A 1,153,433-nucleotide genomic window follows, 5' to 3' on the forward strand; every position below is an offset into this window, starting at 1 on the left:
TGGGGTAGAGAACTGGGAAGAACGCTTAGCCTTAAGGACTGGGACCGTATTTCATACAGGGCACGACACTCGGCCTATCACGTGGGCCTCACAGAAACCTTCACCAAAATCTCCACCTACTGGTATCACACCCCAGAAAGGCTACACGAAATGAACAGGCTCCTTAGCGACAGATGCTGGCGAGAGTGTGGGCAGATTGGTACACTAACACATATCCTCTGGGACTGCCCAGTACTACAAACCTACTGGTCGACAGTGATAGATGAGATTGATAAATGCTTCGAGATTGAACTGCCTCGATTTCCAGCATATACCCTGCTGGGTCTCCCAAATGACTTAATGTATCCACTAAAATCTAGGAGGGGGAGGCAGATTGCCATTATGCTGGGTTCTGCAGTGCAGAACATACTGATACACTGGAGCACACCTACCACTCCCTCACGCACTGGTTGGCTGCACAGGTTGTGGCATGTTCTAGGGATGGAAAAACTGTCCCTCACATTGGCAGGGGATGTGACTGGTTTTGAGGAACTGTGGCAACCCTTTCACTCGCTACTGGCTTCAGAATTTACAGAAAATACATGCCCAAGGTACCTCAGACTGCTGAGGCTTACGCCCCCTTTCTGAGGCATTGTTTCATTCAGGGGGGAAAGACCATGGACCCACAGGCAAGAAAGGGGTCGGAAGGATGAAGGATGACAGATTGCTTTCATGATATACAGCACTGGACAGGGAGGGCGGGGGGAGGGGGGAAGTTTGTTGGAGGATGTTGTTGACTTAATAGAGGTACAAGCCCATAGGGCAATGTTTTTTTCTTTCCTTTCCTTGTGTACATCTCCGTGCGAGAAGCAGGACATCGAAGCAGCCTCAGAGCTGAGACATTAGAACTTTGATCTTGGGATGCCTCTCGCAGTAACCATTGCATATGTGTAAATTGCTTTCCACATGCAGCTGTAACTTTCTAATAAAATACTTTAAACATAAAAAACGCGCCTGTGTAACCACTAGCTGGGTGATATTTGTTACTGGTAGGAAGCATTCTGGGAACTGCAGTACCAGAGGCAGTCTTATGTAATTAGCGAATAACAGGTGCAAGACACGTAGCGTAAATGGGAGGGTCAGATTTGGGAGGAGGGGCAGGTTTTGAGGTTAAAGATCCGGTGTGTATAGTATGCCGTAAGAAACTCTTTTTGGGACGAGTAGAGATGGCTGGCGGTTTTTGAGCAGGTACGTGAGGGGATTTAAAGGTTGATTAACACAGTGGGGGTAAAGTAAATAGGCAGTTTCACACATATCGTTACTACAGTTAAAAGTAGCAGAAATGGGAAAGCTTAAGTAAGCGGCTACGAAGTTTAGAAAAGATTGAGCAGTTTTAAATGTCATCTGGTGCATGAAATGTCATCTGGTGCATGAAAAGAAAAAATAACGATATGGTGGGAAGCCTGTTGTTTGAACTGGGACTTGAAGGGGGTTGTGGAAAGAGGGTTTCATAACGAGGGACGTAGGGTAATGATAACGAGTACCTAGGGCTGGAGTGGAGGGGTGAGGATAGAGGATATAGGATGTTGTTAATAACTAGTCGAAAAGAGATGTGGTGAGTGCATACCATAACCAATGAAACTTGAGATCGTAACAGTAATCTAATTACGTGGGATACATCATGAGGCTTCTGTTAGGAACAGCACACGGTTTGTCACTGCCAGACAAGTGTTTTGATGAGAAAAGATGTGTCAATTATGTTTATTTTACACACGTTGTGCTATATTGAATAGTAATTTTTGTTTAATTGCTTTTCCAGTTACCCCTGACGAAGGGCCCATGGAGGCCCGAAATGCTTTGGGTTTTTAATAAACTGCTTCTGATGAAATTTGCTTCAGTACATATTCTTGATTGAAGAGGTTCGGATGGCCCATCATGAATATGAGAAACATTGGAAATTGGCAATTCCTTGCATGGGGATAAAAAATGTTCAAAGTTGGATTGAAGACGTGAAAATAAGGACTAAATAGGATTTAACATTTTGAGTAAAGTTGTCTGCGTATGCAGCAGCTGCAGTGCCATGGTTTGGGACACTATCTAGTGTCCCAGCATTGTGATGCAGTCTAGCACTGCCATGTCGACTTGGCCAAGTGCACCCACTTGCCAGTCCCTAAACCTTCCCATTGCTTCATATTAGACACCCTTATGGTAGGCCCAAGGGCAAGGTGCATTGTACGTATAAGGTAGGACATGCTCTGATGTGTGTAGCATGTTCTAATAGGGAATTACAGCCATTTTCGTTTTTCACTATTGAAGGCTACCTGTTCTCATAGGCCAGAATGGGCTGTTAGATTATTACATTCATATAATCCTAACTGACTCAGGGAACACAGTAGAAATTCGAATTTAATATGCCTGAACTCAGAATAATAAAGTACATATTTTAGTAAAGTTTATTTTAATATTCTGTGTTTGTAAATACCACTTTTAGAAAGTAGGTATTTGCTTGCCTATCAACAAACAGTATATAGGGGTCACAGAAGAATGTGACAATGCTGTTGTGACGTCATGCCAAGGACAGGAAAATAAGGAGAAACATGAGACAAAAACGAACATTATATACAGACAACACGCACTACATTGATATTCAGGTTGTCTACAGCATTGTGGTGGAGTATATAACCTGGAACTTGCAGGTGATATAATTTCTTTAAGTTTTATCTTCACTTGATAGCAGTAGCAACAATCTGGGTCCTGATGAAAGCACTTATGCTGAAACATGTCGACCTCCATTGCTTAACAGATATTATGTTAAAACTGTTTTCTTTCACGTAATTTTTAGATTTGGACGAGCTGAGAGAAAACATTTAAAAATTCGACTTCTACTCAGCGCTATCCAATTTTATCTCACCTTCACTTATACACTTATTACACTGCTTTTTCAGTTGCCATTTACACCTATCCATTACCTACACCACCCATTTGTTACCACACTATTCACTGGTAGTGTCACAGCCTCAAAAACAGCAGGAGTCTGTGGACACTCTCTCCTGGGTAAGGAGAACCCAGATGATGTAAAAGGGCGGTACAGGACGGCAACTGATGGGAAAATTTCACCTATGCCCTAGAGTTTTTGCCCACGTGCATCTTGTTACACATATTCGAACACTTGGGTCTCCCACGTATATTAGGAATTAAAATAGTTATGTCCAGGATAGTTCTTTGAGTCGAGTCACATTCTTCTGTGACCCCTAGATACTGTTTGTTGATAATGTTAGATGGTGGGGCATGTATCTAGATTTGGGTCATTAAACTTGCCCTTGGACCCTCTTTCTAATCACTGTGCTTTTTATATTTGCTTGCCTAACCATTTGAGCCTGCCTCTGCTGGGTTGTGTATTCCTTGTCTGGGTTTGTGAGTGACAGGGCTGGGGGTTTCCAGGAGACAGGCTGGGGCAGCCCAGTGGTGAATATAGAGATCTGCATCTAGATGGGAGGGAGGAGTTGCACCTGGGACCTGAATAGGGCTGGGCCTTCCCTCTACAATGCTGGCTCCACCCCCTGTGGGTTGTCTGATGTCTCTGCCCTACACTGCGAAAGGAGAGGAGGAATCATGTCAACAGAGTGCTCCAGGACTGTATTTTCCCTCCCCTGTGCTGGCTCCACCTCATGTGGGGCGGCTGATGTCTCTGCCCTGCACAGTGAAAGGAAGAAGAGAGTCATGTAAACAAAGTGCTCAAGAACTGGTTTGAACTAGGCAGAGGCCTCTCTGCCTTCAGAGAGCGAAGGATTTTGGGGTATAAATATTGGGACCCTGATCCCAAGAAATTAGATCACTTCTGGAACAAGAAACTTTTCTGCCTCGGAGAAGAACCAAGGAAGCTGCAGGAGTTGTACTGCCCCTCTGCCAGTGTGCTGTTTGCTGGGTTGGTCTGCAGTGGTTGCTTCATTGTAAGCATGGGCAGAAAATCCGTTCCGCTCACGGATTTTGCGGATTTTCGGTAAATTCGCAATCCGCGAGATTCGCGAATTTCCCGCAAAATCCGCGAGCGGAATGGATTCGGTCAAAAGTACAAGCTGACTTTTGTAACTCTTTTATAATGGCGCCGGCAAGCTGTCAGAGCCATTCTAAAATAGTTACAAAAGTCAGCTTCAACAGGAAGCTCTAATAGATAAAGTAAAGCAGGTGCGCGAGTTGAAGCTCAAATTCAGTTACACAATCATTAATCACCCCAAACTTGGGGTGATTAATGATTGTGTAACTTAATTTGACCTTCAACTCGAGCACCTGCTTTACTTTATCTATTAGTGCTTCCTGTTGAAGCTCTTTGCAGCTATTTTAGAATGGCGCTGGCAGCTTGCCGGCGCCATTCTAAGTGGGGCTGAGGGCAGAAGGGCACAAAAGTGGGACAGAGGGCAGAAGGGACAAAATATGAGTGGGGCAGAGGGCAGAAGGGCACAGAAACGAGTGGTACAGAGGGCAGAAGGGCATAGAAAACGAGAGGGTGGCCGTGATTAACAAGGCAAAAAAAAACCTGCGAACACGCAAAGCGCCCCGCGAACACCCGCGAACACGCAAAGCGCCCTGCGAACACCCGCGAACATGCAAAGCGCCCTGCGAACACCCGCAAACACGCAAAAATATAAAAATTCGCAAATTCGTCGCAAATCCGCACAAATTCGCGAATTTCGCCCATGCTTACTCCATTGCCAAGGGAAAGGAAAAGGAACTTTGTAAGGACTTTCATGTACAGAATATTCTCCAAGGGCTTGAACTGTGCTAGCCTCCTGCTGAAGTCTCAGGGACAAAATACTTCACCTCCAGCTCCCTCCTGAATTTCCTTGCTGGGAATTCTGACTCCAGTCACTTACGTACCACTGGGAGCTGGAAGCGCGATGCATCGAGAAGAAGCATGTCGCCGCCGCAGCTGAAATCATCGCATCGCCAGAGAAGCGAGCCTTTGCCGCATCTCCATGGAAGCGTGTGTTCATCGAAGCTGCCTGCTGTCGCATCACTGGAGAAGCGTGACGCCATTGAGAGAGTCGCCCTCGCATCACCGGAGAAGCGTGTCGCAGGGCCTGTCGTGACTCCAAAGTACAGAGTCGTCGTAAGGCCGCCAGGGCGTCATCGTCATCGCATCGCCGCATCAAGGGCGCCATCTTCTTGCATCGCAACCGGATCATCGCATTGCATCAAGGTGCCATCTTGCGCACCGCAACGGACCCGCAAGCCGAGAATCTTCGCATCACCTCCGCACCAGTAAGGCTCACGACGAGTACCCTACTCTGTGCAAGCATTGAGGAAGGACGCAACCGTTCCCCCTGGTCACGGAACCGACGCAGCTCCCCTTTTGAGAGCCTTTTGTTCACTTTGCATTATGCATCCAAGTTCTTTGTTGAGAACTTTGTCGCATTTACCATCAACTTGAACTAAGAGACTTTAATCATCTTTTAAGTAGTCTCTTAATTATCTTTTAAGTAATCTTAAGTGTAGTATTGTGGATTTTTCTCGTTTGTGGTCTTGTGTTTAAGTCTATATAAAGAATACTTATTTTGATAAAACCTGTGTTGTGTCCATCTGTAGTGTTTTCACTGTATTACTGTGTATATTCACAAATGCTTAACACACTGCCTCTGAGATAAGCCTGTCTGCTTGTGCCAAGCTACCAAGGGGGTGAGCAGGGGTTATTAAGGAGTGTAATCCCCTTATCCTGACTTAGAAGTAAGGGTCCCTATTTGGACAAAGGTGAATACCACTGCCAACTAAAGAACCCCAGATCTAACATAAAGTATAAACGCAAGTTAGCAACCTGGGGTAGGCAGCACTATCACTGAGCTCCCCAGGACAGACAGAAATGAAGTCAAGAGCCCAGATGCCCCCCTACAACCGCATTTTCACATCAAGATGCTCCTCCTTTTCTCACTTGTTGATGCTCCAGCCAATTGATGGTAATTTCAACCCAAAGCAGAGGGCTACAATCTCAACCGCTGATCAGACTGCAGCTCCTCTGAAGTAGTGCTCCCCTGATGGTCAACCAAAGACAAAAGTCACATCTATTGACCTATGAATGGGGGGACCCAGTGAATGTGTTTGACTCCCATTAGTGTTAGCTTGCAGTGGTAGCCCAACCACTTAAATTGACTGAGGTCCTGATATCCTCCATCTGAGGTGTCACTAGGATAAGAAAGTACTGCTAAGTGGGCAGGTATTTTAAAGTGAAGTACTATAGAACTATTTCAGCAAAGGGGTTGGAATTTAAGAACACTGAAAACGGTTCTGCCTCACAGAGTTGACTTTACTTTTTCTTATCTTCAGAGAAAGGCCGTACAGAGCACTCTGTAAAACTTCCAGGTTTGGATGAAGGACTGTAATCTTCCTTTTGTACAGTGTTATGAGCACCATTAGTTAGCTACTGCAATCAGGGTATGTTTTAGACCTGGCATCCTTGGTGTGGTTTTCCCTCTAACTTTGGCCTTCAGACCTCCTATTATTGCTGACTTTGTTTCTGAAAAACATATGTTGTGGTAGTGAAAAGCTCTTAGATCCATTTTTTCACTAATGCAAGGCCTACCTCTCCCATAGGATAAGACTGGAGTTACCTTATTACATTTTATAAGTGCAAATTCCAAATTGGAAAAGGTAACTAGTTCATGTTTGGTGTCTTTGGAATTGTAACGAGAAATCCTGACTTATGGTGAATTCAGATTTTAAATTACAATTTTGAAAAGGCCACTTTTAAATAATTGCCATTTTCTTGCCTTAGCATTTGGTGTCTGCAGGCTGTCTTTGGGTCCCATGCGTGGGTGTAGTTGACAGATGGGCTTTGCGTATTCCTCCTAGACAGCCAACATAATGGGGAGCTTAGGTGTGATTGGATGGGCCATCACTGGCAGGATGGGAGGTTGGAGCTGATCCCAGCCCCACTTACAAATGAATAGGCTGTGTTTTGTCTCCACATAAAGGACTATATACCCCTTTAGTTAGTCTGGGACAGGACCAGGAAGGCAGAGGATCTGTGCACTTCAAAGGCATGCATCTAGAAGCTTCTTCCCACTTCAAAGGCACAACTGGGTATATATACTGGACCTCAGGAACCAACTCTTCAGTACACTTCCCGACCTGTGGATACTGTGCCGGGAAGAAGTATTCCTGTGCTGCTGAAAGGACTGCCATGCTGCTGGACTGCTGATCTTAAGGAATGCTGCCCTGCTGTGCCGACCTGCTGCCTGCTGCCCTCTTGCCTGGGTGAAAAGGACTGGACCTGCATCTCTTTAAACCAGAACCTACAGTGACTCCGAGGGCTTGTTGGCTGGCTTCCTTATCTGAAGCCTCAGGGACACTGCCATCTGTGAGTCTACTCTACCAAATGGTGCCACCCTAGTCCTGGACCCTTGGAAGTGGGCATAAGGTGCTCTGCAGCCTTTGTGGATCCAGCAGAACCAATGCATCTCCTCTGTGGCACGGCACAAAACTGAGCAGAAATGCTGCATCGCTGCTACTGCGTGTATTGGACCCGTCGCAAAGGTTCGCATCACCTCTGCAGTCTCATCAGAACCACTATTGTACAACGCATTCTCGGCACAACCCTTTGAATCCCTCGTCGGTGGGAGCCTCTCTGATGAGGATGGACTCAATATTGCAGCCTCGTAGCTCCTCTGAACAGACGCATCGCCCTGACTGTGCACTGCATCCTTGACGCCAGACTTCCCATCGCAAACCCTGTCGACGAGATTCTCAATAACTAAGCATGCCCTTACATCGCAGCCTCGCTGCATCTCAGAAGCAATGCATCGCGTCGGGCTGCATGGTGCATCTTCAATGTGGATCCTCGCAATGCTCCGCAAACCAGGATTTAAGGTACTGTGTTCAGCAGACATAACTGGCTCTATTACGGTAAGCCTGAACTTATGACTTTGACCTGATCCAGAATGACCAGAGGCCATATTAGAGAGAGTGCCCCTGGGATGCAAATTGCATTTGAGGCCACATTGTGCGCCCCTGGGGCACTTTGGTATTACAGAAGGGGCAGCAGTCGCTTGTGCATCCCCTTCTGTAATACTGATAGCGCTAATGTTATGTTATGTTATGTTAGCTACATTTATTTTGCGCTCAGCTGCTCCAGCGAAGGAGCGTCCTGGCGCATAGAAAAGGTGGACATAACACAACGCGAGGAAAAAAGTGAGAGGAATAAAGTGCCAGCGTTATCTGCAGTTGGTGTTCCCTCATTTGCATGGGGGTGTGCTCCATGCAAATGAGGGATTCCCTTTGCCTGTGCGCCCACAGCATGTAACAGAGACGGGTGCAGAGGCAAGGAAACTGTCCAGAGGCCCACTGACAGTGCAGTGCTCCCCTGGGAGCAGCTTTCTGCAGGTGTTAAGGGGGTCCTATGGAACCCCCAGACTTCCCCTTGCAGGTGGGTTCAGTCTCTGACGGCACCTGCCTGCAATGAGATCTCTAATCCCCCTTCAAAGTGCATGCGGAATGCTGCCTGCAATGTGAAAACGTGGAGCGGCTTTAAAGCATCCGCTCCGTTTTTCACCTGAATGCGTGCCCCCAGGTCGAGTTTGCAGCTGACCTGTGGACAGCGCATTCATTGTGATACGGTGCACTTTTCATTGTTTGTGACAGGTGTACCTTTTAAAAGGTGCGCCCGGCGCCAACAATGAAAATACGCATTTACTGTAATATGGCCCCAGATATCCACAGTTGGCGCTTTGTGCTTGTTGGCACTATTTTCACTTAAATCTTTTAAATTGCATCTCTCCGCTTCTACTGATTGGATTGTTGTCGGTTTGGTATTAATTTATTTATTAACTTGGCATGGGATCCATTTTGTGTGGTAATTTCACTTTATAATTGTTGGAAGGATCCTGACAAGGATTAAGGTTGCTGTTTGACCCAAGTCAACCAACAACCTAATTCCTTACAGTATGTGTGTGAATTTTGCTGAACCATTCCAGTGTTTTAGAAACTACATTACCATTGTGCTGTGCTTTCACATTCAAGATTGTGCTGTTATCCAGTGATCGTGTGTTGAAATGCTATTAGTCTACTGAGTTTTTCTATTTTCTAATATTTGCTTTCCATTTGTACTGCAAATAGGAGGAGATGTGGCTTAGTGGCTGGCTTTGGGGTCTGTTGACCTAGGTTTGAGTTCCATCCTTGGTGCTAGACTCAACATCAATGTGATTGTGGGTAAATCACTTTGGACCTGATTGCGATCTTGGCGAATGGGATACTCTGTCACAAATGTGACGGATATCCCGTCCGCTGCATTACAAGTTCCATTATAGCCTATGGAACTTGTGATACGGTAGACGGGATATCTGTCAGGTTTGTGACGGGGTAGCCAAGCCAACAAGATCTAAATCAGGCCCTTAATCCCCTCTGCCTAAATAGGAGTAAAATGTATTTGAGTATTCATAATTTGATGTACATGATCTTGTAGACTGTCTCTCGACACCTTACATAGTATACAGTACTCTGTTGCTTTACACCTAGATTTGCTCTATATAGATACATATGTTTGAGATATATCAAATTGAGTACTCACAGAATATGCTTTTACAACTATGATTACCTTCTGCTCCATATCCAGCCTCCTCACCACCTACATTGAAATGGGCCCTCGCTGCTCCTCCGCGCCTCCCTAGAAAATCAAGGAGGGCAGCTTCCTGCTGTTGAACCAGCACCCAATGCTCTGCCTAGTGGGGAACACCAGTGCTCTGATGTTTGACTGTAAAAAGCCTGAAAGCCTCCATGCTTTCAATAAAACAACTTTTGTTGTTATGAAACAATGATACTCCTAGAAGGACTGGTTTCTTTTGAGGAAGAACAAACTGCAGAGGGTTCCCTTGCCATGTGTAATGCCTAGTTCAAGTCCCGCCATTTTGTATCCCAAACCCCTGTGGCAAGAGAAAAGTCCCAGGATGGAAGATGTTTGTTTACTGAAAAGCCAGAATTGGATGAGTGGCGCACATGAAGTGGTCACATTGGCAGGCACCAGTATGTTCTACCACTGTATCACAATCGAAATATCATCCTACAAAAATACTGCAGCCAGGATATCGAGCTTACTACTGTATTGCAATGTAAGTGAAGGTAATTGGATGCGGGTTTAAGAATAGTAAATATATACTTATCTTGATGAGATGGTTAGTCGTAGGCAATGCAGTGGCCCTGGGTTGAGGGTAGGCTGGCAAAGCACAGTGTCCAGCTGGAAGTGTGTGTGGCCAGATTAGGCTATCGGTATTTGTTTTTGCATGCTGCCCCCTCCATCCTTAAGCCACCTCCTCCAGAGGGCACCGCTGGGCTGGCTCCCTGGATGGTTTCCTCCTGTGCTCCTAAAAGGTTGCTCAAGCGATGCCGTTTGGGACAGCCTGAGCGCACGAGCCTCCCCTCGGGGTAGGTTTACGATAACAGCAACATGCGGCGCCGAGGGGGTTAAAGGGAGGTCCGGGGGAAACGTGATGCTAATGAAACCTAAGGAATGTTACACATTAGCATTCCCTCGCAGCCTCTCCGGAGGAGGCCGCTCTCGACTACCGGGAGCAGAGAGGCTGCAGGCGGAGCGCGGAAAGTTCCTGACTGAGCTGACGGCGCGCAGAGGGCTCTGCGCGCGCCCTGGTGAGGCGAGGCCGGCACGGTCCTCCTGGAGACACATATCGGCAAAGAGGAAGGGGCAGCACCGGGGGTAGAAGTGAGGCCACCCCGACGGACTTTAAATGTGAGTATTCCCGTCCGGGACGGTTGACAGGAAATGTGTGAAGCTTGGACACCTTGGTGTGCACTATAAGGCAACATAGGAAGATTCTGGTGGAAATGGCCGGGTAGAGGCAAACCTAGCGCCAAGTCCGCTCTGCGCTCGAAACTTCTGTAAAGCCATTTAGTTATGCATATGATCCCCAGAGGACCTCACCGCAGGGGATACCATCCATCAGGGGGTCCAAATTCAGTATAAAGCCTACGGATATCGGTGAGATTTAATACTGTCGGGTCCCTCACTGAACTCAACCTGCGGGTGGGGTCCTCCTTATCTGACGTTACGCCACTGGAGATACGGCCTGAGCCACTTAAATGTTAACGGATGAGAACAACTTGATCTTATATAGCACTTCAAACCGCACTTTCGCCGTTTCTCAGCAAAGTCAGTGACAGATGTTACTATTACCAAGTGATGGTACCTACTGTCGGGCGGCTGGGAGGCTGAGTGCAAGTCACTCACTGGAAGACGCTCTGGACAGCCTGGACGAGAATGGCCCTTGTCAATCACCGTCGAAACATCTAGCAAGCAACGCTTATTGCGCGCGCCCTCTTCTCAATAAGGCGTAACACGTGTGCACGTATTGTTTCCAAACTCATTTGGTAGAAGTGGCGAGGGTTAAGTCATGCTCCAAAGTTTTTTGCACTTCCTTCTGCATAATATGCTTTTCGTCAAATATAGGATAACATTACATTGGAAAAGATCGCAGTGTGTTTATTTTATTTAAATTGCGCAATGTAAACTCGCTGCACTGGCGTGTATGTCTCATGTCAGGAGTAATTTGTATTAATTAAAACAGGTTGCAAGGAATGTCTCTTGTCAACGTCGTGCTCTGTAACGAAAAAGCAAGTCACTGTGCATGCCTTATGTCAGACACACTTTGTACTGCTTTTGCAGGCTGTTGACAGCGCATGCCTTTTGTCAGACATAGTGTGCTACGTCAACGCACGTTTTATTGATTTCTTGTATTAAGTACCTTCAACAAAGACCTGCTGAGCACCAATTATGGAGCACTGATCCACCGGATACAGTGGTGGAAGTAGATAACGTGACGTAGATAATTTTTGAGGGTGGCAGTAGATAAGAAGTATGGGCGCAAGCAAAGAGAACATTACAAGCGAAGTTTTGAACATTTGGAAAGAGGGCGAACAAGCATTGTCAAAGTCATTCATTTAGGGGAGGGAAAGAGAAAAGCATTTTCTGCGATGCAGTAAATCACACAGCGGGCACCACTTACACAGCAGCAGCGTAAGCCTCAGAGATTCACAATGTGCACAGCACAAACAATAGTACACTTAGCCCCCACACAAACAAGTTACAACACTGGCACCAGCACTGTAGTAAAGCCCATTCATAAGTAGCAGACAGACATTGAAACACCTAGGAGCCTTACTAGGAAACTCAAAGATCTTCTACCATCAATATACCAATTATCATAGAACAGTGGTCCTTGACAAGAAAGAATGTAACAACTAAATAATTATAGGCAACGATATGCGCTATAATACGTAAGGTGTCCAGCCGGACCCTAGGATTTAATCAATGAAAATGATGCAAGACAATAGCACCAAAACAAATATGAAGTGGGACACAAGCCTGTATCCACAGCATACAACAGGACTAGACACACAAGGGGGTAAGAGGTTCATCAGGCAATATTTCTTTTGTGAGAAGCTAGTACATATCAAACCTAATATCCTAGCTTTTCTCATGTAGTAAAAACATAAATATGTCGCACAATGGAGAACTGGAGTTTAAACTACATTAACTGTTGACGGCGTTTCGATCCTATAAAAATAAGGGATCATCATCAGGACAATCAATGTACTGCCTGGGATTGCGAGCCTGTAATAAAAATTGGGAAAACAAAAACAACAAGGGACATTTGTTTAGACTCTCACCTCTACCTTACTTGCATTGCATCAACGATTTCAAACCATGCTTTAAGGTGACAACCTGCCATACGTGTTGGTGAATTTCTTGTCAGGTGACATTCACACTGGATTGCAGTGAATGTGACAATGAGATAACCAAACACTCTATGTGGTGCTAAGTGGGTCGCGAGGTGAGAGGAGAGTGCACCTTGCTAAATTGCCACAAGGAGAAAACATCAATTCGTTCAGAGGCATGTGAAAACCCAAGGGACCAGGGCGATGAAGGGCTGGATGCCGAGAACAGGGAATTGAACCGGCAATACGGTACAGTGTGGGTGGGAAGGCTGTGAGGGTGATGGCGGTGTTGGTGCTCAATTAAAAGCGACATTATGGACGAGGGGCACATATAAGATTCGTGTTGGGCCTGGGGAGCAATTGAAATGTAGGGGTCCAAGCCACGTCAGAACCTGTGGAGTTAATTAGGGGGAGGAGAGTGAACTCGCTGCTTCAGGGAAGGGGCATTGAGTTGGTAAATTCTGGAACAGCTTACCTGTAACCAAGGTATCGCGGTCGGTACCGGTATTTATGGAACTCTGTGATGCGACCTGTGGGTCGTGCTGGTTCAGGGGGCTGACAACATGTGGAACGCGATTAGTCCACAAGAGGACAGAACCTAAGGAAAATCAGGGGAGGGAGGTAAGCCCAACATGGTGAGAGGAGGGAACCATGTGGCGGGTATGGCCAAGGGCCGCTTACCTAATAATCTGGGGGAGCGATGGGCACCGGATGGCGTGGAGCCTGTAGATTGTTATCTGCAACTTCCCCCGAGAAGCGGACCATCCATCCCCTTTATTTTGGTTCCACAACGAACATCAAGGTAAGCCTCTCCCGAATGCCACACCCCGCAGCCTTGGTTCCTGGCTGGCCTCCATGACTCATTCCAATTATCTTTAATAGGTCCGTCCCTGGCAGCCCTACTACAGGCTCCACGCCCTCCGGTGCCCATCGCTCCCACAGGTTATTAGGTAAGCGGCTCTTGGCCATACCCGCTGCATGGTTCCCTCCTCTCACCACGTTGGGCTTACCCCCTCCCCTGATTTTCCTTAGGTTCTGCCCTCTTGTAGACTAATCGCTTTCCACATGTTGTCAGCCCCCTGAACCAGCACGACCCACAGGTCCGGCCCCCACAGTCGCATCACAGAGTTCCATAATTACCGGTACCGACCGCGATACCTTGGTTACAGGTAAGCTGTTCCAGAATTAACCAACTCAATGCCCCTTCCCTGAAGCAGCGAGTTCACTCTCCTCCCCCTAATTAACTCCACAGGTTCTGACGTGGCTTGGACCCCTACATCTCCCATGCTCCCTGGGCCCAACACAAATCTTATACGTGGTAAGCTCCCTACCCCTCATCCATAATGTCGCTTTTAATTGAGCACCAACACCGGCATCACCCTCACAGCCTTCCCAACCACACCGCGCCATATTGCCAGTTCAATTCCCTGTTCTCTGCATCCAACCCTTCATCACCCTGGTCCCTTGGGTTTTCACATGCCTCTGAACGAATTGATGTTTTCTCCTTGTGGCAATTTAGCAAGCTGCACTCTCCTCTCACCTCGCGACCCACTTAGCACCACATAGAGTGTTTGGTTATCTCATTGTCACATTCACTGCAATCCAGTGTGAATGTCACCTGACAAGAAATTCACCAACACGTATGGCAGGTTGTCACCTTAAAGCATGGTTTGCAATTGTTGATGCAATGCAAGTAAGGTAGAGGTGAGAGTCTAAACAAATGTTCCTTGTTGTTTTTGTTTTCCCAATATTTATTACAGGCTCGCAATCCCAGGGAGTACATTGATTGTCCTGATGATGATCCCTTATTTTTATAGGATCGAAACGCTGTCGACAGTTAATGTAGTTTAAACTCCAGTTCTCCATTGTGCGACATATTTATGTTTTTACTACATGAGAAAAGCTAGGATATTGGGTTCGATATGTACTAGCTTCTCACAAAAGAAATATTGCCTGATGAACCTCTTACCCCCTTGTGTGTCTAGTCCTGTTCTATGCTGTGGATACAGGCTTGCGTCCCACTTCATATTTGTTTTGCTGTTATTGTCTTGCATCATTTTCATTGATTAAATCCTAGGGTCCGGCTGGACACCTTACGTATTATAGCGCATATCGTGGCCTATAATTATTTAGTTGTTACATTCTTTCTTGCCAAGGACCACTGTTCTATGATAATACTAATACCCTTTGTCCTTGCTTACCAAGCAGGTTCCCTTGTTTCTCCAAATAGTAATCAATATACCAATGGCACCCAACCTTACCTAAAGTTCTGCTCCTCAAGCAACATCGTCCACCCAGCCAACACTCTGAACACAGTTCAAGAGTAGATGGCGTCCAATCAATACATTTAAAGCAAAAAGCATCCAAAACAGAATTACTTCTCATTTCCGCATCTCAGTCCCCACTGGCAATGCAATCATGGTTGGTTGGACTCAATCAACATCTTCAGCTGCAAGCCGACCATCGTCAGCGCCGTATCACTTGGAGTCACTCTAGACAAAAGACTCAGTCTACAGTCACAAGTCAACACCATGGCCAGAGCTGCACACTTTCAATTGTGTCTTCTGTGGGGAATCCGCTACCTCATTCTAGAGCAAGATCTCAAAATGTTACCTCAATCACTGGTACTATTTAGAATTGTCCTCTGCAATTCTCTCCAAATTGGCATTCCCAAAATTCATCTCATTTCACTGAAAGCAGCTTTACATGCAGCAGCACATTTCATCTCTGGGACCAAAGGAAAGACCATATCCACTGGTACGGTAAATACTTCACTGGCTTCCAATTGAAGCTAGCACAATGTATAAAATGGCTTGCATCGCACACAAGACACCCCTTCCCACATCTGCTCCACAGCATCTGGCTTCCACGCAGAAGATTTCTGGTAGGTCTAGACCATCACGGAATAATGAAATACTTCTGCTTGGACCCTTGAGATTTAAAAAGGACCCATTGCTTAATCCTTTTCAGGAAGTTGAACAAGAGCCTAGATTTCTCTATTTTCGTGTCCACACATCACCACCTCACTGACGATCTTAAATTGGATACGAAATCCCTTCTACTCAATAGACATTTTACCTAATTTCTACTCCTTTCTCATCTAGCACGCAATGCTCCACAATGATACATATCTGGTGAATAAGCTCAGTATCTTGATATGCTCCCTCCTAACACTGCGCAATTAGTCATTCCATTCTGATACTCAATACATCTGACTTTGCAATCTAAATAAATAAATATGTGCAAAATGTAATAATCAATTTTTTACAGAAATCACTCTAACACCTGGAAATGTCTACAAGGTGCTTGAGGGCTTTTCATTCTACCTTAGTATTAATTGACACCTTCCCAGACTTGCCTCTGCGCTCTTTATGCGCTGCATTATTTATAACTAAGTGATATATGTACCCTACTTAATGCTTAAGTGCTCTTTGAAAATGCTCTAACACCTTTGGGTAATGTCTGTGCCATATAAAACTACATATATAAATAAACAAAGACGTAAATGCTAACAATGCCCTTGCAGTACCTTGAGATAGGAAGTGGGGATGGAGTGAGTGAGCCAGCCCATGAGCGAGTGAGCGAGAGTCGGGAGAGGAAGACTTTCCAGAGGACTTGGGATGTAAAGTGAGGACAAACTGTAGAGTTGAGTGACAGACGAATTGTTATTCTACTGGTGGAGGATGGTCAGGAATAGGTGTACCTCCTGGGTGTTGGGCAGAGTAAAGGTGATCCATAGATGCAGTGCAGGGTGGAACTTTGGCATGGGAGAGCTGGACTCAGGCCTTAGGCCCTGACATTTAGAGGTGCGCAGGGAGCTGTCTGCATGCATGTCACTCAGTTGTCTCACTCTGGCCTGGGAGACTGGCTCCAATGAAAAGGTTTAATCATTGTCTCTGCAAGCAGCCACCGCCCCAGCTCACCTCATCAATAAATCTACTCATCCTTCCTCTTCTCACCCATTTGTCAACACACTTCACATAGGTTGTTGTGAAACTAAGATCTTACCTGCTAAAACAATGAAATTAACATAAAGTAGGGTCAAGTAGGTGAAAGGAAGGCCATCTAATATGCATCCGAAAGAAAGGTAGTCATTTAAAGGCCAGTGCCACTCAATCCAATGACAGAAAACCTTTTATGGACAATGTAGGTGACACTGGGAGAAGCTCAGATTAAGGGTCGGAAAAAGTAGAGGTCAGTGGAGTAGAACTCAGGTGGGGGGGAAACTTTGGTTTCACCATTCGGGCCCTGTGGACAAAGGCCTAGCCCTGGATGTATGTGACAAAGGAGAAGGTCACATGTGGGGCTGGGTAGGCAGTGTAGTGTGTGCCTCCTTCGTGGGCCCAAAGTCAAAGAGCGAGTTGGTGACACTTGGAGGTATAGAGAGGTTCACCAAGAACTTTAAGGAATGAAGGCAGCCAGCCTCTGGCTGAAGGGCCATCATTAGGGAATAGGTTTCTACATGAGAAGGGTTTGAAGGGCAGTTGGACATATGGGGAAAACAGTGACATAGTCACAGAGGCCCATACAGGGTTGGACTGGCCTATAGGGAAATATGAATTGCCAGAAGGGCTGGTCTGAAAGGTCAGTGTGTGAGTCATTGTTAGGCTGTTTGTAGGCCTGTTTTATGGTTTGCTAGCCAGAGTTATACTGTTGATTTTGCTGATATTACCACAAACATTGCCTGTAGCAAGCACAAAGGCATGCAATTTCCCACAATTTGCAAAACACGTGTACAGCTTGTCTTTACAAGTTTAAAAAGTCCCTGATTTGGAGAATGTGGGCCACTTATTTAGCTATCTGATTCGCTAGTGGGAGGCACTTTTATTTTGATTCCGGGGCCTATTTTCTGTCGCAGTCCAATCCTGGACATACAAGCTGCAGGCATGGCTGAATCCAGCACAGCAGGCACACCAACCCACTGAACTGACTATCTGAGAGTGAATCCTGCCATCCGCAGAGCACACAACTCAGACAGCCCCAGAAAAAATAGAACATTTTACTGAGTCATCAATCCATGACTCCTTTCTGGAGGTTTCCTCTGCAAGACATCCTACTGTGGCTACAGAGGAAGCTAATGAGGTTTTTCCTGTGCTTGTGAAACTCTTGTAAACAATATATATCTTGAAACGGGCTGAGCCCAGCCATTACTTACCATTGGCGTTTACTTGCTTTTTATTGATCAGAGCCTTCTCTTTGCCTTGGCCTCCTCCTGTGGTTTATCTGTGTCTCGTTGCCGTGGTCATGGACCGAGTACTGCTTCCTGTCTGCCATCAGTATTCTTCCACTGGCACAGGCTCCTGCAGGTACTCTTTTTAGGTCGAAGCCTACCAGACAGCACAGCTGTCTGGTTTTCTAACAACATCTTGGAGACACTCGGAGAGCTTCCCTGGGAATGCATTCTGCCCATTGTTTACCATTGGCTTTGTAACTAACATTTGTTTGCTTTTTATTTTCCGGCTTTATTTGTTTTAGGCTGTCCGGCTTGAGTTTGCTCTTTCCGTTGCTCAATCCTATTTACTGTATTCTTCCACCAGTATTGGATTTCTGTAAACAGGCCTTTAAATCTTGTTTTTATCTTGTCACATTTGCAGTGCATTGAGAGACAGGGGTCACATGCCAGTCTCTGTCTTCCAGGGAGCTTGGTGTTTACATTTCTTTTTCTTACTTCAAAGTGAGAGGATTTATGTGACAATCACGCAGTCTCTTGGGGGCGTGCTTCAGGAAGGCTGTACTATGATACTTTTTCCTAGCACAAAAAAAATTTAGATATCTGTAAATTAACTGTGCAGATATTCCAGAATATATCAGAATTAAAAAAGCACAAACTAAGCATATTTTTTGGTAATTCTGAAGCGAAGTGGAAACAAATATTTTAACACATTCAAAATAAATGAGTACACTAGTTGATGACATTTCCACATATTATTGTTTGTGTGCAGTAAAACTATATGTCTGTGTAAATGTAATGGTAATTTCAAATGAAAATATGTTGTCTGTAATGGAAGTTTACCACCATACCATGTATACTTCACTTTACCCTACTCTACTCTACTCTGCACCACTCCACACTATGCCACTTCACTGCACTCTACGCCACTTCCCACTGCATCACTGATTTATTCTGCACCAGTCCGCTGTATGCTACTTCACTCTATGCTTTTGTATTCTACACCATTCTGCTCTACTATGCACCACTGAATTCTTCGCCACTGCACTCTACACCCCTCCATTCCGAACCACTTCACTCTATGCCTTTCTACTCTGCAAAACTGCACTCTGTGGCACTGCACTCTATGCCAGTGCACTCTACTCTGTACCACTTCACTCTATGCCATTTGCACTCTATGCCAATCTACTCTATAGCACTCCAATATACTCTGCACTCTATGCCACTGTACTCTACATCAATGTACTCTATTGTGCACCACTCCACTCTACTCTGAAACAATCTACTCTATGCCACTGCACTATGCACCACTCCACTCAGTGCCACTCCATTTTACTATGTACCACTGGTCTCTACTCTGCACCCCTACATGCGCTCTACACCACTTTATTCAAAACCAATGCACTGTATGCCATTGCACTCTACACCAATCTACTCTCCACAACTGCACTCCACATCACTATACTCTGCAACACTGCGCTCTATGCCACTCTACACCATTGCTCTCTATATCACTGCACTTACTGCCACTCTGTTCTACTCTTCATCACTGTGCCCCACGCCGCAGCTCTCTGCACCTCTCTACAGTGCACCACTCTGCTTTGCACCTCTCTACTCTATGCCAATGCATTATATGCCACTGTACTGTATGCCACTGTACTCTACTCTGCACCACTCAGCACTATGTCACTCTACTGCACTCTGTTCCACAATACTTTAAGCTACTGCAGTCCACATCACTCCACATCACTCTAATGTATTCTACACCACTGCACACCACACCACTGCACTATACACCACTGTACTGTATGCCACAGCACCCTTCTACTCTGCACCACTCTACCCTGCACCACTCTACACTGCACCACTGCACTCTATGCTACTGCACTCTTTGACACTCTACTCTACAAGGCTGCACTCTCAGCAATTAAACTCAACTTAACTCTGCTCTACAACACAGCACTCGACTCTGCACCAATCAACACTATGCCACTGTACTGCACTCTATGCCACAACAATATACACAACTACACTATGTATCATTTGACACCATTCTAATGTATTCTACACCACTTCACTAAACGCCACTGCACTCTATACCACTGCACACTACGGCACTCTAAACCTCTGCACTCTACACTGCACCGCTCCACTCTAGCCTGCACCATTTCACTCTACCGCACTTCACTCTTCTCTGAAACAAGACTACGCTACACCACTCCACTGTAGGTTGCAGGGGTATTGAGTGTGCAGCCCAGCTCCGGAAGCAGCTCAGGGCTTGGCCACCAATTTAGAGGGGCGCAGGGTGTGCCCCACCAGCAGGCATCACTCCCAGAAGGCCGGGCCTCTGCAAGCATCCGCTACAGCCAGCAGCAGACACCCGTGGTCCAAGCTTTGAGCCCACCTCTACAGCCGGCAGCACACTCTGAATCAATTCGCCAAGCTGTATCCCCCATAGAGGCAGCGTGTGTGGGAGCATATTGCCCCGCTAGACCTTAGCAGCAACATTAGCCAGGAATGCAGGGGTATTGAGTGTAGGCTGCCCCTCAGGATAAGGTTGAAGCCAAGGCCCAGGTTGGTACCCTGTGCAATCTACTCTGTACCATGCTATGCCACTCTACTCTACATCACAGAACTCTATGCCAATGCACTCTACACCTAGTTACTGAAAACCAATGCAGTCTACGTCAGTCTACTCTGGACCACTGTACTTTTTGCCACTTCACTCTAGTCCACTCTACTCCTCTCTACGCCACTCTCCTCCATTAATCTCTACTCAACTCTGGGACACTCTGCTCCATTATGCTCCACTCTGCTCCAATCTATGCCACTACACTCTACAACACTGTATTCCACTTTCTGCTCTTCACAACACTATCCCACTTTATGAAGTTCTATGCAACCCCCTCTATGCTACTCCATGCCATTTTACCGCACTATATTCTATGACACACTACTCCACTCTGCTCCTCTTCTTCTCTCTACATCACTCCACTCTACTCTACGCCACTCAACTCTACAGCACTCAACTCCATTCTATGCCATTCCACTCTCCTACACTACACTACTCTACTCTACTCTAAGCCTCTCCACTCTCCGACAATCTACTTCACTATATTCTATTCTTCTCTACAACACTCTACTCCACTTAACACCCTCTATGCCACTCCACTCTGTTCTATGCCACTCCACCCTACGGCTCTACTCCACTGTGACACTCTACTCCACTCAGCTCTACTCCACTCGATGCCCTTCCATTCTGCAACACGCTACTGTCTCCACAACACTCAACAACACCCTACACCACTCCACTTGACTCCATGACACCCCACTTTACTCCACGCCACTCAATTCTACTCTACACCACTCTATGCCACTCCACCTCAGTCCATAACATATCATTCTACTCCACTTTATGACACGCCACTCTCCTTTGCACTACTAACTTTTAGCCACGCTGAACAGCAGCCATGCTGGTGTACAACATGGCTAAAACATATTGCCAAAGTCAATAGCTCTAGCATAGGCAAAACCTATTAGCTTTTCCAGTGCTTGTTGACTTTTGCACATGCATGTGTCTGTAGTCCCTCTCTCTCACTCCGCCTTCCACCCACTGTCTGTTGTGTTTCCCCTACTCCCAACCCAACTCCAGCTGTCCATTGTGTTCCCCACACCAACCCCCTCCCTCCTGCCGCTGTCCCTTCTGTATGCACCCCCGCACTTGTGTTACTTGCTCCCCACAAACTCACTGCACTGTTTTAAGATAGTATATCAGCGGGGACTGCTGTGTAACACGTCTTAAAGGGAAAAAAAGTGATAAAAGGCATTCAGTGCTGGCCATGTCATAGCGTTGGTGGTGGAAGGGCTGAGGAAGCTGATTGTAGAAACCGCAAAACTAGTGGACAAAGCACTGAACCGCTTTAGGTAATAGTGATCAGGGGCTACCGTGCTCCCATGCCAATGCAGCATACATAACGCTTGGCCACAAACTCAACAGTTTTTGGCACAGAATAAGGAGAATAATTGTATAAGTGCATAGTCTAATTTTGGGAATAACGAGTGGCTCCCACCAAATAACGACATTTGATCTATTTCATACAAAACAGTCACTACACCAAAATTACACCAATGTGCACTGTTTCATACAGCACCTTTTTTTTTAAACAGACTGAGAAGTGACACATATATGTACATTTATTTTCTTATAATGTAGCCAGTTTTCAAACCTGCAATACCAATTCAATACTTTGACTCTGCTGGCACAGATGGATTATTAGCCAAACATAAAAATAAAATTAAGGTGTAGAAATCATACGTTTTTATTGCTGGTAAGGATACTAGCCTGGAGTCGAGGCTAGCTGTTTGGAGAGGGAAGCCAGCAGAAATTGAGAAGCAGAATACAGATTATGTAATTAGACAAAAAGAACTAAAGTAGAGATGATCTCACAGTGTAAGTACAACTGATGGCAAGGCACAAACTCCTTAATTTGCAGTAGAGGATTTTGATTTACAGGATAGTTGGAAAAACTGTGTTAGATTACTGTAGTTTGGAAAGCTGAAAACAACACAGACAAAGATTAGAAAGAAGGCCTTATGGAAGCTGGCTTTGAGAAAAGAAAAATTTGCACATGGCGATTAGTATCTGAGTAGGTTATAAAATATTGAATCTCATGAAGATTTAACACCCTAGGGCATGATTACAACTATAGGTGCTATTTATCGCACCTGGTAAATAACGATTCTGTGGGGATCTTTATTTATCAGGTGAGATAAATAGCACCTAATACGAGTTTCGAGGGAATAACAAGCGGATGTTGGTGTTTAATCCACCCAAACCGCCTGGTACGCTAAATACCGTGTGAGTCTTCCCTTTGAACTCCAGCAGGTTTGACCTGCCAACATGTAATGAAGGTTGAGATATTTAACTCATCTGATACTTATCAATTGTGTTAAATACTTTCAAACTCCGACCCATGAGTAACAGGGTTTACACTTGGATATCATTTTGAGGTAGTCAGGGGTCGCAGCTGTGACCTCTAGCTTGCTTCCTGCTACTCCTGGAACTTTCTTTGCAACCCCGGCCTAAAAGAAGGCACCCCATTTTCAAAGGAAGTGCCAGGAGTAGCAGAGAGCAAGCTAGAGCTAACAACTGCAACCCCTGACTACCTCCAAATGCCGACCATGGGTTTACCCATAGGTCGTAATTTAAGGGGGAACTCATAGTCACAGCAAAAGTGTCAAGTTTTCTGGCATAACTCGAGACAGACACAATGTTCTGGAGTTATAGATTACTGTGAGTGCCTGTTGTAATTTGCACCATCCTGCTTGTTACAGTGCGCAATCCTTGTATACCCATAACATTGTGAATGAGATCTGTGTTGGTCATCGCAGTGCTGTTTGTGATTTACCCTTTTGTCTTTTTCAGATGGAGTTGCTGGGGCATGGGATGTGTACGCCCTGCTGCCGCTTACGTGTGTTTGGGGTGTTACTGCTCTGGACCCTGCTGCTATCACCGGGTAACTCATCCGTGGATGTTTGCCGTGGTCTGTCCTGCTCAAGTTCTGAGGGGGAGAACGAGCCGCAACAACCTCGGCACCAGTGTGCAGGAGGACGCTGCCCAGGGGGGCGAGCAAGCAGGCCGTCCCGGTCCTTCCATGTGCAGCCCAGCTCCGGAAGCACCTCAGCGCTTGGCCACCAATTTAGAGGGGCACAGGGTGTGCCCCACCAGCAGGCATCACTCCCAGAAGGCCGGGTCTCTGCAAGCAACAGCTACAGCCAGCAGCAGACATCAGTGGTCCAAGCTTTGAGCCCACCTCTACAGCCGGCACCACACTCCGAACCAATTCGCCAAGCTGCATCCCCCAAAGAGGCAGCATGTGTGGGAGCAGATTGCCCCACTAGACCGAGCAGCAACATTAGCCAGGAATGCAGGGGTATTGAGTGCAGGCTGCCCCTCAGGATTCGGTTGAAGCCAAGGCCCAGGTTGGTACCCTGTGTCGGTGAAGGGTGTCCAGCTGCGGATTCGCCCACCATGGTTCGTGTGGCAGACCGTGCGGCACAGTTTATTGGAGATGTCACAGATTTCACCTACCCGGGTGCGGACTTCGGAGGCGCAGCACTTGGGGTGCAGCTCACCTGCGACATCAAACCAGGTATGTGGAGAGCACTTAAGATGAGAAGGCCGGCAGTAGCGTGCTGTCTTCCTACCTAGGTCTGCTCATTTTGCATTACAGATCAATGTCGAAGATGGTGGTGGAGTCCATAACTCACTATTGGGCGCTAACATGCCTTGCTTTGCCATGATTTGGTTATAAACCATACGTTTCCACTGGAGGGCATCGGGAATGCACCCTAAGTGGTTGCTTTCCAGATGAATTGAAGGTCACCCTTGAAAACTAGTCATATGTTTAGACGGAAACGGTTTCAAAAGATGGCACCTTTAAAGTAGTTTGCTTCAGAACTTTGAACTAGGCCTACCAGCCTTGAGTGATTTCTTGTTTTCAATGGGAAGAACTCGTTTTTCTTTAAGAATCCGTTTGTATCTATTTAGATAAATATGGATCCTCACTGTTTATGGATTGCGCGTTGTTATTGGCGACCATTATTTACTCTGTAGACTATCTAGATTACCGAAAAATATTTGTATTTCGGTGTAAGCATGGGTCAGTTTATTACTGTCAATTTAGCAGCAATATATTTAGAATTCTACTCTCTTTGCCCCTCCCCCAAAAAACTGTCCACTTTTGTGCCAAAGTTCATGTGTATCCCTAACCAAAGCTTCCACTCTGGGCAAGCTATGGATGTATCTAGAAGTGGATTTTTGGAATTTTAATGTCCTTGCACGAACATCCAGCCGGAGTTCGGTTTGCCTCACTCCAGTTTATGGGTCAATCAATAGCCTCACATAATGTTGCCCTCAACCACTGAATTCAGAAAATGTTTTGAAGGTATTATGGCATCCTCCATCAAAACGTCATTAAATACTTCTGAAAGATTCAGAACATCCTCTTGGAAAGTACTAAGAACTGTAATACAGACATTGTATATAACTACGACAAATAAACCTAATTGTTGCAAAAACCCACGCCTAAAAAAAGAATTAAACCTCTTTTAAATAAATTGACAAATAAATAAATCAATCAATGAAACATTTTTAAGTTACTTGTGAGGTGGTACCGCAAATAATGTTATGATATATTTGTTATTAAACGGAAATTATTTTTAAATATCAGTTTAAAAACACCCAGCAGGAGCAAAGGGGCTACAATGACTGACAACCCGCAACAGGAAATCTACACTTCACTTTCACTGTAGGAAGATACAACAGCATACCAATATCCCCGCTCGGATATCTGTTTATAGTATAAGAGCATTCAAATACAAGTTATAAATTGTCCTGCAGTGTTCAATCTGTGTCAGTTAGTCGGCAGAATTTTTCTTGGTGTGTGTATAAATCACTGATCCAAAAGGTAAAGTCTTAAGATAGCAGTCATTTTTAATTTGATATTTCATTACTGTTGAAGATGGCATTCAAATCCAAGTCAAATCCATTGCATAGTACATAGGCATGGCATCTCCTACCCCTCGCCAGGCCCTAAAGTGCTTTTGCTAGGACATGTAAGCGTGTCCTCCTTTCACTGTCCGGTCAGTAATGTATGGGGCCATATTGCAGTCTGTTTGGGAAGACTTTTGGTGTTGTGGATGAGGGCCGCATGGGTGCTCTGGTCATGTAGTAAACTTGCATGCGTGCGGTGAACTGTAGATGGGCATCAAATGAGTCTGGTTTTGCGTATATACACACTATCCATGTATATGGAACATGCATCCATTGTGGGGGGTGAAAGGCCCCAACTATCTTATCTTTGGGTGTAAATGGTAAGTGCCTCCTCTATTCATTGTGTTTGGTTGGTAGAGGATGGGGAAGGAATTTGTGTTTTGTGTGGCAGGCCAGCAGGAATTGCTCTTGTTGTGTAGCCACAAACGCGAGGCTGAGATTATGCGTGTAGTGAAGCAAAGAAAACATGAGACAGAGTTGTGTTTTGGTTGTACATGCTATCTTTGTGAGTGAGGTTAATCCCTTTAGTTGTGGGAGTTATTAACAGCAGGTAGTTCACATTCTTGATGACGCCGTGACAGCCCTTGACCAAAATATCCCTTGTCGCCTGATCCTTCTAGACTTGTCCTCAGTCTTCGCTACCATAAAGCATGAATACCTGATCGATCTCCTACAATATGGGATGGGATTTTTGGGCCCAGTCTTAAACTGGTTTGCTTCCTTCCTTCACAACTGCACGCAAAGGGCCAAAGTTAATCATGCCCTCGCTGCCAATACCCCTGTCCTGATCGGAGTGACCCAAGGTTCTACGCTATCACTCACTCTCTTTAACCTGTTTATGGAGCCTCTGGCAGTCATTCTGAACAGAGCAAACATTCAGTACCACATGTACGTGGATGATACGTAATTGTACCTGAAGATCTCCTCGCAAGAGGACATGAAAACTTTAAATGCTGCACTTGCCCAAACTCAACAATGGTTAGCTCAGAAACATCTCCTACTAAATATGCTCAAAGCGGAATTTCTTTTGATCACCCCACCTAATCCCTCCACTTCTACCCTTGACTGGATTAAACGCCTAACTGCTCTGAACTGTACACCTCATGTTGTAGACTCTGCCAAATTCTTAGGTATCACCTTGGATAAACACCTAAATATGCAAGCTCACATCAGTGCTACTACTAGGGGTGCCAATTTCCAACTCAACATACTGAAGAAAATCAAACCATTCACACCCCCTAAAATCTAAGTCAGGCAGTTCAATCTCTGATTATCCCTAGACTGGAATATGGGCCGGTGACCCTAGCAGGACTTCCCAAAGCTAGCTTGGCCCCACTCAGAGCTACCTTGAATGCATCGGCCAGATTTTTAATGGGCTCGAGAAAATTTGATCACATTTCACCCGACTTGCTGCAGGTAAATTGGTTATCCATTGAAGCGAGAATACGACTCAAGGTAGCTTGTCTGACGCATAAAGCCATTCACCACAATACTCCATACTACCTTGCAAATAAACTTGAGCTATTGGGCTCCAGCCGGAACCTCAGAAGTACATCCACCCTTTTTTTGAAACCTCCAAGATTCAAAAAGAAAAAAATCATACAACCGTGCGTTCACTGGTCTTGCTCCGAGAATCTAATCTGCCATCCAAGATCAGATCCAATCCATCCACGACCTCCTTAAAAAAATTGGCCAAAAGGCTACTAATGAACAAATGTTAACACATTGATTATGCTTGTGTGTTTAGTCAAGAACAAAAACTTAGAATTATTTTCACTGATATTCCGTTCTATGTGTTTTCCCTCTTTTTGTTCAAGTCGAAGATAGCTCTTTTAACTGCATAGGACTGTTTTGATTCTGTTAGTTCCTTATTTCTACTTAAACTTTTTGTGGATCATCGCACATCTTGGTCGCGTCTATTGTATGATGTTTTACTATGAGCGCTCTATGGCACCTGCGAAACACTATACTCTTTAATTTTGAATGTTTTCCCACAGATTGTAACTTCACTTACCTTGTTTTGTATACTTGCTGGTGCTAACTCTGTACAGCTCTCTGATACCTTTTTGGGTCTTGTTCGCGCTCTATAAATCTTTTCAAATAAAAATAAATAAATAAATAAATAGTAGATAAATTGATACTTGTATAGCGCACTACTCACCCGCAAGGGTCTCAAGGCGCTTGTACGAATACCGCTGTGGAACCCATCCTGGCTTTTCCTGTGAGGCGTCCACTCCTGGGCACCCCCAAGGTGGAGGCCAGGCATTCTTAGCATTGTGGGGGCCGTTGTGGAGATTAAGCAAGCTATTGCCCAGAGTTGCAGAGTGGTACTCCATGATTGGAATAGGCACCGAGGCGAGAATTATCAGGTCCGTGGAATTTTTTAGCCCAAGACCCGCCGAGGCGGGGAATAGATGAAGAAATACATTAAAAACTTGAGTTCTAGAGATAAACTCTTATCTTAAAAGTGTGGCTAAAAAAGATGCAAAAATAAGTCATCATGACTTTGTCCTGGAGCATAGACTACCAGAACATCCAGCTTAAATACCGTGCTGTCAAATTATCTTGACCAGAATTTCACCTACAAACTACCATGAAGGTAGAGATAGCTAGGCAAGAATAGACTTTCTGCACGTTACTGCACATGTATGTATGTACCTTGTAAAAGTATCCATACATAAAAATATGTACTTGTATACATACCTAGGCAGACTTTGGGTCAGCGTTCTTCATCCAGTGGTGTTTTCAGCTGTCTTTCACATTTGCTCACCACAGCATAGAGCATAGGACAATGAGTGAACCAACTCAAGTCATTGGCTCTCTTGCACTGTGACTAGTAGCATTTAACCTCATCACATGTGTACATCCATTAAAAGAAGTGCACTTCATTGTAAGGGCTGTTAGAGAACACTTTGCTATCAATTTCTTTCTTTCCATTTTTTATCCTTTTTCTTACTTTTTTAGTCACCCCTGCAGTAATCCAAAGTCAATTGTAAATGTCTTTGCACCAATAAGAATCATATTTTCCTGTGATGTTCATTAATACTAAATAGAGTTTGCATATATTTTCGAGGTACATCTGTTTGCTAGGAAGTACTCGTACTCTTCTATAAAAATTACAGCGGATGGTTAATGTTTTTTAAATTTACAATTTGCATCGCAAGCATAGGGCCACCACAATTAGGCAGCATGTTTGTTTTTCTTTTGTAGTATGTGCTTGCCAGAAAATGTAAAGAGAGATGTCACCATCGAACCAGCTAGCCAAGGCCTGACCTATTGGCTTTGCCAATGCTCGTTTCAAAATGCTATGTTCAACAGTCTGCAGTATGCCTTTAAAAAATAATAAGTCTGAGTTGCCCTCATGCTTAGGTCGGTACTTAACTCTGTGCTCAGGAATAATACCTCATAACCCGAAATTATTGATAATTCCGCAAAATCGGAATCTATTTTTAACTCATCAGATTCAGTTATACCAGTCTTTTCAAGTAGAATTCAATTAGACGTAATCCTTGATGGTATGTACAATATAACTGGCTCAAGTTAGTGCTATTACATTGCCGCCGCTCGCATAACTTTGAAAACATAAGTAGTACCAGACCTAGCGGCTTGAATGTAACCAGCTGCAGGCACTTTGCAAGCACGTCTGTGTTGTCAGAAACAGTTACACTGTGCTCAGCTCATCCTACAACTCATGTATGCTGCAGCGCCAAAAAGGATAAGTGCCCTATTGAATTATACAGTGGCAGCAGAGACATTGGGTTCACTAGAATATTTGCTTAGAAACCGCATAGAACTGACAGGATTATAAACCTCACACTATGTAAATGAAACCCTTAAAAGGTATGGTAGTACTAACACAAATGTTAATGCAGTCAGGTACAAATGGCTTTTGGGGTTTTGTCATCGACATACAAAATTCATTTGAAGGTGGTTGTAGCCTGCGTAAACGTAAGTCAACATATTGCCCCATTCTGCTGACATTTATGGAGCAGAATCCATATATTGAGCCTTAAGTCATCCAGAGAAGGTGAGGAAGGCCATGATTGTCCAAAAAACACGTGAGCAGAAATGCATTTTTCAGTGTATGCTGGGACATAGCACCGGAGTTTTCAGCATTAATTGTGTGTGCAAAAGTGCCTCCAAAAGGGCTGTTGAGGTGTGCACGTGGCATGCACTTGGAACTGAATTTACTTGCCTTCAGGTGTGGCTGGTACAGATAAGAGAGGTGGAGCCTCGCCCCAAACCTACCGCTCTTACCTGTACCAGCTGCGCCTGCTAACTTTTTACTCAACGCAACAAATGCACCATATCTACTAAGATATGGCGCACCTCTTCTCTCTCCTTGCACAAATGTAATTCAGGCAGCCTAGTGCCAATGTAGGCCCTTTTGCACCATGGTGCAAGGGTGGCTGAGGTACTAGCGACAGCACACATGGAAAGAGGAAGTCATAAGGGAAAATAAAGGGCAGGTGGACAATTTTGCGTCAAAACCAGGTGTACCCACTTAAGTAAATCTGGGTTTGCATCAAAATACCTGGGTGAGTGCATTGAGAGTCCATGTTCCACTCATTTAATGTCTACCCGATGTAGGGTAACACAAGACAGCTTAAGGCCTTGTGTTGCGTTTTTCTGTGGCTGAAAAGTGATTTAATTAATATCAATGGGGTTACCTAGTACTGTACAGAACCTGGGGATAGTTGCAGTATACGAACAATGGTTCTGCTACCTATATCCTGAAAATATCAATACTTCAATCAAACCCACCAGCCGGGGAAATGTTCATTCAATGAAGAAATAACAAACTAGATTCTCCCAGTTTAACTAAATAACTACGAGTGAACAAATCATGAAATTCATGTATATTCAAGGCATAACATGTATACACACATACACTTATTTTCAAAATCAATATACAAGAACACAATACAAATGCAGTGTCTAAATTGTTACATACAAAAATCACACAACAATAAAGTAGACACACAATGATCACATATAAATATTTTTCCATCAACGTCAAATTTATATGAGACAGTCCTATATTAAACGTAGAAACTTGATTCCACAATTTCTTGGCTTAGATGGACTAAGACGTTTGATTTGTCATATACGTCGACGTTTCGACCCCTCAAATGCAGCGTGAGATTGTTAATCATCAGTATGGGGTCTTCATCAGGACTAGAAATAATGTGTGCTGCCGTATAATTATGGTTGAGCGCCTCAAAGTGCTGTTTGTCGTTCACAGACAATTAAAGCGAAGGAGGGGACACCATGTATTCATTCCGCCTTGAACAACTTCAAGCATCAGAAGTCACAAATCAAATCCATGTATTCATGTGAGGGCGCAATACGAAGATGAACCTCCGTTGCGAGAAACAATATCAAAAGGATTACTTCTGACCACTGTGTTCAGAGATGACAAAATGTTCCAGTACATCTATTCACTAAGTCCTCTCAGGGCACCGACCTCATCAAGGTGTTCACTGAGATCAGGCGTACTCATTCTGCCATACTCGCTAAAGCGTGTATTCCGTCTGTAAGAGCACAGACCTCAACTGGGTGCTCAGAGTGATCAGGCGCACTTGTGCTGCCTTAAATGCTACTACGTGTATGCTCTGCAGAGATGAATAGAAAACCTGCCTCTCTCGTGGGCCATAGACGAGAGAGAGAATGAGGTTTGTAATCTATTGAGCCTAGAGGATATATTGTGTGTAGACAAAGAGTATGGCTAGTATAAAGCAAGTAGTGGGCATGCAGCTAGCACGCGCTTACAGACAAGGTCTGCCAACGCATTGGCTCCTGGTCTGCGGTGCAAGCAGCTTCTGCTTCATTCTCTGAACTCTGATCCAATCCCTACCCGAGATCCGTATATCAAAGTATGCACAAATGAAAAGGTTTGGTGGTTATTGGTAAATGTAGATGTCTACTCTAAAGTAAAAAATGACCAGGGTTGAGACTCGGTTGGAACAGTGTGAAAAGTTAGACTGGTTACCAACGCCTCTGTGCTCCCTGTTGTAAGACTCACATGATGTGCAGGACTTGAAGTGTGCAGCATTTTATATCAGCATAGGATGCGTTCAGGTATGTGTGGGTGGGTGGGGATTGAGCCTGGCTTTGGCAGCCAGAGTGGCATAATGTAAGATGATGGGCCCCCAGCAGTATGTAGTAAGGGGCCTCAGCGACTCCATAATTTGCAGACATCCATAAGCTTTAGATTACTTGGGGCCTCCTTGAAGGGTGGTGACCCAAATGCACTGCGGGGGCCTGCGTTATGCCCCATGGCCTTTAACAGTTGTACCGGGCTCCAATTAAGGACCAACCACTTTAAAGATGGGGCAAACTTGGTCCTGCAGATTTGGACAAGTTTCAAACAGCACCGAGTCCTTTCCTGGAACAGCCTCAAGGCCTTTCTTATACCTGCCATCTCATGCTCTCGCCCGTAGGTCCCTTCAGCGCATACGCCTACAGTTAGGAGTGGCCAAGCAATACTCCACCTGCACGCAGAATTCCGCGGAGTGAAACTCCACGAGTTCCTCCCTGTTCTAGTTTTGGTAATACTATACATTTTATAGAGTAGTGGTGTGAGTTAGTGCAGAGTTAAAGCCAAATTTATAATGGCAAGATTTGAAACACTGCACTGCATATATGTGTCAGCTTCGATAGATTGGCAATAGGCTTATGCACTATGGAGATTGTTAGGGCACATACCCCGGTAGCACTAATGTTGGTTGTTTATTGATAAGAATGACTTTGCTGTATTGATTTTCCTTAAAGTGCCGAACATGGGTCTCTTGCGAAAATTCAGTGCCCATAAGAGACTAAGGGCCATATGTATCAAGCCGTTTTTGAATCGCAAAGGCCGAAATTCGCAGAATTTCGGCCTTTGCGAATCGCAAACGGCCGTTTTGCACGTTTTGGAATGTATGAAACATTCCCAAAATAAGGAATCGCAAACTTGTGCGATTCCTTATTTTTCCATAGCATTTAGGGAATCGCAAATTTGCGATTCCTTAAATGCTATGTATGTAGGAATTTTAGCTAGCGATTTTCGTTTAAGGATTCGCAAATTACCACCAACTTTCAGTTGATGGTAACTTGCGAATTCTTCCAGAAATGCACAAATTGGCATTTTTAAAGGTGGCATATGCACACACATGTTCTTTTCAGGGGGGCAGCAGGGTGTCTTTGAGACACCCCTGCACCCTTGCAATAATTCTCAAATTGCGATTAGCAAATTGCAAATTCTCAATTTGAGAATTATTTTCCATTCATTCCTATGGGCCTCCTGGCCCATTGGAATGCATTGGAAATTATTCCTTAATTACGAATTCGCAAAATGCGAATTCGCAAATAAGGAAGCTTAAGGAATCGCAAATTAAATGCGATTTTGTTCATACATACCATTTTGCATTTCCTAAATAGCGATTCCTTAAAATTCGCTATTTAGGAAATGCAAAATAGTTTGATGATACATATGGCCCTAAAAACGGTGACAGGTATGACTATTCAGGCTCTTGGCTGAGCTTCTGAAAATTCTTTGTGAAGAATGCATAGAGCGCTCATTGTAAGTGTAAGTATTGCAAGTTCATACCGCAATAGTTGCCAGTGGTGTAGAGTTTAGGGTGATTAAAGTTAGTATAGCCTAGTGTTTTGTTATGGTTTAGTTGTTTTGTGTTAGCTTGCAGTTTCTGGTAGTGTAGTGAGGTAGGCTTTACTATAAGCGTAGTAATATGTTAAATTTACTCTTAGTATATGTTTTATAATTAATGCTATTTTATTTTAAATGTTTATGAGGTTATTTGTTGGCGTGGGTGGGCATTTTGTCTTTTCTTAGAGGTTTTTGGGGGCAATGGACAACTTTTCATATTCCTGAATACTCCTCTTCCAAATAAGGAAATAAGGTTAGTTATATTTTAGTTAACATTAGTTTTTATTTCATTTATTGTTTAGTTTTCTTGGAGCGTTTTTTAAATTTAGTTTTTGAGGGTTTTAATGGTTTCGGATGAGCAGGAATTATTTTGTGTTTATTTTAGTTTTATTTTGAATCTTTGTATTTTGTGGGCTTTTTTAAATCTTTTTTTGTGGATTTAATTTTTGGGGGTTAATTCCAGAACATGGACATCTGTGACAAAACTTTAAGGTATTTTGTAACACTAGAACAGGGTATAGGGTGAGACACTTAACTGCACTCAATCTAATGAATCTTGGTCTCGTTATATCTGGGGGTGCCAAGAACCTGAAGCCGTATACCCCTAGGCCTCCAGAATCAGTGCCAAAGCACTGTACACAATTCAAAAAAATAGTTCGGCACACCATATAATGTACAATGAGTAATATCAGAGAGGTCAAAAAATATATCAGTAAGCCATTATGTATTCTTTTCTTTCTTTATTTTCAATCTTCACAAAGTAGCCAACGCGTTTCGTCCGAAGGACTTCTTCAGGGCTACAAACAACAAATATACAAAAAATATACATATTTAGAAAGTGCTATATACAATTAAAATCTGCTTTATTTGTGCAACCTATTAAAAAAATGCAAGTCTAAAATACATTTACATACAGAGGGGTGGCTTACTGACAACAATTAATTTACATTTCATTGAAAAAGAAGAGAAGCACAACGTGACCTGTTTACCACGATGCAAAGACAGGGTCTGAATGTGTTTTCCTATGAGTATTTCGTTGGGAAAAACCATAGTACAGGACAAGAGTTCCAACATATATTCTTTGTCCAAGCATACATATTTTGAATCTGAACATGAGTGTCTCAAGATGGTAAATCGGGCGTTTTATATGATTGGAACAAGTATATGGCCAATACATATAGAGCTCGTGCTACACCATATTAAACTGGTGCTACACCAGAATGAGGATTCTTTTGACGTTCGTTAAGCTAAAGGAGATGGAGGATTCTTTTGACGTTTGTTAAGCTAAAGGAGGATAGGGATAAAACATAGAAAGGTTAAGTCTTACCGAATGGATAAGATGTAGTTTAATATTCTGGATTTTATCAGTTGGAACAAATTTCTCCAGCTATTGTGATGGCACCAGTCTCCAGATGCTGGGATGGCAACTATCCTATTTATAAGCAAGGAAGCGGTGTGAAACTCTCCTGCTCAGTATTTAAAATATACATATATTCACAATTATAAGGGCGGACATAAAACATACCTTTTATTTTTGTGGTAGATTGATCGAGTTTTTGAGAGATGAATATATTCCAGCGCAAAGGAATGTCAAATACGCATCCGCACAGGTGATGAAAGTGTTCACCCTAGTGAAGGTAAGTTACAATGACGATTGAGTTAAACCCAAAAGGGAAATATCATCAAATCTCTTGTAACAACAAGGAAGGGATATTTTATTCACTTCCCAAAAAGAGTCTGGTGATGGGAGGCCCATCAATGTGCTATTAAACATGTGCATCTTTAACAGTAAATATGCATACGCAAGGAAAAGGATGTCAATAATGTGGATCAGTACCCCAAGGAAGAAAACAACCTTGTATATCCCTGCAAAGTGTAAAAACTATGATATATATAACCAAACCTCTTTCTATGGTTTGTTAAAAATTTCTATGGTTTGTTAAAAAAGGGGATCCCTTGTGCTGGGCATATACCTATATCATGTGAGCTGGTCCCTTGTTTATCTAGACTATAAGCATTAGTTAACAGATGAATAAATGGACTGCTACAGTGAAAAAGGAATATATTTGAAAACCCAAAGGTATCCGATGGAATATAGGGTGGCCAAAACGAAAGAGCCCCACAATTACAACTACATTAACACTGGAATACAAGTGCCCTCCCCAGAATTCACTTACTTCGCCAGATTTGTCTTGCGTGCTGTCTCCTCGGGTGTCGTCTCGGAAAGTGGTTCGAGATAGACACCGTGCCACACCAGTTTAAATAACCCGCTAGATTCATATCACCTGCTGTCAATTTACACCCTGGTCGCGTTTTACCAGAGTGTGCGCTGCCGCCATATTGGAATGTGCAAGTTATGTATAAAACAATGCACAAATACAGTTCGCCCTCTTCACCCGAGGAGACAACACGCAAGACAAATCTGGCGAAGTAAGTGAATTCTAGGGAGGGCACTTGTATTCCAGTGTTAATGTAGTTGTAATTGTGGGGCTCTTTCGTTTTGGCCACCCTATATTCCATCGGATACCTTTGGGTTTTCAAATATATTCCTTTTTCACTGTAGCAGTCCATTTATTCATCTGTTAACTAATGCTTATAGTCTAGATAAACAAGGGACCAGCTCACATGATATAGGTATATGCCCAGCACAAGGGATCCCCTTTTTTAACAAACCATAGAAATTTTTAACAAACCATAGAAAGAGGTTTGGTTATATATATCATAGTTTTTACACTTTGCAGGGATATACAAGGTTGTTTTCTTCCTTGGGGTACTGATCCACATTATTGACATCCTTTTCCTTGCGTATGCATATTTACTGTTAAAGATGCACATGTTTAATAGCACATTGATGGGCCTCCCATCACCAGACTCTTTTTGGGAAGTGAATAAAATATCCCTTCCTTGTTGTTACAAGAGATTTGATGATATTTCCCTTTTGGGTTTAACTCAATCGTCATTGTAACTTACCTTCACTAGGGTGAACACTTTCATCACCTGTGCGGATGCGTATTTGACATTCCTTTGCGCTGGAATATATTCATCTCTCAAAAACTCGATCAATCTACCACAAAAATAAAAGGTATGTTTTATGTCCGCCCTTATAATTGTGAATATATGTATATTTTAAATACTGAGCAGGAGAGTTTCACACCGCTTCCTTGCTTATAAATAGGATAGTTGCCATCCCAGCATCTGAAGACTGGTGCCATCACAATAGCTGGAGAAATTTGTTCCAACTGATAAAATCCAGAATATTAAACTACATCTTATCCATTCGGTAAGACTTAACCTTTCTATGTTTTATCCCTATCCTCCTTTAGCTTAACAAACGTCAAAAGAATCCTCATTCTCCTTTAGCTTAACAAACGTCAAAAGAATCCTCATTCTGGTGTAGCACCAGTTTAATATGGTGTAGCACGAGCTCTATATGTATTGGCCATATACTTGTTCCAATCATATAAAACGCCCGATTTACCATCTTGAGACACTCATGTTCAGATTCAAAATATGTATGCTTGGACAAAGAATATATGTTGGAACTCTTGTCCTGTACTATGGTTTTTCCCAACGAAATACTCATAGGAAAACACATTCAGACCCTGTCTTTGTATCGTGGTAAACAGGTCACTTTGTGCTTTTCTTCTTTTTCAATGAAATGTAAATTAATTGTTGTCAGTAAGCCACCCCTCTGTATGTAAATGTATTTTAGACTTGCATTTTTTTAATAGGTTGCACAAATAAAGCAGATTTTAATTGTATATAGCACTTTCTAAAAATGTATATTTTTTGTATATTTGTTGTTTGTAGCCCTGAAGAAGTCCTTCGGACGAAACGCGTTGGCTACTTTGTGAAGATTGAAAATAAAGAAAGAAAAGAATACATAATGGCTTACTGATATATTTTTTGACCTCTCTGATATTACTCATTGTACATTATATGGTGTGCCGAACTATTTTTTTTTAAAACTTTAAGGTATATTTGCGGGAAATGTCTATTTGTTTTTTTAATGTTTTTTGTTACTGTAATGCCTTATTAAGTGTTATATATTTTGCTTAGTTATTGCAACTTGGTAGTAGGTGTTGAGATGCTAAGAGGTGGTAGAGTTTTTTAATCTGTAGCGATTTATTTATTGATATAGATTTTAACCATTTTTACTTTTCTTTCAGTATTTTGCTTAAAATGAAATATATAATTTAGACTGAATGGAAAAAATAATTAAAATAGTATTAATAAATAAATGTGCCGTGTATGCTATTCATAATTAGAGTACCATTTTAGATTTTGTTGGAATTGTGTGTTTTTTAGAGTTCTTGCTATGGATTCTGGGTATGGTAGGCCTTGGTTACTAATAAATAGTTATGCTTTCTATGGTTTGATGCAGTTCTTTGGACTGCTTTGATATTTTAGGGTTTGTGTGCCCATTAGATTATTCTATTCTCAGCTGTTAGTAGCTTTGCTCTTTTTAAAAAAATATTACTAGGAATAGATATAGTGTAGGGTGGCTTCAGGCTAGTGTGGATTGGAAGACTGTGTGCCAGCTTTCCACTGCATTGTTTACTTTCACTTGTTGAGCAACGGTGCTATCCTATACGTTCCACCGTGTTATCTGACACTTGGGTTGGTGTCTGTCGCCAGAACAGTACAGTCTGCGAACATAAGCATCTTCAAAATAGTCCATTAGGGGACTTGCTTAGTCTTTGCATGTGTTTGATTGCAGAGAGTCTCTATCAGGAGTCTGTAGTGATTAACTATTTCTGCAACTTGTTCATGTACCAGGGCTATTAGTTTATTTGATCTCATAGCGCAATTGGGTATTTGTTGAGTATTCTATACTTAGTGCAAATTCTTGGAGGTGTCTCCAAATACTCTGGTTGAAATGAGAGCTGCAGCCCTGTATGACTGGCTTTATGTGGTAGATTTTAAATATGGGACTAGTTATTGCTTGTTTGAAGTCAATGGTAATTTTTTGGAGGTTGCAGTTGTTAGTTCTGAATTGTACTTGAATTAGTAATTTGAATTATGCAATAATCTGCATGTTGGGAAGAAGTGCATACTCTATAGGTGTGTTTGTATTGTGGTATTCACCATGTATGGTATAGATTTGTACGAATGGTGGAGGGCAGGATTAAAATGTGCCATCAATCATCCACGTCAGGCTTTGTGTTAATCTTAGCAGGTTATTTTCTATAGCATGAGTGATTATTCTCCTGTCGATGTTAGTGATGTCATACATAAGGAAGGGTTCTTCTTTATGTATTGTAGTTAAATTATAAGGGATATGTATGTCTTGGAAACTTTCAGTTGTAGTTTTCCTGGTGCATGCTGTGAGTCTTGTTTAAGTTTGGGATACTTGAGGGTTGTCCTGTAATATAGTCAGGAGAATTTGGTAAAATATATTTTAAAATAGTTCCTGTAGGTTCCTGTTAACTTGTGCATGCTTCCCTAATGTCTTCTAAAATGTTTATAAGTCCTATTTCTATCAGGTTTGGCAAGTGTTTATGTTGTCTAACTTTGAATACGTCATCACTTGTAGAGGTAGTCTTCCCATAACAATCATTCGAATAATACTTGGTACAATTGTGGGTTATTATATGTAATGTCATATTTATCTACTTTGTAAGTTTGTGAAGTTGGGGGGTTGGGAACATACATTTCTTATTTTTGTCATGTGATTTTCAAGTTTGCTTCAATGCTGTTTTCCTATTTAAGGGAAATATAAATTAAAATAATTATTTTATATTTTGTGTTTAACTTTAAAGCTAGGCAGTAGAGGACCAAATTGTACCATTTATGTTTTTACCAAAACAATACATTAGATGGTTTTATGTTTTTCTAACTGTTTTGTTTTTTTAAACAAATACTATTGAGATTTTACACATAGCATTACAAAAACACAGAGATGAACATACAATCTTAAACATAATAGTGAAAACAGAACTTATTATTGCAAGCACAGTCCTGTATACAATTCTTCAGTGAGTCACTATGTAATAGATCAGTGGCAGAGATGCTCAGCAAGAACAACCTCAACAATACCCCAGCCCTCAGTGCTCCCACTCCATCCATCTGTCATGGGTTGTACCTTCTACATGTCAAGTATGTACTCTGTAAGCATCCCCCACAGCTTTTATGAAAAGGAACCTTAATTATGGGGACCGACTCATATCACTCTAGCTCTTTTGCTGAAATAATCATGCCTGGTGGCCCACTCACCCATAGTGGCTCGGGGTGATCTCTAGTTCAGTACTCATATTGATTTTAAGAAAGGTTCCCAAGTCCTTCAAACACAAGTTGATTATTCACCTTTTTAAACCACACTTTCACACTCAAAGCGAGCTCTGACAGCCATTTGGAAAGGGTTGAAACAGAGGGTTGTCTCAGATTCCTAAGTATGCATACCTTTGCAGTTCCCACAGTTGTAGCCAGCCATCTATTCTCATTAAGGATTGTGCAATCTGACATATGATGCAAGAGGGCCAGCTGCATGGCTTGGACAAGCTGCCCTCCAACCGCGTGCAAGGCAGTACGTATCTTGGCCCAGAAGGAGAAGAGTAATGGGCAATGCCATAGTATGTGCGGCAGATCACAATTCTCTACTCTGCACTTACAATAAGTGCAGAGCAGTCATGTTGTAGGATGCTCACCCAGTATAGTTTAGTTGAAGTCCAATGCTAGTTATGGAACACGTAGAAACTTTCAACTTAGCCTCATGGAGCAGTGTATTGCGTGTATGTATGATGTATGCCCAGTCTTTCTTGGTATGTTAATGTTCCAGTGCAGTCTGCCAGAACATCCTAGAACACTCTTAAGTAGGAGGAGAAAAGAGGGCATCGATTAAGGGTCCTGATAGACCAGAGACGACCCCCCAATATGTTCCCAATGTCTCTAAGTAGGGTGTACATGTGATTTAAGAGTGGTGTCAACTTTCTTTCTCTGTTGGCTCCTGATGCAGTGTGACAGTTGAGCAAAGGACCTTATTTAGGATCATGTAAGGTCGAACCCTAACTGCATTTCTTGCAAAGTTTGATTGTATCCCCAACAATTAGCTGATAGACCCTTATGATCCTTTCAGATTTCCATGGCGGTCAGGCGATGGGTTTACCTATTTGCGGTGCTTTTGGGATCAGTATCAGTTTTGGGACCAAAAATGTAGTTAAATCTTGGCTCTATAACCCATTTTCCAGCCTGCATCTGGATCCATAATGACAAGAGCTGGGGGAATCATTTCTCAAAGTTCACTCCCATGTGTGAGAGACCTCCATGTGTTAAATTTTCTAGGTATTTAATCCCTTTTGGGACCCACCTACAATTGTAGCCCTCAGCACAGGCTCTGGTGGTGCTGTGGGATATGGAATTCACCTCCCCCTTGTCCCAGTTAACCTTGTACCCTGAGAACTGTGAGAAAGAATCTAAGAGTTTGAGGACCACTAGCAATGACTCATCTGGGTTTGTTACTGTCAATAGGATATCATCTGTGTAAAGAATGGGTTTGACCATGAAGGAATTGACTGACATCCCATGGATTAACAGAGCAGCCCTAAGTCTTGTGGCCAGCGGTTGCAGAGCTAAGAGTAATAGGAATGGGTAGTGTAGCCAACCCTGTCAAGTGCCTCGCCTAATGGGGATGTTGCAGGAGATGAAGCTGCTAAAGTTAAGCCAAGCTTCAGGCGTCTGATATAGCCATTGAAACTTTGTGATAAATTGGTTTTGAAGACCATATCTTTCCATCACAATGGATAGGTATGGCCTTTCATTTCAGTGAAAGGCCTTTCCTGCGTCCAGTGAGCTGGCCAAAGTATCATGTTTTTATTTTTTAGTGACTAGTACACACGTGATGCCAGTGGGTCACTGGGACCATCCCTGCAGGAACACCAATATCTCCTCTAATGATATCAGAGGATTGCACACATTGTTATATATCGTTTTGAAAGTCTTTGTTTATTCTTCATAAATTTCTTCAGAAAATCAGTTCATTTCACTTATTTCATAAATCATATATTAATATTCGAGACATCACGTACATTTTATCCTATCCAATGCATTTCTGGCCGATATGTGGCCCTTCATCAGGGAACAATGCTGTCGAAAAGATAATAAACATATCACATGTTTAAAAATATTGTCTTGAAAAGATGTCGTAAAAAGTCAAACATAAGAAAAGGTTCAATGCTAAAGATGAGTGAAAAAACGACATGCGCGGATCTCTCAAGCTTCACACCAGGTTAGAGAATCAACAAACTAAATGCCACACCGTACCACTCGAAATTATTGAGATAGTTAGCAATAACGCTATATGTTATCTTCTCGTTTTTTCACTCATCTTTAGCATTTAATCTCACTCGAACAAAGTCAGACATGTAAGTTTCTTTTCAGTTATACTTACCATTTATACAAAACGATTGCATAAACAAATGTGACCGAGACAAACACTTTACCTGTATTTACATGTATGAACCTTTTCTTATGTTTGACTTTTTACGACATCTTTCCAAGACAATATTTTTAAACATGTGATATGTTTATTATCTTTTCGACAGCATTGTTCCCTGATGAAGGGCCACATATCGGCCCGAAATGCATTGGATAGGATAAAATGTACGTGATGTCTCGAATATTAATATATGATTTATGAAATAAGTGAAATTAACTGATTTTCTGAAGAAATTTATGAAGAATAAACAAAGACTTTCAAAACTATATATAACAATGTGTGGAATCCTCTGATATCATTAGAGGAGATATTGGTGTTCCTGCAGGGATGGTCCCAGTGACCCACTGGCATCACATGTGTACTAGTTAGATAACGGCGTTTTTAGAGGTAATAACGCCACCAGCAGTGAACCCAAAAAACGGACTAAATATTCTAAAAACAGCTGTGCACCCATCCAAATAATTGTTTTATTTTTTAGTGACCCATAGAAAAACCCACCAGAGTCCGGAAATCGTTCCTGGACGAGCATTTTGGCACAAACCCAGCTTGGGATAAGTGTATCAGGGAGGGGATAACTTTTCCCAGCCTGTTCACTAGTATTTTAGCCAGTATCTTGATATTTATGTTAATCAGTGAAATGGGTCTATAACATTTGCATTCCAGGGGGTCTTTGATCTCTTTTGGTAAAAGGGCAATGCCAGCCCAGTGAACTGGAAGGATCACATTCCTTGAAAGCTTCGTATAACATAGTAACAATCTCAGTTTTGCAGTTTTAGGTCGAGCGACCTATCTCAATGCCCATGGGCATTGAGCGGGAGCTCGATATATAGCGTCTTAAACAGACTTTACCTAACTGGGCGATTTGGTGCTGTGCCCGTGGCTTTTAGGTCAATGCGCAAGCGCATTGACCTAAAATGCGCGTGCACATCACCAAATCGCCGTCTGTTCCCTCAGCCGCACTCCTCCCACACCTTTGAAGTGAAGCTTAGCTTCACTTCAAAGGCCCCTGCTGCTTTCACACCCTCTCCCCGCTCCGCCCCCTCCCCTGCCCGCCGTGTCGCCTTTCTCCTCCCCCCTCCCCACAGCAATGCCCTCAAGTGTCCGGGAGCCCAGCGTCTGTCATAGTCTTCTTTTAAAGCAAAGGGGCTATTGTTGGGAGACGTCTGCAGACTGTGAGTTTTGCACTATCGTTTGTGTAAAAGACCTCTTCCTACCTAAAAATCAACACAATAATGTATGTCACACTAAACTATAGCACTAAATGCCAGTTTTGCATATCACATCATTACATATAATTTTGTTCCATTTTTCATAAATGTATGCGAAGTAAAAGAAAAGAAAATTACACACATTTCACACACCTTTATAAATACTACCTGCTTAGTGACCTCTACCTTTTCCTCAAACTTTCTCCTGCTTGCTTTGTCTTTGTTCCATACATCACCGACGAGGCAGTAAGTGGGCTAATCAGCAAGCTCATGCTACCCTTCACCTGGTTTTGCCAACACTAACCTACTATAGCAAGTGTTTCGATGTCTTCTTTCTCCCTTCCCCATCATCCTCTTCCTTATCTTGCAAAGTTTGAAGTGCTCAACACCTTCCCAGTGAATCGGGTACAGGCAGAACTCTCAGCAAATAAATCCCTTCAGCCGCAGCTTGACACAAATGCATAAAACACTCACTGGATCTTAGCATATGTGAAGGCCGTAAAGTGTGTGTTACTTTGTGCTGGGGGGGAAATTAGTAGTTGCTCTGCCATATGACGTAAAATAATAAAATGACCATGCCAAAGGCTATAGGCCTTGTTTTTTTATGTTAAAGCCAATAGGAGCGGCTTATTTTAGTGAAATGTCCATGTCATTTTGATAAAGGCAATAGGATTCTGGGTATTGTCGCACCACACGTACCACAGGCTGGAATCCTGTCCCTTGATTTGTGATATCCTTAACAAAGCCAGTAGGCACACCTTCTTGATAGTGAATAACTGTTCAGATTTTTGCTATAGGGATATAAAGGGGTTTTAATATTTTGAAGGGTATGGCTTGCTGGTGCAAACATTGTGCTTGAAGCCTCAGAGATAATCAGTACCGGCTCTCTTTAGAAGGTTTATTGCCCACTGTGACCTTACCTTATAATATATGACTTAAACACGTGTTATTCTGTGACACCCATTTATGAAGTGTTCCAAATTGTAATTCCACCTGCAGTCCTGAACGTATATACAATTTTGCATATTGTATTTAGTTATGTGTGTAAAGTACGTTTCCATATTAAAGAAAGCTGTCTGTCATAGTCTTCTTTTAAAGCAAAGGGGCTATTGTTGGGAGACGTCTGCAGACTGTGTCCAGGAAACGGCCTTTTACCAAAATACACCCGAATAGCGGGCTTCATTTGGACAAACGGGACAGATATTTGCGAAGAGTGTACACATATTTATTTTACACTCCAGGGGAACACTTGTTCTAGTGTGTACCGTGTGCACAGCAAGCCGTTACCTGCGCACACACGCCCACGGACACGCACACAATGGTGCAAACGCGCGCGCACAGACACATACAGAGAAACACACTTGCACGCATATAGACCCACACATTACACACAATAGCACGCACATTCACATTAACGCAGGCACGTGCGAGCACACATACACACGAACATACATGTCGTTTTGCAAAGAGACTCCCACAGATGATGATAAACACCCGCAGGCACGCATTCACAGGGAAACAGTCGCAAACACACAAACACTTCTACAACAGATGTCCCTTCAACCATTTTCTAACAAAGACTGACGGAGACACACAGACCTTCCCAGAATAAATGCACGTGAAAACCCGCAGACACGCACCAGGACACACCACACAGACGCACACTGTAGGGGTGTAACAATGTCCTACCACTCACGCCTCCAGGGTCACCAGGTCACGTGCATGTTACCCACCTGTGTGCCACTGCTGTTATGTCAATAATGCCCAGCTCTGCTGATACAAGGCTTCTAGACAATATACACAACCACCCCATCCACCACCGCATCCACCATCACCACATCCACCGCATCCACCACCACCGCATCCAACACCACATCCACCATCACCACCACATCCACCACCACCACATCCACCATCACCTCCACATCCACCATGACATCCACCACCACCACATCCACCACCGCATCCACCACCACCGCATCCACCACCACCACCACACCCACCACCACTACATCCACCACCACATCCACTACCACCACCACCCCATCCACCACTACCACCACCACCGCATCCACCACCGCATCCACCGCATCCACCACCACATCCACCGCATACACCACCACATCCACCATCACCACCACATCCACCATCACATCCACCATCACATCCACCACCACCACCACATCCACCATCACCTCCACATCCACCATGACATCCACCGCCACATCCACCACCACATCCACCACCATCACATCCACCACCGCCACATCCACCACCACCACTGTATCCACCACCACTTCCACCACCACTACATCCACCACCACATCCACCACCACCACCACCCCATCCACCACCACCACCCCATCCACCACCACCACCGCATCCACCACCACCACCGCATCCACCATCACCACATCCACCGCATCCACCACCACCACATCCACCATCACCACCACATCCACCACCACATCCACCATCACCTCCACATCCCCATGACATCCACCGCCACATCCTCCACCACCACATCCAACACCACCGCATCCACCACCACCACACCCACCACATCCACCGCAACCACCACCCCATCCACCACCACCACCACATCCACCACCACATCCACCATCACCTCCACATCCACCATGACATCCACCGCCACATCCACCACCACATCCACCACCATCACATCCACCACCGCCACATCCACCACCACCACCACATCCACCACCACTTCCACCACCACCGCATCCACCACCACCACCGCATCCACCACCACCACCCCCACCACCACTACCCCCACCACCACTACATCCACCACCACATCCACCACAACCACCACCCCATCCACCACTACATCCACCACCACATCCACCACCCCATCCACCACCACATCCACCACCACCACCACATCCACCGCATCCACCACCACCACCACATCCACAGCATCCACCACCACCACATCCACCATCACATCCACCACCACCACCACATCCACCATCACCTCCACAACCACCACCACCACCACATCCACCATCACCTCCACATCCACCATGACATCCACCACCACCACATCCACCACATCTGCATCCACCACCACCGCATCCACCACCACCACCACACCCACCACCACTACATCCACCACCCCATCCACCACAACCACCACCCCATCCACCACCACCACCGCATCCACCACCGCATCCACCATCACCACATCCACCGCATCCACCACCACCGCATCCACCACCACATCCACCATCACCACCACATCCACCGTCACATCCACCACCACCACATCCACCATCACATCCACCACCACCACATCCACCATCACCTCCACATCCACCATGACATCCACCACATCCACCACCACCGCATCCACCACCACCACCACACCCACCACCACTACATCCACCACCACATCCACTACAACCACCACCCCATCCACCACTACCACCACCACCGCATCCACCACCGCATCCACCACCGCATCCACCACAGCCACCGCATCCACCACATCCACCGCATCCACCACCACATCCACCGCATCCACCACCACATCCACCATCGCCACCACATCCACCATCACCACCACATCCACCATCACATCCACCACCACCACCACCACATCCACCACCACATCCACCATCACCTCCACATCCACCATGACATCCACCGCCACATCCACCACCATCACATCCACCACCGCCACATCCACCACCACTTCCACCACCACCGCATCCACCACCACCGCATCCACCACCACCACTTCCACCACCACCGCATCCACCACCACCACATTCACCACCACCACCACATTCACCACCACCACCACTACATCCACCACCCCATCCACCACCACCCCATCCACCACCACTACCACCACCGCATCCACCACCACCACCGCATCCACCATCACCACATCCACCACCACCGCATCCACCACCACATCCACCATCACCACCACCTCCACCACCACATCCACCATCACCTCCACATCCACCATGACATCCACCGCCACATCCACCACCACCACATCCAACACCACCGCATCCATCACCACCACCGCATCCACCACCACCACCACTCCCACCACCACTACATCCACCACCACATCCACATCCACTACAACCACCACCCCATCCACCACCACCACCACATCCACCATCACCTCCACATCCACCATGACATCCACCGCCACATCCACCACCACCACCACATCCACCACCTCTTCCACCACCACCGCATCCACCACCACCACCGCATCCACCACCACCACCACCACCACTACATCCACCACCACATCCACCACAACCACCACCCCATCCACCACCACCACCGCATCCACCACCACATCCACCGCATCCACCACCACCGCATCCACCACCACATCCACCATCACCACCACCACATCCACCATCACCACCACATCCACCATCACATCCACCACCACCACCACATCCACCATCACCTTCACCACCACCACCACATCCACCATCACCTCCACATCCACCATGACATCCACCACCACCACATCCACCGCATCCACCACCACCCCATCCACCACCACCACCCCACCCACCACCACTACATCCACCACCACATCCAATACCACCACCACCCCATCCACCACTACCACCACCACCGCATCCACCACCACCTCCGCATCCACCACATCCACCGCATCCACCACCACCACATCCACCGCATCCACCACCACATCCACCACCACATCCACCATCACATCCACCATCACCACCACGTCCACCATCACATCCACCACCACATCCACCTCCACATCCACCATCACCTCCACATCCACCATGACATCCACCGCCACATCCACCACCACTTCCACCACCACCACATCCACCACATCACCACCACATCCACCACCTCCACCACCACCACATCCACCACCACATCCACCCCCACATCCACCATCACCACCACCACCACATCCACCACCACCATATCCCCCAGATCCACCACCACCACCACATCTATATGTGTGTGGCTATGTGTGTGTTTAGGTGCAAATGCAATGTTCTTGGATTTTCGTCACAATAAAATACACTGAACATAATCTTCACAAAAGTTATTTATAAACGTTTAAGCTATTGCCATTATAAATTACAATAACTTTTATTTAAGTATTTACAAAATTAAAAGCCATTGTTATTTGTAATATCAATACATCTAAGTCACGTAAATACAACACACATTGCATTACAAATGCCATAGGTGTCACATTTGCAAAAGTTAAAACTATTGACATTGTAACTGACAAAGCTATTAATTTTGCTACTTTCAAAACCAACACATAAATAAAAAAAGTGTCATTTACAATACCAATAGCTCAAACTTTCCTAATGCGAGACCTATTGCATTTCCAATGCTTGTTTGTAAAGTTCCCATGTGGAAGTCACCCTCACCTGGAGATTTACAAGTCGGAAGGTTGGATATGGCATCATTGACCTCACCCTTCATGATCTCCCCCTTTAATAGCAGAATGCCTTCCTCAGAGAAGGTGGGGGGGGGAGGGGTGAACAGATGCTAAAAAATATCTTCTGCCTCATGCTCAATCGTACTGGAGGCTGCGCATCGAAACTTATAGTAGGAGGTAAATGCCTCTGTAATGTATCCTCAGTGTATAAGGATCTTGCCCGCAGACTACAGGAATCACTAATTGTGTTTTCCTCTTTTGCAGCTGGAAGGCAATCATTCTGTCATGTATAAAGGGCAAATGTGGGGCAAGTGGCTGCATTGCATCCTGCTGCTATTTTGGCTATGGTATTGTCTAGGAGCTTCTTTTTGACTAAGGATGATTTGTTCTTGATAGCAGAATACCTCATCATTCGTCTGCACCGTGTGGCTTTACTTGCCACCCTAGAGGATCTTATTAGAGGAGATGGAGTGAGCATTTTCGGAATAAAATGTGCAGACGTGTTTTGAGCAAGCGTTTGGTAGTTTGGGGAATTAATTCGCCAGTTTCTGTCTGGGTGTTTGCAGTGGTCTAGTTGCAATGACACTTGAATTTGTATCTTTCTTCTCTGTCAATCCAGGTGCAGAGCATCTTGTGTGTAAAGGACTTGCTGACAAGTATAGCCACCCTGCAGTTTTTGTGACTGCAGTTGTTGTGGTTAGGTGCCTCCCCTACTTAGAAAAGGCAGCTGTGGACAACTTTCCAGACTAGGGGCCAGATGTAGGAGCCAAAATACCGGTCGGTAACGGCCGATTTCGGCCGTTACCGACCGGTATTAAGTATTTGGCATGTAGGGGCCCTATTTTACCGATTCGGTAAATGTACCGAATCGGTAAAATACCGAATCGGTATTTCTACCGATTCGGTAATTTTGAGATGTAGGTGGGACTCTTCTGAGTCCCACAGGCCTTACCGAATCGGTATTTTACCACCCAAACCAATTGGGTGGTAAAATACCGATTCCAGGTGTGCATGCACATGTGTGCATGCACACCTATGGCATGTGACAGACAGACATGCCCTTAGGGCATGTCTGTGTGCTACATGTCACACATGCCTGAATTCGGGGTGCTAGAGGGTGTCAAAGTGACACCCCCTGCACCCTTGCAACATTCGGTATTTACCGAATCGGTAAATACCAATTCGGTAATGCTCATTGATTCCTATCTACATCTCCCCCCTTCTATTTTACCGATTCATAAATACCGAATCGGTAACATTCGGTATTTATGAATCGGTAAAATATACTTACCTACATCTGGCCCCTAGTTCTTCTTTAGCTTATCTTCCTGCCCTGCCAATAGATAGGTCTCTTGGATCAATGCAGTGCCAGCATGTTTGTGCTTCAAGTAGGTCAATACTCATGGTTCATAATGTAGTTGTTTATGCTGTAGACGTTCCGTGACATGATGTTGACAGGGGGAGGCCCATTGGTGGTTATTCTTCCTCCGATGCCAGTGGGGCAGAATAAGAGAATGTGAGCTGGCTCCTTCTTGGCTACGTGTTGTGAATGGTGTTATAGAAAATGAGCAAAGTGGGGAATTTGGTGTGGGTGTCTGTTCTGGATAAATGATGCACAGTTAACAGCGTTGAGTTATTATAACATAAAAGGATCCCACAAAGGAGTTGGGGTGCATTTTGGGATAACTGTTGTGCATGGTGTTATGGAAGATGAGCAATGTGAGGAATTTGGTGTGGGTGTCTACTCTGGAGAAATGATGCACAGATAACAGCATTGAGTTAAAAGGACTCCACAACTGAGTTGGGGTGCATTGGAAGAGTTCTTAGTCTGATGATCTAGACAGAGAGAGTTGCACTCCTCCCTATATATTAGTCCTGGTGTGCTGTCTGTGTCTTATAATGTTGTGCCATTCTTCTAACACGATGATCCTCTATTGCTGCTGTCATGGTCTTTGCTTCTGGTGTGTGGTTGTACAGTTCTTTCTCCATTGGTGATATGCCCTCTGTGTTTAGGAAGTCTGAAAGTTCTTTTGGTTCATAACATTTCAATGTTTTGTCATTAATGGTTATGAACATCACAGCTGGGTACAGAAATCCAAATTTGACATTATGTTGCCGTAGTTGTAGGCTCATGACCAGGAATTTTTTGCATTTGATTGCCATGTCACAGGAGTAATCCTCAGGAATGTGAATCTGTTCTCCCTTATGGGTAAAGGGACCACCATGCTATTTAGCCGGTTGCAGAATTTTCCGCATTTGATCATATCGTAGAAGGTATGCTATGATTCCCCTAGGTTGTGATGAATCTGGGGTTTGATGGGAACTCAGTCTGTTTGTGTGCTTTACTTCTAGCATGGATGAGAATGGGTTTTCAGGAGTTTTAGTAATAGCTGTTTCAGGAAGAGGATCATGTTGTCTCGCTCTGCCCCCGCCATCACTGCATAGAGGTGGATATTGTTCCCTCACTTGCCGTCTTCCAGGTCATTGACTTTGTGTTTAGGTCTCCAGATGTTGGCCTTTTTTATCAGGGTCCTCAATTCTGCAAGCTATGGCATACAGTAGCAGGTGTACAGATGTAAAGTCAGAACGCATGGAGCATGTTTTAACAGAAACCCCAGACATTTGTGTATAAACTGGTCATTTTTATACCCAGGGCTGTAATTTTTGCTAGAATTATGTCTGGTGGCATATTTGTGATTTCACTCTGTTTTGAGGTGCTTCTCTGTTTGATTTCCGCCACTGCCTCCGAGAAGAGCAACTGCCTTGAGGATTTGCACGCTTTTGTATAAGGCATGTGGCTGACTATGGGTGGCGGTGAAAGTCTGCTCAGTGCCCCCAATAAGGATATCGAACAGCCTATGTGCATCAGACCTGGTGTGTAAGTGGGAGAGTCTGATATCACAGCCCGGACCACGTCTCTTGGACCTGCAGTGCCATTTCCAATGGGGCAACATTCCTGTCTCCATGTAGATTCTTAGGTTGTCATAATGGAAGACTAAGGGCCTGATTTAGAAGTTGGTCTAGGGGAACACTCCGACACAAAGTGACGCATATCTCATCTATCGTATTACAACCACATTCTATCCTGTGGGGATCGTAATACGTCGTACGGGAGATCTGTCACATTTGTGATGGAACACTCCCTCCGCTAACTTCTAAATCAGGCTCTATGTAAGTCAGGGGGACCTGACACTGCTCCTAGGCCTCTGACATAAGCCTCTCAACCAGGATGTATGTGGTGCTGCGACGCGTCTCCGATCTTCTAGATCTATCCCTCGTACCTCTGGTGTAGCGCTTGGTCCTGCTTAGGGCCTGCACAGCTTTTCATCAGACAAGAAGTCTTACAGGTATGGTTTTGTCAGTTCGCCCTGCTGGCTACTATTGCTGGTAGGGGTGATTGTTAGGATATGCTCTTGCAGGAGCGATGGGGGAGGGTTGGCGTGCCTATCTCTTAGTCTCAAGGCCCACACAGATTGCTGTTACCTTCCCACATATGGGATCTTTAGATGGGTAGGGCACATAGTCAAATGGGTCTCGGAGACTCTGTTCTCTGACCAGCCTAGGTACTGGGCCTAGGCCTCTGTTGAATTCTCTCAGGTCCTCTGCTGGATGTATGACGTTAGAACGCATACATTTACAACGCGTACCTTTACAACGCGTTCGTAACAACGAAAGTTGTTACCACGCATTGCGCTGGGGGGGCGCAAAATTGAACAATTTAATTTACTATTCCAACACCAGTCCCCGTGGATAGTAGGGAAGGTGTTGGGATAGTAAATTAAATCATTTACTATCCTTGAGCGCCCCCCAGTGCAATGCGTGGTAACAACTTTCGTTGTTACGACCGCGTTGCAAAGGTATTCCGTGGTAATGCTTGCGTTCTAAACGCTGCATACCCCTCTGCTTGTACCTTCAGCGCAGCACAGCTCGCTTCTGTCCTGATTCTCGTGCTGACCCTACTCCCAGAGAGGAGGGTTGTTCCTCGGCATGGCATCCCTGGAAGGAAGGCAGCATGTCTCCCCTACATCCCAAGGGTGCTGTTATGTGGAGTGATCAGGGACTGTAACTGCAAAGGCAGGACGGGGCTACAAAGCTGAGATGCACTGGGTGATCTGCAGCTGCTGAAAAGTCACAAAGGGATTCAGGTGAGGGAGGTCAGCTTTTCTCTCATTCATACCGCTGCATATCCGGAACAGGGCCTTCGGATTGCAGGGTGCGAGCCCCCACGGCCACCTGATCAGCAGAGGTATCTCATGGTGCGGCCATCTTCCTTTGTGACTGGCTCCATCTACGTTTTCAGCATTTCAAAGATTAGAACATATTTATTTTCCTTGCTTTATTTTATTAATTTGCACATGAGCTTGCTATTCTTATTGGACTTTTTGAAAAGGTTCTTGGGTTTGGAAGAGGAGCAAACGCTAATAAAATACCTTACCAACTACACATCCATCTCAAAATGTGATTTTGTTCCGCCCAGGAAAGATACTTGATACATTATCAAAGCTTACTCAAATATTAGTAATTATTTGCTTGTTATGTATTTTGGATGTTAAATGCTGTGTAAGAATCTCCATTTTCAATAGTTCTTTATATAAGGTTTCGAAGTGTAAGGCTAATCTGTTGAGAGATGTTTATTAGGATTCAGCTTCAGAGTCATTTGGCCATGGGCTCCTGCTCTCTCCATAAATGTGTACAAAAAAGTGATGCATGGAGTCCTTGAACTAATGTCAGCCACTGATAATTATTTGGGGCGATATCTCAATCCATCCTTATTTTGTACTACATGCCACCTCAGTTTGGACCCAGTCATATGTAAATCAGTCCTTACCCTGCTTCAAAAGGAACAGTCCAGCCTGTTCTCGTTGTTTCAGCCAGGATGTTTCACCATACCGTCTCGAACATGTTAATGAGACCCCTGATGAAGGGCCATGATTGACCCGAAATGCATTGGGTTGGAAAATATATAAATTTAAAGAATATTATTTGGCTACCAAGGAACCATTGGTAGTATGATACCAATTCATTGAATACAATTCAAGAAGAAGCTTCAGCATCATACAAAGTGTTTTATTTCAAATAATCTGGTGAATTGAATTTAGGATACATTTTTGGTTTCCAGATAAGTGCTCCCGTCAGCTAGGTGGGATTCTTCCCTCCCAGCATTCTTGTTGAACAGTCCAGCCTGAACCACCAGGCTAGGTCCTCCCTGAAAAATAACACAAGCAATCCTGGACCGGTTTTGCCCTAGTTAGGGCTTATCAACCAGGTATAGCTTAGTTTCAGTGGCACAAGTGTGCATGGGTCCAACATCTGGGCATGCCCATCCCACTTAGGGCGACACACTCAATTATACAAAAAAGTGATGGATGGAATGCTTTAATTATTCTATATCAGCAAGATCTCAGAAACAATGAACAATCTGAAGGATCTCCTTCCGGAGCTAGAACGGTTTTTGGTTCATCCCCGCCTAAACCAAGTTTGAGTTTCTTGCAAGGTATAATTATACCAATATTTTCAACTCTTCCATGCTGAGAGATGGACCACAACCCATAAAGTGAGCGTGGGATTTGTATTGTTATGGCATTGTCTGTGGCACTGTTTTGACTGATTGTGATGATTTAGAGCTGAGCTGGCTGTAATTCAGCATCTTTGGCAGTAGCAGTAAACTCTGAATGGGCCCGACCAAAACTGCGATTTTTCTAATTTTCTATATTGGTGGCAGCTGTTTGTAATGATTAAATAATCGTGTGAACTTGTTTTGCATTCCCTGATGCTGATTGCCTTCTTAACTGATATGAAAGCAGTTAGAGTGCAATACATTTTTCACACAATCCTTCAGAATGTTGGCTGATTTTTGTGTTTAGTGAAAAGTTACAAATGGATCAGATATGTATTAATTTGCAAGACCATAGAATCTTAAGAGGCTCTACTTTATTTTTGTTATCACTATAGGCAGAATGGAGAATGTGACCCAGTTAAGGTAAGTGTGCAGTAAAAGTCCTTGAAAGCAGGGCCTTCTGCATGTTTTGGGCCATTGAAAATTTAGCAGTTCATCTCTACACCATCATTTTGGATTTGAAACTGAAGCTTGTTGCTAGTTCCCTGCAGAGGAAATGATATTCCAAAAGCTTGCATATCACATGACAGGCACACAGTCAACAAAGATGATCACATAACACACTCTCTATGCCTTGTCCACCTCGTCTAGCTACCCTAATTTTTCCAAATGGATTCTATTTATTTCCCCTCAGGTTTGAACATGTTTATTGTGGTCTTGAGCTGGAGATGATGCCGTCTATGTTCAGGAATAAGGGATCTTTTTTCAAGGACATTGACCATGAGGGCCTTATTTTACCTGGAGTACATTGTTTGCTCTTTGAGTGAGAGGCGGGCTCAGCTGGTGGAGCAGTGGCATACTACTACATACATACACAACAAGACAGGATAGAAGAGAGAAGGCATTTTGGTCGGGGTACAAAGGAGGTAGCATAACCAGACCAGAGACCTGAGGAACAGCAAGCCTAGGAGCTCCAAATAGAAGCATACCCATGGTTACAAGAAGACAGCGTGCCCAGAGGCACTCAGTCACAGGACTGGGAAAGTAATAGAGATCTTTGATGCCCCATTCCAGACTTATACTTTAAGATAGTTAAAGTGTGGGCCAAGGTGGATCATAAAATAAAGTCAGAGGTTAGAATTCACAATAACATCCAAGTGTACCTTCTTTGTGGTTTTATCCAATGTACTCTCTCTCTTTCAAGCATGGAGGACCTTGATGCATTTCAGATCAGAGCTGCTAATGTACATGTCTGTTCATTCATAAGATGTACACAGAATATTCTTGGAGCTGTACCTGTTCACTCATTTCACCCTGTTCATCTCCCAGTATGTCTTGTGGATGTTTGCAAGTCTGAAGACATGCCATACTCCATGAGAGACTGGGTGAGTTAGTAGAGGGTTTGTGTTACCAAAGTAATGTGGGATAGTAGTCACCAGTTGCCAGCCGTACTGTGGGGAAATCAAATAGTGGTGTGTGACGGTGGGACTAAAGAACTGCCCCATCTTGAAATGACTTTATTGGAGATTGGATATTGAGAGTACCTAGCTAGATGACCCTTGTGATTGAAGGACCCACATGGAGATAGGTAAAATCTGGCATAGCGAGAGTATTTTTAAGGGGGAATCAGACTCAGCAAATTCATGCCGTAGAAGAGGGTGTCCACACACACATCAATTAGCGGTTGCCAGAAATACCAACTGCTTACCACTCCCTTAGACTGAGAGGTCACATGTTCATTCCATTCACAGATTTCTGTTCTCACTCTAGGTACTGAATTGAATTGACAAACCTGGTGATGTGTCACTCTTCGTACTGCACCCTCAGTGGTCCCACTCTTATTGCCCTCATAGCCATATGGAGTCTCACTCTATTTACAGACCTGTAGGCTTACTCTGTGTACTACCATCCCAAAGCTGATGGGGTCTCACCTTCTGCTTTTCGCTTAAACCTGTGGGTCACCATCTGCACTGCACTCTCAGCCTGACGGTCCCACTCTGACTGTAGTCTCAGACCTGGAGATCTCACTCTGTTCATCTAACGCAGAGAAGCATGGTCTAAATGGGTTTATTGCACTGACAGAGCTGATGTGTCATCGTTCTGTGTACAGTCCTTCTGGAAAGTAGGATCTGCTTTCATGGTTTCCCCACTTATTTCTGTTTTTTAACTAGTCTGACTTGGATCCTGCTAATCAGGACCCCAGTCTCTATGCTTCCTCCCTTAATTGGACCATGGTGAGTACTTAGGTACCTCCCAGATTGGATACTGGTGTCCCCTTGAAAGTCCCTAGTATATGGTACTAAGGTACCCAGGACATATATACACAAGGGATCCCCCATGGGCTGAAGCATGTATTATGCCACCAATGGGGAACCACTCAGATTGTGACTACAGGCCTGCCATTTCACCACGTATCATAGATATACGTTTTCTTATATCTGATTTCACCACACTTAAAATCTATAAGTCACTCCTAAGGCAGGCCTATCGATCCTGAAGGCAGGGTGCTTGGTAATAAGTGTGAGGGTGACCCTGCATGAGCAGGACACCCCTACAAATGCGGAGTCCATTCTTCAGGTGTTATAAGCGCATCAGCCATTACGATACATAAAGTGGCTACGCATCAGTACGCAGTGGCTAACTCAAAACAGGCTATAATGAACCCTGGCATGTTTAGTATCAAACATGTTGGAATCATACCCCAACACCATAAACGGCAAGCTATGGCTGCTGCCAACCACAGACATGATTCTGTTCTCCAAGCAGGGGAAGGTCAGACAATAGGTTTCCGGTCACAGGAAGGTGTGACCACCTCCCAGACAGGACTTAGTGTACTGGGCAAGGGTGGGGGCGCTAGCCAGCGCCACTAGACTGCTTTGAAAGGCACATTTGGTGCCTTCCTTGCATACTCCAGTTGGAACCAGTTCAGGAAGCCGTTGGCTCCCGCTCTGGCGCAAAACTGGACAAAGGACATGGTAGTATCCTCCCTATTGTCCAGCCCCTCCTCTGGGAGGGACCCCTGAATTTTCCTAACCCTTTCCTTAGGATACTTAAGGGCTTACTTGTGGGTGGTTCTTTAGATTCATCGTGGGACAAGATTCAGATCCGAAACCACTCAATCTTCAACCATCCGGGCACTTTGGACTTCATTGGACTTCGCTTTGGAAACTGAGACTGAAACTGGAAGACTCCTGCCACTCCTGGTCTCATCGTCCTGCCAGTGTTCTACATTGTCTTTGCCTGTGCTTCATACAGGTTCTTGTCCAGGGCTGTGGACATCCAAGACACCCAAAGGAATCTCGCTTGGAGTGAAGGAGTCACAGGTTCAATGACTAAATATCGAGGGACATAATATAGAATGCCCAAAATATCCACTCCAAAATATCCAAGTACAGAATATAGAATCCCTATCTACAAACAGGTAAGCACTAAAGTATCGAATCCAAAATATAGAATGCTAAAATATAGTTAACTAAAATATCGAATTTTTTAAATGTATTAAACATAATATAAAAGTAATTAAATATTAAAAACAATTAAATAAAACATAGTTAAAATAATGTACAAAAGCTTAAAATGTAAAAATAATAAATGTAATATAAAAAAAGTAGAGTGCAACAGAAGGGAAAGCGTTGGATAGCGGGAGGGTAAAAATTACTATTCCCACTCCCGTGAGTGCAACAGTAGGGAATGCGTTGGATAGCGGGAGGGTAAAAATTACTATTCCCACTCCAGTGAGTGCAACAGTAGGGAAAGCGTTGGATAGCGTGAGGGTAAAAATTACTATTCCCACTCCAGTGTGTGCAACAGTAGGGAAAACATTGGATAGCATAGGGGTAAAAATTACTATTCCCACTCCTGAGAGAGCAACAGTAGGGAAAGTAATGATTTAATATAAAAAGAAGATTAAATTAATGATCAATACCAATAAAAATGAATTAAAAACAATTACCAATTAATAAAAATTAATTACCAATTACAAAAATTAATTACTAATTAATAAAAATATTTACCAATTATTAATTAATTATTAATAAATATAAATAAAAATAAATATTTACTTTATTACAATTAAATTACTTCCCACTCTATTCCCATATAAATCCACAACCTGCTCCAAATAATAAACAATACAATTAACATAATGATCAATTAATCAATTAATAAAAATTAATTAACAACTAATAAAAATTAATTACCAATTAACAAAAATGAACTACCAATTAATAATTAATTATCAAGCAATTCATTATCAATACATAAAAAAATATATATTAACTTTATTACAATTAAATTGCTTCCCACCCTGTTCCCCTATAAACCCACAACCCACTCCAAATAAATTATACAGTTAACATAATTATCAATTAATCAATTAATAAAAAAGTAATTACCAATTATTAAAAAATAATGACCAATTAATAAAAATTAATTACCAATTAATAATTAATTATCAATCAATGAATCAATTAATTATCAATACATATAAATACAAATTAATATTCAATTTACTATAATTAAATTACTTCCCACCCTATTTCCCTATAAACCCACAACCCGCTACGGAAGTAAATTACGCAAAAAATTAAACTACATAACATTCATTACTTCAAAAAAATTACACATACATTACAAAATTAATACATAATTTTAGCACATATACTACCATACATAACACTAAAAAAAATCAATATTTTGGAAATCGATATTTTAAATTCGATATTATGGAAATTGATATTTCCTACCCCAAATTCGATATTATGACTAACTATATTTTGGTAATTCGATATTCTGTCCTATCTATATTTTGGATTCGATATTCTGTCCTGTTTATATTTTGCGTTCTATATTTTGGTCGTTCACCGGAGTCACTCCCCTGAATCTGTTGGCACCACAACAAAGCTGACTGGTCTGCTGTTCCTGATCTCCCACAGACTCTGAGAGGCTTAGCAGCACAGGTGGTGATTCTGCAACTCCCTTGAGTACTGCACTGTCTTCTCAGCAAGTTTGAAGTCAGTATCCCTCGTTGGAAACGCTGGCGCAGTACCCCTGTGCACTTTGTTGACTCGCTGTTGCCAATGCTTGTTGACTCTCTTCTCCAGAGATCTTCACACTCCAAGAAGGTCCAGCTTCTCCTTCTACCAAGATCCTCGTCCTCACCACATACTCTGCACCGTGGGCCTGCATCATTGGTGAGCTGCTCAAGGTCCTCTTGCGACTCCTATGCCGCTGGCCTATGGGACCTCTTAAGTATCTTCTTTGGCTCCTGTGGGCTCAGCTGTTTGCTTGGGGCCTACTCTGACTCACCTGCACTTGGCGAGTCCCTTGGACCTAGCTGGTCCCGACACTGCACCTTTTTCATCTACCACGTTTGTTGCCGCTGCCAAGACTTGTTGGTGCTCCTGCCAGACACCAACCTTCTTGCTCTTGACATCCAATGTAGGATAGCTCATGAATGCCTCCTGGTCTTCCGCAGCATCGCCTGGACTGCATAGCTGCAGCAAAAGGTCACGTCAACTCTACTGCATCTTCCGACATCGGTGGGCATTCCTCTTCCGTGCCTCCTGGTCAATCTCGAGTGGCGTAGAATCTGTCGCCTCTGCTTACAGGTACCTCCCATCCTGTATCCACCCTTGGATTCCACCGGACTCTTTCAGCTTCTTCGCTAGAGGCATCTTTACTCAAGTCCTCCATTGTGATCCACGGCGGTATCCTATGTCACTTCACACCTGTGCACCCGGGTTCCCTAGTGTAGGTATCCTTTTCCCGGGGTATCCACTGGTGGGGTGACTATCCAACCTTCCATATTCCATCGGGTTTCTTTAGGGTCCTCTGAGAAGGGTCCTTCTTCTTGAAAAATGCAACAGCGACTTCCCAGTTGACTTGTATTGAGCAGACAGTTGTGTTTCCGCTCTGCACACAGACTCTGTGGGGTTTCTGGGTACTTATCTTGGGTGATTCCTTGGGTCCCCAGCTCTTCTAAGTCTTCTGGGTCCCGTCTCGACTTAGGTCATGGGTCACATTCCACTTTATTAGTATATGGTTTGGTCTCCCCCTGGAGACCACTGTGTATTTGTGCTACTTACTTGTTCTATTACTGAAGTATTGTTTGTAATGTGATTATATCTCCTGGGAGGAAATATTGCAATGTAATATTGAGTGTTTATAATAAATACATATTTTTGTAACTACACTGTGTGATTCTTTTTCACCTAACTTACACGATTTGATTAGTACTGGTAAAACAAACTGCTTTACACTCCTTCTGGACTAAGTCTGAAGACTGCTCTCCACAGCTTTTTAAGTTTGTCTAAGACCACTAAAATCACAATAAGGGTTGTCTGGATTAGTGCAGGGTGCTACACTTACATAAGTGTGTACCATAGTCTAAGCCAGCCTCCTACAAATTCTCTGAGACCAGACATTGTCACTGCATTCTCAGACTTTAAGGAACCCCTCTTACTTGAGGTCTCACTATTTTCACTCCCCTAACTCTGTTCCACCTCTCACAGACTTAGGGTCCTTCACTTTATACAGAGCACTTAAAGACCGTGTTCTATCCAGTCAGTGTACCTTCTTCTGTGACTTGAGGCTATCACTTCCAGTGAGTCTCCCTCAGTGTAGTGAACTTGCAGTTGGAATATTACTCTGCTTAATTTACAAACCTCCTGGTCTCACTCTGCTTACTTCAGGCACTTGTGAGTGGTCTCATTCTGTATTTGCATGATAGCAGTTAACGTTAATTCTTTACCCAGCTCACAAACCTATTGATTCCCATCATGTACAGACACGTTATCTGTGGATGTATTACTCTATTGAATTAATTCAGAGGATATGATTTCACTCAGTTTATTTCACCTACAAGTCTGAGACTCACATTGTCAGTGAGTTCAATCTCCTTACTGATCACTCTCAGACATGTGGTGCACTATGTTTATTCCACTAATATTGATTGCATTGTTCACTCATGTAATAGATCTGAGGGTTTCAGTATTTCTTCTATCAACCTTTAAAGATGAGATTGATCCAGCGCTTACAAACTGATACATTTTCTAAAGGCAAGGCCCAATTTCCATTACCCAACAACCCCCTTCACACTGGGTTAGTTGTGTTCCTTGTAACTATAACAACTTACCAATTCCATTATTATGTATCCCTATTTTACCAATAAAGCTATGCAATCTTTATTAAGTACGTGAGGGTAGACAAATAATTAATGCTCATGAATAAAAATACACTAATAAAGACAAACTCATTTGTAAATGTATAATATTTATATAAATAATGTGAATGAATGCTCATAAACATCAAATATAGCACCAATCATCGATCGTCACTAAGCAAACAACATCAGAAAAGAAAAATGACAAATTCACAGTCAATGACTATGCTTTGAGGAGTGGATAGGAGAAAAGACAAGAGTTTCAGAGAGAAAATATATTTGCACATAATTATGCAAATTAGATATCAGGGTAATTCTAACCCAATAAGGAAACACTAACTCCTGCCCGGGATGCCAGCATGGGCCCCTCAAATAGATTTGAAAAGGCAAAGACTAAGGGGCCGATTATGATGGCGGACAGACCTGAGTCCGTCCGCCACCATAGAGTAGGAGGGACCGTCCGCAGGGGCTGCGGCGGTCCCTCCGTGCAGATTAGGATGTGACCGCCAGGGTGGCGGTCACATCCGCAATCTTTAACATTGCGGCGGGTGCAGCTTCAAGCTGCACCCGCCGCAATGTTAAAAATGCATGCACGGCATTTGCGTGCACAAAGCAGCAGGCACTGCGTGGTGCCTGCCGCTTTGTCCACGCAAATGCTGAGGGGTACCATAGGTACCCCCCATGTGCACCCCCACCCCCCCTTCACCAAGGGGGCCCGCAACGGGCCCCCGAAGTCAATGTCCGTATGCTTTCCCACGGCGGAAAAGCCGCTGTGGAAAAGCATATGATTTCCGCAATCCTAATATGGCTGGCGGTGTCTGATAGACACCGCCAGCCATGTTAGAGCTTTTCTGCCGCGGTCGGAAGGCGACCGCGGCGGAAAAGCTGCGGACGGATTCTGAGACCCACCGCCATCCTAATTTGGCGGTGGGTCTTTTGTGCCTCAGCAGCGGTTTTCCCGCATCCTCCGGGCCGGCGGTGGCTTCCGCCGGCCCGGAGGATGTGGGAAAACCTCGATCCTAATGAGCCCCTAAATCGGGAAACACAGGAGAAACAGTAAACTGACGACATCCGACAATCTCACCCCAACAGTCAGCAAGGATGTCTGTCCTAAACCCCTCTGTCCAGGCACCTCAATTATACCTTAAAAGCCCAAAGAGCATCCCACAGAAGTATCTAACTCTGGCATTTCTCTACTCTTTATTGGCTAGGAAAGGGGGTGTATGGTCACTCCACTCTCTACACACACAGGAGCTTCTAAGAATTTATTTGTCTTGTAACAACAATGACATCAGTTTTGTGACCCAGGAAATATTCTCCATCCCACTATCACTTGTTTCCTCCACTCCTGGCAGCATGTAATACTTTGTAAAACAATCTGCCGCTGAACACCTTTCTGCAGAGGAAGTTTCTCTCCCCATTCATAGTAACGTCCTTTTGTTCAGAATTTTGGCAGCAGTACAGACCTCCGAAGTACAAATTCAGGCTCCTTCTTCTCTCTTGCTCACACTCCATAATTTTTAAATATTTTTTTTCAGTTTTAGTATTAAACCTCAAACTGACATGCAGAACAAAAAACCCCATGCTTACTTTCTATAAAGAATGAAACACAAACATGTATTACTTTCATGAAAATATTTTCTCTACGCACCAACCCAAACGCTGCATCCATCCCTGCGCATTCCACATTAGTAATTTATTTTATTTTCAGCCAATATTAGTAACATGTACTTGAAACAGCATTAGTCCTTTTATTTTTCAATAGCCAAAAAACAAGCTTGCGGCCTACTTTAGCAGTTTAGTTTCGTGCTTGTGCAGAAACATTTTTCCCCCTGTTAGGCCTTGCTTTTAGATTTTCACTGCACACGTTTAGTAAATATTACTCAGAGTTCAATCCGAGCAGGTTTCATTTTTACGCGGAAACCCTGCTCCATCAAGATCTCATGCTCTATTACATTCCAGTTTTGAGAATCTGACACTGTTTAAAAAGCAACATCGAACTGTTTTGGGTCACAATGGCTTTAATTCCGCCTTGGACATGTAAATTGTCTTTCAAAATATTTGATTCAACAATTTTTTTTTTTTAAGTTTCATTCATATTAATAACGATTTGTTTCTGGTATTATTCCATATTTCTCATACTACCAAGTAAAGTTAATATTTTCCATTACATTAAATCTGATTTCATCCCATCGGGACATACATGAACATTAATGCATTTCTGAGGAATGTCACTACTTCAACAGGATGATATGCCCTTTTTTTTTATCAAAACCTAAGCGAAAGTCATGAGAAATAGTTAATCATATCGCCATATAAGTGGCAAAATGTACATCAAGAAAAGAATATATCAAAATTACCTAATTTTACCAGAGAACATCAACATTTCTGTCCTTCCGAGATTCTACAGATGGAAAACAAATTGTAATCAACACCATATTCCCAGATACCCAGTTTCCAGTATGAACTGTAATGACTAGTCTTTGGTAGCTTACATGAAGTAGTTTGCAACAGTGTGTACCAGACTCTTCCTTAGTTTTCCACCATTTTACCTACCATGTGTCAAAGCCTTTAAATATTGTAGATTATCCTGTCATGTCTGGGCTGGACCAGAAACAGTTGTATAATAATTCCTTTCTAGTTGTAGTGTCGCATATTGATAACGTCACTTGACTTCTGTCCTGCCACCTTTGAATTGATGATTGACCATTGCTGAAAGGCTCACCTTTTTTGGTGAACTGCCTCAAGACAAGTTATCTCCTGTCTCCGCAGGGGGTGGCCTGGATGCAGAACTAAACCAGACAGGCTTTCTTGGGGAGTTTCCTCATTTTACAAGGGCAAGCACTAGGTGGAGACGAACAGCATTTCATAGTAGCCCTAAGATTCTGACATCTTGAAATCCTCCCACACCTTGGCCAGAGCAGGGTTTTCTGGGATGGGATTAGAGTAAAGCAATCAAAAGAACTGAAAAGTTGCTATCTTAACTTGGACAACTTTCTGGTGATGGCATTGGGGCCTCTAATCTACTGCTGGCTAGTGGCTACTATATGTAAGGCTTCCAACCATGACCATCCCAGAACAAAAATGGACTATGAAGAGGATTGAAGCCTGACCTACTTCTCCCTCGAGCCTCCTTGAGAGAGTAGTTGCAAGATTTCTTGGTTAATTGCACTAGGAGTCTTTAGCTGTGAGATAAGAGTTTTTGACCTCCACAATTTTTTCTAGATCAGAAATTGTTGACTGGGGTGAACCACTGGATTATTTGTCACCCATTAACATACATTGTCAGTCTTTGTTTCCTTGATTCTTTTTACATTTAAATTGAGAAATTGGCATTTCCAGTTGTCTTGATCTGATTTTGACAATATCTGTCAAATTGTACTTATTTTGTTTCTTCTTTTTCATTAATCGGCATGGGAACTTTATTGATTTGTTTTCTTTGATGTTCTTTTTGTGCTGCGAGAATACTAGTATTTCTCAAACGAAATGCCTGTTGCTTCGTGCCATAGCTACCAAAGGAAATATATGGTTTTCTTCCTGAAGCAGTACTTTCCTAAAAATGCCCTGATTTATTTTCTTTATGGGAGTTCACAACTTGCTCACACTAGGCAAGCAGGGTTTTAGCCTAGAAGAGTTATTAGGCGTATTTACTACACCCACAGATATGTAAGGCTTCTTTTTAATGGAATGATTTGCTGTGTTTACCGCACTGAGATTCCATAAGGGACTTAGCTGAAGGGAATAATTCACTGTATTTACCACCTTCGCAGTCATTTTGGGCCTGATTCACAGAGGTAAACTTGCATTTTTGTGTAAGTTTATGATTTTTGCAATTCAAAGTAATTTTATTAGCAGTATTTTTACGACTGCAGAGTCTCCGCACTCGTGTCGGAGACTATTCATTTAAAAATATAGGCAGTCGTAAAAGATACTACTCATAAAATTCCTTTGTGAATTGCAAAACATCGTAAACTTACACAAAGTGTAAGTTTACTTTTGTGAATAAGTCCTGTAGACTCTAACTTTATTGGAATGATTTGCTGTATTTACTCCATTCACTGTGAAGTTGTATGATGAAATATAGTATACAAAAATAGCGAGACACAGGAATATCGTGTCAGCCAAATCGTCTACAAAAATAATACTTTGTGGACTGTCATAATATCGATAATAGAAATATAATGGACAAGAATGTTGTAAAAAAAGGTATAATATATATATATATATATACACACACACACACATATATATAATATGTAATTTATTGAAAATAGTAAAGTTAATATAATGAAAAACAAATAGTTTTAAATATTAATGCAAGTTAAATAATATAGTTACTCTTTAAAAAATGTAAAAACAATATTCCAACTATTAAAACAATACACTACAATTGTTAAGAATGTAAATATTAAAATTGACAAACTCATATATAACAGAAATGTCTATTAAATTTAAATTAATAAACTAAAATTGAAACAAACAAAAATACATTTCAAATAAAAAATTACAAATGATTTTTAATGAATAATTTAAACATTAAAAAATAACAATAAAATATAATAACAGTCCAAGTTTAAAAAAATGGTATAGAAAATCTTGTACTTTGAAGGAGCCGAATTTGCTGTTATAACTCCAATGGAAGCAAAAGCAGAAAAAGTACTGGGCTTTGGAGGAGTTAGATTTACTATTCTCATTCCAATCTAAGCAATTGTAGGGAAAGTGTTGGACTTTGGAGGGGTTAGATTTGCTATTACCTCTCTAACATGAGCAACAGCAGGGAAAGTGTTCGACTTTGGGTTGGTTACATTTATTATTCAGACTCCAACTTAAGCCACAGCAGGGAATGTTTTGGCATTTGGCCACTGGCGTAACAAAACTTGAGGTGGCCTCCCTTCAAAGAAGTACGTAGAGGGGCCTCCTCCATGCTCAAGCAGGAACTCTCCGGCCAATGCACTGGGTTGAGGTGGCTCCCTGGAGCTTGGGGTCCCCCGCACTACGGGGTGCTGTGTTAGGCCACTGCTTTGGGGTGAGGGTTAGATTTACTAATCTCACTCCAATCTTAGCAACAGTAGGGAAAATGTTGTATTTTGGAGGGGTTAGACATACCATTTCAATTCCTAAATTTAAAAATTAAACATTTAAATACATAACAAAATAAAAAATATTGATACATATTTAAAATAAATAATATATTTATTATAGCTAAATAAAATTAAATTAAGTGGGAAAAATAAAACTTTCAAGGGATGGCTTGCCATATTCACTTTATTCGCAGTCTGGTGCTTCTTTTTCAGTTCAGTTTAACTAGGGGGCTGAGTGGCTAACTGAGTGAATGCAAGAGTGAATCAATGGTTGTAGAATAAGTAATGATTAAGTGCATGGATGAAAGAGTGAGTTAGTGGTTAAGCACATGGATATATGAATCGATCAGTACCTGCGTGGATAGATGACTGCATGGAACCATAATGTGTGGATTGAAGGCCCCATGGATTAATGAATGAGGTCATGAGTGACTAAATCCACAAACTTAATTAATCACCCTTTCAACCATCCATGTACCAACTAACCAACCAATGGGGCCTGTGACAAATGACACCTATTGACTTTGCTAATGCTTCAATATGTGTTGCTTTTTTACCAAACAGGTTTATTATCATAAAACTAATTGTCATATCAGAATGCATCAGTGTAGAAACATACCCAGCTTGCTACTGAATAGGAGGAACATGCAAGGCCAGAATGTCTGAAATGAAAAGAGAAAAACAATAGGTTTAGAGCTCAAGTATGACACAAAGATGTAGAAACAGTGCTACTCACGTGCACTTAACAATTGAATTATTATGCAAAGAGATTAATTTCTGTTTGACAGCAGCACCGACAATTCAAATGTAAATTCAAAATATCTATAAGTGCTACCAGCAGGTGCAGACACATCCAACATCCTGGGGGGCCTAATTACCCATTCAAGGCTTGCCTCTCATGAGTCAAAGCCCCTCCCCATAGACAACAATGGTAATACTTTACATATTACAATCTACACATCTGCCTATTTACTATATATATGGTTAATTTTGCCCTTAACCTATTGACACATATTTAATCAACCCTTCGATAAAAAAAAACAGGTAGCATTTAGTTATAGTTATGAATTAAAATCAAACAACCACTGAAATTCTTCAGTTATTGGGGTCACTTTCTACCCCTTCTCGAATCTGTATGAAATTGTAGTTGGTTATGCCAAAACAAATCTCCTCACTCCATCAGAGATGTCAATGTGTTTCAGCTGTTGCTGGCATGTTGCCATATTGTTTAAATTATGTGACATAGCCCAAACCGAGTGTCCAAAGTCATATGACCATGATAGGTGTGAAAGATATACTCAACCGTCCACAGATACTCATAGTAATAGTACTTAAACACATTCTTCCTAGAGCAGATGCAATTCATTGCATAACGCTGCACACAGTAAATATCAATGTACCATCTTTTACTGCTTGAAGAAGATTATTATTCCTTTTTAGACTGGGTTTCAAGAGCTCATTTCAAGATGCCAATGGCATTCGGTGTGGGGTATTTCACAGTTAAAACAATATGCCACAATGTTTACCATGAGTATATATGGATGACAGAACATTTCTTTCACATATCTCATGGTCCCATGACTACGGGCACTCAGTGTGGGGTGTATCATATGATTCAAACAATATGACTTGATTAAACCATCATCCCGGATAGGGCTGGCATTTATGGTTTGATTGTGCCCGCATTCTGGAATTGAAGGTGTTCACCAGGTAGAACAAGAAGCCCAAATTTGACATGTTTTGGCTGTGTAGCGTTCTGGGGTCCCGCCACCACACTCAATGTCTGGTGATTCACCTACCTTGCAGAACCCCCCTCCAGTTATCCCAAGCCATGCCAAGGTGGTTCAGACGATGCAGGTGCTCAGGAACAAGCAGAGTGTAACATCTGACGGCCTGCCGCCTATCAGCTTGAGCCGCAATTCTTCCTCTTCATCTCACCTGAGGCTTCTGGTGAGTATCTGTCTACTGACTCACTTCAGTTAAAAGAAGTGGCGAAAGGCCACCTTAAAACTGGATACAATTTTTTTTGTCACTCGTATCTTTGCAGTGCTGTTCCATCTTCTGATTACGAATCTTTGGATTTGTTGTCTGCACCACACAGTGGTTCTGCACTTCATACAATAAAGCATACAATAAAGTGCATCGAGACTGAAGTGGAAATTGTTCTACTCATCTAGTTCCCACAGAACCAGTCCAGGAACATTTTACAGTATTTCTGTGATCAAGATGGTGTTTGATTCTATTATTCTGCTAAAAACACGGATATTTCTTATACTGTGTGTATACTTTGAATTCAGATGTTTCATCATTGTTGAAGTTTCAAAAGAGTACATATACCTATCTTTCTCCTCCTCAACTACTAGGTGCAAAGTTTCCACTTTATGAGTTGCGTTTTACTGTTATCTCCAGGTTGCCTTATAGTTATACCCGAATTAGTGGGCCTGGGACCCAAATATGAAATCCATTTGGACATATGTGGGTTCTTTCACATTTTCAATAACTTGTCATAGTTCCCCGAACCAGTCTTAATGAGATCCATGCTTTGATCAGCTTTACTGGGAGAGGTAATTGCTGTGCTGTCCAGGTGACAGAGAAAAAACCTGAACACAGTAGCCCATCCTTAGGAAATCAGGCTTCTCCTGGTAGATGCAGGTGATGGGGTAGAATTTCTATAGCTGTTTACAGCAACTCCCCATAAATTTGTTAGTAAGATATTTCAATATGCGACAAAGGGAGGACAGGTCGACCTCTAGCTCTAGCCACTGCAGGATATCATTATCATCAACTTTATTGGAAAGTCAGAGACTATCATAAACGTATAATTAAAAAAAACACAAACCACGGATATAAAACAGTTGGCACATAGACAATAATTAGAAAGGCATATGTTTATGACAATCTAGAGATGATTTAGGAAAACATCCTACTCTGTAGCACACACCTTTATTAACTAACAATTGCAAACACCGAACTGCTACTCTGAATTGTGTAATCCTTAAAAGTGGTAACAAATTAATTTCTAAAAACTTCATAAAATGTACAATAAAAGGTAACATTCCTACGTTGAGCGGCGATGCAGTGCCATAGACACACACATACATAAATTGCTAAACTGACCCAGAGGGTAGAATAGAACATTGTAAATAGTAATAGGACCCTCTCCCCGCTACCTCGTACAAAGGTGAGTTATGGCTCCACACCGCAGCAAGATTTAAAATTTGCATTTTTATTTAAAGTGTTTTACATAGCACTGGCAAGACCGGACGGTATCAGAGCACTTTACCTCACTGACAATTTCAACGGCTCTGCAGTTTCCTCGATAGGCGCCTTTGTTCCAAAAAATATGCGCTTAACATGCGTCTTATCGCTCTTACACACGGATAGTGGGTTCTCAAACATGGGGGACCGGTCCAGCTTTTCAAGGCCATGCTTAATATATGCGAGCCAAGGTATTTTCATTCTGTGATCGCAAAGTAAGTAGTTCCTAATTATTGCCTGATTTAGGACAGCATATAGATTAATCCAAATGGAAACCCACAGTAATAGGGGGCCATGTTTACCATAATCCTAAATGTACAGTAAGCCTTGTTTTTCCAGATAGATAAAATGTGAAGTGGAATGGGGAGGGAAAGATGACATTGTTTTCCACCCCCTGAAGTGCACAGCAATCTGTGTCACCCCACATACCATTTCCATAGGTCGTAAGTGGTGCACACTGGGTTCTGTACATTTCCAAAAAAGGGGTAATAGGTTTGCCACCCAAGGAATGACTAAGAGTAGAAACAGCACTACCAGAGTGGGTAAACTTCGAACAGTGATAGGAAATATTGCTAGCCCAAGACAAGCTAGATTGAAATACTACCCCCAAAAATGGAACGCTAGACATATTTACAAGTCTGTTATTACTTATAGTAACAGTACGCAATTTCGTGTATTTAGGGTGGCATGCCCTAGCATGCGAATTGGAGAAATAGGTCTAAGTCTAAGCCAGACATAAACTGTGAGAAAGCTCTGACTTAGCATCACAAAGAATTGGAAGTGTGTGCACTTAGGACAGCATTGTCCGCATACAAGAGAACAGGTGTTGGAACAGAATTGACCAAGGGTACGTCTTAACAAGCTACTGTCAAATAGTGGTTGAGTTTATTAATTTACAAAATAAACAAGATGGAGCAAGGAAACAGCCCTACCATACTCATTGTTGTAGTTTAAAAGGATCAGAAACCTCCTCATTGGGTCCAAACCTGACCCTGGCTGATAAATCTTGTTACATGACAGATAATAAATATACCTTGGTGGCATTCAACTCCAGGTCAAGCAAAATCAACCACACTTTTGATATGGGTAAACTTATCAAAAGAGCATAAGTCCATAAAGCTAGATACTATAGCACACGCTTCACTATACTATGCATAGAAGCAGAGGCAAATTTCAGCACTGCTCCATCGTACCCAGCCACTCCCTGAGCAGTATTGGGAAGGACTCAGGATACTGTGCTCCCTAACCCAATAGCGTATTTATTAAATATAACCCTCCCAATGATATTGACCGAGGAGTCAATGAGCTACATGGGTCAGTACCACTTAAGATCGACTACTTTCCTTAAAGATTGGAACAATGACTGCGCACAGCCAAGAGGGAGGATGTTCCAACCCACAAATATTATTACATTAATTGATAAGAAGTTGAACCCATAAATCAACATTACATTTTGAAAACATCAAGAGGGACCGCGGTTGACCCAGGTGCTTTGCCTCAGAGCTCTGTTGTAAGGCACTTTAGCAAAGCACTCGTGCTGCAGTAATTAGAAAAATCAATGGAAACGTCAAATGGAAACGTCACCAGAAGAGTACAGACAGTAAGTATTCATAACCTGGGAGACCCCTTGTTCTCCTGTAATATGACTGCTCAGAGTAGATACTCGGTTCTTTTGCTCTGTGAGTGATTTTACCGAACTCCAGAAACGATGTAGGATTTTTTAATCTGACAGTTGAGGTCAAATGTTCCCAGTTGCTATTATGAATATGAAATTTCTTTTTTATTAAAGCCTTTTTATATAACTACCAGGCAGCTAAGACCTCTCTGGCGTTTCTTGGAAAAGAAGAGAGAGCCTTACGTAGGCATCAATGATCATGAGAGCAAGGAGCGCCGAACCAGTGCTGAGGACAAGCAGCATGCCTACAAGCCAATCTGAGTAGTAAAATGAATTGTTAGTACAGAGTTTAATGAAAACGAAGCATAAACTGCCCCTTAGATATTGCATAAGACAAAATAATCATACGTTTATTTAGATTAGATTTGATTATGGAGGCTAAAAATTTGCTGGGATTGGGGAGATTACTTGCTAATCTAAACTCGCCGTGCTGAGACTGTGGACAAATTATGGATTCTGCTGGATAACTAACAAAACCAAAAGGAAATGCAAAAGTAGCTGTCAAGGGATTATGGTCACCGTAATTAACATTCAAGTTCTCGCCCATCAACAGATAATTTAACAGACTGTGTGATGTAAACATATAATCGATTACAGTGGCTCACCCTCAACCGTGAAAAGTAGGGATCCTATGCTCATTATGAATATCTGTTTCATTTTTTTTTTTCCTTTTCGGGGTTTTCCCCACCTCCATTTTTTTGTTTGAATATGTTTTATTGGTTTTCAGGCATGCATAGTCAATACATAATTATGCGGTGAGAAAAAGAATACAACACACATATCCTGCATGGTGATATAGCGACAGTACGATACAATGGCAATACATAGCAGGGTAATCAACAGGTATCACAGATCTCCCATTAGAAGAGGTGGAACACTGTGTATCGTTGCAGGGGTCGATGCTAGTGTGATGCCGCTTTGTACCGATAGTAATGTTGTCTGGGGTGTTAAGATGAGATTTGGCGTGGGCCGGCATGTTCCAATGGTTACACGCCTTTCCCTGGTCTCTCCTTACATCTAATGTGTGACATGTCACCCAGTACTTTGTTGGATCAGGAGTGTTGAATGCCAGTTGTTTATCGTCAACCAATTCAATATATATAACTTCGTGGCAGATGTGCCGGAAGGAATTTACCATTACATCTCAACGTAACCAGTGGGGTGGTAACAAAATAAAACAAAACACGGAGAGGAAAAAACCCTCTCCAACACCATGAGATAATAAGGGGGAGATCGGAAAAAAAGAAGAGTGATGTTATGCCAAGAGTATGATGAGGTGGAAGGTCGATCGTGTCATGAAGAATGTCAATACGTGGCTCTGGAGCTAAATCTCCGGGTTCGTGAAGAGTGCAACGGGCGATAGGCGCTCCGTGGGGAGTGGGTCCTGTCCCGGGGAGGGGAAAGGTGGTCCAGCAGCGTCAAGCAGACACCAGGGTGTCAGCGTTAGGGGCATGGGTGCCTCAGGCGACCGCCACAGCGTGGCGCTGCAGCACTATTTTTCTGTGCAGGCATATGTCGCTTCTGCCACTGCGTCCAAAAGGGGGGATTACCAGAGTGGATGCAGAGTTGCATCCACTCTGGTAATCCTCCTTCCAGGGGCGGCTAGGAAAAGGGGGCTGTGACTAGGTAATTCCCTGGTAAAAACACGCCTGTTGGAAGGATGTCAGGGTGTCGTGCCAGAGCTGTGCAATAGGGAACTTCCTCAGGCCCGCTATCTCTTCCCGATGTAGCGTGGCGCTTTCCGCTCTTGCCCAGTTAGTAAAGGATGTGTACCAGTATTTGGAAGGAAGGGGTTAGCTTTTTTTCATCGCTTGGTGAGCAGGCGCTTAGCCGCGATGAGTCCCAAGTCCCGGAACCTAGCTGGCACCTTGTTTAGTTTTGTCCTCTTGTACAACCCCAGGATGCAGGCCTCCCATGTATGCAACAGGTCGTCGCCAGTGCCCTGTGTCAAGAGAGTCGTCACCGTAGTCCAGTATGTTTGGATAGTGGGACATGTCCAGAGCATATGCAATAGGTCCGCTCCAGTTAGGGAGCATCTTGGACACCCAGCGGTATTAGTCGAGAAGTTTTATTAATCTTATCTGGCGATAAGTACGCGCGGTGCAGGATGTAAAACTGTATGAGTTTGAAGCGGGAGTTACGTGGGATGTTAACAGGACTGGCCAGTACCATCGCCCACTCCTTGTCCGTCCATTCCTTCCCCCTATCCGCCGCCCATTTGTCACGTAGCAGTTGGGTGGAATGTTGTGTATGCTCCAGAAGGGCTTGCGCTAACCAGTGAATTATGTGGGAGCCGTTACCCATGACATGGAGGTATTGCACAAAGTGATGCATTTGCAGCTCCTCAGACATGTCTCCCCATGAGTCCGCAAGCATGCGTATTATAGACGCATGTAGGAGAAATTGTTCATGAATATCTGTTTCATGTATGTTAATTAAATACAAGCCAGTATATATTTGCCCAATTCAATGCCTCTATGATCCGCACAGCCCTTTTGAGAAGAAGTACAGGGTAACCAAACGAGTCTCCAAGATCATTTGTGCATACTTTAAATTTAGCGTTAAAATCCCCATAAAGAATTATATTGCACTCTGACTTAGTTGATCTATGTGTGGTCAAAAGTTCATCAAATGTTTTTAAAAATGTGGTGAGTTCCTATTAATAGGATTGGTAAAATTGTATTATAAAGACTGATTGCATAAAAAGGGAACTTATATGGACTCTGTGCAAGAAGCAATTGTATCTCGGGCAATTCGTTTCTATAGTAATTCTTTTTCCTTTTATACAATACTTAATCCAAATTGATAAGCCGCCCTTAGGTCCAAAACAGGACATATATTTGAAGTATGAGAAGGAAGAAACCAGGCCAGGTGATGCAGTGGTTCGCCCAAAGGCAGAAACGTATTACTGTTTTGTAGGGAGTTGCCACCTTATGACCAGTCGAAAGATGCACCGCTGTCAGATGTTTGGAGACTTTTGGTTTGTACTCTAGACTGGTGTTGGCTTTCCCTTGAGCTAATTGCAATAGCCCTATTACTGCCTCTCAGGGAAACTAGAGGATGGACATATTGAGGAACGTAGGCATCTGTGGGTGGGTTCTGTTATGAGAGTCCATGGAGTGAGCACTACAAGCTCTTGCTGAACATGCAGTCACCCTACAAGTGGTGATAGGCCTGTGTCTCTAGTGAGTGCAGGCAATGATAGATGTCTGCAGGGCATGTGGACCTTGGGGTATTACAGACTGGGTGATTCCAGGTTAGGAAAGCACAAGGAGATTGGTTCCAGGCCCCCCAATCATGCTTCTGCTAAGAGGAAGAAAGCAGCAGATCAGGAAGATGCAGAAAGACATCAGGAATCATCATTCGAAATTCTGGGAGTTAGGAGGTCCCAGCAGCATGCCCCTGGAGGTTAGAGTCTGCCATCAGAAGCCAAGTGCAACACACATCTGGAAATTGGACCAACTGGATCTCAGATAGCTTTAGACAATGTAGCTGCTTGCACATATACCTTTCTCCATCAGTGTAGTGCCAGAAAGCTGTAAGCATCCCCAATAGATTTAAAATAAAAGCACACACATATAACCATGTGAAGCCAGGCTCCTATTTAATTTTCAGAGTATGATTATGCTCTCCTTCCATCACCCCTTGTGCCTTTAGAGTCTCCTCTGGGACATAATAGCTACCCTGGGACAAGCCCTGTTCATCAGCATGCACCTGTCACGTGGAAGGAGGCTATGCGGACTTCTGAGTGAAGAAGGTCAGAGTGTACCTTGGTGTCACTAAGGGGGCTTCCTTGCCCTGGGAGAGCTGCTCTCCCTGCTACTCATCTGTTGCCCATACATTCCAATGCATATTCTTGTGCCAGTACTGTATCCATGTGCAGTGTAGGCGGGTTTGAGGGAGAAAACAAGCGTGTCTAGTGCCAGAGAAGAACTAGTTGCCAGAGGAGAATTGAGTGGGTGTGTGCGCATGTCCTTGGTAGGGCCAGGGGTAACCTCCTGTAAAAAGAAAGAAGAAAAGGCTGAGCACAGTCACATCAAGATGGCAAAAACAAAGACCTGTAGGGTGAAGGAGCAGTCTATAAGTCCCTGCGGATTTAAACTTGTGAATAGTTTTCTGTGGTGCCCCAGAAGCATCAGGACACCTGCTAAGTGCTGCATTTATTTCTGATGACCACCTGGAGTAGGGGTGAATCCCCCAAGTACCCAATGCACAGGTAAATGTTACTTTATCTCTCCGAGAAGAAAGAATCTGTGACCACCAGAGAATCTAGGCTCATGTTCAATCCACTCCAGCAGCTGAGTTTTTATGTAGGGGTGGGCGTAACTCACATAAATTCCATGTAGCGTAATCACAGTAAATTCCCCCAAAATTCTGTGAGTTTGTGCGCAAGTATGAAGAGAGCAATTCTGCAAGTAGCACTATTTTTTTTACTGAAAAAATGTCCCCCTTGCATCCAAAATGAATGCAAGATGCTTTTGCGATAAGAAATAGAGCTAAATGCAACATAACATGAATAGCGAGCACAAGAAGTCTCTCACGCTCGCTAAATGTGTACTTGGGGTAGGATTTACCTCCAACATCCTCCTAGTATTTAGCACTAGTTTCTTAGCACAAAATGTACACTGGATGCGAGGGAGCATTTTGCGCTAAGAAAATAACGCTAAATGCAACTAAACATAAACAGCGTCAGGAGCAGCAACCTGTGCTCGCTAAATGTGCTCTTGTGATAGGATTTATTTATTCCAAATTACTCTTAATTACACCAGTGGGTGTAATCATTTATTATCAGTAATTCCACATCAAGGGGTAATGCAGAATTACTGAAATTACTCCGATGAATCCAGTGTATTTGAAATTATGCTCTGGCCTTCTACTATGACTGCAATTAGAGTGTTGCCTGCTGTCTGCTGTTGACTCTTGGAGATTGTTTGGCAAGCTGCTGTTGAAAACAACATGTGCATCTTTGTTGAAATGTTTGTTTGGTATGATAAAAACCTTAGTCAAAGCCAAAAGGTCTGATTTTCTTATAATGAATTGCAAAGGCCACACCTGTTGTAAACCCATAAGCTGTAAGTTTGTATAACTGTTGCAGGGACTCAAAAAGCTCTAGGCCTGTTGGTTTAGATGGGAATGTCCCTGACAAAGACAATATGTTTGCTCTTTTAACGATGCATATATTTCTACTGTTTGCTGTAGGCACATATAGAAGGTATTGTTGTTTTAAAGGTTAGTGTCCAGGGGCTGCTGGTGACATTTGAAAGTGGTGGGGCGTAAACTAATTTGCATATTGCACTGCAGCGAGCGAGCCCGAACCACCTTGCATCCATCCATACATCATTCATGCATCCACCCATCCATCCACCCACCCACCCATCCTGCATCCATACATCATTCATTCATGCATCCACCCATCCATCCATCATGCATCCACCCATCATGCATGCATGCATCCATCCATACATCATTCATGCATCCACCCATCCATCCACCCACCCACCCATCCTGCATCCATCCACCGTTCATTCATGCATCCACCCATCCATCCATCATGCATCCACCCATCCATCCATCATACATCCACCCATCATGCATGCATCCATGCATCCATCCATACATCATTCATGCATCCACCCATCCATCCACCCACCCTTCATGCATCCACCCATCCATCCACCCACCCACCCATCCTGCATCCATACATCATTCATTCATGCATCCACCCATCCATCCATCATGCATCCACCCATCCATCCATCATGCATCCACCCATCATGCATGCATCCCTGCATCCATCCATACATCATTCATGCATCCACCCATCCATCCACCCACCCACCCATCCTGCATCCATACATCATTCATTCATGCATCCACCCATCCATCCATCATGCATCCACCCATCATGCATGCATCCATCCATACATCATTCATGCATCCACCCATCCATCCACCCACCCACCCATCCTGCATCCATACATCATTCATTCATCAGTTATGTGACCTGCAGGTTACAGAAAGATCACTGCTGTAGGTACATTACTCCCTGATCTATCTAGCTGGAATTCGAACCTGAGTCCTCCAATCCCGAATACACATTAGTACAGCTCAGACCTTATATTCTAGAGTGTCACAGTTATTTGTGTATTGTTCTAGATACTTTTAAATGTGTGACTATGTACAGGAACAACTATTGCCAGGGTGTCTTTAAATACGCGGCAAGGGAGGACTAAATTATGTAGCAAGAAATGGCAAATTATGTGCCATAATGGATGTCATTTTGTGAAAGTATTAATGCATTATGTTGTCCTTTTAACACTTGTTAATTTAGTCGGGCGTAGGTTTCAACATTATTAGTAGCAGTGTAACACAGAATGATGACAACAAGTCCGGGTCCACACCTCCTCTTCTTCTCAACCCCTTGGCACCATCACGTCGTCAAATGGCACTGGCAGCCCCTTGCAGCCAATCCTGGCGCTGCAGGGGCACAGGTTACTCTACGCCCAGAGCACGCCCATTAGTAGACCGAAGGGCTCCTAATTGGCATGCGCAAAAAAGCACGAACACAAGTGCGCATGCGTGGGCAAGGGTAAAAAATTCACCCTCCGTCCCCACGCATGCGCACTCGTGTTTCTGCCTGCCTGGTGACAATCATGTCAATCAACATGACGCCTCCCGACGTCATGCTGACTGGCATGCATTGTCAGTTCTCCCTCGGTGTCTCCTGCGGGCGGCCCCTATGGACGCACCGCGCCTGTTAGTGTCTGCTTGTACAGTAGGGGGCCGATTACGATTGCGGAAGACCAGTCTCCGCCAGCCATGCGGTGGCGGTCCTTTAGCAACCGTACCACGCTTTTCCCCCCACCACATCACGATGGCAAAGGGAATCGCGCTAGGCCCATGGTGGACGCAAACACCGTCCCGCACCGGTCCGCCTAAAGCAATCTCACAGATTGCCTGGCGATGGTCCTCAAGGCCTGATATGGTGGCGATGCCTAGCAGGCACTGTCCACCAAATCACGATGCGGGCTACATCTGGCATTTCCATGGTGGCGATGCCGCTATTGAAAGGCTGGCGGGGATTGGTGACAGGGGCCCGTTGCGGGCCCCCATGTGTAGGGGGAGGTGAGGGTGCACTTGGGGGGCACCCATGGCACCCTCTTATATTTCACAGCACCAGGTGGCAGGCGCTGTGTGGTGCCTGCCACGTAGTGCTGTGAAATACAACACCTGTCATTTTGCATTGCTGCGGGTGCTGCTGTCAGCATGCTGGCGGAAGCATCCTGATCAGGTGTGCGGGACCTCCACATGCATGGCGGACGCTCCCGGTTTACTCCAGTATGGCGGACGGACTCCAGATCGTCCGCCATCCTAAAGAGCCCCAAAGTGTCTATTGTGCTTTTGAACTATGGATCAAGTCTATATTTAGGGTATATGTATTGCATCCTGAGTAGCTGTGAGGTCCCTTTTAAAGGGACTGCAATTGTGTGCATTAAAATACTCTTTCTTTCCAAAAGCAAAAGCACTGACTCGGCAATGATTTATGAAGTGGTATTTGATAGATTGCTGAGTTCTGAGGTTATAGCCCAGAGCTCCACCTAAGTCAGCCTCTGTGACTGTCTTGCCTTGCTACTTCTTAAGAATCAAGTGATAAATGTGGTTTGTGGTGCCACGTTTGAGTACCATCAATACTGGTGCCTCAGGGAACCAAAGATGAAAGACCCCAGTTGACACAGTTAGGGCTCAGTGATATCTGATTTCTCTGCGACCACCTGAGCCAGATGTCTCCCAGGACATTCAGGGGGAGATTTACTAAGATGTTACACTGTGTTTGCATCAGAAAAGTGATGCAAATTAGTGCAAAAACTTTTTTTTCTGATTTACTTTCCAGTGAAAAACTTGATTAGTGCTGGAAATAACAGGAAAGTAACGCAAAACAGCACATAGCAATCCTTTGAATTACTTAGCACCAAGGGGGCTGTTCCAAGTGTGGTGCAAGGTGTGATGTCTTACTTTACTGACTAACACTTGCTTCCTCATAGAATGTAGATTTCTCTTGTCTGATCATTCTTAGAATGGTGAATGATTTGTTTTGTCAGTTATACTTTGGCTGTTCGTGGATGAGGCTATTAAATGGCTCCTGAACCAACATCTGATCATTGATCTTTATTTATCACAACAATCTACTATTTTACACTGGCGACGATCCTACCTCTCTGCCTCAACACGCGGCTGTCCCTGACACCTCCCCAGCGGCTGTACGAACATTTAAGGAAGCGAAGTCTTCCCAGCGGCCGAGTAAGAAAATCATCACCGTCTTTGAAGAAAGGCTTGTACGGTGAGGAGCAAGCGGGAGGATAGTTAGAAGAAAGGGACTTGAAATTTTAAAAAAAAGGGGCATAATAATAAAATAATAGGCGCGCGCTCGTCTTCGTTAAAAGCTTGCTCATTCTCTCGCGCTCGCTGTGCATCTCCTCGCGCTGCAAGGAAAACAAAATGGTGGTGCATTTCAATGACGCTGCTCTTGCGCGTCAATAAGGAAATAGTCTTAGCCTCGTTTTCAGGAGAACTCAGCCTCGCTTTAAAGGAGCGTTGACGAACAGTGCTGACATGAAGAAAAATGCACGTCAGATAAACAAAGGGCTTTGTTACGCCTAATAATTCCAAAGGAAGAACTTAGTACTTATCTTTAAGAAAGAGGGCATTGTGAAGTACCCTAGAATTTTTACTAAGTCAAAATTCTCAACAAAAGAACTCTGAGAGCACACCTAGTGAACTATTGAATTGTGACATCAACAATAAAAAAAAAAGGAGGATATTAGTAACACTGCTATTAACATTTTATCTATTATTACAAGGAGCATTAAAATTAGAATTGTAAAGAAAACAGCAATTTCTCTATTATCAAATCAATTTGAAAGAACATAAAAAAAAAGGAAAAGGTGCAGAATGTAACACAACCTGCATTCTTCTTAACAAGTCCAGGTGAGCCAAACGTAAAATGGCAGAAATGGAAAAAGATTTTTGCTAATTATGCAAGAGTATGTGGCACAAATTTAAGTGCAGAAAGGAAACATTCGTTACTATTACACTGTCTGGGAGGAGAAGGTCAAGATGTATTAGAACATTTACCTGAACTCACTGCATCTGAGCAAAGAAATTTAAACGAATATGAAATAGCAATTGAACAATTAGATCGACATTATCTTCCTAGACTAAGCACGATAATGGAGAGATATCATTTCGGCTTAAGAGGACAAAAGAAAGACGAATCAGTTGAGGAATATGTTTCTGCACTAAGAAAGTTGGCTTCATGTTGCAAATTTGGACAGACTTTGGATGAGAGAATAAGGGATCAATTTGTTTTGAAATGTGCTCATGACAGTATTCGGAAGGAACTTTGGCTAAAGGATGAACCACCATTAGATGAAGTTCTTGTTATAGCAAAACAGGTTGAGCACATGACAAAATGCGTTGATGAGTTGAAGGAGGAAAAAGAAAAGATGAATGAGCCTGAAAAAAAAAGTGAATCCAAAGTTGAGGAAGTAGTGTGTCAAGTTAAGAAAGAAGAAAAATCGTCTGGAGAGAAAAATGAAAATGGAACGAATAGTTACAATCCGAACTTTAATGTTTCTAATAAATTTTCTTGTTTTAGATGTGGAAATAATGGGCATTTAGCTAATTCACCAAATTGCCCTGCTTTCAAGTCAATCTGTAACAACTGTGGTAGAAGAGGTCATTTCTCTAAGTGTTGTAGGACTAAAAGTGGTAAGAGAGTGTAGGAAGGGGGAGTCTCTAGTTGGCGCAGTGTAGCACTAGCGACAAGCAGGGACTCTCTCTTCCTCGTCAGGGCTGAGGTTTACCTTCAAGACAACCTCTGCTTACCCTCTAGGTAGTGTGGCTTAAGCAGTCTTAGGCTAATCTTTGGGGCACATAGGGTTAAACATTTGCAATATCACACCATCACAACCAACCCACCACACAATGACACCAAACTGTATTTGTAAAAATATATATCTTTATATAGATTTCAAGCAGGTTTGTAAATACAGTTGTCAAACTTTCAATAGCGGTTCCAGTTTACTTAAGTTCAGGTTGCCACAGTTCGTTCTTAGCAATAAGCAATCTTTGGGGCCTTCTGCCCAGGTTCAGCAAGGTTCAGTGTCTTGTAGCGCCTCAATGCGCTTTCCGCTGTCTCTGCTCGTTTCAGAGGGGAGCTCGGGCCTCGAGGACCAGGAGCGGTGCGAGCCTCGGTTTCAGAGGCGGCTCGCGTTGGGAGCAGATAGCGCGGTGCGAGCTCGGGTTGCAGGACGCTCGTACCGTGAGGATACAACACAGTACCTTTCGAATTCTTGTGGAACGGGCAGCTTCCAGGGGAGCTGTCCCACGTCGCGTTGCTTTTCCGGGGTCGCTGTTCGCTGCGGCTCTCAGCCTGGCAGGTCACGGGTCATCCGGGGCGGCGGTGCTCTGTGGCGGCAGGGTCCTTTCCTCGTCGTTCGCTCCGACCCTGGAGGCGGCGGCTGTGTGGTGGCGGCCAGTGGCAGTAGGGTCCCCAAGTGCAGGACGTACCCAGCCAAGGGCCGGTTGCAGCTGTGCGCTCACAGCTGGGCTGTCGGGCAGGATGCCGACCAGAGGGGGGTTATCACAGGCCGGCTGTCCGTCTTCGCAGGTGGATTGACGGCTCGAAGCGCAGTCAATTCGGGAGCTTGGACCGGACGGGTCCTCCTTCACGTTGCTCTCAGGCTCCCGGTGCAGATGCGGTCACGGTGTTCGGGCCAGTGGCGGCTGGACCTCACGTTGCTCTCGCTGTTGCTTTGGGCCCCGGTCACGGTGCTTGGGGGGATGTCGATGCCTTGGATTACGGGGAGCGTGGCAGGCTTGCCCAGCGCTCCCAGACCCCTCGGTCAGTACTGCAGCGATAAGCAGCACACACAGTCGCTTTCTTCAGGGTGTAGCGCCCACTGGTCCTGGGGCGCTGGTCAGGGGGCAAGTTCAACAGCAAGCCCTTGGAGATCTTTCAGCAGAGTTTGGCACAAAGTTTCACAAAGCAAAAGTCTTCTTGTAGTCTTTCCTTTTTCCTCTCCTTCTGCAGCAAGGCACCAGACACAGGCAAGAGACAGCACTCTTCCTTGTCCTTCCCGGTCCTTCTCGTCGGGTAGAGTTCCTTCTGTAGCCCAAACAGGATCTAATTTTCAAGGAGCGGGGCTCCTACTTTTATACTGCATTTCTTTTGTTCTCGCAGGCCAGGGGGGCCTTTGCATAGCCACTTTCAGTCCTTGAGTACTCTGGTGGCGTAATCCGGCTTCTGCTTTCAGTGTGAGGGGCAGGCGCATCAGACGCCCCACAGGAGGTGGAGCCAGCATTGTGCGGACAGGGGCAGCCAGAGTACCTTGTTGATGGGGCTTCGCCCTTCCTGGGCCAGGTGTCGGCTGAGTCCTCAGTCGCTCCCCAGGAGGGTGGAGCCAGCATTGTGGTGGCAGAGCACAGCCAGATTCAGAGTCACGAGCTACTCCTACCTCCCACTAAGGTGTAATCTGCGCATTCACCACCTGTCATCCCCCAGCCCTGTCACTCACACATCCCAGACAGTCAGATACACATACCAGCAGAGGCGGGCTGAAATGGTTAGGCAAGCAAATGCTAACTTTCTAAAAGTAGCATTTGCAAACACAGGATATTAAAATAAACTTTACTAAAATAAATATTTTCTCATCCTGAGTTCAGGCATACTAAACATGACTCTCTACCATGCTCCCTGAGCCTGCTGGGATTATAGAGTGTAATAATTCCAGCAGCCCGTTCTGGCCTAAAGGAAGCAGGTAGCCTTACAATAGTGAAATACGAATTTAGTTGTAATTCACTACTAGGACATGCCACACTCATCAGGGCTTGTCCTACCTTACACTTACAATGCACCCTGCCCTCAGGCCTACCAGAGGGGTGACTAATATGAAGTCAAGGGAAGGTTTCGGGGCTGGCAAGTGGTTGCACTTGCCCAGCCAGCATGACAGTACGAGACTGCATGCGGGTTCTGCGGTGGCAGTCCCCAGACACATCTTACGGCTGCTTCTGTGGGTGGCGCAACCAGCGCTGCAGGCCCACTAGCAGTATTGGCATTCACAAGCCCTGGCACTCCTAGTGCACTTTACTAGGGACTAACAGTAAATCCAATGAACCAATCATGGACATCAATCACATGTACAATTTACAGTAGGGAGAGCATATGCACTTTAGCACTGGTCAGCAGTGGTAAAGTGCCCAGAGTCATTAAACCAAACAAAATAGGTCAGAGAGAGTATTGGAGGAAGGCAAAAAGTTTAGGGATGACCCTGCCAAGAGGCCCAGGTCCAACACAACCCCCTTCCAGCCAAAACGCAGGGTAGACCAATCACCACTGTGATGGGCTTCCCTGCTTGGGCGATAGAACATGGACCTGGCCCGCAACAGCAGGGGCACATTCCAGTTCTCCGCCAATCAGAACCTATTTTAAATCCTCTGTACATACTCTCAGGGTCCACCCAGCTACTCCATGGGGCACCCTTCTCTTCCTCTGTGGACACCACCTGTGCAGCCTCTAACCTTAACTCGCTCACAGGTGTGTCCCAACAGAAAGTCATCAAATCACAGTGGCCACTGACAGTAGTCAGGGCTGAGACCCAGGCCTCATGCCTCTCAGGGCTCCCAAACCTCTGTGGCCTCAGAGAGTGGGGGGCAGTAGCCCCAGGTGCTTGGCACCCTTTGTCCACTCTCCCTCCTGTCAGGTCAGGTATGTCATCCTGGCACTGACCCACCAGCTCCAGGCCTGTACCTGGCAGCTGAACCAAAAACTGGGGTGGGCTTTCCCACACCCGGTCCTCCTCCTTGGGGCTCTGTACCCTCCCACCTGGAGTGGTACCCCCTTTCAGAATTGTCAGGGCACCTGTGGCAGGTGACCTGCACAATCCGCCCACCAGTTCAGGGGTGCTATCCTGCAACTGGGGCACCAGGTCAGGGGGGACACCCTGCACCTGGCCCTTAAACCTAGGGTCTAGACCCTCTAGTTGAACCGGGGTCAGAGGCGAGGACTTCCTCCCTCTGCACCCCCTTCCAGAGTACTGCCCACTCCCAATTGGAGTGGTACCCCTAGAAGCGACATGGGCCAGGACACTGATTACAGTGGTCCTGCCCTCCAGATCAGACAACACCTGAACCTGGCTCTCCAACTCAGGGACCCAACCCTGCAGTTGAACACTTGCCTGGCGCACCAGGACTTCCCGGGGAGCACGCATGCCCCCCCTGAGGGTGGCACATAGCTCATGTGCCGTGCGACAGTCTGCCTGGCGCAGATCTCCCAACCCCTGTCCATCTGACAGTGCGGGAAGATCCCCCAGGACAGAAGTGGTGTCCCCATGGTCATTCACTGGGGACGCAGCCCCGCTGGCTGGCCCCTGACCCACTGGTTCTTCCACTGGGGACTCTTTCCCCCTCTCGCCCCTCCTTCTGGACTTCTGCACTCTCCCAACTGGAGTGGTACTGCCAGACACCAGAACTACTGGAGCTCTGTTTACAGAGCCTCCACGTTCTCTAGACACTGGGGGATCCCCCTCAGCGGGTGACTCATCCGGACAGCCTAGGCTCCCCACCTGGTGTTCCCTTAAAGAACCATCCAGGCTCTGAGACTGAGGTTGGGCACTACCGGGACAAAACCCATTCTCACTCCTTCCCCTCAAGGACAGGACGTGAGGCCCTACACCCCTCTCACTACTACAGGACCTAGCTGGGCTACTCTGCGCCACTTCCACCACTCTGGGCTGGAAGATACCTGAGCCACTCCCCACAGGATCACACCCCAATGCCTCTCCAGACCCTCTGGAATCCACCACAAGGTCTGCCTCCAATGTGAGCTCCCTGGGGTCAGAGAACTCACTCTCAAACAGGTGTTGGCATAGCTCTGGAAAACTGGGACTTAAAGTATGCTCTCCCACAATTGGATTACACAGCCCCCTAGTAGGGTTAACCAAACTATCCTCCACCTCTCCATCCAGCGCCTCACACACATACTCCACACCATCCTTCTGAGACTGGCCAGACAGTAGCAGACTGTCTCTGTCACACAACCCACACTCTTCTGGGCGGTCCTTACACTCACCCACCAGGACCTCAACCATGGGGGAATCCCTCCCACCACTAGGACCATGAACTCCTACGCCAGTCACCCTATTCCCTTCAGGGTCGCTGCGCACTACTGGAGCTACCTCATGCCCTTGAACCTCCTGGTGTAAGTTAACCCCCTCCAAGTCAGGTGCCATATCTCTAGGTGCGCGCACTATGCTGTCAGCACTAGATACCTGAATGTTGCTGCCACCATCTGAGCTGGACTCCACCTCCAACTCAGCAAAGCTCAATCTCTGAGCTACCCACATTTCTTGTTGCTGGGCTGAAGCCCTCCTGGCCTCAAGCCCCTCGAGCTCCATGTCAAGTTTCCTCATTCTTAAGTCATGCGCAAGCTCCATTTTCATTTCTTCCAGGGCTAACTTCCTAGATTCTAGCTCCAGTTGGCAATTCAGCTCCGCCAACTTCATTTCATGATCTCGGGTTGCCTGTCTGTCCGCCAGCTCCTCTGGCGACAGACCTCGGCTAGAAACACTGCTACTCAATGGGGAGGTTGCACCCCTCCACTCTGGAGTCAGGGGTCCCTCCAGCTGCTGTTCTGCATCCTCAAATTCAATATCTTTTCCAGGGGCATTCCTTGCCTTGACCCAGGCCCTCAGCGCCTTTTGGAACTGCTCCCTTCTGGAGAGTTCGGTCATGGAAATGTTCAAATTTTTGCAGAAGCTCTTGAGCTGTTTCCCGGTATAGTTTTCTAGTTTCTCCCAATCACAGTCAATAGAAGAAATGGATGGTGCCTTTTCCATTTTCACTGACACAGGCATGACTTCAAAAACACATGGATATCTCTTCTAGCAACACATAAATCAAAAAAAAGTCTGTGGCTAAGTTACTGGACTGTAATCACTGTGCAATGGTCAGAAGCTCAGGTATAAACACTGCAAATGTAAATTCGAAAATCCCACCGCCGCCACCAATGTAGGAAGGGGGAGTCTCTAGTTGGCGCAGTGTAGCACTAGCGACAAGCAGGGACTCTCTCTTCCTCGTCAGGGCTGAGGGTTACCTTCAAGACAACCTCTGCTTACCCTCTAGGTAGTGTGGCTTAAGCAGTCTTAGGCTAATCTTTGGGGCACATAGGGTTAAACATTTGCAATATCACACCATCACAACCAACCCACCACACAATGACACCAAACTGTATTTGTAAAAATATATATCTTTATATAGATTTCAAGCAGGTTTGTAAATACAGTTGTCAAACTTTCAATAGCGGTTCCAGTTTACTTAAGTTCAGGTTGCCACAGTTCGTTCTTAGCAATAAGCAATCTTTGGTGCCTTCTGCCCAGGTTCAGCAAGGTTCAGTGTCTTGTAGCGCCTCAATGCGCTTTCCGCTGTCTCTGCTCGTTTCAGAGGGGAGCTCGGGCCTCAAGGACCAGGAGCGGTGCGAGCCTCGGTTTCAGAGGCGGCTCGCGTTGGGAGCAGATAGCGCGGTGCGAGCTCGGGTTGCAGGACGCTCGCACCGTGAGGATACAACACAGTACCTTTCGAATTCTTGTGGAGCGGGCGGCTTCCAGGGGAGCTGTCCCACGTCGCGTTGCTTTTCCGGGGTCGCTGTTCGCTGCGGCTCTCAGCCTGGCAGGTCACGGGTCATCCGGGGCGGCGGTGCTCTGTGGCGGCAGGGTCCTTTCCTCGTCGTTCGCTCCGACCCTGGAGGCGGCGGCTGTGTGGTGGCGGCCAGTGGCAGTACGGTCCCCAAGTGCAGGACGTACCCAGCCAAGGGCCGGTTGCCGCTGTGCGCTCACAGCTGGGCTGTCGGGCAGGATGCCGACCAGAGGGGGGTTATCACAGGCCGGCTGTCCGTCTTCGCAGGTGGATTGACGGCTCGAAGCGCAGTCAATTCGGGAGCTTGGACCGGACGGGTCCTCCTTCACGTTGCTCTCGGGCTCCCGGTGCAGATGCGGTCACGGTGTTCGGGCCAGCGGCGGCTGGACCTCACGTTGCTCTCGCTGTTGCTTTGGGCCCCGGTCACGGTGCTTGGGGGGATGTCGATGCCTTGGATTACGGGGAGCGTGGCAGGCTTGCCCAGGGCTCCCAGACCCCTCGGTCAGTACTGCAGCGATAAGCAGCACACACAGTCGCTTTCTTCAGGGTGTAGCGCCCACTGGTCCTGGGGCGCTGGTCAGGGGGCAAGTTCAACAGCAAGCCCTTGGAGATCTTTCAGCAGAGTTTGGCACAAAGTTTCACAAAGCAAAAGTCTTCTTGTAGTCTTTCCTTTTTCCTCTCCTTCTGCAGCAAGGCACCAGACACAGGCAAGAGACAGCACTCTTCCTTGTCCTTCCCGGTCCTTCTCGTCGGGTAGAGTTCCTTCTGTAGCCCAAACAGGATCTAATTTTCAAGGAGCGGGGCTCCTACTTTTATACTGCATTTCTTTTGTTCTCGCAGGCCAGGGGGGCCTTTGCATAGCCACTTTCAGTCCTTGAGTACTCTGGTGGCGTAATCCGGCTTCTGCTTTCAGTGTGAGGGGCAGGCGCATCAGACGCCCCACAGGAGGTGGAGCCAGCATTGTGCGGACAGGGGCAGCCAGAGTACCTTGTTGATGGGGCTTCGCCCTTCCTGGGCCAGGTGTCGGCTGAGTCCTCACTCGCTCCCCAGGAGGGTGGAGCCAGCATTGTGGTGGCAGAGCACAGCCAGATTCAGAGTCAAGAGCTACTCCTACCTCCCACTAAGGTGTAATCTGCGCATTCACCACCTGTCATCCCCCAGCCCTGTCACTCACACATCCCAGACAGTCAGATACACATACCAGCAGAGGCGGGCTGAAATGGTTAGGCAAGCAAATGCTAACTTTCTAAAAGTAGCATTTGCAAACACAGGATATTAAAATAAACTTTACTAAAATAAATATTTTCTCATCCTGAGTTCAGGCATACTAAACATGACTCTCTACCATGCTCCCTGAGCCTGCTGGGATTATAGAGTGTAATAATTCCAGCAGCCCGTTCTGGCCTAAAGGAAGCAGGTAGCCTTACAATAGTGAAATACGAATTTAGTTGTAATTCACTACTAGGACATGCCACACTCATCAGGGCTTGTCCTACCTTACACTTACAATGCACCCTGCCCTCAGGCCTACCAGAGGGGTGACTAATATGAAGTCAAGGGAAGGTTTCGGGGCTGGCAAGTGGTTGCACTTGCCCAGCCAGCATGACAGTACGAGACTGCACGCGGGTTCTGCGGTGGCAGTCCCCAGACACATCTTACGGCTGCTTCTGTGGGTGGCGCAACCAGCGCTGCAGGCCCACTAGCAGTATTGGCATTCACAAGCCCTGGCACTCCTAGTGCACTTTACTAGGGACTAACAGTAAATCCAATGAACCAATCATGGACATCAATCACATGTACAATTTACAGTAGGGAGAGCATATGCACTTTAGCACTGGTCAGCAGTGGTAAAGTGCCCAGAGTCATTAAACCAAACAAAATAGGTCAGAGAGAGTATTGGAGGAAGGCAAAAAGTTTAGGGATGACCCTGCCAAGAGGCCCAGGTCCAACAGAGAGATAATGTATATAGAAAATGGTCTCAACCGCAGGTGAAGACTGTGACTTTCCAAGTCGATAGTGGTCCTTTGGAACATCCCTCACACTTAGTAAAAGTCGATCATGCCATGATTGAGTTTAAGTTTGATTCGTGTTCCCAAATCACTATGATTGACCAAGAATTATTACGCAAGACTTTTGGAGATAGTGTCAAACTCTTCAAAAGCGACATAATACCCTTAGGTTATGGAAAAAAGCCTATTAAAATATTTGGATATTTTATGGCCACTCTTGAGTTGGGAAGTCGCATCATTCCTGGTAAAATTTATGTGACTAATTTTGGTGATGCTTTGATCAGTTGGAGAGATCAGCGAGATTTAGGAGTAACACTTGATCCCAATGCTTCACCTCAAGTGCAGATACAACAGGTGGAAAACTTGTCGGAGATGTTTGCAGGAAAGTTTCCCAATGTGTTTAAAGAACAGTTAGGATGTTTAAAGGGCTACAAGCACTGCATAAAATTGAAAAAGAATGCTGTACCTGTTATAGCAAAGGTGAGGAGGATTCCCTTAGCAGAACAAGGTAAAGTGCAAAAAGAGATTGAAAAATTAATTGATAATAACATAATAGAACCAGTAGAGGCTACAGAATGGTTGGCTCCAATTGTCATAGCTAAGAAGCCTACCGGAGAAATTTGTTTATGTATTGATTTGAGGGCGCTGAATAAGGAGGTAATTGTAGACAGATTTCCATTGCCAAACATTGATGAGATTGTGGGGACACTAGAAGGAGCGAAGTACTTTACCACTTTAGATCTAGCTTCTGCATACCACCAAGTGGAACTAGATACCGCATGCCAAGATCTGACTGCTTTCATTACCCCTATGGGAACCTTTAAATTTAAAAGGATGCCATTCGGATTAATCTCAGCGGCCTCAGTATTTCAACGGATTATGACTCACATACTAAAAGGTCTCTTAGGTGTGAAATGTTATCAGGATGATTTACTAATTTATGGTGCCAACATACAAGAACATAATGAACGAGTGTGTGAGGTGTTGAAGAGATTGTCAGATTCTGGGTTATCTCTTAAGAAGGAAAAGTGCAAGTTTGGGTTAGAGGAAGTGAACTATCTTGGTCACTGTATTAAGAGTGAAGGTGTTTTTCCTAAGTCTGAGTTGGTCACATCGATTGATAACATGGTGGAGCCAGTAAATAGAGATGAGTTGTTATCATTTCTTGGCATGGTAGAGTTCTATGGGAAGTTTATTTTACATTTTGCGGATAAGACAAAGAATATGAGAAGACTCACCGCTAAAAATGTGACATATGAGTGGTCAGTTGACTGTAAAAAAGAATTTGATGAGATAAAGAAAGAGTTGAAAAATGCTCCATGTCTTCAGGCATTTGTTCCCGGCTTGCCTACGTTTGTATATACCGATGCTAGTGATAAAGGTCTGGGAGCGGTTTTAGTACAAAACAAAGATGGTAATGATTCCCTTATTGCCTGTGCATCAAGGTGTCTTCGTGGTCCCGAGCTTAATTACTCGGTTATTGAAAAAGAGTCATTAGCTATTTTTTGGGCTCTTAAAAAATTTAAGAATTTGATCTGGGGCACAAAATTCATTGTAAAGTCAGATCATAAACCTTTGAAAGAGGTTTTTTGTAAGAAAGGGTTAGATTCAATTTCTTCAAGGATTAGAAGATGGATAATATCCTTACAGGAGTTTGATTTTGAGGTGCAATATTTACCAGGTGTATCAAATAAAGCAGCAGATTGCTTTTCAAGACTTGTCAAAGGAAATGATCTTTGCAATGATGAGGTAATTGTAGATGAAGATGATTTTCTTGATGTTTGTGAAGTTACTGAGGGTGTTGTTGGGAAATATGAGTGGAAAGAGGAATTGCAAAAAGATGAAGAGCTAAGTAAAGTAATATCCTTACTGAGAGATAACAAACGTTTAGATAAACCATGGTCTCTAGTTTCACATGAATTATCGTTAACTGATGATCTGCTGACACGTGGTTTACGGCTTATCCCTCCCAATTCTTTAAGGAAAAGATTGTTGTTGCATGCACATTCTGGGCATCAGGGTATAGTGAAAACTAAGGAAATGTTGCGCACGCAGTTTTGGTGGCCTGGGATGGACTTGGAGACAGAACGTATGGTCAGAGATTGTGTAGAGTGTTGCGCAAGTGACAAAATCCTGAAAACCAGACAGATGCCTATGGTTTGTAGAGCTTTACCTAATCATCCTTGGGATGAATTAGCTATTGACATCTTGGGTCCCCTTACTGGAGTTTCTGAAACCCCTTATTTGATAGTTTTAGTTGACCTATATTCCCGTTGGATTGAAGTGAGTGCTGTCAGTGAGATAACTTCTGAGTCTATTATTAAGTTCTTGTCTGAGATATTTATGAGAGAAAGTTTTCCTAACAGTATTCTGTCAGACAATGGCCCTCAGTTTTGTTCGGCACAGTTTGATGCCTATCTCACCAAATGTGGCATATCACACAAACTGTCCTCTTTGTACCACCCAGAAACTAATGGGGCAGTAGAGAGAGTAAATAAAACACTGAAAGAATGTATCCAACTTGCTAGAGTCAATGGTTTAAATTGGAAGGAAGCACTTAGGGAAAGAATTGAGGCTTACCGGAGCTCCCCTCACTCTACCACTGGTAAATCCCCTTTTGAGCTATTCAAAGGAAGAGTACCCAACACATTATTGTGTCCTGGTTGGATGAATCTAAACAAAGGGTTTGTTGACAATCATATTGGTGTTTGGAGGGAGAGGGAGTTAGAGAAACAAGCATGTAGAAACTTACTTTGATTAAAAAAAATGTGTTCGACTTCAGGAAATAAAAGTAGGTGACTTTGTAAAAATAAAGGCACCTGTTGGGAGAAGTTCATGGTCTAAATATACAAATGTCAGACCTGTTATCAAGGTGTTTGGTAATGCCATTAAGACACAAGATGGAAGGATCTGGAATAAAAGTAGAGTAGTTGTAATTAGATCGAGAAATGTTTCTCAAGATTGTTCTGATACTGTTTGTGAATCTGCTCCTTCATTCAAGCTCCCTATATCCCGTCTCAACAATTCATTTTCCCCTCGCATGAGAAGTCAGAGATTACGCAGAGCACCTGCCTATATGAAGGATTATGTTTAATCTTTCTTTTATTTCCATTGTTAAGTGTGACTTGTGTTTTTTTTTGCCATACTTCCCTTATCTCTCATTTCTTTTATTATTTTTATTGTTATTGTATAAGAGGGAGATGTGTGATGTCTTACTTTACTGACTAACACTTGCTTCCTCATAGAATGTAGATTTCTCTTGTCTGATCATTCTTAGAATGGTGAATGATTTGTTTTGTCAGTTATACTTTGGCTGTTCGTGGATGAGGCTATTAAATGGCTCCTGAACCAACATCTGATCATTGATCTTTATTTATCACAACAATCTACTATTTTACACAAGGGTGTTCCCATGCAACCACCCAAGGTTTCTGATGCTAAACCCAATTTTTCTAAATAAAGTAAACAGTGTTTACCGTCAGAAAACTGCGCCCTTTTGAAGTCGGCGCAACGAACGAGAAATGCTTTCATTTTTCCTACCTTTTCCAACTTTGTACATATGCTGCACTTTACAGCACACATGCAAAGAGGGAAAATAATTAAAGTCAGTCTATGCATAGTATTTTGTACTGGAAGAGTACCCTTCCAGTACAAAGCTTATGCTAGACTCATGGAGACACCCTTCAACTATGGTGGAAAGGTGTCTCTGTGGTGCATGTCATCTGATTTTAGAGCTGCGCTAGGGAAAAGGGAGGAGAGTGTCCTATTTCTCCAAACCGGGCACTCTCCTCCTCTCTCCTTTTCACGCAGTGCAGCATTTGACTTTGCTGCACTGCACTGCATGAGTAGGTGGCAAATCTGGACCTCAGTCTGTACCATTCTATTGATCAGTTTAACACCATCAGGGAAGTTTAATCTCCTATTGGAATGAAGACAGTGAGACAGATTTGGACCTTAGGAATCTACACTGCCATTCCTTTCCCTACTATTTCTTTATCTCCATGGTTGTTAAATGTATTTATGGCCTTGAAATCTCTTTCTTTCTTCTCTAATTCAGCTTAGTGTACCTCTCTGTTCTCTTCCTCACACCTCTTAAATTTGATTAGTTCATCCCAGGTGTCTCCAGTGGATCATAAGCTACCAGTAGCTTGCAGAAACATTCAGAGTAGCTCCCAGCCTTGGGTTAATTTTTAACTGCAAACTGCAATACATGTTGCATTTTCAAGTTTGCAAGTTAGGGAAATGATATGTTTGTTTTACATCATTATCAGGCTGCAGATAGCAGAGCCTGATCATGAGCTGTACTCCACCAAACGGAATACATTTTTTATTTTTAGGTAGTATGAGGATCACTTTTTAAACCTCACACCCCACTTGAGCACCTTTCACTCACCATTGATTTCTAATCACTACTGTAAAAACCAGTGGTTCCCTCCGGGTGGAGGAAGCATACAAAAAGAGACCTGATGATGATGCTGTCACGTACCTACAAAGGCGGAGAATCAAGATAAACTGCCACAAGACCTGCCTGCGTGAATGAGGGTTTTTTAAGAACTTCTTTAAGTACTGATGAATAGAATACAGTGGACCCTGGTTGCAGGTACAAGTGATCCATTCTCTTTAATTTTGGCAAATACATATGACACATGTTTTCAGTCCCCCATACACATTTTTCCCATTCATTCACACACATGTTCAAACATCCCCACAGTTCATGTATTCACTGACACACATGGCGACCCTATTTAGTACCCCCAGTCACACTATTTTTTTCAAACCAAAGTATCGGGCTCCATAGACATTTGATTTAAAGTCAATAAAACATGGCGAGGGGATGTCTAGTAACAATGCACAAGTTACTTGGCCAACAGTAGCTCACAACGATTTTCACTGATCTGAAGTAGCTCTCATTACAGAAAAGGTTGGAGACCCTTGTCTAACCTCTACCTCTCACATTTGATTTGCCAGCCCCTAAACTTTAGAACCCTCTTCAAGTTGTGATACATCTTCTGTTCTGGGTATTCTTTTTGTCTTATATTGTCCCTTCCCTAAATTTGTTATTGATTATCTGACCTATTTTCGGCGCTTGGTAGTAACTGCTATAAATGTTAATTGAATAAAAAATACAAAATATTCTAGGAGTTAGGATTATCAAATAGAAACTAATCTTTCTTCCAAAAGATATACAGCTTTGTGAAATGTACTTAATTTCTTCATTACATGGACATTGCAGCATCCAATAGTTGTAATTCTGAAAATCATCAGATTGCTAAATTGACAAATTCTTTTCTGTGTTTTAGGAGAAAACGAAGTGCCTTCAGAAGATGCCCTGATCCTACAACTGCAGCTTGCTAAGGGACAAGAGAAATTTGTTGAAATGCTTAGAAATCAGCAGAAGGTGATTGCTGATTTGCAGCAACGACTCACGGAACAGCAAAGCACCCTAATCAACCAGCAGCGGGAGATCCTCGACCAGCAAAGGAAAATGTATGAACAGATGGATGTAGTGAAGGTCCAGTACGGAATGCTGTTTGACACTGTCAAGCAGATGTCCTTTCAGAGCTTGCAGGATGATATCCAGCACTATTTTGAAGGGCATCTCCAGGGTCTTCAGAACCAGGCCAGGAACCACCTACAGAAGTCATTTTCTGTGCAGAAAGTGGATGTGGATGCCAAAGTGATTGATGTTGGGCCACCTCTGCTGGACTGCGGCATTTGTGAAGATGATGAATTTTGTGATTTCCAAAAGAGCCCGTCACAGTGTGAAAAATGCACCCTGTGTCCAGCCGGGTTTTTCCAAATGACCGAATGCTCTGCCAACGCTGATCGAATTTGTCAGGTGAGGTTTCACTGTTTAGGTTATCTTAACTGTAATTTGCCAAGGATTTATAAGGTAGGTGAAACCATGATGTAACTATAATAAAATTAAAACTTTGTTATCAAAAGATTGAGCAAGTCAACTCAATCAAGACTATTCTTTTATAGTTAAAATTGCTGTTGGCTGTAGCACAGATCAGCTGCACATATTGTCGATTAACCAAACCCGACAAACGCACCAGGTATGGTTACATATTCCCAAGTCACTGGCACAGAGATGCCTGCAGTGGAATTTTTTCTGACTGGGGCAGAGAATAAAAGACAATATACATCACACTTAGCTCTCACTCATGCTCCAAAATGCACTAAGTAGCTTGCTACCCAGCAATCAAGACTGCTTTGATGCCTTGTCACAGATATGAGTCATTATAGAAATACAACATCTAATCCAAATCAAGCCAAACTAGATAATAAGGAAGAAAGATTTGAAACGAGACAATCCAGTCATTTCCATATCTTGTGTCTGCTTTCCCTATCGAGCTAGCATTTTAAATTAATTTTCCTATGTGTGGATGTTACCTTCCCTGTATTGTTTCAAAAACATTTTCTATTTAGATAGTCTTGCGGTGCTGTATGATAGATGGAAGCGCATGACTGCATGTGATGGCTTGAGGGCTTTTCAAATGTGTAGACACATAGTCCTCCTGCAGATATAGCATATTTAGGAATACTACTCCATTGCAATTCGGTACTCTGTAAATCTATTGCGATCCGGATTACCGACCTCCACTTATAATGACTCCACAGTATCGACCAGGAAAGCATAGATTTAATATTCTTAAATCCACTCTCACTTACCTTGACTACATGTTGGTGGTCGATACTGTGGAGCTGAAAGAAGTGCAGATATTTATTGAAAACGTAATATTTTGATAGAAAAACCACATTTCATATTAGGCATACCGTTTTATATTGAATTTGGGAAATTCAGGGTTTTCTTTGGAACACTGGTTTTTATCACCAAAGTGGCTTCCGTCTGCATGGCGGAAATGTTCTGGTAAAAAAAAAAAGTGGCAGTCGGTCCAACAATCCCTGGACGCATATCAGATGTCTGTCCTATTTTATTTTTCAAAGACAGACCCCAAAGCAGGGTCTAAATTTGAAACTGAAATAAATGTCCCTGATACAGTGATAGTCTTCTACCGGCGCATGGGGCAAAAAACTGATTTTTATGTCCAAGATTAGCTTGCTGCTGATATTTCCACCTGGGAAGGGAAAAAGGTGCTGGACATGGCTTGAGAAAGCCTTCTGACACCATATCCATCAGTGAGCTTCATTCGAAAGAGATTTCCTACCAGCCAAGCTGCAGGAGGCTTTGCCACCAGTATAACCACAAACCTGAAAAGGGGCAGGGGGTGTGAGAGTGACAGCCATCAACTTTTGACAGCTGTTTTTTTCCCACCCGATAAAAAGTCTAAGGTAACAGATTTATCTCAAACAGGTCTTAGATTGTTTTTCTTTATTGTAGTTCCTCTTACCTGGCACCGAAACTGGACAAATTACTTAACAGGCATTTTACTTTATTAATTGGGAACACATACCATTGCAGAATTGGGACACATAGGTTCTGAAGGGCAACCAAAGCACACCATATTATTTAGATTCACTACGGAAGAAACCAGACTAAGGACCTGATTTATGGTCAGGCGGATTGTACTCCGTCCTTCAGGGTGGTAGAGGACATTACCTTCACCCTCTTCATCAATCAAGAGTATTTGTAAAGCGCGCAACTCACCCGCTAGGGTCTCAAGGCGCTGGGGGAGGGGGGGTGGGTAGGCTGCTACTGCTCGAAAAGCCAGGTCTTGAGTTGCTTCCTGAAGGAGAGATGGTCCTGGGTGAGTCGTAGGTGGGTGGGGAGGGTGTTCCAGGTCTTGGCCGCCAGGTAGGTGAAGGATCTTCCTGCGGTGGTGGTTCTGCGGATCCGTGGGACGGTGGCGAGGGCGAGGCTGGCGGAGCGGAGCTGGCGGGTTGGCGTGTAGAACGTGAGGCGGTTGTTGAGGTATTCGGGGCCCAAGTCGTGGATGGACCACCTTCTACCAAATTTAGAGAGGACTGCAGCCCAGATCTCTCTGCATTGAAAGGAATTGCCACCACAGCAGTTCCTTTCAATGTACTCAAAGTTTGGTGGACAGACACTGTCAAATTTGACAGCCATTCACCAAAATGTAACATGTTTTTGTTTTTCAAAAACAAAGTCCTCGAAGTATGTTTAAAGAAACAAAAAAATAATGACCTCTGCAAACTGAGAGTTTCTCCCAAGGCATGGGAGTTATTATCTTTTTTCTATCCCTCAACTCCAGGCCATTCCTGTGGTGAGCCAGGGACACCTGACCCAGACATTCCCCCATTGTGACAGGCCTGAGGCAGGAACCCTGCCCCCTTAAACATGGTGAGAGGCCACATCAGCGTGTGCATAGGTCAGACTTTGCCTCAGTAATTTCAAGATAAGAGACCCATGATGTAAAACTCTGCCCTCTTCCACCACTGCCAGTAGGGCCCGACAGCACTGCCACCTGTGCACATTTCAAAAGAGCTCGCCACCGGGCATGGATCGAAAGCGCTACACTGCATCGATTAATGACATTGTGTACTTACTCTATTTTGAAATGATGTGCCCGGCTGCTATGTATCTTTTTTCTGCAATGGTGTATTGATTTCTCAGCACGCAGCACCGCCATAGCTCGAACTGCATTCCAAGCTGCAGAATACTTAATATTAGTTGCAGGATCCGGTGCATTTCACAACAGTATTACTGTACGTGAAGCGGTAATGCACCCCAGGAACACCCTTCTGTGTGCGGGTTGACATTTAAAGAAAACTTTAATGATGTGGATTGGCAACGCAATTAAGGAACTGCTCTTGTATTTGAGTGTGACGGACATAACCTGGCCTGCTACGATTAGGAGGAATATTGACAGTCACGTGTTTGGACATATAGGCATATGCATAATTGTAGGAATTTGCATTTCCTAAATTGCGAAAATTAAGGAATCGCAATTTAGGAATTGCAAAATCCTATGCATCAAGAAATCCTAATTTTTTTTAGGATTTCTTAATTTTCGGAAATTGCAATTCCTTAATTGCGAATCGCAATTAAGGAATGGCATTACATTGATTCCTATGGGCCTAGAGGCCCATAGGAATCAATGCCGTTTTGCATTTCTATTTTTTGGAAATCGCAATTTGTTGATGCATTGCAAGGGTGCAGAGGGGGGTCAAAAGGACCCCCCCCCTGCACCCCTGAAATGTATTTTAAAGTGCATGTTTCACACACACATGTCTGTAACATGACACTTTCCAAAATGCATTTTTGTGCTTTTTAAAAGAATTTAGCAAATTAAAACGAGGGTCAACCTCGTGTTAATTTGCACTTCCTATTTCAAAATTCGCATTTTAAAAAAAATGGATGCATTGCATTTAAGGAATCGCACAAATGCGATTCCTTAAATGCATGCGCATTTTTAGGAAATGCAAAAAAAGCGAATTTTGAAAAATTGTTTCATGCATCCCAAATACGTATTTAGGAAGCGCAAACGGCAGAATTTACCGATTCGCACTGTTTGCACTTCCTAAATAGGTTGATGCATGTGCCCAATATATGTGTTATATGTGTCGTGAATCATTCGTTTCCCTGTTTCAAGTTCACGTTTACTACAGAGGCTTGGGGTTCACGAAGAGTTGTCTTACCAGAGCAAGAGTCAAAAATACTAAGACAAATGTGTTACAGAGTAAACAAAAAACACAAGAAATGTAATCGATACACGTGTCGCGATGGACAGGAGTTCAATAGAATGAATTCATATATAACTAATATATCATTCGTTGTACCATACAGGCTCTGACGTCCGATATTCATTGTTATCACTTACTTTAGTAGTGACTACAAATATCTTATTAGGCCTTTGTTTCCTGTTAACAAGGCGATTCGGTGCGAGGGTTTTCAGGATATCCTGCAAACTGATAATGTGCCATTTTGGTGCTCCCATTCCCATAGCAATAGAGCAGTTGGCTGCAATTGGAGACCTGTTGTGGCCTCTTATCCTGGCAAAGCCAGCAGCTGATCCCAGTGCCCTTAATGCGCTACGTTCCGGTAATAAGACCATTTGTTGATTCTCAATGCTTGCTGGCAGGATATCTCAGCGAGTTGACTGCTCACCATTAGAAAATGCACTGACCTGCATGTCACTTTGTAAAATCCAGCAAGGGAGCCCCAGGCTTCCTTGCTTTCATGCTTCAATAAACTGGAAACAGAGTACCATTACAATGGTTAATAGTAATACCAGTTTATACAGCGCTTAGAAATGAAGAAGTGCGGAAAGCATTGTGTAAAAACCTTGATCACGTTTTCCACGCAAATTGCTAACCTACAAATTGTAGTTCCTCCTCTTGATCACGCCCTTTGTGCCTCTTCCTCCTGAACTTTGACTCACAGTCACAGAGGGTGACTTTACAATAATATGGAGAGCTTTAAGGTGGTATTGCAGCTCTTCATTCTACCTTTAATACCTTTCAGTGTTGTTTGGTGGTGGAGCAGTGTTTGGAGTTTTAAGACTGGCCGACAAGATTTAGTATTCTGTCCTCTTTTGCAAGGATTGTTTCAAGTGCCTTGCTCCAGATCAGTGGAGCACCTTCATTTGGTCCATAGTCACGTCTTGACAACAGAAAAAAAACTATTTTTTGGTCTCGCCTGGCGTTAGCAGCGCACATGCGTTGCACTCGCAATGCGAGGGCTTCATGGAATCAATACGGTTCCAGAAGTCTTGTCTCTATTTTTAGGTTGCGCCTTGCATTAGCAGCGCGCATAGGCTGCTCTCGCCATGCTTGGGCTTCTTGGAATCAATACGGTTCCAGAAATCATGTCTCTGCTCCGCCTGCATTTTTTATTGGTGCACGTCATTTCGCGTCACGGATTATGCAGAACGTAGTGTGATTATTGCACTGGAGGTTTTTTAGTCCCTCCTGGTTGCCACCCTGTCCTCTTTTGGCCATGCCCACCAGGATTTGATCTTTTACTTGCAGCGGTAGACAGTTTCTCCTAATTAGCCGCTAAGCACTTTTTCTCTTGTATTACCACATATATCTTCAAGAATGCCTGACGCGCCTTTTATTTCTCTGGGGTGGCTTGTTTAGCATTACTGTGATGTACTGTCATGTGGGTTGTGCGTTTACTGTTGTGTGGCGTTCAACTAATAATAATCGTTACAAGTTATGTGGCTTGGGGCTTGTGCCCTTTACGCACTCAGTAAAGAAGCCACATGTCCGAAATGTTGTATTATTTTTTTTTCATTCTTCTTTGCAAATGCTTAAGCAACGTGCGTTTTCTTGCTGTAAGTGCTGTGACGTCGTGATTTAACTTTAAATATATATTTTTTATGCGACAGAACACTGCAAACTGAGCGTGTGACATCAGCGGGGGGGGTCTTAGTCACACGGTCCTTTCCTGTTATTTACAGCTCAGGCTGGCTGTCAGTTGTTTCCGTGTATGGCTTAATGCGTGAGCTACAGTTGTCATCGACAGCAATAAGTGTTGATCCGCCGCATTCAGCCATGGCTACTGATGAGCTGGCTTCTGAGTTGAACATGAGGCTGAAGGTGGAGGAAGGCGGCGGAGAGCCTCCGGGACTTGGGAATGGCGGAGAACCTGAGTCGGAGAGGCAGAACTGGGAGCCCGCGCCAAGCGCTGGACCAGAAGTCAGTGCTAAGTTGCAGCTATGGAAAGACCTGAACGAGGGCTTAGGCGAGCAGCAGCAGCCGAGTTTGCAGGTCTTCAACCCATACACAGAGTTCAAGGAGTTCAGCAGGAAGCAGATCAAGAGCATGGAAAGCATGTTCAAACAGTGAGTCACTGGGCCAGTCTGCATCACTCTGCGTAAAAACAGTACTCCAGACTGCACCCCGGCTGGTCCACAACAACCGTAAACTGAGTAAAGACGCCACTCTACCTTGTGCACAGCCCGCACATGTTTAGCCCCTGTATATTTCTAACATGTGCAGTGTGTCTTCTACAAATATGCAGTGCGAGCATACAGCACTCCAGGTTGCAAGGCTCTTCACCCAGAACCACCATAAACTGAGTGGAACTGCTGCATGCCACCTTTTGCACAATCCGCACATCTGCAGACCGCCAACGTGTACATCCATTCACACCTACATTCATGCAGCACATGTAATAATCTCCTCGCTGCACCCTGGGCGCCAGCCTCTGCTGAATGAAATAGAGCACATCGCGTTGATACAGTAAGTCACGGCACTGCAGCGCCATACACCCTTGGCAGATCAGCATAACGCTTTGAGGTTTGATAACATGAATACACATACAGCTGTATTTCCACACATCCAAGGTCTGCAGGTCAAGAGCGCGTTCAAAGATTGCATAAATCATACAGCTCGTTAAACGCTGCTTTCTACCTACCACAACCTGTCCATGCAGATTAAATGGTAGAACATACTCCCACCGAGTCACTGCACCTCCCTACCCCTGAAGATCGAAAATGAATGTTAAAATAGTGAGTCAGAACCACACACTACTATTTGAGGACACCACGTGCCGTGACCTGCTCGTTGTCATTGACCCTGTTCTTGAAGTGACCATGTCATCTTTATACTCTCTCAGCAAAGAGTACACCCACAAAGGGAAGTCACAGTCCGACTCGCCCCAGCATCTCCCTCTCCCACCACCAAAACTCTTAGAGTAAGAATTTTTTTCTTGTTCCCTTCTGCTCATTTAAAAACTTCTTCTGATGTTGTTTACAAATTGCTAGCTGCGACAGAACTAGAGTATCGACCGGTTTTCGAACTGGTCGAACCAGAGGGAGGCTGAAAAATAATGTTGAGTAGCTCTACAATGCTCGAAGGGTTTGGGATGTGACACAGAGTCTGCCGTCTTCACAAGAGTGCAGGTGCTATGTACTTCCTGCCAGTTTAGGACCTCACTTGCACTAGCTTGATTTATTCCCCCTGCACAATCTAGTGCTTTGAGCCGACACGAGGGAACGTAATTGAACATTTATACATTGCTCTAGCTTGCTACTAGTGACCAAGGCCACATTGTGGTTTAGATTGGCAGATCCGACAATCCCCTCAAGCAACAGTGCCTGCTTCTTCTCCTTTGCGAGAAACGGTCACTGCCAATGGTATATTTTTGCTTACCGTACACTAGTATGTCTTCTATTCAATCGTGGTATATGGTGAATTTATCAAGCAATATTTTGTAATCAGTTTGTGTGCAGCTTTCCTATAGTTATGTTTGCTATTTTTTATATATAACAATATAGAGTTGACTTTAAGCAGCAATGCACAACCTAAGTTTCGTGGCATTTCTGTAGTGAGGTACACATAACCAAACTAGTAGTGTTTTCTAAAAGACCTATGCGCTGCTTTTTTCTAGAGTCCTTAAGTGGCATGGCTAAAGTGTACTTTACTTGACCACTTAAGTGCTTCATTAAATGGCTATATATTGCTTTGCTGCATTCATGGGGCCAACGTAATTGGCTAGTGTCGTATTTAAAACTGCTACCATAAGTTCTGTTTCTCCATGTTAAACTTTTTTGTTTTTTTTAATATATATATATATATATATATATATATATATATATATATATATATATTCACTTAGACAGCGCTCCTACTGCAACCCTTCGTCTTCGTGGGTGTGGCTCGAGCCGGCGGAGCAGCCGGAATCAATATTCAAAAGTAGCGGCGTTCCTCACGAGCACTCAGACAAGGATCACACAGCAAACCTCAGGGTTACCAAGATGAAAGATTTATTACTCCATAAATCTCGTCGTGACGCGTTTCGCACTCCAAAGAGTGATCAAGCACTCTTTGGAGTGCGAAACGCGTCACGACGAGATTTATGGAGTAATAAATCTTTCATCTTGGTAACCCTGAGGTTTGCTGTGTGATCCTTGTCTGAGTGCTCGTGAGGAACGCCGCTACTTTTGAATATATATATATATATATATATACATATATTCATAAAAAACGGCGTTCCTCACGAGCGCTCAGGCAAAGGACGTACAGACCACAATCCACTCGTCAATCCAAAAAGGTTGATTTATTCCTTCATAAATCTACGTGACGCGTTTCGCACTCCACGGAGTGCTTGATCACACAAATTGCACCAGAAACTATACATCTTTTATGTTTACATTTTTGCATTACTGTAGACATGAACAACAGACTTTAGAAACAGATTACTGTTGTCAGTATTCTAACATGTCGCCATTTTGTAATGGTGTAACATCTATATTTTTACCATGGTGTATATATACAAAACATTCTGGTCAAATCAAACTCATAAGACACAAATGCAGGACAGTTCTTATAACCAGTAATGAAGTGATTACTCATACATGCTGGTATCAAATTATTAAATCGGGTGGATTCAGTGTATAATGTACATAGACTGTTATCATGGCCCAGAGTCAGATAAACCGATATATGATTTACGAGGGGGTTACGGGGGGTAAATGTATTCGTGTTAGAGCCCGAAGAGGGGAGGAGACGACAGAATCCCATTGCGTATCTGAGCTCCGCCCCAGAGAAACGTCATAATACGTCACTGGTAGTCAAGGTAACCCGTGCCTAGTGATCATCTGTCAAGACCCCAAAAAGAATTGATCTGTCCTAATTAGTGGAAGATTAAAAGAGACTTGTACAGGGTAGGGTCACCAAGTGTAATGTCATGAACCTTGCTTCTCCTAATAGTGAGAATCTGCTGAGGTACATAATTAATTAATGAACTGTATGTTCTCAACAGAATGGCCGATAGGGTTCATGACATGTCATGTATCCGGTCCTGGTTAGTGGACTAGGGCTCATAATACAGACAATAGTAAATGGCATGATTAACATCTATGTACAAATATACCGTATTACATTTGATAGGTATAGAAATCAGGTGCAACTTTTACGTAAATGTTAAATAAAGTGCACAAATTATAAAATAAAATTAAAATGGTTGGTACTTTCGTTTCAGAGGTTTGAAATTACGAAATATATATATATATATATATATATATATATATATATATATATCTATATAATCTCACTGCTTCCTGTTTCACCTTGTCCGTGAACTCTCGTGTGGGTGCTTCTCACGGGTGGTGCGCCCGCATCTATTACTGCTCCACTCTTCACGCTACTCCACAGCACAAAGAAAAAGCACTCTCGGGGGCGAGTCCAGAAACGATTTTATTGTGGACTCACTGTAACCAGACACGTTTCGGCAGTCGCCTTTCTCGATGGTGATGCGGCGTGCACGAAACGGCCCTCTTTTATGTCTATTACTTTACTCGACATGGAGAACGGCATTACAACCGAGATTGGCAGACATATTGGAATGTGCAAATTTATTACCACAATACTTTTCAAGTGGAAAACATACATTATATTATCTTTGTTATCAATATAACATCCAGAGCAGTTGTCTAACATTCAATTCCTTTTGGGACCATAAATAGTTCTATGATTGTCGACAACATCGTCAGGCGAGCCTATGAGAACTATAATCCCCAGAATACTTGCGTGACCGCAGAATAAAGCCTATGTTTGTGCATCGAGCCTTCTGATGGGTCATCACTTTTGATGCTTTTACCGCTTTACATATCTAGCCCTGTATGGGCTTCAGTTGTGGCAAATCCTAAATGCACATACCCACAATAAAATGCTTTCTCCATATCAAACCAAAAACATTCTACCATTCCAATTCTAGTTATACTAAAACACCACAAAAACGAAAAAAGACTAAACAGTTTGTGCTACCCTTATTGTATCAAAGTTCAGAAAATTCAAAGTTTCATAAAATGCAAAAATTCACCATTCTTATATCCATAAATAATCATGAAAGTTCATAGTTTTAGGCAGACACTTGCAGCATTATATTTTCCACAGTAAACATTTCAAATTTTGTCAAGAGCCCTCCAATTCAAAACCACATGCAGTTATTCCCCTAAATGTACAGCTAATTCTTCATGGAAATTTAGACCCCCCGGGGTTTTCGTCTGTAAATCGATGATGTATCTCGATTCTAATCGCCTCAGACTGATCAACCTATCATCCCCTCGTGGGTTCAATGGTACATGGTCTAGAATGAAAAATCTTAGCTGTGTTCTGTCCCCTCTGTGTTCCGCCTTGAAGTGGCGAGCAACTGGGTACGACATATCACCATTCATGATCGCTCTTGAGTGTTCCAGCACCGTACCTTTGCCTGGTGAATCGTACTCCCAATATATTTGAGCCCGCAGGGACAGACAAGGCAATAAACAGAAAACGGGGTACTACAGGTTAAAAACTTGTTGATGTTTTTCTGCTTCTTGTCTCCCGGTACTGGGTATGCTAAGACCTTTTTTCTTCCCATGCAGGCCTTGTATTTGCCACAGCGATAAAATCCCTTCAAATCCCTGTGTAATGCTCTCGGTGCTGCCTTCTTTAAAAAACTACTAGTTAGAGAATCTCTGAAAGACCTAGCTTTTCGAAATGTCAGCAATGGTTGATCGGGAATATCTTTCCCAATCACTGGGTCCATTTTAAGAAGGTTCCAATGCCTCCTGAAAATGTTCCTGAGTTTATCCGAATCTTGTGAGAAGGTCGTGATCATTTGGAAACCACTGTCCTTGTTGACCTTCTTAACCCTGTCCTCCAGGAGATCCCTCCTGGCTATAAGGTTTGCTCTTTTTAGAGCTCCTTCTAAAACCTGTCCACCATAGCCTCTGGCTTTAAATCTCTCAATACACTCCCCTGCAAACTTCTGGAAATCCTCCTCCCGGCTGTTATTCCTCCGAATTCGTAATAGTTCCCCATAGGGGATACTATTGATTAGTTTAGGCGGATGCCCGCTGCGGGCATGCAAGATCGAATTTCCTGCAGTGGGTTTCCTATATAGTCTGGTACAGATTTTCTTCTCTACAATTCTCACTTCTGAATCCAGGAAGTTTACCACTTCATCACTGATTTCTGCACAGAATTCTAAGTTCAAATTGTTATTATTGAGAACCTGTATCTATTCTCTAGCTGTTTCTGCGGTTCCCCTCCAGACTAGAAAAAGATCATCAATATACCTGTACCAGGCCTCCACCCTTTGGGTCCAGAACACATTGCCCCCCCCGACCAGGCCACCTGCTCCTCCCACCAGCCCTTGAACAAGTTCGCGTAGCTGGGGGCGAAGCAAGTACCCATGGCCGTCCCGGACATTTGTTTAAAATACTGGTCTTGGTACAGAAAGATGTTATTGTTCAGACAGAACTCCAAGAGTTCTGTTATCATAGTGCTATGTTCAGTGAATTTCATAGGGCGTTTTTTAAGAAAGAATTGCACTGCCTCCAGACCATGTTGATGTGCGATGATGGTATATAGGCTAGTGATATCCATCACTACCATTTGGTCACCCTCTTGCCACTCAATTTTGGATAGCTGCTTCAAGAAGTCCTTGGCATCTTTAATATAGGACTTTAAACCTACTACGAAATTTGCTAGGAAGTGGTCTATGTAGACAGAAATATGCTCAAGGAGACTTCCCTGAGAGGAGACAATAGGTCTCCCCGGAGGAGATAAGGCATTTTTATGTACCTTAGGTAGGTGATAAAAGCAGGGGGCAATAGGGTTAAGACGTCTTAAGAACAGATATTCCTCTGTCTCAATTTTGCCTCTCTCATACCATTTCTTCAACAGTAGATGACAATCCCCCACACTCTTGTTGTGTACATTCTTACTCACTCTCTCATAAAATGCAACGTTACTTAATTGGCGCAAGGCCTCTTTATTGTAAGCATCGAAAAACTGTAAAACCACATTGCCGCCCTTATCTGACGGTTTGCAGACAATCAATGTATCCTTTCATTCTTCCACCGCCAAAAACTGTTCATTCGTATGGTTGCATTTACCCTTTCCACTCCGAGCATTAATTCGCAAGTTCACAAGTTTTTGAATAACCTTCTCCGTAAAAGTGTCAATTAAATCATTCGGCATCTGTGGCAAAAACGTGGACGATGGTCTAAATGAAGTTACTGCATTAACTTGTTCAATTCCGAGGAACCCAGCCGGGTCCTCCTCTTCCATTGGACCCATCGTTTCAGATCTCAAATCTTCCAAGACCTGAATAGCAGGTGCATCTTGTCCAAGGAGAATATCTGTCTCACTTTGGGCTTCACCTCCACCTCTGTTTTAATTTCAATTTTTTTGTATTGGTTTCATGAGCATCAGTATACAAAACATTGCAAGAGATACGTAGTTGGCACATTAGGCAATCAGGTAGAGAGGTATGCAGTGTCCAATAATCGCATGTATGGTTATTAGCATTCGATGAAACAATAACGTAGTGCTGGGACGTAGAACGCTCCTTCCGGTGCTGCAATGAAATCATGAGAAGGAAAAACCCCAACTGTAACCCCCTCCCGCCTCCCCAATCTCCCTCCCCACTCCCACCCCACCCAGTGTGCCGAACAAGTGGGATAAGCAGAGTCGTATTCGTGTAGTGGTCGATACCATCACTCAGATGAGTTTGCGAAGTCATCCGTAGTCTATGTGAGTCGTAAAATGCGCAAGTATTTGGGACATGTGATCTCATTAAATTCCTTGGGTAGAAGGGAGAGCAGCGGGAGCCACACTTTCTGGTAGGCGGCCGTGGAATGTGTGAGCGTGGCGTGAATGCGCTCCATGCCCAGGGTAAAATATATTTTATGTAGCCAACCCGCTTGAGTGGGTCTGGTGGTGGAGCCCCACAGGGAAAGGACGTGTTGTGTTGCGGCCTGCATGGCAATCCCCATCTGGCGACTCCTCTGAGATTATAGGGGGAAGGTGAGTGCATTGGGTAGGCCCAGGAGGGCGTATGCTGGGAATCTTGGGATTTCGGTGTCGAATGTGGAGTCAATCTCGTCCAAGACAGCCCTCCAGTAGTCCTGGACTTCCCGGCAGTCCCAGAGAAGGTGAGTCAGGGTGCCCAGTTCCCCGCAGCCCCTCCAACATGGCGCGCTTCGTGTAGGATTACCCTTATGGAGCCGGACCGGTGTGAGATGTCAGTATATGGCTTCCCTAGATGCAGTGTTGCGGGTGGTGTGGGCAGCTCTGCAATAGACAGATTGCCATTCCTGGGGTGATAAGGCCCTCCCGAGCTCTGCCTCCCATCTTTTTTGGCCTGCCGACTTACCCGGTTGGGAAGTGGGGGTAAGCATTTTTTATAAGTCCGTTATGAGGTGCTTGTCTGAGTCTTTCGTCACCAGCCACTTCTCGAAGACAGTCATGGGCCTGCCTGCCAGGGGTGCACCGTCGGAGTTGGTAAGCCAGTGTCGGAGCTGGAAGTACTGAAATAGATGAGGAGAAACCACGTCATAGCTGTGAGTAATGTCTTTAAGGGAGAGGAAGCCCTGCAAGTCGAAGAGGTGACCAGTGGAGAAGCTACTGATGTTTCGCCATTGTGGGAAGGCCCCAGGGGCGTTGCCCGGCGGGAATTCCGGATTGTCCAAGACAGGCGTTAGAGGAGAGGGGAAGGTGGTAAGCCCTCTTTTGACTGCAACCGCGTCCCAGACCTGCATGACAGTGCGAGTGATAGGAGACTTTAGGAGATAGCGTGGTCGGTGCTGCCTGAGAAGGAAAGGGACCTTCCAAAGGGAGGTGCCTGCCATTGCCCTATCTTGGAATAACCAGTGCTTCTCCGATTCTGGCCTGAACCATTCCACAAGATATCGGAGTTGCGCAGCCTGGAAATATTGCAAAAGATTGGGGACACCCAGTCCTCCCTCGTCCGGGCTCCAGTAGGTCAGGTGTTTGTGTAGGCGCACTCGTTTGCCCCCCCAGATGAAATGATGGATGGCGGCTTGGAGGACCTGGATGGTGCCCGCAGGGGGGAACACCGGGAGAGTCTGGAAAAAATACAGAATCTTAGGCAAGGCCGTCATCTTGATTGCTGCGACACGGCCCAGTAGGGATAGTGGCTGTTTGGCCCAACGTGCAAGGTCGGATCGGATCCGGGAGGACAGGGCCGTATAGTTGAGAGTTAGCGTGAAGGCTGTGGAAGCAGTAAGTGTGACGCCTAGGTAGGGAAGCTGTGCTGCTGTCGGGATTCCTCCACCATAGGCAGGTGGAGTGGTGTGCATTTGGGCATTCTTGCCCAAGGGTAATATAAGGGATTTCCCTTTGTTGATTTTGAAGCCGGAGACGGCCCCAAAGGCTTCCAGTTCCGCTAGAAAGGCGGGGACGGAGCAGGCCGGGCTATCCAGGGTGGTGATGATGTCACCTGCATAGAGACCTATCGTGTGGGGCTCCCGTCCGAAGGTCATCCCATGGATGCTGGGGTTGTCGCGGATCTTTTGCGCTAGAGGTTTCACATAGAGGGCGAATAGGAGGGGCGAGAGGGGGCACCCCTGCCTCTTGCCCCTCTGATTCTCAAAAGGGTCGGAGCGCAGACCGCCAATGCGGATGCGAGCCCGAGGATGGTAGTAGCAGCTCGCAATCCAGGCTTGAAAGCGATTTCCCACCCGGAAGCGTTGCAGGACTTGCTGGAGGTAGAGCCAGTCCACTCGGTCGAACGCTTTCTCCACGTCGATAGCCAACAACGCTGAGTCTGAGTTTTGGAAGTGGGCTTTATCAATCAGGTGTAGTACACGTTTAGTATTGTTGCTGCATTGGCGATTTGGCACGAAGCCAGACTGATCTGGCTCCAGAATTCCGGGCAGGCACGGGCCTAGGCGCGCAGCTAAGATCCCTGTAAAGATCTTCAGGTCCAGGTTAAGTAGGGATATGGGGCGGAACGCGGGGCAGCATGTAGGCTTTTTGCCTGGTTTAGGTAGCACAATGATCTCAGCCGCCAGCATATCTGGAGGAATAGAGCTCGGTCCCTCGAAGGAGTTGAAGAGCCGGGTAAGGACCGGGGCTAACAACTGGCTGAAAGTTTTTTAAAACCCGGACGAGAATCCGTCTGGCCCCGGGGATTTAAGAGGGCGGAGACAGAAGATAGCAGCTAGGACCTCGTCCAGGCGGATAGGGGCGTCCAAGGAGTCCACATTGTCCTGAGACAGCTCTGTTATATTTGCAGATTCTAGATAGTTACTAACATCCTCCGGTGAGTCAGAGTCCGCCTTGTATAATGTAGCATAGAACGTCCGGAACGCCTCCGCAATCTGGGTCTCACCTGAGATGTCCTGCCCGGAGTCGTCTGTCAGGCTAGTGATCTGGGAGCGTTGAGCCTTCGCCCTCAGGGCGCTAGCAAGCAAGCGGCCTGTTTTATTCCCCCCGACGTAGTAAGAATGGCGGAGGCGCAGAGCTGCGAATTCCGCACGGTCTGTATCTAAGCTGGCCAGTTGGGCCCTGGCGGCCTTCAATTGATTCCAAACCCGTGGGGCGCCAGTGCGGCTGTGGACCCTCTCGAGTTCAGAGACCCGAGCTGTGAGGTCGTCTCTTTTCTCTTTACGGTCCTTGGCCCCTGCTACCGCGATGGCAATGAGCTCGCCTCGGGCCACCGCCTTCAAGGCTCCCCACAAGGCAGTCACTGGGGTCCCGGGAATGTCGTTAGTGGCCATATAGTCAGTGAGGCGTGCGTGTAGTTGTTTGGTAACGTCTGGTCGTTGTAGTAGGGTCTCTCGCAGCCGCCAAGTACCAGGAGGGCGGGTGGACCTGGGGACCTGTAGTGTCAGTTCCACAGCGTCATGGTCAGACAACGCCGCAGGGGTAATGGTTATGTCCTTAAGTATAGGGAGCAATTCAGAGAGAAGTGGTCTAGCCTGGCATAAGTGTGGTGGATGTGAGAGTAGAACGTGAAGTGTGATGCGGTGGGGTGGGAGGATCTCCATAGGTCCACAAGACCTTTGTTGCGTAGCCAATCTCTACCAGCAGCTGTTATGGCTCCCGTGTCCCCAAACCGACGGCCTGACCTGTCCATGTTTGTGTCCATTACTAAGTTGAGGTCCCCCCCGAAGAGCAGAGGCGAGTTAAGGGACTGAAGGGATTCGGAAGCGGCTTGTTTCAAAAAGGATTCCTGACCAGAGTTCGGGGCGTAGAATGAGGCAATAGTAAAGCACTGTCCCCCTATGAGGAAAGTGTGTGCTAGCAATCTGCCCTTAATGTAAATGTAAATGTACATGTATTTATATAGCGCAAACCACCCACATCGCAGGCATCTAAGCGCTTGCTTAGGGAACCCGTCCTGGTATTCCCCTGTGAGATAACCCCGGCAGGGTATCCACAAGGTGAAAGCCAGGCATCCCGCCGCGAGGGGCCGTTGTGGAGATTAAGCAAGCTATTGCCCAGAGTCGCAGAGTGTGAACCCGTGAGTTGAGTAGGCACCGGAGCGAGAATTATCGAGTCCGTGGAATTATTGAGCCCAAGCCCCGTCGAGGCGGGGAATTGAACCCTGGTCCAGGGCCGATCTCAGCTTCCGGGTCTGCCGCCTCTAACCCCTGAGCCACACTTCTCCACTTTGTCCCCCACGCAGCCGCGGAAGCCCCTGGAGACCAGAATGGCAACACCTGCCTTCTTTGTCGGAAGCGAGGAGAAGAACTGCTGAGGGAAAGCACCTCGAGAGCATCACATGCCAATCTTTGAGTAAGAGATGGGTTCCTTGCAGTAAGCATATGTCGGCACCGGAATTCTCCAAGTATGAGATCACCGCCCTCCTCTTAATCGGATTGTTCAGGCCCTTAACATTAAGAGTTAGTACCTTCAAACTGGACTCCATCATGGGAGAGCACGGAGACCTCGAGCAATGTGATTAAAATTCCCTGGCACACTTGTCCCACCCTCAGTCCCACCCCCGGTCTGTACACCCAACTACCTACCCCAACTGCAACCATTCCCCCCCAACCTCCATCCCCCTTCCCTCAACCCCCATAGAACAATCCCGCAGAAAACTGCTACTCATAGTCTCGGGCCTATCCAAACAATGTTCAGGTCCGTAGAGAGTCAATGTAGTGGGTACCGTGGCGGCAGCTAACTCAGCGGCCCCCCCCCGCCCATCCCCCCATGTGTAGCTAAGGTAAAAGAAGCATATTCCCCTTTATCAGCATCTTACAGTTTGGTCGCCGTGCTGTCCACCACCTCCTGCATCGCCGCCTCTCGTTCCTGAGCAGCTGTGGTGGGGTCAGGCCTCGGGAGAGACCTGGGCGACCGCCGTCGTCTTATGGTCTGCCACCCTCCTCCAATGCGTCGTGTGGTTCCGTCCTGTAGTCTACCAGGCGAGGCATCTCTCGATCCGCTTGCTTCTGGTGTTTCAATGCCCAACAACTTACAGGTGTCTTGGAGAGATCTAAGTTGATGCAGAGACCCCTTCCATTTGAAGATGAGGCGGAAATCTAATGATGATGGCCACCTCTACAAAGGATGAGACAATTGTCAGTATGAGCTGACAATCCTGTGGTGGGCAGTATATCATTTCAAATGTTTCTGAGTTAGCAGAGGCGCCCCAGTCAGAAACCAGCACTTCTTCTCCTCTAAGTGTAGTGGGGGAAATACAAGTTTAGCAAGAGCAGTTCTGATTTATGGTGGTCTTCACTCTCTCCCAAATTCTAAATGACTCCACTAGATATCACCATGCCAGCATGGGAATTTGTTTGTGAAGCATTATCATGACTGATATTACCAATGACTGCACCAATGGTGTGATTAGGTTAGCAAATTAAGCTAGCTTTACAAGGCAGGTTTTTTTTTGGGAAGTGGGGAGATTCCAAGGATTCAGAAACTAAGGGAATTGTGTTTTGAAAGACTGGCTTATGGATGTTAGCCCCTATATAAGAGGGAACAAAGGACCTGATTTAGTGTTTGATGGATTGTACTCAATTCATCAGAGTGGTGGAGGACATCATCTCCGCCATCCTGAGTGACCACCATTTGTCAAATTTAGAAATAACTGCCGGCCCTGCGGTCATCGCTGTATATTAAAGGAAACCACCATTGCAGCAGTTTCTCTCAATGTATACAAAGTTTGCTGGATGTCTGCCTTTGGTTAAAAAATAAATCTCCCATGGTGGCTGTTTGTTTCTGAAAAAAAAAGCTAATGACCCCCACACCAGGGTGTGGAAGTTTTAAGTTCCTTCACTGCCATGGTTTTCCTGCCAATGATGGAAAGGAAAACAAATATATTATGCCTTCACCCTAAATGAACTCCATTGATGAAGAACTTAGGTCCTTCCGCCTTAAAATTAGGAGGTGGACTCAGAGTTTGCCAGGGTGAGTAGTCCATAGTGTTTGCATTGGAGTACCCTGTCCTATGATCTCTAAATCGGGCCCTAAGTTTCTGTGACGCCAAAATCTTCCATGGTCTTGATCTGTTCTGTAGATATGATAGCCATTCATTGCCGGTGTTCTGGTTTGTTTCTTCTTATGAGCAGATTGTAAGGACCCACAAAAAGGTGATGTGCTACTCTGCAGGCTGTCAATACTGGTCAGATAACTTATACAACGAAACTACTCAATGCCTCTGGATTGGCTGTATGGCAACGAGCAGAAAGATGCAAAATAAAGGTCAGCAAAGAGCAGCAAGAGGCCAGATAAAGGTGAGACAAGAGCAGAAAAAGGCAGAATAAATGTCAGAAACAAGCAGACAGAGGCAAAACAAAGGTCAGCTATCAGCAAAAAGAGGCATAATAAAGGTTAGCAATGAGCAGAAAGAGGCAGAATAAAGGTGAGAAACAAGCAACAAGAGGAAGAAAAAGGTGAGAACTAGCAGAGAGAGGCAAAATAAAGGTGCCAAATGAGCAGCAAGAAGCAAAATAGAGGTCAGAAACGAGCAGCAAGAGGCAGAATAAAGGCCAGGAGCGAGCAGAAAGAGGCAATAAAATGGGCACACTGAGCAGATAGAGGCAACATAGAGGGAAGAAGCGGGCAGAGAAAACAAGCAGAGAAGACTGATTGCAGCAGAGAGTAGAGGAAAGCTGGACAGGAGGACCGTGAGGACCTGCTCCTATGTGCCCCTCTACTTTTTTTTACTGTGCCCCACTAACAGACCCACTCATCGACTTGTGCCCCACTCACAGACCCCCTCATGCACCTACTCACAGACCCACTCAGAGACTCACGCACCCACTGACAGCCACACTCAGACCCTCATGCACTCTGTCACAGATCCATTCAAGCACTCACAGACCCACTAAGAGACTTCAAAAGCACTCATGCACCCACTCACAGGTCCAGACAGAAATTGACACACCGACTCACAGACTCACTCAGACACTTACGCATCCAGTCACAGACCCACTCAGACACTCATGCACCCACTCACAGTTCCACACAGGTACTCATACACCTATTTACACATCCATGTACACCCCATACAGTTACTCACAGACCCACACACAGATCCATACAGCCACTCACATCCACAAAACGACTCAAACAGCCACTCAGAGAACCATACAGACAATCACACACCTACTCTCAAAGGTTACAGGTTACAGTTAGGAAATAAAATGTATAAAAAATGTTGCAATTCACTGAATAAACAAAAGGTTACAGGGATGTTATAGTTAGGAAATTAAATTTAAAAAAACATGGAAATTCACAGAAAAAATAAAAGTTATGGGGACGTTATTGTTAGGCTCTGATTTCACTTGTACAAAACCAGTGAAATTCAGCAGTTATAGTTACCTGAGCTAACAAATAACATATGCCCATGCGATGCACTGCTTATGACCTCACATATTTTATCACTTATGACATGGTCAGTAACACCACTGATGACATCATTGATGACATCCATAAAACCACTCACACACCTACTTACACCCACATACAACATCTCTACACCCTCTCCCACACAACAAATGACATACCCATTCACAGACCCATACAAATACTCACACACCTACTCACAGATCCATTGAGTCACTCACACATCAACTCACCCATACAGCCACTTACGCAACCACTAACTCATATACACAGCTGGCACTCACTCACCTATTCACTGACCAATACAGCAACTCACACATCCATTCATACAGACATTTACACACCGAGTCATACACCCAAACAACCACTCGCATACTAATTCATTCACCCAAACAGCTACTCACACACCTACTCAATCACCCATACAGTCACTCACACACCAACTCATACACTTACTCACACACCCACTCACTTACTCATACATATACTACCATGAACATGTGTACTGACTCAACTATATAGACACTGAGACAAGCACATACTCTCTTATACAACCTCTCACACTCACTTACTCACCCATACAGCCATTCACACACCCCTTCACCCACCCATACACCACCCATACAGCCACTCACACACTCAGTTACTCACCCATACACCCACTTGCACACCAATTCATGCACCGATACAGCCACTTGTGTACCCTGTCACTCACTCATACAAACACTTATGTACCTGCTCAGTCAGTCATTCAGCCACTCATGCACCCTCTCATTCACCATCTACAGCTATTGACACACCCACACACTCACCCATACAGCCAATCATTCACCCTCTCATTCACCATTACAGCCACTTACACAACCACTCACTCACCCACACAGATACACAGCCACTCACTTACTCACACTCCCACTATCTCACCCACTCACTCATCCATACAAAAACTTACACACTCACTCGTGTATAGACCGTCTGACATACCCACTCACTCTTCTATACACCACTTGCACACCGACTCACTCACCTATACAGGCACTTCCACAGCCACCATAGTATATATGTATAACACGCAGTAACTTTTAGAGTATACTCACAATCACTGAATGATGTCATCAGTGATGAGGTTTGTGATGCCATCAGTGATGTCACTGACCATGTCATGAGTGATATAATATGTGAGGTCATAAGCAGTGCATTACAGTGGAGCAAGTTAAAGTTAGCTCAGCTAACTAAAACTGCTGAATTTCTCTGGCTTTGTACAAGTGAAATCTGAGCCTAACTATAACATCCCTGTAACCTTTGTATATATATATATATATATATATATATATATATATATATATATATATATATATATATATATATATATATATATATATATATATATATATATATATATATATATATATATATATATATCTATACTACTATTATAAAGGAAGAACTTTCAACCTTTGAGGCGGGTAAACTCGGGAACCACAGCGCCAATCCACACACCCGATACATCGTTGAAATTGTCAGGGTGTGCAGATGGACATAGGCTATATAAATGTAAAAAATATACGTTATTTAAAAAATTTACGAGAAAAAAAAGTAGTCCCATGGAAGTAGCGCCGGCTGCGACGTGCGTGCTGACATCAGGAGCGTGGGGAGGAGCGGCGTCCAGGAGCGCGAGGAGGAGCGTCGGACATGAGCGCGGGGAGGAGCGGCGGACAGGTGGGCAAGAGCGGTGAGGAGCGGCAGACAGGCTGGGAGGAGAAAAGAGGAGCGGTGGACAGGCGGGGAGGAGTGGGGAGGAGCGGCGAGGAGCGGCGGACCGGTGAACTCAGGAGCGCGGGGAGGTGCGGCGGATGAGGTAAGGCTCCGGGGGACCCACGGACAATGTCAGGGCGGGCGGGGGCCCTGAAGCCAAGGTCGGGACGGGCTGCTACTCCAGGGGACCCACGGACAATGTCGGGGTGGGCGGGGGCCGGGGCAGGCGGGGGCCCTGAAGCCTGATTGCTCCCGGACAAGGTCGGGACGGGCTGCTAGTATATATATATATGCGCGCCTGATATATATACACGAAAACTCCACACACCACTTCCGAGTCAGACCAGAGGTCAAGTCGGCGCAGGAACAGAGGAGACGGACCAGCGGATGCGCTACACAGGTTCTTTTATTGCGTTATAGTCGGTAGCAAGAGGGCACTACGCGTTTCGGGCTTCCAAAGCCCTTGTTCACATGCAAGTGAACCAGTTAGACTTTTTTAATTTTATAATGCAGTGTGACATGATTAGCCCGCCCAGACACGTGATGTCACAGTCTCATAGACATAAAAGACATACTTTTTTTATATATCGAGTCTGTTGTTGCATATGGACTTTATACATTATTGCAAGCAAAGTATGTATTAAAAAACATTCTTTAAGGCAACATACCATAAAATATAACAAGATGCAATAGTAATGTTATATGATCCCACAAACATAGCTGATAGGAATTTCATATTTTCAGGATAAATCCCTTAAAAAAGACCATACATTTCATATATATAAAATCTTTAAAGTGACTGGCGGACTAATGTCTAAGTGTGAATATATCTAAATTAGACCGGTTCTGAGCCTGCGTCAAGTGGAGTATATTTAAAGTGCGTGAGGGAGTAAGGAGGATGGGAATAAAGTGCTGAACCAACATATTGCACAAAAGTACCATGTGTATTCAATGCATAAATGCAGTTTAACAGTTAGAGATAGGACATTATCCTTTACTGTATCTCATATTAAAAAACTGTAAAAACATTTGATACTGGTATTAAAACTACAATATGTAAAATTCATTATGACTAAAAACACCCAGTGTAAAAAAAGTGCTAATCGGATAAAATTAGGTAGTAAAAAGTGTATACAAAATATTAAATAGTAGACAGTGTATATTTACAAAATAGGAGGAGGTAAGGAGCTATCTGTTTTGATGAAAAGGAGGCCAACAAGGAATTTGACTGGCCAACTGTCTAGTTAATCAGATAAGTCCTATCCTAGGTCACATTAGAAAAAGATATGTATATATGTGTCTATATATACAGTCACCTATATATTCATTTGGTCCACTAGGTAACAGGGAACCTGACTACCTAGGGGAAGTTACATCCAGAGCTGATACTTTGTTTATAAGGACTCCAAGTTTACATCATAAACCTTATCATATGAAATGACGAAGATCCTCTGTGATGTTAAGCCCATTTGGCCACTTACTATCATATTCGAGAATCATACGTGACTCCAATTGTCGGAGTTTTAGTTCTCGATTACCCCCTCTTCTTGATTTGGGTACTGAAGCCACAACATAATATGATAGACAATTAATGTCTTTGTTGTGCGAGCTCAAAAAGTGGCGGGCGACAGGATAAGCAGGATCTGAGTGTAAAATGGCCCGAATATGCTACCGGTTGTATAGTACTGCCTACATAATTGAGGCCACAGGTACATGTCAGTACATATACAGCATATTCTGTTTTACAAGTGAATTGGCCTTTAATAGGAAACTCAGTGTCGCTGAAGGGAGTTTTGTAGTGTGTCTTATTTATTCCAAAATTACAAGCTCTACACGTAGAGCATTTTCGGAATCCCTCCTTGATTAGCCAATTAGGTTTCAGTTTGAGCTCTGGGCTGCTTTGATCTAGCACAGCTCCCATATTCAGTGCCCGACGAAAGGTAACCAAAGGTTTGTCAGGAAGCATGTTGCCCAAAACATTGTCAGTTAATACAGTGGGCCAATGATGGTTGAACATTTGTCTTATTTTGTTGTGTTGGCTGCTATAATTCGTGATAAACCTGGAATATTCTTGTTTGGCAATATCCAATGTACCGTCAGGCAATTCTATATTATCAGAGGCTTGCATTAACAAACTCGCCCGGGTTCTACTCTGAGATTTAACTAGAGCTAGATTAAACATTTTTTCAGTGTAACCTCGGGCTTTCATGCGGCTACGCAAATCATCAACACAGGTATCAAATTCAGAGGCAACACTACATATTCTTTTTAACCTCAAGATTTCTCCATATGGAATACTTTGAATTGTGTGCCTGGGATGTAAACTAGAGGCATGGAGGGTAGTGTTGCCCGCCGTTCTCTTACGATGAAGGGTAGTCTGCACTCTGCTGTGATTGTCAATATAGACCATGACATCCAAAAATTCTGCTTTTTTAGTACTGATCTTCGAAGTAAACTTGAGGTTATAAGGATTGTCATTAATTGCCTCAACGAAAGCAGTAGCCTCTGTTTCACTACCTTGCCAGACTATAAAAATATCATCAATGTAGCGGAGGTACCGGATAACTTTCTTTCGTACCCACACTTGATGCGCGACATTGAGGACCCGCTCCTCCCACCAGCCTACGTGTAGACACGCATAGCTGGGGGAGAAGCAGGCCCCCATTGCCACGCCCCTCAATTGCCTCCAGATTTCCTTGCCGAACAAAAAATAATTATTATTCCAACACCATTCAATTAACCCCAGAATCATTTTGTTGTGCTCGTAAAAGTCAATTGGCCTACGGCCCAGGAAATGAGAGACTGCATTCATTCCATCAATATGTGAAATGCTTGTGTATAATTGTTCTACATCCAAGGTCATAAGCAGCATGTCATCTTGCCATTCTAGGTCCTCTATTTTAGTCAAGAAATCTCCAGTGTCACGTACAAAGCTGGGCAGGTTGCTTACCAGTTCTTTCAGGAAAAAGTCCACATATTGTCCTACTTTTTCTCCACAACTGTTTATCGCGGAGATAATTGGTCTGCCTGGCACCGGTGATTGTCCTTTGTGTATTTTAGGAATTAAATACATATTTGGCAGAGTTGGATGTTCATTAAGCATAAATTTATACTCATCCTCCGAGATTAAACCCACTCTACGATGTTTGAGTAGGAGTTTGCTTAAATTTTCATTTGCCTTCATGTATTCCTTGTTGGTAGATTTTTGGTAACATAGAGGATCCGATAGCTGTCTTTGTGCTTCCAGAATGTATGCTGATTTGGGCCAAATAACGATGTTTCCACCCATATCTGCCATTTTAATCACGATGTCTGGATTGTTCTTTAGTTTTTTCATTAGTAAATGATATTGTGCTTGTTTCACATTAAATCTCCTTCTTTTTTTATGGATATTGCTGGTTTTATGCAGTTTTTTCATTTCCATGATGATGCAGTCCTGGAACACATCAACTGCATCACGAGTCATTATAGGCACAAATTCTGATTTTTTCTTAAATGGAGTGATGCCTGCTCCTGATTTGGGTATGTTAATCATTTCAAGTCGGTTCTGGGTACTCATAGCTTCTCTCTCATTTATTGTCTCATTGCTTTGTTCATCCGCCAAATCATGGATAGTAAGGAGTGTAGATCCATCCAACACTGACAAGGGCTGTTCCGTGTTAGTGATATTAGCTGGATTGTTCGTGCTGGCAGTACCTTTTAACTTTTGTAAGGCAAAGAATTTGCGTAACTTTAATTTACGGATGTAGCAGTACACATCTACTCTGGTAGAGGCATAGTTGAAATTCTGGTCAGGGCAGTAGTTTAGACCTAAAGCAAGAAGTTGTTGCTCCGCTTTATTAAGGACCACGTCAGATAGGTTGATAATCGATCTATCCATTATTGCTTCTTTTTCTTCCACTGTTGGTTGTTTTTTTGTTGTTGTTTCTTGGTTCCTTTGCTTGCGTCTTCTCCGCCTTTCCCGACGTTTTTGGTTGCGGCGGGATCTGTTGCTGCCTTTTGATATGACCGGAGTGTGCGTAGTCTTTCTGCCACTAAAAAACCCAACTCCTCATCGATATCCAAAACTGGCAAAGGTTGATTGATGGCATCTAAATCTGTGTTTGAGCCACTGGACCCACTGTAGCTGGACAAGGTGTCACTGCTGGCGCCAGCTAGAGCTTCATTATCGGCTACATTTGCAGTTGCAGTTGCTGTAGGTTGTGCATTGGGTGTAGATTTTGAAGCACCTCTAAACTGTTGTCTTTTTGTGGCGTTGTATTTTCTAGCGAAAGTGAAAATTTGCCCATTCACATAGTCTGCGGCATCTCGGGCAAATTTGCTGATCTTTCTTGCCTTTATTTTCTCACCATGCTTCTTAAGGCGGTCATCCATTCCTTCTCTCAATTGTTTGACCCCTTCTACTTCACCCAGTGCATTAATTTGTTCTTCCAACCCAGCAATGATTAGCAGGATAGCCTCCCTATCGATAGCGGCATATTTGATAAGAATATGAACTAAATTCATAGATGCCGCAAGGTTGTTTTGACCCCATTCTTTGAGCATTAATGGATTGGGGTTTTCGAAGCTCGGTGCTAACAAAATACGTAGCCCATGTGGCACCCTTTTTACTTCTGCATATTTAGAGAGAGAGTAGTGTTCCCACCATTTGGTGATCTCTAGCCGTTTCTGTTTTTCCAATGCCTTGAATAGGTTTTTTATGTTAGATTTTTCTTGTATCTCTGTATTTGCCACTGGTGCATTGATGTTACTGCTACTAGGCATCATGACTTGGCTGAATAATAGCTCCGCCTCCTCCTCCCTCGCGCGGAACTCCTCCGCAGACATCACCTCTGCTTAACCCGACTATAGAAGATGCAATTTATACCACTTGGCTGTTAGAAATGGTATGCTTTCTTGTGCGCTATTTCCCAAATTAGGAAAACCTTTCCACATCCGCTCTTTCACCGACTGAGAAACTCACCGCGTACACCACTGTCACTCTTCCGGCAGAGCCTTCCGAATCCGCCGCTAAATGCCCGGGTTGCACAGCTGCTTGAGATTTTTCTTTCAAATCGCGTGAGGGGGCTGCCACGAATAATTCCTTCCAGGAAAGCTTTACACACGATGGCTTGATGGTGGCGCCACAAACAGGAAAGGGGGTCCGAGACGAAAGCAAGCCGGCTTCCGTAATTAGATGCACGAAAACTCCACACACCACTTCCGAGTCAGACCAGAGGTCAAGTCGGCACAGGAACAGAGGAGACGGACCAGCGGATGCGCTACACAGGTTCTTTTATTGCGTTATAGTCAGTAGCAAGAGGACACTACGCGTTTCGGGCTTCCAAAGCCCTTGTTCACATGCAAGTGAACCAGTTAGACTTTTTTAATTTTATAATGCAGTGTGACATGATTAGCCCGCCCAGACACGTGATGTCACAGTCTCATAGACATAAAATACATACTTTTTTTATATATCGAGTCTGTTGTTGCATATGGACTTTATACATTATTGCAAGCAAAGTATGTATTAAAAAACATTCTTTAAGGCAACATACCATAAAATATAACAAGATGCAATAGTAATGTTATATGATCCCACAAACATAGCTGATAGGAATTTCATATTTTCAGGATAAATCCCTTAAAAAAGACCATACATTTCATATATATAAAATCTTTAAAGTGACTGGCGGACTAATGTCTAAGTGTGAATATATCTAAATTAGACCGGTTCTGAGCCTGCGTCAAGTGGAGTATATTTAAAGTGCGTGAGGGAGTAAGGAGGATGGGAATAAAGTGCTGAACCAACGTATTGCACAAAAGTACCATGTGTATTCAATGCATAAATGCAGTTTAACAGTTAGAGATAGGACATTATCCTTTACTGTATCTCATATTAAAAAACTGTAAAAACATTTGATACTGGTATTAAAACTACAATATGTAATATTGATAATATGATATATATACAATATATATATATATATATATATATATATATATATATATATATATATATATATATATATATATATATATATCAGGCGCGCAACACCCACTGGAATCAAAGGGCTTCAGCCCCCCCCCGTCGTGTGTGGCAGCCCGGGTTCAGATGGCTCCAGGTCGCACACACAGCCGCACCCGAGCACTTCACACGTCTTTAAAATACCATGTGCATATTCTTAGTCCCCCCTCCCCGAAATGTGGCTGTAGTTGGCCTCTGATATATATATTACCTACTGGCGGTCGCCAGTAGGCATATATAGTTAGGACCTAGTTTCCATAGGAAATCCGTAACATTCTATTGGGAATAACTTTGGCGCCGGTGTATGAATCTTCGCAAATTTCTCAAAGAAGATGGCGCGTTCCGCTCCGCTTCTTCCCTGAAAGTCTCGGGTCGATTCGTCAAGCGGGGGCCGAGAAAAAAGGGGAGTCCCAAAACACGTTTTCCCCATGTTATTTTCCATAGGACGATTAGACACGGCTACCGCCCGAACGGCTGAATGGAATTACAAGAAATTTTGCAAAATGGTAGAGTCTGATTCGCAGATCGCCCTTTTGTTGAAATGGCGTAAATCCCTCCAGTAGTTGTTGAGAAAATCGAATTTGAAAAAATGTATATATCTATAGGCGCGCACCGTGCGCGCACCTTCCCGTGCACGAGCTGCATGCTGATTGGCTGCCACTGTCTGTCAACACTCCAAAACAGAAATTGATGGCAGCCATCTTGTGCCTCGGTAGACTGAGGCACAAGAAAGCAGAAAAACAAACGTGTAGAACTCAAAAAGGGGGCAGGGTAGAAGCACCCTGACCCCTAGGCCTGCTCAGACCCCCAAGGCAAAAAAAAAAAAATCCCCAAAAATCGCGGGGTGCGCGCACCGTGCACGCACCCCGCGATTTCCCCCCCAAAAAATTTGGGGGGGCCTTGTGGGACCCCTGAGCAGGCATAGGGGGTCTATCCTGCCCCTTTTTTGAGGTCTAAAACTTTCCGAGCAGGAGCTGCATGCTCATTGGCTTTCAACACTTCAAACCAGGAAGTGTTGGCAGCCTTCTTGTGCTCGGTAGAGTCACAAGAAAGCAGAAAAACAAACGTGTAGAACACAAAAAGGGGGCAGGGTAGAAACACCCTGACCCCATAGGCCTGCCCAGGTGGTCCCACAAGGACCCCCAAGGCCCAATTTTCTTTTTTAAAACCCGTTTTTTTTTTCAAATTACCCCCCGGGGGACAAAATCACGTGGGCATAGTGATAAAGAATTGTGGGGGGGGCCCAATCCCCCCCTACAATGCCCCGGGGACTGCCACCCCCGGGGAAAAGCAACGCAGCCCCCTGGCACATAATGGAGGCTCATGGTGGGCTAGTTGGACCCTAGGGACCCCCAGTATGCAAGGGAAATTAACCCCCCAATTTAGAACACTCTACAGGGCGTGTTTGCACAGTTTAACTTGGGGAATTAATTCCTGTTCAATACAGAGGTCCCCTATAGGGAACCAGTCCAACAGGTATCTCCAGTAAGCGCCATGGAGCTGCGCTGCAGAGTGTTGTAAAAAGGGGGCGTGCCCTCTGAACACCTGCCTGCAAAAATGTAGTAAATCAGTATAAAAAAAAATTAATACATTTAAAAATTGTCATTTAAAAAACCTTCGAAATTCAATGAAAAAAACATAGGTTTCAGGCCCGATATAGTTAGGAATTAGCATTTAAAAAACCATTGAAATTCACTGAAAAAAAACATAGGTTTCAGGCCTTATATAGTTAGGAATTAGCATTAAAAAAAACTTGCAAATTCACTGAAAAAACCATAGGTTTCAGGCCTTATATAGTTAGGAATTAGCATTTAAAAAACTTTGAAATTCACTAAAAAAACATAGGTTTCAGGCCTTACATAGTTAGGAATTAGCATTTAAAAAACCTTTAAAATATATATATATATATATATATATATAGACACACACACACACACACACACATATATACACATATATATATATATACACACATACTTACCTTGCATGATAAAGGCAAGCATGATAAATGCATATGCGTGGTAAAGACATTGCAGTGTAAAGGCAATGCATGGTAAATGATGCATGGTCAAGGCATTGCATTGTAAAGGAAATGCATGGTAAATGATGCATGGGCAATGCATGGTAAATGATGTGTGGTAAAGCATTGCGTGGTAATGCCTCTGTTGTAAATGCTGATTCTCCCCCGAATTTGGTGAACAAGAAAGTTGGTGCAACATTTGAAAATGAGAGAACGATTGTTAAAAAAAATGGTTTCCATCCTTAGTCTTAAATAATTATTTTGCACTTAACAGCAGTGCTTTACCTATCCATATGTCATGCTTGTATTTGTATCTTTAGTTTAACCTTTGCTCAACTTATATGGTGCTTTGCCCTTATGGCTATTTATAAAAATGTCAGAATTGCCTATTATCAAATAATCGTTTGCTGTATAACTTTTTATTTGCATATAATATAAGGTGCATTGAAATGTTTCATATATTTGATGTATGATTAGTGTTGCAACCACCAAGCAGTACTAATCACACACGTGCTGTGATTTCGTGCAGTGCCTAGTTAAAAAATTCAATTCACATCAATTCACATCACAAGGAGATATGTACAACGTGGGGACCATGAGGTTTTGACAAATATTTTTTATAGTCCTGTTTTCAAGAAGGAACAGGCTGCAGCCTTAACGGAAACTCCAGTGGTGTCCTAATATCAGTGCTTCTCACAAAGATCCCACACGAACATTTCTGATTGTGTTGTGTAAGGGAGGGAGAGCGGTCTGGTTAAAGGCAGAATCTCACGCGTCATGGTGGCATGGGATGATCTGGTAACAAAGGCCTCGGCTCTGCAGTGGTTCATCATGATTATCACTTAGGGCCATATGTATCAACACATTTCCCCATAGACACAGAATGGGCAAAACCCTTTGATACATCTGGCCCTAAGTACTTGTACAAATCCCACCAGATTGGCAACCATCTGTTCTTGTGAAAGTGCAGGAGTGGATGAGAGCATGGAACTCAACGAAAGCCTTGCAGGGACCTTCCTCCTGAGCCATGAACAGCATTTTAAATTGAACCTCTCCCTGATCAAGAGGCTTTGAAAGGACTGATGGCTCTTTGCTCACTTTGAAATGCGTTGATCATGAACTACGAGGAGGTTGTAGAGTATTGAGCAGAAAGTTGTAGGCGCCATCTAGAAACACATTGCGTTAGCCCAGTTCTGGAGTGATCAGAATTTGTGCAATGGTTGATTTAACAGCGTTTGTATAAAAGTATATCTCAAAGTACTAAATTATTTCCTGCTGACGTAGCATGATGAGATATGTGGGCTGATTTCTGGTGCAAAGCTAAATTGTGGTCGAGCAGGACCTATCAATGCCTCATTTTATTAAACTTATTCCATAGGATTATAGAGAGAGGAAGTTAATGAGTAATCTGGGTGATGTTATGGTAAGGAAATTGATCTTCAATACCTTGAGAGCCCTCATTTGTGTTTTGATAACAAATAAAATGATGACCAGCAGAGTGATGTGAGAGGAAAGCCTGGTGTGGTGGCTCAGTGGGCTAATGGGTCCACTGCAGGGGCCTGTGTTCAACCTCATGGTCACAGGTTCAAACCACAGTGGGTCCACTCAGCCTTTCATCCATCTGAGGTTGATAAAATGAGTCCCATTGGGTTGGCTAAAAATGAACATCTGTTATTCACGCTAAAAGACCCTCTGGTGAACTTGCGCTTGAAAATACACATGTCATGTTATAGAGTAAATCAAGCATTATTCGCCATGCCACGAGGACTCACACAATAGGGCTCTACCAAAGAGCGTGTGATCTTTTCGTCACTACACCCACCAGTGTGGAGAATTTCTGAAAGTAGGAGAACTGTGTTGTAACAGCGAAATCCAAACAAAAAATGGAATGAATGTCTGTGGCCTTCCAAATTGTTGCTTTCACATTTTTCTTCCTGCTAGAATCCCACTCCCCTTTCTGGGACTGATGAACGGGGCCATATGACTAAATACGGCTTGAAACAAAGGAAAACGTTCCCAAATATTTATGTTTGTATAATTACATATGGTAGTGCTCTTCCAGTGGTGTACATATTAGTGGCCTTTTAATAAACAGAGCCCCAGATTCTGAAAACTGTCAGGGAACGCAGCTCAGCCCCCAAAGAGACTGCGCTGCATTGTGTGACAGGGAGAGAGCAGCAGGGCGCCATATTCACAGAGATATGCAGTGTTCTTCCCTCTCCCTAGCGCCGGTGCTGATTTCAGATGCCGTGAACCAGGCACATGCCTTAGCGCCATAGTGCTAGGGTCTGTGCCGGAGTCTAGTAAAGGTTTTGTACAGGAAGGATACCCTTCCTGTACAAAATACTATGCCTAGCAGGCCCGGACTGGCCTTAGCGGGCACCGGGCAATCCCCCGGTGCGCTGCATGGGTGGGAGCCAGTTTTGGGCCCCTGGGGGCCGTTTTTGTTACAGGGCCGATTTTGCAGCTATGCTGCAAATTCGGCCCTGTAACAAAATCGGCTGAAAACCGGCCGTGCAAAGAGCTCGGTGGTACCCCCAACCCCCCGTGGGGGGCGGGGAGGCGGCCGAGCACTTTGCCAGGGCAGGTTTTGGTTCTCAGTCCTGCCCTGATGCCTAGACACACTTCAAAGCTTTTCCTACTTTGTATGTGTGCTGCACAGTGTGGTATACATGTCAAGTCTGAAAATAAAGGAGAAATGAAAACATTTCTCCTTTTAACGCCTGCTTTACAGCGGCGTTAATTTTTGGCGGTAAACCCTGTCTGCTAATGTTAGTAGATAAGGATTAGCATCAAAAAGCACGGGTGGTAGCATGGGAACGCCCATGTACCACCCATGTAGCGCCCCCTTGACTCAAAGTAATGCAACGCAGCGTTTCGTGCTGCTTTGTGTTACTTTTCCATGCAAACCAATGCTAATACCAAGTAGCGTTTGTTTGTTAATTCACAAAAAGGTTTATCGTCAGGTTAACATTAAAGAATTAACGCTAATTCCGAGGCTAAACCCTTGTGAATTTGGGCAAGAATTTCTTTGGTGCAAATGAGGTTGAAGAGGTGCCACTACACAAAGACACCGTAGTCTCCATTTGTGCTGACCTGTTGCATAGGTAAGAAAGATACAATAATGTAATTATTTAATGTGTCAATTGCAGGACAGAGATGAATGCTTTGATTCCCCCAATATTTGCGGTGAACGGATCAAGTGTTTGAATACCCCAGGTAAGATGTCATACTTTTTAAAGACTTGTTTTCTGCCTTCATATTAACAAATGCATTTGTGATTCTATTGGCACCCTTATTCTGTGTATGTCACAATCCAAAGTTTGGTCATGTATGGCATTTATGGACCAGATCCTGCTACTGCCCCACCACCCTTACCAGCCCACATGGAATGAGGCCGTTAGATGCAATCCTGGCCCCTGCTGCAACGGGGCAGTAACTGGGGCTGCCGCAGTATTAATAGGCTATACTACACCCTAGCAGAGCCATCCTACGTGCTACATATAGCATCCTACAGTGCATGCTGCACCAGAGTAGACCCATTTGCTTGTGCCATATTTCTCAAAGGTTCCCAAGTAATGACTCGAGGCGCTGCACCCTAATAGATCCCTGTATGTATTCAGTGTTCCAGGAGCATCCGGATGGCTTGAAGAACAGCACCCAGTAACACGAGGGGCTTGTGCCTGATTCATACCACAGTGCCTGGGTGTTTTCCAGTTACACAATGATTTATAGTGAACGCGAGGGGAGCGGATGTAGCGATACGGCTAGAGCTGCCGACTATGGAGGTGGGAAACCACGTTCAAGCCTCGGCTCAACATCCTGTGATTCTGGGAAAATCACTTAATCTCCCTGTGCCTACCAACAATGAATATGTCCTTGATTAAGATAACTGGTGCTCATATAAAGCGCTCCAATACCTTCAGGTCGATTTGGCGCTATATAAATCTGCAACAAAAAAAAGTGCTACCTGAAATTATTCACCTATTTATATTTGTGGTAATTATGAGGTGTTTAGATTCTACTAGACTCACAATTTTAGTACGTTCGCCAAAATATACTGTTTAGCAGGGCTCTAGTCCTAATAAAAGAGGTGGGGGGACGCTGCTGTCACGACAGGAAGTGACGTCACAAAAGGTGGCTTGCATCATCAGACTCATTGCCTCCCCTCGCTCACCCCTTGGATGCGATTGCATCAGAGAAGCCTGCGCGTGAGCAGCCTTCTGAATGGGCTCCGATCTCGCCCCAGAGAGGCCAAAGAGTGAATGTGTGGCTCCATTTGCTCCAGTTATCGAGCTCCCGGTAAAATAAGTGGGGGGACGCCGTCCACCTGCGTGGTACCCCGACTTGAGCCCTACTGTTTAGCACATGTGCTAAAATCATACTTGTGCAGAGAGTGTGAGTACTATGTATTAAGCTCCCTATCTGCCACTGTAGAAACCTAATAATAAATATATCCAGTACAAGTTTGCAGTAAAGTGCGAAGTAGTACTTTTATGGTATGCAGCGTCTCCATAGGTGGCTAACCTAAAGTACAATAATTCACTTGTTTTTATATCTTTATATACCACTTGTCTATTTAAAACAGCTATTTGGTAACCAACCAGTGTTGGGACTTTTTAAATATTTGTCCAATCATTAATCAACAACAGACATTTAGCTATTTTTGGAAATTCACTAACGAAATGCTGCAACAGAACGAAAACAGCAGTGAACTCTTAGTCTCGTGACTTCCTTTGTTTCTCAAGGCCTTGAAGTCACTGCTAGCTCAGCACAGATCATTAGACCATTAGACATTCGCCCAGCTCCTATTAGGTGTCACAAAATAAGACCTGAAATAAAAGGGATTCTATATCCTCTCCTCCGACACCTTATAGTCAGGGCCGGACTGGGAACCGAAACCGGCCCTGGCAAACTGCTCAGCTGGAACCCCCCTGGGGTAAGGGTGGGTGCAGCCGAGCAGTTTGCAATTTTGTTGCAGGGGGCCGATATTGCCGACCCCGGTAACAAAAACGGCCCCCAGGGGCCCAAAACCGGCCCCTACCCTAGCGGCCCACCGGAGAAACGCCCGGTGCCCGCTGCGGCCAGTCCGGCCCTGCTTATAGTGTCACTTACTCAATTTAAAGGCCACTGTTCCCTTTCTTCCTGGTCAGTGGTATGTCCTATTATATCAAATTCATTTCTACATATTGTCCTAGTGACTGCCCAATTGAGCCACTGGAAATATATATTGGGTATGAATTGGGGGGAAAGGTCAAAAAAGAAAGAAAAAGTTGTATGTTTAAGTCCACATTTTATTTGGAAACCCATGCTGTCAAAATTCACATCTAATCTATCTATTCTTTATAACACCCAAACCCTTTCTTTGCACTCCTTGCCTGATTTACGAAAAAAGCAGTTGGTGAAAGAAAATTCCACATCCTTATACTATGAATCTGTATTTGTAAAATTTGAATGTAGACATATACACTCACAAATACAAACAAGCCAGATGTCTGGTAGGATTACCACATTTGTGATTTTTATGTTATAGGTAGAATTAAGCCCTTTTTTGAGGGAATGGCTGCTCCCTATTTTGCAGTGAACACTCACAAACTTGGAGGATTGGTGGGTATCCACAGTTAGGTAGTGTCCTATTTTGCTAAAACAGGTGAACCTGCACCTGGAAAAGGCAATAAATACTATTGATCATGGTGGACTTGACCTTCTCTGCTGAGTCATTCCCATGCTTTTTAGGTCGTGGACGGTCGCACTGCGTATGGGCGGAGTCCGAAGATTTCCTAAACGGAGGCCAGCCATTGGAGGAGAGGGGCGGCACTCGGTTGAAGCCCCTTCTTTTTCGGATTCGGGGGCGTGTTTTTTGCGTTCTTTCTATCTGTGACATCATCCGTCACTCAGCAAAAAACACGCCCCCGGTTCCGAAAAGTTTGGACGTTTGCGGCCGCCATTTTTTTTTTGTTCAGGAACAGCCTCGCTGCCACAGGGTTCTGTGTGCTCTCATGCACCAGCTCCTGCGCCTCAGCGTGTGTGTACCCGGGCTGGTGGTCACCAGGATCCGTCAGTCCTGCTCCAGGACATGTATACGCCCCTTGTGCCGCATCAGCTCTTTGTCCCGTCCGTGTACTACAGGAACTCCTTCCTCAGTGTACCGGTGCTACTGCTCAAGCCCATTCATTCAGCAGCCAGCCAGTCAGATGGTGCTCGTCACAACTCCCGTCCTTTAATGGACGTCCATTGTGTGTGGGGCCCCGAGAGCTGTCCTGACTGGCAGAGCTCGCCTGAAGATCTCCCCTGCTCTCCGTCTTCATTTCAGGTGTCTCTGCTGCAGTCTCAAATGCACAGACGTGCCCTTCAGTACGGACCGCCGCTCTGCCTGCCTGTCAGCGCCAGACATCCTCATTGATGTCATAGTTAAGTTGGGGGAGGGGGCCTACACTCTTACATGCACTGGAGAACATGCATTCCCATTCCCCAGCCACTCCCCCTTTGCAGTCTTAGCTGGGGTATTTAACCCAGAATGAAGCCTCAAGCTGAAGCGACGTGTATGCAAATGTTCCCATTGTTCAAAAGCTGGCAGACAATGGGCTATAAGCTGAGAATGACATCACCGGCCAGCACAGCGTGCCCCCCTGTGTGCCGACTGTGGGATAGGGTGCTACCACAATACCTGCCGTTATACCCTTCACATTGCTAGCAATGGCTCTGCTCGCTACCCGAGGTACCTGTTTGTACTCGTCGTCATGGACATGTGCGTGACTCCCACCCTGCACGCGTGCCACCTTCCGTGGAAGAGAACAGATACCCTCCCTGCCTCCATCCACATATCTACTCTCGAGCTTACAGCCGTTTAGATACGTCTGAAAAAGAAATGCAACACTGGGAATGCCATACAAGAAGCTCTCTCAACGCACGCACATTTCCGTCGCAATTAGACTTGGTGACAATTACTCACTGTTGAGATCACGGTAACAAATGCTCGTGTAAACTGCGCAGTGCCCACCGCACACCCCACTGAAGCGCAAAGCACTGACTATTCAACTCAGAAGCAAACAGATGTGCGGCCGTGCAGATGTTTCTACAATAGCACACGTGCGGAAGGGCTCCTGAAAACACCCAGGGGCGATTTGATACGCTATGTGTGCGCTCTAGAAAAACCCTAACGATATTACAAACAAAATCTGACCAAAGATATCTTAATACATCTCTCTATTATGACATGGTATCGGTATAGTACGGTTCACTATCTGCACACACAGTCACACCTGGGTGCAGCGGGGTATGCTGGCGCCACCTGGCTGCCACCCAGTGCTCCGCGGTGAAGGGCGGGTGTGCCCGTGCTCTTGGTATTTGGCAGACATTAATGGACACAATGTCAGAAGGAACAACACGGTATGCAGATTAGCTTTGGTACTGCTGGCACAGTCACCCGCGCGCAGGACTGCTCTCAGTCCAAGGGCATGGGAACAGCTGGAAAGCACCTTCCCTTCCCACACCAGGAGCAGTGCAAAGTCCATTCCACTCAGTCCAGCTCCCAGTCCTGAAGCGCACGTGTCCCGGGGAACCATGTCGCGAGGCCGAAGGGAGCAGGTACCACACCGCACTCAGGTGCACCAAGGCTGTGGCTCGTGGTCAGCGTCGCAGAGAGCGGCATCCTACTTTAGGATGGTGCAAACTGAGCCGAAGGGTACCATGACGGTTCGGTAAAATCTGTACCCATCTCTGGCTAAAAGTGGGCCCTTTTTAAGTTGTACACACACCACCCTTGCCGTACCCATAACCCACATAGCTCCCCCCACAAATCTGGTCCACTATGTCATGTTTTAATAATTTCTGGCGAGCTCATGCAGAGGGTTACTGCTGAAAGGGAGTGTTGGACGTACCATGATTCCATTCGGGGTAAGTGGGCACAGTGAGCAACAGAGGTCACTGCAGATAAGCTTTCTGCAGGATGCACTAATGGAAGACCAGAGGCGCAACGAAACGTGAGGGCCCGCCCCCCTGCAGAGTACATGGAGCCCCCCTTTTCCCCACCCTCAGGACAGAGCATTGTTGTCCTCCCCTCCCCCCCCCCACACACATACACACAACACTGAGGGGGCTGCAGGCCCTATTTCGCCACTGTGCAAGACGTACACTGGCGGTGTGCAAATACTTTCGTATCCCATCTAGTTCGTGTTTCCCCTGCTCTTCGACTGTCTTCGAGATCCTCCCCCACTATTGTCTTTGTGCACCTCAAGGCTGGCTCATACAGAGAGCTCTTTCCCAGTCCCTGACCCTCACTGACACGAGTTTCTTGGCCCCCTCTATCGCAATGAACAAACAATAGCAGCAGCAAGCTGCTTTTAGAGTGCTTCTCTTCACTTTGGAATAGACAGTGGGAATGCCACAAAATGTAATAATGATGAAATAAATAAATATGCATTGGCTAATGCTTACTCAATGCATTGGCTTTGTCAGTTTTTCAGCCATGTTTTACATCAGCACAAATGCTCCTCAATATCGCTGAAAGTAAAAAAAAAAAAATTTTAAATAACACTGACGCTGCCAGCAGGTAGCATCATAGCGCTTCTGTTTCTTTCATTACTGCAGAGAGGGAGGGTGAGAGTGGGAATGAACACAAAAGGAGGAGAGAGTGTGTGTGTGTGGGGGGGGGAATTAGATCATGAAAACACATAATATTTAGACAAAACCTTAAGTTTTTGCAGTGAAACAGTATATATAATGCAGGCTTTAAGTGGGATGAAAAATCTGGGGGGCTCTCAAAGGAGCGTGGCTGATGTACTTAAGGGTGTGGCTTAAAAGATGTAAGCTAATAAATGATCTGTGCTTAGCATAGAGTGCCGCCGGCTGGTGTTTTGGTGCTTCTGTCATTGCATCCAGATATATAATACAACACGTCTGGGTCGGATTGGTAAGGCGGGCACTGTGGCAATGGCCGAGGGGCCGGAATATTCCTTCTCAATGTATCGGGCGCTTCTTAAAATGAGCCCTGAAGCTCGAGCTGTGGTGTGTGCCAGGGGGCAGCCAGCCGCCCAAGCAGCAGTAATTACCGAGCGAAGGGGGCAGCGCAGCGGCTCCCACACACACTCACTGTTTTTTTTTTAGTGCCTCTGTTCCCTGCTTGTGAGCGTTTTTTCTTGCCTCTGTCCCTAGGGCGTTACTGGGCAGAGATGGGCGTGTGGCTGACCTAGACTGAGGGATGTCGGTGTGTGTGGCTCTGTGTGTGTGTTGGGCTCTGTGTGTGTGTGTGTGGGTGTGTTGGGCTATGTGTGTGTGTTGGGCTCTGTGTGTGTTTTAGTGCCTCTGTTCCCTGCTTGTGAGCATTTTTTTCTTGCCTCTGTTCCCTGATTGTGAGCGTTTTTCTTGCCTCTGTTCCCTGCTTGTGAGCATTTTTCTTGCCTCTGTTCCCTGGGGTGTTACTGGGCAGAGATGGGCGTGTGGCTGACCTAGTTTTTTTAGGGGACTTGTTTGCATGTTTTGACGTGGCTGAGTGGGAAACAAATCGTTTCTCTTTTATTGCAGAAGCAACCTTTCAAATATGGGTTCCCGCTAGCCACGTGAGTTGGAAATTACGTAAAACATGCCATTTCTGTGAGAAGGGCGGTGGTTAGGCTTCGACTCTAGATTTCTTCTCCATGATTTCTTACAACATTTAACAGTAGCAGAGGGCTGCCAACCCAGCTATTGGCATTGTAAATGACAATGCCATTTATTTAACGATTAAGCTATTGGCAATGTTAATGACAATGCCATTTATTTATGATTTAAAAAAAAATAAAAAATTGAGCAATGCCAATAGTTCTACCTTTAATAATGCCGAGACCATTGCATTGTAAATGCTTGTTGCTTTCATCCCTCCTGTTTTCTGAGCCTGTCATTGATAGCTTTAGGACTCTGTGCACTTTACCACTGCTAACTTGTGCTAAAGTGCTTCTGTATATATATATTTTTTTTTTGTTGAAAACCTTTATTGACATTTCAACCAAATACAAGTATGGGCCTACAACCCCCGGGGCTGGCCGCTAAGCAGTTAGATGAGCAGAGAGCAAATTTTAAATCACATGCAGCACCTCGGGGAGCAGAATCACCATGCTAGCGTACTCTTGGTCACTGAATAGCACAATTAGAAAAACAGGATATAAAAGGTTCTCATTTTATAGTATAAGATGGAAGGATCAGGTGCCGAACAATTTCCCAGCAGCGAAAAATGGCAGGCAGAATAGTAAACGTGTCGACTGTAAACAGTAATCGGTCAAAGCAATGGCGCTGAAACAGGCGGGTCAGGATATGAAGAAATATTAAGGTCAATTCGCGCCTGCTAGTCACCTGCCCTAAGACCCAGAGAACACCACGAAAATTGAGGCACAGATGAAAAAGCAGTGATTGATACCAAAGGAAACCCACTGCACTGACCCAGAGAAAGAAAAAGACAAAGAAAGATAAGAGAAGAGAACAAAGGCCATAGAAACAAAATAAAAACGAAAAATCCCCTCCCTCAACCCCCCACCCTGCACCCCTGCAGATGACTACGCCCCCCCCCAGCAGTGTGCCTGTCGCCCGAGAACCAAACCCGAAATATAGAAGAAACAGAGAAAAAGGATAAAGAAAGAAAACCCCACCCAACGGGGAAATGGAGGAGGGCGATAGTCTCTGCGCTCCCGGTCTCTCCCCCCCGCCCTAACAAAGGGGGCCCCCTAAGCCAGCACGAATAAAGTTGTCCACCGTACAAAAATACCCCGGGGGGAACCACAAACCCCCGCCCCGGAATCCGTCTGTTAATGAAGCAGTCCCGTTACCAATAGATCCATCGTAAACAATTCAACCCACAATCTCAGCCTTGGCCCCGTCTATCAAAGTTGCCGAGTCCCTCGGATAAGTAAAGCCCCATCCCCGGAAAGTCAAAAGTCACACAGTAGCAGCCGAAGCTTGGGCCAGCAAATTGGAGAGGAATAGCACATCCCAACGCACACGGCTTGCACAAACGGTGTCCCTCCCCGTCTCCGAAGCCAAGCATCTTTACATCCGCCATGTTGGGGGACCGATTGGGGAGGGGGTGTGACTCGTTCCGATACAAGTTATAGTGTGGGCCAACAGTGTCCAGGATGGGGGAAGCAGTGGAATGTTCCGATAACTGTAGGACCGATGTTTCCGAGAACGTAAGAGAGTCACCAATCTCAGCACACACGATGAGTTCCATTTCTTCGGGGGCAGGCACAGCTTCCAGCACCGGGTCCAAATGCGCCACTAGGGCGCCCAACAGGAGGCAAGTCGGCTGCCGGGTCTCAAAAATCAAGTCAGGGCTTGCTCCCGGTCCTATGATCCCATCTGCTGCCGACAGCAAACGATTGACCTGGGCCCTCATCGTCGCGCGAAGCGCCGCAAGTTCCATTACCATCCGCAAGGAAGGGCCACATTGAGTCCGTTCCGCCAAGTTCCATACGTCCGCAGGCATAACGATCCCCACGGAGATGCACCTCTCCGGGGCAGGATACGCCGGAGCAGAATCCAGCCGTGAGGGACGGGCCAGCAGCACGCAGCAACGCGCGGCGGGACCCCCCCCCCCCGGGGCACCAGCGGTGCCAGTGCCGGGCCTCCAGGCCGGGGCCCCCCGCGACGCAGCACCGCACGCCACCCGTCACCTCACCTCAGGTACGGCACCAGGCAGCAGATGGTTGCAAAGTAGTCCAGAGAAATTTTCAAAAGTTCCAAGGACCGGACCCAACCACTCTCCTCAGTCCGTTGTTGTTCACTTTGGACCCGGGTAGACCAGCAATCGAGACCCCGGCTTCCAGTCTGGGTTAGGCCTCAAAACATTTTCGATGTCACTTCACCCCAGAACATCAGAAAAATTCTGTGGTCACACCATCGGGGTGCCGACTAGTTCACACACACGAATCCGGGGCAGGAGATCAGGATATTCAACAGGATAAGCGAGCGTAGGACGGAGGTCAGCGGAGCCGGGAGACTATGCGGCCATCTTGGTTGGTGCCTTACCTGCTGCCTGCCTGCTGATGCCGATCCGGAGCCCCAGCCGCCGCAGGGCCGCTCGACCTCGGATCCCCGGCGCCCCAGCCGCCGCAGGGCCGCCCGCATAGGTTTTTGCGCCGGTTCTTGCCGCGACCCCGCCCCCCGCCTGCCGATTGGCCCACGCGCTCCCCGCCTCCCAGCGGACCCTCCCTCCCGGCTCCCTTCTTAGGGGGACCCTGACCTCGGGTCAGGAGCGACCACTGCGCCCTCCTCGGCCTGGTTGCCCCCACGCTCCCCGCCTGCTCTGCCTGCCTCCTTACCTGCTGCCTGCCTGCTGACGCCGATCCGGAGCCCCAGCCACCGCAGGGCCGCTCGACCTCGGATCCCCGGCGCCCCAGCCGCCGCAGGGCCGCCCGCATAGGTTTTCGCGCCGGTTCTTGCCGCGACCCCGCCCCCGCCTGCCGATTGGCCCACGCGCTCCCCGCCTCCCAGCGGACCCTCCCTCCCGGCTCCCTTCTTATGACGCCCCCGGAGCGACCGCGCGCAGCGGGAGCGCCGACTGAGCGCTGAAGGTGCGCCAAAGGTAAGCCCGTCTGAGCCCGTCTGCGCCTGGACCGCGCCCAGCGCCAGGACCCCTGGCCCCTGCCGTCACCAGCCCACCTGCCGGACCTACGACGCCACCGAACTCAACGCACTCAACGCCGATCAACTCCCGGGCTGCTAACGAGCCACCCCGAGACGCACCCACGGACCCTTCTGCTGCAACGCCTGCAAGTTCACCTGTATCCGGACCTGCACCACTCCAGCAGTGCTCAAGACCTCGACGAGCAACAGCAGCAACCACCTGAAGTGCATCCTGCTCAACACCCGCTCCGTCCACAGACACGCCGTCGAGCTCTGGAACCCCGGGGGGAACCACAAACCCCCAGCCCCGGAATCCGTCAGTTAATGAAGCAGTCCCGTTACCAATAGATCCATCGTAAACAATTCAACCCATAATCTCAGCCTTGGCCCCGTCTATCAAAGTTGCCGAGTCCCTCGGATAAGTAAAGCCCCATCCCCGGAAAGTCAAAAGTCACACAGTAGCAGCCGAAGCTTGGGCCAGCAAATTGGAGAGGAATAGCAGATCCCAATGCACACGGTTTGCACAAACGATGTCCCTCCCCGTCTCCGAAGCCAAGCATCTTTACATCCGCCATGTTGGGGGACCGATTGGGGAGGGGGTGTGACTCTTTCCGATACAAGATATAGTGTGGGCCAACAGTGTCCAGGATGGGGGAAGCAGTGGAATGTTCCGATAACTGTAGGACCGATGTTTCCGAGAACGTAAGAGAGTCACCAATCTCAGCACACACGATGAGTTCCATTTCTTCGGGGGCAGGCACAGCTTCCAGCACCGGGTCCAAATGCGCCACTAGGGCGCCCAACAGGAGGCAAGTCGGCTGCCGGGTCTCAAAAATCAAGTCAGGGCTTGCTCCCGGTCCTATGATCCCATCTGCTGCCGACAGCAAACGATTGACCTGGGCCCTCATCGTCGCGCGAAGCGCCGCAAGTTCCATTACCATCCGCAAGGAAGGGCCACATTGAGTCCGTTCCGCCAAGTTCCATACGTCCGCAGGCATAACGATCCCCACGGAGAGGCACCCCTCCGGGGCAGGATACGCCGGAGCAGAATCAAGCCGTGAGGGACGGGCCAGCAGCACGCAGAAACGCGCGGCGGGCCCCCCCCCCCCCCCGGAGCACCAGCGGTGCCAGTGCCGGGCCTCCAGGCCGGGGCCCCCCGCGACGCAGCACCGCACGCCACCCGTCACCTCACCTCCGGTACGGCACCAGGCAGCAGATGGTTGCAAAGTAGTCCAGAGAAATTTTCAAAAGTTCCAAGGACCCGACCCAACCACTCTCCTCAGTCCGTTGTTGTTCACTTTGGACCCGGGTAGACCAGCAATCGAGACCCCGGCTTCCAGTCTGGGTTAGGCCTCAAAACATTTTCGATGTCACTTCACCCCAGAACATCAGAAAAATTCCGTAGTCACACCATCGGGGTGCCGACTAGTTCACACACACACGAATCCGGGGCAGGAGATCAGGATATTCAACAGGATAAGCGAGCGTAGGACGGAGGTCAGCGGAGCCGGGAGACTATGCGGCCATCTTGGTTGGTGCCTTACCTGCTGCCTGCCTGCTGACGCCGATTCGGAGCCCCAGCCGCCGCAGGGCCGCTCGACCTCGGATCCCCGGCGCCCCAGCCGCCGCAGGGCCGCCCGCATAGGTTTTCGCGCCGGTTCTTGCCGCGACCCCGCCCCCCGCCTGCCGATTGGCCCACGCGCTCCCCGCCTCCCAGCGGACCCTCCCTCCCGGCTCCCTTCTTAGGGGGACCCTGACCTCGGGTCAGGAGCGACCACTGCGCCCTACTCGGCCTGGTTGCCCCCACGCTCCCCGCCTGCTCTGCCTGCCTCCTTACCTGCTGCCTGCCTGCTGACGCCGAGCCGGAGCCCCAGCCGCCGCAGGGCCGCTCGACCTCGGATCCCCGGCACCCCAGCCGCCGCAGGGCCGCCCGCATAGGTTTTCGCGCCGGTTCTTGCCGCGACCCCGCCCCCCCGCCTGCCAATCGGCCCATGCGCTCCCCGCCTCCCAGCGGACCCTCCCTCCCGGCTCCCTTCTTATGACGCCCCCGGAGCGACCGCGCAGCGGACACGCGCAGCGGGAGCGCCGACTGAGCGCCGAAGGTGCGCCAAAGGTAAGCCCGTCTGCGCCCGTCTGCACCTGGACCGCGCCCAGTGCCAGGACCCCTGGCCCCTGCCGTCACCAGCCCACCCGCCGGACCTACGACGCCACCGAACTCAACGCACTCAACGCCGGCCGACTCCCCGGGCTGCTACCGAGCCACCCCGAGACGCACCCACGGACCCTTCTGCTGCAACGCCTGCAAGTTCACCTGCATCCGGACCTGCACCACTCCAGCAGTGCTCAAGACCTCGACGAGCAACAGCAGCAACCACCTGAAGTGCATCCTGCTCAACACCCGCTCCGTCCACAGACACGCCGTCAAGCTCTGGAACCTGCTCGACACAACGTCACCAGACGTCGCCTTCCTCACGGAAACCTGGATGAACGCCTCTTCAGCGCCCGACATCGCCATCGCCATCCCAGACGGCTACAAGATCATCCGAAGGGACCGCATCAACCACACCGGAGGAGGCATCGCCATCGTCCACAGGAACACCATCCGCATCACGACCAACACCGACGACACCCTCGCAACCGCCGAGCACCTGCACTTTCAGGTCCACATCAACCCCAAGACCACCCTCAGAGGCGTCCTCATCTACAGACCCCCGGGACAACGCACACAATTCAGCGAAGACATCGCCAACTTCATCAGCCCGCACGCCCTCTGCTCCGCTCACTACATCCTCCTCGGGGACCTCAACTTCCACGTGGAGAACAACAACGACCGCAACACCACCACCCTGCTGGACAACCTCGCCAACCTGGGACTCAAGCAGCTGGTGACCACCCCCACCCACTACGCCAGACACACACTCGACCCCGTCTTCTCTTCCAGCAAGGACATCGCCTTCAGCCACGCCACCGGACTCCACTGGACGGACCACAGCTGCGTCCACTTCAGCTTCGGAAGGACCACGATCCACCACCACCAGCAACAGGTTGCACGCAGGAGCTGGAACAAGATCACAGCCGACCAGCTCGCGACCTCCCTGAACATGAACCCTCCTACCAGCACAACAAACCCTAGCCAGGCGGCCACCGACCTCACGAAGTGGATCAGCGACTGCGCAGACGAGCTCGCCCCCCTGAGGACCCCGCCCAGCAGACCCGGTAGCAAGAAACCCCCATGGTTCACCGACGAACTCAAGAGCTCCAAGAAGAACTGCCGAGCCCTCGAGAGAACCTGGCGCAGAGACCCAACACCGGACAACATGACTGCCCTCAAGCTTGCCACCCGAAAACACCACCAACTCATCCACGCCACCAAGAAAACTGCATTCAAGGAACGACTGGACAACAACGCACACAACAGCAAGGAACTCTTCAACATCGTCAAAGAGCTCTCCAACCCCAACGCCGGAAACAACGACATCACCCCTTCGCAAGACCTCTGCAACTCCCTCGCCTCCTACTTCCACAACAAGATCGTGGACATACACAACAGCTTCAGCACTCAACCGACGAACACCACGACTGAACCACCACCACCCTCCGTGCCTGGACTCCGATCAGCACCGAAGACACCGTCCGCACGATGAACTCCATCCACTCCGGATCTCCGACCGACCCCTGCCCTCACCACGTCTTCAACAAGGCCGACGCTGTCATCGCACCCCACCTGCGGGACATCATCAACACCTCCTTCGACATCGCTACCTTCCCGGAGAGCTGGAAGCACGCCGAACTCAGCGCCCTACTCAAGAAGCCATCGGCTGACCCGACCGACCTCAAGAACTACCGCCCCATCTCGCTGCTCCCGTTTCCTGCAAAAGTCATCGAGAAGACCGTCAACAAGCAGCTGGCCGCCTTCCTCAAGACGAACGGATCCCTCGACCCCTCGCAGTCTGGCTTCCGGGCCAACCACAGCACCGAGATCGCCCTGATCGCAGTCACCGATGACATCCGAGCGCTGCTCGACAACGGAGAAACAGCGGCCCTCATCCTCCTTGACCTCTCCGCGGCCTTCGACACTGTCTGCCACCGTACCCTAGTACAACGCCTCAGCAACGTCGGAGTCCAGGAGAAGGCACTGGAGTGGATCATCTCCTTCCTCGCCAGAAGGACACAGAGAGTCCGCCTCCCTCCGTTCAGATCTGAAGCCACCGAAGTCATCTGCGGCGTCCCTCAAGGCTCCTCGCTCAGTCCAACCCTCTTCAACATCTACATGAGCCCCCTCGCAGACATCGCACGCCAGCACAACCTCAACATCATCTCCTACGCCGACGACACCCAGCTGATCCTCTCCCTTACCAACGACCCCGCCACCGCCAGAGCCAACCTTCTCGAAGGGATGAAAGAGGTAGCCGAATGGATGAAGAACAGCCGCCTGAAACTGAACTCAGACAAGACGGAAGTCCTCATCCTGGGATCCTCACCCGCCGCTTGGGACGACTCCTGGTGGCCCCCCGCCCTAGGCAGCGCACCCAAACCAACAGACCACGCACGCAACCTGGGCTTCATCCTGGACTCCTCCCTCTCCATGACCAGACAAGTCAACGCCGCTCCTCGTCGTGCTTCAACATCCTGCGCATGCTACGTAAGATCTTCCGGTGGATCCCCACCGAGACCAGGAAGACGGTCACCCAGGCCCTCGTCACCAGCCGTCTGGACTACGGCAACACCCTCTACGCCGGAACCACCGCCAAACTCCAGAAGAGACTCCAGCGGATCCAGAACGCCTCAGCACGACTCATCCTGGACATCCCCCGTCGCAGCACATCTCCGGACACCTGAGAGACCTGCACTGGCTCCCGGTCAACAAGAGAATCACCTTTTGTCTCCTCACCCACGCACACAAAGCCCTACACAGCCAAGGCCCAGGATACCTCAACAGCCGCCTCAACTTCTACGCTCCCAAACGCCAGCTTCGATCGACCAGCCACGCCTTCGCCGCCGTCCCCCGCATCCGAAGAGCCACCACAGGGGGACGGTCCTTCTCCTACCTCGCCGCCAAGACATGGAACTCCCTCCCCACCCACCTCCGCCTGACCCAGGACCACCTCGCCTTCAGGAAGCAACTCAAGACCTGGCTGTTCGAGCAGTAGCGGATCCCCCTCCCCCAGCGCCTGAGACCCTCTGGGTGAGTAGTGCGCTATATAAATGCGATGATTGATTGATTGATTTGATTGTCGTAGCTCCTCGCTTGTGTATATTTAATGTACTTGTATTTCCCCACTAAAGTGGTACAACCTGTACCCAGGGACTGTAAATTAAATGCTTCTAGTGGTTCTGCAGCACTTATTGCACCACCCACTTTGGTAGCCCCTTAAAACATATTTCAGTCCTGCCATTGCAGCCTGCAATCCAACATTGCAAAATAAACATTTTGCCAAGCATAAAACTTCCTTTTTAATGCATATAAGTCATCCCTAAGTTAGGCCTTAAACAGCCCTTAGGACAGGGTGCAATGTATTGACAAAAGTTAGACATTTATTTTTACGTTTTACGTGTGCTTGTAGAGAAAAACTGTTACAAATTTTTTTTTATAAGAAATAAACATTTATATTTTTGATTGATTGGCCATTGTATGTTTGTCAGGTGGTATCAAATTCTGTTGTAATCAGTATTGAGTTGTGTGGTATGACCTTTTCCCAAAGGGATTATAATTTATAGACAACTTTCTAAAAGTGGCATTTACGGAATTGTGACTTAAGATCCAAACTTACTATTAAAGAGAATTTTTAATTACAATTCTCTAAAGACCAACCATAATATTTTGACCTGTTTCCAAGCAAATGTTATCACTTATTAAATGTAACAAGGTAACCCAATGTTATCCGAATCATACTAAGAGCTATTCGCTCTGATAAAATCACAATCAATTCAATACAGTATCTCACAGTGTTCTTCTCAAGCTGATTGCAAATCCTCTCTGCTGACAGCAATACAAAAGATGGTAAAGTGCAATAAGGACAAATCATCATTTTCTCACATTATGTTTGAGATATTCCATTATACAGAAACATATATATAAAAACAGATTTTAAATAAAATTTGACCAAGAAGCGACGCATTTCGGTGCAAAAAGCGGTCCAACCACCTTCTTCAGGCACAATAATCACAATTTTTTAAGACAAGTCCCAGCACTTTCAATCTATTAAAAAAAGGGAAGATGTATTCAAATATCATGCCATTGTACATATTTCATAATAGATATAGACAATAATAAACAAATACAATTAAGATTGTTGGCCACACACACTCTCTCAACCAGTGGTAAACAGCAAGCCATTTTCAGTTTGCCCTTCAAATGTAACCCCATTTACAACATGGGTCACAACCAAATTATCTACTGTTTTATCTTCATGCAAGTCGAACTGTGCGCAACCAATACCACACATTCTTTCACTCCAAGCGGGGCACCCACCTCCGCTGATTTTTATACTCATTATCTCCGGGATGTAACCTCCTTTTGTGTGTTTCTAAATCATCACAGGCTTAGATAAATATACGGGTAATGTGTGGAAATTATTACCTACCGTATGTCTTTCTAATCTTGCTTAGACACCTGTACCTTCGTTTTTGCAATCAAACAAGACACCTAATATCTGGTGTGTCAATACCCACATTCAATTAAATTATTATAGGTGCATGGGAAAATGCTAATGCAATAGTCATGGTCTCAACTCCGTATCGTTGCCATCTATAAAGAAAAAATACAGCATGGGTAATCTACTTGGCCATATAAATGGAACTAATTCATTTCGATGGGTCATTTAACCTACCTAAAATCATACAGCAGGTAATACCGGTTAAGGATACCACCAGGGGGTCAATGCCATCAAACCTTCACTCTACAAATTTTTCTCTTCAATATGCGCTAATTTCTGCGGTGAAACAAAATAAAAACATATATTTTAGCAACTTTTTTGTTTTGTTTTGCCTCTTGGCTCTCTTATCTACTATGATTTTGTCGCGTTCTAATCTAGGACCCCGATCAATACTGTGACCTTATGCCCCTATACGGCTATAATCCATTTATACCCCTATAATGGCATAAACGATCAAGAGCGATATTTCAGAAACTCGTCTCTGGCCTAACACGATCAGAGCCACATTTCAGAATCTCTTCCTCTGCAGCTCATTAGAGCAGATGACACAGCAGAAGCCACTATCTATGATTCCTAGATTACACTCCGAGTTCTTCAACAAGATAAAACTCAGCAACCTGGGAAAGCCCCGCTTGCTATGTTTTGATTAGTAATAGAACTCTAATGAGCACTGAGAGACGATCACTTCCTAGTGACATCTTTATTGACGTCTTATGTCCAAAAACGTACGTCAAACAAGGCACCTTTCAGGTATAAATATTACCAACGTTGCCTTAAGCAAACGCTGCCTCAACGACATCGATGATAGCGATGGTGTGGTGAATACAGGAGCAGAACAGCTGTCCCTTGCAGAGCCCAGCAGATACAAGCTGCCCACGGACGCTGCCCCTCCTCCTCCTTGACGCGCTGAGAGAGACGCTGTCTTTTCTCCTGCCGAGAAAATCCAGCTCCGGCGTTTCCAGCCTACTCTTGCGAGTGACTGGGATATCGAGTCCTGGAAGGAGATACAAGACCTCCAACATTCTATTCCAGAGGTATGGTGTTGACTAAACCCTTAGAGAGAATTCTTGAAGCAAACCTTGGCAAAACCAACTTAACTAAAACTGCTACTTACTTACTCCCTCCCAAGTATTAGGCTTAGGTCAGGTACACTGGGGTAGGCGTAGTTAGAAGCACCAGTTGAGTACGTTAGCCTAATGTATATATGAATGTATATATTTTATTCATTTTAACCATTGTATGGCTAAGAAACCATATCAATGCTTTTACAGTATTATTTCGCAATCCTCATTTACCTGTACGCACTTTTTATAATAACTAGTCTTGCAATTGTGGCAATTCATTTCTCTTGCATAAGAAGAAAGACTGTTCAATAAATAATACCTTTTTATTGAAAACGCCTGTCTCTCTATTTCTCTGCATCTTGGTGAAAGTAATCTGCACAACTGACTGAGTAAAATAACTGTCTATTGTTTCACACGACTCTAGAGATTGACTCTTATTCTAAGGAGCAAAGTTGTCATGTTTATGCGGTTGTTGGAAAACTGAATCCCTTCTTGTCTGTACCAGGGAAGCTGATCACTTCCTATTCAGTCAAGAAAGTTTCCAGTGACCTCTGAGCTAGTTGGAAACAAACCCAATTAAGTTTAGCATAGTCAGTAGAGACCTGGAAGACCGCACTTCTAAGTCTATACTATTGTTTATGTTATTCCAATGCACAGGGCCTATAGGGAAAATAGGAACTACACTACATGGCGCCCAACGTTTGGTAAGGCGATAAAACTAACGCAAGGCGTTAGAGTAACTCAGTCGTGCATTTTTCACACAGACCCCTTTCTACCGTAAATACTCCAATAGACGTCTGTAGTGGGTGAAAGGTTAAAATCCGCCCGAACTTAGTAGGAAGAGATTCCTATGTAAAGCTCTGGTTTATTCAACGTTGAAGGATACAGTGTTCCAAAATATTGTGCACCTAATCTTTGTCTCCTTGGAGACCTGCTCTGCAAAACCTTCCTGACAATAGAATGTCAGACACTGAAAACGGAACCGCAGGAACCGCAGTAAATGCGACTCACCAGGGTCCCGATGAAATTAATGAACCGGGTGCAAAAATAATTCCGGTACATTTAAGAAAATCTATAACGTTAAAACTTATAGAAAATGGACTGACCACACAAGGTGGCACAGTCGTCTTCGTGATAGAGGCACACGAATATCGGCAGACAGAGGTATTCTATTCTTGGATAAAATTTCCAGCGGCAAACACCGCAACACACGAGTTCCACTATCACAAAATAGGGGATCCACCGGAAGAGTACGCTCCTTTCGAGGAGATTGAAATCCCATTAAAATTCCAAGAGCATCTGCTCTAGTTTAAAGGCACCCTAAAACACAATGATCATATTACCAGGCTTGGTCGACTAGGTAGACCAGGAGCAACGTGGCCGGTTCTAGCCAGCTACACACCACATCCGGACATTGCAAAAATGTCAAAAGAAGAGCTGTTAGTACAGCTAAAAACATTAATCAAAATACATAGACAATTAGTCCAATATGTAATGCAGACTGCAACAGTCCAAACAGCTGTTAATGTACCACAGCTGACCCCTCATCAGGGGAACACCAATAAAATTACACCACAGAACATACAATCATGTCTTGGTAAAACACCCATAAAACGGGAACAAATTCCTTTCTGGTTAGCGCAGAAAATTACTCAAATAGAGGCAGTATTTCCGAATACTACCCCTATTGAGAAACACAGAATCCTGACCATCTGCCTTCCAATGGGGGTCGCACCACACGTCGAGGACTGTGACACTTGGGGTACAGTCTTTGCTTCCATTTACACGAAAACACATGGTGTTCCGTCAATGGCGGTAATACCAGAAGTGCTAAAACAGATTCAGAATGAATACGGTCCAGAACTTGCTTTAACTCTTGGTATGAAATTACTGAAAGACTTCAAGCAGGTCTCGGCTATATTACTAGCCAATATAAAAGGAGAAGCAGCATCTGTGGCGATCTGCCAGAAATTGAAGGAAACAGATATAACAGATCAACCAATTGAGCTTGCCAGAATTATAGAAACATGTTATGAAGATCTAGGTAGAGACAGCTTGGGTGGAAAACCAGTAAAGCCCCAACTGCTCGAAAATCCTGAAAAATTATTTATTAAAAATAATTCAAATACTCCTAAAAAGAGCTGGGATGGAAATAAACAATCCACTCCCAAGGAAAAAGTTTTCCAGTCCAGAGGAAGGTCTCCTCGACGGAGGGAAAGGACTCCGACTCGAGAACACCAGTCTCCCCAGAGGGAGCCCTCTGAGAAAAGATATAACCTTAGAAATAGGGATAATTTGAAGAAGCCTGATAGATATCAAAGTATTGATACCCGTCCCTCTCGATCTTTTTCGCAGAAATCAGAAAGAAGAGGACGGTCAGACCCAGGAGAGCACACCAAGTCCAAAGACAAGGAACCTGCTCAGAGTAAAAAATCTCAATTTCAAAGAAAGAAGGTAGCCAGTATTAGAGTAATCGAACATGCCGAGAATACTGAGGACACAGTTGAAAAACGGGGAGTGGGCACAGACAATGCTAGACAGTGCAGCGGAAATCACCATAGCTCGCAAGATCCTGATGAGTCATCTGGAGACAGTGGACACGAATGAATACATTCAAGTAGAAACTGCTGACACCAGAGTTAGCGAGCTCCATAAGATATACAAAATAACATTGCGTATAGAGGGTGATAAGACTAGGAAAATAAGGGGTCTATTTTGGGATAAACTCTCAAAAGGCCATGACATTCTGTTAGCTGAAAAAGATTGGCCCCCGGAGTTTGTCAGGGAGTGCCCTCGTGGTGAAGAAATGATTATGCCTGCCTTCTCGAATCACATTCCGATTCACACTAAATATACATATGCAAGGAAATGGGCAGTGGCCCAGGCACCAGCATTATATAAAAATCAAGTAGGATGGGATGAGGACTCTCCTCCTCACAAAATCCAGTTAAAAAGTCAACCGACTGCACAAAGGCAGTATCCTATTAAGCAAGAAGTTAAAAAACAAGTCAGGGAGATTTTAGATCAACTTGAATACCAGGGGGTGATTGAAACATGCACCTCTCAAATGAACAATCCTTTGTTTCCTGTCTCCAAACCAGATGATTCATATCGTCTAGTTTTGGATTACAGACACCTTAACGCATGTTGCAAAGCATTTGCAGTACAGAATTCGCATAGTGCTGCACTAATGAATAACATAGTTTGGAAAAAATATAAAACGACATTAGACATATCAAATGGTTTCTTTTGTCAAAATATTGCACCAGAAAGCAGATACTTGACCGCTTTCTCAGTAATGGGGTCTCAGAAAAATTTCTGTAGGCTCCCACAGGGATTGAAGAATAGCCCAGGACTATTCTCAGCCAGAGTAACAGGGTTACTACAAATGTATGATGATGAGGCCTTATCTTATGTAGATGATATCTATCTCACAGACGACGACTTGGAGACTCACTTGAAAAGAGTGAACACCATAATACTTGGGTTCGCAGCAGAGGGTTACAAATTCAACTTTAAAAAGTCCTGAATTGCCCATCTGACAGTATTATTTTTAGGATACGAATTATCAAGTGAAGGAAAAAGCCTAGCGGACAACTTCTTAGAGAAGTGCGCTGTACTCCAAGCACCAAAAATGCTGAAGAATTTACAATCGATTCTAGGTTTCCTGAATTTCGGAAGAACTTACATTCTAAATTATGCGGAGAGGGTTAAACCTCTCAATGAACTAATTAAACCTGATTTTAAACCAATCAACTGGACTCAAAAACACACAGAAATTTTGAGATCACTGCAAACAGACATGTTAGCAAAAACAAAATTAGATACACGTGATAACACACGCGATCTTGTAATCAAAGTAATCCCAGGAAGATGCGGATTCACGTACCTGACCTCTAATGAGGGAGAAAAGGTACCAATAGCTTACAAATCACACTTGTACACACAAGCAGAAAAAACATTCAGTCCCACAGAAAAAACTGTGAAACCAGTAGAAACTGCATTAGAGAATGAACGAGAACTAGCACATGGCAGAAGGATCAATATCCTCACAGCGGAATCCGCCTTCGAGGCGCTATTCAGCCCAGTAAACCTGCCTACAGTGTCACTGGATCCGAAATGGATACAGTGTGTAAATTCTCTTGGAGCGGAAGATGTGAAATACTATTTCGCCCCGCAACTGAAAAAACTGAATGATTTGACTTATGAACAAGAATATCCTCTGCCAATCGAAATTCTGCCTCTCCAACAATACTCCTGTATAATCTATACAGATAGATTTGTACAGCATTTCAACGTAGAGAACAAATCCTACGATGCAGCCTGTGCGATTATTAAAGGTCGCTGGCTGTGCGGTAAATTCAGACCTAAAATAACAAAAACTGAATCAGTAAGAAACTGTTCGACTCAGAGAGCTGAAATCAGATCTTTAAAGATGGCGCTTGAAAATGCAGAACGTGAATTCCCGACACTAATCGTGTGCGATTCGCATTTTTGCGTCAACTCTTACAATAATAAGTTGCAGAGCTGGATTAAAAACGATTACAAAGATGACACAGGTGCCACAATCAAGCATAAAATGCTTTGGAAACAAGTAGTTCTCTTACAGAAGGAACTACAAAAGACTCACGTGATACACACTCTGAGTCATCAACGTGATGGCGTTCACGTGTCAGGGAATTCATTGGCTAATACAGACACAGCGGAAGCAACTAAACCGGCTTCCGTAGCCACAAAAAAGCGTTCAGAAAAATACATAGACGGGGAAACCATGCTGGCAGTGAAAACGTCCGTAAAAGGCGACTGTGCAGCACTACTCGTGAACTATCCACTCAATTATGCATACGTAATTGATGCAAACTCCGTTCCTTTTGCTCGAATCCCTGGAGTGGGGTATAGGGTAATTCCAAACACGAACCGGAGAGGTTTCCTCACACAGGAAGCACATATGGGATTGGGTCTGAGACACCAAACAATCAGAGACTCTCTGAAAGAATTACAGTCAGAGTACTGGTGGCCGGGAATGAGTGTAGATATTCATTATTTTGCAAAAAAACTGTGAAGACTGCAACAGAGATCGCAGTGGAGAACCGGCCAGTGTAGTGTCAGGAACCCTAATAGAAAGCATAAGGCGATCTATTCGCGTAATCAAACAAGAGAAACGCGTCCCATTGTATATCATTAAGACAAAATCCACTTAAAAAATGTGGCCCCAGCGCTTGGCTGACGCCAGAACGGTTATAAAAGATCTGCGAGTCTTTATTGGCACATACGCAATTGCCATGTTCCATTCTGACCAGGGTCCTGCTTTCAGCTCTCGAGCTTATAAAGAGGCCATGGCCAGTATGGGCGTTGGCTTACGATACTCTTGTCCATCACACCCCGAAGGGAACAGTGTAGTGGAAAGAAAAAACCGGGACATAAAGCAATCTATAACAGCGAAGGTATTAGGTTCGGGTGATGGGTGGGTCAAACATATAATAAGTGTCCAGTTAAGTCTTAACAATTTGCCAAGAAATTCTCTAAAAGGTTTTAGCCCGTACGAACTATTGTTTGGAACTAGAATGCACATTAAGGACTTAGATAGTCAGGTATCAGTGGTAGAAGATAAGATGGATTTAGGCCCAGATCTTTCTACTGGGGTGAATGTAAGACATTGTTCTGCATTCTGTCCATCAACTGTGTTTTTTGCTATTTTCACCCCGAGTGGGCTGGGTATGCTCAGACGTGAGTCCCAGGCTCTCCACATCACTAGAGTCAAGCTATCCAGGCTGAAGAAGGCTGATAGCCAGAAACTGGTTCTTGGATGCTTGATTCCAGTCTAGGAAAGACATGGCTTGGTAGTTCGGACTGGACTGTTCCCATGAGGCACAGGGTCAAAGCTGATTTGCATATAGCCATTGTCTGACCTAGGGTGGTGTGGAGTGCCAAAAAACGAAGGATTTAGGCCCAGATCTTTGTACTGGGGTGAAAGTAAGACATTGTTCTGCATTCTGTCCATCAACTGTGTTTTTTGCTATTTTCACCCCGAGTGGGCTGGGTATGCTCAGACGTGATTCCCAGGCTCACCACATCACTGAAGTCAAGCTATCCAGGCTGAAGAAGGCTGATAGCCAGAAAATTGTTCTTGGATTCTTGATTCCAGTCTAGGAAAGACATGGCTTGGTAGTTCGGGCTGGACTGTTCCCATGAGGCACAGGGTCAAAGCTGATTTGCATATAGCCATTGTCTGACCTAGGGTGGTGTGGAGTGCAAACAAACGATGGATTTAGGCCCAGATCTTTGTACTGGGGTTAATGTAAACATTGTTCTTCATTCTATCCATCAACTGTGTTTTTTGCTATTTTCACCCCGAGTGGGCTGGGTATGCTCAGACGTGAGTCCCAGGCTCTCCACATCACTGGAGTCAAGCTATCCCGGCTGAAGAACCCAAGAAATTCTCTAAAAGGTTTTAGCCCGTACGAACTATTGTTTGGAACTAGAATGCACATTAAGGACTTAGATAGTCAGGTATCAGTGGTAGAAGATAAGAATAAAGACTTTGACATCAAAGACCGTTTGGCTGTTTTACAGGACTTGGATGAAACAAGAAAATCCTTAAGCAACATAAAGTTAAAGCAACAGCCAGCTACCACTGACGAGGCACCACCAGCCCCAGCAAGGCCTGTCTGGATTCCAAAGATTGGGGATCTAGTCAGAGAAAAAATAGCGGTGAAGAAGGAATTTGGGCCTTCTTACAGAAAAGCAGTACCTGTCTTAGCAATCAACGGAACTAGATCAGTAGTACTACCGCCCCTTGCTGGTAAAAAGGAGAACAGAGTTGTATCAATCGACCTGGTAAAACCACAAGCATGTGGCCTATAATCAACAGTAGGCCCAGTGGACTCCCGAGAAACAACAGAATACCCAAACTTGCAACAATTCAAGAAGTTCAAACTGAAAGACTAATCACATTTGATAAACCTGCAGTGCACAGAGAGGGACTACGCAATAATGCCATGGAACTCGTGCCTCTTGAAACACAGATTGAAACAGTTTGTCATGAAACACCAGTCTACAATGACGTGGCATCAGAATGTGCTACCGAAAGACAAATTGAGAGAACAATTCCAACAATTGACAGAACTGCCTCTGGCTACTTCATCAATTTCGATACCTTTTCTGAGGATCAAAGCAACCCTGAAGTGATGCCAGAAACAAAGACTTTTAAAGAAAAAGCAACAGAACTCTTACATCAACTCAAGGAAATTTACCTTATTTCTCCATGGTTAGAGTTCTGGTTTGGTCTAGGTGTATTTTTCCTCCTGCTTTGGCTCATCATGGTACTTTGTTTGGGAAAATTCATTGAGGGAAAATACAGTTCAATGGACACAGCAAGTCAGAACATCAACTTAGTCCTCAAACCACACAAATCATCCCACGTGAAGAAAAGAGAACTGTCAACAGTAAATGTCACAGCCATTCCAATACCCGGCGGGGTAGTATGGGACAAAACTGACTATGAAATATATGGTCCGGTCGAAATCCTGAAATATCCTTACCAGTTCAAGGTTTCCTTAAGTTACTTTGTAAAACCAAGTACATTTTCTGATGATTGGGATTTTGAAAGTATTAATAATATGATGTCTGATTTAGTGTTGTCAGCAAGATTTACAGAACATGATTATTTACAAGTTTCGTCTAGTTATGAACAGATGTACTGCTTCTCACATTACGGAGATCATTACTTGCATAAATCTGCACAACCTAGAAATGTTTTTAAATATAACCAATGGGAACATTGTGCTACTCCACCTAAAAGCAGTTCTAAAACATTCTAAGAGAAATTTCAGTACTTCTCAGGGTTTAACACCAGTGATGCAGAAACGCTTTATTATAAACTGTTAGATAAAGCAGGATTGAAAACAATGCTGACTAATACTAAATTGATATATTCAGAAGCAGTTTATGAAAAAATGATGACATTTGGTTTTGATTATTGGAAAAATAACATTGAAACAAAAACAATCTGGGGTACAAGAGATTGGCAGGTACAAGGCATAGAAGCATTATTTCGAGCCTACATGATCCCAGAACAATTAATATTTTTAAATGACAAAATTCACCAAACAACCTGTCTTGGCCTAGCTAAGATTAAAGACCTTAACAAACCGTCTATTCCAAAGCCAATACCTGATAATGCAACAACAGATATTGAAATAGACGTATCAAAAATTTTACATCTAAACAGAACACATCCTCATTGGAAAAAGTGGTTAATCTGGCCTACTGACACAAACGACTGTCAAGATAGATTCCTGAATAAAACACAGGGGTTAACAATGACCAGACCAGACCCTAGATACTCCCAGAGACAACATCCAGGGATAGTAACAACATACAGTGTAGGGAAGCTGTGCCTTGAATGGCTAGAATCATCCACACTGGCAGAAATTAAGCAACACTTATCTTTACTAAAAGATGGTGCTGATTTGCGCGATTTCATTCTGGGACCTCGCAAACAGCCTCAAAAGCGTTTCATAGCGACCAGTATATATGCGGCTTACAACGAGGCTTGGAAAGTAACACAAATTGAAACAGCTGAAAAAATACGAGAAATTGATCGTATTAATTTGGAAAAATCACTTTCTGTTGTGGACAATGGGTTAATGACTCTGACCTCCAGAATATATTCACTGGACAGTATTGTATCATCTGCCATAGATATAATAGACAAAGACTTGCTAATGTTACAGCATGGCCAGTCGCAATTGCGTTCTATTGTACAGTTAGGCTGGACGCTGCAAAATCTTCGTTCAGGCTATGTGCCTTGGCGTTTAATCAACACAATGTCATTGTTTTCCATCTTTAAACTTACTGATAAACAAATCAGCTTGGCACAGAAAGGAGCAGACTATACAATCCTGAGCATCGAAAAACTTGAGAGATTACCTTTGACAATGTCAGAAAGTCCTGTCATTGAATGGATAATACACGGGATTATCACAATTCCGATAACAACTTTCCGATTGAAAAATTGCCTTGAATACATACCGACTGGCCAGTATGAACGTTTGGGTAAAGGGTACATTAAGTCAGCATGGAAATTACCATATACACACACATGCTATAGTGACAGCAACAAAAATGTATTTCTTAGTGGTGAAAACTGCAAACATTCACTAAGCGGTATACTTTTGTGCCAAGGTATTAATTTACACGGAGCCTGTGAAGGAAATTCAAACAACCTTTCATGCCACCAACATGTCACACCTGCAACGCAGATAGAGCCTTTCTTTAAGCAACTCTCGAATGGGAGTTACGTTCTAATAACGGATCACAGCTGTTGTGGCCTTTTGCCAGGGAAAGCATATCTCGTTCAAGTAACTTCCATGGTTAAATGCTGTATGCAAGCATTGTTTCGAAACGGCCCTGGAGACTCAGAGACTCCCATATGGCCTCGTTTGAATGTCTCTTCTATACGAATTGATACTTTAAGCAGAATGAAGTCTGTGCTTTTGCAGACAACAGTGCCCATCACGTCATCAAAAGAGACGTATGATCTCCAAGTTGCAAGGACAACATCAGAGATTCATGACCTTTCATCAACAAATTGCCCCGTGCATTTCACAGAAATGCTTAGCCAAATTCTTAACATGTCGAGTGCCATAGGCACCCCAGGCGTATTTAAGACCATTTTTATGGGACTGTTAACACCATTCAAAGCAATTCTAGGAATCATTCCTAATTTTGTCCATTCAGTCTTTGGCGGCATACCCCTGATTTTGGGACTTGTAGCAGGCATTTTATTTTTGACCCTCCTGCTCCGATATGGCAAGCCAAAACTCAGACATGACTCCGACAAGGATGGAAGAAACGATCCTAGCAATACGCTATCGGGACCGAATAACTAGAGTCCTTGGATTGGCCAGGCTGAGAGATCTGAACATGACCTGGTTTCTTTCATTTAGACCGATATGGCAGACCTGCATCTTACCTGTGCATCGATGTATGCTATGCGGAGATGAGTGCGTGTTGGACATCTGTCTTGCACTTCCATCAGCAGTACCAATGGATATCGATACTTTGCTAAGTCCTATAACGGCTCACGCATTGTGTTGTCCCCAGCGGCTACCAATCCTGATGACGGCATTCGTTGAGACTCCTGTGCTACGACTAGATGGTGACAGTGGAGCGAGAAATAAAAGCAACATCACCCAGGTACGACCTTCTGTGAGCATTGCTGATCCAGACTTTGATGATAGAAATCATTCTCACACCTGCCAAGTTACAGCACTATCGAACTTGGTCGAACTGTCACCTGATTTTGTAGACCAATTCTTTGAGAGCCTGTCTGATATGATGTTCTCCCCCGAACAGAAACGATAATTTTGGAAAGCATTCCGACACACAGCGTTCCCGTGAACTCTGAATTCGGCCTTCAGTTTTGATCAACAAAAACTACTGAAAAGCGTTGGAACTCTATTCCCCCGTTCACCAAGAATTTTTTTTTTGAATTTAACATTTTTCAAAATATTTACCTTTTTTCTGGCACAAACATTCTTTGCTTAAAGTAGACCTATTCATAAAGAACAGAACTTCTATTTTTAGGTACTTCTAGAGACATAATAACTTTACATCAGCCTCTAGCACATGTTACAGCAAATGCATTCTATGTGATGAAATTATCTCGCCCTTCTTTTCTGTATTAAGAGATATTTCATGTGTAATTTATTAGCAAAATCGTTCACTGATTACATATGCTATGATTTTGAATGATTTCTATGCTTAAAGACGTACAGTACCAATATTTCCATGTATTTCAAATACGCCATTTCAAATGCGAATATGTATTTTGGGGGTGGGTAATGTTACACATGCATCTTATTGCTATAGTTTTTATTAATTTGATGGACATAAATTCGTGGAGTGGGTGTCGCGTTCTAATCTAGGACCCCGATCAATACTGTGACCTTATGCCCCTATACGGCTATAATCCATTTATACCCCTATAATGGCATAAACGATCAAGAGCGATATTTCAGAAACTCGTCTCTGGCCTAACACGATCAGAGCCACATTTCAGAATCTCTTTCTCTGCAGCTCATTAGAGCAGATGACACAGCAGAAGCCACTATCTATGATTCCTAGATTACACTCCGAGTTCTTCAACAAGATAAAACTCAGCAACCTGGGAAAGCCCCGCTTGCTATGTTTTGATTAGTAATAGAACTCTAATGAGCACTGAGAGACGATCACTTCCTAGTGACATCTTTATTGACGTCTTATGTCCAAAAACGTACGTCAAACAAGGCACCTTTCAGGTATAAATATTACCAACGTTGCCTTAAGCAAACGCTGCCTCAACGACATCGATGATAGCGATGGTGTGGTGAATACAGGAGCAGAACAGCTGTCCCTTGCAGAGCCCAGCAGATACAAGCTGCCCCTCCTCCTCCTTGACGCGCTGAGAGAGACGCTGTCTTTTCTCCTGCCGAGAAAATCCAGCTCTGGCGTTTCCAGCCTACTCTTGCGAGTGACTGGGATATCGAGTCCTAGAAGGAGATACAAGACCTCCAACATTCTATTCCAGAGGTATGGTGTTGACTAAACCCTTTGAGAGAAGATTCTTGAAGCAAACCTTGGCAAAACCAACTTAACTAAAACTGCTACTTACTTACTCCCTCCCAAGTATTAGGCTTAGGTCAGGTACACTGGGGTAAGCATAGTTAGAAGCACAAGTTGAGTACGTTAGCCTAATGTATATATGAATGTATATATTTTATTTATTTTAACCATTGTATGGCTAAGAAACCATATCAATGCTTTTACAGTATTATTTCGCAATCCTCATTTTACTGTATGCACTTTTTATAATAACTAGTCTTGCAATTGTGGCAATTCATTTCTCTTGCATGAGAAGAAAGACTGTTCAATAAATAATACCTTTTTATTGAAAACGCCCGTCTCTCTATTTCTCTGCATCTTGGTGAAAGTAATCTGCACAACTGACTGAGTAAAATAACTGTCTATTGTTTCACACGACTCTAGAGATTGACTCTTATTCTAAGGAGCAAAGCTGTCATGTTTATGCGGTTGTTGGAAAACTGAATCCCTTCTTGTCTGTACCAGGGAAGCTGATCACTTCCTATTCAGTCAAGAAAGTTTCCAGTGACCTCTGAGCTAGTTGGTAACAAACCCAATTAAGTTTAGCATAGTCAGTAGAGACCTGGAAGACCGCACTTCTACGTCTATACTATCGTTCATGTTATTCCAATGCGCAGGGCCTATAGGGAAAATAGGAACTACACTACAATTTTAGTCTGGTTTACCTGATATAATTTGGATTTTGCTGATAAGCAGGGAATCTTGCAAGGTTTCTTTTTAAATGCAGGCTCCTCTCATTAGAAATTTTCCCTATTCCGAGCCAGCGAAAATGGTAGTCCGTAACTTCAGACGTGTAAGTGTCCTGCGTTACGAAAAAACATATATATATATATATATATATTCAATTAAAAAACCATAGGTTATAGACCATATATAGTTAGGGATTAGCATTTATAAAACCTTATTTTACTCACACAAAACCATTGAAATTCGCATATATAGTTAGTTGCACTAACTATATATCGCGCACCCGCAATCCACTGCTGATGATGTCACATATTACATCATTCATGACATGGTCAGTGACATCACTGATGACAACTCAAATGACATCACTGACAACATCACAGATGACATCATTCATGTGTTAATACGATGAACCTCTACAGACTCTGATATAACCTTAGATACACTCAGTGAAAACAGACATTCACAGATTGTCACTCATCCATGGAGTTACTCATACACCTAGACAGTCATGCAAAGAATCAATCACACCTCCATTTCCTCAACTATACAGTTATACACACCTTACTTATTGAAACATATTCTAACACATATTTACTCTCTTATACAATCACTGATACAAGTTTTCAATGATCCATGCAGCCACTCACACATTCACTGGCTTTTAAACACAGTAATTTATATATGTCAACTCTCACATGTACTGTGTTTTACATATGTACTTACTTTGACATGTAGCATTGAGATATCCATTCACTCACCAATACACTCATGCACACAGTCAACCACCCATACAGCTGTTTCCACATGCAGTTTTGAACCCATACATCTTGTGAATCAACTTTTCACACATCTATCCACAGAGTCACACACCTCCCAGCCACCCCCACACACACACTCACTCTCCCATACAAATACTTGGGCAACCAATCAATAACCCATATAGTTACTCATATAGCTACTGATCAACACATGCAGCAGTTTACAGAACAACAGATATAAGGATGCACAAATTAAGACAGTTTAATCACTAACCCATGCACTCAGTGAGACACATTTAATCACTCTCTCATACAGTCAGTCATGCACCTACTAAATCCTTCATCCAGACATTTATACATCCACTCATTCTTCAATATGTAAGACATATTTTAACTTTACAGAAACATACAGTCACTGAATGATGTCATCCGTGATGTCATCAGTGATGTCACTGACCATGTCATGAATGATGTAATATGTGACATCATCAGCAGTGGATTGCGGGTGCGCGATATATAGTTAGTGCAACTAACTATATATGCGAATTTCAATGGTTTTGTGTGAGTAAAATAAGGTTTTGTAAATGCTAATCCCTAACTATATATGGTCTATAACCTATGGTTTTTTAATTGAATTTTCAAGGTTTTGTAAATGCTAATTCCTAACTATATATGGTCTATAACCTATGGTTTTTTCAGTGAATTTCAATGGTTTTTTTAATAGCAAATATCAAAAGCTGTAAAATGTATTATTCTTTTAAATGAAAAATATATTTTATATGTTTTAATAAAAAAAATGTATGCATCTGCCAAACCCTGACCTCTTAATAGTGCACTGTGGTGGAAATGATTTGGGCACTATGACTGGGGTTGGTCTGGAAATGCTTTTAAAGAACACCTTTCATCAATTGATGACACCTTTCCCATCAAACTGCCTTGGTATATTCCAATATATGCCAAAGACAGAAATGGAAGTGGTCCAACCAATTTTTTCCACAATTTGAGAAAGCACGGAAACATGGGAATAAATCTGTTTTTGCTTACATGAGAGACTATGGAATGGGTTTAATATACAACAATAACTTGCGTTACAACATTCAAGACATCTACAGAAGAGATGGTGTGCACTTCTCCGATGAAGGGAATAGAATATTCGTCCTTTATTTAAAACTGTGCATTGGAACCTACTTGTAGGTACCTAAATTAGCCACAGAACCCAATAGCTCTTTTCAGAGCTACCCTACCTCTGATCATTCAAAACGTTTATCTTTTTCTAACTTTTTTTTTTTTTCACCAAAGTACGCTCCCCGGTTCGCTTACCGGTGCGCGTACCGGGCGCTCCCCCCGCGAAATTTTCCAATTTTTATTTTTTTATTTTTGCATATATCAGCGTCCTAAGCCCCCCTCAGAAAACCTAGAGGGTCACAAAGTGTCTACCGTGCCCACTTCTACCCATTCAGAACATTGTTTGTCCTCCATCTTGTGTCTCAATTCTACCGATACACAAAATGGAGGACTCCCGTAACGCTGCCGGTTCGCGTACCGGGGAGCGCACCGGTAAGCGCTCGATAAAAAAAGGTGGGAAAGTAATTTACAGAAAAACCACTACAGACACTTTCATCAAATATAGAATAGGCCCTACTACATAGCAGTCCCTACCATTCACCCAAATTTGATGGAATTCCATTGAGAAAATTATGCTGTAAGCCTGACTAAATATCCTGAGGTAAATTACCTAACAAAAACACTTATGAAGTGTTAGATTTGACAACCAATTAAAATGCTACTTTCAATATCTTCTATTATTTCATGACATTTGATTGGTTATGTACCTGAATATATATAAAGAAAGAGAGAGAAACACAGCCATTTTGACTACTACTTCCTGAAGTACATATCAAGTGCATTTCAACTGAGAACTTAAACTTCTTTTGGAAAGGTAAGATGTTATTTTAAAAACTGAAGTATGTTCTGCACTTTAAGTTAATTAGGAAAACATTTTCTGATAGTTATATACTATCCCTCTGTAATAGTTATAGAATAAGATAGACTTCTCTGTTTTAGTTATGGATGGAGTTAGGCTTGTCTTGTTAATTAAGAATTTACTTAGGCTTTATCACATACATTTATTTATATTTCTACTTCCAGTCTGATACCATACACTGCCCAAAGATAAAATCACTGTTTAAAAAACCAAACTACCTGTCTGTACTTAAACCCAACAGTGCCCTATCTGTACTGATATATTTTTTTAAAATTCAATTTACAGCACAAAAATGGAAGGAGAGCAAAAAAATACCATCAAAATTGTTCTGGAAAGCAACAAAGATACAGAAATTGAACCCAATGACTCTGAATTCTTTGATGAATCACGGGACTTTGAACTTCTGCAATGTGTAGAATCAGTAGATTACCTGATTGAAAATGAGAACATTTCTGACAATCAATTATTAGAAGTTCTTTTTAATTTTGAAAACGAATCAGAGGAATAAATTTATATTTAATAATTCAAAAATTGTTTGAGACATTATTCATTTTTATATGTATTTTTTAAACTAGTACCAAATTGATTATAATGTAAAATCAGACTTTAAATATACTGTGCAACTTTTTTGTGTTACATAGTAAGTTTGCTCATAGTTACTTCCTTTCTTCCACTATATTATCTCCAATGTGTATTTAACATCTCTTTATCATCTCCTGCCTCCATGGTGTTTCTGCTTTCCTGACAGACTACACTATGAATTCCATATACCACAATAACTTCTGAAACAACATGCAAAATATCTACAAAGGTAACGGTGTATTTTTATTTTTAGACTCTGCATTGGTACCTACATGTTGGTACTTAAATAAAAAATAAAAAAAAAATACAACTAAAAGAACAATCAATATACATACATTATTTGAACATTCTTTCATCCTATTTTCCCTATATTACGCTTCCCTGACCGCTTCCAGGTGCGCGTACAGAGCGCTCCCCCCGCACAAAAAACAATAATAATTTTTTTTTTTTTCCCCGCGGGGCCCTTTTAAAACCCCCTCATCAAACCTAGGGGGTCAGGGAGGATGTACTCTGCCCCCTTATGCTCATTTCCCCCTTTGTTTTTGCCACATCTTGTGTCTCGATCCTACCGAGACACAAGATGGCGGCCGCTCCGGACTGTTTAGAATGTTCACAGTCACCGGGGAACCAATCCGCTTCTCCTAGCGAAGTTCCGTTACGCGTCAGGTACGCGAACCGGGGCGCTAACCGTGACGCTGTCACAGATATCTCTGTTTTTTAAAACGTTAATTTCTCAAAATCCACTGGAGCACATATTTTAAGACATAGCAAAGGCACGTCGGGCAAACCATATCTACAATTTTGCCAAGTTTCGTGTAAATCCATTCAGCCGTTCGAGCTAAAAGTGATTCCAACCGCCCTATGGAAAAATGAATGGGAAAAACGCGTTTTGGGACCCCCTTTTTTCTCGGCCCCCCCTTGACGAAACCCCCCCAAATTTTCAAGGGCTGCTCAGAAACTAAATGTTCCATTTTCCTGAAAATTTCAGCCAATTCCGTCCACAAACGCCAAAGTTATTCGACATAGAATTTTCAAAAATCCCATAGGAAAAAAATCCTAACTATATATACCTACTGGCGACCGCCAGTAGGTAATATATATATATATATATATATATATATATATATGTAAAAGCACATCGCTCCGAGTCGGGCGTGTTTAAAATACCAACGCGGCATATTAAAATTGCAAACAATAGCTTCATCCTGCACTCATCTGGAACCGTTACTGCTGTTTAACATCGAAACTGCACAAGAGATAATTGTCCTAGAAAAAGAGGCCATTGAGAAATTAGAAATAGAACTGAAAGAACAGACAGCGTTAGATGATGCCAAAAAATAATTGGATGAAATAAATAAGGATGTAGATGGATATAGAGATTACTTAACCAATAAGACCAATAAATTGAAAAAGGATATTAGTAGATTTAGCAATGAATTGGCATACCCTTTCCTTAAGGATAATTATTATGAACAGAGAAATGAACAAACATGGGATCGGAATACTTTTAGAAAACCTAGATACAATGAGGATGGAGGAAAGGTGTCACTTTTTCTGAATCATCTGCCTCTAGCAGTGAAGAAGAACAGGGCCCAGAGAGGAAGCTAATGGAAGAGGGCCGGTTGGAGAGTATGGTGCTTTTTTAGAGCAAAGAACCAGGAGAGGGCGATACAACGTAAATCAAATGAGGCACCAACTAATTCGAAGCCAACCTCTTCAAGAATATATAAGAACCAGGAGTCAGAGGTACTGGCGTTAAATAAAGACAACAAAATACCTATTATTAACCTATCGAGTAGGACCCTTAATATTCATGAAAGTGCAGTTTTATGGAAGGGTACCAGTTTTGTACCAACTGCTAATATAAATAAGTTTCAATTGGAGAAAGATCTTAGGCAATTGTTTAGAAAAATCAGACTACAGAGATTTTTTGAGAATAAACTGACTAGAGAGTCCAATAATAAAACTGGTTTGAAACCCAAGTCGACATTCACTCCCTCCTCAGCGCAATTTGGTAGCAATATTGAGAACTTTGTGAAAGCAGTAGAAATAGGGATTTATGATATATTCAAAGAGGAATACCCCCAACAGCAAAACCTGAATAAGTCAGAAAAAATAGCTATTAGTACCTTAAAAGCGGATATGTGCATTACAATTAAACCCACCGACAAAGGCGGGGGAGTTGTACTTTTTGATACCACAGATTAAGAGGAAAAGGTTTTTAAATTGCTGAATGTTCCTGAACATCATGAGAGAGTAAAGGAATCAGAACTCATGAGTCTTACCAACAAATGTAGACAGTTCCTATTAGAAGCCAAAGAACAAAATCTGATTTGTGATGAGGAATAGAGATTTTTGAATAATCCAAATCCTAAAACTCCAGCTCTGTACGGATTGCCTAAAATTCACAAAAGTGCTGTTGACCCATCCATGAGACCTATTGTGAGCTGCCTGGACTCATTGGTTGAGCCCTTGAGCAAGTATGTGGATTTTTTTCTTAAACCTCTGGTGTCTAATCTCAGATCTTATGTGAGGGATTCTTCACACATCATAGGCAAACTTGAAAATAAGCCGTTTGTAAGAGAGACTCAGTGTCTAATCACCTTAGACATTGAGTCTCTCTGCACAAATATACCCCAGCGGTCGACAGTGGAGGTGATCGAACGTATACTTGAAGATCTGACATTGGATGGAGTGAGCAAAGAATTTATAGTCCATTGCACGGAACTAGTGCTGTTCAATATTATTTTTTTGTTTAAAGAACAGTTGTTTCACCAGCGCAAAGGTACAAGCATGGGGCTACCTGTGCGCCGAGCCTGGCATGTCGATACGTGGGCGACTTTGAGGAACGCCACATATATAATAAGGTGGCACCTTTCTTTGAAAACGTTATGGAGTGGCACCGTTTCATTGATGATGTGTTTTTTATTTGGGACGGTCCAATGGATCTTTTATCAGAATTTCTTGCCTGGCTAAATATGGGTGATGAAAACTTTCAATTTACGGCCTGTTTCAGTAGGGATAGAGTAGACTATTTGGACATTTCAATCAAGGCAGAGGGTGGTAGACTGGCAGTGGAGCTGTTCACAAAACCAATGGCAAAAAACACCTTGCTCCACTATTCCAGCTACCACCCTAAATCACAGAAAGATAATATCCCATTCAGTCAATTTCTCCGGTTACGGAGAAATTGTACTGAGTTGGAAGATTTCTATGAACACTCAGAAGTTTTGAAAGAAAAGTTAAAGGACAGAGGATATCCAAAGAAACTGACATCTCATTTGTGTAAAAGGGCCAGATTCTTTGATCGTGGGGCGATGCTAACTAAGACAAATAAAGTTAAAGGAATTAAAAGAGTTGTTTTTGTTAGCCAATTTAATGGCTCGAGTAACTGCATTAAAAACGTGGTTATAAAACATTGGCATATCTTAAATGACCAGGCAGAAATTAAATAAGGGAGACCTATTTTTGCGTTTAGGAAAAATAACAGTTTACGTAGTCAGTTGGTCCATACTTACAGGGAAGATCAGAAGAGTAGACAAACAACCCTGGATAACATGAGAGCAAGGGGAAATACACGTTGTGGCAACTGCCAGATGTGTGACCAATGTGTGGTGGCTAAAGAAATCACATACAATGGGAAAACTATAACTGCCCATACCCTTAATAACTGCAGCAGCAAAAATATAATATACTTGTTGCATTGCCCTTGTGGCTTAGCATATATAGGTGAGACGAGCCGTGAATTGAGAGTGCGTTTGGCTGAACACAAGTCAGCTATTAAAACAAAAAATTGGAATGCACCTCTGCTTTCACATTTTAGTGAAATGGGACACAAAGAGAAAGATTTTGTTTCGTTCATTTTAGAGAAAGTTTGGATTAATGAAAGGGGTGGCAATATAGATGAAAAACGTATGGCAAGAAAACAATGGTACATATCTACCTTTAACACCACCAGATAGGGGCTGAATACAAGAGAAGAATGGGACAGCCTGATAAAGTAATAGCTCTTACCTAAAGGTAATAGGTTTTATCAGATAGAATCTGGAATTAGGTGTTTATTCCTATATGGGGCATTATCATTAGCTGTGGGAAAAAGAGTGATAAGAAAACATTTTTTTTGTTATTTTTGAAATTAGTGGCAAGTCCATTTTTATAGTTGCCTTGTTTAAAGGAACGAAGCCTTCTCACTTAAGAACAAGGTTCTAATACCATTATGCGATCAATATAACATATATATGCGCCTTTGTAGATATAGGACAACACTGGCCGACATACACCATTGAAAGATGGCGGATCGTTGTTTTTACGATGAGGTTAAAGAAATAGTCCTATTTTGATCTCACCTACGGACCACGCAGGAGCAGCGTGCTGCGTAATGGCGAGATTTATAGAGCTAGATGGCGCTTGGTGTGTGACTTAGACGGAGTTAGAAGAGACACAGAGATTTCTGAATCCCAGTAAGAATGACTAATATCGTTGGTTCAATAGTGGGAGTGAGATTTAGGATATTGATTTTTTTTTATAAATATCTCCCCGGCTTTAGCATGTTAAGTCGAATAGCAGCTAAGGTTTTAATATAATTTTAATATAAATAGATAGTGGAATTAACAAAGTGTAGGCTGGATGTACTGAGGGCATTTCAAAGATGCCACGCCGGCATTTGAAACTTGCCCGATTGGGTGCGACGCACCCATATGTATGTATATATGTTCCTTCCTTAATGCAGGATATTTAAATGTTTGGTGGAGTCACTTTTAGGATAACGGTCCTGGGGGTCTTCTTTTTTTTAAATATTCCCACGTTCGTTAGTATGGTTAGTTAAACAGCAGTATTGGTTCCATATGAGTGCAGGATGAAGCTATTGTGTGCAATTTTAATATGCCGCGTTGGTATTTTAAACACGCCCGACTCTGAGCGATGTGCCTTTACATATATATATATGTTTTTTCGTAACGCAGGACACTTACACGTCTGAAGTTACGGAATACCATTTTCGTTGGCTCGGAATAGGGAATATTTCTAATGAGAGGAGCCTGCATTTAAGAGAAACCTTGCAAGATTCCCTGCTTATCAGCAAGATCCAAATTATATCAGGTAAACCAGACTAAAATCATAGTAGGAAAGAGCGCCAAGAGGCAAAACAAAACAAAAAAGTTGCTAAAATATATGTTTTTATTTTGTTTCACCGCAGAAATTAGCGCATATTGAAGGGATAAATTCGTAGTGTAAAGGTTTGATGGTATTGACCTCCTGGTGGTATCCATAACCGGTATTACCTGCTGTATGATTTTAGGTAGGTTAAATGACCCATCGAAATAAATTAGTTCCATTTGTATGGCCAAGTAGATTACCCATGCTGTATTTTTCCTTTATAGATGGCAACGATACGGAGTTGAGACCATGACTATTGCATTAGCATTTTCCCATGCACCTTTAATATTTTAATTGAAGGTGGGTATTGACACACCAGATATTAGGTGTCTTGTTTGATTGCAAAAACGAATGTACAGGCGTCTAAGCAAGATTAGAAAACATACAGTAGGTGATAAATTCCCCACATTAACCATATATTTATCTAAGCCTGTGATGATTTAGAAACACACAAAAGAAGGTTACATCCCAGAGATAATGAGTATAAAAATCAGCAGAGTTGGGTGCCCTGTTTGTAGTGAAAGAATGTGTGGTATTGGTTGCACACAGTTCGACTTGCATGAAGATAAAACAGTAGATAATTTGGTTGTGATCCATGTTGTAAATGGGGTTACATTTGAAGGGCAAACTGAAAATGGCTTGCTGTATACCACTGGTTGAGAGAGTATGTGTGGCCAACAATCTTAATTGTATTGGTTCATTATTGTCTAGATGGATTATGAAATATGTACAATGACATGATATTTGAATGCATCTTCCCTTTTTTTAATAGATTGAAAGTGCTGGGACTTGTCCTAAAAAATTGTGATTATTGTGCCTGAAGAAGGTGTTGGACCGCTTTTCCCACCGAAACGCGTCACTTCTTGGTCAAATTTTATTTAAAATCTGTTTTTATGTATATGTTTCTGTATAATGGAATATCTCAAACATAATGTGAGAAAATTACGATTTCTCCTTATTGTACTTTACCATCTTTTGTATTGCTGTCAGCAGAGAGCATTTGGAATCAGCTTGAGAAGAATACTGTGAGATACTGTATTGAATTGATTGTGAGTTTATCTTAGCATGATTTTAATGTTTTATTGATAAGAAATAAACATTTATATTTTTGATTGTTTGGCCATTGTAGGTTTGTGAGGTGGTATCAAATTCTCTGGTAATCAGTATTGAGTTGTGTGGTATGATATTTTCCCAAAGGGATTATAATTTATAGACTGCAGTCTAGTTGGTGTCCCGTCCCTTTGGCAGAGTAGGACCCCTCTCTTTTGTTGGTACTTTTAGAAAGTTGCCATTGTCTTGTCCTAACCATATGGTGCCTGCAGCCTCTATCTTGGGTCAGAGAGCTAGGCCTTTGTTTATTCTGCCCAGGGTGTATCACAAAGGGGGCCTGGGTGTTGGCAGGTTGGGTCATTCTAACCTAATGGGAGGGGCACAGGTGTCACTGCCACCTATCACACTTGCAATTCTAAGAAGCTACCTCATCACACACACAAAGAACTTCAAACTAGCCTTCTGTGACTCCAAGTATTCTGGGACCAGGCAGGGAGGAAGAAAATTCCAGAACCACATGTGGGAGGAAAGCATAGAAGTGTCTCAAAGCTGGCACTTGGTATAAATATCGGTCCAAGTGACCCACTCTTCGGTGTACTCCTAGACCTATTGATACTACAGAAGAAAGACTGCCCTGCTGCAAGAAGACATTCCTGCTGCTTGAGGCCTGCTTTACCCTCTAAGAAAAAAGCCTGGACCTACTCTCTTCATCCAAGGGTCAGCTGGCTGACCTCCTGTCTGGGCTACAGAGACACAACAAGCTCCAGAGGCCTCCCTGCAACTGCTCAGCTGACCTGCTGCAATTGGACCGGCAGGACCTGTAACTGGACCTGCCTGAGCCCTGCTGGCCTCTGCTAGAGTGTGTCCCTGCTCCCCATGAGACACCTCCCTAGGTCCTGGACCCTTGGTTGGCATCTGAGTGCTCTTCTTTGATGACAAAAGGAAGAATCCTGAATTTGGGGGCTTTTCATGACTGCATACAATTCTTGTCGCCCTCGACGACTATCATCACAAAGTTCTAGTGGACCGACTCTTCGCGTTACAATTACAGCGATGATTGGCAAAGCGAGATCTGGACTTTGCGCTACAGCGACGACAGCCTGCGGTGACCATCAATGCAAGGCTGCAGTGACGACCATCCGCAACTCTCTCCTTGCTCCGTGTGGTCTCCTCCACTGCGAACTGAACTCTTCCTGTTGTACTTTGAGAAGAGAACTCTTTCAGTAGAACTAAACTGGTCTCTGTGTCCGGCTCACATTCCTTCATGGTCAGCATGTTGTGCCTTTACCCCGGTTAAGTACGACCAGATATGCGAGAGTAGTGCTTTGTGCTTTTAGGTGCTACACTTATCTAAATATTTTAAATTGCATGTCTTCGGTTCTACTGATTGAATTTTAGTAATTTTGGTGTCAATTTAAATTTTACCGTATTTTTCGAAATTGGTGTGGAATCTTTTTTGTCTTTGTGTTTTCAATTTATTTCTGTTTGTGTGTTGCATAAAACTTTACTCCTTTCCTCTAAGTTAAGCCTGAATGTTTTTGAGCTAAGCTACCAGAGAGTTGACCACAAGTTATTTAGTGACTTTTGTCGTTGATCCAGACAGGTGTTGTGGCTGCTGCTTAAGAAGGGCTCACACCCCCCACAGCCCCCAACAAGAAACCCAATTTGTCACAGGGGCTAGTCACAAAGTTAACTTACACTTGTGAGTAACTTACACATGTATGTTTACACTGTGTAGTCAAGTGCACATTTTATGGCATGTACAATTCATTAATGCATATAACGGAGATGTTTTGTGAATTTGTAGACATGAGTAACTTACATTTTGTGCATGTATGGCTAGTTGGACATATCTTTGTGAATTAGCCTCTATGTTCATGAGCTGAAGTATTTCCATTGCCTGGGCATTTTTTTTAATTAACCTTAAGCCTTGGACATGCCTTTTAAGAATATTCAGGTTGTACATGGAAATCATTAGTCATGCCGTTAAAAAATGTAAAGAAGTAAGCAATCTGACCCTAGCAAATGGATAGCTGAAGGCAAGTTCTGCTGTCACGATCCCAACAAAAACATAATTGCCTTATGATTCTCAAGTGATAACATTAGTGAGCGATTACTAACATGAAGCAATGCTCTCAGGAGACAGCACTACTTCTCAGAGGCCTTCCAGTTGCATTTTCAAAAGAGAGAGTAAAAGTTGGTGTTTTCCACACTTCAATGCACATATTGACTGTTTCAAAAGTCATTGTTCTTGTTTGGGAGTTGAACCTTTAACAAGAATACTTTGCTGTATCTGGGTGCCACTATTGTACTAATGACAGGTGTTGCAAAATTTGTTCTGCCCATTTAGTACACCCAGATGTTTTGCTTTTTGATCACCCGGTTTTTAACTTTTTAGTGTTGGTAAATGCAATATAATTACAAATTCATCAAATATTTATACATTAGTAGGGATAAAAAATAAATACAGTCTGATGTGTGGGTGAGTCTCACTACTTGGTGTCTGCCTACAGTTGACCCCAGCGCGGGTGGGTTTCCCAGGACCAGGAAAGCTGGTTCCCTTACACCCCTTAAGGACAAGTTGGTGGAAGATTTGGAATTTTATTTCCCGGCAGGAGAGAGGAGAACGAGAAACAAAGGAAAGAGGAAAGATGGTGCAGGGAGCACCTAAAACCAACTCCCTGCAGAATGCGCTCTTTCTATGGCAGAATGCCCACTGAAACTGCTCCAAGTGGCTAGAGCTCGCCACAAGAAGAATGAGTCCAATGTCTTTAAAATCATCCTGTTGGGGCCGAGATATATAAATTCGAAGATGCTTTACCTTTGACCTTCTGCAAGGATCGAAGCGAGTTGTGTCTTGCTACAACTCTGAAATTACCCCCAGGCTATTTCAGGACACAGGGGCCGATGCAAGCCTCTGTAATTCTTTTGGGGCCCAGGAGGGGACGTTCTTGGGGCTATCTGCCTGGGGCTTCTGAGGCTCAGGGACCCCATCCCCCTAGCCGTTGCATGCAAATGGGACCCTGGATCCCCTCTCTGGGCCCAAGTCAAGAAAATGGAAGGGGGAGCATTGTTACACCCACCCAAGAAGGAGAAAGAGGCCCGGGACTCCATATCTGGGCCCCCGATGCAGAAGGACCAAGAGGGAGCACTGTTGCTCCCCCTCAGCAACAGAGGGTTCACTCCTGCCTGTGTCTAAAGGGGGCGAGATGGCCACAGCAATCAATGCACCCTGTCTGCATAAAGCAGGCAGGGAGATCGAGAAAGCCGGCACCTGTGTCGTCGAGAACAGAGCCGGTTGTGCAGGGAGCCCACCAGGCCGTGCATGAGTGGGCTCCCTGCATTGCCCCAAAAAAGTAGAGAACATGATGTTGAGGTTGTGCTGGCGTGCGATGGCTGCGAGGGGGCTCATGTAGACGTTGAAGAGGGTTGGGCTGAGCGAGGAGCCTTGAGGAACGCCGCAGATGACTTCGGTGGCTTCTGATCTGAACGGGGGAGGCGGACTCTCTGTGTCCTTCCGGCGAGGAAGGAGATGATCCACTCCAGTGCCTTCTCCTGGATTCCGACGTTGCTGAGGCGCTGTACTAGGGTACGGTGGCAAACAGTGTCGAAGGCCGCGGAGAGGTCTAGAAGGATGAGGGCCGCTGTTTCTCCGTTGTCGAGCAGGGTTCAGATGTCATCGGTGGCTGCGATCAGGTGAGGTCTCAGTGCTGTGGTTGGCCCGGAAGCCAGACTGCGAGAGGTCGAGGGATCCGTTCGTCTCGAGGAAGGTGGCCAGCTGCTTGTTGACGGTCTTCTCGATGACTTTTGCAGGAAACGGGAGCAGCGAGATGGGGCGGTAGTTCTTGAGGTCGGTGGGGTCGGCTGATGGTTTCTTAAGTAGAGCGCTGAGTTCGGCGTGCTTCCAGCTCTCCGGGAAGGTAGCGATGTCGAAGGAGGTGTTGATGATGTCCCGCAGGTGGGGTGCGATGACAGTGTCGGCCTTGTTGAAGACGTGGTGAGGGCAGGGTTCGGTCGGAGATCCGGAGTGGATGGAGTTCATCGTGCGGACGGTGTCTTCGGTGCTGATCGGGGTCCAGGCGCGGAGGGTGGTGGTGGGGGGCGGTGGTTCGGTCGTGGCGTGCGTCGGTTGAGTGCTGAAGCTGTCATCCGGAGGTACCGCGTCATACACGAGGAGTCACCTCAAATGACCAACTTTGACCCAAATCCACAGACAAAATGCTTAATAAATAAAGGCACTACGAACATCCCTTGCTGCCCCATCTCTAAACACACTGCAGTAGCAAAGGCACAAACCATTACAAATAAGTTTCTGATCAGGGCATGAGTTGGAGCTCTCCATTACCTCACTCTTAGATGATCTCAGGAGTCTTATGGATGGCAGAGCTCGGATGTTATTATATCTCTTAGTGGCATTCAGCACTACTGACATCCTGTTGTCCTTCAAAGACTAGAAGAAATCAGATCAAATTGGCTATGGTTAAAGTCATTTTTCAGTGGCATAAGACACCAAAGACTTTAAATTATGGTGTTCTAAAGGGATACACCCGGTCCCCACTTTTCGTTAATATATAGTTGTTCCTCCTGGTGAAATTACTCAAGCAATTCAAAGTACAATTGTGCATGTACGCCACCGTACCCAGTTGATTTTTGGTCTGTCATTTAACTTTTCAGCCACACATATGTCCTACTGTCTTGCTAGGAGTAGATAGTGTGTGCCCATCAATTTTCTAAAAAGTTAGTTACTCATTACACAAAAAGGATTCTTTCACTTGGATCCCAGAACGCTGGCTAGATGTTATGGTCCCATCATACAAGACTGCAAACTCAGTTTGAAATCTGGGAAGCAAGATCAATGCTAGCCTCTCTTTAGATATTCATCAAACCAGATGAAGAGGAAAGACACTCAAGCACAACCTCCTAAATATCCATCATTATCACAAATGGTGCTTATGCAGGTAACTTATCCTACACTAAAGTTTATTGTGTGTTGATGGTTCTCTGCATGTGTCTCCTGAAGGGATCCAAAGGATATTCAAAAGGTTGCCTCACCCACAACTTATTACGCATGCTTTATCATTGGAGACCTTTCCACACCAGATTGGGTAAATACTATGTGACATTTTAAATTCTGCCAGAAGAATCGGAGGAATTTGGTAATTTCATGTAACTCTTGCAGCAGAATTAATCTGCAGTAGGTTTATTCTTTGATCTCCAGTGGTTTTTAAACATAGAGACACTGCTCCCTTTTCCTGCCCTGTTTAGTAAACACTGCACTGCAGTGAACACACCTCAGTGCCCTTACATACTCTGTAGTGATTACTGAAGAGCATGTAAGGGTGACGATGGGTATGTCCTACAGTGCACACCCCTTACATACTCTGCAGTTATTACTGCAGAGTATGTAAGTGCGCCAACGGGTATGCACTGCACTTGTATTTTAGTCTAATGGTCTACAGCATCAATTTCTCTCAGGGAATCCCTATCTTGGTGACTGAGTGAGAGCAATCTAATGATAGGTGCGTCCTTGAACCAACTGATGGTACAGGTGCAGCAACTGCATTCTAGTTCATTGGGCTGAGGGTCACACTGGAGCAGTGCTCTTCTGAGGTAAATAATTTGCAGTAGAAGGTCCTCAATTCTCCTGTTGGAAGGTACTTTTAGCTATTCTGAAGGCAATGATGTTGGGTTCACAACAGCTTGATGGAAAACCTTTCTATGTGAGAATAGACAATCAGATTCCTAGTGCATACATGAATCATCAGGGAAGAACAAGATCTTACACTCTAAGTCGAGTGGCATAGGAGATTTCCATGGATGGTGATGCCTCTCCTCTCCTTTCTCACTCTGGAGTTTATCTTCTATGGAAGGAAAATAGGTCTAGCGCCTACTCACCCACATGGATGGCTCATAACGAGTCCATAATTTAGATAGAAGCAAACAATGAGCTCACTGCAGCCAAAAGTCAGACACCAAGAACAATAAACATAAAATTTATGTCAACCAAATGTGTTTCTTATTTAAATAGTTATACATGTTATTCCTTTTTTCTTCTCTTTGTTTTCTGAGTGATTAAACATAATTCATTTAAAGATAAATATAATATTTCAGAACAAAATGCAATAACAATATATTCGTCAAATCAATTTAGGCCCCGCAGAACCCACTCCATCAAACATTCAACACTTAAATACAACACGCCTAACTCAGGCACACTGGACCACAATCATACACATATATTCATAAGTACTTCTCCACTCATCATAGATTAGGATGGTGCACATTAATTTTATGTTTATTGTTCTTGGTGTCTGACTTTTGGCTGCAGTGAGCTTATTGTTTGCTTCTATCTAAATTATGGGCACGTTATGAGCCATTTATATATCACGAAGGGGCAGAAAGTTTTGTGATTTTGTTTACTGTATTTTCCCCTGCCTATCTGCTCCGCATTAATTTTCAAGGGGCCCTTTTTCTGGATTATTTGCCTATTCACCCACATGTTTCCCTCACCTGTCCAATTTCACCTCCAGCACAGTGTTTTGCTAACATTTTCAAGACAGGAGAATTTCCAAAGATACATCTTTTTGCATCCTCAAACAAGCATCAACTACCTTTCTTTGTTCAGCTGTACCATCTCATCAGGACTGGGCAGTGGATGCCCTTCCTTTATACTGGCCTTGAGTGCTTCTATATGTCTTCCCGACAATTCCAAGTGTAGCCAGGTTCTGACAAAATGCAAAGGGAAAGGGAAAGTGATGTGTTTTATCTAGGAACCCGATTCAATATTGTGACTTTATGCCCCTATACGGCTATAATCAATAATATCCCTATAATGGCATAATAAACAGAGCCATATTTCAGTAAATCGCCCCTGCAGTCCAAGACACGGCAGAAGCTACTTCCTTAGATTCCTAGAGAGCACACCGACTTCTTTCGACACACCAAACCTCCAACAACCTGGGAAAGCCCCGCTTGCTTTGTTTTGATTTGTAATAGAACTCCTGCGAGCACTGTAAGAACTGCCAGTTCTTAGTGACATCTTTATTGACGTCTTATGTCCAAACCTTACGTCAAACTCGGGACCTTTCAGGTATAAATATACCAACGTTGCCTTAAGCAAACACACGGTGGTGATTCTGGAGCAGAGCAGCTAATCTACTTTCCGAGAGCCCAGCAGAAGCGAGAAGCCCACAGACGCTGCCCCTCCTCTTTGACGCGATGAGAAAGACGCTGTCTTTTCTCCTGCTGAGAAAATCCAGCTCCGGCGTTTCCAGCATACCCTTGCGGTTGACTGGAATATCGAGTCCTGAGAGGGAGATACCAGACCTCCTACATTCTATTCCCAAGGTACAGTGCTGACTAAACCCTTAGAGAGAATTCTTGAACAGATCCTTGGCAACAAACCTACTTAACTTAAACTGCTACTTATTTACTCCATCCCACGTATTAGGCTTAGGTCAGGTACACCGGGGTAGGCGTACTTTAGAAGCACCAGTTGAGCACGTTAGCCTATGTATATATGTATATATATATTTTATCCATTTTAAAGTGTCTTATGGCTAAGAAACCATATCAATGCTTTTACAGTATTATTTCATAATACTCCTTTTACTGTACGTACTTTACTTTACATTAAGTATTGCAATTGTGGCAATTCATTTCTCTTGCATGAGAAGAAAGACTGCTCAATAAATAATACCTTTTATTGAAAAATGCCTGTCTCTCTATTCTCTGCACCCTGGTGAAATTAAATATGCACAACTGACTGAGTGAAATAGCTGTCTATTGTTTCACACAACTCTAGAGATTGACTCTTATTCTGAGGCAGCAAAGTTGTCATGTTTATGCGGTTGTCGGAAGCTGAATCCCTTCTTGTCTGAGCCAGGGAAGCTGATCACTTCCTATTCAGTCAAGAAAGTTTCCAGTGACCTCTGAGCTAGCTGGCGCAAACCTAAATTAAGTCTAACATAGTCAGTAGAGACCTAGATGACCTCAGTCCTACGTCTACACTGCTGTTTTTGTTATTCCAATGCACACGGCCTATAGGGAAAATAGGAACTACACTACATGGCGCCCAACATTTGGTAAGGCGATAAAACTAACGCAAGATGTTAGAGTAACTCAGTCGTGCTTTTTCACACAGACCCTTTCTCCCGTAAATACTCCAATAGACGTCTAGAGTGGGTGAAAGGTTAAAATCCGCCAGAACTTAGTAGGAAGAGATTCCTATGTAGAGTTTTTGGTATAGTCAACGTTGAAGGATACAGTGTTCCAAAATATTGTGCACCTAATCTTTTGTCTCCTTGAAACTTGATCTGCAACAAAAACAAAAACCTTTCTGACAGTAAAATGCCAGATAGTGAAGACGAAAGGGAAGCAGCTAGATTAGCAGCCCAACTAATGGAGGATGACACAAGTCTCCTACAGAATGACCGGAATGCTATCCTCATTCCGGTCAACATAAGAAAAACTATAACTTTAAAACTTATAGAAAACGGACTGACATCACGAGGGGGTACAGTCATTTTCGTGATAGAGGCTCACGAATATCGGCAGACAGAGGTATTCTATTCATGGATAAACTTTCCAGCGGCAAACGCTACAACACACGAGTTCCACTATTACAAAATAGAGGAACCACCGGATGAATATACACCTTTCGAGGATATTTAAATACCACTAAATTACCAAGAGCACCTGCTCTGGTTTAAAGGCGCCCTAAAACATAATGATCACATCACCAGGCTCGGTCCACTAGGTAGACCAGGAGCAACGTGGCCGGTTCTAGCCAGCTACACACCACATCCTGACATCGAAAAAATGTCAAGAGAAGAACTTTTAGCACAGCTAAATTTACTAATTAAAATTCACAGACAGTTAGTCCAATATGTAATGCGGACTGCAACAGTCCAACCAGCTGTTAATATTCCACAGCTGACCCCTCATCAGGGGAACACAAATAAAATTACACCACAGAACATACAATCATGTCTGGGAAAAACACCCGCAAAACGGGAACAAATTCCATTCTGGCTAGCACAGAAAATAACTCAAATAGAGGCAGTATTCCCAAATACTACCCCTATTGAGAAACACATAATTCTGACCATCTGCCTTCCAATGGGGGTCGCACCACATGTGGAGGACTGTGACACTTGGGGCACAGTCTTTGCTTCCATTTACACAAAAACACATGGTGTTCCGTCCATGGCGGTAATACCAGATGTGCTAAAACAAATTCAGAATGACTACGGTCCAGAACCTGCTTTAACTCTTGGTATGAAATTACTGAAAGACTTCAAGCAGGTCTCGGCTATATTACTAGCCAACATAAAAGGAGAAGCAGCATCTGTGGCGATCCGCCAAAAATTGAAAGAGACAGATATAACAGATCAACCAATTGAGCTTGCCAGAATCATAGAAAAATGCTATGAAGAACTAGGTAGAGATAGTTTGGGTGGGAAACCAGTAAAACCCCAACTACTTGAAAATCCTGAAAAATTATTTATTAAAAATAATCTAAACACTCCTAAAAAGAGCTGGGATGGAAATAAACAATCCACTCCAAAAGAAAAGGTTTCCAGTCCGGAGGAAGGTCTCCTCAACAGAGAGAAAGAGCTCCGAACCGAGAACACCAGTCTCCCCAAAGGGAGCCCTCTGAAAAAAGATACAACCTTAGAAATAGGGATAATTTGAAAAAGCCTGATAGATATCAAGATATTGATACACGTCCCTCTCGATCTTTTTCGCAGAAATCGGAAAGAAGAGGACGGTCAGAACAAAGGGAAGAGCACGCCAAGTCCAAAGACAAGGAACCTTCTCAAAGTAAAAAATTACAATTTCCGAGAAAGAAGGTAGCCAGTATTCAAGTAATCAAACATGCCGAGGATACTGAGGGCACAGCTGAAAAACGGAGAGTGGGCACAGACAATGCTAGACAGCGCAGCAGAAATCAGCATAGCTCGCAAGATCCTGATGAATCATCTGGAGACAGTGGACACGCATGAATACATTCAAGTGGAAACTGCAGACACCAGAGTTAGCGAACCTCATAAAATATACAAAATAACATTGCGTATAGAGGGAGATAAGACTAGGAAAATAAGGGGTCTGTTTTGGGATAACCTCTCAAAAAGCTATGACATCCTGTTAGCTGAGAAAGACTGGCCACCAGAGTTTGTAAGGGAGTGCCCTCATGGCGAAGAAATGATTATGCCTGCCTTCTCAAATCATATTAAAATACATAGAAAATATATATATGCCAGAAAATGGGCAGTAGCTCAAGCCCCTGCATTATATAAAAATCACGTAGGGTGGGATGAAGAATCTCCCCCTCACAAAATCCAGTTAAAATGTCAACCCACTGCACAAAGGCAGTACCCGATTAAGCAAGAAGCTAAAAAACAGGTCAGCGAGATTTTAGATCAACTTGAATACCAAGGGGTGATTGAAACATGCACCTCTCAAATGAACAATCCTTTGTTTCCTGTCTCCAAACCAGACGATTCATATCGTTTAGTTTTGGACTACAGACATCTTAACTCATGTTGCAAAACATTTGCGGTACAAAATTCGCACAGTGCGGCACTAATGAATAACATAGTTCGCAAAAAATACGAAACAACATTAGACATTTCTAATGGATTCTTTTGTCAAAATATTGCACCAGAAAGCAGGTACTTGACCGCTTTCTCAATAATGGGGTCACAGAAAAATTTCTGTAGACTCCCACAGGGATTCAAGAATAGCCCAGGATTATTCTCAGCCAGAGTAACAGAGTTACTACAAATGTATGATGATGAGGCATTATCTTATGTCGATGACATCTATCTCACAGACGACGACTTGGATACTCACTTGAAAAGAGTGAACACCATAATACTTGGGTTCGCAGCAGAGGGTTACAAATTTAACTTTAAAAAGTCACGAATTGCCCATCTAACGGTCCTGTTTTTAGGATACGAATTATCAAGTGAAGGTAAAAGCCTAGCAGACAACTTCTTAGAGAAGTGCGCTGTACTCCAAGCTCCAAAAACGCTGAAGAACTTACAATCGATTCTAGGCTTCCTGAATTTCGGAAGAACTTACATTCTAAATTATGCGGAGAGGGTTAAACCTCTCTACGAATTTATAAAACCTGATTTTAAACCAATCAACTGGACTCAGAAACACACAGAAATTTTGAGATCATTGCAAACAGACATGTTAGCTAAAACAAAATTAGAAACACGTGACAATACACGCAACCTTGTAATCCGAGTCATCCCAGGAAGATGCGGATTCACGTACCTGACCTCTAATGAGGGAGAAACGGTACCAATAGCTTACAAATCACACTTGTACACAAAAGCTGAAATAAAATTCAGTTCAACGGAAACAATTCTAACTGCGGTTCAGACTCCTGTAGCTAAAGAAAGGGCCCTAGCGCAAGGTAAACGAATAATAATCGTTACACCTATACCAGCCCTAGAAGCGGTAACAAACGCGAGCATTCCAAATGCTAAAGCTCTGCATCCGAGAAGAATCCAATGGGTTAATTCTCTTGCTGCAACAGACATAGTATATGAAATTGATCCTAATCTGAAAACACAAGAATTTTTACAATATGAATATGAATGTCTTCTGCCGACTGAAATCCTGCCTCTAGAACACTACGGATGTATAATATATACAGACGGATCAGAACAACCCGCAGTTGGGGGTAAACAAGCTTACAGTGCTGCGTGCGCGATTGTTAAAGGTCATTGGCACAAAGGAAAATTTAGACCACTGGTCACTAAAACGCAATCTCAAGGAGATTTTACAGCTCAGCGAGCTGAACTACTAGCATTTAAGATGGCGCTTGAAAATACCGATCGCGAATTCCCCACACTTATAGTGTGCGATTCGTATTATTGCGTTCAGTCTTATAATGAATACTTGCAGAATTGGGTTGAAAACGGGTTCAAAGATGCAAAAGGTGGCACAATCAAGCATAAAATGCTTTGGGAACAAGTAGTTCTTTTACAGAAAGAACTACAAAAGACTCACGTGATACACACTCTGAGTCATCAACGTGATGGCGTTCACGTTGCGGGGAATTCATTGGCTGATGAAGCCGCGAAGGCAGCTGTACAAACGGCTTCCGTAGCTGCTGTCACCCGGTCAAAAACAAAAATAGACAGCGATATACTACAAGCTGTCAGTGCGTCAGTAAATGATGATAGAAAAACACTCCCAAAAGGCTTTCCAGAAAAGTACTCTTACATAACCGATACGAATAATGTTCCTTTTGCTCGAATCCCTGGAGTGGGGGATAGAGTAATTCCAAACATGGAACACAGGTTAGGACTAATCACAGGGGCACACGAAGGGCTTGCTTCTGCACATGCTGGTGTTTCCGCCACAATATCATTATTAAAACAGAGATATTGGTGGCCGCGCATGAGAATACAAACTAAGAAATATGTCCTAGAATGTGATATATGCCAAAGAATGAAAGTATCAACAGTGAAACGACCGGCGCGGCGGCGCAGACACCCCTTCTCATCTCAGATAAACCATTAGCATGTGTTTACCTGGACCACTGTGGTCCCTTACAAAGGGATGGTAACTATAAATATATCATGGTCGCAGTGGACTCCTGTACGAGATTCATTTGGATGTGGCCCCAGCGCTCGGCTGACGCCAGAACTGTTATAAAAGATTTGCGAGTCTTTATCGGCACATATGCAATTGCCATGCTTCATTCTGACCAGGGTCCTGCTTTTAGCTCTCGAGCTTATAAGGAGGCCATGACCAGCATGGGCATTGGGTTGCGGTACTCTTGTCCCTTCCATCCTGAGGGAAACGGGGTTGTGGAAAGAAAAAACCGAGACATAAAGCAATCTATAACGGCAAAGGTATTAGGTTCGGGTGATGGGTGGGTCCAGCATTTAACAAGTGTCCAACGTAGTCTTAATAATCTGCCAAGAAATTCTCTAAAAGGTTTCAGCCCGTACGAACTATTGTTCGGAACTAGAATGTATGTTCAGGACTTAGATAGTCATGCTTCAGTGGTAGAAGATAAGAAAAAATGCTTTGACATCAAAGATCGTTTGGCTGTTTTACAGGACTTAAATGAAACAAGAAAAGCCCTGAGCAACATAAAGTTAAAACAACAGCCAACAACCACTGAAGACACACCACCTGTCCCAGCAAGACCTGTCTGGATTCCAAAGATTGGGGATCTGGTCAGAGAGAAAATAGCGGTGAAGAAGGAATTTGGGCCTACTTACAGAAAAGCAGTACCTGTCTTAGCAGTCAACGGAACAAGATCAGTTGTACTACCGCCCCTTGCTTGTAAAAAGGAGAACCGAGTTGTATCAATCGACCTGGTAAAACCACAATCATGTGGCCAATATTAAGTAGTAGGCCCAGTGGACTTCCAAGAAATAGCAGAATACCAAAATTTGCTACAATCCAAGAGGTTCAAACTGAGAGACTAATCACATTCGATAAACCTGCAGTGAATAAAAAAGGACTATGCAACAACAATGTCATGGAACTTGTGCCTCTTGAAACCCAAATTGAAACAGTTCGTCAAGATACACCAGTCTACAATGATGTAGCATCAGAATGTGCTAATGAAAGGCAAATTGAAAAAACAATTTCAACAATTGACAGAACTGCATCTGGCTACTTCATCAATTTCGATAACTTTTCTGAAGATCAAAGCGAGCCTGAAGTAATGCCAGCAACAAAGACTTTTAAAGACAAAGCAACAGAACTCTTTCATCAACTCCAAGAAGCATATCTAAATGCACCATTGATTGAATATTGGATTGTAGTAGGGGTACTCATACTCCTACTCTGCCTAATTTTAGTTCTAACTTTACGGAAATTTATTACAGTACAATGGACACAGCAAGTCAGAACATCAACTTAGTTCTGAAGCCACACAAGTCATCTCACATCGAGAAAAGAGAACTATCATCAGTGAATGTCACAGCCATTCCAATACCCGGTGGAGTAGTTTGGGACAAAACAGATTACGAAATATATGGACCGGTTGAACTCTTGAAATATCCTCATCAGTTTAAGGTTTCATTAAGTGACTTTGTAAAACTAAGTACATTCTCTGATGATTGGGACTTTGAAAGCCTAAATAATATGATGTCAGATTTAGTAATGTCAGCAAAATTTACAGAACATGATTATTTTCAAGGTTCATCGAATTATGAACAGATGTATTGCTATACCCACTATGCAGACAACTATTTGCATAAATCTGCTCAACCTAGAAATATTTTTAAATATAATCAATGGGAACATTGTGCAACTCCACCTAAAAGCAGTTCAAAAACATTCTATGAGAAATTCCAATACTTCTCGGGGTTTAACACAAGTGATGCAGAAACATTTTATTACAAACTGTTAGATAAAACAGGGACAAAAACCATGCTGACGAATACTAAATTGATCTATTCGGAAACATTTTATGAAAAAATGATTACATTTGGTTTTGATTTCTGGAAAAACAACATTGAAACAAAAACCATCTGGGGTACAAAAGAATGGCGGTACAAGGCCTAGAAGCATTATTTCGAGCCTGCATGATCCCAGAACAAATAATGTTCTTGGATGCCACCATTCAACAAACTACCTGTTTTGGCCTAGCCAAAATCAAAGAGTTAAACAAACCGTCTATTCCAAAGCCAATACATGATAACACAACCACAGATATTGAGATAGACGTATCCCAAATTTTACATCAAAATAGAACACATCCTGATTGGAAAACAGACACAAATAAATGTCAAGATAGATTCCTGAACAAAATACAGGGGTTAAAAATGACCAGACCAGACCCTATATACTCCCAGAGACAACATCCAGGGATAGTAACAACATACAGTGTAGGGAAACTATGCCTTGAATGGCTACAAACATCCACACTGGCACAAATTAAGCAACACTTGTCTTTACTTAAAGATGGTGCTGACTTGCGCGATTTCATAATGGGACCACGCAAACAGCGTCAAAAACGTTTCATAGCGGCCAGTATATACGCTGCTTACAACGAGGCATGGAAAGTGACTCAAATTGAGACAGCAAAGAAAATACGAGAAATTGATCGTATTAATTTGGAAAAATCACTTTCTGTTGTGGACAATGGGTTAATGACTCTGTCCTCCAGAATATATTCACTGGACAGTATTGTATCATCTGCTATAGATATAATAGATCAGGACTTGCTAATGTTGCAACATGGTCAGTCCCAATTGCGTTCTATTGTACAGCTAGGCTGGACGTTGCAAAATCTGCGTTCAGGCTATGTGCCTTGGCGTTTAATCAAACCAAACGCCATTGTTCTCTATCTTTAACCTTACTGATAAACAAATCAGTTTGGCACAGAAAGGAGCAGACTATATGATTCTGAGCATTGAAAAGCTTGAGAGATTACCATTGACAATGTCAGAAAGACCTGTCATTGAATGGATAATACACGGAATTATCACAATTCCGATAACAACTTTCCAATTTAAAAAATGCCAAGAGTATATACCAGCAGGCCAGTATGAAAGGTTGGGTAAAGGGTACATTAAGTCATCATGGAAATTACCTTATACACATACATGTTATAGAGACAAAAACCAGAATGTATTTCTTAGTGGTAATAATTGTAAACAATCACTAAGTGGTATACTTCTGTGCCAAGGTATTAATTTACATGGGGCCTGTGAGGGGACTTCAAATAACCTTTCATGCCACCAGCACGGCACACCTGCAACACAGATAGAGCCATTCTTTAGACAACTTTTTAACGGGAGTTACGTTCTAATAACGGACCACAGCTGTTGTGGTATGGTGCCAGGAAAAGCATATCTCGTAAGCGTTAGTTCCATGGTCACTTGCTGTATGCAAGCTTTGTATCCGAACGGCCCCTGAGACTCAGAGGCGACGATTTGGCCTCTGTTGAATATCTCTTCTATACGAATTGATACTTTAAGCAGAATGAAGTCTGTGCTTTTACAGACAACAGTACCCATCAAAAGAAACGTATGATCTTCAAGTTGCAAGGACAACGGCAGAGATACATACACTTTTATCAACTAATTGCCCCGTGCATATCGTGGAAATGCTAAGCCAAATCCTAAATATGTCAGATGCCAATGGTATCTCGAATGTATTTAAGACAATTTTTTCGGGACTGTTAACACCCTTCGAAGCAGTCCTGGGCATCTTTCCCAATTTTGTCCATTCGGTTTTTGGTGGCCTACCACTAGTTTTGGGACTCGTGGCAGGAATCTTATTTTTGACCCTTCTGCTCCGATATGGCAAGCCAAAACGCAGACATGACTCCGGCAACAATGGAAGAAACAATCCTAGCAATACGCTACCGGGACCGCATAACTAAAGTCCTTGGATTAGCCCGGCTAAGAGATCTGAATATGACCTGGTTCCTTTCATTCAGACCTATATGGCAGAACTGCATCTTACCTGTGCTTCGATGTATGCTATGCGGAGAAGAATGCGTGTTAGACACCTGTCTTACACTACAATCAGCAGTGCCAATGGATGTCGATACTTTGCTAAGTCCAGTAACGGCTCATGCATCGTGTTGTCCCCAGCGGTTACCAATCCTGATGACGGCATTCGTTGAGACTTCTGCACTACGATTAGGTGGTGGCAGTGAAGCAAGAAATGAGAGCAACATCACCCAGGTACGACCTTCTGTGAGCATTGCTTATCCCGACACCGATGATAGCAATCATTCTCACGACTGCCCGGTTACAGCCTTTTCAACCATGGTCGAACTTTCACCTGAAGCTGTAGACTGTTTTTTTGCACATCTATCTGAAGTCATGTTCTCCCCTGAACCAAAAGAATAACTTTTTAACCAACCGGCACACAGCGTTCCCCTGAACTCTGAATTCGGCCTTCAGCTTTGAAAAACAAAAGCTCCTGAAAACATTTGGAACTATTTTTTCCCTGAAACAAAATTACGTTTTTCCTAAAAATGCCAAAATATTTACCTTTTTTATGGCACGTGTACTCTGCTTACAGTAGAACTATTCATAAAGAACAGAGCTTCTATTTTTAGCTAATCTAGAGACAATATGTTACCACAGCCTCTAGCACACTCACAAGCAATTTCATTTATATGTGATGAAATAGTCTCGACCTTCTTTTCTGTAATTAAGAGACATTTCATGTGTAATTTTCGCAAATCGTTCAACTGAATATATATGCAATTTTTGAATGATTACACTGCTTAAAAACGTACAGTACTTATAACGTTCCGGGTATTTCGCATACACCATTTCGAATGCTAAAATGTATTTTGGGTGGGTTGGAATACACATGCACCTTTATTGCTTAGTTTTTAGTAATTCATGGACATAAAACCGTAGAGTGGGTGATGTGTTTTATCAAGGAACCCGATTCAATATTGTGACTTTATGCCCCTATACGGCTATAATCAATAATATCCCTATAATGGCATAATAATCAGAGCCATATTTCAGTAAATCGCCCCTGCAGTCACGGCAGAAGCTACTTCCTTAGATTCCTAGAGAGCACACCGAGTTCTTTCGACACACCAAACCTCCAGCAACCTGGGAAAGCCCCGCTTGCTTTGTTTTGATTTGTAATAGAACTCCTGCGAGCACTGTAAGAACGGCCAGTTCTTAGTGACATCTTTATTGACGTCTTATGTCCAAACCTTATGTCAAACTCGGGACCTTTCAGGTATAAATATACCAACGTTGCCTTAAGCAAACACACGGTGGTGATTCTGGAGCAGAGCAGCTAATCTACTTTCCGAGAGCCCAGCAGAAGCGAGAAGCCCACGGACGCTGCCCCTCCTCTTTGATGCGCTGAGAAAGACGCTGTCTTTTCTCCTGCCGAGAAAATCCAGCTCCGGCGTTTCCAGCCTACCCTTGCGGGTGACTGGAATATCGAGTCCTAAGAGGGAGATACCAGACCTCCTACATTCTATTCCCAAGGTACAGTGCTGACTAAACCCTTAGAGAGAATTCTTGAACAGATCCTTGGCAACAAACCTACTTAACTTAAACTGCTACTTACTTACTCCTCCCCACGTATTAGGCTTAGGTCAGGTACACCGGGGTAGGCGTACTTTAGAAGCACCAGTTGAGCACGTTAGCCTATGTATATATGTATATATATTTTATCCATTTTAAAGTGTCTTATGGCTAAGAAACCATATCAATGCCTTGACAGTTTCATTTCATAATACTCCTTTTACTGCACGTACTTTACTTTACATTAAGTATTGCAATTGTGGCAATTCATTTCTCTTGCATGAGAAGAAAGACTGCTCAATCAATAATACCTTTTATTGAAAAACGCCCGTCTCTCTATTCTCTGCACCCTGGTGAAATTAAATATGCACAACTGACTGAGTGAAATAGCTGTCTATTGTTTCACACGACTCTAGAGATTGACTCTTATTCTGAGGGAGCAAAGTTGTCATGTTTATGCGGTTGTCGGAAGCTGAATCCCTTCTTGTCTGAGCCAGGGAAGCTGATCACTTCCTATTCAGTCAAGAAAGTTTCCAGTGACCTCTGAGCTAGCTGGCGCCAACCTAAATTAAGTCTAACATAGTCAGTAGAGACCTAGAGGACCTCAGTCCTACGTCTACACTGCTGTTTATGTTATTCCAATGCGCAGGGTCTATAGGGAAAATAGGAACTACACTACAAAAGGTTCTGACTGATAGCTCCGATTTTGCCCACATGAGTATGGTTTCCACTTCCGTTGTTTCTAGATTTAGAGTCCATTTACAATAAGAGGCGGCAATGTCACATGTGGAACGCATTTCTTCAAATTAGTTTTTTCTGACTGTAGCATGAGTCTTTCTCTCAAACTACAATATACTAATGCTTCCAATTATGTATGTCAGCTTTCTTTGCTGTGGTTCCTTTCACATTCACAACAGGTAGGTCCACTTCAAGGCTTCACTTGTATCTAAATTTATACAGAAGTTTCTGTTTTCCTTTTTGGTGGTCAGTGGAACAAATCACCCTTGACCTTGAGGATTGGGTGGGTACACTGTGCAGGCCCATGGGCACTGTCCCTGACATTCCTGAAACTCACAAGCATTGTGGGCCTACTCTGTCCTTCAGTGCAAGTCACCTTCCCAAGCCTCTTCCATTATTGGACTTTCAGTGAATCATGAACGGCTTGGTGCCATGGAATCAGGTCTTTTAGTGGGCTGGGTTCTGCCGGTGATCAGCACTGGCAGTTCTGAAAAAGCAGGGACTGAGACGAGTTCCTATCGGGCTCTCCATTTTTGCCCTCACACTCAGGAAAAAAAAAATTAACTCTGCAGCAGTACCACCCTACACTGCCTTTGAGGTAACTTCAAATCGACTTGTTATAATTCTTTCACGGTCTCATTATTTCAGCTATAGTTGTTGCTTATTTATCTTATGCAACTAACAACCATTAACAAAGCCAATAGTCCTGACTTCTTGTTTGTATAATGGTACTTGTTGTATTACATATATTGATGTAACGACAGAAACAGCAAAAGACCAGTTGTGCGGCCCACTATGCTATGCACTGATTGTTAGCTTTGGTGTTTTTAAGCCACGCCCCTAAGTACATCCGCCATGCCCCTTTAAGAGAGCCCCTTTAAGAGAGCAAGTCATTTCCATTGTAATGGCAAGCGGGGTAAAATCATGCGTTGTAATGCATGCGTTGTAACAGTTGTTTCCCAGATTAAAGAGCAGTTACAGCAGTTGCTATATTAAGAGGAGAAGAAGGGCAGAGGGGAAAAAGTTGCAGAGCTAAGTTAGTTTTTCTTCTTGTCTCACAGTCCATGCTTAACCACTGTGGTCCACACCGGAAGAACTGACTCGGTGAGCCAAGTCTCTGGACTGTCTCTGAAAATGTTTAGGAAACAGGTAGAACGACCTTAATTCAAACACTCTATAGCGATAAATAGAGTAGAAATGTAAAGTGGTGTCGACAATGTATAACAGAGGGAACAAACATGACAATGTAGAACTGACAACAAGAAAATAAATTATACAAGGAAATGGGGATATAGCTTGAGACTGAAGGGGGCGTGGCTTAGCAAGCCACGATGGCGGCTGTGTCCTGCTGAGGCTCCGCGATCGGGCTAGCATCTTGCCCAGTTCCTGAGATCGCCGGGAGCCTCAACTCGCCAAATACAGCACCTGTGATGCCCCCACGCACTGGGGCATCCATCGAGTGACCTGAACTTACTGCGGGCAGACGACGCGAGCCAGATTGTCTTCTGCTGACACCGAGTGACGCCGACCCCGAAAATAGCGGGCGCACCTCTGACCGGCGGACGAGTGAGCCTCCGAGAGTCGGCTCTCTAAACGGCGGCCCCGGAAGACGCGGCCAGCCGACAGCAGCGGAGAAACCCGCGGCGAAGGTGAAACCAGCCCACGGGGGTGCGCACCGGACGGCGCCCTCCTCCGTCCCGGAGCCCCGACACACAAGATGGCGGCTGCCGCCCCGGGGCTCCAATACACCGGAGCTATTTCCCCGCCGGGAGCCTGATCGGCCCTCAGATTTGACCGACCTGCCACTGCGGACTGCGGGGAGCCGGCGAGCGCGCCAACTGCACAGGGCTGGACACTCCAGGAGTCCGTAACCATTATCGAAGGCGGTGAGCACTGATCTCTTCCCCCCCTCCCCCGGGGATCTCAACGCCGGCACCCCGGTGGCCCCTGCCACTGCGGACTGCGGGGAGCCGGCGAGCGCGCCAACTGCACGGGGCTGGACACTCCTGAAGCCCGTAACCATCATTGAGGGCGGTGAGTACTGATCTCTCCCCCCCTCCCCCGAGGATCTCAACACCGGCACCCCGGGGGCCCCCTCCTCCCTCCAGGCCCAGTGGGAGGTCATTGGACACGTCGCCACCCGAGCGAGGGACCCAGGTCATGTTCACCTCCACAAACAGCCCGGTGGACCCGGGTGCCTGACCCTAAAATGGCGCCCATGAAGGCCTAGCACCGAGGACAAACGCGAACCTCGCCCTGGGGGTAGGAGTGCCCCGCTTGCGCTGGAGACGCTACAGGAGGCCGTCCGCCACCCCGGAGCCTCCTGGTCCATGCCACCCGACCTTTCCCCTGCCGATCAGCGCTGACACTGAGCCACACTCCGCCCGGAGAGGAGAGGACACCCACACGCCCCCCCGCGGTCGAACCCACCGGCCCCGGCGGCCGCAAGCCACCTCTGACACCCCTGCTAGGGGCTCCCCGAAGCGGAGCGGGCCCCGCCCCAGAGCCGGAGGAGACTGAGGGAGCCGACCGACACTGAGCTGCCACCTACCCGGCGACGCTGTGAGGCGACGACCTACCGCCCTCGAGGCGCACGACGACCCAGGGGGCCCCCCCTCTTCCTTTTGACAGCACCCATGGGGAAGCCGAGGGCCTCGCAGGCGACGGCGGTCCCTGAAACGGCCGTCGAGAAGATGCCACAAACGAGAACATGGACGCAGGCCAATGCGTCGCAAACCGACCCTACACTATCAGCGAAACTGGACCAGGTGTTGGCGGCAATCGAAATGTCTCGCCTCTCGATGGAGGAGAGATTGGGCACCCTGATGACGGACATTAGCCTAATCCGCGATGAACACCGTAAGTTGGCGGACAGGGTGAAGGAGGGTTAGCGGATCGTGACTGAATTACAACCCGCGGTGAAGTCGCAGGAGGCAGACATGCAGGAGATCCTGCGCCGCGTGGAGACCTTGGAGGAGCGCACAGTGGATTTAGAGGGGCGCTCAAGACGTTGTAACATCCGCATCCTGGGCCTGCCGGAGGGGATTGAAAATTCGGACCCTCTGACCTACATGGAATCCTGGACTAAATCGTTCACCCCGGACTGCGACCGGTCGCCGTACTTCTCCATTGAGAGGGCCCACAGGGTCCTGGCCCGGGCACCCAAACCCGGTCTTCCTCCACGACCCATGTTGGCCAAGTTCCTGCACTTCCGAGACCGGGACGCGGTGCTCCGTGCGGCCCGGACGGCGGGCCCCCTGCGAGTGGAAGACCAACACGTCATGGTGTTCCCGGACTATGCTCGAGAGGTCCAACAGCGGCGATCCACGTTTCTGGAAGTCAAGAGGCGCCTCCGCGCAAACGACCTTCAATACTCCTTGCTATTCCCTGCCCGCCTTAAGGTGATCCACAAAGGGAAAGCCCTCTTCTTCGATACGCCAGCGGACGCGCAGGATTGGACTGAATTTAATTGCCCGCTGATTCCTAAACCCGGACCCCAGAGGACACGCAACAATGACTCCAGACGATCCAGGAAACGGGGCGCGAGCCGTGCTCGATCAGGCCACCCCAAGAGCCAGGCATCCTCCCCCACGGGCTCACCCGACCTCACACAAATCATGCAGGAGCGACGAGACGCCCTACGGGCGGTGACCGAACTGCACACGTCACCCCCGGCTTCGGACCTGGAAGGTCAGCCACACCTGTTCACCCCTGAGAAAGACCGGGACAGTGATGGAACTATGTCGGGATTCGGCCCAATCTCTTCCCCCCTGGTTGTGGCACTCACATTGGACGCTGCCCTGGCCAGCCAACATACCACCTCTTTGTGAAGGTTGAACTGTCAACTGCTATATCCTTCTCATGGTTGCCTGCTGTATTGCGCGACGTCTAGAAGCCTAGACCAATTTGCCAGATGTCTGTAAGCGCTAGCGAGCGATAGACATTTCTCCTGCTAGAGCCCGACCCGCGCACAGGCCCAGCAGCGACACACGCTGCCACCCCCACGGATTTCTGTTGAATTTCTCCCCTAGTGGGACACTAGTTTGGATATGCCACCCCCGGTGACGTATCCTCAGTATTGGGACAGTTGCCCACCCGAGGTTCTAGTTGTTGTTACTTCCCCTAGTCCCCCCCCCACGTTAGAGGAAGCTTGGCACGCAGGAGCACATAGGGCACACATACACGGGCGGCCCACGGGAGCTGCAGGGGGGCCCCTCTCCCAACCACATCACCCCAGGAATGGCAGTCCCCCACTCAGACCTTAATATCCTTACACTAAACGTGCCGGGCCTACACACGCCCAGTAAGCGCTACTCTGTATACTCCTACATTAGGCGCATGTCAGCCGGCATAGCGTTTCTGCAGGAGACACACATTAACGCTACTGAACTCGCTCGTTTGCAGGCCAAATGGCGAGGGATCATCTGTGCCACACAATATTCGGCGTTTGCGCGCGGCGCATTAATCTGGGTAAGGCCAGGTACTCCCTTCCGAGTGCTCCGGCGAGTGGTAGATAGAGAGGGCAGGTACGCGCTTCTGGAGGGAATACTTGATGGGCAAGGGGTACTCCTTGGCAGCATTTACACCCCTAACACGGATCAGGGTCAGTTTTGGGATCACCTTACGGGCGTTTTGGCCCAGTTCACTGCAGTTCCGTGGGTACTGGGAGGTGACTTTAACTGCACACTGAACCCCTCCCTGGACCGCTCGCATCCTCCCCCCACACACTCCCTGGCCCCCCGACAGGCAGACCTCTTTAGGACATGGACCACGCACTGGGCACTCACTGACGCATGGCGACACCTACACCCACTGGCTCGCATTTACTCCTTCCACTCGATTCCGCACAACCTCCGAGTTCGCCTAGACCGGTTCCTCTGCTCTGCACCAATCCTCCCCAAGATAACATCTACAGAATACCTGGGTCGGATCCTCTCAGATCACAATGCCCACATCATACGTCTTACCTGGCGCCCCCCACACCCACCGGTCCCCACCTGGCGCCTCCCTAGAGAATGCCTATCAGATCCAGTTTTCAGAGACGCACACAAATCCAGCATACAAGATTACTTCACACACAACGAGAACACAGCGTCATTGGTACTGGTGGAGTGGGACGCGTTTAAAGTGGTGGCGAGGGGAGAATGCATCAAACAGGTAGTGGGGGTCCGCCGCACCTTAGAGCGGCCACTTTTAACCACAGAGCAGGCTCTGGCCGCACTCACTAAACGACCTGACGACTCGGAGGAACACGCCATGCTCACGGCCGAGGCTAAGTCGGAGTATCAGACTGCCTGCGCTGACCTTCGAAAGTACAATTTCAGGGCATACGCCTCTAGGGTACACAAGGACAGAGACAAAACCGGGGCGCTTCTGGCCTGGATGGCGAGGCAGGACACCGAAATCAAGCCAATCACGGACATTATCAACCCGGAAGGTGTATTAGTGCAATCGCAGGCCGAGATTCTCCTGGCATTCCAGCGCCATTATACGCAAGTGTACGGGGCCCCGGCCCACTGTTCCCCGTTTCCTGTGGAACATTTTTTAGACCCTCTGACGTTACCCACGATATCAAATGACGACAAGCGCACACTCGACGCCAAGATAATTCCCTCTGACATCACCCAGGCGATACATGCCATGTCTCGGAATAAAGCGCCGGGACTAGACGGCTTCCCACTGGAATACTACTCGACATTCTCTCCCCTGGTAGTCCCCCGTCTGTCACGGATGTTCGGGGCGTCTCTCCATTTAGGGAGGTTACCTCAGTCGCTACGGGAGTCCGTGATTGTCACCTTTCCCAAGCCCCACAGAGATCCGCTCCACATGGGGTCATATCGGCCCATCACGCTCCTGTCGGCTGACTGTAAGATCCTAGGGAAGATCCTAGCTGATCGATATGCACAGGTCATATGCCCGCTGGTCCACCCCGACCAATGCGGCTTCGTCCCAGGGAGGAATACCTCCCAGAACCTCCGCCGAGTCTTCCATATTCAAGATCAAGTGCGTGAAAGATTTCCCCATGCCGCCTGCCTCATTATGGACCTTGAAAAGGCGTTCGACACCCTCACCCGGCCCTACCTGTTCTCGGTCCTGCGGCGCCTCAATGTCGGCCCGACACTTATTCAAAACACATACAGTAAGGGGGGACCCATGGGCAGTTTAATGACCAGCTCTGAATACAAGCCCAACTAACAGTATTCACAACAGAGTACCAGAGGGTCAATAAAAAGACAGGCTAGTTAGTGAAGACAGAACGGGTGTAGCGCTCCCACTATCCATATGATTTCGGGGCAAATGCTAAAGAACATATATATGTGTATATATGTATATATCTCTATGCCAGATCAAAATAAGTATCTGGTCTCTGGCTCCCATCAGTCACCACTCGGAACCGCCCTTCATCATTTGGGGCCCCGAGGACCAACACTGTACCAGATCTCGGTGTATTGACAGAAAGAAGAGATCTTCCTGTAAGTCTGTATGTGTTGGTATTATGGTGCAAACCATATGTGTTGGTAAGGTAGCTGATGGGGTTGAAGAGAAATCTACAGTGCAGTGCAAGAAAAACCAGGAAAAGAATAGGGGTGAATAAAATTGGTTTAAGGAGCAATAATTAATTTATTAGGGTTTAACTCCTAGCACCAATGTTAAAAAATAGCTCAGACAGGGTGAAATTATAACCTGCCTAGTGGTGTGACGTGGTCGACATGTTTCAGCAAACCTGGCTATTAGCCTTGCTTTCTTCAGGACCTATTAGTTACAGCTACTGCAAACAAAACAAACCCAACGTGACAGATAAGTAAAAGAGTAAAAGGTAGTGTAGGAACGACACAGAAAAGTCACCTGAACCTCCAGGTTGTGTCTGTTCCAGACCTCTTCTTACACTCAGCGGCGGGCTGATCAGTAAGAGATAAACACCTCACCTCGCCTGGCTGCGGCTCAGGACTGGTGAAGCACCGCTCTATCCGTCGGTACTTCCTCGCGGCATCTGTGCCGTCTGGGGAGGCCCGACACTTATGGCATACACACGCCTCCTGTACACCGATCTCACCACCCGAGTTCGTATCGGGAGACGCATCTCACCGGCGTTTGAAGTTCGACGAGGCACAAGACAAGGGTGCCCCCTGTCGCCTCTCTTATTCGCGCTGGCGGTCAAACCGCTGGCGGTTCAGCTGCGCCAGGAAGGTGTAGACTGGGGCATACCGCTTGCGGACGGCACCCATTGCGTGTCCATGTACGCGGATGATCTCCTCATATATGTCCGAGATATTGAAACGGACCTGACCCCCATTGGGGCAGCGCTGGCAGAATTTGCAGACGCCTCGGGACTACAGGTGAACTGGGACAAGTCCACGGTCTACCCTCTACACCCGGACCTGCCCCCCCGGGAAGTCGAGCTAGGGCCACATAAACTCCCTTGGTCCGCGGAGGCTCCCCGGTACCTCGGTGTCCGCTTATACCATTCTCCAGCAGACATTTTTGAGGGCAATCACCGCAGAATACTGGCTAGTCTGCGCCCGACAGTCGCCTTCTGGAACAAGCTACCGCTGGCCCCGATAGGGCGGATAGCCCTAGCTAAAATGGTGATGCTTCCCCGACTCCTTTACCACTTCACAAATCTACCGGTGATACCGCCCAGGTCCTTCTTCCGCGACGTTGACTCCCTCTTAGGGACCCTCATCTGGGGTGCAGGCAGACACAGGGTCGCCCTGAAAACCCTTCAACTCCCCACGACGCAGGGGGGGCTCGGGGCTCCGTCCTTCGAGGCATATTTCCTCGCGGCACAGCTCCAATGGCTGTCCTACTGGACGGCGGACCGTTACCCTCAGGAGACTGTTACCTCTACCGGCAGAATCGCGACCCCAGAACTCACCCGTCTTCTCCTCCCGGGCACCAAGCCACGGCGCACATACCCCCTCCAAGTGGCGATAGCGCGCCGGTGCATGATGCGGATCCACCGGTTATCCCCCAGCAGGCTCCCGTACTCCCCGCTGCTACCATTGATAGGCAGCCCCAGGCAAGATTCCTACCTCACGGCTCCACTGTTCGCCGAATGGTCCCAATGTGGCATCACGGATCTGGAATCGCTCTTCGAGGAGGGTCAGTTGAAACCACTCGACCGCTTGGTCGCAGAATACGGGCTCCCCCCGGGCCAATTCCTCAGATATAGGCAACTGCTCGAAGGATACCGGCCCCATTTCAATCTCCAAACTGGCGAGCCAGACATGCATCCAGTAATACATGCTATCCTCCATATGGGGGTGGGTCGCCACCTGGTCACCTGGCTATATAAATCCATCCGGGAACTCTCACATGCTCCCCTGACGGCCCTGCGAGCTACATGGGAGGAGGACATAGGCCGCGCTCTACACGACTCAGAGTGGACTAAAGCACTTGAGGCCCCAAAACGCGTCTCTAGGAACGCCCGCTTCAAAAACATCCAATACTATATACTACACAGAGCGTACCTCACCCCAGCGCGATTGCAGAAGTTCTACCCCTCCACACCATTCCTATGCCCCAGATGCTGTTCCCCTGCCGCGGATTTCCGTCATATGTTTTGGGACTGTCCTAACCTTCAACCCTTTTGGCGGGTGGTACACGACACACTGTCGGAACTCACAGGTCTCACTACACTGGCCACCTGGGAGTCCAGCGCACTAGGCATCCTCCACGTCTCTAAACAAGAACCGGTGCATAGGCGCTTCGTGTCCTTAGCGCTCCTGTTGGCGAATAGATGCATAACCATGCGCTGGCGGTCCCCGGAGGGCCCCCCCATAGCACAATGGAAGGGGGCGGTTGGTAAATGGGCGGCAGCGGAGGAAGATGCTCTGAGGGAAGAAGAAGCCAGGGGCGCGCGTAAAATTCCCATCTCCATGGAATGGGCCATGCTCCTCCACAGCTTCCGGCAGTCCACGCAGGCAGGAGACCCACCTGTCCCTTCCCCCCCCCCGCCCGAGAAGGCCGGTAGCCTCTACCTGGTGTGAGCCACCTCAGGGTCGAGTCCCGATTACCCCCTGTATCCTGAACAAACTCTTGTATGTCCTGCCACCCATCTAGTACCTCGCCTAAGCGGAATGCATCAACCCCCCTGCCAATCCCCCCTCCTTTCCCCCCCCCCCCATTTTGGGGCGCAGACTGCATGGCTCCATGACCCCCCCCCCCTCCCGACACCCGCCGTCAATATCCCCCTGCTTAGACCCTGCTAGCGCCTGCATGCTTCCCTCCCACAGTTTGGTTCCCCCCCTGTTTACTGGTAACACCGTTATATGAACAAGTACAGACCCTGATCCTGCGCTATTATGACGGGAACTTGCCTGCCCGTCATTCTTCATCGCCCCCAGGGCGACGCTGTTCCACCGTCTCCCAGCCGGCAGGCGTCCTTGCACGATTATAATGTACTGAGTAACTGAAGACATGTATATATGTACCAGTCGTATAAAACAAGAAAACGTTGCACGCATGGCTGTTCGTGGCTGAATGTTGAGGCCACGTCGGCGGATTGTTTACGCTGTACTGATATACTTTGTTGCAACAATAAAAACAAAAAACAAAAAACTAATTTAAATAAAAAAAATAGCTTGAGACTGAAATGCACCATAAAGAAGGAGCTAATCAGAGTTAGTCATAGCAATAGCATATATGCTTTTAGGGAAGGTAAAGGCTGATAAGTTTTGGAAAATTAACCCCAAAGAGTACCACCTGAAAATTAAATTAAATGTAAGTTGGAGGCAGTGCTTAATTTGAGCCGGAGTAATAACAAAAAAAAATACAAATCCCAAAGACAGAAGGAAGAGAAAGACAGACATCCGTCACAATGGGATAAAGCAGGAACCTGCAAGACAGAGATAAAGGGGCTGGGAGTGTCTGTAGTGGATTTCAGATGTATACGTTTGATTTAAGACTATCACCCTTGATATTCAGCGCGCTGATTTTTATGTGTACTGCCCGCCGGCTTCTGAGTAGAGCTTCAGACACCCGCACTCTTTCCTTTTAATTAACTTAGGTACTTCTTAGAGGTAAGATGTATGTGCTTCCATGCATACACTTGTTGGCGCTTGCAACCAACCCCTTCCACTAAGCCTTCTTGGTGGAGTCCTTGCTCATTGTTGGGGCTGGCCAATAGAAATGTGGGAAGTTATCACTGCCCTCGCTACAATTTGCAACTCTCCAGCGAAGCTGCTATTGAAGAGACCCCAACACTTAGAACAGCTACTTCCATAAGGGGATACGCCTTTCAGAATATTGAAGCTTTTGCAGAGAGAGTAATATTTAAATGACTGTTGACTCAAATAGGCCTCCGTACTACTTAACCCGAGGAATGCGACTCACTGAAACAGACTGAGTATTTAGCATTGTAGAGCTAAGGTGATATAGGCAGCGCCGCGGTGTTACTGTAGCTTAACATCTAGAGCTGCCAACCTTGAAGCTAGTGAACCAGGTTGGAGTCTGGCGGGAGGACCAAACATCCTGTGATTCTGGGCAAATCATTTACTCTCCCCGTGCCTAAAAAAATTAATGTGCCCATCTGTAATGCAAGTGGTGCTCATGTAAAGCGCTCTGATCCCTTCGGGTCAAGTTCGCGCTACATAAATCTTCACAAAAAAAAACTGATTATAGATATACAAGTTCTTATTCTGAAGGGTGCTTTATATACTGCTATCATTTTCTATACTTGCAAATAATCATTGTTTAGCCTACTTCTGCCCCAGCATGGTCTGTGCACACTCCTTTCAATGCAGCAGATATTGATTGTTCATGAGTACTCAAAACGGTGCCATGTTCCAGAGATCTGTGGCAACTGGTGACATTTCAAAGTGGTGAGGCTTAAAAGTTTGGGATAAAAATAGAAGCGTGTAAGCCCGTTAAATAAGGAGGGCTTGAAGTGGGGGGGGGGAGGGGGTGCTCCAGGATACTAACAGACTGAAAAATAAGAAGTGTAAAAAAATAAGAACAAGACAGCAGGCCGTTTCTATCTCTGCACCCAGTATTTGGAACAACATCCTCATATCCATTAACAACACCCCAACAATGCTGCAATGTAGGAAATATTTTAACACAAACTTCTTTAAAGGTAGAACATTACAATGCATTAAAAAATTCACAAACCAGATACAACTCCTATCACTCATTCACCATAATAGTGAAACATATACTTGTCTTGCTTGGATATTTACTAGCTCCTAGTAAGTGGTTGCGCTTATTTTGGGAATCTCGCAAGGTTGGCATAACCCTTTCCTTCCCTTTATCGAAACACTACATGCAGCATGCACTGCACATCCTGACGTTTTTTCACTTACCAAAAGATCAAAGAGGGGGAGTGAAGAGGAAAAGGTTGAATCGTCCTCCTCTTGCTATTGTTATAGAACACAAGGATTCTACCAGGGGGCTCGGACAAACCCCAGACCAGGTTCCGGCGAGCCGCGAGAAGTTAATTCCTTGGTCACCGCACTCCTTCCAGCATTGTCTATTTGAAGGCACCCTTACACCTCCCATGACAGCTCATGGAGCGGTAACAATAAACATACAGATATTTTGTTGCAAGATATACTACAGGTATATCTTTCAAATTGCCTAAATAGGGAATAGAGGACAGTACTTGTGACCAGCAGGCATATGTACATTCATTATTATATCACCCAGTGAGGTGAAACAGGGATCGTTTTTTTGTCCTGAGGAAGAAAGCCAAGGGGATGGCTTCTGAAACATGTCGCCCTTCTAGAAGGTGACTCAAATTTAAATTCAAATTATCTTTATTCGGCACTTAAAAAGATACCATCAAAGAACATGAAAAATACATACATACAATATTTAAAAGCATTTAAAAATAGTAGCGTTAAAAAATTACAGTTAAAAGTAGATATAAAAAGACAATAAACCATTAGGATTGGTTCAGTTTATACAGTAATGGTGTGGGCAGTTGTTTCCCTAGTATTACTCAGTCTTATGGCAACCTTAATAAAGCTTATAACACATAACAAGGTATATGGATCTGGGGCTTTTTGCAAAAAAAGGAGGGCTGCTTTGGCATGTTTCAGTCTTTGATTTTTCAAAATCCTTACTAAAAACTTCCTTCTAGGCTCTGAATAAAAAGGACATAGTAAAACAAAGTGAAGGGTATCCTGCGGAGACCTAGTGTCGCAGCCGCAGGTACCCTTCAGCTCTACCGTGCGTGTGAATCCTGCAGGAACGGCCAATAGGTGATGAAGGAGATTCAGGCGGAACCTAGTCATGTAAAATCTTTCCTGTGCATTGTACATTACCGCTAGGTATGGTTCCATTTTGAATGTTGTCGATATTAATGAGCCATGGGCCACCACGTATGTTTTCCTGTTTTCAACGTGGGCCCTCCTGGCTGTTGCCCATGCACTAAATAGGTTTTTGGCCAGTGTTTTGTTCTGTGCAGTCATCGACTCCGGGTCAGAGAACAGATTTTCACAGCCGATACATTCCATGGTGTCCTTTACATATTTAAGCCATGGAATCTGCCCCCCTTTATCCCGGCTCAGGCAATCCATGATAATCTGTCTGCTGAGGCAAGCCTCCGGATTTGTCCATATCTTGATCAAGGCCAGGATAGGTCGAATCTTAATTTTGTCCTCAATGTAAGGCTCGCCCAATTCCAGATGTGTTATATGTGAGGGGGTGCAATGAGGAACCTTTAGTAGTTTTTTGAAAAATGTATTTTCCTCAGCTTTTATCTGATATACATGGTTAGTTTTGCAGCCCCACACTTCTGCTCCATATGACACCTTGGCGCAGGAGACCGCTCTGTATAGATGCAATATCTGTTCCGGGGACCATGTACCTAGCCTCCTTCCGTAAGCCATTATAGCACCCGTTGAGGCCACCAATTTGGTTGCGTGTTTTTCTGCCAAGTTCTTAAATTCCAATTTCTCATCAAAGAGAACGCCTAGGTAAGAGAAAGACTTAACTCTTCCTAGCCTGTGTGAGCCTATGCTATGCGAGAAGGTCTTTTTTGGGTTTAAGCCTGTGGACATAACAAATGACTTGTCCAGGTTTGCTGAGAGATCCAGCGAGTTCATAAAATTAACAAAACCATTGATTAACTTTTGTAGCCCCAATGGAGTGCGGGCTAGCAGCACCACGTCGTCCGCATACAGGAGGACGGGTACCGGACGGTGGCCAATCTTGGGGGAATCCACTCCCAGCTTCATAAGTTCTTGATCCAAATTGTTAATATACAACGAAAATAGGAAGGGGGCTAAGATGCAGCCCTGCCGCACACCACTTGTGCAGGGGAATGGTTCAGTCTTCATTCCTTCCTTATTATAGCGAACTGCAGCTGTGGTCTCCCAGTGTAATGCCTTCAAGGTGTCCACTAGCCCGTGATCCACCCCTAGAGAGGTCATCAGGGCCCATAACTTCTGTCTGTTGACGCGGTCAAAGGCCGCTGAGAGATCCATAAACCCCATATGGATGGTCCCCTTGGCTGCAATAGTGTATTTGGCGGTGAGGAGATACAGGTTTAAACATTGATCTATTGTGGATCTCCCTTCTCTAAACCCATACTGTACATCTGTTAAAATGTGATTGTCCTCTGCTCAGATTTGTAGACGGTTTAGAATCACTCGTCCCAGAACTTTAGCCGTGACATCTATCAATGAGATAGGACGGTAGCATTGAGGGTCGTCCCGGCTGCCCTTTTTATGAATTGGGACAATAGTTGCAGATGACCAAGAACGAGGCAGTCCTGCCACTACTGCCTCGTTCAATACCCTGGTGAGAATAGGTGCCCATAAGTCAGTGTTGCTCAGGTAGAGGTTGGGAGGGATACCATCAGGGCCTGGTGCTTTATTTTTTGAGAGCCCTTGGATAGCTGATTTTATTTCTCCCAACGAGAATTCTAAACCTACGGGTGCTGCTGGTTTTGCCCCTTCTCCTTGCAGTGCCGTCCCAGTGTGGTTGTAAAGACCACAATAGTGATTGTGCCATTGATCAGGGAGAATGGCATTCACTATGTCTGGCCCCCTTGGGTCTTTAAAACATGGGTCATTTATGACTCTCCAGAAAGCCGACATGTCGCCCCTCTCTGCTGCTTCCCTTAGATCCTCCCATGCTCGATTTTGTAGGGATCTTTTGTGCGTTTTCAAGGCTTTTTTGTAATTGGATCTGCACCCTGCTATTTTGGCTTTATCCTTTGGTTGATCAGTGAGGCATTTTTTTAGATCTTTCAGTGCCTTGGTACAGTCGTGATCAAACCAACGTGGAGTCTGGGGCCGTGTGGATCCTGTTCGGGGAGAGGATTTCAGTAAGGTATCTACGAGTTGGGCAATTTCCTCAAAGGCCCTAACCACAGTTAGACGACCCATGTTTTCATCCAGGCATATTTGTATTTGTTTTTGGCCCTTCGTCACAAGGTTGAGATAAAACATTTCTCCATTTATCTTGGCCCATTTCAGCCTTCTTCCTTGTGCTGTCGCCTGTTCTATGGCCTCGGGTACCTCCTCTGCTGTTCTGAGGTTCATACATTTGAGGTCCAATGTCAGCGGGTTGTGATCACTAAAGGGACTAAATATAATGTCAAAATTTCTAATCCATTTTCTAAGTGTTGGGGACACCATGATGAAATCTATGTAAGAGTGGCAGCCCCTTCCTTTATACGTGGGGTAAGGTTCCCTCATGTTGTCTATCTTTATTAACTCCATTACAGATGATAGGTTGTGCCTCTTTATAAATTTCTCCATCACCTTGCCTTCGGTGGTATGGGCAAAGTGGGGCCCCTTTTCCTCCGGGCACCGTGACCAGTCCTTATTTATTGGTCTTAATTTTTCGCAAAGATGGCAGTTAAAGTCCCCAGCTAAAATGGTATATGGTGACCCCTTGGCATGATTGATTCAAGACATGTTATTAAAAATAGTCCTCCAATTCTTTCATAGTTTTGTTTCTGCCGCATGCGCCCACTGCGTTGTACCAGTTTATCAGTGTAATTTTTAAACCCTTGTGGGAGAAGCCGATCGCTTGCATGTTTATAGAGTCCCGGCTTGGGTTTGACCAGTGCCCCTGGATGCGAAGGTCTACATATGTAATTAGTCCACCAATAGCTCTTCCGGAAGGCGCCCTTACTGCAGGGACCCCAAAACTTTTAAACCCTTCCAGTGAAAATTGATTGGGTTTGACAGCCCAGGTCTCCTGGAGGCAGATGATGTGGAAACTGGTTATAAACTCTCTCCACTCCATCACATTATATTTGGCTGCTACCCCTGCAATGTTCCATGATATAACTCTTATACCAGACTCAGACTCCACCTTGTTTGCGCCAGCAGCCGTAAGGCGGCTGACTGATGCCTCCCCCGATACCACTGGGGTATCCATTTTGTCTAGTAAGGATCCTCCTCTTGACTCGAATTTCCTGCCCAGGCCTTAGGATGTCATTCATGTCCACTGCTAAAGGTTCATAGGTGGCTACCATCGAGGCACTGCCTGACTCTACTATGGCAGTAGATGGCAAATGTCCCATTTGTCGGGTTCTTTTAGTTGAGCTGCCCTCAATTGGATGAAATTGGCACTCCCTGTTCTGTTCAAGTCAGTCGACATTGTCCAAGGCGCAGAACCTGTTCCAATGTGCGTGCATTGCAACTACCGGGTCATAGAGGGAGAATGACTGCCAGGGGGTCTGCCAATTGTCTGCTCTATGGAACTGCAGGGGGTGTGGGGCCCTATTCACTCGAACCCTGTTTGATTGTATTAGTCCATGTGTGGGAGGCAGGGGGTAGAAATAGGATAGAGGTAAGGGGTATATATTAGTTTCTGGAACCAACGAGGGAGAATTACATATATGGGTTACTACAGAAGTGTCCCTAAAATTAATTGCGATGACATCCCCCGCAACAGTTTTAGCACCATTTCCTATCCATTGCCCCCTTCTGACAGACAATATTTCCCCTGACATGTGTAAGGGTAATGGCTTGTTGGATCTTAGCCATTGTACGCATTTATTCCTCAACTCCCCTTCATGTTCTCTTTTGCCTTCCTTTAGGGGCGGTACTCCTGTTAGCACAACTACATAGGGTAGTGCTTCCGGTGGTAGATTAATAGAGTGGAACCGCACTCCCGTTTTAACTCCTGCTGCGGCTATTGGTGTGGTGGTCTTTACTTGGGTGGGGTTCCCTATTTTGGCGTTGCTTTCAGTGTCCTTACCTAATGGTGGGGAGCTTTTTCCTTGATTATTACTTGCCTGCGGGGCTGTGCCCTTAACGCTAGAAGGTGGATGAGCGTAAGTTTTCGCCGGCGTTTTGTTTTGTGGGGCTATGCTTTTTTTTTGTTTGACAGAGTTTTTATCGGGCGCTGCCTTTCCATATTTTATGGACTTTTCAACCCCTGATCCAGCCTTATCCTGATTGCCTGAAGCTAGTGACGATGCTTGTGGCACCGGTCTGGTTGGTCCTATCACTCTGTTGTTTATAACAGATGTTAATCTGTCCAATTTGGCCATTAGGGGCTTAAGGTGCGCACTGATGGTCTCCTCCAATTCTGCCTTAAGATCTGACACCATGTTGGCTACCCAACAGGGTATGCCAGATGTGGTGTTGGCCATTGGGGTTGTCAGATTGTGATTGGGCTTTGAATTTTCTTTCCCCCACCCTTTTTGCTATTCTGCTTGCCAGCACTGTTCTTCCTAGGCCTTTGGGCAGTTTTGCCTGGGTTTCTATTTTGAAGAGTAGCCCGATGTGTCTGCTCTAGGTTTACAGGATCTGCATATCTAGCTGTGTTTTTGGGCGTGTCTGTAGTTGGCTGTGCACAAGGGAGCTCTACGTAGGAGGATGTTAACGAAAAACTTATGTCCGGATCATCTGTTAAAGTTATCACCGGACCCTCCTCTGTATCATGAATAGTTATTGTAGGTACTATCCAGAGTCGCCTTTCGGTGTTTTCGATGGCTGTTGCCACGACCCCAATGGTCTGTTGCAGCATTTTATCTATCGCTGTTAAAGTTGGTAGGGGCTGCGACTGTAATTAATCGACTTTCTGTCTAGTGTTGGATCTCAACGTGGGCATTCTGTTTGTTTTAGTCCCCCTCCTCATGGTTTAGAGGTCGATCAATCGCCAATAAACTCGGGGCACCCCCCTTTGCAATGTGAACCTGGTGATGACAGATAGTTTTATAACAATAGTAGTGGGATGCAGAGGACAAAACCACTTCCGTCTCAACCTGCACTTTGTAGTGGCCCAGACAGTACCTTAGATGTGACAAGTCGAGGCAGGCCGACGGATGTTAGTAATATGGCCCAGCCCAGCCTTGTCTGGCCGTAGAGGGCTGTAGAGGGCCCGCCCTTTGCCCGGGCTTCGCCCGGCGTCCCGCGAGACGGTGGTAGCGTCGTTTATATGCGCCTCCTGGCGCTTAGAGGTGACGCGGACCCCAGTAGGGCTTCTGGGATTTGTGGTCCTGCCCCTCGCCGGTCTCCTCTCGGCGGCTCCCGCTCCAGTTGGAAAAAGAGCGGAGGAGCAGCGGGAGACTGACGGGCGGGTCCGCGGGAAGTACTGTTGCTCTGTGGCGTTTTGTGGCTACAGCTGGTTACAGGCTCGTCACCCTCGGCAGTAACACGAGCATAAAGGAGTTCCCACTCCCAGTGGTGGTAGCGTCATTTATATGCGCCTCCTGGCGCTTAGAGGTGACGCGGACCCCAGTAGGGCTTCTGGGATTTGTGGTCCTGCCCCTCGCCGGTCTCCTCTCGGCGGCTCCCGCTCCAGTTGGAAAAAGAGCGGAGGAGCAGCGGGAGACTGGCGGGCGGGTCAGCGGGAAGTACTGTTGCTCTGTGGCGTTTTGTGGCTACAGCTGGTTACAGGTTCGTCACCCTCAGCAGTAACACGGGCATAAAGGAGTTCCTCATCATAGTACACCATCTAGACCTCCCCATTTTTACTATTCTCAGCTAGGTAGAGAACTTTTCCACTAGCCAGAGAACTTTTAACCGCTGTACACTTTTTTTCACGATCCCTCCACTACACATATTCACTAATGACTTAATAAAGTGCTCCCGCGTCTACGTAGGTCATAGCACGCCCGTCCGGTAGAGGGGCGGGAAGACCCCAATGATGAAGCATGACACTGAATTGGGTTTCAGTGTGTGAGGGTTATTTTACAATTTTTGAAATATTGCCCTTCCTAAAATTTAATAGAAGGTGCTTAGATCATCATTTTTTAGGACACCATAATTTACGTAGCAGTGTAATGTAATTAACACCTCAAGTAAGAATAGCACATACATATGCACATATATATATATATATCCATGTAGTAAATGGTAGAATCCTGTGTTGTATAACAATAGTTTTTAGGGCTCACAAGTGAAGCGAAGCGAAAAGCCCTTTTGTAGGGGTTTAAAAAATGGACCTGGAAATTCCACACAGCTCATGCGTGTTATTTCCGAGGTCCATTTTGATTGACCTTTGCGTGCGTGCTGTTTTTTAACAGAACACGCAATAGGCCATAGGCGGTCGCGTAGCTCCGCCTATGGCCTATTGGTGTCTGTTACACGCACCAAAGCACATATATCTTCAATTATCGTGGGCAGACACGGAAGCGATAATTGCTGGCAGTGGCACGTGCGCGCACCACTCGTTTTTTTTTATCTATTTCATCCTAGGTTCTAATCATACATCAATACCATTCTTACACTGACATGCAGTGGTGATTTAATCAAGCAAAACCCTGTGTCAGAAATGAAATGCGCATATTTTTTCCACAATGATGACTAGTTTTGTCATTTTAAAATCTGTGCATAGATAATAAAAGGCAGGAATACTCCTTCTGCGATCGCTCACGTCTTTCATGTCGGAGTTCCGCAGTCACACGGGAGACGCAAGCAAAAAGGTTTCTTTTAGTTGTTTTCACCAGGCGCCAGAAAGGCAGTATTGATCGAGTACCTGAGGTATTGAAGATGGCGTCAGCCGCTGCACGCAGTCCCGTGAGTGGAGTACAGTACATCCTGCACCGCGAGATGCAGCATGTCTGTCAGTGCGGCTGCCCCACGCCCACCCCCAGGACAGACCGTGGGTGGCTTTTCGAATGAGCTGCCTCGGGCTCAGCTTTATGAGAGCGGAGGGGAGGCAGGGACACGACATGCCTGGTAGACTATTGATACCTATTTAGTGGCTGAATCGTACCAGGTGAAATCAGAAACCCTGGATTAATCGTGGCTCTAACGCTTTATCAAATTGTCGACTCTTAAGTAAATATTTTATTTTTTCACCATCATATATGAAAGCACCTTAAAATCTCTGCGTTCGGAATACCGGCTGTACAAAAACCTATTGTCTATGATTTAATATACTATAATATTGTTCTGGGTCCAGGTACAGGCTTCGCATGACAACTGTCTTGCATCATATTTACATATAGCACTGTTGCCAGGCTGGGGCAGGAATGGTTCTAAGCTCACGTTTAAAAACTATCACTTTTCACAAGTTTTTAGCAGTAATGTTTTAATGTCACGTATTAATGCCAACGTTTTTCCACATGTTAAAAAGGCACTTTTTAAAAAATTCTGAAGAGCCTTTATCATATTTTACGTAATGTTTGGTGCATGTTTTACATGGCAGTCTTCTTCTGGGCTCGGTCCATGCACGGGCTCTAAGTCTAACAGCCAGCCAGGCCCTTGGCTTGGCTCCGCTTGGCTTGTTATATTGTTAGTTCGCCTATCTCCAGAAGTGAAAGCTGTTAAGATCCATTGTATAACTAGTCTAGCTGACCTTTTGAATCCATTTCAGGTCAAAATACCGGGTGCAATGGCATGGGCAATCAGTCCCGTTTATCAGAAACCATTTTCAAACTATTCTCGTGCTACATAATGAAAGCGCCCGCAGGAGGGCCTTGAAGCGCGGTATTCTTTACCGTATTTCATCGATAACACCTGCAAGCGCAGGGCACACTGGAAAGAGTTTGCGCCGGTGGTACAAAGACAGTGCATCAAAAGGTACCACAAGGGACAGAGTCAGCGCCAGAGAGAAATACATAATTCAATCACGAACAGGACTCAGAGGGCCCGCGGGTGACCAGAGATTTCAATCTGACACGGCTGTCGACGTGTTACGCGTGGTCAATTAGAAGAAAATAGCAGTATCGACTGAAACGGCCTTTAATTGGACTTTAAAAAAACTCAACTGCGTCAAAATGCAAATGTGAAGGAAGTGCGCTAAATCTGTTCCCATCAATTGTACCACAAGCAGCAGAACAGGAAGGATACTCTTCAGTCCCCAATGCTGGTACCTGCAGCATCACATGAACGGTACTCGTCAGCCCCCAATACTGGTACCTGCAGCATCACATGAACGGTACTCATCAGTCCCCAATGCTGATACCTGTAGCGTCACATGAACGGTACTCGTCCGCCCCCAATACTGGTACCTGCAGCATTACATGAACAGTACTTGTCAGTCCCCAATGCTGGTACCTGCAGCGTCACATGAAGGGTACCCATCACTTCCCAATGCCGGTACCTGCAGCATTACATGAAGGGTACTCGTCAGTCCCCAATGCTGGTACCTGCAGCGTCACATGAATGGTTCTCGTCAGTCCCCAATACTGGTACCTGCAGCGTTACATGAAGGGTACTCGTCAGTCCCCAATGCTGGTACCTGCAGCATCACATGAAGGGTACTCGTTAGCCCCCAATACTGGTACCTGCAGCATCACATGAAGGGTACCCATCACTTCCAAATGCTGGTACCTACAGCATCACATGAAGGGTACACGTCAGTCCCCAATGCTGGTACCTGTAACATCACAGAAACGGTACACACACAACCACAACTACACACAACCACACACACCAGTGGCGTAGCTAGAGCTTGTGGCGCCTGGGGCTATCCTTCAGATTGCCGCCCCCCCTGGGGGGTTGCTGGGGAAAAAGGACAGTGAGCACCTGAAAGAGGTCCGAGAGACAAGTAGTATCGCCGCTAATAGTTACCTCGATCAATCAAGTTACATGCACAAACATGACAGGGCCCAGGGCTAGACAGCCCCCGTCCCCAAAATAGTGCTGCCTAGGGCGGACCGCCCCCACCTAGCTGCGCTGATGAAGGAAAAGCAGAAGAAACCCAAAACTTACATCAGTTCTACCTACCCTGTTTGTGATATCTCCCTCATAACATCACAGCTTGTGCAGGACTCTTGTCTCCTATCTGCCCCGTCTATGACCTAAGCAATGTCTGCAGACAGGTCCACCACACTGGGTTTGACCACAATTCCCCTGGCAGCACCCCTTAGCTCTGCCACTGAGTGCGGGAACTTGACTCTTTATAGCCGTGGTTTCACAGCAGAAGGCTTTTTTTTTTTAAGTGCAGTGTATATACGAGTTTCCTATATGCTTCTGAAGGCGGCGTGACCCCAGGTCTGTTTGTGGTGTCACAGCAGAGTATAACAAGGGGACCTCAGAGGTGCCTGTGACTTCTGTCTATCGCCTTCTTGTGCCTCCATCTCTTACACCCACACTTCTCTAGTGTCCCCATTTCTTGCACTCAGAGGGTGTGTTCACTGCCGATCATTCTGTGTCAACATCCCTGCGTTCATTACTTGGGATGAGTGTCCCTTTTACTTTCATCCGCATGTTCCTGCTCGGGTTTAAAGTACTAAACTTGGAAAAATAAGTCTTAAAGTGATTCATTGCAGCCTAATGTTTTAAATAATAAAATAGAAAGGATTGTGAATATTAGCTTGTTCACTACAGCTGTTTTGTTACAGTGATTCCGGGTTCTGCTTAGAACACCTGGGGGTGCAGTACAATGGCACCATCGGGCACTACCCCCACTGTAAGAACTGATGCCCTGGCAGTGATTGAGACCTGATGACTCTCTAAACCTGTGGGTTCCCAGTGTCCTTCACATTTTAAAGGTTTGCTTCTCTCACTCCGTGCTGAAAATAGTGGTGGTAGCCTCTGTCATCATGTGATTGCGGATGAGATGTTGCATTTTCATATACCTTAATGTATACATTTTTGAAAAGTAAAGCATTTTTGTAATGTGATTTCAACCAGACTGCCCCTAATTATACATGTTCAGCAGGTATATAAACCAACCAAGTGACTATACTAGCATTAGAACAAAGTACCTGCTTGTTATCTACAGACCACCCCAGCAGGTACTGGACTTCGTGACCTCTCTCAGAGGGACCAGACTGTGAAATCTGCAGCTGACAGTTTCCATGGGAAGCGCTCTACTCACCTATTTAATTAAAGCTGCACAACGCAATACTGAGATAAGTTTAAAGGGTTTTAATAAGGATTTGACCCGTCCAGATTAGTCCATTCACCCTGACACTTGTATGATGCCCGCCTACACCCCCCAACCACCCCACCCCCCAGCTCACCCTCTGGTCCTGCTCCTTTTGTTTCTCCCATACCTGTGTATTTGGTTCTGCACATCCAATAAAAAACATGAAAAGTAAACACTGAAAAACAGTGTTGTGCATCTTTATGCTTGACATTTAAACAACGAGAAAAGGTTATTTTAAAGAGTTATGAAAGCACCAGAAATGTATCAAAGTCACGTAAAAAATTAACGAAACACTGACAATTGGACCCCTATACACACACCTCCACCTCAATGCCTGGATCCCATCCAAAAGGAAATATTACACTTACACCACATTTGCCCACTGGATGAGAGCACATGCATGGACCCCCACCCACAAGCTGCAGACAAGCTAATACCAGAGACCGAAGATAACACATATGTGGTAAACACGTGCCAAAAAAAATCACATTACATCAAATCCACTGTAAGATGACATCACACCCAATACCTCATGAAGACAGCTCCTAATATCCACTTCACAAGGATGAGAGGCTCAGACAAACCCTGCTGGGGTCAGAGGCTGTGGACCTGGTTAAAAATGCCCTCTTTCAGTTGAAATCAGATACCGCAATGCCAGGGGCGGCTGGTGACATTTGAAAGTGGTGGGGCGCAAACGGATTTGCATACTGCATCGTAGCGAGCGAGCCCGAACCCCATAAGGGGGGTTTGGAGGGTTCCCCCCAAGACATTTTTTAAAAAAGAGAAGAAAAATTGTGCATTTTCATGCAAATTTGAGAAAGCAGGAAGGTTAATAAAGCAATTGCAATTGTGAAAGTGCAGTTATTCCCCCCTTTCTTCTTCCGGGATAATTCGCTTCTCATGAGCTGCTCGCCGGATTCCCAGAAATCAGATAAAACCAGGCAAGACATTCAATGGCACAGTTATCAAAATTCAAAGAAGGTTGCCACGTCACACCACTTTCTTTCATTTCATCGTACTTTCATCTGGCTTTATTTGATACTGTTTAGTCCTTGAAGCGTGCAGCCTCAGTAACGTGGCCTGCCCAAGTGCCTCGTGTCTGTGTAAACATGAAGAAAACTGGAGCAACATTGTTATTGTATACTTTTGTGCTTTTACGACTGTTATTATCATGGTCGAATAAAGCTTTTTTTTCTTTTTTTGACAGATATATTTTAATAAGATTTCTGAAAATAAAACTGTGCGTTATTCACAAAACTGCAACAATACACAATCAAAAATGTTCACTGGTTTGGCATACAAGCGAATATATACAGAAACATACGACTGGAAATTCGGTAGCAAACTAACCAGAAGCGAAACAAGGCACAGGGATACATGTAAGTTCAGTGCACACCGGAAACACATTTAAACAGCAGTATTACCTTGCAGATGTGGAGAAAAATCTTGACCTTGAGACAAAACCAAGACATGGACATTTAATGGGTCTTACGGTACATGATTATATTTCTAAAGTGTTGAAAATATTTACATTTTTTCATAATCAGTCTTAACAGGCAAATCCCGGATAAGCTTTAGGCCATTTGCTTGAGTCTAGGTCACCAGGCATGCCAAAGCAGCAGTAAGCTGCTAAAATTCAAAGCAGAGATTTATCAAAGCCTTGAACTGGGGATATATACACTGAATCTAACTTCTTATACTCACATGTAACACCTCCTAAATATCCAGCCAACATTCCTTCTGTCAATTCTTTTAGCTTCTTTGATAATCATTTACACTGACTTTTCCCTTTCACCAATCCAACCGAATAAAGCTTTTTTTGATTGATTGAGCACTAACTTAAAGGGCGCTGAATGTCTTTGCAGTTATGGAAAGATTGACTCTACAGTGCCCAGAAGCGCGTTGGTTGTGGGGTGTGTCGTGTGAGTTTGAGTGCTGTGCACCACTGTTTGAGCACGGTGGCACTGTTTGTGTGGGACTGTGAATGGGTGGGGTGCGCTGTGGTGAGTGCCGCTCACCAGTGGCACTGCAGAGAGGGGCTCTGAAAGGCTGGAATGGTACTGTGCTGAGAAGAAGTCTTTCAAGAGGTGAGTGGCGCTACAACAGCCTCGGATGGAACTGCTAAGGGGGTTGATGGGAACTGTGATATTGTTGAATGGCACTGTGATGTGTTTCATGGTGATGACCCGTGCTGTGATGAGGAAACTGAGGCAGGTGCTGACTGGCAGTGTTGAAAGCTGAGTGGTGTTGTGGTAAGTACACTTGGATGACTGGTGAGGGATTCTATTGTAAATGCTGAATCAATGTGATGATTGCATTGTTGCACTGAGAAGAGTGGCACTGAAGTGAGTGGCACTGAGATCAGAGGTGTCTGCCCCTCTGATGGGTGCTGAGTGGCACGCTAAAGCGATGACTTCTGGGAAGCACTTAAATGAGTAGCAATGTAATAAGTTCTGAGTTGCAATGCAATGTCTCCTACGTGGCACTAAGATGAGATGCAGTGTTATGAGCGGCACTCTGATGAGTACTGAGTCATGAATGTCGAGGGCCTCTAAGTTGACTGGTACTGTGAGGAGAGTTGAGTGGCACTCTGCTGAGACATTGGTGCCATGACTCTTAGCAGTTTGTAAGATCAGTGGCACTGTGATGATTGCTGTGTGGAAATCTGGTGAGTGGCACATTGCATTGTAGAGTACCACAGTAGCGAGTGCCACAGTGATGGAAGGTGAGTGGCCTTCTCCGATGGGCACTGTGAGGAGTGCTGAGTGGAACTCTGATGAGTGGCTCCTTTGAGTGCAAAATGCCACAGTAATGAGTGCCGAGGGTAACTGAAGCGTGGCATATGAAAGTGCTGAGTGCCACATTACTGAATGCAACAGTGATGGTAGGTGAGTGGCCTCTGCCGATGAGCACTGTAAGGAGTGGTGAGTGTCACTCTAATGAGTGGCATATGCAAGCGCTGAGTGCAACATTACTGAATGACACTGTGCTGACAGTCGAGTGGCCCTTTGACAAACAGCACAGCAATGAGTGGTTGAGTGGCACGAGGTAAAAGCTGAGTGGCACTGCCGCGTGACACTCTGATGACAGGTGAGTGGCACTCTGACAAAGGCTCCTGGAGTGAGTAGGACTGTGATTATTAAGTGGTGTAGGATAGCTGCTGAGTGACACTGATGATTGGTGGATGGCCTTGTGATCAGTAGCATGAGGATGATTGATTGGTGGCAGATATTGGCACTGGCTTTCCAGATGTTGTGTCCCATTACACAGATCACCAACCACCCCAGTCCTTTCCTGGCATAGCAGGAGATATTTAAATGGAGGAACCAATTATCGACATGACAGAGCAAATAAGACAATAATTTAAAGGCTGGGTTGGCTTTTTCTAGAACATGACAAAGCTATAGAAAATGACAGGTATGCGCTGCGAAAAGTTGTATCAGGTCAGAAATATTCAAAGCAGGTAACAGCAGAATGAAAAGCTAAGCCTCCAAGTGAACAAAAGCAAACCCAATGCCAGTCGAAGATGGAACTACAACCTGAAATGCAAACATAAATGCCTAGAGATCTAAATAGATCTGTTTGCACAAAGGAAAAGCTTACAGGATAAAATTTTGCTCGAGCAACATGCACAAGAACAGCTGGGTTGCACATACCTAACCGACCTCGAAACTTCTTAAAAGGTTCATTTATGCGCTCCTTTCATGGTAGCAGGCTTGCGAGCCGCTCGCTGGTTTACAGAAGGAACAGAGCCCTTCTGGGTACAGCTTCCAGAGAAGCCACGGTCCAGCCTCTGAGCAGTGTCACAAAAAACTCTAAAGCACAGAGCTCGCAAACCGCTCCTCCCTCATACAGCCAGACTCATATGGGCAGCTGCAGGGCCCGTAATGGTAACACACACTGGCACCTGACCCCTGGCCCCTGATGGCATTCCTGGGTTGCGTACATCGGTACATGATGTTTCGGGGCCCGGGGGAAGTACTGACTATGTGGAAGGGTTCACACCTTGAAGCCGGAGCTTATGTAATACGGCCGGGTGAGATTCGTTCTGGCACTGCAGTGGACTGGACTCGGAGAAGCACTGTCAGTAGAGTTTCTCTTAATTAATTACTATCAAATGCACTGTGCTGTGGCCTTACCTGGTGGTAGTAGTGTGCACTGTATACGCGCAGTCGCAGAGCACGTGACGAGTCACGTTAACAGTGACAGGCACACACAGTCAGCATCACCAGTGAAACTTTCAGAAAGTCGTGGCGCCTCAGGCAGCGGCAGTCACGATCTGCGCACGAGCCATGAGGCGAGTCACTATACTGACTACAGGATACAGAGGAGGAGAGAGTAGCAGGGACTGACGTCACAGGCAGGCTCACAGCGCCATGGCCAATCACTTCATGGCTTCGCATGAAGTCACACAGTGATTGGCCATTGCAGTGCGGCTGAGGAGCAGTGTGCCCCCACCCACGCGCGGCATCCAATAATGGATTGCCTGCCCTGCTGCGCGGGTGGACCAGCCAATCCTGGCGCTGCATGCAGCGCCAGGATTGACTAGGGGGTCACACTGACTCCTCGCCCCAGTCGCCCTTTGTAACGCCGGGTGCTGCGGCCCGGTTAAACCTGCACCCCCTATCGCTCTCTCTAAGGGGAACTTTCAAATGCGCATGCTCAGGCTAGTTTCAGACCCAAGCTTCACTTGCGCTGTCTGCTGCTGCAGTGGACTAGTGTGACGTCACTCAACCTGTGCGCAGCGCACTCGGGATAAATCGGGTGCTGCCCGGATTCCCGGCGGCGGCGTGCGGCAGCGCTGCTTATAAATTCATCATCATTATTATTTATTGCATTCATGCAATATGTGTCCTTGCAGCCGCGACGGTGGTCCATGTGGCTAGTGGGGCTACACCCCTACACCCCTACGCCCCAATGGATGCACCGCGGCTGCGCAATGCATGTAGAGATGAAAGATAAAGATCGGGCATGCGAAGGAGTGGGGAGAGGGGACGGAGATAAAGAGGAATCCTGTGTGAGAGAGGGAGGCAGAGGGAAGTGATGGTGACGCCACACCAGAACAGCCATCGCATTTATAGTAATGCGGCCTAGTTTCATTTTTCACAGGCCTGAGATTCTCCGGGGGAGGGTGGTGGAGCAAGATGCGTCACTTTAAAAAGTGGCATAGTGACGCAAGGTGCTTGTAAATAAGCCCCCCTGTTTTCCCCACTAATTATAATAGAAGGGGGGAACAACACACCCTCGCACAGTAACTTCCCAGGTCTCCAACACTCCCACACCGACGACTCACCTGTAGCAGATCACACGGCGCGCTCGCTTCACACAGCATTTCCGGTTGAAAATAAAATGAGGGCTTAAATGGCCGGCCCCCGCCACTACCAGTGAAGTCCCAAGTATTTCATTCAGTGGGGGAGGTCAGCAGGGAACACCTTCCAATCACCCCCACCCGAAGTGATGGGCAAAGGTTGCAGGCCCATGGGATAGAAAGATGCCATAGCATTTAAATTATTTGTAACTGTGCAACAATGCTAAGGCTTTAGTGGGCTTTAAGCAGCTATACAAATGAGATTGCATATTTTAATACAAACAGAGTGGTTTATAAAATGATACGTTCTCACCAGGATGTTGTAAAACCTATCTGTTGAAACCTATTTAGATTATTCGGCGTTTTTACTGTTAAGCTGCATGAAACGCCTACTTCCATTAAGAAACTGCCCTTCAGAACAGTATTTGTGCAATAGACATATTTTGTGAGTGCTCCTCTAAAATGCACTTTAAGATCTGGCACTTACAGCAGTAAAACACTGTAAGATGTGTTCAGTTCTTTCAATTACAGTGCTCGAAGACCAGAGTTCCAGAGCAGGGCATCGCGCAGTGTCTGTCACCTAGTTTGGATGTGGCGTGCACGGCACAGGAAACAATAAGAGACCTGCCGCCCCCTGACCCAATAAACTCTGTTGTGTCAAGTATAAAAGGTGTCGGATCCAAATAAGCAGCAGCTGAAGTGAGAACCTGTTTTTTCTGTGCTAGCTTTACTCATTGGGGGGACCCCGCCCGGCTCCGGAGGAATGAGCAGGCCCCGCGTGATCAGCGCAGTCACCCACCTGGCATCCTCGAAGATAGGCAGGCCTGCTCACTCCGTGCCCGCTGGTCGGGGCTAGCGCACTTGCGGTCGGATCAAAAGTGCTGCGGGTGCTGCTATATTGAGCAGCGAGGCCAGGTCCACATATTGTTGGCGCGAACAGCTCAAGCACAAGGAGCCTCACTGTAGGAGCGTCACGCCGTCAGGGGCCTATGCTAGATGGTGGTGGCGTGCGCGTGTGCTGCACGCTGCAGGTAGCAGTGTGTGCTACCCGCTTGCACTTCAAACAGGGCCACGCGCGCGGCACTGGTGTCCCATTGCGGCAAACATTATAATTCAATTGGGAACACTGACACGTGTCAGTGTACCAAATAAATTACAAAGGCCGCCGCAACGGGACACCAGTGCCGCACGACCGCCGCCCCAAAGATAGTGCCGCCTGGGGTGGACCGCCCCCACCGCCCCCCCTAGCTACGCCCCTGACACACACACACAACCACAACCACACATACAACCACACACACAACCACACACACAACCACACCTTCAGTGCACACTTTCACCAGACATAGACACCATCAGTCGTCAGAGCACGCTTTCACCGGGCACCAACACCACCAGCCGTCAGTGCACGCTTTCACCAGGCACACACACACCACAAGCCGTCAGTGCACACTTTCACCAGGCACACACACACAACCAGCCATCAGTGCACGCTTTCACCAGGCACACACACCACCAGCCATCAGTGCACACTTCCACCATGCACACACACCACCAGTGCACACTTTCTACAGGCAAACAATCCACCAGCCATCAGTGCACACATCAATTAGCGCATGCACAATTAACTATTGTAGCAATCGCAATATGGCGCACTTTACTTTTAAACACATTCATCTAAAGCGCAGCATGCCACCATTGCTACAAAAATTAACATACCTTTTTTTGGCCTAGAATTTATAGACTTTTGTTGCAATTGGTGTTGCAGTATTTAGCAATGCCAATAGCTCAAACTTAATTAATGCGAGACCTATTGCATTGCAAATGCTTGTTTCACTTACTGCAGCCCTTGGTTTCCAGCAGTCACAGAAAATCCATGACAGATGACATTTTAATCCTTAGCGGTTTCCGAGGCTGGTTATTAAAATTATCATAACTAAAATCAAGGTCATTAAGAGATGTTGCATTTCACAAGAAAGCAAAGCAGAATATACTTTCCTCAAGTCGAAATCTGCCATGCTGGTAACAACTAATTTCACAACACTGCCACTGACGGAAAAGTACACAGATTGCAAAACTTTGAATGTGTTTAAAACGACGAAACTGCAAACTAAGTCTATTTTTTTTTAGATTCGTAGCGGAGCACGTACGGGCATCACGAACAAGCACAAATCGTCGACATTCAAGAGCCCTGGCCCCACACACGTTAGTGAAAACACAGCCCGGGCCTATAAGAATGGTGAGGTTGCTGAAAGGACGGTCTGACTTTCACGCTTTCACACCACAGCCCGCCTTTTCCCCCACCCTACTTACCCAGTGTCCATGCGACCACCTCTCACCGGTGGCCAACAACAGCTCATGGAGACGGTATGCGGCGGCCACCAGCAGTCCTGAGAGCACCCCCAGTGAGGTAGAGGCTTTTCTTTCACTTTCACCAGGAGTAGGAGCCCAGTCCTAACATGGTGCTGCCGCCTGCCGAGATACTGTGCTGGGAAGGTGAGTAGGCGCCGATGTCCCCATGGAAGAAGGAGGTGGTGTACTGCTGCTCCTCTGCCGCCCCTCTGCACCAGCTCAGCAAGCGGGCTCTAGTTCTGGGCTAATGCTCAGATCCAGCAGGCCCGAGAGGGGCGAGGAGGAGAAGCCCAGCCCCCAGGGCATGCTGCTGCAGCCACCCGCAAGCATCAGGCCTACCAGGCTGCAGCCAATCCAGATTCTGCTTCTGCTGTCACTCCAGCGCCTGGATTGGCTGGGGCAGGCGATTGCAACGCTCATTACCTAGCCCGGTGGCTGCAGCTACGAGTCACCCCGGCTCCAGTATACTGCAGGGGGAAGACTAGTGGGCATGTTGGGCCGGTCGGAGAGAGGCCACCGTCCAACCCGACATGTGCACATAGGCCCCTCTGATTCTGACGGTGTATCCTGTCTGTCAATAATATGCCCCACCCCCTGAGGCCCACACTGGACGATTCTCAAGGGACCTGCCTCCTCATGCCTAAAACAGAAACGGGCCCGCGGCAGAAATGCCTAACATGTCCTAAAATGTTTAGGACTTTTACTTGCATTAAACTGGGGGCAAAATATCACCTGGGCAACACCTTAAGGGACGCATCACCCCTGCTAGAGATCACTAAATTCACAATTACGCGTATAAGTTGCTGTAAATAAAACTCTAGTGCTTAGAACTGTCTTATGCATTGAATTGCACATATTCCATACTGCCAAATTGAATTGCACATATTCCATACTGCCAAATTGAATTGCACATAATCCATACTGCCAAATTTCAATTATTCTGTTCCTCAAAGACTAATAGAACAAGATCTGGTGTCTGGCATAATATCACATTACTGGATACGAGTTATTTCGTTGTAATTATAATTTGTCATTTATACGAAAATGGTTTTGCAAGAAATAATGTACACTCAACAAAATCTAGGGGTTTTATGCATTTGCATATATAACAGAGCAATAACTAATGTATGGTAGACTTCAGCCTATAAACTAAAATGTCCAAACACCCCAGAACTAGTATCAAGGCAGGCCAATGGCAAACATAGATATTTTAAGCAAAACGTGCTAGATTTGCGGCAATGATTTCATAGTTTTCACTGTGTAGCTCTAAGAATCAGAGGGTGATTCACAAAGAATTAGTTTAAGAAGCCGTAGATTACTCCTGGAGCACTCTTGAATTCCTACTCGATTCCAGGAGTAACTCCTGCAAAAGTACTTCTGGCTTTCTTGTGGAATTCAGCAGTAAGCTTAAGTGAGCCAAAAGTATGTCACAGCAAAATCGGACCCAAAGCTTCCAGCAAATGGTTTCTAGAGGTATTTTTCAAAGTCTCAAAATATTTATTTACGGATTGTTATTATTTTGCTGCACATTGGATATATTAATTGAACACTAATATTAATGATGCAATATTTTTTGTCTTGAGGTGTAATGGGATTGCTTTTTTTGTCCACAGGTGGCTTCCGATGCCTCGGCGTTGCGGAGAGGGATGCAGTCTCTGGGCTCTGCGGGGATGGTTACTTTTTCAATAAAGAAATGGAGGAATGCCAAGCTTGCGCTGAATGTGAGCATGGAATGGTCGCTTTTGCCTGCTCCGCAGTCAGCGACACTGTCTGCTCCGCCGCCTCCGAGACCAAGCTTTCTGAATGTTGGGCGGCCAGTCTATCTCTACCCTCGGCTAAGACTGCCTCTTCTCAGGTGTACACAGGATTGAACATGAAGATCAAAGAAAAGCTAGAATGCGACATCCTATCGACTGAAGATAGCAGGCTGGTCTTTAGGCAGCACGGCTTAGTATGGGTTGACCTCAACTTTGCTGTGAAGCATAATTGCCGAAATTTTCTTCAGCTCTCCTTGAAATTAAACAACAGTGACGAAGGTTATGAGCTGAGCAGTGTCCGCATTGAGCAACCAGATGGAAAATATTATCAGAGCACGACATTGAGTAGCGCAGCTGAGGTGGAGCCCAGCCACACGCTTTCTGTCTTTCTAAAGAGCCCCAACCAATTTTGCAACCAAAGCAAAGACTTGAACGCATATGATCTCAACACACCCCTCAGCTTGTTCTGGTTGTCTCATGATACTGGTGCGGTGGCCATGAGCGCACAAATGTCGACAGCGATGCATTATCAAACAAACTATCGACCAACTTTTAAAATTACCTCTGTGTCTGACCCATACATGGTCAGCTCATCTCATGATGGCAGAAGTATAAAGTTTACAGAAATGGGTGTTGTGAAGTTCGTCTTTCAACAAGCCCTCTACTCAATGGGGCACACTTGTGTACATGAAGGCTTTTCTCTGGTCTCCTACATCAGTAGAAATGGTACCAACTCAGAGCTGATGCAGGTGTATAAGTCGGGAGTGAACTACAGAGACACTTCAATATCTGCTTCTGGAGCAACAAAAGTCAATGCTGGAGACATGATTAGCTTTGAGATACTTTCCCCGGCTCAGTGCAATGTGCGGTACTTTGGAGAAAATTCAGGCATCAGCATGCTCAGCCTTATATGGATCCCAACGGCTGTCTCTGCCGCTCTGTCGGCCACAGTCTCCAGCACTGGTTTGCCTACAGGAGCGGTGAGAAACAAATGTTTGCATTTCATTAAATCCTCCTCCCAAGAGAAACAGATACAACTGGTCACTTCTGGACAATTTGCTCAGAAATATTTTCTTTTCACAGAACGGGGGACGACCAGCGTGTCATTCAACTTAAAAGTAATTCATTCGTGTAACATCATCAAACTGACATTAAATGCTCACACCAGTGGCCAAGTGCTTCCAACAGCAATCGCACAGCAAATTGGAGGTCAGATGCCAGAGGGAAGTGTTTGGACCACGGTGTCCCTGCGTTCATCTTTCGAAGTGCAGAATGGCACCATGATCTCCATTTCTCTCGACTGTGTGCGTGGTAGGATCAATCAAATCGCCCATGAACATGGAACCAGCATATCCATTCTATGGGTTTCCTCCTAACATTCCAAGAAATTCTAGTACTGACACCACACTGTCTTCTTTGTACTGATATGTGTGTGTTGGTGTGCAGTTATTTGATCTTAGCACATGCACATCAGTGAAAATCAAGCTCACCAGCATTGTTGCAAGTCAAACTCTGCTCAATTACAAATGTGAAGACAGTTCATTGCCTAAATTTGTTCCACCCAATAACTTTCCATTGCTGTGGGAGATGAACAAACCCAGAGCTTAAGGCCAAGTAACACCACACATCTCTAATAGAAAAGAAGCTTTCTAACTTCAAAGCATTACTGCTACAGATATAGAAATGAAGGACCAAATCAATAGTGAAAAATGAAACCACAATAACACAAATTGGAATTGAAAAGTAACCAGTAATGTGAACCTTTATCAACATTTGAATGCACCTCTAAGAAAACCTACATTTTCTACCTGGTGGATCAGTGTTTTGCGATTAAGGCATGACTCAAAGCCCTTCAAGAAATGAAATTGTCAATCTTTATGTCAGTTCAAATGTCTTCGGAATTGTAGTATGTAAAGGCTGAGTATTTACGAACTATGATAGTTACGTTGAAATTGGTAAAGTAGGGATACCAGTAAAGAGCCAACTTTTCATTTAGTGAAGCTCAAGGGCACATTTACCATATGTCCTACTCCTATTCAGTCTACTATCTCGCTTGTAAATATTTTTGTGTTTTTATGTCATCTTGAGCTCAGTATGTTTGACGTTTAAATAATTCACCCACTAATTTTCATACATTTTTCTTTTATTTACATCTAATTCATGCTCAGTCACTCTTTTCTGCTCCACTTAGTGTTTCACATGTTTCCAAGGCAATTGAATGAGAGGTGATGGCTCTCAGGTCTCAGATTGCAACCAAGGTGCTTAGATACCCTTGGGTGATAATGCGCTTTACAAGCTTATAATAACATAACATAACATAACATAACAAGGCGTGTCCATTCCACTACTAAATCAGTTTCTCATTTGTCAGCCTGGACTGACAACACTGCCCCAAAATTTTGAGGGCAGAAAGAAAAAAATACATTTTAGCCAAAGATAGAGGAGTATATTTAGCAAGTTTCATCTCAGGTCTTAACATAATTGGTTTTACTTCCAACATTCACTACCATGGACGGATTTGGAATTTGTATTTTGAAAGCATACGGGATGGGGATACATGTGGCAGCAGTGGCAAACGTTTAGCATTTTAGCCTATGGCCATGTTCTGAAAAAGGTTTGCATTAGTGGGATGCCTCCAGTACTAGTGACAATATAGCATCAGTTTATTATAATTTAAGGGTTAATTTTTTAAAAAGTCTTTCATTTTGTAGAAATAATCAGGCCTGTTAAAGAAAATCATACATTGCACTGGAAGGTCACCATCTCCATATGCAATTTCCTTGAAGCTATTGCTGCCATTATCTGATATGCGTAAAAAAGTAAATAACAATACTGATGCTGTAGTAACATTATATTATCATTTTTGTCAGATTGTAACATGTAGGGATTTTAATTTTGAATGGATCATTTGAGTGGGCCCAAAATATGACAGAGAATATTTTGTGTAGAAGAAGACATTTTCCCCTTTGTAAATTATAGATAAATTCAGCACTTGTGTAAGTTATATCTAAATATAAACCAACCATGCTGATCCTAGAAACACCCAGTATGAATATTGACTCCCAACCTTAGAGGAAATGTATGTATTTAAAATATTTATTTTGTCTGCTTGGCCTGTGGTGCGAATAAGTGGCCAAGTCCTTGCTTGAATTTAGATGGGCATGCCATGTGGTAGGAACTGGTGCGATTCATAAGCGAACAAGCCATAGGGTGTTCACGGAGTGCAAAAGTAAGGGTGACAAAGAAGGGTCCAAAGAGGATTGTTGCTGGACTGGCGAGAAAAGTCAAAACATTTTTAAACCCCTTTTCTGTGCCAGCACATGACCCCTAAGCACAAGCAGTATGGAAGGACATGTGAGGCCCACTCTTTTTGTGAATGAGAAAGGGGGACTCAATGAGATAACTACTTTCATTCGGGATGAGGCAAGTTTGTTGGCACATATTTTGCTTGGCAGAGTACTGACAGTGCTCCCTTTGCTAGACTGCTACCGCCATCTTTGTCTTTACCATCATGCTGTTGCTATCACCTTTGAGATAAAGTTGAAGGTTGACACAAATGTGGAGCATGAGGATAAGTAAATGGCACAACATAGTCACAAACAATGCGATGATCAGGATTATTTTTTCACCTCCTTGACAGCTAAAGAGGATCTAAATATGAAATCTTCAATTACTAAATATGAGACTGGGGGTGGAGTGATCACCATAAATGTCTAAATACTATTGCTTTGGAGTGACCTGGTCCATAAAGAATACCTTAAGGGTTGCAATACCTGCCCGTTCTCTCACTGGGCCTGATTAACAAAGCTTTTCAGTGAGCATTTGTGGCTTCCTGCAAATTTAGATATGAGCTGCTATTTGGTACCATTTCCACATGACTGATAGGTGTAACGTCATACCCAGCAGAAGAATGGGTACCTTCAGCAGCCACAAGCTCCAGTGCCCCCTCCAGTACTGTGAATGAGTGTCAGGCCCCTTGCCTTAGCGCTCATGCCTGGATCCAGAGCGTTGGGGTGCCCTCCATATACTTTGTAGGGGGGGCCCTTAAGCTTGGTTTTGCCACTGGGTGCATACTGAAATGGAAGAAAGTTCACAGGGAGGATTTTGAGCTCAGTTGGTAGTGGTGGCGGTGGTGGTGGGGGGGGGGGGTGGTTTGTGTGCTCTCCGATGATGAAATTACTTTGATATTGAAAGTTCAAGGAACTGGATATTTTCTCTGGAAGGAAAGCAGCCTCACCCTTGATGCGTTGATTTATTCCATGAATCACCCCCTCGCACCACTGAGTATTTTCTTAAGGAAATTAGATCTCATTCTCTGTCATTAGACATCATCCCATTTAACTGTCTGAAACAACCACACAAACAGAGCACTGCTCTGCGAATGGATAATAAATAGGCATCCATAGAAACCAACAGTGATGCTCAGTGCACTGACATTTCAAAACAGCACTCCTCCTGGCAACCTGAACTCCAAAGATCAGTCAGCTGGGTACAATAACCTCTGAGGCACAGTGACCGCAACAATTTCAGCTGCAAATTCAATATATGCTACTTCTGTGCCCCTGCCACTGGTATGAAAATGGTGTTAAGTAATTGTGCTTATTGGAATTTTTTCGTGAAGTGAAAAGAAAAGTCAATGCTTCAAAAGTGGCCTCAATATGTAGAATAAACAATGCCGAAAAAATAACTGCATACATATGTCCAAATGCTTCCCTGATACACCCTGCTTAAAACTACAATTTGAGCAGAATATTCACTCTATCATATGTGTAATTAATATAAAATTTATAAACATTTCATGTGTAGTATCTGAATGCTCAATTGTTGATGGAAATCATATCTCCAGCAAAAGGACACGTGTACGTTACTTTCTTTTTTACACTATTCGCTTATCATATCCTACAAGGATACGGAGACTGAACTAATAACAGACATTCTTCAAATGCACGGCCAAAAGATTTTACAGCCTAAAAGATTGTGCTAAAATATATATTTTATCATTTTAAGACACTTTATAATGTTTGCAATATTGCAAATTTGTCATGTCAAATACAAAGTGTATGCGTCTTTTTTATTTAATATTGCTATATATATATTTCTATTTTCTTGATGTGTACGTTTTGAAAGGAGGTAAGTGGTACATTATTTTTTTTTGCGGTTTGATTTCTGAAATACTATCCTAAATCTGAGCAAATGCTCATACTCGTGATTTAATGTCATATCACTATTATTGTGCATAACATGGCTACAAGAAGCAGCTAAAATAAAATAAATAACTAGCTTTACTCTATACGATCAAGATGTAGTGTGTATGTGTGTATATATATATATATATATATATATATATATATATATATATACATATATATACATATGTATATATATATGTATATATATATATATACATATATATGGCGGACTGGCTGGTCGAATTACAATAAAGAAACTTTGATTGGCACAAGTACCTGGGTCCACTATCGTCTCTTTGTTGTGGGAGAAGCAACTTTTTAAGCGACGTTGGAGAAATATATATATATCACTCGAACACGACTTAGCTTTTCCCCAATAAAGCTTTATTAAGGTATGCAGACAGTCTTCCTCAGTCCATTAAGTAAAGGCACACGACCACTGCCTTGCGCGTTTCGTTTACACTTAATCAGAGGCTTCTGGGTCGAAAGAGGCATTTGCTGGCCACACCCCTAATTTAAATAACCAAATCATCCGCTGACATTCAGCTTCTCCAATGAGACTGTGTGTATGGATTTATGGGAGGTGTAGTCCATTCTTAATGTCCATCAATGGATGCCTCTTGAATGCATGCCCATAGCAAGCTCTCCTGAGCCCCCAAGGTAAGCTGTGCCGCTAAATCCAAAGGCGCGTTTCATTGCAGAGCCCGCATTGAGACTCCATATATATTTGTGTGTGTGTGTGTGAAATTTTAATTTTTTTGGGCTCATGACCAAAGGGATCCATAACTAATTTGCACACTTGTCCAATCATGCTTTATATATCAATACATGTTTTGTGACAGAAATTTGACATGTTGGTTCGACTTCTTACACTCAAAGATCAGTATAGAAAATAAAGATATTATTAGAATCTCAAGTTCATGAAACAATGCATTTGATAACTGAGTAATGTTCTAAGAGCGTATGAGAGTAAACGAGAGAAGATTTGTAATACTTTTTGCATACACCAGTGGTCATCAACGTTAGGACTCTGGACACAAGTCACTTATCCAGCACAATAATATACCAGGGTCTAATAATTATGATCAAAATGCTGAGAGATTTACAGACTGTCAATATATCTGACAGATACAAAAAGAAGAAAGAGCTTTTTAAGGATAAGAAGCATCACACACTGAGGTGGCATGCTTCATCATAGTGTTCCTCTTCACACCACAATATCAGTTGTGGTGTGGGCTACAACTCCTAAAATAGGAGGAGCTCTTGGATATTCTTTGTCCTGCCTTTTGTGAGTAAAATGTGTGGGTTAGCTGTGCTTGAGTGTACGTGAATCATAGTGAGACTAAAGCTGTTGTCTGGTCTGACTCTACAACTTTATTCTTATCTGCTAGGGACAGGTTTTGAAACAAATAGCCGGCAAAGAGAATCATCCCTGACTATATCTTCCTTGACTATATCTTATGGGTAAAAATGTTTCTGCCCAAAAATAACCCTTCAACAAGGTGTAGGGTGCATTCATTAGGTCCTAAATCAAATCACTCTGCGGTAAAATGTAACAGTGTAATAGCGTAAAAGAGATCTTTGACTGAACTAACAGGTTTGGGCTTAGATTATACTGCAGTACAGTCCATCCTGACCACATCAAGCATGCTTGAGAAACAGGTAACTCAGACATTAACCTAGAATGATGGTTGGACTAAACTGACTAACCTGAAGAAATTACAAACATGCATGACATTACATGGTGCCATCATGACAGAATACTTACATGGCAATTGTACATACCAAGGTCTTATTGTAACTAATGCACCCTGGTTATTCTAGAGAACAAAACATTTAAGAAAGATTGGTCGCTTATTGCCTGGTGGTATGATAGAGACTGATTAGTGTTGATTATTAATACTGCAAAGCATTTTGTCTGATTTCCACAGTTTGATCTGTTTTTGTTGCAGGCTCTGGGCCCAGCCGCACAGGTGGGGCAATGTTTGTATCGGCACAAATGGGGTATTGCTGGGTGGTTAGAAATGTTGTAGATTCCTACATATTTAGGAGGTTTCAGGCAATGTTTAAGATTTGCAGAGCATTGTGTGTATGAAAATCTTATGGGATCCATGCAAGGCAGACCATCCTGGACTCCCCTTGTTGTCTAGTTTGAAAAAAATGTCTGTGGTTTATAGGTTTGCATGGGTGGTACTACAGCATGGCCCCAAATACAGCAGCTACCCCTATTCCTTATTTCTCAACATAGCGTTTTGGGGCCTTTTGTGTCATGGTCTCTTGGCACACCCAAGCAAGCTGGGGTACTGTTCTTATCAGGAGACATGTGGGAACTCAGAGGGGTAGGAAATATGTGTCTCCCCAAAGATTCCAGAAATGTTCGTCACAAAAATTTGAGAAAACTGTGTGTTTATTACCAACATTAGACATTTGCAAAGGTTTCTGGACTCCCCTGCATGTCTAGTTTTCAAAAATGATCTCGTTTGTTAGGTTTGCTAGGGTGCCGGCTGAGCTACGGTCCAAAATCCATGGCTACCCACACTGCAAAAAAAGGGTCAGTTTTTAGTGTAAAAACATGATATGTACACGTGTTTTGAGATGTTTCCTGTTACAGTCACTATGCCAACCCACATAAGTGAGGCACCATTTTTATTGGGAGACTTTGGAAAATTATGGGTCTTAGGATGTTTGTGGTTCCCCACAGATTCCAGAACCTTTCATCACAAAAATGTGAGGAAAACTGTTTATTTATTCAAAATGTGAGTTTTGCATAGGGATTCTCTGTATAAAAACCTAATGAGAGCCACACAACTCATCCCACCCTGGATTCCCCAAATGTCTAGTTTTCAATAATGTACAAGTTTGCTAGGTTTCCCTAGGTGCCCGGTGACCTAGGGCCTAAAATCCACGGCAACCCACGGCAAAGAAAGGGTCAGTTTTGAGTGAGAAAATGTAATGTATCCAAGTTTTGTTGGTCTGTTTCCTCCTGTAGGCACTAGGCCTTCCCACACAAGTCAGGTACTATTTGTATCGGGAGAATTTGGGGAATGCTAGTTGCAAGGAGGGCTGTGGTTCTCCATAGATTCACAATTCCCACCACGGAAATTAGAGGAAAATATTTCTGGGGGTCCAATTTTGAGGTTTGCAAGGGATTCTCTGTTAAAATTCACCAACCCATTCGATTCCTGCAGGTGTCTAGTTTTCAAAATGTGCAAATTTGCTAGATTTCCCTAGGTGCAAGCCGAGCTTGGGCCCAAAATCCACAACTACACACTTTGCGAAGAAAGGGTCAGTCTTGAGTGGAAAAATGTGATGAATCAATGTTGCGCTAAGGACCGTTTCGTGTTGCGGGCACTCTGCCTACTCAGAGAAGTGAGGTACTATTTGTATTGGGAAAATTGGAGAAATGCTGAGGGGAAGAAAGTTTGTGGCTTCCCACAGATTCCAGAACTTTCCATCACAGAAACGTGAGGAAAGTATGGGTTTTTAGTCAAAGTTTGAGGTTTGCATGGGATTCTGGGTAAACAAACCTGGTTAGAGTTCTTTAAGTCACCCCACCCTAGATTACACCAGGTTTCTCGTTTTCAAAAATGTGCAAGTCTGCTAGGTTTCCCTAGGTGCAAGCTGAGCTAGGACCCAAAATCCACAGCTACCCACTTTGCAAAACAAGCATTGGAAATGCAATAGGTCTCGCATTAGAAAAGTTTGAGCTATTGGTGTGGTAAATGTAAAAATTATTTAAGTGTTGTTTATGTTTTTCAAATAATAAAAGTATTAATTTTGTTCTTTGGAATGCCAATAGTTATAAAATTAGCAAATGTGACACCTATAGCATTAGTAAAGCTACATGTTTAGTTTTTCCCTGTCTTACATGTATTGATCTGACAAATCACAATGGCTTATACATTTTCTAAATAATTAATACTGCCATAATATTTGTTGTAATTTTTAATGGTACTAAATTAAACGTTTGTAATTAACATTTTTGTATTTTTATTTTTTTTGTGGTTTAATAATTTGGAATAAAAGTGTAATATTTTTTTATTTATTTGATTTTTGTAATAAAGCTGTGTTGTTGGTGATTGTTGCTGTAGTGGTGTGTAGTGATGCTGGTGTTGCACTCAGTGATGCTGTTATTGTGCTTATTGCTGCTGTGCTGTTGCTGAGTGGTGCTGTGGTGTAGCTGAGCGGGGCTTTTGTTGTGCAGACTTTTGCTGCGGTGGTGCTGAGTAATGCAGTGGTGGTGTTGAGTGGTGCTGTGCTGGTGCATAGTGTTGCTTTTGTTGTTTTCAGTGATGCTGTGGTGTTGCTTTTTGCGGTGCATAGTGATGCTGTGGTGTTGCTGAGTGGTGTTGTGGTGGTGTTGAGTGGTGGTGTGGTGATGCTGTTGTTGCGCTGAGTGTTAATGTCGTGCTGCTGAGTGATGCTGTGGTGTTGCTGAGTGATGTTGTGGTGGTGCTGATTGTTGCTGGTGTTGGGCTAAGTAATGCTGGGGTGTTGCTGAGTGATGCTGGGCTGGTGCTGAGTGTTGTTGTGGTGTTGTACAGTGATGCTGTTGTGGTGTTTATTGATGCTGGTGTTTTACTGAGTGCTGCTGTGGTGGAGCTGAGTGTTGCTGTTGTTGTGCTGACTTATGCTGTGTTGGTGCTGAGTAATGCTGTGGTGGTGCTGAGTGATGCTGTGGTGATGCGATAGTAGAGTGAGTGCAATAGATAGATAGAGGGAGGGTGATAGATAGAGGGAGGGCAATAGAGGGAGGGAGGGTGATAGACGGAGGGTGATAGAGGGAGGGCGATAGATAGAGGGAGGGCGATAGATAGAGGGAGGGCAATAGAAAGATAGAGGGAGGGAGGGCGATAGATAAATAGATAGAGGGAGGGGGGCGATAGATAGATAGATAGAGTGAGGGCGATAGAGTGAGGGCGATAGATAGAGTGAGGGTGATAGAGTGAGTGAGGGTGATAGAGTTAGTGAGGGCGAGAGTGAGTGAGGGTGAGTGATGGCGATATAGTGAGTGAGGGCGATAGAGTGAGTGAGGGCGATAGAGTGAGTGAGACAATAAAATGAGTGAGGGCGATAGAGTGAGTGAGGGCGATAGAGTGAGTGAGGGCGATAGAGTGAGTGAGGGCGATAGAGTGAGTGAAGGCGATAGAGTGAGTGAGGGCAGTAGAGTGAGGGCGGTAGAGTGAGGGCGGTAGAGTGAAGGCGATAGAGTGGTAGAGTGAGGGCGGTAGAGTGAGGGGGTAGAATGAGGGCTGTAGAGTGGTAGAGTGAGTGGTAGAGGGAGGGTGGTAGAGTGGTAGAGTGAGGGTGGTAGAGTGAGGGTGGTAGAGTGAGGGCAGTAGAGTGAGGGCGGGAGGGTGGTAGAGTGAGGGCGGTAGTGTGAGGGGGTAGGGTGAGGGCAGTAGAGTGGTAGAGTGAGTGGTAGAGTGAGGGTGGTAGAGTGAGGGTGGTAGAGTGAGGGCGGGAATGTGGTAGAGTGAGGGTGGTAGAGTGAGGGTGGTAGAGTGAGGGCAGTAGAGTGGTAGAGTGAGGATGGTAGAGTGAGGGCATGAGGGCGGTAGAGTGAGGGTGGTAGAGTGGTAGAGTGAGAGTGGTAGAGTGAGGGCAGTAGAGTGGTAGAGTGAGGGCGGTAGAGTGAGGGTGTGAGGGCGGTAGAGTGGTAGAGTCAGTGCAGTAGAGTGAGGGCGTGAGGGCGGTAGAGTGGTAGAGTGAGGGCATGAGGGCGGTAGAGTGGTAGAGTGAGGGCGGCAGAGTGAGGGCATGAGGGCGGTAGGGTGGTAGAGTGAGGGCGGTAGAGTGAGGGCATGAGGGTGGCAGAGTGGTAGAGTGAGGGCGGTAGAGTGGTAGAATGATGACGGTAAAGTGAGTGCGCTAGAGTGAGGGCGTGAGGGTGGTAGAGTGTTAGAGTGAGGGCGGTAGAGTGGTAGAATGAGGACGGTAGAGTGAGTGTGGTAGAGTGAGGGCATGAGGGCGGTAGATATTTACTGGTTCCTTAAACTTCAGTTACTCTGGTTACATATTGGTCACAACTTTAAGAGATTAGCAACCAAGGAGAGCTTCGCAATCAACAAAAAATAACCAGATGGACTAGCTTTACACGTTCAGACAAAGAAAACTGTTGCAGCACAAGAATCAACAACTTAAGGCATTGTTCTAGTTATTTACTGAAACGATTGTAAAAAATGAAATAGTCTTTCAATGGCCAAAGGCGTAAAGGAGAAAAAAGAACATTTTGTGAACAATAACAGTAATTGCAACTAAAATATATTCTTCTAGACAGACTAACGGTCAAAAAACGACTGGTTTTGGAATATGGTTGGCAGTCATTGTTATTTAGCAAACAGAAGTAAAATACATTTCTGAACAAGAACTCTATCCAAAGACTTGCACCATGCAATGCCGTCTAGATAGCTGCATTCAAGACTAAAAATGTTTGTTATCTATGAAATGTATGGCATAATACAGAATAGCATTCAAAGTACCCATCAATGCTTATCCTTCAATACAGAAGCGAATTCAAAGTATTGCCAAGGAAGAGCTTTGTGTGCCAATATATTTTAGAGTTAAAAAACCCCTTAGTATGAAGAAGAATAAAAACAGCACCAGAGAAAATATTTAGCGAAAGGCAATCCGCATGCAGGATAGTGGGAAGTACTTAAGAAAAAACTTAACCACGTAACGTAAAGTAAAAGCATTTTAAGCATGTGGTCAGCACAGTTAGGAACGAGACGCAAGGGGAGCAGCAGGCCGTGCAGTGAATAATTAGGGGAGGAGAAATGCCAGCCTGAGGCAGAGCGCACGCTGGGAGAAGCTTGTGGGAGGGAGGCTGGGCTGCACAATCAACAAAAAATAACCAGATTGACTAGCTTTACACGTTCAGACAAAGAAAACTGTTGCAGCACAAGAATCAACAACTTAAAGCATTGTTCTAGTTATTAAAGACAAGCCTGGAGTTGTGTTTAAAGTAAAAACAAAACGAGACACGGCCTCCCGGCCGTGAAAGCCCAGAAATGTGTTTAAAGTTTTTAAAAAACGAGACGCGGCCTGCGGCAGTGAAAGTGAAAGTACGGCCGGCTGGCGGTGAATAATTAGGGGAGGAGAAATCCTTTGAAGAGCTGCTGGCGGCACCAAGCTGGGGAACAGATGGCTGGCGATTTGATGCTGTGCACGCGCTTTTTAGCTCAATGCGCTTGCGCATTGACCTAAAAGCGCACGGGCACAGCATCAAATTGCCTGTTTGGTAAACTCTCGATAAGCCCCTATATATCTGGCCTTTAATGTGCAAGCGCATTGACAAGCGAGACATAAAAAGGGTCAGTTTTGAGGGGGAAATGTGACGTATCCTTGTTGCAGTTTGGGCCCATCCCTGTCGCAGGCAACTACACAAGTGAGGTACCATTTTCATCTGTAGACTTAGGGGAATGCTGGGTGGAAGGAAGTTTGTGGCTCCCAGCAGATTACAAACTTTCCATCACAGAAATATAAGGAAAACATTTTTTTTGTCAAATGCTGAGGTTTGCAAGGGATTCTGTATAAAACAACCTGGTGAGAGCCATGCAGTCACCTCACTCTGGATTCCCCCAGGTGTCTAGTTTTCAAAAATGTGCAAGTTTGCTAGGTTTCCCTATATTGCAGCTGACATAAGGCCTAAAATCTAAAGATACCCCTCTTTGCAAAAAGGGCCTATTTTGAGTGGGAAATGTGATGTTGTGTTTTAGGCCGTTACCTGTTGTGGGCACTGGGCCAACTCACATGTATGAGGTACAATTTTTATCGGGGTACTAGGGGAATGCTATATGGAAGGACGTTTGTGGCTCTCTGCAGATTCTACACTGTTCCATCATGGAAATGTTAGGAACATTTGTTTTTTAGTCAAGGTTTGAGGTTTGCAAGAGATTCTGTGTAAAAAAAAGCCTGGTGAGAGTCATGCAAATCATCACATCTTGGATTCACCTGTGTGTCTAGTTTAAAAAAATGTGTGTGACGGGGCAGGTCGAACGACCGAGGGACAAACCCCGGACTCGAACTGGTGGACAGTCACCCCGCTTTTACCTACTTCTGTCCCTTCTCTGCAGCAGCCTGATCCCTGTCTCCAAGAGGACTGGCCGGAAGAAGATGACAATAATCGTTGGCAGCAAGAGGAGTATGAACAGGATACCTTTAAGGGGGAGGAAACCTATGGCGAGAACCCACCCCTAGCCCCCGTCACGTCCTGATCCACGTCAAAAAGAGGAGGAACCCAGGAAGCGAGGGACGGCGTTTCCCACGAGGAGAGAGAGCTATGGTGTAAAGGAAGGAGTCAGTGAAGTTCGAGCGAGGAAGCGGAGAAGTACGAGGAAGATCCGGAGAAGCCAGGAGGCCACCGACTTCACGAGTCGCCACGCTCCCACGGGAGGGGCGTGGCTCCAACAGGTACGGGGCAAAGTAGCGGGCTGGGTGGGACGGCGTGTCCAACCTTAGGAGTAGCCTGTACATAGTGTAAAGTCCCGTGTGTATAGTCTTGTTATCCTCCTCCCTCCTCACGAGCACTAGTGAATCACAGCGACCGAGGGTTACTTGCACTTACGCACGTGGTTTTCCTCACACCCGGCCCTGATTTCTCCCAAGCCAAAACCTTCCCTAACTCGCTCCTATTTCTTTCCTTCTTCCCCGGTTGCCGTGCCTGACGGAGGACTGTTCCACCCATCCAAAGACATCCTGGATCCACTACGGAAGCCCGTAACAGACCCGGCAGCGTTTGCTCGAGAGCACATAACCAGCAGGAAAAGAAGATCTTATATAAAAATAAAGCCCTCGTTAAAATCTCTACTGAAGGTCTATGACTCCATCTCTTCAGCCCGGCCACCCCTGTACAATGTGCCAGTTTGCTAGGTTTCCATAGGTGCCGGGAGAATGTGATGTATCCATGCTTCATTATGGGCCTTTTCCTGTTGCATCCACTTTGTCTACCCACATTAATGAGGTACTATTTTATCAGAAAACATTTGGGGGGTATACAATTGTAGAATATTTGTTATTACAATTGGAATTAGATGCATTTGTGCCTTCCAAAACTAAACCAGTGTGTAAGCAAACATTTTGAAAAATCTCTCCTAAATCATATGCTAGTATGGGTACCCACAAATTCAGATATGTACAAATAACTACTGCTTCTAAACTCCATATTGTGTGCCCATTTCAGAAATACAAAGGTTTTCTTCATACTTATTTTTCACTCAACATATTTCGCATATATATTGGTCTATACTCGGTACACAATTAGAGACACATTTACAGTGCAGTTCGGTTGTTGGCTGCCTGTAGCTTGGGTTCTTAGCGAACCTACAGACCCCATAAAACCCAGCAACCAGAAGGGTCTAGTAGACGTAATGGTATATTGCTTTTATAAATCGCCCATCATGAAAAAAGTTACAGATGAAAACGCTGTCATAAATGGCTGTTTTTTTTTCCTGGATCACTTATGGGTTTCACACTGGTTTCCACCAAAAACTGGAAGTAGGTTGAGAGCACAAAAAAAGGAGAAATGGGTTACCTCTTTTAAAATGCTAAAACTGTGGTAAAAAAGAGTGTTTTTTTAAATTCAGCGCTGCGTGGTCCTGGAAGTTGGAAAGATGGTGAGTTTAGCACAGTAACCTGTTCATTGATGCCAATTTTAGACAAAAAAGAACATACACTTTTATCCAGAGCACTTTTTTTCAAATTTTTCCCAAAAACCCTACATTTAGCTATATTTTGCATGTTTTCTCGGTCCCCTCCAGAAGAATCCACAAAACCTGGGAACCTTCAGAATCCCCTGGATGTTAGAAAAAAACGACACAAGCTTGGCTTGGATTCCTTATGTGAAAAAAGTTTATGAAAACCTAAGAGCAAACTACCGCAAATAGCCAGAACATGACTCAGCGTGGGGCTGGCGGCGGGGGGCGGGGGGGGGGGGGGGGGTGGTATGGAGTTAACAGGGTGAAGCCCCAGCAGTTAAGGGGACATTTTATGTTTACTGTTGTTCCAATATTTTAAAATAGAGATAATTATTTTTGTACTTAACTAGGCCTCAATTATTGATTTATTAAACTGACGTTCGCCTGTTTTTGTGAAATTGTATTACATGCTCTTCCATTTATTTTATATGTCACCAGTATGTTTCTTGCTTTAAAGTAATTTAGTATCAATACTCCGACCTTTGGAAAAGTTAGTGGTTTTTCTTCAAAATGAAACAGATCTCTGGACATTAAGCAGTAATGTTGTGACCTTTGTTTAATAAAAACAATGTGATCATTTTATTTTGGAAATTGTCATTTTTAAAACAAATACATTTTCAGATGCATATTTTATTCAATTGTCATCCTATTCATATTTTGTTGATATTAGTGTAGGAAGACCATCATTTGGCCTCCCCATTTATTTCAGATATACACTGGGTTTTAAAATAAGCAAATAATTTCGATGTAGATCTATTTTGCATCAGTGGCATTTGTAGAAGTGAATTTTTATGGGGCACGCATTGGGCCACATATAAAAGATTTTACTTTTCCGAATCACTAAATCACATTTAGTGCATAGGAAAAAAGATTTTAGCATTCCAAATTTCTCTGGTTTACTGATTCAAAGGGTTTGTCAATGCTACAACCCTTTGTACATCTGGATAAAAGTTGGATAGTTTAAAATAACCTGCTAACATAGTCATTGTGCAAAATATTTTTATAAAGCTAGAAGTCACATGTATGTAGACAGCTGAAAAGCGAAACACATAAAATTTTCCAATTCTTCAGGGTCCCTCAGTGTCCCAAGGACTATTATTTACCTGCATCTACAAATCACATATGTACCTATTACTAAATTTGGTCACTCCCTTCATACTGCTTTTGGGGCTGGATGGTGAGAACACCCACCAGCCCTCCAAGCCGCAAAAGCATCCTGTAGTCCTCTAGCCCAAAGATGCAGGATGATCCTGTTGCCCTATTAAGTCGAAGCCTATTATATTACTAATAAGCAATCTGTCTGCTCTACAGTGCCATGCAGCATATGCTGTTCCAGCGCCCTCCCCATGAGTACTGTGGACACCTGAAGGTAGTTCAGTGCCGCCATTGTGCTGAATTCTACACGGGAGTACAAATGGAGGCTGCGATTATGCTACTAACATTAAAAACCATAGCACTGAAGGCGGATGTTTCCAGAGTCCTCAAATTAGCAATAATTTAGGTAATTGCAAAAGCAACAAAATCTGTAACTTGTTGGCAATTAAGAGGAAGTAATTAGGAACTAAATAGTTGCCAACAGTTACCGCTGTGAACAGATGATTTGTATTTGGTATGTACTTGTGGCCCTTTGATGTTTTTAAGTGATGTGCTGTGCTTGTGTAGCGGAACTGAAGATTTCTCTAGCGTGAATGAGGCTGATTTACAGTAGAACAAACTGCTTGAAACAACTCATAATATTGTGTTTTGCAAAGCATATGAATTGGTTGCAATGGCCTTCTAGATACACGTCTTCTGAAAAAATCTTAAAACCTCTTACATTGCATAAGCACTGGGATTTCTGTAAGACTATTGGTACATGCATCATTGTAAGGTTTTGCAATTCCTTATTTGCGATTTTTAGGGAATCACAAATAAGGAATCGCAAAATGGGATGCATGATTTTATTCGCATAATATTTGCGATTCAGTAAAAATCGCAATTTTTACCAAATTGCAAATATTATGCGAATTCCTATTTGCAATTTCGCAAATCAGGCCCATAGGAGTCAATGGGAAGGCATTTACAAATTGCGAATTTGAAAATGCGATTCGCAATTTGTTAATGCATTCCAAGGGTGCAGAGGGGAGTCCAAAGGACCCCCCCTGCACCCCTGAAATGTATTTTAAAGTGCATGTTTCACACACACATGTCCTAAGGACATGTGTGTCTGTAACATGAAAGTTTAAAAAATGCATTTTTGAGCATTTTCATAACTTTTCGCAAATTACCACGAGGTTCAACCTCGTGGTAATTTGCACCCCCTAATTGCTAATTCGCAATTTGAAAAACAATCATGCATTGCTTTTAAGGAATCGCAAATTTGCGATTCCTTAAAAGCAATCGCATTTTTGGAAATCGCTAAAAATAGCGAATTTCACAAAAATGTATGATGCATCCCAAAAACGTATTTAGGAATCGCAAACGGCCGAATTTACCGATTCGCACCGTTTGCACTTCCTAAATAGGTTGATGCGTGTGGCCTTATATGTTTTATCTTGCAAACATGTTTTAATAACTTGTTTCCATTACACATACAGAAAAATAGCTACAAGCCGAGTGCTAGAAATGTCCCATGTTCAAGCGTTTCTATCAGTTCTACATGGTATTGACCCAGAATATTGGATTTCTGCGGCGCGCACTTATAGTGCGCTCACAATGTGCAAATCACTGACCATCGCGTATACACAACTGACTGACCCATCCCTGTGACAAATGCGAGTCATGCTCAATTGTGTGCTTCTACCAGGACGTAACCATTTTCATCACACAAGATTACTTCAAGGGATGAGAAGCAGTAACCTAGAAGTTAGACATGACAAGCAAGCAAGGAAGGTAACATACAGGTTGTACAGCAGATGTCTTGAAATACATGAGCCAAATAAATGTCAGCCATGATTCCTCAGTCTAGTGGTAAACGTTTACAAATGCATGGTAGTCACAGTCAGCAAATTCTTTCTATTTACATCCCCTGCACGGCAGGCACCTGAGGCCAGCAATTCACATTCCCACCAGGGTTATGGGGCAATAATTTAGTCAACATCCACTGATACAAGCAGTCACAGTCACCTCTGACTAGGTGATGGATGGAGAATACACACCGTTTGATACAGAACACAAAATACCAGGGACCCGCATAACACGCCATCCCTCCCTAGGGTACACAAGACCTGCCTGGGCCCTCAGGCAAAGCCCCAATCAGTAATCAACTCCTGGCAACCAAAGGCAGGGCTAACAGGTCCAGGACCACCACCAGCAGGTGAGCCCCCCTCTCCAGCCAGCCCTGTGCCCACCAAGTTCATTATCCTGTCAAGGGGACTAACCCAGCCAACAGTCCAATTTGTAGGTAGCCCCGTTATTTTCTGCTCACATTTCTGCCACAGGGTGATGAAGTCACTGGCAAACTCGGTCTACACCCCCCCCCCCCGCCTCACATGCAATTCTTTGGATATTGTCCCTATGATTGTTTGGATGAAGACCTTTTCGTCCCTATGTGATAAATGCACCCCTCAGAAGCATTCCCGCTGCAGGTCTTAATCCTTTGGAGGTGCTTGCAGCCAGATGGTCACGGGGAAATGCTGCACTCGTGGCCCGCTGCGCTTTTAAGCTCCCTGTCTCGGTGCCTCCCTCCAGATGACACCACCACCTCACAAGAACACGGCCACGACCCCCCCCCCCCTTTCCTGCCCGTGGAGCGACTAAATGGCTAAGTGCATGATATGCTAGCCCAGGAATCATGGTTCTGGAACTGCAAAACAAACATGTAATGAGTGAGGAGGAGGAGGAGGAGCCACCTCTCACCTGAATTATAAGGGCAAAACACAACTCCTAATAATAAATAATTTGGCATATGTGTGGCAATGCTGAAAGTTTCTTCTGTAGGCAAATGTTACTTATAACATAATGTGACTATTGCTCAAAATTGCAACAGCTTTACTTGTAGCTAATTTTAGAATTTGTGTGTAAAACTCCATTTCTATGTGTGGGAATCTGATTAGGTGTTTGAAAACTCTTGCCAAACACATGCTGAGAGAAAAAAACTTTGATGGCCAGATAACTGAATTGAAAGTTGCTTTAAAGTTCTGTCTTGTGCAAGGCAAGTAATAGTAACATATAAATACATCTAGTGAGGGGTGGACCTCAGTTTAAACTGGCCTTCGATGTTAACAATCCCTTAAGAGAATAGGGAATGATCCCAAGAGCTGAAGGTGTTGAACTAGAGTTGAATTTTTCAACTGCCCTGAAATAACTGATTCTGTAAAGATACCTCAGTTACAAAATATGGTGATCCAGGTGCCTCACTCACTGATTCAATGGACAGAAATGATACCATGAAAATTAAATAAAAGTGGTATCTTCATAAATTGAGCACATATAGCATTAGAGGTTGCAGGCAACCCCACAATGATGAATGAGTCTTGTAAGGCCTTTCATATGCATTGCTTGGCTCCCCGTGTTCTTTTCTCTTTAGATCAATGAATTTTGACCTTCGCCTTGGAGTGAGGAATGCTAAAAAGGCCTCAGCCACATGTTGTCACTAAAATGGTGTGCATTCCTTCTCTCAGTGCAGCCCCACTATTTAGTGACTGGCCCGACTTCCGGATGCCACAGGAGAATACTAAAATGTTAATAATTAATCAATTTTAGGGTAACAGTAACAACACAGACCACCCTACCTGTTGCCTGTGGGTCACTTATAGAGCCATGGACCAGAATATTTTCACAGTAGATCAAAACGAAATTCATGCTTAGCAGGTAGCTGCGCGAATCCTTAGCAGCCTTGCTGCTGCAACAATGTGCACACGGAAATATATACATTGACTATTAATTTGGAGTTTGGGAATTAACATTTCCAAAACCGAATCCAGTGTGAAATTCAGATTGAAAAGATAAAGCGTGCAGTCAGATTTAAGACATCTATTTTTCTCCTGTGTACGAAAAGTTGTGGACCTGAGCAAGTGTAGTGAAGTATTCACACTTTGGACCAGGGATTTCACAGTTCTTCGCACTACTAGAGGGAGGCAGGTACATTTTGCTCGTGAAGTTGGAGAAAATAAGAAAACATCACCGTTTTCAAAAAAGGCAAGCACATTTTCTTCACTTCACCAGACTTAACATGTGGTTAAATTTAGCGTCACCTCACCCAGATACCCAGCAGATGGATTGGAATAACTGCCGGCAGTAGGCACTACGTCCTGAGTGACAGCGGGGGAACAACAGCAGCTGCTTCATCCATTCCCAAGTGCCAAAAGTGTCAGGACAGGGCACGCAATAGGTTGAACATTTAACCATAGCTCTATGAGGGACATTGTTATCTCACTTTTCATTTAAACTTTGACCCTTACAGAGCTAATTAATCCATCTTTATTTAATTTTTACACTAGCTCTGGCAGCCATGTTACATAAAATGCAAATACAGGTACATCATCACGCCTCAGTAATGCTAATAACAGTACATAACAATGGATCATGATAGTGTAATAATATCCAAACTACTTTAACACATCTTGAACCACTAGCCTACATGCCCATCTTTCTAATAGTGGACACAAAGGTGATACAGACATGCCCGCTGTCCACCCAAGGTAGGGGAAGGGGTGGGCGATATTAAACACAAAGGAGGGGTGAGGGTCAAGACTATATATACTCTACCACCCCGGACCCCCAAGAAACTCTAATGTACGCACAAAGGGGGTGTATAGAGTGAGTTACATAAACAAAATAAACAAACAGAGAAAGCTCCAATAAGGCAAATTACTCTATTTGAAAAAACTGCCCTCACTCACATACCGAAGTATGTGACATGCTTCATCATCGGGCCTGCTTGCAAAACGCCCTGGTGTAGCCACACACAGGGCGGAGCATTAGGGAGGGGGAAGAAAATAATAAACTTCTCTTAACAAGACATACAGTCAAGACAAGTGGACAAAAACGACGTATAACACAAATCTTGGTGAAAATCGTGCAAACACCAAGTGACCACCACTGAGAAAGTGCGACGAAAGGTGCAGTTAGGAAGAGTGATTTAAAACTGATTAAGGGTCTCAACCAGAACACAACCTTTATTAAGCTTTTCTTGACACCCCTACCAGGATTAAAAAGAAGGAAAAGGATGGCAAAAAGCCACTACGAGATAATTAGGAATCTCAAGGCTCCCCTCCTACCACTGCCAGAGTCAACATGTTACGACCGCTCTGTATGTGCCCATAGGGTCACTCCGGTCTTCTTCAGGACCGTCACACTCAGTACCACTCTGGGTTTCTCCGTACTTCGGATAATAATACCCCTAGGGTGAGGTAGGTCCACTAGATCCGTACCCCTCCCGTGATGAGTGTGGAGACAGTTCCCTCAGGTGCGGGAAAACAATTACGAGTTCATAATATTTACAAACTCGAAATAGTGTACGGTGAGAGGGACGCCAAGGAACACAATCGTTCCGCAGGCAAGTCCCGGTTAGTCACCTGCAGACCGTGACACTGCGCAGATGGTGGGCGATGCCACTTGGATGCAGAGCGAATAAATCAATAGGGCCGCGGGCATCCTCTAGTCTACTTTATCTGTAGGAGGGGGGGTTTGAGGGTGGAGGGAGGGAAGGGGAGCAGACCTTTCTTGTTCAAGAGTGGGGGGGAGTTCGTCCCACATGGCCACAGCGGGTCTCCTCCTCAGTCCTCATACCTCCCCCCTCTGAAGTGCTGTGGCCTCCGCTGCACCCTTTGTTATGGTCGCAGCCTGCCGATGCACCATGCTCGGGAGCGTCGGGTCTTCCAGTGCATGGCTGTCATTCATCGAGCCATCAACAGCGCCAAGTTAATAAAACGGTGACACCTTTTGATTCTTGTAGAGAGACCCAGTATTCAGCAAGTAACACTGTCCAGATCTGGAGGGGCAGTAACGCAGGCTATGACTGCGCAGACTTCTGCCCAGAGTGTGCATGCCGTAGGGGCATGACAGCCAGGGCAATCAGGACCTACTGCAGGGTATCGTTTGTGCAACTTGGCCTGTGTGAGGTATGCTCTGTGTAACATGTTGTTCTAGATGTAAAGCAGGCATTGCGGGAGACCTTTTGTGGGTACGCCACAACTCTGCCCTATTCCTTCTGGGTCAGCGCACACCTTATATCGCGCTCCCACGTTAGTCAGATAGGTGCCAGTGGTTCTTTGTTGGATGAGAGATGGCATTCGAAAGCCAGGAGATTAAGCAACACTCATTGGCCATCGTGTGGAGCGCCTGTGTCAGGTGATGCATAGCAGGCTTAGCACTCCAGTTCAGTTGTGAGGCGCCTGTACATCAGCAAGTGACCTGCCGGGAGTCCTGTTTGTTCCGTCAGAAAGGTAAACGGGTTGAACGCCCGGCCCAGTATTGAAACACCGAGATGGGAAGAAATAGTTCCCATAAGAGACTATCCGCTCCAGTTTCCATCTCTCTCAAAGCACACTTCCATTAAGTTACGCTCATCTAGCCAGAGCGTGGGACATTGGAGCTGTGCCACCAGATAACAGTGCTCCAACACTGGGGCGCCCCAGCCCCCTACTCAGGGGGCTGGCCCGGCCCACTGCAACATTTTAATGGTCGTCTAGTAGAATTTATTTCCCCCCATATTATTGCCACACGCAACTTCTTACTCTTAGGAGACTTCAACATTCATAGCAAGGATGCTCACAACCCTGAGGCAGTGACCTGTCTGGAGGACTTGGCCTCTGCCTGTCTCCTCAAAATTAATAATGCCCCACCCACATAGCTGGGCACACATTAGACCTCATTCTCTCCAATTCCCAAAACATCCTATATGAGGCCACTTTTCCGCTGACCTGGTCCGACCATTCTTTATTAAGTTTCCAACTTATAAGCCCATCCACCCCATCTAGTCCGTCGTCTGTTACGGACAGGTGGTATCGACCTTGGCATAAGATCAATGCCGATCTTTTTGCATCCCCTTTTATGACCTGGGACACAGACACTTATCACCTCAATGTGGACCAAAAACTATTGCACTTCAATAACATCATCTCGAACATCTTGGATGACACCGCACCTCTCAAGCCAGTCACTCATGCCCACACATATACAACCTCTGACTGGTACTCCCCGGCCTTACGTGCCGAGAAGGAGTGCAAGAAATTAGAACGCACTTGGCGACTACTCCATAAGGACTCTGACAGAGACAGATATAAAAGTGCTTTAGCAGCATATCACAATAACATCAAGAAAGCGAGAAAAATCTATATCACTCAGCAATTGGAGCAAGCCGGCTCCAACTCCAGGACCCTATTCAATATAGTTAAATCCTACTCTAATCCCAAGGCATGCAACATGGCGGAATCTCCCTCTCAGGCACTTTGCAATAATGTTGCGTGCGACTTATCTTACCCAGAAAATAGATTCTATTTATCAAAACATAATTTCGGCTAACTCTATCTCCACCCCCACTATAACCAACACAGCTAATTCACAGGACACTCCCAATCTTCTCATCTCCTTCCCCCTTCTCTGTCCCATGGAAGTTATATCCCTTCTAAACAAGACCAAATCAGGCTCTCCTATGGACATTATACCTGCTAAGATTGCCACCAAATTCGCTACCCAACTCGCCCCCCCCCCCTATCTGCTCCATTCTTAATAATTCCCTCAACAGTGGCCATCTTCCAGCCTCTTGGAAAGATACTCAAATCATACCCTTACGTAAGAACCTTAAAGCTCCTATCACTGACCTTAGTAACTATCGTCCTATATCCCTTCTTCCCTTACAGACCAAGCTCATTGAAAAACACATCAATAAACACCTTCCAGAGTACTTGGAATCTTCCCAACATCTAGATACTTCCCAATCAGGGTTCAGAGCCAAATATAGCACCGAATCCGCCCTTATAGAAGTCACGGATAACATTCGTATGACCATGGACAAAGTTCAAGCAGCACTTCTTGTGCTGCTTGACCTATCAGCGGCATTTGATACTATCTCCCATCGAGTCCTACTAGAGAGACTCCAGGAGATAGGCGTTGGAGGGCTGGCCCTGAAATGGCTCACTAGCTTTCTGACTGATAGGACACAGACTGTCACTATGGGAACCTTTAAATCTGCCACGACAAGAGTCAGCAAGGGGGTCCCTCAGGGCTCCTGCCTCAGCTCCACCCTTTTTAACATTTATGTTTCCCCCCTGGCCAGACTGATGAGATCTTTAGGATTCACCCCCATTTCATATGCAGACGACACACAGCTCCTCCTAACATTTGACAAAAACAATCCCAACACCGAACTTAGGTTTTCCGAAGGCATGAAATCGATTGCCACCTGGATGCAGACCAATGTCTCAATCAATCTATCAATCACGTCATTTGTATAGCGCACTACTCACCCGGGAGGGTCTCAAGGCGCTGGGGGAGGGGAAAGTTACTGCTCGAACAGCCAGGTCTTGAGCTGCTTCCTGAAGGCGAGATGGTCTTGGGTTAGCCGAAGGTGGGTGGGGAGGGAGTTCCACGTCTTGGGTGCCAGGTAGGAGAAGGATCTTCCTCCGGCGGTGGCTCTGCGGATGCGTGGTACGGTGGCGAGTGCGTGGCCGGTCGATCGTAGCTGGCGGGTGGGCGTGTAGCAGGTCATGCGGTCGTTGAGGTACTTGGGGCCAGGGCGTGGAGAGCCTTGTGTGCGTGGGTGAGGAGTCTGAACGTGATTCTCTTGCTGACGGGGAGCCAGTGCAGGTCTCTCAGGTGTCCGGTGATGTGGCTGTGTCGGGGGATGTCGAGGATGAGTCGGGCGGAGGCGTTCTGGATGCGTTGGAGTCTTTTTTGGAGTTTCGCTGGGGTTCCGGCATAGAGGGTGTTCCCGTAGTCCAGTCGGCTGGTGACGAGTGCCTGGGTGACGGTCTTCCTGGTTTCCGTGGGGATCCATCTGAAGATCTTGCGGAGCATGCGCAGGGTGTTGTAGCACGAGGATGAGACGGCGTTGACTTGTCTGGTCATTGTCAGGGAGGAGTCCAGGATGAAGCCCAGGTTGCGTGCGTGGCCCGTCGGTTTGGGAGCGGTGCCCAGGGCCGGGGGCCACCAGGAGTCATCCCAGGCGGAGGGTGATGATCCCAGGAACTTAATGCTGGCAAATCGGAAATCATGTTGTTTGGAGGAGCTGAAACCCGTTGGACCGCCACCTGGTGGCCGGACAAACTAGGCACTGCCCCCACCCCCAAAGAAACGGTCAAAAATCTCGGTGTCAGAATTGACAGCAAATTAACCTTTTAGACACATGCTAACATCACAGCGGTCTCTTGCTTCTACATCCTTGGTCTTCTGCGCAAGATATTCCTCCTTCCCACATCCACCAAGAAAACTCTGATGCAGGCCTTAGTTGTTAGCAGACTAGACTACTGTAAAGCCCTCCTGTTTTCAGCCAATGGAGCCTCCAATTCAGAAAGATGCTAAAAACATACCTCTTCTAACTTTCTGGTCTTGTTATTCTGTCTAGTCCCAGCGCCGAGATACCCTCATGGGTGATTCAGTGCTATACAAATCAATAAACATAAACAATAAACATAAACATACTTTCAGTTGGTAGACAGAGTCACTCTATGCATGGCGTTAAGTGGGTTGAAAAAACTGGGGGAGGGGGGCACGGGGTCTCTCAAAGAGGCCGGCCACTGTAATTAAGGCTGTGGCATAAAAACACGTATGCTAAAAATCTGTGCTTAGCATAGTGTGATGCCCAATAGATATATGATTCAACAAGTAACATCATGGCAGTGCGCAGTCTAGCTGCTGGAAGACGGAAGGAGGAAGACGCTGCGGTGAGTTAAGTGGGACTGAGGTTTTCTTTAGGGCTGGGAGGGGAATGGGTAGTTGGGTTAGTTTTTAGGGCAGGGAGTCGGGTAAGATTCAGGGCAGTGGCAGGAGTTGAGGTAGTTTAAGGGATGATGCGGGTGGGGTTATTGTAGGAATTTAGCCCTTAGGGCAGTGGAAGAGGAATGAGTAGTTGAGGTAATTTTAGGGCTGGGGGTCAGGGTAGGTTTTAGGGCAGTGGAAGGGGTTGGGGTAATTTAAGTGACAGCACAGGGGGAGTGAGGGATCGGGGTAGTGTAAGTTAGGGTGCAGGTTTTTAGGCCTTCGGGCAGTGAGAGGGGAATGGCTAGTTGGGTTAGTTTTTAGAGCTGGGGAGTCGGGCTAGGTTTTCAGGCAGTGGAAGGGGTTGTGGTAGTTTAAGGGACGACGGCGGATCGGGGGGTCAGGGTAATTGATGCTTTTTGTCCTTAGGGCAGTGGGTGGGGAATGGGTAGTTGAGGATGTTTTTAGTGTTGGGAGTCGAGGTAGGTTTTAGGGCAGTGAAAGGGGTTGGGGTAGTTTACGGGACAGCGTGGGGGCAGGGGTGGGGGATGGTCGGGGATGTGGGGTAGTGTCAACCTTAGCCACACATACCCCTTTACCATTCATACCTATACCACAACATTTTGTGGTAAAGGCATGCGTGGTAAAGGAATGCATGGTTAAGACGCATTTGTCATTCTGCTGCTTGGTAGAGGCACGCGTGGTAAAATCATTTGTGCTTCTATCATACAACCTTGCCCCACCCATTGTCAGACTGATGGAGGCGCTGTGCCAGGGGTTCCATTGCCAGGGCTAAAAGCAAGGGGTGAAGGGGGCATCCTGACCCCCTGCCAATTGAAAAATGACTAGATATCCTCCAACCTACTTTTAGCCTCCTAGATAGCTCAGTGTAGAGGAGTTTGTCAACTGTAATATCCTGCCCCTGATGCCCACCTTCTGTAAGACCGGGAACATGTAGTTCCAGTCCAAGGTGTAAAATGCTTTCTCGAAGTCTAGGACCAGGCAAGCTAAGTAGGACCAGTTTGCTGGAGCTTCCTCTAATATTCTATGCAGTCAGCAGATATTGAGGGTCGTGGATCTGCCCGGTTTGTACCTGTTCTGAGCAGGAAGGACCAATGCCAGCATATGTCTCAGCAACCTTGCCACCAGTACCTTACTAAGGATCTTATAACTACCCATCATGGACTGCGGTCTGTGGGAGGAAACCTCTAGGGGGTCATGCACCGGCTTTGGTAGGGACACCAGAAAGGCCTCCCACATGGAAGGGATGGTGGCAGGGTACAGTTTAGCCCATTTAGTGGCCAGCAGGGCTATATATGTTTTATAAAATTTGATGGGCAGGCCAATCAAGCCTGGGTTTTACAGGTAGGGTAGTCATGTGTGGCATCCCTAATTTCCTGCTCTGTTACAGTGCTGATCAGTCCTTCTCTCCATTCCGCAGGCACTGCTGGTAATGGAACAGTGGGGAGGTTGTCGGAAATCATGATCCGTCAATGGCGGGGCACAGGGTTTTAAAGGGCCTGGTAGTGCACGTAGAATGCATTATGTATTGTTTCCTGGGTGGTGGCAACTGTGTTAGGGGAATCGTGGATGGTAGCCACTGGGGTCCATTGAACCCTGTAGCAGCCATGCCATTACATGTCCTGGCTTGTCCCCTTCTGCACGTAACTTGGCTTGATAAGCCTTGTAATCAAGGCAGCTCAACGACTCAATTAGTTGGGCATGGAGATTCCGGGATTCAGATAATTTGACTGGGCGGAATCCTCCATTGGGGTCTGCTTGAGACCCTGTAAGGAGATTTCCACTTGGATGAGCTCCTGGCTGAGTGTGCCTCTCACCCCCATTACTGTATGTATGGAATGCACTTCTAGCACCGTTTTTTACTCGTTCCACTTCACCACCCGGAAAGAAGCTAAGAAGACACATTCTCTGGCGGCCGGGTTCAGGCTCGTGAGCTCTCCACTAGGGACCAGTGAGTGCATGAGCCATTGTGACAGGTAGGACACAGCGCGTATGGTGAAGGATTGAGGAAGGGGAGGGTACGTTCTATCCAGTGCAAATGTAGTATGCAGTTAAAATAGCCCTGAAGAATCTAAGGCAAATGGGACCCTCTGGTCAAACGTGAAGATATGCATGCCAGAAACCCTGCCTGTGCAACATTCAGCAAAATATAGACTTCCCCAAAACACTTCCACTCCATTCAACCTCCTCTCCACAAACACATAGCTTCCCTCCGGGCCCGTCTTGACCACTGTGCTTTGAAAGGTCATCAACGTCCTTATCCATATTAACACCTGATACAAATTGGGTTGTTGGTTGACTAGGGTATGAGCCCAAGTCAGGCAGCAACCACAATCCTAGTCAGGGTAAGAAGCAGGTAACCCCTAAATTAATCAGTGCTCACCCTCTGGTAGCTTGGCACAAAGCAGTCAGGCTTAACTTAGAGGCAATATGTAAAGTATTTGTGCAACACTTCAAACGAATATGGCTCTTCACAACTAATGTGTTGTTCATGCATTCCATTACAACGCGGTCATTACAATGACCGCGTTGTTTCTTAGCAAACCATTAGATCGCAAGTCATTTCAACGACTTGCTGTAGGGGCCCGCTGGACTTAGGAAGTGTATTATTTACTATTCCTACTCCAGTTTGTGCAACAGCAGGGAAGGTGTTGAATTGTAAATCCAACACCAGCTCGCCCCCTACAGCATGTCGTTGAAATGACTTGCGATGTAATGGTATGCGTGGTAACAACGCAGACGTTGTAACGACTGCGTTATAAAGGAACGGCATTGTGGAGACAGCGTTGTAAACTCTGTATCCCCTTCAAACAGTAAAACAGTGAAAAACCACACCAAAAATTCTACAACAGGTTAGAAACAAGGGGCTTATTTACAAGAAACTGACACATCGGCATAGATGTGTTAGTTTAGTTGCTCTGTGCCTGCATGCAAAACCCATGTGCCACCATGGATGCGCCATATTTACAATACGATGCACAATGGCACAAGGATTGACAGATGCAACAGAATCTCTGACGCATTTGTCGGCGCAAATAGTCATGCATTGCTAGAGACATGACGCAACTCAAGCAATGCATGGGGAGGCCTATTCTTAATACACTGCGTCACTCCTTGCGCCTGCTCCAAGCAGGCGTAGGGTTTTGACGCAGTGGTTTCCTAGAAGTGGTGCAGTGAAATCTTGTAGATTACACAGTGTCACTTCTATGAGGCTTTCTCGCATGGGAATGCCCACCCTACATACGCAGGTATAATGTGGCACAGGGCTTTACAAGATGACGCATCTCCCTAGATGTGTCACGTTGTTAATGGGCCGCAAGGTGGCAAATTGTTTACCCCGCCACTGCGTAACAAAAAGTGATGCAACAGCGGCACAAAAGTGTTGCAAGGGGCTTGTAAATAAGCCCCATATAACTTAATTTAATAAATGAGACAAGACCAAAATGACAAGAATCAAAAAAGGAGAACTTGAGATATGATTTTTAAAAGAATAAACTGTAAAGTAGCACTTATAAGCAATAAGTGCTTACTTGGGTTATTTGGTCACAGCGGACGAGGACAGAGCCAAAGTTCAGGCCAACCGCAATGAAGCGCGGCTGCGTCGGCAAAGATGCGGGGCACAGTCAATAGAGGCGTAGTTGTATCGACGCAGTAGGGCTGATGCACTGAATTTCTCGATGCAACAGGGTTGATGTATTGGTTCCGAAGGTGATGTCATCAATACACTAATGACCCAGGTCAGCCTAGGGCATTCAAATTCGAAAGAGCTGGTGTATAGCTTATCACAATTTTTTCTCTCAACAACACACCTCCCACTTCTTATCAGTAAAGGGTAGGGGATACGCCAGTCAGTAGCCCATCTTAAAAAAGCCCGCTCCCTATTCAGACAGATGCGGAACCCACACCCAAATGTGGTGAAAAAATGTGTGGTAGCGCGATAGCACCTCACGGGCGCACCACCAATGGGACCCCTGGTAGGTACTCACCAGGACGGCCCTGTTATCATCATCGGTGCTATCGGGCTTAAAGAAAAGTGTCCAAATGAAAAACAACTGTGTTACCAGTGATAAGTGCAGTGGAAAAACATACAGGTACAGTGATGTCACACAACATAAAACATATATACACAAAACCATGCATACAGCACGAACAGATAACTTTATTCTTGTTCTTCTATGCTGTTTGCGTAAATTAAAAAAGTGAAAATGGCTACTACCTATAGAGCCATGTTCTCTTTGCCAACATGTTTCATTGCCATGGTAATATTCAGGCTATTTCTTCAGGGCAACAACTTTTTATGCCACTGCATTGGACACCAGGGTTTCAGATTACTGTCATGGAGATAAAAGAACATAAAAACGAGTTTTACTTAGATGCACCACGTGTATAATTTTGTTAAGCCACTGCTAAAGACACGCAAAAAATGCCATATTTACCCTCTATCGGCAGAGGTTTCTCATACCAGCCGAGAGGTCGTAAAAAGAGGGTTTTTGGTTACCTCCATCTGTAAGTAGCCTAGCCACTCCTTCCGTTATCCTTAGCTGTAAAGATAACATCGCACACACATAAGCACTCCTCACTTACACTCCTTCTTGGTATAGATAGATATACTATTGAGTCCCCTCCAGAGTAGCCCCCTTATTCTGTTTTACAGGTAATAGGAGCGCTGTCGGCGTTCTATCATCCCTCGAACACTATACAACTCCGATTTTCAATATATACGTCCTCGCACTCTCTAGGTGGACCAATCGGATGTGCAGTGCCATTCTTGCGCTACTTGGCGGCCATCATGCATAGGGATATGCCTCATTGAATGAAAATGCGGCTATGCTAACGTTAGTCTTTACTTGAGATCCTCGGTAAATTGTCCTACTCTCGCGTTGTTTGGCAGCCATCTTGCGTAGGGTAGATCCTCAATGAATAGAATTGAGGTTATACTATTACGTCTTCCTCTCGCGAGATCAAGCAATGTCTAGACAGTTAAATTATTTTTTCTACTCGTGTACGAATATCACTAATTTTACAACTGGAGTGAATAGAGTCAAGGTCAAAATTATGTTTAAAATTATTCGCCGGCTTCCATAACAATCAGGTGAATTTTAGAGATTTTTTAGAAGAAAGGTGTTTTGTTACACATAATTTTATATGAAGTGGACGATGTATACTACAACTCCATACATATACAGAAAAAACGGTGTAGTGTTGTATATTTACACCTATTATGTATTAGGAGTCCGAATGCCACACTGTTTTCATCATCTCATACATATTTCAACTACCTTTTGGATTTATCAAATTTCTATTGCGAGACACCCTCACAGAAATAAAGGAACATCGCAGAACAGATCTACCGCAATTTGTTCCATTCAAGGAGCTCGTTCAATCCACTTTGCTCACTTCCTTCCTTGTAAATCCATCTTGCTTCTTTTATCGTAAGTAGTCTCTCCACTGTTTGTGCATCTCCAGTTACTTTTTCCAGGATCACCCAGGTGAAGGTATGGTTATTCCTGTGGCAGTGTTGGACTAACTTGGTTGTCAGTCTTCCTGCTCTAATGGTACTAAGATGTTCTTGTATTCTTAGTTTTATTTTGCGTGTTGTTAATCCGATGTATTCTTAGCCAAATTGGCATTGAAGTCTATATACCACATTAGTGGTGTTACAATTGCTGAACTGTCTCAATGTCCATGTTCTTCCAGATTTCAGTGTTATGGTGGAAGTTTTTGCAGTTAGTGGACATACGGAGCAATTTCCACATGGATAGTGGCCTTTAGGCAGTGTGCTATTTTTCAGGTCAGTAGATAGCTTCACCCTCGTATGCACTAATTTGTCTTTCAAATTACACGCTCTCTTGAAGGCGAAGCGTGGTGGAGGCATCTTGAATTCCTTATTTGATAGGAGTGACCAATGTTTTCTGATTGATTGTCGTATTTTCGTGGCAAGAGGGTCAAATGTCATTACGACAGGGATACACTCATCTCTCTTTTTTATATTGGTCTCTAGCAAGGCATTTCTTGGGGTATTGAGAGCTCTTTTTCGGGCTTGTTTGATCACCTTAGCCGGATACTTCCTAGCTTCCAGTTTCTCACTTCGGACTTTTGATTGTTCATTATATATTGCGGTGGAGGAACAGTTTCTCCGGTAGCGGAGGAATTGACCCACCGGTAGGTTATCCCTCAAGGCCCTGGGGTGGTATGACTCATATGAGAGCAGAGAGTTTCTATCGGTGGGCTTCTGGTGAACACTTGTTGTAAGGCCATTTTGTGTGGCTTCGATGTCTAAATCCAGATATACGGCTCTATTTCTGTTATATGTCCAGGTAAAGCGGAGACTTCGGTCCTGATGGTTAAGCCAGTTAAGAAACTCGAGTATTGTAGTTTCTTCTCCAGTCCAGACACAGAGCACGTCATCTATGTACCTCTTCCAAAGGCGTAGATAGCCTTTGAAAGGGTTGGTGTTGGAATTGATGACGTGCTCCTCGAACTGGCCTACATAAATGCAGGCCAAGCTCGGTGCCATGGTTGCGCCCATAGATGTGCCCGTAACCTGGAGGAACATGTCCTCTTTGTAACAGAAAAAAATCCTGGTGAGTGCCAGTTCGATACACTGTAGCACAAAACTCTGGGGGGCATCATAAAACCATTCTTGTTTTGCTAATGCCCGCGCTGCTGCCACTAAGTCACATTGGCATTGAAGTCTATATACCACTTTAGTGGTGTTACAATTGCTGAACTGTCTCAATGTCCATGTTCATCCGGATTTCAGTGTTATGGTGGAAGTTTTTGCAGTTAGTGGACATACGGAGCAATTTCCACATGGATAGTGGCCTTTAGGCAGTGTGCTATTTTTCAGGTCAGTAGATAGCTTCACCCTCGTATGCACTAATTTGTCTTTCAAATTACACGCTCTGGCTGCCAAACAACGCGAGAGTAGGACAATTTGCCGAGGATCTCGCGCAAAGACTAACGTTAGCATAGCCGCATTTTCATTCAATGAGGCATATCCCTATGCGTGATGGTCGCCAAGTAGCGTGAGAATGGCACTGCACATCTGATTGGTCCACCTAGAGAGTGCAAGGACGTAAATATTGAAAATCAGAGTTGTATAGTGTCCGAGGGATGATAGAACGCCGACAGCGCTTCTATTACCGGTAAAACAGAATAAGGGGGCTACTCTGGAGGGGACTCAATAGTATATCTATCTATATCAAGAAGGAGGGTAAGTGAGGAGTGCTCACGTGTGCGATGTTATCTTTACAGCTAAGGATAACGGAAGGAGTGGCTAGGCTACTTACAGATGGAGGTAACCAAAAACACTCTTTTTACGACCTCTCGGCTGGTATGGGTCAGGGCCTTGAGGGATAACCTACCGGTGGGTCAATTCCTCCGCTACCGGAGAAACTGTTCCTCCACCGCAGAATATAATGAACAATCAAAAGTCCTGAGTGGGAAACTGGAAGCTAGGAAGTATCCGGCTAAGGTGATCAAACAAGCCCGAAAAAGAGCTCTCAATACCCCAAGAAATGCCTTGCTAGAGACCAATATAAAAAAGAGAGATGAGTGTATCCCTGTCGTAATGACATTTGACCCTCTTGCCACGAAAATACGACAATCAATCAGAAAACATTGGTCACTCCTATCAAATAAGGAATTCAAGATGCCGTCGCCATGCTTCGCCTTCAAGAGAGCGTGTAATTTGAAAGACAAATTAGTGCATACGAGGGTGAAGCTATCTACTGACCTGAAAAATAGCACACTGCCTAAAGGCCACTATCCATGTGGAATTTGCTCCGTATGTCCACTAACTGCAAAAACTTCCACCATAACACTGAAATCTGGAAGAACATGGACATTGAGACAGTTCAGCAATTGTAACACCACTAATGTGGTATATAGACTTCAATGCCAATGTGGCTTAGAATACATCGGATTAACAACACGCAAAATAAAACTAAGAATACAAGAACATCTTAGTACCATTAGAGCAGGAAGACTGACAACCAAGTTAGTCCAACACTGCCACAGGAATAACCATACCTTCACCTGGGTGATCCTGGAAAAAGCAACTGGAGATGCACAAACAGTGGAGAGACTACTTACGATAAAAGAAGCAAGATGGATTTACAAGGAAGGAAGTGAGCAAAGTGGATTGAACGAGCTCCTTGAATGGAACAAATTGCGGTAGATCTGTTCTGCGATGTTCCTTTATTTCTGTGAGGGTGTCTCGCAACAGAAATTTGATAAATCCAAAAGGTAGTTGAAATATGTATGAGATGATGAAAACAGTGTGGCATTCGGACTCCTAATACATAATAGGTGTAAATATACAACACTACACCGTTTTTTCTGTATATGTATGGAGTTGTAGTATACATCGTCCACTTCATATAAAATTATGTGTAACAAAACACCTTTCTTCTAAAAAATCTCTAAAATTCACCTGATTGTTATGGAAGCCGGCGAATAATTTTAAACATAATTTTGAACTTGACTCTTTTCACTCCAGCTGTAAAATTAGTGATATTCGTACACGCGTAGAAAAAATAATTTAACTGTCTAGACATTGCTTGATCTCGCGAGAGGAAGACGTAATAGTATAACCTCAATTCTATTCAGTGAGGATCTACCCTACGCAAGATGGCTGCCAAACAACGCGAGAGTAGGACAATTTACAGAGGATCTCGCGTAAAGACTAACGTTAGCATAGCCGCATTTTCATTCAATGAGGCATATCCCTATGCATGATGGCAGCCAAGTAGCGCGAGAATGGCACTGCACATCCGATTGGCCCACCTAGAGAGTGCGAGGACGTAAATATTGAAAATCGGAGTTGTATAGTGTTTGAGGGATGATAGAACGCCGACAGCGCTCCTATTACCGGTAAAACAGAATAAAGGGGCTACTCTGGAGGGGACTCAATAGTATATCTATCTATACCAAGAAGGAGGGTAAGTGAGGAGTGCTCACGTGTGTACGATGTTATCTTTACAGCTAAGGATAACGGAAGGAGTGGCTAGGCTACTTACAGATGGAGGTAACCAAAAACACTCTTTTTACGACCTCTCGGCTGGTATGAGAAACTTCTGCCGATAGAGGGTAAATATGGCATTTTCTGCGTGTCTTTAGCAGTGGCTTAACAAAATTATACACGTGGTGCATCTAAGTAAAACTCGTTTTCATGTTCTTTTATCTCAATGACAGTAATCTGAAACCCTGGAGTCCAATGCAGTGGCATAAAAAGTTGTTGCCCTGAAGAAATTGCCTGAATATTACCATGGCAATGAAACATGTTGGCAAAGAGAACATGGCTCTATAGGTAGTAGCCATTTTCACTTTTTTAATTTACGCAAACATCATAGAAGAACAAGAATAAAGTTATCTGTTTGTGCTGTATGAGTGGTTTTGTGTATATATGTTTTATGTTGTGTGACATCACTGTACCTGTATTTTTTTCCACTGCACTTATCACTGGTAACACAGTTGTTTTTCATTTGGACACTTTTCTTTAAGCCCGATAGCACCGATGATGATAACAGGGCCGTCCTGGTGAGTACCTACCAGGGGTCCCATTGGTGGTGCGCCCGTGAGGTGCTATCGCGCTACCACACATTTTTTTCACCACATTTGGGTGTGGGTTCCGCATCTGTCTGGATAGGGAGCGGGCTTTTTTAAGATGGGCTACTGACTGGCGTATCCCCTACCCCTTACTGATAAGAAGTGGGAGGTGTGTTGTTGAGAGAAAAAATTGCGATAAGCTATACACCAGCTCTTTCGAATTTGAATGCCCTTGACTGACCTGGGTCATTAGTGTATTGATGACTTTCTGAGTGGAGGGCGTCCTAGGTCTGTGTTTTTCCCTCTTAGCTCCGTGTTTGATGTCCGAAGGTGATGTGCCAGTTCTGAGATGCAATGGTTCTGAAGGCGAAAAGTCGGAATCGCTGGAGCAAATATCTTAGACCCACTTTAATGGGTCCAGGACTAAGGTGGCACCACTTGGCAGGGCAGACTCACTGAGTGCAGAGTACAGGTGTAGGAGCAGGATGGACAGTATTCTTTTATGTCCCTGAGACTTCAATTCAGGAGGCAAGCCCTTGGAGTCACTCTGGGCTCAAATAATGCAGGTCAAGCCTTCTCCCCCAGGCAGGGTAGCAGCAGGCAGCAGAGTAGCACAGCAAGGCAGGAGCCCAGCAAAGCAGCAGTCCAGTAGAGCATCAGTCCTTTAGCAGCACAGCAGTCCTTCTTCCTGGCAGAGTTTTCCCTGTCCAGAAGTGTACTGAAGGGGTGGTGTCGGAAGTCCAGTAGAAATACCAGGTTTTGTCTATGAAGTAGTGGAGACTTCAAAGACAGGTCTTTAAAATGCACAGAGCTCCTCCCTTCCTGCCCTGGCTTCAGACTCCCATCATCAGGTGCTTGCAGCTCTTCTTGTGGGGACAGGACACAGTCTATTCAGTGTGAGGCCGTGCCCAGCTCCTCCATCCCCTCCTCCCTGAAAGGCTCATTGAGTCACACCCAAACTCGCATTGTGTGTGGCTGTCTAGGGGGAATACACAAAGTCCATCTGTCTTCCTCCCCAGACGTGTATCAGAGACAGGCAGCAGGCACAGAGTGGATAAAGAAAGAAAATGCCAAATTACTTAAAGTTACAAGAAGGCCGTGGGTCACCACGGCCTGCGTGATGCACAGCTCCAGACAAAAAATGTCTCTTATGCTAGTAAACTTGCTTTAATTACATGAAACCCAAAATTGTGTGTGTGTGAGCAAACCAAGAGACAATTTAAACGTAGAAATTCTTATAAAAAATGCTCAGTGAATATTATTGTTGTGAATTCAAAATGAATCTTTATATACTTCATAAATGTAATCCAATGTTAGGACCTTCTTCTAACATTATCATATCCAATAGGGACACAGGGCAACATCCCTAAACGTGATTGCACGCTAAAACCGATTAAATATTGATTAAACACCCTTTATAGTTTGATTAAATTAGCTAAAACACAGGTGTGCAGGCCCACCCATTCAAATTTTAAATTACTTAAAGTGGCATTTTCAGACTTTAAATTTAGAAACCGACTTTACTATATCTTGTGATTTTCAATTGTGAGTCCTGAGACACCAAACTTGAAAAGTCCATCTCTTCACAGTTGGGAATGACACTTAAAAATGTAATAAGGTAATCCCAATGTTATCATATGGGAGAGATAGGCCTTGCAGTAGTGAAAAACGAATTTCACAGTTTTTCATTATCAGGGCTTGCAAATTTAAAAGTACATGCCCTACCTATCATACACTCACCGAATGTTTCCACAGGAATGAACTGGTCATGCGTTGCTGAGTTCCCTCTCCCCCACTAGGCTAAAGACCCCTATCCATATTACAGATAATAAAGGCAACTGGAACCCAATGGGGAAAGGGTAGTGGGAGAGAAAAGACACAGATCTGGATCCTGCCACCTTCCTGGAAGACATCTGAATTTGCTGGGCGGCACTCCCTGGAGGATGAGATTTAAGATTAGTGATGCGAAATGCACAGATATCCCACTATCACCCCATGTAGCTGAAGATTTCTTAAGAGATGTCTAATCACAAGGACAGGAAGACACAGGAACCTGGAGCCGGGCAACCTGAAGGTATATGTATGAGTAGTGTTTAATATACATACCACAAGGTATACTAGAAGCCGCCTTGTACCTATATATCAATGTCTTGTAGAAAATAAAAGAAGATTTTAACAAACAGAAAAAGAGTTTAGACATAAGCTCTCATGTTCTACTGGGTACATGCATGCTGAAAACATTCAACACTATGGGAATAAGTCTACCATTGACTCAGTAAGTTAACACCACTCACCAGTTACATATATTATGTCACATTATTATCAAACATGGAGTCATTTATTTATGGCAAAAACAGACATGCCAGAAATGTATTAAAACCTCTTGGATGCAGTAAACACACACATATATATATATACCATACACGACATCAGGATATCTTTTTTTTGTATCTGTTTGGTTGCAGAGTGTGATAACAGAATGCTGCCACCTTGAAGTATAAACAAAACTTGTCAGAAATTGCGGGAGAAGAAACACTCTCCAACACAGATAAGTCATGCTAGCGCGTGCAAGCATGGTTACCACCTTAGAGATTAAAGTATTTGTCTTATTCTATTTCAGATCTCAAGTATGCTGTGGGTAACAAACAACGGGTAAAATCGTAAATCATACGTTCTTATATAGCGCCTTTCACCGTAAGGTCTCAAGGCGCTTGCTTTGGGAACCCGTCCTGGCCTTTCCCTGCGAGATTACCCCTACTGGGCATCCTCAAGGTGAAGACCAGGCATCCCATCGCGGTGGGGCCGTAGTGGAGATTGAACAAGCTATTGCCCAGAGTTGCAGAGTGTGAACTCACGATTCAAGTAGGCACCGAGGCCAGAATTATCGAGTCCGTGGACATTTTGAGCTCAAGGCCCTCCCGCGTCGGGGATTGAACCCTGGTCCCGGGTCTGACCTCTGCATCAGGGACTGCCTCCTCTAACCGGTGAGCCACACTTCTCCACTAGGGAGGTGGACAAAGCCACCGGAGAACTGAAGCCAGGAACACCGAGGAAACAGAGAGTCAGGTGATACAATCCGGAAAGCAAATGTGGTGGAAGACTAGAATGACAAGGATTTCCAGCTTCCTCCCCATCAAAATGGGGCGCTTAAGCAAGATGGCCGCTTTCTTGCGATACCAGGCTAGACTTTGGCTTTCAGTTCCAGAGACTACATCTTGCAGCACTAGCAGGCATGATACTACCTTGCACACTGCCCTCTGGGGAACCAGGGTCTACCTTAGGGGAGACTTCTGTGTATTAAAAAGAAAGGTTTAGGCCTGACCAGAGGTTTATCTGGCCAGGTCGAAATGGCAGTGAAATTGCGCATACAGGGTCTGCAATGGCAGGCCTGAGCCATGGTTAGAGGGCTGCTGAAGTGGTTGGCACAATGAGTGCTGCAGTCCCACCAGAAGCATTTAATTTACAGGCCCGGGGCACATGTGGTACCCTATATTAGAGACTTATTAGCAAATTAAATATGCCAATTGGGTATGAACCAATAGTACCATGCTTAGGGGAGAGAGCACATGCATTTTAGCACAAGTTAGCAGTGGTAAAGTGCAGAGAGTCCTAAAGTTAGTAAAAATGAGGTAATAAAAAGTGGAGGAAGTAGGCATAAAGTTAAGGGGAAGACCACCCTAAGGTTGTCAGGTCTAACACGTGTACCCCCAGCTGAAAGTAGGAAGAGCTGCACAACCCCTTGTGAGTTTGCTTCACTAAGGCAGAAAACCTGGAGGAGCATCAGCATTGGCGTGCGATGACTGCAGACGGTGTTCCACCATAAAGTCAATCCCCTGTAGCAAGAGGGACCAATTCAACAGTTTGGGATTTTCACCCCTCATCTACATGAGCCATCTGAGGGGCCTGTGGTCTGTCTGAACAAGGACATGAATACCAAACAGATATGGTCTCAACTTTTTCACAGCAAAGCTTCTCTTTTAATGGCACTCCACCTCTGTAACTTCCTACTAATTAAGTTTATCGGTGGGCCCAGGTCCTCTTCATTTAGCTGTGCTAAGACTGCCCTTATGCCATGCTCTGAAGCATCGGTCTGAACGATAAATTGCCTGGAGAATTCCGGTGCCTTCAGTACAGGTGCTGTACACATGGCTTCTTTGAGGTAATCAAAGGCTTTCTGACAAGGCTCTGACAAGGCTCTGTCCAGACCATCAATCTAGGCTGCTTCTTAGAAGTCAGCTCAGGGGTGCCATATCTTATAAAAAAAATCTTCTGTTGTAGCCTGAGAGGCCTAAGAAGGCTCTCACTTCTGTTTGGGTTGTAGGCGGTTGCCAGTACATGATGGTTTCAATCTTGGCCTACAGGGGCTGCACCATGTCCCCACCTACCATGTGTCCAATGAACACCACGAAATCCTGCCCAATTTTGGCACTTACTGGCCTTGATGTTCAGACCTGCCTGTTTCAGGGCCTGAAGCACCTCATGGAGGTGAAGAAGGTGTTCCTCCTAGCTGGAACTATAGACAGCAATGTCATCTAGGTAGGCAGCACAAAAGGCCTCCTTAAAAGCCAGGGCTGTTAACCAACCTTTGGAATGTACTATGGGCATTTTCCAATCCAAAGAACATCACCCTAAACTAGAAGTGGCCCTCGGATATTGAAAATGTGGCCCTCTATTTGGCTTGCTCAGAGCAATATGCCACTAACCTGATGTTAAATCTAAGGTACTGAGGAATTTGGCAGTGCCCATTCTGTCAATGAGCTCATTAGCGTGGGCATGGAAAGTGCATCAGTCCTGGTAACTGAGTTGAGTCCTTGGTAGTACATTCAGAACTGGAGTTCTGGGGTGGTGCCCGGTGGGGCAGCCGTTGGTACCAACACCACAGGGCTGGACCAGGGACTATTAGAGGGCTCAATCACCCCTAATTCTAGCATCTTGGAGGCCTCCTCCTCCTTGATGCTGGCTCTCACCCTGTCTGACAACTTGTGAATATTGTTCTTCACAGGTGGACTTCCTCTAGTGTCAACATCATGGATGCACAGATGTGTGAGTCCAGGATGAGGTAGAACAGTGAGGCAAACTGTCTCAGCAACTGGTAATATCATCCGGTGTTCGGGGGTCAGGATGAAAGAGAATATGACACCCTCTGCTAACCCATAATATTCCTGTGCAGAGAGGAGGTGAGGGAGATGTTCAATCTCCTCTTCCGCTCCCTCATCTGTCACGAGGAGCATGCTCACATAGGGTAGAGCACCCTTTACAGAGAGTTTACATAGATCACCCTTAGGGAATTCCTATGGGTCTGGAGGTTGACCAAGTAGGTGGCCTCCCCCTTATGCTCCATGATTTCATATGGGCCAGCCCAGTGGTCCTGGAGAGCCCGGGGCTCTACCCAGTTCATGACCTACATTTTCGAGCTAGGCTTAAACTCCACTAGAGAGGCCTTCTGGTAATACCAGAGTTACATGACTTCTTGGCTGGCCTCGAAATTACTTTTTGCCTTCTTAAAAAAGCGATGCATCTGGTAGCAGAGGGCCAGCATGTAGCTGGACACATCCTGGGGCTGGGGTGGGGGTTCCTGGAAGCTTTCTCCCACCCCTCCTTGACAAGGCTCAGAGGTCCCCTAAGAGGGTGGCCATAGAGGTATTCAAAGGGGCTGAACCCTACTCCTTTCTATGATACCTCCCTGTAGGCATGGCAAGAGGATATCCCACCTATACCTCATTGGGTTACACAGCCACATAATCATTCCTTTTAAGCTCTTGTTGAATCTCTCCACAAGACAATTGGTTTTGGGGTGATAAGGTGTGGTGAGCTTGTAGGTTACACCACACTCATCCCACATGAAGTTCATGTAGGCGCACATGAAGTTAGTGCCTCTGTCAAACATGGGTAAATATCCCTATCAGAGCTCTAGTGACCACGAGTGTAGTACTGACTTCATAGGGATGGCCTCTGGGTAGCGGGTGGCATGGTCCACCAAGACCAGGACAAAACTGCTGCCTAGGGTGGTCTTGATGTCCAAGGGTCCAATAACATCAATGCCCACCCTTGCAAAGGGGATGCCAACAACAATAAATGGGACCAGGGCAGCTGTTTAGATGTTTGCTTTCTCCCTGATTTTTCACTAGCCTGGCAGGTAGGACAGGACCTGCAGAATGCATCTGAGGCTGTCTTCATTTTGGGCCAATAAAAGTGCGAGACAAACTGGTAAAGGATTCGTCTTGCCCTAAATATCATGCCAGGGGGGTGTAATGAGTCAAAACCAGTAGGAATGCCTTGTAACACTGGGGTAGCAGTCTGCCCTGGAACCAGGAGCCTTAGGCTTGCTTTAAACAAAATCATTCTCCCAGTAGATTAGGTGATCCCCACAGGCTTCACCTGCAGCATGGTCTGAGGCCTGTCACCTTAAGCCCTCACAAGTGGGATACTCCTTCTGCGCTTGGCAGTTTTCCTCCCTGGTGGGACCACCCTCAATTTGCCAGCTGGCAAGCTCAGGCTGGTCATCTGTGGTGGCAATATCCTCCCCATTTAACTCTGGGACCTCCTGCTCAGAGACCCCATCAACCTCCACCCTGGGAACTTCAGGGGCTGGTTTCCCATTCCCCTTACCCCTCTCCTTGGCAGCTGTCTGGGCCATTGTTCCAGACTCCAGACTCCCTTGACTCCCTCCCTGGGCGGTCATGGACTGTGTGGTCATACAGACCCACTCAACCAATTCCATCATCTCCAAGTGAGACCTGAGCTCTACCTCCCTTCAGGCATTGTATTCAAGGTTGTTGCATAGTAAACAATCAAGTTCAACAGGCATGGCAGCGCTCACAGTCATTTTCAGAGCACTTGAGACCCCTCTTATTCAAAGAGGACCTGAGCCACCTGTAGATGGCTCTCTCGATTGTCAGCGACTACGACTTGATGGAGTATGTTCGGTAGAACCTGCTCTGCAGACACCAGCTGATACTTGACAGTAGTCATGCTAGCTCCTGTGTCTCAAAGAATCTCCACCCATTGCCCATTATTGGTGATCCACTGCCTATACTTTGAAGTATTTGCAGTCATGTGGGCTTTTGCCACCATTTCTTTATCCCCCAGGGAAACTAGGGTTATCTCTGTCTGTTCCCCAAAGCTAACTGGAACTACCTCCTCCCCACCAACCCAGGTGTCTGCCCACCAGTGGAGGGCAATGCCCTCTTGGGACATTTTGGGCTGTATTATACATACAACACATTTTCCTTGATTGCACCGGGCACACCTTTTAAAAAGTGCACCCAGCACAATCAAGGAAAATGCACCATATTAGGGTGAATGCGCTACCCAGGGCAGCCACAAACACTGTGAAATACGGAGCGTCTGCTTTGAAGCTTCATGGCACCCATCTGCACTTTTAAAGGGGATTAGAGATCCCCTTGCAGGTGGGTACAGTGAGTGACTGCACCCGCCTGCAAGGGGGTGCCTCTCCTCCAGATGGCTGCAATCAGGAGGCGCACTGACAGGTGGTGCACTGTCAGTGCGCCTCCTGAGAGGTTCTTTGCCTCTGCACCCATGCCTGTAATATGGCGTGGGCGCAGAGGCAAAGGAATTCCCTCATTTTGTATGGGGCCACACCCCCATGCAAGTGGGAGAATGCCCTCTTGAGGAAGCAATGGCACTGTATGTGCACCAGCACTTTCAGCATTACAGAAGGGGACGCACAAGCATTTGTGGGTCCCTTCTATAGTACCAAAGTCCCCCAGGGGCGCCCAAAGTGGGCGCAAACACCCATTAAGCCCTCTGGGCACTTCTATAATACGGCTCCTGGAGTCACAGTTGGAGAGCTCATATTGTAGCACTCAGTACATTGGGGTACAAACCTCCCTGTCTGCTTGTCAAAGAACCCCTTCTTTTTAGTATCAGCCTGGGACTGGTTTTCACTACTCCCTCGGAAATTATTTGGGGTCATTTTTAGCTTTTTCTCCCCCTCTTTCTTCTGTTGCCAACCCGGTCTACCTTTGTGAGAGTCACTCCCAGATACCTTTTTGAACACTCTGGTGATAGCCCAGAAGTCCGCCTCCTCAGCAAGATTCCTGTGGTCAGATAGCTTGCAGTCAACTAGAAGCTGGTGCAACTTACGAAAACAAATGCTGAGCATGTGGTCTCTCATGAGCAAATAGTACAACCCTAGTTATACAGTCAGTGGTCAGCAATAGGCAAAGATGGCGGTCTAAGGTCTATCACAAGTGCTGGAGTCTGGAACAATGGCCCAGACAGCTGCCAAGGAGAGGGGTAAGGGGAATGGGAAACCACCAGATCCCCACGTTTGTGGCCAGCAGACTGTTTATGCTATGTATACAAATCTTCTGCACACGTTCAAAAGTATATAAATACAGTTTAATTAAATATCAGAATTTCTTTATATTTTCAGATGTCTTTAATTTAAGATCTTTAAGCCTTCTTAGCCAACGCTTGTTTTTTCACTGTTACAGGGGATTATCCCGTGACTTCTTCAGGGCTGAGGTCAGTTTCAAGTATGTGTCTGGAGAGCTAAATATGCTTCCAAATATAAGGGAGTTTCTTTTAGAAGAGCTGCCCCATCCAGCAGTATTAGGTAGAACCCTTTGGATCTCCAAGCCGTGGCGTGTCCGCTGTGCAAATCAATAGTACAACCCATCAAAATCACTGACCTTGCTGCCCCTCACCCAGAAATTCATTTCCTTACTGGAGTAATCAACAAAATCTACCCACCCTCTAGCATGAGAAGTATGCCCCTCACAACTGTTGGCATGTCTTTCCACATCCCAGTGCTCCTCAGAAAACCTGTGAACCTTCAGTACAACCTTATATGCAGATTCTTTTTTTATCAATGTCATCTCCAGCACATAACTGGGCACTAGGCCTAGGCAAAGCTTGCTGAGTTTCACTCCATGGAATTCCAGGGAGCTACTAAAAAACTCTGCCAAATTCCATGTAGTTCGCAAACAGGTGGAGTATTGCTCGAACACCCCAATTTTATGTCCTGTGAGTTTCACACTTACTACTGACATCTGCACTGTTCTCTGCAGTGTAGCATACATGTCCCAGTGCCTCAAAGCCTCACTCCTGGGCAGCACAAATGGGTCCAATGACTCACTGTAGGGGAGCATACTTGGCCCAGAGCTTCATCTTCGGCCAGCCTCCCTGCCACGTAGCCTTACTAATGGGAAGCCTTGGTTCCTGCAGATACTGACCCAGAGGCCTCAAAGGATCCCTCAACATCAACTTCAGCTACCCACAACCTCATTCCTGATCGAGCAACTTCAAGCAGTGTTAATGTAACTTGGCGTCTCTCCACGCTGCACAGCCAGACAGCGGCACACAAATCCTAGCCTTTTGGCAGGACAGGAAGGCGTCACGGCTCAGCCCGATCTTTCCACATACACCCCAGGGATGGCAGAGGGCACTCACTGTCTTCAGCATCTTGGTGTCCGCCTGTGTTCACAAACCTTCAACAACTTCTGCCTGCGGCTCCTGCTGCTTCACTAAAAACCCTTTTAGGAAGGACTGGCACTGGAAGGCTGTGCGGGTCACATCCCTGGCTTGGATGATTCTCGCGGGGGTCTGCTTCTCCTTCTGCCCAGTGTTGCATGCCTCTGCTCAGCCTCTCACTCTCTCAGCGCAGCTTCCTGCTAACGGAACTCAAATGTCTGTGCATACGAACTCTGGCGGAAGTGGTGGTGTCAGAGGTCCAGTATTTATACCTAGTTGTGCCTTTGAAGTGGGGAGACTACAAAGACAGGTCTTTGAAGTGCACAGAGTTCCTCCCTTCCTGCCCTGGCTCCAGACTCACTACAGGGGGTTTGAAGCGCTTCGTGTGGGGAAAAGGACCAGTTTTCACTGGAAAAATGTGATGTGTCCAACTTGCGTTTTGGGCCGTTTCCTGTCAAGGGTACTAGGCCTACCCACACAAGTGAAATACCATTTTTATCGGGAGACTTTGGGGAATGCTGGGTGGGCTGACATTTGTGGATCTACTCAGATTCCAGAATTTTCCATCACAGAAATATGAGGAAAATGTGTTTTTTGTTTTACAATGTTTGCAAGGGATTCTGGGTAACAGAATTTAGTGAGAGCTACACAAGTCACCCCATCCTGGATTTCCCTGGGTGTCTAGTTGTCAAAAATGTATAGGTTTGCTAGGTTTCCCTTGATGCCGGCTGAGCTAGTGTCCAAAATCCACAGCTAGGCACATTGCAAAAAAAGGGTACGTTTTCACTGGAAAAATATGATGTGTCCACGTTGCGCTTTGGGACGTTTCCTGTCGCGGGCACTTGGCCTACCCACACAAGTGAGGTACCATTTTTATAGGGAGACTATGGGGAATGCTGGGTGGGTAGAGGTTTGGGGCTCCACGTAGATTTCAGAACTTTCCATTACAAAGTTTTTTTTACAGAGTGTGGAAGGGATTCTGGATAACAGAACCTGGTGTGAGGCACACAAGTCACCCCATCCTGGATTCTCCTGGCTGTCTAGTTTTAAACATTTACAGGTTTGCCAGGTTTTTCTAAATTCCGGCTGAGCTAGGGTCCCAAATCCACAGCTAGGCATATTGCACAAAAAGGGTCAGTTTTCTGTTAAAAAATATGAGGTGTCCACATTGAGTTTGGGCCGTTTCCTGTTATGGGCACTAGGCCTACTTACACAAGTGAGATATCATTTTTATCGGACGATTTTGGGAAATGCTGGGTGGGTGGAAATTTGATCCACGCAGATTCCAGAACGTTCATCACAGGAATATGAGGAAAATATGTTGTTGTTTTTTTACAAAGTTTGAGATTTGCAAGGGATTCTGGGTAAAATAACCAGGTGAGAGCCACACAAGTCACCCTATCCTACATTTTCCTGGATACCTAGTTTTCAAAAATGTATAGGTTTGCTAGGTTTCCTTAGGTGCTGGCATAGTTAGGTTCCAAAATCCACAGCTAGGCACATTGCGAAAAAAAGGATACGTTTTTACTGAAAAAATATGATGTGTCCACGTTGAGTTCTGGGCCGTTTCCTGTCACGGGTACTAGGCCTACCCACACAAGTGAAGTACCTTTGTTATCGGAAGACTTTGGGGAATGCTGGGTAGTTGGAAGTTTGTGGCTTCCTTCAGATTCTGAAACTGTCCATCAAAGAAATTTGAGGAAAATGTGGTTTTGTTTTATAAAGTTTGGGATTTGCAAGGGGTTCTGGGTAACAGAACCTAGTGCGAGCCACAAACATCACCCGATACTACATTCCCCTAGGTGTCTAGTTTAAAAAAATGTATATGTTTGCTAGGTTTCTCTAGGTGTTAGCTGAGCTAGGGTCCAAAGTCCACAGCTAGACACATTGCAAAAAATCAGTTTTTATTGAAAAAATGTGATGTGTCCACGCTGCGTGTTGGGCCATTTCCTGTCGCAGGCACAATGCCTACACACACAAGTGAGGTACCATTTTTATCGGGAGTCTTAGGGGAACACAGAATAGCAGAACAAGTGTTATTACTTATTGACTTTCTTTGCATTTCTGCCTTCCAAATGTAAGACAATGTGTAAAAAAAAAGTCATTTTGAAAAATGTCCTCTAATTTGCATGCTTGTATGGGTACCCACAATTTCGTAAATGTGCAAATAACCACTACTTCTAAACTCTATGGGGCAGATTTACAAGCCCCCTGCGCCACCAGTACATTACTTTTTGTGATGTACTAGTGGTGTATTTCACTGCTCCATATTTACAAGGACAGGAAAAGCCATCCTACATGGCTTTTCCTGTCCTTGTAAATATGGCCCCTTTACACACAGCATTTTGCCTACGCAACACCCATGGAACCAGACACATTTCCTGATTTACGAGGAATCGCAAATCTGGAAATGCTTTAGTATGTGAGGTGCAACGAGGAGAAATGTTTTCTTTCTCCTCGTTTTTTTCCTCTTTCAATGCGTGCTGCCTTCTACAGCACGCATTGAAAGAGGAAAATGCCTGTAGTGATTGTTTTCATGCAGGAAGGTGCCCCTTCCTGCACAAAAACAATATCCTCATGACGCAGGCATCCTTGCACCATGGTGCAAGGGTGCCTGTGACGCGCATGGCAGCTGTTTGTGTGCCAGCCCAGGGGAGAGCACACTAATTCAACATGTCATTGTAAATATTTTGCAATCCTGTGCTCTGAAAGTGACTCAGGACGGCGCAGCCAAATGGCTTGTGGAATGCACTGAGTCATTTTCTCGTAAATCTGCCTGGGGGGGGGGGGGGAGGAGGGGAGGAGGCCTAGTAGCACAGGGGTTAAAAAATCAAAAATGCATGATGCAAACAACAAGAATAAAATGAACATTTCTAACATAGTCTAAAATGTCATGTAAAAATTCAAACAACCTAAAATCTACTTCGATGCACTGCTGTAGAAGAGCATGGAGTAGTATAACTTGCATCTGGATGTTCCTAGGAAGAATGATGCACTTCATACCTATTTACAGCCAAACATTGTAAACATCAGTATTCATGGATGCCTTGTTCCCTGTGAAAGGCAAACACTTGTTGCATCAGCATCAGCTCCTCCCAAACTCAGGCTCGATACCATCTTTCAGCAGCAAGTGTGATTCAGCAGCATCTCTGGCAGTCAAGCAAGATCTTCTCTGGCAGTATCTTGCACCATAATCTGGTACGAATAACCTCTCCTCAGATAAGTGGTCAAGTGGCAGTCCTTTATCTAATCAAAAATGGAATTTCCAATATCACTCTAGTAATGCCTGATGTAGCCAATGAGCATCAAGATGGCATTGTAAGACTTATTCTTATGAAGAATTAAGATAGAAATAGCACAATTCAGACTACACTGTTTTGACTATTGTTCTTGTTTGACCTTGAAATTGAAATAATAAAGAACTTATTCCAGACAAATGTTGCATCAGGTATCTTGTTGAAGTCTATGTCTCAGTGACGACACTTTCACAGGGTCTTGGAACGATATGCATAGATGATAACTGTGCCATAGGCAGATATGCTCTGTATTCTGCAGCAATACATAAAATAGAGTCTCGGCCTACTTGAAATAGAGTTGGGCCGTATGGTCTTTACGTGAGTGGATTCACTATATCAGGAGTGAATAGGTCAGAAGAGGATGTGGCATGAGTGGATGTAAAATAGGGAGGAACAAGAACCAAGGGAATTCTCATTAAGAAGGACGGGAAATAAGGCAGGATCTGGAACAAAGCCATTAAAGTTCATAGTACCGACGATGACAAAGGCAGGAAGGCAGAGCAACAATCTGAGAGGTCAGCTCTTGTGCTGGGGAAGTTATTGAATCAGACACTGTCCTTCCATGGCGGTGGCTTTTATCTGATCGGTAATGTTTCCAGTTGCACAAAGGTGTGTGAGAGGGCCCAGACCAAACCAAGCCTTCCACACCAGTGGCTTCCTGGACCCTGCATGGTGCCAGTGTACTTAGGAGCACTTTGCTGTGCTGCATGCAACTCCCCCACTATGAGCCCAGTCTCCATTGCATTCTTCCCTACATCTGCATACATCCTGATGACACATCTTCCCCGTGACCTGGCTGTGTCGATAAATATGTATATCAAGCCTGCAATGGAAGGACAGTGATGGGACAAGTGCAATGGGGTGTTAAACATGCTCTCTATATAGTACACTCATGGCATAGTAGACATGGTGGGGAGATTAAAGATGAGTATATACAGCCAGCAGCCACTCCCATGCACTCCCAATCATCGTAAAAGTGTTTGCTGTATTATATTTCTCTGCCTTGGTTCTTTCTAGAGAGCCAATACCATTTGGTCTGGCTTATCTTAAGTAATTTAGCAAAATTATTGCACCTTAAGCTACAAGGTCATAAAGATGCTCAAATCTGACATATGAGATGAAGTTAAGATTACCAAGGGAAGAGGGAGATAGTAATGTAACAATAAACAAAGTTTAATATTTTTGTATGCTTTTATGGAGGGGGTCATATAGGTTTGTATTTAAATAGGCAGAGACCCAGTTCTATCACTGCAATTGCCACAGTCAGTGGTGTTTTTTCCTCCTAAATTAGGAGACAAATTGGTAGAGAGGAGGTAGTATCTTCCACCCGGGTGATGGTAATGGTACCACCATTCTAATGTCACATTCCACCATGCAGCTATGGAGGGCATTTGGTTTGAACCTAGGAGTGATAGAGATAGATAAATTACAGGCCTGGGAAATCCCTGGATTCCCCCATGTTAACATGTATGTGGGGCAGTGACGAAATGGACCCCGTTGACTCCCCAGGTCCTGGGGTTTTGTGTAATTCATAGGAATGCAACCCCTGTGTGTGCACACACCCAGTAGTTAGTCAAAGGGGAATACTGATCATACACCCAAGCATGCCTGGAATATGCTTTAAAAGAGTCCCTTTAAATCATCTGAGAACATTAATTTGGTCCTACATGTTTGCAGGGTCTCCTATATTCAAGGGCCTAGAGACGGTACACAGTTCTCTTAGGTCCTAGAAGATTACATTTTTCATTAGAAGGTTTGAATGAAGGCCGAATCTTTTATAAGACTAATTGCCTTTTTTTAACCTCCAGAACCCGTGAGAGAGAACAGATAACAATAGGACAGAGTGATTTTTATATGTTTAAGTCCATCAAGGGTAAGGGCAGTACAGCATTTTTCTTTTGATAGAAAAAAATCTTCCCCCAGCTGCTTGACTGGTCTAGAGACTACTGCATACCCTGATATCACCTCAGACCCCTTGTAATTAGTTTGCTCTAGCTATACTAAAGAGACTTGGATGCGTTAAGTATTTGGAACATGTGAGAGAAATTCTGTTTTACAAATGGTAGGAATTCATAAAAGGTGAATTTGCACTCAATCATTCATTAAGTCGCAGAGTGGATGAAGACCAGCTGTTTGAAACTGAACTCAGACAAAATGGAGGTCCTTATCCTCGGCTCCACCCCCTCCGCATGGGATGACTCCTGGTGGCCAACCTCGCTGGGAGCCCCCCTACACCCACAAACCACGTACGCCATCTGGGGTTCATCCTGGACTCAATGCTTGTGATGACCCAGCAAGTCAACACTCAGCCGCGGTCGGTAGTGGGATGACCTGCAGGGCGGTGTCGTGTGGAGGGGGAGGGGCAGGGTGGGGGGTAGTAATGTATGGATTACGGAGTTATAGAGGTAAGTAAACATATAAATAAATAAAATGAATTTTGTTGCACGCACTGCATCGCATTTGCTGATGCAGTGCACGCGACAAAATTCATTTTATTTATTTATATGTTTACTTACCTGTAAAACTCCGTAATCCATACATTACTACCCGCCACCCTGCCCCTCCCCCTCCCCACGTCACCGCCCTGCAGGTCATCCCACTACCGACCGCGGCTGTCAACACTGTTTCTTCCTCCTGCTTCAATACCCTCCAAGAGCTCTGCAAGATCTACAGATGGATCCCCACTGAAACCAGGAGAACGGTCACCCAAGCACTCGTCAGCAGCAGGCTGGACTACGGCAACACCCTCTATGCAGGAATCACAATTACACTACAGAAGAGACTACAGCGCATACAGAACGCCTCCACACACCTTATCTTCAGACTCCCTTGCCACAGGCACATCCCCACCCACCTAAGAGACCTGCATTGGCTCCTGGCCAACAAGAAGATCATTTTCAAACTCCTCACCCACGCTCACAAAGCACTCCACAATGCCGGCCCAGCATACCTCAATGAACAACTGTTCTTCTGCACACCGAACCGCCAGCTTCGCTCCGCCGACCTCCCCCTCGCCACCGTCCCAAGCATCCGCCGAACGACCACCGGTAGCAGATCTTTCTCCCACCTCGGCGCACAGACATGGAATACCCTCCCCTCCCACCTGCGTCACACCCAGGGCCTTCTGACCTTCAAGAGACACCTCAAGACCTGATTGTTCGACCAGTAGCTGCCTCCCTCCCCCACCCCTTAGCACCTTGAGACCCTCACTGGTGAGTAGCGCGCTCTATAAATGTTTGCTTGATTGATCCCTGCGTAATTTTTTCCTAAAATGTTGCAAAATCAAGCATGGGTAAATCCTACTTTTTGGCATACATTGGTGTTTATGCCTGAAAAGTTAGGAAGCACCCATAAGTCATGGGTTTATGGGATCTCACAGACTTTTGAAAATAGCCAGAAATCTACTCCTGCCAAGGGCAGTAGTAAATCTTCTTACGGGTGAGGAATAAGAAGGGAACACTCAAAATGGTGGTAAAGTTTTAGCAGAAAGGATATTCATGGGCAAAAATATATATTTTTTTGTTTAAGAAATTTTTATTGAGTTTTTCAAATACATAAGAAAAAGAGAAAAAAGAAACAATAAAATGGTACATGGATAAAAGCCATAAAATATCATATATAACATAAGTAAGATAAACAATTAGGCAAATAGCAAATAATCAAATAGGAACATTAGAATTAAAGAGAAGGGGAAAAAAAAGAAAGCGGGAAAGAGAAAGGAGGAAGAGAGAAAAGAGAGATAGAGAAAAGTCAGGGGAGAGAGAACATAGAAATCGTGTTGTACGATAGTAGAAAGAGGAAGAGAGAAATAATTAACGTATAGGAGGGTGTGTAGAAATATATGTAGTGAAAGGAAGCCAAAGAAGATCTGATTATATTTTTTGAGAAAGAGAAAAAGAGGAAACAGAAGCAATTCTATGTTCATCACAAATAAAATTCCACCAAGTTAGTAAAGAAATCTTTGAATTATCCTTCCAGGATGATAAAGTAACTTTAAAAGCTAATGCAATAAAAAGATCAAATAGTCTAGGAGAAGAAGATGCAACATCTATATCAGGTGATAAGGATCCAAGAAAAACATTCTGTAATGTTAAAATAGTATTGAAGTTAAACACTAACATGCAAATATTCCAAACAGAATTCCAAAAGGATAACACATTAGAACATTCATAAAGTAAATGTGTTAACATGCCGGTTTCAGTGGAACATGACTAACATAATGGAGATGACGTAGAAGAAAATTTACAAATAGTAATGGGAGTAATAAGTGCTCTTTGATAAATAAAATACAGAGATTGAGTTATACGAGCAGCAGCAGAAACTTTAAATAATTTGGACCGTAGTTTATCCCAGGAAGTAACAGAAAAATAAACTGACAAATCAGTTTCCCATGCATTCTCAATTGGAGACTTAGGACGTTCAATAACAATTGATACCAATAACTTATATACAATAGCGGCTTTAGGTCTGTGAGTTGATAATAAGGAGTATAAAGGTGTAGAAGGGGATATAGACGGTATATGAGGTGGAAGGGAAAAAGTAGTTAGATGAGATTGTATGGCATTAACAATGATATTATACTCATTAAGGAAAGAGTCAGGTAATTGATAGTGTGTTTGTAAGGTAGGAAAGGAGACAATAGAATATTTGTGCAATAATTGATGAACAAAAATAATACCCTTTTCTTTCCAGTATTTGTAGTAAAATGATTTACCTTTATATTTGAGAAATTTATTATACCATACAATGGAGGGAACAAAGCATTGAAGAGGAGTAAAATCCTTAGAAAAAGTATTAAAAAGCAAAACTCGGGAGTATTTTAAATTGGGATTAGTAGACAAAAAGGTACAATTTGACATAAAAATTACCTGTTGAAAAGAGAAATCTTTCAAGAGGGAGCGTTCAAAATGAACCCATTTGGGAACAGGACTGTCCACAAAATCATAGGCTAATGTAAAAGATTGTTTGATCAAAAAAGCAGAAAGATAAGCAGTAAAATTTGGAAAACGTCCACCACCTTCATCCTTAGGATGTATAAGCTTGTGTAGAGCAATTCGTAGGTGTTTATTGTTCCATAGAAATTTTATGCAAATACAATTAATTTTAGAAAAATATGTATTGGGAATTTTGACAGGAAGCATAGACAAGGTATATAAAACATGAGGCACAATCATCATTTTAACAGTATCTAATCTGCCCCACCAGGAGAGATATAGGGGTGACCAAATGAGGAGGAGTGATTGAATGTTATTTAGTAATGCAGCGAGAGTGAATTTAAGTGTGTCATGTAGGGAAGACGAAAACTAAATGCCAAGGTATTTAATTTTAGAAGGACACCAAGCAAAATTAGTATCACTAAACATGAATTGATAACATGTAGAATTTAAGGGTAAAACATCTGTCTTAAAGAGGTTACGTTTATATCCAGAAACACTGGAATATAATCAAACTTCATTTAAAAAATGAGGGAGAGAATCAGCAGGATTAGACATATAGATAAGTATATCGTCTGCATATAATTTAGTTTATACAGAATTATGTTTGAAGCCGGCAATTTGAGAATTAACACAAATGGGTTCTAGGAATGGTTCAAGGCATAGGATAAAAAGTAAAGGGGAAAGGGGGCAACCCTGACTTGTGCCTCTGGATAAAGAAAATGATCTGGAGAAGTGATTATTAACAAAAATGCTGGCTCGGGGACAAGAGCACAAAAGTGTAATAAAAGAAATGAAAGAGGGCCCAAAACCAAACCATTGGAGAGTTTGAAACATAAATTGCCAATTAATACGGTCAAAAGCCTTTTCGACATCTAAAGACAAAGCTGCAAGGGGAGACTTATATTTTTTGCCATAAGAAATGATATTAGCAAACATCCGAGCATTATCAGATGCTAATCTGCCCTTCACAAATCCAACTTGATCAGTTTTAATCAAGAGAGGAATAATAGTGACAAGTCGGGATGCGAGAATTTTGGCAAAACATTTACAATCATAATTAATTAACAATATAGGATGGAAATTTTTACAATAAGAATGATCCTTATCAGGTTTGGGTATGATAACAATTAAAGCATCTATGAAAGAGCCAGAGGCTTTTGCATTGGTAATAAACACGTTAAAAAGTTGGAGACGTTTAGGGACACAAGTGGAATAAAATGTATTGTAAAATTGAATAGATAAGCCATCGGGTCCCGGGGCTTTTTAATTTTTTTAGGGCCTTAATAGCATTGGTTACCTCTTGAGGAGTAATGTCTTTTTCTAAGGCATTGAATTCATCAGGTAAAGATGGAGGGGAGGGTAAGCCTGAAAAAAAGGTGTTTAAGTTCAAATTAGTGGGAAATGTATCATCAGAATAAAGAGATTTATAGTATTCATGCAAAACCTCAGCAATGTCTTCGTCTGATGAAACTAGTTTATTAGTGGACTCATGAAGAATAGGGGCAATAGTCTTACGTTCAGATTTAATTTTTAAATAGTTCGCTAGCATTTTCCCCGCTTTATTTTGCCCACCATGATATTTAGATTTAACTCTAAGCAAAATATTACAAGCTTCAATTATTGCTAATTTGTTGAGCTCGGTTTTTGCTTTAATTAAACCATGAAGGGTGTCAGAGGAACAGGAAGTAAAATACATATGTTCCGAATCTTTAAGTTTTCGTAGTTGATCTTCATATTTCTTTCTTGTGGATTTCTTCTTTTTCGATACAAAATAAATGGTAAAGGCACGAAAAGCCTTAAAAGCATCCAAGTTATTAGGAACAGAAGTATCTAATTAGTCATTAAGACTAAAAAGTTCATTAATAAAAGAGGAAGCTTCTTTGATAAAAACTATGTCATTTAACAAAAAAGTATTAAGCTTCCATCGGCTAAATGGAGACGAGATATGGGAAAGATCCAAAACAGCATGAACAGGGGCATGATCCGATATGAAAATGGAACCAATTTCGGATTTTTGGATAGAGGGGAGCAGAGATTTACTGGTCAAAATATAATCAATTCTGGAATGGGTATGATGTACATTGGAAAAAAAGTAAATTCAATTAAATCAGGATTACAGGTCTTCCAAACATCATATAATGGACGAGAGGCAATGGCAGACTGAAAGGCTTTATGAGATTTGTCAGGTTGAAATTTACATTTGGATAATCTATCGGAAAAGGGATCTAACCATTGGTTGAAATCAGCGGCAACAACAATATTAGGGCAGTCAATTGAAGAGAGGAGGACTTTAATATCCTTCCAGAATTTAGGATCAGGCTTGACAGGTCCATAGATATTTAATAGGACTAATGTTTTATTTTGTATCACAATTTTCGCCATTACCCATCGTCCATCAGAATCACACTGTGAAGACAAAATTTGTACTGCTAAACCTTTATGGAACAGTATGGTAACACCCCCTTTTTGTGGAGAGCAGGAGAAAAAATAACTTGGCCCACCCTTTGCCTTTTTAGTTTAAGAGATTCAACATAATTACAGTGAGTTTCCTGAAGAAAAGAAATTTGAGAATTAAGTTTGATAAATGAGACAGTACCTTTTGTCGTTTGACTGGATTCCCAAGGCCACGGACGTTCCACGTAACAAAATTACACATAATGGAGGTAAGGGAGGATATAACACAGTTGGAGTAGATACATCTCAAGGATACAACTGTAAGGGAAACACACCACAAAAGAAGCAAACTACAGAAAGACCTACAATACCAGGGTACAGGAACAGTACATGAATGATAAAAAATAATAGGGAAGAACGAGAGATAATTAGAAGAATAATGATGAACAAAAGAAAATACAGACCATTTATCAGAGAAACAGTAATCACAACACAAGATGAAAAGTAAATAAGAAGAAGAAGAGTGAAAGAGGAGGAAAGAAAAGGAGGAAAGGAAAGAGAGAAAAGGAATACGGGGAGGAAGGTAGAAGACAGATCAAGAAATAACATCCAGATCTGAAAAAGAAAAAGAAGTCAAGAAATGAGAAGCATAGTGACGCCAAAGGGCACGAGCCACAAAAAAGTGTATAACAAGATGAAAACTACAAGAGCCTCAAAAAGGGACAGAACAAATATTCCGAAAACAGTGAATAAAACATGAATAATGAATTCAAAAGATGCATGGTGAATTCAAAAGAAACCCAACATAGCATTAAGAGAAATCAACTATTTGTATCCATTCCAGAAGGAGAAAAGTCACGCAAATAAATCTTAAGTTTTTCGGGATCCTCAAATGAGCGTTGAACGACCATTATGCGTGATTTTGCAGAGGAATGGATGTAGGATGCCATATTGGATATTGAGTTGTCTTATCTGAGGACGCAATGCCAAGAATTCTTTGCGACGAGCATTTGTTGCATTTGAAAGATCCTGGGAAATGAAGAGATTGTGACCAGACCAAATAAGACGACGTTTCAGTCTCACAGCCTTCAATACCTGCATTAGCTCAGTAAATTCAAGAAAAAGCATTATAATACCACGTGGTTTAGTAGCATTGGGAAGTAGACGACCCAAACGGTGAGCTCATTGAATATTGAGAGGACTTGTTGAAGGTTGAAGATCTAAAAGTTCTGGGAGGAGCTTCCGTAGAAATGATACAATATCCGGACCTTCAATGTTTTCTGAAAGACCATAAAAGCATAAATTATTTCTACGCTTTCGATTTTAAAGGTCCTCAGTATGTAGTTTTAATTTGTGAATTTCCTGTTCTAAGAGAGGTATTTTAGTAGATGCATCTTGTATATCACTGACTTGTTGTTCCAATTCCAGAACCTTGCTTTCCATAACAATCCACCTCTCTTCTATTTGTTTCAGTTTTTCGTTTGTTGTAGACATGAAGGGTTGGAGACCACGGACTTCATCTAGTATAGAGTCCAGCACTGGGTTGAGACGAATGAATGGGTGAGGGTGGATAATTTTTATGATGTTTAGGTTTTGTACCGGTCACAGAGGAGCTGGTAGAGTGAAGATCGTTAGCCATTGTGAAGAAAAGTCAAGACAATCCAAGGTGGTAGCAACAAATGCTGCAAAAAGATCAAAAGGAGACCTCCAGACTACAAAACATCAATGCAGCCGAACAAAGAAGCTCTTGGAGAAGAAAACCTGGCATTGATTGAAAGGAAGGTTGTTTCATGAACTCAGTATGAAAAAATGAGATAGAAACAGTTAATTCACAACAAGGTAAGTCATTCGTTTACGCAATTGTAGCACCTCACGCAGCATAGTAGATAAAATGGACAGTAACGTGTGACTGAATGGACCTATGCTGATTGCAATCCGGAATCCGCAAGTATTAGGAATCCAGAACTTGAGAAAATGATGCAGCAGGGTATTAAACAAACCAGCAGACTGCATGCGGAACCAAAATATGGACATAGGAGATGCAGAAAAATTGCAGCCACTCCAGACACCTGAATTGAGCAAAGCATATAGTAAGGTAAAATCTTCTGGCAGCATATGCCTAATCAACCGGCACTTCAAAAGCAGGTAAGGCACATCTTGTTAAGTAGGGCTTATGCAGTAACAAGAATATATGCCATGTGAAATGCTCCATAAAAGAACACACTCCAGTTAAATATATGCAGAAAAACTACATTCAGGTAGAGAAGTATTCGGCAGAAGGACATTGTTGTTGAGCGAAAACAAGGTGAAAAAATTTGCGCAACCAGTCAAGGCAGTTAAACAGATGTGAGCACAGCGACCTCACAGGGCAGCCTCTCACACACTGACAGGAAGAAAGTAGCGCGCATAGATATTGCAGGAGACAACACGCCCCATAGACTTCCAGGATGTACAAAAATAGGAAAGTCACTGGTAATAGTCTAGATTATTGAGGAATGACAAGCTTGTGAAGTAAAAAACAGGTGTTATAACAGACGCAGTTAAGCTTGGCAGACGCGAGCGCAGCGACCTAAAATGGCAGCCGCTCGCGTCTGTATTGTGGCGAAATTACCGCGGGTCCGAAATGAGGCACAGCAGATGAAATCTTGTCCGGAGAGCGGTTTTCTGACTCACCGCATCCTGTGCAATATGAGCCTGTCACCTCACAAGCGGATAGCCAGAGTAGAAGGCTCGAAATAAATCTTCGAGTCCAGTGATACAGCGGAGCTCACAGAGGGTCCGCCATGACACCTCGGTGCGCAAGCCAACGCCCCCGGCAAAAATATTTTTAATGTGGAAAAAATAAACAAAAAGCTCAATGCAATATAATGCCATTTCCACATGAGCAATTGTGTTGTTCCACATTATGGATGCCAATATTTTTACCTCCCAACCTATGTGGGTTAGATTACCAAAGATCACCAATCTCAGGTCCCCCTTGCTTTTCATAGTGAATCTGCCTGCGAATGGAGATATAACTCAATATTAAGGAAAAAACTTTCGGAAGTTGTGGAAAGAACATGACAAAAGAATGGCTCAGAAGTAGCAAAATCCTTTTTGAAACTTTCGTGCAGGTTACTTCATTTCAGACCAAGAGAATCATAAAATGCACAATCCGATTAATTGTAAATCTATTAATTACCGCTGCTTCTGTTCCATTGAGACAGAGGTCAGGTGAAGCACCAAGGTGTTCAGCGGTGGGAGACAGTTTTGGCGTTTTGAAATTATTGCTAAATGATTTCTGCGATTTAATGATAACATCAATCAGCTGTATCTTATAATACGAACAAAGCAGCTCCTTCCTGGCAGGTTTCTGAAGGAATTAACTCTGTTCGGTTCCACTCTGTGCCTCCTACAAGGAAATTGAGTGCCTTAATTACTTTTAGAACAGATTAACGGTTCAAATGAAAATGTACCTTCTAGGGCTTATAAAAATGGAATTAGAAACATTGGATGAGAAAATAACAGGTGTAGATAATAGTATTTTTTTTCAGCCTGACATTGATAAAAAGAACAAATACAATCAGCTCAGAAGAACAATCTAATGAATTATTCGGACCTTTGATAGCGATTTTTAGAGAGTATTATAAAACCAGCATGTGTCGCTGCCTTTAAGGGCATGCACATTAATTGGCAGTAGAAAAATGCTAATTAAATGTTATAAACTAAAATGTCTCCTAGTGATCGGTATGAATTTGTACAGATTCAGGCCTAGAGTATGTCAACGAGCATTGAAACCAAACCTGGGGCCTCATTTATGAGAAATTACGCATCACTGCGTGAAAGCAGCGATGCGTCACTTCTCAGTGCGCACTCCTTGCGACATTCTTGATGCGTCATATTTAATGTATGACGCATCATGTCGCAAGGAGTTACAGATACGTCAGTATTTTTGACGTATCTGTAAGCGCAAAAGTGACGCATTGCTGGAGTGTGTCACAAAAGTGACGCAACTCCAGCAATGCGTCCTTTCACATGGGGCAAGCCCCATGTGAAAGGGCCTGCATCAGTCTTACGCCTGCTGTGAGGCAGGCGCAAGATTTTGATGCAACAGCGTCCTAAAAGTGACGCAGTGAAATCTCATAGATTTCACTGCGTCACTTCTACGACCCTTCCTTGCGTCAATACGTCCACCTTGCATACATTATACCTGGTGCAGGTATAATGTCGCACAGGGGTTTACAAAGTGACGCATCAACCTAGATGCGTCACTTTGTAAATATGGCACAGCGAGGCGCATTTTTTACGCCACTGGTGCGTTAAAAAGAGTGACGCACCGGGGGTATAAAAGTGACGCACAGCCTCATAAATGAGGCCCCAGATGTTGTAGTGAAAGAACTACTAGAGAGTTTGCAGTAATATCTATGTATAAAAGCGTTTAAGGAGAATTGGTAGAATCTGGGCTTAATTTGTGCAAGTAGTTGCAGGTGGAGGCACTAGCACTTAATTTGGGGTATTGGGATGTTATTTTTCAACATCAGACTTTGACCCAGAAAAAGAGAGAGAAAGGCAGAAAAGTGAGAAAAGAGAAGCCGAATGAGAGGAAAACAGTGACAAAGGGAGCTGCAAGGAATTAAAAATAACCTGCAAGAGTGAGATAAAGAGACAGAAAGAGTAGAGTGATGGAAAGAAGAGGCATGCACTGGAATCAAAAACAGACAACCTTGATAATAGGCTACCCTGGCATTCGTTAGCGCCGGTGGCGAGCTTCTCCAAAGAACGTTGGGCATCTGCATGTATGTTTTCTTTATTACTACAAGTTAAGCACTGGTGAATTACTTGCCCATCTTTCTAGGGCCACCATTTTACAGTTCATACTATATTGAACTCCAAAACATAAGCGGAGAAATATTTGACTCCGCACGAGGGAGGAAAAGACAGAGGCTGCAGCATCATTCAACCAGGACTGAAAAAGCAGCAGCAAGACCTGCCAATAAAGACATTGGAAATACCCCATAGACTGGAACCTATCTCCACTAGTTGTTGCAGCCTTATTTAGCAAATCAGAAGTAAAAAATTGGATTAACAAGTTATTGTTTGTTTATTTGGTGTGTGTTTAACAGAAGCCTGTATCTATTCTTGATATTTACTGTTGTGTCCCGCTGGACACAGTCTAGTGTTTCACCAGCCTCTCCAACAAGGGCTGGCCCATACACTCACCCCACACCCATCCAACACAGGTGTCACCGGTCAGGTGACCCTGCCAAAAAAATAAAAGACCTCGAGGGCACATGCTAACAGCCAGTTTTAGTACCCTACTAACAGTGCCTGTGTCAATCATTTATTATCAGGCACTTCGTTATTGTTTTCTCTCTTATTCAAAGCTGCTTCCTAACTCACTAATGAATAGGCCATTCTGCCTTTGCATACCTATTTGAGTGTGTAGTTTCTGCTCCCATGTTAGGAGACGCTGAGACCCAGTGCCGTAGCCTTGAATCGCAGATAACATGTACCCATCTGGCAGGTGGTAACTCATCCTACTGTGCATCTTTGTTCATGTTCGGCCCGGGCCAGTAGATTTCCATTGTGGGCATGGTTGGAAGCTTCTCAGGAGGAATGATTACTCACTGTAGACTGTTGGGGAGTCAGCCCCTCGGCAGACATCTAAGGTAGCAGATCAGGATGGACTCTGCAGAGTATTGCTAAATAAATGTATGTTTGTATTCTCTACTGTCTGACTGACTCTTCATTTTTGGGAAGGCATAGCAGGTGGTCGTAAGTAACCCGGGTGGCCCCTAAGGGCTACTTCCTTCAGTTGGCACATAAACAGGGACCTCACAAGGTGACCCGACTCACCCGCAAACAGGTTGCAGGGTCGGGGTTGCATCCGGTCGGTTGGGCGGATTGGGGTACCCCATACGATTGAGCTTGGTTCTCGAGTTTGGTTCTCACAGCTGCTCCTCATCTAGTGGTCACCGGCTGGGGTCCTGAAAAGGCGGAACCTTGGTGTTAACCGTTTGGTCCGAAGAGTCGCAGTGGAGAATAATTTGACTTGACCTGAGTGCACCAGGTTAGTGATTTAATTCTTGGGAAAATGGCGCCATGCTTGAATGGCACGAGCATGCGGGCTGTGTCTTGATACAGTCTCCTGACTGTCTTGGTGCAGTTTTCGAACTGCCTTGCTTGAACTCCACGAGCCGAAGGGCTGTGTCTTGGTACGGTCTTTTGGGCTGCCTTGGTTTGAACTTGGTGGGTTTGCGGACCCTTGAAAACAAGACACAGAGTGTTTGCGAACAATCTGCCAACTGTTAATTTGGTCACCTTTCGAAAAGGTCTGGGGCTAGAGCCTGTCTTCTTGAACTTGGTACAGTCTCCGGACTGCAGTGGGCGGTTTGCGAACTGTTATGCTTTGGTTCTCGAACTATTCTTCTCATGTTTAATTTTCCTTTTATTACTTTTGTTGACGTTATACTTGTCCGTTGGGGACAGTGTATGTGTCTTATATTAAGATGCTTTGTTTGAGTAAGTTAGGGTGTTTTGGATGCCGATAGTTTTCCACTGATACTTGATTGGAAGAGGGCCAGCCTGCGCCTCCGGAGGGTTTCCCGAATTTTGACGTATACGTCAAGCATGGTATTGGCCCTATTATGTTTAGCACTTTGGGGCATAAATATACTGGGGACAATACTGAGCTGCAATGGCCACTTACTGGCTTGTTTGCTGAACAAAAATTTAATTTCTTGCAGGATAAATTACTAGCACAAGCCATGTGCTAGTAATTTACACATCACAGGCGATAGCTCAATGGGAGTACCGAACATGAGCCGCCTGCATGCATAAACTGTGTATCTGCCTGACGCTTCACAGTGTGATCGTCCAGCCACCTGTCACAGGAGATAGCTCAGTGGGAGTACCGAACATGAGCCGCCTGCATGCACAAACAGTGTATCTGTCTGGCGCTTCACAGTGTGATCATCCAGCCACATGTCACTGGCTGCCAAGAGCTAACTGAATCCCTGCTTGCAAACGCACATGAGAAAAAGGCCTGCACTATGTACACAGTGAGCTACGTGGCTGCAAGGTCCTTCCACTCACCCTTCCTCTATGCAAATCATCGCCACCTGTCCTACAAGTTGGCTAATGGCAACCACTCCATCATTTGCCATGTGTATCACCACCACTGCTGGAGCGTCAAGTAACAAGACTGGAGTCCTGCACCTTTGCTGTACACATTGACAAGAAGCACCAGTGACAATCTGAAGTACCAGTGACCACCTGCTCTCCTGGTTTACATCCTGATCCCAGTAGCAAGCTCATGTTCTGAGCAGGACACATCCATCCCTGCTGCTGCAAGAGTGATTAGGCAGTGGCTCAGAGGTGGTCTTGTGGCTGTCCAGATGCAGACATGTATCCAGTCACAGTGCAGCCCACAGGCAGTCCTCTGGCAACTCAACCAAGGGGACTCCCCCAAGCATTGGAGATGGACTTGACTAAGCCCAACCGCTGGATTTCAAGAGTTTGCAAGGCCATATCAAAGAGACTTCAATAGGTCACAGCATACCTAGACAGTCTTCAGTGGATCAAGCAACACCATCGCCAAGCATTCACAATGGACTCCCCGAATGCTCCTGATGCACCAAGTTTGAACTGTTAATCACCAAATGCATCACAGTGCAAACACGCTGACTGATCAACAGCACATAAGTGAACTGTCACCAAACTGACGTTACTCCGAAGGATCCGGCCTTCATCTGCACTGTGTTCTTGTCCAGAGGTACCTGGTTAAGTTATGGATGTGTACCGAGATGCCCGTGTATTCCCAGCTGCACCTTTCCACTGCCATCTTGCAGCTGTGAAACTTAATGTGTTTTAGTTGCTTTTCATTCCTTCCCACAGGTTGGAATTTTGTGTTTTTGTCTTTTGTTTTTAATATAATTTGGGAGGAATGTTTAGTCCTACTGGACACAGTCTAGTGTTTCACCAGCCTCTACCATGAGGGCTGGCTTATACACCCCCCTACACCCATCCAACACAGATGTCACTGGTCAGGTGATCCTGCCAATAAAGAGCCCGAGTGCACATGCTTGTGGCCAGTTTTAGTACCATACTAACAGTGTGAATCATTTATCAGCATGTGGACCTAGGGCCCACAACACCACAATTATCATGCGTTCTCAAGGTGTTACCAGCAAGGCTGTAACTGTGGAGAGCTTTAAAAATGTCGTGAAACTTAATTTCCAGAATGACCTACAAGACAGGCCCAGAAGTTTCTGATGTAAGTGTTGCTATTGTATGCGGCGTCAGCTCTCTTTCACACTTTCATAGCTTTGTGACAGGGTCTGGCTACACCATCAATGACAAAAATCCGATTTTGGGCCCTTGCAAATAGGAGGAGTCTTTGATTTGTTTTGATGCATTTTCTCTAAACGAACATGGAAAGCTACGGTGCAGATGCCAGAAGTGAAGGTCGCTCTTCTCTTCCTCTTTTTTCACTTTTTAGCTAATGTGGATTTTCGGAATAGCAAAGTATAAATTGTTTCTTGTGTACTAGAGGCTAATCATGGGTTTGGGCTTGATGTCCATTATTGTTTGTGATTAGTTTTAATCCACTTTAATGAATGTTCTTTATGAGCTTTGGGCTGATATTAATATATATATTGCATTGTTTTCAAGGCCTTCTATAACTTTGTAGCTGGTCAACTAGTTGCTGGAGTAGATGAGAACTTCCTTTTGTTTATTGTTATTTGTGGTTTTTGTTTTATGTTAAGGTCCTCTTGATCCTAGAATTAGGAAGCAATTTCTTATTTAGTGCTTTACCAAAATATCAAATAGCAAACATTGTGTTATCACAATGTTGTTGCGTCTATATTGTGATTTCCAAAATATCCCTTTTTTCACAAATTATCATAGATAAGAATGTTTTTGTGTTTTATTTAATATTATTGTTAAAAATATCATTCAGTATAATATTGATGAATGCAATATATTTTTTCTAAATTAATGTTATATTGTTAAATGTTTTTGGAGTGGGATGTTGTTTTTATAAGGTTAAGTAGTTTATTTGAAGGTATTTCTTTTATATTTTGTAATTTTTAAGCTTTTAATAAAATTGTCTATATATTAAAATGATTATAAAATGATTAATGCATTTTATTTTACTTTTTCTTTTTTTTGCTATGTGTGAATGTAGAATTTTTAAATGGCGTTATTTTGTTATTTCTTGATTTGGAATGTAGGATCATAAGGGAAAAGTGAGGGGAGTTTCATAATTTATGTTGTGAGTCTATTATAAATTGGTTTAGAAACCTAATATTATAATTATTATTTTAAAACTTTACAAAATGTATTTTGCCTACCTTGGTAGTTTGTTGATATGTTTAAAAGGTGATGTTTGAATATTTTTATTTTATTTACCTTACACTTTTAAGTTTTTCTTTTGCAAAAAAATCAATGTTTATGCTATGTGAATAAAACGTGGTATATTTTTTACATATTTCAGGATTTGATTTTATGTTTTGTGTTCAGCTTTTCCTAATGTTTCACTTTCAATAAAAAAACGCACAAACAAGCACAAATAATCATTTATTCGAAGTATTTTTACAGTAGTTAAAGTATGTAATATTCTAATATGTTTATGTATTTAATGTACTATTTTAAAATATATAATGTTTAGTTAAAATATTGATGTTTTTCTACTTTTGATGAATGATATATATATATATAAATATATATTTATTTAATTTGTATTAATATAATTCAAAGTTAAACAATTTCTCCTCTGTGCTGTAGAATGGTGTGGAAATAGTAAAGGTACCCCCTCAAAGTCTGCCACTTTACCAAATTGGTTTAAATTAGAGTGGGTAGAGCAAATCTTCCCCTCAAAGTCCAACACTATCGCGAATGTAGGTGAGATTGGATGGGAATAGTAATTTCACCAATTCAAAGTCCAACACTTTCTCCAATGTTGTTTAGATTAGAGTGGGCATAGTAAATACACCACCCCATAAAGACCACCACTTTTCCCCAATGTATCTTAGATATGAACCTGAATAATACATTTCCAATCCTCAAGTCCACATTCGGATGCCATTGGGTAGCCATGCACTATCCAAGTGCATATTCATTCATCCACCACTTTCCCCAATCTGGTTTAGGTGATAGTGCGACTAGTAAATGTGTAGGTGAATTGTACTACCAATCATGAGAGATTGGTTTAGTAACATAAGTTTTATTTTTACAACAGTAACTCATTTTTAATGCAGTATTATGCTTTTATTAAATGTTTTACAGTTTTTATTTTGTTTTTTAAAAAAATATGTATTTAATACATTTTGTTATTACAAATATTCATTGTTACAAACAGTTTTGCATAATATTTAACATGTTCAACTGTATTCCTAGTTTTACATGTTTCAGAAAGTTTTTAATATGATTTCATTTTTTCACATTTGTAAATGTTTATAATTCTTTTCAATATTTTTTTTTAAATAGATGCCATTTTGAATATAAACAAGAATGTGATAAGATCTTTACAATTATATTTTGAATTTGTGACTAGTAATAAATACTTTCAAATAATTTGTTTATTTTTTGAAGTACTTACTAACATAATTGCAATGTTTTTATTTGGTATGTTTATATAAATATGAAATCCAATTTGTAAATTTTTTCATCATTTTTTCAGATGAGATAAAATTAATATAAACAATATATTATTATTTCTAATTGTTTAACTTGTTTTCCACTTGATTTATGTTCTTAAAGTGGCCATTATGTATACCAATTTCTGTATTATTTTGGGCCATCTACCTCATTTGGGTTGTGTGAGCTTCTGTGTGATTGTGGTTCCTCGTTCCTCTACCTGGCAGAAGTGAAACTAATGTAAAAAAATGTTTGAGTGCTTGGTAATTTTGTGGATGTGTTTAGGGTTTAGTTTTGTATGTATAAGTTATTGTTTGTGGTTTCTTTGTTGCTAAGTGGCAGTGAAGTTTGGTAGTCTTTAATGGGTTTATTTTAATGTATTATATGCGTATGTTTTTAGAGCAGCTATTTTTTTATTTGTGAAGTTTATGGGATTATTTGTGTTGTGTGAGTGGGTATTTTGGGGTCCATTAGGATGGCGGGCGGATCGCTCCCACCAGGCTGGCGGTAGCCACCGCCGGCCTGCCGGGGGCGATCCAGCCACCATCCTTGCAGGAATGACCCCCGCCATATTTTTATGGCTGGGGGGTCCATGGGGGACGGAAAGACCGTCCGCCGCATTTCCGCCTCGGTCGGCTTGCGACCGGGGCGGAAAAGGTGCAATATGGTGGCAGTGTCTGTTTGACACATGCAGCCATATTACAATGTGTGCTGGGGAATGCCTTTCCGTGGTGGCATTGTCGCCACGGAAAAGCATGCGGAGTCTACCTGCGGGGACCTGTTGCGGGCCCCCACCGACTCCGGGGGGGGGGGGTCAGGGTGCACATGGGGGGTGGTAACCCCTGCATTTCAAAGAACAACATGGCAGGCACCGCGCAGTGCCGGTCACGGTGTGCTTTGAAATGCACAACATGTAATTTTAGCATTGCGGCGGCCCGCCGCAATGTTAAAAATACAGGATGCACCTGCCACTGTAGCCGTGGCATCCTAAATTCCCCCACGGGATCCCCGCCCTTATGGCGGGTGCTCCCTTTCTACGATGGGATGGCGGATCCTAATGGGTCCCTTTATGTTTTTATGGGTATTTTACCAAGCCCCCGGACATTTTTTCCCTTTTTCTGGATTGTGTTTTTTTATATTGATTTTTTTGATTTTGAATGGATTTCCAATGGATTACTATTTTTCTCATTAAATATTTTAATTTATTGTTTTTTTATTATATGAGTTTATGGACTTCAGCTACAAAAACATAAGTTATATTTTGTATTATTTGTTAGGGGTGGGTAATGTTTATGTGTTTTAAATTTCTATGTGTTATCATAATATATCATATATTGTTTTTTACTATGTCATACGTTGTATTTTTTGTTTTTTTTCTTTGCATTAGGTGCTGTGCTCTAAAAAGGTTTTATTTGTTTGGTTTACTGTTTATTTATTTATTTGTTAATATTTATTTCAGTTATTTTGACTTTTCAGTTTGAATGGATATTGTTTAAAGTTAAATATTTATTTTTGATTGATTAGTAAAATGTTTCAATAATATTGATTAATAAATAATTTAAATTATGTGTTTGATGTTCAGAGATATATTTTATATTTAGTTGATATGTATATGTATGGTAAATCTTGAGTGTTAGCAAACAGTTGGACTTTGCAGTGTAGCATTTAGTGCATTTCTTTGTTTTGTTTTGATATTTTGTGTTTTATTTCGATTAGATATTGGTCTATTCTGAGTTGTTAGTAGCTTTGTTCGTTTTTAATATTTGAGAGAATTGGTAGATTGTAGTGTGGGTTTTTCCTAATCTCCCTTGGAATGAGTTGTGACACACATCCACAGCATTGTTTGTTTTCACGTTTTCTATCATGGTGCTGTCATATAGGTTCCACCATGGTATTTGCCACTTGGCTTGGTGTCTGTGACCAGAATAGTGAAGTCTGTCGACTTAAGTATCTTTAAAATTGTCTACTTGAAGCACTTGATACACCCCCCAGCATTCCTTGCACTTTTGGCCAAGCCCGGAGGCCGCAGCAGTGACGGCACCCTACTGGAATTTGCATTACCGCCTGCTGCAGCCTGAACTTTGTTTGCTTGCTGGAGGGAAGGAAAACTACGCCCCCCAGCATTCCTTGCACTTTGGCCCAACCTGGAGGCCATGGCAGTGACGGGTGATGGGAGGTGCCCGAGTGCCTTAAAACTTTGAGACAAGCTCTGCTGCATGGGAGGCATGTGAGGCACGGTCCAGGCAGAGACTAGGCCTAGAGCGGGCCGTCTGTGCCCTGTCAGACCCCAGAACAGGCTGGGCTTGGCAACTACTTGTGGTTTTTCGACCCTAGAAGTCAACAACATGGGTAAGTGAAAACTAGAAAAGGGAAAGGGCAAGGGCAGCCCTGTTAAATACTGTACTGTGACTACATCGGATAATTACCTGGCTTGTGCGGTCAGGAAATATTTACGGTAATAGACTTGGCCAAATGACGCCTACGTTTGGTTGAGGTAGGGTGCCTCTCCCTTGAAGAGACCATACATCTCCACAATATGCAGAGTAATAACGGTGTGTCTAAAGAGGTGTTAACATATTCCCCTTCAGTACCAGGAGGAGACCCATCTGGAATTAGCGGGAAGAAGTCTAAGTGACAGTGAGTGTGATCTGTGGCCAAGTGGAAATGTAAAAATAAATGACTAACAATAAAGAAGCCAAGCACATGGAATACTAGGAAAATGGAACAACCTAAGGAGACTGGAGGAATTTGGACCCCAGTAACTGGGATTTGAAAGAGGTAAAACATAAACAATTAATACAAAAATGTATTGCTCCATTGCAAGAGAAATTGCATAAATTAGAATCAATGTTTACAGGCCGATTAGGATGTTGGGCAGAATTGCTTCCACCTGACACCTACTTGTAAACAGGACCGACCGACACCTGATCGGAGGTCACGCCCACCTCAGGATGCGATCGAACACTGTTCAGTCGTATTTCCACATTTCCCACCCAAAATGCATGCTCCTATAGGGAAATAGGAAGTGTGGTTCATCCCTGCACCCCTTGGCATGCACCTCAAGGTGCCTACTGCGTGTTGCATGGTGCCCCCCCACGGCCCCCAAACGAATGCTGCACACTCAAGGAGACCCATCTGGGGGCCCTTAAAGACGCTTTCTGACATGGTTTCCATTTCGGACAGGCTAGCATGGAAACCATGCCGGAAACCGTACATCGAAATCCCAAGCGCGGAAAGGCCCGTCCTTTGGGATTACGAGCCGGTTCCAACTGGCCGATGGGCTCTTTGAGCCTGCCAGAAGCCAGATGAAATGACCTGCCAGTTTCAATTCCGACTGGCTGCATAATTATCAGCCTGCCAGAATTGAAATCGATGTTGGTGGTCGGACAGCCTCCAAACGCCATCGTAATAGGCCCCTTAATGTTTTAACCTCGAAATTAGATCATATACATGGCCTTCCAAATGTCAGTAAACCCCAGAGTGAGTTAGAGGCTACTTATTCAAGGGCTTTAAATATTAAGGAATACCCTTGCCCAAATATTAAACTAAAATCATCTGAGCAGAATTCAGGGATTAGTAGCACTTATGAGCCAGCTCCTACTCTTATCCCTATGATAAGTAGTACTCCAGTGGCAGTAGAAAGGGGCGTGGGAGACAATACAAAGGCCAGTAGGGGGATAGGGAAGGTTCAGGCATTTGTAAACAGATGAAGACTATCGTGCCTACACTAAACCTACCCCCTGAATGTGGCTCAAACGTAGTTGTAATGAAAGGGGTCCATAAGCTACTCTTAACTTCTAAGGAATATACCTCGCAGCTGTGCAACATAGTTTGAAACTGGTTCTGTAAAAACACCCAATGTATTGTAATGGAGCACAGAGATATCCTATTTGCCAGAAGGGTAGAAAGGGGGGGCAGGAAGACAACAGCAAGAGGTGGATTGAATTGTGGTCAATTGCAGAGATCCTTTACTGGTGAAGCGACTGATAGATAGTTGTCATTTCCGGCGTCCAACAGTTGAGGGCATTAGCCTTGAATCATTCAGCCTTTTTATAGTCACCTGAGGCCCATAAGTACTTACAACCAGAACCACTGGTTTAACCCCAAGCCCAATCCTACTATTCCTATTTCTAACAGGTTTCTTCCAGCAGTGATCCTTGACAGCAATGATTGACTACATGAAACTTCCGCCCCTCTAAACAAAAGTAATAAGAGGGAACTGTCAAAATTACCAATTTTATTGAGAAATAATAACAGTTAAGAATTATTGGTAATTAGGCAATCATCCCTTAAATGTCTTTGTTGGGATTTTGCAGGAATTGTATCAGAGATAACGGATTGAAAATGGTTAAATCTGATCAATTTATATGATGTAATATTACCCCAGTAAATGGGCATGTAAACCTTTGTTTGTGGGTGGGTATGAGTGTTTCCATGTTTTTGCAATTGGTGGCGATGAACTGAGAGCCAAGGTAGATTATGAATCATTATCCGTGTGACAAACTTGTTTAAAATTACAGTTGTTCCTGCTAAGCATAAGGGGATTCAGGTTTTATGGGTGGTGGTAACTTCGAATTTAAAATGTATCTTTGATCAAATTTATAACTCAGTTACACTGACTTTGCCACAGAGGCCGCCAAATTGTATCACAGAGCAACGCTCAGTAAAATTTATGACATTGGAGATAAAGCTGGCAAACTCCTACCTTGGTTGGACCACAGAGACCAGGCCCCTCATTTTGTGGTTGAGATCGAGGCAGACTCTGGCTCACGTCTCACCGCTTCACAAGACATAGCTGATGCATTCGGTCATTATTACCAGGCCATTTATACATTCCAGACACCACTTATGGAGGAGGAGGCTTCCTCCTTTTTGCAAGATATTTCACTGCCTTCGCTCACTCCGGAGGTGCGTCTTGTTCTCGACCTAGATATCACTGTTGCATGAAGTTGAAAAAGCTATCCATGACTTATGTGATGGGAAAGCATCGGGCCCTAACGGCTTGCCTATTGAACTGTTTAAACTTACCACAGGTAAAACAGCTCATTATCTCACCAAAATGTTTCTTGAAAGGAAGGAGGTGGGGTTAGTGCCCGCAGACCAGAGGCTTGCTAATTTCGTAGTTATCCATAAAGAGGGCAAACCAAGCAACAAGTGCTCCTCTTACAGACCAATCTCGTTGCTTAATGGCGAAGCGTAAGTCCTGGCATAGGTCCTCGCCTCTCATTTGCTAACGGTCATTACCTTCCTGGTTCATCCGGACCAGTCGGGCTTTATGCCGGCTAGAAACACCTCCCTCAATGTGCGTAAGTTCCATGGCGTGTTGTGCCGTGCTGCTTCAATACGGGAAGACGCAGTCGTTGTTTCTCCTGATGCGGCGGCGGGGTTTGATACCATTGAGTGGCCCTACATGTTTGCAGTCTCCCATAAATTGGGTTTAGGCACAGAATTTATCAGATGGGTTTGGCTCCTTTACCAAAAACCATTAGCCCAAATAGTGGTGAATAACAGGAAATATCCCACCTTCATTCTCAGCGGGGGCACCAGGCAAGGATGCTCCTTGTCCCCGTTTCTCTTTAACGTGACCGTCGAGCCACTGGCTATGTGGGTCCGTGGATATCCCATTGTCAGGGGCCTTAAATGGACCTCTGGATGGGAAGACCGCATATTGTTCTATGCGGATGATACTTTGCTCTATCTGGCATCACCGGCTGCATCCCTACACAGGGTGTAGGCAGATATGCTGACTATACAATCCACTGGACCAAATCCGTGCTCTATTTCCTCAATGGAAAAATGCCTCCGCTCCCTCTGGGATTTCAGCTAGTAGAAACAACTGATGGCTGTAAGTACCTAGGGTTCTGGGAATCTAAGGACCCGTCCAGGTTCTACAAGCGTAACCTCCTGCTGCCCCTATTGCATCTTAAGGCTGATGTCCTGCATTGGAAATTGCTCCCCCTGTCCCTCTTGGGACGTGCAGCCCTATTTAAGATGATGTCCCTTCTCAGATTTATATATGCTCTGCATAACACTCTGCATTACGTTGAATCCTCGTACTTATGAGAAATATACGAGAATCCTCGTACTTATGAGAAATATACTATCTTATACGGGACCTGCTATGGGAGGGTAAGAACCCCCGTATCGTAACACAGTAGGTTCGAAGGGCGACCCTGCCTTCCAGATTGATAGATGGGGTAGCTTTGAAGGGGCTCTATATGTGCGTTCCTTGAAACCCATGCATGCGGTGCAAGTATGGAAGGCCACTACTAAAAGCTTAGGATGGGAAGGAAAGATCACATGGACACGCAACTCTGGCATTGTGAACAACTGGGTAGACTGATTCGCTCGAAGGGCTTAAATCTCATAGGTATATCCAAGGTGGGAAGCCTGTGGAAATCAGGAGATATACAGCCTGATTCATGTACGGGCCGTTTTGCGTGGCCCTAATAGCGAATCATAGCGACTCGCTATTGAGGACACGCAAAACGGCATTCATGTAGGAATTGCTAAATAAATAGCGATTCCTACATGTTCTCTATTTGCGAGTAGCAATTTGCTACTCGCAAAAAAAGGATAACTCCCCATTCATTCCTATGGAATGAATGGGGCTACTCGCAAAAAAAGGAATAACTCCCCATTCATTCCTTATTTGCGAGTAGCAATTTGCTACTCGCAAATCAGATAGCGATTTTAAGGGTGCCAGGGGTGTCCAAAGGACACCCTGTAGCACCCCTTAAATGCAAATTGTAACAGTTGATGCGCACACACATGTCCAAAGGACATGTGTGTGTGTAACATGCAACTCAGAAAAATGCATTTAAATGCATTTTTCTGAGTTTTCGCAATTTACCGCGAGGTCTGACCTCGCGGTAAATTGCGCCTAGAAATAGCGAAATCGCAAATTGAAATAGGATGTTGAATAGCATTTAAGGAATCTCAAATAGAGATTCCTTAAATGTCATTTCCTCGCACATTTGCAACATCGCAATTAGCGATTTTTGCTTTTGGGATGCTGAATCCCAAAAGCAAAAATCGCACTCGCAAAGGGCCGGATTCTCAGAATCCGGCCCTTTGCGAGCCGATTTAGCCTTCATGAATAAGGCTGTTAATCCCTTTCACTCTGTTGCAGCAGGAATACGAATTGGTGCGGTCTGAACATTTTAGGTACCTACAAATTAGGCATGCCTTGCTTACTGTACTCCCTAGAGAAAGTACATTCCAGGAGTCCTCCCCACTCAAGGGTAGAGTCTTAGATGGCGACCTGCCTGAGAAGGCCATATCACTTATTTACAAAAAGCTGATTAATAACATGGCAGATCCCCTGGTCCAGCTCTGGGCAAAATGGGCCCACGACGTACCAGGATTGGATGAGGATGGATGGCTGGCAACAGTGGCCTCCCATCGGGAGGTGGCCATCTCCTCCAGGCTTCGCTTAGTGCTGCTGACGCTCCTTCATTGGTCCTACCTGTCTGGGTCATTACTGGTTCGTATGGGATATAGTTCAGATGGTGGCTGTGCAAGACAATGTGGGCAGGAGGGAACCTTTATTTACACACTCTGAGAATGTGCAATTATCCAGGGGTATTGGGAGGAGGTAGTGTGACTTATGGAAGGGGTGTTGAGGCAGATGATTGGCTGCAACATAAAGCTGTCTATCCTCAACTCCTGGGGACCAACCGATCTGAGCTCTAAAGAACGAATATGGCCAACATTGGGGTTGATAGTGGCAAAGCGAAATATAGCGAGATTGTAGAAGGCTCAGACCCCCCTCCCCGAGTATAGGGGAGTGGGGTAAAGATACAGACTGGTGTATGGTCACAGAAAAGACCATATACGAAGCTAGGGGGTGCCGCAACAAATGGATGCAGGTTTGGGAAAAATAGAACACCCACAGGGGAGGGATATGTGAACTTTGAAGACGAGGAAGGATACTGATAACGAGATCTGAACACTTTAGAATTGTGACTGCAATTGTTTTCCTGTAATTACTTTTGCATTAAGTGTCCCCGGCATCATAACCATATTGCCAATGTATGTATAAACTGTCTTTTTCATATGTTAAACCTTAATTTCAATAAAAAAGATTGTTTACATTTGTTTTATAACTCAGCGGTCAATATGGGCTGTCAAATTTCTGTATTATTTAAGGTCTTGTATAGCCTAAAAATCAGGGCCCAACTGTCGTTGCAGAATTTTAACTTAGTTTCTGGGGCAATTTAAATGCTAAGACAGGCCAACTTTGCCTTGAGGAGAACCCTTTTGGGAGCGAAGTGCAACACAATCACTCATTTTGGGTCAATGAAAGAGGACGGCGGTTGATAAGAGCCCTAGAATTAGAAGATCTAGTAGATCTAGGCTCTTTAAATGGGCAAGGCTTTAGTCGTAAACCAACTTTTATAGGGTGGGAAAAGGGAACAACTATTGATTTTATATTCTTATCAAGGCTAATGGGAGGGAGGGTCAAATCAGGCAACATTCTACCTACTAGTTATAGTGATCATAATCCCATTGTGTTCGAACTAATAATGCCTCTGGGAGAAGTAAGGACCAGCAACCCAGGTTTAGTTGGCTTGAAAACCACAGATAAGAGGTGCAGAATTAGGTCATGTAACATGCAGATTTCTGAGCTATTGAAGTCCCTGGTTAGCGCCAACCTGGATCTGCTAATGGATTCATTGCTTATGAATGATCCTTCTCCTGAGGAGGTTTTGGATGCCTCTAGGTCCCTTACCAAAACCGCTAAGGAGATCATGAAGAGTCTTTCTACCCCAGGGAAGCAGAGGAAAACTGAGTGGTTTGACCACGAATGTAGATTACCAAATAAGCTGCGTAGAGAGACTCAACACTAGGCCTAAAATTAAAGCAGATGTTATCTAGGCGAGAGCAAGTTATTAGCTAGCCATAAAGTATAGGAAGCAAACACTAAAGGAAGAAACATGGTATAGACTAATGAATGCCTGTGCTAAGGGGAACTTCAGGGGCTTCTGAAAGATAGTCAAGGGTAAAGATACATTGCTAAAGGCCCAAGGTGACACAGGGATTAACATCTCACCAGAGCAGTCAGAGGACTCAAGCAGGTACAATGAAAAGGATGAGTATCTAATTGAGCTCCTACTAGCCATAACATTTGAATTGGAGGAAGTATGGGAAGCTATTAGGAATAGCCCTGCCAACAAGGCTCCTGGCCTTGAAGGGATCCCAATGCACTTTTTTAAATCAAATATTCCATTCTGGGCTCCGCTGATGACTAATACCCTCATTGCAGCTGCAGCCAGAGATACCCTGAAGGAGTGGACGTCTGCTGAAATTGTACCGGTCTTCAAAAAATTGGACCATCAGAATCCTAGCTGCTATAGGCCCATTTCCTTGTTAAATTCAATTTAAAAGGTGGCTAGAAGAGTCCTTTTGGGGAGACTAGAGGAATGGGCCCAAACTAATAATATTTTAAGTCATGTCCAAAATGTTTTAAGGTAGGGCAAGGGAACAATCGAACAATGCCTAAACCTAGAGTTGTTGATCGGGAAATATGTGGTGGCAGAGAAACGTACCATCCACCTAGTCTTCATGGACCTAAGCAGCACCTTTCACTGAGTCAACAGGTCAAAGATGTGAACTTTATTAGCAGATATAGGATTACCTAAAACCTTGTTGGATTTTTACGAGCTATGCACTCCAAATTAGCTGCTGTTGTTGCCAGGATGAGGAGTGCATGGATCCCTTCAATCTCCTGAAAGGCGTTAGGCAGGAGTGTGTCTTGGTAGCCCTTGTATTTTTATTGTAAATTAATAGATTGATTATGTTTCTAATAGTCAAAGGAAAGGATATGCCTAGGGTTAGCTCTGCTCTTGTACAGCTCTGCTTTATGTAGTGGATGCGGTTTGCTATCTCGAACAGCTTATGGTCTTAGGGGATTGGTGGACATGTTTGTAATTTTTATGAATTATATTGACCTGGACACCTACACCTCTAAGACTCATTTAATGATTTGCGGGAAGATAACCTCTAAAGTTAACACTTTAACCATTAAGTGCAGAGTAATTTTGTGGGCCAGCTCATTCCCATACTTGGGAGTTATTTTTGATTAACATCGCAATTGGAACCCTCCTATGGAAGAGGCCAGTGTTTTAACCAAGCTTGTGGTGCCCTCTTTACATTTTCTGCAACGATAGGAAACAAACCCATACTTTCTCTTCTCCAAATTTACAGGATGAAATGTCTGCCAGTATTTACATACGGTGCAGCCTTTTGGGGCTATCAAAATTGTACAATAATACAGAGGGAAGAGAACCGGTTCTGTCGAAAATTGCTTGGGGCCGGTCTCACCAGCCCAAGTATTTTTATTCATGACAAACTAGGCATGGGGTTTATAGAACAATCTGTAAAATTAGCCCCACTGCTTTTATGGATTTTCGTTTTAGTGTGGGAACCACACAGCTTTTAATAGGGGAGTAATCCAGGATTGTCTTGACTGTGACCTAGGGCATAATATACCATGGTTAGCCTATATCAGGAATTTAAACAAAACTGGAGCATCCTGAATTGTACTATACTCCCCAGTCTATTGTTAAAGCAGATGGGAAAAGGATGAAAGAGAAGTGTTTTTGCCTAACTGTGGATATGCCTGAAACTATTGCCCTGGAGACACCGATTATGGGAGCCTAGGACTTAGGACATGAACCTTATCTTACATTGGTCATAAATCTTTGGCAGAGATCATTGCTTACGAAGTTTCGATTGAGCTTAATACGGTGTAGTCTCTGTTTCCCTCCTGGACAATATGAACGTAATTCCATTTTAATTTGTACATCTGACGGAATTGTCCTACAAACCTTGGACCATATGGAACTATTGTGCCTGATGTATCACTACCTATGTAAAAAATACCTGCTCCCTATATAAAGGTCTATGGGTTTTTATCAGTGTAGGCCTGCTTTTTTACACTTACAGATGTTGGCAGATTCAACTATCATAGCAGCTGTTGTGTCCTTTATAAAAAAAAGTGCTTTATATTTGAATGCTGCTATGCACATGTAAATATCCCCGTTATATATACTAAAGTAAAATGTCTTTTTCTCTTAGTTTTGAAGATCACATATTATATAATCTTTTTTTTAAATGTATACTTATTTAAAGTATTTCTGTTTTATGAAGAGTGATGTTATGATTGTGGTTTAATCATAATCGAATAAAGAATTATTGATATGATATGAGGCACTTAATGTGTCTTTCTTACCATGGTGATTTAATTATTAGGTTTTAGTATGTTGCTACTTAAGTTACTGCTTAAAGTCAATGATTTTTTTGGGGGGATACTAATTGTTAGTTTTGGATTGTATTTGCGTTATTAGTGTGTGGTCTGTTGCACTTTGTTTGGTAGACTAATGGAATGTTTGTGTAGTGATATTTTCTGTGTAATGTGCAGAATCATATGAATGGTGGAGGCCATGATTTAAATGTGCTATCCATAATCCACAACTTGCTCTGATTTAAGCTTTGTAGGTTGTTGGCAGCTGCATATATAATTTTTCTACTGCTCATATGGGTGTCATCCTATAGAATGAAGGGTTTATTGCTGTTGATACAGTTATGTTTTCGGGGCTCTTCATATATTTTTTGGAGCAGCAGGGGTTTTTGTGATTGCTTTTCTAGTTCTGGGTATGAGTATTTTTAGGTTTCGCCTCGCCGAAGGCTGCGCTCTGCGCAGCTTTTCGGCGCAGGCGAAATCTTATGTTACAACAGAGTGGGCTTGGGATTACGCCCTCTGTTCCATTGGCTAGCTCCATAAATGGTGGCTAGCCATTGGAACAGAGATCTGTCCGTCATGGCCAGACCAGATTCGTGGGCGTTCCCGAGATTTTTTCCCTCTGCGATGTCGTCATCCATGTTTGTGTTCGTCATTCCGCGGCCGATCGCCACCCGAGGAAGTCCAGGTGAGTGCCTTCCTTGCCCCCTCCTGCTGTCCGTTCCTTTCCCGCCCCCCCTCCCGCTGTCCGTGTGCTCGTAGGTGCTTGTTTCTTTTCCTCCTTTCTTTTGAATGTAGGCTTCTTTTCCTATGTTGCTTGGGTGTTTTTCTCTTATCGGGCTCCTGTGGTCCATGTACTCATTCACATCCGCCTCTAGTCGTTTTGATGGGTAGAACTTCTTTAATGTGATTGCTGCACAGCGTTTGTTGTCGTCTGGGACAGCTGTGAGCTAAATCCTCTGCCTTATTCATATGCATCCAATGGGCACTTTGCCCCGCCCCTCCATTCTCCATGGTTCTTCAGCCTTTCCTGGGTCCTGCCTTGTTGCTTCCCCCCCTCCTGCGCCTCTCACTGTCCGCCCGCCTCCGTTGCCCATTAATAACACGGTAAACATTGGCACACGTATTTTCACTTCCGATTTCTTGACTATGGTTTGGCCATATGGAGTCTGTTGTCTAGTTTTATGGTTCCATCGTGCACAAGCACTGTAAATATGTTAAGTATGCACATTTGCTAACCATTGTGGCAGAACTCGTTTAGGAGCTAACTGAACATTACATGCCATTGCCATCATTCTGCCATGCCAGTGAATAAAGTTACTTGAACTTGTGGTCATGCATATGTTTTACATGTTTCGTTCATTTGTTCCAGGTATCAACTAAGGTTATTGTTGGTTTTCTTTGGGGTTTCAGCATGTACTAAGCTAAATTGGCTATGCCTATTTTCCACGCTGCACTGTCGGCAGCAAAGTCGTTTCACATTTTCTGCTTGGCTACTCTTTGCATTCTGGTCTGCCGGTTCATCATAACTCAGCTGTTTATATATTAAGTGGCAGCGAGCATTGCATTGTTTATTCACTGGTATTTCTTGCATCACTGCTCATTACTGGAGTATGGTAGTTTTTTAAGCTACTACTGTTACATGTCAGGACTTGTAGTGTGTTATTGTGTACATGTCGGCACTGCATGTTTTTAAATGTAGGGACTTGAAGAAGGTGCAACGTAAGCAGTTGCGTAATTGACACAGTCCGTGGGTAGCCCTGAGACAGTGTAGAGAAGTATCTCAGAGGGCAGAGACGTATGTCTAGTTCAAAGCTGGGCGGCATCTGAGGGGAACGTCTGCAAGTATACGGTGACGGACATCGTTTCTGTTGTGGCTAATAAAGGACCACAGTTCCCGTCGTCCCATGTGCACTGGTGGGCGGAAGTGACGTCCTAATTCTGCTGCGGTGCCGCCCGGTAGAGTAACAGAAATCCCGAGTCATGGAGGAGTTAGGAATTGCAGTGGCTGAAAAAAGGGCAGGTATGCCGGGGTGTGGGCCGAAGCCATGTCAGCTCGTTTCATGTAGGTCCTGTGTCTGAAGTTAGTCTCAGACAGGTTACTGGCTGTGACATCTGGACGCTCATAGTTAAACACTGATTGCAGGGTCTTTGAGGGCAAGCGGAATAAGTCTGCACAGAGGAACACTAATGAGGGAGGGCAAGCGGAATAGGTCTGCATAGAGGAACACTGATGAGGGCAAGCGGAATAAGTCTACATAGAGGAACACTTGTCCTGCTACCGCCGATTTCTAGAAACCGATTTTACATTTGATTGTGTATGAAAATGTCACTTGAGATTTTCCTAACTACTACTGTATAGTGACATTAAAGACTATCGCTTTCATCCATCCTCATTAAAGTAACACTCGTTTTGAAACAGCGTTAGGGTGCAGTATCATAACATCCCCCTCCACCCCCCCCACTCCAAGCAGGAAAAAGAAATTGACTTCGACCTAATCGGGCATACTTAAAAGTGAACCACGACCTCCTCTCATAACAGACTTTGAGCGTACTCTTCTCAATAGTCTTAACATCTTGATTAGTGCTCCCCCTAAATTAAAATTCCTTGTACAGGACTCTCCATAAAGGCCTGGTGAGTACTCTGAGCAGCAAATGGCTGTAAAGAACTCTATAACAAACAGACCTTGAAACTACTGCATGTCAAGGTGGGTGTGTGTGTGTGACTCTGGGTGTGTGTGTGTGTGTGGCTCTGGGTGTGTGTGTGTGTGTGTGTGTGTGGCTCTGGGTGTGTGTATGTGTGTGTGTGTGTGGCTCTGGGTGTGTGTGTGTGTGGCTCTGGATGTGTGTGTGTGTGGCTCGGTGTGGGTGTGTGTGTGTGTCTCTGGTTGTGTATGTGTGTGGCTCTGGTTGTGTGTGCGTGTGTGTGTGTGGCTCTGGTCGTGTATGTGTGTGGCTCTGGGAGTGTGTGTGGCTCTGGGTGTGTGTGTGTGTGTGTGTGGCTCTGGTTGTGTATGTGTTTGGCTCTGGTTGTGTGTGTGTGTGTGTGTCTGTGTGTGTGGCTCTGGGTGTCTGTGTGTGTGGCTCTGGGTGTGTGTGTGTGTGTGGCTGGCTCTGGGTGTGTATGTGGCTGGCTCTGGGTGTGTGTGTGGCTGGCTCTGGATGTGTGTGTGTGGCTCTGGGTGTGTATGTGTGGCTCTGGGTGTGTGTGTGTGTGTGGTAGTAATTGCTGTCTGATGAGCTCGTCCGTAGGGTACAATAGGTCTCACATTTGCGAGAGATTAAGCTAATGGCAATGTAAATGACAATGCCATTTATTTATTTGTTTTCAAAACCAACACATAAATAAAAATGTTGTCATTTACAATGCCAATAGCTCTAACTTTTCAAAAGGCGAAACCATTGCATTGTAAATGCTTGTTTATTTTGGGATACTCAGAGTTGCCTGTAGTATAGTGAGTTTGGTATTACATTTTTTAAATTGTACCTGTAGGCTCTCATGAGCTTGTGCTGGCTTGCCTGAGGTCTTTAAAATGCCTTTCACCATCAGATATCGGAACTGGGTACCCGAATCCTATTGTGGTAACCGTGGTGCTAACGAAAAAGAGTTACGATGCCAGGTCCCACTACACACCGCCTGTGACATTGCGCAGCACCGAAACCCCCATGGTGCGGGCCTCCAGCACCTGTGCCAGGAATGGCTCTAGGTCGGCCTCGGTCATGCTGAGGGGCTCTGTGAGGAAGGCTTTACGAGCGGTGCTCAGGGCACTTCGCACGTCGTTCTCGCGAGGCTGCTCCAGCAGGGAAACGGCCCATGACCTAAACATCAGAAACAAGCAGTAGGCAACCAGTATCAAGCAATAGAGCAGGCTAGGGTTGGGGACCATAGCTCTGTCAGTAACGCACTCCTTTGCACACCGGGCTAGAATCACAAGGACTGTCCCACCCAGAGCACCATTTATTTAATCGTTCCTGTAGGCTCTCATGCGCTTATGCTGGCTTGCCTGAGGTCTTGTAATATAATTCTCCTTTCCGAGATTTGATGTATGTGGCTCTTTCTGACATTTTATATTTGGATTTTAGAACAAACCAATGATTATCTTAAGTCACATTAATTTTTAAATATGTATTACATTGTTTCATTTATACCTATGGATTTGATGTAGCTGTAATTTGTAAAGTTGATTGTTGAGGTTTTTAGTTGGAAAATTGTGGTCCAGGTGTTTGATTGTGTTGATGCATGTTTTTTTATAGCTTATTTTAGTTTAATTATTTTAAAACTGTAGAGTGGTTTGGTATTTTTCTAAACTAAGGTATATTTGCTTACTTATTTAGTTAAGTTTGGTGAGTTTGGCATTTGAGAATGATAATGTACTTATTTCCTTGTTGTAATTATTAGTTTTGGTCTGTTGTACTTAACTATAGTAAAGAAAAATGAATAGAAAGTGTTATATGAATTATTGAGATAAAGTGCAAAGTTTTGAATGTTGGTGTTATTTATTTATTAATATTGTACTTCATTTTATTTATCCTGGAATTTGCAATTCCTTTTAATTGGATGTGACTTTTTAATTTCTTCTGTGCACAATCCTACAAGGTGTCACTTTCTTGTAGTTTTGGAGTTTAGCTGATTTTCAATTAGTAACGTGTTGATATTGGTTAATTAGCACAGTGTTTGATTTCATTTGTTTGGAGTTTGATTTTGTTATGCTTAGTCCTTATTTGGTGGACACTAATTAGTATTTATGTGTGAAAGTTACATAGATATATATTTTTAAATTATATTTAAATACAGTATTTGCCTTTGTTAAAAATTGTTCTTTGTGAATATTTTCTACGTTCTTTGGTGCTATTTGTCTTTGTTACAAGTTGATATGTGCCTTCTTTATTGATGCTTTCCTTTTGATAAATAGAATCTTTCATTTTTTTGTTTTTTTCATGTTCCTTATTTATGTGATATCAGGTAGAGCATTTCCTAAGGCTTAGTTAAGATCAATGGGGTCGGAGAGTTCCACAGTGACTACAAAAAAAACGTAAATACTCTTTAAATTCACCAGCCAATTTACTGGCATAAACATACCTCCCCACAATCATGAATTAATACAAGAACAGTGCATAGCTCACATAAAATCTTTGCAAAAACAAACTCCAAAAAGAAAATGTCTATCTCTCCCTCTCTGTCCCTCTCTTTCCCCTCTCTCACTCTAGCTCTCTTTTTCATTCATCCCTTTCTCCATCACCTGATAGTAGCATGTGGAGTTGGGGAATAGAAGTGATGGATTTTTCATATTCTACATATTTTAAACATTTTTATTACTATATCAGAGCGTATATAGCAACAATAGAAATTGACCCTCAAAACTATTTACATTTAAATTGAAATAAAGACATCAAGAATGACATTATACATATATTTATCATACTCCTGATTAACTATTCACATTATGCATCAAAATATACGGTAGAAAAGAGATTTGAAACATTTCATGAATCTAATTTAGCACATGTAATATATATTTGTTATTTCAGGTTTTCAGGATTACATATTTTTCCTCAATAATTGATGCATTTATAATCCACATTTTCCAACAAGTGCATATTTAACTCACATTATGAGCAAGACAGAAGGAATCAGATGACCATCAACTTTTAAAGCACTTTCCCCTTTATTTTAATCTTTTTTTAATACTAAATATGAAAGCCTGTAGAAAAAATATAAATTGACATCCAAGACCCTTTATATTTAAATTGAAACTGGGGAAGCTGTTTCTTTGTACCAGGGGACTTCAAGTGGCAGGATTCTATGCGCCAGAAAGAGGGACAGGAGAGGACTAGCAGCGCTTAATAAGTGCATCCCTAACCCCTGCGGCATGGGATGTTGTTTATTTGTACCAGGGGACTCCAAGTACCAGGATTCTATGCAACTGAAGGAGGACAAAGAGAGGCAGGAGAGGACCACCAGCCCTTAATAAGTGCACCCTGACCCCGGCTGCACGGAACACTGTTTGTTTTGTTCCAGGGTACTCCTGCTTCCTGGATTCTATCCACCAGAAGGAGGGGCAAGAGAGGCTGGAGAGGACCAGCAGTGCTTAATAAGTGCACCCTAACCCCTGTGGCACAGGGCATTATTTGTTTGTACCAGGGGACTCCAAGTTCCATAGTTCTTTGCACCAGAAAGAGGACTAGGAGAGGGCCAGCGACGCTTAATAAGTGCACCCTGACCCCCACGGCATGGGAGGCTGTTTGTTTGTATGCAGGGACTTTTAGTCTCAGGATCTCAGGATTCTGTTTGCAAGAAGGAGGGGCAGGAGAGGCAGGATAGGACCAGCTGCACTAAATAGATTCACCCTGCCCCCCGCAGCTCGGGACACTGTTTGTTTGTACTAGAGGACCCCAGGTCCCATTATTCTATGCACCAGAAGGAGGGGCAAGAGAGGACAACAGTGCTTAATAAGTGCACCCTGACCCCGTGGTGTAGGACTGCATGGGTTGCGGCCAGCCAAAGCCTAGGCCAAGGGCAGGCCCGTCCACACTTATCAGAGCCTGGAAGAGACTGGGCTGGGACACCCCTCTGACATTCACTGTTCCTCCACATAAATGTGCTTTTTGATAAGGGGTCCTGTACCGCTTCTCACCTTGAGTTTGCTATCACATTGACTTCTCCCTGGCCACTTGTGCTAATTTACTGATTCCTAATGCTTAAACCATGTCATAGCTACTTGTTGATATTCACTTTTTCATTTCGATCCTACTTTGGAGCTTTTTATTACAGTTTGAATTATGTGCAAACAGAAAATGTCACCTCTGCCATGGTCTCAAAAATGTTTGCGCAGTGGGCCCAGCATATTAAACTATTTGACATCTGCATTTGGGGTGATAACTGATGAAATAAATACTTTTGAAGAGGAGTTGAGGTTGAGGATAGCTTCTCCTACGGATTCTCAATCCACTTGTGCTCCAGATGGGAGGGTGTCTCATGAGGGGGATGCCATCAATCCTACTGAATTATGTGGTCCGCCTTCCATGGGTAACTTACATCTACTCAAATCTATTATCCACCATCCATCAGATAAGGGTCTTGTCACAAATTCACCTCCTCTGCTTCCTCTGAAAAAAAGAAAAGCAGCTATTGCTGGGACTCCTAAGAGCACGGGATAGACTCTGGAATGTGTGGAGGACCTATTTTCTCATTATTTTGGTAAACTCTAGAACTTTGTCACATCGTCTTTTACAGCCTGAAATGATAGGTTGGAGAAACTGGAATCTGCCTTTGCCAAACAGGTGAGGCATCACAATCGACTCAGACAGCCTCGTCTGGGGCTCTCCAGTCCAACACCCATTCCTCCGCATTCTTACAGGACCGTGAGACACTGATAGTAGGGAATCTGTCATCTCAAAGCAAGTGGGCCCTGTATTGAAGGGAGTATTTTCATCTATTACCTTACCCAGTTTGACTCTTCAACCCTTTTTTTTATAGTGGTGATTCTAATCCCACTCATCAGTTTCTTGATTTACCTCCTGGCACTACACTTGTTTGAGCCAATGTGGCCTTCCTCAAACCTGGTACCATTGAACGATTTCCACAGCTCATAAACTAAATTAGTACTGTGACCTGAGGGGCTAATACAAAAAGATCTGAATTTGTGTGACACTATTATCATGGCCCGCAGTTTTCATTGGTTAGGTAAGTTGCCAAAGACTATGGATGGTGACTGCATTGTTGTGAATCTTGATAATCCTAGCACTGCAGGTCTTCTGTTGCTGGACCTTTCTAATCCATGGTTACCTTGTGCCAACATTTAGCCTCTACCCTGGTACTATTTTTACAGACCATCGATTGAATCTTCTGTTCTTTCTGTGCCCCCTTCTTTTCCCTCTAATAAACACGTTGCTGCAGCGGCTAGGTGTCTTTCTCAAAGCATTCCTACTTCTGAAAGTTTTGCCCCTTTGAATTCTCTTAATGCAAATGATTGACTGCCCCGGGCTCCTCCTCTGTTGATGTTCTCATTAACATCAGGAGGTCTCAGAAACCGCTGGCCTAGGTTGACTTAGTCATTTTGAGTTGGAGTTCAGCCGGTGTGATCAGAAATGCTACAGATGCAGAGTGGATTTATCTATTGTGAAAACGCAAATGTCATTTGTTTACAAGAAACTTTGGAGGCATCTAATAACTTCCTATTGGAGGGGTGTTCATTTTTCTTTTTTTCCGTTACTGGTTCGAGCTCGGGTAGAGCTAAAGGGGGTCTTTCAATATTTATTTCTCGGAGACAAAACTGCAGTTCAAAACAAATTGACACGGCTCTTGGAATGTACTTGCTGTGATTCTTTACTTTCCAAATTGTGGCAATAATCTGCTTGTCAACTTGTATAACGCTAACCTGGCTCAATCTCGCAATGCTAACGCCTTGCAGTAGAGAGGCTTTTTGTATAAACAATAACATCTTACCAATGAGGGTCCCTCCATAATGTTAGCGGTGCATTTTAATTCTCTCTTGTGAGATTCGTGACCCTAGACTGATACCTGCACTTGGTCCCCTCTACCGCCAGTCACTCAGCATTTTAGACATTCTTCCCAGAGCAAGCTTTTAGATGCTATTTTAAGTGATTTTGATTTGGCTTTGTTAGATGCCGATGATTCTAATAAGCCCTCCTCCTTGAGTGTGCCCACCTTTTCTGGGAGGGGTTGTTATACTGTTATTTATTTTATTTTTGTTTCCTCTAGCTTAGTATCTACCTTCTCGAACTTTGAGGTTTTCTGGAAGTTAATGTTGAGCCCTTCAATCACGTTTTGTGCCCAAGGGTTTCCACTAAAGACCAGGTTCACAGAATTAGCTGGGATAAGGTCCTGAGTCAATTTGAACATGGTTTTCAGCCTGGGAAGAGTAAGGTGGATCTGGGTCTGAATCTATACTTGCTCATAACTTAGAACTTCAAGGTAAAGACGGGCTCCTGAACCTAAACTCAGCCTTTGACAGGGTCAATAGGTCCATGCTTTGGAGCATTATAGTGGGGATGGTTTTTGATAAGACTGTCATTTCTTTCCTTAATGACCTTCATGCTGATCTCGCAACCACTATTCAGGGGGGTGTATGACCGAACTCGCCTTTAATAGAGGCATCAGATAAGTTTGTATTTTGTTGCCATTTTTATTCACCTTATAACTTAGAGAAAGTCCATGTATTACTCAATGCTGATGATGCTGTCCTTTTTTAAAAAATAATTTGAGTTAAAAAAGAATTTTATTGGTCAAAAGCAAGGTGTCAATACAAAGTACAAAAGCAATTCAAGAAAGAAAGAATAACAATCAAGTAGAGCAATACATCAAGAGCAATATTGAATAACTAAAAACGGGCTTTAAAGCAAAACAAAAGAGATAAAATGGTTATAAATGTAAGACAATGCAATAGTAGGGTGATATAAGAGAATAATGAAGAAATAAGGAACGTCAAAGATAGTTAGGGGGTTTGGAGACTTCTTGTTGGGCAGGCTGTAAAATGAAATGAACGTTTAGCACATACATCAAGGTATAGCGTGATAGTAAGCCATAAGTCCATACGTTTCGTCACTATATGAATAGGAAAGACAAAAGCAGTGTCCAGTCTGTGATTATGACATACGTTGTGCCACCATGCTTTAAAGGAAATGTTTGAAAAGTTCTTCCAATTGGCTCTAATGTGCTGAAACGCAACAGCCAACAACAAATCAATAATTTGCACATTGAGTGTGACATCCTCCCTGCAAGAAGAAAGACTGCCCAGGAAAATGTGAGTGAAAGAAAAAGGAATGTGCGTGTGAAAAATTACGTTAATTTGGGACCAGACCTGCGTTCAGAAGTCATGGACAACACTGCATGAGAATAACATATGAAATAAAGTAGCGTGCGGGGAAGAGCAAGTCCAGCAGAGGTCCGGGGTTGTGGAAAACCTCTTGCTAAGGTCAGATGGTGTGAAGAGAAGTCTATTGTAGATGAAGAACAGGGATTGCGTCAAGGTCGCTGCTCTGGATGATTTGCGAATTTTAGTCCATATCTTATTCCACAAAGATATTGCCCAAGATGTGGCAAAATCGCATTCCCATTGTTCTTCCACCTTAGATTTAGGCCTAGTGGACTCTGTGGTGTGAAGGTACTTGTAAATAGCAGAAGCTTTGGATGTGGTTCGCAGGAAAGAGTGGGGTTGTGAAGTGGAAGTAGGAAGGTACTTGCGAGCAGAAGAAGTAGGTAATTCAAAAGATTGGCAAAGTGTTAAGAAAGGTATGAAAGTAGAATGTGAGAATAATTGAGATACCCAGATTAATCCTTTTTGCCTCCAGGACTTCCAGTAAAAGGGCTTATTGTCAATTAATAGGTTCAGATTGTGCCAAATGGTGGAATTAAGGAAATTAGCAACTGTAGTAAGGGGAGGGGGAGTGGAGGATAAAAGCAATTTAGTAGTGAATTTGAGTAAGGGGGTAGATATTGAAAAGGGTTTGCGAGAAAAGAAAAGATATTCAGCAAAAGAGAAAGGGGAGAGGGGAGAGGGAAAGACGCTCAACCTTGACCCATAAAGGACAGGGATCAGAAGGATCTTGTAACCAAAAAGAAGCTTGTTGCAATAGAAATGCCTTTTGGTAAGCTGGAAAGTCTGGAAAATTAACTCCACCTTTCAACTTTGGACGTATTAGTCTGGTAATGGACATCCAAGACTTTTTGCCATTCCAGAGAAAGGAAGATAAGATTGAATTAATCTTCTTGAAACATTTGGAGGGGATAGGCACTGGGATGTTAGAAATCGTGTAGAGAATTATGGGGGACAACATCATCTTAATGGTGTCGAGGCGACCCTACCATGACAAATAAAGAGGGTGCCATCTGGTCGTTAAATCTGATATTTTTTGGATGCACTTGTTGAGGCAAAGAGAGACTGTGTCCGTAATGGAGGGAGTAATGTGTAATCCTAAGTATTTAATGTGAGAAGAACTCCAAGTGAAATTGGAAGCGCTAAAATCAGGTTTGAAAGTAAACTTTGTTAAGGGCAAAATCTCATACTTGTCATTGTTGAGTTTATAGCCGGAAATCAGGGAGTATTCACGTACCTCATCTAGAAAGGCAGGTATGGATTCAGTGGGATTAGATATAAAAAGAAGAATATCGTCAGCATATGCAGCAAATTTGACGTGAGAATGCATGGTTTGAAAACCATGAATGTTAGGGTGTTGACGGAGCTTGGAAAGGAAAGGCTCTAAAGCCAAGTTAAAAAGAAACGGGGACAAGGGACATCCTTGACAGACACCTCTTCCTAGGTCAAAAAAGGAGGAGACTAAACCATTGGCACAAACTGCCGCACGTGGGTTGGAATAAAGAAGGGATGTTAAAGAAATAAATTTAGGGCCAAAACCAAACCATTCGAGGGCAGAAAAAAGATAGCTTCATTCAACCCTATCGAATGCTTTTTCGGCACCCAATGCAATCGCTGCAAGAGAATGTTGCAAACGCGGGGATTTCGACAGGACGTTGAACAAAAGTCTAGTATTGTCAGTAATAAAGCGTCCTTTGACGAATCCAGACTGCTCCGCACCTAACAGGTTAGGCAGTAGGAAGTCTAACCTTGCTGCAAGCGATTTTGCAAATATTTTATAATCGATGTTAACCAGAGAGATGGATCTGTAATTCTTGCAATATTTAGTGTCCTTCCCCTCCTTGGGTATAAGGCAAATGTGAGAGTCAGAAAAGGAGCCTGAGGAGCCACCCAGAGTAACAAATGTGCCTATTAGAGAATGCAACTTTGGTATTAGTAGTTTTGAGAAATGAAGGGAACATTCAACTGTAAAACCATCTGGTCCAGGGGCCTTGTCTTTTTTAAGATGTTGAAATGCGGTTAGTAATTCTTGCTGGGACACATCTGATTCTAAAGAGGTAAGATCAAGGGGAAAATGTTGGGGTTTGTGTATGCTGGAGAAGAAATGTGATAGGGATTGGGGGGAAGGCGGAGTTTCAGAAGAGTAAAGGGTTTTGTAAAAAAGAGAATTCAGCTAAAATATCAACATCTTTATGTTTAAGATCAGAATTGTTATCATAAATAGATTCAATATTCAACTTATTATGTTTAACTTTCAAATCATTAGCTAAAATTTGCCCGGCTTTATTTCTACCCCTATAAAACTTTGCACTTGACTTCAATAAATACAGGGAAGCATCTTCCGTAGATTTTTTGTTAAATTGCATCTTACCATCAACAAGAGCTGTCAAACTATCTTGAGAGTGTGAAGTAAAACAGGTGTGCTCCAATCTCTTAATTTTCAGAAGATCTCCCATAAATTTGCGAGCAATTTTTCGTTTTTTGGCGACATATCCAATTATAAAATTTCTCGCTGGAGCTTTAAAAGCATCCCAAATGGTATGCTTGGATATGGAATGAGTATCGTTAATCTAAAAAAACTCATCAAACAATTCAGTGAAAGAGGCAGTAAACTTAGGATCTAAGAGAAGAGTGTTATTAAAGCGCCATCTCCTAGGCCCAGCAATTGTAGGCAGAATGTCAATATTAATTAAAACAGGGGCATGATCCGACAGTAAAATGGGACCAATTTCAGCATTAGTAAGAGTTTGGGCAATGTTGTGGGAAACAAAAATATAATCAATCCTTGACTGGGAATGATGGGAGGGCGAGTAAAAAAGTAAACTCTTTCGTCGTCGGAATGCAAAGTCGCCAAGCATCAATGAGCTTGTGTTGCGAGATTGCCTGGGCAAAAAGTTTATGAGATTTGTTTGGAATATAAGAAGCTTTGGAGTTTCTGTCAAGAAAGGGGTCGAGCGGTTGATTGCAATCTCCCGCTAAAATGAAATTATCATCTACAAATCTGGTGATGCGTGCAGACATCGCGTGCCAAAAAGTAGGATCGCCTCCAGTAGGGGCATAAACATTAAGGAGAGAGATTGGAACACCCCTTAGAGATAGTTTGACATGTATCCGTCTACCTTCGGCATCTGATTCTTGGGTTACTAAAGAATAAGAAAGCTATTTGCGACATAAAATTACTACCCCGTTACTTTGCCATCACCAGGAGAATAATAAACTTCACCCACCCAGCCTCTTTTGAATTTTGCAAACTCTACATCTGAAAGATGGGTTCCTTGCAAAAATGCAAAATCAACATTTAATTTGGCTAGATGATATAAGATTCTTTGTCTTTTGATAGGAGAGTTAATACCCTTAACATTCCATGTAACAACCCTTAACGACATAAAATATAAAACATATTATGATAGACAAATTGAACAAATTCAGAGAAAAAGCCCGTAAAAAGAAGAAAACAGAAAACAGATGGAAGTTTGTATGAGAGAGAGAAGAAGAAAAAGAACAATTCAGTGGAGCACGATGTAGTGAGAAAAAGAAGCATATAAACGAAAAGAAAATGAGAGACAAAAAGGAAGAGAGAAGGAAAATATATGGGCTATCAAATATGTGAAACATTGGAAGGAAAAACATACCTACAAAGGAAGGGGAAGCGAGGAAGACAACCAGGAACGGAATCAGGAACAAAATCAGGAACAGAAAAGGGGGGAGGGTGGACCCACATGGAGCAGGCGGAACTCGTAGGGTCAGCGGAGCGCTCAGCCCGAAGAACACCACGGGACGAGGTTCAACATCTTCCAAAAACAGGAGGATAACAATGAAACAGGATATCAAAGGAGGACAGGAAAACCAGCAATGTGTAAATTGCTAAAAATTAAGGGAATGAACTAGAGAGAATATAACTATAACATGATCATTCCAAAGTATTCACAAACATGAAAAACAAAAGGAATGATAATAAAAGTTAAAGAGCATGCAAAAAGGGAACAATGTTGAGGAGAGTCACATAAAAATCAAGAGATTCAAGTAGGAAAATAAGAGGAAGGACCAGAAAGATCCATATCAGCAGTCTTGCAGGAATTCAGGAAGCTTTGAAGGTGCACAGGATCTTCGTACGTTGTTGTCTTGTTATTATAGGCGACCTTGAAGAGACACGGTGGAAAAGTCCATATCAGGCACCTATGGATCGAAGATCAGCTTGCATATCCAGAAAAGCTTTTCATCGGTTTGCTGTAGCCTTAGCATAATCCTACGCGAAGAATAGGGAGGATCCTGATCAAGTAAGCCGAAGAGATGCTCTAGCTGCTGGTAAAACTTTCAAGAGATCTGTGTATTCTGAGAAATACATGATAACTCCTCTCGGTCGCGACGAAGTGGAGCTGGGAGAAGGAATCCGACCAAGTCTATGAGCGCTCTGGATGTTAAGCACAGTATCCTCTGGTAAATGCAGAAGCTTAGGAAAAAAAGGTTTGAAGAAGGCAAAAGGCTCATTTCCCTCACAACCTTCCACCAGGCCGTAAATACGCAAATTATTTCACCTATTGCGGTTTTCAAGCTCCTCCACCTGTCGCTGAAGGGAGGTGACCTGTGAGTGCAAGTGGGTGGTTGTTGTTTCTTGAAAAGATGTGACGCTTTGTTCCACCGATGTGACTCTGGCATCCATTTGCGACCAGTTATCTGTTAACACTTGCAGCTTGGCGTTCGTTTCCTCCATGAAGGGGCGAAGAGCCCTTATTTCCTCCAGTAGAAGCTCCAGAGAGACTGACGACACTGACTTAGGCGGAGATGGAAGCCGCTTGGAGGTGGTTTTCCCTAAGGTTACCACAGACAGTTCCATCGCAGACAGTGTGTCCTGGGGGGAGACAAATGTGAGGGCTCAAATTGGGCAAATGCGGAGAAGGGTTTGGAATTCTTAATAAAACTGTGCTTCAAGATGTTGGAGACAATAAGTCCCTTATTTCTATTCATAAGATACAAACTCTGATAGTCTCTGGAGGTAGGCAGGATAGGAAGAGGTAATTACAGAAGTCTGCATTATGAAAGAGGTAAGCGACAAGGGCGTCGTGGTCTGCTCAGTGTAGAGGACGTCAAGCTCAAGTAGCAGGAAGCCAAGTACCACCAATCAATCAAGAAATAAACTGCAGGAGGGGTTACGCAGTAACATTCAATAAATGTAGGTAGGCAGCGGCATTAGACCCTCAGCAGTAGCATGAATAAACAGTAGTTTGTAGAAAAAGGGGCAGGGTTGAGGATGGTCGCAAAATGGCTGCCGCATGTGAAGAAAAAGTAATGTCTATAGTGGCAAAGAAGAACAGCATTGGTAAGGGTTTGCCCAATTATGATGACAGACGTGGCAAAATGAGAGGGAAACCGCTGTGTAACATTATAGAAGAGCAGTTCAAAATTTGGGAGGTTTGGAAGCCAAGAACTGCATCGTGCGAAAAGAAAAAACAAAAAAACAAAATGGCGGCCGCAACCGGCAACCAGCTGTGACGAAACTCACTGCGGCCAAAAAGAAGCAAAGAAGCTACTTCTGAAAGCACTCTCAAGGTATGCCTGCCATCCTCCGACGTCTGATTCCGCCTTCAGCAAAGCTGGGAGTCGGCGCGAACCGCGGGTCTTCGGAAGTGCCGGCGGAGCGTTCACCCCGGTGGCGCAATACCCAGTGGGCACCAAGCCACGCCCCCCCTGATGATGCTGTCCTGATTTCCAGAACCACTCTTGGTCTTCAATGTCTACTTAGCAGTTTTTGTGATTTCATTGGAAAGCCGCAAACTCACCACCAATTATACTAAGTCTAACTTCATGGTATTCAGCCCTAAAAATACACAAAGCAGAGCCCAATCCATCACAGGCGACAAGCTCAACGAGTTAAAGACAGTCTTTATCCTGGGATTCTTTATGACACCTTCCTTTTCTGGTTTCCCTTGATTAGCGCTAGAAGGCTTGCCCTTTCAAGAAGCCTAGCCATTCTTTTCGAATTTGCCTCTGAACTAGGGCAACTCTAACAAACTACCAAGCTAAATGTCCTTCTATTGCTTCTTACGGTGCTGAGCTCTAGGAATAGTCAAGTCGGTTGCCCTTGCAAATTGTGGAGAATAGGTTTCTTAAGTGCCTGCTTTCATTGCCTTGCACTGAACCCTGTTTTAAAATGATAGCACTAGCCTGTTTCCCTATGACAGAGGTAATTAACACTACAATTTACCTATATAATACCCTTTCTACCAACAAAATGAAGACAAACTAATTTGGGTTGGCAGGCTGCATTGCTCCGGACACAGATGCCAACCCAAATTCAAATGCCGTATAATGTATGACAGCACCTTGTCACACCAGGCCAAAAAAAACAACGCAGTGGAAGGATGGCACACTGCCTTCCAATCCACACTAGGCAGAACTCAGCCTACACTGTATGGGACTTAGTATGACTTTGGCAGCTTCGGAGTGGGGCCGCCACACTACCTCCCTGCTCTGAGATCGCCAAAGCCATTTAAGACTGACCGCCAAAGTACAACTTTTTTTTACGCTGTTGGGCGGTTCTTTGGCTGTTCCACTGCAAAGTCTATGAAAAAGGCACTGCAGTGGGAGCGTCAAAGGAAGTAACTAACAGAAACCCATGCACACTCTAATAGATAAACAGAGATGTCAATGTAGACATATTGAGACAAATGGAGACAAAGCGTTTCATTTACAAACAAATAATTGGTTATCTTGGAATCAGTCGTTAGAAAAGGTGTCTTTAATGTTCAAGAGAACCAGCCGACACGTGTTTCATCGCGTCTGGGACAGACTTCCCGCGACTCCTCAGGGCTAAAACTAATTGCAGTGTCGTTGGGAGAGTCCCTCCGTCGGTGATACTTCCGACCTGACAGGGCCCTGGACTGTTGGCTAATTGTGGCGGTAGTTGGAGAATTCTATTAAGTGTTCTATCCGTGGTGCGAGATATAGCAAGGTGAAAGAATGACGTGGGACACTCCTAAGCACGTTGGATGTACAGTAGTAGACATTTAAAAATATAGATTTGTGTGTCGCCACAGGATTGTAACCAGCAATGTCCTCAATTGTATGGCAGCCTAGATCAAGGAGCAATGGAATTCGGGGGGAAGATTGGGGCAAATCCACAACCGCTCTCATAAATTTGTTCTGAGCAGTAGACAGTTGGGTCAGATTACAAAAGCCCCAGATTTCGGCACCATATAGGATAGCAGGAATGATTTTCGTTGAATACATTTTAACAACAGGAGCTATAGGCTTGGTTAATGATAACCTGTGTTCCTTAATCAATGCTCCAGCTAATTAGGCATGTTTCAACACAAGGATCTTAACTTGAGGTTTCCAGCTCAGCTTGTCGCCGAAAGTGGCACCCAAATAGGTGAAGACATCGGTCAGCTCCAGGAGTTTTCCACCCATAAAAACTCGTGCATTGACGGGCTTGGACCAGTGGAGCACCATAAACGTAGTCTTCCCTACGTTAACCACAAGCTTATGTTCACGGCAAAACACCTCAAAACGAGACAGTGCCAACCCCTGTCTCGTCTTGGATTGTATCTGGATGTCATCCGCGAACATGAGCAAGGGCACCTTCTGGCCAGCTAGCATTGGCGCATTCATTGGGTGATTAACAAAATACTGCACCACCCCATTAATAAACAAGGAAAACAGGGTGGGTGCCAGCACACACCCTTGTCGGACCCCTTTCCCTACCTCAAATTTCTCAGTGACCTCGCCCGGTTTACCCCAGCGAACCTGGGCATGAGTAGATTCGTGGAGTCTTATCACGAAGGAGACTAGCTCTTTAGGCATCCCTAGTCTTAGTAAGACCTCCCACAGTTTTGCTCTTGGGACGAGGTTGAAAGCGAATTTTAAATCCACAAAAGCAGCAAAAAGCATTCCCCTACCCAGAAGGACCTCTTTCCAATAAAGTAACACAAATCTAAAGGCTTGGTCCAGGGTCCCCATATGGGACGGGAACCCCGCCTGTAGAGGTGTTAAAAATGTCATCTTCAGACATCCAACCCTGAATCCTACCAAGTATCACGCGTGCTGCTATCTTTTGCTCTGCATCAATTAAGCTGATGGGTCTGTAGTTGGCCGGAGCAGAACGATCACCCTTCTTATAGATTGGAATGATTTCCTCTCTGAACAAAGATACAGGAATTGGTGCTCCACCAGCTAACAAATTGATTAAATTAGTAATGTAGGGGAGGAGCCACGGCGGCGACTAAGATGGCCGCCTAAGCGCTTGGCTCCGCCGCTTGCCCTCGCCTTCCCTATCATCCTGACGCCCATCCTGCATTTCAACCGCACCCCCATGCAGCTGAGATGGTGCGGTGCCTGGCCGTGTAACTCCGGGCTGGCGACCGCCCCTGACGGCTGAGAAACGTCGTCGCGAAGATCGCGGCCTGAGCCGGTCATAAGCCAGGACCCCTGAGTGTTGGCGTGGCCGGCGAGGAGGTGATCAACAGCGGCCCTGACCGGACAAAGAGTACCGGTGAATCCGGACGGAAATTACGGCTCCCCGATTTGAAGGGCGGACACTGGCTGCGCACGGCGCGGCAACCCGGATCCTTGCCTCATTCACTTTGCTGACTCCCTTTGTAGTGGCTGTCCCGGAGATCGAAGATAAGCCCTCCGCCTGTGACGGACATTCTGCGGGCTGTCCGGGGGTGACCTGGGCCTCGGAGTGATCGCTCGCCAGCTATACCAGGCGTCTAGATGTGTTCCTTCTCCTGGATGCGGCCCGTATGGGGTGGGCGCTAAAGCACAATTGAAAGCTTTTTTGGTGTGCTCCGCCATAACCCACCCGTACACCACAAGCACACGAACGTATCCCGTCTAACTGATCCGATGTACTCAATTCTGTCCGAGGGGTCCCCAGAGACAATGAGCCCGGCTTTTACCGGCAGCGCAGCAATGGAGCTCACGCTGAGAGATGTCCTTTTGGCTATCCACGACTTTCGCTCCTCCCTGACCCACCGAGGACTGACTGTACACGACTCACTGGCGGCCATTGCTCCTGAAATGAGACCTGGAGGGGCAGATGAGGATACTGTCGACCTGGCGCATGGCTATGCCTACTCCTTTGACACCGGAGACTCCCAGGGGCACACAGTGTTGGATGATGTGACTAATGAACTCAGCGGCCGGGTCTGTGCGATTACTGATTTCTGTGTTCTCACGTATAGTGTGCCACTTATCACACAACAACGCCATGTATTCCCGATGATGGACAGCATACCCTGGAGTAGAGGTGACGATACTGTGTTGCTCCCTTTGCTGAGCGCCTGGGTGGCTCTTACAAGACAGAATTGCTCACCAGGCTTATCTGCTTCTGGAACTATTGGGGCGGGGTGTTTGTTTACTTCTGTTCGAACTGGCCAGGGATGAGCGCTGACTGATTCTTGTATTGTGTGAGGGGTCTCGGTGGAGATGCAGGACTCGGCTATTGTGATTTTGGGGGGGTTGACATGGACGTACAATGATGCCCGCTTCCCATCCTGGTGGGCTTACACTTACTTTTGTGACGCGATGGAGCGGGTGGGATTGGGGGCCGGCGCGAAGGCCCTCCTCCTTTTCCCATATTCGGGGTTCTTTGCTGGGGCGACAGGCATGCCTATGGGGGGGGGGGGGTAGGCCGTAGCCTTCCGCTGGTATGCAGGGTGGGGGGTTGGGGGCTGGGGCTTGATTTTCGTTTCTTTTTGTTTCTATGGCCTTTTTCTTCTTCTTTCTCTTGTATCTCTTTCTTATTTCTTATTTCTTATATATCTTGGGTCAGACGGGGGGTCGGGGTCTTGTTCTTTCTGGGACTGATTTTGCTCTTTGCGCTCATGTTTTTTCGCATTGTTCATTGATTCTATGGATAAGATGTCGATTTTAATACATAGCCACTGAATGATTCCATATCCTGCTTTTCCTTCCTACCCATACTTCTAGTTGAGGGCGAATATCCTGTTTATGACTTGTTCCAAGTACGATCTGCTTTATTGTATGTCGATGGCTCCTTCCATTCATGCTATAGAATGAACCCTCTCACATCCTGCTATACCATAGACAAGCTAGACTACAACTCCTTAGGTGATATATCGATTGGGCGGGCGCTGACTGGGGCGAAATGCAAATCCGCGCTTGTGTATCCTGCTTGCAATGACTTACGCCAGTATTTCGATTATGCTGTTCCACTAGTGGATATCCTGTTATGTGGCTCGCCCTCTCAGCTACCTGGTCTGACTGTAGGACACTTCAACAAAATTACAAAATGAAACCCACATTATCCTTTTCCTGAAGTTCCATGCCAATAAACCGTAGTGTTGTTATTTCTGACTTTTTCCGCAGCGCAAGGTGGCCTGGAATGTTGTTCACTGTCATAGCGGCCGGCCCGCAATGGTTGTAGGCAGACGCTGTGTACTCTGTTTATGATAAAGGTTTTAAAAAAAAAAAAAAAAAAAAATTAGTAATGTAAGGGACCCATAGGTCGGAATCCTGCTTAAATAAATCAGCCGGAATGCAGTAAGGCCCCGGTGCCTTACCACATTGGATAGACTTCAACACTGTCTCTACCTCTCTAGCGTTGAACTGCAAAGGATCATCAATTTTAATATTTGGAACAACCCCTAAACTCTCCGTGCCCAATTGAAATTGGGCTTTAAAGAAGGCAACCCATTGCTACGGTTCAACATTGTTATTCTGGGTTATCGACCGCTGGCCGTTCCCCCATTTAATAACATCCCAAAATTGGGTCATATTCCTGCCTTTCAAGCTGATAATAGGCATCGCCAACGATCCTCGTCCCAATCTCTTTTAGCATGTCTTAAGGCCAATTTGTATGCTGCTCTAGACAGCTTAATATTACCATGGGACCTAGATTAAATAGCTTCCACTAGAGCTTTAAATTATACATTTTAGAACTTTTATATACACATATTCTAATTAATTTACTTGATTAAAATACATTTTTATATATTTAAAAATGTTAGTATATTTTTATAATTTCAATTTTTAAAAAACAGCTTTTTTTAAATATTAAATTTAATAAGGTCCCGCTAATCCTTTTTTGACCATACTCTGCCTGCTCACTTTCTGCCTGTTCGGTCCAGGGGAGACCGCAATGCCTAGGGTTTCACCACTCCTGTCCGCTCCAACCTCCCCGCGACAAGAGGGGAATTACATTACCCAGCATTCCTGACGTGGCGCACGACCATCTGCGTCACTAGGAAGCGCCAGAAGGTGCTTAAAAAATGGCTGTGGGCTCCCGCAGCACGGGCGTGCCCGGGCCACACCCGGGCAAAGCCCAGGCCAAGGGCAGACCCATCTGCGCCCACCCGAGACTGGAAGAGGCTGGGGCATTCCTCTTGGTTGTATCCCTCTGCTCGTTTCCAGTGTCTTCTGCCTATGTCTACTCAGAAAATCGGGACCTGAGGGAGGTAGGATTGACTCTTCCTTTTTTTCTGTTTTCAGTATACTACTTGGGCCAGAACAATCCTCATATCCCTCATATAGACTCTTGGTGGGACCGTGGTGGAAATACTGGACTAATACCACAAGTATCTACGAGTACCTTACACTCAGCATTACACATCTGTTTATTTTTGCTTGTATTTATGTGTGATACTGTATTGGCACTACATTCTTAAAAAATAAGGAAAAATAAGTTATGAGGAGACAGGGGCAAAGGTTAACTCCAATGTTACCATTATGACAATGGATTCTTTCCTGCTGAGGGCGGCAGCTGTAATCGATAAGGAGATCGAGTTAGTGAGTGAATGAATGAATGAAGGATGACTTGTAATGCGCAGACTTAACCCCAAGGGCATCAAGGCGCAGGCAACATACAGACATATATTAACAGGCAGCTTATACCACAGAATTTAGTAAACCTGGGAGAAGAGCCAGGTCTTCAGAAGTTTACGGAAGATCACAAGAGATGGTTGGCTAGAAAGTTCAGGGGGGAGCGTTCCATAATTTAGGTGCCAGGGTGGAGAAGGATCTTCCTCCCCATCTCCCCCTTCTGAATCTAGGGACAATGAGGAAATTTCTGGAGGACGAGCGAAGCGTTCTGTTGGGGGTATAGAGGCTAATTAGGGACCAAATCCCTTCAGAGCCTGTTCCAAAGACTGCCCTGTGAGCCAGACAGAGAAGTTTGAAAGAAATCCTGGCCTGAATCGGCAGCCAGTGGAGATCTTTCCTGGCCTTTGTTGCCGATGAACGCCTAGGGAGGTTTAAGACCATCCTGGCTGCAGCATTCTGAACTACCTGGAGGCGCTGAAGTGATTTCTTGTTTATGCCCGTGTATAACGCGTTACAATAATCAAGCCTGGAGACGACCAGGGCAACAGATTGTCTACGGGCATCAGGTGACAGATAAGGGGCAATCTTTTTTAACGTCCTAATGATAGCACAGCATGTGGACACTGTTCCGTTGACCTGGAGGTCAAATGAGAGGGCTGGGTCTATAAATACTCCCAGATTCCTGGCCAAGAGGGTCGGCTGGGGTCAGTCCCCTAAGGAAGCAGGCCACCAGTCCCCAGACCACAAGTCATGGCTCCCTCCAAAGACCAAGACTTCCGTCTTTTCTCCGTTCAACTTGAGGTAGTTGCGAATCATCCATTGCGCAACTGCCTCCATGCAGGTTCGAAATTTGAGGCGGAGTCTTTTATTGACCCGGTGGTGGAGACGATAATCTGGGTATCGTCGGCATATGACAAACCTGGTACCCAAAAGATCGTACAATTTCGGCAAGTGGGGTCACGTAGATGTTAAACAATAGCGGGCTCAAAGCAGAGCTCTACGGGACCCCACATTGCACAGCCTGAGATGGTGACAAAAATGTGCCCAGTTTTACTCTCTGTCGTCTCTGATGGAGGAAGGAGGAAAGCAAATTTAAGGCACTGCCCTCCACCCCTATCCCCTTTAGCCGGTCAACCAGGATTGAAGGGGACAGGGTGTCGAAAGCTGCTGTTAGATCCAACAGCACCAACAACGTGGTCTGTCCTCTGTTGACCTCTGATCTGATATTATTGACCACGAATGTGCGGGGCAGACTCGGTGCTGTGAGCAGCACGAAACCCATGTTGGGAGCAGTCTAGCAAATTCGCACTCTCCAGATGAGCGGCCAGATGGCGATTTAGGTGGGCCTCAAATATTTTGGCAGGGTCTGGAAGCAAAGAGATGGGCCGAAAGTTCAGAGAAGACTTTTTTAGAAGAGGTTTCACCACTGCTGTTTTCCAGGATCCGAGAAAAATCCCTTCTGTGATGGCCATATTCATGACCTCCAGCAGAGGGGGGAGAACAACCTCTCTACATTCCTTGAGCGTTTTTAACGGGCAGGGGTCCAGGGGCGAACAGGACTTAGTAGCATCAAGAAGACGATTAAGACCTTCTAATGACAGCCGAGGGAAACTTGCCAAGCAGGGGCAGGAGCCTAATTCGAAAACCTCAACCAGGGCAGGCGCTGAAGATTGGGGCAAGGATGCCTGAGTGGTGTCCAACTCCAGATTTAAGGATTCAAGGGAGCTGTGTATGTCAGTGATTTTGGTATGCAGCTGCATTAGGCTCAGACTTTAGGGGAGATTGACCTCCGCTAGAAATGAGGCTAGAGAGCTGTTACAGACCGCTCTATAGTTTCTTCTAGTTTCCCATACGTTTCTATTAGCTTGGTTAGGGGCTGGGGAGGTGATGTTTAAGTGGAAAGGAACTGCCCGATGGTCTGACCAGGATAGAGGAATCTGAGTTCCTGTCACCAACCTGGTATCGTTGGAAAAGATGCCATCTAGTGTATGCCCGGCTAGGTGTGTAGGGCCGACAACCAATTGGCTAAATCCACAGGCAGTCAGACCATAAGCCAGCGCCATCGTATCTCTATCATCTGTCGCTTCCAGATGAAAGTTAAAGGTGGCAAGGAGGGTTAAATGAGGCTTATTTATAAAAGGCTCTAGAATTTCGAGTAAGTCATGGGAAAAGGAGGCCCTGGGGCCAGGAGGCCTAAAACAGAGAATGCCCGAAAAGGAAGCGGTGGGGGCGAACTATATGGAGAAGTAAAGTGCCTCACATTTATCCAGAGATGAAGAAAGGGGGTCAATGCGACACGAGAAGCCATCTCTACACAGAATTCCTAGCCCCCCACCTCTGCGCCCAATTTGGTCCATTCTATCCAGGGCAAAGCCCTCGGGAACAGCATCGACCAAATCAGGGCCGGCGGCCTCTGATCCCCAAGTCTCCGTAATGAAGACCCAGGGGGGACTCCTCTGTGCTACGAAATCTTTTAGGGCTACGTTATTCTTAATCAGTGACCTGGCATTAATAAGAAACCTGGCCTTCATTACCGAACTGTCTGGTACCTTAACTACTGATGCCCCAGTCCGATGTTTCCTGGACTGTCGTATACCAGTAGGTATATTACAACCACAGAAAGTATCTTCCGGAGATCTGGTGTGATGGCATGGTAATGGGAGAGGTCTGACCGAAAGTAGGGTAGACAGGAAATATAACTCACAGTCGGCATTGAGTAGAAAACGTTGTTCGGCCTCCCTGGGCCCTGGCGCTTCCTTGGTGCTGACGGGCGCAGACGGGCAGGACTCAGGCATGACTCCGGCGCAGGTCCGGCGCGTCCGCTGATCACGTCCGCTGCGCGGAGGCATGCCGGTCCCCTTTTGTGCTCCGAGCTAGAGTGTGCCAATGTCTTCCTCCCAACCCAAGACCCTTTTTGTATTCTTTTGTTGCCTGTTTATGTTGGATTTTCCCGAAGGCGTCGGGTTTGGCAGTCCAGGATCTTTCCTTTTGTCTACACTTCTGTCGTAGAAGTCTCAAACGGTCAGAGTACCACGGTACGGAGGGACTTTTCCTGGCCGAATAGTGTTTTTTCGGCGGTACAAGAGTGCCATAGCATTATCGAGAGCTTTGGACAAACTACATGCAGCAGCATTAGGCTCAGACGGTAGGGGGAGATTGACCTCCGCTAGAAATGGGGCTAGAGAGCTGTTACAGACCGCTCTATAGTTTCTTCTAGTTTCCCATACGTTTCTATTAGCTTGGTTAGGTGCTGGGGAGGTGATGTTTAAGTGGAAATGAACTGCCCGATGGTCTGACCAGGATAGAGGAATCGGAGTTCCTGTCACCAACCTGGTATCGTTGGAAAATCGCTGTATCGTTGGATTTTCCCAAAGGCGTCGGGTTTAGCAGTCCAGGATCTTTCTATTGAACTGAAACCTTTCTAGGCCGCCATCCAACTGCTCGTACCCAACACCTGCCGGCCCTAATGTAACCCTGGCGGAGGCTATCACTGAATTCCTGAGTTTATCAATCTGTTCTGGGTCGCGCAACAGCTTTCAGGTTAATGATGGGTTACTTTCTCCGCCGGAAGCCCCCCTTAAGGCTACGCAAAGGCCTCTTTCTCCCGTTATCATAATAGAAAATAGGGAGAGCAGTGTTCTTCACTCCTTACACTCTTCACAAGGGAAAGATGGTAACCATATAAAACATGTTGACACACATATAGCTCCTTGTAGTGAGAGTTTTCAACTGCCTGCAAAGGGGAATGCTAGGCACAGTGTGGGCACCAAAGTGAAACTTCAAACTACTGGGGGCAAAGCCAAGAAATCTAAATCTAACCCTGTCATCAATTCCACTGCATCTGTGCCGATAAATATGAACGTAGATCCTTTATTAGTAACAGAAGTCTTTAAAACTATAATGACTAATTTTTTGGACACCAAGCTGGGCCTCATCCTTGAGAGGCTAACTATGATTGAGAAATGCTTAGCAGTGTGTAATCGGTCTGATCAACTTGTAACCTCAGGTATGCTTAGTAATAACTTAGGTCCCAGTTCTGTAACTGATTCAGGTTTACCTACACGCCCACAGATCACCATCAGGGAAAAGCCACGTACCCAGTGTCTATTGAATCACTCAGCTCGTGGGGAGGCAACTACACCAAGTGAAAGAGTGGTGACCAGTAGGGCTCTGCCTGTACATCAGCACAGGCTAGACCCACAATTGACTGGTTGTCAGCAAGCGTACCCACAGGGGCACCCAGTGGAGGAACCACAGCTCTTACCAGTTATCCATCTTCCACCCGAATCGACGGCCTATGTAGTGATCCTGGGAAACATGCCGCCGCTCCCACTGGGTACTAATGAGGCTTTTAGCCAGCTTAAAAATAACGTACTTCAGTGGTAATCTAATAATACCACTGTGGGCTTAAGGACCAAACAAAATATCATTATGGTGCATAAAGTTAGCTGGATAGGCAGCTTGCGGAAATCCGGAGGGGGTGATTGTCTAATTGTGAATTTTAATAGATCATATCTAGCTGAAACAATTTTGTCCAGGTACTTTCATTCTGTCCCCCTGAACCACAGGTATGTAGTATGGGCTCTACCGCTGGGTTTCTTTTATAAAACAGATATACAAAGGCACATTTTAGGGACTAACCATATGGATGCTCCCCAAGATAGGTGGATTAAAAACCTTCTGCTGGAAAAAATCAATGATTTCCACAAGCAGCACGTACTCTAACCCAGTCAGTTGCGCATTACTCTACCCCTTCTCTAGAGCTATCTAATAGATATTCTAAATTATCAAGGCTGGAGGAGTATGACTGACTGTAAAACCATGTACAATCCGCAGTAGAGACAATACCCCAGCAAAAGGCTCCATTGTGCAAAATACGGTGGCCCCCTGCGTATTTAACAACAATATTTTGTCATGGAATATTGCAGGTCTGGCAGACAAGTTTCAGGATCCCATTTGGCAGAAGTTTGTCAAACAATTCTCCGTGATCTGTTTTCAGGAGAGCTGGTTGGTGAACTGCAATTTACTTTTGGAGGGATATAAAGCCTTCTTTGTCCCAGCTTCCCCGTCGGCAGGTGGTAAAGCTAAGGGCGGTATGGTTTTTTATATATCTTTGGCAGAGGACTTCCGGATTCAGATCCTTCCATCTTCAAGTTTAGGTCTTCAAACTATAGTATTGAAGATGGAGACTACCAGTCTGGGCCTGATTAACTTTTATAATACGACAAGGAGTACCCAGGGGGAATGTAATATCATCCAGCTGGGTTGCTACATAAGGCAGTCCTGCGGTTTAATATCACTCAATCTAATGGTGCTGGGTGATTTTAACATCCATCCTTGTGGAGACCCAAGATACACTAGTATGGGTGATCTGGGCTGCCCCCGAATATGGGGGTTTCACTTTGAGCACTCCACTCAGGGGGAATTATTGAATCTCTTATCTAATGAATTTGATTTAATGTCACTAATGTCCCTTTCGGCCCCACACAGTAAAGCCCTTGTTCCCTCTTTAAAAGGGAGAGGCAGCGGATCTTTCATAGATTGTATTTTAATTTCATCTACCCTACAGTCTTTATTTTGTGGGTTTACTATCATGGAAAGTGTTTATAGCGACCACAACCTACTCTGTGTGCAATTGAATGGCCCACTTTTACAAAAAAATCTAGGGTGGTGTCACCAGGCTCGCTAAGACAAACGGACAGTAGGCGCCATCTTAAATGGTCACAGGTTTCCCCTGATGACTTTCATGGTCTGGTAAGAGATTCTTGTGCCATGGATCTATCACTCTGTATCTCGCCGGACACTTCGTTGAGGGACCTTTTCAGCGCTTTTAACATCATCACCATTAAGGTAGGGGAACTTTTAAGTGCACCTGCACGTAAGGTAGTCACTTCAACTCCCAGATGGTTTGACTCATCTTGTTCCCAGGCAGCGCGGAAGCTGAGGGAGGCTTTGAATGTTACTCTCAGAAACCATCTACAGACACGTGCCTGTCATAAGGAATACAAACAAGTACTGGCCACATGCAAGGGCGTCTTGAAGGAGGAGGCATGTAGGGAGTTGTTAGAGATGAGCACCCTTGGGAAGAGCTCAATGTTCTGGGGTCTTATCAACAGACCCCTTCTTGTGATAGAAACACAGTTGGGGGACTTAGGCTCCCACATCACTGAGGAAGAATGGGTGTCCCATTTTCAATCTATGTTTAAGGGTCCCACGGATCAATCCCTTCAGGCAGACAGGGTTATTATTATCGCTGCTGTGGTTTTCGAGCAGAAAGAGGTTGAGGTGGGATTGCCGGCCTGTCAAGTAACAAAGCAAAACCAAAGGGGATGATTACGGAGTGTTAAAGATGGCAAACACTCAACCCCAGTCAACTGATCTGGGTTTAATCCATCATCATTCTTTAATTCACTCTGCCACCCCAGTTCAGACACGGCCATATGCAAATCAGTCTGACCCTGTGCCTCAAGAGAACAGTCTAGCCCGAACTGCCAAGCCATGTCTTCCCTAGACCGGAAACAAGCATCCTGGGACCGGTTTCTGGCTAATCAGCCATCATCAGCCAGGCTAGCTTGAATCGAGCGGCAGAGTGAGGAAGGGACCCACATCTGGGTATACCCTGCCAACTTAGGGCGTACAAAGCAAAACCAAAGGGGATGATGGACGGAGTGTTGAACATTGCAAACATTCACCCCCAGTCAACTGATCTGGGTTTAATCCATCATCATTCTTTAGCTCACTCCGCCACCCCAGTTCAGACATGGCCATATGCAAATCAGTCTGACCCTGATGGCTGATTAGCCAGAAACTGGTCCCAGGATGCTTGTTTCCGGTTCAGGGAAGACATGGCTTGGCAGTTCGGGCTGGACTGTTCGCATGAGGCACAGGGTCAGACTGATTTGCATATGCCTATGTGACATCTTGGTTCTGCGAACCCTATGGTTCCGGCTCAAGTATTGGCTGAATAAGGATTTAGCCCTCAGCCAGCAAATTATAACTGAATGTATGAGCCTTGACCACGCGTCCCGTATACCATGGTTGAAATATATTAAAAGCTGCTTTGAAGAGTTGGGACGTCCAGAACTTTTCTCAAAGCCTGATTCTATTGTACAAAAGGATGTGGAGTTTGTCAAGAAAGCATTTAGCAGTCTAGAGAAACTAGAAAGAGACAAGCGAGAAGTACGAAAACCCAGCGTTCGCAAATTTATAATGCTAAAAACAAATGCATTCACAGAGCCTCATCTCCTGGGGTGACTGTCTACATATGAGCCATTTTTATTGTCCAGGTTTCTTCTGCATTGTTTCCATTTGCTACTAGCTGTTCCGAAAGGGTGCAGCAGAGGACAGGTGTTAGCACCCTGTGGCTGCGACGGAGTGTCTCCACAGGATCTTCTACACTTCATGTTCTTTTGTGAATTTTACGAGGTACCCCGTAGACATTTTCTATTCCTCCTTTTAAAGAAGTTGAATTTTAACCAGGTTCGCCCAGCGCTTCTGTATTTTCAACTGTTGAAGGCTGACTGTATCTTTTTTATTGTGGGCTATTTGAAATCTTCAGTGAGAACCAGGGTCTGTCTGGACAATTAGCAACTCTTTTGGTAGAAGACACTCTTTGTTTTAACGTTCAGTATGTGAGTCATACTAACAGGGTCTTTTTCCCCCCTTTTTATTGTTATGAACTGTGTTTTTTATGTAATTGTATTTTAGCATGTTTTAAATAAAATTTAGATGTTGTGAAACTTTTATGGTTTTCTGTACACAAAACCGAATAAAGTTGATTATGATTTGATTTGATTTGATATATATTTTAATTAATTCTAAATTAAAATTTATTATAACTTAATGTAACAAAATAAATGTAAACACTTTAAAATATACATTTGCATATCATTAAGATAACTAACATAACATTTACTTTAAAATATACACTTTTTGAAAATCTCCCCACTCTTATCCCCTAAAAACCCAATATCCTGCTACAAAAATATTATAAAAGAAATTTTTATATATATATATATATATATATATATATATATATATATATATATACACATATATATATATATATATTAAAAATATAAATTTCAACAATTTCATAACTAAAGAATTCTTTTTCTAGAAACAGAAATAAAAAATAATAAATATGTAGAACCAAACATAGTACAATAAATTACATTCTAATTAACACTTCCAAACAATATTCTATATAACATTTTCTGCATCAATAATTTTTACAACAGTATTGAAAGCAACACTTAAAATGATATTTCTACCTTCAATATTCATGTTGACAATATTTTTAACATCCCGATATTCTTGACACAATATTTTTGTATCACACTATTTTTTGCTGATATTTTGGCCAAACACCTTTGTGTTGCAAGACAAACACCCAAGACTTTCCATAAAAACAAATAAAGTCAGGAAAAGGAAGGGGACTTCTCAGATAGAAGGCCATACTACAAAACCTGTAAAGATCAGAAATCTAAGGGAAGGGCACCAGATGGAAACCTATAAATATTTGCCTATATTGGACCAAGCAGAAGCACAAATTTAATTCGGCTTCACAAAGGAGCCAGACCACAGACTCTATACTGAGCCATATAACCAGTAGACTATTGGGCATGTGGGATAGGTAGTGATCACTAGGCAGTTCATAACATACACCTCCCAATATACACTAATTCATTTTAACCAGGATTTAACCCCAGAATATGCAGGTACCACTTATAAAAATGCTGGGATGGTCACTGTAGGACCCTGGGATAGCTAATTGATGGGGGACAAATAAGGTTGCCCAAAAATTGCAAAGAAACTATGGTATTTAATAAGACATATTCTTATGATACTAATAGCTCAGGCATTGGGCTCTCAAACTTACAAATAAGGCAGTAGCAACTAGATAAAAGAATCAAAGATCTGCTTTCATCTCCGCCATACCAAATTATGGTGACACTTTTTCATGCCATTAAATAGAAATATATTACCATGTGGGTAATGGCAGCAAGTTGAGAAATACCCACAGAAGCATAGGGTTATTTAAGGAATCAATCAACCAATCATTTGTAAAGCGCACTACATACCCGCAAGGGTCTCAAGGCGCTGGGGGGGGGGGGGCTACTGATCGAACAGCCAGGTCTTGAGTATCCTCCTGAAGGTCAGCAGGTCTCGGGTCTCTCTTAGGCTCATTGAGAGGGTGTTCCATGTCTTGGCGGCGAGGTGGGAGAAGGATCTCCCACCGGTGGTTGTTCTTCGGATGCGCAGGACAGTGGCGAGTGAGAGGTCAGCGGAGTGTAGCTGGCGGGTGGGGATGTAGAAGGAGACCCGTCTGTTGAGGTAGGCTGGTCCAGTCTTGTGGAGTGCCTTGTGTGCGTGGGTGAGGAGCTTGAAGAATATCCTCTTGTTGGCGGGGAGCTAGTGCAGCTTTTTATGTGGCCGTGGCGTGGTACGTCGAGGATCAGTCGTGCAGAGGTGTTTTGGATGCATTATAGTTGTTTGATGAGCTTGGTCGAGGCTCCCGTGTAAAGGGCGTTTCTGTAGTCGAGTCTGCTGCTGACGAGAGCCTGGGTGACTGTCTTTCTGGTATCCGTCGGGATCCATCTGTAGATCTTGCGGAGCATGCGAAGGGTGTTGAAGCAGGAGGAGGAGACAGCATTGACTTGCTTGGTCATTGAGAGCGTTGAGTCGAGGATGATTCCCAGGTTGCGTGCGTGGTCGGTGGGTGTCAGGGCTGCCCTCAGTGCCGTCGGCCACCAGGAGTCGTCCCAGGCTGAAGGGTTGGAGCCGAGGATGAGGACCTCCGTCTTGTCCGAGTTCAGCTTCAGACGGCTGGTCTTCATCCAGTCGGCGACGGCCTTCATTCCTTCGTGGAGGTTGGCTTTGGCGGTGATGGGGTCTTCTGTGAGGGAGAGGATCAGCTGTGTGTTGTCGGCGTAGGAGATTATGTTGAGGTTGTGCTGTCAGGCTACGTGTGCGAGAGGGGCCATGTAAATGTTGAACAACGTTTGTGGTTGATGCAATGATACTTGTAAGGCAATACAGGTAGAAGCGGAGCTAGCGAAGTGTATTTTAAGTCATGCCTCAGGGTATTGTTGGTGCACCTTAAGGATTTTCCCCTAATGAGAATGCATTTTGATGGAGACATATTTGTGGCTATAACATTACTCCTAGGAAGTGCCATTTCTTGCTCCTAGTTGAAAGATTAGGGCAGTGGTGTAACAAAACTTAAGGGGGCCCCACTGCAAAGTACATGCAGGGGCCCCCAAGACTCTGGACGGAGTCCGGAGCACTCAGGCCAGGGACCTACCAATGCTGAAGGGGGTCCCCAGAGCTCAGGCAACTGCACCGCAGGGATTGCAGAGGCTTTTGTTACGCCACTGGGTTCACTTCGTTCTACGCATACCCCTTTGCTATGAATCTTAGAATTATCACTTCATAAGACTTCCTCTTCCCAGTCCTAAGATTTGAAGGGTGCTAATCTCCAAGGACCGACTTCTAAAATCTTTAACTAGAAATCTGAAAGATGTTAGCACCACGCCTCCAGGGGAGGGATAAGACAGAGCTGTAGCATGGCACAGGCTTGTTTGTTGCCTGTGGTAGACAGGTAAGATGATGTTTGTCTTATTATTTAGTTCAGTGAGGTTTGGAGGACTTATTCAAAGCAAATCAATTAAAGAGGAGGCTGCTCTGCTTCCATCCTCTTTATGATTAAGGCATAAGTCATGTTAGGTGAGCAGCCAATGGATTCCTGCATGCCACTTCTCCTCTTTGCACTGGGATGATGCCATGAAACTGTTTACTTACTCCATAATACACTATAAGCGGCATAGTGGAGAGAGTTTTAAAAAACTTTATTTTCCCTCACTGTGTAATATTTGGAAAACTGTTATGGAGCCTTGCTTGGCTGATCTTGTGGAGTGGATCTGTAGATGCAGAGGGTTGTAACTGATGCTTCTGGGTCAATTTTGTGCTGTATCCCAATAGGGTTTGCACACACTTTCCATAGGAGCTTTCTTTATTTAAGAAGAAGCTCAGTTTTGCATGGTTACTAGTTTCACTAGGCATAGTTTGTGCTAGAATTATCTCTTTGTGCGCTAAGAACTCGCATTCCCTTCCATTAGAAAGCGTTTCTCAAAACAGAACATGCGAATCAAGAAAGAAAGCCTGTCTCACTCACACAGATGACCCAGGCATAACAGGAGAGAGCAATAGCATTGGTCTGTTTTCCCTACATCTCCTGCTACTCTAGTCCTGTTAACAAATATTTTGAGACTGATGATTGAAAATACTGAATGCTGTCATTGCTCTGATGAAGATTTTGTCTCTTTAATAAATGATAATGAAATCCTTGCAGTAGAGCAAACTGGTGATATATATATTTTTTAAGTGTTTTCTTTCAAAGACCTAAGATATGATTTTTTGGTTCCTCCCTCAGATCTTCCATTAGTTGCAAAGGCTTTCCAGATGGCCCTTTAGAGCCCTTAAAAGAGCCCCCTTTTAATAACCGTTCTGCTAAGGTGTTTTTTCTGGAGGCCCTCCCTATGGCAAGGAGAATAGAGTAAATTGGTGCCCTACATTTTCTTCTTCTTTTCTTTCCTGTGGTCTTTGTCCTACGTCTCTCTCCTGCTTTCATTCCAAAAGAAATTATTTGTCTATATCCTTTCACTCCTTTACCTGGGGAGATTCCTCTGCACTCTCTAAATGTTGACAGAGCTGTATGCATTTACCTTCAGAGAACTTCTGAACTTAGTTCATCAGATCATTTTTTATGACGTTTGGTTCATTAAGAAAATAATATAAACCTTCAGTGGCTATCTTTAGCCATTCAGTATGAAATGCAATGTTAACCTCTAATGAGTTGTCACGTATACCTTTCTCTCCTTCTATTTTGGGCTGCTCCATAAGGTGTATGGCTACTTGTTGGGCAGTGGCCCTGTGAATTTCAGTGTCTTGGGTGCACTGAGCAGCCACTTTACTATACACTTTGCATGTGTTAAATATTGTGGCTACGTTGGTTCCTTTAGTCTTTGAAGCAGTGAATACATTAATATAGTTTATTTATTTTCCAGGGTAAATGTATGGGTGCAGCATCAATTTATTTGTTTGTTTGTCCAACCTTGCCTCTTTTGTTTGTTATATCCTCAAATCCTATAACTGAGAGAAAGAAGTGAAATACAGCAGTAATGCCCTCATTACGTACTGGCACTTTTCATTATCCTGAGTATACGTTTCCTTGCCCCAGTCCTACTCCCTCCCTCCCTCTCTTGAAGTTGTGGGAAGCATAGATGTATTTTGTTATGCTTACAATTTCAGGAAGTGTTTAGGGTAGAGCTCTGTCTAGTACCTCCCTTGGAGGAGGGTCAGAAGCCAGTCCTTCCTCAACTCTTAGGACTGGGAAAGGAAGGCGTGGTTTGGACGCCGAGGAAGATGGCGGTGTAGAGCGTCTCTCCTCCCGTGAAGAGATCCCACATAAAAGATTGGAACATTTCTTTCCAGCTAAACCCGAGATGTGAAAGCTGTTTTGTGGATCGGAAGATTGAGGGAATGCAGTGAGCTGCTTTTCAGGAGCGGGGCTGCTCGAGAACCGGCAAAACTTCGGACGAGATCCGGACTGACCCAGCCGTGAAGCCGGCGAGGAAGCGAGCGCGGTGTGCCGCGCGGACGACGAGGCGGACCAAACGCTCAGAGATACAATGAAGGTCTGAAGGGCTCATATCTGCTCTTGGGCTACAGTGCTGTCGGATTCTGGGCGCGTGAGTACATTACGAATTTTAACCAGTCCGCCATGCTAGCGCTCCTGGCACCTAGCACCTTTACCAAGATGGCAGCCGCCATCTCTGCAACTGCCTGACATGATCTTCTAACGCCTCTAACCCTAGCTAATCATTAAATGGACAGTACTGAAACTACTTAATAATGAGCTGACAATCGTAATACTGCTCGAGTACAGATTTTAACGAGTGACGAGGGTCTGGCGAACGAGTGGCGCACATGAGCTTCTGATATGCAGTGCTTGCCGGCCATAAGCGATCTTCTGCAGCGCCCCGTAGCGCGCCCAAAATCAATGCCGAGGGTGCTTCGTCGAGGCCTCACGTTTGCGACCTGGGCCTACTACGTCCACATAGATTATGTGTAGCTCCTCATGCATAGCTGCTATCCACGTGTGACGCAGAAGCGAAACGAATGTACCCTGGAGAACAGGTCTTTTCAAATATCGTCAGATGCTAAGACCCATACAGTGTTTCAATATGCCGGCTCTCACTATCTTTGTCTAAAAGAAATAACGTCCCAGCTCTAATCAATCTAGCCTACAATTCACATCAACGAGGGACGCTTTTCTTTCTATGCTGTGGGCCCTGATGTAGGTTCTATGGCAGGACGCTTCCAACTGCTGTGAGAGACTTTCCAGGTTCTTGGTAATATCAGAATAAGAAGTAGTGCCTGACGGCTGCGCGGGCCAAACACAGATATCGACCAAGTATGCTCTACGTGCTTGTAGCGACGTCTCCCACGAGGCAACGACTAGGCTCCGGAGTAGACACAATGGACGCCAAAGAGCAAAATACCCTGAAAAGGGTCAAATCCGACCACTCGAACCCAGGATCACCTATCAAAACCAAGAAAGTCACCACTGATGCAATAGACATGATCCTAAACAGATTAGATGAGGTTAAGGACTTGGCCAAGGCAACCAAAGAAGAAGTAGTGGCAATTCGGCAGGATATTAGGGACACTAACGCGCGTCTTGCAGAGACGGAATCCAGGATTAGCCGACTTGAGGACATTGAAGTTAAAACGTGTACGGCTCTGAAAAACCTGAACATATCTTCGGACCAAACTACAAGAAGGCTGGCCGAGTTGGAGGACAGAAATAGGAGAGGGAACCTGCGCATTTTCGGGGTTCCGGGGGGATCCGAGGATTCACAGCGCTCCTGTGTTAAATTTTTGCAATCATGGTTTGCTCAAGCCACAAATTTGACCTTCGTCAATCCTCTAGAGTTTGACAGAGCACACAGAGTACAGGGAAGGATCACTAAAATGCAAAAAGGTCCTAGACCAATAGTTTGTAAGCCACTACGATATCAGCACGTGGAACAAATTCTCGCCTTTGTCCAGAAACACAACCATATTCTATGGAAGGACGCAAAGATCTACGTCTCACAGGACTATAGCAAAGACACAGTAGAAGTGAGGAAAGCGTTTCTGGCCCTGCGCCCACAACTGAAATCGAGGGGTTATCAATTTGGCTTTGTGGGTCCAGCAAAGTATAGAGTGATTGTTCGTGGGTCTCCTCACATCTTTTCAGATCCCATGAAACTCAAACGTATGTTAGAGGATTTGGAAGAGCGCGACATGGACACCAATAATCCCAACAATATGGCGGCCTCGGCCTCTGGATACAAATAAGCATTCTTAGACTATGCTACCTATGATTTGACCCTATTGCTCGCACTGATTCACCATATCTATGGGTCTGTGGCTCTGGTGACTGCACGGCCAGGGTTATACTCTTTTTATTAAAACAAGGGTTGAGCTGCCGAGTAGATGGGCACTAGGCGACACATTCAAGAGCCTCACCTGCTAATGCGAGCTTTGCCCTAGTGCACTGCTCTTGGTCAAAATCTCAGCAAACCATTGTGCTCTTGACTCCTTGTTACCACTATTGTTTGAAATACTCACCTGTGTATGCGCCAAATTGACATCTTGTTCATTGATCTGAGTTACTGTTCTGCTCTATTGCTGTGACCGGTTACTAGGTTGTCTAAAAATGTGTGGTATTGTCGCTTTTTCTCAGGTGTTAAAATTGTTGGCGACAGGCACGACTGATGATAGTAAGTCACTTCTGCTTATACATCATTTCCTTTTAGATTTTAGAATACCCCAGACCAGTAAGTCTGGTAATATAATTAATCCACAATGGCTTCCTCTAGATTTACAAACACAAGGTTGTCTCGTTTGCTGTTCAATATGTAAGTCTTGGTTAGAATTGCCGGAACTGAGGTTCCATAGTTGAGTTACACTGTTCATGGTCCTAACAGGCATAGCATAAAGTTCAATGCTTCAGAAAGTTGTTCCAATGTTTATGCAATATTAACATTGACGGGAGGGAATACTGCGATTTTCCTCAAGTCACCATGCTTACTATTTGCGGTAGGGGTGGGTGGGGTGGGGTTAATGGGGGGATAGGGGGGTATATGTTGTATGCTTTGGTTCTTATTCTTATTTTCATGCTTACTCTTTGTTTTGACAAGATGTGATGTTTGTATGCCATCCTTACAAGCTTTCACGATTGCTCGAGGTCCTAGTCAGTCAAGTGCCACACACAACAAGAGGGGGGAAACCCTCCCCTTTGAGCTACATGGAGCACACTTCTTTGAGGCTTATAATGCTCTTATAATGTTCATAACCGTTTGAAATGATACAGCCTACACTTGACATGCCGCTCGGGGCGGCTTCCGTGGACAAATTAAAAATCTTGTCCCTGAATGTAAAAGGATTAAATCAACCCATAAAAAGACAGAAGATATTGGACTATTTACGTAGACAAAAAGGCGATATTGTGTTACTACAGGAAACCAAACTAGACACAAAACTATTTTACACGCTACAAAATAAGCTCTATTCTGAGGTGGTAGGTTCAGGGGCGGTGGGTAAAAAGAACGGAGTGTTGATACTAATAGCGAAAAAGTCCAAGGTGGAAATATTATCTTCATCAGCTGATGAAAAAGGTAGATGGGTTACGGCCAAACTTACCAGAGACAACACAGAATTCTACGTCACCAATATCTATGCCCCTAATACTAGCGACCTAAACTTTTGGGAGGGACTAGTGAAGCAAGTCGAAACTATACCTGACTCGGCTGTGCACTTATTGGCCGGAGATTTCAATCTTCCGTTCGACCCAACCCTAGATAAAGACTCACGGTGTACTTTCAAGCCAAACAAATCACATACTGCATTTCTTAATTTGTGCCGTCGTTTTCACTTGGTTGACACATGGAGAATACAGAATCCCACGGATAGGGACTACACGTTCTACTCCTCCCCACATGATTCATATTCACGTATTGATTACATCTTTATTACGCAGAATGGGGTCCCGAGGTTAGAGGATACATCTATTTAGCCGAGAGTTATATCGGACCACTCATGTATCTCCCTCTCCATCAGCAACATTAAACCCTCCCCAAGACAAACATCGTGGAGATTAAATGAGGAGATCTTAAATAAAGACCAACACCGGATTGCTATCCAATCAGCCATCCGTTCGTATCTAGAGTTGAATGAGAGAGGGGACACCTCAGATCTTGTACGTTGGGAGGCCTTGAAAAGTACGCTCAGGGGGATATGTATCAAGATTCGCTCTGCAATGAATAAAGAACACAACACTAAATTGGAAACACTAGAACGTGAGATATCGGACTTAGAAAATAGACACCAGATAAATAGGGATAGCGAGACACTTAACACAATGACTAATAAGAAATACGAATACAATAAATTGGTGAGTGAAAGGGCAGGCGTATGGCTGGACAGAAGGCGAAGATTTAAACTTTGCGAATCCAATAAGGCGGGCAAACGCTTGGCCGCCTACCTAAAATTCAAGGTTCAGAAAAACTCAATCAATGTTATTAAGGATTCTGCAGGGGTAGGCCATTCAGATCCACATGAAATAACGGAAGTCTTTAAAGATTTCTATGAAACTTTATACGCTAAGAATACGTCGGTAGAAGAGGGAAGGATTCAGGACTACCTAAATGAATGTGACTTGCCAAAACTGTCATCGGAGGAACAACAGAGTCTAAATGACCCGATCACAGCAATTGAGGTAGAGAAAGCGATCAAAGGCCTAAAATGTGGGAAGGCACCTGGCCCTGATGGCTTTACGGCTAAATTCTACAAAAGTTTTGCATCAGATCTGATAGATCCTCTTCTTCACCTGTTCCAAGAAATTACTGACACAGGTGAGGTGAAGGGTACCCTAGCGGAGGCAATTATAGCGGTACTCCCCAAAGAGGGTAAGGACCCATCCCTGCCAAAAAATTACAGACCCATTCCTTGATTAATCTCGACTATAAGATCCTAGCTATGATTCTCTCAGCCCGACTACAGCGAGTCCTCCCCAACCTGATACATCCATCTCAAGCTGGATTTTTGAAACATAGACTGTCCAGCGATAACACCAGAGTACTGGCACATGTGTTGGAGAAAGCAAAACTTCTAGATACCCCCACAGCGGCAATCATGTTGGATGCCGAAAAGGCTTTCGACAAGGTAGATTGGGCTTTTCTCGAAGCAGTGTTACAAAAATTCAACTTAGGTGCAACATTCACGAAACTTGTAATGTTCTTATACGCCTGTCCTACTGCAAAGGTTAGAGCAGGTGGCTCCTTTTCCTCATCTTTCTGTCTAAAACAGGGAACGAGACAAGGATGTCCTCTATCCCCGTCCTTGTTTTTGCTAGCAATTGAGCCGTTCCTATATCATATAAGGCATAACGATGCCATTGCTGGCGTACCATTCAATGGCTGTACTGTAAAACTAACTGTGTACGCGGACGATGTGCTCATTATCTCGGAAAGGGCTGATGAAGCTATTCCTGCGCTAATGAATACTATCGATGAATATTCTAGTGTTTCAGGCTATAAACTGAATAAGGACAAAACGGAGGTCAAACTCCTGAATAATGTCGGAAATAAAGACATACTCGGAACCTCTGGCCTCACCTGGCAACCACAATATTTTAAATACCTGGGCCTGGATTTCGGGAAAGACTTAATATCAACCTTAAAAGCGAAAGAGGAACTGACCTTAAAAAAGATCTCCACATTATTGGACGACTGGTCACCCAAGTTTCTTTCCTGGTGGGGTAGGGCTGAAACTCTTAAAATGATGTGCACACCACTGGTTAATTACTTAGCTAGCATGCTCCCAATGACTTTTACGGACGACTTTATCAAGAAAGTTGATAAGCTGTTTGAGGAGTTTCTGTGGCGAGGGAAAAGAGACAGCATATCATTAAAAAAGTTGCAACTAGCAAAAAAGAAAGGCGTCCTGGGCCTCCCCTCGTTCAGGAACTACCAGACGGCTTTCCTCTGCAAACAGGGTGCTCTCTGGCTGGTAGACTCTCCATCCTATGTTCCAGTGTGACTAACTATTGAAAATTCCATCATCACACATGCACCCCTTCCAGCTCTCCTTACCATGGACTTAACACACTTACCTCACTCCAAATACATCCTGTTAAATACTAGACGAGCCCTACTAAGGCTTGACCAATCCCATAAAACTAATTCCGTAGTCAAAAAATCCACCTTGGTGTCGTTGTGGAGAAATCCTATGTTTAAGATAGATGGCAAAACCCTCTATTGGGACCTGTGGGCTGTAAAAGGCATTAACATATTTAAGGACCTCTACGATGGTACACAACCCATCCCTTTCTCGAAATTGCAGACGACTTATAACTTGCCACCCATAGAATTTTACCAGTTCCTGAAATTGAAATCCACCATCTCTCAACGTACCCTTATTACTGAATCACCTTGGCTTATGACGCGCTTGCCACTTCTGACCCATGCTGGCCATTTCGTGTCTAGAGTCTATAAGCTACTCCTTCCCCTGCCCAAGAAATCTTATAGGCTAGTAGAAGGTAAATGGGAATCGGAATCTAACTCAACAGGAATAGCGATAAACTGGGATGTAATACATAATACTGCGTTGTCCAATAAGGTTTCCCCAATCCTCTGCCAGACGAAATACATGCTGCTGAACAGAGCATTCTGGACTCCTCAGAGGTTGTATAAATGCCATCTGAAAGACACGCCCAATTGCTGGAATTGCCAGTCAACAACCGGGGATCTTGCCCACATGCTTTTCTATTGCCCTTTATTACAAACATTCAGGGAGAAAATCTTTGCTTATATCCACCAGATATTTGGAATTGAACCTGTGAAGGAATTTATCTACATCATACTAGGTGCACTAGACACATAATTGCCAGACATACATGACCGCCAACTTTTAGATGTAATGTTAACACTGGCATGCAAGGTCATCCTCTGTAAGTGGAAACATTTTGCAGAGGTCAATTTTAAAATCTGGCTGGAGTTTTTCTTGAGAGGAGCAGATAATTTAGCGCTGCAATCGGCTACATGGAAACCTTCCAGCAAAAAGTTATGGTCCTCTCTAGATGCGTCGTCCTCCCACTTTGATCCCCCGTGATGTAGACTTGCAAATGTTTGTTATCTATGTATGCTCCACTGACTGTATATTCTATTTCTGTATGCACTGTGATTATTGTGCCCGCTGATTGCTTGGATTCGATATACCGGACATACTTGTCTTTATTTTTCTTTGATTTTGTGTAGGTGTCACTTACTACTATGGTTGAATCAATCTATGTAATGGAAAATTTATTGTATTGTCTTTTCTTTCTTTTCTCCAAAATTCTCAATAAAAACGATTTGAATAAAAAAAAAGGACTGGGAAAGGAAGAGTATATAATGAAAGTAACTGGTAAGTAATAAAGGAGTTCTGTTAAACTCAGCACTGGAAGCTTCTAAGCTTTCCTCTCACCACTGCCCAGCAACAGGATACAAGGGAATATACATGATATCGCCCAAAGCCTTCCCTCCTCGCTGCAGAGGCCTAATCAATGCCTTATTAGTGAGCAAAATAGACAACTGTAAAAGCTCCTTTCCAACCTTCCATGATATGCTCTTGCCTTACTGGACAAGGACCTCAGCTTTGCCAATGAAACCCTCTTTGACCAACCCAAACAATGTTTAGCCTCCTCTTTCATACACAATGCCTGGTGTTTGTCTTCAAACAACTACTGATGCAAGTGTGGCCTATTTACCTGATCACAAGCTCTCGCTGTATGCCACATGCAAGATACACTTTGCTGCCCACCACATACTATCCACTCCCAAGCTGCGTGGCACCGCATCCAGGTTTGAATCTTTCAGCCTCTTTGCTCTGCTGCGTTTGTACACACTCTAGCCTGTTCCAAGTAGCCACCTCCCTCTCCAAACTGCACTCATAGTGCACCTCACTTTAATCAAATGAGTGGAATGCTGCTTATAGAGTGCGGCCCAAAGGGAGCCCAGGCACAGAACATGGAAAAAAGAAAGAAATTGTAAAAGTGTGCTACACAAAAGAAGAGAAGGAAAGGAAAGGAGGATGGAAGATATATGTGATAGGAAGAAGTAGAGACGAAGTAAGAAGGAAAAAAGGGGGATGAAGAGAAAGAAACACACGCAAAAGAAATAAGAGTAGGAAACAACAAAAAAGAATGAAATAAACAAAACAATAAAGAAACAGAAGGAAGGGGAAAAGAAACATGTAAGAAAGGAGATGTGAAGAGGGAGGAAAAGGTGGAAAGGCAGGAAGATGGAAGTGTGAGAAATAGAGAGGACGCTGATGTCCTATGAGTTCTTGCGACACCCTCTCCTCCGCACCTTTCTGGTAAGCTCTGTCGGAGGAACAAAGAAGCGAGCGGTGTGCTGAGTGCTGCACTCGAAACATGCAGGGTAACAGCCAGGAGGTAACAGTGTGAGGATCAGAGGAGAGACAGACAGGCACAGAATAGAGACAGGCACAGAGGAGTGGCTGCACAGAGAGAGGAGAAACAAAGGCATAGGAGAGACAGCAGGGGGGGTAGACACAGGCGCCATGGATAGACAGACAGCAGTGACAGATACAGTCGGGGAGAGGTGGGGCAGAGCGAGACGCACACACTAGAAAGAGGCATAGAGAATAGACAATGGGGTTTAGCCACAGAAGAGAGCAGCAGAAAGACAGTCGAAACCGAGAGTAACAGGTGGAAGAGACGGACACAGAAAGGGAATAGATAAAAAGACAGTCCGAGAGTAGAGACAAATAAAAGAAAAGACGGACGGCCAGAAGGCATGCTGTCACACCGGGGTGGAGAGAAAAAGACAACTAGAGAGGCGCAGAGGCACCAGAGTGGAGAGAGACATACATCTTGACAGAGAGGTCACCGCGAGTACAACCACTGGCGGAAAACACCTGGGGGGAAAGGGAAAAAGAGACAAGGACACCAGAACATACAACGTCTGAAAGAGACACTCAACACATGCACTTCGAGATACGCGGGGCAGCAAAGCCTTAAGCAGTAACTAGAGCAAAAGAGAACACAGTGCGTCAGCTGCAGGAGACGCCGTAGGAGAGACATCAGCAGACAGGCAGCCCCGGGAGAGCAGCATGGGTGGCATGAGGAAGAGAGAGACCACAGCGTCAGCAGCGCTCTTTTATCATCCAAGAGCCCCCAAATCTAGGAACCCGTGTGGCCCTGCAAGATGGGGGTCCCCAAGACAAGGTAGGTGATACCCCATTGCTCAGATAAAGACATGCATTACTCCAGGTCCGGGTCAGAGGGAAGTTTGATTTGTTGATGTTACTAGTGGCTGTGGCCTTCATCATGTTGAACATGTGCAGCACCGGGTTTGGGACCGCATAGTGCCTAGCGCGCAGAGGTGCACGTCTGTGTGTCTGGAGATCTCATTGGGGCCCCTCACATTACAGAGAGTCTGTAACACGGGGGCTACGGGGCCTACATTACGTTCTATGGCCTGCCCTATCTGATGTCCAGTATGCTGCCCAGCCCAGAGCTCACCCTACCCTCAGAGACTCACCTGAGGCCTGGCCTGCAGCTTCAGTGAAATGCGGAGCGGGTGCCAGAAGACTGTGCAAAGGTAGCCAGGTGCTAGCAATAATTAAATCATGGCCGCAGCCGCCACACCCTCTCACCCATCTCGGATTGATGGTATGCCTTCCTCGTCCTTGTGCGCACTTTTAATTGTGCAATGCGAATGCGCATGACAATTACCAGCTCACACGAGGTGCATCGACGGCGCAACATGCATAACCTAACCAACATATAATCACATCCCAGGCACAGTGATGTGTACAGTGGAGGGGCTGCAGGGACCTGCGTTACACCCCTGGCTTAGGGGTTCATTACGATGCCAGTCGGACACTTGTCAGACTGGCATTGTGTCAGAATGGAAACCACCTGACTAGTAGTCGGTGGTTCCATTCGACATATTAGGATGTGACCGCCCATGAGGCGGTCGGAAACATCAATTTTTCCATTGTGCCTTGTGCTGCGGTTGGAAAAGGGCCGCATCACAAGCCACATTGGTAACAAGAATGTTTTGAAACATCCATGTGCCAGGTACTATGTGGTGCCTGGCACGTAGGGAATGGATGTTTTGGGGGGCAGGCCTCATAGCGGAGGCTTTGGAGGGACGTAAGGTCTGTTTCCTACAGCCTTTCCATGATGGTCGGACCGCCATTGAAAGTCTTAAAGGGACATCGTAATCCCTATGGCGGTGTCTGAGCAGGCACGGTCCTCATTGTAGGGATTTATATTCTGACCGATGGTCGGATGGGATTGGCAGCATTGGTCGGTCCCTCTACCCTTCCTCTGACCGCCTCGCATCTCAATTCAGTGGTCAGACCGCAGTAGCATATGTCGGTCAGACCGCAACCGACGGCCTGTTGGTTGCGATCCAACCACATCGTAATGAGGCCCACAGTGTTCACTCCTACAGTTGGCATTTCTGTTAAATCAGGTTGCAGGCTTATTACTGAAATTTTCCTGATTTCTTAATTGTTGGTTCAGGCATGGGTGAGGAGGCAGTCAAATTGGACGTGTCTGTAAAGCCAAAGAAAATGAAAGGGCCAAGTTTGATTATAGCCTTCCTTGGAACAGACTTAAATACAGACTGCATTCAGACAAGGTATCGAAAATATTACTGTGATGTTGCAGCTATTGAATAAGGCAGTTAGCGAGAGAAGGATAGAGGTAAAGAAGGTGCAGATGTTGCTGGAACATTGGTACTTTAGATGCAGAGTTGTGAGAGTGGACAGAGTTTTCTGCAGGGAATTGAATTTTGCCATGTCAGGGGCTGTATTGTGACTCCAAAGAATAGCATTTTCAACAGGCTTTTGATCTGACTGGTGGATTTGGAAATATTTCTTGCAACACTTTTAACAGAGTGACCATGTTGGCATTGGATGACAAGATGCTGTGACTGTGAATTTTTTTTGAGAAGAAGCAGGCAGGCAGCATTGCTTATTTCTGGAATGATAGGAAGCTTTCAGAATGGTGGATGGAGCTTGCCACTGCTGAAGTACTTGTGAATGTTCATGCTTGGTTGCTTATAGCATAACATTTCTGATAGGGCCAGACACATGCCCAGTGTGGGCAATAGCCTTGCTGATGCTTTGTCTTATTTACAGTAGCAGCGATTCTGTGGCCTATTGCCTGAGCTGACTTGTGTACAACCAAACTACTGCAGGAAATTGGGCTTTGGCACAATAAGGATGCTTGAGTTGGTTGATAAGTCACTGGCTTCCTCCATGAGGAGAAGATATGTGTAAGCCTGTCAGAGCTTGTAGACAGAGGGATAAGAAAGAGGAAGCTATGCCTGAATTCCTGTTGCCAACATGTTTTTTTGTTTGTGTTTGTTGCTGCTTATGTGTGTGGGTCCTTAGTGTACATGACTACAGTTTGCGCAATTAATCATTCATTGTTTACATTTGTGGACACACAGGTGATGAGAACCTTTGAAAAGTTGCTTGGACTGAATGATAGCACCAATGCTGAACACTGCTGAGCAGGAGCGGCATAAGGTGGGGTCAGCTATTAACATGGTTACCAGAGTTGTACTCAATTTAGGAGCTGTCCTGACCTGTTGGTCCATTCAGGAGAAAACAAGTTGGTTCAATTGTCAGGATCAGCGTAATTGTAAGTTATGAAGGTGGAATGCCTGAGGATCAAATGATTGTGGTTGTGCACTTTCATTGCTTGGACAGAGCTGCCTTAAAGGAGAAGAATGGCATTGAGAAGTCCTGCAGGAAACTAAATAGAGAGATGTGGATCTTTTGTTCAGTATGTGAAGATTTCCAAGAGGATTTTAAATTGTTTCACTCAGATAGCTTTAGTTTAAACTTGTGGGGTACTGAGTATTGTTAGAAGTTCAGAAGTTATTTTTTAAATGTTTGAGTGAAACACTAAGGGGCCGAATATGATGCGGCTCAGAAGGCTCCGACCGATGGTTGGAGCCTTCCGAGCCGCATTGTAACAGGCCGGGCGGATTCCTTTCCGACTGTCTCATTATGATGGAGGCGGTTGCAAAGGAAGACTGCTGATCATTCTGGCTGGCTTCCCACGTCCGAGCCCGTCCGCCAGTAGAAATACGGCAAGTAATCTTAAGGGCGGGTCTTTCTACCCTTGAGATTACGATGACGGTTTCCGACATGGTTTCCATGCTGACCTATCTGACATGGAAATCATGTCAGAAAGCGTCTTTGAGGGGCCCCCAGCAGGGCCCTCTTGGGTGCACAGGCTCCGGTTGGAGGGCTGAGGGGGCACCTATGGTACCCCCTATTGATCCCTAATAACTCAATAGGGTAACACAATTTTCCCCAAAGAACTAGGTAAAACGATTATCTCATACAAAATATATCCCTTGTGGAATTATTTACAGCCAGATTATTTCCACACTGAATCACGGTTACATATGTGATCCAAGTGATTAATCACACAATTGATAATTACAGTCACAGACGTAATCCAAAATTCAAATATTTTTGCTTCATTTATACTCAATTCATTAAATTTATATTATACACATCATTCATAATACACATTATATATACAGGCAGTATATACATATAATTAATAGCAACAATGGCACTACCAAACAATCCCTTCAACTCTCTAGACTCTTTCAAATCAAGGGATTGATGGTAGTGCAGTCACTACTTTTAACTAAAACAGTGTAGAAATCATCTTCAATCCCAATGAATCAATCATTCAAATGCCTGCATAAAAGGGACATGACAAAAAAACAATTTTTAATGTTTCAAGTTAAAAAGGATGTGGTACTCGGACCGGATATATTAGTCAGACGTGTTCGCATGGACTACGAAGGAAACGATTCAAATTAATTTGGAGTCGGTACTGAATATACAGATTGTTGATATTTGTCTTGAAGTCCATTAAGAAGGAAGCAAGTATTTATAGGATTTACTTTTTTGCAAAGCTGAGTCCTGAGGATGGTTTCGCGGACCTATTGGGCCACTGAAGACCAAAACGTCGACAACAGATCATTTTTAACTTGAAACAATACAAATTGTTTTTTGTCATGTCCCATAGTAAAATGTAGGAATGCGACAGACCATGACCGATGCGGTGTCGTAATGAGGGCCTATGGTGTTAACGGTGACTGTTACAATGGCGGCTGTTTTAACTGGAATTGTTTGGGGACATGAAAGTTGGTTTTCCTACTTGGCAGGAGGAGGTGATGACTCACTATTTGAAGAGTGTTTGACGTTGGTTGGAGGAGATCTGGCTCAGCTGGAGGGACATTTGGCTGTTCAAGAAATAAGGAAAGGGATACAAGAGAAAACATTTGGGAAAAAACTGGTAGGTTTTATGAAGTGTTAGAATGGTTTGATGTGGATGTGAGGTGGTTGTTTGGGGATATTTGGGTAACTGGAAGGATTAAGAATAGGATGGCTTTAGAAATGGTAATGTATTAGTGAGGTGGGTTTTATTATGTTTATGAAATGTTTATATGATGGCATATTGACTTATTATATTAAAGCAGCCTAGTGCACTACAATTGCCTGCAATGTGGCTCTTTGTGTCATATTTCCCAACCAGTATCATATAAAGCAGGGACTGGTAAGCTATCCCACTCTTTCCCTTATTACACTGGGGTTAACCACTCTGTAGTATTTATGCAACATCTAATCAGGGGGAACATATAGCGAGTACAGCGTGCAAAGCCTAACAAAATGCAGTGTTCAGAAATAGTTCAAACAACAGTGTGTGGCGAGGGCAGGTGAATCACTCTCAGATCCTGCATCCTTATTATTCACCACTTTCAGCAAACATGGGGGCATATTATCAACAACTAGCGATATTTATCGCTAAATAAGCTTAGCAGCCATTTTCCATCGCCGGATTTTATCGCAAAGATAACGTGTCATTAGCAACGTTTATCTCAAATGCGATAAAATATCCGGCGATAGCGGCTTAATGCGTGAACATCGCTGGAAATCCAGCGATATTCAGGCATTAACGCCAATAAGGTCTTAACCTGAATATCCACCTCCCATTGGATATACAGGTTAAGAAGTGGTCTGAGCAGGCGTTAATTTTCAGCGATATTCTGGCTTAGCGCATTTTTTTCATCGCTACGCCTGCTTTGATAATGGGCGATAGCGATGTCAGCGACTGTTTTCAGTCGCTAACAGTTTGTGTACGCCCACTTTGCATGTCATTAGCGATAAATATCGCTGACATGCAAAGCGGGCCCCAAACCGCTAGCTATCACCTAAAAGCTGTCGCTAACTGATGTTAGCGAGAGCTTGCTAATAGGGCGATTAAATTATCCCCGCTTTGCAGCAGAAAACGGCCCCAAAAGCGGCGATAATTTCATATCGCCTGCCTTGCTAATATGCCCCATAGTTTGCTGCATAATAACCGAAATTCGGAGCAAATTCATTGTTTCACAGTTTCACTTCTGATTCCCCATTTCCAGTTGCACACGTAATGATGATCAGAGTATTTCAGTGTATATGATACTGCATAACTATGCTAATGAAGCAGCGTACAGTAAACTCCTTCTCACATCAAACTCATCTGTGAGCAAAGAAAAAGATAAAATCACGTTAACACATTTTGAAACATTTATTCAGGTTCCTCGAGACAACACACAAAATACTTTGATAAATTACAGCTTTATATTTGGTAAGAAGTGCAGGTTCTAATCTAGTCTTGCGTTTTTCTTGTTACACTTAAAAATGCTGGCGTTGTGTTGAAATACAACACGTGTACCCTGAATTTGGTCCACAAGTAAATTCAGTCAGATGTTTGGATTTTAGCAAAAAAAGAAAGAGCATTGATCATACAAAAGAAAGAATTGTCAATTCCTCTTCAGTTGTGTCCACTTCATTCCTTTTAACAAATTTGACAAGGTTTTCTGTAAAATACGGAATTATTGAATGTTAAACTTTAAGATGTATAGGAAACATGTAATTTGAAATTACTTCCAATAAAATATTTTTGCCCTGTTATCCGTTAGTTTTTATTATCTGCAGTGTGCATTGTTTCTTTTCCCGTACACATAAAATAAATGTCTTTTTTTATTAATAAGATAGAATATTCTGTTGATTAAAGTATTACATGGGAGGCTTTGTGATCTCCTAGTAGATCAGATAAAACCTGCTTCGAAGCTGGTAGGGTGGGGGAAGGGAAGAAGGCGAAGGAGTAGTGGGCCCTAACCTGTTACAGGTTGGAGCACATTCTTAACAATTATCAATACTGATACCAGACAGAAAAAGACATATATCAATAATATATTGTACAAGCTTATACAACAACACAGGTTGATTTGCAACACTGTACAGTTTAAATCTAAAGTGCACGTCCTCAATCTGAGGTGACAAGACAGTACTATCAAGATACAGGATTAAAGGCAACACAGTTACAAACACAATTCAATCCCTTTTCTCAAATCACTCCCATATGACATTACATATAATCAAATGATAGCAGTGTATAATTCTGATCAAACGCCCACACAGTGCACATCGTTTTTTCAAGTATCGTAAGGAAAAAGAAAGAATATTGCCTGATAATGGAAAGTGAACTAGTAAATTCTTGTAACATCAATAGCTAACAGTGCTGTAAGATTGAAAAGAACAATAGCAATAAACGGTAGGATTACATAGACCAAGTTGGTGCAAATTTGCTGAAAACATAACTGCATTACATAAATGATGCTGTTGCCTATGCAAGTTTGCACCAACATTTGGGTCAGTTAGCTGGTGCAAAATGACGTTTTAACACTGGGGTCTGATTCAGAGACAGATGGAGTGGTATCTCTGAGGGACAATCGCTCTGCCTGATCAAAGTTAAAAAAAAAATACATTCTTTATTGAGCGTTTTACAGCCTGTAAATAATAATTGTTGTCATTATTAACATTGTCAGTGAGAGAAAGAGCAAATCAAGATTTTCCAGATGAAAGACTAACCAGGCTGACTTTATCAGTTGGGAAATGCAGCTGAGAAAATTGCAAGAGGATTGGGCATGCGACAAATAGAGTCTAGCTCCTGTCTGACCTATTCCTTTTCCGAAAGGGAGTAAGGATGCCTACCACCCCCATGCTCCTGCCTTTCCTGTGCCTGACGCTCTTGGCATTCACTATCTGCATAGAACGTCTGCTCAACGCAGGTGGTAAATTGGAGTGGAAAATGGTCCATTATTCTGGCCGAAATGGGAATATGTGTGTGGGTTTTTACCTGGCATAGGAGGGTGCACATTTATAGCCATTTCAGGTGAAATAATTCTGGATAGTTGGATGTAGGTGTTGGGATACTGTCTGGAAATATTTTTTCTGGTCAAACAGTGCCCTGCACCTAAATACAAATCACTCCTATTTAGGGCCTGGAAAGTGATGAAAATGATGGTGCAAAACTGCATCACAGCAATCTATATAATTCTGAAATGCTGGTGCAACATTGCACCAAGGCAGTCTATGTGATACACGCCAATGCATTTTTAAACATTTCTTTATTCTCAATTTCAAAAAGCAGAAGTAAACAGACTTTCAAAATAGCATCATACATCTGAGAATCCTATTTACAGTACTGACTTTGGTAGAGATTGTTAATAGCATCATAGAGCTTTGCAGACGGGGGAGGTGTCAGTAATTTATGGGACTGGCAATCTTAGACTGTTCCTGTCTGCAGCCCTGCAATTAAAATCCTCTGGCTGCAGAGATCTTCTCACAGTAGCCATGCCCACGTGGTAACCTCTATGCCTTATCTTTTCCGAGATGCCTTCCTCAGCTGTCATTCGGCTATCTCCTTCTCTCAAGAGGCTGAAAAGAAGTTCAGATGTCCCCAGGGAGACCACTGAATAGCAATCTCTGAATTACCTAGAAGTGTTTTCGAAGGGGATTCTGAGTCTGTGAAGCTAAGTCCTTTCCTGGCATTTTCTCTGAATACCTTTGCATATGAAGCATTCCATCAGACTGTCTACAGGGCAGCATGAGTGCATAGGATGAATGGATTCAGCAGAAAGAAACTGAAGTGTGCGAGGTAACCATAAATGTGAGAGCGTATTTTAATCATAGGTTTCAAGTTAGCTCTTTTTCAACGTTTAACAGTCACACCTGAGTGTTGGCTGAAGGATTTTCAACCAGTAGCCAAGTTAGGTAAGTACACAGCAAGTGATTTTGTTTGCAGCACTATGTGTAACTGCACAATGTTAATATTGCTTAGCATTACTCGACTTTCACCAAACCACTCTCTGTTAATGTCTAAATAGTGATAAGTGAAGTTTGACATTCTATATTTTTCTCAGCAAAATGTTAAAGAACATAATATATATATATTTTAAAATAAAGCCGTTCCTGTTTCACCCCCGGAGCAGTGTCAAACTCTTTTCGTAGGAGAGGAGAGAGCCTGGTTGGTATGTGTTGCCAGCTGCAGGTGCTGGCTTAGTGACACGCCCTCTCGTTCTGGAGCTACGCGGATTACCTGTGCCTTGGAGTCCACATGAAAATGTTACGCGTAACCCCCCCCCCCCCAGGCGCTGCAGTCCTATGAGGAATACATCGCCAATATGGGGAGAGAGGAGGCAAACCTTTGCCTGATAAGGGGGACCCAGGACAGCTTTACCACCGGCAAGGCTGCGGTGGCGTGGAGACCCGGCCCGACATCATCTGGAGCATCACTTGATGTGTTAAGAGGCCCCATCACTGAATGGGCACTTGCGAAGGACTTCACTAACCACAATGCAGCAGTGCAAGTGAGGAGCGCCTAGTGTCTTGCACCTGTGAGGCAAGGGTGGGACTTGATCATGTGACTGGGAGTGGTCACGATCATAACAACTACAAGAAAGGAACCCCCGGAAGAGCAACAAACAATCTGGATGGGCACTGATGAAGCCATTAAGGCGGAAACGCGTCTGCCTTGCGTTTTCCAGAGACTCTCTAATGCCAGCGCTGTTTTTAAAATAAAGCCGTTCCTGTTTCACCCCCGGAGCAGTGTCACACTCTTTTCGTAGGAGAGGAGAGAGCCTGGTTGGTGTATATATATATATATATATATATATATATATATATATATATATATATATATATATATATATACACATATATATACATATAATAGGATAAGCGTACTTGTTATCAAATTGACTAAACATGTGTTATCCTCAAATTGATTGGAGATTTGCCTCAAAGATTACCCTCGTAGGGAGTTTAAAAGTGAGAGTCTTAAAATTGGTTGGTTGAATTGTTTACTTTGGGAGTGACAGCTGTCATAATGTACATACATCTGGGGTTACCAGATAACACTGTTCCTTCACAACATGGGGAATTCTGGGAGTTGTAGTCATTGGTTGACCTCATTTGGATTAAACATTGTTTAAAGGGAAAGCCCAGGGCTGGAAACATGGTGTATACATTATTATGAAGGGCCTGATTATGAGTCAGATGAAGTGGTATTCCCAGTGGAATCCTGCTCCGTCTGATCAAGACTGGCCTGGTATTCCTGCACCCAGTTTCCAAATGTGCGGTAAAACCATCTCCAATGTTACTGACATGTGGTACAACAGCAGCCAATCCTAGAACACCACTTATCCTGACTTTTTTCTGCAGCAATGTGGGAGTATGTAATGCTGGAAAGAATCTTCCTCTTCCCTCTCTACTCTCCCAACCAACTTCCTCCACCCAAACAGTAACCCCTGCTCCATTTACCGCCTACTCTGAGGAGGTGGTAAATGGGAATGTTGAATCCCCATGGATTTGGGAATTCAGAGCGGGTTCACACTCAGTAACTCTGGATCAGCACAGTTATTTCCCCTTCACTTTGGTTTAACCAGTGCTGAATTTGTAAAAGAATGAGTGCCTGTGGCCAATGCTCAGCTCAGAAGCACACAGCTGGTAGCATTAAACATCAGCACACCAGATACTAAGGATCCTTAGCCTTGAATCCACCTCATTCCTCTTTAATTTACTATCAGACACACCCTGCACCTTTATCTCACTTTTGCAGGTTATTGCTTTCTCCTTTTGAGATGTTTTTTTTCCTTTTTCTATCTTTCTTTTCATCCTTCTTTCCCCTTTGTCTGTTTTTCCCTCTCTTGCTCCCGGCCAATGTCTGATGAAGAACAATATGTGCCAGTCTCCAAAAATGATTGTCGGTTGGCCCCACTGGAAACCACCTGTTCAAATTAAGCACTCAGTTTATATGTATGGGCATACTAGCCAGCGACGGTAATTCTAGCCTTTACACATGTCTACTCCTAACTCATTACTGGAGCCAAAACGTTCCATTGACTAGTGCACTAATGCGCTCTGTGATTGACATTCTTCATGTCAGTGGTGATGCTGCTCTCCTTTTACTTCTTGTTTTCATCTTCTACATACTTCTTTCAGATATTGGCTTTAAAGCAAACATTTCAAGGAACAAAATGCCTTTCACAATACTTCAGCTAAAAGACTTGTTTTGATCAGTCCCATTACGCAGATGTACTGCCTTGTGTGGCTGGTCAGCTGGAAATGAATGTCAGTATATTTTAGGTTGGGCAACTGGACAGAGGGTAGATTAACAAAATGGTCATTGCGGCCCCCTCCTCTACAAACAATTCCCCAGGCCTTGGCCTTCATTTTGTTGAGGTTTGTCCTCTCCTATATATCCTCTTCCTTCCCTCTAGTGTTTTCCCCCTGATTTGTCCCTCCTTTCCTATTCTGTATTATTGTCTCTCCTCTCCACCTCACTCCTCTCTCGTCCTCATCCCGTCACAGGCTCTTTGCTCCTTATATGTTGTGAAAATAAAAAAAATATAACATTTAATAACAAGAAAAGGCAAAGCCAATAGGTCTTGACCGAGAAAACTATTGGCGTTGGGAATGCTTTTTTTACTCAGATGGCTGCTGCAAATGCAAGAACATTTGTAGCAGCCATATTTCAATGGCTTTTAAAACAAAAACAAACCAATATGCATTAGAAGATGGCCACTACAGTTAAGTGTGCATCCTTGGTGGTAATCTTTCTGTGCAAGTGGTGTGTTTGAATAATGGCAGTCATGGGTGTGTGCGCAGCCATGATGGCCATCTTTCGAAAACCTTTCTTTTATTTAAATTAATCTAGTCAAAAGATGGCTGCTGTGGATGCATATGTAACCACGATGGCCTTCTTTGAGTATCATTTATTTAAATACATTAAAACCACGAGTAAATGTCCAAGGCGCCAGCATACGGACAAAGATGGACCTTATCAAATTGTCAAAAAAAGCTTTAAAATGTTCACCCGCCAACAGAGTGAAAGGTATCAAAAAGCACATAATTCAAGTTTCGAAAACACTGGGACTGCTTGGAAGGATGAAAAAGTTGGAGCGGGGGAGAAAAGGGGCAATGGGAGCATGGAGAGAGAGATGAAGAGAAAATAATCCTTCCCATGCACTGCAAAGCAAGACCTGATGTCAGCAGTAGAATAATATATCATCCATTCAAAGCAATATAGACTGAAATGTTCCTGAGCTGGACAACCACAATGGAGGAAAACCACTGACTCAGGATCAAGGGGTTGACCCAAAGCCACTAAGTATATATAATGTGTTGTAAACAATAGGTATTGTCAACAGGCGGCTAAGGTTGCCTGTAGAGGAAACATAAAAAGAGTAGTTGAATTTTAAATTGTAATGCACCTATGTGCTCTTGTCATTAATGTTACTTAACAATCAAAAGAAAATAGCACAAAGGTGGATAACAATTCACATTCTTTCATTCCTTCCTCTTAAATATCTTGGCCCTATTACTAAAAGGTTACTCATAGGTTTTCTAGGCACAGTCCAAGAACAATGCATTTTTTATAAATTACACCAATAAATATAGGTCTTGATTGCTCTCCTGCAGAGTAATGTGACATTTGAAATAAAACATTTTCTAATAAAATTCAGACAGCACTGTGTCATTCTAATATAGCGTGTGCATAGAAATTAACGTAGTCATCAGATAGCTTTGCTTTTGTTCCTTATATGTTGCAGCATGTTGGATAGTAGATTCAGTTTTATGGATTGACTGGAATAAAAATTGTTTTTATACAATACATGTGACCTATAGATAACATTACTGTTCATGTTAATATATTTTGGTCTCTGCTTCAAAAATAAATAATGGCAAATGTAATACCTATGCTTACAATTACAACAGCACATTCTTGTTTTGGCCCGTTTCTTTTAAAACTCAAAGAAAAAAACTATACAAAATAAGAGTTTGCTGTAATATATATAGATACATCTGGTCCCTTTTTAAAATTATATGTATTTAAATACATCTGAAATGTTGCTGTAAGTAAATAATACATTATTTTAGAATGCTATGAAAAGGCAATATATTTTCCTTTCTAAACAAACATGCATTTTGCCTTTCAGCTTTAATCACCCACACAAATATAGATTCACCTGCTTGTTAACACATTTGGCATAATTCAGTCTAATAACTTTCAGATATTTGTAAAGTTTGTAATAGTTTCCTAATGGGAACAGCGTCATGATATTTTGTCATTGTTCCCAATTGAATGCAATCTTCAGATGCTAATCACAGAGGTATTCTAACATGAAAAGGGGGGTATTTTAAGAGGAGCAATGTTTCTTGATTTTAAACTGTACTCTACCTTGACAGCACAATATAGAATCACTTTGAAACACACTAAACATACATTCACACAGCTTGTTATAACTCATTCGTGTCTAAGTAGGGATTTGAAGCCAGCCTAGACTATATTATAGCCCAGACTATAAATCTTGTCCAAGACGTTCAATTTCGTCCGTCAGGAAATCAATGTCCTGGTGAGATGCTGCAGGGTTTGAGATGACCATGCGGAAGAAGTTTACTTTGTCTCCTAGTGGCTGATAGCTGACCATGGTGGACCCATATTCCATCATCCGAGCTTTAATCACTGGTGCAACCTGAAATAAGACAAAACATAAGTATGATTTTAGAGCTGGGATTTTTATGTTCAGAACAGCACTGGTCTTATTCTCAGTATGTGCACATGAGATACCTTTCTGTGTATACAGATCAAAATATGCAGGTCAATATACGTAATTTAATAGGTCCAAATTAATCAATTCAAACGTGAGTCACCACAGAAGAGCATTTCTTCTAACTAAATCTAGGAAAAAAAGAATTTCAAAACTTTCTGGGGACAACAACTGAGCTATACTAATTAGAACTGCTTTCATGATCTAACTCTAGGATGGATTCAAGCTAGTCAGTTTCAGTCAGCAAGATAACATGGCTTTGCTCATGTTTCCAACCTCTTGATGACAAAATGTTTAACTATTGTACAATCTGTTTTAATCAGTTTTACTATCTTCATTATGTATTATTGTTTTTTAACAACAGAACATTTTTTATCTGTGGTACAAGTGTTAGATTTGTCAGTAATAGAGTGATCTCTCCAAGATGTCTGCTGCACCTAAAAGTGGCTCTTGAGCTAAAGCCAGACTAGACACCGGGTTACACCATGCTCAATCGAGTACTCCATTGTTGTACTATTACAGCTAGCCTTTTCAGAAAAATAATCTATCCTCCTAGCGAAAAAAAATAAATTCATTTATTGAGACTTCTTAAAAGCATATATAAATGTAATTAAATGTTAAAAATATATCAATATATAAATGTATTTTGAATAATCCAATAATCTATTTTAAAACTTTATTTATATTTAAGTTAAACATAAATGTAACTTTTTTTTCATTCCACGCATACTTTTTAATAAGCATGTATTATAACTATTGAAACATTATTTATTTATTTCATTTAAAACAAACTTATTAGTGCTGTAAAAATGTTTTATTTGCTGTTTAAATTAAATAAATTAAAGTAATTTAGATTACTATTTATCTTAAAACTGTTCATACTAATTTTCTTTAAACTTTAATAAACGTTTACATTTTAAATTGTGCTTTACCATAGGGAAATCTCAACCCCATTGGTACTCTGTTACAAACCCTGTCTGCGATACTGATGTTCCACCCAAACTATTGAGAATCGGAGGTTGTCAGGTTTTCATTGACTGAGCCCTTGTTGGATCTGTCGATGGAAAACTTCCTCTGATGGCCCAAAGCAGATGGGCCTTTTGTAGGAATGGTATTACAGGAATGGCATTATACCCTCTGTCCTATTTATGGTTGGCGGTGTGATGTCTTTTTTTTCTATCCCCTTGGCAGAGGTAAGAGACAGAGAAAACAAATAATGACCCTCACACCCAGGTAAAAAGCTCCCCAGATGTGGGAGTCTTTAGGGTGTAGTTTATCGATAACAAACTTACAGTTTGGGAGTTTGTTTTTGAAAAACAAAAAGCTTGTTAAAGTTTGATGGCAGTCCATCAAACTTAGAGGCGGACATCCAACATACTTTTTTGTACCTCGACAGTGACTGCTGTGACTACTGCTTCAGTTAAGTTACAGAATCACCCCTGGGCCAGTGAAGACTGCTAAATTTACCAGACAGTAATTCATCAGCGTGACATACATAATATCCTCCGCAACTCTTACAGAAGGAGTACCATCTGCCAAGCTCTAGTTCTGGCCCTAAGGGTTGATTTATAGTTCGCAGTCAGTCTACTCCATTGCAAATGTGATGGAGTAACCTGTCCATCACACTGATGGTCTGTGCACCGTATTTAAGGTTGGGACAACTGGCAGCTTCCAGTTAATGGAGCTCAATTACCTACATCGATGGAAAGCTTTCTCCAACAACCCGACATAATATGGACCATCTCACAAACGGTGTTACGCTGCCCACCTTAGGTAGGATGGACAATATAATATCCTTTTTAAACCTGTTGGTAAGGACAAAAAAAACATTTAATGGAGGTGTCATTGGTTTTTTTTGCCTCTCAAAAGCAGGTTGTAACTTTGGGAGTTTGTTTTTTGAAAACCAAAGGTTTTTTTAAAGTTTGATGGATGCTCATCAAAACCGCTGGTGGTCGTTCAACCAGCTTTTTGTAACTTGACAGGAATCACCATGACAGCAGTCCCTGCCAAGGTAAAGACATCACCGCTTAGACATTCATGATCTCTAAATTTGGCAGATGGCTATCTGTCAGGGTGGCAAAGTTAATGTACTCCGCCAACTTGATAAACGGACAACTGTCCACAAAACTCTAAATTCAGCCCTAATTAACTAATGACTCGTATTTTTTTACACTAGTTGATAGCATTAAAAGGAAAGCAAAACATATGAGTGCCCGGTTCATGTAAGTATGGAGGTCAGGTAGGCCTACATCTGTTTTCCTGACAACGCTACGTTTCCTGACTACACTAAACTCTAGCTTAGAGATAACGATCCAAGAGCTTTTTTCGAATATAGAACCACATTAAGAAACCAGGAATGTGGTTTGGGAGGGGACAACTCAAATCCAGTGGTGTGAATGGATTGCCATGCCTTTAGAGGTCAGAAAACATAGAAACAGGAGGGGACAGGTACTTGTGAATGACACTAAACATTTACAGATCATTGTGTTTATTTTATCCATTGGCTGTAATGTGAATGGAATGCAGCAAGTCTTTGAGGTGGGAAGGATTAATATTATGTGAAAGTAAAACATTTAACTAGGCAAAAAGGTAAGTTGTTTTCCAAATGAAAGCATACGTTTTAAAGGTTCACTTGGAATAGTGTTCAGTACTAAAATTCACATTTTTAGAAGGATGAAAACAGATTGGAGACAGTCTAGAGAGAGGCTACCAAAATGGTTTCCGGTTTACTGTCAAATTTACGAGGAGACCAATACATTGTAACTTGTTTATCAAATACACACTCACATTTTCACATTCTCTAATAGGCACAAAGTGCAAGCGACATACTTCACTTACTGAGTAGACTTTGAATTTGAGACTATGAGAGGAAGTTGCAAGAGGGGCATGGAAGCCTCCCTAGTACCAATAGAACAGCATTTGAAGGAGGGTAGTGAACTTAATAGCAGACATAACAATCAAAAACAGTACACTGATTACAAATGGTCTAAATTGAGGGCCAGGGTCATAGACCACACCATGTGAAAATTGGGAGGTTAAAATGGAAGAGAAATATAGCACAGTTTCTATTATCTTGGGGAGTTATTCCCCAAATATCACCAGTGAGAATGGACAATAATGTATATATTTCCCTTTCTAATTTGCCTTGCAAATTCCTCCATGTAACCTAGGGGATTTGCACCAGGAAAGTTTCCAGTACCATACACAAATTTATGCACTACTGCGAGTTTGGACACAGGCAGCATTCGTACCCTATTTCACATTCACAGCAATACTGATAGAGGAAATATAATGCTGACAAGTGAAGAGGTTTCTTTCAACCATGGAGCATGCAGGAGAAAAAGGATAATCTGCATTATCTTGGCTGCTCTGGTCAATTCTAAAATTGTGTTTATCTTTTAATGACTTCCCCATAGCAAATGAACGACTAATGAACTCCTCATACCTCACGGTTAATTAGGCAGCTAGAAATGAAATGCTATGGAGGGATTTGTATATAGGTATTTGCCAACCTCTGGCAGCAACTTCATGGTATTAGAACACTCTGGTGCAGAGACGTTTTAAGCATGGGCAAAGTGGGCTCTAGCCCCGGGCCCCAGGCTTTCAGGGGGGCCCCCTGATAGAGCCAGCTGTTTTCTGAAGAGAGCCTTGCCCTAATGGACTTGAATAATTCTTAAACAGATTTTTTTTAATACCATTTTCCTTTAATGTGGGTGATATGTCTATTGCAAACATATTGTTGTGTTTATACTTCATGCAGCATCCATAAAAAAAGTCTCTTTTAGATGAAAACAGGACCTCCCATATGAGAAATTGGAGGATGTCACTGAGATTATTTGCAGTAACATTAGTGAACTGCTGCTGAGTTACAATATTGAAAACAACAACCACTATCCCTGAATATTATATGTAAACACATTTATAACTTGGACAAGTATTCTTGTGCACTGTCAATGACCTGGCAAAGAGGGCATGAAAGAGTTGAAATTGGAGCATGAATTCAAAGCTCCTCAGAACAGAGGCCCCAGAATACGTTTGTCCCAGGGCCCCAAAATATTTAAGATGTCCCTGCTCTGGTGCATATAGAAAGCAAAACTGTGGGGAAAGGAAAGCCCATGATGGAAACATAAGGAAAGTCTTACCCTGAACATAAAATGTACCCAACGTTTTATGACCACAGACGCTCTTTAACAATGGCTTCAAATTGAGAATAATGCCCTTTGTCCTGTGCTTTACTGTCTTCCTGCTTCGGAGTGCAGGCAACCATTCTAAAACAGTATAAATACAGTAGAACTAACTTTGCATAGTTCAGATGCTTTTTTTCTGAATATATTATGCTTATGCTGTTTTTGTTAACATAATTGCAAGAAATTGGATCATTATTTGTAAGTGGGGGTTGCAACCTACCTCAAGGAGTAATCACAACACTGTCAACGTGAACCGTCAAAGTCACTAAATTAACCTGAGCTCAAGCCCTTGGTGGCTGTGGCACAGAGCAGACAGGCTTAACTTAGGGCAATGTGTGAAGTATTTATGCAATACCAAAACAGTAATAAAATCCAAATGCAAAACAATAAAAATCCAAAAATGAATTAGAACCATAAAGTAAAACGTGATACACAAAATGACACTAAAGTTACAAAAATCTCTAAGGGAACCAGAGATATGATTTTTAAAAGTTTTAAGTAGGAATGGCGTCAACAAAACAAATGTGCCAATGATAGTCAATGGTCACGTTTGACCAGAACCTAGGTGCAATTTGACAATGATCTCATTGTGGAACAGGTTGGATACACTAACTATGTTCATTCTGGTCAAAGATTTTACCTTCTGACTTTAGCCTTTTAAGTCCCAATCCACCACAGGAGTACACTTCAAAAGCCCCCATGGGACCTCAGGGGAGGTACTTAAATACTCACAGGGCGTCAGGCAAAGGGCAAACAGCAGGGTTCAGTCCATAGCCAGTGGCCACTGCTCACCTAGGTGGTTCCAGAAAAAGGTATTTTGCAGCTTGTTGCCGTAGCCTTAACAGATGTTCAGACGTATGAAACTTGGAGTGCACTTCTTTGTCATGGGTAAGCGAGAGAGCAGGTTCAGTCCTCTAGGGCTCTTCTCGTCACACATAGCAGATTCAGTCCTCTTCTGATCTTCCTCAGGTCCAGGAGTGTTCTGAAGTGGGTGCTTGGAGATGCTGCTTTGCTTGGGATGAGCTGGTGGGTGGGAATGACTTTCAGACACACCCTAAACAATGGGGTAAAAGTTCCAAGGCCCAACCCTAACCACTTTAGGCATTTTCAAATTGACTGTAGTCTTTGGCCACACTAAAAGTGGGCTAGAGGGTGTGTTGGTAGTGAACTATGGCAATCTTAGTTTCCTAATCTACAATTTAACACTAAAGCCCAGTTTGGGACAGTTACTGTAACCCCAATAAACACAAGGACACAGATCTGGTCAAACAAAGCAGGGGTTTCCAGCAACCAGACAGTGGATACATAATGTAAGAAATTGAAGTATTTACTGAAGAGGTTGAGTACTGAAGAGGTTGAGTACTTCAAATAATAGTCACAATTCGTATAAGGGTGAACCACTGAAATTACTAAGTAAACCTGTGCTCAACCCTCTGGTATCTGGGCAAAAAACAGTCAGGCTTTAGTTAGAAAGGCAATGTGTAAAGTATTTATGTAGTACTCAAAAAATAAAGTGAAACACAACACAAGAAAAATAGCAGCACCATTTTAAAAAGTACAGAATATTTTGATAATTAAAATGGCACCAAAATGTCCCACATACAATAATTGGAACCGTAGATATGAATTTTGAAAGTTTGAATTAAACATAGCTCCAAAAAGCACAAAGCAGTTATCTGGTTGTGCTTGACCGGGTCAAAGTCAAAAGTCAAGGCTGACTGTGATGGATCCCCGGTTGGATATAGGTGCCAAATGTGTCCCAGTGGAAAGTTTACCTTCTACTCAGAAACACTTCTGAGGCAAAGTGGTCATCAACGAGTCATTGATGGGGCAAGCTGCCTACTGGATCCGAAGTAGGGCTCATCGAAGGCGGGAAAGCTCTTAGTGGGCAAAGTTCAACGTCTGTGTCTAGGAAGGCCTCAACATCAATAGGAGGCTGCTCAGCATCACTCCTGTTAAATCCTTTGACATTAGACCTAGAAACGTTTTTGGAGGTCCGACCTCCTTCAGTAAGTCAAAATAGCCAGCCACGGTCAACCGACGATTGGACAGCTTTGGCTTGGATGGCAATCCCCATTTCCATCAATCCTCCAGGAATACGCTAACACCAATCTAGTGCCCAGGATATGGGGGGCACCACTTCGGGGTTTAGTACTACCTCTATCAGTGGCCAGCAGCAGGGTCTAGCGCATGCCCATTAGGAACTGGTCAGCAAGGCAATTGCAAGGAGATAGTCCTTTATAAGCTTGTTGTGTCTCTGTAGCACAAACAGGGGGTCAGCCAACTGACACTTGGAGTCACTTCTGGGGTCCCTGGGTTCAAGGTATGCAGGTCCAGTCTTCCTTCAGGTTCTTTGTTGGGCAGTCCTTCTTATTCTTCATAGGCCCAGGAGTGTTTTCATGATACGTCTGGTGGGTCCACTTTTATGCCCAGCTTTTTGGTGTAGAGCAAGCTTTTGTGTACACCCAAAAACCTGTTCTGGTCAGTTACTCCACTCCCACTGGGTTTGGTGCCAGCCTGACAAGAGAGATAAAAGGGAGACAGGCCTAGGTATGAGTTTCCTCTGCCTGTGACAGGGCAGACATCCTTTCAAGGACAGGAAGGGGCTGTGGACAGCTTCCCTGGCCACCCGGTTAAAGATGACTCTCCACTTCGATCACAGAGCCATTTGTCCACTGTCTGACAGCTATATACATCTCACCACAGAGGAGCCATCAGGGGTCAGATGATAGCTGGACACTGACAGGATAGCTTTTTTGTTTCAGGTATGAAAATGTCAACTTTCTAAAACTGTCATTATGAAAATAGTAATATAAAATCCTACTTGGCCATGAAGTTGGAATTCAATTACTATTAACATGATTCCTTAAACCATTTTTCTAGGTGCTCCCTAACTGAATTTAACATTTATTAAATGTAATAGTGTAAACAAAAGTTAGCCTATCAGATAGCCTGCCTTGCCACAGTAAAAAAATGACATTGTACGATTTTCACTGCCACGACATGTAAAACATTAAATATACCGGTCCTACTTTTTAAATACCATGTACCCTGCCTTATGGCCCTCTTGGGCCTACCTTGGGTTGACATATAAGTATAAAAAATGAAGGTTCAGGCCTGGCCAGGTTTGTTCTGCCAGGTTGAAATGACAGTTTTAAAACTGCTCACCTAGACTCCAGTGGAAGGCTTAGAGACTTTTCTACAGTGCTACCTTAGTGGGTGGCACAAAGTGCGCGGCAACCCACTAGTAGTATTTAATTTACAGGCCCTGGGCATACATGGCACCATCCACTAGGGAAGTACAAGTAAATTAAATGTGCCAAATATGGCAATTCTAGCATATTTATCAAACAGTGTACTCCACTGGAGAGCAGGAGTAAAGTGTGCAGAGTTCTGTGGCCAGCAAAAACTGGTTCAGCATAAGAAGGCAAACATCTGGGGGAATGCCATGAAAAAGGTGGTCATTTCAACCACACAAGGATTGTTTTTTAATTATGTTCCCCTTCCATTCAAGTGTTTCCTCAATGTTAGATGCAAAAGCTCAGAGGCAGAAGTCTGGTGGAACAGAGTAAGACTTTCCAGCAACCAGAAAATGAATCCACAAGAATTGTTTTGACATCCTGTTTTCCATCCTTTCAATTGTGCCCCCATTGATTAAGCATGGGCGGAAAATCCGTTCCGCTCGCGGATTTTGCGGATTTTCGGGAAATCCGCAATCCGCGAGATTTGCGAATTTCCCGCAAAATCCGCAAATCCGCGAGCAGCGGATTTTGCTCGCACTGCTCGCACTGTTCGCGTGAGTTCGCGCCCCGCGAATAAGTGCAAAATTGCAGAAATACGATCTTAGCAAAACTGAAAGTAACTACTTACCAGGTTCAAAAGTTCAGGCTCATCATTAGTAGCCATTTCCTGTAGTGCTTCCTGAGGGGCCCCTCCAGAGTTCAGTTGCCAGTTGAAACTATTATGTGACCCTGCTCTGAACCTCAGAATAGTTACACATATGCCACAAAGGTCCTGAATTACAGCTAAGGGAGACAAGCAGGAGCCAGGCTGGAAGTTAAAATCCATTAATCAGCCCCTAATTCATTATTGTCAGTTGGGGCAGGGCAGGTGTTGTAACTAATTTTGCAACAATGAAAGCACTTAGCAAGTGCAAAAGATCACTAATCAGGGCGCACTAAGGAAGCAGGTGCCAGCTAAAAAAATATTCTGTGACACATTAATCAGCCCCAAATTAATTCAGGTCACTTGAGGCAGGGAAGGTGTGCTTTGCTTTGCCGAAAATAATGTACACTGGACAACCAGAGGGTGTGGTGATGAAACAGAGGGTGGCATGGGTGGGCCAGAGGGTGGCATGAGTAGTCAGAGAGTGGCAGTGGTGACAGAGAGTGGCAGTGATGAAGAAGAGTGTCCCAAACAGGCTGGACACGTAGAAACAACAAGTTCGCGAAACTTGCGACCCGACAGGTAAGTTCGCAATTTGCGACATTGTACAAAACCCTCGCGAACTGGCAGAAACCCGCGCAAACACAAAAAAAAAAAAATCCGCAAATTCGCGAGAATTCGCTGATTTTGCGGATTGCGAATCCGCAAATCCGCAAAATTCGCGAACGCGAGATCCGCAAAATTCGCTCATGCTTACCATTGATATATATAATCTAAAGATAACTATCAACTAGGATTTGACACTGTAATGTCAAAAAGGATGTTCATGGCCCCACCCTGCAGACCCTGTAGAGCAGTCATCTCTGGCCATTCACGTCACCCTATTTATTGTTTGTTCCTGGGAGTCATTTCACACCTTTCACACTTGTTGAAATGATAATTACAGGCTGGCAAACATGGGAGAGCAAATGCAGGGAAACAGTAACTTTATAAAAACAACGATTCCCTAGCTGTGTCCTAAGCGAAATTAGCATGATTAAATATAATAATGTATCCAAGCATTTTCATAAGGATCAACTAGCCTAGATACACTGAAAATAGCTTTCAGGACATTTTCACTATATGTAAATTGTAAAATTGTAAATTGAAACTTGTATAGCGCACTACTCACCCGCAAGGGTCTCAAGGCGCTTGTATGAATACCGCTGTGGAACCCATCCTGGCTTTCCCTATGAGGCGTCCACTCCTGGGCACCCCCAAGGTGGAGGCCAGGCATCCTTAGCGTTGTGGGGGCCGTTGTGGAGATTAAGCAAGCTATTGCCCAGAGTTGCAGAGTGGAACTCCATGATTGGAATTGGCACCGAGCGAGAATTAACAGGTCCGTGGAATTTTGAGCCCAAGACCCGCCGAGGCAGGGAATTGAACCCTGGTCCCGGGCCAGAACTCTGCATCAGGGTCTGCCGCTCTAACCATTGAAGTCAAGCAGTTTCCCTTGGTAGAGCTACTGAGAAAATACGCCCAAATACTGGTTTTGGACAAAAAGCTTAATTAAGCATAAACATGAACAAAAACAATTTTATATATAAAATATATGGATTTTATTAAAACAAAACCTTTAAAACATATAAAAATACATTCTCATTTCATAAAAAAGATTTTTCAATCAAGAGAAACCCAGTCTCAGTTCATATAAACATCAACAAATTCTCATACTATAATCATCCAAATTATAAAAGTCACCTAAATTAAAACAGGTTATGCAGTCACAAAAAAAGGGGGGAGAGAGACAAACATAGACATCAACGATTTGTCATAGAGATTTGCACATCAGAACCCTCATTTAGGCTCAATCCTAGACCCGTCTCATTTTGTTGTTCTTAGGGTGAGCTAGATTGTTCGATTGTGCAATTGTGGGCGTTTCGATGGACTCATTCAGTAATGTGCCATCTTTGTCAAGACTTAAACATATATGTCTCTCCTATTATGGCACTGGATGGTTGCCTCATACAGAGAAATCCTATTAATAAATACATTGGAATCAGTGTATTACATCAAACCACAGATTATCATTTCTATGTTACATCCTATTGATAATTAGAGCATAACATATTTCATAGTTTGTACATGCGGCTATGAGTACTACTGCTTTTTGCCACTTGCCAACTGCTACTTATTTCCATCTATTCACATTTTTCAAATTTACATACATTGATTGCAACATTGCTCTTATTTTAATCATAAGTCCTACCAATATGTGGGCTTCTGCTAAGGAACAAACCTCCCAAAATACTCATAATGGCATCTCAACTCATGCGTGGCGACAAGGTACTGTTGTGGGGAATTATATTAGAGAAGCCAAACCTCCCCATCCCGTTTCGAGGTGGGCCGTTGCTTATAAGTTCACCTCTTTTATCTTGGTCCTAATTCATGTATCATTATTTTCTAATTTATTTACCTTATTGCATTTTCTGTTTATATAGCTTTGGGTTTGTTTCGGTTTTTGCATAGTCCCATCCTTGTATTTAATTAGGTCTGAAAGGGTAAGGAATATTATATATTTACAACATGGTGCCACCTGATATTTTTAATTTTTCATATTTATCTACGTGTACTGCGATCATTGATTACCTGATGGCCCTTTTGTATCTCGCTATTTGGTGGCCTTTATTCAGATGTTGTCAAATTGACATTGAGAAGATATTTATCTCCTATAAAGAAATAGACGAAGAGTTTGGTTTTATTTGAAATACACTATGGGCGAGCTCTATAGAGCGATCATATCCTCCTATTCAGTTTGTTGGATATACCTTGTTCTAAAGGGCAGTTGCTCCGTAGTTATTAATCTTCTACACGGCACTAGAGCATGAGATCCTTCATATCGTTGTTCCTCTTTATTCTGTAATCTAAATGCAATGAATAACATTTAGTGCTTGCCGTTAAGTTAAAGGTTATTTGAGGCTGAGGGACTCTATTAAAACCTACCTAGTAATGAGGTATGTTGATCCTTCGGTCGGGTGGATTAGGGAGACGCCTTGTTCTTATGCGTGATTATTCTAGCGCTTGCTGCAATGGAAATATAGGCTCCATTATTTACCAAGCCTCATAGTGGGATTTCATTTAATTATAAGCGGGGATTCGTTCTCCTTACCTTGAGATGTTTCGATCTCTGTTTCACACCCGGGTCCCGCACACTGGCATTCGTCTGTTTCTTCGGAAAAAGATGGTATTTAGGTTCTGTTTCTAGAGCCCTTTTTAAACTAGGTCAACTATCCTCCTATTGGGCGGCCCCTAGTTGGTACAGCTGATTGAAATTCTCCTAATGTGGGGTGGTTCATTATAACCGGGGCGTCGCGCTCTGAGCACACTTCAATTCACATAATCACACCCCCAGCCAACTCAGATTTCTTGTTTTGGAACAACCAGGTATTCTACCAGGAAGAGATAATAGCCAACATTTGTTGAGACGAGAAATATTCTGGATTAATCGTCTTACCACGAATCATCCGAAAGGATTAAATGATCGTATGGACTTTCATTGTTTTTTGTAGACAGTTTACCAGTTTATTTTATTTACTGATATACTATGACTTATATCATATTCGGATAATTATGTTGTGATAACTTTTTATGACTTTCTTGTTCTTTGATCATTCAGACCGTCCTTGCCTTCAACAACATTCACTTGTAAATAATATGACTTTGTACCAACATACACACATCTCTTGGGTATGTTAAGTAGTGCTTAGTATCCCGACCGTTTTACCCAATTTAGGGGGTCATTATGATTGCGGTTTTTCCGCATCCTCGGGGCCGGCGGAAGGCACCGCCGGCCCAGAGGATGCGGAAAAACCGCAGCGGACTGACCAAAGACCCACCTCCACATTAGGATGGCTGGTGGGTCCTTGTTTCCGTCCGCAGCTTTTCCGCCGCGGTTGGCTTACAACCGCGGCAGAAAAGCTCTAATATGGTGACGGTGTCTTCCAGACACCGTCCACCATATTAGGATGGGCTGTAAATGATGCTTTTCCGCGGCGGGTTTTCCGCCGTGGAAAAGCATAAGGAACTTCACTGCGGGGGCCCGTGGCGGGCCCCCTAGGTGAAGGGGGGGTGGGGGGTGCACATGGAGGGTACCTATGGTACCCCCATGCATTTGCATGCAGAAAGCGGCAGGCACCGCGCGGTGCCTGCCTCTTACTGCATGCAAATGCAATGCGTGCATTTTTAACATTGCGGCGGGTGCAGCTTGAAGCTCCACCCGCCGCAATATTAAAAATAGAGGATGTGACCACAACCCTTGCGGTCACATCCTAATTGCACAGGAGGGAACTCCGCATGCCATGCAGAGGTTCCCTCCTGCTCTGGGGTCGCGGACGGACGCAAGTCCGTCCGCGATCCTAATGACCCCCATAGTGTCGATCCACCCCCGTTCGCACTTTCACATCTTTATTATATTTATTTCCATTCACAGCGCCAAATTGTTGTTCACCATGTTCAGACTGATTCGAGTCTGTTTTCCACCCTACGCCATCCGCGTAGTATTCTGTTTTCTCGCTTTTAATCACATGACCTTTTTCGTCATCTGACGTTCACTTTAAATACATGGTCGGGACTTCCGCATTGCATCCCGCCAACGCACATGGAAGGTTACTTTGTTTCTAGCATCCGCTATGAGATCGGTGAGCAATTCGGAAGCACGTTTCAACCAGGGTCTAGACGAGCGAGCCCCTTATGCGTTCGAAACGCTCATGATTCTCTTGTACTTTTTGTTCCTTCACAGAAACTTTTTCTATCGTGGAATTAAGAAAGAACCACGTTAAAAAGGTACGACTTTGTTTACCTTTGTTTAAATAGAAGGGGCTTGTCACCCCGTTGTGAAATGCTTTACACTCAAGAATATTCTCCCATTCACGTTCGACAGTACCCATTCTTTTGAACATTTGGTATTTTAGATTCTTCTAAAACAAGACGTATCTCGTTATTTTTCTGAAAGGACTGTGCACGTGTGCATAATTGAGTAAATATGACTCGTCAGTATTTATACTTTGTCTCATCTCACTCACCCGAGTATTTTCCCAATTTAAGTTTCAGGGAAGCACAGTGGTCTCCATATTTTGCAACTGAGTATCGGTACATGTGTGAAATGTGTTTAACAATGTTCTATTCTGTGGGTCGACTTTTTTGAGCTTACATTTACTTTCTTGTTATATTTTTCAAACAGGCATGTATAAAATAGTTAACGTAGATATCTCTCTACCAAAGAATGACCGCTCACACTAATTCGCTGTGTATTCATTTTTGGGTATTATCCTTTATCAACAGTACTGTTAATCCCCTGATGAAGGGCATTCAGCCCGAAATGCATTGGGAAACCATGGGGAAACCATGAATGAATAATAAGAATCAAACACAGATGTTTTTCATGAACTTTATGATGTGAATTCAACATCAAGATAAAAAAACTATATTCGTAATAAACTAACTTCAAACGCATACCAACGTTTTTTGAAATTTTCTTTCACTGAGTGCATTTGGTGACGCTACCCACGTTTGGGATAGCGCAATACTACGCTGTACAAGAGGTGTACCTCATGACGAGCTGAGCTCGTCATGAGCATCGAAGGGGTTAAATATTGCAATCTTTTTTTGAGGTCCATTATGATCATCATAGGTGCCGTTAGGTTTACTTTGCTGAACCTAATCTTGTGATGTATTTTTCAGTTTTAATGTTTTACGATTATTCTATGCTTTTATGGTTTTTACCAAAATAAAGCATTTGAATTATTCGGTCCTTATAGCCCGCACCGCAAACGGTTTGTAGGTTTAACTCAACCTTTTTAATGAATATATGGCCAGCCTTAGTCTGAAGGTCAACCGACAGAAATACTTTGTTATGACATGTGGCCCGAGAATTTACACCTTAGGTGCAACTACTTTAGGGAAGGTACAGAATTTAAATTGTCTTGGAATCCTGCTAGAAGCCAACCTCAGATGGAACAAACTTTTAACACAGAGGGCATCCAAATTTGCAGGGGCAGTTTACCCAATCTTTAACTTTGTGGAGAAACTCGGCCAAAAACCTATAAAGTAATGAATTACGTTGTATAACAGCAAAAAGCAAATGCCTCTCTGTGAGTACATATGATGAAAGTGTATGGGGTCATATTGACCCAGGGACTCTAAAAATAATTGAAAATATATTTTTAAGCAGGCTTTTCGCAACCCCAAGGAGTACCACACGTTTTATTACCCATTCAGAAACAGGCCTCTCTTATCTGGAGGATGTGGTTGAAATCTCACCACTACTCCTTTGGTTAAAGATATGGCACTCTCCTTAAACAAAATGTTCCCGCTAAGCGGTCGATTCTGATGCGATTAGGAAGGGCTCTGACCCTGGGTCAGAGCCATCCTAACTGCATCAGATATGCCAGTTCGGATTCCATTTCGACCAAGCCATTCTGATGGGCTCGGTCGGAAAGGAATCCAACTCAGTTTTCCGGATGGGTTCCGAAGGGCTCGAGAGCCTGTCCACCATCCGGAAACCCTGCAGTTCTGACAGCCTTTCTATGTCAGAAAGCAGGGCCGTTTCTACCATTAGGCAAGACTAGGCGGCTGCCTAGGGCGGCAAAAGAGGGAGGGCGGCAAGAACCATGAATTTGGAAATCTCCTTGAGTGAATAGCTGCCAACTCTTGCCTAATGATAGAAACGGCGCTGCCCCTTCAGTGAACTGTCTTCGACCTCGAAAGCGCATTAGCGCCTTCTAATATTCAATGTGACGTGAGGTGGTGTGATGTCACGTTCGGCGCCACAGGTGGGGGCCGTGCGTGCCCGTTCTCGTAGGAGCTTCTGTGCTCGCCTCGCTGTCGCCTGCACCAGACACCCAGACTACAGGTGAGGAGATCCACTAAGGCGCGAACAGGTCTGCTCGTGTTGGCTGGTGCGCAGCCTACATCACTGGGGACTGCATGCACCTCTTCGTCAGGCTGAGAGCAGCTGAGCGCGAGTCAAAGTCAGCGCGGCTTTATCTCCCCTCAGCGTTGGGCTGCAGAGGCCTGCTCCGGCGGGAGAGGAGGGAGTCGGTGCAGACACAGAGCCACTCATGCCCCCCGACTGTGGTGAGACTTCCAGCTGCCATGCCCAGGTCTGTGTAAACGAAAGGAGGCCAGCCTTGCCCTGGGTGACGCCAACACAGCGGCTAATCACTTTAGTAACTCCTGTTGCACCATCACTGCAGTGAATAGCCAGATTTCGATCAGGTTATTGACGATAAGAGGCTTCCTATGGAAGTAATATTTAACAAGACTGTACATTATGTAAGACACGGGCGAATGGATGTAATGGGGTAAAGTGGAAGGCCAGATAAATTAGTTTATTTTAAGCCCTAGCTAGCGAGCAACCAGGCGTGTGTGCTTTTGTTTTTCGAGCGCCTACAGCTACATTGTCTCTTACTCGGTCAGTGTTCAGGGGCAAGCCTTCATGAGAGGCAGGGTTAAAATATGGTGCATCAGTGGGCGACAACTGACCAAAACGTGCGTGATACCTGCTTAATGCTTTGAGCACTATCCCCGGGTCGCAGAATTTCGAGGCGCCAAGGGAAAGATGAGAAGGTCACCCCCACCCTCCCCCCCACACAGTTTTTGCTGTTTTAAATTATAACAAATGGTACATTCTCTAGCACTTCACTTTACGAGGAAATGTCTCGAAAAGTGCGTATGAATATCTTCCTTTATAAAGCCCAATAAGCTAGTTGCATGGGTCATAACTGATCAGGCTTAACGACTACTTTATCCAGGTTAGAAAGTGATACACTTTTTAAAGGTGATTTGACCTGCAGTGCAAGGAGCCGTAGCCAAATAATTTTGTTTGTGTATGCAAAGCAGCAGTGACAATGGACAGAACGAGACTGTGATATAAATACACCTTTAAAAGGGCTGAAGGAATTGAGGGAGGTTCTTACTTAAAAGCATCTTAACTTATTTGGTGCATGTGTTTTTAAAGCATGTTGGACACGGCGCAATCCGTCTTTCATCCCTTTCCTTCTTTAATGTCTCGGGACAAACTATTTATGCTTACACAGTGATGTGTGTTTAAGAACTGGTAGGACTATCTTAGGGTACCTGTTCTCTCAAAATTGATCGATTTTATGTAATTGTAACATCGCCGACGAAAATACGATGTTCCTAAAAGATAAGGGGCACCACAAGAGGCTAGAACGCCAACTCGCCATGGTGGCTGGCTTCACTGGAAGTACATTTTGAGAACAATTACAGTATTGGCCTGTACCTGGAATCATAGCAGCTAAGGTGATGCAGAGTAACACCAAGTTGTGTTGCATGGCGGATGAGCAGCTTGAGCATTGGTTTTGTAAATGCTTGGTCCGTGTTAGGCCTGAATACCATTTCCATTCAAGGTATGGAATTGAGGTTGCAATCTCTTTGACTTGTGAGCAGTGCTTGAAATGAGAAAATAGAAGGGCAGGTACTCTGTACCAGAGTACCTGTACCTCACTCTTGAGAAGTGCCGCTACTCTTCCTCTTAAAATAAACAAGCATTAAAAATGCAATAGATCGCGCCTTTCATTAAGTTAAAGCCATTTGCTTTGCTATACAATACCATTAGCAAAGCAAATGGCTTTAACTTAATCAAAGGCGAGACCTATTGCATTTTCAATGCTCTTTTTTTATGTATTTTGACATTTAAGTGCCCGTGCCGAGGACAGGAGACCACTGACTCTAATTAGGCACTCTCCCACTTAAAATGGAAAATATGGGAGGTTTGCAGCAGATCACACATGTATCCAGGCGCCTTGGTGCTTGTTTGACTACTTGGCACTCTGTACTTTCTCTGCCACCACACTATAGTAGATCCTTACTTTTTCTGAATTTTCGACTGATTTACATTTCAGTGGTGAGGAGAACTGGCACCTCACTTGTGTTCTCTATAATTCTCTGTGACAGAGATTCTAAGATTCTGCAAGTTCGTGCACAATTGCTGGCGTCGGTAAGTGGCTGTGGGCTAGGGGGCAGGGTAGGTGGCAAGTGAGCTCTAGGAGAGATGGGGAAGTGTCATGCTTTATTTCCCCCCTTGCCTCCACCTCTATTATTCACATTAGCAAACACAGCCTAGCCAATAGCAGAAGACATTTCTATAAATAATTTCATTTCTTTTCATAACAAAGCTACTGCATTCAGTTTTAAAATGTCCACAATTCCCCTGTCTCCACACGCTTGGCTCCTATAAATGTAGCTGGGAGAGAGTCTGTGTAGGCCGCCTCCGCCAACTAGCTGCAGGTGACCATTTGTAATGACAAATGGGAATGGCTGTAAAGAACTCTGAAAGAGAGCCTTAAAGCAGCGATGTCCAGCACGGCCACCATAAAAGTCATAGCGCTCCTACAGGGCGGGGGCGTTAGGCTCCTGGTAGCCTCGTAAAAAGCGATCCTTCTTCGGGACTGCCACAACTTTCTAGTACAGTTGCTTTCTCCTAACTGGACACTTTTATTTCTATTTTATTTTTGGGGTGTGCTTTAGGTTCGTCCTTCAGTCTTCACCAGTCAGTTTTGCGAGGGTATTTGGTGATGAATTATTATTGAATCATGTCCAAGTGTTAGATTTTTTTGCAGACTAGGCTGCTAGTTAGAACATCTTAACTTGTTGCATTCACTCCCTAGTACTTGGTAACAAAGAGATGTGGGCTGAAGAATAAATTAACCTAAATGAAATTAATTAGCCGGGATGACAGGGGGAGAGAGTGATGGTAGTAAAGGGAGGGGGCAGCATTTTTCAATTCTTGCCTAGGGTGGCAAAACACCTAGAAACCGCCCTGTCAGAAAGGCCGGCACAGAAATGCTGTCTCCACCCAAGGTCGTAATCCCTCGGGTGGAAGGAACCGCCCATGGGATTACTGAAAGCCTTCTGACTGGCGGACGGGCTCTCCAATCCCGTCGGAAGACAATCAGAATAACTGGTTGCATTCCTTTCCGACTGACTACATCATAATGGGTCAGTCGGAAAGGACTCTGACAGGCTGATAATGATGAGGTCGGGTCGTAATCAGGCCCTAGATATTTAAGCCCAGTCTGTACTGTGATATCTGTTTAGGCCTACTTCTTGTTGTGTAGTCTATCTGCTATTTGCAAGAATATTCTTGGATGTATTTAAATAGGAATTCAGATCGTTTTTATACTGTAACTTATTTTACCCTCACTTGTCTTTACTATCTGTTTTATTGTATATTGTTGTTTTTATGAGATAACCTCTTTAATGCAATTTGCTGAATAAAAGTATTTGATGATTAAGAACAACCATATTACCTATTGTTCTACAATATTATCATTCAAAATAAATCCAAAATTTACTAAAGCAGCACAGAGGAAATTCTGTGTGTGTTGCAGGTTCCCATGTGATTACTCAACCTCTTATGGAATCGGACAGCAGGTGTTTGCTTATGAAGATCACACCACAGAAATGTACAGTGAACAATCCTGCAATATTATTTTATCACTGGTTTCCTAAAGTCAATACACTTGTTTTAAAAAAAAAAAACTAGAGGTGAGGAATATTGTGGATATGGCTGCATGAAAATCAATATTGTTTTTGAATCGTGTTATGGTCAGGCCCTGCAGAAAAATGTTATCAGGAATGACTTTAGGCGTTTTAAGCAGTAGCATTTCTGTTTATTTTATAATTGATTATCTTTAGATCTGCACTGTAGGTACCGGAAACCAAGTTTGGGATTTATACGGGGGAGATCTTGTTAGAAAGGTCTATATTTGTGCAAGGATTCCATAAATCAGGAAGCACAGCTCTGGCTTCATAATTATTTATAGATTGTTTGGAAGCGACTGCCAATACAGTTGGGTCTAACAAGTTAATTCAATGCATTTTTTTAAAAAGGTGACGCATTATTGAATTTTAAATGTTTTAAGATCGTCATAATGAATTGTGAGTTTGTATTGTATTTTCAAATTTTACCGAGTGATCCAAACAAATTTAAGTGTGTGGGTGTTTGTGAGAATTTAAAAACCCACAAAAAAAACTCTTCACACTGGTGTGATTTAACATACTGGACATACTAAAATAAAAGAAAAAATGGAAAATGGCCATCATATGTAACATTCCCATTTGACAACAAATAGAAAGAAGATATCTATAGCTTCCTGGGTTTATCCCTGCTACTTCAAGTACTAGAGAGGAAATACAGAGAGGAGCACCTGATCCTGGAGTATAAGAGACTATACAGGAATTATTGAGATTCTCATGAGAGAACAGTATTCTGAAATTTAAATAGGTAGTTTACAAATTTCCCCTACAAACATGTAAAAAGAGAGATTTGCCATGCCAGCCTTCTTGGGACAAAACAACTAACTAAAGACATTATATGAACATTCCTCTCCAGTATTCTAGCTCTTTGAGTCTCTGACCCATTTATACCCCTTTTATACCCCTGTCTCTAGTTTTCATTCTGTTATCCTGTAACTTCAATGCGGTTTTCTTCGGGTACATTTTCTTAAGCTACATTTATTTGTGGAATGAGGCACAACAGCCCATTCGCAGAGTCTCTTCTACATCATATTTACTTTCCTTTCTTTTTGATGCAGTTTTGACTTTCTCTGTTCTAATGCAGATGCACTATTATATTTTACACCATGTTGTGGACCTCTTTTTGTGACTGAAAACTCTAAACACTTGAAGTACAAATGATCTGGTCTACAATATAGTTAAAATAAAGTTGGGATATTCATTAGTAATCACAATAGTGTCTGTAAAAATAACTCTGGAAAGCTACGCTTACCTTTACAAGGTGCTGCATTCTTTCTTCATTGTGTTCCATGCTGCGTAAACTTGGAGGTACGTACCAGAAGCAGACATTGGTATGCTGTGGCTAAAAAGAAATTAAAAAATACCAAATTACTCAAATGTGAGCAACATTTGAACTGTACGTCACTCGATAGAATCTTTTGTAGACTGTGCATAAATTCAGATGCAGAGGTTGATTGCGTTTATATGTTCTCAGTAAATATGTCTTTTATTTAAGCACCAGCAGACATGTGCCACCAGCAACCATCATTCCCTATGTATTTTCATATTGAATGGTGCCCACTGCATAATTAAATTGCATCTAGGTACTGGCAAGAACCAAATGAGGTGTTGAGGGTGGTATAACAGCTGACATTTGGACTAGGTATGTTTTTAGTCTTTTCTGAAGGCAACAAGGTTGTTTGAGTTGTAGGTTTGCTTTCAAAGGTTGTTCTACAGGTGAGGAACAGCTACTAAGAATCACCATGTCCCTTTAAATCTTGCCATTTCTTTTTCAGACAATAGTGAGGTAGAAATTATTTGAACAGAAAGGTATGGAGGGCATTTAATTTGTAATCACTTAACTTACAACACTATCAGATACCATTTCCTTATGTATGGGCATTGCAGACACCGTTCTGAAACAGTGAACATATTTTCCCTCTGACATTAAGCAATTTGTTCAAGTAGACTTACCCTGCTCCCCACGAGTTGCTGTAAAAAGTGGCATCTCACAAGGATCCAAACTTGCTGCTCCACTAGTTGTTCTCTACATACAATACATACAATCTCTAGGGGCACTACTTAGCTAGCAGGACATTCAACCTCAGCATCAAATATTGTTGGAGAGTGACACTCCTAAGCTCATTTCATGCTAGGATACTGCCAAACATGAATGCTTCCCATTTACATTAAACTCATTTGAAACAAACTAAAACGGAATTCATCCTCATTAATGATGACAGACTATACAAAACTATGTCCAGGCCTGGCTGAACAGCATGAACATGGAGTGCGTTTTACTCAACCTCTGAACCCACCCAACATCCACTAGTTTTTTTTTGTATAGGTTTTATAATGTCCTTCTTCTGGGAAGTATGCAGGGTATCTTGTTCGAAGGAAGCATTGATGACATCTTTGCAGAAATGGATGAAAGAGGGGCTGATCTGTTTGAGTGTATTAGGCAGACAAGTACATAGGTGGAAGGTTTTGTGGAGCAGATTATTTCCTCCAGCTTTTCAAATGTGATATGTCTACAGGACGTCTAGCTGTTCAAATCTGCTTTAGAGTCAGTTTTAATGATATTGTAGTCTGGAATAGTTGCGTTAGCGGAAATGGCACCTTAAATACTTTTGGGAAAGAAGTTTGCCTGTTCATCAGCCTTTTTAGAGTAGCATTGCTAAGGATCTTGAACTGCAGGTCTACGCTTAGAAGTAAGGTTAAGTAGAGAAAAAGGTTGTGTAGATTGTGAAGGGCAAGTGAAATAATTAAAATTAGGGTCAACAGAATATACTGCATAAAGATAATATGGGTATTGCTTACAGAGCATATTTCAATAATAACTAGAGACAAGTTAAGTGTGTATTAGTGGTTATTATGTCCTTGCTAAACCAAAGACTAAGTAAAACATTTAGTTAAACATTACTTTGAAGGTACATGTTTAGGAGCAAGTAATTGGTAAAACATAATCTAGTTGTTGATTTAGAGCTAAAACTTTGGGTACACATGTGCATATTATTAGAAACTAGCAGCCCGTCCCAACCTTGTTCGGGAGCAACAGGCTTCCCCGACCCCCACCCGCCCCGACATTGTCCAGCAGCCCGGGCCCCTGCCTGGCCCATCCCCGCCTGCCCCGACCCCCGGCTACCCCGACCCCCACCTGCATTCTCTTTTTTCCTGCAGCCGAGGGCCCCGCCCAGCCCGTCCCCCGCCTGCCCCGACATGGGTTCCCTTACCTCAGCCGCCGCTCCTCCCGCCTGTCCGCTGCTCGCACCGCCGCTGGCCTGTCCGCTGCTCCTCACGTCACTGCTCCTCACCCGCGCCATGTCCGCCGCTCCCTTACCTCAGCCGCCGCTCCTCCAGCCTGTCCGCTGCTCGCACCGCCGCTGGCCTGTCCGCTGCTCCTCATGTCACCACTCCTTCCCTGCGCCATGTCCGCCGCTCCTCGTCGTGCTCCTGGACGCCGCTCCTCCCCGCGCTCCTGATGTGAGCTCGCACGTCACAGCCGGCGCTACTTCGGAGGGACTACTTTTTTTTACTGTAAATTTTTTAACCCCTTCGCTGCTGATGACGAGCTCAGCTCGTCATCAGCCACGGGTAGCGTGTGCTGATGACGAGCTGAGCTCGTCATGTAACGCGGCTTTTTAAAAAAAGCCGCACAGCGCAAAAATCGCCGCAGCAGCGATGCGGTTAAATAACGTTTTTTAAAAAATGTATATAGCCTATAACCATCTACACACCCTGACGATTCCAACGGTGTATCGGGTGTGTGGTTTGGTGCTGTGGTTCCCAAGTTCACCCGCCTCAAAGGCTGAAAGTTCTTCCTTTATTATAGTGGTATAGATATACTTTCACCTGCAGCACCTAAGTACAAGCCCCAGCCTCACCTGCAGCATTGAGGGGCCGTCAATGCTCTTTCCTCACCAGGAGGCATGTAAAGCAGGGTCCTTTACCCCACAGCGTGGGAGACTTTCACCAGTGGCTCCTGACTACAAGCTCCAGCCTTACCTAAAGCATCAAGGGGCGCCAACACTTTTCCGCAACAGGAGGTGCAGAAAGCACCCTCCTTGTCCTGGCAGCACGAGCCGCGTGATGCCCGTGTGTGAGCGTCAGAGCCTGTAAGAGACTGGGCCACCCTCTTTGCCTGAGGCACCGGTGTTGGAAGGAAGAGCACCAGTCATCAAGGACTACGGGTAAGAAAAAGGTTAGTGGCATCGCCGTAAACAATCAAGGAGAAGCAGGGTCGACCTCTATAGCTAATTACTTGCTTGCTTCTATGACTGTGATTAATAAGGAGATAGAACCTGTGTCTCCTTTTACCCCTAAGGAGCGGACTCCAAAATTGTCAGCTAATGAACCAGTGGGCAGCTCTTCAGTGGGAACAGGGGGTTGAATGAACAAATGTAATGCTAACTTGACGAATTGCTGTGTAATCAAAGGTGATTTGGATATAACTACAACACCCCTGGAATATCAACCCCCACCTCATGCCAGGATAAATTCACATATGGGTGACGTTGAAAGCCCAAACCAAAGAAAGAAAGTTGGCCCGTGCCTGGTGTATGCTTCAAATACTACTGGGAAGAAGCACATTTAGCTTGCTAGGCCTGCTAATATTGTGGGGGTCTTTGTAAATAAGGGACAAACCTGGTTGGGCTAACGGGAAACACAAGTGCAGGAAAGGACCAGGGGGACGTCTGTGGAGGGTGCCTGTGAGACTTGGCCCTTTCCCCAAAAATTTTCGCCTTTTATTTCCCTTTTAAATCAGAATGCCCTCATGGTAACAACAATGTATAGGCCTTGTGTAGTGAGGAAAGCCCTGTGTACTGTAAAACTAGTGTTAAAATGCAGGTGTCTTATACCCCTAACATGGCTGCCACTGACCACTGCTGCTGCAGCGGGGTTTAGTGGGCGCATTCTAGTGGCTAGGGCCTGGCTGGAACCCTCCAAACAATGTATCAACTTAGCCTGCCAGCCTGCCCACAGGCAGAATGGTGGAACCTCCTGGAAGCCTCTGGAACCTTCTGGAAGAGGTGAGGTGACACCAACTGCCACCACCAACTGTCAACTGGCAGTATAAAAGGAAAGGGAGGGAAACTTTCCTGTCAGAGTGACTGAGGGGAGACCTGGGGGAGGAACCTACGCAGGAGTTTAGGCAGAGGGGCCTAGTCAGGGACTATGATACTGGAAGTGACAGGGCTTAGAGTGCTGCCTTACAAGTATTGAGGACTCCTGTAAATCCCCCCTGACCTAGCCCAGCGGAAGGGAACCCCCAGGGACCACTTGAAGGGATTGGCTGAGAAGAACTTGGAACAGCAGCCACCAATTTATCCCCCCTTCAAGGAACAAGAAACCAAGCAACTAAACTAAGGGAGCAAGAAACATCACGCCAAGAAGAAACAAAATCACCACAGAACTATTAAGAAATCAACCAGGTATTGGCGCTGTGTCACTCCCCGCGCTCCCTGATGCCACCTGGGATCCCTTTAGTTGGTTTGACACGGATGTGTGTCCTGTCCTGTTGGTCCTGCTGACCTGCTGCCAACTTAAATAAACTGTCCGCTGGCTAAGCGTCATATTGCCCCTCAAGCGCTTATCTACTGTGTCCCTGTGAGAAGCACTGAGCCTGCTGATGCTGCCAGAGTGCGCTGTGATCCTTGAAGTTGTAGGATTTCTGAAGCGCTATATCTTCCTGAGCTGTTGTCCTGCTTTATCTGTTCTGGCACTTCATGTACTGCTAAGCGCTACCACTGTGCAGCGCTAGCCTCCAGACTTGCTTCATTACCCTAGAGTCCTTCTTGGGGTGCCACCTGCTTAGCGCTGGAATTCTGTCCCAAGCGCTGTGAAAGTGCTCTAGGCGATAGCTCTAATGAGCGCTGTGATCTAAGAAGCGCCGCAAAGCTTACGGGCGCTTCATCTATTTGGATTGCTGTGAGGGGGAGGAGTGTTAACCGAATACCCCACTGCTATCGTAGAGCTGTGGGACGGAACGGGCCCGAACGCATGCAGTGGCTGTAGCGGCCCCCGGAGCCTTGGGGAGGCCGCCACGATTGACTGGGGAGCCTCCTGCCCGTTTGGAAATCTGTTGCGGCGGCCCCCGGTGTGAGGAGAGGGCCGCCGGAGTTCACGTCAGGCCGTGCTGGGCCTGTCAGGTCTTGAAGCCTGCATCCCCTATCACGTGACGGGGGCTTGCTTTGGTTGCAGCCCCCGCCGCACACTCATTGGCCCGTGGGAGGCGAGCACCGTAAGCCGCGCTGCTACGGGCGGCTACGGGCGCACCTCCTCTATTCTGCCGTCTGATTGGTCCTGGGCCCGGGGAAGCCTTGGGAGGCCCGGGACCAGGAGAAGAGCCGGAGCGGGCATCCTGGAGGAGTCTGAAAGCCCGGCCGGGCCCAGCACTCATCGCGGAGGGGGGCTGTGGAGCCCAAGAGCCCCCTCCGATTTGTCCCACCTGCCGGCGCCGGCTCAGAAGGAGCCTGTGTGCCCCCACCTGCCAGCACCGGCCCCTGGAAGGCCGGTAATCGGACGAGAGGCCTGCCAGAGGGCCTACTCGTCCCCGAAGCACGAGAAATCTCCGCAAGGGCCTTGAATGGGCCGAAGATAAAAGGTAATCCCCCAGGGGAGGAGGGCGGAAGCCGGGTAAGGCCCCGTGTTCGCCCCTCCCCGGGGGAAGATGTCACTGGGCCCCGTTGGCCCTCATTAATTGCTGGAAACTGGTGACTGGTCCCCATTGGCCCCATATAAGGCCTAGAACTAGACAGAGCCCCAAAAGACACCTTGGGATCTCCAATGACAGAAAGTTAACCCCTGACTAGGGGAAGGGGAATTATTAAAGTAACCAGTTGGAATGTAATGTTGATCCTGGCATAAGGGATATGTTGGTTACCTGCTTTAGTGAAATGTTCTGTTGAAGGCCTTAAGGAAATGCTCCTTATCCTCTTAGGCATGGGTTATTCCAGAGTAAAGAGATCCTCAACTTAGTTTGAGGGTGGATGACCCTGACTTAATGAAATGCTGTATTGAATGCCTAATGAAAGGTTCATTTAAAGATGCTTTAGTGAACGTCTATTGAAAAGCTCATTTTAAAATGCTGTATTGAATGCCTAATGAAAGGTTCATTTAAAGATGCTTTGAGTAATGCTCTAGGTAATGAAATGTAGCTGAAATGTTTATTCCTGAGAAAGGAAAGGTTTAACACTGAAGAAATATTTTACTCTTATATAAGGCACTATTTATTCCTTCCAGCTAGGAAAGGTTGTTGCTGTGTAAAGAAACGCTATCTCTTTCCAGTCAGGATTACTGAAATGTACTGATTGGAAGCTTTTAAGGAGATAGGTATTCATGTTGAAATGTTTACCCCTACTTCACTAAAGATGTTAATCCGGCTGAGGGAATGGCTAACGCAATGCCTATCCAGGGTTTCTGAAATGGGCATATTTACAATGAAAAGGTTACGTCTATTGTTGAACTGCGTAATACCTACTCCTACTAGGGGTAATTCCTAAAATGGTTGTTCCTAATTAAGGAACTAGTTAAACCTGCACAAGGGATGTTTATACTTAGGAAATGTTTGCTCTACACTTAATGCCCTGTTTATTCCTGCACAAGGAGATGTTACTGTTTTGGAACTGTGTAGCTCTGATCTAGGGAATGTCTACTACTACTGGGAGAGATGCATAAATTGGCCATTCCTGATTAAGGAGATGGATATACTTACACTAGGGGATGTTTATTCTAATGACATGTTTACTCCTATACAGTGCTATATTTACTGAAACCTATAGTTATTTATTCACCTATTTATGGTTGGTGAAACATGGGTGAAATACCTGCAGGAACAAATGCCATGTTATTTGGTTGTCTCCTTAATGCATTTTTACAGGTGCTGACTCAGAGCAAGGCGAAGGACAGGCCTGTGGTTTTCTGGAAATGTATTTATCTAATATCTGATATTTATTGAATATTTACTATTTATCTAACTAATATTTATTGATCCAATATTTAATATTTATTGATTATTTAATATCTATTCATCCATTATTGATTGCAAGTTTTGAGACATATGTATTTTAAATGAACTTGTGATTTCCCTGATCCTGCTCTATCTATCTATCTGAATATTTATCTTAATACAAATCACTTGTTTTTATACAAGCTCTGGAGTGGAGTCATTTATTGCGTGCCCAGGTTTCTGTCTCAGTGTGAGTGTGTGCTGCATGTTCGCTTTAAACATGTGCTTTCGGGTGCCTACACACTCGTGCCATGCTACCCTAGGGGACTGGTGACCCCAGTTCCAACAGTGCCCTTGAGAGATTATTGCCCCCCCTGGCCACGGCATTAAAGACTATTGACAAAATCCTAAAGAGCTCCTTCGCCATGCTAAATCCAAGTCACCCAAAGTAACGGGACGGAAAGAGGTATATTTCTTGCCCTGTAGGAACTGAGCCACCAATTATAATAAAGCCAGGAGAAGACCAAGAGAAAAATGTGTCTTCTCAAGCTCCAGCCCTCCATTCCTCTACAATGAGCCTTTCACGGCGATCTGGCAGAAGACCCATTCCCTCAACAGCCTCTAAACCTAGTCTGCTAAATAGTTCCGAAAGCAGTAACTTTCAGGCTCTACATCTTTTCGCAGAGTGGACCCCATATGAGGTTGTTCTCAAAAATGTTCCGCCTCTGGATCCATCCGTAAAGGAATCGGACTATCAATTAAAAAAGAAGGTGATCCGCTGGTTTCGCAAAACCATCAGATGCATTAGTGGTGATGTGTTTTCAAATGGCATAATTGCTGTACGCAGGGTTCACTGGCTGGGCCACTCATGGAAGGCGAAATCCAGTGATTGCATTGTAGTTACATTTCAGGACCCACACTTTGTGGAGTTTACCTTGGATAGGCTCGGCAATTAGCAAGAACTCTTTCAAATAATTCAAGCGATGCCACTAACCTTTTTCTTACCCATGTTGTGTCCACTGACCTGGGCTCTAATGTAGCTGAGGATCTAAAAGTGGGCCTGGATTGCTTCAAGGCTATCCAGATCTCTCAGGTGGAAGCCATGCTTAGCACTACGAAATCAGGCTCCCCACTATATATAATACCAGCACCCAAATATGCTCTGCTTGCCCCTCTTTTAGCCGCCCCAATTACAGAGATTTTGAATACCTCCCTACAAGAAGGTATTTTACCTTTGGACTGGAAATCCGCTCAAGTGATCCCCATTAAAAAAAAGATCAGCTATCTGATGACACACTCTCAAATTATCGTCCCATCTCGCTCCTCCCCTTGATGAGTAAAATGGTGGAGAGCTTTTTTAATACCCAGCTTATGGACTATCTTGATAACCATACCATCTTGGATCCCTCGAAATCTGGGTTTAAACCAAACCCTCACAATCTGGGTTTCGACCAAACCATTCTACAGAGACAACCCTTATTGGGGTGACGGATCACATTAAAGTGGCGTTGGATGGTAACAAAGCAGTGATACTGGTCTTATTGGATTTGACAGCAGCTTTTGACATGGTCTCTCATAAGAAGTTGATATTTCAACTGAGAGAGGCCGGGCTGCAGGGACAGGCAATAAACTGGCTCATCAGTTTCCTCAACCAGCGCACTCAGACCATCAACTTGGGACCTTTCCGGCCCCAAACCCTAAAACTTACAAAGGGGGTGCCCCAGGGCTCTTGTCTTAGCCCGACTTTATTTAATGACTACGTGGCCCCCCTGGCCAAAGTTATCAGGAAGCTGGGTTTCACCCCTTTCTCCCATGCTGACGACACCCAGCTGCTCTTGACCTTTGATAAAGATTCTGAGTATATTGAGCAGCGTTTTGTTAAAGGTATGTTAGCGATATCAGAATGGATGAGGGACCATTGTCTGCTGCTAAATGCGTCTAAGACGGAAATCCTGCTGTTTGGCACAGCTCAGGCTGTTTGGTCCCCCAGGGGGTGGCCTGCTTCATTAGGTGCAGCCCCTGCTCCAACCCTAGTGGCAAAAAATCTTGGTGTTCGCATAGATATTCTGTTATCTATGAGGGACCAAGTCATGACCGCTTGCTGGCTTCCACTCGAGGTGCAAAGAACCTTGATTCAGGCAATGATTATTCGCCGCCTGGACTACTGTAATGCTCTGCTGGCATCTGCTAATTAGTCTTTTCTCAGCGGACTTCAAATTGTCCAAAATGTGGCTGTGCGCCTGGCTCTAAAAAAAACTCCTAGGACCTCGGCAGGCCCCTTATTAAAACAGCTTCACTGGCTCCATATCCGCCAAAGAATTCATTTTAAGCTTGGATGCTTCACCCACAAAGCTGTGTATGGCACCAGCCCCAGCTATTTGGCGGATAAATTCAAAGTCTATTGCCCCAATCGTCATCTTAGATCAGAAGGGAAAAGTTTGTTAGTGGTTCCCCAATTCAAGAAGCTTAGGACTGGCGGCAAAACTGTGGTCCATCTGGCCTCGAAATTTTGGAACACTCTACCTGTGAACTTGCGTAAATGTTCTAATCTTGTACGCTTTAGGAAACTTCTGAAGATGGCACTATTCAGGGTGTAACTTTCATCTGCACATAGTCATCTGACTTTCCCGCAATGATAGCGTGGAGATACCCCTTCGGGGGTCATTCCTGCGCTTTATAAATTTTATACATACATAAATACATACCGTCCCACTGTTTTTTTTTACCAGCCCAGAACAAGTCTCAGGAACCACGTACAAGGCAGCAATAACTGTATTATCCCCACACACAACCAATTTGCTGCCTTGAAAGAGGTTGATTGATTGCCAAGGGGGTTGTAAATGTGTCCAGAGATGATTTATCTAGGGGAAGTATGGGCTCCACTGAATTGTTTAGTTGCTGTCTTGATGTGGCTAAGACAAGTCACTTCCCTAGCTTGCTGCCCGTTCATCTGGACCATCCGCCTAATCCATTGCCAAAAGGACAAGCTGTCCTTGGTCGATCTTGGAAGCAAGCAGTCAAACCAGTGGAATTAGTTGGCAATGAGGCAATTCCTACTGACATAAACTTACTTTTTGGGAACATTCAATCAATCAATCAATCATAACACTTGTATAGCGCGCTACTCACCCGGCAGGGTCTCAAGGCGCTTGGGGGAAGGGGTCTGCTATTGCTCGAACAGCCAGGTCTTGAGTTGTCTCCTGAAGGCGAGATGGTCCTGGGTCAGCCGAAGATGGATGGGGAGGGAGTTCCATGTCTTGGCCGCCAGGTAGGAGAAGGATCTGCCACCAGCGGTGGCTCTTCGGATGCGTGGTATGGCGGCGAAGGCAAGGCTTGTCGAACGTAGCTGGCGGGTTGGCGTGTAGAAGGTCAGGCGGTCGTAGAGGTACTTGGGTCCCAGGTTGTGGAGAGATTTGTGTGCGTGGGTGAGGAGCCTGAATGTGATCCTCTTGCTGACGGGAAGCCAGTGCAGGTCCTTCAGGTGGCCGGAGATGTGGCTGCGTCGGGGGATGTTGAGGATGAGATGGGCGGAGGCGTTCTGGATGCGTTGGAGTCTTTTCTGTATCTTGGCTGTGGTTCCGGCATAGAGGGCGTTTCCGTACTCCAGTCGGCTGGTGACGAGTGCCTGGGTGACCGTCCTCCTGGTCTCGGTCGGGATCCATCAGAAGATCTTGCGGAGCATGCGTAGGGTGTTGAAGCACGATGAGGAGACGGCGTTGACTTGTCTGGTCATCAAAAGGGAGGAGTCCAGGATGAAGCCCAGGTTGCGTGCGTGGTCTGTTGGTTTGGGTGCGCTGCCCAGGGCCGGGGGCCACCAGGAGTCGTCCCAGGCAGAGGGTGATGATCCAAGGATGAGGACTTCCGTCTTGTCTGAGTTCAGTTTCACGATTCAGAAAAGGGGGTGGCGATGAACAGAGTGTCTGAATTAAGCAGACCACTCTTACCCAGTCCAAAGATCAGGGCTTGATCCATCACCGTTTTTTAGCTCACTGCACCATCCCAGCTCAGAACTTGGCTATATGCAAATTAGTCTGACCCTGGCCCAGTGCATCATGGGAACAGGGCAGACCAAACTACCAAGCCAATTCTTATACTGGGAAGGAAACAAGCTTCCGGGGACCGGTTTCTGGCATTTCAGCCGTCTTCGGCCCGGCTTGCTTGAATCCTGATGGTGCAATGAGCAAGGGACTCACATCTGAGTATACCCTTCCACGCTTATGGTGGACAAAAACGATTCAGAAAAGGGGGTGGTGATGAACAGAGTGTCTGAATTAAGCAGACCACTCTTACCCAGTCCAAAGATCAGGGCTTGATCCATCACCGTTTTTTAGCTCACTGCACCATCCCAGCTCAGAACTTGGCTATATGCAAATTAGTCTGACCCTGGCCCAGTGCATCATGGGAACAGGGCAGACCAAACTACCAAGCCAATTCTTATACTGGGAAGGAAACAAGCTTCCGGGGACCAGTTTCTGGCATTTCAGCCGTCTTCGGCCCGGCTTGCTTGAATCCTGATGGTGTAATGAGCAAGGGACTCACATCTGAGTATACCCTTCCACGCTTATGGTGGACAAAAACGATTCAGAAAAGGGGATGGTGATAACCAGAGTGTCTGAATTAAGCAGACCACTCTTACCCAGTCCAAAGATCAGGCTTGATCCATCACCGTTTTTTAGCTCACTGCACCATCCCAGCTCAGAACTTGGCTATATGCAAATTAGTCTGACCCTGGCCCAGTGCATCATGGGAACAGGGCAGACCAAACTACCAAGCCAATTCTTATACTGGGAAGGAAACAAGCTTCCGTGGACCGGTTTCTGGCATTTCAGCCGTCTTCGGCCCGGCTTGCTTGAATCCTGATGGTGCAATGAGCAAGGGACTCACATCTGAGTATACCCTTCCACGCTTATTGTGGACAAAAACGATTCAGAAAAGGGGGTGGTGATGAACAGAGTGTCTGAATTAAGCAGACCACTCTTACCCAGTCCAAAGATCAGGGCTTGATCCATCACCGTTTTTCAGCTCACTGCACCATCCCAGCTCAGAACTTGGCTATATGCAAATTAGTCTGACCCTGGCCCAGTGCATCATGGGAACAGGGCAGACCAAACTACCAAGCCAATTCTTATACTGGGAAGGAAACAAGCTTCCGGGGACCGGTTTCTAGCATTTCAGCCATCTTCGGCCCGGCTTGCTTGAATTCTGATGGTGCAATGAGCAAGGGACTCACATCTGAGTATACCCTTCCACGCTTATGGTGGCAGGGTATACTCAGACATGAGTCCCTTGCTCACTGCACCATCAGGATTCAAGCAAGCCGGGCCGACGACGGCTGAAATGCCAGAAACCGGTCCCCGGAAGCTTGTCTCCTTTCTAGTGAAGAATTGGCTTGGTAGTTTAGTCTGCCCTGTTCCCATGATGCACTGGGCCAGGGACAGACTGATTTGCATATAGCCAGGTTCTGAGCTGGAATGGTGCAGTGAGATAAATAACGGTGATGGATCAAGCCCTGATCTTTGGACTGGGTAAGAGTAGTCTGCTCAATTCAGACACTCTGTTCATCACCACCCCCTTTTCTGAATCGTTTTTGGCCACTATAGGTGTGGCAGGGTATACTCAGACATGAGTCCCTTGCTCACTGCACCATCAGGATTCAAGCAAGCCGGGCCGACGACGGCTGAAATGCCAGAAACCGGTCCCCGGAAGCTTGTCTCCTTTCTGGTGAAGAATTGGCTTGGTAGTTTAGTCTGCCCTGTTCCCATGATGCACTGGGCCAGGGACAGACTGATTTGCATATAACCAGGTTCTGAGCTGGGATGGTGCAGTGAGCTAAATAACGGTGATGGATCAAGCCCTGATCTTTGGACTGGGTAAGAGTGGTCTGCTCAATTCAGACACTCTGTTCATCACCACCCCCTTTTCTGAATCGTTTTTGGCCACTATAGGTGTGGCAGGGTATACTCAGACATGAGTCCCTTGCTCAGTGCACCATCAGGATTCAAGCAAGCCGGGCCGACGACGGCTGAAATGCCAGAAACCGGTCCCCGGAAGCTTGTCTCCTTTCTGGTGAAGAATTGGCTTGGTAGTTTAGTCTGCCCTGTTCCCATGATGCACTGGGCCAGGGACAGACTGATTTGCATATAGCCAGGTTCTGAGCTGGGATGGTGCAGTGAGCTAAATAACGGTGATGGATCAAGCCCTGATCTTTGGACTGGGTAAGAGTGGTCTGCTCAATTCAGACACTCTGTTGATCACCACCCCCTTTTCTGAATCGTTTTTGGCCACTATAGGTGTGGCAGGGTATACTCAGACATGAGTCCCTTGCTCACTGCACCATCAGGATTCAAGCAAGCCGGGCCGACGACGGCTGAAATGCCAGAAACCGGTCCCCGGAAGCTTGTCTCCTTTCTGGTGAAGAATTGGCTTGGTAGTTTAGTCTGCCCTGTTCCCATGATGCACTGGGCCAGGGACAGACTGATTTGCATATAGCCAGGTTCTGAGCTGGGATGGTGCAGTGAGCTAAATAACGGTGATGGATCAAGCCCTGATCTTTGGACTGGGTAAGAGTGGTCTGCTCAATTCAGACACTCTGTTCATCACCACCCCCTTTTCTGAATAGTGAGTTCAGTTTCAGGCGGCTGTTCTTCATCCACTCGGCTACTTCTTTCATACCTTCGTTTAGGTTGGTTCTGGCGGTGGCAGGGTCGTTGGTGAGGGAGAGGATCAGCTGGGTGTCGTCGGCGTAGGAGATGATGTTGAGGTTGTGCTGGCGTGCGATGGCTGCGAGAGGTCTCATGTAGATGTTGAAGAGGGTGGGGCTGAGTGATGATCCTTGCGGTATGCCGCAGATGACTTCGGTGGCCTCGGATCGGAACGGGGGGAGGCGCACTCTCTGAGTTCTGCCGGTGAGGAATGAGATGATCCACTCCAGTGCCTTCTCTTGGATACCGATGTTGCTGAGGCGTTGAACTAGGGTGGGGTGGCAGACGGTGTCAAACGCTGCAGAGAGGTCCAGGAGGATGAGGGCCGCTGTTTCCCCGTTGTCGAGCAGGGTTCTGATGTCGTCGGTGGCTGCGATGAGGGCGGTCTCGGTGCTGTGGTTGGCTCGAAAGCCAGACTCCGAGGGGTCGAGGGATCCGTTCGTCTCGAGGAAGGCTGCAAGCTGTCTGTTGATGTTCTACTCGATGACTTTGGCAGGGAAAGGGAGGAGCGAGATGGGGCGAAAGTTCTTGAGATCGGTGGGGTCCGCTTATGGTTTCTTCAGTAGGGCGCTGAGCTCGGCGTGCTTCCAGCTCTCCGGGAAGGTGGCGGTGTTGAAGGAGGCGTTGATGATGTCCCGCAGTTGGGGTGCAATGATGGAGTCTGCCTTGTTGAAGACGTGGTGAGGGCAGGGTTCGGTCGGAGATCATGAGTGGATGGTGTTCATCGTGCGGGCTGTGTCTTCGGTGGTCACCGTGGTCCAGGTGCGGAGGGTGGTGGTGGAGGGCATTGGTTCGATGGTTGGGTGCGTTGATGGTACGCCGAAGCTGTTGTGGATGTCGGCGATCTTGCGGTGGAAGAACGAGGCGAGAGAGTCGCAGAGGTCTTGTGAAGGAGTGATGTCGTTGTTGCCGGTGCTGGGGTTGGAGAACTCCTTGACGATGTTGAAGAGTTCCTTGCTGTCGTGGGTGTTGTTGTTCAGTCGTTCCTTCAGTAATTTCTTCTTGGTAGTGCGGATAAGCTAGTGGTGCTTGCGGGTGGTGTGTTTGAGGGCGGTCATGTTGTCTGTGGTCTGGTCTAGGAACCAGGCTTTCTCGAGGGTGCGGCAGTTCTTCTTGGAGTCCTTGAGTTCGTCGGTGAACCAGGAGGCTTTCTTGCTTCTGGGTCTGCTTGTAGGGTTCTTAAGTGGCGCGAGTTCGTCAGCGCAGTCGGACAGCCACTTCGTGAGGTTGCGTGCTGCTTCGGTGGGGTCCGTTGTGCTGGCGGGTGGGTTCTGACTGAGGGAGGTGGTGAGCTGTTCGGCGGTGATCTTGCTCCAGCTCCTGTGGGGAACCTGTTGCGGGTGGTGGTGGGTCGTGGTTCTTCTGAAGCTGAAGTGGACGCAGCTGTGGTCGGTCCAGTGAAGTCCTGTGGAGTGGCTGAAGGTGATGTGCTTGCTGGATGAGAAGACTGGATCAAGCGTGTGGCCGGCGTAGTGGGTGGGAGTATTGACCAGTTGCTTGAGTCCGAGGTTGTCCAGCAGGGTGGTGGTGTTGCGGTTAAGCATGGGCGAATTTTGTGAATCTCGCGTTCGCGAATTTTGCGGATTTGCGAACTCGCAATCCGCAAAATCCGCGAATTCTCGCGAATTTGCGGATTTTTTTTTTGTGTGTTCGCGCGGGTTTCTGCCAGTTCGCGAGGGTTTTCTACATTTTCGCAAAACGCGAGTTTACCTGTCGGGTCGCAAGTTTCGCGAACTTGTTGTTTCTACGTGTCCAGCCTGTTTGGGACACTCTTCTTCATCACTGCCACTCTCTGTCACCACTGCCACTCTCTGACTACTCATGCCACCCTCTGGCCCACCCATGCCACCCTCTGTTTCATCACAGCACCCTCTGGTTGTCCAGTCAGTGTACATTATTGTGGCAACGCAAGCACACCTTCCCTGCCTCAAGTGACCTGAATTAATTTGGGGCTGATTAATGTGTCACAGAATATTTTTTTAGCTGGCACCTGCTTCCTTAGTGCTTCCTGATTAGTGATCTTTTGCACTTGCTAAGTGCTTTCATTGTTGCAAAATTAGTTACAACACCTGCCCTGCCCCAACTGACAATAATGAATTAGGGGCTGATTAATGGATTTGAACCTCCAGCCTGGCTCCTGCTTGTCTCCCTTAGCTCTAATTCAGGACCTTTGTGGCATATGTGTAACTATTCTGAGGTTCAGAGCAGGGTCACATAATAGTTGCAACTGGCAACTGAACTCTGGAGGGGCCCCTCAGGAAGCACTACAGGAAATGGCTACTAATGATGAGCCTGAACTTTTGAACCTGGTAAGTAGTTTCAGTTTTGCTAAGATCGTATTTCTACAATTTTGCGCTTATTCGCGGGGCGCGAAGTTGTACTGGGAAGCCGCGAACTCACGCGAACAGTGCGAGCAAGCCATGAAATCCGCTGCTCGCGGATTTGCGGATTTTGCGGGAGATTCGCAAATCTCGCGGATTGCGAATTTACCGAAAATCCGCAAAATCCACGAGCGAAACGGATTTTCCACCCATGCTTAGTTGCGGTCGTTGTGGTTCTCCAGGTGGAAGTTGAGGTCCCCGAGGAGGATGTAGTCGGCGGAGGGGAGGGCGTGTGGGCTGATGAAGTCGGCGATGTCTTCGCTGAATTGTGTGCGGGGTCCTGGGGGTCTGTAGATGAGGGTGCCTCTGAGGGGGGTCTTGGGGTCGGTGTGGATCTGGAAGTGAACGTGTTCGGCCGCCGAGAGGGTGTCGTCGGAGTTGGTCGTGATGCGGATGGTGTTCTTGTGGACGATGGCGATGCCTCCTCCAGTCTGGTTGACGCGGTCCTTCCGGGTGATCTTGTATCCGTCCGGAATGGCGATGGCGATGTTGGGCGCTGAGGAGGCGTTCATCCAGGTTTCTGTCAGGAAGGCGACGTCTGGAGATGTGGTGTCGAGGAGGTTCCAGAGTTCCACGGCGTGTCTGTGGACGGAGCGGGTGTTGAGCAGGATGCACTTCAGGTGGTTACTGCTGGTGCTCGTCTTGGCGGGTGCGGTGCAGGTCCGGATGCAGGAGAAGTTGCAGGCTCGGCAGCAGAAGGGTCCATGGGAGCGTCTCGGGGTGGCTCGGTAGCATCCGGAGGTTCGGCCGGGGTTGAGTGCGTTGAGTGTAGCGGCGTCGTAGGACCGGCGGATGGGTTGGCAGCCTCGGGGGCCAGGGGTCCTGGCGCTGGGCACGGTCCAGGCACGGACGGGCGCAGACAGGCAATCGGTGCGCCCGTGCGTGTGACCGCTGCACGTGCGTGGTGGCGTCATAAGAATGGAGCCGGGAGGGAGGGTCCGCTGGGTGGCGGAGGGGGCTGACCAATCGGCTGGCAGGGGGCAGGGCCGCAGGGAGGCAGCGGCGGGAAAGCGGGAGGAGGAATGCGGGCGGCTCAGCGGCGGCTGGGTCGCCTGCAGCGGTGGCAAAATCCACAAGGAAGAAGGCGGCAGTAGAGCAGCAGGAGGAGCGTGGGGGCGACCCGGCCTAGGTAAGGCACAGTGGTCGCTCCCGAGTAAGGAGAGGAGTGCCCTTAAGAAGGGAGCCGGGAAGGAGGGTCCGCTGGGTGACGGGAGCGGGCTGATCAATCGGCTGGCGGGGGGCAGATCCGCAGGGAGGCAGCGGCGGGAAAGTGGGAGGAGGAATGTGGGCGGCACAGCGGCGGCTGGGTCGCCTGCAGCGGCGGCGAAATCCACAAGGAAGAAGGCGGCAGTAGAGCAGAGGAGAGGAGTACCCTTAAGAAGGGAGCGGGGAGGGAGGGTCCGCTGGGTGGCGGGAGCGGGCTGACCAATCGGCTGGCGGGGGGCGGGGCCGCAGGGAGGCAGCGGCGGGAAAGCGGGAGGAGGAATGCGGGCGGCTCAGCGGCAGCTGGGACGCCTGCAGCGGCGGTGAAATCCACAAGGAAGAAGGCGGCAGTAGAGCAGCAGGAGGAGCGTGGGGGCGACCCAGCCTGGGTAAAGCATCAATAGTAAATTGACAGATAGTAATTGGGTACCACTAACATTTACACAGTAGATCGTCTGTCTCCAAGAAACCTGTTTGAGGTTGTGTGCGAATATAAATGGCTTCCTTTCCGTCTCTTCGTGTGCAATGCCAACTCCTGCTAGACATTACAGTGGTGACCTCCTAACAAAACCAGTGGTTAACATGGTGAAGACCTGTGTGGACTCTCCCTTTTTCCAAATAATAGCTCTGGCATGATTGGCTGCCCCAATCATACTTATTAATATCTATCACAGCAAAATTTGTTAGAAATAATGTCCAAATTGTGGATTCTCTTGCATGCAGTTTAGATGCGATGTAAATAACATTGACTACATAATATTGTGGGGGGGCGGTGACTTGAATCACGGGCTCTGCCATATTGTGAACGCTCATGGGTGTGGGCTAGCCGATAGTGATTTCTCCAATTTTTAGCATTTTGAACATAAGTAACCCATGTGGAGATAAGCTGAGGAGGCTGCTGAAAACTCATTTCCTTATTTTGGCTACTGATCAAACAGCAAATCTTACCCCACATCAGGTGACATGTACAGGAAGGGGTAAATGTTCAATTATTAAATTTGTCGCTGTATCAAAGGCGTGGCCCATCAAAGTTTCTGATTTAAAGATCCTTGATAGTGTTTTAAGTCACCATAACCCGCTGGTGCTGAGTCTTAGTGTAGGCTTTCCTAGGACACTCATGAACAGGATGGATTGCCAGGTCAAATACACTGGAAATTGGGCTGTGCGGAGGAAACGGAGGGACATTGACTCTGGGGGCTTTTTCATACATTTTGTGGGAAATCACAGGTCACAGTTTGAACTCTGCCTCAGTGATAATCCTGACCGGGTTCTAGTTTTGGGTGCCATCTCTGAGATCTGTTGATTGGCTAAGGAACAATTAGCAACATCTAGGAGTCATTATCCATGGTTTGATAAAGCGTGCGCACAGGCTCACTGTAGCCTCTTTCACACTCTGAAATGCTCGCCAAGGGTCCCAGTGGAGGTAAGAAAGTGCAGGATGCTCTACAAAGAAGCCATCAAGCAAAGGAAAGAGGAGAGTTGAGGGGAGGCATGGGAATAGCTGGGCAGTACTTCAATGAAGAAGGATGCAACACAGTTCTTGAAGGTAGTAAATGTCACTTTCTTTTGCATTTAACCCTAATTTCGGAATAGAGGTATTTATCCCTGAGCAAGTCTTGTTTGGCTATTTTACTAAGCTATATGAGTGTAAAAAATTATTACCTAATGAACATAGCTTCCCCACTAATGCAGGTGGCTTGATAAATACAGATGATTTAATCATTACACTGAGGGAGGTAACTTCAGAAATTAACAGGTGCCCATAGAATAAAGCTTTGGGTGCAGATGGGGTGCCAGTTAATCTCTTTAAAGACAACATGTCTTTATGCGCCCCTATTTTGGTGGACGTGCTTAGGAACGCAATTAGTCTTACTCTGCCTGTCGCTTGATCTAGGGCTACCATTGTCCTGATACACAAGAAATGGGACAGAAGTGGCCCACATTTTTATCGCCCTATATTGTTGATCGATGCGACAGCTAAGATTTTGAGCAGAGTCCTGCTAGACCAATTTGAAAGCTTGGCAAACTATAATTGAATTCTAACAGCTACCCAGTATGCCTTCATACAGAGAGGAGGAAAGCCAGACAATTGCTTGAATCTGTACTTGTTGGTTGATAAGTATGTGATTGTCAAGGAGGGTTGTCTCTTCTTAGCATTCATGGATTTAAGTGCAGCATTCAACAATGTTGTGAGGGGTAAGCTGTGTGTTATGCTGCTAAAGAGGGGTGCTAACCCAAAAATTGTACACCTTCTTTTTACAATTGCATGCTGACGTAGAAGGTAAAATAAGGTATGGGCCTAATGGGGAGTTTTTAAGGGTACAGAGGAACTGCTCCACGATATCAGCCTTCAACAAACACTCACATGATCTGAGTAGACAACTTGTGGCCCGCAAATATCCTCCTAAACTTGTGAAAAGGTCCATGAAAAGGGCTATGAACAACAATCGGGAAGCCTTATTGGAACCAAGACCTCCAAAGCCGGACCTAGACCGTCTCACCTTCGTCCACACCTTTGGTAGCCTATCAAACCGCATTCAGAGTGCGGTCAAAAAACACTGGCCGATTCTTAATTCCGGGCGCCTCTATCTTCCTCGCCCCATGGTCTCCTTCAAGAGGGGCCCAAATCTGAGGGACAGACTTGTGCACACCAGGCCACGCGACGAGATGCCCAGAGCTGTAGGCACCCTTTGGGACCTTCCACCTGTCCAGGGACATCATCCATGCGGCAACTGCCAGGTTTGTGCACAGACAAAGAAGACAGTGGAGATAGACATAGGTACCACCAGACCATGGAAGCAAGTAAAGTTCACTAATTGTAATAGTGACCATGTGATCTACCTTATCACTTGTCCTTGTGGTTACAGGTATGTGGGCATGACCGCACGCAAGGTCCGCATACGGATATCTGAACACAAGAGCACGATCCGGTGTACAAGACAAGCCACCAAACTCACTGCCCACTTTCTGGAAGCCAAACATCTAGCCACTGAATTTCAGTGGACGGTTCTGGAACAACCTTTCATACCTACTCACACATCAGATGTAGCCAGCTACCTAATGAAAAAAGAACAAAGATGGGTACTTAAATTGAAAACCCATAAAGAAGGTCTGAATGACGACATCCCGTGGTCTTCACTGTAACTGATTCCATTAATTAGACCTGTGCCTTATCAGACTTCTTTCATTTATGTAGCCTTGGCCACTAGTGGAGGCAGATTGTTCCAGATCAGCAGGAGGGAGACAGATATACATGATTCCCAGAATTCTCTCCCCTGGATACTTTGGATTTCCTCACAACTAGGCTACAGGTAGCACATATTAATTCCCCCCCCCCCTTTTCTGGGGTTTCATTTATTTCTTCGACCTGACCCTATGTCTATAAATATACTCCATGAGTCGAGAGCTCTGTGCTTTCTTATGTTGTCTGTCAGCGCTTTAATTTCATTTAGTAAACGCTGTTTGTTATCTCTAGGTCCGCACCAGAAGTTTGTGTGTCAATTTGAACTTCTTTTGTTTGCCCCCGTCGCCTTGACTACGTGACGACAGACCCGGCAATAGAACTGCAGCTTAGCCTGCATCACAGCCTATCAAGAGACGTGATCAACGCCCCACGTGACCGGCGTCCAATCGTGAGACCCGATACAATACCTAATGCGACCTCGCGTCCAGTAGCAATACGGCTACAATCCAACTCCCCGCCTGCCTACTGATGCTTGCACGGATGACGCTTTCTTCGCTCTATCAACAAATGGGCGTCAAATACTTGAGGTGTCGACATCGTATCAGAGGCGCCATAGAAAGCCCCACGTGATGTCAGAACCTATGGTTGTAGGGTTTATATACGGTCACACGCCGGCTGTCGGTACCTCCCCAGACGGCTAGGACGCCGGTTAGGAGTACCGACGGTCAGCTAAGCAGAGCCCTCGCACTCTGTTGTATTTCTGTGAATTCTTTCCGTCGGGCCCTTACTCAGACGGAGTCTTTCCTCAGATAATAACATCATCTCTGATGGCTAATAAGACCATGTACTCCCGGCTTTAGTTTGGGAGAGGAGCCTTGTTCTGTTTTGTGCATTGGATGTTTTAACATGTGTCCTACATGTTTTTTAGAGAGGTGCTTCATCTTTCCCTGAGCCTCTGCCAGGTGGGGTGAGGCTAGCCTGCCTTACAGATTTAGGTAAGAGCTCAATGACATTTGGCATCAGAAATTTCGCTCCACATGTATTTAAACTGTGTTTGCAACCCTAAAGGTGCTTTATCTAAAAACATCACTTTTGTGTATCAGTTTAAACCATAACTAATGGCTTTACTGTTTGGCCCACTTGGTATTGATAGCTATACCTCCTCTATTTTTTCTTGTCTTTTCAGTGACATGCACAGACTGTAAGGGCACCCAGAGCATTCAGGTGACCGTGTGCACTTGTTTATGTTTCTTTGGGGTCATTGTTTATTTCTATTCACTTTTGTAGAAGGTAAAATAAGGTATGGGCCTAATGGGGAATGCTCCCCATACATCAAAATAAGAAAGGGTTTTCAGGCAAGGTTGTGTCCTGGCACCCTTTCTTTTTAGCTTCTACATTAATGGTCTGGTGGTTTGCCTGACTGAAGCCGCAGCTGACCCACCAAGGCTAGGGGACGCAACATGTGCCAGTTCTCATGTACGCGGAAGACTGTGTACTCATAGCTCGAGCGGGCAAGGGCCTTCAGAAACTCCTAGATAGTTTGAGCACTTTATGCCCAACCTAGTCCTCTCCACAAATAAAGCCAAATCCTATGCCATAGTTTGTGGTTGTCTGGGAAGCAGGCTAGCTCCCTCCCGTATTGGTGATACTTCTCTCAAACGTGTTTCCACTTTTTCTAACTTGGGGCTGCCTTTTGACAGCAGCAGTACATGGGTCCACCTGAAGACTGTTAGGGTTACGCAGTTCAAGCAGGCATCAGAGTCCTTATGTAAATTCACCTCCAGATTAGGCTCTATGCTACTATTTATTTATTTATTTATTTTTAGCATTTATTGAGCGCGAACAATTGCCCGCAGGCGTCTCGGCGCTGTACTGTATTACCCTCCTATATGATCTTGGCAATTACTCAAAGGTTGAAAAGCCAGGTTTTCAATTTCTTCCTAAAGGACATTAGGTTTGGGCTTGATCTTATGGTTTGTGGAAGCGTATTCCATAGTCTTGGGGCGGCAACTAGGAAACGTCTGTCTCCCCAGTTGACCAGCGTAGTCCGTGGCACTACCAGGTCATTCTGTCCTGCTGATCGTAACATTCGGGTAGGAATGTATGGGACAAGATGGTCGCACAGGAATTGAGGCGCTTGATGGTGTAGTGCCTTGTAGACGATACATAACGTTTTAAATTTAATTCGGTTCCTAACAGGAAGCCAGTGGAGACTCCTCAAAGATTCAGATATTGGCTTGAATTTGGGAATGTTGAGAAGAAGTCTGGCTGCTGCATTTTGGATTGTCTGCATTTTCTTGATTATCCTAACTTGGGCGTTTGCAAACAAGCCATTGCAGTAATCCAGTGCTGATAGGACCATAGCGCTAACCACTGTCTTTCCCACATTGGTAGGAAGAAAAGGAAGAATCTTCCTTACCAGTCGTAGCTTGTAGAAGGCATTGGAGGCCGTCTGATTGGCGTGAGCCATGAAATTTAGGTTATCATCAAAGATGACACCCAAGTTTCTCACTTTCGTGACTGGTTTGGGTACAGCTCCGAAAGATGATGGCCACCAGGTAGGGGACCAACTAGGGCTGAGGTGGCCAAAGGTGACCACCTCGGTTTTGTCGGAATTTAATTTCAGACAGTTTGCTGACATCCATTTTCCAATGGCCAGCATACCTGTCTTGAAATTTTCCGCCACAGTTTCCCCGTCATTTCTGACAGCCAATATCAGCTGAGTATCATCCGCATATGAGGTAAGGTTCATCCCGTGCGCTTTGATGGTATTAGCGAGGTCCGACACATAAATATTAAATAGTGTCGGACTAAGGGATGAACCTTGAGGTACCCCACATGGCAGTGATAACTCAGCGGATTCAAATTGGCCCAGAATGACTGCCTGGGATCTCTCTGCTAGAAAAGACGCTATTAGATCTTTTGCTAGGCCTTGCACTCCCATCTTTTCGACACGGTTGACTAAGATCTTGTGGTCAACCGTGTCGAAAGCAGCTGATAAATCTAAGAGCACCAGTAATGCTGTGCCACCTTGGTCTCTGATTAATCGGATGTCATCCGCTGCCTTGATGAGTGCTGTTTCCGTTCCATGAAACTTACGGAATCCAAATTGTGTTTCATCGAGCAGATGGTATTGCTCGATGAATTCCGCGAGTTGGGTATTCATGGCTTTTTCAACTATCTTAGCAATGAAAGGTAGGTTCGCTATAGGCCTATAATTTTTAAGTTCCGCTTTATCCAAGCCGGGTTTTTTCAGTAAGGGTTTGAGTAGAGTTTTTTTTAACTGGTTTGGGAAGATGCCTGTGCGGAACATAAGGTTGGTTATTTGAGTAATAGCTGGAATTACAGAGTCCATTAATAAGCGAAGAGTGTTTAAAGGGCAAGGATCCAGAGCTGATCCGGATTTAATTGTTTTAATAATGTCCTGAATGTTGTCTTCTGTAACCTCTGTAAAGCAAGAAAAATTGTTGCTTGAAGGTGGGGTATTTATTTTTCCAAGGCATTGGTCGTCACCTTGATTAAATGCTGAAAATATGTCATTCACTTTGGTGAAAAAGAAGGATGCCAATAAATCGCAGAAATCTTGTGAGCAAGGGGGATTAAGGTCTGGGGCACATCCCGCGAGATGTTTAGTTATTTCGAAAAGCTTTTTACTTGAATTTTTTGCGCTTTCGATTTGTTCAGTATAAAACTTCTTTTTTGTCTCTATGATTAGAAGTTTGTATTGAGTTAACAGTTCTTTGTATACCATCCTATCTTCGTTATCATACTTTTTCCTCCAGATTCTCTCCTTGTTTCTGCATTGCTGTTTTAGTTTTTTAAGCTCATCGGTATACCAAGGGGCTGATGGGGAGCTTCTATTCCTGGGCATTCTTTTTTCTGGTACCAGTTTATTAGCCGCCTGACCCACCCAAGTGTGATATTGTTCAATAACGGTTTCTGGATCAATGGCCCATACGGGTGTAGAGTTCTGTAACGCCTCCTTAAAACAGGGAATATTGATGTCTTTCCAGACCTTGAACATTTCTCGTTTAGGGGGGAATATAGTGGCGGTAGATGTTTTTTTGGTTTGTATGGTTGCCAGTACCAGGTAATGGTCGGACCAAGTCATAGGAAGGACATCAGTTACTAATATATTTTCCAAGTTTGTGAAAATACCATGTAAGGTATGGCCTGCATTATGAGTAGGTCCTTTCACCAGCTGAGATAGACCAAAAACCTCCATTTCGGATTGCAGAGATGTGGTGTCCTTGTCTTCACTACATTCCAAATGGAAATTAAAATCACCTAATAGAGTTAACGAATTGTCAGTAGCTGAAGTTTCTAGGATGGTGAGTATTTCTGTCAAAAAATCCACCCGAGTTTCTGGTCTTCTATATAGTAATATGCCTTTAAAATTATATGAAGGGGAGAGATAAATATCAAATTGAAGCGCCTCACATGCCTTTGAAGGAATGGCAGTGGTGCAAATTTTAAAAGATGCTGCCATCACAATTTATAAAGCTAGATCCATATCTATTGCTACTTATGGCCCTTGGGTCTGGGGATTCACTGACTGCTCGTCATTACAGATTATTGAGAACAAATTTCTAAGAAAGCTGCTGTTGCTCACTGGTAATATCCATTCCATCATAGCCCATGAAGAATTAGGACTGCAGTATCTGGGAGTCAGAGTAAGGATGGCTCTAACTTTGATTTTGCTTTCAGTTTGGTCCAGGCCTGAAGCGGGATTGACACAGTCACTGATTTCTAACTGCCTAAACTTGCCAGGTGTATGCAAGAGTAGGTGACTCATGTATGTGAAAAAATACTTACAGGCAATTAACAGATCTGAGCAATTCACTAACCCAGTGTGCATAAATATCCAGGTCAGACATCTGGTCAAGAGAGAACTTTAAAACCAGATAGTTGAAGAGAGGTGGAAGGTCGAACTAGGATAGGGAATGGGGGTGGCATATCTAACCTTACGCACGTCCCTCAATACCGAGCCATACCTCCTAAGGGTTCCTCAACATTGCAGGCATTATTTGACAAGGTTTAGGCTTGGCCTGGTCCACTTTTTAGTGGCTTACCCTTCCTATGTGTATACTCAGTTGCGGCCCGTGGAGAGAGTTCCGTGGGGCGGAAAGGCGGGGCGGTGGGGCAGGGTGGGGGGTAGTAAACACCAGAATATGGATGATTGCAGGTAGGTAAACAAATAAATGAATAAAACGAATTGCGCTGCGTGTCCTGCATTGCAAAATGCGATGCAGTGAGCGGTATGAAATTTGTTTTATTAATTTAATTGTTTACTTACCTGCAATCATCCATATTCCGGTGTTTACTACCCCCCACAGTGACCCTCCCCTGCCCCGCCCCACCTCGCCTTTCCGCCCCACGGAACTCCCTCCACGGGCCGCAACTGTGTATACTGCAGAAGAAGTGGCACCTCAATCTCAACTACATATGTTCTTTTTGCAGGCTGTATTATGAGCAGAGAACTTGGACCTTAATTCCTCCTTTAAGGTCTCTAAATATCAAGCAGTGTAAAGAAACCTTGATGTATTTGCAACTAATTCAAACTGACCAAGTATGTTTTACAATGTACATATTTATTTCTTTTGTGGTCAAAGTTAGGGGAAAGGGGGGGAAACAAGCCTTTTTCAATACATAGTCTACCTTTGTTAGTAAGAGCTATCAGTTGTATGCAATGTCTGATTGAGGGGTTGGTTCAAATGGTTTTTTATGTCTTTTTTTGTATGTCATCAGCTGCCAAAGTCATGTTCAATCTTCCCTCTATTTGAACAATAATGATGAATTACTAAGGGGCTTTGAAATTGATTTTAGGGCTGTATTTGTTTTAAGAATGGATTCATGTCTACATTTTGAGACATTTTAATATTGACTCTGATAACTTATATTTTGTGCTTGTTTGCACAGTTTGCTATGGGGATTAACCCCCTTCTAACTAGCTTTTATATGCATGTATGCTTTTATGGTTTATTTTTTCACTGAAAAAAGCATATTTGAACTTGATCTTGAACTTGAAATATAAATAGGCGCAGATGAGCCTCTTGAGTATTTTCCCTTTCGCTAGGTTCAATATGGGCGGTTTAAATTCCTATCAGTCTATATGAAAGCTATGTGAGATGATCATGGGGTTACCTATAGGTTCCCCACACAATACTGCCTCCATACCAATGGACTTGCTGAAAGATTTAACAAGACAATGATTCACTGGCCCCATCAAAAGGATGGGGCCTCCCTTTTGTGCTTTCTTTTTACCCAAAGGGAGGTGCGGAGGTGCCAGAAGAGGGAGTTGGTTACAGCCCAACATGAGCTTCAGCTCCCAATAAGAGTCCCACTAAGTTTAGTGAAAGATTAATGAAACAAGAACTCCAGACAAAAGACTCATGACATAGTTAACAGATTGATGAAGGCTCTGGAACAAGATTTTGCTGTAAACTCTAATTGGTAACAAATATGTAAAGGTCTGTTAAGAAGTGCCTAGTCACCGGTATGATGGAAAGGTCACTCTTCTTAGTTATTACTTCCCTGGACTGAAAGGCTAGATGAAGAAACATGAATACCAAGACCCTCAGGACACGGAATCAGGACCTTGCAAAGTGCTTATCAAAGTTAGCAAGGCAAGCTTTCTCAATGAGCAGGAGAATATAGGACAAACAAAGACAGTACCACATGCCAACTGCCTGCAACCTGACTTTCTCACTGATGCCATGGTGATATCAATTCGGCAAGATGAGAGATAGGAGGAAAAAAGTGAACCGAGAGACTCTCCCTGAATTGTGGTCCAGCACAGAGAAACATTGTTCAGAGAAGTGGTACATTTTTCTCCTGATCCGACAGAAGGACAGACGTGAAACTGTAAGAAAGTGGTATGTCATTACTTTGACCTATTTTCCTTGCAGCCTGGATCACTAAATTTTATTTGCATGAAATTGGCACTGGAGACAGCTGTCCTTGCAGGAACAAGCCAGCATCAAGGAGGGCATAACTAAGACTTATTTGTGATTGACACCTTAATCGAGCCTTAGTTCAATCAGGCTGTATTGTTGCCAGACCCCAGGCTATTGGTGAGGGCTTAGAAGGTTGTCAAAATATTGGAGGATTTCAGGGTCACCTTGATAAACAACATTACTGTCTATAGCTCGACCTGACAGGACCACCTTTTATATCTCAAGATACCTCAAGAAAGTGCCCTGTGTTATATTCTATTGTATTTTAGGTGCATTTTTATAGCGCTGCTTATGCTTGAAGTCGGGCTGAAGCACATTAGGAGACAGGTACCATGCTACACTGTGAGGAAATGCTAGGTTGTAAGAGTGTTAGAATTACAGGGTTCCTTCTGTGTTTTGACGTTGCATGTGAGTGACCAGAGTGGTGCTGCTTTGTTGACTTAGGTCACTGAGAGATAGACCACATGCATTTTCCAGTGAGGTACTGTTGATTTTGCCTTCTTATATCTGACTATGTCTGGCTATGTAGGTCTCAATAAATGTACTGAAGAATGGGAGTACATGGGGTGCATTCGATAAAGGCAGCCATATATGAGCAACTTTTTAATCCCTGAAGGGGGAACAAATTGACCCTTTGATATAGGACAAATGCAACCAACTGGGCTGAATCATTTCAGACTGTTCATGGCCTGCACTATACAGGTCATGTATGGAATCCATGTAATAACGTGGATCGAATGCTATTCACCATCAGGATTGGTCATTATACCTAGATATTAGTATAGTTCGCCCATTAGACACAGAAGGGGTACCCAAGGAAGAGACAGGTGGCTCAGCCATTTAAGTGTTTCCATAAGGACTGTTCATGGATGGCAGTGGAGTGACACACAGGGTGCATTTTGTTACAGATGGAACACCTTAGTTCATACAAGGTTCCTTTACCCAGGTCTGGTTTTGAGGAACTTGAGGACAAGCAATAGCTGCGGGGAATAAATATCCTATAGAGAATTGCGTGGAGTGACCTGTGAGAACATGCGCAGGTCTGTATAAAGTAGCCATAGTTAAACTGATGGAGCAATTGGAAATGGTTGTAATTAGTATGTATACAAGCAAAGGTGCCACTATAGAGGGTACTCTTGTAGCACCAACACAGGACCACTTAAGGGTGTTCTGTACAGGTGACCTGAGTCAAAAGGTCCAGCCAATATCAAAACAGATGGGACAGGAGAAAACAAGCAATGTAAACAAATATGGCAAGTCACATCATGAGATTATGGTTTACTGTCCAGCTTTAGTGCCATTACTATGGAATCTAAAACTGTATCTCAGAACAACAGCAAGGGTATGTCTTCGTGTTTGAACTATTGTGAAGGGATCATTCACTTATAACGTTTTATTATAGTGTTTGAATATCCTGTTTTTCAACATCCTCTGCCTTTCTGTACACTAACATAAGGGGAAATACACCAGACACTCTACTCACGAACTCTAATCTCGAAAAACATTTAAAGGGATGTATTACAAATGTCCTCCTCAGCCTATCCATCATAAAATGTTTATATAACCCCAATGTAGCATCTGCATATAGGCATGAACTTGTGTATAGTTGGTCTTCATTAGTGTGGTATGCCCCCGTAGGGAAACTGATTACTTCTGGAATGTAGATACCATCTCATTTGCATCTGACATTGCAGGTGTCTGTGGTAAGTTTGACCCCTGGTGAGAGCCCTAAACTGGTATCGTCTCAGTGCCCAACAACCATATGGCAAAGGCCTCCCTCTCAATGGTGGCCCATCATTTTTACTGCTGCTGATGCCACTGTGGTGTACTTGGGTTAGAGGATCTTGCGGCTACCTCTGCTGTGTACCTGTTCGATGTGAAGGAAGCTTGTAATGCTACTGCCTGTACAGTGCTTGATCTCTGTGAGGGAAGCATGCCCTGCTACCTATCTGCTGTACCAAGTTAAGCATGTTTTGTAGAAGATTGTGAAAACCTTTTACCCATACAAGCGCCCAAACTATTTTAGACAATATTTATTTAGAGCTGATATGACCAAAGTCTTCAATTTTTTTGCTAAAATACTAAGTATGTTTGCCTTTACTTCTTGATTTGATTACCTTTATGAAATACAATCTATTTTGATGGGTAGGTTAGAGGTGCCTTGAAGATGTATATTTCTATGAGAAGCATTAGTCAACACACAAATCTGACAATGACATATTACTAATGAGTTTCCCTTGCACTCCTAATTAAATCTTGGTGACAGTTCGCTTTCTTACAAAGTTCCACTTCCCACCTCCCACCAACCAATGACAATCCAGGGGCGGAGACAGATGTACTATCAGTCGGGTGGTGGTATTCCCGCCTCTGTCTCAAAGAAAGAGGGCTGCCAAGTAACAGCTGCCTGTCTCACAAATACTCCTCAACCAATATATCTAATGGACAGCAGCATTGGAACATATTACATATTAGGTTTACCAGTTATAGGTAGGTCTGTAGAAACAGACATATAACTTGCATAGGGAGAAGTTTGTCGGCCGCGTTCGACACGGTGGACCATAACATCCTGATCCACCGTGTCGAACAGGCCGGCATCCAGGGGTCTGCCCTTAAATGGACAGAGTCCTTCCTGACTGAAAGAACACAGGCTGTCCGCCTTGGTCCATACACTGCGGACAAAACCCCCACGTCTTGTGGAGTTCCCCAGGGTTCCTCCCTCTCGCCCCTACTGTTTAACCTTTACCTCCGGCCCTTGATCCACTCTCTTCAGTCATGGAACATCACAGTGTACAATTACTCTGACGATTTGCAGATTGCCTTTCCACTTAACTCCCCGAATGCCGTCAGTAACTTTCATGCCGTCATGATCCACAAACAACAGTGGATGAATTACAACCAACTCAAATTAAATCCTGGGAAAACAGAGCTTCTACTCCCTGGATCTAGCCCTACCCATTGGGGCGCGCAATTTTGGCCTGTGGAGCTGGGATCCCCCCCAGTCCAGGCCAAATCTGTAAAAAGCTTGGGTGTGATCATTGATAGCGAGCTCTCCCTCAAAGCCCAGGTAGGTGCTGTGACCTCCTCCTGTATGCACCAACTCCGGAAAATTCGTAAAGTCAGTCGCCTATTGCCTCATGCCGCATTGGTTCAGGTCATCCTCTCCCTGGTACTATCCCCATTGGATTTTTCCAATTCCTTGTACTATGAACTTCCACAATTTCTGTCTCGTCGCCTCCAGGTAGTACAGAACCAGGCGGCTCGCCTCATTTATAAAACTCCCAAGTGGCAATCGGCAAAGCCCATGCTCCACAGACTCCATTGGCTGTTTACGGAACAAAGGGCGGCCTTCAAACGGGGTTGTCTCACGTTTAAAGCCCTTTATTGTACTAGCCCCGTTTTCCAGAACACACTTATCACCCCAAACCGGCCTACACCAACCTCCGATCTGCTCATCTTCATCTGCTAGCCGCCCCCAAAATCAAAAAGAAGAAATTTGGCGGCCGTCGCTTTGCCCATCTAGCCCCCGCTAACTGGAACTCTCTCCCTCTCTCCATCAAGTCCAGCCTTACTCTTCTTCAATTCAGGAAATTGCTCAAAACCCACCTCTTCCCCTCCTCAGGCTAATTTTACCTCTTTTTGACCGTATACTCACTTACTCTGTCATTCAGCGCCAGGAAACCTCCGGTGTCAGTGCGCTTTACAAGTGTCACCTAACATAACATAACATAACAGAAGTTAAGACGAGAAAGAAAATGAAAGAAAAGCGAAACCTGAAAATCCACGAGTACGAATAAGAAACGTTAGAGGCGCAAACGGTTTTACTTCGAGCTTCCTCTCTTAAGACGGACAATGCAATCACCACACTTGGAAAATAGCTCCGTTTAGCCAAAGATTTTGTGTCTTGTGGAATTTAAAACTTAATGTGCAAGCAAATGAGTCTGATAAGATAATTACTCCTATCAACAGAAAACACACCGCTGCACGAAAGCCAACAGAATCCCACTTCAAACGTAAGAACTGTCGACTCTCAAGACATGAAAATCTCTTGAGCAGTTTAGGGAGAGAGCTGCTCTCTAACACCCTGCGTGTGTCGGACTGGGTGAAATGTGGCGTTGAGCCCTGCCCTGTCTGCCCTGTCTGCCCAGAGCATAAAAGAATGTAGCCCCAGCCAGGCCCTTTTCATTAGAAACATTATTAATACTCCCTTACTGGGATGACCCGGAGCAGATGTTTTTAAATTGGCCTAAATAATTACGCTATTAAACAGGCAACATCGGGGTCGCTAATCAGTGTAGCTTACAGGGCATTTCTATGATCTTTCCAAGGCAAAAACTCGGTAAAAGTGTGTCCGCTCCAAACACATGGTGAAGTTTAGGAATTCTGGACTCAAGACAACCGTAGTCCTGGAAAGAGCAAAAGGCCATGCTGATTAAAGCACATATTGGGTTTTTCGTGATGAAAAGTTGTAGGACTATTATATGGTCTTGTACAGTGGGATCCTAGCTATAAAACAAGGAAGAGCCTTGAGGGGCTACGCTTAAAGGATGTGCGTGCCCACCCGGATATCAAGACCAGAATGTCGATGGCACAGAATATCTTGGTCAATATATCGAAGCTGAAATATAGACAGGTAAGTAAAGGTAGATTTCAACACCTAACTCCGTATATATGGACTTTGTTGGTGGGTTTGGTGCCGTAACATAGATTTAAACTAGAGGTCTAAAAGGAGGAGTGATGGAAGCCAGGATACTTTTACCAACGATAGGTCCAAACGAGCAATAATTTAATTTTTGATGCCTTCAAATTCAAATGGCTCTTTTACTTCCACTCCTGAATGATGGAGAGGATCTTCGTGGCCAGTGAAGGTCATTGGCTGTAAGGTTACAGAGTTGCTGGATTTACCACTTCAGTGTCATCTGCTTAGTTTTGAAAACTAGCACCCAAGTTTTGAAGCCTGATCGGTAGCTGATCAAATGGTCAGGCATAAACATTGAAAAGGAGTGATGACATACAGGAAGTGTGATACCCCAGGTTGTTCCAAAAGGTTTTTTGCCGACCCTTGACTGACACCACTCCAGGCTTCTGATCTGCAAGAATAGACTTCAAATACTTTAAGGACACCCCAGACAACATGGCCTCCGATGAGTCTGTTCAGCCTGCGGCCAAAGCTGTCAAATGTGGCAGAGAGGACCAGCAGCATCAGGAGTGCTGGGTCCGCAGATTTAACAATATTCAGAATAGTGGCCTATATATCAATTAAGACAGGAGCTAGACCAATTTTCTCCATGGCCCCAGTTCTTCACCACAAAAATTCAGGAACTATGGTTGCGTCTCCCAGACTCTTTGAAACCAAGGAAATATGAAAGATCGGGCAATAGTTTAAAGAGAGGGGATTCAGGCTTTGAAGTTCAACCCCCTTCCTAAAGGAAATGTTAATAATTCCACAAGTATAAACCATTAAATAACTCCTTATATCATCCTTTCACAAATGGGGCAGGGCACAGGACTCCCTGGCAGGAACCAGGGTTATCCAAATCTTTTAAATGCCACCAATTCTTTAATGTAAATGTCCTGAAAAGCAAAGGAAGAGCCAGCCAGCCTGCTTCGACAGGTGGTCAAAGAGACATCCTGTCCAACCCATGGATGTTATGCTATCCCTAATGTGCAATATTTTCAGCAGAGAGCTCCTGCTTATTATCACATACGTTAGTTGGAACTTTAGGCATCAACATTAGCAACCTGGGTCTGGAGATGTCTTTCACAAGGTGCATTCAAAGAATTTGCCGCTACTCTGCTCTGCTTGTTGAAATACTAATGTTTGACTTTCAGGATAGCCTTTTGTAGGTTTTCCTAGACTTTTTCACATTCGACCTAGTAGCCTTATTGGACGGTTTCTGCAATTAACACCCTGCGTTTCTTGCCTTGCTAAGTAAAGAAGTGAGCTCATCAGAGAACCATATATTTGATTAGAATTGTTACAACTCAATTACTTTGGTGGTGCAAACTAATCAGCAAACGCCAAGAAGCATAAGGGCACATACTAGGGCCACACAGCCCCTCTGAAATCTCTCTGGCTCTAGATAGCACGCATGCCAACCCGTTGCTGGACCTCTCCATGGCCTGACACTGCTTTGTTCATTCCTTGTATATGAGGACCACTCACTAAATGGTAGAATGACAAGTCAGTCCCTGCTTGTGCATGACACTAAAACACATAAACACTTCTCAGACAGGCCACACTGCAAACCAGTACTCTTTCAACCAAGCACTCTCAATGGTCAGGGTAAATGGTATTATACAATGGGGAGGAGCAAATTATACAGTAGGGTTGAATAAATGAGGCACCAAGAAAAATCTAATTATGCAGTGTAATGCGGCTCATTTTCTAACATCATTACTGCATTGTTTTGTCTTTTTTTTTACACATATTAACACTGGTCTGGACAAAGGTTCCTGCTCATTAGGAACAGGTTAAGCCCCAAATACAGAAATAGGCAATTTAAAAAATGACCAATCAAATTTTGCAAAAGGCCTTCCATTGTGCGGAAATGTGTAGTCATGTTTTAAGTAACGTTTGATCCGTTTGAGTTAGAAACACATTTTTATTTTGGAAAAATCTGCATATTATGCAGCACCTGATGGCTATGTGCAAAATGCAGACAATCCATAACTAAGCAAGAAAACAGCGCAACCGCATGAATCCAGTGGCCCAGCGGTAACAAGACAAAATATCGAATTCACAATATAGAATTATCAAAATATCGTAGTCAAAATAGACAATGGACAAAATATCAAATGGACAGAATATAGTGGTGAAAAATATCGAATTGAAGGTAAGTAATTTAATATCGAATAGTAATTTTTTACCCCTACGCTATCCAACGCTTTCCCTACTGTTGCACTCACTGGAGTGGTAATAGTAAATATTATATTTATTATTTCATTAATTTAAAATGACTTTTAAGACATTTAAAAAAAATCGATATTTTGACTAACTATGTTTTTTAAAACGATATTTTTGATTCGATATTTTTGGACTTACCTGTTTGTAGATAGGAATTCGATATTTTTGCATTCTATATTTTTTCTTCAATATTTTGGTAATTCTATATTTGTGTATTTGATATTATGTCAGTGATCCAGCCCTGCCCAGGATATAGCATGATACCCTTCTGCTGAGGCACTGCAACATAGTGCCTCTTCAGAGGTATAAAGTGCTATGCAAATGCAATTAAAATACAACATAATGCATACTTCAAATATGGAAGAACAATTGTAACATGTTAAAAATGGATTAAAGGGCAGCACAGTATCACACACCTGCAATGAAGGGTCAACAAGAGGTACCTACCTTTCCATTGAACACCATTTCATATCCTTCCCTGTTCTTTATTTTATTGTATAGATATTCTGCCAGCTCCAAACACTTATCAACCTGAGCTTCAAACCCTTCCGTGCCCTGGAAAGAAAATAGAACAACATTCACAATCACAGTTACACGAAAATAAATGACCCAGCAAAATGAAGACATTATGTTGAGCAAAATAACTGCTCTATTTTTCGTGTGGAGGTTTTTTTTGGGGAAGACCACGTAATGGCTGTGGTTATGGCAACAGCCCAGTCCTTTCATGTTCAGCAGCCCGTGTCTGTCTAATAGGCCTCATTCCACTTTCTTGCTGTTTTGAAAGGTTGATCCATTCCGAGAGCCCTGGCTTCGTTTCAGAAGCTCTTTATCTGTTATTTTGTCTAGAAACGTGAACACGGCGTGGATGTGCTCGGCACATGTGCTCGACAGATTTTCCAGCCTTTTATCTGCCCGTACGACATTTCACAGAGCTGTAAATTGGGAGCACTTACAGAGAGGTTTACCCAGCACGAAACACCAATCCGGAAAGGGTATTTTTCAGAGCATCAAGCAAACACTGGGACCAGAATCACAAAGATTTTGATGTCACCTACTCATATAGTATTCCTGATTTACTCCTGGAATACTCGTGGCTTACTACTAGAATTCAAAAGTAAGCCATACGTACTACAAGGTGCAAACTGAGAGGAGCAGGGCACAGATAAGTAACCAAATGAGGGCTGCACTAGCCATTCTGCCACTCTGGCATCCTACATGGGCTGCAGATTAGGGGTTGGCTATCAGGACCAAGGCATGAACCAATTGCTCCTTTTAGGTTAATGTCTTCGGCAGTGTGGGTCTGGTATGAACATTTTTGCCACAGTTGATTTTGGGTTTGAGTCTAGCCTTAAGAAATGTGCAATATTTTGGCCTATATTACAAATACTGGTCTAACTTCTGTACCTTGTCCAAATGCTTGTTTGCACACGGATTGGTATTTACCACATGCGGGGAATACCTCACCCTATTACAACCAAATTGTAATGATAGTTTTAGATCCATCTTACTAATGTTCTAGCTAAGAAGGTTTCCGAGGCAAAAAAGCACTCTAAGAAATGCATCATGTACAGCTGCTTTTTCAAAATGCTCATTTAATAAAATAATCACAAATCAAAGGATCTCACCTGCTTAAACATCTTTCACTTTAAGTGTCTAATTACAAGTCGGGCGTTCCAAGGACCACCAGACTCATGGGAACGCAGTGGTGGTGGTGCTCCGACGGCCCTATTACAGTAATAGCAGGCGGACCGCCATTCCCCTGCCACAGCCGCCAGGGAACTACTGTTCTCTGGCAGTGTTGCAGCGGTCAGAAGGCTGCAATATGCTTGGTGGGACCGCAGCGGTCCCACCAAGCATATTGCCACTTTCCTCTCTGCCACAGTTTTCATGTTGGTTCATCCTCCATGAAAACCGTGGTGGAGCAGAAACCTGCAATAAGCATGTCGGGACCGCCGCAGTCCTGGCAAGCATAGTACGAGTTTCGGCTCCACCACTGTTTTCATGGCGATTCATCCTCCATGAAAACCGTGGTGGAGAGGAAACCAACCATATGCTTGGCTGGGCCGCCCTGGTCCCGCCAAGCATATTACGAGTTTCCTCTACGCCACGGTTTTCATAGTGGTTCATCCTCCATGAAAACAGTGGCGGGGAGGAAACAAAGAGGGCCCTAGTGAGCCCCCCTCTGACTCTGCGCCATGGGTTGCATGCAGGAGGGCACAACATGTGCCCCCCTGTGTGCATGCAACCCACTTACTGCATAGCATGGTCTTTACAGTCCATGCCGAGCAGGAACTGTTTTTGGAGTTCCCATTGGGGTGCCCATTTTCAATTATTGTATACAAAGCCCTGCCGAGAAGACATTTGTGACATTCCCTGAGGTCTCTGGTGAAGAATTCATGTTGAAAGGATTTCACTCCATTGGCCCAAGTTACAGCAAGCAAAAGATACTCTGATCCGAGAAGTGACTATGTAAAATAGAAGGCTAAGCATTTGTCAAAGACTATAGGAAGGTTTTTTTTTCTTCAAAAAGTGCACCTTCTTTGATTTGCAGATTGTATGTGTGGTCTTGTGAATATTGGTGAGTAGGTGAATGACAGAATGAGTCAGCCAGTAAATGAATTGATGAATGACCGAATACATGGAAGAATGAATGGGTGAGTGATTTAGTGCATAGATAGCAATATGGATCCATTCATGGACAAGTGGCTGCATGAGCAATTGGGGCATTTGCTTGTGTTCCTCTGCTTTTCCTACTGTGTTCAGCTATTAACAAAACCTAGGAACACTTCTCTCGAACAGCAAAGGTCAGTGTTTAACATGAAGGTTACCTGTTTGTATTCTACCAGCTTTTAACAAAAACCATACTTTGTTAAATTGCCAATTTGTTACCCATGGTAAATCAAAGAACCCACTTTGAAATGTACATAAAATGAAGATTTGGCCCTTAAAGCTTTAGAAAAACTACTAGTAAGTCCAGTTTGGTTGACACTGATATTGAATGCTATTTGCAGGCAACTTAAACGCCTAGGGCCAGATTTACAAACTGCACTGTGTAGTACATTGAGTAGTATACTACATATGTACTAAAAAACTTACTACAAAGTGCTATTCACAAACTGTAATTTTGTAGTAACTTATAAATTCAACGTATACTTCTGTATTAAGTCGAGCTCTACACATGGCTAACCACTGGTGCTGCAACACTATTCCATATAAAATAACAGAGGTAAGGACTTAAATAAAACCCTATGGGGACTAGTGTTAAATTCAACTAGAATATTTAAAACGGATACAAATATATATAAATATAAAAATAGTAAATATAATTATAAAATATGTACTAACCTATTTTTAACAAAAATCATAATGTAACATTAAATTGCATTAAAAATAAATGCATTAACAGAAATTAATTCCATACACCATTTTGAGTAATTATTTTGAAAAAATCTTCCTGTGTGATTTTTTTAAATTTAAACTTAACTAAAAATCATTTTATTTATTTGAATATATTTTTATTAATCAATGTTTTATTTAAAAATTAAGTTAATAGTGCAGCAGCATTTTCTTATGTTGACCCACATTTAAAATAAACATGTTAAATTAATTTGCTTTAATATTGAACAAAAATATTTTTAATATATAGTTTAATTTTTTTTTCTTTTCTATATACTTTACCATGTGGAGATCTCAAACTGACTGCAAAGTCTCCCTTTGGTAAATTGGTAAAGTAGAGTGAAAATTTTAAAATGCATTTAACTCAAAAATAAATAGTACAAATATTTTGAAAGAGCAGAAAAAAATGTATAAAAGGATACATTTTTTAATATAGATTTTTAAGTTGCAGTTTGTCATTCCCTGATAACAGGAATTCTCACCAGCACAGCACTGACATTCAGAGCACATCTCCATATGGTAACGCCATGAGGAAGTAAACTCTCACGGCAGTTGAACTTGGATGTCGACAAAGGGCGGCGTTGCTGTATTTGGTTAAGAAAGCCAACACCCTATAGTTTGCAATATAACGGTAGTGTGCAATTTTTGTTATATACTCATAAAATCTACTGCTGTGCTACTTGCCCGTGTAGAAAACCCAACTACATGTTGCATAAAAAGACATGACCCCTGCGAGACAGTAAACATTTGAGCTATCTTATTGAAATGGGAATGTTTTTACGTATTTATCGAGTGGTCACTCCATGACCACCAGCTGATATGTGCCACTCACTTGCCATATCACTGATATCCATGCTTCCTTTCTTCAGTGCATGCAGTCTCTCAATTGATTGGGACAAGGTGACAGAGCACTTCAGACTCTACCTTCCTAGCTATGACCTGGATTCCTGTTATGCTGGAGTGTTTAGGTTGAGCTAGTTTTCAATCAGCAGGGACACCTCTCTTGGGGTCCCTCATACACTCAAAGGCACTCCTGCTCTCTCAGAAGCATGGCTGGACTGGTCCTTTGGCAACTATGTAATTTCGCTGATACAGAAGTGCCAACTTCATAACAAGCATTGGCAAAGCCATTCATTCATTTCTTTATTTGATCCGTTTAAAAAAGATCATAAAAGCACAACATAAATACAACATGACAATTTCATGTCCATAAAATGTTTCATATCCTTTGTAAAAAGTAAAAGATAAGAGGATGATAATATAATATAGTTACCTGTTTTGCCATGACCTTATGAGAGCCACCCTCTGAGATAAAGTACTAGATAACTTTACCAAGGCCCTTAGGTACAAGTAATCCCCCTCTTCCTTTTTCTCATGCAGGCCCAAAGAAAAGAGGCTAATGAAAGACATGTTAAAAAGTCGGGGCATTAATTTGAAAAAGAACAGTGCAACTCGACACTGCCTAATGTTCTTCTGCTTTAAAAGGGGCTTAAGAAAATGATACCTCTCTTTCTTATAGAGCCTACAAAATAAAACCAAATGCAATTCAGTTTGTCGAATGGGGAACCACATGGTAAAGTCACTAGGTCTTGCCTTTGACTATTGTACACCATGGATGAAAATAATATAAAAATGAAGGTGCTAGGACTCAGCTGCCATGCAATTTTGTAGAATTTTGTCAGAAGTGTACACCTACAAAATGAGGCAATCCTTTTTTTCTTTTTATTAACCAATCCGGGATGGATTAGTAAATAAAATGCACAAAATGCACTTTTCTGATATAGTTCTAACACACATTTTTGATATAGCACTAATGCACTCTAAAAAAAACAAAAATCAAAAGGGGGAGTCGGTTGGAGGTGGGAAGTGGGCAGGGGACCATATGATAAGGAGGGGAAAGGGTAGGAGAGAAGGATGCGCTGGGATGGAGCAGCACACATATAAGGAAGAGTAGACAGGTTAATGGAGAAGTATATGGACAACGGTGGGTGAACAGGCTGAGATTTTGAAGCTTACAGACAAAGGAGGATGGGCTGGTGACAACGCGGACAACTGAGCCAGGCAGGGATAGGGAAGCTCAAGCACAATGGAAGGTAGATGTGGAAGCACACATAAGGAAGGCAGCGAGGGCAGTCAGGGATGGGGAAGCACATGGGCAATGGAGGTTGACAGTCAAGGATGGATATGCACACAGACAATGGAGGATGGTTGCACAGGGATGAGGAATCACACAAACAATGGAGAGCAGTTAGGGGTGGGAAAGCGCATGGACAGGGAGGGAGTGTGAGGCGAAAGCAAGAATGGCAATCGAGGGAGGGAGGGCAAGGGGAGAAAACATGAGCAAGAAAATGGAACACAGATTACACAAGTGTGCAGCTGGAAAACGCATGCACTCTTGTAGACTGACCAAAAGTAAAAAGTAGCACTTGAAAATAGAGTAGTGGAAGGACACAAGTAATGGGCCCATGGCCCAGGAGAGGGACACACATTAGAAGAGGAAGGAAAGCTCAAGGAAGTTGAGGAATAAGTAGCAATCACATGAAAGTGATAAGAAGGTCAACTAATGGTAAGCAATGGGCAGCCTATATTACTGCTGAAAGGTGACAATATATCTCTCAACAGACAAACCAAGCACTGTTTTAGGCGAAACCTGAATAAGTCACTATATGGAAAGACAGGGCCTTGGAGGTACCGAACTTCATGCTGAGAACAGCTTTACGTGCCTATTTAATCATACAGCAATTACCAAATCAGTTACTCCAACAATGAGTGAGGCAGTGCTTTTGGTCATCCCAAATCAGGGAAGGACCCTCATTATTGTGCTTCTTGAGAAATGGGAGTTTGTGAAAATTCATGCATCGTCTGGCAGGCACCAGCCACATACGAATGCTGTATGATTAAATAGGCACGTGAGGTAAGGGATTATGTCAGAGCTAAATGTTCTGTAAAAATGGGAAGTAAACCGCTTTGGCACAGGGGATTTATGCAGTTTAAGGCATTGATTTCTGTCTGAACTTTGTCCTGGTTAATTGGGCTACTCAGCTCTTCGTTTTGATCTAATGTTACTTGTGGTAACTCTACTTCCTGCAAATATTCAAGCTGTGACCCCCGCTTGGTGCTTCGGACTTATATAGGGTTTTATAGAAATCACTGAAGATTTTGGCCTTGTCTTCCTCAGTCTTGGCTACCTCTCCCATCTCTTTGCAAATATGAGGGTTGTAGTCTTTCTCATGTATTATTCTTAGATGATGTGCCAAATGAGTGCCCACCTTGTTCCCTTTATGGTATGTTTTGTGTTTGAGGGATAGCAGATTGAATTCTGCTCTGTCAGTGTATATTGCATCTAGTTTCCTTCTTAGAGCTGTGACCTTCCGCTGCAATGGTAAGGTGGGAGTAGTTATGTGAGCCTACTTTGCTATCTGAAGCTCTTTCTGAAGAGTAGGTCTATCTTGGGTTTTCTGTAGATAGCAGGAAGATACAACTTCCTCTAATTGCTGGCTTGAAATCGTCCTACATGGTGGAAAGACTAGTATCTTCAGGGTAATTTCATTGGAAAAATTATCGAAAGCCTTTACATATTCCATCTCGTAGGACACGGTAAAAACAGTGACGGAGTCTAGGCCGGGGGGGCCGTCCAATCTAATGTGAGCTCTACTGGGGCGTGGTCGAATAACACAATAGGATGAAAGTTGGTTTCCATAATCGCATGTTCTAACGATTGGCTGATAATGTGTAGTTGAGACATGAACATAAGCGATGGGAGTAGGAATAGAAGGTATAGTAATGGTTGGATGGGCGGTTCCCCCGCAGGCATCTATTAGGGCCATAGATGGCATTGCTTTTTCAATGCTTTAGAGAAACTGCCTGCGCCGGCTCTTTGTGGGTGAGTACTATCCACTTCTGGATCCCAAGTAAGGTTAAAGTCTTCCATTAATATAATCTTACACTGCAAATCCCCCCAATAGAGTAATGAAGGAGTTGAGAAAGGTAGCTTGTGCAGGATTCAGGGAGTAGATAGATGCTATCTTGCACATCTTGCCCAGTAGTGCCCCCTTCACCATTATTACTTTCCCTTCTTTGTCTGATTTGCAGCCTAATGGTTGGAACCTGAGAGAGGAGTGGAAGTGTAGGGCCCCTCCATTGTGTTTGGTAGAAGCTGAAGATCAATAAATAACAGGGTATGCTTTATGTCGTAGTCTGTGATCTTTGCTGCGTTTGAGGTGGGTGTCCTGCAACACCACTATGTTGTGACTTCTATCTATCAGGTATTTTCGCAGTTTGTGCCTCTTAGCTGGCAAATTGAGCCCTTTAATGTTCCTTGTTAGTGTGTTAACACCATATTAGCACCGGGTGGTCAATGGCAAACATGGTTACCCATCGTGTCTCTTCCCTGGTGTCCCAATATTTCCATCCTCTCCGTGGCCCCCATCTTCTTTCCTCCCCGGCTCACCCCACCCCATACATTGACTTGGTCTCACTATGGAATAAAACATAACTAACAGGACAAAAACATTCTGGAATATCGTCCCCCAACAGTTGTGTAACAATAGGGTAAATTGTGTTCTTGTAAGCATGTTACTCATGAACCACTTTAAACGTTTGAGCTAAGATAACATTTGATCAAGGTAACAGCATGTAAACTAGAATCTAAAATAAATCTCCCAAAACCACTGGGCATAATGCACCATACAGGTTCCTCCAGTTGAGGCGGAATTTGGTGGAAACGGGTTAAGAAATGTCCCTGTAGTGGGTCCTACCATACAGCTGTATAGCAGATAATGCGGAAAAAAGTCCTTTCTGGTATACAAGTTTTAGTCTCGGTGTCCGAGTTCTTATTGCTTTATATTCAGAAGTCTGGGTAGGCATGTCAGCCTATGGCTCAACTCTTCCCTGCTGTCATGACCGTCATTGTGAGAGGCATGGTCTTGCGCCACCAGTATATGTCGTGTTACTTGTGGATTGACCTACTGTTTGATCGTCTGGATGATCCTGTTCGGAGATTTAAATCCGGGGCAGAGCTGCTGCCTCCTGAATGTCTGAGAAATGGTATGACTTGCTCTGGTAGTTGAAAGCGAGACCAAAAGGAGAAGTCTTTATCTGGTGTTCTCGTGGCACAGTTTGTCCATAACTGGTTTGAGCTATAGGGCAATACCTTGGAACAAGAACAGGATACTCCTTGAAAGGATACCGCTTCAGTTTTCATCGCTGCCTGCAGAATTGCATCTTTCACTTTGAAAAAAATTGAGCTTCACCAGGACGTCTCTGGGACGCTTTCCTTAACCATGGTTCAAGGGACAAACCGGTGGTCCTGTTCAAGTTTCATTTTTGGACGATTCTTCCCCAGGAGTTCTGAGAACAGACCAAATAAGAAAGCATCTAAGTCTGATCACTCCATTCCCTCCTCTATGTGTTGTAGTCTAATATTGTTGCATTGTAAGCAATATTCCAGTTCTTCACATTTTGGTAGTGTAGCCTTTAAGTAGGTTTTAAGGTGAGCATAGGAGCTTTCGTGGTAGCTCACCCATTTTTCTAGGGTCTGACACCTGTTATCCAGCTCAAATGTTCCAATGGAGTCTACATCTTGTTGAAGAGCGGTGAGTTTTGAGGTGAGATCTGATCTAAGAGCTTCCAGAGAGGTAGCGAAGTAAGCCCTAAGTTCTTCTTACAGTTCTTTTTTAAAGTTCTGAAGGGAGGCTGGGAGATCGCCCTTAGTTAGTGCTATTTTGCCATCCGGGGTTGAAGGTGGGTGCAAGTCTCTTGTTTTAGCAGGTTGAAAGTAGCTGGACACCCTATTTGTTTGTCATTTTTTCTGAGTCATGTGGAGCTTGGATGCTAACACGGGAAGAAGATTGCCAACTAGGCCTTTTTTAGGGCTCCTTTAGGTGGGTCCAGGAAAGCCCATCTGTGTGTCTGACCCCTTGTTAGATACCTTGGACTCTCTTTGGGGCTGCTGACTAGGGCCAATCTGAAAAGATCTATCTAATTGAGGGGGTACAGTACTCTGCTGTAGCTGGTGGCATTGGCTCAATACCCGCCAAAGGTGGAAGGGAGCTTGTTCAAATCAGGGAAGTGGGTGCCTAGCTCACTAGCATTTTGCAACTGAGCTTTTTGAGTCGGTCTGGCTCTGCCTGCTCCAGGGCCACATGTAGGGTGTGCAGCATACTCAGATGATATTTGATGTGGTGCTATGGGTTAGCTTCTAGCCTAACACTTGCTGCAGGAATCACTCACGCCTTCAGGAAGGGAACCCCAGGTGCCTATCTACTATTTTATTACCTTTGCCCCATTTCCCGTTGGGGATGGGGGGTCACAGGGTCCCAGGCCCCAGGCTCGTTGGAGGCTCCAAATCCTCAGTGCAGCCTCAGGAGTTCAGTGATGGACATGGAGCAGCTGGGGATACATTGGCTAGCAGCAGTGTGGGGCACCCTATTCTGGCTTCTCCAGTAATCTCCCCTCCCCCACTGTCGTACCTGGTGAGTTTCTTGTGTGGCTCCGAAAGGAGTAGCAATGCAGCAAGTTTGACTTCAAATCATCTCCATTTGCTACACAATGGCAACAGGGTTGAACAGCGGTGCAGCTGATTTCCTCGCAGCTCCTCCACTATTTTAAAGTCAGGCTTGCATTGTATAGTCAGGCAACGAGGTCTCCCCCAGCGCAATGAGGCCACCACCCAATACAGCGCAGTTCTTCCTCGAATGTAGGCGCCGGTGTCCATGCAGCTCAGGCACACAGTGAGGGGTGGTTAGAGTTAAGTTGTTTTCCCCGAGGCCCCCGAGTCCTCTAACCTGGCGTGGGTGCTTCCGTTTACATTGCCTCCTCATAGTCCCATGTTACCGCACTATCCTAAGGGAGGGGGATCTCATAGGGGACAGGATATTTGTTTGTCTGCCATTAGATCTTGCTGTAGCCTCCGTCTGAAAAGACAGTGGGGAGTCTCTTGTCTGCGCTGAGGGGGGGGGGGAGCAGTTAAACCATGTCTCTTTCCGTGCCTCTCATTCTCCACTGCTTCAGGGGCATGGTGTGGGTGGATTTGTTCCTGATGGGTGCAAGCATCATATAGAGGAAGAAGCACTGCACAGCCCCAGTCTGTGCAGAACAGCTCCCAGGCAGCCTGATCCAGTGTAGAGAACAGGCACTTGGAGGATGACAATGCACCTAGGACACACCAGTTTGGCGAAACATCTTTGTAGCATGTACTTGACCATAGCCAAACTTTTTTTAATTAACCTATAACAGCTGAAGTAGGCTTACACACTGCCCTATCCTGAGGGCAAATTGTGAATGACTCTAATGCACACCAATGAATGAAGAGAGCTGACTGAAAACCACTCTATGCATGGACCTTGGCTAATACCAATTCTACAAGTAAAAAACATTTGTGGGAGGCTACTGGGACAGAACACATGCTATTTCAAGAAGCTTTTGAGTTCAACACCAGTAGTGCCACATTCATTTACTAAAATGTTGGCACATAGTAAACAGGTAGTCCATGACATCAAAAGAATTTACATATGCAGTTTTATATGAATTTATGGTTTTATTACATTATACATGACCCTATATTTACTTCTACATTCGATTAACTGAGAAAACCCACCACGAACTGAATGTAATTGCTGCACTATTTCCATACATTTTAAGCACATGTATTTTACTTACCAAGGATTCTAGAGCAAACAATTCATCCGAATTTAAAAAAAGGGTCAAGACTAGGCCTGTGCAAATTTTGTATTATGCCCATGTATTTATTACATTTGACTTTATGCGGATTACAGAAACTGTCAAGATATTTTAACACTACAAAATATAATTTAACATTATATTTTCCCACTGGAGATTAGTTCGAGCAGAAAACATCTTATTAGTCATTTTCTTCTAGGATATTTCTCCTGCCTTTTGAATGCGATGTATGTGAGGTATGCAAGGTATGCAACCCATTTCAATTTAAATTCCATGCAAGACACTGGCAAGTGAATTTCAATAAAGTTCAAGTAAGCTAGGGTAATTTTCGCTAATTCTCCCTAGCATACATTGGCCATACTTAGCCTGAACATGAGTTATAGAAGTATGTACATAATATAATTTTGTTTGCCCTTATTAACCTTTTAAAACATTCCCTATTAGGTCAATGAAATGTTTTTCGTCTAAAGCACAGCTTCTTTCTTAACCTTTTGACTTATCTGGTTCCCAATAATTACTAGAATCTGGGGAGCCTCACCGAATCATTACTGGAAGCCGGGGTCACTGGCTAAAGCAATTTGTATGATTTTAACCTCGAAACAATGGACATAATACAGAAAAATTCATGTATCAAACACATTCAAAAATGATTCAATATTTGATTTAAATCATATACAAATTTAAAAAGTTAATATTTTCATTTTCTAGGAAGGTTGGGACTCTTCAAAATTCAAATAAGACACACTGGGCAATATATTTGATTGATATGTTTGCACTGCTCCCATCAATCTGAAGACACCAGTTTCATTTTTAGCCTCCAATTTCAAATTCCTTCACATTTACAGAACGTTGTTCAATTTTATATTTTATTTCTTTATTTATTTACATTGTTTATGAATCTGTCAATATTACTCGGTTTTGCTAAGCAGTCACAGACCTCCTCAGTAAAGATCGCAGACCCCAGGGGTCCCAAGACCACAGGTTAAGAACAGCTGGCCTAAAGTTACAGAGGGTTTAATTGGAAAGGAAAATCGAACGCCCATTAAGGATTTTCCTTTCCTTACAGAGGATTGTTAAAGATTCATACAAACAAAAAATCCAAGCTTTTTGGATGATCTTGCAAAAGACACAGGTTTTAGTTGTTAAAAATGCTTTAATTTGCAAGGATAAATAGACAAATACATGCATGCAGTTGTACTATAAGGACGTGCAGGGAAGCAGGGGATGAATTTAGAGGTGTTTGGTTGGCAAAAAAATGCAAAATCTTTGGGTTTATTTTTATTAAAATATTTCTTAAATCTTTAATCCACCTGAACTTGCTTAAGACTTTGCTGCCCACTTCAATGACTTTGATTTATTTCTCCTTCTCATACAAAGGGTAGTTCTGCTGATGGAGGACGTCTGTCGTTGGACTAGTCTCCAGACCTTCTCATTAATCAAGTCATATGCTTGACTTGGATTCTGCACCAGAAATAATGTATGAAACTTAGTAGAGGTGTGCAGAATCAATTACCTCTAACTAAGTTCTCAATTTTCACTTTTCATGAAGCTATCAATCCCAGTTAATTTCTAACTTTTTTCAGTCTGACAAATATGTGCTGACATTTTTTTGCTTATTTACCTTTTGCTCAGCTGCTCTGTGGACAATGGTGTATTGTCTATAGGGAGGACATAGAGGTGCTAATTTAGGCTTTGGTGGACAGTTTAATGTTGTGTTTTCCACCATGTTGGAGGGGAATGTTCATTGAAACGGTTTTGTTGACAAAGCAGGAGCACTTTTGATGAAAACTGCAATGCTGGTTAGGCTGCCATGTCATGAATCGTTTTTGGCCCCTATAGGTGTGGCAGGGTATACTCAGACATGAGTCCCTTTCTCACTGCACCATCAGGATTCAAGCAAGCCGGGCCGAAGACGGCTGAAATGCCAGAAACCGGTCCCCGGTAGCTTGTCTTCTTTCTGGTAAAGAATTGGCTTGGTAGTTTAGTCTGCCCTGTTCCCATGATGCACTGGGCCAGGGACAGACTGATTTGCATATAGCCAGGTTCTGAGCTGGGATGGTGCAGTGAGATAAATAACGGTGATGGATCAAGCCCTGATCTTTGGACTGGGTAAGAGTGGTCTGCTTAATTCAGACACTCTGTTCATCACCACCCCCTTTTCTGAATCGTTTTTGGCCACTATAGGTGTGGCAGGGTATACTCAGACATGAGTCCTTTTCTCACTGCACCATCAGGATTCAAGCAAGCCGGGCCGAAGACGGCTGAAATGCCAGAAACCGGTCCCTGGTAGCTTGTCTCCTTTCTGGTAAAGAATTGGCTTGGTAGTTTAGTCTGCCCTGTTCCCATGATGCACTGGGCCAGGGACAGACTGATTTGCATATAGCCAGGTTCTGAGCTGGGATGGTGCAGTGAGATAAATAACGGTGATGAATCAAGCCCTGATCTTTGGACTGGGTAAGAGTGGTCTGCTTAATTCAGACACTCTGTTCATCACCACCCCCTTTTCTGAATCGTTTTTGGCCACTATAGGTGTGGCAGGGTATACTCAGACATGAGTCCCTTTCTCACTGCACCATCAGGATTCAAGCATGCCGGGCCGAAGACGGCTGAAATGCCAGAAACCGGTCCCCGGTAGCTTGTCTCCTTTCTGGTAAAGAATTGGCTTGGTAGTTTAGTCTGCCCTGTTCCCATGATGCACTGGGCCAGGGACAGACTGATTTGCATATAGCCAGGTTCTGAGCTGGGATGGTGCAGTGAGATAAATAACGGTGATGGATCAAGCCCTGATCTTTGGACTGGGTAAGAGTGGTCTGCTTAATTCAGACACTCTGTTCATCACCACCCCCTTTTCTGAATCGTTTTTGGCCACTATAGGTGTGGCAGGGTATACTCAGACATGAGTCCCTTTCTCACTGCACCATCAGGATTCAAGCAAGCCGGGCCGAAGACGGCTGAAATGCCAGAAACCGGTCCCCGGTAGCTTGTCTCCTTTCTGGTAAAGAATTGGCTTGGTAGTTTAGTCTGCCCTGTTCCCATGATGCACTGGGCCCTAAGGGCATGTATGTGTGTCACATGGCACAGGTGTACATGCACAGATGTGCATGTACACAGGAATTCGTTATTTACCATGCAATAGTGTTACACTGTAAATAACGAATTCTTAGGGGCCTGTGGCACTGTTTGCAGTGCCACCTACATCTGGATTTACAGAATCGGTAAATTTACCGATTCTGTATTTTACTGAATCTGTAAATTTACCGATTCTGTAAAATAAAGACTCCCTACATTTCAATACCCAAATACTGGTCGGAAATGGCCGAAATCGACCGTTACTGACCAGTATTTGGCTCCTACATCTGGCCCATAGTAATATATTTTTTATTAAACATTTATTTTATCTATTTATTTTATTTATAAAGTTTTATATAGCGCGAACTTTACAAATAAACTTGATCCCGAAGGATATCGGAGCGCCCCACAACCCGATGCAAAGGCAACAAACCAGAACACCAGTCCAACACAGGGAATCCAATGTGCACCGAATCAACCATAACACACACAACAGCCCAACACAACCCGACGATGTGGAGAGAGCACGCGGTGCGCACCACCAGTCGATGCGGAGAGAGCACTCGGCACGCCCGACCGATGCGGAGAGCACGTGGTGCGCGCACAAGACAACGCGGAGAGAGCATGCGGTGCACCCAACCAACGTGGAGAGAGCATGTGGTGTGTGTTATCAGATGATGTGGAGAGAGCATGTAGTGTGTGTTATCAGATGATGTGGCGAGAGCATGTGGTATATCTAACTGATGTGGAGAGAGCATGTGGTATGTCTAACTGGTGTGGAGAGAGCATGTGGTGTGTCTAACTGATGTGGAGAGAGCATGTGGTGTATCTAACATTGGAGCGGCCTGTCCCGCCACGGACTCTCATTGACTTCTTTACTTTTTCTTTTGTCCTGGCCCCATTTTGCTGCTGTTCTCGGACGCTTTTCTCTGGACCCTGACCCGCCATCTTGTCCATCCCCTCGTCCTTTTCCCTCGTTTTCCCCCTAGACGATCCTCAAATGTTGTTGCTGGCAGGTAGGCAAAGTAATGTACTAGAGAACAAGTAGTCGACTCCTCAACACTCCAACTTGCAAGGTTCTCCTTCAGTGTTTTTCCCTATTGCAAATAGCGACTGACCCTTTCCTTGAATTTATGCTTCTCTCTTTTCTTACCATGCTGCATTGAAGAGTGTTTCGTACCAGGGTTTGGAGGGTTAAGGCAGCAGGTCAGCAAGGGGAAGCAATAAACTATGGAACATGTGATCCTCTTCTGGCCACTTATATAGCTCTCTTTTCTGAAGTTTTGTCTACACACTAATCACTCAACCTACCTTGCTCAGCTAATAAAATTACTTGTAAAATGACACTGACTCTTGAATATACCACTGCAATGAGCTTATATTTGGATTCATTGAAGCTAAACATATGTTTCTCAGTGAGAAATGTGCATAATGACAACCACCATTTCCTACTGTGGAGCAGTCCTTGAGCGACTTGTAATGGGGAATGTTTCTTTCCTACAGTCTGTTGTAAGTGTTGCTTTTCCACGTATTTACTCACTACTCTTCCATTGATTTTATTTTCTAATTTTCAGTCTTTTTACTTTCGTACCCGTGAACCATTTTAACTGAATCACACTAATGAGCACCACAAGAGCAAAAAGCACCGGTGACCGTTGCATGGTACTGAGAGGTGTCACCATTTGTCTGGCAAAGCCACCTTTAAAGGGACAAGTACTGCCTTTAGATGATGTAATCATGCCAAGCTTTAGCTTGGAATCACTGAAGCTAGAAATGGCCTCTGTAAAGGTTTCTTGGTTTAAATTTATGAATAGAACACTCAAGGAAGTGTGTGGGGTGGCGATAAACCCAACACATATATCTCCTACTCTACCTTACAAGGAAAGAAGCGACCGATAACTACAAGTATTTGGCATATTTCACACACAGCCTGTTGTTACGGATTCCATCAAATCATTTCTGGATGAGCTAAAAAATAAAATCAATATATCTTCTGTATGGGCTACAAACTAAGACTAATAAATTCATTTTCGTCCAATACACAGTCTCCAAAGGAATTTAGAAAGCACACGTCTGCAATCGGCATTATATGCTTTCTTTATGCAATCCTTCCAGAGTTTGCATGAAAGTGCTAACGGTTCCAGTTAATATGATTCCCATTTATAGCGCATCTTAGAATTCAAATGTTATTCGTTTAAAACCTATTACACAGATAAGATTCTGCAGAAAGCCAGAATACAGAGGATGCTGTGACAACATAGCCTGATCTCAGTAGGAGCAGCAATGCAATAGGATGGCTTCCCTGCCTTTCTAAAAGTCCCCATTTCCTAGTTTCCAAGGCAACCAAGGACGTGCTGTGGGAGAAGAATGATCAGTCAAACCTTGTGAAACAGCCTTTCTAAGTGACATAGCCACAAAACTAATGTAACCGTGGCACCATCATGATTCTGTCTTCTCTTGTATTAGCCACTGAGACAAGCTTGTTCATGCGCTAATTTTTACAAACAGTGACTTTTTAGTAACACTATGCCAATTATCTATTTAAATGTATATTGGGGATGGTCAACTCCGTGCCTTCTTGAGGGCTTCCCTCCCTATTTTCTATAACACCCTTTACAGACCCTAACTGGTTTCCAGCCTATCTGCCCCACCATTCCGAAAATTTCTCGCCTATGTCCCCCTGATATATTGAAAAATGTAAACCGTAGACCTACCACCTTTCACCACCTCTCTCTGGCTTTCCCTCTATTTGTTCCATGTATTAAAGTTCCTTGTTCCCTGCTCTTCATACATTTCATTGACTTGCCTGCCTCAGTATTCTCTTAATCCTGTCACTAGGCATACAAAATCTCCCCATCTCCATGGACGTCAAATCATCAAAATGCCAGGGGTAGAGGAAGTGAAATCACACACCCTTTGACCATAATGACATCAAGGAAGTGACATCATATGACTTTTTGAACATTTTGAAGAAAAGGGTCAAATAGTTCTTTTTAAAGTATGCTTTTCATATACATTTGCTAAAAAGCAATGGACTATGTTAGGGCGCTATTTAAATATAAAGTTCTATCATGATGTGAAAAGCCAACCTGACACTCCCGAGGAGATTAACCCCATTTCTTCAAACTGTGCTATGTGTGCCACTATGTGAAAAAATTAACCGCATTGTGTCAGAGCCAGCATTTTTTTTCAACAACAATTGAAGACAATATGCCAGTCCTGGAATGTTGCTAATAATGTTTAAATAATATTAATGTTAATGCCATATAGTACAAGTAACTACCATTATGTGAAATTTACATCTAGTATGTTAGGGCCAGCATTTTGTCATGGCTGTCCCCCTTCTAAATACCCCAGCTGTCCTCCTATATGCCAAGATTCATCTCCAATGTGCAAGCACCCACATTTTGTCACGGGTGCCCCGTATGCCAAGAATGACCTTTAGTTTATTTTTCTGTGGGTGTCCCATGTCAAGAATTACCTTAATTGTCTAAATTGATACTCTACTCTACGAAGGCGACCCACCGTTCCTTTCCTTGTAGGCCCTTGGTAGCCATCTTTGGAGGTGCCTGGAGCCCATTAGCTTTTTAATCTCAGCGTACTGAAGGCATTAATGCCGTTTTAATCAGTTTATGGTTTGTTGTTTTTCACATTTATTTTAATTTCATTCCTTGGTTACTAGTATTCTGGTTCGCACAGGGGGCCTGGGCTGCTCAAAGGGGGTTGCTGGACCCCAGTTATATTTATTTGCTCAATTGTTTTACTTAAAGCCCTCTAGCCCGTCTCTTGCCATTTGCCAAACCCCTTCAACCACGCCCCTCTTAAGGGGCCGTGCAACGCAGCCACGTGCAGCAGCTGTGCCAATTGTGTGCCAAAGGCAAGCCCGTCTGTGCCCGTCCATGGCTGTACTGCCCAAGTCCTTTTACTCTTCAAAAGTACTCCAGAGCAGGAATTTAGAAAATTGGTCCACCTCGTGCATTGCTTAGGACTTTAATGTTTCAACCACCCAATTCTTGTGTCACAATTGTCCTTTCTCCATTCAGACCGCCCGTACTTATTGCATGGTAAGGAGGTTGGTCAGTTGTCTGCCCATCCTTGAAACTTACTCAGCAGGGCAAACCACGAGGTAACCTGTTTACTCCTCAATACACAATCGCTGATAATGCATAAAAATACTTTTGTTTAGAGCTACTTGTTCTTGAAGCTACAAAATCCTGATATCTCTTTTTTAAGAGGGACATGAGAAGATGTGGTATCTGACCTAGATTTTAAAACAGATATTCCTGAAGATTTTGATTTTATTAGGGCTGATAGACAACATAAGAGAAGTGGCAGCATTGCAAGTATTTACTGCAACCCTATTTCAGGCTATCTATAAGTCCCTTTCACATTTGAACTAAGAACCCCTCATGTTCAATTTAAAAATCCATAACATCTTTTCCTTCAATGGCCTTTTTATTTATCACCCCCCAGGGCCTAGGGAGAATTTTATTCAGTCCCTATTCAGATTCATGGAATCCTGTGTAGATCTCCCTTACTTTACAATCCTTGGGGATTTCAATTACTATTTAGAACATCTGGACAATAGAGACACAGAGCATTTAACTGGCAATTTAAAGGGTGTTGATTTAACATCCTGTTGTGTGAATCCAAGCCTATAATCAATGGTGATGTTGAGCAAGCAGCGGCCAATTATGCTGCATGGGTTGACACATGCAAAAACAACAATTGATGGACGGAATGTTGCACAATGGCAAAACCTTCACCCCAGTCACAGATCTGGGTTTAATCCATCGTTATTTTGCTCACCACACCACCCCAGTTCAGACATGGCCATATGCAAATCCGTCTTGACCCTGTGCCTCATGGGAACAGTCCAGCCCGAACTGCCAAGCCATGTCTTCCCTGGACCAGAATCAAGCATCCTAGGACCGGTTTCTGGCTATCAGCCATCATCAGCCAGGATAGCTTGATTCCAGTGGCATGGAGAGCACGGGACTCACGTCTGAGCATACCTGTCCCACTCGGGGTGACAAATGCTAAAACAACAATTGATGGACGGAATCTTGTACAATGGCAAAACATTCACCCCAGTCACAGATCTGGGTTTAATCCATCGTTATTTTGCTCACCACCCCAGTTCAGACATGGCCATATGCAAATCAGTCTTGACCCTGTGCCTCATGGGAACAGTCCAGCCCGAACTGCCAAGCCATGTCTTCCCTGGACCAGAATCAAGCATCCTAGGACCGGTTTCTGGCTATCAGCCATCATCAGCTTGTTTGTTTTGCATGGGTTGGGGCAGCAGTCACCCAACTCGCTCCCTTAAAAATCAGACATAATCACAGGTCCTCGCCATTGGCGCCCTGGTACTCTAGAGTTGAGAGAACTTCAAATAAAATGCAGAAACCAACAGCAACTCTAGAGGCTAAATTAATGTTCGGAGGAAAAAACTCAGTATAAATCTATGATGAAGAACACAAAGCCCAAATTTATGCAACTAAAAATTTTTTATCCACAGACAAAATTAGGGCAGCTGGCAAGTAAGTTAAGGAGGAGCTCTTTCAAACAGTAAAGTCATTATCACATGTTTGCAATAAAACACAGCCACATTGGACCAACAGCTATGTGACATGACACAATAGCCGATTTCTTTTTTACCAAGACAAACAAAATATATTCAGAATTTACTATAATATCTGACAAAACAGATCCACCCCATATAACAATAATGGATGAGGAATCTGTGTGTGATTGATTGAGTCAAGGCCTTGCTGTATTGACCAGCTTCTCCCCCCTTACTGAAGAGAGGATAATCATCATTATTGAAACCATTAAGTCAATAGCCTCTTCTGAACCATGCCCTCCTCAGGTGATTCCTCCTGTATATTAGACCATCTCACGTTATCTTACTCTGCTTTTAACAGGATTCTAACCTCTGGCTGTTATCCAGTTGTGTGGAAAAAAGCATCCATATTCTCCCTTTTGAAGCAGCTTATGCTTGAGCACCTTGAGGTGAAGAATGACAGGCGACCTTCCCCTACCTGCCAAGATCTTCGAAAAGGCCATGAATCAGGAGAGTATAACCTTTCCTGAAACCTCCAACCACCTTGACATAGCAGAGCATGGGTTTAGACCCAATTATCGTACAGAATTAAATCTTGTTACTGCCACTGAACAGATCAGAGTGTATAGCAAAAACAATGTCTCAACAGGTGATATTTAGGAGGCCGTTAAAAAAGGAACATGCACATTAAGTTGCAAAGAAAAAAGGAAAAGAGACTCAAGGGTTTTGCTGAAAGATGCAAGGAGCGTCAGTATTTAGAACACATATAAGCAGGAGAACAGTATCAGAACTGTTTACAATAAATGTGGACGTAACCCGAAATAAACGTGTGCACATGAGTGCTCCTGGGATATAAGGTGAACGGCGCACATGACAAGCGACACAGCGAGAAACGGCGCAGACAGACAACATTAACAATTCATTCAAGGTACTTTCCTGTTCACGAGTAATTTTTAACAGAGATAAATTTACAAGGGATTGACAATTTCGTGAACAGTAGATTTGTGCCAAGAATTGCCCTGGAAGGTCAACAGCGTTTTGACTTTTAGTGAGTTATGGTCACCTTCAGGACCAGGTTACAGTATGTTCTTTTTCTTTGCAAGTTAATGTGCATGTTTCTTTTTTAACGGCCTCCTAAATATTACCTCTTGAGACATTGTTTTAGCTGTACAGATTTATCACCCAGGTCTCAGCTGGGTAAATGTGTGATCTCCGGTTGGTTGACCCCATCGCTGAATAGATCTTAGTCATCGTAGATAGTGGTGACAATGCAACCCCAATCCTGTTGGATCAACTGTCTTGAAAGGGTTGATATTAAAGGCTCTGCTCTAAAACTAATTAGACCTTTTTGTCTAATAGAGAGCATGTTGTGTCCCTAGAGGATTTCACTTATGCCTCCTTCACCCTACCGTGCGGGGTCCTCAGGGATCTTCGCTTAGTCCAACCCTGTTTAATGCTTATATAACTCAGCTGATCAAACTTATTTGAGCTTGCAGGTTTGCTGTATTCTCCTATGCTGATGACACCCAAATCGTGGTGTCTGTCTCTTCCTGGAAAAGTTTAATGCCTGTATGACCCACATCGCTGACTGGACGCAGAAGAATTGTCTAAAGCTAAACTCGGAAAAAAAACGAGATGCTACTGTTTGCAATGTTAACTCTTACTGGAACACTACTTGGGGGCTGCCTAATTTAGGTCCCCTTCAACTACCAGTCCAGAAAGCTAGACCCTTGGGGGTCATCTTTGATACCAAACTAGCTTTCATGGACAATCCTCCTGCTTTCTCACTCTAAGAATATTAAGGAAACTTCTATCCTTCCTCTAATTTGAGTTAAGGAAAACAGTCATCATAGCCTTACTTATTTCAAACTTGGATTACTGCAATGCTCTATACGTAGGCTCTCAAGAGCATTGTCTTAACAAATTGCAGACCCTTCAAAATGCGGCAGTCTGAGCTCTGAGGAACCTTTAAAAAATTCTGTTCCGCCCCTGAAACTATCAAGGAAATACATTAGCTGTCGATCAGTGCGAGAATTAGTTTTAAGGCCTTGTGTTGGGCTCAAAAAGCTTTGCACCAGGTAGGCACTCTTTTTCTTCAAAACATTTTTCAATGGTATTCTCCTACTCACAGTCTTCAGTCAAGTACATCCAGGCAGGCGATCATTCCCCAGAATTAAATAAAGCACACTGGGGAGGAAGGAGTTTCTCTTTTCCACCTCCAAATGATGGACCTCTTTGCCCAACCATCTTCGAGCACAGCCTAATCTGCTAAAATTTAGGAAGGAACTAAAACCTTGGCTCTTCTGCCCCTATGCTTACATTTTGCTTCTTGTTTGCCTTTTTTTTCTCATAATGGACAATAGCGCCAAGACGCTGATTGGTATTTGTATGCTTTAAACATTATTAACATTAACCTCCAGTATGTTAACAATAAAAGTTTGCTGTGCATGTCCCATTTGTCAAGGATTATATCTTAGTATTCCATGTCATACTAGGAATTGCCTCCAGTATGCCAGATCCAATATTTTCCCTGGGTGTCTCTATAAACCAAGAATTACATTCGCCATGGGCGAAGGCAGACTCACAAGTCGAACACCACATTCTCACTCTCTCGCTACCTGACATTCAATCTTGTTTATTTCCACTCCCTTCCTATCACTGTCACTCACACACACATGCTCACAAACACACATTCTTACACATAGACATTCCCACTCTCACACCCTCTCTTTCTCAAGCACGTACACAACATACCTTAAAAAATTATTTTAACTTTACATAGCTGCAGGCCTATTCCTGGAGCCAGTGGTCGATTTTTGATTACACTAATAGTGAATAATAAACAATCATTCACTATTAGCTTAGTACAAAATGGGCTGAAAACAAAGAGGGTGGAGCTGCCTGAGTTTCTGATATTGATTTTGCCACTTGAGAGGCCAGGGGTCACAAAAGCCCCCTTAGATAATCTTTTTACTTTTTCGAATTTGGCAATGTAGCGGCACTCATTAGCCTTTCTAATTTGGGCAGCTGAGCACTTTTCAATAGATCCACTGTGAACACCTAAGATGTTATGTATACTTATTGTTTTCAGCCAGCAAATAAATCGCTCTATATTAAACAGTTATATAACCAGGCACACATTCTTGACCACCATGAAGAACTTTTTTCTACATCATTTGTTTCCGAAATTACGGGCATGATCCACTTTTTTACTTTCTCATTATTTCTCACTGAGCGCTGGAAGATTCACAAACCATGTATTCATAATGTTTCCATGTAAACTGCATGACGAACAGTCTCCCGTTTCCATTCTTTTAGAATTGATTGGGCAACACCTGATGAAGGGTCAATGGTTGACCTAAAATGCATTGGATGCATTAAAATGCGATTTGGTTGAATCCTGAACGTACTATGGAGGATAATGCATGTACGATTAATGTATAGAATGAACATAAAAAATTAGAGAATCAGATTCATCATTGGTTTAAAGTGTGTTAATCCTCAGAAAGATTGATTTAAACGTTATTTGATACTCAGTGTTGGAATTGATAACAGGGCTACCACCAGCAAGAAGGGTTCCCCCTACTGCACACGTTTCAACGATTAGTGCGTTAACACCCACATTCCGCATCATTCCGCAACATACATTGAAAGAGGAAAATGCCTTCACTGATTGTTTTTATGCAGGAAGGTGTCTCTTCCTGCGCAAAAACAATCTCCGCACGATACAGACATCCTTGCACCATGGTGCAAGGGTGCCTGTGTCACCGCATGGCTGCAGTTTGTGCAGCAGTGCAGAGGGAAGCACAGAGTTGCAACATATTCATGTACATATGTCACATCTCTGTGCTTTGGAAGTGCCGCAGTGCAGCTAAAGAGCTTTCAGTGGCACGCTGCAGTACTTCCTCATAAATCTTCACCTATAAATTCAGCATACACTACTAATGCATTCTTTCAATCAATTATGCTGTATACATATAATCGAAAGCCTAATCGCCTTCCAACATATATTTTTTGCTCAAGTAAGTTCTTACAACATATTAAAGTTTATTTAACTGAAATGTTTGATAGTCCTATTTTACTAGACAAAAGTTTTATTTTAAGTTCACCTACATGTAAATATGCTGATTGCAATGGTTTTAATTAACTGAGCAATAAAGAATTATTCTTATTCTTCGTATACATATATTCAACCAAACTTTCACACATTACCTTGCAATTATAGTTCTTTCTTGAACCAGATAAGGTAGTTCTGATAACAACTTTTTTTTTCTTCATTTTTCTTTTGTACTTTTTTTAAACAATTTTGTATTTTTTTGGGTGTTTTTTAAAAAAATGAACAAAAAAAAGAACGAATAAAACAGGAAACTTTTGGAATTACTTATCATTCCAAAAACAACCCAAAAAAAATTAACAACGATGGTTGCATTGCGCAGCACAACCAGCATCCACTGACTGCTCACCGAAGCATTTACGTTTCTTACACTTCACACAGTGTTGCTGTAGAAAGGCGAATTCTGGCCTAATGTCCATTGCAGGTGTTCCTGAGGACGCTCCATCCGTACTTGCCACAGCAGGTGAGGGGTTCAAAGCCGCTCGCCTCCTTTCCTCCTGAGCAAGATTGAGAGGATGTGTGGTCCGGAGATTCTTGTACATAGAAGCAGTGCCACAAGAGTATTTTTTTTTCACTGCCTTTTGACAGCGCTCGATCACAAATTTTGCACGTCACCTTTCTCGCATTTACTTTTTCTCTCTCCAGGTGAAAAAGTGAAGAATTTCCACACAACAGATTCCGGCCTCTGTGGACGTGGTGCCTTCTGCAAGAATTTTCTTCAGAAGATACTTCCTCCTGGTGCTGCCGCTGTCCAGATGCCATTTCGTTTATATATGTTTTGAAAAACACCAAAAAAACAATCAAAAAGGGTTCTTGTAGGAAAAGAGATGTCTCTCTAAAGATGCTCCAACAAGAATGATTAAAATGGGTGGGGTCCTTTAATGTTATGAACCAGTGAAATCTTTTTTTTTTAGGTCACATGGAAACCGCGCACTCTGCGCTCACGAACCACGCACCCGACGCGACTTCGCAAAAATATATTTAAAAATAATATAAGTTTGTTATAAGTATAAACATATTATTTTTATGAATATCTTAGATGATCTCTTGCCCTAATATATATTAAAGACACATACATATCATTTTAGAACATCATTTTTTTTTGTGGGAGTCGCGCACCCAGCCGCCTCAGCACGTATATGACATCAAGTGGGACCCGCCACCGCGCAAGCATCGTGTAAAGTAATGCGCATGCGTCACGAATGCGCGGGAGCACGAGTCGCGACTGGTCGCATACCAATCGCGCACATCACTTAATATTAAATGTATATGATGTAACTGAAAAACACGCAGCCGTCGCACACCGTACGCGAATCCTTCATGACTTTCCTAAAATGGCGGCTAGAATCCACACACCCACCGTGATGTGTATGCTTTGGGTGCGCGACTCCGAAATTTTTTGGGAAAAAAAGACAATAATATAAATATATTAAAATAAAACAATAAAGAAAATAATTAAACAATTTTCACTTTTAATTTTTTTGTTGTTTTTTGCAATTTTCAAAAATTAAATGTTATTTAATGAATAAAATATTTATAAATAAACAGTTACTAAACTGTAGAAAATCAGTAAAAAAAATAGGTATTACTACTATTGCACTTAAAAATTAGCATTTAAAAAAAGCTTTGAAATTCACTGAAAAAACCATAGGTTTCAGAGACGTTATAGTTAGAAATTGCACTGCTGATGATGTCACATATTACATCATTCATGTCATAGTCAGTGGCATCACTGTTGACATCACTGATGACATCTCAAATGACATCACTGACATCACTGATGACATCATCCAGTGAATGTGGTTTAGTTTGGAATTCAAATATGTATTATATATATACCAATCTGTATTGAAGATTGAGTGAATATATAACTGTCTGGATGGAGGATTTAGTAGCTGTCTGACTGTCTGTTTAAGTGAGCACTTAAAAGTGTCTCACTTGATACATGGATTAGTAACTAAACTATGTGAATGTGTGCATCACTGTCTCTGTTGTATAACATGCTGCATCAGTCGGTCACTAACTACATGAGTGTGTATATTAGTTTTTGATTAGTTGGGTGAGTATTTGTATGGGATACTGAGTTTGTGTGAGGTTGGATGGGGTGTGTGTAACTAAATGCATAGATGTGTGAATGGTTGATTGACTAGGTGTATAGGTTTAAGAGTGCATGCGGAAACATTTGTTTGGGTGACTGAGTGTATTTATTTGTGTGTTGGTGAGCGAATATATGTTTTAGTTGTACACCTTCAACAAAGTAAACAAATAAAAGGCATTGTATGTGAGAGTTGGTTGTATAAATAAGTATATGTAATAGTCAGACTATGAGTTACTATGGGTTTGAATAAATGAGGTGTTGTGTGTATAATTGTGTAAGTGAGTGAATGTAAGTGTGATTAATTTTTTTCATGAGTGAGTAGGATGACTGCATAACCGACTAAGATGACTGCTGTTGTGTCAATGTCTATATATGTGTATATGTGCATTTGACAGTGTTCTATTAATTAGTGACTGCATGTATAAGTGATTGTGTTTGTTGACTTAGGAATTAGTGAGTGGTTATGTAGTAACTGGTATTTGTGTGTCAATGGTTTGAAATATGGTACTCTGTATTTTACAGTGAGTGATGAAAGGTTATACTAGTGTATGATGCGGTGTATCAGATTATCACGTGGATGATGTCATCAGTGATGTCATTTGAGATGTCATCAGTGATGTCACTGACCATGTGCAGCAGTGCATTGCCGGTACGCAAGTTATAGTTAGCAGAACTAACTATAACAGAGGAATTTCTATGGTTTTATACGAGTGAAATGTCCAGCTAACTATAACACCCCTAAAACCTATGTTTTTTTCTGTGAATATATATATTTCTGTGGGTTAGAGAAAAAATCGTCAAATATCTACGATATATTGACAACATTTTTATTCTTTGGCAAGGTAGTGAGGATGAGGCAAAATCTTTTATAGATGAAATCAACATAAATTCCCTCAATCTTCACTTCACCTCTCACATTAGTCCTCAGCAGATTGAATTTTTGGACGTCAAATTATATGTGAAAGCCAATAGATTAGAATCGACCCTACACCGCAAGCCCACATCAGGCAATACCATACTACATGCCTCCAGTCTCCATCCCAAACATACTACATACAGCATCCCTTTTGGTGAAATTCTACGAACTAAACGAATCTGCAGTTCCACTGCAGATTTTGAGAGCTGTGTCAATGATCTCAGGACCCGTTTTAAAGAACGTGGCTATTCTGATCGCGTCTTCAACCAAGCTTTGGCTAAAGCTAGGCTAAGAAGTAGAGAGAGTTTGTTGCCTATAATCAATTCTGATACAGACACTACTGAATCCACTACCGATTCTGATGTATTGACTAATACCTGCCCTAGATTCATCACTGCCTATAGCAGTGAGGAGAATGCCATCAAACATATTATCCCAAAAAATTGGCCGATAGTACGCACTGATAATGTTCTTAGTCCCACCCTACCACAAAAACCAATAATAACTTTCCGCAGAGCTAGAAATATGGGAGCCTCTTTAGATGTTGGTAGCCCGGAACTTAAACAAAAAGACACATGGCTGAAGGTCAAGCCAAGTTTTTGGAAGTGTACACACTGTAGGGCATGTAAATTCGGTGAGAACAAGACACATTATCGGACACCATTCAGCCAAACAGACATTCCAATCAAAGGCAGTTACGATTGCAAAACCGACTTCGCAGTTTATGTTCTGACGTGCACCTGTGGACTACATTACATAGGTAGTACAAAAGCCCAGGTGCACATCAGAATTTTGCAACACCTCAGGGCAATACTACACAATGATCCCACCTACCCAGTAGCCCGCCATTTTGCACTAAGACACAACAAAGATCTTAATTGTCTAACATACTTTGTGGTGGGATCGGTACCGCCCCTGCGCAGAGGAGGCAACAGAGAGTTGTTATTGCGACAACTTGAGACGCACTTCATTCTAGAAATTGACAGTAAATGGCCGAACGGCCTGAACAACACTGAAGATTTTTACAACTTTCTTTAAATGTAAATACTTCTAGGAAGCAGTCTTGCAGATCCTGGTGCCCCACATATATTTCGGTATTGCTTTCATCATGAGTTATATAAATGTGGGTCATTTTCTACAATCCTGTTCAGATAGATCTTGGATTAAATGAGTAGTCAGGTTCCCTGTTGCCCATTTCCTCATTTCAATTCAACTGAATAATTTCCACTATTTATGATTCACAATAGATAGTCAGGTTCCCTGTTATCTATAGGGCCTTATCACTTTGTGTATTTGATACATAAATTTGAGAATGTTAATATTTATATGTACATAGAATGATTAATTTTGGTCTTTTCTAGTTGTTCGCCCTCAAGGCCATTTTCCATCCGTGGCACTATTATATAATATTTTCTTCTCTCCCTCACCATAATCAAATTTTAGCACTTTGGTATTAATCACTGCACGTACTTTTGTATTCTTTTAGAAAAATGAGAAATCATGATGAAACTAATATTTTTAGAACTGCATTTTATATTTACCTTTAATTGAATAATATGGCTTTTATGCTGATTTTAAATTCAGGTAATAGATATATTTTGCAAAATGCACCCTATTTTAGTAATATAATGTATATCATGAATTTTAATATTATCTTTTTAGAATTGAAAGTATGCACTCTTTTTATATATAGCCTCTTTGCACACTAGGCAGGGTTGCCTTAGTTGTTTGATAGTTAGCACTGTAGCACTTTTTTCTGCCCCTTTAGACAACTTTATCTGCCCTTCTGGTGTCCATATAAACATAACAGTAAGTCAGAATTACGATGATGCTATTTTGTTCAAACATTTATGTTGGTCTTTTCCTCATGATCTAATGGATTTAACCAGTTATTACACTGTCAAGAAAACCTTGTGAACAGACACAAAAAACAATCATTATGTTTTGTCAATATGCATTTATGCAGAGCATTGATAATAAGAAAAATTCGAATTGTGGTTGCTATTGCATAATAGCATAGAAAACCATTTAGAAGTGAGTCTGTCTTCGTAATCATGGACACCTACAACTATAGTCTGTTGTCTATATAGTTTGGTCACATGACCATTTTTTTTTTTTTTTTTTTTTAATTTTATACACACATTTTTTTACTTGTTTTTATTCCATCAGAACTTCATCCCAGAATAAATTCAGCACAGTGTCAAAGATTTATTTACTTGAATCTTTTACATACAAGTTAAAAATGGACAGCATGAACCTTTCTTCTGTTCCAACAACAGGCTCAGCATAGTAGGCATGGAAATACAGAATAAATGCTGGAAATCTGGTCCTTTGAAAACGAGATTGAATACATGACATAAGTTCCCCCTTTCCACATTTTAACCCCGTGACCATTTTTTGAAGGTGGGACGTAGGCGGGGCACTACTGCACTTTAAATGTCACAAAAAATCAACTATTCCCTGCATGTGAACAAGAGCTGCAAAGCCCGAAACGCATCATGGTTGGTTGGATCGCAAAAAACTGAAAATAAATCTGTTTGTTTGTATAAGCTTTATTCGAGACAATTCTCATAAAAGCACATAAAATCAAAACAGTTACACAAAAATACATAGTTACAGAATAAAAATTCATTAAACATAGAGTACAGCTCATACTACATTTACTTATAAGAACCATTTATACCAATAATATTGCATAAAACATTATTAAAAGGAATACCTGATTACCTGCTACCCCCCAAGGACCGTCGTTTAATTGCCCAAGCCCAACCCAGGTATTTGGCTACCCCTATAACTATCGAATCCTGGGTTGTTGTACGTAGGATTCTTAAAGCCACTGCACTGTCTCGTGTCCCCAGGTTTTTACATACCGGCGAGAGCCATTTTCTCCTCGGATTTGCGTAAGCTTGGCATACGAAGAGGAAATGACCTATGCTCTCCTCGGCATTTTCGCATGCTGGACATAAGTTGTTGGTGGGTCTGTGACAGCCAGATGTCAGTTTCTTGAGGGGGATAGAACCTGATCTTAACTGAAATACAAGTTTCCTGTCCATAGGTACCGTGATGTTATCCCAGTAGTTTTCTAGGGCAGGGAGGATTTTTGTCTCCAGGAAGCGACCAGACATAGAGTCAGCCCTGGTGTCTTTCAGCATCTTACCACCCACCCAATCCCAGTATTGTTCTTTGAGGGCTTCTTTACTAGGGAAGATTTCTCCCTCTGGGTTGTTCCAAAGATTTGAAAACCCTAAGTTTACTAACATGGTCTTCAGGTGTTTTAACCATTTTATCTTATGGAAGATATCTTCCTTGATTATCCATAGAAAACCCTCCGCATATTGTCTTATTTCTGGAGTCGTCCAAAGGCGTCTCCAGTAGAGGACTGGGCGCAATCGGGCTCTGTCTACAATGGTACGTCTACCCAGCTCCAAAAACAATGGGATTAGGGGGGTGCTCTGTGGGAGTCCTGTAATCCCTCGCATGAACTTGTTCTCGGAAGTCTGTAGAGCCACTAGACTATCCCAAGCCCATAGCTCCGCACCATATAGAGTGGCACCCAAAACCTTCGCATCATACACTGTTATTGCGGGTTTTATAGGTTTTGTTTTAGATTTGCGGTGTTCCCCCCTTAAAGCACCTGAAAGCTGCTGGTGCTTCAAGACCACTTTATCCACATGATGCGTCCAGCCAATGCCCTCTGCGATCTGTACTCCCAAGTACGTAAATTCTGTAACAATGTCTAGCCTGCTGCTATTTAAGGTTACCTTGGGGTAACTCCTGCGTCCGGTGGAAAAGGCCATTAATTTTGTTTTTCCCACATTTACCTCTAGCCCATGCTCCATGCAAAAAGCATCGAAAATGTTTAATGCACGTTGCAGCCCCATGGGGGTCTTAGACAGGATAAGAGTGTCGTCGGCGAACATCAGGATCGGAACCCTGGTGTCCGCTAACGATGGGGCATCTACACTAGCCTTCAGCATTCTCTCGACGATCCTGTTAATAAATAACGAGAAAAGTAGAGGGGCCATGGAACAGCCTTGTCGGACTCCCCTTTCCACAGGGAAATCCGCTGTTGTCTCTCCACTTCCACCCCACTGGACTCTAGCGAAGTTGGATTTGTGCAGTCGCATGATTAATGTTAGCAGATCAGCAGGAATCCCCAGCTTTTGGAGAACCGACCATAGCTTGTACCGGGGGACTAGGTCGAACGCCGCCCGCAGGTCGACAAACGCGACATACAGGCAGCCCCTTCCCAGTACAACGGTCTTCCACCGCAATATAGTGAAGCGGAAGACCTGATCGATGGTACTGGTTGCTCGCCTGAATCCCGCTTGGTATGGGGAGAGGGCGTTGTTGTCTTCTACCCAGTCCATAAGCTGGTTTGTTACCATTCTCCCAACTACTTTCTGTATGGTGGCTATTAAACTTATAGGCCTATAATTAGCAGGCAGTGAGCGATCACCCTTCTTGTGAATGGGGATAATGGTTGCACCCTTCCAAATGTCTGGGACCACTGCCCCCTTCGCTAGGGCATTTGCTACAAGGAGGGTATATCTCGCCCATCTAGTTACATCGTGTTTAAAAATATCAGGGGGAATACCATCTGGACCTGGTGCCCTCCCACATTTCGCGGAACCAATGGCAATTTCCGCTTCTCTGAGGGAGAATAGATCATTGGTTGCATAAACCGGTATTATACTGTCAGCTGCAACGGGATGGTTACTTTCAGCATACTGTGGTCCAAAATAATCGACCCAAGCTTCCTTTGCTACATTATTATCTGGCTTCGCAGGACCCGCTCCGCTACCCCACTTGATAATTTTCCAGAATAACATTGAGTCTTTGTTATCAGAGGCCTCTTTTAGTTTGGCCCAGTGGTCTTCGTCCCATTTCTTTTTGGCACAGTAGATGGCTAGTTTGTACAATTTCCTATTCTTTATCACTGCAGCGCGGTCCCTATTCCTTATGGCTTGTCCCAGGTCTAGTCGTGCTGTTCTACAGTGATTGTCAAACCACCTGCCCACTTCCTTAGCTTTCTTCCCTTTCCTTTTTGTAGTAAAAAAACATGGTCTTAGAAGGGAGAATAACTTATTGTGGATTTCAGTGATGCCACTGTCCCCTGGAACCACTGGACCCGCTGCTTCAATCGCGGAAATTGCACTATCAACCTCATTATTGATGTGAGTCATAGTGTCCTCATTTCGCCAGTACCTTGGGCCATCTTAACCTGCGTTCATCGTTACTCATAACAGGGGTATCGTCGTATGACTCTATGGGGTTTCCTAAACCAGTATTCCACCACCTGTGGGTCACACATAGGGGGTTGTGGTCACTTTCAACCCGGGGCCTAACAGCCATATCAACAACCCCGTTCCACAGCTGGAGACTACACAATATGTAGTCAATTCGGCTCCTGTTGATACCATTGTCAAAAGTGTAGCTGCCCTCCTTGTCCCCAGGTGTCCTCCCATTCAGTGCTCTTAAACCATGTTCCATACAAATTCCATTTAGTAATAAGATCTCTTTTGTCCATCGCTTCACAGGTTTTAAACATAGAGATGGTACACCCCAGAGATTGTCCTCTTCACTCTCCAGGAGGTCATTTGTACAGTCCAAAGGTTCAAAAGTCCTGTTTAGGTCCCCAACAATTATCATTACACTTTCCTGGGAATTGGCCTCTATCGCAGCAGACAACAGCTCAATAGTGGGTAAATTGGTTACATTGTTACCTCTCACATAGACATTATATAAATCTATTGGTTGGCCCTTAGCTACGGAGATTCTTAATGCTTGCAGATCAATATTTCCCAGGTCCAGCGTTTTGATGTTGATGTGCATGTCCTGTCTGACCCAAACAGTTAGGCCTCCCTTGGGCCGCCCTCTTCCCCCTTTTGAAGCTGGTATACAATAATTCAGGTAACCTAGGCAAAAGAGGGGATCACAAGCCCAGGTTTCTTGGAAACAACAAATGTCAAAGCCACTTAAAAAATTCACCCAGGATTGGGAATCCAACTTGCTAGCCAACCCGGCGACATTCCAAGATAAAAGTGTACCAATCTCAGCATTTGTCCCATCTCGAGCATTCGTAAATGGGAATACTTGGGCTAACATTGGGCTTTCCATAGGACTGGTCAGCCTTACTAAGTCATCTTTTGGATCGACAGTCAAGTCAACTGTTACTGGGTATGTTATCATGGCATTTGTATTTGGGGTTCCCAGTCTTAAACCACCTTCTTCAGCCAAACCCCCCGTCTCAATATTGTTGACCGATAAATTTGTAACAATAGTATTACCACAAACATCACATAACCCTTTTGGCTCGTTTATAATCCCACCTGTGCTATCTGTACTAGTTTGTCAATATCCCCATCCCGGGTCCTGCCATCCTACATAGGGGTTGTAATATGTGTGTAAGGTATGATTATGACCAACGGGAGGAGGTGGTAAAGGATTGACTGGCCATGATACAGTAGGGGGGATTAAGGGTTCATTGAGTAGACTAGTCGTTACACTTGAAGGTCGGGGGTAAAAAAAGGTAAGGTCCACAATACCAATACCACCCTTGTTTGTTCCCCATCCCTGCCTAGTTATCCATCCCACCACCCTTGGGTCTTGAAAATTAACCACAATACAATCCCCCCCCAAGGTTTTTGGTGTGTATCCCATCCAATCTATTCTCCTTGCCCCTATTATTAGCCCGTCGATATCACCAGGCAGAGGACGGTTTTCCTTTAACCAGTGCATGGTCTTATTTTTGAGCATCTGGAATGTTTCTCTCTGTCCTGGGGGTGGTGGTGGTACATTGATAAGAACTGCCACATAGGCGAAGGAGTCTGGGGTGAGATTAATTGGGGGTTTTCTGTGGGGTGGCTTTGCCAAGGGCGGTGGGATAGATTTGGGAACTTGGGGGACATGTTGGGGGGCAGGCTTCTGCGCCTGTTGTTTGTTATTTGTTTGGGACGATACTAAAGTTTTACCTGCCGACGAGCATACGTTAGCCCTATTTCCTCCCCCCGGGATGTTTGGAGCTATCTGTGTGTTATTAATTACATTTACAGGTGTTGGTACTTTACCCGCTTGGTGACACGATATAGCCTCAGCATTCACAGCGGCCGGTCGATTTTGTGTCTGGGGTATTGTGGGCTGTGTAAGATGTGTTATAGTCGACTGAGATGGTTCAGAACCAGCGGTCGCTCTCTCAGCTCTATCTAAGGTTTTTACAGTAGCTTTGGCTGTGGGTTTACTTTGTTTGGGAGGTAATTCGGGGGTTTCTTCCCTTATCCTGGATAACAGGGTTGTTAATGACCTGAGGGTTTATGTTCGCTTCCACCCTATTTGCTTTAATCAGGGATTTTGTAGAATAGAAATTGTCTAATGTTATCTGTTCAAAATGGTTTAGCCTATCTGCAAGCTTGGCAATTCTATCCTCAATAGGGGTAAGTAGTAGTCTAAACAATTTTTCCAATTCTGGGAGTACATTTGCTAGTGATAGAGCATTTTCGTTACATGATACATTGGAGACAGTACAAGAATTGTCCACTTTGTCTTGGCTATCCTGGGATACAAGAATCGTGGGTGTGACACTTTCTGTACTTTGAACTTGTTCGATAACAACCTTTCCAATGTTCGCGAGTTTGTGTAGCTTCCTGAGTTTTTGTGGGGGTTTGACCACCTTTTTACAATTTTTTACAGAAGCTGGTCGTTTCCTTTTGGACCCGATTTTGGGATGGGCCAATGTAACCTGGGGACCAGAGTCAGGGTGCAGTGTTGGTTGGAATTTACTGCCACATGGATGATTTGAATCTGTCGCAACACACTTATTTATTTTTTCAGCCTGATCCTCAAAATGTTCGTTTGTAACTGGGAGGTTCACTGATGATAAGGGGGTTACCAAGGTGGGGTAAGCTAGACTTGGAAACTTGTCCGTGGAATTCTTGAGAATTTCAATTGATAATCTACGCTCTGCGCGCTTCTCTGCCAAGGTTAGCTCTTTGTCTATTGTCAGTGAGCGGTTAAAGAAGAATTTGTCTAAGGGGCCAATTGCCAGTGGACCAGACTCTGCAGGAGGAGTTATCAAGTGGCTGTTTACAGAACTTGTAATTGTAGACATTGCCATAATGATCGCAAAACGTAGCTGGAGTGTCAATGTCACTTACTGGGATTGATGTCGCTGGTAAGAGGAGTGGCCACAGACGGTCCCGCCCTTGTCCCGGGCTTCTCCCGGCGCCCTCCCGCGCGCTCCCGCGACGCGGGTGTCTCGGTCCGTTTTATTCCCAATCAGTGTCTGTCATTGGTTATTGGACAGGGGGGTGTGGCCAGCGGGGAGAGCAGCCCAGGTGTGAGCAATGGGCGCGCAGGGGCTCCTGGATACTGGAGTCCCTGCCTGTGCTCGCAGCCCCGCCGGCTCCTCTGCCTGCCCGCTCCTCAGCCGTGTATTCTCTACAACCAGCAGCCCCAGATGGCCAGGCGCTGCGGGACCCGCGAAGCAGGTCCGGCGAGGTGAGGTGTCAAGCGTCAAACGTCCCTGAAGAAAGCGCTAGGGATCCCACGATGAGGCACACCCACGGTCAGCAGCACGAGCGACTGCAGAAACGGTTTGCAGGGATTAATAAAATAAATCTACCTGAATGAACTTGTGGTCTGTCTCCTGCTTCGCCAGTCCTGGGTGATCGGAGGTGGTATTGCGGAGTTCCAGTTTATATATATATATAAACTATACTAACTATAAACTATACTAACTAACTATAACTACCTTCTGGCGTTCGCCAGTAGGTAGTTATAGTTAGGACCTAGTTTCCATAGGAAATCCACAACATTCTATTTGGAATAACTTTGGCGCCGGTGGACGAATCTTAGCGAATTTCTCCAAGAAAATGGCCTGCTCCGCTCCTTTCCTGAAAGTTTGGCGGTGATTCGTCAAGCAGGGGCCGAGAAAAAAGGGGGTTCCAAAAGGTGTTTTCCCCATGCAATTTTCCATAGGGACCTTTAGCCAGGGCTACAGCCCGAACTGCTGAATGGAATTGCACCAAATTTAGCAGAGAGGTATAGTTCGGTTCACAGATTGTGATTTTTGTTAAATGGTGTAAATCCGTTCAGTAGTTCCTGAGAAAATCAAAAGTAAAATCATAGCGATATCTAGAGACGAAGTACAGCACGCGTTCGGAAATCCGTACAATTACGAGCACGAGCTGCATGCCGATTGGATGTCAACTGTCTGTCAACACTCCAAACCAGGAAGTGCTGGCAGCCATCTTGTGCCTCTGTAGCACAGAGTCACAAGAAAACAGTAAAACAAAGGTGCAAAATAAGGAAAGAGGGTAGGGTAGAAACATGTTGACCCTCCAGGCCTGCTCAGGGGGTCTCCCAAGGATGTTTAGGCGCACCTTTTTTTTTTAAATAAAAAAACCGCGTTGTACGCGTATTGTACTCGTACGCAGTGGAAAAGGAAACAAAACTAGAAGTTTGTTTTATTCCTAATTAGCTCCCGGGGGGGCAAATCCCGGGGGCAATTTTTTTCTATAATGGGGGACTTGGAAGTGTCCAACAGGAAGAAAAGAATGAAAAAAAGAAGTAATATCGAGGACAGTGATGCTCCTGCTTCCTGCGTTTTATCAGGTCAATAGACTGTTTCCCATAACACAAAAGTTTATTGCAATAAATGTATAGAATTTTAACTTGAGCAAAATCAGGATGAATTGGTGTGCATGGACTGTTTGCTGAAATTGCTGGTGCAGCAGTTGATGTGCTTGGTGCAGTAGCAGGTGGGTTGTCCTTCAACTTCTGTGATGCAGCTCGAGCAAAGTTGTTGGGGTGTAAGTTCTTTACGTGTCGCTCCATATTTTCTGTGCTAAAGGAGTATTTTTGAGATGGATCACCCCTTGAAAGAGTTTGGAAAATTTTACAGGTTACTTTTGGAGCATTACCCTTTTTTGCCCTTCTGGAAAAGTAAAAAACTGCCAAATTAGATCTTCTTTCCTCTTCTTTGGAGTTTCTTTAGGAATGAAATATTCTTCTTAAGGATGGCTGGAAGATGAGTCCATTGTTGTTCATATGGTAAACTTTGTTCTATTTGACAAGATTCTCAGAAGAGATGTTTCTTTTTAGAAAGTCAAAGTAGAATTTTTAAAATGGGACGGAAGTTTCAACAGTTGTAATAGGAAGTGTTATGAACCAATGAAATTTCTTCTTTTAAAGTCATATGGCTTTGTGTAGGGTTACACTGTTATTATGGTGTTCTTAGGATGCGAGTACGCATGACTTTTCACCGCGATTGGTTCAATTGCTTTTAAAAGTAATGTAGGATTATTGGAACTTAAAAAAAAATGCTTTCATAATTATCCTAGATAATGTGTTCTGTTAGTATATTCAATAAATACAAAAATATATGTTTTTAAACAATTAAAAACATTTGCGTCTTTGCGTACGGTGCGCCGTACATGACGTCACACGGAAGCTTTCATGCGACGTGTAACGTGAAAGTGTATTCATAGCGTATAATGAGAATGATTAGCAGTACAAACTATGGTGCGATCACTCTCTCACTGTCAAATCAGAGCACAGGGCGCACTATGAGAATGATTAGAAGTGGTCACTCATTGGAAATCCGATTCAGCTGTGTGGCTTATCCACGGTCTGATAATGTTACCTTTTAGCCTGTTTAAGTTTGAGATTTGCATGTAATACTATGCTATAGGCAGATATGGATGTTTAGGCAGCGCCTATCTCCATGAAGCTTGGTTCTTATCATTTACATATGGGTGTTTGAGGGAGGGAGAAGAAGTCTTTAGTGAATGGCGAGGATTGCACAATAGCACCACATCACTCTTTAATTTGTAGACACATACAATTGCATGGCTCTTGTAATCAAGATGCGCCTAATTTGGTGTGAGTTTTGAAAGGCACTGCGACACCTGCTATCATACCATCGTTCCGTTTACTTGAAACGTGAGTTATTTAATTTGAAATAATGCAGATTGTTGTGCAATGTTACCAGGCATCGGTTACATGATTACGGTAACTGAGCGTGTGGTTTGCTAAAAAAAAGTTGTGTTTACTCCTCTGCATGGGAAGCTGGATGTTTCCATCTGGCCGTCGATTCAGACCTTGAAAGAAGAGTCAACCAAGTGAGCCATATAAGAGCGCTATTGTCTCAAAAAGAGGTCGCTCTTACATCTACTAGAGAAACATTTGTCCTTCATGTAGTAAACATTCGCACAGAAGTGTATGATTTATGAAATACAGACGTGCCTTTGTATTTTGGGGAGTTATTTCAGAGTATCTTTAATGCGTCATTGACTACGAGGTTACCTTACTTTTTTCAAGTTAGAAGCAGTGGTCTTGTGACTTCTTTTCAAACTATATTTGGTGTCTTTTCTGCATTTTTTCATTCGATTTTTTCCAGCATCAGTGGTGGATTCCCCTTAATAGTCGCATTAGTTGCCGGTGTGCTTCTATTCATTTGTTTACTTAAATATGGATGCACATCCTCCAGCACACGACAATATTTCTCGGCTGTTTCTGCTCCGCAACCGAATGCTTAGTTATTAGCGCTGCCTCTGGCTACATTGAGTGCAGCTTATGGATTATCGTTTCGATTTTTCTTTTTCACATGCATTCAACCTGTCTTCCATTGCCTGAGCTGCGATTTCGACTGGGCCCTGGATTTGTGTCTCTACAGTATGGTGTCTACCAACGCGGATTATGACCAGCTGGTGAGCCCCTTAGTGGTTCATGACTTGCTCTGTTCTGGCTTCGGGATTATGGCCTTAGCAGCGATACATGGAATAATGGGACGTTGGAATTTTTTTGCAGTGACGCATTACTTCTTGGCACGCAGTTACATTGAAGATGACCCGAGTTTTCCTCCGATGGTGATAGAGGCTCCGGTCATTGAGGAACATGTATGTTCATTCTCACTATTGAATTGGATGGCTGAAATGTTTTCAGATGAGAACAATGACTTGGAGGCTGTTGCTACATACCGTGCTTATACGCTGTTGGATTAAGACTCTTTGATTTTTCTACCTATTCTTTATTATTTAGTTACTGTTTTCTATCAAACAGCGAATAATTTTTTATGCAAATTTGAACTTGACGCTGTTTTTCAGGCTTGGACTCTGCGTTCCTAGTTCGCCCACGTTTATATCACGTGGTTCTATCGAGGGAGGGTGTCGTGGGCTGAGCCTTGCACTCACACCGTGTTAAGTTAGCATGGGTTCATTAGAAGCTTAAACGCCATTTTTGCTTTCCTGCTCTGCTTTGCACACAACACGTAATTTTGATATTGTATAGAGAAGGCTGAGTATTTTGTTTCACATGAGAATAATTTGTTATGCTACATTTCTAGACTGCCTCTCTAGTTTAGTGTGTATAGTGAGAGCATGGAACATCAAGGTTATCTTGGATACTGTGTCTGTTATTCGGAATGATCTTGCACGTTCGACCTATAACACATATGCAGGTGTGGCAATGTCTGATACTGGCGCGTTTAATAATGCATTGTGGAGGCATAATTAGACACAGTTGGAGAACATTGGTATCCTGACAGTTTGTGCAGAACTCAATGTGATCCACTAATGCTGAGTACCAGAGGTATGGGACGTCCATGTAATCCTATGAGACCTTCTGTAGTTATAAACTAACCTGGTAGGTAGGGAGGGTGAAATGTAGGTATATTTTAAACTTGTTTCCCGTTAGCAATATAAGATGCTTTCTCACTTTGTATTTTATGGAATAGCAACAATGCTGACAACCTTGTTTCTGATAATATGTTTGGTTGTATTATGTAAGTACTGTGCATGAGATTACGGCGTTAGAAATAAACATTTCAAACTTGCACGTGTCTTTATTTACTCCTTGTTTTGGACTGGTGTAAGACTATAACGAAAGAGTGCTCTTTTTATCTACCTTACTTGAGGTAATCTAAGTCGCATGTTCTTGGTTGACTAGTCATTGGTGTTTTTGCTATAGGACGAAGAACCAATGAGTCACTGATTGCTAGTCTGGTAGGGGGTTTGGGTACTAAGGTGGGTTTTGGTACACCGTAATTCATTGAGGTCCTGAGTCTTTATGCACAGTTCTGTGTAGGAGCAGAATTCCTGCAACAGTAGTTACAACAAAAAGGCTCGATAAAGGGCCTTGAGTTTGAATCAGAATATGAAATTGAAGAATAATTGATAACCCCAGCCAAGAAAGGGAGCAAGTGTGCAAATTTACAATGTCTTCGGCTGGGGTACTCGTTACAATAAAAATGTTCGATACAGGCCTGCACTTTGAATAGGTAAATGGAATAGAAGAATAGTTGATATACAGCTAATGTATGCAGCAAGTAGTTGTGTGTATATGTGGATGATGTGTTGATTGAGTGGAAGATGAAAAAGGTGAAAAATAAGAAAGGTTGGAGACTCGCAAACTACCCACTGGGTATACAACCTTTACAACAAAACTTTTACAACGCACTACCATTACAACGCAGTCATTACAACGCAAACCATTACAACGCATTGCACTGGGGGGCGCTCTAGGATAGGGAAACAGTTTAATTTACTATCCAACACCTTCCCTAGTGTCCACGGGGACTGGAGTTGGAATAGTAAATTAAACCTTTCACTATCCAGCACCCCAAAGCGCTATGCGTTGTAAAGGCATGCGTTGTAAAAATCTGCGTTGTAAAGGCATGCGTGGTAAAAGTATGCGTTGTAACGTCATACATCCACCCACTGCCTTGTCAGTGAAGAGAATCTTTGGATTTCCAGCTCATTACACAGATAGGGTGTTGAATTCTGCAGTGGGAGCAAGGGAAACGAGTAGCACATCTAAGGAAGCAAGCTAGTGCATAAAGTACACATAGTGTGCGGTAGAAAGGACGGAAGAAAGGACGGAAGTGTGGAAATTACCCACTGCAATTGATGGGTAGTAGTTACGAAGAAGGCTGAATAAAGGGCCTTGACTTTGAATTTCAATTAAAGAAGAATAATTGATAAGCCCAGCCAAGAAAGGCAGTAAGTAGGTGTGTGTATTTGTGGATGATGTGTTGATTGAGCGGAAAATGAATAAGGTGAAAAATAAGAGATGCTGCAGAGATGCAAACTTTCCATTTCTTTGTAAGGGAAGTGGGTGTTTAGTTTTCCAGTGCATATATATATAAATATATATTCACTGAAAAAAACATAGGTTTTAGGTATCTTATAATTAGGAAGTAGTATTTAAAAACCTTGCAAATTCACTGAAAAAAACATAGGTTTTAGCCTCGTTATAGTTGATGCTATTTGTATGTGTTACTTAAGCAAGTTTTGCAAGTTATGCCTTTTTGAAGTTTTGACGTCCATTTGTACAGAGGGAAAAAACACAGGCAGGGGAGAAAACTGAGGCAAGGGTTAAAAACTGAGGCAAGGGGAAAAAACTGAGGCTGAGCACCATATTTGCACACTGTATTGGTTAATTTTATGTTGTAGAATGAATTAAACCACCCACATATGTGTTATACCTGCTGCTCAGCCAGGGTGACTGTGTGATAGAATGTTGGTGAGTGGAATGTTGAGGAGTGTGTGAGGCAGTTGGTGGATGGGCTGAGAAGCAGAAAGGCTGCTCCTGGTGGGGCTCTACGTTGTAACATCATACTTGGAATAAACCTACATGAAAACTACTTGGACTGGACTTTCTTCTGTTCACAACATTTTGATGACGAGTGCACACAGTGTTCCAAGCCTTCTTCATCTACAACCCTGTGGTTCCTAGTGCAACCGCACGTGGCAAAGTTCATTTTGACTTCGGTAAATTAATTCATGGGTGAGGTTTAGTACTTCACAAGTCGGCTTCATCGGTCAACTCGAGTGAGATTTCGCTCACTGGTGGCATTACAAGACATTGTTTGTTGTTAATGGTAGCACTTACACACTATTTTGCAAGTTTATAATGTCCCGGATGGGTCAAGGGCATTTAGCAAGCCTAATGAATGAATAGGTTTTTCGGGGGGCATGGGGGCAAAATGTTAACATTGGTTTATTTTCCGGCATGTGCTACATGTTTTAAAACATTACAGGGACTTTATGAGGTACTTACAATGTCCTGATGTTCTTTGCTACCAGAGTCTCGTTTACATTTTCAGTGTGTAGATGCTTTTGTTTTTCTACACTCTTTTTGCTGTCCATTGAGCCTTACTGAACATGATTTCAAATTCTTCAGATTTTGGAAGTTCTACACTTGCTATTTTTTCTTTTTATATGATGGTTGTGTGCTGTGTTTTATTTCTGAGAGGATTACCTTACTCTTCTTGATGTTGTGCAAGGGGTTGTGTGATGTGCTCATGATTCAGGGCAAAGTTCCTAAGTCATATTTTGTGTGCGTGCAGTGTGTTCCGTGTGGTGTGTTTCCCACACATTCCACCCCAACTTGCATTGGGGGAAGTGTTGAAACTATTTTTAAGTGTAGCGTTGTGTGCATGCATTGTGTTCAGAATGGTGTATTTCCTGCACATTCCACCTCAACTAGGGTTGGGAGATGTACTGGAATTTTGTGGGGTGTAGTGTTCTGCACCTGCTTTGTTTTCCGTGTGGTGTATATCCCACATATCCACCCCAACTTGCATTGTGGAAGTGCTGTGACTATTTTTTAGTGCAGTGTTGTGCGCTTGCAATGTGTTCAGTGTGGTGTGTTTCCCACACATTCCACCTCAATTTGTGTTCGGGGAAGTGCCGTAGCTGTTGGGTGTTGCAGTGTGCGCTTGCTTATGTTTCGTGTGGTGTTATACCACACATTCCTCCTCAACATTGGTTGGGAGAAGTGCTTACTAATATTTCCTACTCCCTATTTCCTACTAGGTTGTGGAACTTCTTTGTTCCGTTCTAGAATCCGTGTGGTCTTTTATGCCACATCTTGCACCTAGGCTTCTGACTTAGGTGTAGGGCAGTTTATGCCATTTGTTCCCTGTGGGGTAGTTTACCACATGTTTTAACTTTTTCTTACTGTTTTATTTTCTTCTCTTTTTGGATTGTTCTCTTCTACACTTGGTGGTTGCCACCCTTTTCTCTTTTCTCACGTTTGCCTGGCCAGCTTGAATGTTTCAAAAATCTGGGTGTATTTCTTGATAGTGGTGTGGGAGTGAATGAGTTTTGTTTTCGTAGAAGGGGTGGTTGGGCATGTGTGTATTCTGTTTATTGTTCTTATGTTTACTTTTCCTCTCTATCCATTTTATTTCTTCTGCATAGAGCTGTTCCACCTTCTTTTCCATGCTGATGTACCCGAATGTTGCAACCTGCTCATTTGTTTGCAATTGTTCTGGTATCTTTCTGAGAGTTTCTTTGCTGTCAATATAAAGGAAGGAGATGTGTTATACCTGCTGTTCAGCCAGGGTGACTGTGTGAGAGAATGTTGGTGAGTGGAATGTTGAGTAGTGTGTGAGGCAGTTGGTGGATGGGCTGAGCAGCAGGAAGGCTGCTCCTGGTGGTGCTCTACGTTGTAACATCATACTTGGAATAAACCTACATGAAAACTACTTGGACTGCACTTTCTTCTGTTCAACACAATATTGTACCTGGCTACTCTCTAAGAAGCAGCAGCCAATCTTTCTTTGTCTATTAGGAACAACAACTACTTCATCTTATTTGACTAGACTCTCATGAAAACATTGTTGATTAACCTCCAGAAAACCGGGCACACTGGATGAAGCTTCATCAAAGGAGCAATCCATATATAATTATAACAGTTTTGACATTTACACAGGGAAGCACTTTCAGCCGCCCCCCTGCGCCGATGTTTGTGTTGGCACAAGATACACAGCTCATGTGCACGTATACACTTCTAAATCAAACAGCTGTTTTTTGTCACCAGCAACACATGCATGCGAAATATCCATCCATTTTATTTTGGAGTCGGAAAGTGGAATGCTGCCTTTGTTCAAACTTCTCAACAATGTCACAACTTGAATTGCATTTCTAATTTTGAACTCTATTTTAGTAAATGTTTTGTGCGTGAAACAGACCTATGTGGGTTACGTTGCACTGTGCTGCTTACTGAAATGATCTATGCCGGTAACTCGAAGATTTGCTTTACAATAAGCAGATTTCAGTTTTGCAAATACTACATTTTTATATGTTCAATGAAAAAACTCTTTAATTAGGGACTGATGAGGTTGTGATGGAAGTAATTGAATATATGGTTGTTATATGGTGGTTAATAGTTATGGAACCTGGGGGGCATGGCTAACCGCGCAGCGAGATGGCCGCTTGTTAGGTGAGCTACGCCGGTCGGGACAATAATCCTCTATTTATCCTGCTGTATGGGCTAGTGCGACCAGTTCTATCACCTTGGCGGCTGAGGGGGTTCAAAGTGCTGTGCCTGGAGGTGAAGCGCTTCGGTTATATCACGTTTGAGAGCCGCGACTGAAATCGGGACGGCAGGACCGGTGTGGGCGGAGCTGTTGAGGCCATGCCTGGAGCCTCACTGCTGTAATTGAGCCCGGGCGGCACGCGCATCTACAGGCCGCGACCATGAGGAATGGCCGCAACGGTTCACAAGCATTCCCTACGTTGCGAGATCCGGAACCCGAGGCCAGACAACAGCAAGCACTAAAGGGGCATATGTGGAGGGCTGATCTGCACCGCTGCTGTGGCTGGGGGGAACAAACGTAACAAATCAAGTTGCGGCCCTCAAGTTTGGGACTGCGAGTTATGACGGCGCCCTGGGGCTTCATATAACTGCGGCGGGAGCTGGATTTCGTGGCATGAAAGACGCAGTGCCCTGTGGAATCGAGACTGTGGGGTCCCTGCATGGTGACGACCGCACTGGCCAACGAGGATCGGGGGTTTGAGAGTGCATAAGGAGACGACCTCTGAGGTGACGAAGAGCCATGTTGGGGCATTGCGGAGGCAGAGTCTGGGCTTGAGAGGCCCAAGGAGAGCTACAGGCGAGCGAAACTGGTGATTACCGCCACATGAAACTAGGCATACCTGGGACACAGTGCCTGCGCCGTTGGAGCTGAGGTTCCTTACAAGATACAGTCGGTCAGCCTATGCTGGCTGGTGGAGGTGGCTGAAAGCTGTTTGAGGAGGTACGATTACCTGTAGGCGATGTGGAGGCATATCCTGCTGCGTGCCTGGGTCAAGCTGGCTACTGGAGGCTGGGGCACGCCCGAGAGGCAAAGAGAGGTGGTGGTGCAGTGAATACAGGGACTGTCCTAGTGGAGTACTAATGCCCAGAAAAGTTCAATCCATTGGGAGCTGAGTGGCAGTGTACAACACGTGACCTGCTAGACGTCCTCAGCTGTGGGGGAAGTATGGGCAAACAAGATCCCAAACAACCAATGGGATCCAACAAGCGAGGTGGGGCCTGCAGACTGTGCAACTACGATACCGAATCATGGCTGCATCGTCTGTGCTGTTGCCCTGCCCTGGATGCCCCTAGAAGATTTCTCTTAAAACCATTATATTTAAAATGGGGCATTAGGTCATGCTGGGAGGCATCAGCCATGTGTTTTACGTCCACAGATACTCAAGTGCTCGCAAGGACTGGAAAATTTGTGAGACTCTTGGACAATCTTTTTTTACCCTTTTTGGACACTGTGCTCCCAGCTCCTCCCCCCAAAAAACTCATCACAGAATTTTTTTGTCCCTTGATTTAGTACCTTCTGTCTTAATCCATTTTATTTCAGGCCTAGCACAGCAATATGGTCACACTGGTAACTACAAGACTGTTTTTATATGTATTGGATCTTAAACCTGGATAGTTTGTTTTTCCAGTTTCGCTTTTTAATACGATAATTGTGCTAATGCTGATATTTTATAGCAATGGTTTTAAGTAACTGCGCTAATTTAATAAAAACTGAAACTTCTATGGCTATGTTCTGGCTGGCTGTGGGTTGGCATACAATGCCTTTGTTGGGTATGAAGTTTAAAACTCAATAAAAAAAAATAAAAAAAATAGTTATGAAACCTAAAATCTCCCCCATGCACTGCTGAAGATCATACACATGGCTTTAACCTCTTAAATGTGTTAGATGTCTTGTGTCCTCCACTGCAGTACCTCTGCAGTGCCTCCACAGTGTGGTGGAAGTCAACAGGTCGTCCCCCAGATTCAAGATAAACATTTTTCTGGCATTGGCACCAGAGCATTTTCTTTGAAGAAAAAAAAGGAGACAATGGAAGTGTGGTGGCACTAGCTTATCAGTAGTTGCAAGCCCTGGATTGGGGTTAGCTGCTGAACAAAATACTCTTGCTCTCAGTTTGCTTTTCAGAGGGAGCTCCCAGCGACTCCACCCCCATTGATTTATATCCAGAGCCGCACCCCGCTTGAGAGGTGTGCAATGACATCACAGGCCTACTGGAGAGGACTAGTGGTTTTCTTAAAGGAGATTCCCTCATATCTTGAGTTTCTTTTAGCTAAAGACATCTTGGGGACATTCAGAAACCTTCCCTGGGAATCCATCCACCCATTGCTTATCATTGGCTTTGTGGTTTGCAAATTGTATTTTCCGGCTTTTCCGGTTCAGTCCGTCCCTTCCAAGGAGCAACGCCATTTCACACTACCTCTCCTTGTATTCTTTCACGAGTGCTCATTTCTGTAAACGAGCCCATAAATCTTGTTCTTATCTTGTCACATTTGTAGTGGATTCAAAGACGGTGTCAAATGTCCGGTTCTGTCTTCTGAGGGAGCTTGGTGTTTACTTTTCTTCTCCAACGTCAACGCGAAGTTTTGAAGCTAAGCCAGCAGACCCGGCGTCACACTCGATGCCACTGTACTCTACGCCACTCTACTCTAAATCACTGCACTCTACGTCACTGCACTCTACTCTGCACCGCTGTAGTCTACACCTCTGCTCAATACGTCACTGCACTCTACGCCCATGCACTCTATGACAATCTTCTCTACGACATTGTACTCTCTGCCCCTGAACTTTGTGGCACTCCACTCTACACCACTGCACTCTATGCATCTCCACTCTCCGTCCCTATACTCTACACCACTACACTCTAATTGACATTGCTCTGCACCACTCTACACCAATGCACTATAAAGCACTCCACCCTACTCTATGCCACTCCACTCCACTGATTGCCACTGCACCCTACTCTATTCTACTCTGCACCACTCTTCTCGACAACACTCTACTCTACATTACTGCACTCTACTCTCCACCACTGTACTCAACACCTCTGCACTCTATGCCACTCTACACCACGGCCACTCTACTCTGCACCTCTCTAAACCACTGCGCTCTGTGTCACTCTACTCTGCATCACTGCACTCTACTCCTCTCTACACTTCACCACTTTACTCTACTCTGCTCCACTATGCTCTGCAACACTCTACGCCAATGCAGTCTGCACCTGTTCACTGTCCATCACTCTACATGACTCCACTCTATGCCACTCCGATACATAACACTTTATGCCACTCTTCTCTACGACACTCTACTCCACTTTCCGCTATTCCACTCTATGGCACTTGACACCATCTCTCCTCTGCTCCACTAACTTTTAGCCATCCTGAACTTCAGTCTCGCTGGCATACAACATGGCTATAACACACTGGCAAAGCCAATAGCTCTTTCACAGGCGAGGCCTATGGGCTTTGCCAATGGCTGTTTTGTTTTCTGTGATGCGCAGTAAATAGAGTAAACAGAGAAAGCAGACAATGGCAGTAGGTATTTAGTACTGGAATTGCAAACTGATGCGGCTATATACGTTTGTTTAAACAATATTTAGGAAAACGTTCTTGTGCGGGGTAGTTTTGGAGATAGAAAAGTTACCTTTTTTACATTTTAGCATTAAAACGCCTACACGCAGAATTTATTCTCATCAGCTTCCATCTTATTTGTGGAGAAACAGGAAAACGAATGTTACAGTACTCATTGCGAAGATAAATAAATTGCAAGCAGGTGTGCAAATTAAAATCGTTTTATGTTTAATTTTGTAGTCTGGCCGTGAGAAACAAAACATTAATCTTACTGCTTTCTAAGAAATATCTACCTTGGGAAGATCCAAACCACAAAATAACCGCAATTAAAGAAACCACAATTTTTTCTCATGGAAAAATGAAAAAAGCCGAAGATGGTTGAAGTCTTTCATTGAGCAATCTTAAAGTTACATCGTTTAAAAAATTTCCCAATTCCTGGCCCCCAAAACAAGTGGCCTGGTTAATTGCAAAATGTGCAGTAACTTCTGTTACCGCACATATTGCAATTACGATTTTTCTGGGCAAACCTGTCACTATTTATTGTGGGAGAAATGCCAGGAATTTACCAGAACACGCAGATTTGGGTGTAGTCAGCACTCAAAATCCGCATCTTATTCCCCCAAACCCGTAATTGGGTGGCATTTAAAACCCCGATAAATTCTCACTCTGCAGAGTCAAATTTTATCAAGTGCAAACATCACAACAAATATCACAACAATTACTGGGCCCTCCTAATGAGGCCCTTTGTCTTACTACTGTTACTCTCGAAGGTCTGCAGCTTTACCTTGATTCTATGTTGTAAACTACATTAGGAAAACAAGGTCGGTATTTTGCATCTGAAATACACTGATTATTATTTCCTTAGTATAAATTGAATATACCCTGCATTTCATTTTACTACCAAAGAACAAGTTCTAAATGCATTCATGTTTGAATGAAATAGACAAAAGTGATCAATTGACATGCTGAGCTATTGAAAACATCAGCAGTTACCCTTTTTCCTAGTGTAAAACCATTTCTAAAATTCACAGAGAGTGGGTGAGGAGCATGCCTTTGAGATCAAAATCCCCTTTTTTGTCACACCCAAAAATACCCACAAATAGAACATCGCATATTTAGGCCTGGGTGAAATTTGAATCATGCCAATGTAATTGACGTGATTTGGAAATTGTGTGACAACATTTATGTGGAATTACTGTGATGATGCTGTTATGACACAGCACCTATTTTCAGGAAGAAATTTCATGCGAGCTACTTTAGGAATGAAATTAGCATTTCAGGTAGAATCTTTTTGACCCGAAAGGACTGTTTGGGAATTTGTGACCGTGAAACTACAAATCTGAATGCGGGTTGCATTATGTGAAACACAAGTAGTAGTTCCTTTAATGTGAGTGGTCAACAAATATTTCAGGTAGATTTGCTACTCGAGTGTGCTGTTCAGGTAATTTTTTAGCACAAAACTACAAATCCAAACACAAGCCACCGAGTTTTGAGACAGGAAATCAACTCAAAATTACATTTTCAAGCTGAATTTTTACTGAAACTGAGTGTTCAGGTGAGTTTTTGAGTATAATATGCATTTTACATAACTATGCTTAATTGTGTTGCAACTTTGAATTATTACAATACAGCAAATTGCATGAGTTTCTCACACCCCTAAAAATAATCACAATCATGTATACAGTCAGAACAATAAAATTACAGATACCAATGAATACATACAGGCCAGCACACTTACAGAAAATGAAGCACTAGATCACCAGACATGAATGAATGAATGAACGGAGATTTGTATTGCGCAACTTAGCCCAAGGGCATCAAGGCACCCTTGGGCTAGGACATAAAGGCACCCATATACGCAGACCAGCAGACATTCAAAAACACAGACCCACACAACAAACATGCAGTGAGGTTGAACACAATAAGGCAGACATAGAGCCACAGAGGGATGATCAGCCCAAGAGAGTGTTCAATAGACAAGTGGATGGATGAATTCAAGCATTGGGCCTTTTTACCCTTCTTCTCTTCTTGGAAATATTAGATGAGACTAAACACCCATACAATACTTAGCCTATGATTTGTGAAATCCTTCTCCATGTTCATCCTTTGTTGAAAAAGCAATGCAGATGTAGCAAAAGCAATCATAGAGAATGATGCTGCCTCACAGTTGATTTTGGCCCCTTTCACAATCTGATGTTCCTATGTGTTGGTATTTCCCTAAACTGAATTGTAAGCATAGTAACATTCCATATTGGTGCTAGCCAGTGCCTCAGTGCAATTTCACTTTTTTCTCCACTGTACATATATTTTACCCATAGAGAAACACCTTTGCCTCATCCCATACAAAATTTGGGAGTGTTCTGTTTCCCCTTTCACCCTGGAAAATGATTTACTACACTAGCTAGCAGGAGCAACTTTCTCATAATTTCTTGATGGAAAAGGGTTGGAACACAGTTTGTTAATGCCCACACACTGATGTTTTCTGTGCCTTCAGAACGTCTGAAGGCGTACCATAGGTTGAACTACCCATTGCCTTCTGTTTGCAAATGATTTACTCATGCATGGTAGTTTGCCAACACAGTGTAGTATTTTGTTGGAATATACAGATTTATGAATGCAAGGTTCTTTTATCAATACATTCCACTCATAAATCCAGCCATTTGTTTCTAACTTTGTCAATAGACTGGCTCAATATGGTTCTTGCTCAGTACAGACACTCCTTTCCAGCAGGGAGATTACAAAGGGCCTGATTAAATAAGGTGATCCATTGGACTGCCTTAGTCATAGTTGCGTTTCATGGACCACCAAACTAGCTGTCCATCCACCATATTACGACTAGGGCAGTTGGACAGCCACTGGACCGCTGGTAACGCCAGGGAACCATGATCTGGCGGTGGTGACGTAGTGGTCAGAGAAAGTAATATGCTAGTAATGCTGCTTACAAGTTTCCTCACCGCCCTCATTTTCATGGCAGTGGTGAGGAAACTAAGGGAGCCCTTACAGAGCCCCCTCTCACCTATGTGCATAGGGGTGCATGTAGGGGGCACATGGTGTGGCCCCTTGTATTTCCGCACCCTTTGTACCTGTACAGGAAGAAATGCACTTCACAGTGCATTTCTTCCTGTGCAGGAACATGCTGCGGCGATCCCATGGCGTTGAGCCACAGAAATGCACAGCCAAGGATTAAACGCGTAATCCTGTGGGTGATCTGCCTACAAGTGTAAGGGTCTTCCTGCAGGGCGCTTGCATGGCAGCCCGCAGGAAGATCGCCAAACTTGTAATCAGGCCCTAAGTAATGACTGGCAGATCTGAGCATGACATGAGGATTACTTAGTGGAGGGTATCAAAAATAAGCCTAGCACAAGTATTACTAGGTGATGCGCTGCAAATCTCAGCCTAACATGAGAATTAGTAATGGATTAGTGGCAGATATGAGTATGTCTATGAACTACCAAGGGTTCTACAATATGGAGTAGTGTGGCTCAATAGTTAGAGTGGCAGACCCTGTTGCAGAGGTCTAGCCCGGGACCAGGGTTCAATTCCCCGCCTCGGTGGGTCTTAGGCTCAAAATTCCACTGCCCTGATAATTCTCGCCTCGGTGCCTATTCCAATCATGGAGTCCCACTCTGCAACTCTGAGCAATAGCTTGCTTAATCTCCACAACGGCCCCCACAACGCTAAGGATGCCTGACCTCCACCTTGGGGTGCCCATGAGTGGACGTCTCACAGGGAGAGCCAGGATGGGTTCCACAGTCGTATTCATACCAGTGCCTTGAGACCCTTGCGGGTGAGTAGTGCGCTATATAAGTATCAATTTACATTTACAATCATTGAAAATTCTCCAGTGTATGTACAAAAGTAGAATTATACACGACAATCCACTGGCTTAATTCCCTCCAACATAGGAATTGTGTAGGATATTTTCTGGTGGATTGTATTCCATATTTAGAGATTTTCTGGCAACAGGAGCATTTTCAGTTACCAATAACCTCTAAATTTGGCCCTATGTGATGAGAGGCACAACTGAGCCTTCAACTGAAGATGCTGAATGAAGGAGTGCACATCTGAACATGTATCAAAGATTACTCAGTGAATGAAGTCCCATAGGAGGGTACTTTCATGCTTAATGACCTGCCAATGCATTATGTACCAGAAAGAGGGAATGGGCTCAGGGGCCAAGTAAGAATTTATTGGTATTTAAATGAATATGGAGTTATTAATATTGAGCTGCACAAATGTTGAGTTTTTAATATTGTGACACATTAATATAGTGATGCAGAAATATTAAAGACATAAATATTTATTTTTAGGTACGTTATATTGTTTGCGTGAGTATCTGTGTTTTAATATTGTTTGCAATAATAAACAAAAATACAGTTTTTTTGTTATTTGTATGTTTTAGTTCATATTATAATTGTATATGTTATACATTGTTTATATAATTGTTGTTAATCATTGAAATACTTAGGGGGTCATTAGAATGGCGGAAGGACCACCACCGCTGGGCCAGGGATGGCGGTCCTTCCGCCATCACACAGGATATTCCCACTGCCAAATTAGGATGGCGGTGGGAATTCCAATCTGTCTCGTCGAGACGAGAAGAGAAATAAAACAGTTGGTATGAGCTAAACATTTTGCCTGAGAGAGTGCCTTTTTCCGCTTTCCGGCGTTATACCAGACCTGCTTGAATCTAACATTGACTGGTTCTGTCGATTCAAAGGGAAAGTGCACCGCGTATTACTGAGAACGCCAGCGTTGCAACTAGGAACCACAACTGCAGATATATATATATATATATATATATATATATATATATATATATATATATATATATATATATATATAGTTTTATATTCCTGGATAATTAATAGAGCTATTCAAATATGGTATGTGTTTGAAGTGAATTACATTGTTTTACTGTTGCACGGACTGGAGTGGGTATGGTAAATTCTACCCCCTCAGAAGTCCACCGCTTTCCCTACTGTTGTACAGAATGGAGTGGAAATAGTACATTTTACCCCTCAGAAGTCAAAGGCTGTCACTATCGTTTCACAGACTGCATTTAATATTTTAGTAAATGTGTTTTTTATTGATGTGATTTGTTTTCATTTTTTAATGTTTTATGTATTTATATAAATATTTTGATATTAGTAAATAAAAAAACATACACATTAATATAATGTAAAGTATGTATATTTAATATTAGTTGTTTTTTATAGATATGTATATATAAACATACACACACATGTTTTTATGAATGCATGTTTACAAAGGTATATATGTATTTTCAATATTAAATGTTAAATTTATGTAATATACGCTATATAATAGTTATTCAAAACAATATTTTGGTCAAATATTTAATGATATTAGTGTAAACAATATTTTTTACACAATATTTTTGTACTTACCTTTATAAGTATAGGAAAATCATATTTGTGTCAATATTTTTGACATGATATTTTTGCATCACAATATTTGTGTGGTTGATATTCTGTCACTGATCCGAATTTATCTCTACTCAAAAACAGATAGCAATGTTTTTTTACTCGTTTTCAAGGTTAACTACACCATGAATGAATGCTACAAGTAATGTGAATAAATGGCAAACCTATAAAGTAGGCTTCCTAGTTTCAAATGTAACTATTGTTCAGATGGGCATGTTATTTGCTTTTCAAGTCTGTTACTTTACCATAAAATACATTTGATACAGTGCTACGAGTACATTTAAACAATAAGGTAACTTGCATGTATGCTAAATAGGTACATAAAGATTATTTAAAAAAAAATCTTCTACCAATCACATTTTAATTAATTCACACCATACAAATACATGAGTCATAGACTTTTAGAAAAAATATTGATGCAAAATATACAAAGTTGCTGTGCTGCGTTGCTTCAGAGGGAGAGAATAGGAAAGCACAATATTTACTAAGATATGGCATTATCCTGTTCTCTCCCTGGCGCTGTTGCACCTTAGTGTGTAGGATTCTGTATCATTTCTAGTATACGTTTTGTACTGAAAGGTTATTATTCTAGCTCAAAATATTAGGGTTAGACTAACTTTAAAACTGTTCCCACATAGCACGTGTGCTGTGCAGTGCAGCACACATGAAAAAGAGGAAAACTTCAGGAAAAAGACATGCATTTTCCCTTTTTACACCTGTTTCAAATTGGCATTATTTTTTGTTGCAAAACCCTATCTACTATTGTTGCTAGATAGGGTTTGTGTGGTTATGTACCCACATTGTGTCACTTTTGGGATCCAGTCCGGTGCAAAGTGTTTGTAAATCATCTGAAATTACTCTATGTCATTATTGTTCCTTAAGTTATTTGTACATAGAGAAAAAATGCTTATCAAATGCGGAGTACTGCTATGCGATACTGGTTCAGAAAGGATAATGCTGATAATAAATATATTAGTACATTGTTATTACTGCTTCTGAGCTACTACTACTAGAAATGTTTCTATAAGGATGCAATGAATGCTGGGAAGGCAGCATGCACCAGAATATTTTGGTTTTCAGTCACTATACAGTGGTATTAAAAAATATACAATGTAGCTCCTTTCATTGGGGGGCTTTCACCAGTTTTGTATTATTTGCATGTCTATTTCAGTTCAGAAACCACCTAATTTATCCAGACATGTTTAATAGAATGTATTATTTCCTTATCAGTACATTGAGATGTAATATACTTCAAAAGGAATGCATAGAGTCACTCTTATAGAAGTAACTGCTTGTTGTTAGCGGATTTGGCACTGCAATAAGAACATTTTTCACAGAGCAAAACATAGCTGCTGTATCTTCATGATAACATTCCCATACACCTACAAAGAAGAGTACATTTATAGCTATTATAAGGATGTTTGGCATGTTCTAGAGCCACCAGGCTGGCTACTTTTTAGATCTAGCATCAGCCAAGACCTTTTCATTTTGCTAAAATGAGATACTAAATATATGTACTAACAGGGGCTTACACCCGGTCTTATTTATGCAATGCTCTTTTGTAGTGTCATCCACATTTTTCATACACCCACTATGCCATACAGCTTGGAGCAGTGGATGACCCCACTTCAGCCATTGTCTACCTTAACTGTGAGTGACAGCATTCTGCTTGTGCTTTCAGAGACAAAACACATTTTTGTATTGTCGAGGGACTAACAAATACTGCAACAATAACGTTTTACAAAAAACTTGTCAAAACAAAGCAAATCTTGACAAAGTCAGAGGGCTGGAGGCTGATTCTAGACCTGTTGGTTTTCCTAATAATCGATTTTAAATGTACTGAAGTCCAAGAAGTGATGGGAGACTAAAGAACAGGCAAGAACACATACGTGCCTTTAACGGATTAAAGTTCAAGGGTGGTACAGAGATAGTTTGGGAGAAGTCATTCATGTTTCTGATCATGTTGAAGTGGCAGTTCCAGTCATTCGTCAGTGGGTAATAAGAAAGACAAATGATTTATGAAATTCTTTCTATCACATATTTATTGGGATTTACACACGATAATGGTATTAGAGAATGAGCACCCCAATCAGATCATCCAACAGTTAATACACTGGGTTCACAGCAGGTGGGTAGTTAGTAAAATAAGTCAGTTTTCAATGCTTGCTGACACCTGGTTGGATCTGTAGGTCATGAGTTCACATACGGCACTGCCTTTTTAAGCTTATCAATCATCGGAGATAAATTAACCAAGGGACATATTATCAAGCAGGGCGTTAAAAACTATCGCTGTTTTAGCGGCAGAAAACTGCAGCTAAAGCGGCGAAAATGGGCTTGATAATATGGCCTTGGAATTCCAATAGAAAACCATGTCTGGTGTGACCATGGACTTCTATTGGAATTCTCCAGGGCATATTATCAAGCCCATTATCGCGGCTTTAGCAGCAGTTTTCTGCCGCTAAAACAGCGATAATTTTAACGCACTGCTTGATAATATGCCCCTAAGTCCCATGAAATTGGGTACGAGATACACTTATAAGTTGCAGTGTTTGAAATGGTAAAACGTTGGCATTATGCCCCATATAAACAGATGTAGTATTTTTTTAATGGGAGCCATGACATCCATTCAAACTTTGACAAGCCTTGTTAAGGAGTTGGAACATACACAAGATATTGCCCTTGTCTTCATTATGGTTATTGGAGATACAAAATTGTCCTGTAGATAAATTAAATTGTCCCCTTTAAGATCAACCAATCATTGTTCAAGCACTATCTACAGACGTTCTGTTTCTTCTCAGCTTTAAACACAAGTCTGATCGAAAATGTCAAAATCCAGGAGCCCCCAACAATCATCACTGCATCATTTTTTCCCACAGCATATTCTACTAGTCAAAAATGATACGTTCGCCTCAGTGGGCGAAGCCCGTCACTAGGCCTGCTGGTATTTGGAGTGCCATCATTGTTCTGCATTGAGCAGTCGTGAAATTGCTTCAATAAAACTGCTCACTGCAGAACAATGATGGCACTCCAAATACCAGCAGGCCCAGTGACAGGCCATGCCCACTGAGGCGGAGACTTTCTTCATGAAAAGGATGCAATCAAAAATTGCTGTGACTTTGGTTCCAGTGTGCAGCCCCTGAGGAAGTGGCAACACGAAACGCGTAGGGCAAGGCGAGATTTCAAGCGAGGCATTGCTTGATGTTGGGAGACGTGTTTTCTTCAATAAATTCCTGGCATACATCACTTACCTGGTTGAGGCCTTCTTTAGCAGGCAAACCTCTGTATGATATATATATATATATATATATATATATATATATATATATATATATATATATATATATATATATATGTTTTTAACCTTAAGTAACTTACAAATATATTATATTTAAGAAGGCTACACATTTATAAAACTATAGAATATAAAAAACACTAACATTAATTTAACAGCTTCACAAAAATTGACATTCATAGAAATGCATGTAACTATACAACAGTTACATTTTTTATATGAATGTATTTTTTAATTGAATTATGAACTCTAGTAATATATTTTTAAAATACAAATATAATATCAATAATCAAAAGTGCATAATAAAAAGATAACCATATACAAGTATTATTAATACTATGAACAATTGAAAGCAAAAAAAATAATCAACCATTTAAATTATTTCAAGTAACTTACTGAAAAGAATAGTCAAAATCTAAAACATATGAAAAAAGTATGTTGAAAATTGAGCCACAATTTTTTTAAAAATAACAAATTGTAAAAATTATACACTTTTTGATTAAATGCACTCAATTTCTTTTTTTAAACATTAAAACAATTAAAGTAGCAACCAAAATCCAATCCAAAAACACAAAAAAATGTATTGCCAAATACAACTATAAATGTAAATATTGGGTAATGTGCATAAGTTGTGGAGGGGGACCAGCATAAAGTGCACATATTGGGGTGTGGGAGGGATCAGACATACTATTCTACTATTCTAACTCCTGTTTAACAAACATTTAAGGGAAATGCATATATTTGAGGTGCAGATGTTCAATTCTAACAACTATTTAATAAGTACTGGGGAATGTACACTCACTGGGGGCTGTGATTTACTATTCTAACTTCAGTCTAACAAATGTTTGATAAAAGTGCATACATTTAGGGTGGGAAGTCAGATTTAATACTTTAACTCCAATCTTATAAACATCAGAGAAAGTGAATATATTGGGGGGATTCATATTTGCTATTCTTGTTGTAATACTTTATTCAATAGATATTTATCATAAAAGTACAAACATACAAAATACTTATAAAAAAATCTATCCAATAGTATTGCATTTCCAGTAGAACACCACAAATCAATTTAAAAAGGTAAAGGGAAAAAAGGGAAGTTTACAACAATACAATCATCCTAAATAGGCTTTTATACATTGCCCAGCAACCTAGAACAAATTATCCAGGTACCCGTGAGGTATTTTGCGACCCCACAGACGATATACATAGAGGCAGTGATGGTTAACATAATACGCAGGGCTGATCTATGATCCTTCACACCCAGAACCCTGCACACTGGTTTCAACCATTTTTTCCTAACATGCTTATAGGCTGGACATGCGAATAGAAAGTGGCCCAGGCTTTCCTCCGGGCAGCTGCAGCCTGGGCAATTTAAGTCAAGCCCCCCCTTGCTTTTCCACCCTTCCATGAATTTCTTGAGGGGCAGAGTACCGTATCTCAGCTTCAAAAACAAACTCCTGTCTCTGGGGAGCTGGATAAAGTCCAGGAAGGGTTCCAGCTTACAAGTTGATTTATGATCAAGGAAGTTGATCGTCAGGGTTCCCAATTTGGGGTTGACATAAACCTTGGCCTCAACCCAATCCCAATATAACTTTTTGACAATTTGTTTAGCAGGTGGACATTGCGAGGCCCAAGACTCTCCCAAACCTATAGATGTTTCCAGCAACTTAAAGTTATTAAGCCACTTTATCTTGTTGTTGACATTAAGGGATATTAATTCGTCCAGCACTCGAGCATATTCTGTTAATTCTTGAGTCCCTCTAAGGCGCACCCAAAATAACAGCGGCCTAAGATGGACTTTGTCAGAAATTGGTTTTTTACCCATGTCAAAAAATAATGGTATCAAAGGGGTTGACACTGGGAGTGATACCAAATCTCTAATGAACTTATTCTCTGCAGATGCCAGGGCCTTGATGTTTTCAGTACCCCATAATTCAGAACCATAAACTGCGGAGGCTACAGCCTTCCCTTCGTAGACTGCCAAGGCTGGAGCAACAGGTCTGCTAATGGAGAGTCGTTGGTTCTTTAGTATCGCTCCAGAGACCCTTTTGAGATTAAGTACCATTTTAGATATGTGAGAGCCCCAGGACATATTGTTGGATAGCCTGACCCCCAGGTAGTCGAATTCATTCACCACCTCCAGATGGGACCCGAACAGTGTAATATATACCTTCCTAACCTTTCTATTTGTGGATAAAACCATTAACTTTGTTTTCAAGGTGTTTATCGATAGACCACGTTCTTTACAGAAGAGAGAGAAACGGTCAAGCAATTTTTGCAGGCCCTTCGGGGTCTTAGACATCAGGAGGGTATCATCCGCAAAGAGGAGTGTAGGGGTCTTCTCTCCGGCAAGGACAGGCGCGTCCGCAGGGTCCTCCCTCAAATGGTCCACCACCCCATTTATAAAGAGGGAGAACAACGTTGGAGCCATCACGCATCCCTGCCGCACCCCTCTGTTGACTGGTACCCTCCCTGTCAATTGCCCCCTGACTCCCCCACCGTATCCTTGCAAAATTGTCCTCATGGAGCTTGATGACAAGTTGCAGCAAATAGCTAGGGAACCCCATGGACAATAATTCCTCCCATAGTTTAGCACGTGGAATAACATCAAATGCGGTTTTGAGGTCAATGAAAGCCAAATAAAGGCTGCCCCTATTAATAGATACTGACTTCCAATAAACCGCACAAAACCGAAACACCTGGTCCATTGCACCAACGTTCCGCCTAAACCCAGCCTGAAAATGTGTTAGTACACCTTCTTCCATAAGCCATGTCTCTACTCTTCTTATAATGACCCTGCCAACTACCTTATTTGCTATTCTAATTCCAGTCTAAAAACATCGAGGGAAGTGCATATACGAGGTGAGGGGGAGGGTCAGATTTACTATTCTAACTCGAGCCTAACAAAGACTGGAGGAAATGCATAGCTTGAGGGGAGGAGTTGGGGGTTCCAAATTTACTATTCTAACTTAAGTCTAACAAATATGCATATATTTGGAAGTGAGAATTACTATTCTAGAATTCATTTAACCAACCATGAGGAACATGCGTACATTGTGGGCGAGGGGCAGCTTTACTATTCTAACTCCAAACTAACAATCATTGAGGAAAGTGCATACATTGGGGTGGTCGTATGTACTGTTCTAACTTGAATTTAGCAAACATTGCAAAAATGCATCCGTGGGGGAAGGGAGTAAAAGATAGGCTTACTATTTGAATTCTAATAAACAAACATCAGCGAAAGAGCATATGCGGGTTGGAAGGCACAATCACTACACTCAAATAATACATTTTCCTTTTATATTTAAGAAATAATATAAATTAATAATGCAATAAAATGATTACTAATTATCTTAAAATAAACAGTACATCTCAGATTCACCCATAAATCACACAAACATTTAAACAATCCTTTTATCAAAAAATAATTATTCATAAAACAGTGTGTTTCCCATTAAAGTTTAACAACTATAACTATTAGCTTAATAAAATATAAAAAAGACAATCAAATCCACAAAATACCACACGCCCATTGACAGCGACGGCTCGTGGAGGGAGTTACGGTGGGGCAGGAGGGCGGGGAGGGGGAGGGGCAGGGCGGAGGTTGCTAAAAACCGGCATATGGATAATTGCAGGTAAGTAAACAATTTAATTAATAAAACGAATTTCGTAGCTCGCACTGCATTGCATTTTGCGATGCAAGGCGCACTACGAAATTCGTTTTATTAATTAAATTGTTTACTTACCTGCAATTATCCATATGCCGGTTTTTAGCAACCTCCGTCCTGCCCCTCCCCCTCCCCACCCTCCTGCCCCACCGTAACTCCCTCCACGAGCCGTCGCTGCCCATTGATTAGTCTGTTTTTTTCAATTACATGCAATAATAATGATCAATAAAAGACAACTGCGATTGACTGCTTACAAATTAATTATTAGAATATTGTATTAATCAAGTAGTAGAACTATTACATATTTTATTAAAAAATCTTCCCACCCAATACTCCAAAAACACAACCAGAATTATAATAATTCATAATTACAAAAATTAACCAATTAAATAACATTAGCTAATATATTGAAAATATTGTATGCATCCAATCCCACAACATACCCAATCTAAAAAATATAAATAAAAATAATGTTGAAAGAAATAAAGATAATTTTACAATAACATATGTAATAAAATATAAACCTAAAGCAATACAATAGCACACCACAATACAGTATGATATTACCGTAAATGGCATTTAAAGTTTGGATATTACAGAAAAACACTTGCAGTACTTAACCTCGATATTCTGGCCAAAAATATTTTTGTAGTCACAATATTTTGACCATGATTTAATGTTCACACAATATTTTTTACTCATCACAATCATCATAATCTTTATTAGGTTTATAAATGAAATCATAATAGACATAGCATAACAACATGAAAAACATCATATATGTGATAAACGTTTCCGCAATTGGACGGCACCTGATAAAAAGTTAGCCAAATAGAAAACAAATCTGCTCATCAGGTAACATTAAATAGAACAAAGAAGGTTGTACCTGAGCAAAATGAGTTTCAGCTAGCAAAGGTACTATAAACATTTTACAAAGTAAAAAAAAAAATCCAAACATTTTTAAGTACATAGTGTCCTGGGTTGAAACACCTTCACACTTACAAGGAGTAAAAACAGTCAAACTACCACGCACAAGGATTGGCCAGCAGGTGGTAATCTAAAATGGGTCAGTAGAAAATGGTGATGGTTCGGCATGTCAACAGTTAAGCAAGGCTCAATAAAAGGGGTAGTTTGTAACAAAAACATAAGCTCTAACAGAGGTTCTATACAGTACATTTCTCTCTCGCTCTGTTTTACTTTTAGAGCCCTAAAGGCTGTCTTAGTCTAGGCAGTATCACTTGTGGCTATTAGTTCCGGATAATTACAAATTTCAGGTTGACCTCATTTACTAAACCTATGAGGGTCATTACGTTGGCAGAAGGCCCGCCACCGCCAGCAGTGCAGTGGCGGGCCTTCTGCCAATCTGAAAGCAATTTTCTCCCCGCCACATTACGATGGCGGGGGTAATCGTTTGCAACCGCGGCGGTCACAAAGACTACGCGCCACGCTTCCGCCACAGACAATCGTTACGATTGCCTGGCAGAGCAGTTAGCATGTGTAAAAAGGTGGCAGTGCCCAGCAGGCACCGTCCGCCATATTACGATGCTGGCCGCAGCCAGTCTTTCCATGATGGGTAAACTGCCATTGGAAGGCTGGCGGGGATTGGTTTTGGGGTCCCGTTGCAGGACCCCTTTGTGCTGGGTGGAGGTGGTTGTGCACTGGGAGGGGTACCCATGGAACACCCCTGCATTTCCCCGCACTGAGTGGCAGGCACCGTGTGGTGCCTACAACGTAGTGCAGGGAAAGGCACTACATGTCTTTTTACTATTGCAGTCGGTTCAGCAGCCAGCAGCACCCACTGCAGTGGTAAACATGCAAGATGCGACTGCCATGGTGGCGGTCGCAATGCAATTTCACATGCAGGACCGCCGTGTTGCAGGTGAGCTGTCCCAGGCACCGCTACGGTGGCGGGCGGACTCGAGTCCACGCACTATCGTAATGACCCCATATGTTTTACAATTTTTAACCATGGTATGCTGGACGCAGGCATGATCAAGAACCAAATAATCTTCATGAACAAGATGGTTAAAACGTTTATTTGGGGTGTTGACAGACTGATAAACATTAGAGAAGAGGCCAAATCTGCAGAATATCATCTAAAAAGCCTAAACCAAGTTCCTTATGGAGAATAAAGGAAGAAGAGGTTTGAGGAAGGCATAGAGTCAAGAGAAGAACAATTATTATCACTATGCTGTTTATAGCACCCTAATAAGCAGGGCTGTAACTTAAAATTGTCGGCTAAAGCGATAAAACTATTTTCTAAGGTGGATTTAGATAAACTATCAAATACATTTCTAAGAGCATGAGGTTGACCAGAGCTTCCAGCAGGGAAAGAGCATTTTAAACATGAATTATAAGCAAAACAGGAAAATTAAGAAATGTCAGCAGGCACGCAGCTAGAATTGATGAACTAGCATTTTACAGCCCAAGGTCAAAGACACCAACATAAGAAGACCACCTCTTGCTCTCCCATTAGATGAAAAAGAAGAATGACCATCAAGATGGAAGTTAATATCAACAACTCAAGTTTCTTGTAGGCCCACTGATTTGAATCTATGTAAGCGGCTATAAAAAGCCTCATTCAGACAGGTTAGTTTGTGTGACTACATTCTGCACAATGAGCAATACCATCAAGAAAATTATAAACAACCACTGGCACCTGGTGACAGATGAACTTGGTGGACTGCCACCGCCCATGCACGCGTTCCGCAAAGGCATGAATGTAAGGGAACATGCTGTTAAATCCCTATTACCCATATAATTGAGAACTGCAGGGATGGCACTATGGAACATCCCGCCCGTGAAAGGACATTTTAAATGTGGGCAATGTAGGGCGTGTCCCATTGCCAATGAATTCTAAACTTTCACACTCAACAACTACAAACACACACTTCAAGATCACACTAACTGTAACTCCAGCAGGGTAATCTACGCCAATTCCTGTCCATGTGCTTTTGTATATATAGGATAAACTATACAAAAAGTTAAGTCCCGTATCCTGCAAACCTGCAGCCGTATACGTTGCCAGGTACAGGGAGCACCCCTCCTGGAACATTTTACATTATTTGGACACACACCGGAGAGCCTACGCTGGTGTGTAATAGAGAAGGTACACCGAAATCCCCGGTGAGGTTATTTTGGTAGAGTTCTGAGCCTACACGAGTGTAGATGGATTCATCGCTTTGATACTGTAGCGAGAGGATTAAATGAATACGAGATAGATCATCAGACAGGTGTCCACACTCAGTAATGTGTGTTGACAATAGGACCTGAAAGCATAATCTTATGGCAATCTCCTGTGTAACACATATGTAAATGTTGTTTTTTAACCCAATCCTGTTTGCTCCTACTGAAAATTGGTGTCCTATGCCTTTAGATGTGATCATTTATTGTTTCTTTATTTTTTTAAATGTCTATATTTATGTTCAATGTGAAGTGTAATTTTGATGTCATGTGTGAATAATTACATACCATCTGTTAATATATATCCAAGCTTCAACACTGGTCGCTAATTGTCTATACACACTGATTCCGAATTGTGAATTGTGAGACTGCACTTTTTGTTTAATTGTACACTGCCAGTTTTAAATACTCATTGAACGATTGAGTCTAGCTTTAATATTACAATGGTGAAATTACACTTTGAGGCCTGTTGTAATTACATTGAAGATGCCACAGAAACAGGAGCAGGCTTTTTACTTAATTGTACATTGGCAGTTTTAATATACATTGAACAATTGTATGCATCTACAAATATTAGAACTGTGCCATAGCACTTTGAGGCCTTCTGTAATGCTGTAGAAACTGTGAGCTTATTGAGTCTTTTGACCCTTTTTAATAGCGTGTGGTTGACATCGCCCCATTTCAAGACCACCACCCCCTTTTCTCAGTATAAATGCTCCCGCGGACTGCTGGTCTGTTGGCTACTACCGTGATGGAGTAAGGACATCGATCAGATCGTCTAAAGGTAATTTTCTTTCACAATTGACCATCACCTAGGAACGCCTGGCGCTCCTTAGATAGCATTTTAATTAGAATTTGCTTCCTTTTTTCTAGTTAAAATTACGCTGTGCCCTGGATTGCCTGATTCATTCAGCAAACTTTTGCCATACATACAGGCCTGAAATATTACATTCCATGGATGGTCTGGGCATCGCCGCCATGGTCTATATCTACTAAATAACGGGATGTGTCCTTAGTTGGCCCTGGCCACTTTACGGGTGAGTTGCTATAGCCAGTCCTTGTGTTCTTTTAGTGAACAATCCTTATGGACCCTTGACAACAACTGTTGTTATTATTATTTAATTGCAGGCATTGGTGTAACCATGTTTTGGACTCCAATTGAGCATTGCGAGATTGATGAGGTCGGTTTAATACATTACTCCCGCCAATTGATGTTCAGACACCACGCCTGGGTAACCTATCAGGTCCCGGTTCTAAGTTCCTTGTTTTAATTCTGTAGGGTCACTTCATCTGTTCCCTTGTCCTGAGGAAGATCCACATAGCTGAGGTATTAAAGTCCCTTGTTTGCCGATAACTCAGATTGAAACGTCAACACTACCCCTACTGCACCTGGACCAATTTCCCCTTCCCCATTACCCCTGAAACTCTCCTTACAAATTCTAATGAATACTTTTCATGTGGCCAGGTTGCATCTAACTGTTTATTGGATATCAAATTTGCACAATCTTGTCTCCTATATATACACTTGGGCACTCTTTCTTACATGTTCCCTAGAACATTATCCTACCTTCTTGACTCTCTAATGATTGTTCCTTTAAATGACCAAATAAATGTATTATCATAATACTTTGTAGTTTTACTGCACATTTATTTTCACAATTTACAGAAGTTTGGGAGCTGATTAATGCAAGCTCAAATACGTTGATAATTCTGTTAATCTAACTCTTCCTGGAATAACTGGTCCAGGGCCATTGTTTCTTATATTAACCGATGCCCAGGTCCCATGGACCATTTGGGAATTGAAAAACAAAGGGGCTAATTCACAAAGAAAACTGAAAATTTGCGCAGAGTTCTTAAGCTACTGCTTATCAAGGGATTTCTTGTAGTTTGCTAATGCCCCTTATGTGGGGTTAAACAAACCACACATTTGCACACAGTAAGCAGCACAGCTGAACGTTAAAAAGTATTTTTTTTTCTTTTTCTCCACTGGAAAAATAATATTTCTGGTTTGACCGAATTCCTCTTTCTATCCTGTAAAGGGAGTTATAACAGCTGTTTGCTGGAGTAAATCTGTAATAGTTACTAGGGCGCAAAGGCAGTGGTGGCTCCTCCGCAAAGGCAGAGGAGCCTCACTCCACTGCTCCTTGAGCAGTGCAACAGACAAATAAAATGATAATAACAAGAAGTTATTAGTTAATTATTCTTTGCTCTAGCCAGGTTGGGCGGGGCAGAGCTGGCATGACACAGAAGGGAGCAGGAGTGGTTTGTACTTCCTTCCTACGTGTGCATTACGGCTTGACCGGCCCTAGAGGGGCATGTTCTTCATTGGGCTGTATTGCACAGACCGGTGGAGAACATGCCCAGCCTCCCCAGACACTGACTGAGGCGCTCAGACCCATCACGATGCTGCTCAGGCAGCGTCATGATTGGCTGGGAGAGTCCGGAAGCCTGGGTGCTTCCGCTGCTGCCAGCAGACGGATGAGAGGCGCGTGGCGGCGGGAGCTGCTGTGGAGAAGGTAATTAATTATTTTTTTACCCACCACCCCCATTCAGAGGCAGTGCCACTGCCCAAAAGGTCATATTTCAGTCTGTGAATGCTCACAGATGTATTGGTTTGTCCTTTCCCAAACTTACATTTAAAACCACGTCTAGTTATTTTCTCTTCTCACCCTTGTTTGGAATTTACTACTGTAAATTTCTTGGCACTCACACCAAAGATATCTTTAATAGTTTATCCATTTACGCTTCTCAAGAATTCTTCTGTGAATCCGTGATGGCCGTAAATTTAGACATTTTCAGCAACAAGCATATGCCTTTGACATTTAGGCCCATGATTTCTCTATGAGCAAACATGGGTCATATCACTAATCATATGCTCCCAGCATTTTGGCTTGGATTCCATTAGTCTCATTTTCCTGTTTCTGTGTTTCATGGTGAATACATTGACACCGTGCTGCAATCTGTGGCTCCTTTCAACACAGATGAAGCGTGAGATAAATCAGGACAACAAAAATATAAATAAAGGTAATTACTTCCACTGGCAGCTCACCGCCTCCTCAGGGGTAATGGCCCATGGAAGATCCTCATCAGCCGCATTTACCACAAGCTCATGACCTGAAATGATGAGCTGTGGGCTGAGTTACATTTCGATTTACCACAAATGAATGAGTAAAGGATCCAATGCTTTTTAACCTCCACCTTTCAATTCTAGGAAATAACTTGGTCAGCGATAAGCAAGAGCCCTCTAATCTTACTGTGTGCCTTATTGTCACATTTAAATGCAGATACATATGTTCACTCTCTAACTCGAATAGAAGGGACCTACGATAATATTTGGCAGATGTCCCACTCTACATATGACAAACCTTGATTTCTCTTTTTAGTACTTCCTTTGCTTCTTGATAGCCATTCACATACTGCTTTTTGCTACAGCCGTAGTAGCAAGCAATCACATCCATAGTTAGACATTTTCCAGTCTGCCATTTAAAAGCAGGCAATCTCAGAATCTATGGGGCTGTGCAGGTCAAAGATGACTTACAGAAGGTAAGAAAAACATGTTTCCCCTAATATCCATCACAATCTGCCTGAGAGGGACAAACTTTATTTATTCTATTTGTAAATGTATTTTTTATAGGGTTTTTATAAAAACCTACAAACCACAATGCAGTATCCTCAGAGCACTTTGTAATAGATACTTAGATGTGACATAATGGAACAAGTTCAGGGAAATAGCGGACAGCAACTGCAATGATACTACATTTCAAGGCTCCTCTGCCATCACAAAAGTGATAAAGTCTTGGTGAAGAGAAAACTCTGGTGTCAGGTTTGGTTGTCTACCCAGCATCCCTCTGTCCTGTATGGTAATTGAGACTAGCAGAGGGAGGGATAACTACACATTTTCTTGAAGAGATGGGTTTTTGCATCCTCCTGAAATTGAGAAAATCAAATTCCATTCTTAAAGATAGTTGTGGAGTGATCAAGAGATGAGACTTGCACAAGGAAGTCCTTTTATCTGATTTTTTTTAGTGAGCTACAAAAATGGACACCTTGGACATCTTGGGCCTCATGTAGCAAGGGTTTTAAAATTCGAAACCCACAGGTTCCTTAACTCAGAGGATTTGCACATGCTAAAACCCCTTTTCAAATGTACTAAGTCTAGTCAACACATCATAAAAGTTTCCCGAATCATTAAATGGGTTTAGGAAACCATACTAACCATACTAGGTATTTGGAATCGATCTGTGACAGACATCCCTTTCAAATACTGATTCCTTGTGGTATGTATTATTTTATTTCAACTGAAATCAGGTTGTAAAAACATTAATATTTTACTGATACTGCAAATGAGGTGGTAACACGTTACCATATTGGACATGGTTCCCCACGGAACCCCTTTCCCTTTGTAAATGTAACAAAATATGATTTAGGAGCAGGCATTGGTTCACTTTGCCACTGGGTTCAAGATAGCCTGGTTGATGAGGGTTATGAACCCGAAACCGGTCCCAGGATGCTTGTTTCCAGTCCAGGGAAGACATGGCTTGGCAGCTCAGGCTGGACTGTTCCCATGAGGCATAGGGTCAGACTTATTTGCATATGGCCATGTCTGAACTGGGGTGGCGGAGTGAGCTAAAGAATGGTGATGGATTAAACCCAGATCAGTTGACTGGGGGTGAGTGCTTGTAATGTTCAACACTCCGTCCATCATTCCCTTTGGTTTTGCTGTTCGCCCTAAGTTGGCAGGGTATGCCCAGACGTGGGTCCCTTGCTTATTTTGCCACTGGATTCAAGATAGCCTGGCTGATGCGGGTTATGAATCCAAAACCGGTCCCAGGATCCTTGTTTCTGGTCCAGGGAAGACATGACTTGGTAGTTCGGGCTGGACTGTTCCCATGAGGCACAGGGTCAGACTGATTTGCATATGGCCATGTCTGAGCTGGGGTGGCGGAGTGAGCTAAAGAATGGGGATGGATTGAACCCAGATCAGTTGACTGGGGGTAAGTGCTTTTAATGTTCAACACTCTGTTCATCATCCCCTTTGGTTTTGATTGGTTCAAGGGACCTTTAAGGAAAACGGGCTGCATTTAAACAAAAGTTTGCTTTTTAAAAAACCAATCAGAAATATTGTCGTCTGATCACCCCATCAGACCTCTATCCCTGTGAGGGTGCCAAATTGTATTAGGTCTCAATTTGCGACCTACCTAATTAGTTATGATAATGTAGGTTGACTTCTGACACACTACAATTTGGTATTTTCTGAACCTACCTATTAATATCTAGGTTGGTTTGCAAAACTCCAAATATCAATGTATTTATTAAACTTCGAGTGCAAATTCTGAGTACTTTCATAGAATGCGTTCTTAGTACATCTGGCCCAAATGGGTTGATAAGGTACAAACAAATTAAGTGCTCAAGCATTTAAATTGTAATGGACACTACATATGGATTTTAAATGTTCTCTTTCCTGTAATGGAAGCCAGGAACGAGATATCTGAGCAGGTGAAATGTGGTTGTGTTCTCTCAAGCGAAACAGAAGATGAGAAGCATAGTTCTGGATTTTGTAGAGTATTGATGCTGATCTTTTGTAGAGTCTAGTAGTGTGGTTAATGTAGTTATTGAGGCAGGATGTGACCATAGAAATCATTACAGTGATTTTCAGTGAGAGGTGAAAGAGTGAAAGAACACCTCTGATAACCCATAAGTAACAGAAGGTTTTTTGAGACAGCACTAATTTAGGATTTAAAGGACAGGACACTGTCAAACAGCACACCACATTTTTGAGCTTTCATCACTGGATGTGGGGTGATCCCAAGATCTGTGGCTCAGAAAAATGTAGTTGTTCTGGATTGAAAGACCACAAAAGAAAGATTTTTATTCTCTCGACTTTGAGAGGGAGACAATATTTCTTCAATCATCAGTGAAAGGGCATCAGTGAATACAATGCAGGAGGGGTCTTATGTGCAGCTGTTTTATGCTTAGAAAGCCTGTTAGTTGCGCTCTCACTCCCATCGCACTACCCTGTCTCACATCTCATTATCTTACACTCACACTCTGTCTGGACTCTGGTATTCAAGACTATTAATAGATTAAAAAGTAAGAGGGCTATATTCTAATATTTTATTAAACACATTTCTAGACACAGTTGGGGGCTACATACCTACTACTTACTGAATATTATTACAGTTTTGGTGTGGTCAATCCTGATAACAGCATAGTAACTTGTGAAACCTTTAAAAGTTTGAATTCACCAGAGTCATTTGTAACCCTGCAATGCCAAAAGATCAAATATGATTTAAATATTTCCAGATTCTCTACAGAGTACAAAATAATTAAATCAGATCTAAAGCATGCATCTAAACTCTGCATGTTTAATCCAAATACACAAAACTGGAACAAACTAAATTTACAAAGAAACAATATTTTAGGGACATCCCTAAACAACAAAACTCAAACAGAATAGTCTTAGACCAGCCTTTCTTGCTGCCATCCTACATAACAAAGTTTCATGATTTTGGGCCCTTCGGGAAGAAATAAAAATGTCTCATCTCTCACTGACCTTTCTAAGAATTGTATTTTAGTTTGTGGCTGTGCAGGTGTTTATCAATGCTTATATGTTTACACTGATGAGGGCAGTTTCCCTTTCAATTGATTTTATCAGTTATTATAGGTATAAATCTAAAGCATGATAGTATATTTATATATTTCAATTAAATCCTATGCCTAAAACCAAGTACCCACATGCTGCTAGGCACCTGTCTTGTCACAGGATTGAAGACTAAAGACCACAAGCTGAATCTATCTGGATGACACAGTAAGAAAAAGGATGTGGAGACCATGATCCTGTAGACCCAGCAGATACGGGGCTTGTTGGTTAGCCAGGGGTTGGGGTCATATTAATGTTGTGGCCAATCACTGGACAGAAAGTTGTGGACCCAACCAGCTGTGATCACAGAAAGATCAGAGGAGGATCCAGGTCAGAGAGGTGAGAAAGTGTGCTTCTCCTCTGACTAACAGAACAAAGAGTGGTGCTCGCTAGCTTGAGCTTCAGTGGCGAGGCACTGCCACTAGAGAAACCAGCCAGGGACCAATAAAACTGAGAGAAAGGAAGACAGTGGAGGCCCTAACTCACCAAGTGGCAGGGGAGGGAACAGAGAGCAGTAAAGGTCATTTAAAAAATTAGGAAGTTCATGCAGAAAGAGCTGAGAGGTATGGGATAGACCCATGAAACTGTGAATAATAGTATTTTAAATTAAAGCATAGCTTGTAGGCCTGCCAAGAATGCTATCTGCAATCACTGGGGGCTGAATATATGACAAATACACCGATGCTCCGTTTTTCAAATTTGAATCACCCATTGAGTGGGTAAAAAATAAGAGTCAGGATATGTCATACATAACTCAAATATACTTGACACACCAGGCCTGGTAGGTGTAGACGTGTGCAATTAGCAAACAAAGGAGACGTGAGTGACATTAGTCTTTTGGCAGTAAGAGAGACAATTCAATATCCTCCACATGGAGAAGTGTTAACATAAGAGGGAATCGGTGTAGTACTTGCAAACTTAACAGAAGATAACTAAAGAACAACAGCAACGTGAGGTGGAAAAACCTGATTGTAAAATTCCAAGAGAGACTTCACCATCAACAACACACCAGAAATGGCAAAAGTAAATGGCTGGTTGACCAAAAATGATTGAAGAAGGTGCAGACGGATGCCAGAGAAACAGGGGCTACGGATAAGGCAACCAATCTAAATGACATGAAAGCCCTACTTAGTGGGATGAATGGCAGATTAATATTTATTGCTACAGAACAGATACACTGTCCATAAGAATAGACCAGGTGACGGAGAGAGTGTACGTATATGCCAACAAAATTAATTCAGTGGAACAAGAATACCAGACCTTACAGACAATACTGCAACTCAATACTTATTGGAAATTGCATCAAATCCAAAATATCCTAAGGTTATATGCAGCAAGAACAAAGACCTACAAACAAGATGTTAGTAGAATAATATTACAATAGTCTTGTGTCTGAATCCATGGTTATGGGGGAGCCTGAAATATTCAAGGATTCCATCATGTCTGATCTCCTGAGTAGAAGCAACCTCTCAGGCATCATTGTAGTAGAGAGGGCACATAAGTACCACTTGCCTAGACACCCAGGGTCTCCCCATGCCTAAAGTGGTAACATTCTCAAACTACAGGGATTGTGGCACCATACTCTGCTAGCACACAAGAGGTTGTCATTTATCATGCAATGAATAATGTCATTTGGGGTGTGATAAGCAGTGTATAATGAGGCACAACTTATAATTACTTCACTGTTCTATAATTTGCGTATTTCTGTTTTAAAAAAAAAAATTAGCTTGTGTTTCAATCCAATACCAAACTATAAGGTAGGAATAGTAAGTACCTTGTTTCCATTGGAGAAGCATTTTTTGTTTTGCTAATAACTTTGGCGCTGTTTGAAAAATATTCATGATATTTTTAAAACTAGTGTACTAGTCACATGAGCTGCTGTCTGGAAAGTTTTCGGGTGATCTGTCAAGTATGTGGCTAGAAAAAGTGGGGGTCCCAAAACGTGTTTCCCCATGCAATTTCCCATAGGGATTCTACACACGACGACAGCCTGAACTGCTGAACGGAATTAAACCAAATTTGGCAGAAAATTCGATCTTGGTCTATAAAGAGTGCTTTTCGTAATTTGGTGTAACTCCGTTCAGTAGTTTTGGAGTTACCAAATAAAAAAATGTATGCATATCTAGAGACGCGGATCCTCAGTGAATTCACCGTGGAGGATCTGCAGATCCAAGCGTCAACAGAAATGCAGTGATTGTGGACGTAACCTGAGAGAAAAGTTGCAGCCACCACTTTGTCATTTGGGACACGGTTCCCAGGGCAAGGGGGAATAAAGTGCAAATAGGTTATTAGGGGTCAGGATAGAGATATTCTGACCCCAGGGGGCTGATGGAGGAGTCTGTGAGGGACTCCTCATGGGCAGGAAATTGTCCCCAACAGTTTTTGGGGAGTTCACGAGGATCCACAAATCCACCACGGTGCTCAGTAGCCCCAGCATGAATCCTCAATAGATCTATGGATCCAGATACCAATTAAAAAAATATACCCACTCACACACTTACTCACACACCTACTTACACACCCACACAACCCCACACAACCACTTGCACACCCACTCACACATCATTACAGCCACTTAGACACCCACTCAGAGACCCAGAACACCACTTACACACCCACTCACAGACCCATACAGCCACTCACACAGCCACTCATACACCTACTTACACACCCACGCAACCACTCATACACCCATACAACCACTCACACACACACTCACAAACCCACAACACCACTCACACACCCACTCACAGACCCACAAAACCACTTACACTCCCACACAGACAATTGCACACCTACTCACACACCCACAGTCACTCCCACGCTCACTTACATATCGACATAGCCACTCACACACAGGCAGTGATACACTTATAGAAATTGCAATAGCATCAGTGCTTAATTTGAGCCGTTGGTTTCCGTTGCTCAGCACTGGCACTCAATTGCCAACACCTGTACTTCTGACTCTGGCACATGATGGCGCTGTTTGTCTTAGTTAAAGATGAGCACACAACAGTTATTTATTAATTAAACAAATATTTAAAAGGACTAATACCTGCGGTCCAAGTCATTCGCATAGCTTTGGGGGCCTGGAATAGTCTGAACCAAAACACTTGTAGGAGTGTGATGGTTAGTAGTTGTGGTGGTGCTGTAATTGGCAGGGCTGGCAGGGGCAACAGGCAGTGCAAGCTGCAGTGACCACCTGAGGAGGGCCCTGGCACTTTATTTTTACACATTGAACACTGAATAGCATATGGTTGTATTATAGGTGTTGTTGTTTCAGTACTGAAAGTGTGCAGTATAAGAAGCAGACCCCTTATTTGTCTGAGGATTCAAGAAGGATCTGTGGATCCATAAAATGAATTCTAAAAAAAGAAAGACTTGGGGAATTGCATTTACAGAAAGACTACATGTTGCCTTACCTCAATTTTGTAACTTTATTTACATTTTTAGTTTAAAGATATGTAATAATAATTATATGAATACGCATGAATGTGTGAATACATTTTATTTATAAAATTGTGAAACTGTATGCTAGTTTAAAAAAAGGGTGAAATTCACAAAAAAAGCCAAAGGTTACAGGGATGTTATAGGCAGGAAATAGCATTAAACAAATATCAAAATGAAGTGAAAAAAACAACGGTTACAGGGGCATCATAGTTAGGAAAAATAATTTCTAAAAACCTTAGAAATTCACTGAAGAAACCAAAGGTTCAAGGATTGTATGGGTAGGTTCAGGTTGTACACACATACAAATATTACAAATTGAGCATTTATAGTTATAGTTATCTCAAGTTACTATGACTCATGCCTAGGCTGTCTGGTTTTAGGTTTAAACCTATAATAACTGATAAAACCCCACCGGATGGGAAATAGCCCTCACCAGTATAAACATATAAACACTGGAAAAATAACCTGCACAACCACAAACTAAATGCCATTCAAATAAGGGAAAAGCAGAGTGAAAGAGTCATTTTTATTTCTTCCTGAAGGGGCCAATACAATTTAACTTTTTTATATAAGGTAGCAGTAAGAAAGACTGGGCTAACATTATTCTACTTGAGTTTTTTTGTTTAGGGGCTTAACTAAATTAGTGTTTCTTCTTCTGTTTTTCAGTTTTGTGGTCTTTGGTCTAAAGATTCAGGGGTTAGAAGCATGTTTTAGGTGTTGTTTGTTTATTTTATAAACTGTAGAAAATCAGGAAATATCAAAATCATATTTGATTTTTGGGCTATATTTGAGTCTTTCACTGGTAGGAAAAATGTAGGTTTCATAAGAAACTTTCCCAATATGTACCATCACATTTACTCACAGAGAAAGGGTAAAACCCCTTGATACATCTGCCCCCTTTTCTAGTGAGTCGGTATTGATAGTAGGTGAATTGCCAAACATCAAAGAAAGAGTCATCTCAACTGTGTCACGTAGCTGGTGGCTCTCAGTCCTAGAGGCCATGAATGCTATATTATCCATGTGGCAATCGCTTACAGAACTTCTGCTGAGTGATGATGCCAAAGGCAATAAAAGTGAGGATCTTTTGTCAGATATTGATATATTGTGTGTCGATTTAGATACAGTATATAGTTTTCCCGATGTATGCCCTTATATAGGCACACTTCACATTGCCCTTATTTAGGCATAGAAATCCAACCCTTATTAGGCATTATCCATGCTAACCAAATACAAGCATGGTCACCAACATCCGTCCATACACGTCACAACGAGTTCTTGGAAAACCAGACTCTTAAGCCTTTAGGACTGCCCCTGCTTGGATTATTGATTTCTCCAAGAACATTTATTATGCATGAACATCTATTCCTTAGGGGTTCATTCATGACGTTCCTCTGCCCGACATTTACGTCAATATTGGAATTCCTAAACACCTTCAAGGTATAAATATACCTTAACTTGCCATGGCAAACCACGGTTCGGCAGCATATTTGCACGATACGGCTCGCCACAGCAAGTTCAGAAGGAATTCGAGTTCCCACCTGATGCTTTGACCAGACGCTGTCATCCTCCTCGCAGAGAATCCATCTCCAGTGTTTCTGACTCCCCTTAAGGGGTGTTAGAGATCGAGAACCGGAAAGAGATTCCAACCTCTCTCATTCTAAGGTATGGAGTAGACTAAAACCTAGAGGGACTCTTGGCAACTCTTGGCAAAACTAAACTATAGCTAGCTATACTTTAGAAAATAGTACCTACTTCTTACCTCGTACTACACTCAGGTTAGGTACACTGGGGTAGAACTATTTAGAAGCACCAGATGACTATTCACATTTTAGCCTGTGTTATTTATATATGTATTTTTATGAATATATGTCATAGCTACAAACCATGCTATTGCAGTATTATTTTATCTTACTGCTAACTCTGTATGTATTTTACTTTGCATTCTGTCTTCCGATTGTAGCAGCTCATATCTCTCGCATGAGAAATAAGACTGTTCAAGAAACCCTTTTTATTGAAACGACCGTCTACCTATTTCTGTGTAACTCTTTAGAAACGAAGCATGCACGATTGACTTAGTGAAACTGTTATCTGTTGTTTCCACAATTCTTAGACTGCTCCGATTCTAAGGGAAACAAAGTTTTCATGTTTATGCAGTTGTCAGAGACTAATCTCTTCTTGTTCATTCAAGACGTTTCCAGTGACCTCTGAGCTAGCTGGCACACACAAGTAATTAAGTTTAATGTACTCAATAGAGGCATACTTACCTCAGTCCTATGCCACAACTATAGTGTATATTATTTCAATGCGCAGAGCCTATCAGGGATATAGGAACTACACTACAGATAGTGATTTGAAAAAAAGGACACTCTACTTCATTCTTAGGATTTTACAGGACAGCATGACTGCTTTAGTGGACATGAAAAAAAAACTAGAGTATGAAAACACCCTTGTCTACCAAGTGTTCAACATAATGGTGTAAATGTGAAACATCTCCTTGAGAGTAGGCTAGGCGAAGCTTTTAGTGATTTTGGCACTGCAACATATTCCATGTTAGAGGGCTTGCCACTTGGTAAGCAAATAAATGTTGAAGAGCAATTCAGGAACTTTTGTTTTAAAATGTATGAGAATTAGCCCTTCACCAACAAGGCTTTGAAGTCAATAAAGCCTCACTGTGGTACTCTGCACAAGTTATAGATCCCTTCCATAAAGGGAAATTTTCTCCAGCGTTTCAAACGTTTTGCCTCATTTGTGACTGCTTCAATAACTCTGAGGGCATATGCGCCCAGTTCAATGCATATGTTGCAGAACCTGTTGCAGAAAGTCACAATCTTCAGATGCACCATTATTGGCATGCAAAGCTATGTCAGTGGCCAGAGTTAGCAAATTATATACTGGCTATTTCAGTGTTCCCTGTCTCAAGTGCCAATGTTGAGAGGGCCTTTTCAGAGATAAAAGTTTACATGGGAAGGAAAGAGTGAGTGTGCATGAACAAAGACTCACTGAAGAAGTATTGTATGGTTTACTACGATAGGTTTGCTTTGTAAAAATTAATTTGGACCTCATTTACATTGTACATACACTGTCTATATACCACCATGCACTATCAATGTAGAAAGCAAACAATAAGAAAAGCAAAAAGTTCCATAAACACCGGAAAAACACTGTTTCTGTTGTTTTTAATGGTGCGGAAATGTGTAACCACTGATACCCACTCTTTTTGTATGGTATTGAAATCACTTGAAAACACTGTAAAAGCCCCACCAGAATTTACCAAAAATAGAAACAGAAAATAGAGACCCTAAGGTAACTAAAACTTGCGCCATCACCATGCCCTGCTAATTTACCCCACAGATTACATCAGTCATGACACCCTCTATGACATCATCGATAATATCACTGCAACAGCTATGACATCATCGATAATATCACTGCAACACCGAAAAGTGTGCATAGTGGGGGCCCAAGTTATAGTTACCTAAGGGCACGAGTTATAGTTACTTAAGATAAATAAAACTGCAAACTTTCTATGGTTTTGTGCATGTATAATCTGAAGCTAACTATAATGTCCCTGCAACCTTTGTTTTTTTCAGTGATATATATATATATATATATATATATATATATATATATATATATATATATATATACACACACACACACACACACACACAAACAAAGCCACCTATAATAGTTTGATGACAATGATGATGCATATGGCACATGAAGTGATAGTTGCACTGCACAACTGCTATTAATATAATTGTTTATTTATACTCTGCTGTAATATTCTAAGTTTCACAAAACAAAAACAATTAAAAACATGAATGCAACACATCCATAGGGTTACCTGGCACATCTTTAAGTATGAGGTAAAGCGTGCCATCTACATGCACATGAAAACCAATCTTAAAAACAATGATAACATTGGGCATCCTAGCCCTAGAGACCTCCAGTTTTTGAGAGAAACATTGAGCATTGTAAGTAAAAAACAACATTGAACAGCCCTAAGTGTATGACTTAATTAATATCCCTGCGCTTTCCCATTGCCAAATCCTTGAGAAATATCTGTGAACATGGAAATCAGCTCATCTCCATTGGCTTATCTGCCTCAATGGCTAAAACAAGCTCACTCAAAACAAACTGAACATCACTGTAAAACTCTACAAGTAAAACTGGACTGCCTCATTTAGAAAAGTGCCGATAGGCAATTAAGATTCAGATTGCTCTATGTAAATATTGTCATTCTTTCACTCGCTGATCAAAGGGTATCTAGAAGTGTAGAGCTTTTAATCATCATATTTCCTCTTTATTTGTATTAGCATATTTCCTCGATTTGTGTTCGGAGGTGTGTTGTGTTCTGTGTGTGTGTTGTGTGCTGAGGTTGTGTTGTGGTTTTGTATTGTGCTCTAGTGTTGTGTTAAGTTAATTCTCGGAGCGCACATACATCATTGTTTTTTTGGCATTGAATAACCATCATGTCTGTCTAATGCCTGAAAAGAGTAGGTTAAAATAGGTTAGTTGCCTGAATTTGGCAACAACAAAAAGTTTTAAACACTCAGGAAAGAAATTGAGTTTTCAAGTTTTGTCTTAAATTGACTAGAAAAGTGCTAGATCTCAGATTAGCTGGTGAGGAGTTTCATTGCTTGGCTTTGGAAACAGAAAAGCTGAGGCCTCTAATTCTGTTTTGGCAAATGTAGGGATCACCTGTTGGTTCAGAGTGGAGGACCAACGAGCACCAGGTGAATGGTAGCGAGACACTACCAAAACAGAATCTGGAAGGAAGGAGGCGCTGCTAAGCCTCAGAGACTTATTTTAAAAACTTGAAATTGCACTGAATTTACTCGAATTAATTGTTTTTATTGTTTTTTACCACTGTGAGCATCTCACGAACGACGACAGCGTCGCAACGAAATCCGCCAGGGAAACTTGTCAGACCGTACATAGCATTGGGGGCATAATACTGAAGAGAAGCCTAACAGTATCTTTGCTTGCCTTTACACTTCCGGCTACCACCGGTTAGCGGTCTAGCCTGATCGGCGCGAGGTCCCGCCCACCACACTTGAAAAGTGAGTGCGCAGAGCGGACCCGCCGAGACACTACCAAAACAGAATCTGGAAGGAAGGAGGCGCTGCTAAGCCTCAGAGACTTATTTTAAAAACTTGAAATTGCACTGAATTTACTCGAATTAATTGTTTTTATTGTTTTTTACCACTGTGAGCATCTCACGAACGACGACAGCGTCGCAACGAAATCCGCCAGGGAAACTTGTCAGACCGTACATAGCATTGGGGGCATAATACTGAAGAGAAGCCTAACAGTATCTTTGCTTGCCTTTACACTTCCGGCTACCACCGGTTAGCGGTCTAGCCTGATCGGCGCGAGGTCCCGCCCACCACACTTGAAAAGTGAGTGCGCAGAGCGGACCCGCCGAGACACTACCAAAACAGAATCTGAAAGGAAGGAGGCGCTGCTAAGCCTCAGAGACTTATTTTAAAAACTTGAAATTGCACTGAATTTACTCGAATTAATTGTTTTTATTGTTTTTTACCACTGTGAGCATCTCACGAACGACGACAGCGTCGCAACGAAATCCGCCAGGGAAACTTGTCAGACCGTACATAGCATTGGGGGCATAATACTGAAGAGAAGCCTAACAGTATCTTTGCTTGCCTTTACACTTCCGGCTACCACCGGTTAGCGGTCTAGCCTGATCGGCGCGAGGTCCCGCCCACCACACTTCAAAAGTGAGTGCGCAGAGCGGACACGCGCAGCGGCGCGCGTGCGGCACGTCTAAGTCGCGTCAAAGTCAAGGCCTGTCCTCGCCTGTCACCGCCTGGGAACCGACGCACGACGCCACGCTCGCCCATTCCCCAGGTACTATCGTCAATACTATAGAATGATCACCTATTCGAAAGACCAGTTACTAGCCTTAAACACCAGCCCCACAAAATCCCCCCAAACAACCACATCTCCTGTTCTAACATGCATCTATGGTAACGTGCGCTCCCTCCCAAAGCACGCCATACAAATTTGGGCAGTGCTCGATCAAGAGGCTCCCGATCTATTTTTCATGACAGAGACATGGATTCAAGACCACTCCACCCCAGATATAGCTATAGCCTTACCCGAGGGCTATAAAATCATTAGATTGGATAGGAAATCCAAAAGAGGAGGTGGCACTGCCATCATATTTAAAGAGCACATAAAAATCACTGTTATAGAGACTCATCTGGCACCTTGGGGCAAATTTTTATTTTTTTCTTTGCTACTTAATAACGTGGAATCCTGGAAGGGGGCCTTAGTCTATAGACCTCCCATCACGAAAACGAACTTCGCCACCCAAATGTTAGACATTCTCACACCCCACGTCCTTGCATGTAAAAATTTCCTATTATTAGGAGACATAAACTACCATTTAGAATGCCAAACGGATCACCATACTGCTGAACTGTGCAACAGTATACATGCACTAGACCTGAGAATACTAGAGACAGGCCCGACGCACATTGCAGGACACTGCCTCGACATCGTCTGCTCCAACTCGCAACAACTATCCATAAATGATCTCACCCCTGTATTATGGACCGATCACTCACTCATAAAATTCTCTATTAAGCTAAATTCACAGAACCCCAGACCCCCTAAACAATCGAGTCTGTCCAGATCATGGTCAAAAATACAAACTGATACTTTCCAGAGGCATTTTACTCCTCCCCCTGCCTCCCAATCGGCGACTCAGATGGCAGTTGACTTAGACAAAGCCATTGTAAAAACTCTCGACACAATAGCCCCCAAACGCCCTACCAAACGCCCCATCAAAAGCAGTCCCTGGTTCACCCCTGAACTGAAGAGATTAAAAGTTGCCACAAGAGCTCTAGAAAGACGCTGGAGAAAAAACTAAAGACACAGACGATAAAGCCAAATACAAAACTTCCCATCATGAATATATGGCGCATATTGCAACAGCAAAAAAAAACTATCTTGCTGACAAAATAGATCAAGCAGGGAGCTGCCAAAAAACACTATATAAAATAGTGAAAGACTTTACGAATCCCTTACCTTGCCAAGCAAATGCACTGGAATCCCAAGAATGGGCAAACCAGCTATCAGTGTATTTCAAGGACAAAATAAATAATATATATATGACCTTCCCTAATCCCCCCCCCAACACTGATGTTCCACATCCCCTGCACCCTTCAAATATGGAGAACACGTCACACACCATGCAACTATTAGAATTCAGCCCCTTTACCACAGATATGGTAATAAAGAACCTAGGGAAGATCAAATCAGGATCCCCAAACGACTCAGCATCCTCACAAATTCTAGCCAAAATAGGACCAGCTATAGCAACGGAACTTACCAATATCTTTAATACGTCCCTTGCACAAAGCACTTTCCCAAGCAGCTGGAAGGAAGCAACAATCCGGCCTATCATCAAAAAAACCAATGCTGACCACACAACTCCTTCAAATTATCGCCCAATAGCCCTCCTCCCCCTGTTTGGCAAAATGATGGAGGCTACTATAAATTCCCAACTAATGAAACACCTAGAAGATAACAAGATATTAGACGCCACCCAATCAGGCTTTAGAGCCCACCACAGTACGGAAACGGCCCTACTCGAAATAGTGGATAACATCCGCCTGGCCATTGATTCAAAGAAATCAGCAATCCTGATTCTGTTGGATCTCTCTGCAGCGTTCAACACCATCTCCCACACAGTACTAATAAAGAGACTGGTGGGGGTTGGTGTCGGGGGCAAGGCGCTGGGCTGGCTGCAAAGCTACCTTACAGACAGGAAATCCAGAGTCAAAACCGGTCCCTTCCTGTCTGAAACCACTGATAACAATATCGGCGTCCCCCAGGGCTCAATTTTGAGCCCAACGTTGTTTAACGTTTATATGTCCCCCCTGGCCAAAATAATCAGAGATCATGGCTTCCAAACAGTCTCATACGCTGACGACACACAGATCCTGGTCACCATGGGTCCTGATCCAGGCGACACCAAAATCAGATTTCAATCCTGCATGGTGGCCATCAAAAAATGGATGACTGAGAACTTTTTGATGCTTAATGCAGAAAAGTCCGAAATTATGCTGTTCGGAAAGGCACATCAAATATGGGAACAGGACTGGTGGCCCATTGAACTTGGTCAATGCCCCCCACCCAAAAATACAGTCCGAAATCTAGGAATTTTAATGGATGACCAACTTACAATGCAACCACACGTTAACAAAGTGGTACACACCTGTATAGGCCTTATGAAAAGCCTTAGAAAAATATTCAAATGGCTTCCTTTAACCAGCAGAAGACCACTAATCCAAAGCTTAATAACCAGCCGGCTGGATTATGGCAATGCATTGTTTGCAGACATAAATGCCTCTAACATAGCCAAACTACAGACCATCCAGAACAGTGCAGCAAGGCTAGCATTGGGTCTCCCACCAAGAACCCCGTCTGCCCCCTATCTGAATCAATTGCACTGGCTACCAGTCAACAGACGCATAAAATTCAAGGTCTGCTGCTTAGTCCACAAATCCCTAAACGGACATGGACCAGCATACATCAGAGACAAACTGCACCGATACAGCCCAATGAGAAATCTTCGCTCCTCCAACCAACTACTGCTAAAGACGCCTAGAGTCCGCACAGTGAGGAACGGGGACAGATGCTTCTCAAAAATCGGTCCCTCTTTCTGGAACTCACTTCCCTTAGATCTGAGAGCAGAACCTAACCTGATCATTTTTCGCAAGAACCTAAAAACTCTGCTCTTCAAACCTTAGTCATCCACTTCCCATACATACTGGTTCTGTTTTGTCTTTACCCATCTGTCAGCGCTACGAGACCTAACGGGTGAACTATGCGCGATACAAAAACAAATACAAATACAAATGGTAATCCTTAATCCACTTCTGTATAATTCAGGGAGGGTATTTAGGCATTGCTCTATGGACAATGCATTATGTTTCGAAGTGGGTATCGTCCTTGATAGGCAGTCAGTGAGATAACCAGAGTGGAGGATAAGTTTGGCTGAATCTGGAAGCATTGAGCATCACCTATGGCATGGCTCCGAATCACCTGAATTCTTCTTCGGAGGAAGCGTTCAGGTAAATCTAGGTTAATGAAATCCGTGTAGTCCAGTCTACCAACAATAATTACTGATTTATTCCATCTAGTTTTGGAAGGAATGGATTTTCATAAAACTTTCAGATGGTATAAACATGAGGAAACCAATCCAGATACCTGATTGGGGAGGGATACATTTGATTTGCCCTTCACTCCTATGCTTTTAACTACTTTACAGGCAGCAGAGATTACTCATTTCAGTTGGACAATGAGAATCAAGCCAAAGGTCCTCTCCCCACACACCACCATCACTTCAGTTTTTTGGTGTTTAATTTGAGTCACTAGCTGCCCAGTTAATGGGAAAGATTCTGTACTATAAACTGGTTGAAAACGAGCCTGCGTTGCACATAGTATGTCAGTTGAATGTATGTAGCTAATAAGTTGTTTTACAGTGTACTTTTCTAGTACTTTTGTTGCTGCTGGTAAAAGACAAATGGGGGAACGTTCTTCATTATTATAGGGTCTGCCCAAGTCTTTTTTATTTATGATAGGTGTGACAGAGGCAGACTGGAATGGTTATAGCTCAACACCTTGTTCAAGCAAGAATTTGCCTTAGAGGTTTTAGTGAGTTACTCGGTAGCTACTTTAAAAAATCAATCTGAAAGGGATTAAAGCAAACACAAGATTTGAATTTGATTATGTCATCATGAGAGTCCTCCTCAGTTGACAATACAGTAGAGATGGAAAGTATATTATTAGAGACTTATTTTCCGTAATAATTGGTAGGATGTGTCTGGTATCTATATGTCATCCTAGCTGATGAATTTTCTCAAGAAAGCAGTCGTTTAAGCCATTGGAAAGATCTTGTGAGGGAGTGACTTCACAAGTAGCCTTAGAGTACTCTGAAGAGTCTTTAATGATCTGGAAAACAGTGTTCTGTGAATAAGAAGAGGAAGCAGCTTATTTCTGAAAAAAATGCTTGCTTGGTATTTTTTAGTACAAGTTTACAATAATTAATATTCCTTTTACATTATATTTTAGGAGCTTCATCATACATACATGATCAAAGTTCCTCTGCTGGCATATCCTTGATTTATCTAGATTTACTACTTTCCCTGTGTGCAAAGATGCTGTTTTTTTATGTTTGCAAATAAGCTTAACTTTACAGGTGCATGTAAACCCACCAACTGAGATCTCCAGTAATTATCCTTGTTTTTCTTCTACGTAACCAGATTCTGTAGTTGTCCTTTTGAAATAGAGTTATATTTATTTTGGATTAGATTTAGAGTTGCATGCATTATTTTTTTGTTTTGTGTTTTATAAAACAAGAGGTAATTAGAAACTCAATGACAGAATGATAGGACCAAAGATTATGTTCAATTTGTAAATTTTAAATTAGGTAGTTATCTGCCTATATAAGGTCCAAGCTATGTACTTTAATACTGGTTGGGCCACAAACTCTTAGGTGTATCTTCAGGGAGGAAAGTATTTCACAAAATTCCCTTAATTTTCTAATCCACAATATCATCATTCCAGTAACAGAAATCTCCACTAAAGGTTGGACTTAACAATGAACATACTAGATCAAAAATAAGATAGGGAAGGCATCCATGCATTCCAGAGGCCGATAAGTTAGTAACATGGAGAAGGTGGCAGAGGCAGAAGAAATATATATAAAGAAGCAAACCGTTGACAACACTAATAGCTAGAAATAGTTCTTTAGATATGGGCAGATGCTTTTTTAACAATTGCTACCAACACCCGATCACATTTACACTTCCATCCATTTGTTTGAAAGTTAAGATAAACTGTTGGCACAGCAATAGGTATCTTTGGGGCACCTGTGCCTGCTAACCAATTTTCAGCAGATAGTAAAATATCCAAGTTATGTTCTTGTATACCTTTGTGCACTTCAGTCACATATTTTGCTAAATAGTAAACATTGGTGTAATTGATTGCACTACTAAATATAGACACCAACAAATATTGTGGCATACCAATAACGAGAACAGAATATCGAGGAACAAAATATGAAAGGGTAAATGCATAAAGGCATACGTTTACTACTCCTATCTCCACATCTACGGACCTTGAATATACGTACAGCATAGGTATATATATGTGCGGCTAGATATGGAAAATCTAGACTTATTTACCAGTAGATATTTAATTTTTGATATTGTGTCCTCGACATTCTGCCCCATCGATATTGTGGAATTGATCTTCATGGGGCACACCGGGGTAACTTATTTTTATGGTATTTGGAATGTTAGGAGGAGGGTTTATGTCAAGGGTCTCCAACTTGACAGGAAGGGAAGATGCAATTTACACAAGAGAGGTTTGGGCAATTGTTTCTGCAACAATACAGTAGGTGCTGTCTTGCAGAAATGTAAGAGCTTCAGATAGATAAAGTAAGTTAGTGCACTGCTAGCATGCCTACTTAACTTGTTTTGTGCACTGGATACTCTTAAATATCCAAGGGGGTCTCTGCACATGGTCACTGAGGCATCAATAGGAAGACTGCTGGAAGTTAAAAACAAAAAAAATACGAAAGAAATTCATAATGGATTCTGTATTTTAAAAAACCACCCCTGGTCGAGGCCAAACAATTAAGAATATGAAAATGCTGAAGCGTGTTGTGTGTGCAAGTTCAGAGTTTACAGGAACTTAGATGTTCATTGATCCTGAGCATTTCCATTATAAACACACTAGTAACTTGAAAGTAAAAGCAGAACCTGAGGAAAATGTTAGAACATGTTAAATATACAATGTGAGTCTTAAAATGTTAGTTGGACCTGACCAGTCCTGTGGTCATCATGTAAGTTCAGAAAAACAGTTATGAAAAGGTTCCTCTACAATATCCAATGGGGCATCCCTACTACCTCACAATTAAAACTGAGGACCGAGTCATTCTCTATGTAGATGGTATATGCAACTCTTAACCCCAGAAAGTCTGTGTGAAATACTGTGCCTTTTATATAAGCCACATATACATTGACCCCATTCTCCAAACACCTATGCAAGGGGGAACACAACTGAATTGACAGATCAAAACATTGGTAGCCCTTCACACAATGAGAGATGTGCAGAAGAGCCCAAGAACATCAGCCCCAAGGAATTACCTTGTCTGCCCTTTCCTTTTGTGCGAAAGGGCTGCTTATATCTTCATTGAATGATGTTTAAGTAATCTAACGCCTTTGATTATAAACCTTGCATTGTTTGCTCTGGTTTTATTTCTCTCACTGGACAGGCCAAAATCCACCAGAACTTTTGGAAGAAAATGTCTGATATACATCAAACATGGTTCAGATAAGCCTCATGGTCATCTGTTGTGATGCTTTCTACATCACTCAACAGTTCGAAATACCACACCACAACCACAGAGAAAAGATTCTACTTATCTTATCACCAACATCCAACCTAGTTCCACATAATCATATTGTTGGCTATCACTGAAGTTTCAAGGGCATTTGCCATCTAACAATGCATTTTAATTAGTCCCACCTAGCTATATTTAAAATCTCGCCTATGCGAACAAAAAACACACCACTCAGACCCCCTGGCACCCTCATGAACAAAACACCACACCTAAGTCATGTCATTGACAAATGGTTGTCGCATCTAAGTAATATCCTTGTCCTCACAACAACAAACATATCAGAACCAATCAGAGCATACCTTATCCTCATACATACTAAACTGTATCAAAGTCTTGCATTTGGCAACTTGTCTATTGATAGAAATGTCTTCCTAAGCTAGGCAATGGGTTGCTGTTAACTCTGACTGAACTAAATACGCAACAAAGTCCTAGAGCACATGCATCAATACACATGGCATGCTATAAAGTTTCCCACCTAGATAAGAAACATCTGATTCTTCCTATTAACCAATTCAAAACATCATTTAACAATACATTGGGCAGACTTATTCCCACTAACTAAACACAACACCATTCTTCAGACTTGGAAAGTGCTAAAACACCATAGAAGTAGTCACTAAGATGCAATCTATTAACTTGCCTCCTGAATAATGGAGATTGACACATAAAAAGCAAAACACATCCACAACGGAACAGCAAGCCAATGATTTTTTTACTGGCGGAATACACACTTTGACAGTGATCATTGACCAATTGTACAGACAATGGGTTTTAAACATCAGCATTGTAGACAAGTATATATAGTTTCAAAAACAGTGTGATTCAAGTGTTTACATACATATTAACATACAACTCATTCGTAAAGAAAGAAGTAAAATATCATTTTACCTTTGCTCGCCACATCAGCCATAATTTGAAGATGTCAACATGACGGCCACATTGCAATGCTTTGTCCCCTGTATCGTATGATAGATCATAGTGCTTGTCTTGTTGGAAGAGGTAGGAAGCATGCATTTGGTTACAACTTTGCATCAAACCCTAGACAAGAAAAATATAACGCATAGTATTTATCCACTAATCATGCTCTGATTTTCTATTCTTAGGGCATTTAATAGTTACCAATCTAAGGGGCTCATTAGGATAGCGGTTTTTCCGCATCCTCTGGGCCGGCAGAAGCCACCGCCGGCCCGGAGGATGCGGACAATCTGCTGCGGACCCACCAAAGACCCACCGCCACATTAGGATGGCTGGTGGGTCCTGGTTTGAGTCCGCTGCTTTTCCGCCGCGGTTGGCTGTGGTCATTTAACATATACCATACTAAGTTCCCAGGAGCAGAGAAGCACTTTATGGAGAATATTTTTTTGCAGCTGAAGCAACTTATTTCAGTTGAAACCGGGATGTGACAACAAGCATTAGCAAAGTCAATAGGTTTCACCTATGCAAGATCTTGTGGCTTTGTCAGTGTTTTTTTGCCAAGTATGGTATTGTATGGGTGGTTGGTTATTGTTTGATATGGTATGTTCTGTCATTACATTATATGGCCTGTTATGGTATAGTATGGCTTGTCATTGTATATTATGTTTGGTGTTTTGCTTTTGACTTTAATGAGTTGTTATCATTGTATGGCTTTTGCTGAGACAATAAAGGACATTTAAATAACTGAGGTGCCAGAAAAAAATATTAGAAATGTGTAATTTGGTGAATATTACAAGCAGTCCACAAGCCAATGACAAATGTGGCAATACATACTTTCCTGCAACAGTCACACACGGAGGACAAACCGTGTGGAAAAAGGAATAAACAGGTTTGAATGGACTGCTTTCTGTTTTCTGCAGTGCACACTGTATTATTAATTGCCTCTTGGCACTTGTATAGTAGATGCAATGACGTTCATATTATTACTCTGAAAAAGATGAATGATTAGGTCAGCCTTGGTCCAAAAGACAGAATTCAGCAAATTGAACTACCACCCTATGTATCGATCATTATTGAAGTCTGTTATATCCTGCTCACAGTGCACACAACTCTTGTCCTACAAAAATGGTACTAAATAGCCCCTAATATCAGTCCACAGTTCACCGTTTTCTGGCCGATACTCAACCGTTATACTGCTGCTCTGAGCACTGATTCTGGTGCCGCATTAGGGGTCCGTTCAATACCCCATGTTTATTAGATTTGGAACTCTATGCATTAGGCGATTGGCTGAAATACGAGTACTTTAAACTTTACACATGGTCTTATTTTGCAAGTAAATTGTTTGTAGGACACATTTAAGGTGAAACTTGAGATCCGCAACCTATTGTGAACTGTAGACTGATGTATAGATCCATAGCACAAGCTGTGACATTGCTTACATCACACCTTGCCCTGAAGAAGTCCAGTGTGCTGGACGAAACACATTGGCTGTCTGAGTGTCATATATATCAGAACTTTTGAAACGACATACAAAATAAAAAGAAGATTGGTACACAAATTGGAAACCCGTTTCTTCTGGACTTTTGATTTTGTTTAAGATACTACTTGGTACACCTTACTGTGTGTTTATGCTGGTAAAGTTCCTGTTTTTTAACCACACCTCAACAGTGTGTGTTGCTATTGTGTGCACCTTCTAGGTATATTCCTATTTTGAAAACTTGGGGATATACAGAGAAGGTGGGTTTTGCGCTTGGGGTCCGCTGTCATATATATGTTCGGAATTTATGTATCGTCTGTTAACAACTTCTAATATATTTACTTCATACCAAAATCATTTCTGTTGCAAATGTTTATCCAGATTTGTCTCCTATAAATCAATGCAATTTTGTCTACACATTTGATGGCTTGTTTTTCTGAACTTGATATTTTGAATAACACTGCGATGCCTTTTTAAATAGCATATATATATATATTTTTTTTAATACGATTGTTGGTCGAACAGTGGACAGATGTCTGCGGTGGTTGCATGTTTGTAAAACAGCAAAGAACACTGAACTGGTTTTAAGTCATGAACTATCAGGCAGCAGTTAGAGCTTCTTTGGAAATGAAGGACTCCTAGACTACTGAAAGAAACATTGTTAACTAAATGAGTTGCGGATTGACTAGTACTATCACCCCAAACTCTGTGCCTACTCTATTGGTACAGTGGTTTAGCTCGCCTCCCTGGAGCGCCCTGCGAATGGTCCGGCCAGGGGTGTAGACTGAATTCCTCGGTCAGGTTGCGTGAGTGATCCCTGGGTGAGTAGGGATGCCCTGGGCCTTGTCTGAGCTGTTCTGAGAGTCACTATGCTCCTATGAGCCTGACGATGCGGTGGCTGGCCCTGGACATGTGCAGGGACACTGCAACAGGAAAGTCAGTGCCCTTTGGTAACAGACACACAAGTAGAGAATGCGGGTTGTGGGGCTTCATGTGTCCTCAGGAGGCATTGCACCCTTTCTAGACCTAGTTAATCTATATCTGAGGCTAGCTGCTCTCGGATTTTAATGTGTATTGTTTATTTAAATACACTCTGTATCTGTAAAACATTGAACCTATAAGAGAATTTGCATCTGCGTAAAGCCTTTATATAACATTATTGTTTTAGTTTTGTACATGGGTAGCATTATGTTTTCGTTTTGTAAGCTGGTAGTTTTATCTGAATAAAATGAAATGAAGAAGGTTCTTAATAAAGCGCACTGCGACCAAGCGGCTTCCTGGCACTAAGGTAAAGAGCTAAAGAGTAGGTAAAGCCGAGGGAGATCAGCTAGAGTACGCTATGAGAAACAAATGAGTCTTGAGAGCTTTGCGGAATTTGGAGTAGCCAGTTATAGATCTAATCGCCAGAGGGCGAGTGTTCCAGAAACGGGGAGCTAGTACAGAGAATCTAGTGCCTCCAGTTTTAGATCTACGGAACCGTGGAACAGTGAGGAGAGATTGATTGGAGGAACGAAGGGCACGTTTAGGAGTGTAGGGGATAATACGAGGGTTGATGAAGGCCGGGGCAGTGCAGGTGCGAGCCATGAAGGCCAGGCAGCCCATCTTAAAGAGGGATCTCTGGCACATGGGAAGCCAGTGAAGGGATTTCAAAACAGGAGTGATGTGAGAGGACTTGGGAAGGTGATAAATGAGACGTGCAGTCTGATTCTGGATAGCCTGCAGTCGACGTAGTTCGTAGGCCGGGATGCCCACATACAGGCCATTCCGTAATCAAGACGGGAAAGAATCATTGCCAAAATAATGAGTTTAAGGGCTTCAGAAGAAAAGAAACGGGACACTTTCCGGATAATCCGGAGAGAAAGGAAACAGGAAGAAACAACTGAGCTGATCTGGGCATGCATAGAGAGGTCCCGACTGACTTTAATACCCAAGGTCTTCGTGGAGGCAGCCAGAATGGGCGGGGGGCCGAAGATGGAAGGCCAAAATGCGGCCGACCATGGGGAGATGGTAGGGCCAGTCAGGACCAACTCATTCTTGACCAACTCAATCTTGTGAAGCACAATGCGAGTCGTGCATAACTCAAATCCACACACTCAGTGTAAAGTGCGGAACTGTGTAGCATGGGCCAAGAGTACGTTGGTTATACAATGATGGTTGGAGGGGTGGGGTGGGGGGAGGGGGGTTGAGAAATAGTACCTGGATCACACCACGCGCAGCAGAAAGGCTCTAATTAAGTAGAATCAATCTGTACTTCGTCCATGCACCTCGAAAAAAAAATGAAGTGCTGGCGTAGCCTTAGCTGGCCAATAGTCACCATAAAAGGCTTATAAAGAAACCAACGAATGGCAAGTTATAGGCGGGCTGCAAGCCCCTTGTACACAAAGGTCTTGCAAGCGAGTGTACATGTGCAAGGTACATATGCAATGTTACAGGCTCGACCTAAAAAATGGGTGTGATACATAATTGGGGCAGTAATATGAAGACTAGATAGTTTTCATCAGTAATGTAATTGATACATTACACAGGTTCAGAGAGATAAAGTGATTTTCCCAGACTCTCTATTGCTGGTCCATTACTAAAGCCGGTACCAGAACTTAGGTGTCCAGTTTCACCAATGTAGCTCTAAGATACTTCCTCACCCTGATATATTTCTAAGTAAGGGGTCCATTTTGTTGGCGGTGAATCCGCATCCTCCGGGCCGGTGGGAGCCACCGCCGGCCCAGAGGATGCGGATTTACCGCCGCGGACATTGCAAACACCCACCGCATCATTAGGATGCCAGTGGGATCAGCGGCAGACGGCAAGTCTGTCTGCCACTGATCCGCGGTGAATGCACGCAAATATGGTGGCGGTGTCTGCAAGACACTGCCAGCCATATTAGGTTGTAGGCTTAAACATGCTTTTCCACGGCTGCTTTTCCGCTGTGGAAAAGCATGTGGTCTTTTGTGTTTGGGGGCCCGTTGCGGGTCCCCAGGGTGTCGGGGGGTTGGGGGTGCACATGGGGGGGGTACCTATGGTACCCCCCTACATTTGCATGCACAAAGCGGCAGGCACCGCGTGGTGCCTGCCGCTTTGTGCATGTAAATGCAAAGCATGCATTTTAAACCTTGCGGCGGGTGCTGCTTCAAGCAGCACCCGCCGCAAGGTTAAAGATACGGGATGTGACCGCCAGGGTGGCGGTCACATCCTAATTGGTATGGAGGGACCGCCGCTGCCCCTGCGGATGGTCCCTCCACCTCAGGGTGGCGGACGGATGCAGGTCCGTCCGCCATCCTAATAGGCCTCAAAGTACGGCATGTTGTTTTTTGCTGGCGCTCTCTTGAAATTTAGTTTAGGTAATTGAAAAGCATTAACCGCATGGATTTTTAATCTACCATTATTAATTTTCCCTTATCATTTCATTCATACTTTCTCAACTTTTTCCCTTTAAAGCAACATCTGTATACCACCCAGTTTAATTAATTGAAGATTGGTGGGCTCTCACCAGTATAAAATAAAAGGAAGAGCAGTAATTAAAGTGACTTGTAAAATGCAGTGGCAACCTTGAAACATAGCAGCAGTCAGACTACCAGAGTTAGGAAGGATTGAATGTAATGAAGAGCCAAGTATTCAAAACCTTGTGAAGCCAACAAGTAATTTAGGCATTTCTATCAATAAAGAAAAGCCCTTACCTCTGAGCCGTGCATGGGCAAACACGGGGAATAATCAGCTGATAGCCTGATGTCATGTTATGTTAATTTAACTTATTAAGCACCCGGAGGTGTCTTGACGCTGAGACAAATGTATGCCGAGGGGATCGTGATCTAGTTCTGGAACAACCGGGTTTTAAGACTCTCTCTAAAAGAGAATAGCGAACTTGCTGACCTAATATGCATTGGAAGCGTATTCAATAATTTGTCCGTACCATAACCAATGCTTCGGCCACCCCAACTGGAGGTGCGAATCCTGGGAACCATCATGAGCCTAGCGTCGTTAGAGCGCAGCTATCTACCAGGATGATACCAATAAAAAAATACTTTTTAAGAATACTGGTCCCATGGTATTCAAGGCTTTATAAACTAAGCAAAGAGTCTTAAACTTGATGCAACTTGCTACAGGAAGTCAGTGAAGTTACCGAATTTCCTTAGCAACTGACTTGTGTTTGGCAGATTCCATAGAAGTCTTGCAGCTGCATTTTGTATCATCTACAGCTTTTTTAGATGTTGATGCAGATTTACCCTTGATTTCTAGAAGGCACAAACTTTTTTTTAAAGTACTCACCGCCAAATCTGGCTGGTATTTCAAAAAGCTCTACGAAGTTTGCACAAGCTTTGAAAGCAATTTGCTTGAAGATTGGAAGCTAATAAAGGGTGATCAATTGCCTGAAAATGTGTTCTTTGGTTTTGCATAGTAAGAACTGAGCTAGCTGTCACCTTCTGGTCAACTTGCAGTTAACTCATCCAACATTTTTGGAGATCGTGGTAAATGCAGTTATGCTACATTTATTTCTAGAGCATGCATTCACAGAGAATCTTGGTAGAAATCACTGACATAATAATTAAAACTAGAAATCAATGCCTAAAACGGCTACCTGATGAAGAAGGATTATTGGTTAAAAAGACAGGTTTTCAGGTGCCTCCTGAAGGCAGAGACTTTTGAGTCAAAGCACTGTCTGTAGGGTACTGAGTTCCATAGGAGGGTTGTGGACATGGAGAAGGCATGGTCACAACTATATGTCACTGTCTTACCTTAGGGTACTGTGAGCAAACAATGATTAACTGAGGGTAAGGAGCAGCTTTGTTAGTACCTAGTGAATTTGGAGGCCCACAGGTCTGTGGTGTTTTTTTTATATAAGACCCTATGGATAATAGTCAATGCCCTAAAATATACTCTGCTTCGTATGGGAGCAAATGAAAGGACTTGGTCACAGGAGAGGTGTGGGGATGCCTGACTGCCCCAGAGATCAGTCAGGCAGAGATGTTCTGCAGTAGGTGTAAGTGACTTAAGAATTTGTATAACAAGGCAACATATCTGCAACTGGTGTAGTCACGTTTAGATAATATGAAGGTATTATTCACCACTGTAATGTGTAAAATGGAATAAATGAAGTGAAGAATCTTTCAACAGATTCGGTGTCACATAAAACAGGTATTAGCAATTCACCCCACCCAACAGTATAAGGGTAACATTTTGCAGGGGCTAGTAGTGGACTCATTACTTCGGGCCAGAAGTGGCTATAGCTATGCTTAGTATGAGAGGTTGTTAGCAGAATCTCAAACATTGTGGGATTCAATTTAAAACAAGCATTACCAAAGCCAATGGATCTGGTGTTGAAAAATCTGTTTGCTTTGTCAATGCTTGTTTGACATAGTTTTGTATGACTTTAATGTTGGAGGACTTACAACCTTGACCAACATGAAAACGCATTGGTTAAAAGCAAAAATATGAATTTGATTTCAAAAAGCACACATGGCAATGATTCTTCCTGGCACTAAGGAACAAACCTATGTTGCGTGTGAGTGCGCTCCTTGAGAAAGAGCAGAATTCTGCCACTCATGGTGAAGTTAGCTGGTGGCTGAAATGCGCTGACCCATTGCTCCATGACATATGCTGTAGTAGGCGGAAGAAAAACTCGAATTGCACCACAACAAACCAAGGTAAGTATGTATATGTATAATTTTAGTAAAATCAAAAGGTCTTGACTAGTGCCACAACAAAAAAAATACTCTTTTAGAATTGTTGATCGATCCAGCCACATTTCTTTGATTACACAATTGCATTTCATTTTATAGGACATTTCCAATTTAGAAGCACAGACTTCTAGCCCAAACATTCTCTTCACACACATGATATCAGGAGACCAGAGCACATTCATTTTGATACAAATATAAAAACACTATGGAATATACATGACATAAGACCATATTCATGTATAACTTAGTATGCACTTCATCATTCCTGGGCAGATGAAAGCTTAAGTCACTCTCACTTAAATGTAATGGTGCAACTCTCAGACTCAGACAGATGCCACAGCTGGTGCATCACCTTGCTGATCGATTTTACGGTGCACTGGCAACATTGAATAATAAAGTGATAAATGATGTGACATATAATTCATCATGTGAGAGAATGTTACCATATGGGCTTTCGTGATTAATATATCTGCATGTTTGTGACTGGTTTATGATTTTTTGGCTCGCAGGAATTGAAATCTTTGACATTATAAATGTAGACGTTACAAATTACAAAGTAAAATACACATCAATAGTCTATAGTTTATCTGCTGTTAGATCTAGCGTTAAGTTAATACTCTGTAGTTCGAATGTTCACTTTGGTAAATGTAACATGCATTCGTTAGCCATCCAAGACTCGGACACGAGGACCACCTGAGCTATTGTAGGAACCATTCATAGGTTTTGTGACAAAAATAACTCCGCGGTTTAAGTCCTTTGGAATAAAGGTACTTACTTGTTTACTTAACCTGTGTTAAGAAATATGGCACATTTACAATCAGAGGTTATTAAAAAATGGAGGAAAACAATAATATAGTTACCTCTTCTCTCACTAACAGGGCGGAGCACTGCAGCGGAACACCCATCATTTTATGTGGGTTCCATGTCACAGAATTGGCCCTAAAAACAAAGAAATGAGTGTGTTATGTTTTTCAGAAACATTAGTTTTTTTTATTAGGAAAACAGTTTCGTTCCTTTCAGTAGTCTTTACTCAGTCGTAATATCGACCATAAAAACACAGATTTAAAAATGCACTAGAACAATCAGTGTACTTAAAAAAAAGAAGACTTTAAACCAGTCTCCCAGTGTTAAAAGACATCTACCACGCATAAAAGCAGAATTTGACGTGTCATGAGGTATGCCTATTTTCATAGATTGATAATAGCTTTTCATGATTTTAAACAACTAGCAGATTTGGCATATCCTAATACATGTCTTTACTTAGGTTACTAGCAACAGGATATTATTGAAGAGGGTAAGCAAATTGTAGCAGGGACTGGATATTTTTTTTAAAGAATCATCCCTTCTTAATAAAAACAATGAGCTCATGCTTCTAACATATAACATAAGATAAGGCACCTATCATAACAAGTAAATACATGTACCTAAACATTCAGCAAGATTTTAAGGATGTTTTCTCGCCTCCAAAATGGATGTGAGGATGCATTATGTGTTAAGAAATAGCGCTAAATGCAACAAAACGAATAGCAGTGTGAGCAGCCACTCGCGCTCACTAAATGTTATCTTGGGGTATGATTTTTCTCCAACTTACTCATGGCATTTAGCACTAGTTTCTTAACACAAACACACTCTTGTGTCCGAATGATGACAAGGATGCATTTTGCACTAAGTGTATTGCGCTAAATGCAGCAGAACACAAACTGAAGAGCAAGCAATCACTTGCAAAATGTGCTCTTGCAGTAGGATATTTCCTCCCAAATGACTCTTAATTACACAAGCTGGAGTAATCACATTATTGTTGGAAATACCATATCATAGAGTATTGCTGAAATACCAAAATTACTCCCATTACACTGGTATTATTAAAATTACTCCCAGGCCTAGACTACATTCTCTTTTGCCTATACAGGTATATACCGCTCACACCGTTTCTCACAAGGCACTTTTGAGAGAATGAACCCCTAAAAGTTATAATACTGTGCACTCAGATTACTATAATATACTATGAACTTTTCTACTTAAAGTAGCCCCCATCACTTTCCATACTCATCACACTCCTGGGCTCTAATTAGGTAATTTGGGCAGCTTTAATTTTCAATGTAGGTATAGACCAGATCAGTGCAATATATTATAAAAGCATGAAAGCTAGCTGGGAATTTATGAACAGGATTCATGCGTATTTTCCCAAAAAAGGTCGTCCTACAATGAGTGAGTCGGTACTTCAATGACTAAAAACCATTATATTATCACTTTATGCACAACTACTCTAAATAATGATTGTAGTTCCAATTTGAGAAGAAAAGCAGATGCAAGAGTACAACATCGCTTCCCGTCCCACCAAGGCTCTTAATATTATCCTCGCAACTGAACTAAGACCGTTGGAGAATCCTACTCCGAGGCCTCTGTGCATTACTTTAACCCCTTCGGTGCTGATGACGGCTCCCGGTTGTCATCAGTTATGGTGGGCGTGTGCTGGTGACAGCTGGGAGCCGTCATGACCACGCCCGCGATTGGAATGTGCCACACAGGCGCAGAATTCCAGCCGCGGCGGAGGGGTTAAAATCCATACACAATAGGCCTGATTCTCAAAGGGCCTCTGCACCTGTGGCGGAAGCCCCACAGTTGTAGGGGGAGTCTCCACACTCAGGATGGAATCTCTGCAATGAGAATGCTGCGGTGCCCCGCGTCCGGAGACTACCCCTGGACTGCGGGGCCTCTGCCACGAGAGTGGAGCCCCTCTGTGAATCAGTACCATAGTATGGACCGCACCACGTGCAAGTTGAAGATCCAATTAAGGCAGTTAAAAAATGCACCAGTTTAAACTTTTGTTGATCTCAACAATAATGCAATTAGTGTAACAACCAGAGTTGTTAACTTTGATGAAGAATGATGTAAAATAATTGGCCTCCATTGCAACAGGCTGGGATCTTTGTCCCACATTGGTAGTTTTGCCCAGAGAATGTCCTGTTCCATCTGGTCAAAATCCGTCTTATAATCAGTGCAGCTCCTTCGCTAAAGCGGAGGAGCATCACCCCACCGCTTTTCATCAGTGGAAGGAAACATAAAAATGTTAATAACTGAAAGTTATTATCATTTTAATTTTTCCTGTTGCAGGCAAAGTAGCTTTGCCAGGCGGGGCGGGGCGGGACTGCTCTGCTGACAGAGGAAGGGAGGAATGGTTTGCACTCCTTAAAGTGCATATGAATGTTTGGCCGGTCCTCTGGGGCCAGCTAAACATTCATGCACACTTAGCATGTTCTCCACCCACAGCCTGGGTGGAAAACATGGCCAGGCTCCCTGCCCCGTTCTGAGCGCCGTGGTTTGGCGCTCAGACCAATCACAACGCTGCAATGCAGCATTGTGATTGGCTCTGGGGAGTCTCAGCCTGGGTGCTTCCCAGCCCTTCTTCCGGCCACCAGAGGAGAGACGTGATGAGGATTACTCAGCGAAGGAGGACGCGACAAGGCGGTAAGTTGAATTTTATTTTATATTTACCCCATCCCCATTCCCCCCGCCTCTCCGCCCTGCCCTACCACCACCGATACGGGTGGTTCGCACTGCTTATAATCAATAACAGCAAAGTAAAGGATTTCCGTTGAAACTCAAAGTTTTGCAAGCAAACCAGGACAGAACCTAGCAATTAGACGAGAATGCTATCCCCTTTATGTGTCCTTCTTCAGTTTAAGGAATTTGATGGTATTTCCAAGTGATGGCATTAGCTTCGTAATCACCTCTAAGAAGGCTATAACCTATTGTTTGAACCAACACTCCTTTCACCTATTTTGTGATTAGCACAGCAAACTAGTGCTCCAAGAATCAGAAATTATTACATTTAGTGCAGCACATAAGCAAAAGAAAACAACATTGGGACCCATAGAGATGGAGTATTTTCAGGCGTGCATTTGACAAGCCATGCACGCTAGATATATTTCATGGATGTATTTTAAAAATAGCGTCACCTATTTCAACATTCTCACTGGTAATTTAAAAAAAAAAATAAAGGGAGTGTCAGCTCAGTGTGGCAGAAGGCATAAACACATCGTTCCCACAGTTGCAAATGTATGCGATTTGAGGGGCCTTTAAGATGGGTTCCTCTTCTAGTTACTAAAAAGCTCTAAAAATTCTTCTCAAGGTATGAACAGTACCAGCCATTAGGCCCCAGTTGTCCTGCTACTATTTTTCGTCCATCAACCTTACGTAGTTCTTCAAGAAGTGTTCCTAACATGTAATATCTGTCTGCTCCCGAGTAGTACTGACCTGATGGTAGAACATATGCCATGTAATAAGAGTCACTTTGAGATAACCTTTGGGCATCCTTTGGGAGACTTAAACCCCCATGACGAGTGGCCAGACCATCTCTAAAGTTGCTGAGAGGAGGTCTAGGTCCCTGTTGGCCACTGTGTTATAGGAAGAACCTATATGGTGGGACAAGGATTACATAGTTTCAGTAGCGGCCCCTGGAGGGAGTGCTGTAGGGCAGTGAGGCGGGGGAGGATCAGGGTGGGGGGTAGTAAACTACGGGATACAGCCAAACAGAGGTAAGTAAACAAATAAATAAATAAAACTAATTTAATTGCGTGCGCTGCATTGCCAAATGTGATGCAGCATGCGCACTGAATTGGTTTTATTTATTTATTTGTTTACTTACCTCCATTCAGCCATATGCCGTAGTTTACTACCCCCACCCTGCTCCTCCCCCGCCCCACTGCCCCGCAGCATCCTCAGAGTGTGTCCAGTCGCCAGAACACTTCATTTAGAGGTAGCAGTGGAGGAGGTACAGACTGCAATAGATTCATTTAAACGGGAAGGCCCTGGATCCAAACTCTGTTACAGTGTAAATATAAAAAAAATTCTCAAATAGGTTAGCTAGCCGTAGAGGGACAACATAAGGTCATCTACCAACACATGTCTCTATGGCCAAAATAATTCACAATAATTCTATTCCAGAAAGACAGGAGCCATGCAGAGGAATGTACCTCTTCTTGGCCTATCTATGCCTATGTCCCTTTTAAGCATTGAAACAAAAGTGTTAGATAAGGTCTTAGCTCATCATGGGGCAAGTGTTATGCTCATCCAAGTGGATCAATCTAGATTGGAGGCTATCAGATGCAAAGATGCATCCTGCATTGCTTTCATTATTGATTAAACTACGCCTGTAGGTCCAGATTTACTGTCCTTTGACACAAGGCAACAATACATGAACGTTGCTGTGCTGTCTTGTATCAAAAGGGAGAGAAAAAAATTGCCATATCTACTAAGATATGGTGAACATTTCCTCTCCCCAGTGCTGGGGATCTTTTGGCAGCCATTATTTCATAGTGCAAGGAAGTGTGCATTTTGTGATACATATTTTTTTTTTTACTGGAATGAGTCCCTTCCTGTACAAAATCTATGCTTTAAGACTTTTACCACTTTGTGTGTTATACGATGCAGTGCACATGCAAAGTTAGGAAAACGAGGAGAGATGAAAACATTTCTCCCCATTAGACCTACCTCGTGTTGTCTAAAATGTTGTTCCAAATTCCTGTGTACCAATGTTTGCAGATAGGGTTTGCAGATAGGATTTGCGTAAAACTGATGGGTGGTTGCGTAGGAACATTCACGCACCAACCATGGATTGCCCCTTGAAACAAAGAAACACTAAGCAGTGCATATCACTACTTTCCATTACTTTACCGTACCATCTAACACAAATACTGATTTTGAGTTGAATAGTATATCCCACTCTAACACCTTTGCACTGGGTTTGTGTCACAAAAGTGACAGAAACATGACACAAGGGGCTTATTACGATGGCGGGCAGACACCGTACAAGGAAATGGGACCGACAGCCATAGGTACGGTGGTCCGGCCATGGAGATTAGGATGCCAAGGTGGCGGTGGCATCCGGCATACATTACATTGTGGCGGGCAGTGCTGTAAGCAGCACCCGCCACAATGCAATATATGCATGTCGCTCATTTGCATGCACAATGTGGCAGGCACTGCGCTGTGCCTGCTACTTTGTGCATGCAAATGGAGGGGGTACCATGGGTACCCCTGGTGCACACCCAACCCCACTCCATACCCTGGGGGCCCACAACGGGCCCCGACAGTGATCTCCACCTGTCTTTCGATGGCGGAGTCTCTGCCATGGAAAGCCCTGCACTGCTGCCCATCATTATATGGATGGCGGTGTCTTGCAGACACCGCCACCATATCTGAGCCCTTTTCCGCCCGGTCGCCTGTCCGTCGGAAAAACGTCAGACGGTCTTTCCATCCCCCTTGGTCCCCCCGCCATCGTAATATGGCGGGGAGAAATGGGAGGTGTGCGTTAGTAAACGGCGGGCGGATCTCCACCGCCATACGGGCGGCGGCGATCCGCCCGCTATTATAATAGACCCCAAAGATTGAGTAAATCTGGGCTGTGGTGCCAGGGAACTGGCCAGACTTCTGCCACTCAATAGCGAGAAGGTATTGGAGTTCATCAAATGTAGTTATGTTTTCACTTTTGCGATTATTATTTAAGTTTGTTTCCACCAACTGACATAGGAATATAAATTAAGAATAACTGAATTATTCTAATAGGTGATTGGCATAAAGACATGTAATCTTTACAGGGTGTGGAAAATGCCTACAAAATCATACCTGTCAGCACCATTTAACTTCCATCTGTGCTTCCTGGACATGAGTAGACCTCCACCCCATGCTGCCTAAAAATAAATTAATATTGTAATCATCATTCTCTGAAGAGATGCTTTTATGACAATATACTTGTATGACACAGCTGACATCCACTTACCAAGATAAAAACAACCTAAATACAAATCTGGGCACTTAAAAGAAGATGCATAGCTACAAACACTACTTTAGTTTAAACACAATTTGTTAAAGAAGTACACATAGTTGGCTAGTAGGGATTATTTACTAAAATTGATAGAGATCCTATCCTGAACTGACAGAAAGTACTTTTCATTCACTCATACTGCTGAACAAATACAAAGATGTTTTAAAATAAATTTCTGAAAGTGTATTTTCGGAAAATCCAGTAAAAAACATGTCAACTTTAATCATGTACTTTTAGGCAGGAATACAAAAGCACAACATGCCTGTTGTGCCACAATATGTTATTCTCATATTTTCAGAGCGGGGTAGAAATAGTATGTATCTACATATATTTTATATAGGTAGTACAAAAATAATGCATAACAAGAACTTTTTTGAGAGCAGATTTGTAGAAGAGTGCGCTAATCTGGCAAAATTTAGCCCACCTTATGTGGCAACCTACAATGACTGCACCTTCAGGTGTCTCAATGCCAGCTAGCTTGGCAAAGGTGGTATAATACTTCTGTGACCATTATTTCACTCTATGTCCCCTTAGAAGTTATTTTGGTTAATGAACCACCTAGCATGTGGTTTGCAGTACCCCTTGCCCAAGCGCCATCACTACAGTCCTCCCCAATGCACCATGTGCAGCCTGTGGTATACCACATGTAGTAGTAGCCACCAGTGTGTAATTTGAGCTGGTGGGGGGTACCAGCCCTTATTGTTGGGGACCAGTACTTTCGTTTCCGCAACAGATATTTACAGGGCACAAGAGAGGGTAAAACTCACAGACAGGAGCGGAAGAGAAAGACGGCAAAATGGTCACCAATGGAGAAAGTAGGAACCTGCAAGAGTGAGATAAAGAGACAGGCAGGGTCTGGTAGTGAATTAAAGAGGTGTGAGCTGGATTTAAGACTACCGGCCTTGATAGTTGGGGTACATTTTTAATTGCACGACTGTTAAGTTTTGAACAGCGCGTCGGCACCAGCACTCCTTCTTTTACAAATTGTGTGTATGGTATAACAAAGTAGTTGATGATCCTCAGCGTTTGAGTAAATATGCAATCCAAATCTCATTGCTGGGGTAAGATATGCTGAAGAATGTACCCCTAATACATGCTCTGTTGTGGGTGAACCTATCATGTTGGCAACTAAAATAAAATGTGATGGCAACTAACAAAAAATGTGACCACAGAATAACTATTCACCAATACCACTGTAAATGTCTTTATAAGTAGTGATTCCCATCACATGCCCTGAAGTATACCCTTAGTATAACATAATTCCCGTCGGTAATCAATTACATACAAGACCAACATGAATTAAGGGTCAACGGAAGAACTGATCAACAGTTTGATTACCGACAGGATTTTGGTTGTTTATACTAACTGTTACCCAGATTCTTGAGGTTTACTGGGCCACCCCATTAGAAATGAATGGATGAAGTATACCGTGGCATGGCTACTTTATTTCAGTGCCACTAGAAAAGTCATCATATCTTTGAGTTGTTCCATCATATGATTTTTGAGTGTGGAAAAATAAGACTGTTCTGTGAGAACATGTGGCAAACCAATTGACCTATCCTATATTTGAGTGAACCTGATATCCTTCAATTAACAACCCCTATGTTTGAGGGGCCATATCTAGAACACAGTAAAGAACTGTTTTGTGAACCCTTCACTGTCTTTATACTTGATAACCACACCCCCTGATAATAATCCTTGCATCCCAGATGAAATAGTGATGGTGCTAGCAAAGCAGTGGAATCTGAATCACTGCCCAGCTCTCTCATACTCTCAGTTCTTTCTTGATCCCACTATTTTATTTACATAGTAAATGTGGAGAAGTGTGGCTCACCGGTTAGAGCTGGTAGTCCCTGATGCAGAGGTCAGACCCGGGACCAGGGTTCAATCCCCGACGCGGCAGGGCCTTGAGCTCAAAATGTCCACGGACTCGATAATTCACCCACGGTGCCTACTCGAATCGTGGGTTCACACTCTGCAACTCTGGGCAATAGCTTGGTTAATCTCCACTACGGCCCCACCACGATGGGATGCCTGGTCTTCACCTTGGGGATGCCCAGTAGGGGTAATCTCGCGGGGAAAGGCCAGGACGGGTTCCCAAAGCAAGCGCCATGAGACCTTACGGTAAAAGGCGCTATATAAGAACGTATGATTTACGATTTGATTTATATCCACCCTCCCTTCTCAAACCCACTGCTACTTCTTGCAGCTGCTCTTGCATGATGATGGCTCTCAGTTTTGTGTGAAGTCGGCCTACTTTAACTCTCACTGGTTAACTGTAGTTCACTGCCCCTGTCTTGATCTGAAGTCATTGCTGTATCAAAATGTTTCTATTTTATGAGAAGTCTGATAAATAGCTATCCTGTATAGGTGGAACACAGGAAATGGGTACACTGGTACTGTATATAGAACTTAAGGCCTTATTTAGAATCCAATGGATAGCATACCATCCGCTATGGTGGTGGAAGTCATGTCTTCTACCATCCTGTCAGATCAGCGGCAACAATATTTAGAGACCACCGCCAGCCTGGAGGAGATCGCTGTGTCTTCGTAGGAGAAGTTGCCATGGTGACTCCCCGAAGGCTCAGAAATTTTTGCTGAGAGACCTCCATGCTTAATATGGTCACTAAGCAAAGTTTTTGTTTACCAAAGCAAATTCTCAAAGCAGGAGTTTGTTTATGAAAAACAAAAAAAGAATGGCTCTTGCACACTGGGAGTTTTCTACCGGCTTGTCAGCAGCATTTTCGTTTTTTCCTGATTGGGACTGCCAAGCTTTCCCTGGCGGTCATAAACAGGAAACAATTATGTCAGAAGGTCCTTCCTCAATGGGACAGAGAGTCTGACGTCCATTGAAAGGTGGCCTGATATTTGCACCAGTGAGGGCCTGCACAACTCCAGATATACCTTGCGGTCCAAGTTGTTGGTGGAGTACCCTGTCTGGCAAACTCTAAATAAGGCCCAAAGCTTGCAATTTGAGAGAACTATATATCCCACTACAAACATATTCCTATTATTTTTATGCAGTAAAATCAATCATTGTCGCATATATTGGTGATTTGCTCCGAGTTAAGAAATCAAACTCATGTTTTAATGTTAAAAGACTTGTAACTTGGTTGCCTCCAATATATGTAATGGTTTGATTGTAATGCTTCAGTTACCTACACATTATTTGCAACTATTGCAATCAATAATGTCCAGTTTACTTACATCCACATGCATCCAGATCTTGTATTTTTTGCAAACATCAGCGATTGCTATAAGTGGATCAAACGCTCCATACACTGTCGTCCCAGCTGTGGCACTTACAAAGAAAGGCACAAATCCCTGCAAGAAAAGTAATACAAAACACTTGAGATAAATGTGATTCATTTTCTTGTTATGATTTCAATGGCAATACACTGTTATGGCAAGGTTCCTATTGCAAATGCTGTAGCTCCCTACTAGTGTCCCATAGGAGCCTGAGGTAGTATAACAAGTTTACTCAAGTGGTACACTGGACTCTCCAGCTGAAGCAATAGTGAGCATTCAATAGCTATGTTGTTCGATTGGAACACTTGATGCTCCAATGAAAGCAAGAGGGAGGATTTAAGCATTATTTCAGAATGCGATAGATGGTTTAAAATGTAAATGCTGCAGAACAGAGAACAAGAGGTCTAAAAGTAGGGACTAAATATGACCACAATCTCATTTATAATGTTTGCACCGTATCACACTACAATTCAATTGGCCTGGAGCCCTATGTCAAGGGTTGTCTTATTAGAAAATGATACAGTGCCCAACTAACTTCAGAAATTGTCAGTTCTCAAGACTTTACCACTGGTTGTGTTTTGAATGTTTTAATCACTGAATCAATGTGAAAACTATCAAGCTTGCATGTTTTTGTTGGTCTATTTTCTTAGTGGCCTGGGTACAAAAGTAAACATTTTAGGGGGTGTGAGCCTATTTAGCTGATTGTTCACAAAAATATACAAATAAAGTTATTCAAAATCCCTACATCAAATGAATGAACAAGGTTTACTGAATGTCAAAAGTGTTTCTTCAGGGTTGCCCTCCGTGGAGAGTCTTTATTTACAGTTAACAGGACTACCATGAATCTAATATAAAGGGGTCTGCTGCCCAGGGCATGCTTAAAGTAGATTATTTACTGACTCAACTGGTTCCCATCAAAGTGAATCTGCTACTGTTGTAGAATAGAGACTAGCACCTTGTAATTTATTCCCAGAAGATGGCAACATTTAAAAAAAACAGTTACAATTAGGGTTTTTAGACCTTGTGAGTATCCACAGTATAGAGGACACTTACTTAACCCAGCCAATCAACAAATGGAATTGGGATTTAGTCAAAGGATCCAATCACAAATTTGAAGTGCAGAGCTGGGGCGTGGCTCGGCTGTGCAAGATAGCGGTGGCACTCTAGGTGGGATCCAAGCCATCCCGACCATCTGCATTGATCTAACCCATCGTGCATGGCAATCCTGCTTTATATCCCTGATCCAGAATCTGATCTAGCATGGCACAAGTTGCCAGTCGCAATTGTAAACAGTACCAAAAGTGTTGAAGCCCTCCACCAAATTCACAGAATTTTACTGAAGAAAAAGCACAAGGCAGGCAAGGTATAGAGACAAAATATCGACTCCAAAATATCGACTGGACATAATATCGAGTTTAAAATATAGACTGGACAAAATATCGACTGGACATAATATCGACTACAAAAATATCGTTTTTCAGGTAAGTGAAGTAATATCGACTGTATAAAATATAGATAGCAAAAATATCGATTTTTTAATAATATATAATATTTTATAGTGTATTTTTATGTAATAATATGTGTGAATAGTGTGTATTAATGTTATAAAATATTTTATTACATGAATTTTGTTTTGATAATAATTGCGTAATGTAATTCTGTAGCGGGTTGTGGGTTTATAGGGGAATAGGGTGGGAAGTAATTTAATAATAATTAATTAATTAATATATGTTTGTTAATATTTTTAATTAATAATTAATTGATAATTAATTAATATTAATTAGTTAATTAATTAATATAATTTTGAATATATTTTGTATTAGTAAATAATTGTTAATTAATTAATTGTAATTAGTTAATTACATTAATTAGAGTACATTTTTTATATATATAATTTTGTGTTATTTTTAAGTAATTAATTTTGAAAAAATAATATTAATTATTAAAATAATTACACCTAATGTTCTAATATATTTACTTTATTGTTATTGTTAATTAATAATTAATTGGTAATTAAATAATATTGATAAATTTTGGGTAAAGGAGCATTTTTAGGGTTCAGGGTCAGTTTTCAGTTCATGGGTAAAGGGGTATTTTTAGGGTTCAGGGTCAGTTTTCAGTTCATGGGTAAAGGGGTATTTTTAGGGTTCAGGGTCAGTTTTCAGGTCATGGGTAAAGGGGTATTTTTAGGGTTCAGGGTCAGTTTTCAGGTCATGGGTAAAGGGGTATTTTTAGGGTTCAGGGTCAGTTTTCAGGTCATGGGTAAAGGGGTATTTTTAGGGTTCAGGGTCAGTTTTCAGGTCATGGGTAAAGGGGTATTTTTAGGGTTCAGGGTCAGTTTTCAGGTCATGGGTAAAGGGGTATTTTTAGGGTTCAGGGTCAGTTTTCAGTTCATGGGTAAAGGGGTATTTTTAGGGTTCAGGGTCAGTTTTCAGGTCATGGGTAAAGGGGTATTTTTAGGGGTCAGGGTCAGTTTTGGGTTTTTGGGTAAAGGGGTATTTTTAGGGTTCAGGGTCAGTTTTGGGTTTTTGGGTAAAGGGGTATTTTTAGGGTTCAGGGAAAACAAATAAGATTTTAAAAAATTATTTTTATTATTTTCATTTATTATTTTATAATTATAATTTAATTTAAGTCGTTTTAAGTATATTTTAGTAATTAAAATTTAATATTAATTTAATTTAACACTGTTTTTTATAAAGTCGATATTTTTTACATCTATATTTTTGTTAACGATATTTTGTACTCGATATTTTTGTACTTACCTGTTTGTAGATACAAACTCGATATTTTGACTGTCGATATTTTGTCCACGATATTTTGGCAAGTCGATATTTTGTCAGTCGATATTATTTCAGTGATCCGGCAGGCAAGCAACGACAAAACAGAGGAAGTGGGGTATGACTTTCCCAGCCCTTGAACAAGTTCTGTCTAAACATACACTTGTTAAACTTAAATTAGCAAAATATGAACACATCTATCTTACCATAACTGTGCCTAGCATTTTGTTCAAGACGTGAGTCCCGTGCTCTCCATGCCACTGGAATCAAGCTATCCAGGCCGATAAGGAAACATCAACTGTTGTTTTTACATTTATCACCCCGAGTGGGACGGGTATGCTCAGACTTGAGTCCCGTGCTCTCCATGCCACTGGAATCAAGCTATCCAGGCTCATGAGGGAGCCGAAAGCCCAAAACCGGCACTTGGATGCTTGTTTCCAGTCCAGGGAGGACCTGGCTTGGCAGTTCGGGCTGGACTGTTCCCATGGGGCACAGGGTCGAGACTGATTTGCATATGGCTGGGTTCAAACTGGAATGGCATGGTTGGTGAGCCAAAAAACGATGGATTTAGGCCCAGATCTCTGTACTGGGGTGAATGTATGACATTGTTCTGCATTCTGTCCATCAACTGTTGTTTTTGCATTCATCACCCCGAGTGGGACGGGTATGCTCAGACGTGAGTCCTGTGCTCTCCATGCCACTGGAATCAAGCTATCCAGGCTGAGGAGGGCTGAAAGCCCGAAACCGGTCCTTGGATGCTTGTTTCCAGTCCAGGGAGGACCTGGCTTGGCAGTTCGGGTGGACTGTTCCCATGGGGCACAGGGTCAAGACTGATTTGCATATGGCTGGGTTCAAACTGGATTGGCATGGTGAGCAAAAAAAACATGGATTTAGGCCCAGATCTCTGTACTGGGGTGAATGTATGACATTGTACTGCATTTTGTCCATCAACTGTTGTTTTTGCATTTATCACTCGAGTGGGACCGATATGCTCAGACGTGAGTCTCATGCTCTCCATGCCACTGGAATCAAGCTATCCAGGCTGAGGAGGGCTGAAAGCCCGAAACCGGTCCTTGGATGCTTGTTTCCAGTCCAGGGAGGACCTGGCTTGGCAGTTCGGCTGGACTGTTCCCATGGGGCACAGGGTCGAGACTGATTTGCATATGGCTGGGTTCAAATTGGAATGGCATGGTGAGCAAAATAACAATGGATTTAGTCCCAGATCTCTGTACTGGGGTGAATGTATGACATTGTTCTGCATTCTGTCCATCAACTGTTGTTTTTGCATTCATCACCCCGAGTGGGACGGGTATGCTCAGACTTGAGTCCCGTGCTCTCCATGCCACTGGAATCAAGCTATCCAGGCTCATGAGGAAGCTGGAAGCCCAAAACTGGTACTTGGATGCTTGTTTCCAGTCCAGGGAGGACCTGGCTTGCCAGTTCGGGCTGGACTGTTCCCATGGAGCACAGGGTCGAGACTGATTTGCATATGGCTGGGTTCAAACTGGAATGGCATGGTGAGCAAAAAAACGATGGATTTAGGCCCAGATCTCTGTACTGGGGTGAATGTATGACATTGTTCTGCATTCTGTCCATCAACTGTTGTTTTTGCATTCATCACCCCGAGTGGGACGGGTATGCTCAGACGTGAGTCCCGGTCCTTGCTGCGTGGCTTTTCATGGCCTTGTAAATACAGCCCCTTTTAACGCATCACTTTGCATGAAATTGGCATGCCATGGGTGTTGCTGTGGGTGTTCCCACTCATCACCCCTGGATTCTGTCGCAATTCCAGATTACATCTCGTAAACCTTGGCATGCATTAGACCCCTACACCATAACCAGGGAAGGCGTAAGGAGGCCCAACTTTAATTTCTCTCAAATTTTTCCTCATTCTATGTGTGTTGCATTCTGCAGCACACATAGAAAGAGGAAAACACCATCAATGATTGTTTTTGTGCAGGAAGGTGCCCCTTCCTGAACAAAAACCATCTGGCAGGCACCCTTGCACCATGGTGCAAAGGTGCCTGCATTGGCGCACAGCAGCCAATTTTGCACCAGCATAGGGGAAAGCACAGGGTTGCATCATATTGTTGTAAATACAAAGCATCACTGTGCATTTAAAATGAAGCAGCTCAGCAAAGCAAAATGGCTTACAGTGCCGCGCTGTGTCATTTTGTTGTTAAAGAGGCCATAAGTTTGGAAATAAAGGTTGCAGTTCATGACAACATCCTACTCGTTCATTTAAGAAGTGCACAAAAAAATCTACCAGGGGCCGTATTACCGATAGGTTGCACTTTCCATATTTGTGCCATGGCGCACCTTTAAGCAGGTGCGCCAGGTGACAGCGTGAAAAGTGTGCCCTGTCAGGAAGAATGCACTGCACTCGGGCATCTGCAAACTCGCACTGCCCCCAGGGCAGCGCATTCAAGAGAAATACGGAGCAACTGTTTAAAAGCTGCTTTGGATAACCCGCCTGCACTTTTAAAGGGGATTAGAGTTCCCCTTGAAGGTGGGTACAGTGACTGACTGCATCCACCTGCACGAGGATGTCTGGGTGGTCCACTGGACCCCCTTTCATTCCTTAAGAGGGTTGCATTTAGAAGGCCACTGAAAGTGCGCCCCCTTTTTCTGTAACACTTTCAGGGTGCCTTCTAAAGGCATGTTTGTCTCCGCGCCTACGTCAGTAATACAGCACGGGTACAGATGCAAAATGCTTCCCTCATTTGCGTGGGGCTACTCCCCATGCAAAGGAGGGAACATCCTCTGATGGTTGCACTGGTGCTACATGTGTGCCAGCACTATCTATATTACAAAAGGGTCTGCAGAAGCATCTGCGCCCCCTTCTGTAATAGCAAAATGCCCCGGGGGCACATAAAGTAGGCCCAAATGCCTGTTGCACCCCGGGGCGCTTGTGTAATATGGCTTCTGAAGTCTTTGGTTGGCCTCTTGCAAGGCCTTTGCTCAACTATGACACAGAATGCAATTCTACTGTAGTTTCTATAGCGGGAATGATGAACATTATGCTTTTCTCATGCTGAATACAACATAAAGCACAGCTAACTACAACACCTGCCTTCATTTTGAAAAGTGAAATACAAGCACTAACACACTTAAACCTACAAGGTTCAATTTTAATCATGAAAATTGGACTGGAACAAGTGCACTACACTGATATCCTTACTGCCCAGACACATTTTGGAAACATTCTGGAAAGTCAATAAAGGTTTTAAAAGCTGTTCTTGCAAACAAAGAGCAGTGCCACTAAATACAAGCAGCTAATCATTGTATCCATAGGTAGATAATGCACATTCAGGGATTAGAGACACATTCTGAAGTTCACTGTTGTAGTTCACACAAGAATACTCAGATCAATGACAAGAAAACTGTAAATTTCAATTGAGATGAAGAGGGACAAACAGGCAGCATTAGGTGAAAGGAATGAGTCCCAGGTATTACAGTTCTCCAGGAGGCGGCCCTTCACCTTCCCTGCAGCTGATCATTGTTGCAGAGCGCTATGTAGAGCAAGTGGACATCTTGTAGTGTGGGACAAATAGGTGACATTTTGTGGAGGGACTCAGAGTCCCAGGTACCACAGGGCTCCAGGAGGCGGCCCTTCGCCCTCCCTGCACCTGATCATCGTTGCAAAGTGCAATACAGCGCAAGCGTCCTTTCTGTGGCACATGACAAACAGGCAATATTCTGTGATGGGATTCAAAGTTCCAGGTATCACAGTGCTCCAGGAGATGGCCCTTCACCTTGTCTGCACCTGATCATCATTGCAGAGCGCAATATAGCGCAAGCGGACTTCCTGTAGTGCGGGGCAAACAGCGTTGTTCTGTGAAGGGATTCAGAGTCCCAGGTATCATTGGGCTCCAGGAGGCGGCCCTTCACCTTCACCTGTTCAATGTTGCAGTGCGCTACATAGCGGAAGTGGACATCCAACTGTGTGGGACTAACAGGCGCCTTTCTGTGAAGGGTCTCGGAGTCCTAAGTATCACAGGGCTCCAGGAGGTGGTCCTTCACCTTCCCTGCACCTGATCATCGTTGCAGAGCGATTAAGAGCACAAGTGAACATGAACAGGCCGAGGACGGACATGTCCACACCCGTTGGAGCCCAGAGGAGGCTGGGCTGGGCCACCTCTCTTTGGTATTATTTTTTAGGCCTTGTTTCCTTGCCTGCGTACCTTTACATGCTAATTGACATCTGCCTCATGACTCCACAGCTAAAAGGGTGAAGAAAAAACTAGCAGGAGGCCCAGTCTCTACTGCGCCACCGGTCAAAGCCGCCTCCATCGATAAAATGATTCAGTGAGTGTGATAAGCAATGAAATTGACCTTGCAGAATGTAGGCTCTCCCTTAGTTCCTCCACTGGGATAAGTTCCACAAGAGTTTCGCTGGTCCCCCTTTCTTTACCTGCTCCTCCTATAAGCATACCACGTTGTACTTCACTTCTGTTGGCCGCAAATGACCCAAGAACATCCTCCCTAATCGTAAGGTCTTGTCCATCTGATAGTGCACTTCAACCTGCCATGGCTAAGCGCTAAAAGCCACTTATTAAGCTGTGGTCAGTGGAAACAGCAGTATTAACCAATCCACCACTGTTGACTTATATGTCTGAAACCCTGGGAGCAAGGAGCATGATTAAGGATTGTTTGGCAAAAGTAAGTGCTGTACTGCGGGCGGAAGTATCTCTTACATTGCTTCAGCTGGATACCATTGAGTCCACACTGATGAACCTGAAACGTACATGGGAATCTTCTGCCCAGGGCCTTAATAGGACCCCCGCCACAAGTACAGGCGAGATGGACACCAAAATAACATTGAAAGGCACTAACCCAGCCTAGAGGTGCTCCCAATTCCCAGAGTTCCATCTGATTCGCCAAAGCTGGTCTCTAATACTATCAATTCCAAGCAAAATAAGGTGTGCTGCACCTCTATTCCCAGCAGCTATGCACAAGCAGAGGCTGACACTATCAACAATCCCAGGATTTGGATTGTGATGGCTGGTGTGGCCCCGCAAAAGTGACAATGCAGCCAGGTATTAATCTACCCCCAGCCTTGTGCCCATACATGACAATTCTTTCTAGTGTACCCCCATTGACACTGGATCAAAGAGAGTCCCAGGCTGATTTGTCCAACAAGACACTGAACTAGTTGGGCAGCCATAGAAATGTTCCATCGACTATGGCAAATAACATCCTGCTGACAAGGAGGGTGGGCTAGCGTGGTGTGGGAACAAAGGACAGGCATGGGGACTGTATCATTATCAACTTTAGATCACTTTATCTGGTACAGCAATTGCTTTTTGGACACATGAACAACCAGGCCAAAAAACAGTACCAATCCCTTATTGCCCCTGGGCTATTTTTACAAGCCTGGTTCATGTATTAATGAGGATAGCAGACGGGTGCAGCACATGGCCCCAACATTGAATAATGTTTTACAGAGCGGTGTTTCAACCTATTATCGCTTTGATGTACTAGCCGACATCGATTGACATGATGGGGTAGGGCCTGGCCTATTTCGGACATCCAATTGTTCTATTTTATGAAGCTGATAAGGCGAATGTGTGTATGGATGGGGATGGGCCCGATCTACTTAACACAGTTGATGGTGAGAGTGCCTGTGTGGATATGGCTCATTCTACTTTAACCATCAAATTGGTATCCTGAAATGTAGCTGGGCTACCGTCCAAGCTGATTTACCCGAGTGGTGTGCCTCTATCAATGCATATAAACAAACACACAATGTGCCTACACCACCATCATTTCTATACCATATTTTTGTAAAGGTCAAACAACAACTTCTTTAGTTTGACCAGGTATTTTTATTTCTACCAATCGTTTTTATATTTACTTAGAAAGCTTTTTTTAAATCGATTAAAGCAAAAAACGAGACAACTGTACATTCATCTATTTACACTAATATACAATGCAATTTACAAACATCAATAAACAATACATATATACACTAAATCAAAATTAATTTTTAACATCGTACATCCCAAAACAAGAGGTAAAAAGATTTTTAGACGATTTTTAAACAAAACAAGACATTATATATTCATGTAACTTGATTACACAAAATAAAAGACAAAGTCAAAGAGCAAGGAGTATAATCAACACATGAAATCACTCAATAACCTTTGAACAGCTATTGCTAGTCCATACTCTAGATGAGCATTTTTACTCCTTCGCATTTGCCTGGCAAATGCGAAGGAGTAAACATGCTCATCTACAGTATAGACTAGAAATAGCTGTTCAAAGATTATTGAGTGATTTTGAGATGTATGATGTTAAAAAAACTGAATATTCAGGCCTGCTTAATTTGTCAGGCTTAAAATCCTCACCCTCCTTTTGACAGCAGATCACCAGTTAGTGGAGATTTGGCTGTCAAACACATCTAACTGTGTCGCTTCTGACATACAGGACCAGCAGGAACAATTCATAAAAGGATAAAATACAAAAATATGTAAAACGCATGAACATTTCTGCACATAACACACAAAATATCAACTGTAACAACCATCTTTTGAAAACATGCTAAACCTTTTTAACTTTTCAAAAACTTTTTCACAGACACTCTGCGTGTCCCGTGAGCCAACACCCTTTGAGGCCCTGCTTTTCCAAGCAATGATTTCTCAATCTGTTTACACTTACACTTCTAACCTGCAATAACCAACCCTATTTAAAAACACATGATATAGATATTACTCCTGTTAGGGGCTACAATTTATTTCTATACTTAGATTATTAAAACAGTTACTGTGAATAATTCGCAGAACATAATAACACACATACCAGTTTTTAGAACAAATGCTTGTTTGCAATGGTACTCATTTCATCAACCTTAATGGATGAAGGTCTCAGTTAGGTCCAGCAAAAGTTAAAACCTTCTACCCTGATATTAAACTCAAACCTCTGCTCCAGGCACATTGGCTCACTGACCTATTTAAAAGCAAACCCAAATGGGAACAACCTGCAAATTTGTATTATACCTAAATGTATGCATTTACTGAAGCCTAAAGCACTTTAAAGCTATTGTAAATGGCAAAAATGCCCAACTTTTACCCAAATTCGACATTGCAATTTGGGGCACTTAAAAATAAAGATCCTACAGTTGCATTACTTATTAATCATCCTCAGAATGTTCTTTACAAATTGCAGAGATTGGACATTAGACATATCTCATGCAAATCCTGAGAAAAATGAGTTTTTCACGCCTGTGTCAAGTGAAATTCTATATGCTAATAAGCCAATAAGCCTAGTTGATTGTGCCAAAAAGCTCTTTGCAAGGGTCATCCTGAGTAGAATGCAAGACTGAATGACTGCCTCAGATAAATTGACCCCTCTGCAAGTGGGCTTTAGAGAGCATAGCAGTACTCCAGGTCTCAGCCTCCAGTTATTGTACTGGAAGTTAGTGCAGGAGGGGGCAGGTGACTTAGGTTGGCATTCAACCTTGTTCCCCGACTTAAGTTGTGGCAAATTTTAGCTGACATGGGGGTCCCACTGTACCTTTAGAACCTGATCATAAGACCTCACGACAGAAATTTTGCCCAAGTCTGATGAGGTCAGATGATGTAAATGACAAGTCGGTTACTGGTCAGTAGGGGAGGTAGGCAGGGGTGTGTCCTCACACCCACTCTCTAGTATCGCTCTTCATAATTGATCTGGTAGTGTATGTGGACCATAGCGAGTCTGACGCACCCCTCCTGACAAACACCTTGGTTCCTGCTCTGATGTTTGCCGACAACACGTTGCTTCTCTCAATATCCCCCATGGTATTGCAAACATTTCTTGATAAGTTTGATAGCTTTTGCATGGCGAGGGGTCTAGATGTTAATCTTGCAAAAACAAAGTATATGGTTCTTAACCCTTGCCACTCCACCCGCCAAAATCCACGCTGAGAAGGAACCTCCTAGAGGAAGTTCAGAATTTTTAATATTTCGGAGTTATTCTGACTGAGCATTTTAATTAGCAAAACAATATTGCAAGGTGGATTAAAACTAAAGCAAACCACTGGGGGACTATTGAAGACATCTAAGGCCTCCCAATATTGTCCCATTTTACCAGTCCTGCAGGTTTTAAATCATCCAGGGCTAGGATCCACTTTGTATGGCATTGAACTCTGGGGGCAATGGTAGGCATTCTCTTTGGTTGCTGCGGAAAACCACTTTATATGATAACTGACTAGTTTTCCAGTAAGCACTCCATTGCTCCCCCTGCAGTTGGAGCTCAGACTTAATAAGGATTCAGCTCAAGCTAGGTTATGGCCTCTTCTGTACTAGAGAAGCATTTGGGCAACCCTGGAACCGAGTCATTACCAACAGGAACCAGCAGAGGTCTTGCACCTGCCAGGAGTGGGTGATCTCTCGTGGGTTAGGCATATGAGGTCAACCCTCATGATTATTGGGCTAGAACGCCTGTGGGACACCCCGGGAAAAGCAAGTGCAATGATCTAATAAACAGGGCCTCTTGGTTGCACAAAATAGGCTCATTGCAAAGTCTGCGCAATTTGGGCCCTTTGACACAGGCTTTCTTATGTTAGAAGACAACTTTGAGATAGAGCAGTTCCTGGATGAAATAGAGCCCAGCAATGTCAGGCAGCTCTACTTGCAATGAAGATAAGAGACTCCTCTGCTCACCTCATTCACAGCAAGTTGGGAACAATCGGACAACCCAAGAATATGTCCTATTGTTTTTCCCTATGCATTACACTATAAGAAATACATAGGTTGCCCTACTATGTCAAAGCCTAGGGGTCAGAGAATTTAGAGAAGCTTTAAAAATTAAAATGTCTGACATGAGGCAATGTGTGGTCTTTGCAGTCTTGCGTTTTCTGATGACTATGTGGAGGATCAGGCAAAGATCTTTAAAATAGCACTGTAATGTACTCTTTCTGGCAGTTGTTTGGCTGATTACACTTGGTTTTCATTTTCTTTCTTTTAAGCTACATTTAGTTTTAAATATTTTAATGCAAATTGTACTGTATTAGTATGTTCTTATGTTTTTTTTATTCTTGACTTTTTACTTTTGTATGTATATGCTTTTATGATCCTTGATGGCGAAATTCACCGAATAAAGTTTGAACTGTACTGACAAAAATGGCCCACACGTGTCTAAGAGTAATGCAATCAGCCTGCTCATGAAAGATTAATTGAAGGAGCTCTTTAAGGTATAATTCAATGAGATGAGAAGGTAAACGATAGATAGTTATGTTATATGTTATGTTATATGCAGTTTTATAACGCGCTCAATTACTGCCGGAGTATCCTGGCACGGAATCCTGCTTACAACAAAACAGCACCTCACCCTGCGCCTGGCAGCTCCTAAGGGAGACAACAACTACTGTAGAAAGGTAATGGTTACATACTGGCCTTCCTCTGTCTCATATGGAGGGGGACATGGTTCAAATGGTTTCCTCCCATTATGATATGATGTTCTAAAATCCGGCATCTCAAGGCACTGCATTGTCCCATTCTGGTGGGTGGTTTTGGGGTTATTAGCAGTCCTACCGTGGTGCATCTTTCTGCCCCCAAATCTACACTGTATAATGTGGTTTCATTTCACATTGTAGTCCCATCTTTGATCTGATGCCTGTCTCGGCACCCACGTTCACCAATGTAGTTCCAAGCATGGTTCATTGCTCAATTTTCCAATTCAGCTGTCAACCTTCCCCACAGTCCTGAACATTATATGTACTTCTGCTTCAGGGAGCCTACGCTTTCCTATGGTCATATCAATTTACCCTTCTTGAGTTTTGGTAGAGATATGGGAGGTCACTATATGACTGTCTCTAAATCTGGAATATTTTATGTTGTGATTTTCAATAAAGCTTCCTAATCAGATGATACCTTCCTGGTTCCAAGCTGAGATTACTACCCTCTACATCTAGTTTATTTTGGACTCATACTTAACAGGACTGCCAGCTCCAAAGTGATATTGGAGCAAGAAGACACATATTTGCTACTTCCTGTTCCATATATGGTACTGCCTTTTGGGTCAAGGCCCTAAAGAATGATGTCATGTCCGGAGTGGCTAGGATGCCTTCAGTGGCACCTTTCAAGCCAAAATAGTTGTCTTCAGTGACACCTGGCAGATCATGGGGCTCACCAGAGAAGGCATTTAGGACACTGAAGAGTGCTAACCGCACTGTGAAGGTGTCCAAGGGCCAGATTGTGCAAAGTTCTGTTATCTACCTCCATAACCAGGTTGGTGGTGGAAAGGTGAGGTCTCTGAAGGCCAGGAATTAGGCCATCCTGATTTATGATGTCCCAACCACTCAGGTATTTATTCAGGACAATATTGGACCTTACAGGGTACCACCAGAACTTTATGTAGAAATATACTTCCATCATTGCTCCACTCATGATGCTGCCACCCTGGAAGGAGCCCAAAAATGTGAATTCAATTGTCTATTGTCAGCTGGCCTTTGAGAAATCGAAGAAAGTATTTTGCAGTGTACAGTTGTGAACAGTTAAAAACTTCTGTTTGCCAGTTATTGGCAAGACTAGCTATACTGACACCGCAGATCATGGCACTGGCACAATTATCTTCCACCTTTATGAGAAGGGCTGAGAACATCTAGAGATTTTCAATATCCAGTAGTTACTATTGAAGGAGTAGAACTGCGCAATGCAATGCTGTCATTGCTTTGGTGATTTCACAGTCATGAACCCAATCCGCTCTGTGGCACTGCTCCAGGTCCCCCTCAGTAGCTTTGTTTCAGGCTGTGTTTTAGCTATCCCTGGTTCACTGGTTTGCATCACTGTGCCTTAAAGGCCAGCAGTAGGGCCTGGTTTGAAGAATCTTTTTCTGTGCCTCCCATTGTCTTGGATGATAGCGATACACCCGTTGTTGCTCATGCTGCTACCGGTAAATGCGGGCAGGACGAATGTCATGGGTCAGAGGGGCTATGATGATGGGACTGGGAATCAGCTGCAGGTAGTGTGAGATCCAATGATGTATCTGCTTGTTCAGACTGTGCAGGTTCTGATCAGGAGAGCTACTAGTAAGGGATGGCAGCAGCCTAGAAAATGCTGAATTAAAATTTTCTAGGGGAAAATTTCTGCTAAGGGTGAGACTCCTGTAGCACTTAGGAACACAATCAAACAGTATCAAAAGCTGCTCATATCATTCCTATTTATGGAAAGGTACAATACATTTTTTCACCAGTGGGCCATTTCTTTGCATGAAATTGGATTTCACTGTTGAGCACAAAGGTGCAGCATCTCATTTCAATGTGGATGTATTCTGAGGAAGTTCACTGATTTAACCCCTTCAGCGCGGCGCGAATTTTCACGCTGTGCTGAAGGTTCTAATGAGCCTATCGGCTCATGACGGAACGGTTCCGTCATGAGCACAGCTCAACCGACGCTCATGACGGAACCGTTCCGTCATGAGCATGGAAGGGGTTAACAAATGAGACTCTCCTGAAGATGAGCAGTTTCTCAGTTTGAGCTAACACATGAGGAGTGATCAGTATGGATGAAACTTCGTAACACACTGAGCAGCTGTGCCATTCCTCCATTGTCCCTTTGGTCTAGAAAATTCACCTTTTATTTTCTTTCTGCCTACAGTTTGTAGGGCCTTTGATCTTCAGGGCCCCCTTAAATTACAAATGTCATTCTACTTTATCACACCTTGAGCCATTTGAATGGAAATTAAACTGACTGGCTTGGGGAATAGGAGGTGCGCTCATGTTCTGCCTGTTTGAAATGTTTGTGTACATTTTGTGGATTTTGAAGTAATAACCATAAAATTGGAGTAAGTGAGCTTGTGAGGTAGTTTGCAATTACTATTGAGCAGTGGCAGCTGGTGGCATCTCAAAGTCGTGGGTGTAAAACTTTGGGATGAGTGGCTGTGGCGAGCAAGCGAGCCTGATTGTCATAAAGGGGGTTCGGGGGGGTTCTCCCCCGGGATTTTATTTTTAAGTGGAAAAATTTTGAGAAAGCAAAAAGGTTAATAAAGCAATTGTGAAATTGTAGTTATTTCATCAATACAGAGATTTTATATGATAATGGTGTAGGTAGCGGTTTATTCAGTTTAGTATGTGCGTGTCTCTGCTTTGTATATCGCGGTCATTTCAGAAAGACTAGCTTTGCTCAGAGTTTAATTAAATGACAAGACTGTTCATTCATATTTATTTATGGTCAGTTGTAGTGCCTACATGGTAGTGTAAACCACCTGAGAGCGCTTGAGGGTTATGGAGAAAGGCAAACATGTAGACATTAGTAATAGACACCATTATTCGCTAGAATGATGTGCCCAAGCTGTTCTTGTGGCAGGGAGGTTAGGGAACAGGCAATTAAGAACCCTACTGGAACCCTATAGGAGTGTGGGTGGCAGAATGCAGGAGTGAGGTGACCGAAAGGAAAACAGGGACAAAGAAAAGGTTTGCGTAGGTCCATTCTGAGCTGTAGTGCGAACATCAAATCGTCTGTCTCCAAAAACCCTCCCATCCTGCAGATCACCTCTTGTTATGTGCTCCATCGTGGGCCTTTGCCATGAATCGAATGTCCAGCTCTGCCTGCAGCACACTCTGGGGACATCCCGTTATGGCATTTTGACCTGACAACGATGGGACTTTATTCACTTCCATGTGCCCATATGTGGAGCTCAAACCCCGAGAGGGGTACTAAAAGGAAATGATTCAACTGCTCTATTTTCAAAAATGTGTATTTGTTAAATAGTATTTATTTCAAACGCTTCTTCAGCCTGCAATTATGTGACTCGCATGTTGATGTAGAGGGAAACACACAATGTTCAAGGGCGCTGGTTTATTTTCACTTTAGAGACTGCTACAATGCCACAGATCTCATATACAAAGACTCTCCCCATAAATCCACACACCCATCTAGACTACCTCAAAGTACTACGACTTACTACTTAAGACATCAAGCATGGACGATCATCACCAGCCTGCCTCATACCAGAGAATTGCCACCTAAATCACATTCCTGCAAATAGGCTACAACACTGAAAGGAACCAAAATTGTCCTAAAAGTTAATTTCATGACATTTCCTGTAAGCAATAAACACCAACGTAGCAATTACGTAAGAAAATGTACAAACTAAAACATGCATTCATCATAAATAAAACAGAAGGTACATATTTACAAACAAGTTATACTTGTTAAATGACAATGTGAAAAAATCATAAAAGAAACACCTGGAGCACCACTACCACAGCACGATAATGCACACACCTTACCATCAAGAAGGTGTCCCTTATGTTTATGACAAGCGGAATGCAGAACCGAACCCTGAGCATCAGGATAAATTTCATGGCCAAGAGGAGCTCAAAACAATTCTCTGGGCTTTGTGTGCTTGGATGTGTGAGCTATTAAAACCCAGGTGTATGAGCTGGGTTTCACACATTGAGTCACACTTTCATATACACACTACACTGCGCTGCTTCGAGCACACGTGACTCCGTTCCATCCGACCAGTGGCATCAGCTATTCAATGGTTAAATTGGTGATAATGCCCTACAACCAGCAAGGGGAGGAACACGTTTGAAGAATTCTGCACACAATGCAGCATGGAGAGCGCCGTTGGGACAATCAAACAATACATTCAGCGCTTATATAATGAGCTCTACAGGACTCAACTAATGTGATGTCATTATGTCAGAACTACAATATATGCAAAAAAGCCTTGGTGTGTTTGCAGTAATAATATGCACACCTTGGTAGCGTTAAATATGCATTTTCCCAGCAGGTGGCAATCAAGGAACAATCTAGACACTATTGCTCCGTCTTTAAGTAGGACACTCTGGGGCGCTTTCATTTAACCCGGCGCTTTAGTTGTGAACGTTTCTCCAGCTCAGCAGCCATGACTAAAACGTCACGACATAGATCATTCTCGTGCATGCTCCTCGGCAAATATTTCATTTAGTTTCTAATAAAAATAATAATAATGCATGGCCACAAAATATTACTTACATATGCCCACTGTACCCAGCCACTATCAAGGGTATACACAACATATTCACATATATATAATGCATTCGATTAATCATTTAAAATCTGTCTGGTAATTTAATATAATCCCGAATGTGTACATACATTTGCATAAGAATGTGTACGAATCGGCACAAAACATTTCACTGCTACCTTCCAGAAACGTGTGCTGGCCCCTCTTAATTGTACATTGTCCAAAGCTTCAAAGAGAAGGTTCAGAGAGATCAAAGTAGCGGCAGCGCTGCACTTCTAAATAAAGGGAAGAATAAATGTACACTGGCCTGAAGCCACTGGACCAGTTTACGTTAATGTCCCTTTCTAGCACTGAGATGACATTTTACTTTAGATCACCAGTGGTTGTAAATAGATCCTCTTTGATTTTCACTGTAGTCACATATTCCATAGACTCCCATCCTTATGGCGCGATGTCTCTTGATCATCACGCACCATTTGGAGAGTTGTCATGGGTGAGTTTGTGGGTTACCTTCCTCCTACAGGAGACAGCTAGGAACAGGTAAGCAGTCGTCCTTTAGTACAGTAACTGTTGCTTGAGACATTGTGTCATAGTTACCAATAGTAGAAACTGAGGTTGATTTTAAGTTGTTACCTCTTTTATACAAAAGCCTTTTTATCTGTATGTGTTGTGTGTTTGGGCTAAAGGGTACATGATGCTACTTTTCTCCAAGTCTCCAGAGTCAAAGGTCATGCAATATCACTTCATCTGAGGAGAAAATCAATTTAATCGGCTTTTGATGGGTCTTCAGCTACGCTTATAAATGTCATGAACTGATGCTTTTTTCTGATAGAAAAGTGGGCCATGAAGCACCTCAGACGTGGTTTAAAAGAGTTTAAGACTAATAAAAACACTTCAATCATTCTTTTTTATAATCCTGACTGAAAATGCGTTATTTGATTAATTTGATTTCGAAAGTCCACAGCCTCGTAAAGGTAGTAAATGACACAACAGGGAGTAAGAGAATAAACAGTGCATGAAGGAGGCCTTCCAGCCTCTGCTCCATGGCACCGCCAATGAAAAGTAATCATTAAAAAGTTTTCCTATATTGGGCCGGACACTTGATAACTAAATTCAGCCTGTACATACATAGTTTAGCACTAGAATAGACCTACATTCAGAAACTCACCTAAAGCACGATATTGACGTTCCTTTGCTGCAATGCAATGTGATGCAAAGGCGCATAGGGCTTTTAATATTCCCCCTGCAGTATTGTGCGCTGCCTTAATAAGCTTCATCCCAGATCTCAGTAGCGGGAAGCCGACACCTTGAGCCTGCGCAGCGTGTTTTCAAAAGTCCTGTGCAGACTCAATTTGTCAGCTTCCTGACGGCCCTCTACCCCACCCTTTCCCAACTCGTCAAAGGGCGCGACCCACCTCCCTCCGATGAGTTGGGAATGGGTGGGGTGACCATTGTCTCCAGTCCCAGACTGATGTGAAGCCCCTGGCACTGCAGGGCTTCAGCCTGAAGCTCCCAGGGGCTCACTTTCCACTCACATCATTAAGGGGGTGGAGACTATGGGCTCAAGGCTAAGTGTTTGCCGAACTGATAATGTCACACGCCTCAGGGCGGTGAATTCATCAGCCTGGCAAACACTGTAAACGGAGGGCCCGCTCATAAAAAATAGAATGCATTGGCTTCTCTGCCAGTGTCACATGACACTCGTCGTCATCAATCATGATTCATGATTGAGGACGACAAGTGTCATTTGACACTAGCAGAGAAGCTGATTCACGATCCCAACAACATTGCCCCAAGCAAGGGGTAAATGCACATATATTTTTAAACAGATCATGAGAGTGTATTTTACAATGGCTGACTCGAGGAAAAAATTAGGGGGGCAGAGCCCCTACGCCCTCATGCAGAATCCGCCACTGATTATTGAGTCATCTTTTCTTAGGATTACCCTTAGATGTTCACAAAATTCTTTATATTTCTGAGAATGTCAGCTGTGTAATAGATGGCTCCTATTGTATATATGTAGTGCCGGACTGACTACCGGGCAGTTTGGAATGCTGCCGAGCTGGGGGCTGATTTAATTGCAGTGGTGGCTGATTTCGTTCATGGAGACCTGCCTGTGCTTCGAAATATTAAAAAAGCAAAATGAATTTTGTTTAATACACGCATGTCCCCAGCAAACAAATCAGCCTCCAGCTCTGCAGCATTCCAAGTTGCCCGGTAGCCTGTCCAATCTACAATAGGTGGGCAACCCATAATACCTTTAAGGGTTCGGGCAAACAAGTGAACGGGCAGAAGAACCTTCAAGGGATTTTACTAATGATTTTTATATATTGATTTAAATATAAACTTCCAGACCCCAATCAATGTTGGTCTAAATCCAAACGTGGAAATAGTTGTTATTCATTTAACTTTAAACAGTCACACTGTGTAATCGAAACAAAAAAGACAAGAAAGGGTGTATGTAGAAAAATATAGATATTAATATTCAAAAACAGGGTACTCAAATAGTATATCAACAATGTTACAAGAAGTATATCATTTCAGAAATAAAATAACTTCCTTGTAGCAATTGTGTAAGCCTTTCTTTTGTTATAAAAAATACAAGAAAAAGAAAAGGCGTAGGTCGACGTTTCAGTCTCTAGAAATTAATTGCCGAGACCATCTTCAGGACAAAACGTAGATATACAAGAAGACCCCTTTTACAGTATGTAGAGGGCTGGTTATTGCTAGTCGCAGTTCCAAACAGCGATTTTCAAATGGTCATTAATATATTAGACCTGAATTTTTTACAGGTTATTCGCCGCACTTAGCGTCCGATTTGCAAATGATCCCTTGCTTTAGTCGAGTATTTTCAATGTATCCTCCGCGACACAAAGTTGCAAGTCTATGTCGCGAAGGATACATTCTTGTATTTTTTATAACAAAAGAAAGGATTACACAATTGCTACAATGAATTTGTTTTATTTCTGAAATTATGTACTTCTTGTAACATTGTTGATATACTATTTGAGTACCCTGTTTTTGAATAATAATATCTATATTTTTCTACATACACCCGTTCTTGACTTTTTTGGTTTGATCACACAGTGTGACTGTTTAAAGTTAAATGAATAACAACTATTTGCACGTTTGTATTTAGACCAACATTGATTGGGGTCTGGAAGTTTATATTTAAATCAATATATAAAAATCATTAGTAAAATCCCTTGAAGGTACTTCTACCCGTTCACTAATTAGCCTGTCCAGCCCTCTATATATGGAACAACAAGGACTCCCCCTTCTCCCACTTTCCCTTCTTTTTCACTGTTACAGGACTGTCTGGTTGCATACACAAAGTGTCCTGCCATTGCATTGCAGTAGGCTCTTAGTCGTTGCCAAATCCCATTTGTCATGCATAATTAATTAAAAGTATTTCATATAATATCGCATCTCTATAAAAAATTAAAAACACAGTAAAGAAAGGTTTTTCTAAAACAACTAGTAGAGGGTAAAATGTATGTGGCTTAAGAAAAGAGTGCCACGCTCTATGATTCTGACTTTGAGAGCTTACAGTCTCACTCATTTTTGGTCAACTCTTAATAAAACATTTTGGAAACCAACAGTTTAAGATGACGTCAAAAGGGTTAAAAGAGACAATAGTTGTTTGTCTGCATGAGCGGATGCCACTTTCATTAAGAGGCACACTCAAGTGCTCTTTCCTGTCCTTCAAAAGTTCTGACCAAATGAAGAGCAGATGAACATGTTCGTCTTCGGCTGACCCACATAAGCAGGATGTGGTGCATGATATGTTCGGGAGCCATGGCAAGCTGCGCATGAGAGGGGCAAGTATTCAAAGCAATAAGTCATGAAAAGCTGTGGTTTAAGAGCTATACAGTTATTTAGCATCATCCAAGAGCCGCATTATACATGCAGCGCATTTCCCTTCTTTTAAAAGGTGCACCCAGGGCAATAAAGGAAAATGCACCGTATTATGATGAATGTGCTGCTCTCAGGCCAGAAGTGAACTCAGGCTGCCCTGGGGGCTGCACATTCATGTGAAAAACAGAGCAGCTGCTTTGAAGCCGCTCCGTGTTTTTACACAGTGCAGGCGGCAACCTGCCTGCACTTTAAAGGGGATTAGAGATCCCCTTGCAGGTGAGTGCAGTGAGTGGCTGCACCTGTCTGCAAGAAAATGTCTTGGGGGCCCTTTGGACCCACTTGACCCCCTGCAGAGGGATGCCATAAGGGTGCACACTGACCGTGCTCCACCTTCTAGGTGGAGCATGTTCAGTACACTTCCTGAGAGCTTCTTTGCCTCTGCGCCCACGTATGTAAGACAGCACATGTGTGGAGGCAAATGCATTTCCTATTTGCATGGGGATGCCCCCATGTAAAATAGGGGACAGCCTCTGTATTACTGAAGGGGACGTACAAATGCCTGTGGCCCCTTCTGTAACACCAAAATGCCCAGAGGGCGTGCAAAGCAGACGCAAACACCCATTGTGCCCCCTGGGGCACATTGTGTAATCTGACCCCAGGCTTATCATCTCTTTGAAAGAGCCTCCTGGTCTTCAACAACAGACATCTTCTTCATTATGCTACTAATGGATTTTTTTAATGCAGCATCGGGTGTTGGCAGATCCCAAAGTGGTTGAATCCCAAAATCGTGTGTGTCAGAGTTTAAATACAGCCTTTCCAGTGCACCTGGGCCATTTGCTATTTCTGCCCATAAGGCTTTGTTTAAAGTGTGTGTGGCACAGACTTCGAAAGTTTTACATCTAGGAGTGGTTAGTAACAGTTTGGTGTTTGAACGAAGAACTCTAGAATTTCTGTAAGGGCGGAGGCAGAGAAGTAGCTGGAAATTGTTTCAATATTATCAGAGGTCTAAGGAAATTTTTCAAACTGCTCCCTCTGAGTGCCAGACAGACTGTTGCAGTGGCACTGATTACATCCCGGATAGACCACTGCAACAGTCTGTATGCAGGGCTTAAAAAATCTGCCCTCCATAGACTGCAGATGGTCCAGCATGCCGCAGCCAGGCTTGTTCTAGGTTGGGCAAGAACATCTTCAGCCTCTGCCGCGCTAGATACATTACACTGGCTCCCAATACAAAAGCGCATTCTGTTCAAAGTCCTGACAATCTCCTTCAAAGCTTTCCACCACCAAGGCCCAGCCTATCTACAAAAATACTTTAAACAATATCATCCTGTACGCGAACTGAGATCATCCTCATTAAATCTGCTCACCGTCCCAAAGTTCAGGCTGATGACGAAAGGTGGTAACTCCCCCAATCTCTTCGTGCTGCCAACACAGAAATAAGTTTAAGGAAACAACTAAAAACCTGGATTTACTCACTACCAGACACAGTATGTCGAACCCTAATATGATCCTCTCCATTTCTTGAATGGTCTAGACATTGTCATCTGCTAGACACAGGAAGTTTTAAGCGCCAAGATACTTCTCGGAGTGATAGTGCGCTCTACAAGAACCCAATCACATCACATCACATCACATCACCTAAGATGGGCCGGTCATTTGCCTTTCGTAGTCCGACAGGCCAGGGTCATTGCTTTAAACTCAATTCTTTTAGGGATGGGAAGCCAGTGCAGTTTGTGAAGGTATGGGGAAATGTGTTGCCTGGGTGAAATGCCCTCGACCAGTTGTGCAGCAGCATTTTGCACTGTCTGGAGTCTGTGGCACAAACCTGCTGTCATTCCCAGATATAATCCGTTGGCGTAGTCAAGATGCAAAGTTATAAGTGCCTGGACTATGGTTTTACGGTTATCGTTGGGCAGGTAGTTTATAAGCTTTTTTATAATTATAATTTTGGAGAAGCAGGCAGCTAAGGCTGTTTGTGCCTGATACACAAAGGATAAACGGTTGTCCCATCGGACCCCCAGATTTCTAACCGAGTCCTTTGGGAGAGGAGCCTGGCTCAGATCTTCCGGCCACCATAGATTAGAGTCTAAAGGAGATGGTTGGTTGAAGAACAGGACTTCCGTTTTACCTGCGTTGAGTCTGAGAAAATTAGAATCCATCCATTTCGCGATATTCCTGAGGCATAGCTTCAGGGGGTCGAAAGTGGTGAATGTTGGCTCATCAAAGGAAAAGAGAAGCTGAATATCATCAGCATATCATGTTGTTTTAATGCCCAATTGTGAAATCAATCCGGCCAGAGGGGTAAAGTGCACTGTAGCTGGGGGTAATTACAGTGGCCCTGCCTAAACTGAGACTAAGACCCAGACCGGAGTCCTTCCTTAAACAGCCCTCTTGCTGATTATGTCCAGCAACTCATCCGCCTCCTGAACTGATCTTAAATTATGCATTTTATTATTGTGCATTACTTTCAGGAAGGTGAGAAATTTCAACTGAGCTACTGCGCCATATTGTTTAAAATCCTCTAGCTTCTTTCCCAGTTTCCACTACCTATCCAGAGTGTACCTGAAAAGGTCGGAGCAGACTTCAAATTAAAACTCTTTAGTCTTCACTGATTTCATTTTCAGCGCTAAGTTGAGGATCTTTTCTTTTAAAGCATAGGTAAGGAAATGTATTAGTATTTTCCTAGGCTTAGATCTGATGGGGTTTCTGCAAAAGGTGTCCCTATGTACCCTCTGTATATCGAGGTTTATTGCCTCTTCTGAGTCTTCAAGCTGTAGGGAGGACTTAAGCAGCAAAATAATATAGGGTCTCCTAGATCAGATCCTTCGCTCTCTTCTGGAACATTCAAAATGCATAGATTGTTCCTGCGCGCGTTATTCTCCAGACCCTCCAATCTGTGCCGCAGATCCGCCTCTTCTTTCTTTAGTGATGAAATGTCCAACTTTGCCATCCCAAGATCTTCTTTTAATTCGCCCACATTATTCTCGAGGGTCGCAGTTCTGGAATTCAATAGATCCACTTTTTTCTCCAGAGATTCACAGAAACTTTGGATTTCCCCCTGGTTGACTGCAGAGCCTGTGAAACACTTCTTTATATCTTCTGACAATGTGGCAAAAAGAGCTTCCAAGGCTGAGGGCGAAGAATCCCCCTGAGAGGCTATTGAGAACTGTTAGTAGTGTCAACTGGGACTGAATTTGAATGTGAGTCTGAATAGGGGAACACTGCGGAGGGCTGCTGGAAGGGCTAGAAGAGCTGATGAGAAGGCCGTTCATGGGAGCGACAGGATGTGAAACCATGCTGGGATTGACCTGCCATGAACCCAAGTCCGTTACCTCCTCCATGGCTTTCTCAGATAGAACTGAAGTTATTGATGTATTTAATACAGCAGGGCTTTTCCTACTGGCTCCGCCCTGTGTGGTGATATGCAAAACCTCAGGTAGCACCCTAAAATATGAACGCAGTGAAGGGGTGATCCTGCCTACGGTGTTTGCAGGAATGTGTTTAGACCTCTTGGGTTTACCAGATCTACCTTTAACTTGATAAGTCTGAAAGGAAAAGCCACTAGTTAAAACAGGCGCTGATAGAGAAGCGGGGGAAGTGGGGGAAACTAGTGATTTAGGTGTAACCTTAACCTTATCAGCTTTCAGGTCAAGATTAGACTCAGGGATCTTATGAAAGTTTTTAGAGCCCTTGTCAAAGCTGCTTTTTTGTAACGCTTCGGCCGAACTTAGACCGTACCCCGCGCCCATCCTATGCCTCTTAGGACCCCTTTTAATAGCAGAGGCAGGCTGTGAAACTCTCAAAATAGTAGAAGAAACCACCTGCAGGGCTTGAGAGGTTTTAGGTCCCGGAAGAGACGACTCCTGCAATGGCTGTGCTTTCAGGCCCCCCTCCAGCTGCCCCTGTACCTGGGTATGACGCCTCCAAGATCTCACCACTGCTGCCTCACTGATTCCTCACCTCGCGGGTCAGGAAGAGACCATTGATGCTGTCTCTACCGCTGCTCCCCCGGAGATGACCCCGAGCGTCCGCTCTGAGACCCTTGTGTAGCTCCAGTGCGGCCTCAGACCAACGAGGGAGAAAGGAGAGCAGAGAGATGCCCTGCCTCACCTCGACACATCCCCAGCTGGGAAGTCCGTGACTAGGCCGGTTCTTTTTACTAAAAATCCACAGCGAGCCAAAGAAAAGGAGAAAGCTGAAAAAAAGGCTCTAAAAAAGGCGAGAAAGCATGGAAGGTAAACTAGGAGTTAGAATAACCCAATAAATCCAGCAGCGAGAGCACCGGGAGCAAGCGGCTGCTAACACACAGACGCCATGTTTTTCCCCAGCAAATTACATATTGGCTTGTTCATTATTACTAATTATTATAGAAACATTATATTTTTAATGGGTTTGATAAATAGACTGATTAAAAGACTGGTAAAGTTCAGACCATTTTAATTTTAGTAACTTTGTGTGAGAGAAGTGGTCTTTTTGGAGAAAAACATCAGAAAAGAAAAAAGAGTTAGCAGAGACTAAATGTACCATCTTTTTACTAGATTATTCAATTTAGGTCTCACAAACAGCTTCAATTATTTTGCTGAAGAACTATTGCGAATTATACAATATCCACAGTCAGCTTTGGATGTCCCATACCTGTGTTTGTCCCACTCCCATTTTAATTAGTCTTCTACCCTGCAACTTCATCTCCCACTGCCCCCCTGCCTTTCACCGCTATCCGCCATGCCACTGGCCATTTTAAACTGTTTTTCATCATTACAAGACTGCATGTGTAAATGTGGATATATGCACTGTGGGCATCCTGGAATTTTTGGTTATGTTTATAGAAATCCCCTCCAAAGATGACTACCACCAATATGGAGATCTCTGCCCCTAGTGCACAGTCTCTCTCTGGTAAAGAATAAAAGAAATGTAAAAAGTTTATTTAACTCCAAAAAAATATTGAAAGTGTTTTTATGTTCATTATTAATACAAATGAGTTGTATATATTTATTTTAAATGTAGAACATAAGTAAAACAATCTTAAAATACAAATCATTTTATTTTGAATTTATTATTTATGCATATTAAATTGAATATAAATTTATCGACATGTATTATTTAGCTAAATGTTCAATTAAATAATAAAATCCCAATAACATTTTTTTAAATGTAGTTTTTAAATGTGCTTTAATAATTATTAACAGTGATATACAAGGTATCTATTCCCATCTGCGCCCGTCTGTGCCTGGACTGCCCCCAGCACCAGGAACCTTTGTGCTCCTTCCATCCACCGATACACCACCACAGAGCTCCTAGCCTTGGATCTCAGATGTCACAACAACTGCTGCATCGCATCTCCTCTGTCAATGGTTGGACAGTTTGCCTGCCACCACTGTTGATTCACCTGCAATGCCTGACCTCTAACCCACACAGAAACCTTCGCCACACCCACCTCGCCAAACAGGGACACCCCAGAACTGCTTCACTCTATCCTGCTCAATGCTCAATCCCTCTGCAAACAAACCCCTTAAATCTGGGACATCAACACAACCCTCACTCTGAATCTTCATCACAGAGACCTGGATCAGCCTCTCCTCCACCCCGACACTGCGACCGCAACACCCAATGGCCACAAGATGAAACACTGCGCCCGCACCAATAAACAGGGAGGTTGTGGTACTGAAAATTCTGAACCTGTGTTTTAAATAGCATGATTCTTTTATGAATTTGGTAACAGCAGACCGTAAACAGTGAGTTCAGCAAGTGCGAGTGTTTTCGTCATGTTACACCAATTGATTCACTGTGTATTTGATGGTTTTGTTATGAACCCTCGGGTTCCATCTTGTGCATAGCAGCCATTTTGTGGATTGCCCTTACAGTAGGCCCTCACTGTGGCAGAACAAGTATTTAAGGGCATAACCTTAGCATGGGTTTGTGCTGACTCCTGCATGACCTGGCGAAAGCTGACCCTGTTGCTTGAGGCTAACCTTGCCAAGCCAGTTCCTGCCCTTTAGCTGATCAAGATTATAGATCAGAGCACAGGACATTGTAAAGATTTACTACACACAAACGTGCCTATCTTACTTCCATCTGTTCCTGTTCCTGCCTCCACAAGCTATTTATGACATGGGCTGTGATCTTACTGTTTTGGGTTTATCTGGCCTTGTCAGCTAGAGAATGTACGCATTATGTGGACATTGTTTATGGCCTGGACTTATCTTGAAAGTGGGTTTGTCATCATACAGTGCTCTGTGTGCACGTCCTGGGAGTGACCAACAATAATGTACTTCAAAGAGAAAATGTGTGCCTAGGGCATAATAAATGGTATAAAAGGTCTGTGCGGAGACTATTCAGCAGGCTGCCTCATTCAGTTGCTTTAGGTGTGACTGGGCGACGTAGCCTCACAATTAATTGTAATAAAGATGTCTTTTCATATTTCAGATTCTCTGTTGATTTCTTTGCTGCTGTTGAATGGACTACTTATTGGTAAGACCCCTGAGAAGGAGTTTAAGGATTTTTAAAACTGCAAATGGCGCGACCAACGATGGGCCTCATCAAGAAGTGACTATCTGGAGGAGTAATCTACTGGGGAAGGCAAGACAGAAATCTACTAAAAGAGGTACTCTGTGCACAGAGGTTCTGGGGGATTCTTTGTCTCTGCGGCCCAGTATATTTTTGATTTTTCTGACTTAAACTCTCCAAAAGATGTCACTCCTGACTGAGGAACCTTTTTGGCGTAAGTTTAAAAAAAAAAAAAAGAGACTGTTAGTGCAGTTAGAACTTGGCAGTTAGAATTTGGACAAGGTTTGTATAGGTGTATATGCGAATTGCAATTTGTGTAGGCAGGTAATGAAGGGATTTTTCTCCATCTGCTTTAGTTGAGGTATAAGTGGGTCGCTCCCAGTCCTTTGTTCTTTGGTTCTGTGGTTCTTTGCTTAGTTTGTTTGGTCCTTAGTTCTATTTGAAGATTGCAATTTTCAATAACCGAGGGTCTTGTATATTTACAAGTGTATCGATAGAGATAGCCCCTTGAAGTTTGAAGCTAGATTAGTGAGCTGTCATGTTGACATTTGTGACCTTTAATTAGGACTTTGCCTCCGAGGAATGCAGAATGACCTTGCTGAATGGGCCTCTAAAGGTGGGGTTTCTGGTTTCTCTGTGAGAACATCAATAAAATGAAAGAACTTAATTTAAGAGGGAAAGTAAAAAGGGGTTTCTTTGTATAGTCCCAAAACATCGTGTTAAATGCTCTGCAGAACTGATACATTTGTGCCTCCACGCTAAGTAAAATAATGTTTGCTAGTTGCGTTTATTTCACAAAAAACGAAGTGTTGCATTAAGTCTTAGATAAAAAATAAGATGCAGCCCTTTTCCAAAATTTTGAAGGCTACAGGCTACAGGCCTAAGTGAAAATAACGATTTGCAAATTAGGAATTATTTCTCACAGTGGAAATTATAGGTGCCAAATTAATATGGAGTGTCAGTGTAACCATTTCTTTTAAAACGGTAAACATAAGGTGGCTTGATGTTGCGAGGTGAACTGATAAGAGAGTAACAGTTAAGTAATGAAAATTTATTTTTGTGTATGTTAAAATGTGTCTTTTTTGTGTTGTGTATTTTTCTGCTTCTGCCTACAGATTATTCATGGATAGTTTAAAGGCTTACAAGACACGTGAGTTTGGTTAGTTGAAAGGAGATGTGTTTTTGCGTAATTTCTTTTAGAAAGAAATGTTCATGTTTTCGTTTGTGTATTTGGCCCTGTCATGAAATATTTTAGTTGGTCCTGTATGTTAGAAGAGAGACAGCAAATTTATATCTGACAGCAGACTCCCACTGCCTGGTGCTCTACTGTCGAAAGGAGGGTAGGGATTTTAGACCTGACAAATTTAGACAGGCCCAAATATTGGGTTTTGGGCTGCAGGTTTACAGTGCACGAAGTACATGTGCCATGGTGCTGTGTGTCACCGCTTATTCACATATGCTATTGTTTTGTCTGTGCTGTATTCTTTTTTGTGCTTGATATACAGCAAGTATATCTGATGGCTTAACATGTGCATTGTTTTATTTTGTGTATGTTTTGTTTTATGTTGTTACTATTACAAGTTCCCTGTGTTGTGGAGGGATCCGTATGACGATACGTATTGTTGCACAACAGTTGGATGGATTTGGTATAATGATAAATTTCACAGATATGGTTTTCATACTGTGAGGAAGACAGACAGCACTTTTACCAGTGCATGTCTAAATTTGGCTATAAGAATATTGAAGAAAACTAAAAAGATATACAGGTTCAAAGTGTGTCACCTGATGTTAGTCACTTACTGCACATTCCCTTAAAGGAACAGGCAGCCCTAAAATTATGTATCCTGATTGGACGTAAGGATAAAATTATAGATCTGTGACTCTTGTACATGGTGACCTAATTTCTATATTGCATTACTTAATCATGTTCTGTTTCCCAAATAGCATATGGCTTTGTCCCTTGAAAGGAAACCAGGTTTCATTTTCTCCCTGAAGAGAGAACAGGAACATTAGCTAAGATTACCGTATATGGTGTAGTTGCCAGCGGTAGAGTTAAAATTTGTGTAACTTGGTCTTTTGTGTATCCCCCGTACTCTTGGTGCTGTGTCACATGCCTGAGGCACCCAAGCAAACTCTTGTTCTACCTATGGATTTTTCTTTTGTTGCTTCTCCCCTGACCGATGTCGCATCATGCTTAGTTATTGGGGATTTTAGTTGTGTTCTAGTTCCATTTCCCTTTTCCATATTCCTTTCACCAGTCAGCCCATTTATTATTATGGGTGTATTGTTTATGTGCACACTTCTAGACTGGAGTGATGTATCAGGGACCCCCCATGTCATGTAAAATGTTTTTTTCAGACTGACTGTTGGGGTAGTGATAGGCTGGTTAACTGACCCAATGTTATAGTAAGACACATTTTCCATCTCAATAGGAGATATCTTAAGTTTACCTTTTGAACATGACAAATTTTCAATGTCTATTTTTATTTTTCAGTTCTCTTCTGTTCCTGCTGCTCTAATTTTTGGTGGGATCAGACGTGTTCTAATCATGCAAATACCAGGACTCTCTAGTTCTTGTCCTTTTGTCTGCACATTTGATCATTAGCCTTTGTATTGCATAGTGCACTTAATGCATATTTTTTAAAGGGACTTTTCTTCATGTCCTTGATAATTAGCATTATGTCATTTCTCTATTTGAGATGTTCTAGATAAGGAATTTAGGAACACCTAGGCCTAAACATTGAGGAAAATATGTATTTACCCTATTAGACAATGCCCCTGTGTGAGGACATCCATTTAGATTCCTATGGCGTATTGCCACTCCCTTGCAGATTGTAGGCCACCTGCTTGCAGTCCCCTTGTTAAAACCCATGAACTGTTTTTGTGCTTGATTTGAAGGAAACTAACAATTGTGTTACACTTCCTATATCACTAGGTTCTGCCGGATCTTCCAGAGTCAAAGGAAGAGTGATACCCTGCAGACCTGTGATCGAGACTAAGCCCACTCCCCATCAGTGACCGCTACAGATGAATGACAGATTTCTTGGCTCTACAATTCCAGCAACCAGAAAGTCGCGAGGCTGGACAGCGATTATTAGCGTGCCGTCAATGGTACCTCCCAAGCAAGGCGTTTGCTTCATCGGAAGGCGTTGCAGAAAAAAAGAGTAGCTGGTTCCTTGTTTCCCACAGAATGAGAGCTTCTGTTTGTTTGAGCTTTCTACCTGTCATGTGCTGGAAACCTCTGACAGCCTACAGTCCCTTGAGCCCTTGGCCCGAGTTTTGGCCACACACACACCTCTTTTGCTTTGCTCCAGCGGAAAGGCAGTGCACCCATGGATCCACGTTTGGAAGAAGGCACTACATTCTGGTGCCCATGAGAGAGCAGCTTGAGCGTCCTCTGACACTAAATAATGAGTGTTGGAGTCTGAAAGTGCTGCTGATCTTGAGAGGTTGTTTCTCAGTAGTGCTTGGATCTGCACGAGATGTTTTGTGCCCATGATCAATGAAGAGCACATCATTTGTAGTGTTTGCCACAAAGAAGAGACACTGGTGCATTGTTTTGAGACATTGAGACCTTCAAGTGAGCTGTGGGTGTTTTCCAGGAGGGCACTCCAACTAAGCAGTACTTTTTCTCATGAAAAGGCCTGAAATCGAGAGGCCCAACGCGGAAGAAGACAATGGAAGCGGATTTTATGGACAATAGAAGCCTTCCAAAGAGGCTTATAACGGACTTTGGGCACAGTCGAAAATATAGACTGAGTGATTGCCTATGTAAGGGCAAAAGGATGGTCTGTGGTACTGAAAATTCTGAACCTGTGTTTTAAATAGCATGATTTTGTTATGAATTTGGTAACAGCAGACCGTAAACAGTGAGTTCAGCAATTGCGAGTGTTTTCGTCATGTTACACCAATGGATTCACTGTGTATTTGAAGGTTTTGTTATGAACCCTCGGGTTCCATCTTGTGCATAGCAGCCATTTTGTGGATTGCCCTTACAGTAGGCCCTCACTGAGCCAGAACAAGTATTTAAGGACATAACCTTAGCATGGGTTTGTGCTGACTCCTGCATTACCTGGCGAAAGCTGACCCTGTTGCTTGAGGCTAACCTTGCCAAGCCAGTTCCTGCCCTTTAACTGATCAAGATTATAGATCAGAGCACAGGACATTGTAAAGATTTACTACACACAAACGTGCCTATCTTACTTCCATCTGTTCCTGTTCCTGCCTCCACGAGCTATTTATGACATGGGCTGTGATCTTACTGTTTTGGGTTTATCCAGCCTTGTCAGCTACAGAATGTACGCATTATGTGGACATTGTTTATGGCCTGGACTCATCTTGAAAGTGGGTTTGTCATCATACAGTGCTTTGTGTGCACGTCCTGGGAGTGACCAACAATAATGTACCTCAAAGAGAAAATGTGTGCCTAGGGCATAATAAATGGTATAAAAGGTCTGTGCAGAGACCATTCAGCAGGCTGCCTCATTCAGTTGCTTTAGGTGTGACTGGGCGACGTAGCCTCACAATTAATTGTAATAAAGATGTCTTTTCATATTTCAGATTCTCTGTTGATTTCTTTGCTGCTTTTGAATGGACTACTTATTGGTAAGACCCCTGAGAAGGAGTTTAAGAATTTTTAGTACTGCAAGGTGGTATCACCATTGTCCACAAAGAAGCACTCAGTTGCACCACCATTGAAGACAACAACCCACCTATCATGGAGCACCTCAACTTCCATCTCCAAATCAACGCAGAATTCCAGGACCAGCTTCTGCAATGCCATCCCCAAATTCACCGCTCCCTACCAATCAACTCCAGACACTAAATCATCCTAGGCTACCTCAACTTCCACCTCAACAACCCAAAGAACCCAAACCATCAACCTACTGGAAAACATGAGCAACATCAGCCTCACCCAGCTAGTAACCAACCCCACACACTTCACAGGACACATGCTGAACTTGATCTTCAACACCGGCGACAGAGCAAAGTACAGTATGTCACTGAATTCACCTGGACCAACCATGCCATCATCCTCTTCACCATTGCAGGATCCCCTGACTTCACCACCAAGCATCCGTGCTCCACCCACAGCAGCTGGAACAAAGTGACTGAGACCCAACGGGATGATGCCCTCAACACTACCCAGCCTGACTCGATGACCAACCTGGAACAAGTCACCTAGAACTTCTCCACCTGGATCACCAACTGCGCCAACAGAGTCTACCCCAGTAAGCCAGCCAACACCATCAGAGCCACCGAGCAAGCCAGCTGGTACATGCCAGAACTCATGGGCCTTAAAACACAACTGCAAACACCTGGAAAGAAGATGGACCCTCAGCAGAGACCCCAAAGACCAAGCCACTTTCAAGTCAGCCGTCAACAGATACCATCAACACCTCGAAGACAGAAAAAGAAGAGCCTTGGCAGGCACACTGAAGCAGGCACAAATAACAGCAAGGAGCTCTTCAACATTATCAGAGAATTCTCCTGCCTATCCGCCACTGAGAACATGATCCCCCATTTCCAGGAACTCTGCAACATATTGCAAAACTACTTTCACAACAAGAGAACCACCATCTAAAATAACTTCGGCCCCCAACCCACCATCCTCTACAACCTTATCACAACTTCGGATGCCACTAATTCGCTCACCGCATAGGAACAGCTCACCGCAAAGGAAACTACCACTATCATGAACTCCATCCACTTTGGGGCACCCTTGGACCAATGCCCACACTGCCTCTTCAAGCTTGGGAGCAAACAGATCAGCGGGGCACTCATCTCCATCCTAAACACATCCATCACCATGGGGGCCTTCCCTGACTAATAGTAACACACAGATGTCAGGCCGCTCCACAAAAAACTCTCTTCTGGCCCCAGGGAACTCAAGAACACCTACATGTCACCCTGGCCGATATCGTATGAACCCAGTGCCTCAGCAGATTATCCTACGAAGATGTCGCCCAGCCCATTCTCTCACTCATGGAAGACACTTACACCACCAGAACCAACTTCCCCAATGCCATGAGGTATATAGCCGACTAGATGAAGACTAATTGTCTAAACTCAACATGGATAAGACAAAAGTGCTGCTTTTTGGGAACAACTCGTCCCCGTGCGACTACACTTGGTAGCCCGTGGAACTTGGACCCACCCCCTCTTCTACAGACCACACCCGCAACCTCGGAATCATTCTGGAAAGCAAATTCACCATGAAATGCCAGATCAATTCTGTTTCATATATCAGCTTTCACACCCTCCGCATGCTCCAAAAGATCTTCAGTTGGATCCCCGTCAACACCAGGAAAGCCATCACTCAAGCCCTTGTCACAAGCCACCTGGAAAACGGAAATGCACTCTACGCTGCAATCACCTCCCGACTCCTGATGAGACTCCAGATGATAAAGAACTCAGCGGCCAGAATGATCCTTGACCTCCCCAAGCAGACCCACATCACTTCTCCTACCTAATCGCCAAGCCTGGAATGATCTTCCCCTTCACCTTCGAACTTCACCCTCTCTCACCGACTTCAGAAAGTGACTCAAGACCTGGGTTTTCAAATGAACCAGTAAGACCTCAACACCTCGATTCACTTTACCTGCCTTTTCCAACATGTGTTCTGCATTACTGTATCATGGCAACTTTGTTTTTTGTATTTTTGAATAAAATACAATAAAATGGTTTCAAATCAAATTAAAGAAATAAAATGATTATTTATATTAAAAAAATATTGGTTAAATATGTTATAATTTGATTTCATTTGACATTAAATAAATGTATTTATACTTTAAACTATTTAAAATATTGTAATTTCACTTAACATTATTTCCTATGGGGTTAAGCTAAAGTCCCTACCTGCATTATTTTCCATTGGAAAGTGTTGTAGTACAAGTGGTCAGCCATGTATGGCACTTAACGTACTACTGTTTTTTGCAGTAGTACTTTAGTAGAGCAGATTGTGAATAACATTTTGTAACATGTTTAGTAGAAGCACAACATGTTCTATAAAATGTAGTTTAAGAATCAGGCCACAACGGTTTTTAAAACAGGACTTACAATTACATGAAAATGGAATCAGTAATAATTATTAGTTCACTACTTTTAAATACTTAATAATTAACTGAGTTGAGTCTGTTGAATCTATTCTGAGACTGTCTTGCAGTTTGCTGCGTAACCAATCATCTTTCAGACAACAGTTACCACCTACAATGCAATTTTAACTGCTTTACATCGAAAGATTATCAGAAGTAGGTCATGTGTCATTTCAATATCGCCCAAGCCAATGATGACTGAAAATATTTCTGACCAGCATTTCCGCAGAGCCAGGCAAATAGCATGCATTTGAACACTATTAACTACTCTATACATCTAGGGCATTTCCCTTAGAGGAACTGATTCCATATAACAACATGGGTGTTTATGCTATTGTAATGCACAGTGACAAGGGATAAGGATACATCGAGTAGTAGATTTAATAAAGTCAATATCAGAAAAAACATTTTAGGGTAAGAATAACGGCAAAAATATTTTAGTTGAAGATATTTGAAACCCCCTTGTTAGTTACATCTAGATATGCTTTCATTTGGTCAAAGATCTAAAAATAACCATTCTTAAAATAAAAACTCCCAACCTCAAAATATTTAGTTTTTGGCACATTCTAAAGAGTTATTAGTGGCATTTTTCAGGAATTTTAGGGTACCTCCAAAACCCACTGATACCTTCCCAATAGATCTCCCTGAAATATGAACACTGCTGCTGGGTGTAGTAAACCAAATGGTGTAGCAATGCACTTAACCAATTGGTCAGGTGTGTCAAGCAATATATAAATACAACAATAACTCAACATAATACAACAGAAGGAAATATTAGGAAACAACATTCTTGACTGATGAGAAAATGTTAGGTAATTCTTTATCTAAGTGAAGGACGGTTTCAGGTTACTCAGAGGATCAAGGTCTAACTGGAGGGGAAAAGAAGATACCATGAATCTAAGGGCATCAGCGACGGCATTGTTTCGGAAACTGGACTCGGCGGTCCGCTGCCATTATTAAAAAGCAACTGCCTTCGCGGTGGTCACAAAGTGTATATTTTCTATTGCAGCTTATGCTGCAGGCTGCAGCCTAAGCCGCAATAGAAAATATACACTTTTAAAACATCCCTTCATTAAGTGGCAGGCACCACATGTGGTGCCTGTCACATTGTGCAGGGATGATAAGGGTGGCACCATAGGGCCCGATTAACTTTCCACCTGACTTTTTATGACCGGTAAACCGCCATAAAAGGGCATGCAGAAAGGGACATTGTAACCCCTATGGCGGTGCATGAGCAGGCACCGCCTCTTTTGTAGGGATTACTGTCCCTCTGATGGTCCAATCGGAAAGCAGTGGACGGTCCCTATGCCTGCTGCCTCCGACCGCATGCATTGTAATTGTAATACAGCAGTCAGACCACAGCAGCAGATGTTAGTTGAACCGCAACCGACAAGCCATTGGTTGCGGTCCGACTGACATCAGTATGAGGGCTTTAGTATGGATCAAACATATACACAAGAGGAGAGGAAGTAAAAATAGTTATAGCAAGTGTGTTCAACAAAATCCATCTTTTTGACATGCTCTTTCCTTTTCCTTTTGCTCTGGACATCTGTTTTTTTTATCTCTACAGTGCTTACAGCCTGTTGATCTCGGGAAATATGGTCCAGGGTTCTGCGGGTCTGGGCCCAACGCTGAATCTGGGGTGCGATGACCATCAGGCTGAGCTTGGCAGGTTATCCTTCTTCAGTCAACACTCTTTTCGTTAATTCGGATTTCCATCCAGCAAATTAACAGAGAGTAATTTCGTAATTGGGAAGGATCATCAAACCATTTGACAAATCAAGAGAAATCGGGAGAAGCCAAGTGGTCTCGATGTACATAGACATGCCACTGTACCCTGCACAACTCAAAGCTAAAGCTTCAATGGAGTTCACTCCTTTGGAGAAACTCATGCAGACCTCAGACACAGAAACACGCTTAATCTCCAAAATCTTTACAAAGCACAGGGCCACAGAGGCAGTGCACAAATAGATCTTTCAGAATTCCTATGGAAAGGAATTATGCATCACATTAACTGATGGGGGTTGGGTGATTTCATAAAATACAGGAGTTACAGAGGCCATCAGCATTGACGCAATTGAAAATACTGTCCTTTTGGCATTACACTCCAACCAAACTCCAGGCCCTCAGTGCTAGGAGACCTAACATTTGCTGAAGGGGCTGCAGGGGGAGAAGATCATTATCCCACCCCTTGCAGCACTGTATCAAAATACATGGGTTCTGGAAAGGGATAATGAAAGACATTCATTGCATCACAGTCTTGAAGACTCCACCATCGGCCCCTAGTACTTTGCTGGTTTGAATGCCTTAAGTGAACTGGGGTTCCAGGAAAGCTGTCGAGAAAATGGTTCTATTGCTATTGCTGGTGTCCAAACAGATAGTTTTGAGCAGCCCTCCATCTGGGCATGACTGGTACTACAGGGTGTGGCAAATGCTGTGGATGGAGACGATATCCGAACAAGCCCTTGGTATACAATGGGTCTTGTGATTGGACTACTTTACAGACAACTTCATAACATGTACATGCGCAAGAACACTGAGGGCACACCAGATTGTCTTTGGAAGAGTGATGGAGCACAAGAGTAACAATGAAGAGATCCTTCTGCTCAGGATGGCGACCTGTCCCGACTGATCACTGTATCAAAAACTTCCTTGGACTGGTAAGCAAGGATTGCACGTTGTGGAGGGGGAGTTACTGCAGATTGGATTATTCTTGTTTGCTGTAAAATGCTAAATGGAAAGGGGCGACCACTCGGTCCCCCCGAACGTATGGTAGGGGGCCCGGATCCCCCCGGGAAACCATTTTGGGCGGGGGGCGTGTCACGGCTGGTATGCCCGAAGCGGCGTAGCCGGGGCGCGCCTTTTCCCGCCCAAGAGGGGTTGTCCTAGACACCTACACCGTTGGCCACGCCCCGTAGGCGTACCGGAGGAGGGTACACGCCCTCCTGAAGAGGAATAAAGAGAGCAGAAATCCGAAGAAGCATCCTCTTGTTCCTGTGCTTGGAAGGTGCACCCACTCGTTGCACGTGAGCCCTCGACGGAACAAGGAGCAATTTTGAGAACTTGTAATTTTTGTGTTTCTCTTTCAGGACTTCGAGCCTTAGGGTCCAGGACCGTGTTGAGCAACAGGGATCGAATATCCGTTAAACAATGCCCGGCATGAAGGCGGGAAAGAAGTCTGGGACTGATCAGATGCTTCGCATGCTGATAAAAGATATGGCGAGTATGAAGAAGCAGATGGCGGCAATAAACAATACGGGTAAACCGAAGAAGGTTATAGGCCCGGCATTGCCGGGAGTTGTCCCCGCGGGGAGGGGTAAAAGGGTCAGGAATAGGACGGCAGGGGAGGAGGTCCCGGTTCCCGAGTTACCCCCGGCAAGCCCGGTCATTCCAGTCGAGGCCCCGGTACCGATCCCAGACGCGGGTCAACCGATTCCGGTTGTTGTTACGCCCGCCAGCGAGGAGGACATGCCTCCCGAATTAGCCGCCCAGTTAGCCGCATGGCTTGGCAGAAAGACAGGGGGTGCTACGGCACCGGGCGACACGGCCGAAGAGGCCAAGTTACTAATGCAGCAGTTGCGGCAGTCACGAGATGCCGCGAAGGCGAATCTCCCTCTTGTCCCCCCACAGGTGACCTCGGAAGGACCGGCAGCTGGTGTCGAAAAAACGGCGGGAACAGCAATGGAGCCGGGTAAGCAAGCATTGCCAATGGCAAGGGAGGGGTCTTTGCCCTCAAGACGGGAGAAGGTGGTCCAGCATATACCGTTGGCCATGAAAGAATTGATATGGGCTGATAAGTACGTGAATATGTTTTCCCTGCTAACTGACCATCGCGAGATGGAGTATGTTAAGACACAGAAGGATTTGTGGCACCCGAGTGTATGGCAAGCAAAAATGGCGGGATTCAGGGTTGATGAGACAATCTCAAATTGGGCCAAGGCCTTTGCGATGTTTTCTGCAATTATTGGGGAACGTAAGCCCGAGGTTTTGCCCGAATTGTCTTGCTATCAGGCACGAATAATGGATTTTTATGAAACGTATGAGGGCGATGAATGGATGGGTTACGATATGAAATTTCGTAAGGCCAAGGAGTACGATTCATCTCTGACGTGGGATTGTCTCGACTCGATCTCTTGGCAGAAGCAGCTCCTGCCGGGCGCGACGAAGTCGTCCTCGCTTGGCAGGAATGGGTCGGGGCCTTCCTGCCATCAGCCTGTGGCGCCCTTTCGAGCGGGCCCCGCTGGCGACCAACAACCACGGAATAGTGGGAATGGGGGTAAGAAAGGGGTCTGTTGGAATTTTAACAGGGGCAAGTGCACAAGGCCACAAGGGACATGTAAGTTCAGACATGAGTGTGCAGGTTGCGGAAATTCTTCACACCCCGAGAGTTCGTGCAGAGCCAAGAATGGTGATACGGGGGGTAGAGGAGGGGCCAAACAGGTCTGAGGGGGACCATTGTGTACCGCTACCTACCCCCTTAGATATCATGGCAATGATCCCCTGGCTAAACGAATACCCTGATCATGTCTCCACTGGGGTGTTGAGGAACGGCTTCTTATATGGTTTCCACATCCCGGCGAGGGATTTTCGTGGGGAGTCACTTTGTAGAAACCAACTGTCGGCTCAGCATAATCCAGCGGTGGTTGAGAGGAAGATTGCAAAGGAGGTTGCCCTTGGCCGGGTTGCTGGCCCATATAGGCACCCGCCAGTAACTAATTTCATCTGTTCCCCGTTGGGAGTAGTTCCCAAGAAGGACCCGGGGGAATTTAGGCTGATCCATAACTTGTCTGCTCCGAGGGGTCTTTCGGTGAACGATGCGATTGACCCGGGAGTTTGTTCGGTGCGGTACGCATCCTTCGATGATGCCGTCGCCATGTTGAATCGCCTGGGGCCCGGAGCGCTGATGGCGAAGTCAGATATCGAGTCAGCGTTCCGGTTGCTCCCGGTACACCCACGTGATCAGCGTCTGTTAGGCTTTGTGTTCCAAGGAAGTTACTACATGGATAGATGTATGCCAATGGGTTGCTCCATCTCTTGTGCTTATTTTGAGAAATTCAGTTGTTTTCTGCAATGGGCGTTCACCAAAGCCACTGGCCATACCAAGGTTATGCATTACCTAGATGATTTTTTGATCTTGGGGGCAGCCGGCGACACACAATGTGCGCAGGCGTTACAGGAATTTTGCACTCTCATGAAGGGGTTCGGGGTACCATTGGCACCAGGTAAGACGGTTGGACCATCTACTTCACTCGAGTTTCTTGGAATTGAGCTCGATTCTGTGGAGGGATGTTTCCGTTTGCCGGTGGGGAAGGTAGCGAAGTTCAGGGCTTCCCTGGACCTGTGCATTAGCAAAGAGAAAGTTACTCTCCATCAGTTACAACAAGCAGTGGGCCAGCTTAACTTTGCCCTAAGAGTGATACCAATGGCCCGCCCCTTTTCCCGCTCTATTGCATAAGCCATGGTTGGTCTCAAGGAAGGACACCATCGCATGAGACTGTCTGCAGAGGTTCGCCAGGACATGCGCATATGGTTGGCATTTCTGGCGGATTTCAACGGTCGAGTGGTGTGGAACAAGCTGCCAGCGTCCTCGGACGAGCTGGGTTTGTGGACCGACTCGGCAGGGAGCGTGGGATTTGGCGCCATCTTTGGTAATCGATGGTCGGCGCAAACATGGCCGACGTGGTGGCACACCAGCGGTCTCACAGGTAACATTGGGTTTCTCGAGTTGTTCCCCATTTTTGTGGCTCTGAAGGCATGGCCGGATGAGTTCCGAGATCGCTCCGTGGTGTTTTGGTCCGATAATATGACTGTAGTTGAATGTATAAATAATCAGGCAGCACGCTGCAAGTGGATATTGAGATTACTGAAGGAAATTGTACTACTTTGCATGAGACTGAACCTACAATTCAGGGCGAAGCATGTGCCAGGTGTACTGAACCAGGCGGCTGATGCATTCTCTCGTTCACACATGCAGGCTTTCAGGGGTTATCTACCTTCCGCGGACCTAGCGGCAGCACCATTTCCCGAAGCACTATGGCTACTCGGTGCTCCGGATTACAAGACCTCGTGGCAGCAAGCTTAGACCCCAGGACAAGGAAGGCATACGAAGGAGCGTTTCGTTCCTATTGTGCATTTTTGGGTCCGGCAGGAGGGGACAATTGGGGTCAGGAGGAGTATGTCCTGAAGTTTCTAGTAGCACTGCACAGGGCAGGCCGATCAGCGCCTTGAGGGTCGTAGAGTAGACGAGAGGCGCCCGATTGGGTTAGAAAGGTTGTCCCTGCTGATGTCGATACTCCCCACGACTTGTTCCTCCCAGTTCGAGGCAGTGCTGTTCCGGGCCGCTTTCGCATTAGCGTTCCATGGGGCTGTGCGGGTGAGGAAGCTGGTTGCAAGAAATAAGAATGATGTGGAGGGGGGTCTGTGTCGGGATCACATTCTGATTAAGGGTGATTCAATGGTGGTCACAATAACCAGGTCCAAGACCGACCAGGGTGCTATGGGAGACAGTATTGTTGTCCAGCGCATGCGAGGGTCCCCCATGTGCCCGGTGAAGTGCGTTGAGGAATATTTGGCGCGAAGGGGGGATGCATGGGGGGGAAGCCTGCTAAGACACATCGACGCCACCCCACTGACGAGGTTTCAGTTTCAGAGGGTGATAACAATGGCAATCGCAGCGGCGGGCTTGGACCCGGGCGATTTTGGGACCCATTCCTTTAGGATAGGGGCTGCTACAGAGGCTACAGCCAGGGGTCAGAGTGTTGAGAAGGTGAAACAACTGGGACGATGGTCATCGAACTGTTATAAAAGGTATGTGCGGTTGCACATGTTGTGAAGTCAATGTTATGCACTCACGCTTCTTGTCTTCTGTTTGGTTTACAGTTTCACGAGCATACTATGCGGGGCGGACTGTGCAGTCGACCCGGCACCTGGGGACCAGCGGTCAGATCTCACCGGCTGAGAAAAGAGTGGTGTGGGTCGTGGGCCACTCATACGTGAGGCGGGCCGGGGACGTATTCAAAGCAGGTGACGTGACTCACGCAGCTGGGGAATACGGGTACAGGGTGACCTTCCACGGAAGGGGCGGGCTCTGTATTGACCAGTTTCAATGTTTTGTCGAGGAACTGTTAGGGCGGCAGAGGTCACCGCCATCTGTAATCATAGTACACATGGGGGGCAATGACTTGGTGACACTCGGTCGGCGAGTACTACTCGAGCGAGTTCTATCTACTGTTAGCTGGCTGGCGAGAAGGATCCCGGGGTGCACGATAGCATGGTCCCACATGATTCCCAGGAAGGTGTGGCGGGGGGCCTCTCTGTGGCAGCACTGAACCATTCAGTGAAAAAGGTCAATAACAAACTTGGTAGGTTGTTTCGCTCGGCGCAGTTGCATTGTATTCCGCATGGATGTATTCGGGGGGATCACATGTATCTCGATGATGGGGTCCATTTGTCCCGGGAGGGAAATGTCTTACTCATAGGAGACTTCATAGCATGTTAAGGGGTTTGTAAAAGCATGACCTTTATTAGGAGTTTGTGGGGGGGGCCGGATAGCCGGTCAACTATCCGGCCTGTGGCGGTAAGGTCATGATCGGTGAGCAGTAATTTCAAGGTCCCTAGAGGGGGGGCGCCACCCACTATGGTGGGATCGCCCGGGGGGAGGCGGCCATTGGCCCCTCACACGGGGAGGCGGCACCCACTAAGTATGGGTCGCCTAAGGGAAGGCGGTCATAGGCCCCTTCCAGGGGAGGAGGCGGCTGGATGCCCCTCCTACAAATTTCCCGGGGCCCGGGTAGCCGCGACGGCGGATGTGATAGACAGTGTGGGGTGGGAGGGGGGTCCACGCTACCTTCTTACAGACACCTCACACGTCCTCGGACGACCGTTAAGATGGCGTCGAGTTAAAATAGGGGGCCCCCGCAAAGACAAGGGAAATTGGAGTTGGCACAGAGGTACAGTCCTCTGTGCGCCCGCCCTCACATCGTGAGGGGGAGAGTTCTGGTAGTAGGGATCTGACACCGGTTGCGACCTTGCCGTTGGCCCGTAATGCTAGGATGTACAATTTTAATTTAGAAAGTATGCATTTGCAGGATGTTAGACTCGGCTAGGAAAATCTTTGTACTAGAGATTTGTTAAGGTTAGCCAAAGAACGTGTCTTCATCGAAATGTAATAAATGAAAATTGTACATGATATGAAACTGTTATTTTAATGTTTAATTTTGTTTCATATTTTAATAAATACGGCCGGGAGGGTAACTCCCTCCCGCCTTCCAAAAGTTCAGAACTGCGTCCGTCTTCCCATCCTTGGGGATTGTGTTGGGAGGGGGTGACAGGCATCCCGGCCATATGGAAAGGGGCGACCACTCGGTCCCCCGAACGTATGGTAGGGGGCCCATGATCCCCCCGGGAAACCATTTTGGGCAGGGGGCGTGTCACGGCTGGTATGCCCGAAGCGGCGTAGCCGGGGCGCGCTTTTCCCACCCAAGAGGGGTTGTCCTAGACACCTACACCGTTGGCCACGTCCCGTAGGCGTACCGGAGGAGGGTACACGCCCTCCCGAAGAGGAATAAAGAGAGCAGAAATCCGAAGAAGCATCCTCTTGTTCCTGTGCTTGGAAGCTGCACCCACTCGTTGCACGTGAGCCCTCGACGGAACAAGGAGCAATTTTGACCCACCCACCAGCCCCTTATGGCAACGTTAGTACTGCAATAAAGTGATTTGCTTTGATAACGTCTTTTTTCTCTTGGCTTAGTGGTTAATAAAATGTCAATGTTGGTACTGCAATAAAGTGATTTGCTTGATAACATCTTCTTCCTTGGTTTAGCGGATGATAACGGTCTAGTTTAATGATGTGATGAATGCATAGTAATATAGATAAATATTGCAATGTACAGTTAATTTTCTTCTTAGTTCGTAAACAAACGTCGTATTTATTTTTTGGTCGGGCGGTAAGGTCATGATCGGTGAGCAGTAATTTCAAGGTCCCTAGAGGGGGGGCGCCACCCAATATGGTGGGAGCGCCCGGGGGGAGGCGGCATTGGCCCCTCACACGGGGAGGCGGCACCTACTAAGTATGGGTCGCCTAAGGGAAGGCGGTCATAGGCCCCTTCCAGGGGAGGAGGCGGCTGGATGCCCCTCCTACGAATTTCCCGGGGCCCGGATATCCGCGACGGCGGATGTGATAGACAGTGTGGGGTGGGAGGGGGGTCCACGCTACCTTCTTACAGACACCTCACACGTCCTCGGACGACCGTTAAGATGGCGTAGAGTTAAAATAGGGGGCCCCCGCAAAGACAAGGGAAATTGGAGTTGGCACAGAGGTACAGTCCTCTGTGCGCCCGCCCTCACATCGTGAGGGGGAGAGTTCTGGTAGAAGGGATCTGACACCGGTTGCGACCTTGCCGTTGGCCCGTAATGCTAAGAATGTACAATTTTAATTTAGAAAGTATGCATTTGCAGGATGTTAGACTCGGCTAGGAAAACCTTTGTACTAGAGATTTGTTAAGGTTAGCCAAAGAACGTGTCTTCATCGAAATGTAATAAATGAAAATTGTACATGATATGAAACTGTTATTTTAATGTTTAATTTTGTTTCATATTTTAATAAATACGGCCGGGAGGGTAACTCCCTCCCGCCTTCCAAAAGTTCAGAACTGCGTCCGTCTTCCCATCCTTGGGGATTGTGTTGGGAGGGGGTGACAGGCATCCCGGCCATATGGAAAGGGGCGACCACTCGGTCCCCCCGAACGTATGGTAGGGGCCCGGATCCCCCCGGGACACCATTTTGGGCGGGGGGGGCGTGTCACGGCTGGTATGCCCGAAGCGGCGTAGCCGGGGCGCGCTTTTCCCGCCCAAGAGGGGTTGTCCTAGACACCTACACCGTTGGCCACGTCCCGTAGGCGTACCGGAGGAGGGTACACGCCCTCCCGAAGAGGAATAAAGAGAGCAGAAATCCGAAGAAGCATCCTCTTGTTCCTGTGCTTGGAAGCTGCACCCACTCGTTGCACGTGAGCCCTCGACGGAACAAGGAGCAATTTTGACCCACCCACCAGCCCCTTATGGCAACGTTAGTACTGCAATAAAGTGATTTGCTTTGATAACGTCTTTTTTCTCTTGGTTTAGTGGTTAATAAAATGTCAATGTTGGTACTGCAATAAAGTGATTTGCTTCATAACATCTTCTTCCTTGGTTTAGCGGATGATAACGGTCTAGTTTAATGATGTGATGAATGTATAGTAATATAGATAAATATTGCAATGTACAGTTAATTTTCTTCTTAGTTCGTAAACAAACGTCGTATTTATTTTTTGGGCGGGCGGTAAGGTCATGATCGGTGAGCAGTAATTTCAAGGTCCCTAGAGGGGGGGCGCCACCCAATATGGTGGGAGCGCCCGGGGGGAGGCGGCATTGGCCCCTCACACGGGGAGGCGGCACCTACTAAGTATGGGTCGCCTAAGGGAAGGCGGTCATAGGCCCCTTCCAGGGGAGGAGGCGGCTGGATGCCCCTCCTACGAATTTCCCGGGGCCCGGATATCCGCGACGGCGGATGTGATAGACAGTGTGGGGTGGGAGGGGGGTCCACGCTACCTTCTTACAGACACCTCACACGTCCTCGGACAACCGTTAAGATGGCGTCGAGTTAAAATAGGGGGCCCCCGCAAAGACAAGGGAAATTGGAGTTGGCACAGAGGTACAATCCTCTGTGCACCCGCCCTCACATCGTGAGGGGGAGAGTTCTGGTAGTAGGGATCTGACACCGGTTGCGACCTTGCCGTTGGCCCGTAATGCTAGGATGTACAATTTTAATTTAGAAAGTATGCATTTGCAGGATGTTAGACTCGGCTAGGAAAACCTTTGTACTAGAGATTTGTTAAGGTTAGCCAAAGAACGTGTCTTCATCGAAATGTAATAAATGAAAATTGTACATGATATGAAACTGTTATTTTAATGTTTAATTTTGTTTCATATTTTAATAAATACGGCCGGGAGGGTAACTCCCTCCCGCCTTCCAAAAGTTCATAACTGCGTCCGTCTTCCCATCCTTGGGGATTGTGTTGGGAGGGGGTGACATGCATCCCGGCCATATTAAAAACTGTTTGACATACTAAAAGGACAGGGCTTTGTATTATCAAACTGAAGTTGTGTGCCACTAGCAAGGCTTCTCTATGTGTGCCAGTCTCAGCTGCAGGGAGTACAGACATGGGAAGACAAGTGAAGATTTTTTATTTTTGATACCTACTTCTAAAAAAACATGATGCTAGATGGTATGTCTCTGCTGCAGAACATACCACTTGTTATACAAAATGTAACGTGACATTAAATCAGTTGCATTTGGCTAGAAACTGATATGAAAACCAATTTTGCAGTTACATTCGGCTAGAAACAGATATCAAACCCAATTTTGCAGCATCAATGTAACTTGGTCTAAAAAGACCAGGGGTCAAGTTACATTTCTGTTATTTATCATTACGATTGCAAACCTCGTAGAGTCTAGAAATGCTAACAATCTCCTAACTGTGGTTTTTCTAAATTAATTAATTAGTAATAACAACCAATAGCGCTAAAATATTTGAAATAATCGTTGAGTAAAAGCAATAGACCCCATTGGTGTTTTATCATGCAAAGGAAATTACCACTTGTGCTTTCTATTAGGGGTGGGAGGAATTCGCGAAATTGCGCAAAATCTCCGCAAGCATGCAGAACTTGCAGATTGCTAATCCTGCCCGTTCGCTATGTGCTTTTGCGTGTTCACAGGGAAATTTGCCTATAACTTGCCCATGCGGTCGCTAATGGGCGCGGCCATCTTGCTCGCGATGCGTATTTCCTGTTCCGGGTCGAATGACGTGCTCGCAATCGCAAACTCAGCGGGATAGCGCGACCGGTTACTAACAATCCAACAACTCGTGGCACAAGCGAACAGATAGGAAAACTCGTCGGCGAACACAGGTACCTGGTAAATCGCTACAGCGCGCGTGAGAAAGCATTTTTAAAGCGCAAACAAGAAAAAAAACGTTTGGCTACGGATTGCGAAAGTTTTTACATTTTTGCGCTCTCCGTGGGAATGCAAAAATGTCAAAATATCACAAATTCCGCGAGTGGAACAAAATTTACCGTCGAAGGCCTACTTTCTATATATTCTTTCTGAATGTATTGGCTTGTCCTCTGTAAATATTGCCACGCAACTTAAATTGTGCTCAATAAACAACAGTTTAGAAATGTAAAGCTTCATAGGCATTGTAATGAAACATTAAGCCACTTTTAGAATCATAGGGGCAGTTCACAAGCCCCTTGCGCCGCAATTGCGTCACTTTTTTTGATGCAACCCCTGCACAAACAATGCTATCAATTTACAATGCAACACATCTAGGGAGGTGCGTCATGTTGTAAATACCTGTGTCACATTATGCCTGTGCAAAGGTATACTGTATGCAGGGTGGGCGTTCCCACGGAAAAAGCCATGTAGAACTGACACAGTGAAATTTACAACATTTTACTGCGTCACTCAATGCTTTCAATGCATCAGACCAGGAGTAAGGAATGACGTAGTGCTTTTTGTATGGGACTCACCTATCTGTAGTGGTAGATTGCTGGAGTTGCGTCACTTTCATGAGCAACAGCAGCAATGCGTCATTTTTGTGCCAACAGATGCATCAGTATTTCTGTTGTATATGTTATTCCTTGCGCAATGGAGAACTGTACTGTAAATACAGTGCATCCATGGTGGCGCAAGGACATTTGGCACTGGCGCAAGGACACTGACGCATCTATGCTGATGCGTCAGTTCCTTGTAAATCTGCCAATAGTGCTTTCAAAACCCATTTATTTGCTTTCCTCCACGTGTGAATGTACGTTTGATTTTTCACCCTTGTTTTGTTTCTGCTTTCACATCTCTAAATCCAACTGAAAGTGCCCTGGTGTTTTTTTCTATATGTACTGCAGGAAGAGAGATGATAACTCCTCTGTGTCTCATGCAAAGGCAGTCAGTGAGCACTTAAATGATGGAAAGCTGCTTTACTGGTTAGAAAGGAACCAATCACGTAATTCGTCATTTTATAACGGTTCAAACATTAAGATAAAAAGACTTACTTTCTGTTTCACTTCAATAATTCGTCTTTCAAGGTCCGATGGAATCATCTTCCCCCTGTTGAGATGGAAAAAAAGATTTGGGGATTATTTGTAAGTGATAGTCTTACAAAAATGAATATGCTGTCACACGACAGGTTCTTTCGCTAGGGGTTAATATTTGCACCTATTTAAAAGTTTACTAAATTACCAAATACACAGCAGAATAACAGCAATCAACACTTTTGTTTTTTTAGTTTATTATCTGAACTCTCAGTTTTAAGCCACAAGAAAAAAAAAGAAAGAAAAAAAAGGAAGAAAACTGAGAGACAGAGTGCTTTTATACTCATCCCAATATCAGCTTAGATGCACATCCTTTTTTAAAGGTGTGAGGAATAAAGATATGCATAAACAGATGCAGTTTGATGCCAGATAAAGAGAGTGTTTTGAATCTAACATTTCTATCTCTGTTACAATATTGCCATCTCGACATAATGTAACACCATACCCAGAGCCTGTTTTTACATTGTAACGCCGATGTGTAAATTACGGATTTTTATTTAAATCTGTCACTTTTCTTGCTAGAAAGTGAAGAATGTATTCGCCACTCGAGCAGAGAAGAAACCTTCCCCTAGACGTCCTCTGACAAACGTTGCCTCATCCAAGCGAACTACAAGGAAAGGTATAAATGGTTGAAGACATTACTGTGTTTTTGAAGGTTTATATAGCGCAAACTCATCAGATCGCTTTACGAAGGGTTGGATTGGGATTAAAAATCGGCCCGGGCACGCTAAAAAAAAGTGGCCCACATTTGCATATTGTCTTTCGACAAAACACTGCTTTGGCGACCGGGGTGGGGGGGGGAGAGGGGTTTGTTGAAAAAAACTGGCCGTAGTGGGGACCAGGCAATCACCCGGTGCACCACACGGGTGGGGGCTGGTTTTGGGCCCCTGGGGGCCGTTTTTGTTACAGGGCCGTTTTTTGCAGCATAGCTACAAAATTGTCCCTGCAACAAAATCGGCAGAAAACCGGCCCTGGCAAAGAACTCAGCGGCACCCCTAACCCCCTGTGGGGGACGGGGGGGCCGAGCACTTTGCCAGGGCCGGTTTTGGTTGCCAGTCTGGCTCTGAAAAAAATGCAGGGATTAGTTTACACTGGTGAAACACAGCAGAAAACAAGTGAGGCCACTTTTGCTCAGGCCCCCTGCCCCACTCAATATTCATATATATATATATATATATATATATATATATATATATATTCATATATATATATATATATATATATATATATATATATATATATATATATATATATATATATATATATATATATATATATTTTTGGGCCAGCCCAGAAGAGAAAGGGAGTGACACCTCTGCCCGATGATAAAAGGGAGGTAATGGGCGCCCATCTGCCTCCAGAAAGGCAACTCAGGCCCACTGGACCACTGGCGGCATCGAATAATGCAGAAATCGCCCAAAGCCGCCCCCCATGCTGCTCAAAAAAGCAGCCCACAACTGGAATTCGGTTAGCGGCCCCTCGGGCATTGCCCAAGTGCCCGCATTACCAATCCCATGCTGGCTTTATGTGAGCACCAGTTGCGCAACAAACAGATACTTCCATTTTGGTAGGCACGGGGAGATTAAATGATTTGCCCAGAATCACAGGATGTTGAGTGTCCCTGCTGAGATCTGAACCTGATTTCCCAGCTTCAAAGTCCACTGCTCTTGCCATTAGGCCAAGCCATTGATGGGACACCAACATCCTAAAGGTTGTGGGATTCATCAGCAAAGTTGAAGCTGTCTATGAGGGGCGATTCCATGAAGGGACTGCCATCTGCAGGAAACAGGGGTCCTAGACAGCAGTCCAGCAGATTGCACTTTTCACCACAGCCATTTTTGTGGGTTGAACTTCGATCAACCTGTTATATCTGTTCAGTGGGGTTTAGCAAACACACTGATTGCCATTGGTTACTATCTGTGGCATTCAGAAATGCTAGCTTCTTATTGGTACATTTGTGTGAATGCCCCTCTTTTGCGTGCTTCATTCCGTCCCTGGCGATTTCTTTCAGAGAACGTTTTGTTTGACCATCACACTGTACAGCGTGTGATGGCTCCTCCAGCTTTTTTTTCTTTCAATTATCGTGTCAAATACGGCTTTCTTTATATGCATCTCGCCGTATTGAAATTTTTTTGGGGACAGTGCTCGAAGCGGGCGATGTGTTAAACACATCTGCTGGCGCTATTGTTCCCCCTCACTCCACCATGTATGTATGTATAGGCATTTATATAGCGCACTACTTACCCGGAGGGTCCCAAGGCGCTTCGACCGCTGCGAAACCCTTCCTGGCTTCCCTGAGAGATGGTCCCTTAATGGGTATCTCCAGGGTGAGACCAGGCATCCCCGGCGGTCTGGTGGGGCCGTTAGTGAAGATGAGGCAAGCTAATGCCCAGAGTTGCCGAGTGTGAACGCTGATCAGAGTGGGCACCGAGGCGAGAGAATTATCGAGTCCGTTAGACCCTGGTCCAGAAACCTGCCGCGCCGGGAATCGAACCCTGGTCCCGGGCCGTCCTCTGCTCTCGGGTCTGCCGCCTCTAACCAGTGAGCCTCCTCCGTTAATCCCTCCTCCGTTAATGCCCTTTGTGTGTCTTGCTTTTTCCCACTGGACGCAGTGTCCGCTTTATAGTGTTTGCATTTTTTAAATTATTTTCTGTATTGGGGCAGCCCTCTCAATCTCAGCCTCTGCAGCACACACAGCGCTACGTAAACACCGGCTGCAGCCAGGGCTCCTTCCCCCACACCCCGCCTTCGTCACTTTCACGCTCGCAGCCTCTTGGACGAGGGGGGGAGGAAGGGTCAGCAAACTTCGCTGGGGCACAGGTAAGGTAAGCAATCCCAATATAATAACTCAAAATGGGATGGGAAAGGTGTGTCTTTGTTTAAATGCCAGTAGCTTGTGATATAGAACAGCTCTTCAGGTATGTTTCTCTTCATTAGCGTGCCGACTGCTTCCACTTCTTACATTTTATTAGTAAGCGTGACTGGTGCCCAAGTGTCTTTCTTTAGTTCATGGAGCGGCTGTGGGGCTAGTTTAATTTTTTACGTAACTTTTTGAATTAATTAACTTGGAGAGGCGACCAATATTCTGGTTTAATTTCTCTTAATTGACTCTGCATCGAGTACAAACGAGCAGCTTTCTGACCACTGCACAATGTGCTTTTGAAGTGTTAAAACATCTGAGAATAATTTCCTCAGCACAGCATCCGTGGGCGTCTTGTTTGTCTCTGCCTATTTCAAGCTCTGGTCGGTGCAAAGTAGCCAACCCGGGACAGTTTCAGGTAAGTGCAACTGGATGACATTGTTTAAACTATGCTTTGTAAATACGTGGCATGGTGCCTTTGAGATTTGAGTTCACGTCTATTGAGTATTCCCCTGTTTCAGCAAGGTACACTTTAATTAGCATTTTTTACTTGGAGAGGCGAGAGATGTACTGTACTTTTCTGTTTCGAGTATTTTATTTATTAACCCCTTGCATCATCCGACGACACGGTGGGCGTGTGCGGAGGACGGCTAGGGGCCGTCCGAATCCCGCCCACTATTTAAATTGCCCGCACAGCACAAAAATGTGCGCAGCATGCAAGAGGTTAAAATGCGACAAGGCTTTCTTATGTGCATTGGCTACCGAAAAACATCTAAGAAATAGGAGACAGTAAAACAACAAGGCATGGGAGAGAGGGATTTTCCTTGTGACAACGTTGTTCATGCACTCTAATGGAAAAACAATCTGTTCTTCAGCCCATACCCAGCATAGTCAGTTGCCCTGGTAATGGGCATTTCAGAGATGGCTATATTTAAGAACAGCATTTTGAACTTCTGTGCTTTAATTACAGTCTACACCGCAAAGAAAATAACCTACTGGATTTCGGATATAGGTGAAAAGTAATTCACATTTTTTCGGGGGCAAATGAAGTAGTCCATGGTTTAGAATCAGATTCTCTCTAAGAAATCGCTTGGCACACTCTGTTGCCTAGTGACTAAGATGCTGCATTGGTGTGAGCCTTGAAGCACTGACTTTGCATTTGTAGCACAATTTTAAAGGTGTATACAGTTCATATTCAACGGCTGAGGTAGAGTTGTCACCCCAGATAAATAAAATGGTAGTTGCTATTATGCTATATTTAGCATTTAGCAGGTAAGATACCTCGGTTTACTAGTCGCCATAGGGGTGGGGTCTAAGCTGCCAGTAAGTGAGGTTGGGGGCAAGGGGGTTGGTAGAGTGATAATTCTCTCTGCATGCAGACTGCCTTCTACCTAAAAGGGCACGGACACAATACATTCTTTTCCTTGGCTTTGTTGTGATCGTATCTAGGACCCTAATTAAATATTACCAATTTATGCCCTTATGTGGTTATAACAAATCATACCCTTATGTGGTTATAACAAATCATACCCTTTTAAAGGCATAAGAATCAAATCCATATTTAGTAATAGCCAATGCAAACCAAATACGGCAAGGCTACTTCCTTAGACTCCTAGAAAGTACAACGAGTTCTTTCAACAAACCTAACCTCCAGCAACCTGGGAATTCCCCATGCTTTTGTTTTGATTTGTCCTAGAACTCCTGGGAGCACTGAAAGAACGGGCAGTTCTTAGTGACATCTTTTATTGACGTCTTATGTCCAACCTTACGTCAAAAAAGGCACCTTCCAGGTATAAATATACCAGCGTTTGCCTTAAGCAACACACGGTGGTTTGGAGCAGAGCGGCTATCTACTTATCCGAAGCCCAGCTGATGCGAGTGCCGAAGGAAGCCGTCCCTCCCATTTGACGCACTGAGAAAGATGCTGTCTTCTTCTCCTGCCGAGAAAATCCAGCTCCAGTGTTTCCAGTAACCCTTGCGGGTCACTGGGAGATCGAGTCCTGAGAGCGAGATACAAGACCTCCGTCATTCTAAAACCGAGGTATGGAGATGATTAGATCGTTAGAGAATTCTTGAGTCTGATTCTTGGCAAAAACTAACTTAATTTAAACTGCAGCTCACTTACTCCTTCCCACGTACTAGGCTTAGGTTAGGTACATCGGGGTAGGCGTACCTTAGAAGCACCAGTTAAGTACGTTTAGTCAAACTTTTATCATTGTATGTAACTGTATATATTTTATACCTTTTAATTATCATATGGCTCAGAAACCATATCAATGCTTTTACAGTATTATTTCATAATACTCCTTTTACTGTACGCACTTTACTTTATAACAAGTATTGCAATTGTGGCAATTCATTTCTCTTGCATGAGAAAGAAGACTGCTCAATAAATAACACCTTTTATTGAAAACGCCTGTCTCTCTATTTCTCTGCACTCTGGTGAAACTAAGTATGCACGATTGCCTGAGTGAAATAGCTATCTATTGTTTTCACACGACTCTGGAGATATACTCCTTATTCTGGGGGAGCAAAGTTGTCATGTTTATGCGGTTGTCAGAAGCTGAATACCTTCTTGTCTAATCAGGGAAGTTCACTCCTCCCTGTTCATTCGAGAAAGTTTCTAGTGACCTCTGTGCTAGCTGGCAAACCTAAATTAGGTCTAACATATTCAATAGAGACCTAGTCGACTTCAGTCCTACGTCTAAACTATTGTTTATGTTGTTCCAATGCGCAAAGCCTATTGGGAAAATAGGAACTACACTACAGCTTCAAAAGCCACAAAGCTTGAGCCAGCTTCGCAGACTGAAACATCTTCATAGTGTGCTCTCTGCTTTTTAGGCAACACGGAGTGTGGAGCTGAGCACCAGAGTGACGTGAGAGTGAGCGAGAAAGCCCAAAGACAATGCAATGGAAGATAGGAAGCAGAAGAACAGACGCGTCATGCAGAGCTTGACAAATGTTTACCCACTGCCACACTGAAACAGTCACATGCTCTCCCATCTGGGAACATAAATTCTTACAAGGACAGCTGTCAAGAATTCCAGGTGCTCTGCCCCTAATGAAAGAAGTACACTGAGCTCACATTGTGCACACTTTTACGCAAGTCTATTTTCTACGTTAACAGCTAAGGCCAGATGAGCAGTCTAGTGTTTCCTCTGCTCTCTGTCTGTGGTGACCTATTTGGCTCCTCTCCCCACCAATAGCACCAGAGCCAGCCCTCTCCACCATAGAGGAGTTTCAACTGTTCCAGCTCGGTAAGGTGGGGACGGGGTCCCCAAGGAGACCCCTGCTGCAGTTTTCCTGGCTCAGCAGAAGAGCATGATGGCAGGTATCAACAACAAGGGCTTCAGCTTGGAGATATGCCTAACTCCTTGACTGTCCATCTTCACACCCTTACTCCATATCCTATCCTGAGATCCTAAGATCCCTTTGCAATTCCATAACCAGTAAACCTTCCTTGTACTGCCTACTAGTCCCTTCTCACCGATATCCACTCACCGCACATCTTGCTTCTCCCCTTTCAAATAACCTCCTGACCCTCCGGTCCACCCTAATCACTGATTCTTACAATCCACTCACCTGCTCCCACAATCCAGAACTCCTCCGCTAAAATACCCAGGCCAATAATGCAACCCTTCCTTGTCTTTTATTTTAACCTCTCTCTACCCAAGAACATACCTGGTCACCAGCATATAATGCAGTATTTTTTTCACAGCTCGGTTATTCCTACTGCTTCCCCTACAAGATCTTTCCAAGTTATCAGAGGGTGTCTTCCAGAAATGCATTGCCACTACATGTGCCTCCCATAAAATCACATCCAAGCCAGCATGCCACAAACTTAAAAAAGGACATTGTAATTTACAATGCCAATAGCTCAAACTCAAACAAATGCGAAACCAATTTGCATTGTAAATGCTTGTTTTACATTATACTCGCTGTCCCAGTCACTCCATCCAAATGTGGACCAAAGATTCGATGTGAAGTAGTGGAGCTAATTCATTGAAATCATAGTGGTTGTAGCACAGACATACTATGACATTTAAACTGCGCTATCACAGGAATTGAAAAGTAACAGTCCTTGACACCACAGAACAGTTTACCCTGATGATGTCACAGCGGGCGGCATTATTCATAGTCACATAATGCAATCACTGAAAATGACACAACTGAGGCGATTAAACAAACCTATTATAAGTATGATTTTTTTTATGAAGTACATTACATGTGATCTTTGTTGAACTCAAGAAATAACTTGATTACTGCCATGGAAGAGAACTGCGATGATGTGTAAGGACCACTGCTGCCAGTGGCCAGGGTCACAGATCAGATCCAGCTATCATATGCCTGTTAGAGCTTTATTTCAGCAGTTCCATATTCAAATGTCTGGAAAGGCCATCATATGCTGGAGAAAGCTATCAGAAGCTCAAGTAAAAACTCCTTGGGCCAAACTCCGACATCATATGCCTGTGTGCCGTCATCATTTATTTATTTATTTATTTTTGATATTTGTAAAGCGCATGCAATGGCCCGTGGGCGTCTCGGCGCTAAGTATCTGAATATTTACCCTGAGGAAACTATGGATGATTTATTGATTAAAGAGCCAGGTCTTAAGTTGTTTACGAAAAGACCATAAAGATGGACTGGCTTTAATCATTGGTGGCAGAGTGTTCAACAACTTGGGGGCTGATACCAGGAATCTTCTATCGCCCCATGAGACCGTTTTTGTGCGGGGTATAACAAGATCTCCCGAACAAGATGAACGTAATGTTCTGAGCGGACGATAAGGAATCAGATTGCGGATGAGATGTGCTGGTCCTTGGTTATGCAACGCTTTATACACAATGCACAGGGTCTTGAACTTTATCCTGTTTTTAATGGATAACCAATGCAGCTCTTGGATGGTTTTAGAGGCAGAGTGATGTTTAGGGATATTTCCCAAAAGCCTCGCAGCAGAGTTTTGTATTGTTTGCAATTTATTCAAGACTCCTTCCTGTGCATTGAGGAACAGGGCATTGCAATAGTCCAAGGTGGACAGCACAAGAGAGGTGACAAGAGTTTTACCAGCTTTAGCCGGTAGAAAAGGGAGGATTTTTTTGATAAGCTTCAGTTTGTAAAAAGCTGAAGAGGTAATCTGGTTGGCATGTGGGTGGAACGTGAGGCGGTCATCAAAGATGACTCCCAGATTCCTTACTTTGCTGACAGGTTCGGGGGGAGAGCCTAAGGAGGAAGGCCACCAATTGGATGACCACTCAGGTGTTAGTTGTCCAAAGATGACTACCTCTGTTTTATCTGAGTTTAACTTTAGACAATTGGAGGCCATCCAACTCCCTATAGCCATCATGCCAGCCCTGAGGTCATCTGCCACTTTATAGCCATTGTTCTTGATGGCTAGAACCAGCTGGGTGTCATCTGCGTAGGACGTAAGGCTCTTCCCATAAGCCCGAATGACATTGGCTAAGCCCGACACGTAGATGTTAAAAAGTGTCGGCTTAGGGATGAGCCTTGAGGTACTCCACATGGCAGTGACATGGTGGACGAATGAAATGGTCCCGTTGTAACTACCTGAGTTCTATCAGCCAAAAAGGAGGCCAGAAGTTTGCTGGCAGTCCCTTGTACACCCAGGCCCTCGACACGGTCAATCAGGGTGGTATGATCGACCGTGTCGAAGGCTGCAGATAGATCAAGTAGTATCAGAACTGCTGTACCCCCAGTGTCACGGATGAGTCTGATGTCATCAGCTGCTTTAATCAGGGCTGTCTCCGTCCCATGACACTGGCGGAACCCAAACTGAGTTTCATCAAGTAGCTGGTGTTGTTCCAAAAAAGCGGAAAGTTGTTTATTCATAGCTTTTTTGGCTATTTTGGCCAGAACCGGTAAGTTGGCTATAGGTCGGTAGCTTTTAGGTTCGTCCTTATCCAAATGTGATTTCTTTAACAGAGGTTTTATAATGGTTTTTTTTAAACTTTCAGGGTAGATACCTGTTTTAAACATGGCATTGCATATGGAGGATATGGCCGGGGTAATCTCATCTAAGACTGGCAGTAGGACTTTGAAAGGACAAGGGTCAAGTGCTGAACCTGATCTGATGGTAGTAATTATGTCCATAGCCTGAGCTTCTGAAATTTCAGCAAATTGAGTGAGCGTGGGACCAGTAAGTGTATTAAGTGTGCTCTCGGAAGAGTTTTTAATTTTGGTGGCAAATGCAGAATATATATCATTAACTTTGCTAAAGAAAAAATTGGCCAATGTGTCACAGAGAAGTTGAGATGGGGGTGGGGTCAGATTGGGGGAGTGACCGGCTAGCTGTTTTGCTGTCTCATACAAAATTTTATGAGAGTTTTTTGCAATTTCTATTTTGTGACTAAAAAATGATTTCTTGGCTTCATCAATCATCTGTTTGTATTTGGCTACTGTTTCCTTATATTTGGTTTTAGCCTCTTCGGCATAATCTTTCCGCCAAAGCCTTTCTTTCTGCCTGCATTGTTGTTTCTGCTGTCTTAAGGCAGCTGAGTACCAAGGGGCTGAGGGAGTAGATCTATTACGGGATATTTGCTTAGTGGGAACCAGCGAGGATGCAGCTGCATCAACCCAGTCATAGAATTGAGAGGTGGCTGTGTTTGGGTCTTTTGAAAAGGAAGGCATGGAGGCTACTAAAGAGGTTTTAAAGTTGGAGCTGTCTATATCGTTCCATGCCTTGAAGGTTTGATTTGTATTGATGGGTTTCGGGGGGACAGCTAATTGGTGAGGGTTGAGTGATGCCATGATAACATAATGGTCTGACCAAGTGACCGGAAAGGTTTGTGTTACATAGAGGTCATTGGAATTGGAAAAGATGCCATCCAGAGTGTGGCCCCTATCATGCGTAGGAGATTTTACCATAAGAGATAGACCAAAAGTAGTCATATCCTCAAGGAACATAGCAGTGTCCTTATCTTCAGGTTTATCAAAATGGAAATTAAAATCTCCAAGGACAGTAAAAGAGCTGTCAAGAGCGCATGATTCCAAGATGGATCTTAGCTCAGTGATAAATCCTGTTCTTGATCCCGGGGGACGGTACAGAAGGATCCCTTTGAAATTATCAGAGGGGGTCAGTTTGACAGAGAATTGCAAAGCTTCACATGATGGCAAGGGGCAGGTACAGCCTCAAACATCAGAAACAACCTCAAAAGTAAGGTACAGTTTTTAATGTTAGATACAACCTCTTCATCCAGGTAAGTGCTACCATCATATTCTAATCACATCTTCACAAAACCAGATGACACCATCCTAGGTCGACATATCTCCATCATGTGGTTATTTAACTCTCTTGGTACAGGCATCGTAGAAAGGTACAGCCTCAAATGTCAAGAACCACTTAAACTGAAAATGCAAGTGACAGCTTCAAATGTGCAAACATATCCAGTGTGATGATATGCCAAATTTAGCATTCGGTAATTACGTAAAGCCATCATAAGCCCAGGAACAGCTATTATATATTCTGGTAGGAGCATCATGTACCCAGGTGCTGCCATCAATAAACACAATTAGAATCTCCATATGTTTAAGTGCCCAAGAATTCCCATGGCAGGGGCCACCACTATTTCAGAGACTGCCATCATATGGCAATGGTTCAATTTCATGTGTCCTGGTGCAACGGAATACACACCCTTGCAGTCTTCAACTGCAACATCATATGACATGTGGTGTTACATTCAAAGCAGAATATTCAAGTAAACAACAAAAAGAATAAAGAAACCATCTGTCATCAATTTGCCCAAGCTGCGAATAACTCCATATTAGCACCAGGACCTTCATGCAAACATTGCATGTTGCGACACAAGGCCTTATCATAACTAGGTCAGCCTGTACTACTCTCCCTCAACCCTCCCGCCTCCCACCCCCTCTCATCAGCGTGTCAAATAAATCAACATATTTTAACAAATCAGTAAGTTATGATGATGGATCATGTACATGGTACCAAATACACGGCAATATAAAGTATGTGACTATATAAGAAGGGGGAGAAACAACCCTTTCCGTGCACTTCCATATCGTTACCATAGGGTAGCTACATTATAAGTCGCTATCCCCAGTAGGTGCGCTCATTTCCGAGTCAGAGTCAGCATCTGTTACCCTCAGCTCTGTGACCAGGGCCTCCCAAGCCCACGCTGCCTTGAGCGCCTTATCGTTGTGGGACCTTTGGGCCTGCTGCAGACGAACCGTACCCTCACTCCCCGCCCATGTGAGTAACGCAGCCCTCCATCTGATGAAGCTGGGGTATCCCATAACCTTCCAGTGGGACGTAATTTCTCTTTTGGCCAGAACCAACCCCAAGTCCAGGAACATACTCGTCAATTTTGTCCTACTAGTATGAGGGAACCAATGTAATAGGCAGGTTCCTTTGTCTGCATTAATCTATCGTTCCGTTACATTACTTAGTAATGTAATTACATACTCCCAGTAAGTATTCAGTTGTGGACATTCCCATAACATATGCAAAAGGTCCACATCCCTCAACTTGCAGCAGGGGCATTGTGCAGTGTCTACATGGAAGTACTGATTTATCTTCGCTGGAGTAAGGTACGTTCTGTGCAATATGAAGAAATGAACTAATTGAAATCTAGCATTTCTAGTGCCCTTCCATGCTCTCCTAACTATTTGCGTTCAGGCAGAGTCAGGTATTTCTTTATTCATATCCGCCTTCCAGTGGGAGTGTAGTCTCTGCAGTGGCGACAACCCTTCCTCAAGCATTCTTCTATATAAGCAGGTGACAGCCTTATAGGTGACCGCCAACATCACTACATACTGGCATGCAGCATTCACCGGTGGCTCTACTAGGCCCGCTCCCCAGTATTTTAGGATGGCAGCAATTAAGGCTGTGTGGATTAAATAGTGACCCAGTGGAAGTACAAATCTCTTCTGCAGCTCATTATAAGGCAATCAGACACCATCGCCGTATAGGTCTCTCACAACCTGCAGTCAGAGAGTCTCCCACTCCGCAAGGGCCGACCAATCTCCGCTATGCGGAAGTGCTGTACACATGCCCAATGGTATCTATGGGGCGTTAGGGCGCTGCACCCCCACTCTGTTGTAGTACAGCTTCCAACAAAGCCTCAAAGTGCGTTCCTCTACAGATAATGAATCCGCATGCAACTTTTGCTGCAGCACCACAAATGACAGGACATGCCGTGGCACGTCTGGCTCCAATTCCCGTTCGGGTCCCCTAAATTCCTGTGCTACCGCATGGGTGAGGCCCTGGAACTGTTCAGCCAGGTAATAGAGTTCGAAATCAGGGACAGCTAGTCCCCCCTCCGCTCTTGGACACATCAGTGTTTCCAACGACACTCTTCCCCTCCCACTCCCCCAGATGAAGCCACTCACCATAGAATGAAGTTGCCTGAAAAAGGCAACACCGGTATCCACACCGACAATGTACGGAAAAAATAAAGTAGTCGGGGGAGTGCCACCATTTTCAACAGTGCCACACGACCCGCCATCGACAATGGTAATGTTCCCAAGAATTGCATGCTGCTCTTAAGACCTCTCATTGCTCTCCCAATGTTCCCATCGAGTAAATCATCTTGGTTATGATAAATATGCGTCCCTAAGTAAGGGAGACAACAGGGTTCCCACGTGATGTCATGCACAGATATAGGCGGATCACATGCCTGAGCCACCGGGTAAATGCAAGTTTTCGCCTATTTCACTCTCCAGCCAGATTTGTCTCCGAACCTACGGAGGAGATCTTGTGCTCCTTCCAATGCCTCCCCGGCGTCTTTTAAGAACATCAATAGGTCGTCCGCATACAGTGAGATAAAATGCATCTGACCTCGGAAACCCAGGCCCTGAAATGCTCTTCCCATTCGGGGCTCACGCTGCCAATGGCTCTATGTGTAAGGGCAAATAACAAGGGGGAGAGCGGGCAACCCTGCCGGGTGCCGTGCCCCACGGGGTACGTGGAGGAGATGACCGTTCCCACCTTTACCCTAGCACTTACCGACGAGTACAACATTTCAGTTCAGCGGCCGTATCCCTCTCCAAGCCCAAAGGCTCTCATAACAGAAAATAAGTAAGGCCACTCAAAGCTATCAAACGCTTTTGCAATGTCCACCGAGAGGACCACTGCTTGGCAGTCCTCACCATGGTCTCCGCCCAATATGCGTATCAGCCTGCGTATACTACCGGCGGTGTTGCGAGTAGTAATGAAGCCGGCCTGATCAGGATGAACCAGGTGTAGCATGTGTGGGAGTAGACGAGTGGCCAGAATACGACTCAAAATGTTATAGTCAATTGTAAGCATGGATAAGGGTCGGTACGCAGAGGGGTCAGTTGGGGCCTTCCCTGGTTTAAGGCGAGGGATGATAATGGCTTCTCTAGTCGAGGACGGCAGCACCCCTAAGTGCCTGGCTTCCTTAAACACTGATAGCAATCTAGGGGCAAGGATGTCGACATAAGCATAATAAAACTCGATGGGTAGACCATCAATTCCCGGAGTTTTGTTACGTGCCAGCTGTTTAATAGCGCATCGGACTTCAACAAGCGTAATATCCTGACCGAGAGAGTCTTGACGGTGAGTAACTCTAGATCTTTCAAGAAAGCCTGCACGTCTGCGTCTCCGGCCTGTAACTGGCTATTATATAAGTCAGCATAGTAGTTACGAAAACGGGTATTTATTTGAAATTGGGTGTACTCTAATCGTCCCGACGAGGACGCCATTGCCAAAATAGGAGCACATTTAGGAAGGGGGTTGGCGAGCCATGCCAGCAAGGTACCCACTTTGTCCTTTTCAGCGTGTGCGCAAGACAAATAGGCTCTGTGGTCTAAGCATCTCAATCGCTCCACGACCACTGCCACCTCTTCTCTTAAGTTCAGAACCATCTCCCGCGCCTCTGAATTAGTGGAGTGGGTCCGTTCGGCCCTTCTAAGGTTCTCCTCTGCTGTGTCTATCTCCCGCAACAGCGTATTTTGCACTCCCACCCAATTAGCTATGCAAAATCCCCTGATCACCACCTTGAATTCATCACATTCAAAGGCGGTTGACATAGCAGTGCCCTCATTTTCTCCAAAGTATCGCTCTATTCCCAGCTCAGCTCGGAAAGCTGGGTCTTCTAGCAGCTCCGGACACAATTGTCAGGTCGGGAATGCCGGGCGCTCCAGGGCCCAGCAGAAACTCACCAGCAACAGATTATGATCCGAGATGGTACGAGATAAGTATTCCCTATTAATTACCATTGGAGCAAGGCCAGCGCTACATAAAACCGCGTCAAGCCTCACATGCAAATCGTGCAGGGCCGAGAAATAGGAGTAATCTCGTTCACTGGGGTGCTGCGCACGCCATATATCAATAGGACCCCAGCTATCCTGCCAATGGGCTCTATTCTTTGATAGTTTATGAATTAGGGCAGTGGGTAATGGGGTGGGATCTATCCATGGTCACATCTGCAATGGAGTTGAAGTCTCCACCCAGCAATATCTGGTTTGCGAAATAAACTGCCAGAGTATCGGACATGTGAACAAAGAAAGTCGCCTGTTCAACGTTAGGGGCATATACGCTGCAGAGGGTTACATCTCTCCAATGCAGGCGTCCCCGAACAGCTACATAGTGGCCCTCCGGGTCTATCAAATGGTCTATCATCTGGAAGGGGACCCCGGCCCTGACCCAAACAACACCCCCCTCGCAAAAGCTGAGTAGGTAGTATAATAGAGCTGTCCTCGCCATCTGCGCTGCAATTCTACCCCCTCGGGCTTAGTCAGGTGTGTTTCCTGCAAGAATACTATCTGCACGCCCCTACGTACTAGATATGAGTGAACTTTATACCTTCACTACATAGTGTGTAACCCCGCACATTCCAAGTCATGCACTTTACATCAGGTAATGGACTCCGTGTTCAGTTGTATAAAACACAAAAAATCACTGTTCTTCCCTAAACATGCCAGTGAGTCCCGTTGCCCAAATATGATACCCCCCTGCCCCAACAACCCCAAACCACCCTCTGCATTGCCCTTCCACCCTAGGACAGGCACTAACATAGTGAATCCCATCCAAACTAATCCAACAATCGCCCTTTAAAGTGTTAAAGGCGTACTAACTGGGGACCATCGGGTGGGGGCTGGAGAGAGCCTAGCAATCAAACTACGATCAGGTAAAGCAACACCCAGTCATCGCTGCGAAGGCCCCATAGGAACTTAGCCTTCCAGCCTCCCCTCTACTTGTTACCAGAGCCCCGCAACATTTAATCAGTATCCAAGTGCGTTATTTGGGAACCCGGCCTGGAGTTCCTCCCATCTGCAGCCCCAAATATCAATACATTTAGTCCGCAGCAACGTCTGCCCGCTCACTCCCAGTTTCAACCAACCCTCCACATCCGCATAAAATTAAAAAAGTTACTCATGCAGGAGTCCATCCGCTGTTCCAGGCGTAAAAAGAGGCAAATGTACATTATCGTACCCCGATGATTCAGACTCAGAGTGCTCCTTGTCCGTCTCCAAGTCTGATTCCTGCAGCGGAGTCACCTTCAAGTCACCAGATATGGCCGACACCGCTTCCAGTGCACCCCTGCGCTCGACCTCCGTCTGTGAATTAGATGGCTTCTGCAGTCTCCGCCGTCTGCGCCTTATCCGCTGTGACTTCCGGAGCGGATGGTTCTCAGCAAGGTTCTGGGATTGTTGTTCTTTTTTTTTCAGAACCAGTCTGGGATTGTTGTTCTGATCCATCTTTACCAGCTCTATAAGATTCCAGCCATGTCCACGCATCTTCTGGTGTTTCATGGAAGCAAGTTCTCCCATCTAGGATTATTTGGAGTTTGGCAGGAAATAGCAGGGAGTATTTGAGCCCTTCCGCCCATAGTTCCTTTTTGATGGCTTGGAAGGACTCGCGACGCCTCCGAGTCTCAAAGGTGTAGTCTGGGAACAGAGTGACCCGACTATTTCCCACATGGAATAGGCCATCTGTGTGGGCCTTCAGGAGCAGCAAGTCTCTGTCTCTAAAGTGTAACAAGTGCTTCCCACCACCGGCCGGGGAGGACGTCCCTGCTGCTATGGTTTCGCAGGGACTCGGTGTGCACGTTCCAGGGTGTAAAAAGGTGACAGACCTTCAGGAGCCACCACTGTTCTCAGCCAGTCCTCTAAATAGCGCACCATATCCGGTCCCGACTCTCCAGTGCCGCAATCCGATCCAAGGCATAGGTCACAGTCGAAGCCAAGGCAGTCTGTGCAGGTTCCACCTCTTGAATTACCTCTTCTACATGCTTCACCCTGTCCGCCAACTTAGAGTGGTCTGCCCGCAGTAGGCCAAGGCCTGTCACCACCTGCGCAATGTCCTGCTGCAGGGCAGTACGAGAGTCCGCGATGGCCGCCAAGATCTTATCCAGTTGTTGCTGCAGCCCAGAGTCTTGCTGTAGTTCACGTGCATCCTGCTCTGGATGAGGCGGGGCTTCAGTTTCTGATAATTGTTGGACCCCATCCTTCTTCCCTCTAGGTTTCCCCATGCTGAAGACCTCCAGGCAGCACCCGTAGGGTTTGAGGTGCAAGATCTCCCTCGCCTGGTACTCAGCTGTAGCTGCAGCGCTTCCGCAAGGGGACCTACAACTTTTGAGTTACCAGTGGCTCAGCGCTCTGCGGACGATGTTTAATAATAGTAATAATAATACTGAATTTTCTAAAGCGCGAACAGCTACCTCACATGGAGGTGTCCCCGCGCTAAGTGAGTAGCTAAATGTAAGAGGGGAAGAAAGTGATTTAGATTTTTTGAGCAAAAAGCCACATCTTTAGTAGCTTCCTAAAACAAGTCTCTGAAGTTGCAGATCGAATAAAGAGCGGTAAGTCATTCCACAGTTTTACCGTCCTAACGGAAATGGTCCTACCCCCGAGTCGAGCCTTCAAGGCTCTTGGAGCATGTAACAGGTTCAATGAATTTGTGCGAAGAGACCTCGCCTGCTGGTAAAGGGGAAGTCTCAATTTGAGGTAATTAGGACAGCTACCCTGTTGCGTCCTGAAAGCTAGGGTCAGAGCCTTAAATTCGATCCTGCTATGCCACTTGCAGCCAGTGCAGAACGCGCATATGTGGAGAGACATGATGTCTGAAAGGAATATGTTTAATCAGCCTCGCAGCCGCATTCTGCACGGTCTGTAATCGAAGGATCAGATATTTTGGTAAGCCAAGATATAGGCCGTTCGCGTAGTCTAGCCTCAATGTGATGGTTGCATGGACTACAACTTTGCGGCAGTCTTCCGGCTGCAGATCAAGACATTTTCAGAGATTCCTAAGTTTGTTTAGGCACCCCGCTGGTACCTGCTGGACGTGGGCAGAAAAAGAAAGGCTATCATCCCATCTCACTCCCAGGTTTTTAGCACTACTACTGGGGAGAGGCGGAGGACCCATTTCCGACGGCCAGCACAAATCCGGCGGGGGCCGTAGGCCTTTACCAAAGAAGACCACCTCAGTCTTGCCTGCGTTCAGTTTTAATTTGTTGGTATTCATCCATATAGCAATGTCGCAAAGGCAACCTTTAAACTTGCTAAATGCTTCCACAGAGAATTCAGAGTAGGGAAAGACCAACTGAGTGTTGTCTGCGTATGAAATCGCGTTGACCCCCTATTTGGCAATCAGAGTAAAAAGTGGAGCTAAATAGACATTAAAAAGTAAGGGACTAAGCGCTGATCCCTGCGGGACCCCACACCAGAGGCATTTGGGTTTAGAGGAGAAAGGGCCTAAGGCAACTTTCTGGGAGAAGCCGCTTAAGTAAGAATGTAGCCAGGCCAACGCTTTGTCTTTCAGGCCAGCACCCTCTAGTCTCTGCAAAAGTCTGACATGGACGACAGTATCAAATGCAGCAGATAGATCCAGGAGCACCAGCATTGCGGATGCCCCTGAATCTAAAGACCATCTGATCGACTCTGCCACCTCAATGAGGGCGGTCTCGGTGCTGAAACCCGATCTAAAACCGGATTGAGTTTCATACAAAATGCTGTTATTTTCGACAAAACAATTCAGTTGGCGTTGTACCAATTTCTCAAGCATTTTTCCTGGTGCTGCTAGTAGAGAGATAGGCCTAAGATTACTAAAGTCCTCTGAGACTCCGTTAGGTCTTTTTTTTCAAGGGGAGTAGTGTGGCATGTTTCCAGCAGTCGGGAAACACCCCTGAAGAAATAGAAGTGTTCCTAATGTGTGAGAGTTTTTTTGCTAGAGAGCATGACATCACATTCTATAATTTGGGAGGACAAGGGTCCGCCGGGGCACCTGATTTGCATTTTTTTTTATTTCTTCCAGTGCCTCTTTTTGTGAAATAGGACGAAACTGTGCTAAGGACGGAGCGAGCGCACTGGCCTCAACCGAGTCCGACCTAACTGTTGTGACAGGGTCTGAGAAGGTGTCATACACTTTTTATTATCAAAGAAATCCGAGATATCTTCATAAAGTGCCACTGACGGGGTAACTTCTGTCTCGATAACTCTTGGTTTGAAAAAGGACTGAACTATCCTAAAGACTTCTTTGCTCGATTGCTCAGCTTTCTGGATGGAAGTGGCAATAAAATATTTTTGGGCCGTTTTGGTTGATTTATGAAGTTTGTTGAGGGCTTTTTTATATTGTGCTTTGGCTGTCTCACAGTAGTTTACACAACATAATTGCTCCAATCTCTTACAATTACTCTTTTTTTCCATCAGTGCTTTAGAAAACCAAGGGGCTGATGATGATTCTCTACGTGACATAGACAGTTTTGCTGGAGCGATAGCATCCACCGTCTTTTCTATCCAGAGATTCATCGCCACTGTGCCTGTGTTTGAATTTGTAGTCAGAGCTATGCCACCAGAGAGCTCCACGCGGCAACCTCGCCAGCAGTGTGGGTCAGGGCAGAACAAGGTCATCAGTGCTGCGCAATCCAGCATGCGCTTATGCATAGGTCTCGCGTCCCCCCGCAGTAATCGCCTATCCTCACGGTTCCCTGGCAATTCCTGTCCATTGCAGCAGTCCCCACTCAAGCATAGGCAGTTTCAGGTATTCTTACCGCTCCATTCTCCAACAGCGTTCATTGTGCTCCATAAATGCACCAGGCACTCAGGATCGCACCAGTTGGTCGCTCAATCCGGGTCAGGAGGTAGCCTGCTTACTGCTGCTCTCAGGCTTCTCAGTGTGATAAAGCACCCCCAGGGACTGCTCCCAGATCTGCAGTTTTAATACTCTGAGCTTTGGCCCCCTTGTCTCAGGTATAAGCAGCCAATCCCTTGCCCATCACTCCTCAGTTGCCAACCTAAGTCTCGGGGTGCCCGCCTCCGCCTCCGCCCGTGCCCGGGCTCGCAGTGCAGAGTGGCCCCAGGGCCCGCAGCCGGTAGACCCAGTTTCCACTGTGCCCCACTCACCAGTACAGGGTCAGCCAGCTCAGTCCTTATTTTTTTGGGGGGGGCAGCTTCTACTCCTCAAAGTTGCCCTCTCCGTTGTCCGCTTGCCATGCACTCTCCAGGGGAGGGCGGGAAGGTTCTCGGATCGCGCTCAACCTCAGGTCAGAGCTCGCACCTTCCACAGCCCCAAGCGGAGTCCTGGCTAGTCCTCCAGGCATCTGCCGGATCGGGCCGCCTTCCCCTCTGCAGCTGCGCCTGTCAGCCTCTGATTAGGGCCGCGCTCCTCTCAGGTGCAATCCTCCTTCTCACTAGCACCCTTAGTGGCAGCACGTCTCTCTACCCGTGCGGTCCGGGTGCCACCGATCAATGGAGCGCCGCCATTTTGCGAGCGCTGCCGATTGCCAACATGACTCAGGAAATCACCAAAGTGGCTCAGATCACGCCGTTTTGGGGGCTGAGTTGGTCCGGTGCAGTGCCCCTGCGCCTCCGATCGCCGGGGACCGCTAGGGGGTCAAGATGTTGTTTGTTCAGGATGTTTGCGGGGCCTTTGCAGCGGAGCTCCGTGCTTACGCTACTGCTCGCATCGGCCTCCAAGCCACGCCCCATGAACATGACTCCTGATATTGCAATTTCTACACTGGCAACAAGTACTTCTGGATGCCATGTGTGACATAATTTTCAATTTGAAGTGCTTTAATACTATTTCATTCATTTATTACCTACAAGGAGAAACAAGCATCATACACCAACAAATCAGTGATATCATCTAAACACAACCTGCATTTCTAGTTCTCAGAAACTGCCCTGTACACAGACCGCAGTGTTTCTGAATAACAAGGACAAGTTAGAGTGTTCCGGTGCATTGTCATGTAAAACCAGATGGGGAGAAAATGACATAGCCCTGAACTATTATAAGAGTTTATTCAAGACAGGACCTTAGAAAGTGTTACACAACTCCATTTTTTTAAAAAAGGGGTCGGATCGTGGGAACTCAAACATTTTGAACTCTTTGCAGAGTCTTTTCAAAAATATATTTTGCTGAAAAAGGGACATTGATAATAGGTTGGCAAGGTTTAGCAAAGTTAGGCTTGATGTTAATTCCAGGCTTGGATATTCCCATTGTTATAAATACTAATGTTGGGAGCTCAATTACAGACTATACTCAAGAAATTAAGAATTTACTTAATGCTTATCCAGAAGTATTTGACTCAAGACTTGCCATTATTCATAATTTTGAACACAATATGAAATTAAAGAAAAGTGCCATACTATTTGCACATAAAGCTAGAACAGTCACATTGTCCATTAGGACAGAATTGAAGTCATTGCTGGACAAATTAGTAAAAGAAATTATCATCATTTCCACAGACTCATCCGAATGGGTAAGTCCAATTGTTATCGTACAAAAAAGGGAAGGGGACATTTGCTTGTGTGCTGACTTGCACACCCTTAATAGCAACATACTGGTAGACTACCACCCTCTGCCCAAAATACAAAATTTACTAGCAAATCTCTCTGATGCTAAAAAAAAATCATTATTAGATCTACGCTCGGCATGCCATAATGTCACTCTCGCTGCAGACTCCCTAGAGCTCACAACATTTGTAACTACATTTGGGCATACAAGTTCCTTAGACTTCCTTTCGGTCTGGCGTCTGCAGCAAGTGTATTTCAAAAACTTATGGACACAGTTCTTTCAGGGATAAGGGGCACACAAGCATATCAAGATGATGTGCTAATTGATGCTAAGTCTTCTGAAGAACATAATCTTATTTTGAAATAAATACTATTTTTTTTTCAAATAAGCTGGGATCACATTAAAGGTGGAAAACCTATGATTTTCAGTCCAAGATCTAGATTACTTGGGACATCAAATTTCAAAAGATGGTATTACTCCAAAATGTTCTCTAGTGAAACCTATATGAGCAGTACCCCAACACAAAGACAAAGAAGATCTCAAATCTTTTCTTGGCATGGCTGAATATTGTTCTCATTTCATACAAAGCTATGCTTTCATTGTACAACCCTTGCAAAGTTTATTCAAGAAATGGAAAAAGTATTTTTTGGTGAGGAAGCTGTTCAGGCCTTTGTTTCCATTAAAAATCTAATTCTGCAAGCTCCTGCTCTATGGTCTTACAAATCTTGAGTTGATTGCACATTAATTGTTGATGCAACTCAATTAGGATTAGGTTCAGTTCTCACACAAGTGAGAACTGGGAAAGAAAGAGCAATTGGATTTGCCTCAGGATTGTTGCTAAAATCTGAAAATGCCTATAGCACCATACAGAGGGAGGCACTGGCTTGTTTATGGGCCATTGAAAAGTTTAAAACATTTCTTTGGGGCATGCATTTCATGCTTTACACTGACCATAAACCACTTTTACACATGCTTAATGGTAAAGGCTCAGGCAAAGCCTCGGCTAGTCTTGTGAGACTTCTTTCTAAACTTTAAGAGTACAATTTTACTATTGGCACATATTCCTGGAAGTATTAATGTGAGTCGATTTTTTTTTAGATTGCCTTAATCTGCCCCTGATTTTATAGATCTCAAGAATGATATTGAATGTGTTGTGGTAACTTTAGATAATGCAATAAGTTTTTCAAGCAATCACATTTCAAAATCTGAATGGTTAGATGCTGTGAACAAAGATGAACTTTTATTAAAGGTTAAAGAATACCAAAGCTTGGAAGGACTCTACTAAACTCTCTTATCAGGCTTGGTGGTATGCTGTGTGCTATAATCATAGATTAGATACAACATATGTTTATCCACCTGTTTTAGCCCCAAAACGAAAGCAGTTATGGGATCCGGTTACTTCATTTTTTGATTCTTGTGCCCTTCGTTCTCTGCCTAAATCTCCCTTTCAACAAGAAGTTGCTAAACCTCCCTGAGTTCCTTTTATTATATTGTCTTTTCTTTTCTTTTTCATAATATTCAAAAATTGCTATGTCGTTTAGTAATATATTTCATAGTAATGTATTACTCTTTATCTCCTAGTGTCAGGAATGGTCATGACATTGTCTCTAACACAAGTAAAACCCCTCCCCAGCTGTTCCTAGACAATACTAAGTTTTATGGTAGCGCTGCAAACTGAACGCTGTTGGTGGCAAAATTCAGACGCAAGATGGTGGCAGCCGCCTCTGATGCCACGGATTAATTGAGCTGTCAGCTTTCTAGTCGTTCCGTCTGATGCGGAACGTAGATACTTGATGCGCGTGCAACTGTTCTGCTGCGCACTTCAACCGTAGTTCCCTGAGAGACGGTAGCCTACCGTGCTCTCTTATCTTCAGTGCCGCTTATCGCGGTATTAATTGCCTTGGGTTATTTTAATAACTTTTCCAGTCACTGTCACTTAGTTCCCTTTAATACCCTGTGTCCGCCCTGCAATTTCGTTGGAGCAGTTTGGACTTCGTCAGCTGTGTTCAACCTTCGCTGTGTCTTCCCCTTTCGAAACGCAACCCGTTTAGTCAGCGTTTCCAGTTCAGTTTATTTCCTTTCACCAGCAACCTTGACTCCGGTAAGAATTTTCCTTGAAGTACCGGTTGCGATCCAGAGGTGTCTTCCCTTTGAGATTCCTGAATTGTTCTATGCTGTCTATTTACCTATTCTGTGAGGACTACCTGACCTTTTAGACCTCGAATAAATCCCATGAAAGATATTCTATTCTAGTACAATTCAAACCTCAAGAGTGGCGCAAGAAACTTTCAGATTTGCATTTGAGCGCCACCTTCTGGAAATAAATCGTATTATCTACATTTCCCAAATTCTCTGAGAGATTTTGGCAGCAGTGTTGGTTCCTTCAACGTTCTGGTTCCAGTATGTAGATAGAAATATATATATATATTTTTGCTTACCAACTTAATCTTCAGCAACACAGTCAATCCAGTTTGTGATCTTTGCCTAGAGACTATTGTGCAATCCTTGAGAACTCAGCTACAGAGTCAGTAATTGAAGCCTTCATTTCATCGCATAAGACTTTGATCAAGCACTAGGAAAATCAGCTCCTAAGCCTATCCAGCCTTTTGAGTCAGTACAGAGAGAGGCTAAAGCACACACAAGTCAGGTAATAGGAGGGTTAGTGTAAAAGTGTATTTAGTCTAAATTCAGATGCTGTGAGAATGTAGTAACGGTCTGTTAACTCTTACAGGTGAACTATCATTTCCTGAAGAAGAAGAAGTGAAGTCACAAGTGTGTCTGTCTCTCTTGTTTGTCATCCACTTCCCCTTTCCCCCTCATCTCTGGGGTCAGAGAAATCTGGTCCAGTGGTGTAGGGGAGTTGGGAAATTAGCATCACACCTTCAGCCCGCCGTTCCTACGGAAATCTGGAATTCCAGGTACTGACCCCTTGACAGATTGAAGTGCCCGCAGTTGCCTTCCGTCTGGGCGTCATGGCTGAAGGTTTAGATTTGAAGGCTCTGGGTTCCATTTTGGAAGGATTACAAAAACAGTTGAGTGAGACTAGAGAAGAGGTTAAAAAATCCAATCAGGAGACTAGTTATCTTCGTCAGCGGCTAAATGAACTTACAATTAGTCCCAGTCCAAATTTTGGGGGTCAGAGGTCTCAAACATTTAGTCCTTCACCTTCATCCTCAGAACTTACAACTCAGGTAGTGCATGCTATGTCTCTGACAATTCCATTAGCCCCTCCTGAAAGGTTTCTGGGTGACCCAAACAAGGCACAGGTATTTGTTACTCAATGCTCATTGCATTATTTGTGCAAACCGATAATTTTTAAAGAAGACCAATCAAAAGTGGCATTCATGCTGTCTTATCTGAGTGGCGATGCTGCGGCGTGGTCCATGCCTTTGGTGTCCACCAATGATCCGGTGTTATACAATTTTGAAAATTTCAAAACTGAATTTTTGCGAATTTTTGATCGACGAGCAATTTCTCAGACAACAGACAACGAGCTTTTGGATCTGAAGCAAGGAAACAGAGAGTTGGTGGCTTATCTTGCTCAGTATAATAAATTAATTGTGGAGACGAAATGGCCAGAGACTAAAAGAGCAGCCATTTTCTATCGAGGTCTGAGGGACGAATTAAAGGATGGGTTGGCTCAGATCCCTAAAAGACCAACAGACATTTCGGAATTGATAGATTTGGTTCTTCAAATTGATCAAAGACAATCTGAAAGACGTTCTGAACGAAGAAAAGAAGTTAGACCGATTCCTCCAAGGTTTGACCGAATGCGTACTGAAGTTGGGAAGACTAAGGAAGAAGCAATTACTGAAGAACCAATGCAAATTGGTACCGTTCGAGGACCGCTGAGTAAAGAAGAAAGAGAGAAGAGGCGAGTTGGAAAACTGTGTATGTATTGTGGTGGTTCGGGTCATTTTTTGAGAGAGTGTCCTAGACGGCCTAAGACTGCGTCGTGGGTAAAAGACAAGCTCCACCAGTAGAAGGAGTTGCTCTGGTGGAAGCGGATTCTAAGACAACTCCCAATCAGCAAAGTTTGGCTAATACATTGCAATTTTCTGCTCCTCATCTTATTCTCTCATGTCAGATATCATTTGGAAAATCGGAACAGGCCACTGTGGCAATCATGATTGACTCTGGAGCCACAGGAAATTTCTGTGATCTTGCATTTGCCCGGAGTTTGAGCATCCAGTTTGTGAAGAAACCCAAACCAGAACCTGTGCGTGCAGTAGATGGAACTCCTCTATCCTCAGGTCCAATATCTTTTGATACAGAAGTGATCACCATTCTGGGTCCAGGAGAACATTGTAGCTACATCAGTTTCAATTTAATTGATGCCCCGCAATTTCAATTGATTTTGGGGTTACCCTGGCTAACTGAACACAACCCTAAGATTGACTGGGCTAAGAGAACTGTAGAATTGAGTTCAGATTACTGTCTTCAGCATTGTTTTCATCCAATCCCTAAGGAGAGTGAACCAACAATCTCTTATTGTTTAGCTAATCAGCCGCAGATGATTTGCACGGTGGAACTTCCTGAAATCCCGAAGGAATACCAAGATTTAAAGTCAGTCTTTGATGAAAAAGAAGCTCTTAAACTCCCTCCTCATCGGGATTATGATTGTAAGATAGAGTTAGAGCCTGGAGCGTCTTTGCCATGTAGCCGAATCTATGCTCTTTCAGAATCTGAGAATTTGCACTTAAAGGAGTATCTTGATCAGAATTTGGCTAATGGCTTTATTAGACCTTCACAGTCTCCAGTCTCCTCTCCTCTTTTTTTTATTCCAAAGAAGGACAAGAGCTTAAGGACTTGCATTGACTATAGGGCATTAAACCTGGTTACAAAGAAAAATCGCTACCCGTTACCACTCATTTCGGAGCTTCTGGATCAGGTGAAAGATGCCCATATTTACACCAAATTGGATCTAAGGGGGGCCTACCACTTGGTGCGGATGGCGGAAGGAGATGAGTGGAAAACGGCATTTCGAACTCGATTTGGTTTATTTGAATACCAAGTTATGCCTTTTGGACTGTGCAATGCACCCGCTGCTTTTCAGCATTTTGTGAATGATATCCTCCGGGAATTTCTGGACAGGTTTGCTGTAGTCTATATTGACGATATCCTAATTTTTTCTAAGGATATGAATGAACATGTTCTCCATGTACGAGCCATTCTGAAATGTTTATTGGAGAATCAACTTTTTGTCAAACTGGAAAAATGTGTTTTTCATTCTTCCCGAGTTGAATTCTTGGGATTTATTCTTTCTCCTCAAGGAGTTTACATGGATGATTCAAAATTAAAAGCAATACAGGATTGTCCCACTCCAAAATCAGTAAAAGAAATCCAAAGTTTCTTGGGGTTTGCCAATTTTTATCGACGTTTCATCCAAAACTTCTCTGAAAAAGTGAGTCCAATCACACGATTGCTCAGAAAGAATGAAAAGTTTGAGTGGAAATCTGATACGGAGGAAGCCTTTCAGTTCTTAAAGAAATCCTTTGTTTCGGCACCTATTCTGCAGCATCCAGATTCAACAGAACCATTTTTTGTGGAAGCAGATGCTTCAAATTGGGCCATTGGAGGAGTTTTATCTCAGCGACACCGGAGGACGGGACAGCTCCATCCGGTAGCTTACCATTCCCGGAAATTATCTCCGGCTGAGATTAATTATTCCATTGCTGACAGAGAATTATTAGCTGTGAAAGAAGCATTTCAAGAATGGCGGCATTACTTACTGGGAGCAAGACATGTGGTCACAGTATTTACTGATCATCGAAATTTGCAGTTCCTGAAATCAGCTCGCACCTTGACCCCTCGACAGCTTAGGTGGTCTCTTTTCTTCGCCGATTTTGATTTTGTTTTAACTTACAAACCTGGGGCTGAAAATGGAAAAGCAGATGCACTTTCTCGTTTGAGTTCTGAAGATGACTCAGCTGCGAAGTCAGGGAATAAATCGGAAGAGTTTATCATTCCTCAAGAAAGAATTGTGGCAGTTTCGGTGATCCATGATTTGGAGGAACAGATCAAAGAAGAATTTCAGAAAAAAGAATATGAGAATTGGGCGTCGGAGGGGCCTGACCGGTCAGTAATGAATGGAAAACCATCAGTTCAAGGCAAGACATTCGTTCCCGGCGTAGAATTACAAGAAAAGGCTATTGGAATGTTTCATGATCAACCATTGGCTGGACACAGAGGAGTAGCTAAGACTTTGGAACTCTTGAAGCGAAATTTTGATTGGTCGGGCATGGAAGCTCAGGTGAGACAGTATGTTGCCACTTGTGAACAATGTTTAAAAGGGAAAAGTCTTAGACAATCTCCACAGGGTCTTCTCATGCCTTTGCCTGTTCCCCCTTATCCTTGGCACACCGTGTCGATGGATTTCATTGTTGAGTTGCCAACTAGTCAGGGAAATTCAGTCATTTGGGTTGTGGTTGACCAATTTTCCAAGATGAGTCACTTTGTTCCTTTGAAGGGTCTTCCTAATGCCACCCAGTTAGCTACTCTGTTTGTCCAACATGTGGTAAAATTGCATGGAATTCCTAGAGTGGTCATTTCAGATCGAGGGTCACAGTTCGTGTCTCGTTTCTGGAGATCCTTCCTGAAAGGGTTGGGAATAGACTCTCGTCTGTCCACTAGTTACCACCCAGAAACGGATGGACAGACGGAGAGGGTTAATCAAGACCTTGAACAGTATCTTCAAATTTATTTGATGGAACAAGCAGGGGAGTGGCCGTCTTTACTTAGTACAGCAGAGTTTGCTTACAATAACTCAGTCCACTCTGCTACTGGTTTCTCCCCTTTCTTTTTAAATTATGGCAGACATCCTAACATGTTGGTGAGTCAAGTGGAGGTTGAGGTTCCAGCTGCTGGTGATTTAGTTCAGAAATTGCAACAGGCCTACCAGTTGGCTTCAGCAAAGTTGATTAAATAAAAAACTGAGTACAAGAAGCAGGCTGATAAAAGTCGTAAGGAGGGACCAGTTTTTGCACCTGGGGATCAAGTTTGGGTCTCCACTCGCCATATGCGATTAAAAGGTAATCGAAAATTTCAGCCAAAGTTTGTGGGACCTTATCCAGTGGTGCGAATGATAAATCCAGTGAGTGTTAGAGTAGACCTGCCTAAAACCTTCAAAATTCATCCGACTTTTCATGTTTCATTAATCCGCAGGAATCCACCCAATTTGCGCAAGGTTCTTCCTCCAGCTCCAATCCAAGTACAATCAGCAGAAGAATTTGAAGTCAAAAGAATTCTTGACTCAAAGATTAAAAGAGGTCAGGTATTTTATTTGGTAGATTGAAAAGGCTATGGTCCGGAAGAAAGGTCCTGGGAACCCAGTTCTAACATTCATGCTCCCAGATTGGTGAGAGAGTTCCATAAAGTTCATCCACAGAAGCCTAGGGAGGGGGTTTTGGTGGGGGGTACTGTCAGGAATGGTCATGACATTGTCTCTAACACAAGTAAAACCCCTCCCCAGCTGTTCCTAGACAATACTAAGTTTTATGGTAGCGCTGCAAACTGGACGCTGTTGGTGGCAAAATTCAGACGCAAGATGGTGGCAGCCGCCTCTGATGCCACGGATTAATTGAGCTGTCAGCTTTCTAGTCGTTCCGTCTGATGCGGAACGTAGATACTTGATGCGCGTGCAACTGTTCTGCTGCGCACTTCAACCGTCGTTCCCTGAGAGACGGTAGCCTACCGTGCTCTCTTATCTTCAGTGCCGCTTATCGCGGTATTAATTGCCTTGGGTTATTTTAATAACTTTTCCAGTCACTGTCACTTAGTTCCCTTTAATACCCTGTGTCCGCCCTGCAATTTCGTTGGAGCAGTTTGGACTTCGTCAGCTGTGTTCAACCTTCGCTGTGTCTTCCCCTTTCGAAACGCAACCCGTTTAGTCAGCGTTTCCAGTTCAGTTTATTTCCTTTCACCAGCAACCTTGACTCCGGTAAGAATTTTCCTTGAAGTACCGGTTGCGCTCCAGAGGTGTCTTCCCTTTGAGATTCCTGAATTGTTCTATGCTGTCTATTTACCTATTCTGTGAGGACTACCTGACCTTTTAGACCTCGAATAAATCCCATGAAAGATATTCTATTCTAGTACAATTCAAACCTCAAGAGTGGCGCAAGAAACTTTCAGATTTGCATTTGAGCGCCACCTTCTGGAAATAAATCGTATTATCTACATTTCCCAAATTCTCTGAGAAATTTTGGCAGCAGTGTTGGTTCCTTCAACGTTCTGGTTCCAGTATGTAGATAGAAATATATATATATATTTTTGCCTACCAACTTAATCTTCAGCAACACAGTCAATCCAGTTTGTGAACTTTGCCTAGAGACTATTGTGCAATCCTTGAGAACTCAGCTACAGAGTCAGTAATTGAAGCCTTCATTTCATCGCATAAGACTTTGATCAAGCACTAGGAAAATCAGCTCCTAAGCCTATCCAGCCTTTTGAGTCAGTACAGAGAGAGGCTAAAGCACACACAAGTCAGGTAATAGGAGGGTTAGTGTAAAAGTGTATTTAGTCTAAATTCAGATGCTGTGAGAATGTAGTAACGGTCTGTTAACTCTTACAGGTGAGCTATCATTTCCTGAAGAAGAAGAAGTGAAGTCACAAGTGTGTCTGTCTCTCTTGTTTGTCATCCACTTCCCCTTTCCCCCTCATCTCTGGGGTCAGAGAAATCTGGTCCAGTGGTGTAGGGGAGTTGGGAAATTAGCATCACACCTTCAGCCAGGCGTTCCTACGGAAATCTGGAATTCCAGGTACTGACCCCTTGACACCTAGCTGGTATTTTTCTTTTGATCTTTTTTGTATTTATCTCATATGAACTGTTTTTTCTTATCCATTTTTGATTTTTGATTCTTGTTCTCATGTGTTTCATTTATTCTTTTTGTATCAATTTTATGCATTCGTGTATTTAAATTGTTTATATGACTTTTTCAAAACTTTCAATAAAGCTTATTTTGAACTTAAAAGAATATGTTCTCAAAGTATGGCCCAAGGATAGAATACTGCTTTCTCCCCTTAAACCGTTTGGCCAAATTCAAGAAGAGTTAACACTCTCAGATGGAGTATTTTTAAGAATTGGTCTTTGTATTCCACCTGCTCTAATTAGAAACACATTGGTGGAAGCAGCTCACTCTGGACACTTAGGTGGTACATGTAAGATGCTGAAAAACATTTCTGAGGGCCTTCATTAGAAACCCAAGTATCAAATTGGATCCCAAAATCTACCAGTTGTTTGTTATCTGACTAACATTGGGCAACTCTCAATACTCCTTTGAATACTGTTCCAATACCAGATGATGTCTGGTCTAAAGTTGCATTGGATTTTGCAGGACCTTTTGAAATTCTTCCTACACAACAAAAGTACTTGATTGTTCTTGTAGATTATTGTTCCAAATGGGTCTATTTTGATTTTGTTTCCTCAGCATCAACAAAGTATATTATTGAGTTTTTAAAGTTGAAAAGTGTTGTAACAAAATATCAGATTAAGCATCTGCAGGTGGCACTGTATTCTCCAACTTCGAATGGTTTGGTGGAGGGGGCAAATATATTTTTGAAGGAAGGGTTCCAAACAGCGCTGGCTAATAATTTCGAAGTAGAATGTTTTCTTAGGCAAAAGACTTGGGCCTATTGTACAACGCCACAGAGTACCACTGGTTTGTCTCCGTTTAGAATGTTAAGAAAAAGATCACCCAAAACAGTAATTTGCCCTGAATGGATTAGGGATAGTACTGGTAAAGAGAAGAAATGTTGGTGTAACCTGAGCAAAACTGCTAAAGAAACTTCCATTAAAGCACAAACCATTTAAAAGAAATACTATGACTCCAGGCATGGAGTCAGAAGTACAGATGTCCTAATCGGAGACCTAGTGTTGATTAAATCACCACAAAAGGTTAAAAAAGGTGAAACAAGATTTTCTGCTCCTCTTAAAGTGTTAAGAGTGTCCAAAGCTTCACTCAATATTGAAGGGAGAGGGTGGTGGAGTAAGAGATCCGTAGTCACACTTAATAACTAACAGGACACTTAATAACGAACAGGATACAAAGGGAAGACTCTTCTTGGTTATCTTTGAATGATCTGGGTGGTTCTAATGCAACCTCCACTGACGCAACTCTTACTCATGAAGGTCTTCATCCAATCCCAAGCCAGTAAGTATGGAAGATAACTTAAATATGAATGTAACACCTGTGATCAGTGATACGTCTCCTAAAAAAACTGTTATAATGGGTTATACAAAAGTGACACACAATGCTCCATTACCAGCAAGATTCAAAGGTTTTTACATCCAATCGCTCCTTTCAATGTATGCAATATATTTATTCGGTTTTACGCATTGTTGATATTTATCTACTTGCTTGTTTAAAAAGAAAGAAAAGAAAGCATATATATATATGCATTTGCATGGCTTGTGCAGGAGATCGGATAGAATATATATATATATATTGTTGTAAGGGAGGAAAGGATGTAATATTGGTGCTTTAGTCCTTCATTACTTTCTGTGTCATCTCTCGTGAAACACGGTATGTATACATGTTATTGTTTGATATGGCCCTGCCGTTCGAGTTCCTCCTCCACGGTAATTATCGTTGAACTCTGACAGTTCAACGTGCAAGCCAGCAGAGAATGTTCTCTTGAATGTGGGCTCCTTGTACATATGGAGAAATAAAGAAGAAATCTATAAACCAATACCTACACATTTTTTAGTTTCATTATACTCAACATAAGAAAGACCTGGAGTCGCTTTCTTTAAAAAAAACTAACATAGTGCGTATGGAGAAATGTGTGTCGAACACGAAGACATCTTTTGCCTAACGTTAAATGAGTAGTGCCAGGTATTGTATTTATAACATGTTTCAACCTCCTTAGTAAATTAGTAATCTACGGCAGAAAATGGAGTAACAATTTCTTAAAGATGAGCAGTTTGTAACCTAAGGTCATGTCCACTATTATACCAGAAAATATGTGGAATTTCTAATACATATTGTCTTGTCAATAAATGTAAGTATGACCATGTAACAGTGACATACTAAAACGTTTTAATATGTGAGGCTGTATATGATGTGCCCCTAGAGTATCACAACTGAACATGTGTTTTGCACCTCATTGGCACTCCTAAATATGTAGGAAATTTGTAGTGCTGCTTGGGAATATGTGAAGCCATATATGGAGTGCTGTCACACATGAAACTTGATTCTGTTTTATTTTCTCATGTCAGTATGTATGACCTATGTAGAGTGTCACCAATCAGTATGCAAGATGTTCCACAGTGTCACATTTGATTAAGCGATTTTGTGCCAGATAGTGACTTTGGAATCAGTGATGCAGCCATAGGGCCACCCACTAGAAAGTCACCTTCAAATCTGTGAGATGGTGGTCCCGGAGTTTAACCTTGTAGCAATGTGATGCATTGTGGCAAATAAGAACAAAGCCAAGCTCCTGCATAGGACTCATTATTTTGGATGGACAGGAAATGACGAGCTGATTTAGAGAAAATTGTGGAGCCTCCACCTTCAAATTTCAGATTCTAAGCTGCCCCATTTAGAGCCCTTTAGCTGAGATAAATCTTGCCACTGAAAACACACCTGTCTCCACCGTCAGGTCCGCAAGGTGCAGTAGCAACTACACCAAAAATAATGGAGGAGCAGTCACCCAATCTCTGGTTAAATTGATGTAGGGCCATCATGATGTTGGAGGTGGACTTTCACCAAAAGGAAAGTATAATGGCTTTCAAATAAACATCCCACGGTATGTTAGGGAGAATAGATATGTTGGTACTGACAATGTACTTTACATGGGGTGTGCATTTCTATGATCCACAACTGGTGTAGAAAGCACCCATCACCGTCACTGGCTAAAATCCTGCCTAAGCTTCCTTTGCTCCCCTACCACCTTTCAAAGCGGCTCTATCCGTGGCAGGGGCTCTTTGATGGGGAAATCCTTGCTGCAGTGCAATAGTACTCTTAGCAAAGCCAATCACCAATGTGATGGAGGACTTGCCTCTGCTCTATGGAGTTTACACATGTTCCCAGTAGAACGACGCCTAGATAGCTGGAGATGCAAAGAGCTCCAGGTGTACTCCTGCAAATGTACTGTGACATATTCTCCGGGCTACCATTTTCACAGTCAATCATTAAAAAAGAATAGACTAAAGCCATAGCCTTCAAACTTGGGGGCTTAGGTTATCAAGGGGGTGGGGGCACCAGGCACTGGCAAACACAAGGAGAGCTGAGAACGGAGCTGTGTTATTAGGGACAAAAGCGAAAGTGGATTAAAACACTGTGTAATAGGCTGTCATTACATTTTTTGGGGGTGTAAATAACCCACAAAGTCTTCCCGACCCCTGCTTCTGATAAAGAATCATTCTGTCCTTCGCATGTTGACAATCATATATTTGATGGCATTTTCAAAGGGTTTAACTGAACATAACTACGATGTCTGCATTGTTAAAAGACAATGTTATAGTATAAGTCTGTCCAATTTTGAAAAAACAAGTTTGTAATTCTGAGGTAGAGGGCCAATAAAGTTTTTGTACATGGGGAGGTCTTAAAATATTTGCCTTAAACACTGAGGAAATGTGCACCATGTACAAATACACTTTTGTTGGGGAGAACGCCCATCCCCTACATGTCTTCCAGGTTGTTCCCTTTATCATCCTAGCAGGAGGGTTACTGCATCCCTTTCCTGGAGTAAGAGTGTTAACATTTTGTTAGGTACTGTGATCAGAACCTAGAACAGGTGCCCCCTTGACAACGGTGTCCAAGGTGGAAACTGGAACGTGTAAAAGTCTGAAAACGACAGTGGCTGGCTGAGGCCCGTCCTGTCGGTCACACGCAACTTATTCTCGTAAATAAATACCTTTATTTACTTGAAAGTCCCCTAGCTGTTAGAACCTTTTACATGCAGTCATGGCAGAGAAATAAAAAGTAGTGAACCCATTTACGCCTGCTAGGATTCTTTTTGTGAATTAAGGTATTTTTGTCTGCAAATGTACGTTTACGACTGAAAATGCCTTTGCCAATTTCCCCCACTGTATGACCTATTGCTGGTTCATTATTAATCGTGTGCTCAAAGAATGCACCTACGAGTCTCCTGTAATATTCTATAAACCACTCATTCCATTTACATCCAGGATGTGCCTATTGCTTTTTACATAGACAAGTTCTGTACCAACCCATATGTATCTTTCTTGTTATGTTAGTATCTCTCTGTATCTTTGCTGTTCATTTTGCTTTAGGTTCTGTGATCTATTTATCATGTCTTTAGCTGGCCACATTTGCTGACCTTGTGAATCTGCTTTCAATCAGGCTTGTTTTTGTTTTGCTGAAGTATTTGGTTTTTTTGCTTTTTTCTGTGTCATGTGCGCAGTCTGGCTGTAATTATCATATCCCGAATAAACTATTGATTATCAGCTCTTGGTTTGGGTTCCATGTGTTCTTTTGACTCTCAGTTCTCAATTCTTATAGTGAAGAAATAACTGTTTACAGATCAATGCATTTACATGCATGTTTTTGTTCATTCTATTCTGTTCCTTTTTGATGCATGCTCGATAAATTGCTGTAGAGTGCTAGGTTTGTCACTCATACTTTCTGGAGGCATTCATAGACATGTCACTGAGAGTGAGTCCATACACGTTTTATAGGACAGAAGCACTAGACATGGTTTTAGGGACACTTATGCGAGAGGGAGCCTCACGTTGCCACTACATTAGACCAAATCAATTGCTCCATGTTATTGCTAAGGCACCAACCACGCAGGATTGGCAAATGCAGGATTTCCCTGAATGAAAGCCCATGAATGGCCAAATGAAAGATAACAGGAGAACCCCACCTACTTTACATAAAGGCATTTCTGTAAGGTCTCTGCCTTCTTCCTCTGAATCAGAATCTCAATTCTTCTATCAGTCATGAAAGGGGAGGACATGTAGCAAAAATCAGGGCAGAAAAGGTTGATGAGTTCCACATATGCTATAGGCTTCTTTATTTATTCAGCTTTCACCACACAGATGGGAGGTATGGGAATCTCTTTGATAGAGCATGCTGCCATCCCTACATCTCCATGCAGGAACTATACCAGGGGAACCCTACTTCCACTCAGCGCCACCACAGACAACTGCTAATCACATATGAATCACCAACCAGGAGATTATAGGGTTTGTTTTAGGTGGTGACACGAGGTGGAATGAAACAATTCCATCAGGTCAGAGACATTGAATAAAATAATGAGTACGAATTCAGGGAGGGAGAGAGAAGGAGAGTTTATATAAACAGGAGAAATCCTTAAGAAGTAGTAGTGATGAAAACATATTTACTCAGTGCATTTAGGAATGTGGGCTTCATCAGAATAAATGCCTTTCGAGAGAGACAACTATTCAATGCTGTTTAACCATTATAAGCAGTGGAGAACTTCTTGGAAATGATGCATCTCAGTCAGGGATATCTTTCACTGCTCAGTATACCACAGGAAGGGATCCAACAGATTTTGTCAAATGTTTTGTTGCTTGAATTTTAGACTAATTCAATACAAGTTGACGGAGTTGAACTAAGCTGTTTGTAGACCTTTAAAGACTAGAAAGCTGACACACTGATTTGTATATTTTCAAATACTTTTGTTTACCAGTGCTCAAGGATGCACAACACGACTTCACCACTTAGGTCTTGTCTCCATCATTGTAGAGTAAATATAGCAAGCACAAAATCTCAGTGCTATAGCAAGAATGTTAGGGGCATATTATCAAGACAGGCGATAAAATTATCGCTGTTTTAGCGGCAGAAAACAGTTTTCTGCCGCTAAAAAGGCGATAATTTTATCACCTGTCTTGATAATATGCCCCTTTGTTTTTAAGAACTGAGCTAGCTGAACCTTCTGGACCAGTCACCACAGAAAACACAGCTAGGAAAGGGTCTCCTCAGCATCACTCAAAATTAGATCAATGATGCACAAAGCTAATAACAATCATTAATATTAAATAGAGACCACTTGGAATTCTAACACTTTGTTTCTATCACATCCTCCCTCAAAAGGACAGCAACTGTGATCATGCTTACCTGTACTGAAATATGTTCTTTGAAGAGCAAGTAAGTTCAGGGATCCAGTACTACTGTTGGATTATCCAATCGTTTTTCCCAACAGATGTGATTTCTTTGATTGAGCGCATGGTAATAAAAAAGCTGTTTTTATTCACAGCACACATGCACTGCATACAAACTGACCTGATGTTGAATGTATTTGAATATGTTATGCATGTTACATTTGTACTTGTTTAGAAATGAATGTGATGCTGGCTAGTTTATGGCAACTGTCTTTAAAGAAGAACCTCTAACATTGTTAAATTCAGGCTCTAGGAGGTTTCAAAGAGGAATTAATATACTTCTGTGTCAAAGAAAGGTGAAGTCTTTAATCCCTGACTTTGCCAAGAACCTTCATATCCAGAGGAAAATCAATGTCTATGCTGTCCAGACCTTGGTAAAAAAAAGCTGCTGGCAGTCTTGTAGTGCACACCAAAACCCCCCACTTTTACTTTTCTCTTTATATGATAATGTGGGATCCATGGACACATATGTTCAAGCATTTGACTCAGTTCAAAAAGACCTAATGACTGCTTTGAAAGACTGAGTAGCTTCAAATTTGGGGGGTTAGGATGTGTATTTTAGGCAAGACTAATCCTTGTGGTCGTGTTCAAACTAACACGCATAGGGATTGATTTACTTTCATGGAGTACCATCAGTTGAAAACCTTGATTCAAAAGGGTTTTAGAATGAGCCTGTCTTCATTTAGAGGAATATTCTAAACCATCCTATTCTTAGTTCACCGTGGGCACAAGAGTCTAGTGTTTACCAAGAGAACCAGACACAATAAAGTAGGGAGAGTCACCTTGAAAAATAGGTAAATATGTTATGATTAATTTATCATACACAAAATATTACTGTTTGGAGTAAAGCCTAGTGGACTATAAAAAGTAATTGCAGCTTATGGACAAACCTAGCAACCATTTTATCAGCTACAGCTAGCCAGAGCTTAATTTGTAAAAGAATGAGTTCCGGTGCCCAAGCTCTGCTCAGAAACGCATGTCTGGCACTATTAAATGTCAAACGCACCAAATCCCAAGTCTGCTGCTACCTCTTCAATAGCTTCTGCCTCTTTAATTCACAGCAGACACCCCTGCCCATTTGTCTTGCTCTTGCCTGTCCCCGCTTGCTCCATTTCAATGCAATGATATTTCTGTCTTTCCCTTCCTCCTTCTTTATCCTTTGTGTGTTTTTCTCTCTCCTACTGGCAGAAAATGTCCGATCAGGAAAAATGAGTGCCGCAGCTCAAATAAAACATTTCAGTCAGAGGCGCCAAAACAACTCAGTGTTGGGAATAATTGTGCAAACCATGTATCTGGATTGTCTATGGCTCCCAGCAGCTCAGTTGCAATGCACTCTCTCCCTCTCCTCAATGAACAACGACAGGGAATAGGCTCCCACAACAGGGCTTAGAGACTGAGGGGCAGATTTACAATTACTGGCGCATCCCTGCATATTGGCAGGGATGCGCCAGTAATTGCGCGCCGCAGCTCCGCCTCCCTTGATGCGCCGCATACAATGCGGCGCACCGAGGGGCAAAAACGGCCCAGATGCGTCACGCATCTGTGCCAAAAGCGGCGCATTGCTGGAGTTGCGTTCGCAAGCGCCACGCAGCTCCAGCAATGATCAGGGGGGCCCTATGTGCACAATGCTGCGTCAATCCTTACGCCTGCTTCAAGCAGGCGCAGGGTTTTGACGCAGTATGGGCCCAAAAGTGACTGAGTGAAATCTTGTAGATTTCACTCAGCCACTTTTGGGAGGCGATCCTGCACCGGAACGCCTCCCCCTGCGATGGTACGCCTCTTCTGGCACAGGGCTTTACAACGTGACACATCTGGGAGATGCGTCACGTTGTAAAAACCCCGCACCAAGGCGCATCTTTTGCGCCGCCGCTGCGTTACAAAAGTGACGCAACGGTGGCTTAAAAGTGGCGCAAGGGGCTTGTAAATCTGCCCCCATATGCCTAAAGGCAAATCACTTCACGCATCTTGGGAAAATTTAGTGACTGACTTAGCATGCTTTTTAAAATATTTATATTTTCAGCCACCCATCCCACCAATCACAATGACAGCAAGCAAAAAGAATGACAGTTTAAAAATCCCATCCCAGTAATTTCACATATCAGCTTAGAGAAACCAAATAATGTTAAGTAATGGGTGGTGGGTAAATTAGTTGAACATTGATGGACAAATACCTATCCCGGTACAATTATTATATTTGCACAAGTCTTTGACGATAGCATGTTTTTGGAGTCAGGTACAACATGGAGAGCACCACGTCTTCAAGTGAGAGAATATGCTGAACAATCAGCAGAACCTGGAAGAGACACATTAATTGAAGCACTCCAGCCACCTTATAACTACAGCAGCCTGGAGGCCTCTAATGATGAAGACCAATGGGCAGCAGACCCAGTTCTTCACTTAATCACCATCATTTTGCCCAGTTCTTGATTTGTTATGGAATAAGTGCTGGAGCCCAACGTTTTTCTCAGATCCTGTGCCGGTGCTATCAAAGGTCAGGGTGCTGAATACCAGGTCTGAGTAATCTTCATTGCATCTCATGCCTCTTTTATCCACTAAAAGAAACTCCCCTACTTTATCTCACTCTTGCAGGTTCTTTTTCATCACTGCTTTCTCCCTTTGTCACTGTTTTCCCATCTTTCCTTTCCTCCTCCTTCTTTTACTTTTTTGTGTTTCTCTCTTTTGCTCTGGTTCAAAAATCTGTTGTGGAAAAAATAAGTTCTGGCCCCAAAAAGTAAGTGCTGATGGGTCCCACTTGCAACCACCAGCTCATACTAAACACTGATAGTACAATTCATGTACCTCCAGGCATTTTCTCATACTTTTCTTTCATATAAATAAAAGTCATAAGCTGCTAATAAATTCAATGGAGAACTTTTTTGTAAGAAAGAAATGTACAAGTACCTAGACAATATGCTAGTTTTTTAACTGCCTTTCCATGAAACATTCTGAAAATAATTGATATCCCTGCTTCATGCTTGAATGACACATTGTTTTAAGAGCTTTCTCTTGGAAGCAGCTGTTTGGTATAATATGCTTCTCTGAGCCCAGAAAAGCAATTTCAATAATAATGGAATGATCACAGTTTACTTTTCATCTATGATGGGAACCCATATTCCAAATCTCCTCTTACCTTTCATCACATTTGATCAAAATCACACTGTCAGTACCGATTCCCAAAGCTGAAGCACCTTTCTTTACAGAGAAGTGACTCTGAAATGGAAGGGTTGGGTTTTATTTATTTTCTTTCACAAAAGCAATTTACATTCAACTTTATGGAATTCGCATTTCTTCACATTGTTTACAGAACAGCATTATATGTAATAATGGAACAAAATTGACTTATTTCACCCATGCAGACCTACTTGTCTACATTTTTCTATTAGACTAATATAATGGAAACAATAATACATCATTTGCTTGATTGTATTATTAATGACTACATAATAGCGTATGGATTCCTCCAAGACAACATGCATTTGAGACCATTGGAAGTAGAAAGTTAAGGTCTTACAAATCCTTAGCTGTTTTATCTCCCATTAGGAGCTTATACGAGCACAATATCATGTCACATGACCAATGATTTAATTAGAAATGTGAAATCATGAAAGTAGGTAAAGGAGTGCCGTTTATGAATGGTGTAAGAAAGAGAAATGTAGGTTGAGCATATTGTCAGAACCCTTTCAGAGGGCCAGATGCATGCAGGGGCTGCTGGGCCCAACCGTGGTGGCTGAGGCCTTTTACTCCTGATGTGTTGGGGCAAAACCTAGTATGGATCCAGAGAAACTTGGCCAAGCACCCCTTCAGCACTTGACTCTCAGTGGTAGATGTGGAAGAGTAGTGAAAGGCTCCCTTGGGGGACGGGGGAGAAGAGTGTGGATACAGGTAAGTAAACACGACTCATAACTCAAAGTTTGAACAATAAATTAATGTCCAGTCCAAATCTTACTTTTAAAAGAAAAAGTCTTTTATTTCTAACTCTACACTTGCAATGGAATAATGATACTCATGTGCAATAACACACTCCCCTTGAGGTCGGGGTTCTAGTAGTTGTCAGGCAAATCCCTGTCCCACCCTCTACCTTGTAACATGCTTGGGGGTTATTTCTCATTCACTGGTGGCCACATCCAGGAATGCGTACTAGTAGGCAGCACTCAACAGTTACCTTTGAACTCCTTAGTTATAAGTCAAAAGTGTCTATGATGCCACAGCACTGAGCCCCCCGGGCACCACAGGCTCAGTTCCAGTCGTACCCGCTCAGGTGAAATGGTGGAAGTGGTCAGCTGTGCTGTAAGTGCCCTATCTGTGGGTGCTCCTGAGTCCAGATCCCATTCATCGAAGACGATGGGGCAGCACCCTGCAGGCACAGGCTCTCTCCTCCGAACTGTGTTGCCAGCTCATCCACCAATCGAAGCTGCAGGCACTCGTCAATATGGAGAGGTGGGGGGGCCTCTCAGGCTCCAAACTGGAGCTCTCATAAGGGTGTGGCCTCTTCGACTGCGTCATTGCGATCCTCGGGAATCAGTAAGGTGCAGTTGGCCAATTGGTCCCACTGATCATGGCAGTAATCCTCTCGTCCAGGCCATGGCCCAAACACTTGAGCACTGTGGTGCCGGCAGCACCTCCTGATATACGGGGTTGCTACTTTCCTCACAATCTGACGCAGACTATTCCAGTATGATGTTCGCCCTCACTTCAGCAGCTCCTCCTGGCACATGGGTATGCCGATCTTGACAGACACGAGTCCCATACTCCTGGCCCAAAAAAGTTAAACTGTGGCCCCCAATGGTATACAGAGTTACCACGGTGTGGTCATCAGGCCTGGTGCTTCCCGCATGGTGCATCTCCTGACAAACATGGGTCTTCAGACTGTTTCTGCATAGGGCACTGCCCTGATCGGTGGGCAGCCATTCTTCTCAGACGTTCCTTTTTGTAGGGAAACAGCCATTACAATGCGGCTGTAACCACGCAGTAACTTTACCACACATACATAACAACGCATGCACTGTTACTAATGCATAGCCATTAACCACACATTTTTTTTACAACGTAGCGTATGCAAGGTGGTAATGGCTATGCGAGTAACTGACATGCTATCGGTGTCGTTGTGGTAAAGGTACTGGCGTGGTGGTGTCTTCGGATGAAATGGAGAGCCTTCCTCTTCCTCTTGCTGTTCTGTGCCATGGCTTGCATAAGAAGAGGAACCTCATCTACTGAGGTAAAGGGCATTGGGCATTGATTTAGGGCTTTACACTGGGGGTACTTTTTAACTAAAAAGTACCTGGTGGTGGTTTTAGGGCTCAGGGCAGGGGTCTGGTATTATCAAAAAAGGCTTCGGGTAGTGGGTCATGTTGGGGTCTCATGCTAGGGATTAGGGCATGGGTCAAGTAATTACTAAAAAGGGGTTGGGGAGCTGGGATTTAGTCTTAGGGCAGGGATAAGGTATTTGTTTTAAAGGGCTGAGGGCCAGGGGGCATGCTGGGGTATGCTTTTACGGCTCAGAGAAGGGCTAGGGTATTTTAACAAGGGCTGGGGGTGGGGGAGGGCAACGGGTGCCAGTTTATGAGCAGGGCAGAGAAAACAACTATCACGAATAGGGCGTGGTAAAGGTTATGCGTGGTACAGGTATTCGCGTTGTATCGCATGGGTGGTAAAGGCATGCGTTGCAACAGAATGCATTGTACCTTCATACAACCCTCTTGTTAGGGCTCCCCACTGGACCTCGCTCCCTCCAATGCTCTCCTCTTCATCATAGGGAAAACCTGGTCTTGGCAGGCAGGCAGGCCCAGTTGCTCCAGGCTCAATGTGATCTTGCTTTTCCTTGGGTGATTTCCCCTCACCAAGCCGGGAGACTAGCAGGTCTTGCCCACCAGTCCTGGTCTTAGGCAGAAGTCTTGCAGAGCTCCCCTTCCTGACTCAGCCCATCTGTCTCCTGGCAGATGACAACGTTTGGGGTCTCGACTCACTCCTTCTTATAATCTAGATCCAGACAACTAAATGTGATTTAGGGTCTTAGCCTTTAAAGTTGTATGCCTTTTTTTTAAGTGTCCACTTCCCTTTTTCTTCTTTTCACTTGAAAGGATGTTTGTCACAGCAGGCATTACTCCGAAGCTGATTGACCTGGAACACAATTCATTGGAGTGACAAGGGTTCACACCTGAATACCAGCCACAGTGGTATGTGCATCAAAAGGTTAACCCCAGGCTCCCAGCCCTACTCTTTATGATTCCTTCATAAAAACCATCTCCTTCCCTGAGATGTATCCAGGCCCCTCCCTTGCATTCTATCACTGAATCAAAGAGCAACATTTTAAAGTGTAAAGGGGGAAACCCTTCCTCCAGTGTGTCGCACACGCTCACGGGAATGCAGCGATACACAAAACTGTTTGATGGGATTCTTCTGCTCCTCATGTCTTCACCAGCAGGCCCGGGCTTCCCAAAATGGAACCCAGGGTCCTCCATATAATATACTAATGCGGGCACACTTACTCAGTCTACATTTACTGCACTCTTACTGTCCAAAATTGTTCTGTCCATGCATTGTGCCAATACAAGCACACATACATTAAATACACTCATTCGGACTGCATGCACTGTTCAGCACTGAACCAGGGTGTGTTATAACACATACACTGTCAGCACTCACACACTCACCACGTTTGCATTGCACAACACTTCATCATTTATGCATTGTGATTTAAGCAGGCATACAGACACACAACACATGCTTTCATTGCGCATACAATGCACAACACTACATGTTTCATATCATATATTCCTTGCAGGCATAGATACACTGAGCACATGCACTAATCTATCATGTACTACACAGTAAATCTCCATTCCTGTACTGTACCATTCCCAGGAATGCATACATCCACCACAAAGTCACTACTCTTACGCTGTGCAGCATTCCACATTCTCCCTGATGTAGGCCAAGGGTGAGTTAAGAACACAGCAACAGAACTTTTTAAAAGGTCAGAGAGCTTGTAGGCCTCACTCCTGCGGCACATGATGCTGAAAAGGACCTGTTGACTACTACTGATCACTACACGGTATGCAACCACCACCGTGCTTGTGCTGCTTATCTCCTGAGGAAGTCGTTCGCCTTCCATCACTATGAGGGTATTGCTTTGGGTGCCCCTACTGGTCCACTAAAACCTCAATCTGTGAGACAGGCATATGTCATGTGCACACTCATAATCTATGTACGCCTTGGCAAAAAATCTGCATTAGGCATCCAGACAACAGCACTGTTGGACACTCCAGGCGCATTAAAAGAAGGATGAAAAGTTGATCGCCGAGGGGTACTACCAGACAAGCAATATGCGAGGGGACAAGAAGACAGTGAAATAGACAAGTATAATGGAGTTAGTAAACAGAGGATGGAGCATAATAAAAGATAAGAAGGCATGTGATGATTATAACAATGGTGAATAGAAATCAAGAGCAAATAGCAGGGAGGAATAATATTGATAAAATGAGTGAGGAGTGAGAGGGTATTTTAAGAAGGGGGCAGGTGAAGGGGGTAGTGGAATCGGACATAGGACATCCACGAGTAAATAAGTAAATAAATAAATAAATAAAACTATTTACCTTGCGCTCGCTGCATCGCCAACTCGACGATGCAGCGAGCTCAATGTAAATAGTTTTATTTATTTACTTACCCTACTCGTGAACGTCGTATGTCCAACTCCACTACCCCCCATCCTGCCCCTCCCCCACCCCGCCGCTTCGCAGCACTCCCACAGCGATCCGCCACTGTCTCACTGTAAGACATCATCAGAAATGTGTGGTACAGTTTCTTTGACCACTACTAGAGGTCTATCTAAACTCAGCCGAAAGGGTGCAGTGCTGCAGTTTTCTTACAACAGATCCACCAGAATACAGCAGAAAGGGTGCATTATAACTGTTAGTTGAAAAATGTCTCGCTGAGGCCTACAGCAGGGAGGAAGTGCTGCAGGTCATTTCTTAAGGTTCTTCTGAATTCATTAGAAAGGGTGAAGTACCTATGGTCCTTCCTAGATGTCCTTCTGAAGTTAGGTGAATGATGTCACACCCTAATTAATCACAAGAAGCCCTGTGCACTCAGACGCCTTCCTCCATCAGACATTAAAATAACAATGAGCTTTCTTTTTGCCTCCCATATTGTAACATTTTAGAGGCTATCGGCATCAAGAATCCAATCTTGCAAGAAAAAGAATAAACCAATTGTGAAAGGGAAGCAGGTTGTTTTCTATATTCTCTGCATTGTGGCTGTCTAAAATAATTCAATAAAAAACTCAGATAACGCTCCAGTGGGGAGGGGGAGCGTGGCCGACTTGTCAACTGTCATGGCTGCATGGCCGGAAGCTCCGAACCGGGGTGCCCACAATCAGAGGGTAGTGGACTACATCCTCACTTCCACCACCCGCCAAGGAGGACATTCTACACCTGCACAGCTGTAGGCTGCAACGACACCCCCAGCCACCTCCGACCACTGGGATTTGCTGAGGGGAGGCATGGCCCCATTCGAAGGCTCCCAGCCTTGCTGGACCCCTCCCTGCCACTGTTACAAATCTGTAATACACAAAGTGTGGCCTCACCCTCAAGACACTAATAAATGTGTTACTGCTGGCCCTAAGAAGTGGGACTGCCCAATTTCATACAGTACCCGTACTCTTGTGTAGTACAACAATATGCGTAGGTCGCGGTGTCTTACTTTACAAAAAATAGAAATGGAACATGTCAACTACCATCCAAAAATCCCACTCAACATATAATAAAGAAAATATGTGGGAAAAGAGAGAGAGTACCTCACGGGAGAACCACCGAACGGGTCGCTGGCTAACAATTTGCCAGTTCACCCAGTTATCATCATCGGTAACTCTGGGTATAATTGAATTGGTTGAGTGAGAACCATTTTAGTTTGAAGAACGGGCAGCCTAGAATAAAAACCACGGATGGCCAGCAAGTTCTTCAATTTAAATTTTGTGGATGAAAAGCACATTTCTTTTTTCACTGGGGTTTGATGGTGTAGGTGTCTACACTACAGTAAGTGTTGTTTTTCTCGGCTTACTATTTCATGAGTAACCATAGGTCTGTGGTATTCATGGAAGAAAAAGCACTGTTACTTGTCGTTCAGTCTTTTCTTTCCTTTCCACTTTATGAGAGAGAGTTGCCGATGATGATAACTGGGTGAACTGGCAAATTGATAGCCAGCGACCCGTTCAGTGGTTCTACCGTGAGGTACTCTCTCTCTTTTCCCACATATTTTCTTTATTATATGTTGAGTGGGATTTTTGGATGGTAGTTGACATGTTCCATTTCTATTTTTTGTAAAGTAAGACACCGCGACCTAAGCATATTGTTGTACTACACAAGAGTACGGGTACTGTATGAAATTGGGCAGTCCCACTTCTTAGGGCCAGCAGTAACACATTTATTAGTGTCTAGAGGGTGAGGCCACACTTTGTGTATTACAGTTTGAGTGGGGGGCGGCCTTTTCTACCCTTTTCTTCCCCCTTGGCTCCTAGTATTTTGATACTGTTACAAATCTGAACAATATCATGATCATTATGAGGTGGGGTGGTGTTGTGAATGGATAGCAAGCCTTCCCAGGCCTCACTAGAGTGTCCGCCTCCCCCTTAGAAAAGGTGAAACAATAGCTTGATCATTAGGGTGACTGGTTTACAGAGCCGTGGGTAGGGGGCTGTACATAGAAGCTGATTGGCATCAAACCACAGAAAATATAGCAGTTAAGTTATCTCCCTTGCCCCTCTTCCCTATGAGACTTTGCGCTTCTGACTAGTAGAGTAGTATAAAACACTTATCAAGGGCCATACCACATTGGCTGTTTTTAAATATTCCAGCGACTACTGCTTACCGTGCATAATGAATGCTTTGTACTACATCTACAAGAATGCGCTGTAACAGGTTACAGGCTATTTTGTGAAAAAAGCCAGACTAAATGTTTAGCATGATAATGAAGCTCTCTGCCCTTGGCCCATATGTTGCATCTCATTATCTTTTGCAGAAAGTGTTGAATCTATCAAACAATGACTTTGTAAGACATAAGGCAACACAAGTCTGCTACAAGTTCCCCGATACCTACATTTCAAGCTCCGAAAGTGAATATGCAAAATAAACATGTAGTCGGAGTTGACATATTTTCATCATGCTGGATCAAACCGGTTGTCTTGGACTATGTCTTGCACTAATTGGAAAGCCCCTCGAAGTGGGGTAAAAGTCAATGGTCAGCCATGTTAAAAAAACATGTTTTGACCACTGATTCAGAGAGGTCATCGCCCCAGGTTACTACAAAAGGTTCTGCCAGAGTGCCATACTGCTGCTGCAGCATCCATTCCTCTGCTGAGAGATATACAGAGCCAATACAGAGAGGAGAGGAGCTGAGCCAAGATGACGTGTGTTTTCCTTTAAAGAGCACGCTCTCCAGGCTAAAGTCTGATAACCTCAGCCTCTCTGCTGTGAAAATGGTATGCAGTGTGTTGAATACCAAGAAATTTAGAGGCACCATGCTCTCATAGTGTAGCACATAGAAGTAGTCTTTAGGGTGTTAGGCTGCTAGGGACATTCTAGTCATGGTGGAAAATGTCATATTATACTCGTTGTAAGTGACATGCCTTAGTGCTGTTTTAATTATATTCTGTTTGGTTGTTAGTTATGTACTAAGCAACAGGACGAGACTTTGCAGTACTTAGGGCCAGATGTAGGTAAATACTATTTACCGATTCTTAAATACCGAATTTTACCGATTCGGTATTTAAGAATAGGTAAATAGTATGTAGGTAATTTTTCTGTAAATTTTACCGAATCTGTAATTCCCATTCATTCTTATGGCCTCTTACCGAATCGGTAAATACCGATTCGGTAAATGGGGAACACATACAAGAGTAGCAGGGTGTCACATTGACACCCTGTTGCACCCCTGAATAGTGTATGGGTGCACATGTGGCACACATACATGCCTTAACCCCTTCGATGCTGATGACGAGCTCAGCTCGTCATCAGCCACGGGGGGCATGTGCGATGACGAGCTGAGCTCGTCATCTTACGCGGCTTTTAGAAAAAAGCCACGATGGGGAAAAATAACTGCCGCAGCGATGCGGTTAAGGGTATGTATGTCTGCCACATCGCAGTTTTGTAAAAGCAAAAAATTGCTTTTTCAAAGGTTTTCTTTATGTACCACCAACTTGTAGTTGGTGGTAAATAACGAATCCTTAACTGAGGAATGCACTCACTTGAGTGCCCTCTACATTACGGATTTTGTAATTTACCGAATCGGTTTGTTAAGAAATCGGTAATTTACCGATTCCTTAAGTTACCGTTTCGGTAAAATACCGAATCCTACAAAAATGCCACCTACATTCCAAATGCCAAATACCGGTCGGTAACGTCCGAAATTGCCGTAGTGGGCGACCTACATCTGGCCCTTAGTGCTTTACTTGTATGTCCTACTCTAAAGGATGAAATTGGGTTTGAATTACCACTGCATCCCTGACCCTTTTACTGGAATGTCAGGAACCCAAGAAGCATGGATATCACTCAGACAAGTATGTTAAGAGGGCTTGTGTGGGGTACAGCCTGGACTTTCATGCTCAAGCTTTGGCGCTCTGAACTAAGTTCAGACACCCGTGGACGGGAAAGCTAAACCTTGCAGAACTAGCCCTAGTTTACTCAATAACTTGCTGTCTATTGTGCGACCCATTCCCCTTAGAAAAGTATCACAACCATTTGTGCATTTCGAATTTTCAATGCCGTTTGCCGTTTAATAAAGTAAACGTATATGATTTGACATTTATTTGATTCAAAAAATGCCTTTGCCTGCTATATGCGTTTTTCCCTTTCGTGTCCTCTTTGCATCTATTACAATTCCCGAACAATTTGGCCACATTCTTTAATCACCAAATGATCTTGGTTAGCACCTTTGTTACCTTTATTTTTTGCCAAAAAGATTTTCTTGTGGGGTCCTATCTCGTTACCTTACCATAAATACCTATAGGAAGGCAGAGTTATAGCTTCAACATGTTTTTGCAAAGAAGCCTCCATGTTTGACTGGGATAGACCAGCAACAGTTCACGATATAAAGGAAAGTACACCGTGCCCGGTGCGCAGCAAGGGAGCCATGGGCAGGTTCGGACTGGCCAATATGGCAATCAGGAGTGTGAGATGGGCTAGTCTGGCAGGTTAGTGTGTGGGCCAGGTATTCTACTTTGTGGGCCTCTTTCATGGTCAAGTTGCATTTGTAACTGTTAATTTCCCTGATTTACTATAAACCTTGCCTGCAGCCAGGAGAAATGCATGCAGTCTCCCATACCTTGCAAAACAGTTCTACAGAGTGTCTTTCTTTGCAAGTTTTAAACCAACCCAATTTGCATACATGGGCCACTTTTTAAAGATTTTTATTCACTAATGGGGCAACTTTTATTTCGGTGCCCAAGAATATTTTCTGCCCCAGTCCTACCAAAGTCATGGTCCATAAGGCAAGCAAGGAAAATGGGATCCGAATGTCCTGGTTTGGCTATATTTTGGGACCAGGTAGGAAGCCTCTGTCTCACCTAAACCCTGGTGCTACAGCACCTACTGTACTATTTATAGCTGCACCCATGACTCTACCCCCATTATCACGGCTCATTTAAAAGGAGGCCAACAGCTGACAATGTATTGCTATTCACTATTTGAATTTAATTAATGACCTGCATTGCTGGCCGCGTTCCTTGGGGCTTATTTATTAGCCCCTGTGTCACTTTTGCACCACTTGTGCGTCACTTTTTGTGACGCACCAGCAGTGTAAAAAATGCGCCTTGTTGAGCCATATTTACAAAGTGACGCATCTAGGTAGATGCGTCACTTTGTAAACCCATGCGCTACATTATACCTGCACCAGGTATAATGTATGCAGGGGGGTGTTCCCACGCCCACGCAAGAAAGGGTTGTAGAAGTGATGCAGTGAAATCTACCAGATTTCACTGCGCCACTTCTAGGACGCAAATGCATCAAAATCTTGCGCCTGCCTCACAGCAGGCGTAAGACTGACGCAAGCCCTTTCACATGAGGCTTGCCCCATGTGAAAAGACACATTGCTTGAGTTGCGTCACTTTCGTGACACACTCCAGCAATGCGCCACTTTTGCGCCATACAGGTACGTCAGAAATACTGACGTATCTGTAACTCTTTGGGACAGGATGCGTCATAAAGTAAATATGACGCATCAATCATGTCGCAAGGAGGGTGCACTGAGAAGTGACGCATCGCTGCTTTCACACAGCGATGCGTCACTTCTCATAAATGAGGCTCCTTGAGCCTCATTTATGAGAAATGACGCATCGCTGGGTGAAAGCGTGCGCACTCCTTGTGACATTCCTGATGCGTCATATTTAATGTATGACGCATCATGTCCCAAAGAGTTACAGATACGTCAGTATTTCTGACGTATCTGTAAGCGCAAAAGTGACGCATTGCTGGAGTGTGTCACAAAAGTGACGCAACTCCAGCAATGCGTCCTTTCACATGGGGCAAGCCCCATGTGAAAGGCCCTGCGTCAGTCTTACGCCTGCTGTGAGGCAGGCACAGGATTTTGACGCAACGGTGTCCTAAAAGTGACGCAGTGAAATCTCATAGATTTCACTGCGCCACTTCTACAGCCCTTCCTTGCGTCAATACGCCCCCCTTGCATACATTATACCTGGCGCAGGTATAATGTGGTGCAGGGGATTACAAAGTGACGCATCTACCTAGATGCGTCACTTTGTAAATATGACGCAACAAGGCGCATTTTTTACGCCATTGGTGCATCACAAAGAGTGATGCACCGGCGGCGTAAAAGTGACGCAAGGGCTCATAAATGAGGCCCCTTGTTCTAAACGAGTTTACTGGCGCCCTTGCGTTTATATTTCTCAATTAATAGCGATATCTAAATTCAACATTAAATTATCGAGCCTAAAAGCGTTTGTATCCATCGAGTTTAAACAACGACCTGCATGCTTGGCATTTTTCACAGTGCTAAATAAATTATTTAATTTCATAGAAAGCCTGAAACATTAGCATACTATTTGCAGGAAGTGAATTTACTTAATTCATGGGAGAAATGCTGTTTTGAGAAATAGCTACAGTATTTCCCTATATGGGAATTTCCTTTTTTATGTCATCAAGTTCTTATAGAAACGCGTGCCAAATAGCAGATCGATTTATCTACAACAAATATTTTAATTGTGAAAAACAGCAAAAACTTTTCGTGCATAAATCCTTGAAAAAAAACATTTCTTTCATTCACGTTCAGATAACGCACAATTAAACAAGATTCACTTTCACAGTTTGAACTGCATACATTTATAGTCAATAAAACATTCACGAGGATAAAAGGAAACAGCAAAAAAGACGTACATGCTCTGATGTGAGGGCAATCAGTCGCGGAAGAGATGCCATCCCTTTCTCTTTCACTTCTGGGAACATCTTGAAACGTGCAATCAACATAGCATATAGGTTAGAAATGGCGCCACCTGGAGTCCACAGTAACACATTGTTACTTTTCAAGTCAAAAGCATTTCAGCATTTACAAACAGTAGTAACGCATGACATTACGTTTCAGTCTTTCTAGGACTTATCTCCATAAGAAGTCTTTAAACAGTTATTCTTTCCAGAAACTGTCTTTAGTTATATTTCTTTCCATTTTTCAGAATTTAGGATTTACTCTCATAGTGCATAGTTTTTGACAAAATACAAAAGTCTATACATAGCCAATTTAGATGAACGCAATATATATTCATATGTTGGCCTTTTTGTAACAGTTTAAAACATGCGCACTGGTGATTTAAGTCCAAAGTGTCATTTATTAGAGGTTTGATTTCATTATGAGCATAACAATTTATCATTTTATGAAAAGAACAAAACCATATTCCAAACTTTTCAAAATTTAACATAACATTCGTCATTATAGTTCCCTCAGTTCATTTTTAAAAAGAACATGTATATAACAATTCACATTTGTCGTGACGTAATACATATATATTACAAATATTTAGCATCAGAGAAATCTATTGACATATAATACAGCTTTAAATTAAAATACCTGAGGTGGAAGTCCAATTTGTATATTTTTCATCTCATAATAACCCTGCCTCACGTATTTGCTGAATACGAAGTAGCCCAGATGTACACAGAAGTCACACAACGCAGTGCAGAAAGCAAAGTAATGGGAGAGCAGAACAGCAACAAATGTAATAAGGTATGGCACTTTTTTGTTCTCTACAAGCACTGGCGCTCTTTAGTAAGGGGTCCCTTCCGGTACCAAAATTATGCTTTATGGTTTTCGCACTTTCTATGAATACTGTATAATGCAGCACATATACAAAGTGGGAAAAAGGAGTAGAAATGAAAACATTTCTCCTTGTTACACTTCCCTCAGGGAGGTTCAGAGTTTTTACCCACATCCCTGTCTACAGTTTTTGGTAGTTAGGGATTTGTGTCAAAGCCCTTGGGTGGTTGCATGGGAACACATATGCAGCACCCATGGTGCTGCATATTTGTGCAGAAACCGAATATCGAGTACCAAATACGTTTAATATCGTTTGATTTTTATTATTATGTATTTTAGTATATATTTTATATGTATGTGATGTATTTTTTTGTATAAGATTTGTTTGTATATTTAATATATGTGTTACATTTTTAGTAGTCATAAAATAAAAAAAAGTTGAAATTTACGCTTTTAGTTCCGTAGCAGGTTCTCGGGTTATAGGGGAATAGTGTGAGAAGTAATTTAATTATATTAACATTATTCATTTTCTTTTTATTCAAATTTTGCATTTTTAATTCCGTAGTGGGTTGTGGTTTTATAGGGGAATGGGGTGGGAAGTAATGTAATTATATGAAATGTAATTATTAATTTTTATTTATTCATATTTGTTTAATTGAGATATTATAGTGTTAAATGTGTAAAGTAATTTATTATTAATTAATTCATAATTGGCTGTTCAATAATTTTAATTATTTAAATGATATTTAATTATGATAATTGTGTCATTAATTTTAAGTGTGTGTTGTGGTGTTGATAGGTGTAAAGGGTGGGAAGAAATTTATTTTTAATTTATGAATTAATAATTGGCTGTTAATTAATTTTAATTAATGAATTGCTAATTCATTATGGCAATTGTGTAATTATTTTAGGTGTGTGTTGCGGTGTTTATAGCAGTAAAGGGTAGGGAAGTAATTTGGGTTTAATAAATTAATATATAGTTGTTAATTAATGTTAATTATTTGATATTTATTTTTGATAAATGTTTAATTTTTGTGTGTTGTTTTTACTTTTAAGGGAGTAAAGGGTGGGTATTATATACAATGTATTTGTTTAGTTATAAGTTGTTAATGGTTATTAATTTTAAAATAAATTTAAATACTGTTTTATTATTTTATAGTTTATTTTAGATGTGTGTTGTGGATATTATAGTGTTAGAGTGTGTCTAGTCAATTAATGTTTATTAGTATTTCATTATTAATATTTTTAATTGATTATTAATTATATTAAATATGTAAATACATTAATTAAACATGTTGAAGTGTTTTGTTATTGGTGTGGTGTTATAGGGTGGGAAATAACATTAATACTTTTATGTTTTAATAAAAAAAAGTGTTTGTAAATATTTTCTAGTTTAAAAGATTTTTTGTTTTAAATGTATTTATTATTTTATTTTATATAATATGTGTAGGGTTTTGTTATATGTAATTTATATTATAATATCAGTTTTTGTATATGTTTAATATTTTACATTGTAATTTTTTAAATATTGTTTATCATTTTTATATATATATATATTCAATGAAAAAACCATAGGTTTTAGCCCATATATAGTTAGGGATTAGCATTTACAAAACCTTGAAAATTCACTGAAAAAACCATAGGTTATAGACCATATATAGTTAGGGATTAGCATTTACAAAACCTTATTTTACTTGCATAAAACCATTGAAATTCGCATATATAGTTAGTTGCGCTAACTATATATCGCTCACCCGCAATCCACTGCTGATGATGTCACATATTACATCATTCATGACATGGTCAGTGACATCACTGATGACATCACTGATGACATCTCAAATGACAACACTGATGACATCACTGATGACATTATCCAGTGACTGTATGTTTCTGTAAAGTTAAAATGTGTATTACATATTGAAGAATGAGTGGATGTATAAGTGTCTGGATGAAGGATTTAGTAGGTGCATGACTGACTGTATAAGTGAGTGATTAAATGTGTCTCACTGAGTGCATGGGTTAGTGACTACACTGTCTTAATTTGTGCATCATTATGTCTGTTGTTCTGTAAACTGCTGCATGTGTTGATCAGTAGCTATATGAGTAACTATATGGGTTATTGATTGGTTGCCCAAGTATTTGTATGGGAGACTGAGTGTGTGTGGGGGTGGCTGGGAGGTGTATGACTCTGTGCATAGATGTGTGAGCAGTTGATTCACTAGATGTATGGGTTCAAAAGTGCATGTGGAAACAGCTGCATGGGCGGTTGACTGTGTGCATGAGTGTATTGGTGAGTGAATGGATATCTCAGTGCTACATGTCAAAGTAAGTACATATGTAAAACACAGTACATGTGAGAGTTGACATATATAAATAACTGTGCATAAGAGCCAGTGAATGTGTGAGTGGCTGTATGGATCATTGTGAACTTGTATCAGGGATTGTATAAGGGAGTAAATATGTGTTAGTATATGTTTGAATAAGTAAGATGTGTACAACTGTATAGTTGAGGAAATGGAGGTGTGATTGATTCTTTGCATGACTGACTAGGTGTGTGAGTAACTCCATGGATGAGTGACAGTCTGTGAGTGTCTGTTTACACTGAGTGTATCTAAGGTTATATCAGAGTCTGAAGAGGTTCATCGTATAATCACATGAATGATGTCATCAGTGATGTGATCAGTAATGTCAAATGAGATGTCATCAGTGATGTCATCAGTGATGTCATTTAAGATGTCATCATTGATGTAATCAGTGATGTCATTTGAGATGTCATCAGTGATGTCATCAGTGATGTCATTTGAGATGTCATCAGTGATGTCATCAGTGATGTCACTGACCATGTCATGAATGATGTAATATGTGACATCATCAGCAGTGGATTGCGGGTGCGCGATATATAGTTAGCGCAACTAACTATATATGCGAATTTCAATGGTTTTATGCGAGTAAAATAAGGTTTTGTAAATGCTAATCCCTAACTATATATGGTCTATAACCTATGGTTTTTTCAGTGAATTTTCAAGGTTTTGTAAATGCTAATCCCTAACTATATATGGGCTAAAACCTATGGTTTTTTCATTGAATTTCAATGGTTTTTTAATAGCAAATATCAAAAGCTGTCAAATGTCAAGTACATGATAGGTAAAAACATTTTCGTGTTTATGCACGCTGATGTGCTTTGAACGCTGCCCCCCCCCCTTTTCTCTTTGAAGTACTCTCTCTTTGCAGATAGTGAAGGGTAGTTAACGCAGGCCTTTGCCCCCGTTGTAATCCGTCGTGCCTGCTTGTCTCTCCATTTGATTGATTGTTATCCAAGCATTTACTATTTTAGAATTTATTCTCTTTGGTTCATTCTCTATTTACTAACAAGCACAAAGCCGCAATACTCTGTTTAGTCTTTGCAGATAGTGAAAAATCGTGTAAAAAAAAAAAAATAATCGAGTAATCAGTAGGCCACTAATGGGATCTCTTTTTGACCTTGCTAAAATAGAAACATTAGGAACAACCCTTCATGAGAAATACGAAACTAGTGAGATGAACTGAGCTCCACACCATGATGGCTGCAAGACAGCTCAGCTCCGCCACCCACCCCGCCCAAAATAACGATAAACTCTATGCAAATATTATAAATATATACAACACACCAGCAAAGTAACAGGGTAAAACATTTTATTAAATAACTATTTACATAACTATTTTATACTTTTTGTTGCCTGATCCGGCTAGCTCAATCGATCGAGCATGAAACTCATGCACTCTGATAGCAAGCTTTGCTGCTGATGCTATGCAAACAAAAACTGGTTTTCAGTTTGTACATTCTTCAAGATTTTTCATCCAAGGCTGGTTGAGAGTTTGTAGAACGATGGCTTCAGATTTTCAACATACGGTGTGGTGGCGCGGACTGGGAGGGTGCGCTTGACTTCTGCTCCCTCCCCAAGTCGTGTTGCCCTGACGTGGCCTAAGATCGCCCCCGACATAGGCGGCCGGCTCCCGGGGTCCCGCGGAACTTTTTGCCTTTTGATGACTCTTCCATTCTGGACCTTATCCCACAATCCGTTTGACCTGAAGACACGCTGTAGTGGGGCGCCCCTTTACCGTTTCAGTTGCCATTCCGCCCGCTTTTGCTACACTGTGCCTCTTCCGCCATTCAGCTGTTTACCGCCCGCTCTTGCGACTACAGCGTCTTGCTCACCATGTAGTTGAGTTGCTCCCGTTCTTGCGATGCAGCTATAGGCGGCTGCCACAGGACTCTCAAAATGGCGGCCGCCTCATCAGATTTGGGCGTGGTCCACTAAAATGGCCATGGGACACCTTGGAACTCAGACGCTTGTCTGCTAGGGCTTGGGCCCCATTCTCGAAAGCGTCCACTGAGCCTTGAAAATTCTACAAAAGTTTTGGGGGCCCCCGACTCCCGCAGGCTTCTGGTGGGGAGCGGCTGCCATGATTGCTCGTGGAATGGCCACGACTGAGATACGAGATGGTGGTGCTCTCATGCTAACGCCAGCTTCAGTCTGAAACATCCAGAAACACTGTAGACTACCAATTCGATCAGTTCCGGTAGCGCCCCAACTTGACCCGGTAGGGAAGAACTTGCCCTCCCCTCTTTGACTGATGGTTCTTGTTGCCTGTCCCTTCTGTTGTCATTTAACAGAACTTTTTAGACTGCTGAAAGGGGTTGTGTTCCGACCGCTGGTTGGTGGAGACATTTTGACTATATTCTGGACCTACGTTGTCGCGTAATGCGTTGTATGACACGCCGCGTTAGCGCACCCGAAAGTACTCCAGTGCGCGAAGCGCAGCTTCCCGGAAGGGATCCGGGGCGCGGCGCGCAGCGCATAACGTAAGCATAACAGGTCATGTGACTTGTTAATAAAACTTTTCATTGGTTCATTTTACTTTTGTTATTCTATTGATGAAAGGCTTGGTCATATGACCTAAAAATTACGCTTTTTATTGCTTTCGAACATTATTTTTTCTTAAACATATATGTTATAATGTTCCAGGCTAATGTATTTTCCCGGAAAATTTACAACTGTCCTGCAAGTAAAATATATTCCTTTTTCTAGAAAAAGGGCGTTTCTTCGTCCCATGACGGAGCCGTTGAGCAAAAGATGCTCGGCCTGCTGTCTTAGTCGCCGATACGCCTGAATATCAGATTCTTATTGATCACTTTATGTTGCAGGAGTAAAAAACACAACAGCCCTTGACCATTTATCTTTACTGCGTTCCTGCGTATTATACCTTTTATCCGTCATGTAATTGGACTGCTTTATTTCACTTGCCTTTTACTGATTCGAAAACAGTGACTAAAATTAAAAACTTTACCAATGTAAATACTACTACCATGTTTGGTTTTAAAAACCTTTATTGTGAAAATGTGAGTATACAAATACGGGCCTATAACCACGTGGGCCGGCCACGGAGCAAACTGGAATCGTATATGATGAGGAGACATTTACACTGTAGAGGAACGCAACGAGCGGGCCATTAGGTTGCAAGAACTAAGGTGTCTAACAGTTGCGGAATCGGTGGAGGTACATTTTGTAATTAAAATACGACAGGGCCACTTACAATAAAATTTTCTAGATATACATTTGCGGGCAAGTACCATGGGTGACGTTAATTCGAACTTTCAATAGTACAGTAATCAATAACACATCAGAACTTAATATCAATAGGGATGTCGAAATATTCAATCAATTCTCGTTCCCGCCCGCCATGTGCTTCAAAACTGCATACCTATCTCGTGATATCAAGGTTGTGCAACCAGTACACAACAAGGAGTTACGAGTCCCATTTATACCGGCGCCATTTTGGGCGAGGCCGGGCAGGTCCAGGATATAGTCAAAATGTCTCCACCAACCAGCGGTCGGACCAGAACCCCTTTCGGCAGTCAAAAAAGGTTCAGTTAAATGACAACAGAAGAGATAGGCAACAAGAACCAACAGTCAAAAGAGGGGAGGGCAAGATCTAAAGCCATTGTTCTACAAACTCTCAAGCAGACTTGGATGGAAAAATCCTGAAGAATGTACAAACTGAAAACCATTTTTTGTCTGTATAGCATCACCAGCAACGCTTGAGTCAGCTTTGTGTGAAGCCGCCATTTTGATTCAATCAATAGCGTCCCCCTGCACACATTCAGGGACCTGGTCGTGTCTAAAGGTCAAACGGATTGTGGGACAAGATGCAGAAAGGAAAAGGAAAAAAGTTCCGCCGGACCATGGGAGCCGGCCGCCGAGGTCATGGGCGATCTTTGGCCACACCAGGGCGATAGTGAAGCTGCAGCAGGTGCAAATAAGCTTCAGACAGTGTTACAAGCGCTGCTTAGAACTCTCAACTGTGACACCACCTCCGTGCCATCCGGATCTTGGCGCCTTGTGCTGGTTCCGACCTATTCACACATCGGTCCGCTACTGACACCACCTCATAGGCCAACGGGACACCCCACGCCGACTTTCGGCGCAGCATTGTAGGATGGCCACACCAGTGCGGCAACTTGCTAGACACCACCTCGGTGCCATCCAGATCTCGGCGCGTTGTGCTTCCTTCGGCCTACTGTAGCCGCAAGTGCGGACGCAACTCAGCTGGATAGCGAGTGAAACACCAAGGGGCGCCCCACTGCAGCCGAGGAGCCTCCATCTTGGGGGCGACGCACAGCATCACATTGCTTTCTCAAACAGCCCCCAATGACTGACGCGACCTCACAGGCCAACGGGGCGCCCCACGCCCACTTTCGGCGCAGCATTGTAGGATGGCCACACCAGTGCGGCAACTTGCTGGACACCACCTCGGTGCCATCCGGATCTTGGCGCGTTGTGCTGCCTTCGGCCTACTGTAGCAGCAAGTGCGGGGGCAACTCTGCTGGACGGCGAGTGAAACGGTAAGGGGCGCCGCACTGCACATCAGGTGCCTCCACCTGGGGAGGCGAGAGAGGCCAGTTTGCACCACCTCCCCCCCCCCCCCAGGCACCCCACGCCGACTTTCGGCGCAGCATTGCAGGTTGGCCACACCAATGCAACTTGCTGGACACCACCTCGGTGCCATCCGGATCTCGGGGCGTTGTGCTGCCTTCGGCCTATTCGCACATCAGTCCGCTACTGACGCTGCCTCACGTGCCAACGGATTTTCTACGCTTTTTATAGCAGCGCGTAACGTAAGCATAACAGGTCATGTGACTTCTTTATAAAACTTTTCATTGGTTCATTTTACTTTTGGTTTCCTAATGATGGAAGGCTTGATCATATGACCTAAAAATAACACTTTTCATTGGATTAAAACATTTTTTTTCCCAAACGATGAAAGCCCCACCTTGTTTCTAGATGTTTCAGACTGAAGCTGGCGTCAGCCTGAGAGCACCACCATCTCGTGTCTCCGTCGTGGTCATTCCGCGAGCAATCATGGCAGCCGCTCCCCACCGGAAGCCTGCAGGAGTCGGGAGCCCCCAAGACTTTTGTAAAATCTTCAAGGCTCGGGGGACGTCCGAGTTCCAAGGTGTCCCAGGGCCATTTTAGTGGACCAGGCCCAAATCCGAAGAGCCGTCCGCCATTTTAAGAGTCCTGTGGCAGCCGCCTATCGCTGCACCGCAAGAGTGGGCGCAACTCAACTACATGGTGAGCAAGACGCTGTAGCCGCAAGAGCGGGTGATAAACAGCTGAATGGAGGATGAGGCACAGTGTAGCAAAAGCGGGCGGAATGGCAACTGAAACGGTAAAGGGGCGCCCCAGTACAGCAGACGAGCCTCCACCTGGGGGGACCCGTTCACGCCGCCTCCCCCCCCCCCTGGGGCGCCCCACGCCGTTTTTCGGAGCAGCATTCTAGGATGCCAAAACTAGTGCGACAACTTACTGGACATCACCTGGGTGCCATCCACATCTCAGCGCGTTCTGCTGCCTTGGGACTATTCGCACAACAGACCGCTACTGACGAGGCCTCCCCGCGCACCCCCTGGGACGCCCCACGCCGTTTTTCGGAGCTGCATTGTAGGATACCAAAAACCAGTGCAGCACCCAGGTAACATCACCTGGGTGCCGTCCAGAACTCAGCACGTTGTGCTGCCTTGGGACTATTCGCACAAAACACAGCTACTGACCATTGTTGCTTCTTTTTTCAAAAAAATGTTTAAATGTATTTACTGTTTTTGTTGCGTTCTATATATTTATAAGTTATTAAAGTGTTATAATCCTACTTTGTTGGAGTGCTATATATTTTTAATGTGACACATAATTGTAAAAACTTTGATGGTCAAAGAGGCATCCCTGGAATCTTCCGCTTCAGGCTCGGTCCCTCACAGTGAGAATCCCCTCCCCAAGCAGAATACAGGATTGTTATCAGATAGTAGGAACGCGTGTGGTGTGACGGATCTCATCGGGTGGGGGCCTTGATCTACTGTAACTCCTTTGAAGAGGGGTGATTCTCTACAGCTGGGGCCATAAACTACATCTGCAGGGCTAGGTGATAGCCTGGGACCGGCCTGGACAATCGGACACAGAGGAAGAGGAGTGTCAGAGGGTGCGGTAGTGAATAGGGTGAAAGGGTGGTGTCGGGCGGGCACAGGGTGTGATTCTCAGGGAAGAGCAGCGCACATGGGAGGAGGTTTCTGGCCCATGCATGAGAGAGAGAGCGGGGGTGACCAGTGCGTGGGGGAGATGCTTGCGAGGGTGGGGAGCCATGCTGAGGATCGGCGGCGTGCAGAGAGTGGGTCTGGTCAAGGCATCTAAAATGGCTGCCGTGCTCAACAAAAGTGTGGCATTGCAAAAAAGACAAGATGGCGCAGACAATGTTTATCAATAAGGATTAATTTATAACAATTATTTTTAACAAAATATTTACTCGCAGTGACAAAATGGCGGTCAACAGTTCCTGATTTCCATCGAATCGAACGTTAACAGACGTCACGCAGCAAAAAAAAAAACGCTCATGCACAGCCGCTGGAAGACATGTATCAACATATATGAGCCTCCTCAGCCACCCTCAGAAAACAAAAGGGGTCAGGATACGTCTCCCGTACCCCCTTATACCTAGTAATTTAATGAAATCAAAACACAAAATGGCGAATTCACGTTTCGCTACCAGTTTGCGACCCGGTTCGCGAACCGAGAAGCGCTTCTACCGCGAAAAATAAAATTTTTATTATTTGCCCCACGGGACCCTTTAATAACCCCAACATCATTTCTAGGGGGTCAAGAGGGGTCTACCTAGCCCCCTTTCATTAAATTCCCCCTTCGTTTTTCTCCTCCTCTTGTCTCTCGATCCTACCGACAGACAAGATGGCGGCCGCACCGGACTGTTTAGAATGTTGACAGACACCGGAGAGCCAATCAGCTTCGCTACGCAAAGCTCCGTTACGCGAAAAGTACGCGATCTGGAGCGCTATCTGGGACGCTGTCACAGATATATCTGTTTTTTAAACGTTAATTTCTCAAAATCCACTGGAGCACATATATTGAGACCCAGCAAAGGCACATCGGGCTAACAGTCCCTATAATTTTGCCAAGTTTCGTGCAAATCCATTCAGCCGTTAGTTTGCGACCCGGTTCGCGAACCGAGAAGCGCTTCTACCGTGAAAAATCAAATTTTTTTATTTTCCCCACGGGACCCTTTAATAACCCCAACATCATTCCTAGGGGGTCAAGAGGGGTCTACCTTGCCCCCTTTCATTAAATTCCCCCTTCGTTTTTCACCTCTTCTTGTCTCTCGATCCTACCGAGAGACAAGATGGCGGCCGCACCGGAGTGTTTAGAATGTTGACAGACATCGGAGAGCCAATCAGCATCGCTTCGCAAAGCTCCGTGACGCGAAAAGTACGCGATCTGGAGCGCTATCTGGGACGCTGTCACAGATATATAAATTTTTTAAAACGTTAATTTCTCAAAATCCACTGGAGCACATATATTGAGACCCAGCAAAGGCACATCGGGCTAACAGTCCCTACAATTTTGCCAAGTTTCGTGCAAATCCATTCAGCCGTTCGAGCTAAAAGTGAGGCCAAACGCCCTATGGAAATTAACATGGGAAAAACGCGTTTTGGGACCCCCCTTTTTTCTCGGCCCCCCCTTGACGAACCCCCCCCCCCAAATTTTCATGGGCTATTCAGAAACAAAATGTGCCATTTTCCTGAAAATTTCAGCCGATTCCGTCCACAAACGCCAAAGTTATTAGACATAGAATTTTCAAAAGTTCCATAGAGAAATAATCCTAACTATATATACCTACTGGCTATCGCCAGTAGGTAATATATATATATATATATATATATATATATATAGATATATATAGATATATATATATATATATGTTAATAAAGTTCCAAACTTGAAAGTGCTCTCAGTCCGCCAAACAACACGACACCGCAGTAGTCTCCAAGGGTGTTTATTTCACTAACAACATGTTTCGGCTGCGGACAGCCTTGTTCACGTGAACAAGGCTGTCCGCAGTCCGCAGCCGAAACATGTTGTTAGTGAAATAAACACCCTTGGAGACTACTGCGGTGTCGTGTTGTTTGGCGGACTGAGAGCACTTTCAAGTTTGGAACTTTATTATTGGATTACCGGCTTGCTCGGCCGGCATTGGTGCCACCTCCCGAGGGGCCGCAGTCAGCGTCTTGAGAGCGGACTTTGGAATTTATATATATATATATATATATATATATATGGATCTGTGAACAAGGGCGGATGCCCAAAACGCGTAGGATCTGGTGGCTTAAGCGCAAATAAACTGTTTTTTGGCCCATTACGAACGTTGGAGTGGCGTGGCTTCTTTTCAACATTGCTGCAGCAGTTGCGGTTATCACAGGAGAGAGCTACACTTTGCGCATATATATATATATACATATATATATATATATATATATATTTGTAAATGTTTGCGTGTGAATAGTAATTTTTAACTCTCCGCTATCCAGCACTTTCCCTACAGTTGCACTCACTGCTGGAGTGGGAATAGTAATTTTTTCTCCTCCGCTATCCAGCACTTTCCTTAATGTTGCACTCACTGGAGTGGGAATAGTAATATTAATCTCTCCGCTATCCAGCACTTTCCCTACAGTTGCACTCACTGGAGTGGGAATAGTACTTTTTACTCCTCCTCTATCCAGCATTTTCCCCACTGTTGCACTGGAGTGGGAATAGTAGTATTAATCTCCCCCATATCCTGCTCTACTATTGCGCTCACTGGAGTGGGAATAGTAATTTTTACTTCTCTGCTATCCAACACTTTCCCTACTGTTGCACTCACTGGAGTGGGAATAAAGTTTTGTACCCCTCCCCTATCCAACACTTATCCTCTGTTGCATTCAGTGGATTTGGAAAACAAATGTTCACCCCTCCGCTATCAAATATATTCCCTACTGTTGCACTCTTTGAACTAGGAAAGGTAATTTTTGCCCCTCTGCTATCCAACACTTTCCCTACTGGCACTCTCACTGGATTGGGAATAGTGAATTTTATCCCTCCGCTATCCAACACTTTCTCTACTGTTGCACTCACTAGAGTGGGATAGTAAATGTTTCTCCTCCGCTATCCAACACTTTCCCTACTGTTCCTGTCACTGGAGTGGGAATAGTAATTTTTACCCCTCTGCTATCCAACACTTTCCCTACTGTTGCACTCTTTGGAGTGGGAATAGTAATTTTTACTCCTCAGCTATCCAACATTTTTCTTACTGTTGCACTCATTGGAGTTGGAATAGTAAATTTAAATATTTTGCTATCCAACAATTTCCCTACTGTTGCACCAATGGCATTTTCATAGTTTAATGTTTTAATTTAGTCTAGAATGTTTTTTTATATTTTAAATGATGTATATATAGATACAAGCAGCCCGTCCCGACGTGTCCAGGTTTGAATTGCTGCTGGGCAATAGTTTATTGTTTTGTAGGATTTTATTTTGATAGCATTTCTTATCTGTGACAGTCCTGTGAAATGCTCCGATTCACAGTGCACTGCTGATGCACTTAAAAGTGCGCGTTCAGTAGTGTGTGAACTCGAGTTTTCCTACTTTATTTTCCTTTGCAATATTATATAGCGCGAACTCGACCACATGGCATGAGCACAATTCACATTACAGAAGAACACAATTATTTGTGGTAGGCACGGGGAGACAAAGCGATTTGCCTGGAATCACAGGATGTTGAGCTGATGCCGAGATTCGAACGTAGCTCCCCAGCTCTAAAGTTCGCAATTCTAGAACTTGTGGCGGGAGGTGTGTCTAAAAGTGTATGTCGGTGCTGGCCATCAATGAGAGAGACCTGTGCATTTTTCAAATGGGTGGTGAAAAAATATGAGTATGTTGCTGGAGATGTGGGCCGCCGTGCCACCAATGTACCAACCGGGGGAGGGTAAACACCCATTATTCCGCAACTTTCTTTCTGCATACCATCACTCCTCATACTTTCATTACGAAAGTACCATGACTCCGCAATGCCATTATAACGCATGGCATTACATTTGATATGATTTTACCATGCATACATTTACAACGAAATTCGTTGTAAATGCATGAATGGTAAAAGCATGTTTTTTTTTAAAGTTTGGATAAGGTAAGTATGGGTATAGGGGTATATGTTTTGGGGTACTGAGTTATATGTTTTGGGGTGTTTGGGTATTTTAAGAGTTCAGATATAGTTTTGGGTTATGGGGTACATGGGTAGTTTTAGGGTTTAGGGATAGGTATGGGTTTTGGGGTACAGGGGTATTTTTAGGGTTCAGGGCTAGGTTTGGGTTTTGGGGTATAGGGGTATTTTTAGGGTTCAGGGGTAGGTTTGGGTTTTGAGGTACAGGGGTATTTTAAGGGTTCATGTCTAGTTTAGGGTTCAGGGCTAGGTTTGGGTTGTGGTGTACAGGGGTATTTTAGGGTTCAGGGGTAGGTTTGGGATTTGGGGTACAGTGTTATTTTTAGGGTTCAGGGCTAGGTTTGGGTTCAGGGCTAGGTTTGGGTTTTGGTGTACAGGGGCATTTTAGGGTTCAGGGGTAGGTTTCGGTTTTGGGGTACAGGGTTATTTTTAGGGTTCAGGGCTAGGTTTGGGTTTTGGGGTACAGGTGTATTTTAAGGGTTCAGGGCTAGGTTTGGGTTTTGGGGTACAGGGGTATTTTAGGGTTCAGGGGTAGGTTTGGGTTTTGGGGTACGGTGGTATTTTTTAGGGTTCAGGGCTAGGTTTGGTTTTGGGGTACAGGGGTATTTTTAGGGTTCAGGGGTAGGTTTGGGTTTTGAGGTACAGGGGTATTTATAGGGTTCAGAGCTAGGTTTGGGTTTTGGGGTACAGGGTATTTTTATAGGCTTAAGATGGGTTAGTGTTTAAGGGTGTTGGGGTATTTTAAGGAGTAAGGGTGGGTTATGATTATGGGGTGCAGGGGTATTTAAAGGGAGCAGGGTGGGATTAGCACACGATATGATACATGGCATGAAGGGCGTAACGTACCACACGCCCCAGAGTTTGTCACGCCCCAGCACACGCCCACAGCACAAGGCAGACACGCCCACAAGGGACTACTTTGCTGGAACGGTTCTTTTACCATTTAAATGTATATGGTGGGCATCTGCATAGCCTATGTCCTTCTGCTGCAACTGCCCTTTCCAACGCTGTATTGGGTGTTGTGATTGGTGCTGTGGTTCCTGAGATTACCCGTCTCAAAGGTTTGGGCTCTCTCTTTATTATATTAGTATGGATGGATATATATATTTATATATTTTATTTTTATATAATTTTAAAGTTTTACAATTAATTAAAGATAATAGTTTATTAATTATTTTAAAGTAAATAAATATGTATACATTATTATGTTTGTGTGTTTTTTTAAATTAAGTCTATTTGTTATATTTTGTAAAAAGGTATATTATGTTTAATGTATTTTGCTAAAATTAATATTAATATTTAATACATTTAATATATATTATCTTATTTGATATATTTGATATATATATATATATATATATATATATATATATATATATATATATATATATATATATATATATATATATATATATATATTTTTTTTTTTAAATCAATATTTTTACCATCTATGTTTTTTAAATCAACATTTTTGATTCAATATTTGTGTACTTACCTGATTAGGTATGGGAGTCAATATTATTGTAGACTACATATATTTTTGGATATTTTTAACATCAATATTTTTAGCATCGATATTCTATCAGTGAACCGCTATTTGTGTTGGATTGTAAATCCCACCTGAACTCTTTGCGTTTGGTCTGCAGTAGAAAAGTAATAAAACCCAATGCAAAACGTTTGTAAATCTGGGCCAAAACTATTCATGAGTCTTGAAGCAGAATGGCATAGTGAGCTGTTTGCCCATGCCCTAAGCATAAACTAAGCCTTAGCAATGAAACCACCAGTGATGCTGCAGACAGAGCACAACAAGCGAGCTCTGCCTTTGACAATACTAATATTACCAGTATCCAAGCTACTTCCATTGGTGCTCATAAAATCCACATGGTGGTCCGAAGATGAGAAGGAGCACCATCACAATGGCTGGGAAGGAATTGAAAAGCCTTTCCCCAATGAATTCGATAAGCTGCTACTGACAATCATCCCAGCCTGAACATGATGGACAGGTTATGTAGGCAGGTGAAATCACAAGAGTTTCTCAGGCAGTAGCCTGAGGAGGGAACAAGAGGCAGTAGGGTGCTGGAAGACGGTCAGCCTCCAATCAAATCTGATATACACAATAGAGACCGTTCCCAGGATAAGACCTAAGTCATAAAGGGTGAGTAGCCCACTAGTTATTGGGCATCTCACAAAAAGTGATAGACTGGCATCACACTCCACCCGGAGTCATGCTTCATCATCTGCCAGTCCTCGCCCTCCAAAAACCGCGTTTGATGGAGGACGGGCATGCACCTGGGGACAGGGATGCACTTCTAAGTGAGTGGGGGCCCAGAGTGAGAAGTGATTTAAAAAGCCATCACAGTGCACCCATACATCCTTTATTCAACGGGAGACTGTGTGGATTTAAAACAAGTCATGCGGTGAATAAGGACACTATTATCCCATCACCGCTGTGAGGTTTTTTAAGAAGTGGTCAACATGTTTCTGCCAATTTGTCCTTATGGGTACATGGCATTCGTCAGGACCAATTACAACAAGGGCTCCAATCTTACCAAACGTTTTGGCAGTGCCACTCCGTGGGTATGATCAGTATCATTTTTCCACTAGATGGGTCCATGGACCTATATATGATATATAAAAGAGAGAGAAGTGCATATTATAATGACTAATCACAATTTGTGAATAAGGTCTGTAGCTATTGTCATCCATAAACTAAATTATGGAATAGTGAATGTACCAGTACTCAAAACAATGTTGAGAACTGTGTAGGTAGCAAAAATGTATGTCTTACCCTTTAAGAGGGTTGACTTGCCCCATGGGAGGGGGAAGCGATGTCCTCAGGAAGTGCCTGTGACTACACTATATCGAGGAGAAAGAAGAAACAAACAACTGGCATAAGCTAGAGAAAATGATTCAAAGTGCCACATTAATGCGGTCTAAGGGATCGTTGCTGGTTTAAAAGGGCATGGGCTCACCATAAGTTAGTGTAGCTCTCGTAGGTTCACCTACAGCGTGCGCCTCACCACCTCCCCGTTGATAAAATGGCTTTGTGGACCTCCGTTTATATAGTAGCGTTCTGGGCAAGGCTACAGAGCCATTAATCAGGAACGAGCTGCACCTGGTTACGGGCGCACGTCTCTGACGTGGGATTTCCTGTGTCTGGAAAGTGAAGCGGTCGGAGAATAGGCAGATGGCCAGACTATAATAAAAAGTCTATCGCACATAGTGCTTTGGTTGACAACTAAAAGGGGGCATGAGAGAATCATCTGCCCTCCAGGAGTTCCTTAGCCTGATTCCAATAATTACTCTTCATACCTGCAGATTACTTCTCGAGAACTACTCCAGGCTTAACCCTAGATATGACTATAAGCCGCCTATAACTGTCTCATCACAACGTAGGGTCCAGGTAAGGACAAAGCCTCCTTAAATTGTTTCTAGGAGGTGCCAAACTGAAGACATCAACAGCTTGAATCAGAAAACAAGGAGGTACAATACAGCTACAGCCTAGATAAGGTAAATGCACAACTCTAGTTTCAGGGAAGTTGGGGCCTAAACAATCACTTTGCAATATTTTCAACCTAGTGTAATACCTGTGTTAATACAGCCCTTCTCTGTGAAAGGCAGAAGCAAACCATATAAATGTAGGGGCCCTGATTTAGAGCAGCAAAAGATTGGCCTTTAATGCTCCAAATGATTTTAAAGTTTCCAGTGGTGGATTAGAACATCATGGTGTTTCTTTGTTGTGTGTTTTACAGCCAAGATTTCAAAGTGTTGTAAAAGAAGTATTCAATAAACATCACTGTGTCAGCGTTAATCATCATTTAATTTCAAAATGTCTTTAACTAACCTAGGATAGATTTTTGTTTTCCTTGAGATACTTATTGAGTCAGTACGCAACATATTAGATGGCTATCGCATTAATCACTATATTTTACTCCAATTGTTCTTCTCTTACAGATTTGAGATGCTCTTATCGGAAGTGTGGCCTCTTTGTTGCATATCTCTGACTTTAATCCAAATTACCTAAATTGCAATTCTTTTCCCATGATTCTAGTAGGGAATACCCAGTCTGAAACATTGACAAGTCACAATATCTGGGACAGAATATCAAAAAGGTAAGTGCACAGAGAGAGGTAAGGATTTACTATTCTTTACTCCACATCTACGTACCTTGATGAAATATATCACCAAGCTACATATATCTGGAGTTAGATACAGAAAATGTACACAAACGTACCTTTTCAATATTTTGTCCTTCAATATTGTGGCCTCAATATTGGGACCTGTCGATATCTTAGATTCAATGTCCCCAGCCTACACCTTTTCACATTAGTGTCTGCATGTCACATCAGGATAGGCCTTTCCATCTACCTGCACCTTTGAAGTGTACTCCTGACTTATACCCCTTTACATGGTCCTCTCCACCAACCTCATCTGGTTTTTCAGCTTCTGAACCGGGCTAACCAACGGTAACCATCTGAGCTCTGCTCCTCTGAATTCTGCTGCCCGTCTAGTATTCTCAGATCATATCTGCGAGTGCCTTACCTAATCATGTTACTCCCTGTTCCTCTGACATGTGCTTTATTGAACTTGTGCTCTTTATAAACATCTCTTTGGTCTGTGTCACTACCCATGTGATCACATTCTAGCTATTTGGGTGCTGCCTTGTAATTATATCTCTCTTTGTTCCTTAAAACTTTGAAATGAATCTCCTCTAAAAAGAATTGAATAGAACTGCATTGAATTGCACTGATCCTACATCTCCTACTGTATCCCAATCTGAATGGTTGCTCCTCTAAAGTGCACTCCTCTGGTGCTGGGTCTGGAGGCTTAGTGAACTAATGTATCCACTGTAGTGACCTTTGTTTGACCTAATGGTCACAGGTTCAAATCTTGGTGGGTCCACTGGCTTTTCATCCTTCGGAGGTTGATAGGCATCTGTTATTCAGCACCAAAATGCCATTTTGGGTGAATATTTGCTTTACAAATACACGTTATGTTTTGTTTTCCCACTAGAATGATTTACATCCGGATAAGCCTTTACTTCAGTACTTCGGTTCACACCAACCTGAATCCTGCTCCTCCATATTATATATTCTCCAATTCTGATTCTCAAAATTCTCTGATCCTCTGAGCTGTGCCCCTAAAACATTCTTTAAACCACTGCACCTACATCACATCCAAGTGGGCTTGATCCTTTGAACTGTTTTTCACAGAAAGAATCGCAGCCAAGGCGCGGAACGACCCCCCCCTCCACCTAGGCAAGCCCCCACACTGCTCCAGTTCAGGAAGGACCTCAAGACCTGGCTTTTTGAATGACCCCATTACTCAATGGAGCCACCTTCTACCCCCAAGCGCCTTGAGATCCTCATGTGTGAGTAGTTGCACTTTACTAACCCTGATTGATTGGTTTAGAAACCTTACTATCTAAACAGTGTCTCCCTGAATCTCCATCCCACCCAGAGGCATCGCTATCAATATTACAGCAGGCGCAGTGGCAACCAGGGGATTGGCGGCACTTTTGCTAGCTTTCATTATGCCCATGGCAACATTGCTATGACATTGATCCCACCAGAGTGTCATATTTTCCTGTAGACTGCATCTGCAATTCAAATCTTCTGCACCCATTGCCTGTCATTACCAGGGTAAGTCCTTGACAGCAGAAAATGAAGGCAGACTTGGAAATGTCTAAACTCCAGGGTTGCTCCTATTCACTCCTACACCCAATTGCCAGGAAGATTCTTGAACTCCATCAGCTCCTGATCTTGGTCTTCTAATTCAACACAGAACACCCTTTTTCATCAGTCACCATCACTCTCTTCATATATCTGTGCTACTCTAAAGACGGCTCCTTATCCTACATTCGTCTTTTGTGGGCTTGTGCCTCCTTCCCACAATCCAGTCTTTGTCCAAACTGCTCTTTCTAACCCTCATTTCTTTGCTGGTCTACTTACTCCTGAAGCCCATATCAGCAACACTAGTTATTACTTCTTTGGAAAAAAAACAAATATCACTGACATTCTGGGATTTTTTCCCTTGACTGTTAGAGGAGTGATGTCTTTTCCTGTACATAACCCTATGCCTTACATGGTGGTAATATACAGGAAAATTCACTGTCAGAAGTCCGGCCCTAAATAGAGTCAGATTTACAGATTTACAACACTGACACAGTAGTGAGCCTAAGACACTGCAGCAGATGGATCACTGGCTAAGAATTTGTGATGTCAGAGCCAGCTGAAGCACGTCTCTTGGAAACCTATTAGTTCCCCTAACTTTAAATGAAGAGTCAGAACCCGATATGGGAGGAGCAGGGTGCGCACTGACTTACAATGGATGTCCTGCTACAACCCATCTCTAAATGAGGTCATATTTGTGCATGCTTTCCATGTATGCAATCAGGAGTCATTTTGAGAATGATAGACTCTGCTTTGCATCAGCTTGAACAATACTGACATCATGGAGCCCATTCATAAAGTGCATTAGCAGTATGGTTAGCAACACTAGCAGTTAAAACAAAACAAGAATTACAAAAAATGAAAAAAAATGATTTAAACAAAAAAAACCTCACAATCAGACACGGCCCGTGGAGGGAGTTTCAGTGGGGCGGAGAGGCAGGGCGCGGGAGGGGCAGGGTGGGGGGTGCTAAAAACTAGAGTATGGATAATTGAAGGTAAGTAAACAATTTAATTAATAAAACGAATTTCGTAGCGCTCCCTGTTTTTAGCAACCCCCACCCTGCCCCTCCCCTGCCCCGCCTCTCCGCTCCACCGAAACTCCCTCCACGGACCATGGCTGCTCACAATCCCAGACTAGACAAACACATCATGGTCATACAACAATACTGCTGCTTATCTGCATCGAGTATACAGGAATAGACAGCGGAGAGGTTACATCAATCTCACATGCTATACCCCGTGACTGCAATTGTAATAATATCATAGAAAGCCTTTTAAATCTAGATGAGATTCAATATCAAAAATTAAGTCATGAAATAGTAGCAATAGCAGTAAGTGCTACCTAACCATGGAAACAAAATCATCCATAAGCCTCCTGAACTCATGTTGGTTACCCATCAAATATGAGCTTTCAATATATTTCACAATTACAATCATCTTCTTCAGAAACATCAGCTTGCCAGTTTCTAAAAATATAGACATTCCACCATGAAACACAACATTTTAATTTTGGATAAATAACCTAATTTCCTGTAAACAGAAGCTTGTCGTTTCCATGAAAAATATTTTATCCCAAAACAACAGATTTTCATTTATAGCAAATACATGTTTGGTCCTCAGACATTAGCTTATCATTTACACAAGTCATGCAAAATTACTACTGTCACATGTGGGTAGCCTTTTCCTTTTAATTGCCATTTATCACAATCATCAAATGACAGGGATGCCTATCTTATGGCAGTGGATATCAATAGAATTATGCCAAGAATAGCCAAAATGTACTAAATTATGGACACCATTCTAACAGTTCCAGCAACACAAAATATATAAGCACAATGATATTGCATAGTCAGCAATATATCAAAGATATGTACGCTTATGCAGGAGATTGCCAAAATGTTGCCAGGAATAGTCACAATATGTCAAGGGTCGGCATGGAACATGGCGGCCACTAGCTAGATGCTAGCAGTCGCGGGGGGCAGTCCAGGGGGGTTTGCTGTCCCTGGCGAGCGGATGTTCCGGGAATTGAAGCGGAGTGAGCGGAAAGTGCTTGGGAAAAAGCAGCGGGGAGGAGTAGCTCTTACCTCCATCACCACAGCGAGTTCAAGATTTGAAGTTGAGGTCGGGAGGAGAATGGCGGCTGTAGCCGCAGCAGCAGTCCGGGGACTTTCTTCAGTGGAGATGTCAGTGCACACAGTAAAAGCGGCGTTTTAAGGAAACGGTCTCTACCCGGAGTGAAAAAGAGGTATTTACTGGCATAACTGAGCGTAGGGAAATGCTCACCGAGCCCGGACATGATCAGGGAAGACGCCGGGGATCACAGTGCGGAGTGCAGCGGACGCGCTGGAGCCAGGCGGCTGAGAGTCTTTACTGAGTCTGGTGGGCTGGAATTGGGGGCAGAGGCAGAACAAGCCGGGCTTGTTTGCATCAAGTTGAGAAGGTGCAAGCTGAGAGGGGATATCTGATAAGTGTTGTGGAGCAGCATCAGACGCGTGGGGCCAGATAAAGGGGAAGAACCCTGCATATGGAGATAGAGGTTCATAAGGAAGGTGAGGCTCCCTCTAGGTATACGCTGAGGACCAGGAACATTGGAGGTAAGACGACCCCTCTATCTACCTCACCAGACACCCTGCCTGACATACCACAAAGAGTTAAGGTTACGCCCTCACTTAAATCATTTTTTCGTGTTCTTCCGAGCATGCAGAAAGATAACAATACAGTAAGCACAAGCCTCAGCCCAGAAGAAATATCTAAGGAAAAAATGGCGCATGACAGTAATTCGGGGGAAGCTAATGTCTTCGAAGCTATTGCTGTAACAAGCCCACTAAGCACCTTGGGTAGTCCAAGTAAATTGAGAAAGGAGACTAGGCATCCGCAGCTAGAAATTATTACAGTTCCAACTAGTAATAGATACTTAGCCTTAACAGTATCCGAGGAGCTGGAAGCACCTTCTTCAATACAATCAACACCAGAAGTGAATGGTGATAGCCAGAATTGTACTACTAGTCCAGAAAGTAGAGTTGTTGAGATGGAGGCCTCATTAGCTAGTATCCTATTGGAGCTGAAAAAGGACATTAAAGAGCGCTTTGAAGCATCAGAAACTAACCAGTCAGGTATACAAGCAACCTGTTCAGAACTAGCTCAGAAGTTGGATAACGTTACTGCCCGCACCAAAATTCTCGAGGAGGAAATTGGTGCTGTTAAACAGGATGTTGCCAAAAATGCCATTGAGATTTGTAATCTGGAAATACAAAATCAAATGCTAAGGGGAGATATAGAGAGAATCGAAAACCATTCTCGCAGAAATAATTTAAGATTTTTAAATATTCCCGAAAAAGAAGAAGGACAAAACATGAAGACTTTTATAATCTTCCTTTTACAGCAAACGATTCTGAAGGATAAGGGGGTGATTAACCTTGAGAATGAAATACATAGGGCACACAGAGAGCCATTTCGACGTAACCCCCAGAGAGCAAAACCCAGAAAGATCTTGGTGAATTTCCTTACTCATAATATTAAGGAGGAGATACTTGGAAGGGCTTTGAAAAATGGCCCATTTGCGTTTAACGGATATTCCTTTCTGGTTAGGTCTGATGTATAATAGGCTACAGAACAGAAGCAATGGGAGCTAGGTGGGAAAATGGAGGAGCTTCGAAGGTTAGGAGCAAAAGTGCAGCTAAAATTCCCAGCTATGCTCCGTATAATGTGGAACAATAAAATGTACAATTACCGCTGAGTAGAGGATGTTGAAGCATTAATAGCCGAAATGAGTAGCGAGAATTTGCCAAAGTAAAAAGGAATACATAGTTTTTTTGTCTCTCCAGCAATGTATAATGTATAACAATGTGTAAATAAATTGGGTGTGTTAGTAAATCCCCCTAGGACTGCACGCCTATAGGCATTGTTATGCCTAATAATGTAGGGCGGGTTCCTCAGGGGAGGGTTTCTCAGGGGGGACACATCAGTAGTGGGGGATGGTGGGGGAGCACGGGTGGGGAGCAGTGGGTGAAAAATAAAAAAAAGTCCTCAATACTTTTATGCAGGAATGTGTTTTTGGAGTAAGATCAAAACTAAAAGGGGAGCTCACTAAGGAAGATGACTTTGACTAACATCCCGAGCACTAATATTCTCACTTGGAATGTGAATGGCATGAGATCTAAACCTAGGCAGAAAAAAATACTTGAGTATTTGAGAAATAGTCAGGCTCAGGTAACGCTGCTACAGGAGACGCATCTTACGGCAAATGAGAGTAAGGAGCTGTTTGGGAGGTGTGGCTGGGTTCAAAATTATATTGCCTCAGATCAATTATTTTGTTGCAAGGGAGTTGCTATTCTGATCAGGATCGGTTCTGGGGTAGAAATGAAAGTGTCGAGTACAGACAGCTCAGGAAGATGGGCCATTGCCCGGTTAAAATGGGCCGATATGGAGTTCCTATACATCGGATATTATGGTCCTAACGAGGACAATCCTCAATGTATCGTAGATTTAGAATTGAGGTTGGCAGCAGCTTCAGTTCCTGTAGTTGTAGGTGGTGATTTCAATGTCCTTTTAGACCCTGTGTTAGACCGGTCTACAAGAAGGGAGAATATTTATGTCCCCAGAATGCGGAATGCTATGAAAAGCATGATAAGTGATTTTAACTTGGTGGACATATGGAGGCATTTGAAGGGTAAGGCAAGGGAGTATACGTACCAGAGTAAAAAACATCATCACTTTTCAAGACTCAATTATTTCCTGGCCGATAGAGCCTTTTCAGCAAATATTAAGGAGATTAAGCACCTCCCTGCCCATATTTCAGATCATTCGCCTGTAACGATAACTATACAAGCTTTGGGGCCACAACCGCCTAGGAGATGGACTTTAAGGTGCGCACTGCTTTTAGAAGAAGGAATGGAGACAGCTTTACGGAAATCAATGGCAGAATATTTTATTAATAACCTAGGTTCTGCTCCCCAGGGCATCGTTTGGGACGCCTTTAAGGCATATATTTGGGGACACTTAAAAAACTTACATTTATTAGAAACTAGAAAAGCGCGTATGGAATTAGAGATTTGTGAAAAAGAGAAAGGGATCCTAGAGAAGGCCTTACATTCTGTGAGTTTAGAGGGAGAAAAGCTGAGGCTGGAAGAGAAGTTGCAAGAGGCGCAATTAGAATTCAAAATGAAACTAGAGCGAAAGTGTAAAGCCAGATGGCAAGCAGCGAATATAAAAGAATTTGAATATGGGGAAAAAGCAGGTGCTTTGCTTGCCTGGAAAGCAAGAGTAGAAAGGTCAAGGAATGATATTAAAGAGTTAGTAAATAAAGTAGGGGAAAAGTTGGACAGTTGGTATTCTATTCAGGACCACAATGTTTTCACAGCTTTATACGGAAAATATTGTCACTGACAATGTAAATACTAGGTGTTGGCTTAATACATTGGATCTTCCATCGTTAAGTGAAGAAGGAAAGGATATTTTTGAAGCCCCAATCACGCAAGAAGAGATAAGGAGCGCAATAAAAAAGTCTAAAAACGGGAAGGCAGCAGGGCTTGATGCTCTACCGGCAGAAGTATATAAAATAATAGCAGATGAAATAATATCTATGTGGGAATGGCTATTTAATTTGATATATAGAGGGGTAGTGCAGTCTCCGGAACCATGGCATGAAACCTCTGTAGTTCTAATGTTGAAGCCTGCTAAGAACCCCTTTAAAGCAGAATCATATAGGCCAATCTCCCTGCTAAATGCTGACTATAAAATCTTTGTCGGAATATTGGCAGGGAGGCTGTCCAGGGTAATACCCCAACTCATACATGAAGATCAGAAGGGGTTTATCCCTGGAAGGCAGATGTCTGAGCTAACCCAGCAACTAATTGGATGTATTGATATAGCGCCAGAAAGATCCTGCCCCTTGGCGGTGGTCACATTAGACGCCGCCAAGGCATTTGACCGAGTTTGTTGGGAGTACTTATGGGCAGTTCTGGTATATAAGGGGTTTGGGCCTCACTGTATAACTACAAAAAAAACGTATATAATAGTTCTACAGCCAGGATTCTTTTAAATGGAGTTCTCACTAGGAGTTTTAAGATTACAAGAGGGACACAACAGGGGTGTCCAATCTCACCCCTGATATTTAACCTATATATTGAACCGTTTGCCCAGGCACTCCAACAAGATATGCAGGTGAAGTCCTTCCGTACTGGAATGTTGGAAAAAAATATCACTCTACGCGAATGATTTAATTATTTATACAACAGATCCAGTTACTACGCTCCCAAGGGTAGAGCAATTGGCGGATGATTTTGGGGCTCAGTCTGGATATTTGGTAAATAAAGAAAAAACTGGGATTTTGTGCTGGAACATCCCAGATTGGAGAGGGAGTGTACAGAGAGAGATCAGATATCTAGGTATCAACGTTCTCAATGCAGTTCAGGACATTCCACAGCACAATTTGGAAAGAATTATAAAGGAAACTGGGAAAATTTTAAGTAGGTGGAGGAATCTTCCATTGACGGTGTATGGAAGGGTGAACTTGATAAAAATGGTCATTATGCTAAAGCTCACTTTCCTTTTTAATTGTATACCATTATCATTTCCGAATAAGCTGATAGATAAAGTACAGGGTAAACTGGGTAGTTTTGTCTGGGCAGATAGGGCAGCATGTATGTCACGGATGAAATTTAGGCGTAGATTGGCAGAAGGAGGGCTTGCCCTACCAGATGTGAAATTGTATTGCAAGGCATTTCAGTTAAACAATTGTAGGGTTTTGTTTAACACAACAGGGCACAGAGTGTGGGGAGGGCTTTGCAAGGAGATGATCAAGGAGTGGGGGGGGGAAAGGATTTTTGTTTAAGTTTGGTGCTAAGAAAATTTTCAAAACAGTAAAATTAAAAATATTGAAGGCAGCTCTGATTTTGTGGGTCAAGATCAGGAATATGTTAGGAATTGGATACTATTCAGGAGAGGCTCCAATATGGGACTCGCCAGGTACGCCTGAATGGCTGTTGGATCAACTGAGTGTCCCACTTAAGAGGGCAGGCATAGAGGTCTGGGGGGATCTGATAGTGATGGGTGAAGTGGTCCCATGGGAGGTATTATGGAGTAAAAAAGAGGGATCTCTGACTAGACTTAAATTTCTCCAGTTAAAGTCTTGGGTGGAAGCGAATAGACGTGAGATCAAGAGCCTTTGGGAGTTTGAAAAAAAAGTGAAGAGCGAAACAGTAATAAAGAATTAAATAAGTGGATGGCATCACATATTACTGACTTCCGAGGAGGAAAAAATTAAAGCCCACTATGAAATATGGGATGAGATGATGCAGACCTCTGATCCACAAAAAGTATGGCAGCTCTCCTTCAAGATACTGTACAAAGTAGTCAAACCATCAAACTTGAAAAGGAACCATTTTTTTTTACGGCAAATAGGTAGTACTGGACCCCACAAAAACTAGCAAAGTTTGTAACCAACGCCATCACCCCCCCCCCCCCAAATGCCGTAGGTGTGGAGAGACTAATGCTAATGATAAGCATATGTTTTTTTAATGTCCCCAGTTAGAGGAGTACTGGTTTGAGGTCGAAAAGATAATCAATGAAATTTTTGACATGAACATTAAAGTTAACCTCCTATTAGTAACGCTGGGGATAGTGGATCAGTTATATAACAGTATTACCTGGGATAAACAGGCCTTACTATTCTACGTAATCCTTCTTTCTCGGCGAGAAATGTGCAAGAAATGGATCGAACCTTCCCCACCACAAGGGATGGACAGGATACATGCAGCAAGAAGAAAAGAGAAAATAGATAGTGTTTTGGAGTCTAATACACAATCTAAGATATGGGAGGCCTTCCAGATTTGGGATGGAGACATAAGTGTATAACCCCTTCTGTCCAATGATTACACCTGTGTGGTCTGTGCAGCCAGGACACTGGAAGGGCACGAGTACAGGGGCTATTAAAATGACGCAAAAGCCTGGGGAGGAATAGATCGGCTGGCAGGCTATTATTTGCAAATAATGGTGGTATGAGGACAAAAAAAATATGTCAAGGGTGGGCAACTAATATGCCACACATTGCCAGATGTAAAAAACGCTCATTACAAGTCAAGTGTGAGCATTGTGCTAGGATGAGTCATAATTTTGCCATAGGGCCTCAATGTGTCAGGAATGGATCACAATTATGCCAGGGATAGTCAAAATGTCACAAGTAATTGCCATAATATGTTTAAGATTGGCCAATAGCAATCAATCAAATAAACTTTATTCGATTTTACATCGGAAAACCATAAAAGTTACATGGATACAGGTGCATAAAAACAGTGATACATTAAAACATGATTTGAAAATTCAGAACATCTTATACAGTTTATAAAAAGGACCCAATACCCACCCACCCAAATTTATTCGGGCCTTAAAGTGCAATGCACCAGAAAAGCATGACTTCCATTTGAATTTACTTTACACTACAAGCTAAATCAGCTGAACTAATAAAACATACATAAATCATCCAATGTCTACACATCCATACAGGTCCTAGATTTCACAGAAGCTTTTAAAAACCTTAATATAAAAATAATGCAGTCCTCTTTCAGCAGTTGAAGTTCCATGAGGGCAGGACGGGCCTGTCTAAAATTCATTCTTTTTAAAATAGGAACCCGAAAGTGCCTTCGGGGGGTTTCATACAATTTACATAAAAACATAAAATGCAGCATATCCTGTGGAGACTGTCCGTCACAGCCAAAGGGAGCTAGCACTTGACCTCTGCTGAATCCCTTAGTCCTGGCTAACACAAGGTGGAAGAGGTTCATCCAAAACCTAGTTAATAAAAATTTCTCGTGAGTTAAAGAAACCCCATAAGATAAAGTTCCGCTGTCTGAGTTGTTTTGAGCATTAAAAACGTATGAACACTGGGTTTCAGCATCTCCTGTGCTTCCCTGTCAACTTCCCTTGAGGTCAAGAAGGCTACCCTGATTAATTCCACATCCTTCTTGACAATGGATTCAGGCTTTAAAAATAAATTGCTGCACCCTATTCTTTCAAAACTGCTTTTAATGTACCTAAGCCAAGGAATTTGGGATGCATTGTCGAGAGACATACACTCTCGTAAAATTAAATGGTTGAGATTTTAATCTTTGTTCAGCCAGCACTTTAACCAAACAAGCATTTGCAATGCAATAGGTCTCGCATTAGGAAAGTTTGAGTTATTTGTCCTGTACATGACAAATTTGTTGTTTATGTGTTATTTTTTAAAATTGTGAAATTAATAGCTTTGTCATTTACAATGGTAATACTTTTATTTTTTGACAATGTGACACCTATAGCATTTTTAATGCAACATGTTTTGTATTTACGTGACTTAGAATTATTGATTTTACAAATAACAATGTTTAAAAAAAAAAAAATAATAATACTTAAATAAAAGTTATTGTAATTTATAATGGCAATAGCTTAAACTTTTGTAAAGAACTTTTGTGAAGATTATGTTCAGTGTATTTTATTGTGACTGAAATATAAGAACAGAAGTGAAATATCAACTTTTTTGTGACATTTGTAATAAAGATTTAAACATTGAGAGAACATATTTGAGCCAGTTGTTGTTGAATGTTTGCACAGATTGATACTGTGGTGGCGCTGAGTGATGTTGTGGTGGCGCTGAGTGATGTTGTTGTGGCGACAAGTGATGCTGTGGCGTTCAGTGATGCTGTGGTAGCGCATAGTGATGTTGTGGTGCCCCTGAGTAATGCTGTTGTTGTGCGATAGATAGATGGAGTGAGGGCGATAGATAGATGGAGTGAGGGCGATAGATAGATGGAGTGAGGGCGATAAATAGATGGAGTGAGAGCAATAGATAGATGGAGTGAGGGCGATAGATAGAGTGAGGGCGATAGAGTGAGGGCGATAGAGTGAGGGCGATAGATAGAGTGAGTACGATAGATAGAGTGAGTGCGATAGATAGAGTGAGGGCGATAGATAGAGTGGGGGAGATAGATAGAGTGATGGAGATAGATAGAGTGAGGGCGATAAATAGAGTGAGGGTGATAGATAGAGTGAGGGCGATAGATAGATAGAGTGAGGGCGATAGATAGATAGAGTGAGGGCGATAGATAGATAGAGTTAGGGCGATAGATAGATAGAGTGAGGGTGATAGAGTGATTGCGATAGACTGAGGGCGATAGAGTGAGGGCGATAGAGTAAGGGCGATAGAGTAAGGGCGATAGAGTGAGGGCGATAGAGTGAGGGCGATAGATAGAGTGAGGGTGATAGATAGAGTGACGGCGATAGATAGAAGTGTGTGGTTGTATGTGTGTTGTTGTATGTGTGTGCGTGCATGGTTGTATGTATGTGAGTGTGCGGTTACAGAAGGATGTATGTGGAAGAGAGCAGCAGATCAGCATATTATAAGAGAACAGGGAGTTAAAGAAGGAGGTTGTTGAAAGGAACAGCAGATAAGCACAGGAGAAACAAGGAGAGTTCGGCACTAACCCCTACTTCCTCACTTGACCGAAAGCGCGTGATCTTGGACAGTATCCTTTCTCTTTCCGTCACCCATTTCCCTTATTACCAAAATGCTGCTTGCTTGTAAATAGAGTGAACACTGCTCCATAAAACAAAATGGATTGTTTAATTGAGTCTGCAATGCATGTGCCTAGATGCCACCCACTGCACAGAGTTGTAATATACACATCTATTCCCTCCGACCTGAGGCACACGCCACTTCAACACACAACAGTAAGTTGGTAAAGGACTATATACAAAAATAAATCAAACTTTGAACCGACAAATGAAGGCCATTCTGTGCACGTTTCTTCCTAATCTCTGCATCCATAAACACGCTTACTTCGTGCCTGCAATCAAGCGCATTATAAATGCATCTAAAAGTCACAGCACATCATGGTTTTAGTTCTCAAGCAGCGAATCAGGAATTTCTCACAAAATATGTTTATAGTACTTGTAGTCTATCATACAAGTACATGGCTTGGGTATTAAGTTTATAACCCAGCTCGCCGCCTATGTAGAATATTTAGTACTGCATACATCGTTACACCTTCTAGTACATATTACTGTTGTACTTGCCGAAAACTAGCCAACGTATATAGTACCTACATCAGCAGATTTAATATACGTAATGTAAACAATGGTTATTCCAGCATGCTTAATATATATCATAAACATTATGCTTCGGCGTGTATAATATAAAACACAACAATTGGTGTTTAATAAGGTACATTAATGTACTCCTGAGTTATATTGCAAACGGAGAGTATGAGAGTTAAGCATAAAATTGTGCCAGCAAGCACAAGATGTCAGCTCTTCTCGGACAGCGTCTCATTAAAAAGTAACTCTTAGTCAGAAAAATAATAATATTGACGTTTCTTAGAGCATCCACCACAGATGGAAATACAACTCGGCGCTAGAGAGCTGTCGACCAAAAGGAATTAAATCTCAGTTTCCAGTAAGAAACAACGAGGCAGACACAAAGAAATACACAAATGCACGCAGAGGTACATACAGTCAGACACACAGACAACCACACACGCGACACCCGCAAGACCTCACACCCAATTTGGCCGGCTAGAACTGTCTCCTCTTAATGGTCAATGGTCAGAGAGAGCTGCGAGGGAGGAACAGTGCAACACCCAACCAGTGCGTGCTCACAAGTATCTGCTCAATAACAAACAGTGTGCAAACAATCTAGATCTTTGTGCTACAAACCCCGTGAAGACTCAATGAACAAACTCTTCACTAATGAGTCAACTGAAAAGAATGGTGAAGGAAGTGCCTTTATAACTGAAAGGAAATACAGGGTCCAGCATGCATCTGAAATCTCACTTGCGCTATGCATCGTGCTGCCTGAGTCTCAACTTGGAAGCTCAGCGTGTCCTCATAAACTAAAAACATAAATATCATGGTTACCCTTTGGATGCTAAAAGACAACCCCAAGGACGTGTCTTCACCTGTGTGATCCTAGTGAGAAAGTACTTACAAATCACGCTCTGTTGACCTCGCCAAGTCTATTCCCAAGCTCAAGTTCTGATGAAAAAGGACATAATCTGTCGCCATCCTGTCTAACAGTCCCGGTTCCCCTACGGAACACCCATGCTACAGTTACTCCTCTGTCTGCTGTTACAAGCTAAAAATACATGTCATGTCCGCAGTGCCAATTGGAGTGTTGCGCATCTTGTTCACATACAGTGCTGCTCAAGAAAGAATTCTCCCTCCACTATAATCTGCGGCGATCACACGCTGTGTCCGCTGCTGCGCCATAACAAGAGTGAGCTGCCCGTGTGTTTTAAATGACTGATCATGTGTTGTATACTCTCTGGATAGAGAAAACAGACCGCTCTGCCCAAATCCAGCAGCGCTAACTTTAGAAGTAACTATAAAAAACTCTTGTATTTGCGCGACCATGAGTCCTGAATGTTTTCTGTAGATCAAACAAGCTCCTGGCATTGCTGTGGGGAGGGGGGAGGAGAAATGCGAGACACGGCCTGGTGGCCATGAAATGTGAAGCAGTGGGCGGGGGGAGGAGAAATAGGAGACACTGCCTGGCGGCCGTGAAGTGTGAAGCAGTGGGCGGGGGAGCCCTTTGAAGTGAAGCTCTCTGAGGGAAATGCGCGTGCTTGTGTTCACGTGAACTGTCGGAAACCCTCTTGATGGTTTGAGAACTTATTTTGCACACTAAAATTCGACCCTATCCATTCCTTGCGGAATGGGATAGGCTCGACCTAAAAAACAGGGGGAGCAGTGCAAGGACATCGCTTAAATAGGGAAGGAACCCCCGGTTCCTCATGGACCGCTAGGTTAGAGGTTTGAGGTTCTGCGTCAAACACACAATAGGCGCTTCAGAAGGTCATTCTCCGCCACCTGAAGGGAATCAGCAATATATCCCCAGATTTCACTACCATAGGTAGCTATGCCCATGCTTTTGGCTTGACAGACTTTCAACATAGCTCCTGTTGGTTTCTTCCCTATTTTAGAGGAAAATTTTTAAATTGCCGCATTCACCCAGGCCAGGTCCTCCTTTTACCTTGAGATTAAAGAACTCCATTTTAAATGGTCGTCAAAAGAAACCCTAAATAGGAAAATACGTTAGTACAGGGGGTCTTAGCGGGGTCAACACTAAATTGGAAACTCTTTTTGGGTTGTCGCCCCACCTTCATTACATACGATTTGGAATTATTTGTTGCCAAGTCTCGATCAGTCATGAATCTAGAAAATGCTGTTAAAAGAGATTGCAAGCCCATTGCAGTCCTGGATATAAGGACGGTTTTGTCCGCATATAGCAGGACGGGAATACCACGCCACTCTACACAAGGGTAAATAACTCCAGTTGCTCCTAGTACAGTATCCAAATCATTGATGTAAAAAATAAACAAAAATGGAGCCAACATGCATCCTTGCCGTACTCCCCTCTTAATCTCAAGGTCCCTAGTGACCTGCAGATCCTGAGAAAACATGACAATAGCCTCAGGTCCTCTAGGAAATTAACAATACTGTTATCCACCCCCATTGCCCTCATGGACTGCCACAATTTAACCCTATTAATGCAATCAAATGCGGAGGACAAGTCCATGAAGGTGAGGTGGATAGTGCTGGGGAGTGCAACAGTATATTTGCTCAGTATCATAGATAGATTGAGACACTGAGCAACAGTGGGCGGAGGAGCATGAGATGTTGTCTGATATCCAGTATAGATTCCGTTCCGGAAATGCTACTGTTGCTCAGTGTCTCAATCTATCTATGAAAAGATTTGCCAGCATAATGCCAGGGATAGCTGGAACATTACCAGAATAAGCACTGTATGTCAAGGCTGGGCCCACATCAGCAAATGCCAGGGATTGCCAGGATTATCCCCTGAATGCCCACAATATGTCAAGGATCTATGACTATCAGGCAAGAGAAAGCTGCGATGGCAGCAAGTATGCCCATTATATGTCAGAAAATATGGGCATAATATTTCAAGGAATAGTAACTATTAGACAAGGAATTGCCAAGTTGTTGCCAATAATGCTCACCATGCAAGGTATGTTTCGGCACCATTAAGCCTATGTGAGCCTTCTCCTACCGCCAACCATGCTCCCAGCCCGACCACTCCATCCACCAACTTCCACATAAACGCACACCTAGATGTACTCACATGGTCTATGGGGAGCAGATGGAGCAAAGCAGCAGTAGTCGTAGTCAGATACTGCCTTGAGTGAGTGCTTCCACTGGCACTACCAGGGTCCATACCTCCTCTGCTAAAGGGGTCATTACGATAGCGGAGGGCCCGCCACCATCATAATGACCCCCTTAGTTTCTTGATTTCCTTTTCATGTGCAGTGATTAAAGGAGATCTGGAGAGATCGTGCATTTGCTGCTATTCACCATTGTTTGTATTCTTCGTTGCTTGGTAGCGTGTCAAACTATGTTAAGTAAATCTGCTGGTTAGTCTGTTTATTTTTGCCATACATGACAGTATATTTGTACATTACTCGGTGCAGTGCTATGGGGATTTTGTTTCTTATATATTTGTCGCTGTGTTCTTATTTGTGGGTAAATTGTGCTTGCATGTAGCAGTTTTGCATAGTCTTTTTGTCAAATGACAGACTTTAATTTCATGTTTTTTGTTCAAGAGAATAGTTTTTCTTTGCTTGATTCAGCTAGTTACCAGTTATTTAGCCGTTTTTATACCACTTATGTGGTGGACATTATCATATATTTTACTATTATGCTTAGATTTCTAGTTAATGCATATACTTTGACATGTAATTTGACAACTGTTCACTTGCTAATTTCCCCCTAAATATTCACAGATAAACACGTTATTACCATCGCAAGATCTCTAAACATTGTCTACATTTGAGAAAATAAAATAAAAGCTAGTCCTTTATATGAACTGGTATCCTGTAAAAACAGATCCGTCTATAGATGTCTGGGCTGCTGAAAATTAGCATCCTGCGTTAGCACTGATTGAAGACCTATTTAGTAGTAATGCAATTGCTGGTGTGTCAAATGGAAATGGACAGTACGCCTCGAAAGGCAAGTATTCTAAAACACATACAGCTCAGTAAATGCCAAAGAGAGTGCCAGATTCCTTAACAACTCTATTTCCTAAGCAGGGCTATATTGATTTTCTAATGAGTCTTAATTTCTGCTTTATCTTCACCCAATCAGACTAAACACAATTTTTCAGCAGGTGGTTTATTTTCAGAAATAGCACTAAAGCTTCAAAAAAGGGAGAGAATTCTTCTGCTTCTCCTACCCAATCGAGAGGTTGGGAATCACAGACTTTCTTCCATCTGGATCCAGCCCATGCCCCACTGGGCTGCGAAGTCACAGTGACATTTAACTCAAACCATTTAGGGAAGGGCAGCTATTATTAGATTTTCCGGCGCGGGGTTTGCCATGTGAAGTGTGGCAGCAGGGGTAGCCTTGGGCATGTGCAAGCTGTGCACCTGCACAGGGCCACCAAACCCCAGGGGCCACCACACCAATATATATATATCCTTAATATAATAATCCTCTGAGGATGGCTACAAACACCCTGATCCCCCCTCCCTCTTCACTGGCCTCCGCACTCCACCCCGCCCGGACCCCCTCTTCCGGGGCCCCCTACCTACGCTCCCTGCCCAGGGCCACCATGAGCCTAAAGCCGCCCCTGTGTGGCAGTCCTAAAAAGGGAAAACAAAGAATTGCTCTGATGTTCAGAGAAAACTCGTTTTGCACCTAAGGGCCACTGATTATTTATTTTACTGAAACAAGCTTTTGCTTTGGGGTTTCCAAATGAGTGAAAAAACACAGCACCCACTCAGCATTCATTCGTGCCTTTGGAGTACTTGCCTCACCAAAGAATGCACCAACGGTGAAGGTCACTGTCAGGTACACGCAGATTGTAACTATGATAGTGGTCCTCTGCTAGGGCAAGCTGATGGGCCTTCTGCCAAATCTTTAATTATCCAGTATGTATTTGAAAGTCATTACTGTGCTGTATTATACACGTGCCATATTATACAACTAGCAAAATCATACTTTAAAGTCAAGATTGTCAGGGAATTTATTACTTGGAGGTCTTGTATGAGACACAAATTATTTAATTTAGACGCTTGAGAATAATAAATATTTAACATATGTAATATGATTCTACGCAGTGCCTGTGCTTAGCTAAAATTCTTCAATGTCATTGTTGGTTAGATTACATTTAGCACATAAATGTTTTCTTAGAGTGGTGCATCTAGCAATTAAGTCACTTTCAGCTCCATAGAGCAAAGCATAAATTACCATAATAGAGACGACAAAAAAGCATGAATAAATGAACCTAGAGGTGTAGGGGATACTGCTCCTCATGTATGATCCATGTGCTAGGCACATTGAAGCATCAAGATATGAACACAGAAGACCTAGCTAGTGGAGGTGAATAGCCACGACCTAAGGTTTTTCTTAATATAAATATGGTTACTTAGCTTGTTGTCTCGGAAGTAAAGGCAAAGAGTTCTATCTTTTGTCATTGAATTAAAGAATGTGCTTGCTCTACGTTGTATTTTTTGAATTTTTGTAACAAAATTGAGCAGCACTTATAGAATGAAGCTAAAGAAGATTCTTGTATCACACAAAGCGCTCATGAAGAAAGGAAGGCTTGTGACCATGGATGGCTCTGTCAAAGACTGTGAGACATTTAAAAGTATTTCTCTTTTGAATTGGAAGCCAGTGCAGCTTTGCCAATTGGTTAAGCACCAATTCATAATGAATTAGGCATGATAACATGCCAGCAGCATGTTGCACCATTTGAATTGGTTTTAAAATGTACTTCGGTATAACCATGTAAACAGAATAGTGGTAAACTAGGCATGATGCTACAGCTGGCTGGATGACGTGTGACAATCAAAAGGCAGATGTGGAAGTAGTTTTGTAAGATCTTTGTGGGGCTACTGTGACAGTTAGTGGTTTTAAGGGCAGCTCTATAGCAAAGATGACCCTTCATTTCAGTTTAGGTTTGCCACCAAGCGTGGGACCAAAGTGATGACGAACCTTCAAGAACAAAGACCTTTCTTTTCTTGCTATTTATTTTGAGAGAGTTTGTAGTCATCCAGTTTGCTATAAACGTTAAATACTCATGTAGATGAGATTGTGTAAGGAGGATTAATGATCTATATGTACAAATAATTGGGAATCATATATGTAGTAAGGCAAATTAATCCCAAATGAATAACTGAGAGCAGTAAGAGGAATGATGTAAACATTACAGAGAGTGGGGCTTAAGGAAGAGTCTACTGGAATGTAACACACACATGGTTTAAAAGATTAGATGAAGGGCTAAAGAAATATTGCCTAGTCATGATCAATGAGAAAAGATGACACAGCATGGCAGAGTATCTTTTAGAAGGGATTCAAACATTTCTATCTTCCTAGGAGTGAACAGGCAACGTTAATCCATACAGTTTCCAAAGATGCACAAGAGACACCTTTGAAGTAATCCTTCACTATCCAGAAGCTCTGTCTGATTTTTGTGTGAAATCTAATTAGCACAGCCTAACAGCCAACCAGCAGGAAGAACACCATAAACTGACATATCTTTTTTTGCAATTTTATATAGCGTGAACTCGACCTGAACGCCTGGGAGCGCTTCACAAGAGCACCAGTTACATTACACAAGGTCACATTCATTTTTTAAGCACAGGTAGATGAAGTGTTTTGCCATGAATTACAGAAAATTGAGCAGATAATGAGACTTGAACCCAATTCACCAACTCCAAAGCCAGCACCTCTGGCCATAACACCACATCATCAACCCTACTTGATTGTAAACTGCGAAGAAAGCACGTGTTGTTCTAGTTGTATCACTGCGAGAAGATGACTATGATGCCAATGCAATGAGCAAGTTTAAAATCAATATTACTACTAAATTGTTATTTTTTTGTGATGTATGCAGACCCTGTTTTTTAATGGACGGCAGCAGCTCATAAATAACGGTGTCAATAGCCTCTATCTGAAAAGCAAAGAGACATCATCTCTTCTTTCCCAGAACACCAAAGACATGAGGGGGGCTCACAGTAAGACATGAGGGGGGCTCACAGTAAGACATGAGGGGGGCTCACAGTAAGACATCACAGTAAGACATGAGGGGGGCTCACAGTAAGACATGAGGGGGGCTCACAGTAAGACATGAGGGGGGCTCACAGTAAGACATCACAGTAAGACATGAGGGGGGCTCACAGTAAGACATGAGGGGGGCTCACAGTAAGACATGAGGGGGGCTCACAGTAAGACATGAGGGGGGCTCACAGTAAGACATGAGGGGGGCTCACAGTAAGACATGAGGGGGGCTCACAGTTTGCTCACAGCAGGAGCCACATCATGCTATCTTTCAGGTCACAGGTGAGCAAACATAGAGGCATACAATATTAGTGAAATATCGCTTTCAGTTGAATTACTTTCAGTCCAAGCCCAATTAGGCAATTAAAACATGGTTATTATCCTTTCATGATTACTGAAGGGCATCTGCTCTGCCACGTCATCTGACTAGGCTTTCGGTATTTATCAATGGCTTATGTATGTAGAATGTTGTTAAGGTCTTAATGCTCAGCACTTGTCTGACTCCTTCTCAAATAGTTCGGACGTGTTTCTTAGACACTCAAGAGGGGCAATATTATTGGACACCACGACTTGCCTAATATAACTTAGACTTTCTTCCGCTCAGAATTTCAGGTAAATGGATTTATTGTATTTATTACACATGAATAGCCCCGTACTGAAGACTGGGCTATGATCAGTCCATTCCCACCTCTTTCACGGCAGCGAGTTGTAAATATACAAATAGCATGCAATGTTCCTGTGGGTCTTGTACATACATTCAAAATCTTTTGATTGACAACACATATCTAAACCAACAGGGTTTAATTGCTATTTGTTCAAAAGACATGTAGGACGTTTCATATTCATCAAATATTGTGGCTGTTCTAGCTAGCAGCCAGCAGAGATTCCTGTGAGGCTGTGTAGGTGATTGGTAACTACTGCAAGTCTTTGTAGTGGTGCGTGACACTCCCGCTCAGTCCAATGCACAGTTCAGTCTCCTTTGAAATAATTCTGACTTCACCATAAGGCTGCTGAGCGAAAATAGGACTTTTTTTGCATGCAACCGCGTTGTTATTTTGCATACCGTTACAACGCAAGTCAGGACCAACGACTTGCTTTTAGGGGGCGCTGGATGTTGGGATAGTATAATTTACTAGAACTCCAGTCTGTGCAGGCACTAGGGAAGGTATTGGATTTTAAATTCAACACCTTCTGCCCCCTTACGCAAGTCGTTGTTCCGACTTGCGTTGTAACGCTATGCGAAATAACAACGCGGTCGTTGTATCAACTGCATTGTTATTACATGCGTTGTTTAGCATGCAACCTAAACGCTGTTTACCTTGCTGGGCTGCTTCTGGCAAGAAATACATTTGGGTATACATTTTACTGCCAGGGTTGTGGATTCCATTTATAGTCCATGGTTTGGGTATTTGTAGCATTATAGAAATGTTTTGTCACTATAGTAACATTATAAGAAATGCAGCGTTTGTCGCTTAGGTGCTCTAGAGACATTTGCACTCTGATGTCTACTTAGAAAGGGGCGAGAGAGCTCTGACTGTCACTGTTAATCTCCATTTCATGTCTAGTATTTAGATTTCTGTGGTACCTCCTTAGAGTCTTGCTCTCAGCATTACCCCTTGGCAAGCTCAGTCTGATATCCACACACAGCACATTCGGAATGTTATTGAGTCATTAAAATAATAATCCCTGGGCCAGTTGACCTCTAATACTATTTCCATGTCTAGGGCAGTGCTTTCTGCATCAACGTGAAACTATGATTGATTACACTAATGAATGCTTAAAATGGCAGAACTGAGGTATGAATCGCTATATAAATGCTGGTTATCACTACTATTAGTAGTAGTAGTGGTAGCAGTAGTGTTGTTAGTATTTTTATTTTTACCGTTAATTAGAATATCAGTTTTATTATTATTGTCATTTTTTTTATATTTCAATAAAGACATCTAGGCACTCTGAATGAAGAAAGAAGAAAATCAGATTTTGCTGAAAAGAGAACAACATTGAGATGATGGGGTGAAATTAGGAAGTATTTCGTAAAGAAAACCTACTGCTACTGTTATTGAGTTTGCATCTGTTGGATTACTAAGAGCCATTTAGTATCCTTAATATTCTCCAATAAAATATCTGCTAAAGCCTCTTTAAGTGTCACTGACCAGTCCTCAAACAGTAGGTTGCGTGGATCAATCTCACAGTTCACAGACCTTGATTAATATTAATGGCTGCGGATTCGCCTGCCTTTAGAGATGTGCATTTGAGAACATTCACTGATGATTCCTACATCAGCACTGAGGACCATCCCTCATCGGCGGGCGCCTCGACGACGAACCTCCCCATCCCAGCTTCACACACTATATATTCCATGGAAATTATTCCTGGTTTTTGCACATTGAGCCTTAATGTGGATTGGTAGTAGAGACATTGGTCGGACTGCTAGGCCGCTACGCTGGAGTTCCACTCCTCCTCGTAGCCGGAGTTCCTGTTCCTGACTCCTCCCTCACCTCGCGGTCAATGGCGGTGCAGCGAGGCGTTCTGCTGACGTTTTTCGCGTGAGGCTGTTCACTGATGAATGGACGTTTTTTCGCTTCAGCCGAGGACGCAGCTCAGAGCAGAGCCCAGATTGAGTTGAACTTCGGAAGCTTTCCCTAGAAACACGATAAGGAGCAGGAGGCATGTGGTGAGCGGCGTCTCATCTCCTTTGATTCACGGTGAGGCAGGATACAAAGTAATGGACTGCTGGATACTTATAACTCTGGGCTTGTTATAGTTGAGCAGGCAGAAGATTGTGGCGCCTGGTGGCTCTTTGCTCAGTACTGCCCGGTTGGACTCCGCTTGTTCTGTAAAGATTCCCCCTGCCACTGAGGCTGCAGATAAGTGTGCAGCGGCTGCAGTTTGGGTGCTTTGCATGCCCTAAGAAGCACGGAAATACGGAAAGACACTTGAGGCTATCTGTTCTAATCCGAATAGCTTCGGCAGGTATCCAGTACTTTTGTTGGCTTTTTTGGGGTTAAAGTGTTGGAGACAGATTATTTTTTTTCCTCTATCAAATTAACCTCATCGCTGCTACACATATTCCCCTCCTTTGCTGAAAAATCATTATCATTATTGTTTCATGACCGAACGGTTCCGTCATCAGCACAGCTCCACTGTGCCTCATGACGGAACCGTTCCGTCATGAGCATCGAAGGGGTTAAAAACTTTTCATTGATTTTCTGGCGGGATGGGCAAACAATTAAATGCCCGAGCCAAAGCGCGAATTAGACGCCAGCAACTTAAGGATGACGCCGCCGCTATAAAAAATGTAAATCGAAGCGAAATGAGCGAGGTGTTGGATAATCTTTTGCAGCCTGGGGCCTCCAAAGGCAAGGTGTTAGAGATGGCCCCTAAAGTCTCTAAAAATTTCCCATTATTTGAGAAAAAAACGGATAATTTAATGCCCGCTCCTCTTCCATCGGTGGGTTTAAGTTCAAGTCAAGTCCTATCGGCCTACCGGAAGGGATGGTGGAAGGGGGGGGGGGGTGGGTCCACTCAACCCATCATTATAAATGGGGCCAAAACTCTCTCTTCTTTGGATCTATCGGGCTCGCCAGAAAAAAATCCTATACAAGCTGAAGTGTTGCCCCAGATGGATCTCATAGTCTCCTCTTCCCCTGGAGTGCAAAGTCCGATTTTAGGAATGGAGACTGAGACCACAGGAGAATTCCAGATCTCGGTTAAAGATATGCTTAACATGATACTAGGTGAGGTGAGGGAGATGAAGCAGTCTCAACGGTCTGATCTGGCCCTTATCAATCAAAGGCTAGACAAAATTGAAGAATCGATCTCCTCTTTTCCTGTTCGGCTACAAGAAGCAGAGACTAGGATTTCGGGCCTGGAGGATCATATGAGTGTTGTAAAAAAAGAGGTTACATCTCTTTTCAAAACCTCTAAGTCTCTTGAGTTAAAATTGGACGAAATGGAAAACTATAATAGGAGGTCGAACCTCAGAATCGTGGGAGTTCCCGAGAAAATCGAGGGTTCTGACATGAAACAGTGGCTCACCTCCTTTTTTCTCCGGGAGGTCATTCCAGAATTCAAAGGAGACTTAACAATTACACACGCCCATCGTGTCCCTGCGCAGCCGTTTCCCAACTCCTCTCTACCTCGGACCATTCTTGTTAATTTTTCAGATATCCGAGTGAAAGAAACTATTCTCTCTAAGGCCTTCAAGCAAAGGCAATTTCGGCTAACCCCTCCACTAAATGCCGGATCTTTTCGGACATGTCTGCTGCTGCGGCTAGGAGGAGGAAGGAATTTGTAAAAATGCTGCAATTGTTTAAGGACAGGGGAGCGCAAGCAATGATTGCTCAGCAATCAAAATTGAAAGTTTTGGTGAAGGGCAAATTTCATTTATTGATGGACATTGATGAAGCACAGGGGTTGTTACGTATGATCTCTCAGGATTAATGGTCCATGGCTGTGAGGCTGTCCAATGAACTCTTGTGTTGGGCGCCTTTCTTTCTCTCTTTAATTGTTATCTCTTTTTTTTCTCTTTTTTCCATGAACTATTGGAAATTAGCCGGATGGCAGTATATGCTCTTATTTTCGTTCTTTCTGTGTGGGGGAGGAAGGGAGAGGTCAGGACTGGACTGATAGGAAGGTTAAGGGGTGCTAATCCAAGGCACCTTATGGGTAGGGGTGGTCCCGCATGGCCGGTGTGGGGGAAGGGCCATAAAGGAAGGGGGGGTTACAGGGGTTGGGGGGGAGGGGGGCAGGGGGCACGAAACCAAATAATGATGTCTTGGATGTGTGCATGTAATTTACTTGTTTATAGTTGGAAGACTAAGAATGTTATGAATATTGGATTGGTGTATTTGTTGAAATATGGGGTACCTAAACGGTTTACTATCAGATTTGGAGTTTGGGTGTGGGGTGTTTTTTGTGTTCACTCTTTATCATGGGGCTGAAAATTATTTCCTTTAACGTAAATGGCCTAAATAATAGGAAAGAAATGAGAGCAATAGAACTATGGGCCAAAACGCAACAACCTGATGTGATTCTCTTACAAGAGACCCATACACCTAGGTTAAAAATTGAGGAATTCTCTATGTTTAAAAGTTGGGCTTCTTGTAGAGTATTCTCTTCATGTCCAGAGTCACAGAGGGGAGTGGCGTTATTTGTTAGTAAAAAATTAGAGGCCCAGCTGGGTCAAGTGGAACAAGTTGGTCGGGCCGTTGGTGCTGGGCCACCTGTGTGATTCCAAATAGAATCAATCCTGTTACGTTAGTTAGTTTTTATGCTCCAACAGAGGATAGACCAGAGATATATGAGGAGCTTTTTCATTCTTTGTTGATGGCCAAGGGTGAGATTATTATTGGTGGGGATTCCAACATTACGATGAACAGAGAGCTGGATTCATCCAGCAAGTCGAAGACACAATTTAAGCCTAAATCTCTTAGGTCTATCAAGAATAATATGTCGTTATTTAACCTGTGGGACCCTTGGCGTAATCAAAATCCGGACAAAAGAGAATATACTTGTTGGTCCGGCAGATTTAAATCCTCCTCTCGAATTGATTTTTTTCTAATTTCACGTCAAATAATTTTTTCTAAACAGACGTTGCTCCACAACGGGTTCTCGGATCATGCAATGATTATTATGGAATTGGGATTGGTAGATAGGGTAAGAACCCCTAAACGTTGGGTCTTTAATAAAAAATATTTGACTGATGAGATTTGGGTGGCGGCAATTAAAATTGAGGTATCAGACTTTCTTTCTTGGAATATGGGAACTGCCCCCCTCAACTATGTGTGGGACTCTCTTAGGCGTATATTCGTGGGCTGGTGATTGGTAGAGATGCGACCGATCTTTCTGCAGTTAAGAATAAGAATAAATTGCTCCAACAAAAAAGTCAGGCTTTGACTGTACTCAGGCAACAAAATTCAGCTAGAGCGGTTCAAGATCAATTAAATGCGGCCAAACGAGAGCTCTCTCAGGAGCTCTATACTCAGAGTGATGAGATCTTTCGTAAGAGCTCACAAAAAATGTATGAAGAGAGTAACTTTACTGGTAAACTCCTGGCGTGGCAGGCCAGAGAGCAAGCCTCGTCTAATCTTATACATTCTCTACACTCTCCAGACACTCTCAGAGATACATCGGTTCCAGCTGAAATTGGAGAAATAATGGTAGCACACTATAAGAGGATCTACAACACTCAATCAACGATAGATCATCAAAAATTATTGAATTATCTGGAAAAGTACTCTCTTCCCACTCTTTCTCCTATAGATCAAGTTAGTATGGCCACTCCATTTACTAGAGAGGAAGTAGAGAAAGTGGTACAACAGCTCCCAATAGGGAAAGCGGCTGGCCCGGATGGGTTTCCCTCAGAGTTTTTTAAAGTATTTTTTAGTTCCTGCTCAGATTTTTTCATCCAATTATTAAACTTTATGCTGTCTGGTGGATATGTCCCGGATTCTTTCAGGGAAGGAACTGTAGTAAGTTTTCTCAAAAAGGGTAAACCTCCCAACGATCCAAATTCTTATAGACCCATCATGCTACTGAATACAGATTATAAAATTACCACTAAATTATTATCTACACGATTTAACTCTTTTTCTTCAGATTTGATTCACGCAGACCAGAATGGTTTCGTTGCCGGCAGGCAACTGTTGACTAACACTCATTTTTTAACAGAGGCTTTGGGTTTTTTTGAGTCACGCAAGGTCCCCGCTTTAATTTTATTATTTGATGCCGAAAAATCTTTTGATTTGGTGGTACGGGAGACACTTTTTATTATTTTACAGCACTTTGGTACCCCAGATGTAATTATAAATTTGATTCGGAGTCTTTATTCAGGGGCTAGGGCCAATATTATCATTAATGCTGAGTCTGTGGGACTAGTATCGGTTAAACGCAGTACTAGACAAGGCTGTCCACTTTCTCCGGTATTATTTGCTTTCTTCATTGAACCCTTAGCAACTGCAATCAGGAAAGCTCCTCTTTTATTCCCCCCTAATAATTTGATGCCTAAAATCAAACTTTAGGCAGACGATATAATTTTGTTAATTAAGCCTGAAATGCAATGTCAATCTCATGCACTCCAAATATTTGAAGAGTTTGAGGCGTTGGGGGGCTATCGGATAAATAAAAAAAACGAAATCCTAGTTTGCTGGGGCATTAATCCTGTAATTCACCCTGATTTAAAATCATGAATTAATAACAAACTGAAAAGATATTTGGGGGTTTTGTTCTCTCCCTCAGTTTCTGATCTTTACAGTTTGAATTTCGTACCATTGTTGCAGAAGGTACGAGCAATGTTTGAAAGATGGAATCCTTTAGCATTAACTATTATTGGTCGTGTTGCACTAATTAAGATGTCGGTCCTTCCTTTATTTAATTTTTTATTTTCAACCATACCTTGTACTCTGTCTGGATCATTCTTCTTCTACAAAGCTGAATCCTTGTTTTCCTCCTTTATTTGGGCAACAAAGATGCCTCGTATTGCCTTGAATACTTTATTCGAAGATAAGGGACAAGGAGGGCTGGCCCTCCCCAATCTTAAAGACTAATATAATGCATATTTGGCTCAATTCATGACCAGATTCAAGGATAACAATCAGCAACTTTTTATAAATTTTTTCATTGATTTGATTTGTGAAGAAACCCAGATTCCCTCCCCGCTTAAATTATTTAAATCACCAAAAACTGTCAGGTATAAGGTGCTGCACTGGTTTTTTAAGAGACGTACAGCACTCCTAAAGAGATACTCCCTTTCGTTTCTTAATACATCCTCTTCCCTCAGCTCGGCTTTCTCATTTTTCGGAGTGGATATTAGCATGGATCTGCTAGAAAAATGGCAGAGGATAGGGTTTAAGAAGTTAAGCGATTATATGGAAGATGGTGCTTGGATTAGGATGTCTGATATGACATCCCGGGTTCAAGGAAATTTCTTATTGCTGGGATCGTATAAGTTGATTTATGGAGTTTTGTCCCAATTAGACCCTTCACTCCTTTTTTCCCATGCTCCGTTATTCAATGAATTATTTTTCTTAATACGAGAAAGAAAGCCGGGGGAGTGGAAACGATGCTTAACCGCGAATAGGGACCCGGATTTATGTCTTAAAGCAATTAATAAGTGGCAAGGGCAGGAAAATATGGTATTAACCCTTGCTGTATGGAAGAGAATTAATGTACTGAATTTTTCTGTATTAAGAGGTGCCAACTGGCGCAGAATGCTGTTTTTTAGTAAATGGCTTCTGTATTTCACTCCGGCAACGGTTAGTAAAATGTATCCTAATTGCTCTTCCAATTGTTATAGGTGTCAGCATTATAATCCTGCTAATTGGTCTCATGTTGTTGCTCAATGTTCTAAAATTGTACCTTTTTGGGAAGAAATATTTGTATTTATGCAAAACCAGTGAAAAATGTCAATTTCGGTTAATCTTAAATTGATTTTGTATGGATTTGATCCTGAATTGATGTTAGATGGGCAACTAGTTAAACTAATATATATAGCTATGGCTGTAGCGAGATCGTTAATTCTTCAGAACTGGCGTTCACAATATTGCCCTAATGTACATGAATGGTGCTATAAAATGCAAAAAGTCAGAAATAGCGAACAATTGTATGCTCAAAGAGTTGGGGCGATTCGCACATTTGAGAAAATCTAGGGTTCGTATTTCGATTTTAATTGATTCAAATTGATTATGTTGTTTTTTTTGTTGTTTTTTTTTTCTGTGTTCAATCCTTATGAGATGGCCTTATGTGCGGCTCCTGAATTTATTGTGGTATTTGTACATTCTGGTTAGCATATGATATGTCAGTATATGTTTTTGCTTAGCTTATCCAAGACTTCAATAAAAAAATAAAATTAAAAAAAGAGCCTTAATGTGGACTAAGTGTTGGGGGGGTGGGGGGGGGGGTCAGTGTGGCCTAGCTAGTCCTATTTTTGCCTGTGGTGGTCTCTGCGTCTGCGGCCCCTTGGCGGTCGCAGTGAAGAGCAGGGGGTTGCTGGCGACCATTTCCTCCCTTTGTCGCCCTGTGGCAAACGCTTTGAGGAATGAAGGGGGTGCTTGCTTTTGCTGCCCCTGAGATGGCAGGTGATAGCCGGGGGGAGGCCCCCGCCCCAAAAACTTGTGCTGCCAGGGGCGGACTACCTCCCCCCCTCCATCTCTCCTAGCAACGCCAGTGGTGGGGCGTAATCTAGGATCTAAGGACTAGGTATGACAATGGATGGAAGAAGCCCAAACTGGAGCTGCAGCTACCTCGCAACCCAAACTGAAATGGCTTGAAAGGAGGGAAACATACCATGTCTAAAGACCTGGCCCTGGTAAAACACTAGAGATATTGGAAACAGGTGCTACAAATTCAATAACATTTTTTTAGAGAAACTGTAGCAATAAACCCACAGTCTCACATGTACTACTAGAGTTCAAATGTCAAATTGCTAATTATCACCACAGTACCGCGTAATTGACGTGAGACAAAAACTATTCAGCGTTTCATTGATTGCATGTTGCAGTTACTCTCAGTAGGAAAGTACTCTCCCAGTACTTTTAAGCCTCTTAAACGCGATTTCTCCTCACCTCCTCACCACACAAATGTAACCCCTTTCATCCGGCTTTTAGTTAAATACCTCATTTTAAAACAAATGCGCATGAAAAGAACCATATGTTACGAAACAAATAATCTGATGGGCAGACTGTAAAATGCTATTTATTACCACTGCTCGGGGGAGGATCACCCCTAAGTGAGCCTTCCTTTCCTGTGAGCTACTTTCAACAATGGTAATAAATAGCATATTAGACTCTGCTGAGCTCTGTACAGTACAGGCATCAATGCCCTCGTGTACAGTATAATTAGGCTATTTTTGCCATGCCTGAGGTTCCGCTTCTATCTCTGTCTCAGATCATTATTAGAGGTCTGCTTAATTCTCTTTGAACCAGTGTCTAATGCATTAATAGCACTTAAATGCCAGGATTTATTTACTTTTCTTTTCATATTTCGAAGCCATTCATTTGAGGCATTTTTTCTAAGTATGGTTCTCTGTAAATTAAATAGTAATATTAGTCCAGCACTTCATTTTCTCCATATGAATGTTGGACTGCACAGTTGTTATTTCTGGCTGGTCATCTTTTTAGATCTTCGTTCTGAGTGGCATCGACCATTCCACCTCCCTCCCTCATGCTGTGGTTCATATAACTGTTCAGGTTGGTGGTATAGACTCTTGAGGTATGGATTCTACTGGCAGCAGTAAGGAATGGCGGTGTTAAGCGAGAGTTGGATGGTTTTGATGCTTGAATTTCTTTGTAATAAACGTTCAATATTACTCTCATGTTTCCCTTGTTTTCTGCAATAGTGCTCTATAAAGTTGTGTTTCAATGGTTCATGTTCTAAGAAACGCTGAGTAAAAATATGATTCAAACCAGTTTTTCTTAGAACTTTTTGTGTGAATTTCAAGCTTTTAAAGACATGATTGTAATATCTACCACAATAAAGTTAAAATGCAAATACATAGTCTGCTGATGAAATAATTATTATATAGGAATATGAACATGTTGTGGATATTAGACAAATATTTCAGACATTGTTTAAAGATATTCTGAGAGGCTCTGAAGGCAAACTCTTTGTTAGACCTGACAGCCTTATGGTGATCTTTCCCCCCAACTTTTTGCCTGCCTCCTCCAATTTTCTGACCCCGTTCTTTCTGGCATTAGGACTCTGTATACTTTACCACTGCTAACCAACGCTAATGTGCCTGTGCTCTATCTCCTAAACATGGTAATCTTATTCATTCCCAAATGGCATTTTGAATTTACTTATAAGTCCCCAGTAAAGCGGTGCTTCCTGTACCCAGGGCCTGTAAATTAAATACTACAAGTAGGCCTGGAGCACTGATTGTGCACCCTGCCATTGCAGAGCCTGCATAGGCAGTTTACACTGCCACGTTGACCCAACAAAATAAACCTGTTGCCAGGCCCAAATCTTCCCTATTTGTACATATAAGTCACCCCTAAGATTGGCCCTGTATTTAAAAGGCAGGACATATGTTTTTAAGTTTTACCAGTCCTGGTTGTAAAAAACCTCTCAAAGTCTTTTTTTCCTTCAGCAAGGTCATACGATAACATTGGGATTACCTTGCTACATTTTATAAGTTTAATGTCCAATTGGGAAGAGATAAAATGTCAAGTCTCATGTCTCTGGAATCCTAATTTAAAATCTTAAATTATGGTGAAGTCTATTTTTAAATGACACAATTCTGAAAATCCCACTTTTAGAAAGTTGACATATTCTTTCTTTAGTCATTTTGTGCCTGCTGTCTATCTGGTCACATGGCTGGTGTGGGTGGCAGATGGACGTTGTATTCTCCCAGACAGCCACACACAATGAGCGCCTAGGTGTGACTTGATGTGCCATCTTGGCAGGATGGGAAGGAGGAGCTAGGCGCATCCTCACTTACACCTGAATAGGCTGTGTCCTGTCCCCACACAATGGGCTGCATACCCCAGTGTAGTGAGTCTGCAGCCAGGACAGGAAGGGCAGGATCCCTGTGCACTTCAAAGGCCTGCATTTGAAGTCTCCCCACTTCAAAGATCCAACTGGGTATAAATACTAGACATCAGACACGACTACTTCAGGTCACTTGTGGATCTGAGGATGCCCTGCCACTCAGCTGGACTGCTGCTTTGATGTACTGATCTGCTGCCCTTTTGCCTGGATGAGGACCCAACCTGCATCTCTCTTGAACCCAAATGTGACTTCAAGGGATAGCTGGCTAGCCTCCTGATCTGATGCCTCAAGGACATAAAAGACTTCCAACCCACCTGCATTTGCACCTGGACTCTGTCATTTGTGAGTCTACTCTACCATGTAGTGCCACTCCAATCCTGGCCCTTGGAAGAAGACCTAATCTGCCTATCCAGCTGAACCAACACACCCTCTTCTGAGCGGCGCAACCCCCGAGAAGAAGCGACGAATCTCCACAGCCTAGTGGCATATCTTCATGCAGAACCCACATATCAGCGCTGCATCCCGCATCCTTCGACAAACGCATGACCTTCGGAACCACCACTGTGTAATGCTTTTCTCAGCACAAGTTCCTCCCATCCCTCATCAATAGCAGCTTTGATCACAAGCCTCCCAATTGCATCTTCACTTCTCATCAGAACTGACCCATCGTCACCACTGCACATCGCAAGCTCGAGCTCGGCCCTCGCATTGCAAGCCCCACTGACAGGATCCTTGACGTCAATGCATCAGGACTACACATTACAGCCTTGTCGCATCTCTGAACTAGAGCATTACCTCTGCTGGGCGCTGCATCTTTGATGCTGATCCATACAATGCTCCGGAACCAGAATTTAAGGTACTTGGTTTAGCGGGCCTAACTGGGTCCTTGTAGTTGGTCCACATTCTATCGCAGCCAGCTGAAACTAGGTGCATTTTTCCAGATATCCCCAATAGAACATTTTGCTTTTTGGCGCTATTTTTCACTTAAAACTTTAAAATAGGTTTTGGTCTTTATTTATTTATTACATCAAAGCCTATTTTTCCAACTTAGTGGTCTATTAGAATATTTGGCAGATCGCGATCCGGCCGCCATTCCTCACCTCCCGACTACCATTTCCACCGCCATATTACGATGACTGTGGGGACCCCAGTGGATGGAAAGACCATCTGCCAGTTTTCCGCCCGACGACAAGTTGACCGGGTGGAAAAGGGGCTCAAGATGGTGGCAGTGTCTGCAAGACACTGCCATCCATATTAAAATGTAGGCGGAGATTTACCTTTCCCACCATGGAAAAACATGCGGTTTCTGCATGTGGGGGCCCGTTGCGGGCCCCCAGAGGGCAGGGGGTGCACATGGGGGGTACCTATGGTACCCCCTACATTGGCGTGGACAAGGTGGCAGGCAACGCACGGTGTCTGTCACCTTGTGCACACCAATGCACAAGGTGCATCCACAGCATTGCGGCGGGCTGTGGTGTAAGCATCGCCCGCCACAATGTTGTGGATGGGGGATGCCACCGCCACCATGGCATCCTAATTGCCAGTGCGGGACTGCCGCACCACTGGCGGCTGGTCCCAGCACCGCTAGCATAGCAGGCGGACTAAAGCCCGCCCACCATCCTAATAGACCCATAAGTGTGGAATCTTTTTGTGTGGTGTTTTCACTGTTTTACTGTTTGGCATGTTGCACAAATACGTTACACATTGCCTCTAAGCTAAGTCTGAGTGCTCTGTGCCAAGCTACCAGAGGGAGAGGCCAGGTTAATTTGTGGTTTGTTTGTGCCGTACCCTGACTAGGATTGTGGTTACTGGTTGACCAGGGCTCATTTCCCAGTCAACCAGGAACTTAATTTCTAACACTCTTAATACATTACCTGCCACAATTTACCGAGCAATATTTAGCTTGCCAAAGCTTGAGTTCTGCCTCACTAAACAAGTCTCAGTCAACCAAGAACTGTTTTTGAAGATTTACCCGTGGCTCCAGCCAATGTCAAAAGATGACATTATATAGCTTATTTTGGGTGGAAATTAATCATTCAAATTGCTGGCAAAGGCAATCTGTGGTGCAAGCTGCAGTAGTTTCCTGACGCTAGCCCTGGCACTTAATTTTTTACAAATTAAGCACTGCTTTTGAAAGCTCTTCTCTGAATCCCCCTTAAAGTGGGGTTAGTATGCTTTAATTTTGAACTGATTCGTCGAGAGAGAGTGCACATTTGGAAAATAGTTTGCAGTCAATGTCAATAAGGCTTATTGGGCAATAACATTTTGGGTTGCTGTAGGGACTTTTTTGCACAAACGCACAATAATGGGCAGATATTTATCTTACAGCGCCTGGCTTGTCTGCAGCTAACTAAACTGTTAGCTCTGCAAAACAAACACATACAACACTTCAAAGTATACTCTTCCCAAGGAAATAAGGAAATTAAATAAATAAATAGACATTTTCAAACGGGATGTTGTCGATTTCCATTATTGCAAACACAAGGAAAATGATGCTTGAATCAAAAGCTCCCCTCTGTGCTTTACTGAGCATTACAGCCTTAGAAGTTATGCTAATAAAAACTCAAACAATGCTGAGGAGTCATTTATGTTAGTAACTTAGCTCACAATCAATATATGGTCTATATGAAGAAACACACATGGACAAACCAAAATTACATATTTTCGTCTAGTACATTTTAAGCTTGGAATATTCACCAGTGAACCCATTGAATCATCACAGTTTGTGGTGTAAATAACTTCCCAGTAATGTTTTATGTTATTTTTGGGGCACCAGATATATTGTACTCTTCAAACAAACACATATTGTTTATGCAGTAAAAAATAGAACTGTGTAACGTTCCCATCATGGCAGCACCCTATTTAAAATGTAGGTGGTATATAATTATGGGCACATATCTGTGATGGTAGCTGTTGTGTTATTATATAATTGTGTGCTTTAGAAGCACTCAAATTCAGTAATGCCGTTGTGATTTTGAGAGGATTAAAATCATATGAGAACACTATCTGGGAACATTAGGTGTCAAAGATCATTTGATATAATTTCATGTTATGTCATTCAATCAATGGGTTATATGATGTAATTTCTGCCACCCAAACCTTTAGTGAATGGACGCCCATGATGTGTTATCTATGCCCTGTTAAACTAATTCTCATAAAAAAGCAACCTGGTCAATTGTTTATTAAACACATTATGAGCCTCGGAGCAGGAGGAACATGGCGGCGGCAGGCTGACGGCTGTCGCGGGGGCTCCTGAGTGTAGCGGTACTGCGGACGGCAAGATAGATAGATGAAATGAAGAGATCTAGAGTGCCCTCACCTAAGTAATCCGGTGAGAAGATATGGGTATCCTCTTTGGCGCTAGATCGGGGTAATTATCACGGGGTCCGGAGCAGGAGAAGCTAGGTGCCGAGCGAGTGCTGGGCGTTGCGGGCGGTGTGCCATAGTCGCCTCCACCCCCCCCCGAAACCCATGGGGCGTGGATCTTTCTGAACACAAAATACACAAGTTCCTCTGAGTGGAGATAATTTCCACAACTTGTGGTTTGTGTTGTTTTCTTGCACTGTTTTACACATAGAGCAATTTTTTAACTTTCACATCCTCTGGTTAGGGTGGGCCTTAGCGCGCCCATACCGCCGAGGTACACGCTACACGGTCGTGACGAATGCCCAGTAATTCTTACACTTAAGGGCAGAAACATGTTGACCACACTTTAAGTGGAAACTCCCATCATAATTTGTGGTAGTTCCCACACATATCTTTTAACTATGTCTAAACTGACCAGTAAATAAAATCTTTTGGTTGGTACAGTTTCAGACATTTTTAACATCACTTTTCACATCACTGTCACAAAACCCAGCTCCGCAGTAATCTGGCGTTGTAGCACACCAGGGAGGCATTCGGCTTCTCCTGGTGGGCCCGATGATGAAGCATGTCACCAACCAGGTTGGTGAGTGAGGGCTTCCAATAAATCCCTTGAAGGTTTCCACTGTGTCCTTGAGAGGGTACTTCTTTACAGTCTTTGCCTCTGTGCTTTCACACAGACTCCTTTGCTTATGACACTCTTCCTTTGTTTTACATACTCAACCCGGGGGACTAAGAGTGCCTCCAACCCTCTCTCTCTAATTGTTTCACGATAATTATCAGTTTCTTCACTTTTCTTTTCATTTAGCGGTGCAACGCCAGCAGCGCTCTCGGGCGCTAGGACCCTGGGATGCATATGCGATTCCTGCATTCAGTGTGGACGACGGTGGAGGGGGCGGAGCCGTGGCAGGATAGACTCTGAGGAAAAGGTGGCAGCAGCGGCGGTCGCTGGGGGTCTACTGATACTGGGGAGCAGAAGAGAGCGAGAACCAGGTTTTAAGCACTCGGGAAGTTTGTGGCATCAATCCAGGGGTGCATTCTCCCTCATCCAATTTAGAGGCCCTGTGTGTTGGGGGCAGTTCTCGGCAACAAAGTCCTTGGGTGCACGGAAGACAGGTAAGGAGGCATCAAGGGGAGTGGTTTGCATGGACGCAGATTCATTATCGGTAGAAACAGTGGTCCAACAAGTTGATCCCCTCAGTGGGGGGGTGGTGCAGCCAGCATAACTGTGGAATCTGTGAAATGTTTACAATCCAGTCTGGGGGCAGCCCTCCCTGTTGCGAGTCTGGGCAAACCTGACGAGGCAGCTGGGGTGACAAGGAATAGGTATCAAGGTCGAAACAGGACCTGAGGCGACAGGGGGTCTGGAATTCAACAGAGACTACTGAAAGAGGAGGACTGACCCCTCTAATCCCTTATAAAAAGAAAAGGAAGTGGGGATAAGAAGGGAAGTAACATAAAGGCAACTCAACAGTCACAAGTGCAGAAGAGCACTCCCTCGCTCAAGAGTTATTTCCAGATCATGGAGCGCATGGCAGGTCCAAAGGGGAAATCAGTAACAGGGGCAGCAGCAGCCCAACTAGATCAGGTTGCTGGCTTACCTATTCTGACCCTGGGGAACAGTTATGCTCCGCTTGAGAGGATCCAAGATAATGAGGGCCCACAGCCTTCAGAGATTCTAGAAGTCGGACTGTGCACCGAATCTACTGATAATTCTACAGTTAGATCTGGTGATTTCCCTCCTTGATCAACAGAGCCTCAAGGGTCCCCCGGCGGTTTAGGATTTGTGGACCCCGCTCTTACTCAGGTCCCGGCAGACGTTGGAGAGCCACCTATACCTCAGTCATCCCTAACATCTCAAGTAAAGCCCCCAACCTTTGCTCTGCCTCTCCCTCAAAGCAGTTCAGCTACTCGGAATCCTACTAACTCTATAAATCCAGCAGCTACGGAGTCCGAGGGTGATAAAATAGGTTTTCTATTTCAATCACTGCAGGAAGATCTATTGGGAAAATTTGAAGTCTCAGAGGGTAACCAGAAGAGGCTGCACGACAGATTCGACTTGTTAGAGACCATACTAGATGATATAGTGACCCGGACCAGCTCACTGGAGAGTAAGGTCTCAATGCTTTCGGAAACCACGCTGGGGAATTCCAAAGATATTGATACTCTTAGAGCGCAAAACCGGACCCTTATGATGGATATGGAAAGGCTGGAGATACAAACTCGACGAAATAACCTTAGAATTCTAAAAAACCAGAAGGGGAGGAAGTGGAGGACATCAAAGGGTTTGTCTGCAATTTGCTACGTGAGGGGGTTTTGAAAGATCGTCCGGATATTGATCTGGAGGCAGAAATCCAGAGGGTCCATAGAGATCCCTTCAGACTACATCCGGATCGTAATGCACCTAGAAAGATTCTTGTAAATTTTCAAACCTACAGTGTTAAGGAGTTAATACTGAGTAGATGACTTACACAATCTACCCTCCACTATCGGGCAAACCCATATCAAATCAGATCGAATATAGGGGGTCAGACCGCTCAGAGGCAGTGGGAACTGGGCTCCAGAATGCCAGAACTCAGATCTCTGGGGGCACAAGTGCAGATGAAATTTCCAGCCCTATTAAAGGTGATGTGGTACAACAAAATGCATAATTGCAATCACCCGGAGGAAGTGGATGAATTATTGTTAAAAATGAGGAAATAGTCTGGCCCAGTTCAGTTGGGGTACTGAAAGGTTAAAAACATGATAAGGAAATGTACCACACTTAGAGGAAACTAAGATAATCAAATACACATCCAATAAAAGGAAAGAAAAAATGTAGTAAAAAAAGGAAAAGGTTGTTGTTCACTATAGGAGTGTAGATTAGTAGGTTCTTCAAAAAATAAAAAAGTAAAAACTTTCAGATGCAGTGTCGCGGGCACGAGGAGCTCCCCAAAGGCGAGACCAACGCCTGATAGATGGGAGGGTTCCTCGGGGGTGGGTATGGGAGGGGTCACGGGTGGGAGGGTGTAAAAATAAAAATGTACTAATATGTCGCAAAATTGCTATATCATTGGCTCGAGCTATTGAAGGGGGCCACTGGTGGGGTCAAGCTATATTATGGATGTTAGGAAGACAATCGCTGATAAATTTCTCTCCTGGCACTTAAATGGCTTGGGGAGCCGGAAAAAAACAACTAAGGATTTGCGAATTTTTGAAAAATACTGAAGCTCATGTTCACCTTCTTCAGGAAACACATCTAGAGACGGAGCTATGTAAAGAAGTTTTTGTGAGACTGGGGTGGGTTCAGGAGGTGTTATGCTCTGGGCAAAAAGGAACTGCTAGGGGTTAGCTTTAGTTGTCCGAGCAAATAAAGGTATTAAGGTCCGTAGATGGAACACCGACGAGTCCTGAAGATAGTTAGTGGCAGTCCTCTCTATAGGTAGCTCTCTTTATACATGCGCGGAGTACTTTGGTCCCAATGAAGATAATTCCAGCTTTCTTCTGAAACTAGAAGGCGTTCTGATGTAATTCACTGCGTCAGTAATACTAGGAGGTGATTTTAATTTAGTCCTGGCCAGTCAGTTAGATCGTACCTCCAGAGTTTAGTATAGTGTCCCAAAAAATTCTTTCCTGGCTCTTAAAAATATACTGAAGGATTTTAACTTGCAAGACATATGGAGAGTTAAGCACGGAGCCTTAAGGGAGTATTCCTTTTTTAGTAAAAAGTATAAGCAATACTCCAGGATTTATTATTTTTTGGTAAACCGAGTACTTATGCCAAATATAGTTTCAATCTCTTATACCCCGGTAGGCCTCTCCGATCATTAAGTGGCCGAATTGAAGATTGATTCCAAGACCAGACCTGTGGAGGGTAGATGGACCCTGGACAGAATACTCTTACGGGATGATGAGATTAAAATCAAGGTCAGGGATAGTCTGAGTTTTTTCTATTCAATATAGGCACAGGCACAGAATGTATAGTCTGGGAATCTTTAAAGGCCTATTTGAGAGGGATATTGGGCTCCCAGATGGCCCACAAAAGAAGATCTATTAAGAAAAAGGATATTAATGACCTTGATTTTACTAAAAAGAAGGAGTCACAATTACAGCTAGCTGCCCTGGAAGACATGGAAAAAATTCCAAACCTAGAAAAAGAACTCCTAAAACTACAATTACGATTTAAAGCAAGAGCCGACAAACTAATTAAGGACAAATGGGAGGTCAGTAAGTTGAAGGATTTTGAGTACGGAGAGAAGTGCGGTGTCCTTCTGGCCTGGAAGGCAAGATCATAGAGGAACAGAAACAATATCTGTTCACTAATCCAGCGAGATTCGGGAGTGTTATTAAAGGAAGATGTAGAGATCAGAGAGGAAGCTAGGGGCTTTATGAAAGGACTTTATCAAGAAGTCAGTAGTCGGGGAGTTGAGGAAGTGGAGCAGTGGTTGAGTTTGAGGGACTTGCCCCAGCTAAGTGAGTCCTATAAAACCTTGTTAGCCAATGAGATCACTGAGAGAGAGATAAGGGTGCAAGTGAACAAGATGAGTAGAAGGAAGGCTGCCGGCACAGATGCGTTGCCGACGGAGGTTTATAAAGACAACCTGGATGAAATTCTACCCGCACTATTATCACTCTTCAATAGAATCTTTCTACAGGGTGGTGATATTCCACCTTCATGGTCGGAGACTACCATCACCCTGATAGCAAAACCAAACAAGGACCCTAAAATGATTGAATCATATAGACCCATTTCCCTCCTGAATTCGGATCTTAAGATTTTTTCCAGAGTATTAACAACTAGACTGGCAAAAGTTATCAAAACTATTATTCATTCAGACCAGAGAGGGTTTATACCTGGCCGGCAGCTCAACAAGCTCACATTTCAGGCGATCGGTGCAATTGATGTAGCAGAGGAGCGAGGACTGCCACTCACCATCGTAGGGATTGATGCTGCTAAAGCATTCGATCAGGTCAAATGGGTGTTCCTGTGGGAGACTATGATAAGGTTTGGATTTCCATCTTCCTTTATTGAAGGAGATAAAACTTTACACAGGAGTCCCCGAGCTAAGGTTCTGATTAATGGAGGCCTGACTGACTGGTTTGACATCTCCAGAGGCACAAGGCAGGGCTGTCCTTTGTCCCCTTTCCTTTTTGATATATACATCGAGCCCTTTGTTTGCTTCCTGAGATCAGACCCCGTAATTAAACCTTTCAATATCGGGGAGCTAGAGTTAAAGACAGCCTTATATGCTGATGATTTACTACTTTATACTGCCAACCCCTTTGAGGCTATTCCGAGATTATTTAAATTAGCAGAAGAATTTGGCATAGTGTCAGGATATAAAATCAATAAAGGCAAAACTGACATAATGAGTTGGAATAGCCCGGCCCCGGTATCAGGAGCCAAACAAAAAATCAGATACCTGGGCATACACCTTAAACAGAAATTAGTGGATGCTCCTAAAACTAGTTGGCAGATAGTTGTGAAGGAAATAAGTAAACTCTTAACTAGATGGGCTAGTCTACCTTTGAATATTTATGGTAGAGTGAACCTAATTAAAATGGTTATTCTCCGAAAAGTCACCTTTTTGTTCAACAGCATCCCCCTAATATTTAATCATAAAGATATTGCAAATCTTCAAGGGAAGATTAGATCCTTTATTTGGGCCACTAAATCTCCAAGGATAGCATGGAGGAAACTAAGAAGGGGGTTGAAGCAGGGGGTCTTGGCTCTCCCAGATTTGTTGTTTTATTATTATGCCTTTCAGTTCAAGAATTTTAGAATCCTGGCTAACAAGTTGGACTCCTCTTCACATGGACGTCTTTTTCAGGCAATGCTATCAGACCAGCCACAAAGTTTGGAATTTTTCCTCTATAAATTTGGTAATCAGAAGTTTTACAAAAAGGTCCGCCTGAAGTCGCTGCAGGCGGCACTTAAGAACTGGCAGTGTATATGTAAGATTCTGACGATCCCGTACTATATTCTACAAGCCCCAATATGGGATTCCCCGGGCACCCCCGACTGTTTATTAGACCGGCTGGCGCTCCCACTGAGGGAACCAGGATTTGTGAAGTGGGGTGACCTCAGTAAGAATTCCCAACTTTTGGATTGGGAATCATTATCAAATCTAACTGGGGGTCCCTCACAAGATTTAAATTTTACCAATTGTCATCATGGTGGGGAAGACAATGTTGGGGGAACGAGGAGGAGACCCAGATTCCAGATTCAATCAACAGAGAGAAAGGATGGAAGGGGGAGATTGCACTTTGGTACAATTCGTTAGTGGGGGCAAAGGATTGTCTAGAGTTTGAAATCGTGAAACTCTGGGATAATCCCTTAATTTAAAATCCAGAGGAGATGCTGAAGGTCTGGATGGACGCATTCACTATCTCACAAAAGATTATAAAACCAGCTACCCTTAGAAGGAACCATTTGTTCACCGTCTAAAGGGCATTCTGAACTCATGGTAAGTTGTCTAAAATCTCAGTGGATTTATATTGCTGTCCAAGATGCAAATACCCAGCTGCTGACGATATACACATGTTTGTGGACTGCCCAGAAATTACAACTTACTGGAGGATGGTGTGCAGCTTTCTAGAGGAGGTACTATTAACACCGGTTATCTGTTGTCCTAGACTGATCCTTTTTGGTCTCTCACATGGGTATAGTATCAGGGATAGTGCCTCACAGTTCGTGTTCTATGTTATTGTTATCGCAAGGAGGGAGATTTGCAGAGAATGGAAGTCTGAGGCCCCCCCCCAGATTTGCTGACTGTTTAAGAAATATTATGGCTATCAGTCAATCAGATATGATGTGTGGTGGAGAGGGCGCCATTAAGGTTTGGTCAAAACTGAAAGAATGGTCCGAAAAATAACAAGTCCTATGATTATGCCAGAGGTTTGTGGTCTGGTTCTCCCGGGGTATTAGGTATAAGAACACTAATGGGATTTGGACAAGGAGACAGCCTACCTCTGGGGGACCTTTGTAGGCCGAGCACTTACTCCAGGGGCGGAATCTAAGACGGTTAGTGCCAGTGGCCCAGAGCGATCCCATCTAGAGTCGATATCTTCTGGTGGTGTATATAAGGACAAAAAAAAAAAACACATTATGAGCCTCCTCATCTGCCACCCATTATAGTCTTGGATCGAGGCTCATAGAATAGATGAAGGGTTTTTGAAAATCATTTTGCTCACAGTTGGAATGATTATACATCTCTTTTCAAGTTACTGTCTACACCGAGTCGGATAAAATCCAATAGACAATCAAAGTATGGAGCAAATTCATTTTGTTACCTTTATCAACATTTTGCATAGAACCGCTCTTGATAATATAAACGATAAATAATGTAAAAGGATTGGATGGCAGACTACAAAACTGATATTCTACAATTGGAAACAAATCAAATGTAACTTTCACTTAGGCTCATACAATAAATAATTACTTAATCAATAATTTCTAAGAACTCCCTCAGGACAATCCCACTTGAGGTTGAGTCCGCCATGGTCATCTTGCCAGGGTGGGATGAGGTGTCACATTACATAGTGGGCCCACCTCATCCAATTCTTAGAATTGCTCAGAATTTGAGTCAGAAGATGGCATAGGTAGACAAGAATTCTCAGAATAGGTACTAACTACATAGTTGTACCTATCCAACTGACCACTGCGTCAACGTGTGATATGATACCTTACAGACGTAACATAGCTCAACACAGTCATAAATTAGGGATATTACGTAGGGCACTGTATTTTACAATACATCTGTGTGATATACATTTATACTTGTTCCTGTATCAGACAGCTGCCATGGCTTCACCAAATGAAGGCCCTCAACCATAGGTGTTTGTGTTTTTGGATATTTACTTCATTACGCTTAATGATTCTTCTCATGTTTTTACTGCTCTACAATATTCTTACTTGTCAGGAAAGTTCTTCGGATATCCTAACTTACTTCTATATTTAGTAGTTAATTCGTTTTTCCAAGCCACTGAACTCTGCATAAGAGATTGCATAAATATTCTTTCATTCATTTAGTTAATTAAGATGGACCAAGTGATCCTAATGGAAACGCATCTACGTATTTCATAATTAGGCATCTGCACTACCACGCTGCCTAATTTAGGTTATAACGAGAAGAGAGTTGATTCATAAATATGGCATTTACCACATTGCAATGGGCATTTTACTTGCCATAGTGTGCAACAATCCCTCACAACAGGTGGGTCCTGAATATTAAGGGAGAGTGCATGATACTGGAGGTCCATTGGTGAGCGCAAGACCTATGCACACCCACCATCCATGAATAACTAAGAATTGCAGCCACCCGACACAGTCACCCATTGAGTCCCATCACCTATGCATTTGGAGGACCAAGGGACCAATGACACAAGTAGGTCCATTATTCTCCAAAAGCATGAGCAACATGCATGCCTATTGGACGACTGACCTTAAAGATCTGACCTCTAAAATGTAATTTTTTCCGTTTCCTCTCCTAACTAAATGTTGGAAATTTATATAGGTGTGACAAAGGAAGTACCGCGAATGAACATATACATACATGTCTTAGCAATGCATTAAACGGCCTGGGGCCTATTAAGAAGTGTGCAAGGCACAACTGTGAGTCTGTTTAATGGGACTAAACTGTCTAAAATTACATACATGTAACTCGGAATTTCTCGACTTAGTCCTCGAGCTGCATAGAGCAGAGTTCAGAAATAGCTGTGGTTTCCTCTTTCTGAGCTGTGCTTTCTGCAGTTCATGCACTACTGCTGACCAATTCCAAGTTTAAACATATGCACTTTCTTATAGAGTGCACCTATTAGAAACAGGTGTACAGCGGTGTCCTGCGCGAGTGTACAGAACATGGACCCAGCTCCAGGTGCATCCCCACCAGGTTACTATACCAGTCACAGGAAAAGGAAGAAGCAACGTGTGCCCATTTGTTTTCACACACGAGTGAATCAGAGAGCGTCACACAGATGCAAAAGGCAAGCTCATTGGACAGCGGCTCGCTGGACCAATGGCCGTGGCTTAGGTCTGCATATCTGCATGAGCACAGTAACATCTAATCTTTGAACACGGTGAAGCACTGGGTGAACTGGGCTTGCATATTGTATTCTAATCATTTGCCTTGCGCGTTTGCAACCTATTGGAAAGTCAAAGTTACGTTTAGTCTCCTCCATTATTCTGATTAGTGCTCAACACTGCTCAAAGGAAGGGCCCGTGATCAATAATATGCGTATTGATGAAGCATAAATACTGAAGGTCACTGGACTCAATAGATGCAAAGCTCCAATCAAACAAAATGAGCGAGTTGGTAGTTGAAGCGCCATGTTGCGAATTGATCAACTTTGCTCAAGTGTTATCTCCCAGCATGCTTTTTAGTGGGCAATTCACAATTGTATTGTTTTGTAATTGCATTCTATTTGCACGATCAGTAGTTTCCTGGTTTCGTTAGTATGTAATCCAGGAGAAACACACGAAATGGCAATGGCATGCTTGCTGTCCCTCCAGTCCGCACTGACCCGAGAGAGGCACGAGGACGCAGGCAGCCCGGGGGGGGGGGGGGGGGGGGGGGGAGGGGGGCGAGTGCCGCTTCCTGTCAAGCATAGGCGGGTGCAAACCTGTACTGACAGGGAGTTCTCCGCTGTGGAGGAGGCTCCCAGCCCGAAAGGCAGAGGGAGGCTTCAAGTGGGGAGGGGAAGTGTAGGAAGTGCACAGAGGCTGATGCAAAGGGTGACACGCGGCCAGGCAGCGTTTTTGAATATTGTGAGGGTGAAGGTTGGCGGGGTGGGATAGTGACGGGATGCCTCATAGTTTTAAATATTGAGATGCCTAGAGATTTACGAAGGGTGGTGTCAATGGGCAACAGGATGCCAACTATTTTTTTTCAAAATATTTTAAGAGGGGGGGGGGGTCAAAGCGAGGGTGTTGGAAGAGGGTGACAGGATTCCATGCAGTTTAAAAAAAAATGATAACTAATGGGCTCTGACAGGTAGCAGAGTGACAAGTATGGAGAGAGGGAATTGGAACACAAAGTTGAAGCCATGTTGTGCATCGACTGCCAGATTAGCGCTTCGCTGCACAGCTGATCCTTTTCATCAGCTGCACAGGAGGAGAAGACTTGAGAGGCATTCACAGCATTACATTATAGATGGCCAGTGTTGGGCCCGGCCCTTTGTGCAGTCTCAACACAGATGTTTGCCTTCCTTTCCTAAACCTACGTTTTTTGGCTTTTAAGACTCTGCACACTTTACTCCTGCTAACCAATGTCAAACACTCATCCCAGTACAGAGAGTTGGTCAATCAATTGCTCTTTTTGCATTTGTCACCCTAAGTGCAATGGGTATGCCCAGATGTGGCACCCATGCTCTCCATGTCACTGGATTCAAGCTAGCCTGGCTGATGAGGGGTGATACCCTGAAACTGGTCCCAGGATGCTTGTTTCCAGTCTTGGGGCGGCCGGGTTTGGCAGCTCGTTCTTGACCGTTCCCATGAGGAGCAGGGTCAAGGCTGATGTGCATATGGCTGGATTCAAACTGGAGTAGCATGGTAGCCAAAAAAATGGATTCAACCCAGATCTCTTGACTGGGGGTGAATGTTTCCATTGCTCAGCCATCCATCATCGGTTCTTTTTCCTTCAGACCAAAGGTCAGCAAAAACTAAGGGGCAGATGTATCAAGAAACCATTTTGCACTTCTCTAATAGCGATTGTTAAGGAATCGCTATTTGAGAAGTGCAAAATGGTATGTATGTAGAATTTCGCTATTTTTTAGCGATTCCTTAAAATTCCTTAATTGCGATTAGCAAATTGCTAATCGCAATTAAGGAATAATTTTCCCATTCATTTCTATGGGCCAGGAGGCCCATAGGAATGATTGTGCAGTAATTCTCAAATTGCGAATTCGCAATTTGCTAATCGCAATTTGAGAATTATTTCAAGGGTGCAGGGGTGTCTCATGGACACCCTGCTGCACCCCTGAAACTTACATGTGTGTGCATGTGGCACACATACATGCCCTATGGGCATGTATGTGTGTCACATGCCACCTTCAAAATAGTCATATTTTGTTTTTTAAAAGGATTTCGCAAATTAACACGAACCTCAAATTGGTGTTAATTTGCGATTCCTTAACCCAAATTCGCAATTTAAAAAAGTTTCATACATGCCATTTAAGGAATCGCAAAATTGCGATTCCTTAAATGCATAAGCAAAATAAGGAATCGCAATTTTTTGCGATTCCTTATTTTGCTAATGTGTGATACATCCCAAAAGATGCTAAATGTCCGTTTGCGATTCCTTAAGGCCGAAATTCGCAGAATTTTGGCCTTAAGGAATCGCAAAAGGCTTGATACATCTAGGCCTAGATGAGCAAAAATGGAGGAGGAAAGCAAAAAGTGGGGGGGAAGACCACCCGATGGCTGACAGGTCTAACACATAGGGGTTGTTCTCAGCCTTTATAGGGTAGCCTGAGGGAAGTGCCCACCCCCTTTCTGACATCTGAAGCTGTCTGCCTGGTTGCTGGCAAATGCAGCTCACACCTGTGACTGTCTGCTTTTTGTTACCCTAGACCAGATGTCTTCAACCTTTTTTTTGGAAAGGGTATACCTAGCGGTCATTTTAAACACTTCTTTACTAGTAGCAGGGAAAGGGCAGGGTGGGGGGTAGTAAACACCGAAATACGGATGAATGCAGGTAAGTTGACAATTAAATCAATAAAACAAACTTCATTGCACGTGCAGCATCGCATTTGGCGATGCAGCACGTGCAACGAAATTCGCTTTTTTGAATTCTTTAAAAAAATTTTTTTAAAGAAAAATAGATTGCTTTATTTGAAATCAATCACAGACATGCTGGTTTACTGACCCCAGCAGCAGGCTACCAGCCCTGGGATGACTATAATTCCAAATGGATCACAAACAGCAACCTAACTCATTATTATTCATGTGGTAGGTCAATTTGCCAATCACTAGAAATCGCTCTTTGTCATTTTGAAATTCCATACTTTAGGAATTGTGATTTTCAAACCGCGATTCAGTGCAAATCTCAATTTGAAAATCCCAACTCCAAATGTTTGTTTAAAAAAAAATATTTGTATTGTTCTTTTCTGGTACATTTTATTGATTTAATTGTCAACTTACCTGCATTCATCTGTATTCCGGTGTCTACTACCCTCCACCCTGCCCCTCCCTCGACCTACGTCACCGCCCCGTAGCACTCCCACCAGGAGCCGCTACTGTTCTTTACTCTTCTTCAACTAGATCCCTGCTTTGTCTAGATGGATACTTTATATAAGAACTCCCATTCATGGTGGAGTCCGCACTGATGGTACTACCCTATTTATTTATGGATTTTGTAAAGCGCACGGCTACCCCCAACGGGGGTGTCCCGGCGCTAACATTATCTGCTAGAGGAGAAGAGAACACTAAATAGAGGCGAATAGCCAAGTTTTCAGGCGTCTTCGGAACAAAGCTTCAGATGGAGTGAATCTAAGGTCAATCGGTAGGCTGTTCCAATGTTTGGCAGCTAAGACAGCAAATGCTCTGCCACCCATTCTTGAGCGCCGGAATCTAGGCACAAGCATGAGACGCAGATTGTTAGAACGGAGGTCTCTAACTGAGTGGGACAGTCTCAATCTCTTTCTTAAGTATTCTGGACCAGAGCCGTTAAGAGCTCGATAGGCCAGAACAAGCGTTTTGAATTTGACACGGTTGGCTATAGGAAGCCAGTGGAGTTCTCTTCGGAACGCAGAGATAGAGTGTCTGTATGGGATGTTACCAATCAGTCTTGCCGCAGCATTCTGAATCACCTGCAGGCGTTCGATTTGATATAAAGGGGCCCCCGCATACAGACTGTTGGCATAATCCAGATGGGCGGTGATTAATGCCTGAGTGACGGTTCTGCGAGCCTCAATTGGCAGAAATGGAAAGATCTTTCTCATCATTTTTAATTTGCCAAAGCAGGTCGCAGTAACCTTATTGATTTGAGGGCTACAGGAAAGGGTGTCATCAAATATGAACCCCAAATTACGGGCCGAGTGGACCGGGACAGGAGGGGGGTTAAGTACCGTTGGCCACCAGAGTGGGGGTGGAATGGTCATTTTTTGATTAAAAAACAAGACCTCAGTCTTGTCAGTATTAAGCCGTAGGTGGTTCGAGGACATCCATGAACAGATTTCGCCGAGACAGTGGCGGAAACTGGAGAGGCTGGAGTCAGAGGGATCTCTAAAAGAAAATATCAGCTGTGTGTCATCAGCATATGAGATCACTCTGACTCCACATGCCTCCACCACCTTGGCCAGCGGGGCTAAGTAAACGTTGAAAAACAAAGGACTCAGCGCTGAGCCTTGTGGGACTCCGCGTTCGAGAGGTTTACATCCAGATTCAAAGGGTCTGAGAAGAACCCTCTGGGAGCGTTCTAGAAGAAAAGAACAGACCCAAGCCAAGGCAGTGCCACTCAGTCCAAGCTGCTCCAGTCGGCCTATAAGAATTTGGTGGGACACCGTATCGAAAGCGGCGGACAGGTCGAGGAGGACCAACATGGCCTCCTCGCCCCTATCCACACACTCTCGCACAGTCTCCGAAACCTCTAGTAAAGCGGTCTCCGTACTGTAACCAGCACGAAAGCCGGACTGGGAATCATGTAGCAGAGAGTAGGTCTCTAAGTACTCTGCCAGTTGTAGTTGGACTGCCTTCTCTAAAACCTTCGCGGGTTTCGGGAGAAGGGAAATGGGCCGGTAGTTACTGAATTGCATGGGATCAGCATCTGATTTCTTAAGGATGGGCACAAGGAGGGCCTCCTTCCAGGCAGAGGGAAATTGGCCTAATCGTAGGGAGGCATTCCAGATGGTAGTGAGTGGCTCCAGCAGTAGAGTAGACAGTTCACTCATGATTTTTGAGGGGACAGGGTCTAACGGGGAGCCCGATTTGCACTGTAACAATAATTTGAGTGCAAGATCAGGAGTAAGTTCCTTAAAGGAGTCTAGAGTAGGAACAGTATCATGGGTGATAGGGGCCAAGGGGGGGGAATGGCCGGAGGAGGAAAGGAGGATGCGATCTTTTCAATTTTTTTCTTGGAAGAAATCAGATAGTCCGTTGCAGAGAGACTGGTTGGCTAAGTTGTTAGGAGTCATAGCAGGGGGTTTTACAAAGTCTTTGACGATTTTAAACAATGTCTTTGCTGAATTGTCCGCGGCTTTTATTTGAGAGGCAAAGAACTCTGTCATGGCAGATTTTTTTGATTTGGTAAATTTCTTAAGGGCCATTCTGTAAGTAATTTTAGCCTCAGCATCATATGTCCTTCTCCAGCAACGTTCTAATTTTTTACAATGACTTTTCTCTTCACGGAGAGCAGCTGAGAACCAGGGAGCAGAGGGGCGAGATCTTGCGGAAGATACCGGTAGGAGTGGGGCGATTTCGTCAACCGCAGCCGCTAGGGTCGTATTGAATATGGAGACGCAGTCATCGATATTTACCACTTGAGACTCAAAAGGGCAGTTAAATAACGGTTCTAAGGCAGAACAGGTGATCTTATGCCATTTTCTCCTGTAGTCTGTTCCCAGTACCGCCGGGGTAGGTGCCTTAGGGAGGGGAATGTCCACCCTCAGTAGGAAATGGTCAGACCAAGTAAGGGGGAGTGAGGGATACGTAATGATCCCTGGAAGGTTGGAGAAAATAAGATCCAGTGTGTGGCCAGCAACGTGCGTTGGACCCTGGATAAGTTGCAACAGGCCCAGACTATGGAGGGCGTCGAGGAAACGTCTGGCTTGAATACAGGTGGGGTCATCTACATGGAGGTTGAAATCTCCCAATGTAACAAAGTGCGGGTGCTTGAGAGATAGATCCGTGATAATGCTAACCAACTGAGACAATGAGGAGGGAGAAGCTTTAGGGGGATTGTAAACTAAAATGCCGGTCAGGTAAACTGCCGCAGGGTCAGCAATAGCAAAATACAAAGCTTCAATCAGTCCAATGTTGGTGATTTTTTTAATGGTAATGTTAAGGTGGGATTTGTACAAAATGGCAAGACCACCTCCCGTTTTTCCCTCCCGGTTGATACCCAGGAAGCGATACTCCGGGGGGGTGGCTAGATAGATATCCGGGTTAGAGGAATCTTTCGTCCAGGATTCTGTAAGGAATAGAATATCCCAACTGTAAGTGGTCAGAATCGACCAAATATCATTGGCGTGGCGGGGAAGGGATCTACAGTTGATCAGTGCTAATTTTAAAATGCGAGCACCCGGGGCGGGAGAGGGAGGTAAGGTCCGTTCACTCCAAGGGGGGAGAGATAGATGGCACTGAGGGCAGTGAAAGGCATGACCGTCCAAGTTATTAGGGGGGCAGCGGGCCTGTGTGGAACAGGCGCTCGCTCCAATTTGTAATAGCTGTTCCCTATCAGGGTGTGAATAGGTGCCAATGATGAAGCATGCCACTATTTAGTAGGTGAGGCGTCTAATCCAAAATCTTTGGATTTTCCAGTAGGGTCTTATGCTTTCTGTCCAATACACCCAATTTATTGATGTGTGTAGAGGTGTTTTTTCTGTAGCTCATATTCCATACTAAACCTAAGACTCATAAAAGAATAAATGCATCAAATAAAAACAGAACTAGATCAACAAACATTGCTTCCCATAATTGGGGGTGAGTGAAGTGAGCCCCTCACACTCCTGGCCCCCAATGGAACAGGACCTGCTTCATAGTGATAGCTGTGGCCCTGAGTAGCAGGCTGTCTTCTTTCCTCTTTCACCCCTACCCAACCATGCCTGGGCATTACTCTAATCTTGAAACAGGCCCTCTGAACCTTTCAACAAAAAATTAGCTCCCACACATTGCCCCCAACCCCACAGCTAGTGTGCCCTTATTCCTTTTTTTTAAATATATTTTTATTTTACAATTTACAACCAAAGCACACATTTTGAAAGAATACACATATTTCCATCTTACATTTGTTCATCTCACAAAATGAAAGAAAAGAAAATACATTACAACAGTATATAATATAATAGAGTTTCAATAGAATCAGAGAGTCAACATAAAACCATGTTAATAGCAAAAATAAAAGAAGAAAAAAAAACCAAAAACCAAAAACCAAAAACCCCCTCATCAACCTATCCCTGCTCTCCACCTCGCCAGGGGCCCCCAGATTTTAATACCCCGAGCCCTCCCAATCCTACCCTTTCTTGCATAGATATGTTTCTCTAAGTTGTGTATAGAAATTAGATTTGGTAACCATGTATGCATAGATGGAGGACTCTTGTCTAACCATACTCTAGCTAGCTAGCATTAGTCTAAAAACAGTAGTCACCATAAACAAAAACATTGCAGCATTTGGATCCATTAAGGTATTTTCAGTACCAACTCCCAAGATAATTAAGCTCGCTGTAAGGGTTATCTTTATCCTTAGTGAGTTATCCAAAAAGTGCTCAATATCCTTAATTAATGTATATAACTGAGGACATGTAGCAAACATGTGCACAATATCTGCATCAACCAAGTTACATCTGGGACAAGTAATACCCTCGGTACCCCCCCATTTCGCAATCCTGGCTGGAGTATGGTATAGTGAGAATAAGGTTTTATAATGTTGGGATTGCAAGGGAGCAGAACAGAGAATGGACCGACCTAGCTCCAGGGATTCATGGAAAGATTCAGAATTAATCCCTACTTTCTCCACCCCTTTATCCCTGTGTTTATCCAAGTCATCCGGTCTGCTTTTTGACAAAAAGGCATATACCGACCTAATGGAATGTTCCTCCCCCGTAGTTATCCCTTCCATCAAATCATTAGATTCAAATCCCGCTGGTCCCCCTTGCTTATTTCTCAAAAAACTCCTAACCTGAAGGTATATAAAAAAGTCGCTTCTACTTATTTTATATCTGTTTACCAAATCCTCAAATTGAAATATCCCCTCTGAATTTCTTAAATCCCCAATTTTTTGTATCCCTTTATCTTCCCAGCCTACCATTACTGAGTCAGCGAAGATCTCTACAGGGAAGGATTTATTTTGATATATTTTGGTATACCTATTGAATCTTCCCATACCTGTCTTTTTTACAAAAAGAACTCGAAATTTTTAGCGCAGCACTAAGGGTCTTATATGACTGTCTTCTAAGATAACCCAGGTCTGTATGGTACAGGAAGCAGTTTTCTGCATCTTGGCCTAATACAGCTGCGTAGACTTCAGTTGACATAGTAGAAATTTTCGGTAACCCACCGCCCCTCCTATTAGCCCCTGCATATACTGGAGTGCAGCAGCAAGATAATATAATCTAAAATCTGGTGCACCCCAGCCCCCTCTATCCCTTGGTAGAGTAATAAATTTATAAGCCCTGCGTGTCTTTCCATGAGCCCATATAAATCTATTTACTATACCCTCCAACACATTAAACCATTTATTCTCAAAAATTAAAGGAATTGATCTAAATAAATACAAAAATTTAGGCAAAACCACCATTTTCAACACATTAGTGCACCCAACCAATGACAAGTGTAAATTATTTATTCTTTCTAAATCACTTTTAACCTTCGCCAGCAATGGACTCATATTTAACTCGACCACCTCCTCCAAATTTGTAGAGATTTCAATCCCTAAGTAGGTTGCACTGTTAACCACCCTGTTATCCACACTACTTGCAAAACTATTCAAGACTATCTGGGTTTTTGTCTTATTTAAGCTATATCCTGAAACCAGCCCAAAGACATGTGCCTCTGTCTCCACTCCTACAATAGCTATATCCGGGTTCGGAGTCAATATAGCCACGTCATCGGCATAAGCAAGAGTTTTCACAATACAACCATTCAAAGACATAGGCTGTATCTCAGGATTTCCCTCCAGTTTGCGAAGTAGTGGCTCAATATATAGGGCAAAAAGTAGCGGGGATGATGGGAAACCCTGCCGAGTCCCTCTTTGTATGTTAACTATATCTGAGTGCCCTCCGTTGACTCTAATCCTTGCAGCCGGATCTTTATACAGGGCTTGAATAGCAAGTATATACCCAGACCCTATACCGCACCACTTCATAACCTCCCACAGATATTCCCAGGCGACCCTATCAAAAGCCTTTTCGGCATCTAAGGAGAGTGCTGAAATAGGGTCGCCAGTGACCCCTGCTGCATCAATCATAGTTATCGCCATCCTAATATGCTGGGTAGTACCCTTCCTGGGTATAAAGCCGTGTTGTGATGGGCTCACCAAATGTTCAATATACCCTGCTAACCTCTTTGCCAACATCTTTGAGTAGATCTTTACATCTGAGTTCATCAGCGTAATTGGCCTATAAGAACCAGGGAGAGATGTGGGCTTTCCTTTTTTAGCAATAACAATTATATTGGCCCCTCCCCATGACTCTGGTGGTTGCCCCCCTGTTGTACATATAGCATAACCTCAAACATGTATATCAGCAAACATTTACGAAATACTTTGTAGAACTCGACCGGAATTTGATCTGGCCCGGAGGCCTTTCCTGATGGTAAACTACCCAATGCCTCGATAAATTCCTCCAAACGTAAGGTAGATTCTAGTATTTCTCCTTCCTCCCTTGAGAGGTATGGAGGGATTATATCCCTAAGATAGTTGCTGATTTCTACAATTCCCCCTGTATCTTCCCGTGCATACAGCTTTTCATAAAATACTCTGAAAACATCTCTTATCCTATCCGGATCTGTGACAGTATTCCCTTGTGAATCCAATATCTCTTTTATCTCTGCTGCCGCTCTCTGCTGTCTAGTTTTTACCGCAAGGATAGGGCCCACTTTCTCACTACATTCATAGGCCTCCTCCCTTTTAGCCAGATACTTCTCCGCCGTCTTTCTAGAAAAGCTTTCTACAGCTTCTGCCTTTAATGCTACCAATTTTAATAACAAATGCTCCAGACCAGACTTAGATTCTACTGCAGTGACTAACTTCCCCTCCTCAATAATCAGCTTTTGCCGGATAGCTTCAACCTTCATCCTCTCCTTCTTCCGCCTTGTCAAAACGTAGCTCAATGTTTCTCCTCTTACCCCTGCCTTAAAACAATCCCAGGTTTGTCCTACAGGGGCAGTACCATGATTAATTTCCCAAAAGAACTTAATCCAGCCTTCCATATGTTTCTGATACTCGGAATCTTGGAGAAGGCTCCGCTCAAAGGTCCACGACGACCTCTTACTCATTATCTGAGGAATCCTCACTGTCAATATTAACGGACTATGATCAGAAATGATCCTTGGTTGTTTTTCAATCAATGCTCCAGAAATAAATGCCCTTGAGATTAGGAAATAATCGAGCCTGACCAGGACCTGGTGTGGTGCAGAAAAAAAGGTGCTACTATCTACAAAGGGGTGTTGTATCACCCAGGGATCCACCAATGAGTTATGCTTAACCATGCTAACAATAGCCCTATATACCTTTCTCTTCCTTCCTATATACCCCCCTCCTATATTAAAAAATGAACTTGTAGGATCATGCATATTAAAATCTCCGCAGCATATCACTGGTTCAGGCCACTGGGCTAATTCTGCATCCATAAATTGCCATATCTCAGGATCATCCTCAGTAGGTCCATACATGAATCTTCCTTCTTCCTTTGAACTACCACATCCCTTCTTCTCCCCAAAATTACCACCCCCCTTGTCCTAGATCCTTGCCTACTAGCTGCTAGTACATCGAACCCCAGCTGATTCATTAAGTATATCTGCTTTTCTTCTATGTGTGTCTCCTGTAAGCATACTAGATCCGCTTGTAAAGTTCTGATATAAGCTGCTATGTTTGACCTCTTCCTTGGGTCATTTAGGCCACATACATTTATTGAAACTAACTTACAAGACATTGAGAATTATCATAAAGAACTCTCCTGCATATCCCACTTATGTTATCACTTTCCTCGATTGTGCTTATCCAATCATCAACCTCTCTTCTATCTTTTCTACCCGTGGAACAGACAACAAAATATATGAGAAAAATGTGCGCTAAGGAACTTAACCACCCTACAAACTGACAGTGATTTTTACCCCCCTCCCCCTCCCCCCCACTTTCTGACCCACCCCCCCTACCGGCAAATAGGTCAGCAATGACCTATGTTTGGCCGCTTCTGGGTTGCGTTAGTCGCACCCCTCTCCCACCCTCTCCAACATCCCTCCCCCCCTTTGGCCACTCTTACCCCATATTCATTGGCCCATAGTACTAAACCTACAGTAATCCTAGAAAATTACACTTTTCCTACAACCTCCTATCTTCCCCCCCCCCCCCCCCCCCCCCCCCCCAACTCCTGGATGAATTGCTGGGCTTTAACTTCCGACATAAACATCCTAACTCTTCCCTTTGTTACGATTTTCAGTTTCGCTGGGAACAGTAGGTATGCCTCCGACCCTAGGGCCTGGAACTGCGAGATCAATTGCCTGAGCCTCCACCTCCTCTCAACTGTCACATGACAGAAGTCTGGCCTAGAGAAGAAGGTAACTCCCTCCACAGTTCTTTTGCTGTCTGGTCTAGCTTTCTGAATGATTTCTTCTCGAAGCAAAAAGTTTCCCACATATACTAATATTGCCCTGGGGAGTGTTGCTTTAGAGCCTCCTTCGGCCCCATATGTCTTCCGCTGGGCAAAGGGGAACCTGTGCGCCCTCTGAATCTCCGTCTCCCACTGCCACTGGGACTCAGGAAATGCGCCCTTTAGTAGGTTGATCACAATCCTCTAGGATCCTGCCCTTCAAGCCCTTCTGCCACACCCAAAATGCGAACATTGTTACGTCTTTGACGATTTTCAAAATCCTCCATCTTCCAGAGGAAATCGTCTGCCTTCTTCTCCTGTTCTGTTTTAAATTCCCGAAAGCTACCAAAATCATCCTCCATCTTGCCGGTCCTTTCCTCTACCTCAGCAACTCTCCCAGCCAAGTCTTCATAAAGTTTATTTGTTTTCTGAAGTGTCGTTTGCATCTTCTTGAAGTCTTGCCTTGTTTTCCGACTTGTCGATCTTGCTTCTGTTTGTATTTGCTTCAGCATGTTAAACACCATACCAAATGCGTCTTCCTGCCTTGGGGCTGCATCTTGCTCTTCCCGATAGGTCTGTGATGTCGCTGAATAGTCCCAAACCAGTCTCTTCTCAGCTCCCCTTATGGGCGACCCTCCGCGTCTACACAACCTGGTCTGTTTCCTCTTTTGCGTAGAGTCTTTGCCTATGTCTGTTCCCGAGGAGGTAGTGGCTGGCCATGACTCCTCATCGTCTTCATCTTCCTCTTTTTCAATCTCCTCCTCATCTGATATTTCCTCTTCCTGCTGTATGGAATCAGAATCCTCGTTTACTGAGAAGAAAGGTTCCCCCTCCAGAGAGCATCAATCTTCCTTCTCCCTAGGATGTCCGCCTGTCGTTCTTGCTGCCACTAGGCTTACAGAGCTTCCCCATGATGATTTAGGGGTTTTAGTTAATAGCTCAGCTTCGACCTGCATAATTGCCACCAGCATATCCGCATTTCCTTGCCCCCCTGGTTCCCCCTTACCGGCAGCCAGATCATCCTCAGTAATCCCTGCTGGGGGCACCGTTTGCTGCAGAGCCTCCGTCTCTCCTTTTTCTCCAGTGCTCGTGTTAGCGCTCTGCCCTGCAGTCACTCCAGCGCTCGTGTTCACATTCTGCCCTGCAGTCACTGAAGGCGGTTGCCTAGTAACGGCTGCTTCGGCGTCCAGCACGTCTCCTGCTGCCGCTCCTGTTGCTGCCGCTGCGTCCTCGAGGACGCTTTGCTGACTGTTTCTGATACCAGTTTCCTCGCCGCAGGGGGCTCCCACTGCCGATTCTGCTATGGCTGGACGGGTGGTAAAGGACTCCGGTAAGGTGGGCTGCCTAAGGGGGGTTCCTCTGTTTTTTACTTTTGCAGCGCTTTCAGTCCCGAGTTTTCCTGACGCTTTTGAGCGTGAATTCAGTGTAGCGTTCAGTGTAGCGTTTTCATCACCGCTAACTGTCTTCCCTTTTAAGTCCGTTTTTTTCCTTGCCGGGGGTGCGATCGCCTTCCTGACTGCACCCGGATTCTTCATTGGTGCCAAAGTCTTTTGTAATGCGGGTGTCTCCGGCTCAATAGGGGTCGTTTTGGTAGCCTCCATCCCGTCCTTAGCCTTCACTTTGTCGGTCCTTGCAGGCCTGAGGAGCATTTTCAGGAACAGTGAGAAGGCTAAGACTTTAATTCTTCGGTCGTATATAGCCTTGACTTGTGGCAGCAAGCTACTTGCGAAGGACCTTAGTTTACTTCTGAGCCTGCCAATCTCGAAAATCAGACTGCCTCTAAGCCAGGCACCAAATGTCTGTGATGTATCAGCAGATACGCACTCTCCTGCTCCAGCAAAAACAGAATCAAAGGCCATCAGGGGGGTCTCGTGCTATCATTATAGCATTCTACTACTGCTTACTGATGGGAGAGGGGGTTGGTGCGACCGTTCACCACAACCCTCCCGCGGCCATCTTGCCTCCTAGTGTACCCTTATTCCTAATGGTAGCAAAGAATATGAATCCTGATGCTCCTTTGGTAAAGTAAGATCGTATTAATTGTGATGCAGTGAGCGCCTCAATCTCCTGGGCACCAGTGACACTGCAAATGCTTCATTAATGATAGCAACTACCTTGCACATGGGTTGTCTTCTCTGCCCTATGTTTAAAAGGCGGGCCTCTGGCTAGACCTATCCCCTTCCCTGCTATTTCTTGAGGCCCAAGCTAACGTTTCTCCTCTGCATCAATACCCCCTCCCCAATGGTGCACTGAGCCCTAATACAAGTAAGTAACAGTAGTAAAAAAAAATCCTAGGTTTAGATGTTCTTTCACACCTCTGGGCTCTGATGCTACTGTGCATGCGGCACCAGCGATACCTGACAGCTGTCTCCTCTGCCAATCCCAGTCGGCCATCAAACCTAGGCATAAGACCCAAAACAGGCTGTCTGCCCCCTTGTGTAAAAAGAAAGTAGGAAAAAAGCCCCACATCGCTCTTGCCCCTATTTTGCTTGTGGGCCTGCGAGGCAAGGGTGACATGGGCCTTAATGCTGCAAAGGAAAATGTGCATGTGAACAGAGGTGGAAGCAGTAGATCTCTACAGGGACCCATGTGCAAATGTTTTTGAATTTTATCAAAACAGTTTCTAAACTTTTTTGTTAAGACAACCATACCATCCCTGATCAGTTGAAGCAGGCCTTGAGGTGTCTCTTACTGGAAGAAGAAGGGCAGGGGCAGGTCTCCAGTGCTGGGAAGCCTAGGGAGGGACAACAATCTAAATAGGAAACAGGCCTTCTTACCAGGGTGCCTGCCACATGAAAGAAAAGGAAATGTGTGCAATTGGTTAATCACTAAATGTATAGGCTGTTTGGAAACCGGTATTGGCTTTAATTGATGGAGTTGCTTAAAGATTCATAGGGACAAAGATGTATTCTTTCTGAGAGAAAGACACTTACAAAAAATAGTGGCAGCAAGTATAGTCTGATTATGTACACAATTTAATTGCATAGAGATGCAGCCACAGACCCTTAATGGGCACCCCACAGTTTGAAGATGAATTTCCCAGGCAGGTTGGAAGTGCAAGGGTGTCTGTGCTGTGGTAGGTATAGTTTTTGTACACAAAGAGGTCTGTTCCTCTAAAAACTCTATCCTGTAAGCTACTTTAACTGTATGTGTGCTGTAAAATGCAACACACATACAAAGAGTCAAAAACAAGGAAAAATAAAAAAAATCTCCTTGTTACGCCTGCCGCAAGGAAGCTCAGGATTTTGGAGCAAATCCCTGTTGACAATTGTTTGTAGACAGGGAATTGCATCAAAAGCCATGGAGGTTGCAGGAGCACACCCATGTACTTCCCAAGGAATACCTCCTTAATGTAAAGTAATACAAGGCAGCACGTAGTGCAACTTTGTGTTACTTTGGAAAACTATCCAACGCAAATCCTGATTTGTGTTGGATAGTAAATTCAAGCAAAACACATAGGGCCTCATTACGATGTCAGTCGGAAAGGCTCTGTACGCCATATAGATTTTCCTAACCCGTGTCGGAACCCATGTTTCAGTCCGACTTGAAAACATTACCAAATGACCAATTATGATAGAAGGTAATCATTCGTTTTTTTCGGCTCGGTTCTGACCCGCATTCGGAGACTCCGAGTCTGTCGGAGCCGAATCGTACAGGTCTATGGACCATGTCTCCGACTGACGTATTACAATGTTTGAATTGTAATTGTAATTGGTCTGTTCGACGCGAAACAGCTGTCAGAAACTGACCCCTTTTTTCAATGGTAGCTTGTGTTGTTGGTGGGAAAACATGCTCCCATTGAAGCCAATGGGAGTCTGACCGAACAGTGTTCAGAAACATTGTATTCGGTCGGTAGGACTTGCCGAACCCGAGCCGGTCGGAACCGATTTTGACAAGGAGTGGGTCGGTTGGAATGCTTTTCGACCAACATCATAATGAGGCCCTTAAGTGTCAGGTTTGTTTTACAAAAGTAATGCAAACCCATTGCAAAGCATTAGTAAATCTGGACTCTAAAGTGGAAATGCACAGCCTTGCGTTACGTTTGGTTACAATGCAATGCAAATTGTGATTTACGCAGGATTATAAATACCAACACAACACTTTACTCCGTGTTTGCGTTCAAAGTGTCACACAAACCTAGCTCAAAGTCTTTGTATTCGGGCATAAATCATTTTGCTACACATTATCTTATGCTGGGTATAATGCAATTTTAAAATAATAAAATCTTCACAGTGCTTTGTGTCACATGCTGGGACCTTGTGGCACAATAAATATAACAGTCATCATCATCATATCTTTATTCGACAGTTAAGTCATAAAAGCACAACATACATCATTTCATCAATACAATCTTTATACACAAATATAAAACTTCAATAGTTCAGCTTATATGAATAGATAAAAAAATAATTAAATTTATTGCTAACTGTCGAATGCAACTAGTTAAAATACTGATAGGGTACCCCGACGCCTTCATCTACTATACTAAAACACTAAACCTTAGTTCCTGCTCCCCTTCTCATTATGCCTTTAACACACATAATATTACAATCCGATGATAGCTAGCAATGAGCAGTTATCTAATGCTAATTGTGGCGCCTTGGCTCTTATGGACCAAGCCCAACCTAAAAACCTAGCCATAGCAATGGGAAGAGCTGGGTCCGAGCATAGGACTCTAAGTGCATTGTCATGCTTTCTAAAGCCCAATAATTTACAAATAGGAATAACCCACGCACAACGGGGTATAGCGCATGAAGGGCAAAAGAACAATAAGTGACTTGTCGTTTCCTGTTTTTCTGGACATCATGGGCATGCTTTGTTAGGAGATCCTGCCCAAAGACCTTTATGGGTAATGCTCCTACCCTTAGCTGAAAGTACAATTTTCGGTCATGGGGTTTCGAGATTGCATCCCAATATTTTTCTAAGGCCGGCCAGGAATTAAGTTCCAATAAACGCCCAGTTAGGTGCTTCGAGAATCCTTTGGAACAATCTGATACCATGACCATTTCCCAATACCTGTTCCTCAAAATCTTTTTTGAGGGAAAGGCAGCTTTGGTAGGGTCATTCCATAGTTCACACATACCCAACCTCGTTAGGAGCAATCTAATCTCCTTCAACCAGGTTATCTTATGAAAAGTATCTGCTTCCAATATATCTTTGAGACCTTTAGCATAATGCGCTAGTTCGTCCGTACACCACAGTCTTCGCCAATATAATAATGGGCGAAGTTTTGCAAGATCTTCTACTGCTTTCCTACCTAAGTCTAGCAGGAGCGGCTGCATCGAAGTACTCCGCGGGACTCCGGTAACCTGGCATAAGAAGGAATTCTCAGCAACAGTTAGATGGTGTAGGTTCGAGAAGCCCCATAACTCAACCCCGTAAAGTGCGGAGCTTAGTGCCATAAGCCCATAAATCTCCATCACCGGGCTAATTGGCTTCGTATAGGAGGATTTAAATTTGGCTATAAGAGCCCCCGCTTGCTGCCTATGCTTTAGGACAGTCAAATGAAGTTGGTTTTTCCAACCCATGTCCTTCTGCAAAGTTACACCCAAATAGGTGAAAGCGTTGACCTGTTCCAACGCGGCTTTATTCATGTAGATTTTGCCCCGGAAAGATCGGTGTTCATTGAAAGACATGAACTTAGTTTTCGCTGTTATAAAAGTCACTATTCCATACTGCACCAACCAGGGGTTACATGCTGTGACGCTCTAGTTACACACACAGACATCTATATTGATCACATTGGTAGAGAGACAAAATATCGAAATTAAAATATCGATATACAATAATATCGATATTTTAATTTCTATGGTATAGAATATCGATGCGCAAAATATCGACAGACAGAATATCGTTTTTATGGTATGTATGTTACCAATATTGAAATTTACTAATATCGAAATTTAGTTTAGTGTTATGTATTTTAATATGTTGTTTATATGTTTGTTAAATATGTTTTTAATGTATGTTTGAAAATTAGTAATTTTGTTTACATTTTGCGTTTTAGTATCAGAGCGGGTTGTGGATTTATAGGGGAATAGGGTGGGAAGTAATTTAATAATAAATAATTAATTAATATATTTTTTAGAATAATTTTAGTTAATAATTAATTGGTAATTAATTAATATTAATTAGTTAATAAAAGTAATTAGAGTTAATGTGCTAATATATTTAATTTGTAGTTATTGTTATTTAATATTTAATTGGTAATTAATTTATATTAATCAGTTACTTACATTAATTAGAGTTAATGTGCTAATATATTTAATTTTATGATATTGTTAATTAATAATTAATTGGTAATTAATTAATATTAATTAGTTAATTAAATTAATTAGAGTTAATGTGTTAATATATTTCATTTTTTGTTATTGTTGAATAATAATTAATTAGTAATTACATATTATTAATTATTTAATTATATTAGAGTTAATGTGCTAATATATTTAATTTGTTGTTATTTTTAATTAATAATTAATTGGTAATTTATAATTATTAAGTGATTAAATGATGTGATTTATTTATGTGTAGTGGGTTGTGTGTTTATATGGGAATAGGGTGTGATATCATTAAATGTAATTAATTAAAGAGATTTTATTTATTTATTGGTATTTATTGTTAATTAATTGGTAATTAATATGTGTTAATTAGTTCATTTATAATTACATCAATTTAATAATATTAATTGGTATTAATTGATATTTATATTAATTTGTTTTTTTGTATGTGTACTGTGTTGTGTGTTAAAGGGGGAGTAGTGTGTGAAGTAATTTTTACCCCCATGCTATCCAATGCTTTCAATACTGTTGCACCCTCTGGATTGAGAATAGAAATGTTTACCCCTACACTATCCAACGCTTTCCCTACTGTTGCACCCTCTGGAGTGGGAATAGTAATTTTTACCCCTACGCTATCCAATGCTTTCCCTACTGTTGCACCCTCTGGATTGGGAATAGAAATTTGTACCCCTACACTATCCAACGCTTTCCCTACTGTTGCACCCTCTGGAGTGGGAATAGTAATTTTTACCCCTACGATTTCCAACACTTTCCCTACTGTTGCACCCTCTGGAGTCGGAATAGTAATTTTTACCCCTACGCCATCCAACATTTTCCCTACAGTTGCTCCCACTGGAGTGGGAAAAGTAATTTTTACCGCTACGCTATCCAACGCTTTCCCTACTGTTGCACCCTCTGGAGTGGGAATAGTAATTTTTACCCCTACGCTATCCAACATTTTCCCTACTGTTGCACCCTCTGGAGTGGGAATAGTAATTTGTACCCCTACGCTATCCAACGCTTTCCCTACTGTTGCACCCTCTGGAGTGGAAATAGTAATTTTCATCCCTACGTTATCCAACATTTTCCCTACTGTTGCTCCCTCTGGAGTGGGAATAGTAATTTTTACCCCTACGCTATCCAACGCTTTCCCTACTGTTGCACCCTCTGTAGTGGGAATAGTAAGTTTTACCCCTACGCTATCCAACACTTTCCCTACGGTTGCACCCTCTGGAGTGGGAATAGTAATTTTTACCCCTACGCTATCCAACACTTTCCCTACTGTTGCACCCTCTGGAGTGGGAATAGTAATTTAAACCCCTACGCTATCCAACGCTTTCCCTACTGTTGCACCCTCTGGAGTGGGAATAGTAATTTTTACCCCTACGCTATCCAACTCTTTTCCTACTGTTGCACCCTCAGGAGTGGGAATAGTAATTTAAACCCCTACGCTATCCAACGCTTTCCCTACTTTTGCACCCTCTGGAGTGGGAATAGTAATTTTTACCCCTACGCTATGCAAAGCTTTCCCTACTGTTGCACCCTCTGGAGTGGGAATAGTAATTTAAACCTCTACACTATCCAACTCTTTCCCTACTGTTGCACCCTCTGAAGTGGGAATAGTAATTTTTACCCCTACGCTATCCAACGCTTTTCCTACTGTTGCAATATGTGGAGTAAGTATATATATTAATTTATATGTAGACTTTTTAATTTATTTTAAATGTGCATGTATTAGTTATTATTGTTTAAATATGTATTAATGTTTCTATTTAATATTAGTAATAATATATGTATTTTTAAATTATTTTTACATTATTATTAATGCATTTAAAAAAACGATATTTTTAATTTCGATAATTTTGTACTACGATATTTTTTTGCCGATATTTTTGTACTTACCTTTATGAAGATATAACTCCGATATTTTTGATGTCAATATTTTTGTGTCGATATTTTTGTATGTAGATATTCTGTCTGTTGATATTATGTCATAGATTCGATCACATTAACCAACTGAGGTTTTATATTGTTAGCGTTTTTTCCACTGATTAGATTGAATTTATTTTTCCTCTAATGTGTGTACGTTTATTGTATATGCAGTTAACAGGAGGTGAAAAAAACAACAAAACAGCTACGGAATCTTTTGTTCGTTCATGCGACCTAGGATCACTATTACCGTGCTTTGCACTTTAATGGCTGCATGTAAAGTAAGACAACCTAGAAATGCGCCAAATAAACAAGGTTGTGCTTTCAGGCTTTCTTAATTTGCACGCATTCATTGAGACATTTGCTCCACCGTGGAATGCAGCCACAGACCCCCGGGGGGGGGGGGGGGCAACCCACAGTTTAAAGATATCGTCCCCAGAGAGATTGGAACCAACCCCAGGGAAATGGGAAGACCTGACCATAACCAGGTCAGGGTTAGACAAAGTGTGTGAGCCCCACGCACAGGCTGGCACTGGGCATAAGAGTGACACCCTTAGAACCTCTCATCAGAACACTTCTAGACCTAAGAAGAATCAGAAAAAAGAACTGCCCTGCTGTCTGAAGAAGGAAGACTAGGCCTACCTGCCTTCAGTACTTGAAGAAAAAACCCCAAGGCACCTATCGGTCTAACCAATGTATAAGACCTAGTAAAGCACTACCTTCAGCCCAGGATCCCAGCAATGACTCCAAAGGTCAGTTGGCTGACCTCCTGATTTGCTACAGGGACACAAGAAGCTTCCAGAGACCTTCCCTCAAGTCCCCAGCTAACCTCCACCAACTGGACCTGCCGGGACCCTGCTGTTGGCCTCTGCTGGAGGTAGTTCTGGCCCCCAAGAGGTGCACTACCAAGGCCTGGACCCTTAGCTGGTATCAGAGTGTACTCTTTCAACCTACAAATTGAAATGGATTCTTCACATCAAAAAGAACCATCCCCTGGTCTCCTTGTAAATGCAAGCAGACTTTGTTGAGAAGAATGCACATCAGACTGCCAACATGACTTTCCTGGTTACAGACTCCGAACTTCACTTGCAAAGAGCTCTTCATGCCGACAACAAGCACCCCATACCTGACACTAACGTGAAACTTAGATCTGCGCCAAGTTGCTTGTGTTGACAATGACTGCTCCGCCAAAATGAACTCCGAATGAAGTTCCTTACATGGAAGTGAACTGAGTTAGAAGGTAAACTTTCCATCAAGATAGACATGGTCCCTGTTTACGACCCTCACTACATCGCTGTCTGCTTGAACTCATGACTTTGTCCGGCTATTTTTACTTACAATTTAAAACAATCATACTTCAGTTCTAATTATTACAGTTTTGTCATTTTGGTATCATTTTATCTATTAACATGTTCTCTATTTTCTAAATTGGTTTGAGATTGTTCTTGTTTTTTGTGTTTACTTTAGTACTGTTTGAATGCTGCCTAAAAACTTAACAAATTGCCATTAAGTTAAAGCTGATTTTTTTTGTGCTATACCACCAAAGGGTTGAGCACAGGTTTATATAGTGACTTCTGTTGTTCACCCCAACAAGGATTATGTTTATTGCTTGAGTGAGGTTCTCACCTCTCTCTCATCTAATAGCCCAATTTCTTATAGCCAGCAGACAAGAATGTAGAATTTTTCACTCACAGTTGTAAGCAGTAGCGGTCGGCAGTAGGTGTTTCTATAGGGCGGTGACGTGGGCAGGAGGAGGGGCAGGGTGGGGGGAAATAATGTATGGATTACGGAGTTTTACAGGTAAGTAAACATTTAAATACATAAAACGAATTTCGTTGCGCACACTGCATCACATTTGGTGATGCAGTGTGCGCAACGAAATTCGTTTTATATATTTAAATGTTTACTTACCTGTAAAACTCCGTAATCCATACATTATTTCCCCCCACCCTGCCCCTCCTCCTGCCCACGTCACCGCCCTATAGAAACACCTACTGCCGACCGCTACTGGTTGTAAGCGACACATATTCACCATTGGACTTTTGCTGTCATTCATCTGATGTGACTTGGAACTTCTCACTGGAAAACTATCCCAATACTGAGAGCTCACCTTGTCTAATTCTATATATGAAATTATTTCAGCATTGATCATTAAGTTCCACTCAAACAATTGGAAACCATTTGGAAAATATTTTTTCATAAGTACATTTTCTACATTCCAAAAATAATTACAAAGCAAGAACATTTAACAATCAGCATGGAATATTTAATAGGAGATTAACCTAGTTGGGTTCTTGCTAAAATGTTATAGAAGAACACCTCCTCACCCCACTGAGAACTGAACATTAATTCCATAATTATCTACAGGGTCCTTTGGTCAAAATTACAATCTTCATTTGCGTTTGAATTGGACTAATACATTTAATTACTCCACTTACTAAGATTACATGGAAAAGGAACAGAATCCACCGAAGGAAATTTATTTTCTAATAATACATTTTCTAGGGGCATCAAATGCAATCTCTCCAACCTTGTAAATCTCTCTTTGGCTTTTTGTGTAGTTTGTGGCCCAAACCAAGACCATTAAAATAAGCAATATTTGAAAAGTAATGCAAACATTCAAAGAACTGCATTTTTTAGAGTTAATCAACGTATTTCAATATACTTCAGTCTATTTATCTATTGTACATGAAATTATCAGTTCAGACACTTCACATAATTGCCCAAGCACAGTCCCTCCTGTTCTTATTCTGTAGTTCCATGACAATACAATATTATATAAACAGAGAACAGCCCCGTTTTAGTCAAAAATACATTAATCAGAAAATTCTGTGTTCCTGTTTTTCTATGAACTGAATTTATAACTGTTAGACCTGGTACCATTGGCATGGGTCTCTCTTCCATTTTTGCTTTTGCCTCCTATATTTTTGCTGTCTGTTGGACTCCGTTTTGCTGGTCTAGATGCTTTGGGCACTTTGCCACTGCTGTTCAGTGCCAAAGTGCAAGTGCTCCCTTTGTAAATTGTTGTTATGGATTAGTGATTCCATGATTGGCATATTTGTTTTACTTGTCAGACCCTAGTATAGTGCACTGTGTGTGCCCAGGGCCTGTAAATCAAATGCTGATAGTGGGCTGCAGCACTGATTGAGCCACCCACACAAGCAGCCTGCAAAATGGAACTCTGGCCTGCCATTGCAGAGCCTGAGAGCAGTCTGTGGCTGCCATGTCGACGTGGCAGGTGCACACACTTGCCAGTCCCTACAACTTCCCTTTTCTCTATATTAGTCACCACTAAGGTAGGCCCAAGGTACCCCTGCGGGCAGGGTGAATTGCATGTTAAAGGTAGGACATGCCCTGAATTGTGTGGCATGTCCTGATAGTGAATTACTGCCAATTTCGTTTTTCACTATTGCAAGGCTACCCGTTCCCATAGGACAGAATGGAGAGTTTGTTTATAACATCTTATAAACATAACTGGCCCTGGGAACAAGGTAGAAAAATAAAGTTTAGTATGCCTGAACTGCATTTTAGGTTTTAGTTACTTGTTGGAAAGATAATTCTAAAATATGTCTGTTGACATGGAGGAATCTTTTTTTGCGATGAGCATAGAATATCTACTGTTTCTGTATCTTCACTATCTAAGAAGATTAAATCTGACCTACTCTGGTTACCTTTCACTACTTTTTTGTCTTCTCTCCCATTGTTATCCTAATTCCTACATTTTCTTTCTCTTATATTTTGTCTCTTTTCTTTTCTCTACCTCTTCTTAATTTCTCTTTCCCTTTTTCTTTTTTATTCACCTTTTTTCTTTCCCCCCCTCCTTCTTTGTCTATATAAAATCAAAAAACAGAATAGATAAATAAGCACCCTATTCATTTTCCTGTATTTCACGATTAGATTGCATCTTATAGTGTTTCATTTCAGTTGTATTGTTTCTTCATTTGTTTTTATAAGCTATGTTATATATTTCATGTTTTTATCCTTTTTAGATGAATGTAATGTTTTTTATTCTTTTTAATCCTGATAAAAATATTTTTTTAAAAAGACATATCTACTTGAATCAGCTGCAAACAAGGGGAAATGACACGTTGCATGGATGCTGCAGTACAGAATACACAACCAAAGCATGGGAGCTGTTTGAGTTGTCTATGCACAGGAATTTGTACTGTAAGGTTCTGCCTTCATGCTAGACAGTGCAGACTCACATCTGCAAAGTTGTGTTTCGTGCAAGGCAGGCATGCACATTGGATGGCACTAGCAGCAGGACAGTCTCTGTAGTTATGCCCCTACACTGTGTATTCCCCTTGAGCAATGCAGCACAACAAATTTAAATGTTGAACTGGTCTGCATGAAAAATGTGTTAATCTGACCATGATCTGCCGATCACGTCAGCAGAAAGTGCTCAAGATTCTGATCAACCATGCTGAAATATGATACCCTTGAAATTTGGAACTCGTACTAAAAAAATCATTATTTTCTTTTTTGCTATGAGTTTGACATGCCATTTGCGATCATTGCTCAAAAAGTTCTTCAATTTGTTTTCCACAACTCTTGGTATTTAGCCCCATTTGTTTTCTTGAAAATAACCTTATTTCTTGCACCTGGGGTTTTTACGGACACCTAAAATTTCGAATTGCCTGTGCTTTCTCGTCATCTATAATAATTATGATTAGCTGCTGCGGTTTGATCAGGATAGTCCTGCACTCTTAATTTCCTCCACAAGAGTGCCTTGTTTTGTTACTTCACTTCAAAGTTCATTCTAGTATATTTCTGAGCCATATTTCAGGTGCCCTGTGGTGTTCTTACTATTGAGTATTCCCTCTGCTATCCTTCACATGAGAATGTACAGGTGTTTCTTGCTTAGAGCAACCATTTTGCTAACCTCTGGTGCTTTCAGCCTTTCCCCCTGCTCCTTGTTTAATGTACCTAGTAAGCGGAAAGTTGAGGCTTGATTTAGAGTTTGGCTGATGGATTAGTCTGTCAAAAAAGTGACTGATATCCTATCCGCCTCACTGCCAGTGACATAGGATACAATCCATTTGTAATAGGGCGGATGGGATGTCTGGCACATTTATGATGGAGCAACCCATCCACCAAGCTCTAAATCAGGCCATTGTTTTGCTGAGGATGATTGAAATCACTTTTTATGCTCTTACTCCATTTAACAAGGGTGACGAATGGAGATCGTAAGCCTTCTTCAGGATTTCTACCTTTGTACCTTTCAAAGGGAAGTCATCAAATCTCACCAGGTTTTTATACAATTAATTTACCCTAACAACTTACCTTGCCGTTTAAGGCCCTTATTACAAATATCCCAGAATTCCCTATAGTGCCAGTAAAATGCCTTAACAGCCGCTTTGGGAGTCAAAAGTGATGGCAAATACCCCGTATCCGTGTGTTCAGTAAACCGGTACATGTTGCAGGAGACAAGTAATATCCAGATCACTTTCTTCTGATTAAAATAATAATGCACTAGGAAGTTTAAATGTGGGAAGTGGTGCAGAAACACAGGTTCATGTGGGTTGTTCCACATGGTAAACTGGGCTGCAGGGGATCAACTTGTGCTCTGCAATTAAAACAGAACTTGGAGTAACCCATACCAGTGCATGGGCTCCGGGTGAGGAATTTCTGATTCTTAAATCAGGTCCACTGATAATGAGAATGTTAGTGTTGAAATATCTGCATGAGCACATCCTTGACATACAGAGACATTGTCTGGCTCTGATGGCACCTACAAAACATTTTAGCTAGTCCACAAAAATCCTAAAACTTTCCTGCTACAGGATGAGAGTGTACAATTAACACAGCAACATTATGTTCAAAGTTATTGTTCAAATTGCATGAGGTATGACTTTCTGACAAATATTGATGCTCACACCTGTCCTTTATATTGTTCACTTTAACATACCAAGCTGGAAAATAGATCCATGTAATTGATGACATCTTCAGCTAACCCAGCGTTTTCAAACAAAGGCCTTTGTATCCTGGGCATATTTCTAATCTTGAAAGTGAAACTAAAGTTCCCAAAATGTAACCGACTATCTGATGAAATCACACATCCAGTGGATAGTGTAGTACACAAAGTGGATCAACTTGATATCTTTAAACATATTTAGCATTTCATACATTCAGTTATCACTCTTAAAACCACCCTCAAAACATGACTGCCATCATGCTTAAAAATTATCACAATTTAGGGAGCGAGGATTTGGCATGATTTGATATTCCCACCTGATACCTACTGCCATATAGGACATGACTGACAAAGGGCGTTACTGACAGACCAGTAGAGAGTTACTGCGGGTACTCTGGATCCCTTCACACTGCGCAAAGGGTCCTGTTTACAACTCGAAGACTACAGGTACATTACAAATTGACTGTCAAATATGTTTAGGTGAAAATTGCTCTATGGTTTGGCACCTCTATAAATATCACCGACCTTGTGTTCCATAATCCATATGTTGTTTAAAGCATCTGGGGAAAAAAGGTTTTATTTTTTTGTAGTTCTCTTACTCTGCCTTCAATAAAACTACTATTATTAACTTATGGGTGCTACTAACAAAGTAGAAAATAGGTGCTTCTGATCTCTTTCCTGCTGCTTTAGTTGCTTTGGTGAAGCCCGAAACGTCGGAGCGAAGGGAGAACTATTATAAGTAGAAAGACAATCGCACTTGCCACCACTGTGACCCAGCGCAAGGAGTTGCAATCCTGCATTAGCAACATGGCTTTCCATGTGCTGAATAAACCAATCCAGCATTTAGAAAATTACCACCACATATGCTCGGAAAATCTATAATAGGTGTATATTTGTGCTCCTTCTAGTTAATATGCCTACGATGGGACAGCAGTGCACTTCTATGGTTAAGCTGTAGATATTTGGGCTCATTCACCTATGATCGTGGTCTGCACAGAACAGTAGGCCCCCACTTTTACAGATGCTGAATTAACCTTTTGACTTATTTTTTCCCTTTCTGAATCTAGTCTCTCATCCCCATCCCTCCTCAAATTAGGGCTTCAAAACATCCTTAATTGGATGACAAGAAATCAATTAAAGCTTAACGGAGACAAAACAGAGATTCTTCTTCTAGGGAAACAACGAGATCTTTGGAACCCCTCACACTGGCCCAACCAGATGGGAAATTTCCCCACACCAGTTACCCAAGTACGTAATCTGGGAGTCATCATGGACAGCTCCCTCTCCATGAAACAACAGGCCAGCAAAGTTGTCGGCCTATCCCTTACCATCATCAAATGGCTGAGGAAAATCCTGTGGATGCTGCCCTCCTCCCCTCAAAAAAACGTAGTCAATGCCCTCATAACATCACGGCTTGACTACGGCAACATTCTGTACCTTGGTTCCAACAAAGCGGTAGTCAGTCGGCTGCAGCTTGTCCAAAACTCAGCGGTTAGACTACTGTGCAGAATCCCCCAAAATTCGGGAGTCTCGAGCTACCGCCGTGAGCTCCAGTGGCTCAGGGTAGAAAGCAGAATCCGATTCAAAGCCCTGAACTACATGTTCAGAATCAAAGCAGGCATTGCACCCAAATACCTTTTAGCTCTGGCCCATCCTTACACTCCCAAGCGAAACCTTCAGTCGCAATCAGCCGCCAACTTCTGCGTACCAAGATTCAAACTTGCAAGAATGGGAGGCAGATCTTTTGCCCACCTAGGACCATCACTCTGGAACGCACTCCCTCTCTACATTCGAAAAGAAGAAAACCATGCTAGGTTCAGAAAGCACGTCAAGACTTGGCTATTCGAACAATAACTTGAATAACCAGAAATCCCCTGCCACCTTTATGCTGTGTCTCGGCGCCGGGAAACCCTTCTTGGGTAGCTGTCGCGCCTTACAAGTTTAAAAAATAAAATAATAAATAAATAAACTATTATTATTATTACAAAAAACTTTATTCGATTTGATACACAAACCATAAAAGCATATAAATAACAACCATAACAATTTTTTCACTGGAATACGTTTGAGTAAAATATCATTAGCATGATTCCTTAACTTACTGTGTGATAACTGGATATAAAACTCAGTGATATACTCAATCCCCCCTTCTTATTCGTAGCTTTAAAGCAGCTCTTAAAATGTTTACAACACAATAGAGTGTAAAAATATCGGTTGACAATTTTAAAAACAACAATGCTACCCATACCTGCCTAAGTCTAGCTTTCCTTAACAGGTCCTTCAAAAACAATTTCTTGGGGAGGGCATAATACGGGCAGAGTAAAACAAAATGAAGGTATCTTGCGGAGACCTATTGTTGCAGCCGCATGGCCCTCTCTCCTCTAAATTTATAATAAAACCTGCCAGTACTGCCAATAAATGATGGATGCAATTAAATCTAAATCGTGTTACCAAAAATCGGTCATGGGCACTTGTCATTAATGTTAGATAAGGTTCATGCCCTGTGATGTTTTAACAAAGATATGATCTCTCACTGAGTGTTTACCCAATTCGACAGTTTCGCGCTGTGCCCTCGCAAAACTTTAGGTACAGCGCTTAATATCACCTATGTCATTTAAGCGTATTGTCTCTGGTTTGTCAAATAGATCTGCGCGCCCCAGGTTAACAAAGGAATCGCTAAAGTACTTCAACCATGGGATTTTCCTTGCATACTCCAGGGAGAGACAATCCCGCACTGCCAGCCTTGTCAGGCCCACCTCTGCTTTGATCCAAATCTTCAACCAACATACTAGGGGCTTCACTCGCACACTATCGGATATGTACATAACCCCCAGTTCCTCATGTGCACAGTATGCTGTCGTGCTATGTGGGACCTTCAGCATCTGCCTTAGATATTTATTCTTTTCCCTTTGCAAGTTGGTGGGCTTAATAAATCCCCACACCTCACTCCCATACAAGAATTTAGCACAGCAGATGGAATTATATAGTTTTAAAATCACACCTGGGTCCAACACCCCAGCCTCTGGGCATAATTTTCAATTGAACCCATCGACCTGTTCAAAGTCAGATACCTATGCTCTATTAGTTGTTTGAAGTTCAGGTGGTTGTCAAAAAACACTCCCAAATAGGCGAAGGCTGGGACTTTTTCTAAGGTGTATGAGCCTATGGTGTAATTATATTTTTTACTAGACTTCTTTCCCGTCTCCATTACATATGATTTTGCAAGGTTAGAGGACATATCCAAGTGATCCATGAATTTCACGAAGCCATCTATTGAAAGCTGCAAGCTACGTGGGGTAAGGGCAAGAAGCACCGCATCGTCGGCATACAGCAGAACCGGAACTGTTCTATCACCTATTCTAGGTATGTCAGCCTCAATGTTACACAAGGTGGCATTGAACCCGTTAATATATAAAGCAAACAAGAATGGTGCTAAAATGCAACCTTGTCTAACCCCACTAGAACACTTAAAAAACTCTGTGACTTTCCCCTCCTTTTTTTATCTTACAGCTGCTGTTGCAATGACTGAAGGATATATATTATAGCTATGTCTACCCCAAGGTCCCTCATTAGAATCCACAACTTATTGCGATTCACACGATCAAAGGCTGCGGTGAGGTCACTGAAGGCTAAGTATAGCCCCCCAGCCTTTGTTATAGTATATTTTGCGGTGATAAGGTACAGGTTAAGACACTGATCTACGGTAGATTTTCCTGGGTGAAACCCATACTGCATATCTGTGATAATTTGTGTCTCCTCTGCCCAATCCATCAACTATCTGTGCACTCCTTTGCTAGACACACTTTCTCCAATGTTTGCTCAGAGCTCATGCAAACATTGTAGGGCCATTTTCCTTGACATTTTGTGCCATGTATCCATGCCGTATACCTACCTTATCAGGGAATACTGTGGACATTTTATGACATACAAATATTGGTCAGTCAGGGGATTAAAAAGGTCACAAGTATGACTCTTTATTGAGACAGTTAAAAAGGTAAGCAATAGACAGATTTGATTTGTGACCACCCTTGTGATCACAAATCCTCCATACAGATCGACGCTCATATAGAGTTAGAACCAAATTTACTAATAACTTCCTCTGCTTTTACTTGTGTCTTATAACTTGTTCTAACCATTGTAAATGTAATATTAATAATAATAATAATAATAAACATTTGTAAAGTGACTGGCTGCACAAAACTGTGTGTCCCCGCGCTAACTGCTTACAAATCAAACTAGAGGAGTAGAGGCAGAAGGGATGTGCGATCAGTGATTAATTCGGGAATAAGAGAGTTTTAAGTTTTGCCCTGAATATCATTTCGGAAGGTTCCATCCGCAGTTGGAGTGGAAGAGCATTCCAATATTTAGTAGCCAAGAAACGGAAGGATTTGCCTCCCATTTTAGCTCTTGTAATACGGGGTAGTTTGAATTGCATCATGCCTGATGATCTTAAGTCTCTGGTCGGGCGGTGGATGGTCAGGAGACTTCTAAGATAGATGGGGCCTTTATTGTGAGCTATCCGATGGGCATAGCAGAGGCTCTTGAATCTGATTCTCTCCTTAACAGGAAGCCAATGCAGCTTAGCTAAGGCTGCTTTGGTGGATGTTTTTCTCGAAAGACCTAGTACCAGTTGAGCAGCTGCATTTTGTATACATTGAAGCTGGTGAAGGCCTTTCTGGTTAAGACCTATTAGGAGGGCATTTCCATATTCTAAATGGGGTGTTATTAGAGCATGGACTATTGTTTTTCTAGCTCCGATGGGAATAAGGTCAATGACTTTTCGAAGGACTTTAAGTATGCCGAAGCATTTTCCTGTTATTTTATTAACTTGGGTCTTGCCAGAGAGGTCAGAGTCTAGCATGACCCCTAAGTTTCTTCCCGTTTCTACAGGACTGGGTAGTTTTCCCAGTTCACTGGGCCACCATGCATAAGACCATACGGAGGTTTCTTTCCCTACCACCAGTACCTCAGTTTTGTCTCCATTTAGGCGGAGACAATTATTGTCCATCCAGGTGGCTACTGCCGCCATACAGCTTGAGAAGTTGGTGGCATATTCTTTGCTGTCCAGTGTAAGTTTGAACATTAAGTGTGTGTCGTCTGCATAGCTGACAATGCCCACCCCGAAATTCTCTACAACGTGTGCCAGGGGCTCCATGTAGATGTTGAATAATGTAGGGCTCAGGCTAGAACCCTGTGGAACCCCATGGCTTACGTTGCGAGGAGATGATCTGAAGGGTGGGCAGTGTAGCTGGAACGATCTATTGGTAAGGAAGGATTCAAGCCAGGCAAGTGCTGGGCTCTTCACTCCTATGTCCGAGAGACGAGACAACAGCGTTGAGTGCAGCACGGTGTCAAATGCTGCACTGAGGTCCAACATGACCAACGCTGCCATCTCGCCCTCGTCCACCATCTTGCGGATACATTCCGTAGAGTACAGGACTGCTGATTCGGTGGAATAGCCTGGTCTAAATCCCGATTGGGAGGGGTGGAGTAGGGTTTCTTTTTCCAAAAATGCCATAAGTTGTTTGTTTACTATTTTTTCAATGATTTTGGCACAATAAGGAAGAAGTGAAATAGGTCTTAGATTTTGGAGCTGTGAGATTGGAATGTTAGGTTTTTTTTTTAAAGGTATCACTTGAGCTATTTTCCAGGCTTCTGGAACAATACACTCCTGAAAGGATAAGGTAATCATATAGCTAATATGATTAATAAGTGTGTTTTCCATAATATCCTTACTTTTTTCCTGTGGGCACACATCACTAGGAGATCCTGAATGTATTCCATTGATGATATTAAGTAAATCCTTTTTGTCTGGCGTAGTGAACATGGTAAGTATAGGATTTTGTGTATGGGGAGCTTTAATATCTACATTGTTTACTAGGCTAGTGGGTTTAGGGAAGGTAGCATGAATTTTCTCTACTTTTTCTACGAAAAAGTCTGCGATTTGTTCACATATTTCAGTGGAATACATATCTTGGGTATCTAGACGGGAAGAATTTGTTAGTTCTTTGTAGATGCAGAACAGTTCCTTCGTGGGATTGACTGCCTCCTCAATTCTGTTTTTGAAAAAAACGCTTTTCTCTTCTCTAACTATTTTTTGATATTTTTTTAGCTCAGTTCTATAATTTTTCTTAAGTTCAGGAGTATAACTTTTTCTTCATTTGCGCTCTGTTGATTTGCATTGGGCTTTTGCTAGTTTGAGTTTCTCAGTGAACCATGGCTCTGATTTGGAACGTCTAACTGGGGGTTTGGTGGTCCAAGGGGCGATTTTATCTAATGCATTTCTTAACCATAGTTCATAATTATTCCATACCTCTTGTAAGGATTGCCCTATGGCTGGTGGTTGTTCATCTAATGAACTTTAAAAAAGTTCCGGGGTATAGTTCTTCCAGTTGCGACGCTTGTGAGAATAGGCTTTAGTAGGTGCGTTTTTTGTGAGATTACTTGATATTTCAAAGGTTACCATATAATGGCCAGACCAAATTAAAGGGATTGGGGGAAAAGTTTCAATTCCCTCCCAACTTGCAAAAATCGGGTCTTAAAGGTGCCCTTGTTGGTGGGTAGGATTAGTGGACAGTAGTTTTAAACCCAGTGAATTAAGCGCAGTCTTTAATATTTGTGCTTCTTTTGCGTTGGTGTCTTCAAAATGAAGATTCAAATCGCCTAAGATAATAAGGTTTTTGTGTCTTATTGCTAGCTGGGTAGAAGCTTCTATAAGTTGGCTACAAAAAGTACCCGAAGATCCAGGAGGTCGATAAATAAGTAGGCCTGTAATTGTAGTAGTTGACTCTAGTTTTATAGTAAATATGCCACATTCACTGTTAATGATGGCCGAGTTAGTAAAAGTACATTATGACTCTTTTTTACAAATGAGTGCAAGTCCGCAGCCACGTTGTTTATGCCTGTCGATTCTCAGAAGACTATAGTTGGCTGGTATAGCTTCTAGAATGTCAGGGGAAGATGATTCTTCTAGCCATGTTTCGGTAAGAAACATTGCGTCGAAATCATTGTTTTTTAATTGGTCGTGAATTTCCATTTTATGCTTTATCATAGATCTGCAATTTAACAATGTCATCTTCCGTGTTGCTATCGGGCCAGCAGTTTTATTTAGTGTGGGAAGTGACATGTTACATATATTGCAGTGCATGGGTATCAGATCAGGGTCTATGGTGTGGAAGCAAGGTTGAATTAGGTTCTTACCAAGTTTGAGGAGGTCCGTTTTTGGAATAGTAAAAACTATGATGATCCACGCCAGAGGCTGTATCAATTGTTTGTTCTGTGGGGTCATGGAGTCCTGACCCGCGCCCCGGTCGATCGCGGACGGGCGCAGACGGGCAGGACTCTGGCTTGACTCCGGCGCGCGATCGGCACGCCCGCAATGCGCGTCCGCTGCACGGAGCCATTGACGTATGGTTTTATGCAGTCGGCCGAGCGACGTGCAGTGCGAGCCCTCACTAAGATGGCCGCTGTCCTATCTCAGTTTACTCAGTTAGTCCCCGCAGATGACGGCCCGTGATTCGGCCACACCCACAAGGGCAAAGCAAGTAGTCTGCCGCCTAACTAAGGGAATGATTAAAAATCAAACAGTCACCTTTGCCTTGTCTGACGCTCAAGTTAGTAATCAGCGCGCGTTCAAATCAAGTGCCAAAGGGAGGGGGAGAGGACACACGGGGAATAAATGCAACACAATCTAAAAATAATTACGAGGTATTTTAAAATGAACCTCCCGGCTCAAGCCTCAGGAGTAAAGTGCAAAGCAGTAGGAATTGCTCACGTGCCTTCTCTGGTTTTATGCAGTCGGCCGAGCGATGTGCAGTGCGAGCCCTCACTAAGATGGCCGCTGTCCTATCTCAGTTTACTCAGTTAGTCCCCGCAGACGACGGCCCGTGATTCGGCCACACCCACAAGGGCAAAGCAAGTAGTCTGCCGCCTAACTAAGGGAACGATTAAAAATCAAACAGTCACCTTTGCCTTGTCTGACGCTCAAGTTAGTAATCAGCGCGCGTTCAAATCAAGTGCCAAAGGGAGGGGGAGAGGACACACGGGGTTATACAATTTTAATTAGGATATGAGGATTGATTCTGCAGACAGAATAAGGTTATTGTCACTAATTGTTTCATTGGTATAAGTAAATAAATAACTGCAAGTTGCTCTTAGAAGTACACCACTTGAACTGCTGAATCCCTCTTTATTTACCACCCTACACTACCTATCATTTAATCTCTCTTGATTATTTTTCTTTCACGGGCTGCAATTTGTCAGAGAGTTTAAAATTACTCTAAGATGCTATCAACTGCTATACAACTGCTATAATGAGTAATAGACTAACTAATGCTATTCAAACCCCAAACATTGTAAATGTGTTTATTCTGAAAACTAAACTATGCAGCCTGAGTAATAATCTGTTTAAACTTCCTATCTGAAAAATAACAGCAGGAGCACCCCAATCACTCACTATGAACTATTGTTGCGGTGGTCCTTTTGTATTACATTTCAGTTTTAAATGTTACTGTCGTCCTGAAATATAAATGATATGAAGTCTGATCCCAAAGCCAAAGTTGCTTTTCGTAAGCTTTTAGCCTGTTGAATTATGTTTTAGTCTGTAACAAATTTAAAACAAGTTGAATCATATAACTCAAGAAGTAAGCTGATTAGGAGAAAGATCATTCTAGAAGTGACACTTTGATTGATCCATTGGGATTACTCCCTAAACACAGTCCTTGGGGAGCACTCTTTCAGTTACCTTCAGACTAGCATGGTCATGCCCCCACTCCCCTTAGGTTATGCAGCTGATTGTTGTTGGTGCCAGAAAGTGGCTGTCGCTGTTGTGTAAGATTCTGTTTTTGGAATCCCACAACCTAAGTTCTGAGCCCAGTTTTGGGTAAACCTCTAAATCTGATTGTACCTAAAATTGCAAACATATAAATGTAATTTAAATCTGTAATTCACCACATCTCCCAAACACCCCAGTTAATGTAGATTCCAGCTTAGTTTTTGCCATATGAATACCAAAAAACACAAAACAAACTCAAAGGCTTGGTTTGACAGTGAAATCAGATATGGAACTGGCATAGGTTTGCATGAAAGTGTCTATGGCAGTGGCTCCCAAACGTCTTAGAACCATGATCCACTTTTTAGAACAACAAACTTTCACAACCCACCTACCTTTAATGGACATGAGGTGGGCGATTTTCAATGTAACAAAAGCACTTTGTTGTACTGAGAAAACTATATAGCACACAAATTATAATGTGTGTAAATCGGTTTTCTGTGAATATCGTTTGTGCATCACTAAGTAAGTGTCTTGATATGTTTTGATCTTGTTAAACTATCTATCTCCAGCACACTTCAGAATTACAAAAACGTGCTTAATTTTTGCTTTCCTAACTGCTAGATGCATACAGTTAATTTACAGATATTTACATTGTGTTGTGCATTACAAAAAACAACATCATACATGGTCACATAATTAACTGAAAAAAGACTTTGCAGTCAGAGAAAAAAAGTAAACATCAATCCTTATGTTAAAAGAATAAAGCAGCCTGGCATTAGACCTCTGTCTTTGAATCACTGGCAAGTATGACAACTTAAATACAGAATTTGAAGGAATCTTTATTTATTCCTCTGATATTTATTACCCACCAAAAATCAGGTCATGATCTACCATTGGCAAGGGGGACTCTCTGTTTGGGTAACACTGGTCTCTAGTCTTCATCAGATGACTTCTGTCAATGATTTAGATGAAGACACACTATGCGCCTGAGGAGAATCCTGCTTTGGATGATGGAAGAGTCTGCATTACAACCTTTCTCTAAATCAGCCCTTTTGTCTTTTAATGTTTCCTGAAAGAAGAAATGCTATGTACAGCTGAGGCACTGTTTCCAACTCAGTAAACACTGTCAAATTCCTACAAAGCACATTAGTGTTCCTGATGTGGGCGCAATGCTGTCCACTGTAATTGCTTCCAACGTGAAAGGAGCGAGCAGATTGAAGTAGCATACACACTTCATGTCCGTTTGCATTACATTTTTGGGGAACCGGGTTGCTGTGCTTGTAGGTTCAACAACAGTTCGTCAATGTTAGAAACTAACGTCACTGCGAATCATGTCCAGGAATTTTGTGAATCGTGAAAAAAAATTTCAAGGTATGAAAACTACTTGGGCCATCCTTCCAAGTTCAGCAGTAATACCCATTCAGTTAATTTGCATAGAAAATTACTTTTACTGAGGTGCATGCTAACTGGGACGCGGGGAGCATGGGGAGCGACCTCTGACCCTGCTCGCAGGCAGGTTGCTCCCCACGCTGCTACAGTCTTCTGCCAGATTTGCTTTGCGCGCCTATTTTGCTTGCACAGACTGTGCTTGCTTGCCTTAATTTATTCTCCTTCTGCTTCCCTTCTGTGCCAGGTTTTCCCTTTGCTCCTTTGCCCCTTTGCTCCCCCCGCTGTCCCTCACCCGTTTTCTCCCACCACTGTGTCTCTGCGGCCCTGCCCCCCTGCTCTCCTATTCCCCACCCTACTCCCACCTCCCAGCTGCTCCTCCCTCCCACCTCCCCTCATATGGAGGCCACGCAGTGGGCGCCCCACTGGCGTGCCGAAGGCGCGCCAAAGCCAAGCCCATCTGTGCCTGGACCGCACCCAGCACCAGAACCTCTGGCCCCCGCAACCATGCCCGACTCCACTACGATGCCAGCACCCTCCGCACACTCAACACCAGACGATCACGCACCTGCTTCCTGTCCGCCCTGAAGCCCACCCACGGACCTTCCACCTGCCGGAACTGCAGCTTCACCAGCATCCGCCCTGCCAAGCCGCCGACCAGTAAGGAACCCAACTAGCTGAGATGCATCCTCCTCAACAGTTGCTCCGCCTGCGTGGAACTTTGGGACCGACTCGACTCTACCTCCCCAGACATCGCCTGCCTGACAGAGACCTGGCTGAACCTCTCCTCGACACCCGACATTGCCATAGCCATCCCGGAAGGCTACAAGATCACCCACAGGGACCGCACCAACAGAGTAGGAGGAGGAATCACCATCGTCCACAGGAACATGCTCAGAGTCTCGACCAACACCGACGACACCATCAACACCGCCGAACACCTGCACTTTCATATGCACACCGACCCCAACACCACCCTCAGAGGAACCCTCATCTACAGACACCCCGGACCCCAACCACAGTTCAGCTAGTCCATTGTTGACTTCGTCAGCACACACAACCTCGCCTTCACAGACTACATCCTTCTCGGGGACCTGAACTTCCACCTCGAGAACAACAACGACCGCAACTCCACCACCCTTATTGCCAACCTCGCCAACATCGGACAACTCCTCACAACACCCACACACTCCGCCGGCCACATGCTTAACCCCATCTTCTCCCCAAGCCCCCATGTCTCCTTCAACCACACCACCGAACTCCACTGGACAGACCATTGCTGCATTCACTTCACCTTCAAGAAGCCCACCACGTACCACCACACCAAACAGATGCATCGCCACTGCTGGAGCAAAGTCACCGAAGACCAGCAAACCACCACCCTCACCCAGAGACTACCTGCCGACCCCACCGACCCCGACACCGCCACCCGCAACCTCAGACAGTGGATTGACGACTGCGCCAACACCCTCGGCCCGCTCACGAAGCCCTCCAACAGCATCAGCAAGAAAGCCAGCTTGTTCACTGAAGACCTCCAGGCCTCCAAGCAAACCTGCCAAAAACTGGAGAAGAACTGGCTCCGTGAACGAGCACCAGACAGCTACGCAGCCCACAAAAACATCACCCGCAGACACCATCACCTCATCAGATCTGCCAAAAGGGTCTCCTTCAAAGAACGCCTAGATAACAACGCACACAACAGCAAATAGCTCTTCAACCTCGTGTAGGAACTCTCCAACCCCAGCTCCAACACCAACGACTTCCCACCTTTGCAAGACCTGTGCGACTCGCTGGCCACCTTCTTCCACCACAAGATCGCAGACATACATGACAGCTTCAACGCCACGACCGCCCCGACTACCATGAGACCTCCGCTCCCACGACCACCATCTGCACCAACCGCCTCCTCTCCTGGACCCATTTTACTGAGGACGCCACCATCAAGATCTTGAGCACCATCCACTCTGGATCTCCGTCAGACCCATGCCCACACCACATCTTCAAGAAAGCCAGCACAGCCATCGTAACCCCACCTCCAGAAAGTCATCAACATCTCCTTCAAGACTGCAACCTTCCCAGAGAGCTGGAAGCACGCCGAGATCAACTCCTTTCTCAAGAAACCCAAGGTGGACCCCAAGGACCTCAAGAACTTCCGACCCATCTCCCTGCTCCCGTTCCCGGCGAAGGTCATCGAGAAGAGCGTCAACAGACAACGAACCCGCTACCTCGAGGAGAACAGCATCCTGGACCCTTTCCAGTCTGGGTTCCGTAGCAACCACAGCACCGAAACTGCCCTCATCGCCACCACTGATGACATCAGGACCCTGCTAGACAACAGAGAAACAGAGGCCCTCATCCTTCTGGACCTGTCAGCCGCCTTCGACACGGTCTGCCACCACACACTACGAACACGCCTCCATGACACCGGGTTCCAAGAGAAGGTCCTGGACTAGACCACCGCCTTCCTCTCCGGCAGAACTCAGAGTGTCCACCTTCCACACCGAAACTACTGAGATCATCTGCGTCGTACCCCAGGGCTCATCCCTCAGCCCAAGGCTGTTCAACATCTACATGTTACCTCTCACCCACGTCGCCCGACCGCACGACCTCAACATCTTCTCCTATGCCGATGACACACAACTGATCCTCTCCCTCCCCAAAGACCCCCACACCGCCAAAACCAACCTCCACGAAGGAATGAAGGCCGTCGCCGAATGGATGAGGAACAGCCGACTGAAGCTGAACTCAGACAAGATGGAGGTCCTCATCCTCGGAACCATCCCTTCTGCCTGGGACAACTCCTGGTGGCCGACCGCACTGGGAACAGCTCTAACACCCACCGACCATGCACGCAACCTAAGGGTCATCCTCGACTCCACCCTTACATGACTAAGCAGGTCAACGCCATCTCTTCCTCCTACTTCAACACTCTCCGCGTGCTCCGCAGGATCTACAAGTGGATCCCCACCGAAACGAGAAGAATGGTCACCCAGGCCCTCATCAGCAGCAGATTGGACTACGGAAACGCCCTCTACGCAGGAGCCTTGGCCAAACTTCTGAGATGGTTGCAACGCATCCAGAACGCGTCTGCACGCCTGATCCTCGACATCCCTCACCGCAGCCACATCACAACCCACCTGAGAGACCTGCACTGGCTCCCCGTCAACAAGAGGATAAACTTCAAGCTCCTCACCTATCCACATAAGGCACTCCACAACACTGGATCAATGTAACTCAACAGACGACTCAGCTTCTACACCCCCACCCGCCAGCTCCACTCCACCGACCTCGCCCTCGCCACAGTCCTCCGCATCTGAAGAGCAACCTTGCATGGCAGATCGTTCTCCCACATCGCCGCCAAGACCTGGAACACCCTCCCCACCCACCTTCGGCAGACCCAAGACCTGCTGACCTTCAGAAGACTCCTCAAGACCTGGCTTTTCGAGCAGTAGCAGTATTCCCCACCCCCCAGCGCCTTGAGAGCCTTACGGGTAAGTAGTGCGCTTTACAAATGAAATAATTGACGGATTGATTGTAAGATGCAGAAATACTGTCCTTTTCCGAGTTTTCCCATTTGGAAAATGAAATACTTCGGAAATTGGCGTTGTTCAGTGCTTGATTAAGATGAAAAAGGTGGTGGTGTGGGGGGGGAGGTGAGCTTCTATGAAAGTGGCATTATCAAAGAAGCATAACTAGGAACTCTTTCTATGTGAGGCCTATTAAAATAAAGGTGTGGCCTAAAACATTGCATATCAAATTCAATACTTGACTAATCACATCAGTTAACTAGTAGTTGGGTGCCTGTATGAGTATTATTCATTAGTACATCCAATATATGTTTTTTTTAAAGCATACACCTAAAATAGACCAGACATAGTCTCATTATCAATGCATCTCAACGTGATTTTCATTCATTATCAGATTAATTAGAAACAACAGTATTATGTTGAACCAATAGATTCAACATTTTACAGTACTGTTACAGTTCTGAAAGTGTAAGTGTGAAAATAATCAGAAAATATTAGATTGGGACTTAAACCTCAGGAAGGTCTATGGAAGAATGTGATTTCTTGTGAGATTCATGATCGCTTTCATTCTCCACCTTACATCACCTCAATTCAGTAAGGACCTCAAGACCTGGCTCTTCGACTGAACTGTAGAAACCTCCCCCCACCCCAGCACCTTGAGACCCTAATGGGTGCTTAGCTGCGCTTCACAAACAAACCTGATTGATTGATTGACATCACTTCAGTCTGCGATCTTGCACTATGCCTTAATCACCGACATGCTTTTTCACCCAAATCTCTCTTTCTAAAGTCTCAGCATCTGCATGTCCCACTTCATCAGGGCTGGACTGGAGAACAAACTCAACCCCCGCTAAAACGTTCAAAGCAGGCCCACACTACACAAGGCAGTGACTGGAAACTGGTTATAGGGGGGTGGCTGAGTCACGGCAGCCCATCCATGGTGGAAAGCAGCCCTTGACCTGCAGGCTTCTGGGGAACAGGCAGGGTGGCAGAGTAGCCCATCCGGTCCTGCCCTCAGAATACCATGTATGGAACACCTTCTATGGTATTACCACATTACTCAGAACAGTGACTGGGCGGAACCTGTCTTTCCATTGAGCTCAGAATGACGGTGGTAGCTCCACTTTACCACTTTTTTTTTAAACAACACTGATTTTAGGTTTGTCAATAGTGTAAAACATCAATCCAATTTCAAAAAGTTGGAAGAACATCATTGTGACTTGGGTTATCCACCACAATGAGGTGCTGCCATTGCATTCACTGCCCACGGATGCCTGAGTTGCTGAGCCTTTCTGAACTCAACATTCTCTCTACTTAATTTCCAAATCCACTACTAGCTGGCATGGTTTTCTATCTGCAAGAGCAGCAACCTCTAGTTACGAAGCCCAGTTTAAAACAAACAACATTATAAAGAAAAGTACCGGGTGAAAATATTCCATCACCGGAGCCTCCTGGCCAGCCAATCATTTCTCTCATTTTCTTTAGCGTGACGTACTCCAAAAGTACAAACACTGGAGCAATCTCATAGGTGAACCTGAAAAAAAGGAAGACATCTTAAACAGCGAAGACGTTTTGAAATAAGTAAAGAACAGATTCAGGTTTTTTTTCACATTACTTTGTAAAAACAGTGGAATTAGGAAACGCATTCATATTGAAAATCAATTATTTGTTGTTGGAAAGAAATTGCAGAGTTGGTCTAAAGAGTCAATCAGTTGTCTTGTCACCATTTACAGTTTGCAATATTTTTTAATTGTTGACATTTTTCTTCTTTGTTCTCTGCACACGTTTGGTTGAATTGCTGCTCACCCTTCGTCGACATAAAGTAAGAGGGAAAGCTCAGTAATGGTAGCAGCTAGTTCATTGGTCACCAGTTGTCTACTGAACAGTAAACTACCTTTCACATCTCATGCTTTAGAGAGGTAGTATTTCTTATTAAGCGTCAGATGTACCATAGTTTGGTGAATCACAATCCCTTCAGTCCGCCTGCTTGTGGTGTCATTGTGTCCGCTTCCCTAGCCTTACCAGCGCGTTTACCTGTAGCGCTCCGCTGTGCCTCCCCCCTCCGCCTCCATTTTGTTTGTTGTTCTCGTCGTCCTCGTGTGCCCGCCCCGCCTCCCAGCTGAGACGCCCTCGCCCCTCCCCTTCCACCATCCATATATGACAGCTGTTCCCGCGCGCAGCGATCACGCGCAGCGACCGCGCCCAACCCGCGCCGAAGGTGCGCCAAAGGTAAGCCCGTCTATGCCCGTCCGCGCCTGGACCGCGCCCAGCGCCAGACCCCCTGCCCCTCGCGCTGCCCAGCCCCCCGCGTTACCTACGATGCCGCCACCCTCCTAGCCCTTAACCCCGGTCGCGCCCCCAACTGCGTCCAAGCCGCCCCTGGACGCACCCATGGACCGTTCTCCTGCCTCTCCTGCAAATTTAGCGGCACCAACAACATCTCCGCTACGACCACACCACAGATTCCCGACCCCCACCACCTACAATGCATCCTGCTCAACACCCGCTCGGTCCACAGACACGCCATCGACCTATGGAACCTACTAGACACCATCTCTCCAGACATCGCCTTCCTAACGGAAACATGGATGAACGCCTCCTCCGCCCCTGACATCGCCATCGCTATCCCTGATGACTATAAGATCACACGCAAGGACCGCACCAACCATACAGGAGGAGGAATCGCTATCGTCCATAAGAAATCCATCCGCATCTCTACCAGCTCCGACGCCAACCTCGCTAACTCCGAACACCTCCACTTCCAGATCCACATCGACCCCAAGACAACTCTTAGAGGCACCCTCCTCTACAGACCACCAGGACCCCGCGCAAAATTCAGTGAAGACATCACGGACTCGATCACCCCTCACGCGCTCCCCTCCAAAGACTACATCCTTCTGGGAGACCTCAACTTCCACCTTGAAAAGATCAACGACCGCAACACCGCCACCCTCTTAGACAACCTCGCCAACCTCGGACTTAAACAACTGGTCACTTCCCCCACCCACATCGCAGGTCACACACTCGACCCCATTTTCACCTCCAGCAACCACGTCTCCTTCAGCCACACTAAGGATCTCATCTGGACTGACCACAGCTGCGTTCACTTCACCTACAACAAGCCGAAACCCATCATCCACCTCCAACCAACTCTACAAAGAAACTGGAACAAAATCACCACGGATCAGATCTCCACATCGCTCCTTCAAACCTCCCCAGCCCTCTCTTCTAACGCCAACGAAGCCGCCTCCAACCTCACCCTTTGGCTATCCAACACCGCCGACACCTTAGCACCACTGAAAAAACGTCAACACAAACTTGGCAACAAGAAGGCCTCATGGTTCAACGATGATCTCAAGAAGTCCAAGAAACTCTGCCGCTCCCTTGAAAAGGCCTGGAAAAAAGACCCATCCACCAGCAACAAGGACGCCTTCAAAAGCGCCACCCGTACATACCACCAACTGATCCGAAAAGCCAAGAAAACAGCATTCAAGGATCGACTCGACAACAACGCCCACAACAGCAAGGAACTTTTCAACATCGTCAAGGAATTTTCCAACCCCTCGGCCAACTCCAACGACATCACCCCCTCTCAAACCCTCTGCGACTCCCTAGCCTCTTTTTTCCACAACAAGATTGCTGACATCCACAACAGCTTTGACAACCAACCCGGAAGCCAACCCACCCTACCATCTGCTGACCATCTTCCCCCCGTAAACACCCTTAACGCCTGGAACCCAATCTCCACGGAGGACACCATCCGCCTGATGAATTCCATCCACTCTGGATCCCCCACAGACCCATGCCCTCACCACATCTTCAACAAAGCAGACTCTGTCATAGCTCCGCACCTCCGAGACGTCATCAACTGCTCCCTCAACTCCGCCACCTTCCCGGAAGACTGGAAACACGCTGAACTCACCGCCCTTCTGAAAAAACCAACAGCAGACCCCACCGAACTCAAAAACTACCGACCCATCTCGCTTCTTCCATTCCCGGCCAAAGTCATCGAAAAAGCCGTCAACAACCAGCTCGCCACCTTCCTCGAAGCCAACAAATCACTCGACCCCTCACAATCTGGCTTCCGAGCCAAACACAGCACTGAGACCGCCCTCATCGCAGCAACAGACGACATTCGAACTCTACTGGACAATGGAGACACAGTCGCCCTCATCCTCCTCGACCTCTCTGCAGCCTTCGACACAGTCTGCCACAGCACCCTTTTACAACGCCTCAGAAACATCGGAATTCAAGGAAAGGCACTGGAATGGATCACCTCGTTCCTCACAGGAAGAACCCAGAGAGTCCGCCTCCCACCATTCAAGTCCGAAGCCTCTGAAATCATCTGCGGCGTACCTCAAGGATCCTCACTCAGTCCCACCCTCTTCAACGTATACATGAGCCCCCTCGCGACCATCGCCCGCCAACACAACCTCAACATCATCTCTTACGCGGATGACACTCAACTAATCCTTTCTCTCACCAAGGACCCCAGCACCGCTAAAACTAACTTACACGAAGGAATGAAAGAAGTCGCCGAATGGATGAAACAAAGCCGTCTGAAACTGAACTCAGACAAAACAGAAGTGCTCATCTTAGGTTCATCCCCCTCTGCATGGGACGACTCCTGGTGGCCGGAAGCCCTCGGAAAAGCACCCATCCCGACAGACCACACACGGAACCTTGGCGTCATCCTGGATTCTTCACTCTCAATGAACAGACAAGTCAACGCCGTATCCTCTTCCTGCTTTAACATTCTTCGCATGCTCAGAAAAACATTTCGCTGGATCCCCTCCGAGACAAGGAAAACAGTCACCCACGCTCTAGTCACGAGCCGACTGGACTACGGAAACACCCTCTACGCAGGTACCACCGCTAAACTCCAGAAGAAACTACAACGAATCCAAAACGCCTTAGCCAGGCTCATATTAGACATCCCACGAAACGAACACATCTCTGGTCACCTTAAAGACCTCCACTGGCTACCCGTCAATAAGAGGATCACTTTCCGACTGCTTACCCACGCACACAAATCACTCTACGACATCGGTCCAGATTGCCTCAACTCTCGACTGTCCTTCTACACCCCCTCCCGCCAACTTCGCTCTTCCAGCCAAGCCTTCGCCACTGTACCTCGCATCAACAAGACCACCATGGGAGGCAGATCCTTTTCATACTTGGCTGCCAAAACATGGAACTCACTCCCCGCCTACCTTCGCCTCACCCAGAATCACCTAGCGTTCAGAAAGCAGCTTAAAACGTGGATATTTGACAAATAATCCTCCTCCCCTTCCTAAGCGCCTTGAAACCCTCTGGGTATGTAGTGCGCTATACAAATTTTATGACTTGACTTGACCTGACTGCTAAATCAGGATGATGCAACCTTTGACAGGGGTCAAAGCTGTTGGAAAAGGGATTCCTGGTTGGCTGAAATATGCGCCCTGGTCAGGCAGAAACCACCACTATAGTCAGGGTAAGCCAAGTACATACTGTGCTCAACCTCTGGTAGCTTGGCACTGAGCAGTCATGCTTATCTAAAGAGGCAATGTGTAAAGTATTTGAGCAACACACACAGTAACACAAAAGACTCCACACAGGTTTATGAAGCTAGGTTATTATATTATAAACAAAACAAGACCAAAAGAACAAACATTCAGTGTATAGAAGTTGAGATATTGAATTTTAAAGGAATAAATGCAGTAAAGCACTTAGAAGCAAGTAGCGCTAAAAAAGTTACTTTAGGTTGCACTGGACCAGGATAAATCAAAGTCCGGGCTGACCCCGTTGAAGCGCAGGCTGGCTACAGGACACAAGCAGGCCCCGGTAAACAAAGTACCTTTCCTGGTCGTAAGCAACAAAATGTGTCTATCTTCTCCACACAGTGAAGGTGATGCATCAGTTTCGATTCATGCAGTTGGGTCGATGTGCTAAAGTTGAGCCTCGCGGTCGGGACCTCAGATCAGCGCTGTATCATCATTGAATCTCACAGTTGGGTCCCACGTAGACATCGAGCTGCACAGGGCTGTCTCTGAATTGGCACTGCATCTGCATCAAAGGGCACTGCAATGGTTCCGCTGCAACGGTGATTTTATAGCAAGACAGCTGCGGAACCCACAACTGAGGCCCCGAACTAGAGGTGGCACCTCAGGCAAGGGTAGGACTCACAGATGGCAGGGTCCAGCAACACCAGCAGAATTGCAAGAAATCTTTTGTATCCCTGATACTTCAGAAAACAGGAGAAAAGCCAACAAGTCTTTGAAGATTTAGAGAGAAGGCAGAGTCCAGCTCTTCTTCAGCAAAGTCAGGGAGCAGTAGGCAGCAGGGCAACATAAGACAAAAGCAGGCCTTCCAAGTACAAGTCTGCAGTCCAAAGATGAGTCCTTTAAGCAGCACAGCAGTCCTACTGACAGAGGTTCATTTCAAGATCCAGAAGTGTCTGGTTTTAGGGGTCAGAGACCCATTACTCATAACCAAAATTGCCTTTGATGTTGGGGGTGACTTCAAAGTGGCTCTCTGAAGTGCACAAGGGTCCCTTTGAACCCAGTCCTGTCTGCCACGTTATCTGTGGGGGTTAATCAGTCCTTTGTGTGGGAACAGGACACAGCCTGTTTAAGTGAAGTGTTACCCCTTCTCAGTGGTGGCTGGTGATATTTGAAAGTGGTGAGGTGTAAAGGTTTGTGGTGAGTGCCAGGTGTTAAGCTACCATAGTGAGCGATACAGACTGTCATAAATGGGAGACAGGGGGCTCTCTCCCAGAAAAATTGTGAACAAATTGGGGTCAAATGGTGCATCTTCAGCCATATTTGAAAAAAGCAAGTAGGTTAATAAAGCAAATGCTAAAGTGCACTTTTGACATCAATTAAGGGATTTTATATGATAATGACTTAGGTAACTGCTTTTACAGTATAACCACGAACTTCATAACAGAATTTTAGACAACAATGTTGAGTACCTCACAGATTTTCTTTATTGATAGTGCTCATTGGTGATATGTATGTTTACATGACTCGATTTTTGAAGTTCGGTCTTACACTACTAACAACAGGCTCATACCACCACCAACATCAGCAGCACCATTGCTACACTAGGTAAAAATAAAAATCCTGAGACATCACGGTTCTGACCTCAGCTCAGTCATGAACCATGATACATTTCTGCTGCACCAAGAACAAGAAAGCCACAGCGCATAGTAGAGTACATACAAATAAATAAATGTGAAAATGAAATAAATAATATCAACAGTACACATGTCATGATATATATATAAATACATTTAATACGGCCCCTCTCTTACCTTCAGCACAGCAGGCAGGCAAAACATGGGGGATTATAGTGCTAAAAAGCACCACCTCTAACTGTGCTGATGGCAAAATGTGGCAGCTGGCACACAAGCTGGCAACATTTGCTTCAGAGTGAATAGTACTCACCAGGTCACAGCCTCAGAGAAGTAGGAGAGGAGCTCCTGGACAGTGGTGGGTGGGGGCAGGGGGTTAGGAGAGGAGCTCCCTGACAGTGCAGAGGTGGGGGGTTGAGTTAGGGAAGGAGTTTCCTGGCAGTGGGATTATCGGGGATTTGGCAAAGGCTTTCCTGAAAGTTGGAAGTGGTGGCTAGGGGACTAGGAGAACAGTTTCCTTTCTGACCGTGGAAAGGGGTAGGAGGAGCTTCCTGACAGGAGGAGATGCGTTAGAGGAAGAGTGTATTGATAGCACATGGGGTGTTAGGGAAGCCTCCGTTCAGCTGAAAGTGGGGGTGGGTGGCGTAGGCAGAGCAGGAAGCAATGTGTGCAAAGAACCCCATTTGCCACACTCCTGAGATGAACAAGAGTGGGTCAGCGTTTCTCTCTACAGATTGTCATGCAGGGCTGTGGGGTCCTTGTAGGGCACATGCAGTGTTCATCAGCAGTCTTAGGCTTACGCACCTTCTGTAGTATACACCTGCACACATGCACGTCCATCTGTACTATACAGAGTGATCTGAGACACTGCCATGCCATCTCTCCCTGAGTTCACGGTGTGCAGTCTCTGTCTCTAACGTACGTGGTGTATACATATCCAGCCAGTCTTCTGTAAACCCCCACACGCAGTTGCAGTTATTTTAAGCAACTCATTACGACATCAGAATTTGCAATGTTGTTATGTGGCCGGAATTACAATGCACCCGGGACACATACAACACAACTGGGTTTTCATAGGAGATTGGTTGACTGTGTTTGTTTTTTTAACTTGTCGGTAGAGAGCTGAGACGTGTGCTCCCCAGGTGCATAATTACATACTATTGCCTTGTTTTAAAGGCATAGCCATTATGTTTTGAGTTTATATAAGCCCAGAACTTCCTTGGAACATTTCTTTTGAAAATCTTGCAAATGTCAAATAAGGTGAGCCACTCTTTTTCCCTTTTTTATGCTTAGACTCCCATACTTGTATAGCTTCCATAATACCAGCAACTGTCTCGCGGGTGGACTGGCCAATGTACCAACTTGGATACCATGTGGCGAAGAGCGCCTGAAGGTGACTAAATTCCAGAGCGGTGAAAAAAAAACAGACTCTTTTGCCCCAGGTAGTTCTGCAGCCCCTCACAAACAAGCAGGAAAAGCTCAGGTATTCAACTTGAATGAAAGTATGCACTGCCAATGTGTTTGTCATGGATACAATCCTAGAGGAATGGAAGTTCACACAACTTCATCGCTGCATTACTTTAGAAGTGCTTAATTAAGACGGCTGGGTAGCTCAGTGAGCTGAACGTTTACAGCCAAGAAAACGCACTGGGGCAGATTTACAAGCCCCTTGCGCCACTTTTGAGTCACTTTTCCCATGTCAAAAGTGACGCAAAAGTGGCGCAAGGGTCTCATAAATCTGCCCAACTGTTCTGAAGGTCGTGTCAAGCTTGGCAGCTCAGCCTTGGCATTGAATCATTCTGAAGTCAGCAATCCGACTACCGTAAAATAGGTAATATATCTGTTATTTATAGCGCTTGGAAATGGCAGAAGAGTGGTACGTAGCACTATTAAAAACATTATTTTTATCAAGTGCATGAAGAGCTTTTGAAGACATCAGCCAGCCTTGCTGCAAGCTAGGAGTGCAATGACATGAACTATTTATTGGAAGAACAACAAGAGACCTGCAAAGAAGGAGATGTCAACCCACACATTCTGAACTACAGGCAAAGGGGACGTAGTTTGATGCTTCTTTAAAATGTGTGTATGAGTTCGTTTTTATGTCCCTGTGTTGAAGACAGTTTAATTCTGCCTTTAAATGCCTCATCGCTGGGAAATGCCACATGTTGATGTTCCTATTTGGTGAGTGAGTCTGTGCTGTGTTTGTGTTAATGCTTCTATAGTAGGTGTGAATTAACCGCCCTTTTTTGGATGCTGAGATGCCTGTCGGACAGCTTCCTTGCAGAGTTCTAACTGCGTATGCCATTGTGTCAGTAGTGACAGCAGGCTGTGAATGTCTCATATGTTCTCATGTGTCATGTTAGTTTCAGATGCCCTTGCTGACCAGAACATTTGCTGAGATTTCAGCTGCTGTTGATGCAGGCAAACTCTATTCCTGTAGCCGTGATGTAGGCAAAGTGATCGCTGGTGAATGTCTTGATGATTTAAATTTAGAGTCTAATAAGGAGCACTCACCACTTTTCAGAGGTATATTCCAGAATACTTGCGCTGTATATGGTGCCTTTAAACAAGAGAGTGACTCTAAACACCGTCCAGGTGATCCGTTCCAGAAGAGGAACACTCGAGAATTTGCGTGCATGAAAGTTGTGACCAGCTCAGCCTAGTCTCTGGTCCCACACCGCACGACTCCTGAGCTAATGGTGACACAGGAGGATGAAGAGGGTTCTAAATAAAAAAATAAAAACTTACCTTCAGGCCGGCCACCCAGCTGGCCGCCGCCTCTTGGTCTGCTCACCGCTGTCTCTTGCTCCTGGAAGCAGGAACAGGAAGCACCCAGCCTCCTGACTCCCCTAGCCAATCACAGCACTGCAATGCAGGACTGTGGTTGGTCTGAGTGCCGTGGATCAGCGCTCAGGGAGGAAATGAGAGCCTGGGGCATGTTCTTCAGCCAGACTGTAAAGCAACATGGGTGCAAAACATGCACAGTGCGCATGACTGATTTGGGTAGCCAGAGAGGGCCAGTCAAAAAGCAGTTGAGTACTTTGGAGTGGGCAAACTACTCCTCCCCTGCCCTGCTCTTGCAGCCCAGCCGGCCCGCACCAGGAAAGGAAAACTGAAATGGTAATATCGCTAGTTATTATCATTTTAGTTTTCTATTAACTACTGCTCACAGAGCGTTGGGGAGAGTCTCCTCTGCCTTAATGAAGGAGCCGCCACTGCCCCTTCCATCCTGCCAAGGCAAGGACTTCAGACTGCAGATGTATGTAGAAGGGTACTCAGACACACATCATTCCTGTGTTATTGCTATCTAGAGGGAATGCCCACGGTGTAGCTGTCACCCACCCCAGACAGGTATTGGAGACAGGCTGTTAGGCACACAGAGCAGTAAGTGCAGAAAGTGACAACGTTTACTCCCATAGAGTGGTACTGCCAAAACGTTTGGTAAGATTGGAGCCCCTCCTTAATCTGGTCCTGACGAATGCCATGTACCCATAAGGACGAATGGCAGAAACATGTTGACCAAGTTTTCTAAAAAAATTCAAACGGTGACGGGATGATAGGATCCTTATTCAGCGCAATTCTCATTTTAACCCCACACAGTTTACCTTTTGAATAAAAGATTTATGGGTGCACTGTGATGGCTTTTTAATACTCACTTTTCTCTTTTTGGGCCCCCACTCACTTAGAAGTACATCCCTGTCTCCAGGTGTATGCCCGTCCTCCACCAAGCGCGGTTTCTGGAGGGCGAGGACTGGCAGATGATGAAGCATGACACCTGGTGGTGTGTGATGCCAGTCTATCACTTTTTATGAGATGCCCCACCGTCATTAGGCATCTCACTCTATTTTGGTCTTAAACTGGGAACGGTCTCTATTGTGTTTACTATAATTGATTGGAGGCTGACCGTCTACCAGCACCCTACTGCCTCTGGTTCCCTCCTCGGGATACTGCCTGGGAAACTTTGTGGTTTCTCAGGAATTGGAGACAGGCTGTTAGGCACACAGAGCAGTAAGTGCAGAGAAATGTCCATTTTCCAAAAGAGGCATTTTTAAAATGGTAATGTTAAAGCCAACTTCGCCAGTAAGTTGGATTTCTCAATACCATTCTAAACATATAAAACATGAAAAAGCTACTCCTCTCTAATCAGGAATTACAGCTTAAAAGTGTATTAAGTAATTCCCAATGCTAGCCTTCGAGATGCGTAAGCCTCACAGTAGTGAAAAAAGATAAAGACTGTTTGTCACTACCTAGACATGTTAAACATAAACACACATGTCCTACCTTTTACTTACATGGCACCCAGTGCTTAGGGTTACTTAGGGCCTACCTTAGGGGTGATATATGTAATAAAAGAGGAGTCTAAGGCTTGGCAAGTGGTTTAATTGCAGCGTCAAAATGGCAGAAAACTACACATACAGCCAAAGACTACTTATGTGGGTGGCACAATTAATGCTACAGGCCCACTACTAGCATTTGAAGTACAGGCCCTGGGCGTATGGTATATCACTTTACAAGGGACTTACTAGTACATCAAATATGACAATCAGTTATACACCAATGTCATCATGTTTAGGGAAGAAGTACATGCACTTGAATTAATGAATTAATGAAATGGCATTTGTATAGCGCATAGCTAATCAGAGGGTGTCCTGGCGCTAAAATGTTGTCTGTACACAACGACTGGACAAATTGTGTCCTTTGCTAAAAAGCCAGGTTTAAATTTTTTCCTAACAATAGAGGGTTCCGAGGTGACCCGAAGTGTCAGCTGAAGTTAATTCCAGGCTATGGCACCGAAATAAGAGAAAGATCTTCCACCGATTCTAGCCAGGTGGATTTTAGGGTTGGTGGCTAGTTGACTCGAGGATGACCGTAATGTTCTTGGAGGGGCATAGGTAGACAGCCTTCTCCTAGGGTAGACTGCGCTTTTTCCATACAGAGCTTTATGAGCTAGGACTAGTGCTTTGAATTGGATCCTCTTTTCACAGGCAGCCAGTGAAGAGCATCTAGGTGTGGGGACAGGCAAGTTCTCTGGGTGAGATTCAGAACTAGTCTAGCTACCGCATTTTGAACCACGTGCACTGTTTAGCAGTGGTAAAGTGCTCATGGTCCTAAGGCCAATGAAAACAATCAGAAAAACACAGAGGCAAAAGGCAAAAAGTCTTTGGAAAAACCACCTTAAGGATGACAGGTGAAACAAAAGCTGTCTGTGAAATATTGCAAAGTAAATCAATTGAATACCAAATCAACATATTTTTTGTGATTCCATAACAGTGATTGCTTATTTGTAAATCTCAATCGATATGCACTAAGCATGCTCAGATGCTTTATATGTGCTAAATAACGCTAAGTGCAAACAGGTGGTAACCATGGCAAAATATAAAAAGAAATGCTGTTTTATATTTTTTGCTTTAAAGTGGCTGTACTTTACGTGATGGCAAGAAAGGTTGAAGCTTTAGGTAGTGCGGAAGAGATGGCAGAAAGAGAGAACATTCAGGGCAGCATAACAATTCTAGACCAAACTGAGGACAATGCTTATGCTACGTACAGGCTGAGCAAATTGATGATATATGACTTCATTCTGAAGTTAGACCTAGTATTCCATAGAACTACAAAAAGATGTGTGGCTTTAATCACACATGTGCTGGTCCTTTATTTATTGCACCTCACTGCTTCAGAATCCTTGCAGGGTATTGTAGAAACAGTGGGAGGTGTGTTCCATAGAACCCTTTCCAGGATTTTTAGATAATCTGTTAACACAATGTTGTCTAGGATTAAAAGCTGTATTTATTTTACAGTACACCACAGGAATTAGGTAATTGCTAGTCATTCCTAGGGTGAAGAGCATAAAATGGGGTGGCAAAAGCTTTTTTCATTTGGCCTCTAAACTCTGGAACACTATGCCTTTTACACTGAGAAGCCAAACCAATAGCCAGCTGTTTACTGTCTATTCATCCAAGGTCTATTCAGCTCAGCTCTGAGTCATCCAGGAAGCGCCTGGCACACCTCAACCCCCTAGTGCCTGTTTACAGTGAATGCATATCCTCAGCCCTTGTCACTCCAAAACCAGACAGTCACTACACAGTCAGAGGCACACAGAATGGTTAAATGAGAAAATGCCTGCTTTCTAAAAGTCACACACCACCATGCATGCCAATACTGATATCAGTTACGTGAATGTCTGACAAAATATCGAAAACAAAAATATCGATATTCAAAAATATCGGAACAAAAATATCGAAGTCAAAAATATAGGAATCCTATCCCTAACAAGGTAAGTACAAAAATATCGAAAATAAAATATAGAATGACAAAAATATCGTTTTTTGTAAAATATCTTTTTTTTAAATATAATAAAAATGTAATATTAACAAAATAATACTTATACATGTAATAAACATATTTAAAAATGTACTATAATATTTAAAATTAATACATAATGTAATACAAATTAATGTTAATAAATATATAATACATAATATATTTTTCATTAATAATAACTCTAAATTAATTATTGTCATAACTTAAAAACAAATAAAAATGTAATAAATTACTAATACATTTATTTACATAAAATAGTCACATAAATAACAATTAATAACAACATAATACTAATAAAAAAGCTAAATTCATTTTAGATAGCGTATGAGTAAAAATTACTATTCCCACTCCAGAGAGTGCGACAGTAGGGAAAGTGTTGGATAGCGTAGCAGTAACAATTACTATTCCCACTCCAGAGAGTGCAACAGTAGGGAAAGTGTTGGATAGCGTAGGGTTAAAAATTACTATTCCAACTCCAGAGAGTGCAACAGTAGGGAAAGTGTTGGATAGCGTAGGGGTAACTATTACTATTCCTACTCCAGAGAGTGCAACAGTAGGGAAAGTTTTGGATAGCGTAGGGGTAAAAATTACTATTCCCACTCCAGAGAGTGCAACAGTAGGGAAAGTGTTGGATAGCGTCAGGGTAACAATTACTATTCCAACTCCAGAGAGTGCAACAGTAGGGAAAGTGTTGGATAGCGTAGGATTAAAAATTACTATTCCAACTCCAGAATGTGCAACAGTAGGGAAAGTGTTGGATAGCGTCAGGGTAACAATTACTATTCCAACTCCAGAGAGTGCAACAGTAGGGAAAGTGTTGGATAGCGTAGGATTAAAAATTACTATTCCAACTCCAGAGAGTGCAACAGTAGGGAAAGTGTTGGATAGCGTCAGATTACAATTACTATTCCAACTCCAGAGAGTGCAACAGTAGGGAAAGTGTTGGATAGCGTAGGATTAAAAATTACTATTCCAACTCCAGAGAGTGCAACAGTAGGGAAAGTGTTGGGTAGCGCAGGTTTAAAAATTACTATTCCAACTCCACAGAGTGCAATAGTAGGGAAAGTGTTGGATAGCGTAGCGGTATCAATTACTATTCCAACTCCAGAGAGTGCAACAGTAGGGAAAGTGTTGGATAGCGTAGGGGTAACAATTACTATTTCCACTCCAGAGAATGCAACAGTAGGGAAAGTGTTGGATAGCGTAGGGGTAACAATTACTATTCCAACTCCAGAGAGTGCAACAGTAGGGAAAGTGTTGGATAGCATTGGGGTAAAAATTACTATTCCCACTCCAGAGAGTGCAACAGTAGGGAAAGTGTTGGATAGCGTAGGGGTAACAATTACTATTCCAACTCCAGAGAGTGCAACAGTAGGGAAAGTGTTGGATAGCGTAGGGGTTTAAATTACATACTTATAAATTACATCTATCAATTAATCAATTATTATTTAAAATTAATAACCAATTAATTAAATTTATTAACCAATTAATAAAAATAAATGTATGCTTCCTACTAATTAATAATTAATTCTACATAATGAAATTACTTCCCACCCTATTCCCCTATAAACCCATAACCCGCTACAGAACATATTTATCAATTAATTAAAAATAATTACCAAAATAATTAAATATAATTACCAATTATTTTGAATTATTGTATGATTCCTACTAATTAATAATTATTTAAACATTATTACATTACTTCCAACCCTATTCCCCTATAAACCCATAACCCGCTACAGAACATAATTATCAATTAATCAATTAATTGAAGTTATTTACAAATAATTCTCAATTAATTAATTAATAATTCCTACTAATTAATAATTAATTTAACATAATTAAATTACTTCCCACCCTATTCCCCTATAAACCCACAACCCGCTACAGAACTAAAAGACAATATTTAATTAAATTACATTAAAAATAAATAATAAAACATAATAAATACAATATATATAATATATATAATATACACAAAATTTATTTAAAAATCGATATTAGTAACATCGAAATTATTTATTTCGATATTATTGACATCGATATTTAAAACTTCGAAATTACTAATATCATACTAATATCGATATTAAGACTGTCAATATTACTTACCTTCTATATTATGTCCCATTGATATTTAAACTTCGATATAATTGTATATCGAAATTTAAAACTCGATATTTTGTCTGTGTACCCAGTTACGTATCACTTTGATGATCACACTGGACACTATATGTGATCATGTTTTTTATTTTTATTTGATTATTCTCTTTAGAATTTTTTTTTAAACAAAGGAATTTTGCATCTAATAAATCATGAATTGTTTCAATCAAAATAACAAAAGAATTTGACAGAAAGTTCACAGAAGAACACAAAACATATAATAAATTACATTGCAGATTATAGACCATACAAAATTGTCAGACAGAACATCAAACAATACATTCACTAAACAACAGCTACAGAAGAGTATTTTGAAGTTCTGGTGCTGCCAATTTCACATAAATAGGACACGAGAAGGGGGGAAAATATTAATAATAATAAATGGGAGGACGGGGTTGACCCCCCTATATTTTCATTGTCCTTAACCCAGGGCTCGCCCAAACTGTGCTCTATTGTGGCTCAATGGAAGATGGTTTGTCTGTTTTAATTTTACTTAGTTCACATCATGAGTGGGCATAGTAAATCCTTATTTCAAACACTTGTTTGGCAGAATGACAGTCGACGCATTTCAAACCCAATAATGTTTCTATAGGGTTCTCCTCAGAACTCGTAAAGAGTTTGTATTTCTTTTGAAAACCGCACATGTTGATTTATATCCTAATCGGACAGCGCCCCAATTATATTTCGAATTTGAAAATAAGTCTTATCTCAATATATCTTGTAACAATGTGCCCCGGTCGTGGGATCCACAGGTTGTTCAGTAGATGCTTATGTCATTCCCCCATGCAATGCAATAGGTCTCACATTTACGCGTGTTTGAGCTATTGACATGGCAAATAACAATACCTGTTATTTTTGTTTTCGTTTTTAAGACATAAATAAAAGGCATTATCATTTAAAATGCCAATAGCTTAAACTTGGGTAAATGGGAGACTTATTGTATTGAAAATGCTTGTTTATTACTCCTTTGTTTGCCCATAGCATGTTCCAGGGAGACTGGCAAGCTTCTTGTAACAAAATTGAATAGAAAATGTGGTGCGTCCTGGCTGTTCCAAGTCCGTTGCTAAAGATTTGCTATGCCCTGTGACGTAAGAAGATGCACCGTTCCCCAGCGTGCTGTCAAGGGACAGGCTAGTACAAGACAGCATTGTGCCCTATGTCTGAAATGATTAATGCCACCCTGGAAAATGAACAGAGTCCATTTAAACTGCGTCCATGCTGCTGCAGGGGCTCCTAATGCAACAACAGCGAGACCACCCAAGGATGTTGTGATGTTGTAATGTATAGAAAAATACGTTTTAAAAAAGATGCAAAATTGGCGCTTCTATGTAAATCCTGTGTTGCTTTTTACCCCAAAAAACATACACAACAGTTTGTGAAGCCTGAATTTTAGTAGACTATTTTCAGATAGTGTCATGAGGTTTGGTTTTACGACGGAAGTGAAGGCCTGGTGACCTGGGGTGGACCTGGAGTGGAAAGTGGGGATGAATTGAATGGGAGGTGGTGCCATTGAGTTGGGGCGAGTGCAGGGTGGTAGCCACGCTCAGTAGGATTTGGAGGATTGTATGGGGTGGGGAGGATTGTTTGTAGTGTTGAGGAAGGGGGAGCCATGGTTTTAATGGAAGGTTGAATCGACGGCTCGTGGAGGGAGTTACGGTGGGGCAGGAGGGTGGGGAGGGGGAGGGGCAGGGTGGAGGTTGCTAAAACCAGGCATATGGATAATTGCAGGTAAGTAAACAATTTAATTAATAAAACGAATTTCGTAGCTCGCACTGCATTGCATTTTGCGATGCAAGGCGCACTACGAAATTCGTTTTATTAATTAAATTGTTTACTTACCTGCAATTATCCATATGCCGGTTTTTAGCAACCTCCACCCTGCCCCTCCCCCTCCCCACCCTCCTGCCCCACCGTAACTCCCTCCACGAGCCGTCGCTGGTTGAATGATGTAGGGTGTGACTAGAAACACCTAAATGGTGCTATTAGAAGCGCTGTCTCCATAGCGGAGGATGTCCAATGTGAGTTTAAGAGGGCCGCACTGCGCCAAACGCCTGCTTCTATGTGCCAGAACATGTATTCACCCACAGCGCTCCTTTTTCGAGTTCCCTCCCGGCTCACAGCCCGGTCTGCTGCCTGCATTCCCATGCCCCCCCCTCCCCTCTCGAGATGCCCAGCTGCGTACCGCCAGCAGCAGTGCAGCCCAGTTCTCCAGATCACACTGAACAGAGACATATCAAATAACACCCAGTCTCTGCCCCTGCATACAACCACCATCAGTCACATTACACACACGCGAGTGACTCCTGCTCTCACGGACATTACATCACAGAACAGGGTAGCTGATGTACCCACACGAGTGGGAAAGCGATAAGCTGTAGAGGGACCACGAGACGGGAAGAACAGTTATAGCTTGCTGTCTAGAAAGGGGGAGGGGGCACTTTTTATAACCATGTGTCAAGCACCAGCTCTGCATCTCCAGAGGCAGCTGCTGCCTCCCAGTCCAGCTAATTCCATCATGGAGCGGAGTACCACCCTGTCACCAAATGCTCCATTACTATAATCGTGCACACAACATGGTGCAAGAGCCACAACTCACACAACAATGGTGTGACTAGAGGATCCTAATCCAACTCTGGCACGGGCTGTAAAAGGGGTGAAATAACAACAAAGCCTCATTACCAAGTAAATGGTCTTTCAAAGGCCTGTTAAGTACTCTGTGCGGCTGGCAGCTCTGTGTATGCCCGGAAAACTGTCTCACTCAGGGCTGACACATCTTAACCCTTAAAGGAGGGGGAGACACCAGATGGCATTACAGCAAAATGTACTAGTATTTTCCCATTTTTATATATAAATGCAGATAAAGGAAAACTTGTTTTCCGTCTGTATTTATATGTAAAAATCCGTAAAAACAGAAAACCGAGAGCCCTAATTATGAAGTAATAATATGTCTGCCCAATAAGGCACTGTATGTAAACCAATTCACTTTGAATTATAAGATATACTGTGTACTAAGCCATTACAAAAAAGATGCCATATTTACCATGTAATTTCACCCATCTGGAGAAGCAGATTGTCCTTGTCACTGTCTACGTCCTACAAGTGTGGTGATGGAATCCATTACCCAGTGTGTGCAAGGGGACTGTGTTACTCGAGACGCGTTACTGAAGATAAAATCTCGTGCATTGGATTGTCATGAGAGAGTGTAATTACTTGTAATCTTACAACAAAACGTATTTCCGGTGCGCTTCGCTGCGGTGCGCTCCATTCATCAGGGGCTGAGTGGGGCAGGAAGAAGCAGCTTGTGGAAAAAACAAATATATATATATATATATATATATATGTATATATATATTACACTAGTTCTCAATCCGACTATGTAGAAGGACACAGAGACGGCACACCAGGAGATCTTTGCACAAATCCTTTATTGTGCACTCATAGAACAAGGACTATGCGTTTCGGCGTTAGCCTTTTTCAAGTAGCCACCATTTTGAATTTCGCCACATATAAGTCCTACTTCCATTGCCAAACATATAAACATAAAGAAAATACTTTGATGTCTTATCAGTCCGTATTTCAAAAATTCGAAACATTTCAGCATTTAAAACACATAACAATTATAAACATTCTCTGTGTTCAAATTCTCTTCCCATTTTGCTTTCATACGAACATTCAATAGGGCATAATGGTAAGACTTTTGGCGTATCAACTAGCAACTGTCCCATGATACGTGATTCAGAACTACAGAATCGCGTCAGCTGCCGGGAAATGTAGTTCTGTTAATCCGGCATGTGCGGGGTTCGAGACTGTTATAACGAACTTGCATACGCAGTTTGTCGTCCCCAGTAAATACATATTGTTGCCCTTCACAGTGGTTCATATACCTGCATAATATCGTGTAGTCTGGGTGCTCCCTGGATTTGTACACAACAACACTATTGTCGAATAGGGACATGAGAAATGGGGTTCGAGGCTGCTAAATGCTGTGTCTAATTATAATAGTTCAGAAAGGGGGGTGGTGATGAACAGAGTGTCTGAATTAAACCGACCACTCTTACCCAGTCCAAAGATCAGAGCTTGTTGTAAATAATTATAATAGTGTCATCAGGAAACTCCCTTTGGTGAACCCCTAATGGCACATATTGGTCAAGTGGGAAATCCCACCTGCTATTGGGAACTGTTGCAAATTATGGTGGTAGGTCTAATGTTCAAGTGCTTAAATCAAGGATGAGTGATTTGTGAAATATTTGTGTGTGTGAGTTTGTGACTATTTCGATCCAAAATAACAGTGAAGAATTAAATACATAATAAATAACCAACAAACATGTCTCCTAGGTGACTTTTGTGGGGCTCCCTCTTGCCGCTATGTGGGATATGGGACGACTTGCATCCCCCAGGTGCTCCACAATTGTGGATATTGACACCTACTGTGACCCACTAGCAATTGCAAATATGAGTATGGGCCTCACCTTTAAAAATTGTGATAGTGATTACTCTGAACATACAATACTCAACATCCTGCGGGTTAACTGTTGCCCTGTCCTATCCTTGCTTCAGATGCCTACGTGTGAGGACAATTCCTCCGCACAATTGAGTCCTTTTGGAGTCTTACTCTCCATATCTATGATGTTTTTGGACTCTCTGACCCTTAGTTGCACCTCGCGGTCTCCACCCCTGATGTTTTTAGGTATTTTATCTATGCCATAGAACTTCAGGCTGCTATTATTGCTATTATGACTCTCTTCATAATGGCGAGCCATAGGATAGCTATGGTCCTTGTTCGTGATGGCAAGTAGGTGCTGCAGAATCCTTACTTTGAGTGGATGTTTTGTGCTGCCCACGTACCGGAGGCCACAAGGGCACTCCAGTACGTAGACAGCAAATTCGGTGTTACAATTTATCTGATGTCTGATTTGCTTAATTTGGCCCGTCCCTATCATATATTCTTTCCGGGACTTGCCATTCCGGTCACATTTGCACATACCGCAGATGGTAAAACCATTTGGGATGGGAGGCAACTTCGTTTTGGACGGCTCACCAGGATAGCTATGTACTAGTCTGTCTCTTAGATCGTGCCCTTCGGTACGTTAACTGGGGTCTTGTTCCTACTAGTCCTCCTATAATGGGGTCGGCCACCAACAGGCTCCAATTGGCCTTCATCACTTTCTCCAGAGTCCTCTACTGAAGTTAGTGATCATGCGTGGTGCATTTGACTGGCTCCTTTTCATAGATTCCTCTCTCTTCCTCACACTGGTGGATGTTCTAAAAAGGACTTTCTCATGTTTGAGGCCTTGAAATCATATATATATATATTGGTCCTAATTCAGTCTCAAAAGCAGGCTGACATGGGGGAACTTCTTGCCAAGAAAGCGGTTTACTGAGCAACAGGATTTAATTCACCACCCACTGGAGGGTTTGAAACACGAACAGCCGTTTGGACCGCAAGCCCCAGAAAGCAGCAAGAAAAAAGAAGGTATTTCACATAGCTGTGCCATCGGAGGAAATGAAAAATAAGTTAAAAACATCGGGCTGTGGAACTTATGGCATGTTCTTTTGGTGCAGGACATTTCTTTGAAAAAGTTTCCATGGGGAAACGAAACGCGTCAGAACAAGTCCCAATCCTGCTGTCCCCTTTAAATAAATTGGCTAAAAAGTGAAGTAACGTGTGCGGCTCAGTTTCTTTCCGCAAGGGGAGATGTTGTGAACATATATATATATATATATATATATATATATATATATATATATATATATATATATATATATATATATATATATATATATATATATATATAAAACAATTGCAATTTAAAAAAACACTAAATTGCGATTTTCCAATAGGAAATCTCATAATTTACACATGTGGGCCAAAGTGAAACTAAGAATAAGTAATGAACTCCATCAAGGGGGATGCATTCTCTTTCTTTAGAGACGCATGCGTTGTAATGCCACTGATGATTTTATTTTATGCTGTTCTTCCAGTAGGGCTCTTTTTCTTACATTATGCAAAGAACGTTCTGATTTTCCATTTTGCCATCTTTATTCCTTTCATTGCTTAATGGAAAACCTGGAGTGAAATCCACAGGATCGAGAGCGTGCCTTAGACCCCTTAAGCAGCAAGCAACTAAAATGACAATTAAAAAGGCATATCGACTTGGCTCATTTGTGTTTGTTTAACATGGGGTGCTATAGCCATAGTGGCATAAAAATATCTGCCACCAAGTAAGTACATGTCATAAGTGTGTTTATTCACAGTGATAGTAAATGCCTCATTCCCTGAGTAGTCAGTACATAACTTAGCTTTCTAATAAACTATATATGGCAGTGAATAGGACAAAATTTGAGGAGGAGTGATCAAAATGTAGAACAACTGTACGATTCCAAGCCTCAAAGGCACTAAAATCCTCTAGCAGAAGAACAATAAAAACACTCATTTGTAAATGTTGCAGGCAATGCTTGCGGTGATATCAACAGTAAAAACAAGTATTGCCAATGCTAATAGGTCTAGCTTTACAAGAATGTGGTATTGCAATGTAAAGCATTACTAATAAATACCAAGGGAACAAGTATGTATTTTTGTGGAAGCAAAGAACTGTAGAATAATATGGGTGTAGGTTAAAAGGTCAGGTGACAGGTGCCGAAGAATGAGACACAATCACCACCGTCACCAGTGAAATGACTGTCATCACAGAAACCTGGATCAAACTCCCCTCGCCCCTGATATCACGACCGCAACACCCAGCAGCTAGAAGACGGCACACTGAAACTGCACCAGCAAACATGGTGGCGGTGTTGCCATTATCCACAAAGAAACAATCTGATATACTGTCATCGAGGAAGACATCATACCGACCATGGAACACCTCAATTTCTAAATTCACACTGTCGACAGAATGACTATCAGAGACACCCTCGCCTACAGACACCCCAGGACCACACACTATTTACTGCAATGCCATCACCGACTTCGTAGTCCCTCTAGTCATCAAGTCCAAGCAGTACTTCTTCGTTGGAGACCTCAACTTTCACCTGGATGATCCCATACACACTTACTCCGCCAAACTCCTAGAATGCATGGGCAACATCGGCCTGACCCAGCTGGTCACCAGCCCCACACACAGAGCAGGGCACACACTGGACCCTATTTTCATGGCCAGAGACAGAGTCAAATACAGACAAGCCACAAAACTCACTTGGACCAACAACTCCATCATCCACTTCATCATAGCAGGATCACCATGCACTGACACAAGCCCCCCCAACGCCCCCATCCACAGCTGGAACAATGTAACCAGACCTGATAGATAGATGCACTCAACAACACCCAGCTCGACCCCTCAACCAATCAAGAACAAGCGGAGACAGAACTTCACCACCTGGATCAGCAACGCCGCTGACCAAGTAAACCCCCATCAAACAAGCTAGGACCCGCAGAGCCATTGAACAAGCCAGCTGGTACACACCAGATCTCAGGACATTGAAACACAGCTGCAACCTACTGGAGAGAATATGGTGAACCTGTGGAGACTATTCAATGAATCAAAATTATTTTAATGGTGCTCCATGCACACTTTCAATCTTTCCAAATTCCACGGTTTAAGCACTGTTTCTTTAGTGATGCACCATCCGTTGCACTATGTCACAGTGCCTTATTGTATATGTAACCACTGGTCTGGTTAGGAAAACACCCAACCTGTAGAATGAGCACACTCTTTCTCAAGGAACGTAACCTGTTTCTAAACCTTAGTACATAATACATTTCTGTGTAGTCTTTTTTGTTGAAATAGTTCAAAATTTTAATTTATTCTTCATCAAGAAATCATATTTTCGTTCATCCAATGATCAACTCATGATTATACATGTATCATCACCCAATGCATTTCGGGTTGAACTGAGGACCCTTCTTCAGGGGGTCTATGTGAATCAAAAACAAGAAGCCCATTAGTTAACAGCATTCGACTTAAAACAAAACCTAATGAATAAGCAATGCATGTACTAAACATTAATTGACATCAAATTCATGTGTAAATATTCTGTTATCTAAAAACACCACAGACCAAGCCACTTTCAAGTCCACCCTAAACAAATACCACCAGCAACTCAAATACGCAAAAAGGACATCATGACAAACCACATTGAAGCAAGGGCCAAACACACCAAGAAACTCTTCACCACTATTAGATTAGATGCAGGCTACTGCTTTGCTAGCCGAATGGGGTATTCTTAAATGGATACTGTTGTATGACTAAACCACGTATGTCATTACTACGCAAGTCTTTACCATGACTATGCCTTTTCCACGCATGCCTTTACAACAAAACTGTGATTTTTTTACAGGTAAGTATAAACTCTTTGGTCCCAGGCGCGTTATAGTTACGTTCAGATTTCACTCATACAAAACAAGTGAAATTCAGCAGTTATGATTACACCCCCTCAATACACTGCTTATGACCTTACATATTACATCACTCATAAAAGGGTCAGTGACATCACTGATGACATCTTAAATGACATCACTGATGACATCATCCACAGAATGACTCACACACCCTCTTACACCCCATAGAACCTTTCAGACACCCACTCCCACACAACCCTTCACATATCCATTCACAGACCCGATACCAGTACTCACAGCCACTCATCCATTGAAACACTCGCACATCCACTCCCTCAAACTGCCACTCACACACCCACTAACTCACCCATACAGTCACATATGCATCACTCACTCATCATTACAGCCACTCACACACCCAGTCATACAGACACTTACACACCACCTCATACACCCTTAGAGCCACTCATACACTCACTCAATCACCCATACAGGTACTCACACACCCACACACTCCCATATATAGTCACTTACTCACCATTACAGCTACTGACACACCCTCTCACGTACCCATACAGCCACTGACACAGCCACTCACTCACCCATACAACCACTCACACACCTTCTCACAGAACCACTTCCATACGCATTCATGCATCCATACAGCAACTCACACTAATAGCCACTTACACAGACCTTCACTCTCCAAAACAGCCCCTTGCACCCACTTACCCATACACACCCAAAAGGTAACTGCTCACTCACCCATACAGCCACTCAAACACCCACTCTTCTCACCCATATAGTCACTCACACAGCTACTCAATCACCCATACAGCCACTCTCACACCCACTCACATACCTATGCAGCCACTCACACCACCACTATCTCACTGATACAGGTACTCACACACCCACTCACTCTCCAAAACAGTCACTCACGGTTACTCATTCACCCATACAGCTGCTGACATACCCCACTAACACCTCAATACAGCCACTCACACACCCTCTCACACCCCCATACAGCCACTCAGACATCCACTAACACACAGATACAGTCAGTCAGACAGCCACTCAAATTAGATATGTTAGAAGTATGATGACTAACTACTAGTACAGAAAGAATAGTCATTTAACTTGTGCTGTAGCTTAGTATATATCTTTAAGTCGCAGAAATGTAAATGAAACATTTTCTGGCACAGGATGGTGTCTTCAGATGATGTCATATATACATATATGCTTATATTAAAGAACGATATGAATATAAATATTTATATCCACCCAAAAACCCATACCTACCCAAAACACTTAAAATATCCTTGCCATCAAAAACCCTGCACCCACCTTAAACCCTAAAAACGCCCTTGTCCTAATGTATATGTATATGTATATATGTGGGTGTGTGTGTTTATCTTTACAAATTGCATATGTGCTATTTGCCAGAACCCAAAGTGCACCGGCAGGCTATTTGCCCACAAATTTAGAGCAGGTAAAACCTAACAAGGATCTTGCTGCAAATAGCACACAATTTTAATTTGCACACCCTGGAACATGTTAAAATGAGTCCCAGGCGATATGAGAATTAAGTCAGCAGGAGATTGCGGGAGATTACTGAAACTAGGCCAATATGCCACAACACTCTATTTTGTTGCCTCTCACATCAAAATTGCAGCCTTGGAATAATGCAAACAACTAGAATGTAAGTAGTTGTTGTTCACACCAATTGTATTTTTCACCGATTTTATTTTTAATGCAAAGACACATAGGCTCGTATTTATAAAAGGATAGTACATTTCTTATTGGTCCAAATCACTATTTCAGGCAGTCAAGAAATGCAAAACTGCCTTCCCTAATGTACAAAAATATATTATATGCGATTTGCAAAATAGGAAATTGCAAATAGGGATTATCTATATGCGAATGGGAAACCGCATGAACATAGCATTTTTTTATTGCGACTGGTTGTAAAAAAGTAAATTAGCAAATGCCATTACCATCGACTCGGAGAAACCAGGTGCAAACTGCACAAAGGCTCCCAAAACTAATCAGGATCATTCCCGTTGGCGGCATCGGGCACCCTGTCAAGGAGGATAAGGATAAGGGATGTATGACGTTACAACGCATACTATTACAACTACCTACCGTTACAACGCGACCATTACAACGCATACCATTACAACGCATAGCGCTTTGAGGTGCTGGATAGTGGTAAGTATAATTTACTATTCTAACTCCAGTCCCCGTGGACCCTAGGGAAGGTGTTGGATAGTAAATTATACTTATTCCCTATCCTAGAGCGCCCCCCAGCGCAATGCGTTGTAATGGTATGCGTTGTAAAAGTCGCGTTGTAATGGTAGTGCGGAGTAAAAGATGCGTTGTAACGTGTGTATACCAGGATAAGTACTTCTTAGGTAAGTATATATACTGGGTAGAAATTGCTTTTACGACGTCACATATGCCTTTGTACATTAAGAAAGGCAGTTTTTGTTTTACCTGCTCTAAAAAGGGGATGAGTTTTAAAAACAATGGAAAGTGTAAGATTTATTTTTTAAAAGTAGGCAGTCTCTCTTAAAAATGTTTTTGTCAACATTCCCAAAGTGGAAGTAGTTTCTTGGGGACCCCTTTCCATTTGTGAACGGGTTACCACCTTCTTTGGGGGGTCGGTAAAACTTTCATTTTTTGCAACTGTATTATAGTTGCAAAATATTAATAAACACCACTACGATTCGGTATTCAGAATGGACAGGTTATAAACGCTTCTTCCAAATACTGAATCGCAAACTCAAATTGTGATTCTGTAGAATTGCATTTTGGTGTTTGTACTAAAAAAAAAACATTTTTGTGTAGACAAACGGTCCGATTCTGGGAATGTAGCCATTTGCAACCTCCAAAATTCGAGTTGCTAACAAACCTGTAGAAATATGGCCTACAAACTCATTTCCTCCCATTCCCGCACATGTTTTGGGGCACAAGACATATTTCTGTATAACAAGGTAGAATCAAAATTAAGGCACTGTTTTATAATGAATGCTTGTTGCACAGAATATACTCACCCTAAACAATTTTTTGTATTGTTAAAGTGTCATTTAATGAGAGCATGGCTAATGTCACATACAATAACCAAATATAGAAGAAAAAAAAATTATTAAAAAAACTGTTTTGTAAAGGAGTTTTTTTTAAAGTCAGTAGCAAACTATGGGGCATGTGTACAAAAGCATTTTTGCGGCTATAAATGGCCTGATTCTCAGAATTGGGCCGTTACCAACCATAAAAATGCTTTTCATATCTACAAAAGATAAATTGCGTTTTGGTACATATTACTGAATTGCAATTTGTGTTTAGGGATTGGGTATTTGGAAGAGGTGTGCATAGGGCATCTATTCCTAGTACGGAATCGCAGTGGTATGTATAAATGTTTTGTGATCGAATTCTGGTTGCAAAAAATGTATTTTTTACCGACACCTCAAGGAGGGTGGTAACCATTCACAAATGGAACAGGGTCCCCAGGGGAACTCTTCCCGTTTGTGAATGTTGAAATGCACATTTCTTAAGAGGACCACTGCCTGCTCTTAAAACATGAAACATAAATATTTTATTTTATTTTTTGAAACACACCCCGTTTTCCTTTAAGGAAAATTAGTTGCATTTCAAAAAGAGGAAAAGATTGTTTTATTAAAAATCAATCACACACATGATAGTCTTCTGACCCCAGCAGGCCACTGATGGCTGTAGTTCCTAATGGTTTGCAAACTGCAGCCTACCTAATATACATGAGGCCGATTGAATGCGATCCCATTAGGAATTGCTAAATGAAACTCAATGGATTTTGGGCCAGATGTATCAAAGGGTTTTGCCCATTCTGTGTCTATGGGGAAATGTGTTGATACATATGGCCCATAATACATTATGATTTGCGATTTCCTAATTGCGATTCAAAATGAAGAAACTTTATAAGGTGTGTAAATCACAATGAAAGTCATCAAACATTGAACCCTCTGAAAACGTATGCAATGTAGCTGCCCATGTTACCCGCACAGGCACACGTTGATAGGCAGCTACACAGCATTTCATGGGTAAGCAACCCTTACTCTTTTTCTCTGCCAACCCTATATATTGGGCTAGTGGGGGACGCCACAGGAGCTGGTGAGGCCATCCCTCGAGTTACCACACTTCTGGGGCAGGGTGAGTGAATAGAAAGGTTTATCAACACAACACCTTCAAGGCGCTTTCTCTTTGTGGGATCATTGTGAATCTGGCCCTTTCTCTAACCCTTATCAAGTCTATTTGTACAATTACTGCAATGTTATCAGATCGACTTGTAGAACAAATGCACTGTAAATGTTATGTTGTGATATTTTGAAAGTTTCAGGCAGAGATACAAAGGTATTCAAAAGAATAACAAGATAACAACCCCAACCCCCTTACAGTAAGCCTGGGATGAATGAAATTATGCCCTGCTCTTTCGATGGACAGTTGGGAGACTGACCAACTAGGGTTAATGGGATGGTACCTCTCTGCTCCTGTGTGGAAGAAAGTTTTCTGGTTACATGGTGCAGAAGTGAGTAAATCCCAATATATTTTAATACCAGATATCTATTCCTGGTGGTCGTTGGCAAATCAAGCAGGCAGACAGATTATCATTGTTGGCTGCCCTTGGGTTGTCTGTAAATGAACCCATTGCCATGTCAATTAACCTGACAAATAATTTGTTCCCAACAGAACTTCGACATGGCATCATTAATTTCATGTTATTATCTTTAATTCATTGAATGAACATGTTAGAAGTTTGGCTTGGCAATGGGAAATCAACTCTAGGCCTCTGCCTCATTTTTGTAGTTAAAGAAGTAATCCTTTTTCGGGCAATTTAGTGCAAGCAGACCTAGAGTACCAAAAATGATGATGTATTCAGTAGAAGACTTTATATAGATCACTAATTAACCCTTGTAACCCGTTAACACCAGGTAGCTGGACATTGCTTGGATAGCTTTACCAACTGGTAAAAGTAAGTGGACATTCAGGATGACAGGACAATATCATACCAGCTATAGCCTCAATACACTGGTAACAGCCTCATGTGTGCCCCATCTGACAACACAAATGTTTAATCAGTCATTAGTTTGCTCTAATCTAAAGGAGCATGACCTGAAATTGTTACTCAAGAACTCATGCTGCTCAGAAAGATCTTGCCAGCAATTGATCAGTTTCTCCTGTTGTTGGGTTAATTTGTTGCCATGAATCATCTGCTCACGTTTTGTGTGGAAAATAACTTGAAGGATGGCCACAGTAGAGAAGCAATTATTACATCCCTCCTAAATAACCTAGGTGACCTGTGTCTAAAGGGTAATGGAGAAGGGTGTCAGGACCATTTTGTGTCAGTGGTTTTCCGCACCATTGAGCAAGCCAGACCTCATTGGGGGTGGGGGAATGGAATAGGGCCTTAAGCTATATTTAGGGCAGAGTGTTTGCCACATTGTAGGCTGTAGTTTAACTCCTTTTCCAGGCCCCACCCACAGAATCAAACTGATTATCTGGTGGAGGTAATCGGACTAATGTGATAATTGTACTTTTATTTTATAGCCACACAGACTGCACACAACTCATATTTTAACTACGACTGCCCTAAAGGGTCATATTCCAACTTTGACATCTGCCTTATGCTGAGAAATTGATGAGTTACAACTGACTCTAAAAAATCTGACAAACACCGATTTCATTACGTAAGAGCCTTGGCATGGCAGGGCAAGGACTGTGCTTGAGATGCTGCAGTATAGGCACTTTGATAAGGTATGGGATGTTGGTGTATACCTGTCAGTTACTCAAAGTTCGAAGGAGGGTAAAGTACTGACAAGAACTTAGGACTTGATGCTGTATCTGGGGGTCTAACATGTAATAAAGAAGCTACTACCTTTTACTAGAATGGTTCTTGCCTGATCTGTGTGAAGAAGTGCCCTCCAGCTACAACAATTTGCAGAAACTATTTTAAAACAAGCATTTGCAATGCAATAGGACTCTCATTAGGAACGTTTGAGCTATTGGTATTGTAAATGACAATTTTTTTATTTATGTGTTAGTTTTGAAAATAGTGAAATTAATAGCTTTTTCATTTACAGTGTCAATAGTTACACCTTTCGCAAATGTGACACCTATAGGATTTGTAATGCAATATGTGTTGTATTTACGTGACTTAGATGTATTGATATTACAAATAACAATGGCTTTTATTTTTTTAATAATTAATACTTAAATAAAAGTTATTGCAATTTATAATGGCAATAGCATAAACTTTTATAAATAACTTTTGTGAAGATTATGTTCAGTGTATTTCATTGTGATGTAAATCCAAGAACAGAAGTGAAATATTAACATCTTTTTGTCACATTTGAAATAAAGCTTGAAACATTGAGAGAACATATTTGAACCAGTTGTTGTTGAATGGTTGCACAGAATGGAGAATATCAAAACATATTTGCGTGCAGTGCGCATGAGATGTGCACTCTTACAGAAGGGGTTCTTCCCGTTCTGTCTGCAGGACGATCTTAGCCCGTGGGCCGGAGTCTGGTTGCACCTGTTTGGTGCTAGTTTAAATTGCACTGCTGCTGTTTGTGCATTGGCTGTTCTGTGCTCTTAATATACGTGCTATGCCTGACAGTGAAGCTTTGAGTGTGTGGTTGGGGAATGAATGACTATTTTCAAAACACAACATTTACCCTGAGGGGCAGGACAAATTAATGCATTTATCAGCATGCACAGGGGAGAAACAGTTTAGGCAGCTGCTGTGCAACTGCACCTATTTTGAGGCGGCCCGTGTCTTTAGTCCTGCACATCTTTCCAAGGCTTTATGTCGGCGAACACTTTCTTATGCCTGGGATGCAACGTTTGGGGCGGCACCGTGTACTTCGAGGCACTTGAGCCTGGTTGGCAGTGTCCGTGGTGGTACGGTGCAGGCGGCAGTGTCAGTGGCGCTGCAGTATAGATGGCAGTGCCTGTGGCGGTGCTCTGTATTTCATGGATCGTGGTGGCTTACACGTGTGTCTGGGCGGCAGTGTCAGCAGTGGTGCAAAGTAGACGACAGACAGTGTCTGTGGTGGCACAGTGCAGGCGGCAGTGTCAGTGGCGCTGCAGTGCAGCTGGCAGTGCCTGTGGTGGTGCAGTGTATATCAAGGATCGCTGTGGCTTACATGTGTGTCTGGGTGGCAGTGTCAGCGGTGGTGCAGCCCGGGCTGCAGTGTCTGTGCACTGCATTTCAAGTCTCACACATGTGCCGGTGTTGTGTAATATGTGGTATCCCCTCGGGATCGTGTATCCCCTTGGTTCGGCAGACTCCGTAGGTCCTGCCTATTGGACACTTTGGACGAGCCCCCAAGCAGCCCCGCCCGCCTCAGGAGAAGGCAGCCTCGGCTCTAGCAGGCAGAAGCAGCTGCGCACCGAGCCGAGCAGCTGTCAGTAATATGCATATTTATCAGCTTTCAGGCTTACTGGGGCACTCGAAAAGGGTGTAAATATATAACATAACTCTTTAATTTCTTTACTCTGCCGCGACCTCTGTCTGACTCTATGAACGGACACCCTCGAGATATGAACTACTTGTAAAACAAAGGAGAAAAATAACAGGATAGCTCGAGTGCAAAACGAAACGAAAACATTACTTTAAGGAAATGGAATGAAATCAGTATGAGTTAAACGCGGTAATTAAAAGGGAGATGACAGTTTCACAGTAATGGGAAATCACAGAAATAATGCAAATATTAAACAGGGAACAAGGAATAATTTCAAGATTGGAAAAGAAGAGAGAGAATGCATGACAGTAAAATGAAGAAAAAAAACATTTTGGCTTTTTAATAAAAAAAATACTCAAAACATTAAAGATAATATATGGAAAGAAGAGCCTGTGCATGAGCTGTACCTTGAAAATATTTGAATTAACATTTGTATGCTTTGGCATTAATAGGTCACATTTCAGTGCTGCACTGAGAGGTACTTCTTAAAAGTGATAGGGGGAGATTTACAAGCCCCGTGTGCCTCTTTTATGTCGTCGTTGCGTCACTTTTGTGACGCAGCGACGGCGCAAAAGATGCGCCATGCTGCGGGGTATTTACAATGTGACGCACCTGGGAGATGCGTCACGTTGTAAAGCCCTGTGCCAGAAGTAGGGGTTCCAGCGCAAGAACGCCTTCCAAAAGTGGCTGAGTGAAATCTAAAAGATTTCACTCAGTCACTTTTGAGCCCATGCTGCGTCAAAACCCTGCGCCTGCTTGAAGCAGGCGTAAGGCTTGACGCAGCATTGTAAAGATAGGGACCCCCAGAGAATTGCTGTAGCTGCGACTCAACTCCAGCAATGCGCAGCCTTTACGACACATATGCGTCATGCATCTGTGCCGTTCTGTCTTTATAAATGCGGTGCATCCATGGCTGCGGAGCCGTGGCGCACAATAACTCGCGCATCCCTGTTGATATGCAGGGATGCGCCAGTTATTGTAAATCTGCCCCCCTGTTCCTTCAACATAGATTTAGAACCATTTCTCTCCGCCCTTAAACTGGTGACAGTACCATTAGTAAAATAAGAGGCAGGGTAGTTTTTATTTGAACCCTGTCTGTGTCCTAGATCACTATCAAGTAGCATTATGGTCTATTAAATCAATCACAGTAGGCTTTTGTGCAGCTGGTATTCTGAAATCATATATTTGAAAGTGCTATGCCTAAGATCACAAAATGTAAGCAGGGAAGCCGTGATTTATCCAGGGTTTCTGGTTTCACTTTGTGAAAATCAGTCACTAAATGGGTATAATTTTGTCCCCTTATTATGTTAAGGCTTTGTTTTGACCTCTTTGTACAATTTTCTGCAAATTTTATATAACGCAAACTCAACCCCTAAGATACTGGAGTGCTTTATATCAGCAATATTTACATTTAACATGGTCACGTTTCTTTTGACATGGGTAGGTTAAGTGATTTGCCTAGAAGCAGGTGTTGAGACTTGAACCTGGTTACTCAGTTCCAATGCCGACAGTTCTGGCAGTAAATGTCAGGGTAGAGCAAAGATGAGCAGAAGGGTAGAGCATTTGGGGCCTGCTGCCCGTGCCCTGGGTCAAGCATAGCCGCCAAGGTTTCAGATTGCGTATGTGTGACATTCAGTGGTCGAAGTGGGGAATGAAAAGTAGGGGAACTGTGGGCGGAGAATCAGGGGGCGGGAATAACTGAAGATTGAATCAGTGGGCGGAGTCAGGGGTGTGGCTAGAAATAGCAAAACATACCAATTTTTAGTACGTTTAGCATTTCACTGACCAGTTACAGCTTAGAACGTTATTTAATTAAAACAATGGATAAACATGTTTGAGGTTTAATTCAGGAAAAAGCAAACAGTCATAGGGAATACAGGTTTATGTAAAGCGTGTGAAATATAAGCAGGAACAACATGTTACCTTAATGCTTTTACTCAATGTTCAGAAATCCATGATTATTTTTTGTCTCAAACATTGAGGTCATGAATACAGGGCTCCTCCTGTACACATGTGTTAAGCAGGGCTCAGAAGAGAAAGGGACTCTTCAGGAGAATCCAGACTCACGCAAACCCACAAAGGCTCCTTCATATTCATGTTGCCAGCTAGCTGCTCAATCATAATATAGCAAAAAGAACAACTAAATGCAGAACAATATCATACATTCACCCCCGTACAGAGATCTGGGCCTAAATCCATTGTTTCTTTGCTCACCATGCCATTCCAGTTTGGACCCAGCCATATGCAAATCAGTCTAGATTCTGCGCCCAATGGGAACAGTCCTGCCCCTCCCTTCTCCTGCCCCCGTCACCGCTCCTGCCCCCGTCACTTCTCCTGCCCCCGTCACTTCTCCTGTCCCGTCACTTCTCCATCTCCTGTCCCGTCACTTCTCCTTCTCCTGTCCCGTCACTTCTCCTTCTCCTGTCCCGTCACTTCTCCTTCTCCTGTCCCGTCACTTCTCCTGTCCCCGTCACTTCTCCTGTCCCCGTCACTTCTCCTGTCCCCGTCACTTCTCCTGCCCCGTCACTTCTCCTGTCCCTTCACTTCTCCTTTCCCCGTCACTTCTCCTGCCCCCTCATTTCTCCTGTCCCCTCATTTCTCCTGTCCCGTCACTTCTCCTGTCCCGTCACTTCTCCTGTCCTGTCACTTCTCCTGTCCCGTCACTTCTCCTGTCCCATCACTTCTCCTGTCCCGTCACTTCTCCATCTCCTGTCCCTTCACTTCTCCTTCTCCTGTCCCTTCACTTTTACTGTCCCTTCACTTCTCCTGTCCCTTCACTTCTCCTGACCCTTCACTTCTCCTGTCCCTTCAATTCTGTCCCGTTCACTGTTCCTGCCCCCGTCACTTCTCCTTCTCCTGTCCCCGTCACTTCTCCTTCCCCTGTCCCTTCACTTCACTTCTCCTTCTCCTGTCCCGTCACTTCTCCTGTCCCCGTCACTTCTTCGAGTGGAGGATGGGCACATTTACTTATTTTGCTTGGTGTGCATCAGAGGTTTACTGCAAAATGGGGGGCATTCGAATTTTCTGACTACTCCCTTGGTTGGATGGAGCAGTGGAGGCCTCTCTTTTAGGGAGTGCAAAGCACACTCACATCACGTGCTGCTTGCCATTATAAGTGTAGTTCAAAGTTTGGGGCATTTTGATTTTCTGGCTTCTCCTCTGAGCAGAGCCTCACACCTTAAAGGCCACAGGATCGCAGAGGAGGGCTTAAGATCACGTTGTCCTCCAGTTAAAGGGGTCTGGTAGTTTAAAGGAAAACCCCGTTCTCTTTATCAAGACCTGTATTTCGAACAATCCCCAACAATAGGCATCCCACGATGTTCCCTTGTTCAATTACGTCTGCTGGGTGTTGAGACTAATGTAGTATTCGCCGGATTTCCCCTTTAATACATCACATACCGAGCAGCAAAACACACTTCTAAAAACACAGCTTAGAGCACTAAGCAAAATATATATTCTATAAAACGCATTAGAAGAAGCAAGCACCTTCGGGCACGCCTTTGACAGCCACAAGTGTTTTTACAAGTATACTGTCTATAAAAAATAGCTTGATCGAATGTAATGCTTTTCCTCACCTCCTCCGCCTCGTCGACGCCAGGGTTGTGTTTTCCAGACAGCAGATTACACTGCCCACAGTGCACCTCTCACGCCCCAGCGGGATTGTTTTAAAGTTTTAATTACACATTGCGGACCCATCGAGCCATGGCCTGCACCCAGATACCAGAGACACCTCATGCAGATCTCGCTGGCATATGCTAAAGGCAGGCAGCGGGCGGGCGCATTGTCATTCCAAAGGGGATAATCAGCCTCAATCGGAATGACAATGGGCCTGCCCTCGGTCTGTGCGAGGTCAGGGAGGGGCTGCTGCAGCCTCTGGAGGTCAACAGAGAAGTGCGAGCAGCCCCTGGAAGCAGAAAAAAAATTGTCGTTTTTAATAGGACTATTCTCTCCGTCCTGGGATGCTTATTTCAAAGAAAGAAGCAGGGGAACGGGCTGAAATTATTTTTAGAAGTAGGGGCACGCCGTGCCCACCGATCCCCCTCCACTTCTACCGCTGGTGACATTATCATAATTTCAGTGTAATTATGAGTGACATTCAACGACCATGAGTGACACTTTCTCACAAACAAAATCAAGCAATGAAAATGAGGGAAACATATATAAATATCAGGAAAGACACCAATGGGGGCGTGGCTTGGCCGGCTGCAAGATGGCCACACTCTAAGTGGGCTCTGCAGACCAAGCCCAAGATCCGTTAAAATCCTGCAGACGACGGCCTTCTCAATAGTTGCAATTGGTGCACCCTGTTAGAGCCTCTCCTCACCTGCGGCATCGCTTGGAGCTTTTTTCACCTCCCGAGATCGTTCACAAAATGGGAGCTGCCGCCCATCTGAGGCACTGGGATTACACCTCCTCATGGGCCTGCGGGGGCCCGACCACTTCCCTTCTGCTGTCATCGGGGCTGCCTGGGACTCCGTGCAGCCAGAGGGTCGATGGTGGGTTTTCGCTGCCATCCAGTGAGTGTTGCCGCGACCGGGGGCTCTCTGTGGCGGGGCTGGAGGCGCACGCGCTGAAGTGCCTTGCCCGGGCCTAGGGTGCTCCGGCGCCATATTCCACCCTCACTCCTGCTTGGTGCCACCCCTGCTCGCTCTCAGTGCCCGGGCCTGGTAATGCGAGTGGTGTGCCCCCCGCACCTCCCATTCGTGTTTGCCCTGAGTTGCGCGCACTCCTCGCCCCACTGCTGCGGTGCTGTGCGGGGATCTCTGGTCCCACTCTCACCTCAGCGGCCTCTCTCGGCGGATTGTGACGCCGCCGCCCACCACACACGACATCAGGGGCCTAGCCTCACAGAGGCCTATTCTGTCTCCCCACGCCCAACCTGTGACATGACACTGCATGCTGGATCTGTGCCAGACGGGTACATCCTGTGGCTGGGCCTGCCCACTCCACCACATCTGCTGCTGCTGATATTGGAGGCGGGGTGTGCCCGCTCCCCTAGGCCTCTGTCCCAGGCGATTGGTGTTGCTCCCGCCGTTGGCCGTGCTAGGCCCCGCGCCTAAGCTGCTGCTGGGGGCCTGCCTTTTAGCTGGGTCTTGTATCGCCACAGTACCGCTGCAGAGCTGCTTTCTGGTGCCTCTTGAGACTGGTCCATCACACCCCTGCTGAGGTGCCGCATTTGAACTCCTGGCATTGAGATGGCCTCTTTCCTCTTGGGCCCATCTCGGCGGAGACTTCATCTGTAGGGCCTGGGCGCAGTGTGGTGCACGTCTTGATCTCTGGGCCCCTGTCGAGCTGGGTGACTGTGCTTCCTTCTTGGGGACCTATGGATCCTTCAAATCTTCCATCTGCTCTCTGCCTGCCCATTTGTCTTTCTCCAAGGCTTTTGTTCCCTAAAGAGTCGCGACGGTGGAGCCCTTCCCGGCTGGGCTGCCACCCTGAGGTCCACCCTGCAGGCCGTTCTCCTCTGTCCAGGTGCCCTCTGTTCCAGTCACTGTGTGTGCTCGGAGTTGGGTTAGGGGTCCTCCTTGCGCCAACTCTGCTCATCTTGGGTGCTCTGTTGCTCCCTCATCTCTTGGTGGCGCCTGCTGTGAGACTCCTCCACCATGGGGGAGGTCAACCCCAAACAGCCCAAATTGCATTCGAAAATCACAGGTCGACCCGCCAGGACGGCGCTGGCTTGGACGGTGGTGACCCCGCAGCAACTATGGACTCGCCCCCCTCCCGCGATGATGACCTAAAAGCTATCATGTTGGATGTCAAATCGACAGTCACAGGAATAGTGACTCAACGGGACCAGCTTTCTGCCCGGCTGGACTCTGTGAAGGCCTGTGTTGACTCCCACGACAATCGTCTCCTCCATGTCGAATGCAGAGTCTCGGACGCTGAGTATGCAGCCACGCAGTATCATTAGAAGCTGCTACAGATGGACAAAATTCTTGCTCTTGAAGGCCCGCTCCGGTCGGAGTAAATTCCGCATAACTGGCTTTCCAGAGTCCACCAACATAGCCCATATGGAGGACTTCGTGGAGCAACTAATCAAGGAACTCTTCAGTGATGTGCTCTCCTCAGTTTTTACTGTTGAATGCGCACACCGCTCCCTTGGTCCATGCCCTGGTCCCGGACTACCTCCTCACCCTATCATCGAAAAAATACTAAATTTCCGAGACTGTGATGCCATTCTCCATGCGGTGCGGGACATGGGCAAAATAAATCATCAAGGCAATATGCTCTCTTTCTTTCAAGACTATACTCTCACTGTTCAGGCTGCCAGATGTGAATTCCTTCATGCAAAGCGGATTTAGCAAAATCACGAGGTCTCCTACTCATTGGCATACCAAGCAAAGTTGAGAGTTCGGCAGGGCGCAAAAGCGCTTATTTTCCCGGATCCCAGAGATGCCCTTGCCTTTGCAAAGAAACTTGACAAATCAACAGGCCCCTCTCCATCCAGCACCCAGCTGCTGGGGATGATCGCCTTAGCAACAATACTGACTGGTTGTACTTTCTAGGTTTACTAATCACTGATTGTTGTCTGATGCTCTAGTAGCTTGGCCACCCTGCTTAACTACAGGGGTGTATGCCGAGCTCTGCCATGCCCTCACAGGATAATTACCTTTCTCCTTATGGTTTCCGCTCTACCAAGTTGTGGGTTCCTGGGGTGGGAAGGGGTAGTATCTCAGCCTGATTGGGGGGTTGGAGTGGGTGAGGGGGTGGAGGGTCTTCTGAGGTCTGATTTGGGGGCAGGAGTGGGTGTGGGGCTTGGGTTCCTTTTGATGCTGCTGTTTGGTCTGTTAGGGTGGGATTGCGGGGTGGTGGTTTAGACATTTGAAAAGCATCTGGGATTGTTTTTTGAGTTGCTATCATGGGAGGATCAGATGGGTGGGGGGGTTTTGGTATGTTACCTTTCGTTTAATATTTATTGGTTCTGTGTGGTCGGATCCCTTCACTGTACTGTATCCGATTTACCTTGCCTCTTGCTGTGGGCGCCTTCCTTGCTCCCTTGTCGGTGGATGATCCCACGCGGCTGCACACTATTTAGTTCTGTACAATGTCTGTCCTACTTGCACTGCGCCGCTTTTCATTCAGATATAGTATGACATTACTGACACCATGTTTTGGACCTGGAACGTCCGCGGTCTGAACGATCAACGAAAAGCCAGGCTCATTCACTCTCACTTGCAGCAACACAGGGTAGACATATGTTTCCTACAGGAGACGCACCTCTTGCCTGAATCTGCCTCCAGACTCCGGTCGCGTTACTGGGGAGAATCACATTCCTTGTTTTATTCTTCTTAAGCAAGGGGGGGTCTCCATTTTGGTATGCAGGGGTCTCCCCTGGCAAACAACTCAGGCAAATACGGACCCTGATGGTAGATACGTAATTCTGCATAGCTCCTTGTTAACTCAACCCATGACGATCGCTGCTGTGTACAGCCCTAACTCAGACGATCCCGATTTCTTTACTCACATTTGGCATCTTATCTCTTCCTTTGGCCCGGCGGTTATACTCTGGGGGGGGGGGATTTTAATGTTACTCTTTCAGTGGAAATTGACTGTTCTGATCCCCATTCATCCCATCCGTGTGCTACCACTTTACTTCAGTCCATACTTACTGACAACTCGCTTTATGATGCCTGGCGTCATATGTGGCCCAACACCCGCGAGGGAACTTGCGTCTCGGGGGTTCGGGGATGCTGGTCACGCATTGATTTTTGGCTCGCCTCCCCGGATGTCCTTACCTGGCTTAACTCTGCCACTCATATTGCGCGTACCTTCTTGAATCATGCACCAGTTCAAATCGATCTTCGTCTCCCTCACTCCCCACAGCGAGCATTCACATGGTGACTCCCTCCGAAAGCGCTCCGCGACACAGTCTTCTGCGATGAGATCCAAACAGCCATCACCAATTATTTCAATCTAAATGTGGGTTCGGTAGACTCTCCTTCCGTACTTTAGAAGGCTTCAAAACAGTAATACCAGGCAAGTGTATTTCTAAACAGGCCGGTGTCCTCCGTTCAATCCGTACCACTCTGGCAAAGTTGGAAACTGAAATTAGGACTCTGGATGCCGCTCAGGCTGCACACCCCAGGCCTGAGGCCCTCGCACTTCTAAGACAAAAACACACTGAATTAAAGGAAGAGGCTGATATAGAGCTTTCCTTCCTGTGCAGAGAGGCCCGAACCCGTTGCTTTGGGGAGGGTGATCGGCCTGGAAAGACCTTAGCCAACCTCTTACGCCCTTCCCGTGCTGCGTCGTATATCACGGCTCTTAGTGGTGGGGGTCCCACTAGAACCACCTCTCCTGAAGAAATTAAGGCTTGTTTCAAGGATTTTTACTCGCAGCTCTATACTGCTGGCCCCACCCCCCTCATGCGAGGCCTTCAAACAATATTTTGAGACTAACGCGCTCTTATGGCTGGAGGATTATCATCGGAAATTCTTAGATGAGCCTTTCACTAAGGAGGAGATACATGCTGCCATAAATAGCTTGCCTGGCGGCAAGGCTCCAGGTCTGGATGGTCTTCCAGCTTCTTTTTATAAAACGTATGCATCGCTTTTAGAACCACATTTGGCATCTATGTACAGGGATTCTTTTGATAATGGACTCTTTCCTCAGTCCCTACTTGAGGCCATGATAACGCTGTTACTCAAGCCAGACAAGCCAGACGACTGTCGCGACTTCTATTGCCCCCTCTCTCTTATTAATACTGACTATAAAATTTTCTCTAAATTAATTGCCTCTCGCCTTCTACTACTTATGTCTCTCATTGCTCTCCCTGACCAGTTTGGCTTAATTCCTGGCAGGGCCACCTCGCACAACCTCCGGACCATTTTCTCGGTGCTTCACCAGATCAATCCTAGTCTCCCCGCAGTTGCCGCTCTTCTAGATGCCAGTAAGGCGTTTGACACGCTTTAATGGCCCTTTTTATTTTTTCTCCTACCTCGCATCGGTTGTAGCAATATGTTTATATGAAAGATATCTCTTCTTTATACTTGCCCCTCAGCTCGTCTCTGAATTAATGGGCAGATATCCGATCCCATTTGCATTGAACGCGGCACCTAGCAGGGGTGTCCTCTATCACCTAATCTCTTCGCCATCGTAATGGAGCCTCTGGTGGCCAGACTCCGGCAGCATCACACTCAGAGGGGCATAGGTTTCTCGGCCCGCTCCCTCCTGGTCTCTATGTATGAGGACTACATAACTCTGTATGTTCACCCCCCCAAGACAATCTTAGCCCTCTTGTATGTGAGATAATACTCTTTGGTGGATTGTCTGGCATACAGGTGAATTGGAGCAAGTCTGTGCTGTTTCCCCTTACGGATGCCACCAGACCATTAATGCCAGACGTTGCCTTTATTTGGGCCTCTGGCCCCACTCACTACCTGGGTATCTGGCTGAGTAGGGACTTGGACGACCTTTGGAGGTCTAACTTCGGGTGTGCGGTGGACTGGTTGGAATCCAAAATTCCGCATTGGAGTCGGCTTCCATTGTCTCTTGCTGGTTGCATAGCCATTGCTAAGATAGTCGTTCTGCCGAAAATTCCTTTACCTTTTTTTGAATATCCCTTACCCCCTCACTGCTAATTTCTTTAGCAAACTACGTCCATTGATCATCTCTCTCGTCTGGGCCGGTAAACAACCTAGAGTCTCGTATGATATTCTCACTCTTCCTATGTCCGTAGGGGGTATGGGTGCTCCTAATTTTAAGCTATACGCCCTATACGGTCAGGCCAGTTTTCTGCATTTCTGGATCCATCCCTCTCCTTATCAACCGCACGTGGCTGTGGAGACTGACATCGCGTCCCCCTCGCCGTCCCCCACGGCCTTATTTTCCCTGGCGAGTCGCTTGCAAGCAGAAGTAGACACGTTGAGACATTGTGTTGGGCCTGGTCCGGACTATGCCGACTCTCCAACTTCCCGTTACTATCGGCTAATGCCATGCCGATCGTGCGTCATCCTGCCTTTCCCCCTCTTCAGCCATCTGGCATGTCTAAACATGTCGACCTGTCAACTTTGGCAGATCTATATCTCGGAGACACCTTCTATTCTCTTCCTGCCGCTTCTGGTCCGCTGGACACTCTATTGTTCTATCATTTGCGTGCTATATGCTGGGAGTTACATCCTACGTTTCCCCAGCCTCCACCCACGATGCCTGCCCTTGATTTCATGTGCACATCCCCGACTCCTCACAAAATAGTCACTAAATGATATGCCTTCATGTAGTTGTCCACTTCCATCTCCACAGAATGGGCGCGCGTGGCGTGGGGCGAGGACTTGGGCATGGACATCGCCCAGGCTGACTGGCTCTACTGCTGCAATCAGACAAAGAAACCATCACCCAGCTACCGGCTTCATCTCATTCATTTCAAGTATTTACAAAGGTTATATCGCACTCCTGCCCAGCTTCACAAATTAGGACTCATACCCAGTGATAGTTGCATGCAGTGTGCTCCCCCAGCTGCAGACTTTGCTAATCTAGCATGGCTGTGCCCCAAGGTGTCGGAGTTCTGGCAGGTGGTATGCACCACTATCTCTGAGATTACCTCCGTGCCTGTGCAGCCTGACACTACGTTGTGTCTGCTGGGCTTTGTAAAATTCTGCCCGGATGCTTCTCACCGCCTGATTGCAATGCTGCTTGTCTAGGCTATGGAACAGTGAGGGTATTGGATTCTACAACTGGCCAGCCTGGATCTCAACAATTGGAAAAACAGAACAGATTGACTGGTCAGGATGATTAACAAAAAATTCTGAAACCACGCAGCCAATATGTACTACGTGGCCGATAGAATTAAATTCCAAGAGAATTTATTTTCATTTAAACTTAGATTTCATTGGTTTCAAAAACAACAGACATAAACGGAAGACTGTCAGTACAGGTAGTTCAGCAACATGCAATCGTGTATACAATATATACAAATATATACAAATATACAAATGTACAAACAATTAAGGTGAAGAATCAGACAAAAAACATATTGTTACACCAAAAACGATAGAACGCATACTATTCCAAATCAATTGCAAAGTACAAAATGCTGTTAGAGACAGTGCATTACTTGTGCATGGAAAGAAAAGAAAAACGAAACCAGTCCTTAGAACTAAAAACCAATGGACAGGCGGAACTGAGATGGAAAGAGGGTGCCTGCCTGTCTCACAGGGCCTGTGGTCGAATGTTTGTAGGATTTCACGGCTAGGGCCCGCAGGGGTGGTATGATTTACACCCTAGCTGCACCCTTTAGTCTTGCCACAGGTTGGGGATGTCAACGCGTTTCGAACCTTGGATGTTATAGGTTCTCCTCAGGACAGGGACTGGGAAGGGATTAATCTGCACAGCGGGCAAGAAGGCTGCCGGAGTGTAGGTGTACCGCGTTTCAAAATGAAAGTCTGAGCTTGATAAGGTAAAAGCCTGAAGGCGCAATGCCCGCGACGCGGTACAAACTCAGTTGGGAGGGCGGCTCACATGTTAGGCGCTGGTATTGTAGGCTGTGTTGAAAAGTGAAATGGAATTCGAGGGGCGGCTGGTCAAAGAAACCGATTAGAGCCAGCAAGCGGGGGCCATTCAACCGCGACCCATCGTATTGAGGAACTTGCTATCCACTGCCGCTCCGTGGGAAATTCAATCAGAGAGTCTCTTGTCTAGGCTAGGCGTAGGGTGGCCATGTGCTGGGGTCACAGACAAGCGCCCAGGTTCGCTCACTGGCTTGAGGACGCCTCAAGATGCCAGACCTTGCTATCGGAATTCTGGGACTTACACCCTGCGAGGTCTCGCCCAATTGACATATGGGGACCTTTGGTGAAATACCTTCATTCCCGAAATCCTTTGAGCCATGCTGCCTCTCCTGTGCTCCCTGCCGGCACCCTGCCCGCAGCGGCCGGCGGTGCTGATCAGTAACTGCCTGCCTCTATCCCTCTGTCTCCCCTGTTCGCTGCACTGGTCACCATCACTGCGGCTGTGCCACCCCTCCTTTAGGGTGGGAATTATCATGTTAATTTTGGTACCATGGCAGTGCCTCATGGAATTTGTCTCTTGAATGTTGGGAATGTCTTTACATTTTCATTATTCGACTCAAAATGTGATGTGTTTGTTGTTCCGATCTGATGCAAACTGTATTTTGACTGCATTGAACTTGTCAATAAAGGTTTTGAAAAGAAAAAAAGAAAAAAAAAGAAATGACACCCATTTGAGCAACAAGAAACTCTAAAAAGATATGTAAACTGCTGGAAGGCACCAGAAATGGAGGAGTGTTAGTGACCATGCAACTTGATTGTAGGTAAACAAATGTGTAATCATGATATTAACAGACTGCAGGATTGGTGATGTGAACAGATCAGTATGATCAAATAATTTCTGGAAAATGCAAATATGAACTACAGCATAAAGTACAAATAAAAGCTGCATTGCTGATTTCGATTACCTTCGGGAGCTTGATGCACACATGTGAAGGTCAGGGAGTTAGACCTGAGCTGATGGCTATAGAGCAACATTAAGTTGTGCCAAGGTAGGTGAACTGCTTTGCAAAAGTAGCCTTATAATGTGTTTCATTTTCAGCCATTTATGACATTTCTTATCCAATATAAAATTGCATTCTGGGACATGTAGTATAACTTTTCTTTGTACTGTTGACTAAAAAGCCAGACCTTCCTGAATATGTTTGATACAACAGATTATGCAATGATAAATACAAGTTGTTTTAAAGACAAGAAGACATGGAATGTATTCCGTTATTGAAACATGATGCTGCGCATATTGTGTACTCATGAGAGAGCCCATTTGTACATGTTGCTGACACCACAGCTCTGAGGACACATCTTTGGTTCTTTAAAGCATTCATATGCTTTATTCTGAGAAAGAATTAACTCAGCATGTTCTTATTGCCTGTGCATGGCCCCTTATTACCTAATTATCTACCACTAGGTCTCCCGGTTATTGGAGTACGCCGTTCTCCCTTCCTGCACATATAACATCACAGACAGGTCACTGCCCTTACGTATAGGTGCTACTGCTTGCAACCCTTGCTACATCTGTGGCATCTCTCACCTTTCTGGGGGTTGCAGAGGGATCCTGTTGTTGGGGGCATACACATGCGTACGGACTGGCCCAGAGTTCTGCTGACAGCTTCGGCCAGGTGGAGCCAGCCGTGGGGGATCGATTGCTCCACAGTGGCAGTTCTCACCCCTCAGAGCAGAGCAAGTGTTTCTCTAGACCATCCAATGGCACCAGACTAGGCTGTAGGATAATGCACTCTGCCCCCGCAGTACCTACTCCAACAGAATGAGGAGGTGCTACATTACACCGTGGATTCAGAATTAGAGGTCGAACGCATTGCTCCCCCTCCCAAGGATCTCCTGTCACTGGCTCCTTCTTCTTCTGGGCTCACCCCGAGGCCTCCGCAGTGTATTGTATCAATATAGTGAACAAAATTACATCAGGGAGCATTCCCCAAAGGAATTGGTAGTTTATGAAAGATACAGGACCTTGTACCTTGATATCAAAGGAAGAGATATGAATTATAAAAGGAATGACATTACAGAAAGCTGCCAGGCTCTGAAGCTGTGAAAATCACAAACCTGGGGGCAAGGTTGCAGTGATTAGGCACCAGACCACCACTCCAGCAGCAGCCGCAAGTACGCTGGGAGGCAATCTGGGTGATCATTACGCTGCTGGGTCTCGTACTGCACAAGAGATACAATGCGGTAGGAGTTACAGCACTGGCAGCAGGCTCCCAGTTGCGCTGTCAGGCTTCCAAAGTTAAACTATGCTGCAACTGCGGCCTACAAGTCTGGGTATCACAAAGTGTACCCTGCAAGGCTTTCTCAGCAGTAGCGATTGTGCAATGGCGCTCATGACATCCTGAGTTAATCGGAAGTGCTGCGCCGGAGTGTCAGTTGAATATCATGTTATACTTTGTAGGCAGCTGAGCAAGTTGTTGACTCAGACCCCAAGCCTGCCAAAAGCAGTGAAGACATGCTGCTGCCAGCTAACAGGCTTTAGTCTGTCATTGTGGTTTATTTAGCAGCGCTCAGCTCCAGCGCTGGAGACCCATCGAGAAAGCCGCCAACAACCAGCTCGCCGCCTTCCTAGAAGGCAACAAATCCCTCGACCCCTCACAATCTGGCTTCCGAGCAAAACACAGCACTGAGACCGCCCTCATCGCAGCAACAGACGACATTCGAACTCTACTGGACAATGGAGACACAGTCGCCCTCATCCTCCTCGACCTCTCTGCAGCATTCGATACAGTCTGCCACAGCACCCTTCTACAACGCCTCAATAACATCGGAATCCAAGGAAAAGCACTTGAATGGATCACCTCGTTCCTCACCGGAAGAACCCAGAGAGTCCGCCTTCCTCCATTCAAGTCCGAGACCTCTGAAGTCATCTGCGGCATACCCCAAGGATCCTCACTCAGTCCCACCCTCTTCAACGTATACATGAGCCCCCTCGCGGCCATCGCACGCCAACACAACCTCAACATCATCTCTTACGCAGACGACACTCAACTGATCCTTTCTCTCACCAATGACCCCAGCACCGCCAAAACTAACCTACACGAAGGAATGAAAGAAGTTGCCGAATGGATGAAACACAGCCGTCTGAAACTGAACTCAGACAAAACTGAAGTCCTCATCTTAGGTACATCCCCCTCTGCATGGGACGACTCCTGGTGGCCGGAAGCCCTCGGAAAAGCACCCATCCCGACAGACCACGCACGGAACCTTGGCGTCATCCTGGATTCTTCACTCTCAATGAACAGACAAGTCAGCGCCGTATCCTCTTCCTGCTTCAACATTCTTCGCATGCTCAGAAAAACATTTCGCTGGATCCCCTCCGAAACAAGGAAAACAGTCACCCACGCTCTGGTCACGAGCCGACTAGACTACGGAAACACCCTCTACGCGGGTACTACCGCAAAACTCCAGAAGAAACTCCAACGAATCCAAAACGCCTCAGCCAGGCTCATATTAGACATCCCACGCAACGAACACATCTCTGGTCACCTTAAAGACCTCCACTGGCTACCCGTCAATAAGAGGATCACTTTCCGACTGCTTACCCACGCACACAAATCACTCTACGACATCGGACCAGATTGCCTCAACTCTCGACTGTCCTTCTACACCCCCTCCCGCCAACTGCGTTCTTCCAGCCAAGCCCTCGCCACTGTACCTCGAATCAACAAGACCACCATGGGAGGCAGATCCTTTTCATACCTGGCTGCTAAAACATGGAACTCACTCCCCGCTTACCTTCGCCTCACCCAGAACCACCTAGCGTTCAGAAAGCAGCTTAAAACGTGGATATTTGACAAATAATCCTCCTCCCCTTCCTAAGCGCCTTGAAACCCTCTGGGTATGTAGTGCGCTATACAAATTTTATGACTTGACTTGACTTGACACTATAAACAAGTCCTTGAGGAGAGAAAACAGTTTTTCTCCTCAAAAAAGAACTAGCAAAGAACAAAAATAAGGACATTTTCAGAATTGTCAGTGAATTCTCCTCTCCTATAGCGGTGGCCAAGTCATTCATCCCTACTGAGGCATGGACTGACAGTTTGGCCATTTATTTCCATGACAAGATTAAAAATATTTAGGAGACCTTCCCGCTGAGCGACAGTGTAGAGTCAGACTTCTCCTTAACTCATGTGAGAGAACCATCTTTGAATCAGTTTCTATTGGTTCCCTTGGAAAAATCATTAGAAATCATGAAAGGCCTTAAATCCAGCTCTCCCTCTGACCCATGCCCGGCCAGCATTATAGCATCAATAGTGGAGATTATCAATACTGCGGTTAACCGGATCCTTAACCTGTCTTTGCAGTCGGGCCTGGTCCCCGATAGGTGGTAAAGGCAGAAATTATTCCCCTATTAAAAAAAACAACTTTGGACCCATAATTGGCCTCTAATTACAGGCAAATACATTTGCTTCTTTTCTTTTCTAAGGCCTTAGAAAAAGTCGACAACCAGGTCACCAGCACTTTTGTTGAAAAAAATTCAATTCTCCACCAGAGTCAGTCTGGTTTCAGGGTGAACTTCAGCACTGAAACAGCACTGCTGGTAGTGTCGGAAGCCATAAGGAAAGTTTTGGATAAAGGCGGCAAGGCTGGATTGATATTATTGCACTTATCTGCGGCCTTTGATACCGTCCCCCATGACCAACTCCTGGCGAGACTTAAAGGAATGCGGTTTTGGGGGTACGGTACTCAGCTGGTTTGATTCCTTTCTAAAAGACCGCAATCAAATAGTTTGGACCCCGCCCTTTGGTGGCGGGAGTTCCTCAGGGCTCAATGTTGAACCCCACCCTTTTTAATATATAGATGGCACCACAAGCATGTTTGGCCGAGGCTCATGGAGCAAAAATTGTGTTGTATGCGGATGACACACAGCTTCTCTTCACCTGCGATAAAGACTCAGATTTTATATGAGATAGGATTAACTTCTGTCTGACTGAAGTGTTCTCCTGGCTACATGCTAATCAGCTTAAATGTAATCCCGAAAAGTCGGAGATCATTTTCTTCGGCCACCCCCCAGCAGTGTATGGCGTATTTGGGGGCCAGCTGATATGTCTCCCCCTTCCACTTCCGTCATAACAGTGAAAAATCTAGGGGTGACGCTGGACGAGAATCTCTCTATGCAGGCCCAGATTCAGGCAGCGGTTGGGTCTTGCTTTGCCATGTTGAAGATGCTAAAGCAGTTCCTGCCTCTCCTGCCTATCATTCATAGAAAAACAGTAGTCCAAGATATGATAGTCTATAGGATGGACTACGTGAACATACTGTACCTAGGGTTGCCGGAGTATCTATTGTTAAGGCTTCAAGTGGCCCAGAATGTGGCAGCCAGAGCAATACTCATGCTGGGCCCAAGAGCACTGACGTCCACATGTTTGCAATCAATGTATTGGCTCGCAGTCCGCAAGAGGATCCATTTTAAGTCTATGGATTTTAAGGCTCTCCACGGCATAGGTGCCGGGGACATCATGAAGAGAGTCCAGTTCTACTCCCCTTGCTGTACTTTAAGGTCCTCAACACTTCAGTTGGCACATGGCCCTAAATACCACCGAGCGCGGATAGGGGGGTGGAGGGCGCTCCTTCCAGGTTCAGGCGGTACAACTGTGGCACAATCTACCGGTGGAATTAAGTCTGACACAAGATCTCCTAGCGTTAAGGAAATCACTGAAAACCTGGCTATTCCAGCAATAACCATGGTTCTCACACTACATAGCAAACTGTTTATGCCTCAGAGCTGTGACACTCTATTGAGTAGCTGTGCGCTTATAAGTAACCATTTAACATAACATAACATAAGGAGGCGCTATAAATGCATGACAATGCATTTTAGTGCGGAGATGTGGACCACCACACTGAAATGCTTTAATCTACTGCATTATGAGTAGTACTTGGCTGGGCTGGTCACATTACTGTGATTTACTTGCTGTTGGTCTTTGTGTATTCCTCTCAGTAAGAAAAAAGGGGATTAGGTGTTGGCAGACTTGGCCAGCCTGCCAGGATGGCTGGGGCAGAGCTGTCCCCTGCCCACCTACAGTTCAAAGGGCTGTCTCCAGCACACACACTCGAAGGAACCTGGTACTGGCCTTTTTTCACCCCAGACTTCTGGGAGCCTTGGTAGGTTAAGCGAAGAAGTTTCCAGAACCAGATGTGGGGGTAGCTTGGGAAATTCCCCCACTTCAAAGGCTGGCACTAAGTATACATATTGCACCACCAGAATAGCCTTTCAGGACATTTCTGACCTTGTGGAAGACTTCAGAAGGACTTCCTGGACACCTAGTTGGCAACCCTGTTGCTATAGGCCTGCCTTGGTTCCGGAGGTCTGCACTGCTGCTACTAGAGGACAGCTCTGCTTCTTGAGGACCTTGCTTCCCAGAGGACTTCCCTGCTGCTAGAGGCCTACCTTGATGCTTGAAGAAGAACTGGACCATCTCCATGAACACAGGACCACCAAACATGAGTGCAGGGGATAGTTAGCTAGCCTTCTGTGTGAGCTACAGGTGCATAACAATCTCCAGAGACCTTGAAATCTATACCTCATCTCTGCTGGACTGAGTGTTAATCCCCACCCCACCAAATGGTGTCTTCCAGGTCTTGCACTCTTGGAAGTGGTATTAGAGGTCTTGCTCCTGCCTAGCCCTAAACGTGGGACTTCTAAGACGTTTCACTGAAAGTTCTAGAAGAACTGATAGAAGACTAGGTGCTACCTGACAGTGGATCCACCAAAGGCAAATTGCCAGTTGGTCTGACTGTGCAGTAGCTCCTGCTTCGTTATTCTATGCAGCAGCAAATCCTTCTCACAAGGACCTCTCAGTGATAGTGTCTGGCCTCATGGAGCCCTCTTCTGCTACAGATTGTAGCTCTGTCACGCTGGATGTTTTGGTCTTCCAAAATGTTGTCTAAGTCTGAAGGTAAACATTTTCACTGGGCTCGATGGTGACCAGCTCCCAATTGATGACGACTGTAGGAAGCTGGCTCTGTATATATTATACCAAAGTGAGGTATAGTGTGCACAGAGTCCAGTGGATCCCCAAAGGTAGGCAGAGGTAAAAGTAGAAAGTACCTTACTCTCTATTTGTGGTTGTGTTGTCGAGCAGTAAGGCCTCATCAGAGGGTAGTGTTAAGCATTTATTGTACACACTCAGGCAAGGAGTGATTTTACACACTCAAGGACTGAACTCAGACCAATTTGTTTGTATAAAAATATTATTTAGTTGTGGTTTATTTTTCTAGAACCAAGCCAGGCCTGGTACACGTATGTATAGCAATACTTTGTAGAAATATATGCAATCAAATGACAGTACAAATGCAGTGAATCAATATACAGTTGGATTACTTTGTAATTACTTTTCCTGCTCAGTCAGGTATCGCAAGATACCAGGCTGGTAAATTTCCTGTAGGAAGGAAGAACATGGTTAATGTTTCTGCAAATTTGTGTCAGTTTTATAATATACTCATGAGCAACTATTTAGTTCTCTGATAGCAGAACTGGGGTTTACGGGTCCATGGGTAAGAGTAGGTTCACAGTGTGGCAGCAAGTTGCCCCACCAGTGGCACCGAGGCGACAGGTGCGGAGTGCCCGGTCCATATGTTAGCCAATGGGCTAGCATGGCTGTGGGAGTGGTGGACTGCGGCAAGCAGGCCACCAAGTTGGATAAACGAGGACTCCTAGGGTTAGGGACAACACGGAAGCAAAATGGCCCACACAAGATCTACACCACCAGTGGCACAGAGGCGGCTGGGTGTAGGATGCAGTCCCGGCTGTGGTTGCAGACATCGGTCAAGGATTCCTCTGAATCGGTCAGTGGCTGTAGGCGAATGAGATCTCAAGAGTTGCTGCTTTTGGGCCTGCTTCGTTCGATGACGGAATCAGTCGGACAGTTGTGGCTGGTTCCTCTGGACTGCTTTGCCTTCGGTTGAGGGCAGATCTTCAGTTGACGACTGCATGTTGGTTTTAGGAGCTTGATTGTCGGGTGTCACTATGATCCAGGCTTGGATCACTGGTAGGACCTCCTTGAGAGTTTCATTCACTCCTGCTCGGGCTCTGGTTGTCAGGTACAGAGTGACGGTGACCCACGGAGTCTGCCAGAGTCAATGTTGGCTTGGCTTGAGCAAGTCCGATGCTCACAGTTGACAAAGGTCCTTTTAGGATTTGAAGGCAAGGTGAATTCTCTGGGTTTTTGAGGACTGCCGACTGCAGGACACACCAAAGTTCTTTTGGAGGAGTCTGAGGTTGGGAAAGGCCGGTAGGGCTGGGGCCAAGTCAATAGTTGTCCTCCTAGTTGCATGGCTTTTCGGTCCTTCTTCTTCTTTTCTCCTATTTGGCTCTGGTCTGAGGAGGCAAAGTTTGGGGTTGCCCCAAACTTCTAAATTTTTGGATGTTACTGATAGGGACAGGTCGGGCCAATGGGCCCATTCCTTGGGGTGGGTACAACCTCTATTGTGCCACCCTCCAGTGAACTGGGACCCAGGCCTCTTTCTGGTTGGTGGGGTCCCCCCCATCTACAAGATGGCGGGGACTTAAAGTTGTGCTTCACCTCGCCTCCCCCCGAGGGGTGGCATTGGCAAAGGTGGTCACGCCTCTGTTCCTGTCTTGGTTTTCCCACCAACTCTCCCGCACAGAGTGGGGGTCAGAACCGATGGGGGCCATTTGCTGAAAGCAGCAAATGGCTGGGGTAGCCTACCAAAGGCGGCAGGCCTTTGAAGATTCCCCTTCATGGACCCAGCCGTTCTTTGGGGTAGGAGGCTTGGTACCTTTTTCCAGGATGGCTTTGTTTCAGGACCCAGAGAGTTGTAGGCTCTAGAACCAGGGGTCCAGAAACATGTCTGGTGGTGGCAGCTGGCAAACAGTCACTTAGCCAGGACACTAGAGTTAGGTTGTTTTTAGGGGCCACCTCTAAGATGCCTTCTGAGTGCATTTCTCATTAAATCCTACACTGGCATCAGTATGGCTTTAATGTGCTGAGAAGTTTGATAGCCAACTTCCCAATTTTCGGTAGGGCCATTTTGGCGCTTTGGAGTTCGTAATGACTACCTCCCATACCATATACACTTAATGGCATTACTGCACTTACAATGCCCAAGAATGGACTTGGACACTGTAGGGGTACAGGGCTCATGAACATGTACCCTTACCACTGGCACAGTGCACCCAGCTAGAGGGGTGGCTTGCCTGGGCCGTGGTTTGTAGGCATGGCTCACAGGGATGTGGGCCATGCCAACTTTTCACTTTTGCTCTGCACCAAAACATGCAGCCTGCAATGGCAGTGTCAGAGTGTAAAGGCACAGGGCCTCTAAATATGGCACAATAAGTGCTGCAGCCCTCAGAGGCTTTCCCTGATCACAGTGCCCTTGGTACCTTGAGTGCCTTTTACAAGGGACCCACATGTGGCCAGAGAGCTGTCATTTGGGTTTGGTGACATTATATTTTAAGGAAAGAACATAGGCCCTGGGTATCTGTATACGTTATCAATGGAGGAACAGGTGAAGACGTAGTCAGGCACCTGTTTCGGAACAATGCGGATGCTTAGAAAGCACTTCCCTTGAATTCCACTTTCGGCAAGAAAAACCCTCTTTCAGTCGCTCTTGGTTAGTCGACTGGATTATTGCAACTCTCTGCTGGTTGGAATAAGGGAAGACTTATTATCAAAACTACAGGTGGTGCAAAACACAGCAGCCCGCCTCGCCCTCAACAAACCGGCGTGCACCCCTTCTTTACCTCTCCTACGCCAACTACATTGGCTTCCTATTCAGAAATGAGCCATTTTCAAGCTGCTATGTATGGTCTTCAAGCCTCTGCAGGGGAATGGCCCAGCCTATTTGAAAAGAAATTGGCCCTGTATCGACCCGTGCGTCAGTTAAGATCCAGTAATCGCAATCTGCTTTGCACGCGGAGAATAAACAAGGTTAAAGTGGGTGGTCAAGCTTTTTCTCATCTAGCCCCCAGCCACTGGAACAGTCTCCCTGAGGAGATCCGGGCCTGTTCCGATCTGTCTCGATTTAAGAAAATGCTCAAGAAATTGATGTTTTAGGATTATTCTGCTCATTAGTGTTCTCTTCTCTGGCGCCGAGAGATCCCCCTGGGGATGAATCCCTGCGCCCTACAAATGAGTATAATAATAATCAGGTGGCAGGAACCCAGAGCGCACTCGGTCAAAGCACATCAAAATTGGCATAAAGAGGGGAGGGGGGCAACCATGCAAAACGAGGGCACTTTCCTACGACAAACATCTTGCTTCTTCTGCTCAGAGCTTTTTCCTGCCATTGTCAATGGCTTTATCGAGACTTTGTCCAGTGCTCTCTGGTGTTGACAACTCCTCTTTGGATGCAACTTGCTGCCTTGTCCTGGTGAACTCTACCTTCTCCTGGACTTTTTCTTCAAAATGTAATCTCAGTCTGAAGTCCAGCCAAACCCAGGCCTAATCCACCTTGACTATCTGACTTGTGCTCCATTGTGGTCAACCTTAACATTTGACTTTGTCCCGGTCTCACGCAACAAGAAACGCGTGGTTGGCATGTTGGTCTTTTAGGTGCTAGATTTCACTGAAATCTTAAAAAGAATCTGGTTGTATTGATAGGGTTTTTTTATTTTAAACATATTTTATTTGTCAAAATTGCACAGGTAATGCAGGTACAGGTAATGCAGACCTCTGAATCCCAGAGACAGCTGCCACATGTAAAATACAAAAAAAAAATGTACTTTGACCTTTTTGCATATTTAAGGACAGGAGAACATGAAATACAAATAAAATCAATTAATGCAAACAACCTACTTCCCCACCCCCCAGCGCACCGTCTCGCTATGCCGGAACAACATATTACTGACCTAGGCTGCCATCAATTTACACAAGAGCTCAACAATCACAATACCATTTTCTACTGAGGAATTGCGAGCCACACATAAGGGAGTGCAAGGAACAGGAGAGGCCAATGGTCTCGACTCTGGCCCCCCCGTGGCGGCTCCAGCTCCATCCCTCGATAATCTGCCCAGCGCCTCCAGATGTTATAGTGCTTCTTAGGGCACCCTCTAGCCTAAAAAATGGGGAGCTCAAGGCCCACACAAAAGTCTAGACCATTTTTCCAAATCGAGACTGAGGGGGCAACATCCGCCTTCCTCTAGCTATATCTCTCTTTGCTAAGGTAAAGCCCAGGAGCACGAGATGTCACTTTTAGATGTTGCCCCCGATCCCTTCCATCACATGAAGGAGAACAAGCTTCGGTGAGTGAGGCAGCTCCACCACAGAACTTCAGAGAGGCAGGCCAGTACCCCCCTCCAGAAGCGTGCTTGCGCTGTGCAGTGACATATAGTATGTATCAAGGTCCACTCTTCATGCCCGCAGCAAAGACACACCGGGGAAGCCACCAAGCCTGCCCTCCAGAGCCTAATTCTGTTAAAGTAAACCTGTGGAGGTATTTAAACTGAATAAGCCGCAGGCACACTGCAATAGCCACGCCACACAGGGGAAGCCAAAGCTTCTGTCCAGTCCTCTTCTTCCATCTGGCCCACATCACCCTCCCGGGCCTCCCACAGACACTGCAAAGAGGGGGAACTGCGCGTAACCAGGGACTGTTAGATTTTGGAGATCTTATGGTCTAGGAGGTCCCCCATAAAAACCTTAGCCGGGCTAAACTCCAGCAGCAAGTCGAGACCCTCCAAGCTGGGAGCAAAAGCATGCCAAAATTGTAAATATTTAAAGAACCGAAAGCCGTCTGGATGTCTTGAAAGGATTTCAACACCATGCTTTCAATAACATCCCCCAGAGTAGATATCTCGATGTTATCCCAATCGCGAAACCCGGAGAGACGGCTGTTGTGCCATAATGGGGTCTCCCTAGTCAATCTATTCCACCAGCCCATCTTCCGCAATGCCTGCCTCCAGATCTGAAAAACAATCTACGTGACAGGCAGAAGGAGACGCTTCAATGGAGCAGAGTAAAGAATAGCGTGTAGGGACTGGTCCCCCATGCATCGCCGCTCCATGGTGTATGCTAGGTCTGCCCTGTCTCCATACCACCACTCGTTTAAGACAAGTAGATGCAATGCAACATTTATTGGACCAAATATCGGAGGTTGCCAGTCCCCCGCTATATGTAGATAGGAAACACGTCGGGGCTGCCACCCTCACTGCCCCACCCCCCAAAGGAACAGTCCCAGAACTGAATTCACCTGGCGGAACCACCGTGGGGGAATCAGCTAGGGATGATTTTGTAATTGATACAGTACTCGCGGGAGTGACACCATCTTAAAGATGGCTGACTGGCCGTACATGGACAGGGGTATGGGGGACCGGGTCTTAATGTCCTCACGCACCCGCTTCCATACAGGTGCAAGATTATGTTCCCAGGCCGTGGTGGGAGATTCTGACAAATACACCACCAAATATTTCATGCCTCCTTGTACCACCTGTACAGACGACGCCCAAGAACCAAGCTTGCCTGATCTCCCAACACCCACAGGGTGGAATTCCGAGGGTACATATATAAACCAGATGTTTCCCCGAAGATCTGCATAATACGCAACAGCCGAGGGCCCGTTCGTTCCAGGTTGGTAAGAAAGAACAAAACATCGTCAGCATAAAAGGCGATCAGACAGTCCATGCGCCCATTCAAACGCGGACACCTGAACGTCCATCCGAACCCAAGCAGCCAAGGGTTCCATTGCTAAAGCGAAAAGATATGGGGCCAATGGACACACCTGCCTGGTGCCACGACCAATAGAGAATGCAGGAGAAACTAAGCCTGGCACTCGCACCGAGGCTGTTAAGTCAGTATACAAGAGGGTGAGGTAGGACAAAAAACGCGGTCCGAAATTCAGTCACCGCAGTAGCACAAATAAATAGACCGAACTCAAGATGTCAAACGCCCGGTCCATATCCGCTAATAGAAGAATTCCTGGATTGTCGAGACTGCCACATGAGCCTGCCTGATATTATGGCGTGTTCTTCATAAACCCAGCTTGGTCCGGGTGTACCAGTAAGGCTATGTGTAGGCAGAGGCGGTTTGCCAAAGGTTTAGCTAATATCTTAGCATCCACGTTCAGGAGGGAGAATGGGCGATACGAGGCGTGGTGCTCCGGCGGACTACCAGGCTTATGAAAAACTACTATGTCCGCATATTTCCAGTCGCTGGGCAGACACCCCCAGTCCCTGGCCTCCTCCACCACCCTTCGGTAGTGGGGTCCCAGCTGCAAAAAAATATATATTTTTTAAATTCACAGGGAAAGCCTTTAGGGCCTGTGGCCTTGCCAAAATTAAGTTCACCCAAGGCCGTCCCAGTTGTTCTTCAGTAAGCGGGCCTTCCAATTTTTCCCTAACTGCATCAGAGAGTGACTTCGTGGGAGATCATCCAAGAAACGCTCAATGACTTCCGCTGGGAGGCATTTCGTAGGGGCATATAACTGAGCATAATACTCTGCAAAACTGCATGCAATAGCCGATGTGCCTGACACTGGTAGCCCATCCGACCCCACGACAACCGGAACGGCCTGGGGGTGAATCGAACCCTGCGACAATCGGTGCAGCATTTTACTTGATTTGTCACCCCATTGGTAGATCCTACTACGGGTAGTAAGCCAGGCCTGTTGAGCCTCATATAAGCGAATATGAGAATATTCCTGCTGCGCTAGCAGTAACCGATGTCGAGCCAGCAGCCCACCCTCCTCCCTGCCGTGCACCTCCAACTCAAGAACAGTAGCTTCCGCTCGAACCAGGGCCTCTTTATGCTGTCTGTGGGCCGCAGCACAAAATGAGATATCTACCCGCCGAATGGTGGGTTTCAAGGCCTCCCAAAGAGTCAGAGCCCCCAAGACCGAGCCCAAGTTAATGGCTATATATTGATCAAGGGCATCTTCCATTCGTTCCATGTAGTCCTCCTTCTGAAGTTTCCAGACTGATAGGTGCCATCGGAATGGCTCACAGGCTCCCCGGCTCGTATAGTAAGTGCCACTGGAGAGTGGTCAGGAAGTCCCCGTGGCAGAATGTCCGCCATCGCCACTCTGCTGTCAAAGACCCATGGGATGAACAGATAATCTAGGCGGGAAAAGGGACCATGGACTGCCAAAAGATATATATAGCCCTGCGTATTACCATGCATCCTGCACCAGGGGTCGACCCAATCAAGACTCATCACTAAGGAGTACTGTTCAGTAAGATGGGGGGCCTCAGATAAACATCAACCACCATCTATCTCTGGCCACATCCATCACACCATTCCATTCCCCTCCCACCACCGCAAGGCCCTCGGGTATATCTGTTCACAGGGTCAGAATCTTTTCCGCCAACCCCCAGGAAAGAGGTGGGGGCATAAAAGCTCCCCAGTACCAAAATCTCACCCCCTACCATGCCCTGTACAAACAAGTATCTGCCCTGCAGATCACCCCAAGTGTTAACATGTGTGTATGCAGTTCTACGGTGTGTTAAAATAGCAACCCCTCTGGAACTCCTCACAAACCTGGAATGAAAGACTTCTGTAAATCCGAACCGCTAAAAGCATACTGCCTTGGTCCCCATGAGTTGGGTCTCCTGCAACAATAATATATCTGCGTAGGCTCGCTTGGCAGACTTCAGAATAGCCCCCATTTGATCTTGTCTGGTGCCCCTCTAACATTCCAGCTAAGAACCTGATGAAGACTAGGGGTCTCCTGTATACTAATAGACATTCATATTCCGTGCAGATCCTATACAGTACCATGGCACAGCAAGAATCTTTCACAAGACGTAACAGAGTCCAGAACACAAGTAGACAGTGCAGCAACCCCACAAACCCCCCCAACAACACACCCCACAAATCCCCCCACCCTGTACCTCCAAAACAATTAAGTACCTGTTGCGGCAGGCAGAGCAGCCTGACCCCAACAGGAGGTCCCACCCCTCACCCACCAACTGATCCCCACATCACAGCCCATTGTCTAGTGGCCTCCTCTCCTTCTGTGGAGCCCCACGGAGAGACTGGACAACCTACATGCCCCTTCGGCCTATAAACAATACTCGAATTTGGAAGGTAGCATGGTCATCCTGGTATCAGTCCAATGAGACAAGAGGCCAATAAACGGACCACTCCTGGGCTGTGGGACCTGCAGACTGTGAGCGGCCCCTTCTTCCCCTTGGCCCCTGCTGATTCCGGGCAGGCCCACCTGAAGAGGAGTCGGATTCTCTTCCCAAGGGAGAGTGAGGACGCTCCCACACAGTTTCATCTGTCCAGTGAAATACCTCCTCCGGTGTGTCAAAGAAGTGGGTGCGGGAGCGGTATACTACACACAGCCTGGCCGGATAAAGTAGAGCATAAGGGAGCTTGAGTTCATGGATGTGGGCCTTGGATGCTAGGAACGACTGCCGCAGCTGCTGCACCAACTTAGTATAGTCCGGAAAAATTAAGATGCGTGAGTAATTGAGCAGCAATAGCTCCTTAGCCCGGGCCTGTTTCAGGATGGTGTCCCTGTCGTGGTAATTGAGGAGCATGGCGATGACAGGCCGCGGGCACCCGGACTGGGGGGCTTCTGCATCAGAGTCATGTGTGCACGTTCCACCACAAAGTCGAGAGTGCCCCAGAAGGGAGCCAGCCCACGAGCCAGTCCATAAGAAACCGCTCCATATTCCCCTTTTCGCAGTCCTGCGGAAAACCAACAAAGCGCAGGTTGTTGAGTTGCGCCCTCCCCTCCACGTCTTCCACTCTCAGTGCTGGGCCCCATTGGGTAGTCTCCAATGACAATACTTGCAGCAGCAGTGTGGCGACCACATCTTCCATACCCGAGATTCTTGTCTCTGTCTCTGAAATGTGGGCTACCACATTCCTCAGGTCCTGGCATAGGAGCCTTACATCGGAGCCGACCACCCCGATCTTGACTTCCAATGCGTATCTGGATTGCACAATGGTGGCCATGAGGGCTGCAGTATCTGGTATAGCATTTTGAGACCTTCCAGGCAGCACCGCCGGATCCCCTAGCCCGTGCATTTATCCATGGTACTCTGTTTAGTAGAGCCACCGCCGGGCTTGTCTCTGGTCATAGTGCCCTATCACTGCCACCGACCCTGGCCAGAAAACCTCCAGGAGGTGACTATGTAGCCATTCCGATGGAGGTCGGGGTCCCACTCCCGGTGTCGTCTAGGTAGAGGCACGCCATCCCCCTAACCCCTGGTGGTACTATCCCCGAAGAGATCACATATGGTGGGGAATGAGAGGAGGGGGGGAGATGAAGGAGCGAGAGGCGCCCGCCGCTGCCGGGCCGCCCTCCCAGGCAGTGCGGCGGTACTCATGTGCTGGGTGCCTGATTAGTAGAAACCCTGGCTGTCCCAGGAGGGCCCCTCTCTACCAGGAGCTGCCCAGGCCAAAGCTGAGGCACCAAGATGGCAGTCAGCCGTCCGCATCCCGCACTCCCAATTTCTCCACCACTCAGCACTGCGACCGGAGCAGGCCGCCAACAGAATCCGCTCCCCCGGCTGGGAACTGAAGGAACAGCAATGTCGCAGGGCAAGCCACGCATCGCAAGCCCTGCACCCCCACTGTGGCCGCGACTGCGGCCGGGCAATGCGGCAAGGAAATGCGAGCGATGCCGCGGCTGAGGATACTGCTGCGTCGCACGTAAGCATGGGCGGAAAATCCGTTTCGCTCGCGGATTTTGCGGATTTTCGGTAAATTCGCAATCCGCGAGATTCGCGAATCTCCCGCAAAATCCGCAAATCCGCGAGCAGCGGATTTTATGGCTTGCTCGCACTGTTCGCGTGAGTTCGCGGCTTCCCAGTACAACTTCGCGCCCCGCGAATAAGCGCTGTAGTGCTTCCTGAGGGGCCCCTCCAGAGTTCAGTTGCCAGTTGCAACTATTATGTGACCCTGCTCTGAACCTCCGAATAGTTACACATATGCCACAAAGGTCCTGAATTACAGCTAAGGGAGACAAGCTGGAGCCAGGCTGGAAGTTCAAATCCATTAATCAGCCCCTAATTCATTATTGTCAGTTGGGGCAGGGCAGGTGTTGTAACTAATTTTGCAACAATGAAAGCACTTAGCAAGTGCAAAAGATCACTAATCAGGAAGCACTAAGGAAGCAGGTGCCAGCTAAAAAAATAATCTGTGACACATTAATCAGCCCCAAATTAATTCAGGTCACTTGAGGCAGGGAAGGTGTGCTTTGCTTTGCCACAATAATGTACACTGACTGGACAACCAGAGGGTGCTGTGATGAAACAGAGGGTGGCATGGGTGGGCCAGAGGGTGGCATGAGTAGTCAGAGAGTGGCAGTGGTGACAGAGAGTGGCAGTGATGAAGAAGAGTGTCCCAAACAGGCTGGACACGTAGAAACAACAAGTTCGCAAAACTTGCGACCCGACAGGTAAGTTCGCGTTTGCGAAATTGTACAAAACCCTCGCGAACTGGCAGAAACCTGCGCGAACACACAAAAAAAAATCCGCAAAGTCGCACGCAGGCCGCCGCCGATTACCAAACCTCCGCCTGAGAACCTCTGGCGGCTCCAAAAATCAGCTCTAGGCTAGTCCTCAGCGGGAGATGTTAGCGGGGCAGCCCAGGGAACGGGATGAAAGCCGAAGAGGCAATATTATAGTAAAGATCAATGTGAGGGTGGACGGAGCGCACTCAGATCACATCCGCCATGCTGGCCTGCCAAGCCACGCCCCAATAGGATTTAATTTTGTTTTGGTGTTATTTTATTTATTAAAATGTATCTTATTTTTCAAAATTGGTTTGGGATTTTTCTTGTGTTGTGTTTTCACTTTATTACTGTTTGCTGCATAAAAACTTTACACAGTGACTCTAAGTTTTAAAGCTTTTGCACCAAGCTACCAGATGGCTAAGCACAGGTTAATTCAGTGACTTTGTGGTTCATGCTGGCAATGATTCTGGTTGTTGTTTGAGTAGTATTTCATCCACCTCAAACAATAACCCTATTTCTTACAGTATTGTAACTCAGTATTTTAAACAGACATTCTACTCTGCTTCTAGAGAAGCAGGGCGATGACCTGCTCACATTCTTACTCTAAAATATGTTCTTCATTACAGCTTGAAGCCAATATGCTCCCTCCACACTGTTAGAAATGGGGTTTCCGGTTGGCAGAGGTACGCACCCTGTCCAAGCAGGAACCACAGTCCCAGTCAGGGTAAGGGTTTTCAAGATTAACTCAAAATGCAGTGCTTAGAAGCCATTACCTCCTCGTAAGTCTTCCTCGCCACCTGAGTTACACAATGATCTTCAGCTCCGCAACAGAACCCTCAAAGTAATTTTACGCACCAGTCCTCCCATTCCTCCTCAACATGGCCGGCCACGTTTACCCATGACCCAGTACAAGAGGAAGCACAACTGTAGTAATTGGGTGCTTAGACAGTTGATGTAGTTAGATGGTTTATTGTAAGTTAAGTAGATATGATGGTATAAACCATAAAGACCCCAACAGGAACATCCTGCAAGATGCTCAGCCCCAAGCCAACTGCCAGCCTAAGCCCACAGACTGCCAACATTCCACAGAGCATCATAGCTAGAACATTCTATAGTAAAAGGGGATAGTGCAAGGATACCACATTATCCTCTCCCTTTAATAACGGAAAGCAATAAACTTAAAGGGAAAAACAAAGCACAGAAATATAATACAAATATAAAGAAATCTGTAACCCAAAGATGGAATTAAAATAACATCACGAGAGGGAAAATAGAAATACAAAAGCTATTAAAGAAGAAAGAAAGAAAGTGAACAGATAGAATAAACCTCACCATCCTCCTCCTCCTCTAATTTTGAACAAAATTAAAATATGTAAACACTGAGCTCTAATAAAGTAACCTAAATCTCAGAAATGCAATGAGCTCACCAAAACCCAAGAAAGTATTGCAGAAAAGAGGAATAAAATAATGCCACTCCTCTAATAAAAGACACAATAGGACTACGACCCTAGAAAGAAAACCATAAAACAAGGCTAATAAAGTAATCCCTCTAATAGGAATAAGAATGCCTTCTAAAATGGATAAAGACTAGAATGAAATAAGAAAATAGGAACTTAGAACCCAAATTCCTACCCTTTAGCGTAAAATAGTAGATGAAGGGACCCACATCTAGCCCTAAAGACTAAGGACTGATAAAAATGGGACCCAAACCCAAAATGAAAGAATGTTAAACAAGGATTACCAAACCATTAACTAGGGTAATGGGACTCGTAGCCAACTGCAAAGTGCTTCTCACATGAGAAGACTACGACGTAGCCAAACGCCACCCCTGTCTTAAGGGACACTAAAGGGACTCAAACCCTAGTGTAACGTTACCTAGGTGGGACTGACACCCCCTAAAAAAACACAAAGGTGGGACAAACACCCCCTCTTAAAAATTTAGCATGAACCAGGATAATGGGACTAAAACCCATTCCAAAATAATACACCTCACACAAATTTAGCATGAACCAGGGTAATGGGACTGAAACCCATTCCAAAATAAAACACCTCTCACTCCACAACCAGAGTAAAGTGAACAAATGATCAAAATAGAATATGGGACTGCCTAAAAAAAGAATATTAATCCAAAACCCATTCCTAAGGAAAATAGGACTACAACCCACTCCTACACAAAGTACGTGTCATCACAAAAAGAAATGGGACTACAACCCACTCCTACACAAAGTACGAGTCATCACAAAAAGAAATGGGACTACAGCCCACTCCTACACAAAGTGCGTGTCAACACAAAAAGAACTGCAAAGAAACACTAAACGCTGAAATATAAGATGACAACCAGTCAGACACACACGAAAAGAACCAGTCAGACACACACGAAAAGAACTGTATAGAGACACAAAAACGCTACAACCCAAAGCGCTACTACTTAAGATCACAGCCACACACACAATACCGCAACATAATACTTTCTCCATTATAAAATGGCCAGCAAAATACAATAAGAGTAAGTCTATGCTCCGGTGAGCGGTCTCTCACCCGAGGTCTCTAAAGAAGATCGTCGATCTCAAGTAGGTTATAGCTGTAATATTTCCGACCTGAACTGGAAGTTTTCTTCTTTTTTTTTTAATAAGTTCACTGCCAAACAGGATAAACATTTCGCCAGTACAAAAAAACACAAGTCTTTACTGTCCTTGTTGAAGGATTTAATCAAAAATGCCGTGCCTCTGCTTGAAAGGTAGTTGCCATGGTGACAATTGGACAAGAAAATCCAGCACGCAAAATGGTGTCACGTATCCCACGTTACACCGAGTGGCTCTCCGCACAGCGCTGCTCCAAAACGTGAAGGAGAAGCATTCTCATGGCGTCATAAGGTGCACAGGAGCCAAGGTAAGCTTTGCGTGTTGCTCGCGCACAATAACAAGTTTTAAATAGACCGTTAATGTCTGGTGGATATTCCATGGAGCAAATGAAAAAGTGTAATGATTAAATAAAAACGTTTACTGTGTAAAATAACATTTACATTTCCTCGAGTGCCCAAACAAATACTTCTTCTCGAGTCAGATCGAGGCACAGCTTCACACACCATTTATGCGCCAAAAATGTGACTTGACTGAAAAGCTTTACACATTTATTTTTCGTTTCTCTGCCAATTCAAAGTTGAACGTTACGAGATATAAACAGAGCTTCTGACATAGACTCGAGATGTAAAAGTGTACTGCATGCTCTGACCGGCACAAGTTTATTTTCTTTTAAAATGTCACATGGCAGGTCGCACTGAATTTTAAAGAGCCAAAAACAAGAAAGAAAATAACATCATGCTTACTTCTGATGGAAATGATGACCATATGTACCAGGAAACCACTCACAGCACGTTTTGGCAGAGGCTGTCCGATGTGATGGACACTGATGGGGTCCTTTTATCTTACTGCGCTGATGTTTCTTTAGTGGCTCCTTACTCTGAAGATGGTATCTTTCTTGGTGTATCTCTTGTCTTGTACTGAATCTTGTGGCTCTTGTTCCAATTGTGTTGATCATCTTGTTGGCGCTAGTCATTTTCTCTTTAGTGAAGGAATTTCTTAACTTATTTCTTTTGAAGACTACTTCTGGGTAATTTTCTGTTGAATTTCGCTTCGCTGCTTTGCCCAGTACGTGGGAAGGTCACCTCGTCGCCATAAATATTGTAGTAATTGGGTGCTTAGACAGTTGATGTAGTTAGATGGTTTATTGTAAGTTAAGTAGATATGATGGTATAAACCATAAAGACCCCAACAGGAACACCCTGCAAGATGCTCAGCCCCAAGCCAACTGCCAGCCTAAGCCCACAGACTGCCAACATTCCACAGAGCATCATAGCTAGAACATTCTATAGTAAAAGGGGATAGTGCAAGGATACCACAACAACCCACCCCACTTCCTGTTTTTTTCTGACCTGGAGACTCTCTGAGCACGATTTTCAGGCAATTAGGGTGAGGTTATGCCTTAGCTGGCCCTAACGCCCAGGGTGGAGGCCCTGCGAAGTGGGCTCTTGTTGTACCCCCCTTTTTTTACCTTATTCTACTAGGCATTTCGGTGAAGGCTCGGCAGAACAAGCTCATCGTGGAGGTTGGAAGCACTGCTACAGCGGGCTAATTCTGGGGTGTGTGGGCCATGCATCACGGCAGTTGGTTGTAGCACTGCCCCAAAACCCGCCCCTTTTTTTCATAGAAAAGTCCAGAATATCCGAGGGATTGTTGACTTCGTTGAGACTTGGGAAAGGTCTGTCTCCAACCACTGGATCTTGCGTATTGTCAGGAAGGGTTACTCGATTGTCTTCAACTCTCCACCCCCAGGATTCTTTGTCCACACTCTCTCACCATCACCTCCGCCAAAGCGGGAGGCACTTTTGGTGGGTTTTGGGGATCTGTTTGAGAAAGGGGTTATTCGTCCTGTTTCGGCCTGTAAAAGGGGTCAAGGGGTCTACTCCATTCTTTTTCTGGTAAGGAAGGTTTCCGGGGACTTCCGTCCTGTGCTGGATTTGAAAAGGGGGAACTTATTTGTGCTTCATGTTAAGTTTAAGATGCTGTCTATGCAGGAGATCCTTCCCTTACTGGTTCAGGGGGATGTGGTTGTAGTGTAGTTCCTATATCCCTAATAGGCTCTGCACATTGGAATAATATACACTAGAGATTGGAGATAGGACTGAGGTCAGTGTGACTCTATCGAGTACATTCAACTTAATTGTGTGTGCCAGCTAACTCAGAGGTCATTAGAAACTTTATCGAATGAACAAGAAGAGATTAGTCTCTGACAACCGCATAAACATGACAACTTTGTTTCCCCTTAGAGCCGGAACAATATCTTCAGAGTCGTGGAAACAATAGATAACTATTTCACTAAGTCAATCGTGCATTTTTCGTTTATAAAGAGTTGCATAGAAAAAGAGAGACGGGCGTTTCAATAAAAGGGGTTTATTGAACAGTCTTATTTCTCATGCAAGAGATATGAACTGCTACAATTGTTAGACAATGTGTGAAGTATAATGCGTACAGCATAAACAGTAATATAAAATAATACTGCAATAGCATTGTCTGTTGCTAGGATATATATAAAAATACATACATAAATAACACAGGCTAAAATACTCAACTGGTGCTTCTAAAGTACGCCTACAACAGTGTACCTAACCTAGGTCTAGTAAGGGGGAAGAAGTAGGTGCTGGTTTATCCTAGGTTTAGTTTTGCCAAGAATTGCCAAAGGTTTCATCAAGGTTCTAATTAGCTCCATACCTTAGAATGAGAGAGGTTGGTATCTCTTTCCCGGGACTCGATTTCCCAACACCCCGCAAGGGGAGTCAGAAACACTGGAGCTGGATTCTCAGCAGGAGGATGACAGCGTCTAGTCAGTCTAGTCAGCTGGGGAGTTGGCTTCCTTCGATACTTGCTTTTGCGAACTTCGTCGTGCTAGTAGGTAGTCGAACTGCACCGAACCACACCGTGCTTTGCCATAGGAAGGGAAGGCATATTTATACCTTGAAGGTGTTTAGAAATGCTGGTATTGACGTATAAGTCGGGCATATGAACATCATGAATGAGCCCCTAAAGAATAGATGTTCATGCATAATAACTGAGTTCTTGGAGAAATCAATATCCAGGCAAGGGAAAGTCCCTAAAGCTTAAGAGTCTGGTTTTCCGAGAAATTGTTGTGACGTAGATGAACGGATGTAAGTAGCCATGCCTGTATTTGGGTAGCATGGACTATGCCTAAATATTGACTGGATTTCTATGCCTATATAAGGGCAATGTGAAATTTACCTATATAAGGGTATGAATCGGGAAATTGATACTGAATCTAAATCAATACACAACATGTTATCTTCTTTGGATCTGCTTGATGCCTACCTCCAAGTGCCCATTCACCCTGCATTCCAGCAGTACCTCAGGTTTTGTGTGGTGCCAGAGCATTTCCGATTGCAGGCACTGCCATTTGGTTTGTCTTCTGCCCTGATGGTCTTCATTAAAGTCCTGGCTCCCTTGGTTGGGCTCATCCATAGGGAGGGAATGTGGGTATTCCCGTACCATGATGACTGGCTGATATCTGCCTCTTCTTTTTCCAATTGGACTCTTCAAGCCCAGAGTGTCTGTGAGATTCTGGAAAGGCACAGCTTTCTGATCAACCACAAAGAGTTGCATCTGGTTCCCACCCAGAAGGTAGTGTTTATTAGGGATCACCTGGACATGGTCAAGGGGCTGGTGTTTTTGCCGGCCGTGAGGAGGGCAACCTTGAGGAGGGACCTGGGTTGTCTGCTTGCCTTGGATTCTGCCCCGGTGCATGAGTGGTTGAGGTAGCAGGGTTTGATGTCAGCAGCAATAAGTGTACTGCTGTGGGCTCATTTGCATTTGTACCCGTTGGTAAACCATCTCCTGTCCCATTGGTCCCCTTGTTCTGCTGCTTACGATCAGCCAGTGGTAGTGTCCCCTCAGATCGCCCTGGGTTGGTGGGTGGTGGAATCCAATCTGACCAGAGGTCTTCCTTTTTAGGTGTCTTCCTCCTGGGAGGTGATGACAGATGCCAGCCAGTTGGGCTGGGGGTTAACGTTGGATTCCTGGTCTGTTCAGAGTCTCTAGGATCGCCTGCATGCTGGTTGCTAACCCAACTTCAAGGAGGAGCTGAAGGCAGTTCAGATGGCTTATCTGGAGTTTGCATCAGCCGTTCAGGGGCATCATGTTCTGGTCCGGATGGACAGTCAGGTGGTGATGGGTTACCTCAATCACCAGGGGGGCTGCAGGGTTCAGTCCCTGTGGATCCGGGTTCAGGAAATTCTCACCTGGGCAGAAATCACTGTGTTGTCTCTGCTGGCAGTGTATCTCCCAGGGAGAGAAAATTGTGTGGCAGAAAACCTGAGCAGGGTTTTCCTCCTATGTCTTCGATGTCACTGTCTGGGGAGGTGTTCCGTGTATTGCAAACGCAGTTTGGGTGTCCGACAGTGGACTTGCTTGCGGCCAAGGGCAATGCTCAGCTGCCCCACTTCTGCATGATTATTCCCTGTCCAGAGGCATGACGGGTGGATGTGATGTCATTTAAGTTGCCAGACATCCTGTTTTACGCATTTCCGCTGATCCATTTGATTGCCCAGGTTCTGTGCAAGGTATTTGTTCTTCTGATTGTGCTGGGCTGAGCTCACTGCTCGTTGTATAATCTTCTGAGGGAGCTGGCCATTCAGGAGTGTTGGGTGATTCCTAATCTTCCTTATACGCTGAGGGGTTTGTGTCTTCCTGCAGGGGCTGTGGGTTGGCTCCATTTCAGGCCTTGATCTAGAGAGGGTGAGACTCTTGTTCCGTGGCTAGATGAGGAAATGGTTGATTTTCTTCAGGGTTCCAGACATCTGGCGACTCTTCAATCTTATTCCCGACATTGGGGGTCCTTTTCTAGGTGGTGTGTTTCTAAAGGCCTAGAGTCTGGTTAAGTGGACCCGTCCTGGGTGCTGGATTTTCTGTTGGATAGCTTTACGTTGGGCCTAGCTCTTTCTATATTTCGGGCTCAGTTGACGGCTTTGCGGGCGTTCTGCAGTCCTCATTTGGATTGGCTGGATCCATTGGTGGCCCGGTTGATATGAAGTTGTTTTCTTCAACGTCCTAGAGTGATTTGTCCTGCCCCAGCCTGGGATCTCCCGTTGGTGTTACAGGCCCTTCAGGTGGCTCCTTTTAAGCCAGTGGGTTCTGTGGACATTAAATTCTTGACCATGAAGGTGGTGATTCTGATGGCCATTGTGTCAGCTGCTCAGATTGGAGAGTTGGGGTCATTTTTGCGGTCTCCTTCTTTCTTGCGTGTCTTGCCGGATTGTGCTGTCCTTTGCCCGACCCTAAGTTCTTGCCCAAGGTCCCCTCAGTTGCCAACCATTCCAGGGAGGTCATTCTGCTGACTTTCTCCCCGGTCCCTGAATTTGGAGGTGGAAGCTGATCTCTCCCTTCTGGAAGTCCGGCCGGCAGTGTTGCTTTATCTGGAGCGGACTTTGGCTTTTTGCAAGTGTGATAGTCTGTCACTTTTGGCCCAGTTAGATCGGGTCATAAGCCTTCTCTTTCTACCCTGAGTAGATGGATTAAGCAGACAATCCTTCTGGCCTATTGTTCTCAGTGGTCGGAGGTGCCGGCCTGGATCCAGGGTCGGTCTACCTGGGGTATTTCTGCCTCCTGGGCCTCTTTTAGGAGGTATTTATTGTGAATATCTGTAGGGCCTCTACGTGGGCCTCTCCACACATGTTCATGTACCACTATTGTGTGGTGTTGGGTGGTCCTGCTTCTGGGGGTTTTGCTGAGGCTGTTCTACATGCTAGCCCTGCTGCACTTGACTGCCGCTCCTTCTGTTGGGTGTCTGTTTTTTTTTTTCTCTGTTTTGCTGTTTGGATTAAATTGTGGTATTTGCCTCAGCCTTTGGCATGTAGTTTCTTGTTGGTGACTATGAAGCTGCTTGGCTTTGGGATATGCTCACTGTGTGACTCAGGCAGAGAGGAAAACTTACAAGGAGGTAATGCCCCAGTTACTTACCAGTAATCTTTACTACTCTGAGTATAGTCTATCTCGCCACATGAGTTCCCATCCCTCCCTCCCTGTTTGACTATCGGTTTCATGTGGTTGCTTGCTGCATTGGTAGTTGTACAGGAAGTGGGGTTGGTCATGCCTCCTCTGATACTGGGGAAAGGGTGAAGATGGTTGGCCATGTTGTGGAGGGATGGGAGGACTAGAGCGTAAAATTGCTTGGAGGGTTCTATTGTGAAGCTGAAGCTCACTGCGTAACCCATGTGGTGAGGAAGACGATAGGCAGAGTAATGAAGACTAACAGTAAGTAACCGGGGCAAGAACTCCAACTGGGGCCATCTAGGAGTGCTTGACTGGGGCAAGCCCAAAAGTTCAGTCCGAACGTGATGGAGAACGGGCCAGAGACAGTAGTCATGCAGACCCTCGGACAGTACCTCAGATACGTCGATGCTTGGGACAATGCAATGCTCAATGGAGAGGATGCATTTCAGGTGCAGGTGATGTGTCGGTTCTGCAGGAAGTGCAAGGTCACTGAGGCGTTGGCACTCTGGAGTGATGCACTGTGCAAAGTAGGTGATGCCCCAGTTGCGGGTTCGAGGCTTTGGTTAGCAAAGACAGTTCAGTGCCAGTGATGTGTCAATGTTAAGAGTGCAGTGAGTCGAATTTGTGGTGTTGTGGTTGAACCACTGGGCTGAGGGCGATGCACCGGTCGACAGCCACACAGGACCAGTAATGCATAGGAGCTGGGATGGTGCACCACAGATGTCGGTGATGTGGTGTCTGAGACTCACGCAAAAGCAGTTCTTCGGAGGTGCTGCGGCAAAGTCGGGGCTTTGTTGAAAGGCAAGGTCAAGGTCATTGCGTTGTGGGCTCGGTGTGCATTGTCCATGGCTTCAGTGCAGGCAGCGTCAGTTTTGCCTGGATGTGCAGGATCCAAAATGACGTTTCATAGTCGTACCTACGGATGGGATTATGAGCGGGGCCCGGCCAGACCCTGATGAGCTCTGGCCCCCCAACTGAAAACCCACACCTTTCTGTATCTGTTATTTGTGACAGTGCACATGATGCGTGAGCCATAACATTTGGTATCCCCATAGAAAACGATGTTGGAAAGCAAAAGGAAGGGTGCTATTTTGCATAGATATACTGTGCTCATCCATCCAACATAAGGCGATATAAAATTGAATCCCGGTAACTTCTAACCTGAGAAACGCTGAGGATATCAAATATTATAGGCTGTATTAGCTATTATATTTGGAATCCCCTAAGGGTACCGTAGGCAAAATCTTGTGGAATGTTGTACAAAATGTGAAAATATACTGTAGTTTGCTACCAAATTATGGTCAATGGCTAAAGGGTGATCCATGAAACATAGGGGATACAAGATATTACGGCAATGCGTGAGACCCAATATTTGGTATCCCCAATGTAAATGACTTTTGAAAGCAAAAGGAATGGTGCAATTTGGGAATGAAATACTGTGTTCCTGCATCCAACATAAGGTAATGTCAAATTGAATCCTGGTAACTTCCAACCGCTTAAATACTGGTGATACCGAATATTATAGGCCGTATACGCTATTATAGTTGATTTCCCCTAAGAGTACGGATGAAAAATCTTGTGGAATGATGTACAACATATGAAAAGATACTGTAGTCTGCTATCAAACAAAAGGCAATTTCAACTGGTCAATAGATAAAGGGTAACAAATGAAACATAGGGGATACGAGATATTACAGCAATACATGAGCCATAATATTTGGTATCCCCATAGTAAATGATGTTGGAAAGCAAAATGAAGTGTGCTATTTAGTTTAGAAATACTGTGCTACTGCATATAACATAAGGCGAAGTCAAATTGAATCCTGGTAACTTCTGACAAGAGAAACACTGGCGATACAAAATATTTTAAGCCATATAGGCTATCATAGTTGGTATCCCCTAAGTGTACGGATGGAAAATTTTGTGGAATGATGTACAAAATGTGAAAAGATACTGTAGTCTGCTACCAAACAAAAGGCAATTTCAACTATTCAATGGCTCCTGGTTAACTCATGAAACATAGCGGATACCAGATATTACAGCAGTGCGTGAGCCATAATATTTGGTATCCCCTTATGAAATGATATTGGAAGGCAAAATGAAGGGTGGTCTTTAGTATAGGACTACTGTGCTCCCCCATCCAACATAATGCGAAGTCAAATTGAACCCTGGTAACTTCTAAATCGAGAAAGACTGGGGATACAAAATATTATAGGCCATATAGGCTACTTTATTTGGTATAACCTAAGGGGACGGATGCAAAATCTTGTGGAATTATGTACAAAATGTAAAAAGACACTGTAGTCTGCTATCAAATAAAAGGCAAATTAAATTGGTCAATGGCTAAAGGGTAACCCATGAAACATAGGGGATACAAGATATTATGGCAATGCGTGAGCCGTAATATTTGGTATCCCCTTAATAAATGATGTTGGAAAGCGAAAGGAAGGGTGCTATTTGCTGTAGAAATACTGTGCTCCCGCATCCAACATAAGGCAAAGTCAAATTGAAACCGGGAAACTTCTAACCTGAGAAACACTGTGGATACCTAACATTATAGGCCATATAGGCTATTATAGTTGGTATCCCCTGAGGGTACTGAAGGCAAAATCTTGTGGAATTAAATACAAAATATGAAAAGATACTATAGTCTGCTATCAAACAAAAGGCAATTTCAACTGTTCAATGGCTCAAGTGTTACGCATTAAGCATAGGAGATAAGAGATATTACAGCAATGCGTGAGCTATAATATATGGTATACCCATAGTAAATGATGTTGCAAAGCTTAAGGAAGGGTGCTGTTTGGCATATAAATACCTTGCTCCCGCAATCAACATAAGACAAAGTCAAATTTAATCCTGGTAAGTTTTAACCCGAGAAACACTGGGGATACCAAATATTATAGGCCGTGTAGGCTATTATAGTTGGTATCTCCTAAGGGTACGGATGCAAAATCTTGAGGAATGATGTACAAAATATGAAAACATACTGTAGTCTGCTATCAAACAAAAGGTAATTTCAACTATTCAATGGCTCAAAAGGTAACACATGAAACATCGGGGATACGAGATATTACAAAAATGAATGAGCCATAATATTTGGTATCCCTATAGTAAATGATGTTGGAAAGCAAAAGATAGGGTGCTATTAGGTAAAACAATACTATGCTCCTCCAGCCAACATAAGTCAATGTCAAATTGAATCCTGGTAACGTCTAACATGAGAAACGCTGGGGATACCAAATATTAAAGGCCCTATAGGTTATTATATTTGGTATCCCTTAAGGGTATCAGATGCAACATATTGTGGAATGTGAAACATTCCGTAGTCTGCTATCAAACAAAAGGCACTTTCAACTATTCAATGGCTCAAGGATAACCCATGAAACAAATGGGATACTAGATATTAAAGCAATGCGTGAGCCATAATATTTGGTATCCTCATAGTAAACGATGTTGGAAAGCAAAAGGAAGGGTGCCATTTGGAATAGAAATACTGTGCTCCTCCACCCAACATAAGGCGATGTGAAATCGAATCCTGCTAACTTCTAACCCAAGAAACGCTGGGGATACCAAATATTATAGGCTGTATAGGCTATTATAGTTGGTTTCCCCTAATGGTACGGATGCAAAATCTTATGGAATGATGTACAAAATGTGAAAACATTCTGTAGTCTTCTATCAAACAAAAGGCACTTTCAACTATTCAATGGCTCAAGGATAACCCATGAAACAAATGGGATACTAGATATTACAGCAATGCTGGAGCCATAATAGTTGGTATCCCCATAGTAAATGGTGTTGGAAAGCAAAAGGAAGGGTGCTCCTTGCTATCAGTACACTGTGCTCCCCCATCCAACAAAAGGCGAAGTCAAATTGCATCCTGGTAACTTCCAACCCGAGAACCACTGGGGATACCAAATATTATAGGTTGTATATGCTATTAAATTTGGTATCACCTAAAGGTACGGATGCAAAATCTTGTGGAATGATGTACAAATATGAAAAGTTACTGTAGTCTGCTATCAAATAAAAGGCTAATTCAATTTGTCAATGGCTAAAGGGTAACCCATGAAACATATCGGATACAATATATTACACAATGGGTGAGACATAATATTTGATATCACCATAGAAAATGATTTTGGAAAGCAAAAGGAAGGGTGCTATTTGGTATAAAAATACTGTGCTCCTCCATCCAACATAAGGCGAGATCAAATTGAATCCTGGTAACTTCTAACCAGAGAAATGCTGTGGATACCAAATATTATAAGTCGTATAAGCTATTATAGTTGGTATCCACTAAGGGTACGGATGCAAAATCTTGTGGAATGATGTACAAAATGTGAAAATATACTGTAGTCTGCTATCAAACAAAAGGTAATTTCAAATATTCAATGGCTCAAAAGGTAACACATGAAACATCGGGGATACGAGATATTACAACAAAGAATGAGCCATAATATTTGGTATCCCTATAGTAAAGGATGTTGGAAAGCATAAGGAAGGGTGTTATTAGGTATGGAAATACTGTGCTCCTCCAGCCAACATAAGTCAATGTCAAATTGAATCCTGGTAACTTCTAACCAGAGAAACGCTGGGGATACCAAATATTATATGCCATTTAGGCTATTATATTTTGTATCCCCTAAGGTTATCGGATGCGAAATATTGTGGAGTGATGTACAAAATTTGAAAAGATACTGTAGTCTGCTATCAAACAAAAGACACTTTCAACTATTCAATGGCTCAAGTGTAACCGATGAAACAAATGGGATACTAGATATTACAGCAATGCGTGAGCCATAATATATGGTATCCCTATAGTAAATGATGTTGGAAAGCATAAGGAAGGGTGCTATTAGGTATAGAAAAACTGTGCTCCTCCAGCCAACATAAGTCAATGTCAAATTGAATCCTGGTAACTTCTAACCAGAGAAACGCTGGGGATACCAAATATTATAGGCCATTTAGGCTATTATATTTTGTATCCCCTAAGGGTATCGCATGCGAAATATTGTGGAGTGATGTACAAAATTTGAAAAGATACTGTAGTCTGCTATCAAACAAAAGACACTTTCAACTATTCAATGGCTCAAGTGTAACCCATGCAATAAATGGGATACTAGATATTACAGCAATGCTTTGGCCGTAATATTTGGTATCCCCATAGTAAATGGTGTTGGAAAGCAAAAGGAAGGGTGCTCCGTGGTATCAGTACACTGAGCTCCCCCATCCAACAAAAGGCGAAGTCAATTTGAATCCTGGTAACTTCCAACCCGAGAAACACTGGGGATACCAAATATTATAGGCTGTATATGCTATTAAATTTGGTATCACCTAAAGGTACGGATGTAAAATCTTGTGGAATGATGTACAAATATGAAAAGATACTGTAGTATGCTATCAAATAAAAGGATAATTCAATTGGTCAATGGCTAAAGGGTAACCCATGAAACATATGGGATACAATATATTACACAATGGGTGAGCCATAATATTTGGTATCCCCATAGAAAATGATTTTGGAAAGCAAAAGAAAGGGTGCTATTTGGTATGAAAACACTGTGCTCCTCCATCCAACATAAGGCGAGATCAAATTGAATCCTGATAACTTCTAACCCGAGAAACGCTGGGGATACCAAATATTATAGGTCGTATAGGGTATTATAGTTGGTATCCCCTAAAGGTACGGACGCAAAATCTTGTGGAATGATGTATAACATTTGAAAAGATACTGTAGTCTGCTATCAAATAAAAGGCAAATTCAATTGGTCAATGGCTTAAGGGTAACCCATGAAACAAATGGGATACTAGATATTATAGCAATGTGTGAGCCATAATATTTGGTATCCCATAGTAAATGGTGTTGGAAAGCAAAAGGAAGGGTGCTATTTGGTATAGGAATACTGTGCTTCCCCATCCAACATACGGCAAAGTCAAATTGAATCCTAGTAAATTCTAACCCGAGAAACACTGGGGATACCAAATATTATAGGCCGTATAGGCTATTATAGTTGGTTTCCCCTACGGGTACGGATGAAAAATCTTGTGGAATGATGTACAAAATTTGAAAACATACTGTAGTCTTCTATCATACAAAAGGCACTTTCAACTATTCAATGGCTCAAGGGAAACCCATGAATCAAATGGGATACTAGATATTACAGCAATGCGTGAGCCATAATATTTGGTATCCCATAGTAAATGGTGTTGGAAAGCAAAAGGAAGGGTGCTCCTTGGTATCAGTACACTGTGATCCCCCATCCAACAAAAGGCAAAGAAAAATTGAATCCTGGTAACTTCCAACCCGAGAAACACTGGGGATGCCAAATATTATAGGCTGTATATGCCGTAAAATTTGGTATCACCTAAAGGTACGGATGCAAAATATTGTGGAATGATGTACAAATATCAAAGGATACTGTAGTCTGCTATCAAATAAAAGGCTAATTCAATTGGTCAATGGCTAAAGGGTAACCAATGAAACATATGGGATACAGTATATTACAAAATGGGTGAGCCATAATATTTGGTATCCCCATAGAAAATGATTTTGGAAAGCAAAAGGAAGGGTGCTATTTGGTATGAAAATACTGTGCTCCTCCATCTAACATAAGGCAAGGTCAAATTGAATCCTGGTAACTTCTAACCCGAGAATTGCTGGGGATACCAAATATTATAGGTTGTATAGGCTATTATAGTTGGTATCCCTTAAGGGTACGGATGCAAAAATTTGTAGAATGATGTACAAAATGTGAAAACATACTGTAGTCTGCTATCAAACAAAAGGTAATTTTAAATATTCAATGGATCAAAAGGTAACACATGAAACATAGGGGATACGAGATATTAAAGCAATGCGTGAGCCATATTATTTGGTATCCTCATAGTAAACGATGTTGGAAAGCAAAAGGAAGGGTGCCATTTGGTATAGAAATACTGTGCTCCTCCACCCAACATAAGGCGATGTGAAATCGAATCCTGGTAACTTCTAACCCAAGAAACGCTGGGGATACCAAATAATATAGGCTGTATAGGCTATTATAGTTGGTTTCCCCTAATTGTACGGATGCAAAATCTTGTGGAATGATGTACAAAATGTGAAAACATACTGTAGTCTGCTTTCAAACAAAAGGCACTTTCAACTATTCAATGGCTCAAGGATAACCCATGAAACAAAAGGGATACTAGATATTACAGCAATGCTGGACCCATAATAGTTGGTATCCCCATAGTAAATGGTGTTGGAAAGCAAAAGGAAGAGTGCTCCTTGCTATCAGTACACTGTGCTCCCCCATGCAACAAAAGGCAAAGTCAAATTGAATCCTGGTAACTTCCAACCCGGGAAACACTGGGGATACCAAATATTATAAGCTGTATATGCTATTAAATTTGGTATCACCTAAAGGTACGGATGCAAAATCTTATAGAATGATGTACAAATATGAAAAGTTACTGTAGTCTAAAGGGTAACCCATGAAACATATGGGATACAATATATTACACAATGGGTGAGCGATAATATTTAGGGCCCGATGTAGGTAATTTATTTTTACCACTTCTTAAATACCGAATCATACCGATTCGGTATTTAAGAAGCGGTAAAATGGAGGGGGGGGGGGGTGTAGGTATTTCAGAATCGGTAAATACCAAATCGTTGAGATTCGGTATTTACCGATTCTGTAAATACCGATTCGGTTATGCCCATAGATTCCTTTGGGCATTGAAGCCCATAGGAATCAATGGGCATTACCGAATCGGTATTTACCGATTCGGTAAATACCGATTGGAGCAAGGGTGCAGGGGGTGTCACTTTGACACCCTCTAGCACCCCAAATACAGGCATGTGTGCCATGTGGCACACAGACATGCCCTAAGGGCATGTCTGTCTGTCACATGGCACAGGTGTACATGCACAGATGTGCATGTACACCTGTATTCGGTATTTTATCACCCAATAGGATTGGGTGGTAAAATATCGAATTCTGAAGGCCTGTAGCACTGTAAACAGTGCTACCTACATCTGGAATTTACCGAATCGGTAACATTACCATCACGGTCGCTCCCCCTGCTCCCTGCTCTCGCGACGGAAGGCTCTCCCTGCTGCCTGCTTTGCCTGACCTGATTCCTGCAGCCTGCCTCCTCGCTACAGCGCACCATTCAGCGCCTGGTATCGTTCTCGCCCACATTAATTTATTATATCTTGCATACAGCCACGTACTGCATAGCGGCTGAGTGATTTCACTTTGAAGCATTTTAATTATTTGTTTGGCAACATTGTATCGAGTTTGTTACCGGGTGGCCATTTCACAGTGTGTTTACCTCCACCCGTGTCTCCTCCCAGACCCCGCCTCCCAGCTGACCCTCCCACACACTGTCGACTACACCAGCCCCGTCCTCTCCTATCCTGTGACCGTCTGGATTCCTTCCATCACGGTCGCTCCCCCTGCTCCCTGCTCTCGCGACGGAAGGCTCTCCCTGCTGCCTGCTTTGCCTGACCTGATTCCTGCAGCCTGCCTCCTCGCTACAGCGCACCATTCAGCGCCTGGTATCGTTCTCGCCCACATTAATTTATTATATCTTGCATACAGCCACGTACTGCATAGCGGCTGAGTGATTTCACTTTGAAGCATTTTAATTATTTGTTTGGCAACATTGTATCGAGTTTGTTACCGGGCGGCCATTTCACAGTGTGTTTACCTCCACCCGTGTCTCCTCCCAGACCCCGCCTCCCAGCTGACCCTCCCACGCTCCGCCCCCCTCCACCATCCATTTATGGCCAATGTCCCCACGCGCAGCGTCCACGCGCTTCGGCCGCGCCGAAGGTGCGCCAAAGGTAAGCCCGTCTACGCCCGTCCGCGCCTGGACCGCGCCCAGCGCCAGACCCCCTGCCCCTCGCGCTGCCCAGCCCTCCCGCATTACCTACGATGCCGCCACCCTCCTTGCCCTTAACCCCGGTCGCGCCCCCAACTGCGTCCAAGCCGCTCCTGGACACACCCATGGCCCTTTCTCCTGCTACTCCTGCAAATTCAGCGGCACCGACAACATCTCTGCTACGACCACACCACAGATTCCCGACCCCAACCACCTACAATGCATCCTTCTCAACACCAGATCGATCCACAGGCATGCCATTGACCTATGGAATCTACCAGACACCATTTCTCCGGACATCGCCTTCCTTACGGAAACATGGATGAATGCTTCCTCCGCACCAGACATCACAATTGCCATTCCTGAAGACTATAAGATCACCCGCAAAGACCGTACCAGCCACACAGGAGGAGGAATCGCTATCGTCCATAAGAAATCTATCCGCATCTCAACCAGCTCTGACGTCAATCTCGCTAACTCCGAACACCTTCACTTCCAGATCCACATCGATCCCAAAACAACACTCAGAGGCACTCTCCTCTACAGACCACCAGGACCCCGCGCTAAATTCAGTGAAGACATCACGGTCTTCATCACCCCACACGCGCTCCCCTCCAAAGATTACATCCTTCTGGGAGACCTCAACTTTCACCTTGAAAAGACCAACGACCGCAACACCACCACCCTCTTGGACAACCTCGCCAACCTCGGACTTAAACAACTAGTCACTTCCCCCACCCACATCGCAGGTCATACACTCGACCCCATCTTCACATCCAGCAACCATGTCTCCTTCAGCCACACTACGGATCTCCTCTGGACCGACCACAGCTGCGTTCACTTCACCTACAACAAGCCGAAACCCATCAACCACTCCCAACCTACCCTGCAAAGAAACTGGAACAAAATCACCACGGACCAAATCTCCGCATCGCTCCTTCGAAACTCCCCAGCCCCCTCTTCCAACGCCAACGAAGCCGCCGCCAACCTCACCCTATGGTTATCCAACACCGCCGACACCTTAGCTCCACTGAAAAAACGTCAAAGCAAACCTGGCAGCAAGAAAGCCTCATGGTTCAACGATGATCTCAAGAAGTCCAAGAAACTCTGTCGCTCCCTTGAAAAGGCCTGGAAAAAAGACCCAACCACCAGCACCAAGGACGCCTTCAAAAGCGCCACCCGCTCTCACCGCCAACTGATCCGAAAAGCCAAGAAAACAGCATTCAAGGATCGACTTGACAACAACGCCCACAACAGCAAGGAACTTTTCAACATCGTCAAGGAATTTTCCAATCCCTCGGCCAACTCCAACGACATCACACCCTCTCAAACCCTCTGCGACTCCCTAGCCTCTTTTTTCCACAACAAGATTGCAGACATCCACAACAGCTTTGACAACCAACCCGGAAACCAGCCCACCCTACCATCTGCTGACCATCTTCCCCCCGTGAACACCCTTAACGCTTGGAACCCAATCTCCACTGAAGACACCATCCGCCTGATGAATTCCATCCACTCAGGATCCCCCACAGACCCATGCCCTCACCACATCTTCAACAAAGCAGACTCCGTCATCGCACCACACCTCCGAGACGTCATCAACCGCTCCTTCAACTCCGCCACCTTCCCAGAAGACTGGAAACACGCTGAACTCACCGCCCTTCTGAAAAAACCAACAGCCGACCCCACCGAACTCAAAAATTACCGCCCCATCTCGCTTCTTCCATTCCCGGCCAAAGTCATCGAGAAAGGCGTCAACAACCAGCTCGCCGCTTTCCTCGAAGCCAACAAATCCCTCGACCCCTCACAATCTGGCTTCCGAGCAAAACATAGCACTGAGACCGCCCTCATCGCAGCAACAGACGACATTCGAACTCTACTGGACAATGGAGACACAGTCGCCCTCATCCTCCTCGACCTCTCTGCAGCATTCGATACAGTCTGCCACAGCACCCTTCTACAACGCCTCTATAACATCGGAATCCAAGGAAAAGCACTTGAATGGATCACCTCGTTCCTCACCGGAAGAACCCAGAGAGTCCGCCTTCCTCCATTCAAGTCCGAGGCCTCTGAAGTCATCTGCGGCGTACCTCAAGGATCCTCACTCAGTCCCACCCTCTTCAACGTATACATGAGCCCCCTCGCGGCCATCGCACGCCAACACAACCTCAACATCATCTCCTACGCGGACGACACTCAACTAATCCTTTCTCTCACCAATGACCCCAGCACCGCCAAAACTAACCTACACGAAGGAATGAAAGAAGTTGCCGAATGGATGAAACAAAGCCGTCTGAAACTGAACTCAGACAAAACAGAAGTCCTCATCTTAGGTACTTCCCCCTCTGCATGGGACGACTCCTGGTGGCCGGAAGCCCTCGGAAAAGCACCCATCCCGACAGACCACGCACGGAACCTGGGCGTCATCCTGGATTCCTCACTTTCGATGAACAGACAAGTCAGCGCCGTATCCTCTTCCTGCTTCAACATTCTTCGCATGCTCAGAAAAACATTTCGCTGGATCCCCTCCGAAACAAGGAAAACAGTCACCCACGCTCTGGTCACGAGCTGACTGGACTACGGAAACACCCTCTACGCGGGTACTACCGCAAAACTCCAGAAGAAACTCCAACGAATCCAAAACGCATCAGCCAGGCTCATATTAGACATCCCACGCAACGAACACATCTCTGGTCACCTTAAAGACCTCCACTGGCTACCCGTCAATAAGAGGATCACTTTCCGACTGCTTACCCACGCACACAAATCACTCTACGACATCGGACCAGATTGCCTCAACACTCGACTGTCCTTCTACACCCCCCCCCCGCCAACTACGGTCTTCCAGCCAAGCCCTCGCCACTGTACCTCGCATCAACAAGACCACCATGGGAGGCAGATCCTTTTCATACCTGGCTGCTAAAACATGGAACTCACTCCCCGCTTACCTGCGCCTCACCCAGAACCACCTAGCGTTCAGAAAGCAGCTTAAAACGTGGATATTTGACAGATAATCCTCCTCCCCCTCCTAAGCGCCTTGAGACCCCACGGGTATGTAGCGCGCTTTATAAGTGTCACTGATTGATTGATTGATATATAAATTTTATGACTTGACTTGACTTGAATTTACCGATTCAGTAAATTTACAGATTGTGCAAAATATTGCCTCCTACATCTCAATCACCAAATACAGGTCGGTAACGGCCGAATTCGGCCGTTACCGACCGGTATTTGGTGACCTACATCGGGCCCTTGGTATCCCCGTAGAAAATGATTTTGGAAAGCAAAAGGAAGGGTGCTATTTGGTATGAAAATACTGTGCTCCTCCATCCAACATAAGGCGAGGTCAAATTGAATCCTGGTAACTTCTAACCAGAGAAACGCTGGGGATACCAAATATTATAAGTCGTATAAGCTATTATAGTTGGTATCCCCTAAGGGTACGGATGCAAAATCTTGTGGAATGATGTACAAAATGTGAAATCATACTGTAGTCTGCTATCAAACAAAAAGTAATTTCAAATATTCAATGGCTCAAAAGGTAACACATGAAACATCGGGGATACGAGATATTACAACAAAGAATGAGCCATAATATTTGGTATCCCTCTAGTAAATGATGTTGGAAAGCATAAGGAAGGGTGCTATTAGGTATAGAAATACTGTGCTCCTCCAGCCAACATAAGGCGAGATCAAATTGAATCCTGGTAACTTCTAACCTGAGAAACACTGGGGATACCAAATATTATAGGTCGTATAGGCTATTATAGTTGGTATCCCCTAAGGGTACGGATGCTAAATCTTGTAAAATGATGTACAAAATTTGAAAAGATACTGTAGTCTGCTATCAAATAAAAGGCAAATTCAATTGGTCAATGGCTTAAGGGTAACCCATGACACATAGGGGATACAAGATATTATGGCAATGTGTGACCCATAATATTTGGTATCCCCTTAGTAAACGATGTTGGAAAGCAAAAGGAAGGCTGCCATTTGGTATAGAAATACTGTGCTAAAGTAAAAAAGGTAATAGCTAGAAAATGATATCTATCTACATATCTGTACCAACTTGCTAGTGAGCTAAGTAATTATCATATAAAACAAGGGACACCCTATTAACACAATATGGACACTGACAGAGGATATAGTGATATATTTATTAATTTAGAAGTATAACATTTTATATTTTATGTTGTTTATCATGTAGTGAACATCTGCCGCACTGCCTGAATCAATGCTCCGTCCGTTATTGGATTTGTATATATTGACTGTTAATATCTGCTTTATAAAACGATTGTATATGAATCATAAATTGTACATTTGATGATAAACAACATAAAATATAAAATGTTATACTTCTAAATTAATAAATATATCACTATATCCTCTGTCAGTGTCCATATTGTGTTAATAGGGTGTCCCTTGTTTTATATGATAATTACTTAGCTCACTAGCAAGTTGGTACAGATATGTAGATAGATATCATTTTCTAGCTATTACCTTTCTTACTTTAGTTAATTTCCCTATGGTATAGCTAGCTATTCATGTAGGGGTCCCTTGTTTTCCTTAATAGAAATACTGTGCTACACTACCCAACATAAGGCGTTGTGAAATTTAATCCTGGTAACTTCTAACCCAAGAAACGCTGGGGATACCAAATATTTTAGGCTGTATAGGCTATTATAAGTGGTATCCCCTAAGGGCACCAGAGGTAAAATCTTGTGGAATGATGTACAAAACGTGAAAAGATACTTTACTCTACTATCAAATAAAGGGCACAATCAATTGGTCAATGGCTAAAGTGTAATCCATGAAACATAGGGGATACAAGATATTATGATAATGCATGAGCCATATTATTTGTTATCCCCTTAATAAATGATTTTGGAAAGCAAATGGAAGGATGTTATTTGGTGTAGAAATGCTGTGGTCTCCCAGCCAACATAAGGCAATGTCCAACGGAATCCTTGTAAATTCTAACCCAAGAAACACTGGGGATACCAAATATTATAGGCCGCATAGGCTATTATATTTGGTATCCCCTAAGCGTACTGGATGCCAATTCCTATGGAATGATGTACCCAATGGGAAAAGATACTGTAATCTGCTATCTAATAAAAGGCAACTTCAAGTGGTCAAAGGCTAAAGGGTAACCCATGGAACGTAGGGGATGCGAGACATTACAGCATGGCTTGAGCCCAAATATTTGGTATGATGTATATGTATATGAAATATATGATGTTGTGCAGAAAAAGGAAGAGTGCTTATTGGCAAACGAATACTGTGCTAAGCCATCCAATATTAGACCACATCAAATTGAATCTTTGTAAGTTCTTACCCGAGAAACACAAGGGATACCAAATTTTATAGGCGGTAGAGTCCATTATATATGGTACCAGATATTACAGCAATGCCAAAGCTGTAATATGTATGCAAAACGGGTGGAATACCTGGGATCCAACTTCTTGATTTACAAATAACCACACTATATGCCTTTTGTGGTTAGGGTTGTTTTTTTACCCTCTTTTTTCTTTAATTGTTTTGGAAGACTTCATAAGGGAAACTCTCTTATTTCCAGAAGATCATAAAAGTTATACCACAATCAATATTAATTAAATTAACAAATAAACATGACATTGGACAAAACTCAATTGTTGTTAAATGACAAACATACGACACAAGCGCTGAGACTGCATCGGTCTCCCCAGAGAGGAAAAGAAAAAAAATATATACAAACAGACGAGAGACTCATCGAACCAACAGCATTGGTACATCCAAAGTGAAAAAAAAAGTTTTATAAGAGGAAAACACTTTCCTAGGGGCGGACAAACAACAAAGAGGCAATGTCAAACCCACCAGGCAACCAGAACCAGCAAGCAGCGCCACAACAGCAAGCAGCGCCACAACAGCAAGCAGCGCCCCAACAGCAGGCAGCGCCACAACAGCAGGCAGCGCCGCAACAAGTAGTGCAACAGCAAGCAGTAGCTCCAGCTCAACAAACACATCCATCAGCTCACTCGCAGATTCAGGCACTCCCGCCGTTCAGCGAGCTAATTGAACCTTCCACAGCAGCACCAAGGTGGGCAGTATGGATAGGACAACTGAACAACTACGTCATAGCCACTCGTGAAACCGATAACACAGTCAAACGCTCCCTATTACTGCACTTTGGGGGCACTGAAATCTCAAACTGTTCTCCCACCTTCCAGATACCGGCAACGCTAATGAGTACGACGCCGCCGTGCGAGCACTCAATGCACACTTTGACCCCCAGCTCAACCCGCACTATGAGCGGTTTAAGTTCAGACAATCTAAACAAAGAGAGGGTGAGACGATGGACGCCTTCCATGCCCGACTAACGGAACTGGTGAGCACATGCGCCGAAGATGATCACACTAAAGAAGTTACAGCACAGATCATTCAAGGGTGCCGGAACAAGACTCTAAGAACACTAATACTGCGCCAAGCCCAATATCACGCTCGACGAGATTCTCATGCTCGCACGGTCACATGAGTTATCTGATGTCCGGTCAACAGCAATGGAGGCCGCCATGACCACTCAAGCGGAAGCAAGTGCCGTTGTAAAGACAGAACGAGTTGACGCCGTCCGCACATCAGGTAGAGGTGGACGGGGAAGATGGCCGACCAGAACCCCGAGACGAACATCCTGTGGATACTGTGGGCGTGATGAGCATAGTCAAGATGGGTGCCCTGCAAGAGGGAAGACATGTTCGAAATGTGGAACACCAAACCACTTTGCCAGCGTGTGCAGAGGAGAATTCGGCGGAAGAAACACAGCGGGGAGACGGACCGTAACAGGAGCAGTCAGGCAATTAAGTCTGGAAGAAACTCAAGAATCAAGATCCATGACAGCAAGACAACATCGCCATGCACGATTAGATGACTCCTCCACTGACGATGAAGGAGAGTGCTACTTCGTATCGTTCACGAAAGACCTGAAAAGAAAGCGAAGACCCCAACCAAAGTGCCAAATTCAAATTGATGGGTCAGAAGTCACAGGGGTCATAGATACCGGTGCAACAGTGAATGTGATGGGTATACAGCACTACAAAAGCCTTAACCCGAGACCGCAGTTGACGCCTTATACAATCAAGATAATGACATACGGCAGCCAGACTCCACTCCCTCTGCGTGGGAAAATGCAAGTACAAGTTAAAGCGGAAGACCGTGAAGTAACAACCACATTTCACGTAATCGACAAAGAAGCAGATCTGCTAGTAGGGAGCCACACAGCAGAGGACCTCAACCTAGACGCGTTCGCCAACGCAGTCAAGACACTCCAAACGGAAGACATATTACAGCTGTTCCCGTCACTGTTCAAAGGTTTGGGCACAATTAAACAACAGCCAATCAAATTACACATTGATAAAGCCGTCCAGCCAATTGCTCTGAAACACCGGAGGATTCCGTTTCACCTACGAGCAGCAGTCGAACAAGAACTGACACAACTTGAAAAACAAGGAGTCATAGAAAAAGTCACTGGACCAACGCCGTGGGTGTCGCCCATGGTGATAGCCGAGAAACCCCGTCAACCAGGGAAGATCCGAATTTGCATAGACATGCGGATGCCCAACAAGGCAATAAAGAGAGAAAGACATATAACACCCACCGTAGATGACATACTCACAGATCTGAACGGAGCCCAATGGTTCTCTAAGTTGGACCTCAACGCTGGATACCACCAACTCCGACTAGCCGAAGAGAGCAGGTACATAACGACGTTCTCGACTCACCTCGGTCTTAGAAGATATAAGAGACTAAATTTCGGGATATCCTCAGCGGCAGAAATCTTTCAAAATACAATTCGAGAAATACTATCTGGCCTACAAGGAGTGTTAAATGTAAGCGACGATATCCTGATACACTCCAAGACCAGTGAGGAACATCACCAGCGTCTGAGATCCACACTCAAGAGACTAGCTGAACATGGAGTAACACTGCATAAGGAGAAATGCAAATTCTTTCAGAAATCGATAGAATTCTTCGGCTACGTATTCAATTCTGATGGAGTTCAAGTTGATCCCAGGAAGTCACAAGCCATAAAGTATGTCTCAGCGCCGACCACAGCCTCAGAAGTGAGAAGCTTCCTGGGCATGGCCCAATACTGTACCAGGTTCATACCGAACTTAGCAACCATCGCCGAACCACTCCGCCATCTAACGAAAAAAGAGAGCCCGTGGAAATGGACAGAAGTTGAGGAAGAAGCTTTCAATAAAATCAAGAACGCCCTCCTAGATGGAACGACCATGGCTTATTTCAACACAACCAGACCCACCGAAATACTGGTCGATGCCAGCCCCGTTGGACTGGGAGCACTCCTCACCCAGGAAACGGAACCAGGAGTATGGGCGCCACTAGCGTTCGCGAGCAAGGCCCTCACCGCCACTGAGGCGAGATACTCTCAAATCGAGAGAGAAGCGTTAGTAGTAAAGTGGGCATGCAACCATTTCCATCTCTACATAACCGGACACCCCTTCAGAATGGTTACCGATCAACAACCACTGATTCCACTGTTCAAAGGCACAGCGCCTCATCCGCCACCACGAATCGAAAGATGGGCGATCCAAATCCAACAGTACCAAATGGATCTCGTGTACAGGCCAGGAGCTAAGAACCCGGCAGACTTCTTATCTCGACATCCCGCTAAGGAAGAAGCACAAGAAGAAGAGCCCGAAAGACAGACCGAAGAGTTTGTGAATATGATATCACAGGGAGCATGCCCCCAAGCAGACAAACTCGTGGAACAATATGCCAACGACACTGTCCTGAAGAGAGTAGAGAATGCGGTGCACACAGGGTCCTGGGAAGGCATCCTGCGAGATGTACATGGCTGGAGCGAGGCTGACCGCACACGACTCAATCAGTTCTGGAAGATACATAACGAGATAAGCATCGCTGAGAATGGCCTTATCTTAAGAGGCTCAAGAGTGATAATTCCGACGACCCAGCAGGAACAAGCGACAGTGTTAGCACACGAAGGCCACCAAGGCACCAGGAGAATGAAGGCCCATATGCGGGAAAAGGTCTGGTTCCCGAACTTGGAGGACGCAGTTGACACCATAGTGAAGAACTGTTGGGCGTGTCAGCTAACAGGAAGAACTGAAGCCCCTGCACCAATCATCACCGAGGAACACGCACCAGCACCGTGTTCCTGGATTAGCCTAGACTTTGGCAGTTTTCCGGACGGAAGGGTCACTGTGGTTCTAGTGGACAGCTATACGAAGTACCCAATTGTGGAGGTAGCCCAGCCTACAAGTTTCACGAACATTCAAACTATACTGAGCAAGACTTTTGCATTGTTTGGGATTCCTCAACAACTGAAAACGGACAATGGACCCCCCTTCCAGGGAAGTGAGTTCAAAGAATTTATGCAAAAACTAGGAATTCATCATCGCCGCATAACGCCACAGTGGCCTCAAGCTAATGGCGAAGTAGAAAGATTCATGAGGACAATTAATAAGGTGTTAAGAATATCTGCAGTAGAAGGAACCAATCCTGAAGATGCTCTTCAAAGCTTTCTACTAGAATACAGGAGCACTCCACACAGCACTACACAAAGATCGCCATGGGCTCTCATGTTCTCAGGCCCCAGGCGTGACTTGCTACCCATGGCAGAAGAATGGAGGCCTGAACCATATCATCCAGAGTGCACCCAAACCCGGAGGAGAAGAACTAACGACAAGGCAAGTAAGAAGAGAGGGGCTCAAGACAGATTGCTGGTCCCCGGAGATCGTGTGCTCATTCGAGCTCGGAGGCCTGGAGGGAAATTCAGAACACCATATGAGGTCGAGCCATGGATTGTCAGGACAAGCAGAGGCACGGCAGTGACAGCTGGACGCGAAGGCGAAGAGGTAACAAGAAACGTGTCGTGGTTCAAGTGAATCCCAGCGACGCCTGCCAACACGGAGCGTCAGACAGGTACACCGGAAAGGCAAGACACCAGTAGTGAACCAACAGGTGTTACTTTGAGCAATTCGCCATCCACCCCATCCACTGGGATCACTGAACCGCTGACGCCATCCACGAGAGCCTGCCCTGAGAACACTCCGGTAAGAGGGAGAAGGCAGTACAGCCTCCGACCAAATCCCAGGCCCAGTCAAAGACTTGCTGACTTTATGTGCTAATCTAATTTGTCTCAAAGGACTAATTTGGGAAGGGATGTAGTGTTCTATTTGTTGGTAGCTCCGCCTCGGCCGGAACTACGTACACAAATTGTATCACCTTCTGGCCAGGCGTGGCCAGAAGGCTATAAATAATGGTCGGAAGTCGCACGGGACTTCCGGTCCGACCAACTATCCAGAGTGTTCACTCGTGTCTTGTCTAGTCATTTATATATATCTATATCACCATATGCCTATGCACTCACCCCTCTACAGTATCCCAACGCCTTGATGGAATGGTTCCACTCATTCTCTTTGGATTAAATCACCATCTGAAAAACTTCAGTTACATGTGAGTGAATCGGCGATTCATGTTGATCAAACCCCTTTGACTCGTGCAATTGGTAGGTACGAATCATATGCCTTTTTGCTTTTCCTCTGCAGTTTTGAGATGACCATGCTGGCATCAATTCTCTACGAGGATTTTAAAGACTCTAATTAACAAGTGAGTTTCTCCTGAGATCCTGGTCTTTTGTATGCGGAGTATCACGCAAACTGAATTAAAGCGAACCTTTCACCCTGCTTTCCAGGTTCTTTTTTCTGACGTTTTCCTGTCCCATGTTGAGAGCCGGACGGCCCAACTGCCCATGGTAATTGATCCTTGATTTTTAACCTTTTTGACACTCCTGTTTTTTAGCAATCAGTAATAATTATTTCACCTCATTCCACAGATTCCTTGCCCCCCGGATCCCCTTTGTCCTGATGAAGACCCCACTTTAAAGTTAACGTATACCTACCTGTTAGTCCAGGGGTTGAAATGTCGACGACTACAATTATACACCAGCCGACGCAACCAACAATGCAAATTACTGAACATTAACGTTAGCTTGGTGGTTTATAAATTTTAGGGCATTGGTTGCTCCAATTGTGAATACTGGCTCAGTGGTTTGAAGCCAGATCGAGAATTTTTGTATATATTGTCATCATTATTGTGTATTGTTCGCTGCTTTGCACTATGATCGATTCTGCACATCCCTTTTCCTCACATTTACACTCATTCTTACTCCCTCTTTCCCTGGGGCACCTTTTTATAATGGATTGAGTTCTAAAGAATGTTTACAGCATAAATATGCATTGTGATTAAATAACAGTGTGTATAAGGAAACTCATGGATTTTGTTGTATTTTGTGATATATACTTTGTGTACTTTTAGATACATCCCACTGGGACCCCTCTTTTTGTATAATATAGCAGTGACTTTTTGGGTAAACCCCCCTTCTGTATAACGTGTCTGGGCAGTTACAGCATCACAAGTTTGGCAGGAGTGTTTTGTAATACAATACATGCTGAATACCTGAAACTGTTATCTGCATCTTTGCAAGGCATACAAAATGTTTCTGGAGCGTGCTTTGGGTATAGTTATACTTCTGATTTAAGAGGCTAGACTATTGTTTTTTCAGAGTGCAGCGCAGCCTTATTTCTTCTTCGTAGTGCTTCAGTGAATGTATGGGTCAGGCTTTTGGTGAGAGAATAAGGACTTTCACCTATCCCATCAACAAAAGCAGTACATTAAACATTCTGGGACTGTACTACAGATGAGTGCGCCAGCGCTAATTGTCGCTGTGCACCAGAGTATGTCTGTGCATTTGCGTCTGTGCGCTAATACAATATGCGCACAGACAAAACACTTATAACCACAGAGTTCAAAGTCTTCAACAACATCACAGTGCATTATAGACTGATCCTCTGTTTTTTTGTTTTTTTAAACACACTTCATTGGCATTTATTATCAGTCTGTTCATCCACATATCCTGATACAAAAATATTATGGCCATAGCTGTTGGCAATATATCCCCCAACCCATCCTTCATTCCTCTGCAGTTTGTAATGGATATGTCTTTGTCTACTCTCATTTTCTGAGGGAATAATGTTGCGGTGGCCTCGTGTCCCCCCCCCACACCCAACCAATCCAAAACAGTTAACTAGATGCCCTGCACTGCTGTCTCCCCATTGTATCCCTAGAGCTCTGAAGGTTACCTCTCTCGTGTCTGACCGTCTGTGGAAGCCCTTCGCGGGTGCCCCCTGTTCTGTATGTTCCCTCCCCTGTGATGGTAAATTATATATCCCTCCCTGTCCAGGGATCCCCCTGTGCCCTCTCATCCTGCCTTGGTCACTAGGGATGCTCCTATTGAGGTGGTCTCTCAGGAGTACAAGCGTCAGACTCCCGTCCGTCTCACTGCATGTCGTCCATCATCGTCTCCCAAGCCCTGGCTCTCTCCTCATTGCCTATCCCTTGCCTCGCATTTCTCAAGAGGACCCTGCTCTCGAATCATGCCCACGTTACTAGCTCCCGTTTCCACCATTGCACACTGGGGCCTCTCGGGTCTTTCCAGTTACAAGTGATTTCCCCCTGCGCCAGGACAAAGGCGAGGTCTATGAACCTGTCTGTGGTCCTAGTTTTGGCTGTGTGTGAAAAACATCTCAGCAGTACATGTGTATGTGTGCATGGGATTACCCTCTTCGTGATCCTAGCCATATCCTGTGTCACTTCCTGCCAATAATGTGTTAAAGAAGTACAGCTCCACATCATGTGGATGTACGTTGCTCGCACTGTAGTACATCTCGGGCATCGGGCATCCTCCCTTGAAAAATATCTGTTAATACATTCTGGGGTTAGATATTTATCTAGTTATTTATTTATGAGACTTATAAAGCACGCAAATACCCGTGTGTGTCTCGGTGCTGAGGACAGCAGCATCTACCAAAGCCGATTATCGATTAAACAGCCAGGTTTTTGTCATTTTCCTGAATGCTAGTAAAGACTGTCAGGATCTGATATTTAATGGTAGGAAGTTTTGCAGTGGTGAAGATGAAGCGCTTGTCGCCCCATGAGGTGGTTTTGGTACGTGGCACCCTAAGCAGAAATGCATTAGAGGAGCAAAGGGCCCTAGTAGGAATATAAGTAGCTAGCTTCTCAATTAAAAACTGAGGTCCAATGTTACACAAAGCTTTGTACGCAATGCACAAGGCCTTGAACTTTATGAGATTTTTCACAGGGAGCCAATGATACTTCTGAATGACATGGGAGATGGGCTTATATTTGGGGGTTCCTGAGAGCATTCTGGCCGCTGCGTTCTGGACTGATTGTAGTTTGTGAATTACCTTGTTTTGGGCATTCACAAGAAGCCCATTACAGTAATCGATGGTGGACATAACAAGTGTACTGACCAAAGTTTTACCCTCGGTAAAGGGAAGAAATTGTAGAATCTTTTTGATCATTCACAGTTTATGGAATGAGGCTGAGACCACCGAATTAGCATGAGGAGCAAATGTCAGCCTGTCATCAGATATGACGCCCAGATTCCTGACCTCGGTGACTGGAAGAGGAGGGGGATCCTGTGAGGACGGCCACCAGGCAAAGGACCAGATGGGGAACAACTTGCCGAAAGTCATAACCTCTGTTTTTATCAGAGTTCAACTTAAGGCAATTGCTGGACATCCAACTGCTAATGGCCAGCATGCCCTGTTGAAAGTTGGCTGCTACCTTACCTTACCACCATCATTGTATATAGACAGCACCAGTTGTGTATCATTAGCATACGATGTTAGGCCCATCCCGTGTTTGGATATTTGGATATTTGGATAGGTATTTCTAGAGCGCAAACGTTCGCTCCGAAGGGAGCATCTTGGCGCTATAAAACCTGGGACCAATTCACCGGGAAGGTGGTGGGGGGCTAAATGGCTGCTTTAGTCCAGTCATCCGAGAGATTAAAAATCCACGTTTTGAGGTGCTTCCTAAACGGCTTCTCATGCGTCTGAAGTCTGAGATGCCTTGGCATGCTGTTCCAGGCTCTAACAGCCAGGGTACTGAGTGTTTTTCCACCTTTAGACTTCAGGTTGAATTTGGAGGGGGTCATGAGGTTTTCTTGAGAGGATCTGAGAGTGCGGCCCGGGGTGTAGTGAGGGAAGCGTCTCGACAAGTAGGATGGGCCGGATTTGTTGAAGGCTCGGAAGGCTACAGTGAGAATTTTAAAGAGTATTCTCTTGTGCAAGGGGAGCCAATGTAAGGATTTGAGAGCAGTGGAGATAGAGGATTTGCGTGGGAGTTTGAGGACAAGCCGCGCAGCAGTGTGCAGGACACTTTGAAGTTTCAGTCGGGTAGACTTTTTGGTCCCTGCCAGGAGGCCATTACAGTAGTCCACTCGAGAGAGTATGAGGGCTACCGCAATGGTCTTTCTGGAGTCGAGCGGGAGGAAGTCAAAGAACTTTCGCATCGACTTTATAATGCCAAAGCATTTGCCTGCTACGGTCGCGACATGGGTATCGAAAGAGAGATCGGAATCAAAGATAACTCCGAGGTTTCTGGCCGATGAAACTGTCTGAGGTGGAGCAGCAGAATTATCAGGCCACCAAAGGGCGGGGCAGAAAGATGCATTCTTTCCAATGGGCAAGATCTCGGTTTTATTCGAGTTGCAGCGGAGGTGGTTGGCATCCATCCATTGAAAGACCGCTGTGAGGCAGCGCTTGAGATTGAGTTCGGCCGTGTTGGAATTGTCGTCGAGAGGGATGACGAGCTGAGTATCGTCGGCATAAGACGTGACGGTTATGCCGAACGATTCTATAAGAGTAAGCAGAGGGATGAGATATATATTGAAAAGGAGGGGACTAAGAATGGAGCCCCGGGGAACTCCACAGAAGATCTTTTTCTCTTTCGATTGGAAAGGGCCCAGTGAGACAGTTTGAAACCTGTCGCTGAGGAAGGAACTGATCCAGGCTAGAGCTGAGTTTGTAACGCCGATGTCCATAAGTCTGTTAAGCAGAATGGAGTGGGTAATAGTATCGAATGCTGCCGTGAGGTCAAGAAGGATCAGAATGGCCTTCTTCCTTTGATCTTGGAGGATTTTGATGGTATCGGTCAGCTCGATCAGGGCGGTTTCGGTAGAATGTTTAGACCGGAAACCGGATTGCTGGGGGTGAAGTAGGTTGTGGGTATCAAGAAAGGACTTGAGCTCCTTGTGGACTAACTGTTCTGTTATTTTGCCCAGCGCAGGTAGCAGGGTGATGGGACGGAGGTTAGTCAAATCGGAGGGGGGTTTGTTAGCCTTTTTCATAAGAGGTTTAACCACACCCTTCTTCCAAGAGAGGGGAACAGAGCCAGTATTGAGGGAAAGGTTGACTATTTCATTAATGATGGGGTTGATTTCATCAATGATGGTGTGGAGGATCTTGGGGGGACAAGGGTCAGAAGGGGAGCCAGATTTGCATGAAAGGATCGCTTCTCTGGTCTGAATCAGGGTTACCGGGGTAAAGTGTTTGAGACTGTTTGCAATCGGGCGTGATTGGTCTGGATCCAAAATTGAGTACACAGGAGAGGGAGGGGGGAAGTTTTTATGGATAGAGCTGATTTTTTCCTCAAAGTAGTCAGAGATCTTATCACACAGCTCTTGAGAAGGGGGGATTTCTGGTTGAAGAGCTTTTGGTTTGGTGAAAGATTTCACTATAGAAAAGAGGGTTTGTTGTTTTTGGCTAGCCTCTTTAATAGCGTTTACATAGTAGGTTCTTTTTGCTGATTTAGTGGTTGAGAGATAATTTTTCCTCTGTAGAATGTAGTTGTTACGATCGTCATTATTGTAGGATCTACGCCATTTACGTTCTGCTTTCCTGCAGAGTAGGTGTGCGGCTGTTAGGTCAGGCGTGTACCAGGGGGCTTTAATTTTCGTTTTCTTTAGGGTGTTGTCTTTATTATTAGGTGGACATCGTTTTGAGAATTCTTGAGAGAGCCAGTTGTTGAGAGAGACTGCATCTTTATCGATGTTACCAGAGGAAGAGGGGGCATTGGTAGGGGAAAAGGGATGGGAAATAAGACCTTTCTGGACAGTTTTCCAATTGATGGAGTGAATGTGTTGGCGAGTTCGTTTTTTGCAATTAAGAGGGGGAACGCTGAAGATATGGAAAGGGATCAGACTGTGATCAGTCCAAATTTGGGGAATGGGGGACAAGGTGGAGATGGACGGGAAATTGGAACAGACACCATCCAGGGTGTGGCCAAGGGAATGGGTGGGCAGCTTGACGCTTTGTTGCAGATTGAAAATATCCAATGTCTGCAGAAGATTTCTGGTGGAAAGGTCGACGGATGTTTCGAGATGCAGGTTAAAGTCGCCCAGGAGGGTGAAATGTGGGTAGCGGAGTAGGAAGTGTCCGAGTGCGTCATTAAGGGAGTCAAGGAATTTTGTGGCAGTGCCGGGTGGGCGGTAGATCAGACCACCTGAGAAAGAGAGGGTTTGACTAAGTTTGATGGAGAAACCTAGTCCCTCTGCATCAGTGAGGGGGTCGAGGCAGAAGGTGTGGCAGCTAAAAGAGTCCCTCAGGATGAATGCAACGCCTCCTCCTCTACCTTTCAGTCTGTCCTGTCTGTGAAAGGAGTAGCCTGGGGGGAGGGCAATGGCTATGTCAGGGTTACTGTCTTCAGTAAGCCAGGTCTCGGTGATCATGAGACAATCCAGGTCATGGTCGATAATGAGATCATGAATATCCTGACTATGTTTACACATCGACCTGGCGTTTATCAGACCTCCTGTAAAGTGAGGTCGTTTGGGGGATGGTGGCTGTTTGGTGACGAGGTTGAGTAACCAATGACATTTGTTACAACTGGTGGAACCGAATACTGTAGAAAGATCAAGCTTGCAGGGGCAGTCAGATCTGCCTCGGAGTTTAAGGAGGTCATTGGGAGCATACCTGATGGTTAGAGGATTTTGGGCAGGGGTTCCTGCGCCTGGCGCGGTCTTGGCGCGGACGGGCGCAGACGGGCTTCCCTTAGGCGCGCCTTCGGCGCGCAAACGGCGCGCCTTCGGCGTGCAAACGGCGCTCCCGCTGCGCTCGTCCGCTGCGCGTCCTATGCATACACATTTATGGTGGAAGGCGGGGGCGTGTCCTCAGAAAGGGGCGGAGTCTGCGCGCACGCCGGTGGCTATGGCGGCTGCAGGTAAAGAGCGATGAAGGGCGCTATGCAGCCAATGTGATCAGCTGTGCGCGAGCGCTACGTTGTGCTTTGGATTAAAAAGCAATTTAAACGTGTGCCTTGATGACTCTGGCTAAGTCCGACACATATATGTTAAAAAGTGTCAGGCTTAGTGATTTGGCTGGGAGGGGCAGGCTGGCTATTGGCCTGTAATTCTTAGTGTCAGATCGATCTAGGTTTTTTTTTTTAGCAACAGGTTTATAATGAATTTCTTCCAGGTTGCGGGCTATATACCTGAAATAAACATAGCATTACAGATGCTAGATAGAACAGGTGCAACCTGTTCAATGTCTGGTAAAAGTACAGCTGGAGGACAAGGGTAGGTGATGGAGCCCGATTTAACGGAGATAAGCATGGTGGAATGTATAAAAGCTAATCAGGTCAAAGCGGGCACGACTCCCAATTGTCTTCGCCTTACGATTCCCAATGCTCCGCCTCACGTACGTCTTTTGTTGACTCTCCCCATACCTGGAACGGTGTGGGAGCAGGCCGATCAGTAAAGGCACCAGCGGGTACCCACTTTGGGTTTATATAGTCCTCTCCTGCGGCAAGGGCAGTCGAGTCCAAGCACATGGGGTGTGGAGCCCAAATGTGATGCACGGGGGCAGCACAGAAGCGATGCCGCAAGGAGTGCCGAAAAGGGAGCAACCTAACCCGGCACCTGTTCCCCACTCTCCTCGCAAGTAGGATTCGATCAATGTGGCCTGAGGTCATGTGGCTACTCAATATGTCAGTACGGGCAAAGCCCCCAACCCCGGTCCCTGTCTCTCTTGGGCCTACTCCCCTCGCTCAGCCCGCATCGGTGTGGGTGTCAGCTCGTCACCTGCTGCAGTCGGAGAGCACCTCCACCAGAAGTTCAAAGTCACAGTGTCCAGGCCCTCCTCGCCACTCCAATATCCTCTAGACCTCCCTCTGCCACCTCTCCTCACCGATCCATGGGCAGCAGCCCCCTGCTCTCCATCTGATAAGTCACCTGAATGGTGGGGGTTGTGATCGTAGCTGAGGCGGTCTGACCCGCCTCTCAGTCCCAGGCTTAGGAGGTGTGCTCCCTCCACTAGCGACACTGCCGGCTCCTCCCGGAGCCTCCCAGATATGCAGCCAGTTCCACCGGCTCAACTGAGTAGCCCGAGCACTGCGACCCTGGTAGGCGGGCCCCCGCTCACAGTCGGCTGCCCCACAGTACTCCACACATGGACCCTCAATGGCTCAGGGCACCTCTGCCTCCCCTCCTCGCTTCTTCACTGTCTGGAGCCCGCAGCGCGTGCATTAGTCCCAGTGGCCCCCGCTCCAAACTGGCGCCGGTTATCCGTTCGGTACCTGGGCTTCGCAACGGAGGTCGCCCCCAGGTCCTCGGTGTCATTCTCTCCGGCCGCGTCTCCCTCTCTGCCTAAGCCCAGGTCCCGCATCTTCGTTCCGGAGGCCGCAAAGTCCTGCTCATCCAGTGCTCCGCCAGCTCAGATCGCCCCTTGAATCCACATTGTGCGGGAGACAGTCGCCAGTTGCTCCCTTAGAGTCGTAGCTCAAAGAGCGAGCGCCAACTGGGCTAGCCCGCGTCACCTCCCTTCAGCTCATTTCACAGTGAAGGTGAGCTGTTGCACCCCGATTTTCAATTCCTGCCTGCTCCCCCGACCTTCACCTGTCCGGGGATGACTTTGTTAGGTGAAGGGCCCCTCTATATCGGGCAGGATGGGCTGTGATGGGGGATCACCCGCAGGAGCTCCGGTTCAGGCTCCCTGCTCTATCGGTGTCCAGCCACACCCCCCCACAGACTGATCCTCTGTAAGGCCGTTGGGAGCATAATCTGGCGTACAGTGACAATTAGCGCTCGGGCAGTCGTCTGTAATACAGCCCCGGAATATGAGATCTTTTGTTTGGTCTTCCAATCGAGTAAGCAACAGAGATACTGGGAAGCTGCTGCTGTGAAGGCTCACTCGGAAATGTTGCAGTCCTCAGAACAAAAAGACTGCAATGCTGCCCTTGCTGTGCCTGTCTTGCCATCCCTTCTTTGGCCTCACACGGGTACAAGTTGCAAGGCTCCGGAAACATGTAGCATGCCTTTTGTGTGTATGACATGCACCAGAGAGTTTACATATAGGCCTATATTTGGCAGTCCCAATGCCACAGAGTGGCATAATTGTGTTCATCATCAGGGCATTGTAAACGTGTCCTTGCAACTTGCAGAACACCACATGCAAGTTCTATCAATGGGACGAGTCATCAGACTTTTCCTTCATCAGTCATAATTAGTAACTGCCTCTTGTAAGGTTTGATGGAACACAGCATTTAAGATTTGAATGGGTTAAACCAGCGTCCAAATGTAATACTGTGTTGGAAGACTGCAGATTAAGCAGGCATCCAAGTAGCTGACAATGAAGCATAGTTTCGTGGTCACGGCACCAAACCACCACCAACTTCTGAATTGTAAATGGGATTTTATGTTTAATGAGATCGTGGCCACCATGTAGCCTGATATATCATACAGTCTTGACCAAAGTTCCAATAATGTACAAAACTTTCCTTTGTAGAAATATTTTCTATATGTATCCATCTTTTTCTTTCCATACCAACTAGTTGTAACTTTCCTACCCATGCATCACCTACCATCTTTTCATTCAACTGATCACCCAGACATCCATGCATGTACTCATACAGCTGTCCATCCATCCAAGCATTCATACAAATAGCCATCATTCCACCAATCCATCTATCCTAACTGCACCTCTGCTTCGTAAATGCTCACATTACCTGGATGGTAGCCACATAATTCCACTACAAACCACATACAATGACTTTACTCTATAACACATAAATATTTACATTTACAATGCCAATAGATCTAACTCTCTTTTTCTAAGTGATCACTCTACTGCAAACAAAAACAAGCATTTGCAATGCAATAGGTCTCGCATTTGCAAGAGTTTAAGCTATCAGCATTGTAAATGACAATGCCTTTTATTTATCTGTTTTGTAATTAACACATAAATAAAAAATATTGTAATTTACAATGCTAATAGCTCAAACTCTTGTAAATACGAGCCCTATTCCCTTGCAAAGAAGCAGCCGCCATTGTCCCAGGCTGCTTGGAAAGTGAAAGCACCCGTGGCGCGCTGAATGTTGCAGGAAAGCCTGTTCTGTCTGCGGTAGGAGAAACTCATTTGAAAACCAGCATTAGATTGTGCTGTGCAGCATGAGGCACAAGCGCGCACCAGGTTCCGTGCGTGAAAAACAGCCATGTGGGAAACCAGCATTAAGGTGTGCTGTGCAGCGTAAGACACAAGTGTGCACAAGGACCTGTGCCTTGAAAACAGCATTATGGAAAACCAACATTAGAGTGTGCTGTGCCGCATGAGACACGAGCGTGCACCAGGGTCCATGTATGAAAACTATCATTAGTGTGTGCTTTGTAGCGTGAGGCATGAGAGTGCACAAGGATCCATGTGCGAAAACCAGCCATGTGGGAAACTAGCATTAGAGTGTGCTGTGCAGCGTGAGGCAGGAGCGTGCACCAGGATCTGTGCACGAAAACCAGCTGTGTGGGAAACCAGCATTAGAGTGTGCTGTGCCGCATGAGACACGAGCGTGCACCAGGGTCCATGTATGAAAACTATCATTAGTGTGTGCTTTGTAGCGTGAGGCATGAGAGTGCACAAGGATCCATGTGCGAAAACCAGCCATGTGGGAAACTAGCATTAGAGTGTGCTGTGCAGCGTGAGGCAGGAGCGTGCACCAGAATCTGTGCACGAAAACCAGCTGTGTGGGAAACCAGCATTAGAGTGTGCTGTGCAGCGTGAGGCATGAGCATGCACCAGTCTCCGTCTGGGTAACCCAGCCATGTGGGAAACTATTATTAGAGTTTGCTGTGCAGCACGAGACATGAGCGTTCACCAGGACCCTTGCATTAAAACCGGCCCTGTGAAAAACCAGCATTAGTGTGTGCTGTGCAACGTGAGATACGAGTGCGCACCAGGATCTGTGCGCAACAGCCAGCCCTGTGAGAAACCTGCATTAGAATGTGCTGTGATGCGTGAGACACAAGCGTGCACCAGGATCCATGTATGAAAACCAGCATCAAAATGTGTGCAGTGCTACATGAGACATGAGCGTGGACCATAATAAGTGCATGAAAAATACCCCTGTGGAAAACCAGCATTAGTGTGTGCTGTGCAGCATGCAACACAAGCGTGCACATGGATTTGTGTAGGAAAACCTGCCGTGCTATGTGGAAAACCAGCATTAGAATGTGCTGTGCAGTGAGTGACATGAGCGTGAACCAGAATTCCTGAACAAAAACCTGCCATGTAGATCCCTGGCACGAGAATGTATGCTGTGAGCCACCAGCATGCACCAGGATATGTGTACGAACAAAGACAGTAGGGGAACTAGTCCCAGAATGTGTGCTGTGTAGCCTGAGACACAAGCGTACGAAAGTATCTGGGTTAGAAAACCAGCAAGGTGAGAAACGAACATCAGAATGTGTGCCACCAGTGTGCACCAGGAACCATGTATGACAAGCATTTGCAATGCAGTAGGTGTCGCATTAGCTAGAGTTTAAGCTGATGGCATTGTAAATGACAATAACTTTATCTATCTGTTTTGCTAATTAACACATAAATAAAAGGCATCGTCATTTACAATGGCAATAGTTCAAACTCTTGTAAATGCGAGACCTATTCAAAGAAGCGGTCGCCATTATCCCTGGCTGCTCGGAAAGTGAAAACATGCATGGCGCACTGAATGTAGCAGGAAAGCGTGTTGTGCCTGACGTAGGAGAAACTCATTAAAGAAAATAGAGCTTACAGACTAAAAAAGACGTAGCGTGTAACAACTGAAGTAAAAGGGCCAGTCCTCATGGGAGGTTACAAATGAAGACAAGGCGGTACTAAGGAGGGACTTACAAACCTAATAACGAATCAGAAGCCACCATTTACGAAGGACAATGACACAAGCCAATACGAAGGACAATGACACAAGCTAATGGCAAATATGAGAGAGTGGGCGGGGCTTCTATTCCATGCTCCAATACATCATGCCACAGAGAAGCGCATGCTCTGCCCAGGATCATCCTAAAAAATAAGAAAAAACATTGCCATTTACAACGCCATTAGCTCTAACTTTCACAAAAGTATGAGACCGATTGTGTTGCCAATGCTTGTTTAATTAGCATGGACACAAAAAGATAGAGCAGCTGGTAAAATGCCAAGTATGTTGTATGAGTCAAACTAAACATGCACTGTTATTTAACTTATTGTGCACGTTATATGTTTGTCATTAACACCTTCTGACATATTCATTGTAGGAAAATCAAAACACTTTCTTTCCGTATTGTAATACCTTGCTTTTTTTATTGCCTTTTTTTAACCTTTACCCTTTAATTTTTCGCTCGTTTTGATATTATTTTTCCCCTTATTTGAACCTCTGCCAGTTTGTATTCTCTTCCCCTCGTGTTATTTCGTTGCGATTCGATGTGCTTCAGCAATAGTTTCTTTGCTTTCACGTTTATTAAATTAATTGCCATTTCCATTATGGTTCATTCTATTTATTTCTGTCTGTCTCTCTTCGTGTAAACGTTCCAGGTGATTTATTGCCAGAGCCGAGTTTGGCTTCCTGTTGAATCGTGTATCCCTGCACTCAGCCCAAGCAGTGATCAGCTACTTCTGTCTGAACCTGCCCGGGCTGAGTTTCATTTCCGAAAAGAGCCGAAGAGCAGGGGATACAGGATATCGTGGGGATACCACATATTACACAACACCGGTCTGCGCTGACTGCAGTGCTCCCAGCAGCGGGGCAGGCTCTTATCGCATTTCCATGCACTGAACGAGGTGGACGAGTCTCCCTTGGAGCTGCAGTGAGGAGCCACCGGGCCTGCGACACCCGCGGCTGCCGGAGGCCTCTAGTTTCGACATGTGCATGTGTGCCACTGGTATGCTGCAAGTTCAGCACCATGCACTGCTGTGCACGTCGTGTTCAGTCACTGCCTCTACAGAAAGGCATGTATGGGGTATAGCCAGGTAGGTGCAGTGTTCTGGTTTGGAAAGAGGCGCCCCTCAGCAGTGGCCCAACACACAATGACCCCTCCCCACCTTCCGCTGCACAATGTGTAGAGGAGCCCTCGAGTCTCTCATAACTCACATATATTCATTGGTTTGGGGCCCACAAGAGGGGTTGGGGGCTGAAGACTTGGGGGCCCCTGCGCCGCAGGGGCTGCCAGGGTTTGCCTTACGCCCCTGTACCTCAGGGGACAGCACACAATTTAACAAAACCCTCACTGCTGCTGGGTACCCCTCCTCACGCGTGCCCAGGGGTCACTTCCACACGCGAGCTGAGGTTTTATCCAGACCACCTCGCGGGATGATACAGGAGTGACTTCGCACTCTCTCTACCCTCTTCCCTCCAGTCACCAGTTGGAGACTCGTGTGGCTGATGAGGTGAAGGGCGGGCAGTGTAGGTAGGGGCAAGTGTGCGTCTGGGATGGGGAAGCAGTGCGGGAGGGATCTTGTGAGGTGTCTGAGCGATGGTCCATGGTGATCCCATGTGCACCCATGACCCATCCACCCCCCTGCAGATGGGGCGCTTCGGCCTGCTTTAATTGTCTTTACAAGGATGCCCTATGCACAGGAGATGTCACTCGTGGCCATGGCAAGCCCGCTGCTCCTACTCTGTGTGAGATCGGTGATAGTGCGGAGAGAGCGCCATAAACTAGCGCAAAGAAGCAAACAGCGCACTCTGGCATGATCTGTGAGTGCTTCTTCTCGCCTCCCTGACCCAATACTAGTGAAGTCTGAGTTCCGGCATACTGGGACTTCTTTCACATCAGTGCCCTGTGGGATGCCGTGTGGTATTGTATGGGTATTTATATGGTGCTTGCTACCCCTGTCAAGACTCTGAAGCACTAGATCGCTTCACACAGCCGATCCCACACAAAACTCAAGTCGTCTTTTGTAAACCTCAGGTTTGAGCAGCCCCACTGGACCTATTTTTTGTCTGCGTCATGTCACGCGCACTCCTGTATTTTGGAAAAGAAAGCGAAAAGTACCAAAATGCATCACTGGGTGAGCAGCTCATGCGGGTCTCTGATCCACAGACATCGCGTGCACAGAGTAGGCTGGCACCGGAGACTGCTCTCTTACCTCCTGCAGAGAGGTGGCGCTCGCAGACAGCCATGCTGGTCAACATGGCCAGGGGGCCGGCCGTGACTCAGATAACTTACCCACGTTGCTGGAGACCGCTGCTGCAACTCTTTCTTGGTCCACCCAGCCCCTCTTCCTTTCGATTGTTTTAGCATGCTATCGTTCAGCTGAAAATGCTGAGAGAAGCATTCGTATTTGGTAAACAAATATGCACGAGGTTCGTAAAATCCCAAAATCTGATGATAGTTAAGAAAATGTGTGCACATAAATATAGCTCCATTTTCCATAATGCTGCTTTGTACTTTTCCTACAGAGTACATTAGAAAGAAACATCCAGACCAAAATTCCACAACCTGGATTACATTAATAGACCATCACAAAAGATCTGACGACCAATCAGAACAAGACGTGCGCGTGACGAAAACTGCCGTGGGGCGGGACTTCCGTTTCCTGCTGGAAGCTCGCACCCACTGAGTGGCTGGCTAGGAGAGGAGCAGTGGTGACGCGGGGCTCCCATGCCCGAGGGAAAGCCCGCGGTGGTGGCTGAAGTCCGGAGTTGCGCTGATGCGGTAAGTGGGGCTTAGTTGTAGTGGGGGTGGCGGCAGGGGAGAGTGGGGGGTGGGGGTGTGTGCGCGTGTGTGGGTGTAGCGGTGTGTGTAGCTGTGCGTGTGTATGTATATGTGTGACTGTGTGTCTGTTAGCTGTGCGTGTGTATATGTGGGTCTGTGTGTGTGCGCCCTGATGCATTGTGCCTGTGTGGGTGTATGTGTGTGTGTGCGCATGCGTGAGTGTAGCTATGTGTGCACGCGATTGAGAGCGGCGAGAGGCTAGCAGGCTGTGAATCTGACACAGGAGATGTGCACGGCGCCGGCCTGGGTGTGCGCGCCCACGAAGTGAAATCGCCGCGTGCACATCCCCTGTCTCAGATTCCCAGGAGACGGGCAACATTAGATACTTCGTTGGACGCAATGCTTCACATTGCTTTCTCCAGCTCGACCTAATAAAAACAGTGGGACAACGCAAGGGCCTCCAGAGGACATAATGCTAAATGGATGAGACTGTGTAAACTTGAAAAAAGGATCCGTTACCAGGAAGATGCAATCTGGGGCAAACCACCATCACGTTGGTACAGGGGTTGGTACATGTTGTCGCTGGGCAAGGGCAACCCAGTGAAGAGGGATGTCAGACTGACCCAGCTAGAGATATCACAGTGACAGCAGCAGTAGCTTCCATGGCACGACCAGTGACTAAAGAGTATCAGCAGTGCTTAATTGATCAAATATTCAGTGCTGGTGCGCAAATATTTTCACAGAAGTCCAGAGGTGACAAATGACTAAATTGCCTTTTTTGGCCGTCAGATATGAAATTTCATCAGTAAAAAGTTTTATTTTTTACATCCACTGTACTGGTAGGAGGGCAGGGGGACAATCACATGCTCATTGTGTATTCTTGTTGCCCACGGCTTAATGAAAAAAAAAAACAGTGACAATGGGCAACCCTGTCGAGTGCTTCTTTTTATTGCCACCGACCCTATTTCTTAGAATTTATCATTATCTTTGCCTCTGCAGCTTTATACATATTGTGCAGTATGGTTACAAATTGTACTGGATAATAAAACTTTGTTAAGATCAAAAATAGCGCCTCTCAATTATCTAAATTCAAAGCCTTCCCAGCATCAACCATCACTATTGCTAGCTACTTCTTTTCGATTTTATGAAAAATAGTCAATCGCCTGGACCAAATAACTAATATTTGCCACAATCAATCTAGATGGTATAAGACCATTCTAATCCTTGTGGATGATGTTTTGTGCTATCAGTGGCATTTGTGTTGCTATTCTTTTGATAAATAATGTATAATCTGAATGAAAGGGATCATTTGCTGATATGAATAAACGTTGTGGGAGGGCTTCTCTTTTTTGAGAAAGCTGACTACCGCTGTTTTAGTAAAAGAGGGGGCAATATCAGTTCCCGAAATAATTTAATTGAACAATTCTGTTAAAAAAGAAAAATTGTTACATAGCTCTATTGGAATGCCATCATTAACACATGCTTTAGCATTCACAATTCATTTAAGTGCCTTCTCAACCCCACTAATTGTTATTTTTGCTCAAATACTCTCTTTTTGCTATTCTACCAATCTGGGTACTTCTAAGGCTCTGATGTTCTGTTCCAGTTTATCCATAGGAACTTGTTTCACATTCTGATAAAACTGGAGTAAAATCTCATTAATTTCCTCGGTATTGGTTCTTTGAACCTTAGTAACAGGGTAAAGAATTGTCTTGATATTTTTTTCTGATCTTTTGAAGACCATGCCAATGTGCTGGTTCTCTTCATAAGTTCTATCCTGAAAGGTTTTCTAACTGCATACCTCTTTTGATAAAAATAAGTCTTTTACATTTTGGTATGCTTTTGAGAGCTCACTTTTATTCCTACCTGTACATATCACTGCACCTCTACGGCAGCATTAAGCATCTCCTGTACCTCACATATTCCCATAAAACGCTCCCTAATTACTTTAGCTTTGTAACAAAGACCCACCCTCTAAAAGTGGCTTCAAAGGATTCCCAAACAGAGAAAATTTGGGCTGAATCCCTACTGATTTGGAAAGTGCATCAATTAATACTCTGGTTTCCTCCCTCCAGACCTGATCTGCCAAGAGTAGTTTATCCATTTGCCTTCTCTGGGTGAGCCTAATATGAACATTTACTTCAAGTTCAAGAGAGACTATCGAATGGTCCTAAAAGGGATTAGCAACAATAGCAGATATTGTTCTTCTTATCGTCTGAGAACCCAAAAAATAATCCAGATGAGAAGCAGTATTAAAACAACATGAAAATCAATTAAATTAAGGAAAACCTGAATAGTCTGAATGCCAAGGGTGGGCCATCGTAAAATCCTGCTAAAGTGCGTGTGTTCACTCCTTAAAACATGGTAAAATTGGCTTGTGCCCAATTGACATCTTTAACTTGCTTGTAGGTCCCTCGTACAGTAGTACTCCGCCTACTCAGGGCCTGTAAACTAAATGCTATTTGAGGGCCTGCAGCACCGATTGTGCCACCCACTTAAGTAGCCCTTAAACATGTTGTGGGTCTGCCATTGCAACCTGCGTGTTCAGTTTTAAACTGCCATTTTGACCCGGCAAAATGAACCTGTTGCCAGGCCCAGACCTTCCTTTTCAAAACATATGACTCACCCCTAAGGTATGCTCTGAACAGCCCAGAAGGCAGGATGCAGTGTATTTAACAATTCCTGCATGTACTTTTAAGTTTTACATGTCCTGGTAGTGAAAAACTCTTAAATTAGTGTTTCACTACTTCAAAGACTACCTCTCCCACTGGAATTACCTTATTACATTTGATAAGTGACAATTTCCAAATGGGAGCAGGTAAACAGTTCGTGTTTAGTATGTTTAGAATTGTAATGAAAAATAGTCTCTCATGGTAGAGTCGGATTTTAAGCTACAATTAAATTTTTTAAACACTGGCCCTATTTACATGCAACACTTTGTTTGATCATAGATAGAGCGTTAACCTTTTACTAAAAAATACCTACCAATAATAAAATACCATTCGATATCTTTGAGATCTGTTTTTTCCTTTTAGGAAACTCATTTTCTGTATGTGAAGCAAGAGGTTAAGCAAACTAACTCATTAGTAAATACCACTCATTGAGTGATCCTTACTCCCCAAAAATAGTATTCTTTAAATATTATATTTCAATTTACTCATCCATCAACTTTCTGTTCAGGTTGATTCATGATACTTGAGACACCTTCTATGTGATTCCAGTTATTTTTCAACTTACCATCTGATGACCAGTAAGTTCATTACCTCCTTTGCAACCCAATCACTTATTTCCTACTTAATTAACAGAATCTCTACCTCTACTAAATGGTCACATTCCTTCACAACTATTTATTTTTGATTTATTTCACTTTCACCAGGTGTTCTTGTTCCAATATTTGAAGATTATTGAAGTCTACTCTTATTCTTTCGATATAGAGGGGTCAAGATTCTACATAAGAATTAAATTTGTCCTGAAGATGATCTCAATTATTTATTACAAAGAAGACCGAAACGTCGATGAGTAATCCATTCTTCTCTTTAGGGATTGTTAAAATTGATTCATCTTTGAGTACTGGATCCTATTTATAGGACATACTCATAGACCTTTTGAAGATGGATATACACATTGACAATTAAGATACTTTTCTGCATCTAATCTGTATGTTTTCTGTTGTCACTGTTAGTTAAGCTTTGTTATTGTATTTTCTGTACCCTATATATTTGTTCTGTTGATTTAATGGCATTGTTTTGTTAATGTAACTGTATTTAAAATATATTTTTCTACAATTCATCACCAGGTTATTGTGATTAATTTACTGATTGGTTTGATATATTTTTGATTTGCTCTTTTGAGTGCTATTAGTAATCACTCCATAAAGATATATTCAGGATTTTATTCATAATAATCCTCTGTTTTCAATACATCCCTTGTAGGCACCTTTACCTTCCAAATTCTATTACCCAAGCCCACAAGGGCCGATTGGGTTGTGCAACATCCTATCACATTTTAGAAAGTTGGCATTTTCATGTCTTTGCCATTTGTGTCAGTAGCCTGTCTCTGCGTCACATGACTGGATGTAGCTGACAGCAGAGCTTTGTGTACTCCTCCTAGAAAGCCACACACAATAGAGAACATAGGGTTGCCTGGATGGGCCATCACTGAAGAATAGTTTGTTAGTGACCCCAAGAAGCTGTTTAACGTTACCTAGATATTTTTTTAACATAAAATGAAATAAACAATCCTTCAGTCATTCATTTTTCTAGTTCCAGTACTTTGTCCTAAGCAAGCAATGTTCTTTTACTAACTGCCATTGTCTGCCCTCCAGCCGTACGTACTGAATACAGTTATTACTGTGACTGTCTTGTCTACAGAAGCTAGCTAGCAGCATGGGCATAACTTCATATTTGACCTCTGATGGTGTTAGGCAGCCAGGGCCAAAGGGTGCACACACCATTAACAAAATTGAGAATGAGCTCCGCTCAGTCTTTCAGTGTGTGTGCAATGTGTCCGTCACAGTGCCCCCGCAAGTGCTTTAGTAGATTCTGCTGCCTGAAGTCTGACTCTTGCAACTGCAGGAATTAGATGTGACTAACAGCAAGTTCCCAGGGCTGTAATAGATCCTGTGGCTCTAGTAGGCAGTGGTGGTAGCACAATTTTAAGACTTGTGGTGCTGTCACCAATGTTATGTTAATGAACTCACAGGGGTTCTGAAAAAACTAAGCATCACAAAGATATCAAGTGCTGCAAATGAGCCACGCCCATTCAGCAGGTGAGTGGCAAGGGCGGAGTGTCTAGCTGGAGTTGCATTTGGGAGTACACCATTGCAAATATATTACAAAATCATGGTGTGGTGACCACAGTCATTTAAAGACAGCACATTTTAACATAACATAACATGTGTATTTGTAAAGTGCTCATTCACCCCAGAAACGGGGCATCTTGATGCTGAAATAACAGATGTATATTGTTACCCAACTCAATGGTACTCATTTTATCGACCTCAAATGGATGAAAGGCTTAGTGGACCCGCCGGGATTTGAACCTGTGACCATGAGGTCGAACACAGACCCCTGCAGTGGATGCATTAGTCCACTGAGCCAGCAGACTTTGGCTGGGACCACCAAATTTGCACAGAAACACAATTTGATTGATGAAACTATATAGCGCACAAATTATATTGTGTGGAAATTGGATTTCAGCGAATATTTGTCATTTGTGAATCACCAAGTAAAGTGTCTTCATTTGTTTTCACACTATTAAAATCTTTGTTTCCATTACTCTTTAGAATTTGCAAAAATGCTTCATTTGTGCTTTCCTGTTTATTTTGAAATATTTGTATAGTTCATTTATAGGTATTTAAATTTGTTTTGTGTCCAAGAAAAACAACATGGTAAAGCCTTTCTTTTCCCACCAGCAAGGTTTTCAGATAGTTCATTCACAAAATCCTCACACTTTGCAGTAAACAAAAAAAAAGTAAACACTAGTCTCAATTTTAGAAGAATAAACAGTGATTTGTCAGGAGTAGACTGGCACTTGACCTCTGTCTTTAAATGCACAGCAAATGTGACACAGAAAAAAATCTAAATGAAAAGTCCTCTTTAATGCTCGTTCATATTCTGAACCTCAGCAAGGCTGTTTAGGTGCCCACTCTGGACTCGAGGGTCTGTTGTTGTTGGGTCCCCTCCCACCTCGGGCCAAGTGCATGGCACCAGCTGCACCACTGGTTGTTACGCCCCAGCAATGAGGAATGTATCCAGGATACCTGTATTTTAATATTGCTTGTGTTATTAGTTAACATTTCCCTGGGTGTAGTTTGTGGGCTGGGTAGTGCTATGCTAACTGCTGGCTGAACTACTTTTGCTGGGCAATGGATGTGAACTAACTGCCTTAAGAAACAACTGTCAAATATAGTGCTGTGCCAAGTTTTTAATTACACAAGCAGATTCTTGCATATATCCCAATTATAGGCCTCCCCATAGTTTAATGAGTGTTCAGCTCTGCCTATGCTCTGATGCCCTTTTTTCATACAACCTGGCATTAGTTCCTTATTATTATTAGTTGGCACTAAAAATGAATGTGTTGTTTTCTCCTGGGTTAATTTTCAAAAATGTCCTCTTAGTTTTGAAATTGGACAAATGTGGGCAATCGTTTTCCCACAACAGCTGCAAAGGGCTGCAGTAGGTAGTTTAGGTAAAACAGCTGGGCTGGCGACCTTGACGAAGTAAGTGACAGAGCTCGTGGGGATGGATGCATTGTTTCATTAGGATGAAGATGTCCTTGCTAATTACCCCAATTTACTCCATCCCCGCAGTGTGTGACTGTAGGGCCTGTCCGTCTCTAATATGTCCTATGGGGCCCGAGAAAGCACTATATTGAGGTTCTCTGTTTTTATTCAAAATATTGTTAGTCTCTTACCCTACATAAGTGTGTTATCCATGAAAAGTCACCATGGGGGTACACTACAGCATAGCTTCCGGGACTTACACAAAGAAATATCTTAATGCATGTTGTCTCTGTTCCCGTCTGTTGTATTGTCATCACACAGTGCTGATTTTTTATAGTATTTGGCAGTTCTCACTACCGGTGAGGTGGCCATAATCTCCAGAGAACCATGATGTTTACCTTTCTTCAATATTCTGTTTTATGTGTTTTTGTTCATCGGTACATGTACCGGGCCAACAGGGAATATGTAGGTCAGTAAGTTGGACAAGTGAAAGGACTCTCTTTACATACCTCAATTTACACTACTATATCATAAATAGTGTTTCCTGACACAATGAGTGTAGGATACTCTCCCAACACTTAGGATAACAGGGATCTTCCACCAGGAGGTCCCGAGGAAAACCACAAGACCTGGTCTGGGACTAGGTGGCTGAAACATGGAGACCATTCTTGTTTGATGACATAAGTGGCCATTTGCATGGCCCATTTTACACACCTTGTGTTTTTAATCCTACCCAAATACCCATAAACTGAATAAATTACACTTGGATATTTTAGGTAATTTTACATACACTATACAGATGCCACTGACAATTTCACCCACAAGTGCTCCCTCCTAAGGGAGGTTAAGCCCACCAAACACGCTAGGTGTCTTGAGTGTAGACTTAATGATGAAGCATGACAGTAGTGAATTCTAGTGTGTGAGGATCTCTTAAAAATCTTATGGGATTTCTGGGTAGGAATGGTGTAATAGTGACTCCACTCCCCTTTGACAGTCTGTGTTATTGCTGGAATTCAAGTAGTTGCACCGTTAAGTCTTCTACCTCCCTTTCCTGATTCTTATCATTACCACCTTGACGTCAGGGCTATCACAAACAAGGTGCAGGTACTATCATAACACATATACTCACAATATGGCAGGAATTGCCACAATTACACCAGGACCAGCATTAGACCAAAGATGGCCAATGGGCACCATTATGCCATTATCACTCAAACATCTGCTCTTAATGTACATTTGGAAACTATGTTCTGCATTGCATGCCCACATATCAAACTCGAATGCCATGAGTGCCCTAAATATTCCAAGAATTACCACTATTATGTCAGAGACTGCATTATATCCAGAGTCGCAGAGGCATTATCATGCCATAGATCCAAACGTTATGGAACATTATCATCATTATTGTCAGGACTATGAAAAGGTAAATATGTCAGAGGATTGCAAGATTCCTGGTGAGTGCCAAGTTATCCAAATCCTAAGGCTCTTGGATACACTACAGCACACTTATATCCTGTGATCAGCATGGAATTTCAAGGAATCAATGGGTGGCAAGAAAACTGAAGAAGCCTAATGCATTCTGGAGTTCCCATTAACTACTTTGATGCATCTTTTGAGTTCCTTAGTTCATGGTGAGACTATATCTATTCATATTTACTTCCAATTGCATCAGATAAAAGGCCATGTTGATTATATCCAGAACCTGACTCTAGTAGACCAACTGAGATGGTGTCCACATGGTTATTCGCCTCACTTTGACAGTATGCGCTTCAGTGGCTAATGGTATTTGACTAAAGTCCCTACATCTAAGTTCAGACATCTGGTAACTTGGTGGTTCTTATCAAAGTATTCTACTACCTGCAGGTTAGTTCTATTGGTTGCAATTCAGGCTTCCAGTTTTCCACTTATATTTTGACAAATGAAAACAGACAGAAAGCCACATAATTCTGTCTATATTTATTTTAAAACACGAAAAACAGAAATGAGTCTTCTTTGAGTGATTCTCAAAGCTGACAGTCAAAACTGCAAGTCCAATAGCTCTGCTATCTGACAGGAAAGAGTGTTAATATGAAAATAGACAATATTTTCTTATAAAGCTTTAAACAACTGCTGATACGCATATGTTTGTGCTAAATATCATATAGCGAGTGCATTAATTAATTTAAGGTTTCTAGTCTTTCTGTGATTATTATTATTTGCCCTTTTTCTTATTGTCATTTTTCCTTTCCACCCACGTGGTGGTTTGCTTTCTTTCCTCATTCTCTTTACTCTTTCTTTTTTTGTCTCTCTGTTTCCAGGTTGCAGTTTAGATTTTGCTCTCCTTGCATTACAAGGGAGTGACATTCTCCTGTACAAAGACACATTTGTTTCAGATTCCACACCTTGAGTGGAATTAATATACCTCGGAACACTCTAGTGGCAAGGGCGACAAATGAAAATGGAATATAATTTATTTAACTCACTGCAAGAGACTATGAACCCCTCTCATGGTATTCAATGGCCTGTTCAAAACCAAGCACAGCACCATACTGATGTGTACTTGCACTGCTATCTGATTATCTGGCGTATGGTTGATTCAGGGGCAATGCGTTGTTGCTAGCGTGGTAACCTTTCTTTGGTCTGTCAGTTGTTTTCTCTGAGCTCCCTTCTCTCCACCAGCTCACCTCCATTATATCTGTTCTATCTTCCTTTCTGCAACCTCTGTGCATCCTGCCACCTCTGTCTACTCTGTATCCTTCTCATGCCCTCAGGAGCTTATATTGCACATTGAGAAGCTGACCTTCTGTGTTTTTTCACAAACGCTGTACTTTGCACCTGTAGAATCTTTTTTGGGACACATTATGAAGCATGCAATGCATCCAATGTCTTGGCGACCTGTGTTGAGCTTGCAGTAACTGCAATGCCCAGAGAAACGATGGAAATCATGGGTACATTGTGTATGTTTCGTTTTGCTGCATTGCTATAGTTGCACATTTCATAATATCATGCACAAATATAGTTTAATGTCTGTTGTCATTTAATGATGGGATAAATGCTTGTAAACCGCCATCTCCTTTTGCCGGCTGGAATGTTGTATTAATGGAGAGATATGTAGCAAAAGGGTATAAAACGCCTGTGATACTTTGGGTTAGCCACCTATGGAGTACGGGTGCGCGTAACACGTGTAATTACGTGCAGCATAATAATGTGGAATTGCCTAAGAATTCTGTAAGATTACACTTGAATTACGCAAGAAAAATAATTCTGCGACATCGCTATTTCTTACCGCAAAAATGCCCCCTTGGGTCCATAATTTTGCCCTTAGAAATAATGTAAAATGCAACAGAACAAGTATAGCAAGCGGCCGTTCACGCTTGCTAAATGTGCTCTTGATGTAAGTTTTTTCCCTAACTCACTACTGTGATTTAGCATTATTTTCTTGATGCAAAATTCATCCTCATGTCCAAAATGGGACGCTAGGGTGCACTTTGTGCAAAGAAGTAGCTCTAGATGCAACAGAACACACAATGTGCTCCTGTAGTTGGATTTTCCCCTGCAAATTAATCTTTATTAATGAAGCTGGAGTAATTACGTAATGATCTATAATTCCGCGTCAACGAGTAATGCAGATTTACCAAAATTACTCTGATTTCTCAAGCATAATTGAAATTTCACCCAGGCCTTCTACGTCCCCATGCCGCTGTGTTTCATAAAGTATTTTCCTTTGAACTCTCCCTGTGTATCCATGTATTTCTTTGTAGTTTTCTGCATTTAGTGGAGAATGCAGCTTGGATCTTGATCTGGTCGTTATCTTCGCATTGAGTGGAGTGGCCCTTCCAGCCTCCTCCCTTCGAGCACGACTACTGTCAAAGGAACTTGTTTTCCACACAGAGATATGTGTGAGTCACCCACAGCACTCCCAGGTCAGAGATCAGGCTTCCAATGATGTCTCGCTATTGCTATTATATTTGCTGCTTGGCTCAAAGCACTATATTTGTCTATCAAAGGATCCTACTCAGCAACGTTTGTGGACATACATTGATTTTGATTTCCTGAGCAAACAGGGAACTGTGGCCATGCTGTTAGTACAGGTCTCAGTGACATTTAACTGTTTCAAAACCAGGGTACCCTGGGGTAAAAATGGTTTCTTTGTGCACATAGATTTGATTATCTGCCTCTCTTTCACACAAGGCATAGGTGTTGTACAACGTACATAAGATACTGACTACTCCGTGTGCGTTATTAGATTACTATACAGATTATGGAATAGGGTAGGTTCAAAACACACCAGGCTATGGAAAATGTAAGCTGCATTACTAACATTTGTGTGTCTGAGATTGTATGTTTGCAGCTTGGCAAGCCGTCCTATAGATTTCTGCAAGACCAGAATGTGGCCAGCCAGTGTCGACTCAAGCTTTATTTTTCCTTTGTTTCACATTAATGCCTTTTCTCTACCATCTTTCTTTCCTTCCCCCTTCCTTTCTCCTCTTGGTCAGGTCCGGGGCATGTGCCTTGGTAACTTGTTCCAAGGACAGTACTTCCACTGTAGTAATTCTGTTATGCATGTTGCTGGCTGAATTAGGGCTAGGGTGTGTCAGAGCAGGCTCTCAGACAGCGCTTAATGTGTTAATGAAAGAGTGCCGGTGCCTGAAGCTTCTGCTGAGAAGTCCCGACTGGTGCAAATAAACGCCAGCCTCCTAAATCCCCTACCAGGCACTCCGTATGCCTTTATCTTACTTCTGCAAGTACCTGCTATTTCCCTTTGTGACATTATTTATATATTTATCATCCTGCTTATTTTTGATTTGTGTGATTTCTCTCTTTTGCTCTTGGGGACTAACTGATGCGGCAAAAATAGGTGCCAGTACCCAAAAATAAAGGCCGATGGCCCCCACCGGCAACCACAGGCTCAAATTAAGCACTGCTCTCAGAACATTAAATACATTGACAAGAGTAAACCTGAGCCTCCACAGGGCTCCCCGGCATACCAAATGGGTAGCAAGGTAGGTCTACAGTCCTGTATCTGGATGCCCAAATGGCACAACGAAGGGTTACAAGATATAACTGAAGAAATTGCAGTTTTGTGCCACTTCTATAACATACTTGGGCATGAATTATCTGTAGTATCCAGAAAGCTATAGACATAGGGTCATTACAAAGTTCCCATCACCCAGAAAGAAGTTAGAGCCTATCTCAGTATGGCAGGCTCCAGCTGCCATTTGGTCCCCAATTATTATTTATAGCCAACCCCCTGATTGTTTCGACTCATAAGGATATTCCAGATCAAGTCCCACAGTCTCAGCAGTGTGAAGACATGTTTGTTGCAGTCAAAAAAGAATTGTGTCTGGCCCCAGCTTTGGGCTACCTGAATATTCTAAGGAATTCCACTTCTTTTGCTATGAAAAGAAAGGCTGCGCATTGGTTGTGCTAACTCAGAAACATGGTGGTTTCTTTCACCCCATTTCCTATTAGTTCTCCACACTAGACCCAGTCACGGGGACTCTGCTGCCTTGCCTTTTTAGTAGCCTCTGCAGCCACGGCCAATGAAAATCTTGTCCTAGCACACCAATTCATTTTATATGTTCCCAAGCAGTAGAAAAATGTTGACCATGAAAATAACTCAACCAATGCCAAATTAGCCTGAAGTGTATTGACCTAATTTTTACTACACATGTTTATAAAAAGATGTACCACTTTGAATCCTGCCTTGTGTTACCAACAGTACAAAATCAACTGCTGAATGATGATGGCTTTCACAAATGCATATTCGCTATTGAGTGTCACACTAAGGTGCAACCTGACTTGCAAAATATGCCTGATGTTGACGAGGATTTAGCTGTGGATGGTTTCTGCCTAATGGACCAGCAAGGCACACTACATGCTTCCTATGCTGTTTGAACTCTACACAGCCTAGTAGAAGGTGCAGAATCAATGAGTAGTAGAAGTGCAAAGGCAGTGGAACTAATAGTCTTAAATAGAGCCTGTTGAAAAGCAAAACAAATGAAAGCTAACATGTATGCCGATAGCCAATATGCATTCGGGGTCACCCATGACTTCGGTCAGTTATGGACCATGGGAGGTTTTCTCACGCTGGCCAGACACAAAATACAGCATGCACAGTTGATATGTGACCTTTTGAAAGCTCTTTTGTTGCAATCAAAAATTGCTGTCATGAAATGGGCAGCTCATACATCATCAAAAGATTATCTGTCATTAGGCGATACATTTTCAAACAGTGTGCATGTGCACATACTAGGAACCTCTGCCCTGAGAGATGGCTGAGACCTTTCCAAGGAACAAAAGGAAGTTCCCCTTATCAGTAGCAGTTTTGTGTATGTTTGTGCCAGCAATAATAGAGACTGCTTTGCTCATTACATTCAAAGACCATATAAACATCCCAGAGATCTGGCAGAGAAGGAACTGTGAGTGACTGTAATATTATGAAATGCCTTCTGATGCCAAAATGATGCAGGAATGGACGATTGTACTACTGAATATCAAGGCCTTGAATAATGTGGTACAAAAATATCAGGGACTAACTATTGAAGACCAAAATATAAAAAAGTAAGTACATCTAAACGGAGTTAAGATTTACTATTCCTAACTCCACATCTACATATCTTGAAGAGTTAGGTATAGAAACGCCTATACTTACTTACCTTTTGATTTTTGGCTTGGATATTTCATCTTTGATATTTGCCTCCCTCAAATATTCTGCCGTTGGTAGTCGTGGTGCACACCGAAGTGGAATGAGTTGGAATGGAAATATAGTAGAAATATGAAGGAAGTATGCATGTTCCCTTGTTGTAAAAGTATATTCCAGTCCTAAATATCTACAAATGCTATGTTTACACACATCTCCCATTCAGCACTGGAGACAATATGACTTGTGGTGAAGTGCCTTTAACAAGAGCTGTGAGTTATGTCATATTGTAGGAAATGCTTTCTGGAATAGGACAGTATAACATATCAGCAAAAACACACCAGGGAGGAACAAGAAGGAGAACATATAAGCAACTAAATACCCCCTCTTTAATAAACAGGGACACAAAATCAGAGGATTTGCCACTAACAGTATGGCAGAATTCCCAGAGTAGGGCTGAAAAACCACATCCTGGGGGGTGTGAGAGGCATTAGAGAACAAACATGAGATTCCTCAATGGAGGATAGAACACGAAGTAGTAGCACCACTGTGTATATGAGCTACCCCATTTACCACCCTTCTCCCTTGCAAGCTGTTCTCAAAATTGGGAGACAAAGCGATGAAGAACAGTCAACCTGTTGATTACATGATGCATTTAACAAGGAGAATACCTTTAGATAGAAATATACATTTTGAAAATAATACTTGCCAACATTACAACCATTTACACACTTTCAGTGTGAAGAAAGGGAAAGTTGAGGGGTTGTCTCCAGATGTAATTGGATAAAAGGTTTTTTTTTTAGTGTGTGGAAAATGTGCTACTTTCACCTGGCCCGGGTTGACATAGGGGATGTTACCTACTCTTTGTTACACCGGGGATATTCCATGTCCAACATTTGCCCAAAGTATGGAGTGGAGCAAGTAAAGGAATGATGAGACACACAAGAGTAGCTAACTGGATTAGCAATATGCTAATGGGACAAGGAATAATAATACCCCCAATTGCGGTGTCCCATAATAGTCACTGGAAATATGAATTGACAAAATTAATTGAGGACCTCTCTGATGATACAAAGGCATCCCTAGAGAACATCACAGATGAGAAGACTACAATGAGAGTGTCAGTTATGCAGAAAAGGATGACACTGCATATTTTGCTTGCTAAGGAGGGTGGAGTGTGCAAGGTGGTGGATCTGAAGTATTGCATTTGCGTACCGAAAAATGGTAACATCATTAGACAGACAATAAATGAGCCATCATATAGGCAAGGAGGCACAAAATGTACGGGAAGGCAGACTATGGGATTTTTTGCCTAACTGGTTGGCTGGAAGTAGAACATGGATTGTGTAGGCAGTTCTTGTGCAACTTGGGATTTTGATGCTTCTATGAATAGTAGTAACAGTTTTGCCACTATGTTCCTCCTCCTTCCCAACTACAGCTTCCCAACTACAGTAAATAGCTGGACAATATGTAAAAATGAATGTGATTTATCAGGTCCCCAAGAAAATAGTGGCAGAACCTACTATTATGCATGAGAAAAGAGCAATGAAAGCTATATAATTTGATTAAATTACCCTATTAACCGTCAGGGAAGGGTATTTAGAATCTATTTTGTTCAAGATTCGATTTTGTGACAAGAAATATGAAAGCTTGCAAAACATCCAAAGTCTTGGTGATGTAACCACAAGGCCTTGAGAAATGATGGAACTCATGAGTGTATGTGTAAGTGTCATTCTGCTGCTTTGCTACAGTTTCACATTTCATAATATCCTGTCCACATTTAGTTTAATGTCTGTGGCCAATTAATGATTGGATAAATGTTTGGAAACCCCCATATTCTGATGTTAGGTAAAATGACTGAGTTATTGTGGGGAGGGGTATCAAAAGTGCAATAAAAACGCTTTGACATGTGATACTTTGGAGTGTATCATAAAGTATTTTACTTTGAACTCCAAACGCACATTTTTTTATTGATTATTAGACTTCCACAAACCAACTACGCAAAAAGCAAGGATGCCTTCGATTTGCTGTCATAGGCCCACAGTTCTGGAACTCTCTACCTGTGGAGATCAGACTGATTCCAACTTACAGACAGTTCAGAAAGATGCTCTAACCCTATCTGTTTGCTCAAGCCTACAACACTTAATTTCAGCTCTCCATAATCTTTCTTTCTGCCATACTAGCACCATGAAACTGATTGGTGAACGTGCGCTTTAAAAGAGCTTTCAACATAACATAACAACTACACTAAACAAAAATATGAAGGGCCAGCACAAGCTGCCTCCATTGTTGTGTCACCCCTAAACAAGAAGTCAATAACATTTACCTCTTGTCTTTATTTTGGATATAATTTATATTTTCCTATTGCTCTTTTCTTTTATATTTTCAAATTCCTATTTTTTTTCATTGATAAATGACGCCATCTTCAGATTCCTCTAAAGTGTCATCCCTACCAGGACTCCAAGGACCCCATTTTCCTACTTACATTAAGCAATGCATTGCATTTAAATAGGCACCTCAACTGAGCTGTTGAGATTTGTTAGACCGTGTCTAATCCCACTCATGCCACTGTTCTCTTTGTCGTATGGGCCTTTGTTTTCTTTTTGAGAGCCCCTAAGTCTACATTGAATTTTCTTGTGCAGTTCTTGTGATTGTCAAGGGCCTCCTTTTGGGCACTTTCTTTTCTTTTTATATCAGAGGTACCTTATGTTTTAGTGCCCTTATACCAACTCCATTACTTTGGTTCAGTGCTTAATTTGAGCTGGTGAGTATAGGTGGGACCCACCGGCACTCGCTTTTAGGGGCCAGCACTAATTTTTCCTCATCAGACTTTGACGCAGACCAAGAGAGAGAAAAGAATAAAGAGGGCAAAGAAAGAGAAAGATGGAAAAGCATTGACAAAGAAAGAAGACAGGGATGAAAAAGAACCTGAGAGAGAGAGCTAAAGAGGCAGGGAGTATCTAGTGGGGGATGAAAGAGACATGAGGATGGAATCAATGTTACGCAGCCTTTGTATTCAACGCCCATGTCATTTGATAGCTCCTGCAGCGGGCTTATGAGAAAAACCTTGTGCCCCAGGAGTTATTCTTTTACAAATAAAACAATTTTTAGGTTGTATGCCAGAACATTGTATATAGAAATGTCATCTGACATAAATACTGTGTTCAAAATATTGTTAGCAAAAATATCATCCCATTGGGTGCAAAAGGTCTATTTTTAGGTCCAATGGACCTTATTTTTTTAAACAATATTTATGACATGATATTAATGTCAAACAATATAATGACAGTTATTCTGCTACCACCCGTGTGCCCTGTGTAACAGACTTCTGACTCGGGGATGGATTGGGCCGTAAGTTATATCGCGAGGGTTGACTCCGACCAGGTTCTCGGTGGCGTGGGGTGCTCCGGGTGGGGGTTTGCGTCGTTGGGGATCCACTCTCTGGCTCCGGCATTACTTCTTGTGTCCCTGCTGGCGAGTTGTTTTCATCCTCTTGCGTCAGGGCCCTGGACGATGCCCCAGTGTTGTCCAGCACTTCCGAGTTGTTGGTTAGCCCAGGGGATACCGCTTTGAACCACAAGGTGTTCCTCGACACTTCTTCCCCTTCCTTTCGTGCGGTCACCATAGTTCCTTTCGTGGCTGTCACAATCCAGGGTCCCGGTTCGTAGGGCGTCTGAAACTTCCCTCCAGGACCTCTGTTCCATATGACCACTTGGTCTCCTCTGCACAGTCGTCGTGATGTCGCTCTCCGTTGCTGACTTACTCGCTGATTGTTCTGTCGCCTCCGTTCCTGGGTCTCATCTAAGTCATTCGGGGTCGGTACCATCCCTGGGGCAGTGGGGAGGAGATCTCTGCGTTGTCCTTGGAACATGAGGGCCCACGGGCTTCTCTGGGTGGTGCAGTGAGGGGTCCCTCTGTATTCCCGTAGGAAGTCATGCAGTCTCTGTTCAGGATCTGCCTGCTCTACCATCGCTATCCGAAATGTCTTATTTAGAGTTCGCATAAATCTTTCGTCCTCCCCGTTGGCTTGCGGCCATTGTGGTGTTATGCGTCGGTGTGTGATGCCTCTGGCCTTCAGGAAGGTCGCGAACTCTGCTCCCTGGAATGGTAGTCCATTGTCGCTTTTTAATTCTTCCGGGTAGCCAAACATGGAGAATAGTTTTTCTAGTGCGGGCCCCACGTGTGTGAATGCAGTGGAGTCGATTCTTTCAACGAACGGGTATTTCGAGTATGAATCAATGGCCACCAGTGTGTGTCCTTCTCCCGGAAAACACTTATTTTGGTCCACGGTGTTGTGCAGGCCTCCTCCGTGATGATCGGGGCCGGCCTCTCCGGACCACCCATCAGTTGACAGGACAGGCAGTTCTTCACATAGTCTTCAACCATAGTTTCTAGCTCGGGAAACCACACCTTCTCCCGCATGCAGGCCTTCATCTTCGTGGTGCCTTGGTGGCCGCCGTGGGCGAGCTGCGTAGCTCGATGCCTAAAGCGTTGTGGTACCACCAGTCGTGTTCCTCTTAGCAGCACACCATCGTCGGTGGCACTGAGTTTGTGACGGACATGCCAGAACTTTGTGAGGGCCTCCTTGTCCGCTGCCGTCCAGGTGTTGGGGGGGTGTAGGTAATTGGCCCATGTTCCCTCCTGGATGGCTTGTAGTGATCTCATATATGGGTTGTCATCAGCGGCCGCTTCTTTGATTTCACTGATGGTCATGCACAGGGGGCAGGACGTGAGTGCTACCCATCGAGCGTACTCTTCGCAGTCGTCATCGGTGGAGGTCGGCTCCTGAGGTGGTGGATGGCGTGATAGGTAGTCTGCCGGGTTCTTGGCTCCTGGCCGATACACCACCTCCATTCCATACGATTGCAGCTGGATCACCCATCTTTCAATGCGTGGTGGTGGATGCGGGGCTGTGCCTTTGAAGAGGTGCACTAGGGGTTGGTGATCTGTGACCATAACGAATGGGTGACCCTGTAGGTAGAGGTGAAAATGGCTACAGGCCCACTTAATCGCCAGGGCTTCCCGCTCAATTTGGGCATATCTGGTCTCGGTGGGGGTCAAAGCCTTGCTAGCGAACGCTAGTGCTGTCCATTGCCCGGGCTCATGCTCCTGGGTCAGGACTGCCCCCAGGCCTACCGGGCTGGCGTCGACAATGACCTCGGTGCGTTTCCCAGGATAAAAGTAGGACAGTGTGGCGCTTCCCAGGAGGGCATCCTTGATGCTCTGGAATGCTTCATTTTCCTTCTTGCCCCACTGCCACACGGCGTCCGTCTTGGTGAGGGCTCGTAGGGGTTCGCTTTTTGTGGCTAGACCCGGTATGAACCGGCCACAGTACGTGGCCATCCCAAGGAAGCTTCTCACCTCCGTTGGTGACTTGGGCGCTGGAGCGTCTTTGATGGCCTTGGATTTTCTCGGATCGACCTGAATTCCTTCCTGATTAAATATGTAACCAAAGAATTCGATGGATGACTGAAAGAATTGACATTTGTCTTTGTGGAGTGTTGCTCCATACGCACTTAGTCTCTTCAGGACGTTCCGCAGATGTTTGTAATGGTCAGATGCAGTGGATGAATGTATTAGGATGTCATCGCTGACGTTGATGACTCCTGGCAGCCCAGATAGGAGTTCTCTAATGGTGTTTTGGAACACCTCAGCTGCTGACGATATACCGAAGTTGAGGCGTTTGTAGCGCCTGAGACCGAGATGGGTGCTGAATGTAGTGATGAACCGGCTCTCCTCCGCAAGAGGTAGTTGATGGTATCCGGCATTCAGATCAATTTTGGAGAACCATTTTGATCCATTCACGTCGGCCACTATGTCGTCCATTGTGGGCGTCAGGTGTCTCTCCCTCTTGATGGCTGTGTTCGGTAATCGCATATCGATGCACAACCGGATTTCGCCTGGCTGTTTAGGCTTTTCGACAATGACCATGGGGGAGACCCATGGGGTAGGTCCCGTCACCTTTTCAATGACCCCCAGATTCTCTAGTTTCTCAAGTTCTTTCTCCACCAGGGGTCGGAGGTGGAAGGGTATCCAGCGGTGGCGCAAGGCTGTGGGGGAGATCGATTTGTCAATATGAAGTTTAATGGGGTCACATTTGATGCACCCTAGTCCCTTGAACAATTCAGGGAACCGCTCCAGCAGTTCTTCCACTTGGTGAGACCGGATCCTGTTGGCGAAGGCTATCAATTTCAGATCCTCGGCCGTATGGCTGCTCAGTAGGGTGTCAGCTTCCCGGTTGATGATGTGGATCGTTGCGGTTACCTCCTCCTCATCTGCTCGGACGGGTATCACAATCTTCCCCTTGAGAGGTAAGGGTGTGTCCGCACCAGAGGCAAAGATTCTCGTTTTAGAAGGTAGGACCTCGGGGCGAGGACGCAGCTTGTTGAATTGTTGGAGTCCCATCACATTTACGGTGGCCCCCGTATCAATGATCGCCTTCACTTCACTTTGTCCCATTTGTACCACGCATGTTGGCTGTGGTCGTCTCCGCTGCTTGAGTTCCCGGGCGAAAGAGACGACGAACGCCTCTTCGTCTTCTGAGTCCGAATCATCATATACTGTGGGCAGGTGCTTCTCTGGTCTCTCCGGGGCCGGCTCGGCTAGTGATAGTTGGCAGACTGCTTTAGTGGGCGTCCATGATTTCTTAGGGTTTCTAGTCTGGTTCTTCCTGCGGCAGACTGACGCGAAGTGATTTGGGATCCCACAGTTCCCACAGGTCTGTCCCTGAGCCGGGCAGTCCTTGGCCGCGTGTGGTTCATGGCCGCAGTATCCGCAGCGGGCCTCAGGTGACTTCCTTCGATACCCTTTTTGTGCCTGGCCACGTGTCCGAGGCCGCACAGCGTCCGCGCGTTCTACCTTGATGTTTTCCGCCTTGATCGGGGTTTTATGTAGGGCCTGTTCCATGGCCGTCGCTCTGACATCCGAGAGCTCGTGAGATCTGGCCAAAAAAAGGATGTCTTCCAAGGAAATTCCGGGCTTACGGAGAATTTGGCCTCTCAGTGTCTTATCCCGGCAACCCTGGATCAACTGCCTCCTTATGGCTCTGGCCTGATCCTCGTCAGTGGAACTGGCCAGCTCCCTGACGCGCGTGTGGAATTGATCCATAGTCTCTCCGTCTCATTGACGCGCCTGTCCCAACTTGAATACCTTGAAGTCCACGTTCAATTGGGGATCAAAATGTCCGTTGAGAGCGGCAACCGCGGCAGCATAGCTGGCCGCCGCACCCGTGTTGGGGAGGTGTTTAAAAAGTCTGAAGATCTCATCCCCTGCGTAGTGGAGTAGTAAAGACCTTTTTACTGCGTCATCCGTCTCTCGTGTAACCACAAAGTAGTTCTCTAGTCTTTCTAGCCAGATTTTCCAGCGAAAGGAGGCCGTGGTCGGGTCAACTGCCTCGCTGAATGGCGGCAGAACCCATCTGCGGCGTGTTGAAAAGGGATATTAATGACAGGCGCTGCAGCATCTCCATCTCCCATGGCGGCGACTCCCAATTATGTCGATGACACCTTCTGGTCTAGTCAGTCCCCTCAGGAATTTGCGGCAGCACGTTTACCTGTGCAGGGATCCGCACCATCCGCTCTCCTCGCGCAGCGACGTCCTCCTGCGCCACGTGCGTCGAGTCTGGCCAGGCGCGGGATGTTCAACACTGCTCCAGACGTGCTTCCAGGTCACCAGGGCGTTGGCAGTTGTCCCTCCAGGCGTCGGCACACTCCCCCAGGTCACAGCAGACCATAACGCGGTGCACGCGAGATGCGTGAGAGGTTGCAGGGCGTTTTCTCGCTTCCCACGCGAAATGCGTTGGACTTGGCAGGGCGCCGGTGCCGCGGACCACGCGAGATGCGTGAGGTCCGGCAAGGCGTCGCAGAGCACCACACCGGGGCACCGCAGGAACCAGCAGGCGGCTCGCACCCTCACCGGAGGGCAGCCAGAGGAGGGAGGTTACGCCCCAGCAGGCAGGGCAGTGGCAGGGAGGAGTGCTCCAGCAGCAGCAGGCTCACAGGTAGGAGCCAGGGCATACGCGGTCGGCGCGGCGGAAGAGGAGCGGACCGCTCCGTAGGGTGCAGGTGCACGGGCGAGGGTTGGGCCCCCTCCGCTCGTCGCCAGTGTAATGGTATAGGGTGTGGGACCAGGCCTTATGCTGATCGCTAGCGCAGGGGTGGATACGCGCAGCGGACACCAGTCAGCCTCACACCCAGTGCTGGTCGGAAGTGACGTGTCCGAGCACACGCCTTCCATTTATTGGTTCCCTGCAGGCCACGCCTGGCCTGCGGATGAGTGGATGCGTGCGTGCATCAGCTAGAATGCTAACAATACTACACAAAGCATTTAAAATGTGATGCGGGCATTCACTGTGGGAGAAAATTCCCCATTGAATCAATTGTGAATGCATTTATGATCACCTCTATACCTTCCTGCATCCCAACACACATACAGCAGTAACTGTGGCAATTGCAGTGGCAGCAGTGCGTATGAGCAGTGCATTTGAGCCTTCATGTTAGCGGCATGAAACATTCCACTGGCTGCCCTGGCTTTTTTGCTTAGGCTCAGGGTCTGCTAATAAGTGATCATGAGATCACTATGTGTAGTCCATAGGGTTATCAAAGTCCTTTTTTCCTCAATGTATGGGTCCAAAACTGAGATAATATGCTCCACCAAAGCAACTGCCTTCTTCCTGTGCTGCATTGCTCTAGCTTTTTAAATTTCATAGGCTGAAGTCACGAAGACACCCCATCTCAGTCTAGACCACCATTCTCTGAAACAAACTTCTGATCGATGTCAGAATGACAGCGGTCTAACTGCTTGCCAGGTGCGAACCATGCAGGCAAGAACAGTGGGGCGGGGTGGGGGGCAACTCGACAGATGACGACGAGGGAAAATTAAATACTTATTTAATTTTCCCTCGTCATCATCTGTCGAGTCCCCCCCCCACCCCCCACTGCATCACCCGGTCTTACCTGCATGAGCCGCTCCTGCTGCTTCCTGAACACAGGCATACCCCCTTCTCTTCCCACAGTACTGAGCTAGTTGTTGTGTCATGTAGTGAGCTATGTTTCAGCGTAAGAAAGCCGTTTAGGACTATGACTGCTTTCTACAAGTACCATTAGCTTAACACAAAAAGACCAATTTCAACATCCCATGGACTCAACTGCTCCATAAAGTTTGCTTTTGTTTAAGTAAGTGATCTACTTTTGTTATTTGTGTTTTTCTTCATGCATCTACAATAATTGCAACCCGTTATGTGCACGTTTTTTAAATGGCAAACTAACTCACCTTATGGTCTGGCTTTCATGAGTAATGAACGTAACTTACATTAATAGAGGAATAATGAATTATTTGAGCATAGTTCTTTTGAAATGAAAGAAAATACAAGTTCTGAATGCAGACACACAATGCGCCAATAGAGTCTACTTGAGTTTTGCTGCTTAGCAGGCTTCACTTGGAGTTAGGGTGTATTTAGCCTTGGTGGGCAGGCTGCTCTGCCCATTATGCGGAGGAGTACCCAATGGAGGGTCTACCTGTTCAATTTAGAGTGGAGTGAACTGTCATGTTTTGGCCAGACCAGCACCCGCCGGCCCCACCGATTGAAACTAAGGGTGGGCGGCCAGCTACGCTCCGTGCACGGAGTGTGCGTAGTGCCGCCTACTCCGCATTTTGCGGAGCGGGCGTAGCCAGGCGGCACTACGCACGCTCCGCAGACGGAGCGTAGCTGGCCGCCACCCGCCTCCCTCCCGCCCTCCCTAAATACTTTCAATGAAAAGAGTAAAATAATTAAAACGCACTTACCTTGCCCGCCACTGCCCGCCGCGTCCCCGGGGCTCGCTATCTGCATTCTTCCGTCTTGTTTACTAATGCGCATGCGCGGGCGGCCGCGCATGCGCATTTCTCACGAGAAAATGCGCATGCGCGGCCGCCCGTGCATGCGCATTAGTAAACAAGACGGAAGAATGAAGATAGCGAGCCCCGGGGACGCAGCGGGCAGCGGCGGGCAGCGGCGGGCAAGGTAAGTGCGTTTTAATTATTTTACTCTTTTCATTGAAAGTATTTAGGGAGGGCGGGAGGGAGGCGGGTGACGGCCAGTGGTGTTTGCGTAGTGGGGCTACGCGGAGTGCAGAGGTGGGCGTAGTTTCTCGCCCACTTTGCGTAGCTCCGCGAAGCCCCACTACGCCCACTACGCCCAGGGTTAATTGAAACATCAGACAAATGGCTCCACAGACACCGGCCCATTGGTGCTTGAGCCTCCGACCATCTGACCCAAGTACAGCAGAAATTCTAATGGACTTTTATTTCCTTTTCGAGACCTCCAGAGAAAGCCTGGTGGTCCCTAACAGAAAAAATAAACATGATCCCCAAACTGCAGGAGAAGACTCCGAGGGTCTCTTGGACATTAGTTTTTGCTTTTTTTTTTTTTTAAAAAAGCTCATTTTTAGGGGTTATTTTTGAAAAACTAAAATAATTGTTCAGTGGCACATGAAAAATGGGCTTCAGTGGAGCCATTGTGGCAGCTGCTCCTCTGAAGACACAGAGATCTGTGCCAGGCAGGCGCAGTTCTCTAAAAATGATTCTCTTTGTCATTAAGAATCCAACAACACAACTCAATCGTTTCCGTCTTTTAAAGAATAGACAAAATGAACACGGATGCAGCAAATTATAGACCTAAAGAAAAGTTATATAACCAGCCTTTTAAAACGCAAACTAATCAAACACCCAACAATCAAGATTAAAATATGCAATGTCTGCAACAGCACCCCATCAAGTTTGAGACCAGAAAATGCAGGAAGGACTAAAGCAAACATTATTTTGGGTTGGGCGAAATGTTTATTACGCCGTAGTAATCGGAACAATTTCAGTAATTACACACTAACATCACAACATGATTTTTGAGTAATTTGGGGCATAGGAACATTGAACGAAGAGAGAGCGAGTGGCTGGTTGGTACTGCTGGTCATATCCTGTAGCCTTTAGTGCTATTTTAAAAATGAAACCTAGGAATAATTTTGGATACAAGGGTGCATTTACGCGTTTCACATAATTACGCATAATTATGAGTAATTTTGCTGTAATTACGCTAGAGAAAATTACTCCCACCCATAATTAGTATTTCTGTTGCTGTGAACCAAAGGTCTGGACTTTCACCCCTGACCAGATCCATTAGGCTCAATCCCTTTTCCACTGCCCAGTTACCAGAATCAAGAAAATATAATTCCTGCTCTCCTTTGAGCTGTTGGGGACATTTTTTTCACTTCTGTACATTTTGTGCCTTGCCCGTTCCCACATTGTGCTCCACCATCCTACCTCTTGCACAGTACTATGTTGTTTTGTAGTTCGCTTTATACTACACAAATCACAAGCATAAATAAACACAGCACTTCAAACTTAACATCCTTCACCACAAAAATGAGTAGACTGCGCATCACATCATGGTCACTCGGATCTTCAGTTCACTTTTCCTGGAGATAGAGTTATTAACATGCCATACCTCAGTCTTCGGATGACATTCCACTTTTTGGGATTTTAAAGTAATCTATGACTATACTTCTGGTAGTAAATGACAACTAGCAAATAAGAGATAATCCGTAGTTGGGTGAAGTGATTGCCACTCTTCCACTGGGGCATGTGTGGCAGAAACCCATTGGGGGAGGAGATAAGAAAAAGAAGGGGGTCAACAGTCCGCTCTGATGCATTTCTGCTTCTTGATCTGACAGCTGGATTGCTGTAGAGCGGTACAAACACTCATTCTGTATATGAGTGTAGAAGGACTCCAATTTCCTTCAAACTTGTATGTTCAGTGGGTGCTTGTATGGTATGAGTTAGGGCGGAGCCACTGACAAAGCAGAAGGTTTAGCCAGTGCTGATGTTAGAGAAACTATTCCGCCCTGAGCCCTGTTAGACGCTCAGTCCAGTCTGCAGGTTCCAGCCTCCTCCCATCACTGACTGAGCTTTGCAGTGGCTTTGTCAATGATAGGAGGATGCAGGGCCCTGACTGACACAGATCGTAGGGTAGCCATTGATGTCTCTGTTCTTGGTATTTCATCGTGCTGCTGTGCCCCCTCCCACAACCTTTACAATATGCCTTTCTTTCAGGGCACATTGTTTTTATACTGCCTGTGTTCTGGCACTATACTTTCCCTGTGCTCCGGAGGCAGATGGCTGAAACATGTAGCTCACTTCAACCAGAGATCAGGGAAGGAGCTGCCTATGCCTTGATTCAATTGGATATTCTGTACTCTTACTTTAGTGTAGGGTTTATTGGATGTTGTGAATTTCTTGTCCATGTACGGGGAGAAGTATCAAAACTATTTGCCTAGTCATCAAATCCTTTTCCTTGTTTTCTGCAAAGCTGCCACAGAAGTGCTTATATGCTCCTTGCTGTTGAGGACCAATATTGTATGCTACGCCGCTTTGATCTTCCTTTGGTAATCCTGTACTTGTATGCTATGTTCTTGCGATTGATATATATCAGTCTGGCTTTGAGTTTATAATAAACCTTTTAACTTCAATTTATTGACTAAGACTTTTATTGTGTGGTCTTAATGATCACACTGTACGTGGAGATTTATATTGTTGTTAACCACTTTTCCTCTAAGGCCATCATCAAGCTCTATTGATCAGCGTTAAATTGTAAGAAACAGTCCAGGTCATTCTCAGATGGTAGCATACCAAGGATAGTTAGTACCTGAAGAAGAGGGTTTAGAAAATTGTTACTTTCGAATAGTCCAGATCCAATCTCAGTCTCTAGTGCCCATGTTTTGACTTGGAGAATTGATGATGTTCCAGTGGGTTGAGAGTGCGATGTAACTGCGGAGGAGTTTCAATATGGTTTTGTATATCCAGCTTATGCTTAGCTCGCAGTGGTTGTAGCAGTTGTGTGGTGTCTTGTGGAGATCGTGTGATATGGTGTGATAATGGTTTAGATGATCGCTTATTGTGGAGAAGCTGTTATAAGGTCCAAGGTAGCCTAAGATCCCGAGATGATTTTAGAAAAAGTGAAGAAGACACTGTATTGTAATGGTCAGCTGAGGGTTTGTGGGGTCTGGTGCGGGACATTGTTGACAGCGCAATTGAGATAGGGAAGTTTATCTTTTGTGTGAAATCGAGATATGATTAGTTTTAAAGTCTAACTTTTTCATAAAATTTGCCGTGGTTAACAATGAAGAGAATATGCCTGACATTAGAAAATGCATTTAACGTTATCGTATCTGTAGAAGAGAAAATGCAAAATATAGAAAATGATTCTTTAGAATGTGATAAATAAATCATGTTGCTTTTACCATAGAAGAAACTTTCCTGAACGTGTATAAGGTTCTCATACCTAATGTGCTTTTACGACTAGGTCTGAAAAATATTTTGACAACTCCTGCTTGACATTAAAATAAAAAAGCCTCTCAGAAACTGCTGATCTAATCCTTTAACTGTAAAATCGTTCACTTTAAAACGTGCTGCTCCATGAGGAATGTATTTCTTTGCTTCCTCACACCATATGATTTCCTCAGTTCACTAAACAATATATTCTGCTATATGTTATAATGAATAGAGTTGAACTTTCTGAAGAAATGGGTTTGCAGGTTCTCATCAAGACTTACTGATAGAAATGTTTCATTGCTTTAGACTAGCACTTTGTTCATACAATGGGATACTGACAACAGCTAACAGAATATGTGTGCAAAGGTTCTCATGAGAACCTTCACTCATGTATCTAGTGCAAGACATATTAGAAGGTTTTATATAACTGCTCACCAGCATGAATGTTTACTGTGGGAAATGGGAGGGGAGATGAGAGACCATCAGAAGACCTGTTCCCATTGGACGAACTATGCTGAATGTTGCAAATGTTTTATTTTAATATATATGTGTTCCTAGTCAGGAAGATTAAGGCCATTCGTCCTTTTCCTTGCTACCTTACCCTTGATGCTTTATGCATTATTTTTCCTTATTCCTGCCCAGATTTCTGTGTTCTACTGCTAACAGTGATTTCCTATTATCCTGATCTTTTTGCTGGGAGACTTTCTCCTACAGTTCATCAAAGCTACTGCTGTGATTAGTTCTCTTTGATTTATTTAACAGCTGCTACTGCAACTTGTTAGGGAACTTGGCTGAGTTTTGTGAACTACCCTTTATGGGGAGTTCATTCATTAGCTAACTAAGGGGCCGATTATGATTACGGATAATCTGCATCCTCCGGGCCAGTGGAAGCCACCGCCGGCACGGAGGATGCGGATTATCCGCTGCGGACTGGAAAAAGACCCCACGCCAGATTAGGATGGCTGGGGGATCTTTTTTCCATCCGCCGCTTTTCCGCCGCGGTGTGTGCTGCTTCAAGCAGCACCCGCCGCAATGTTAAAAATATAGGATGTGGCGGTCACATCCTAATTAGCACGGAGGGACCGCCGCTGCCCCTGCGGACGGTCCCTTCTCCTCTGGGGTGGCGGACGGACGCAGGTCCATCCGTCATCCTAATAGGCCCCTAAGGGCTTCAAAATCTTGATCTTTTCTAAGAGGACTCTGTGGGTTCTTATTCAGATTAGGACTCTAAGACTAAGATATGGATTCTTTCCTTTCTGGAACATGCGGTCTATATTATGCTGATTTTTATGAAACCTTTCTCAATATTTCTGCAAATTGACTAATCTGAATAAAAACGACCAAAACAATACTAATTTCTTAATGAGAAATTAAGCTTTACAACTATTCCCAACCTCTGATCATTGACTGAACATTAAGTTACTGAAAGTTGAGGGCTATATTTTAAATGCAATTTGTTACAGCTCCATTCTACCACGGTTACCAAGATCTGTTGACCTGAGGACGGAGAAAGGACAAAAATGTTAGGCTTTTGTTGTAAGTGCTTTGGGTCTGCATAGGTCATTGCCCTCCCAAAATGTGGGTGCTAACATTAGTGTGGTGGACCTTTTGCTCAGAGAAAAGCTGCAGTGATCAGAGTTATTCCTCGCAGAATAAGGTTTCACTTGAATGTGTGCTTGTGTTACTTTTATATGATTGATTTCTGTTGACTCTTTAGTAAAGCAGACAATTGTTAATTGTTGCTATTACATTGCATTCAGTTTTAAGCATATTGCTGAAAGAGTGTGTGCGTGAAAATTGTAACGGAGGGTGAGTTGCTCTGAGGAATGAAATTATCGATACAGCGTGCTGTGTTGGGATAGGTCTGTTGGTGTGAAGCCGCGCTGTTATTGACTGCCCACATCATGAGGTGCCTCGCTGTTATTGAGTGATGATCTGGAATAATATTTAAAGTAACATCTTGATTTTTGTTTTGAAACAAACAAATTTTAACATGAACATGAAAAGTTTTAAAGCTGGATGAGATTTGCTTACAGGAGATATTCAGATACCTCTTAGAGAGGGGAAAGAAGACCTGCCCCAAGACACTTCAGGTCATTATTTGGTGATAAATGCAGGGCTGTACACATGTCTGTGGCTTGAACAATGGCACAAGATCGCTGAGAAAGAAGACGCACTGGAGTTTCCACGTTATGGTACATTTAATCTGAGAATTGTGGAAAATTTGAAGAGAACTCTACATGACATGAAACCACAAGGAACTAGTGAAAAAGAGGAATTGTACTAATCTAGATGTGAGGTGGGATGCAGAGCAGAAAAGATGGAGAATAGACATGATATACGGAGCAAAATTATACCCTTTATTGGAAAGTGGAGCGGTGGAAAGAGGGACCAAAAAGAGAAAGAAAGATAAAACAAGACAATTCAGAGAGAAAGAAGAAAGTAGTGATGGTGATACTAGTGTCAGTCTTTTAGACATATTAATGTCTGAGTGACCGCCTTCATATAATTAAATTTGAACACAGAGAGGTGGAAGCTTCCCTTTGCGGGAGGTCCCTAGTGGAGGTTACATATATGAATTTCCTGAATTAGGAGAAAAGCCTGTAGAGATGTACAATCAAGTTGAGCAGATTATGAACATTGTAAAGGTTTTTGACTGATTTGAATACCTTGTTTGATATTGTGGTCCATAGTGATTTGTGGATGGCATATGTAATAGCCATAGAGTGGCTCGAGAGAGAGACAACAAGAGATCCTGTCACTAGTGGTCCTTTCGCTATAGTGATGAGGAAATATGACCAGGTGATGATGTGGTTGAGGATTAAGGTGCCACCCCAAGATATTGACTGGGTTAAGATTGATTAGAGATTGTTACAGGTATTCAAACAATATAGCGGAATGGAAACAACGGGGCCTAAAGATATTGAACATTTCGTGATCAGGTTTGTGACAGGATAGAGGCCTGAGATTAGTAGGATGATTCAACAGCATTTGATTTGTTGGCAGAATAAGTCAGTTGACGAGATTTTACGATATGCTAAATATTGCAATGATGAGATTGAAATGAGGCAGAAAAAGTTAAATGAGAAATTGATGGTGGTATAAATGAAGGCTGCTCAGATAGGAATTCAAAATCCACTGTTTGGTGGGAATGCCCCTCTAGCGCAAGGAGTATTCCAACAGGAAGCTCCGGCGATGCAGGGTGAAGGTGGATTTCAGTCACAAGGTAGAGGTCGGCGTGTCCCTATTAATCCAATTACTGGAATTGATGTAGCTACATTGAAGAAGTCTCAGCCATGCTACTACTGCAGTAGGCTGGGGCACTGAAAGTGAGAATGCTGTCTTAATCTCTCAAATCAGGGTCGAAATACAGGGTTAGTACCACCTCAGAACAGTAATTTCATGAAACAACAGAAAGTACCCAGACTTAGATCTCTGAATTTAAATGTGCCTCAAGCCCCAGTGATGCAGGTTCCCCAACCTCCTATGCCACAGCAAGCTGCTAATGTTCCCAGATTTTCTTCAAACCAGGTCCCTAATTTGAATCAGAATGCTTTCCAGAATAATAATCCTTACCAACAATTTCCCCTGTTCGAGACAAATTAAAATTTCAGCATTGATCAGTCTGCCTGATGGTCACTGAGGAGGGAGGTTAATTGGCGTGCTTTGCACAGTCTTGGAGGTCGCGGAGAGTGGCCCATTTATAGATGCTGAAGTAAATGGCTATAACATATCATTTTGGGTTGATAATGGTGTTACCCATTCTAGTATGAAATCAGTGGAAGTCTCAAACCTACCACTTTTGGGAAAAACTATCCAAGTTGTTGGAGTTGCTAATCAACACATGAATAACCCCATTACTGAGGATGCTCCCGTAAAGATAGGACATTTTGAGGATATCATCAATTTGAGGTTTGGTATCCGAGTTCTGTGAGTTTGTTAGGACGCAATTTGTTGTGCAAACTGAACTGTATCATATATTGCACCCGAAAGGTATAGAGTTGCAAACTCATGATAAGGACATTGACTTTAATTTGGCAAATCAAAATATAATTATTGGAACATATCTGAAGAGGATGACAGAAGACTTGCCTTTAGATCTCAAAGATTCAGTGAGACCAAAAGCTTGGAATATTTCAAGGCAGGGCATTGGACTCATTGAGTTGAGCCTGTCTGTATACAGATAAAGCCAAATGTTGAATATACCAAAATAACACAGTATAATTTGAGAATGGACATCAGATGTCCACAAATAAGTTGCAGTACTGTTTGAGAGAAGTCCTGCATCTTGGTCATCATATTGAGAAAGGTGCGAGAAGGGTGTCACAAGAGAGAATTGCGGCTGTTAACTAGAAAGATGACACAGCACCTTATAAACAGTGGCATGACCTGGTATGAGCAAATCATACTGGTGGCCGAGAACGTGTCCCTAAAGAGGTGTTCTGTTTTGAATCCTACCACATTGCTACCCCTTCCTTAAAATGACAATGATGATGGTGAAGTGGAGTATGACCGTCTCAATGTCACTGAAATATTCTTCAATCCGAGACCAGATATACAAGATAAACCACTACCTGAATCTGATTACGTATTTTTGGGGATTGTTCATGTTTACGAGATCGTGAAGAAAATTTGAGAGCCGCTTATGTGGTCTGTATCATTTCAGGAGTAGTGGAAGCGGCTTAGTTTCATGGAGTAGTCTCTGCACAAGTGGCTGAATTGATTACTCTTACCCAAGCATGCTGCATTTCATATCAATTTCAGGTGACTATATTTTTAGATAGTCGGAACGGCTTTGGTGTGGTGCAATATTTTAGACAGTTTTGCACCCCAAAAGGGAATTATGATGTTATCAGGATCTCTTATCCGTAACGGTGAGCAGGTGAGAAAACTGCTAGAGGCTTTTCAATTACCTGCACAAGTTACGGTCGTGAAACGTTCCGCACATTGTAAAGGAGATAACTATGTGACAGTCTGCAACAGATGCGCAGACAAAGTCGCAAGGTTCTGTGCTTACAATGCTTGTACATTTATTGGGAATATGTAAATGACAGAACAGATGAAACCAATTACAACCTTTTGCTAACAGCAGCTGATACTTGGGAGGAATTTAAGAGGTTACAGGAAGAGGTGTCAGAAGCAGAACAACAGAGTTGGGTAAATTCAGGTTGTGTTAAAAAAGATGAAGATGAAATATGGGTTTCAGGAGATGGCACACCTGTTTTGCAAACTAGTTTGTTGCTGCTAATGGCTAGACATTCCCACGGTCTGACTCATGTAGGGAGGGATGCCATGGTCCGATTTTTTTTTACCAGACATGGTTTAATCTCATGTTCAGTTTGATGGCAGAAGCGTAAAGTCACAGATATGTTGTGCGCCAACAGAACAATGTAGGAAAAAGAACTGCAGTAACATTTAGCCAAATAGGGAGGTCAGGTGGTCCTTTCAACTGGATGCAAATGGACTTTATTGAGATGCCTGTGTACATTGGCTTAGATCTGTGTTGGTTGTTGTGTGCATCTTTTCACAATGGATTGAGGCATAACCCACAAGAAGGAATGATAGTCTCACAGTAGCAAAGTTGTTGTTGAGGGAGTTGATACCAAGGTTTGGCTTCCTGACCTCATTTGGAATTGGACCCAGGCACGTACTTCAATAATGAAGTGCTGAGGATGCTGTGGGCTGCCTTGCAGGTTGAACAGTGACTGCATTGTAGTTACCTACCTGATGCTTCAGGTCTGGTGGAGCAAGTCAATGGAATACTGAAATCAAGACTTGCCAGTGTGTGCTTCTACATCTTTAAAATGGCCAGGTGCTTTGCCATTGGGGCTGATAAGTCGGCGCAGCACATCCGATTGTAGGACAGAACTGTCTTCCCATGAGATTATTATGGTAAGAGCAATGAGATTGCAAGATGTACCAGCAAATGCACTTGTGAACATTACTGATAATCTGATACTTGATTACTGGAAAAGATTGTCTGACGTGGTGCGTTCTGTGTCCCATCAGGTTGAAGATGGTACAGCCCAGCCACACCAGGAGCACTGCCATGACCTAAGTCCCTGAGACTGGGTGGTGGTGAAAAAGAATGTACGGAAGTCGTGCTTGGAACCTTGTTGAAGAGGGCCATACCAAGTCATACACATGATAGCAACTGCTGTGACGTGCAGAGGTCTCCATAATTGGATCCATGCTGCCCCTACTCACAGGGTTCCATGTCCCCATGAACAAATAACAGCACCTCTCCCAGAAGAACCAGTAGTGGTCGAGCGATCACAGGAGCAGGTCAGTTAAGCTGAAGGGGAACAGTCAGAAACTAAAATAGCACTTGATCAGCCTGAGGAGGGTTCTGAAGAGTTGGATGATGAAACTAATGAAGTAAAGGCTAATACAATGTTCATAATAGTGATAGTCTTGAACCCTGATGAAGGGCCTAGTGCTAGAGAACCATAAGGGGCAGCAAAAGAACGTTGGCTAAGAAGTCCGGTGAGTGGGACACTGTGATCTCCCAGGGGATATGGAGGATTCAGATCTCAGTGAAGGAGGAGAAGAGACAACACTTAGGAGGTCGAAGCTAGAAAGAGTGCCTTGCTTGAGGTACTCATCCCCTTAATGGATATACTTTCTTGCAAATGACAGGGAGAACGAGTTCTGGGAATTTTGGGATCTCTGTGAAAGTTTACTTGAAACTTCAGGAACTTGATCTCCAGTTTGATCTTACGATTGAACTTCCTCTGTTGACAAGATTGAGTGCCTTGAGATGTCTTATCTTAGATGTGGCTAAATTTCCCTTTTTGGATGCTAACAAGTTTCCTGTGCTAGTTGAGGAACTGAAACATTTTGTACTGGGACCAATAGTGAGTTAACTAGAACCTTTCATTATTGAAGGCCTTTTATAGACTTTGTAGGGAAGAACGAAGAGTACAGAGGCTCAAGGGAACAGAAGGAGCAAAAGGTTGTCTTTAAGAAGAACATGGAGTAGGGCTCAGGAAGATTCACAAAGATTTCTCTATATATTTTATGGCATATCATTTGAAAATTGTTTTTGCTGTTTGCACAGGTGGAAATAGAGAAGTCTTTGCTCTGCAGCTTCTATGTCCCACCCAAGGTTTAGATTCCAACAAAGTAATAGAAGTTAATCCTAATACGAGTAGGTGTAGATGCATCATAGTAGGCACACTAAGGGCTTTATTTGTAGTATTAGTTATAGTGCCCATAGAGTTATATTCAGATACAGATAGCAAAGTGGAATTTAAATCTAATGGTGCCCCCCACCATACCACATTCTTCTGATAGTAACATGCAATTGTGGGGGGTTAAGACATTACACACAGAAGTATCAAGAGGGGATTATACTGCAAATGCTTATTATAGATTGCTTTACGAGTGCATAGATACGATGAATGCTAGAAGTTGTTATGTTTGTACTCAGTTACTTGCTTCTGCTTCAGAGGGAATTACCTGTCATGAGCTCCCTCTGACATATGGTATTTCTTGTAGACTTTTATTAAGTATATATTATGGGGGAAGGTAGCTTTCAATTTATTTTTTGAATTATGATTAGGGCTCCTTGTTTTCCGTTTTTACGGATTTTTACAGATAAACACAGACAGAAAACAATGTGTTTTCGGTCTGTATTTATTTTAAAAAGTGGATAAATACAGAAAATTGTGCTCCCTTTAAGTGACTCTTCATGCTGTCTTTGATGGATTATAGTTAAGCAGCTGAGCATATGGACAGCATGGGAAATTAAAAAACAGGATGAAATGTATTTAACCCCTTCCATGCTCATGACGAGCTCAGCTCGTCATGCAGTACAGTGCTCCTGTGCTCACGATGAGCTGAGCTTGTCATGAGCCCATCCATTGACATTGACCTCCAGCACAGCAGAGGAATATCTCAAGCAGCGATGTGGTTAAATAATGGCATATGTAAACATACATGTATGGCATAATGCTAGTATTTACCAGTGGATGTATTGTTATGTATTGCAGCTTAAATAGCTAAAACATGACAGACATCAAGGTATGAGTGGGCATCTATCAGTTAAATAAATATGGAAATGTACAGTTTTTCAATTTCATTTATACGCAAAACACAAAATAAATACGGATAAATGCAGATTAAATTGCCCAAAAATGAATACAGATGGAAATGTTGAAAAAATAAATACCATAAAACCAGGAGCTCTAATCATGATGTAGTTCTCCCACAAGTTTCTCTTATCAAACATTTAAATAATAATCCTTATTTTAACCCCTCCCATGCTGGTGACGAACCCCAGCCGTCACGCTCCGCAGTGCTCTTGTGTGGATGACGGCTGGGGTTCGTCACGGCCCCGCCCTGTTCTTTTGTTTACCGCACAGCGGAAAAATCGCGGCCGCATGGAAGGTGTTAAAGGTGCAGAGATTGCAGGCAAATATTTTGTATCCCTTAAGTCATTAGATACGGCATAAGCACACAGACATAAGTTTGACTCTCTTAGTGTCAGATGTGGAAAAGAAAATGTTGAATTTGATGGAGAATAGATGGAGAGACTTAACAGAAACCAAAAAGGATCTTAAAAATCTGAAGTGGAGTAGTGAAGAAATTGAACATCAGGAAAAAGGATATTTACCTGTTTTAGTTTTAGATTGGAAACACAAAGGAAAGTTGTGTATATATGTTGATCAGAGTTATACAGATCTGTTGTTTCTAAGCGAGAGCAACTGTGAATATGCTTTTGAAGTCAGAGGGAAATATTATAGTTTCCTGGAGGGACAGGATCCTGTGATTCCTTGAGTCTATTTTATTTTTGGACAAAATGCATGCTTCAAATTGCCACACGGAAGGCATGGTATCTGTTATCATGGCAACGTTTTCCTGAAGATTTATCATGTGGAACATTTTAATGATCCTGTGCAGAAAGAGAAATCCAGAACCAAATGACGTGTTACTGCAGCAGAAGTAGTAGGAGATATTTTTGGTACCATAATCCTGTCTGTAGAAGTAATTCTAAATGCTTTGAAAATTAGAAAGCTATCTACAATAGAGGACAAATTGGTTAGTAGTACTACAAATTCCTTATTAGTTGTACATACAAAATGATTACGATAAGGTCTATGGTCTTACAAAACCGACTTGCGTTAGACCTTTTGCTTGCAAAGAGGGCAAAGTCTGTCAGATAATGAAAGTTCTGCAATGCTGTACTTATATTCTAGATGAAAGTAAGTACATGGAGTAATATATCAGAATATATCTGGGTTGACAAAGCATCTGAAAAAGTTGAAAGCGACAGGTGCTTGGGAAGCTATTGAAAATGAGTTTCCTTTGGTAGGTCGATGGTTTGGAAGTTCGGGAAGTCGAATTATGGGTGCTATTTTGAAACCTCTTTTGATGATCCCGCTATATGCAATATTCCTGTTCCTGAATTTTAAGGGATATCAGCATGCACAAGTTAGACAAGAAGTGCAGAGAGTGAAGAGAAAGAGAGCAGATGTGTAGTTAGAAGTGGTCAGAGCAAATATTATGATGATATGAAGTGTGTAGAGGAGTCTAGAAGAAAGAAGCTCAAGACCACTAGGTTTTGGTTGGCCTAATCTGATAATGATCTGATTGTAATCTGTGATGGCTTTATCACCATCAGAGGGGGGATTGAAGTAGCATAATTTTGGTTCCATCATTTTAAGTTTGGCTAGACCATATATATTTTTACCTTTGGCCTTATGTACCCATTTAACATATTAAGACAAATGAGATATGGTACACAAAAGGTATTGAAAGTGCATTTATTGTATGTTTTTTACACATATATGTGTCTATTAAAATTGTTTCCTTTTTCCTTTTTCCTTTTCGGAAGCATCTAGGTTGGTTCATATTAAACACTTTTTTTAGATTGTAAGGTGGAGCACTAAAATGAATTTGATGCAGTGCATTCACCAGGGATTAGTAATGTGTGTTCAATGAATTCAATGAATGTCCAGTTGTCGTTTTTGTTTAATAATACATGTATTAGCATTGTGCTGCACATAAGAGTGCAGTGTAAAATAGCTTGATTCGTTTATTATTAAAGATTTCATTTATTGGATGATATGTAGGTTGTAGAATAAAATGTTAATTTAAAGAAAGCTGTTAAGTCAGCATGATTGTGGGCTTAAAGGTTACAATTGAGACATTTAATACTAACATGGAAGTTGCTTTTCTGCATAATTTCTCCCCTGCAGGTGCAGACCAAAGGCATTCATTAGTCAGTAAAAAGCACATTGTATTTCAGAGATAGTGAGGCGAGGAAGAATTGACAAGGTCAAATAATTTTAATGAAGAACAAATGGAGTGTTACCAGTTGGTGCTTTCAGATGGAGGGAGGAATTCAAGGACACTTTGGAAGCGAAGACTGGAATATGGTAGTAGTGTTCAAGGTGCAAGTTCTTTTGTGGTAAACAGAAAAGTACTATAATGTGTATGAGGACATATTTCCGGAATGTTCTTTGTGCATTTTAATTAGTGAACCCACCTTGGGTTTGCTCAGATTCCCTTTAGACTTGAGAGATACAGACCTCTCTTGTCAACTCTTATTGTGTTTCTTCATGCTATACATAACTCTTTACCTATAGAACTTCTACAGAGGTTCTAATGGTGACACCTTTCTTGCTTCCTTGATTCAATTGGATATTCTGTACTCTTACTTTAGTGTAGGGCTTAGTAGATGTTGTGAATTTCTTGCCCATGTACGGGGAGAAGTATCAAAACTATTTGCCTAGTCATCAAATCCTTTTCCATATTTTCTGCATAGCTGTCACAGAAGTGCTTATATGCTCCTTGCTGTTGAGGACCAATATTGTATTCGCTTTGGTCTTCCGTTGGTTATCTTGTACTTTTATGCTATGTTCTTGTGATTGATATATATCAGTCTGGCTTTGAGTTTGTAATGAACCTTTTAACTTCAAGTTATTGACTAAGACTGTCATTGTTTGGTCCTAATGATCACACTGTACTTGGAGATTTAAATTGTTGTTAACTCCTTTTCCTCTCAGGTACTATCAAGGTCTATTGAGTATTGACCAACAATCAATTGGAAGAAATGGTCCAGAGTGTTCTCAAAGACTCTGTCAAACTTGCGTCTGAGTTTAGGGTGGAAAAGAAAACTGTAGAAGATGAAGATTTCACTATTTGAGGCACACTGAAAAAAAGAGGGGTGGATGAGGTTTGGCATGCTTGTGCGGACAGTATGGTTCAGCTGTTTCCCTGCTATGTCCTGACTCACATGTATATATCTGGGGATATGGGATGATGATGGAGATTGGTGACCTAAGGTGAGTGGAGAGCCTGTGTCAGGGGGCACCAGATGCAGCTTGCTCCATTTTTGTGGAGATGACAGTAAATAATGGGGACATATCCCAGACCAACGTTTGAAGATAGTATTAAAATCAGACTGTTCTCAGTTGGCTACAATGAGCACTATGAGTGAGCTGAATACACTTTTCACTCATAGGCTCAGAGGTACAATTCACAGATCTAAAAGATCTTTATCTAGCTTGGTGACTTGGCTAAAATCCACTCATCTGGCCTATCTGCACCACCACATCTATCTATATCTAGCATCAAGGTGACCCTGGAAGAAATAAAACATGAGCAAGGGGAGAAATCTACAGGCACTAGAGTGGAGAAATATAGGGTGTTGGTAAATAATGATGAAAGCATAGGAGTCCTCATTGACTCAGATGTGAGTTCAGTCTGGATGAAGGAAGCAGTGGAAAAAGGACAAGTACAAGTTAGAGATGAGGAACCCTCCCACAAACCAAGCAAGGAGAAAACTAAGGCATACCGGCTGTTTCCAAATAGACAACGCAGTTATCCCAGGCTTCTTTTTAGGTGCCCACCCAAAGATCACGAAAAACCGTTAAGGCCCAAATGGTTGCACCAGTCATCAAATCAAAACCTGGAACAGTCAAGGTTCTTAAGAAGACTCAGCTAAGCAAGAGATCAAAAACAGAAATGTACTCCACAATACCCTGTCAAAGTATGGTAAGAATGGAGCAATAATTGGCAGATACCATGAACAGGATAGAGTAGATCCCAATTATCGCACAAAATTGGCAGTCGTTTTTTGGGCACAGTGAAAGAGCAACAAAACAAAAACAAATAATGCCAACAATGGCCACATCATTAGTTAAACTAGAAGCCGATGAAAATCTCCTTCAACAGTGTGATAATATTGGTGTGTGGGTTGTTCTGTTCCCTTAGATCCTACAACACAGCACATGTATAGGTCACAAGAGCAAGGTTATGATGCCCAAGAATAATAAGAATTCTGTTGAGGTAAAAAATAGCTCACTGTTCCCTCATAGAGGCCATATATCAGCTTATGGCATGGCCAGTCTTCACTTCTGACAAATCAAAGAAACTAAAATAAGATTTAACCACAGAACACACAAAATGCACAGCAGCATTTCTAGGCAAAAACAATAAAAGAAGGGTATGCTAAACTGAAAGTATGCTGTCTCATATTCTCTAAGACATGTGTGATATGAAAACTTTCCAACTGTAACTCAATTGATTTAAACAATGAATAAATGAATAGAATATTTTCTTGGGATGTTTCAGGAAATTGAACAATGGATTTTAGAGTTAGAAAATACAAGTTATGGTGCCAAGGTACAGATCTCAATCTTAATTGAAAAATTTCTGGTAATATAAGTTCATTAGGAGGATATTGAGAATAGATCCGGTTGAAGCAATCTTCCCAATAGGATGGGGTCTCCGGGAATTAAATTATACAGAAACATATTCAAGATCATGTAATTGCAGAGTTTAAAGGAGATCCAACCATTGGAAGACCTCAATGAGTGCCCTTTATTCCTCCAAAAAAGAATAACATACCATACACTTTTGTACACATTCAGGACAATCACACTAAAGACAAAATACAAGTAAGGCCATGCAAAGAACACATATTTGTCAACAATGGATTTGACTTCAGAATCTTCTCAATATGTCCATAGAAACATCCAAAAGGCAATGAGGGTTCAAACAGAAGCTTGGAAAATCCTGGGGCTCAGGCAATGATAATTCAGCAGAGTAAACTGAAAGTGTCTTTTGTGGCAAATGTGTAATATTTACAAACAATACAGCACACAGAAATGTAATAAAAACGTTAACTACAGAACATAGCTAAAAGAAAGGAATATGAGCTGCTGTTAAAGGGGACACAGTAGGGAAACATTGAGTGGTCGGCATGTGGGAGGAATTGGGAAGGAGGGAATCGTGCAATAGGAGAAAAAGGAGGTTTTCCCAACATAACTGCAATTTAAGGGCACCAAATAGGTTGGGTTGGTCCCGGAAGTCCCGGCAAACTATGTTCAATAATTCCTGTTGGGGTAAGGACACGACTCTCCGGATCGGGGAGTTACAAGGGGTGGGGTGTAGGACAACAAGCATGTAGAAATAATAAGGACCTAATGGAATTATGCAACAGCGCAGCAATAAAAGGCCAATTATATGACATAATGCAGCACATTTGTGATAGATATTATTATCTCATTATTTTGTCATTTTTACAAGTTAGCACTGTTTTGGCAAATGTTTCACCTCATTAGTACAAGTTTGATAACTAAATGAAGAAACAAGCAAGTGAAAGGTGATCAGTCGACATTTGTGAGGGCCCTTCTATTGTGCTGCAACATATTTTGTCATATCTTTACTAACGGTTGGTCCGTGTGGAACAGAATCAATATCTTTTTTCAAATTCTGCAAATTAAGCACCAGCTGATCGATAATGTGACAAATGCGACAAATTTATAACTATGCGAGAAACACCACAGCAGCAGAATCACTTAATTTCAGCGGCCTGTAGATAAGATACACTCAGATGCAGACAGGAGGAGAGGAAACGTACACTTTTTTCCATATGTTGCAGCTGATAATATAAATGATTTGAATACGGCACCAGACAACCTCATTGTATTACAGCTAAAATATCAAAATCCTTCAATTACCTTGATAGAATGCTCTATTTTTCCTGGAGCTCAGCTGGGGGTAAGTACTGTTAGAAATTGGGTTTCTGGTTGACTGGGGTGTGAACGCTGGTCAGGCAACAACCACAATCCTAGTTAGGGTAAGGCACAAGCAAACTCCAAATTAACCTGTGCTCACCCTCTGCTAGGTTGCCACAGAGCATTGACGCTTAATATGAAGGCAATGTGTAAAGTACTTGCGCAACACTTCAAACAGCAAAAACCAGTTAAAACACCATACAAAAAGACCCTACACCAGGTTTACAAAAAATAAAGCTTAGTTTAATAAATAAAACAAAACCAAAATTACAACAATTCAATTAGTAAAACCCAAGAGATGACATTTTAAGGATTTAAATTGCAATAGCACCAAATAGCACACAGCTCCAACAAGGGGTATCTGGTTGCCCCGGTCCAGGAGAAAGTTACAAGCCAGGCCAACCACGATGGAGCGAGGGCCAGCTACACAGACCCAGTTAGGCCCGCTGAACAGCGTACCATAAATTCTGGTTGTGGAGAGTTATTTGGATCCAGGTCGAAGAAGCATCACGCAGCCAAAGCAATGTATTGGTTTCAAGATGTGGTGAGGCTGAGGTGCAAGGTTCTGTTGTATCGTCGTTGAGAACCCATCAACAGGGCTTGTAATGCGAAGTCCGGAGTTGGGGATGCAGCACACAGTTGGTGACACGTCCATTCCGAAGAGCTGCGAAGTTGCAGTGCGGAGTTTGGCGTTGTCGTTGAGGCGGCCATTGATAAGAGATGCAAGTACCTGGGTCAAAGATTCTCTGTGCCTTCTGCTATGCATCGAATCTGAGGACTGCGAGGGTCATGCAGACCTTCTGCCCTGAGTCCAGTCCATGCTGCAGTGGTGATGCGTCGGTTCTGCTCGAGGATGCACCACTCAGCCAAGGAGAGGCATCAGTTTGGCTCTTGATGCATATATCAGCAGAGAAGGTGTATTGGTTCAGCTGGAAAGCACCTTAGGCGCGCTTGCAAGGGTCCAGGACTGGGGTGGTAGCACTTTGCAGGATAAACTCACAGATGGCAGACTCCAGGTAAAGGGTGGGTGTAAACATGTTATGTCCCTGAGGTTTCAGATCAAGAGGCCAGCCAACAAGCCCTTGGAGTCGCTCTGGATTCTGGGATCAACAGATGCAGGACCAGTCCTTCTCACCCAGGCAAGAAGCAGCAGGCATCAAGTCAGCAAAGAAAAATAAAGTAGCAATCCTTTCTGCGGCACAGCAGGCCTTCTTTCTGGCAGAGTATCCACAGGTTTTGAAGTGTACTGAAGTGGTGGGTTCTGAGATTCTTCTTTTATACACAGTTGTAACTTTAAAGAGTAGGGAGAAGCTTCTAGAGCATGCCTTTGAAGTGTACAGATGCCCTGCCTATCCCTGCCCTGGCTCCAGACTAACCACAGCCCTTTGTGGTGGGGACAGTACATAGCCTATTCAGGTATAAGTGAAGTGAGATGAGCTCCTCCCTTCTGTTTTGCAAGTGATGGCTCATTAAGACACACCTATGCTCCCATTTGTGTGGCTGTCTAGGAGGAATACCCAAATCCCAATTACCAACTACACCTAGTCCTGGGACCCATGCAGTCTGCAGAAACCAAATGGCTAAGGCAAGAAAATATCAACTTTCCAAAAGTGACATTTTCAGCATTGTAATTTCAAATCTGACTTCACTATAAGTTAGTATTTTAAATTAGGATTCAAGTACACCAAACGTGAGTTAGTTATATTTTCCCATTTAGAAATTACACTAAAAAAATAAAATAAGGTCATCCAAATATTTTCCTATGAGAGAGATAGGCTTGCAGTAGTGAAAAACGAATTTAAGAGCTTTTTTCTACCAGGATAAGTAAAACCTCAAAGCACATGTCATACTTTTTAAATACATTGCACCCTGCCCTGTGGGTGACTTATATGTATCAAAAAGGAAGATTTGGGCCTGGAAAAAGGTTAATTGTGCACAGTTGGAATGGCAGTTTAAACTGCTTACACAAGCTCTACAATGGCAGGCCTGAGACACATTTAAAGAGCTACTTAAGTGAATGGCACAATCAGTGCTGTAGTATTTAATTTACAGGCCCTGGGCACATGTAGTGCACTTTACTAGGGACTTATAAGTAAATTAAATGTGCCAACTGGGTATAAGTTAAAGTTACCATGTTTTATGTAGAAAGCACTTAAGCACTGATTAGCAATGGTAAAGAGCACAGAGTCCTAAGGCCAACAAAAACGAATTCAGCAAAAAGTGTAGAACGAAGGCAAAATGTTTAGGGGTGATCCTGAAGAGAAGGCCAACAGTCATCAATGTAAAAGAGGGATTAAAATAAAGATAATATCCTCTGGCACCGATAAAAAATTGTGGTGATTTTGATGAATGTTTATTTGGTCGGAAAAATAATATGGTGTGGTAAACTATCGCGGAACAAGAGATGACAATGCAAGACTACTCTATGATATGTTATTAAATTTGATTAATATGCAGGCTGAAAATATAACACAGGTTATTTTGATTACATTAACTCTCCTGTCCTGAATACTACAAATAAAATTAGAAACTAAAGTAAGCCTAAAACATGCTGAGATTCGTGTCATTTATTGAGAAAACTAGGTATGTTAGATTTCTGCTGCACAGTAAACCCCAAAACTTTAGGATATACTTGTTTCAGGGAAGTATAAATCTGGTTTATGGATTGAACACCTCCTAACCTAATAGAATCTACAGGATATAGAGATAACCAAACTTCTACTTAGTTTCTCAGGAAACTCAGCAGTAATAAACCTATTAGTACAATACAAATCATTGACACAGGAAACAGCGTTTACAACGCTGTCGGTACATCGCGGTTCCTTTACAACGCGGTCAGTACAACGACCGCTTTGTTCCCAAGCATCCCAATACATCACAAGTCATTTCAACGACTTGCTGTAGAGGGCGTGCTGGTGTTGCCTTTACAATCCAATACCTTCCCTACTGTTGCACAAACTGGAGTAGGAATACTATTCCTAAGTCCAGTGTGCCCCCTACAGCAAGTTGTTGAAACGACTTGCGATGTAATGGTTCATGTTGAAACAACGCGGTGGTTGTAACGACCGCATTGTAATGGAATGCATGAAATACAGATTCATTGCAAAGAGTCCTATTCATTGACATGCTTTAACTGGGTCTTATATCATTACTGCAATATTTATATGTTAAAGAGACAATAAAAGATGTAATTCCTCAGTACGAAAATATGGGGAGGAGTCAGAAAGTAGATACATAGAAAGTTACACATCAGGAGAATAAATGGAGATGGTAAAAGTCTTAAAGAGATTTAAATGAATATTACATTTGCCAGGCGATCATCAACGCTGCCAATGTAAGAAAGGTGGTAGAATAAATGGCCAAAGGAAAATGGTCCAACATCAAATTCAGGAAAACATACATTTGTAAAATGGTCTATTAACTAAGACACCAACATAAATAAATGATTTGAAATTAAATACAAATTTGTAGAGTGCTCTACTACCTGAATGTGTCTAGACACTGAGATTCGGGAGGAGTGCACAAAGGAGCCTAGCAGAAGAACTGACTATACTATGAAAGTGTTTATCAATCGGAATTCATGATTTATTGGACTAATTGGCTATTTCTCGACTTTTGGAAGAGCTGGCCAAGATGCTGACATTGCCTATTTTGGTAGAAGAAATATTACTAAAAGAAATTTCGAACCTAAAAACCAGAAACGTCAGTGGGGATGATGGTCTCCACAGAGAACTCGATAAAAATGTTTGATTCACAATTATTAACACCTCTTGAAACATTGTTAATGATATCCATGTAGGAGGTAAGTCTCCTCTCCCTTTTATATCAGTAATGCAAATTAATACTCCAAAACCAGGAAACTCACTGAGATAAACAACTTCCTATGACTCTTTTAAACAATTACTGCAAACTTCTATAGAAATTACTTATTAATACGGTTGAGGGTGTCTTAGATATATTAGTACATCAACCTAAAAGAAACATAGCCCCAAATATAGAAACCATCTACCTGTTTCAATTAAAAACAATTCCCACTGCTTTTTATACTGCTCAATGTCAGAAACAAATTTGACCAGCTGGGTTGGAAAGTCTATTTACTACATTAATAAAAGTAGGATTACTATCATTCCACAATAGGTTAAGAACATAACTATATATAGGTGCACTTTCGTCAACTTTAATAAATCCCCAAAAGATGTGATCAGTACCAATCATGATGAGAACATACCAGAGATGTCCCTTATCTCCAATGTGTTAACCTATTTTAGAACCACTTGCAATAGCTTTCTGCTCAGTTTCACATCTACACCCATCATGGAAAAGGATGTCTAAACTAAAAGTGTGTGCAGATTGTGAGAATACAAATTATTAGTTGGAGTGGATGCGTAATAATTTCACAATTCAGGACCAGGTCAATTAGATCTTGATAAAATAAACCTGAACTCAACCCTGTAGCACCGAGCAGAAGGGCTTAACTAGGGAGAAATGTGTAAAGCATTTATCTGTACCAAAATAGTTGAAAAGTAGAAAACACAACACAAATAAAATCCCACTTCAGTTTATAAATATAGAGAAAGTTTACTGAACAAATAGATACCAAAATGCCCAAAATCCAATAGCAGCATCTAGAGAAATTAATTTTTAAAGTTTGAATTCAGTTTTAGCGCCAAAAAGCACAAACCACCAACTGTAGCAAACTAGTCACACTGGACCGGGTCAAAGTCAAAAGTTAAGGCTGACTGCGATGGAGCACGATTGAATACAGAGACCAGGTTTGACCCGGTTAGACTTTTTGCTTCCTGACTTAGGCCTGATTATGATGACTGTGAGACCGCCACCAATGGGCTGTCAGTGAGCATGTTTACCGCCCAGCATATTACAATGGAGGGCAGATGGTTGGCGGTCCAAAGCCCGACAGCCACGCATCCGACAGGCTCAAGGTTATGTTATGTTATGTTATATTATGGACATTTATTACGCGCACAGCTGCTCCAGCAAAGGATCGTCCCGGCGCCTGACAAGGTAACAACATAACACAAGCTTAAAGGGATGTCCTGATGGGAGAAAGAGATCTAAGGAAACAGGAAGGTCTTAGCAGCCCTACGAAATGAGAGCAAATCAGCAAGGGTACGCATCTCCAAAGGGAGGGCATTCCACAAGGCTGCAGCACGTACACGGAATGAGCGACCGCCGCCACGGCTACGCTTGAACCGAGGAACTACTGCGAGTTCAAGATCCGATGAGCGAAGTGAGCGGCCTGGAACGTAAGGGGACACAAGGTTCAAAAGAATCTGAGGAGCCTGCTGGTGCGTCAGACACAGCCATAATCCCTACAATGGTGGTAGTGCCTGCCAGGCACCGCTGTAGGGATTATGATGTCCCTCCCCACTAGCCATTTCATGGCGGTTAACCTGTAGCAGGCCCCCCTTTTCCCGCTGGCCCATGAGTTTTGGGTGTTGTAGGGCACCTAGGGTGCCCCCAATATATCCCTGCACGATGTGGTAGGCACCGCATGGTGCCTGCCACATAGTTCAGGGATTTGTGTTACGTCTATTTTTTGTACTGTGGCGTGCGCTGCAGTACGCAGCACCCGCTGCTATGCAAAACATAGATATTGCGACCGCCTTGGAGGAGGCTGCATTGTAATTTCATTGGCGACAGCAATTCCGGTGGTCCCGTCTCTGATGTGATACTGGTCGGACATATGTCTGACTGCCATCATAATGAGGCCCTTAGTCTCTGAAATGAAAGTCAACTAATGGTCTTTCCTATCCTCTTCTCTCTTCCTTTCCTAACTTTGCTGTCCTTTCCTACTTACATCTCCTTATCTATCAAAATCTAACCATCATGTAGGTAATGACAGTTATAACAATATACTAAAAACTAATGCCAGATGTGATTCACTCTGTAGCCTGATAATGATGACTGTATACTGGTTATAAAAATAATAAACAAAAAAGAAAGCAAAAAAAAAAAATCCTCAGCGGAGCAAGGCAGCGAGGCTGGATAGTTGGTGGATGCAACTCCGGTAAAGTAGTTGACTTTTGGCAGGAAAGAGTGGGAAAAATTCAAATTTTGCACCCAAAGAAGGGTTCCTAGCTTACGGATACCTTTGGCGTCAGCCTGGTGAAGATTTCCTCCTTTGGGCTTAGTCACTTTATTGGAGTTCTCTAGTATAGGCTGAATCGCTATTGTGAAAATGTTTATTCTTTTACTTTTTGTATTCACTTTTTCCACCATACTTTCTAATTTTCTAGCAAGATATTTTGCCAAAATAGAAAGTGCTACTGGTAAATTAATTTGGTGCATTAAAAAAACGAAATTTACCTTGGCTAATTTCCAAGAGAATACTTATGAAAGGGGATTTAGTCTACCCAATTGAGAACGTATTAAGCAGCAGCTGCCTCACAATATATTACCGGATAGTTTTCCCTTAATCAGCATTTTTTGATAAGTACACTTTCGAGTGTTAGCCGCGAGGTGGTGGAACTTCCTTCCTTCTGAGATTCGGGCAATTGATGACCTTCTTCAGTTTAGGCGTGCCATCAAAACTTTCCTGTTTGGTTAATTCTAGGCTATTTTCCCTCTTTTTATCGGTGTTGTGTTGTGTTTACCTTCTCATAGCGCCAGGACGCCCCTTTGCTGGGGCAGCTGTGCGCTATAAAAATAACATAACATAACATAACATCGCTGTTGGATTTAATTATTGGTCCTACATTTTTCTTGAAATTGATAAGAAGCCTGAAGCTAGCTAGATATTATATATTGACAGAGACAAAGAAATGACTCAACGCTCTATTCCAGACAATACCCATAATACATGCCGAAGTGTTACTTTGAGAATGCAAATAATTCAGTTGCCCACTGGAAGAAGGCATTCTCACAGTATGGGAAGAAATTGATAGGAGGTCCGTTAAACATAATTCTGATTAAATTGCTCCCTGTGCATATGTGAAGAATGCCACCACAAGAGCCTTTGTACATACCTACAAGTTAGGATTTTTAAAGAAATGTTTCTACAAATGAAATTGAGAAATCTGCAGAATGAATGTTAATGTTTTTTAAGTCTAAATATAGAGGAATAGAAAAATGGCACGAATATATATATATATATATATATATATATATATATATATATATATATATATATATATATATATATATATATTCTTTTTTTTTAACGCACGTTTGGACAAATCTAAGTGAAACTTTGTCTTTCCAACATGGGTATAACACTCTCATTCCCATCCTGGTAAAAAATAAAAATCTGCAAGTTCACTTTTACCTCCCTAAGGGGGACTGATTTCAGTTAAATGCACTTTATTCCTGAGTGGGTTTTATATCGTACCTCTAAAAAGTTACATAAATTGAAAACTATGAATTCAGACAGACATCCAAGATATGCTGTATTGAAAGAACAGGACACTACATGGCACACTTTTACTCCGCATGCCATTACTCTACAGTTTTTAAACTGCAAAATATTTTACAACGCAATCCATTACAACGCATTCCCCATTACAACGCAATTTACTATTCTGATTCCAGCGGGGACTTACTTTGGGGAACGCGTTGTAATAGTTTGCGGTGTAAATCCCTGCATTGTAAAAGATTTTACAGTGTAAAAAAATGTGGGGTAAAGGCATGCGTTGTAGTGCATGCGGGGTAAAGGAGGTTTCCCGTATTGAAAGTATAGGAAACTGAGCCCACATGATTTGGTCTTGCTTACAACTGGATCATGTCTGGACTATAGTTTGTGATTACCTCTCAGGAGTGAGAGGGTGCAGTCAGTGTCAAGCTTAACCTAGTGACTGTAATGGCGTGATGTATTTTCCGTTAGGGACAAATCTGCCTAAACAAGATTGTGAATTGGTATACATGGGTATGCTAATTGCATGCTCACTAATAACTAAAAAATTGAACGAAAAGGACCCTCCTGTTTTCGCACACTAGTTTAAACAAATGACATGAGAAGGGTGGGTTAGAATATAGTCATGGTAGATGTATCAACACAATTAACGCATTCTAAAAATATCTGGAAAATTTGACAAACATAAAAAAGTCTGAAAAAATATTGAGAATTGCTAGATATTGAAGGGGAGAAAATCTCGAATTCTGAAATGTTATATTTAAGAATTCTATATGAAGTGGATGTAGTACAAACCTTTTCAGGAATTAATCTTAACTTGATAATATCTAATTAATAAATGTGTGTATTTATGAATGTATGTATCGTGTCTGCAAACTGAAAATATTTAATGTGTTTTCTAGGTACTCTGAAATTAAAAAAAATGTAAAAGAACAATTGGGATTGGGAAAATGCGGTGCTCTCAACATTTACATAAACGCGAAGAATTGACCATGAGGAGAAATTGCGGAAAAGAGCATGTAAATTTAATTAATCGTTCTGTGCCTAATCGATGTATCATCATGTATCAATATCTGTCAGACTGTAATATTAAGTGCCAATTATTTAAAAAATGCAAATAAAAGTTTTATAAAACAAAAAAAGAACAATTGGTAAACGGGTGAGGGATGATGGTGTTATGGCTGTCTTTTTGCCAGCTCTCTGGAGAAGGAGAATGATGGAGAGTGACTCCAGCCTATCACCCCCATAGCATAGGGATTAGGCCGATAGACAGGGACCCTGTCTTACAGATATAAGGGCATTTTCGTGCCATTTCCCTTAGAGTAAGGCTTATGAATTTAAGTGAGGGGTTAGATATATAAGTATTAGTCATGATTTACTCATTTGCTAACATGCCGATCTGTTTCTCATGGAGCTATGCATATTATGGGCTCCGTAGGCCTTAAGCGAGACAGACTCCATTTTGCTTTCTGCCTGGTAGCTCGAGAAGGCTTTCTAGGTTAAGAGTGATGTTTTAGTTTCAAGCTGTTGTTCGCTTGGAGAGAACCGGTTCAGGCTGACCCTTATCGAAGGAATGTATTTTTCTCCACTCCGAAGACACAACTTCAGGCCGGCCGGCTGGGAAAGTGTCCTTGGTACGGGGAGGTACAAGAATTTGGTGGGCGGCAGGTTACTGGCCGTGAATTTCCATGAAGGAACGGGCTTTGATATTAGCGAAGGTGTTAGTCTTTCAGTCAGTTAGTCCGTAGGCGGCATCTAGCCGTTAGCATCTCTACCATTATTCATTTTCATGGTGGACAAGTCGCCATCTTTGAAGTCGGAGAAAGATTTAAGACCGAAACTCTCTGAAGATAGACTGAACGAGAAGTGGCGCGGAGCGCACTAATACAGAGAGAGAGAGAGAGACGGTAGCTAATAAACAGCAAGGTTCCGAGGTCCTGGGGGAGAGCAGACGAGATTGAGCCTAGCAGTGCAGACGTGTACTTGTGATGGCTGAGGGTGACTGCAAGGCGAGCCAGGACCCAGAGACGAGACAGGAGCCTAGATGACTGCCGAGTCCCGATTTCCCATTAACCAGGTGAAGTCCGACCGATTCTTATAGTATGTGCACTCTAACCTTTATCTTTTATTCCCTTTGCAAATGTAATGCTGCATAGTAATGTGACTTATGTTTATTGTTAATAAATATCCTAATTCATATAGAATTATCGTGTACCTGGTGCTTGTGTTCGATCTTGGTAAATGGCATTTCTAGTTGGGCACTGTTTAGGCGAACGGATGAGAAATCCCGATCAGACGAATGGTAACCAAATAAAGAGGGAGTGAGTGGACCTTTGATGTCATGAGCACGGAGTACACTATACAATCTGAATCCATATCCAAAGTTATTATTTTAGTTTTATCCTAAGTAGATTGCTGAGATATCATCCCAATAATGTTTCATAGGAATGTGGTCGTCGTTGATATGCGGCGTTAATGAGAGCGACGGGAGGGACACCGTCGTGTAAATCCACCAGATTGTGGCTTAAAATAAGTGAGAGCGTCAGGAGGGACACTGACGTGTAGGTTTCGCAGGATCGCGAACGATTTGGAAAAGGGAGCATTGGGTTCTGCAGGCCCGTGTGTAGACACGCCGGATTGTGTGTCAGATCTGCCCTGGGGTAGAACGGTCTGGGTCAGAGTGACCGCGAGGCCAACCGATGTGAATAAGATATTGTAGAAAATCCATATATGTATATTGTCATTCCCCATTCTTAGGTGCGATCTGTATATTTATCTGTATATCTACTCATTGTGAATACGATCTAAGAAGGGAAGGTGAGTACGTTTTGGCTGGGTCACAGGGGCCCCTGGGGGCTGATCCCATCTAAACAGAAAATCCAGCCATTACATCTGGCGTCACGAACTGTTTACGAAGCCTGTGTGCATTGTGTTGTTTTAATCTAGTTGGTTTGCGCTCGGCTTGTACGTATAAAATTTTGTTTATAATTTTGTATATAATTTTTTTGCGTGTTATTATGTTTCCGAAAAAATCATCGTCGGTTTTTAAATTACCGATTCAGATTCCCGGCTGGGAGTCTACGCCTTACGAGGCCTTAGCCCGTGAGTGGGCTGATTCTACTGGTTTGAGTGAAAATTGGTCTTCATGCTTGGAGCAGGCGGAGCCTGCCGATGTGATTTCATGCTTACAGAAAGCGCCAATAGTGAAGGGTGATGAGCTTCCTATTTTGGGACGCAGAGGGTGGATTATTCTTAATGCATACAGAATATTGCATGAGAAGTTTGTTCAACTACAGAAACAATTTAAAGATACGGAAGGACAGTGTGTTGAGTTGCAAAATGCGCATACTCTTTTGCGTTGTCAAAATAAACTGCTTGCCGACAAACTTGAAACATATCAGACCATTGCCGAAAGAGCTGCGGTCCGTATTGCACGATATAAGTATAAACATCGTCGTGGACGTGTGTCTTCACGCAAAGTGCGTATGATTGTAGCAAAAGCTGGAATGGATTGGAACCCCGATGAGTGGGACGGTAATATCTGGGATTCTCATACTTCTGACTCCTCGGCAGAGGAGGGTGACAAGCGCGAGGCTTCTCGCTCCGGACGTGATTGTAAATCTGCTTCTTGCATTGATTTGACTCCCGACTGTGACCGTGCTCGTTCTTCCCGTGCGGATGACGTAGCTTGCCCTGATTGTTCTGTTAAATCTAAGATGCGGGCTTCTTCGGAAGCTCTTCCCGCAGTTTCTGCTCACCCGATCTTTCGACGGAAATTACAACAAGCCCCTGGTAATCCGGGTGGTATCCCTCTTGACTGTATTGAAGATTTTACTCAGCAGGAGATTAGTGACATCCTACAACGATTTAAACAACGGCCTGGTGAGGCCTTGCTTACCTGGATGGTGCGTCTTTATGAGCTTGGCGCTTCCGGTATTATGCTCGATGCTGTTGATTGCTTACGATTTTGCTCTTTGAGTTCTGATTCTACTATTCAGGACCATTTTCGGAATTTTAATGGTAATGTCCAAACTTCTTTGCTCCAGCTTGCGTCTGATGGCTGTAATCATAAATATCCAACAGAGTCTGATTGGCCCTCTGATGAAAAGCCGTGGTACACTCTGCGCGATGCGTCGCAACGTTTAAAGGAAGAAGTTATGAAAACGTGTATCTTCCTTAGTACTGCTGACAGGTTATTGGATGGTTTGTTAACATCTTCCGTGCGTAACCGCATTATACGTACTTCTCCTGTTGCTTACAAGCAGGTCATGATGACATTATTGATTAACCAAACTGGCAACCCTTTGTCTGCTGTGCTTGAGTCTGTTCGTCAGCTTGGTGAGCTGGGTGAATGGTTTAAACCTGAAAGACAATCCCGACCTGAGGGTCGTACTGGTGGGGACTATAAGTTCTCTAGACGTGACATGTTTCTTGCTCTCATTGCTGATGGTGTCAAAAGGGAAGAGATCGATGGTGAACCTAACAATATCCTATGGGATATGTTTCGTAAGCGTGGTTTGGATCGAAAGGAAGGTGCCCGTCGTGTGCGAAAGAATGATTATGATCGTGGTTCGGATGACAGTGGTGATGAGAGACGACGTGTGCATTCTGATCGCCGTGATGATCGGCGCTATGAACGCGGTGGTTCTCCCCGTCGTAATGATGGGAGGGGGAGAGAGGATGATCGTGAGAGGGGAAGAGATGATCGTGGTTCTAGCAGACGTAGAGATGCAAGGAGTTTTTCCCCTGATATGAGAATGAGGGAGGATCGTAACAGATTATCTGACCGTAATTCACAACTTTTTGAACCTGACACTAATCCGTTTCGTACTGGAGACGGATATGAACAAGAAATTCTAATACCCAAGAAAACTGAAAACATTTACCCTGATCTGTCTTGGTTGACGGAACGCAGGAAAACTGACTAGGAAATAGGTCAAGCTCCGGTACGCAGGTGGGCCCACAGAGATTACAGACCTTATGTAGATATTGAGATTTTTTGGAAACATCGTAATATCCAAAGGGCCCGAGCGTTAGTTGATACTGGGGCGGAGGCCACTTTAATTCATGGTAAGTCAAGAAAATTTCATGGACAGTCTTTCACAATTACCGGGCTGGGTGGTAAGGAAACACCCGCAGTTCAAACTGCACTTGAAATTAAAATTGGTAGGATTCCTCGTAGAGAATACTCTGTGTTGGTTGTGCCACTTTTGGAATACATTATTGGAATTGACATCTTGAAAGGTATGACTTTGCATTTGGATGATGGTTACTATCAATTTGGTACTAGACAGTACATTTCGACCAGACCCGTACGGGTTGGCCGTTTACGCATGCCACCTATTAAGATCCCTTTAGCAACGAAAGTGATTTCTCAGAAACAATATCGCATCCCAGGTGGTCATGAGGAAATTACAGCTACGATTCAGGATTTGGTTGACGCAGGAGTCATTACTCCGGTCACATCCGCTTGGAATAATCCTGTTTGGCCCGTGCGCAAAAGTGACAACTATTGGCGCATGACTGTTGATTATCGAGAATTGAACAAACATACACCTAAATTGACTGTGGCAGTGCCTGACATTGTTACACTAATTGAGAGAATTCAAAAGCATCCGGGTACATGGTATGCTTCTATCGATATTGCTAATGCATTCTTTTCGATTCCAATTGCCCCCGAATGTCAGGAACAATTCAGTTTTACATGGAATGGACGTCAAATGACGTTCCGGAGTCTTCCTCAAGGCTATGTACATAGCCCTACGATCTGTCACCGGCTGGTGGCGGAACATTTATCTGAAGTGCCTACGATTCCACAAGTTCAGATTTGTCATTATATTGACGACATTTTGATTCAAGGTGAAACGCAAGACCAAGTACAGTCTCATTTAGATCAGATCATTGACTGTTTGCGAGCAAAAGGTTGGGAAATCAATCCTGACAAATTACAAACTCCATCCCAAGCTGTGAAATTTCTAGGAATTAATTGGCATGAAGGTCACAGAGAGGTGATCCCACAAGTTAAACGTAAAATACTTGATTTTGCTGTTCCCAGAAATAGGAAAGAGGCGCAATCCTTTATTGGGTTGTTTGGATTTTGGCGTCAACATATTCCCCATTTGAGTCAAATCTTGGCTCCACTGTATCGAGTCACTCGTAAAAAGAATGCGTTTGAGTGGGGTGAACCTCAACAGACTGCTTTTGATTTGGCTAAAGAAGCTATTCAGTATGCTTTGGATTTGTGGCCCGTGAGTGAAGGTAATGTGGATTTGAATGTTTCCGTGGAAGGTCTGTATGCCAATTGGAGTTTGTGGCAAAAGCAAGGCAGACAAAAAGTGCCATTAGGTTTTTGGACCAAAAAGTTGCCAGAGGCTGGTGAGCGTTACTCACCTTTTGAAAAACAGTTGCTTGCTTGTTACTGGGCTCTGGTGGATACCGAGCAATTGACTTTAGGCCATGCTGTGATTTTGAGGCCTGAAATTCCCATCATGCAGTGGGTTTTGAGTTCACCGAAGTCCCATCGAATTGGACATGCTCAGGAGGCTAGTGTGATTAAATGGAAATGGTACATTCAGGACAGGGCACGTGTGGGTCCGAAAGGTGTGGCGGTTTTACATGAGCGAGTGGCGCAGGCGCCCTCCAATGAGGCTGAAAGTGAGTGTTCGGTTCCCGTAGTGCAGGAGTCTCCCGTGAAGTGGGGTAAACCATTTGATGATCTGTCCGCGGAGGATAGAAAACATGTGTGGTTTACGGATGGTTCTGCGAAGTTCATTGGTGACAAAAGACATTGGAAAGCTGTCTCCTATAATCCGATTACACAGAAATTATTGAGCACAACTGGAGACGGTAAGAGTAGTCAATATGCTGAACTCTATGCGGTTTACCAAGTTTTGAAACAGGAGTTACCAGGTACATGTCATATTTTCACTGATTCTTGGTCCACTGCAAATGGACTAGCGGTGTGGTTGCCTACATGGCACTCGCACAATTGGGAATTGCACTCCAAAGAGTTGTGGGGTAAAGAATTGTGGCAAGAAATTTGGGAACTGCTTCCGCAGAGTACTGTAACAATCTTTCACGTGGATGCTCATACTCCAATCGATTCCCTTGACAAATTTTTCCATAACATTGCAGATGAACAGTCTAAAATTTCTGAGGCAGTGGTTGACATGCAAGATTCTGATTTGGCGGGATTGGCGAAATGGGCCCATCAGAAAGCAGGACATTTTGGAGAGAAAGCCACTAACAGGTGGGCTGCTGATAGAGGAATTCATATTCCCTTTTCTTTAATTAAAGATGCCATTTTACATTGTCCCATTTGCCAGCATTCTAGAAAGAAAGAGGTGCCTCAAATTGTTCGAGGCCACTTACATCGAGGTAAATTGCCCGCCCAAATTTGGCAGATTGATTATGTTGGTCCGCTTCCCATGAGCAGAAATTGTCAATACATTTGTACAGTGGTTGATACTTATAGTGGCCTTTTGGTCGCTTTCCCTTGCAAGAATGCTACCCAAGTGAATACGATTAAAACCCTGGAGCTAATTATTTTGTATTATGGTGTCCCATTCCAAATTCAATCAGACAATGCATCCCACTTTCGTGGAAGATTGGTGCAGGAATTCTGTATCGAGAACAATATTAATTGGGTGTTTCATATTCCATATTATCCACAAGCTTCAGGACTGATTGAGAGAATGAATGGCTTGTTGAAAGAACAGTTGCGCAAGTTGACTGATGATCGTTACAGCCAGTGGAGAGATGTCCTACTTCAAGCTTTACTTATTTTGAACAATCGTCCCTTGTTACATGCTGAATCTCCTTTGATGCGTTTGTTTCCTCCACATGTTGATGCGAAACCTAATTCTGTTGGAACTACTGTCACATATTGGGAAATTACCTCCGGTGCTATGGCTCCATGTAGAGCAACCCCAGGTTCCGCAGGCCTTGACCTGCATGCATTAAATGATGCTCACTTCCCAGGAAAGGATCGAATAATTGTTGAAACTGGCATCGGTGTCTCTATACCTGCCGGTAGTTTTGGATTAATTGCCCCTAGATCTGGCCTGGCCCTGAAAGGTGTTCAAGTACTCGGAGGAGTGATCGACAGTGATTATCAGGGAGAGATTAAGGTTCTCTTGCTTAATAGCAGTGAGACGGATTTGTTTATCAAAAAGTCTGACCGTGTTGCTCAGTTACTGATTATGCCTGTCTTCAGTGGTGAGATCAAAAAAGGCTCTGCCCCAACGTTGCTAACTGTGCGAGGACAAAAAGGCTTCGGTTCATCTGATCTTCCTGGAGCTAAAATATGGGTGCAATCGCCTAAAAATCCTCCTGAACAGGCTGACATTATTGCGACCGGTCATGACAACACCGTTTTGGTGATGAAGCCAGGGAAAGATGGCTGGGAAGCTGTCCCAGCTGATAAATGTTACTTACGAGAATGATTAAGGCCTGTGTTTGTATTCTTTCAGATCATTCTCTGGACTGCTGCTGCAGGATGTGTCGGCGTTGGACTCCTTTTGGCCTGCTACGCCGGGAGAGGAGAGGATCTACCGACGCCGAGTGATGGGATAACAAGAGCTGCGCGATCTGCGTGGCGGACATCATCTAACTTTTGGATCACACTCGCTAAACGAGTGACGAACTCTCCGCATTTTTGCCTTACCCCCATGAAGTCTGTCACTGACATTTTATCGACCTGTTTGGTTGCTGTCCCTGCATCTACTGAAACTCTGCACCATATATTTAATGTATCCAATGCCCGACCTAATGTTATTCTGGGCGACTTCTTGGCCCATGAATTTTGTCCTTCATGTACTCTTCTTCCAGACCAGGATGTCCTCATTAATTCCAGAATTACTACTTTTAATATTACCCCTGGTGACCTTTGTTTTATCATGACGTGTAATCCTAAAGCCATCTCTGAATGTCTGCGGTTGAAACTTCAAGCCGCTACTACTTTTTCATTTCATCAACGTTTGCTATGCTCAAAAAGACTTCCTAACTCATGCCTTTCAGTGAAGAATAATATGACTTGTAAAAGTTTGGTTGTAGCCACTAGCCATTATCGTTCAATGTTGTTACCAGCTGGATGGCTCTTTTCTTGCGGGAATTCATCTTGGCCCTATATTCCTGCGAATATTTCTGGTGGCCCATGTGCCATCACTAGATTAAGTTTGCTAATGTTTTCCTCACATCCTCCTTCCCATTCCCGTATTGTTCGAGACTCTATGTCATTGCATGAAGATTGTGATTCCTCTGTTCATCTTTATTCCAGATCAGAATATCTTGGTTTAGCTTTTTCTATTATTGGTGTTCCTGCATTGGCCGTTTATAATGCCAAAACAATCGGCAAGATGGCCTGCTGGATGGTCAAATCGATCAACCAAACTTCTACTGTTTTGTCAGATTTATTATTGGACTCCCAAGGTGAACGTAGAGCCATTTTGCAAAATCGTGCTGCAATTGATTATTTGTTGTTAAAACACGGGCATGAATGCTCTGAATTTGAAGGTCTGTGCTGTTTTAATTTGTCTGACCATTCTAAAGATATCCAGTCCCATATTAATAAACTCCACGACTTGACTGCAGAAATCAGAGAACACATAGATCAGGGTTTCTTTGACTGGCTTTTTAATTGGCTCCCTGACATGCATTTTTTACGACAAATTTTGGGAGGGGTTATTATTATTGTCTGCATCCTTATAGCGATTTGCTGCTTTATTCAGTGTATCCCTTCCCTGCTACAATTTTTTAGACTTACGAAGAGTCGTAGATCAGTTAGTTTTGTTTCATATTATTCGTCTACTGACGTTAGCTCCATTTAGTTGCTGGTTAATAGACTGGAGTCAAGGGGTGTAATGTTATGGCTGTCTTTTTGCCAGCTCTCTGGAGAAGGAGAATGATGGAGAGTGACTCCAGCCTATCACCCCCATAGCATAGGGATTAGGCCGATAGACAGGGACCCTGTCTTACAGATATAAGGGCATTTTCGTGCCATTTCCCTTAGAGTAAGGCTTATGAATTTAAGTGAGGGGTTAGATATATAAGTATTAGTCATGATTTACTCATTTGCTAACATGCCGATCTGTTTCTCATGGAGCTATGCATATTATGGGCTCCGTAGGCCTTAAGCGAGACAGACTCCATTTTGCTTTCTGCCTGGTAGCTCGAGAAGGCTTTCTAGGTTAAGAGTGATGTTTTAGTTTCAAGCTGTTGTTCGCTTGGAGAGAACCGGTTCAGGCTGACCCTTATCGAAGGAATGTATTTTTCTCCACTCCGAAGACACAACTTCAGGCCGGCCGGCTGGGAAAGTGTCCTTGGTACGGGGAGGTACAAGAATTTGGTGGGCGGCAGGTTACTGGCCGTGAATTTCCATGAAGGAACGGGCTTTGATATTAGCGAAGGTGTTAGTCTTTCAGTCAGTTAGTCCGTAGGCGGCATCTAGCCGTTAGCATCTCTACCATTATTCATTTTCATGGTGGACAAGTCGCCATCTTTGAAGTCGGAGAAAGATTTAAGACCGAAACTCTCTGAAGATAGACTGAACGAGAAGTGGCGCGGAGCGCACTAATACAGAGAGAGAGAGAGAGACGGTAGCTAATAAACAGCAAGGTTCCGAGGTCCTGGGGGAGAGCAGACGAGATTGAGCCTAGCAGTGCAGACGTGTACTTGTGATGGCTGAGGGTGACTGCAAGGCGAGCCAGGACCCAGAGACGAGACAGGAGCCTAGATGACTGCCGAGTCCCGATTTCCCATTAACCAGGTGAAGTCCGACCGATTCTTATAGTATGTGCACTCTAACCTTTATCTTTTATTCCCTTTGCAAATGTAATGCTGCATAGTAATGTGACTTATGTTTATTGTTAATAAATATCCTAATTCATATAGAATTATCGTGTACCTGGTGCTTGTGTTCGATCTTGGTAAATGGCATTTCTAGTTGGGCACTGTTTAGGCGAACGGATGAGAAATCCCGATCAGACGAATGGTAACCAAATAAAGAGGGAGTGAGTGGACCTTTGATGTCATGAGCACGGAGTACACTATACAATCTGAATCCATATCCAAAGTTATTATTTTAGTTTTATCCTAAGTAGATTGCTGAGATATCATCCCAATAATGTTTCATAGGAATGTGGTCGTCGTTGATATGCGGCGTTAATGAGAGCGACGGGAGGGACACCGTCGTGTAAATCCACCAGATTGTGGCTTAAAATAAGTGAGAGCGTCAGGAGGGACACTGACGTGTAGGTTTCGCAGGATCGCGAACGATTTGGAAAAGGGAGCATTGGGTTCTGCAGGCCCGTGTGTAGACACGCCGGATTGTGTGTCAGATCTGCCCTGGGGTAGAACGGTCTGGGTCAGAGTGACCGCGAGGCCAACCGATGTGAATAAGATATTGTAGAAAATCCATATATGTATATTGTCATTCCCCATTCTTAGGTGCGATCTGTATATTTATCTGTATATCTACTCATTGTGAATACGATCTAAGAAGGGAAGGTGAGTACGTTTTGGCTGGGTCACAGGGGCCCCTGGGGGCTGATCCCATCTAAACAGAAAATCCAGCCATTACAGATGGAGACATCAAATTTGTAGCAACTGATAAACTGTAGCAAGGTGAGTATTAGGTAAAGGTTATGACTAGAGTTCGTTTCAGGGATAGGTTTAGATTCAGGGATAGGGGTGGGTTTGGGATAGAATTGGGTTTAGGACTAGGATGAGGTTTAAGGTCAGGCTTAGGTTCCTTGCTATGGTTCTGGGCTCGAGTTATGTGTGTGGCTGGGGTTATGTTCAGGGTTAGAATTAGGGCTAAATTTGGAGATAAGGCTGTGATTAGGGTTATGACAAGGCTTTAGGTCAGGACTAAGGGGGTCATTAGGATAGAGGATTTTCCGCATCCTCCGGGCCGGCGGAAGCCACCGCCGGCCCGGAGGATGCGGAAAATCCTCTGCGGACCCACCAGGACCCACCGCCACATTAGGATGGCTGGTGGGTCATGGTTTAGGTCCGCAGCTTTTCCGCCGCGGCTGGCTTACAACCGCGGCGGAAAAGCACTAAAATGGTGAAGGTGTCTCTTAGACACCGTCAGCCAGATTAGGATGTGCTTGGGAACATGCTTTTCCGCGGCGGCTTTTCCGCCGTGGAAAAGCATGTGTAACTGCACTGCAGGGGCCCGTTGCGGGCCCCCTAGGTGTAGTGGGGGGTGGGGGGTGCACATGGGGGGTACCTATGGTACCCCCCTGCATTTGCGTGCACAATGAAGCAGGCACCGCGCGGTGCCTGCCGCTTTGTGCACGCAAATGCTGTGCATGCATTTTTAACATTGCTACGGGTGCAGCTTGAAGCTCCACCCGCAGCAATGTTAAAAATAGAGGATGTGACCGCCACCCTGGCGGTCACATCCTAATCTGCACAGAGGGAACGCCGCAGCCCATGCGGACGTTCCCTCATGCTCTGGGGTCGCGGACGGACTCAAGTCCGTCCGCGATCCTAATGACCCCCTAAATGTTTTCTTATATTTTATTTTGTGGTGAATAATTTACCCTTATATTGTGCTCTCCTAAATGGTATGCATATACCAAAACAATATATCATCTGATATAACTGTTGATAATATTATGGTATAACACATAGTAAATGCAGAAATGTGATCTTTTTGCCTGCAATGTATGATGGTAATTGTGTCATTGATATTGTGATTTAGAACCCAAAACAACAGCAACTATATTCCCAAATAAAATGTAGATGTGTTGACAATCATGTGCGCTTCCTTGAAGCAAATCTCCCTTACCCAAATGTTTGCAGCCAACCATCTTTTTACACAAACTCCTCCGTACTTTCTTGGGTACTAGTGACAATTTACTTTTGCTCCATTCTCTTTCATCCTCTGACACCTCTACCATATCCACCACACGTTTAGGTTTAGTAAATCTTGCTTCACCCTAACAACCAGGTCAGACTTTCTCACCCTTATCCATATGCAACATCACTAACTGGGTATCTCTTTCATTATGCAATTAGCAAAATAATATTTAATATATATAAACGCAAGGGTTAAAAAATCCTCTGGTCAAATAAGTCGCAAAGTTTAACATGCTAGCTTAGTGGTCTGAGTGTTGTTTCTTTTAGAGTAATAGGGTACAGTAAGATATGTGACCTTAATTACAGTGAGCGAGCAAAGGTGGGTTTCGGGAGGATGTTAGTGATGCATCCTCACCCTCAAAAAGAGGAACAGAGTTTCCAGTGCAGAACCAACTGTTATACACTATGCGCATAGGTCTCTTTGCCCTACTCACATTCAACTTCATTCTGTGATCACAAGAGTGGGTGGCTGAAACCCAACCCACACACCCAATGATAGAATATACAAACTCAGATTACCCCTACACGTTCATTGATGTGACCCCAGACTCAACTCTATCTTAAAGCTTGGCAGGTTGAGTGGAATGGGGAGGAGGGAGTAAAGGTGCTCAATAGCTAGCACCTACCACCACATGTGATTATCCTCCAGCAGGAGGCCTGGGGGGACCATGGCTTCTGGAACATGTTTCCTCAGCGGCCTCATTTAAGACAGGGACAGGCTTGCTTTTCACCCCCACATTAATCCTGTTGCGGCTGCAGCACTCTTGTTGTGTACTGTAGGCCAGTTCACAGGGCGAATTCCTATTAACAGCATGAAGCAGCCAGGGATCGTCTTGTCCTATGGACTTAAGTTCCCAAGCCTACATTCCCATTGATCCACTAGCTGGTTTCTCTGGCCTGGAAATGATCTTTTTTCTGTGTTTGTTGGACCTGGCCCTCTCTGCATGGTCACCCCAAAACAGGTTGCCTTTTTCCCTCCACTTTTTTGTTGAATTTATTTTGTTAACACAAGGAGATGATAGACGGAGCGCTGAAACTTTTTGAACACTCACCCCCAGCTACAGATTTGTGTTGAATCCATCATCGTTCTTTGGCTCATTTCACCACCCCAGTTCAGACCCAGCTATATGCAAATCAGTCTTTACCCTGTGCCTCTTGGGAACAGTCCAGCCCAAACTGCCAAGCCCAATCCTCTCTGGACCGGAAATAGGCATCCTGGGGCCTGTTTCGGGGTAACACCCCTCATCAGCCAGGCTAGCTTGAATCCAGTGGCAAAGTGAGCAAGGGACCCACATCTGGGCATATCCTGCCAACTTAGGGCAAATATAGCAAACACAAGGAGATGATGGACGGGGCACTGAAACTTTTCAGACACTCACCCCAGTCACAGATCTGAGTTGAATCCATTATCGTTCTTTAGCTCACTTTGCCACCACAGTTCAGACCCAGCCATATGCAAATCAGTTTTGACCCTGTGCCTCATGGGAACAGTCCAGCCCAAAATGACAAGCCAGGTCTTCCCTGGACCAGAAACAAGCATCCTAGGACCGGTTTTGGGGTAACACCTTTAAACTCTGTACACTTTACCACTGCTAACTAGTGCTAAAGTGCTTTCTCCTCTAATGGTACCACTGGCTTATACCCGATTGGCATATTTAATTTACCTGCAAGTCCCTTGAAGAATGATATACCACATACCTAGGGCCTGTAAAGTAAATACTACCAGTGGGCCTGCGACACTTATTGTGCCAACCACTTAAGTAGCCCTTTAAAACATGTCGCAGGTCTACCATTCCACACTGAATGTACTTTTAAACTGCCATGTTGACCTGGGATTAAAACCTCTCTGTCAAGTCTTAAACTCCCCTTTTATTACATATAAGTCACCCCTAAGGGAGGCCCTAGGCAGCTCATAGGACATGGCGCTGTAAAATTAAAAGGTTGGACATGTGATGCCAAATTTTCCATGTCCTGGTAGTGAACAATTCCTACATTCGTTTTCACTACTGTGAGGCCTAACCCTCCCTTAGGATAACATTGTGGATTCCTTACTACATTTAAAAAGCTGTCATTTCCAATTGGGAGCTGGTAGCTATGTTATGTTCTGTGTCTTTGGAATTGTGGTAAAGAGTCCTATTTAAGGATAAAGTTGTGTTTTTGCTCACGGTTATAACAATGCTACTTTTACAGGTCGGCATTGTTCTGCCCTTAGATCTTTTGTGGGTATAGCCTTACCTGGATCACATAAGTGGGTGTAACTGACAGACTTTGTGAATTCCTCCCAGACAGTCACACAATAGAGGGATTATGTGTCCCTGAATTGGCCATCTTGTGGTGGGATGGCAGAGAGGGCAGAGCTGAGCACAGCCCGATTTACAACTGAATAGCCTGCTCTCTGCCTTCACACAAATGGGCCTAACAATCCCACATTGGTACTGTAGTCATCTTGGAGCCAGGGGGGCAGTGGAGGCAGGATATTCGATGCATTTCAAAGCCACTGCCTAGAAGCTTCACCCACCATCCATGACCAAGGCACCAGGGCATACAACTCTTAAGTATACTTCTGGACCTATGGATACTCGACTGGGAAAAAGGATTGCTGTGCTGCTGGCAGGACTGCCAATCTGATTGATTAATGCTCTAAAAGACTGCTGGTCTGCTGGATTTCTGCTCTGTTTATCCTGCTGCTCTGCTACATTTTGGTAGGGGATAAAAACTGATCTTCAACTGTCCCAGGACATCTACAGTGACTAACAATGAAAACTTTGCTGGCCTCCTGTTCAGAGCCATAGGGACACAAAAGGTTTCCTCCATCATGACCCAGCCTGAGTGAGTCCTGACTCTTCATGTGGTGCTCTTCTAGCCCCGGACCCTTGGAAGTGGTGCTAAAGCTGCTCAGATAGTCAAAATCAAAAAGTCAGGACTTAAACATTTTTGGCTAACAATTGCTCTAAGAACCAGGATGAAACCAGGACCAACCTGCTCCCCTAGCCTCCCGAGATGCATAGCAGCTGGATTGACTTTGCAGCTTCTCCTGCTACGTTCTACTCCGCAGCAGCACGTCCGTTTCAGTGATCCATCGCCAAAGGGGTATCCAACCTCATGGAACTGTTTTCGACTACATTCCTCTACCGCAATCCACTAGAGATTCAGACCATCAGAAGACCTGTTCACATTGGATGAACTATGCTGAATGTTGCAAATGTTTTATTTTAATATATATGTGTTCCTAGTCAGGGAGATTAAGGCCATTCATCCTTTTCCTTGCTACCTTACCCTTGATGCTTTATGCATTATTTTTCCTTATTCCTGCCCAGATTTCTGTGTGCTACTGCTAACAGTGATTTCCTATTATCCTGATCTTTTTGCTGGGAGACTTTCTCCTACAGTTCATCATAGCTACTGCTGTGATTACTTCTCTTTCATTTAATTAACAGTTGCTCCTGCAACTTGTTAGGGAACTTGGCTGAGTTTTCTGAACTACCCTTCATGGGGAGTTCATTCATTAGCTAACTAAGTGCTCCTTTTTCTAAGAGGACTCTGTGGGTTCTTATTCAGATTAGGACTCTTAGACTAAGATAGGGATTCTTTCCTTTCTGGAACATGCGGCCTGTATTATGCTGATTCTTATGAAACCTTTTCTCAATATTTCTGCAAATTGACTAATCTGAATAAAAACGACAAAAACAATACTAATTTCTTAATGTGAAATTAAGCTTTACAACTATTCCCAACCTCTGATCATTGACTGAACATTAAGTTACTGAAAGTTGAGGGCTGTATTTTAAATGTAATTTGTTACAGCTCCATTCTACCACGGTTACCAAGATCCGTTGACCTGAGGACGGAGAAAGGACAAAAATGTTAGGCTTTTGTTGTAAGTGCTTTGGGTCTGCATAGGTCATTGCCCTCCCAAAATGTGGGTGCTAACATTAGTGTGGTGGACCTTTTGCTCAGAGAAAAGCTGCAGTGATCAGAGTTATTCCTCGCAGAATAAGGTTTCACTTGAATGTGTGCTTGTGTTACTTTTATATGATTGATTTCTGTTGACTCTTTAGTAAAGCAGACAATTGTTATTTGTTGCTATTACATTGCATTCAGTTGGAAGCGTATTGCTGAAAGAGTGTGTGCGTGAAAATCGTAAAGGAGGGTGAGTTGCTGTGAGGAATGAAATTATCTATACAGCGCGCTGTGTTGGGTTAGGTCTGTTGGTGTGAAGCCACGCTGTTATTGACTGCCCACATCATGAGGTGCCTCGCTGTTATTGAGTGATCTGGAATAATATTTAAAGTAACATCTTGATTTTTGTGTTGAAACAAACAAATTTTAATTGAACATGAAAGTTTTAAAGCTGGATGAGATTTGCTTACAGGCGATATTCAGATACCTCTTAGAGAGGGGAAAGAAGACCTGCCCCAAGGCACTTCAGGTAATTATTTGGTGATAAATGCAGGGCTGTACACATGTCTGTGGCTTGAACAATGGCACAAGATCACTGAGAAAGAAGATGCACTGGAGTTTCCACGTTATGGTACATTTAATCTGAGAATTGTGGAAAATTTGAAGAGAACTCTACATGACATGAAACCACAAGGAACTAGTGAAAAAGGGGAAGTGTACTAATCTAGATGTGAGGTAGGATGCAGAGCAGAAAAGATGGATAATAGACATGATAGACGGAGCAAACTTATACCCGTTATTGCATAGTGGAGCGTTGTAAAGAGGGACCAAAAAGATAAAGACAGATAAAACAAGACAATTCAGAGAGAAAGAAGAAAGTAGTGATGGTGATACTAGTATCAGTCTTTAGACATAATAATGTCTGAGTGACCACCTTCATATAATTAAATTTGAACACAGAGAGGTGGAAGCTTCCCTTTGCGGGAGGTCCCTAGTGGAGGCTACATATTTGAATTTCCTGAATTAAGAGAAAAGCCTGTAGAGATGTACAATCAAATTGAGCAGATTATTAACATTGTAAAGGTTTTTGGACTGATTTGAATACCCTGTTTGATATTGTGGTCCATAGTGATTTGTGGATGGCATATGTAATAGCCATGGAGTGGCTCGAGAGAGAGACAACAAGAGATCCTGTGACTAGTGGTCCTTCCGCTATAGTGATGAGGAAATATGACCAGGTGATGATGTGGTTGAGGATTAAGGTGCCACCCCAAGATATTGACTGGGTTAAGATTGATCGGACGACCCAGGAAGCGAATGGGACGATTCATGCATACTATGAGAGATTGTTACAGGTATTCAAACAATATAGCGGAATCGAAACAATGGGGCCTAAAGATATTGGACATTTCGTGATCAGGTTTGTGACAGGATAGAGGCCTGTGATTAGTATGATGATTCAACAGCATTTGATTTGTTGGCAGAATAAGTCAGTTGACGAGATTTTACGATATGCTAAATATTGCAATGATGAGATTGAAATGAGGCAGAAAAAGGTAAATGAGAAATTGATAGTGGTATAAATGAAGGCTGCTCAGATAGGAATTCAAAACCCACTGTTTGGTGGGAATGCCACTCTAGCGCAAGTAGTATTCCAACAGGAATGGAGGTGGAGGATGCAGGGTGGAGGTGGATTTCAGTCACAAGGTAGAGGTTGCATTGTCCCTATTGATCCAGTTACTGGAATTGATGTAGCTACATTGAAGAAGTCTCAGCCATGCTACTACTGCAATAGGCTGGGGCACTGGAAGTGATAATGCTGTCTTAATCCCTCAAATCAGGGTCAAAATACAGGGTTAGTACCACCTCAGAACAGTAATTCCATGAAACAACAGAAAGTACCCAGACTTAGATCTCTGAATTTAAATGTGCCTCAAGCCCCAGTGATGCAGGTTCCCCAACCTTCTATGCCACAGCAAGCTGCTAATGTTCCCAGATTTTTTTCAAACCAGGTCCCGAATTTGAATCAGAATGCTTTCCAGAATAATAATCCTTACCAACAGTTTCCCATGTTCGAGACAAATGAAAATTTCAGCATTGATCAGTCTTCCTGACGGTCACTGAGGAGGGAGGTGGATTGGCGTGCTTTGCACAGTCTTGGAGGTAGCGGAGAGTGGCCCATTTATAGATGCTGAGGTAAATGGCTATAACATCTAATTTTGGGTTGATAATGGTGTTACCCATTCTAGTATGAAATCAGTGGAAGTCTCAAACCTTCTACTTTTGGGAAGAACTATCCAAGTTGTTTGAGTTGCTAATCAACAAACGAATAACCCCATTACTGAGGATGCTCCTGTAAAAATAGGAAATGTTGAGGATATCATCAATTTGAGGTTTGGGATCCGAGTTCTGTGAGTTTGTTAGGACGCAATTTGTTGTGCAAACTGAACTGTATCATATATTGCACCCCTAAAGGTATAGAGTTGCAAACTCATGATAAGGACATTGACTTTAATTTGGCAAATCAAAATATAATTATTGGAATATATCTGAAAAGGATGACAGAAGACTTGCCTTTAGATCTCAAAGATTCAGTGAGACCAAAAGCTTGGAATTTTTCAAGGCAGGGCATTGGACTCATTGAGTTGAGCCTGTCTGTATACAGATAAAGCCAAATGTTGAATATCCCAAAATACCACAGTATGATTTGACCTCTGAAACAATTGCTGGAATAACCCCAGTGATCAAGACAATGATTCAACCAGGTATACTGAAGGAGATCATGGGGAGTCCATGTAACTCACTCATCATGGTACTGCAGAAGCCTCACAGTAAGTACCGCATAGTGCAGGACCTTCGCAAAAGCAATAATATTGTGATTCCTTGTTGTATTGTGGTACTTAATCCAGCTGTAATATTGTTTTGAATTTAATTTGAGGTTGAGAAGGTTACAGTTATTGATTTGTGGCAGGCATTTTTTCCATGCACTTGCATAAGGGCAGTCAGTTCCTCTTAGCATTCAGGCGTGGCAACTGTGTTTTGGCATGGTGGTGATTCCAACTAGGGTACATGGAGAGCCCTTCTATTTTTAACCAGATTCTTATGAAGAATTTGGTGTCTCTCCTAACTCTGTCTTAGTCCATTATATTGATGACCTGCTAGTTGCCTCAAATACTCGTCAGGCATACAAAACTGATACTATTGCATTGCTAAACCACTTGGCTGAGAATGGACATCAGATGTCCACAAATAAGTTGCAGTACTGTTTGAGAGAAGTCCTGCATCTTGGTCATCATATCGAGAAAGGTGCGAGAAGATTGTCACAAGAGAGAATTGCGGCTGTTAACTAGAAAGAAGACACAACACCTTATAAACAGTGGCCTGACCTGGTTTGAGCAAATCATACTGGTGGCCGAGAACGTATCCCTAAAGAGGTGTTCTGCTTTAAATCCTACCACATTGCTACCCCTTCCTTAAAATGACAATGATGATGGTGAAGTGGAGTATGACCGTCTCGATGTCACTGTACTATTCTTCAATCCGAGACCAGATATACAAGATAAACCACTACCTGAATTTGATTACGTATTTTTGTGGATTGTTCATGTTTACGCGATCGTGAAGAAAATTTGAGAGCTCCTTATGTGGTCTGTATCATTTCAGGAGTGGTGGAAGTGGCTTAGTTTCATGGAGTAGTATCTGCACAAGTGGCTGAATTGATTACTCTTACCCAAGCATGCTACATTTCGGATCAATTACAGGTGACTATATTTATAGATAGTCGGAACGGCTTTGGTGTGGTGCAATATTTTAGACAGTTTTGGCCCCAAAGGGAATTTATGATGTTATCAGGATCTCTTATCCGTAACGGTGAGCAGGTGAGAAAACTGCTAGAGGCTTTTCAATTACCTCTACAAGTTACGGTCGTGAAACGTTCCGCACATTGCAAAGGAGATAACTATGTGACAGTCTGCAACAGATACGCAGACAAAGTCGCACGGTTCTGTGCTTACAATGCTTGTACATTTATTGGGAATATGTAAATGAAGGAACAGATGAAACCAATTACAACCTTTTGCTAACAGCAGCTGATACTTGGGAGGAATTTAAGAGGTTACAGGAAGAGGTGTTAGAAGCCGAACAACAGAGTTGGGTAAATGCAGGTGTGTTAAAAAAGATGAAGATGAAATATGGGTTTCAGGAGATTGCACACCTGTTTTGCAAACTAGTTTGTTGCTGCCAATGGCTAGACATTCCCACGGTCTGACTCATGTAGGGAGGAATGCCATGGTCAGTTTTCTTTTATAAGACATGGTTTAATCTCATGTTCAGTTTGATGGCAGAAGCATTATGTCACAGATATGTTGTGTGCCAACAGAACAATGTAGGAAAAAGAACTGCAGTAACATTGAGCAAAATAGGGAGGTCAGGTGGTCCTTTCAACTGGATGCAAATGGACTTTATTGAGATGCCTGTGTGCAATGGCTTAGATCTATGTTGGTTGTTGTGTGCATCTTTTCACAATGGATTGAGGCATAACCCACAAGAAGGAATGATAGTCTCATAGTAGCAAAGTTGTTGTTGAGGGAGTTGATACCAAGGTTTGGCTTCCTGACCTCATTTGGAATTGGACACAGGCACGTACTTCAATAATGAAGTGCTGAGGATGCTGTGTGCTGCCTTGCAGGTTGAACAGTGACTGCATTGTAGTTACCGACCTGAGGCTTTAAGTCTGGTGGAGCAAGTCAATGGGACACTGAAATCAAGACTTGCCAGTGTGTGCTTCTACATCTTTAAAATGGCCAGCTGCTTTGCCATTGGGGGTGACGAGTCGGCGCAGCACATCCGATTGTAGGACAGGACTGTCTTCCCATGAGATTATTATGGTAAGAGCAATTGGATTGCAAGATGTACCAGCAAATGCACTTGTAAACATTACTGATAATCTGATACTTGATTACTGGAAAAGATTGTCTGACGTGGTGCGTTCTGTGTCCCATCAGGTTGAAGATGCTAAAGCCCAGCCACACCAGGAGCACTGCCATGACCTACATCCCGGAGACTGGGTGGTGGTGAAAAAGCATGTACGGAAGTCGTGCTTGGAACCTTGTTGGAGAGGGCCATACCAAGTCATACACATGATTACAACTGCTGTGACGTGCAGAGGTCTCCATAATTGGATCCATGCTGCCCCTACTCACAGGGTTCCATGTCCCCATGAACAAATAACAGGACCTCTCCCAGAAGAGCCAGTGGTGGTCGAGCGTTCACAGGAGCAGGTCAGTCAAGCTGTAGGGGAACAGTCAGAAACTAAAATAGCACTTGATCAGCCTGAGGAGGGTTCTGAAGAGTTGGATGATGAAACTAGTGAAGTAGAGGCTAATACAATTTTCATAATAGTGATAGTCTTGAACCCTGATGAAGGGCCTAGTGCTAGAGAACCATAAGGGGCAGCAAAAGAACGTTGGCTAAGAAGGCCAGTGAGTGGGAGACTGTGATCTCCCAGGGGATATGGAGGATTAAGATCTGAGTGAAGGATGAGAAGAGACAAAACTTAGGAGGTCGAACCTAGAAAGAGTGCCTTGCTTGAGGTACTCATCCCCTTAATGGACATACTTTCTTGCAAATGACAGGGAGAACGAGTTATGGGAATTTTGGGATCTCTGTGAAAGTTTACTTGAAAGTTCAGGAACTTGATCTCCAGTTTGATCTTACGATTGAACTTCCTTTGTTGACAAGATTGAGTGCCTTGAGATGTCTTATCTTAGATGTGGCCAAATTTCCATTTTTGGATGCTAACAAGTTTCCTGTGCTAGTTGAGGAACTGAAACATTTCACACTGGGACCAATAGTGAGTTAACTAGAACCATTTCTTATTAAAGGCATTTCATAGATTTTGTAGGGAAGAACGAAGAGTACAGAGGCTCAAGGGAACAGAAGGAGCGAAAGGTTGTCTTTAAGAAGAACACGGAGTAGGGCTAAGGAAGATTCACGAAGATTTCTCTATATTTTATGGCATATCATTTGAAAATTGGTTTTGCTGTTTGCACAGGTGGAAATAGAGAAGTCTTTGCTCTGCAGCTTCTATGTACCACCCAAGGTTTAGATTCCAACAAAGTAATAGAAGTTAATCCTAATACGAGTAGGTGTAGATGCATCATAGTAGGCACACTAAGGGCTTTAGTTGTAGTATTAGTTATAGTGCCCGTGGAGTTCTATTCAGATACAGATAGCAAAGTGGAATTTAAATCTAATGGTGCCCCTACCATACCACATTCTTCTGATAGTAACATGCAGTTGTGGGGGGTTAAGAAATTACACACAGAAGTATCAAGAGGGGATTATACTGCTAATGTTTATTATAGATTGCTTTACGAGTGCATAGATACGATGAATGCTAGAAGTTGTTATGTTTGTACTCAGTTACTCGCTTCTGCTTTAGAGGGAATTACCTATCATGAGCTCCCTCTGACATATGGTATTTCTTGTAGTCTTTTATTAAGTATATATTATGGGGGAAGGTAGCTTTCAATTTATTTTTTGAATTATGATTAGGGCTCCCTGTTTTCCGTTCTTACGGATTTTTACAGATAAACACAGACAGAAAACAATGTGTTTTCGGTCTGTATTTATTTTAAAAAGTGGATAAATACAGAGAATGTGCTCCTTTTAAGTGACTCTCCATGCTGTCTTTGATGAATTATAGTTAAGCAGCTGAGCATATGGACAGCATGGGAAATTAAAAAACAGGATGAAATGTATTTAACCCCTTCCATGCTCCTGACGAGCTCAGCTCGTCATGCAGTACAGTGCTCCTGTGCTCATGACGAGCTGAGCTCGTCATGAGCCCATCCATTGACATTGACCTCCAGCACAGCAGAGGAATATCTCAATTAGCGATGAGGTTAAATAATGGCATATGTAAACATACATGTATGGCATAATGCTAGTATTTACCAGTGGATGTATTGTTATGTATTGCAGCTTAAATAGCTAAAACATGACAGACATCAATCAGTTAAATAAATATGGAAATGTACAGTTTTTCAATTTCATTTATACGCAAAACACAAAATAAATACGGATAAATCCAGATTAAATTGCCCAAAAATGAATACAGATGGAAATGTTGAAAAACATAAATACCATAAAACCAGGAGCTCTACTCATGATGTAGTTCTCCCACAAGTTTCTCTTATCAAACATTTAAATAATAATTCTTATTTTAAAGGTGCAGAGATTGCAGGCAAATATTTTGTATCCCTTAAGTCATTAGATACGGCATAAGCACACAAACATAAGTTTGACTCTCTTGGTGTCAGATGTGGAAAAGAAAATGTTGAATTTGATGGAGAATAGATGGAGAGACTTAACAGAAACCGAAAAGGATCTTAAAAATCAGAAGTGGAGTAGTGAAGAAATTGAATATCAGGAAAAAGGATATTTACCTGTTTTAGTTTCAGATTGGAAACACAAAGGAAAGTTGCGTATATATGTTGATCAGAGTTATACTGATCTGTTGTTTCTAAGCGAGAGCAACTGTGAATATGCTTTTGAAGTCAGAGGGAAATATTATAGTTTCCTGGAGGGACAGGATTCTGTGATTCCTTGAGTCTATTTTATTTTTGGACAAAATGCATGCTTCAAATTTCCACATGGAAGGCATGGTATCTGTTATCATGCGTTTTCCATGTGGAACTTTTTAATGATCCTGTGCAGAAAGAGAAATCCAGAACCAAATGACGTGTTACTGCAGCAGAAGTAGTAGGAGATATTTTTGGTACCATAATCCTGTCTGTAGAAGTAATTCTAAATGCTTTGAAAATTAGAAAGCTATCTACAATAGAGGACAAATTGGTTAGTAGTACTACAAATTCCTTATTAGTTGTACATACAAAATGATTACGATAAGGTCTATGGTCTTACAAAACCGACTTGCGTTAGACCTTTTGCTTGCAAAAGAGGGCAAAGTCTGTTAGATAATGAAAGTTCTGCAATGCTGTACTTATATTCTAGTTGAAAGCGACAGGTGCTTGGGAAGCTATTGAAAATGAGTTTCCTTTGGTAGGTCGATGGTTTGGAAGTTTGGGAAGTCGAATTATGGGTGCTATTTTGAAACCTCTTTTGATGATCGCCCTATATTCGATATTCCTGTTCCTGAATTTTAAGGGATATCAGCATGCACAAGTTAGACAAGAAGTGCAGAGAGTGAAGAGAAAGAGAGCAGATGTGTAGTTAGAAGTAGGTCAGAGCAAATATTATGATGATATGAAGTGTGTAGAGGAGTCTAGAAGAAAGAAGCCCAAGACCACTAGGTTTTGGTTGGCCTAAACTGATAATGATTTGATTGTAATCTGTGATGGCTTTATCACCATCAGAGGGGGGGAATTGAAGTAGTATAATTTTGGTTCCATCATTTTATGTTTGGCTAGACCATATATATTTTTACCTTTGGCCTTATGTACCCATGTAACATAATAACACAAATGAGATATGGTACACAAAAGGTATTGAAAGTGCATTTATTGTATGTTTTTGACACATATATGTGTCTAATAAAATTGTTTCCTTTTTCTTTTTCGGAACAATCTAGGTTGGTTCATATTAAACACTTTTTTTTAGATTGTAAGGTGGTGCACTAAAATGAATTTGATGCAGTGCAATCACCAGGGATTAGTAATGTGTGTTCAATGAATTCAATGAATGCCCAGTTGTCGCTTTTGTTTAATAATTCATGTATTAGTATTGTGCTGCACATAAGAGTGCAGTGTAAAATAGCTTGATTTCTTTATTAAAGATTTCATTTACTGGATGATATGTAGGTTGTAGAATACAATGTTAATTTAAAGAAAGCTGTTAAGTCAGCATGATTGTGGGCTTAAAGCTTACAATTGAGACATTTAATACTAACATGGAAGCTGCTTTTCTGCATAATTTCTCCCCTGCAGGTGCAGACTAAAGGCATTCATTAGTCAGTAAAAAGCACATTGTATTTCAGAGATAGTGAGGCGAGGAAGAATTGACAAGGTCAAATAATTTCAATGAAGAACAAAGGGAGGGTTACCAGTTGGTGCTTTCAGATGGAGGGAGGAATTCAAGGTCACTTTGGAAGCGAAGACTGGAATATGGTAGTAGTGTTCAAGGTGCAAGTTCTTTCGTGGTAAACAGAAAAGTACTATAATGTGTATGAGGACATATTTCCGGAATGTTCTTTGTGTATTTTAACACCTTGGCTGCTAGGGGTTTTCCCCCCCAGTGCTGGAATCACAGAGTTGCCTTTATTCATGACGAGCTCAGCTCGTCATAAGCACAGCTCAACCGTGCCTCATGACGAGCTGAGCTCGTCATGAGCAGCGAAGGGGTTAATTAGTGAACCCACCTTGGGTTTGCTCAGATTCCCTTTAGACTTGGAGAGATACAGTCCTCTCTTGTCAACTCTGATTGTGTTTCTTCATGCTATACATAGCTCTTTACCTATAGAACTTCTACAGAGGTTTTAATGGTGACAACTTTCTTGCTTCCTTGATTCAATTGGATATTCTGTACTCTTATATTAGTGTAGGGCTAAGTAGATATTGTGAATTTCTTGCCCATGTACGGGGAGAAGTATCAAAACTATTTGCCTAGTCATCAAATCCTTTTCCTTATTTTCTGGATAGCTGTCACAGAAGTGCTTATATGCTCCTTGCTGTCGAGGACCAATATTGTATTCCGCTTTGGTCTTCCGTTGGTTATCTTGTACTTTTGTGCTATGTTCTTGTGATTGATATATATCAGTCTGGCTTTGAGTTTGTAATGAACCTTTTAACTTCAAGTTATTGACTAAGACTGTCATTGTGTGGTCTTAATGATCACACTGTACTTGGAGATTTAAATTGTTGTTAACCACTTTTCCTCAGGTACTATCAAGGTCTATTGAGTATTGACCAACAATCAATTGGAAGAAATGGTCCAGAGCGTTCTCAAAGACTCTGTCAAACGTGTGTCTGAGTTAAGGGTGGAAAAGAAAACTGTAGAAGATGAAGATTTCACTGTGTGAGGCACACTGAAAAAAAGAGGGGTGGATGAGGTTTGGCATGCTTGTGCGGACAGTATGGTTCAGCTGTTTCCCTGCTATGTCCTGACTCACATGTATATATCTGGGGAGATGAGATGATGATGGAGATTGGTGACCTAGGATGAGTGGAGAGCCTGTGTCAGGGGGCACCAGATGCAGCTTGATCCTTTTTTGTGGAGATGACAGTAAATAATGGGGACATATCCCAGACCAACGCTTGAAGATAGTATTACAATCAGACTGTTCTCAGTTGGCTACAATGAGCACTATGAGTGAGCTGAATACACTGCTCACTCATAGGCTCAGAGGTACAATTCACAGATCTAAAAGATCTTTATCTAGCTTGGTGACTTGGCAAAAATCCACTCATCTGGCTTATCTGCACCACCACATATACCTATATCTAGAATCAAGATGACCCTGGAAGAAGTAAAACGAGTAGGTGCATGTAAACATGAGCAAGGGGAGAAATCTACAGGCACTAGAGTGGAGAAATATTGGGTGTTGGTAAATAATGATGAAAGCATAGGAGTCCTCATTGACTCAGATATGATGAAGGAAGCAGTGGAAAAAGGACAAGTACAAGTTAGAGATGAGGAACCCTCCCACAAACCAAGCAAGGAGAAAACTAAGGCATACCGGCTGTTTCCAAATAGACAACGCAGTTATCCCAGGCTTCTTTTTAGGTGCCCACCCAAAGATCACGAAAAACCATTAAGGCCCAAATGGTTGCACCAGTCATCAAATCAAAACCTGGAACAGTCAAGGTTCTTCAGAAGACTCAGCTAAGCAAGAGATCAAAAACAGAAATGTACTCCACAATACCCTGTCAAAGTATGGTAAGAATGGAGCAATAATTGGGAGATACCATGAACAGGATAGAGTAGATCCCAATTATCGCACAAAATTGACAGTCGTTTTTTGGTCACAGTGAAAGAGCAACAAAACAAAAACAAATAATGCCGACAATGGCCACATCATTAGTTAAACTAGAAGCTGATGAAAATATCCTTCAACAGTATGATAATATTGGTGTGTGGATTGTTCTGTTCCCTTAGATCCTACAACACAACACGTTATGATGCCAAAGAATAATAAGAATTCTGTTGAGGTAAAAAATAGCTCACTGTTCCCTCATAGAGGCCATATATCAGCTTATGGCATGGCCAGTCTTCACTTCTGACAAATCAAAGAAACTAAAATAAGATTTAACCACAGAACACACAAAATGCACAGCAGCATTTCTAGGCAAAAACAATAAAAGAAGGGTATGCTCAACTGAAAGTATGCTGTCTCATATTCTCTAAGACATGTGTGATATGAAAACTTTCCAACTGTAACTCAATTGATTTAAACAATGAATAAATGAATAGAATATTTTCTTGGGATGTTTCAGGAAATTGAACAACGGATTTTAGGGTTAGAAAATACAAGTTATGGTGCCAAGGTACAGATCTCAATCTTAATTAAACAATTAGTTCATTAGGAGGAAATTGAGAATAGATCCGGTTGAAGCAATCTTCCCAATGGGATGGGGTCTCAGGGATTAAATTATACAGAAACATATTCAAGATCATGAAATTGCAGAGTTTAGAGTAGATCCAACCATTGGAAGACCTCAATGAGTGCCCTTTATTCCTCCAAAAAAGAATACCATACCATACACTGATTTTGTACACATTCAGGACAATCACACTAAAGACAAAATACAAGTAAGGCCATGCAAAGAACACATTTTTGTCAACAATGAATTTGACTTCAGAATCTTCTCAAATATGTCCATAGAAACATCCAAAAGGCAATGAGGGTTCAAACAGAAGCTTGGAAAATCCTGGGGCTCAGGCAATGATGATAATTCAGCAGCGTAAACTGAAAGTGTTTTTGTGGCAAATGTATAATATTTACAAACAATACAGCAGCCAGAAATGTAATAAAAACGTTAACTACAGAACGTAGATAAACGAAAGGAATATGAGGTGCTGTTAAAGGGGACACAGTAGGGAAACATTGAGTGGTCGACATGTGGGAGGAATTGGGAATGAGGGAATCATGCAATAGGAGCCAAAGGAGGTTTTCCCAACATAACTGCAATTTAAGGGCACCAAATAGGTTGGGTTAGTCCCGGAGGTCCCGGCAAACTATGTTCCATAATTCCTGTTGGAGTAAGGGTACAACTCTCCGGATCGGGGAGTTACAAGGGGTGAGACAGCAAGCATGTAGAAATAATAAGGACCTAATGGAATTATGCAACAGCGCAGCAATAAAAGGCCAATTATATGACATAATGCTGCACATTTGTGATATTATTATCTCATTATTTTGTCATTTTTACAAGTTAGCACTGTTTTGAAAATGTTTCACCTCATTAGTACAAGTTTGATAACTAAATGAAGAAACAAGCAAGTGAAAGGTGATCAGTCGACATTTGTGATGGCCCTTCTATTGTGCGGCAACATATTTTGTCAAATGTTTACTAACGGTTGGTCCGTGTGGGACAGAATCAATATCTTTTTTCAAATTCCGCAAATTAAGCACCAGCTGATCGATAATGTGACAAATGCGACAAATTTATAACTATGCGAGAAACACTACAGCAGCAGAATCACTTAATTTCAGCGGCCTGTAGATAAGATACACTCAGATACAGACAGGAGGAGAGGAAACGTACACTTTTTTCCATATGTTGCAGCTGATAATATAAATGATTGGGATACGGCACCAGACAACGTCATTCTATTACAGCTAAAATATCAAAATCCTTCCATTACCTTGATAGAATGCTCTATTTTTCCTGGAGCTCAGCTGGGGGTAAGTACTGTTAGAAATTGGGTTTCTGGTTGACTGGGGTGTGAACGCTGGTCAGACAACAACCACAATCCCATTTAGGGTAAGGCACAAGCAAACTCCAAATTAACCTGTGCTCAACCTCTGCTAGGTTGCCACAGAGCATTGACGCTTAATATGAAGGCAATGTGTAAAGTACTTGCGCAACACTTCAAACAGCAAAAAACAGTTAAAACACCATACAAAAAGACAAAAAAATAAAGCTTAATTTAGTAAATAAAACAAAACCAAAATTACAACAATTCAATTAGTAAAACCCAAGAGATTACATTTTAAGGATTTAAATTGCAATAGCACCAAAAAGCACACAGCTCCAACAAGGGGTATCTGGTTGCCCCGGTCCAGGAGAAAGTTACAAGTCCACGCCAACCGCGACGGAGCGAGGGCCAGCTACACAGACCCAATTAGGCCCGCTGAACAGAGTACCATAAATCCTGGTTGTGGAGAGTTATTTGGATCCAGGTCGAAGAAGCATCACGCAGCCAAAGCAATGTATTGGTTTCAAGATGTGGTGAGGCTGAGGCGCAAGGTCTTGTTGTATCATCGTTGAGAACCCATCAACAGGGCTTGTAATGCGAAGTCCGGAGTTGGGGATGCAGCGCACAGTTGGTGGCAGGTCCATTCCGAAGAGCTGCGAAGTGGCAGTGCGGAGTTTGGCGTTGTCGTTGAGGCGGCCATTGATTAAAGATGCAAGTACCTGGGTCAAAGATGCTCTGTGCCTTTTGCTATGCATCGAATCTGAGGACTGCGAGGGTCATGCAGGCCTTCTGCACTGAGTGCAGTCCATGATGCAGTGGCGATGCGTCGGTTCTGCTCGAGGATGCACCACTCAGCCAAGGAGAGGCATCAGTTTGGCTCTTGATTCACATATCAGCAGAGAAGGTGTATTGGTTCAGCTGGAGGCATCTTAGGCGCGCTTGCAAGGGTCCAGGACTGGGGTGGTAGCACTTTGCAGGATTAACTCACAGATGGCAGACTCCAGGTAAAGGGTGGGTGTAAACATGTTATGTGCCTGAGGTTTCAGATCAGGAGGCCAGCCAATAAGCCCTTGGAGTCGCTCTGGATTCTGGGATCAACAGATGCAGGTCCAGTCCTTCTCACCCAGGCAAGAAGCAGCAGCCACCAAGTCAGCACAGAAAAAATAAAGTAGCAATCCTTTCTGCGGCACAGCAGGCCTTCTTTTTGGCAGAGTATCCACAGGTTTTGAAGTGTACTGAAGTGGTGGTTTCTGAGATTCTTCTTTTATACACAGTCGTAACTTTAAAGTAGGGAGAAGCTTCTAGAGGCATGCCTTTGAAGTGTACAGATGCCCTTCCTATCCCTGCCCTGGCTCCAGACTAACCACAGCCCTTTGTAGTGGGGACAGTACATAGCCTATTCAGGTGTAAGTAAGGTGGGATGAGCTCCTCCCTTCCATTTTGCAAGTGATGACTCATTAAGACACACCTATGCTCCCATTTGTGTGGCTGTCTAGGAGGAATACCCAAATCCCAATTACCAACTACACCTAGTCCTGGGACCCATGCAGTCTGTAGGCACCAAATGGCTAAGGCAAGAAAATATCAACTTTCCAAAAGTGACATTTTCAGCATTGTGATTTCAAATCTGACTTCACTATAAGTTAGTATTTTAAATTAGGAATTCAAGTACACCAAACTTGAGTTATTTATATTTTCCCATTTAGATTATTACACTAAAAACATAAAATAAGGTCATCCAAATGTTATCCTATGGGAGAGATAGGCTTGCAGTAGTGAAAAACGAATGTAAGAGCTTTTTTCTACCAGGATAAGTAAAACCTCAAAGCACATGTCATACTTTTTTAATACATTGCTCCCTGCCCTGTGGTAGACTTATATGTATCAAAAAGGAAGGTTTGGGTCTGGAAAAAGGTTAATTTTGCACAGTTGGAATGGCAATTTAAACTGCTTACACAAGCTCAACAATGACAGGCCTGAGACACATTTAAAGAGCTACTTAAGTGGATGACACAATCAGTGCGTAGTATTTAATTTACAGGCCCTGGGCACATGTAGTGCACTTTACTAGTGACTTATAAGTAAATTAAATGTGCCAACTCGGTATAAGCCAAAGTTAGCATGTTTTATGTAGAAAGCATTTAAGCACTGATTAGCAATGGTAAAGCGCACAGAGTCCTAAGGCCAACAAAAACTAATTCAGCAAAAAGTGGAGAACAAAGGCAAAACGTTTAGGGGTGATCCTGAAGAGAAGGCCATTTCTAACAGTCATCAATGTAAAAGAGGGATTAAAATAAAGATAGTCAGGCACATGCATCAAGCGATTTAGGAATCGCAAACGGTGCGAATCGCAAAATTCGTCCGTTTGCGATTCCCAAATCACTATTTGGGATGCATGAACCAAAAAGTGAAGAAATCGCTATTTTTGCGATTTTTTAAAGTGCAATTGCTTTTAAGGAATCGCAAATTTGCGATTCCTTAAAAGCAATGCATGAAACAGAAAAAAATAGCGATTTCGCAATTAGAGAGAAAAAATTACCATGAGGTTGGACCTCATGGTAATTTTGCGAAATGTTAGAAAAATGCAATTTTTTGCATTTTTTAAACTTTCATGTTGTGCACACACATGCCCTTTGGGCATGTGTGTACACAACACATGTGCATTGTTTGATTTCAGGTGTGCAACAGGGTGTCCTTTGGACACCCCTGCACCCTTGAAATCGCAATCTCAAATTGCGATTAGCTAATTGCGAATCGCAAATTGAGATTGTCTTCCCATTCATTCCTATGGGCCTCTAGGCCCGTAGGAATGAATGGGAAGGGATTCCTTAATTGCGATTCGCAAAATGCTAATCGCAATTAAGGAATCCTAAGAAATCGCAATTTATTTAGCGATTTCTTCATGCATAGGCATTTGCGATTCCTTAATTGCGATTCCTTAAAAATCGCAATTAAGGAATCGCAAATGCCGAGTTTGATGCATATCCTCTGGCGCAGATCAAAATGTGTGGTGATTTTGATGAATGTTATTTGGTCGGAAAAATAATCTGGTGTGGTAAACTATCGTGGAACAAGAGATGACAATCCAAGACTACTTTATGATATGTTGTTAAATTTGATTAATATGCAGGCTGAAAATATAACACGGGTTATTTTGATTACATTAACTCTCCTGTCCTGAATACTACAAATAAAATTAGAGACTAAACTAAGTCTAAAACATGCTGAGATTCATGTCATTTATTGAGAAAACTAGGTATGTTAGATTTCTGGTGCACAGTAAACCCCAAAACTTTAGGATATACTTGTTTCAGGGAAGTATAAATCTGGTTTATGGATTGAATACCTCCTAACCTCATAGAATCTACAGGATATCGAGATAACGAAACTTCTACTTAGTTTCTCAGGAAACTCAGCAGTAATAAAACTATTAGTACAATACAAATCATTGACACAGGAAACAGCGTTTACAACGCTGTCGGTACATCGCGGTTCCTTTACAACGCGGTCAGTACAACGAAGGCTTTGTTCCCAAGCATCCCATTACATCACAAGTTATTTCAACGACTTGCTGTAGGGGGCATGCTGGTGTTGGCTTTACAATCCAATACCTTCCCTACTGTTGCACAAACTGGAGTAGGAATACTATTCCTAAGTCCAGTGTGCCCCCTACAGCAAGTCGTTGAAACGACTTGCGATGTAATGGTTCATGTAGAAACAACGCAGTGGTTGTAACGACCGCATTGTAATGGAATGCATGAAATACAGATTCATTGCAAAGAGTCCTATTCATTGACATGCTTTAACTGGGTCTTATATCATTACTGCAATATTTATATGTTAAAGAGACAATAAAAGGTGTAATTCCTCAGTCAGAAAATACGGGGAGGAGTCAGAAAGTAGATACATAGAAAGTTACACATCAGGAGAATAAATGGAGATGGTAAAAGTGAGATTTAAATGAATATTACATTTGCCAGGCGATCCTCAACGCTGCCAATGTAAGAAAGGTGGTAGAATGGATGGCCAAAGGAAAATGGTCCGACATCCAATTCAGCAAAACATACATTTGTAAAATGGTCTATTAACTAAGACACCAACATAAATAAATTATTTGAAATTAAATACAAATTTGTAGAGTGCTCCACTACCTGAATGTGTCTAGACACTGAGATTCGGGAGGAGTGCACAAAGGAGCCTAGCAGAAGAACTGACTATACTATGAAAGTGTTTATCAATCGGAAATTCATTATTTCTTGGACTAATTAGCTATTCCTCGACTTTTGGAAGAGCTGGCCAAGATGCTGACCTTGCCTATTTTGGTAGAAGAACTATTACTAAAAGAAATTTCGAACCTAAAAAACAGAAAAGTCAGTGGGGATGATGGTCTCCACACAGAATTCGATAAAAATGTTTGTTTCACAATTATTAACACCTCTTGAAACATTGTTAATGATATCCATGTAGGAGGTAAGTCTCCTCTCCCTTTTATATCAGTAAAGCAAATTAATACTCCAAAACCAGGAAACTCGCTGAGATAAACAACTTCCTATGACTCTTTTAAATAATGACTACAAACTTCTATAGAAATTACTTACTAATAGGGTTGAGGGTGTCTTAGATATATTAGTACATCAACCTAAAAGAAACAAAGCCCCAAATATAGAAACCATCTACCTGTTTCAAGACAAAACAATTCCCAATGCTTTTTATACTGCTCAATGCCAGGAACAAATTTGACCAGCTGGGTTGGAAAGTCTATTTACTACATTAATAAAAGTAGGATTACCATCATTCCACAAAAGGTTAAGAACATAACTATATATAGGTGCACTTTCGTAAACTTTAATAAATCCCCAAAAGATGTGATCAGTACCAATCATGATGAGAACATACCAGAGATGTCCCTTATCTCCAATGTGTTTAACCTATTTTAGAACCACTTGCAATAGCTTTCTGCTCAGTTTCACATCTACACCCATCATGGAAAAGGATGTCTAAATTAAAGTGTGTGCAGATTGTGAGAATATGAATTATTAGTTGGAGTGGATGCGTAATAATTTCACAATTCAGTACCAGGTCAATTAGGTCTTGATAAAATAAACCTTAACTCAACCCTGTAGCACCGAGCAGACAGGCTTAACTTGGGAGAAATGTGTAAAGCATTTATCTGTACCAAAATAGTTGAAAAGTAGAAAACACAACACAAATAAAATCCCACTTCAGTTTATAAATATAGAGAAAGTTTACTGAACAAATAGATACCAAAATGCCCAAATTCCAATAAGAGCATCTAGAGAAATACATTTTTAAAGTTTGAATTCAGTTTTAGCGCCAAAAAGCACAAACCACCAACTGTAGCAAACTAGTCACAATTGACCGGGTCAAAGTCAAAAGTTAAGGCTGACTGCGATGGAGCACGATTGAATACAGAGACCAGGTTTGACCTGGTCAGACTTTTTGCTTCCTGACTTAGGCCTGATTATGATGACTGTGAGACCGCCACCAAGGGGCTGTCGGTGAACATGTTTACCGCCCGCCATATTACAATGGCGGGCAGATGGTTGGCGGTCGGAAAGCCCAACAGCCACACATCCGACAGGCTCAAGGTGCCTGCTGGTGCGTCGGACGCAGCCATAATCCCTACAATGGTGGTAGTGCCTGCCAGGCACCGCTGTAGGGATTATGATGTCCCTCCTCACCAGCCGTTTCATGGCGGTTGACCTGTAGCAGGCCCCCCTTTTTCCGCTGGCCCATGAGTTTTGGGTGTTGTAGGGCACCTAGGGTGCCCCCTATATACCCTCCACGATGTGGTAGCCAGAAGAATGCGGAGTCAGTTGGCGAAAGCAACTTAGTCATAAACATTTCCTCTACTACGTTGACAGAAACTCAAATGAAATTGTTGAATAAAGGCACCACTTTCGTTCCTACCTACCCTTCGAATTTAGGAGAGTCAGAAATTGCTTTGTTCAAATTTTTCAGGCTGCTGAAATTCAGATTCTTCTTTAAAGACACAGAAATCTCAAAGATGACTGATGCATGGGACAATGAGTTTAAGCCTTGGAGCACTTTTTGTGCGCCATTCTCTCATAAAACGATTGAGGCCTTTGAAAGGGCTGTGTTATCTGATGTTCAAAAGATTTCCTTTTCCAAACCTAAGGAAACTAACTTGACGAACAAAGAATGGAATACCCTAAAAACTTGAGTCAAGAAAAAAACCTTATGTTTCAAAAGGCTGATAAGGGAGGAGCCTTGATTGTCATGGATATGGAATATTATCTTAACAGTGTCCATCATAATGTGTCCAATGAAGACATTTATTTACCATTAGATCAAGATCCCACCAATGAGTATTCAGCTACGTTACAAAAAATCCTTGATCATGCTCTAGATATGAACTGGATCAATGAGAAGACAACGAGGAACGAGTCGCCGCCATTGACCACGTTTGTGACCACGTTTGACTGCATTTCTGAAACAGGCTTTGTTTTAACATTGAAAGTTGGGTTCCGCTGTTCGACATACTGCTCTTGCCCAAACCATCACGCGTACTACTTTTTATCGTGATTTTGCAACACGAACGAGCAAGGCTTGTCAATTTCAAAAAAACATATGACATACCTATACGGCTCGACACGTGTTTTACCACCTGTGTCCAAATCTCCAGATGTCATTATCTATGACCAAATTCTAATTCTTGAAGAATTGGCATTGGGGTGGATGCTATCAAGATGAGGACTTAATCAACTGAGCAGTATTACATGTTTGAATATTCCCTGGCCTGCATATTTACAGACAGCGACGTAACGAGAATACAGTGTACTATACATCAAACTTCTGAACCAGTAAATCCTGAAAAAACGAATGAAAAGTAATTATCGAAAAACGCTGATGTTGTCCTGATGAACACGCATTGTCTGCGTTGAAACGCGTTGGCAGAAAAACATCTACTCTGACAATCAACTGTGTGAATCATCATAGTTTTTAACTTTCCCCTTAACATTAGAGATTACTATAATTGAATACTGTACTCTCTTTTTATTGTTTTTATATGACTTTTGTATTTCATTGAACATGTCTATCAATTTTTATCAATGTGATTAAATTTCATATGTGATTGCAATTATTGTTTTAAAATTTTTTTCTTTTACTTGTGTTTATATTGTTATATTAATTAGTTGCCAGCTATCTACATTGTCTTTGCCTGGATGCTTGATTTCTCTATCAACGGCGAACAAGGCATTACCATAATCAAGCCTACTGACAATCAGTCCCTGGACCAGGGGCTTTCTGGCTTCAGATGGGAGCCATTTAAAAATTTTGCGCAATAGTCGGAGAATACCGAAACAGGTCTTCATAGAGAGGTCGCCATCAAGCGTAATCCCTAAGTCTCTTACAGCTTCTTTAGGCTCGGGCAAGGCCCTAAATCAGAAGGCCACCAGTCCAGAGACGAGAAGGTCTTGGCCTTGCCAAATAATAAGATTTCGGTCTTGCTGCAGTTGAGTTGAAGTTTGTTTTCACTCATTCAGTCCAGTTTTTTATGTGAGTCATGCATTGTTTAAAACTGGTGCAGGTTTCCTGGAGATTAGATCTGCAGGTAATAGGTGCCTGCGTATCGTCTGCGTAAGAAACAGTGACTAACAATGAAAAATTTGCTGGCCTCCTGTTCAGAGCCATAGGGACACAAAAGGTTTCCTCCATCATGACCCAGCCTGAGTGAGTCCTGACTCTCCGTGTGGTGCTCTTCTAGCCCCGGACACTTGGAAGTGGTGCTAAAGCTGCCCAGATAGCCAAAATCAAAAAGTCAGGACTTATAACATTTTTGGCTAACAATGGCTCTGAGAACCAGGATGAAACTAGGACCAACCTGCTCCCCTAGCCGCCCGAGATGCATCGCAGTTGGATTGACTTTGCAGCTTCTCCTGCTACGTTCTACTCCGCAGCAGCACGTCCGTTTCAGTGATCCATCGCCAAAGGGGTATCCAACCTCATGGAACTGTTTTCGACTACAGCCTACTACTGCAATCCACTAGAGATGTTCCACTTCCATTTCAGAGACTAGGCCCAAATATAGAAATCTCCACTGTGGCTCCAACCCAAAGCTATCCATACTTTGGACACCTCCTGCAGCCTTGTTCCACCAAACGTTACCTTCTCAGAACATTTTTCTCAATAATTTTTCCAACTCTGAACATAAGCGCCTACCAGGCCCAATCCTCCACTTGTATCGGGACCATGCTGCATTGCGGTGAACCATATTTTTCGACTTTGACCAGGATTCACGCAAACAAAATGTCCACAGTTGGCACTTTGATCTTTTAGGCATAGGATTTACTAAACACTTTAAAAACTCGTAACTCTGGTTCTACTGAATGGATTTTTGTTGTTTTGGTATCAAATACTTTATTAAAAAGTACTCTTTGTATACATTGCTTTGGGATTTTTCTTGCAGTGTGTTTTCACCTTATTACTCTGTGTGTGCCTCATAAATACTTTACACATTGCCTCTAAATGAAGCCTGACTGCTTTTTGTACCAAGCTACCAAAGGTTGAGCACAGTTTAGTTTAGTGATTGTTTGTGGTGCACCTTGCAAGGGATTGTGGCTGTTGCTTGACCAGGGCTCACACCCCAGTCAACCAACATCCCAATTTCCAACAGTATTCTATTGGACAGGGAACTTGAAGGACCATATCACCAGTGTCTCACCTCTATCACTGAGTTTAAGCCTAGTTGGTGAGTTAAGTTTTCACTGCAAACTTAAATCACAAGACGTGATGTGCCATGCAGGCATGGATGGACAGGACAGACCCATGGGACATAGTGAAAAGTGTTGGCATGAAAACTTAAGTGCCAGACACAACCACTGTCATGTCATGTTATGTTATTCCGTGTTGGGTTTGAATAGATTAAAATATGTTATGTTATCAGTTATTTTATAGCATGCTAATCACCTGTGAGGGTATCCAGGTGCTCTAAAGCAGGTGTTTGAGGCCAGCCATGCAAGCTTACTCGACAAGCCAAGTCTTTAGCTTCTTGTGAAAGTCAAGAAGAGAGCAAGAGGTTCTGATGAGTTGTGGGAGTTTGTTACAGAGTTTAGGGCCAGGTACTAGAAGGTGCAATCCCCCTGCTTTATTTTTAGGGTCAAGCATTTGAGACCTCTTGTATATACTTTAGTATATACTTATATGTGCATGTACTTTGTGGGCTCTGGAGATCATCCCTAGGTCTTGTCTGCTTCTGCTTAGGGATTTTTTTCTGTTCAACTGCCTCTATTTAACTGTTGCGATAGAAAACGACCAGTAGAGGTCAGTAAACTACCAGATTTGCTTCCTGCTGAGAAACTTTCTTTTTTTCTTTTTCTGGCAACTGCCTCTATTTAACTTTCTTGATAGAAAACAACCAGCAGAGGTCAGTAAAATACCAGAATCACTTTAGCATTCTCTAGATTCCAGTCCATAGAAATTTTCTTCCACGAGCACCTGTTGACAATAATATTTTTTTCAAATCTTGTAATTTCAGTGATATGATCACCGCAGGCCCTGATTTTATATTAAAAACAGAGCTTTGGATTATACCATTTCCCGCTGAAAGGCAATATTTTTGTCCATGTTATGTTAGTGAATCTTATAAAGAGCGACAGCTGCCCCAGCAAAGGGGCGTCCCGGCGCTAGAGAAGGAAAGAACTGACATAACAGCAGGGCAGGCACAAACTAAGATGAAGGGAACAGAAAGGTCTTAGTGGCCTTCCTAAATTCTAAATAATTGTTGAGGCCACGAATCTACACAGGGAGTGAATTCCATAAAGTGGTAGCTCTGTAGCGAAAGGAGCGGCCACCGGCACAAACTCTTCGTATCCGGGGAACCACCCCCACGTGCGGGCCCTATGAACGAAGGAGCTGTGGTGGGGCGTATGGTGAGAGGAGGTTGACCAAAATAGGAGGAGTGGCTAGTTTCAAAACCTTAAAGGAAGTACATAGGGTTTTAAATTCGATATGCCTGGCCACCGGTAACCAATGAAGACGGCAGAGGGCACTGGACACAGAGCAAAACTTGTGCAGGCCTAAAAGGGTTCTGGCTGCTGCATTCTGTGTCCTTTGCAACCTCAAGACCTCCGCCTTATTGGACCCTAGATAGAGGGAGCAGGCATAATCAAGTCTGGACAAAACCATCGCCTGAATGATGACCTTACGCTTGGATGTGTCAAAGAAGCCCAGCAATGGTCTGAGCCCCTGTAAAAGTCCAAAACAGGTCCCTGCTGTTTTTTTGGTTTGGACTTGATAGTTTAAAGATGAGTCCAACCAAACCCCTACATTTTTAAAAGCTTGTTTAGGGGAGGGGGGCTCGCCCATGCTGGCTGGCCACCAGAGATCACTCCACTGACCATAGTTCCTACCTACTAACAGTACCTCTGACTTGTTGGAATTCAGTTGGAGGCAGTTGTCGGTCATCCACTCAGCCACTGCCGCAAGGTCGCCCTGAAACTTAAAGGCATCCCGCTCGGTGTTATTAGAGAGTGCCACCACCAACTGAGTATTGTCAGCATAGGAGACCATGGTCAAGCCCCTGCTGGTGGCTACTGCAGTCAAAGGTTGAACATAGATGTTAAATAACAGGGGGCTAAGGGAGGAGCCCTGTGGCACCCCTTGTTTAACTTAGCATTCGCCAGAAACAAACGGGGGAGCTGATACTGAAAAGGACCTCTCATGAAGGAATGAGGCAAGCCCCTCCAGTGCCAAGCCCGTAATTCCTACCTCCACAATGCGTCTCAACAGTATGTTGTGAGACACAGTATCAAATGCCGCGCTCAAAACCAACAGGATCAGCGTTGACGTTTGCCCCTCATTTATGGCTTACCAAAGATGTTACGGCCAGGAGAGCTGACTCTGTGCTGTGACCTGGCCTAAAGCCATTCTGGGAGGGGTCCCGCATACTATTTAGGTACAGAAAATCCGACAGAAGGGAATTCACATATGCCTCTGTGATCTTTGCCACCCAGGAAAGCAGAGAGATGGGACAGTCGTTTTCTGGTTTAGCTGGGTCGAGCGCTGGCTTTTTAAGTAACTGAATTCCCTTGGCCTGTTTCCAAGCCCTGGGTACCGTAGCTGTACTGAGGGACTCATTTATCACCTGATTCAAAAAAGGTAAGATTGTCGGCAATATTTCTTGAATTGAACTGGTTTAAGTGGGTCGGCAGGGGAACCCAACTTAATCCTACTACAGAGTGCTGTCCATGTGTTCTCATACCTGGCGTGTCACGCAGTTTGGTGCTTAATTTCCCTCCATGTTAAAGAACATGAGATGTTTCAGCATCCAGGCTAATGTGCTGCACAGCTAAATACATATAAGGTCCCAAAGGCAAGACTGATTGCCTTGCAAATGCTTGTTGTGTATGTGTGGGGTGTGTGTGAGTGAGAGAGAAGCAGAGCGGAGATTTCGGGAAGGCTGGTGGAAGTGAATATGGCAGGTTAGGTTGTCAGGGCATTGTTGTGGAGAGCTTTATTGGTGTGGGTAAGGAGTTTAAAGTGTGTGCACTTGTATTTCGGAAGCTAGTGGAGTTCCCCAAGGTGTGGTGTGATGTGGGCACGGCGTGGTAGGTTGAAGACTAGTCTAGCTGCTGTGTTTTGGATGGGTTGGTGCAGTCTTCTTGTGAGTTGGATGGCAATTAAGTAGTGAACACTATACATTTCCTGTTATTCTATTCTTTTCAAGCACATTGCACTCAACTTCCCTTCCTGCTGCCATTCCCTACCCACCCACCCACTCCCTGTATAGCCTGGTTACTGACACATCCTTTCAATAACATAAACAGTCTTTCATGCTTAGGCTGCACCTCAAAGGTAATGCCCAAAAGGCTGAAAATAGTCTGACGTTGCGTTGGTTCCCACCACAAGCGGACCTAGCTTGTCAGTGTGGGCTAGATCATGAATATTGAAGTAGGACCACACCTAACTTTCATGGAGCTGCTCTGTCTAGAGTGGCATAGTGGAGAGAAAAATGGTCTGGAATGTTGCCTCAGTATTTCCAGTGCATGACATTAATTCAAGCTTCAGATGTATCTCTAGTTTGTTTTTCTTTGTGAGGTGCCCTAAGACCAATGGATATGACCAACCATAGATCTATAGCTCATTGTGCCATTGGACTCGAGATGCACATAAGTTACGAGGGCCAATAGGCAGAAAGTGCTCTTGGGTTTGCGCGAGTATATGTCTGGAGTGGACCAGGTAGGTTCCACTGAGCTTCTTAATGGAGCAGAACTAGGACTGATTTACATTTGCTGGTCTCTGTCTGGGGTTGTATAGTGGACAAAAAAAATAATGAACAGAAATGTGGCCTAAGTAATTACCAGTGGCTGAAATTAATTAATTAAAGCGTTTAACCAATTGTATGTTCCTAGTCTATCTGGCTTTTTTAGCTTCATGTAACTTAGGCAGTCAGCTCCGTGGGTAAGGAGCGAGAACTAACACACCCCAAATCTTGGTGTCATAATGTAAACACAATGCAGTCTTTGGAAGTCTTTGACTCCCTGGCTCAAAGTTGTGAATATTGTGTCTCTTTCTCTAGACTTAAAACGTCTAAAACGAGCTTAAAGAAGGTAATGTGGTCATCTATCTCAAGAGGGCTGATAGCTGGTGAGATCACCAGTTTCCATGACAACAAAAACATCCCATCGAGTTGCCCATCTCTACTATGATCTTTTTCCAGTGAGGAGGGCAGAGACAGGGAATAAAAGTATTAAACATTGAGACAGTGTTGCACTCACTCAGATATTCCTTTCAAGTAAATGTATATGTTTTAATTTGGTTGATCAGTGGCCAGGTCAAAAGGATCCATTCTGTTTTTTCGTCCAGAAAAGTGGTCCCAGGATCGCCAATAGAAGATTAGCCGGAAATAATGGCAGGAAGTATCAATTACGATAGAGATAATGAGAGATGGAGCAACGCTTGCGTTTCTTTTAACCCTACTGATGAGCTACAAAACTCCACAGATTTTAAAAAAAAATCCCTAAAGCCTCCGAACACCCACTGCCTGCACTGGGACGCGCCACTCAAGACTGCAGTAGTGATTATTATTATACAAATGGTATATGTTTGTTACCAAGTCAGCACACAGGGTTCAATCCAACCTGCGACCTTCTCGTTTGAACATATCTCTTCAGCAAATGCATTAACCCACAGAATTACCATGCTAGCTGTGAACAGTTCTCAAGCACACGTGAACTCACGCCTTTATTTAGACATGTAATGTTAGCCATGTATAATGAAAGCAGAATGGAGCAATGAGACAAACCTGTGACCTGCATATCTCTGCTGCAGCAAGCGCATTGACCTACTAGATTGTCAAGTCGGCTGTAAAGACATCTCAAACACACGTCGATGGACAACTTTGTATATATGTGTGTTACTTTTCTGGACGTCTCCTACACGCAAACAGCAAACAGTGCCAAAATTCAACATAATGCATGGATTACTTCGTACTGATGAGCCACACCTAATTGCCAGTGGTGTGTTTCTGCTGCACAACATGGCGAGTGTGACTTTAAGGTGTACTACATATTGTCAAAGAACGTCTCGCACATGGAAGGGGGAGGCGGGGGGGGGGGGGGGGGGCAGGTGGGACACCAAACTCCATAGTATGCCAAAATAGACCTGATATTTGGGATTTGGGATCCGCCAAAACACTCCGTAAATCACCAAGATAATAGAGCTCTTTTGAATATCTTCATAGCACGCGACCTCTTAAATGCCGTTTTCGTTCCCAATCATGGCATAAACAAGAGTTGCAGGCACGCTAGTACTGCTGGGAAACACCCACTCTGTAGCTTACGGAAATCCTACCTAACGCAGGCCAATTCCTGAGAGCAGGATGACTTTGCCATCCTACAAAAGACATCTCTCAAAGATGTTCAAGAAGCACAGACGCATTTCGCCCTACGAAGGAAGGGTAGGTGTATGTAGGGATATGAAGTAGTAGATCAGCATGCAGTACCTCCCATCAATAATGGGTTTCCGCCTCAGACTTTGTGACTCAACATATTATTTTTTTTTAAATCACAATTCAATCTCGCACAGCTCCATTTCCACATTTTCGCTGCTCTGGGACCCAATGCTGTGAATTCGGGCACGCGCACATCCCACAGTCACCAACAGGTGTCACGCACCATGATCGAAATGACGCCTCGTGCAGGAAGGAAGCTTGGTACTCACATGTTAGTGTTCGCTGTTGACGTCAACCAATCGGCGGCCAGTCCCACCATGTCTAGTCCAGTTGATAACTGATTGAAATATCTAGGGTGCGCTAAAAAAATAAGAAACAAGTTTTACTTAGTTTCTAACCTAAACAGAACACAAATTGCAATTGTTTTTAGAGAACGAATTTTCGTTAAAGGGCAATGAAAACGACCGTGTGTGTATGTACCCGTGTGCATATCTTGTATTTGTGTGTATGTGACAAATAGTAGAAAGTGTGTATAAACTTACACACATTTGATTTACATATATGGGGCATAACTGGTCTGCATAACACAGTTCTACATCGCCAATGAAGGATTCCAGTGACATCACAAACAGTAAAACAGAATGCCTAGTATAAATGTCACCACAACCATGAGATGTCCAAACAGTAACATGTTACATAAGTTAACTAATACGTGTTTTTTAAATGTTTATTCAGGAGCAGTTAGCTTAAAGCTTTTTTTTTCAAACAAGAACATGTTATTGGAGACAGTAAGTGAAGTACTGAATTATAAATGCAGTTGTCTATAGAAAATTATTATATATGTAAAAATGTAGAATTTGTCCTTTCTTTAAAAAAACATTATGTCTGCAGAAGAGAGATAGCTTGAAGCGGTTTTCTGCAAAGTGCAGAAAACAAGAGATGATTGAATTAGAATGTTGAGGTGTTGTTTTCTTTCATGAATATAATGCTAATTAAATAATACACAGAAGAAAAGCTGTGCTGATTGATTTAGCCCTGTAAGTATGAGGATGAACTCTATATTTCACAGGAACAGATTAACTATTTCACAGTAACCTGTTAAATGTTTTCTATATTTCACAGGACCTGTGAAATAGTTTATGTACTGAAAAGGTCCTTGTGAAACATGGATTTTCATATTGCTGCATTTAATGCAATAAATGCATTCAAATATGTTCTATATATGTGTGTTTGAGTGTGCACCTGCCTTCTGTAGGGATGCGAGACTTGGTAGCATATGTGCCTATAATATTACGCCTCTGTCGACACATATAAATACAACCAATAAAAAAGTACTGTTAATATCGTGATTACTTTTTTGTCTTGTGTGGCTTTATGTAAATTTGAGTATGATTATTGATGTGTTTTGGGTATATATATATATATATATATATATATATATATATATATATATATATATATATATATATATATATATATATATATATATATATATATATAAATTCCCATATTGCAATTTGATGACACCCTTTGAGGTACACACTTAATAGCAGTCTCACATAGCAGTCGAGCGCCAAGTACACATTTATACATTTATTCTGAAAGATTTTCGTACACCTCGCCCATTATTCACATGTAACCACGCCCTCAAACCAAACCCATGAACGACTATAAATAGATCCGTCTCGCGGCTCTCTACCCGCGTGCGGTGGTGAACCTATCTCGCGGCCACGTCGGCCCCCCTCGCGGTGGCCGTAATGGACCGTCCGAGGTGATCAGCCCTGTTTATCTGCGCTGATGAATGGCCGCTCATTACCCGGGCGGGGGGACGGAGGGCCGCCGGAGCGGTGCCTGGTCTAAAGCCCATCCGTCTGCGGGTACCATGGACAGCGACAGCGCTCCCTTATCTCTCCGCCCGCTGACGGGGGGACTGAGGGCGCTTCCGCGGGCTGGGAGTTTAGACTCGTCAGATTGTGTCCGGATCACTGCCGGGGCGGGTGATTCATGAGGAGGGATCCAAAATAGGTCGATTAGACCACGAGGGAGGCTTATCACCCAAGCCGTGGTTTATAGAGAATATAATTTCTGAAATTGGCTGCCACCGGCTCGAAAGAATGCAATAGGCTGTTAAACGCGAATTTACATTCCTCGGTGCACGCGGGAGAACTAGAATCGTTTTCTGCTAAATTCGTTTATTGTGCGCATCAAAAACGAGAAAATGCCCATTCCACCAGCTGTCTTTTTGAAGCTTTATGTATATATATTCTCGGTCTACGAGGATTGAAGAAAAAAAGGACGTCGCGGAAAATATTCTGACAGAAAACAACCGTGTTTGCGAGTTTCCAGCAAGCAGAGCTCTTATCAGGGGGCTGCACACGGTGGAGAATACTGTGCTGAGGAGGAACGTGTTTGTTCCATTAAAAGAGGGTGAAGCAGTGGTTAATTAAAGTGGTACGTCACGGGACCAAGACTGGCCGACGGGGACTCGGTCAAACACCCGGGCGGTTCGAGACAGGAGCTTTCGGGGCTGAGAAGTGTCAAACAATTTGGGGGTCACTGAAAGTAGCCACGCCCAGTTCTTTGTTAACAAGCACATGATTTGCTGAAGAGTGAATCTATGTGATGTACTTCAGAATCGAATGTACGCCAGTTGCGTTAAAATGGACAACTGCGTTGTAGAAACGAATAGTTTAAAACATATTATTAAGGTATCAGCCCCTCGGCCTCTCGTTACATTATGGACTGTTGCTTTTGTTAGTTTGGAAATGGGAGAAATGGCATAACAACGAAAATTCCTGATGGGCCTAGCGAGGGGGGCGGAGGGGGGGGGGGGGTTGATCCGTGCTAGTTTCTAACGGAAGCCACCTAGAACATTATTTCTAAGATGAACTGTATGTACATTTATGACGCAGGTATCATAAATCTGACTTCAGCCCAGTCCTCCTTCACGACGTTAGCCACTCATCGTCTCCTATTGGTTAAATGGGTCGAACAGTTTATAAATTGCCCGTTTCATTGCGTACATCAGCTTTTTTGAAGATCAGGCAATTCTATAAGCCTCTTGGTTTCTAAATGTGTGAGAAAACACTCCACGCGCTAATGTGAAAAGTAGCCCAACATCGCGCCATGCCAGGTGACTTTCTGCGCATGCGGAAGAGGCCAGAGGAAGCCGACGGACACACTTGCTGTTCGAATAATACTTCCGGTGCTCTGACTGAGATTCAAAGGGTGTCAAATAAAGCAGAGGGTTAAGTTATTTGACAGTTCTGGTTTCTATTTCTGCAACGTGTCCCGGAGGCTAGGAAAGCGCCGGGCCACTAACTGGAGCACAGACGTGTCATCTGCACGCACCAGCAATCCGTCCCAGAGGGGGCGGGGGGGGGGAGGATGGGAGGGGGGAAGGGTGTTGGAGTGAGAGCGCGCTCTTCTGCCCCGGATTGTCAGAGCGCTGCCAGTTCGAGTAAAACGGTAGAGTATTGAGGTTGGCACACACAGAGCGTGCTCAGGTGGCCTGATCCGGAGTGCCCTCATGTCCTCTTTTGTCTAAGAGTGCAGCCAGACCGTGGAAACCGGCAGAGTGCGAGAGATGGCACTTGGCAGAAAAAAAGCGTGCTCTGAGCGTGAGTCTCGGTGGGCACTCATTTACTCTTATGGCAAGAATGCAGCCAAACACGCAAAGCTGGCAGAGTGCGGAGGCTGGCAGAGAAAGAGCGTGCTCTGAACACCACTCACGATGTGCCCTCCTGCCATATTATAGTAAGAGTGCAGCCAGACCGACAGAGTGTGGGATGTCACATAGAGTGCTCTCAATAACACTCACTGTGAACCCTCCTACCTTATGGCAAGAGTGCAGCCAGACCGAAAGAGTGTGGGATGCCAGATAGAGTGCTCTGAACACCACTCACGGTGAGCTCTCCTCTCTTCTTATGGTAAGAGTGCAGCCAGACCGTGAAAACCGGCAGAGTGCGGGAGGTGGCACTTGGCAGAAATAAAGCGTGCTCTGAGCATCAGACTCGGTGGTCACTCCTCTCCTCTTATGGGAAGAGTACAGCCATAGGACCCGGATCCCCCAGCATCCTCCCCGCTCCCTCCTGATAACCTGACAACCCACTTGAGAATCATCAACAGAGATTTGAGTGGGTGTAAAACGGCCATGTTTGATGTTGGACATTTCATAAACATGACAAGGCATTTCAAAATTCATTATTTACGGTTATCAACACAATTTTTATTCTTGACTTCCAGATCTTCTTCAGCAAGATTAAGATTCTAATCCTCCAGCACTAAGGGGGCTTCCAGCTCCCATCTTCCATGCCAAGCAACCACGCGAGGTGGAGCCCACCTGAGCCCATGAGGAGTGGGCCCCAAACCTCTGATCCTTGTCCCCCTTCTCCAGGGGCCCACCCTCCGACCACCAGGCTGACCAGGAACCCAGGAGGCTCGTAACCTGTCGCCCGAGCCTCCCCAGCCGGGGCCATATTTTTCAGCGGAGAACTTACCGTCTCCCCCTCAGTGCTGGCCTGGAGAGTACGCAAGGCAGACTCTCGTCCATTCCGTTGGTCAATTTTACTGTTCCATGGTCTTTCTACCGCAACACGCCCCTCCAATCTACTGAGCTAAAGGGACGGGTGGGTGGGAGTTAAAAACTAGACAGGGGGGCGGTAGGAGGGAGATGCTTCTGGGAGGCCGCCACCGATCCGGTGCAACAGAGGAAGGAGAGGCCGAGTCCCTGCCCCTGGAACCTAAATAGGTCCCCATGCTCCGCCCTCTGTCCCACCGGAAGTGCGTCCTCCTACCCCGGAAGAGTTAAGCGGCCGGTCGCCCATTGGGGCAGGCCGTCCGCCCGAAGCTTAGATGAGGTAGGGGCGGGGCCGGGGGGCCGGGTCCTAAGTGCGCGCTCCTCGATGCTCACGCTTGTCATAGGACCCGGATCTCCCAGCATGCTCCCCGCTCCCTCCTGATAACCTGACAACCCACTTGAGAATCATCGACAGAGATTTGAGTGGGTGTAAAACGGCCATCTTTAATATTTGACATTTCATAAACATGACAAGGCATTTAAAAATTCATTATTTACAGTTATCAACACAATTTTTATTCTTGACTTCCAGATCTTCTTCAGCAAGATTAAGATTCTAAACCCCCCGGCCCCGCCCCTACCTCATCTAAGCTTCAGGCGGCCGACCTGCCCCAATGGGACGAGGCGTGCAGAGGCATTCTGTATGCGTTTTCTAAAGTTTGGCTGTGGTTCCCGCATAGAGGGCGTTGCCGTAGTCCAGCCTGCTGGTGACGAGGGCCTGTGCGACCGTCCTTCTGGTTTCGGTGGGGATCCTTCTGTAGATCTTGCAAAGCATGCGGAGGGTGTTGAAGCAGGAGCAGGAGGAGAAGGCGTTGACTTGCTGAGTCATTGACAGTGATGAGTCCAGGATGAACCCCAGGTTGCATGCGTGGTCGGTGGGTAACCATAGTTATCAAACCGGCGGACAAAGGGGGTGCAATTGTAATACAGAACACCGAGGACTATAAGAATGAGATTTACTCACAATTGAATGATGGCACCAGCTACAAAGCAATTTCTAAAGATCCAACACAAGAGGTGAGAAGACTCCTCCAAACTTTGACATCAGAAGGAAAAAAAGCGGGTTTCCTATCCGATCACGAACACAACTATCCCAACAATGCACAACCAAGGACTCCAACCATCTATACCTTGTCCAAGGTGTATAAGAACCTGCAGAAACCTCCGGGTGACCTATTATATCTGGATGTGGCTCACTCCTAGAACCTGTATGTAAATATGTGGACTTCTTCCTTAAACCACTTGCTGAAGAAACAGTGACCTGCCTCCGCGACACTATGGAAGTCATCAATCCGGTGGATGGATCTGAATTTAACCCCAGTACACAAATACTGGCAGCCCTTGATATCATATCATTATACACAAGTATAACACAACAACAGGCTCTTGAAGTAATCAGAGAAGCTTTAGAGGAAAGACCTCAACCTGCCAAGGTGCCCACCGACTTCATAGTAAAATGAATCAAGGTGGCTATGATGCACAATTTCTTTATCTTTCAAAATACATTTTACATCCAAACCAAAGGAGTAGCGATGCGGGCAGCCTTCGCCCCGGATCTGGCCATTCTGTATAGGAACAACTCCGAGGACCGACACGTCCTTTCCAATAGGAACCCGTACAGACCAAACGTTACACAATGGCGCAGATACATAAACGATATCCTCTTGATCTGGTCAGGGGATGAAATCGGTCTCCAAAACTTTTTTGAATGGTTGAACACATGTTCACAAGATATCAAGTTCACGATCACGAGTGACAGAAATACCATTGACTTTCTTGACATCTCGATAAGAACCACAGGAAACAATCTGTGCACCACTCTATAATGTAAACCAGCTGAAAGAAACTCTCTACTTAGATATACCAGTCATCACAACAGGAGTCTGAGAGATAACCTTCCATTTGGCCAGTTCCTCCGGATCCAGAGGAACTGCACACGCAAAGAGGATTTCTTTCACGAATCAGATGAGCTCATCTCCCGCCTAATGGAAAGAGGATACCCTAGAAGACTGGCCACACGTGCTGTAAAGAGAGCCTGGTACCAACACCGTGACATGCTATTGATGCCAAAAACCTCCAGACAAGAACCAGACAGAATGATTTGTGCCACAACTTACTGTACACAAAGTAATGAGTTTAAGAAAATCATTAACGGTTACTGGCAACTCATATCAGTTGAAGTAGGGATCCCAGATCCACCTATGCATGCATTTAAGGAGGCCAAGAACATACGCGATTATGTTGTCCGTTCCTTGCTTGAGACACCACCGAGCCCTACAATTGCGACCAAGTGGAACCATCCCAACATAGTTGGTCATTTCAAGTGCACACATTGCAAGGCTTGTAAGATGACGATAGAAACCAAACTCTTCACATATAGGAACCATGACATTCAGATGAAGACACACGCCAACTGCAACTCTCAGGATGTCATATATGGCATCCTATGTCCATGCAACCTACTCTATGTGGGCCAAACTAGACAGAAAGTGAAAGCAATAATATTACAACATTGTAGCAGGATCTGTTATAACACCCCAGGCGCACCATTGGTTGAACATTTTACACAACACTCCCACCCACCTGAATCGATAAAATGGTTGATCATGGAAAAGGTATAATTGGGACCCATGGGGGGAGACATAGGACCTATTCTCAATATCAGGGAATGTAAAATTATATTTTTACTGGACACTATCACCAACGGTTTAAATGAACTAGAAGGCACCAATGCTCAATTGGCAGGACTAACCCTAGATTAAGTTCAATAGGACCAAACCATTTTGAACTCTCTGCCTTATAAGACCTTTTGTACATCAATGTAAAACTCTCTGCTTTATAAGAACTTTGGTACACCTAGGTTTGGGCCTCACTGTTGATATTATATGAAAATTATATATAATTTGAATGCCTAAATGTATCTTAATTACACATGCATTATTATTGAAACAATGTATATATGAGCATCACATTATGTCCATACTGCTCGTCTGTTTAGCTATGGGAGATGACATGTATCGCACCACAATAGGCACAACCACGTCAGGATGGGTTCCAGAACACACCCCCATGCGTCATTTATACCCTAGCAGCTTTCTCTAACTTGTGCTGACTCTTCCGATCCTAATGACGTACTAATGCACAGGACGTTTACAGTACACACTTGTACTGTCTCTGCCACATTCCTGACAAGTGACGCAGCACGTTGCAGCGTCCTCGCGCTTTATAGGCTCTTTTCCTCGCTTTAATACGTTTCTCCGTTAGTCAGACCCCCAGGATACAGCGGCATGGAATAGCAAATTTAATGGCACAAAAATGGAAATTTAGCGGCACAAATATGGAAATTTAGCGGCAATTTTGCGGAATTTTATGTGGCCATTTTTCCTACAACAAACACAGATATCTTCGTTTTTTTAGTTATTTAACAACGTGAAGCTATGTATATTTGGTTTCTTTACAATGTAGACACTTTGGGGTAGATTTACAAGCCTATGGCTATACCTATCGCCCCTTTTATTAGTAAGCACGTTAAATAGTACAGTGTATTTTGAACACAACCTGATATCCCACCGGATGCCCGTTCCATCCATCTACCCACCCACTCTTCATCCATCCATCCTTTCCCTCATCATCCATCCATCCTTCCCCTCATCATCCATCCATCCTTTCACCCACCCCCTCATCATCCATCCATTCCCTCATCATCCATCCACCCTTCCCCTCATCATCCATCCTTTCACCCACCCCCTCATCAAACATCCATCCATCCATCCCCTCATCATCCATCCATCCATCCTTCCCCTCATCATCCATCCATCCTTTCAACCACCCATCCATCCATCCATCCTTCCCCTCTATCCATCCTCTCATCCATCTATCCTTCCTCTCATCCATCCTTCCCTTCATCCATCCATCCTTCCCCTCATCCATCCTTCCTTTCATCCATCATCCATCCTTCCCCTCATCCATCTTTCCCCTCATCCATCATCCAGCTACCCTTCCACCCATACATCCAGCTATTTAAATTTTCTCTCCATCCTTCCCCTCTCATCAATCCATCAATCCATCCTCTCTCATTATCCATTTATTCAATATTTCATTCATCCATGCAACCCATATCCTGGAGTACAGAAAGGTGCCATTGCTTGTTTGCCTTCTATGGCCTGTAGTCCTTTTTTTAAATCGGAAAATTGATACTCTGCTAATTCTTTAATCTATAGAATAAAACCATGATTTCATAGTATGCTCATAGAGAGCCCAGCGTTTTTGCACTAAACTTCAGCTTTAAGGAGAAGCTTGCTACGATCCAATGCTAAAAATCGTACATGGATGGAGCACTTAGTGCAACATCTTTAAAGCAAGGTCAGACATTTTGCTAATACAATTCACATTAGAGTAGAAGTGCAAGCACATAGACAGTTCCGGGTGTGCATGCTGCAGATAATCTCTCAGCAATGCAAGATTCGAGTTAAAAAAAAATATATTAACAGATTTAAGGTAGCGTGTCTTTTGTTTTCAATTTAAATTGTTCTCCGTTTCTTTCCCAAATTGACTTGCTGACTGTGTTTAAATTTGCCAGGTCAGTAAATGAGCCTTCTCACAGGCCTAAGACTCGAAGTTCCTATTCCTGTCACTGCAAACCCTTTCACATTACACTCGAAGGAGAACTGCTCTGTCCGATTCCTGCTCCATCCTCTGTGACAACAACCCATCCCCCCCTCCCCTCCTGTTGATGTGCAAGGTGAGGGCTCCCATTGTCATTCTTGTGGGCCAGGAAGAGGTGCGAACGAGCGCAGTCCCGGGCAGCTCTGAATGACAAAGAGCCTAGACCTTCACACTGCCAGCTGCAGCCGAGCTGCTTTAACCCTCTGACCCCAGTGTCTGTAGATCATCTACAGGTGTGGGGCAACCGGTGCATGTCTTTGGATAAAGCAGACCCCCCAGGATATAGCGAAAAATGCCGCGATTTCTACAAAAATGCCGATTTCGCGGGCATTTTTGTAAAAATCGCGGCATTTTTAAAAAAGTGTCGATTTTGCGGCAAATCGCGAAATCGCGATATCCTGGAGGGTCTGGTTAGTGAGCTCAGGCCGTCTGATGAGGTGAGCGAGTGATTTCTTGATTCCTAATTGATTCCCCATGCCCATTTTACAGCCCTCATGTCTTAAACCTTCCCATTGGCCTCCCTCTCTTTAACAACGGGCAATTCATTTATTTATGTGCAATACGGGCATTTGTATTTCCTGACGACACCGCATTAACACCCATATCAAGTATTTACCTTCCCGAGCCGGTTTTCTACTTGCGCCTGACGGCACTCGGCTTGAACCATTTTATGAAATGTGCACCGAGACGGATGAGCCTAATTTCTTATTTACCATAATCGGTGACATGGTGGCCCGCTTTGGTGGACAATTATGTTCTTCAGATGTAGTCGCACATCTTTAATATCGACCCTTATTTTCCGTGTACAGGCATGTGGTGATTATTCCCATGATCAGCAAGCTGGAGGCTGCTGCATATTTGCCACTGAATTACCCTTCATTTATTGCTGTGTAAAAGTTACTCTGAACTGCTACCATCTCTACCAAAGTGAGTAACTTTACTTTTGTTTTACAACACCTTAATTCATGTTAGGTTACAGAATTAAGTCTCACACGATGTACCCTGTCTTCCTCTCATCCTAGGAGCTTTTGCAAGCCCAACTACAGAACAGATCGCGGTGGTAGATTTATTCCCACCCGCCATACCAGAAGATATTTCTAAACCTCACCTTTTAGTAGCACTCACACTTTTTGAAATACCCACTCTCACCCAACATTTTATCATTCAATGGTGCTCCCCTTGTCCTGAAGAAGACCCCACCCCAAGGACCACAACCTATCCTGACTAGAGGGGTCGAAACGTTGACTACACTACTAAACAAACTCTAGCGACTCCATATAAATCAACTATGGGTATTATTTACTTATGTACGATACTGGGAACATTGTGATCATTCACGGAAACGTATACAATAAACTATGTTGATGTATATATGTCAATATCACCTTTCCCTGTCCCCCACCCACACGTGAACACTTTACCCTGATTCCTTCCTTCCTCACTTCCAGAGCACTGTATAATATTGCATATTTATTGTGATGAGCAAGTTTATGGTTTCACGGTCAATGCTTTGAAAATAATTGCAAGAGCCAGATTGTATAAATACACAAATGCTTTGAAAATAATTGCATAAGATAGACTGTATGAATTTACAAATACAATAGTGGACTATCAAGCCACCCTCATTTTGCGTTGTGTTTTTGCAGCTATACAATAATATATGAATTGTTGCTTGCTACCTTGACCACATGTTTTTCATACCGTCCGGGTCAAGAAGGCTGGCATCGGATAGACCAGTGACCCCACGAAGCTCGCTTCAGAAGGGTGGAATCATACCCCCACACTGGTTACCGGTGTGGAGGTATGATTCTAAGGTGTTTGATACCAAACATGATATGTTTCTATGGAGCAGTTTTTGAGATAGCATTTACTGTCAGGTCAAAATGCACCTCTACCTATATGTCCGGCTGAGCCACAGACAACCCGGGAGAATGGTCTCCAAAGCCTGTAGAGAGGCTCTACTCTTGGAGTGGCACCCTCTCACCTAAAACCCAGCAGCCTGCCTTCAGGATTGATAAGGCCTGCTATAGGGGTGACTTATAAGTTTTAAGCGTAGTGACCAATAGATATAGTATAAGAGTGCGGCCAGACCGAAAGAGTGTGGAACGTCAGACAGAGCACTCTGAATACCACACACAGTGTGTCCTTGTGCCACATTATGGTAAGAGTGCAGCCAGACCGACTAAGTAGGGGATGCCAGATAGAGTGCTCTGAACACCACACATGGTGTGCCCTTGTGCCACATTATGGTAAGAGTGCAGCCAGACCGACAGAGTGTGGGATGCCAGATAGAGTGCTCTGAACACCACACACAGTGTGCCCTCATGCCACATTATGGTAAGAGTGCAGCCAGACCGACGAAGTGTGGGATGCCAGATAGAGTGCTCTGAACACCACGCACAGTGTGCCCTCATGCCAAATTATGGTAAGAGTGCAGCCCGACCGACAAAGTGTAGGATGTCAGATAGAGTGCTGTGAACACCTCACACAGTGTGCCATCGTGACACAATATGGTAAGGGTGCAGCCAGACTGACAGAGTGTGGGATGCCAGATGGAGTGCTTTGAACACCACACACACTGTGCCCTCATGCCACATTATGGTCAGAGTGCTGCCAGAATATACCTATTAAAATCAATATTAGTTATTTTAAAGAGCTGGAAACAAGGTTTAGACAGTTTGTCTGGGGTAAGAAGACACCAAGAGTTAAACTCCCAGAGGTTCAACTAGTCATTGACCAGGGTGGGTTAGCATTACCACATGTTCGTACATACTACGAAGCAGCCTTTTTAGATTTAACAGCCCGATTGTTGGTTTCTAATGGATTAATAGACAACTTTTTGGGGATAAAATGGTGCAGAATGCCGGCTCGCAGATCCCAATATTTCTAAAAACTTCTAAACTTCCCAAGAGGACTAGATACAGGACTCTGAAGGATTATTCCGTTAGAATACAATCCTTCTTTAGGCAAGCTGGTTCTTCTGGATTTTACTATCTAAAACTATGTGAATGTAAGTTCAATCTAGTCACCTTAGGAATTGGAAGGACTATGGCCTTGAAGAGCTAGGGCGCTTTTCAATCCTGAATAGAGTAATCACCTGGCAAGAAGTACAGAGTAGAAGCAGGGACCCGAGATAGCCAGCCTTTTTTGTATATTTACAGATTTTACATTTTTTAAACAGACATAAATTTTCGTTTAATGGTGCCCCATCTAAGTTGTAATGGCCCTTTTTGGAGCTAAGCTAAGAGGGGTAGGGGATTGGCACGGTCTTCTGAGCACCCGATGCAAATCTTTATTGGTCAAGAAGCACTTAGAAATGATAACCCAGGAAACTCTATGTTCTTTTTCTAGTCAGGAGTGGCAGGTCATATGCCAGTTAGGGAGTAAGGCTTTGAGAGCAGTCAATTTCAAGAGAATGGCCTTTCTGTCCCGGCGGTTGGCATACTTTACATCTAAAGCCCTCACTAAAAAATACCCAGAGGTAGAGGGAGAAAGGGCCTGGCTAGATATTTTCTTAACGCGCCCTAGTTTACGGCCATTCTGGGGGTGAGATCTTCTTGGCCATAAGCTGGGCGATTCAGAAGAGGGTAGATCTAGAGGCTGAGGTTGCCCTCTTCGGAATCTGTAAATCTAGGGCAAATTTGATAAAAGCAAAGGAGTCCTTTTTAGCCATTTTCTCCCTTGTCGCTCGCTCCCTAATTCTTCAGAATTGGAGGTTGGTGGAAGCACCTACATATGAGAGGTAGTTAAATTAAATGAAACGGACCAGGATTTTTGAAGAAGTTTACACAAGGAGAGTGGTCTCTACTAAAAACTTTACTTCAATCTGGAAATATTTAGGTCATCTTGAAAACCCCGTCTGATTAGTAGTTTTACTTGAGGCTGTGGGATCTGGGGGAAATGTGTTCTGGGGATTTTTCTGGAAGATCTAGCACCTTAGCACCTTAGTACTTTTGCACTTTAGGCTATTAATACTCTAGCGCTTTAGTAAGAATTAATTGTATATCTGCAAAGTGGTTATAATAATGCTAGTCAAATTATGGATGTAATATGCCTCCTGCACTTATCTCGCGCCTTTATCGTATTGGTTTTATCCATGTTTGGTATGTATTGATCTATCAATGTCTCCCTATCATTTATTATGAGTGTTATGTCCCTGATGCTCTGCTCAATAAAAAATTTATTAAAAAAAAGAGTGCAGCCAGGCGGACAGAGTGTGTGATGCCAGATAGAGTGCAGTGAACACCACACAAGTCAAGTCAAGTCAAGTCATAAAATTTATATAGCTCACTACATACCCAGAGGGTCTCAAGGCGCTTAGGGAGGGGAGGAGGATTAATTGTCAAATATCCACGTTTTAAGTTGCTTTCTGAATGCTAGGTGGTTCTGGGTGAGGCGAAGGTAAGTGGGAAGTGAGTTCCATGTTTTAGCTGCCAGGTATGAGAAGGATCTACCTCCCATGGTGGTCTTGTTGATGCGAGGTACAGTGGCGAGGGCTTGGCTGGAAGATCGTAGTTGGCGGGAGGGGGTGTAGAAAGACAGTCGTGAGTTGAGGCATTCTGGTCCGATTTCGTAGAGTGCTTTGTGTGCGTGGGTTAGGAGTCGGAAAGTGATCCTCTTATTGACGGGTAGCCAGTGGAGGTTTTTCAGGTGACCAGAGATGTGTTCGTTACGCGGGATGTCTAATATGATCCTGGCTGAGGCGTTTTGGATTCGTTGGAGTTTTTTCTGGAGTTTAGCGGTAGTACCTGCGTAGAGGGTGTTTCCGTAGTCCAGTCGGCTCGTGACCAGAGCGTGGGTGACTGTTTTCCTGGTTTCGGTGGGGATCCAGCGAAATGTTTTTTTGAGCATGCGAAGAATGTTGAAGCAGGATGAGGAGACGGCGCTGACTTGTCTGTTCATTGAAAGTGAAGAATCCAGGATAACGCCTAGGTTCCGTGCGTGGTCTGTCGGGATGGGTGCATTTCCAAGGGCTTCCGGCCACCAAGAGTCGTCCCATGCAGAGGGGGATGTACCCAGGATGAGGACTTCTGTTTTATCTGAGTTCAGTTTCAGACAGCTGTGTTTCATCCATTCGGCAACTTCTTTCATTCCTTCGTGTAGGTTAGTTTTGGCGGTGCTAGGGTCATTGGTGAGTGAAAGGATCAGTTGGGTGTCGTCGGCGTAGGAGATGATGTTGAGGTTGTGTTGGCGGGTGATGGCCGCGAGGGGGCTCATGTATACGTTGAAGAGGGTGGGACTGAGTGAGGATCCTTGTGGGACGCCACAGATGACTTCAGTGGCCTCGGACTTGAATGGCGGAAGGCGGACTCTCTGGGTTCTTCCGGTGAGGAACGAGGTGATCCATTCAAGTGCTTTTCCTTGTATTCCGATGTTTCTGAGGCGTTGTAAAAGGGTGCTGTGGCAGACTGTGTCGAAGGCTGCCGAGAGGTCGAGGAGGATGAGGGCGACTGTGTCTCCATTGTCCAGTAGAGTTCGAATGTCGTCTGTTGCTGCGATGAGGGCGGTCTCAGTGCTGTGTTTGGCTCGGAAGCCGGACTGTGAGGAGTCGAGGGATTTGTTGGCTTCGAGGAAAGCGGCGAGGTGGTTGTTGACAGCTTTCTCGATGACTTTGGCCGGGAATGGAAGGAGCGAGATGGGGCGGTAATTTTTGAGTTCGGTGGGGTCCGCTGTGGGTTTTTTCAGAAGGGCGCTGAGTTCAGCGTGTTTCCAGCTTTCCGGGAAGGTGGCGGAGTTGAAGGAGCAGTTGATGACGTCTCGGAGGTGCGGTGCTATGACGGAGTCTGCTTTGTTGAAGATGTGGTGAGGACATGGGTCTGTGGGGGATCCTGAGTGGATGGAGTTCATCAGGCGGATGGTGTCCTCAGTGGAGATTGGGTTCCAGTCGTTAAGGGTGTTCAAGGGGGGGTGAATGTTCAGCATATGGTTGGGTGGGTTGGTCTCCGGGTTGGTTGTCGAAGCTGTTGTGGATGTCTGCAATTTTGTTGTGGAAGAATGAAGCTAGGGAGTCGCAGAGGGCTTGAGAGGGGGTGATGTCGTTGGAGTTGGCAGAGGGATTGGTAAATTCCTTGACGATGTTGAAAAGTTCCTTGCTGTTGTGGGCGTTGTTATCTAGTCGATCCTTGAATGCTGTTTTCTTGGCCTTTCGGATTAGTTGGTGGTGTATGCGGGTAGCGTTTTTGAAGGCGTCCTTGGTGCTAGTGGTTGGGTCTTTTTTCCAGGCCTTTTCAAGGGAGCGGCAGAGTTTCTTGGACTTCTTAAGCTCATCGTTGAACCATGAGGCCTTATTGCTGCCAGGTTTGCTTTGACGTTTTTTCAGTGGTGCTAGGATGTCGGCGCTGTTGGATAACCATAGGGTGAAGTTGTTGGCGGCTTGGTCTGGGTTAGAAGAGTGGGCTGGGGTGTTTAGAAGGAGCGATGAGGAGATCTGGTCGATGGTGATTTTGTTCCAGTTTCTTTGCAGAGTTGGTTGGGGGTGGTTGATGAGTTTAGGCTTGTTGTAGGTAAAGTGAACGCAGCTGTGGTCAGTCCAAAGGAGAGCCGTAGTGTGGCTGAAGGAGACGTGTTTGCTGGAGGTGAAGATAGGGTCGAGAGTATGACCTGCGATGTGGGTGGGGGAAGTGACCAGTTGTTTAAGTCCGAGGTTGGCGAGGTTGTCCAAGAGGGTGGTGGTGTTGCGGTCGTTGTTCTTTTCAAGGTGAAAGTTGAGGTCTCCCAGAAGGATGTACTCCTCGGAGGGGAGCGCGTGTGGAGTGATGAAGTCAGTGATGTCTTCACTGAATTGTGCGCGGGGTCCTGGTGGTCTGTATAGGAGGGTGCCTCTGAGTGTGGTCTTGGGGTCGATGTGGATCTGGAAGTGAAGGTGTTCAGAGTTGGCGAGATTGACGTCTGAGCTGGTTGAGATGTGGATTGATTTTTTATGGACGATAGCGATTCCTCCTCCTGTGTGGCCGGTACGGTCCTTACGTGTGATCTTATAGTCTTCAGGGATGGCAATGGTGATGTCTGGGGCGGAGGAAGCGTTCATCCATGTTTCTGTTAGGAAGGCGACGTCTGGAGAGATGGTGTCTAGTAGATTCCATAGGTCAATGGCGTGCCTGTGGACCGATCGGGTGTTGAGAAGGATGCATTGTAGGCGGTTAGGGTCGGGAATCTGAGGTGTGAGCGTAGCGGAGTTGGTGACGGTACCGATGAATTTGCAGGAGTAGCATGAGAAAGGTCCATGGGTGTGTCCAGGAGCGGCTTGGACGCAGTTGGGGGCACGGTGTGCCCACGTGCCACATTATGGTAAGAGTGCAGCCAGGCCGACAGAGTGTGGGATGCCAGGCAGATAGAGTGCAGTGAACACCACACACGGTGTGCTCTCGTGCCACATTATGAATGAATAAGCTTTATTTCGATATAAAAACATATCATAAAAGCTGCATTTTATAACAATTAAAAACAGTATTTAACGCATAAAACAGTGCAAATTTTTACATATTATACAGTAAAAGCAGGGTAGTCATATGGGAATTTTTAAGCAGATGAGAGGGAAAAAATAGAAAATACTACTGCAGCAACAATTTTTTTGCAGTTCGTAATCGCCATGTCCAGCCTAAAAATTTTGCCAAACTGCAGGCGAAGAAGGGTCTTGGATCAGTGCTCAATATGCGTAGGGCTTCTACGTGCGATCTTGTTCCCAGTGTTCTACATAATGGTTTTAACCACAACTTCCTGGGTGCAGCGTAGAGGTTACATTCAAATAACATGTGTGCAACAGTTTCGACCCTTGCTTCGCAAAAGGGGCAATAAGGCACCGTCTGCAATGGCGGTTTCCAGGATGAGGTGAATTGGCAAAGAGGGAGGACACCTAACCTGAATTTTATATACAATGCTCTGTCTCCAGAGTTGTTAATGGAGTCCAGGTAGGGTTCCCTAAAAGGAAGATCTTTGGTTAGGAGGAACTGAGCAACAGTTTTGCAATGATTAGGATTTCGCAGCAATTCATTGTCTAGCCACAACCAGAAGGCTTTTTTTAATACTTGTTTTGGGGGTGAGGTTTTACTAACCCAGTGATCTCCTAGCCCCAATTTATAGAGAAGGGATTTAATATCTCTAAGCCAAGCGATCTTGTGGCATCCTGCATGGGACAAAAGATCGTCCAGGGCCTCTGCATAACTTTTAAGTTCTGGGACATTGCGAATTCTAGCCCATAATAGGAGCGGGCGTAATTTTGCTTGATCACAAATCGGGCGTGACCCGGCGTCAAGCATAATAGGGATTGTGGGGGTACTGTGGGGCAGCCTCAAGAGATCTTTATGAAAGTTGTTGTCAAGAGAGGCAAGGGTATCAATTTTCTGAGAGCCCCACAGTTCCGCGCCGTATAGTGCTGCGCTTACGACCCTTGCCCTATATATGTCTAGAACAGCCCCAATGGGTTTCAGTGGCGAAGCTCGCTGTTGTTTAAGCAGGGCTCCAGCTACCCTCTTATGGGCAAGGAACACCTTCTGAAGATGTGACCTCCAACTCATGGAATCGGATAACCGAATACCCAGATAGTCAAATTCCTTGACTCTCTCTAGGTGCACAGAGTCAAGGACAGGGGTAGCGATTGCTTTTTTTGGGGGATTAAGCACAAGGAATTTGGTCTTTGCTATGTTAATGGCCAGACCTTTGTCATCACAAAAAGATTTAAAACTGGATAGCAATTTTTGGATGCCCACTGGTGTCTTAGAAATTAGAAGGGTGTCATCCGCAAACAGGAGCGTTGGAATTTTTTTCCCCGCCAGGGTCGGAGCATCAGATGGATCTCGTAATAGATGCTCCACCACTCCGTTAACGTAAAGAGAAAACAGAGTGGGGGCAAGTACACAACCCTGGCGGACGCCCCTGTTAACCGGAATGCGAGATGTTTTTTCGCCTTGAGAACCCCATCTAATTTGGGCAAAATTGCTATCGTGGAATTTTCTCAGTAGGGCTAATAGGTATGGTGGTAAGCCTAGCTTATTGAGAGTATTCCAAAGTGATGCTCGTGGGACCAAGTCAAAAGCTGTACGTAGATCAATAAAGACCAAATACAAACTCCCCCCACCCAACACCACCACTTTCCAGTAGAGGATAAGGAGGCGAAATGTCTGTTCGATAGTGCCAGTCCCCTTCCGGAAACCTGCTTGAAGGTTGGACAGTATCTGGTTTTCTTCTGCCCACTGCAATATCCTATTTAGGACAACTTTGCCCGCCACTTTTTGGGTAGAGTCCAGCAGGCTGATAGGGCGGTAATTCGCTGGCTCATCCCTGGAACCTTTTTTAAAAATGGGGACCACTTCCGCTCCCCTCCAGGAATCAGGAAAAGCGCCGCCTAGCAGGGCCTCGTTTAGGAGGGAAGTGATCAGCCTGCTCCAGGACGCCGGGTAGGTTTTTAGCAGATCACCCGGGATTCCGTCAGGGCCTGCAGCTTTGTTGGAGACAATGCCCTTAATTGCAAGTTCTACCTCCTGCTTGGAAAAGAGGCCCTCGCTGCTCGTGGGAACTAATGGGGCAAGAGGCAAAGGAGCCGAAATGTGATCACCAGCCCCCAGTGGAATCGAGTACAACTTGAAGAAGTGGTCAAACCAAGCGGCACCGGAGATGTTGCAGGTTATTTGGTGGTCAGTAGGCTTTTCCCTGGCTCTTAATAGGTCCCAAAACTCTTTGGCATTTTTCTTTTTACTTGCTTCCGCCAGATCCCGCCAAAATTTTAGATCGTAAGCTTCTTTTGCTTTTGTTATGATTTTTTTATAGGTCTTCCTGGCGGCCCTCACTTTATCAGGATCCTCATTTTTTATTGCCGCGATAAGGGCCCCTTTTGCTTCTCGGCAATTCGAAGAATACCACGATGACCTGGACGAACAAGCACCGTTACGGACAGCCTTAGAGCTTGACTGGGAAATAAGAAAAAGATCACTCAAGGACTCTATTGTCTTTACGAACAGGGGCAAAGTCCTTCCGTCTGTGGGGATTAATACATCCAGCCTAGAATCAGCCTCCAACAAGATGGACGCCGCTTGCGCTAACCTCCCTTCGTCCTCCGAGACTCTTGCCCACTTCAGGCGCCTACTACAATTAGAAGGAGCGATTTCGCGGGAGGTTTTCCACTTATGGTCTGAGCCAGCAAATGTCCTCTCTTTCCATGGGCTAGTGATTAAAATCGACAATGGGTTGTGGTCACTGTCGCTGGTTGTAATGACCTCCATGTCCTGATGGAAAGCCCACAGATTAAAATTAAGCATGATAAAATCAATTCTTGAGGTCCGACCAATTCTGTTGTAGGTGTGGGCTCCATTGGGATCCGATTTGGAGCGACCGTTGACTGGTCTTAGGTTGTGTTCTAGGCAAAGGGCATTGATTTCTATTGCACTTTGAGTCCATTTGGGAATCGGATCAATGTTTAGAATGGGGATACCTCTCTTGGAGTCCTCTTCGAAGGTATCCAGAATGTCGTCCCTAGACAATGGCTCAAAGCAGCAGTTAAAATCACCCGCCAGCAGGACATAAGAATCAATTTTACAAGAGGCTAATTCATTGCTTAAGCCTGTGGATAATAATCGTGAAGACCCACCATTAGTGCCCCTCAAATAGATGTTAAATATTTCAAGGGACCTCCCTCCTTTGCAATGTAGAGACAGCCATTGTAGGTCAAGGGATTTAGTGGACCTTTGGGTGACACCTAGCCTTAGGGCAATACTGATCCAGATCAATAGACCACCTGATGGGCGACCTTTAGATCCAGGAGACTGTACGGCTGGGACAAAGTAGGTCGAAAACCCCACTCTGTGCTTTGGTTCATGACACCAAGTTTCCTGAAAGAGGCAGATGTTGTATGGCTCTAAGAATGCAGACCAGTCTGGGTTATCAAGGTTGCGATCGAGCCCAGCCACATTCCAGCTCAGGACCTTTATTACCGCTGGGTCAGATACATGCTGGACGGGTGCAAGGGTGGGCGGAGCAACTTCAAATGCAACGTTTCTATGGACATTTGGTTTGGGTTTAGAATACTGCAGCGGAGGACCCTTGGGTGCATCAGCCCCATACACCTCTACAGCACTCCCTAGACTCAATGGTTGAGGGGACGTAGGAGATGAAACTGTGATTCCTTCCGAAGTGTGTAAGACTGAAATGCCAGAGGGCATCAACCCTTCCTTAATACCCAGACCATTGGTGCATCCCACTAGGCCCACTACGGGATAAGAAGGTACATGCTCTAGTTGGCTTCCGGCAGACAGATCAGGAGAGTTATCAGGATTGTGCTTGAGATGTTGGCTAGTAAGTCAATCCTCATCCTCCAGTCCACCATATCTGTTTGAAGTGGGAAAGCCATTCCAAAGTGGCTGGAATTGATTATGGGCTTTAGGATGGCTTTTCCAGGGTTGGTGTTGAACTATGGACCAATTATCCACTGGAGTATGCTGGAAACGAGGTGGGTAAAAGAAAGACAGGGGTCTAGGTATTACGGGGGACCCCTCAAGGCCAGGCCAGGAGCAGATAAATTGCGCCGTATGCGGGTCCTCGAAGGTCACCACAATGCAATCCCCTGGGCTAGATTTCTTTGTGGGGCCCACCCAGCGAGTTCTGCGAACCATCAGTACTCTACTTTTCTGGCCATTGGGAATAGGTCTATTATTATTTAGCCAATACATGATTTTATTTTTTAGTGACCAGTGGTTCTCATATTGGTCTGCACCAATCTGAGGGACGCCCGTTAGGACCACCACGTAGTCATTAGCCTCAGGGGGGAGATCAATGTATCCCCCTTTGAAATTTTCCTTCAGAGGCGGGTCTTGTGCGGTACCAGTCGTTAGTTTGGGCTGGGCATCAGATTTGGGCTTACATAAAGTAGGCTCTATAGGTCGTTGAGGAGCTTTAGGTTTGGTGGCAGGAGGGATTTGATTCACTGCCACCGACCTTGGCTTGGGTATCGGTCGGGAAGGAGGTGGTGATAGGGGCGGGTCATCCTGGCGTGTTGCGGCTAAGTTACGAGGGGGGACATCCTGCGATTGGATTGAGGAAATTGGACATATGTTGTCCGGGGGAAGCTGCCCCTGATTTTCAAGGGTTTTCAGACCAAGAGTAGCCAGAGCGATAATACTTTTTTCCATCTCGAGCAAGTTATTCTCTATTCTCGAGAGTCTAAGATCGAGAGGGGAAAGAAGTTTCTTTAAGCTTGACCAAACCAATTCAATAAATGCCCTATCATTGTTACCTAACCCTTCGATCTGCAAGCCCTCGGTCTCTTGGGCCATACTGTTTGAGATAACTTCTGGAACCACTATATCTCCCTCCCTAGTTGATTGTGACTCCATACTTTCTCCTTGGGAGACATTTAGCGGCGCGTTGGTTGATGGGGCTCTCACTATGGTTAGATTTTGGGGAGGCACAATTTTCGCCTTTTTACGGGCGTAAGCAGTGCCCGCTCTACGCTTTCTTTTAGGTGGTTTACCAGTAGTGGGAATTGAGGGCAACTGGGGGTTAGGAATCGTAGTCTTGGCGCCTAATGTAGCCACAGGTAAGGGTTTGGCTTCTTCTACATTAGTAGATTGCTCTAGCTGTGGAGGGGGGGTGCAGTTAGATGGGATCTGGTGGACAACGACCTGTGTAACTATGCCTTTAGGGACAATAGGGCGTTCTGGCGTGACTGCAGTGGCTATGTGACCTAGAGAGGATTTTTTTGAATGCGCTATCACTTGCGACAAACGTCTAGCAGCATCTAGTTCTAAGGACACCCGGGTTTGCAATTTAGATATTTCATTGTCAATGGCGATGTTAGTGCGGGTGATAAAGTCATCCATGGGGCCGCTGATTTGTGGGGCAGCCTTGGAGGTCTTGCTCCGAGTTGCTCTAGTACTCATTTTGTGCAAGTAGAAGTAAGTCTAATGAAAACGATAGAGGGTGGGCCAGACCAGACCTCTACCGACCTCTAACGGCCTCAAACGGCCCGGTCTTAGCCCTGTCTTCGCCCGTGCTGCGTCCCGCGCTGCGGGAGAGTCGAGTCAAAATATAGTGGCCGTATAGGGCGGAAGGGGCGGGGGGAGGGCCGGCGGGGAGAGCGGACCGGATGTTAATCCGTGGTCTTCGCAGGGACTCCTGGATAACGGAGTCCCTGCACACTCGCAGCCCACGCCTTACCTCTACCCCTGCCTCTGCTCCCAGTGTCCAGGTGCTGGTGATTAGACACGCACTCCTGTGCGCAGCGGCTCCCGCGAAGCGGGAGCGGCAAGCCGTATGAGCAGAACTTCCCTCAAAAAATCCTTGGAAAGGTGAGCCTCTTCTTGTGCAAAGTACAGCGTGCCACATTATGGTAAGAGTGCAGCCAGGCCGACAGAGTGTGTGATGCCAGATAGAGTGCAGTGAACACCACACACGGTGTGTCCTCGTGCCACATTATGGTAAGAGTGCAGCCAGGCCGACAGAGTGTGGGATGCCAGGCAGATAGAGTGCTGTGAAGGACACTCACTGTCAGCACCCCAATGGTACTCTGATTGTAAGAGGGCAGTTAGACAGTGTAAAACCTTAAAGTATAAAAAAGTGATGGCTGGAATGCTTGACTTAATTACAGCCACTAGTAATCAAAGGCCACATCTCAATACAGTGTGAACCCAACAATCCTGCCCTGGGTTACTTGTGTGACCTGGCCTGGCAGTGTAAGCTGGACTGCTCGGATTGGAGCTGGGTCAATACCGACTCGCATATGGATGTGTCCAAAACCTTTTTTAGAATACTCTAGATAGTGTAAAACCGGCAGTGTGGCTCTCGGCAGACATTTACCGTCCTCCGAACGGTACGCACGGTGTGCAGTTAGACGTTGTAGAACCCCAACATTGTGGGGGGGGGGGGGTCAGACAAAGATGGTCCTCTGAAGACCATAGATCCAGCGCCATCTGTCTTATTCTTATCACAGCAAGAGTGCAGTGAGACGGGTTGAAAGCGGCAGTGTAGCCACATGCTCGAGTAGCTGAGCGCTTTATAAGACACCCAACAACATAACATAACATACAGCATGGGGTGCAGTTCATTCAAATGGCGTAAAACCCCGAAGTCCTGGAAAGAGAGCAGTCAGGCGGTGAGAGTGGCAGACACAGAGCGTCCTGTGAGAACAAAACACGGCGCATGCTCTGAGCACCAGACACCCCGTGTGCTCTGCTGCAGCCAGGCCCTATAAAACAGGACCGGAGCGGGAGGCAGCGCGCTGTGCGGCGTCAAGAGCTCGCTAGTATCGGCCGCCCCAGGATTCAACGAGGGTTCAACTGAATGGCTCTCACCAGTTGGGTTCAATCCATTGCTTCAAAGGGTACACACTACGGTTGGTAACTTTGTCGCCACCTGGTCCCTGGCAGAAATAACACCACCGACAAATATGTTAATGAGTCAAAAACAAACCACGAGTCACGTGTTTGCCACGTATAAATAGACAGGTCGAGATTTCTACTTTGGCTGCTTCAAACTGGCACCCAACGTTACGGTCCATCTGGCCACCTTAAAACCAAACGTTTGTTTACTTATGATGTCAAGCCGCTGTGGCGATTAACTGGGTGCGTGGAAACCGAAACAGGCAGCTATCTGTGGATCGGATTTACGGAAGAATTTGTTTTAGAAAAAAAGAAGAGATAATCTACCGATTCAACGCAAAAGCCAACTGAAGTAACTGACACCACCAGCTATAATAAAAAGCTAACTCCGTTAGATTCTATTCCCACTATAGAACTGGACCCAGCATTGTGGCTGCCAAGTGTGCAGCTGGTGCAGTGGCACCAAGGCTCCGGTCTAGGGCCCTGTTGAAGAGTAAACACCAATTATGCACCCGAGTCCCAGAGCCCGGCCACGCGGCCGCCGCAAGGTGTTTTTTGTCTGATATCGGAGCTGGAGTGGCAGCGAGTCACGTGGGGGATTACAGCAGCGCCTGAGGGCGCAGATAGCGACGCAGAAGAGGGCGGCTGCAAATCTAAATGAGATCTGACTGCTCGACGCACCTCCTGAATGTGCAATGACGGCCTGCTCTGGGGGCAGCGCTGGGCACGCACCCGAAACACTGAGCGCCTATAAATCAGGATTAGTGAAGGCACTACAGCCATTCGCTCGCGGGAGGGACGGAGCTGTGCTGAGAGCAGGGCTGTGCTGACTGGACCCTGCCCCCTCTCTGGCCTGGCTCATTCACTCACTCAGAGCAGGGGCTGTGCAGACTGGAACCCGCCCCTCTCCAGCACGGCTCATTCACTCACTGAGAGCAGGGGCAGTGCTGACTGGAACCTGCCCCTCTCCAGTACGGCTCATTCACTCACTGAGAGCAGGGGCAGTGCTGACTGGAACCCGCCCCTCTCCAGCACGGCTCATTCACTCACTGAGAGCAGGGGCAGTGCTGACTGGAACCTGTCTTATTCTGCACGGCTCATTCACTCAGTGAGAGCAGGAGCTGTTCTGACTGGACCCCGCACCTCTCCTGCACGGCCCATTCACCCACTGAGAGCAGGGGCTGTGCTGGCTGGAATGCACCCCTATCCTGCACGGCTCATTCACTCACTGAGAGGATGAGCTGTGCTGACTGGATCCTGCTCCTCTCCTGCACGGCTCGTTCACTCGTTCACTCACTGAGAGGGGGAGCTGTGCTGACTGGAACCAGGCCCACCCCTCTCCCGCTCGGCTCATTCACTCACTGAGAGCAGGGGCTGTGCTGACTGGAACCTGCCCCTCTCCAGTACGGCTCGTTCACTCACTGAGAGGGGGAGCTGTGCTGACTGGGACCAGCCCTATCATGAACGGCTCATTTACTCACTGAGTGCAGGAGCTGTGCTGACTGGACCCTGCCTCTCCCCGGAAGAGTTCATTGACCCCTTGTGAGATTTGGATTTCATTATTCATCTAAACGCCAACATCGGAAAGATGGCTATTTTAAAAACAGTCATACATTTAGAAATATAACTATTACATTTGCTGTAATTTTATTGCCACATAATATGGTGCAATGTTTTTGAAGCACGTGACTGGTAACAACAAAAGGCTATACATATATAGAGCAAAATAAAAATTCAGAAAAAATAACGAGGATACAAGTCCTTGCTCTCCGCTAGCTCTGTGGGTCTCTGATGAGCTCCCCGCTCGGTGCTCCAGTGCCCCCGGGGTCCCGGGCCTCGGTTCACTTCACCGAGTTCCGCCCCCAAGGCTCTAGTCACATAGATTTCGAGATGCTCGTGTTCCCATTGGGGGCTCGCAGAGGGGTCATTCTCACGGCCGCGGGTCCGTGCAGCGCCCACTTGCTGTGTCGGGGAACCACATTCAACGAAGACCCGGTGCCAGAAATGTAACCAAGAGCACACGCCACCGTGCTCCGCCCTAACGCACATTTACAAGAGTATATGATCATGGCAGAATAAACTAAATCCGCGATATTCTCCCAATAAATGTGTTTTTTTACTCCAGAATATATGCATTGATATTTATCTTTAAAAAGGCGTATAGTTGGTTTATTTCGTGTTTTCAGATTCAACTTTAAAAGAGCATAGACAATCTACTAATCACAAAATAAACAATACAATTTATATCGCAAATATGAGGCTTGATTGCGAAGTCTTTCCCTTAAAAGTTATTGTTTTGAGAAACATGACATCTGCTGTGACAGGGAGTTAAAAGTAAACGTATGACGCATGTGGATCTGTAAGTTTAACGTCACCAACAGAAGGTGGTTTGGTTCTACGGATGACTTGTGGACAGGGGAAACGGCTTCTCCACTTGACTAGAACCGTGTGACCTCAGGCGTGTCACGTCATCTCAGCGTCCCTCGGTTATCTCGTAAAATGGACGTAGCGCTTAGAAATAGAGCGCTGGCAGCTGCTGTGAGCTATATAATAACTGCACATTTACGGCCGGGTTTCTTGGCCGCCCCTCTTCGTCCGGCTTCCCAGGCCTCTGTGTTTGGGATAAATCCGCTCCCTGTCAGGCGACGGAACCCGTCCTCTTCTTTCAGAGAAGCAATTGCCTCGCCTGTCACTGGAAGTAATTGACTCCATTACCGGCATGGCTGGCTCTGTGAATCTCGCTGCCTCGCGCTCCCCCGTTAATGTGCCGCCCCATTTCCACCTATGATCGCCTGGAACGAGGCCACGGGACTGGGTCTACGGTCCGCCGGGCCGGGCGGGGGCGGCCCTGTCAGGGCTCATCTGCCCCAGCCCTGTTGCAATTAGATGCCATCATTACCTCCTAATTACCCCGATTTCCCTTTTCCCGTCTTTGTTCCAGAGAAGATTACGTTTAAGAAACACATCTCTCCCTGCACCCAATATACTAAATTCTCTGAAACGGAAGAAAAATTCACCGTCACCAATCTGCACAGCGTTTAGGAACACATTTGTAATTTTAACCAATTATTTTGGAGAAATATAATAATTCCCACCTAACCAACGGCACTGAGCAGCCCTAAAATATTTCTTTTTTTTTTACGTAGCAATGCAATACCTAATATTCACAGATCTGCATTATTAGAAATAAAAAATAATCCGCATGAATGGATACACTAAACATGAAATGCGAAATTCCAAATACAATCAATGCAGTATTCCCCAACTTGAACTTATCGACCTTCAGGTTAAACACACACTTGATGACACACTCTCGCACTCTGGAAGTACTTAGGCGCACACACGCATTCTCACGCGCAGAGCCCGCGCGGCACGCACCTGTCCTGATGGCGTACTTGAGCGCGGTCTTGCAGTTGAGCAGCACGCCGTCCAGGGCCTCGGGCTGCTCGGACAGCTCCCAGTTGTAGGCCTGCATCAGCTCGTTGGGGTAGTGGAAGTCAATCACCTTGGTGGACCGGTCGAAGGACGTCACCACGTACTGCAGCAGGGCGTCCACCACCTCCTGCAGGAAGGCCAGGGTCGCCGCCTGGCCGTGACTGGCGGGCAGCAGGTCTGAGGAGAGGGGAGACGACGGAGACCACAAACATAAATATGTGCGCGGGCTAGAAACAGCTGAGAGAAAACGATGTGGGTTTCACAATAAAAAGAAATGTCAACACGCCGCGTTCTCTTTTCACATTCAATAAATAAAAGCATTAGAAAATCAACAATACAGACGAAGCTTTACTGATTTTAGTTGTTTCTAATTATCGTTCACCAACAGGTGTATGCGGCAAGAGGTGTTATTATTTTTGATATTGTTCTGGTATCGCTCAGGTGTTTTAGGTGAATTGATTGATATTTAAACAAAAAACGTTAGTTCGTGGTCTGGGGCCTGTTACCCTTTTAAGCTAGGGTTTTAGTCCCCAATATACCCAAAATGTTTGCACAATTTTGTTCTAGAACAACTAAAGGAGCTTTGGTCGATAGTGACTGTGTGAACGCCCCTAAGCATAAATTGGATATTTCTTTCTGGGAGGGGGCGGGCGCTTAGAAATACCCATGGCAGGTTCAGACGCGTTAGCACTGCTTAAATGGCACAGTATGGACGTCCTGGAAGCCTTTAGCACTCGCCGGGTGCTGTGCCCAGGCGTCCTGCAGGTCGGTGTGAACAGGTGAAACCACCTGTTTTTATTCTAGAATAGTAGCATTCCCGTTTCAGGGCACGTTTGAAGAAAACCACAATTCACACAGATGTGGAAAACGGGCATTAGAGCACAGAGACCACCTTGTTACAGCGACGTTCGATGGGGGCTTCGCTGACACAGGCTGCCGTATTTATTAATACCTGTGCGTGCTTCTGGTGCGCACATTGTGATAAAACAGAGTAACGAACAACTCAAAAAATGAATAAAGAAGGACAAACAAATTCAAAAACAATTCTCTTCAAATGCAAAAACAATAAAAAAAATCCGGCGATTGGTTTTTCCAAACACTTTAAAAAAAAACTTTAAATATGTTATTTCTTTTCATAATCTCTCATGTTGGCAAACAGAGTTGAAGATGAAAATACCATACACCCCACGGGGACACAGTGCTGTGTCGAGTACTGAGGACAAGTGCTGCTCGGAGGCAACGCAGTGGTAAAAACAATGACAAACAAGAGGATAACGCCACAACAAGGGCACTGTAGATGCAATACAGGGTAAAATCAAGGCACATAGAGACAAGACAACCGCAAAACACAAAGTGCCGGACAAATATGAGGGTAAAACCACAACAGGACCAATGTAGATGCAAAACAGAGTAAAAATCAGGACACACGGACTGCACAGACAAACACGAGATTAAAACTCCTCCAAGACCAGTGCAGATGCAACAGGAGGGTGACATCAGGACACACACTTACAGAGACAAGATGATAGAGAAAACCAGAACACAGACTGCACAGGCGAGATAATGAGGGTACCAGCACCCCAGTGCATGTGCAATACAGGGTAAAATCAGGACACGGCTGTACAGAGAAAGATGATAACAAAAACCATCGCAAAGGGAGCACAGGTGAGATCTGAGGGTAAAACCACACCAGGTCCAGTGCAGATACAAAAAAGAGGGTCAAACAGGGGCATCGGCTGCAGAGAGACAAGGTGATAGTGAAACCAAGAAAAAAACTGCCCAATACAAGGAGAGAGTAAAACTAGGACACATGAAAACGATAAGGGCAATCACACAAAGGCAGGTGCAGATGCAACAAGAGGGTAAAACTAGGGCACAGACTGCACAGATACAGGATGATATTAAAACCACGACAAAGGATACAGAGACAAAATATGGGGATAACACCAGAAAACAACCAACCCAGATTTACTAGGAGAGTAAACCAAGGGTATTTGCTGTATAAAAATAAGGTCACAGTAAACCCACGGCACTGACTAGGCAGATACGACCCGACCGTACTGCCAGGGAAGAGGCTGAAGAGGAAAACACACATTAGGGCAAAACCGGGACAGAAGCAACATAGAAGGACGATGAGGTTAAATGAAATCCCGGGAACAGGCTGCACAGAAAAAAAACACAGGTGCAACCCCAGAGCAACACTGTTCAGACAAAATATGAGGGTGAAACCTCAACAGGAGCCACGTAGGTGTATAGGAGGGTAAAACCAGGGCACAGGCAGCACAGAGGAAAACCATGTGAAACCAGATCATACCCTGCACGTAGGGCACTCGGGGTAACCCCAGGGCACTGCTTGCACATACTATAAAAGCAACAGGGTGGCCACAAACAAAGCGGCACACCACTACTGAACAGTCAGTGCTTTCAGCATGGCTCTCCCCGCTCCCTCCAAATGTACGCTCAAGGGTGGCTCTGAGAAGCTACGGCACATTACTGGCCGGGTGGGAAGAGGTTTCTAGCAGCAGACACATTCCTCGGAGTCATTACCTGTTGAGTGCAGCGCCGAGTAGTTGATGTCGGGCTTCTGGCAGCTGCATGGCTTCTGGTCGCAGGTGCAGGGCGCCCGGGGCTCTTCCGAGCACATGGCCTCCTTAGGCCCGGTGCCCATCGGCCTCTCCGCATCTCCATACAGCAAGGCTGCCAACGAGAAACAACAAAGCAATACTTAGGTCAAAGGGCGGCGGCAGCGCGTGTGCATCGACGTTCATATATAATCCTTAGAAACACTGGTCTGGGTTACGAAAGCATGCACACGTTCGATAGATTCCTGCCACCCATAAGTCGTCTTCCCGTACGAGAATACGTCTTGCAAAAGAGTGACTAACTGTTGCTTTAAATTCCGCTTCAGGGACTTACCACAGAGCTTGTTGCTGATTCCACCCGTGAACTTCTGGGCGACTTGGCACCAGGCTTTAGCTGGAAAACAATAGGTATTGTGATAGTTAAAAAGAAAAAAAAACAAGTTATGCGCTATGGTTCTTCGGTTTTGGAGCACAGTACTGGTGCCACTCACACCCAGCCGCTGCGGGGGGTCCCTAAGATCCCCCGTTCACAAGTACATTTGTAACAAAAGGCTTGACATGTCAACCGGAAACCTTTTTGAGGTAGGAAACCACAGATATGACTCTTACAGCCGTCGCTAGACTAACACGATTCTTAATTTATTTTCTATAAATAAGGTTCTTTGCAGCTGAGCGTCTAACCTGGCAGATGACGAACACGCACCTGGCTATTTGTCAAAGGCGGCAGGGCTGGTGTTTACTCAGACTTTCTCCCCAGGTTGCTTGCGCTGTGGGCAGCTCTGTCCGTTTTACCTCATGTCTGTTTCTTCAGAGTGCAGGCGCTTCTAGACTTCAAGGCACCATGAAGCACTGACAAGCATGGCGGAGGTATCGACTAACGTGTTAATTTGCCCCTTCCAACCTCTTAGGCTAAGACTACCTGTTTGCCCAGGTGATGATAACATCGGGAGATCTGAAAAATAGCCTACCCCCGCACCCCCTCCCCTGCACCCCGTCCCCGTAAAAGCACCCCTCTCTCCGCCCAGCCCTACCTGTGGTGGGGTTATCGGGGTCGCTCGGGACCTCCTCAGACCCGAAGGGCCAGAACCCCGGACCGGGAGCTGCCATGGATGCTGCCCGCTGGCACAGAGAGTCAGGCGGCGAGGGCAGGGCGAGTAGAGCCGGTGCTGGTGCCGGTCTGTGCCCGGGGAGCTGTGGAGCCGCGGGTCCCGCTGCACATCAATGAGCCGAGGCGCGCTCCGGGAATAGAGGCGAGAGGAATGTGAAGGAAGCGCTAGAGCTGTGGCTGTGCGCGAGAGCCCGTGTTTGCGTATGGGGAGTCTGAGGCAGGGGGAGAGGGAGGGGGTCAAAGAAAAGAAATGGAGGGGGAGAGAGCGCGCGCCTAACCACTAGGAAATGAGCAACTGTGGCACAGAAAGAGAGAGCAGGGTGCAAAGCTATATATAAAGGCGGGAGCGGAGATGGAATGAGAGCCAGAGAGGCGCCTGAGTGCTGGACAGCAGCCCCCGGCGCACACGCATGGAGGTGGAGAGGTGGCGGCAGCGGAGCGGAGGAGCTGTCCGCGGTGCTGAACCTTCGTCGCTGCGGTGTGCACCGCTCACTGGAGGCCACTCAGGGTCGGCCTCGGATTGTTTGACTGGCAGCGTTGTTTTGTGAAGGAATCACCTCTGTTTTGGGATCGAACAACTCCTCTCTGTATGATTTGGCTGAGAGGAGAGTGGAGGTGGGAGGAGGCCCTGCGGAGTCAGAGCTCAAGCCACGTCAATCAGATCCCAACTTCGCGATGAAGAGCGGCAAGAAGCACGGGGAGGTGTCAAGTATATGTGGACAGGACACAACACCTCTTTCGTTGGGCCGCCAAGGGTCTCCCTTGGATGGAAAAGGAGGCCCCTCTGCAGGAGGTCTATCAAGGGTCAGGCATGGAAAAGACATGAGCGTGTCTTGTGAATGGACAGATTAAATATCTTGCCTAGGAGTGCTTGGGTGAGTGGAAGACACGATGGAGTGTCTGTGGGCGCATACGGCAAATCACACAGGTGTGTTGGGCGAGTCGATTGATTAAAAGAAAGGCCGAGTGTGATGTTATGCCTCAGCTGAGTTCTGCAGGAAAGTTAAAGGGGAGTGGGAGGAGTGGAACAGGTGGGAAGATACACATGAATGAGCAAAGTGGGTCCCATTTCCACGAGTGCTTTCTGCACGGAAAGACGAGTGGAGTATGCTGGGTGTGCGGCAGAGCCGATGGGATGCCCTAAGGAGGGTCTTCTATTGCCAGACCCCAGGGTGCACAGTGAGTGAAAGGAGGCCGTGAGAATGGGCAAAGGACCTCGTGCGGGGTGAGTGGAAATAGAGCTTTAAGGATTCAGTGTGAATGGACAATACACGTAGCCCCTTAATGAGCCCTGGTCGAGTGGATGGAGCGGTGTGAGGACTCAGAGTGATTCGATGGCACACCACCCTCTAGGAGTGCGGGGCGAGAGGGAATGAAGGGCTGAGGGTGCAGGGCGAATGGATACCACAGCTCACCCCTCCCAGAGTGCTGTCTGACTGCAGGGACAAACACAAAGGTGCAGAGTGAAAAGGATAACACAGATGAACCCTTCAATCGTGATGGATGAGTGGAAGGGAGACGGGCGAGTGAATGGTGTAAGGATGAGTCGAAGGTGTAAGAATGCAGTGGGAATCGATAACAGAGTTAACTTCTTTTGACAGCCTGGTGATTGGAAGGCGGGGGGTAGAACGGTGCAGTGCGCAAGGATTAAAGATAACACCCCAGTAGGTGAGTGGAATTATAGGTGAAAGAATGGAGTGTAAATGGACAACACAGGCCACCCCACTCTGGAAGATAGATGAAGGTAATGAGAAGTGTTACGGTGCATGTGACTGCATCACTCAAACTACCCTCTAGAAGTGCTGGGTGAGTGGAAAGAGTGGAGCAGATGTGCAGGGTGAATGGATAATACACCTCACCTTTCTAGATGTGCTTAGGGAGGGAGAGTACATGTTTAATCACTTAGTATACATGGATACCAGAGACCACCCTTCAGGGAGTAATGAGTGAGTGGGAAAAGTGGTGTGAGGGTGCAGTGTGAATGAATAGCATAGATCACCCTCTAGAAGTGATGGGTGAGTGGTAAGATAGGTGTGAGGGTGCAGTGTGAATGGATAGCATAGATCACCCTCTAGAAGTGATGGGTGAGTGGTAAGAGAGGTGTGAGGGTGCAGTGTGAATGGATAGCATAGATCACCCTCTAGAAGTGATGGGTGAGCGGTAAGAGAGGTGTGAGGGTGCAGTGTGAATGGATAGCATAGATCACCCTATAGATGTGATGGGTGAGTGGTAAGAGAGGTGTGAGGGTGCAGTGTGAATGGATACCATAGATCACCCTATAGATGTGATGGGTGAGTGGTAAGAGAGGTGTGAGGGTGCAGTGTGAATGATAGCAGAGATCACCCCCTAGAAGTGATGGGCGAGTGGTAAGAGATGTGAGAGGATGCAGTGTGAATGGATAGCATTGATCACCCTATATACGTGATGGGTGAGTGGTAAGAGAGGTGTGAGGGTGCAGTGTGAATGGATAGCATAGATCACCCTATATACGTGATGGGTGAGTGGTAAGAGAGGTGTGAGGGTGCAGTGTGAATGGATAGCATAGATCACCCTATATACGTGATGGGTGAGTGGTAAGAGAGGTGTGAGGGTGCAGTGTGAATGGATAGCATAGATCACCCCTCTAGAAGTGATGGGTGAGTGGTAAGACAGTTGTAAGGGTGCAGTGTGAATCGATAATGTAGACCACCCTTTTAGAAGTGATGGGTGAGTGGTAAGATCAGTGTTAGGGTGCAATGTGAATGTTAAAGTCGACCACCCTTATAGAAGTGATGGGTGAGTGGTGACACAGGTGTATGGGTGCAGTGTGAATGGATAACGTAGATCACCCTTCTAAAAGTGATGGGTGAGTGGTAAGATCAGTGTGAGGGTGCAGTATGAATGGATAACGTAGACCACCCTTCTAGAAGTGAGGGGTCAGTGGTAAGAGATGTGCAAGGTTGCATTGTGAATGTATAACGTAGACCACCCTTTTAGAAGTGATGGGTGAGTGGTGAGCCCAGTGTGAGGGTGCAGTGTGAAAGGATAACGAAGACTACCCCTACAGAAGTGGTGGGTGAGTAGTAAGAGAGGTGTGAGGGTTCAGTGTGAATGGATAATGTAGACCACCCTTCTAGAAGTGATGGGTCAGAGGTAAGAGATGTGCAAGGGTGCAGTGTGAATGTATAACGTAGACCCCCCTTTTAGAAGTGATGGGTGAGTGGTAAAAACAGATGTGAGGGTGTAGTGTGAATGTATAACATAGACCACCCTTCTAAAAGTGATGGGTGAGTGGTAAGATCAGTGTGAGGGTGCAGTGTGAATGGATAACATATATCACCCTTCTAGAAGTGATGGGCGAGTGGTAAGACAGGTGTAAGGGTGCAGTGTGAATGGGTAACGTAAACCACCCTTCTAGAAGTGATGGGTGAGTGGTAAGATCAGTGTTAGGGTGCAGTGTAAATGTATAAAGTAGACCGCCCTTGGTGATGGGTGAGTGGTGACACAGGTGTACAGGTGCAGTGTGATTGGATAAAGTAGACCACCCTTCTAGAAGTGATGTGTGAGTGGTAAGATCAGTGTTAGGGTACAGTGTGAATGGATAACGTAGACCACCCTTCTAGAAGTGATGGGTGAGTGGTAAGACAGATGAAAGGGTGCAGTGTGGCGGCATAACGTAGACCACCCTTCTACAAGTGATGGGTGACTGGTGAGAGATGTGTTAGGGTGCAGTGTGAATGGATAACGTAGACCACCCTTCCAAAAGTGATGGGTGAGTAGTAAGATCAGTGTATGGGTGTAATGTGAATGGATAACATATATCACCCTTCTAGAAGTGATGGGCGGGTGGCAAGACAGGTGTAAGGGTGCAGTGTGAATGGATAACGTAGACCACCCTTCTAGAAGTGATGGGTGAGTGGTAAGACAGGTGTGAGGGTGCAGTGTGAATGGATAACATAGACCACCCTTCTAGAAGTGATTGGCGAGTGGTAAGACAGGTGTAAGGGTGCAGTGTGGCGGGATAACGTAGACCACCCTTCTAGAAGTGATGGGGGAGTGGTAAGACAGGTGTGAGGGTGCAGTGTGAATGGATAACATAGACCACCCTTCTAGAAGTGATTGGCGAGTGGTACGACAGGTGTAAGGGTGCAGTGTGAATGGATAACGTAGACCACCCTTCTAAAAGTGATGGGTGAGTGGTAAGAGAGGTGTGAGGGTGCAGTGAGAATGGATAACATAGACCACCCTTCTAGAAGTGATGGGGGAGTCGTAAGACAGGTGTGAGGGTGCAGTGTGAATGGATAACATAGACCACTCTTCTAGAAGTGATGGGGGAGTGGTAAGATCAGTGTTAGGGTGCAGTGTGAATGGATAACGTAGACCACCCTTCTAGAAGTGATGGGCGAATAGTAAGAGAGGTGTGAGGGTGCAGTGTGAATGGATAACATAGACCACCCTTCTAGAAGTGATGGGGGAGTCGTAAGACAGGTGTGAGGGTGCAGTGTGAATGGATAACATAGACCACCCTTCTAGAAGTGATGGGGGAGTTGTAAGACGGGTGTGAGGGTGCAGTGTGAATGGATAACATAGACCACCCTTCTAGAAGTGATGGGGGAGTGGTAAGATCAGTGTTAGGGTGCAGTGTGAATGGATAACGTAGACCACCCTTCTAGAAGTGATGGGTGAGTAGTAAGAGAGGTGTGAGGGTGCAGTGTGAATGGATAACGTAGACCACCCTTCTAGAAGTGATGGGGGAGTGGTAAGACAGGTGTGAGGGTGCAGTGTGAATGGATAACATAGACCACCCTTCTAGAAGTGATTGGCGAGTGGTAAGACAGGTGTAAGGGTGCAGTGTGAATGGATAACGTAGACCACCCTTCTAAAAGTGATGGGTGAGTGGTAAGAGAGGTGTGAGGGTGCAGTGAGAATGGATAACATAGACCACCCTTCTAGAAGTGATGGGGGAGTCGTAAGACAGGTGTGAGGGTGCAGTGTGAATGGATAACATAGACCACTCTTCTAGAAGTGATGGGGGAGTTGTAAGATCAGTGTTAGGGTGCAGTGTGAATGGATAACGTAGACCACCCTTCTAGAAGTGATGGGTGAGTAGTAAGAGAGGTGTGAGGGTGCAGTGTGAAGGGATAACATAGACCACCCTTCTAGAAGTGATGGGGGAGTCGTAAGACAGGTGTGAGGGTGCAGTGTGAATGGATAACATAGACCACCCTTCTAGAAGTGATAGGGGAGTCGTAAGACAGGTGTGAGGGTGCAGTGTGAATGGATAACATAGACCACCCTTCTAGAAGTGATGGGGGAGTGGTAAGATCAGTGTTAGGGTGCAGTGTGAATGGATAACGTAGACCACCCTTCTAGAAGTGATGGGTGAGTAGTAAGAGAGGTGTGAGGGTGCAGTGTGAATGGATAACGTAGACCACCCTTCTAGAAGTGATGGGCGAGTGGTAAGACAGGTGTAAGGGTGCAGTGAGAATGGATAACATAGACCACCCTTCTAGAAGTGATGGGGGAGTAGTAAGAGAGGTGTAAGGCTGCAGTGTGGTGGGATAACGTAGACCACCCTTCTAGAAGTGATGGGCGAGTGGTAAGATCAGCGTATGGGTGTAATGTGAATGGATAACGTATATCACCCTTCTAGAAGTGATGGGCGGGTGGGAAGACAGGTGTAAGGGTGCAGTGTGAATGGATAACGTAGACCACCTTTCTAGAAGTGATGGGTGAGTGGTAAGACAGATGTAAGGGTGTAGTGTGGCGGGAAAACGTAGACCACCCTTCGAAAAGTGATGGGTGAGTGGTAAGATCAGTGTATGGGTGTAATGTGAATGGATAATGTATATCACCCTTCTAGAAGTGATGGGCGAGTGGTAAGACAGGTGTAAGGGTGCAGTGTGAATGGATAACATAGACCACCCTTCTAGAAGTGATGGGGGAGTCGTAAGACAGGTGTGAGGGTGCAGTGTGAATGGATAACATAGACCACCCTTCTAGAAGTGATGGGGGAGTGGTAAGACAGGTGTGAGGGTGCAGTGTGAATTGATAACATAGACCACCCTTCTAGAAGTGATTGGCGAGTGGTAAGACAGGTGTAAGGGTGCAGTGTGAATGGATAACGTAGACCACCCTTCTAAAAGTGATGGGTGAGTGGTAAGAGAGGTGTGAGGGTGCATTGAAAATGGATAACATAGACCACCCTTCTAGAAGTGATGGGGGAGTCGTAAGACAGGTGTGAGGGTGCAGTGTGAATGGATAACATAGATCACCCTTCTAGAAGTGATGAGGGAGTGGTAAGATCAGTGTTAGGGTGCAGTGTGAATGGATAACGTAGACCACCCTTCTAGAAGTGATGGGTGAGTAGTAAGAGAGGTGTGAGGGTGCAGTGTGAATGGATAACATAGACCACCCTTCTAGAAGTGATGAGGGAGTCGTAAGACAGGTGTGAGGGTGCAGTGTGAATGGATAACATAGACCACCATTCTAGAAGTGATGGGGGAGTCGTAAGACAGGTGTGAGGGTGCAGTGTGAATGGATAACATAGACCACCCTTCTAGAAGTGATGGGGGAGTGGTAAGATCAGTGTTAGGGTGCAGTGTGAATGGATAACGTAGACCACCCTTCTAGAAGTGATGGGTGAGTAGTAAGAGAGGTGCGAGGGTGCAGTGTGAATGGATAACATAGACCACCCTTCTAGAAGTGATTGGCGAGTGGTAAGACAGGTGTAAGGGTGCACTGTGAATGGATAACGTAGACCACCCTTCTAAAAGTGATGGGTGAGTGGTAAGAGAGGTGTGAGGGTGCAGTGAAAATGGATAACATAGACCACCCTTCTAGAAGTGATGGGGGAGTGGTAAGATCAGTGTGAGGGTGCAGTGTGAATGGATAACGTAGACCACCCTTCTAGAAGTGATGGGTGAGTAGTAAGAGAGGTGTGAGGGTGCAGTGTGAATGGATAACGTAGACCACCCTTCTAGAAGTGATGGGCGAGTGGTAAGACAGGTGTAAGGGTGTAGTGTGGCGGTATAACGTAGACCACCCGTCTAGAAGTGATGGGTGAGTGGTAAGAGAGGTGTGAGGGTGCAGTATGAATGAATAACGTAGATCCCCGTTCTAGAAGTGATGGGTGAGTGAAAAAAAGGTACATGGATGTAGTGTAAATGTACAATGCGGGCCACCACTTTGGGAAGGGTGGGTGAGCTCATGGAAGGTGTAAAGGTGGTGTGTAAAGTGATAAAACCAACGTCCCCTCTCAGTGTGATGGGCGAGCACCTGAGGGAGGTAAGGGTTCATAAAGAATAGGTAAGACATCACAGTCTGGGAAGTGTAAGGAGGGTCGAAGTAGAGGAGCAAAGGAACAGTCTGAAAGGGTAATGGATCAACTCCTTAGGAGCAGTGTGCGAATGGACGAAGTGTAAGGCTGCACTGTGAATGGACCACCCTGACCCTCCTCTAGAAGTGCTAGGTGAGCAGCAAGGGAGGTGTAAGGGAGCAGGGTAAAAGGATAACCGATCAACTTTCCTGGAACACTGTGGAGTGTAAGGAGAGGTGTAGAGAAGAAAACCGCATGGATACCAGATCACCTTACAGAAATGATGGATTAGTGGAAGTAAAGGCGTGAGAACGAAGGGTACATGGAAAATGCCGGCCACTCCTCTGGGAATGGTGGGTCAGTGTAAGGAGCAGTATTAGGGTGCAGTGTGGATGGATCATTCAATCCACCTCTATAGGGTGGGATGAGGGGTGCCAGGGTGCAGTGTGAATGAATAACACTGATAGCTTCTGTAGGAGCACTAGATGAGTGGAATGAGTGGTAAACCCGTGCAATGTGAATAAAACGTGGGTGTCCTTTGAATTCACAAGGAAGTTCTCCTCCACTCCAGGGATGCTGGGTGATTAGTAGAAATCGTGACCATAGAAACGGGCACCTTCTCACCGAGCATTGAGGGCCTGAATGTAGATTTGTGAATATGTCGTGTTGATCAACAGAACAATCCCTTCTGGAGGCTTCTTTACAATGAAACGACCAGGGCTCGTTGGATAAGTGACTTAGTGAAACAATGTAGGCATTAGTAATCAAGGGATGACTGTGGACTGGATGGACACGGCGGGCTTTTTTTCTGGAGAAAAATTGAAGGAAGTGTGCTAGATGGGATAGTATGGATGGATGGAGAGGAACCCTCACCTGATGTTAAGATATCGACTGGCAAAACATTTATAAATTCATGGTCGAGAAATGTCACAAGCATTAGTACCGTAGGATATGTGTTTGAACGGAAAATGTCTTGGGACAAACATTTTCACCCCAAATCAGTTCCCCTTGTCAGTATCTTGCATGACGTTGAACATGGAATGTGTCCTCATATTCAATTTGGTGGGGGGCAATGGTGAATGTGCAGAGAGAGTAGGTCATGTTGGGCAGACGAGTGTAACAGGTAGTGCTGAACAGTCTCGTGTGCTTGTTAAAGGAAGGAATTATTCAGAAAACATAATTGAGTGCAGGCAAAGTTGGTACCTCCCTGCTCGGTGGAGTAGGGACTCCGTGCATACGGTATGGTACCAGAATATCATCGTCAGAACATTGTCTGACATAAATATTGGGTCCTTAATGTAATTCATACAAATAGCATCCATTGGCATTAAACAGAAAATCTGCACCCAGTAAATCAATATTTGTGGACCCAATATTTTGCACACAATATGTATGTCAGTCAGTATTTCTATAGATAATGTTCTGACATACAACTGGACACAGACTCTCAGGCAACCCAATGCAAGGCTTTCAGTCACTGAAAATAAAAAAAACTCATTTTGGGCTAACTTCTAAGTGACACCTGGATCCAGCATCATGTGTGGGGGAAAATGAGCAAAGGATAATCTTTTTGGAATAATAGGAGACAACATAAGGTGAACATCAGTCCAGAGAGGGAAGGTGTCTTGCGCATGTTGTTGAATGCAATTGCTAAAGAATGCAATAACTTAAGCAAGGTTTTCACTGATTAGTGACTCTACGCGTGTGTTGGTGCCTGATGTGAGGTCCAAGTGGACATAAGCCTGTGCGATGCATTTATGCTAAGAAACATCCCCAATTTATGTATATCGTTCCAAGGAATGGAAATAAGGTCTAAGTAGGCTTCTGTGTGCAAGCCATGGAGAGTGCATGTGTACATGAGCTATGATGTTCTACAGGGGCTGTAATGAATTGGATGTGCATAAGACAGGCCTTTCCTAGAGAGACAAATGATTCTGGAGAATTTGTATATGCAACTGTATATGGGTGGCGGAATATATTCGGTTCATGGTGTATAAGCATCGTGATTGCCAACAGGATGTGAAACATGTAAAAGAGTATGAAAAAGCATGCAATCATTAATAAAATAATTCATAAATAAATGCATACAAATGATATGTGAAAAAGCCTGCGTTAATCAATTCCCCATTGTAAGGCATAAAGTAAGGATTTTGCATAGTGCAAAACAGTTCCTAATTAATAAAGAAGAAAGGTTCAGTTTCAAACAATGTTTACCACTATTTGTTCGTTATTATCCAATGTATTCGTGTTTTTGAAGCTCAAGTCCAGAATGAGGAGTGAGTCTAATATTAAAAACTGTTTCTCTCTGTAACCACCTCACACAAGATGAACAATCCTGTCAACGCCAACAAAATGGAAGCATTTCAGCTTTACTGTTATGTTCTTCCAATAAATGTCTTGCTACCAGATAGGTAATATCCTTATTCCTGATTGCACACAAATGCTTTAAGATCCTCTTGCGGACCACCCCGGTCCCAAAATCAAATATATATATATATATATATATATATATATATATATATATATATATATATATATATATATATATATATATATATATATATATATATATATATATATATATATATATATATATATATATATATATATATATATATATATATATATATATATATATATATATATATATATATATATATATATATATATATATATATATATATATATATATATATATATATATATATATATATATATATATATATATATACCCCATCCACTGCTCACCCTCCGTTGAAAGTAAGCGGGACACAGCTCCGGATTCAGACCAGGTAGGATTTTTATTGAGCTTTACAGCACATTTCCTTGCAGTCCGTGATGCGTTTTGGTTCTATGGGCAGACACGTTTCTGGCCATCTTGGCCGTCTTCAGTGCCGATGTCACAGGCTGCTGGCAATTCGTGTGGGCTTTGGATCGCTGGCCACTCCTTTTAGGACAGTCCTACACCTCATTGGGGGGACCCCTCCCTCCAGGGCGGTCTCACGACTCCACCTCCCCTCTGCAGGTGTTTGTGCTTGTAGCGCCTGGCAGACTGCATCCTGGGATGTGTAGTTCAGTGTGGATTCCCTGCTTAATAGCGGAGTTCCAAACATTCAAAAATGTCCCCTTCCCTTGGCACCGTTTCATACATCCTAGCAGTGTAGCCAGGAAAGTGTTGTTCCGTCACCACCTGTGTCTTTGTCCTATCGGGTAGCGCAATGCTACCTCCTCTCTCCCCATCGCGAAATTCAGTCACCTTTGCAGGCAATGTTCTCGCTGGGGGGGCGCCGCACCTTGTACTCTTCGTACTGTCCAAAGTTTTTTGCTGTATGATGCGGTGCTCCTGACCGAGAGTGCGTGCCCCACCGGTTTCAGCCAACCGTAAAACATACACCATCCACTGCTCACCCTCCAGGAGTAGATATTGCAGCTGCTTATGCATGAATGGAGCTAAATTAGCTACCACACTGTTAACTAATCCCACCAGAGGGATCCCAGTATCACCAGCATGTCACAATACCTTTAATTGTAATCAATGAAATGTAAAATGTGAAAAAAATTGGGCAAATATGGAGTAATGTTAACACTTTGGTAAAAAAACTACATGTCCCATAAAGCTTAGAGGCACTGACATACCCCCAACAGGAAGTGATGTATTGAATACAATGTACTGCAGTATATCTTGAAGGGGTAGTCTAGTGAGCGGTTGATCGTGAGCAAGGTATTTGTAATACCGAAACGCGTAGATCGGAACATCTGCCTGTGGAATGTAACTGAAAAATAAAAAACTGCAAAAGAGAACCCGTGGAGTGCGACCCATTTGTTTCCTGTGAGGGAGCTGTGGAAAATATATCAGCAGCGTGGTTCAGCTGCAGGGCGCCGCACCCGTATCGAGCGCTGTCTGAGTGGCAAAAGGAACCAGCCATGGAGAATATTTAAATGCCATGAACAGCGACCGCTGACAAGAAACGGAAAAGAGAAGAAGTTAGTCACACTCCGCTCGTGAACGAGATTCCGAGGTAAGCGTGTGTGTGAAGGTGAATGGCAACATGTTATTAATTACTGAATGAAATCGGTAAAGTCAGCTTCACGGACCCCCATAATCAACAACACGCAAGGTTAATTGCCGCAATAGTTTTTCACTGCTGAAATAAGCGGCGTAAGCTAAACGCACTGTGTTTGTTGCTAAGGGAGTACACGGGTGTGCAGTAGAAAACACCAACACGAGATATAATTGAGAAATCGGACAGGCAGCAAGATGGAGAAAAGGGAAGCGAAACGTAATGACTTATTACGCCAAATGTTTGAGAAGGGTTCTGTGGAAAAGGAAATTGGCGGGGCAAGTGTGCAAGCTAAAACGGACATTAAATCGAAACTAAAAAACTGGGAGAAACTGAGCAGAAAGGAAATTAATAAGTCTTGGGAATTGATCACCTTAAAGGAATACCTAGAGGTAAAACGGGTACCCAGAGGATTAAGGATCATGCTCATGCCGAGTCACCAAGACAGTTCTAATGAATTATTACAAGAATGGGGAGAGTTCATCCTACAGTCATCTTTGGGACTAGTAGCAATTCTAGTCAAGCATATCGAAATCGGCCTACAAAAAGTGAAAGAACAACTGCATGAAATGGAGAAAGAGCTGGCAACATTAAAGCTAAATGCCGATATGACAAAGTTCAAGGAAGAACTAGAACTACAAATTGAAAAGCATGAAGATACTGTGAGAGAACGCAAGCATCAGAAATTTATCAGGGATGCAACAGATTACGCAGAAGGTCGAATTTTCTCATTTTCAAAAAAGTTTGACCAAATGAGACAACAAGTATTGAGCACCAGCTCCATAAGTCTATCAAGCAGCGCATCTTCCTTGATATCGGAGAACAATGAAGGAGAGCCTGGAACATCGGCCGCTATAGGACAGCAGCCTTTTTTAGGGGACATGCGACTGGTAAGGCACCAAAAACAGTGGGAGCAGAATCTACCCCCTCGCCAACAACAAAGAGGGAGAGGGAGAGGACGCAGATGGCCCCAAAAAGACCAAAAAGGAGAGGAAAAAGGAGCAAAAAGCAACGAAGGAACAAAAGTGGGGACAGAAACGCGCAGCATGCGCAGGAAGATGAACCTATAGAGGACGAACTACAGGTGGTCAATCTATCCAAAAGGGCAATATCGACAACAGAAGAACAACTTCTGAAAAAGGGAATCAACTTCTGTCCTAAGACAAAAATGAACTTAGCCCAAGTCCGGATAGATTTTTACCTTTACATCAGGAAAATAAAGCTAGCTAAATACTTTGCGGAAAAGCAGAAAACTGGAAGGACCAACAAAGTTCCCACACAGGAAAGGGACACAGCCTTATCAGTTAAAGACTCGGAAGCCCTGCTAACCCTGATAAACTTAAATGATGATGTGAATCATGACATCGCCCTGGAAGAAGCTTGCAAACAAACAGGTGCGGGACTGAGCGGGATGAAACCCAAATCTAAGTTTTATCCTCAATTGGCCCCTGGAAATAAAATTGACCTTTTTCAGGAGGCTGTAACCCAAGACTTATACAAACTCAAGAACATCAAATACAAAGACAATCTAACAGAATTGGAGAGGAAGGCGCTCGTGGAGCTCGCGGCAGACAATCAAATTGAAATAAAAATGGCCGATAAAGGCGGAAATGTGGTAATACTGGAGAAAACGGCATACATCACGGAAGCGCACCGTCAATTAAGAGATACAAAGTATTATGACAAATTGAGAAAAAACCCCACCATGGAAATAAAGGAAATGGTGGATGCAAGACTGTTTGAGTGGTCAGAAAAGGGCTTAATTGACGAAGAAGAAAGAAAATATCTAACGGTAGCGCATCCAGTAACCGCAACCATATATTTCTTACCTAAACTGCACAAACACCCGAAAATGCCCCCGGCACGCCCTATCCTATCTGCTAAAGGCTCACTCCTGGAACCCATTGCCAACTATATCGATCACTTTCTAAATCCGTTTGTATTAGACCTGGATTCCTATATACAAGACACGAGTGATCTGCTCAGGAAACTTGAAAATACCCCATGGCAAGACACGTACAATCTGGTATCCATGGACGTCATCTCCCTGTATACCAACATAGGGAATGACATGGGCCTCACAGCGTGCAACTATTTCCTTAAAGAAAGAAAAATGGAATTTGCAAACCACAACCAAATGATCTTGGATATGATCCAGATTTGCCTGACCAGAAACATCTTCATGTTCGGGGATGAACTATATTCCCAAAACAGTGGGACGGCGATGGGATTTTCCTTCAGTCCCAGCTATGCCTGCTTAGCGATGGGATGGTGGGAGAAGGAAATCGCTTGGAGTAACAGCAATGAAATAGCACTGAACAAAGTAATAAGCTGGACTCGATATATAGATGATTTACTCATCATTTGGGATGGCAGCAAAGAAGAATTCCAGAGATACTTTGACATCATGAATAATAGCATACCAAACCTTAAATTCAGCTATGTCATAAGCAATGAGAGGATTGTATTTCTGGACACAGAGATCTATATACGAGAGCACCAAATTCACACAACATTGCATCGTAAATGTACTGCCACCAACTCTACATTAGAAGCAACCAGCTTCCACCAACAATCCCTGATCAGTAGTATCCCATATGGGGAATTTTTGAGAATCCGAAGGATTTGCAGCGAAAACGAAGAGTGGGAAAAACACAGCACTGCAACCTCGAAGTGATTCGAAAAACGCAAATACAACAATGGCATTGTGAAAAAATGCTGGGAAAGAACAGACCAAAAAAGCAGAGAGGAATGTCTCCAGAGAAAACCCAAAAAATCAACACAGGAATCAGAACCAATACGCATGATAATGGACTATTCTAATGAGAGCAAAAGAATTGCAGACATCCTCAAACGCAATTGGAAAATACTTCAATTGGATGAAACTGTGAAAGACATGGTAGGATCACATCCAACGATCACCTACAGAAGGGCAAAGAACCTCAAGGATCACTTGATCCACAGCCACTTTAAAAGAACAAAAAAGGATGATTGGCTAAAAACAACGGGGTTCGTGAAGTGTTATGCCTGCAAGGTGTGTCAGATTGCCAAACCAACTAAACAAGTACAAATGTCTAACAAAAAGAATTGGGAGATAAAGGAATTGATTACGTGTAAAACAACACATGTGGTCTATGTCGTTGAGTGCTCATGCCCCATGAGGTATGTGGGCAGCACAGTGTGTGACCTGAAAAAACGCATACTTGAACACGTGCGTGCTACCATCCACAAAGACAAGGCTAATGCAATAGCCAAGCACATGGAACTGTATCATCGAAGTGACTGGAGCCAATTAAAATTCTTTGGTTTGGAAAGTGTCCCCAAGAAAGAAAGAGGGGGAGACAGAGAAAGGATCTTAAGACAAAAGGAATCCCGCCATATCCTAAACCTACGAACCTTAACGCACTATGGGCTGAATCAATCTGAAGAGCTTTACATACATCTATGAGAGTTTCGCTTTGATAAATTGTTTGGTGCCCAATATATACCCACACTTTTGTGACTGGTGACAATATGAGCAGAAAAAAAGCAATGATGAAAATGTAATACTACCAATGGTCAAATCACCTAAGTGGGCGTTAACACTATGATATGAACCTAGAATAAAGCATTATGGGGAATCTGTGGTACCTAGAAAGCATCACATTAAGTGATAACCCAAAATTATACCTGAATAATTAGTGATACCAATTGTACTGGCTTTATAACATGATTCCCAAATATATAATGTCATCCCACTAGAGGGAAAATATCAGGAGTAGATATTGCAGCTGCTTATGCATGAATGGAGCTAAATTAGCTACCACACTGTTAACTAATCCCACCAGAGGGATCCCAGTATCACCAGCATGTCACAATACCTTTAATTGTAATCAATGAAATGTAAAATGTGAAAAAAAATTGGGCAAATATGGAGTAATGTTAACACTTTGGTAAAAAAACTACATGTCCCATAAAGCTTAGAGGCACTGACATACCCCCAACAGGAAGTGATGTATTGAATACAATGTACTGCAGTATATCTTGAAGGGGTAGTCTAGTGAGCGGTTGATCGTGAGCAAGGTATTTGTAATACCGAAACGCGTAGATCGGAACATCTGCCTGTGGAATGTAACTGAAAAATAAAAAACTGCAAAAGAGAACCCGTGGAGTGCGACCCATTTGTTTCCTGTGAGGGAGCTGTGGAAAATATATATATATATATATATATATATACACCATCCACTGCTCACCCTCCGTTGAAAGTAAGCGGGACACAGCTCCGGATTCAGACCAGGTAGGATTTTTATTGAACTTTACAGCACATTTCCTTGCAGTCCGTGATGCGTTTTGGTTCTATGGGCAGACACGTTTCTGGCCATCTTGGCCGTCTTCAGTGCCGATGTCACAGGCTGCTGGCAATTCGTGTGGGCTTTGGATCGCTGGCCACTCCTTTTAGGACAGTCCTACACCTCATTGGGGGGACCCCTCCCTCCAGGGCGGTCTCACGACTCCACCTCCCCTCTGCAGGTGTTTGTGCTTGTAGCGCCTGGCAGACTGCATCCTGGGATGTGTAGTTCAGTGTGGATTCCCTGCTTAATAGCGGAGTTCCAAACATTCAAAAATGTCCCCTTCCCTTGGCACCGTTTCATACATCCTAGCAGTGTAGCCAGGAAAGTGTTGTTCCGTCACCACCTGTGTCTTTGTCCTATCGGGTAGCGCAATGCTACCTCCTCTCTCCCCATCGCGAAATTCAGTCACCTTTGCAGGCAATGTTCTCGCTGGGGGGGCGCCGCACCTTGTACTCTTCGTACTGTCCAAAGTTTTTTGCTGTATGATGCGGTGCTCCTGACCGAGAGTGCGTGCCCCACCGGTTTCAGCCAACCGTAAAACATACACCATCCACTGCTCACCCTCCAGGAGTAGATATTGCAGCTGCTTATGCATGAATGGAGCTAAATTAGCTACCACACTGTTAACTAATCCCACCAGAGGGATCCCAGTATCACCAGCATGTCACAATACCTTTAATTGTAATCAATGAAATGTAAAATGTGAAAAAAATTGGGCAAATATGGAGTAATGTTAACACTTTGGTAAAAAAACTACATGTCCCATAAAGCTTAGAGGCACTGACATACCCCCAACAGGAAGTGATGTATTGAATACAATGTACTGCAGTATATCTTGAAGGGGTAGTCTAGTGAGCGGTTGATCGTGAGCAAGGTATTTGTAATACCGAAACGCGTAGATCGGAACATCTGCCTGTGGAATGTAACTGAAAAATAAAAAACTGCAAAAGAGAACCCGTGGAGTGCGACCCATTTGTTTCCTGTGAGGGAGCTGTGGAAAATATATCAGCAGCGTGGTTCAGCTGCAGGGCGCCGCACCCGTATCGAGCGCTGTCTGAGTGGCAAAAGGAACCAGCCATGGAGAATATTTAAATGCCATGAACAGCGACCGCTGACAAGAAACGGAAAAGAGAAGAAGTTAGTCACACTCCGCTCGTGAACGAGATTCCGAGGTAAGCGTGTGTGTGAAGGTGAATGGCAACATGTTATTAATTACTGAATGAAATCGGTAAAGTCAGCTTCACGGACCCCCATAATCAACAACACGCAAGGTTAATTGCCGCAATAGTTTTTCACTGCTGAAATAAGCGGCGTAAGCTAAACGCACTGTGTTTGTTGCTAAGGGAGTACACGGGTGTGCAGTAGAAAACACCAACACGAGATATAATTGAGAAATCGGACAGGCAGCAAGATGGAGAAAAGGGAAGCGAAACGTAATGACTTATTACGCCAAATGTTTGAGAAGGGTTCTGTGGAAAAGGAAATTGGCGGGGCAAGTGTGCAAGCTAAAACGGACATTAAATCGAAACTAAAAAACTGGGAGAAACTGAGCAGAAAGGAAATTAATAAGTCTTGGGAATTGATCACCTTAAAGGAATACCTAGAGGTAAAACGGGTACCCAGAGGATTAAGGATCATGCTCATGCCGAGTCACCAAGACAGTTTTAATGAGTTATTACAAGAATGGGGAGAGTTCATCCTACAGTCATCTTTGGGACTAGTAGCAATTCTAGTCAAGCATATCGAAATCGGCCTACAAAAAGTGAAAGAACAACTGCATGAAATGGAGAAAGAGCTGGCAACATTAAAGCTAAATGCCGATATGACAAAGTTCAAGGAAGAACTAGAACTACAAATTGAAAAGCATGAAGATACTGTGAGAGAACGCAAGCATCAGAAATTTATCAGGGATGCAACAGATTACGCAGAAGGTCGAATTTTCTCATTTTCAAAAAAGTTTGACCAAATGAGACAACAAGTATTGAGCACCAGCTCCATAAGTCTATCAAGCAGCGCATCTTCCTTGATATCGGAGAACAATGAAGGAGAGCCTGGAACATCGGCCGCTATAGGACAGCAGCCTTTTTTAGGGGACATGCGACTGGTACTGCACCAAAAACAGTGGGAGCAGAATCTACCCCCTCGCCAACAACAAAGAGGGAGAGGGAGAGGACGCAGATGGCCCCAAAAAGACCAAAAAGGAGAGGAAAAAGGAGCAAAAAGCAACGAAGGAACAAAAGTGGGGACAGAAACGCGCAGCATGCGCAGGAAGATGAACCTATAGAGGACGAACTACAGGTGGTCAATCTATCCAAAAGGGCAATATCGACAACAGAAGAACAACTTCTGAAAAAGGGAATCAACTTCTGTCCTAAGACAAAAATGAACTTAGCCCAAGTCCGGATAGATTTTTACCTTTACATCAGGAAAATAAAGCTAGCTAAATACTTTGCGGAAAAGCAGAAAACTGGAAGGACCAACAAAGTTCCCACACAGGAAAGGGACACAGCCTTATCAGTTAAAGACTCGGAAGCCCTGCTAACCCTGATAAACTTAAATGATGATGTGAATCATGACATCGCCCTGGAAGAAGCTTGCAAACAAACAGGTGCGGGACTGAGCGGGATGAAACCCAAATCTAAGTTTTATCCTCAATTGGCCCCTGGAAATAAAATTGACCTTTTTCAGGAGGCTGTAACCCAAGACTTATACAAACTCAAGAACATCAAATACAAAGACAATCTAACAGAATTGGAGAGGAAGGCGCTCGTGGAGCTCGCGGCAGACAATCAAATTGAAATAAAAATGGCCGATAAAGGCGGAAATGTGGTAATACTGGAGAAAACGGCATACATCACGGAAGCGCACCGTCAATTAAGAGATACAAAGTATTATGACAAATTGAGAAAAAACCCCACCATGGAAATAAAGGAAATGGTGGATGCAAGACTGTTTGAGTGGTCAGAAAAGGGCTTAATTGACGAAGAAGAAAGAAAATATCTAACGGTAGCGCATCCAGTAACCGCAACCATATATTTCTTACCTAAACTGCACAAACACCCGAAAATGCCCCCGGCACGCCCTATCCTATCTGCTAAAGGCTCACTCCTGGAACCCATTGCCAACTATATCGATCACTTTCTAAATCCGTTTGTATTAGACCTGGATTCCTATATACAAAACACGAGTGATCTGCTCAGGAAACTTGAAAATACCCCATGGCAAGACACGTACAATCTGGTATCCATGGACGTCATCTCCCTGTATACCAACATAGGGAATGACATGGGCCTCACAGCGTGCAACTATTTCCTTAAAGAAAGAAAAATGGAATTTGCAAACCACAACCAAATGATCTTGGATATGATCCAGATTTGCCTGACCAGAAACATCTTCATGTTCGGGGATGAACTATATTCCCAAAACAGTGGGACGGCGATGGGATTTTCCTTCAGTCCCAGCTATGCCTGCTTAGCGATGGGATGGTGGGAGAAGGAAATCGCTTGGAGTAACAGCAATGAAATAGCACTGAACAAAGTAATAAGCTGGACTCGATATATAGATGATTTACTCATCATTTGGGATGGCAGCAAAGAAGAATTCCAGAGATACTTTGACATCATGAATAATAGCATACCAAACCTTAAATTCAGCTATGTCATAAGCAATGAGAGGATTGTATTTCTGGACACAGAGATCTATATACGAGAGCACCAAATTCACACAACATTGCATCGTAAATGTACTGCCACCAACTCTACATTAGAAGCAACCAGCTTCCACCAACAATCCCTGATCAGTAGTATCCCATATGGGGAATTTTTGAGAATCCGAAGGATTTGCAGCGAAAACGAAGAGTGGGAAAAACACAGCACTGCAACCTCGAAGAGATTCGAAAAACGCAAATACAACAATGGCATTGTGAAAAAATGCTGGGAAAGAACAGACCAAAAAAGCAGAGAGGAATGTCTCCAGAGAAAACCCAAAAAATCAACAGAGGAATCAGAACCAATACGCATGATAATGGACTATTCTAATGAGAGCAAAAGAATTGCAGACATCCTCAAACGCAATTGGAAAATACTTCAATTGGATGAAACTGTGAAAGACATGGTAGGATCACATCCAACGATCACCTACAGAAGGGCAAAGAACCTCAAGGATCACTTGATCCACAGCCACTTTAAAAGAACAAAAACGGATGATTGGCTAAAAACAACGGGGTTCGTGAAGTGTTATGCCTGCAAGGTGTGTCAGATTGCCAAACCAACTAAACAAGTACAAATGTCTAACAAAAAGAATTGGGAGATAAAGGAATTGATTACGTGTAAAACAACACATGTGGTCTATGTCGTTGAGTGCCCATGCCCCATGAGGTATGTGGGCAGCACAGTGTGTGAACTGAAAAAACGCATACTTGAACACGTGCGTGCTACCATCCACAAAGACAAGGCTAATGCAATAGCCAAGCACATGGAACTGTATCATCGAAGTGACTGGAGCCAATTAAAATTCTTTGGTTTGGAAAGTGTCCCCAAGAAAGAAAGAGGGGGAGACAGAGAAAGGATCTTAAGACAAAAGGAATCCCGCCATATCCTATACCTACGAACCTTAACGCCCTATGGGCTGAATCAATCTGAAGAGCTTTACATACATCTATGAGAGTTTCGCTTTGATAAATTGTTTGGTGCCCAATATATACCCACACTTTTGTGACTGGTGACAATATGAGCAGAAAAAAAGCAATGATGAAAATGTAATACTACCAATGGTCAAATCACCTAAGTGGGCGTTAACACTATGATATGAACCTAGAATAAAGCATTATGGGGAATCTGTGGTACCTAGAAAGCATCACATTAAGTGATAACCCAAAATTATACCTGAATAATTAGTGATACCAATTGTACTGGCTTTATAACATGATTCCCAAATATATAATGTCATCCCACTAGAGGGAAAATATCAGGAGTAGATATTGCAGCTGCTTATGCATGAATGGAGCTAAATTAGCTACCACACTGTTAACTAATCCCACCAGAGGGATCCCAGTATCACCAGCATGTCACAATACCTTTAATTGTAATCAATGAAATGTAAAATGTGAAAAAAATTGGGCAAATATGGAGTAATGTTAACACTTTGGTAAAAAAACTACATGTCCCATAAAGCTTAGAGGCACTGACATACCCCCAACAGGAAGTGATGTATTGAATACAATGTACTGCAGTATATCTTGAAGGGGTAGTCTAGTGAGCGGTTGATCGTGAGCAAGGTATTTGTAATACCGAAACGCGTAGATCGGAACATCTGCCTGTGGAATGTAACTGAAAAATAAAAAACTGCAAAAGAGAACCCGTGGAGTGCGACCCATTTGTTTCCTGTGAGGGAGCTGTGGAAAATATATATATATATACATATATATACACCATCCACTGCTCACCCTCCGTTGAAAGTAAGCGGGACACAGCTCCGGATTCAGACCAGGTAGGATTTTTATTGAACTTTACAGCACACTTCCTTGCAGTCCGTGATGCGTTTTGGTTCTATGGGCAGACGCGTTTCTGGCCGTCTTGGCCGTCTTCAGTGCCAATGTCACAGTCTGCTGGCAATTCGTGTGGGCTTTGGATCGCTGGCCACTCCTTTTAGGACAGTCCTACACCTCATTGGGGGGACCCCTCCCTCCAGGGCGGTCTCACGACTCCACCTCCCCTCTGCAGGTGTTTGTGCTTGTAGCGCCTGGCAGACTGCATCCTGGGATGTGTAGTTCAGTGTGGATTCCATACATAAAGAGAATATCAAAGCTAAAGCGACTCGACTCAAGTTGTTACATAAATGGCGCAGAGAGAGCTTGATTTCGGGGGAAGAATTCAAATTCATGAACAAAGAATTGCCTGTCCTTCCTGTGTTTTATCTAATCCCCAAGGTTCGTAAAGGCATCCTTCCAACGCCAGGTAGACCGATCATTTCGGGGATTAAAGGTGCAAGTGAACAAGTTGGGCAATACATTGATTCTTTCCTGCAGGACATGGTGAACATTTTGCCTAGCTATGTGAGGGATACTAGTGATTTCCTGCGAAAAATTGGTGACCTTGAATGGCAGGATGATATGTTGTTATTAACCTTGGATGTGGAGTCCCTATATACTAGTATAGCACATACCAGTGGGTTGAAAGCGATTGAACATTTCCTTAACAAACGAGCTGTTGAATATCATGAACACAACAAAGTCATTATCAGCCTAATTGAATGGTGTCTCTACAATACCTTTTTTTAATTTGGCAAAGATGTGTGGAAGCAATTAAGGGGTGTGGCGATGGGATCCTGTTTCTCCCCCAGCTATGCGTGTTTACACGTAGGCTGGTGGGAGGAACAGGTCCTTAACATTAAACATCGAGTATGGGTCAAAGAAAAGGTAGCGAAATATTTATGTTACATTGATAACATCTTTATTCTTTGGCAAGGAGAAGAAGAGGAAGCATTGACATTCTTGAAAAAGATTAATGACAACTCCCTCAACCTCAACTTCACTTCTCACATCAGCAAACATGAGATAGAATGTTTAGATGTGAAAGTGTATGTTAGTAAAGCCAAATTGGAAACTACACTCTTCAGAAAACCCACTGTGGGAAATACAACACTGCATGCCATCAGACTTCACCCGAAACACACAATAAGTAACATCCCGTATGGTGAGATCCTACGACTTAAAAGAATATGTAGCTCCGCTAATGATTTTGAGCACTGTGTAAAAGAGGTGAAGGTTAGACTCGAGGCACGAGGATACTCTAATGCTATGTTAAATCAGGTCTTGGCTAAAGTCAATTCGGACCACGAGAAAGTCTGTTTCCGTTGAACCCTTCTAGGAATGATGACATAGATTCTAATTTAACACCCGTCATGGAGGTGAATGACTGCCCTATATTTATCACTGCTTTTAGCAATGAAGAAAATAAAATCAGGAACATCATTAAGAAGAATTGGCCGATAGTGTTAACGGATGCTATATTGGGTTCTTCTCTGCCTAGCATGCCGCTGGTCACTTTTCGGAGAGCAAAAAGCATGGGGACAATCTTAGATAGAAGCAGCCCGGAAACGAGACAGAAAACCATGTGGCTGCAATCTGTGCCAGGGTTCCAGAAATGTTCCGCGTGCAGGGCATGCAAGTTTGGCACTAATAAAACTCATTATCAGATTCCCTTTTGCTCTACTGATATCCCGATTACTGGGAGTTAAAACTGCAAGACTGAATTTGCAGTACATGTCCTGACCTGTACCTGTGGCCTTAACTATATTGGCAGTACAAAACTACAGGTACACGTCAGGATCTTGCAGTGACCCCACCTATCCGGTAGCACGTCATTTTAAAAAGAAACACAATAATGACGTAGGTTGCCTAGCTTATTTTGTGGTGGGGTCCATTCCTAAATCGCGCAGAGGTGGCAACAGAGAGCAGCAGTTGAGGCAACTGGAGACAACCATGATCCTAGAATTCGACTGTAAATGGCCGAATGGTCTTAACAATACTGAGAACATGTATAATTTTTATGAGTTTTTTGGTCCCAGTTGCAGCCCTATATAGACTTCGAATATAGTAAATCTTTTATCCTCCATGAGATGTATCCTAAAAGAGTCTGAGCGTTTTCCTAGAATGACTGAACATAGGAGCACCATTCAGTGCGGTAAAAACATAAGCAAACTGACAGACCATTTCCTGTCTCACAACCACACCCCCGATGACTTCACATGGACTGTCATTGAGCAGTTTGAAGTAACGGAAACAAATGAAAAGAACCTCCTCATGAAGGAACAACGCTGGATACACCGCCTCTCTACCCACACAGAGGGCTTGAATGACTCCATCCCGTGGAACTTTCTCACCCCATGAGTACTCACACCCTGAGTAACAGCATAGCACACTCACAGTTACCAGCTGAGTCCCCATAAATTATAAAACCAACACACCATGCCACGTGGTCTTCCAACTTCCTAACCTTCTCAGTGTCCAGTGCACCCCAGCTTAGCCACCTATTCAGCCATTTGGCCAGCGCTATAATATGCATGTAAGCACCATGCAATTACACTGACATTTTATTAATGATATGTGATTCCAAATAATTTTGTAAACCCAATATTGCCCTAAGCACGTTAACGCTGATCTTTGAATCGAAGTAACTTTGCCCTTCGACATTGCCAGCAGTAGCTTCAAGTGCATTAAAACGCATGCGCATACACAGAAGGACTCTTTGAGCGGTTTCTCACCCGCGGCACGCATGCATGAGAGTCACTGCTCTCGCTCCCATGCGCTCCGAAGCAGGATGACTAGGCACCCAGCACGAGCCCGCACCTTCTTCTATTTTTATCAATACCCAATGCAGACAATCAGACAGGTTTTTTAAACCCAGCTGGCGGCCCCTTCATTTCACTCGGGCACCGCAGAAGGACGACAGGTCCAAGGAGGATCCAGACCGGCAATTCCGTGAGTAAATCCACCAAACGACCGCTACGAACGGGGTAAGCTGCTGAAATCTTTTTCCCTACAGGTCAGATTTAACCGCACGCTTTCCTAAACTTTTTTCAGGGTCTTTTTCTCTGCCAAATGACCCAAGGAGGCTTTTACAGACCACTAGCCTGTGTGAGGATAATGTACTTTACTTACCTGTACCTCACCCTGCTAATATCCGCTGTTTAGCCCACCACCACAACAATCGTTTCAAATGATAAAAAACCACGCCAGTTATATCATTGACATGACCAGACTTTAGTCTCATATAGGTCGAGCACACACTTTACCAGCCGGCAAATGTTGTGCAATCAGCATACTATGCTAATATGACTCTACCCTGTACGTCTGTCTATGTCCTATATGTTTTATGTGTAGTAAAGCAAGAGGGAATCCCCCTCTAACATATAACGCACCTTAGGGAGTGCGACACATTTATTAAAAAAATAACACAATCACTATAATTTAGTATTTTATTATTTACTTGCACTTTTTTCACATACTCAATGGTCCTGGGGAAAGCCAGTTTTAAAAGGCCTGGCTTAAACATGTAGACCACACAGGACGCAGGAGGTCATAATCCGCACTCCAGCATGTCTGACTGCCTTTTAGTTGCTAACAGGGGCCTACTGATTAAAGTTTATCTATTTACCCTCGTGTACTGGGACCCACTGTATATCTTTTAAACCTTCACTTACTCACTCATTGCACCGCACACTCAGCAATCATACCAGCTCCGCAGTATTTCTGGCACTGTAGCACACCCGGGACACATTCGGTGTCACTGTGGTGGGCCCGATGATGAAGCATGCCACCAACTAGGTTGGTGGGTGAGGGCTTCATGAACAAACCAAATGGTTTACTAGCACACATACCTAATTGAGTCTTCCTCTCACTACTTGGCTGGTCCTTATTGATATCTACATATAATCCTGGGGATCCGGACTAGCTTACCTAGTCCTCTCTCTCTCCTTTGATTTGGTGATAGATTCTAATTTAACACCCGTCATGGAGGTGAATGACTGCCCTATATCTATCACTGCTGTTAGCAATGAAGAAAATAAAATCAGGACCATCATTAAGAAGAATTGGCCGATAGTGTTAACGGATGCTATATTGGGTTCTTCTCTGCCTAGCATGCCGCTGGTCACTTTTCGGAGAGCAAAAAGCATGGGGTCAGTCTTTCGATAGAAGCAGCCCAGAAACGAGACAGAAAACCATGTGGCTGCAATCTGTGCCAGGGTTCCAGAAATGTTCCGCGTGCAGGGCATGCAAGTTTGGCACTAATAAAACTCATTATCAGATTCCCTTTTGCTCTACTGATATCCCGATTACTGGGAGTTAAAACTGCAAGACTGAATTTGCAGTACATGTCCTGACCTGTACCTGTGGCCTTAACTATATAGGCAGTACCAAACTACAGGTAAACGTCAGGATCTTGCAACATCTCAGAGCCATCCTGCACAGTGACCCCACCTATCCGGTAGCACGTCATTTTAAAAAGAAACACAATAATGACGTAGGTTGCCTAGCTTATTTTGTGGTGGGGTCCATTCCTAAATCGCGCAGAGGTGGCAACAGAGAGCAGCAGTTGAGGCAACTGGAGACAACCATGATCCTAGAATTCGACAGTAAATGGCCGAATGGTCTTAACAATACTGAGCACATGTATAATGTTTTATGAGTTTTTTGGTCCCATTTGCAGCCCTATATAGACCTCGAATATAGTAAATCTTTTATCCTCCATGAGATGTATCCTAAAAGAGTCTGAGCGATTTCCTTCCCCCCTATAGGTAGTCAGGTTTCCTGTTACCTATTAAATGTAGCATCATTCCTTCAGTCTTTTTGTAAATATTATCAATTATCGTCCTCTCTTTTTTATACATTTCACATAGGGTGCGTACCACTTATAGATATGATGAATTACTGTTTTTTGATGTGTTTTTTATGCTTTTTATCAATGGATTGAGGCAATGATCAATTTATATTGTAAGCAATATTTAGACATATTTTTACAGATTTTTTATCATAAACTTTTGCACTTTATATTAATATATATTGCACTTTATATTGGACAGTTTTTTGCACATCAGGCAGAGATATTTTTCTAGTTAGAACTTTATGCATTTTAATATAACAAAATTTACCTTGCCATACTGTCCCATGCTTCGAAATGTATTAACTAACTATGCATATGTATTGGAACAGCTAGTCCCTTTATTTTGTAGGATTTATCCAGCTTTATTCTGACATGATTTTATTTAGATGGCTGATTTTTTAGCATGAGGATGATAGATAAGGTTTATGCATTTATACATTAATAGACTTGTGTTTACAAAAATGATTCCAAATAAAAGCAGTTAGTAGTTTTTGGTTTTTAATTTTGCTTTTATTCAAAAAGTTGTTATACATTTATGTATTTACAAACTGCATTAACAACAAATTCAAAAGCTATCTTGTATTTGTTATGAACCACCACGGACAGTATTTTCACCATGTCTATGGTCACATGACCAGGCAGGAGGTTGTTTGAAGGCGTGCACTTTGTACTATATAAACTGAAAAAAGCTGTAAATTCTCTGCATGTGATCAAGGGCTCTCGAGCCCGAAACGCGTCATTGCTGTTACCTGTACATGTACGAGTAAAAGAATTTCCTGGTCAGATCCTGTGGTCCGTCTCCTGCTTCGCCGGTCCGTGGGGATTGGAGGTGGCTTTGGGAGTGTTTTCTGCATATATATATATATATATATATATATATATATATATATATATATATATATATATATATTTGGTACCCTGGTCCTGCAGTACTCTGGTGGCAATGTCACGGCAGTGGTGGCTCCTCCGCTAAGGCGGGGGAGCGTCGTCCCACTGCTGCAAAGCAGTGAAAGAAAGAACAACTACAATGATAATACCTCAAGGTTATTATCATTGTATTTGTTCCTGCTGCGCAGCTTTGCGGAGCTGTTATGCTCTCAGAGCAGGGGAGGAATGGTTTACTCACTCCAAGTGCGCAATGACTGTTTGGCTGGCCTTCTGGGGTAGTCCAAAACAGTCATGTTCACTTCGCATGTTCTCCATGCAGGCTGCATTACAGCCTGCTTGGAGAACATGGCCAGGCCTTCATTCCCAGGCTGAGCACGATCCATGGCGCTCAGACCAATCACAACATGCAATTCCAGTGTTGTGATTGTCTTAGGGGAGGGAGCCCGGTTGCTTCCTTTTCCGGTCCCGAAGAGGAGAGACTGAGATGACATGCGGGAGAGCGGTAAGAAGGTACATTAAAAATGTTTTTACATCACCCCCACCCATCCACTCACCCACCACTCCTGAGCCATGCCGGCCGCTACTGTGTCACAGGAGTTTTTGACAGTTCCTGCAGGACCCAGCCAGGTGTCCCTTGTGGTCCCACATGAGCCCAGTGGAAATCAGCAGGACCCCTGTGCTCCAGTGGCAGTCCTGTGGGTCCAAAATACATTTTCAAACAAGAAAATGTGAGAAGGGGGGTCCATTGATATTCGGCCAACTGCAGGGCGTTGGTCGCCTTCCAGCATGCAAAGGCCATGAGTGGCAGGGGGCTGGTTAGGCACCAGGCCCTACCATATGAAAGTCATTGAAAAATGCAAAGGTTAAAGTGATGTTACAATTAGGCCTTTTAATAATATCCTACTTTATTTTAAAAGAGACCCTCAGAAATTCCCTGAAATAAAATAAAGGTTAAAGTAAAGTTATAACTAGATAAGCTACAAATAATTTAGGTTATTTTCAAATTATAACAAGGCCTAACTATATCAACACTTTAACCCTTGTATTTGTCAGTAAAAAACATACTGAAATAGATAAATATTTAATATTTCATCCCTGTGGGTCTGCACCATGTAAACATTGTATTTTTAACTGCTTATCAGTCTATAAGGAGTTAAACATTGCCATTGCAGCATTTTCATACATGATATAACTAGACCCTTAATCCACAATGCAGAAAAGAAGTAAGCAAATATGTCTCTATTTTTTTAATGTGAGTACAGAGCTGTTTGGTTTGCCAATGTTTGTCTGAAACGTTTTGCTTAAAAAAATAAACCATTTCAAAATAATGGAGAAAAGGCAAATACACATCTTATGGTACATCATAAGTATAAATTGGGTTCAACTGTTTCAACATTTATACATGCTGTGGTTCATTTTTCATATACTTTTTCTCAGGACACTCTGGACAGAGTTTAAGAAGAAAACAGAAGTGCCCGAATGTAAAGGGAAACACGTTCCATGGCCTAATTTACTTTTGACAGGATTCATTCATTTGGTCTCCTGTAGTAGCACAGGGAGTAGATTTAAGGGCACCCAGAAGTAGTGTCACGATATTTACACCTTCTGCCTCAGACAGCATCTAAGTGAGTGTAGCAAGTGGTCTTTCCAAAGCACCTTAAAAGTGTTTGTGTGCCAAACATTGTGCATTCATTGAAAATGTGGAATACAGGAAGTAAAACAAAAACATACCTTAAAGTCTGCTCTTCAGCTATACCACAGTAAAAATATCCCCGGTTTGGGTTTTTACAGACAGGAGGAGTGGGGAGCAGCATGGCACAGGGCGAAATGTGAGGGCGTGACCTAGCTCTCCAGGGAGACAGCTAGTACATATATGCAGTCTCGTGAAGTGCTGATTATAAAAAGGAAAGAAAATAGTTCCTTAAATGTGAGAAGATACAAGTCAGCCAATCAAAAGGTTCGTAAAGAGGCTATGCTCTAGGGCAAGGATACTCAAAGCACAGCCCGGGGCTGAGGCCCCCTGGTGAACAGCAGCACTAGGCTGCTGTTCAATTGACAGAGCAGGAACATTCAGAAAGCTGTGAAACAAATGGGCATACTTTATATACACTTTAACTAGTTTAGTTTTTTTAATTTATAATGCGCATCAGCTACCCAAAATGGGTTTCCAGGCACAAGAGGCAGGTAAAGGTGTAGGAGACAGAGAAAGCATTTTATCTGTCGACAGCCAGGTTTTTAAAGACTTGCGAACCTGAATATAGTTAATCTCGTTACGGAGTGCAGTGGGTAGAGAATTCCAAAATGAGGGACACCGGTTAGAGAAGGACTTGCCACCCATCCGGGCTAATTTAAATTTTGGGACAACAAACCTTCCTTGGGTGGCAGAGTTGAGATTTCGTGAAGGAAGGTAAGGACTGGCCTGGGCTAGAAGGTAGCAGGGAGCCCGGCAAGATTTTATTTTGTGCATATAACTAAGTGCCTTGAATTTTATTCGATTGTCAACTATAAGCCAGTGCAGTTTTTTGTCGATAGGTCGAGATGGAAGTGGTCTAAGGGACTCCACACAGAAGTCTAACAGTGGCATTTTGTACCATCTGTAGTCTATGGACTACAGATTTGTTTGAGCCCATATAGAGCACATAACCGTAGTTAAGCCTAGATGTAACTAGGGCATTGACTACGGTTTTCCTGGTAGATTCTGGTAGCATCCACCAGATTTTTCGTAACCATTTGATGATGCTGAAGCAGGTCGCTGCGACTTTAACTGATTGGGGATGCATGCTGAGTGAAATATCAATTATGATGCCTAGATTAAAAACTTGAGGTGAAGGGGATGGACGATCACCCATTTCGCATGGCCAATGTTGTTGGTTCCAGAGATCTTTTTGTTTTCCCAGCACCAATATCTCCATTTTCTCTCCATTTAGTTTAAGAAAATGTTGCTGCATCCAAGATGCTACTTTATTTAAACCAGTTTTAAGAGTAGAGGAGGTAGTTGTATTGAGTGAGGAAAGGAAGAACATGATTTGGGAATCATCTGTGTAAGAAAACAGGGATAAACCAGATTTCTCAGCCACCTCAGCCAGTGGTCTTACATAAAGATTGAATATTAGGGGGCTGAGGATGGATCCCTGTGGCACCCCATGGGCAAAAGAGTTGACTTCAGAGCAGGCAGTTTGGAAGAAAACTTGGAAAGTACGATTTGAGAGGAAAGCAATGAGCCAGTTTAAGGGAGGCCCTCCAATACCCTGTGACTTGAGTGTGTTTATTAGCACAGTATGGGACACCGTGTCAAAAGCGACTCTCAGATCTAATAAAATGAGCGCCACAGTGTCCCGTTGTCCAGATAGTGACGTATGCCTTCCGTGACCACAAGTAGAGTGGTTTCGGGGGAAAAGCCCGCTCTGAAGCCTGATTGAGAGGGGTGGAGAAGTCCACGTGTTGTCACATATTGAGTTAGGTGTGAGTGAATGTGTCTTTCTAGAATTTCGAAAGAACAGGGAGTAAAGATCTGGGACAGTAATTGCTGGACACTTCAGGGTCAGCATTAGCCTTCTTAAGAAGAGGATGAATCATCGTATGTTTCCATGTTGATGGGATAACGAATTACTGCATTGAAGCATTTAGGAGATGAGTTATCAAAGATAATGAAGAAGTGTTCAACTGTTTTAATACTGAAACAGGTAATGGATTATTAGGAGATCCAGATTTGATCTTGTTTAGAAGTTTCCTTACACTTTCTATTGTAAGTAAAGGCCAAGTCATAAGAGAGTGTTCGGGGTGATCACATTTTTCTGCCTGATTTGGAGGTGAATCAGCTATTCCGAGAGAGGGTTGCGATAGAAAGGCAGTGGTGTGATGTCCTGCCTGTTCCAGCACAATGTCTTGATATATTTAGTCAACTTTTTGTATGAAAAAGAGGCTAACTCCTCACATTTAACCACATCGCTGCTTAAGATATTCCTCTGCTGTGCTGGACAGCAATAAAAACGGGTGTGGTCATGACGAGCTCAGCTCGTCATAAGAACAAGAGCACTGTGCTGCATGACGAGCTCAGCTCGTCATGAGCATGGAAGGGAAACACCCTTTACGACGCAACTTTTACCATGCAGTGCCTTTACAACGCAGGTTTTTCAACGCAAGTCATTACAACGAATTGCGCTGGGGGGGCTGTAGGATAGGTAATAGTTTAATTTACTATCCAACACCTTCCCTACTATCCACGGGGACTGGAGTTGGAATTAAACTATTCACTATCCAGCACCCCCCAACGCAAGTCGTTGTAACGACTTGCGTTGAAAAACCTGCGTTGTAAAGGCATGCGTGGTAAAAGCATGCATTGTAACAACGTACATCCACATGGAAGGGGTTAAGCTGGGTTAGTGCAGGAGGCTGCACTAGAGTTTTGGAACCATATGGCCATGTCTGAACTGGGGTGGTGTGGAGTGCAAGAACACGATGGATTGGGTGAATGTATGACATTGTTCTGCATTCTGTCCATCAACTGTTGTTTTTGCACCTATGAGTTCCTTGACAGTATTAAAAAGAGTCTTGGATCAATTAGCAGCTTTAGCGATAGTAAAGGAAACAAAGCTTGCTGGTGCCAATTTGCAGAGTTTGTGATATTTATTTAAGGCATTTTTTTTAAACAATTTGGATGAGGATGTAATTCTTTCTCTACTTTTTTCCAAGATCTTACAGTTAGTTTTTTCAATTTTGAGTGACTCATTGTACCATGGAGCAGGCGGACGATGGTTGTTAGATTTTTTGTTAGTAAGAGGTAGACATTTATTTATGGCGTCTGAGAGCCAATTTTGCAATGAAGATGATAGCTGGTCAACTTTTAGCACAAGAGACAGTTTTTGGGAATCTAAAAGATTGTTAAGGCTACTCATGTCTAATTTTGTCCAATTTCTTATTTGTGACACTTGTGTACTAGTAGTGGATGATTGGTGTACTGGGAGTGTGAGGTAGAATTTGATAAGATAATGATCAGACCAACTTGTTGGAAGGGCCAAAGAACAAGAAATCTCTGTTAAGTTGGAGAAAATGGGATCCAATAAATGCCCAGCAACATGTGTTGGGCCAGAGTTTAATAGATGAAGTTTCAAGGAGGCTAGATCAGAAATAAGATTAGAACTGTTTTTACAAGCTTTGTTTTCAAAATTAAGATTTAGGTCTCCTAGAAGGGTGAAATTGGCTGTTTTCATAGCATATGGAGCTGTAAGTTCGGCAAAAGTCGAGGTTCAGGATGAGGGGGAATCTGGGGGATGGTAAACAAGTATACCTGAAAAGGTAAAGTTAGGGGAAAGAGTCAACTTGAAAAGAGCAGCTTCACAGTTTGGAAAAGAGAGATGTTCAGAATCACATTTGAAGGCATTCTTAAAGATAATCGCTATCCCTCCACCCATTTTTAAGTTGCAATCCTACCTTACTATGGCATAATTTAAAGGTAGTGCTGCTGCGATGTCTGGACCTGAGCGCTCATGAAGCCAGGTCTCAGTAAGAAAGACTGCATTGGGTTGGTCATTAAATAATACATCAAAAATATCTGATTTATGTTTAGGTAACGAGCGACAGTTGATACTAATAAAAATGAAAGGCTTATTTTGAGAAGTTGATAGGTTTGGGCTGGGAGCTAAATTATCAATCTTAGCTTCCAGATTGGGAGTGAAACGAAAGCCTCAGTTTGCGCATGATTTAAAATTTTCTATAGAGAGAGATCTAGTACAATTAGGAGTCGCAGGTGTATGAAGAGCCCTTAATTGCTCCTAGGCATATTTAAATTTGCGAGCTTGTGCCCTAGTTTCCGGACTCTGATTGTGAGAGAACCCTAACAGTGTGAAAGCGGAACCAGGGTTTCTGGCCCTGGGCCCGGTCCAGGCGCGGACGGGCGCAAATGGGCTTGCCTTTGGTGCACCAGCTGCACGCGTCTGCTGCGCGTTCCTGACATTGGTCAATTTTATGACAACCGTAAGCTGGCGTCGGGGGGGCATGTCACGCTGTGCCGGTCCGCCCTCCACTCAAACAGCCTACAGGTGCGGTGGACCGGGGTCGGAGACGTGCAGCGCGGTAAGTTTCCCCAAAGGGAATAAAAGAACCCTGTGCCCTGACTAAAATAGTTGCCAAAACAAAATAATAAAGCTTGTTTTAAAAATGTAGAGCGTAGCCTACAGTAACGCGACTCACCAATATCGTCGCTCGCGTGTTTCTGAGGTTTCAGCCCTTTTGATGGAGTTAGAAGCTGGCGTCAGGGGGGGCTTGTCACACTGTGCCGGTCTGCTGCGCGTTCCTGACATTGGTCAATTTTATGACAACCGTAAGCTGGCGTCGGGGGGGGGGGATGCCACGCTGTGCCGGTCCGCCCTCCACTCAAACAGCCTACAGGTGCGGTGGACCTGGGTCGGAGACGTGCAGCGCGGTAAGTTTCCCCAAAGGGAATGAAAGAACCCTGTGCCCTGACTAAAATAGTTGCCAAAACAAAATAATAAAGCTTGTTTTAAAAATGTAGAGCGTAGCCTACAGTAACGCGACTCACCAATATCGTCATTCGCGTGTTTCTGAGGTTTCAGCCCTTTTGATGGAGTTAGAAGCTGGCGTTGGGGGCGTGTCACGCTGTGCCGGTCCGCCCTCCACTCAAACAGCCTACATCTGCAGTGGACCGGGGTCGGAGCTGGAGACATGTGGCGCAGTAAGTTTCCCCAAAGTGAATGAAAGAACCCTGTGCCCTGATTAAAATAGCTTGCCAAAACAAAATAATAACGCTTGTTTTTAAAATGTAGAGCGTAGCCTGCAGTAATGCGACTCACCAATATCTTCGTTCGTGAGTCTCTATGGTTTCAGCCCTTTTGATGGAATTAGAAGCTGGCGTCAGGAGGGAGGCGTGTCACGCTGTGCCCGTCTGCCCTCCACTCAAACAGCCTACAGCTGCAGTGGACCAGGGTCGGAGCGGGAGACGTGCAGTGCGGTAAGTTTCCCCAAAGTGAATGAAAGAACCATGTGCCCTGATTAAAATTGCTTGCCAAAACGAAATAATAAAGCTTGTTTTAAAAATGTAGAGCGCAGCCTGCCGTATCGCGACTCACCAATATCTTCGCTCGAAAGTACTAAAGTAACACAAATAAGAAAAGAAGGTGTCCTAGACAACTTATCTTTAGGAAAACCTTTAGTTTTAAAGACATTTTGCACTAAACACGAAAAATAAACTTTCTGCAACTTAACAAAAAGTGTATTTTAGGGGTGCGTGGCCGGCGACTAACCAAGATGGCCGCGACCTAGTGAGGCTCCGAGGGTGAGACCAATTCCCCATAATCATCCGGCCAGTTATCCTGCTCCAGCATTGCCCCAAGCTTGAAATTCTTGTAGCGGAGGTGCACCGGCGCATATCGACCCTGCTCCGAGCCCTCTGCGACTTCGGAGCCCGGAGTTGCATCGAGTGAAAGTCTACGGCCTACAATCGCGTTACGAGCACCGGCCCAGATTTGAGGTGACCGCCGATTGGACGCCATTGACTAACCGCGTGCCGCACTACAGAGCGCAACTGGGGCGGCCGGCGGCTGGTGAGTGGTGTGACTGCCTTCCCCCGCCCGGCTTCACCCCAAACGCCCTGACAGAGCAATTTGGTGTTGCTCTCCCGCCGCACTCCTGACCTGCAGGGGCGGAGGGCCTGGGGATCCGCCGGGGCCTGCTGCTGCCCGGACTCGCACCCCTTTGTGACTCACCAGCTCTGGACATACTCCTGCTCTCCCGCCGATTGTAGGGGCGCGACGGCCCCGGTGCTGGAGGCGGCGGCCCCCCGGAGTGTGGTGAGATTGAAGACTTTAGGCCCCCCCTGAAGGCGTGGTGACTGGGCGGACGCTGCTCATGCCTAAGAGCGGGTCCTGCGCTTCTTCGCAACGCATTGACGGCGTGTGCCGGGGACGGGGCAGCACTAGGAGCGGCCCGCAGCTTGGAAACAATACCCAGGTGTTCTCTATACTGGGACTAGCCGCCTTTCACTAGGCCTGAGGTGCAGACCCGCCAGCAACGTGCCCACCGAACTTCCCCAGTGTGACCCGGAGCGGTACTCATAGTTCCCCTCAAAATGAATGGCAGAGGTAATCGTGAGACCCAGCAAAGTAAACTCGATAAATTCACCTACGCCAAAGACTTTCCCCCACTGACGGAGCAAAAGAGGGCTAGTGCAAAGGGTGCGGAGGGCGGTAATGTCCCTGCAATAACGTTGGAAGACATCATGGCGGCACTGCATCAGGTGCAAACCACCGTTGGCACGATTTCGACAGATGTCACACTCCTGCGGGCAGACCTGCAAAAAATGTCATCTAGGGTCACTGCGGTGGAGCAGGTCACGATGACACTCACCTCGGATACCGCGTTGCTGCTCAAACATGTAATGCAATTGGAAGAAGATAACAAATTGCTGTCCGACAAGATGGACGAACAAGAAGGGCGCTCTAGGCGCAATAATATTCGCATAATTGGCCTTCCAGAATCGGAAGGGGGGCCTGCCATGGATCTTTATGTAGGGGTCCTTGTGAAAAACACACTGCAGCCAAAAGGCCTCTCCAATTTTTTATCGGAGTACCTGGGGGACGCCCACGCCCCGGGGCACGACTGAGACCTGTTTTAGCGTGCATATTTAACTTCAGAGATCGCAACGCCATTTTGCAGACAGCGAGCGCCGCACCACCCATAAGGATCCAGAATTCCGAAATTTCAATTTTCCCGGACTACACGACGGCGGTGGCAGCACGACGGAGGAGTTTCATTGAGGTGAAAAAGACACTGAGATCTCGCGAACTGCCCTATTCCATGATTTTCCTGGTGGCTGATAAAAAAAACCTGTTGTTTTGACACTCCGGAGGAGGCATACGACTGTATAGAGGGGTGGCATCCGGCGGAGGGCTCTGGCAGGCAGAACGGACAGACCGACGAGGCTGAAATAACCGGGCAAGAGGAGAAGGATGGGGCCAGCCCGACCACAGACTCTGGGGAATAACTCCTGCTACCTCAAGGGAAGTACTTCTCTTTTTCCTCTGTGAACTGTGCCCTGTAATGTCGAACTTTACCGGTTGGGATTCACCTCCCTTACTTGCTACTGAGACTTTTAATGATGAGCTGGTACTCTGGAACTGTTGGGGTCTTTCTGGTCCTCCTTGGACTTTCACCCCCTATGCTCTTATAGGCAATGTTGTTTTTTGACAGGGATTATGAGCACTCTGCTGAGTTGGGGTGGCGGGCAGTTTGGGGTCCGCAAGGCAGGGAGGCAGGGAGGGGGGAAGGAGGGGGGCTAAGTTTATTATTTCTTGTGTTCTATGTTCTTGCGATACTCAGATATGTACTGGACGGCATGGTGTCTTGGTTTGCAGAAACTGGCTATTACCTCATTCACACATTGATCCACGGGGGCCCTGACAGCTCTATGTCTGATGATGGGGGTTGACTCATACGCTGGTTTGAAGGAAGGCTTGGCTGAAATAACTCCGTCCCTATCTATACTCACTTGGAATGTCAGCGGCCTGGGTGACAAAATTAAATAAGGTCTGGTCTTGAAGTGCATTAAAAGGGAGGATGCGGCAGTGGTACTCTAACAGGAGACGCACCTCACTGGCACGGCCACGAAGGCAATAGACAGATGGGGTTTTCAAATGCTGGCCCACTCCAAATTCACCTCCGGATCTAGGGGAGTTGGCGTCTTGGTAAAAAAACAATTCCCTTTACTCATACGGTCTGTTAGGTCTGACACTGCGGGTAGATTTGCTGCAGTACGCACAGTGGGAGGGTAAACCCTTTAATATTGTCTCAGTCTACATTCCACCTGCCTTACAGACGACGGCGCTTTCGGACCTTAGCACTTTCCTACTGGGACTCCCTGAAGGGGACTTACTTCTTGGGGGAGATTTCAATTTGGTGGCTGATAACTTATTGGATAGAGTCCCTCCAAGGTTAGCTGTGTCTGGTACATCACGGTTGGGGGGCTTCCTGATGGCTATGGCACTAGAGGACCTTTGGAGGAAGTACAATCCTCTGGAATGCCAGTTCACCTACCACTCCAGCGTCCATAATAGTCTCAACAGACTTGATAATTTTCTAGGTTCGGTGGGAGGCCCCGGCACTGTTGTCAATGTAGAAATCCGGCCACGGGGCATTTCAGATCATTCTCTCCTGATGATTACCTATGCACACCATCAGCCCAAACGGCGTCGGACCTATCCAATCCGCGCTGGCTACCTTCACAATCATAGGATCAGGAGGGAGCTGAGGGTGGGGACGAAACGATATTTCCAGAACAACACTGACTCCGTGTCCTCCTCTATGACACTGTGGGAGGCCTACAAGACGGTGATTAGAGTGTCATGTGCTTATCTAGGTTCCTGATCGATACTGTGACCTTATGCCCCTATTCGGCTATAAAGCCCTTTATTCCCTATATTGGCATAACCGTTCAAGTACGATTTTCTGAAAAGTCATCTCTGGCCTCACACGAGCAGAGCCACAGAGCCACATTCCAGCATGACTCTCTGCTACTTCCTTTGCGACCAATTAGTGCAATGACAGAGCAGCAGTCACTATCTGATATTCCTAGATAACACTCCGAGTTCTTCAACAAGATAAAAACTTAGCAAACCTGGAAATCCCCGCTTGCTATGTTTTGATTAGTAATAGAACTCTAATGAGCAACTGATAGCTGCCACTTCCTAGTGACATCTTTAATTGACGTCTTATGTCCAGCAAACTTGCGTCAAACCCGGCACCTGTCAGGTATAAATATTACCAACGTTGCCTTAAGCAATGCGAAGCTGTGAGCTGTGAGAGCGAAGCTAACTGCTGTTGAGCATTGCCTGTCGCTGCAGCCTGCTATCCTGTGGTGGTGAAGCTGCTGATTACCATTATCGCCGCTACAGCGCGACCTATGGTGCAGTACGCTTGAGGAGCCGTGCAGCCGTCCTCTGCGAAGACATCCAGCCCAGCTGCCCGCGGACGCTGTCACCCCTCCTTCCTCCAGACGCGCTGAGAGAAGCCGCTGCCTTTCTCGTGCAGAGAAATCCAGTCCCGGCGCTTCCAGTTTACCCTCGCAGGTGACTGGGATATCGAGAGAGACCCCTGAAGGAGATACCAATCCTCCATCATTCTATTCAGAGGTATGGTGTTGACTAAACCCTTAGAAGAGAATTCTTGAAACAAACCTTGGCAAAACCAACTTAACTTAAGCTACTTACTTACTCCCCTTCTCACGTGTTAGGCCTAGGTCAGGCACACTGGGGTAGGCTTAGTTAGAAGCACCAGTTGAGTATGTTAGCCTAATGTATATATGACTGTATAAAATGTTTTATTACTTTTAAACCATTGTATGGCTAAGAAACCATATCAATGCTTTTACAGTTCTATTTCGCTATTCTTATCTTACTGTACGTACTTTTTATAATAACAGTTATTGCAATTGTGGCAATACATTTCTCTTGTACGAGAAGAAAGACTGTTCAATAAATGTTAACCTTTATTGATACACGCCCGTCTCTCTATTCTCTACATACTGTGAAAGTAAACTGCACTAGACTGACTGAGTGAAATCTATGTTTATTGTTTCACACGACCCTAGAGATCGACTCTTGATCTGAGGAGCAAAGTTGTCATGTTGCACGGTTGTTGGAAAGCTGAATCCCTTCTTGTCTGTGCCAAGGAAGCTGATCACTTCCTATGCAGAGAAGAAAGTTTCCAGTGACCTCTGAGCTAGTTGGTAACACAACCCAATTAAGTTTAGCATAGTCAGTGGAGGCCTGGAATATAAGCAGTTCCACGTCGATACTACTGTTTATGTTATTCCAATGCGCAGGGCCTAGTGGGAAACTAGGAACTACACTACATGGCGCCCTAACGTTTGGTAAGGCGATAAACTAACGTAAGACTTGTAGAGTAACTCAGTCGTGCATATTTCACACCCCTTTCTCCCGTAAATACTCCAATAGACGTCTGGAGTGGGTGAAAGGTTAAAATCCGCCCGACCTTAGTAGGAAGAGATTCCTATGTAAAGCTCCGGTTTATTCAACGTTGAAGGATACAGTGTTCCAAAATATTGTGCATCTAATCTTTGTCTCCTTGGAGACCTACTCTGCAAAAACTGCATTTATACAATGTCAGTAGAAAACAATGGAACCAATGGGGCCGCAGTAGATGCGACTCAGCAAGGTCCCGAATACACAGACCCGGATGCTATTATCATCCCGGTCCACTTAAGAAGATCTATAACTTTAAAACTTATAGAACATGGACTGACACCTCAAGGTGGTAAAGTAATTTTCGTGATAGAGGCTCACGAGTATCGGCAGACAGAGGTATTCTATTCATGGATAAACTTTCCAGCGGTAAACGCTATAACACAAGAGTTTCACTATTACAAAATAGAGGAACCTCCGGATGAGTACGCCCCTTTCGAGGAGGTTGAAATTCCACTTAAATTTCAAGAGCACCTGCTCTGGTTTAATGGCGCCCTAAAACACAATGATCACATAACTAGGCTCGGTCCACTAGGTAGACCAGGAGCCACGTGGCCGGTTCTAGCCAGCTACACACCACATCCTGACATTATAAAAATGTCTAGAGAAGAGCTGTTAGCACAGCTAAACACATTAATAAAAATACATAGGCAATTAGTCCAATATGTAATACGGACTGCAACAGTCCAGCCAGCTGTTAATACACCACAGCTGACCCCTCATCAGGGGAACACAAATAAAATTACACCACAGAACATACAGTCATGTCTTGGTAAAACACCCGTAAAACGGGAACAAATTCCTTTCTGGTTAGCCCAGAAAATCACTCAAATAGAGGCAGTATTTCCTGATACTACCCCTATTGAGAAACACAGAATCTTGACCATCTGCCTTCCTATGGGAATCGCACCACACGTGGAGGACTGCGACACTTGGGGTACAGTCTTTGCTTCCATTTACACAAAAACACACGGTGTTCCGTCTATGGCGGTAATACCAGACGTGCTAAAACAGATTCAAAATGAATTCGGTCCAGAACCAGCTTTAAATCTAGGTATGAAATTACTGAAAGACTTCAAGCAGGTCACGGCTATATTATTAGCCAACGTAAAGGGAGAAGCAGCATCTGTGGCGATTCGCCAGAAGTTGAGGGAAACAGATATAAAAGATCCTGTTGAGCTTGCAAAAATCATAGAAAAATGCTATGAAGAATTAGGTAGAGACAGCTTGGGTGGGAAACCAGTCAAGCCCCAACTGCTCGAAAATCCAGAAAAATTATTTATTAAAAATAATTCAAACACTCCTAAAAAGAGCTGGGATGGAAATAAACAATCCACTCCCAAGGAAAAAGTTTTCCAGTCCAGAGGAAGGTCTCCTCGACGGAGGGAAAGAACTCCGACTCGAGAACGCCAGTCTCCCCAACGGGAGCCCTCTGAGAAAAGATATAACCTTAGAAATAGGGATAATATAAAAAAACCTGATAGATATCAAAGTATTGATACACGTCCCTCTCGATCTTTTCCACAGAATTCGGAAAGAAGAGGACGGTCAGACCCAGGAGAGCACACCAAGTCCAAAGACAAGGAACCTGCTCAAAATAAGAAATCTCAATTTCCTAAAAAGAAGGTAGCCAGTATTAGAGTAATCAACCATGCCGAGAATACTGAGGACACAGTTGAAAAACGGGGAGTGGGCATTGACAATGTTGGACAGTGCAGCAGAAATTAGTATAGCGTGCAAGATCTTGATGAGTCATCTGGAGACAGTGGACACGAATGAATACATTCAGGTTGAAACTGCCGACGCCAGGCTTAGCGAGCCCCATAAAATATACGAAATAACATTGCGTATAGAGGGTGATAAGACTAGGAAAATTAAGGGTCTGTTTTGGGATAAGCTCTCAAAAGGCTATGATATTCTGTTAGCTGAAAAAGATTGGCCCCCAGAGTTTGTCAGGGAGTGCCCTCGTGGCGAAGAGGTAATTATGCCTGCCTTCTCGAATCACATACCGATTCACAAAAAATACACATATGCAAGGAAATGGGCAGTAGCCCAGGCACCTGCATTGTATAAAAATCATGTAGGATGGGATGAGGATTCAACGCCTCACAAAATCCAACTAAAAAGTGAACCAACTGCCCAACGGCAGTATCCCATAAAGCAAGAAGCTAAAAAACAAGTCAGGGAGATCTTAGATCAACTTGAGTACCAGGGGGTGATTGAAACATGCACCTCTCAAATGAACAATCCTTTGTTTCCTGTCTCCAAGCCAGACAATTCATATCGTCTAGTTTTGGACTACAGACACCTTAATACATGTTGCAAAACTTTTGCAGTACAAAACTCGCATAGTGCAGCCCTAATGAATAACATAGTTAGGAAAAAATATAAAACGACATTAGACATTTCTAATGGTTTCTTTTGTCAAAACATTGCACCTGAAAGCAGATACTTGACCGCTTTCTCCGCATTTGGGTCACAGAAAAAATTCTGTCGACTCCCACAGGGGTTCAAGAACTTCCCAGGACTATTCTCAGCTAGGGTAACAGAGTTACTACAAATCTATGATGATGAAGCATTATCTTACGTAGATGATATTTATCTCACAGACGACGACTTGGATACTCACTTGAAAAGGGTGAACACCATTATACTTGGGTTCGCAGCAGAGGGTTACAAATTCAACTTTAAAAAGTCCCGAATTGCCCATCTGACAGTACTATTTTTAGGGTACGAATTATCAAGTGAAGGGAAAAGCCTAGCGGACAACTTCTTAGAGAAGTGCGCTGTACTCCAAGCTCCAAAAACGCTGAAGAATTTACAATCAATACTAGGTTTTCTGAATTTCGGAAGAACTTACATTCTAAATTACGCAGAGAGGGTTAAACCTCTCTACGAACTAATAAAACCTGATTTAAAACAAATCAATTGGACTCAAAAACACACAGAAATTTTGAGATCACTGCAAACAGACATGTTAGCAAAAACAAAATTAGATACACGTGACAACACGATCGATCTTGTAATCCGAGTCATCCCAGGAAGATGCGGATTCACGTACCTGACCTCTAATGAGGGAGAAAAGGTACCAATTTCAATTAAGTCTCACTTGTACACACAAGCAGAAAAAACATTCAGTCGCACAGAAAAAACTGTGAACGCAGTGCAAATCGCATTAGCAAATGAAAGAGAACTAGCACACGGCAAACGGATTAATATCCTTACAGCGGAATCCGCCTTCGAAGCGCTATTCAGCCCAGTAAACCTGCCTACAGTGTCACTGAATCCAAAATGGATACAATGCATAGATTCTCTAGGAGCGGAAGACGTGAAATACTATTTCGCCCCGCAATACGAAGAACTGAATGATTTAGAATATGAAGAAGAATATCCTCTGCCAATCGAAATCCTGCCTCTCCCACAATACGCATGTATAATCTATACAGATAGCTTTGTACAGCATTTCAACGTAGAGAGAAAATCCTACGATGCAGCATGTGCGATTATTAAAGGTCGTTGGCTGTGCGGTAAATTCAGACCGAAAGTAACAAAAACTGAATCTGTAAAGTACTGTTCGGTTCAAAGAACTGAAATCAGATCTTTAAAGATGGCGCTCGAAAATGCAGAACGCGAATTCCCCACACTTATAGTGTGCGATTCTCATTTTTGCGTCAATTCTTACAACAACAAACTGCAGAGTTGGATCGAAAACGACTACAAAGATGACACAGGTGCCACAATAAAGCATAAATTGCTTTGGGAACAAGTAGCTCTTTTACACAAAGAACTACAAAAGACTCACGTGATTCACGCACAGAGTCTTCAACGTGATGGCGTTCACGTTGCAGGGAATTCATTGGCTAATACAGCCACCGCGGAAGCAACTAACCCGGCTTCCGTAGCCACAAAAAAAGCGTACAGATAAGTATATAGACGGGGAAACTATGCTAGCAGTAAAAACGACTGTAAAAGGCGACTGTGCAGCACTACCCGTAAACTATCCACTCAATTATGCATACATAATCGATGCAAACTCCGTTCCTTTTGCTCGAATCCCTGGAGTGGGGGATAGAGTAATTCCAAACAGGAGCAGGAGGGGCTTCCTCCTACTGGAAGCACACATGGGGTTGGGTCTGAAACACCAAACAATCAAAGCTTCTCTGAAAGAATTGCAATCAGAGTACTGGTGGCCAGGAATGAGTATAGATATTCAATGTTTTGCTCAAAATTGTGAAGACTGCAACAGAGATCGCAGTAATGAACAGGCCAGTGTAGTTTCAGGATCCCTTCTAGACAGCATAAGGCGGTCTATCTGCGCAATCAAAGAAGAGAAGCGCGTCCCAGTGTACAACGTTTAAGACGAAATGCACTTAAAATAATGAGGCCACCAGCGCTCGGCTGACGCTAGAACGGTTATAAAAGATTAGCGAGTCCATATCGGCACATACGCAATTACCACGTTCCATTCTGACCAGGGTCCTGCTTTCAGCTCTCGAGCTTATAGGGAGGCCATGGCCAGCATGGGAATTGGGTTGCGGTATTCTTGTCCGTCGCACAAGTGTGGTAGAAAGAAAAAACCGGGACATAAAGCAATCTATAACAGCGAAGGTATTAGGTTCAGGCGCTGGGTGGGTCAAACATTTAATAAGTGTCCAGACTAGTCTTAACAACATGCCAAGAAATTCTCTAAAAGGTTTCAGCCCATACGAACTATTGTTCGGAATAAGAATGCGCGTTCAGGACCTCGATAGTCAGATGTCAGTGGTACAAAAAGAAACAAAGCAGTTTGAAGTAAAAGACCGTTTGGCTGTTTTACAGGAACTGAATGAAACAAGAAAATCATTAAGCAACATAAAGTTAAAACAACAGCCAAGTACCACTGACGAGGCACCACCCGCAACAGCCCCAGCAAGGCCTGTCTGGATTCCAAAGATTGGGGATCTAGTCAGAGAAAAGATCGCGGTTAAGAAGGAATTTGGGCCTTCTTACAGAAAAGCAGTACCTGTCTTAGCAGTCACCGGAACAAGATCAGTTGTGCTACCGCCCCTTGCTGGTAAAAAGGAGAACAGAGTCGTGTCCATCGATCTGGTAAAACCACAAGCATGTGGCCTATAATCAACAGTAGGCCCAGTGGACTCCCAAGAAACAACAGAATACCCAAACTTGCAACAATCCAAGAGGTTCAAACTGAAAGACTAATCACATTCGATCAGCCTGCAGTGCACAATGAAGGACTATGCAATAATGCCATGGAACTCGTGCCTCTTGAAACACAGATTGAAACAGTTCGTCAAGAAACAACACCAGTCTACAATAATGTGGCATCAGAAAGTGCTACCGAGAGACAGATTGAAAGAACAATCCCATCAATTGACAGAACTGCCTCTGGTTATTTCATCAACTTCGACAACTTCTCTGAAGATCAAAATGACCCCGAAGTGATGCCAGAAACAAAAAAGTCTTTTAAAGAAAAAGCAACGGAACTCTTTCATCAACTGAAGGAAATCTACCTTGTTTCCCCTTGGCTAGAGTTCTGGTTCGGTCTAGGTGTATTTTTCCTCCTGCTTTGGCTCATCATGGTACTGTGTTTGGGAAAATTCATTGAAGGAAAATATATTACAATGGACACAGCAAGTCAGAACATTAACCTAGTCCTGAAACCACACAGATCATCCCACGTGAAGAAAAGAGAACTGTCAACAGTAAATGTCACAGCAATTCCAATACCTGGTGGGGTAGTATGGGAGAAAACAGACTATGAGATCTATGGTCCGGTCGAAATCCTGAAGTATCCTCATCAACTAAAGGTTTCCTTAAGTGACTTTGTGACACCAAGTACATTCTCTGATAATTGGGACTTTAACAGTATTAATGACATGATGTCTGATTTAGTAATGTCAGCTAGATTCACAGATCATGATTATTTACAAGGTTCATCTAGTTATGAGCAGTTATTCTGTTATACCCACTATGGGGATCATTACTTGCATAAATCTGCACAGCCTAGAAATGTTTTTATGTATAACCAATGGGAACATTGTTCTACACCACCTAAAAGCAGTTCTAAAGCATTTTTTGAGAAATTCAAATATTTTTCAGGGTTTAACACCAGTGATGCAGAAACGTTTTATTATAAACTGTTAGATAAAACAGGAATGAAAACAATGCTGACAAATTCAAAATTGATATATTCAGAAGCATTTTATGACAAAATGATGACATTTGGTTTTGATTATTGGAAAACTAATATTGAAACGAAATCAATTTGGGGTACAAAAGATTGGCAGGTGCAAGGCATAGAAGCACTGTTTAGAACCTGCATGATACCAGAACAAATGGTATTTTTAAATGACACTGTACACCAAACATCTTGTCTTGGCCTAGCCAAAAACAAAGAAATGAAAACACCGTCTATACCAAAGCCAATAGCTGAGAATGCAACTGCAGATAATGAGTTAGACGTGTCACACATTTTACATTTCAACAGAACACAACCTGATTGGAAAAAGTGGTTAATCTGGCCTACAGACACAAATAGCTGTCAAGATCGATTCCTGAATAAAACACAGGGTTTAAAAATGACCAGATTAGACTTAAGATATTCCCAGAGACAACATCCAGGAATTATAACCACATACAGTGTAGGCAAACTCTGCCTAGAATGGCTAACTACATCCACACTGGCTGAAATTAAGCAACACTTGTCTTTACTAAAAGATGGTGCTGATTTGCGCGATTTCATTCTTGGACCACGCAAACAGCGTCAAAAGCGTTTCATAGCGACCAGCATCTATGCTGCTTACAACGAGGCTTGGAAAGTGAAGCAAATTGAAACTGCTGAAAAGATACGAGAAATTGATCGTATTAATTTGGAAAAATCACTTTCTGTAGTAGACAATGGGTTAATGACTCTGTCTTCCAGAATATATTCTTTGGACAATATTGTATCATCTGCCTTTGATGTGATAGACAGAGATTTGCTAATGTTACAACATGGCCAGTCTCAATTACGCTCTATTATAGAATTAGGCTGGACGCTGCAAAATCTTCGTTCAGGCTATGTGCCTTGGCGTCTGATAAACACAACGTCATTATTTTCCATTTTTAACCTTACTGATAAACAGATCAGTTTGGCACAGAAAGGAGCAGACTATACAATTTTGAGCATCGAGAAACTCGAGAGATTATCATTGACAATGTCAGAGAGTCCTGTCATTGAATGGATAATACACGGAATTATCACAATTCCGATAACAACTTTCCGATTTCATAAATGCCTTGAATACATACCTGCTGGCCAATATGAACAATTGGGTAAGGGATATGTTAAATCCGAATGGAAATTACCATACACTCATTCTTGCTATAGTGACAGCGACAAAAATGTATTTCTTAGTGGTGAGAACTGTAAACACTCACTAAGCGGTATACTTTTGTGTCAGGGTATTAATTTACACGGAGCATGCGATGGAAATTCAAACAACCTTTCATGCCACCAGCTAGTCACACCTGCAACTCAGATAGAGCCCTTCTTTATGCAACTCGCAAACGGGAGTTACATTCTTAGAACGGATCACAGGTGCTGTGGCCTCGCGCCCGGAAAAAGTTATCTAATACAAGTAACGTCCATGGTCAAATGTTGCATGCAAGCATTGTTCCCGAGCGGGCCTCCAGACACAGTGACTCCCCTCTGGCCTCGTCTGAATCTCTATTCTATACGAATTGATACATTAAGCAAAATGAAATCTGTGCTTTTACAGACAACAGTGCCTATAACGTCATCTAAAGAGACGTATGATCTTCTAGTCGCAAGGACGGCTACTGAGGTCCATGACCTTTTATCAACAAATTGCCCCGTGCATTTCGTAGAAATGTTTAGCCAACTCCTTAACATGTCTAGTGCTACAAGCATCCCAGGCATATTTAAGACAGTCTTTACGGGACTGCTAACACCCTTCCAGGCAATTTTGGGAATCTTTCCTAATTTTGTGCACTCCATCTTTGGTGGTATTCCACTATTTTTTGGACTCATCGCAGGGATTCTATTTTTGACCCTCCTGCTACGATATGGCAAGCCTCGGCTCAGACATAGCTCCCATGGGAATGGAAGAGACAATCCTAGCAATGCGCTACAGGGACAGGATAACTAACGTCCTCGGATTGGCCAGGCTGAGAGATCTAAACATGACCTGGTTCCTTTCATTCAGACCAATATGGCAAAATTGCATTTTACCTGTGCTACGGTGTATGCTTTGCGGCGATGAATGCGTGTTGGACATCTGTCTTTCACTTCCATCAGCAGTACCAATGGACGTCGATACTTTGCTAAGTCCAATAACGGCTCACGCATTGTGTTGTCCCCAGCGGCTACCAATCCTGATGACGGCATTCGTGGAGACTCCTGTACTACAGCCAAGTGGTAACAGTGGAGCGAGTGACAAAAGCAACATCATCCAGGTACAACGTTCTGTGAGCGGGACTGGTACTGTCTTCGATGACAGCAATCATTCTCACACCTGCCAAGTTACAGCGCTATCTAATTTGGTTGAACTATCACCTGATTTTGTAGACCAATTCTTTGCGAGCCTGTCTGATACGATGTTCTCACCCACAGAGAAACAATAACTTTTGAGAAGCTTTCCGACACACAGCGTTCCCATGAACTCTGGATTCGGCCTTCAGTTTTGATCAACATAAAACTGCCAGGAGCTTTGGTAAACTGATTTTTCTTTGAATTGGACAATTTTTTAATATTGACCCTTTTCTTTTTGGCACGAACAATTCTTTGCTTAACGTAAAAACTATTCTTAGAGAACAGAAGCTTCACACTTCTATTTCTAAACACATCTAGAGACATAACAACATAACATAACACCAGCCTCTAGCACACATGTTATTACAATGCATTTTTATGTGATGATTTATCTCGCATTTCTTCTGTCAGAGATACTTCATGTGTAATTCCTTTTGCATAATCGTTCATTGATTTTATATGCAATACTTTTGAATGATTACTATGCTTTTTAAACTACGTACAGTACCTAAATTCCATGTATTACAAGTACGCCTATTTCGAATGCATTTATGTATTTTGGGGTGGGCTATGTTACACAATGTTACACATGCATCTAATTGCTTAGTTTTAGTAATTTTGATGGACATGAATTCGTGGAGTGGGTGTCATGTGCTTATCTAGGTTCCTGATCGATACTGTGACCTTATGCCCCTATTCGGCTATAAAGCCCTTTATTCCCTATATTGGCATAACCGTTCAAGTACGATTTTCTGAAAAGTCATCTCTGGCCTCACACGAGCAGAGCCACAGAGCCACATTCCAGCATGACTCTCTGCTACTTCCTTTGCGACCAATTAGTGCAATGACAGAGCAGCAGTCACTATCTGATATTCCTAGATAACACTCCGAGTTCTTCAACAAGATAAAAACTTAGCAAACCTGGAAATCCCCGCTTGCTATGTTTTGATTAGTAATAGAACTCTAATGAGCAACTGATAGCTGCCACTTCCTAGTGACATCTTTAATTGACGTCTTATGTCCAGCAAACTTGCGTCAAACCCGGCACCTGTCAGGTATAAATATTACCAACGTTGCCTTAAGCAATGCAAAGCTGTGAGCTGTGAGAGCGAAGCTAACTGCTGTTGAGCATTGCCTGTCGCTGCAGCCTGCTATCCTGTGGTGGTGAAGCTGCTGATTACCATTATCGCCGCTACAGCGCGACCTATGGTGCAGTACGCTTGAGGAGCCGTGCAGCCGTCCTCTGCGAAGACATCCAGCCCAGCTGCCCGCGGACGCTGTCACCCCTCCTTCCTCCAGACGCGCTGAGAGAAGCCGCTGCCTTTCTCGTGCAGAGAAATCCAGTCCAGGCGCTTCCAGTTTACCCTCGCAGGTGACTGGGATATCGAGAGAGACCCCTGAAGGAGATACCAATCCTCCATCATTCTATTCAGAGGTATGGTGTTGACTAAACCCTTAGAAGAGAATTCTTGAAACAAACCTTGGCAAAACCAACTTAACTTAAGCTACTTACTTACTCCCCTTCTCACGTGTTAGGCCTAGGTCAGGCACACTGGGGTAGGCTTAGTTAGAAGCACCAGTTGAGTATGTTAGCCTAATGTATATATGACTGTATAAATGTTTTATTACTTTTAAACCATTGTATGGCTAAGAAACCATATCAATGCTTTTACAGTTCTATTTCGCTATTCTTATCTTACTGTACGTACTTTTTATAATAACAGTTATTGCAATTGTGGCAATACATTTCTCTTGTACGAGAAGAAAGACTGTTCAATAAATGTTAACCTTTATTGATACACGCCCGTCTCTCTATTCTCTACATACTGTGAAAGTAAACTGCACTAGACTGACTGAGTGAAATCTATGTCTATTGTTTCACACGACCCTAGAGATCGACTCTTGATCTGAGGAGCAAAGTTGTCATGTTGCACGGTTGTTGGAAAGCTGAATCCCTTCTTGTCTGTGCCAAGGAAGCTGATCACTTCCTATGCAGAGAAGAAAGTTTCCAGTGACCTCTGAGCTAGTTGGTAACACAACCCAATTAAGTTTAGCATAGTCAGTGGAGGCCTGGAATATAAGCAGTTCCACGTCGATACTACTGTTTATGTTATTCCAATGCGCAGGGCCTAGTGGGAAACTAGGAACTACACTACAAGAGGGCAGTCAATAGTCTCCATCACAGCGCATAAGCATATAGGACAAGAGGAGCTGCTAACTTTAGAAACGACAGTGGCTGAGGCAGAGACACAGCATGCGATTGACCCAAACCCCACTACGGCGCACAGCTTACAAGTAGCACAACATCGCCACAGAGTACACCTGACTGAGGGGGTCAAGCTACAAATGTCTACTACACAACACAAAATTTACAAAGCAGGTGACAAGGCAGGCAGATTGCTTGCCTGGCTGGACAGGCATGACAGACAGGACAGGTGGATAGCGCAGTTGACATTGGAGGGAGAGAACCCTATTAGAGATCCACACACGATAGTACACATGCTAGCGCAACACTATAAAACGGTGTACTCCTCTGCGTCCACGATCTCGGAGGAAGAGGCATACACCTACATCAAAGACCTTAAAATGCCCACATTGACAGTGGAGGAGGCACAGGCCTTGGACGAAGACCTAACGACCGAAGAGGTGCAATTAGCGATCAAGGCTCTACAGACGGGTAAGGCGCTGGGGCCTAATGGTATACCAATTGAACTATACAAACAACAGGCGGACACGCTCGTGCCACATTTTCTGCATATGTTTAAAGAAAGCTTGGATGCGGGGGAACTTCCATTAGATCAGCGAACGCCCACTATTGTAGCTATATTGAAACCCGGGAAGCCAGCTGACCAATGTGCGTCCTACCGCCCGATCTCCCTTATTAACTCTGAGGCTAAAATACTCGCTAAACTATTAGCGCTGCGCCTCATGGCTCACTTACCCAAACTCATACATAAAGACCAGTCTGGCTTTATGCCCGGCAGGAACACGGCGCTCAATTTAAGGAGAGTACATAGTGTACTGGCACGCACGCAATATCTTTTGGAACCGGCTGTGATACTGTCCCTAGACGCGCATATGGCGTTTGACACAGTCCACTGGCCCTTCCTATTTGCGGTACTACGCCATTTTGGTTTTGGCCCGATTTTCTGCTCCTGGATCCGCCTACTATATGAGAAGCCCATGGCGCACGTTGCTGCCAACGGCCACATATCGGCGGACTTTCCTCTGTCCAGGGGCATGCGTCAGGGTTGCCCACTGTCCCCACTACTGTTTGCCATGGTCCTGGAACCGTTGGCAGAATGGATAAGATGGGAGCCTACTATCAGTGGCCTCCGTTGGGCTGATGATTGGGAAGATATGATATCCCTATACGCAGACGATATCCTACTATATCTCACCTCTCCCAAGCGCTCAATTAATACACTTCTGGATGTCTGCACAGTAACAATGGGCAGAGTTGGCGGAGTGGGGCTTCGCGGAGCTACGCGAAGTGGGCGAGAAACTACGCCCACCTCCGCACTCCGCGTAGCCCCACTCCGCAAACACCACTGGCCGCCAGCCCCGCCACCCGCCTCCCTCCCGCCCTCCCTAAATACTTTAAATTAAAGGAGTCAAATAATTTAAAACGCACTTACCTTGCCCGCCGCTGCCCGCCGCGTCCCCGGGGCTCGCTATCTTCCGTCTTCCGTCTTCTTTACTAATGCGTATTCGCGGCCGCCCGCGCATGCGCATTTCTCACGAGAAAATGCGCATGCGCGGCCGCCCGCGCATGCGCATTAGTAAAGAAGACGGAAGACGGAAGATAGCGAGCCCCGGGGACGCGGCGGGCAGCGGCGGGCAAGGTAAGTGCGTTTTAAATTATTTGATTCCTTTAATTTAAAGTATTTAGGGAGGGCGGGAGGGAGGCGGGTGGCGGCCAGCTACGCTCCGTCTGCGGAGCGTGCGTAGTGCCGCCTGGCTACGCCCGCTCCGCAAAATGCGGAGTAGGCGGCACTACGCACACTCCGTGCACGGAGCGTAGCTGGCCGCCCACCCCTACTGCACAGCCTATGGCTGAGCATCTGGCTATTCGATCAATTGGTCTAAATCTACCATGTATGTATTGCATGGCCCCCCACCATGTTTGCCAGACGCCTGCCCATTACGGACTTCAGTTAGTGGGTTTAAGTATCTGGGATATACATCACAGCTAGCCCAGTTGACTTCCATACACATAACCTGCAGCCCCCTCTTGATCGTCTTAAACGTGACATACGGCATAGGGAATCACTGCCACTGACACTGCTGGGAAAGGCGGCTCTTTTCAAAATGATGGCCTTGCCCCGCTTTCTCTAAATTTTAGAAAATATGCCCTACCCCGTACCAACTGCGTACTTCAAAACCATTGCAGCACAAGTTTCGGTGTTGATGTGGGGCCCTAAGCCCGCACGTATAGCGCAGGCCAAGCTCACTCGAAGCTGGTACGACGGAGGCATAGCACTCCCAGACATCGGCCTTTACTACTGGGCATCACAGTTGAAGGTCATTAACCAGTGGCTTCATCTCCCACAGTCTGAACTGGCTCTAAAGGCTGACAGGGCACAATTGGGATTTTCTGGTATGCTGGCCCTCCTTTATGATAAATCCGTAGTCGCTACAAAGTTTGGCCCACTTCAACACACGCTCACTATATGGCATGCAGCACTGACCAGATTGAAATGGCAGGGCGTGTTAACACAATTAACTCCGTTATGGGACACAAAGAAGCTGGGGACACTCAGGCAATCCAAGGGCTTTGACGGCTGGGATGATATAGGCATCTCAACCATTGGGGATCTATGGCAAAAGGGACATGTGATACCCTTTGAGACTCTGCGGCAACAATATGATCTGGCACCAACAGAACATTTCCGATACATGCAGATACCTCATGCGTTAACGACGGCACTACCACCCGAAACGGATATCCCAGAGTCATCCCCGCCCGAGGACAGACTGATTACAGACTACATGCCATCAAAGGCGACATCACTGACATATCGTAAACTGATAAACAATTTACCTGACCCTCTAGTGGCCTTGCAGGAGAAATGGTCACACCATTGTGGAGACATTGATGACTCGGAGTGGCAGGAGGCAATTGCGTCTCCGAAAGAAGTGGGCATCTCCTCACGTCTCCGCTTGGTGCAACTACGCATATTACACAGATCCTACTACACTAGAGACACATTGCATAAGATGAAACGGGTTACACACCCATACTGCCTGCAGGGATGCGGTGAAGTGGGGAGCTTCTATCACACAGTATGGGACTGCCCGCAAACTGTACACTACTGGGTACAGGTGATGCGCACCATGTCGCAATCAGAGGAACTTTCCATACTGCCTGACCCCAAGCATTCCCTTCTAAATATATGGGAACCAAATGACCTCACGCGCTGTGGGCAGAACTGGATGACACTTGGCATGATGGTGGCAAAGAGGAATATAGCGCAGAAATGGGGTGGGACGGTGTCACCAACATTATCGGCTTGGAAGCACGATATGGACGCAGTGATGATTACGGAACGGGCAGTGTTCAGCAATAGAGGTTGTCCCAAGAAATGGAATAGGATTTAGGGGGCATGGAATAAGTATAGAGGGAACATTTGTGAACCACCCTCAGATAATGATAGTTCCAGCTCTGATTCGGAGTGACGCTTCAGGGCAACTGTACTTGCTGGCGACCCATGATATGATTGATGGAATGAGATGTACTTGCATTAATGATATAATCATACTGATTTCTGTTGCCGAACTACTGTGCTTCAATTATTCTGAATAACTGAGTTCTAAATCAGGAAAAAGTTAAAGGGTTTTGTTAAACCTGGCATCATTGGCTTGAGTCACCCTTCCATTTGGATGGATTGCCTCCTCTGTTTTGATATATTTTTGCTGGATTTATGCTTTGGGCACTGTGTCAGTGCTCAGTGTTACAGTGGAAGTGCTCCCTATGTTAAATTAATGTACTAATTGGTTATTCCATGATTGGGTTATTTGGTTTATCTGTCGGCCCCTAGTACAGTGCACCATGTGTGCCCAGGGCTTGTAAATCAAATGCTGCTAGTGGGCTTGCAGCACTGGTTGTGCCACCCACAGAAGCAGCTTGTAAAGTGTGTCTCAGGCCTGCCATTGCAAGGCCTGTGTGCAGTCTAGTACTGCCATGTCGACATGGGCAAGTGCACCCACTTGCCAGTCCGTAAACCTTCCCTTTGCTTCATATTAGACACCTCTATGGTAGGCCCAAGGCAGGGTGCATTGTAAGTATTTGGTAGGACATGCTCTGATGTGTGTAGCAAGTTCTAATAGTGAATTACAGCCATTTTCGTTTTTCACTATTGAAGGCTACTTGTTCTCATAGGACAGAATGGGCAGTTAGATTATTACATTCTTATAATCCTAACTGACTCTGGGAACACGGTAGAAACTCGAATTTAGTATGCCTGAACTCAGAATAATAAAATACATCTTTTAGTAAAGTTGGTTTTAAATTCTGTGTTTGAAAATACCACTTGTAGGAAGTAGGTATTTTCTTGCCTAACTTTCTAGGCCTGCCTCTGCTGGATTGTGTATTCCTTGTCTGGGTTGTGAGTGACAGGGCTGGGGGATTCCAAGAGACAGGCTGGGGTAGCCCGGTGGAGAATAGAGAGATCTGCATCTAGATGGGAGGGAGGAGTTGCACCTGGGACCTGAATAGGGCTGGGCCTTCCCTCTACAATGCTGGCTCTACCCCCTGTGGCTGTCTGATGTCTCTGCCCGGCACAGTGAAAGGAGAGGAGGAATCATGTCAACAGAGTGCTCCAGAGCTGTATCTTCCCTCCCCTGTGCTGGCTCCACCTCGTGTGGGGCGGCTGATGTCTCTGCCCTACACAGTGAAAGGAAGAAGAGAGTCATGAAAACAAAGTTCTCAGGAACTGGATTGGACTAGGCAGATGCCTCTCTTCCTTCAGAGAACAAAGGTTTTTGAGGTATAAATATTGGGACCCTGATCCTAAGAAATTATATCACTTCTTGACAAGAAACCTTTCTGCCAAGGAGAAGAACTAAGGAAGCTGCAGGAGTTTGAACTGCCCCTCTGCCAGTGTGCTGCTTGCTGGGTTGGTCTGCAGTGGTTGCTTCATTACCAAGGGAAAGGAGAAGGAACTTTGTAAAGACTTTCATCTACAGAATATTCTCCAAGGGCTTGAACTGTGCTTACCTCCTGCTGAAGACTCAGGGACAAAAAAGAATAGTGTCGCCGCCGCAGCTGAAATCATTGCAACCCCAGAGAAGCGAGCCTTCGTTGCATTTCCCTGGAAGCGTGTGTTCATCGAAGCTGCCTGCCGTCGCATCACCAGAGAAGCATGACGCCATCGAGAGAGTACCCATCGCATCACTGGAGAAGCGTGTTGCAGGGCCTGTCGCGACTCCAAATTACAAACATCGCAAGGCTGCCAGGGTGTCATCGCATCGTCATCGCATCGCCGCATCAAGGGTGCCATTATCTCACATCGCAACCGGATCATCGCACTGCATCAAGGCGCCATCTTGCGCACCGCAAAGGGCCCGCAGGCTGAGAATCTACGCATCACCTCCGCACCAGTAAGGCTCCCGATGAGGCGCCTACTCTGCGCAATCATCGAGGCAGGACGCAACCATTCCGCCGGATCGCGGAACCAACGCATCTTCCCTTTTACGAGCCTTTTGTTTACTTTGTTACGCATCCAGGCACTTTGTTGAGAGCTTTGTCGCATTTACCAACAACTTGAACGAAGCAACTTTAATCATCTTTTAAGAAATCTTAAGTGTAGTATTGTGGATTTTTGTCGTTTGTGGTCTTGTGTTTAAGTCTATATAAAGAATACTTATTTTTATAAAACCTGTGTTGAGTCAATCTGTAGTGTTTTCACTGTATTACTGTGTATATTCACATATGCTTAACACACTGCCTCTGAGATAATGAGATAAGCCTGTCTGCTCGTGCCAAGCTACCAAGGGGATGAGCAGGGGTTATCAATGAGTGTAATCCCCTAATCCTAACTTAGAAGTAAGGGTCCCTATTTGGACAAAGGTGAATACCATTGCCAACTAGAGACCCCCAGATCTAACATTGTGGCAGCGGTGGGATTTGGACCTTGCATTTGTGTTTCATACACAGTGATTGGTGTACACTACTAGTGAGTTCAGACCAAACGTGACCACATACTTTCTTTTTAGAATCCGTTTTTCTTGGATTGTTAGTTTTTCCTGGAAACCTCCCAATTTTTACTACCATGAGTAGACCAACATCTGATGCATCTATGGATCTTGATTTTGAGGAAGAGAGGTTGGAAACCTACACTGTGAAACAGCTCAAGTATCTCTGCAGGAAATTGAAAGTTGCGACACCAGGCATTTCTAAAAAGGAAGACTACCAAAAGGTGATGAGGGCCTGGGTAGAAGCTAGAAATGCCCGTGATCTTGTGGTGAAGCCTGTTGGGGATGCAGATGGGGAAATTTATGGGCCAGAGTTTCCAGCCAGGGGAGGGGCACCATCCCCACCTGGCAGCAGCATCTCTTCCAAAGACCTGTCCCCCAGACAACTGGAAGACAGGGAGAGAAATAGGGCACTGCAGCTGGAGTTGGCTAAGCTTAAAATGGAGAGTCAGAGGGAAACAGAGAATAATAGGTTGTCCTTGGAAAAGGAGAGAATGACAATGGAGCATGAGAGAATGTTGAGGGAGTTAGAGATCAAGGCCAAGGGCCTAGAAATCAGTTCCTCTGGTGGCAGCGCACCATCTGTGCCTTTAGAAGGCAGAGTACATATTCCCAAGGATGTCATCAAAGAGTTTCACAAGAATGAAGATATTGGGCAGTGGTTTGCAGCCTATGAGATAGCAATGTTGGCCCACCGGGTCCCTGAGAAGCATTGGGGAGCGAGGTTGTGGGGCCGCTTTTTAACTGAAGCTAGGGATACTTTGTTAGACTTACCCAATGATCATAGGATGTCTTATGCCCACATGAAAGAAGCACTGATGACAAGGTATGGGTTAACTTCAGAGCTCTATAGACAGAGGTTCAGGAATTGTAAGAAATGGAGGGAACAACTTGGGTAGAATATGTGTCTTTCTTTTGCAGAGCCATGGATGGTTGGGTGAGGGGTAGCAATGTTGATCATTTTCAAGCGCTCTATGATTAGATTGCTAGGGAGCACTTGTCTGCTAATTGTTTTCCAGAGCTACGCCAGCACCTTTTTGATAGCAAGTTGACTAATCCTGGAAAGCTTGCTGAAGAGGCTGACCACTGGGTCAGTACCCGGATCCACAAGGGTCTTCTGGGAGATTCTGCCAAAGGTAGGCTGTTGTGTAGCATTTTAGGACCCTAGTGTAAATTTCACCGATTTATGCCCTTATATAGGTATAAATCACCATATCCTTATATAGGCATAGAAATCATAACCTTATTTAGACATAGCTCATGCAGTCCAAATACGGCATGGCTACTTCCACTAGTTCCAAAAATCCACAATGATTTCTTGGAAAACTCAGCTTCAGCTGCTAGGGACTTCCCCTTGCTCGAATACTGACTTGTCCAAAAACTAATGGGGTTTTCAAAGAACTGAGACTCTTTGATGACGTTATTATGTCTACCTTCACGTCAAACTCGGCACCTTCAAGGTATAAATATGCCCACACTTGCCATAGAAAACACACAGTGGTTTGGAGCAGTTCGACTATCTACTTGCCCGATGCATCCAGCTACAGCAAGTACCGAAGGAAGCAGACCCTCCAGCAGACGCACTGAGAGAGACGCTGTCTTTTCTCTTGCTGAGAAATCCAGCTCCAGTGTTTCCAAGCTACCCTTGCGGGTTGTTGGGAAAAAAAGTCCTGGGTCTGACTTACTTCATTCTAAACCAAGGTACGAAGCTGATTAGACCCCTAGAGAAATCTTGGATAGATTCTTGGCAAAGAATACTAAATTTATGCTACACCTCACTTACTTCTTCCCTCGTACTCGACCTAGGTTAGGTACATCGGGGTAGGCATATTTTAGAAGCACCCGTTGAGTACATTTTAGCCTTTGTATTTATGTATGTATTTATCTATGGTCTAGGAACCATACAATGCTCTTACAGTATTATTTTATTCTACTCTTTTTACTGTATGCATTATATTATGCAACCAGTATTACGATTTTAGCAGTTAATTTCTTTTGCTTGAGAAAGAAGACTGTTCAATAAATACTTTTATTGAAAACACCCGTCTATCTACTTCTCTGCAAACTCTGGTGAAATGAGCACGACCAAATGACTGAGTAAAATATCTATCTATTGTTTCCACGACTCTGAAGATCAATTTTATCTTGGGGAAACAAAGTTGTCATGTTTATGCGGTTGTCACAAACTAAATCCCTTCTTGTGAACTTGAGAAAGTTTCAAGTGACCTCTGAGCTAGCTGGCACTCACAATTAAGTCTAATATATTTGATAGAGACCTAGTAGACATAAGTCCTACGTCACACCTATAGGATATATTATTCCAATGCGCAGAGCTTATTGAGAATATAGGAACTACACTACAGGGCAGGGTCCCCAGCAGAAGATTGGGGGGACTAGGGTAAACAGAGGGAGTTCCAAAAAGGTCCCCAAAGTAATTCCCAAGGGAACCAAGGCAAGGGTTCCCAGCCTCCCCCTGAAAAGAAGTCAGGACCCCCGACAGGTAAACCTGTTCAGAGGGGGCCTGTTACCTGCTTTCAGTGTAAGCAGGTGGGACACCGTTGGTATGATCCCCAGTGTCCTCAAAAAGGTCAGTATGTGCCACCCTGAGCACCTCTCCGTAAGATGGCCAGTTTAACCCTGGGTGGGGAGGAGATGGGTGTCCAAGGTGGGTGGGGTCCAGCAGAAATGTCCCTTGTCTCATTAGGAGACTTTGTGATAGTCCCTAAAATGTAGCTGCCTGATAACACTAAAAAATACAGGCAATGGGTGGCCATCAGTGGCCATAGAGTGGAGGTTCTGAGAGACACAGGAGCAAGTGTGACAGCTGTCAAGTGTCACTTGGTCTCTGAAGAGCAGGTAGTTCCTCATACATTCTTCCCAGTTGTTGCCGCTGACAACACAGAGAGCCATTGCAAGGTGGCTCAAGTTCCCTTTGAGTGGAGGGGGTCTCTGGTACTCTTCAAGTAGCTGTGAGGCCATCCTTGCCTGTTGATTGTCTATTAGGCAATGATTTAGAAAGCTCCCCTTGGTCTAAGGTGGAGAGGAAGGTGTATTTAGAGATGTTGAGCCTGTCTGAGTGGGCCTATGTGACCACTCAGTCTATGGCAGCTAAGGGTGTTCAAGAGAGCCTGGAGCCTGAAAGTATGACAGAGGGACCTGCCTTAAAGAGAAGAGATAGAGGGCGCGGGAAACCAGCCCCCATTGTTCCTACGGTCCAGGAGGAGGCAGACCTTGAGGGGGGTGCCCTGGAACCTACAGGGGAGCAAGTTTCTGTACAGGGGAACGTACCTGAGCTGACCCATTGGCAGCAAGAACGGGTTCCCTCCAGGGAGGAATTTTGTGAAGAGTAGCAAAGTGCCCTTCTCTTGAGGGTTTGAGGCAACAGGCCACAAACCAGGCAGCAGGTGATCAGTCTTGATCATATTGGATCTACTGGGAAAATGGTCTCCTGTATAGCAAGCCTAAGGTTGCTGAACCTGGGTCAGCCCGTGTGCTGGTGGTACCCCAGCGCTTCAGAGCCTTCCTACTGGGTTTGGCTCATGATGTTCATTTAGCTGGTCATCTGGGGCAGAACAAGACCTTTGAAAGGCTTGTGTCCCACTTTTATTGGCACCAGATGCGGAAGAGTTCCGATACTCATTGTGGGACTTGTCAAACTTGCCAGGCAAGTGGGAAAAGTGGAAGGAGGCACAAGGCCCCTCTCCTACCTTTCCCTGTAGTCAGTAACCGTTTTGAACGGGTGAGGATCGACATTGTGGGGCCACTGGACCCCAAGACAGCCCTGGGCAACAGGTTTATCCTGGTCTTGGTGGACCATGCTACCCAGAACCCGGAAGCCAATCTACTCAGGACAGTGACGGCCCCCGTGGTGGGACGTGCACTGATGGGGATCTTCTCCCGTGTTGGGTTCCCCAGAGAGATTGTGTCTGACTGTGGTAAAAAACTTTATTTCTAATTATATGAAGTCTCTGTGGAAGGAGTGTGGTGAAACCTACAAATTCACCACTACTTACCACCTCAAGAAAATGGGCTGGTTGAGAGATTCAACCGGACCCTCAAAGGCATGATCATGGGCTGTGAAGCACCAATGAGGCGTAAGTGGGACGTCCTCTTGCCATGCCTTCTGTTTGCCTACCGTGAGGTGCCACAAAAGTCTCTAGGGTTCAGCCAATTTGAGCTTTTGTATAGTCACCCGCTAAGAGGACCTTTGACTTTGGTCATGGAAAGCTGGGACCAATCTCCCAAGAAACCTCCCCAGGATGTATATAGCTACATGCTGGCCTTCAGGAACCAGACTCGGCGTTTCAGAGATATTGCTCAGGTGAATCTGGAAGCCAGCTAGGAGGAAATAAAGTGGTGGTACGATCAGAATGCCACTCTGATTGAGCTTCGGCCTGGACAGAAAGTTTGGGTCAAGGCCTCTGTGGAGCCTCGTGCGCTACAGGACAGGTGGACCGGTCCATATGAGGTGGTGGAGCGCAAAAGTGATGTCACTTATCTGGTGAACTTGCAGTCTCCCAGGAACCTCTTGCTGGTCCTGCATTGTAACCGCCTGAAGCCCCACTTAGAGAGGTCCGAAATGAGCATGCTCCTAGCGACAGATGATGGAATGGAGGAGGTGACCGAGCCTCTTCCTGACCTCCGGTCTGCAACAGAGCAAGATGGGTCAGTGGATGGTGTCAGCCTCTCTGCCATAATGACCCCTGATCAGCAGCAAGATTGTCGCCAACTGTTGGGGCAATTCTCTGATCTTTTTTCCTTGGTTCCTGGTGTCACAGAGTGGTGCATCCATGATGTGGACACCGGCGACAGTCTCCTGTCAAGCACAAGGCTTACAGAGCGATTGCCAAGGTTAGGGCTTACATTAAGGAGGAAATCTCCAAGATGTTTGCTTTAGGGGTCATTGAGTCCTCAATCAGTCCTTGGGCCAGCCCAGTGGTCTTGGTCCCAAAGGCTGCCTCGCCGGGCGCCACTCCCGAATTCCGGTTCTGTGACTACAGAGGGCTCAATTCAGTCACCAGGACTGATGCACAGCCCATCCCCAGAGCTGATGAGCTCATAGATCCCCTTGACTGATGGGGCTAAGGAGAGGTCAGCTTCTCCACACCAGATGGGCACTACCAATTCCGGGTTATGCCCTTTGGGATGAAGAATGCACCTGCCACCTTTCAGAGGTTGGTCAACCAGATGTTGGCTGGACGGGAGGATTTCAGTGCCGCCTAGCTGGATGACATTGCAGTGTTCAGCGCCAGTTGGGGAGAACACCTGCAGCATCATTGGGAAGTGTTGACGACACTGCACAAGGCAGGCCTCACGATCAAGGCAAGTAAGTGCCAGATACGGGGCGGGGGACTCCGTTGTGTACTTGGGTCACTAGGTAGGAAGCGGCCAGGTGGCGCCCCTACAACCCAAGATTGATACCATCCTGGCATGGGAACCCCCAAAGACTCAGACACAGGTGAGAGCCTTTTTAGGACCCACAGGGTACTACAGGAGGTTTGTCAAGGGGTATGGCAACATCGTTGCACCATTGACTGCGCTAACTTCCAAGAAGCATCCCAAGAAAATGAACTGGACTGACACCTGTCAGGAAGGTTTTGACGCCCTGAAGAGTCCCATGTGCACAGCACCAGTGCTTCAGGTGCCCAACTTCTCAAAAGAATTCATTGTTCAGATCGACGCTTCAGAGCATGGTGTGGGGGCTGTTCTATCACAGATTAATGAAGAGGGCCTAGTCCAACCTGTAGCCTTCATCAGTAGGAGGTTACTTCCACGGGAACAGAGGTGGAGTGCAATTGAGCGTGAGGCATTTGATGTGGTCTGGGCACTGAAGAAGTTGAGAACATACTTGTTTGGGACTCACTTCCGAGTTCAGACCAACCACAGGCCCCTCAGATGGCTAATGCAGGTGAGGGGTGAGAACCCAAAGTTGTTGAAGTGGTCCACGGTATGGACTTTACGGTGGAACACCGCCCTGGTACAGAACACGCCAACGCTGATAGTCTGTCCAGATTTTTCCACCTTAGTGAAGAGAACTCTCTATGGTAAGGGTAGTTCTATCCACATTTTAGCTGGAGTGGGCACGTGTTAGACCTGGCATCATTGGCATGAGTCTCTTTTCCATTTTGACAGATTGCCTCCTATGTTTTGATATGTTTTTGCTGGATTTATGCTTTGGGCACTGTGCCACTGCTAATCACTGCCACAGTGCAAGTTCTCCCTATGTTAAATTAATATACTAATTGGTTATTCCATGATTGGGTTATTTGATTTATCTGTCAGCCTCTAGTACAGTGCACCATGTGTGCCAAGGGCTTGTAAATCAAATACTGATAGTGGGCTTGCAGCACTGGTTGTGCCACCCACAGAAGCAGCTTGTAAAGTGTGTCTCAGGCCTGTCATTGCAAGGCCTGTGTGCAGTCTAGCACTGCCATGTCGACTTGGCCAAGTACACCCACTTGCCAGGCCCTAAACCTTCCCTTTGCTCTATATTAGACACCCCTATGGAAGGCCCAAGGGCAGGATTTATTGTAAGTGTAAGGTAGGACATGCTCTGATGTGTGTAGCATGTTCTAATAATGAATTACAGCCGTTTTCATTTTTCACAATTGAAGGCTACCTGTTCTCATAGGCAAGAATGTGCAGTTAGATTATTACATTCTTATAATCCTAACTGACTCAGGGAACACGGTAGAGACTCAAATTTAGAATGCCTGAACTCAGAATAATAAAATACATATTTTAGTAAAGTTGGTTTTAATATTCTGTGTTTGAAAATACCACTTTTAGAAAGTAGGTATGTTCTTGCCTAACTATCCAGGCCTGCCTCTGCTGGGTTGTGTATTCCTTGTCTGGGTTTGTAAGTGACAAGGCTGGGGGATTCCAGGAGACAGGCTGGGGCAGCCCGGTGGTGAATAGAGAGATCTGCATCTAGATGGGAGGGAGGAGTTGCACCTGGGACCTGAATAGGGCTGAGCCTTCCCTCTACAATGCTGGCTCCACCCCCTGTGGCCTGTCTGATGTCTCTGCCGGCACTGTGAAAGGAGAGGAGGAATCATGTCAATAGAGTGTTCCAGAGCTGTATCTTCCCTCCCCCGTGCTGGCTCCACCTCCTGTGGGGCGGCTTATGTCCCTGCCCTGCACAGTGAAAGGAAGAAGAGAGTTAGGTAAACAAAGTGCTCAGGAACTGGTTTGGACTAGGCAGAGGCCTCTCTACCTTCAGAGAACAAAGGATTTTGGGAAAAAATATTGGGACCCTGATCCCAAGAAATGAGATCACTTCTGGACAAGAAACCTTTCTGCCAAGGAGAAGAACCAAGGAAGCTGCAGGAGTTTGGACTGCTCCTTTGCCAGTGTGCTGTTTGCTGGGTTGGCCTGCAGTGGTTGCTTCATTTCCAAGGGAAAGGAGAAGGAACTTTGTAAGGACTTTCATCTACAGAATATTCTCCAAGTGCTTGAACTGTGCTTGCCTCCTGCTGAAGTCTCAGGGACAAAAGACTTCACCTCCAGCTCCCTCCTGACTTCCCTTGCTGGGAATTCTGACTCCAGTCACTTGCGTGCCTCTGGGAGCTGGAAACGCGACAAATCGAAAAGAAGCGTGTCGCCGCCGCAGATAAAATGATCGCAACGCTGGAGAAGCGAGCCTTCGTCGCATCTCCCTGGAAGCGTGTGTTCATCGAAGCTGCCTGCCGTCGCATCACCGGTGAAGAGTGACGCCATCGAGAGAGTCGCCATCGTGTCACCGGAGAAGCGTGTCGCAGGGCCTGTCGCGGCTCCAAAGTACAGAGTTTTCGCAAGGCTGCCAGGGCGTCATCGTGATCGCATCGCCGCATCAAGGGCACCATCCTCTCGCATCGCAACCGGATAATCGCATCAAGGTGCCATCTTGCGCACCGCAACGGGCCCGCAGGCCGAGAACCTACGCATCACCTCTGCACCGGTAAGGCTCACGACGAGTCCCCTACTCTGCGCAAGCATTGAGGCAGGACGCAACCGTTTCCCCGGATCATGGAACTGACGCATCTCCCCTTTTGCGAGCCTTTGGTTTACTTTGCATTATGCATCCAGGTACTTTGTCAAGAACTTTGTCGCATTTACCAACAACTTGAACTAAGCAACTTTAATCATCTTTTAAGCAATCTTAAGTGTAGTATTGTGGATTTTTGTCGTTTGTGGTCTTGTGTTTAAGTCTATTTAAAGAATACTTATTTTTATAAAACCTGTGAGGTTCCGTGACAATTGTAAGTGGTGTTTTCGACTTGCTCGAATATGGTCGAGTTTGGTATCTATGAACCGCAAATGACGAGTTTAGTGGGTGTACGCATTTTCGCTACGCTAACTTGAACCGTTCGTCTGTTTCGTGGGTTTCCTCATCTGAACCCATGGGTTCCATTTTAGATACGGCATCCATTTTGTCTCTTGCCCTCAAGTAGCCAGCGAACGGACGCTGTCCGCTTCGTGACCCTGGGATCTCCAAACTCTTGCGGAAGACACATGTTTCTTTGAGGGTGTCTTTATGACGAGGGGGATGACACTGCAGAGGCAGATGGCCTCGCTCGAGGCTCATCTTGACGTGCCCGTCTATTGTTTCAGCCGTGCATTCATTAGGCACGTCTCCTTTGATCCTGCAATCGTGTTTCCGATATCACCCCCCTTACACTCTTTTCAATCTGTTGACTATCTTTGTCTTCCCTTACACCTGTTTCTGTCTTCTACTTTAACTCGTTTACAGCCGGAATGGAATGTACTCATGGTGGGATAATGTACTTTTACAGTTGGGAACCGGCGATGCCACCGTAATTATATTCCGGGACCCTGAATACATGAAAGCGACCCTTTTTGAACCTTACTGTGGGAACTGAGTCGTAACCTTTTGTTTGCCATGTTATTCTATGACGAAAAACTGTATAAAAGGAGCGATCCACAATTGCAATTTGAAGCAGTCTCCTAGAACCTACATACATTGTACTTCTTGTGACTTCTTTGTTCCCTGCAGTAAATAAACCTCGATCTTTGACGCCGAAGGAAGTGTCCCGTGTCTCTGTCATTAGTACGCCGGAACAGGTAACCCACGAAGGTTTCAGGTGTTGTCCCCTGGCACCGCTGGCTCTTAGAAAAGCCCAGTCCTTCAGTTGGCGCCCAACGTAGGGCAACATCAGCGGTACCGGTCCAAAGCCCGACGATCGTGAGGAACTTCGTGTGAAATCTCCGAGGGAAGGTGCACCCCGCTTCATCGATCCTGTTGTCGAAACAAGTGGCCCGAAGACTTTTCCCGCGAAGATTCCCTGCCTCCTGACGGCTGCGACGGACTGATGCCCTGACTGTCGACCTGTTTTGGCGCCTGGCGTAGACCTTCGTACTGCGAGACGATAGACGGGCCTTCCTGGTGACGCCATTGTTCTCTCAGTTAAGTATTTGTGGGTCGCTCCCAGAGTCCTTAGTTGTCGATGGTGCTTAGTTGTTGCATGGTTCCATTGCATTTGTGGTTCTTCGTACTTTGTTCTTAGTTGTTCTATTTGACGATTGCAACCGCCAAAGACCAAGGGTCTTACATTTTTGTGAGGATATCGTAAGTCGATAACCCTTGAAGTTTGTGAAACTCGGTTAGTGTGCACGATGCCTGGCCGTAGTACTTTGTTTAGTTGCTTTAAGGGTTGTGGTGCGGATTCCCGATTGGAGGACTCATGTCCGATACCTCCAGTTGGAACTCCGGTCTATGAGTTATATAGTCGCCATGGTGTGGGTCCTATCACGTATAATGAGTGCTGGGTCCGTTACACTAAAGATGACGGTGTCCTTAGTTGGCCACCTCATGGTAGTTTTGAGACAGCAATTTTGGATAATCTAGAAGCAAAATTGTTCAAAAAGAAAGCTAGGCCGGCCATGTTCGATTCCTTTCGGTTATGGCGTAAAGAAGCCAAGCAGAAAGAAATCAAACAGCTTAAACGTAATAAGAGGGAAGGTATCGTTGCGACGATGAGAAATGCAGAGCAGTTTCAGCGAGATAAAGACGAGAAGGAAAAGGAAGTTTTTGATAGATTACAACGTATGGCGGTGGATAAGTGTTATCCCGCTTTACCATCGAGTACTGATAAGAAGGGAGAGGAAGCAGTAGAGGACCCTTTGTTGTCCTACCTACTTAAGTCACCACCTCCATATGCACAGGATACTACAGCTCCTGTGGTTCCCCCTGTTCCTCAACCTGTCGTTCCGGCAGCTGCTGGTCAGCCTGTCGTTGGCCCTGTTCTTGCGAATCCTCTTGTCCCTGTTCCTCTACCTGCTCCTGTCCCTACTGCTCCACTGCCTACACCTTCTCAACTTGCTGCTCCCGCTACTTCTCCTCTTGTGGCTACTCCTACCGCTCCTACTGCTCCTGTATTTAGTCCTCATGTTGTTGCTCCTGTACTTTTCTCCTCTTCTCCGTCTGTTCGAAGACGCATTCCTAATGCTGTTGCTAATCTTTACTCTCCTTTTGGACCGCTTCTTGGGTCCGACGTTTCTGATGTTCCCCAACGACGAAGTCAGCTTCCTGGTGGTAGGGAACGTGAGACGTTAATTCGGATGGCGCGTAATTGGATTAGGTATCCCCTTAAAAATCCCCAGCGCATAATTTTTGAGACCTTCTCTCAATTCAATGAGCCAACACAGAGATTTGTGTTTGACGAAATGTGCAAATTTTTACGTGATGCAATATCCAATGATGAAGTAAACGAAGTACCGATCGATGTAACTGAACTTCAGCTTCAGTTTTCGAGTGGTATGATTGTGGGTAGCAATGTTCGACGTGCTATAGAGCATCTTCTATCCTTTCGTCCCACTGTAATACCTCGAGCATTGTTTAACGATGAATCTGAGGAGTGGATGGCAACGCCTGGTCAGTATCCCATGCGAGAAGTTCCCCCAGTGTGGATGCCAGGTGATGCACAGGCTAATCCTATTATTCTGCCACACTTCCAGAGAGTGTGGATACACCTCCCATGGAAGCGATCGGAAGTCTTGCAGGTTAAGCAATCTTTGCCTGACCCCCGTAAAAATCCTGCAGGATACTATAAAGAGTTGTCCCAATTAGTAGATGCTACGATCATGAATCTTGCCGACATCGACATGTTGTTCGGCAACGTAGTACCTCAACCGGTTTGGGCGAAAATACGTCACGAAGATCACGCAGCTGAGTTAGGTGGTGATTGGGCTGCGCTTACAGCGGCTGATGGATTGTAGGTTGGTGGGGCTAAGCCTGAGCAGTTAATTACGGCTTTGCCTCAAAGAATCATTACCCTAATGAAGACACTTATGCCAGCCATGAAAGTCAATTGGGATAAACTGTCTGCCTGTAAGCAAAAGAAGAACGAGAGTGTCTCCGATTTCTTTACGAGATTTGAGGAGGCATTCATCGATCACAGTGGTCAAGATATGAGCACCGAGGGAGGTCAGAGGCTGTTCGTAGATAAGTTTGTAGCAAATTTGTTGCCCGACCTCAGCAACAAACTAAAAAATTCAGAGAGTTCGTGGGCTGTTTCTACCTCCGCTCAAATATTGGCCACGGCTCAGTATTACGAAAATAGGGAGAAGGAGGAAAAAGATCGTGCAGATAAAAAGACGAAAGATCTCAAAACGAAAGTTCTGTTACAACAAGCGTATCCTCCGCGCTCCAATCAGAATGATTCTCACCAGCGAAATAGATCGTAATCGCATAGGTCACAGTCGCGGAATCACTCTTCTACGCAGAGATCTACGCTCGGATACAATCAATGCGCATATTGTAGAGGTGAGGGTCATTTGAAGTTTGATTGTCCGGTTTTGCCCGACCGGAATAATGGTGGTTCATCTAGAGGAGGTCGTAGTGGTCCTCAGCAGGCCTCGCGAGGTAGAGGCTGCGGTGCTACTCAGAATCAAAATGAACGTACTGATAATTCATCTGATTCTAATAATTGTTTTGATCAGCGTGGTTCATCATCAGGTAGATCTGCACAGTATCATGTGGACGATTATTATATCGAGTGTGATACTGATGACGGTAACTACTAGGACAGCCACAGACAAAGTGAGGGAGTAGTATCAGTTCCGGTTGATCAGAGAGGGCCTTACGTCGCAGTTGCCACATCGGGCATAGTTGAGCCTTTTCTGTTGGACACTGGTGCAGCGAAAAGTTCCATCATGCATTCAAAACTCCCTGGCGCACCTTTGTCTGGCTTAACGAATGTCTCAGTTGGATTCTCTGGTGCCCCTGTTAGCAATCCGGTTTGTAGCCCTTTGCCCCTTACAATTGGGCCTTGTGAGCTGAAAGCCCCCTTGATTTTGACTACTGGTTGTGGTGAAAATCTTTTGGGTCTGGAAATGCTGAAACGATTATATGCGACCTTGTACTGTTCTCCTGCGGGAGTGGAGCTTACTTTGGGTCAGAGAGTGATCTCTCCCATGTACTTGTCATCTGATAAGCTCCCACCGGAATTGAGTTCTCTTCCTGCATCTTTGTGGGCAACAGGTCCCAATGACGTGGGCCTGCTTGACATCTCTCCTTATGTTGTTCAACTGAAATCGAACGTGCGATTGCCACGTATTCCCCAGTATCGTATCTCCCTTGATGGTGAGCGAGCATTGTTAGTGATCATCTATGACTTGATCGAGAAAGATGTTATCGAGGAGACTCGGGGAAACGTGTGTAATAGTCCTGTGTTACCTATTTTGAAACGCACTGACCCATCTAAGCCTCCTGTTTATCGTTTTGTTATTGATTTACGGGAGGTAAATAAAATTGTGATTCCGCAATTTCCTGTGGTGCCTGACATTACGGTTTTACTGACTCTGATTCCAGCCTCTGCTTCCTGGTTCTCAGTGATCGATCTGAAGAATGCTTTCTTTAGCATTCCGATTGCTGAGTAAAGCAGAGATCTATTCGGCTTCTCATTAGGAGGTCGCAGCTTTAGGTTTAAACGCGCTCCTCAGGGCTACTGTGAGAGTCCATCAATATACAGCCAAGCACTGAAGAGTCAACTTGACGCGTTTGTGTTACCGGCTGGTGCGGCCTTGATCCAATATGTGGATGACTTGCTGGTGGCTGCTGATACAAAAGACATCTGCAAAATCGCTACGGTGTCGCTGTTACAGCATCTCTGTGACTTACATCATAAGGTGTCACCTTCCAAACTGCAATATTGTTGTCAAGAAGTAGCCTATCTAGGTCACTTATTGTCAAAGGAGGGAAGGAGGTTGACCCCAGAGAGAATTGCAGCGATCGCTCGAATGACTGTGCCAACAACTCAGAGAGATGTGCGTGCCTTTTTAGGTGTCACGTCATACTGCAGGCAGTGGATTCCGAATTTTTCATTGCTAGCGAAACCATTGGTAGCCCTCACGTGCAAGGATGTTCCAACTCCTTTGCCATGGACGGAAGAGTGTCAGAAAAGTTTTTCTGAATTGCGTGATGCGTTGTGTTCGGCTCCTGTGTTAGGTACTCCTGACTACAGTAAGCCGTTTACACTATACGTTCACGAGAGAGAGGGTTGTGCGTTAAGTGTTTTGACGCAGCAATTTGGCGGTAAGCAGCGTCCATGTGCATATTTTTCCTCGACCTTGGACCCAGTAGCTAGAGCGTTGCCGAGTTGTCTAAGAGCGACAGCGGCAGCTGCGGTGTCCATACGACAATCTGCAGGATTGGTCATGGATAATATGCTTACAGTGATGGTTCCGCATGCAGTTGACATTCTCTTGAATCGTACAAAAACCCAACACTTGACGAGCGCAAGGTTGTCCGGTTATGAGTTGACGCTTTTGGCAAGTCATATCCAAATAAAGCGCTGTAATGTCCTAAACCCGGCGACGTTGTTGCCAACTAATATGGAATCAGATGATGGTCCACCACATGATTGCTATTTGCGAACCGAGGAAGAAACGAAGGGTCGTGTTGACCTAAAAAACACTCCATTGGCAGACCCCGATGGTACCTTGTATGTTGATGGTTCGTGTTTTAAGTTGCCGAATGGTGATGTGACGACTGCGTATGCTGTGGTAACATTGAGTACGGTTGTGGAAACTGCGAGGTTGAATCAGAATTCTGCGCAGGCGGCAGAGTTGATTGCGTTGACGAGAGCGTGTGTTTTGTCAAAGGGAAAGCGAGTGAATGTGTTTACTGATAGCCAATATGCTTTTGGCGTTGCACATAGCTTTGGTCGATTGTGGCGAGAGAGAGGCTTTATGACATCGCATGGCACAAAGATCCAACACGGACAGCTCGTGAACGATCTTTTGGACGCACTTACATTGCCCAAGCAGGTGGCAATTATTAAATGTAGTGCGCACCGTAAGGTGACGGATGATGTTGGTCGTGGTAATGCGTTTGCGGATGAGATTGCTAAAGAGACAGCTAGAAATCTTGCAACTAGAATGTATGTGACGAGTTCAGTGAGGTGGCCTGCAGAGATGGGTATGTGTGAGGACACTGTGGAGAGTGTGAAAGCGATTCAGAATGAGGCCACCGAAACTGAAAAGACTAAGTGGAAGGAGAGCACAGGAAAGTTGGACGTGCACGGATGTTGGATTGATTTGTTGGAAAATCAGAGATGGATGTTGCCGGATGCATATGTGCTGGCTGTTGTGACTATGGCACACGGCTTGTCACATATCAGCGCGAAAGGTATATGTAAGTTGCTGTCCCCTGTATGGAAGAATGATGGTATTGCTAAGTGTGCTGAGAGATTGTTTAAGAATTGTATGGTATGCCTGATGTACAATCCCGGCAAAGGCACCCCTACACCACCTGGCCATTTCGCTCCTCCTACATGTCCCTTTGAGGTTATCCAACTAGACTTCATCCATATGGAGAGATGTAATAACCTGAAGTACGTTTTAGTTGTGGTTTGCGCATTCTCCAGATGGATCGAAGCCTATCCTCTTAAAGATAATACAGCCCTGTCCACAGCGAAAGTCCTACTGAAGGAATACTTTCCTCGTTATGGAATGCCACGGATTGTATGGTCTGATAACGGAAGTGAGTTTGTGGGGAGTGTGATGAAGAGTGTGTGTAAGGGCCTTGGAATTACACAAAAATTCCACAGTGCCAATCATCCCCAGTCAGCGGGTTTGGTTGAAGGGTACAACGGTACTCTAAAATTGAAACTTGCAAAGATTCAGGCTACGACTGGTTTGTCCTGGCCTGATGCCTTGCCCTTGGCTCTCTTGTCGACTAGGGCGACTGTACACTTCGAGTAGGGCTTAGCCCATATGAGATTGTGTTCGGCCGCCCTGCAAACATTTGGGGGGTCCCTAGACCTAGGTCCTTCGACAGTCTTGAGTACCCAATGTTAATTGATTATCTTCATGATCTGACTGCTAAACTGAGGTTAATTCATCAACAGGTCTTTGAAGCACTGCCGGCACAGACAGAGGGTCCTGGACATCGGCTCCAACCAGGTGACTGGGTGGTGACCAGAAATTTTGGCCGGAAGCGGAACATGGAGCCGAGGTTTGTGGGACCCTACCAGGTTCTACTCGCCACGAGGACTGCAGTTCGTCTGGAGGGCCGCAAAAACTGGGTGCACGCCACCCACACAAAGAAGGTACCAATACCTTTACCAGCGGACTCGTGGGTGAGGACCGGCATCGCCGCATCAGAAACAGAAGCTCCGGTGAAATTTGTGCCATTCAGTGACGCTCAGCCTGTAGGAGACACTTCAGTGCAATCAGATAACTTTGTTGAACCTTTGCCATTGGAAAACTCAAGACTTGAACTTTCATCTGACCAACAGGACTCTGTTCCGCAACCTGAACAATTATTTGAAGAGCAGACTCGTCCTGGAAGAAGCAGATATTTTCTTCGTTCCCAAACCAAAGACTAATAAAAATCTTTTTGCTTTTTTCCCCTTTTTGAAATTCACGTTACCCCCCTCATTATCATCTTGAACATTTTGAACAATTGTGGCCTCTATTAATTCTTGAGTTCTTTTCCACGTGTGTGTTTTTTTCCACAGCTATGAGGAAACAGAAAATGTTATGTGGCCAGTGTGTCCCCCACTTGCACCCTATCCATGTACCTATGCCCCATGTATGTCCAGGTTATCATGTAATTCCCTTCCCGTACCTGTCATAATAATGCTCCTGCATTTCCGTCTAATGTTAGCATGTCAATCATTAGGCCTTCCATGAATAAAACGTTAATTCTGCACTGAGGCCTACGTTGCCTATGCATTTGCATGGTACACGTTTAAATATCGAGAAGCACACGTTTTGTGGCCCAGCCGAGCCAGGCCCTGAATTCAGGCTCCGAGCCTCTTCTGACTCTGAAAAGCTGCAGTTTAGGTATGCATCCCTGACCTCTCCCTTATTCCCTGCTCAGCCGAGAGGTGCCCAGCCTGGCCTGCCTGCCAAGACGGTATTTTGCCTACAGTTATCTGCTCAGCTCCGCAATAACACATTCCAGTCTAGTGAAAGAGGTAAACCTTTTTCCGCCTGCAGAGCATAGGGCCTAGCCTTCCTGTCTCCATGCAAGTGATTTACTGAACCCGTTGCCATAGAAGGCCCATGGCCCCCAAGCAATGCACGAAGAAATATATGCACACACTAGCATTTAGTGATGAACAGCTTTTACTCAAGAGACCTTTACTTCAGACAATACATCCTCCAAACACAAGATATCAGATGTGAAAAAGGTGCAGGTCGTTCTGACATCCCAGACTCCAGTCTCCTCTACTAGTGCTAAAGTCAGCCCCCAGCTCTCCCCAGTTACACGTCAATTTCACGTCAGAACCAGTTGCGCGCACATGTAGGGTAAAAGTTTCTGCTGACCCTGCAGACCTCCTCTATGCATCCACCCACCTATGATACACCTCTGACTCATCAAGTGAACACCCACGTGTACGCCTCTTTACACGCCTTCTTTCACGCCCATGTGTCCTTATCTCTCTCTTTCACTTGCTCCGCCTGGAGTGTTCCGCCTTCTCTTTTCATTCCAATTGTATGGTTTTACTATATGTAATGTGTGATGTTAATAAAACGTTAGATATCCCTTCCTGAACCTTAGTGGTGATGGAACCTGATTCTCAGTGACTCGAGTCATTTGAATTAAAGCCCTTTTGACTCGGACACCACAGACTCTGCCTCTCATTTTATGAGCTATCCTTATTCTTTATTAATGTATAGAAACTATGTCCGGGTAATATTAAATTTACCACATAATTCTGGCGCCCGAAGAGGGACTAGTCCCCTTCCCCACGCACGGGGGATGTAAGCGCAGCCCCCTGACCCCTTCTATAGCAGTGACGGACTTATAGTGTACACGTCAGCGGGATTTCCTGCCAACTCCCTCAGGCCCACGGAGGAGACGGAGACTGCGACCAGGCATCCACACGAGGCGGTGAGGATTGCGGACCATCCCGAACAGAGCCCAAGTCGAGAGAGCAAGGTCCGAGGTATCCCGAGGCCCACCTGTTCCGAGGCGCATGCGCAGCAAGAAGCCGTAGCAGTCCAGTCCAGTCGAGTTTCCGAGGCCTTCAGTTTTGCTTCCCGGTGAGTACCGTTGTTGGGAACGCATATAGACGGGTTCATTTATTTGAGTCCGGTCAAGACGGGTCCGTGTCCATTTAGGTGGATGCGGTAAAGACGTGTCTCTTTATGAGACCGGTATGACTGTACTGTTTTAGCAGTGCATACAGTAAACAAGGATTATTAGTATCTGTTTCTAATGTTTTAATGTTTTAATGTCGTGGTATGAATGATTGTTTACAGTCTATTATTGTGCTTATTGTGTTTTCGTTCAAGTTAGTTCAAACATGCCGCTGTTTCCGAAATTACGTCAGATAGGGACCAGGAAAGGGATACTCGAAGAGGCAGTTCCCGTCCCGCCTAGGGACACTCCTGGACATTTTATGTACCAAAAGCATGATCTAGATGCCATACTGTACTTAGATTTATGGGTAGATTACACGAAGGATCTGGAAGAGAAATATAGATGGCCTGTCTCAGGGACATGGGATGCTGATTGCATCATGAGAGTAGAGGAAGCACTGTGGAAAAAGAAAGCTAGACAATCCCAGAAAGATGCCATAGAATTGTGGCGTAAAGAAGCGCATAGAAGAACTGAGAAAGAAATTCACAAAGCGGAGAGAAGTAGAGAAGCATCAGAAAAAGCCAAAGAAAAAGAACTAAAAGAAGAAGGTGAACGGGTTAAGGCAGAACAATTAGACAGACAAAGAAATGCCCTTATTAAAGGCATGTATCCCATCCTCGCCGAGGGCCTACCTAAAGTGACCCCGGAAGTACCCATTAACTTGCCGCCACCACTGATCCCGACTAAACTCCGTAGTCATAAACAGACAGCAGCGGACATTTTTCTTTCCTCCTATTTAGACGACGCTGCTCCGGAGTATGTAAATGAAGATTTACCTCCTCCCAACCCTACTAATCCTCCTGCCACCATCCCTACCAATCCTTTTCGCCAACAACCCGTAGTACAAGATCAACCCGCATTAACAGCAGCACCTGCAGTAAAAGCCGACTCAAGCCTAGGCGACTCAAGTCAAGGAGCATCGGGAGGGGGGCCCACTGGAGATATACTGCACACCCCACCACCAATAAAACGAACACGACGAGATTTAGCACTACAACACACGCCAAAACCAATGACACCAGCAGCCCTTAGACAGTCCCTTACCGATTGTATATATGATCCAGTACCAGGTGAGGGCGCAATGCTCATATACTCAATACGTTTAAGACGCGGCGCAGACTATTTGATTACTTTACCAGACATGAAAGAACATTTAGACAGAATATACCACTTCATTAGAACGGGGGAGGGACCAGAAAGTATACATGAGGCCATGGCAAATAGAAAAGTGGAGCTTCAACGCATGCTCTTACAGTTTTTGGTAAATTGTTTGATCAGGGAACGGGACCAGCCAGATAAAGAAGTAACTAAAAATATGAAGACTTGGAGTGACAATATAGCTGTTGGTAAACATGATACACAGAACAGAATAGAAAGCATGTATAGGAAAATTCGTAGAGAAATTCTTGATATACACGAGAAAGAACGAGCCGAGAAAGAGGACGACGAAGTCTCAGAGGATGATGATATAGTAAGAGAGGAAAGAAATAAAATGAATTACGTAGGTAGGGCAAGACCGTTTGACAGACCCATAGGCCTAGATTACAATAAACGTTCCCTCCCTCCAATACCAGAAAGATATTCTCTTGAACACCTATTCCAAGCTACTGAACAAGCACTGAAAAAACGAGTAGGTAGTAGTGAACTTAGTACTATGCATGAACAGGAACTAGCCCGGTCAGCAGTTCAATGGGCTTGCAATTCTAACATATATAAAGGTGACATAGTAGCGCAAACATTTTTGAGTCTTCCTCCGGAAGAACAGCGTTTAGCTGGTATTTACATGATTCAACATCTCATCACTTTGTATGAGAGTCAGCATTCTGATCCAGGCCCCTTGTATAAAATACTGGACGATTTACTCCTGGAAAGATGGAGAGGCCTAGGTACCGAATTAATTAATGTCATTCTAGATCAACGACATAAGTACTTGACTTTTCTGACCCCGCACTTGATTCCTGCCCCACATCGAGAAAGAAAGACCTTTTACATAGACAGACAGAATCCCCTACGAGAGGTTCATCCCGTTAGGACTACAGGGGGTGAGCTTCAACGAGTATTCGTTTACACACCGTGACGAAAATGGAATTATTGGAAATGAAAATATTACTGCCCTGTCATGATAAAGACCCAGGGGGGTTCCACCGGGAATTAAAAGACATGCTCCGCATGGGGGAGTATACATATGCTGATACGATTAAAATGTTGAAAGTACTGTTACCAGCAGGCATTTACGAAAAACTTAAAGAAAAAGAGTGGGAGGTGGGAGAGAAAAAGATTAACTGGACAAAATTAGAAGACGAAGATAAAATACGAGCCCCTGGTACTGGTCTGGGGGACAAAGCTAAAGAATTACCAGAGCTATTCATACTAGTTTTGCCGAGATTATTCACTACTAAAAAGGAAGATTGGGATGCTATTTCAGCCTGCAAACAGAAACAAGATGAAGACACTAGTGATTTTTATTCTAGATTTGAAAAATGTTTTATTATTAACAGTGGCTTGAAGACAAGTAGTGAATCGTACCCACACCTTTTTGTGACCAAATTAGTAGAGAATTCCTTACCACAGATCAAAAATAGAGTACTGAAGGTTGAGAGTACCTGACAAGCAAATAGCCCTTCCCAAATGTTACAAATGTTACAGTATCACCAGAATCGAATTAGAGAAGAACAGGAACACGAAAAGAGACGCATGAAAGACATGAAAATGAAAGTACTAGTTGCTCAATCAGTTCCAGCCGATGGCCAGAAAAAGGGCACGGCACCTGTCAAAGGGAACTGTAACTACTGTAAACAGCCAGGTCACTATATAAATGAATGTGCTGTCCTGAAACACAATATAGCTACAGGCAAGACGAAAGAAAGACCGCATCCTCCTAGACAGGATAACATTCCGCAGAACACGCAAACGCCACAGAACGCGCCACAGACAGTAGCTCTACCCCAACCAATTGCTGCCACACAACATGTCACGCAACAAATGTACCAGTATGCACAGTCAGACTATCCAGATTATCAACAGTACTCATGAAACAGCCTAGAGAGGGAGGTTGGCTTGCCCCTTATTGAGGTTCCTGTAGATCAAGAGGGTCCCTATGTACATAGTCATGTATTGGGGAAAGACAGAAAATTTCTGATTGACACAGGGGCGAGCAGAACTACCATCAGTCATGACGAGGTTCCAGGGGCACCCCTCTCAGGCTCACAGAATATTTCCCTGGGATTTTCAGGAAAGCCTATTGTTAATGAAGTGTCAAAGCCAGTTTCCCTAGGAGTTGGTCCATTGTCCCGCACTACAGACTTGTTGCTTATGAAATCATGTCCAGAAAATTTGCTTGGTATAAAGACATTGAAAGAATTAGGAGCAGTGATTTGTTGTTCTCCGGAAGGAGTGAGATTGTTTTTACGTGATTTTAAAGGACATTATGTGTTGAGAGATTTTTACCCCAGACTCCAGAATGTACCACAGCATTTATGGGCACAAGGTCCGACTGATGTAGGTTACATGCACATTACACCATACCGTGTCACACTCAAGCAAGGAGTTGTACTGCCACGAATCCGACAATACAAGTTGCCACCTGATGCTGTAGTTGCATTACTGAAAATTGTTGACGAACTCATTGCACAGGGGGTGGTTGTAGAAACTGACTCAAATGTATGTAATTCTCCTATCATTCCGATTCTTAAACGAACTGACCCAAATGCACCACCGGTCTACAGATTAGTGATTGACCTCCGAGAATTGAACAAATGCATAATACCCCAGTACCCAGTGGTCCCAGACATTTCTTCACTATTGACTGCAATTGATTCCGAAGCGACGTTCTTTACTGTAATTGATCTCAAGAACGCCTTCTTTAGTGTCCCGATCCATCCGAAGAGCCAATACCTCTTCGGATTCTGTTTAAATGGCCGAAGCTTCAAATTTACGAGGGCTCCTCAAGGGTTCACAGAAAGTCCTAGTATTTACAGTCAAGCATTGAAAAGACAACTAGACAGTATTCACATGCCTACTGACACTGCACTGCTCCAATACGTTGATGATCTTTTGATCACAGCACGAACAGAACGAGACTGCGAACGTGCATCACTGACAGTCTTATACTTCCTGGCAGAAAAGGGGCACAAAGTGTCCCCTTCAAAGCTACAATTCTGTGCCCAGCAAGTGGTGTACCTTGGACACTTGCTGTCCAAGAGGGGTAGACAGTTGACACCTGACCGCCTTCAGTTAATTGCACATCTTCCACAGCCCAAGACACAAAAGGAAGTACGGGCCTTCATTGGCCTCACTTCTTACTGCAGACAATGGATTCCTCAGTACGCATATCTAGCCAAACCACTCATACAGTTGACAACACAGGAGGCAGCGACTTCGACTGTCCTCCCTTGGACTCAGGAACATACACTTGCATTTGATGAATTGAAGAAAGCCCTATGTCAAGCACCAGTTTTAGCGACACCATGTTACAGCAAACCTTTTACACTTTTTGTCACTGAACGCGATGGTACAGCATTATCTGTCCTCACACAAGATCAGGCAGGAAAACACAAGCCCTGTGCTTACTTTTCTAGTACATTGGATCCAGTGGCCCAGGCTCTGCCTGCGTGCCTAAAATCAGTTGCAGCAACAGCTCTAGCAATCAGACAAAGCGATTCCATAGTGTTAGGACATCCTCTGACAGTACAGGTTCCACACTCAGTGGAAGTTCTCTTGAACAGGACACAGATACAGCACCTGACTATAGCAAGACTGACAGGATATGAACTGACATTGTTTCAACCACACATAGAGATCAGACGTTGTAATACTCTGAACCCTGCTACACTTTTACCCTCGAGCACAGCAGACCCTACACCACATGATTGTGTGGACGTAATTAACACAGTGACTAAGCCAAGACAAGACTTGACAGACATTGCATTACCCGACCCAGACCTGACACTTTATGTGGATGGTTCATGTATGAGAACAAGCACAGGAGAGTTAGTGGCCGCATATGCAGTGACCACTGATACTGAAGTCATAGAGACACATCGTATTGACACCCTGTCTGCCCAAGCAGCAGAGCTTATCGCTCTGACCCAAGCCTGCATACGAGCCAAGGACCTGAAAGTAAACATATACACAGATTCACAGTATGCATTCGGAGTCTTTCACGACTTTGGAGTCCTTTGGCAAGAGAGAGGTTTTCTGACCTCTCATGGGGCCAAGATTCAGCATGGTCCCCTCATTCAAGCTCTGTTAGATGCAATACACTTACCTACAGCCATAGCCATCATGAAGTGCAAAGCACATACTAAAATCACAAATACTATTTCCCAGGGTAACGACCTGGCAGATCGAACAGCTAAACTCACAGCTCAGACTCAAATAGACATTCCAGCTGACACGACGAAGACTGAAGTACCATCACTGACAAATTGCATGACAGTCAGGGATCCCTCACAAGATGTACTCGACATACAGACACATGCCACTCCAGACGAAATAAAGAAATGGACTGAACCAGGAGGGGTCCAGACAGATCAGGGATGGATGACAAAAGGCAAAGCCACATGGTTTCTCCCCGACTCCATGGTTCAAGTTATCATAAATACAGCACATAGTCCAGCACACTTAGGAGAAAAAGCCATGTTAGACAGTATACAGAACATCTGGTTCAACAAGCATTTACGTGCAGCAGCGAAACAGAAAGTGCGTACCTGCATGATCTGTTGTCAGTTCAATCCAGGCAAAGGCATTCCTGTGGAGCAAGGTGGATTTCATCCTCCTGACCACCCTTTTGAAGTCCTCCAGATGGATTATATTCAGATGGACAGACTGTCGAGGATTCAAGTATGTCCTCGTAGTTGTATGTGCACTATCTAGATGGACAGAAGCATACCCAGTCCCAGATTACACTGCTGTGACCACTGCCAAGCAGTTGGTCCGTGAATTCTTCCCGCGATACGGCTTGCCCTGTGTCGTGTACTCAGATAATGGACAGCCATTCTCTTCTGAATTGATGAAACAAGTATCTCTTCTGTTAGGGTACCAGTGGAAATTTCATTGTGTACGACACCCAGAGGCAGCTGGTCTCGTAGAGAGACACAATCAGACTCTCAAAACAAAGTTAGCGAAGGTCTGTGCAGAAAAAGGCATGGATTGGATGGTAGCCTTACCGGTTGCCCTCTTTTACATGCGTATTGTAGCTCATTCCAGAACCGGACTATCCCCGTACGAGGTGGTTTTTGGTAGACCGCCGAATATGTGGGGTACGCCTATGCCACAAAAAATTACCGATGTTGACAGTACTATGCTGACAGATTACCTGGCTTCCTTGATGTCTGCACTCCTTTCCTGTCGTTCACAGGTTGCAGCTGCCTTCCCCGACAACACCCAGGTGAAGACTCATGCAATTGTTCCAGGAGACCTGGTGTGTGTTCGTAACTTCGACCGTTCAAGCCCTCTGGAGCCCCGCTGGTGCGCGCCCAAATTGGTCTTGTTGACGACGCGGACCGCCGTCAAGGTCGAGGGACGAAAAGGATGGCTCCACGCCCATCATGTGAAGCGTTTCCATGGACTTGGTTCAGTAAAGGACTCTGAGAACTGTCCCGAGAACATTGACACTAAACTCCCTTTGCTAGAAAAGACTCCGCAACAAGAATATAGACAAAAGCTACGGTCTAGTAAGTCAGACAGCGTTTAATTGTTTAAGTCCCCCTCGGGTGAAGCGGTTAGACAGGTTCCTGACATGTATAAGATCGTAGACCCAAATAGCCAGAGAGATAGGCAGAAAGAGATGAAACAAAAGTACTGCAAAAACTTACGCAGTAGATGCATAGTAACTCTGATCATTATGTTTTTTCTAAGTATATCGATTATATGTATAAGCCTGACGCTACAAGTTTTCTTTCCTCCTCTTGGTTCACATATACATTCTTCCTTCAATGACACTGTAGAGCACACATTCAGTGACCTGCCACCCCATGAACTATCATATCGACTAGCACTACGCAACAATACTTTTATTCGCATGTTACACCATTCTCATCAGACCAGCAATGTAACGAATTGCTGGGTATGTGGCCGACTCCCACCTTATCAGAAAATGAAGGGAGTTCTGCCCCTTTTTCCTTATCCGTTTTCGCACAATGGTTCGTGCGGAGCCTGGTTTGCTTTAATGTCATCAACACAAGACAGACAGTTCACAAACTCCCAGAGTGAATGGATTTGGGGGGACCTGAATACAGTTATGAACAAGGCATGTTTTCCTGATAAAGATGGTTTCCCCAAAGGAAAGGAACAGATCTAGAAAATGAAGTGTACGAATTAGGGAATGTTTCCCTTAACCTCATGATTCTGAACGTCCAGTCCGAGACCAATACAGGTTCACCGTTTATAACAGTCCTACCAGTGAAAGGTGAATTATGCGTTAGGAAAAATGGTTCAGTGCACCTAGGACACAGTGATTGTAATACTGTGGTCGAATTCAATGATAAAGGAAAGTCTACTCTCAAAGCTTCCCGCCATTCCTATTTCATTTGCGGTCAGACAGCTTATGTACGTCTGCCTTTAGACTGGGGTGGAACGTGTTATATTGCGTTCCTACTGCCACCTGTTTTTCTAGCCCCATCCCACTATCATCGAGATTCCCAACTCATGCATGTTAGACATAAGAGGAACCTTCCCCCAGTTATCGATTACACTGAGTCAGCGTGGGACCAGTACAAGGATTATATTAAAGGATATTTCTGGTTCGTAGGTCCCGTCCAAAATAGTAAAATAATACGTAGGTTAACAAGAACACTGGAAGCAGTAGTGAACGAGACTACTTTTGCCTTAGGAAACTTGACGGAAGAGCAGTCTACTATGAGACTTGTTGTTCTTCAGAACCGCCTTGTTCTTGACGTCATCCTGGCCGATAGGGGCGGGGCTTGTTGAGTGATCGGCTCCAGTTGTTGTGTGTTTATTCCTAATAACGCACCATCAGTGTATGCAGCAATAACAAGGCTCCATAAGATAGCTCACGAGATGCACCAGAACCCAGGCACCTGGACTTGGTCCGGTTGGCTCTGGAGTGTGATATCAGCCTGGGGATGGAAAGTATTGTCATTCCTAGGAATAATACTGCTTGTAGTATTCAGTTGCTGTCTCTGTCTGCAATGTGGCCCAGCGATTTGCGGCTTGTGTGCTGCTGCTTGTATTCCCTGTCCACGTTCACGTTCCCGTGCACAAATGAAAAAAGACGAGCAAATGATGCTATATGAACAAATAGATGGTCTCATGAATATAGATGTATCCTGAAGGGCACAGTAGGGGACAAGGAGGGAATGAGGAAACAGAAAATGTTATGTGGCCAGTGTGTCCCCCACTTGCACCCTATCCATGTACCTATGCCCCATGTATGTCCAGGTTATCATGTAATTCCCTTCCCGTACCTGTCATAATAATGCTCCTGCATTTCCGTCTAATGTTAGCATGTCAATCATTAGGCCTTCCATGAATAAAACGTTAATTCTGCACTGAGGCCTACGTTGCCAATGCATTTGCATGGTACACGTTTAAATATCGAGAAGCACACGTTTTGTGGCCCAGCCGAGCCAGGCCCTAAATTCAGGCTCCGAGCCTCTTCTGACTCTGAAAAGCTGCAGTTTAGGTATGCATCCCTGACCTCTCCCTTATTCCCTGCTCAGCCGAGAGGTGCCCAGCCTGGCCTGCCTGCCAAGACGGTATTTTGCCTACAGTTATCTGCTCAGCTCCGCAATAACACATTCCAGTCTAGTGAAAGAGGTAAACCTTTTTCCGCGTGCAGAGCATAGGGCCTAGCCTTCCTGTCTCCATGCAAGTGATTTACTGAACCCGTTGCCATAGAAGGCCCATGGCCCCCACGCAATGCACGAAGAAATATATGCACACACTAGCATTTAGTGATGAACAGCTTTTACTCGAGAGACCTTTACTTCAGACAATACATCCTCCAAACACACGATATCAGATGTGCAAAAGGTGCAGGTCGTTCTGACATCCCAGACTCCAGTCTCCTCTACTAGTGCTAAAGTCAGCCCCCAGCTCTCCCCAGTTACACGTCAATTTCACGTCATAACCAGTTGCGCGCACATGTAGGGTAAAAGTTTCTGCTGACCCTGCAGACCTCCTCTATGCATCCACCCACCTATGATACACCTATGACTCATCAAGTGAACACCCACGTGTACGCCTCTTTACACGCCTTCTTTCACGCCCATGTGTCCTTATCTCTCTCTTTCACTTGCTCCGCCTGGAGTGTTCCGCCTTCTCTATTCATTCCAATTGTATGGTTTTACTATATATAATGTGTGATGTTAATAAAACGTTAGATATCCCTTCCTGAACCTTAGTGGTGATGGAACCCGATTCTCAGTGACTCGAGTCATTTGAATTAAAGCCCTTTTTACTCGGACACCACGGACTCTGCCTCTCATTTTATGAGCTATCCTTATTCTTTATTAATGTATAGAAACTATGTCCGGGTAATATTAAATTTACCACAGCTAGGAGATTACACTGTTTGATTAAAAGAACCTTACATCAAGGTTGACCGTAGGGCCGTGCGGGTACTTCCTTCTGTTTAGCAGGTTCCTGACACTAGGTCGGTACTTTTGTCGATTCCTAGGAACTCCTGGGGATTGATAATCGCTACTCAGAACGAAGTGCGTCAAGAACGTTGCGGACGGTTTTTAGAGGATGGAATTCTCAAAGTTGTCGGAAGTGGAGAAGACTCTAGCGCAAAGATCGGTACTACACAGAGTCGTAAAAACTAAATGCTTTCTGTTCCAGGTGTTCCTGCTGTTCTTGACGGTTTCCATGCTATTGGTGGGTGGAGTGTATTATGGAATACAATCGTTATTGCCTTCTGCTTCACCTACTTCTTCTTCTGAACCAAAATCTGTTCCCACTATTTCTCCTCATTCCTTTCACCCTCTACCTCAACACGAACAGGTTACATGTGCAGAATTCATGAACAACTCCTTTGTCCAACTTCTTCATCAACATCAGTTGGTGATGAATACTACCAACTGTTGGGTGTGTGGTTTAATGCCACATACCATGGATAGGGGAATTCCGTACTTGGTCCTTCCTTATAGTTCCCAGGGGTCAGCTCGAGCATTCCAAACTATGTTTCGTAGCGCACTAGATTCCTACCCCCATCAAGAGCCACGCACTGGAGATCATGGTCCTGGCCCGTACCACAAGCCTTTGGCAAGAGCGATTGCCGATTTAGATAGAGATATTTTTGACGCATCGCTTATCCCAGAGGAAGAGGTGCGAACATACAGAGATCTGAGTGAGGCTGAGTATAGCATGTCAGTGGGTGATCGGCAGCTTAAAGGCTCGTCTCCGATCTGGATCATACCCCATCTCGGTAACTTCTGTTTGAAAGGTCTTGGTCGAAGCCCACGAGCCCAGCTCGGGAGGAGTGCCTGTACTGAAACGTATGTTTTACCAACGGCCTCTTCCCCTGTTCTTTTGACTGCCAAGGGTACATACTTTGTGTGTTACGACCGTGCATATACATGGTTGCCTCGTGACTTCTCAGGCACCTGTTATATTGCGAATCTGTTGCCACCGACTTTCACCGTCGGATCAGACTATCACAAGACCAGAGTTGTGAGAGGTGTTATTAGCGAAGAAGACACTGCCTGTCAAGAAGCAGGAGACTTCTTTAAGGGTTTCTTGCCGTTTTGGGGACCTATGATCAATAGTAGGAACCTGAGACAGTTGACTCGAGTGGTGGAATCAACTGCTAATATCACTGCAAGTGCCCTTGGTAATATAACAGCAGAGCTTCAGGCGGACAGGCTTATGACGTTGCAAAACCGTATGGTTTTAGACGTTGTTCTTGCAGATAGAGGTGGTGTATGTAAGGTGATCCATTCGAGCTGCTGCATTTTCATTCCTGATAACGCTCCAACTGTTTATCAAGCCATCTCGAAGTTGCATAAGATCTCCGAGTCCATACACGTGGACGTAGGTGATTGGACGCTACTAGGATGGTTTTGGGGCCTGATGTCGACGTGGGGTTGGAAAATTCTGATGATCATTGGGGTTGTTGTAGCATTTCTGTTCACGTGTTGCCTTTGTGTGCAGTTTGGTCCTGCCTTATGTGGCCTCTGTGCTACGACGTGTATAAGACGGCCACCTGTTACCAAGGAAACATTGATGGACAGAATAATGTTGCAGCAACATCTGGATGGTCTGATGAATATCGAGATCGATTCTGATATCGACTAGTGCTTGCCTACATGAGGGCAAAAGGAGCGTCTGAGGTTTTGTGACAATTGTAAGTGGTGTTTTCGACTCGCTCGAATATGGTCGAGTTTGGTATCTATGAACCGCAAATGACGAGTTTAGTGGGTGTACGCATTTTCGCTACGCTAACTTGAACCGTTCGTCTGTTTCGTGGGTTTCCTCATCTGAACCCACGGGTTCCATTTTAGATACAGCATCCATTTTGTCTCTTGCCCTCAAGTAGCCAGCGAACGGACGCTGTCCGCTTCATGACCCTGGGATCTCCAAACTCTTGCGGAAGACACATGTTCCTTTGAGGGTGTCTTTATGATGAGGGGGATGACACTGCAGAGAGGCAGATGGCCTCGCTCGAGGCTCATCTTGCCGTGCCGGTCTATTGTTTCATTCGTGCATTCATTAGGCACGTCTCCTTTGATCCTGCAATCGTGTTTCCGATATCACCCCCTTACACTCTTTTCAATCTGTTGACTATCTTTGTCTTCTCTTACACCTGTTTCTGTCTTCTACTTTAGCTCGTTTACAGCCGGAATGGAATGTACTCATGGTGGGATAATGTACTTTTACAGTTGGGAACCGGCGATGCCACTGTAATTATGTTCCGGGACCCTGAATACATGAAAGCGACCCTTTTTGAACCTTACTGTGGGAACTGAGTCGTAACCTTTTGTTTGCCATGTTATTCTATGATGAAAAACTGTATAAAAGGAGCGATCCACAATTGCAATTTGAAGCAGTCTCCTAGAACCTACATACGTTGTACTTCTTGTGACTTCTGTGTTCCCTGCAGTAAATAAACCTCGATCTTTGACGCCGAAGGAAGTGTCCCGTGTCTCTGTCATTTGTACGCCGGAACAGGTAACCCACGAAGGTTTCAGGTGTTGTCCCCTGGCACCGCTGGGTCTTAGAAAAGCCCAGTCCTTCACCTGTGTTGTGTCCATCAGTAGTGTTTTCACTGTATTACTGTGTATATTCACAAATGCTTAACACACTGCCTCTGAGATAAGCCTGTCTGCTCGTGCCAAGCTACCAAGGGGGTGAGCAGGGGTTATCCCCTTATCCTGACTTAGAAGTAAGGGTCCCTATTTGGACAAAGGTTAATACTATTGCCAACTAGAGACCCCCAGATCTAAAAGGTTTTATTACAAAAATCTCAAAATCAAGCAGAACAAAATAAATGCCATGAAGGCTCAAAGGCAGAGGTGTGACTGAATATTCAAAAATCAGAATTCATTCTATGTCTGGAATGAACAGGAAATCAGAAACAGGCTTGACAGCATCCCTCTTAGCATCTAGGGAAACTCTAAATCGTCTGGCCCACTTTTTCAAAGTCAAGGCCTTTTTATACACAATTCTTGCATGACAAGTTAGTTCAAATTGCAGATTCATCATAACATGATCACATGTATCAACGCTTTAGGAAATCAAAAGGAATAATGTTGATATTGTTATATGTTAACATTATCTCATTGTAAGAAAGAACCCAGCATCTTCTGTGCCACTGTCATATGGAGATGTTCAAACAAAACATAACATTTTTTAATAATATAATTTCACGCAAATGAATAGCACTCATTTGTACAGTGGAAAGATCTTGAGTGTATCTACATATATGGAAAACGAAAAGTTTAATTAATAAGTCTTGTATTCGTACTAAAAAAAAAATATTACATCTGATGTGTTCGCTCTTACAAAAGCAATAGGGAGTGATGATGCAGGGGAACCTGATGGGATGGGTGAATACAGGAATGAATGTTAGAATCAGCAACCAATTTATCCAAATAGAGTTTTCACCTCAATATGGCATAACTAATTCATGTTAATAAACCCACTTCTAAACCTTATAGTCAAGTCAAGTCAAGGATTCTTTATTCGATGATTAAAAATCACCATAAAAGCACATACATATATACATAATTAAAAACATTTCATTAAATCGTTAAGAGAATCCTAATTACAATAGTTATTTATACCCGTGACAAAAAAGGAGAAGGGGATTTGACACTTTAAAAAAAAAAGATTAATAACAGTTTTAGGCATCATTCCTCTCCTCTGGTTACCCTTAATCGGACCGCCACTTTAATAAAATTAATTATGCAACACAATGTTAAAGGATCAGATGCTTTCTGTAAATAGGTTAAGGCCTCTCTAGCATGTTTCAGATTGGCTTGTTTTAAGATTTTCACTAAAAATCTACGCCTGGGCATTGAGTAAAAAGGACACAGAAGTACAAAGTGAAGGGAATCCTGCGGAGACCTGTTGTCGCAGCCGCAGGTTCCCTTCTGCTCAGTTATGGTTAAAAACCCTGCTGGTGATGCCAGTAAATGCGGAAGTAGATTTAATCTAAAACGGCACATCAGAAATCTATCTTGAGCATTATGCATGAGGTACAAGTATGGCTCCATTCCCTCGGTGCTCTTAACCAGGTTATGAGCCCTCACAGTCTTTTTGGGCCCTTCAGCCTCAGCTCTCTGTAGTGCTTTTTGATCTAGAAAAGCTTTTGTTACTAACGCTTTGTGCTGGGATACAATTGCTACTGGGTCAGTGAAAAGGTTCCTGTAGCCAAGAGCCTCTAAGGTACTCTTTACATAGTTGAGCCATGGGATTCTCATACCTTTGTCTCTTTCTAAGCAATCATTTAGAATTTCCCTGCTCAGAGACGCCTCAGGGTTGACCCACATTTTTAACCAGGCCACTATTGGCCTAAGTTTTACCAGATCTTCTAGGTAAGGCCTCCCTAGTTCCCTGTGTGCTATGAAGCCAGCGGTGCTTGGGGGTACTCTCAAGATGGTTCTTAAGTATTTATTTTCTTCCCGCTGTATTTTAGCAGTGTTAACAAAGCCCCATACCTCTGCCCCATAGATCACTTTGGAGCAGCATATGGAGCTATACAGGTTCATCACCTGTTCAGGACTCCATCTACCTACCCTCCTACCATAACTTGCTATAGCGCCATTAGTAGCGATCATTTTGCAACAGCGCTCCTCAACTAGGGAGTTAAATTTTAAAGACCCGTCAAAAATTAGACCTAGATAGGAGAATGTTTTAACCTCTTCTATTTTATGGTTTCCTAGCGTATACGTAAATTTGGTGCATGGTTTGTTACCAGCCAACAACACATATGATTTCCCCAAATTAACAAAAAGGTCTAAAGAGCCCATAAACTTAACAAATCCATCGATCAAAATCTGTAAGCTCCTAGGCGTACGTGCGAGCAGGACCGCGTCATCTGCGTAAAGCAGAACGGGAATATGACGCAACCCTACCCTTGGACAATCTGTCTTTAGATTTAGCAAGAACTGCTCCAGATTATTTATATAAAGTGAAAATAAAAATGGGGCAAGAATACAGCCTTGCCGCACCCCACTCTTACAAGGAAATGAATCGGTCAGCCCACCCTCCCTATTAAATCGGACTTTAGCAGAGGTATCACTGTGAAGTTCCCTTAAAATATTAATTAGGCCAACCTCAATCCCCATAAGAGACATCATGACCCAGAGTTTCTCCCTATTTACATGATCGAATGCCGCTGCCAAGTCCATGAACCCCATATAGATGGCTTCATTGCTGGCCATGGTGTATTTAGCAGTCAGCATATAGAGGTTCAGGCATTGGTCACTGGTGGACCTCCCGGTCCTGAATCCATATTGAGTGTCCGAAAAGATGTTATTTTCCTCGGTCCACTCGGACAATCTGTTGAGGATCGCCCTTCCCAGGAGTTTGGCAGACACATCAATCAAGGAAATCGGGCGATAACACTGGGGATCGTCCCTGTTGCCCTTCTTAAAAATAGGGACGATTATGGCCTTTGACTAGGACGGCGGCAAACCACAAGTAATGGCAGTATTTATGACCCTAGTCATTATGGGAGCCCACAGATCTACACAGCTCAGAAACAAATCAGGGGGGATCCCGTCCGGGCCAGGGGCTTTGTTTTTTGTCAAGCCCTCTATTCCAGCGGTGATCTCCTTAATGGTAAACACTACTGTAGTGCCCTGGTGTGAGGTCCCTGCATACTCTTCAGTTGTTCCTGACTCATGGTTGTACAGCCAAGTTATAATGAGAGACCCACTGTTCTGGTAGGATGTTTGATCCTATCTCTGGGGCATTATTTTCCTGGAAAGTTAGTTGATTGATAATTCTCCAGAACCCGGACATGTCCCTATTTTCCCCCGCTTCTCCTAGGTCTGCCCACGCTTCTCCCTGTAGAGCTAATTTCCTCCTCCTAGTCTCCCTCTTATAATTATTCCTACACATAGCAATTTGTAGGATATCCCTTGGTTTGTTTTTAAGGCTGCTTTTGAGCTCCCTCAAAGCCTTTGAGCAATCTCGATCAAACCATCGTGGGTTACAATGGTTCCTTATGGGCGCACTAGTTTTTAGTAGACCGTCTATAAGGTCAGCAATCTGGCCAAATGCTTCAAGCAACCGAGGACCTTGTACACCCATATCTAAACAGTCATCCATGGCGGGTTTTCCAGAGTCCATCAAGGATTTATAGAAGGTTTCCCCGTCTATTTTGGACCACCTTAATCTCCTTCCCTGGTCTGTTACCTTCTCAGTAATTGTGCCTTGGTATCTACTTCTTGGACCCGCCAGATGCAGCAACCCCAATACAAGGGGATTGTGGTCACTAAAAGTGCTCCATTCTATCCCTACGCTGATGACTCTGTTTATTAAAACTCTAGAGACTAAGATGTAATCAATAAAAGAGGAGCATCCTCTGCCCTTAAATGTTGGTGGTAGGCTGCCATCCCTCTGCACACCCATCATATTAATAGTGTGCTCTAGATCATGATTAAGAAGGAGTTTACTAAAAGCTAGACCATCGGGCGTGTGGGAGAAATGCGGCCCTTTCTCTACGGGGCAATGAGACCATTCTGCATCTATTGGAACCAATGCCGAGCATAGGTGACAGTTAAAGTCTCCCATGACCAGCAGAGCAGGTACCTGTCCCACTTTCCTAGCTATAATTTCCTGACCCAATCTGTCATCCAGTTCTCCTACAAATGAGGTATGGTCTCCCCCTACCCCATTGTTGTAAATGTTGAAAACAGTAAGTCTTAGCCCCTTCCCATTAAACCGTACTGCTTGTTTAGCATGTGAATTCCAGTCCGTAATGGACCAGCTGCCCGGAAGGTTTAGATCTACATATATAGATAGTCCTCCCATGGCCCTCCCTGATCTCGATTTTTGCGCCGGGACAAAAAAACATTTATACCCCTGAATGTGGAAGTTGCTATTATCAAGGGCCCATGTCTCCTGGAGGCTAATTACATGAAAGTTGCTAATATAGTTGCGTCACTCTTTGTTATTAAATTTGGCTGCCAAGCCTGCTATGTTCCAGGAAATGGTTCTCATTACGTCATGAACATTCTCTATTCCCCCACTGAGCCCAATTCGTTCCACAGTCTCCACCCGACCAGGTTCCAACCCATTTCCTCCCATTATAGGTTCGGTAGCTATAACCATGATCTCATTTGCCTCAATCCCCCTGGCCCTACTAGGTGAAGTTTGCTGTACCAGCAGGTTTTGCTGCCCAGATTCCAATATTGGACCCCCGGTATTTACAACTCCTGGACATACATTTCCCCTTATGTTGGTATATCTGTCCATGTGTCAATCGACCCCCTCGAGTCCATTCAGGCATCTAAATCGATTGAAGTCATGGAAGGGTGTCACCGGACGATGAAAAACTGGCCGAACTTTGAAATCATGGTGTCTACCCCTCCGGGCGACCCTCATCCAGTTGTCGTGGGCTTGATCGAGATACATAGGGGTAGGAGGGAAGAAAAACGACACTTGTAGAGTCTGGATTGTTGATTCGAGGGATCTATTCTTCCCGTGACATATATGGGTAACAGTCCCAGCGTCGCGGAAACTCACCAGGATACAATCCCCTATTAAAGATTTGTTTGTTTTACCCACCCAAGGTACCCTTCTCACCATGATGATTTCATTGTTAAGGTGGGCCGGAAGGGGTCTGTTCCAATTCAACCACTTGATAACCTTGCTTTTCAGTGAGCAAAAGTTCTCACCTTCGCCCACTTCAAGTGGGGGAACACCGGCCATGATTACCATAAGATCATTTGCCTCTGGAGGGAGATTGGGTCTACGGGGTCTAGGAGCAGGCTTCACTGGGGGTGGGGGAGCAATACTGCCAGTAATTGGCATAGGGGGAGCCAGGCCTACAGGTGAGGGTGGGATATTGGGTTTTCGTAATTGAGCTGGGACTAAATTAGCCATAAGGGGTTGTGGGGTGGGAGCAGCAGTGGTCGCCAGGGGGGGTGCCAAACTAGCTGGCGTGTTAGGGAAATTGGGAGGGACAATGGGAGGGGGATTAGTCTCGAAAGATCTACCCTGGGGGCTAACCGAAGATTTCATACTACTTAATGTGGCCTCCAGGATAGTGAGTCTTATCTCAACCTTTTTAATGCTCTCGCTAATCGGCAATAACAGTGACCTAAGCAAAAATTCCAAATTTCCTAGTGGGACAACAGAAAGAGGAACATTGGTAACATTATTTACCGTGGCATCGGCCAAATCGGTGATAATGGTAGCCTTTTCGGGAGGTGTTATATTTACATCTTCCAATAACCTCTCAGTGGTGGGGGGGGGGGGTTTGGGGTTCTCCCAAAATCAGAGTGGGGAATTTTTGTTTTAGTTTTTCCCTGGCCACCCCTCGACTTCCTCCTGCGTTTATTGGGTGGGGGGCCGTGTACCCCTTGCACAAGAGTTGGTTTAGGTTTGGCTTTCCTGGCTTTAATGGCAGGTGGGGGCTGGGTGATTAGATCAACAGTCACACAACTTGGGCTAATAGGGGGGGTATCGTTAGTGGTTGATTCAATTGGGGTATTGGTACAATCCCTCAGCAAAAGGGGGACATCGTCCAGTGAGGATGGCTCCTCGCTAAGTAATATGGAGTTATCTCCAAGAGGCCTATTTTTCAGATTTTCGATGGAACGTCTACGCTCCGCCCTGCGCTTGATCAGAGTGCTTTCCTTATCCCCGTCTCCCACAGCCCGGGGGAAATAATTATCTAGAGTCCTATTTTTGACTCCTCCCACCTTCATAGGGGTGCCCTCCGTGGCCGGGGAAGGCATAACAAGACGCTAAGGGTGCAAGACTTAAAAGTAGAAAGTATAACAGTAATAATCCAGTGTCCAAGCAATAAACTGAAGAGAGTGGGCCCAGCCCGGCCTTATCCGGCCTACGAGGCCCTCAGAGGGCCCGCCCTTTGCCCGGGCTTCGCCCCAGGCCACGACCCGCGCGAGTCCCGCGGTGCGCGTTATTGGGCCTGCTTAAGTTTGTAAAGGAGGCGTGACACTGTGAGGGGGCGCGGCTCGGCCGGGAAGAGGAACCAGCTGTTGGTGTTTGCAGGAATGCTGGTCCTCGCAGTCCCGTGCGCCGCGCCTCTCACCTCCTCTGCTGCCACGGGGTTAGATTCTCCTGCAAGCTCCACAAGGGTGACAGAAAGTCAAGTGTGCTACTCCTGTAGCGGAAGGCAAAGTCAGGCGGCAACTGACACCTCTAGCGAGCGGCCCCCGCGAAGCGGGGGCCGTGAGAGGTTAAGTACAGCAGGGGGCGTGACACTGTGAGGGGGCGTGGCTCGGACGGGAAGAGGAACCAGCTGCTGGTGTTTGCAGGAATGCTGGTCCTCGCAGTCCCGTGCGCCGCGCCTCTCACCTGCTCTGCTGCCACGGGGTTAGATTCTCCTGCAGGCTCCACAAGGGTGACAGAAAGTCAAGTGTGCTACTCCTGTAGCGGAAGGCAAAGTCAGGCGGCAACAGACACCTCTAGCGAGCGGCTCCCGCGAAGCGGGGGCCGCGAGAAGTTAAGTACAGCAGGGGGCGTGACACTGGGAGGGGGCACGGCTCGGCCGGGAAGATGAACCAGCTGTTGGTGTTTGCAGGAATGCTGGTCCTCGCAGTCCCGTGCGCCGCGCCTCTCACCTCCTCTGCTGCCACGGGGTTAGATTCTCCTGCAAGCTCCACAAGGGTGACAGAAAGTCAAGTGTGCTACTCCTGTAGCGGAAGGCAAAGTCAGGCGGCAACTGACACCTCTAGCGAGCGGCTCCCGCGAAGCGGGGGCCGCGAGAGGTTAAGTACAGCAGCGGGCGTGACACTGTGAGGGGGCGCGGCTCGGCCGGGAAGAGGAACCAGCTGTTGGTGTTTGCAGGAATGCTGGTCCTCGCAGTCCCGTGCGCCGCGCCTCTCACCTCCTCTGCTGCCACAGGGTTAGATTCTCCTGCAGGCTCCACAAGGGTGACAGAAAGTCAAGTGTGCTACTCCTGTAGCGGAAGGCAAAGTCAGGCGGCAACAGACACCTCTAGCGAGCGGCTCCCCTTATATTAAACTTGTTTTAACTCTAATCTTATTAATTAGTCATCCGCGTATTAGATCCAACATAAACATCATTAGTACTCATTATTATTTGTACACAAAAATATAGATTGCAAAATACCTTCACACTTATTTTGTCCTAAAATTAGGGTCACATCTTACCATAGACTCATTTAAAGAGTATCATAGGTAAATGGGAATTAGGGCATTTGTCAATCACACAATTGCTTCCCAGTCTTCCAATTGATGGCACTCTCTCTTCTATACCAACAGTTTCATTGCTGCAACTATACCATAATATCCAACTGCTTGAAGACCATATTTTACAAGAAAACATTGTTTCTTCCATTCATATCTTTCAATTGTTAAATATTGATCAGACTTTAAAAAGACGAAAGAAGTACATATGCTTGCAAAACGTTTCAATAAAACGTTGCCATTAATGCTAAGATTGATAAACTGTACCAAGGCTTTCTGAGACCATATCTAATAATTTTATCTGAAAACTAACATCGAATGACCACTTGCATTTTTTCCCACAATAAAACGTAAACTACCTGTCGAGAATATGTGTGAGTTACTGATTATGTTGCCATATGCCTGACTTCTCCTGAACACATAGGTGCTTAATATGAAACAGAAATTCCTTTATTCGGATGCAAAAGCAACCATTAAAGTTTGTGATCAATTAAAATCATGGTTAAAACATCATATAGAGTAAAATAACACATATAAAATCAAGTAAAATTCATGTGCATTAATTAGTTCAAAAAAAGAAAAAACACTCAAGGTGCAAAGTGCTCCGTGAACAAAGTGATAGTCTAAGAAAGGATACTACATAAAAGCAACATTCAGCATCCGCCTGCTGCTGAAGGAATCACATGGCTGGTCTACACTACCTAAAATGGTGTGACTTAATAAAATGGATTTAAAATTGTTTAGTATTTTTTAAATAAAATGTACAAAAAACAACAACATTGTTTTGAGGGATCTACCATCGCAAGGACAGAGGGACATGCTAACATTCTTCTGAAAGCCCAGAGAAAGACCAAGTAGATAACAGTATCAGTTCTAAAGCAGAATAATAAGGATCTTTCCCATCGCCCAGGTGCGTTATAAATATATCGCACCGGTGCACTATCTATATTCAAGTACAGCTAAGCTGCAATTGCGGGTTTCTATTTTCTATTGTAATTCTTTGAAAGCAAGCCTGGTTTAGCACTAACATTTTCACTGTCTTTTTGCATATTCTCCTGCTGAAACAAGGGTCAGCAAAGATGTGAGACAATCTCACATCATGAATTTTTTTTTTGCATATGCTAACCATGGGATACTAAGGCTCTTGTCACACACTAAACCATCATTGATAATGGCTTGACTCAGAGCCGCCTCCTTAAATCGCCATATGGATAACCACAAAAGAACGGTGCTCGCTCGGATACGGTCCACTAAACAGCTAATACCCAATTCCTCATGACATATGAATTAGGAAGTAGATGGGGGAATTGATAGAGCCTTTCTACAAAATCAATTTTCATCTGCCTGAACAACTGAACAATCAGCAATGTCCCAGATCTCAGCGTTGTACATTGCCACAGGCATGCACTGCGGTTTGTAAATCTGTAGGAGTGGGGAGAGATCCCTCCTCTCCGGAGGCTGCGACAGGCTGAAGAGAGCCCACTGCTCTAGATAGCTGCAGCCTACGATGCCTAATGTTGGGAACCCAGGAACCTGAGGAATCAAAATGTATTCCAAGATATGAGAACGTGCTAGTTTTAACTAGTCATTTGTTGCCAACAGTAAGAGTAGAGACTTGAATCGTGAGGGGCGGTAAGCTTTAATAAATGATTTGGAGAAGTTTGAATGTAAATCGAGGCCGGCCAAGAATTGAGCAAAAGAAGTAAATCTAAGACGCAGTGCTTTTGGGGTGCAGTCCATCAACACTACACCATCAGCATAAAGCACCATAGAGAGAAATTCACCATTGACCGCCATTAGGAGTGACAGTGGATAATTAGGGTCCCAGCTTGTAAATGTAGAATATAAAAAGTAAGGGTGCCAATTCTCAGCCTTGCCTTACACCTCAAGAGGTTGCAATCCCACTGGAAAGTTCACAATTTTCCCCATATCTGATTCTAGCTTTCAAATTCACATGTAGGAATCCTAAAAAGTGAACCAGCACTTCATCCCGCCCTGTGGTCAAAAGGAGCCGCCACAGCTTTGAGCCAGTTACTCAGTCAAACACCGAAGACAGATCCATAAAGGCAAAATACATAGGACATTGTTTAGCAAGTGGGTACTTGCCAATGATTACAATTAAATTCAAACATTGTTCTAGTGTTACCAATAACAATGCATATTGTACCCTGGATATTGTACCCTTGCTCCACAGAGCTTTTAGAGGACTCGCACTTGTTAGCGCTGTGTTGTAGGTGCTGTAATCGCGCCGTGCCGCGCTTTTAAATACCCGTTTTGCTATCTCAGTTGTAATCTTTTTATTCTCCCTTGTTTTTAATGTTTAGGCATCCACTCCTCTTACCTGCACCGTAATTGTGGATTCACCGCTGCTTTAGCGGGTCCGGTCCTGGGGTTACCGATACCTGGGGGAATCGGCCGCCATCTTGGATGTGGTTGTGACGCCTCGGGGCGCCACTGTGAGCGGTCTAGTGGTTTGTAGTCACGTGCTCTCCCTTCATAAGGCGATTCTCTAAGGGGGTCAGCCTGGATATTGTACCCTTGCTCCACAGAGCGTTTAGAGGACTCGCACTTGTTAGCGCTGTGTTGTAGGTGCTGTAATCGCGCCGCGCTTTTAAATACCCATTTTGCTATCTCAGTTGTAATCTTTTTATTCTCCCTTGTTTTAAATGTTTAGGCATCCACTCCTCTTACCTGCACCGTAATTGTGGATTCACCGCTGCTTTAGCGGGTCCGGTCCTGAGGTTACCAATACCTGGGGGAATCGGCTGCCATCTTGGATGTGGTTGTGACGCCTCGGGCGCCACTGTGAGCGGTCTAGTGGTTTGTAGTCACGCGCTCTCCCTTCATAAGGCGGTTCTCTAAGGGGGTCAGCCTGGATATTGTACCCTTGCTCCACAGAGCGTTTAGAGGACTCGCACTTGTTAGCGCTGTGTTGTAGGTGCTGTAATCGCGCCGCGCCGCGCTTTTAAATACCCGTTTTGCTATCTCAGTTGTAATCTTTTTATTCTCCCTTGTTTTTAATGCTTAGGCATCAACTCCTCTTACCTGCACCGTAATTGTGGATTCACCGCTGCTTTAGCGGGTCCGGTCCTGGGGTTACCGATACCTGGGGGAATCGGCCGCCATCTTGGATGTGGTTGTGACGCCTCAGGCGCCACTGTGAGCGGTCTAGTGGTTTGTAGTCACGCGCTCTCTCTTCATAAACCAGTTCTCTACGCGCAGCGGTATCGCACAGCGGGAGCGCCCTCATCGCGCCTGAGTCAAGCCAGAGTCCTGCCCGTCTGCGCCCGTCAGCGCTAAGGCGGCGCTAGGCGTGGCGTTACTCTGCTGGCCGGTGTTCATTTTAGGTAATGCCGCCGCCTTTCGTATATTCCCGGGATGAGTTGCTTGGCTTCAGTGGTTTTGTTCCATGCTGTTTATATGGGCCTTTTAGCCCTCTTTGCGGCCCCTACACTTGTGCCTGAGGGACTTGGTCTCTTTCTTCCCCCTCTTCGATCTCTATCCTTACGGAGCCTTCCCCGGTCAAACCCCCACGTAGCAGACTGCCGGCCCCACGAGACATTACTGTCTGGAATCTCAATCTTAGATCTCTTCCGAAGCATTATGCGGAACTTCATGATCTTATAAACGATGAGCTGCCAGATGTCTTTTTTATGACGGAAACGTGGCTTCAAGAAGCCGATACGGCTGTCGTGAATCTTGCACTTCCCCCTCAATACTCCCTTTTCACTCACAATAGGGCATCTAGGGGCGGTGGCATCGCTGTTGCTGTTAAATCTTGCTACCCGTGTGAATGGAGGGTGGTAGATCTGGCAGGGTGTGAAAGCGCTTTCTTTAGAATTGCTATTAGCCATCAGTTTTCGTTGTCCAGTCTTTTAATTTATAGCCTTCCAGGCTGTGACACAGCTTTTAGAAAGGCCCTTCTGGAGTGTGTCAGCTCTTTGGCCTTGGGCTGCGCCAATTTCTGCATTCTTGGCGATCTTAATTTGCACTTTGATTGTGGCCATTTGCCCGCTGTTAGTAGTACCTTGGCTGATCTGGAGGCTCTCCAGCTCAATCAATTGGTCACCTTTCCCACTCACGTGGGTGGCCATATTCTTGACCCTTTTTTTACAAATGTTATTGGGGCCAAGGTAGCCAAGCCCAGTCCAGTTGCTTGGACTGATCACTTCTTAGTGAAAATCTCTCTTATGACTAAAGAGCTTCCTTTCAAGCCCCTGGATAGATTAGTGCTTAAACGTCATTGGCAGAAACTCAATGTGGAGGACTTTCATCACCTCCTGGAGGCTAAACCACTAGGCCCTCATCTTAGTGTAGATTCTGGGTATGACGCTTTCTGTGATTGGGTTTCCTGTGCTTTAGATGCCTTGATCCCTGCAGCCTGGACTAAATGCCGTTCTAGAGAACCCAGCCCTTGGTACGACAGTTCCCTCGTGCTGTTAAAAAAAGCTTGTAAACAGGCCGAAAGTGACTGGCGGAAATCTTATGATGTTGGGAAAAAATCTGTTTACTCCTCTACAATTAAAATCTATCATAGAGCGGTGTGCAGAGCCCGGGCAGCTTACTACTCCCAGGAATTTAGAAACAGTTCTAAATATATATATAAGAGCTCACCACACAATTTTTAGAAGCCAATCATCCTTCCACTGCTTTTCAATGGACTGTGCTAGAACAACCTTTTATTCCGTCACACACTACAGATGTAGCGAAATTTCTCCTGGTCAAGGAACAGAAATGGGTCCTTAAGCTTGACACACATCGCAATGGGCTAAACAATGAAATTCCTTGGTCTACTCTGTAATTAGATTAATAACTGAAGTCCTATTACTGACATTAGCCCTGTTATCAACATCCTCCTTTGAATGGTCCTGAGAGGGACATGTAACTACACACCTGCAATTCAACCCTCCGTGCTGGCTCATTGAGAGAATAACAAAACCCTTCAAAACCTCTTATATATATATTTTTTTATATATACCCTGCTTATCATTTCCAAAGCGAGATGGCTGTGTCATATTACATTCTGCAGAATCGCCCCCGCGTCGATGCTGCCTCTAGTAAACTTGTGGGCTGATCCAGCGCTCGCCATCTGGGTTAATGAGGAACATCGGTTTGAAAAGACTTTTGGGTTATTATCATCCCCGATGTTTTCTGGCCACCAATGCGGGCGGGCACCATATCTACTTTTGTGTAAACGAATAGTTATCTGACCATGTTTACAAACATCGGTTACTTAGACAACGCGATACCACCAATAATGAGCACTGTTATTTCTTCGCTCGAGAACGAACCAATAGCATCGCGGAACGAAGGTATCACGTGTGTCCCCGGCCAACCAGCACTCTCTTCATAACGTGGCTCCTATCGACCGCTCGGTGCCTCCCCAGTCGGTTCAGACGCCGGCTAGGAAGTACCGACGGTTAGGTAAGACTGCCACGTTTTCTACCAACAGCAAATAAGATACGAAGTTAGAGTCCAGAGTTTAATAACTAGTGTGTACTTTACGAGTTTGTCTCGAAGATAATTTGTAAATGCTAAATCTTTATCTATCTTCGAGAGGCTCCTAAGATCGGTGGGGCGATAGACAACTCTGCCTACTCCGTTTTCTTAAACTGTTGGCAAACTTTTAGTCTATTGAAGGTCTTTTATTATGAAGGTCTCTGTACACTTTGGTAAACATGTTTTCATTCACTTTTACGTGTTCTATAGAGCGGTGCTTCACTCTACTCCTGAGCCACTGCCATGTGGGGTGAGGTCTTCACGTCTTACGAGTTATGGTAAGATGCATTCCTTGTACATATTTGGCATACAAACTGTATATCCAGATTGCGTACATTAATTACACTACTGTTATGAGTGTTCATAGTCAGTAATATTAGTTCAACTGAGTCTAAGGTCTACACTCATTTGACCTAGCTTTTATGTAAGTTTGTGTGTGTAGTTAGCCAGTCTGACACTTGACCCCTTTTGTTCTGACCTTTTAGTGAACGACACTAGCTGTAAGCTAAAGACGAGACTCTTCACCTGGAGACTGCAGGTGATTTGTGTACTTGTCTGTCACTTTTGTTTCTTAGCTGTCACTTATTATTTATTTTACATTTGCAGTAGCGTTCACTTGTTATGAGGTCCTGAAGAAAGCAAGGAAAACTATGTCCACCCATTGCTGAAACATGTCGACCTGGTTCCATCCCTAGACAGCGCATTTTTCAAACTGTCTTTAACAAATTTTTAATATTGGCGAAGCGAGCATCATCCGAATAAAGTTTGTTCTATGCTCCCTTATCCAATTTTATATACACTTCTTTACTTTTACTTTTTCACGCTAAAGCCTTTTCTGCACTGCACTTCCTCAGTCACACCACGCTTCACCACTCATCAGTCTTAAGGAGTGGTAGACCATACTATTGTTCGCTCAGCGGAGGAGATCTATCTACATCTTGGTCTCCTACTGTCTGGAGAAAACATGTCTGCATAGATGGTTTTGATAAATCCCAAATGATGAAGGGCGGTTCCGAGTGGTGACTGATGGGTAACTCTGACCATCTATCGGGTTGTCATTGTTTATCACGCTTTATCAGTCAGCTTAGGGGTCTTCCGTTGTTTGCCTGTTCCCTGCACACTGTTAACTTACTTTTCTCTCAGACCCTCTGGTACTCTTTTGTTGTTCTGCATAGACTCATCCACCTTGTCTAGTGAAAACAGTAAACCCTGATGCAAGTCATGGGGGGCAATCCAGTTGCTGCTGTGACACAATATATTTTATAGAAGTGTACCACCGATGCTGCACTAGAAATGTGGGAACTAATCAGCGTCATTGTCTGATTTAGAGTTCTAACAGCAGTTACTGCCGACCAAAAATATTTGTAATTGTTTTCAGATGGAGATTGTATCAGTTTAAGCCCAATGCTGAGTAATTACCTCACTGTGTCTCTTTGCAAAATCAGATGTATACTGCTTACATGTGGCAACTACTTCCTCTGGATTTCTTGGGTTAGCAGTAAGAGCACTACATAGCTGTCAGTTGGCTTTAGAGCACTATTAAACCACCTTGGAATAGCAAGATTAAATCTGATTGGTTTTGTGAGAGCCATTTTTAACACAACACAGAGGGTAACACAATAGCAAACTACTGAATCCCTTCCTTCCTTAACTTCCAAACATTGCGTAAACAGCTCAAGATTCTCTCTTATTAGGGCTTCAAGGAATTGGCTTGGGTTATGTAGCTCCCATGCCAACTCGAGGCCATCAGAAGATGGCTTGGTTTTCTGATCCCTTCTCTTACTTTGGGTATCTTCCATACACTAATGAATTATTTAAGCCACTGGAGATACAAATATAATTGATTACTGAGGCGCAGCCTTTACCCCTATAAGTGGGCAGTATAGGTTCTCTTGAGACTCCTAATACCATGACATTACTCAAATCATAGGACACCACAAAGGTCTCTAACTCCTTGTCTCTGTGATCTTCACTGCGCACAAGAAACTCCAGGGTTTGCGACATAGGGTAGTGCCCGAGTTTGCTGTTAACATCACCAGCTAAAATCAGGTGTACCCCGCACCCCCTAACATTGAATTTTGATAAGAGTGAGTCAATAAACTCAAACAAATTGGGAATTTCACATTGGGAGTATTTAAAAAATCATTATTATAAAAGGTAATTATATACAAACAAAAGTTAAAGTTCCCCTTGATGAGTACAGCTTGAAATTTCCTTTTGGGTGTTTCGAAGGCTTGGACTCTCAAACCCAGTGATAGATTATTCCAAATAGATAGGCCCCAGGAGAATGTCCACATCATGATGAATTAGCTGGCACACTGAAACACTTGTACCCTTCAAATACCATTGGCTTAAAATCCCATGTCTCTTGGAACAACAGAATATCATAATCTCTTATGAACAGTTGCCAATCAGGAAGGTGTGCCTTGGTTCAAAGGCCAGCAATATTAAGGTTTGTTAGGGATAGGGTGCGATTGGTGGGAAAGGGAGTATGCATTGATTGGTCAGACACTATATCCTGACTTGCATCCACAGTACCAAACAGTTATTTTGTGTCAGCAAGTTCAGACAAGGTTGAGAATATATTCTTCAACTCAGGGCTGGCATAGCTAGTAGATGGCTTTGTGTGGGTTATGGATGTGGTGCTTTGAAAAAAACAAGCCAACGGTAAAGTGACAACGCCCGAATGGGAGTGCTTGCCCCCTATCTGCAATTTAAGAAGATTTCTCTCACGAGCCGCAAATTGAAGGGCAACTCCTTTATGCCTGTATTACCGCCGAAGGTGACGACCCTGTAACTAGCTGTAGCCACAAACCATCACAGAGCAACAGTACCTCCCGCGGACCCGCCCGCCAGTCTCCCGCTGCTCCTCCGCTCTTTTCCCAACTGGAGCGGGAGCCGCCAAGAGGAGACCGGCGAGGGGCAGGACCACAAATCCCAGAAGCCCTACTGGGGTCCGCGTCACCTCTAAGCGCCAGGACGCGCATAAAAACGACGCTACCACCGTCCCGCGGGACGCTGGGCGAAGCCCGGGCAAAGGGCGGGCCCTCTACGGCCCTCCAAGGCCAGACAAGGCTGGGCTGGGCCATATAATTAACATCCGTTGGCCTGCTTCGACTCGTAACATCTAAGGTACTGTCTGGGCCATTACAAAGTCGGAAGTGGTTTTGTCCCCTGCATCCCACTACTATTGTTATAAACATATCTGTAATCACCAGGTTCACATTGCAAAGGGGGGTGCCCCGAGTTTATTGGCGATTGATCAACCTCTAAATCATGAGGAGTGGGACTAAAACAAACAGAATGCCCACGTTGAGATCCAACACTAGACAGAAAGTCGATTCATCACAGTCGCAGCCCCTACCAACTTTAACGGCGATAGATAAAATGCTGCAACAGACCATTGGGGTCGTGGCAACCGCAATCGAAAACACCGAAAGGCGACTCTCGATAGTACCTACAGTAGCTATTCATGATACAGAGGAGGGCCCGGTGATAACTTTAACAGATGATCCGGACATAAGTTTTTCGTTAACATCCTCTTACGTAGAGCTCCCTTGTGCACAGCCAACCACAGACACGCCCAAAAACACAGCTAGAGATGCAGATCCTGTAAATCTGGAGCAGACACCCCGGGCTACTCTACAAACTAGAAACCCAGGCAAAACTGCTCAAAGGCCTAGGAAGAACAATGCTGGCAAGCAGAATAGCAAAAAGGGGGGGAAAGATAATTCAAAGCCCAATCACAATCTGACAACCCCAATGGCCAACACCACATCTGGCATACCCTGTTGGGTAGCCAATATGGTGTCAGATCTTAAGGCAGAATTGGAAGAGACCATCAGTGCGCACCTTAAGCCCCTAATGGCCAAATTGGACAGATTAACATCTGTAATAAACAATAGAGTGATAGGACCAACCAGACCGGTGTCACAAGCATCGTCACTAGCTTCAGGCAACCAGGATAAGGCTGGATCAGGGGTTGAAAAGTCCATAAATAATGGAAAGGTAGCGCCCGATAAAAACTCTGTCAAACAAAAAAAAAGCGTAGCCCCACAAAATAAAACGCCGGCGAAAACTTACGCTCACCCACCTTCTAGCGTAAAGGGCACAGCCCCGCAGGCAAGTAACAATCAAGGAAAAAGCTCCCCACCATTAGGTAAGGACACTGAAAGCAACGCCAAAATAGGGAACCCCACCCAAGCAAAGACCACCTCACCAACAGCCGCAGCAAGAGTTAAAACGGGAGTGCGGTTCCACTCTATTAATCTACCACCGGAAGCACTACCCTATGTAGTTGTGCTAACAGGAGTACCGCCCCTAAAGGAAGGCAAAAGAGAATATGAAGGGGAGTTGAGGAATAATTGCGTACAATGGCTAAGATCCAACAAGCCATTACCCTTACACATGTCTGGGGAAATATTGTCTGTCAGAAGGGGGCAATGGATAGGAAATGGTGCTAAAACTGTCGCGGGGATTTTATCGCAATTAATTTTAGGGACACCTCTGTAGTAACCCATATATGTAAGTCTCCCTCGTTGGGTCCACAAACTAATATATACCCCTTACCTCTATCCTATTTCTACCCCCTATCTCCCACACATGGACTAACACAATCAAACAGGGTTCGAGTGAATAGGGCCCCACACCCCCTGCAGTTCCATAGAGCAGACAATTGGCAGACTCCCTGGCAGTCATTCCCCCCTATGACCCGGTAGTTGCAATGCACGCACATTGGAACAGGTTCTGCGCCTTGGACAATGTCGACTGACTTGAACAGAACAGGGAGTGCAAATTTCATCCAACTGAGGGCAGCTCAACGAAAAGAACCCGACAAATAGGACACTTGCCACCTACTTCCCCAGTAGAGTCAGGCAGTGCCTCGATGGTACCCACCCATGAACCTTCAGCTGTGGACACGAATGACATCCCAAGGCCTGGGCAGGAAAACAAGTTCGGGGGAGGATCCTTACTAGACAAGATAGATACCCCAGTGGCATCGGGGGAGGCATCAGTCAGCAGCCTTATGGCTTCTGGCGCAAACAAAGTGGAGTCTGAGTCTGGCATAAGAGTTATATCATGGAACATTGCAGGGGTAGCAGCCAAATATAATGTGAAGGAGTGGAGCGAGTTTATAACCAGTTTCCACATCATCTGCCTCCAGGAGACCTGGGCTGTCGAACCCAATCAATTTTCACTGGAAGGGTTTAAAAGTTTTGGGGTCCCCACAGTAAGGGCGCCTTCCGGAAGAGCTATTGGTGGACTAATTACATATGTAGACCTTCGCATCCAGGGGCACTGGTCAAACCCAAGCCGGGACTCTATAAACATGCAAGCGATAGGCTTCTCCCACAAGGGTTTAAAAATCACACTGATAAACTGGTACAACGCAGTGGGCACATGTGGCAGAAATAACACTATGAAAGAATTGGATGACCATTTTAAAAACATGTCATCAATCAATCATGCCAAGGGGTCACCATATACCATTTTAGCTGGGGACTTTAACTGCCATCTTTGCGAAAAATTAAGACCAATAAATAAGGACTGGTCACGGTGCCCGGAGGAAAAGGGGCCCCACTTTGCCCATACTACTGAAGGCAAGGTGATGGAGAAATTTATAAAGAGGCACAACCTATCATCTGTAATGGATTTAATAAAGATAGACAATATGAGGGAACCTAACCCCACGTATAAAGGAAGGGGCTGCCACTCTTACATAGATTTTGTCATGGTGTCCCCAACACTCAGAAAATGGATTAGAAACTTTGACATTATATTTAGTCCCTTCAGTGATCACAACCCGCTGACATTGGACCTTAAATGTATGAACCTCAGAATAGCAGAGGATGTACCCGAGGCCATAGAACAGGCGACAGCACAAGGGAGAAGGCTGAAATGGGCCAAGATAAATGGAGAAATGTTTTATCTCAACCTTGTGACGAAGGGCCAAAAACAAATACAAGTATGCCTGGATGAAAACATGGGTGGTCTAACCGTGGTTAGGGCCTTTGAGGAAATTGCCCAACTCGTAGATACCCTACTGAAATCCTCTCCCCGAACAGGATCCACACGGCCCCAGACCCCACGTTGGTTTGATCATGATTGTACCAAGGCACTGAAAGATCTCAAAAAATGCCTCATTGATCAACCAAAGGATAAAGCCAAAATAGCAGGGTGCAGATCCAATTACAAAAAAGCCTTGAAAACGCGCAAAAGATCCCTACAAAATCGAGCATGGGAGGATCTAAGGGAAGCAGCAGAGAGGGGCGACATGACGGCTTTCTGGAGAGTCATAAATGACCCATGTTTTAAAGATCCAAGGGGGCCAGACATAGTGAATGCCATTCTCCCTGATCAATGGCATAATCACTATTGTGGTCTTTACAACCACACTGGGACGGCACTGCAAGAAGAAGGGGCAAAACCAGCTGCACCCGTAAGTTTAGAATTCTCGTTGGGAGAAATAAAATCAGCTATCCAAGGGCTTTCAAAAAATAAAGCGCCAGGCCCTGATGGAATCCCTCCTGACCTCTACCTGAGCAACACTGACTTATGGGCACCTATTCTCATCAGGGTCTTGAACGAGGCAGTAGTGGCAGGACTGCCTCGTTCCTGGTCCTCGGCAACTATTGTCCCAATTCATAAAAAGGGCAGCCGGGACGACCCTCAATGCCACCGTCCCATCTCATTGATAGATGTTACGGCTAAAGTTCTGGGGCGAGTGATTTTAAACCATTTACAAATCTGGTCAGAGGACAATCACATTTTAACAGATGTACAGTATGGGTTTAGAGAAGGGAGATCCACAACAGATCACTGTCTAAACCTGTATCTCCTTACCACCAAATACACTATTGCAGCCACGGGGACCATCCATATGGGGTTTATGGATCTCTCAGCGGCCTTTGACCGCGTCAACAGACAGAAGTTATGGGCCCTGATGACCTCCCTGGGGGTGGATCACGGGCTAGTGGACACCTTGAAGGCATTACACTGGGAGACCACAGCTGCAGTTCGCTATAATAAGGAAGGAATGAAGACTGAACCATTCCCCTGCACAAGTGGTGTGCGGCAGGGCTGCATCTTAGCCCCTTTCTTATTCTCTTTGTATATTAACAATTTGGATCAAGAACTTATGAAGTTAGGAGTGGATTCCCCTAAGATTGGCCAGCGTCCGGTACCCGTCCTCTTGTATGCGGACGACGCGGTGCTGCTAGCCCGCACTCCATTGGGGCTATAAAAGTTAATCAATAGTTTTGTTAATTTTATGAACTCACTGGATCTCTCAGCAAACCTGGACAAGTCTTTTGTCATGTCTACAGGCTTAAATCCAAAAAAGACCTTCTCGCATAGCATAGGCTCACATAGGCTAGGAAGAGTTAAGTCTTTCTCTTACCTAGGCGTTCTCTTTGATGAGAAATTGGAATTTAAGAACTTGGCAGAAAAACACGCAACCAAATTGGTGGCCTCAACGGGTGCTATAATGGCTTACGGAAGGAGGCTAGGTAGATGGTCTCCGGAACAGATATTGAATCTATACAGAGCGGTCTCCTGCGCCAAGGTGTCATATGGAGCAGAAGTGTGGGGTTGTAAAACTAACCAAGTATATCAGATACAAGCTGAGGAAAATACATTTTTTTAAAAACTACTAAAGGTACCTCAGAGCACCCCCTCACATATAACACACCTGGAATTGGGCGAGCCTTATATTGAGGACAAAATTAAGGTTCGACCCATCCTGGCCTGGATCAAGATATGGACAAATCCTCAGTAGACAGATTATCATGGATTGCCTGAGCCGGGATAAAGGGGGGCAGATTCCATGGCTTAAATATGTAAAGGATACCATGGAATGTATCGGCTGTAAAAATCTGTTCTCTGACCCGGAGTCGATGACCGCACAGAACAAAACACTGGCCAAAAACCTATTTAGTGCATGGGCAACAGCCAGAAGGGCCCACGTTGAAAACAGGAAAACATCCGTGGGGGCCCATGGCTCATTACTATCTACAACATTCAAAATGGAACCATACCTAGCGGTAATGTACAATGCGCAGAAAGATTTTATATGACTAGGTTCCGCCTGAATCTCCTTCATTTATTGGCCATTCCTGCAGGATTCACACGCACGGTAGAGCTGGAGGGTACCTGCGGCTGCGACACTAGGTCGCCGCAGGATACCCTTCACTTTGTTTTACTATGTCCCTTTTATTCAGAGCCTAGAAGGAAGTTTTGAGTAAGGATTTTGAAAAATCAAAGACTGAAACATGCCAAAGCAGCCCTCCTTTTTTTGCAAAAAGCCCCAGATCCATATACCTTGTTATGTGTTATAAGCTTTATTAAGGTTGCCATAAGACTGAGGAACACTAGGGAAACAACTGTCCACACCATTACTGTATAGACTGAACCAATCCCAGTATGAGACCCCTAATGATTTATTGCTTTTTAGATCTACTTTTAACTGTAATTTTTTAACATTACTATTTTTAAATGCTTTTAAATACTGTATGTATGTATTTTTATGTTCTTTAATGGTATCTTTTTAAGTACCGAATAAAGATAATTTGAATTTGAAAGTTCACCACAATGCAATCTCTGTCTATGTTTTTTTGCGAGGGCCCCATCCAGCTCACAATGCCTATCATTAAGATCTAATCACACTCCATCACATTACAATTCTTGTGCCTGTAAAGCCAATTAATTACTTGGTTATGAAGTTGTTTCCAAGATTCAGATTGTTTTCACTTTAAAGGTGGTACTCTAGCTAACACATCACATAAGGACATGATGCAGGAGGTAAATTCAAAATTGTTTTATTGGGAGTCGACATCTCTGAAATCAACTGTAGTTGTTGAATTCCCATGCATACAATTTTCCCTCAAATTCGGAACACAGAAATCATTCACATTTGAGCATGAGACAAATGCAGGTGTAGTGCGGGACATTCGCTCATGGGGACCTGATGGGGTGGGGGCTCACTTAAAACGTCTTCTTGAGTGGGTATATTTTCTCCTGCATCCAATAAGTGGGCAGTTTTGATGTTTTTTACTGACTGCATGCCACGTTAAGTGCAAGGGCTGGGAACTGGATCGGAGCAACCCACTCCTGTGTCAGTCATTTGAAGACTGGCCAACTGCATCGCAATGCAACCCAGGCATTCAAGGAGAAGGCCCAGCTCCTCCTGCAAAATGTCAGATATATTGCTGCAGTATTTCTTATTAGAGGGCAAATCCATGTTATGGGGGCCCTTACCATATCTCATTGAGAGTGAGAAGGCAGTAGACTTTTTTTTTTTGCCTTCGACTGTTGGCTTCTCGGGCGTGCTAAACGTGCCATACTTGGCGTGGTTTCCCCTGACTTTTTTGCTTCTTGACCTCCTGTTTTCCTGACTTCATTTTTGCTGGCATTAGGATCCTGGACACTCTACCACTGCTGACCAGTGCCAAAGTGCAGGTGCACTTACCCTAAAACAAGATAACATTGGCTTATCCATAATTGGCATATTTAATTTACTTATGAGTCCCCAGTAAAGTGCACTACATGTGCCCATGGCCTGTAAATTGAATGCTACTAGTGGGACTGCAGCACTGATTATGCCACCCATGTCAGTAGCCCTTTAAACACTTCTCTGACCAGCCATTGCAGAGCCTGTGTGTGCAGTTTAAACTTTCATGTCAACCTGGCAAGATAATCCACCTGCCAGGCCCAAACCTTTACTTTTAAGTTTTACATGCTCTGGTAGTGAAAAACTATTACATTTATTTTTCACTACTGCAGGGCCTACCTCTCCCATAGGATAACATTTACGTTACCTTATTTACATTTAATAAGCTGTGATTTTCAAATGGGAACAGGTAACCAGTTCATGTTTGGTGTTTTTGGAATTGTAATTAAAAATCCTATTTTATGGTCAGTGTTAGAGTTTCTGGTTGGCAGAGGTATGTACCCTATCCAAGCAGAAACCACAATCCTAGTTAGGGTAAGTCACAAATACATCCTAGAGTAATCTGTGCTGATCGTCTGGTAGCTTGCCACAGAGCAGTCAAGCTTAATTTAAGAGGCAATGTCTAAAGTATTTTTGCAACCCTTCAAACAATCAAACTTTGAAACCCCAGACAAAAAGATTCCACACCAGGTTAGGAAAATAAAACTTAATTTAATAAATAAAACAAGATCAAAACAACAAAAATTCATAAGTAGAACTTTAGATTAGAATTTTGAAAAAATAAACTGAAAAATAGAGCTTATAAGTAATACATATTTATTTGGGGTATCTGGTCATGCTGGACCGGGGCAAATCCAAAAGTTCAGGATGGCTGTGATGGAGCACAGGCCGAATACAGGGACCCCCATGGGCCAGCTGAACAAAAGTAGCTTGAACATGGTTTGCGTCGATGTAGAAGATGATGCGGGGTGCAGCCGCAGCGATGTGTCAGTTCTGATCCCACAACAGAGGGAAATGTGCTGGTTTTGCCCCACACAAAGGCAGTGATGTGTCTGTTCCAGGGACGATGCACTGGTCCCCAATGTGATGCTTTGTTCCGCTCTTGTAGCAGAGGAGGCATTGACTCTGATGGCAATGTGCTGGTTCCGAAGGAGATGTGACGTGTCCGCTCCATGCAATGACGAGGATGCGCCGGTTCTGATCCATGCAAAGGCGAAGATGCACCAGTTTCACTGAAGAAGTGCAGATTTGCTGAAAAAGCACCTCAGGCCTTCCTTCCAAGGGTCCTGGACCGTGGCGGCATCACTTAGCTGGGCAGACTCACAGATAGCAGTGCCCAGGTGCAGATGCAGGAAAGTATTTTATTTTCTGAGATTTTAATCAGGAGGCAAGCCAGCAAACCCTTGGAGTCATTCTGGGTTCAATTGATACTGGCTTAGTCATTTTCTCCCAGGCAGGAGGGTAGCAGGCAGAAGGGCAGCAGGCAGGTGTGCAGCAGGCAGGAGGGCAGCAGGCAGGAGGGCAGCAGGCAGGAGGGCAGCACAGCCAGGCAGGAGTTCAGCAAAGCAGCAGCCCAGCAGAGTGCCAGTCCTTCAGCAGCACAGTATTTCGCCTTCCTGGTAGAGTCTTTGTAGGACCAGAAGTGTACTGAAATGGTGGTGTCAGAGGTCTTGTACTTATACCTAGTTGTGCCTTTGAAGTGGGGGAGACTTCAAAGAAAGTTCTTTGCAGTACACAGAGTTGTTCCCTTCCTGCCCTGGCTCCAGACTCATTGCATGGGTGTATGCAGCCCTTTGTGTGGGGACAGGGCACAGCCTATTCAAGTATAAGTGTGAGCCTGTGTCCAGCTCCTCCCTCCCACTCTGCTCAGAATGGCCCATCAGGATGTAGATGGCCTATCAGTCACACCTAAGCTCCCTTTGTGTGTGGCTGTCTTGCGGGTATGCACAAAGCCCAACTGTCACCCACCCCAGATGTATATTCAGAGACAGGCTGCAGGTACAGAATGGCTAAAGTAAGAAAATGCCAACTTTCTGGCATTTTAAGACTTGCAGCTTAAAATTCAACTTCACCATAAGTTGTGATTTTATATTGTGAGCCCAGAGACACCAAACCTGAACATTGTACCTCTTCATAATTGGAATTACACTTAATAGAGGTAATAAGGTAATCCCAATGGAGAGATAGGCCTTGCCTATATGTATAAAAATGTGAGGATTAGGCCTGGAAAGAGTTTTATCTTATCTCACACAAAATACACCCGACTATATGTGAAAAAGGAGAAAATAGAAGTAGTGTAATGTCAAAGGATGTAAAGAAAGAGAAATCCTTTCAGGATGAGAACCCTCACTCAACGTTAGGTGACATGCTTCATTATATGGGTTCCCTTCTCACCCCAAGGTGTGGGCTACAACTCTTCGGAGGGAGATGAGCGATGAAAAGAGGTGAACGAGGGGCAGAGTTGAAAAAGTGTAATCAATATAATGATGTAAAATTGTCTCTGAGGGTCCACTGAATCTTTATTAGGTGGTCTCAAAGTGTTACATGAGCAATGCAAATCTTAAGAAAGCTTTATGAAGCCAAGCAAAGCCACTTTGTGTGGCCCTAATTGGCTTAATAAATCTTGGATAACATAAAACAGAACAAATCGATGAGTTGCGATACTCTGCCTGGGAAGACATTCCATGGGCGTTGCGTGGGTGTCCCTATTGGTTTTAACACATTCCCAGATTTACCAGAAACCTGGGAATATCAAAAAGTTATGCCTTCCAGGGGAGGCGTAACAAGGAGGAATATTTCTATTTCTCCTCATTTCTTCCTCTTTCTATGTCTCCCAGGATTGTTTTTGTGCAGGAAGGTGCCCCTTTCTCCACAAAAACAATCCTGCATGGAATGCAGGCACCCTTGTACCATGGTGCAAGGGTGCCTACCTTAGCGCTAGGCAGCCCATTATGAACCAGTGCATGGGAAAGGACAGATATGCGCCATATTCCTTTAAATATGGTGCATTCCTGCCCTTTCCCTGAGGAACAGCACAACAAGTTAACTTTTTGCACTGTGCTGCACCACATCCTCGTAAATATACCCCTTAATGCCTGCAGCCTGTCTCTGTGCTGCCACATGACTGAGTGTAGTTGACAGCTGTGCCTTGTTTTCTTCCTGGACAGCCACACACAACAGGGAACTCAGGTGTGCCTGGATGGGCCATTGCTGGCAGGATGGGAGGGAGGAGCTGGGCACAGCATTGCTTCACACAAAGGGCTGCATACCCCAAACAGTTAATCTGAAGGCAGGGCAAGTAAGGCAGTGCACCAGTGCAATTCAAATGCATGCCTCTAGACGTTTTTTCCACTTCAAAGGCAGAACTAGGTATAAATATTAGACTTCAGACACCAACTCTTCAGTATACTTATTGACATGTAGATACTCTGCCATGACAAATGAGTGCTGTGCTGCTGAAAGGACTGCCACTCTGCTGGACTGCCAGTGGTGTAACAGACACCCCTTCAGCCCCCTCAGTGCGGTGGGGGCCCACTCTTATATATATGAAGGGGGGCCCCCCTCAGCTTTTTTGTCCAGGGTGTGTGTCTCCTGTAAAGCAGATGCAGTTTGCAGCCTGCTTTGAGCTGCTCTGCGCTGAAATGGGCTGACTCAAAAGTGAAGAAAAACAAAATAAAAACTTCTGCTTCTCTTTCACTCAGAGTCTACCAGACCCCTTTCAAGAGCAGATACCCCCTCCCCCTCCCACTCCTTCTCACAGAAAGCGTCTTCCTAGAACACTGCTTGTCTGAGAGGAGAAGAGCCTGCACAGAACTTAGTGGGGCAGAGATAAGGTTGCTATCTTTAATTGCAATAGACAAACATAGCCATCAGTTCTTCAAAAAGGCCCCAATATGGTTCTGAAATAGAATGTTACAAGAAATCATTGTTATTCATTTGAATATGGCCTTTCTGTCTTTGTCAGTCAGGGGTCACCAGGGCAGCTGCATAGTACACTTAAAGTGTTTTCTTCTTATATTGCCTGTTTAATCTGTGAACTAATGAGGGGAAAAAATACCAATCTGAATTTTCTAATTGTTGTAATGGGACATTAAAATACAGCTCAAGCCCATATAAAACCAGTTAGGAGGCAATCCTAGGAAGAGGATGTGTGCAACTCAAGAAACATAACCAGGACTCTGCTTAGGGGCAATAGAGGGACAAACTAAGTTATAATGTTAAATGAGTGGTGAAGGATGTGAAGTGATTGTAATAGGTGAGCGCTAAGGAAGTTGACCCCTCTCCCCCAAAAGGCTCTCCTACAACACCAGCCTTTTTTTCTCAATGATAAGCACAGTTGTGCCTTGCATAGGTATCTTGCTTTGTTAATGCTCTGCTGTAAGGGGACGAGGATAGCATTTTTTAAATAGTTAAATACAGGCATGGTGTCCTCTGCACCCAAGGGGAGTTGTTGTGTTCAGTGCTTCATTTGTAAATTATTAAGTGCCAGGGCTCTGACCTGGAGGCCACTGCAGCTTGCACCAACTATTGCTCCTGTCATCGCTGCCAAAACAACTAATAGCCACATCCAGCGACGGCTCGTGGAGGGAGTTACGGTGGGGCAGGAGGGTGGGGAGGGGGAGGGGCAGGGTGGAGGTTGCTAAAAACCGGCATATGGATAATTGCAGGTAAGTAAACAATGTAATTAATAAAACGAATTTCGTAGTGCGCCTTGCATCGCAAAATGCAATGCAGTGCGAGCTACGAAATTCGTTTTATTAATTAAATTGTTTACTTACCTGCAATTATCCATATGCCGGTTTTTAGCAACCTCCACCCTGCCCCTCCCCCTCCCCACCCTCCTGCCCCACCGTAACTCCCTCCACGAGCCGTCGCTGGCCACATCTCTTACCAGCAAGTGCTACAGTTCAGATTATTCGAGGTCCCCAAAGCTAAAGGAATGACTATGGCGGCAGATATTAGTAATTTTTAATGTATATTTTTGTTTATAAACAACTGTTGTTCTGCTCATCTCTAAATTAGATGAGCAGCACCACCATGTGGCAGACTGTCCTAAGTGGGGTGTGAACAATTAAGGTCAGGTGCGGAGCACCGGAAACAAATTAAGATTCAGGGGCATATTATCTAGGAAGTGGCGCTGAGAGGCGTTAGCCTCCTTGGCTTAACGCCTCTCATCGCCACTTCGAAGCGCCAGGCTGCACCTTATTCCCTGAGCTTAAGAGCCTTTTTGAATGGAATGCAGCTAAGAGTCTCCAAAGCACTGGAGGTCATTTTGGAACTTACCCCCCATCTGGTGGTGCTAAAGATTTGGAGGGAGCTGATGGTGGCCCAGTGACGTATTATATAAAACGTTGGTGGTGAGTGGAGGCCCCAGACAACTCGGGCATAGGAAACTATCATGGACTGCTGTGTGCAGAGGAACAGATATATAAGTCAAGAGGGTGCCCAAGGAAGTCGTAAAGATATGGGGCCCATGGAAGGGAATGGAGATTGGGTCTGAAAAGGGCAGAGAGCGAGTGGCTTACCACTGAGACTGAAAATGGAGGAAGGTGGTTGGTAACTGAGGTTGTTGGGAGGGAGGGCGAGGGGTGAGAGAAAAGTAGACCAAAAGTTGTTTGTGTGTGTAAAAGGCCGCTTTATTAAGACACAGGTGCACATTACAAATACAAACCTTGGCAACGCCTTACAAAACTAAACCTCACTAAATAAATAAATAACTACAAACTCAGCCCCCGAACCCTCCCCTACCCCTAAAACATTTGAGCCCTCCCCCTCCCAACAATACATCAATAAACAATATAACAGCATTATAACATTACGTCATCAATAAAACATTACGTCATAATAAAACATTTCGTCATTGATCAAACATACGTCATCGTTAAAACTTTATTCGTCAAACCACAATTGCAATAACAACGATCAGGTCCTCCATAACCATAAACCCTGCCTGACCCTGCACTCCTGCAGATACCCCCCTCACAAAACTGAACGGTCAAACCATGACCAACATACCCCAGCACTTGTCAAAGAAATACTTGAACTAATACTCAACCAGCAATCTGCCTAAAACCGTAACGATACACAAAAACACCGCACAGCACCTGTGTCTAGCGACGAATACAAATACAAGAAAAAAACCCCTGCACACCTGTGACCCACAAAACAGCCTTTACTTAAAAATAAAATTGGAACAAAAGGCAACAAAAATGGGAAAAAACTAGGCAGCGAGGGGAAAAAAGAACAATAATGCACAAAAGGGGAGGGAGGGTGGGACAAAAAAGCTACAAGCCCTCCTAGCCACCAGGTCACCAAACCTAAAATGGTGGCTGGTAGGCTGTGGATGGGAGATTTATAATTGGGCTATGTTGGTCCTACTAGACCAGCCCAAATCTGGAAACTTCTGGCAACTACCTAATGAAAACCCCTCGCAGCCCTCCCAAACCGCCCGGGGGAGGAGACCTCCCGGCGGTCGGCTCCCTCCCCCAAGCCCCCCTTGGGAGGGAGGGCGAGGGGTGAGAGAAAAGTAGACCAAAAGTTGTTTGTGTGTGTAAAAGGCCGCTTTATTAAGACACAGGTGCACATTACAAATACAAACCTTGGCAACGCCTTACAAAACTAAACCTCACTAAATAAATAAATAACTACAAACTCAGCCCCCCGAACCCTCCCCTACCCCTAAAACATTTGAGCCCTCCCCCTCCCAACAATACATCAATAAACAATATAACAGCATTATAACATTACGTCATCAATAAAACATTACGTCATAATAAAACATTTCGTCATTGATCAAACATACGTCATCGTTAAAACTTTATTCGTCAAACCACAATTGCAATAACAACGATCAGGTCCTCCATAACCATAAACCCTGCCTGACCCTGCACTCCTGCAGATACCCCCCTCACAAAACTGAACGGTCAAACCATGACCAACATACCCCAGCACTTGTCAAAGAAATACTTGAACTAATACTCAACCAGCAATCTGCCTAAAACCGTAACGATACACAAAAACACCGCCACCCAGAAAGGTAGGCGGGGAAAACACGCCTCCCTTTCTGCCCCCCCAACCGCGAAGCGAAAGAGAAACGAGAAAATCAACGCTGCATAGTCAATGCCCGGGCTAAGACCTCACGGAGCTCCAACAAGTAAAGATCCATGCCCACACGGGACAAATGAACTCCATCATCCCTAAAAAACTCAACAGACTCAAACTTAATGTCCCTGTGTGAAATCCTGCTGAAACCAAGGCTCCTACAGCAACGAGACACCTCTGAATTCACCTTCTTCCTAGCCCGATCGACAGCCCTGGGGTTCACAGCTCCTCTCCATATCCTACGGGGAATCAACTCTGTCCAAAAAACATGGCACCCAGCCCACATGTCCTTAATGAGGCCTAAATCTCGTTTCATAGCTCGTAGCAAAACTACACCTTTCGTAGCACATAGGTCATTTTCACCCAAATGAATAACCAAAATATCTGGGCATAAACCGCCCACCATGTTATTGTTCAAACAAGGGATTAACTCTCTCCAGAGCATCCCGCCTTTACCCTTCCAGATCACGTTAAACATTCGATCATTGAAACCAAGTAGATCTCCAAAATAACTCTTCGCTGCCTGGACTCTGGCCCACTTGACAAAGGAATGCCCCACTATCCAGACCGTTACCACCGAGGAGCGAGGCCCAGCAACGGATCCTGAAAAAGAAAAAAGAGTTAGAATCATGTGAAGGAGGACGACGCATGCGCCTCCTCAGCAGAGCTCCTCACATAGCGCTGGAAACAGTTGGAAGACCAGCGCCCCAAACGCATAATATCCCTCTCGGACCAACCTCTGTTAAAAGCCTCAGTGGCTGCACCTATACGGAATGAGTGAGTACCATAGAGATTGCCATCAAGACCTATGTGCTGTAGAGCTTTGCGCAAAACCATTCGCAATTGATAAGTAGTTACAGGGGTGCCATTGATATGTCGGAAAACAAGAACTTCATCACCACCCCCACATAATGAACGCCAGCGCCGCGCTAGCATTAGAGGGCAAGTAAGCTTCGGAGCACGCGCTTGCAACCACACACCTTTCCCCTTACCCCTCTGATCAGTTTTAGAACAGGCCAACCAGACGTGAACTCCCTCATCATAACAAAAAACGTCCTTCCAAAACAATCCACACTTATATTTCGACCCCAGCAACTCTGAAACTCTAAAGGCTCCAAAAAACATGAACACCATAAGCATCGAGAAAACACATGCCTCAAAATCATCCGAACAAACTAAAGGCAAAACTGTGATTAGTCTGGCAAGAACTTGCCAAGATAGGGGGGCTCTGTATCTACCAACGCGCCCTTGCTCCCTGGCCCAACCCTCCAGCATCCTCCTACCAATTTCCCCCGCTGATGGAGGATAGCCCCACAACAACTTCCCCATGAAAGCAATCCCCGCCAGTTTCCCCGCAATGGTTACTTTGGTTAAACCCTTATCCATGAGGTCCAGTATGAAATTAACAACATCATCTGACCGACGCGACAGATCCTCCCTTCTGACAGCACCAGATTCCAGGAATTCCTTCCACGCCAGGGAATACGCAGAACGCGTAGACACAGACAAAGAACCTACCACCAATTGTATGACCCGACCTCGCCGACGTGCCACAGATGACTCGGCATCGGAGTCGGGGATCTGTCTGCGTCCCTTGCCAGTCCACGGAATCTCCCCCACTGCGAACGAGACAGAGCATCCGCAATGTCATTGTCCACGCCAGGAATGTGTAAGGCACGAAAATGAATATCGTGTTTCAAACAACCCAGAACGAAAACTCTCATAAGTTTCAACACTTGTTCGTCCCTGGCCGATTGGCGATTCACTATCTCCACAACAGCCATGTTATCCACACGAAACAGCACTTTCTTGTGTGCCAATTCCTCCCCCCACAGGGTCAAGGCGACCAATAGAGGGAACAGTTCCAGGAAAGTGATGCTACGACCACCATTCAACCATTCATCAGGCCAACGTTCTGCACACCATTTGCCATTCCAAAAGAGCCCAAAACCATCACTGCCAGCAGCATCCGAAAACATTTGTACATCCCACTGAAAGTCAACATCTCTGACCAAGGGAACACCATTGAAAGAATTCAGGAAAAACTTCCACATTCTCAAATCCTCCTTTACCCCAGCAGACAGACGAACACGATGGTGAGGCAATTGATGACCTGCCAAAGCCCTGCCCAGTCTTCTACAAAAAGTCCTGCCCGCTCTCACCACTCTGCAGGCAAAATTCAAATGGCCCAAAAGCACTTGAATCTCTTTCACCAACACTTTTCTCCTTGCCAACATCACATCCAGTAATTCAACCATGTTGACTCTTTTGTCCTCGGGCAGGCGAGCTGACATAACCACAGAATCTATTTCAATACCCAAAAAGGAGAGGACAGTGGCAGGGCCCATTGTTTTCTCGGGAGCCAAAGGGACTCCCAGATCCTCCATGAGCCCTTGGAATGTGTCCAGAGCTTTCTGGCACTCCGCGGAGCCCGTGGATCCGACAAAGAAAAAATCATCGAGATAGTGTGTTACGAGTGCATGACCAGACTGATGGGAAAAGTACCATTGCAGAAAAGTACTAAAACACTCAAACAAAGCACATGATATGGAGCAGCCCATCGGCAGAGCCTTGTCCACGTACCATTTACCAGCGAATTGTATACCTAAAAGGCTCCAATCGTCCGGGTGGACAGGCTGTCGTAAATATATAATTTACTCTCTTAATTTCTATGCAGGTAAGTACTTAATCAATAATAACTCAAATCGGAAAGAAAGAACCAGAGTCCGTGGTGTTAGAGTTCTTAGGGGTTTTATTCCTCAAAAAGGAATGGTCAGGACCATAATATCATGTTCTTCCCACCGCAGGGGTGGAAGAAGGGATAGAGCGCGCTACATTTTATTGACAGTACATAGCTTATATACTTAATTCATGTCATAAGAAACAGTATAGTAGGCGTAACAGCTGAGAGAAGACAAGATAACAGTATACACGTGTTACTAGTACGTAATCAGAAGGCGTGGACTAGGCGTGAACTGGAGGTGTGTGCTAGAAACGTCACGGATGGGTGTCACAAAGGGGTGGCACTAACAGAAATGTTGCAATGTCAGCAGAAATCGGAAGCTTGGATGCGCGCGCAGCTGCATGACGTGTGATAGACGTGAAACTGGAGGGGTGCAGGGGACTTGACATTTACACTGACGGAAAGAGACAGAAGTCTGGCATGTCAGATCAACTTGTACTTTTATCATATCTGATATCTGATGTTTAGGAACCATATTATCTGGACGGAAAGGTCTCTAGGGTAGAAGCCATTCTATACTAACTGTGGATGCGTGTATAAGCGCCTAAGTGTCTGCATGAGAAGCGTGGGGGCAAGGGGCCTTCCATGGAAGCATGGCAACAGGAGCTATGAATTACTTGCACTGAGACAGGTCGGCCCTTTGGCTCTGCAGCTGGGGAGGATGTTTACTGAAGCTAGTAGGCAGGAATGCATTTTCGAAGAGCGGAACAGATAACTCGAAGGTTATAGTCAGACTTGGCAGAAAGCAGGCTGAGCTGAGCGCGATGGGCCGCGCTGGAAGTAAGTCAGAGTTCACGGGTACAGAAGCAGCCTGGGCTGAGGCTGTCAGAGTCAGAAGCCAGAAAAGAGGCTCGATGGCAGAAATTCAGGGCCTACTTTGCCAGAACAGGAAAACATGTAAAGTACACTACAAAAAGACGTTGGCATAGCATACTTAGGAACGGGCTATTTAATCCATTCTGGGTGGATCTGAAAGAGGACAGGTTAACGTTGGACGCAAATGCATTTGCGTCTTCATAACTGACACAGGAGGGAAGTTACATGCACTTTAAGCTGGTACATGTAGTCGGTGGGGTACGCGCTAGGGAACACAACTTGACCATAAAATTTATATTTCCTCATTCCCTCCTTGTTCCCTACGGACCCTTCATGAAATCTCGATCCTCATGAATCGATCAGTTTGTTCTTGTAACATCATTTGCTCATCTTTCTTTCTTTGACGGCTTGAAAGGAAACTGGAATGTTCAATACAAGAAGTGGCACACAGTCCACAAATCGCTGGCCCGCACTGCAGGCACAGGCAGCAACTGAATACTAGGACTAGGCCAATGCCTAGGAAGGATAGGATCTTCCATCCCCAAGCGGTTAACGTTGTCCAGAACCAACCGGACCAAGTCCAGGTGCCTGGATTCTGATGTATCTGATTTGCAATTTTATGGAGACGTGTAATAGCTTGATATACAGATGGTGCGTTTTGTGGTATGAAAACACAGCAACTTGACCCGATGACCTTACAGGCTCCACCTCTATCTGCCAAGATGACGTCAATAACAAGACGATTCTGAAGAACAACAACCCGCATGGCGGACTGCTCTTCTGTTAAGTTACCTAAGGCGGAGGCAGTTTCATTCACTACTGCTTCGAGTGTTCTAGTTAATCTGCGTATTAGTTTACTATTTTGAACAGGTCCTAAAAAGAAAAAGAATCCTTTATTGAAATCGGTGTACTGTTCCCATGCCGTTTCTGTGTAGTCGACAAGTGTGATATCTCTTCTGGGTCTATTCTTTACTAGATTTGTATTTCTGTGGTAATCAGGAGGAGCTAGGAAAACAGGTGGCAGAAGGAATGCAATATAACAGGTACCATCCCAATCTGGAGGTAGACGTATGTATGCGGTATGACCACAAACAAAATAGGAATGACTGATAGCTTTAAAGGACGATTTTCCATGATCACTGAATTCGACCACAGTAGTGCATTTACTATGACCTAAGTGTACTGAACCTTTCTTCCTGATACATAATTCACCAGTGACTGGCAATACTGACATAGTGGGTATAACAGGTGCGGCTTCGGATTCAACAGTAAGAATCATAAGGCTAATTGTATAATTACCTAATCCATACACTTCATTTTCTAGATCAGTTCCTATTCTAGTGGGGAGTCCCTCCTTGTCAGGGTAACAGACGTCGAGCAGGACCAAGTTCAGGTTTCCCCAAACCCAACCCCCGTCGAAAACAGCAATATCAGGATCTAAGGAATTAATTATTTTAAACCATGCACCACAGGAGCCATTGTGAGTGAACGGGTACGGAAAGAGGGGCAGAGCTCCCTTGTAATTCTGGTAGGGAGGGAGTCGGCCACATATCCAGCAGTCTGTAGCATTGTTAGTTTGATGGGAATGATGTAGCATACTAATGAAAGTGTTGTTGCCCAGCGCAAGTCTGTAGGAGAGTTCATGAGGAGGCAACTCGCTAAAAGTGTGTTCAGCAGAGACATTGTAAACAGATTGTTCACGCCTGAAAATAGGGTAGTAGATAGGGAGAAGTATACTGGCAACTATGATCAGAAGACTTAGAAAAAACATTATTAACAATGTCACTATACAGTGACTACGCAGTGATTTACAATATGTTCGTTTCTTGAACTCTCTCTCTCTATCTCGATCTAAGGGATACATGTCAGAAACTATTTAACCGATTCACCTAGGGGAGGACTTAAACAATTAAACTGTCTGACTTGCTAGATCGGAGTTTCGTTCTGTACTCCTCTTGGGGAGTTTTTTCTCGTTCGGGTGCTGTAAAGTCTTTTGGCTCAACACAGTCTTTGGTGGGGGTGGACGAGTCTCGGTCTGGTTTCAGTTCATGGAATTTTTTCACATGACTCGAATGAACCCACCCCTTTCTCCCTTCGATCTTCACGGCGGTCCTCGTGGTGAGAAGAACGGTCTTCGGTGACTTCCAGCGGGGCTCCAACGGACTCTTCCTATCAAAATTTCGCACCAATACTAGGTCCCCAGGACGGACATCATGTGGCTTTACATCAGTGTTGTCAGGGAAGGCTGCGGCAACCTGTGAACGACATGATTGGAGTGCAGACATCAAGGAGGCAAGGTAATCTGTCAACATATTGCAATCAACATCAGTAATTCTTTTCGGAATGGGCGTCCCCCACATATTCGGTGGTCTGCCAAAAACCACTTCGTACGGGGATAACCCTGATCTCGAATGGGCAACCATTCTCATATAGAATAGTGCCACTGGCAGGGCGACTATCCAGTCGACCCCTTTCTCTTTACATATTTTAGCAAGTCGTATTTTCAATGTCTGATTATGCCTCTCTACAAGGCCTGCGGCTTCGGGGTGTCGGACACAATGGAATTTCCACTGGTATCCTAGTAATAAAGAAACTTCTTTCATTAGTGCGGATGAGAATGGCTGACCGTTATCTGAGTACACGACACGAGGCAAGCCGTACCGTGGGAAAAATTCACGAACCAACTGCCTGGCAGTGGTCGGAGCAGTGTAATCTGGGACTGGGTATGCTTCGGTCCAGCGGGACAGAGCACAAACAACTACGAGAACATATTTAAATCCTCGACAACGGTCCATCTGGATATAATCCATCTGGAGGACTTCAAAAGGGTGATCGGGAGGATGAAATCCACCTTGCTCTACAGGGACGCTTTTACCTGGATTGAACTGACAACAGATCATGCAAGTACGCACTTTCTGTTTCGCTGCTGCTCGTAAGTGTTTATTGTTCCAAAGATTTTGTAAACTGTCTAACATCGCTTTGTCTCCTAGATGTGCTGGACTATGTGCTGTATTAATCATGACTTGAACCATAGAGTCAGGGAGAAACCATGTAGATTTTCCCTTCGTCATCCAACCTTGATCTGTCTGGATCCCTCCTAGTTCAATCCATTTCTTTATTTCTTCTGGGGTAGCATGTGTCTGAATATCGATAACATCTAGTGTGGGATCTCTGACTGTCATACAATGTGTCGGTCCGGTTGTCTTTGTCATGTCAGTTGTCTGAGTGTGAGTCAATGCTGTATGTCTTGCTGTCTGATCTGCCAGGTCGTTACCCTGGGAAACAGAATCTGTGACTTTAGTATGTGCTTTACACTTCATAACGGATATGCCTGAAGGCAGATGTATTGCTTCTAACAGTGCTTGAATGAGGGGACCATGTTGGATCTTGGCACCGTGAGAGGTCAGAAAACCTCGTTCTTGCCATAACATGCCGAAGTCGTGTACAACTCCGAACGCATAACGGGAATCAGTGTATATGTTAACATTTCTGTTCTTGGCTAGAAAACAGGCTCGGGTCAGAGCAATAAGCTCTGCCGCTTGAGCAGACAGTGTATCGATACGATGTGTTTCTTTAACTTCGGTTTCAGTGGTCACGGCATATGCGGCCACTAATTCTCCTGTACTTGTTCGCATGCATGAACCATCCACATAAAGTGTCAGGTCTGGATTTGTCAATGGAACATCTGTTAAGTCTCGTCTGGGCTTTGTTACTGCATTAATGATCTCTATGCAATCATGCGGGGCTGGATCTGTCATAATTGTAGGTAGCAGTGTTGCGGGGTTCAGAATGCTGCAGCGTCTTATCTCTATGTGTGGCTGGAATAGCGTTAATTCATAACCTGTCAGTCGTGCTATAGTCAAGTGTTGAGTCTGAGTTCTATTTAAAAGAACCTCTACAGAGTGTGGGACTTGTACTGTTAACTGATGGCCTAAAACGATTGTATCGCTCTGTCTTATTGCTAACGCTGTTGCTGCTACTGACTTTAAGCATGCAGGGAGTGCCTGGGCTACTGAATCCAATGTACTTGAGAAATAAGCACAAGGCTTATGTGAACCTGCTTGATCTTGAGTGAGGAGAGACAATGCTGTACCATCACGTTCTGTAACAAAAAGTGTAAACGGTTTGCTGTAACATGGTGTCGCTAAAACTGGTGCTTGGCATAATACTTTCTTTAATTCCTCAAAGGCTTGTGTATGTTCCTGAGTCCAAGGGAGGACAGTCGAGGTTGCTGCCTCCTGCGTCGTTAACTGGATGAGTGGTTTAGCTAGAAATGCATATTGAGGAATCCATTGTCTGCAGTACGAGGTGAGGCCTATGAAGGCCCGCACTTCCTTTTGTGTCTGGGGTCGTGGCATGTTTACGATTAACTGAATGCGATTGGGAGTGAGCTGTCTCCCCACTTTGGACAGCAAGTGACCCAAGTACACAACTTGCTGAACACAGAATTGCAGCTTCGAAGGAGACACCTTGTGTCCCTTGTCTGCCAGAAAATGTAGAACTGTCAGTGATGCTCGTTCACATTCGGGCTTACTTCGTGCGGTGATCAACAGATCATCGACGTATTGCAGTAAGGCTGTGTTAACTGGCATTTGAATACAATCTAGTTGCCTTTTTAGTGCTTGACTATAGATGCTGGGGCTTTCTGTGAATCCTTGAGGTGCGCGGGAAAATTTGAAACTTCGTCCATTTAAACTGAATCCGAAGAGATATTGGCTCTCCGGATCAATAGGTACACTGAAGAAAGCGTTCTTGAGATCAATTACAGTAAAGAACGTTGCTTCTGAATCAATAGCAGTCAATAGGGAAGAGATATCGGGGACCACAGGGTACTGTGGTACAATACATTTGTTTAGTTCTCGAAGATCAATCACCAGCCGATATACTGGCGGTGCATTGGGGTCAGTACGCTTAAGAATTGGAATGATAGGTGAATTACAGATATTGGAGTCAGTCTCTACGACCACTCCTTGTGTTATAAGCTCTTCAATGATTTCCAGTAAAGCCACTACAGCATCGGGTGGTAACTTGTATTGTCTGATTCGTGGTAGAACAATTCCTGTCTTGAGTGTAACACGGTATGGTGTGATATGCATACAACCTACATCAGTTGGGCCCTTTGCCCATAGGTGATCTGGTACATTTATCAATCTGACATCGAATTCTCGCAACACATAGTGACTCTTGAAATCCCGTAGAAAGAGTCTAACTCCCTCCGGGGAACAGCAGATTATAGCTCCTAGAGCCTTCAATGTTTTAATTCCTAACAGATTTTCTGGGCATGAGTTTGTAAGTAGCAAATCTGTAACTCGTGATAATGGACCCACAGCCAATGGTACTGGTTCCGATACTTCATTTACAATAGGCTGTCCTGAAAAACCAAGGGAAACATTCTGTGAGCCTGAGAGGGGTGCCCCTGGAACTTCATTATGGCTGATTGTGGTGCGACTTGCCCCCGTATCAATTAAAAACTTTCTGTCTTTTCCCAATACGTGACTGTGTACATAAGGACCTTCTTGATCTACAGGAATTTCAATAAGAGGCAAGCCACCTTCCCTCTCTAGGCTGTTTCATGTATATCGGGGGTAATCTGGATATGCAGATTGGGCATACTGGTACATCTGTTGTGAAACTTGCTGAGTCGCGGCAATGGGCTGTGGTACGGCTACTGTCTGTGCTGTATGAGATGGAGCATGCATAGGCTGTGTGTTCTGCATGGACTGTACATTCTGTGAGGTCTGATGCTGAACCTGATCTTGTCTAGGTGGATGCGGTCTCTCTTTAGTTTTACCTGTTGCTATGTTATGTTTCAGGACGGGGCATTCATGTACGTAATGACCTGGCTGCTTGCAGTAATTGCATGTCCCTTTAACGGGAGCTGTAGTGTGACTTGTCTGGGTCCCACCCTTCCTTTGACCGTCGGCTGGGACCGTCTGAGCTACTAACAATTTCATTTTCGTGTCTTTCATACGTTTCTGTTCTTGATCCTGTTCTTCTCTAATTCTATTCTGATGGTATTGTAACATTTGTAACATTTGGGATGGCGTATTTGCCTGCCAAGTACTTTCAACCTTGTACACTCGGTTTTTAACTAATTGTAGGGAGTTCTCGACTAGTTTTGATACAAAAAGGTGTGGATATGACTCGCTACTTGGTTTTAGGCCACTATTAATAATGAAACATTTCTCGAATCTTGAATAGAAGTCACTAGTATTTTCATCATGTTTCTGTTTACAGGACGAGATGGCGTCCCAGTCTTCCTTTCTAGTTGTCAATAATCTTGGCAGGACCTGTACTATCAAACCGGGTAATGCTTTAGTCTTATCCCCAAGGCCTACCCCTGGGACTCGTTTGCTTTCTTCGTCTTCTATTTCTGCCCATACAATCTTTGTGTCCCCCACCTCCCATTCTTTTTCCTTTAATTTTTCGTAGATGCCCGTAGGCAACAGCACCTTCAACATTTTCATGATATCCTCATACGTGTAATCCCCCATTAGTAACATGTCTTTAAGCTCTCTGTGAAAACCTGCAGGATCTTTATCATGACACGGGACTAGTTTCTTCATTTCTAACAGTTCTAACTTAGTCAGTGGCGTGTGTACATATACACGTTTCAAGAGGTGATCCGCACCCATAACTGGGTGTACTTCTCGTAAGGGGTTCTGGCTTTCAATGCCACTGCCGCATTGCATGTGGTACATTTTCCTTTCTGAAGGCGGGGCAGGAACATATTCAGGGCTTACGAAAGTGTTATATTTATGTCGTTGTTCTAGAATTATTTGTATTAACTTGGTACTGAAACCTCTCCATCTATCCATGAGTAATGCTTCTAATGTTTCGTGTAAGGGACCTGGATCGGAATGTTGGTTTCTGGATTTCGTGAGGAGGTGCTGAATCATGTACACACCTGCTAATTTCTGTTCGTCTGGGGAAAGGTTCAGAAATGTCTGTGCTAAGGTATCATCATTATATATGTCTGTATTTTCAGCCCATAATATGGCTGACCGGGCTAGTTCTTGTTCATCCATTGAATTGAGTACATGGTACCCCATTCTTTCTCGTAGTCTTTTATCAGTCTCCTGGAACTGATGTTCAGAAGAATTCGGATTTGTTAAAGCAGAGAGAAAAACTCTCTTGTTTTCCGGACGGATGCCCTTCCTAAGGTAAGTTCCCTTACCTACATACGCTATAGTATCTGTAGTCCTTTCTGGTTCTTCAAGTTCTTCTTCCTCCTCGGAGGAAGCTTTTTCTTTCTCTTTTTGGTGTACTGCTATCACTGCTTTTCTAATTTTCTTGTACATACTGGCTATGCAAGTCCCCTTGTCATGTTTTCCTTCAGCTATATTTTGACCCCACTTGTTCAGTGCATCTAATTCACTCTGATCTGTTCCAGGCCTGTCTCGTTCTCTTATTAGACAATTTATGATAAATCGTAGTAGCTGTGCTTGAACATCAACTTTCTGTTTCTCCATGGCATCCTTGATACTGTCAGGGTCTTTCCCTGTCTGAACAAACTCATATATTCTATCTAGACGGTCCTTCATTCCTACATAGCATAGCAAGATATCAGTAGCAGGTCTTAACCGTAGAGATGCCAATATCATTAGATCGTCTTTTCCGGGTACTGGATCATATCTGCAAACTGAAAGGTTTTCTTTTAATGCGTCAAGTCGGGGTGACCTGAACGTGAGAGGACTCTGCACATCCCTGAGATTGAATCTGTGTGTTAATGGCGGGGTCCGTAGACCCGCGGTCGCACCTCCTGAAGCGGAGGCTTGGGCATTATCTCCCTGTGGAGTCTGTATCTGAACTTGAATTTGTCGTTTAGTAGAATCAGGTAGACGTGGTTTCGGTAGGTCAATTTTGGCGGGAAGTGGTGGGGCCGGCGGAACAGGGGAGGTCTGTCGCGGTACCGGCGGAACATGATCTGGGGGCGTGTTACCACCCCCGTCTCTGTCGGTAGACAAGGTACGAACAGGCAGATTGGTGTAAGCCGGTGCTACGTCCTCTAGATAAGAATTTAGGAATATGTCTTTAGTAGTCTTATGCATTACTTTAGTTGGAATTAATGGCGGCGGTAAGTTTTTCGGTATTTCTGATAGGGCCTCAGGGGTACCCTCGGCCGCGAGATACATACCGTTCACGAGATTGTTTCGGGCACGATCTATTTGTTCTGTTTTTACTCGGATCCCTTCAGTAACTAATTCGTTTTCTTGTGCTTTTTCTGATTCTTTAAGTCTGTCTTCTCTACGGAGTGCTTTCTCAGCACGCTTGTGTGATTCCTTACGCCAAAATTCTATGGCGTCTTTCCAGTGGCGGCTGGTGACATTTGAAAGTGGTGGGGCGGAAACTGATAATCATACTGCACCATAGCGAGCGAGCGTAGCGAGCGAGCCCGAACCCCCAGAACATTTTGAAAAAATTGTGGAAAAATGGTGCATTTTCAAGCAAATTTGAGAAATCAGGAAGGTTAATAAAGCAATTGTGAAAGTGCAGGTATTACATTATTAAAGAGCTGTCATATAAGATAGGTCGCTGCTTATTCAGTATAACCACAGAGCTTTATAACAGACTTCAGTGCCCTACAAATTGAGTGACAGCCGCGGTCTGAGCGCCTGGAACCTGATGAATGTTTTATTGGGCGGAACGGTGAAGCTCATTTATAGCATGTTTTCCCTTCTCAGAGGCCCTGGCTACAAAGTGCTCGTGGTATCACAGCAAGCCGCCATTTTATGGGATATCATACATAAAGTGGAATATTAGGCACTGTGTCATATGGAATCACATGTCAGGCCGCATCGCAATTTATTGAATCACAGTGGTATTGCTGTAAATACGCACATCCCTGTGTTTTCCAAATGTCGCAGCACTGAGCTGCCTAATTTAGTACAGCTCAGCGCTCTGACAATTCATTGTACAAATGCCCCTGAGTATCACAGAAAGGCACCTTAGGTGGTCTCAGATCAGATGTGAAGAGTCCACTCAATCCTGGTTCTTTATTTTTCATCGTTGCACTTGCCCAATTCTAATGGAGAAAGTAAAACTTTAAATATCGGAGAGCAAACAAAAACAGGGATGGGACGAGGTACCGACATTGAACATGTGAAAATGTGAGATCTCTGTGCACAGCCTGCCATGCACCTGTCACCTACACATTACATGTATGACAAGAGCCCTCTGTGCACCACCGGCCAAACACCTGTCATCTACACATTCGAAGTCTCCATCCACCACCGGGCATGACCGTTTCACCTACACATTCCACCTGTGACAAGTGATCTCTGCGCACCACCAGCCATGCCCCTGTCACGTACACATTCCACACATGACGCAACATCTCTGTGCACCAGCAGTCATGCTCCTGCTCCCTACACATTCCATATGTGACAAGAGATCTCTGTGAACAGACGACCATGCCCTGTCACCTACACATCCCATTTGTGAATTAATAATTATCTGCTGACAGGGAAAGGGTGGTACAAAAGTTTTACGCTGTGATGTCAGTGGTCTAAGGATATGGGCTGTTACTTCCACTCCCCCTGTGACTTTGGTAAATCGATATCTAGGAATTCGGTGTAGTAGAAAGAGACCTACACTTTTTGTGGGCCCGGGACACTTGAGACCTCTGCATGGACTAGTGATATCTTCGGTTTCACAGGGTGGGGGAGAATCCCTGAGCTATTCTTTCTTTCACCCACACATCTGCCAATTGGGGCTGTGCCATGGATAACACGCTCAGCCAGTCACAGCTTTTGAGTTAATAGCACTTTGCAAACTGCCATGTGACGTTCAAGTTGTTCTAAGCAGTTGCCAGGTAAGTACCTTAAGATTTAACATAACACTTAATTTTAAAACTTGTTACTTGGTGCAATTCCCAACATAAAACATACAAGACACGCTTTAAATTAGAAAATAGATGTCTGTCACAGAGCGTGCCCCTAGCCCCTCCTGGTTGCAGGAACAGACAATGAATTCTCACCCCTTGAAGCAGCCCTGTCCGCTGTTGAATAAATTCCTCCGCTGAAATGACAATTTACCTGCTCTTAATGTTTTTTTGAAAATAATTTATTTTATAATTTTCCACCCATTTAATTTTCGATCAGCAATATGCAGAACAAGTCATCACGTACAGCAGCAGAAGGTCTGTAAGTCAGGGCTTAATTTGTAAAACATAAAAATGCCAAGGCCCTCGTTAGGAGACTAAGGCAATTTGCAGGGTTTATTGCCAATGCAAATGACAGTACAAAACAACACAACTACTGACCCTCATTCTCATACGAGTGTGACAAATCAACCTATCACATGCCCCAAAAGCTATAGGAATGTCGAGAGCCGCAGTTACTGTAATCATCATGTTGTGCTGCTTATCTCTAACAAACATCTACAAACAACGCAGCCATGTTGTAGAATCATAATTGCCAATATTAACAATTAAGTGCTGGTGCAAAGCACCGGAAACCACGGTTTCTTATTAACCACTGGTATACAACTTACAACAGTATTGCCAGACTTCGAATTTCGTATCCCATCTCAGGGAGGTCCACCTTGTACTGCGATAAAGAGTCTGAAATCTTGGAAAAGATCTCACCCAGGTCCCCAGATTTTCATATAATGACAATGCGATTTATAGCGCGCATTGCTGCTCCTTAAGTGTCTCAGCGCTAGGAAACTGACTCAGGTGGAAAAAGTTTCCCGTAGTGGTTCAAACAGAGCTTAAAAGACAGATTTTTTGTTTTTTTCTGAACAGGATATTGGAGGGGGCTTGCAGGATTTCCGCTGGCAATGACTGGCAGAGAGTATCAGGTTTTCGGCGTGAGAAGGCCAAAGGGACAAACAACCTCCTATTCTGACCCTCATCATAATAATAACGGCGTCGTAGGTATAACGATTAAGCCAGGATTAACGAAATAGATCAGTTTGTTGGTCATGATGATAATATAACTTACTTGGGTGGGGGGACGTGGTCCGGTCGTGCTAATCGATGGATGTAGTCAGATCACCAGTCACTGCAGATCATACGACTAACGACTCTGCTGCAGTGCACATGCACGCAATCACAAAGCTGCTTAAGCAGGCCCGTCCAGGCAGCACTGCAGGCGGTCCGAGTCCACACAAACACACGCAGTATTGGTGGTCACGACGACGACTCACTCAGTCCCACAACAGTCCTCGACCTCTCCTCACCCAGTCACGCGCCCACTGACTCTAATCTATGACATCATCACAATCGGCACCATTCTGCTGCAGCACTGCAGCCAATCCTGGCGCAGCGTTAGCAGCGCACCTGCGCCAGGATTGGCTAAAGAGCAGACTGAAAAATGCCCATTTTGAGACCCGGGGCCCCGGGTCCATGCCTCTATCTATAGTGGTAGAGGGGGGAGGTCTAAAGTGTACGCATGCGCGGGCCAGTCGAAATCTGGACAACTCCGGCCTTTTACATGCGCACGGCACTCGCAGTACAGTGAGTCACCCTCTCTGCCTTTGCAGCTGCCTGCCTGTCACTGCGCAGCCCCACCCCCCACGGGCCGGCCCACTTCCTTATGGATGCCCGATCCTGTCGGGCTTCTCCCGGGGCCTTGGTGCACTCGGCGCGATTTATTTTTTAATTAGAACTTGGAAATAAAATAATAAACATATTAATTTATGCAGTGCACTCGGCGGTCGTCCAGGCTAGTGGGGCAACGCCCCAACGCCCCCAATGGACGCACCGCCACTGCGTCTTTCTGAGATTGTCTAGCTTTCTTCTTCCATAGCACTTCCTCTACCTTCATGATGCACTCGGCATCCCATGTTCCGGTAACAGGCCATCTGTGTCTTTCGTCTAGGTGCTTGGTATAGTCGGCCCATAACTCTAGATACAATATGGCGTCTATGCCATGTTTGTGATACATAAAGTTACCTGGAGTGTCCCTAGGGGGAATAGGAATTTCTTCCTCCAGTATCCCTTTCCTAGTTCCTATCTGCTTTAGCTTGTTGAAAAACGGCATCTTGTTTACTTATTACTGAATGCTCAATCCTTACTACTTAATACTGGATACAGCTAGTTTACACAAGAAACACAATAATGCACATAAAAACGGCCACATTCATATCCCGACATTAATCACATGAAAAAGACATTTGAGACATAGACGACTACCCCCTATACTGGATGTACTGCTAAACAGTACAGATACACTGATGTAACAGTGCAGAAATTCAGAAATTCAGAATACTTGATATACTGCTAAACAGTACAGATACACTGCCTAGAAACAGTGCAGACCGGACTTGTGTACCCAAACCCGTCTAGATACGTCCCAGCAATGGTACTCACCGGGAAGCACGGAAACAGAAGGCCTCGGAAAACTCGACTGGACTCGACTCGACTCGGCTCGACTTCGGAAAACTTCGGAAAACTTCGGAAACCTGGTGGGCCTCTTGACACCTCGGACCTTGCTTCTTTCGGCTAGGCTCTGGTCGGGATCCTCCGCACTCCTCACCGCCTCGTCTGGGCACTGATCGCAGTCTTCGTCACCTCCGTGGGTCAGAGGGAGATGCAGGAAATCCTGCCGGTACGCGTAGTTTCCATCTAACTGATGGCAGGGGACATAGCTTGCAACGCACCAACCGGCGCGTGAGGTGGGGGAGGGGTCCCTATTCGGGCGCCAAAATGTCGTAAATATATAATTTACTCTCTTAATTTCTATGCAGGTAAGTACTTAATCAATAATAACTCAAATCGGAAAGAAAGAACCAGAGTCCGTGGTGTTAGAGTTCTTAGGGGTTTTATTCCTCAAAAAGGAATGGTCAGGACCATAATATCATGTTCTTCCCACCGCAGGGGTGGAAGAAGGGATAGAGCGCGCTACATTTTATTGACAGTACATAGCTTATATACTTAATTCATGTCATAAGAAACAGTATAGTAGGCGTAACAGCTGAGAGAAGACAAGATAACAGTATACACGTGTTACTAGTACGTAATCAGAAGGCGTGGACTAGGCGTGAACTGGAGGTGTGTGCTAGAAACGTCACGGATGGGTGTCACAAAGGGGTGGCACTAACAGAAATGTTGCAATGTCAGCAGAAATCGGAAGCTTGGATGCGCGCGCAGCTGCATGACGTGTGATAGACGTGAAACTGGAGGGGTGCAGGGGACTTGACATTTACACTGACGGAAAGAGACAGAAGTCTGGCATGTCAGATCAACTTGTACTTTTATCATATCTGATATCTGATGTTTAGGAACCATATTATCTGGACGGAAAGGTCTCTAGGGTAGAAGCCATTCTATACTAACTGTGGATGCGTGTATAAGCGCCTAAGTGTCTGCATGAGAAGCGTGGGGGCAAGGGGCCTTCCATGGAAGCATGGCAACAGGAGCTATGAATTACTTGCACTGAGACAGGTCGGCCCTTTGGCTCTGCAGCTGGGGAGGATGTTTACTGAAGCTAGTAGGCAGGAATGCATTTTCGAAGAGCGGAACAGATAACTCGAAGGTTATAGTCAGACTTGGCAGAAAGCAGGCTGAGCTGAGCGCGATGGGCCGCGCTGGAAGTAAGTCAGAGTTCACGGGTACAGAAGCAGCCTGGGCTGAGGCTGTCAGAGTCAGAAGCCAGAAAAGAGGCTCGATGGCAGAAATTCAGGGCCTACTTTGCCAGAACAGGAAAACATGTAAAGTACACTACAAAAAGACGTTGGCATAGCATACTTAGGAACGGGCTATTTAATCCATTCTGGGTGGATCTGAAAGAGGACAGGTTAACGTTGGACGCAAATGCATTTGCGTCTTCATAACTGACACAGGAGGGAAGTTACATGCACTTTAAGCTGGTACATGTAGTCGGTGGGGTACGCGCTAGGGAACACAACTTGACCATAAAATTTATATTTCCTCAAGGCAACAGCCGGAAAGCAGACTTGATGTCACACTTAGCCATCTCAGCGGCTGCGCCCGCGGTCACAACCAGTGACATGGCCACGTCAACCGAAGAGTAAGAGACAGACACTGCCTCTGGGTCAATAAAATCGTTAACAGACGACCCTTCAGGCCATGTCAAGTGTTGAATCAATCTAAACTGTCCCGGCTCCTTCTTTGGGACCACTCCAATTGGTGAAACAGTCAAGTTAAGGATCGGCCAATCATGAAACGGGCCAGCCATCCTCCCTTCATGTACCTCTTTATTCAGTTTGTCTTGTACCACTGTGGCGTGTTCAGAAGCTGATTTTAAATTAGCAGACCACCTCCGTTCCCGAGAGCCTATGTAACCTAGCCGGAAACCAAACTGAAAACCTTCCAATAGTGTAAGTTTTGCTGACTCGTCTTCGTAACCATGTAAAGCAATGCGCAACCTCTCTAACTTAACTGGTGTACGAGCCCTTGGACCCAGCACCCTTAGCACCTCTGTATCCCCTTCCCCCTGAAAATTGCGAGGTCGTACTTGAAGTTCCTGAACCCGTTTGCTTCCCTTTGGGGCTCTCAGAGGGTTGATTGTCCCAACATTTGGACAACGGATGTTTCCTACCACAACCTGAGCACTCATGTTTAAATTTACAATACTCTCTGGTGCAGGAGCCCCTGTTAAATTCCCAACAGAAACCAGACCCCGAGTGCATGGTCGCATTGACCCCCACCCCTCCCCGGGTGGGCTTCCCCTGAAAGGGCCGGTAAACTAATGGCAGACCACTGGCCGTGAAAATGGTTTTCCCCCCTGACGCTGACCCCATTGTATGTTGCCACAAATCATTATCCAGCTCCCCCCACTTAGCCTCAGGATCCCAAGCCATCCTGGCCCTAAATTCCTCATCATACTGAGACCAAGCAAAACCACCCCCGGTGATCTGTGCCTTACGAATGACGTCCATGTATTTAAAAAGGGACACGCTGCGCTCAGGGAACTTTTCGCAATATACACTGGCATAAATCAAGAATGCCGCTGTCCAGTTTTCGATAGTCAAAGGCACTCTAGGGCGTTTAGCCAGTTCAAATTCTTCCTCTTTAGATCCCTCTTTAGACCGGACTTCCCGGTGCAGTAGCTTAAGGAGTTCCACATACTCACCATTCCAAATGCGTTCCTTGGTACTTAACATTAAATGAGCACCTAAAGGTTTCGTAACTCCCATATAAGGCAATTTTTTGATCTTTAACTCCTTACTGGCCACTGGCTCTTTAACTTTGTTGGAAGCACCAGCCATAACACCACTTTCAACTTTATTCGTAACTTCTACCACATCATCTGTACCAACTGCAGTGTCTTGAACATATCGACCTTTGACCAAACGGCTAGCACCAATATCTATTTCTGTGTCACCACCAGTACCCACAGACACCATCATAGGTTTGGCCTGTGTGGCTGATTGCTCACCTGGCAACAGAGAGACCACTCTCGATGGCTCCTCCCGTGGCGCCGAGGTCAATGCATCCGGTCTGCGAGGCGCCCTACCCGATGGGCCGTGCTCTCTTCTCCCGTGCACTGTACTCTGGACCACTGGAGCCTGTAAAACACTATGAGAAGCATGAGAGGGCACCCCCCCCTCCGTATCACGCAATTCACCTTCTTCAGGACTCTCTTCATCGTAGTCCAACACCACTGAATCCACACTGGTATGCAACAAATCACCACGGGTCTTACCCAACCCGGTATCAACAACTTTACATTTCAAAGATTTTGGAAGTCCATGAGGGGGAGCAGGCTGTACGCGCCTGTACCTCCCCGCGTGTTGACTCTGCAGCTCCATAGCCGCCGGCAAGGCCTGCCACCTATACCTGCTACTCGTTGGGGCCAGCGGGGTCACGCCAGACCCTCGTGTGCTGGCCGCGGCGGGATCCCTCGGTGGAACTAGGCATTCTCGTCGCTTCCCCTTGGCGAAAGTGGACTGGACCGCGCCCTGCCAAGTCAGGATCACCGCCCCTATTCCTATCCTGAAAAGAAAAAGTTTGGACTGGTGTGCTAGGGTCCCTAAATGCAACACTCAAAACAGACCTTGACCTCCGTAAATTAGCATCAACAAACGATCCTTGACACCTCTCCAAAGAACGTCCCCTAATGCAACCCTTCAATGGCACTCCCCTAACCGGAGAGTCGCCTATCATCTCCTCCTCATCACTGTCATCCAAGTTAGCGCCCGCTGCCACTGAAGAAGAGGTCTGCAAAGGGACCCCCACACCCCTCGCGTGGCCCTCAATATCCTTGTGAAAACCACGTTGCGCCAAACCTGCTGTACCAAAATGCTCCGATCCAGGAGAACCGAACATAAGATAAGGACCTCTAGCATCCCCATGTACAGACCCTCCACTCACCTGCCTGGAAAACCCCTCACGCTCCAACAACGTATTTGAGAAACCCACAGCCCCTGTAAACCTCACACCAGGGTGAACCAACCCCACAAAATCATCCCCTACAGCCCTACCCAATCCCCCCAAACCTGGGCCATGCGCAGGTGCAGACCCCCGACTCTCACCATGAAAAGCTCCCTGACCCCCCTGTGACAATCTCCTGTCATCCCTCCGAAAATGGACACTCCCCTCCTGAAAACCAGGAAACACAACAGCCCCTGACCTTACCGTGTCCTGGCCCAAAACCTCACCAGACATGGAACTACTTTCGCCCACCTGGGCCCACTCACCCTCTCCTCTGGATCCCCCTCCAACAGACATAGCAGCACCCACATAAGAACCAGGGGTAGAGAATAATAACGGGCTGCCCACATTACTGTCCACATCCCCATGGTCAGTACCAACATCCTGTGCAAAAACAACCTGGCCAGCATGAGGCTCCATACCAACCTGTCTGTCCAATCCACCTGTAACAAGCTGGCTAGAAGCCCTACCATCAGTCACATCCATCCCCGATACAGCAAGGTGTGAAGGGGTTAACAACATACCAGCGCGTGGGTCAACAATCATCTGTGTCTCAGCTACAAAATGCTGTGCAATATTCAAATCCAGCATATCGTGCCGCTGCTCTGCCCCCTGCCAATCATTCAATTGAAACAAGCCCCTACGCGCACCTCGTGCAGACCTGACAAGCGCAGGCTCCACACGGCGCTCCCCTATGGGGTCAGAAGCGGAGCGCTTCTTACTCCCTCTCCGCCCCCCCCTCCCCCGCTTGGCCGGGACAACCGGAGCGGGAGCGAGCGCTTCTGCCTCCAAACCTTTCCCCGCCCGCCCCACCGAAGCAATCAATTGCGCTCCCGACGCCTGACCCGGCTGCATGCGAGCCATCTGCCCTGCCGCCGGAGTGCCTCCCGCCCCACCCCGGGACTCCGTAACCGAGAAAGGGGCCGGTCCCGCGCCAGCACCCACGACTACGGGAGCGCCCAAAATTACCGGCGCTCCCCCCTCCCCCGCCGCCACACGCGCCTGCAAGGAAGGGGCCGGTTTCCTCGAACGGGACCGGCCCCTTTCACTTACCTGGACAGAACGCCTCTTTTTAGGCGAAGAACAAGCCATAACTGCAGCGGACACGCCGGCGGAGGCCTGGCGCTGGTGGCGCGCCGGCCCCCCTCCCACCAACAAGTCCATGCGACCTGCTTCCGACAGCAGTCGCATGGCCTCCAAAACGCGGTAGTCTTCCATCTCGGAATTAAAGCGCCAAAGTAAACTATACAAGGATAGCTATAGGATTTCTTAGGTTTCTCCTCCTGCACGCTGCTATGAGTAATTAAAGTTTGGTTTCACCTCTGCTTACCATGCACCTGACTTACCACAGGCACAATTCATATGACAGATCTGGAGCTAACAGGGAAAATAGTAGACAGGCCTAACACTTGTCAAAGAAATATTTGAACTAATACTCAACCAGCAATCTGCCTAAAACCGTAACGATACACAAAAACACCGCACAGCACCTGTGTCTAGCGACGAATACAAATACAAGAAAAAACCCCCTGCACACCTGTGACCCACAAAACAGCCTTTACTTAAAAATAAAATTGGAACAAAAGGCAACAAAAATGGGAAAAAACTAGGCAGCGAGGGGAAAAAAGAACAATAATGCACAAAAGGGGAGGGAGGGTGGGACAAAAAAGCTACAAGCCCTCCTAGCCACCAGGTCACCAAACCTAAAATGGTGGCTGGTAGGCTGTGGATGGGAGATTTATAATTGGGCTATGTTGGTCCTACTAGACCAGCCCAAATCTGGAAACTTCTGGCAACTACCTAATGAAAACCCCTCGCAGCCCTCCCAAACCGCCCGGGGGAGGAGACCTCCCGGCGGTCGGCTCCCTCCCCCAAGCCCCCCTTGGGGAAATGGAACCCACCAGTGAGGTGATTAAGCGAATATAAAATGAGATCTTCAGGTAATGACAGGGTGGATCCCAGCCATGGCCTGTGCAGGTAAGAGTGGTGGGGCTGGGCGGGGGGGGGGGGGGGGGGATACTTCGACATACGACGGTGAGGGAAAATTAAATAAATAGTTAACCATCGTGGCTGTATATGATGAAATCCACCCCCACCGCTCTTACCTGCACAGGCCGGGGCTGGTGGATCCTGACATGATTGTTGTATGAGTACGCTAGCTGAGGCTTGGGAGGTTGGGGTTGATTTGATGCTTATGTTGCAAAATAGTAAAAAATAGAATACACTATGCAGATCAAAACATTTCTCATTAACAAATATTTATTAAAATAACTGTAGTCTGGAACATCTAAATTACTGTTTGTTTCTTAGAATTGATATGCATACAATCTTAAATGGTAGACATAGAACTTGAAACGTATTCAGTGGGGTGAATCAAAATAGTTTGCTGGCTAATTATTAGTCCCACATGAATTGACCCACTTAATCTGTTTGAAAAATGTCTTAGAATCTGTAGGGAAAATAATTAGATAATTGGAAGCATAGACTTCGAAGTTGTCCCTTACCAATATTTATCAGCCATTAGTAAAACATACGGATAATTTCATAGATTGCCATAGCAGGCAGTAAGATATAATCAGTTAAACAGTTAAAAACATTCCATTACTGACTTAATAAGGGAACTTCTGGACAACCCACACAGTCTCCTGATGAATCACACATACATCAATACATAAAGTGGAGAAGTGTAGCTCAATGATTAGAGCGGCAGACCCTGATACAGAGGTCTAGCCCGGGACCAGGGTTCAATGCCCCGCCTCGGCTGGTCTTGGGCTCAAAAATTCCACGGACCTGATAATTCTCTCCTCGGTGCCTATTCCAATCATGGGCCCTTATTTATGAGGCCTTGCGTCAGTTTTGCGCCGCCGGTGCGTCACTTGTTGTGACGCACCAGCGGCGTACAAAATGCGCCTTGTTGCGCCATATTTAAAAAGTGACGCATCTAGGTAGATATGTCACTTTTTAAACCCCTGCGCCACATTATGCCTGCGTCAGGTATAATGTATGCAGAGGGGGCGTTCCCCCGCAAAAAGCCTCGTAATAGTGACTCAGTGAAATCTATGAGATTTCACTGCGTCACTTTTAGGATGCTGTTGCGTCAAAATCTTGCGCCTGCCTCACAGCAGGCATAAGACTTACGCAAGCCCTTTCACATGGGGCTTTCCCCATGTGAAAGGACGCATTGCTGGAGTTGCGTCACTTTTGTGACACACTCCAGCAATGCGTCACTTTTGCGCTTACAGATGCGTCAGAAATACTGACGTATCTGTAAGTCCTTGCGACATGATGCGTCATACATTAAATATGACGCATCATTGGTGTCGCAAGGAGTGCGCAGTGAAAAGTGACGCATCGCTGTTTTCATGCAGCGATGCGTCACTTTTCATAAATGAGGCCCATGGAGTCCCACTCTGCAACTCTGGGCAATAGCTTGCTTAATCTCCACACCGGGCCCTGCAACGCTAAGGATGCCTGGCCTCCACCTTGGGGGTGCCCAGGAGTGGACGCCTCACAGGGAAAGCCAGGATGGGTTCACATCGGTATTCGTACAAGCTCCTTGAGACCCTTGCGGGTGAGTAGTGCGCTATACAAGTATCAATTTACATTTATATCAATGTGCCATGCAGGCTGGACCAACGTCACACAGATCACTATACTGTCACTGCTAGGTTAAATCGTCTATGCAGCACATATTTCACTGCAGGGCTTCCTGCCTCACAACAAAACACAATTTACAATAAAAACACAAGAACAGATAAGCAGCTTTCCATATTGGTTCGACTGCACATATATGTGGCAAAAAGGAAAGGACCCAGATGCCACCGTTTCAAATACTCCTCGTATATATCCAATTGTGTCTGAAATATTGACAATATTTTTCAATAGATATTGAATTACTGTTTTCTCAAAGCTGATGAGTACATGAATTTAATTAATTGCCAATAGGTTCTATAGAGAACGAACTCTTCCGTCTCAAAAACGTCCACAAATTCCAAAGAGGCAGCAAAACGTCAATTTTAGATTGCCTTTATTAAACTCTGTTATCTAAAAATATGACTAAATGTCAGCATTGCGAGCGGCTCTGTCACAGGTCTCAGCGGTCTCCCATGAGTAGATCCATTATCTCCCCTCCCACAACAGAAGACGCATTTTCTTTGAGTTTGCAAACTGAAGGCTAGGCACCCTTACTCAGGCAACTGCTGCCTGATTTCTATGTGTGAAGGAAGTTCTGTTGCACTGTTTACCGCTCCTTTGCCAACAAATGAAGGGCTCCTGCTGCGATTTTGAAGCCCTTCATCAGCCGTTCATGTCAGATCTCGAGGGCTTTCATGGGGTCTGAGCATGTGACGCCCTCCTTTCCCCCCACAAACTGTACACATTTCCTGTCGAATGTGCACAATGTATTCAAGGCACCGCCATCCCTAAGTCAGGCAAGTAGCCACTTGATTAATTTTTTGTGATAGACGTCTAAAAGTTTATGCTTCGACCCTGAAGCCCATTACAGATGATGCTGCACCAATGTTGTATGTCTTCTCCGCAGAGGATTGTCCTTGTGGGAAGGAATTCTTATGTCAGGGCTTCCAGGCTATTTAAGATCTTGCCATGCAAAGTTGCATGACGTATGCAATTAAGCCTGTCTCCATGGGCCATGTAGCCAGAGACCATTAGCCTAAGCCCTTAGTCTGTTGCTTCTTTGTCATCCAAACTTCCTTCAGTCCCCTGCACACTGCTAAAAATTGCCTAGTGCCCCATGAATCAATACGTATGCCTCTATATTGATCAATGAATGTGCTATGAGTTGTTCGAGATGTGCAAATTCCATAAAAGCACAGAGGCCAGCATGAACAGCCTGCACTGGAATGATTGCACAGGAATTTTATGTACTACAAAGATGAAGACAACCTACAGAAAAGCAAAGTGTACACATACTACAGGATTTATTGATTTAGCTTTGATGCTTGCAAGAGGTGAAACAACTATGAACTGGAAGTTGCCCAGGGCCCCTAGGGTAGCAAAATGGAAAGTATAGTTGACTCATTGGCTGGGTTATAAGAGTGCAGTATTGTATAGTGATTTGAAGAAAGGAAGAGGATCAATTGAGAAAGGTCGTGCTTGAGATCATTTTTTAGATTCCCTTAAAGATTTTGAAAAGAATGATTATTCTGGGGAAGAAAATGGAACATGTAATAAATACATATGTGTTGCATATATACTGTTATGGTGATTGGACTTAATGGTGGGTAGTTGTAGTGGGGGTAAGTTGTTTAATATTGTTCTCCATGTCTTATTTAAAATGCTGATAAAAATTTGTTTACAAAAAAAACCTCCAGAAAAAGCACCACTTCACTGTGAGGCAGCTTCAGCTCACACACTAATGCAACACTACTTTAGGAGAAGAACCCACAGCCAAATAAGGTCCCTGCAAAGAAGAGAACTCCTTCGCCCACTGATAGAGAATGTCGCTGAGATTCTGACTCACTAATGACATCTTCTCAACCTGCTATGCCTAGCCATGCTACACATTGAGTAATAGAAGAACACAATGCACACTGTGCCAGGTGGGAGACAGCTGGTAGGTGCACTGTGCCACTTGTCCCCGATCCAAAAGTTGCAGGGGCACATCAGAACAATTTATCTGAACAGGGTCCATCAAGTGGGACTCGAGACTTGCTGCTAAACGTCCTCATGGTTACAATATGGCACTCAACAGATGAGTAACAATCTGAATGTCAATGGGCAATCACATCATTATAAATACAGCAGCTTTTGGGGCTACTGCCAGGTGGAGGTGTGTTGCAGCAGTTCATAGCATGGCCCCTTGGACCTAACTAAAGAGGTACGGACTACACAGGCCCCTGTGATGTTTTATGGGAGTGCTAAGCGTGTGAAATCATGTCTGTCCATGACCGAGCCCAAAGCCATGTTTAGTCCCACCCTCTTCTCTCACTTTAGTCTGCATAGTGATAGGGTGAAGGACTGAGGTATCACATGAACACAGAGCTACTCGGGTCAACTGCTGTAGTTGCAGGATATGCCAGGAGAGGTGAGTGGTGATCACAGCCAGTACAGTTTCCACATGGACTTCTGGATTGTCAATTACGTTGTTCTATTGACTACCCCTTTATCTATAACTGCAGTGTTTAAAGGTGTCTCATGTTTGTTTTACTCAAAGGCATAGCTAGAAAGTTAGACTTGCTGTGCCAGGCACTGCTGGGGATAGTAGGTGATTGTTCATCTTTTACTTAGTACTCTATTTATTCAGCTATTTATTAGAGATTTTAAATAGCACACTCATAATTGCCTCACTTTCCCCGTTTCTCACAGCGGTGAGTACAGGCATGTCTCATGAGGAGGAAGAATGAGGAGGAATTCAAATATTTTGCTAGAAGAGGTGAACCAAGAAAATTACTAGCACTTAACCAAACCTGTCTATGAACGTGTATGACCATTAAAAATCCGGATAGCAAACCAGATGAAAGTGAATGCCTTGCAATCACACACCGACAAGTACATGTACTGTAAAAGAGGTGGTTTGCAATAGTGGCCGGTATCTGGGCACAGTGGCGGGGGAAGGGGAAATAAATAACTTGCCTGCATCCACACTCCGATCTGACTCCGTCGCTCCGATGTGGCTCCGTGCACTGCAGGCACAGGCTTCCAGGATCCACTGTGGCCAATCCTGACGCTGCATGAAAGCAGTATCAGGATTGGCCTGAGCGCTGGGGATTTGAGCTCCAAGGCAGACTGGGAGCCTGTGCCTGCTCTCTCCAACCCAACAACGCAGCTGGGGTTGAAGAGAACTTCAGTGTGCATGCCGGTTTGGCCGTCCTGAGACGGCTGGCCAAACCATCATGCACACTGATTACAGTACAAAACACTCCTCCACCAGACTGTCATCTCTGGCCCTGCCCCCAAGTCACGGCTCTGACAGCCAAAATAAAACTATAATAAACAAGCATTTATTAATGTTTTCATTTCAATTTTTTGGGCTGCTGGTTGGGCGGAGTCGCTCTTCCACCCTAATGGAGGAGCCGCCGCTGGTGGCATGAATTTAGAAGTCCTTTTGAAGTAAAGTTGCTGCAAATGTATAAGATGATAGTGGAAAAGATAGTGGGCTCTCACACCCATGGAGAAGTCTCTGGTGCAGGGTATCTTGATACCGGCAGCTGACTCTTGAGGACACATATGAGCTAGAGAACGCCTGGAGGTCCAGGTGTCTGAGGAGGAGACTCCATGTTGTTGTCTTATAATGACAACATATCTCAAAGGTATTGCAAAGCAAAGTCATGGCCTGTTTTGAAAAACATGCTTGATCATGTAGCTGAAATCTATGTGTTAAAGTAAAACTGAATTGAGGATAGGATGCTGCAAGAACAACACATTCTGATAAACTCAGTCTCTGGTCTTAAGAAAGAAAACGTTACAGACTTTATGATTGCTACAGCCATACACTAACATGCATTTTAAATAGCAGTGACTCAAACATTCCTTCATGCAGGTAATACAAATGATTGATTGTGTTGAAATATTCTCCGTCATTCATGTTCACACAAAGGCCACAGTTCAAGTGCAGGACCCAGGGGATGGGATGAGGCAAGGGGTGATGTCACCTTGGAATTACAGGCAGTATGCTACAATCATCCTTCTCCCATCTTGTACAAGAGCCTATGCAAGAGATCGTTGGATGACCTCGAGCACACACTAGACTGAAATGGAAATGTTCCACTATGACAAGTATGTCCCCCAAAGCTCTCAGTTTTGCTAAAACCTATACTTTACTTTCTCCATTTAGGAAAAAGGTAGAATCATCGTTATTATAGTGAGTAGAGTGCAGCAAAATAATCAGCTTTGAGTTTTATCATATAGGTGTTGGAAAAGGGCCATTTTGGCAGAGTACCTCCATACCTTTTGCCTTCCTCCTCCTATGTTGTGCTGAATTCATGTTTGTTGTCCTTAGGAATCTGAGCACTTTGCCACAGCTAACCAATGTGTATGTGTTCTCTCCCTAAAGCATGGTAACATTGTGTTAGAAATTGGATTCTTGGTAAGCTAAGGTAAGCTCCAAGGCCAGGAAAGAACCGCCACTCTAGTCAGGCTAGTCAGGGTAAACGAGATACACAATAAGATAACCAGTGTTCACCCTTTGGTAGTTTGGCACAGAGACGTCAGGCTTAACTAAAGAAGCGATGTGTACATTATTTTTGCAGCAGACACACACAGTAACACAATGAATACACCACTAAAAGACTCCACACAAGGTTAGAGAAATAGAAAATATGTATCTGAGCAAAATCGGACCAAAAAGACAAACATCCAAGAAGTCAGGATATGAATGTTTAAAGAGTAAATGCAAAAATAGGGCTTGGAAGTCACTAGCGGTCAAAAGGTTACTTGAGGTCAGGAGGTACCGGTGCGAATCCAAAGTTCAGGCCAACCGCGATGGTGGGCAGGCTGTATACAGGACCCAAGCAGGGCCAACTGAGAAAGTACCTTGGATGGAGCCAAGCATCAACGATGATGGCACAATGTGTCAATCTTTTCCAAGCAGTCAGGTTGCTGTGTCATTGTCGAGCTTCGCTGAAGTGAGTTTAATGCATCGTCACCAAGACAGGCAGAGCGTCATCGTCAAGCCATGCAGACTGGGGAACCGCTGTCATCAGTCAGCATTGGCGTCGAAGGGCAATGCAGTGGAATTATTCATGCACTCTATGCAAATTGTTGGTTTTTGATGAAAACAGCTGCAGAACCTAATTATGAGGTCCAGAGCTTTGAGAGGGCACCTCATACCAGGGTGGGACTCACAGAAGGCAGAGTCCAGCAGCACCAGCAGAATTTCACTATGTCTTTTGTGTCCTTCCAGCAGAGTCAGGGGGCAGTAGGCAGAAGCACAACAAGCAGATAGAAAAGCAGTCCTTACAGAACTTACAGAAACGTGGTGCAGTTGAGTCCTTTAAGCAGCAAAGCAGTCCTTCTGACATGGTTCAGTTCAAGATCTAGAAGTGTCTGATTTTAGGGGGTCAGAGACCCAGTACTTCTACCAAGCACTGTTTTTGATAAAGGGGGTGACTTCAAAAGCAGTGGCAGTCCTGACACAGGTTGAAAGGCTACTTCTGTGGGAGGCATAATCAGTCCTGCAGCCAACTAGTAGCATTGTACGTGACCTGGGTATATGGTATGCCACTTTAGAAGGGATTTACCAGTACAACAAACATGCCAATCCGGTAAACACCAATGTCATCATGTTTAGGGGGGAAGCACATGCACTTTAACACTGGTTAGTCATGGTAAAGTGCTCAAAGTCCTAAGGCCAACAAAAAGAAGCAGCAAAAATGAGAGGCAAAAGGTAAAAAGTTGGAGGAAAGAAAACCCTAAGAATGACAAGTCTAACGCATTGGCTCATATCCAGTTGGCATATTTAATTTACTTATATGTCCCTAGTACAGTGCACTACGTGCCCAGAGCTTGCAAATTAAATGCTACTAGTGGGACTGGAGCACTGATTGTTCCACCCACCTGCTAGCCCTTTAAACATGTCTCAGACTTGCCATTGCAGGGTCTGTGTGTGAAGTTCACATTGCCATTTCATCCTGGTAAAATAAATCTTTTGCCAGGTCCAAATCTTCCCTTCTTATACAGAAAAGCCACCTCTAAGGTAGGCCCTGGACAACCCAGAGGGAAGGGTGCAATGTATTTAAAAGGCAGGACATGTACTTTTAAATAATTCCTACAAGTATGGTGTCTTTCGAATCACAATTTAAAATCCAAACTGATGTCAGATTTTAAATCGAAATTCTGAAAATGCCACTTTTAGAAAGTTGGTATTTTCATACTTTAGCGATTGAATATCTTTTGCCTGTCTTAGATCACATGTCTGGGGTGGGTGACAGCTCATGTTTGTGTAGTACCCATAGATAGCCACAAACAATGGGAGCTTAGGTGTGACTTGATGGATCGTCCTTGCAGGATGGGAGGGAGGAGCTGGGCCCAGCCTCACTTACACCTGAATAGGCTGTGTGCTTTCCCCAAACAAAGGGCTACATACCCCTGTAGTGTCTGGAGTCAGGGCAGGAAGGGCAGGGCCTCTGTACACTTCAAAGACCTGTCTTTGAAGTCTCCCCCACTTCAAAGGCACCACTGGGTATGGGTACTAGACCTCAGACACCACCATCTCAGTACACCTCTGGACATGTGGATACTCTGCCAGAAAGGAGGACTGCTGTGCTACTGAAGGTCTGCCACTCCTTTGACTCTGGAACCCAGAGTGACTCCAAGGGTTAGTTGGCTGGCCTTCATGGTCTGAAGTCTCAGAGACGTAAAAGACTTCCAAAACCTGCATCCAGACTCGGCCACCTGTGATTCTGCACTGCCAAGTGGTGCCACCTGAGTCTTGGACCCTTGTAAGTGTGCCTAAGGTGCTTGCCAGCAGAACCAACGCATCTTCTTGGCTGAGCGGTGCATCGCCGAGCAGAACCAACACATTAACGCTGTTGGATGGACTGGACCCATCACAAAAGATTTGCATTGTGGCAGCCTTCTGTATCTTGTGACTGCCACATCGCTTTAGGAATTGGCACTGCATGATGCTTTTCCTGGAGTAAGCTCCTTGCATCCCTCATCAACAGCAGCCTTAACAATGAAACTCAGTATTGCAGCTTCATCGCTCATTAGAACTGATGCATCGCCTTGGCTGGACCTTGCATCCTCAACACCAGACTTTGGATTGCAAGCCCCGTCGACAGGATCCCCAAGGTTGACACATCACGACCTCGCATCACAGCCTCGTCACATCTCATAGCACACATATCACCTCGGCTGCACTACACATCTTCAACGTGGATCAACGCAATGCTCCGCAACCACAATTTAAGATACTTCTTCAGCAGGCACAAGTGGGTAGCTCACTTGTGCTCCATTGCGATCGGCCTGAACTTGTGACTGCGACCCAGTGTGAGCAGGTATCCCTAATAGCAATTTTTGCTTCTTGGAGCCATTTATTTTTAAACTGCAAATTTCAATAGCTCCAGTTCTACTAATTGGATTTTATCTTTCTTTTAGTTATGAAAATCTATTCTATTTTCCTAACTTAGGGGGTCATTAGGATGGCGCTCTGCAGCACCCACCGCAAGCCAAAACAGACACCCCACACATATCCCTGCACTACGTGGCAGGCACATTGCGGTGCCTTCCACATGGTGTAGGGATATGATGGTGCCCCCCAGGGCCTATGTCCCTGGCCCAGGGTGTTAGGTGGGCCAGCTACAGGCCCCCGAACCCATTTCCGCCTGCCGTTTTGCTGTGGTTTGACTGCCGCAGTTGACCCTCATAAAGGGATATTGTAATCCATACGGCAGTGTCTGACAGGCACCGCCTCAATTCTTTGATTACAGGGAGCTCTAACAGGCGGTCGGATACAGACCACCTTTTAAGACCTTGGCGGTTGGTGTTTCCGACTGTCACCCATCAAAATGCCATTGTTAAATGGCGAACGGAGATCCCTGTTGAGATGGCCGAAAGACCGCCACCGACAGCCTGTCGGTGGTGGTCATTAAGCCATCGTAATGAGGCCCTTAGTATGGGATGTTTTTATGCTGAAAGGATTCTCAAAGACATAGAGGAGCCTTTCACTGAATGGGGTATGAGCAGGTTTCCTTAAGACCAGTGGGAATTTTCTTTGTTGTTCTAGGAGCGGATTGGGCTGGTTTATTTGATCATTAAAACAGATAATCATATAAGCATATAATCACGGCAAAAATATAAAAAAACAGTAAATAGCAGATCCAGATGGCACTAATGAATATAAAATTAGTTAAAATAGATATCTAGCAATCTAAAACAATATGGACAGCCTACGCTGGAGTGTAAATAAAAGAAAAGTGGCAACACAAATGCATACCTTAGGTGTAGGGACCATCTGAAATTATAACGGCTGCAGAGTATATCTAGTCACCAAGGCACTTCTGAGTAACTGGATTAAAAACCTTTTTAATCTACCAAAGAATACAAAGTGCGCCAGAGTTTGCAAAGAATGCTCATGACAGGGACAAATAAGGACAGCTTTTGAAAACGCCCAAGGAAAACAAAAGCTGACCCCTGACTAGACCAACCCTAAATCTTGTCAGGAGTACCTTGTCCCAAGCATTAGGCATGATATCAAGATGGCTCCATCCCTAGGGTGGTTTGGATCAGTATTTACCCCTTGTTAGTAGGCTTCCATAATTCAGTCCCCTCTGTTTTCCCTTTCCTGATCTCCATAAAACTTGATTTAACCCAACATTTGTCCGTAGCGGAAAAACTATCAAAGTTTGAAAATATAGTAAGTCTTCCTAACTGATTGCAAACATCTTTGATGTATATTAGCTAGGGCATGTAGTGACCCCTGTCATATAGGAGATCATTGATAATGATCTCCCTATTCTAAGTGGCCTCAGAATGACACTAGATGGCACACCACAACCTTAAAAGGGCCAGATTGGTACAGTCCTCAACATAGGGTAACCATAGTTCTTCATGGACTGCATACGTTGGAGACCAAGGAGACCAAGGAGGAACACCAAGGATGTGCCTGCATTTTCTAAACACCTCTTCCTGCAGACATTTATCAGTTTGTAGCCCCGCACCCCTCAACCATACGTTTAAATAGGTAAGAATTTTCATTTATAAAATTCTGTAAGCAATAGTTTTTTCCTCAATTTTTTTTTTTTTTTAAACTTTATTGTCAGGAAGGCAGAAAAGTTATTTACATTGTTATTTGCGATCAGTAGTTGCACATCAGTACACGTTTTTATCAGAGATACGGATAAAATATACCACAGCTCAACGTCTGTATTCATCTTCACATTATGGACATGGGAGAAATAAGAGCAACCATTTTGTACAAAATCTCACTTACCAATACACCATATCCTAGTTCAATCCGTAATCTGCCCATTTACATACTACAGTCTGTTCTTAGCAAGTTTAAATAACAGAAAAGAAAAAAAAAAGAAAGAAAAACAAAAATTTTAACAGCTACAGAACCTAACTAATGTCATCGCTTCAGTAGAGTGTTGCACCCTTTCACAGGTGGTTATCTTCCATTGCACATAGTCAGTACATTTTCAAAGGTAGTATCATTTTCTCGTTTCACCCCATCGCCAAACCAGAGTTTAATATACAAGTTCGTCCCCTCTAGTCATCTTCCTCTTCTGACTCTAAATCGTCGTCCTCTGGCAAGGGTGCACATGGTTCCCCCCTGTATTTATTCCACGGCATCCATACTTTATTCCATTTACGGGGGCATGCCCGCAGTACGTACACCGCCCTTTCCTTCACCATTAGAAGGTCCATATTTCTAATCCATCCATTCACCGTAGGCAACTCTGGAGCACCCCATTTTTGTGCGATGTCTCTCTTGGCCACTGTGACAGCCAATGTGACCCATAATTGTCCCTATCTGTTCAGGTCAGTAGGGTCCCAAATGTTCAAGAGGCACTTACGGGGTTCAGGCAGGAGTGATACTTCAAGGGTTTGGGAGACTGTGCGCATGATTTGTCTCCAAACGTTTTGGATTAGTGGGCAATCCCATAGTGTGTGGAGTAGAGTTCCCTCCTCCCCGCATCCTCTCAGGCAGAAAGGGTGTGGTGTCCGCTGTATCTTGTGTAGAAGCGTCCTGGTGTAATATGTGCGGTGTAGAATCTTGAGCTGTACTAACCTGAACCTAGCCGAGATTCCCACTTCTCTTGGTGACGCAAGCGCCTCGTTCCATTCTGTGTCGTCCATGTCACCTAGTTCCTCAACCCACCTCTCCCTAAGTTTATGCGTGGGGTCTGTCAGGTTGTTAACCAGCTTTTTGTATGTGAGAGAGGTTGCCTTTTGTTCCATAAAGTCTGTTAATAACCTATCTTCTAGTGGCGACGATTCTGGAAGTGTGGTGTCAGGTGAAATTGCGTGTAGTAGTGCGTGCCGGATTTGCACATACCTGAACGTCTCAGTGGGTCCTAAACCATACTGCTGTTGTAGTTGCGGGAGTGTTACCACCGATCCCTTGTCCCAAAGGTCTCCTGCCACTGAAATCCCTATTTGGTCCCATCGTGCGAAACCTTTGCTGGACCTTAGGTTTCCTAGTGATTTCGCGTCCCATAACGGTGTCATCTTGGTGATCTTCCCTTTCCAGCCCAGTCTAGATGATGCTGTGTGCCATAGGGTCGCTGTATGTAACGTCGGGCCAACCAATTTCCGAACCTGTGAAGGATTGTATAACACTGAGAGCATGCCGTCCGTCCCCAACTGTGACCAGTCCGCCTTGTATGCGGGGTCCCCCCACGGGACGTGGATCCAGTGATTAATTATCTTAAGTTGTGACGCCCAATAGTACAATTGAAGATTGGGTAATGCAATCCCCCCTTCGTACCAGCTCTTCACTAATTTGTCATGTGCTATACGGGCTGGGCCATTATTCCACAGCAGAGCAGATACCAATGCAGCGACCTGTTGGAAGTAGCGTGGAGCCACCACATAAGGGGTATTTTCCAACACGTAGAGAAATCTAGGGAGCGCCATCATTTTATATAATGCTGCTCGTCCAAGGAGGGTGAGCGGCAGGGTAGCCCAGTACTTAACGTCAGCACGTAGACGTGCCAGAGGTGGTACCAAGTTCTCGGTGTAAAAGTCCGCCGCATTAGTGGTGACGAAAATACCTAGGTATTTAAATGAGCCGGTTGCTAATTGTAGGGGGCAGTCATCCCGCAATAACGGCTCCGGGCCTTTAAGTACGAATATTATAGATTTGGACCAATTCAGGGTGTAGCCCGACGCTTTTCCGTGCTCGTCGCACAGGGTCAATAGGGCAGGAATACCCTCATTGGGACTAGTCATGTAGATCAGCATATCATCTGCATACAGGGAGACTTTGTCCTCCCATCCCTCCTCCCAGGCGATGCCTCTAAACAGTGGTGTTGCTCTGAGCAGGATAGCCAGTGGCTCCAGTACTAGTGCGAAAAGCAGGGGCGACAGCGGGCACCCTTGTCTGGTCCCGCGTCCTAGGGGGAAGGTCGGTGAAATGTGACCGTTCGCTACCACCTGTGCCATTGGCGACTTATACAGTAGCCGTACCCATGTGATATATTTCGGTCCGAAGCCCATACGAGTAAGGACAGCAAATAGATACTCCCACTCCACCAGATCGAAGGCCATTTTGGCGTCTAGGGATAGGATGACAGCCTGTTCGGAGAGGAGATGTGCTTGTGCCAGGACTCCATGGACCCTCCGCAGGTTCAGTGCTGTGCTTCTATGTGGCATGAACCCCGATTGGTCGGGGTGTATGAGGGTATGTAGGTGTTTGGTCAGGCGACTCGCCAGGATCTTTGCTTCCACGTTGAGCAAAGAGATGGGTCGGTATGAGGCGCACACCGTCGGCGGTTTGACCGGCTTAGGAATGGCTACTATCGTGGCTGTGCGCTGGTCTAGAGGGAGTTCTGCCCTGTTCACACTCTCAACATACATATCCAGCAGGGGTTTGCTCAACAATGGAGCTGATGCTTTGTACCATTCCACGGGTATTCCGTTGGGTCCTAGCGCCTTGCCGGATTGCAACGATTGTATTGCCAACTGGATTTCGTTTTCTGTTAAATCAGTGTCTAGTTCCAGTTGTGCTTCTTGTGAAAGTGCGGGGACAGCAATGTTGTCGAGTGATGCCAACGCCTCCTGTTCTGTAACAGCTCGGATTGGCGTGTATATTTCCTGATAATGGCGTGCCAGGGTGCGTACTATATGTTCAGGGTGTGTCAGCAGCTGACCATCCTGTGCGTAGAGTCTCTGAATACCTCTGTTGCTACCACCCCGCTTGTCTAACCAGGCCAGCATCTTCCCTGCTTTATCGCCCACATCATATATCCTGTGTGCGGTGCTTGCCAAGTGTCCTTTAGTGACCGATGTGAGATGGGCCAGGTGTTGCTGTTGTCTGAGATGCAGCGTATGTGTGGTGTCAGGGGTAGGGTTTGACATGTGAGCGGCAGTTGCAGTGTGAAGCGCCAATTCTAGCTGAGCGAGTTCACTTCTGGAGTCTCGTTTGTGTCCTGTAATAGCCGTTATGGCTGCGCCGCGTAGGACTGTTTTGTATGCCTCCCAGAGTATTGAAGGTGAGGAAACCGTCCCCACATTTTCTGTAAAATAATGTGATGTGGCCGTTTTAAGCTTTTTCCTGATACCGGGGACTGTTAAATAATTGGGGTAAATTGGATAGAGTCTGGCGCGCTTCTTCTCTTTAGTCGTAATGTGGAGGGACATTGGGGCGTGGTCAGATATACCTCTGGGTAGGATTTCTATTTTGTCGACTGATCCCAGTCCCACCCCCAAAAAGAAAAAGTAGTCAATGCGCGAGAGACTGTTGTGTGTAGAGGAGTAGTGCGTGTACTGAGTCGTTGTGGGGTGCAATTGATGCCAAACATCTGTGAGGCCTAGCGCCGTCAGAAAACCAGGAAGCGTGGCAGTCCCTCTCTGGCGTTCCTGTATGGGAAAGGTGTCTTGCAAGGGGTCCGTTATGGCATTAAAGTCCCCCCCAATGATCATGTCACCCTCTGGGAGATTAAGGAGAAATTGACCCAGCACCGGCACCGCCGTAGAGTGCAGCGCCGGGGGGATGTACACTGACACCACGTTGAGGGGTCTCCCTTCCCACTGGCCAGATAGCGCCGCAAATCGACCCTGATCGTCCATCCTACGGCTCTCAACCATAAAGGAGGAGGTCTTTTTGAGGAGTATCCCAGTGCCCCTGGACCCTGTAGTGAATTCCGCGTGTGCCGCCATGGTGTACCCTCGTCTGTCTAGTGCTTTGCATGTAGACCCAGCCAGGTGCGTTTCCTGCAACATCACCAAGTCAGGCCCGTGGCGTTTGATGGTCTGAATGACCAATCCCCTTTTAATTTTGTCTCCTAGGCCTCTAACATTCCACGTGAGCAGTTTTAGGGGGGGTACCACTGTCATCGGCGGGTCGCCCTCAGCGGGTGTATCTCGATTCTGTCGGGCCATTCAGGTGTATGTCTAGTGTTACTGATGTGTGGAAGTGGGGTGGAACATATATGCAATGACTTGTGCTAGGGTACCATGAGTGTACGGCCTGTAGTAGCACGGTGGTCCTTACTGAAGTAACGATGACTGAGAACATTAACCATAACATTACAACTTCCCCCCCCGCCCCCTCCCTGCTCCCCTGCACCACGGACGAACTCCCGCCCGCTTCCCCAACTTGGCAGAGTGCTTAATCCCATCCCCGTTCATCTTACTTGCTCGTGGGATTGGTGAGACCCCTACAGGCACCGGCCATTGCCCGCCCTACTCAGCTCCATCAGCTTCAAGGTCCCAAGGGTTGTAAACATGCTGTCCTTCATGCAGCCTATTCAAATCAGCCCCTAACAGGTTGTCCAGAGTCAAGTGGGTCCCTTTCAAGATCCGATTACAGACCTGCTGCACCTTCCTCGTTCACGGGGCTGCTGGACGGATGATCTGTCTGCCCTCCGTTGCGCTGGTGGTGTCTTTCCCTGTGTGGGCGATGGGGTTGGCCCACCTGTCTCCATCCTTCAAGCCATTCTCTGGCCACCTCCGGTGTGTCAAAGAACCATGTTTTTCCTTCAGCCACAATGCGCAATTTGGCGGGGAAAAGCATTGAGTATGGCAGGCCCTTTTCTCGCAGTGTCTTCTTTTCGTCCGTGAATGATTTCCTGCGCCTAGCCACTTCAGCCGTGTAGTCCGGGAAAAAGGCTAGAGTTGAGTTCTGAATTTTCACAGGTGGGGAGACCCTTGCTGCCTGCAGGATTGCGTCTCTATCCCTAAAGTTGAACAGTCTAGCTAGCACTGGTCTAGGGTTAGCGCCTGGCTTAGCCGGCCCACCTGGAACACGGTGCGCTCTTTCTACAGAAAAGAAGTGCGATAGGCCTTTTGGTTTCAGCTAGGTTTTGATTAGTTCCTCAACGTATAGATCCATTACAGCTTTACCCTCCGATTCCGGCAGGCCCAGGATGCGGACGTTATTTCTCCGGGAACGCCCTTCCTAATCGTCGAGCTTCTCATGCAACTGTTTAGTGACTCTTTCCATGCGTTCCATGGCTACTTGCAGGTCTGAGGTGTCCTCAATGAGCGACTTCGTAACTACCTCCACTTGGGACACTCTTTCCGCCATTTTCTTGAAGTCTGCCCGGAGCAGTGTCACCTCGGAGGAGATGAAGCCCACTGTCGTCCGGACTTCGGTGAGAGTTTTCATAACATCCTCTAAGGTCACCTTCGGAGTTCCGCCTGTTTCTGGAGCTGTTCCAGTCGAGTGGCGGCCGCCACTTTGGGATTGTCCATGCTGACTGTACGCAAATTTATCGAGCTTCGCTTGGGTCGACGCACTCCTTGTGCCCTTACCCGCCATGTCGTTGTGCAGGTGGTGGAAGTATTTGCACTCGGCTGTTGTGTCCATTCTTGGCCTATGAGGTGCGTGTTATTCCCGGTCGCCAGGCAGTCAATTGTGTGTCCCACTGGATCCAAGGGGCTCCGCACACCCCCCACAGGTCCCAGGCGCGGCGCAGCCGGCGGCCGTGATGACCAGTACGCCTGCCTTTGAGTTGCTCTGTCGCGGTTAATTGCGTCTTCACTCTTGCCCTCCGCGCTCTCTGTAGCGCTACTAACCGTTGTGCTGCTGTATTTCTTCACCGGGGGCACCCTGCGGAGTATGCCAGTTCTCCTCCGCGTGTTAGCGCAGCCCCGCTAGAGTGGGATCGGCTACGCAACAGAATGTCTCATGCGCCGGGTATCTCTATGGAAGCCCTCACACGATGCCTCCCCCACGCTAGGATATTGGGGCTGAAACTCGTCCCTATGTTAATTCGCGGTGCGACTCTGGTCGGCTGTAGCGCGGGTGGATGGCAGGGGTCTGGGATCAAAGTGTCTTACCCCGCAGCATGTATGGCGTGTCTGGTCGCCTGCTTCATTCAGTATGGCGCCGCATGAGGTCTAGGGAGACCCTCGTCCCCGCCGGTAATCGCGCTGCCTCTGGATGGTGTCTGTAGCCAATCTCGGTCCCCACAGTTCCCTCGGCCCACGCAGGGGTTGACGCTGGACAGGTGGCGCGCTCCAGCACTTCATGTGACAGAGTTCAGTAGCTGCCGGCCGGCAGCACAGCGCCCGGGCCGAGGAGGGTGAACTTCCGCCCGGGTTCTCCCGTCACTTTAGGTCGGTGCGGCCAAGCAGGCGCAGGCCTCTGCACACCGCCTCAGGATGGATCAGCTCCCGGTGTCCAGTCACTGCCGGGGTCGGATTAAGTTGGGCCGCTTGGGTCCCCAAGCCGATGTCGCTCCTTCGAGCGGGTAAAAAGTCGGATCAATGTGCGGATTTTGAACGCGGGCCGGTTTGCCTGGAGGTGCTCCCTCTTCAAGCTGCCGCCATGCTCGGCAGTTGGCCACGCCCCCCTTTTTTCCTCAATTTTAGAGGCCAGACTAAATAGGTAACCAGCAGCATTATTAAACTTCAACATTCTCAGAGTCATGCAGAACACCTAATACCCACTGGACCCGCAAATAAGAAAAATATTTGTGTTCTTGCAATTGGGTTACCCCGTAGCCTGATGCAATGAATCTTGACATAACAAACGTGTTTGCTAAATTGGTGGCCAGGCCTAAGCCATACATCAAAACTGACAAAAGCGCCTAAAAGTATTTGGAGCCAATTAGATGTTCTAGATATTAAAACAGTCATTTACGCTTCCCCTTATTGAAAGATTGAAGGAAATCAACTGAAAACTGGATGTCCTGAGTGAAGTTACCCTAGAGAACACACGCAAGCTGGCCAATCTTGCACCATCGGTGCAAAATAGGGGTACAGGGCTTGAGTGTGGCATACTCACAGGCCCTAAAGTACTGGTCACCACTTGCCCAGTGCCCAAGGCTGTACCTGATGATTTGAGGCCACATGATAATAGTAAGAGGTTACCAGCCAGTGGCCTAGCACACAAACCTCCAGCAGGAAAACATATTACTACAAAATGCTGCATGGGAACCACCAATAGAGTGCCAAGTGGGTCGTATGATATCGCATACACCCAAATTCAATATAGCAAATAATGATAAACATAGGATCAGAGCAACACCAGGGAATGAAAGGGGTACCACATCTGTGAGTCTTGAAATTAACTATGACAAGGCTAAGAATGATGCTGAATGGGGGGCTCGATGGTAGAGGCGCAGAGGTGTAGTAAAACATGTCCAAACCAAAAATCCCTTATACAACATGGCGGTAAAGTGAGGGTTGTGTCTTGGAATGTTTGTGGGTTAGAGAGTAAAATATCTAACACCATCTGGGGAGAGTTTTTGCAGAATAATGATATTCTATGTATTCAGGAAACCTGGCTCCTAAATGAAAAACACCTAGAAGGTTTTAAGACCTTTCACATCCCGGCAGTACGCTCTTTGCACGGTAGGCACAAGGGAGGCATTTGTATTTACATTTCCAACTTGCTTAAGGTAACAAAGATTGTTAGTAGAAATTGCTCTCACTATTACCAATTGGTTTGTGTTACTTTAAATGCCAGTGTAGAGCTAGTTTTGGTAAACTTCTACAACAACATTAAAAAGGCAGATTATTTAGAAGTACTTAACAATTTACAGGTGGAATTAAATCGCCTAAACTTACTGAAAGGAAAAGACGCTATATTGATTTGGGTGGGCGACTTTAACATTAACATATGTAATTTTGATACCTGTGGATTTCAGGAATACGGTCGGGAAGTAGGGGTGTGCAGTAGTCACTTTACGCACTCAGATAGAGGCGATAAAATTAACAGCATTATGGCCAACCTGGATCTCGGCTTTGCTAACATGATGTGTTCCCCCAAGGTTGAGTTTAGTCCTACCTTCTTAGCTAGGGGGTTTCAATCTGTTGTTGATTTTATCATCGTACCAAACAGGTTTTCCAGTTGGGTGGAAAAATTGAAGACCCATATAATTGGCCTGAGTGATCACCTCCCCCTTAGCGTGACTATAACCATTCCCGAGAGTAACAATGCCTTCACAATTGAGTCTTTGGTATGGACTCAGGATATTGCAGTGGCATGTCAAAATGGGTTGGCTTTAAAATGGAGAATCGTAGACCCCGAGAAAAAATCAACTGAAATTGTGTTAAAGGCTTTAGCCCATATAATGGTTTGTCTTGATGAGAACTCTACTATGGATAAAACCCTGGAGGCTTTCTCCCATATTACAACTGTCATTCAGGAAACACTAACTAGGGCACATACCAGGAAGACTAATAAAAGTAATGGCTGGTTTGATTCCAAATGCACCAAGGCATATTCTGACTTGAAGGTCGCTCTAAGTAACAACCCAAGGGACCTGGACAAAATTAGAATATGCAGAAAGGGATATAACTCTGCAAGATGCCAACGGAAAAAGGAAATTAAAGAGCAAGCATGGCAGAACTTGCAGAGAGCTTCGCAGTCCAGAGATCCCAAATTATTTTGGCAGGCAGTTAAGTTAATACCCCCTTTTTCACTAAAAAAGATATAGCGAGAATTGAAATTGCAATAGATGAGAAAACATGGATAGATTTCTTCTCAAATGTCTATAAGAACACGGAAGGGACTATATCAAATGAGGTTGTGGTAAATGGGTTTCCTTTAGTAGACCATCATTGCCCGATAGTCATGGAGATCTCTCTCGAGGAAGTCCAACTTGCAATAAATGCCAGTAGAAACAATAAAGCCCAGGGTCCAGACGGGATCCCTAATGATATATATAAAACGAACATTGAATTATGGGCCCCACTTTGCACACCGGTTCTTGAAGCCTGTTGTGCTAAAGGTTTCATTAAAACATGGTCCGAATCGGTGATAATACCGATATATAAAAAGGGGGATAGGGAGAGTCCAGCTAATTATAGACCAATATCCCTATTAGACTTCCTCATGAAAATTGAAGGTACAGTGGTATTAAACAAAATTCAAACCTGGGCTGAGGAGCATGGCGTATTAAGCCTCGTCCAGTATGGTTTCCGTGAGGGCATGGGTACCGTGGAGGAGGTCCTAAACTTTGTCATGTTGCAGGAGAAATATACCCGGGTCAAGGAAGGCCAACTGTACGCAATTTTTGTTGACCTCTCAGCCGCTTTTGATTGCGTGGAACATGTCAAGCTGTGGCAAATATTAGAGGAAATGAACGTAGAGCCTGCCATTGTGCTTTTTCTCCGGCAGCTCTATTCAGGGGCAACAGCTAAGGTGAGGCACGGGTTGAGGGGGGAGTGTACAGGGTCTTTCCGCATAGAGAAGGGGGTGAGACAAGACTGCGTGCTGGCCCCCTTTCTTTTCTCCCTATATACGAACAACTTGGAGGAGACATTGGGGGCCGGTAAAATTGACTTACCGAGATATGGTAAAAAACAGATTGTCTCCTTTCTCTATGCGGACGACACAGTATTGATGGCTAGAACCAAGGTGGGTGCCCAGAAGGCTCTACTAAAGTACCTAGAATTTATGGAAGCTAGGGGCCTTAGAATTAATGCCAAAAAGTCGTGTGTGATGCTCAGTGGTAAAAGTTGCGCCTCTTGTAAGCACCTTAAAATGACAGGACTTAAAATAGAACATACTAAAACCTTTCACTACCTGGGGGTAACAATCGATAGTTCAGGCTCATGGTGCCCTGAGGTTAAGAACAGGACTCTATCCTTCAAACGATCTATTGCGGCACTGATGCACTTTGCAACAAAATTAGGCAAAAGACCCCCTGAAATCATGCAAAATATCTATGTGGCCAAATGTAGAAGCATAGCTTTATACGGGGCAGGAATCTGGGGGTACCAGGATACATCCTCTCTACAAACAGCAGAAAACACATTTTTTAGATACCTGCTAGCTCTTCCTCAGGGCACTTCTGTTTTTAATTGTCACGCAGAATTAGGCATGGACTATATTTCAGACTTGATCAAACTGCAACCTATCTTGCTCTGGCGGAGAGTATGGGTATCAAATGCCCTTGGCCTAAACCAAGACATTATTAGGGATGCCATGGGCTTGGACAAAACCAAGCGCATTCGTTGGCTTGAGTATGTCAGGAAAACGCTAACTGACCTGCAAAGGCCAGAGCTATTTAGTTACCCGGAATTGATCCGTGGAGTGCCAAAGAAAGAACTAAAAAGGCTATGCAGGGACCATTTTGTTTTGTTAAGATGCACAGCGGAGAGCTCACAAAGAAAACTGTAGCTCAACATAAACTTTCACTGTCTTGCTACGCAATACAACCTTACCTGACCCTCTGTACCATGGGCTTTGATCGTTTTAGGTTTAGGTTTGATTTATTTCACCGTTTGGTTACATTTCCAACTAAAAACGACTGGTCGAGAATCTTAGATTTATGTCCATGTGATAATATGTCAACGCAATCTACTTTTCATGTGGTGTTATTCTGCAAACTGTATGAGAAGGAACGTAGCAGATGGATCAAGCAATACTTGATATATGGAGCATGGCGGCAATGTAGGCCTGTGTACCTAAGTCTACAACAGTTGGGAAATGTTACATGTACCATGGTCATGACAGGCTTTTTAAAAAGTGTCCTTAGGAAACGTAACTTAATGATTAGCTAATTTCGATACATGATTGACTAAGTACATGCTGATTTAATACTGTTTTATCCTAAATGTTATTTAATGTCAAAAGAAATTTTATGATGTGTATATATATATGTATTGTTGCTTTTATGATTTTATACTATGAAAATCGAATAAAGCTAATCTGAATTTGAATCTGAATATTAAAACAGTGTCATCCAAGCATAGAAAGACTGTGGCAGGCCAACCATTCACAGTTGCCATGTGCCTGCCCTTACTGACTAGAACTGAGCCTGGCTCAGTTATGTATAGTAAAATTAAAATAGGCTCCAAGACACATCCCTTCCAAACTCCTTGTCCCAGGCCAATAATCACTGTGCATTCACTACTGGGACCAAATCTAAAGGAAGCTTTGAGACCTCAGTGAAGGACACACAGGAAAGACATCAGACCACTTTTCATTCATACATTTGTTTTGTATTTTCATCTTTGATAGTTTTCAAATGTGAGTGCATCAACAATTTTCGAATTAATTGAAATCACAACCCAAGACTGAAAAACATCTGATCACTGCTCTGGGGAAACTGTTCTCTTCTCCAGAAGTTAAATACAAAGATACATCTACAAAACCAATCAATCAATTTTACCAGCTGATACAATTATTAGCTACTGGTTCATTAAGTCACAAATAACAACCGAACAATTAATTTTCAATATCTGATTTTCGTGATGGAATTTCACATTCAGGGACACGGTGCATCCGGCATTCAAGCACGCACACCTGCCGCCCTGTCTTTCACACAGAGGTCCTTTTACAGCCCTTAAGTTCAGGATTTCCCTCGCTGTTTTTACTGCAGTAGCTGTCATTCTTTTTGCACTGGCCGCAGTAGGTCAATAATGTTCCACCCCTTGTACATTAAAGGAAAATTTGCATACAGCCCTTTATACCACCAATTACAGGAATCATAGTAAAACCTACCTTTTGTTTAACCTCTTATGTGCACCGTAACTGATGTCTGAGTCACAGCTTCTCAAAGCAACATATATGTCTCGCTATTGCTTACTAATTTCCAATTTTCAATTACCTCCAATATTCGAAAATTCAATTGTTTCACCTGATGATACAGTTCCATGAAATGCCCCATTATTGGTGACTTATCAACTCCTTTGGCCTTAAGTTAGTTTTATGTTTGCTTATTTTCAATATGACTGGATTCCCAGTCTTGCCCACAAATAACTTGCATTAGCATATGCAAACTGTTAGGTGCCGTGGAGAAAAGTGTCCATGAGGTCGCGATTTGAATTAATATTGAAATCATCGATGTAATTACAAATGATAAAAATTAGGTTGAAAATAAAACTTAATATAGAAAAATAACGAATTGAGTGTCATTATGCATTCCGGTTAGAGGGGAAAACACCCATGACCTTCAATTAATGTATGTTTGTGTAAGATGCCTGATAGCCAGGAGCACTACTGACGAGCACGAGGAACAGGAGAACAGAAAAACATTGATTTTAATCAAATATGAGTGAGATTGCCCCAGTTTAAGCCTCATCAACTGGGAGTGAGAGATAAGCAATGGGAATTTTGACCCCATTATAAGGCAAGCCACAAGCGGCTATAACACCCTCAGCGAGGAGAACCATGGCACAGATGGAGTCCCTTCAATCCAATCCCAAAAAAGCATTATTGGCATACATGATCTACTTACATTTACAAAGGGTTATAGCTAATTTCACAAACGTAAAACTTATGTCAATTTTTGCTTACAGAGCACTCAGCATTGAGTCTAATAATTGAACCAATGCGTTGGACAATTATTCATTGGTAGGAGAAGAATGCTACTCCCAGTTATTCCATATAAAAATGTGTCACAATTACTAAGAAAATACATTGCATCTCTAGATACCTTAGAAATAATTATGTGTGTCTTTATTCCCCTTAGCAGAATGAACACCAGCCTGCACTTCCAGTGCTTCGCCATTTTCGTCTTTTTCCATTTCACCATCTCTCTTCCCCCATTTACCTTTTTTTTTAATAAACATGCCTATTGTTGTTGTGTAAAATAGAACACGTGACTATACATTTGTTGTGCATCAAAGGGAACCTGCGTAAATGCCCGCTCAGATTTGGGAAGTTATCAAAATCTTGTTTTGAGACTTCCAAAAGTACGTCAATTGCCCTGTGTTTGTTTGTGTGCACTGTTGTACATGTGATGCCCATCCATAGAGGGGTGTAAGTAAGGTTTGTGTACGATCCAACAACGTATCCCATCAGCACGGTCCCCTGGATGGAAAAGTAATGCAAGATGTGGGTTACCAGTAGACTGACATATCACATTTCAGCACTTCCTGAGAAAAGATTTGTCCCGAACCTCATTATTTTTCAAAGGCTAATATAATGACTGTACAATAATATGTCAGCATCATGTGTGCTCCTGGGGTATGTTGCCACTCTGGTCCTCTTTACCAGTGGCCTTTTAATTCTGATGGGGCCTCATCTGAATTATACATGTTTTTACTCTCACCCAGGGATTCGGGCTGCAGTAAACAGACAAAATCTCGACCTTAAAGCCTGAAAAAAGAAGAATTATCAGGGGAATCAGAACTGAAAAGAGCAATTCCTAAAGTAATTATTCCTTTATTAGTTGACCCTCAGGGTACTCATAGGTGCTGTATTTTACCCTCCTATCGGACTACTCCAACTGAGGGCCTAGATCAGTTATGAGATGGCTTATATCAGGGCTTTAAGTGGGATGAAAAAACTGGGGAGGTCTCTCAAAGGGACGTGGCCAATGTAATTAAGAGCGTGGCTTAAAAACATGTAAGCTAAACATCTGTGCTTAGCGTAGTGTGCTGCCCGACTTGTATTTTGGTGTTTTTGTCATTGCATCCGGATATATGATACAAGAAGAACCATCATACCTACAACAAGTCAGGACTATTGGCTTTGTCAATGGTTGTTAGTTGCATAAGATAGATACGCTGGAACTATGGCTTGTTAATAATATTGAAAAAGCTTCCACTTAAACCCCTCGTGACACCACGAAGATGTTGCTGCTCTTGAGTTTCAAAAAGAGAAGGGAAATCCACAGAGAAAATGACTCTCTTTAGAGCAGGGTTCTTCAAACTGTGGGGCGCGCCCCCCTGGGGGGGCTCGGCGCCATCCCAGGGGAGGGCGCGGGCTCCACTTCAATCTTCCCTTTATGCCCGTTCCTTTGTCTGGGTGATTCTCCCAGGAGGGGGCCAATTCATGGAGTCGACAGCTTCGGCTGCAGTGCAGGCAAGGAGTCTCCTCTGCTAAAAACGAAAGCAAACAAACAGACACGCTTTCAGCTTTAGCAGAGGAGACCCCTTGCCTCCCACTGCAGCTGGAGCTGTCGACTCCGTGAATTGGCCCCCTCCATAGCTGCCAAGGTTTCAGATCAGTGCGTGTGACATTTTCACAATATTAGTGCAATTATGAGTGACACTTAAGCCATTAGGAGTGACACTTTCTCAAAAGTAAAATAAAGCATTAAAGATTAAGCATATAATTAATCAGAATATACACTCATTTCGACAACGAGAAACTTTAAAAGGGTCTAACCTGCACAGCACTGGAAATGAAAGTACACCACTAACCTGGTACACTACTCGGGTGAGGGTGGCAACTGGTAACTAGTTTACTTTCAAAATATTTTGGTATTCAGATCTTCGGCCAGGCAGCCGCAGGGCTGCGCGTGACTCTGCACTTAGGATGCCTTGAACCACCCTCCACAGCAATCATTCTTGGTTTAATGCTGCCGGTACTCAGTTAGTTCAGGCAGCGTGTCCCGAGTCCTCTCCAGGCAGCCGCTGCAATGAATCGGATGGCCCTTACCTTTAGTGTGGAGGGTCATGACTCCGACTACGCCCTGCACTGCCCTCTCCCCACTGGGCTCAGTTGCTGCTATATTGAACTGTCGGCCCCTAACTAGACGGATCCCTTTTGGCGATTTCTGTATTGTATGTCCACTGATGATGCTTTCTTAACGTGAAATAACACAAGTAATTAGAACGGCAGTACTGGCGGCGCGCTAGCGCTATTAATAACATTTAAAGCTAATTGTTTAAGAAGAGAGCGATACCTCAGTAAGGCACAACTTACTTAGCAAGGTGACTGAATGTGCGGCAATTGTACAGGCCGCCGCTCCGTGTGTGGCCCAGCAGCAGCTGTACAGGAGGGGCTGGTGTGCTGGGCTGCTGAGGGACAACTCCAGCCGCAACGGGCCATCCAGGATTGAGGTCGGGTCCTTAGTGTCCATGGCATGAGAGAGGTGATGGATGGATTGATGTATTGATGGGTGAATGAATGAATGGATGGATGGATGAGTGAAGGGGTGGATGTGGGGATGGATGGGTGATTGAGGAGTGTGGATGGACGGGGGGATGGATGGAGGAGTGAAGGGGTGGGTGAGAGGTCAATGGATGGATTCATGAGTGGATGCGTGGATGGATGAGCAGGTGGATGGGTGAAGGGTGGATGGAGGGATGGGTGGCTGGGTGAGGGGGAATGGAGAGAGAGGGGGTGGATGGATGAGTGAGGACATGGATGAATGATTGGCAGAGTGGATGGGCAGGTGTGTGCATGGATGGGAGAGGAGCATGGAGATGGATGGGTCAGAGAGTGCATGCATGAGTGGGGGGAGGGTGGAGAGCGGTAGGGATGGATGGGTGGGTGGATGGATGAGTGGGGGGTTGAGTGGGTGGACGGATGAGTGACTGGGTGGATGGATGAGTGGGTGGGGGGTGGCTGGATGGGTGAGAGGGTGGGTGGTTGGATGGATGAGTGAGTGGATGGATGGATGGGTGGAGGAGTGGATGGATGGTTGGAAGAGTGGATGGATGAATGGAGGAGTGGATGGATGAGTGGGAGGATAGCTTGGGTGAAGGGGTGAGTGGTTGGATGGATGAGTGGGTGGATGAGTGGGTGGATGGATGGGTGGAAGAGTGGATGGATTGGGTGAAGGGATGGATGATGGATGATAGATGGATGGGCGAGGGGGTGGATGGAGGGATGGATGGGTGAGATGATGGATGGAGGGATGGATGGTGGATGAGTTTGCAAGTGGTTGAAGGGGTTTGGATGTGGATGGGGCACAGATGGAGGGTGTGTGGCCCAGCGGCAGCTGTACAGGAGGGGCTGGTGTGCTGGGCTGCTGAGGGACAACTCCAGCAGCAACGGGCCATCCAGGATTGAGCTGATACCGCCGGTCGGGTCCTTGGTGTCCATGGCATGAGAGAGGTGATGGATGTATTGATGTATTGATGGGTGAATGAATGAATGGATGGATGGATGAGTGAAGGGGTGGATGTGGGGATGGATGGGTGATTGAGGAGTGTGGATGGACGGGGGGATGGATGGAGGAGTGAAGGGGTGGGTGAGAGGTCAATGGATGGATTCATGAGTGGATGCGTGGATGGATGAGCAGGTGGATGGGTGAAGGGTGGATGGAGGGATGGGTGGGTGGCTGGGTGAGGGGGGAATGGAGAGAGAGGGGGAGGATGGATGGATGAGTGAGGACATGGATGAATGATTGGCAGAGTGGATGGGCAGGTGTGTGTATGGATGGAGGAGGAGAGGAGCATGGAGATGGATGGGTCAGAGAGTGCATGCATGAGTGGGGGGAGGGTGGAGAGCGGGAGGGATGGATGGGTGGGTGGATGGATGAGTGGGGGGTTGAGTGGGTGGACAGATGAGTGACTGGGTGGATGGATAAGTGGGTGGGGGGATAGCTGGATGGGTGAGAGGGTGGGTGGTTGGATGGATGAGTGAGTGGATGGATGGATGGGTGGAGGAGTGGATGGATGGTTGGAAGAGTGGATGGATGAATGGAGGAGTGGATGGATGAGTGGGTGGATGGATGGGTGGAAGAGTGGATGGATTGGGTGAAGGGATGGATGATGGATGGATGGGTGAGGGGGTGGATGGAAGGATGGATGGGTGAGATGATGGATGGAGGGATGGATGGTGGATGGGTTTGCAAGTGGTTGAAGGGGTTTGGATGTGGATGGGGCACAGATGGAGGGACGGAATGAATGGTGGGGGAGTTGGTGGATGACAAGGTGTACATGATGGATGGGGAGGGTTGTGATGACTTCCTTTGCCTTGGAGGATTGTGTTTTGAGCTGTGTGGTACGCCTCTGTCGTTTCGCCACACCCACTCTCAGGCCTGCAGTTTGCTAGTGTTGAGCATTGTTTGCCGGATATGGCCCGTGGTGTGCGCGTTGCAGTCGATCATGTGGTGTGCCGGATTCCCGAGGTTTCGGTCGGGTGGTGGGGGGGGCCAACATCTGGGGGAATTCAGCTGGGGGGGCTCAACCTGGAAAAGTTTGAATACCTCTGCTTTAGAGGATTTCCCTTCCCCTACATCGCTCACCTGGCATGACGTCATGCCGTAGCTTCTCAACTCGTGAGCAGTATGAGCACGCGCACATCCAAGTGCTTGTTGTCACTGCAGTCCGGGAAAAAACGGACCATCTGTGCCAGGGCACAAAACAGAGCCCGATAGAGCCCCGTTTCGAGGCCCCTTTTAAAAAACTGCTGGTGCTCAGCACCGGTGAGACCCGGCCCACTTAAAGCCCTGGCCTATATCATAAAGTCCCTGTACGTTCAGAGACTGTTATTCCTTCATAGTTTTATACCTATGCTTTGTGGTGCAGGAACAGCAGGATGCGTGCACAAACAGTGGATCCTGTGACATTGAGGAAGTGTGCAATATTTTATAAACCAGCCTTCTCATACAGAAAAGTGAATGCATGTTTTAATGTCCAAAAGCAGGAAACTCATGAATCTTATGTCGTGAGACAGCAAACTATGAAACTGCACCAGACATCCTCCTGCAGGGAGCATTTGCATATGGATGCTACGACTTCTCTGATTGTCATGTGTCATATCTACACCCTTTGTCTAAATCTATTCACCCTATTCTCCTCCACTGCTTCTTTTCTGTATCTGCTGGTATCTTACTACTATGTATGGAGTTGAAATGATATTTACGTTGCAGCGTAAAACTTATTTTGTGTTGTAAAGTTGCCCTAAAGTAATGAAACGTAGGGCTATGCGTTCCTTTGTGCTAATGGGCATTCCATTGTTGGTACAAGGACATTTTCATGCAAACACCCATGGTTTTTAATGCAAGGCCCTATCTACTAAAAAAAGTAGCCATGGCTTTGCACCATAAAATGTGTTTTCTTGAGGCACGTGTAATATTGAACTAAAGATTTCTCCTCTCCAAATGTTTCAAACTGTTCTTGTGTGCTTTAATGTACAACACACATACACACTTGAACACATTTTAACCCATGTCTAAGCATAACATGATGTGCTCAAATGGTACTCTTCCAGTAAAAACCTGTGCCGGACATCATGCACACCCACACTTGCACCATGGTGCAAGGATGTGTGTGTGGTGCTAAGCTGCTTGAAGTGCACCACTGAAGGTGGAGAGGGAAAAGTCACTCATTGGTCTCATTGGGATGCACCTGCACTCTGGGAGTGGTATAGAAATCTAACAATACTATGAGCAGCACTGCCATCACCCCCACATTTAAGGTGTTACTCTATACTGAAGAAAGCCAAATATCCTGAAACACGTGTTTACAGATAACCAGCTCTAGCTTCAATAACAATGGCGAATTATGAAGACTTTCAACTAAAGTGAGTGTTATCACGCACTACATTTACCAAAATGCATTTGAGTGGATTGTCACAGCCCGGTGGAGGCTGGGCTGGGCCACCCCCCTTGGCTTTTTGTCTTGGACACACTTCATCGGCCTAGGAACTGCTTTAAGGACCGAGAAGAAGGAAATGTGGGCTCAGGGGGATCAAAGTGGTGGCAGGTAGGGATTCAAAGCAATACCTTTATTTTATGTTGTATCCCAGGCCAGTAATAGGCCGACTGGGACGCCAGTCCACTGCAGTGACTATTCAGGTGTTAGCACTCTTTGCCTTTGACGTTTGGGGCCCTCCAAACAGACCCCTTTCCACTTGCCCTGATGATGTCCATGCTTATATTTGTGTTGCGCCTCGGCTGTCTCCTGACTCTTTGTGCAATCTGGCTGTTGGTGTGATCCCATATATCTAGGCCACAACCAGACTACCCAGCCACACAGGGATCAAAGCAGCAGCGTTTCAGTTTACAGTCTTTATTTATTTATTTATTTATTTGCTTGTTAAGCGCCTGAGTCAATTCCCGAAGGGATATCTCTGCGCTGTTGTTTAAAACTGGACAGTGTATTATATGATTCAGGCTTTGGGAGGAGGTTCAGCAATTTATGGCAGGGTGAAGAGATGAGTTTTAAGTTTTTTCCTGAAAGATTCAAGATTACTAATCTGTTTGAGTTCAGTGGGTAGGGAGTTCCATAGAATAGGTCCTTTGTAAGACAGGGCTTGACCGCCTTGTCTAGCTCTTCTTATCTTTGGGACCTGTAGCAGCTGATGATTGCTTGAGCGTAGTGTACATCCAGGAATATATGGGACAAATTTTTCTTTTAAATATTTAGGGCTAGTTCCAAACAGGCATCTATGTATCATAGTACAGATTTTAAACTTGATACGCTGCTTTATTGGCAACCAGTGGAGTTGACAGAGCAGAGGACGGGACGGTGTTCTGGGAGGGGCATTTAGAGCCAGTCTAGCTGCCGTATTTTGGACAACCTGAAGTTTGTCCAGCTGTTCCTCATTTGCCGATAAATATAGTCCATTGCAATAATCCATTCTGCTTATTATAAGGGTTTGTATGAGAGTTTTCCTGTGATGGTCTGGCAGAAATGGAAAGACGCGCCGCAGTAGCCCCACCACGTGGAGGCAGGCACCTGCCACTTGAGTGGTGAGCTCCTTAAGCAGAAGCGCCTGGTCTAGTTTGACACTTAGGTTTTTTGCTATTGGTTTGGGGTTAGGGACAGGGCCTTGTTCCAGGGGCCACCAATCTGGGGACCATAGAAGAGTCGCTCCCCCAAACAGCATGACCTCGGTTTTGGACACATTGCATTGGAGGAAATTCTGGGCCATCCAATACGCCACAGCTCTCATCCCATTCGCAAAGGCTGACTGAATTGCCAGTGTAAGGGTTTGAAAAGGAAACAGGAGCTGGGTGTCATCAGCGTATGACACCGGAGAGAATCCGTATGATCTTATCAGATTTGCTAAAGGAGTCTGAATCTTTTTAGCTAGGTCGGGCACGTCACCATGGTAAAGCGTAGGCAAATAGGAGGTTCAGTCAAAACACCAAGGAACACAGCATCAACTATGAATTTTTTTTTACAAAGAGCTGTCGGGGTCTTGTACAAGGAGATCCGGTTGGTTGCTCGCCGTCTCTATCACTCTCCAGTAAATCGGGCTCTCAGTGGCCCTTTGACTGACCTCCCTCTCATAACCCCAGCTCATGTGGACTCCACCAGAGCTCATGAACTAGCTCAAACCAATCTGGCTGAGGGCAATGGAACTAGCTTCCGTGTGATTCAGGGAATCACAGAGCCATCAGGTAGGAGGGCAGCCACAGTTATTCCTGCAGCAATACCTGCCTCATCCTCACATGACCTTCTACCAGGAAAGGAAGGAAGATCTTAAAGGGAGTACCCCCCTATTGGGAGTAACGCCAAGTTACCCAAGAGCAATGGGGCGACCCCATGTCCTTTGGACACTCCGGTGATACCTAAACTGGACCTGAGTGCCACATTGGAATCTCTTGTGGCATCTATCACAGCCGTTCTGGACCTTAAATTATACCCTATTGTTAAGTGACTAGCAGCCCCTGAAAGGTACCTCTCTACCATGAGCCCAGTCCCCCAAGCAGATTCCAGGTAGCAGGTACAAGGCCTACAGAGTATTATAGTCCACATGTGCATGACGCCAGACGCTAACTCAGTCACCCCCCTCTGAAGTTAATACTAGACGGCACCCTCAATGGCTTACGTCCATCTTTGCCCAACATTTACCCACCACCACCATCAAATGGCTTTGAAGGAGAAGGTCCCCCTTATCTTAAGTGTTCTTCTGGAGAAGTAGTGAGAGTTTTAGCTATGCTGCTCGGTGGAGAGGAAAATAACCATGGCTATCAGACACCTTACAACCCAATCCGACCTTGAAGTACCCTCTATCTGCCACCAGAATCCACCCCCTTCTTAGTAGTTCTCGCAAATGTCCCAGGTCTTCCTTCGGGAGCTAAAGAAGAATTTGGCCAACTTAAGAATAAGGTGGTGCATTGGTTGAATTTAAACACTGTTCCTAGTTCGAGGGTGGAAAGCCAAATTATCATGCTGAGGATAATAAGCTGGGTGGGTAGGGCAAAAAAGGTGTGGAATGACGAGTGTATCATCATAAACTTTAATGACCGCCATGTTGTGGACAGAATACTGGCCTCAACCTTGCAGTTGACCAGCGCTGGATTCACCTCGACTATTATGACACTTCCCGTGGGTTATTTTTACAGACCATCAGTTCATGTCCCTCTTCCCGGAGCCAGGATCCAGGGTGGCCCCAATACTTCAGAGGGGGGCACGGCTGGTGGCTGCCCCTGGCATTAATATTTTCAATAGGTTTGCGCCATTGGGATCGCTTGACTGTTATGACTGAGTGCCCGCTGCATCTCTCCTGACCCCAGGACCCCTCTGATCCAACTGACAAATGGGCCCCTGAGGCAAGTCATTGAGGCCTTTGCTGAATGCAAATTTATCTCCTGGAATATTGCAGAGTTGGCAAGCAAGTTTAACGATCCCAGCTGGTTACTTTTTATAAAACAGCATGACATAATTTGTTTGCAGGAAACGTGGGCCACTGCTAACAATTTCTTTTTGGAGGTCTTTAAAAAGTTTTTTGTACCAGCTACCCACCGTTGTGTGGGTAGAGCAAAGGGGGGATTGGTCAGTTTCATCTTCCTGGCCATTTGTAGTCATTAGGTAGCAATACCCACGGACCACTCCACCCTGCAGGCTCTGGAGCTTTTTAGGGGGTCTATCGAGTTGCTGGTTATGAACATCTACAACGCCGCACCCTCTCTTACCGAAGCATGTAACATCTCTCAGTTGGGCTCCTTTCTGAGAAACCTGCATTTGAAAAACCAGAGCCATACTAATCTTGTGATTGTAGGAGATTTTAACATTCACTTGTGTGGGGACTTGAGGCGAGGACGGATCGAACATATGGGTTGTGCACGGTTGTCTGGTTTGCATATGGAACACATGCTACAGGGTGACTTACTTAGCGCCATTGCAAACAAGCATAATCTAATGTCATCTATGAATATGTTGCCCTCTGAACTTAATGATATTAATCCTACTTTTTCTGGTAGAGGGTGCGAATCAATTATTGACTTCATATTTATTTCCACCCCTTTTTTTGCACATATTTTGGACTTTTCCATTCAGGTAAGCGAGCATAGTGATCACAACCCTGTGTGTATGTCTACACATTGGCCGTGTGCATCCCAAACTAATAGGGGGCCACCTAGGGGGCTGTTGTCAGCTACGAATGGTGGGAGAAGATTGAAGTGGGTACAGATTTCCCCAGATAAGTTCTATGAATCTCTTCTCACCCAATGCCATAATGAGTTTGCAACCAGTGCAGATAGCCTAGTCAAACCATCAGTGATCCTAGGGGCCTTTGATGGAATCACAGGTGCAATTGCGAGTTTGTTAAAGACCCCAGAAGAGCAGCAACCGCCCTTGAGCCACGAGATGGTTTGATTCTGATTGCTCTGGAGCCTCTAGGAATTTTAGACTAGCCCTCAGTATGAAACCAAGAGACCCCTCTGTTATTAAGGTCTGTTGGAGACTCAATAAAGTAGCCTTGGTGACCTGTAAATCTGCATTGAAGGACGAAGCCTCGGCACACTGCATTGAAGCGAGTACCCTGACCTATAGTTGTAAAATTCTGGAGTATAATCAACAACCCCATTTGGGCTGGAGATGATATGACCCTCTTGGACTCGCACATCACTGAATAGGAATGGGTACGACTCTTTGAGGCCATGTTTCTATCCTCTTCTTTCATAAAGGTAGCCCCTAGTCTCGGGGAGAGGCCCCTCTCTATGGTGTTCACACCGGAGGAAGTCAGAGAGGGAATAGCAGGGCAAACAAAAAAGAAGGCCCCAGGCCCTGACGGGATACCCCCGGATGTCTACATTGCCAAAATGGATATTTGGGTACCAACCCTTCATGCGGTTATTAATGCAGCAGCAGTGCCTGGCCTCTTGGACGTCATCCATAATCGTACCGGTTTTTAAAAAGGGAGATAAGGATGGCACCTATTGTTATCGGTCTATCTCACAACTTGATTCAGTGGTAAAGGTGGTAGGCCGAATTGTTCTTAATAGACTTCCTACATGGGCTGAGGACAACATCTTGTCTGATGCCCAATATGGTTTTCGGCTAGGTCGATCCACAGTGGACCAAAGCTTAAATTTGTACTTGGCACTTAACGAGTACACTGTCATGCGTTTCGGCACTGACTATTTGGACTTCATGGATCTGTCCTCAGCATTCTATCTTGTAAACTGATCGAAGCTTTGGCTGACCATGTTTTCTATTGGAGTTAGTCCAGACAATTTAAATTTTTTGAGGGACCTGCATAGTGATACCAAGGAGGTGGTTTGATATACAAAGGACCTGAGAGTCAACCGCCAGCTCACCATTGAAAGAGGGATCTGGCAGGGGTGTATTCTGGCCCCTTTTCTTTTTAATTTGTATATCAACCACCTGGAGCAAACATTACTGGAGACAAACTCAGACTGCCCACATGTTGGCAGGAGGATTCTCCCAGTATTAATGCACGCTGACAATGCTATCCTCATGACCAGGACAGCTAGCGGGCTGCAAACCCTTTTGAACTCATTTATAAATTTTATGGAGCATCTGGATTTGCAAAGGAACAATAATAAATCCTTTCATTAAGACAAGTAACATACTTCTGATGTTTCTCCCCCAGTTGTTTTTATCCGCAGGGAAATCTGTGTAAAATGGGTTTCTGAACTTCCCCCTACATGTGTGGGCTGGATGAACTTTGTAAGACATATAGCGAGACTAGACTGCCAACTGGGGTCAGCGAAGAAAGAAAAAGTCTGGGCCCCCTTTGCTTTTCTTGATTTTGGCTGTTCACATGCATGACTCCTTTTTTTTGTCTCTTTGTTGTCCAAGGATTAAGACCAGCTCAATGGGTTGACGAGATCGGTGGTGGATACCATCAGACTCTATTTCAATTGTGAGTGTAAAGGGCCTTAGCATAGATCTTAGAAGGTACTTGGCGCCCAGATCTCGCAGTCCTTCTGGAGGATCTCGCTTAGAGCCTTTGTCAACTACGAGGACTATTTAAAAAAAAAAAAAATAATAATAAATCCTTTGTAATGCAAGTAGGTGCTCGCCCCAACAAACCCTATACATTTGTGGCAGGATCATTGCCAGTCCTGAAGACAGATGTATTCTCATACTTGGGGGTAGTTTTTGATGCTGCCATGACTTGGCATCCGCTTATTAACAGGAAAAATGGGGACTTTGTTAGGGCCAATTCTGCCATTTTCAACTTTGCTTTCAGGCTGGGAAATAGACCTATTGAGGCCCTCTGAAAGGTCTATAAGGCCAAGTCCATCACCCATCACCCATCACCAAGGTAACACGGGAGAGAGATTTGGAGCTATATGGGACATGAGGAACTCCAAGTCGCTGAAAACACCCTTTTAAAACATCTCCTATGTCTCCTGCAGGGTATCCCTTCTCTTATAGTTCATTTAGAACTTGGGTTGGCATTTCTTTCTGACAGTTTGTCCTACCACCCCTAAGAATTGTGGATGGACTTGTGGCTCAGGGAGGGAATAGCACTTAGCAAGGATATTTTAACTGAGTGCCTCTCCTTGGATTACTACCATCGTATTCCCTGGCTTAAGTATGTAAGGGACTGCGTTGCAGACCTGGGGAGGGTCGATTTATTTACCAATCCAGAGAATATGTGTAGGAGGACTTTCTTAGAAAACGGCAGCTGGATAGGGAATCTGAGGAGCTGACGAAGCCAACTGTGCGTGGATATTTCCCTCTGAAAATCGCGCCATCAACTGAGCCCTATCTCCTCCAGATTAAAAGTCTCCACGATCATTTTTTATTGACCAGGTTTCATTTGGACCTTTTCCATTATCTCCTGGCCCTTCGGGGGGGGGGGGGGAGCGGGGGTCTACCTAGAGGGATCAGAGTTTTCCTCCTTGTGGCTGTGAAGGGAAGTCTCCAAAGGACGTGATGCATTTTCTTATGTTTTGTAGCTTCTTTGAGGTTCCCTAGAAAATTCTGTCTTATCCCCATTTTAAAGAAGTGCAATTGTAGACAGAATAGACACACGTTTATGTTTCTACAGATGCTTTTTTTTTTTTTTTGTTTTTTGGGGTGTTCAAACTGCTTTATTGGAGTAAACAGAGTATGGTACACAGCTTGGTCCGCCTACAACCCGGAGGCTGGCAGCAAAAATTATGAACAATACACAGCCCAGATGCCGGCATCCCGGGGGCCCGGCGGCGAATAGGAAAAACATACATGACGCTGGTTCCACAGCCCGGGGTGTAGGACAAGCAAGGATGAGCAGCAGCTGAACAGGGTTTTTTTAAGTCGAGAGATGAAATCCCTCTCCTTTGTTTTTTTTTTTTTTTCCTCAAACAGGAACCAAACTCCCCAACTCAGGTAACAACTATGAGGCCGTATAAGACTGTGTGAAAGTGCCAATGAAGAGTGGTGCAGCAAGGTGGGTCAGGCAGGCCGCAGCCCATGGGGAAACTGATGGCCAGGACTACTATCCCAGTGCGGCAGAAGTCCGCAAAGGTGCATCCCGTAGAAACATAAAATATAATGGGGTGTTACTCAGCAGGAGTGTGAAGTGTGCTGTGGATGCAGAAAAAATAGGATAGGCATGCCCAATTACGATGGAGGTGTGGGTCAGGCCAAGAGAGGGCGGCCCAGGTCACTCAGGACGCTGCGGGGGCATGAGAGCGCATGGGGACAAGGAAAGTCAGATGGTGCAGGAGGTATTAATGGGTCGCGATCTGGGAGGGACGTCAGCGCACTGAGGAGAAGGAGGCACATCACCCGATCGTGCATCGTCATCCTGGCGCGTGAGCAGGTAATGCATCAGAGGTTCCCAAATATCCCTGGGCCTACAAGAAAGGGGTATCAATTCAGCAAAGGTGGTATGTTGGTCCTGGCAATATGTTAAATCCGTAAGCCAGTCCTTAAACTTGGGCGCCCTTCCTCTGCCCCAGCAACAAGCAACACGCCTCTTGGCTAAGAGCAAGGCGGTGTCAACAAATTTCCTGCATCCTCTAGGCAAGTGCACCGTGCATCCAAGGATGGCGATCAAGGGGTCTGCGGGCACCGCCTCACCCACCATCTCCGCGATAGCCTCCATAACCAGCTGCCAGTAATGAGCAACTTGGGGACAGTCCCATGCCAGGTGTAGGAAATCAGCATGGTCGGCATGGCAGCGTTCACACCGGTCGCTGTCAGCCAATCCGAACCTATATTTCCAAGCCGGAGTATAGTATATCCGCTGAAGGAATTTGTAGTGAATAATTTTCAATCTGCTGCTAGCAGAGACGCGAGAGGTGAGCGCGCAACAGTATCTCCATTGCTCATCGGTAATGTCGAAGGCAAGTTCAGCAGACCACCGTAGCCGAGCATTGGAGACCTGTTCCGGAGCAGCGTTGCGAATTTGGCGGTAAAGACCAGAGACCAAGTGGGTCCCGTCTTGCGATCCCAACAGGAAATGCAGTGGCGCTAGGGTCTCAGGTTCATTGGGATAATCAGGTAAGATGTCTCGCATCCCCGCACGCAGCCGAATGTAGTAAAAGAGTTCAAGGGAGGTGTGTTCCTGCGCTTTAAAGAACAGTTCCTTAGTCTTGAAACTACTCTCATGGAACAGGTCACCCCAGCAGGCGATGAGTAGCCTATCACATAGTTGACGGAAACCACGTTCCGATAAGAGAGATAGTTGCGGGTGATAAGCAAGTGGTAATTTGGGCGAGTAGGGCATCGGGCATGACAGGTGTCTAGCGATGCGGCGCCACGCATCTAATGTGCAGGAAACCGAGGTATTCGCAGTGGTGATGGATGTCTCAGGACAATGTAGCAGTCCGTTGAGTGGTATAGGGTGCACGATCCAGTCCTCCACCGCTATGTGCGGCATGAAAGGAGTTGGAGCCATCCAATGGTAGGCAAAGTGTGCCTGTGCACATTGGTAGTAAGTTTCAAAATTAGGGATGTCAAAGCCTCCCCTATCGTAGGGAAGGGTCAGCGTCGACCATTTTAAGCGGGGGGATCGGCCGCCCCAGAAAAGCCTGCGCAGCTCCGTACGGAGCGTCCTGAAGAAAAAGGCGCCAGGGTAGTAGGGGATATTAAGGAAAAGATAGAGGAAGCGAGGTAATATCACCATTTTAATGAGTGAGGTTCTTCCCGCCATGGAGAGTGGTAAAGTGATCCACCTGTCCACTGAAGCAGTTAATTTGGTCATGGCCACTCCATAATTGGCACGCAGCGTCTCGTCTCTATCGCGAGATATGCGAATCCCCAAATATCTAAGATCATCGCTACACCACTCTAGTGGGTAATCGAGAGGGAAGGCATGCACTGCATCCGTGAGGGGGAAAAACTGAGACTTCGCCCAATTGATGTGGACACCCGACACCCCACCGAACAATATGAATTCTCGAAGCAGGGGATTGAGATGTGTCTCGGGATGTTTAACGTACAGCGTGATATCATCAGCATAGAGGGACACATCTATTTGCCTCTGCAGGCACTGCACCGCCCCCACTCGGTGTAGCTGCCGTAAACGACAGGCGAGTGGCTCGACCGCGATGGCAAATAGCAGGGGAGAGAGCGGGCATCCCTGACGGGTGCCTCTAGTAAGTGCAATAGGTTGTGACAGGCGTCCATTGATTAGCACCCTCGCCGTGGGGTCCGTATACAAAAGTCGAACCCAAGAGAGAAATAATTTGGGGTAACCCATGCTGGCCAGGACCGAAAACAGGTAAGGCCATTCGATCGAGTCGAATGCCTTAGTGGCATCCAGGAACACGGCTGCAACAGGGATGTCGGGGTGAACCGTGCGAAGCAAGGTAAAAAGGGTCCGTAGATTATGGGACGTAGACCTTCCCGCCACGAAGCCAGACTGATCAGGTAGGACAAGCCTGGTCATAAGCAGCGATAGTCGGGTAGCTAAGACTTTGGCTAGTATCTTCACATCGCAGTTTAGGAGGGACAGCGGACGGTACGAATCGCAGGTGGCGGGGTTATCCGGTTTCAGAAGGGAGGTGATTGCCACTTCACGCATAGAACGGGGAAGTATCCCATCGGCTAGAGATTCCGCGAAGACCTCGCTGAGCACTGGTGCCATTATGTCAACATAGGTTTTATAAAATTCGGCAGGTAAGCCATCGAGCCCCGGCGCTTTGCCATTTTGAAGGGACATGATGGCCTCACGGACCTCATCCAGCTCGAAAGGAGCCGCAAGAAACTCCCTGTCCCCATCGCTGAGCCAGCACAACGCCACTTCGTGAAGGTAGTCAGCATATGAGGTGTTTTCCTCCGCTGTAGAGGTATAAAGCGAAGAGTAGTGTGCTGTGAAGGTGGATAGTATCCCTGCCGGGTCTCTGACAGCAGTGCCGGTGTCATCAATAAGCTCCAGTATTGTGTTGTGTACCCGTGGTGGTCGTGTGATTGCAGCAAGCACTTTCCCGGGCCTATCCCCCTCACAATATTTCCGGGCCACCCAGTGTTTGCCCCGATATTTCGCCTCCCTGGCTGCCTCCTCCTCGAACTTTGACAGTGTCTCCCTAAAGGTGACGTGTAAGTGCGGGTCAGAGTTTGTGATCATGCGGTGTTCCAGAGTCCGCAGGTCGCGTTCCAGTGCAGAGATAGACTGCAGGATATCACGCAGCACCCCGTGACTTTTAGAGATGCAGAAGCCCCTTATGGTGACCTTAAAAGCCTCCCAAATGTGCTCAACTGACTCTACCGAGCCCTTATTTCTAGGGAAGAAATCTGCTATCTCCTCCCCCAGCTCAGTGCAGAAGACATTGTCCAAAAGCACATCAGGACGCAGTCTCCACGGAGGTCTTGGATTGTCCCACCCAGGAATACTGAATTGCATAGACACAGGGCTGTGATCGGAAAAGGTCCTAGGAAGGTGCTCTACTCTTAACAACTCCGCAGCAGCCTCTCTGTTAACTAGAAAGTAGTCAAGACGCGCCCATGTCCCAGTGTGAGAGGTAAAATGTGTCCCTTCCCGCCCCTGGGAATGTAGGTGTCTCCAGGCATCCAAGAGTCCACCCTCCTCCATGATTCCCGCCAACGTCTCCCTGGCCCTGGGCTTGTAGGAGCTGACTCCATCCGCCCTATCCATGGGGGGCACCAGCGCGAGATTGAAATCACCGCCCCATATAACATGTCTTGCCCCAACAGCCACAATCTTCCCCCACAATGTGGAAAAAAAGGCAGGAGTATCAACATTCGGTGCATACATAGATACAAATACATAGACATCGCGGCCAACCCTTCCCCACAGCAAAGCATATCGCCCCTCTTTGTCCATCGCCTCTCCAAGATGATGAAAAGGCACTCCGCGGGCAATGAGCACTGCAACTCCCCTGGCATAGGTCGAGTAAGAGGAAAAAACACGGGCACTAGCCCATTTCGTCGCAAAAGTGGCAGCGTTCCAAGCAGGCAGATGCGTCTCCTGCAACATAACAACTTGCACATGATGTCTGTTCAGATAGGCAATTATATTCCTGCATTTCTTAGCATTGTTCAGACCCCTGACATTCCACGATAAGCATGTCAATCTAGCATTCGCAGTCAATACAGCCATGGATATAACAAGCCTATATGTGAGAACGACCTAGAAGGCCTAATGTCAGTGCCATAGCCGCCCCGCCCCCATCCAGAAAAGCACCAGTTTAGCAGATAAAAATACAGTCTGAGCAACAGAAGCCTCTTAAAACCCAACCTCCCCCCACCCACCCCAGCATCCCAATCATGCCAGTAGCCATGGATCCCACCCTCGCAGTCCCGCCCCAACCCCCCTTTCAACAGCAACATCGAAAAACACAACCAAGTAATGGGGAACACCCAGTAGGGGTAGAGCATAGAGTGCGCACTGCCACCTCCTGGTCCTTAGCTCCAGTACTGTACCACCCTCGGTGGAGACTAAGGCCAAGGGAGTGGTCCTTGGCATACATTACCACTGGGGTGCAGTGTCCATGCAGGTCCATCGTTCTCACAGCACTCCAGCGACCAAAGTTCCATACGTTGTGGGAGAGCCAGCAGGCGTGGCCGGCGCCGCGCATATACCATGCAAACATATTTAATCATCTTGTTGTTCAGGGGGTAGATCAGCATTTTCCAGGTCTTCTGCAGGCACATTTCCGCCTCTGCGCGCCCTCCGAACCGATTTCAAAAAGTCCTCAGCTTTCTGCGGGTTAGTAAAGAAACGTTGCTTACCCTGATGGGTAACTCGCAGTTTCGCCGGATATAGGAGGGCGTAGTCAATTTGGGCCTCCCGCAACTTTTTCTTCACGGGCAGAAACTTGCGCCTTTCGTCCTGGACCATCGGCGTGAAATCAGGATAGATTGAAAACGTAACCCCATTATACTGCAGTGATCTCTGAGTCCGGGCTGCCCTGAGGGCCGTGTCGCGATCACGATAGTTCAAGAGCCGTGCTATTATAGGCCTAGGAGGTAAGCCAGGCTGGGGCATTGGTGCTAGTGACCGGTGGGCCCTCTCTACTATAAACTGAGGAGAAAAAGCGTCCTCTCCTATGGAACCTTTGAGCAACTTTTCCACGTAGAGCTCCATTCTGCCCGTGGCCGTGGATTCCGGCACGTTCGTGATGCGCACGTTGTTGCGGCGGCTTCGTGCCTCCAAATCTTCGTTCTTTGCCGCTATAACACGTAGCAGATTGTCCATCCTGGCCAATTGTGACGTATGGGTCGCAGTGGTGTCTGTATTGTCGGAGATCCGCTGCTCCGCAGCCGTGATGCGTTCCTCATGGCGGTCAACCTTGTGCACTAGGGCATCCAACCGAGCCGTGACCCCATCCACTTTTTCCACGACAGTGGCAAAGCCCTGTCGCATCTCCTGGATCAGACTTGTAAGATCCGCCCCGGGGGCCGGGGGCGGGGGGTGGGTTGCGGAGAAGATGTGCTTGGCCCCGGGTTCATCTGCGTCGATTTAGCGCTCCTGCGAGCGTTGTCAAAGCTCAGTTTTGGCTGGCGGTTCTCAGGGCGCCCCATGGCAACTCCCAGCGACAGTCCACGAGCCCGAATGGACAGTAGCAGGGTAGTTCAACAGGAGTAATGGCCTTGTAGGGAGTTGTCAGTTGGAAGAGGGCAGGCGACCTGGCAGAGTATAGCAGGAGAGTTGTTCCGTCTGTTCGCACTCCCCCAGGCCCCAGTGGAGCGCCCGTGAATGTCCAAGCAGAGATGCGCAAATCTCGCAGAGGTCACTGGCGGCGTGGGGCTGATTGAGACAAAGCCCAGGCCCCCGGGTCCACGGCAGTCCCAGGTCAGCAGGATCCAGGGCAGCAGGATAGGCAGCGTTGGTCAGAAGCGAGACAGCGCGCCTCACGGGGAGCGCCACACAGGGGGACAACACAGGGCCCCCACGCAGGGTGGAGACACAGCAAAGTCTCAACCAGACAGGATCAACTGGAGACGGCGTAGGGGTCCGCAGGTAAGGAGCACGTACCAGCGGTAATTTCCAGTGCGGTGGGGCAGGCTCCAGACCCCGCAGGACCGCCAAGTCGCGCTGCACAAGCCAGTAATTAGCAGCGAGGCGGGAAGCAGTACGGGCAGGACGCAGCTCCGTCCGGCATGCGAGGAGCAGCCCCCCCCTAGCACCAGCAGTGAGGATTGAGCTGCGAGCGGAGGAGGGGGGGGGGATGCAGTTCGAGGCAGGGTTCACAGTCGTCCCCTACCTGCGCGGCGACCGCCGCACGCCTTCACAGCAGGGTCGCAGGCTATGGCGATGAGGTGCGGCCCGAAGCCTCGTGGCGATCCCCAGGGTCGCGTGGTGACAGCAGCCGGACCGGCGCCTGCCGCAGTTCCAGTGATAGAGTCGGCCAAACAGCAGCTGCTCGTATCCCCAGTTCCGGTGCACGTAGAGCCTCCAAACTCGGATCGGGTGTGGAGAACGATGTCAGGATGCAGTATTTGAACTTTCGGGGTGAATCAGCACCCCGTGGCGCAGGATCAGTGGAGGATCATATACCAAGGAGTGGGAGCTGCGTGTTCAGGCAGCCATTCCGTAAGCGCGCCCTCTAGCGCCCCCTGTTTCTACAGATGCTTACTATTGAATCTGTGTTGTTTGTCCTTAGCTTTTTGAGGTCTGCAGTAGGCTTAGAGCCAGCTGTGATTAATTAAATTATCCGCCACTGTTCTTAAAGATAGAGGGCGGCCGTTTTTATACGACTAGAGGGCTGGCTGGTGTTTTTGGAACAGTATTGCTAAACGTACATCATGTGGTTCTCAATTAATTATATTTGAGTTTTTATTGTTGTACATAGCTTTTTAATGTCGTTTGGGGACTGTGGAGAAATTTGGGCGGATCAAAATTGCACACAAGATCGTAAACAGGCTTTTTCCTTTCACCCATTTTCGCAGATTTTATTAGGGAATGCACAAAATGTTTTATCATCCTTTTATCGTAATGGAATTTACTTCTATGTTTTGTACTGTACTGTATCGTATTTTTCTTTTTTTGCCTGTTTGTGCTTTTATAGTCTATTGTTATAGATCAAATACAATTTATTGAAATGAATTGAGTGGATTGTGTGCTGGTATGCCAGGCAATGTGTTCCCCAATCTTTTGTGATTAATGCCATGTCTTAGTTGACAAGGTGATGTTTTCCTCTCTCCCATTGACACAATGCAACACACTACATATTCAAATGATACTAAATCTGACACTTGGGGCCTCATTAGGATGGGCCGCCCGCCACTCTATCGGAAAACGGGACCACCCACCTTAAGGGCGGGGGTCCTGGGGGTGCCATTAGGATGTGCCCCCCACAGTGGCGGGCACATCTGTATTCTCAGCATTGTGGCGGGCGGTGCTCTCTGCACCACCCGCCACAATGCTGACAATACATCACAGCATTTTCATTTGCAAAGCGGCAGGCACTGCGCGGTGCCTGCCGCTTTGGAAATAAAAATGAAGGGGGGTACCACAGGTACCCCCCCGTGTGCACCCCCCCACTCACCTTCACTCTGGTGGCTCGCAGGGGGCCCCCAGAGTGAAGACCGCCTGCCTTTCCGTGGCGGCAATGCACTCTTGCCATCGTAATATGGCTGGCGGTGTCTATTAGACACCGCCACCACATTAAACATATTCCGCCCCGGCCGGAAGGCAACCGGGGCGGAAAAGTGGCGGGCGGTGTTTTCTTCCGCCGTGGTCCCCCCCCCGCCATACTAATATGGCGGGGGATACAGGGAAGGATGGCAGGCGGATTGCCCCGCCAAGCTGGTGGTGGCTACCGCTAGCCTAAAGGGGGCAATCGCCGGCCATCCTAATGGACCCCCTAGTTTGCATGGTTGCTAACGCCGTCGTAACCCTTTGTAAATTTGCAATGTCTATGTGATTCATTCACAAGGATTGAATGTGTACCTTCAAGGCGGAACTTGTATTATTACATTCCAAATTGTTGCTGTCAACATATGTAATGTATTATAGGACCGGTTCAAAGATATTTCTCAAACCAACCAGCTATGATGCCCCCAAAGCTGTGCTTTTCTCAAATGGAAGCACTGAAGGTAGTTAGGAAGTACACAAAATTAAAAAAAGATTCATTTGATAGCTGAGCTCTGTGAAAGGAAAACATTGTCACTAAATAATTTGCTGTTTTATTGTCTAAGCCGATTATCAGGAGGAATCAATTGCCAGCTCCATTTATTTTTTAGAGAAAGATGTAGGCAACGAAGAGGGAATTCTTTATTTGATAGTTAATTATTTGTGTAATGATGTGTGATTGAAACTGAACGAATTTGTACAGGAATTTACAAGCTGTCCTACTGTTGCTAAACAAAGCTATTTAACGTGTGTGTTATGATAAAATCCTATGTATAAATCATAAAGCGAGTCTCAAATAATATATCATTTCTATTGCAATATAAACTATGAAGATGGCAGAAATGGGCTAAAATCCAATGGAAATTATACACCTGTCATTTTATGCTGCAGTAGTTGACAGAATTATAACTGTAAGTTACATTTTTTTGCAAATATTCACATTTCTAGATCTTGCCTATAGACCGCTTTAGCTGTTTAATTACATAAAGTGAGTTTTGGGTCAGCCTGATTAGCTTGATTGGACGGCTTTCGTGCATATCACATTTCCCTGCATGTTATTCAATGGCTTTCCTCTCTATTCTGTGTTTGCCCCACTCTGAAGCAATTCATCTTTATTGTGTCCTGACTGGAGTCCTTTTCCTGCTTACATTCATGGAACTACATTTTTCTTTTTCTTTTGACGTGTTACAAAAAAAGCATTCGTTTTTACTCTCTCCCTTATGTGTTGTTCCCCCCAAATACCTACCTCCTTGAATGCTCCGCTGCTCCCTCCTCACCCCGATCATCCACTGCTCTGCTTTTATTTTTTCTTCGTTCCCTCCCTAGTATAACCTCCTCCTTTGCGCCTGCCCCCTTGTCCAAGCACTCCGTTGAAATCTCCCAACACCAGTTTCTCCATTTCTCCTCACCTCTTCCATCAAAGTGTTCACCTTCTTTAAAAAAATGTCACTGCTTTTTCAAAACATGCTTTGCCATGTTGAAATTATTTGTATAATTTCTCACTAAGATAGGCTTCCACCATCTTGGAACGAGAAATAAAAAAATATGGCAGCTGCATCATGCCACATACATAGATATATCATTGCAGCCCTACCCAGATCCCTAACAACTCACAAGTCGCATACCCAGATGTCTGGAAACATACCACAGTACTCCCACTTTCAACAAACTCTCAGCAAACCACAAGATGCTAGCCAACTACCGGCTTATCCTTCTGCTACTGGCAAAAGTCATAAAAACGATGATGAACAAATACTCAGCCACCTATCTCATTGACAACCCCTTCCTCAGCATCACTCAACCTTGATTCAGACCCAACAACAGTTTAAAAATCTCCTTCATCACCACCATAGCTAACGTCCAGATGATCATGAACAGAGGTAACACACAACCCTCAACTTACCAGACCTTTCCACCGGCTTTGACAATGTCTCCCAACACATGAACGCATGAATCCAGCATCCAAGGACCCGCAGTTTAATAAATGTTCTCCTTCCTGGCAGCCCGCAACCCAGTCGGTCAGCCTGACCCTCTCCAACTCAGATGCCGGCAACCTCATCCCTGGATTTCCACAAGGATCCTCACTCAGCACCACCGTTTTCATCACCTGAATGACCTCACTTGCCAGCATAAACCATACCCATGAAATCAACATCAATAATGTTCTGATTTGTTACCTTTGCCTCAAATTGTAAAGTGCTCTGATATCCTTCGAGGTCAAGTTTGCGCTATATGAAAGGTTATAAACAAATATCCTACGTTTCCTACTCTGACAAGACTCCAAACACCTGGACCAATTTCTTCACCTGCATGAGCAAAGTCGCCAGATCAATGAAAACCAACCACACAATCAGGGGAACCCATGCAAAAAAAGTCAGAAAAGTAATGAACCACAAAGTCACCACAACAAGCTAAGTGAATGCACTCTCTAGTTCCTGCCACCACACACTCAAGATGCTCAAGAAGATCTTCAAATGAGTCCCCAGCAACACTCGGAGAAACCTCACCCGAGCCATCAGCATCAGCAAGATTGACTACGGCACCTCTCTCTATGCCAGATTCAACACTCAGCTGACCAGAAGACTCACGGCATTAGAAATCTCAGCAGTCTGGCTCACCCTCAATATCCCACAGCATACTCACATCACGCTGCACCCACCCGCCCCTCAAACAGCTCCACTGACTCCAGGTAGGCCTGGTCAAAATGTTAATTTTAATAACAGGGGAGTAATTGGCGTAATTTTGGTCAGTTCTCGTAACAAAATGTATGCCAAATTATAGAGACTAACAGCCTGATTCATCAAGCCGAAGTGGGCTCGCACAGGGACAGATTCTGAGAATCTGGCCCTTTGCGAGCGCTATTTTTGCATTTGGGATTCATCATCCCAAATGCAAAAATCGGTAATAGCGATTTCGCTATTTTGCGAGGAATTACATTTAAGGAATCTCTATTTGAGATTCCTTAAATGCAATTCATCATCCATTTTAAAATTGCGAATTCGCAATTTCGGCCCGCTATTTACCGCGAGGTCAAACCTCGTGGTAAATAGCGAAAACTTAGAAAAATGCTTTTAAAAGCATTTTTCTAAGTTGCATGTTGCACACACACATGTCCTTTGGACATGTGTGTGCGCAACACCTGTTCGTATTTACTTTTAAGGGGTGCTACAGGGTGTCCTTTGGACACCCCTGGCACCCTTTAAATCGCTATCTTATTTGCGATTAGCAAATAAGGAATATGTAGGAATCGCTTTTGTTTTTGCGATTCCTACATGAATGCCATTTTGCGAGTCTGGTATAGCGATTCCTTATGATTCACTATTTCAAACTCGCAAAACGGCACTATGATGAATCAGGCTGTATGACATTATGCAATATTGTGTAATTTTTGAGGTACATTTTAACACGAAATGTATTGTACAGGTAATTTTTTAACGCAAGCGTCATTTCAGGTAGATGTTTTACCTGAACAGAGCATTCAAGTAATTGTTGAGTGTGACATTACAAATTTGAACAGCAGTGTTTTGAATGCGAGCGGCAGTTCCTTAAAAAAAAAAAAATACTTTATTGAGTTTTACAGAAGGTTCTAGGAACCAACAATGCATCAGAGTTATCATTAAGCAGGTTAGCAATTAGCCGGGCTTTCATACAGACATCTCAGTAGCAAAACAAAAGGAATACAGGTCCTTGCTATAATCATGAGTTCCCCATCCTCCTCCAGCAAACCAATGGACGGACAGGAGTCGTTCTGTGGGCGTCAGTTCCTTTAATGTGGGCAGTCAAAATACATATCAAGTAGATGTTTCACCTGAGCAGACCATGAGCATCTGGAGTTCAACTCAACATTATAACGTCATGCTGTTTTTTACCCGAACAGACCATTTGGGTAATTGTTAGGTGTGAGATGCATTTGGATAAAACCATTTTTATTTATTTTTTGTCAAATCTGTAGAAAGCCATGGCAAAGCCAGTAGTTCTACAAAGGGCCTGTTGTCCCATTCTGAGGCACAATAGTGTCTCCAGTTCCCACTAGAACACCAAAGAATGGCCTTTTTATTGTGCTTTGGAGGGAGTGTTCTGCCTGAGAATGGGCCTGTTTCCCCCCCTCATCCACTGGTACAACAGTCTTTGAGCCCCGAGGTTGCACATAGGGGATATTTGCCCCAACCTGCCCCACCCAGGGGGCAGCAAGCCTACTAGACCACCAGTGTAGGCATTTAGTAATTGTTTTTGCGGGATAGGCTACCCTAGGCATGTGCTTGGTCACCCTCGCAACTGTGGGCACAAGTCATTTTGCCCCCATGGGGAGGGCACATGTTGGTGTTTACAAAGGCCCATTAGACCACCAAGTAATGTTTTTATTTACTTTTTTTGGTGGAGCTACCCTTCAGGCCATGGGCATCTGCTGCCCTGACCCTCAGCCATAACAGACTTTCTGCCTCCCAGCGGTATATTTTTTTTTTTACCCCACTCTACCCTCCAGGATAGAAGGCGCGGAAAACCCACTAAACTCCAGGGGACAAACTGTCTGAAAGCAAGGAGGGGTGGAGTGCCCCACCCAGTTATCCAACCCAGAATGGGCCCAGCAGTGTATGTTTAGTTTTAGTTTAGTTTAAAGGGGTTTATAAAGCGCATTGTGACGCCTCCCGGCGTGTCCCAGCGCTGTGGAGAAGAGCAAGCAAGGGTAGAGAGGGGAGTGCCATTATGAGGTGAAAAGAAAGGTTTTTAACAGCTTTCTAAAAGAGGCCTCTTTAGTCTCTAGCCTAATGTTCGTAGGAAGAAGATTCCAGTGCTTGGCTGCCAGTGTGCGGAAGGACCTGCCACCCATTCTAGCTTTTCTGGGGCGTGATGTTCTGAGCAGGCCCATTCCTTTCGATCTTAGGGATCTGTTCGGTTCATACAGGGATGCCAAATCTGACATATAAGCCGGCGCTTTTTGGTGGATTATCCTATGGCACCATAGTAGAGCTTTAAAAACAATCCTCTTGCTAATAGGTAGCCAATGGAGGGCTGCCAGAGAGGGGCTCGAAGGAGCTCTGCGAGGCAGCCTTAACACCAGACGTGCTGCAGAATTTTGTAACACCTGTAGTCTCTTGATGTTTTTGGCAGATGTGCCCAGAAGCAGCACATTCCCGTAATCGATCCGGGATGTAATTAGAGCCTGTGTCATGGTGCGTCTAGAATTCAGAGGCAACAGGTCAAGGGTGCGGTTGAGCGTTTTCATTACTCCAAAACATTTGCCTACTGTTTTCTGGACGTGGCTGTCAAAAGATAGCTTGTTGTCTACCCAGACACCTAGATTCTTTGCTTCCCGGTTGGGAGTAGGCAAAGGACCCAGGAAGTTGGGCCACCATTCTTTTGTCCATTTTGCCTCATTGCCCCCGATTATAAGAATCTCTGTCTTAGTGCCATTTAGTTTTAGGCAATGCTCTGTCATCCAAGTGGCCAGCTTACTCATGCAAGCATTGAAGTTGTCTGCTTCCATTGAGGGGGCTTGTGACAGAGATATTAGAAGTTGCGTGTCGTCGGCGTAAGAGACAAGCTCTACGCCGAACGATTGTACAACTTCTGCCAAGGGAGCCATGTATAGATTGAACAGGGTGGGACTCAGGGCAGAGCCCTGAGGCACCCCCTGTTCCAGCATCACGCTGTCTGAGAGAAACGTCCCTCTCTGGACCTGAAAGCTCCTGTTGGTCAAAAAGGCTTTCAGCCATCCCAGTGCCTTATTGGTGACTCCCGCTTTGTTTAGACACTGTAGCAGGATGGAATGCGCTACAGTGTCAAACGCGGCACTGAGGTCCAACATGATGAGAGCCATGGTCTTACCCTCGTCCGCTCCTTCCCGTAGGGTTTCAATAGCCCTCAGGAGTGCTGTCTCTGTTGAAAAATTAGATCTAAACCCCGATTGGGATTTATGAAAAATATTATAGACTTCTAAATGGTCCATGAGTTGGGCATTAGCAATTTTCTCAGCTAGCTTTGCAAGGTAAGGTAATAGAGATATTGGACGTAGATTGTCTAGTATATCTTGACTTATCTTCGGCTTTTTTTTGATCGGTAGTACAACAGCCTGTTTCCATTCCCTAGGCAGGCTAGCCGTGGAGAAGGAGACTTGAAGCAAATGTCTAAAATGAGGTTCAAGTACCGGAAAAGCTTCAGCTAGAATTTTAGGAGGCGCCGGGTCACGGGGCGATCCTGATTTGATTTTTTTTGCACATTTTGGCCAGAACTTCATAGGGGGGAACTTCGAATGAGCCTAGGCACTCCGGAGTGCTTACGAGATTGACATTTTCAACAAAATCGGTTGCCGACTTTATATTATTGGAAAAACTAGCATAGATGTTTGTAATCTTTCCTGAGAAGTATTGGGCAATTTTGTTGCAGGTTTCCTCAGAGTCGTTTTGGGAGGAGGAGTTTACATCCACTATGGAGATTTCTTTATAAATTTGGTAAAGTTCCTTAGAGGAGTTATCTGCTTCCATAATGCGAGTATGGTAATGAGCTGCCTTAGACAGACGTATGGTTTTATTGTATTCTCTTTGCGCTATCTTGTACTGGGCTTTAATTTCTGGGCAGTATTTTTGGCGCCATGCTCTTTCAAGCTTTTTACAAGCTGTCTTCATAGTTTGAAGTTCTTGATTGAACCAGGGAGCAGCTTTTTTTTTTCTCCTGTCTTTGGTCGTGTTGCGAATTGGGGCAGTGATGTCAAGGGCCTTGGTAACAACATTATGTATATGTTTATTGGCTGTCTCGCAATCATACCCTCTAGGAGGTCCTACATCCTGGACAATTTTAGTAAAAGATTCTAATGAGAAACTCTTCCATTTTCTGCGTTTATATCTTATGGACTGATGACGATAATGTTCAGTTCTGTCTAATTGAATAGTAATGGGGATGATGTAATGATCCGACCAGGGTATAGGTTGAGGAGCAGAAGTTTGAACTCCCTGCCAGTTGCCAAAAACAGGGTCTAATAAGTGCCCTAATTGATGTGACGGTTCTTTGTTTTTTAATTCCAGCTGTATCGAAAGTAGCTCAGCTTGAATATCAGTAGCGTTAGTGTCTAAGGGGTCTTCAAAGTGAGCATTAAGATCCCCTAGCACTAGTAAACGAGATTTCCTTAATGCAAGGTGGGTTAAGGCTTCCATAAGGGTGGAAGTGAAGTCATGTAACCTGCCAGGTGGTCGATATATCAGGATGCCCGATATAGAGTGATTGGGGCCGGTGTTAATAGTGAATGAGCCCGCCTCACTGTGGTCTACCAAGATGGGAGATATCGTGCATACTAGAGGGGCTTTCGTAGCGATGGCGATGCCACCACCTCTACCGTCTTTCCTATCCAATCTGGAAAGAGCGTATCCAGGGGGAAGGGCTTGAATAATATCCGGGTCGGAGAATTCATCCAGCCAGGTTTCCGTCAAAAATAATATGTTAAGGTTCTGATCCTCGAGTAAATGGAAGATTTCTATACAATGCTTACGCAGAGATCTGCAATTAAGCAGGGCAGCTTTGATGGTATGACCCGTGTTGGTTGCTGGGACATGGCTGACAGGAACAAAAGTGCATAGGGTGCATTTATTTAGCGACAGGGCATGCAGAGAATGTTTGCAGCCTGCTGGCGTGTCAGGTTGCAGGGCAAGCAATTCCTGTCTGCCATACCTGATAGTAGTAGTCGTGGGAGAGCCAGGGATTATGGCTCCGCGCCCCGTCTGGCCGCGGACGGGCGCAGACGGGCTGGACTTTGGCTCGACTTCGGCGCGCTTCCGGCGCGCCCGCTGCACGCGTCCGCTGCGCGGTCGCGGTCCTACACACATTTATAGATGAGGTAGGGGCAACTAGAGCGCTGACCTTTCGTCCTGAGCCCGGAAGTGTTGGGCTCCTCCTCCACCCTCCGCAACAAACGCCCAACAAGGACGCGGCGGACCGGGGCGGGAGTTCTACAAATACAACCCAATCTGAGAGTTTACATTATCCTACAAGGTGAGGTAGCCTTTTTAAAAGTGCACAGTCAATTTTACAGCAAAATACACAAAAGATAAAATTAGCGGTCACTAGGTTTTTTAAAAGCGTTGTATGCTTAGCACTTGCATTGCATGTCTAGAGACACACCACGCTAGCAGATAGAGTCCGCCACTGCCACCGGCGAGACTCTTCTCCACCTATGTGTCCCCTTGGGGCAGTTTGGAGGAGTTTATACCCATTTTGCTCCTGAGGTGAAAATGGATAGTAAACTGGGGTGATTGAAGACCACCCAGGCATTAAGCCGTTTCTCCACCCCGGAACAGGGTAAATAGTATTTGTGCCCACTATGGAGGATGATTGGGGGATTTATCACAGTTCTGCCCGGGAAGGGGGGGGCAAAAAGCCCACTAAACACCAGGGATATTTCTTTTTTGTTTTAGGAAAATCTATGGGGTGCCCTGGGGTTGGGGATATCCCTCAGCTCTCAGGCCCCAACAGTCTTTCTGCCCACCTGGGTTGCAGAGCATCTCCATCCCCAATGCAGGAAAGAGGAAATTTGGATTATTTTTGGAATCGTTTTAATTTATGGGCCGGCAGAGTTGGAGTAAGTGTACATGTTCTCTTATTTGCCATGCTGAATGGTTGCACTATTTGGGCTTGAGCTCGACCCCCATCCAGGGTAACCTGCTAAACCCAGAAATTTCTGAAAACTAGACATTTAGGGGAGTCGAGGGCCATGTGCTCCTGCCCAGAATACCCAGCAAACCTCAAACTTTGAATAAATCACACATTTGCCTGACAGATGCACCAGGCAGGAGCTCTAGGTAGATGCATTTACACATATAGGAAATGATCTGAATGGGAGGATGGTTTCAAGCAGAACATTAAGATGTGTCTTTGTTGACACAGGTGTTTCATCTTGATTCTTTAATAGAGGTTGGAATATTCATAAGATCTTCAGTTGTAAGATGTATATACTTTTGCTGTCTTTATGATGAAAATATACTTCATGAAAGGGTGTGACCAGTAACCGTGGGCGGAGGGCTCCGCTCTGCCCATGGATTGTGCGGAGTTGTGCCTACTCCGCATTCCGTGGAGAGCGCGGAGTAGGCACAATTCGACACACTCCGCGGTGGAGTGGAGTTGCCCAGCCCCCCCACCCCCTTAGGAGAATTACATTAAATATACTCTAAAGGTGCAAAAAAATCAACACTTACCTTAACTGTGGCGTCCCCGAGCTGCCGTTCTCCTCTTCCTTGATTTCACGATGATCTGCCAATGCGCACGCGCTTGCGTATTCCATGCGAGAAATGCGCATGGGCGGGACGTGCGCGCATACTCAGATCATTTTTTTTTAATCTTTAAAGTATATTTAATGTAATTCTTCCTAGGGGGGTGGAGGCGGGCGGAGGAGCAGATTTTCCATGGAGTTGGTCTCCAACTCTGTGGACCTCCGCGTAGTGCCGCTCTGCCAGCTCCACCTAGGCTTAGTGACCAGGCACCTTCCATCCCTGGCACCCATTTATTTTTTTTGCCCAGATTAGAAGCTATTTCCGTTTTTGTGGTGGGGAGGAGGGAAGGAGTTTGCTGGTGCCAATTCGCATCCTGACACCAGCAAATCAAATAAAGTAGCTCAGTGCTCACTTCTGGGTTGCCTAATTGAAATGCATGTGAGGTTCCCCTAATTCTCTGGGTTTCAGATGATAGGTGTCAGTAGGGGCCTTCCTACACCAGGACCAAATATGGCCATCCTATAACATGGAACCTCCCTACATAAAAATGTTCTCTGGATCTAGTGGAAGGATCCCTGCTCAGACCCATTAAAATGCCACATGTGGGGGTGAGGCCTGCAGCAGGATGAGTTTGGCATCGAGCCAAGAGCTCCGCTATCTAGCTATCCTGGAACATATCATTTGGACATGGCGGCTCACCGCAGCGCATCCCAATGAAGCACTCGGCCACTGGAGGAAGCAGTATGCAGTAAGTGGGTTCTGTAGCAAGCACAAATGCCCATAGCAGCAACGTCTACCATGAAGTGCTCACTGTGCTGCCGCCGTGCAGAGGCTGCCATCTGGGCCCTCGAGCTCCTCTGGCTCATCAGAATGTGGCTGACCCTCACTTGTTGGCTCATTCACAAAGAGGTGGTGACCATCCTAACAACCTGCAGCATTTGTGGCGTAACATTGAGGCCCACCAACTTGACAGGAGCACTCTCCCAGTGAAGCAAAGCAACCCACTTGCTACAAGTGGTGGCTGGGAAGCCTGCATAAGGTATTTAGCACTCTATAGACCGCAACCTCCACCATGAAGTGGTATATCTAAGGTTGCACGAGACTGGCATTGATGAGGTCGGAGCAAAAATTGAAGAGGTACATTACAGCTAGGGTTATATGACTCAGCAATCTCCACCTCCCAAACTTCCCATGAAGAAGTGCAATGAAACAACAGAACATTGGAGACTGTTAGGGACAGAGAACTTTAACAGCACCTGAACACTCACTGCCTGTAAACTAGGCCTTGGCAGAGCTCGTGGAGTTTTGCTCTGCGGAATCTCTCAGTGTGTCAAAACAACTCTGTGAGGTTCAGCGGAACTCTGCGAGCGGGCGACAGTGTGCACCCACCCATTTGCACTGTTTTTTACATGCCAGTAGTGCAAAGGACATTTTTGAACTGCAAAGTTAGCATGGACAGCACCATGTTGTTCGCATGGGCATGGCCATTTTGTTCTGCATGCTTTCTGGTCTCTGCATAGTGAAGGCCTGAGTTTTTTCATCCTTTTCAATCCTCCCCCTATCCCACTCATCCATCCCTCATTCCCCCTTTTTTAATCAATGTGTGTCTTTGTGTTTTTTTACATTTTTGTGGCTTTCTTTTACGTTTTTGGTGACTTTTGGCATTTTTTCTCTCTACTTTTTTAGTTCTTTCTTTCTGCTTCTGTAATTTATGTACCTTATTTTCTGTCATACTCAGCACCATAACAAGAGACAACAGTGAAAAAAGGGTCTGAGGGGAATAAGAGATTAAAGACCTATATGCACCCTACCCCTAATCTAACTAGTAAGAAACACAAAGGGGTGCTATTGGTCTATAGTGGCTAAAAAGTGTCTGTTTTCTACTGGATGAGTGTATGTATAAACTATAAGTGTGGGAGAGCAAAGAATAGGAAAAGTAAACCCATCAGCCCACCCGTTGGCGGAACATCATCATCTGGGATTTTAGAATACAGGCTGGTATCCACTAGGTACCTCACCATGGAAGAATGTGAGGACGACTTCTAGTATCGGATCCACCAGTGATGGAACGCCAGACAGCAGTGTATCAAGAGCTGTGGGATATGAAAAAGTTGCAGTGCTCAAAGAAAATGTGTGCTAAATAGAAAGTGGTGATTTAAAATTGACTAGCATGGTGCCTAGTGGTTAATTTTATTCAGGCGGTCACCATGATGACAAGATTGAAAGCAGAGTGTGGATGGATGAAAACAAATATTACCATCCATAGATGAATTAGTTGGGTTTACTTTTCCTATTCTTTGCTCTCCCACACTTATAGTTTATACATACACTCATCCAGTAGAAAACAGACACTTTTTAGCCACTATAGACCGATAGCACCCCTTTGTGTTTCTTAATACTCAGCACCATGTCAGAGCACCGGGGAGAAAGTGGTGGCACCGGTGCTGTTTCTACACGCCGCACACCTTGCAGTCGCTGGTGCTGCCTAGAGATGCAGCCCGTCCCATTTTTTCTAAAGGGGAGGTGTCAGCACTGGTTTTCTATGTGCAGTGCCACCTTCCCTCCATGCTGGCAGCAGGCGGCAGGCCTGGTAGAGGGTATGCCCTGCGGGAGCATCAGCTGCCGTGGGAGAGAGTGCATCAGCGTGTGCGCCAGCACAGTAGGTAGCAGTGCATGATGCAGCAGCTGATGCACCTCTGGGCAGATATAATTGACTGTGAACAGTACCTGCTCGACCAACTGAGTAGCCAGATTGAAGGGCTCAGTGAGTAATTATTTATTCTTTGTTTTTTAAAATGCAACTTTTTTTTGCAAATAGCATGCTGCTCCTACTCAGAGGTACATTGCATTTACACCAATATGAATATATTGTGATCCAGCTTGAGCTAGCCAGGTGCTCGGCAGTGGTGTTACATAATTGTACTGGTCGACAATCGCTTGGGCTAATTATTTTGCTTAGTCATGCAGACTCCTCTGTCCTGTTACTAAGATAGTGAGAGTAAGTAAATCAGTGAATTACTGTTCTCTGTGCCTTTTCTTATGTAGCTCATACAGCCCCAATCTCCCAGTGATGAATATGCATCCATGCATTGAAATGGAAGACTGAATTGGCCCATCAAAGGGGGATGAGAAGCAAACATTATTCATTGCAACACTTTAGGAGTTATGTTTAGGAAATTAGGAACAGGTCTCAGGTTTAGGAAATTAGGAATAAATCATCTTAATACTAATAGTAATATAGGCAATCTGATTTAGAAAAGTACAATTCTACTGTGTTTGCCTGTCAAAGTATTTTGGGGAGATTTACTGTCCCACTAATCTATTTGTTTATCTTCTATAAATTCTTGGTATCTGTGCATTACACAATTTTTCTATATTTCATGTTTCTGTAGCTGACTTTCTCTTGTCTGTACCAGTCTGTAGCTTTCTTCTGCTTTGTTAGCAAGCTTTCCCTTGTGCTTTTTTATCTTGTGGTACTGTAAGACTAAGAGAACAGATTTTTGGTACTACTTTCTGAGAAGGGTTTCTTTTTCTTGCTCCTAATCAAACAACTAAAATGAGAAAGTGGCATGGAGGACCACCCCCCATGATATGCTATAATTTATTTGTATACCAGGAGTTTACATGACAGTGCAACATGGTTGGAAAGAGCGCAGCCACATATTGCATTTGCCAACCAAGATCATATGTCCTTCATTGACCATTATTCCACCCCTTCATTATACTTCAATGACTCAGTCATCATAGCTTTGCACCTCCATTATGAAACATTTTTGGTTGCCTTGAATATCTAGCTTTTCCAATATTAACAACCAATTGCAACTAACAACCTAAGTGATAGTTTTTATAGGAGATAATGCTAACTGAACTGTAATGAGGTATTGAAGTTGTATTGTGTTAAAGAAATAATAATAAGTGGAGGAATATCTGGCGTCTAAAATGTGCAATTTTTTTACTAGCCGCACAGACCATCAGTGCCGAGGCCAGCGGCAGCACCAGTGTTCCCGAGGCAAAGGAATCAGTTGGAGGGGGAGTCCCAGTGGCAGCAGGGACAGTTGATGGTGAGTCACATTCCTTGATTTTTGACAAAATAAATATACTCACTGTATTTGTTAAACGAGGCAGATATCCCGCCCATCATCATGCAGCACCTCCCTACTCATGGCATTTCGCCAACCGGGCCATAACCTAACTGCAGCATGTCTCAATTTGGCATTGCAGTGTTGGCTGTGCAAGGTGCCTCTGATTTAGTTAATGCAGCACTTACTAAGTTTTCAATGCATTACAAAACCGAAAACAGTGTGTGTGCCCCAGTTCCATCTCAGTCATCTCCTAGTACGTTACCCCTTTATTCTTTCCTAAGTTCTGTCCCAGCCTTCCAAAAAATGTGTCATATATTTCTGGTCAACTGATTTATGTCTATAAATGTCATGGCTTCCATAACTGATTTACGGTTACACCAGTACAAATTTGTCCTTTTCGTCATTCGTCAACTATAGTGACTGACTAAGCCAAAGCTTAGCACAGAAAAGTGACACCCCATTATTCTAAAGCAAAGTCTCTACATACCCTAATCTCTCTAACTTACCCTGCAGTAGAGTAAGTGTGCTTACTGCTAAGAAAAATAATTTGTTGAAAATAATTTGTGGTGGAGAAAGAGGCCAGGGAGTAAAGTGGGACCAAGTGCCTGATCTAGAGTTTGGCTGATAGGATACTCTGTGATGAACATGCCAAATAAAATCTTTCTTGTTCCTTTCCCTGTACTATAGTGCATCGTTTTTACCACTGTCTACATTCGGTAGACAGGATATCCACATTTTATATCTGATGTGTGTGACGTATTATTATTATTATTATTATTATTATTATTATTATTCATCTGCCTCTGTGGAGTCCGGGTAGAATTGAAAGGCAGTCAGAGATGAACAGGGCCATTGAAATTAAAGTAAGCTAATAAATTATCCATTACTGCTGCCCCAGGCGCAGACTGCAGAGAGAAGTAGAGCACCTGATGTGCTAGAAGCCTCTATTAATGTAGCACAAGAAGAAGAATAGTTGTATTGCATGGTGCACAATGCCTTTCTTATTAATAAGAGGTAATTTTAAAAAACATTTTTGAAGACAAAGTGTTAGTTTAGGTATATTTTACTAGGAAATCCTTTAAATGAAAAAAAACTTTTTATTCTTGTGGTATAGACATCTGGCTTAATTCCTTTGGACCAGTCAGTGCTTAATTTATGTGAGGCATTTGTGGGGAAAGCGTGGCCCTGTGACTAATCACATCAACAATTCCTATGGCTCTAGCGAATCAGCAATGTACTGCTACTGTGCCACTTTCTAAACAAGTGTTTGCACAGAGTATTATTTACAATTTGTCTTTTTTCTTTCTCATATAGCTATTCCTGCAGGTCCACCATCTCAGAAGGAGATAGCAGCCTGGGTGCCGCAGCAGTGGATGGAGGCCATCCAGGGTGAATATATCTCGCTGGTTTCTCTGGAGAAGAAGGAGGCATCTGCCATCACTACCCCAGGCCCCAGTTCCTCCAGCCAGCGGCCAGTGCTTCTATCCCAGCCACAACATTGGCAGTGCTGTCTGTAGCTGGAATCCTCCTGATCCACCAATGCTGCCCCCCCTCCTACCCAGTCCGCTTCCAATGCCAAATAGCCCGTTAGCTCACTAGCTGTCAAAACATCAGCAGGAGGTTTCAAGCCTTTGTCAGGAGGTGGCAATCCCTAGATCCAAAGTTGAGACCCTCTAATGTCCTTTTTTCCTTTTTTGCTTTGGTGGAAGGGACTTTTGTTCTGGGTTGAGAGCATGGGAATTGGTAAGAGAAAGTTGGATTTTTAGACATTCTTTCTTTTGGACATTGGTTGGGGCCAGAGTTATGTTTAGAGTGGTGGGTGGGCCTATTCAGGTTGGAGAGAGTGGATTTTATACTTTTATTGTTACATAAGTAAAGAAGTAAAGGGAAATAATTTTTTTATTCCCCAAACTTTTCTTGGTGTTTTACTTTGCTCTGTTACTTTTAGCGCAGCCTGTTTTTTAACATCGGCTTAAAAAAGTGTAGACAAAGTAATAAACCCTTTTCCGACTACCTTCTGTTACTATACTCACCACTAGGGGTGAATTTCATTTGCCTAGATTGTCTACAACAACTTAGATAAACAACATCTTCAGTAGAAGTTAGTCACTAACTAAATTGGTTCACTTCACTCCATAGTTCTCTTATCTAAATTGATAAAGTGATGGCTGCTACTTCTCCCTATCTTCTTACTGCATAGTTTCCCAAGGTGCCATCTTAATGGTGGTGGCAGTAGTCGCAGGCTAGGGCACTAACAGGGACAGCATCACAAGTGTGGTCCCACTTCCACCTAGTTGAACTCCGCCTGTAGGATTAACCAAAGGATTATCCATCTCCGTTAACTAGTATGAAAGAAACACAGAGTTAGTGGGTTATATTATATTTATGTCATAACTTTAGAAAGACTTACAATAGAATACCATCATGACACAACAACTAAGACCTGATATTATAACAACTAGCAATTGTAACACTTTTTGAGAAATGGGGAGCTGGTATTCAATTAAAACAAAACTTACAAAATTTCTGAGTCAGAAGAATTGGACTTAGAGTTGGAGTGGACAAGGCTAAGCATTTACACAGCACAAGGCTTGAATGATAATGCTGATGAATTATGTTCTTCTCTATCTAAAATAGGGACCCATTTAATGCATGGGTGGGTAAGTGGGGCTGGTGTGGGCTATCGCTCAGATAATAGAGTATCCCGCAGTGAGTTGGTATCACATTCATCACATCTGCCCCACCAAGTGTATGATCCATTTATGGCATAAATTAAGTTATCCCTCAATAAATCACACAGCCCTGGGGAAGAGGGAAGAGGGTTAGGAGCTTGATGAATGGATGGGAATGTGGGATTTGGGGAAAGGCGTAACAAAGAAAATCAATATACAACAACAATATTCATCAGATCCATGAGCAGCACATCATCTTCAATCCGTTGTGGAAGGAAATGGAGGAATGAAAATTACCCCGTTCAGTTAAATTTGTAAAGATCAAGGAGAGTGATTCTGTTAAGGACCAAGAGGCTGGAATCAGAGAATATTTTTCAAAAAAGAAGAATACCTCTTGGACCATCAATGATTATTATTATTAACGGCTAGGACCAATGTACTTTTGCCCTAGTCTCTGTTCCAATAGTAAACTAACATTCACTAATGCCTACTGTATCTGAGTTTTAACGTGCAAAACCTTTTTCAATATGTACAGATAGAATAATGCAAACAACTTTTTTATAGTCATCAATACATTTTTACTTCATTTTTTTCAAATCATTTTTATCAACAAACGTATTCTTTTTTTTTTTTACTTTAAGATGTTACGTGCATAACGTTACTAAATCATATCTTCTCGTACATGTTAGTACTCATACATGATATCGAGAGAAACATACAGTGCCAAAGAACGCACATATGAACACATACGGAGCTACTCTGTTCGGAAGCCACATATAACGCGTCCGAGACGCTGCCGCTCAGACGGAGCTGCTCTGTTTGGAAGCCAGAAAGAACGCACTTGAAGAATAAGGAACCACGACTTCTACACGAGTGGACCCATACTGATATTAGTGGACCCTGACTTTGACATTAAAATGTAACCACTCCAAGAGACTAAGAAAGTGACTGCCCAACAGCAGTGTCCTACACTTTTAGAAACCCCTGCCCTGAGGAAGACCTTCCCTGAAACCTCACTGTCCACGCACGAAGGTCGAACCGCGTCAGCACACCCACCACCCCTTACACTAAGGCCAAGAGCATCCATAGTCCTGTCTTCCAAATTAATCTCAAATAAAAGTATACACAGATCGAGGTTCAACAAAAGACAAATGTTTTTTCTCACCTCTCTTTAATAACAACTTCTTTGAGACATGCTCTGATCTAATCATCATATGGACCAATAATTGAACAGTACTAAGGACAGTCTGAGTCTTGCTACCCTGGTACATAAAACAAAAATCGTAGGACAGGATTCATTTGTATCTTGAATGCATTTGTAAATACATTTCACCACTTTTGAAACAGTTTAGTTAAATGCATTGCAAGCAATCCTTCAGCCACAGGGGTCCACATTAATAAATATCTAAATGGCTGTCATCAAGGTTTGAAAAATAGTAAATACAAATTATGGAGGAGTGAAGTGAACCCACACAGTTCTAAAAATTATGATTGTTAAAAGACAAATGATACTGTATTGCCAAATTGGGTGGTGCATCTGCACCCTTCTCGGAATGTCTGTTACTCTTGGGTGCCTGGCTGAACTGGTTCGGTAAGGGAAGCAGCAGTGTTATAAAGCTTTAGCCTTTTGTGCAGGAGAAGACTAAGACCTACTGATAGTAAAACAGAAACGATATTGCAGATTCAAAGAGAAAGACAGAAGGTAAGCTTCATGAAGAGTGTACCAAGACTAAGAGACAGTGTAAGAGCATCGGCTGCTGCAATATTTCAAAGTATGCCTTATGAGCAATTAATTAACTGAGAAGTGAGAGCAAATTTACAAGTAATCATGGACAAATGTAGATTTGTGTTTGCTAGCTAAACTGACTGGTCTGGTCTCAGAAGACTGAGAACCAGAAAAGAGGAGGGGACCCAGTAAGTGAATCTCACTAAGTGTGAAAAGACCAATCACCTTCTGGAAAAATTATCACCCATCAGGACCCAAACATTGCAAATCACCAAAATCAAGTTTATAAATTAGTTGAACACCCTCCCTCACTGTCTGCCACCACGGGAGTCATCACTTACAATCACTGAATAATATATCACGCATTGGTAAAATACTTACCCGTCCCAATCCAAGCATGGTGGTACACAATTGCATCTCCTCTTTAATGCAAGCAACACACATTGGGCAGTTTTGCATTGTGTGTCTTGTAATGCAAATAATCTGGGGCAGTCCTGCTAGGGGATGAAAAAAGCATAGGCATGGGACGGAGGCAGGCATTGTCTTGAATGTCCTTGAAGGGAATGTGGAGGCTTCTTGACTGCACACTGGCCCAACTCCAATCCGGTCATACATGTGCCTACAATTGTGGGGATGCATAAGTCAGTCAGACACAAGCAAACAAATATATAATGTTCCCCAGGCTAGATTTTTTGTTGTTGTTTGGCAAAGCAGTATGACAATAAATATATGAAACAGTTCATGGTGGCCTACTGAGTCAGAGAATTAGAGTTCACACTCAAACTCAGGTGGCTCGCCCACAAGTTGCTCAGCTAACACACTTGAGTCTGACTAATCACCCTCATCCTCCTCCTGTGGTATTTCAGGTAGGGGGTAATTTTGTGATATGAAGTGTTAGTCATTTTGATCATGGTCAATCTCTCCATGTTTTAAGGCAAGAGACTGGTCCTTCTCAAGATGACAAGTGAATCGGCTGCACTAAACTCAGCAGACAGAATGGCTACTGGACAAGCCAAATACTGTATTGTCAGCTTACTGAGCTGTAACCATTGGCACATCTTACCATAAAAATACACCAAATGGGTTTTGATTCACATAGACCACTCTTAGGTCATTCAGATAGTCTTGGAACAACCTCTGAATGGTCATTGGTGCTGCCACTTGCGTGATCTTTTTTGCCTTTGCACTAGCCTTAAGACCTGCCACTTGAAACAAGCCAAAGCAGAGATTGAGGCCAATTCTTCTATTCCTGTTGTTTTCGTCAATGGTGTTCTTACTGCTAGTGTTGGCTGCTGTGAGACAATAGGACTGCCCACTCAGGAAGTTGAGGCTATACCCCAGAAGTTCTGCCTGGGTGTGGGACTCTAATTTCCAGCAATTTGTCTTCCTGGTCTCTGGCTCGTTCAACAATTCATGTCTTATATTGTGGAACATCCCCTTCCTCATCCTGGGCTCTTCCCCCTCCGCCTGGGACGACTCCTGGTGGCCTCCCGCCCTGGGCACCGCACCCAAACCGACAGACCATGCACGCAACCTGGGCTTCATCCTGGACTCCTCCCTCTCCATGACCAGGCAAGTCAACAACGTCTCATCGGCGGGCTTCAACATCCTACGCATGCTACGGAAGATCTTCCGGTGGATCCCCACCGAGACCAGGAAGACCGTCACCCAGGCCCTCGTCACCAGCCGACTGGACTACGGCAACGCCCTCTACGCCGGTACCACCGCCAAGCTCCAGAAGAGACTCCAGCGGATCCAGAACGCCTCAGCCAGACTCATCCTCGACATCCCACGTACCAGCCACATCACCGGACATCTGAGAGACCTTCACTGGCTCCCCGTCAACAAAAGAATCACCTTCCGCCTCCTCACCCACGCACACAAAGCCCTACACGACCAAGGCCCGAGCTACCTCAACAGCCGGATCAACTTCTACGCTCCCAAACGCCACCTCCGATCAGCCAACCACGCCCTCGCCGCCGTCCCCCGCATCCGAAGAACGACTACAGGAGGAAGGTCCTTCTCCCACCTGGCCGCCAAGACCTGGAACTCCCTCCCGACCGACCTGCGCCTGACCCAAGACCACCTCTCCTTCAGGAAGAAGCTGAAGACCTGGCTGTTCGAGCAGTAGCGGCACCACCCCCCCCCCTTCCCCCCCCAAGCCTTGAGACCCTACGGGTATGTAGCGCGCTCTATAAGTGTCACTGATTGATTGATTGATTCTGAAAATGTAATGAAAGTGGCCAGTATTTTTTTGTACTATGGATCAAATATTATGGCATAGATGTACTCTTTGGATGACACAATGTCTATTTGCATCCTTGTATTATCAGTCAAGCACAGGATTAAGCCCTCAACCAACTCATGCACAACTTCGTTTTTATTCACACCAGCAAGTTCAAACATTTTGGACACCTTTTTTAACTGGTCCTGTAGCAGATGCAACAACGGGATAGCTTGGCTCATCGTACTGTCCTCCTTTCTGACTTCCTGTGTGAAAACCTTAAAAGAGAGCAGCATATCTGTCAGGCATTTGACCAGGCCCCATTTGTCCATCTCAATGATCATGCTTTTCCCAGTTGCATTGATCAGCTTGTACTGCTCAAATGGACCAATCAATCAATTAATCAATCAATCAACCAGTAATTTCAGTAATCATATAAAGTACGACTACTTACCCATGAGGGTCTCAAGGTGCTGAGTGGGTGGGGTGTAGGTGGGTCTGCAGTTCAGTCGAAAAGCTAGGTCTTGAGGTCCTTCCTAAACTGCATCAGGTATGGTGATTGCCTGAGGTATAGAGGCAGGGAGTTCCAGGTCTTTGCAGCGAGATAAGAGAAGGCTCTTGCAGATCGGTGGGATGGTGACAAGGGCAAGTTGGGCAGAGCAGAGATGTCTGGTGAGAGTGTAGAAGGAGAGGCAGTGGTTGAGATGTGCAGGTCCGGCGTTGTTGTGGGCTTTGTAACCATGCATGAGAAGCTTGAAGGGGATTCTTTTGTTGACAGTTAGCCAGTAGAAGTCTCTCAGGTGGCCAGGGATGCGGTTGTGGCATGGGATGGTCAAGATCTCATGCAGAGGCGTTCTGGACTGTCTGCAGTTCTTTTTTAGTTCCTGGGTTGTGCGGGTGTAGAGTGCATTGCTGTAGTCAGGTCTGCTGCTCATGAGCGACTCTTTTCCTGGACTCGGTGGGGATCCACATGAAGATCTTACGAAGGAGGGAGAGTGTGTGGAAGCAAGAGGACAAAACAGCGTTGATTTGGTGGTTAATTGAGAGGGAGGAATCCAGGATGATGCAGAGGTTTTGTGTGTGGTTCGTGAGTGTGGGGAGGATTCAGAGTGCTGCGGGCCACTAAGAATCATTCCAGACAGATGAGGAGGAGTCCAGGATGAGGACTTTGGTCTTGTCTGAGTTAAGCTTCAGGCAGCTGTCTTTCATCCAGGTAGAGACTGCCTTAATCCCATTATGGAAGTTGCTCTTGGTGGCTGTGGGTTGGTTTGTGAGAGAGAGAATCCTCTGGGTGTTATCGTAGGAGACAATGTTGAGTCCATGGCTTCTGGCGATGGCTGCAAGCAGGTCCAGAGAATGCACCCATTGTCCCTTACTGCAGAACACATTTGGTGTTGTTCTCTTTTGGGCATTCTTTTTTTATTTTTTTTTATTTTAATATATTTTTATTTTTCAAGTTAAGCACACTTTATCCTGTACACATTAATCTTTAACAACTGCAAATTTCCTTAATCCTTATTTCACAAATCAAATCTCAGATACATGAGCAATACATCATTCAACAGATTGTCACTCCTTTACGTATTTGAATAAAAAATAATCAGTGGTTTTTTGTGTGTGTTTTTTTTAACATTTCAATCAATCAAAAAAAACAAAGCAGAAAGAGATAAGAGAAAATAATAAGAAAACAGCACAAGGGGGACATTTTTCTATTGGTCACTGCTTTGCATCTCCTTCCATTTACTTAAGGGCTCCCAAATCCTTATACCTAAACACCTTCCTCTCCTCCCATTCTGTGCATAGATATTTTTCTCAATATTATATGAATATAACAAATTTGCCAACCAAGTTTGAAATACTGGTGGATTTTTATCAAGCCAAGCCCTAGCTATTATCAATCATTAAACAGCCATAGCAACAAATAAGAATTCAGCATGCTGTTCCTGCTCACCCTTACCCACTCCAAGCATAATCCAAGATGGTGTAAGAGTAATTTGTATATCCAAGGATCTCGTTAGAAACCCCTCTATCCCTTTAATCAATGAGTGTAGTTGAGGGCAAGTTGCAAAAATATGTATGCTATCCGCCTCCAAAGAATCACATCGGGGACAGGTAGTTCCTGTATTACCACCCCATTTTGCTATCTTCGCCGGAGTATAATAAAGAAAGTATAATGTCTTGTAGTGCTGAGACTGCAAAGGGGCTGCACTCAAAATTGTGCGTCCTAAATTCAGGGACTCGAGGAATAGGGTATTTTCATCTCCCAGTTTCTGCGCCCATTTTGTGCTAAATTTCTCCAGATCATCCACCCTTCCCTTTATCAAGGTTGCATAAAATGACCTAATTGTGCGATCCCCCTTCAGTTTAATTTTCTCCATTATTTCATTTTTATCAAAGCCTGCGGGACCTCCCACCTTGTTTTTGAAGAAACTCCTGATCTGTAAGTACTTAAAAAACCCTCTATTATCCGGCCCATATGCATCTCGTAGGTTGGAGAACTGTACAAATCCGTCATGACAAAACAGATCACCTATTTGCATGAACCCCCTTGCTGCCCACTCTGCCATTGTCTGATCAGCGAATATTTCAGTGGGGAATGATCTATTGTTAATCAGAGACACATATCTATTATACCTCCCCATCTTGGCTTTCTTTAGAAAGGCATTCCACACACTTACTACAGCCAAGACTGTCTTGAACCGAGTTCTCTTAAAATAACCAAAATCAATACAATTTAAAAAACAATTTTCAACATTTGCCCCAAGCACAACAGCATAAACCCCAGTGGAAAAATTATTCACCCTATCATCATCATTATTCCCTCCAATTAATCCCTGCATATATTGCAAAACAGATGCCATATAATATAAACGAAAATCTGGTGCACCCCAGCCCCCCTTATCCCTAGGAAGTGTCATAAACCTATAGGCCCTCCGGGTCTTACTGTGTGCTCAGATAAACCTATTACATATGGCCTCTAGACCATTAAACCAGCTGGCTTGAAACAAGAGAGGAATGGCCCTGAAGAAATACAAAAATTTAGGAAGAACCATCATCTTGATAATGTTGGTACACCCTACCAGCGACAGATGTAGGTTATTCATCCTCTCTAGGTCCGCCTTTACTTGAGCAATTAAGGGTGACATATTATCTTTTACTATCTTATCAACTTCTGATGTAATCTGCACAACTAGATAGATTGCCGCTCCCACAACTCTATCATCATTACATACTACAAAGCTGTTTTTAACTATCTGGGTTTTAGTATTATTCAGGCTGTACCCAGAGAATTGCCCAAACCGATTAGCCTCTCCTTCGATTGCCCTAATTGCGTCTGCAGGATTCGGAGTCAAGATGGCCACATCGTCCGCATATGCCAACGTTTTAATCCGGCATCCATTCAATACTAGCGGTGAAATCTGAACGTTAGATTCCAACCTGCGTAAGTATGGATCGAGGTATAGTGCAAAAAGCAGGGGAGAAGAGGGACACCCCTGCCTCGTTCCTCTATTGATGTTAACTGTGGTTGACTGCCCTCTATTGACCCTTATCTTAGCCACCGGGTTTATATACAGTGTCTGCAGGGCCTTAATAAATCCCACCCCTATGCCGCTCCATCTCAAAACTACCCATAAGTACCTCCAGGAGACCCTATCAAATGCTTTTTCGGCATCTGAAAACAAAGCTGCCATAGGGTCTCCCAGAGTACTTGCTGCATCAAATGCCGTAATTACCTGCCTAGTATGTTGAGTCGTTCCTTTGCCCAGAATGAACCCATGCTGGGACGGGCTTACCAGTGATTCCACTACTCTTGATAGCCTTTTAGCCAGCATTTTTGAAAATACCTTGACATCCGCATTCATCAAAGAGATGGGACGGTAGGAACCCAGAACAGTTGGAGGTTTTCCTTTCTTGAGTATTACGATGATATCCGCCCCACCCCATGACTCTGGGACGAACTCACCCTTTTGTGCCAGTAACATAACATTGAACATTTCTTTTAGAAGTACAGGTTGAAAAACTTCATAAAATTCGACAGGAATTTGATCCGGACCAGCTGCCTTCCCGGATGGTAAATCCCTCAGAGCCAAGATCAATTCATCTAGCTGGAATATCTCTTCCAATCCTTCCCTATCCTTCTCCAAAATTTCTGGGGGCACTATCTCTCCTAAATACCTACTCATGTCCTCCTCCCTCCCGGGGTCACCCGCTGTATACAACTCTGTATAAAATTGTTTAAATACCTCTCTCACCTGTTCGGCTTCCTTTACCATAATACCCTGGGAGTTTTTGATCTCCTTGATATCAGCCATCCCTTCCCTTTGCCTAGTACGTATAGCCAATATATGGCCAACTCTTTCACTAAGTTCGTACGCTTTTTCCTTGTTTGCTAGATACCTCTCTACTGTCTTTTTAGCCATCCCATCCATAGCTTCTGCTTTAAGAGCAATTATTTTCAATAACAACTGGTCGAGCGAAGATCGTAGTTGTATAGCTATTGCAAGTTCTTCCTGTTTTCATGAGTAACCTCTTAGACTCTTCAGCTTTTACCTTCTCTATCCTTTGACCCTTAATTACAAAGCTCAAAGTCTCTCCTCTTACTCTAGCTTTGAAAGCATCCCATACTATCCCTGACGCTGCTGTACCTCTATTTATCTCCCAGAAATCTTTGATCCAGTTTATCATAGTTTCTCGATATTTCTGATCCTGTAACAATGCTCTTTCAAATGTCCATTGCCTTATCTCTTTCCTTCCTTGCCCAACTCTTAGTGACAGAATTAACGGGCTATGATCCGAGATAATTCGTGGTTCTCTTTCTATTCTTTTGGGCATTCTTACTGTGCATCACTCCCACCAGTCACAGGGAAATAACCTGTGCTGTGAAGCAAGCATATACAAGCAGGGCGCCGGTCTTTGTGGGTTAGAGTGGGACACTGGGGATTTAATTAGGGGTACCAAAAAGGAGATTATGTAGAATGCAAGGTGGGCATCAATCTCTGCAGACCTGCTGAGGATCACACATGGTTATAACGTCAGAATGATTTCATCTGACCCACTTAAAGAATAAAAGTGGGGTAGTTGGTGAGAGGGACATCCTGGCATAAAAAGAGGTCTATGAATAATACAGGGAGGACATCTATCCGTAACAGGTGCTGAAGATCACATCTGCTATTCACCCCGAAGGAAAACATGTTCTTCGTGAAATCCATTGGTTACTTCAATAACTGCAGAGATTTTGTGTGTAACAAGACAGAAACAAAAAATTCATCTTGCCTGGTGCACTGAGAAATAGTGACTTCAGATGTTGCAACATGTAATAGGTTTAGTTCCAACGTGTTGGCACCACCTGTATGAGGGCTTAAACTGATATTCTTTTAGCACCCTGAATGTTCCTCAACTACTTCCGGGCTTTAAAAGAATTGCCGAAAGGAGTGCATTTTCTTCTGCAGGTGGTCAGTAAGTTGCTACGTCTTCTTTTTTGAAGAAAGTCATACACAAAGATGTTGATGCAATGCGCTAAACACAGGACCCTGAAATATTTACCATCTGCCATCACCTTAACAATATGACTGCCATTGTCCATGACAACAAATCCAATTCTGAGACCTCTGGGTTGCAGCCATTCAAATACCTTGCCGTTAAAGTCTTTCAAGAGTTTTGCAAGCAGTTTGGGATTTTTCCATGGTGAACATGGCTACTGTTGCATGCCCTTAAAGTTTTCTACAGTGCTGAGAACTATTGATACCGGTTGCCTACCCCCCACCAAAAGATATCCAGCGTCCACCGGTACATTTGTAATCAGTGGCTTGACAACTTATCCACATGTCTGTCGTCAGTGGCAAGTGTAAAGAACACTCTGCTGCAAAATTTGTCCAAACAATTGAAGCACATCTTGATAAAGTGCTGGAACAGCAGCTATGGCAAAGTAGGTCCAGCTGGGAACCTTCAATTCGGGCAGATGGCCACCACAAATTCTAAAAAACCCACTTCTTCCACAAAATAAAAGATGGGGGAGGTTCAGCACTAACATTTTAGCCAGCTTCCCATTATACAAACGTGCCGTTAGGTGGTTGCAGTTATTGAACCCTTCCTGCCTAAACATGCCAGTAACAGGAGCCTGGATTTGTCTCTTTGGTGGTGACACTGACAAAGGCAACTTCCCGAAAGAACCAGGAGGTAGTAGACTCAATGTGCGTCTTGGGGCAGTCGCTGTTGCTGCGGTGTCTCCATTTCACTCTTGTGCCATTACGAGGTTGCTGAGGCAGGTGATACTGACGCAGTACTGGGGACAGGACTGCTTCATGTAAAGAGCATTTCACCTTCGTCTTCCTCATCATCATTACCTCACATCATGATTCCCCTCTCATGTCACCATCACCACCTGAAGCAAATGTATTAAAGTGTGCCTCCCACCAGATTATGTGGTGTTTTTTTATATGGGTCATTCGGCCTCCAGTACCAATGTGTGAACCAGGCTTCTCTTGATAAACACTCATGTGGCAAATGGAGCATATTTCAAAGTTACCCTCCTGCTTGCTAATCTTAAAAAAGTTCCAAACTGGTGAGGGGAACTTTTCAGTGGGCCACTGGTACCAATACTCGAAGAACTGGATGTTGGTGGGTGTGTCGGTGATTGGCTCTCTGCAGTGAGTACTTCTACTAAGTTAGTGGAGGATGCAGGTCTCAGTGGGGGCCTTATGAATATAGGAGAAGGAGCTGGCAGTGGTGCTGCATCCCCCACAGCAGGTTGAATAAGAGGGGTAATGTTGGGCTCCTCTGGGCCAGCTTCCACCATGACTGTCTCATCTGCATCCTCATTGATTTGCATAAATGTAAGGCTTTCAAGAACTTTCCTTTTCCTGAGTATCTCTTGGCATGCTTTGGACTCAGCTGGGGTCAAATCTGTGTCCAGATCATCAGAAGGGGGCTTGGAAAGATGGTGGAGTACACTTCCTTTTTCTTGCTGAAGATCTGGAAGCCAGTGGTTCTACAAGAGTACGTTCTTGCTCAGCAGGAAACCCAACATCCTGTTCTGCTTCTACTTCAGCTACTTACTGGATGCGGCTGTTGTCCACTGTGCTCAGTTTCCTGCAATGATTGGGTATTACTTTGAGAAAAAAACAAATACAATTCAATGTCACTGCTTGTCTGCATCATCATGTTTGCACTGGATGCCTCAGTGAGAGACATGGGCTTGTGCTTAGGTTGGGGTGGTACCGTTGATGTGGGAGCCCTGGTCTCAGCTTGCTCCCAAGAGACTGGTGCAGCTTGTCCAAGTTTGCTGGAAAAGGTTCTAGGTGGCCCGCCAGTAGTGGAAAGCTGCTTCTTCTCACTGGCCACATTCTTGGCCAGCATCTTTCTTTTGGGCCATCTTGAATCTGGCAGTGGAACTTAGCTCTATAAGCAGATGAGATTGGAGGACTCACTTCACGAGTTGTGTGATCACGTAACTTTGTACCGGCCTTCTGTCTGGCAGTACTCTGGGTGATATCTCTTGTCAACATAAAAGCAAACAAGCAAGAAAAACATTACAGGCCCAATTACGAGTCTAGCGGTCCGAGGACTGCCAGGCTTGCGGGGCATGGCAGTGGCGGTCTTCTGACCACCCGATTACGAGTCAGGCAGTCGGACTGCCACAGCCCTGCTGCAGCCACCAGGGAACCGCCTTTCCCTGGCAGTATAGAGTAGGGGTGGGCGGTAAATTGCGTTCCGCTCACGGAATTTGCGAGATTTCAGCAATTCCTCGTTCCGCGGATACCGCAGAATTGGCGAAAGTTCCGCGATCTGCGGGCAGAACGGAATTCATCATGAGCATGGTGAGACTGGAGTCGAGGTATTGCACAAAACTGTGGCATCTTCGTGGATAAATATGCTGGGCAGTATTCATTCTGGCACGATGCTCCTGTCACAAAAATTAAACTTCAACAGGAAGCACCTACAGCAGGAGCCCGAGTTAAAGCTCAAATTCGGTAACGCATTAACAGCCCCAAAAAATCGTGAGCTCGGTCGAGGTTGGGCAGGTGTGCTTTCTCTCCATATCTACAGTGGAAAAATTAGCCGTGATGCTTGATGAAGGTCTGTGCATCCATGACTTTCTCGAGCACAATCCCTGTGTAGTTCATGTGACGAGGAGGTTCTTTCTCCTCATCTGTTGCTCTGATCGGTCTCTAACCTTAAATAAGAGGCATGTTGTGAACTCGCATAGAAGCCCCGCCCCACACAATAGCGGTATGCAACATCTTCCCGCCCTTTACCTACTATGGTGGAAAACTCACTCAAGGGACCCCAGTGCCTTTCGGCACAGTGGCAAAGTTACAGACACACATGGTCACTGGAGACAACTCTTCTCTTCTGGCCCTCCTTTACACAGCTGTAGTGTAGAAATAAAGGCTCTATACAGTCACCCAATGAGGTAGCACTTACTGAGTAGCCAGTAGTACTCCAGTTGAGTTGAAGTATTGAACAAAATGGTGGCATCTTCTTGGTTTAATATGCTGGGCAGGAATAATTCTCGCACAATGCTATGAGTCCTGTCACAAAAATTAAACCTCATTGCGCGAACTCGTGGAGACTTTTTGCAGTTTCGTGGAACTTTGCGTAGCACAACTACGCAAATTCCCCCCACCCCTATCAATTTGCTTGGCGGGACCACTGCGGTTCAGCCAAGCATATTACAAGTTTTCTCTCCACCAGGGTTTACTTTACATGGAGGTTCTTACTCCATGTAAACCCTAGTGGAGAAGAAACACCTGGTGCTTCTGTGCCTTGTGGATGCACACAGGGGAACACAAAATGTGCCTCCCGATGTGCATACACACCAGTTCCTGCATTGCATAGACTTTCCATTCCATGCTGTGCAGGCACCGCCATAGGCATTATGATGTCCTTTTCCCTCAGCTCTTACATGGCAGTCCCACCGCCATGTAAAAGCAGACAGAACTGGACTTTTGGGGCCCCAAGCAGGGCCCCTGACCCAGTGGGCCACTGCTAAGTGGTCAGGGAGCATATGTGGTACCCCACCGAACATCCATGTACCGTGTGCCAGGCACAAAGTGCTCAAGAACACTGTAGCTTGTGTGGCAGCCCTTTTCCAGGACCGCAGCACAAGCGGCAGTGTTAGTGAGAACATTCAGACTGCCCTGCTTGCCATCCTATCATAATACAGCAGGTGAGACCTCCGACTTCTTGTCGGGCGGACCCATTCCTGCTGCGATGGTGGTCAGTCGTCCGACCGACCACCATCATAATAAGCCCCTTTATTCTTTACTGATAGTCTTCAGTCATTGTCAATGAGATTAAGGACTTTTCAGATGATGAAATGTCTGTTGTTGTTTAACCATTTTTTATTATATTATCTGGATCTGGTGCTGTGAATGACTGGTTGTTCATCAATTTCATCTGGCTTGATCTAGATGCATTGGGTTTTAAAGGCCATTTTTGTTTGCCAACTAAATCCAAAACGAAAAAGTCCAGTAATGACCATTTGCTTGTGGCTGTGTTTAATCCTTTGGTGGTCCCAGTTGTCAAACCCAGATAAGGGGTTTCTTTAATGCTGCCATCTGATCTACTTACCTCCCATGGCGGGTGGGGCTTGCTGTCATTAGATACTAGAGTCTGTAAAACAGAGATATGGGCATCACTGATCATAGCAATCTTTTTTTTCAGATTCCAAACTCTTATGTCAGTGTTATTAGGCAATGTATTTGCTGTATTATTCTTATATGACAGTTCTTTCAGATGTGATTATTTGGGTTGACCTGTCAGTCTATGAATTTGTTACCGTACAGCCATCTTTTTTTAAGTGTAGTGATCTCATATCTTAGTCCTGGACCTCTTGACTTAGGGTGTGTAGTAGTGGGGCTACCTCAGTACAGCAACAGGTGGTTTTGTCATTTATGAGAATTTTTTATGGAGTGAGAGCGTGTTGGCTTGACAACCAACTATTTCTGTTTCCTTGTTTGGTAGGGTCTGCAGCCATACACCTCAGTTGGGGCTGCCTTTTTTGTGGACTTGAGGTTTGGTACCACTGTGTAGAGATGTGACCTTAAGTGGGTATCCCTTGAAATGATTGACAACGCCAGCCAATGGCAAAGGTGTTTCACCAAATTCTAATGTTATTGCTGTCCTCACTCTGTTAGCTTTCAAGTCACTTCCTTGTGTGAGGATGGCAAAACTAAATTCCAGTAAGGGTGTACCATTCAACTGTTCTAGTATATCTAGCATTGTACTATCCAATAATGTGAGGATACATGTCGTTGGGGAGTCAGGGAGCATTTCCAAATCTTGAGGAGCTGGCACCATCTGTTCAGGGGATTATTGAGGCCACGTGAACTTCTACTTTGTCTGTCATCGTTGCCATTGGGCTGTTTACAGATTTTACCTCATTTTTACCTTCTATATCCTTCTCTTTATCTTTCTTTACCTGCTCTGACCTTTTCAATTGGACCTTTGGCCTCTCATCCCACTTCTGCATTGTGTGATGGATATCTAGGGATGGTTCCTGGTTACCTTTGTTGGGTTGGGTTGGGCTGGTCAGTTAGTTAAGCATCTTGGCTTGCACCAACTTGTGCTATGGAAGAGGTTCTATAGTTGTGAGGGCCATTAGTTTATAATACTGTGAGATACCACTCGGTTCAGTCTTTCATTTGCCTTTAACTGACCTGTAATGGATGCATCTTCAGTGATAGAACGAGGCATGGCAAGCAGCATTGTAGGTGCCAGATGACACAAAGCAGGCAGTATGTGTCATAAGCAGAGGTTTGTATTGGTCTGCAGATGTCTGTTGGTGTCTGTAGTTGCCTTTTTAAGGGTCTGACTACTGGCCTGCTGAAGTCACCAGCTGGTCGAAGCAAACACATACTACAAATGCTTATTAGAAGAAGCAGACACACCTTCCTACCCACTAAAATTCCACAAAGTTCAGCTTGCTCACTGTCAAGCTTACATATCACATTCATTTTTGCTATATGTGCTTTTTGAGCTCGCTTTGCACTCTATAGTACTTTCGTGCTCTTGGTGTACTAGTGTTCAAGTGTGCTCTTCTGTGTTCTATTAAATGCAAGAGAACCTTAGCCCCCTCTAACTCCTTTACCCTTTCTCCTCACAGGCCCACGCACACAACTCTACCTGTCAACAGCAATAGGTGGCATGCTGTATTCCTTGCTAATCCTTGGAGCTTGACTTAGGAGCATGCAAGCCTTCTTAAGACTGCTCGAGGAAGTAGAAAGCATTTTGAACAAGCACAGTAGACAGAGGTGGTGACTATGATCAGGTTAGACGGATAAGGCTCCAAAGAAATAGGAAATTCTGAGAAAGGCACCAGAAGATTCTACTTAGGAGCTGCCTCTGCCCATCCTGACCATGCCTAGTATACTGACAATCTGAACACGGTTTAGGGATGCCATGAGTAAGTTTGGGTTTTCAACAGAAAAGAGATGATTATTATACAGGACCTGCCAGATTTACTTTCAAATAGTTTCTTTTGGTAATTATAGTTAAGTTGCAGGAATAACATTTGGTGCAAAATGTGTCCTTTCGCAAGTGGAATGGGGCTTATCATTTTTTAATGGTAAGTGTGTGAAAAAAAGAGTGGTGTTTTGGACAGCGAGTCTGGTAACAGTTGTGAGCTTGCAGGACTTGTTAAACAAATACAATAGTCTCAGTTGCGTTGTGTGGGACAGAGGATATTCAAACTTGGTCTCTTCCGGATGTTTTTTGGGGACATTTATGGTATTGGAATAACAATTGCAAATGGGTAGAGGGTTTTACCAATTAAATTTTTTTATCACTTTATTCATTTTGTAGTTTATCTTTCTTATTTTGGGCTGTTCCTGGATCCCTTCAGCTGTGGTTTCCCTTTACTATGTTTCAGGCAAGGTTATTTTTTTTAGATTTTTGGGTGTTAGTGTTGGGGGAGTTGTTACGGGATTAGTTTTAGTTAATTTAGGTTAGTGGCTTTTATTGTTTTAGATTAGAATAAGTTATTGCATTGTTTATTATATGTTATTTAATGTTAATTACATTTTTATGCTCTCTATTTTATACTCCTTTTTGTATTTTGTGTTCTTATTTGGCTAGTTCTCGTTGTTTATTTTGTATTTATTTTTATTTCAATACTTTACTTTTCTGTTTTGTTGGCTGTTATTTTTAAACTGAATAGTTAAAATATTAACGTATTAATGATACAGAAATACAATTTTTAGTTTACAGTTTTGTAAAGGTTGCTTTTGGTAGTTTTTTTCCCAATTACAAGACCTCCAGGATCAATGATCCCGCTGGGACGGCGGTCTCTCACCGGCAGGAATATACTGGCGATTCCAACAGCCGGCACCGCTGAGAATATTCTGAGTAGCAATTTCACTGCCCTTTCCATGGCTGAATTTAGCCCTGGGGTGCATGCGGGGAGGGAGGAGCACATGTAGAGCTTCCCTGGATTTGCACCCCCCAATTTCCTGCACGATGTGGCATATATGCCACACTGCGCAGGAAGGTGTACTCGGCAATCTGGCAGCAGCGGTCTGCATGTAAAGCTCTTCCATGAGCCTCACAGACTGCCACAGTCAGACTGCTGCAGAACCGCCAGCCAGACTAGCATTGAAGTCCTTATGTGGCCTGTGGCAGCACATGGGCTTTGGCGGTCCTACAGCGGATGGCACATTACAACCTTCGCCGTAGGCCCACCAAAGTCTTAATAAGGCCCTAAGTATGGAAGCCTTTACTTCTTGGTAACTTTGTTCCTTTTTTTAAATTGTGGTATAGTGTAGGGTGACTTTGTCCAAGGGTTCCTTGGAAGGAATTGTGGCACTGTTCAACAGTGTTGTTGGTTTTTGCCTGTTTCAGATTTATGTGAATGGTGGAGAGCACAATTTGAACATGCCGTTCATCATCCTTTGTATTATTTTGGGTAACCTTAGTAGGTTGTTGTTAGTGGTATGTATAGCTATTTTTTTTTATTATTACTATTGTTGTATAAAAGGAAAGTATAAAAGGAATGCTTATATCTACAAATCTTTTTGGAGCAGCAGGTGTGTTCCTGGTTGCTTTTCTAGTTCTATGAGTCTTCTTACTTTGGGAATTGCAGAGAGCTGGCCTGTAATATATTCAAGAACACAGGATTACATATTTTTTTTATTGTGCCAGTGGGCTCTTGGGAGCTAGTACTAATTTCCTTGAGAACTTGCAGTACATTTCTTACTTGAATGTCTGGTAATGGAGGGATAATTAAGCTCTCTAACATTTTCAGCAATGTAATTGTTTGTAGTTGCCCCCACATAACATGCATTAGGATAATATGTCATAAATTTCCGGTGTGTTCTTTCACTGCTTGTACTGTCTTTGCTGTATGTGTATCTCATGCAGTTTAATAATAATTTCCCTTCCTGAGGTCTTGATCTTGAGTACGACATTTTAGCTGTGGGTTACACAATATTTTAGTTTCCATAAATTATCAACAACTATATTTTTTTATAAGTTAATTGCTTATACAGCTGCAAAATATTTTTTACATTTATACATATGATTTAGATGATTTGCCACTTAAATGTTCCATTGATTTTTGGCGCAGGTTTTTTTTTGGACTGTAGTAAAAATGTATAATATTAGTTTTACATGAGAAATAATTACTTTCCTTTTAATGTTTGACAACTTTTATCTTTGCTCTTAATAGTGTTCTTTGATAATGTATCTAGTAATGTTTTTATAAATTTTACTTGCTCCTGTGTTGTTTAATTTTCAAATATGTATCAGATTTTATTTTCTGTAATGTTTTATTTTTCTTTTGGATGCCAAAAAGCTGATGCACAGCATCAGCAAAGCATTTTTTCTAATGTGGTAAAGCCAATAGGTTGAAAAGGCGAGACTTTACTCTCAGGCACATGCATCAAAGGAAATTGCATTCGCAAACGGTGCGAATCGCAAAATTCGGCCGTTTGCGAATGCAATTTCCATTTTTGGGATGCATTAACATTTGAGTAAGTTTCGCAATTTAAGAAATCGCAAACTTACGATTTCTTAAATTGCGATTGCATTTAAGGAATCTCAAATTGAGATTCCTTAAATGCAATGCATCAAACTTTAAAAATTTGCGAATTTGCAAATAAGGGGAGCAAATTACCATGAAGTTGATCTTCATGGTAATTTGCGAAAACTTTGAAAAATGCATGAAAGTGCATTTTTCAAAGTTGCATTTTACACACACACATGCCCTTGGGGCATGTGAGTGTGCAAAATTTACTCCTAAGCAGATTTCAGGAGTGCAACAGGGTGACCTTTGGACACCCCTGCACCCTTGAAATTGCATTCTTAATTTGCGAATTTTCAATGGTGAATTGCAAATTAAGAATGTCTTTCCATCCATTCCTATGGGCCTCTAGGCCCATAGGAATGGATGGGGAAGTATTCCTTAATTGCGATTCTCAATTAGAGAATCGCAATTAAGGAATTTTAAGAAATCGCTACTTTTTATAGCGATTTCTTGATGCATTGCATTTTGCAATTCCTTAATTGCGATTCCTTATTTTTCGCAATTAAGGATTCGCAAAATGCAATATTGATGCATGTGCCTGTAAATGTCAGATTTACTATGGCTCAACCCAAGAGTGCCTGATCTACTTTAAGCCCTTTTCCCAGGTGTAAATACTTAGCCTTGTGGATTGCTAGGACTTGATAAGTTTAGTTTTGTACAACTACGTCCAGAAATCTGATGAAATGTACAATATCAGATGTGCATGCCTAGCAATTTCACAATAGTTGTATGCATGTCTTCTGTGCCTGGCATGTCTATGATAATGGGCCCCAACAATCCAGAAGCCTTAGAGGAACTGCCATGCCAGTTGTACCACCTGCCACCAGACCATTCTGCAGAAGCAACAGATGTCTTCTCACTACAATATGTTGGGCTTCCAAATAATGTAGAGAAATCCTGCATGACGCACCCTAAATGTTCCCCCTTTGAAACGGCAGGGGATTTAACACAGGCAGTGTCATGCGGATGCTTTTGGATGATCGTTATGATGGTGTTGAGTTACCACCCAATCGCGCACTGTTCACTTGGCGCTGTGGCGCTTTATGCAGTTTTATTGATCCAAACTATATTTTAACCACTCTTGTGTTTTATTCCATTCGTTTATTTTTTCTTCTAACTCATATTATTTTTCATATAAGTTGTGGTTACATTATTTTACATACACATTACTATTTCATCACTGACATATATTCACAGGACATTTTCACTTCATGTTTATCAGCATATACTTGGCACATATAGTGTAATGCATTTAATCAACATTTTTTGAATGAGCCCAATGCATTTCGGCACCCGTGTGTGCCTTCATCAGGGGCAGTATCTACAAAAGGAAATTGAAAAAACATGGTGTAAGTATCAGTTTATGGTGGGGGGTTCTATGAATGTATAACCGTAATGTGTGCATACCTGATCGTTGTGGTGGTAAATGAACTGAATCCTGTCCCTCAATTTGGCCCTTATATCTCTGTTCAAAACATAAATACAAGCCACTCTGTGATAAATCCATATACACATATGTAATCACTGACAACTTGCCATTGGTTGTCCTACATACCTTCAGTAACGGTATCTCGGGTGTCTGAAAAAATGGTAGGCAACAAAGGTCTTAACTATTTGTATATGTACACTTAAACCATCTTACTACGTATTACGTTGTCAACATACCTTATTAGAATGTGCCTCAGGATTCTGAAATATATAAATCAGATCTACGCCTTAGTTTCAAGTGGCGGTCAAAAAACTGCTGAAAAACGGCTCGCGGTAGCTTGCCGTGTTTACCTTGTCTTGTTCTTTATATTCCCGATCTACAAAACCGAGATACAACAAAGTAAACAACCCTCGTCGGTAATGCCGAAGTCTATTTCAAAGCTCTAATGTGAGCGCTGCTATCATACCTGTGTTCGATGTTACTGCCGCTCTAAACAATTCCCGCAATCTGCTTAATCATCCGTAAGCTCCGGTTCCTGCCTGTTAATGACTACGCTTAACTCCGCGTCAGTTTCGCGGAGTTAACAACTGACGACGGACTGATCAACGTTGTCTCTGGGATTCTAGGTATCCGTGGGGGCCATCTTTAGAAAGGTGCTCGAGCATATTAGTGGAAAGCAACGGCTCCCTTGTAGCTGTTTTCTAATGTTGCTTTTTAGTGGAATCCTATACCCTTCGTAAAACATGTATAGATTACTAGCCTATACTGATGAAATCATTATACTGATGATATCATTGTTATTACTGTATGGTTATCCTGCTTCTGCGAACCCATAGAGTTGACTGAACTACTATCTCAACCGTTATGACTTACAAGGTTGAGTATATTGTGACTGGTTTAAGTAATACTGTGTGTGTTGACAAAAACAAAAGTGATACTACTGTAGAGAAACCTATAAGCAACCTGATAGTGCAGCTTGCATTATGTTTTCATATATTGTATAATCTGATGACATGTCACTTAACATACTAAGTCCCAACCCAGTTCTTAAATGACACTTCACTCAACATAACAAGCACGTACCACAGGTGAGAATGTCGTTGAGATACAAACATCTCTTCCAGGGTTTAGTGTGTACATATCAGGAGCCAGGTGTCAACACACACAGTATTACTTAAACCAGTCACAATATACTCAACCTTGTAAGTCATAACGGTTGAGATAGTAGTTCAGTCAACTCTATGGGTTTGCAGAAGCAGGATAACCATACAGTAATAACAATGATATCATCAGTATAATGATTTCATCAGTATAGGCTAGTAATCTATACATGTTTTACGAAGGGTATAGGATTCCACTAAAAAGCAACATTAGAAAACAGCTACAAGGGAGCCGTTGCTTTCCACTAATATGCTCGAGCACCTTTCTAAAGATGGCCCCCACGGATACCTAGAATCCCTGAGACAACGTTGATCAGTCCGTCGTCAGTTGTTAACTCCGCAAAACTGACGCGGAGTTAAGCGTAGTCATTAACAGGCAGGAACCGGAGCTTACGGATGATTAAGCAGATTGCGGGAATTGTTTAGAGCGGCAGTAACATCGAACACAGGTATGATAGCAGCGCTCACATTAGAGCTTTGAAATAGACTTCGGCATTACCGACGAGGGTTGTTTACTTTGTTGTATCTCGGTTTGGTAGATCGGGAATATAAAGAACAAGACAAGGTAAACACGGCAAGCTACCGCGAGCCGTTTTTCAGCAGTTTTTTGACCGCCACTTGAAACTAAGGCGTAGATCTGATTTATATATTTCAGAATCCTGAGGCACATTCTAATAAGGTATGTTGACAACGTAATACGTAGTAAGATGGTTTAAGTGTACATATACAAATAGTTAAGACCTTTGTTGCCTACCATTTTTTCAGACACCCGAGATACCGTTACTGAAGGTATGTAGGACAACCAATGGCAAGTTGTCAGTGATTACATATGTGTATATGGATTTATCACAGAGTGGCTTGTATTTATGTTTTGAACAGAGATATAAGGGCCAAATTGAGGGACAGGATTCAGTTCATTTACCACCACAACGATCAGGTATGCACACATTACGGTTATACATTCATAGAACCCCCCACCATAAACTGATACTTACACCATGTTTTTTCAATTTCCTTTTGTAGATACTGCCCCTGATGAAGGCACACACGGGTGCCGAAATGCATTGGGCTCATTCAAAAAATGTTGATTAAATGCATTACACTATATGTGCCAAGTATATGCTGATAAACATGAAGTGAAAATGTCCTGTGAATATATGTCAGTGATGAAATAGTAATGTGTATGTAAAATAATGTAACCACAACTTATATGAAAAATAATATGAGTTAGAAGAAAAAATAAACGAATGGAATAAAACACAAGAGTAGTTAAAATATAGTTTGGATCAATAAAACTACATAAAGCGCCACAGCGCCAAGTGAACAATGCGCGATTGGGTGGTAACTCAACACCACCATAACGATCTTTCAGAACCAGGACTGACAACCCTTAACAATCGCAGCACCAATGTACAAAACTGCAAAATTCAGATAAACTCAGAGTGCTCCTACAATCCTCCCATTTTTCTACAATACAGTCACAGTAAGGAGGCACCCAAAGAAATAAAAACAAAAATGCAATTTGAAACGATCACAGCAATTACGGACAACAGGGCCAATACATTGGCATATACAAATGACCAAGCAGACCAAATCTACACACTCATAAAGGAAGCCAGAAACATGGATGCTCATGGGGGGTCCGTAAGCCAACAACTTAAACAACTGGAATACATCACACGCAGACAAGTAAACCAAAGGATGCACGCATCGACTCTCATCCAATACCATAAAGCAAAACGCATCCCCAGGGGATTACGACTGTCAATAAAACCTATGCTGTTTAGATTCAACCTTAACACGAAGTTCATGGATAAGTGGTACAGTATCCTAAACAAATGCTCACTGGACTTGATACTACTCATCATAGAGGAATTGGCCAAGACCATACGGGAGTTGGAAGATGAAATATACACCTTAAAAACAGAACTGGAGAACAGAATGGAAGCGGATACATGGAAAATAAGTCTAGAGGGAATCAATCTTAAATTAGACTCATATGAAAAGGAATTACAAGAGGGGAAGCTACGCAAGTACAAACGCGATACCATAGACTATAAACTGAATGAGGTTTATACATGGGCAGACATCTATGCCCGTCGCAAGTTTGTCCCTCCAAAAAGAACATCACCGGCCCAACATTCTTCTGAGGAGAGTCTAGTCACTGATAAGGAGACATCTATACAAAGAGGACCTGTCCGAGCGACACAAGAAGGAGTTATATTATCAACTGAAAGCAGTCAACATGCTACAACAAGTAGACACACTGCTTTTTTGTCACAGGACCAGGACCAAGGACAACCGCCAACGATGCAAACTACAACATCAACAACAAGCGCAAAACAAGGCGAGGAAGTGGCAGGCAAAGCTCTACGAAGTGGACAGACAGTAGTCTAATAATAAACATTTCATCCACAACGCTGTCAAAACAACAAATAACAACACTAAACAAAGGTCTAACATTTGTGCCTACTACTCCAGCGAATGAATTGGAAACAGAAGGGGCTTTTTTCACGTTCATGAGATCATTGAAATTAAAACACTATTTTGGGAACGTTGTTGAATCAGGTGATGTCCAGATGGAACACACAGGAAAACAATTTAAACCGAAAAGTGCATTTCAAGCACCAATATCGCACAAAATGCTTGATACCTTTGAGATTATGGTGAAAAATGATTTAAAAACACTGGACTACAAGAGGAAAAGACATAATAATTTGACAAAAGATGAACAACACATAATCAACAACTTGGCTAATGATGCAAAATTAACCATACAACCTGCTGATAAGGGCGGAGCATTAGTATTAATGGACACCCAGTATTATGAATACAAAGTAAATGAACATGTCTTAAATCAAGACACATATCTACAGTTGACTTCAGACCCAACACCAGTACTCCAAAGGATGTTGCAAGGCATATTGCAAACAGCCAGAACTAACGATATAGTGGATGAAGACACAGCAGCATTTCTAACTGCCAAAAACCCGAGAAGACTACGGATATATATGATCCCAAAGATTCACAAACATCCGACTAACCCACCGTTCAGAGCGATAGTATCGGGGTGCGGATCTATATTTGATCCCATAGGACAATATATTGATCATCATTTACAGAAATTTGTTCAACAATGGGGCTCATATATCAGAGATACAACAGACTTTTTGAATAAATTAGCCTGGATACAGGAAGGCTACCAAGAGCACTGGATACTGTGCACAATAGATGTGGTCGCACTCTATACATCAATACCACATGCAGCAGGTCTTGAAGCAGTGGAGTGGGCATTACTTAAATTGGATGACATACCAACCGACAAAAAGATCCTTTTGATGCAACTACTGAAATTTTGTCTTCACAATAGTTATTTTGTTTGGAAAGATACATTTTTGCCCAACTGACTGGAACTTCCATGGGCTTCGCTGGGGCCCCAGCATATGCTAACACCTTCATGGCTCAATTCGAGTCACAAACCATGATGAGTTGGAGTGAATGGTCACATGTAAAGTTCTACTGCCGTTTCATAGACAACATTTTTCTAATCTGGGACGACACACAGGCAAGACTAGAACAAGTAATAAGAGCACTTAACCAGGTGGAAACAAGAATACAATTCACTCACAAAATAAGTAATGAAACAATTGATTTCCTTGATGTCAGAATCACCAAAAGGGTTAATGGATTTGACACGGAATTATATACAAAACCCACGGATCGGAACAGTGCCCTCAATTATACGAGCTTTCATCCCAGAAGCCTGATTAAAAACTTACCACTATCTCAATTTATTCGAATCAAGCGTATATGCTCAAATACGCAGACATGTGAGAAAACCTTGGAAAGACAAGTACGGAACTATGAGGAAAGAGGATATCCAAACAACATACTACAAGAACAGATTGTAAAAGTATCCACAATGGACAGAATGACATTATTGCAACCGCGACCAAACAAACAACAGGACAGGATGGTATTTGTTACAAAATACACCACCCAATCACACAAAATTAAAAACATCATTAATAAAAGATGGGAATTACTGTCCCTGGAACCGGATTTCAAAGGATTGTTCAAAGACCTGCCATTACATGCGTATACTCGAGGATTGAATCTTAAGGAAAAATTGAAACTCAAACATCAACCAGAAGAAACTCTCACCAACAGAGGAACAATTATATGTCACAATTGCATCAACTGCAACAATGCAATAATAGGGAATACATGTATTCACCCTACAACAGGCAAACAGATACGTTTAAGACACACAAGTGACTGCAACACGCAAAACGTGGTGTACGGAATCAAGTGTCCATGTGGAAGGATGTATATTGGTAAGACTGAGAGAAAAATAAAAGTGCGAATATCTGAACATAAAAGTCGAATTCGGAACAACACCTTGACCTCACCACTGGTACAACATTGGATTTTAGAGAAACATAGCATATCTCAATTAAGATTCCAAATCTTAGAACAAGTACCATTGAAACAAGGCATAAACAATCACCAGAAATTATTACAACGCGAACTCTTTTGGATAAAATATCTAAACACCATGATACCAACTGGTCTCAATGACAAGTACGATTTAGCGTGTTTTCTGTAGGTATAATCATCAACAGAATTATAAGTAGAAAAAAAGAAAAAAAGAGACATTTATTATAATATACTTGTGAATCTTCCATATTTACAATGAATAACAACGTTTTTATGCTAGGGAGATGCAACTGAATGTTTTATGATACAAAAGTGATACTACTGTAGAGAAACCTATAAGCAACCTGATAGTGCAGCTTGCATTATGTTTTCATATATTGTATAATCTGATGACATGTCACTTAACATACTAAGTCCCAACCCAGTTCTTAAATGACACTTCACTCAACATAACAAGCACGTCCCACAGGTGAGAATGTCGTTGAGATACAAACATCTCTTCCAGGGTTTAGTGTGTACATATCAGGAGCCAGGTGTCAACACACACAGTATTACTTAAACCAGTCACAATATACTCAACCTTGTAAGTCATAACGGTTGAGATAGTAGTTCAGTCAACTCTATGGGTTCGCAGAAGCAGGATAACCATACAGTAATAACAATGATATCATCAGTATAATGATTTCATCAGTATAGGCTAGTAATCTATACATGTTTTACGAAGGGTATAGGATTCCACTAAAAAGCAACATTAGAAAACAGCTACAAGGGAGCCGTTGCTTTCCACGAATATGCTCGAGCACCTTTCTAAAGATGGCCCCCACGGATACCTAGAATCCCTGAGACAACGTTGATCAGTCCGCCGTCAGTTGTTAACTCCGCGAAACTGACGCGGAGTTAAGCGTAGTCATTAACAGGCAGGAACCGGAGCTTACGGATGATTAAGCAGATTGCGGGAATTGTTTAGAGCGGCAGTAACATCGAACACAGGTATGATAGCAGCGCTCACATTAGAGCTTTGAAATAGACTTCGGCATTACCGACGAGGGTTGTTTACTTTGTTGTATCTCGGTTTTGTAGATCGGGAATATAAAGAACAAGACAAGGTAAACACGGCAAGCTACCGTGAGCCGTTTTTCAGCAGTTTTTTGACCGCCACTTGAAACTAAGGCGTAGATCTGATTTATATATTTCAGAATCCTGAGGCACATTCTAATAAGGTATGTTGACAACGTAATACGTAGTAAGATGGTTTAAGTGTACATATACAAATAGTTAAGACCTTTGTTGCCTACCATTTTTTCAGACACCCGAGATACCGTTACTGAAGGTATGTAGGACAACCAATGGCAAGTTGTCAGTGATTACATATGTGTATATGGATTTATCACAGAGTGGCTTGTATTTATGTTTTGAACAGAGATATAAGGGCCAAATTGAGGGACAGGATTCAGTTCATTTACCACCACAACGATCAGGTATGCACACATTACGGTTATACATTCATAGAACCCCCCACCATAAACTGATACTTACACCATGTTTTTTCAATTTCCTTTTGTAGATACTGCCCCTGATGAAGGCACACACGGGTGCCGAAATGCATTGGGCTCATTCAAAAAATGTTGATTAAATGCATTACACTATATGTGCCAAGTATATGCTGATAAACATGAAGTGAAAATGTCCTGTGAATATATGTCAGTGATGAAATAGTAATGTGTATGTAAAATAATGTAACCACAACTTATATGAAAAATAATATGAGTTAGAAGAAAAAATAAACGAATGGAATAAAACACAAGAGTGGTTAAAATATAGTTTGGATCAATAAAACTACATAAAGCGCCACAGCGCCAAGTGAACAGTGCGCGATTGGGTGGTAACTCAACACCACCATAACGATCTTTCAGAACCAGGACTGACAACCCTTAACAATCGCAGCACCAGTGTACAAAACTGCAAAATTCAGATAAACTCGGAGTGCTCCTACAATCCTCCCATTTTTCATGCGGATGCTTTTGGCATGTGCCCCCATTGCTAGACCAGGGAAATTGTTGTGTCACAGAAATTTCCACAGACACATGTGCAACACCTTCTGTAATACTGATAGCACAGGTGTACATGTAATGCCAGCAGTATCTTAAAAATAAATTCTATCCTTTGCGTTGGGCAGTGCTCTCATGCAAATGAGAGAAACACTTTGCCTCTGTATCTGTGCCATATTATGGGTGAGGGAGTAGAGGGAAAGAGGCTGAGAAGAGGTACAGTGACTGCGTGCCATAAAAAGGTGGCACACAGTCAGTGCTCCTCTTAAAGGCAGCTCTCAGGAGGGGGTAAAGAGGGTCCCATGGAACCCCATATACATACTCACTGCCTTTAAAGTGCGGGCAGATATCTCCTGCACTTCGGAAATCAGACTGTTTCAAGCAGCCAATTGGTGTGTCAATCAATCAAACCAAATTTCCTTTATTCGGTTTTCAAGAATAAAAAAACCATAAAAGTTAATTGTTTAAAAAATTGTGTTAAAATTCAGAAACAATTGCATTTTTTGATTCTAATAAATAAGTTTAAGAACAAGGATAATATTT

The 1,153,433-nt window shown here is 44.3% G+C and overlaps 2 protein-coding genes and 1 long non-coding RNA gene across 3 annotated transcripts; 2 read left to right on the forward strand and 1 right to left on the reverse strand.

The window, feature by feature from the left end:
* The first annotated feature begins 10,546 nt into the window (after positions 1-10,546).
* LOC147688749 (uncharacterized) lies at positions 10,547-218,528 on the forward strand. Its single transcript, XM_086941657.1, has 5 exons — positions 10,547-10,705; positions 23,286-24,012; positions 93,878-94,416; positions 126,982-127,048; positions 216,260-218,528. The coding sequence occupies exons 2-5, from the start codon at positions 23,286-23,288 to the stop codon at positions 217,777-217,779; spliced, it is 2,853 nt and encodes a 950-aa protein (XP_086797783.1). The 5' UTR covers positions 10,547-10,705; the 3' UTR covers positions 217,780-218,528.
* Positions 218,529-345,469: 126,941 nt separating this feature from the next.
* On the reverse strand, positions 345,470-929,285 carry GAD2 (glutamate decarboxylase 2). Its single transcript, XM_086941658.1, has 16 exons — positions 928,893-929,285; positions 928,196-928,255; positions 927,827-927,976; positions 925,223-925,456; positions 898,567-898,657; positions 706,018-706,130; positions 604,340-604,455; positions 593,092-593,171; positions 554,241-554,295; positions 506,945-507,061; positions 503,539-503,603; positions 497,772-497,850; positions 489,736-489,885; positions 403,661-403,768; positions 369,210-369,299; positions 345,470-349,271 (listed from the first exon to the last, which is right to left on the reverse strand). Exons 1-16 carry the CDS (start codon positions 928,966-928,968, stop codon positions 349,098-349,100), a joined length of 1,758 nt encoding a protein of 585 aa, XP_086797784.1. The 5' UTR covers positions 928,969-929,285; the 3' UTR covers positions 345,470-349,097.
* LOC147688751 (uncharacterized) lies at positions 792,902-793,226 on the forward strand. Its single transcript, XR_015300553.1, has 3 exons — positions 792,902-792,963; positions 793,049-793,108; positions 793,190-793,226. It is a non-coding gene; the product is annotated as an uncharacterized LOC147688751 (long non-coding RNA).
* Positions 929,286-1,153,433: the final 224,148 nt, after the last annotated feature.

This window comes from Lissotriton vulgaris, chromosome 10 (genome assembly GCF_964263255.1).
Source record: "Lissotriton vulgaris chromosome 10, aLisVul1.2, whole genome shotgun sequence".
NCBI classification, from domain to species: domain Eukaryota; kingdom Metazoa; phylum Chordata; class Amphibia; order Caudata; family Salamandridae; genus Lissotriton; species Lissotriton vulgaris.

What these genes read in the sequence shown, in the direction of transcription:
- GAD2 (XM_086941658.1), bottom strand. Translation starts at nt 928,968, where the DNA reads ATGGCAGCTCCCGGTCCGGGGTTCTGGCCCTTCGGGTCTGAGGAGGTC. An exon ending in TTGATCAAATGTGATGAAAG is followed by an intron (nt 554,296 to 593,091) that starts GTAAGAGGAGAT and finishes CCATCTCAACAG; the next exon opens with GGGGAAGATGATTCCATCGG. An exon ending in AAGTTAAATGGTGCTGACAG is followed by an intron (nt 497,851 to 503,538) that starts GTATGATTTTGT and finishes CTTTGTTTTTAG; the next exon opens with GGCCAATTCTGTGACATGGA.
- LOC147688749 (XM_086941657.1), top strand. Translation starts at nt 23,286, where the DNA reads ATGGAGTTGCTGGGGCATGGGATGTGTACGCCCTGCTGCCGCTTACGT. An exon ending in CACCTGCGACATCAAACCAG is followed by an intron (nt 24,013 to 93,877) that starts GTATGTGGAGAG and finishes TCTGTGTTTTAG; the next exon opens with GAGAAAACGAAGTGCCTTCA. An exon ending in CAAGTGTTTGAATACCCCAG is followed by an intron (nt 127,049 to 216,259) that starts GTAAGATGTCAT and finishes TTTTGTCCACAG; the next exon opens with GTGGCTTCCGATGCCTCGGC.